The sequence below is a fragment of the Podarcis melisellensis genome (genome assembly GCF_964234715.1).
Source record: "Podarcis melisellensis genome assembly, chromosome: 3".
Taxonomy (NCBI): domain Eukaryota; kingdom Metazoa; phylum Chordata; class Lepidosauria; order Squamata; family Lacertidae; genus Podarcis; species Podarcis melisellensis.
In genome coordinates, this window is record NC_138530.1 from 42,040,787 (window position 1) to 43,194,219 (window position 1,153,433).

General features: G+C 41.7%; 17 protein-coding genes and 6 long non-coding RNA genes across 50 annotated transcripts in view; 11 read left to right on the plus strand and 12 right to left on the minus strand.

The window, feature by feature from the left end:
* The first annotated feature begins 372 nt into the window (after positions 1-372).
* DPY30 (dpy-30 histone methyltransferase complex regulatory subunit) lies at positions 373-4,119 on the plus strand. 2 transcript variants are annotated; one of them, XM_081905072.1, is made up of 5 exons: positions 373-569; positions 1,355-1,421; positions 1,505-1,552; positions 2,372-2,514; positions 3,940-4,119. In XM_081905072.1, the coding sequence occupies exons 2-5, from the start codon at positions 1,386-1,388 to the stop codon at positions 4,010-4,012; spliced, it is 300 nt and encodes a 99-aa protein (XP_081761198.1). In that variant the 5' UTR covers positions 373-569; positions 1,355-1,385; the 3' UTR covers positions 4,013-4,119. The 2 variants fall into 2 exon arrangements, with proteins under 2 accessions (XP_081761198.1, XP_081761197.1); XM_081905071.1 differs by having other exon boundaries at positions 380-538.
* Positions 4,120-6,172: 2,053 nt separating this feature from the next.
* LOC309366471 lies at positions 6,173-13,284 on the minus strand. Its single transcript, XR_014166715.1, has 2 exons — positions 13,089-13,284; positions 6,173-7,620 (listed from the first exon to the last, which is right to left on the minus strand). It is a non-coding gene; the product is annotated as an uncharacterized lncRNA (long non-coding RNA).
* A 257-nt stretch (positions 13,285-13,541) lies between these two features.
* MEMO1 (mediator of cell motility 1) lies at positions 13,542-28,588 on the plus strand. Of its 2 annotated transcripts, none has more exons than XM_081905065.1 (9): positions 13,542-13,980; positions 20,342-20,423; positions 21,183-21,251; positions 22,021-22,133; positions 23,365-23,476; positions 24,796-24,938; positions 26,129-26,205; positions 27,491-27,595; positions 27,941-28,588. In XM_081905065.1, exons 1-9 carry the CDS (start codon positions 13,920-13,922, stop codon positions 28,070-28,072), a joined length of 894 nt encoding a protein of 297 aa, XP_081761191.1. In that variant the 5' UTR covers positions 13,542-13,919; the 3' UTR covers positions 28,073-28,588. The 2 variants fall into 2 exon arrangements, with proteins under 2 accessions (XP_081761191.1, XP_081761192.1); XM_081905066.1 differs by lacking the exon at positions 13,542-13,980 and adding an exon at positions 19,713-19,834.
* Positions 28,589-66,694: 38,106 nt separating this feature from the next.
* LOC309366915 lies at positions 66,695-71,179 on the minus strand. The gene is made up of 2 exons (XR_014166916.1): positions 71,076-71,179; positions 66,695-67,888 (listed from the first exon to the last, which is right to left on the minus strand). It is a non-coding gene; the product is annotated as an uncharacterized lncRNA (long non-coding RNA).
* SRD5A2 (steroid 5 alpha-reductase 2) lies at positions 70,854-95,910 on the plus strand. Its single transcript, XM_081905846.1, has 5 exons — positions 70,854-71,221; positions 87,453-87,616; positions 90,280-90,381; positions 91,356-91,506; positions 95,122-95,910. The coding sequence occupies exons 1-5, from the start codon at positions 70,887-70,889 to the stop codon at positions 95,186-95,188; spliced, it is 819 nt and encodes a 272-aa protein (XP_081761972.1). The 5' UTR covers positions 70,854-70,886; the 3' UTR covers positions 95,189-95,910.
* An 8,467-nt stretch (positions 95,911-104,377) lies between these two features.
* On the plus strand, positions 104,378-155,801 carry AHCTF1 (AT-hook containing transcription factor 1). 3 transcript variants are annotated; one of them, XM_081905775.1, is made up of 36 exons: positions 104,378-105,197; positions 117,135-117,261; positions 118,750-119,003; positions 124,513-124,693; positions 125,854-126,061; positions 126,283-126,399; positions 128,084-128,168; positions 129,989-130,139; positions 130,383-130,515; positions 130,610-130,791; positions 131,664-131,725; positions 133,310-133,438; positions 134,239-134,329; positions 134,417-134,506; positions 134,656-134,796; positions 135,353-135,457; positions 136,159-136,252; positions 137,142-137,265; positions 137,345-137,401; positions 138,839-138,985; positions 139,606-139,790; positions 140,066-140,210; positions 140,366-140,497; positions 141,870-142,017; positions 142,100-142,250; positions 142,684-142,785; positions 143,168-143,360; positions 143,469-143,669; positions 145,057-145,480; positions 146,049-146,166; positions 147,155-147,261; positions 148,175-148,344; positions 148,750-150,805; positions 152,205-152,338; positions 153,322-153,428; positions 154,954-155,801. In XM_081905775.1, exons 2-36 carry the CDS (start codon positions 117,141-117,143, stop codon positions 155,153-155,155), a joined length of 7,047 nt encoding a protein of 2,348 aa, XP_081761901.1. In that variant the 5' UTR covers positions 104,378-105,197; positions 117,135-117,140; the 3' UTR covers positions 155,156-155,801. The 3 variants fall into 3 exon arrangements, with proteins under 3 accessions (XP_081761901.1, XP_081761899.1, XP_081761900.1); XM_081905773.1 differs by having other exon boundaries at positions 104,380-105,197; positions 148,175-148,350; XM_081905774.1 differs by lacking the exon at positions 104,378-105,197 and adding an exon at positions 105,663-105,827 and having other exon boundaries at positions 148,175-148,350.
* A 479-nt stretch (positions 155,802-156,280) lies between these two features.
* On the plus strand, positions 156,281-185,229 carry LOC309366882 (kinesin-like protein KIF28). Its single transcript, XM_081905810.1, is given in 24 exon segments — positions 156,281-156,472; positions 159,733-159,924; positions 161,207-161,410; positions 162,019-162,054; positions 163,402-163,626; positions 164,266-164,420; positions 164,982-165,093; positions 166,205-166,272; positions 167,450-167,592; positions 169,032-169,153; positions 171,765-171,855; positions 172,358-172,412; positions 173,436-173,559; positions 173,770-173,914; positions 175,370-175,488; positions 176,380-176,487; positions 176,821-177,095; positions 179,075-179,209; positions 180,033-180,199; positions 182,281-182,387; positions 182,739-182,889; positions 184,317-184,507; positions 185,029-185,163; positions 185,166-185,229. Coding segments are annotated over 24 exon segments (3,165 nt in total). The 5' UTR covers positions 156,281-156,418; the 3' UTR covers positions 185,217-185,229.
* Positions 185,230-186,683: 1,454 nt separating this feature from the next.
* SCCPDH (saccharopine dehydrogenase (putative)) lies at positions 186,684-199,882 on the minus strand. Its single transcript, XM_081905843.1, has 12 exons — positions 199,592-199,882; positions 195,907-196,019; positions 194,164-194,244; positions 193,657-193,786; positions 192,915-192,964; positions 192,006-192,136; positions 191,657-191,774; positions 190,630-190,749; positions 190,489-190,545; positions 189,110-189,221; positions 188,340-188,421; positions 186,684-187,656 (listed from the first exon to the last, which is right to left on the minus strand). Exons 1-12 carry the CDS (start codon positions 199,776-199,778, stop codon positions 187,551-187,553), a joined length of 1,287 nt encoding a protein of 428 aa, XP_081761969.1. The 5' UTR covers positions 199,779-199,882; the 3' UTR covers positions 186,684-187,550.
* Positions 199,883-210,396: 10,514 nt separating this feature from the next.
* Positions 210,397-251,206, minus strand: CNST (consortin, connexin sorting protein). Of its 2 annotated transcripts, none has more exons than XM_081905818.1 (13): positions 251,108-251,206; positions 248,534-248,628; positions 238,361-238,769; positions 234,934-235,115; positions 234,120-234,150; positions 232,997-233,083; positions 232,522-232,636; positions 226,605-226,626; positions 226,344-226,440; positions 222,148-223,025; positions 216,355-216,478; positions 213,417-215,529; positions 210,397-213,272 (listed from the first exon to the last, which is right to left on the minus strand). In XM_081905818.1, the coding sequence occupies exons 3-12, from the start codon at positions 238,713-238,715 to the stop codon at positions 215,324-215,326; spliced, it is 2,097 nt and encodes a 698-aa protein (XP_081761944.1). In that variant the 5' UTR covers positions 238,716-238,769; positions 248,534-248,628; positions 251,108-251,206; the 3' UTR covers positions 210,397-213,272; positions 213,417-215,323. The 2 variants fall into 2 exon arrangements, with proteins under 2 accessions (XP_081761944.1, XP_081761945.1); XM_081905819.1 differs by lacking the exon at positions 251,108-251,206 and adding an exon at positions 250,626-250,693.
* Positions 251,207-251,506: 300 nt separating this feature from the next.
* TFB2M (transcription factor B2, mitochondrial) lies at positions 251,507-263,554 on the plus strand. Its single transcript, XM_081905844.1, has 8 exons — positions 251,507-251,911; positions 254,133-254,221; positions 254,711-254,864; positions 255,393-255,541; positions 257,870-257,959; positions 259,324-259,386; positions 261,190-261,341; positions 262,658-263,554. The coding sequence occupies exons 1-8, from the start codon at positions 251,575-251,577 to the stop codon at positions 262,845-262,847; spliced, it is 1,224 nt and encodes a 407-aa protein (XP_081761970.1). The 5' UTR covers positions 251,507-251,574; the 3' UTR covers positions 262,848-263,554.
* A 4,389-nt stretch (positions 263,555-267,943) lies between these two features.
* On the plus strand, positions 267,944-644,403 carry SMYD3 (SET and MYND domain containing 3; the record flags this gene model as incomplete). Of its 4 annotated transcripts, XR_014166903.1 has the most annotated exons (15): positions 267,944-268,188; positions 303,047-303,110; positions 308,024-308,131; positions 309,476-309,533; positions 319,398-319,534; positions 449,417-449,455; positions 566,600-566,667; positions 567,735-567,837; positions 572,609-572,719; positions 597,171-597,258; positions 598,583-598,757; positions 629,733-629,841; positions 643,401-643,496; positions 643,873-643,936; positions 644,310-644,403. XR_014166903.1 is itself a non-coding variant. In XM_081905838.1 (13 exons), the coding sequence occupies 13 exons, from the start codon at positions 267,944-267,946 to the stop codon at positions 633,849-633,851; spliced, it is 1,407 nt and encodes a 468-aa protein (XP_081761964.1). In that variant the 3' UTR covers positions 633,852-634,264. The 4 variants fall into 4 exon arrangements, 2 of the variants coding, with proteins under 2 accessions (XP_081761964.1, XP_081761965.1); XR_014166902.1 differs by having other exon boundaries at positions 643,401-643,936; XM_081905838.1 differs by lacking the exons at positions 643,401-643,496; positions 643,873-643,936; positions 644,310-644,403 and adding an exon at positions 633,750-634,264.
* Positions 644,402-647,491, plus strand: LOC309366910. The gene is made up of 2 exons (XR_014166910.1): positions 644,402-645,348; positions 647,073-647,491. It is a non-coding gene; the product is annotated as an uncharacterized lncRNA (long non-coding RNA).
* A 400-nt stretch (positions 647,492-647,891) lies between these two features.
* Positions 647,892-918,245, minus strand: KIF26B (kinesin family member 26B). Of its 5 annotated transcripts, none has more exons than XM_081905777.1 (15): positions 917,850-918,245; positions 916,515-916,916; positions 831,017-831,421; positions 803,726-803,892; positions 747,609-747,792; positions 715,060-715,266; positions 713,856-713,949; positions 710,961-711,223; positions 708,985-709,168; positions 705,538-705,697; positions 673,470-673,632; positions 667,273-670,678; positions 652,817-653,016; positions 651,144-651,294; positions 647,892-649,505 (listed from the first exon to the last, which is right to left on the minus strand). In XM_081905777.1, the coding sequence occupies exons 1-15, from the start codon at positions 917,910-917,912 to the stop codon at positions 649,357-649,359; spliced, it is 6,198 nt and encodes a 2,065-aa protein (XP_081761903.1). In that variant the 5' UTR covers positions 917,913-918,245; the 3' UTR covers positions 647,892-649,356. The 5 variants fall into 5 exon arrangements, with proteins under 5 accessions (XP_081761903.1, XP_081761902.1, XP_081761904.1 ...); XM_081905776.1 differs by having other exon boundaries at positions 830,885-831,421; XM_081905778.1 differs by lacking the exons at positions 916,515-916,916; positions 917,850-918,245 and adding an exon at positions 858,413-858,525 and having other exon boundaries at positions 830,885-831,421.
* An 18,101-nt stretch (positions 918,246-936,346) lies between these two features.
* Positions 936,347-951,138, minus strand: DRC8 (dynein regulatory complex subunit 8). The gene is made up of 7 exons (XM_081905498.1): positions 951,096-951,138; positions 943,110-943,194; positions 941,050-941,122; positions 938,676-938,755; positions 937,990-938,032; positions 937,834-937,900; positions 936,347-937,366 (listed from the first exon to the last, which is right to left on the minus strand). The coding sequence occupies exons 1-7, from the start codon at positions 951,127-951,129 to the stop codon at positions 937,251-937,253; spliced, it is 498 nt and encodes a 165-aa protein (XP_081761624.1). The 5' UTR covers positions 951,130-951,138; the 3' UTR covers positions 936,347-937,250.
* Positions 951,139-959,576: 8,438 nt separating this feature from the next.
* Positions 959,577-972,932, plus strand: HNRNPU (heterogeneous nuclear ribonucleoprotein U). The gene is made up of 14 exons (XM_081905814.1): positions 959,577-960,425; positions 961,173-961,284; positions 961,378-961,451; positions 963,745-963,884; positions 965,170-965,269; positions 966,171-966,283; positions 966,514-966,777; positions 966,932-967,051; positions 967,695-967,823; positions 968,168-968,336; positions 968,789-969,034; positions 969,586-969,797; positions 971,525-971,596; positions 972,106-972,932. The coding sequence occupies exons 1-14, from the start codon at positions 959,726-959,728 to the stop codon at positions 972,157-972,159; spliced, it is 2,505 nt and encodes an 834-aa protein (XP_081761940.1). The 5' UTR covers positions 959,577-959,725; the 3' UTR covers positions 972,160-972,932.
* A 2,865-nt stretch (positions 972,933-975,797) lies between these two features.
* Positions 975,798-980,664, minus strand: COX20 (cytochrome c oxidase assembly factor COX20). The gene is made up of 4 exons (XM_081905851.1): positions 980,530-980,664; positions 978,474-978,588; positions 977,680-977,743; positions 975,798-976,613 (listed from the first exon to the last, which is right to left on the minus strand). Exons 1-4 carry the CDS (start codon positions 980,563-980,565, stop codon positions 976,478-976,480), a joined length of 351 nt encoding a protein of 116 aa, XP_081761977.1. The 5' UTR covers positions 980,566-980,664; the 3' UTR covers positions 975,798-976,477.
* A 68-nt stretch (positions 980,665-980,732) lies between these two features.
* On the plus strand, positions 980,733-990,326 carry LOC309366907. Of its 4 annotated transcripts, XR_014166905.1 has the most exons (4): positions 980,824-981,555; positions 983,460-983,546; positions 988,075-988,168; positions 990,227-990,326. It is a non-coding gene; the product is annotated as an uncharacterized lncRNA (long non-coding RNA). The 4 variants fall into 4 exon arrangements; XR_014166904.1 differs by lacking the exons at positions 980,824-981,555; positions 983,460-983,546 and adding an exon at positions 980,733-980,817; XR_014166906.1 differs by lacking the exons at positions 980,824-981,555; positions 983,460-983,546 and adding an exon at positions 987,445-987,517.
* DESI2 (desumoylating isopeptidase 2) lies at positions 988,406-1,005,488 on the minus strand. Its single transcript, XM_081905847.1, has 5 exons — positions 1,004,743-1,005,488; positions 996,846-996,918; positions 995,975-996,068; positions 992,688-992,829; positions 988,406-991,923 (listed from the first exon to the last, which is right to left on the minus strand). The coding sequence occupies exons 1-5, from the start codon at positions 1,004,779-1,004,781 to the stop codon at positions 991,690-991,692; spliced, it is 582 nt and encodes a 193-aa protein (XP_081761973.1). The 5' UTR covers positions 1,004,782-1,005,488; the 3' UTR covers positions 988,406-991,689.
* Positions 1,005,489-1,007,733: 2,245 nt separating this feature from the next.
* CATSPERE (catsper channel auxiliary subunit epsilon) lies at positions 1,007,734-1,053,130 on the minus strand. Of its 9 annotated transcripts, none has more exons than XM_081905800.1 (22): positions 1,052,469-1,052,686; positions 1,050,570-1,050,618; positions 1,050,082-1,050,155; positions 1,046,390-1,046,462; positions 1,042,782-1,042,864; positions 1,042,481-1,042,523; positions 1,040,951-1,041,028; positions 1,040,249-1,040,364; positions 1,036,779-1,037,268; positions 1,034,648-1,035,137; positions 1,030,741-1,031,180; positions 1,029,923-1,029,981; positions 1,025,369-1,025,444; positions 1,021,730-1,021,782; positions 1,019,169-1,019,213; positions 1,016,856-1,016,892; positions 1,016,149-1,016,228; positions 1,015,758-1,015,857; positions 1,013,935-1,014,033; positions 1,013,020-1,013,180; positions 1,011,548-1,011,601; positions 1,007,734-1,008,900 (listed from the first exon to the last, which is right to left on the minus strand). In XM_081905800.1, the coding sequence occupies exons 1-22, from the start codon at positions 1,052,552-1,052,554 to the stop codon at positions 1,008,714-1,008,716; spliced, it is 2,973 nt and encodes a 990-aa protein (XP_081761926.1). In that variant the 5' UTR covers positions 1,052,555-1,052,686; the 3' UTR covers positions 1,007,734-1,008,713. The 9 variants fall into 9 exon arrangements, with proteins under 9 accessions (XP_081761926.1, XP_081761930.1, XP_081761928.1 ...); XM_081905804.1 differs by having other exon boundaries at positions 1,052,487-1,052,679; XM_081905802.1 differs by lacking the exon at positions 1,052,469-1,052,686 and adding an exon at positions 1,051,561-1,051,811.
* ADSS2 (adenylosuccinate synthase 2) lies at positions 1,051,979-1,081,364 on the plus strand. Of its 2 annotated transcripts, XM_081905840.1 has the most exons (13): positions 1,051,979-1,052,299; positions 1,064,306-1,064,408; positions 1,065,744-1,065,812; positions 1,066,539-1,066,589; positions 1,068,339-1,068,405; positions 1,071,135-1,071,242; positions 1,071,454-1,071,535; positions 1,073,132-1,073,258; positions 1,073,581-1,073,735; positions 1,074,655-1,074,779; positions 1,075,280-1,075,377; positions 1,076,811-1,076,960; positions 1,080,768-1,081,364. In XM_081905840.1, exons 1-13 carry the CDS (start codon positions 1,052,120-1,052,122, stop codon positions 1,080,818-1,080,820), a joined length of 1,368 nt encoding a protein of 455 aa, XP_081761966.1. In that variant the 5' UTR covers positions 1,051,979-1,052,119; the 3' UTR covers positions 1,080,821-1,081,364. The 2 variants fall into 2 exon arrangements, with proteins under 2 accessions (XP_081761966.1, XP_081761967.1); XM_081905841.1 differs by lacking the exon at positions 1,071,135-1,071,242.
* Positions 1,074,625-1,080,785, minus strand: LOC309366916. The gene is made up of 2 exons (XR_014166917.1): positions 1,080,676-1,080,785; positions 1,074,625-1,074,808 (listed from the first exon to the last, which is right to left on the minus strand). It is a non-coding gene; the product is annotated as an uncharacterized lncRNA (long non-coding RNA).
* Positions 1,081,365-1,084,064: 2,700 nt separating the features above from the next.
* Positions 1,084,065-1,094,165, minus strand: SPMIP3 (sperm microtubule inner protein 3). Of its 2 annotated transcripts, none has more exons than XM_081905850.1 (6): positions 1,094,017-1,094,165; positions 1,088,330-1,088,400; positions 1,088,094-1,088,163; positions 1,087,610-1,087,702; positions 1,085,766-1,085,941; positions 1,084,065-1,084,297 (listed from the first exon to the last, which is right to left on the minus strand). In XM_081905850.1, the coding sequence occupies exons 3-6, from the start codon at positions 1,088,153-1,088,155 to the stop codon at positions 1,084,185-1,084,187; spliced, it is 444 nt and encodes a 147-aa protein (XP_081761976.1). In that variant the 5' UTR covers positions 1,088,156-1,088,163; positions 1,088,330-1,088,400; positions 1,094,017-1,094,165; the 3' UTR covers positions 1,084,065-1,084,184. The 2 variants fall into 2 exon arrangements, with proteins under 2 accessions (XP_081761976.1, XP_081761975.1); XM_081905849.1 differs by lacking the exon at positions 1,094,017-1,094,165 and adding an exon at positions 1,092,494-1,092,577.
* Positions 1,094,166-1,146,938: 52,773 nt separating this feature from the next.
* Positions 1,146,939-1,153,433, minus strand: part of LOC309366329 — an 8,922-nt gene continuing 2,427 nt past the window's right edge. Inside the window, exons 2-4 of one of the 3 annotated variants that reach the window (XR_014166642.1) lie at positions 1,149,596-1,149,775; positions 1,147,820-1,147,982; positions 1,146,939-1,147,128 (exon numbers count right to left, since the gene is read on the minus strand). This is a non-coding gene — a long non-coding RNA (uncharacterized lncRNA). Of the gene's footprint in view, positions 1,147,129-1,147,819; positions 1,147,986-1,149,595; positions 1,149,776-1,153,433 lie in introns of all 3 variants that reach the window. The other 2 variants (XR_014166643.1, XR_014166641.1) reach the window with 2 other exon arrangements.

Sequence of the window (1,153,433 nt, forward strand, 5' to 3'; positions counted from 1 at the left end):
CTTTCCTACATATTTTTACATTTTGCACAAAACTTGAGTACTAGTTGCTAGACAAGATGATTTATTATTACACAGAATGAAGAAATACTTCGGTAGAATTCAAACTCATTTGATCGGGGTGAAGAGACGCGAACAAGACCACTCGTCTTCTTTTTTTATTCTGATTTTCACATGCCGGAAACTGAGAACAGAGTTTGTGCGATGAGCCAACCTCCACGCTAAAGGCCATCCTGAACAGAAGGAGTGGCGACCGCGACCGAGATTCCTTATCTTCTCAAACAAGCGAATCCCCACCGCACAGCTTCTGCCTTGGAGCGCTCTCTCTATTACGCAGGCGCGCTAGAGACCCGAATCGCTTACCGCCTGTGAAGCGCGACATTTCCCGGCTCCCTCCTTTACGGCGCACCGCTATACGGCAGCCGAAGTTCCTTGTTTACGACTCGTCTCGCGGATTGTTTCGCTCGTTGCTCCGCGACGGGTGGTTTTTTTCTTGCTGGCTTTGCATCCTCGAACCCAAGAGCCGCTCGGCTAAGCGGAGGTGAGCGCGGGCTGCCGAGCCGCGGACCGAGGTTCGCGGCGCCTATCCTCTGCCTTGGGGCCGGGGAGCGGGGAAATGGAGGTCCCGGGCCGCCTGCTGCCCTCTTGGCGCTTCTACCGCTCGGGCTCCGGGGGTCCTTCGGAGCCACGAGGGTCGGTTTCCTTCAAGAAAGGAAAATCAGGCAGGCAGGCCGGCTGTTGATAGTCACGTTCGGGCTGCTCCTCGATCGGACGCAGCTTTTCCTTACGGACGCATAGGCTGCAACTGCAGGCACGCTTACTCTGGAGTAATGCAAGACCCATTAGAATAACGGGGACTTACTGCTGAGTAAACGTGCGCAAGTTCAAGACGCAGCCATTACAACAGGGATGGGGAATCTGTGGCCCTCCAAATGCTCTTGGTCTGCCATCCCTACCTGTTTTCTGTGCTTGTTGTGGAGGTTGAGGTCAGCAGCATATGGAGGGCCAAAGGTCCCCCCCCCCAATCGTTGCTTTTTACAGCAGTGCATGTAGTTGATCCTGCTTCCCCCACCCAACTCCCATTTTTCTGGCTCTTCCTCCCCTCCCCCCCCCAGAACATTTGGATAGAAATTAACCTTTCTGCTTAAAACAACTGACATTCAAACCCCTTGATCTTCCTGTTAAGGGATTTTTTAAAATTAAAAATAAAATATCTCTTAACAGGAAGATATGAAATGTGTCATACCAAAAGACACTTGGAAGTTGTTGGTAACATATGAACTATCAGCTGTACTTAAGAGAGAAGTTTCTAAAACTGGTCACAGTGTAATCGATAAACTTCTGTTTCCTCCCCAAGACTACTTCGTATTTGCTAACTTCCACACATCATGGAGACAGAACAGATTATGGAGAGCCAGCCACAGGTAATGCCAAAACCCCCAACAATACCTGCTTTAGTGAGATTGTGTGTGTAAGAGATATTTTATAATTGTGTGATGCTTTGCAGGTTCCAGAAAATCCTCATGCGGAATATGGTCTTACAGAGAACGTAGAGGTAACTAAGTTTATCATTAGAGTTAACTATTCCCTGTTGAAATTGGGATCTGCTCCATTTTTTGTGATTGTATTTCTTAATTGTAAGATTTTAAACAGTATTGTAAATGGTTGTTGCCCATCCTGGGAACTTTTGAGTGAAGGGTGGGTAATAAATTAATAATAGTCTCATCTCGACACACTTAAAGAGTACAATTTGCTAAAGTTGTTTATTCATAGAATTGAGTGAAGCTAGGGATAGGGGCTTCACTCAATTAGAATAGCTTGTGTGTTAGAATACCTTGTCTAATACAACTTTACAATCTCAGGTATTTATTATAGAAGTGCCTGAGTTTGTGCAGCTAAGAATGAGATAGATTTATTTTGCTGTTTTTAAAAGCTTTCATCCTGGCATTAGTATTACAAAGACTGTTGCATATATGAAGATCCTCAGATTGATGTTAACCTATTGAATGTATTTGCATATTTGTGTGCATTTTTTGTGCAAAACAATTTTTATTTCACTATCCAGGTGATTTCACCACCATTCACCTCATCTAGACATTTTTGCTGTAAATCTGTAAAAATCAGGCAATGAAACAGCAATGGCTGTCTCATGGAGCCACAGTAAGCAAACAGAATTTTCAAGGAAACAAACATTTTTAATGGGGGGTTCTGCGTGGGGTTTTTTTTTTTTTTGAGAAAACATACTTATTTCACCGAATAAGTAAAACATATGGATTTTTGATCAATTTTTAGATAGTCCCGAAATGCATGACTTTATATTTTCAACTTAAACACTGGATTACTGTCTTCATCTAGTGTTTGTTTACATTTTAAGCGAATAGTGGAAAATGAGAAAGCAAGTGCAGAGAAAACATCAAAGCAGAAAGTAGATCTTCAGTCACTACCTACACGTGCCTATCTGGACCAGACAGTTGTGCCTATCTTACTACAAGGTCTTGCAGTACTTGCAAAAGAAAGGTAACATATTTGTCTTTCATGATTTCATTCTTAACAACGTTCGCAAACTTCTGCTTGCAGTCATTATATAGGCCTAGTTCTTACAAACAGCAAGTGAGGTGGGAAATATATGGCTGGGCTTTACAACAGTGGATAGGAGCTCAGGTGAATGAATTTTGCATGCTAAATAATCATTTGCACATAATAAATGTAGCATTTTGCATCATTAGACCTTACCCCTTGATATGCTGTTTTTCAAGCATTTTTGTATGAAAAATAATTCATTCATGTGAGCCCACACTTGTATTTTGAACTGATATAGTCATGACACTTATTGCCACCACATTTGTTGTGTTTGGGAATGAGACTTTAATGCATTTGTGTGAAGTGTGAAAATTTCTACACAAACTGGAAGAAGTTATTCTGGCTCTGGTCATCAGCCTTAATTTGATAAGCACTATGAACAGCATGATGCAGATGAGTACAATATCCAGTTTCATTTTAGAGTTAGCAAAGCTAGGATTGGAAGAGGTCTAAAAAGAACGAGGGTGGAGATCAAGACTGGCCTGTAGTAAATAGAATACAACCTGACTTGACATGGCTATGATGAGAGACCACAGCATTCATTATCCTGGTTTTTTTTGGGGGGGGAGGGGATGAACTGCTACTGGATCACTACTTCTCTCCTGTTATTTCCGTAGGATGAGATGGTGGGAGCTCCTAGAGCCAAGCATTCCTAAATCTACATATTTTTAATCCCTGTTTCTATATGTCTAGAGGGGTACAGAGTAGTTTCCTCTCATTTCCCTTCCCAAGCAGAAGGGGATTAGGATAGATAGTAAGGCTAAAGTAAATAAATCTAAGCATTTCCCCCTCATTTTTCAAGCCCAATAACAACCATGTAATATTATAGTTCAACAGCTTTAAGCCATGCCAGTCCAGTATAGGAGTTAAGGAATTCATTTCCATTTCAAGGAATTTAACACTTGCCCCAAGTTAAAATAAAAAAGCAGATCAAATGAACAGCTGTAAAAATCTGACACTCTTTGAAACTTTGGAATTTAGCCTACCGCAGATGAAATTAAGAGAAATATGCTAATGATATAAGAAATTAAAATGTTTTCACTTGCAACTCTACATTTACCAAGTGCCTGCTACTTATGGCAGAATCCTAACCCATGTCTACTCAGTTAAGTTCTGTTTAATTCAATGGGGCTTACTCCCAGATAAGTAGGGTTAGGACTGCCGCCGTAATGTATTAAAGTAAAATGTTTTGTGATCCCAAACAATACTCAAGTACTTTTAGTCTTTTTAAATCTACTACATACTGTGGATTCCATTCCTGAAACTACTTTTATGGGGGTAATTTTGATAATTTAATTGAGGTTAAAAGAATTCTTTAATTGGTAGGTGTGTACAAAACCACTATTCTCTTTTTATTTTCAGACCACCAAATCCCATTGAATTCCTTGCAGCATACCTGTTAAAAAATAAGGCACAGTTTGAGGACCGAAATTAATTTCATCTTCAGAGGACCATTTGACTGATCAGTATATATGCTAAATAACCATGAATCACTGTCTGATGTATAAATCCTACAACAACAAAAATATCACTTTTGCTCAATTTCTTTAGCCTTTTCTTGAGTTATGTCAGCGGCATGGGGAGCTAACACCACTGCTGTGTCAGCAAAATCGACACTGTAGCCTATACATGCACAGCCTTAGAAGAAAGGGGAAAGTATACAACACAGCGAAAATAAAAGGTTTTTGCCAGTGGGAGGGGCCAGGAGGTACAACAAGGGCAGACACAAGCTGATGATCAGCCTTGGGCGGCTTGAGGTTGAAAGCAGGAGCCAGACTCAACTTTTGTTATGCAGTCACATCAGGGACAAAACAGAGAGCCATACCCGGTTCACCAGATTAGGAGTCCACCGCTCTTAACCACTACACCACATTGGCTCTCATTGCTTCCTTTCTCATTCCTTCCTTCCCACCCCCTGCAACCAACTGATTGTCATCAGCAGAACCTTCCTACTTGTGCAGTCTGAGAGGCTTCCCCTTCACAGTCCAAAGAATGAGCAGAGGGTCGACGGTCCCATAGCCCACCAAGCTCCCTACTATTTCCCCGAGTCCTATCCTGTGGCTAGCTAAGCTAGACTATACCAGTGCAGAGGAAAGGGAGTCCTAGCAATGAAGATACAACATGGCAAATGACAAAGCTATTGTTATAAAGGATCTAAAGTGGAGTTGGCATCAGATTTTTATGGTTTACCTTGTTCTCAAACCACACTAGTGGTGTACAGCCCATTAAATAGGTTTTTTTTATTAAAACAAACAAACCAGCGCATCAGTTACCAGGTCCAAAGAACAATTGTCTGGTGGATGGATCTAGCAAGCCTAACTTAAATGGGAACATTTCAAGCTGAAGAATAAAGGCTGCAGCACAAAAACAAATATAGTAATAACTACATATAAAAAGAGAGTGCAGGCTTCATTGCCTAAATGGCAGTGGACACAAGCCATATGCATTTACTTGGGTATTCATAGGCCACCTCTCAGGGTTAACCGGGGTGGGTCATGAGATAAAAGCTCATTATAACAAATCACAAAACCACAACCAAAATATTAAAATGTTATGACGACAGCTACACAGCTGCAGTTAAAACATGATCGTTGACAGTAAAAATACAACATTAGTGTAAATACAAGAAACCAAGCAGCAAAGAATAAATCATTAAAAGTAGCAGTTAAATGCAGAGTGTTAAAATGTCAGTCTTGAGGAAAGCGTTTTCAAAGCCTGCTTAAAAATCATTGACATAGGGAATAAATGCACCCATTTAGGGAGGAAGCTCCATAATCAGGAGACCAGCACTGCTCAGTAAAACATATTTGACTACGCTGATCTAACATGATATAATTAAGTAAACGTATTGATAAATATAAACTTAAATATAAATCTGATTGTTATATGTCCCATTTGATGATACTGGAGGAGATGACAGAGAACTCTCATTTAAAAAAATCTCTGCTCATTTTTAAAGGGCATTTTTTTATTTAAAATATAATTTATAACAATAACACACTGTAATCAAAATAGCCTCAGTACTCTTATCTTTAAACTCCACTGATACATAAACTATTAGTTGATAAGCTTGTATCCCTGAAAGATAACACAGCCTTTTGAATAGTGTTACCCATGTTCTCTGCAAATATTTGGTTTATTATTTTAGCCATAACGCTTCATACTTTTCGGTATTACGTGGCCTCCCATATGCTGAACTTTTCTAGCATCTGTTATCATTTTACTGTAAAACTCTGCTTGTTCCTTTTTCATGTTTCTCCAGCAGCTAAACTGTTTTCTAATACAGATATTTATTTTTATGCTTCAGTATGTTCAGCCCTTGTTTCTAATTAAGCTACTGGGTACTGCAAGCAAAGCAGCAGCCAGGAGAGGGACCCCTTGAGAAAAAGATTAAGGCCATTTGACACAAATGATGCTGAACTAGGGTTGAAAGATTACTGGTGTTTATTTCTGTCCAAACTGAAAAACCTGTATATATATTTTAAAAAGCCTCACTGTTGTGCCATGCTATTTATTTTATTTAAAAGTTCTCTCTCTCTCTCTCACACACACACATTCAGACATATATATTAATATTTCAAAAATCACCAAACAGTACACAGATACACCACTTTTAATGCAAAATAAAGCAGCTTACAGGGTTAAAAGCAGCAACACCTAACACTGTACGTTATGGGTCAGCTGTTTAAAGCAGCTGATTTGGGGTGTCACAAAGGGGCAGGAAACGGGGGGCCTGAAGCATGAATGGTTGTGTAGAAGAATCACAACAGATCTGGCTTGTCCTGCAAGCCACACCTGCTGAAATCCGGTCTTCTGAACAACTATTAAAAGTGCAGGAGCCCTGTCCTCTCTTTTACCTGGGCGCCTTACTCTGTACCTTTTCACTGAGTGCTTTCCTCTTATCACTCTGTCATCTGAACCGGTTTGTAAGGATCTGTGACTAAGGGGCAGGTTGGGTCTACAGCCAAGATTCTGCTTTCAGTGTCAGATGTCTTTCACAGCCAACTTAGATGAGCAGAGGCACTTTCCAGGCAAAGCCATCATTGGATACAACCTGCATAGGTTTAACATAGAACCATATAGTCAAAGAATTTTTTTTTTTACAGTCTGCTACCTTAAGGGGGCATCATCTAAAAATAGACACAAGAATCAGCAGAAAGGGAGGAAGATGGGGGCAGAGTTGAGCCTTCGGAGATTACGATTGCTCAGATTTTAGAGTCATAGAGTTGGAAGGGACCCTGAGGATAATCTAGTCCAACCCCCTGCAATGCAGGAATATGCAGCTGCCCCGTACAGGGATCAAACCTGCCACCATGGTGTTATCAGCACCACACTCTAACCAAATGAGCAATCCAGGTACTTCACCTCTGTGTACTTCAGTTTAGATAGAGGAAGATTTGAAGCAAGAATACATGGAAGTATCCTGGCCAAGTGCATAGTTCATTTTTCTCTCTCTCCAGTGTAAGTACAGGAAACCCCCTAATCTCAGAAGGAAGGATTTCCAAGTAGTGTAAATATAGACTAACTTGAGTAATATTTCTTTTTCCATAAATGAAGCAAGTAGTACAATGCAATGGCTTCCATCTTTCTTTAGCTCTGAAATTTACCATTGTATTCCATGCAGTGGCGCCGGCTCCTAGGGGCTGAAGCACTGGGGGACCCCCTGATTTTTTTTTAAGGAGCCGGGCCCCCTCAATGTTCAGAGCTCCCCCCCCCCACAACGTCAGTGCATCACAACATTGCACACAGACCCCCTCAATCCTCTGGTGAAGGTGGCGCCTCTGATCTCATGAAACACAGAGACTAGATGGTGGTACATCATCTGTGGCACATGAATAAATTGTTGAATTCGACCTGAAAAGCACTCTGCAGAGAAGTTTCCAAACAATTCAGAGGCCATGCGCTTTTGAGATCAAACTGGTATTTCAAAGACCAATCTTCTTAACATCCCTGCCAATCTTTAGTTCAGCTGCCAGGCACCATCAGCATTCCAATCATTCAGCTGTCATTCATGTCAACGTATCTTAGTATATGATGTGTCACCTGTTATCCAGGAAGGACAGATGGAAGAAAAAATAAATCAAAGTTGTACATTGCAAAAGGGTTTGTTAGGTAGGTCTTCTGCAAGAAACATGAAGCCGTAAAACTAACTACATTTCTGACTGTCATGGAAACAAGAAATTTGAGAGACTCTGAAAGGGGTTTGCTTTTCTAACACAACAAAGCACAGCTCTGTTTCTGCTGTGGTTAACAATGCTAGGATGTACGATAAAATTATTGCAACACCTGATAGAACCAATAAAGCAGAGTGTTTGAGGACCCTAGTATGTTCCTGGTCCTTGTAAATGGGTGCGTGTGCATGTGCTGGGGAACCATCCTTTGCATTTTGTCCTCAGTAGGCCTGCCAGCTTTCACTCTGATGTCTCAAGTCTTCAAGGCATAGTGCAGGGGTCTACAACCTTTAAGACAAAAAGAGCCACTTGGACCCGTTTCCAAAGGAAAAAAAACTGGGAGCCATGAAACTCATAGAATCATAGAGTTGGAAGAGACCACAAGGGCCATCGAGTCCAACCCCCTGCCAAGCAGGAAACACCATCAGAGCACTCCTGACATATGGTTGTCAAGCCTCTGCTTAAAGACCTCCAAAGAAGGAGACTCCACCACACTCCTTGGCAGCAAATTCCACTGTCGAACAGCTCTTACTGTCAGGAAGTTCTTCCTAATGTTTAGGTGGAATCTTCTTTCTTGTAGTTTGGATCCATTGCTCCGTGTCTGCTTCTCTGGAGCAGCAGAAAACAACCTTTCTCCCTCCTCTATGTGACATCCTTTTATATATTTGAACATGGCTATCATATCACCCCTTAACCTCCTCTTCTCCAGGCTAAACTCGTCATTATAAAAATAACTTTTTTGTCACTTTTTTATTATTTCTTTGTTTGACCCCTCAGAATTACTCCTCATAGAAATAAACGTTAAATTGACAAGTTACCTTTTTTGTGTGTGTGTTCTTAACTCCCCTTCAAAACAGTGACCAGCGTACATGCCCCCTTTCAATGCAGTGACTAATGCACGCACCGCCCCCATGCGACGTCACAGCCAGTACAGCGCCCGCCACAGTGGGGAGTGTCGGGGCACACAATGCGCCTCCTCCCCTCGCTAGTATCCGCCCCAGAGCCGCGGCAAAGGTGTAAAAGAGCCACATGTGACTCCGGAGCCGCGGGTTGCAGACCCCTGGCATAGTGCAATCTGTTTTGCATTTTTGAAAATGCAGCAAATCCTCTAAGCCCAGCAGTGCTGATCCAAGATGCTGTGCTACCTAAAGCAAAGCCTAATGGCACCCCAACCTCGCTAGGGCTCATGCTTGACAAAATCTTCCTGCATAATTCAGGCACCGATTCCTGCTGCCCCCTATCCTCCTCCTGCCCATGCCACCAGAGGCAAGTCAATTCAGCCTGCTACATAGCAGAACCAGCCAAAGGCCCTAGCAGGACAACACTACCGGCTGTAGTTTTCTATAGAACTCTGGAGATTTGTGGTGTGTAACAAAAAGGGAAATGCCACCAAGAGAAAAGTGACCCTTTAATAATCACAACCACCTGCATTATCTCTCTAGCTCTGAAGCAGAAGGCACTTCAGAGCTATGGGGTTTCTTGAGAGTAGGGAAGGAACATCCTTCACATCTGCCTGTCCTCTGGAGCCAGAATCAATCAAGTAATTCCCAATACCTTTCACAAATCTCTGGTCTGGACCCAAGCTAGTTAAAACACTCTGGTGAGATGATCCTAAGTCTGCAAAGCACTTAGTATTTATTAAGGAGTCAAAGTGAGAAAGAAATAGTAGGTTGCAGCAAAGCAAAATATCAGCAGTCTGATAGAAATAATTCTTACACTTGATATGGAGCCTAAAATCTTTTTCAGTAACTCTCATATGAACATGAAGCATCTTTTGGCATGCTAAGGCTGAGCTTTCCCAGGCCAAATGAAGATGGAGATAAAAGCATTTTCAAAACAAGCTATTTTATGTTGTTCCAGAGATAGCAGGGCTGGCATAAGGGAAAACAAGTGGTCGAATAAGGTACAGTACTGAAATTTTCATGTTCCCCACTTATATAGCAATATGTGATACTTAATACACTATTTAGTTTGGAGGATAACTTGCTTATCAACCACTTATCCTGATTTCCTTGCATAAAGTTGACACATATGTTATATTATGCCTGCTCTTTATCTTCATTCTAATCTGTTTCTGGGGAGAGTGCAACAATGTGCATTCACCCTAATTTCATCCCGATGAGTTTTCACAGAGGTTATAGGTCTACCTGTCAATCTGTCATTATTTTCAGTGCATTTCCCAATAACTCTCCTTTTTAAAAGTGGATTTGTTGTACAGAGTGCTTTAATCCAGAGTGATTTAGTTGCACAAACCTAAATTTCCAGTACACAATTAAATCCCTCTTGCAAAACAGTGACATTCTGCAGGCAACACCAATCGAATCCCATCAAAAAATTGGCCAAGCAATTCCAGTGACAAAGAATGTGATTCTCATAACAACTACTTGTGCCTTCAATTTCTCAGGGAGTTTTAGCAACCCTTAACTGGTATAAGTGAAAATTGCTGTTTGTAGCACTCTGCCTTTGTGACCTTCCCTACTTCCAATTCACAGGCCCCTAATGATATTTTTTAATTGAAAGCATGTTTTGCAGAGGGGGTGGGGTGGGAAAGAGAATGTTTATAGTAACAGGATTCTGAATTTTTGTGTGTGCGTGCGTGCATGTGCTTGCACACACCATGTATTTCCATGGTGAATAATGAATCTGCAAAATAAGTGTGTGGGAAATGGAGTCATAGCATTGAACTCAAAGCCGCATGTTCCAATAGAACCACAAAACTACAAGTCAGAAAAAGCTATTAATACAGATAAATAATAGGTTGAGCACAACACTTTAAAAACCAGTTCTTCTTCAGATTTTTGCTGAACTGCCCAAACCTGAATTTTTGCTGAATCGCAAACAATCAATCCATCTTCTATTATCATGTCTGATTATCCTGAACATTTCAACAGCAATCAACACAGGAGCAAATGTGTGGTGATAAAGGGTCTCTCCATTAAATAAAAGGGATTGCATTAATTATCGGTTTTTTTGAAAGGATAACCAGTTTGGTGACTAATGCTCCCAGCATGAGGTATTTATATATTGAATTGTTTGGGGATTTAGGTCCAATGCCATGACTACCAGCACCAGGGACAGATAATTATGTCACAAAGCAATTCAGAATCTAGTTTGAACAGTTACTGGCGAAATATTTGACCAATCTATATAGCACATCTCAAATGTTCAGATTGTTTCATGCGTAGTATTTTAGTAATCCCAAGAGCCCTGCAAGGTAGGCCAGTATTATTATTCCCCTATGCTGGTTGTGTGGAGGGCCCAATCAATATACAGTTCTGGGTTCAGAAAATTCTGTTGGTACTCCAGATGTTCCTCCATTTGCTAAAACATTCTTGCATGAAAACAGAGAATAAGCAATACCTAAAGGCATCACTACACAGGACACTTGATATGCTGATTTCACATATCCAGTCCTCACAGTGCCTCCCCCCCAATAACAAGTTGCCTAAAATTAATAGAGTTGTATGTAATCCAGCTGGATCCTATGCATGGCACACTTACAAATAAATTACACTAAGCCCAACATAACTTATTTATATTCTGCATTTAGTCAGCTGGTTCTTCAGAGTTGTTCAGGCATACATAACAATAAAATCAACACGAAACTCAGAATATTTCCAGTCAAAAAGGAGGGAACCAACAATTAAAAGCAGCAGGTAAAATTGCTTAACAGTGTGATCATGTGCATGTAAACTCAGACGCCTCACTGAATTCAATGGGCCTTTCAGGTATAGAATTGCAGCCTAGGGCTCAAAACTTTAAAAGTCTGGAGAACAAAAAGCTCTTGCTCCCAAACAAGTCTGCACAGCATTGCTATCTTAAACTGAACACTCCAGTCCATTCATATAAAATGTGCAATGCTTGTTGCTTACTCCACCTTAAGCCTTTGGGTAAGCCGCAAAGGTTTCTGGATCTGAACCAGTGTTTCCAGTATTTCCTGACTAACATTAACCTAAAGTTTAGTAACACAGTGTTTAGGCTTTTAAATTTTAAAGGATAGTCAACCCTGAATTGTGCTACTAGATTATTTCAGGGTTACCCAAATCCAGCCACATTTGCTACTTCCCATGAATTACAGCATCAGCCTATTTGCTGCCTGGTACTTAGTTGCTCATATTGGGTTCCTACATCCAACATTTTAAAAAAATTCAAGGGTATTGTGGAGCTGTGGGTGCATGTTTGTACTTGCACAGACCAAGCTTTGATAGATGGGATATTCCTGTGTAAAGCGCAGACTCCCTCCCCTTTGGCTTTGTTGCTCAGCTTTTCCTCTGCTGACTTCCAGGGCTCTGCCTCCTTTTCACTCCCTCTCTCCAATCTAATGACGTTAGTCATGTTCACTCCCCCTCCCCAGTTCAGTCTTATTAGCTATTTTGGAAGAAGAGGCCTTTGAGGGTTGCTGGTGTCTCCATGGCAGCGGTCCAATAATATAGCAGATGACAAATTGGGTGGGTGAAGAGCTGAAGTGGATTAAGTGGCTGCCTTTGTATAACCCACCATGATCCGGTTTCATCTCCCTCAAAGTGAACCTAAGCATGCAACTATAAAAACGGTGTGCATTTTACACTTCAGTCCTCCTGTCACTGGATTATTCAACTCTTAAGCATTTGTTTACATGCTTGCAGGACTGCAAATTCGGAACTTGTTAGTACTCTGTCACACAGCCGTTCCTGAGCTCAAAACTCACGTTGCTTTCTGAAATGATTGCACTGACTTGGCCACAATTCCTTCCTGCCTTTTTGTCCTGGATGCAAGATAAAGCTTGTGGTCCCGCCCTCCATTTTAGAAAGCTGTCCCTATGGCAAATTTGATTTAGGGCCAGCCCAGTCCATTTTGTCATTCTGAGCTGCTTCAAAGCATAATGCCTTGCAGTGTTGCAGAATACACTAGGTTGCTCTTGGATTTCAAAGAGCTGCTTCATTTGGGAGGAAAAGACCAGAGGGACCTTTGGTCTTAAAATACTGTAATAAAGTGAAGCCTTTTATGTTCTCAACAGTGGAGGCTGTGGCTGCCATCCTACTAATGATTCGTTAAGTATCTCAGGCGTGTAGTGTGCTCTATTCTAATCCACACCATACAATTAAAGCACATCTTAAGCACATGGCTTCTCCCCAAAGAATCCTGGGAACTGTTATTTACAGAATTGCAGAGCTACCATTCCCAGCACCCTTGACGAACTAGAGTTTCCAGGAATCTTTGGGGAGGGAGTCGTGTGCTTTAAATGTAGGTGGATGCGATCACGCACTACTTCTTCTACCCTGAACCCTGTCTCCATATTAAAGAATAGTGAAAGAGAACGGGTCGGAATAGAAGCGGAGGCTGAAAGAGCAACCACATTACTTCCGGCGCCCAACGGTACTTCTCGTTTCAACTCTTACGTAGGGCCCCTTCCGCGACGGGGGGGGGCACAGGGGCTCCCGCATAAGCCTCTCTCCCGGCTGTCAGGACGAGCAGTCGGGCGGCTCCACACGCCCCGCCGACGCCCCGCTCCCCGCCCGGAGGCCCTTTCAGCAGCCAACCTTCCCCCTCTAATCTTCCCTTCACCTCAGAGACACAGCCCCGCCAATCAGCGAAGGCCAGAAGCCATTGCCACGGCAACTCCACTCGGCCAATCTTAAACGGTCCCTCCCCCGCCTCCCGCTTCCTCCAATAGAGAGGGCGTTTTTCGGACCGCCGCCCAATGGGAAGCCGCGGCTGCGCCCGTCGAGGGAATAGGCAAAGAGCGACCCAATCGCCGAAGGGCTTTTGCTTCCCTTGGCCCAATGGGAAACCGCGCTGGTGTAGTCCTTCTGCCACAGGAGCCGAGTTAGGCCAAACCCGGCGGCTGCCGCCTGCTCTGTGGGTTTCGCCCGGGCGGCGGTCGCTGCCTTGGCCTTTGTCCCTCTCGGGCTCTCCTCTCCGCCGCCACCTCCCCCGCCCGGGCCAGGCCAGGAGGAGCCTCCGGCAGAGCCCGCAGCCCTCCGGCTCCTCGTGCTCGCCGCTTCCCCAGCCTCGTCGCCGGCCCTACTCGCCGTGCCTCCGGCAGCGCCGCCCCCCCTCGCGGGGGCTTGGGCTCTGCTGGGGGAGGAGGCGGAGGAGGGGGATTAGCACCGCGGCTGGACTCTTCCCCAGGCCCCCCTGCCTCCCTTCACCCCCGCCTCCCCCAACACCATAGGCGGCTCAGGCACCAAGATGTCCAACCGAGTGCTCTGCCGGGAGGCCAGCCACGCCGGCAGCTGGTACACGGCCTCAGGTACGCGCTGGGGCGGCGGGGGTTTCCGGGGCCTGTGGGGGCGAGGGGCTAGGCTGCTCCGTCGGGGGGCGGGATTGCTCTCCGTGAGCTCGCTTTGCCCATTTCTTATACGCGGGGGATCGGTTTCTAAACGACCCAGGCGAATAAAGCCCTTGGAGGTTTTTAATCCCGAGTAATTGACCGCCCGGCGCCGCTACGATGCGGTTTCTCGGTCGTTGCGAAGGTGGGCCGAACTCAACCTCTTACCGGGAATGCGAGGCTATTTTTTATTATTATCTGAAAGTGGGGGAATAATGGGTGCCCCACGGACGCATGTCCGTGATCAGTCCCGGAGTGTTCACTCCAGGGTGCGAGGAATCTCGTGGCCACTTAAAGGCAAATTGATTTACGGGCCCGCCACCTTTTTGTGGCCCAGAGTCTACCAGATCGGATGCAGCGATCTGGTGAAGCGGCCTGTAACCCTCGAAAGCTGTCACACAATGAGGTTGCAGCCCTGTTCATACTTACCTGGGAGTAAGCCCCGTTGAGGAGTTCGGTAGGACTGACCTGTGATGAGTAGGCATCCTTAGGATCGCCCTGTAATTCTGTGAATCTCTACGGTGCCGTGAGACTCATTTGTGTGTGCGTGTGTAATTGGCGTTAAAAAGACATGGGGCGAAGGAAGGGAGCGTTTTGCAACACACACACATGGCGCTGAATTGAAGGGAGGTTGGGATGGCAGCAGGCGACGATCGCGGCGCGGAATCCGGCGTTGATTGTGTCGGGAACAAGGCTTCCCCCTCTCCTTCGCCCCGGCAGGTGGGCCATTGACTGAATCAGCACTTTCCGCCGGGCATTTCGAGGCCCTTTTCTAGAACCTCCGGTTGCCTTTGCCCTCCATAAGCTGCCGTGGTTGAATTCCCGGCCAAGCTCCAGAAGGGTGGGGAGATCGGCGCCTGGAGAAAAGAGATTCCCAGAGATCGCCCCGGGGATTGTAAGGAAGCTGTACTGGTTCCTATTCCCTTTATTATACCCTGAGGAAACAGCGCATTTCGGGAGAGCTGATTGCGAAAAAGAAGCCAAGAGAAGAATCCCTTGGTAGTTCGGTGTCGAGTTAAAGGAACCGACAAAGATCTGAAGTGTGTGAATGAAAAGGGGTCATTTAGGGTAATACGGGGGAGGGGAAAGAAATGGATTATGGGAACGCAGCAGTTGTCTCTGAATCGAGCTAGTAGGCATTTTGTCAAGTCCGGCATCTTGTACTGCCTAGTGTACTGTTTTTCCCCCTAAAAAAAATAACCATTACAATTTATTAAACCCCCAGAGAATGAGGTATTACTCTTAAGAAGAACAAAGGACTTAACGACTGTATGTTTATAGGGAAGTCTTTGTGTTTAAAAACCTGCGTTTTTAAAGTGAATAGGCACAGAAGATATGAGGGAGATAATGCTTTTAATTAGTGTTTCTGGATTTCTGATACCATTTAAAAAGAGCAAATAGGACCAGTGGTGTTGTCAGTCTTTGCCCCCTTTTCTTTCTTCTGGCCCTCCTGAGGAAATGCTGCACACAGAACTGCCCTCTGCAGGATGAAAGGAGTACATGTTCCAGAATGAGTTTTCTTCCTATATGCATTGTATGCAGCAACCAGATATTTCATTTGGCCTTACAAAGAAACAAAAGAACCTTCAGGACTGAAACAAAACAAACACTTGCTTTCTCTGGCTTGATGGTTTATACTCTTACCTGAAAAATGTGATGTGGAGAGAGAAGGTAGCAGCAGTTTGACAAGCATATGTACATTGCAGCTGGCTACTTGCAACTTGCTAGCTGCATGTCTGCTTGTTAGCAACTGTAGTAGGTATCTTAACCTTTAGAAGTCACTCCTAATTGCTTGTCATAAAAAAGATTGTTTCCAACTGGAAGTGTAGGTTTAGGGATGCAATACATGCCATGAATGTGCACCTACTTTGGAGGAAGCTTGAATCCAGAACTGAAGCATGGTGCTTTTGAATGCTTTGGGATTTGTTATGAGGCAAAGCAGGTCTTCCTCAAAGCAGCTCAAAACAAGTCTGACTGCTCCTTGCAGTCAGGCAAAAACATTCTCTTCTCCCAGACCTTTGGCTAATTAAACAAGGCATAACCCTTTAAACTGGGGGTATTGTTTTTGTTTCTTACTATGTTACGTATTTTTGTCTTTTGATATTGTAAACAACCCTGTGATCCTCAGATGAGGGGAAGCATATAAATTTAATAAATCAATAAATACAGTGTGGATGGAGGAACAAGGGCAAGTCATGCAAGCGGGTGATGCAATGCTATTACTAACTTTGACGGGTTGAAATCAGGGTGCGGAGGATATTGCTGCAGGAGATAAAGTGTCAATTCACAACTTCTAGCAGGTGTAGCAATGGATTTAAAACTGGTTGGTAATACACATGCAGTGTCCAAGCTTGCTGGATGCATTGCTGAATAAACACATTTTCTGCTCTTGGGAGCTGGCAGCAAGACAAAGAAGACTGAACCGGCTGGCTAGACAGGTTTCCTGGGGTCTCTTGCTTACTCTACAGAAAAACCTAATGTGAGCTTAGAAGTTACAAGAGAAAGTTGTATATGCCAGGCCATTTTGCTGCAGCAAATACTTAACTGCCAAACCACAAAGTGATGTGCAAACACAAATTTCATTTAAAGACGAAAGAGTCCTGTGGCTCTTAAAGACTACCATATTTATTATGGCACAAGATTTCATGGAAAAGAGCCCATGTCATCAAATGCACAAAGTGTTATTCTTACTTGGTGTATGTGTGTGTGTGTGGAAAAATATGTAAAAGGATGTGTCAGAAGGCCATGAAATACAAGTCAGTCTTTGACAGCTCTCTAAAACTTATATGTATGCAAGATAAGCACCTTGACCATTCTCAACAAGTTGCCAACGGTTGTTGCATCACAAAGGGATATGTCAAGCAACAATGACAATTTTTACAGTGCTTTATTTTTCTATTGATATTTTTCCTGTTTGATAAGTTCATTAGTAACTGAATAGATGCCAGTTGCAGATACAGTTTAGGCAAGCTTGGCAGTTTCAAAGTTTTTAGCTTTGTATGCTAAATACAAGTAAAATAGAAATTCTAAATTCAATCACTCTGGGGCATCAGAAAAATTCCGGATGCAAATTACCCTGTGATGAGGAGGAAAGAAGGAAAGCCAACCCACTCCAAATTATATTTTATTTACAAGGCAAACAAATTCAGAAAAAAAACAGTATGTCAGGACAGTTTTGTATCCTTTTCTTGTCATGGATGCAAGTGAGAGCTACCACCGCAAACTTGCTGCACCTCGGGCCGGGCGTGGCGGGCCAGAGGGTGGGGGAGCGCGTGCCCATACGCGTGCGCACATGCTATTTCCGGTGCTCCTCCGACCCGGAAGTGGGCAGCCATGCAGCGCCAGTAAGAGTGGGCAGCGGGGGTCGCCACAGACCGGATAAACGAGTCCCTCGGGCCTTATCCGGTCTGCGGGCTTTAGTGTGGGGACTATGATCTAACCAAAGAAATAGTGGATAAAATGTATTCCAGAGGCTGTTAATGCTTCTGTTGTTCAACTGAAATGTATCTTAAATAAGCTGCAATCCTACATCCATTTCCTAGTGAGTAAATACCATTGAATACAGCTGGTCATGCATCTGAGTAAACATGCATTGAATTGTGTTCTTTGTATGTTTTTACCACCATAACATATACTGTGGAATGTGTTTTCATAGGCAGCTGTGTACTCTTATTAGATATCTGAACCTACAAATGGTTGTGTCATGGAAAAATTCGTTATTGGAAGATATGATGTTACACTCTTGCATTCAAGTGGTGTTCAAAAGTTTATCTATAAAAATGAAAGATAATTTACGAAAGCAACTTTGGTCCATTGTAGACCAATGGATCTTCATATACTGTTTTAGCAATGGAAGCATCAAGCTTTTCCATATAGGTGTTTTTGTTTTCTATTTGCGGATTTTTGAACTTTAGCAATTTATATAGTTCAGGTTACTGGGTGTTTGTAGTCCATTAAGGGGCATTCCATGCTAAATGAACAAACGAAATGATTTTTTTTAAAAAGGGGGGGAGAGAAAATGCACTGTGAACATTAAAGTACTTTCCACACATGCTGATTTTGGATGAGATGATGTGTTTTTCAGAAATTCAGCAGCCTCCCAAGTTTTACATGCTAGGTGAACTAATTACTAGTAGGTGAATGGAAGTAACCAAAGCAATTGCTGGATTTACTTGCATAGAGGAGATAATGTCGTCGTCCCCCCCCCAAAAAAAACACAACCCCATGAAAAGCCTGCAATGATTGGACATCATATATAGTTGTATTTTTGTTAATTTGGCAAGTGACGCTCTACCTTTGAAAAAGAGATCCTGAGCTTCAAAATGAACTCTTAACTACTGTTGAAGGTTTACCTTTTATGCTCTTTATAAGAAAGAGCACACATTTACAGGCAATGTGACCTTGAGCAAATTTTTGGAGAACTGTGGCCCTGCCTCCAATGATAGATTCTTCCCTCCCACCCCCAAAAAGAAAAACCCTGTAGATTATTTCAGCATGTATAATAATTTACTTGTTCACGTGGTTGAAATTTTGCTGTTTGTCACATTTTGTTGATTCAGTATGGACTGCTTCAGTGGATACCGTTAAAACATTTCCTTTTAAATTTAAAAACAGAGGCCTATTTGGGTTCTAATTCAAATCCAGTTATTCCAGGGAGACACAAAGATTAACATTTCCTCATTTTAATTAATTTTCCTCAGAAATTGTGAAGATGTGTCCATCATTTTTGCTACAAGCCCTGGTTGCTATGATGAGCCTGTTTATCAGGATGTGAGGGCTGCAGGTGGTGAAATGGTTTGATAGTAGGCACCGCCCAACTCCCTGCAGCCCCTCCATCTTGTGTTGTCTCACAGGCAGCCTTGATGCAGAGCATCTTCTTGCATCAAATGTTTTATGGGAGGTAGCTGCCTGTCACAGCTATACAGGGAGGGGGAAAATTCATTGTGTGGCAACTGTTCATCCACTAGCCAGGTCTAGGTTTTATGACAGCAGTAAAAAAAGCGGAGCTGCAGACTAGAAATGAGAACTACCAAATCAAATGGATGCTCACATACATGGTGTGGAGAGCTGCTACTTAAAAGACTTGCGGCACATGCCCAGAACACAATTTTGCATCTAATAATTTATATCTAGAGATGCAAATTTAGGCCAACTTTTAAAGGAGGAAGAACAAACTGTAGCTCCTGCTGCCAAGGCCCTGCTCTGAACTATGGGATGTCAATTGGGTTTTCTAAACTGGATGTGCCAAAGTAAAATCCCACCCAAACTATTGCATGGGTGGGAAACCTTGACTCTGCAGGCTAGATCTTTATCAGGATTTTGTCTTTCAGACCAAGTTTGACAGATGGTTGCCCATCTGCCATTTACCTGATGCAACCATAATGGCATCAGGTGATTAGGTGCTTTCAGTTCTAGAATCATCTCAGTTCTATGCCAATACCTATGTAAATGTTCAAACTACAGTGGATCATTAAACAAAACAGCTTCCATGAATTCACATATTTACCCTTCCTTGTTAATATTCAATGATGCCTTGGAGCCAGGCACTTCTTACCACACTCCTCTTTAGCTTTTTAAAATTATCCTTATTGTGTAGTTTGTTTAAGCATGTATTTATAGAACTTCCAAGTGGTGTGTTAATGAAGCAATCCTCTTCTGAATTCGTTTTTGGCAGCAGTAGCTCTTGGCACAACTAGATGCAGCGCTGAGAGGGGATATTGCAGAGATATTGGAAAGGGTCACACTTGAATGCAGTTTTTCCTTTGGGTTGAAATAGGTCAGTTGCTAATGTGAGTTTAATACAAAGCAACAATCAAGCTGGCAGCTGTTTGTCGATAGACCGGTTAATGTCTAAGTGTTTTTCAAATTCTTCAAAATGTTATTAGGTATATTTCCTGTCATGACTCCCTGTGAAATATCAAACATTATTGATTAAAAATGAATTTAGCAAGGTATCATCTTTGAAGCCACCCGGAAGCATTAAAATGACACTGTTCACATGCTGAATAGAACTAGTGGTGTATTGTTCTCTGGCTTCCTCCTGTGGTTTGTTTGGAAAGAGAGAAACCATGCACATTGGTTCACACCTAATGCTAAACCAGTGATATGCTTGTTTCCTCCCATCGTGGCAAAGGGAGGAGCAGGACAGGCATGATTTGAACAGCATGCACCAGAATGCTACTTGTGCACAGTTATAGCTATGGTTTGCCACTATGGGCCATTTTGCTTATTCTAAGGATGGCTCTTGTGGTTGTTGTTTTTAAAGCCTTATCTCTTTTTCTAGGACCTCAGCTGAGTGCACAACTAGAAGGTTGGCTTTCTCAAGTACAATCTACAAAGAGGCCTGCTAGAGCTATTATTGCACCGTAAGTTTTTTCTTTATTTTCACATGTAGACCATTTTAAAAGAACTGTTACAAATTGTCATACTCCAATATTTGCAGCAAAAAGTGGTGCTTTTGGAGTGAGAGAAATAGGCCAGTTCATGTCTGTCACTTTGGTTAGCTGCCCTGATACAGGTGATTCTTTTGTGTCATTTTCAGAGTCTGATTTCCTCGTCCTATTTTGTTTTGATTATTTCTATCAACTATCCTAATTCAGAGGAGAGTGCTTTATCTTGCATTCCCCTTACTCTGAATGTGTGGACTTTTTCCTTCGCTTGAGTCCCTAGCACCAGAGGAGAGAACACTTCTTGTGTTCATGAAAGGTAGTGTGCTATTTCATTTCAGCATTGTTTGTAATTGCTCAGAAGACTACTACTCATATATTTCAATCTTAAACATGGTTTTGCTTTAAGAAGTAGAATGCTCATAGCTTCAAATTACAGCCATCTCTTATCACAATTTTAGGTCATAGGCGTATTCATGCAAGACACTGCTGTGTCTTGCAAACATAACCTTGATAAGGGTATATACATATCTGCTGTCTGAGAGTCACGTAAGTAAGCCGAGTTGCTTGTTGATTGTCAGTGTACCAACTGGGCATGCTGCTTATATCTGCTGTTGCATTTTTCAAGAGCCAGTTGAATATATGCTGCTTGTCAACTCCATAACATCAGCAAGCTCCCCTATATGGACCAGCAATATGCTGACTGTTAATCTTGTACAACGTGTCTGTTTTTTGCAGGCATGCAGGCTATACTTACTGTGGGTCGTGTGCAGCTCATGCGTACAAACAAGTGGATCCTTCAGTCACGTAAGTCACTTTAGAAGATTCTTAGAGTGTGTACAAAAGAACTTGATTTGCATACATGCTGACTTTAAGACAGAAGTCATTTTAGGTAGTGGCAAAGAGGGATACCTGTACCGTAGTGGCTGACACATAATGGAGATAACTTGCTGTTTTGTCCCAATCCTTGGGGCAAATTGAACAATGCCTCTGAGAGACAGTATACTTCATAGAATGAATGGATAAATGTTGTGTGAAGTTCTAGTGTCAATGCCCCCTTTTCTTGACCCTACCCACCCAATACTTGTGTTAGCTTTGGCATCGTGGTTGTCATCAGGATGCCAAATTGCTTTGGCTCCAGATTGCACCAATGAGCACACGTATGTGAAGACATTTCTATATAGGGTGGAGACAGTTTGGACCACAGCACTATTTTTCGGGTTGTATTTAAAATTGCCTGGAACTGTATGCAATCAGGACCATACAGTCCTCATTTTCTGAAATTAGATGCTACATGATGTAGCATCTCACTTGCCACGCTACAGTGGTAACATAAAAAAGAGCTGTAATAAAGGCATCCAACTGGGAGCCTTGTCTTTTCCCTTCAAGTAGAAAACCCTTTGGTTGGACACAACTGTAATGGGATGTAACCAGGGAGCGGGAGGCATGTCCATGTGTGCTGGAGTGCAAACGTCGATAGTGGAACTGTTCACCTGTCTTTAGCTAGTCATGGAATCCATTGTTTTTCTGTTGAGTAGACAGTCACTAATATTACATCTTTTCTGTTCACCCTCAGACGGAGAATCTTCATCCTTGGGCCTTCCCACCACGTGCCCCTCTCCCGGTGTGCACTTTCCAGTGTGGATATATATAGAACCCCACTATATGATCTGCGAATTGATCAAAAGGGTAATTGCATATAAAATACACAACCACTGCAGTACACAAGCAAAACTAATTCTTAGAAAACTATTAATCCATTGTGACTTTTCCTTTTATTTGACCTACCTCTAAATATTCTCATAAAATAAAAATAGGGTATGGCACAGGAAGTAAATCTAACATGGGTTATTATTTAAGGAAGAGCACTGTTTAGAATTCATGTAATAAAGGAGTTCATTGAAATAATTCAGTCTGTTTTGTTGGACTGTCACCAGCTTTTCTGCAAACCCATCTGTTTTATTTGCACTCTGTGGCCTTAGCTTTGTATCTGGGAGAAGGCATTCATTTGTTTGTTTTCTTCATGTTTTGATTTTTTAAACGTTTGGTTGGTTTGTATCTTAAAACCTTGGGAACTAACAGGACTAACAGAATAGTGTCTTATGAATGAACCGAATGGACACTTGTCCAAGGATTCCTATGGCAGCCATAGTTCTGCCTTTGTGCAGTTATACTACTGAACACTTTCAGGAGCCTAGAATCTTATTTTCCTCCCTAGTAGAACAAAGTCTGTTTGGATTTTGCCTGCTTACAGTAACCACTTGTCCTTCATTGACAAAGTTGATGCAGTACACTAAACTATATAAAGCAACTGCTTGTAACTAAAATAAATATTGGGAGATAAGTGAGATGGGTTACAGAATAAAATTTAGCTCTAATTTCAGTTGTGATGGTCTTTATATCTTGCATCAGAGGGGAGGCACCATTGGCTCTACAGATGTTGGACCCCAACAGCACCGCCAAGGCTGATGAGAGCTGTAGTCCAACAACATCTGGAGGAACACAGGATCTTTGTCTTGCATAAAAGAGGCTGACATGCCAGTAACTTAGTAGGAGAGTTTCTGTGTTAAAATACTTTAGCTGAGTTAACAGAAGGATTGGGCGGGAGAGAGCTTTTCTGAGCACATGAAAACATTTGTAGGCACCTACAATCATTGTTTTCTATAAACAGATATTCCCCAATAGGTTATTTTTGATTCTGCCTCTATCCAGTGGTTACTGGCAATCTTAATACATAAACTGTCTGCTTTCCCATACAGCCTGAAGGCAAAGGTTTTAACTTGGCACTTTATATCACAGTACTTGGTTGAGAAGATACACTTCATCCTAGTTTGAGTATAACCAGAAAGTTGATAAAGCAGAAAGACAGCTTCTCATTCAGTATTTTTTTAGTCAGACTAATATATTCAAAACTTCTCAGTTTATGCAGAATTATGGAAGACTGGAATGTTTGAGCGCATGTCCCTGCAAACAGATGAAGATGAACACAGTATTGAAATGCATTTGCCTTATACTGCTAAAGCCATGGAAAGGTACATTTATTTTTTAAGAAGCTGCACCATATGTAGAATGTACATATTGAATCCCTGCTTTTAATAAATCTCTGTATGGGTTTCTCCCATACTCCACTAATGTAGAATACAGTATGCTGGAATCCTCAAGTGTCTTAAGCTCATTAAAACGAGTAAGAGAACTGTAGGCTGTAACTTTTAGACACACGGATAATTTCTTAGAGTAGAAATCAGTAGGGGTTGGGTAGAGTTCAGGCGGTCAGGGCTTTTATCTCATCTTACTACATCTGTTATTATATGTTCCTTCCATCCTTCCTTATGTGACTTGGAAGAATTGGCAAAAATCAAGGAAGTGTACTATCCCACTTTCAATTATAGGAGACCCAAATCCTACAAAACGGCAGCATCTTTCCATAAAGAAATTACCTGTAAACGTTTGTTAAGAAATGTATATACCACTCTTTATCAAATAGCTTCAGGTCAGTTTAAAACATGGTAACATAATTTAAAATCCAAACAAAACAGTTATATGAATACAATTTATAATAGTAGATAATACATATAAGCAATACAGTGTCAAATTAATTACAAAGGTTCACTCAGCAATAAACTCTACAACTCAGCCACTTCAAAATACAAGTCTAAGCATAAGCTATTGACTACACATTTCAGTTGTGACTATAAAACATACCTATTTAACAAAACAGTGTTTGAAAAATCACTGCCCCTTTGGGCATGAGACAATGAAAAAAACCACACAGCTTGTTTTCCTTATGAAGCTATCACTACCAGAGTACCTATTTCTGATTCTGAAATACAGAGAGAGTCTGGCTTGGTCATCTGAAACACACTGTGTTTCTTTACAGCAGGCTTCCTCAACCTTGACCCTCCACATGTTTTTGAGACTACAATTCCCATCATCCCTGACCGCTGGTCCTGTTAGATAGGGATCATGGGAGTTGCAGGCCAAAAACATCTGGAGGGCCGAGGTTGAGGAAGCCTGCTTTGCAGCAAGCTGTTTTTGACAGGCTTAAGTGCTATTCAGAGTGTGCTGATGAGGTGCAAACTTTTAGAAAGTGCTAGTTAGATAAATATGGCAACAGATCAAAACGATTTTTAAAAAGAATTGTTTCCTTTTTTTTTTAAGAAATAAAGCTGAATCATGGATTCAGAATATGTGCCATGGGGTTTGTTCAGTGCTTTTCACATGGGAGGCAGGCCTACAAGAAGTGGGGGAAAGTTGCATGTGGGAGAAGCACATTCAGGAGGGTGAGGGATGCATTCAGCACCGATCTTGTCTTGACCCTCTACAATGCAAACTTATTTTTCTCTTCTTTAAGCCATAAGGATGAGTTTACCATTGTTCCTGTGTTGGTTGGAGCACTGAGTGAGACAAAAGAACAGGAATTTGGAAAACTCTTCAGCAAATATTTAGCAGATCCTTGTAATCTTTTTGTGGTTTCCTCTGACTTCTGTCATTGGGGTAAGTTGAGGCATGCGAATAGTTGTGAACTCCAATTGCATACATTGGCAAATATACACAAAATACGTGTATGTTATATTGAAGTGCATTTTAGTTTGACAAACCTGTTATAGCGAATTGAAGCTGAAGTTTGTTGGTTGCACCTTCATGGTGTGGCAGGGGTGACAAAAGACACAGTCGTAGTTAAGGCATGAGCTTGACTTTACACACACAACCATATACACACAGATAAGCACACATACACACAGTCTTGAGAGTTACATTTATTATTAAAAGAGGAAATTCATATGACGCATTCTTTTGTGATGAAAAATGAGAACTCTTCCCATGGTTGAGTCAGGGTGGCAAGGATTCACCAGCAGGTTTAATAATTTGCATTCCAAACCAGTATCTGATCACTCTTTTTCATACTTGCTTCATTCTACTCAAATTAGAATTGCAGCTTTTACTGGAGGCATCTCTGTCACTTCTGCGATGGGGGCAAAGCAGGAAGAACATTTCTGACAAGTGGCAGTGTTCTTAAAGCACTGCAATTAAAAACAACAGCTCTTCTGGCATTTTGCAAATAAAGCAACATAAACCAAAATGATGTCTTTATATATTTTTAAACTATTGATACAAGTTTAAATTTACTTTAAAATAATAAATATTTAATGTATGACCATACTATATTTTCTTAGTGCCAAATGTTGATAGAAATCATGTTTGCGTTATAAGGACACTTTAATCTGATTGGTTGCTGTCTTGTTGGGATTAGGTTTATTGCAATATAATGGAAAAGTTCAAAAAGTCATTTTTTTACCTTAATAACCTCAGATACCTTAATAACCTGAGATACAAATGAGCCTTTAAGCACACTGTGATTTAACACCATGGCTTGTTTTAAAGCTGTTACCAGTGCTGGAAGAAAAGGGAAAGAATAGTTAAAGAGTTGCTGGTTTGTGAGCTTATTCACACAAAGGGATGGGCATAAAGACTCTGTGCATGGGCAGAAGACATTATCAATATATCATTAAACTGATGGCTGATCATCCAAATGCAGTCAATATACTGAATGAGAGTATTTTAAAGATGCAGTACACCATAGATTTGTGCTGCCTGTTCAGATACCACTTTGTTTCATTTAAAAAAATAATAACCACATAATATATGTCTAGTTACTCATTTCTTCTTTAATTTGATTAATTAAGGCCAGCGGTTCAGATACAGTTACTATGATGAGTCTCAAGGAGAGATCTATAGGTCCATTGAAAACCTAGATAAAATGGTAAGTGTTAAATTTCATAATTTCTGTTGTCTGCTCGTCCTGCGTTTTTTGAGGGCTCCTGGAGTTTTTCAGAGCTCCAAATAACACGTTCCCATTTCTGTTTCAACACAAGGGATGCAAACTGTATCAAGACCATTTCATCTATCCCTAGTCTAGGAGGGAATCCGTAGCCGCAGTACATGTGGCCACCAACAACATTGGGAAATAGAGTTTTGGTGGCCAGGATCCCTGTGGAAGCTTTTCAGAAATGCTCCTTGTTTCTTCCTTCATTGCTAGAATTCAGAATTTTCCAATGGTGTTGGATCATCAGTAGGTTCAGGTGGGGGTGGGGGTGGAGCAGGGAAAACTTAGTAATTTTTCACAAGGCACAATTATGCTATAGAATTCATAGCTATCTTGCAGTGCAATCATAACCACGTAAGTCCTAGTGAATTCAGGTAAGTGAGGAGGTGATTGCAGCCTTTTAAAAGGTCAACATCTGTTAGTGATGATAACTAAATGGTGTCACCATGTTCCGAGGCACTTTTGCATCTAAATACTAGCTGCCGAATGGGATGGCTATTGTCTTCATGCCTGTCTTGTAGATGTTTCCATGGAAACATCTAGAAACAAGATTAGAGTAGTAGATCAACCCTTGGTCTGATTCAGTGGGGCTCCTTGCATTAAGAGCATGCTACCAGTTGTTCTAAGAGATAGTTGTAGACTCTAATTCAGGCATTCCCAACCTGTGGCCCTCCAGATGTTTTGGCCTACAATTCCTATGATCCCTAGCTAACAGGACCAGTGTTCAGGGATGATGGGAATTGTAGTCCAAAACATCGAGGGCTGAAGGTTGGGGATGCCAGCTCTAATGGGAGGAGGTATTGGGCCTAGGCCTTCCCAGTTTATCACAGAACTCTTTGGATTTGGAGCTAAAATTCAAGGGGAAATCTCTTGATCATGCTGGTCAGGGAGGAAAAGACCTAATGTGTTATGTAGAACTTCCACTTTACTGATAGCTTCTCAATTTGGTGTCGGTCCCGCCCCCCGCCCCCCCGCAGGTGATGTGACAACCATATCACATTGAGTGGAAAGCTCTGTGTATTCATAATACACAGTAATACAATTATAACTGTCTTTTTTACAAAAAAAAGTTTGTAAAGCTTAGGTATTTCCCTACATGTTAAGACTTTCTGTGCTTGATATCTGTATTTCTTGGGTAACATGCTTGCCATGCTATAAATGTTGGTTATGAATAAATGCAGCTCTAAATTATAGCTGATCATAATATTGATATTCTCCTTAGGGTATGAGCATTATAGAGCAGCTTGACCCTGTGTCCTTTAGCAATTACTTGAAGAAATACCATAATACGATATGTGGAAGACATCCCATTGGGGTTTTACTAAATGTAAGTACTGTTTGTTAAGCAGAGTTCAAAAGCAGCAAATGCCATTATTAGAAAATATCATACACTCTCCTTGGTGACCAAACTTTCTGTGGTTTAGCTTTTGTCGTACTCAGCTGGGTGGTGTTCTTAGCAGAGTTTGGAGTGGAACTGAATTCTTGAGGGAAACCCTGAATTTCCAGTAGCATTCTCCCTTCAGTAATGTGGGGACTGAGCATTGATACCTACCGGTCCTCCCCTGCAAAGTTTGCAAGAGTCCATTATGAATAAGGTGCTGGAGTGCTGCCTCTCTTGGAATGTCAACTTTACTTCCAAAACAGCGAACCTTTTTGCTTTCCTTCCCCCTAGGCTATCACAGAGCTCCAGAAGAATGGAATGAACATGAGCTTCTCGTTTTTGAATTATGCCCAGTCGAGCCAGTGTCGAAACTGGCAAGACAGCTCAGTGAGTTACGCAGCAGGAGCGCTCATGGTCCACTGAACCTCTGACTACTCAGGGATGACACCTGCACACCCAGTGGGGTCCCAGCCTTGCCCTTACAAAGATGCAGTTCCTGGTCTTTGGGTATACTGAAACCTCAAACTAATAGAACTCTTCTTTTTCTAGTAGGTGTAGTCCTTCCTTAGTTACAACTCATTTTAAAATGCTTTCTTGTTTAGGACAAGGGAAGGAAGGCTGGTGTCAAAATGTTGTGACTTCTAAAAGCCAGTGGCTATAAAGGGATGGTGGCAGACGCTGGTCCCCTTGCAGGTACAACATGTAAAAGCATTTACCACATCCCAGATTTGCACTCTGCAGACCTGTGCACATGTACTCTGCTTTCAGAATAGTTTTGCAAGTTGTAAACAGACGAGGGTGGAAGCTTTTTAATAAAAAATGCATTTATAAAAGATCCTGTATCAGAATATAATAAAACTCCAGTATAGTCAATTACTACCCATGTTGTACAACAAATATCTTCTATTTTAGTTGCTAATAAAGGGCTGCACAAACCAACCTGGTGTGATGTGATTTGCTTTGAGTGGTTTCTTTTCTACAAGCAACTTTTCTTTCTCCTTGTTCCTCTCCAGAAATTCCCATGAGTGATTTCTTCAAAGCTGTCAGACCAAAGGCCCTATTCCTATTTGAGCTACCTTCCAGGAGCCTCAGGCCTGTGGTAGACAAGGTCAGAAGCAAAAGTGGGTAAAGGAAAATAAATACCATTTTGCACAGGGATTCTGTTCCTGGCCCTGGCACACATATAAGCGTGCCCTGTTATGCCCTCTTCTGGATCCATAAGGACCTGCATGTTGGCAATTGCACATCAATTGGAGGCACCTAAAATGGTCACGGCATGTACTGCAAATGTCCTTTTACAGGAGGCTAGTTCCTTCACACACCCCTATCTATTCTCCATTCATGCAACCAAGAGTTCAAGGACACATTTCAGCCAGGCAAAAACACTCGAGGATATGAAGTAGGGCTGGTGAGGGATGTGGCCTGAGAAATATCCCAAGAGCCAAATAGTGAGGTGTGGAAGGCTGCATTTGGCCACTCGGTCATAGGCTCTTCACCCTTGCTTTAAAGTACTGTACAATGAACCCTGTTCTGTTAGAATGTCAGTCTTGCATCCATCAGCAACAGGGCGCAGAACAGCTCCTGTAGGGCCCTATTGCTACCTCATTTGGCCTTCTCATGCGGCACTAATATTCTGAGCAGTGAGGTCATTCAGGTCTATCTGAGGTCCTCCTGTGCCTTCATTTCAAGAATCCCAGCACTGGTTTTCCCCCTAGGGTCCCAGCATGCCAAAATAGAGGCATGTAGCCAAGGAGAAGGGTATGCAGATTTGGAAGAACAGTGTTGCACGTGAAGGCAGCTGGTGGCAATGGTGCTTCCTGGAGTCTCTTGGCATCCCTTTCTCCCTGTGCACATGGTGCAGAATGACAGTTTTAAAAAGTGTAGGAGCTGATGCAAGGACTTTGTGTGCCAGCCATACAGCTGTTCAAGGTGCAAGGCATTGTTTGCTTTGCTCCTGTACTTCCTGCTGCAAGCTGCCCCATTTGCAAGACCGCAGATCTGTTCAGCAAGGAAGATACATGAAATGCCTCACCTTCCTTCTGATTTCTTAGTGATTAAGTGACTAAACAACCCTAGCGACATGAGTGCCTCCATATTTGCCTAATAAGCCTTAGAAGGTTGCGTTGACCGTTTGCTTCCCAACTTTCTTTACTTGCTTCCCCCATTTTTAAAAAAGAAGCAAAGAGTCTGCGCCCTCATGCTTTGTGGCCGGGTGGAGGAGAGGGAAGGGAATGAATGTGAAGATGAACTAGAAATCATTCTAAGTTTCTGAAAGAACTTAATCCACTTAGCTCACTGAGTAATTATGGGCACTACTAGGTGTAGTTCAGAGATTTTTGATGTCATGCACTGAATTGATTATTAGATTATGATTTAAGTACCGTTATGTACAAGTTCATTCAGAGGAGACACATTTAGAGTCAAGATGGAAGGCACTGCATCATTCCATCTTCTCAGATAGGAGTAACTACAAGGTACCACACTAGAAAAGATTAAAAAAATTTTACTGTGCAGGTCCTGGTGTTGATGACATCTAAGCTTTAATGTAGCTTTTTATGTTGCATCCATGAGTTGGATCACTTCTGTCTTGTGTTTCTTTGTTCACTTTTGTCATTCTTTGCAACCCACCTGGTGTTTTGCTACTTTTCCCCCTAAGGTCTGTAAACTGGTGCTTCACATAGGCTTGGAAGAATTCTAGTACTGGTAAAAATGGCGCAGGGAGGTGACTTTCCAGTAGTGTTACATAATCGGGGCAGTTGTAACTCCAATTTCTCTGACCTACTGCTAACCAGCTTTGATTATTAAGAGAAGCAACTTTAAAAACAACAAAAACAGCTACAAATAAATGCCCATGTGACCCATCCTACTTGGTCTCTCTTTTCAGTCAACAGTTAAAAATAATTCTGTTTTCCAGAGCATACATCACATAGGCTTTTCTTATCCTGTCAAAGAAATGTCCCTTCTGTTCATCTATAAATTTAGTGCTGCTGGTACAGATTGTTCTTCAGGCTTTTTGAGAATTTAAAAAATTTCTGTAGGAAAAACTCTTGGTCTGTCTGTTTCCTTAATCCAGCAAAAAGTAAATATATTTTGTGTGTGTTTTTCTTGCAATTCGTTTTATTGATTTTCCAAAAGATTTTTTAAGCAAACAAACACACAAACATAAATCTGAATCATATTAAACCAATCTTAGTAACATTATTAAGTGACTCCCACGTATCCCCCTAGTTCAGGGGTCTGCAACCTTTAAGACAAAAAGAGCCACTTGGACCCGTTTCCGAAGAAGAAAAAACTGGGAGCCACAAAACTCGTCATTATAAAAATAACTTTTTTGTCACTTTTTAAATTATTTCTTTGTTTGACCCCTCAGAATTACTCCTCGTCATAGAAATAAACGTTAAATTAACAAGTTACCTTTTTGTGTGTGTGTGTTCTTCACTCCCCTTCAAAACAGTGACCAGCGTACATGCCCCCTTTCAATGCAGTGACCAGCGTACATGCCCCTTACAATGTAGCGGGCGGTCGGGCGGGAAGGTGACGTCGGGACAGTGCGTGACTAACGCATGCACCGCCCCCATGCGACGTCACAGCCAGTACAGCGCCCGCCACAGTGGGAAGTGTCGGGGCGCACAATGCGCCTCTTCCCCTCACTAGCATCCGCCCCGGAGCCGCGGCAAAGGTGTAAAAGAGCCACATGCGGCTCCGGAGCCGCGGGTTGCAGACCCCTACCCTAGTTGAATTTCAGTGTATATCATTATAACAGTTTTCCAAAACCAATTTTCTCATAAAATTAACTTAATCACTTAACATCTTTCTATCTTTCTATTTTAGCATTAAACATTAATTCCTAGCATTACATATTTAAATCTTAAGCCTATCTAATATTTGCAAGCTTTTCCAATTACCGTATTTTTTGCACCATAACACTCACTTTTTTCCTCCTAGAAAGTAAGGGGAAATGTCTGCGTGTTATGGAGCGAATGCCTGCGGGTGGCGGGGGGGATCTGCTGCAGTCGTGAGCAGAGGATCCATGGTTCCCCTTCCTTCCCTCCTCCATGGTTACAAAGCATGGATCCACATGGATCCTCAGGATTTTTGCATTGGGCTACTCCAAACTCACTGTCAGATCACATGTCTGTGGCCACAGCATGAACCACAAAAATCATATATCTACTATTTCGTTTAGAATATTTTTTTTCTTGTTTTCCTCCTCTAAAAACTACGTGCGTGTTATGGTCTGGTGCGTGTTATAGAGCGAAAAATACGATAAATTAACTTGGCATATTTAACTAAATAGTCTTTGAATTTCATCCATTCCTCCTGATATTCCTCCTCCTTCTGGTCACGGACTCTTCCAGTCAGGTTGGCTAGCTCCGAAAAATCCATCATCTTCACCTGCCATTCCTCCACTGTTGGAACTAAAATATCGGTGTCCTCTAATTGTATCCATTCCTTAATCCAGCAAAGCGCTGCTGCTTCAAAGTAGATCTTCAAATCTGGCAGGGAAAATCCCCCTCTTTAGAATCTGTTAATAATTTATATTTAATTCTTGGTTTCTTCCCCTGCCAGATAAATCTAGATAAAGTTTCTGCCATTCTTTAAAACATTTCACATTGTCAATAGTTGGGAGGGCTTGAAACAAAAACAACATCTTTGGCAACACATTCATCTTGACCACCGAAATCCGGCCCATTAATGACAAATTTTAAATTCTACCAAATCTCCAGATCCCTCTTAATTTCATTCCATAATTTCTCATAGTTATCTTTATATAGGTTCAAATTTCCCCTCAACAAATTAACTCCCAGGTATTTAACTTTTTTCACAAAGGCTAGGCCCGTCAAAAAATATATATATTTTGAGTTGGAGGTGTGTTGTAGCTCATAGAATTGTAAACGGAGAATAGGATTAAATGATAACTGGAAGCATACCACGCCATGTGACTTGCAAGAATGTATCATGCAGGAAGGGCTTCCAGAATAATAATAAAAATATCCAACATCTCTACCCTGCCAAATCCACATACTTGTTTCTCCTGGAAGTTTGATGCCTATCCTCCTAAAGTCCTTACTGGTTCAACTCGGTTGAAATTAACTGCATTTGTGCATATTGTTAGTGTGTGTTCTTCATATGTACAGGAGGAGCACGTGTTGGTCTTGTGCCAAGAATCATGGTTCACCATGGGGACAACTGGAACTTTCAATTAGTGGTAGGATGAGAGCCAGTGTTGGGGCTAATCAAATGGACAGTTTATTACAGTGGTACATCAGGTTACATACGCTTCAGGTTACATACTCCGCTAACCCAGAAATAGTGCTTCAGGTTAAGAACTTTGCTTCAGGTTGAGAACAGAAATTGTGCTCCGGCGGCGCGGCAGCAGCAGGAGCCCCCATTAGCTAAAGTGGTGCTTCAGGTTAAGAACAGTTTCAGGTTAAGTACGGACCTCCGGAACGAATTAAGTACTTAACCCAATGTACCACTGTACAGGCACAAAGGAATGTTTACAGAGAGGAGTATTTAAGCTAGACCAGCAAATCTATAGAAGACAACAGAGATCAGGACAGATAAGTTGTGAAGGAGCTGCGTGCTTAAGCTGCAAGATAAAACTGGAGAGGCTCTCAAACGAAAAAGGGCAATATATAGCAGACAAAAGATGCTATGGGATAAATTACACATTGCTGGGGGGGGGGCAGCATGAGTGATCTGAAAATCTAAAGGAGGAAGGGGGCAAATCAGTATGTGCTTATAATGCCAATCCTGGCCTGACTGCATTGGCTGCTAATTAGTTCCCCGGGTCCTATTCAAAGTGTTGGTTTCAACCTATAAAGCCTTAAATGACTCAGGACCGCAATACCTCCAGGACCGCCTCTCCCCATATGAACCAACCTGGACCCTGTGATCATCATCAGAGGCCCTTCTTCATGTGCCGCCTCCATGAGAGATCCAGAGGACAGCAACAGGAGGACAGACCTTTTCTGCAATGGCTACCCGTTTGCAGAATGCTTTCCCCAAGGAGGCTCGCCTGGCGCCTTCATTTGTATTTAGGAGCCAGGCAAAAATTAAACTATGACCTTTTAAATTGGGGGGCGGGGATTGCGATATTTTGTTATGTATTTTTGTGTTTTTGTATTGTCAACAACCCTGTGATATTTGGATGAAGGGCAATTTAATAAATAATAATTATGTGCCTAGATACTTTTAGCCTTGTGTGATATAGGGTCTTTTGGCAGAAGCTTGAAGAGGGAACACAAGACTATGCATTCCTTTATTTTGTCAGCATGAGCTTATCTATCTTTCCAGACAAATAGAGTTTTACAGTCGAGGTACTTAAGGAGATATTTTAAAATAGCAACATGGCTGAGCTCCTAAGCAAAAGTATTAATCCTGATGAGTTTTTTGTCCTCTCTAGTATATATTCATTTATATGTTTAGTGGGCCTTTTTGTCCATATTCCATGTACCACAGGTAGTATTAGTGTTAATATATACGGTATATGCTAATATATCCTGCCTAGAGGGTTGTCTGCTACCTTGCTTCGTTTAAATCCTTAGTCTTAAATTTTGCAGCTAGTCTTTACCTTAATAGAGATAGATTTTGGCTGGAACTACATAGAACCTTTCCTCTGGTCCTGGAGAAAATTGGAGTCCTTGTCCTCCCGTTTGAAGACATGCAAATTGTACTTCCCTATCAAAGTCTAGAGTTTGGAGTGTATTTTATATATACAGCTTACCTTTAAATAATAAAGTTTTGATTCTGTTATACAATATGAGTATCACTACTGGAAAAATGTAGAATACCAGTTGAATACATTAGATAATAGGTCAAAGCATTGTGGAACCCATTTTTAAAAATCTTTTCTTTAGCTTTTATTATTATTTTAAAAATATGTTTCATTGCTTTTTCACACATAATTTAAAATACCATTGAAAGCAACAATAGCAGCTAGTCTTGTCGTTTCTTGGGAAAAGCTTAATAGCAGCTTAAATTTGGAACCACTGCTTAGAACAAGTTTATGATGCATATTAAAGACTCTAGTCCAGTAAGTCTCTCCAGATGTTTTTATGGGTCTGGAGAAGTTTTTCAATTGATTTCGCGTCTCATATTGGAGATGAATGGATGTGCTATAAACATAGCTGTTAACTTTTCCCTTTTTTAAAGGGAAATTCCCTTATTCTGAATAGGATTCCTCGCAAGAAAAGGGGAAAAGCTGACAGCTATGGCTATAAAAGGATGAAGGACTCATCTTACCTCAGGCTTTAGCCTTTATTTTTGAAGTAAAATATGGTGCCTTGTTTTTACTGAGCAACATTTATATGTCGTTTAACAGTCTAACCAGCATCTGAGCACTTTACATGAAACAACATACCATACACACATGGGTGTAGCCAGGAATTATGTTGTGGGGTGGGGGAGTACCTCAGTTACCGGTAAGTATTTTTATTGATTTACTTGGTTTACGGGAGGGGGGGCAGCTACCCCCTGCTCCCCCTGGCTATGCCCATGTATATAAATAAAAATACCTTTTAAAACTTTAAATCAAGCAAACAAAATTTATCTAGATAAAATCAGCAATCTTTAAAGGAAATATATACAAAAAGATTACATGTCTAAATAGGCTGGTGTAAGTATGGAAGTTTTTAGCAGGCACTGAAAGCCGCACAACAAAGGCACCAGCCTAATATTGATAGACAAGGAGCTTCAGAGCATGAGTGGGTCACTTCAGTGGAAGTGTGGAAGGAGCACTTGTAAAATTGCCAGTTCTGCAGATCAAAGCAGTCCAGTGGGCTTGATGGGTTGAGGCAATCCTTCAAGTAAATTGGCTTCATGGTATTGGGAGCTTTACATACTGACACCTTGAATTTGGCCTGGTAACCAATTGTCAGCAAGCGCAGCTCTTTGGACAGCGATGGAAGATGCTGACAGGGTTTCCTTCCTATCAACAAACATCCCACAGAAGAACAATAATCCCATTTTGAGGTAGTTCTCTCTCTGGTGTCAGGTTAAGACTTTTCTTCCTTTCCCAGGACATTTAAGGCCTGGTTTTGAGTCTCTGTGACATGGTTTCTGGTTTTAGTGCAGCTGTGGAGAAACTTTGTCCCTCCAGATCATGGGTAGGCAAACTAAGGCCCGGGGGCTGGATCCAGCTCAATCGCGTTCTAAATCCGGCCTGCAGTCCAGGAATCAGTGTGTTTTTACATGAGTAGAATGTGTGCTTTTATTTAAAATGCATCTCTGGGTTATTTGTGGGTCATCGGAATTTGTGCATTATTTTTTTCAAAATATAGTCCGGCACCCACAAGATCTGAGGGACAGTGGACCAGCCCCCTGCTGAAAAACTTTGCTGACCCCTGCTCTAGATCATAGGAGCCAACTCCTAGAGGCCATGGGGGCTTCTGCCCTCACAATCAGAAGGGGGACAGCACTTACCGCACCCAAGCCACACATCTCTCCTGGGAGTGATGCAGTGGCTCGGACACCTGCAGCCTCTGCGCTGCCCAAAAAAGCAACATGGGCCTGCAGGGCACCAGAGTAGAATGGGACTTAGGAACTGGGATTCTGGTGCACCCTGCCCTGTCCCGTCCCCCTAGCCGAAACAGCTAGCTATGCCGCTGCCCACAATAAAATGTGTGTGTGTGTGTGTGTGCTCACGTGCGCACTGCATCATGTGATCAATTAAATAGGGCGGGGCTTACCTGGACCCCCACAATATTTTATTCAAGTTGGCCCCCCTGCGTCAGATGCTTCCGAACTACAATTCCTATCATCCCCGGCTATTGGCTGTGCTTGCCAGAGCTGATGGGAGTTGCACTTCAGGGCCAAAGGTTTCCCACACCTCTTTTGTGTCTTCATATGATGGCTGTTTTAGTCAGTGGCATAGCGTGGGGGGGGCGGGGGCGGCCGCACCAGGCGCAACATCTGGGGGTTAGGGTTAGGGGCGCAAATCCACAGGTTAGGGGGCGCAAATCCACGGGTTAGGGGGCGCAAATTACTTGCCTTGCCCCGGGTACTGACAACCCACGCTACGCCACTGGTTTTAGTTCTGTGCTGTATGTACTGTTTTATTGTGCTGAGTTTGTGGTGGTTGTTTTTTTGCTGGTTGCCTCTTAAGTTTGTTACGTTGTTTTTAATCTTTGTACAACATCTAAGGAACTTATTTTATGGGACGTCTCATATTTGCAATAAATAAAACACAACACTTGCATATGCCAGCTGTAATGTTCCATATTTAGTGCAATAAGATCCGAGGAGGCCTAGAAAAGGTCTCTTAAATTTAGGTGCGGTCTTTGTATTAAAAAACAAACAAACTATTATGAATGCTTTCCTTGTGAATTTTCTCATATGGTGTTTGTTTCTTCTGGCTTGTTCCTGGGTGACATATGTAGTGCTATAAGTAAGTCTTGCCAAGGGGATACTCTAAAGCAACAGAAATTGTACATAGGATAAATGGATGTTGATGTTGTATGCTGCCTTTCCTTTGCCGTCACATCTGCTAATGTTTGAAGCACAATGGAGTAAACATCACATCCTTGTAGCTTTAAAACACTTGTTGCCTTCCAAAACAGTGAAGCCAGAAGCCTGTGCATATACTGTAGTTCTTTCCTCCTCTGAATATGCTTAGTAATTGTGATGCTTTATTACTGATTATTGATGAGGATGATGAAGATAATAAAGTATTAAATCCAGAAGCACAATCTAAAAGGCAGATGCAGAGCAGATCATTCAAACTTATAAAATCCTAGTTAGACTTGTGATAATGAAACTGCTGTAATGCAGTCCCATTCAAAATTTAAAAACTGCCTTACAAACGATGAATCTGTTATAGTACCATCAACTGATTGGTATATTCAGGAAGTATAAAATGCATAATGTGCAGCTTAAACAGCAGATGTCGCCATTGGGTTTTTAAAAAGCGTTTCTGTCAGTTGCTCCTTTCAAGGAAGCTACCTGGGTTAATATCAGGCTACAGATCAAGCCAGGGGATCAGAAATGATGTACAAACATGAAACTGCCTTTTTGTAGGTGTGCACTTTCTGAATTTTAACCATTTCTGGACTACTGCATAAATGTTAGGATGCAGAACAGCCACCATGCATTATGTCCTCACGTTTTTCAAGTGTTTTCTATTTTAGCCAACAGCCTGGGGGGGTCTTTCTACACTTACAATTTAGAGTGGCATACTTGTTGTTGGATCTGACATTTTAAAGAGTGAATTTGCAGGTGATTTTTGGCACCTTTGCTAATTGTTCCTGTTATTGGGGAGTGAGGGCAGGGTTTTCCTTTCCACATTACTGTCAGGTTGTACGGGAACTGAAAAAATTCAGAGGTTGTAGTCACAGCCCTTATATTCCCTGGTGTGCCTCTAGCCAGTAAACGTTAGAATTCTGAACATACACATGGAATAGCGCTTTTGCAGCTTATCTGTCAATCTAGATCTAGATCGATATACAGGGATAACTAGGCTCATATAACCAACATGATTAAGTCTAATTAATGCATGAAGGGATTCAAACCATAGAGCAAGCTGTCCTGCTAGATTTAGCTCACCTTGGGAGGGACTAGGTAATCAAGCCTTGTTCCCTCGGTCTACTTGAGAAGCTCAGTTTTTTAGGTCTGAGCTGGTTGCTCCATTCTCCAACTGCATGGTTCTTACAAGCCACCTATACCCATAATTTATGAACTTTCACTGCTTTGCAATTAAGCAAAGTTTTACTGCCTGTGCAACTTTTCTGAATGCTGCATGGAAAAGCCCAGGGATCTGACCTTTAGAGAATTTGTAAGTAAACCATTTTAAACTTACCACGTGATGATAGGAACCACATGTGTCTGTCTGAACTATGGCATATTGCTGAATGCGCTTTGCTATCTGCCATATCTGTTCTCTGTAGTGAATAGCTCGCAAACTGACAGCTCGTATTAGTCAGATTGAAGCAGCACAAAACACACATCTCCAAAACCATGCCCATCAAAGTGGGATGGTGCTTGTACATATGACACACAACAAAAATATTAAGGATTTATTCTGACTCTTTTCACACTTTGGTGCCCACAGTGCTTTCTCAAAATTCCATTTGGGTTCACTGGCTCAAAACATCTGGGGACTCCTCCTGAGTCATAGCTAGTGACCTCATGAATCAGATTGCCACATCTCTCTACTGATTAGTCTCTTCCTCAGCAAGAGGTGGATGTGGATTGGATAGCGAGGCGGGTGGTCTATGCAAATATCAACAGCACAGTAGATTGTCTAAAAAAAGAGAAACAGTAAGCAGACAGAAATTTACTCATCTTTCAGGCAGGCTAACGTTGTAAAAACAAAATGGTGTTCCCTCTTTCTGTAGTTAAACAATGTGCAATCTTTTGATTTGATCACAATTTAATTGTCTGTAATCTTACATAGGAAGCTGCCTTAAAGGTAAAGGTACCCCTGACCATTAGGTCCAGTGACGGACAACTCTGGGGTTGCGGTACTCATCTCACTCTATAGGCCGAGGGAGCCGGCATTTGTCTGCAGACAGCTTCCGGGTCATGTGGCCAGCATGACTAAGCTGCTTCTGGCGAACCAGAGCAGAACACGGAAACGCCGTTTACCTTCCCGCCGGAGCGGTACCTATTATTTACCATTGGCTTTTATAACTTTGTATTGTTGACACAGACTGGCAGCAGCTTTCCAGGGTTTCAGTCTTTCCCAAGAGATGCCAGGAATTGAACATGGGACTTTTTGCATCCTAAGAAAACCTGGTGAAAATGCAATGAATATTGTGGAAGCAGAATATCTTAGGGCTGATTCTGCATTGGATCTGGTTATAAAGTGTAACACTGAGATTGAAACAGAGGGGATTTTTATGTTGTCTAAGAAGAATATAAGGAGAACCTGATCGATCTGAATAGTGGTCCACCTAGCTCAGCATCTTGTTCTCCCAGTGGCCAACCAGATGCCTTTGGGAAGCCTAAAAGCTGGACCAGAGGACACCAGCACTTACCCCACTTATGATGGAGATTACCTTCCACAATGGAGATTACTAGCTAATCCTGACTAGTAGCTCCAGGTGACCCCATTACCATGCTTTCCTGAATTCCACACTGATAGTGCAAGAAAAAAATAGGACCATGGACACATCTTCTCCTAACTCCTGAAAATCTAGTGAGACTGAGTGGGAAACTTCCTTTCAGATTTAACATTGTACCCTTGTAGCTACAAATGCTTTAATTTTTTTTTTTTTACTGTTGTTGAGATGGTGAGGAAATGATTCTCTCTTTTTTGTACAGTGGTACCTTGGGTTACATACGCTTCAGGCTACATAAGCTTCAGGTTACAGACTCCACTAACCCAGAAATAGGACCTCGGGTTAAGAACTTCGCTTCAGGATGAGAACAGAAATCGTGCTCCGGCGGCGCAGCAGCAGCAGGAGGCCCCATTAGCTAAAGTGGTGCTTCAGGTTAAGAATGGACCTCCGGAACGAATTAAGTTCTTAACTCGAGGTACCACTGTATATAATTTTATTGAGTTTTCTGTTTTACAATTTAAAATACTCATTTTACATCCTTAAGATATCTATGACTTTCCTTCTCTTTCCATGGTTCATTTTACATACCGTATTTTTCGCCCTATAGGACGCACTTTTTCCCCTCAAAAAATGAAGGAGAAATGTGTGTGCGTCCTATGGGGCGAATGCAGGCTTTCGCTGAAGCCTGGAGAGCGAGAGGGGTCGGTGCGCACAGACCCCTCTAGCTCTCCAGGCTTCGCGGACCTCTCCGCAAGCGGGGGGAGCGCTCCCGCTGCTTGCAGAGAGGTGCCTGCATGCGGAAGCCTGGGCGCGCTGAGCTCAGCGCGTCCAGGCTTCGCGGACCTCTCCGCAAGCGGGGGGAGCGCTCCCGCTGCTTGCGGAGAGGTGCCTGCATGCGGAAGCCTGGGCGCGCTGAGCTCAGCGCGTCCAAGCTTCGCGCACCTCTCCGCAAGCGGCGGGAGCCAGCCCTGGGCTCCCCCGGCTTGCAGAGAGCTGCCTGTTTGGGGGCTGGGGTCAGGGGAAGCTCCGGCGGGCCTCCCCCGCCCCAGCCCCGCGCCTGGGGGGAAAATAATTTTTTTCCCTTTATTTCCCCCCCAAAAAACTAGGTGCGCCTTATGGGACGGTGCGTCCTATAGGGCGAAAAATACGGTATAATAAATCCCTGCATATTTTACAAAAAAAAATTCTTAATGCTGCCAGCATTTTCAGCTGCACACAATTATTTCCTATATATTCAATAAATGTTTTCCAATCTTCTTTAAATCTCTGTTCTTCTTGTTCTCTATTCTATATGTTAAGTCTGCGAGTTGTGCATGTTTTGTCAACTTAAGTTGCATTCTTCTTTAGTTGGGACCTCACTCATTTTCCATTTTGGGGCTAACAAAACATGGGCCGCAGTAGTAGCATACATAAATAATCTTTTTTGACACCTGGGAATTTCATTCTGAATTATCCCCAACAGAAAGGACTCTCGTTGGGGGGGGGGAGTACTTTTAAACGTTTTTTTCAATTCATTATGGATCATTTCCCAGTACTCTTTTAACCTTTCTCTAAGGTGAAACACACTTAGATTCCTGTGTCTCATTTTGTGTTTTCCTATTAATCTTTTCCAACTATGAAGTGGGAATCCAGGAAACATCCTCTGGAACATGCACTTCCTTCTGTTTACTAACCCTCTTTTCAGATGGGCATAAATTATTCTAATGATTTGTTCTTTTAGAATTTTAAGAGATAGAAAAAACACCAATGACTCATGATAGAAGAAAGGTCCTCCACCTCTGTTACAGATGATGGATGAGGGACATCAAGAAAGATGAGGCCTTCTACAGAAGAATTACAGAAAGTAAAAGGATTTGCTCAGACGTCCAGACATGTTGAGTAGAGTTCATTAATTTAATTTGAGGTTTTTGCACATGAGATGTTCTGGGTGGATCAGGCCCGCTTCTGTCACAGCCTGCACATATGGCTGCTTATTTGGAAGTGTCCTAGTCTGTTCAGCTGGATATAGAACTATTGCCTTTATTTGAACTTCAGCAGGGCTTGCCCTCAAGTGCAAGTGATGTAGCTGCCAAAACCGCTTTCATACGGAATACTTGAGTGAGTGTTTTTGCGTAGGAACTGAGCCAGCTAACTACATCGCATTATATACATAAACTATTTTGGCAAAAAACAAAACCACAGGCTGCTCCACAAATCTAGTAAATATTAAGTGGCTACCAGCTGCCATGAGCTTGACAGCCCACCCAGACGTTGAACTGGACTTTCCAAGAACTCTCTGGGAGGCTTTTGCTTGAAGATTTCTTCAGTTGCCTACATTTCTCTTGTTTGTTTTTATGGTACATTTGAAAGAGGAAACCAATGCAAAAATAGATAAATCCCATTAAGTAAGACTTGAGATCCAGAGCGCTTCTTAAGCAAAATACACATAATAGCACTGAAGACTAATAGGAGAGAGGTGAATCGGGGCAAGTTGTAAATCAAAGACTTATAGTGCTGACAGTGGAAGATGGTGGAGACAAGGAAAGCACAGCTGGAGACCAGACTCCATGCTGTGTAGCAAAAATCAGCAGTTCTGCCTTTTATGAGGTTGTTTGGTTCATACTGAGAATAAAAGCCAAAATATGCAAAGGTTGCTAGGTCCCATTTGGTTGACATGGCTAGGCTTTTCCAAGGATCATCAACTCTCTGAACTAGCAGAGAAATCCTACATCAGGCATCCCCAAACTCGGCCCTCCAGCTGTTTTGGGACTACAGCTCCCACCATCCCTAGCTAACACGACCAGTGGTCAGGGATGATGGGAATTGTAGTGCCAAAACAGCTAGAGGGCCAAGTTTGGGGGTGCCTGTCCTACATTATGTCTACCTTATACTAGCTTTTGCCAGCATGGCACCCTGCAAATGTTTTTGCCTACAAGCCCCATGATGGCTGGGGAGTTGTAGTCCCAAATACTTGAAGAGTGCCAGGTTGGCAAAGGCTGCTATACTGAATCCATAAATCATTTATGGTCAGAGGCAATAGATGAGAAACTGAAGGTTCAAGCTGGGGGGGGGGGAGAGAGAGAGAGAGAGAGAGAGAGAGAGAGAGAGAGAGAGAGAGAGAGAAAGAAAGAAGGGACCTCCTTTACATGCACATGTCTTTTAGCTAGGCAAAGCAAATAATAGTAGCACCCTGAAAATTGTGACTGTGTTGTATTTAAAATAAGAAAGGGAAACATAACATGATATATTTCTTGATGATAGACTGAATACATTTCCTTGCATGTAAAACTGAGCAAATCTTGAGTCAAATGTGGTAATGGCCAGCCATGTAAAATTGTTTTGGGATATGCTCTGCTCCTTTGGTCATTTTTGTTCTTGATCAATAGCAAGTAATCAGTTGCTCTGCCCTATATATAGGTCTCTCTTATGATCATAGATTGTAGACTGATATACACACACACGCGCGCACACACAGCCTGTTTAAGCAATGTATTGTGTGAAGGGGGGAAGCTCTTGGTGCTTCAAAATGTCAACCCCACCAAAAAGGTGGTCATTACATCTTTACATGATTAGCATGAAACTTTGAAGGGATGGCATTGCTGGTCAGGCAATTGTTTATTAGAGATGCACCTGTTCTAAATTGCATGTTAATGGGCCTTTGCTCTTTGGTGATCACAGCAGTTCGTGTTCTCCCTTGTTGTTTAACCCATCCCTTTGTTCACTAATGATATAGACCTGTATACCAGAAGAGAGTATTTATCACATCACATTTGTAATTCACCCTTCCCACAAGGAAGGGGGCAAATGTAGATTTCCTAGTTGATAATGTAGGTCTATTTATGGCAAGATGCTGTTTCTGTTGCTGGTCAAAACTTACATATTAGCTTGGATTCAGTTTGGCTCCTCCATAACTCCAGAAGAGAGTTATGTGAAATCTGGATGGCTTTATACCTGTTAAGAGCGGCATGCCAGCTCTTCATGGAGGCTTAAAGCTGTAGTATTAAACCTGGAAATGTAGGAAATAGGTATTTTTAAAAATTGCTGACACCATCAGTTCTACTCTATAGACTAGAGTATGGGGGCATCACTTTCAAAAATTATTCTCCCTCCTTGTTTCCAAGTAACCTGTTAGCAGGTAGACAACTGGCAAAGCCTAAGGAGTCACTAAATTAGGGTCATTGTTAGAAAGTAGCAAAATGGAATTGAGTGTCACTTTTTTGCAGCCGCAGGCTCATGATCTCCTGTCTCCTTCGCTTTCTACTTTTTAAGCTTAACAAACTTTTTTTAAAAAAACCACAACTTTACTTATGGCAGTGGAGTGCACTGCAATACATAGATCTGGTGAGACTCCAATCGCTTCCCAACTTAATGTCTTAGAAGCACTGATACCTATAAATTAGCATATGCAATTGCATGTAGATTTGCATCATGAGTCTATGCCCTGGTTCCTTTAAGTACCAAACCATGAATATTCATGTGGCTAAGGCAGGAATCAGCAAACTTTTTCAACAGGGTGCCGGTCCACTGTCCCTCACACCTTGTGGGGGCCCAGACTGTATTTGGGGGGTGGGCGGGAAATGAACGAATTCCTATGCCCCACAAGTAACCCAGAGATGCATTTTAAATAAAAGGACACGTTCTACTCATGTAAAAGCATGCTGATTCCTGAACAGTCCATGGGCCGGATTTAGAAGGTGAGTGGGCCGGCTCCAGCTCCCGGGCCTTAGTTTCCTACCCATGGGCTAAGGGGTAGTGGACAAACAGGGCCGCACCTGTTTGACCTTTCACCTTCAGGGCAGTCATTTGCGGAGTGAAATAGGAAACATCTCCTCAGACTTCCCTGTAAGAAAGGACTTGTAGTAAATGCATTTTTGTTTAACCTACACAAATGTGTGCTGGCTGGCATTCTCCCAGCCACACAAATCTGCTCATCTCCATAAAAGGGTAAGCATATTTCATAAGCAATGTTCCTTAAAACACACACACACCTCTGGATATGTGCTAACGTGACCTTACAGAGAAACCTAGATTTTGTGTTAAAATTACCCTGTGGTTCTTAAACTGGGTTATTTAAATCATTTGTTTTGTGAATCAGTTCCTCATTTCATCTAATGTACACTTCATTTGCTGCCATTCATACTTTTGTTTTGTTTTTATTCCCTGCAGAAATCCTTTTCACAATATATTTGGAGCGTCATCCGCAGCACCACCAAATGAGAATTTAAAAAACACATTAGTTAATTAATGGCATGGTTTATTTTCTTCCATTGAAACCAATAGAATCTTAAAAAGTGTTTTGGTTGGACCATGCTCATATTGTTGTATCTGATGCTGAAGAAATTTTGTTATGCTTGTTTTCCATTGCTTTAAAACATTTCTTACCATCCTTTCCCCGAAATGGTTTCATGCAGTTGGTTATATCTGGATATAAACTCGATTGGAAGGACAGGAAAGGGTGCACTGGAGGTGATGTCACTCTGTATGTCAAGGAGAGCACATAGAGTCCAATAAGCTAGAAATCCCCAAAGGGTCAGACTGTTCCAAAAAACATCTCACTACCTGTAAGCCTGAAGTTAGAATGAACTCTGGAGAAGGTTAGATCTCCACACCCTGAACTTGAACTCTTATCAGAAGAAGGTGTGACCAAAACATCTTTCACTTAAAGCCATGTTGTAGCTGTGTTAGCATTTTTTTGCTCTATTTTCTAGGCAAGGTTTGAGGAACCTGTGATCCTCCAGATGTGACTGGACTACAACCCTGTCTATTTGCCATGCTGGCTGGTGTTGATGAGAGCAAGAGTCTAACAACATCGGGGGGGGGGGGGCCAGAGGTTAACCAGCCTTGGGGTAGACAATACCTTCTGAAGAAAGTCTCCTAGAGTTGAGACGAGGAAGGGAAGTTCAGCCCTTGGTATTATACATGGTTTCTGTTAGGATTTTATTCATTGATTCAAAAGGTGAACAATACCTAGGAAACTACTTGGATCTTTTGCTCATTGAGAAGACAATTATCTCCAACGAAAGAGAGTTTAGTGCGAAGGCTGACATTTTAATAACAAAGTGCAGTCATCAAATACAATTTCTGTTGATGTATAGATAAAATGGGCTGATGAAAATGAGACTGAACTCAGCCCTATCTGACACATTCCCATCCCGATCAGCTGCTGATTATCTCATGGCTGTACAATCACAAATCAGCCTTTTGATTGTTGAGCTCTTGGGAAGTCATTTTCCTGGATTTTGTCATGCAGATGTAGGCTTAGAGTGGAATTTTTTGCTCATGTCTAAGGCAAATTCCTTAGGACTGATTCAGTGAGCTCTGCTCCTAAATATGTTCAATCCACTTACCTGATAACTAAGTCCTGTGTACGTTTTACTCCAAAGTAAGTCACATTGCACATAGGATTGCAGCCTTAATGTGCTGGCTGGCATTGTCCCCGCCACACAAATGCCTCTCTCGTAATGATTCTGCTCATCTCCATAAAAGGGTAAGCATATTTCATAAGCAATGTTCCTTAAAAAAACAAACCCACCTCCGGATATGTGCTAAAGTGACCTTACAGAGAAATCTAGAAAGGCTCAGATGTCCTTTTGTTACAGGTGTTTCTAGGCAGAAGGAAGTATAGGTCAACTGCGGGTGGGGGAGACATTGTTGCTTAGTGGTTGGGTGACACTGTTCACGGTGCTTGTATTTGGCAGGGCACAGAGAGCTTTTTGGATGGGGGCCTGTTATCATTTCATCAATCTAAATAGACATATCCAGAACGTCTGTTTTCCTTTAACGATCATAGTCTGTCAACACAAAGTCCCTTGAGAAACAAAACACAAACACATACAGATAGTGAGAGAGAGAGGTAGAAGTCTAAGGGTAATAATAATAATAATAGTAATTTTATTATTTGTACTCATCCTATCTGACTGGGTTTCCCCAGCCACTCTGGGAGCCTTCCAACATATATAAAAACATAACAAAACAGTACACATTAAAAGCCTTCCCTATACAGGGCTGCCTTCAGATATCTTCTGAATAGGTCCACCAAACTCTCTCCTGTATGCTTTTCTCATGCAGTATATAGCGCACCAACGATGTGCTTCAGCCTGCCAAGTTCTAGATAACCATGTGTTCTGCATATTTGTGGCCTGAGCGGGATCATTCACAATATACGGAGGGCATGTCATGTGTGGTTCGGGAATTGAGCTTGGCAGGCTATAGATTCAAGTTCTGTCTTGCGCTGTAGGCACAGCACGGCCAGTTTCTTTCTCCATTATGTTGGATGTTCCCGGTGGGAATAATGACACACAGACAAGACTGGATTTCCCCCACCCTGATGCAATTCTTTATGCGTGGACCTTCACTTATCTGAATGTCCCACTGTAACTGATATAGGACCAGTCGCAGGGGGCAAGGGATGATTCCTCTTGTGAACAGGCTCCTGCAGTATAATGTCGATTACTATCTGCAGGATTTGTAAGGTGCCATTTTTGTCTTGTAGTTACAAGGCCTGCTGCACTCACCAAAGCAAGAATTATCTCTTGGCTCCAGAAGCAGCTTGCTAGCTAAGACAGAGCCGCTCTGCTAGCTTCCTGGCAAGTGGGTCCCTGCAGGGACGTAGGAAGTGGGGTGCAGGGGGTGCGGTCCACCCCGGGTGTCATCCCTGAGGGGGTGACAAAATGGCATACTCCGGGGGGGGGCACTTACCGCAGGCCTTGGCCTGCAGTGCACCCGAGCCATACGTCTCTTCTGGGAGTGATGCGGTGGCTCAGACTGTATCATAACTACAGGATATAACCCTCCACCCCAGTTGAGGGCCTCTCCACCCAGACCACCCCCTAAGCCTAGGTAAAGAGATGGTTTAAGTGATGTCAGTAAAGCTACATTACTTAGGACTCAACTAGACTAGTAAAGAAAAAGTGATTTATATGTGACATTGTGCCACCAGATGGCGATGTGGAGTTCTGTTTTTCTCTACCTGCTTTCCCTTTAAACTGAGAAGCTTCTTGGATGTGTCTAGATCAGTGTTTCCCAACCTTTTTTGGGCAAAGGCACACTTGTTTCATGAAAAAAATCTCGAGGCACACCACCATGCCAGATGGGGAAAGGTCACTTTTTACTTATGTAAAAAAAAATAAAAAAAATAGTAACAGCATAGAAGGTAATGGTTAGGCTAGCATCCCTCTTCCAAATATGCTAGGTTTTTATTTGCAGGGACTGTTCTACATGGGAAAGCATTCAGTTGCTCCGAAGTTTGGGGGGCCGCGGGGGTGGGCGCGCGTCCCAGGAGGCGGAGGCCAGCCCGGGCTGGGAGCCGCGCCGCAGCCCGGGGAGGGTAGGCGGACCGCGGCTCCTAGGATGTGGAAAGGGGACGGCGGCGCAGGGGGAGGAGACCCGCACGGCTAGGGCAGCGCGCAGGGGGAGGGGAGCGGGCCGGAGGCGGGCGAGGGGGGCCGCGATCCCGCGCGCCGCGAACATGGCCCCCTTCCCCGCGGGCCCCGCCGAGCCCCCCGGCTGCCCCCAACAGACAACCAGGCCTGCAAGCTTCCTCTTCTGACATCGCCCAGGCCCCCACGCAGCCCCCCACCAGCAAAACGCCCAGGAGTTTGAAGGGACCCGAGGGCCACGCAGCCAAGGGGTCTAACTCTGCAGGGAAAAGCTTCCTGTCTTTCCTCTGCCCCCTCCCCACTGGAAAGGGATGGTGGCTGCAGGCTCTGCCCCCCCCTTAACATCTGCAAAATGATTAAGGCTGATACATTGTGTTACAGGATTTTATCTAGGTAACTTCCCTGAGCTGTCAAGTTGAAAGGGTACATTCAGGCATAATATTTGCAACATTTAACAACTTTAAATATGTGCCCCCCCTGTAATTTCCATAACAGTTGGAAGGTCAAAAATATAACCTCCTATGACAACTCCTGCAACCCATGAGCTTTCAGACAAAGATCATGCATGGACAAATGTAAAGATCTTTGGAAAGTATTGATCGAAACCACAGTAACAAACGAATCAATGTATCTTCAAGGGAAAGAATAAGTAGATCCATTTGCATATATAGCTCTGTAGGCTTAATTATATTCCATTGCTATTTTGTTATTGCTCGTTTACTCTGCTTCTATTTATTTTTAGTGCGTGTAACCTTTTTATTCCCCCTCCCCCCCCCGCCAATTTAACTCCTTGTAATACTCTCAATAAAATATAAGGAAACAAGAAAGGAGATTCCCACAAAACATTAGGAAGGCCTTTCTGGTGGTGAGAGCAGTCAGACAGGGGAAGGGGCTTTTAGGGAGAGGTCGGGGGGGGCATCTGCCAGGGATGCTTTAGCTGTGAGTCCTGAATTGCTGGGGGTTGGACTGGATGACCTTTGGGTTCCTTCCACCTCTATGATTCCATGACCTTTAAGTGAAGTCACCTCCATCTTCCTCTCAGAGCAGATGCCCACAAGCCCTGGGCGGGAAGAGCCAGAGAGAGAGAGAGAGAGAGAGAGAGAGAGAGAGAGAGAGAGAGAGGAGGACATTCCTAAGAACCGGCAGCTCAGCTCTCGCCTCCCTCCAGGAACCAGAAAAGCCAGTTTAGGGCTCAGATCTTTCCCACAGGCCTTTCTGAGTTCTTCTCCGGGGACACCCCAGGATGGCCAGAGCGTCACAAGAACCGCACCAGACATTCACCAGACCCCAAATCTTTCCCCCTTCCTGGCCTGAGAGGCTGCAAATTCTACCTGCCTTCCCCCCTCCAGTTGATCAACACACAGAGATGCAGGTGGCCAGGGACCCACCTGTGCACACCTGAGCCTGCAAGGGGCAGCCAAGCCCCCTTCACCGCCTGCCCCCCCCCGCCAGCCCCCTCTCCCCTCCTCCCTAGGCGGCAGCTCCGCCATGACCACAAACGGCGGCGGCAGCAGCAGCCGCGCGCGGCCCAGGCTCCCCTCGCCGCCCGCGGGAGCCAAGGCGCGCGACGAGGGAGCCAAGGCGCGCGATAATTTTCTTAAATTATGTCAGCGGCGCCCGGCAGAGCAGCCCTCTCGGCCACGGCAGCCCGGCTCTCCCAGCCCCCGGGGGCCGCCCTCCTCCCTCGCGCACCCGCAGCGTTCCCGCCCGGGGAGGCGGCGCCCCCAGGAGAGGCGGCGGCGGCGGCAGCTGCTGCGCGCGGCCCGGGCTCCCCTCGCCGGCCGCGGGAGCCAAGGCGCGCGACGAGGGAGCCAAGGCGCGCGATAATTTTTTTAATTATTGGGGGGCAGAGCCCCCCCAATAAAATTTTTGAGGGGGCTCAGGCCCCCTCAGGCCCCATGGTGTCGGCGCCTATGCGCCCGCCCCGTCGCCGCAGGCTCCTCCCGGCCGAGAGCCAGAGGACGGCGGCGGAGCAGGAGGAGGAGGATCGGGTTTGGCGACAGCTGCTGCGTCCTCTCCAAGCGCGGGGCTGGCCTCCGCCGCGCCCGATCCTCCGCAGTCGCCGCGCTTCTCGGCGGAGCAGGTCTCGTGCGTGTGCGAGGCGCTGCTGCAGGCGGGCGACCCCGGCCGGCTGGGCCGCTTCCTGGGCTCGCTGCCGCCTGATGCCGAGGCGCCGTGCCTGGAGGCGCAGGCAGGCGTTAGCCTGGCCAAGGCGCGCGCGCTGCTGGTCTTCCAGCGTGGCGACTTCGCCGAGCTCTACCGCCTGGTGCAGAGCCGGCGATGGGATGTGGGAGGGAGCTCGCTCGCCGCCCCGCGTGTGCCGCCCGACTCGCCCGCCTCCCTCCCACGGCACACCAGGCAACCTCTCGCGGCACACTAGTGTGCCGCGGAACACCGGTTGGGAAACACTGGTCTAGATCCAGCCTTAGAGTTTGGGCTTTCTTTAGGTCAAGGAAAGGAGAGGCAGGGGTGTAGCCTGGCATCCTCACTCTTCTGCCAAACAACGTTCATCTTCTTAACTTGCCTTGATGCTTTATCAACTGGAATTCCCTTTAACTCATGGAGTGGGATCCTCTCCTTCTGAATTGGCTACAGCCTGCAGGTGCCCTGTGTCTCAAGATGATCTCTGCATAATGGCCTGTCGCAGCAAACTCAAAGCAATTTTCACTGGGAGAAGGGATGGAAAGATCTGTCAGTTTTGATTGTCTTGGTTTCTCATGAAAGCTCATGAGCATTTGAGTGTGAATTTCTCCTAATAAAGAGATATTTTATATGCCGTTTTGACTGATGTCTGCGTTTTTTGCAAGAAACTATCTGCAACACATTTTTATATGCTGTATTCACAGATATGTCCATTTTTATGCACACTTTCCCCTGTGATATGCATTTTTGTAGACATTGCTTGTTTGGAGAACTGAATCACAAAATTCAGAGAGGTGCAAATTTCAAAGGCTGTGTTTTGCTTCACATATTGTTTCAGAAAGTGTGAATTTGATAGATTCAGTTTTAAATCTGTACTGAATTGAATTTCTGCTCTGTCCCTATTTGGAAGCAAAATAATCCAGATACGACATCTGGATTTTTTCATTTATTTTTAAAATGTGTTGTCCTTACATGTGTGCATTTTCTCACATGTTTCCAGAAACTGGAAATTGGGGAAACTTGCTAACCAGTTTAATACCACCCTGAATCTCATTATGTATGATTATATGTGAATGAGTCTATGTGCATTATCTATTGCTTTAGACTGCCCTGTTTCCTAACACTTTTCAAGCACTTTTGAACACTTCTTTCTCATTTATTCATTTGTTACTTCTTAGAAACACACCCTATGCCACTAGCTATTTGTGGTGAGCAAGACTTTGGTCAAAAGCCAAAATAGCAATCTCTTTTGTAAAGAGCAGAAACTAATTCTCCATTTAATTTTTACAGAAGTGTAATGCTATAGTAAGCAGCAGCCAGCCAGCATGAAACCTAAGGTTAGTCACATATAAAAACATGTTACGGTTCTGATGTTGCCAGCTCATGAATACCACATTTCTGGCATTTTTCTTAAGCGTTTCTGAAATGCCATCTTTAGACAAATAATTCAGCATTTGCTGTTAAAGCACACAAGCCATTTGGCTGCTCAAAAATTTCCAAATAAACCAATATATACAAATCCTTAAATTGCTAAAGGAGACTTACAGTGGTACCTCTGGTTACAAACTTAATTTGTTCCGGAGGTCCATTCTTAAGCCAAAACCGTTCTGAATATGAGGCGTGCTTTCGCTAATGGTGCCTCCCGCTTCCGGCGCACTGCCAGCACGCAACTTCCACTCACATCCCGGGGCAAAGTTCGCAACCAGGAGCATCTACTCCGGGTTAGCGGAGCTTGTAACCCGAAGCGTTCACAAGGAGGATGGTAAGTAACACAAGGTTCCACTGTATATTGTTTAAGTCTTTTTCTTAATTGACAAATTATTATTTCCTCCATATGGCTTCTAACCTCCTCATTGAGGGTTCATCCTTTTTTCCCTTTTGTTATCACTGTTTCCGTATTCCTTATCTCAGTTTCTTTTTTCTTTTATGTCTCATGTATTCTTAATCTAACTTGCAACCTGCAGAGTTTAGTCAAAATATGTCCAGGTTTTCACTTGTGGACAATGTTTAATTAAATATTCTTTATATATATATATATATTTATAATATTTATTAAAGTTTTTCAATATGAATACATAGTTGGCTCACAATACAATATCTGCCATGACATATTTTCACAACTTCTCTGGACTTCCTCTCATCTCCCGCTCCCATTTTCATCATAAAAAAGGAATTTTCCAGCAATTTATCATCTTATTTGCATTTTATGTCCCACAAGCTTAATTTATAATCTAATAGTTCTCCAAATGGTTCACATTTTCTCAGTCTCACTTGTCTTCCTAATTCTATCTAATTTAGTGGTGCCCAATTATTTATGATTTAGCAACCTGCTTAACATTCAACCAAATTACAATATTTTTGTAAATAAATCTTGAATTTCTTCCAGTCTTCTTCCGTCCTCTCTTCTCCCAGGTCTCGAATTCTGCCCGTCATCTCGGCCAGTTCCATATAGTCTATCAGTTGCATCTGCCAGTCTTCCAGTGTGGGGAAATCTTGAGTTTTCCAGTGCTTCGCTAGGAGTATCCTTGCTGCTGTTGTTGCATACATAAAAAAGGTTCAGTCCTTCTTTACCACCCCTTGGCCGACAATGCCCAGGAGGAAGGCCTCTGGTTTCTTAGTGAAGGTATACTTAAATACCTTTTTCAATTCATTATATATCATTTCCCAGAAGGCCTTCACTTTAGGGCAAGTCCACCAGAGGTGAAAGAATGTTCCTTCACTTTCTTTACACTTCCAACATTTATTATCAGACAGGTGGTATATTTTTGCCAATTTGACTGGGGTCATGTACCATCTATAAATCATTTTCATTATATTTTCTTTCAGAGCATTACATGCAGTAAAGTTCAACCCAGTAGTCCACAACCTTTCCCAGTCCTCAAACATGATGTTATGCCCAATGTCCTGCGCCCACCTTATCATAGCGGATTTAACCGTTTCATCTTGAGTGTTCCATTTTAGCAGCAAGTTATACATTCTAGAAAGTACCTTAGTCTTTGGTTCTAGCAGTTCTGTTTCCAGTTTCGATTTCTCCACCTGGAACCCTAACTTCTTGTCATTTTAAAAAATTTCTTTAATCTGAGCGTAATGTAACCAGTCTCGCACTTTATCCTTCAATTTCTCCAAACTCTGCAATTTCCAATTGTCTCCATCTTTTTCTAGTATCTCCCAATATTTTGGCCAATTGGCCTCCATATTGGGTGTTTTTCGGGCCTTAGCTTCCATAGGTGAGAGCCACCTTGGAGTTTTATTTTCCAATAAGTCTTTATATTTTGTCCAGACATTGAACACTGCTTTTCTGACAATATGGTTCTTAAAGGCCTTATTGATCTTAACCTTGTCATACCATAAGTATGCATGCCATCCAAACACATTATTGAAACCTTCCAAATCCAATACATCAGTGTCTTCCAGAAGTAGCCACTCTTTTAGCCAGCAAAAAGCTGCAGCCTCATAATACAACTTTAAGTCCGGCAGGGCAAAGCCCCCTCTATCTTTCGCATCAGTTAATATCTTATACTTAATTCTGGGCTTTTTGCCCTGCCAGACAAACTTAGAGATATCTCTCTGCCACTTCCGGAAGCACTCCGTCTTGTCCACGATCTGTAGTGTTTGAAATAAAAACAGCATTTTTGGCAATACATTCATCTTGATTGCAGCAATTCGGCCTAACAAAGAAAGTTTCAATTTGGTCCAACTGTCTAAGTCTTTCTTAATTTCTGACCAACATTTTTCATAATGATCCTTAAATAGACTCAGATTTTTTGCTGTTATATTTACCCCTAGGTACTTTACTTTTTTAACCACATTTAGTTCTGTCTCTCTCTGAAACCGTTCTGACTCTGTATCTGTCAAGTTCTTTTCCAATACCTTAGTTTTCTGTTTGTTTAGTTTAAATCCCGCCACCCGACCAAAGTCTTGAATCAATTGTAATACTCTTTTCGTACTAGATTCTGGCTCCTGCAGGGTCAAAACTAGGTCATCTGCAAAGGCTTTAAGTTTATATTGTTTCGCTCCGACCTGAATTCCTTTCACCAACCGGTCCCCTCTAATCATGTTCAGGAGCACCTCCAGAACAGAAATAAATAGCAAAGGGGAGATGGGGCAGCCTTGTCGTGTTCCTTTTTCAATATTAAACTCTTCGGTAACCACATTATTAACTATCAATTTAGCTTTTTGCTCTGAATATATCGCTTCAATCCCATTCTCAAAACCCAGTCCCACCTCCATTTCTTTTAGATTACCCTTCATAAATTTCCAGGAAATGTTGTCAAAGGCCTTCTCCGCATCTATAAAAATTAAAACTGCTTTTGTATTTATATCTGTTTGCAAAAGTTCCAAGATGTCAATAATGTTCCTTGTATTAGCAAACAAATGTCTACCTGGGAGAAAGCCTGCCTGGTCCTTGTGGATTACTTCATTTAGAACTTTTTTAAATCTACTTGCCAAAATGTCTGCAAATATTTTGTAATCCACATTCAAAAGAGAAATGGGACGATAGTTCCTGAGTTGTGTCTTTTCAGCTTCCGATTTTGGTATCAAAGTGATAAAAGCTTCCTTCCACGACTCCGGCGCCTTCTTCCCCTCCAAAATTTCATTGCTAACCTCCATGAATGGTTATATCAAGTAGTCTTTTAGTGTCTTATAGTACTTGGAGGTCAGCCCATCTGGCCCTGGAGATTTGCCCAGTTGCATGTTCTGAACGGCTTGTTCAATCTCTTGTCGTGTTATTTTACAGTTCAGGATTGTTCTATGTTCTTGTGAGAGTTTTGGTAATCCATTTTTTTTCCAAAAATTGCTTAATCTCTACCTCATCTTGCGGCCCTTGAGTATATAGTTTTTTAAAATATCTCTGGAAAGACTTTCTGATATCCACAGGGTCCTGGATGTTCCTTCCTTCAATTTCCAAATTTGTAACTGTATTTAATTTTTGTCTTCTCTTCAACTGCCAGGCTAGCAGTTTTCCGCATTTATTCGCCGACTCAAACGTTTTTTGTTTCATTAATTTGACCTTCCACTCTATCTCCTGATTTATCAGTTTAGAATATTGTGCTTGATAAAGTTTAATTTCTCTCAGAGTCGCCTGTGATTTCGGATTTAATCTTAACTTCTTCTCTAGTTCTTTTATTTTATCCAAAATCTTGTCTTTCCTCTCATTTTGTGTCCTTTTCTTTACCGCGTTCTGTTGTATCAGGAACAAATATTCTTTATAAATTCCCCATTCATTTTTGTACCTTTGGGTTGGCTACTTATCTCAGTTAATTTAGCTAATTCAAGATATTCAAACAGTTTCTTCTGCCACTCCTCTTTTGATGGTATCGTTTCACCTTTCATTTTTGGCAACAAGTATTCTAGCTGCTGTTGCAGCATATAAGAATATTCTTCTTTTTCCCTTTCCATACTTTCCATTACTTTACAAGTGTGGTTAAAATCCTGCCAGTGTTCTGACCTGCTTGAAGTGGTCTTGTAAATAAATTATAAACTTTTCCCACTGTTTTTTTTTAAAGTTCTTGTCTTCTTGATTTCTGAGCTTCCCAATTAGTTTTGCCATCATTTTTCAAAATGCCACCAACTCATTCTACAGCCTGTGTAGACCAGAGGTAGATCTACACACAGAGGGAAAAAATAAGTCAGAAAGTAAATTGTTATAACAAGGGGGGGGGGGAGCTATGTAAAATCAGAAAGATTTTTTTTTTTTTTTGCCCTCCAGCGCAATCTAGTGTTGCATGCTGCTTTTCAGAAATTTTCCTGGGCGTCAAGTCCTCCTTTGAAATCCCGGTAATATCCAGAAAAATACGGACACATGGCAGCCCTCTCCAACCTAAAGATCAACACATGCAAATTTACTTGTTAAGTACAGAATACTCAACTCATCAGTTGGGATCCATCCACGCAATGGTAAGGTGATTTGAAGGCAGATACCAGACATGAATTGATGCTTTTGAATTATGGTGCTGGAGGAGACTCTTGAGAGTCCCATGGACTGCAAGAAGATCAAACCTATCCATTCTTAAGGAAATCAGCCCTGAGTGCTCACTGGAAGTGCTCCTGAAGCTGGGGCTGCAATACTCTGGCCACCTCATGAGAAGACTCCCTGGAAAAGGCCCTGATGTTGGGAAAGATTGAGGGCACAAGGAGAAGGACACGACAGAGGATGAGATGGTTGGGTAGTGTTCGCGAAGCTACCAGCATGAGTTTGACCAAACTGCGGGAGGCAGTGGAAGACAGGAGTGCCTGGTGTGCTCAGGTCCATGGGGTCATGAAGAGTTGAACACAACTAAACAACAACAGCAGCAGACAGGTTCAGATAATGCTCACCCTTTTATTCAGCAAACAGGATGACCGGCTTTAGCCATTTTTCACTAAGATGGGTGAGGTGAGGATTAGGCAGGAAATTCCAGAAGGAACTATGGAAATTGTAGTAATCACTCAGTTCACAGTGCCCTCCCCTCTCTGCTAGTATGCCTTGGCAAAAAGGTATCAAAAACCATTAGATTAAAAGGTTAATTAGCTCTTCTAGCTCTAACAAGACAGCACTTACCCAGCACTCTCCAGAACTCCACACTTTATATTAAACTTCTCAACAGTGTGAATATGAACATACACAAGTGCTGGCTGCATGAGACCAGGTCCACATTCTTGTAACATAATACCTCTTGAAGACCCAGCCAGCTTCTGCTCACCTACCAGGTAAAAGAGTGCCTCCTTCGGACTTACGCCTTGAGAGTTGCATACCTGTGGGGCTTGGTGAGTTCTTGAAATATATTTGCTATGTTATGCCAGGGGCGGAGGAAGGGGGGTGTGGGGCAGCCCTGGGTGTCACCACTGAGGGGGGCGACAAAATGCTGGGCAGCACTCACCATGGGGCCTGCAGCATGCCCAAGCAATGTGTCTCTCCTGGGAGAAGGCAGACAGACTCCGGATGCCCCATGGTGTGTTCTGCCCCTATGGGTGTCTCGCCCCGCCCTGAGCGCATCGCCCCAGGCACCCGAGCGGCTTCCTCCACAGCTATGTTATGCAAGTTACTCTGAGTGATCACAGCTTCTAGGGCACTTCATGAGGTGAGCTTTTGTGGGGTTTTGCATCCATGCTCAGGTGGGCTAAGATCCACCTTTGGGTTGAATCACTGGTTTGACCAGACTCCATAGGTTCCCTATGGCCATGTATTTCTAGTTGGTGGCAATGGATTCTGCATCAAAGTGTGTACGCAATGTCTCCTGCTTTGCAGACACCATGTCTGGCTGACTGGGTGGGACCATGAAAAATTCTTTGTAAATTCATAAAATTCAACAGACTCCCATACTAATTATTGGGAAGGCTTTCTCTGTGTGACAAGTCCACAACGTGCTATTACTTTATTATACCATAATGAAAAGGATTAGTGGTTTTAGCCATTGGACTAATTTATTGTTCCAGTGAGTGCATTTCTCCCACACTGGAGAGGGCCAAAAAAGAAAGAATTTGACATTTGACATTTCCGAAACAAAGCATCGTACACATCATGGAGAAAGCATAACTTGGTTAGTTTTCCTTATGCTCCACTACACACACTCCCCCAAGTTTTCTGTTCTCTTTTTATTACATTTTCCCACCAAAATGGGGCTGGGCTGAGGTGTCCTACTAACATAGATCAAAATAATGCAAAGAAATCAGATCCTGTCAGGTGTTCCAATAAACCTATGTTTTGTTATAGATGTATTCTTCTGAGTTATACATATATAGGTATATGTATATATAAAATAGTGGGTGTTGTGTAATTTGCCTTTTAAAAGAAATCTTTATGTTGATTTACATGGGAGGGGGCACCATAATCTTTTCAGTGTTTAGGGACTCTAGGGGTCTTAATCTGGCCCTGATTTCAGTAAGTAATAAATTGTGTGCCTCGTTCTTTGGGAGTTCTGGATAGACAGAAGCAGTTTGACTATCTGGAAGGAACATTTAAAAAGAGCCACATGAACATTAGGCAGAGGGATATTATTGCAAGAAAATGGTATGTTATATTGATTTCATTAAACTTTAGGAGTGAGTAACTGGCAGATAAGGAGCTTGTTGTAGTAACTGGCAGATAAGGAGCTTGTTGCAGTAGTTTAGAAGAGGTTTCTGACTTCCAGTTTTCTAAGAATGGCAGCAGTTACGAACTCCACCACACCACAACAACTACCAAATTAGGTTGCTGAAAAGGAATCCTGAGTGGAGGACGAACTAGGAGTGAAATTTTCAGTGTGACAGGACCGATGAGCTTGGTTCTGGTACTAATCACAAATGCTTGGGCTAAGCTTGCACTTAGAGGCACTTTATTTTTTAATTATGAGTACACACCACCCCCCTTTGAGCCATTTTGCATCTGGCTCCAGGTTGTGGAGCTTGAGGGTTCTAGGCTGCATACATACTATATCTTTAAAGCACATTATTTCCCTCAAAATATTTATGGGCACTATAGTTTGCTAAGACTCGCTGGTGATTGTGACTCTGTGAGGGGGTGAACAACAGTGTCCAGAATTCTTTGAGGGGAAGAATGTGCTTCAAATCTGCTTTAAAGGTGGAATGAGTATGCCATCCTTCAAAATGTGCACTCTGAATTTTGCAGTACAGTTCTCCATCCAAATAATGTGTACAAAAATGGATATACTAGAGTAAAGTGTCCATAAAACCACACATATTAGTGGGGAAAAACACTGTTGGGGGGGGGAATTGCTTTGCAAAAAGGTTTGCATAGTAGGAGAAATTCACGTTTAAATGCTAATGAATTTTCATAAGGATTTTTTAAATTAAAATATATGTGGGGAATTCTTGGAATGCTACATAGAGATTTGGCTGAAGCACAGAGGAAGAAAGGTCAAATCTTCTAATCAAAGTCAAGGCTATATAGAATTTAAACAAAAATGCTGATATTTGATGATATATCTTTGCATGTGGCATGTTGATGTTCCTGAGCTCTCTAGAGAAAGAAACCAGAATATGGCAGGTCATTGCATGATGATTTGGGCTCATAATGGTATTGGGACAGTCAAACACATTCCTGCTTTCCATACTGTCTTTTCCTGAAGAGGTTGGGGGGCAGCCACACTGCTTCATTTCCAATCAGTACATATCCCGTAACTTCCTCATGAATTATTGTAACTTTTGATGCCACAAATAATTAATTTTTTAATTATTTATTTAATTATTTTTTTGTTGTACCACAGCCCCTCCAGACAGCAATAATGTAGTAGCATTGAGGAAGCGTCACTAAACCCACCCCTAATGCCCTATTTTTGCTTCCATGCATGTTGCAGAATATACCAGTCTAGTGAGGTAGAAATTCTGTAAAGCCCATTATCCGTAAGGCCTGATAAAAAAAAACTGGTAAGAACCTAACACTGACTGAGTGAAAAACCACTCCAAATAAGATACAAGGAGGGCTCTGCACAGAGAATGTTTTGGGCGAAGTTGCATTTCAAGGGCTGTGGTTGGATGAAGAGATATGGGTGGCAGAAGGTGGTTGGTCAGAGGATGAAACCACTAAGATGACATCTTTGTCCTATATAGAGTATGTTCTTATGGAAATATCTTACAGACTCTTTGGACTCTGTCCTGTAATCCATCACTGAATAAAGTCTGACCAATTGGGGCTTGTTGTGAGGCTCCATACTGACAAATTTCTCCTACATTTGAGAGGGCCCTGGTCTAGCCAAACACCAGGGACAGGCCAAAGCAGATCACGTGAAAATTTAATTAGTAGTAAGAGAACTTCTAGGTTACGTGAAGTTGTTTATTTGCTTGTTTGCCTGAGCTCGTAAGAGCCTTGCCTGGGTCATTGCCTGTAATGAGCAGCTGTGCATTTTTAAAATGTGGTGCTGGGAGGCAGGGGGTTTGGCATTTTAGAGCTAGACTAATTTATGCAGAAAATAATTTAATTTCCATATTGGCCACTCCAACAGTTGGAACTTTACGTAATGCCATAAAATGCAATTTATGGCCTGCATACTATAATAAAAATGTGCTTACATAAGGCAGTAAAAAGCAACCTCACATACAAACATTAAAACAAATGTTACAAAGAAGAAAGGAAAGAGATAATGTATGAAATGGAAAACCCACAGCTGATTCCCTGAGAGCATCTGGCAAATAAATAAGCCTTCAATAGCTTTTGGAAAAGGACTTGGGAGATGGCTGAGTCAAGTGGCTGTTGACCACAGTTGCACAGGCCTGCGGAGATTCTCCAGTCGGCAAAACACTTAAACGAAAGGAGGTTAATTTGTGGAAATCATCTAAACAAGTCTTTGTTTTTGCGCTGAGGGCCTTGAATCCAAAGAGAAAGGTTGCAAACAACTTTGGAAGAAGGCAGCAAACATCTTGTGTGGGTGTCAGGAGGCAGTTGGAGGATGTAGGACAGCCAACAGATTGAGAAATGTTGGAGGGTATGTTGTACGGTACAGGAAAATTTCTACCCACACTCTCTCCAGGCAAGCAAAAGTCACTATCAAAGACCAGGGACATATTTTAGCCAGGCAAAATCAGTCAAGGAGGATGTGAAGAAAGACCAGTGGGCAATGTGGTCTGGGAAGAGTTGCAAGAGACAGGAAGAGACATCTGCAAGACTCTGGTTGGTTGCCCAGAAGGGGATATGGTCTTTGGGCTAAGAAAGGTTTCCTCAGCTTTGCTATACTGAAAAGGATGTCTTATAAAGTTCCCCCCCCCACCAGTCCTACCATCCAATTTCATCTTCTGTATACATGACTTATTGCAACAAATTTTATCGCACAAGGTTTTTATAGGGTTTGCAAAACAAATCAGTTTGGCATTCCTGGGGAACGGTAAAGAAAAATCCTTTAAGTAGGCAAACGATGATTTCAGGTATGGATTGTGAAGAATTTACAAATGAGGGCCAGTGTGAGTGATGAGGTTTTTCAGCAAAAAAAAGGACAGATGATAAAATACAGACATACAATGTTTATGGCTTGGTATAAAATCTGTGTCTGTACTTGGAGATTGAAAAATGTCCGGGGGGGAAATAGTCAGAAAGCCAAACTCAAAACACTTCAACTATCTCAATGTGATGAGATGAACGGAACTGATTATTTTGAGCTTTTACCCAGAAAACAGAAAAGAGCCAGGATGTTCCGGCCAACAAAGTTTCTTTGGTCACGATAATCTAGGTCTGAATATCTGCCTAAAGAAAATGCTAACTTGCTAACTATCCTAGAATTCAGCTGTTCAGATGAGAAGCTGGGCCAGGCCATTTGTAAAACAAAACATTTCAAATCTTTCCCCAACTTATTTGTAGCTTGCAGAGATCCAGATGGTAGTGTACAGCGTGTGTGTGTGTGTGTGTGTGTGTGTGTGTGTGTGTTTTCCAAAGGCCATTATCTCAGATAGCAGAAGTTTTGCCTCCATTTAATGCTGCATCACTGAATGGCCAAAGAACACACCTATTACTCATGGCATGAGCCATGAACCAGAAGGGGAATGGGCTGCAGTTATGTAACTGGAATGCAATGCAAAGCCCATCATTGCTAATGAAGGCTCCAAGGAATGTTAATAGACTTAAAACAATCCTGCCCAAAGCAAGACATCTATGCTGCGTGCGAGAAGGATCCACCCAGACTGCCCCTGCAATGGCCATAATGGCTTCTCTCCCTGTTTTGCTGCGCTATTCAGCACCCATTCCAAGGCAAATCATTTGCGTTAATTTCCTTCTGCCCCAGTTCATATAAGCAAGCACCATTGCTTTCTCCTCCCCATCTTGTTGCATCATAGTATGGAAAGGACAGATTGCCTTAACTTTCATGTGATGTTCCACCATCTGCACACCTACACATATCATTGTGATATGTTGTCAAAGCAAATAATTTATATTTTAATGTGTACCTGAACTGATGATCGAGTTACAAGCTTCCCAAGAACATTAAAGCTTAGTCATGTATAGAATACTCCCAATTCTCCGAAAGCCTTCTTTATTTTGCCAAAATAGGCCCACACACACACAACAGGGAAGTTCCAGTATGCTTGTGAGGGAGGACTCAGAAGTCTGCAGAAGGGCATAATATATTTAGAATAAAAAATGAGGAGGAGGGGTGGAAACTTCCCAAAAGCTGACCTGGTGAAGACTGAACATGCTTAGTGGGCATGGAATGTTGGCTGTTGCAGAGGAAGGAAATGAAAAATTTGCTTGAAATCTGGACAAAATCACTTCACACTAGGGATAGAAGAGGGCTGATTTTGCCCGCCTCGAGGTACGCCTATGCACTGCATCAGCAAGCTCACTGCAATTAGTCACTAGGACTAGTTGTACTCCAGGAGAAATTTCATAAACATTTAGTGTTGGATGTCAGTCCAAAAGTGTAACATTTTCCCTTTGAAGATAGTATGCAGATGAAACTAATGTCCTAATACAGATTGGCTAGTATCCCGGGGACAGAAGCAGCCACAATTACAGATTTCAAGACTTGGGAAAATTCCCAAGAGAACCGAATTGCCAAAGCTGTGCTTTGAACGTGGGAAGAGCTTTTTCCTGATAGAATGTTTGCCAATCAGTGCACTTGTTTGTTTTGCATAGTGTGCAATGGGCCTCACAAAAGATGCCTACTGAAGAGGAGGTATTAATGGACCCAATGCTTTCGTCACCTGGATATTTGTGAGGAAGAAAGCACTTGGAATCCCACCAGATAGTTTGTGGTTGATGAGAGCCTATGTATGCTTTAAGCAGCACATTATTAATTTATTAATTTCCATACCGCTTTATATTTTTAAGGGGAAAAAACCCATCAAAGTGCAATTTTTCTAGAAAAATAGGTGCCAGAACTTATAATGACAATGGTGCCTACCTGAGAGGTGCTGGAACTGAGTTCCAGTGGATTCCAGCTGAAGAAAGCACTGTTTGTAACATAAGAAACCCGCAAATAAAACAATGACAGAAGAAAAGCAAATATAAAGTATACATTAAAAGCAATGCAATTAAAATGGGAAACTAAAATATTATCTTAACTTCACAAAGGAGGTCAATTGCAGAATGCACATTTAACACAGCAAAGTAAACAACAACAACAAAAATGTTAACATTTCAAAAGAAAGCATTTCTAAAGGAAGTCAGATATTAAAACAGCACAATTAGCAAGAGAATGAAATATTATAATAAGTATAGTACATACCTGTTGCTGCCAATCCTGCCAATGGTGGTTCGTGGCAGGCAGAAGCTGTGGAAGCTCAAGCTCGATGATTACAGTCTGCCCTAAGAAACAGCCAAGATGATTTCTGGCCTCTTCAGCAGCTTCAGCATTTGTAGCTGGAATCAATCAGGACCTGCCTTCCCAGGCCAGTTAGCAAAAGGCCTGCAAGGCAGGAGCAGGTCTACCAGGACTAACAGCCAAGATGTGTATTAGCTGTTGTTTCACACTTTCAGTCTTCAAGATGCAAATTGAGGTGGGAGTGGGGACTAGTAGCACTGGCCTCTAATACATGGTAAGTATTTCCAGTCCCAAACTCTCTGGCTCAGATTAAATATCTGATCCCTGTCTTGCTGTTGAAGTAAAAGTGAATGGCTACACTGGCAGACACTCCTATAGCATCCTGGTAACTCTTCTGACATCCACCAATCATGATGTTGGTCACCAAAGATGCCCATCCATCAGCCATGCAGAAAAGTCTACATACAGTGATGGCAATGGCCGTGTGTCATCACTCAACCCAATACTCTCAAGAGCTCCACAAACAATGTCAGAAAGAGACCAGTAGTCTCCACTCCAGCACAAGCTCCCAAGGCACTGTGGTTGGGTAGTCTACACAGAAATCCCAGAGGCATCTCTGAAGAAGAGTTTTGTCAGTATTCTTAACTGCAGTTGGAATTTGGGGGTTGTTCCTTGATGCGAATGGCTGCCAGACTCTGAGACCATGTAGGAAAGGTTATTTTGTTCTTTTGACGTTCAATTCTTTATTATGGGGAAAGCGTGAGGACATTTTTGACACACTGACAAGCAGATTTGGGGACAAGTCTTCCTGCTATTCAGGTTGAAATCCATGGTGGTTGTGCCAAAATGTTAAGTGAAGTGTCTATGTTGGTTATCAGTAAATATCTGGTCTCTGCAATACTGCTGAGATGGCAGTCACAGTATATATACCCAAAGTCTGAGCTTGGGTGTGAGGATAAGGGCTTGCTTTTCTACTGCTTCTGAATGCAAAAGCTTTTCTTGTAGGCATAAGCACAGGTAGTGGGGAGCATAACAGAGAGAGCTGGTTCCCTATCCCCTCCCCATCTTATTTAGATGGCAGCAAGAATTATTCCAGATCAAGTGCTATCTCTGAACCCACTTTTTAGCATGTGATCCAGTTGCAGTTCAGAACTATCATGCACCAACCCTGCGTTAATTGCCAGATGAACATGCTTGATCAACTAAGTGTAATTTTATATATGTCTATTCAAGAGTGCAGTGGGACCTTCCCCCCAGTGTAGGCAAAGATCTCTTTGTAGATTAAAATGTGGTTTCTTTCTAACATTGAGACTCTTGAAGGACCTGGTGCCTGCGGCTGCAAAGATTAACTGTCTTCTCTCTCACTGCAGGGGTCCCAGCTTGAATAAAATATTGTGGGACCCAGCTAAGCCCCACCCCACATAATCAATCACATGACATGGTGCACACACACCACCTGAATGGCAGTGTCCACCAACTTTTTTTGGGGGGGCCCAGCTGCCTCAGATACTTTATTGAGGGGCCGAAGCTCCCCCAGCCCCTAGGAGTTGGCTCCTATGCCTCACTGTATTGAAAACTTGATGAAAAAGAAACAAAAGTTAGCTTTTTCTTCCAGTTTGTATCCAGATCTAACACACTCTTTGCTTTTCAGTGCAACTAGTTGCTTTTTCCAGTGAAACTACTACACCTTCCAGCTGCATGTGAGCAAAACAGACAGTACTTAATTGCAATAAATATCAGCATATCTTTTAGATGAGGCACCTGTCACAACATAGATAGATGCTGATGCTGTTTATTCTTTAAAGCCATGTAATAGGGATTATTCCTTGGCCAGCATCCAGAAGACAGCTTGACTATTTCTGCACACCAGGAATGGGAACTTGAATAAGCCCTGCCCCACATAATCAATCACATGATGCTGTACATGGACACCATTTGAATGGCAATGCCCATCAACTTCGGAGGGGCCCAGCACCCTCAAATATTTTATTGGGAGGGCTGAAGGGACCTTGGCTACAAACCAGGGTTTTTTGTGCTTGATTTCCCCAACCCCAACAGTAGCTTGTGTCACTAGAAAACTCTTTTTGAACCTGGTTGGATTTCTAAAAGCATATGGGTGTCTGTTATTCAAAGTAGATGGGAAAGTCAAAAACCCTATGAGGCATATCCAAGCCCTTGGGCCCATCTTTGATGAGGAAAACAATATTGACAGTAAAGTAAAGGTAAAGGGACCCCTGACCCCTGACCATTAGGTCCAGTCGTGGCCGATTCTGGGGGTTGCAGTGCTCATCTCGCTTTACAGGCTGAGGGAGCCGGCGTACAGCTTCCAGGTCATGTGGCCAGCATGAATAAGCCGCTTCTGGAGAACCAGAGCAGAGCAGGGAAATGTCGTTTACCTTCCCGCCGGAGCGGTACCTATTTATACACTTGCACTTTGATGTGCTTTCAAACTGCTAGGTTGGCAGGAATGTTGACATTAATGTTCCTTTATAGTGGGGGTGGCAAAGTGACTAACCTTTTTCTGCCCAATGGCTGCATTTCCTTCTGGGCAACCTTTTCAGGTGGGCACATGCCAGTGGTAAGCAGGTTCAGAGGCAGAGGAGAATAGAGCAATGGGTGTGATTTTTACCTTTGTACAGTAAAGTAGGTTTTACACAAATGGCCAATGAGTGTGAAGTGGGGCCAGTGAGGAGGAGCGTGGCCTGGGAGTGGGGGTGTGGTTAGTGTGGGGGTACCCTTGGAGAGCGTTCCAAGGGCCAGATAGTTGTATCTGCCCCCCCCCCCAGACCTGAGGTTCCTCATCCCTGCCTTATAGCATTGAGCGGTAGTGTGGAATATGGAGTTACATCATATGTCTCATACAATATCCTTAAGACTTCTGCTACAACTTTGAATTTCATATGTACTATGTGCCAAAATACTTGAAAATATTTCCAGCTGAAGATAGGCCACGCCTGGTTAGAAATGAAGAGACTAGTAAATATTTTGGGTGAAGCAGCCAACAATTGCTTGGCAGGATCTCTGCAGTCCTTGTCACTCTCAGCTTCCTTTTCTGGCCCTTTTCTATTGGGAGATAGACCTTGCCCTATTGTACACGAAGGGACTGGAATGTTGTGGTGTGGAAAAGAAGTAAAAGTATGCCAAATTGATCATTTTTTAGATGTATACACATTTGCATAATTATTTTGCTCACCATATTTCCATAATATAATAATAATAATTTTAAAAGTATCAATGCATGTACAGTATTTTCCTTTATATATGGCCTTTCCTCTTTAGAAAACTGATCTTAGAGCCCCTCCAGTTGACCTGTACATTGAGCATTCATCCTGATTTACTTTCCAAAAAGCAAGAAGTCCGATTCTTTTAAAAAGTGGGTTTCTTGCACTAGGGTGACATAATGCTTTAATACCCTTTAACTGTGGAAATCTAAAGTTCCAGCATGTGCTTGAAACTTTCCCGCAAAATAGTGAGTCAGGAATCACCCTTAATTGTACTAAATAGTGTTATCTTGTCCTTGGTTGAAGTTAGTGTACAGTACATGCCCCTTTTTGCCCATAGGATGATTATATCTTTCCCCCCCAACTGCTAGACAGAACTCTCTCTGTACTCTAAGATTACATTATACATGTATAATTCCTGCATAGTTTGTTACATTGCCTGGAGCAAACAAACTGGAAGCTTGTAAAGGCAACTACTCCATCAAATTTTTTTAGAATGCAGGAAGACTAGAAAGTATGCTGTGTTCTATTATAAAATACATGCCAATCTGGTAATGGAGCGGCAGCAGACATAAGACTATTAGGCTAATTAAAAAAAAAAATTGTTCAATGGGACGTAAGATTCCAGTAGCAGAAGAAACGAACTTGTCTTTTCAATAGTGCTCAATTTCAGTCAGGAAATATGAACTCTGTCCCCACTTGACCCTTTTCTGTGTGACTCTTACAATATTCAGTAGTTCTGTTAATGTTTCCCAAATCACATTCTTCACTATTGCTACAATTCACAGCTTCTCTTTTGACAATCTGTGCAGTGAGCCTAGTTAGAGATTAATATAACTTTTGGATTAATGAAAAAGAATGTGGTGGACTGCATCTGCTGTCCATTGAAAGACCACATTATGTGGCTAGGTAATGGATTTGGCCACAGCTGTGGAGGCAGAGTCTGTTCTCTTATGGTAACACTGTCAAGATACACCAAAATATGTCTGTATTGTTATTGAAAAAACTTCCTTCTCTTGGCGAAGGGCTATGCAGACCTATGGGTTGTGCTCCACTAGGCAGAAATAAGAAATAGCAGGCTCTCAAATGGACACAAGGAAATTGGTAATGCTGAAATGAATTTGACCCACAACAGTTTCCAGGGAGGTGGAATACCCCTTTACAAGTTTTGCAAGCACATCTTTGGATTTGACACTTGGCATCCTTCTTCTTTAAAAGATGGTGGAAGGGAAACAAACCAGTCAAATTGTGTGTTAATTTTTGATGCTGAAGTTTCTATGTTGATGTCAAATTTCAAAATCCAAATTGCAGAGGATTTGTTTTCTTGATTGCCTCTAAACCTTAATTTCACCTGTAAAGATGGATTATAAAAGCAAACCTTTTCGTCATGTTAAATATACATTCCATGCATGTAATCTGTTGACTAACTGGGATTAACAGAGTATCATGACCATCAAGACCACAAAATTCTAGTACCTTTTGACACCATCTGTTTACAAGATCAGGCACTGCAGTTGTAGCTTTCAAATGTCTTCCATGAGGGAACTGCTTTTGGTTCAGGAATATCACAAATCAAGCTGTAATACATTGTTGCTTGGAAAGTGGATCCCCCCCCCCCGATTTTAGAGCCACCATCACTGATCATGAATGGCACAACTTCCTCCACATAAAGAGTCAATTATATTGTGGTTCTACTGCTGGTGCTCAGCGTGCAAAGAGAAATGGAAACTAATGGCTCTTAAGGTCATTGTCACACGCAGAGCAGCAAATCTGCAGACTCTGCTCTTCTGTGTATGTATCCTCTGCAATTCCTTACAAGTTTTCTCAAGGTCCTTTCACAGGAGCCTGCCCCCAAAACATTTCTTAACCACCACCAATAAAACTGCTTACACATGCATTTCTGGTATTTCCCCCCCCCCCATCATTTAACCTTCCCTTTTAGAACAGGAGTCTTTATTCGATTATGGAATTACAAATAGGTCAACATGACTGTACTCTAGTTTTGCTTTACATCAAGTTCCCATGGCAGCCATTTTGTGACTGGTGCCTACAGCACACTCTCAAAATTCAAAATGTACCCACATAACCCACTGGCCCCAAATGTTTTATGAGGCCTAAGCTAATGGATGGTGCATGGAGATGGATCCAAAGAATTCCTGGCTGACATTTATTTGTACAGTGGTACCTTTGTTTACAAACTTAATCCGTTCCGGAAGTCCATTCTAAAAACCAAAGCGTTCTTAAACCAAGGCGTGCTTTCCCATAGCAGCAGGGGACTCAATTTACAAATGGAACACACTTAACAGGAAGCAGAACATGTTTTGCTTCCAAGGCAAAGTTCACAAACCAGAACACCTACTTCCAGGTATGCAGCGTTCTTAATCCAAGTTGTTCATAAACTAAGCTGTTCTTAAACCAAGGTACCACTGTATAAGCTGTTGGAACTAACCATTATACGCAAATACACATAACAGACCCTGATAGTGTTTTTTCCCCTATTTGAGAAGATCAGGTATGGGAAGGAGCAGTTTTGAACAGGGAAGCAGCAGGGGGAGAGAGGGTGTTTAATTAGGAGACCAGACACTTGCTTATAAGAGGCAACTCAGCTCTGTACTGATGAAGGGGAAGGGAGCTGCAGTGTTCTACTCTACCCACTCCTTCTACCCTATCAGATCAGGTGGGAAAACAGAGCACATTACATCCTTAAGCTAGCCTGATGCCCTCAGGTGTGAAGGATGCTGTCTGGTTGACAGTGCTGAAATAAGATTCAAGGGCCACTCTGATTGGATTCTGTATGTGGAATATGCAAAGGAGCATGCGTGTATTGGACCAGCTTTGCTAGTGACATTTCTCTATGGGATATTTTTTTTCTGGTGGGAATGACGGAGCTGAACTCTCAGGGCCTTTCATTTCATTATTTGGCGTTGCAGTATCCTCTCATCTGATCCTGCTGCTAGGACCTGCCCAGTAAGAGGGTTCCAGAAGGCAAGGAGGGTGTACTGGATGAAGGTTTGTGCCTCAATAACCATAAGGCTGCAAAGTCCAGCATGTTATTACACTCCTAAATTACCTAGAAAGGCTGAAAACAACAGCCAGGGCTGAGGAAATTATGAGCATCCAGATGTTGTTGGACCACAGTCCCCAACACCTCTGACCACTGGACATGCAGACTAGGCTGATGAGAGCCAAAGTCAAGCAACACCTAGGGGGCCACTGGTTCCCCATCCCCAAGGCCGTCCCCAAGAGTAGGCAGAGTCTAATGCGAGGGTGGAGAGAATGTGATGTGTTGAGGTACAAAGGTGTATGTGTGAAATGGGCCCTGGGTACCCTAAGCTAGCCAGCTGCCTTCAGATTCAGGTATAGGACAGTGTCCCCTGGAGGCAGAGCTGTAAAGGGGGGGGCAGCTAGCTAGTTGTTTTTTTTTGTCCCAGGTGAAGCCTCCAGGGGTGCGCCATTGAGGCTCCCAGTGTGTGTGTGTGTGTGTGTGTGTGCCAAACTGGTTCTTTGACCCGGGTGAAAGAAAGCCTAGTTTCACCCCTGCTTGGAGGTTAGATTCAGCTGCCAGTTTGGTCATGGAATGGAAATGGGGAACCATTTTGCCTCAGGCCAGGGGTGCGAACTTAAATGAAATATTGGGGGGGGGGGATGAGCAACTAAGCCCTGCACTGCATCATCGATCACATGATGGGGCACATCTACACTATTTGAATAGCAATGCCCATCAACTTTGGGGGGTGTCCCCTCAAATATTTTATTGGGGGGGTGCAAGGGACCTCTGCCCCTAGGAGTTGGCTCTTATGCTGCAGGCCAGCCCTTGCCCGCCGCTCTTTAAACAACAGCAGCAGCAGCAGCAGCAGCAGCAGCAGCAGCAGCACAGGTTTAGCACCGGGCTGACAAGATCCCAGAAAGGCAGCACCGTCTGTCTGTTAGGGAGAGCACGGCAACAACAAGCAACCTCGTGGCCGCACGAAGACAAGCGCGAGGGGCCACACGAGGCACTTCTGGGATGGGACAGAGGAGCGTGGAGCAAACTCGTCCTGCGCGGCTTTGGTGGCTGGGACCCTTCGATCTTTTTCTCTCTGCTAGAGAGATGGCTCCTGGTGGTTCTCCGAGGGGGCTGAGCAGAGCGAGAAGTCTATTCTCGGGGACGGAGAAAGCACACCTCGAGGAAGCGCTCTGGCCATCCCTTGCTCGCTCGCCCCTCCTCTGGCTCCCGCCTCAGCCGCGAGCGAGCCAGCCCCCACCCCACGCCCTCCTCGCGAAGGGGGAGGCGGGCGCCCGGGCGGCCCTATTAATGGCGGGGCTGCCCTGCCGTGGCCGCCAGCGCCGAGCGCCCCCTCGCGAGCAGCATGCAATGCTCGCCGAGCCTGGTGAGGTCCCTCAGCTCCGTGCTGCTGTCCTTGGGGCTGCTGCACCTGTGGCTCTATAGCCACACGCCCTCCCGCTACGGCAAGCACGAGGAGGAGGAGGAAGAGGAGCCGCCGCCGGCGCCCCCGGACAAGGGCGAGAAGAAGCCTCCGCCGAGGCGCCGCGCCCACCTGTCCGCTCGCTGCGCCTGGTTCCTGCAGGAGCTGCCCGCCTTCCTGGTGCCCGCGCTCCTGCTGGCGCTGCGCAGCCCGCCCCGCTTCGCGCCCCTGGGCTGCCGGCTCCTGGGCGGCATGTTCTGCGGCCACTACTTCCACAGGTAACTCAGCGGGTGAGAGCCCAGGCTGTGCCCCCGTGGTCCGCGCTGCCGCCAGGCGCCTCTCTGGTCCAATGCGGCTCTCGGCTTCCCGGGGCTCTGATTGGCTCTCGCGACGCCGAGCGCGCCCCTTCGGCTTCCGTCTAGTTCAGCCGCGAGGGCGCCCGGCATCGAGCCGTCCCAAGTCCCCGTCGCTGGGCGCTTGCTTTGCCCGGTAAGTACGGCTGAGGTATGACAGCGCAGGTCTAGCCTTGCCTGCTCAGAAGCAAAAGAACTTTCTTATTCCCAGGTAAGTGGAGCCAGGATTGCAGCCGTGGTCCCATCCCACCCATGGTGCAAATGTAAACGTTAGGATTTCGACGGCTTGCAAGCAAGGTGGGTCGTAAATCGCTTATTGCGGGGGCAGAGCAGGGCAGGGCATTCCCCCTTGGTAGCTCAGCCGGTAGAGCACGAGACTCTTAATCTCAGAGTCGTGGGTTCAAGACCCATGTTGGGCAAAAGATTCTTGCGTGGCAGGGGGTTGGACTAGATGACCCCGTGGACTCACAGAACTCTACAGTTCTGTGATTCTATTCCGTCCAAAGTGCCATCGTATTCAGTGAAGCACTTGCTCCCTGATACACACTACCTTTGACCAAGTCCCCTAAAACTCAGTGGGACTTGAGTAGGCATGCATAGGCTTGCGCTGGAAGACACTGTCTGGCTTACATCTGTCTGAGCAAACATGCACAGGATGTCCCGGCTTTCTGATCAGGGAGGAGTTGGAATGAAAACCACTTGCTTCGCAGCTTCACTCTGACACCAGAGTGCGTGGGTTTTTTGTTGTCAATCTACTGTTGATGATAATTGACACACATAATTCCCCACAACCTTTCATTTTTCACCCTTCACAACTGCATATATCTGCTTGTCTTATTCTGCTTCACAAATATATATACTAATGAATGTAAAGATATTTGTTATAAGCATGGACAAATGGACAGAGTTTATTGGGAGGGCTGTGACAGGTTTGCTAGATAGGGCAGTGCAAAGTATTTAATGGACTGGGACACACTCTGTGACATAAATCTGTGTCAATGTGCAAGAGTGCTTCCGGGAAAATTTATGATGGCAAGTGCCTGCTTTCTCATTGACACTGCATTTTGTAGCATGCCAAACCACCCTGTAAGCAAAGTAAAATAAAACAGATGGGGTGTCATGAGCAATTCCGGGAATGAAACTGGTTAGTGAACTTTAAACAACAGCCTTGTTCCCCTCTCCCGTTGCCCCGAATCATCTTCGTAATTTAATTTTTCAGTTTCTGAAAATGCATATAACAAACAACCCTTGTATATCCCCACCCACAATAAACATTCTCTGCATATACAATGTCAATAATACAGTCAAATATTTAACAGGTTTGTAAATAGTTTAGAGTTGATTATATCAGTTAGGTGTCTTTACTGCCCATCTTAACAGATTGTCCCAGAGTGAGTTGTGGGTAACTGGTGGTGAGGGAACAACACTGTCCTTTCCAGTGTACTGAATAAACATGTACCAAACAATTTCAAAATTGTCTTTGGATTTGTATTTCTGAGTGCTCTAAGGTGCTTCATTAGTTTCTCCATAAGGGCTGTATTCCATAATCCATCCCACCATACTTCTGGAGTTAAGTTATAAGCTGTTTTACAGTGTTGTAGTAATATATTTCTAACTTGCGGACATGAGAAAGATTAGGTTCTTAAGCAGTAAATTCTTATGGTAATCTATAAACAGATTTAATAAAGCTAACCTCAGATCAGGCTGTATCACCTGTCCTGTAATAGAAGAACATTCTTCAAAGACAATTTTCTAAAATAATGGTATAGATTTTCATTCCCACCACATGGAATTATGAACCTAACTGTTGACATCCTCTCCAATTTAAAGAACTTGGATGAGAGCTTAATCTAGGGCATAAATAAATCAGAGAGGAAGCTGCCGCTCAAGATAAGAAAAGAGATTGTAAGGGAATACCTAGTTGCTTTCAATTAATTCATATCTCTAGGGCCTGATGAACAGCATCCAAGGATACTAAAGGAACTTGCAGGTGTAATCTCAGAGCCTCTGTCTATAATCTTTGAGAATTATTAGAGAACAGGTGAAGTCCCTGTGGAATGGAGGTGAGCAAATGTTTTCACATATTCAGAAAGTACGGCAGAGGAAGACCCAGGAAACTACAGACTGGTCGGCTTTACACCATCACTATGACAAACAGTCCTATAACAGACAATTAAGCCATCTGTCTGTGAGCACTTAGAAAAGGATACTGTAATTACTAAGAGCCAGCACAGGTTTCTCAATACCAAGTCATGCCAGACAAATCTAATTTCTTTATTTGATAGAATTACAAGCTTAGTGGATCAGGGGTATGCTGTGGATGTAGTGTATCTTGGTTTCAATCAGGCTTTTGACAAAGTCTCCCATTATATTCTTGGGAGAAGCTGGTAAAATGTGGGCTAGATGATGTTACTATTAGGTGAATTTGTAGCTGGTTGACTGACTGAACCCAAGACTGCTCACCAATGGTTCCTTATCATCCTGGAAAAAAGTGACAAGTGGGGTGCCACAGGGTTATGCCCTGTGCCTGGTGTTGTTCAACATCTTTATAAGTGACTTGGGTGAAGGAATTGAGGTGCTGCACGTCAAATTTGCAGCTGAAGGCAAACTGGGAAGGGTAGCTAATACCTCAGAAGATAGAATCAGGATGCAAGATTATTTTAACAGTTTGGAGAACTGGACCAAAACTAACAAAGTGAATTTTGAACCGGACAAATGTAAGGTTCTGAACTTAAGTAGGAATAATAAGACGCACAAATATAAGATAGGGACACCTGGCATGAAAGCAGTACATGTGAAAGGGTTTGAGGGATCTTAGTAAACCACAAGCTTAAAATGAGTCAACAATATGGTCAGATCATATCTGGAATACTGTTTCCAGTGCTGGGTGCCACAATTTAAGAAGGATATTTGACAAGCTGGAAGATGTGAGGAGAAATGCAAATAATGGGGTAAAAGGTTGGGAAACCAAGCCTTATGAAGAGGAGCTGGACATGTTTCGCCTAGATAAGACAAGACTGAGATAGCTATCTTCAAGGGCTGAAGGACGATCACATGGACCCTCCTTCCACGGACGTCCCTTCCAACGCTACAATTATATGATTCTTTGATTTCACAAGTATGTCATAATGCCAGCTGCAAATTGTTTTAAAACTGTTTTTCTGTGTGTGCCAAGTTGATCGGGCCTCATACAGTGTGGGAATTTTTATTTGCAAAAGGGAATGCAAAGATACCAGGATGGATACCCAGATCACAACCTGAGGTTATGGAGGCTGTGATATATTGCTAGTAGCAATGTTCTTAACTTTCAACATAATAATAATAATAATAATAATAATAATAATAATAATAATACAGATTGCTCCCTCACTTGCCACATGAAAGTACTTGGGCTCATGTTCACATCTTTGTGAACATAAGTGTGCACAGAACAATTTATTAAACTGTTTAACTTAACAGGTACATATGGACTTGCCTTAAAGGCAGGGGCACGTTAGTTATTGCCCTCCCAGAGCTCCCAGACTTCTCTGAGATATTAGCCAGCATCCTTAGAAGGAATTTATACAGTATGTAGCTAGTTTAAGATGCTGCTCTATTGTTATTCTATGCCGCAGACTAGCTTAGCCAGGTGCCTTAGATTTGAGTCTAATGCACTAGACAATTTTTCTTGGATTACTGTAAACCACAAAACCCTCCAGACATTTTGCCAAATTTAAGAAATCTGCCTGGGCAGAAATTTCAGTCCTGAAAAAGAGGATGTGTCCTGAAAAAGTGGGTGTCCTGAAAAAGACCTGAAAAAGTGGGTGTGTCCTGGAAAAAGAGGACATATGGCAACCCTAGCTATGCGGTCACCACAGCTCGAACTATTTCTTAATAAATTTCTTAATCAATAATTCCACTCTACAAAGCTCACAACTTATGTTTTCAATCCAACTGGGTTAAACACAAGTGTACTTAACTTTTAAAAGGATAGAGTAGAATAAATAAGTTTGAAACAAGTTTTTAAAAAGCTTGCACATGAATATACCATATGCATAAATGTCTCGAACAAACAGTAGTCTCCTAGGTTGCCAAACACACAAGTTAGCCCTAGTGCTTCTGCTTATTAGGGCTGCCAACTTACCGAAACCATGTTTATAGCTACAAGATGCATTTTAATCATGGCAGGGGCAGAAGATCTAGAGCCTGGCAGAAATGATGTTGGGGCTCAAGATGCTGGACAATCCCTATACAACATCCCTGTCGGCAGGCAATAGGTTTAAACCTGGGACCAAGCTACATGTTGCTTGGGAGAGCCATGATTGGATCTCTTGACATTTGTATTTTTGTATAAAAATAAATAGCCACACTGGACTCCAAATGCAATCAGTCCAGCAGTGTTTCAAGGGGACTTGCTTCCATGGAATTGTGCCCTGGATTGCAGCTTTCAGCTGTGATTAATAGAGATTGCTTTCAGGCAATTGTGTTTAAGACTTCGAATGCACCAATAAAGCTGACATTACAATTCATGTGAAGACTGGCTTTGAAAGAACAAGCAAAAGTAGAACCTTTAATGTGTGTGTTAAAGGCACTCTCTAAATGTCATGTTAAATGTGATTTCATTAAAAAGTATTTAAGGGTGGTTTTAATCTTGTTATCAACACTTTAATGTTGACAAGGATAAAATGAAAGTATACTCCTAATTAGACTTTTTATTACATTAAGCTATGTAATAATATGACATTTGAGTTTGGCTTCTTGAGATTAAAGCGATGGGTCTGGCAGATCCTTTAAGTGGGGTGAAATGAATAAAGTTGTGTAGAAGACAAACTTAAACTGGCTAGTGTAAGAAAGAGACAAAAAATTATTAGCACAGCACCAAGGAATGCTATAATAATTATAGTATATTTATTATTTGTACCCCGCCCATCTGGCTGGGTTTCCCCAGCCACCTTGGGTGGCTTCTAGCAGAATACTAAAATACAATGATTCATCAAATATTAAAAACTTCCCTAAACAGGGCTGCCTTCAGATGTCTTCTAAAAGTCTGATAGTTGTTTATTTCCTTGACATCTGATGGGAGGGCGTTCCACAGGGTGGGCACCACTACCGAGAAGGCCCTCTGCCTGGTTCCTTAAATGGGAAATGCTAAATGGACTGAGATGTTTCTTGGCAGTGTTGGTAACAAACCTGATGCAACGTGATCTGGTTTTAAACAGGCTGCTGCTTTGACAGGTGGCTGCTTTTGAGTGACTGCCAAAGGGTAGCTCCATTGTGCGCAAAACATGGCCTTTGGGTCACAGAAGATGAAGGGGTGGCATTGTGATGGCAGGATCCTCCCCTAGCCTATGTGCTTTGATTATAATGTGTGTTAGGTTAGGATCCCCCTTGTGTACACTTCAATCCCTTTTCACATGGGAGCATGGTCACGTAGTCAAGGAAGTGGGAGGCCACATCCCAAAACATGCATCAAACATCAAAGTCTTCAAAGCTGTTGCTCATGGTCAACTGAGTATTAAAAATAAAGCCAAAGGAAGGGATTTCAGAACAACTGTCCCTCTCTTCAGGCATTCAGAAAGCTGTCAAAATCAAATGCAGGGGGGCAAGAATAAGTACTCGAACTCTGCTGCTTCCACTAGAGGGTGCTTGCATTCCTTGCATGGTTTTCCAGGGTTCTGCAAGATGTGTGAAGCCCACAGAAGCATCCCCATGGCAAAACAGGTCTATTAAAAGCTGGTTTTTGGTGCCCCTCTGAGCAAAACATTTTGCCTCCTCCCTTCAGTCCTCAGTGGAAGAAGAACATATAAGCAGGCAGCATCAACAAGCAAGAGAACCCTGTGGTGTGGGCCAAAAAGAAGAATACATGGTTAGGTCATCACTGGTTCAAAAGAAGAATACATGGTTAGGAGGTCATTGGTTCAAATGCACATGGGTGGTTTTCTTGTCCTTTTAGAGCTGCTGTTACTAAATCGTTGTGCTAATACAAGCACAGCCAGATTTCTTCACAAACCATTCCTCTAACATCTCTGCATGTGATAAAACCACATCATCACAATTTTTTTGGCATGTCTGCTGTGGAAGCGGTTGGTACAATCCTTCCTAAGCAGTTCCAGTTGGGTGCAGTGAAATCTTACAATATGGCATTTGGAGATTTCCATTTCCTGTGCTTTCGAGTCAATTACTTTTTTTGGGGGGGGGGTTTCAGTGCTGTTGTAATTATAAGTCTGGGTTTGGTAAGAAAGCCATCAATTACGATGAGACAGCATTATAACAGAAGCAGGGTGAACCAAGTGCACTGTAGAGTAGAAGGTCAGCAAGCTGACACTCGTCTGCTTCTTTGGTATGACTCTACTGGGACAGGTACACATCCTGTAGCATTAAACTTCCTGTCCATGGAAGTTCATCACACTCCCAGTTTGGCGCCTCCATGCTAGGTTGGTACAAGCATTGCCCTGAAACAACCTGCATATTCAGAGCAGAAGAGTGAAAGCAGCACAAACATGGGCTAAACATGGCATGTTGAGGATCAAAAACAGATCCTACCCATGTTTACTCAGGAAGACTGAGATTCCCGTGCACTTACTGCTCCCCATTGAGTGTGCATAGGAGTCCTACTGTAGACTCTGAAAAGTGGTTTTGCAGCAGCAACTGTGGCGGAGAACCATGAGCAAGCTCACTTACACTGCTTGTGCATATATTTAAGATTTGCACTACAGTGTCTCCTATGGCACGCCGGTATAAAGTGTAATTTCAGGGCTATCAGATCTTCTTTACTGAGAGCAAACATCCACTGGTATTCTGAATACTTGTAAGAAGTGAAAAATATCACATAGGACAACTGTTTACAGCTTGCCTGTGATCAAAATTTCAGTCAGATACTAAATAAGATTTGGAAAGAAACTCTTGCTTGATAGAACTAGTATGGAAACAAGAGTTTATATCCAAAAAGAATTATTTAACATCTCATGATTTAAGATTTTATCAAGACGCAAAATGAAATCAAGAATCTGTCATTTCCCCTCCTATTTGCAGAGGAGAGGACGAGAATGTGACCGCAGTAATATACTGACTTATAGGAGCAGAAGCCAAGAGACAAATTAATCGAAAAAAGTTTTTAGATTGCTTCTTTAAAAATCCATTTCAGTCCCACATTCATTTTTATTTTTATTTTTTGCAGCTAGGGGTGGTAACCACAAACGTTCACCAAATTCCTTGTGTTTCCCTTATTCATCTAATGTATGCACAGGCCTGTTACAAAAAAGTAATTACGCGTTTTTGCTACATGGAGGATTAAACTTGACTTGCATATAATAATGACATTTATATTCCATTTTTAACACAGCAAACAGTCCCTTTTTGTTCTTCCCACAGTTAAGCTTGCATAATAAATCTTGGAACTTCCTGCTCCATTAAAGCACCTAACTTTTTGAAGTTTGTGGTCTGGTTAAGTCATTCTGGCACGTTTTCATTATTTTGGCAGATATATGACAAACAGTATAGCAAGAGGAACAAACTGATCTGTCTTCATAAAATGTCAGATGGCTATTTTCTAGAAGAATGGCAAGGGATGTTTTGTTGAAACATAGATCCATCGCATTTACTATGCACCATCCATTTGAAGCACTATTAAATCATAAACCAACAACATCTTGAAGAGGTTTGTTAGGCAAAGGGAAGTACCTGGAAAGACGGTCAAAGGATCATTTGTGTGGAAATTTCCTATGCCCATTAGAATAATTTGCATAGAGCAATTTGCATCTGAACTTTTCCCAGTTTGCATTGGAACATTTTCTGAGTCCCTAGAACAGGAGTGCGGAACTGACCCCTGGGTTTCCTCCCCCTCGGCAAACAATTGTAATAGGTGGATTGACCGACCTGTCAATCACTTGACAGAACAATGATATCAGGCGACCCGATCCGCCCACCCCTTTGAAGCAGGGCACACTGTGCCAGAAAGGAAAACCCAAGCCCAGTCAGGTGGGGTTTGAAGGTACCACTGGTCAGCTGCTGTGCTGACTTCAAGCTGTGCTTTTCTGGCAGTTCTCTGTAGCTGATCTGTGGTAACTTCCAGCCCTGCTTGACTCAGCTTGGATGTTCCAATGTGGCATACTGTGCAATAAAGGACAAATGGGTCAGCATGTTACGTTTGACAATTGCCAGAATGAGAGGGGCCATGGCAGTTAAAATCTAACTTTAAGATATATGCTTTAATAATTGTATTGTATTATCTGACTTAAAAGCGAAATTATAAATCTTTGTGTTCTGCTGACTGTAAAGTTCTGTATTAACAGAAGGGTCTGCATGCTTGTGACACTAAGTGAAAAAAGGCCAGTAAAAGCATCACCATTTTATGTTTGCATGCATGTATGTACGTACAGTATGTGTTTGTTTATGATCTTTCTTTCATGGGCTGGAAAATGAGCAGGAATAAGAAACACTAGGTGGCGCCATAAGCCTTTCTACTCCCTGAGGCGTTCCAGTAGGTTCCTATGGGGAGAGGCAGTCCTTGAGGAACTGCCATTTTTTATTCTTAGATAAAATCTCTTTATTTAATGGCTCTCCAGATCAACCCCAACAATGGCCAGGGATGATGGGAGTTGTAGTTTAACAGCACCTGGAAGACCAGAGATCCCCCCCCTCACCTAATTTAATGGGAATACCCTCACGTGACTTTCTAATGTAAATTTATCACATACACCTTTAATAATAACTTAAGTATAGTCACTAGATAATTTGCTAGTGAAAGTTGTGCTTATCGCTATCATCTCATAAATATTCTGTGTACTGTAGGACTGAATTGGCAGTCATATATTTTATTACGTATGCTGCCTCCTGAGTGTACTTCAGTGGTGGGGGGGGAATGGTGCAATGGTGTTTTTGCTGTTATCTTTGGAAGCATGTGGTGCTTCCTTTGCCCATGGAGTTCTCTCATAATTGCCTGAGACTTGGCTCTCAGCTCCAATTCATAAATGGAGGAAAACAGTGTGTACTTGGTTGATTCACTGCTTAATATGCACAATAAGATAAAAGCTACATTTGCGGCATCACAGCATGAACTCTTTGCAGGTTTTAATGAGATTGTTTATCTAATTGGCTTCCTTTAGGACAGGTTGGTGTTATGAGTTTGGCCTGTTATGACTTGTGGTTGAGTCTGTAAGAATGGGTTTGCCTGAAATATCGCCTGAGTTAGGTCAGGGAGTGAAACACATGTTGGTGAGTCCTGCTTTATTATTTTCAATTTGAATTGTGAGGGACATCAGAAAGGAAGTGCTGACAGATGGCTGTAGGAGGAGTACATTGGAGTTAGAGATGTGAAGGCCTTGGTGGGGGGACTGAAAAATTTGGGGGTAGGGAGAGATCCCCCCCCATTTTCTCTGAAGGCTTTCTTTCTTCGTTTATGAAAAATTGGGGGGAAATGATTTTTCATTATTAAATATTTTAGAATGATGAACAAAATGTTTAAGGTGTTCATATATCCCCCCTCTCTCTATATATACGTATATTTCTCTCAGGGATACTTTTACATGAGGTTATGTACAGTATCATATCTTCACAATTCCACTGTACTGAGAAAAAGCAAGTCCTGAGCTGTTGACTGAGAATACAGCTCTCAAATGCAAGAACAAGATGCATTTCCACCTCTCAGATGGCACTACCATCGATTGTCAAAAGAGATGGAAGAATTGTGGTGCTCAAAGTTGCAACTTTCCATGGTTGCAAAAAAATACAGCAAAAAATAAAAAGGAAATCCAATCATGGGTCCCCAGCATAATTTGATGCTCAGAAAAGGAGTGGAGCAGCAAACTTGGCTATAAAGCTGCCCAGCTGTTGCCTAGCACTTGCTGATGCAACATCTCCTGTTATTCAGCTCAGTGTGGCTCTGTAGCTGGACAGCTCCCTTGCTATTCTGAAAGCCTTGCTTCTTATTCTGGTGGACAGCTCCTTAGCCTTGCTGGGAAAGTGAGAATCTGATCCATATGGTGTTGGTGATGTGAATGGGACAAAAAACTGAAGAGCTCATAATCTTAGTGAAGAGATACACGCCATAGCAGATTTGTCCATCTGTTAAAGAATGTAAGCTTTCCAAGAAGCAACACGCTTCATTTGTGTAGGACTTAGTTTGGCAGGGTTGAGAAGGAGCTGGGCAGCTGGCCAGGTGCAGCAATGGTGGCAACCAATGGATGCTGCCTTCTGCCACAGCCTTGGCTAGATTACAGACTGGCCACACATAGGCTCCTAGAGAAGAGCAGACTTCAGACTCATTTGCACAAAGCCCAAACCGGAATGAAGCGTGTTCTGCTGCTGCTTTTTCCACACTGCTCCCAGTGTCAGAGCCAATCCACACATTAGGTGAGAGACCTATGGTGGGCCCTCCCAATGTTTTAAATGCTTACTTTGAAGCAGCAGTGGGGGCTGGTCCCATTGGAACTGGTAGGGCGGAAGGCAGGGAGACCAACAGTAAGGTTGAGCCAGAACCAATGACAAGTAGAGCTAATGAATCAGTGAGACTAAGGAGGAGTTGGCTGATGGGGGAATGCCACACCCTGGACTGGTTGCAAGTAAGAAGGCAGGCAAGTGGGGGCTGGCCAAGGGTAGACTGAGGATGGCGGAGCAGAGCTCCATTTGTCCTTGTGGACTAGCCCCACTGAGTGGGGAGCTCTAGCTTTTAAAGGAAGAGCACTGCTGGGAAAGTTTGGTTTTGTTGCTTCAGCACTAACAGCAACTAGGTGGGCAATATTTAGATCACAGAAAGCTGTGTGGAAGAAAGGGTTAGACATCCTCCACTCCAATACCACTCAGGTCAAAGTTGAAACTCCCCATGATTACCTTGAAAGCAAAAAATAAAAAGGGAGTCTAATCAGCATAGTGTGTAGTTTGGCTCTCAGTGTGATTTCTGTTCTCATCCTGAAGCAAAGTTCTTAACCCGAGGTACTATTTCTGGGTTAGTGGAGTCTGTAACCTGAAGCGTCTGTAAACCGAGGTACCACTGTACACCCCTTGGTTGTAAGAAGAACCTCAAAGCCAGTTACAAGAAGATAAAACAATAAAGTAAAAAAATAAAATACAACTGTACTTTAAAACATATACAAGTTAAAATGCTAAAACAGATTGAAATTACCTGCTCAACAGCAGTTTTAGCAGTAGGATCTCTGAGATCAAATGTTTTCTTCTTCAACATGGAACGTCTTGGAGATGGTAAAGATTCCGGTGCTAACCTTAAACATGTTCCTTGTGCTTAACTGCGACAGATGGAACAAAATTGCCAATACAAGTACATACTTTTTAACCTTCCTTGCCAATCTGCCTTTCTTTTGCCCATATGTCATTAGGCATTCAGGTTGCCAGTTGCCCCAACAGCTTGAGAGTGTTCATGGACCAGTGGCTGCTTACCTGTACGTCTGTGCAGCAAAACGTAGGAATAAAGTCACATGCCACCTTGTCTTCAAAGCTTTCCTGTGTTGAAATGTAAATAGAGGCAATAAAGTTCCAACGACATATAGAATTCTCCACCCCTCCCCATTCAGTTCTGACCTACCTTGGAGGTTGTCAGGAGAATTCAGATAGTTTTCTGATGTCTGTGGTCTTTTCATCTCCTGGCACTTTGTCAACACAAAATAGAGAAGCATGTTGAGGATTTTAACCTCCTGACATTTTAAAATGCATTCTATTATGCAGAGCAGTGGTAGAGAACATTTGGCCACCCAGGTGTTGCCGAACCACAACTCCCATCAGTCCCAGCAAACATAGCCAATGGCTAGGGGTGATGAGTGTTGTAGCTGAGCAACTTCTGAAAGGCTGGTGGGGCCATACACCTGATGTGGAGTCTCCAAATTTAAGTGCTCATTTATTGGATGCTGATAAGCACAAGCTTCCTTTAATTGGACTGTGCTTGATTAGATGTTCAGATTACAATGACATTAGCATTAGTTTACTGAACTTCTGAAAAAATATGAGTTGGCTTTATATATCATTTGCCCCAGAGTCATAGGATTATTTGATATGCATGTGTACAGATCAGCACATTTTTGAGTAGCAGTTTATTATTAGCCACTACAATAGCTGGAGTATTAAATTGCAACCACTTCCTCTTTCACGACAAGGGGTGTTTTTTTTGTAGAGAGTTGCAACCTAATTTAAAACACAAATCTTACTGTGCAATTTTATGCATGCTTCCTGAGACGTATGTCTCCCTGAGGTCATTGGGGCTTATTCCCAAGTAAGTAGATCTTGGTTTGCATTGGAACCTTGATAAATTAATCATGACTTCAAATAGCACCTCCACATGTCTACTTAGAAATAAATTCAATTGATTTCACAGGTAAATGGATGTATGATTACATCCTTTGGCACTTAATCTGATGGTTAAATTTTGCAGCATTTCATAAAGCAAGAATTATACTTTGATGTCTTTAGATTGTTTGCAGCTGGGTCCTAGAAGGTACCATCTTAAAAGAGGCATCCCCTCCAATGTGAGATGAAAGTCAGAATGGCTCTTAAGATGGTGCTTGCCATCTCAAGTGTTTTATTAGTTTAACATATATATCAGCTTTTGCCAATCTGATGCCCTCTATATGTTGCAGGACTACAACTTCCATCTGCCCCAGCCAGCAGAGAGAAGGCTGATATGTATTTATTCATTTATTTTATTTATAAATATATTTCTAGATCACTATTCATTACAAAATGTCAGAGTGGGTTACAGCAATCATACATAACACAATACAATAAAACCAAATGAATTTTTTAAAATCAGAGATCAACTATTACAGAAGAGTATTTAATTGCCAGCATAAATTGGCAGCATAGAAAGGTCTTCAAAAGGTGCTATATATATGCTATATTTTATGTGTGTGTTACCCAATAAATTGAGGTTACTTTTAAAATCAGTTATATTTAAACGTTGCAGCCTTAATTTCTCAGTATGTTTTGATAAGTGTTGCGGTTTCGTTTGTTCTCATTGGTCATATCCATATCATAAAAAAGACTTGTTTTGTTTATAAAGTCTGTAAAGCACCATATATGCTGCATTCATTATTATTATTAATAATAATAATAATAATAATAATAATAATAATAATAATATCACTATCAAAATGAAAGGCCTTCTTTTTTTCATTTCTGCTTACAGTACAGTAACACTCCAGAGAACACAATGATCCCTCTCCTGGAATAGGAAAGGAAGGTGGTGGCTAGATTGCCTCCATTTCCCCAATATTAAATGTTCCTAGTGGGACACTGCACAGCTTATAGGCTGGCCAAGGTCCCCTACAAACTGTGAAAGATGATAGGGAGAGGAGCTATTGGAGAGGCTACTGAGCAAATGAGGCTGTGGAATGTGGGCACAGAGCAGCCCTTTCTCCAGTTTCAGTAGACCATGTTCTGGCACAAATTAGCTACCAGGATATCATTAAAACCAACTCCAGAGATGCTCGCTCCACCCTGAAGTAGTGATGTGTCAGGAGAGGCCTGTGCTTAAATGTGGAGGGAAGGGCTGAGAGAGCTGATAATGCTCTGCAAGGTGAGTTACTAGTTGCAGCTTCTACCTATGCCATTTAGTACCCCCTCAGGCCTTGGACTGACTCTACACCTCCCACCCCAAACTGGTCTTTCCTGCCCAGGGGGATCCTATTACTATAAGCTGGCTTCCTGTGCCCATTAAGCCTTTCTCAAGCAACAGAGTCCTTGGTGTTTTGTTTGGTTGGTCTCTGGTCCTGGGTTTACTTCTGATTTATCTTTCAGTCTGCCTGCAAGCTTTGTCCTATTGGTCTTGGCTGAGCTCAGGCTGCCGCCCGCCGCCCAGCCTTGATATGATGTGACAGCCTCTGCTAAAGCTAGCAAATTCCACATTAATTAAACCTCAAAAGCTGACATCGAAGCCTGCGCAAGGGATTTCACTGACATTTGTCTAGCTTGGCTGAAAGTTATTCCTGAGATTGTGAGGTAGCCGAGGACAGTCTTCGCCTCTGTGCCATGCTAGATCTGAGGCAGTCAGAAGTAAACACGGCCGGAATGGAAGTGAGGAGTCTGAAGATGTGGACTCTGCCTCTGCTTGTGTATAAGGTGGTGAGATGGCTGTGGAGCAGAGAGGCAAGCAATGATAGGAACAAACGCAGCAGCAGCAACCAACAGAAGTTTGTGAGGGAACCTTGCCATAACCTGAGAGACAGCAAGGAAAGCAGAGAAAAGACAGACATCAAAGTGGGAACAGCTAAAATAGAGGACTGTAAGTGGAGGAACTACAAAGCTCCAAGCACTGGCGATACCTGGGTGTGTGTGGAAAAGCCTATAGAAACTTTATTTGGTGATTACAGCTGCAGAGTTAAGCCTCACAGGAACCTTATGATGAAAAGAGTCACAGACTTCCTTGGGAAAAGAATGAGTGCCTCACCAAGTTTCCTATACAAAACTGAATAGACAGGGCTCTGAAGGAATTCTGTTAAGCTTTTCCCTCTTTCTGGTGCTGTAACTAAGGATGCCCACTTTGCTTACCTTACAAGGCCATGCCTCCTGTCTCTCATGTAATATTCTGGTGAGGTCTGTATGGACTTGTGATCATGGAAGGCTGAAAATCCCTGCTAAAACAATATTCCAGGCATTTTCTCCTGCCAATCAATTTGTTCTCTTCTTGGCAGGCAACCCAACCACAGTTTTTCTGGCAGGGACCCTGTTCTCCCTTTGGTCTGGGAACTGGTTTCTTTTCTCTTTGAAAAGTTGCCAGGTTGTTTCCCTTGCTGAATCTGCTGTTTGCTCCTCTGCAATTGTTAATCCGGCAGCTTTTGAAATTCCAATACTGGTCTGGTGCTAAAAGAGTGCTATATTTGAATTGGTTAATGGAACCACACTTAATGGATCCCATTTCTACTGTGCCTTTGCGGGTTGCTGACCTACTTTTGGATTTCCCATCTTAAAAAGCAAAATGTTTATTTGGGATTACACTTAATGGCCGGAATGCACTTCTCACTTCACTTCTTTTACAGAAGTATTAAGAGCTAAATGAATCTTGCCATCACCATGACCTGGCAGTCTTGCAGATACAGCTCTAGCTCTCCAAGAAAGCAGGTCAGGCAAGATACACACAGCAAAATAGAAAGCAGAGTTATATGTACTGCACGTGACAGAACCAACAGTTTCCCCATATAGCAGTGAACTGGGCTTAAGCAGTTTCTCCTGTGTGAAGCATCTCTATTTATTGTGCATTTTTTCTAATTATATGCAATAATACAAAGAACGCTAGTGGAGTGAAGGGATCTGTGGCAAGAGCCCAAATATCAGTGGGTGGGTATGCATTCTCCACAGCTCCTTCTGGTTGCACCGAGGTTATCTGCAATATTAGGCATGGATCTCTCTCTAAGCCAAAGCTGGGGCATCTTTTTCATCCTGAGGACCACCTTGCCTTCAGGGCAACCTTCTGGGGCCACACGTGCCAGTGGTGGGTGGGGCCAGAGGCAAAAGTGGGTGGAGCAATGAATATAAAGGTTACCTTGGGACTGTGTAGCAAGCATCAGTGCAAGGGTTTCTGCATGTGCAATGGAACTTCTCCCCTCTCCTCCCCCTGTGCACCCCTTAAATCTGTTCTAGGGGTTCTCTGCCCCCAAAAAAGAAGCCTGTGAAGGTTTGGAGAGGGTGTGTACACAGGGGCAGGAGTTCCACTGCACAACATAAATGGGGCATGTTTAGGTCGTTTTCAGAGAGAAAGCCACCCTGTAAACAAGGGGTTTTGTTTCTTGAAGTTGAATTTTAAAAAGAGGGAGATCTGCGGTTCAGTGCAAAAGACCTAGGGATGCGTAATGTTCAACAAACACCCCCAAACAACGCCCCTGGATACATGATGTGTGCTGATGAGAGCTTCACAAACTCTACTTCTGCTTGCCATGTGGACAGAACTGAAACTGTAGTAGGTTAAAATCTGGAGCCTACTGAGTTCATGTTAATGGCACATGAAGCAAGGTGACCAACAGTGCAGTTGCAAGGGGATTATTCTGTGGGTCATAATGAAAACATGCAAAATTTGGGTTACCTCCTGGCATGCTGAGACTATTGATGACGACCTCAGACACGTTATATATGGTACATTGGTTTGTATTTCCAACTGTGTAATGCTGTATCTTCTCCCACACTTTTCTTTCCCCCCATTTCCGCTCCCTACCTTTTTTTATTTTTTATTTTACTACTTCAGGACATTCATTTACTCCTTCCTCCGAAGAGGCAGGCCTTTCCCATTGGAGAAGCTGTTTTTTGGTGTGCTGTTCTGCATCTTTAATGGCTTCCTTCAGGGTTACTACTTGATTTACTGTGCCGAATACCCAGATGACTGGTACAATGACATCAGATTTACATCAGGTAATTATAGTTGCAAGAAGTCAAGCATCTGGCCATCTAGTTAATATGAGCTCCGCCAAATTTACAGAGTGTCAAATCATAGACAATGTTGTCAAAATGTCAAGGCAGGAAAACAATAGTATGAATAACAGCAGTAGTTCAACACTTTGCAAAACCCAAGGTGCCAAAAGACTTACTGTTGCTGCAACAGGCCCACACAGCTGCCCTTGTGGAAGAGAAAACACATGGGGAACAAGCTGTGTAACCATAAAGGCAGGCCATTAGAGGGAGCAATTTGCATGTTTCAGACTTACGCAATTGGCATTTGCTAGTCATCCTCTACGGTGGTACCTCGGGTTAAGTACTTAATTCATTCCAGAGGTCCGTTCTTAACCTGAAACTGTTCTTAACCTGAAGCACCAATTTAGCTAATGGGGCCTCCTGCTGCTTCTGCGCTGCCAGAGCACGATTTCTGTTCTCATCCTGAAGCAAAGTTGTTAACCCCAGGTACATTTTTCTGGGTTAGTGGAGTCTGTAACCTGAAGCCTATGTAACCCGAGGTACCACTGTATTTGCTTTATCTGTTCTTTTCCTTCTACATGTCTTCTCTCCCACCCACCACCCACTTTAAAAAAACTTTTTCTGGTTCCCCTCCCCCATGCAAATTAAGTTCTAGGGCTGAACCGTAGCTCAAACGAAACCCTGGGTAAATAAATAAACCCTGTGCAGATAAATACATATATTAGTGGAAAATACCATACAGAAATGCATCACTATAGGGGAAATCACTTTGCAATTTGATCACTGCTGCAGGCCTCACTTGTAGTCTGCCTGGCACTTGGAGGAGGAATTTGCTTGTCTCTGCTGCTGTTGGAGGTCTGACCATGGAAAGCCAAGAGAGACATGGCCAGGGAAAGAGTAAAGTTCAGCCACTGCAGTGTGTGCTTTCTTCAACTAGATCAGCGATGTGGCTCTCAATACATTGATGGACTACATCTCCCATCAGCCCCAGCCAACTTGACCAATGGTCAGGGAAGATGGGAGCTGTGGTCCAGCAACCTCCGGAGGGCTGCAGGCACCCTGTTCCTGAGCTAGATACACAAGCAGTGCTGCTCAGATGCTCTTCCAGTCCCCTTGCCCAGCCTGCCTCCCCCTGTTGGGAGAGAGAGTGAGACAGGTAATACTTACCTCTACTTACCCTGTAAACACTCCCGTGTGCAGTGGCCATGTGTTCTGCTCCGTATGGCCAGGCTGTGGTCCTGAAAGGCCAAAGGAACTACAATAGGTTGGCCAGCAGTAAACATGGTTACACTGGAGGTGCTGGTATTCAGGAATTCTCCTTCTGCATGGTGCATTCTTACACAGTGCAGACACTGTTCCAAACTCTTAAGGGAGAGAGGACTGGTTAGCCAGTACCAAGTTTCCATGCCGCCACCTGGCTGTCCTTTTACTTACGGTAGATCTGGCCCAGGGAGTGACACTGCCAGCCAGCTTCCTTTTTCTCAGTCTTAGTGTTGCCCTTTTAGAATTCAGCAGGCAGATGAATGGAGAGAAATCTGGCTGTGACATTGGCTCTGGCTTCACCTACTACCTGAGTTCCCTGCATTCCTCTCCACCCATCTCAATGGGCACCAACCACCACTGCTCCTCACAGACAGCCTCTTATGTCTTCTTCCAGACTAGGGTTGCCACCTGCCCTTTATAATACAGTGGTACCTTGGGTTACATACGCTTCGGGTTACATACGCTTCAGGTTACAGACTCTGCTAACCCAGAAATAGTACCTCAGGTTAAGAACTTTGCTTCAGGTTGAGAACAGAAATCGCGTGGCAGCGTGAAGCCCCATTAGCTAAAGTAGTGCTTCAGGATAAGAACAGTTTCAGGTTAAGAACGGACCTCCGGAACGAATTAAGTACTTAACCAGAGGTACCACTGTACAGGATTGTCCAGTATTCCAATGTAAAACGCTACATCCTGTATCAATACAGTTTTGTCCTGTATTTCAGGTCTCTCTCTCTCTCTTTCTGCCAAGTTAGGGATCCTCTCCAAATGCATGTGTTTGAAAGGGTGTGTGAAAGATCATGTATTTAAGCTCTGAGTAGCCAAGCACAGACAGGTTTACAAATTCATGTGTATGTACATGTGATAAATTCCAAAGGGGCAAAAACCCCCCCAGAAATCACTGCCTTCCCTGCCCTGTATTTTTCCAGAACAAAGGTGGCAACTCTATTCCAGACCCAGTTCCAAGATTGCCAGTTACACACACACACACACACACACACACACACACCTATCTCTTAATGACATCACCTTAGTCAGGCAAAATGGGGAAGAAAGAAAGAATGTCATGACAGTCACCTTCCAGAAGTTTCTCCTGCTATCTAGTTTCTGTGGCAATGCTCTGTCCCAAGTTTACATTACGAAACAATATACCAAACACGCCAGGGCAAGGCTATTTCCTTAACAAAGAAACTCAGCAGTCTCCCTCTTCTGCAGACCCCCCCCCCCCCGTTTCCCAGGTCTCAAACTGCCCTGTTTCATTATAATATGGATTCTCCCTTCCTTTGCTTGCCTGTATGGGGCAATTAACAGTGCTTGTTAAACAGACTGGCTGTTTGAGCACAGGGCCTGAAATCAAATATTTTAGTCACCCAACCAATAAATACTTCATTTTCTGCTTTTAGGTCTCTTGTTGTTCTTGTTTGGCATGGGAGTCAATATTCACAGTGACCTCATTCTGCGCCAGCTAAGAAAACCTGGGGAGCTCACTTACAAAATCCCACAAGGTATGTCATTCTTTTCCCAATTTCCTTGTGGGGACCCTGTCCCTGTGGTTTGAGAAACATGAGGGTAGGTGAGGAAGACACCAGCAGGTCACACTATTAGTCACCTGTCATTCATCAGAAGTGGTCAATAATAAGCAGAGTAATGCAGGAATGAGAAACCTGTGGCCCTCCAGATGTTGCTAGACTTCACTTTCCACCATGCCAGCTGGGGATGATGGAGTCCAACAACATCTGGAGGGCCACATATTCACCACCCCTGAAGTAATAGGATCATGGTGGGAAGCTGAGAATGCTTTCTAGGATAATTTATCTGAGCAGAAAGTCTAAAACATTTCTGACCACAGGTAAAGGTCCTCGTGAGGCCAACCAATCATTTATTACCTTTGAGGTCATGGAGCCAATGAGAGTGCCAGAGCAGTAAGGGGACGGGCTAAGCACCCTCCTTACTGCCACATTGTCCCTGTTTTGTGTCTGATTGGCTGAGCCCGCTGCCACTCTTCCCCTGGAGCTAAAGCCTCAGCTGCCAATGCAACAAATGCAGTGGTTTACTGCTGAGACATGTTCCCAGTTGTTTGGGGGCTTCTTGGACTGTGCAAGACCCCCCAACCTACATCTGGTAGTTCAGGCCTAGTGCAACAATTGATGACAGGCCCATCAAGTCCAGTCTGGCCTTCTTTAAATCCTCTTGACCAGCAGTACTGAAGTCAAAACTCTGCCTTCTTTTTGCCATTGCCACACTAGGAATAGAACTTTGTACAACATTGTTCTGCAACTGCTTACAATTGGCTATGGGCCCTGGGAGCTGTAATGGCTAGGGGGTGTTGAGACCCTCTGGCCACAGCCATGGCTGCAGTAATGGCAGCAGGAACCCCTGTTGGGTTAATGCCAGCCCTGGTGGCAACATGCTTAGGATGTGTAAATGAGGCTCACTCTCCACTGTTCAAATGTGCTCATACTAGTTCCCTTTCATGCAGGAGGACTGTTTGCATATGTATCAGGAGCAAATTTCTTTGGTGAGATACTGGAATGGTTTGGCTATGCTATAGCAACCTGGTGCCTGCCAGCGTTTGCCTTTGCCTTTTTCACACTCTGCGTCATTGGGCCTCGTGCATATCACCATCACAGGTATCAAGCATGCTGTTTGCATATTCTTATTCTTATTATTTTTTTGCTCCTGTTTGTTTGTAGTGTGATGAGAGGGGCTTAATGTTCGTTCTAATTTAGCATTTTTTTAAGGGGATGCCCTCTCCTTTATGCAGGTTCCTCTGGTGTCAGCTTTCATTGTATCCCAGAGGAAGGGGTTTGTTATGTCACCCACATCATTGTCCTTAAAGTAGTTTTGGAGAGTTTTCAAGAGATCCTCTCTAGCAACTTGGTTTGTGGTTAGGATGGGACTGAAGGACCACGATGGGGTACGTAGTTTGTGCTTCCTCTCCTACTTTGAGGTAGCTTCTACAGGGGCGTGGTCTGTGGTTTTAATCTTGTTTCTACCATGGGGATCAGGCCTTGTGTGAGCAGAATGCTGTCCAGTATGGACATTGTGCCATGGCGTCCAGACTGGAATGTGTGGCTGGTGCCTCCTGGGTTCTTTTCTCCCCATATGTCATAAAGGCTTCCGTCTTTTTAGCACTTTTAGTAGTTTGTAAGAATTTCTAATTGTTTGGGGTTTCCCTCTGAGGAAGGTTGCTCAGGGGGTTGTAGAATGGAGATCTTTTAGGGAGGTGCCTCTCATATTTAGGTTGAGGTCACCTCCTAGGATTGCTTTCCCTTCAGAGAAGGAGATGAATTTGTTTAGTGTTTTCTAGATGAACTCTAGTAATTTTTGTGTGTTTGGGGCATACACTATATGGAGCCAATTGTCAGTTTACTTTTGCCATCTAGTACCTCTTTAGCAAAAACGAATCTGCCTTTTTTGTCTTTTACCACTGTTGTGGCTTTAAAATTTTGGTCTCTACTGAGTAGTATGTCTACTCCGTGGGCTATTCCTGACCAAGGTGCCACCCATTGTTGACTGAAGCAGGGTTTGCTCAGGAGTTTGCTTCCTTTGGGTGGGTTGTGTATTTTCTGTAGGAAGGCAATGTGTGGTTTCATGGTGTTTACATACGAGGTGATGTGTTTTCTTCTGATAGGGTTTCCCAAGCCCCTCACATTTAGTGTAATTGCTTTTAAGCTAGCCATTTTGTATGTCTATTTTATAGGATGATTCCCTGCCAACCTGTCTAGGTTGACCTGTGTTTCTCACCTTATATTATTGAACCTAGTGTGCTGTGTTGACATACAGTGTGGTGGGTTGGGGGAGAGGGGGGTTAGAGTTAGGGATGGGCTGAAGATTGGGGAGTAGGTTGTAGAGAGTAGCCTATATGCAGTTATATAGGTGTTTGCTTGGGGTAGCTTGGACCATTTGGCTCCCAGCCAGTTGGTCCTGTGTCTCAGCCGGCATGGATGGGCTTGTTTGAGAACAGGCCATCCCCCCTTTTGCTCGCAATAGGGGTGGGTCAGTGAGACAGTGACAAGTGCTTGTGTTGGGTGTGTAAAGTTTATAAGCAATGCTGTCAGTATTGTTACCAATACTGGTGGTCCTCAAGAGCTCCGCGCGGCCATGGCATTCGCTATCTTGCCTCACTGGAAGTCCCTTATTCTTATTTTATTTAATTTTTTAAAAAAATTAATTATACAAAAGAAACTGAAAAAAGAAGAAGTGTTTCCTTGCACTCTGGCTTCCATCATGGTGTCCCATTGTGTCAGAAGCAGTTTAGTCATGCTGGCCACATGATCTAGAAAGCTGTCTGCGGACAAATGCTGGCTCCCTCAGCCAGAAAGCAAGATGAATGCCATGCCCCTTAGTCACCTTTGACTATATATGTGTAATGTATGTTAATACAGATATGATTATTAATAACTTGTTAAATTTTGTATAAACTCATTCCAAATATTGATATATTTATCCAAATAAAGTCTGCATCTATAAGCCATCCGTCCTTACGTTTCGAGTGCTGTTATGTCTTCAGTCAATTGATTGAAGGGGAGCATATTTTTCTTTTTCTGGTTCATCAATAACAGTCTTTTGGCCATTGTTAGGGCACATAGATGCGGGACGCGGGTGGCACTGTGGGTTAAACCACTGAGCCTAGGGCTTGCCGATCAGAAGGTCGGCGGTTTGAATCCCCGCGACGGGGTGAACTCCCGTTGCTCGGTCCCTGCTCCTGCCAACCTAGCAGTTCAAAAACAAGTCAAAGTGCAAGTAGATAAATAGGCACCGCCCCGGCGGGAAGGTAAACGGCATTTCCATGCGCTGCTCTGGTTTGCCAGAAGCGGCTTAGTCATACTGGCCACATGACCTGGAAGCTGTACGCCAGCTCCCTCGGCCAACAAAGCGAGATGAGCGCCACAACCCCAGAGTCGGTCACGACTGGACCTAAAGGTCAGGGGTCCCTTTACCTTTACCTTAGGGCACGTAGAATCCATTTTTGTTGTCCAGTTGACCTATAATAGGCAGATAATTCAATGTATGTGCTTGATATAGATTATACATGAAAAGCTGCTTCATGAGAGGGAGACTTACAGTGCAATCATGCCTACTCAGATGCAAGTCCCACTGAGGTCAATGGACCTTATTCTCAAGTCAATGTATAGGTCTGTAGTGTTAAACAAGAGAAGCCAGGGTGAGACACAAAGCACACACACACACACATAAAAACACACTGGCTGCTTCTCTAGATTAAGACTAGTTTACACACTGTACACTGAAAGTACCCCCTCTCAAGTACCCTGGGAACTGTAGTTCATCCCTAACAAAGCTGCAGTTTCTAGCACTATCAACATACTGCAGCTCCCAGTATTATTTTGGAGCGTGTGTGTGTGTGTGCTTGAAATGCGCTTTAATTGTACTTAATTGACATGTCTCACCTGTTGTGGAAGCCTGGTTGGCTGTGACAAGAGTTGGAGCTCTCTCAGTAGCTGCATCCAAAGTGTGGAATGCCTTGCCCCATCAAGTTTACCCTCTTTCAATATCTTCTGCCAGCTAGTATTTTTTTTTAAATTCCAGCAAGCATTTGCTGGGATGATAATTGTTTTTATTCAGAGTTTGTTTCTAATCTGTTCTGAAATACAATGAAATAATATAACATCATCGATAACCTTCACACAGGGCAGTTGGTGTCAGATGGCTTAGAGGGCGTGATTTTTAAGCATGGAACTGCTCTTTGTTCTAAATGTACAACACACATATAGCTCAGAGTTGTCGGTCTGCTGTTGTTTTCTGTCTTCTTGGGTCTCATCTTGATAGATTCATAAATTCACTCCCATCTCCATGGTGCAGCAGCTTATGGAGGAGGATTGACTGTAAGTATACTTGGTAAATTCGTATGTCACACCAACCCACGGTTGTAACAAACCATAGTTTGCAAACCTAATTCAGTTGAAACTATGGTTTGATTTTGGTTTGCTAGCCTGTCAGAAACTATGGTTTTTCAATATAACATCACACTAAATCACAGCATCCTTAACCATAGTTTGGTTTGATGTCTAATTTCTGCCACTGCAATACTTATGTTCACCATTGCTCAAATCTGAAAGTTGAATGGAAACTCCAAGTCCCTCTAATCAAAACATTTTAAATATTTGCCACAAGCAGCATAAGATGTTGAAAAATGAGGTTCTACTTTCTTAAAGCAATCTATGCAGGTCTATATCATTTTGGCCATTTTTTGTTTTCATTGTGTGTCCCTTTTGTCTTTTCAGGTACTATCACAAGAGATTCACTGGCTATCCAAGATCTAGAAAAGCCTTGATTCCATTCATATTCTAGAGGCCAATTATCTGGACTTTTTGAGCAGCGGGGTGTGTTTTGTGTGTTATTTTACTGTATAACTTTAATTATGAAGTTTATTATTAATGTGTAAATTGCTGATGTGAGTTTCAAAGGGAAAGAAACTTGAATAGTGCTATGTTGCCAGTTATACAGAGTGTTGTTGCTGGATGGAAACAAGTAATCACAGTTCTGTGATTCATCGTCAGAGTTTTTGATTTTTTAAACAACAACAAAAAACAAGTTTTGTCAAGCAGAGTGTCAGTGATTTGCAGAGGCACCTAATGCTTTTATTGTGCACCATTATTCCACTCAAAATGTCTACACACTCACACTGCTTTTATCCCTAGCAATGGTGTTTTTTTTGTTAGTAGGAATTACTGAAGTTTCATCTGGGCCTGTCTGTAGTTGTCACTGCTGTAGCTATACTGAAGACTCTGAAAGAAAATATCTGCTTTTTTTTTACTGGTAATCTTTCTATTCTGCTCCTGTGGTCTTCCCTATAAAGAGCAACAGGTCGTCTATGAAAAAGTAATTCCTGGTTCCAAGGCCTCTTGCTGATAGAGAACAATATTTCATATTTTTCCCCCTCCAGGTGGACTGATTATGATCAAGAATGGGCTGCTATATTCCCAAAACCGTTATGTAATTTAAGTGAATGTGTCATTTCCTTGTAAAACATGGCTTGTTAACTGAATAAGAAATAAAAATTTTGTTCCAAATTTAGCATTTCATTTTACTAAAAGAATAGCCCAGGTAGCCTGTACTAGCAGAGCACTTTTATCATAGCATCTTGTATCATACAATATATGGATTTATTCATAACTTGTTCAATGTTATCTTCTGGTTGTTTCGGATCATGCAGATTGCTTTGCTTTAAATAGGTGGCCAACTTCCGAGAGACTGTGATGTACTTTCAAAATTAAAATCTGGCGGTGATCTACCCCCGTTTTTTAGGGGTTCAGGTCAAAGTTGTTGAGCTTTCTGGGGGGAGGGGAAATGCATCTACCGCGATCTATCAAAACCTCGCAAGGATCGACCAGTAGATTGCGATCAACGTGTTGGACATCCCTGCTAAAGCATCCACTTTTACTTACACTTAAGACAAGAAAAAATAATATGCTCAGCAAAAATAATGTACTTAAATAATAAATGAAACAAGTACAGTGGTACCTCGGGTTACAGACACTTCAGGTTACAGACGCAGCTAACCTGGAAGTAGTACCTCAGGTTAAGAACTTTGCCTCAGGGATGTGAACAGAAATTACACGGTGACAGCGGGAGGCCCCATTAGCTAAAGTGGTATCTCAGGTTAAGAACGGTTTCAGGTTAAGAACGAACCTCCGAAACGAATTAAGTTCGTAACCAGAGGTACCACTCTATTTCAGATCAGGTCCTGCCTGAAAGCTTACAGTATAAGACATATTTTGAAACACATTAGGAAGAAAGGAGGATCAACTGCATGTACTTTACCATTGAGCTATGACCCACTACATTGATGTTCAATTATTGGTGTTGGACCAAGCAATTACTGTACAATGTAAAACTCTTTCCTTGCGTTTTGTATTTCATTACATTCATATCTTATCTCCCCTCCATAGAATTCAAGGTAGAATTTTAGGGAGGCCTGTCACCTAGTGGCAGAGTACGCGTTTTATATGCAGAAGGTCCAGTTGCAGGTAAACGTTTCCGTGCGCTCTGCCTTCCATCATGGTGTTCCATTGCACCAGAAGCGGTTTAGTCATGCTGGCCACATGACCCGGAAAGCTGTCCGTGGACAAATACCGGCTCCCTCGGCCTGAAAGCGAGATGAGCGCTGCACCCCATAGTCTCCTTCGAGTGGACTTAACCGTCCAGGGAAACCCGTGCCTGAAACCTTAGATAGCTGCTGCCAGACATTACTGAGCTAGATGACCCAGTTGTCTTCCTCTGCTCCTATGACGCATACAGAGGTTTCCATCAAGGCACTGAAGATGCAGAGCTGCTTAACTTCAGCACAGCTTTCAGACCACTTTCTGGTGCTTTTTAAAGTACTGCTTTTGAAACAAAGCTTTGAGTTGACAATTCTGTCTTCTGACCATAACATTTTAGGTTGATTCAAACACTGCCTGCACAGAGCAGTCCTGTGAATGGAGCATCATGAAGGAAGCAATATCTGAACCAGCACGCCACAAATTAAAATCCTATTTCCCGGTAGTGATTAGTTCCATAAGATTCTCATACAAATGGCCAGCAGGCAGCAGCAATGCTTAGATCTGTAGATGCCCCAGGTCAAATGTGTCTGTTCCAATGGAATGCATTTCGTACTCCTCAACAGGCTCTTTGTACTTGTGTTTGAGCTTGTAACATAAATGGTGCTGTACCAAAAGACTTTTAATATAAGGGAGGCGTCTATCCGGTGAGTCCTCTCTTTCAGATCACTTGAAATTGTACCTTACAGGCAAGTAGTATAAGCAAACAAATTTGCTGATCTTTCAGGCTCAGCCAAGCTGTCTTCACTCAAATGTGTAGTAGAATGAGATGAGTTGGAATGAGCTTGATGCTGCTAGGAAACTATAGACTCAGAGTCCTGCTAGACTTGAATTCCTGCACAGACATGGATCTGTATTTGAATATATTGTTGCTGTTCCAATGGTCCTTTGAGCTGCAAAATCACTAAGGGACCTGATACAGTACATGTTACTACCCTGCTAGTCTGTATGATACTTGGAGTTATACAGTCAGAATAAACTGATTGCATACCTGCTCTGTTTTATGGATGACAAACAATCTCATGGTACCCATTTCCACTTCTATTTCTATGAATGTTGGAGAGGGAGATAGAACCTAAAAGGCCTCTTTAAGGGTTCCTAACTCAGGTTCATTTTATTTTTGTTACATTTATATGCAGTGTAACTCCCTTTCACCAAAGTCGTCAGGGTGGTATATGTAGTCCTCCTCCTCCTCCTAATATTAAATGGCAAGAACACAAGGAAAATGTACTTCACAGGGACAAAACAACAGCTAAAAGGATCAGACCAAAGGCCTAACTAGTCCAACATCCTATTACCCAACATGGTCATCCAAATGCCTATGGGGAAGCTTCCAATGGGAATATGAAGTCTGGTGAGAAGACCCTAAGTAAAGATCTTATTTTCATCACTAGCTAAAAATATGCGAACTTGAACCTCTTGGAGGAAAGGTGGGATGTGCAATTAATTTATCTGGTTAATTTTCATTGATAGGCTTCTCTTCCATAAATTTGCCTAAGCTTTACTTGAAACTGTGACACTAATGGCTATCACTGGATCTTGTGGTAGTAAATCCCATAAGTTAATTATGCAGAGTACGAGGGAGTAAAATGCCTCTTGGGAGCGATGCTCTAAGTTCCGCTTTCAGTGACTTCAGTCACTTTTCCTAGGCAGCTCATTCTGCCACCAATTAGGTCTGCTTTTTTCCTAGGTTTTGCAATGCCCTCTTCTATTAAATTATTCCTACTCTACTGGAGAACAGTAGAATTCCCATTATGCTGTTTCTGGCTCATTGAGCCTGTAATTACTTTGGTTTTGATGTCAGTAAGCATTTATCACCGATTAAACATTTAATCAGCAGATGAGCACAGCTTTCAAACAAAACATACATGCATTGATTACACATTGCAAAGCACATCTATTATTGATCATCAAGGTTGAATAGCTGCCAATAAGGAAAGTCAACACAAAAATATCATGTGAGCATGCAATTAACAATCCTGCCAGGAAGGCTGAGATGTGTCTGCATTTTTAGGCTAGTGTATTCTCGGTAAAATAGAATCTTACATAGCACTGTTAATTTTTTACAAAATCCCCTGCACTGTACATGTTTTACTCTAAACCATTGTTGACAAGCTTGTACAGGATCTTGCTGAATTAAGGATTTTAAAAAATGACACAAAAGTACCATGATAAGCAAGGCACCCTTCATGTAGGCAAACAAGAGGCATTATCCCAATTCAAGGGGACTTTCCAACCAGGCAAAAGCACTTGAGGAAGGTGTGGAGCAGGGCCAACGCGTGGTGTAGTCTGGGGACTGCATTTGGCCCCAGAGCTTGAGGATTCCCACCCCTGTTGTAAATGGGTTCCTGGTACTTAAAGGTGTATGTTTAATGTATGTATCTTTTAAGCCGCCCAGAATGGCTGGGACAACCCAGTCATATGGGTGGGGTGGTACTACTACTACTACTACTACCACTACTACTACTATTGTTAGATACAGGAGGCGTCATTCATGGACAGCCCTAGGCTATAACATACCTAGTACGACTGCATTTCATAGCAAGATGGGGTGGGTTCTCTCGTCAATAGGATGGCACTTATGCATTTGGTTAACAAAATTTATATACTGAATGATTATAAGAAAACCTAAGCGGTTCATAAAAATATAAAATAGAACATTCTCAGTATAAAAGTTAAAACAGGTATTTAAAAAGATTCAAGAGTAGCTAAAAAGAGATAAGGCATATATAACTTCTACATGTCTGAATTGGCTTGCCTAAACAAAAATGTTATAAGCAGGTGCCAAAAACAATACAGTGGTACCTCGGGTTAAGTACTTAATTCATTCCGGAGGTCTGTACTTAACCTGAAACTGTTCTTAACCTGAAGCACCATTTTAGCTAATGGGGCCTCCTGCTGCTGCCGTGCCACCGGAACACAATTTCTGTACTCATCCTGAAGCAAAGTTCTTAACCTAAAGCACTATTTCTGGGTTAGCAGAGTCTGTAACCTGAAGCGTATGTAACCTGAAGTGTATGTAACCCGAGGTACTATACAGCGGAGGTGCTCGCTTCCAGGGAGTTCCAAAGCAGTAGATGCTGCCACACTAAAAGAGTTAATTCTTTGTTTCTTTAGATTTTTTTTGTTTCTTTAGTTGTCAGTCTCTCCCTGACATGAATGGATTTGGATTCAAACAATGGGCCCAGAGGGGCAGCCTATTGTAATGATAATTTGATTGGATATGTCCTATGTAGAAGACTGATATCACCTCCCTTGAGTTGGCCAATATTCCTCCATCAACCTCCTTCCTTTTATTGCAAAGTAAACCAAACTGAAGCTGTTTTTATATCACACAGGCAATACTGCAGTAGTGTCTCTCAGGCTCTTGTGGCTAGCTAGCATCTTTCCAATAGTCTGGGGGGCTGCAATATTTAACAGGGATTGGCAAAAACTGTGCCTGACTTTGAATGGGTTGAAGGCAGCAATGGATACAACCCATTGCATCTAATACTCCCAAAGCAATCTGTAAATCTGAAACACATACCGGAGGCTAGTTTGTAGACATGGGTCTAATAATGCTCATTAATAATTTTGTTTCTTTGTTTTACATTTCTGCACCACCATTTTACTTGGTGGGCATTCAAGGTGGTTTACAACTCACAAATCAACAAAAGCACACTAAAGTCCCGTTGAAGGAGCTCAGAGTACTCAGTTGTGGTCTCATCCGTGTCAGAAGCTGATACAATATAGTGAGGTCTGTGGAGGAATACTATTATACTGTATAATAAAAAGTGCTCATTACTTATGAATGCATTTCAACAAGGGAACAGTATTTCTCCCCTTTTTCCTTTTGACTTCTGTTTTATGAGCACTAGAAATAGACTTCCCAAATGCCAAAGTACAACACAGGAGAGAAACTTGTTTAAATTAAACATGACATATCATTTTATGGCAAGACCTGTATTAAATTAAAATGGTCATTACCTTTGCCTGAGGAAGTAAATAATGGTATATATTTGAGTTCTAATTGGTTACATAACATGGTTATCCTGGAAGAGTGTAAGGCAAAACATGGGACAAAAGGCTTCCAGATAATGTATTCATGGCTGTCAAACTTACTTTATCCAGAGAGTGCAAAGGCAGCTTTTCTGTTCCACTGTGCACTGCCTAATAAGTGTTTTTTGTTTTACTGAAAAGCATAAAGGTTATGAATGCTGTCAGGAAGCGCATATTGTATCAAGAAAGTGGATTGTAACATTTGGGGGGCAGGCAAGGCCGCACGCACAATTAATACTAGCTCATATCGCCACAGAAGCATAGAGGTTTGTGGCATTCTTTCTTGACACAAAGAGAGGGAGAAGTTTTTCATACATGAAAAACATTGAGCTATCAACAAGGTATTCATTAGGTATCTATGGATGCATGTGTTAGGTTGTAAATGTCTGCCTGTGCTGTAATTCTTATGTTTGTAAAATATTCTGTTATATTAGCATATGAGGCGCTGTGGGTTAAAGCCTCAGCGCCTAGGACTTGCCGATCGAAAGGTCGGCGGTTCGAATCCCTGCGGCGGGGTGCGCTCCCGCTGCTCGGTCCCAGCGCCTGCCAACCTAGCAGTTCGAAAGCACCTCCGGGTGCAAGTAGATAAATAGGGACCGCTTACCAGCGGGAAGGTAAACGGCGTTTCCGTGTGCGGCTCTGGCTCGCCAGAGCAGCGATGTCACGCTGGCCACGTGACCCGGAAGTGTCTCCGGACAGCGCTGGCCCCTGGCCTCTTAAGTGAGATGGGCGCACAACCCCAGAGTCTGTCAAGACTGGCCCGTACGGGCAGGGGTACCTTTACCTTTACTTTATGTTGGCTGAATTAGAGTTTACACTTTAGGCAAGTCTGTTTATGCACTTACTCGAAAGTTGTTGGTTCAAGGAAAAAAATGGTATACCAAAGAAGAATTCCAGGCCAATATCCAAGTTTGGGGCAAATAATCTTTGGTGAGAGAACCCCAGCAAAGATTTAAAATCACAAAATATGCAGCAAAGTAAGACGTGAAAATATAGACTGTTAGACCTTTAAAATATGCCTTTGTAAGTTCTAAAATTTCCCTCTTCCCCTACCATCCGTTTAGTTAAGTTTAAAATGGTTTACATACAAACTCTTCAAAGGTCAGATTCATGTGCTTCAGAAAGTTGCACAGACAGTAAAACTTAGCTTAGTTTCAAAGCAGTGGAAGTTCCTAAATTATTGGTTATAGAAAAACAAGAATGGCTTGTGAGAGCCATGCAACTAAACTGGATGCTCCAGCTTAGCTTCTTCACAGGTTGAGCTTCTCAGGTAACAAAGTCTTGATTACCTAGTCCCTTCCCAAGGCAAGCTAAGCTTGGCAGGACAGCTTACACTATGGTTTTAACCCTTTTGTGCATTAATTAGACCAGGGGTCAGCAACATTTTCCAGCTGTGGGCCAGTCCACTGTCCCTCAGACCATGTGGTGGTGTATTTTGAAAAAAGAAAAAGAAGAAAATGAAAGAATGAATTCCTATACCCCACAAATAACCCAGAGATGCATTTTTTTAAAAAGGACACATTCTACTCATGTAAAAACAGTCTGATTCCCGGACCATCCGCGGGCTAGATTGAGAAGGCGATTGGGCTGCATCCGGCCCCCAGGCCTTAGGTTCTCTGCCCCTGAATTAGACTTAAGCATCTTGTTTATACAAAGCTGGATATCCCACAAAAGTAAATCTCACTTAATTCAGTTAAGCTTATTTCACACATGCAAGATTTGATAAACAAATTGACTGGCAACTCCAAATACAGTGGTACCTCGGGTTAAGTACTTAATTCGTTCCGGAGGTCCGTTCTTAACCTGAAGCTGTTCTTAACCTGAAGCACCACTTTAGCTAATGGGGCCTCCCGCACCGCTGAAGCACAATTTCTGTTCTCATCCTGAAGCAAAGTTCTTAACCCGAGGTACTATTTCTGGGTTAGCGGAGTCTGTAACCTGAACCGTTTGTAACCTGAAGCGTATGTAACCTGAGGTACCACTGTACTAGCTTGCAGTAACAGCTTCCCAACAATATCAAATACTAGCTGGGGTTGAGGGGCAATTTTCATAGGGGCTGCAGCACAAGAGGCAAGCATTCAATATTGCTCCTCCAACCCAGTTCTTGCACCTTCAGAGCTCTTTCGTAAAAGGAAAAAATCAGAAACAAAAAGGCAAATTATGCAATTAATGTAATATGTACCAGTAGCTTGGACCTCATCATTTCCTGGTTTTCATGTGACTGCAACTGCATACAACTCAATACAACCAGACAGTACGGGCTGGCAAAAACTCCAGGTCCTAAGAACAGCACTAATGCCAATTACAATCTTCACTTCTGGAGTGATCATGGACTAACTGAACAGGAAAACATTCACACACCTACCAGTGCTGCCCTTGTAATAGACTTCAGTAGGAAAGTTATTACCAATGGAGATTTCCACTTGCATAGCATGAGAGACATAGGCTTTGAATTGGAGAGTGGGGGAATGGCTAGACATTCTGTACAGGTTGCTATTTTCAAATGGCTTCTGGCAGTCCTTCAGCAGCACCAGAGCAATGCATTTTTATGATTCGAACCCACCCAGAGATAGCTGTGGGCAGGATTACTGCATTGCAGAGTGTTGGACTAGATGACTCCCGGGGTCCTTTGCAACCCTACAGTGCTGTGTAAAGTTGGAAAATGTTTTTGGAAATTGTTTATTAACAAACATAGCCACTGCTGCAACGTTATTAGTACCCCAACAAAAAATTAACAAAAATAGATGTGTAATTGTAAGCAGATGGAAATGCACAACTATGATGCATTCTGTTTGCAGTTGAACACTAAGAAAACATAGTACAATAGGCCAGTGTTTTTCAACCTTTTTTGGGCAAAGGCACACTTGTTTCATGGAAAAAATCATGAGGCACACCACCATTAGAAAATGTTAAAAAATTTAGCTCTGTGCCTATATTGACTATAAAGTAATTCTCTTGAATAAGAATCAAATAAACACAAAGAAAGTATTTTATAATTACTTTATTATGAAATAGTAAGTAAACAGAAATATGAAAAATTATAAAATACTTTATTTTTAAATCTTTTGAATCTTTCAATTTTTCCCACGGCACACCAGGCAAAATCTCGCGGCACACTAGCGTGCCGCGGAACAGTGGTTGAAAAACACTGCAATAGGCATCCATTCTATCACCGGTAATCTTTTTGTGCATTTGTTTTTCATCCCAAATCATGTTTTTCCCCCCATCCAAGTAAAAACTGCAATTGACAGTGGGCCTTTCCTATCTAACAGGGACAGCAATATACAACTCTAGCTACCTTGAATGTGTGAACAAATAAAACTTCACGGCGGCTGGGTTCACAAGAGTCTTGGGAGCTGCTCACCTGACAAAAGATAATGTGAATATAATAATGCCCTAGGAGGACTGACTTGGGAGAAAGCCCTGCGTATGTTAAGATTTTTATTAAAGTTTTATCATAATACGGTAAGACATAGAAAATTAATGGAAATAATAATTTTTAAAAACAGCTACAAAAAAGGGGGAAAAGAAACAGAAAGAAGCCGGAAGAAAGGAAATAGAAGAAAAAGAAAAGGAGAGTAATTCCTATGGTACACAGCTGCCCTTATTGCTAAGTAAACACGCGTCCGATCGTGGCCCACGTGAGCACATGGCCAACGGAAAGGCCACCGCCGCCTTTTAAACCTTCAAGGAAAACCCCCGCCTTCAAGACGCCCGAGACTGTCTCCTCCGCGGCTACGTTCGAAGCGGTGCATGCTGGGCCTTGTAGTTTGGCGAAGGCAGCGCCCGGGTGTTTTCCGCTCCTACTGCTTCGTCAGGCTTCGCAAGGCGAACAATTAAAAGAAACAACAGCAAGAGCTCAAGAATTTGAAAATTCCCGCGGCGGCTGTGATTTGTTCTCGCGAGAGGTCAGCCTTCCTCCTCCCACACCCCCCTCTCTCCTCCTGCTTGCCGGTGAGTGATTGCGGGTGGGGGGGAGGAAGAGGACGACGACGACGACGAGGCGGCTGCTGCTGCGCAGACAGATACCGAGCGAGAGCGCGCGCGGCGGCCGGCGACTGAGCAGGCCCGGCGCAGAGAGCCCGCCTGAGGAGAGGCGCACGTTCGCCGGCCTTCCCCAACCGCTGCGGCGAGTGCGAGAGAGGGAGAGAGATGACGCCTTTCTGACGGGAGGCCGAGCGGCAAGGCGGCGGAGGCGGCGACACCCGCCTGAGCAGCAGGTACCGCCCGCGAAGAGGGAGGCCGGCGGGCGGGTAGGCGGCGGACCAGGCTGGTAGGCCCTGTTTTGGGCCGGGCGGCCTGAGGCGGGCACCCCCAGGCTGCTTATGTAAGCGTCTGCGGGTGGTGCACATGGCTCTGCCGGGCGCTTCAGGCGCCTGCCTTCCCCGGGGAAGCCTCCCTCGCACACGCCCAGCCTCGGAGGCTGACGGGGGCGAGGCCTCTCCTTCGCCCTTTGCCCTCCCGAGCGCGGGGACGCCGAGGCGGCCCGTCGGGCTGGGGAAGGCAAGCAAGGCGGCAACTGCAGGCGGGCGGGGGGGGGGGCGGTGCGGCGTGCTGCTTTCGAGCGCCTTAAGCGAGCGTGGCTGGACGGGGGCGGCGGCCTGAAGGGGCTCTTCCGCCCGACCCCTGCCCGCTGAGGCGAGGCGGCTCCCCGGTTCGTGTTCCGCTCGCGATCCTGTCGCTTTGAACCTGCGCTCTTAAAACTACAACACGGCGAACATGTGACAGTTCGTGACAAACAACTGAAACGGTGGAGGAACAGCCATTTTTCCCCCCTCGAGGGCCATTGCGTAGAGTTATAATTTGCTTTCCGATTCCTGGTTCTGCAGGCTGGGTGGTTTTAATTTGAGGTGAGGGCACGTGGGCAGCCCGATTCTGGGTGCAAAGCGAGACTTGATTGCAAGGAAGCGTGCGTGCCATTGCAAGCCCTAATTACTTGGGAGTAAGTACTATTGGAATAACCTGGGCTTGGTTCTAACTCGGCATCATAGAATCATGATGTTATTGGGCTGGAATGGAGTGGTAGAATCCTGGGTCAGGGTGGATATCGTCTCTCAAGGCTGCAGGTTGGAGATGGCATTTCTGAATGGGGACTAGAGAAAACCATCGTATGTTTTTTTGTTTCTTGAGTCTTAGCTAGTGTGCAAAAGTTGATCATTTTAGAGTTGCATGATAGGATGAGATCTAGATTTGAGAAGTGGCAGATGCTGATGGATCCCATAGATAGACAACCAAATTGTATCAATGGATGGGTATAGGTGACTGGTATCTTGCTTTGAATTCAGTGTGTGATAAGAACTATACAGTACCAGAATGCATTACGCAGAGAACTTCAACCATCTTCATAAACAGTCTTCTCTTGTGAATGTTTGACTACAATGTAGATGTTGTTCAATATTGCCATGAGATCCATGTAATTTTTTAGTGCCTGTCTCTTGGTGTGTTTTAAAAACATGCATGCTGTATTTGGCAGGACTATAGAGAGGTTGAAACAAAAAAAATTCCTTCCAGTAGCACCTTAAAGACCAACTAAGTTAGTTCTTGGTATGAGCTTCAGATAAGTGTGCTGGAACTATAGAGAGGTTGATGTAAAATAATACCCCAAATAATCAGCATACTGGGTCCTTATTTTATTGTTTACTATCCTTGAGTTTACTGTAAAATTGGCTTTCATTGTTTCAGTTCAGACTTAACTCTGGTCTGGTGTAACTGTTGGGTCCTTGGTTGGGTTTATTGTGCATACTTCTAGATATGTTTGCTGCTATAGTGGGAATAATACTACCGGTAATTCTTGGTCCTAACAAAATAAACTGATACAACCTGTGTGTGACCTGGTAGATTCAGTGCCCACTTGGTCTTTTTCCATGCTGGGCAAATACCTCTTTATTTTACTAGGCTTCTTTTTAAAATTGTACTATTCTGCTCATATCTGCTGTACCTTTATTGTGTGTATACAACTAAAATATAACTTGTTAGGTGCCCTGGAAACATTTCTATTTTTTAGAGTAGCCTATTAATCAAGGCTGGCGAATCTGGCCTGCCAAATGTTCCTGAACTACAACTCCCAACATCCTGGACCATTAGACCATTGACTAGAACTGATGGGAGTTGGAGGATAATAATGTCTAGAGGGCCACAAGTTTCCCACTTAAAATTTTAATGTAAAATAAGTATTTCACTTCAACAAAGATATATCCATAACTTCAAATGTTTCATCTGCATCAATCTGAAACAGCTTACTGTGTGTTTCAGTCAAATGTTTCCTTTAAGTTACAAGGTGCGCAACATGTAGAATCCCGTTGTCCTGCAATACTTGGCCAGCTCATTAGCTGGATGAAATTGTGAATCAGTTCAATATGGAGTGAACACTATGACCACCCTACATGAACTTCCTGTATAAATGTGTTCCTCATCCTGCTTGTTTTTCTTCTGTACCAGCACTGCTTATGACTCATTTAGGGAAGTGTAATAACCCAGTGCAAAAGAACCTAAGGTATCTTTAATGACTAGGTCTCCTGTTCTTTTAAAGTTGCAAATAAAAATGATTTATATTGTCAGCCATTCCTGAGTTGAGCTTTCTTATCTCCTAGAAGATGTTGTAGTAAACGTCTTTGAAAGCATGGCAGCTGAAGAGTTTGAGTCTTGCGCAGTGAAAGCAGCAATCCCTCTTGCTGTTCTGGCTCCTGTGATAGCTGTGCAGCCTGCATTCACTCCATAAGATGCACACACATTTCCCCTTACTTTTTAGGAGGGAAAAAGTGAGTCTTATAGAGCAAAAAATACGGTAGTTAGTGTTCATTATATGTTGCGGGGGAAAAGCGAGGGAGATTATTATTATTATTATTATTATTATTATTAAATTTGTATACCACCCTATACTTGTGGGTGTTAGGATCGTTCACAAGATAAAAACACAAAATACATAATCAAAATAAAAGCCAAACCAACCCAATAACCCTTCCCCTCCCCCAAGGGCATTGAATGTCAATCAGGCAAAGGCCTGATTAAGGAGGAGCATTTTTTCCTGGTGCCTAAAGGTGTATAATGAAGGCACCTGGTGAACCTTCCTGGATTGGAGTTGAAGGGTGAAACTGGGGGTGTGATTTTGAAACCTGTAAGATAGTCATCTATTTCTACCCTTAGCTGGCATTGGAATTTATTCTATTTTATCATTTATTAAATACATATGGCTCCGTATCAGTAAATATTCCTTGGGTAGTTTACAATTATGGCAATATTTTTAAAAATACTAATTTTAATCAACAAAAAGCAATAAGATAGCAAATAATTTCCTTTACAGGAGACAGCGTAAGTGGTATGCCACTCAAATTAAAACCATGATAAGCCACAGCAGCTTGAAGTCAATTTTAAAATGCAATTAAGAAGCTTGGTTGAAAAAAAAGGTGTTGACCTTGCATTGAAAAGACCATAGAGAATGTCCCAGCCAGGCTACTTTGGAGAGACTATTCTGTAAAAGGGTACCACTGCCCTCTGCCTGGTAACCACCTACCTCACTTCACTTGGTGGGTACACTTGCATCGGAGCTTGAAGGGGATTTAGGCAGGCATATGCATATCTCAAGTGACCTTGCCTGACGCTGTTTAGGGCTTTATGGATTAAAATCAGCATTGGTAGAACTCTTCCATAATATAATCAAATGTCCAGTCCCAGTAATTTGAACTACCTTCAGTTTCTGTACCATTTTTAAAGGCAGCCCCACACAGAATACAGTGGTACCTTGGGTTAAGTACTTAATTCGTTCCAGAGGTCCGTTCTTAACCTGAAGCACCACTTTAGCTAATGGGGCCTCCCACTGCTGCCGCGCCACCGGAGCACGATTTCTGTTCTCATCCTGAAGCAAAGTTCTTAACCCGACGTACTATTTCTGGGTTAGCGGAGTCTGTAACCTGAAGCATCTGTAATCTGAAGCATATGTAACCCGAGGTACCACTGTACACTGCAGTAGTCTTTCACACAGTGTGATTAGAATCAAAATAGATGTAAAAATATCCTGGGGTGGGGAAGCAGAAAATAGATTTTAATAGAATGGACAGTTAATTTATAGATGCCTCATGGACCCCATTGCAATGTGAATAGAAAAGCAAGCAGCCCTAATGCCACAGATTTCATGATTTTTCTGGGCATTCATCAAATTTAACTCCCTACTGCAACTCTAAAATATTTTGAAACAACTAAGTAGCTGCCAAAGGAGAACAACTTATCCAGAACTGAAGAGTGCCTTAAGTAAAAATAGAAAAATAGTGAACATTTAACTGTTTCAGAAGGTGGTAGCCTGAAGTCAGAAATTTGTGCAAGCCACAAATGAGTGATCCATCAGTCTGCTGGATGGTGGTCTTCAGGATAAAAATCCTACTCTTTAACAATGAATAGCTGTTCAAATGCAAGTCAATCTAAAAATGGAAGGGGAAATCCTGATTTGCTTCCATAAGCAGAGTTAGAGAGGAATAGATCTACATTAGATGTACATTCCTTCCAAGTAGAGATCCTCTAAACATTGGTCATTTAGGGATCCTGTGTAACTGAGAAGGAAGTCCTGCAAAGTTAAGTAGTCTTTATGCTCAAGTAAATGTATATAAAATTAAGTGGTCAAAATTTGCCAGGCACATTTTGCAGATGGGTATAGGCCATTTCGACCAAGTGAAGATGCCCAGGAGCAAGGATGGTGCCTGAAGTCTCCACCTTTGGAGGTGCATGCCTGGGGATCCTTGGATCTTGACTGTTTTCACACACTGTAGAATTATGTTATATTTTGCACAATCAGAATGAATTTCAGGAACCAAAAAGTCATATTAAAAAATTCGACTTTTGAGCTGTCTGGCCCCAAAATGGCAACTAGGTATTCTGTTTTGGCAAGTAACCCTAGTTTAGGGAGCAATTTGGCGCCTAGCTTATATATCTGAGTGTCTAATACTGATAAAATTGTAGCCTTCAGCTGCATCCACACCATACATTGAAAACACATGGCTTTCCCCTAAAAGCCTGGAAACTCTAGTTTACCACTCACAGAGCTACAATTTGTAGTACTCTTGACAAACGACAGATCCCAGGATTCTTTGGGGGAAGCCATGTACTTTAAGGTGTGGGTGTGAATTTACTAACATTTCCCTTTCCCTACAGACTAAAAATATACCATTAATGTGCTGAGAAGGAGAACTACCTATCTAGATAACTCATTTGATTAGTAAACACAGATGTTAAAGAAAATTGAGAGATTAGCTTTTTGTGCTTTCCTGTTAAGGAAAACATGGTAAAGAAAAGTTATTTTTAAAAATCCAATTCTTGTTCCATTTGCCATGTTTAATGCTTGTACTGATGCACTTCACATGCTGTGGAAAAAAGATACAAAACAGTAAAAAAGTGACTGTGGTAATGTTTTCTTTCCTATTGTCCTTGCCATTGGCAACATACTTTCAGAATTTTGTTTTTGAATTAGTTTCTGAATATTTTGGTACATTTTTAATTATCATATCCTTTAGTTGTACAAAGGTATTCCAGGTGTTCCAAAAGCAGCAGGGTGCTTGGCAGGCCTTGGGCTTTAATATTCTCCACTGATTGGTAGCCTTTGTGTAAAGTTCAGATTAATAGTATTTTTCTTAAAATAAACAAGCCTTTGCTATCCATATTGAGTTGTTGTTTTAAAAACTACAAAACAGTATGTATAGACATGTTGATTTATGACACATTGAATGATATTGAATGTCTCCATTTGTACGGCACATTTTTAAAAAAAAACTAAATGGCATGTTGCTCCTATAGATAATATAATGTTAACTAGAAAACAGAGACTTAGAAGAAATGTATCTTGACTTTTGGAAGGAGGAGGAGTAATTGGGCTATGCAGATTTGGCAGTGACTGAAACTTACAACAATGTCCTCCTTAACTTTGGTGGTGGAGAATTGAGGGCATAGACCCCTGGGTCTAATCTGGTAAAGGCAAATGCCCGTTGAGGACATTCTGTAAAATTAGCGGTCACGGTGAGCTCAATGAAACTATTCAGTCTGTTTTCACTAGAGCACATCAGATCCTGCTATGCACCTGTGCCGGAACACTTGCAAAACTTGGCATGTGTAAATAATTCTCTTGTATATCTAATGAGTCTCTAGTCTTAAACTGAGTTTAAAAAGGATACTGAGATTGCAGGTTATATTCACACACAAAACACATATACCATTATAAGTGTGATAAGTCTTTTCACTCGCTGTAAAGGAAATGTTCCTATGTTGCTGGATGGTGCCAGTGCTCACATTCAGGATCTAATTGGCTATAATGTTTGAGGTGCCAGGAAACCTATCTGCTAACCAGGTCTGTTCCTGGCCTAGCAAATGTTGAGTGATGATGCACATTTTGTATGTTTGGACTATGTTTCCATGTTTTGCTCAACTTGCTTATTGCACAACTTGTGACCTTCCAGACCAAAAGCTTTTTAAGAGCTTGAGGAACTCTTTAAAAAAGTTTTATCAAGGTTTGCAAAATTGTGAAACATAATCCCATTTTGTTTTTGAAGAAGCAGCATGCAACAATATATTAAGCAGTTAAAGGTAAAGGTAAAGGTACCCCTGCCCGTACGGGCCAGTCTTGACAGACTCTGGGGTTGTGTGCCCATCTCACTTAAGAGGCCAGGGGCCAGCGCTGTCCGGAGACACTTCCGGGTCACGTGGCCAGCGTGACATCTCTGCTCTGGCGAGCCAGAGCTGCACACGGAAACGCCGTTTACCTTCCCGCTGGTAAGCGGTCCCTATTTATCTACTTGCACCCGGAGGTGCTTTCGAACTGCTAGGTTGGCAGGCGCTGGGACCGAGCAGCGGGAGCGCACCCCGCCGCAGGGATTCGAACCGCGACCTTTCGATCGGCAAGTCCTAGGCGCTGAGGCTTTAACCCACAGCGCCACCTGCGTCCCTATTAAGCAGTTAAAGTGGAACAAATACTAAACAATGAAGTTGCAGAGCTTTCATAGACTAAGAATATTTTAATTGCCAGAAAAAGCAGTTAATAGATTCTGGCAACCAAGTACTGCTGCTCTATAAATATGTGTGCATCCAGATTTAATACCTTTCAGGGGAACAAAAAGGGATATCTAGCCAGCTTTCAGGGCAGGACAAAGAGGGGCTATTAACTTCCACATCTTGAACCTATGTAATACAGATCAGACTCTTCATCAGCTTGAGAGTAGGTTGCCTGTAGAAGATATAATTATAGAGTTGGACTGCACTAAAGTTCTTTTTTGACTTAAGAAAGTTCCTTTGGTAAGACTTTGGCTGAAAAATTGCGAGTCACGAATCCATTGAGCTATCTACTACCTGTCCTTGGAATTGTGTTTGCAAGTGTGTGTAAATACTTCAGGAAGAGTACATCAATAGGATATCTACCCTTTCTAGAAAAATGCAAATAATGACTTACTTTTAAGTGAAGTTGCACTATATAAGTATTTAATATCAGTATGCAACAAATACAATAAAAACCATATAAAACAAAAATCACAGACTAACTGTAGCAGAAATATTTTTTTCTTTAATTGCATAAGCATGGCAGCATAGAGAATTTTTCAGCAAATGCTTAAAAATGAATACAGAAGAGGCCTGCTAAATCTCTATTGGCAGAGTATTCCACAATATTAGACCAATAGCACTGAAAGTCTGTTTCATGTTGTCGTCAGATGAGTCTCAGCAACTCAAGGGACAACCAACAACACTCCTATAGATGCTCTCAGTAATTGAACTAGGATATTATGGCTCAGCTGGTCCCTAATGTACTCTGTACCTAAGTTGCTTATTAATTAATACAAGAATATTAAACCTAGCTTGGCAGCAGATCAGCCAGTTCAGATGTTTTAACAATGGAGTTGCGTGTTGTTGGCTAACTGATCCTATGAATAGCCTAGCAGCCACATTCTGCACAGCCTGAAGGTTCCAGACCAGGCTCAAGCGCAAACACACATAGAGTGCATTACATTAATTTAGTTTTGAACTAAATTAATGGTCTGCAGTGGTCATACTATCCCTGTCCAGGAATGGTCATAACTAGTGAACAGACAAAGCTGGTAGAAGGCACTCCTAACCACAGTAATACACTTAATACTGTATCACAGACCACCAGCAGCCTGGTAACTAGTTCTGTGTCATACCTACCTAGAACTACTAGTAGGAATGCATGAATATTCATTCATCCATTCCAGTACTCATCCATGCATTCATCAGCTGTTCTTTGTTGTGTGGGACATGGGTGGTGCTGTGGTCTAAACCACTTATCCTCTTGGGCAGGGGTCCTCAAACTTTTTAAACGGGGCCAGTTCACTGTCCCTCAGACACTGTTGGGGGCCAGACTATACTGTAGTTGGAAAAAAATATGAACAAATTCCTATGCACACTGCACATATTTTATTTGTAGTGCACAAAACAGGAAAACAATACAATATTTAAAATGAAGAACAATTTTAATCAACATAAACTTATAAATATTTCAATAGGAAGTATGGGCCTGATTTTGGCTAATGAGATGGTCAATATCCAGTTCCATATTTGTCACTGCTAGTCATAGCAAGTGATGCAAGTGTTCACCAGTTAGTCTGGATCTTGTTGGAGATTTCAGCTATTTCATTCAAGAAAAAGTCTGTTCACAGACATAGGTGCTTCCAAAGATGGTTGCAATTTTGAGTGCATGGTTCCTGAGGTTAAGATATGTCTCAGAGGGGAGAGATGCATAGAAATTAGTGAGTCTGCTTGATTTAAATGTGTCTCATTGCGGGTTGTGGGGAATAAATGCGGATGGTGAAAACAACAGACCTTGAGCTTCTGGGAGAAAAAATGTGGGATGGAAATTAAGTAACTGTTCTGTCCCGCTTTGGGGTGTGTGTGTGGATTCGGATGAACCCATACCCATTTCCCCCCCAAAGCCTGTGTCCATGTGGGCTCCTCTTGGATGGCAGGCAGACGTTTACTTGCGAGCAACCTGATGCCGAGGGGGATTCTGGCAAGCAAGCACACCTTGGATCGCAGCCCAGCCCCCAAGCACTTTTCCCAGGACAAAAACTCCCTATGATGATGGCGGCCATCTTTTTCCTTGGATGTGATCCCCAGCGGCCCCAAGGGGGGCTTCCTTGAGAGTAAGCCCCAGAGCCCTGCGTTCCTTGTGAGTGACCTTCTTCCCCCTTCCCCTGTCCTCTGCTCGTAACTCACCATCTGTGTGGAAGCTGCCACAGGCGCAGGAGATGGAGGGCGAGCCTGGCCAGAGGAGGTGGCAGCTGGGGCTGCCGAGCTGGGCTGTAAGGACAACAGCGGCCGGGGCTGGATCAGGCAGTGTGCCACCGCGGAGAGGGCGGCGGACCACAAGGCACAAGCGAACAGCATGGTGGCTGGGGATCGAGGGAGGCGGACGCACGTGGGGAGGGACAGGCCGGATGGCAAGGCAGGGCAGGGCCAGGAGGGGGAAATCCTGACCCGCCTCTTTCCCTCCCGCCTGCTCTGCTTAAAGGCACCGCGGCACAAGCTCTCCAAAGCGTGTTGAGTCTCCTCCTCAGTGGCTTCGCAGCAGGTTCTGCAGTGGATGGGTGTGTCAGATTTAGGACCCTGGCAGGCTGCATGTGGCCCGCGAACCTTAGTTTGAGAACCCCTGCTCTTGGGCTTGCCTATGGAAGGGTTGGCAATCAAATCCATGTGATGGGGTGAGCTTCCGTTGCTCTGTCCCAGCTTCTGCCAACCTAGCAGTTCAAAAGTATATCAATGCAAGTAGATAAATACGTACCAATGTGATGGGACAGTAAACAGTGTTTCCGTGTGCTCTGGCTTCTGTCATGGTGTTCAGTTGCGCCAGAAGCAGTTTAGTCATGCTGGTCACATGATCCAGAAAGCTGTCTTTGAACAAACGCTGGCTCTTTCAGCCTGAAAAGCGAGATGAGCGCCACACCCCATAGTTGCCTTTGACTGGACTTAGCCATCCAGGGGTCCTTTAATTTTTACCTTGCCTTTGTTATGCTTCAATTGGTTCATTTTACACAAGTATATTTCATTTTGTTGTCTGTTGATGTAGAAGTATACATAATCTTTTATGTATATCACAGAGCTTGATGGATGTGCATTTGTAGATATTTACAACTCTTCCCTTCCCTATCTGTTTGACTTCAAAATTAATGACTTTTCAGAGGGGTATCCCTATTTATCAGTTGTAGCAAGAACAAACTCTTGTGACAGCTTAAAGACAGTGAATGAAGTAGCTAATGGGCCATCACAAAGCCACCTATTGCAGCAAGCCTATCCATGTCTGCTCGGCAGTAATTCCAATTGAATTCAATGGGGATTCTCCCCGGAAAGCGGGGGTCAGGCTTGCAGCCCTGCTAACTTGATTTTACAGTTCGGCATAAATTTAGTTCTGGCTCCCCCTCACCCAGACATCAGGGAGTGATAGTTTAGTACCCTGTTGATATTTTGCTCTTTCTTTTTTCGGTTATATGAATTCCTGTGGGTATATTAAACATTTAACAGGCGCTCCAGTACCAGTGTAATGCCCCTTTTATAAACCATTTTTGTAATGCAGCTCTTTATTTCATAAATGCACATTTTATACAGAAATTTGTTCTATGTGTATCTGCTGAAACAGTGCCTAAACTAATGTATGTTTCAGAATGTTCTCAGTAAGCATGATTTTGTTTTACAGCTTGGTATTCTCAGACTGCAACTGAGGAGCAGGCACAAAGTCAGCAATTAACAAAAGAGGTCACTTTTTCATGTGAAAATAACAATAATGAATTATTCCTTCTATCGGTCTTTGAAATTCACAGTAGGAAGCAGATTAAGGCTGCAGTCATAGCTCCACTTACCTGGGGAAAAGCTCCATTGAAGTCAATGGGATTTACTTCTGAGTAGACATGATTTAAAGAATGCAGCTTTCACACAGTCAGTGAACAATATTTTAGAAAAAAAGTGAAGCAACGAGGCCACTGTCAGGATAGCAGTAATTCTATGCCAATGAATATGTAAACAATGTGTATTAAGTGTCTCTTATTTACATACTAAAGTGATGAGAAATCATAGCAAATGTCCTTCCATCTTTTCTCTCTCCCCCCCCCCAGCTTACGTTGTTTCTTGGTGTAACTTTGAAAGTCAAGATGGTATTAAAAAAAAACCCTGTGGTTATAAAAAGAGGTGGGAAACCATCTTAATTGTTGTTCTTGCTCTAGTTTTCCCATCTTTTCCCTCCTCCCAAATCAGTATCAGTAAGGGACGTGAGTGGTGCTGTGGTCTAAACCACTGAGCCTTTTGGGCTTGCCAATCTGAAGGTCGGTGGTTTGAATCCCCACGACGGGGTGAGCTCCCGTTGCTCAATCCCAGCTCCTGTCAACCTAGCAGTTCGAAAGCACACCAAAAAGTGCAAATAGATAAATAGGTACTACTCTGGTGGGAAGGTAAATGGCGTTTCCGTGCCCTGCTCTGGTTTCGCCAGAAGCGGCTTGGTCATGTTGGCCACATGACCCGGAAAAACTGTCTGCGGACAAACAGCAGCTCCCTCGGCTTGTAAAGTGAGATGAGCGCTGCAACCCCAGAGTCGTCTGCAACTGGACTTAACTGTCAGGGGTCCTTTACCTTTTTAAGGTTGTGTGTGCTACCTGTGTGTCTTACACGTTCAGTGTTTGGCATAGGCAATGACATATTGAAGCTGTTGACATTTATTTTAATGAACCTTAGTAATACTAGTGATTAGTAAACTTGATTCTTAGCTACTGATGAATGTTTACAATTTGTGGAAAATGTGTTTGTTACATAAGATATACTTTGGAACCTGGTATAGATCCATTACTATTGACTCTCATCTGTAATCCCTGCAGATTACCATCTTCTAAAGTTAAGGGTGATATCTAATGCTAAGTCAGTTAAATCATTTTATTTCAGTGGGTCTCCTCTGAGTGTGAGTAACATTGGTTATCACCTATGATAACCTTTACTGGTATCCTTTACTTCCTCTAGGCTTTGCTAGAAAATTCTGGTATTTACAGATAAGGATAATTGAAAAGGAGTAAATTACGCAGAAAAAGCAATTATTTTGACTGCAGAATTTGAGTTCCCTTATATCATGAGTATTGTAGTAGCTGTAATAACTTACTGGAACAGTCTGCTTGCTGAATAAACTTCCTATTGTGTCTCTACAGTGAAGCATGCGAGACCTAACAGCTCACGTAACCAGCAGCCTGCTGCAATTTCCAGAAGTGACTATACAAGCTCTTGGGGAAGATGAAATAATGATAGATTCAGTACTTCATGGGAAATTCACTGGAGGTAAAACTTTGAGAATTCATTTCTTATCCATTTGGAACATTAAATGTATGTTATAATGTGTAAATGCATAGTCAGTAATATGATCACTAGAGCAAAGAAGAATGCCCTTAACTGGGGAAAACAAATTGGGTCCATGTAGGGAACAGTTTATCAGAACCCACAATGAAGACACTGAGCAGTTGGTCATCTGTGTGAGTCCAAATGCAGGAACTGAATTTAATGTTGCAGCAGTTCTATCTTCATAGACACTGAAGCTAAATTTTGGCAGGATGGAGTTGCTAATGGTTGTCAGATATTGCCCATTCACAGCAGGGTCATGATGCCCATGAAGAGAGAAATACACTGCTTGGAACAGCAATTTTGTCCTGCTCTGATGCTAGATTTCTAGGTGGTAGCAATGGGCTAAGGGACACTTTTTTACTAGCTTGGGTAGATGCACCGGCTGATTTCCTTTCATATATAACACATGCGACAGTAACTTCTCATTAGTTTCTATAAAATGTCCAATCTTGGCCTGCTCTTGAACATTGGAAGCTTCAGCTAATACAGAGTGCAGCAACCAAACAAACCAAACTCGTGAAGAGGAGAACAAATCACTCCTATACTGGATTATTTGCATTGGTTCATCTTATCTCAACTCAAGGTGACAAGTTTCCTGCAATGCAGGAATCTTTTGCCCAATGTGGGGCTCAAACCCACGAGTCTCGTGCTCTACCGACTGAGATGTTAAATGCAGTAATCTTCAGAAAAATCCATGTTGTACCTCAGAACAGATAAACTGTAGTTAAGGCTGTTCACTGAAGTTTTCAGTATGAAGGGTTTTCATTGACTGAAAGTGTATGCACTTGCCAGGAGTAGATCTAGAATCAGAACTCATTTTCTCCCCTTTAATATTCATTGGCATTGTGTTTCCCATATACCTGAGTCAATATAAGTATGGAACTGAGTTTTTGTGTCCAGGCAAAAGACATTTGTTTCTAAGTTTTTGCTTGTAATTTGGCCCCTTTCTTATTTTTAGTCCCATTGTCCTCTTTAACCTCAGGGCTAGTACAGTGGTCCCTTGGGAAGCAACTGTGCTTGTGTGCAGTGTTGCATATATTTTTGTAAATATGCATGGATGTTTCTCTGCAGAGTGTCCCAACTCTTTGGAAATGCTGTCATAGGTAGTTAGATGGAAACTGGCTAGGTATGCTTGTATTACAGTTTCTTGTGTTTATTCAGGAACATTTTTTTAATGTATCAAAAAACATTTGAAAAGCCATATATATATCGTATCTATATCTATATCTATATATCTATACAAAGATGCTTAATAATAATAATTGTATATACCTTTCATCCGCAGATGCAATGTATGCATTATTTTTCACTATGTTTATTAGGAAAGATACTTTTCTTCTTCAGCCCTTCTTTCCAGATCCTAGGTTTACAATAATGCCTCCACATTTTTCCTGTTACTTATGTATATTTCTTCTGTTTTTTTTCTAGGACGAAGTGGACTGGCCTGCTTGGCTTGTGGGCCTCAGCTTGAGGTAGTAAACTCAGTCACTGGAGAACGGCTGTCTGCATACCATTTTAGTGGAGTGACTGAACAGCCTCCCACTATCCTTGCAGTGAAAGAGTTTTCCTGGCAAAAAAGAACTGGACTACTAATTGGCTTGGAAGAAGCAGAAGGGAGTGTTCTGTGTTTGTATGACCTTGGAATATCAAGAGTTGTCAAAGCAGTTGTTCTTCCTGGAAGGGTACATTCATGGCTTTAAATATAAAAATCAAGACTTTTGCTTTGTTGTATACTTTAGATATTATTTATATTGTATTTCTTGCTGTTGGCATCAAACCAAATTCTCCCCTACATATTAGTGATACCCTTTAAAACTGAAATCCAGGTCTTATCTTCACAGTGATTAGACAAACTCCCCCTTTTCTCAGCAAGTGAAAGGCAGTTTAAGATCCTTTAATAGGATTTGTGAAATCAATTGCATGAGTGTAGTAGTACCAAGGATGAGGGCATTAAGCAGGCCAAGCGCTTAGTGAAACTGGAAATGCAGCTCTTGGTGGAACATAGTTTTGAGGCAGATGGAATAAGAGGAGGCAGGTGCTTTGCAGAAGTAGGGAGGCAAAAATGTTGTTAAAAAGTGTGTGGACACTCCTGGGATCTTTGTATTGATGGGCATTCTCTGCTGTATGTTCTCTTCACAGAAGACAAAAGTGCTTTTGTGTGTGAAGCTAACCATTTGCCACTTTGGCATCTTGAACTTATTTTTCAGTCAGTTGGAAAGAGTTCAGATTTGTTTTGGGTTTATTTTCTGCCGCTCTAACTTTCCGACTACCTATCAATCATATTGAAAACTGGGATGGCACAACTGATAAACACAAAAAAGAGGAAGAAGTTAGTAGAACTGTAGCTTATTTTAAGATCATTGTACTTTGGAAAATTACTTCCTTGTGGTCACATTTTTAACAACAATTCTCATTGAACAAGAGTTATATCACATATCTTAGATGTGAGAAATGTTAAAAACATGCCCCTAAAGGAGTTTTATGAAAAGCATTGGGCATATGATAACCTATTTCCGGTATCTGGAGTGTTCCTTGCTTCTTTCTTGCCTATCAACAGTAGTATTGTCAGAATAGAGAGTTGCATCCATTCTGATGTCAGCACAGCAATCTGTCACGCTTGGGAATTATTTCCGATTGCTGCTGCTACATTCCATTGTGGACCCTGAAAAGACTGTACTTATGGTCAGGGGGGCTATCTGCAAAAACATGGAATGGGTTGTGGGGACTGCTGGAGGAGGAAAGAATCACCCAGAATTGAACGCAGCCTTATACTTGAATTGGGGTGATTCTCCCATCTTCTAAAGGAAGAACTGTAGCTCAGTGGTATAGCATCTGCTTTGGATGCAGAAGGTCCCAGGTTCATTCTCTTGACCTCTCCAGATAGGATTGGAGATAACCCTGTCTGAAACCCTGGGGTGTTGCTTCCAGTCAGCATAGGCAATACTAAACTGTTTGGATGCTTTGTATTACTTTGTATTAAGGAACTTCCTAAGTTCATAGCAACTCTCATGCTTTCCCTAAGGAGAGGTTCTTTGGGACGCTGCTATGCGGTGTGGATAGGCATTGAAAAATTCCCGAGCATGAGACTTCCTCATAGTTGTACTAGGTTGGATGCAACCCAGTATATCCTTGGTACTGCATTGCTTTATTTGCATGGCCTGTTCAAAATGAGAATGCTATCTATTGCCCTGGGTTTGGGATTACCTGCATAAGCAATGTTCTCTTAACTTATGCCACAGGTAAAATATCTTATATGCACTGTTTTCTATATCGGAACCACCTGTACCACCGGGGCCTGGTAGGGACCCCAAGATCTCCTGCAATGCTTTTGCAAAGTTTTTTGCAGATAAAATCGCTCAGATTCAGAAGGAGGTAGACTCCACCGTGGGAGCAGGGCCAGGGCGGGAGAGTGCTAGAGTTCTGTCTGGTCCTGTTATATGGGATCAATTCCAATCTGTTACCTCTGAGGATGTGGACAGGCTGCTTGGACGAGTGAAACCGACCACCTGTCTCCTTGATCCTTGCCCATCCTGGCTGATAAAAGCGAGCCGGGAAGTGCTGGGCGATGGGCTCTGCGGGGTGGTGAATGCTTCCCTCTGTGAGGGAGCCTTCCCAGACCCGCTGAAAGAGGCGGTCATTAAACCGCTTCTTAAAAAAACATCTTTAGACCCGGCCAATTTGGCCAACTATCGCCCAGTCTCAAATCTGCCATTCTTGGGCAAGGTGATTGAGCGGGTGGTTGCTGAACAACTCCAAGCACGCCTGGAGGAAACGGACCATTTGGATCCCTTCCAATCGGGATTCAGGCCTCACCATGGGACTGAAACTGCCTTGGTCGCGCTGGTTGATGATCTCCGGCGGGCTAGGGACAAAGGTGAGAGCTGTTTCCTAGTTCTGCTGGATCTCTCAGCGGCCTTTGACACCATCGACCATAACATCCTTCTGGACCGTCTAGAGGGGCTGGGAGCTGGGGGCACTGTCATACAGTGGTTCCGCTCCTTCCTCCTGGGCCGTGTCCAGAAAGTGGTGGTGGGGGGTGAGTGTTCAGACCCCTGGGCTCTCACTTGTGGGGTGCCTCAGGGTTCTGTCCTCTCCCCCATGCTTTTTAATATCTATATGAAGCCGCTGGGAGAGATCATCAGGGGGTTTGGACTGGGTGTTCATCAGTATGCAGATGACACCCAGCTCTACCTCTCCTTTAAATCAGAACCAGTGAAGGCAGTGAAGGTCCTGTGTGAGTGCCTGGAGGCGGTTGGAGGTTGGATGGCGGCTAACAGATTGAGGTTGAATCCTGACAAGACAGAAGTACTGTTTTTGGGGGACAGGAGGCGGGCAGGTGTGGAGGATTCCCTGGTCCTGAATGGGGTAACTGTGCCCCTGAAGGACCAGGTGCGCAGCCTGGGAGTCATTTTGGACTCACAGCTGTCCATGGAGGCGCAGGTTAACTCTGTGTCCAGGGCAGCTGTCTACCAGCTCCACCTGGTACGCAGGCTAAGACCCTACCTCCCCGCGGACTGTCTCGCCAGAGTGGTGCATGCTCTAGTTATCTCACGCTTGGACTACTGCAACGCGCTCTACGTGGGGCTACCTTTGAAGGTGACCCGGAAACTGCAATTAATCCAGAATGCGGCAGCTAGACTGGTGACTGGGAGTGGCCGCCGGGACCACATAACACCGGTTCTGAGAGATCTGCACTGGCTCCCAGTACGTTTCCGAGCACGATTCAAAGTGTTGGTCTGACCTTTAAAGCCCTAAACGGCCTCGGTCCTGTATACCTGAAGGAGCGTCTCCACCCCCATCGTTCAGCCCGGACACTGAGATCCAGTGCCGAGGGCCTTCTGGCGGTTCCGTCATTGCGAGAAGTGAGGCTACAGGGAACCAGACAGAGGGCCTTCTCGGTAGTGGCGCCCGCCCTGTGGAACGCCCTCCCATCAGATGTCAAAGAGATAAAGAATTACCTGACATTCAGAAAACATCTTAAGGCAGCCCTGTTCAGGGAAGTTTTTAATATGTAATGCTGTACTGTTTTTAACACTGATTGGGAGCCGCCCAGAGTGGCTGGGGAAACTCAGCCAGATGGGCGGGGTATAAATAATAAATAATTATTATTATTATTATTATTATTATTATTATTATTATTATTATTATTATTATATACTTAGTTTAGATAATATTTGGGTTCAGAGACCAAACTAAAAATTTATGAGCAGAGAAGCATTAACGTATGTCAATGGAAAACAAAATTCAAATGGTGAGCTGTTCTCTGGTGTATATTTGGTCATCTGCAGTCCAAATTTGTATTAAACCTGATCATTAAAATATTTGGCATTCTTGGCTCTTGAGCTTCTAGAACAAATATATTTAGGTCAGTTGTGTCCATATTGTTGATGCTGAAGGCTTGGAGCCTGGAACTTCCCGTTGCAGATAGCAAGCAAACATCTGCAGGCACATGGTATTTTCCATTTCCACAGCCACTTACAAGAGAGTCATGGTTGTGTATCTCTAATCTGCAAAAATGTGCCGTTCTTCATTTTGATATTACATGAATTTTGTTTGTGATTTCTCCTGAATTCTCTGAACTGCAAGCCATACTTTGAGTGGCATATCAAAGTTCTTTCGAGATTTTTCTGGAGCAAATTTCTTTTAAGCTCATTATTGAAATGTATGTTGAAGGAAATCAGTATAAATTTAAGGACTGGGAAGGTGTTAATAAAGAGTATTCAGAGAGGTTTTAAAAATATGAAGCCAAATAGTCAAATGGGGTGAATTCTTATCTCCAGGCACATCCAACAATTTTTGATTTGAGGCTTGGGAAGAATTGATAAAGTCAGAGTGGAAACTTGTAAATTTATTGATTACAGTAACCTGTTTTAACCTTCTTGTGGAATGGAAGTAAATATATTTTGGCGGCAATCTCTAGGCCCGAGTGCTCAGAATTTTAGCCATATTCTTTGTCAATAATAATTTTCAGACTTTTTGCTTGATCCTAAGCATTTGTGTCATCATCATTCTGTGACTCTAATTATACTCTTAATGCACGGTTCAGTGGGCTGCAATATTTTATAATGACCTGATCTACTCAATATCCTAAAAGAATCCGTTTCTAGTGCTTGCTGCTGTCACTTGAAATCTGTCATATCTCCAGCATTTGTCAGGTCTTAAAATGCTGGAGAACACCACTGAGTATGAAATGTACTTTTCTGCCGAATAACCTTAAATAATAGGTCAGTATTACTTTGAGGATACATTTTCTTTGAGGCAGTATAATGTTCTCCCCTGAATCCAAGTAATTCTCAAATAGTGTCTTGTTGGGATGGGATCTTGCATGCAAGGACATGGAGATCTTACTTTCAAATATGAGATCTCTGCACTTTTTCTACAATGAGCCAGATACACGGTCTTAATCCCACTTTGAGGGCCTCTGAATAATCTTAATAAAATAGAATAAAGGCTACAGTTCTCACAAGTGTAAAAATGTTTATTCTGGTCATTGGTTTTATCTTTTAAAGCAGCAGTTGTGTGTAAAGGCTTTTAAACAGAAATGTTTCTGTGAAGAAATGTCTAAGCTTTTATGCAGAGTTTTGTGCTCCAACATCAGGAAGCTTTTATTTTTTAAGGGAGGGGGGGTTAATTCAGGTCTTCAAAGACAAGCAGAGTCCAGATAGTGTTGAATTTGTGAGGCATTTCAATGAGCAATTGTGTTCTGTCCAAAAAGAGTTCTCTGTAGCACAATGGCTTGTGTTTTAACAGTGCATCAAATCTCATTAGCTTCAAAAATTATTTGGAACTCAGGAAAACTTTCTTTCCTTTGAAGACAGCTTCAAGACTAGGACCTGGGAGGCCAGGTTTCAGATCCCTAATTGGTCATGAAGCTCACTTGGTGACCTTCGACCAGTCACTGTCTCTCAGCACAGGGTGGTTGTGGGAATAAAATTAGGAGAGCAAGAACCATGTTCGCTGCCTTGAACTCCTTGGAGGAAAGGTGGGATATAAATGTAATAAAATGGGGGGGGGGATAAAGTTAATAATTCTGGGAATGCCAAATATGGATGGAGCCATGACCAAATCCTTATACCTGGGATTGCAATGCTGGGTGATAGAGCTGGACTAAATACAAAAACTAAATGGAATTCATGTTGCTTACCTTGCAATTTGTCAAATATCTTAAGTAATACTCAGTTTTTTTCCTAGGTTACTGCCATTGAACCCATAATTAACCATGGAGGAGCCAGCTTGACAACGCAGCACTTGCACCAGAGTCTCAGGTGGCTGTTCGGTGTGGCTGCTGTGGTTACAGATGTTGGGCATGTCCTCCTGATTGATCTATGTCTGGATGACTTATCATGTAGCCAGAATGAAATAGAGGCATCTGGTAAATTCAATTAATTTTTCCTTGTAATATTGCTTGATTATTGAAAAACAAGAGTTAAGTTTCCTACATAGTGACCTGATTTTCACACAATCCATGGTACGTCCAGCCAAAGCAGTTACTTTGAATGTCCAAATTCAGCCAATCAATCTAAATATAGTTGGTTTTCTGGCACCAAATTGTGATGTTAAGTTATGTTTTGTTGTTGGCTTGCAAACCATGAATTATTTAAACCATAATTTTGTATAATATCCAGATCCAGCAATCTTGCTTAACTTTCATTTGTTTGGCAATCTTGCTCCAGATGTTTGCCAAGCTGCAGAGACACTGGGGGTGGGGGGAGCAAAGCTTTGGAGAAGCAATACATGACTAGTTTCTTAATATGTGAGATGACTTTTGGATTGCTTAAATAATTTCACTGTAGTTGCCATGGATGGTGGGGCAGAACAGTAGGTTCACTGTATCAGTTCTCTAGGCTAGATGTTTGGATGAATGGATTTAGGCTTTCAGTTTTGTCTGCAGTAGAATAGTCAAGTCAGACTACGACTGACTTGAAGTTCATCTAAAGCATGTATAACCTTTGTTGGCACTGAAAGCACCTGGGAATCTTCTTTTGCATTCATGGGGAGGTATTTCCACAAATTTTGGTAGGCTTACTAAGCAAACACTTTTTGCTGCTGCTGAAACCTATGCCAAAATTAGGGGGCACGATACAGTGACCTTGTTTTTTCAAGAACCTAGCTAAAAGACAAAGTTTATTCTGGGATTGTTATATTGTGAACCTTCAGTTTGTGATATATGCTTATTCAGATATTGGAGCAGATATTGATGTGAACAAATTATCAAAAACTGTCTGTGTATTATGAAAAACGAACTAGAGGTATGCATCTAGAGTTAGACTATATATAATAATGGCTGGATCTTCAATTTGACATATATGGAAAAACAAATGAACTAATGAATAAATACAGTTCTGACAAATGAAAAACAAAATAAATAATACAGTATGAATGAGAAGTAATGGGATAGGGAACATTTTACATGTACATTCCTCAACTGAACTAATTGTGTAGTGGCTGCTTGACACTCTGAACCAACATTTTAAAGGCTAGCTACTTTAAAGCATGGCATTGTGTGTTTGTGTTGCATACTTTCATATACAGATCTAGAAGTCATCACTGGAATCCCTCCTGAAATCCCCCAAATAAGGGAAGCTATAACAAGGAAAGGTCGCCATCTTTGTTTCCAGTTATTGAACCCATCAGGAACTCCTGTGACTACTCTTTCATACATACACAGGAGCAACCAGTTAGTTGTGGGGTTTTCTGATGGATATCTCTCACTGTGGAATATGAAAAGTTTGAAGAAAGAGTGAGTATATGTATCTGAAAAGTGCAGTATTTCATTAATGAAATAAACTGAATGGATGTGTTGATAGTTTGTGTACTGATCATAAAATATTGGATTATGGAATAAAAGTACATCAGTTAGATGCATATTCAATACAAAACAAAAAGCGGTTAAGTTACTTGCATAACAATCAATGGATTTACACAGTTTTATCCACCTACCTTTCTCCTCTACCCATTTAGATACCACTCCCAGTTAGAAGGAGGTAGAATTCCTGTCTACACTGTTACTTTTCAAGAACCTGAAAATGATCCTCGCAATTGTTGCTACTTGTGGGCTGTTCAGTCAACACAAGAAAGGTAGGTATAGGCATTCTGACAAATTTAGAAAATAGTAGCTGGCTATTGGCAAGATAATCAATCGTATGTAAGTTAAGTCTTAACTTATATTGCTTGCATCGCTTTGCTTATTCCTGCATGGTCAATCTTGTTCTACATTCTAGTACCTAATCTTCTGGTCAGAATGAAATCCTTTACCAAAGCCTTCTGTAGCAAGCGTAAGGAACTTTTAATGCTTGAGAGCTGCATTGTCTCTTGACCCAACCATCTGGGGGGGGGGGCTGCTTGCCAACAGTAACAGAGGCCAAAATAAGAGTGGTTGTGATAATCTCACTCTCCTGCTATCAAGAGCTCACGCAGTACAGATTCTCATTGCTCCCTTCCCCAAGATTTTAAAAGTGGGATGATCTTTATGGAGACTACAGCAGGAAAGGGAAGAGGTAACCCTTCCATTTGCACCAGTAAAAAGCTGTTTTCAAAGTTAGTTGCAGTATCGGGGGCTGTTTTTGCCAGGTGGTAACAGTACACAGAGGGGTTAAATCCACCCCTAGCTATTAAATAGACCCCCCTGTCACAATTAGGCTTGAAAAAAACATTTGTATGGCTTCAGAGGTTGTAACCAGCCCCACAGGTCTCTGTTCCCCACCCATGTTCTGTAATAACTATTTTCAAAGCAGAAGTAAATTGAAATACAAGTCCAGAATTAAGGTCTTGGTAACAAAAGCTAGGGACCTTCCATGGTAAGATTCATGTGTTTGACTTCTGCCTGTGAAATATGATAAAATAATTTGATGGTGATTGAAAAGAATAATTATTTTGGAAACTGGATTCAAAATGTTTAGCTAAATCTGTGAATCTTGCAGAAAATATTTAGAATCATTTAATAATGAATGATTCATCATAGTTACTGAGAACCTGTATACTAGGAAAGTTGGATTTGTTACAAATTGAATACTACAGTCTTTGCGGAATGTTTTAGACACTACTTTAGATTTTAAGTGTTCCAGTGATAATATGCCTGATTCTTGATTGCTATGGGGATGTAAAAGTGCCTGCAGATCTCTCTTGCATGCAAGGGTTTCCCATCAATTCATTGGAATGAATCTATGTGCTTAACGAAATGTTCGTACAGATTAGACTGGACTATTTCTATGCATATGTCACAGAGGCCATGCCAATATAGGCATGTCACGAGCAAACTAGGAGGCTATGGTTTGAAAGTTAACAAATTCTGTTAAAGCTTACTAAAGTTTACTGTGATAAAAAATAATAGGTTTATTTTCAGGTTGGCTATGGTTATATAACAGTACTTAGTTGGTTACATAACAATACTTAGTTTAATAACTGCTTACAAATGGTTCTGTTGCTTTAAAGAGGTGTCTGTAGACTTGCTGTTGTTTCTACCTTTGTACAAAACCACTATCCAATTACCTCTACTCCATTTACACTGCAGGTTGTTTTAGAGGGCTTTAAAAATTTGTCTAATCAGAGTTCTCTTTGCTACAGTTGCATAACAAAGTTTTTCAGCAGTTTTTCTGGTCAGAGACTTGGCATTTCTTCTGGTTTAAAGCATAACATTAAGAATATTTATTATATAGCAGCTGTGTTTTAAAATATTCTATAGTAACTATATTAAGTAGTATTACCTGACAAATAACAAAGGTGCCTAGGTTTTATACTAAACTCTTAACTTGTTTCTTTCTAGTGAAGGGGATATTGTTAGTTTACATCTACTGCAGTTGGCTTTCAGTGACAGAAGGCGTTTGGCATCAGGACAAATCATGTATGAGGTAAAGTATTTGTATATACTAAAATTCAATACTGCTTTACTTGAACTGGTGTTCTCTAAAACTACAACTGGGTTCTAAATATGTAGTCCACCCGTAATCTTGCTAATAGGGAATACTTTAGATTTTAAGATTTTACTCCATTCATCTCAGAGATTAGATAGTATTTATTACTGTGCTACAGATGTACAAATATGTAGAGATGTCCTAATGGCACTGATAAAATTGATGTAATCAGTTTGAGTCTAGTTTCAACACTCTCTCTCTCTCATTTTCAGAAGACATTTCCTCAGATTTTATTCTTAAATGTTCACTACATTTGCTCGTTAATAATGTAGTTAACAAATCTGGAGTGTGCTTGCACTACTGAGTTTGCATTCTTAAAAAATGAAATGATAAAATGAAACTTGTATGCACAGTAACATCATGCAGTTCACTTAAAAATAGGTGTAAATTAGCTTTCTTACCTGCCACCCACTGTCAGTGTTCCTGGCATTGAATATATAAGAAGCCAAATATGTGAAAAATAATCCTTAGGATACTACCCAAAGGTGTATGTAGTCAGTTAGACTGCATGAAATTGAACTCATTGCACGAGCCAAAGACTTTTCTTTTGGTGAACAGCTTCCAGACTTAAGGCACCTGTAAAGAACAAACACGTGGAAGCAGTTTCAGTGATCTCTTTATAGTGATTTGAATTGTCTGTAACAATGCTTCATATAAATGATCAACTTGTCCTGCATGCAAAAGTCATTACTTCTGTTCTAGTTTGTTTGAGGCTCAGGTACTGTCATAAAAAGCCAAAACAAATTCCTGGATTTATCTACTTGTGTTTTGAGCAGGTATTTTTATTGCCTGTCACTCACTGACTGTATGAGATCTGGGTTTTGTTTTTTAACAGTGCCCCAAGCGTTCTGGCTAGCTTAAAAAGAACTTTCATGCTTGTGTTTTATTTCTTCCCCCAGGCTTAATTCCTCAGATGCTTCCTAGTTTGTCATGTGCTTCGACATCCTGTCATTATAAAGTGATTTTTTTCTTGGGTTTGCCTCTTTTAATATTGCTTTAATTTAAACATAATACTGTTATATTCATATACTACAGCTCAAGCACAGTTTGCCTAACAAATTGACATGAATTCATATGGTCTGTTGAAACCTCACAGAAAGGTCTAACTTTGATTAAGTATTGCTTCAGACTTGACACCTCTAAGAATATATAGCAAATTTCACTGAGTGAAATTCCGGGGTTGGTCATACTAGGAATAGACCCTATTTATTTCAGTGGGTGGATTCTGAATGACTTATATTGGCTGTCTCAAACTGTTTCTATTTCATGGAATGCTGCAGTGTGTACCTTCATTATAACAGGTATGTTTTACAGGATATGAGAACTTATACAATCAGAGCTCCACTTTCTGAGACAGGATATTTTTGTCCCTAAAGCAACTCTGAACATCAACTTTTTATTTAAAATACCCACATAGGATAGCTTTCCTGGAGAACCTTTTCATTGTTGAAATGCTCCTGCAGGCTATTCTCATAATTAAATATGCTTCTAGTGCTTAGTGGAACCAGTTTTGTCTTTGACATCCTTTCAAAAAATGTGAAAATTGTCAACATGTATAACCGAATCAAAAAGACTGCTACTGGCATCAGTCTTTCCCTCCTTTTTGTGCACTTTACCTTATATTACCCTCACTCTTCTGTGTCATAATTGGGATATTAATTTTAAGCATTCCTTTTTTATTAAAACAGAATTTCTTAATATCTTACTAACCTGTAGACTGCACATTGTCTTAACGTGATTACTTTCTTCCCCCTCAGGGTTTAGAATACTGTGAAGAAAGGTACAGCCTAGACCTCACAGGTGGAGTTTTCTCTTTAAGAGGGCAGACTAGCAACACCAAATTGATCGGTTGTCAAACAGTAGAGAAATTTCGAAGCCATGTTGACAGAGAAGATGGTATTAATGAAGGTTGGTACATCAAACATTAAAAAAACTTACCATTAGAACTAAGAATGAGAACATGCTGTGTAAAAACCTCCTAATTCTGCATTGAGTATTCTGTGATAAATAACATTTTGGTTAATAATTTCAGTGCTGTATCAACAAATAATGATAAAGTAAAGGTTTCTGAACTGCTGCTCTTGAGCTGTATTTGTGTAATTGGTAGCTTCCAGCACTTTTATAGTAGTACCATCTCTTTCTTCCTCCTAGTCATATCACCTGATACAAGTGTATCAATCTTCAGCTGGCAAGTAAACACATATGGTCAAGGCAATCCATCTACCTATTTAGGTATATTTGACATAAATCGCTGGTATCATGCTCAAATGCCAGATTCATTAAGGTAAGAAATGGCAGCTTCTCTTCATAGATTTTCAGAAATAATATCTAATATGTTAACAGCTTGTCTAAGTATTTTTTTGGTCTGCTTTCTCAAGGCCTGGGGAATTTCTACACAATTGCCCCTATTTTGCATTATGGTCCCTGGATGCTGTAGTGAGCATGACTTCTCCACATCACATTCTGGATGTCTTGGTACATGAGCGAAGCTTAAGTCGTGGTGTACCTCCTTCGTATCCTCCACCTGAACAATTTTTTAACCCAAGCACCTACAACTTTGGTATGTGTACCATCAATTACTTCTACAGGAACATGTTCAGTAAGACATTCAAAGATTAAATTTGTATTCTGTGTATCATTTCTAGCAATTAGGACTGCCACTACTTGAAGGGAATGTCTAGATGATTTGTTAGGCAAAAAATGCACAGCCCTTGCTCTATTGCAGGCAGTCCAAATGTCAGTTTGAGGGGAAAGCATTTTTTCTTCATTTCGTTTTTGGTATTTTTAAGGTAGAAAAATCCAGGTTTTTCCCCAGCTAACAACACATTGCTGCACTTTCATATGGAATTGGTTGTCTTAGTGTCACAGGGTACTTATTGGTTGTTACCAATAATATCATTGGTGGAAAACGTGAACTCTTCTGTATAGTGGCTGTATAACTTATGTGTTTTTATATTGTGAACTGCACTAGTATTTTATAACTTTCCCTGCACTATTTTAGAAAAGGCATTCATGTAGTCTGTATGTAGGCAAATGGGAGAAGTGAGATAGTTGAAGATGCAATCAGACTTAAGGAGGGGCCTTACTGAACATGAGCTGTGCCTGCCTCTGTTCTGCATATAATAAGCAGAGGTCCTTACGTAGTTGAGAGCTTCTGCTCCAAAGTTCGACACCCTTTCAGTCTCTCACCCAGCATATAGGCTGCAAGCACACCTACACATTTCTAACCAATCTCTCTACAAAATAGTTAATCTGTATTGCTCTTGGATCTCTTCCACAATTTGTGTCATAAATCGTATCTAGAGAAAAGCTTGGAAGTTGTCAGAATAGGAAGCAAATAAGGAACTTGTCATACCTTTCAGCTAATTGAGCATTATACCTATTTAATGTTGCTGGTATCAATATAATCTAATGAAATTCTCTATACTTTAGATGCCACTTGTTTGCTGAACACTGGGGTTGTTCATGTCACTTGCACAGGATTTCAAAAGGATGTAAGTTTTAATTCTCTGTTGCTCTCATTATGATGTTTTCCTGTTCACATTTTTACTAATTTTGGCAGTCAGCAGCATATAACATTTGGTAGAAGTAAGTTCGACCATGGCAGTTTTATTCTAATGTGTCTGAGAATGTTCACCGAAAGCAAGCAAAGGCCTTCCCAATCAAAAGTCAGATTGTGATTACCTGATTGTACTATACACATTTATCAGAAGCATTCAATTCTGGTATTCAATTCTGCACTTAATAATGACTTGGAATGAAGGTCAGTGAACTGAAACTGAATCCTGAGAAGGCAGTGTATGTAGGTAGCTCTCATCTCTCACTAACTGGTATTCAGGCAGGTTTTTTTCTTCCCCTTAAAGACCAGATACGCAATTGATACTAGTTGATCCATAATTACCACATGAGGCTCAGGTGGCCTTGGTTGCCTAGAGCACCTTTTATCTCTTTTAGTGCTTTTGCCAACCTTGGCTATTTTTGCAGCAGGATAGCTTTGTCATGGTGATACACACTTTGGTTACCCTCTGAGTGGGATTACGGTTATGTGTTATATGCGTGGCTGTCCTTCAACATGATCCAGAAGCTTCAGTTGGTGGAAAAATCCAGCTGGTACAGCTAGGGTGGCCCATATTATACCTGTTGTGAAAGAATTTTAGTGGTTGCCTATTCAGCTCTGGGTCCAATTTAAAGGCTGGTCCTTACCTTCAAAACCCTAAATAGGGACCCAGACACCTGAGGGGACTGCTTCTTCCCATACCAGCCTGCTCATGACTTAAGACTGACCTGTTTGCCCAGGGATTTTAAATAGAATTTTAGTTGAAACTGCCTTTTGTTGTTGTTTAGCTTTATGCGTTTAGCCTGAATTTTTAAAAAGAAATGCTGTACTGTATTTATATGTTTTGTGAATTTTCATACTTCTGCACATTGCCCCTGGAAGATGATGGGTAGATGAGTAACAGAATGCATAAGAGTGCTTTATGCAGAAGAGGCAAGCAGTCCTGCTTCGTAATAGGGTTTTCCTGATGCATTCTTCCCTCTAACCTTGAAAGGCTATTCAAGGAGACCCTCCACTGTGAAAGTTTATGTAAGTTGTAGGTGGAATAGAAAACAAGTACCCTGTGTCTATGTGTACTCAGAGTGCTTTCCATGCATGCACAAGGTTCTTTGGATTCCAGTCCCCAGGTAGTTCTAGTTGTATCCAGTATATCTCTTAACAACAGTAGTACATAGGTTCAACAGTGAGCAACACCCTGAGTACAGACCAATTAAATGTCCATGAATCTCTATGGAGTGCTGCCAAAATGGTACTCAAGAGCAGTAACACACAGTCCTGCAAAAAAGTTCACAGAAGTTCCTGGCTCCAAGATTCTTACTAGCCTTCCTATCCACAGAAAGAAAACAATGAATTCTATAAATCTTCCCTTTATGGTTATAGGAAAAAGTGATAAGTATAACTACTACTCATCAGCCTTTGTTTTGGCAGCAAGTGCTTAATTTTTTTATGACTTGTGTTTTGCAGTTTACTGCTGACAGCTTAATTTTTGCTGTCTTAATAAATAGTGTTTTGTTATTTACAGACATTGCATTTCTTAAAAAAATTTGGTGGTTCCTTAAATGAAGCCATTCCTGATAGTTATAACAGATGTCTTGTCGCTGGCTTGCTTTCTCCAAGATTTATCGATGTACAGCCTTCAAGTCTGAGCCAGGTATGTCCATGACAAATACGGAAAAGAAACTGTAGTGTTTTCACAATGCCTCTCTTTTTAAACACCCAAATCTAGTTAAATTCAGATATTGTTCCTGATCTAGGCATGCATGAAAGTAGGCTTAAATGTGTGCACTCAGGACTCATTTTAATTAACTTTCTGGATCATTTGGTGATGCACATCCTTTTCTGACCAGTACAGTGGTACCTCGGGTTAAGTACTTAATTTGTTCTGCAGGTCCGTTCTTAACCTGAAACTGTTCTTAACCTGAAGCACCACTTTAGCTAAAGGGGCCTCCCGCTGCTGCTGCACTGCCAGAGCATGATTTCTGTTCTCATCCTGAAGCAAAGTTCTTAACCCGAGGTACTATTTCTGGGTTCGCGGAGTCTGTAACCTGAAGCATATGTAACCTGAAGCATATGTAACCCGAAGTACCACTGTATTGTATAGTATTCATGACTTTAACATCTGCATAAAAACTTTATAAATGGGGCCCTGCCACAAAATGTTATGAAGGGAAGCACTTAATTTTCGAGATTCCAGATTTCTCCATATCTATGGGCTAGAGACACATTTTCAAATAGCTTTTCAGTGTAAACCAAGAACTGACCTATCCAGACACTGTGAGGATCCTTTTGATATCTGTTTTTCTCCCTTTTTCATCTTTTCCCAGTCACATTCCTCCATTCCAGGGGTCCTTTACCTTTACCTTTACATGTACCTGTACCTGTTATAAGCATGAGAATACTTGAATCAGCATTAGGAGTGATCAATGCATTTTTATTACTATTTTGTTTCAGGAAGAGCAATTTGAAGCTGTCTTGTCAGCTGCTATCCAAACTAGTTCCTTAGGACTTCTCACTAGCTTCATCAAACAGTGGACCTCTGAAGGTAAATAAAGCCTTACAATTTGATTAAAATTTCCTCTAGCACGTAAAACTTATTATCATAACTTCTGCTCTTTTCTTTCTTTCTAAGAGCAACCAGATTCTGCTCCTAATTTGCGCTTTGTTCTTGAATGGACATGGAATAAAGTGGTTAGCACTAAGGAAGACTTTGTTCGACTATGTAAGTAGTATGATTTGGTGGTATGAAAGTTTCTGTTGAGCATATTTAGTAAATGGGCTGGGTTACTTGTTCATCTAGTGATAAGGGAAAGCATGTTTAAACTCACTTCAAACTAATATTGTCATAATTTTTTGTCTTTGTTTTAAAAGGTGTCCCACTATTTGATGGGTCATCTAACTTTATTGGTCCACAAACTCTACAGTCTTTGCAGCACTGCGAGTTACTTCTTAGCAACCTTAGCACTGTTTTGAGCTGTTTTGTAATGGAAGCACAAGAACTCACAGAAAAAGGTGTGTAAATGAGATCCAATCTAAGGTGCACATTTTATGTAACTTTCTAATGAATAGGAATGTTATCCCCCCCTTCCTGTAAGGCAGTTTATGTATGTGTATTTACAGCTATTTTAAATTTCATCTCCTTGGTGAAGAGAGAGGGCCTCTATTTTTAAATTTTATTTTAAAAATAATAACTGGTGTCTGCAAAATCATAGGATGTTTATACCAAAAAGATTAAAGGAAAGCTTTTTCAGAATTTCTAGACTTTTAATTCTGGGTCTTGAACTTCTAATACAGTTGGCTTGGTATCTTTTTATGGCTGTATTTCGGATGGGAGTAGTATGTTTTAAAATCAGTCTGGAGGAAAGTAGAACCAGAATTGACGACTCTGTTCACCAAGATGCGAGAAGGAATGCATACCCAAGTAGACTGTTAATCTACCAAGTAGATAGACGATGACAGTTTGTCATAGTAACAGTTTACCAGTGAATGATGTGCTGTGATCTATCAGTGCTCTCAAAAGGATGCATTGTGCTTAAAAGCTGACACAACTTTGTTGCTTTATTTTCAGGCATTACAGATCTGACAAATAAGCAGGTTGTAACCAGTCTCCTTTCACTGTATGTGCAAGTGGTCATCTGGTTCTGCCGATCCAACCTTCTTCCAGAAAGTTTAGGTAAGCCTTTAAAAATCGTATTTCAGTTCTCGGACACAACTCAGTTGCATCAAAATAACCTGAAACATGAACAAGCCTATCTTTAATTCTAATCCCATTGGCTAAAATTTGACTAATACAGCATTTATATTTTTCAGTGATTTGAGTAGTCAAGTGGCTTGCAAAGGCAATTTTCAAAAATGTGGTAACACTGGTAGTTTCTCTGCTTCAGTAGAGTTCAGCTGTTTTCAACAACAACAACAACAACAACAACAACAACATTTTATTATTTATACCCTGCCCATCTGGCTGGGTTTCCTCAGCCACTCTTGGCGGTTCCCAACAGAATATTAAAAATAGAATCAAACATTAAAAACTTTCCTAAACAGGGCTGCCTTCAGATGTCTTCTAAAAGTCAGATAATTGCTTATTTCCTTGACATCTGATGGGAGGGTGTCCCACAGGGCGGGTGCTGCTATCGAGAAGGCCCTCTGCCTGGTTCCTTGTAACCTCACTTTTTGCAGTGAGGGAACCGCCGGAAGGCCGTCAGCGCTGGACCTCAGTGTCCGGGCTGAACGATGGGGGTGGAGATGCTCCTTCAGGTATAATGGGCCGAGACTGTTTGTTCTCAAAATGCAGAGACGATCATTTCTATGTGTTCTGTTTTTAGTTGTTTTCATTTAACAATGTTTTTAAAATGAGCATTTCTCTCTTGTTGGTAGATGAAGATATGCAGTTGTCAAAACCATTCTATAATTACCAGCATATACAACATTTTTATGCTGGGTGTCGTCAGAAGCTGGAACGTTTATCAAGGTAATCTCTTAGTAAATGAAGTTTCAAATTACGTCATAGCCTATGGGTTTTCATTATCAGGGAGATAAGCACCAAGGTGTAGGCAGGATTGCTTAAGGGACTTGCTTGCACTTCAAAAATTGCAAAACGTTTGCCTATGGACACTCATTGTTTGCAAAATGTTTATATAAATATTACTTCTACGAGCACTACAACTGCAGTTTTTGTTCTTCCCTTCTCTTGTATTGTCGAACTGTAAGCTGTTCTGTCAGGATCTGTTGTAGCATGTAATAAAAATCTATGCCTAATAAAATCCAGCTGCTTCCTATATTCAGGAAAGCTTAAATTGGTTTTAATGGCTTTACAGAAGGAACGTCTACAGTCAGAGTGAGCAGCCTCAGGCCAGGGGACCAAATACATTCCTCCACTGTGTATGACACTTGGGACTCTTCCTAGCCAGATGCCCTCTCCCAAGCTATAGCCTTCCCTGACCCTGATTCAAATGCCACTTGAATGTTCTCTTTGACTGAAACGTGTCCTTGAACTCTGAGGATACCTATTGCTTGCCTAGATGGATGAATAGGGCATGTGTCTGTTTGTGCATAGAAACTAGGCTACTTTACTAAGGTAAAATTAGCATTCATTCTCCCACCCACTTTTTCCTCTGGTCCCACCCACCACTGACATTCAGCTCCCAGAAGGTTATACAGAAGGGAATGTCACTGTCAGGCTGAAAGGTTTCCTACAGAGATCCCTGTTCCAATGAATTCAAGTTTTCAAATTTTGTTTCAGATTTCTCGCTCTCTGTGAGAGAAATCTAAATTGCACAGTCATTTAATAGAAATGGTAAATATGCTTTCAACATCTGGGAAATAAGTTTTTTTAAAAAAACAACTTTTTTTATTTGTAGAGGCAAATGGAACCCTGATTGTTTGATGATTGATGGATTGATTTCCCAGTTAGGCCATTCCGTAGTGAAGTTGTGGCAGAGAGATGATGGAGGAACAGGAAAATACCCTCCTCCTACATTACATGTAAGTATGATTGGAGAAGATTTTCTAATATTTTAACAAATGGAATACTGTACCTGACTCAGTGTGTTCTGCATTATAGGCACTACTTGATCTCTACTTACTGGAAAATATTGAAGATCTCTACAAGCATGCAACTGTATCCTTTCAAAGACTTCAATATAATGTTGTCTTTAAAATACATCATACAGAGAATAGCCTTTTATTGGCAATTCATGAATGTGTAGAATTTAAGGCGTATGATGAAGAAAACTTAGGATGTCCAAAAGCAAGGAATTGCAAAAAAAGAGCAGTATCTGCCATCTCATGGACTTAGAGAATAGCAACCTGAGGACTGTGCTACAATGTGAAGAACAGAACCACCAGTCCTATCACTTGTGCATGTATTGCACACCATAACCAAGGATCTCAAATTACTAAACTAAATCATTATTTAAAATTTTTACAGTTTTAGCTTTTTCTACTCCCCTCATATAAATTAATTGTATATATTTTTTTTTGGGACCTCATAATTTTCACATAACCATAAACATAATCTGTTTCTTGAAAGATAACCTTTTTACATAAACTGATTCGATGAATCTTATTGGAATAACATTGAGTTGATTCTCTTTCCCCACCCCACCCCCAGCTTTTTATGTTGGACACTTTACTCTGCATTTCTCTTACTCTGGTGAGAAACCCTCAGATCTCCCAGACCTCAGTCTGAACCACAGAGGAATTTATAAAGCAAGCATGCCATCTTGCTGTGCTGCAAGTGTAGCTCCTTTTAAGTCTTTCTGAGGCTCAGTTCGTTGTTTAGGGGGGAGGTGCAAGTGTTTGTCTTTGTAGTTTCACTTGGCTGCTAATCCTCAGCACAGTGTCATAGGCAATAAATAAGCATAGTGACCTGGGTTGGTTGCATCAACAAATTTTGTTTGGTTATCAAGGTGATGCAAAATGCACAGACCTCCAGTTGGACACTGTATATAAAATTTAAATATTTGGTAAATCTCTTTGTTACAGGCAGCATCCTAATTCTTTAGATATCTCTTAATTTTTTTGCTTCATTTTTTGTCAGCTACCTATGTCAAGCATTGCTTACCTCTAGCATTTTTCTCCATTGTAATGCAAGTTCTTGTTGTTAAATAATTGCTGCATTCCAAAAAAATTGTGGGATATTTGTATATGTTAAATCATACTGTTATGCAGCACTGTATTCTCTCAGTCACGATGTCTGTTACAAATACATCTACTTTACTTAAGCATAAGGTTATAGTTAAAAGAAGTGTAAGCAAAATGAAAATAACAGCTACTGCTGTTCCACAAGGGCTTTCACTGGAACTCATGCAGTTTTCGAACAGGTTCCCTAGCAGTTTGCATGCTTCAACTCAAATAAGTGGTTGAGCAAACAAGAATATACTTGGGCTTTGGTTATTCTCATGCAAATTACCAACATAAGATATTAATTATTGGAGACAAAAAAACCAAAGGAAGAAGCTGCAGGAAAGATGGTTTTATGTTGTACAATGTGTCTGTTCTAGCACGTCATAGAAAACAAACTCAAATAATGATTGCCCTTAATATTTATAATTAGACAATTTATTTACTGTTGGACATCATGCATTCCTGTCCAAACAAGGCTGATACTTCAGTGGGCTCCTTCCCAACCGCATTTGCAATTCCTATAGGTCTGGTTAACTTAATCCAAGGTTTTTGGTGTTTGGATCACAATGACTTTGAGGTGGGTATATAAAGTGATAATTCATTGGTCTGTCTAGCTCAGTGGCAGTGGCTGTTCAGGATTTCAGACGGGGTCTCTCACGGCCTTAGCTGGAGATGTTGAGAATTGAACCTGGGAACTTTTGCATGCAAAGCAGATAGTCTGACACTGAGCTATGGCCCTTGTTCAATTTAATGGCATACTAATTGAATAAAATTATGATGCTTTCTGGTGCAATGGTTTCTGTATTAGCTCTCTATTCAGGATTATAGTGGGCTGATGCTGCCAGTATCTTATTGGTGTTGCAGCAGTGTGGGACATGACTATTACCCTGGCAACAGTCCCTTTCAGTGTAGATGGGGAAAGAATTAGAAATCACCTGGCTTTGAGCTGTCAGTTCTCAGCATCACTGCACTAGCTATACTAACACTAACATTAACTGACCTGCTTACAATGTCTTGTTTAACTTGCTTTAGTGGGAGCACAACTAACTGGTGGCTCTATAGGACAGATCTTGCTGTCCTATAGAATTGGTGTATATGTTGAATTCCATAATTTCATTTCAGTGTAGAAAACTGTTTAGCAGAAAATAGATTGAAACTGCACGGGAGGTTTCTGAATATTGTCTTGGACTCTTGCAGAATTCCCTGACCTATCTGTTTCATCCAGCTACAATCAAATTGCCTTGGCAGCACATAAGGATAATTCAGTTCTTGATGTGTCAAGGAGAGCACAGGCGAGCCCTCCGATACATACAAACAATGAAGCCATCATTGATGAGCAACAGTGAAGTAACACTTCACCTTACTGTCTTGCTGTTTAACAGGTGAAAAAAGTGCAGCATTTATTTTTACTCTTTGTGATATCACTGTATTCAAGAAGAAAAATGTTCCCCAGTTGATAAGATACTAATACTCATTTTTATGGTATTGGCGTGCTTTTTAATTAATAAAATAAAATAAATGCCATGATATGTATTGGATGAACACCTACACCCTTGGCACATCTGTAATACTAGTTTTTAATGTTTTTTAATGCAATTTTTCCTGTAGCAGAAATATCTGTCACAACATTAATCTACTTTTCAAAAAATGATTGCAGTTGTATGGTGGAAGCTTGGAGTGTCCTGCGGCAGCATTCTACTCGGTTAAATGTAGAAGATATGCTTAAACAAGTATACGAAACCTGTCAGGGGCTGGGACTGATGGAAGATTTGCTAAAGCTACCATTCACAGAAACTGAACAGGTAATCTTGGGGATGAATAACTTCTGAAAGTACAATTCTACACCAAAAAGTGATTGGAAATCTCGTTGACACTATGTGCATGTGTGTTTGCATAATTAGACCCTTATTGCTCCAGAAAAGGAAGCTTAATATTCTAAATCCTTTTTCCCCCTTAGGAGTGTCTGGAGAAGTTCTTGAGGACAAGCGCTGGTGTTAACAATCATGAGTTCCTCTTAGTTCATCATCTTCAGCGTGCCAACTACGTTCCTGCGCTACAGCTGAATCAATCACTGAAAGCTAATCTCATGGTAAGCCTTAATATTTTTTAATTGATTCCATTTATGAATTGCTTCCCTTAAAATCTCAGGTGGGTTGAGGAGTGGCATGGAATGGCTGGAAGTCTGAACCACAGCACTCCATGCACAGCATTTTGTTTCAGGGCCCATTTATTTAAAGTTAATAGTGATGGAAACACTGAACTAGGGAGGGCATTCCACAACCAGGGAACCACCACTGGAAAGGCCATGTCACAGGTCAGCATCAACTACCACCAAGGCCTCACCTGCCAATTTTGGGGGCTGAAATTTTTGATAGGTACTTGGGTCCCAAGCCATTTAGGGCTTTATATGCTAGTGCTAACACCTCAAAATTGTTCTGGTAGCTCACTAATCTCCAATGCCATGTTTTCGGGATTGGTGTTAAGTGGTCTCTTCAGAGTGCCCTGCTTGCAGCTATATTCTGCACTAGCTGTATCCTCCAGATTGTCTTCAAGGACAGGCCCACATAGGGTACATTACAGTACAGGAGGTTACTAGAGCATAGACAACTGAGACCAGGCTGTCTCAGTCCATGAATATCGGTTGCTGGTGGACCAGCCTAAGCTTGAGCATACTAGCCACAGAAGGCACTTGAGACTCCATTGAGAAGTTTGAATCCAAATTACAAACCTGGTCCTTCAGTGGAGCAACTTATCCAAGAACACAGGATGTACACATATCTCGCGGACATGGAAACCACCCACCCACAACACTTCCTCCTTATCAGGACTGGTCCCCATTCACTCCATCATTGTTTCCAGACACCTGACCAACACCTTCACAGCCTCTCCTGGTTCTGATGGAATGGAGAGAGAGAATTGTGTGTCATCAGCATGCTGATGACACCTTTCTCCAAATGCACAGAGGACAGCTCTGATCTAACTGGTCCCCCACCCCTGCAGAGGGAGTCATTCACAGTTAATACAAACCTCATCAGGGTTTGTATTGCCATATTTTTCAAGTTTAAAATTGGGGGTCGTCTTATGGCGTTTCCGTGCGCTGCTCTGGTTTCTCCAGAAGCGGCTTAGTCATTCTGGCCACAAGACCCGGAAAAACTGTCTGCGGACAACGCCAGCTCCCTCGGCCTGTAAAGTGAGATGAGCAGTGCAACCCCAGAGTTGTCTACAATTGGACTTAACTGTCAGGGGTCCTTTGCCTTTTTTATATATATAGTTTGCATAGTGTACTGTTGATCTATTAATATTGGTCAGAAAAATCTTCCTGTCCAGCTTTAAGAGCCCATGAATAAGCAGTTCTATACAGTTTGACTGTGAAACTGCCTCTCCTAACCCTGGGTTTACTATTTCATATATTTCTGTAAAATATTAACTTAAATTCCTCTTATCACTCCTTTCTTAAACAGAATGATCGCGATCCCCGCTGGCGAGAGAGATCAGTTGCCAGAAATTCCATATTAGACCAGTATGGGAAAGTTCTACCCAGAGTACAAAGGAAGCTTGCTGTAGAGCGAGCCAAGCCTTACCACTTGCCAACTTCACTACGGCGGGAAAGTAAGTGTTTTCAGTGTGTTGTGGTAAAACCTTTCAAAACTTGCTTTAAGTGTTTAATGCTGTTTTTCCTCTTTTTTTTAAGTTTTAAGACCAAAGCCACTGTCAACAGTTGCAAAGAAAGTTACTGCAGGAAATGTCGTCACAAAAGCAACATTAATCAATAATGTACTGTCCAAAATTGGAGAGGTGTGGGTGGGAACTGAACAGAGAAACAAGTCGTTGCAAAATGATATGTAAGTATTCGTTTTGTTGTTGTAGGAAATTACCTCATCTTAAGTTGCCCGGTACTAAAATAGGAGCTGTCCATATTCTTCACTTGCTTTCCATTGCCCATAATGAATAGCCTGGTGTTGATATTATTACAAAAGTGTTAATTTTAGGGTATAAACTTTGACAGATACCAGGGCCCCACCATTACGTAACATACTAAGCAGTGTGCTGCTCTTTTATAATAGTTTTGTAGGAAAAGCAGGGGGAATAAAGTTGAGCCAAAAGAGTTGAAAAGGCAGCAACTCATTGCTTAACCTTTGCTTTCTCACCCAAACTTGAACATTATTACCTGGCTTCTGACTGACTGTGTGCTTTATTTTTTCCTCTTCTGGAAGACAGTACTTGTACATCTAGTGGTTTTCATGAGCTTGTCACTCTTGTGTTTTCAAATCCTAGAACTGAAGAACAACCACCTACAGTGGATTCTTGCACTGACACAGAGATACCAGATCCATTTGTTGGGACACCAGCAACTAAGTCTTTAAGAAAATGCTCCAGGTAAAATTTTTCAATAGGTGTTTGTATCCTTTGGGTGCTTTTCAGTCCTGTTGAAAACATCAGTTGTAATGAGTGGAAATCTGTTTTGACAGTTGCCTTGAATTATATATTTTTTACGTGGGCCTTTTTTAAAATGGAAGTATATTCTCAAAAAAGCTGCTTCTTTCTTTTAATTACTAAACTAAAATGACAGGTAAGCTGTGATAATTTATTGATAAAAGCATAAAGCAACTTCAGATTTTAAAATCAGAAAAGCCTAGATGAGTCATAGTGGTAGGGCAGGGATGGCTAAAATATCCTCCTGTTTATGGCAACACCATTTTACATTTGCATTCTGTTTGTTAATACAACTTAATTCTTAAACATTTTGAAATGTTTGCAGATTGCTTGACTTGGTGGTCCAGCCTATTCCTCTTGATTCACCTTCCCTTCGAAGCAATCTGCACATGTCGCCAAGGGCTTCTGCATCCTGTATGCTTTCTAGTCCATTGCATTCCAGCCCTCGATGCTCCCTATACAAGAGCAGTAGAAGAGCACCTGAATTAAAGCTCCTAGAAACTCCTCTGGTTGTTAGGGTATGTAGAATTGTGAAGGTTTCATGAACTTGTTTGATGCAGAGGCTGAAGTGCCGTGTAATTAGTGGGTTCTGCCTCCCATTTTGACGTGTTTCCTCCTCTTCTTAGAGAGCTAAAGCTTTGACATCTACATCTTCCTCTGGCTTTCCTGGTTTTACTCCTCAATCTATTTTGAGATCCAGCCTTCGGACTACTCCTTTAGCTACTCCAACTGCATCTCCAGGAAGGTCTATCACACCCCCTCTGCGTGCAAAAGAAACAAAAATATCATTTATGGAAGAAAGCAAAGCTTCAGGATGGACTGCTGGGGTAGGTTGGAAGAAACAGATGCTGGAAAGTAGAGCGTTTTGAGCCATATTCAGACAAGTTGATAGTTGTGCAAAGGACCTTAATTTTCTGCTTACCTTTTGGCAAGGTGGGCTTTAGTTAAATCTGGTTTATATATATGCATACATTGTGCATTTTAGGTTCATCTTTGTAAGTCACTTTGAATTTAACTTTTCTGGAATGAAGTATAAATAATAAAACAGCAGCAACAATAATAATAATGATGATGTGGGTGATTGGGTTCGTTTCCAGGTCTGCTGACACCCATGCATTTACTGTCCTATTCCAATGATGACCAAATGTGTAGAGCCAACACATACAGGCATAAGAGTCCCTTAATATACCATTTGTTACTGAGTTTCTTCCTGGAGCTTTAAAACTGCATTTTGTGTACTTTGATGCATGCTAATTCCCAGGCCTATAGCCTCTTTTGCAGTCTTCTATGTTTTCTAAGTTAACATTTTTAATTCAGGACGCCCACATCATGTTCTCATGGCTGTATCTGCATTCCAGATAAGAGGTAAAGGACCCCTGAACGGTTAAGTCCAGTCAAAGGTGACTATGGGATTGCGGCACTCATCGCGCTTTCAGGCCAATGGAGCTGGCGTTTGTCCACAGACAGCTTCCTGGGCCATGTGGCCAGCATGACTAAACTGCTTCTGGCGCAACAGAACACCATGACTTGCAATGGCATGTTTTCAAACTGCTAGACTGGCAGGAGCTGGGATAGAGCAATGGGAGCTCACCCTGTTGCGGAGATTCGTGGGTGGCGCTGTGGTCTAAACCACTGAACCTCTTGGGCTTGCCCATCAGAAGGTTGGTGGGTCAAATCCCTGCGATGGGGTGAGCTCCTGTTGCTCTGTCCCAGCTGCTGCCAACCTAACAGTTCGAAAGTATGCCACTGCAAATAGATAAATAGGTACCACTACGGTGGGAAGGTAAACAGCATTTCCATGAGCTCTGGTTTCCGTCATGGTGTTCCGTTGTGCCAGAAGTGGTTTAGTCATGCTGGTCACATGACCCAAAAGGCTGTCTGTGGACAAACGCCAGCTCCCTTGGCCTGAAAGTGAGATGAGCGCCACAACCGCATAGTCACCATTGACTCTACTTAACCGTCCAGGAGTCCTTTACCTTTACCATTCCAGATGTGCAAAGCCCTTGTATGCATGTGTGGATTGGTCAATGAATTTTAGTAGCTGGAGCCTGCTTGTTCAAAAATGCACGTCTCCATCTTTAGAAGTAAAAACATCGACTATTTGGATCAGAGAGTTCAGGGTTTGCCTTCTGAATCAACGCATTGAATGGTCAGAATTTTCTGCTCACTGGGGAAATGGTATTGCTTGTTTTAACTTGGACTGTTTTTTTTAAGATGACAGATAGTAAAACAAAACACAACACAGTTTCATCTGAATGCATTATTGAAGCTCACATGGAAGATATGTGGTCTAAGACTAGAGAAACTCCTGCCTTTTCAATATGCAGTCTTCAGGAAGACTATGAAGAAGCGGGCTTGTCGTCAGAATGCGTACCAGGCAATGATTTGAATAAAGCTGAACCTTCCAAAGAAACTAGTTATGGTTCTGTAAAGTCAGATCAAACTACTTCAGATTATCAAGATGCAAAATCGCCAGGTGACAACAGTGATTCCTTCAGAATCTCTCAGCCAGCAGGTTTCTCTCCTGAAGATCTTGTAAACATACAAGGCTCAGCTGAGAGAGAAAGCAGTGAGGCAGTAGCAAGGGATCCTTCGCAAATGGAACAGCAAACACCAACAGATGGAGAACAGTCGGCTGGTATGTGATCTACAGATATGCAAATGAATTAATAAGAAAAAGGGCATGCTGTAACATAGGAGAGATCCAACTAATCCAGCATTGGTTCTCCAACACTGCTAAAATAGATCCTCAAACTCCCAAATAGAGCATGATGGAGATAGCCAAAACACAGCCACCATATTTGGAAACAGTACATCTGGCAGATACTGGAAAGGGGTGTGTGTGGAGAAATTGTCTATGATTCCCTCTAATAGCAAACTCAGGTGGCTGATGACACATCAATTTGGCAAAGAAACAGTGGCTTTATATATTTGGGGGCCATCCAAGGTATGCAGAAGTATAACAGTTTGTGAATCACAAGAAGAGGGTGGGGGTGTGGACTGCCAAACAAGAACCTATGAGATTAAAGATTACTGGTGGCAGTTAAGCTTACAAAAAGGAAATAGAGGCAGCAAAAATTGTGGTTGGTGATAGCCAAGCCAAAATTGTAAATTCTTGCTACTAAAATCAAGACTTAAATTAGTTTTTAGAAATCAGCATGAAGGATGCAACCTGTCTGTTTGTTTATGGGTTCTTCCATTCATAGGACTACCTGAAAGAGAAGGTGAAGACTATGGCTCACTTCCTGAGGATGAAGTATTTGTGATGCATCACTTAAATGCTATTCCTGACACTACGGTCTCTTCTATGCCATCTAATGAAAGGTGAACATGTCAAGTACATCTTTAAAAAACAACAACCCAGATTTAGCATGCTTCATACCTTTTACATTTTTTTGCATTCAGTTTCTTGAGTACTGTGATTATGATATATTTATGATATATTTATTAGTGAAAAAAGGGACACAGCTGGAGCGCCATTTCACAGCCTTGATTGTAGTGTTTGTTTTCTGTGACCAACTATCTCCCAAACAGCATGCTGATAGTTGCAAGCTTCTATTTTGATCCCCTGATAATTTCAGTAGATTGACAAATTGCAGTATCTATTGTTCAGCTTGCTTGCTTTCTCTCTCTCTCTCTACCATATGTTCAGCACATGAGAAGCACTAGACAGAGGGTTTACATAGAACTCTGCACAAAGCTTTGTCCCACCCACCTGTCAATCGTATGACATCATAATGGCAATTGGGTCTTTGACCGTAATAATATGAAATTATGATGATTGATATGTGAGTTATCCTATCCACGTGTCCAGGTTTGCCTGTACATGGTGGGAATAGATAAGGATCTGACCTACTGGGAAAAACGGTTTCCTACTCTAGTCAGTTCTTTTCATGTCCCACTCTAAGGCAGGAATTGACAATTTGCCACACAGAGGAAAACTTTTTTTTCCTTAGACAGTAGTGTGCATTTGGATTTTGCATAGCAACTGCCCTGAGTGAAGTGTACTCAGAGGAATATGCATAGGATAATATGCACATTAATACTGAGAATGGTTAATAAAACAAACAGGGAAAGTAAAAAATTGACTTTAGTTAGCCACATCATCAGAACTGTATAATTTGCATATAACAAAGGGGTAGATTCCAGACTTTTCCACAGAACTGGCTTTGCAGTTTCTCTTGCAGTACAGTTCAGTAATAATCGGAATGGTTTAAGGTATTTGTTGACAAAAATGTGTTAGTAGCTTTCATAAAACTCACTTTATTTAAAAACTGTAAGTGAAACTGTCCCTTACTTTCTTCTTATAAAGTCAAACAAATGTCCTAGAGCCCAGCATGCTGCCATTGTTGGAAAACAACCAGCTCCTTGATGAAGCAAGTCCCCAAGCTTTGGAGCCATTAGGAACAGATGCTGAATGTATGTATATTTGAATAATCGAGCAAATTTTCAAATGATCAGATAGACAAGGGAAATAATATTGAAAAGCTTGAAGTTGTGTGACTTGATTCTCACTGTGTACCTTTGATGCATGTGTGCTAAAATCTTCTTAGCCTGGTATATTTACTTTATGTTAAAATAGTAATTTCTGAACTGTTCAAGATACCATTTGTTATTAAATAAAATGTTTAATTATAAGTATATACCTCAAAAACATTTCCTATACTTATTAAGATCTGTGCTTCACATTCTGCAGTGCTGCTGTATAATTTGGTATACTCTACAGTGGGGGAAGTGATAAGCCTCCAAGTCCTGTACAAACTTAAAATTAGGCTGTAATTGGAAATCTGGGTATGCTTTTATTTTATTTAAAAAGGACTTGGGAGTCATTCTAAGCTATTAAATTAACTTTGAACTAAAGCACTACTGTCTTATAAGCCAATTAAAGTTGCAGATTGGGACGACCTTTTAGCATATGATACGTTTTCGCAAAAGACTAACATATTTTTTTTTAAATAAATGGGGATATGCTGGATGATCTCAGACATTGCAAAAGCTGTACCTGGTGACACATTTTTCCTTTGGATTAGGAGGCACAATTGTGCTAACAAGTATTCACTGACTTTAAATGCACTAATTGCTTATTTAATGGGAGAACAAATATCCAACTGCAAACTTCTGTTGTACATTGGTAGGTTCGTATTGCTGCCTGAGAGGCGCAGTAGCTCAGAAAAACCTCAGTTTTTCTGATTCCGCAAAGCAGAAGTGAGCAGAGATCTAGACAGTTCCTTAAATATTATTGGTCTCATCATAATATCTATCACTAAAAAGTTTTAATGTGGAAACGATAAAATAAAATAAGAAAAGTAATGAGATGACAATCCTTTTTCAGCTGTCATAAGTATTCCTGATAGTGAAGACATTGTCAGTGTTCATTCCAAAAATGAACTTGAAGAAAGAGAAGCATTAGATGAAGATGGGTCAAAAGAAGCTGAGAGCGAGGAAAATATAGCAGTCCTGCGTGAGAAAACACCACTTAATATTGAACCTGCAAGTCAAGAAGCAAATGTAAGGGCTTCATTTAGCACTTCGGAACTTTCTTTGAAATCTGTTTGGAATTATTGCTTTGCCAGTGTAAATACCTTGGATATTTGTAAACTTTCACATGTGGGGCAATGCTTAAGGAAGCAGCTGCAGGAGGAGACAGTTTTTGTCCCAGAGCACCCACAGATGCAGATACTGCTTCCCAGCGACCATTTATTTCCATGCATGCAACTGCTGAAAAACCAATTCCATGTGGCCGTGTACCTAGAGCTGTACTGTGTGGAGCAATGTACAAATAGCTGAGTACAATGGCTAACTTTAAACCATTTGAATATTCCTCTGAAATTGGAAGAACTCTTTTCATTCATTAAATTTATTGAAATATGTGTATTGGAATTAAATTTATATACTTTTTGTTTTTAGCTTGTTGGTGATGGAACACGTGAAGTACACATCTCAGAAGCTGTAGTTGAGGCACTTCCGTACAATGAGCTATGTCCTTCAAGCAGTCTGAAATATCAGTACAGCAGTGATGCTATGGCGCAGCAAGTCACATGTGAATTACTCAAGAAAGATGCTGGTGAATCTGACTTTACTGGAGGAGATGGAGATCTGCTGATGTCCCAAAACAATTTTACGTTACTATTAGAAGGGGATGAAGAAGCCGAGATAGGAGGTTCTAGTGCATTGCATACTTCCCCTCTTAAATCAGCCAGCGAGTTAGAGGGTGCCTGTGTAAATAGTGCTGGAAGTAACAACCCAGAATTCATCACAAATACAGTGTCCACTGTAACTAGTGATCAGATATCACAGAATACTGCTGAGGTGTTGCCTTATGTACCTGAACCTATTCAGATGGCTATTGCTGAGAACCTATTGGATGTAATCAAAGACACAAGAAGTAAAGAATTTTCAAGTGAGGTTGTGGACCAGTCTTTTCATGAAAGCATAAGTAAGAAGGTATTAAGTTCACCACAGGCACCTCTGCAAAATGTTACTGAAATAAGTAAAGATGTAAAATTGAGTCAAGTTGAAGATTCAGTGATGTCTAGCACCAGCACTGTGGAACAGATTGCACAAAATGTAAATGACTTATTACCTGATGGTCAGCCATTGGGACAGATGGATAAACCAGATCTGCTACTACCACCAACTCCAAGGAGAAGTGCTAGACGGGCAAAAGAAACATTGAACATTCCCGAAAGCCTTCCCCTTGGTTCTGAACAAGAACCTCGAGAAAAACAGACAACACAGGTTCCTGCTTTCCCAGTCTTAGATACTAAGGAGACAAAGGAGTGTGACTTAGAAATATCAACAAATGTGCATCCCATCACACAGGAGTTTCAGGCAACCATTGCTACAAGAAGAGGGGTTAGAAAACCAAAGGAGCTTGCATCAGAGCTTCATAAGCATCCAAGTGAACAGCTACCTTCTGCTCGCAGAAGGACTCCTAGAAGCACAAGAAGTTTAGTAGGGGATCAAGAAGGTAGTCAGTTTATCATTGACCATACAATTCAGATGATGGTAAATCCTAAAAGTGCAAGAAAACTAAAAAGCATTGCTTTCCACCTGGCAGAGAACGTGATTTCAGATCAGGAGGTAGAACCTCGTGAAGAGCAGCTGAGTACAAAACCAAGAAGAGGAAGGCCAAGAAAGCATGAGGAACTGAAAGTGATGGCGCAGTCAGAAACTGCAGCTGGGAAGCTGCCATTACCTTCACCAGTTAGAAGGGGCAGACATAGAAAGTCAAGTCTACCAGAAGCCATTTCTGAACATGACATACAGCCAAGTAAACCACAGCTACCTGTATCAACTGAGCAGGAGAGGGCGCGAAGCACAAGTATATCAGAAACTGTTTCTGATCAAGAGACTGGGCATATTAAACAGTTGCCTGTGCGACGAAGAGGCAGACCAAGAAAGAATCCTTTGAATGTGTCAGCAGATTTGGGACTGGAGTTGTCTCTGTTGTCTCCTCCCCCAACACCTAGTCAATCTTTTGTCACTCCTAGAAGAAATACTAGGAGAGGATCTGTTCAAGAAAAGACTCCAGTCGACACCACAAAGAGGAAATCTGCAAGAATTGCCTCCGTGAAAATAGAAAAAACAAGTATAGAGAAAATGGATGCAGAAGAACATTCTGTACAACCAAGTGAGGCAGAGACTTTAGTAAGGAGTTCTAAAAAGAGGCAGTCCAAGATGACGGCAATCAGAAAGAGAAGCCAGTTACCATCTCTTTCTGAAGAAGGTACGGAGGAGGAGGAACACTTGCCACAAGCAGCTGAGATTGCAGTAGGATTGCATTCCACAGATATGACCAAACAAAGGCTTAGTGAAACAGGGAAAACTTTGGCACATCGTGGTACTCTTGTGAAAAGGACCAGATACAGCAGAAAGAGTACGAAACAGAGTCCCACCCTGGATACAAATGAGACATTCTGTTTTTCTCCTCCTCTTACGAAACTGACAGAAAAATCTAAAGGTACTTGAAATGTTGCCTTCGGCTGTGTAAGGCTTTTTTGCTTATTTAAAATTGCCTACTATGCATGAATTCCATTGAGGGTAAAACATAACCAGAGCAGGATAAATACTGGGGATTTTTCTTAAAGCAAGACTGCCTATAACCCTGCCCCACATTACTGTATAGTATCAGTATGCCATCTACTGGGTATGGAGCCTCTACCCCATGGACCTAATTAGGCCTGCTGGGCCTTCCTATTTGGCTCACCAGGCTGTTTTAATCAACCCTCACAAACCTGACATAGGCACATATATAGGAATTGTGTACCCAAAGGTTTCACCCAGTTGTGACTTCTGAGTGCATTTTCAGCATTTTGCATATATGTATTGCCTCATCCATTACAAAAAGACCCAGTTCAAGTGCAGGGGAGACATTAGGATTCATCTGTTCTGTAAAATGTGAAGAGAGCCTTAGAATGAGCTGACTTTCTGCAACAAAACATTCCAAGGCCATAGACCACAACTAGTGCAATAGGGTGTGGAGCAGCCCTCCATAAGACATTAGTTTTTACTTTACCTTGTCCATTTGCAGTCAGCTGGTACACTATTGCTGTAATGACAGCACTGCAGCTTAACTGCCCATTCACTTTAAATCAGGGAGGGCCAGAACCTTATCTCCCCATTGGTCCCAGACCAAATTTGATAGGTGGGTGAGACTGTCAATCATCTGATGTCACTATTTTGCCAGGTGATCCTTTGAAGCAGGAGGGTCAAAGAGGAGCATGAGGCTGCTTGCCAAAGGACTTTCAAATATCACTGCTCCAGTTTTTAGAAGTTCAAGAAGCATTGCTGAGAGGGAGAAGCAGATTCAATGAAAACTGCTTCCCTCTCTAGGAGCAAGGTGCAACTGATGGATGGCGGAAGTATGCCTTGCTTAGCAAAGAAACAGTTGGAGCTCACTTTAAGTTCCTGATTGTTCCTTTACCTGTTGTGTGCCTGACATTATGTATGACAGCAGGTTAAGGGAGGTTGGGCGTGGCTTTCCCAAAATGGCCTGGTGGGCCAAGTATGGCCCATGGGCCAGAGGTTTCCCACACCTGCTTTAAATGCCGACCCCACCTCTTTAAATGGAGACCTGCTCCCACTTCCCCTAATGCCCCAGCTATTCTCAGAAAAAGGGTAGCTGCAAAGCTGTGCTTTATGACATTTTGGCTACCATGGCATACAAGGTTCAAAGGGTCTTTGTGTAACAAAGCCATGCCAGGTGTTCTAAGAAGCTTAAACAAAGAGTAGTTAAATTGTGGGTATATGGAAAGCTCCTCTGCACCCTGCTTTCCGCTTATTCAGGATTGCAGATATAGTTGCATGCCTGGAATGCTTAGTTTCAAGTTCAAAAATAAATGCATGCTTTCTGATTCTAGGTGAGAAGGCAGTGACGCCTGTGCAACTCAAAGATTTCAAGGCAGACTTGACTTCTCAGTTTGTCTTCTCGCCCCCTGCTTTGAGATCTAGGAAGAAAAAAGTGTCCAGTATTTCAAGGATTGTGGAAGAGTTGGTAAGTAAAACCTTTGACCCCTTCTCCAAAGATCTGAAGAGAACAAGCCAGCAAATTTCTAGTGAAAGAGCCAGATTCTCCCTTCTGACATGATGTGATGATTGGGAGATTAAGCTTTCCACATGTTTATAATTTCAGTGGACCTTTTCAACACCTTTTGCAGCTTGCTAGAACCAGATTGAGCTGTTGCTTCTTGGGTGTCCAGGGCACTTAATTGGTTTTATTGGTTTTTACTGTTCTTTAAAATCCTTAATTTTATTTAAGTTTTAAAATGTAATTGAAAAACGGTGGTTCTCCACGATCATGCTGGCTGGGATGATGGAACAGTGCAACAACAACTGGAGGGCAACTCAAATGACAAGCAAAAACAATATGCACATCACCCCTTTGCTATACAGCAAATGACAAATGGTTTAAAAGATTAAAAGATGCCAGCTTTTGCAATTTTTAACACAATCAAAGCAATCTTTCAGGTGCATTGTATAGCATTTGAAGAACTGCTGACAGCAAGCAACACAGGGCAGTTATGTTGCTTATTTTTTATCTTTATTAGTCAATATGAGAAATTACGTGGAAAAGCAAGGAGTTTATATTGATAAATTGGATTATCCAATTTAAGACTGGAAGCCATATATCATTATGGAACCAATGGTCTCTATCCAGCTTGTCCGTGTGGAGGGTCCATACATAAAGGAAAGGAAGCTGGGAGAGGCAAGAAAGGTGGGAATAGATTGGCCTAGCACTATGCACCCTCGTCCCAGCCCTGCCTCTGTTGTTGGCTTTCTTGTGTTTAAGGGGTTTTCTATTTTCTGTTTTGAGGGTGAATGTTTTAAATTACTACTGTATGGCACTGGCTTATCAGTGTCACTACTAGTGCCTACATGTTCGTATGTGGGCAATAAATTTAAAAAGTAAATAAAAAGGAGATGGCAGAGAAACAGTTTCACTTTGTGCAGGTTTACCACTCTACATTTATCCTTTAGGAATTACCAGTTAAAGAGGAGAAGGATGCAGTCTCAATAGAAACTTCAGAGAAGCCGAAAGTAAAGAGAAGCAGAGCTACAAGGTCAAAAGCAAAAAAAGCAAGCAAGTATGGGATGATTCTATATAGCTCCCCCCAAAAAAAACTTGTTATTTCAAAAGCAGTCATGTGCAGAAATTATCACAGTAATGCATTTGGCATTTGGTATCGTAATTAAAAAAAAGACATTAATTTGGTCTTCTGTGGCCTTTCAAATGTTGCCAGACTCCCAGCTTCCATTATCTTGGCCATGTTGGCTGGAGTTGATTGGAGTAGGGGCCGGCAACATCTAGAGGTGCCTCTGTTCCCCATCCATGCCCTAAAGCATAAGAAATACTTTATACCAAGTCAGGCCATCAGTTCATCTAGTTCAATATTGACTGGTAGCAGCAATCTAGGTTTCAAACAGGACATTTTTTCCAGCCTTATGGGAGATGCTCAGGATTGAACATGGGACCATTTGCATGTACAGTTGTACCTCGTTTTGAGTCCGCCCTGCTTAGGGTCCATTTCATCGAATGTCCTGGCAAACCTGGAAGTACCGTAACGGGTTACTTCCGGGTCTGTTGCTCATTCATGCGCAGAAGCGCTAAATCTCGCTTTGCGTACGCGCATAGCAGTGCTTTGTCAAGCATCCCTTTCGTCGAGCTTCCGGGGCTCCGGAACAGATCCCGGATGCAAAAGGAGGTACGACTATACTCTATTATTCTCAGTAGTGGCACCCGCCCTGTGGAATGCCCTCCCACCAGATGTCAAGGAAATAAACAACTATCTACTTTTAAAAGACATTTCAAGGCAGCCCTGGTTAGGGAAGTTTTTAATGTTTGATGTTTGGGTTTTTTAATATCCTGTTGGAAGCCGCCCAAAGTGGCTGGGGAGGCCCAGCCAGATGTGCAGGATATAAGTATTAATTAATTAATTACTACTGAGCCTACAGCTAATTACTGTATTTTTCGCCCTATAAGACGCACTTTTCCCCCTCCAAAAATGAAGGGGAAATGTGTGTGCATCTTATGGGGCGAATGCAGGCTTTCGCTGAAGCCTGGAGAGCGAGAGGCGTAGGTGCGCACCGACCCCTCTCACTCTCCAGGCTTCAGGAAGCTATCCGCAAGCTTTGCAAGCCCGGTGGAAGTTCCCGCGGGCTCGCAAGGCTTGCAGGCAGCAGCCTGCAGCCCAAAGCAGGGGGCGCGCTGCACAGTGTGCCCCGGGCTTCGGTTCCCCGACCTGGTTTGGAGGCTGGCGCCAGCCCCACAGGCTCGGGGAACAGCGGGGAGGCGGAGCGCCGCCATCCCGCTATTCCCCGACCTGGTTTGAGCTTCAGGCAGATATCCACAAGCGTGGGAGCCCGGCGGGAAGTCACGCCAGTCTCCCAAGGCTTGCGGAGAGCTGCCTGTTCTGGAGGCTGGGGTCGGGGGAAGCTCGGGCGTCCCCCACCCCAGCCCCGCGCCTGGGGGGGAATTTTTTTTTTCTTTACTCCCCCCCCCAAAAAAAACCTAGGTGCGTCCTATGGGGCGAAAAATACGGTATTCAGTCTTCATTCATCTAAACAGAAACATAACTTGTCAGTGTAACCTCTCATTCCTCTTCCTTGCAGAGTCCTAGAGAAAGATAGCAGTTGGTCAACACCACACATGGAAATTCAGTTCATTTCTCCTTTTGGCACGCCAGTAGATGGAGCAAAAAGCAAACAGAAGGAGTCTGTGGATAAAGCAGAAAAGACTGTTCGTAAGACTCTTCATAGGAACGAGAGAATAACTAGCTTTCCAAAGCCAATTGTTCAGAAGAAGAGGCTATAACTGTTTTTAAATATGTGTATTGTACACCAATGCTTGTAAAGTCATCATTGTGTGGAATATTAAGAAAAAATCATTAATTTGGAAGATAATTTATATAAATTATTGTAAAATTTCAGAAAACTAAAGGTCTTCAATAAGTAACTCCGTATGGAGTGTGATTTCTTCAGTCAATGCAGGTTTTCTATTTTATAAGACTTCATACATTTATATAATATGTAAATAATCTTATTTTAGGAATGTTAAATAAAAATGTATACATAACAGCGATTATTGTCCACTAGATTTTTGAGAGAGAAAGAAAGAATAAAAGAGGTGTGTGGTGCAAAGAAATTAAAGAGGATTTTAATGATGGCTTGTCACTGTTGGTGCTTCTCTAATGGGAGGCTACTCTTTTTTAACAGTTTGATCTTGCAATGTTTTTGAAAATTAAAATTTGACAGTTTTAGAATTTATAGAAAATGTTTTGACCTTTTGGGAATTGGTAAAGGGGGTTATCCATTGCATACAAGTTCCTTACTCCTGGTTGAACATGTACCTTATTGAAGTCAGAATGTAAACAATTGTATTGAAGCTGTGCAATATTTTTTTGTATTTGTCTTAACTTGGGAAAGCTGCTCTTCAGTTTATAAAACAAAATCTCACCTCAGATGTTTCATTGTTCTTTCAATTTGCTGCATCAGCAGGAGTCTCTAACATTAGAAATATTTATATGTTCGATTTACTCACCATGGGACTCAACACTTTCAGGGATTTCACCTCCTTAAATTTGCCCCCAAATTTGATATTTTGAAATGATGCATGTTTTATAGACTTTGTGGTTACTAGAGAAATGCTCCCACAATTTTGGTAAAATAAAATGGTCTGGAAATATACATTCTCCTGTAGTGTTTGACCTATATCACTGCAGCACAGAGAAAGTGGAGTCAGGTTGAATCAGATTTGTGGTTCAAATTGAGAGAGAAGCCGAAAGAGGCAAGTACTTTAAACGAAGTTTTACATAGGATGCCCAATATTCAGTTGCCTCTTTTAGAAACAGTACACACTGCTGGCAAATGTGACCTCCTAGAGTTCCTCTTAGAAATAATGTATCAGGTGACATTCAGGTAATGAGTGGACACATAAATAATTGAGGAACAAAGCAGCAGCTGTATTAGGATCCACTCTACCCTTTTCTTTTTCCAAAACAAGGTCCTGAAGAGAAAACTTGAGCGATGCACTCTGTTTTCTTTCTGAATTCCTTGGAAGAGTTCAAGTGGCAGAAGCATGCCCGGTTCGGACAGTGTGAAAGTGGCAGTACGTGTAAGACCTTTCAGTAAGGTTAGTAACTTATTTTGTCTTCACTGAAACTATCAGGCCTAAGATCACAATGGGGCAGCTGAGTGGTTGGTGATGGGAAAGGCTAAGGACTACATTTCAGAAAAGAGGTGGAAGTGTCACTTGGTAAAGTGAGGAAGGAGCCCTTCCGGTAACTGTGGCAGCTTTTAGAGGGCAAAACATCTGCTATGCAGGGGGTGAAGAGAGGGGAGAGTGATGCTTGGAACAGCTGCCCTGCTGCCAGTCCTTCATACACTACTGTAAGTCTTTCATGTAGCAAATCAGGCTTGGATCACGGTGTGCCTTTCTCTGGGTGTGGTAGGCCTGTCTGGCTAGTTCAGGCAGGTTTGTGAAAATGTCTCTTCGTATGCATGTTAGGCCTTGATAGGTCCTTAAGGTTTCCTATAAAAGTAAGAATCTAGCTGAGGTTGCTTTTCTTATCTTACTGTAACAGTAACAGGAGAAGGAACCTTTTTAGAGTTAGGCTGGATCTACACTGATATGTAAAAATGCTGTAAAAAAGAAAAGTAGTATAGCTCTCTTTGCAGTTTCCCATTGCCGGTGGATTGCTGCTCTACAGTGCCTTCTGGTGTCACATTTTTTATTACACATTTTTAACGTTTAAACTAACCAGTGTAGATTCGCCCTTGGTCTTGGAAACTCTTGTAGCGTAGTCCCTTGATTCCAGAGTTTTCCTGAGGACCCTGAACTCTCCTTCTCTGCCTTTGTGTGTTTGTTTTGTTTTAAAGCCAGTTTAATATTTGCAAGAGGCTGCTGTTACTGCATGGACTGGGTGGGATGGGGGAGTAACATGACTTTTTGGGCCACAGTTAATGGATCCATTTGGCCCTAGGCCTGATAGTCGTCCACTTCATTCTGCCAGGGCTTCTGTGCTTTCTTAAATATGTGTGACAAGCAAGTGTGTAAACAGCTGCAGCTTTCCCCAATTTGCACCTGTTGTGCACCTGTCAGTCATGCAGCTTTTCAACAGGACAAAGCCAGGCTTTCTAAAACATGGGTAGGCAAACTAAGGCTCTAATCGCTTTCTAAATCTGGCCCGCGGACGGTCCAGGAATCAGCGTGTTTTTACATGCCCTTTTATTTAAAATGCACCTCTGGGTTATTTGTGGGGCCTGCCTAGTGTTTTTACATGAGTAGAATGTGTGCTTTTATTTAAAATGCATCTCTGGGTTATTTGTGGGCCATAGGAATTTGATCATCCCCCCCCCATATAGTCCGGCCCCCCACAAGGTCTGAGGGACAGTGAACTGGCCCCCTGCTGAAAATGTTTGCTGACCCCTGCTCTAAAAGCTTGTCTCTGCTGTCTGGAGTGAGGTAAACAAACATGGATATTGCCTGGGGGTGGGGCGGGTGGAAGCTGGAAAGAGATGTCTCTGCTGCTGCCAAGCCAATAATCCCTAAACAAAACAATCCTCACAGTTGGTTTCCTCACTTCAGCTGATAGCATGCATAGTACTGAACGTCTTCAGTTTCCTAGAGCAATTCAGTCTCCTAAAGGTTTGAAAAGAGGAGACAAATGTGACTCACTAATGGAGATACTTCCAGACTGAATACAAATATGAATCTGTCTTGAGGCATTCTGATCAAGGCTTAAGTAAGGATATAAGGGGCAAGAGGATATGCATGAGTACACTGGCCCTTCCCTACAAACCCTGTTAGCCAGCGTAGACAATGCTGGGTTTAGATAGACCCAATGGTTAGACATCACTTCCTATATTCCTACCCGTTGCCCGCCATCTGTTCAGAGTGACTGCCAGCATGTGGCCTCCAGAGGCTTGTGCGAGAGTGACTTCAGACCTCTGATCCAATAAATGTTAGCCACTCTAGCAGTGCAACACTTCTACTTTCTCTGCTTTGCATCAGCTTGAATTAATCTTGATTCTCATCAGCAACCAAATCTGGAAGCAGCTTTTCACGTGAGGCAAAGATCCCAAGGTCTTCTCCAGCAGAAATGTCCTTACCGATACCACCAAAGCATTTCATATTTAACTCTGAATGTCCAAAATCCATTCTTTACTGTTTCTTCCAAGCCTGTGCTCATACATACTTCTACTCTCCTGGCATGATTGTGTTTAAGTTTTAAGCCTTATTCTGAACTCCTGAATAGGTCTCTCATGGATGTGATAGTGTGTTTCCCTCACCACCCCACAACATTTTAATGCAGGCTTTAAGCTTGAACTTCCTCTAAATTGCTCATTTTTTTAGCAGCACTTAAAAGATTGTGAGTATAAGAAGCAATCATAATTGCTGCTTAAGCTTGCATTTTCAAGCATTCATAAATCTTATTACAGTCAGTATATCTAACTTCTAAGTAAATTTGTTTGAAGATTGGAATATAAATGTGATGTGTTTCATTTTTGAATGCTTTAGCATGTGAAGATTTTTTTGCCCTCAAATCTTCTTTGGGAAACCATCTAAACCCCCTCTCTGAGAACTGCGCAGTTGGTAGCGCTTGAGACTCAGGCTTGCGGGTTCAAGTCCCACACTGGGCAAAAGATTCTGGCATTGCAGGGGATTGGACGAGATAACCCTCTTGGTCCCTTCCAACTCTGTAATTCTATGATTCTATTATCATGGGAGGATTGGACAGAGGCATCCCACTGCCTTGCCCTGCTGCCCTTTGATGTGAAAGTATTCTGACGGCATGGAGCTCTTCATTCTGTCCACAGGTAAAAATGATGCCAGCAGGGAGCTCTGAAACCGGGCATTCCAGAGGTGAGGGGCTGAGTCATCACTTGATGTCATCAGGCCCAACTGCTGTGCTAGCTCCAGGTTGGAGACTCCACTGCCTTCGTACCAGAGTGAGCAGCAGAGATACAATGGCAGCCCCATTGCTGCCCGACTGGGTTTTGGATTGCAGTGTTGCAGGGCCCTTTGGTGTATTTATGTGGATAGTGATGGGAGGTACTGCGTTATATGAATATCTAACACTTTCAAAGAACTCTGGTAGTGTATAATACATTATAAATGGCCATTTGAAATGTGCAGCATAGATGAAATGTTGAATAAGGCCCTGTCTGTACTATACATTAAAGCAGTATCATGCCACATCAAACAAGCACGGCTTCCCCCAGACAATCCTGGGAACAGTAGTTAAAAATGCTGAGAGTTGTTAGGAGACCCTTATTTCCCCCACAAAGCTGCAATTCTCAGCTCAATAAAAATAGGGATTAATTGTTGAACCACTCTTGAGAGTGAATTTTAATTTTTAAATATTAATGTGAATTTTTAAATTTCAATAGAGAGAGAAGAATGCAGGCAGCAGATGTGTGATTTCTATGAATTGCAGCACTACAAGCATACATGATCCCAGGAATCCAAGCCATGTAAAAACGTTTACCTTTGACCTGGCGTATTGGTCACACAATGGATTTTTAAAGGACCAAGATGGCATGCTCATTTCAGCTGGGCCAAACAGCAAATATGCGGGACAGGTAAAATGCATTTCATACAGTGATGTATTCTTTCGCAATGCAATGCTAATAGCATAACTACTCATTCTGCGCTAGGACCAGTTCACAGGGTGGTAAAGCAGAGGTTAGATTCAATAAGAAAACTAAAGTTCTGAATTTAAAAACCCAGTTCCTTTGCCTAGATTTTCACATCTGCACTTGGGTTGCTCTGAGCACAGTGTTAGAGAACCTTATTGTTGAACTTTTTGGAGTATCTGATATGGTCAGTGCACCAAGACCAACCTATCCATACCTGCAGTGCTTCATGATATCCAAGGGGCTGCCGCCAAAAGAAGTAAAATGTCCTTCCTAGTGTGTGCAATGTATTGGAGCCTCAGCTTCCCTGGAAAAGACCCTGATGTTGGGAAAGATGGAGGGCACAAAGAGAAGGGGACGACAGAGGACAAGATGGTTGGATAGTGTTCTCGAAGCTAGCGGCATGAGTTTGACCAAACTGCGGGAGGCAGTAGAAGACAGGAGTGCCTGGTGTGCTCTGGTCTATGGGGTCACGAAGAGTCGGACACGACTAAACAACAACAACAAAAGTGTGTGCAATAGCGCACACTGTACACACACATTGACATCTATTCTGGTGCTGAGGACTATTTTCCTCACATTTCTGTTTCAAATATTTTACTGATTTTCAAGGAAAACACAAACATAAGCATTATCAAAATAATTTGTTCCCCTGCCTTCCCCTCCCCTCCCCTCCCTCCAGAACAGAAGTCTAATGCACCAAATGTTCTCTTAAGTCTATGTGTGCATTTGGTGGGTGCCAGCGATCAGGGTGTTCATTTGAATATTTTATAAAGGAGTGCCTTTTTTTAAATAATCCATATCAGATATGTCATTCAGGGCTTGTACTCTTATTAGTTACGGTAGTTTCTCAGATAAAACAATTGTCTGTTTCCATTGTGTCCTTTCCAGTTTTTTGCAACTACCAGAAGAAAGGTGATAAGTTATTTGTGTAATAGGTTATGCTGAAGATTATTAATAAACCTAGGCATGGATTACACAGTATATTCTGGTTTGTGATTTTACTTATTTCTGTGAATACCTTTCCCAAAATAGTTGCACTAACTCACATGCACATGAAAAGTCGTACCGGTTACCTTGCACCCTTTTTCTTACATTTCTGAGCCTGCATATTAAGGCAGCACTGGAGCAGGCAAGTAAGATCCTATGTAGATGTGCACTAGATAGCTTATTTGTGTGTTCTTATAAATCTTACTTAGATTTATTTATTTTTTAAACCCCATTATAGAAGGAAGTTTTCCGTGACCTTGGGCAGGGAGTTCTAGACAGCGCTTGGCAAGGTTACAATGCTACCCTCTTGGCTTATGGTCAGACTGGCTCAGGGAAGAGCTATTCCATGATTGGATATGGCGCAAACAGAGGCATAATCCCAGTGGTCTGTGAAGAGCTCTTTAAAACAATTCAAAACCAAGAGCAGAACAAGCAATATCAGGTTGGTTCAAGTTGTGTAAAAGTTTGTAGATGCCAAAAACATATTCTATATTTGGGCAATATTAATTGCAGTTTTTGTGTTTCAGGGGTGTATATATGTAAACCTAAACATATTATGCCATGGTGCTGAAGGATGATACAGATTAGGCCCTAAAAGGAGCAATTCTGAGTAGCTAAACCCATAGAGATTAATCACATAAAGATTCTAGTGACAAAAAAATCATTATTTCTATTATAGGTGTGTGTATGAAATCCGCAACCCCAGAGCCGGCCATGACTGGACCTAATGGTCAGGGGTCCATTTGCCTTTGTATGAAATCACAAAGTTATAAGCTGTATTAGTTTGTTGTTGAGAGTTGATCTTTCTTGAAAAAAAATCAGTTTAAAAGGCAACTTTTCAAGCTGTTGGGAGTTTCAAGAGTGTGAATAAAATGCAATAAGGAAGAGAGAAACTGGGTGTGGAGGGAGTTGAAAAAACCACTATAGCTGAGTAGGTTCAGTGCACTCAATGCAGATTGACATATGAAACTGCTGAATTTTGCTAAATTGATTTTTCAACTGTTCATACTAGAAACGGTGACTTATTGTATTTTGCTGTTCAATCTGCAGGTTACATTTAGCATGCTGGAAATTTACAATGAACAGGTAATTGTAGTGAATGACACTATTTCCTTCTTTTATTTTTCAGTGTTTCTCCCCTAGAACCTATACAAGAAAGGATGTTTTCTAATAGCAGAGAACTTGAAATTTGTTCAGAAAGATGTTAACATTTCAAAAATAAACCCAGTCATTTACACCCAGGTCATGTGACACTGCACCAATCTTGCATATTCAAGATTGGATGGGGTAATAATAATAATAATAATAATTAATAATAAATTGCTTGCAGAAGCAGGTTTTGGCGAGGGGAGGGAAAACACCTGTATTAAGTAGCCTACCTTCAATGTTGTGTGGGCCAACACTATTGTAGTCTCATATTTAGGGAAGTAATGCCAGACTAATAGCACTTTGGGTGAGAGGTGAGAAACCATTTCTATACTAAACTGCTGGATTCTCATTCTTCAAGTATAGCTGCTTCCACAGGCTTGTATACGTAACCAAAATATTTCCCCCTTTAATCTACAAGCCCCATCCCCTGAGGCTTGTATCGGATACATTGTAGGCTGTCCATCTCCTTGTGTTAGCTGAGTAATGAATTGACCTTATAGCAACCTGGAAGTCTCAGTCATGTGCATTTAACTGAAAAGTGTTGAGTATATTCAAGTTTCTACAAGTGTGATGGCTATTATTGGGAATGTTATTATTAAATATATGTATATTGTAAATGTTCTGTATAGTTTTGGAAGCATGTGGGGAGAATCATACGTACGCAGTGTACATGCACAAACATTGTACAGTGGTACCTCTGGATGCGAACGGGATCCGTTCTGGAGCCCCGTTCGCATCCTGAAGCGAACGCAACCCGCGTCCGTGGGTCACAATTCGCCACTTCTGCTCATGTGCGTGACGTCATTTTGAGCGTCTGCGCATGCGCAAGTGGCAAAACCCGGAAGTTACGCGCTCCGTTACTTCCGGGTCGCCGCGGAGCGCAACCCGAAAATGCTTAACCTGAAGCTACTTCAACCCGAGATATGACTGTATTTATTTCTCATGTATATGCACATGTTTACTTCAGATCATGTGACTCCTCGGGAGTATCCATATTTCCTGCCAACTTGTCAGTTCTATTGTTTTATAAACCATGAAATGGGCCTGTGTTCTAGCTACATGTACCAAGGGTGCAATTATTTTTGTCCATGAATAAGATTATTTGATGTGTTTTTGTGGCATTACTGCAAGTATTTTTAAAAAATACTTCTGAAATATACTGTTCTTTTGCCGATTAATCCCAACTATATACACAATTGTGTATATATATAAAATCTTGCTAGGAACTCCCCTTATTTTCAATAAAAAATTGTTGTAATAAGACACTTTTGTTTGCAATCCAAGGTTATAGACTTGCTCTCTAAAATCAAGAAGCGGGGTGGACTCAAGTTACGGGAAGATCAACAACAAGGCTTCTATGTAGATGGCTTGAAACTGGTGCCCTGCGACAGTTATGCACAAATTGAGAGGCTAATGGAACAAGGTACCAAAATAAGAACCACTGCTTCAACCAGCATGAATGCCACCAGCAGTCGTTCTCACATGGTCATCACCATTCAGTTCAAACAGGTATGTACAAAACACTTTAGGTGTGGCCAAATGTATGTAGAGAGTTAGATCTTAAAGCATTGGATTCCTTGTGAGGTTTGTGCTATTTCCATGGATATATTGTAGACCATCAAAACAAAGGACTGCTTTAATAGGTCGTGCATAGCGATCCTGTGGCAAGAGTGGCACATGCAAGAGTTTCTAGCACATGCGGACAAGACCTGAGAGTTGAGCTGCTATCCGGTACTTTGTGGACTTGGCTTGTGGCATACCATTGTCAAAATCATTGGCTTGGATGTTAAGCAATAACATTAAGCAGGCCCCTGCCATGGTTGACAGGAGAGGGAAAAATGACTTGGGGGAAGAAGGATTCCAGAACCACTAAACTATTTGCAACATTTTTTGAGTTAGGTTTGCAATTTCAAGAATTGGTTTTGCATGTTTTGAAATCTGGGATACTACTTATTTTGTTTTGAGCCGACAGAGTTTTGCTTTGATTGGTTAGAGCCCTATCAACTTGTGAAGCATGCACTGTAGTTGGATGTGCTGAGTCCAGTAGTAATGTCTCCTCTGCAAATGCCGGTCGAGAGGAGGAGAACTTAAAAGACTTGCACTGATGAAGTTCCCCTTCTCTCCTTTCCCCAATTCTGCTTCTTATAGATTTTTCTTAGAGAAGACATCACTAAGCAATCCATTATAAATCTGGTAGACTTGGCTGGAAGTGAAAGACAAAAATCATCAGGATCCGAAGGAGACAGGCTGAGGGAAGGGTCACGTGTAAATCTAAGTTTGACCACCTTGGGAAATGTTATCAGGTACAAAATAGATTTTGTGAGGTGACCTAACCATCCCTTGGGTATTGCATGAATAGTAACTTTCAGTTAGATGATAAGCATCTTAGGGCAGGCTCCTGTCTTTTTGCTAATTAGTCTTTAAAGTACCAGGTACATATGATATATTTTTAAAAAATCCTTATAGTGAATATATATATACGAAGCTTCCAGTCTTAGAAATCCAAACTTAGAAACTTCCCTGAGTAGTAGGCCTTTATTTCAGAGATAAGAGAATCTCACTTGTCCGCTAACTTCCTTTAGGGGAAGTTTTTGCCAAATAAATATTTTAATGTATTATTTGGGATATTAAACTTTTTAAGTACTGCCACTTTTTTTAGCATTTCCTGAACATCAGCCCACATCCCATCTAGTGACCTTAAATGACTAATTCTCATATGTAACAGTAACAAATAGAAACTCTTGTGCTCTTTAGCTTTGCAACATATTCAGTGAATATGGTACTCAGATATATGATTGATTTATTTTAAAGAAATAAGTCTCCTGTTCACCCTCTTTCCCTTCTATCATTTATTGTTCTTCTAGTGCCCTGGCTGAGGCTGCTGTAGGGAAGAAAGTATTGCACGTCCCTTATAGAGATTCAGTTCTTACAAAACTCTTGCAATCTGCTTTGGGAGGAAACAGCAGAACTATTATGGTAAAGCTATTTTGGGGGTAAATTTGGTAAATTATAGCAATTTTCCCCACTAGAAGATGAAAATGTGTAGTTTCTTGTTCCGTAAATACATTTGAGACGGTGTACATAATTCTGTGTTCTTTGCTGTTTGGGTGCAGTAAAACAGACTGAAAAAAGACACTGGCTACTTGGGAGTTGGATGCTGATTACATCACCTAGGAATGAGAAATATTTCCCCAGCCCTGGCTACTGAATTGCATTTGCATATCTTATCCTCCCCTATCCCCAATTTCAATCCCTGAGAGGCATTTAGAATTTCACAGCCAGATTCTCTTAAGCCGTTATCTGGGCAGGTATATCATCTGAAGTAAAGAGGCTGTTGTGTCTTGTCATGTTAGTGCTGCCTTCAACAACCTGCAAAGCTCCAGATGTTTTGGACTACAGCACATACTGACTGGGAAGGATGGGAGTTGTAACACAAAACGACTAGAAGGCAACAGGTTACCGAAGGCTACATTAGTGATTTGTGAAACCGCTTTCTCCTGTATATGTGCAGTCAAAGCCATTGTTGGAACACAGGTGCTGTGTGGAAACATTAATGCAAACTCCAAAATACGCAGTAAGGCAATTACGACCAGCCCATATGTCACACAAAAATGTGTTTAGGATTCCTGTTTTTCAGAACTCTGTATTAGGTTGAATGTGAAGAAAAACAGGGCAGGGGGAGACAGGGAGCAAATCAAATATTGGCATGAAATAAAATCCACAAAGTCTTTATAATAATAATAATATATTTTTTTTTTATATCCCGCCCTCCCCAGCCGAGGCCGAGCTCAGGGCGGCTAACAAGAATAAAATAACACAACTTTCTGCTTTCTTTGTTTGCTAGTTTGGTTGTTCCTAAAAATGTCTCTCTACTTCTTATTTTGGAGGTTCTCCACCCATGCACCCCCACAATGGAGCAGCATGGCTTGCTATCTGTTTTTGTTTACAGTATTTTGTTATCAACATTTATCTGAGAGGGGTTTATTCGGCTAACAGGTCTGCCAGTTACCAATTCATATTCTGTTAGTATTAGTCGCAGTATAGAACAAATAACTGAAAAGAAACTTGTCCTTTAACATATTTGCAGATTGCAGCTATTAGTCCAGCAGACATGTGTTATGAGGAGACGCTGTCAACTTTGCGATATGCTGAGAGGTATATTGTTTTCACATCTTGTAAGAGAAGTGATAGGAATGGATTTCAAAGGAGAGCAAGAAATTAAATAATCATTAGCTGCTATTTATTTGTGTGGGCACTACTCTGTTCAAGATCTGATCCACTGTTGTCACCCAAGAAATGTTAGGTAAAGGTAAAGGTACCCCGGACCATTAGGTCCAGTCGCGGACAACTCTGAGGTTGTGGCGCTCATCTTTCTCTATAGGCTGAGGGAACCGGCATTTGTCCGCAGACAGTCATGTGGCCAGCATGACTAAGCCGCTTCTGGCTAACCAGAGCAGCACATGGAAACGCCGTTTACCTTCCCGCTGGAGTGGTACCTATTTATCTACTTGCACTTTGATGTGCTTTCGAACTGCTAGGTGGACAGGAGCTGGGACTGAACAATGGAAGCTCACCCCTTTGTGGGGATTCAAACCGCCGACCTTCTGATTGGCAAGCCCTAGCCTCTGTGGTTAGTTTTAAATGCATACTCCTGAATTAGAGGTCCTGTTCCTTTTTCCAAACCAAGTTAACTTCTAGAACACATTTAGGGGATTTATATGGGATTGACTACTTTTTTGTGAATGGCCACTGTTAAGAATTTAATTATTACCATCTGAAATTTTCTACATTTCGTTTATTTCTAAGGGCATTTGTTCAATCCTGTGTGTATATTTATCTGCAACTCATAATAATGTTTCATGCATTCGATGGGGTGAACTATACTCCAGTAAAGTCATAATAAATTTGTGAGTCTTCAAGCTGCCACAAGATTTTGTGTTAGTCTTGCAGCAAAAAGTAACATGGGAACCCCTCTGGAAATTAAGTCATTACTGTGTTTTAATTATATCTCATGTCAATCATTTGCTGCAGCCCAGGGAAAAGGGAGTGTTGAGGAGGGGAAGCAATTTAAGGGAGACTGGGATGTCTTTTTTCTCACTGTCTGGAGAAAGAGAACTGGGCTGGGCTGGGCTGCTTATTATCTTACAAGAGGAAACAAGGGCCTTACAGCACACAACATATCATGTTGCCATGACTATTGTTTTTGCATCCTCCAAATTGCCACTGAAGCTTCGTGAGGGGATGTTTCATTTGATTATGTTACTTGCTTTTGCTATACAGCACAATAATAGTCGTTGCCCCCCCCCCCCGTTTTTTTTTTTTAATCTGAAAGAACCAAAAAGATAAAGAACAAAGCTGTGATAAATGCAGGTCCAACTGCGAAACTGATAAATGAGCTGAAGGCAGAAAATTGTCATCTGTTGTCCAGATTGTCAGGCCTTGGAAACTCTGGTAAAACAGTAGCAGATGAAACAAGTAAGTATTCTTGAGGAAGAAACCACATTTATTGTATTAGAAGACCTCGTGTTACCATTCTGCTGTCTTTTCTACTGTTTTCCTTTTCTGAGAGACTTCTACAAAGTGGCGAGGCTTGGGTTCTGAGGCATCTAGCTCAAGCACACTCTCTTTAGCACACTCCTCCCGCCCTCCAAGCACAGCCCCACAGAGGACCTACCATCTGTTTGAGGAGGTCCCCTAGCCCCTCAGGAGCAGGTTTCAGGGAGGTGGTGGAGAGGCCTGGAGTGGTCCTTGGAATCCAACCCATTGTTTTTAAGGGAATGAGCCTATCAGGAGTGTATTAAGGCGAACAGAGCTAGGTATGTTATACCTGCCTTGGAAACAGGTCACTCACATGCAAGAGCTAAATGCTGAGGCATTTGGGGCCCACTGGGTTGGCATCTTGCCTGCCCCCTTGTGGCAGCACTCCTGCAGCTGCCAGCTCCCCCATTTCTCCCGCAGGTTCACTCACGGGCTTTACCCAGCAGCAGTGCTGTAATGCACCGTCACAACACTACCGACACCAAGTAAGCCTGCTTGCTTGTGAGCATGAGGTAGCTATTCCACCTCTCCCTGTAGTGCTTGGTCGTGAGTGGACCTCAGTGTAGCCCCCCTCATGTCCCCCTGCAGATCCAGGTCCCCTCCCCCTTTCTGCCCCTGCGATTGTGCCTGCGCTAGTGCCAGTTCTGTCACCATACATTGTACCCTCACCTGTTGCTGTGCCTGCACTGCTGCTACAATGCAACAGCGGCGGTGGAGGCGCAGCGCCAGCCATGAGGGCAACAGGGCTGGGTTGGCGGTGTGGACAAACCCCCAGTGAGGCTGGCAGCAGCCCAGTGGTGGGGGTGGGTGGGCGGTCAGATGCACTGCCTGAAGCAAATGGCCTCACGACCACCCCCAATAACTAAAAACACGCTGTACCTCACAGGATCGGTGCTGCTTGAGCTTCAGTCAGAAAAGGATTATTCCTTCTGCAAGTAGTGCAGACCTTGAAATACTATATAAAATACTCTATACCCGACCTTATAAGTAGACAACATTTGTAATGCAGTGCCTACCATGTGACATAGGTAATGTGAGCCAAAGTTTCTTCAAGGATCTCCAATATGCATAAATTAGGGGTAGTTAAAATAGATCCAGAAACCTTTCATCAGTTTTTCTGGTAGGATAGAAGCACTGGAACATATGGCTAAAGATCCTAGCTATAAATATTTCACTAGTGCTTAAGAACTGTTTGTTTCAGTTACGGAATATATAAGAATCATAAATATCTGAGTATTTCAAGCCTGCTATTTCAGGGTGGCTTAAAGAATTTATTTGGAGAGAGAAAGAGTGAATGCTGTTTATAAATTGGATTTTTATTGTTGTTGTTTTCATATTGCATCCTTAATTAGTTTAGTTTTGTTTATTCTTTCCAGAAGAGCTTCGCTGTTTGCTAGCTGAAAATGAGCTGCGGATTCAAGCCATTCAGGCTACCTGGGAATATCGTCTGGAAGAAGCGCGGAAAGAATGGGAGCAGCAATATGCTGCAGTAACTCAGGTCAAGACGTCTGGACACTGGATGTCCATCTCCATCATTCCTCAGCTTGAGAGCTTTCCAGTGTTTTTAAAGTAGCAATTGTTGGAGCAAAATGCTGGACCCATACAGTTAAATTCTGTTTTTCCTCCCAAAGAATCCTGAGAACTGTAATTTGTTAAGGGTGCTGGGAACTATAGCTCTGAGAGGCAAATTACAATTCCCAGGATTCTTTGACGGAAGCTATGTACTTTAAATGTGTGGTGTGCATACACCCCAAACCAGAGCTTTCCAAACTTTTCATGTTGGTGACACACTTTTCAGACATGCATCATTTCGCGACAGAGTAAGTCATTTTTACTAGCAAACCAGAGGTTAAAGTAACCCCTTTCCAGCTCTGGGAGGAGCGCGGGGAGTGTTTGCGCAACACACTGCAGCCGACACACTAATGTGTCGCAACGCATAGTTTGGAAAGCAGTGCCCAAAATGTTCGTTTGATCTGGTTCAGAAAGGCCATCCTAATTAGCATGACTATATACCATATTTTTTGCACCATAACACTCACTTTTTTCCTCCTAGAAAGTAAGGGGAAATGTCTGTGCATGTTATGGAGCGAATGCCTATGGGTGGCGGGGGGGATCTGCTGCAGTTGTGAGCAGAGGATCCATGGTTCCCCTTCCTTCCCTCCTCCGTGGCTCGCTTTGAAACAGCAAAGCGGGAGAAGAGCCACTGAGTGGGGAGGAGAGAGGGAGGGACAGAGAGCCTGCTTGCTTTAAAGGAGCAAAGCGGGAGAGGAGAGGAGCCATTTACACGAGTATAAGCGGCTCCTGTCCAGTTGGCTCCTTTAAAGTAAGCAGGCTCTCTGTCCCTCTCTCCTCCCCACTCAGCTCGCTAAATAGCATTATTAGCAGCATCCTTCTCCACACACCCCATGCATGCTCCTTGTCCCTTGAGTGCTTTTCCTTCCCTCCCCACTTAAAACGTGGTTACAAAGCATGGATCCTCAGGATTTTTGCGCTGGGTCACTCCAAATTCACATCAGATCACATAGCATGTCCATGGCTACATCTTGCACCAAAAAATCACGCACCCACTGTTGCCTGGGGTTGCAGTGGTGCAAAAACGTGGTTACAAAGCATGGATCCACATGGATCCTCAGGATTTTTGCATTGGGCTACTCCAAACTCACTGTCAGATCACATGTCTGTGGCCACAGCATGAACCACAAAAATCATACATCCACTGTTTCGTTTAGAATATTTTTTTCTTGTTTTCCTCCTCTAAAAACTATGTGCGTGTTATGGTCTGGTGCGTGTTATAGAGCGAAAAATACGGTACTATGTACTTGGGAGTCTTGTGCAAGTAGGCTTCCCCATTAATTTCAGGGGAGAGGGCAGCCCGTCATACAGAAAAGGATGCTTGCTCAAAACTTCCTTTCTTATTGAAATGAGTGAGAGAGCTCTTGCTGGTGGAGTAAGCTACTACAACAGAGGTTGGCGCCTTCCACTTGAAGAACTTATAGCAGCCTCCACAGCAGCAAATATACAACCCTTGGAATATGTCACATTTTATTGGGTATAAAATGTTGCAGTGTGTGTGCTCAGAAAATATCATTCTATAGAACTACAGTGTTGAAGGAAGATTATTATTATTATTAACTGAATTTGTTAGTTGCTGTATCTTGTCCTGGGCAATCCAAAGTGACTTACAAACAAACAGACAGACAAAAATAAGAAACTCCACATAGATACTTTAAAACTAAGAGGGGAAAGTAATACATTAAAAACATGGATAGTTAAAGGCCAAAGGACTAGATATAGAGGAAAGCTTTTGCCTGGCACCCAAAGACATAGAATGATGTCTCCAGGCAAGCCTCTCTAGGGAGAGCATTCCACCAACAAGTAGCCACCACCTGATTTTGTCCTTTCTCATGTTGCCACCCTCCGGACCTCTCGTGGAGAGGGCACATGAAAACGGGCCTCAGATGATGATTGCAGGGGCCAGGTCAGTTCATATGGCGACTGGGTGCAACAAATTAAAAATGCATGCAGGCGTATGGGAAAGAGCAATTGCGAAAAAGGCCTCTATGTTGCTAATAGCTGCAGAAACATGTTTTTGGTCATGGGGTGGTGTGATCAGTTATCAGGAACCAAAAATATAGGAACAAGGAGTCCATGCAATTACTATCTAATCTTGAGAAACATAATAGTGACAGAATGACTGGGGGTGGGGGTAGGTGTCCAGGAACTCTACAGATAGCCACACAGATGCTATGTCCTGTATGAATTCTTACCTATTCTTACATTTAACCTTGAGCATTTTTATTAAAGTTTTCGAGGTTACCAGCATGAGTCTGACCAAACTGCGGGAGGCAGTGGAGGACAGAGGTGCCTGGCGTTCTCTGGTCCATGGGGTCACAAAGAGTCGGACACGACTGAACGACTAAACAACAACAACATTTTTATTAAAGTAGCTAGATTTTTCATCAGAGGAAGAATTGCTAGGCTTGTTTATGATAGCAGGTGCAGTCTCTGGAAAGAAGAGACTAGTTATTTGGAAGCCACTTGTCACATATGTTGTTGGCTGTCATTTAGTGGGAAGAGTGTGCTGAATTAAGGTTTAATTAATTCCACAGGAAAGATGGATGATGGAGACATGTCCTTATCTTGTGAATATCAACGAAGACCCTCAGCTTTCGGGCGTTCTCAAATATTTCATTCAAGACGGTATTATTTTGTTTAAGTGCTAAATGTGTGTTGCTCAGGTGGGTAATCCATTTTATATTATTACACATCTGAGTAATGTAACCAAAACAAGTGAATCCTTTTCCAAGGAGGTTGCAAACAAAACTTTTACCACTGGGGAGACAAGATGGAAGGGCGGAAAGGGTAATTCAATAGGGCAGTGTATTTGCTTACCCACAGAATATTGAGTTATGGAACAGCATACAAATGCTTAAAATAAAATGAGATTAATATGCACAGTTTCAGTTGCACATGCTTTTAAATGTATACCTTATTCTAGTTTATTGTCTAGCATGTTGATAAAGCTTTTTCTTTTTGTAAATTAACCAACTGCAATTATATCCGCCAAATAAGCTCACTCCTAGCCACCCAGATTGTTTTTGTCTTTAGCATTTCACAGGGAATCATGTTTATATATACCGTAAAAAAGATGTTCACCACAGTTTTCCAAAGCAAAGTTTACACAGGAAATGTTTTATTTCAGGTTCTTCTGATGTTGGTCAATCATCCTCAAATGCAATAACTCTCCGAGGTTTAGGGTATGTAGATGAGCTTATTCCTTTTCTGCAGGAAATTTCATCAACAATGTGGTAACTTATTTTGGTTTTGATTATAATTAGTTGGGAGGGAGATAGAAAGAATAAATATGCTACTAGATCAGGGGTAGGCAACCTAAGGCCCGTGGGCCAGATGCGGCCCAATTGCCTTCTCAATCTGGCCCACAAACGGTCCGGGAATCAGCTTGTTTGTACATGAGTAGAATGTGTCCTTTTATTTAAAATGCATCTCTGGGTTATTTGTGGGGTATAGGAATTCATTCTTTTTTTCCTTCAATATATAGTCTGGCCCACCACATGGTCTGAGGGATGGTGGACCAGCCCATGGCTGAAAAAGGTTGCTGACCCCTGTACTAGATGATGCTTACTAAAGTTATTACCTATCTCTATAACTAAGGCTCTATCTAACATTGCAAGATATTTCATTCAAAACTTTGATGTGGGTTTAATTTATTGCTTTCTCTTAGTTTGTCTTGGATCATTTGGCCTTTTCTATAAGTGAGGAGGGTCATATAAGCACCGGGTGGCATCAGTCCTGTGTTTATGTGGTTGAGAAGTGGGAATGCCAAACAAACTTGAATGCAGCCTCAAACACACAAGGGACCTCATTTCCTCTTATTGTAACTGGGGTTTTACACCTATTTAATGCCTACTTTAGCATTAAAGTATATAATAATATTAATAACCATTTGTCTATCTAACCCATCTAACTGTTTGTTCCATATGGTAGAGGCTCTCCAAGGTTTTAGGCAGATTTTTTAATGAACCTTGAGATCTTTTAATTGGGGATAATGAAGGATCCAGCTTAGGACCCGTGTCATGGAAAGCATCTGGACTCTGAGCTTGAGACCCTTCCCACCCACTGCTCCTTGCGTCTTATTCCAAATGGTGCCTTATTTCTCCTTCTCCTTTACTAGAAATGAAGCAATGCTAATTTTACTCTGGTGGTGCGGTGAAAGATGTCTGTCACAATTTTGAATAGCTTGCTTTACAACTGTCTTTCAGCATTTTGGATAAGCATGCAACATTCACAAATGCTGATGGTAAAGTTACTATAACACCTCGGGATAAGTGTAAAGTCATTGTTAATGGTGTCCCCATTGCTGTGAAAACTAAACTGCAGCATCTGGTGAGTTCTTTGTTTGTTAACCATTTCCCCATGCTTTGGTGTACTGTGTATATAGCTCAGTTTCTTAGTTATTACACTAACGCTTGCTGTGTAAAGACCAGGTTTCTGAAGACAGCTTTCAGGCTTTGAAAATATAATTAAATATAATGCTTAACAACCAATTGTGCAGTAGAAAGGCTTTCAGCAAGCCCTGTATACTCAATCCCTCAGGACCGTATTATTTTGGGGTCAAATAGTGCATATCTCTACATTGGACCACCTTCAGATCGCACCAGCGAGGACCTGACCAGATATGATTATGATTTCATTCAGTCAGAGTTGGCAGCAGCAGAAGGTTTCAGTGTAGATAAACTTGGTAAGCACTATAATATATTAGTTTTCTTGTTGATTTTCTAGATTTGTTGCTCCTGGCTTATTTGTTATTTTATTACACCTTAATATTTTATGGTAAGCTACCCACCCTGATAACTTGATTAAAGGGTATGAATGGTCCACATATTAATCCTAACACAAATTAAACATGGTGCTAAATTAATATACTATGAACAAATCTGGATTAAGGTGGTTGGGGCCCCTAGTGCAGTTCTCAAAAGAAGGCACCCCCCTACTGCCCCCCAAAAAGGAATGGAAGAAATAAAGTAGCCAAAAATACATCTTGAAGTATATTAAAGACTAACACATTTATTAGTGTATACGATTTCGTGGATCACACCCACACCCACACCCCTTAATAAAATTAGCAAAGAAGAAAATACTTCAAGCACGTGCAGTTTCGTATTTTAAACTTCTCATTGTTTTTGCTCACTTCCTAACTTGGGTTGGTCACCAGCTCACATGACTGTTCTGCAGGAGGCATAAAATGGCTGCAAAAGGGGACCTAGTGCTTGTATCATAGTGTAGGAATGAAAATCACGGGAGACGAGTAGTAGGTGTCATGTGAGAGGCGTCTGCCGGGAAGTCCCGGGAACTCTCTTTTATTGAATATCACAAAACATTGCCACAGGTGTGCTTGTGGTTGATTGGTTGATACAAACACAAAGAAACTCATTGCCTATTGGTTAATGCAAATGCAAGGCGGGAATTACATGTGAGGGGTGGGAATTACATGTGAACATTAATCACTGGTAGATTAAAGGCTGGAAAACAAGGTTGGGACTAGACAAGCATGAAACCTCCTAATTAATTATAACTAAAGATTAATATAACACAAACAATTACTAATGATTGATCATAACATGAAAGAATATAATAATCAAGTTCTATAGATGTGGTCAGCTATGCATGGAGTACAAGTCACCATGAACTTAAGGTGAACTGAGCGATGAGGGAATGTCTTGGTGTTTGGAGCAGGTTTGTACAGTGTGTGCAGAAACAGAGAGAAGATTATAAGCGAGACTTCCCAGAATGCAAGAGGAAAGAAGCAAGACTTCCCATAGCAAGACTTCCCATAAGGCCACAGTTATGTATCCCTATAATGCAACAGTTATGTGCAGAGGGAATGATCTTATGTGCAGAAGGAAAACTTCCCTTTATCATAGGCATCAAATTTTGCTTCCTTTAATCAGAGTGGTGTATCTTTGTGTTATAAATATTTTTCTGGGTAGTCCAGCCCTGCCAATTAGTACAGTTCCAAGACTTCAACCAATCTTAATCTAGCATGATTATTGTATGTTTCAACAATGCACAAGTCCAACTTATGTTCAGTTGCACAGCAGCTGAAATTTCAATAACCTAGTCATTTATTTCTCTGCCATAACCATGAAAACTGCTCTTGCCTGGACTTGATGATAAGGTGCTTTTTTCCCCTGAGGTGCTGCAAACAGGAAGGATGGGAAGCCAGATCCCAGCGTCCTTGCTGTGTTCCATGATTATCTTAAGTTAATGCCTTTGGTTGCTGAAGCCAATCAAATGAGTGTGGAGCTGAGAAAGGTAAGTTTACGTGTGCCATTGTTTACTGCAGGCAAAAATCATCCTGTTAGTTCAACAGACCTGATAGTCCACTGATTACACCTGTTGGGTAATTCTGTGTGTCCAAACCAGAGATCATCACATGGAACTATGGGAAATAACAAATTTATTTTCTTCAGCAGAAAAGGCTCCTTCTGTAGGACTGAGAATAAAGCTTGCAAGCCTAATTCTCAACCCTGTACTGCATGGTGAAACAAAAGGAGTACATAAAGTGAATGCCTCTTACAATAGAGAGGGGCTGCATTTAACAAGATGTGTTCCTGAAAGTGTGTTCAGGGGTTGGACTAACTTGTCCAGTGCCTTTGATTATTTTTGTCTCTCTGCGTTTAGGTCTCTAGCTCATGCTGGTGCTGCAGCTATCTGCATAGCTACATTCCCTTGATGAGCTATATTGCCTGCATTGTTCAGTATGTACTACGTTGTACTGTGTTGCAGGATGAGGCCTATTTTTCTTTTTTTTGAGGGGATGATAGTGGAAGTCTGCTGGTGGAAGATGGTGGACTTTTTCTCCGTTTTCAGAAATATCACAATTTATGATTTTGTCTCTCCTAGAAAATAAAACTGCATTATTAGACAGGAGAAGGCAACCACAAGAACTACTTGGCATCTACCTTTTTTCTTTTTTGCAAGATTTACTGTGATTTAGTCCAATTCTTTAGATCTTACCCATTAACACCCTACTGTTTATGTCATCTACCTCTTATACCATTAAAAAGGAATTCGCACTATAGTGTTATCCAATTTCAATGATTCTTGAGACATTTGTCTATTTTAGCTTTCTAAATTGAAAGCTAGTCAGCTACAGAAAAAAACTTTTTTGATAAGGTGTGGCTTCTTTTTTTTTTTTAACAGGACCTAATTTTGGAACTGAAAGTGAAAAATTTGGCTTCCTCTGACTCTAGAGGCTATGATCTGCAAAAGGAGATTATAGTTAAAGTGGCGCACAAAGTTACAAACCAGGTAAAGTAGTCTCAACCATTAGTCATGGCAAGTTGTATTGAGAAAGACTACAGTGCGTGCTTCACAGGCTACTCTATTTTACACCAGCTGGGCCTTCCCTTCCAACCCAAAGTCCTCCCTGCTACTGTCTCAATGGCTGGTTCCAGTTTGACAAGGGAGGCTGCTGGTTCTGATGCCAAAGCCCCAGATCTGGTCTCCCAAGGTTGTCCCCTTCTCTTTGTATTCTTTGTTCAAGACACGTGCAGCCCATAAGTCAGCTTTTTGGAACTACAACTTAGTTTTTACACTCTGAACCTTATGATTAGAATAATTCAAGTTACCTCATTTCTCTAGATATGGGTTTGGTCAAAACCCAAGTTCATCAACAGAAAGTTTTTAATGGAAGAGCTCTATCGGCGTTTCTTAGATGGAGAAGATGTGCAGGTTGACAAAGAAAGCGATCCATTCTGGGATCCCGTGGAAGTAATCCATTTAGGATCTGCTCACATCTGGCTCCAGTCCCTTGCTTATTGCATGAAACTTGAGGAACAAACAGAACTCCTGAATTCTGAAGGAATGGAGGAAGCCATCATTCTTATCAATATCATTCCATGCTCTCCAAATGGCAGGTGAGCATCTGCTGTTGGTTTTCTTGAAAGGCTACTTGGGCTTGACTTGAAGATTTATGCCTGTACCTTTAAAACAGGGGTGGCTAACCTGTGGGTTTTTAGGCATTGTTGGACTACAACTCCCATCCTCCTCTACTATTGGCCATGGTCTGATGGAGTCCAATAACACTTGGAGGGGCATGGGTCAGCCACGCCTGCTTTAAAAGCTGTGATGCACCAGGAAATTATGCAGCTGCTGTGCCTTCCCCTTCCCTCACTGATTTGCCAGCTCCGTTGCTTACTTTCCTCTCCCATTTGTTGTACAACAGACACGACTTTAGGATGGGCAGAGGCTGATGGAGCAATGGGCAGAAGACAAGGGGGGTTGTATCTTTCCTACTACCTAGGAAACACGCCTATACAGTGGTACCTCAGGTTACATACGCTTCAGGTTACAGACTCTGCTAAGCCGGAAATAGTGCTTCAGGTAACAAACTTTGCTTCAGGATAAGAACAGAAATCGTGCTCTGGTGGCGCGGCAGCAGCAGGAGGCCCCATTGGCTAAAGTGGTGCTTCAGGTTAAGAACAGTTTCAGGTTAAGAACAGACCTCCGGAACGAATAAAGTACTTAACCCGAGGTACCACTGTACATTTAACAACTTGGAGGCAGAAACTTGACAACCCTGTTTCTTACTGCCTCTTCTGAAGCTTACAGATAAAAATTCTAACTGACAGAGAACATTTGAGGTCTGACTAGGTATAGATTTATTATACATTTGTTTATAAATATTTCTAAACCACTATTCTGGGCATAATAGCCCTCACAAAGTGGTGCACAGTTGTGAAATAAAACAAATAAAACCACCTGTTTAAAACATTCACCCATTAAACTGTAGAAATTGATCCAAAATGGCAATGAATAAGTTGCAGATTGAAATAAAAATCTATTTTAAACAAAGCTAATAATGGGACGCGGGTGGCGCTGTGGGTTAAACCACAGAGCCTAGGACTTGCCGATCAGAAGGTCAGCAGTTCAAATCCCCGTGACGGGATGAGCTCCCGTTGTTCGGTCCCTGCTCCTGCCAACCTAGCAGTTCGAAAGCATGTCAAAGTGCAAGTAGATAAATAGGTACCACTCTGGTGGGAAGTTAAACGGTGTTTCCGTGCGCTGTTCTGGTTCGCCAGAAGTGGCTTAGTCATGCTGGCCACATGACCCAGAAGCTGTATGCCGACTCCCTCAGCCAATAAAGCGAGATGAGTGCCGCAACCCCAGAGTCGGTCACAACTGGACCTAATGGTCAGGGGTCCCTTTACCTTTACCTTTAATAATATGGAGCCATATGGATTTCCACAAGGAATGAGACCCACAAGTACAATACCATCACCAACAACGTCCTGCCTCTGACATTTCTGCCTTTTTCAACTCCAAGCCATAGAGCAGGGACATACTTAGATCATTTTTAACCTTGTCCAGGGGTGGGGAAACTATGGCCCTCAAAATGCTGTTGGAGCAACTCCCATAATCCCTGACAATCAGCCATGCTGGCTAAGGCTGATGGGAGATAGGGTCCAATAACATCTGGAAGGCCACAGGTTTGCCATCTCTTACCTTTTGACTTTGTTGGTCTATAAACTAACCTTGGACTTGATCAACTGACAAGCTGAGATCAAACCCAATTGGCTGTGCAGCAACTCTGTAGCATCACTGATATCAGTGTGGCTTGGGCAGCACTAATCAGCTGATTAGTTCAAGGTATACTTTAAGTTCCAATATGATCTTTACATGCCCCACATCTGATGACATGTATGACATCAGATGTGGGAGAAATGGGTATGGTTTGGGGAGAAACTGTATTGCAATTTAGATTGAGACCCTCGCTATACCTAATTAGCTCTATAGTCCAGAGCGCAGTGCTGGTTTAGAGTTACATCCAAATAAGATCAAAGTCACTACCATCTTGCATATTAATTCCCATTTTCCCCATTTTATTTTTTAATAGAGCCTTTGGAGAGGACGATATGGTCATTGATCCTTTGGAATTGCTGGGCAAAAGAATTGATTTCCAAATTCACATTTTACAATGCCTTGGAGTCAAATGGATAAAAGAAGTGGCACAGAGAGGGATTCAGATTGGGTATTGTTAGTTAAAGCTTCCTGTGAAATATTCTCAGTTTGGCTCTTTGGAGTGAATAAGAATTTCACAACTGAGTTTTCTTTTGCATGAAAACTTTACCCAAGATAGTAATTTTTTCAGATAATGTTGGGTATCTTTATTTCTTCAGTTATGCACTTAAATCCATTCTTGACTTGCTGGTCTCTTTCCTGTTGTTGCTGATTTAGTAAATAATTTAGCTTTATAAATAATAGATTATAATGATCTCCACGGCAACTCCATGGGTTGTTACAGGGTCAGCCTGTGCTTTTTTCAACTCCTAGTATTGCACAGCACTGTAAACCAGGAGTAAGCAATATGATGTGCTCCAGATGTTAATGGACTCTAGTTCTCATCATCAGTAGCCAGGAATGATGGGAGCTGGAGTCCATCATTATCTGGAGGGGCCACAGGTTCCCCATCCCTGATTTCAATGAAGCTTGTTCAGAAGAACTTCCTAGTAAACTGTGTCCAGTGGACGCTAATGCCTGCTAGGTCAAGTAGTCAAGATTAGAACTGGAAGGGAAATGCAAGGGAACTGCAAGGGAAATGTATTTTTGGAAATTGTGACATTTTTGGCCCAAAAAGAGTATTAAAAATGACTACCATAAAGAAATTAAGAAACCATTTCATGAAATTTACTGGGCATGCAAGACAATTTTTTTTTAAATTAATAAGTAGGAAGGAAAATCTAACCTTGAAATTTTGCTTCAAGATTGTCATATTTCTGTTATTTCAAGCAGTTGATGTCTTTGGACACAGACCTTAGTTTTTAATTGGGTCTTCGTTTGTTTTACTATTTTAGATATAAATTTTATGATCTCCCATGCCCATTATACACAAAGCCTGTTTGGAAAAATGTGAACCCGAAGATAGAAGAGCTAGTAAAATTTTCAGCCCTTAATATGTCCCATGATTTTTTGAACTATTTGCAGAAAAATGCTCTGATAGTTGACTTGTGGGGGCTTCAAGGTATGCTTTTGACTTTTTATCTTGATAACGCTATGTATACACCTTTATATTCAGTACTTTGTATCTAAAAGCATGGCTTTTGTTTGGAAAGATAACATAAAACTGCCATGTACAAAGTCAAACTATTGGTCCTTCTTGCCTAGGCTTGCTTTACTCCAACTTGTAGCGGTATGGCATCTCATTAAACCACAGTTCAATAATAGTTTATTAAGCCATAAGCTGCCCCATGAACCATCAAGCAAACCTTTGTTTCATCATACCTTGAGTCATTTCCTCCCCCTGGCTATTTCCACCATCTCCTGTCTCTCTACCTACTATCCCAAAAATCTTTGTGGTGCCCAATTCATGGCACTTCCTTTTTCCCATTCCTGCTGGACAGTGTGTGGAAATGTTCCCGAAGTTTTTAATCAGCTGTAATCTGACGAGGGCCTGCTCGTCATAAAATAATCAGTCTCATGCCAGAATGGATTGAAAGGGCCTAACCAGCCTCAAAGCTTAACCGCTCAAAAGCTGCTGCAGCCCAACATTTATTATGAACAGTAAAAAACTTACAACATTGTATCAACTCTGCAGCTAAGTACAATACCATACATTGAAATCACCCCATTATCAGGCTACACTATGTGGACCAATCACTGGACTAGCATGAGGTGTTCATGCGCTGATCATGCCCAGCACAGCCTGCCCTGCCAAAAGGTCAGGCTGCAGTAAATTTCCACCCATGCGCCCATTTTACCACATAGGCATTAACAACCATTTTCCTACAGTAATCAACAGCCAACTCCCTTTCCTTGCCCCATGAAGTTCTTTATAGAATTTATTTCCATTCCATTCCTCTCCTCCACTGCGTTGCCACATCTATCAGCTTTATTCCCCTACTCACCAATCACCCTGTTGTGTATTGGCTCTCCTGTCTTGTCAGACCAAACCTGCCTGATTCAGCTCTCAGGCACTGTGCTCTTAGTTGCTGTTCTGCATTACAGGCAGCAGACTATGGCATGGTGAAAGCAAAAGGTCTTTCAAGCTGCCCTGCACCTCTCCTTGAACCTCCAGCTTTTGCATGTTTACACAGCAGTATGAGGCTGTTTGTAAAAGGGCTTTCAAACAGTCCCATGCTACATTCTGAAGGCCTGACAATCAAGGCTTCAAAGCACCACATCATCCGACATCAAGTGATTGGCAGTTCACCCCTGCTTTTAATGTTAATCTCTGGTATGTGTTGTAACTGAATGTAGGTTTGGACAGCTTTGTGGTACTGCAAGTAGGTCATGCTGACTTTTAGCTGACTTTTAGTACAGTGGTACCTCAGGTTACATACGCTTCAGGTTACAGACTCCGTTAACCCAGAAATAGTACCTCGGGTTAAGAACTTTACTTCAAGATGAGAACAGAAATCGTGCTCTGGCGGTGCAGCGGCAGCAGGAGGCCCCATTAGCTAAAGTGGTGCTTCCAGTTAAGAACAATTTCAGGTTAAGAACTGACCTCCGGAACGAATTAAGTTCTTAACCTGAGGTACCACTGTACCTTGATTATGTGTGGTTGGGCCCTTTATGATAGAATAAAGAGTGCTCAGTTATGTGAGATGCTAGCTAGACCTTGAGTTTAAATCCCCCTGGCTCTTCTTTACACTTTGAACTATTGACACAAAACATTTTGAACTCTTGCTGGCCGATTCTGCTTGTTCATTGTGAGACCGTGACAGCTACAAGTCTTTGACCTATCTTATATTTAAAGTTAATTACATTACTCAGCAGCCACACTCTAACCCCACCTAGGACCAATGACTAGTCTAGTGCACTTGTTCTCCCAGGAGATGCTGGCGCCTGTATCCAGCACCCTTGTTTCCCTAGGATACCTTGCATGTGCAGTATCATAATGGCACATGTTAGACAGGAGTGGAGTGGCAGCAGACACCTGAAGCAGCAGAATAAGGTAGCTTTAGGGGAAAGAGGGGTAATTAAGGGGGGCTGATGATGCTCTTTCTAGGAACATGTTGTTCTTTGTTACCAATGTTTAAAGTGATATAGAATGGGAATGTGGAGGATATAATCTATAATGGCAGTATCTTCCCAATAATACAGAAGGATGTGTGCAACTGGATTCCTCTCGGCAAGACATGGCATTAACAAGGGAGAGCTCTATTATCATTGATAATCCCAGAGCTGAGGTTCTGAGACACACCAGTCTGGTAAGTGTATTTTTGGTATTCTTGCATGTGGTCAAAGATCATAACCAAGCAGTATCCCAATTTCATGTAGCTTATATGGCAGGTGGTTTTTTTGCTGCTAACATGAATTGCTTTTCCGCTGCTGTTGAGAATGGAAAAAGATCTAAAAAACCCCAGAAACAAACTTAGGGACAAAAAACTGATAACTATTTACTAGGGACAAATTCAAGGCAATAGGGACTTTCCTTGTACATGGGGACAGCTGGAGGCTATACAGCCATATGATGGCCAAATATGCCATGAAACCAATACCATTTCCATATGAATTATTGCATATTGCATATTTGTGATAAGAATTTCTTCTATTTTTAGGACACAGAAAACCAGATTGCTGAACTTTACCAAAAGCTGTTAAAACTAGAGCAAGAGACTGAACTGCTTAGAGATATTAACAGAGCTCTAAGGGAAGAAAATGTACTTCTGAAGGATAAATTGAAAGCGTGCGAGATTGAAACCCATAAAAGTAAGCACCTGACCCCTTTTAAAAAGGTATAGGACCCACGACAGTTAAGTCCAGTAGCAAACAACTCTGGGGTTGCGGGGCTCCTCTCACTTTACTGGCCAAGGGAGCCGACGTTTGTCCGCAGACAGTTTTTCCGGGTCATGTGGCTAGCATGATTAAGCCACTTCTGGCAAAACCAGAGCAGTGCATGGAAACACTGTTTACCTTCCTGCTGGAGTGGTACTTATTTATCTACTTGCACTTTGACCTGCTTTCGAACTGCTAGGTGGGCAGGAGCTGGGACCAAGCAACAGGAGCTCACCCTGTCACAGGGATTTGAACCGCCGACCTTTCGATCGGCAAGCCCTAGGCTCAGTGGTTTAGACCACCGTGCCACACGACCCCTTTTACTTCTCCTTTAATTATGTTGAATTTGACCTTCTTCGGCTGCAATCCTGGGGGGGGGGCGGAGGGGGAACTGAAGGCTGTTTAATTCCGTACCCTGAGACCCATTGGGTCGAACTGAGGACGGAGGAGCATTCTAATATTCCCTCAACAATTTTATAGTTTGTTTTTAAACTATAAGCTATAAACCAAACTATAGTTTAGTTCTAATAGGAAGGAAATACAAGGGAGAGATATTTACATCAGCTACTAAGCTAGTTTAAGTATCTTTCTGGTTTGGAGATATGTCAGGTTGCTGAGGCAGCTTTGGATCCTTCAAATTCAAGCCTTTATCTGGTTCTTCCTCTCCCTGTGACATGCTTGCTACTGGGCCTACAGATGTCAGAGCTCCAATGCTGGTAGGCTCAGGGTGTTGGAGGTTTCCTTGGTGGCAGGAAGGGAGGTTCCCCTCCCTTATGTAGGAGAAGGGACTACCAGTGTACACTATGTCCTCTTGCATTCCCTCCCAGGGCCATAGAATTGCAGCCGTAGAGCATTAACTGCTCATATTTACTTTAATACATTTTGGGACAGGTGACAGCTGGCAGGTTTCAGGTGAGATTACCATGCTTGATTTATTGTAGTAGGGGTCCACCTCAAGGTCTCAAACAAATTTTGCATTAATATATGCATTGATGTATCTATGTAAAAATGTATTACATGTGTTGTGCAAGATGTGCTGGTTATTATAAATGATCAAAAACAGGATTATTCTTTTTTACATCTATTGAGTGAAACTCAGGACAGGAAGTTGGCCTTGCCCCCGTCTGCAAAAGTCTGCTAGTAACTTCAAATTTAAAAAAGTTTTAAGAGGAAGTGAAAATGAGAATAGAGCTGCAAGTAAAAGCCAGGAATCTCAGCACCATTGAGTGTGGAGCATTTAGCCTCTGCATACCTTTTTGTACAGATTGCTGGAGGGGGGCAGCAAGAACACCAAAATTCTGGCCGTAAGTGGCTCTTTCCTTCTGTCTGTTGATACTAATCTTCACATCTTTCTGTTTTAGGTAAGATCTCAAAATCTCCTACAAAACCCCAAGCTGCTAAGGTAACTCAATCAGCGTCAAAAGATTCTCGCCCAGTTTGCAATTCTCGGATGAGCTGCGATGCAGAATTTGCTAAAGCCCTCAAAGCCTTCTACCAGAATATGAATGTGATCAGAGGCCAGTTTTTGAAAATAAAGCACTGCAGAGCTCCGGTATATATATCTTAACTGATTCTTAAAAAGAAAGGCTGAATCTATACTTATTTTCCCCGCAAAATCAGTATAATCCTTTTGAAAACTTCTACAGTGAACCAGTAGAAAACCCTCCCAGGACTGTAACTTTCCTCTTTTGCTGCTCTCTCTAATTCTACAGCTCTTAAGAATGCCCAAGTGTTCCTCACACCAAGGAGCCAAATAATGAAGTACTTAATGTTTTCCAGACTGTATTATATTGCAGGGCACATGCACCTTGTGTCCAATGAGAGGGTTTATTTATTTACAAAGGCTGAAACTGGGACATAGGAATGCAGAGTGCACCTCTGCTTTCACTTCCATTGTCAACACTAGAAGAGCTTTTGAATAAAGCTGCAGAACTGCCTTCATAGTTCACCCCCCACTTAGGATTTACTGTTCCTCAGGTGTGTTCTTCCGTGCTGAGTTAAGTTGCCCATTTGCTGGTGTAAGCTATTCTTTCCTTTTCACACTGCAGCTTCTGTATTTCATTTCATTTCTAGGAAGAAGATAATGTGCAAGTACTTCGACATTTTGCTGAGAGACAGTCACACATGTTAAAGGACTTTGGAGAGCAACTTGAGTCAAGTATAAGTAAACTGAAAAATGATGTTGCTTTGATAGTTAAAAAGAAACGGGAGAGGCTAGGTTGCAGCAAGCCGTAAAGTCATTGTACGAAATAAAACAGTAGTGTTTCAGTATAATTGTAACTGTGCTAAAGCATATGTTGTTTTGTGTCACTACAAATTAAGAGCACAACTTCTATATTTACCAGACCCACCCTGGACACAGCTGTAAGAGGGGAATAATTTAGTTCCAGAGTATGATCTGAAGGCACTTGAGGCACTTGCTGAAGCTGAGCAGGTCAGGATCTGGTCAGTGCCCGGGTGGGTGGGTGACCCATGATGGAAGAAAGGTGGGGTAGAAATGTAAGAAAATAAGTAACGCTGCATGAGAGCATTAGTATGTGCTGGTCATTATGTATCATTGATACCTCTACAAAAGTGTTCCTAAGCTCCCTGTGTGTAAATTACTCCTGCTGTAACTCCTGAGAAGGAAGTGGATGGGAAACAGCTATGGGTCTGCCAGTTCTGAACAGTTTCGTGCATTGTACTGTGCCTGTGGTAGGAGAGTGACAGTTCCATTGACCATTGTACTGTTCTTCTCATACTGACATAGGAGGAATTGTTCCATCAGGAATGTTTATACACTTTTTTCAAATCTGTGCACTAATGCCTTATTCAGAATAATCAGTGTTGGAATACTGATCAATATTAAGGAACAAACAAGTGGATAAATGACTTTTCCAATGTTAGGACACTTCTCAATATAGGGGTGCCAAACGTGGCACAAGGGTTTTTGAGGGGGGAGGTAGTAGGTTATACCGCCATTTGGACACCAGGTACCATTTTGAATCAAGGTGGCGGACTGAAATGTGACTTTGGCGTTACATTTATTGGTCTAGGTTTTCTGCCTCTTGAGGTGTTGTCACAAAATTCAAGCACAAGGGTTCCTGAGGTGTGGATGGCGGTCTCTGCCACTGTTTGGGTGCTGTGCACAATTTTGTTCCAACCATTGGACCAAAATATGATCTCACCTGATTTTTGGTGTCACGAGTCCAAACTCACAAATTGCATGAGCCATTTAAAAATCACAGTATTTTTTGGTTTCTAAAAATACCTGGGCAGTCCTGTGCACTTCCTGCTAGTTAATTGAAAAACACTTGGGAATGTAATTGGGGTAGGGGTGATGCTCTGCTTCAGTTTTAGTAAAATTTTATTTTCAAGGAGCATGTCACATTATTTGGGATGGTGCAGTTTTATTTCCAACAAACCACCACTTGGATGTCCTCTTAAAACAGTCCCATGCTCCTGAAGGTAGCAATGTGTGGAGGGGAGGCTAGAGCAGCTAAAAGCTAAAAGCAGAAAATCATTTACAGAAAAGGGCCCTTGCTGTTATATGCAATACCCTTAGCACCCTACCTGTAATTTGGGCTTAAAAGAGGGACTTAACTTGTATTCTCGTTCCATTACAGGTCTACTAAATTGACAGTGGATTATTGCTTAAGGCAGTTTATTCTAAGCACATTAGATAATGCTAATTAAAATGGTTGACTTTTAAGTACAGTGATCTGTGTTGAGTTAAACAGAAACCAAGCAAATTTGTAACCCTCTTTTATTACACTGAAAAATGAGACAAAGGGAATTAATAAGTGCTAGAAATCTTTCTTCCTTTCACAATGACATATTTCCCCTGCCTTGAGGATGTCTCAGTACACAGGAAAGGAATGTTAACTGATCAGGTATGCAATGAAGTTACCAATTCAAGCAAGAATATTACTACGCTCCCCTCCACCAAGCTTATATTGAAAAAACATTGCAGGCAGAGTCTAGCTAAGTACAATGAGACCTAACTTAAGCATAATGACTTGGTTCCATTAGTGACAAGAGAACTATGTTTAATCAGAGAAATTGCAGTTGTCAAGGGGACTTGATCCCAGTCTATCTGAGTGTAGATTACAGTATTAATTGTGACAAGGTACCTAGGGAAACCTGTCTGAAGGAATGCCCACACAACTTACTAAAGACACCCTTTTGCTTTTTCAGTTTGCTTTCTCATTACTGATCTTCATAGGGAGTTAATTGGTTAAGGCACAGATTTTATAGTAAAGTCAACATTCACAATTCAAAATAAAAATACTGCAGTTGTAATTTGTTACTGTTTTTTTTTAGTTACCACAGCTAGTTCAGTCAAGCCCCTGATTCTAAAAAGCACTATTATTTAGCACTATTAATATAGGTTTTTTTTTCATTTAACTATTGCTGTGCTACAGTGTGCATTTCCAGTAGTAAAAGTTCAGTCTTACTTCCATTTTGAGCAACAATATGAAACATGTTTTCACATTACATAAGATTATGTCAGTATTTTATTAAATTTAGCAACCATTTGTAGCTGATCTTTTTGGTATACAAGTACCATACAAAGATTTGTTGGTCATGCAGCCTTCAGGATGTTTTTTCTTGTTTCAGACTTCAGGCTGGCTAATAACAGAAAACTCAATTCCATGCTGCTTGAGCCTGTCAATAAGTTTTGTATTGGAGAATGCAGCCCCAGGAGAATAGACACCACCCCTGTAAAACAGCCACACATTTGGGGTTAGTGACATGTAGCTGCAAGCAAGCTTAACACTTATTATGAACAAATACTTACTGAAAATGGGATAGTTAAGTTCCACTCCCCCCTGTGAACCTTCAACAAATGTTTAAGTTAATTCATGAACTATGCATAGAAAAGCTTAATAATATAACTGATTGAAATACTTGGTTATAGTTTTTAATACTGAACTTGACATGAAATTTTACTATTTCTTAATAAATATTGTGATTTACAAACCATTAAATGACCTAAAGCTTGCACATTACAACATGAATTAAGGTCATTTGGAGATATAATGGCATTATCACTCAAGCACTTTTTCACATGTTTGCAATAACTCAGCGTGAGAGAAAGTTTAATGCTTTTAATGCAAATGCTAGCTGACAAAATGAGAGAAAAGGAAGTTACTACACCATAGAACTGTGTAGTGCTTTCAATCACTTTGATGCTTACTTTCATGCTAATATATTATTTATTCAATTGTATCCCATCCTTCCTCCCAAAGAATCGGGAATGGTAAACAAATGAAATGGTAAGAATACAAAGATTTTTTTAAAAGAAAGAAATCAGATACAATACTATTACAGCCAAATAATTTAAAGGCTGCTAGGAACCCTGAAAGTGTAAGCTATTTCACATCAAGAAAATTAAGACTTACTTTTTAGGAAGAGAAGGCTTGTCCTTCAGAAGTGCCACAGCTGCCTGAACCATTGCAATGGGTGTAGCAACGTAGCCAGCCTCTACAAAAATATGCGGGAGGGGAAAACATTACACTCATCATTTTGACTCTTGGGCTGGGGAGTTTTTCTTTGGGGGGGTGTTGTTGCTGTTGGTTTTCTCTATCTTAATTTTAGAGCTTATGAGCTATGTGGAAATTGTTCAGCAAGGCTGTGTATTTTTTGACATTTTATTTATTGTTTATGACTACTTTTGTTATGTTGCAGTTACATACTTTTTCATGTTGTAAACTGCCTTGAGTGTGGTTTGAACTGTGGAAAGGCAGCATACAAATAAAATTACTTCTGTTTCTATCATTTCTAGAATTACCTTTGATTCAAGATTAAACATCTCCCTAAACACTGGGCCAGTACCATCTAGCTAGCATTCCCCTCCCAGGGCTGTACCTGTATGTACCATTTGCTTTATTTTCAGCAAGTATATAAACTAAATAAGCATGCGACAGTAACACACACAATCTAAATCTCCCAATAACCTTATGAGCAGTACATAAAGCAATCATCTGCCTTTTTCAATCACAAATCACAGTATAATCAGAATCAAACAGCACCACTATGTGCTCAGCTAAATTGAAAGCATTTCATAAAAAGCAGCCAAACCTTCCTCAAAAAGCTCCTAAACAGGAAGGGCATCTGAGCAAATCTGGTACAAAACCTATGATATGTGAAGGTTATACAAAATTTGCTATACCTGGTCCCTTTACTTGGGTGCAGATTTTAACATTTGGTTTGCCCAGCTGTAAATCATCTTGTGTTCTGTATCCCTCACCAAAAAAAGTCATTTCAAAGGATGACTCTTCCATCTGTAATTCAAAAGACAAGAAAGAAACAGCATCAAATCTCTAGGCTATGCCAGTTTATATCGAACACACATTACTGCTTATACCACTGAATTTCAGCCCAGTTTAACTACAGTGAACTACAACCAAAGTTGAGGGAGTAGTTTGTGTACAAAAAACCCCACTGTAAAATGTTATGCAAAATAAGCCAGTTATTTGAATACAGTGTGACTTGCTCTGCAAAAACTGTGGTATTTACCACCCAAAAAATAAATTTGAGGTTCCAGACTGTCTTTGCTATAATCCAATCCAGCACTCTTATATTGTCATTTAACCTTCATAAAGTTAAAATTATCTCAGTGGTCCTGCTACAAGTTTGGTCTCAAATACTGCTTTTAAGCTAGCTTCTGAATAAGAAACTGCAAAAGTAGGTAGAAAAGGTTCATAGTCTGAATAGAGTAGATATGGGTTTCAGATTTAAGCTGAGATTTTTTTCCAGTCAACTTTCATTGAAGACTGTAAGGACTGGATCCAACACAAGGAAAGATTCACCGCACACACACTCACCTAACATACACACCACAAAATTTCGAAAGCTGTTGAACAAGGGAAGGCCAGAATAGCACGAGCAAGATAGGTCCACTTCAAACAAGGCAGGAAAACAAACTGTCACCCCAAGAACAGGGTTGGTCAAAGATTCTGTTGGAGTGATGCCACTTTCCTGCCTTCAAGCAACAGGAGGACTACTGTTCACTTGTTCTCCTAGTGCTCACCTGAGAACCTATTGCTATACATGGGTTAAACATGTCTGCTGAACATTTACTTCAATATTCACAGTGTCCCAATATTAGAACAGTAAGCCCTCAACGTAAGCACATTAAACTTGTGCATATTCAGCTTTATGCGCTTGGCAAAATAATTATTAAAAAATGAAAAGGGTGCAGCATAGGAAAAAATGATTTTGACAATCCCGCCCACCATTGAACTCTATGGGTTTTGACTGTACACTATTTTGGCTTCATGCACAATCCTTGGAATGTAACCTCAGCGTAAATGGTGGGCTTATTATACTCCACATCAGACTACCCATTATCCATTTCCTTTACCCATTCCGCTTGAAAGACCCCAAAATGCCTCCTCCTCCACAATTTTCCCAGTATTTAATCTACAATCTCACATAGAATTAAGGAATTTTCCATTGCTGCAATTAGTAAGCTAGTCCTGTGACACTGTAATTATGTAGAAAACGGTCACATCAGAAATACAATCACCTAAGAACAAAAGTAGTTACCTGTTTTTCTGTTGGTCCTTCCTTTGTGAAATGTCCCCCAGAAAAAAATGCGGGATACTGAAACAAGACAACCCATAATAAATTCCAGAATAATAGGGGGGGGGGGAATCAAGCTTCCAAAGTATTTAAAACAAAACCTACTTTTAGCAGGAGCTTTCTTCCAAAGTTGAATTTCACAAGCATTAAAAATAAAAGGCCAGCAAACATTAGCTTAATAACAGTTCCAAGACCACCCACAGTCGCATAAGCAGCATACTGCACCTGAAAAGAAGAGAATTTTTTTATCAATGAAAACCTGCCAGTTTATGTATAAACTGTTCCAGAATACAGATCTTAAAGAACAACAATTCACAAACAACCAAGCCTTGCTTAGGTGACAAATAATAAATCCAGAAATAGGCTAGATATGATTGCTAGCTATAACTGTGGGCATTGTAAGAGCAGCTGGAGGCATTAAAAGAAATACAATTTTCTTTTAGTACTACAATTACAGTAACACAAATACGTTATCATGTGGCACCATTGCAGAAGGAGTGATGACAGCCTTGCTGTTTGACACTTTTTCCCATTTCAGAGAGCTACATGAATATTCCCCACATAAGTGGCAGTGGTGACAGACATTCAGCAGTAATAAGATTTCCCAGAAGCTCATAAAGTAGCACAGGCCTGCAATCTTTGCAGTGTTAGGCACATGAATTCAATATGGTTTTCCCTCAGGCACCTATGCATATAGAATCATATAGAGTTGGAAGAGACCACAAGGACCATCGAGTCCAACCCCCTGCCAAGCAGGAAACACCATCAGAGCACTCCTGACATATGGTTGTCAAGCCTCTGCTTAAAGACCTCCAAAGAAGGAGACTCCACCACACTCCTTGGCAGCAAATTCCACTGTCGAACAGCTCTTACTGTCAGGAAGTTCTTCCTAATGTTTAGGTGGAATCTTCTTTCTTGTAGTTTGGATCCATTGCTCCGTGTCCGCTTCTCTGGAGCAGCAGAAAACAACCTTTCTCCCTCCTCTATGTGACATCCTTTTATATATTTGAACATGGCTATCATATCACCCCTTAACCTCCTCTTCTCTATTATTGCAAGTTTCACATTATCAGATTCAAAGATTTTAATAATGATAGGACATTCTTTAAAATAGATGTTTTAGTAAACTTACAGGTGTTTCTTTCAGGTCTGTGTGCAAATAGTGCTGAGTTCGTTTTACTACAGAGACATCTGATCCCATGAACGGAATGGAATATTGTTTAAGTTCGTTACTGTAAAACAGTGCACCTCTGCAAAAACAGAAGCCAGGACAATTAAAACAAAGCTTGGCAAAGTGTGTTTCAGACAAGGCACTAGCTACCTGTCCTTTCAAGCACATAAATCTGTATAAAGACATTCTACCAGAATGCTTTCTTTCATGAAAATGTAAGGCACCTACAATTTTCCTTACCTTACATTCCTTCTGGAAACATCTTCTGAGCTATGTAAACAATAAATTCTAGTCCACAAAAGTAGTATACCTTCTCTTAAGCTTTCTTCCAGTCACTGGAAGGGGTTTGTGTCCTATTTGCCTTCGAATTTTTTTCAGACTGCCTTGATCTGCAAAGCCATGTATAGCTGATTTCCAGGTCCCATCATGAATGCAGGAACCCTGTTAAAATGTTATGTTAATTCAATATACTATGCTCACAACACATCTATACCATTAGCCACAATAATGAAAACATACCTTACTTATACACCTGATTCAGTGACTAAATCAAAGTATAGCTGAAAGCTATATACTTGATCCTAAGCATGACCATTTTCTCACTTCACCTCTCCTGTCCCCTCACAAAGATTAGTGTGTCTGCTCCTATGGCATTTATCGTCTGCTGTAGGAAGCAGGAGTGTGAGTGCATTCTAGTGATGTCTAGACTAATCTGGCTAGCTGTGTGAAGCACTAATGAGAACACAGCATGTATGTCTGCAGGATTTTCACCCCACAAAAACCGTCTGCATAGACAGAAAGTAACCTGTTTCTGCTCAAGGATGTGTCTTCCTAGACTGGCTGTGTGTCTTACTAGGCTGAGTTTAATATTGCATCTACTCCTCCTCCAACAGTGTTATAAAATATTGTTATTGTCTGCACCTTCCCAATCACTTATTTTTAACAAATGTTAAGTAGCTATCTACCCAACATCAGCAATAAAGCAATTTCTTACCACCTAACAGAAAGCATATGCTTAGGTAAGGCTATCAAACTGGTATTGCATTACTTGAGTACTAGAAATGCTTTAACAGAACAAGCATTAAAGAGTGATGTTCTTCTGTCTGACAATTTTGTAGGCTACCACTACCAATACAACAGCCAATGTAATAATTTATTTTTATATTGTCTATATGATAAGTACCTACAATAAACTTAGCTAATCAAGAAATCAACCAACCTCTGGTCCAGATTTTACAGTCAGGAAACTTTCAACTGCAGTTAATGTACCTTGGGACGGGGGAAGAGAATTAATCATTAAGTGTGGTTGTAACAAAGAATTAAACAGCAGTTTATACTCAGGCTGTCATGGCATCAGATAAATGAAGATACCAGGACACATAGGAAATCCTGTACTGAGAAGCAACAGCTTGCTCATCATTTCATTTGAGATTCTATAAGTACTGAACCTTCCACCTAGTTTTAAGTCATATGCAACCTATTTTAATGATAGTATTTCCAGAATTATGCAACTTCTAATTAAGTACACTTTAGATGTGGGAAAAATCTCCATAGGCCATAACAAGCCCTGTTTCTACTTGGGATGTATGCCAGCAACTCACTACAGAAATGGAGCGGTCTGTGTTATTTCTACATCCCTTTCTAGCTTCGTACTCCATTCCATTAAGGAGCATAAGCTCCAAGTTTTTGTTTTTTGCTAATGCAACAGAAAGACTGATTGATGTACATTATTTTAAGATGATGGTAACTGAAGATATTTATAACTGCATAGCTTAATACAGCAGGATTCTGGTAACTATAACAAATATTTTGTAGCAACATCAGTCCTTGTGAAGAATTACAGAAGAAGCAGAATACAGAGCATATTATTGTTCCTAACCACTCAAATATCATTTTAACTCTCCACAAGGAAAATAATTTCTGCACCACATATCAAAATTGTCATTAAGTTTAAGAGTCACCTTTCAAAGAGTTTCTGGTGTACAATACTCCCATATCTGCTGGGATAGAGTCAAAGCCACAGCTTCCAATAATATACACTCCCTTTTCTGCAGCTTTGTCATTGTAATTCAGATACATTCCTTCCAGGAACTGAAAGAAATGAAACAACATTGTACTGAAAAATAGATAATATTCTCTCTCAATGCTCAAGCAAATATGATAACTTTCATAGCTGTGTCACTGGCACCATATTCAGTGGCTGATGCTCCATTTTGCAACATTACATAAGGTTATTATATTATTATCAAAACATTTATTGAGATGGATGACAGGGAGGGGGACCCACCACAAGCAAACTCAGCATCCCTGACTGCTGATACTTAGGATGGTGCAGGAGCTGCTATTCAAGGGCAGTATCACAAAGTTGGACACACACAAAAAAATTCCTGCATGATGGTAAGATGTGCAAATATGAATAATGTCTTAATACAATTGCGAATCTAGCTTGTTTTCTCAGTTTCTCATACCTGAGGCTCTCCACTGATGTCGATACAGCTTGTACCGTTCTCAACACAAGCTTTCACCACAGGCTCACCAAAAAACCTGTACTATAAGAAGAAATAAAACTATTACTACTTTCATAAATCATACTATGCTACTTTAATAAAGACAGTAAGTTATCTCACTATGTTTACATATTTGAACAAGGTTATGTAAAGCAATTTTAATTTCTAATGAAATTTTAATCAATAAACACTGATTAAAACTATTTAATTCGCATTCAGATTTTAAGAAACATCTCCCTCTACATGCAATCCTTTCCTACCTCCTCTACCACAACTACAGCATGCACATTTCAGTTATTAACCTTTGCTCTAGATTTAATGAGCTGGCAGAACTTTGCAACTGAGAATGAAGCAACAATGCCTTCCTCTTCATCTGCCTTCCCACAGCCTCACCACACACAGCTGCAATAGGCACTGTTTTGGGGGAAAGCAGCAGCATATTTTCCACATACAGCAATTTATCAGCTATTTGCTTTATTTAATAACTGCAAGTATAATTGGTATAAACAGAGGGAAATTAATTATGGCAAGAATTATTTAGATGTTCACTATACACACTGGGTTAAGAGTCAAGAAACAAACTGAACTGGTTCAGCTGCTATTATTAATACAGTCTTGTACATTTTACACTGGCCTCGAAGGACTGCCAGGCCTTTCTTGCTGATTTCTAAGCTTGCAAATATGTAATGGTGGAATGGTGAAACTAGGAATCACTCTGCCCACATTCGAACTTATTTAATGAAGTTACTTCACCGTCTTAATATCTGCTAATGAGGGCTGGGCATAAGCCTATTTCACAAGGTCAAACTAGAATAATCCCTCATTTTATGCACATCTGACTTGCACAATTTCAACCATTGTAGCTGAAGGTGAGCTGAGTGAAATCACGCAAGTCAAGTTCCAAGCAAAGTAGAAAGCTTAAAAGCTTTTCTCACACCAGGCTTACTTGGGTTACCTAGCACAGAAAGAGATTTTAAGCTCTCTGCCTGGCTTGCTGGGCAAGGCCTGCTGGGCGTGCAGGCTGCCTCTAGGATGCAAAATCTTGCATGAACTACCCTTCCAGGGCCAGCACACAGAACGGGTCTTGTCCAGCAAGCATGGCAGAGAGTTTGAAAGCTCTTTTCACACTGAATAACCCAAGCACTCTGGCATGAAAAGAGCTTTTAAGCACTTGGCCTTGCTTGCTGGGCAAGACCTGCTCAGTGTGCAGGCTCTGGGAGTACTGGGGGTGTGCTCTCTCTCCCTCTCACCTGCTAGCTGTGGGGCAGCTCCATGAGTTTGACTATACACAATTTTTGCCTGCACATATAACCCTTGGAACTGACTCCTTGTGTAAACTGAGAGATTACTGTTCTTCAAATGCCAAACAACACTGTCAAATTACAACCCTTTCTGATAACAACTGCCTCAAAATTATTTTTAATATCTGATCACCACTATAGAAGAGTGATACAAACATTATAAATTAATAAGTAAAAATATAGGATTAATATATGCCTTTGTTTCACAATGGCACAGCAGAGTTGCCCCTTTAACTTTTATTCATCCAGAAAATATTTTGGTTTACATACTTAGCAAAGATTTCTTTTTCAGTGTTTGCTAAGGTAATAAAAATATTGCAATATATTAAATCTTCATTTTTAAAGTTTTTAGTATCATGGGAACTTTTTACTTACTCATTTTCCAAAAGAGGAAAATACTTACTGGGCCTACACAGTTCAGAACAATAGCAGCTTGTTTAGCCATATTAGCAAGAGAGGATGGATCACTGACATCACACAGTATTATGCCAACTTCTGACTTCAGCTCTTTCTTTCCTGAAAATGTAAAAGAAAAATGTTATAAAAGAAGCCTGGCACTGTATAATAATTCCTCTCTAATATACACATTGCTTTTTCTTAACATTCATTATTTAGTTATGAATTATTAGATGAATGGATCAAACCCAGGTCATTTTAAAATCCTTTATTTTTTCAACTACAGTACATTTGCAAGATAGGTTACTTTTTTCTGATACAAATTCAAACATCCACCCCCAAATATGCTTTTTCAGTATAAAACAACTGTGCAAATCGAAAGATGGAACTTCTTGCCACAATAGATGAACGGAAAAATCTCAAGAAATTATTGAAAACTATTTCAGAGAAATACAATGCAGCAAGTCAGCCATGCAAGTGCATGTCACAAGATTATCACTATGACATTTTATTTTAGCCATTGGCTTAGAACGAGCAACTACTCTGGTTTTAAAGATCAGTTTCAATAGGGTTTCCCCCCTTACGCGCGTTTTAACTTAGCAACCTCAGCAGCACACAACCTTTTTCCAAGACTGCATTTATTCATGCAACATCAGAACCAATACATTTTCCCAGCCCCAGAAAGCCTTGGGCTATAAAGCAAAAGAATGCAACAAGTGTCAACTGAAACACATTAATGAACCAACAAGCATTTTCACAATAAAAATTGTGTGGGCTAAGAAATCTGAAACAATGCTCAACTCAGTTATACCGACCAAGCGTGGGAACCTCTAACTAGAAAAGGCTAGCATATACAAGTCAGGACAAAGTAACAATTAATAGTTGGAGAAGCACAATGTCTGAAACAGCAAGAACTAAAGAACTCACACTGTCACAATATGACAAAGAACACAGAAAAAGGCTGACATTTTAAACAAGAAATGGGCCCATGTATGCAACTAACATGGTGATACAAGGCCCCAATACCCTGCGGAGGATGTGGAGAGGCAGAGGTGCCTCTCCACTTAGCGCTGCCTGACTCCATTGGTGGGGGACTTCCACAACTGTAGAGGTCCTTATCAAAACCATGGCTGGGCAGAAATCACTGCTAGCACCAACAAGCAGAAACCCCTGAAACAAACTTTTCTAGAGTGGGAAAGAGGACCGGTTGTGCTTGCCAATGATCCACTAGATTTTAAGCTGGTCCAGCTACAGCCAATAGACCTTACCTGTGCCCAACTGAAATGCCTGCCTAAAGACGACAAAGGAAAACATGTAATGAAGCTGCTTCTGCCCTTGCGAACATAAGTAGCAGAACTGCAGAAGTGGTAATGGCTTAGCAGCCAGTCCAGTCCTGCTGCTCCCAGATGGGTGCTAGAATTCCTCCCTGAAGCTACAATTTTAAGTCATGGAAACATTCCGGTTGTTAGTCAGGAAAAAAGGAAACAAAAAACCCTTTGCAGTGAAAAATATGTATCACAAACAGCACCATCCACCTGGGTTTGGCAAACTTGGGTTCAATATCCCCCTCTTCTACGGCCATATCACAAATTCTTGGTTTCACAGTGCAAGCCTAATCCCCAGGTAAAATGGGTGGGAGAGGTTAGCACATTGTGCATCTTCCCATCACCCCAGTTGCCAGCCATAAATGCGCATAAATTATTATTATCAAGCATATTTATCCTACTCTCTTGATGCCAGAGTGGCTTGCAAAGAAAAGTCAGTCCTTGCCCTCAGGCTCGCAATCAAAGAGACATGACACAACAGGAAAAGGGGCTGGGAAGGAGTAGGAAAAAAGCAAGCTCAGGCAATAATTCTTAGTTACAGAGACCCTGCAATGAGCAGCAAGAATTGAAAAATTTGGCGAGGAGTCAAACGTTGCTGTTCTTTCAGCAGAGCTGATGGAGAGGATCTGCAGTTACATTTCCCCCTCTCTCTCTCACAGCCTGACAGACAGTTGGGGGAGGGAAGTTGCTGTTTATTTAGGAGCTGATGAGAACACTGTGCAGTCCCATCTCTTCCTTTCCTATAGCCTGATGGGCTTACCCTGGAGTAACAATTTACATAGACTGAGAAAGCTATGCTGGAGTAAGGAAAGCTGGTGTGGAAGGCACAAAGGAGTGTGTTAAGGGTGGAAAATTGCAAAGCATCCTAACTCATTTGGTCTCGCTCATAGAGCTTGGAGCTTGAGCTCAGTGTAACTTACAGCACCAAAAATAAAGGTGCAACTAATTCACCCCACAAAAATCTAAGAGTAAGGCTTACCCTGCCCACACCCCTGCTAGAAGCAGTTAGGAAACAGCTTAATTTACACAGGAGATACACAGGCCTCTTTGTTGGGGGTTAGGGTCGCCCTGCCAATACCCTTCTGCAAACAATGGCAACTTCCCAGCTAAAGTTGCTGTGAGAATAAGCACAATAAAAACTGTAAAGCCCTTTGGACTTGGAAGGGTTATTATCTAGATCAGATTTGCAATAGTCTGCTATCATCACCCCTGCCCTTAAATGGGATGGAAATCCTCCTGCTTGCTTGAACTCGGGAGAGAACGGCTGCACAGTGATATGCTCCCTACACACTCACCTGCCCTGGATCAGTAAGATGGGAGGAACCACCACTCGTTCACATAGCTCCAAAAGAGAATTAGGCCTATCCTGCATGGGTCCATCCTGTCTATCAGCAACTACTGGTCATGACCAGGGCCATAGCAAGGGGGTGGTGAGGTGGGCCCCCGCCAGGGGCGCAGGGGATGGTGGGCACAAAATCAGCTAAAAATATGTCCATAAATGCAAATATTGATTGCCTCATATGAAATGGTTTTAAATAGAGAGTGAATTGAATGGGGGGGGGGGGTTGGAGGAGAGGCGAAAAGAAGAGCTAATTTGTCCATGGCTAGGGGGCGCAATCTGGATGGTTCTGCCAGGAGTGCAATATCACCCAGCTACAGTTCTGGTCCTGACAGCTGAATGTCATGGCTCTAAGCCTGTGGGCTTCTGCAGTCACCTGTCCGGCCATGCAAAGAAACAAGATGTAGCCAGACTAGGTGGTCCTTCCGTCTGGTCTAGCAGGGCTCTTCCTGGCACCTGACAGACTGCTGATATGGGCAACCTGTCCGTTTTGCAGTGAGCAGCTAGCCCCAGTGGTGTCCACACTTTTTTCAAAGAGGGCCAGATTTGATGAAGTGAAGGGCCAGAAGGGCCAACCAAAGTTTTTTTTTTTTAGGATTGAAGTTGCTGAGCTTTTGTATTATTTTACCCCAAAGTCCTTGAGCTTTTCTTAGGGTTGGAGTTGTTAAGGTTTTTCTGGATTTCACCCCAAGAAATAAACTGCCACAGGGGCCGGATTAAACCGACCTGCGGACCGGATTAGGCCCCCGAAACGGACTTTGGACACGCCTGCACTAGGAACACCCTTATCGCTCGCTCCCTTCCACCACCCTGGAGAGAAGCAATCGGGCTAAGCTCAGGGTCCGGGGCCACGTCGCTGAGTTAATGTCTCACGTCGCCATCCTGGGCGCGCTCTCTCTCTCTCTCTCGCTTGAACGCGGCGGGGCTTGACTCCGAGAAGGGCAACCTGGAGCGACGCCTCCCCTGACTCCACTTCACATTTTGAGGGAAAGAAGCAGCAGCAGCCCCCCACTCGCCCGCTCCCTTACCCAGCTTCTCGGCCGCCTTATCGACCGCCGCCTGCAGCTTCTCTCGGTTCCTGCCGGCCACGGCCCAGCGCAGCGAGCCTCGCAGCTCATCCTCGCCGGCCACCCGCGCCACCTCCTGGACCACGTACTGCCCCGTGAAGCCCGACGCCCCGAACACCACCACCTCGAAAGGCCGCCCGGTCGCCATGGGGACGCGAAGGAGGCGCCGCGCTCAGACAGCGCGAGGCGAAGAAGCGGAGAGGCGCTGCGCAACGGCTGGCAACCCGCGACTGCCGATGGGGAGGGGGCGGGGCCGCGGACAACGGTCCCCTCTCGCGCCAGCCTCACGTGACCAATACTCGCTCCCAGCGCCCCGCCCACCAGCGGCTCCGCCGTGAGAGGCCCCCGCCCCCAGCACGTTTCCAGCGCAGCGCCTTCGCCAGTCTCGGCTGGTCCTGGCTGTTTCTTTCCACACCCGTCGCTGCCACGCCCCGTGTTTTCAGGAGGCGGGAGTGGATTGGCAGAGTCTCGTTCTCCACGCGTTGGGAGGCGACGTGCGTGCTCGTGCCCGAGGCGCAAGGTTGCAAATCCTCGCCAGCCCAGCCTAGCAGAAGGCATAGCCGCGAAATGGAGGACGATAGGGAAAAGGGCTGCATGTTGGGCTCGAAGCAAGAGCTGCGCTTCCTGAGGGCAATAACAATAATAATAATACAGTGCATTCACAACAGCTGTTCTCTTCTCTTGGGGACCCTCTACAGGAAACACTTCGGGAAATATGAGCTTAAACTGTCAACGTTTTCCCTTTTTTTAAGGGGAAATTCCCTTATTCCAAATAGGATTCCTCGCAAGAAAAGGGGAAAGTTGACAGCTATGGCTAAAAGCTAATGCACAAATAGGCAGCTATGCTTGGGTGCATGGTACAGAAAGTGTGCCCAAGGGTCATGTCTAGAGCCATGTTACAAGTGTGTCTTGGAATTAGGCCCACGTGGGCAGTAATTGGGTTCGAAGCAGCAGGCCAGATAAAGACTTCTGTAAAATGAAGCATTGGACCACATATAAAATACCAGGATATATCATGGGATTCATCCTCCCAGTAGTGGGGGGTGTATTCTTGGGATAGCCCAAAACATCTTTGGTGGTGGGGTGCTACCTCTCTTTCACTTACTTAACTGACACGGGGACAGCAAACTTACTCAGTAACAAGCTGGGAGAGACAGCATTAGCCTAATTTACCTTACACACTGCTTCAGTACCTTGTGTTTGTGAAGTAGTTTATAAATCTGCAAATCATTTGTGTAGGAAATTTTTCCATTCAATTATTTCCAAAAATCCCGTCTAGAGGATTTCCCCCCCAAAATCACACATCTAGGGGGTTCTGTGTCTGCTACTCATGTTTATAATAATTTCCTCAATAACACAATACAGTAAAATACTGTACTGTACTATGTGAGAGTATCCACTTTGCAGGAGTAGTATCCTCTCTACAGCCATGGTCCAGTGATCATATTCTCGGTGAGAGGAGGATAGAGTATTAGTAACCTGCCCAATATGATATTCTCTGTACTGCTGCAGATTTCAAGGGCAGAGAAGCATGACAGAAACTGCACAGTTATAACCTTGCACTCATTTTTTCCAAAATAAAAAACGCAATTGCATTCTAAAGTGCTTTTAAAATCTTGAGCCAAAGAAGTCAAATTCTACTTCAGTGTAAACAAAACATTATTTCAGGGGTAAGTGCCCCCACCATGCGTCTGAAAGTCCAAGCAAGTTTCACAGTAGTGTTCTTGGGATGAGTTTCAAAATGTAAAAGACTAATTAACTACAATGTTAGGGGTAACGTCTCTATATTTATTAAGGTGGTGGTGCAACGAATTACAGCCCATGGGTATGTGGGAAGTGCGTGGGTTGCTGTAAAGATTTGCATTACAAAGCTGTCAGTAGGTTAACTATCAGTTGCCAAGTTTCACTTTGGAATGGCCTGTTCCTTCAGACAATTTAGAAAGATTTAAGGGTATTATTTGCTTTAATTATAGAACCTCCAGCAACAAGATTACACAAAATTCTGCCAGGAAAGAGTGTAACTTTCAATGGAAAGGTATACTTTCTGGGACTTTATGCTGACAGTATTGTTTTATATACATCAGACCCAGTTAATGCTAGAAGGTATAGAATGTCTCTCAACTTAAGGTAAATTTTCAAAAATTGGAAGTAATGTTCTTTCATATTCCCCTGCAAGTTTAGGAAATCTCCCAACATTTTACCAATAGCTAGAAAAAGTTTCAGGTATTCAGATTACTTATAATTTAAACAAATCATATCAGACAAATTATAGCAAAGTATGGAAAACAATAAATATGGGCATACGATGCTGGAGCAAAATGAAACTTTCTGTTATGGAACTAAACTAAAATGACACTTGTTCCAAAAGTATTAATTTCAAACATTACCAGTTTGGCTCCCACCAGACCATATGTCTAAATGGCAAACAAAACTTAATAAATTCATGTTTAATCAGACATCTGGGAGCTGGGACACTGTCATACAGTGGTTCCACTCCTTTCTCCTGGGCCGCGTTCAGAAAGTGGTGGTGGGGGGATGAGTGTTCAGACCCCTGGGCTCTCACTTGTGGGGTGCCTCAGGGTTCTGTCCTCTCCCCCATGCTTTTCAACATCTACATGCAGCCACTGGGAGAGATCATCAGGGGGTTTGGGCTGGGTGTTCATCAGTATGCGGATGATACCAAGCTCTACCTCTCTTTCTAATCAGAACCAGTGAAGGCAGTGAAGGTCCTGTGTGAGTGCCTGGAGGTGGTTGGAGGTTGGATGGCGGCTAACAGATTGAGGTTGAATCCTGACAAGACAGAAGTACTGTTCTTGGGGGACAGGAGGGGGGCAGGTGTGGAGGATTCCCTGGTCCTGAATGAGGTAACTGTGCCCATGAAGGACCAGGTGCGCAGCCTGGGAGTCATTCTGGACTCACAGCTGTCCATGGAGGCACAGGTCAATTCTGTGTCCAGGGCAGCTGTTTACCAGCTCCATCTGGTACGCAGGCTGAGACCCTATCTGCCTGCGGACTGTCTCGCCAGAGTGGTGCATGCTCTGGTTATCTCCCACTTGGACTACTGCAATGCGCTCTACATGGGGCTACCTTTGAAGGCAACCCGGAAACTACAGCTAATCTAGAACGCGGCAGCTAGACTGGTGTCTGGGAGCAGCCGCCGAGACCATATAACACCGGTCTTGAAAGACCTACATTGGCTCCCAGTACGTTTCCGAGCACAATTCAAAGTCTTGGTGCTGACCTTTAAAGCTCTAAACGGCCTCGGTCCAGTATATCTGAAGGAGCGTCTCCTCCCCCATCGTTCTGCCCGGACACTGAGGTCCAGCTCCGAGGGCCTTCTGGCGGTTCCCTCACTGCGAGAGGCCAAGTTACAGGGAACCAGGCAGAGGGCCTTCTCGGTAGTGGCGCCTGCCCTGTGGAACGCCCTCCCATCAGATGTCAAAGCGATAAACATCTACCTGACATTCAGAAGACATCTGAAGGCAGCCCTGTTCAGGGAAGTTTTTAATATGTGACATTTTAGTGTATCTTTCATCTTTGTTGGAAGCCGCCCAGAGTGGCTGGGGAAGCCCAGCCAGATGGGCGGGGTACAAATAATAATAAATAATAAATAATAATAATAATAATAATAATAATAATAATAATCTCACACATTAAAATAACTTTTGCTGTATCTTCACCCAACCACTGATTACAATGCATGTCAACCCAGCAACATGACAGACCTAATGTCTGGCAATAAGGGAACTCAACGGAGCACATCAGAGAACTTGAAAATAGATGGTGCCCGTATAAAAGTAATAACTTTTATTAAAAAAATAAATAAATTCTGCTCTTTACACTGGCTTACAAATCCATTTACACTCAACTTTCAAGATTTGGACAAAATGAGAATAGGTTATGGTCCAAGGCCTCCCACCCCATGTAATGTGTATGCAATGGAAGACACTGCTACCCGGTTTTCAAAAATAAATATAGAGCCTATAATTATAGATATGTGGAAATAAAACAGTTGTATTATTTGAAATATTTTTACAAAGATGGACAACCGCTTACCACTAATGAGATGCAAATTCAATTGGGAAATATTCAGATACCATGGTTATTAGGCTACCAGTTAAGGTCCTTTAAAACAAATTCCCAGGTTAAAGACAAAGCCACAAGACAATTGTCAACATATTAAAAGAATAATAGTGGAAGAAAATATAACAAAAGGACTAATATCATCTTTGTATAAATCTGTTAGAGAGGTTCGATTTTGTCTTCAGCAAAATTTGAGAAGGTGGTGGGAGCTGAATTGAGACTTAGAAATTAAGGAGGTGGCATGAGATAAACCGTGAACAAAAGTGCCATGCAAATCCATATCAGCAGCAAACAGAGAAAAAGTTCTTAAAATTTTGCACAGCTGGTACTTAACACCTAATGTTATTCTTTAAAACATTAGTACAATACCGTTTGCGAACTAAGTATCAAATTTGTTTGCCCCAAAGGGAAAACAGATCCTGGGTTAAATGCCTGCAATCCCTGGAATATCACACCGCTTGGATATTGGGGTAGTGTGTAACAATACTTTAAAAATACTTCACCTTTAATTCACCATATCTTCTTTGCTCACTCCTACATATCAAAGCGTGAGAAAAAGATACACCTGAAGCCAGAGGCATTTGACATATCTTTAGTATTTCAACCATAACACAGCATTTTGCATGTTTGGCAATATTACTATTACTAAATGTTTATCACCAACAGGGACAAATCAACACAGCTCATTAATACATACTGTTCTGGTCCAGAGGGCTGACTGAAAAGACTGGTATGGGAAGGGCAGAGATTTCATGGATTAGTGAAGAGGAACAGTGGAATATGAAGAAGTAATTTAGGAGAGATCAGAGAGGTGAGGCTAGAGTGGGAAGACTTTGATAAAGAACAGGAATGTGTGGAAGAGGTAGAAAGAAGAGAAACTCTGGTGGTTTAAGGTAAAAAAAAAATGCAGTTAATCCTGAAAATTGAAGCAGCATAAATCCTGAACACATAGTCAAAGCTAGTACATAAGCAGTGAAATCTATGGAGGTCTAGCCACACCCTCTGCTGGTTATTGCAGGTATTCCTGTATTAGAGACTGATTTACTACTGTTATTTGTACAGGGCTGGGTTCAGAATTCCTGTGAGCAAAACACATAGGATGCTTTTGTCAGAGGAAGGGTGCTCTGGAAGGTTTGTGCCCTCTCCCAAACATTGTGGGACGGGGGTTGCAGGCAGTGGCAGCTGGTAACATTTTGACTTGGTAGGGCTACAGTGTTTAACCTTGCTGTCTTCATCACAAAAGGGCTTGTGAAGCACTTAAAGCATGCCTTTACACATGTGCAGAATCACTGGCGGAGGAAGAGGGCAGGAGAGCGTACCGCCCCGGCAGTGTGATCCCGGTGGGGTGCCATTACGGCTGCCTCCCTGCTTGTGCTGGGCACCACACCCCCAGGATGTGCGCCACGCCCCCAGGACGTGCACCAGCCATGCCCCCGCTTGCTCTCCGGCCCCCGGTGCCGGAGCATGAAGCTCTGCCACTGTGCAGAATGCTATTGTCTCTCCCTTTCTTGAATGACTCACATTGCATCCTTCCTTCTACACACCCGAAAGAAATCTAAATGATTTTTTAATGAAAATAACTTCACAGCAAAACCAAATTATGGAAACGATGGGAGGATGCAATGTGAAATAGCTACTTGTCTTTCTAGTTGCTCATCTTATTTCAAGTTCCATGGCCTTTGTCCACTGACATCCTTTGAAAATTTATTTTGAATACGACTGAGCATTCTAAAAAAAATGGATGATGCTCAGCAACCAAACAATTATGAGAAACAGGCCTACGTGCCAGTACCGAAGAGGCGGACTGGAACAATTTATGGGCCAAAAACCCTTTAAGATCTGTGTTAATTCGCAAAAGGGAGAATTATTTTAAGTTAATTTATACATGACATTTACACCTTTAAGATACAGTTACATAGATGAAACACCTACCAATGTGCTGGAGAGAAAGTAAGGCAGTTGGTACGCCTTTCCATAGATGGCAGTCATGTGAACTTGTGCAGACATTATGGGAAAGACTATTTGTGGAAATAAGTAAAGGTAAAGGGACCCTGACCATTAGGTCCAGTTGTGACCGACTCTGGAGTTGTGGCGCTCATCTCACTTTCTTGGCCGAGGGAGCCGGCGTACAGCTTCCGGGTCATGTGGCTAGCATGATTAAGCTGCTTCTGGCGAACCAGAACAGCACACAGAAACACTGTTTACTTTCCCGCTGGAGCGGTACCTATTTATCTACTTGCACTTTGATGTGCTTTCAAACTGCTAGGTTGGCAGGAGCTGGGACCAAGCAATGGGAGCTTACCCTGTCGCGAGGATTCGAACTGCTGACCTTCTGATCAGCAAGTCCTAGGCTCTGTGGTTTAACCCACAGTGCCACCCATTATTTGTGGAAATAAGTGGTTACAAATCAGCATGTACAATGCAATCCAAGCATGGATTTATTAAAAATATTTAAAGAAGATCAGTTCAATTTACTTCATAAGCAACTCATCATTTTTCTCCCGGTGGCAGCACAGTTACTCATAGCATAAAACTGGAAAGGACTTGAACACCTACATATCACATGATGGCAACAGAATGTATAGATTATTGCCGTAGCTGTAAAATTGACAAAAAGGGTGCATGCCTTGAACAACACACCCGATGCAGATGATTTTATTGAAATATGGTGCCCCTTTATAACTATTTGAATGAACACTTGGAAGACTGGCACCCACCAGGTTTATGGTAAAATCTGACACATTCCTAATCTTCTGTTCCAGGGGGGTGGAACTGGAGAAAACGTAATGTTTGGTTCATATTTTGTTGCAAATCAATAAAAATATTTTATATATGTAAAGAATGACATTATACCTCTTATTTAGAAATTAAGCCATACACACGACAAATGTTTGAATTCATGTATTGTTTACACTTACACATCCATTGCCAAAAACACACAAAAAACTTAAAAATGTGAGGAACAGTTGCATGCAGATTTGCTCCCCCATAATCAGCTTAACTATTTATTATACAAACTACTTTCCCCCCTCTAAATTAACAGCCAATAGACAAACAAATGATTGTTGTGGGCTTCCTACAAACATCTGGTTGGCCCCTGAGAACAGAATGCTGAGCTACATGGCCCTTCAATCTGATCCAGCAGGGTTCTTAGACAGTTCTGAACAGGACAGGCAATGAGATATGGAAAACACAAACAGCATTCTTCTTTTTTCTGGGACATTGTGGCAAATTAATTCGGACATATCCATCTTTGAAATTCTATACTGCAAGAATACAGTACTGACTATAGATTGGACTGGAGATGGGACAGTGACTTTGTAAATTAAAGTCACTAGGTGGCACTATGGCATTGTTTTCACTTAGTGTGCAGAGTGTGTGAGTCTAAGGCTGATAGTACCATGTGACTGTATTCCTCTGACCCTCTCAGGAGTTCTGCTTTTTAAAATACAATGAGATATGTCCTCTAATGCAACTAGGAAAAGGTTGTACAAAGGTTCCCATCATATGGGGGAAAATTAGGTAAGGCAAAATTCTGTTGGGGGGGAAATAGATATGCTGATACCGGCAGTGAGAACATGACGGAATAAAGCACTCTGCTATTTGGCAATTACATTAATAAATTAAATAGTTTGAGAACAAATGTTATGCATTCATTTTTCACTGAAGATACTTGCATGCTGCTTTTGAAGCAAACCTCACATTGTTACTTAACATTGTTTTAAAAAGCCACTACCATTTGAGGTGTTTGGAGAAGAGGAAGTTCACCACTCAGAGGCCATGACTCCTCCAAAGTTTTGGGTGGTGGTTGTTTTTCTTTTACACAAGGTACTCCAGTTCCTCCATCTTGGATTGAAGACATTGATGTTATTTTTAAGCAGTTTCTCCTAATATCTTTTGTTTGCTTTTAAATAGATGTAAGTTGTTTGCCAAAGAGAACCTTCTTGATCATAATAATAATAGATAATAATAATAATAATAATAATAATAATAATAATAATAATGGTATCTGGGGTTAATTTATAGATTAGCCAGAAATAATCTGGTTTGAAAACTGACAGAATGAAATACAGTGGAGAAAAATGTAGAAGTTTTGCATTTAGGCAAAATATAATTATGAAAACTTGAATGTAGACTTCTAGAATGGCGTGCATGTGAAAAGGATCTTGCAATGGTAATCAATCACAAGCTGAACATAATAGCAATGTGATGTTGGCTGAAAAAATGGATAATGGAATCTTAGGCTGTATTAATGGAAACATTGTTTCCAAGTAAATGAGAGGTACCGTAATAATTATACTTTGTTCTGCATGAGTCAGAATACATCTATGTCCAGTACTGGGCATCATAGTTAAGAGGGATATATTTTATTTTATTATTTTATTGATTAAATGTATATATCACCCTTCACCCAAAGATCACAAGTTAAAAATACAGGATAAAAGCACAAATAAATAGAACAAGAGCAAAACAAAAACACACAAACCCCAAACACATTTAAAAGGCTGCAGAATATTAAACAGCCAAGGGCCTGGTTGATGAGGAATGGTTTTAGCTGGCGCCTAAAGATAGTGAAAGGCACCAGTCAATTTTCCCTGGGGAGAGCATTCCACAAACAGAGAGTCACTGCAGAAAAAGCCCGTTGTCATGTTGCCACCCTCTGGACCTCTCGTGGAATAGGCACACAAAGGGCCTCAGATGATCATAGCAGAGCCTGTGTTGGTTTACATGAAAGGTGGTCCCTGAGGTACTGTGGTCCTGAGATGTTTGAGACCATGGATGGGGAACCTGCGACCCTCCAGATCTTGCTGGACTACAGATTTTGCTGGACTACAACTTCCATCATCCCTGACCATTGGGCCATGGTGGCTGGGCCTTATGGGAGTTTGAGTGAAACAACATTTGGAGGGCTATAGGTTCTCCATTCCTGACAGAGACAAATCTGAACAGACTCAGAGGAAGGCAACACAGTTTGCCAGTGGTGTGGGGGAAAAAGGTCTATGAGGAAAGGTTGAAAGGAGCTGGTACGTTTAACCTGAAGAAGAGGAGGGAAAACATGGGAGCACTCCTTGGATACAGGAAGGATTGTCAGATAGATGAAAACAATGTAGTACTGGACTAGATTAACCAGGGCTAGTTTAGATCTTAAATTTCCAGGTGGGCTTAATTTATAGGAAGCTGCATTTCCAAATGTAATCCTATGCACATTTACTTGGTTTTAAAACATCTAGTTGAAATCAGTGGTTCTTAGTTCCAAGAAGGTATTCACAGAGTTGGCTGTATGTTGGCCTTACACAAAGATATTACACTAAATTACACTAAGACAATTCCCTAAGTAGACTGCTCATGACAAAGTGTTTAATTTATAGGTGCCTGCACAACTTACCCCATGTTCCTGTTTTCAGATGAAGTAGACATACATCTTACTGTACATAGAATGTAGTTTATGTTGCAAATCACAGGTCTATAATTATACATTACAATCCAGGTCTTATAAATGGTAAGGTTTGTTCTTGGCTACTGCTTGTGTTTCATTTCGAGAGAAACAAACCCTGATCCTGAGTTTAAACATAATGACAAGCCAGACTATAGCCAGTTTCCTTGCTGGTGTGGCCCCTGCAAGAACAGGAGAGGCGTGGAGTGCCTGCTATTGAGGAGTGGGCACTGGCACAATAAACTATAGTTTATTGTCACTATGGTTTAATGAGACAGGCCAATCAGTAAAGGCTTCCGTCAAAACACTGGGCAGACCGAGAAAACATTTGTTTGATTTTGTATTTCCCATTTCCAGGCAGTAATGCCCCTTATTTTTTTAGCTTATTGATTGTAAGCTTTGCAAAGTGCATGCCGGGGCGGGGGGGGGGGGAATACTGGAACAGAAAATTTAAAGCATATAGTGGAACAATTATTATTATTTCCATAGCACTAGTTTCCTCTTCTAACACTCCCTTTGCAATTTCAGCTGAACTCCACCCACATTGTCAGAGTTGCATCTTAAACAAAAGTTGAAGTAGTACTTTCTGCTGCAGTTCAACTTTTGTATTTACATGTTTTCATAGAATAAAATAATAATAATTCTCACAAACCGCTGCATATTGGAAAACATGACAAAATATGATCTTCCAGATTAGATAAATAGATTAATTAGAACAAAATCACAACTTTGTTCTTAAGTGATTGTATGGAAAATCTTTGTTGCGCTCCAATAGGAGTATAGGAGCAGGGAATGGGGCCACTATTTCTTGGCTGAAGCAGATGCAGCACTGGGCTAGGAATGGCAGAGAAATCACACAATTCCATAGAATAAAGTAGTTAAAAACAACTTAACTTTCATTTTTAAAGAGTAAGTGCTTGGGTCTGAGAGTTCCCCACTGCAGAGTGCTAGGGGGTGGGGGAAGGGAAGGAACATGAAGATGAACAAGAAATCATTCCCAAAATAAATTTAATTCACCTTTAATTCACCTAGCAATTATGGTAACAAATCTCATGGGTAGTTCAGTGAGCCTTGTTCAAATGAAAAAGTTCATTCCAAGGCCTGGTTGTAGGTCTGCTTGTAATTCCTTATAAGTCACTGTAAAATAACAGAGTTACTAAAATGCTTTTGAGAACAATGGCAAGTAGTTATCCAGAACATATTATTAAGGTCTACATCCTTTATTAATAACAGCACTCAAAAGACTCAATGCATTTTCTCAGGGACACTTTATTTTTGTTCGTTATATTTAGAAATCACAAGCTTGGTTGATGCTTTCAAATAGTAATTTCCTCCCATGTTATTAGTAGCTAAGGTTTGATTTATCACATCTATTATTGACTTTGATTTGCCTTGACTTTACACAGTAGCAGAAGTTAAATTGCTATGTTTTCTTATTCTTACGAGTGTAACAGCCCTTTTATTGGAAGTTCAATAGTATGTGAGCTAGCTAGACTAACAAAATTCAACTTGATACCCAATTTGGCTTTAGGATTTTCACTTGCGTTTTACTGAAAAAAGCTTAAGGCATTCCCATTGTTGGCAGTAACTGATTGCACACCCACTGAGGCACAATCACACACATGTACAATATACTGTATAAAGATTAGCAAGCTGGGAGGCAGTGATTGGACGAAATGTGCCTTATTAAAGTAGAAGCAACTAGAATTTTCTTTCAAACAAATGTAGCTTAATATTCAGCCAATTGTTTTTATATATAAATTTATAAAAATTCCACATCCCATGTATTATAGTATAATTTGGAACAATTGTATTTGTATTGTCCTAGCGTTCTGCTCTCTCTCACATTTAGCTTTATTTACAAGACCCAGCCATTCACAACTAGGAGGAAACAACCATGAGAAATGGGTTATAGCTCAAGGCCTTTTGCATACATGAATTACAACGAAAGTGAAAAACTGTTTCCTACCTTCTAGTTCCTCTCAATTCCACAGCAATTTGGAGATGCGCTTTTCATTTAGAGCGGTTTCAAGATGGAGGTTGAGACCCAACATAGCTTTATACAAGAGCCTTCTCTTTCAAATCGGTCACATTTGCATAAAATGTTTGCAGAATCAGAGCCTGAGATACTATGGAGAGCAACTTCAGCGTATTTTAAAGGCCAGGTAGAGCAAATTTTGTTACGCAGCCAACCATCTGAAAGGTCACCACACAGCATGTGAACTATCATACCAAACAAGAATTAGTACCAATGTTTTACTGATGTTTTAATTTCTTATATGAACCAACTGGAATATCTAGCTACAGGTCAGGATCACATGATCAGCAGAGAGATGAAGCAGCACATGCAACATGGTCAAAAATTTGAGACTGCTTCCGTATATAGTGCTAATAAATGAGATCAACCATAAGATTGCTCTAAACCCAGCTCAGGACACCTGCCTATTCTGTTGCCCTCCACCTCAAACAAGGGCAGTATGGGTGCTATGGCCTAGGCTCTGTGGCTGCAGAGTATGTCAGTTTAAGGTGGTATAATGATAGGATTGCCATAGTAAAAATTCAAAAATATACAGAGTCTGGTGGAGCAGGGTGTTACAAAATAAAGGAGATCAGTTCTGTTCTATGGTACTGCTGTGATCTAAAATCAAACAACTATGTTTTTTTTAAAGGGGCATCTGGCAACCCTAGTGCAAAGTGAGATATCTTAAAATCTGCGTTCTATTTCTCTTTTAAATGTGCAATAAAAATAATTTTAACATTACTTCTGCCAAAATGAACCTAAGTACAAGGCTTCTTGATGGCATACTTTAAAAAGAAAATTCAAGTTATCATTCTCAATGTTTTTGGTGATCAGGAGCACAAACATTTAAAACAGAGGTGAAACTCGTGGTTGCTTTAAACATTAATATTCAACAGAACATCAAACTGAAAATTACAAAACCCCAAAATATATAGTAACCACATAATTATAGATACAACATTATAGCTACAGAAGGCATGCTCATCAACAATCCATCATAAAATTACAAAATAAAATAATAAGGAAATTCCTTTACAGATCAAGCTAACTTAATAAGAGCAGACAAAAGTGATGTACTGAACCAGCCAGTAATCAGGTTTAAAACTCATGCCTCCCTTTTAGAAGGTTCAAGCACTGCTATAGTGGAACACAAAAGGCCTTTGGAGTGCACATGGAAAACTGTGTTTAGACATAACAAAGATCCCCCCCCCATTAGACACAAAACACGTTAAATGGTTAACTACCCCGTTGTAAGATTTGCTCTGTCAGCACATAAATCTTCAGGCCAAGAAATCCAAGAACAGTATAGTTAGGAGGGTGAGCAAGTGTGCTTCTGAATCCTTAGTTTCAAAAGCTGTTTCCTCTCCACCAAAAAGACTTCCTACATCCTGGAGAACAGCAAGAGCAATCCCTGGTGGTGCGGTGTGAGAAACTGTAGCCGGGGTGGGGGGTAGAAAGGACAACACTAATGTGGAAAGGTCTGTGCACAGGCAGCTAAGGAGCTCTTTGGATCCTAACCAAGGGCTGGAGTATACCAACAGCTATGCCAGCGTAACTCAACAACTAACTGCTTTGCCAAAATTGCAGGCCGGCCAGACAATGGAACTAAATGGGATTGGTGTACCAGAGGTCAAAATGCAAAAGAGTCTTCTCCAAGAAGGGTTGGGAAGAAAGAGGAGATCCAATCCAAAAGACATACCCAGCCTGCTAATTAAACAGGTGTGCCAGGTGTGCACCCCCCCTCTCTCTCATCACATAGATAGAGACAGGGGAGAAAAAATCTAGCTGCATAACACCAGCCACTTAGCAGAGAGGGGACATCCCTAGAAGAAGCACTACCAGTGTAGTTAACATGTCATACTTCTGAAGGAAAAGCGTGATATAAAAACGAATCTTTTTCTTACCAATTCACATTAAGATGGATATCCTTTCAAATGCCCCAAAGCCTTCCCTTGTGAAGTTTAACATTCAGAACACCGTTTTCACGATTTAACTTTCGCTGCCATTGCACTTTTGTTTTCTGCACAGCCAGGGCCTTAATATTGGTACACTCTGCATCATACACCACTAGCATATTCTGCACACACCTTTAGTGCACTAATGCACTAGGGAGTGTTCCCCAACCTTGGGTCTCTAGCTGTTTTTGGACTACAACTCCCACCATCCCTTGCTAACAAGACCAGTGGTCAGGGATGATGGGAATTGCAGTCCGAAAACAGCTGGAGACCCAAGGTAGGGGAACACTGCACTAGAGCCCTGGAGACTGGTTTCTGAAGATATAAGGTTGGATCCATACTTGCCCCTCTGTGAACAGAAAGGCTCCTTCCTTTTAGAGAGGCAACTGGGATCCAGCAGAGGATGCCCATGAAGGAAGGGGTGGTGGTGATTTCCGCCAATTCCCTCTTTTGTCTTCTGCCCCCAAAGCTACTTCCCACCCTGTTTCAGAGGATTCCACAACACTCTGGACAGGTTTTCAGGGGACAAAGAAGACTGCAAGGGGAAGAGAGATTAGCAAATATTGCCTTCCTACCCGCTGCCTCCAATACGAGCGTAACTGTTGACTGCGAGCCTCAATCAAGCCCTTAATTTCATTATCAACTAACAGATTATACCATTAATTTTAAAAATAGACATTATATTCCAGTTTTAGAGTACAAATGTATATTTATACCAGTAGCTAGAAATGGCAGGGGGTTTCCCACGGCCATCTGGTTAGCCACCAGGAGAACAGGATGCTAGACTAGATAGGCCACTGGCCTAATCCAGCAGGCTTTTATGCCTAATTATTATATAAGCAATTTCTTCTTGGTAGGGAGAGAATTGGGGATTTTATCCAACTTTTCTCTATCCTCACATATCATTATCAGAAAGCTTAAGAAATGCAGATAGAAGGAATCAGCATGCAGTGGATATTTAAAAAGAAAAAAATTACCGACATTGAATAAGAACCAAGTTCCAAACAGATTTCGGCAGGTGTCAGTCATGAGTCCGGTGTTTGTTGTCGTTTTCAGTTATGGAATTAACAAAATTTTCAGCTAAAAGGAAAACTAAGGATGTAATGTCACCACAAGATAGACTGAAGCTCATCTTTTTCATGGGTGAGAGAATATATATCAGATCCTCAACTTTTAAGCTGATATGCAAGCATTTTTCAGAGCTTTCTTAATTATTTTTCCCCTTTTCCTTCATAATTTGGTCAAGGAGAAATCAGTTGCTTTATTAAAGCTAAGGCAGTTTTGATACTGAGGCTTATTTTGCTCACTACAAAGAAAAAACCATATTTGCCACTGAGCATAGACTCAGTGGGGAAGTGTAGCTGATAATGGCTCCCTGGACATGATAGTGGTGTTTGCAAAAGTGTTGTTTTAATTCTTAGATGTACACTTAAAACATAATAGTTGTATATCTAAAAAAGAAATTTCTGACATAGCCCTTTACAAGGGATGCAGATGGTACCATTTATTGGCCGTAAAAAATATTTAAAATGCCATTTTTTATTGTTGTGGCAAACGTTTTCTAAAAATCCACTTTTAAGGAATCTACAACTAAAAAGCTGTATATGAAGCAATGGAGGCATCCACTCATTACAGCTGCTACAATTTGAAATGCAAGACAAATTAATTAACAACTAGGCTGAGGGCTCTGATTTCTGCTGCACCACTCCAATAAAATTACAAAACTCACTAGGACAATTAAAAATCAGGACAAACAGTAATTAAACCCAAATAAGGTACGTTTCCATAAAATATGGACTTATTGCATGATAGTTGAAGACAACATCTTTGCATGATCAGCCAGAAAGACAATATAGTCCTGCTCTAAGTTTACATGGATTGCATACAATTATGTGGGGACTGGAAACTGTAGGGTAGGTGATAAAACTTTTTCTTTTCTTCATTTCCTAAGGTTGGTGGATCGCTGTTGAAAGCATCACACAAAGAAAGGTAACAGTAGGGCAGTTTATCAGTCTGTCATGCTGCCTCATGATGTAGTAGCATGAATTCCACTTATGCACCCCTGATTACAGGAAAGTATCTCCTGAGCAGAGGTACTTCCTATGTCATCCACTGTACCTCTTCTGAAGGTGCCATGGTACAAGCAGCTTGAAATATTTTTCTCTCTTCAACAACTGTCAGTGAGCTGTCAGCAATTTCTTCTATGTGAAGGATAGCCAGTGCTTAAGTTCCTCTACACCCTGCACTATTCGGGTATAATAAAAGTCCATATTGGCGGCAAAGTCAGTACATACAGGAGATTCTGTGTCACCAAGCGTGCAGTACAGCGCAGTTCCTCCAACACTAAGGAATACAGTTGCTACGCACAGTAAGATCAGCAGAACACAGGAGCCACCTCCAACTTCCTCTGTAAAGATAAGATACATAACACACAGCTGATGAAATCGCAGGCAACTGAACTACTTTCAGACTCTTACAAGATAAAGATGCATGGCTTTATCACTTGTTTCTAGAAGACCCTCTACCCCCCTCCGTTTACCACCCAGCCTGATGATGAGTTCTGGAGGACTCAAAAGCACCTTGCTCACCGTTTTGTGACACGTGGGTTGGTGTAACAAAGGCATTGCCTTACTATGGGTCAACATGCCTTTGCGTGAAATGGAAACTCTGTGTGAAACTTTGCATGAAATGGAATTAATGTACTGTGTATGTCGCCGTCCCCCCTCGATAAAACTATAGAAACAAAATTGGAAGAGAACAATTTATAATAATCTATGCCACGAGTAGCTAAAATGTAGGGTAATGCCTAACATCACTGAATACAGTGTAAGTATTTTCGTTCTACAGAATTGTTCATCAGGCTAGATGGTAAACACAGCAACTATGGAGTGGGGAGAGAAGAGAGGGACAAAAATATTTTGGCTAAGGCTGAAGCCATGGAATCTGTATCTGGTACCAGTCTTACGATGGATTGGGGAAGGAGGTAGCAGACATTCAAAAGCTTGCTATATAGGACTATGCAGGTATCAGTTTACACCAGTGCCTTTTGTGAACGAGAAGCATAACATGGCTAATTTTCCATCTCTGAAAACATAAGAACCAGCCTGTGTCCATCCTTAAGCAGGAGACATGACGATCCCTTGATTTCAACAGATTTCAAGTATGACTTAGTTGAATGCAACTCATAATATGGGGGCAGGCCCGGGGGTTGTGATAAACAAAAGCAGGGTACCTTGGTCAAATGTGTCTTCCATTTCTAGGAATCTTACTCTTCTTTTAGACTCTCTCCGCTGGATCTGAGCATCACTGTCATCTCTCTTCTTTAATATTGACACAAGCCCCTCTGCAGGAACAGTCTAACAGGAAAGATAAGAGAGGTGCTTTTAATGACAGACTATTAAGTGACTGGACTGCCTTGCACATCACAATATAGTAAATGATGGTTTACTGCTGGCTCCCAGAGAAGAGCTCATACTTATTTGCTCCTCCTTGATCCTTTTAAGAACAGCATCTTGTCTGGTTAAGGGATCTCCTCCTTACCTATGACCAATAGGCAAGTTTTTGTCCTATGGTTACTAATCATAATTACAGTAATGAGAAGACCTCAACCTTGGTTTAGCTAAGGGGCGGACTTTGGTAATCTTTCATAATATGCTGCCCTGTAAAGTCCCGAATTTGGCGCCCCCAATGGATCTTCTCAATTATTTATCTTTTCAATTTTGCATCCCTTCAGTTCAGTTCCCTATGCAGGAGAACCGCCTGTACCACCCTAAATCTGGTGCTGCTTAGCTGTACACTGAGGTGTACTAAAGGAACTGGGGAGGAGCAAAGCACATGTGGTTCTGGTAAACTGTGGTTTGGCTTCCCCTTGATGTGCAAATTGGGCCACTATGTTTGGCTTTATATACAGTGGTACATAGAGTTACAAACACCTTGGATTACAAACACTTCAGGTTACAGACTCCACTAACCCAGAAGTAGTATTTCGGGTTAAGAACTTTACCTCAGGATGAGAACAGAAATCACGCGGCGGCAGCGGGAGGCCCCATTAACTAAAGTGGTGCTTCAGGTTAAGAACGGTTTCAAGTTAAGAACAGACCTCCAGAACGAATTAAATTCGTAACCAGAGGTAACACTGCATTTCATTGGCTACATAATTGCACCAATATATTCCAATAATTATGCAGCATTATATAATTTATATTGCTAAACTACGACATTTGCTTCTAAACTTTGCTATTGTTGTAGTTTATAATTAATATGGATTATTTTGCAAGGAATTTCCATAAAGTGTAAAGGTAGTGCTATACTGTGATTACAATGTTACATATAGTCTGAATAGACATATTTTTTCTTTATGATATTTATTTATTTAGAAAAGTATTTATGATTTTTCTTTGCTGAAAAGTTGCTTTTATTCAATTTGATTACAATTTCTTTATATATTTAAAAGGACTTTCCTTCTCTTACACCTACAGTTAGATACTAAGCTCAGTGTACATCTCTATGTAATTTTAGCATCAGGAGGGCATAGGTTCCTGATTTAAGGGCTCTTGTACTTATTACAGCTCTCAAATCACAATATAACTCTGCTGTCTGGAATATGACCACATGAGTATTACAATTCCTTACTGGAAAATGCTAACAACATCACTTCTCATGAATGATACAATCACATCTGCCCCTACCACACTGTGACTAACACCAAAGCTCATTATGCAAAGAAATGGCTGAAAGAGTTGAAAGTGACTAGTCTCATGATAAAGTGTGAAGACAACCCTTCTCAGTTTCCACCCGCAAAGCAAATCTTCAGATTTTGCAGTGAGACTTGAGATGGACTCACTGTCTTGGGCGTGCTCAAAAGCTTCCTGACACTTTATTTTGAGACTACATAGTTGGTGAGAGTCATTCCCTGCTATGATGGTATATCATCCAGCAATAAAAGGAGAATAGTGAGGCAGACTGAGGAAAGAGCGAGACCAGTGAAAAACATAAGGGCCCACTTTCAGCTGGCTGTGTGGATAAATTCAGTCACAGTTTGATTCTTCTGTGACGCATACAGGCTACTGCTGCACAGGTTGGAAGCTATTTCGCTACACAAGTGCCCCCTTGCTCAGATGCTGGGAAAGTAACAGAGCATTAGAATGGGTGCCATCTTGAAAGCAAAACGCACAATTACAAAGCACATTTTTATAATGTCTCTAATGCATACTTCTGGTATTAATAGTTTTAGTTCTATCTGAAAAGAGAAAATCAATAAGCTGAACTTCTAAAAGCACAAGTACGCAGAGCAGAGATGTTAGTAGCTTGTCTCTGAAGAGGGAGAAGTTATTTGTGCTATTTTGGCAAAACCATTAATAATACTTTATGAATTATTCAACATTCAAGGCCACTGCTGCGCACATGCTACTGCTATTATAATTTTATGTGGTCAGGCTAGAAACAAAACATTGATCATTGTTTTTTTGACTGTATTATATAATAATATAAACCCTAACAGGAAAATTGCGACCTTGAGTATTAGCTGTTGATATGGAGGCAACTGGCAATATTAAAGGCTTCATAATATGTTGCATATTCCAAGCAACTTGGAACATGTATCATTTATCTGAAAATAAACTTTCAGCTCCTAGCAATTTGCTGTTACCCTGCCTTGACTTTGGAATTGCATTGTACAATGCATGAGCATGGATACAATAGACAACCATAACTGATATAAATAATGAAGGCTTGCTAACTTGGAGTAAGCCTCCATGGACATCATGGGTCTTACTTTCAAGCAAAAAAGGGGTGTGCATATATATCTTGCAGACTGTTTTAATGTATGGGCATGCTTTTGGTTTCCCCCCACACCAATAGTTTCACACAAAGATTTGCTTTCTGAACATTACATGTGGACAATAATCTATTTCCCATAGATTAGCTGAATGGGGTGTCATTGTACATCACATTATTCTTATCCTGATACAGCATATTTCAATGCTTCATGCTGAACACACATGCAGATCAAGCATGAGGGTGGGTCAAAGTCAAATTATGTGTTAAAATGTCGACAGAATCTTTACTGACATTACTTTTAATGCTACAGTCAAGAAAATTCCCGTCTTTATGAACTAAACAACGCAAAGGTCAAATTCTAAAAACAATGAATACTGAACAGCTGATCACTCATAGGCTTCAACCTCATAGGCTTCAACCTACTTCTTCATATCTGAAGAAGTGTGCATGCACACGAAAGCTCATACCAAGAACTAACTTAGTTGGTCTTTAAGGTGCTACTGGAAGGATTTTGTTTTGTTTTGACTATGGCAGACCAACACGGCTACCTATCTGTAACAGGCTTCAACCACATACACCCGGACAACACCATTACTGGCCCCAACAACATCACACATACCATCTCGGGACTATTTAATTGCTCATCGTCTAACATTGTGTATGCCATCAAATGCCAACAGTGTCCTTCAGCTCTCTATATTGGACAAACAGGCCAGACCTTACGCCAAAGAATAAACGGACATAAATCAGACATCAGGAATCACAAGACAGAGAAACCAGTAGGAGAACACTTCAATCTCCCAGGACATTCTATACAAGATCTCAAAGTAGCTGTTTTACTACAAAGGAATTTCAGAAATAGACTGGAAAGAGAAGCTGCTGAATTGCAACTTATCACCAAACTTAAAACCATGGAGACACCTGGTCTGAACAAAGACCTTGGATTCTTATCTCATTATACATGACAAAGCCATTTTTCACCTTCTCACCCCTTGCTTTTTCCTGTAAGACCTATTGCAGTTGTTAAGAGTCGTCAACAGGCTCATCACAGCTATCTGCCAATCACCCATTCCCACCACCCTTCTGAGTAATACCCCTCCCCACCTTCTCACTATATAGAAGGGTCTGGAAACTTCTGTTTCAGTGTATCTGAAGAAGTGTGCATGCACACGAAAGCTTATACCAAAAACTAACTTAGTTGGTCTTTAGGGTGCTACTGGGAGGATTTTTTTTTGTTTAGGCTTCAACCAATTATTCTTATCAGCTTTTGAGGGTCCTTGGCTAAGACTCCCTCAGTGGGGTCCCATCTCTAAATGGGCCTACCCAGTCGCTGTCCCTCTCACTCCCCCTGTACCCAAATCACATCACTGCCTGTAAAAAGAGAGCAAGGCAAGTGGAGGTTTCTCCTGATCTTTGCTCTTGTCACTGCTGACATGCTTGGAGAGAGCAGGTGAACAGGCTGCAAAAACGAGATGAAGGCTTTGGGGGTCATGTGAAACTAGGCGGGTGCCCAACTACACCAGCTCCAGTCCTGATTCTTGTATATCTGATCAGAATAAAACAGGAAACCTAATAAAACTACTGGATTGCTCTTGCTCTCCCTGCGAATGCATAGCTAAGGCAGGTAAGCCAGAACATTACAGAGTCTTACATAGTACATGATATAGCCCTACTCCAACACCACCCCCTTGCTTTTCCTTGATTTATGTATCTCTGAAACACATGCCTCCAGTTGACACAGCCTAGGGAACAAACTCCCTCTAGAGAGTGCCAATATTGCTCCATATTTGGCCTGGAGAGATTGCTATTGAATGATGCAAGGTACTCTCTGTCCCCTCTTCAGAGACCAAAGTCTGCCTGCAAAGAAGAGCGCAGAGAACAGCAAACCTAAGTTAGGAATTACATAATGTTTCCCATAAGAACACTGTATCATCAGCTTTTGCCTTCTTACAGTAAACATAAGATGAGGGGAAGTAGGAACGAATGGCATTCAAATGGTGCAAAAATGCAAAAAATAAATAAACACGGGGTGCGGGGCTCACTATGTTTACAGATACTGAAGTTTAGCAAGTGTGACATAAAAGATGGATTTCCTCTTAAGTATTTAGAAATATAGAAGTTGATGTAATTTTGGAGCAGATTTTTGCTGTATACAATACTCCTTGAGACATGGTAAAAAATGAGAGAAGATAATAAATGTATCCAGTTGTAATCTTTACCCATAAACTAGGCATTAAGACTGAAGGTTTATAAGAAGGATGTTTAAAATATTGCTAATAAATTTCAAAAACAAACACTCTGTTCAAACACACCTCTTTGCTGTGCTGTTCCAGTTAACAAACTGGGCCACTGCTACTGGATGAAAATGGAAATGACTGACTACTGAAGACAAGTTATTTATTCTGCTTCTGAAAGTTAGCCTTAGGGATCAATCTTGCCTTCAAAAGAGTTTTGAGGGGGGAGGCAAAACTAAACAGAGGGCTCTCTTCCTTCAACCTTTTACAGAGCAGTGCATAATGGATAGCCTTTGGTGAACAATACTCTAGATGATTCATTTAGCATGCCCAGAAGTACACTGTGACCTCAAATATGTCAGTCAGCTATAAAAGTATGGTGTGTTCTGTCTCAATCTCTGACTTCTGATGCTGGCACTATGTGCTTTGGAACAGCAGTAAATAGGATAAGCCATTATATCCTCAGGCGTTTCATTTACCAACTGTACCTAAATCAATAAGAATAGCTTAAAACTCCTTTGCTAAGTCATTCTGCCCATTTTCTTGCTGCTCAACTTAAAAGAGCAATGGTAGAACCAAATATATTCTCATAAAGAGAATAAAATACACTCACGATTGTTCATCAGCCAGCCATAACTAGAAGAACTGAAATGTTATTGTTAAGCTCAGTTTGAGGTAAAGCAAAAAGGTCTGAAATATTCAAGTATTTTTTTACAAATACACGAGAGAGCTTTTTTCATTCTGCGCCCCCTCCTCATGATTACTTTTGCTACTGTTTGGCCTCTTAAGATACATAAGTTTATTTATTTTATCCTCTTATTTTTCATAAAGAAAACTTTACTTACCTAAAACTTAATCAATAAACTTGGAAAGGAAAAATAAACAACACATCCTCCTAAACATGGCTTCTTTACAGGAAAAAAACCCACAACCTTTTTCATGCTAAAGAACACAAATAATATAAACCACGAATAGTGCCAACAGTGTTGGAAGTTATTTTTGCCAGTGTTTACCTCTGCAATCTCTATTCGTTTTGCAAGTTCATCAAGTGAAGAAAAGCTTTCATCCAGTGAATAACCTTCCGATGAACTATAAAGTGCTTGTTCAGGAGGCATATGTGGAAGAATTTCAGAGTCCCCTTGGCTTGCTAGGCATTTAAGGGACTCCTCTCTGTCTGTTATGCAACCATTTAAAAACCGATCAAAGAGGTCTTCTGGTTCTTCATTTTCACCTTCCTCTTCCAGTACTGCTGTTTCCTCCTGCATCCCTTCATATGGAACACTGTCCAGTTCAGGCATGTTACCTTCAGCCTGCACATCCCCGGTAATGTCTGATGTTCTGCCCTGCACAGATTTCCTATCACCTCCATAAGCTGTCTGTTGCTGGTGCTTGTTTAATACGTTGCTCCCCAACTGAGTACTGGATATCACAATAGAGCCAGCTGACCTGAGTAAGTTTTGTTCAGACTGAACAGTTTCATCTGAGGGAATTAGATCAGGAGGCATATAATCGGCCTCTGTCAAAACCAATGTGTCTACCATTGGCTCACTAGAGCACTCTGCTGCAGGCTCCTCAGCAGCTGCTTCTATTTTTGCTACATCCTCAGAGAACTGCTCTTCTCTTGGCTGCAGACCGTCATCTTCACTAGCATCCTTTGTAGATAAACAGCCTGGCTGAGGCATGCCCAGTGTCTCTGTGGGCTGGGTGGCTGGCTCCAGTGTTGATTCATCATTGCAGCGCTCCTCCTCCATGTGGTGCTTCCCCACAGAGAGTCGAAGACTTGCCTTCTCTTCAAGCCTATGAGGCTTTTCGGGTTGGAAGCTCTCACACCTCTCACTCTCTTTGCGATTGTTCTCTTTCTTTGGTTCAGCGCCAGGCCAAGTCTGAGTATCTAATGCAACAGGGAAAGAGTTGAAGCATTTAGAAGTGATTCAATACTTCAGCATTGTAGGAAAAAGAAGAAGAAGAAAAATCAGCAACCTGATAGCACTACCCGTTAATGTTTTGACTGAATTCCTGTCTGGCAGCATTCGCTCTGCTCCACTAATTTTCATGTGTAAAATACAAATCATAGTTAAAGTGAAGCAGCTAACTTGTTTTCTATTGACTTTTAGAGCACTTAAAGACACCTCTACATGCCCTGCTGAACAAGGGTGTGATTAGTTACATATATGCAAGTTTTCCTTTGGCTTTGGCACTAAGTGGCTTGATTTCACTAAGTATTTTATACAGAAATTACAAATTGCTTTAAACATTTTAAAGGAAAGGGAAACTGTGATGAATAGTGGTTGCTAAAAATATAATGGTAGCTTCAGCAACTATAATTAAAAAGGTACAAACCATACTGTTTACTGAAATTTTAAAAAAACCTTAATATGAAAGATTTAAAAAATCTCCATGATGTTTACTGCTGCAGCCCTATGCACCACTAAGTATGCATAGGTACCATTAAAAAAATTATATTTAACTATGCAATGGGTTGTTATTGGGCAGAGTAAAGGTTGGGGGGGGGGGGGAGAGGAAGATTTCTTGGCAGAGAAGCCATTGATTCCCAAGCCCTGTCAGCTTGCAGGTGGGAGCTGCTTGTCCTTTCCCCACCTGCTGCTATTGACAGATGTTTCCTAATTTCCCTCCCATTGACTCTAAACAAATTAACTACACCAGCTCTGTGGTTAGTTATTTGGTTTAGGTATGTGTGACAAGGGAATGGGCGGCATCTTCTGGTCTACCCAACATGTTCCTTTTCACTTCTTACTGCCATCAGCAGTGAAGGAGAAATGGCAGAGGAACTTGCTGCTACAACTAGGCCATCAGCCATAGGATGGCTCCCTTAAAGTTTGCTTTGATAAGAGTGGATGGGGATGATCTTAAGTGATAACAGTATCTCATGTTTTGAACCAATGCTTGCAGTGCTCCTGATGTAGTACATCACACCAGGATACCTGTGTAGCATCGACAGATACAGAACAAGGAGGAGATGATGGAGATACATGCCATCCAAGGGGTCTATAAACAGCTCAGAATCCTAGTCATTGATGCAACCTGTCTCACATGGTTATTTTAAATACTTTTTAGAAACAAAAAACAACAACCTTCACAGAATGAAAAGTACCGCCACAGCAAAAAGGTCTCTCATGTAAAGAGAAAAAAATTCAGCAGCAAAGCATAACCAGAAACCTCAGGGAATAAAACGCTAGGCTCAGTTTCCATACCATATTTAGATAAAGCTTATAAGTTTTAGAGCAACAGATACATAGAAATGCAGGCACAAAAACTTGGCTACCTTCCTATAAGGTCACGTGAGGACAGAACCATTAAGATTTCTCAGAACAACATAATTATTAATAAGAACAAATAGATATTTTGACATTTTCTATGTAGAAAGATAAAAATGCACTTGAAGGGTCTCTTTAACAACTAGAAGCTTTGTTGTGGAAACTTGAAAATCTGCACAACAAAATCATTGGTCATGCCTCTATAGCGTGAAGTAGTCATTCCTTCAGCGCACCAAAAGGCACTGACAAAAGAAACTTCCTTAGTAGGACTGTAGGTCTCCCCAGGAGGCCTGGATGCTAAGGGGATGCACTGCCTAGCAAAAACCTTTTCTGCACACAGTGTGGCAATCAGCAGATCAGAGCTTGGTTGGGAACAAACATCTGCTAATGTGATGAGACAAATATATGTAACTTAACCGCTGATGACATTACCAGGGGGCCACATATATGAGGCGTGAAGAGAGGACCTGAAGAACACAGACCACAAGGAAACGAAACAAGATATTACTAAAGGGGTCAAAGAGGCTAAGAGGTTGCCTGAGATGAAATGTGATCGTAGTGAGAGGACATGTTCCTGATCTTTAGGTGAGATCGTTAGTGAACTGATTGATTAGAATTCATACATTGTCCTGCTGAAATATACTGCTTTGCTGGCACCACCATTTTGTTTAGATGACCTCAGTACTGGAGGACAGCATAGGGAGCAGCTTAGATTTCTGTATACTAGCTGAGCTGAAAATAGTCACAGAGAAAAAGCTAGCAGAGGGACACATCTAAACAAGAATTATCTAACACAACTTGCTTGTGTTGATGAAGACAAGTTGATACCAAGGCATTCAACAAAGTCTCCCTGGTTATAGTGGTACCTTGGTTCTCAAACTTAATCCATTCTGGGAGTCCATTTGACTCCCAAAAGGGTTTGAAAACCAAGGTGTGGCTTCTGATTGGCTGCAGGAGCTTCCAGCACTCATTTGGAAGTTGCGTCGGATGTTCGGCTTCCGAAAAACGTTTGCAAACCGGAACACTTACTTTCTGGGTATGTGGCGTTCGGGAGCCGATTTGTTCGGGAGCCAAGCCGTTTGAGAACCAAGGTACTACTGTATTTGATTTTAGGGCACTTTGGAATCAGCAGAGCCTTCCTTCGGCTAACTGGAAAAGCTCCAGTTTTACTTCCACCTCAAGATGACAGGCACACTGGCCATGTCCCTTTACCAAAGCCTTGTTAATTATACTCACAAGCAGAAAACCATTGTTTGCTAATGATCCCACGTTGTGGTTGGAATTCACAACTGATTTACCATGCAGTCCTGTATTCAGAAGTAAATCCCAATGACGGCAATGGGTCAGACTCTTATACTGGGTATAGGATTCCTTGATTATACAGTCTTTTCAACCCTCAAGCATGCCACACAACAGCAAGGAGAAGGCTAAAATCTGTAGGCAGCAGGCAGGTACACATCCAGGCAGACAACATCTCTGCAGCCGACTGCTCCACAGCCACCTTTAGCCTCTTTTTCTATTTCCATGCTAATTTTAGCAACAGTGGTGGATGTACAGAAGTTGGACAGTGTTTAATGTTAGGGAAATGAGGTCTATTATTTGAAGCCACTGCTCACACAGAAGCATAAAATTGTATAGTTGAAAGGGACCATGAGAATTATCTAGTCCAACTCCCTGCAATGCAGGAATCTTTTGCCAAATGTGGGGCTCGCATCCACGACCCTGACATCAAGAGTTTCATGCTGTAACAACTGAGCTACTCTCATTCCTATGTTCTGCTGTTTTCTAAGAGAAGTCTAAGGCATCAAAAACGTAATCACCTTCTTATATTACTCTTGTTAGAAAATTGCCTAGCTAGTGCTATTCTAAATTAAAGCTTTCTAAACACTGACATGTTTTAAAAATAAAAGTGAAAAGATTTACAAGAGGGATACCTGAATCACATGCAGCTGCACCTCTTTCCTTAAGATCTTCAGATATCCTTAACCCTACAAAACTCTCACGTTTCAGGGATTTTTCTTTACTTATTAGCTGAAAAACACAACAGAATTCCTATTACTGAATTTTGTTTTTGTTTCATTTCATGCAGTACAGGTTATTTTGCAGTGTAAGCTCCACACATTACATTTAGCACATTATAGAACACCCAGACATTTACTTGTAAAACTATGCCAAGAAAAAACTTCACAGTTTACCTTGCTTCGGAAGACCAGCGGCCTGCAACCAAAAAAGAAAATACAAAATAAACAGCTGCTTCCACCAAAATATTATTCACAAAAAACATCATCAAAACTAGACGACAAATCAGATTAGTTCTTTCCATGCTCTAATATTAGCACAGAAGTTTCCAACACTGAAACACTATCTGTGCCAGCATAGTTTTAAAGCACAGAGCCAGACCATATGCTAACGTCATTACAAACTGCCAATTATTACTTAATGGCCCATAAGGCAGTAAAAGTGGTGAAATCAATACAAGAAGTGCTCTTATATGTATCAGCTTTCAAAAAATTGTCCTGAATTGAAATCGACCACTCAGAGGAATTAACAGTGCTTTTTAGATCACTGAAAGTACCACCTGAATAGCACTACTTCCTGTTTCTAGCGACACAAGAGACTTAGGAGTGGATGGGAAGCTGTGAAAAACTAGCCTCTCCTAATATTTTTCAGCGCATAGGCAGCACACTCAGTTTTCCCATTTTGCTCAGTCTTCTAGTCTCCCACAGAAATAGCAACAAATTTCAAAAGTGGAAGAAAACCATAAAAATCACAACAACTGGCAGGACAGCTCAACCTTTTAAATGTTGTGCTTTATATTTCAAGAGCCTATTTCCAATAAAACAAATTATAAAGTAAAAAAAAAAAAAGCTTAAAGACAAACATAGGTGATTATTAAAATGTTAATTGCACACAATTCTTACCATTGACAAGAAGCAATTTGTCCACAATGCAGTCCAGAGCTGCACGGTGAGTTCTGCATGCAAAACAGTGCTTCTGACACCCAAGCATCTTCATTTTACTGTCACTTATATATCACATTTTTTACATTGCCTTTCCACCAAGCAGCTCGGAACAGCGTCCTCAAACAATCACGATCCCCAATAAGTTTCATGGCCAAGAGGTTATGTAAGATCAGGTCTCTCTGGATTGCATCCAGCTCTCTGGCCTCTACTCCACACTGGCACTCTAAGAATTCTCTCCCTCAATATGGCACTTGACAAGCAAATTCTGAAACAGTGGGAAGCGGCTTCAAATGCACTGAAGAGAGATTTCACTTTTGGGGGTGGAGGTTAAATGTTCCGGAAGCAATTCTTGGTGTATGTGACAAAGAAGCCTCTCATTACTGGAGCTCTGATCTGATAAATGCAACTATAGACCTGTAACACTTACTTTTAAAATATTGTGACTGTTAAGTAGAATAACATTAAACACAGCCATGCTCTTGGATCTTAGCGCAACTAGCTGAATAACAGTTTATTATCCATAATAACAATGCCCTGTCCACACTGACTCATTTATTGACTCTCTATCCCACCCTTGCTCCAAGGAGCTCAGAGAGGCACATGTAACTTCTTCCCCCCAGCAATTTTATCCTTACAGCATTGTGAGAGTGATTCACTTATGAGATGGTGAGCTTGGGGAAGATACTTAGGGAGCCATCCCAACTACCCCGTCTTCCCAGCAAAGCGAAATGGGGGTGCTGGGACCAGCACTGCATCCATAGCCCTGCTGTGCATAGTGATTGAAGTGGAAGGGCAGGCAGATTGCCCTTCAATCAGAACCAGATTGAACTCTATGCTGTCATGTGACGGCAGGAGGGCCAGTTTGGGATCAGGTGGTTCCCCAGCCAGCTCAGCCCTGCCTTCTCTTTACCCTCGGAATATCCTGTTTGGGGGCTTTCTGCTGCCTGCCACCAGCGGGGATGCTGGCAGTGGCACATCTACCAGCCCACACATTTGGCAGGTGAAAGGGAAGCCCCTCATCAGCAGAATGACACTGGCATCACTCTGCAGCCAGCATGAAGCCATATCTCTGACCAATCTACCCCATTCCTGCCTGGCACAAGGGGGGTTGGATTGCTCTGTGTGCGAGCTTCAAGGAAGAGCAGGGATTTAAACCCGCATCTCCCCATTCATAGCCCACCACATTACAGTGGATATCTACAACACACAGAAACCTAAAGATCAGTACACTGACTATTACAGAAGGCTCAAAACTGGATATTTTTATTTCCCAAAAACACATGCTATCTCATTAAACTTTACAACAATCCTGTAATGTAGGCCAGTATTATCCCCATACTTCAGACAGGGGTTGGGAGTGGTTTGTCTGAAAGCCGCCTAGTGAATTTTTGGCCAGGGTGATATTTATATTACGTCACTCTTAGGCTTTTATGCTACAGTACTGTAGTGCACAGAAAGAACAGTGGAAAAAGTCTACCTCATAGCAGCAGCACAAAAGAAGCCAAGTCATGCCAAGGACATAATTTTGGCCAGCGTGAGTTTTCCAGAACAGCTTTCAACGGGGAAGGCAGGACGTGAGTGGAAGAGGGAGAATCTCCAGGGCTCATGCAATTGGGAATGGAACTCAGAAAACCAGACAGGGTATTCCCCCCCCAACCCATTTTAACAATCCTCACATTGGAGAAGATGAGGCTTTCTGGGGCAGCCAGAAATCTAATAGCTAAAAATACAATTCTCATTAAACATGGGATGGAGTTTAAATAGTTACTTTGGGGCTTTGTGTGACAGTGTTAATAATGGTAGAAAAGAAGGGGTGGGGAAGCAGGGAAGGCAGCAGTGGACAGTTCAGCCAGTAAATGAATGGAACAGTGAAGGATACAGCAATAAGAGTAAAATATGGGGACCGGAGGACTAGGGTAGAGAAAGGTAATTTAACAGGAATGTTGGAAGGCTGGAACAGTGGCAGGGGACAGGGACATGATGGAGGTGAGAAAGGGTAATAGGAGGAAACAAAATCAAAGTGGCATATAGGAGACATGATAGGCAACCTGTCAAGCAGAAACGTGGAAGGTGGGGAAAAGGTTTTGTAACAACCCTTCCCCTTTGTGGAAGTAAGATTCCTGTATACTTACTTCCTCACATGTCATAAGCTCTCCTGGCCTATTTGACTGACCCTCCACTCCACCTAGTCCCCTTAGCAAATTTGGTGTGTGCTCCCAGCACTGCTATTGGGGTAATCAGTATTAGTGTTCAACCCTTTCTCCATTGTTAAATATGTGAAGCTGCCTTACACCTGAGTCCAGTGCCAAGGGCCTTCTGGCAGTTCCCTCACTGTGAGAAGTGAGGTTACAGGGAACCAGGCAGAGGGCCTTCTCGGTAGTGGCGCCCACCCTGTGGAACGCCCTTCCATCAGATGTCAAGGAAATAAACAAGTATCTGACTTTTAGAAGACATCTGAAGGCAGCCCTTTTTAGGGAAGTTTTTAATGTTTGATGTTTTATGGTGTTTTTAATATTCTGTTGTGAGCTGCCCACAGTGGCTGGGAAAACCAAGCCAGGTGGGCAGGGTATAAATAATAAATTATTATTATTGCATCTTAAGATGTGGGACCGCCATTGATGGCACTTGCTGGTAGGCCAGCGAGCAGAGCCTCCAATGATTATCTTAATGCTTGGGTAAGTTCATGCAGGTGTAGGTGATCCTTCAAATAATGTGGTCCCAAACTATTCTTTTAAGACAAAAACCAGTACCTTGAAATAGGCCTGGAAATTAATAGGCAGCCAATGTAACTGACTCAGAAAAGGTGTAACATGATCCAATATGTAATGAGTATGGAGTTGGATGGTACCTGTAAGAAGGGGACTGTGCAGACCATTAGTGACTGTGTCCTCTTCCGGCTTTCCATCCAATTCACTGTACTCAAAATGTTCTGTCACCCATGAAGTCTGCAGCTGTTTAATTCCTGATCAAGCAAATATAATCCACACTTTGATCTTGGATTTGAGTGTGACCTGGTGTGCATTACCAAGACCACCATGCAGGCACAGCCAGCAAGAATCACTACTGACATTGGCGGCTGTGAGCATTCCTACTGCCTCAAGCCAGCTGTCTGTAAAAAGAACTGTGTGCCGGTGACTAACCCATCCCCCAGAGCAAATATCATCTGCTCCACTCTAGGATTGGCCTGGAAACTTAGTGCTTCCAATGAGTTCTTACTCTCTGGGTGCAAGCATTTGGGCTAGAAGATAGTGAAGAAACAGGAACAATTATAGCTGAAATAGTGGGAAACCGACTCTGAACCATACTGAACAGAGATTAAAACTGGGTAGATGGTATACAGTGGTACCTCGGGTTACATACGCTTCAGGTTACAAACACTTCAGGTTACAGACTCTGCTAACCCAGAAATAGTACCTCGGGTAAAGAACTTTGCTTCAGGATGAGAACAGAAATTGTGCTCCGGCGGCACAGCAGTAGCAGGAGGCCCCATTAACTAAAGTAGTGCTTCAGGTTAAGAACAGTTTCAGCTTAAGAATGGACCTCCGGAACGAATTAAGTATGTAACCAGAGGTTATATACATAACCAGTGTATCTGAAGGAGCGTCTCCCCTACCCCCCATCGTTCTACCCGGACACTGAGGTCCAGTACCGAGGGCCTTCTGGCGGTTCCCTCACTCCAAGAAGCCAAGTTACAGGGGACCAGGCAGAGGGCCTTCTTGGTAGTGGCGCCCTCCCTGTGAAACGCCCTCCCACCAGTTGTCAAAGAGAACAACAACTACCAGACTTTTAGAAGACATCTGAAGGCAGCCCTGTTTAGGGAAGCTTTTAGCGTTTGATGTATTGCAGTATTTTAATATTTTTTTGGAAGCTGCCCAGAGTGGCTGGGGAAGCCCAGCCAGATGGGCAGGGTATAAATAATAAATTATTATTATTATACCACTGTACTGTATTTATGTGTACTGGTAGATTTGTGTGAGGTGTGTAAATAGAATGATATTGAATCAGCAACATATGTTACATGATTTCTGTAAATACAGGCAACTCTCAAATACGTGGGGGTTGCGTTCTGGGGATAGTGCGTAAAGCCAAAATCACATGTAGCGAAAACACATTGAGTTCAATGGTGGGTGGGATTGCCAAAGTCATTTTCCCCAGACACACACACCCTTTCCATTTTTTTCTGCCAAGCATATAAATCACAATGCTCACAAGCTAAATGTGTGCAAGTTGCAAGTTACCTGTATGAGTCAGAATTGGGTGTGATACGTTTGTGGGGGGAGTATTGCATGTTTTGAGCTAGAATGTGCCTTTGACAAGAGGAAAAGGATCCGCCTTAAGACCGTCTTAAGTAGTATAAGAACACATGAAATAAAAATAAATAAAATTAGTATGCTTGTATGGTGAAGGAAAGCACGCTTTTGTGAAAGTGGGGTCTCCTTCACGTTTGATTAACTTTGAAATACTTCAGGCACCAAACTTTGAATTTAAAACGTTTATCTTTAGCAGTTAATTTGGGTAAATGGTTAGTGATCTTCCAAACCATGTGATCCAACCTCCTCTGTCACATGACAATTTCATCTTCCCCTTTCTGGTTAGCACTAATCATAGCAATCAGTTAAGATGTGGAAACCATGGTTAATGTTAAACACAGTTTGCACTATTCAGCTGTCACAGCAAAACTAAGGTTAGGCAACCTTGGAAAAAAAGAGAGTCCACTGTATATTCCTTATTCTTCCAAACCATTGTTTTGGAGGATTCCTAACATGATATTTGAATTGAGACCATGAAGATTTTGGCAATTTCATCTTCTAATAATTTTATTTTAAAATTATCTTATTAAGAAATACAACAATGCACAGGTATTACAAGCAAACAAAGGAAAGTAATTAATCTAAAAATCCAGTCACAGTCCAGAATTCATGCTTAGTGTTTTGGGTTTTTTGTTTTTACATTTTCTCCCTTTGAGCATCAGCTCTTTGTGCTAAGTTGGCAAATGGCTTTTGAAAACCTGAACAGTTTCAACCACTTTATTCTGCTTTTCAAAGAAAACAGACAAGTGTTGATTGGGGCGACACAATCCCTGAGTGCACCTAAACACACACAAAAAGAGAATTGAACTAGTTAAACCAATATTATTTTTATTACTTACTCTTGATGTGATGTGCAAAGTTTAGCAAGTTTGTCTAACTCTTCATTATTCAGGACTTTAGCAGAACGTTTTAGAGCTGGAACCTCGTTAGATGCTGCTGCTTTCCATTTTTTTTCTGCAACAACACACAATCATTTTATATTTTTGTATATTAAAAATATTTCAGTGTCTTCAAAAGCAACATGTTTTGAATAGTCTCTAGACAAAGAGACTATGGATTCAACATAATGGAAAAACAAAAATTACAGCACAGAGTAACTGCAATGGTCCATTAAAAGCCAGAAACCTAACTGAAAATAATGATGTTCCTTTTCAAGGAAAATATATCATGATAAAATAAAAAACAACCACTGAGCACTGTGCCTACACACAATAGTCACCACTAGGGAAATGTGCACCTATTTTTATTTTGCAACCCAAAACTTATTCTATTATAATAAAAACAAGAGATTTCCCAACTATATGACACACTTACCCCACTGTTGTTGTATAGAAGAAAGATTTGCAAGTAGTTGCTCATGATATAACCGTTCAAGCTGAATAAATTTCATGGCCTTCTCGTCTGAATGAAAAACTAAAGGAAAATGCAGACACCGAATGACAGTCGAGAACAGACAGTGCTTTTTTCTAAAAGAAATGTTTAGGGGTACTCTCATTTTCCTATTCATATTGAAATACTGCCCCCCCATGAGGCCAAACTTAGATTCACAAAATGTTTAGGGGTATGTGTACCCCTGCATCAGTCTCCCAACGAAAAAAAGCACAGCATAGATATAATGCATAATTGTGCTCAAAACTTGGCATGCACGTGCTACATGGACCCCACAATATACTTACTCTCTTAATCTTTTCCCCCTGCAGTCAGAAAGTTTTCCTTTTTTGGGCAATGAATTCTCTAGGATGAGTGTTTCCAGCAGTAATTTGCCATTCACATTTAAAGTTGCTCAGTTTAATGGAAAAAATACAACCAAGTACTGTACCACCTGGAAGCTCTTATTTCTTCAAATGACCAAATTCAAAAATGAAATAAATTTCTCTTTCAAGGGTAAAAGCTTCTCAGTTTTTGATTGCACATCTAGAATTAAGGGGCGAAAGCTAGCAAATACCACCAACATAATCTCTTCGACTGCAAGTGCAAAAGAGGAAAATCAAAGCAGCTATAAACATCTTATGTGACATGGCTGAGTGGGGATTTGAACCCTGGTCTCCTTGGTCTTAGTCCAGCACTTAAACCACTATACCACAGTGAATCTATGCAAAGCCTGACTAAATGCAAGCACCTCCTATATTAGATTCAAGTTCTTATGCTAGATTGAACAAGCTCATGTACACTCATAGCTTATGAACAATACCTTAGTGGTTTGTTTTTTGTTTTTTACACTGTTCTTGCAGACACTGTTTTACACTGTTCTTTACACATTTGAGATAACAATTTAATATTTATAGATGTGTCCCCTGGAAATTAAGAAATCTGAATAACTGTACTTAAATAATCATAATTTTTCCACTTTGACTTTAAGCAGACCTGTTGCTGGAAACCTTCAGCCATATGCTGAGGGCAATGGCATAGAAATCAATCTTGATTTTAAAAAGGATACATTCTCCATCTTGAAAATACGTTTCAGCAATCTGTAACAGAAAGCAAAGAAGCAACTAACATTTTCAGATATTTATTATATCATTATCACCCTTTATATCATCCTCCAGAAACCACCTCAGAATCTATATCCTGCCAAAAACGTACATGAATGTTGTAGCCTGAACCATGGCTGAATACACTATTTGTGCGAAGCGAGATTATATATGTTTGGATGTTTCATATATGCAATAAATTAAGATTGTAGTCCTGGGCACACTGATCTGAGATTAAGTTCCAGTGAACACAGTGGACCACACTTTTGAGTAAGCGTGTATAGTTGATGGCACTAAATTTATTTTCTACTCATTTTATCAAAGCATCACTTATACAGACAGAGAAGTAAGAGTTATAGCCACAAAGTTTATATACTTTCCAGCCTCTACATCTTCAAAAACGTCTGCTACAGTCCTCAGGATTATAACCTTCTACACCCACACACCTGAAAAGCAAATACTTGGGGTATTTAACTACTGTGGCATCTTAAATACTAACAAATATATTGTGCCATAAACTTTTATGGACCAATCCACATTTCATCACAGTCTTTGACCTACAAAAGCTTATGGCATGATGGACTTCCCTCAATAATCTAATGGGTAGGATCCAGACTAAATTAGCTCCCACATAAATCAATGGGACTAGGAACATAGGGCGCTGCCTTACACTGAGACAGACTCTAACTTACTCTAACTCAGTGGCTTTCCATTATTTCAGCTGATAAAATCTCTCATACTATGGCCACAGAGAAACCAAGGTAGTTCTTTTTTTACTACCTCATGGAGGCACAGGGGGAGGACTCTTGAATCCATCTGCTCAAATTCTTCTCGAAGAAGAGAGAAGAGGGCCTGCAAAGTCTGGGTTGGATCCTTTTGGGGAAAGTTTGCATTGGTCTTGTTTCCATCTTCATCTGATGTAGAACCTGTTGCTGTAATGCCAGTCTTCTCTTGCTTGGCTGCTGCAGAAGTGTTAAACGAGAACAGTTGTGGAGTCTCAGAAACATTTCAACTTATAGGGTTCTGTTCAAAATTGCATGAGCAAACATCTGCTCACACAGGGAGATTCCCATCTCTCCTCCCTGAGCCCATGGAAAGTCACTCTGGGGGTCAAGGGCCTTTTAGGGAGGGAAACGGGCTGTAGCAAAAGAAGCCACATTGGCAACAAAATGGGTATAGCTTAATAGTACTTCTTAACTAATGCTCCTTTGGGGGCAAAAGCAACAAGAGCTGGAATTTATTCCAATAAACTATAAAATTTTGTATTAGAGATGGCATTCTTCAAAAGAATTGGTTATTTTCATGGCAACGTGTGACCTTCACTATGTTTGTGCCATGCCAAATTACCATTTGTTTAAAAGTGCTATCCTGCTTTGGAATATCTTTCAGATATTCCAAAGCCATTCATAAAGCTAATTGTGAGTGTTGTGTAGAACGATGGAAGTGGCATTCAAACAAACAAACAAACAAACAAACAAACAAACTTAAAATGGAAGAAAAAAATTAACTTTATGGGAAATTGATTTCACAGTGTTGTTGATGCAAATATTGACTAAATTCTACAACCATTTCCCCAAAGTCACTCCTGCTAATATAGTTCAGGCTGAAAAAATTCAGCAGTACCTCCTTTATGGCCCTTACTCAGGACCACTACCTGAAAGCTAGGCTCATCAACGTAATTATAAAACTACAATTATTCCATTATAAAAGCCACTACCAACACAGATAAAAAGAACAGAATACAAAGAGCACCTATACCTACCCTTGGAAGACACAAACCTACAACACAAGACAAAAGAACATGTGCCCTCATTGTTTGGGCATTTTCTGATACAGAGACCAAAAGCATTTCATCATTACAAACTCTTTCCTAGCACCTGTTAAGCTCCCTCCTTTCTTGTTTTTGTTTTCCAACATACACCACAGATCACCAGTTTTGAATTCTACATCTAATCCCTTTGCAATCACTAGCTTAATCTTTAACTTGATTGTTCCACCTGTTGGGAGACTAAAATATCTGTTTCTCTTTATCCACATCATAAACATTTACATAAATATACAGCATTTGTTGAACAGTGCGGAAAATTGTTTTTGATACAGGAAGAATTAAGAGTGAACGTGAATTCTCAGAATGGAACTGACCCAATTAGGTTCCTAAGATAGATCTGTAAGACCACACTATTATTCTTTCTTAGGAAAAGATACTACAGAAGATTGTTGCTCAGCTCAACCCTTGACTTATTTATTACACTGTGAAAATACTGCCCTCCCTTGAAATCTCTACATTCCTGAAAACAAACCTGCATTGCCTTTACCTGCATAAATGTGACATCTCATTTTTATCTGGTCACAGAAACCACAGCTGATATGTGAAAAACAAACTCAGAACAAGATTGACAGGTCAAATGAACAAGAATGTACTAATTAGAGCAAACCTAAACCCTTTGCATTGGCTAAGAAGCCAGCTTCAGAAATATCAGTTTGAAGTTGGCATGCTTTGAAACCAACCAGAATTTGTTATAATCTACGATTCCTAGTTCAGATGACTGACCAAGCTAACACGGGGAAACTGAATGCTGGTGGAGTCCTTCTACCAACCATGTGGTAGGAGGGAAAGTGTGAACCTAAGATGGCAAAGTGCAAACCTAAGCTTCCCATCCATTATAAGCAAAAAAGGTCTATGCTCGATTCTGTTTTACATGAAATAGCTTGCACAACAAATCCTTACGTTGTGATATCTTGTTTCTGCCATGTTTGTATCTCCTTAAAATAATCAAGAAAAAAACAAATTTAACATTTAAATTGTCACTGTAGTAGAGCTTAGACTGTATGAAAAGTATCTTTTCAGTCTTCATCTAACCAGATGATGAAGTTGAGTGATTGCCATTAAAAAAAATATGTTCAACAGAACGCATTTCATACAGTGTAGAAAATCATACAGAGGCAGAAAATAAAAAGGGTTAACTAACACCTTATGAAAGAGGGTGTGATGGATTTCATGGAAGAAATATTGTGAAAGGGAGTTGCAGATGGCAAAATCAAAGCTTTAGGTGTATTCAGCACATTACATTTATTATATTTGCTGTGTGGCCTGCTTTATAGATCACATTAAACCACATTTAAAGCAAACTATGGTTTAAGGTGAACAATGTGTTGGAGCATGCTGCTCAAGAGTTCCCATCTCACACTTTCCCTGTTGTTGCTGCCACTGCACCATAAACAAAGCAAGCCAGAGTTTGGCCTGTCGTTTTGTCTGAATCCAGGCTCATTGCCTACCCACCCCCCAAAATAAGCTACAAGTTGTAAACCAGTAACAAAACTCGAATATTGGTTGTGGCTTGTTGGGAGAGAAGCAAACCTGAGTGTGGTCTGTGAACTGGGCCATAAAATAAACTATTTTGGACCTTAAGCTGCCTCTGTGTGGCGACTAGAACTGGGGGCAACTTCTGCTACATGGGCATCTCAGCTCAGATTCCCGGCAGATAACTCTACCTGACAAGCAGAAATCCTTGCACTGACAGGGCGATTAAATCAGTATGACACTGAAATTCCTTCCTATTATTTTTATGAATTGAAAACAAAAATTAGTTTTTAATAGCATCTACTCTTCAGATACTCGGGTGGTGCTGTGGGTTAAACCACAGAGCCTAGGGCTTGCCGATCAGAAGGTTGGCGGTTCGAATCCCCGCGATGGGGTGAGCTCCCGTTGCTCGGTCCTTGCTCCTGCCAACCTAGCAGTTCGAAAGCACAAAGTGCAAGTAGATAAATAGGTACTGCTCCTGCGGGAAGGTAAATGGCGTTTCTGTGCGCTGCTCTGGTTCACCAGAAGCGGCTTAGTCATGCTGGCCACATGACCCGGAAGCTGTACGCCGGCTCCCTTGGCTAATAAAGTGAGATGAGCGCCGCAACCCCAGAGTCGTCTGCGACTGGACCTAATGGTCAGGGGTCCCTTTACCTTTTACTCTTCAAACAACATTACTTTCTCTTGTAAGAAAATGGCTTGTTAACATTTGCCTTCTAGGTGAATGCATTCTAGGTGCATGCTTCACCTGTCAGGATTGCAGAGTAGGCTGGCCTTGTAGAGAAGATATAGAAAGACCACACTTTTTGAGAACAGTAATCATAGAAAGAGATACCCCCAAGTCACGTTATAGGATAAAGGCCTGTACTATGAGTAACAAATTGTATATTGTGGAAGTTGTTGTACCTTTCCTGCTGGAACTTTTTGTTTTCCTTGAACTCCTTTTTTCAGAGTCACCTTTTTCTAAAATGAGCATTTCATCTGCAGCGAAGCTTCTAGATGGCTTATCGCTTTCATCTTCTTGGCAGGAGGACGTGTAGTCTCCACTGTCCTCATTATTATTAATGCTGTCCTGCTCAACCTTTCCCATTGTGTCGTCACTGCTTTTCAGAGTATCGTGCTTGCTTCCATTAAGCTGATTTTCATTTTCATCTGGTGAAGAAGCTAAGCAAGCTTTGATCTTTTCCACAAGTGTGTCGGTACGAAGTGAGCCTTGTAAACTTAACTGCAGGTCATTTGTAGGAGATTCCCTGTCATCCATTAGAGCGTTCCTAGAGTGAACTTTATATCCACTTAGCACAAATGATCTTCAGCTCTAGAAAGGGAAAAAAAGGCATTGAGATTTATAATAATCAAAATCCAAGTCATGTTTTGACTACTTAGCTATATTAGATTATATAGTCCAGCCTTGTATTTAAGCACTTGCCTGGTTACCATAGGATAGGTAATCAGGAACATCATGTAAGTGAGTGCATGGTATTCCACCCAGGCAACGAGAACAGGTTGGCAAAGGACTGACGAGAGCTCTGTCATTCCTCCAGTACTCCTCAGGCAAGCAGCACAGAGATCTCAGCAAGGGTGATATCTGGACTCCCTCCCCTGTCAGTGGGCCCTGAAGGGCTGACCTGGCCGCAGAGCCAGGCAGCTGAGGGGACTGACACCATTTTGATTCCCAACAATGCCCCAGAATGACAATGTATGGCACATTGTGGAAAATAAAAAGGGGTTGTCTTCTGCTGCTCAGAGTGCCAGGCTGTGGGGGAATTAAAGGGAGGACATGGCAGCCATCAGCACAGGACAGTTGCCCATGGAAACCAGGTCCTGGCTCTCCTCCAGAGGCAAGCGATGTTTTTTTCAGGTCTTTAACTTTTGTGGATTCTGTTTTTCCACAAGGCTAGTCAAAGAGGTTCAAGGGATTGGATTGGTGACCCCTTACAACTCTAGAATTCTGAGAGAGTAAACTAAACTGTGTACAGTGGCATACTTTATGGCTTCATATTTCAGGGGCGCTCTGTGCGACGAGAATATTCAGTGCCCCCACCTCTCGCCTGTCATTCTATATCATAGTTGTGATGTCTCTAAATCTCCACGCCCAGTACAACTGAACCGGTCGAGCTCCCCTAAATCCGCCTCTGCTGTACATATCATTCTGGCAATTTAACCCAAGAACGGTAGCATTCTGTGGTAAAATACCAGCACCGTACTTTGTGGAGTAGTAAATTCAAATAAAAGCTCAACACTCAGAAATATGCAGATGTATATTTGTTAAAACTACAAATTATTTAGATTAGCCATATCCACTCACTAATTGAAAATCTGCTATTTAACTACAAAATGACTAGCTAAAGAAAGGGGCCTCCATATAATTAAGAAAATTGTCCTACCAGCCCTAACATTTAGCAATTAAGTGAATTACACATTTGTGATGCACTTTGCAAACCTTAAACATCACAACTGCTACCATAAGCAGACATTGGCTTTCACACCCCTTTTTTTTTTACAATGGAAGAAAATGAAGCAGAAATACTTACGGTAAATGACTGCCTAACAAAGAGGAAATCAGGCAAGACTGTACTTAAACAAATGAACATCTGTGATCTTTGAACAGACACTTCACATACAAATGGGTGATATTTAACCAAGTCATATTCAGAGCAAACCTACCAAAAGCAATAGATATTGGTGGGTCTTTTCTGAATATGATCAATGTGGGATATAACCTATAAATGAGAAAACTTTATTTATTTATTTATTTGCTGACTCACCCATCCACACAAGGCTTGTTATTTCAGGAAACAAGACAACAGAATGGGACAAACTGCCTGTAACCAGTGCAGTGCTGTAAAACACATTACTCCAGCATTTATTGTACCTTTAGATTTACTGAATCTAACTCATCTCCCTCTTCCTATTTACTTCCTCTAGTATATTCGTAGTGTTCCAGCAAAGCTTTCCAGTTAGCTAAGGGAGACTAACATTTCCTGCTGAACCACTAGCAGCTTACTAAGCGACCTTGCTCAAGCTATTCTACCTGGGTGTTGTTTGGTAAATTTCTTGTGCTTATTAGCAAGGATGATTGAGCATGAGCAAATACCAGCAAACATGCTCACTAAAGCAGCTGGTGCAACACTAATATAGAATCATAAGAGTTGGAAAGGACCCAAGAGTCATCTGGTCCAGCCCCCTGCAATGCAGGAATCTCAGCTAAAGCATCCATGACAGATGGCCATCCAACCTCTGCTTAAAAACCTCCAAGGAAGGAGAGTCCACCACTTCTCGTGGGAGTCTGTTAAACTCCTGAACAGCTCTTACTATCAGAAAGTTTTTTCAAATGTTAAGTCGGAATCTCCTTTTTTGAAACTTGAAGCCATTGGTTTGATTCCTACCCTCCAAAGCAGGAGAAAACAAGCATGCTCCCTCTTCCATGTGACAGCTCTTAAGATATTTGAAGATGGCTATCCTATCTCCTCGCAGTCTCCTCTTTTCCATGCTAAACATACCCAGCTCCTTCAGGTGCTCCTCATAAGGCTTAGTTTCAAGACCCTTGATCATCTTGGCTGTCCTCCCCTGCAGACATTCTAGCTTGTTAACATCCTTCTTAAATTGTGGTGCCCAGAATTGGACATAGCATTCCAAGTGTGGTCTGACTAAGGCAGAATAGAGTGGTACTATTACAGTACTTCCCTTGATCTGGACACTATACTTCTATTGATGCAGCCTAGAATACCATTAGCTTTTTTTGCTGCTGCATCACACTGTTGACTCATGTTAAACTTGTGGTCCACCAAGACCCCTGGATCCTTTTCACATTGTAAGCCAGGTGTCCCCCACCCTATATTTGTGCATCTGGTTCTTCCTGCCTAAGTACAGAACCTTACGATTGTCCCTACTGAAATTCATTTTGTTAGCTTGCGCCCAGTTTTCCAATCTGTTAAGGTCATTTTGAATTCTGATTCTGTCTTCTGCGGCATTAGCTACCCCTTCCAGTTTGGTGTCACCTGCAAATCTGATGAGCATCCCCTCAATTCCTTCATCGACGTCATTTATAAAGACGTTGAACAATAACGGGCCCAGGACAGAACCCTGTAGCACCCCACTTGTCACTTTTTCCAGGATGACGAGGAATCACTAATGAGTACTATTTGGGTTCAGTCAGTCAACCAACTATAAATCCACCTAACAGTTACCTCATTCAACCCCCATTTTACCAGCTTCCTTGCGATAATATCATAGGGTACTTTGTCAAAAGCCTTACTGAAATCAAGATACACTATGCCCACAGCATTTCCCTGATCCACCAAGTTTGTGATTCCATGAAAAAAGGAAATCAGATTGGTCGGACATGTCTTATTTTCAGAACCAGGGAATGTGCCACCTAAGAACTTGTCACCTCTTCACTGTTGTGCCCAGCAGAGGGGTTGTGGTATGGGCATACTGTGTTTTGCTTTAGGTCACTTACATGTTTTCACTACCTTTAAATCTTATGGCAGATAGTGGTGGCACAGACATTATGTGAGAAATGGGAGGGAGGGGAGTGAAATAGTAATAGCAGCGGCCAGCCCACCTGACTGCTGGCCAGTGTGCCACAACCATTGTGGTAGATGGTCCTGCAGGCGATATATGAGAGGGCATGTTCATCACCTACGGATCACGGCTAAACGTGGCTTATGAAAGGGCTTACCCTGGTGCCAGGTGAAGGGCTTTTGATTCACACAGAGGTTTTAAACAAGTAGCATTTTAAGCAAACATCTCACTGTATCAGCTGCATCTTAATGTGTAACTTATACTGTACCAGAAAGATTTCCACCCTGCATTTAGTAGGTTTTAAAATATTATTTTAATTATTTGTTAAACCGCCCAGGTAACATGTGTTGTTGTGTGACCATATAAATCTAATAATAAAATAACCCAAGATTTTTTTTGCATCGGGAATGATCCAGCCTAATTCAGTCTGCAGAGCACTTCTATTCCATATTAAAATGGCTGCAGATTTGCAGACTGGGCTTTTTAAAAATCTCACCCACCAGTACCCTCTCAGTTCCTCCCCTTCACATGTAATCCGAAGACAATCTCATTACTTTGTGATATTTCAATTGGTTGCAATGTGGCATGAACCTTTTCCTGTTTTAGCCTAATTATACTGAGCAGTTCTTCATTGCACCCTGAAGAATTAAACTCCACAATATCAGTCATTATAATGCTCTGTAAGAGGCAGGGTTGGTTTTTCATTACTGGCTATTCATATGATGGAAGAAAAATAGTGATATTGTATTCTGAGGAGGCCTGCAATTAAGGGTATTTCACTAAAACAAATACTTTAACTCCTTCTCTCTTTTCAACACTTTTATACAAACAGAAATAGCTTGATTATGGATTAAAGTACACAAAGGAGTTAAGGAAATTTTGCATTCTGAACCCAGATTAGGCCAAGGAATTGCAATATGGGGAGAGAAATAAACATCTGGCTCTTGGTCTCTCAGCCACATGGCAAAACTGCTGAAGCTTGACTAACATTTGACACCTGTTGTAAAGACCACAAAAATCAAGTGCTGTCCCTATTTTACACATAACAAAACTAAGGTAAAAATATACACAAGTTAATCCATATATCATCAACAGGCAACAAATTGTTTGCTTAGCCCAATACTTCTGGTTAAGAGATTCAGGAGGAAATTCTCAGATTATTCTGGCTAATAATGTGAAATACAATTAACCCATAAGGTCTCATTTATACTAAATTGCACAACATGTGCACTACATAAATGAAGCATACAACATTTGCACTGGTATAATAATAATAATAATAATAATAATAATAATTTAAAAACACACAATGCCACCTTCGTAAATTAAGAATAATTCTCAACAATCAATAAACCAATAACATCATCATAAAGACAGGGACATTCAATGGGAATTACTCCAGATGTTTTTGCTTAGAGTTGCGGGGGAGAGACAGAGGAAGAAGTATTTTGGATGCAAAATCTCTTTCCAGCCCAACTTTCCAACAGAGATAATTGCCACTCAGTGCAACTGCCCCACAAGGCGGCCTCATTAGTAGTTTCTTTCATCATGAGATGATTGTGTTATGTACAATCTCATTAGTGAGTATACTCACTATCAGAAAATCTCCTTAATCTAACCTCTTGACTGTTTATGTCAGCTGGATGTTTTCTCTCCACAAAATAATGTGCTGAGAGTAAAAATACTGCTCTGTAAGCTCTTTGGGAAGTAAGCTCCTTATTTCTTCACTTCCCTTTCTCCTGAGCTTGAACCGAACATACAAATTCTGAGGTCCCTTCAAATTGTAGAAAATATGCAGCAATACATTTTATACTAACTGTGCAATGTGTAAGTTGTTTATCTATGAAAATCATATGATCTTCAAACATAATCCTTATCTATCTATCAAATTTACATCCTACCCTTCTCTCCCAAAGGCAGCAAATATATTTGCAATTTTGTTGTTGTTTAGTCGTTTAGTAATAAAAACATCTAAAAACAATCAAACACAGTGAAACATTTTATTCTCATGTTATACTCCATTGAAAACTTTTTTAAAAAATCAAAATACAGCTTATAAACACATAAATAAATGAATTCAACCAATCGCGTGTCTGAACACTGCAGCCAAAACACAAATATTTTCAGCAAGCATCTAAAAAATACAACAGCGGCACCTGCCTAATGTCTGTTAGGAGTTCCAAAGTAAGGTGTGGTGCCTAATGAACGAAGTACAGACAGTGCATGACACTTGTAGAAGTGTAACTTCTGCAGATCATTCATGTAAATATTATCACCGATGCAGACACAATGCTATACAACAAACAAGGGAAGAACATCAGAATTCATGAAGGAGCATTGTCATACTATGGTCTGCTCCCAATCATTTAACCAAGAGTGGCAGCATAATGTAACCCCTGTGTGGGACCATGGGGTAGAGATAGGGAAACATATGATAGAAGTCCTGGTTTTAAAGAGTGAAATGCAGCTTGAATTGCCCAAATTGAGTAATTACTGACAACAGAGGCACCAGCTTCTCCAGAAGGTGCGAGGTGTCTGCGCATGCGACATCCTTTGATATTGAGGGACCCCAGCCCATGGTTAACCTTTGTCTGCTAGCATTGCTTCTCACAAAGAGATACAGAAATAGGGTGGAGAAGTCTTACTGCTGCAGGAAACAGGAAGTGGCATTAGACACACCTGGGGAATGCCTGATTGCAAAAGGCACAGGCTTGGGCCATGTGAGAGCCGAAAGATAGTTAGATTTAAGAATTTGGCACAGAAATGGAAGGAGCGAAACACTAATAATTACATGTTAGGAGAGGGAGAGGGAGAAACAGAGCAGGTTTCCAGAATTTCAGCAGCATCCAAGGGTTTGGAATCATATGCATAAATGAAAGTTGTCAGAGCAGCTAGAGGCACAAGTCTACAGTTACTGAAAGGCAAACTTTGTGCCATCGAGAATACTGGTGATGATCTGGGGGGAGGGAACAAAGGTACTTTCATTTGTTGTTCTTGAGGCCTGCACTGTGTGATCTGACTAACCCGAAGACCATAACAAACATAGAAGAGAGGCAAGGAAAGAGCACACTTCAGCAAAATGTGGAACAGCTTAAGTGACGAGAGGACAAAGAAAGACTTCATAATGTAATCTTTAAATGAAATAAAGAATTTGGTTTCTGAGATGGAAGATTGGACTGAGATACAGACAGAATGCTTAGTTAAAAGGTGTTATGCCAACGACATGAGGTAGGACAACACATACGTCCCACAGCAGTATGATTTGGCAAAGGTGAATGTCATGTGTCAATCACAACAGATAGTCCCAAGCCCATACGACGTTTCAACTTGTGTGACAAGGCCGTCCCACATGCAAAATGAAGAGGCAGAGAAACATAATAATTTACAGCAATTAAAGTCACCAGTAGGGCTGTGCCAGTTGGAAGGAGACTTCTGTTTTATGTGGGCTAATTAATGTCCAAAATAGAGGCGGATACTTGCATCAGCAGGTAGCACACCGATCAGATGCATAGATAAGCTTTAGCATACATTTGCAGTTCTTGCTCATCCCAGTCCAAAGACTTATCAACTATAAATGAGGATAGCCAATGTACAACCAGATTTGCTTTCTCAGTCTTGCTCATTTCACAGTCACCTGTGAAGCTAAAGGTGTTTTAGGGCATATGTAAAGTGCCAGCTGAATCAAGCATCTTCGTAACAAAGAATGGCTGCAAAGCAGGTGAGGGATGAAGGAGTTAAGGCTGTGGAAGAGCAGCTGCTGCCTTATTTGCTCCTTCAACTTTAAATGTAAATGACAATGTACAGTTGTCTGATATAAGAAGTAGCAAGCCTATTATTAAATTATATGACCAATGATATTTGTATGGGGATATAAACTTGCTCTATATATAGCTGAAAATGATGCATTTTTTCATTTTGTTTGATGAAGTGCTCTGATAGTTCAGGAACCTGCATACCAAAATCAATCTTCAAATAAACTATTTTATTTTCTTTCAATATTAAAATTTTACACTTACAGGAACTAGAGCTTTGCCTTTATTGACTGGGGATCATATATTATCTCTTAAGTTTCAATTTTAAAAATAATTTAAAATTCTACTGATGCACAATTGAAACCATTAATGATTCCCTACTGTTTTGTTTAGATTTTAATTTAACCATTCTTAAAAGCCATGACATATGGTTTCAGTAAACAAAGTATTGCTTGCACCAGCAAATACTGACCTTCCTTCTGGGTAAGTACTTATTTTCATTTCTAAAGAGTGCCCATCTGTTTTTCTGATCACATATACAAATTCTTATTGAACACACTATTACAGAGCAATCTGATGTATGTCAACAGACCTGAATCTTAGAAGGGTGGGGTGTTTCTCATCCATCAAAGATTCTAAAATACCATGGCTTAGATCTTGGACTCCGTTCCACTGATGTGATCAAAGTTCTGCTCCCAAAACACTCTCACCAGCAGAATGGGGGACTTCCTGTGCTCATTTCTCCTTCCCTCTTGAAAGTATTTTCCAGTTTGAAGTAAAAACAGCCAAAAATTGCCTCCTCTTTTCTGCCAGGGAGATCCTCCACTACATGCTAAGTCTCCTTTAAGTGGGAGGAGACCTACCAGTCACAGAAAGAACAATTAGGATCCAAGCCTATATTTTCATCATACTTCAAGAGGCACAGATTTACTACTACTATACAGGGATGGGATGAACCATTTTGTAGACTAAACGTTTTATGACAGAACTTCTTTATACCGATTTTCAGAAAACTAAGGGTCTGCCTTTAGGATCAGACTTTAGGCCTTCCTATGCACACAAGTATTAAGTCCCATGTTCTACCTGTGACAACAAATGACAATTTTCACCACCAGCATGGTATGGTAGTTAAGAGTGCCAAGCTAGGGCTAGGGATACCCAGGTTCAAATTCCAATTTAGCCATGAAGCTTGATGTGCGTGACCTTGGGTTAGTCTCACAGGGGTGTTATAAACCCGGGGTCAGCAACCTTTTTGAGCTGTGGGCTGGTCCACTGTCCACTGTCCCTGATTATGTGGTGGGCCGGACTATTTTTTTTGGGGGGGGGGGAATGAACAAATTCCTATGTCCCACAAATAACCCAGAGATTCATTTTACATAAAAGCACACATTCTACTCATGTAAAAACACCAGGCAGGTTCCGCAAATAACCCAGAGATGAATTTTAAATAAAAGGACACATTCTACTCATGTAAAAACACACTGATTCCCGGACCATCTGTGGGCTGGACTGAGAAGGCGACTGGGCCACATCTGGCCCACGGGCCTTAGGTTGCCTACCCCCGTTATAAACTAAGGTGCAGGGTGGGACTAGCATGTAAATTAGGCTCCTTGGATAAAAGGATATGTAAACAAACAACAGCAGGTGGAAAGTTTGCAACTATAGTCACATGGCCTAGACATAATCAATGTCAGATATTTTGATTATCATTGTTACAAATTCTCTCCATGAGGTATCATAACACCACGAATACACAGTGTAACGCATGCCAATGTTTTGAATGAATAACTGTAGCACAGTTTTTCAGTCACAAAATTTTATATCTTTGGTCCTGTCATGTTGGTGGAACAGTGCCCTCCCTGCAAAATCAGGGCATATGCTACTTTCCTGGGTAGATCATCCCAAGTAAGAAAGACATACCAATATGCTTTACTTAGGGATTTTTACTTGAGAAGTCAAGTTGAGGTCAGTTCCAGGAATGCAGCCTCAATAGGCAGGGCAGGGCGTAGCAAGCACAGCTGCTAAAGCAGAGAAAGAAAGGGAGAGCAATCTAAGAGGCCCTTGGAGAAGCTGGAAACAAGACAAGGAAGGGAACTGATGAGTTCTACACCATGAGTGCTTCACTGCATGGCTAAAGTCTACTGGTAAGAACAGAGAATGTACAGAGAATTAGGGAAAGGAATGACCAACTGAGTGGCAAAACTACTGGTGGAAGTGCTTAAAACCCAGGAGGCCCATGTTTTAGAGCACTGGTATTCAACAGGTGGCCCATGACCTGACCTAAGGGGTCAACAGCAGCAGCACCATGCAAATATATGATAAAATAAAAATAAGAACATGGTCCCCTAATGCATGTTTAGGGCTAGTGCCAAGCCCCAGTCCTGAAGAGGTGAAATGGAGGAATGTTTAATCCTAAGTACCAGCAGCTCCCTAGTTAAAGGGTTTCCAGGGCTTACAGTTCTAACAGCTTCCATACTTTACAATTACTAATATTTTGCATACGTATAAACAGAAGAATAGATAAATCTTAAGTATCAAAATGATTTCCCCCCGAATTACTTCCTACAGTTTTAGCTGTTGGCAAAAGTTGGTATAAAGTGCTGTGCCTTTGCCAATCAACGAAGCAGAATAAATTTCATGGAAATTACTATTAATCTCTCTAATTTCATATGTGCAATTATGATATTTTCCAAAAAAAAAGAAAAAGAAAAAATGTTCAACTGATTTTATTATTTAAAATATACTAAACATGTTTACCATTGCCTTGAGTCTTGTTCTTTCTAAACCAGAGAACAGTACTTACCATTTTTCAAAATGGTTCTTAAAGATATTGCAAGGGAAAGGAGATACTTTTAGGCAACAAAGAGTTAATACAGAGCTGTCTGGTATCTGTTCATTCTGCCAAAAGAGAAAAAAGAGGGAGGAAATAATGTAAATTAAAATATATCTTATAAGAAATGCTAGTACATTTGGGTGCTACCTAGAAGGGACAGCCTTGAAAACCAACCAAATGAAAAGTAGAACTTCCAGAATACAATACTAATTAGTTTTTATTCCGTAATATGGAGGGAGATAATTCATCCTCTTAGTACATCTGGGTGAATTTTCTGACCTTTAGATATCGAAGAGATGGGCTCTGAACAACAGTCCATTTACAAAGAATTTGCATTCATTTCTCAAAACAGTACTGTATATATAACAAGTGCTGTACAGAAACAAACTCAATCATCACAATCACTGACAGAAAGCCTAAAAACTTCCACTGACTAACAGCAACAGCCCTGTTACATTTTATTTTAATATGTTTTTGTGAGTCATGATCAGAATGTGCAGAGTATAGGCCTTTACAGAAATGGTAAGGCTTGAAATTTATTCAAGTCAAGGGGATAGTCTTGCTAGATAGAACAGAGTTAATCTAAAACCAATTTCCTCAAGGCATGTTACAAATTAAACATTTATTAGTACAGTTAGACTGATCTTATTTGGAATATATGAATTACTTGTCTATCTCAGTTTAAGAAAGGAAAATAGATAATATAGCTTTTTTTCTTTTTTTTACTGGAGAACTTTGAATTTGAATCAGAATATACATGCCACATCATAAACAGCTTTAAAAGTTTCCCCAGTTTCGAAAGGGGGTTGCTGTGTGACAATGATGGCAGAGTATGCTTTTCTTTAAGAAACACAAGTCCGAAAACTCAATTGGGCATGGAAAATCAGCTGCCAGCATTCCTTGGATCCCAGCCTACTACTACAACAAGCAGGCAAAGGAAAAAAGGGATCGTTATTTTGGAAACTATGCCAAATGTATGAATACAGGAATAAATCAACTATTTGGAGGAAAGAGAGAGGCAGAAAAGCAAATATTTAGCCAGCATTCAGAAGGCTGCTAATATGAATCAGACAATTGATATTAAATACGAATCTGACTAGACCTTCTGCATAACGCAAAATCAAGTATGACTACTATACTCATGCAGTTGAGCAACTGGTTGGCACAACTTTCATTATCAATATTCTGTTGCAAAGAGATCTAATTTAAAATGATATATAATGAGTACATTTTGTGCAATAAAGATCAAAACAAAGCTTTCCATTCAAGAGAAAAAAGCAAATAAAAAGGAAACAAATGACCAGCCATCTTCCATTTATATGAAGTATCAGTCCAACTATCAAGCTTCATAGCTCTTAAGAAAATCCTCAGCTGAGAACACCCAAAATTGATTAGATAAGAGGGTATACTTAGTTCCAGATGCCATCTATTCATCTTCTCATATTTTTATCTGACAGATCATTCCCAGCCTTGGAACAAGTTTTTTCCCCTTTTTTGATCCGAATTTAAAGCCTCTTCTAAAAAAAAGCCCAAACCCTTTGGCCCATTAGCCTACAGCAACATTAGTCAGTCTGATGCTAGAGCAATAAAACATAGTGATCTGGGCAGCTCACAGGCAACCATGAAGGGACACAATGATCAGGAATGTAGACTATGTTTAGGAATGTACTACTTGAGTATTGTAAACACTTAGTCACCACGGCACCTCACTGACCTGTAGAGTTTTATTTAAACCCCTTACATTCATCTGATAAATAGGGGAATATCAACAGAACCAAAGCCCAACCGAAGGCATCTTTAAATACAGAACAGATCTTTAAAATAAGGGGAAAGTAATTATTACAACGCTCTGTTATTATTCGTCATGCGGTTCATCCCCCCCCCCCCAAACATTACTTGCACAGCAACATCCCAGTTTAGGGAAAGCATGCAAAATTGCATTCAGACACAAACACACGATTGTGCTTGTGTGTACATTTCACAAATACGTTCATTTCGACTAGATCTCTGCGCTTTCCAGAGACAGGTCACTGGGCCAAATGGACCAAAGCTGTATACCAACCAGTATTCTCGCTCCGCTCTGAAGTCGACCAGGTAACCTTGCAAGAACCAGATCACTAACGCAGTGATCTCTGTTGGCTTAAAAAACAAAACCAAAAACGGCAACAACTCCAAAGCTTGCCCACCCTGAGCTCCCTTAGAGGAAGGATGAGAGTGAAGCGTGGCGAAGCAAGGGAGAGCCCAGCGTGCACGGCGCTGTTCGGAAGAGACTCAAGCAGCTGGCACGCAAAACCCACACGTAATTCAAAACAAGGAGATTGAATCCACAAGAGAGTGACGTGGTAACGAAGAAACAAGGACAGCGACTGGCTAGCTGTGGCCGTTCATGGGGTGGGGAGCAAGACAAGCGCCCCACAGACCCAAGGATGAGCCTGATACTCTCTTCCCACGCAGGGCAGACCTGCGGTGGGCTTTTCCCGCCCCCCTCCTAATTAGCACCCCCCCCCAATCCCAGGTGTCCCACGCACACCGTCCCTCCATTACTTGCTCGCCCCTCTTCTCGCCCTTAAAACCGGGTTTCCATTTCAGGAGGCAGCAAAACACGCAACCCCGCGGAGGCTCCCCTAAGGGAGGCGGGAGGAACGAGGACCCCGCCAGCGGCCGCTATGGCAGCTTCGGCTTCCTTCTCCCCTCACCTGAGGTCGCGAGGCTTCCGGGCAGCCCCTCGCGCCGGCACAGCTGGGCTCAGAATGGACATCGAACGAAGCTACCTGTGACCCGGCTGCGGACTCCGGAGACTCAGCCCGGCGGCGACGGCGAGAAGGTGAGCACCACAGAGCCCCGCAACGCCTAGAAGGGAGCCTGACCACGGAGAAGAGGCAGACTAGAGCGTCGCCCCAGCAACAGCGGTGCCGGAAACGGAAGTGGGAGCCCGAGCCCGGCCGCTAAAGTCGTCCGGGTGCCGCGCATGCTGGTCGGCCTCGTACCCCGCAAGGTCACCCACGTGCGGGATGCTGCGTTCGGCGGTGGCGGCCTTGGCCCCGTCGGGCCTGCCGGGGCGCCCGTTGCTGCTGACGGCTCTGAGCCTGTCGCCTGGGAAGCGGCTCTCTTCGCAAGGCCCGGCGGGTCAGAGCGAGCAGCGCCGCGGCCCGGCAAAGCCCCGCTTCCCTCCTCTGCGGATCCCCGAGGAGGCCGAAACGACCCGCTTGGTGGCGGAGAAGGCGCGGGCCCCGCCGCCCCTGCGAAGGTTCATCGCCTGCCCCGACCTCGCGCGCGCCGTGGCCTCCAGTCTGCAAAGCGGGAGGGGCTCCGAGGGGCCGGAGACGGTGGTGCTGGAATGCGAGCCAGGTGAGGGTTAGAGACGCTTGGTCCTCTTTACCTGTTACAGTGGTACCTCGGGTTACATAAGCTTCAGGTTACATATGCTTCAGGTTACAGACTCCGCTAACCCAGAAATAGTGCTTCAGGTTAAGAACTTTGCTTCAGTATGAGAACAGAAATCGTGCTCCGGAAGCGCAGCAGCAGCAGGAGGCCCCATTAGCTAAAGTGGTGCTTCAGGTTAAGAACGGACCTCCGGAACGAATTAAGTACTTAACCCGAGGTACCACTGTACTTCGACTTCTGCATCACTCGCTGCACCAGCAGTGCCCCGGGATCTTATTGCTAAGAGTTGGAAGGGACCCCAAGGGCCACCTAGTCTAGTCTTGTAATGCAGGAATCCTGCCCGCCACCCTCCCTGTTTGGGCTTGAACCACCAACCTTCTGGTTAACAGCCAGATGCACTGACCGATTGCGCCACCTGCAAATAATTCTTTTAGAATAAAGAAACAGGGTGTTTTCAAAGTAGGAACCTAGGAGAAAAGTATTATACCGAGTCACACCTTTAGTTGATCTAGTTCTGTATTATCAACAACACTAGCTGGCAGTGATTGCCTGCAGTTTCAGACCAGGGCCTCTCCCAGTTCTACCTGGAGATGCCTGGAAATGGCATCTTCTGCATACATTCTGCCTGTGTGTGACGGGACTTGCCCAATATATAGGCAGTGTTCCAGAGTGTTTGCCAACAGTATCTCAATTACTTTCGGAGCCTAGATTTTAACCAAATGTTTTTCTGTCTTGTGATTCCGTACCTTGACTGTTAGGCTATTGGATTAGACAGTACTAAGGAAACTCCCATTAGCATCTAAGGCCCAATTGTTCCTTCCCCTTTTTCTCTTGTGAAACTCACCCCCGTTTGCTCTCCTGGCAAATGGAACAGTAAAACTAATGAACAAAATCTTCCACAGAACCTACATACAGCGTTAAGCTTACAAGGTGAACTTCAAAACTCTCTGTTGAATGCAGTGCAAGGCATTTCTTGAAGTTTCAGTTGCCAATTAATTAGGCATCTCTAATTGAAATAAGATCTGCGAAAGAGAGCTTTCAAAATCATGATCAAATGAATGCATATTGCAACATATGGGACTTCTTAGTTCTGAAAAAAAGGCAAGTATGGTGAGACATGGCAAAGGCAAATAAAATTATGCATGATATGGAGAAAGTGAGTACAGAGACATTTTCCCCATTCATAATACTAGAAGCTGGGGTCATCTAATGCAGCTGAATGTTGTAAGATTCCAAGCAGACATCTACTGCTTAACACTGTGCATAGTTTAACCATGGAATCTGCTAGCCCAAGATGTAGTAATGGCCACTAACTTTGACAACCTTCTAAGGGGGTTTCATGCAAAATGAATCTTATCGGTAGCTACTAGTGATGATGGCTGTTCACTACCTTCAGAATTTGAGGCAGTATGCCACTGAATGCCAGCATCTGGAGAGTACAAGGGAGAGTACTGTTGCGCTCACGTCCTCCTTTGTGGCTTTTGGTTGGCCACTGTGAGAACAGGATACTAGTCTAAATGGGCCTTGGTCTGATATCACCTGAGATATTTCATTTTGAATATAAATGTCCCACAGTTTTTTTTATAAAATTTGTTGTTGGTGACTGCTGGCTGTCGAGAGAAATATGCTGGCAGAAACCCCAAAGTATATCAAGTTGGCCATTGTTTTCCTCCAGTTGTCTTCAGCTGAAGGTTATACTATTGAAAAGTTGTCCCTTCAATAGTTTTTTTAAAATTCACATTTCCTGCAATTTTTATTTCTTCTTTATGGTTGTATATAATATGTTGCCAACCTAGCAGTTCGAAAGCACTCAAGGTGCAAGTAGATAAATAGGTACCGCTCTGGTGGGAAGGTAAATGGTGTTTCCGTGCGCTGCTCTGGTTCACCAGAAGCGGCTTAGTCATGTTGGCCACATGACCCGGAAGCTGTACGCCGGCTACCTCGGCCAATAAAGCGAGATGAGCACCGCAACCCCAGAGTTGGTCACGACTGGACCTAAAGGTCAGGGGTCCCTTTACTATAGTATGTTGCAAGGGATATAATCCAGTGTAGTCCCTTGAGAAGTTTTGCATGTTTACATTCATATTTATATTTTTCTCTTCTTAACTTACAGGGCCTTTGGGTTCTTCTTGGTCATTCTTTTAAACTAAAACTGTGTTTAACCCTGGATTTTTATTTTTTTTAGGTCCTGGAGTCTTAACCCGAACATTACTCAATGCTGGTGCCCATGTGATAGCTCTGGAGAGTAATAAGTCATTTGTTCCTGATTTAGAGGTAGGTTTGTACATGGGGGACTGAAATTTGTGGCTAAACGAAAAGATAAGGAGATGATTGATGGTTTAGATTTAGAACCTGGACCTCTCACAAAAATCTGTAAAAGGACAAAAATGAGAGATTTAATTTATCTCAAAGTATATTGTTTTCCTGACAGGTTAGTCATTGATTGTTCTTTTTCTTTTTCTATTTTTTGTTTTATTTTGGTTACAAGTATGTCTCTATCACTCAATTTATCGTAATTTTTTTTTTAAACCAAGATTTTATTTTATTTTATTTAAAACCAAGATAAAGGCACAGGATAAATCCCAGCATCTCCTGTTAAAAGGTCTTGAGCAGCAGCTCTGGAAAAATCACTGCATGAGACGTTGGAGAGAGGCTGCTCTCTGAGTAGACAATACAGTATTTGGCTAGATGAGTTAATAGACTGACTCAGTTAAAACAAATTCAGATGTTAATTTCACCTTCTAATGATTTGTTTCTGTTTAGTCTCTGAAGGAAAAAGCAGATGGGCAGCTAGAAGTGGTGCATTGTGACTTTTTCAGATTGGACCCTATGGGTATTGGATCCTTGAAGCCACCTTTTATGTATTCTGAAAGACTTTTTGAGAACTTGGGCATCTTAACAGTTCCTTGGACAGCAGGTACTTAAAATTGGTACATATCAACTGTAGATAATTAGCAGATCAATATTTAATTGTTTCTATTTGGCTTTTTCCATTTGGTGTGCTTGAGGCAGATATCTTCAGATGAAACAGCAGCAGTTAAATACATTGTAAAATGGCACCTGTTAAACACGTTTTTCCAAAGCTTTTTAAGAAGAGGAAAGTTTTCATGGCTTGCCTAAAGCCACTGCTTCCCAAGGGAGTGTTCCGTAACTGCTTTGGGAACTATTATGATCCAAAGGTTGTATATAAATATAAAAATCACTGTGGTGCCACTGTGGAGATAGCCCTGTATCTTGTGGATTGCCAATCTAATATTTGAATGTTAAAGCCTCACTAGAGGATTTAAGAGGTCTCATATGAAAGGTAGCAATATTCAAGGCATTAATTAAGTGGAAGTTATTTTTGTAATGATTCTGCTATTGTCTATTTATTTGGTGGTTATTTTATTTAGTAGCGGTGAACATATACATTTTTTTCATTCATTTTGGTTGATTTTCTGTACAGATGTTCCTCTAAAAGTGATTGGAATTGTGCCACAAAGAAAGGAAAGGAACCTGATTTGGAAGCTTCTCTATGCCTTATATGAACGCAGTTCTATATATAAATACGGAAGAACAGAACTGAACCTCTTTGTCAGTGAAAAAGAATACAAGGTATTTATAACAAAAAAAAAATTCCTCCCAGTAGCACCTTAAAGACCAACTAAGTTAGTTCTTGGTATGAGCTTTCGTGTGCATGCACACTTCTTCAGAAGTGTGCATGAAGAAGTGTGCATGGACACGAAAGCTCATACCAAGAACTAACTTAGTTGGTCTTTAAGGTGCTACTGGAAGGAATTTTTTTTGTTTTGACTATGGCAGACCAACACGGCTACCTATCTGTAACAAGGTATTTATGTATAAGATAGCTTGATAATACGCTAGCTGCTATGTGGTTGTGTTAAAATAATCAAACATACTTTGTAAAAGTTATTTTAATGCAGTGTATAGATGTAATAATTATTTTAATTTTTAAGCAAAGAACATTTCTGTACTTGTCAGTTCCATGAACAAAAAAAAAGTTTTAATCGTATTGACAGCAAGTAGGGTAGTAATTATGTGTTGCACAGTCAATGAATAGATAAGTGCAGATTTTTAAAATTTATAATGAAACATAACCTTGGTTTTGATGCAAGTAGGAAAAATATAGGCTGCAGTTCTAAAAGATTTGGCTTCCTCTTTCAGTAGGCCAAATATCTGTGGACAATTTTTCAACAGAGGTTCTGTGCCTGTTAGGAAAATTTTATCCCATTTGGGGGGAAATGTACTTGACAAATATTCAGAGGAACAAAGCCCTTGTATTAAGTTTAGGTTCTCTGGACTAATTTCACAGAATATAATTAAGCTCTGGCAAGTATTGGGAGATGACAGTAATGATCAACAAGCACTCAGTGTAGCGGTGTGGGGTAAGGAACTGGAAAACCCAACTGTTGATTACAAACAAGAATTACTGAAAAACTTAATCTAATCAAGTCCTGCTGCTTCAATAGAGTTAATCCAGAATGATCCATTTTATATGTAAATGATTTATCTGCATATAATGCTTTTTGGTCACTTACATCACTTTCCTGTTACTAAGAACTTTTTAAATTTATCATTTGCTTTTCACTACTGCCTATCAGTTGCAATAAGGTATGGGAAGTGTTGTTTGCCATAAAACTCTGGAATAATTTTACTAATCCATGGCATCTCTCGTCCGAAGGAATGGTTTACTCATCTGCTCAGCTAATATTACATTAAGGTGGAGCTCTGTAACAAAATGTTGGTATAGTCCTGGTGCGCATGTAAAACTGGTGACTGGGGTTTGTGTGTGAATTTTTTAAAGATAAAAAATGAGTGTTTGTGCTCTAACTTGGGTCTTACTTCATGTGCAAAACACACTGAGATAGGTTGTGGTTTTGTTTTTGTTTTTTTGAGCATTTGAAAGTTCAAAATCAGTAAGACATGGGGCTTCTGAATGCAGTGGCGTGATTTGGCTTGGGGAGAGGTCTGAGGGGGCAGTTTAAATAAATTGAACTTTGCTCCACTCCAAGAGGAATCCAAAAGAGCCCCAGCCCTACCTCTGACCTGCAGTATTAATGGTGGACTACATTATGGGGCTACTGTAAGCTCCTCTGGCTCCCCATAGCTCTCCAACCTGCAATAAGGGTATAGCAGTGAACTGTATCCCAGGTTTCTCTCCCAGCCCAGCTTGAGGTACAGATGTACATTTTTTGTACTCTGTTTTAGCCAAACCTGCAGTAGGCATCTGCTGTTTTTATACAGTACTGCAGAGTTGTTGTAGACTACCCAGAGCCGTATTCATTGTTGTCATATAAACCCCAGGATTGTCATAAACCACTCTTCCCGGTAATCCCTTCTAACGTGAATGAACTGGTTTTGCTTTGAATCATCAACATTTCAAATATGAACTGAATTAGAAAGAGCAGAAACTCTATTCTTTGCCGTTACCTTGTGGGTATCTTATGTAATGGAATTGGGGTTGACAGCTTGGTACACAATCTGAGGTACATTAAGATAATTGGATTCTCCATTGATTTCTGTTCCTGATAACAATTTAAAATACCAGAAAATGAGCTAGTGGATATTGCTGTTTTTGCTCTATAAAGACGGACACTCTCCCTAGATGGTCGGAAATAGAATATTAGATTATATAATAATAGTACTCAGAACTATAGAAACTGCTTTGGAAGAAAGGTAACAGTAGTACAGATACTGAGTTGGCACAGTTTCGTATTTTGACTCATGACTCAAAATAGTACTGTAGTTCTTTTGTGGCATAACAGTGCTTCTAATATAACCTTGGACACGTGAGACTTGTACCTTGATTCAACTTTCAGATGCTACTGGGAACTTCCTGCTTTAATCAAGTCTTTCTTCCATTGTTCATGATAAAGTCAGAAATTTTGCATAAATATAAATGCTGCTTTTTTTCCTTGCCAGACTCTTGTTGCAAAGCCTGGGGAAACAAGAATCTATCAAGCACTAAGTGTACTATGGCAAACAGCCTGTGACATTCAGCTTCTGCGTATGGTGAGTGTTTAATACATGCAATGGATAGTAATGCAATAATACAGCTCTTATGGCTCTTAATGGTAAGGTGATATTTCTATTGTGCCAGGATTCACTTGGCTGGAAACTACTCCCACCCACCTGCTTGTAAGCAGGAAGCGCTTCCACCTGTCCACAGGTGAGGATGTGCCTTCAAGGGATGCCACTCAGAAGGGTCCCTTGATCTTGTGGAGCAGCTTTTTGTTTTGCAGGCATGCAATAGGAAGCAAATATTTAAATACCGTATTTTTCGCTCCATAAGACGCACCAGACCATAAAGCGCACCTAGGTTTGGGAGGAGGAAAACAAGAAAAAAATATTCTGATCCCAGAAGCCACAACAGCAAGAGGGATCTGGCTTCTGGGATACCGTGTGGCTGTTCTGGCCTCTGGGATAACTGCGCCAAGCCTCTTCAGGGCAGCGGGATGAAGGCTCTCCCTGCCCAAAGACGCTGCGCACGGCTAAGGCAGAAGCCAGGACAGGCGCGTAGCTGAAGGGGTGCTGCACAGTTCTCCTTCTCTGCGCAGCACCTCTCCTTTGCAGGAGAGGCACTGCGCAGAGAGGGAGAACTGCCCAGCACCTCTTCAGCAAAGAAGCGTTTGGATTTGATATCCCGCCTTTCACGCCCCTTCAGGAGTCTCAAAGCAGCTAACATTCTCCTTTCCCTTCCTCCCCCACAACAAACACAGGTGAGTGGGGCTGAGAGACTTCAAAGAAGTGTGACTGGCCCAAGGTCACCCAGCAGCTGCATGTGGAGGAGTGGAGAAGCGAACCCGGTTCCCCAGATTACGAGACTACCGCTCTTAACCACTACACTACATTGGCTCTCTGGAGAAGGAACAGAAGGGTCTCCTTCTGTACCTCCTCCCGCTTCGCTGAACGGGCGTTGCACAGCTCTACCTCTCTGCCCAGCGCCATTCGCTGCATAAGACACACTCACATTTCCCCTTACCTTTTAGGAGGGAAAAAGTGCATCTTATGGAGCGAAAAATACGGTACCTTGTGTGTAAAAGGAAGATTACCCATGGCACTTTAGGTCGCATTCTTCCAGATCTTTGTCATAATTTCTCAAGCAGTTATTTTGTCATTTCCTTAGCACTTATTGCTGTACAAATGCTTACATTCTTAATCAGAAGCCAAAGAGCTACATGTGGTGCTCATGTATGATCTGAACACCACATGCTTCACTGATTGGGAACCTTGAACTGCCCTGAATAGGTACTGCTGAAAGTTGAGGGAACCTCTAGAGCAGGTGTTCCCAAACTGGCCTGTGGACCACCAGTGCTCTGTGGCATGTCTTTATTGAATATTCATACTAAGTTGCATTACTGTTCCCTTCTTTCTAGGAGCCTTGGCCTTCATTTTTGACTAATTCAAAAAATGGTGGACTCTCTATACCAAAGAGTGTGGTAAGCTAAACATACTTGAATTCTTAAGGAAATGCTGTGTGAATGCAGACATTCTCAGATTCATTGAACTATTGTCCAGATTGCTGTTTTAGTGAGGGATACACAGGCTCATTCAGCTATGCACTTATCAATCAGCTCTCAGTCTCCAAAATGCTTTTCACGTAAGCCAAATCTATATTGGTAGGGCTAGTGTCAGCAGCATCATTGAAAATCCAGGTTGCAAAACATCTTTGTTGCTAAATTTTGCAATAATTGCCACATCATTGTCATTGAATGGGGTTGGGGGTTGTTAATATGGTGATCCAAACAAAATTGGTGCACATTATGCAAAATCCTGACTAGTGAACAAACTAGCATTTATTGGACCTCAGTGAAGGTTTGATTTTGCTTGGTAGCAGCCCAGTGGAACAGGGAGTAAAGCTTACACACACACACACACACACACACACAGAGAGAGAGAGAGAGAGAGAGAGAGAGAGAGAGAGAGAGAGAGAGAAATGATGAACTTCCTACTAGAGATGAATGGTTAGTCAAACTTACAGAATATGTGGAATTAGCCTCTCTTTCTGAAAGAATCAGAGACAAACCTAGACAGGAGTTCATTCTAGAATGGGATAATTTCAAGAACTACTTGAAAAATAGTAGTAATATAAGCATGGTAGTTGCCTTTGAATGATTTCTGTAAATAATATAAAGGAAAATTACATCAAAATAGAAAAGAGAATTTTTACAAATAATAATGACAAATTAAAGTAATATGTTTATTACAAAGGGAAACATGGAGAGAATGGGAGGTCTTACGTTTGTGTAGAAAACACGTAGTTGAAATTATATGTAATTTTGTTAGTGAACATAGATATCCTTATTGGACTGACTGAAATGAAGATACATGTTGTATATATATATGGAAAATGATTAATAAAGCATTTAAAAATTGAAAGAGAGAGAGAGCAAGAGCAAAGAATACCAATTGTAACTGTAATAGTAGCTGGATGGCCATCTGTCAGGGATTCTTTAGTTGTGATCCCTCCATTACATGGGTTGGGCTGGATGAGCCTTGGAATCTCTTTCAGCTCTAGCATTCTATGATTCTATGTGTTATTCAGTTTATTGATCTGGAAAGAAATGAAAAATGGAAATGATATGAAATAGAATTATGAATCATACAGTAATATAGAAAATGGAAAAATTATATATGTGTGTGTGTGTGTGTGTGTGTGTGTGAATTAATACAGTATTCAGTAAAATATGATTAAATGTTTAGCAATTGGGTATGATTTGCATATGTGTTAACATTTGTCATTGAATTAAAAAGCAGCATTGACAAGGCAATCAATCTAGATAAGTAACAATTCCTGTCTCCCTCCAGCCCATCTAGTTGTACAATAATTCTAAGTTCCTAGCATACTAGAGCAATCAAAATTCATAGTTGTCAAACAGGGTGGTAGACCAAATCCAGTCCTTAGAGTGGGCAAACCAGATAGCAGCACAAAAAGCAGAAAGGATAATCTAGACAAACTGGGTATGTATTTTGTAACAGTCAGCAACAAGATCAGAGGGTTGGGCATTTCCATCGGATAAACATTCCATCAATTTCACTGTTTATATGGGCAGATCCACATAAAGCATGGACTAAGAATTACCATAATTCATCAGGGGAGGGAATGAGCAACTGGGACCCCTGTTGCATGAGGGGTTCCCCACACACTGACCTATGATACACTTGCAGTGTTGGTCAGGTAAAAGACACATGAATTAAATTCTTATATTAATATGTTTTTTTTGTGTGTGTGTTATATGCAGCTGCTACAGAATGACCACTTATGCTTAATACGCCTGACGCCACGGAAGAATTTGTTTACAGACAGCTTGACAACTAGTAATTCAAGAATATTTGTTGTGATGGTGAAGCAGTGCCTTGCTAAAAGCAAGACTAAACTAATAGATAAATTAAAGTAAGTAAAAGTCTATTTCTTTAGCTGACATCCAGCGTGGAAAAGAATTTAGTCGGATATGGCACTTGGCGTAAACCTGAACAATATTATGTAGAATTTGCTTAAGTTTCAAAACGCTGCACATCTTTAGATGTGTGATGTTTGGGAAGACTAGTCAGCTTTGTGGCTGGATACCTGAGCCCAGTGGCTGGCAGCCAAGTGGTTACTGAGCCAGTTTGACTTTTGAATTTTTTAAAACAGCAGAGGGCCTCCGTCCCATTGCCATATCAAATACTAAGTTTAAAAGCTGCTTTTATTTAAACATGGGGGGTTATTTGGCATGGAAAACACAAGGCCAAAGCCCTTTGGGAATGTAGAACTGGTTGCTTGGTTCTTTGGATCCTGAACAAAGATCTATTTTAGGTATGCCTAAGGTAGGAATGTTTACTCTGAACAGGACTCACAGTGCCATACCAAAAGCTGCTTCTGGAATTTCTTTCATTGCAGCAATAAGAAAAGGGAGGCTGGTGCTTGATAAACTTAAGTTCCAACCAACGCCAGAGTAATAATAATAATAATAATATAATATTTATACCCCACCCATCTCGCTGAGTTTCCCCAGCCACTCTGGGCGGCTTCCAATCAAGTGTTAAAAACAATATAGCATTACATATTAAAAACTTCCCTAAACAGGGCTGCCTTCAGATGTCTTTTTAAAAAAAGATAGCTGCTTATTTCCTTCACATCTGAAGGGAGGGTGTTTCACAGGGTGGGCACCACTACCACTACTGAGAAGGCCCTCTGCCTGGTTCCCTCTAACCTCACTTCTCGCAATGAGGGAACCACCAGAAGGCCCTCGGCGCTGGATCTCAGTGTCCGGGCTGAACGATGGGGGTGGAGACGCTCCTACAGGTATACAGGACCAAAGCCGTTTAGGGTTTTAAAGGTCAACACCAACACTTTGAATTGTGCTCGGAAACGTACTGGGGTTTCAATATTGGCCATTTTATGTTTTAGACAGTCTTCATTTGTATACATGTATCCTCAAAAGCATCCTGGAAACATGCTGTGATGCATTAACTTAAACACTGAAATCAGCGTTTGCGTTTTGGGGTTGCATGATGGTGACAAGAGACCCTGTGTTGCATAATTAGTTTAGCCATTGGAGTTATATTCACAATTTAACCATTAATGGAAAATAATGACGTTTCAAGGAATGAAATCTGATGAGATCCATGTTAAAGTTTGGCTTTGTTTTAATAAGGTACTAAGCGGCATTATCTTTAACTATCCCATTGTGACCGATTCCCTCTCCCCCCGCCTTTCTTCTATTTCAGTTTATGGAGTTCCCAAGGTGGGAAGGAATTGTTGAGACAGTTGGAGATACCAGAAAACATCACAACGGGTAGTCTGTATCCAGAGCAGTACAAAAGCCTTTTTGAGATTATGGAACAAGCTAATGAATTTGACCAAAGCTGGCTCTATGATGAAGATTTTTTGGAGGATAGCAGGGGCATCAATTTTTAATCTGAAACTGGTTTATTTTGAATAGGAGCTTGTTATGGTGCAAATGATAGTGGCTTGAAACCTCTTTATCAGTGAGGATAATTTAGTTGATAAATTATCAGGTGATAAATGATGAAGGTAATACCACATAAAAATTCAACATCTTACACATGCCCAATTTGTCCTCCATGGGAAATTTCATGTCATTGCATTTTCTAAGGTGCAAGGCAAAATCCTTTGTTGTTCAAAACATAGTGAACTGTTTTCAGTCCTGTTATTATTCCTTGTATTACAGCAGAGCTACTTTTGGAATATAAGGCAAACATGGCATACACTGCAGTTTGCCTCAAAAATAAACATAAAGCTTGAAATGCATAGACTTGCACACTTAAAAAAACCACCAGGTACTGTAAACCAAAAATTTGCCAAAAGAAGCAAGAAAAAGTGTATTTCTGGTTTAAAGACTTGTGCTCAAATACTTGAGTTACTCTAGAACTGGCCCCCACATGGAAAAATGTTTGCAAAACTTTCTCTGCCTTTATATATATATATTGTATAAACTTATGTAAATAGTATATAGTGAATGCACTTCAGTTATCCTGTTTTCTGACCAGGATGTTAACTACTATGTAAACTAAAAGAGGTTTGTCTCATCAGAAACCTTTTTCTAATTTATAAAAATGTAAATATTTTCATTAAAAATGCAATAAAACACTGTTTCTAGTCAAGAGACTGATTTCCTTTTGCAACTGTTTCGTCCTGTCTACCCAGGCCCTTGTACACTGCTGTTGAAGAGCTGTATGAAAATTTCTCAAATATAATTGCCCGAATCAAATTAAGTAATTCTGATAATGCAGAAATTTCCATCTGTACAGCAAAACTTTCCCCTTGCTCGCTCTTCCCTTTTTCCACTTCATTCTCCCCAAATCTGCTCTAGAGGGCTGGGGAAGAGGAAGGGAACTTGTACATCCGAAGTCCTTGTTCTAAGAACTATTTTGTTGTTTGACTACCATAGAGGGGCGGGGAAAAGATACTGCAAGCTTCTTTGTGGATACTGTTTGTGCTGTTGAGGATGTATATAAAGCCAAAGACAGTTGGGAAATGGGGGAGGAGAGATTACTAAAATGGAAGGACCTGTAATCACTCCTTGTACAAGAAAATCTGCAATCATGAGAAATGAATGTAGGATGGTGAAATTTATTATTATTAGATTAACTAGTACGTCCTAGGGTGAGTTACAGTAATTTAAAAGTAGTTGAACTCCTGTTTTGTTTCTTTAAAATGTGTTGGATTCAGAGAAAAGCTGCAATTCTGCAAAGTACTTACCTGAATTCAGTGATGACTTACTTCTGAGTAGACATGTACAGAACTGCATTGTAAGTTAGCTGCACTTAAGTTTCATTTGATTTCAGTGGGAATTAACAGCAGTCCAATTATACCTGCTCTGAAGTAAGTCTAATGTCAGTGGAGCTTACTCCCAAGTAAGTAGGGGTAGTATTGCAGCTTAAGTCATTACTAACTTTTCACATTTATTGAGATGCAATTAATGAAGACTGCAGTTCTGTGCTCTTACTTGGGAATAAGCAACACTGAAAACTATGAGCTTCCTTTTGAGTATTATGATGATTATTTACTTGTTGCATTGTACAAAATGTTTGTCTCAAAGCGACTTACATTTTTAGAAAAACCCCAATATTAAAATATATCAAAAAATTAAAACATCTAAAAGTGCTCATTCAGCAAGTACACATATATAGGATTGTGATATTAAACTGAACCCTACCAATAATTCCTTTCCAACTTTTCCCAAGTGCCCAAGCCAGTTTACAGCGTTATATAAGTAACATTATGTAAACCACTAACAGGCAAAGCAATCCTTAATGTGTGGGACAACTAATATGCTAGATCAATGCTTCAGAAATAAAATACACTGAAACATATTTGCGTGGGGTGGGGGCAGGAAGGAAGGAAGGAAGAGGCAGGCGGTGTGCTGATAAAAACAATTATAGCCGTAATACAGGGAACATGCTGAAAATATTTTGAAAACTACTGCTGAACATCAAGAAACGGGACATAGATAACTGGCCTTTTAAATTGTGAGTTGGACCCTGACTTTCAGTGGCCCACATTAGTAATACCACAACCATTTTCTTGTTTTTTAAGATCAGGAGAATGATTGGGGGTGGCAGAAGAATGGTAGAATTATCCATTACAATACACACCTAGTTCTTCCAGTCAACATGGTTGGAAAAATCTAATCTTAATTTAACAACCTGGTGAAAGTGCTCAGAAAACTTTTGATGTCTGACTGTTGCATTATTTAAGGAGGGACAATTTTTCCTTTGAGAATAAGGAGTCATATTGCATTGCAAAGTAGAATCGGTTACCTGTAGCAAACACTATTCTTAGCAACATGATCTCATTTGACAACGATACAATGTCATGCTAGTAAGTCACAAAGAACACTGTACAGGAGCAACATTATACAACTATCCTAGAAGGTCAGATAATAATCTAAAACACTATCTTCATTGGGCAGAGGGCTTTATTAATACAAATATGCAGAGCCTGAAATTATATAACAAAAAGGTCTTGAAATAGGCTGTTGAAACATTTGTATTGTTTTACCTGTAGATGTTTACAACTATATTAAAATCCAGAGATGAATTAAGGTGTTCATTAAAAAAAGCAAATAACATATCTTAGCACCTTACACTATTTTAAATAAATCCACTTTTGTAGAGTATCTCTTTAGTTTGACTCTGCATATTAATATTTGAATCAAAGTGAAAGCAGGAAATAGCTAAGGAATCTGAGAAATTGTGTTGTTGTGCCACCTGCCTGTCATTTGGAATGTGTGCTAGTTTACAGTCTTTCTAGGCAAAGGACACTCTCTAACAAAATTTATATATTGCTTGACTGTAAAGATAAAAATAAAATAGCTACTAATGTAAGCATTAGCCATGTTGTGCTGTTTCCAGGACAAATGCAAACTGTAGGTCACAACAATCCAAAACAAGATAACATTGCATTTTCCATTTGTAAGCAAAAGATGGTAAGATGATTTTTTTAAAAAAAAAAATATTTTATTTTTATCCTATTGTCCCACCCCAGGAGCTCAGAGCTCCTACATTTTATTCTCATAACAACCAATAAGGTAACCTAAGCTGTGATGTTACAATCCTAAAGTCACTCATTCTTTGATGCCTTTTCAGTGCAGTTTGCGGCTGAGTGAAGAGCTGAATGTATGCCCAAGTTCTAAATCTAACATTCTAGTTACCGCACCACACTGAGTTTCAGTTGAGGGCACACTTCACACCATTCTCATGTGTATCTTCAAACCTGTGTTCATGTGTCTCCAAAATACTTCTTTTCCAAATTATATTTGATATGCACAAGTTCCTCAAGCCCAGGATTGGGGGGACTCACTTCTGTGGCAGACCACGTGTTTTGCATGCATGGAGTTTTGGGTTCAGTCTCTGGTATCTTGGCCCAAGGAAACAGAAAACAGCATTCAAATTGCAAGTAAGCCAAACACATAATAGTAATTTCTTTGTATTTTAAAAATACTTTTAATCTTAATAATCTGGATTGCTGGTATTAAAGGGGTTGGCAAATTGCCCTTCTTGAAGAGATATCTCCTACGTATACGTATCTAAAGGGCAGAGCTCAAATTTGACCTATGGCAATTTTTTGACCTATGTCACTTGGTAACTCAATGCCATCACTATATACAAATATCCGGATCATTTAAGACTATAGAACTTTTATTCTCAGTATGATGGAACTCACTGGTGAAGAATACAGTACTTTAAAAAAATAAAATCTTATTTGTAAAGGGAATCTTTGTACGAGTTAATAATTTATTATCCTGTTAGAGCTCATCTGTATCTTTGTACTTCTGTCCTTCCAGGGCTGTGACACTTTACTGTTTTTTTTATTTCTGTCTTTCTTTCATGCTTTGTTATGTTGCAAGACTCTTTTCTGTCCTGCCCCCTCCCCTCCTGCAAGAGACCCACCAGGGAAGAAGGGGTGAATGAAGATCTACAGCAGGAAGAAGGGTGGGAGACCAGCAGCTCCTCTTATTCCTGAATAGGCCACTGTAGACGTGGCACTGGGCAGGGCTGCCAAGGAAGTGGCAGATCTGGCCTCCAAGAAGCACATGGCAGCAGCTGAGGTGGAAAAAGTGGGTGATGCATTTCTTGGAGGCTGGATGTGCTGCCTCCCGTCAACCGAGGCAGGAATTCACCTTGCCTCACGAGTGGGCCAACCCTGAGATTAAGGCTCCAGTCAGGTAAAGGTAAAGGTACCCCTGCCCGTACGGGCCAGTCTTGCCAGACTCTGGGGTTGTGCGCCCATCTCACTTAAGAGGCCAGGGGCCAGCGCTGTCCGGAGACACTTCCGGGTCACGTGGCCAGCGTGACATCGCTGCTCTGGCGAGCTAGAGCTGCACACGGAAACGCCGTTTACCTTCCCGCTGGTAAGCGGTCCCTATTTATCTACTTGCACCCGGAGGTGCTTTCGAACTGCTAGGTTGGCAGGCGCTGGGACCGAGCAGCGGGAGCGCACCCCGCAGCAGGGATTCGAACCGCCGACCTTTCGATCAGCAAGTCCTAGGCGCTGAGGCTTTAACCCACAGCGCCACCTGTGTCCCTAAGGCTCCAGTCCTAGCCCCACATTAATTCAGTATGTCTTACTTATGAGATGATGTTGGTTATGGTTGTGCTGTGACACAGATCTGTAAATGGGGATTGACATAGTAACTGTGGGCAATATCTTAAGGCAGTGGGCAGCTTAAATCTGATTTTGCAACCCGATGCCGAATATGTTTACTCAGAAGTAATCTCCATTGATTTGCTGAGGTTTATCTCCACGTTTCGGGTTGCAGCCCTAAATTGGGAAATTATTTCCCAGTGTGATTCTGGAAGAGCCTAGCCTCCTACAGACGGTGCAAGATATAATTCTAATTGCCCTTTTTCTTATTTAAAGCCCACATCCCCGAGTGTCTAAACCCTGTTTTTGGGGGGGAGGGGTGCACATGCGCTTCCCATCTTGCTGAGCTTGACGCCGCGGGGTGGGGGCGCCTTGAAGCCGAGCGCCTCTTGCCCGTACCAAAGATGGTTCCGGCGGCGACACGAGCGGCGTCACGTGGGGCCAGAGGCGGGAAGGGCCCTGTGGGCCCGGGCGCCTCTCTTCGCTCTGTGCAAGCGGCGATGGAGAAGTTTGCCAGCCCGGGCAAAGGCAACGGCCTGCGCTCCTCGAAGGCGGTGAAGCCGGGAGAGCTGCTGTACCGCGCGGAGCCCTTCGCTTACACCGTCAGCAAGAAGCGCCTGGGAGGCGTGTGCGAGCGCTGCCTGCGCAGGTATTGGCTGGGCTTCCCGAGCTCCGCGTCCCTCGCCGGGTCGGTCGCCCGCCCGCCCGCTCTCTCTGCCTTCTTTGGCTGGGCGGCGCTGCCGTGCTGCGAACATTTGCGTAGCGCAAGGCATGGTATTCATGCGCCGCAGCTCCCTTCCAGCACCGCCTTTCCTTGCTGCGGCTGTGGAGTCTCTTGCCCCTCAATACAGCAGGCAAAGGCGAATTGGCTGGAAGTGGGTGGGGCGGGAAAAGTGGTCCTGGCAAATGTAGCTGCTGTCTCTGGGTGGACTTAAACCCGGTGCTCTATTACTACTACTACTACTACTACTACTATTACAGTACTACTATTAGAATTAATATACCGCCCTATACCCAGAGGTCTCAGGGCAGTTCACAGAATAAAATCAAAATATAAAAGCCAATGTTTCAATGCTTCTTAAATGCATTTTAATGAAATGTACAAGACTGCTGATGTTTTAAGAACTGCACAGAAGTCTTCTTGCTTTGGATACACTTCTAAGTTACCAGTGAACTAATAAATTCACTGGTAATTTCTTTTGAGCAATATTTTTTAATGGTACAATCTGCTAGCAAGGCAATATTGCAATGTATACAGCTTTTGGCTGTTAAAACACCAACTTGGAATGTAAGGAAATAATTTAAAAATGGGAAATCTTTAAGTATTAATTCTCAAATATTTTACGATGATTTCAGAAATATGGGAGAGAATAGTTATTTACTATATACTGTTCCTTAGTATAGGTCATAAACAGAAGTGGTCCTGGTAACACTGTGAAGTAGCTGCTGTCTCTGGGTAGACTTAAACCTGGCGCAGTATTACTTCTTCTACTACTACTACTACTACTATTTGAATTTATATACCGTCCTAAACCCAGAGGTCTCAGGGCAGTTCATAGAATAAAATCAAAATATAAAACCGCAAAATACATAAATTAAAAAACAACAACCACCCAATAACCCCTCCCCCCAAAAAACCACCAACCACATTTTAAAAGGACACATAGGATGACAATCTAATCCACCAAAGGCCTGGTTAAAAAGGAACAGTATGTCTCATGCATAGACTGAGGCGGCCGCCTGGTATTGGAAACGTGCCACAGCCACTGAGACAGTGGTCATCCTCCTCATGGGGTGGGTTTGCATTTTGGCCAGATATGCACAAATTTAAGACCAATCTGTGCGCCCTGTAAGTTGGACTCCAGCTCTCATCAGCCCCAGAACAGCCAGTGGTCAGGGATTATGGGAACTGTATCCCAAGGATATGAAAGGCCAAAGGGTAACCACCCTTATTTTTAAGATGTGATGATGAAACAATGGGCCTCTCCTTACAAGATTATTCAGCACTTGATGGCTTGTGGCAGGATGCTGGAAGTGATGAAGAGTGTGAGGTGATATGAAAGTGCTCTTGTGTGGTGTTAGATTTGTGATGGCATATTTATACACGCAAGCTATGACTTGAAACATGCAAGTGTTTCATCCTATGATTTTTGAAGAAGTGATTTTGTAGCTTCTCCAAAGGTTGCCCTCCACTTCTCTCTCTATTCCTTTTGAGTCATACTGCATAGCGAGCCTGCAGGTAAGGGACTGTCTGTAATCCCTTAATAGCTGTACAGTGCTTAGAAGAAGTTAGGCATTTCATAGATGTTAAATAATAATGTCTTTCACACCTGTTGGGAATGGTGGAATGAAAGGGCAGTGCAGATTCTGAGGGGAAAAGCTCACCTGCACATATGCAAGTTGTGGAGGTAAATGCCACAAGATTGTTCATTAGCTAAAATTTCAATTGGAGTACCACCAAAAGGGCCATGCTAGTTTATTTCAGCATTGTCACTGACTAGCACTGACTGGTCTTTCCCAATGACATCTGGCAGGTGTCTCCTATTTGTTTTGTAGCCAAATGTGTAACCACAAGTTATTCATAATTTGAAAAGCATTTTTTTTGGTCACTCAAATCTCTGTTCATATTTCAGCCATTCAGATAGTTTCGCTGGTGATTTCCCCACTGTCCTCATTTCTCCACATTTGCATTATTCTCTTCTTTTCCTGTTGTTATTTTCCTGCTGTTTACTGTGTCTTTCTTGCTGTAATAAGCTAAATGGTCTCAAATTTTTAGGTCAGACTCAAATTTATTTACCTTTACCACAGTTGTTCCAGATGACGGACCAATAGAATTTAAGAAGGTGCCAGATATTGAGTTAGACTGATGTATCCATAAGTTTTATTATTTTGGCTATACTGTAAGATTATTCACTAGGATTTTGTAGACTTGGAATAGCATCATTAGACATAAACTTTTGTGGCTTTGTGTTTTTGTTTCTTATAACAAATCTCCAATAGGTGGCAGTACATGAACACAAAAGATCTATTTGTTAATACATAAAAAAGACAAGCCTCTAGTTTTTAATTGCATGAATAGTCACAATGAATGCTATGTTCTGACCATACTACAGTATGATCAGTTGGTCTGCAAGGTCAGGGGAAGATTAAGATTGGGCATAAAGCTCTCTGTCACCACATTGAAAGGGATGGGCACTCATACTTAACCATTTTCTCATAGCCACCTAGTGATTGTGGTGAAATGATTTCCTTTCAAATATTGTATGATTCAGTATCACAAAAGGGTAAACTGTTTGTTTCTAGAGCTACTCTTAACTATTGAGTGGTGATAGGCTTTCTTAAAAAAAAGTTTAAAATCTAACAACTGATATGTAAGACAATGTAACAATGTTGCTATTTGCATAGGAAATGTTTTCAGAATAAAGCTGAGTTTCACAGCCTAAAAGACATAAACTGAGCTTGCCATTTTCTCATGTAAAATAAAAAAGTGGAATCTCTATACTCGATAAATATTAATATGTGCCAAAGGAAAATCCTCAACACATAAGGGAGTGGGGGACAAGAGGAAATGGCAGTAACTTAGCAAATTAGCACACACTCAGTGCTTCATTTATTTTTCTTTAAGGGTAAATTTTTATTTTTTCAAATTCATAATGAAAATAAGTGCTGCAAGGGAAAAATAGATATTAAAATATGGATAATAGCTGATGTAATATGCAGTTGCAAATTAGTTTCCATTTATTGTTCTGAAGGTAAAAGGGGGAGTATTTTATGTAAGATCCCTGGAAGTTTTGTATTATATTACCGTACATTATTGTAACTGTACATATATAAAATGATATTAGTTTTTGTAGCCTAGAAAAATATATTCTACTTATTTTGAATATTTATCTCTAATGTTTAACATATTATGTTACACATCTTGCATGGAAAACCTGTCTCAGCTTTAAGGAAGTTTTCTCAAAGGACAAAATAATTATGGGAGTTCCACATTTGTTTCCATCTTCAGATCTTTTCAGGGGATTTTCAAAATCACTTGTGGTATGATTTGAATTTGTACTATTTAAATAAAAATGTTAACAATTCCAATGTAGGTTCACATGAAGTAGCATCCTGGCTAATGTTTGGAACGTTTCTGAGAATTGTTTCAGATTTTGGAGCAGACTGGAAGTCAAAATTCCATCCACTTTTGCATCTCCCCTCCACCTCATTCCCCAGAGCTGTATGAACTCTCAATGCAGTCAACTTTCCCAGTGAGTTAGATATGAATGTTCTTTTACAGACATGGCTGAAAAGCATAGGGAAATAAATAAATTGTCCAGTAGCACCTTAGAGACCAACTGCGTTTGTTCTGGGTATACCCAGAACAAATTTAGTTGACCTCTAAGGTGCTACTGGACTAATATTTATTTTATTTATTTATTTCGACTGTGTCAGGCCAACATGGCTACCACCTGTATCTAGAAGCATAGGGAAAGTAAGACATGAAGCTCTTTGTGTGCTAACTTAATCTAGTCTGATTATAGAAGAGACCAAGGATTGTGCTAGGAAGAAAGGGTAGTTTTCAGGTGCAGATGATATTAGGTATAGATTTCCTGGACACATGCAATGTAAGGTAAATCAAGGAATCAAATGCAATAAATTTATATAACAAACATTCTGAGTTGGGCTATAAGGAGTAATTGGTGGATCAATTAAAGCACTATTTGTTTAGATGGGAGCTTAAGCACATATCTTTTAGTTTTGTGGTACGTTGTAATGGTAAGGAGCAGAGTTTTTGTAATGTCCGGAGTCTAACATTACCTGATTTCATATTTGCTTCTGTTGTGAATTTTCATTTATCTTCACAGTTGGGGAGACTTTTCATTATAGTTTTGATGTTTTTATTTTTATCCTTAAATATATTTTCCATGGCTTAAACACCTCCTGTTTCAGTAACGGTCCTTTAGCAATTTCAATGCTAACAATGGCCTTTTCAAAACATGTGTTCCTATTTATAATCTCTCTTCCTCTTATCGTTCTGACCCATGCCTCTCCTGCTGTCAATTAATTTTGTTCTTGTTTGTATCACACACCCAGTTGTATCATGTCCTTGCTTTCAAAGTCCTACATTATTCAGAGTCTCTTTACATCTTGGGTAGGATATCTTTATGCTTTGTTTTGATTTATAATCTGCCTGGAGTATAAATATTCTTCGCAACAGTTTTCTGAAAATTGGTGTATATTACAATTTGTGATTCGGGATATGCCTGAATGAAGAGGATTTGCTTATAGACCCAAGTATGACAGCTTGTTGTAGTTTAGATTCCATAGCTAATAAGGATAGGTTTGAGTCACTTTTGTAGTTATAAATGCACATAAACAGCCAGAGCGTGTTATATCTCAGACTGATAGATAGCCGAAAGCTCGCTGTAATAGCTTCATTCTATATTACAGAACAAGGCTATCTCTAGCTTCCAAGATTGGTTCTTTTATATGTTGTGAGCCTTGGATCAATACAGCCAGTTATAGTAAAGTGTAATTTCCTCCCTACGCATAGCATGATGGAATATTTTTTTCCATTAAAGTCAACAAGTAGTGGTTTCTCTTTACTCCTTAATCTCTACTATATGTATAATCAGTTCTGGCAGAGCTATACTTCAGTTTATATAGAGTGTAAAATCTTCTACCATAAGTAGGCTAAGCTTTTAACAGTCCTTTAAGAGAAGTTATAAGGATATGGGAAATCGGTTCATGATTGAAAGTCAACAGGGGATATGATGGTATTGCATAAGATGTGGTTTGCTCCCATTTCCTGCTATAAGCAGAGGTGGCTGTTACTCTAATGCAGGTGAGGGGAATCACTGGATGCAACTCCTTTGCTAGGAAGTTCCAATAAATTTGGTGGGACTTTTGAATAATTGTTTTCAGAATCAGTCTTGTGTCTCCTTGCAGTACTCAGACCTTTCTGACCTAGGCTTGTTATGGAGCTGTCCACTTGATTGGAAGTGGGAGTGGCTGACAGTTGGCTTGCCTTGGGTAAGTGGATCCCTTTTGCAGTGGCTAAAGCCTCATCCTTTGCATGGTTCTGCAGTCTAGGTCATCTGTGTACAGTACACATTGGTCTGTAACTGGTATTCCCTCCACAAGACTTGCATCAAGTTCAAGCTGGGGCATACTTCATAAAACCCTGGTGGCCCATTCTCCCTTGCAATGTAAAAAGGTAAAGGGACCCCTGACCCTTAGGTCCAGTTGTGACCGACTCTGGGGTTGCGGCGCTCATCTCGCTTTATTGGCCGAGGAAGCTGGCGTACAGCTTCTGGGTCATGTGGCCAGCATGACTAAGCCGCTTCTGGCAAACCAGAGCAGCACACGGAAATGCCGTTTACCTTCCCGCTGGAGCGGTACCTATTTATCTACTTGCACTTTGACGTGCTTTCGAACTTCTAGGTTGGCAGGAGCAGGGACCGAGCAACGGGAGCTCACCCCATGTACTCCTGGATAAAAACCTTGCCAGTCTCTCTTTCACTGAAACATCTTCTCTCCAGCTTCTTTGACCCATGTTAGCATTCTGCACTCAAGCATACCTTACAAACACAGGCATGAAACTGTACAGAGGAAATGTGAGTGGATACCAGAGGAATGTTTTGAGGGAAATCCCTCCTATTCTTTCTCTGATACAAATCGCTCTCTCCTCAAGGCACTTTGCAAAGGAAGAAGGGGCAGTTGGGGATTCATTACATCCAGCTTGGTTTGCCCTTAAGAGTCTTTGTTAGCTTGATGGAAATAGGGAATTTATTTTACTACAATATTTGGATGATACCTTTCATGAGGGAAATCTTCTGTTCCCTGGCGATCTGCCTGGAGGTGTTTTCAGAAGTGGCTTTGAGTCTTATCTGTTAAGACAGGGCACTCCAACTTTTCATACCAACTGGCCACAAGAGGACATTGACATGGAACCCATGAGCTGCACAATACCTTGTCGTGGTCTGGGGGGGGGGGCAAAGCCAAAATCTGACACCTCTCCAGCCCTGTGCTGCCTTCGCAAAGCTGGTTAAGCGAGGCTCATAGCTTTGGAAAGGAAGCACAAAGCTCTGGCAGGGTCCTAGAGCCCTTTTACCTCCTCCCCAAAGCTGGGAAAGCACTAGTTAGACTTTGGGAAGGAGCTTCTGTACCTGAGCTACATCCACCACATCAGAGGTGGGAAACTTTTTTCAGCCTGAGAGCTTCATCTCCTCCTGGGTGATTCCAGGGGCAGAGACAGAGGCAATAATGGGTGGGGCAACAAATGTAATTTTTACTTTTGTTCAGTACTCTCTCAGTTCTCTATCCTCCATCCTGGAGAACAAGAGGAGTTGTCAAAGTTCAAGGACACGTTCTAGCAGGGCAAAAACACCCCAGGAATGTGAAAGTGTGTGGCTTGGGGAAGAGTGCCAGGGGCCAGATAGAGTGCTCTGAAGGGAGGCATTCAGCTCCTGAGCTTGAGGTTCCTGCCCGCCCTTGCACTGTATCCATGGATGTTGCATGTAGATCTGAAATACTGGAGGGTGATCATATGAATTAATGCATCTCTCTACAACAAAGAACTCATTTTTCAAAAGACAAACCCTGTGTTTATAGAAAGGCGGCATGCTGAGGTTAGTGCTCTTCTTCCTGACATCCAGTTTCTTGTCTCCTACCTACCTAAGGTGAAAGTAAGGTTGATTTGGAGAAGAAACAGCACCACCTCATTCACTGCAGCAGCTGTTCTGGAAAACCTTGCCCCATGAGGTTCATTCAGCCTTTCGCCAGCTTTAGAATTTTTATTTTTATCTTTTCCAGCCAGCTTTTCATTTGTCATGCTGATCTGGTTTTAATGGGAAACGATGTTTTATCTGATGTGCTTGACCTTGTCAAGTTTGTTTGCTGATCTGCTTTTAATATGTTATGGATATATGTTGTTTTTGTATTTGTATTGTTGATATTTTTATCTGTTGATTTTAATTGGAGTAATACACGTGTGTTAGAAAGGCAGGCTATCAGTTCTTCTGTACCTAAATAAACAAATGGTCAATTATTTTGATCTGAAATGTTTGATCTGTAGAGCGGCACAGTTTAATGGAAAATTAATCAGACACAGTATTATTGCAGGTCTAAGAAAAATGTTTGAAAAGACAGTATTTTATAAACCCTAAGTTGGGGTGGCCAATGAGGTGCCCTCCAGATGTTGTTGGACTACAACTCCCATCAGCTAGTGGTCAGGAACTGTAGTCCAAAACATCTGAAGGTCACCATGTTGGCTACCCCTGCTATATTTCAATGTGCATTTACACAATTCCACATGTTGGGCGAAACAGTGGTCCTGAAAGCAGACTGGCTGTTTCTTTAAATTAAATACCTATTTCCCAGCTGCAACAGGTATTGCTGCTAAAATGGGAGAATATCCAAAGAACCAGAACTAGCGTTTTGTCTGCGACAAAAAGACAGTCAGTTCAATTGTTTGTCGAAGATAATTTTTATGGTAGAAATCAAGGCCTCAGTCAAGCTTAGTGCTGGTGTTTTGCCTGATCCCCTTAGTATTCCACCTGGAATTGCCAGGTAAGCACTTGGGAGGGAGACAACACAGATAATACAGGAGAAGGTCAGAGCCAGACTGGCTCACTCCTGAAGGACAAATTAAGCTTACAGTAAAGGAATGGTGCCTGGCAGATTGTCAAATGTTTGATGATGTAGCTTTTTGGCTAATAGCTGTCCATTCAAACAGTTTGGATATTGCAAGTAGATGGCATGCGAGCTCCCATGAAAGGTTTTATTTCCTTGGCAGTCATTTTGATTGAATTACCCTAAGTATTTGCTGTGGATAATCCCTTGTTTTATGTCTTGATAAGCCAATGCTGCTTAAATTAAATTTTTAATGAAACATGTCGAAGATTGCTGATGTTTTAAGAACTGCACAGAAGTCTCCTTGCTTTGGATACACTAATAAGTTCACTGGTAATTTCTTTTGAGCAATATTTTTTAATGGTACAATGTGCTAGCAAGGCAATATTGTAACGTATACAGCTTTTGGCTGTTAAAATATCAACTTGGAATGTAAGGAAATAATTTTAAAATGGGAAATCTTTAAATATTAATTCTCAAATATTTTATGATGATTTCAGAAATATGGGAGAGAATAGTTATTCACTATATACTGTTCCATAGTATAGGTAATAAACAATGATGTTAAATTACAGGAAGGTAGATTTCATTTACAATATTATCCTTAATGGTAAGAGCTGTTCAGCAGTGGGCAGCTACTAGGGAATGCTACAAACCTCTGTTACTAGATGTGGGAAGATAAAAAGAAGTGGGAAGATAAAATGGTCTACCTGATATATTTTCATCTGGTAAATGCTGGTCAACTTGTACTCAGTTTTGAGGTTTTCTAATTGTATAAGCAATTATTTCTTCTATCTAAACGTGGGGTGAATCTGGAGCTAACTTAATGCTGAAATCATTATTAATTATAAAAAAAAATGCACGTGAACCTTTTGGGAGAGGTTGAAATGCTGTCACTTCAGATTAATTATAGCGTCACAGGAGTTAGTAAGTGTCCCTGTTAATGTAATGTTTTTGCAGATCTATATAAAATTTGCTTCCCAATGTTTTGTCATATTTTTGCCTGCAAGGGCCATATGTGTTAGCAGATGTGGGGGGGGGGGCACATAGTCAATGGATGTAGCTTGAGCTGGTGGGAAGCATGCTCCACACACACACACACACACACACACACTCAGAGAGAGAGAGAGTATACAGGCTTGTGGCCACCAAATATTGTTGCCCCTGTAAGCAGCCCAGCCAGGGTTGATAGCAGTTGCTGTTCCACAACATTTGGAGGGCCACAAGTTCCTCAAGCTTGATCTAGTGCATCTGAGAAACAGAACCCAGAAAACAGGACTGTGCAAGTACGTGCTGACTTAGTTCTTCAGTGCTCTGATAGTGTGTGGAGAAAGTTAAGGAGGCTGTCACCTGGAAGGGAGTTGAAAGAGGTTCAAACATGCTTCTTATTCCACCCACTAGGATCACCCAAGGACATTCTAATCAACACCATCGTGATGTTCCAGACCGCACGCTCTCATTATCTCCTACATCAGTGGATGGTTGCCATCCATTCCTCTGAGGACTAGTAAGGAGATGAACTTGGGGACACTATTATTTGCAGGGGCGGAGTGTACATAAAACTGTATTGGGTGCAACTATCATATGCAATTGATCTGTGCTTCTCAACAAAGTTTGCTAGCTCAACAATATTTCAACAGACATATCCAGGTTCTTCTCTAGTGTCCTTATTCCCTTAGTAAGTTATTTTTGTTAGATTAAGGGCTTCAAGGCTTGCCCATGTGGAACAACTCTCCTGCAGGCTAATTAATTATTTCACTTCTCATTTTTTATTTTTTGCCTTCCTTCACATATAAATTAATAATTATCATATCTGCCTGTACACACTCTTTATTGCTCATGTAAATATGGGTGCTGATAGTAGGTTTATTTAATATTCAGCCATGCATGTATGCATTTAGTTTTTAATTGTAAAAATAACTGGTAGTATGTTTTCATTAGAGAGCGGTAGACATTCATTCTTAATTGCAATAGTAAGCATTTTCCATAGTCATAAGTAAATTACAATTTAGTATCGTTTTTTTAAATTGGGATTTTTTCAGGCATTTTAAGCACTGGTCTATTTTCTGTTCCAAATGTGCAAAAACTTAAAAAATAATAATACAGAATCGCTTGTGCTGAGTATGTCCCTGTGTCCCTTTTGCTATAAATTCTTTGAGGCATGAAATAGCCTGCCAGTTGTCCGTTGCATTCGCACTTCGATAAATGGATATCAATTTATTGTAGCCACAAATTGTAATTAATGCATGATATCATTTCTCAGAATATTTGCTTCTAAGACAGTTTGATTTAATATGTTCAGTAATATGCTAGACTAAATTCCTCCCCCTCTCTTTTCAGTGGGGGTATGAATTATTTTCTTGCACCTTCTTTTATGGTAATTGATATGGAAACTTGCCTTGACTGGAGCCACATCAGACTAGGAGCCGAGGCTTATGATAGTCACTGTAGAGCCAGGGCGGACTCCTGGTATCAGTTTAGTTGGAGTCTGTCTTCAGTGATCTTATGATGGGTGGTCAGAAGACACATGTTTAGCATGTAACAAAAGAATAAAGGCAATAGCAAACTGCTATGCTATATAGGCCTCTGGAACTCTGGAAAGATTTCAGCAGGTGCAACTTCTCCTGGTTTGTTTTATCTGAACTTTTATGCTTGAGTCTTGGGGGTCAATGGTACAGCATTTCCCCTATATTGTACACTACATTTAACAAGCAAGGAGCTGCACATTTGAATACTCCTCTACGGAAATATAACCTTACCCCAACAAAGAGAAAATGAACCTAATGTATTTCAGAGGAAAAGATTCAGCTTGGTCTCTCACTAATAATGTTATTTTTGTGTCCATCTATGTAGCGAGTTGTTTTCATCAGGGAGCTTTTAAATATACAACCCTATACCCCCCCTGTTAATAATACAGAGTGTGCCTATGGGGATATTCAGAGTGCTTTCCCCCTAACCACTGAGCAACTGCAGCCTCCCCTTTCTCCAGCCACTTAGAATTAAGAAGCTGGACTTGCACAGTAATGGCATATTTTCTGCACAGATGAAAGTCCCACAACCTCTCACTTCAGAAATTATTAGGAGGAGAGATGAGAGAGCACGCTGTGAACCATCTAGCCTGGTGAGAAAAACCCATCTCTTCTGTACTGCATTTCAATCATGCCGTAGCTCATTGGGCTTCAGTAAGACCGGAACAAGTAGTGTGGGATACCTTTAATTTTTTTTACCCATTAACATTTATGTTTTGCTCTGTGTCTGTGATATATTAAGTAATATTCAACTTATCATTTGTTTCCTGAATTGCTATTGCTATTGATTATATATTAGATTCATATGCTTTGAAGCAAACTGTTTTTCAGATGTTTTGTACAGTATTTTGATAATTCATTGATGATGTCAGTGTCTTTTGGTCACAGTTCACTGTGGGAAAGTGGCACATGAATAAACTAGACTTAAATTTTAACAAACATTTCACCACTCCCCCATCCACTCCTCATTTTCCTCTGGCAACTCTTCACAAAAAGCGCCATTTTTCTTTCCATAACTCTCTTTCCATTCTTGTTATAGGCAAGCTGCTTTTGCTTATTCCCTCACCCCACCCCTGTCTCATCCTAAATAATTGTGTCAACCGGAGCTCAGCCTAATACCAGGGTTGAGACCTGGAACATGGGATGAAAAGTACCTCTGAGCATGCACTTAGTACCATTTCCTTACCACTGAATCTGCAATCTTGTGTCTCTTCACACACTTAGAAACATTCCTAGCTATGCACTTTCAGTATAAGCATATATTGAATCTCTTCTAGTCCACTTCTGGTTGTCCAACCCTTTTGTTTCAGCAACCAGAAAAGAGGTCTTAAAGCACCGCCACCATAACAATGCAATGAAAGAAGACATTTTTTAAAATGATATTTTAATTAGCACATAGATACAAGACTGAATAAAACAATTCCCTAACTCTTTATGCTTTCCATCCTCTTTCCACTTCAGCTTTTCATTGCAGCAACCAGCAATGGATTTGGGGAAAGCAGTGAATGTTAGTCAATGTCACCCCATTTACATGTGATGCTAAGTTTTTGGGAAGGAAGGTTGATAAGGAAAAATAATCAAATGGATTTAGAAGAAAATGTTTTGCCCATTACTTGGTTTGCCTCAAATCATATTGCAGCAATTTATGTGAAAATCATAACGTCTGGTGTCAGAGTAATGATGTAGGTATCAAAAATATGGAGCTTTGCAACTTGCTTAGCATGCATGTACTAGGCTTTAGCTACCATTGGCATTTATAGTTCAACTCTCAAAAAAGTAGTTGCTTCCTGAAAATCATCTTCAAAGAGTCAGGTTTCTCCGGTATGTTGTTATAAACACGGGATTTTATATTTCATTTGATAAAAGTATTTACAAATATTTATCTATGTGTATCTATGTCTATTACTGTGGGCCTGTTGAAAAGTAGTTGTTCTGTAGCTGAAAAATTGTCACTGAAAATACACCATTATTTTGTGTTACTAGGCCAATATAATGTAAGGTTGAAAACGGGTGTTGGAAATCAATTTGCAATTTGATGAGCTTTGACTACAAAACCCTGTACACTGATTACTTCTGATCTCAGTCTTTTGGGCAAGCATTCACATAAAATGTGACATAAACATTATGGGGAAAACATTAATTTGTATTCACTTTGTTGTAAAGAAAAGGCTGTTTTGCATAATTGTCTGACTGACAGTTCAGTCACATATAGAACTTTGAACTGTTATCTTACAAACATGCTAGATGTAAATAAATTGTGGTTTATTAGCTTTGTGCTGCCTACACTTGTGATGTTATTTAAGCTAGCATTTGGTAAGCATTGGAAATTGCTCAGGAAAATTCCATTACCTGAGTTAGCAGTGGATGCTTTCAATTTTGTTTGTTTGGTGCTTTAAATGATGGAAATTTATATAAAAAATTATATTAATTTATATTAAAAATACTCTCTAGAAATTCCTGTAAAGTGGCACTGGCTACCAAATTGTTTCTGGGCTTAATTATTAAGGTGTTGATTATTATCTTGAACCCTATATGGTCCTATACACATAGGAATATATTAACCTCTTTCTAGAATAAATCCAAGCATTCTCCTCCTACCTTCATTAATTGATAAACTCCTGGTACCTTTTCTCCTTCACTATAGCAGGTGGGGTGTGGTCTGATAGTGCTGCTTTTAGGAGCCACACTATGGGCAACTCCCCATTTAGGCAGTGGTTACTTTCTGGCTCCCTGCGCACAGAAGTGAAATGCGTGTAAATGGAGAGCACCCTGCTGCTCCTCCAGTTTGCAAGGAGACCTTCCCTGGAGTCCAAAGGAGATGTCTTCCTCGGGCTGGAGGTGCAGTAGGGCTTTGTTGAGGTTCTCCAGGTATCTCCCCCCCACTTCCAGGTTTCTGGCACGCAGTGCATATGTGCTGTTGTGCATGACTTGAACATGCATAAGTGGAGGGGATGCCTGTATAATAGTATATAAAGCGGAGCTGGACCACTGGTGAAGAGGCTAATTATTATTATTATTATTATTATTATTATTATTATTATTATTATTTATTATTTATACCCCGACCATCTGGCTGGGCTTCCCCAGTCACGCTGGGCGGCTTCCAACCAAATATTAAAATACAGTAATACATCAAACATTAAAAGCTTCCCTAAACAGGGCTGCCTTCAGATGTCTTCTAAAAGCTTGGTAGATGTTGTCTTTGTTTTTTGTTTTTTTTAAAATAAATATTTATTCAAGATTTTCTTAATACAATAAAGAAAAAACAAACAAAATAACATATACTTTAACAATAATCATACTTTCTTTACTTCTTTGGACTTCCTCACATCTCTCGTTCCTGCGTTCCAAATTTTCAAACTTCACCCAGCAATTTATCACCTTATTTCAATTCTTATCTTATAATTTTCCAATATTGTATCCCTAATTTTGGATAATTTAACCCAAACCTTAAAATCTTAATTTTAACATAAAATTTATCCAAAATTTATATTTTCTCATATTTACATTTATCTTCATCTTCCTTTTAACTAGCTTGTTGGTGCCCTATTGTTAATAATCTTACATCTCTCTTAACATTCATACAATTTACAATGTTTTTGTAAATAGTCCTTAAATTTCTTCCAGTCCTCCTCCACAGCCTCTTCTCCCAGGTCTCGGATTCTGCCAGTCATTTCTGCTAACTCCATGTAATCTATCAGTTGCATCTGCCATTCTTCCAGCGTGGGCAAATCTTGGGTTTTCCAGTGCTTGGCGACAAGTATCCTTGCTGCTGTTGTTGCAGGTAGATGTTGTCTTTGACATCTGGTGGGAGGGCGTTCCACAGGGCGAGTGCCACTACCGATAAGGCCCCGTGCCTGGTTCCCTGTAATTTGGCTTCTTGCAGTGAGGGAACTGCCAGAAGGCCGTCGGCGCTGGACCTCAGTGTCCGGGTAGAATGATGGGGGTGGAGATGCTCCTTCAGATATACTGGACCGAAGCCATTTAGGGCTTTAAAGGCCTAGCTGACATTTGCCTCTTTCCCCATTAAAAAGAAGTGATCAAGTGTAGATACTGATTCACATCATCATGGCCTTTGGATCTTACAGCTGAATGGCTTGACTTCTATAAACTGTTCGCCAAGAGTAATACAAAGATTCTTGGTTAACATTATAGTGGGTGATGTAACTCACTTCATTTGCTCTTCCGTTCTAATGTTGAGTGGAATTTGGAAGTGGCCATAGCCATAGATCATAATTTTTATTTGTCTTCAGCTGACATTTAAAATATATTTCTCCATTAAACATGTAGTTTACAATGTCTAGGGCTAACGTGCAACATAGCTTGCTGTCTACACAGCCATAACATTTCTTCTCAAAGTGAACATGTACAGAATTTATTAATCTTATCAAAAAGCCTGAGACGTGTATAACATGGAGTTATATTGTAATAATATGCTAGATAATAATATTCAATATACAGAATTTTCAGTTTTAAAAAATATGCAACTTCGTGTTCAGTGTAAGATAAATCTAAAATTTGGCCAGTAAAGGAATGAAATAAATAACGGGAGGTTTGAATAACCTGGGAGACATCGCGGTTGTAGAAGCTGAGTGTCTAGAAGGGAGACCATCAAACCATATGCAGACATACTTGCAAACAGGACCAGGAATGTTTTATTTTCATGCATGTTCGCCCCACATTTGCATTCAGATAACACATGAACTATCTACATATGAATTCTGATATCCCCTTCCTCTTTGCTTCTTCATCCCCTTCCAGGTGGGTTGCTCACTCTCTTCCCTGCCCGAAGCACTGTTAATGAGTTTACCCACTCCCATTTTTTGTGCTTTGTGTGCTCTCTCTCACATATACACACCATTGTCTCTTTTTTAATGGAAAAGCAGCTCAGGGGAAAAACAAGATGTGGTGACACAAGCCCCCAATCATTTAGCAATGTACATAGCCACTTCTGTCGGAAACTTCACAGAACTTGTTTGTTTCTAAGAAGCATATATGTCTGATAAAAAATGAGGATGTAGTTCTGCAGCAGCTTGAGCACTCTGTGTGCATCTGTGTTCAGTTGTTGCTCTGAGTTTTCTAAAGGAGGACCAGTTAGAAATATAATAACTAAAACATGTCCATCATTCTTAGCAGTAAAGGCAAATCAGAAATTATAATTGGCTCTTAAAAGGGCACCCATTGCTATATTTTAAAGGCAAATACACTTTAAGATAAAAGCTTCATGCACTGCAGATTGATGTCAAGCAAGCAAGCAAGCAAGCAAGCAAGCAAGCAAGCAAGCAAGCAAGCAAGCAAGCAAGCAAACGACTATTTGAATAACAGAATAAAGGGTCACTTTAAAAATTCAGAATGTATATTTGTGATTGGGGGTGTTGATTCAGGAATCTGTTGTAACAGAATTTGCAGAGACAAAGATAATTAAATTTCCACAGAGGTCATCCTGGAGCTGTATTATCTAACTGGCCAGTTGTCAAACATATGACTTAGGTTTCTGTTATGCTCTGTTGAACTAGCACCTTTCACTTATTGATTGCTGATGACATGATTCATTTGACAGCGGTTTCTATGCACTTTTCTAGTGCTTGTTGAATCTGTCCAAGTCTTTAATTTTCAAGGTGATATTAAGTTCATAATAAATTCTTCAAAATAACAACTGTGGAATTTGTTTTGCAAAGCAATGCATTGGTTTGTAAAATGTTGCTCATGCAGACTATTTTTAGTGATATTTGTTCCCTTTTAAATCAGAAAAAAATTGTTTTCTGAAGCGGTACAGTCATACCTTGGTTCTCAAATGGAATCCATTTTGGAAGTCCATTCAACTTCTGAAAATGTTCAAAACCAAGGTGCGGCTTCCAATTGGCTGCAGCAGCTTCCTGCACTAAATTGAAAGCCGCGTCAGCCGCCTCAGACATTCGGGTTCCAAAGAACATTTGCAAACCGGAACACTCACTTCCAGGTTTGCGGCATTCTGGACCCAAAATGTTTGTGTTGCAAGGCGTTTGTGAACCAAGGTACGACTGTATTTCAACACTATCCAATCTTGTTAGGTTGCTGCACATGTGCCAAACCCATCATCATAAAAGGGAACTAAATCTCTCATTAAAAGAGAGTGTTGCACAGTGATAGGTTCTTTCTTTGAGCAGCTACTTTGTATATGCCAGTTGCAGACAAAGACCTTGATCACATGCCACTTTAAACCAGGGATGGTGATCTTACGGCCCTCCAGATGTTGTGGACACAGGGAGCTGTCTGATACTGAGTCAAACCATTGGTCCATATAGCTCAGTATCGTCTGTGCTGATTTACAGCAGCTCTGCAGGGTTTCAGGCAGGAGTCTTTCTGAGCCCTACCTGGAGAAACCAGAAATCAAACCTAGGAGCTTCTGCATGCAAAACAGATGCACTACGATATACGTTATACGATATACGATACAATATACAATATCTTTATTGTCATTGTCCCATACAGAACAATGAAATTGAAAAACTACACAAAACATTCAAAAACACCTTAAAACCTACTACTGAGCTATGGCCTTTCCCTGTGTTATGGAACTTCCATTGGACCCAGCCAGCATGCCCCATGGTCAGGAGACTATGGGGAATGTCACCCAACAGCATCTGAATGGCTACGTGTTCCTCATTCCTGCTTTCGAGAGCCGGTGTGGTGTAGTGGTTAAGAGCGGTAGACTCGTAATCTGGTGAACCGGGTTCGTGTCTCCGTTCCTCCACATGCAGCTGCTGGGTGACCTTGGGCTAGTCACACTTCTCTGAAGTCTCTCAGCCCCACTCACCTCACAGAGTGTTTGTTGTGGGGGAGGAAGGGAAAGGAGAATGTTAGCTGCTTTGAGACTCCTTCGGGTAGTGATAAAGTGGGATATCAAATCCAAACTCCTCCTCCTCCTCTTCTTTAGTTAACAACAATTTAAAGGTGATAGTGCTGCATTCTGGTGCATTCCACTGGAACTGTGGGCACTTTGCTGCTCCTGCATTTCTGCTATATTGCCGGGAGCTAAGTCACTTTTTGGTGTAGCGTTACGTCCAAACCCAGGCTCCTGGTCTCCTGGTTTGCTTCTCATGACTAAGTTGCTGCGGAGTGGCGACCCCCTGCCTATTTCTCCAGGCTATTTGCATCTTCCTAAGAATGCTTGTTGCTGCTGTCCTGGGTTGACTGTCATTCCCACTTGCCTTCTCCCAATGCATCAGAAGCAGTGCTATTGTAAAAGGTCCTGATTAACCAAGCATGCAGGTGGCCAGTCTAGGCCATACTATGTAGTGGGCATTACCAATGTGCATGGACTGCTCTACTTACATGTTGCAAACTGGTGCTGCTGCTTCATTGCAGCATTTCTTTGAGCAGGCGTCTGGTAGGCCATTTTGAGGATGGGATGCTGGACTAGATGGGACCTTTGTCTGATCCTTCAGGGCTCTTGCATTCTTAAGGTGGTGGAGGATTTACCTGTATGTGCTACATGGCCTGTCCTGCACCACCTTAGCTAACTTGCTGCACTAGATGTTGCTTCATTGCCCGTGTTGAAAAGAGATTAAGCTGCTATTTTCTGTATATGGAAAGGGGAAGTGGTGCCATCTTGTCTTTGCCTCAGGCAACAAAATATCATGGTCCCTCCCTATTCCCTCAAATTCTGTTTCTTTAATATTATTAATTGTTACCAGGTAGGCGATGGCATCACCTCCTGGCAAATAGAAGGGGAAGAAATGGAGGTAGTGAGAGATTTTACTTTCTTGGGCTCAATGATCACTGCAGATGGTGACAGCAGCCACGAAATTAAAAGATGCCTGCTTCTTGGGAGAAGGGCAATGACAGGCCTAGACAGCATCTTGAGAAGTAGAGACATCACCTTGCCAACAAAGGTTCGTATAGTTAAAGCTATGGTTTTCCCAGTAGTGATGTATGGAAGTGAGAGCTGGACCATAAAGAAGGCTGATCGCCGAAGAATTGATGCTTTTGAATTATGGTGCTGGAGGAGACTCTTGAGAGTCCCATGGACTGCAAGAAGATCAAGCCTCTCCATACTGAAGGAAATCAACCCTGAGTGCTCACTGGAAGGACAGATTGTGAAGCTGAGGCTCCAGTACTTTGGCCACCTCATGAGAAGAGAAGACTCCCTGGAGAAGACCCTGATGTTGGGAAAGATGGAGGGCACAAGGAGAAGGGGACGGCAGAGGACAAGATGGTTGGATAGTGTTTTCGAGGTTACCAGCATGAGTTTGACCAAACTGCGGGAGGCAGTGGAGGACAGAGGTGCCTGGCGTTCTCTGGTCCATGGGGTCACGAAGAGTCGGACACGACTAAACGGCTAAACAACAACAACAGGCGATGGCATGCCTGTGTAGTAGTTAGGGTAGCGACTGATTCTGTAATCGACTGGGAAGCTTATCTAAATATAAATGAATTAAAAGCTTTTTGAAATATTTTTTCATGAATGATTCCTATTTATAGTTACATGAATACACAAGCTGAGGAAATCCTTGGTTTAAATCTAAGATTAATGTTTCTGACATTTAGTGGATCTCGCTGCTCCCAAGGAGTGTACGACTAATATTTGATTTGGGTACCATTTATTGCTCCATGATTTAGTGGTCTGAGGCAGTGGGGTTGACCGAGGTTGAAGGGGAAAATATATGTGCTGCTGCTGGAGGCCAGAATCTATATTAGAGTTCAGAAATACATTAATCTGCTTTGTATATAATCTTCATAAATGCTACTGTCAGTTCTCTGACTGGTCTAATTCTTAAGGCAAAGCAGTATCATCCATTTTATTTAGAGCAAGCTGATAGCAAAGCAATTATCAGCAAGTCATTTGGTTATGAAGATTATTTCATAAGCCAGGGAACCAGAAACAAGCGCACTGTAACAGATTGTGAAAGGGAACTATTCAGAATGACCACAAAGTCATTGCAGATGTACAGTGGAGCATCTGTGCAACCTTCAGACAGTCATTTATATACATTAGTGAAGCCATTGGTCTTAGTTTGATTTTTTTTGGTGGTATGCTAACACAAAGATTTTTTGTGCCAAATATTATTAAAATCTGTTTTGTACATCTGTCCATAAGATATTGAATTAAATAGCTAAATATATAAGGTGTGTGCATTTCTGCTCTTTGGAAGTAAGGTCACTATATGAATTTCTAAAACAAGTCTTTCACAGAAATGCTTTTTTTGTTCTTTGTTCTTCCACAGGCTTTCCTCTTATCAAAACAATTCTCCTTTCTGTACCTACAAAGAAATTTATACATATGCTTTTCTTGTTGCCGTTGCCTCTATCATTCTTCTCTCCATCTGTTGTTTCTACCTTTCTTGAAATTTAAATTATAGGTCCCTGTCTTTCTTGTTTGCTGCACATGGTCAGGCATAAAACTAAGCTATATATCCATTTTTTTTTAAAATAGCCCGCTTTGCCTCCTCCCTTCCTCCAGCAGGGAAACAAACTACTGTACTGAACAGCTCGGTTACCATTATGTCTGAAACAGCAAACTTGTGGCCAACCAGATGACCATGGGAAATCAGGAAGCAGAATATGAGCACAAGAGCACTCTCCCCTCCCTTGGTTTCCAGCAACTGGTATTCGGAAACATTGCAAGTATTCTATTCTGTTCTATTCTATTCTACTCCATTCCATTCCATTCACTTCAATTTATGTACTGCAGTGGTAGGAAACCTGATGCCATCTGGATGTTGTTGGACTACAACTCCCATCATCCATGACCAGTGGAGGCCAACAACATCTGGAGGGCCACAGATTTCCCAGCTCTTATGGTACGGTACATATGAGAGTACAGTGTCCTATAAATACATGTACACACACACTGTCATCCTTGACAGTGTCTATCCTTTTCCCTTAACAACAGCAGTAATAGCTCAGTGGCCGAGAATCTTTTCCATTTCCTTTTTTCTTACCCAGTTGTGCTCATCTGTTGTTTGTTCTCGAAATTAAATGCTTCCAAAAGTGATACTATGTTGGTATTTCATTAACTCCACAGACCACAGCATGGCTCTTGATTCAGACCATTTTCTTGCAAAATGGATTGTTGGTATGGGTTAGTGAAAACCTCTGGTTGGTTCTTCATCCTTGACCAGTGAGTGAAAGCTTGCCATAGCTAATAGAAAATAAAATATATTTTCTCTCTATTGTGCAGAGCGTAATTCCATGGCTGTCAAGCTAAACCAAATAATTTTATTTCACTGAAAACCCACTCTATAAACTGCTGGAGGATGATTAAAGGCCCATGTCTTTTTGGGCTCAAGGCAAAAGGCAATTTGGCTCAGTGATGAACATGTAGTTATTTTTCAAACCTAAAATACAATTTTAACTAAATGTATCTGGAAAAATCTGTCTCAAACATCCAGAAACACACCGTGTCAGGTTGGCATTTTCATACCAATTCATAGTGTGCTGCAGTGCCTGTGTCTCTTTTGAAGTAACTTCAACACCAACAGCAATTTTTGAAATGGAAATGTGCTCACTGATGTGATGTGATTGGACCAACTGAGCAGGAGAGTTATTGACAGTCTCTCCTCTTGTGACAGATAACAGTGACACTGTAACTCCGCTTCTTAGGATGTATATATAGAGAGACAGAGACATCAGCGCAGGAGAGGCTGAGAAGCAAAGCTTAGAAGCTGGAAGAAATGCTGCAAATTGGTTTTGCAGTCAATGATGATTATTAGCTATTCAGTAGAACTTTCCCAATGTCATTTGGCTTGAAATTGTCGCACCCTTTTGTTTACTGTATGTTGAATACAGTGCAATATATGGTGCCAGAGCAGGAGGTTTGCATTGTGGTACAGGATGGTTTGCATATTTAGTAGGAATAAGTTTGACCTCTCCGGGGTAGACATGCATGCACAACTCGTCCAACTGAGTTGCTCCATTTACTTCATTAGGCAGTCCAGCTGACAGAGTAATGACATTTGTTCTGAGAGACTTGCCTTTAGATCTTTACTGGGCCATAGACATGCTGAGTGGCTTACGGAAGTTGCTTCTTTTCCATCCTTGGTTTTCTGCTGTAAATTGAAATACTAGTAATGGTTTTCCATCCCAGGAATGAGAAATCTCAGGCACAGGGCAGAATGTGTCCCTCCAGCCTACGTAGGCTTTAGGTGTCTCTCTAGGCCTCAACCTCATCCCATGCTAGCTAGGCTTGCTCCACCACCTCCTTGAGTGCTTAACTGTGACTGCTTCATGCGGGCCAGGATGGAGTTGAGCATGTTATGTATAGATACCCCTGACTTTTGCAGGCCTGGAATGTCACATCCATTACTGGATATGCCCATTTTTTGCTTCTGGTGCTGCCCATTCCTAGCATGCAACCCATGAAGGTTGCTCATGGGGGAATGTGGCATTTGGACCGAAAAATGTCCACCATCCCATCTCTATTCCATTATGAAGGTATTCCATATTGTTCACATTCTGGGATAATCAATAAAACCAAGGAAATGTCATCCTTCTCAGTCATTAGAATCCAAATTGATCAATAAATATAGGCCTAAATTCAAAACAGTTAGGCATGGTTAAGCCTATTGACCTCCAGTGGACTTAAAGAGTTACCTGTGTTGGATTTAGGCCATATCTGAATTGCTTTGAGTCACTGTTATTTATTGATCAATTTCCTTCAAGTTTGTAAATATGGTCATATATGGAAATCTCATCTGTAAAATAGAAATTATAAATATCTATTTCTTTAACAGAAATGTTGATTAATGGTTGCAAAATATTCTTTTCAGCCTTAGTATATCAGGATGGCACAAGAAAGAAAAATATGAGAAGAGGAACCAGAGTAGATTCTGAAGAGAAAAGCTCTTACACATTAGAAATTTAGTAAAACTGAAACATCTTTATATTTCACATAAATGTCCAGATCCTGAAGTTGTTTACTCTTAGATAAGTTGCATTGATTTTAATAAGGGCTCTATATATCCAAACAAGTATATTTAAGTATTGCAGATTTAATTAAGATTCTAATTTAAGATTCTATTTGTTTTGTATAATCTTTAGATGTTGCAAAAATGAGCCTTTGTTCTGAATCGAGAGCAGTGGTGGGAAGCCTTCTCTGTGTGTGGTTATTCAGCAATCTTTATTTCTTCTACAAAATTCCAAGTGTCTTGACAACATCACAACCTTGCAATCAATAGAACAAATCAACAACAGGCAAAATTATAGCAAACTAAGCTGTCAATTGACAGGCATATCCCCAACTATAGAGAAAAGACGGAAGACAATGTGTTTTGATTCTGTTTTAATTGGAGCAGCATAGATAAACCAGCTTTCCAAAAATATGTATGACAAGCTGGCAGTAATATTTTGAGTCAGCTACTGTTTACATAGAAGCCTACCTTCCCAGCCTTGCAGATGAGTCTCTCTAGAAGTCGGGCTTTTTGCAGGTGGAAATTTTTACTTTTAACAGCTGTAAAACAGGCAAAAATGCAAAATGAGATAAAGTGGTACCTCTGGTTGCGAATGGGATCCATTCCGGAGGCCCGTTCGCCACTTCTGCGCATGCGTGTGACGTCATTTTGCGCTTATGCGCATGCGCGAGCGGCGAAATCTGGAAGTAACCCTTTCCGGTGCTTTCGGGTCGCTGTGGAACGTAACCTGAAAGAACGTAACATGAAGCAAACATAACCTGAGGTATGACTGTACTGGAGATTTCAGCTGCTGAATTTCTGTCTCTTAGAGCTGTTAAAAACAATGGGTTGGATTGAAAATTGCCGAACTAAAAGAGGAGGCAATACAAGTTGGTATGTTAGGTGCCCTGAGGAATGGTTCATAAGAAAGTAGAATGCTTGGGTAAGTGAGCCAATCACCTTCCCAGAGCAGCAAGTGAGGATGTTTGGACAGCACCTGGACAGCAGATATCCAGTGCAGAGAGTGAAAGGGAGGCTTTTCTTCAGTCAAAGAGGGAAAAAGCTGATATAGAGAGGGTTAAAAAGTATTAGAAATATGTGGAAAAAACACTTTTCAACACAAAGTATTTACGATTGTTAAAGACTATTATGTTTTAAGCCATTTATTATTATTATTTTTAAAAATACATGGTGAAGAAGCACATATGGGAGGAAGACAAAGGCTGTTTGTTGACAATGCTTACTTGGCTAAGTAAAAGCGGCATGTGAGGGCAAGTAATTCCCTGAGTTATTCATTCTAAAGGTGCGGTTGGTCTGTAGTTAAAACATCAACAGGGTTCTAACTGTGGTTCCATATGTTTACTTTTGTTCTGCTAGATGGGTTGATTTGGGTTTGTTTTTTTTTTTACATGTTTGATAGTGTGAAAAAACACCATTCTGCAAGTATATGATCAATTTATAATTTTTACCATGGGATGTCACTAGAGTGCAGATAGAGATGAACATGTTAAATTGCTATCTTAAGGATTTGTTTAGCTTGCTCATTAAAAATACAAGCAAACAACCCTTCATTAAAGCTTGAATGCATATTGTAGGGATGGAATTCAACACTATAGGAAGTTGAATAATTTTATATTACATTTTTTATTCATTTCTCCTTCATTTTTGTGATAATTGAGTTTTTGTTGATGTTAGTCTTATCTAAAGTATTTTTTTCCACGTTGTAAGCCACCTTGAGCAGGGTTTGAACTGTGGAAAGGTGGCATACAAATAAAATGAGGTATGTATGTGTCAGATGGCAATGGTGGTTGCTCGTGAGTAACCAGTCAGGACACCGACCTGTCTTTTACGGGTTTTAGTTTGGTGCAAAACTATTTACAGTGCAGAACCACAAGTTCATGTCTGCCTCAATCGCTAGCAGAATCTGGGAGTGGTCGTTTCCAGGTCCTCCCCCAACATAACAGCTTAGTCACCCCCAGCCTTTTCCTTCTTTCTTTGTGTTTTACACCTCTGCGCAGGGTGGGCAACGGAAGAGACGTGCTTCCCTCTGGCCGGCTTGGCCAGGAGCGGTGCTGAGGCTCCCAGCAGCATCCTCTGGTCCTTTCCCCTCTTCCCTACTGGAGGTGTGGCTTTCCCCGCCACAGGAAGAGGAACTGCTTCTCAAGATTTTCGGAGGTTCCCTGTAACCCAACTGCCCCTCTGCTTCCCTACCCTGTTCCGATGGCAGTACCCTGGCAGTATATATGTAAAGTAATGTGCATATGAATTTGGATAAGGTGTTTTGGCATGTTCAGTTACAAGTTAGTGTGCAGTGTACGTTGATGAAAGCTTTTAATTCAACTCTTGCTTTTGGATTGCATCCAGCGATGTGATTTCTGGATCCACCGAGCCATCAATGAAGACCCGCTTAGCTGGGTATGCCTGTATATTCATCAGTTAACTGCATTATCAAACCATTACTTCCATGTGGGAATGGCTCACCGCAAGGAAAGTGAACTTTAATTTCATCTTGCCTCATGTCAAAGGCAATATTTTTTTAATGGAGTCAGTTCATGCATTCAGCTACCCATTTTTAACGGAGCTTGCCAGAGGTCGAACAATGTGGTTCAGGCAAGACACAGTATTCACATGTAGTAAAGGAGGGTAGGAGGAGCCATGGAGGGGAGGTGTGTGTCTTGGGATCCTGGGTTGTCCTGCTGAACTCTGATGGGTGTTGTTTTGTGTTTGGAGTCCTGAGGCAGGGCTACCTGCTATAGGCACAGAAGCGCTAGAATTCTGTTGAGGTTCCTGTTTGTGTTCTGGAGGCTGTTTTGTATAATTGCCAGGAGGTCCTACACACAAGTAGGAGTCTGGCAGAGACAGATGCCCGACTGGCATGTTCTCTCCCTCCTGGTCGTTCGTTCGGGAGATTCAAAATCTTTCTCCAGCCTGAACATCACAGCGACTGATACCTTAGAGGCATCAGCACACTTCAGGATCAGCAGAGTATAGGCAGTCAGCGTACAGACTCAGTAGCGCAGCATTTGGCTAAACTACGTTTATTTACACATTCGGAGCATTGTAACTCAGCTCCTTCCTCTTCAGCATCAGACAGCAAAGAGAAAGTACAACGGATAAACATCCTACATCACAGAAACACAGTAATACAAACATCCTGTCTCTGTCACTTCCCACAGTGTGGAATGAAAACATACACCGTCATGTGATAAAAAGAACCCCATGACTGCAACACGGGAAAAGAATCCTAACATCTTTGGATGCAATGTGTCCTTTCTCCATAGTTCATGGCAATGTGGGTGAGCAGCTTGCTTAATATTCTATTCTTCCCTCCTACGGAAGTCCATGGGAGGGAAATAGCATGTGCCAGATCTACTGTGGGCCTGGTGTGAAGTTGCCCTTTTGACGGGTGTGGTCACAGATGGAAGGGGTATGCAATACAGTGCAACTATATTCCTTTCCTGTGCCACCCATGACTTTCTTTCAGCTTTTCTGCTTCTGTATTGCAGTCATGCTTCTGCCTAATCGTGTTGACTATCATCTGGCAGGTTTCTAGCACAGGAACCATATTTATTCAAGGAAAATAATAAAAACAAAGCAAAGATCAAAATCTGTGTGCAGTCATTTCACCCAGTTACTGGGTTAATTCCCATTAAAATTGGCATATCAAGAAGACAATTTATTCCAGGTTCTCACCAAATCCTGTCTGAACTGAAATAACCTTAAACATGTATGATTTTCAAATAAGGAAAAAGGAAAAAGCCTCCAGGTTCCTAATGAATACCCATGATGGCAAGGCATAGTAGACCAAGTGCGATAAGAAGCTTTATCCACAGCAATAATTCAGGAGCCTGAAAAATGCATAATTTATAGATCAAAATATCCTCTAGTTACTAGTTAAAACTGACAAACCAGTATCAGTTGTCAGATACTGATTTTTGCTACTCAACTGATCATTGGCTTCTTCCTTCTCATTAATGTAAACATGGATATATTTGTGGGATTCATTGGGAGCTACTGGATAAGTGTCATGAGATTTCTGTTGATTTCCATATATAAAATGTAAAAAAAAAGAGAGGCTTCAACATTACAGTTCCATTTGAAGTCAAATGCTAGCATTGCTGCACACAAAAAGGAATGTGTATTGAAAGCATGGGAAATTGAACTGTTTCAACCATCTACTCCAGGAATTATTGATGCTCTGCTTCAGTAGTGGTGTAAAACCTACTCCACATTATAAGGATAGGCGCACTGCAATACCATACTCTATTTAGTATAGATTTGTTTGTTTATTTGTTTGTTTACCCTATGATTATTCTTGCATCTATGCTTGATTTCCTCTCTGGTTGGTGCAACTGAAGTTTGACCTTGTCCACATAATCTAAAACTGGTTTACTGTCCTAACTCAGTTGTAACAGATGAATGCTTTGCAACCGCTGTAATTATAACCTGTACAAGGAAGGCAAGCAGAGCGGAAATGGACCAGGGTTCAAAGATGGCAAGACTTACATTGGCTTGCTCCCCAGGCAGCACTTGAATTGAGGATTTGAGGAATGGCAGTCAGGGATTAGGCAGAAATTTATGCTGGCTACAGGGGAAAACTAAGGAGATTAGCCAAGGAAAACTCCTTGCACCAATAGGCTACAGTGTGTCAGCTAATAAATCCTGAACTGCATTAAGGCTTTTGCCTTTAGCTTCCTTGCTGATCTGACTCAAAAGGATACCTTCATTTACTGCAGGCACGTCTTTGCCCTTTCTCCTTCCTTCAGTGGATAGGACCTGGGTCTGGCATCAGAGGATTCTAGGTTGGCCATTCTGGCAATACTGCAGCATGGAATTTTACTTGCAGGTCTTCAACTCGACACAAAGGCAAAATTTGGGATATAAAATAAGAAAGCAAATAGATAATTAAATGCCACAATGCTGAATTACCTAGAACTGGGTTGGGGGACCTGTTGCCATCTAAACGTTATTGGACTCCTAATTCTCATTAGCCCCAGCCAGCATGGGCAATGGCCTCGGATGATGGGAGTTGTAGTCCAACAATATCTGGAGGGCCACAGGTTCCCCATCCCTGATCAGGTAGAATGGGTACCATAAGAACATTTTGCCAGCGACAGTATAATCTTGAAAGGCACTTTGAAGCAACCCCCCCAAAAAAGTGAAGGCTAACCTAAAAAGTAAATTGACAGAAATGATACTTTTTTTCTTAAAGTAACTATGGTCTGCTCTGCATTTATCCAATTTGCCTAAGGCTTTGTTTTACTTACAGAAGTCACTTATCCGCAGATTTCTTTTAGTCTCAAAAGGTTTTGAAAGCAGCATACCATCATCCCAAGGTTACATGTGAAGAGGAGAGATAAGGAGATATTAATTATTTGAACTTACCCTGACTAGAAGGATATGGGGCAGGGGCAGCAAACAGAAAAGGTTTGTCATGTTTTCACTGAATGCCTGCTGTGAATCTAACCCTCTGCAAGTCAAAGAGCAGAATAATAATTGCATGTTGGTTCATGCACAGATTCAGCAACTCTGCCAACCATGTCTTGTGACGTCAGTCTTGATTTTAACACAATTGTTTCCAACAGAAAGTGTTGCAAAAGGGATTGTAAAGTAACATAAACATAAAAGTTCTGCATTAACAGAAGATTTTAGATACATCAGGGTGGTGCCTTGTATCAGAACACAGAGCTGTTTAAATATTTGCTTTAATGCCCCAGTCTTCCTTAGCCCTGCATCATGAATCAGCAGAGATAGCATGAACTAGAGGCTACAATGTGGATTTTTCTAAGTGAGAGCATTCCAGGTTTTGAATTCCCACTAAGCTACGAAACTCAATGAGTGGCCTTGTTCAAATAATCCCCTCTCTTTCAGGGCCACAGTCAACACATTGCTGCCAATATAAGTGACAGCCACAGATCTAGTTCCTCTCCCTCCCTCCATAACATCTACAGTAGTACCTCGGGTTATGTACTTAATTCGTTCCGGAGTTCCGTACTTAACCTGGAACTGTTCTTAACCTGAAGCACCACTTTAGCTAATGGGGCCTGCCGCCCCGCCGGAGCACGATTTCTGTTCTTATCCTGAAGCAAAGTTCTTAACCTGAAGCACTATTTCTGGGTTAGCGGAGTCTGTAATCTGAAGCGTATGTAACCTGAAGCGTATGTAACCCGAGGTACACTTGGGTGTCGTTACACTACAGAGTTCTTGGTTTCACCAGTGTAGCAGCCAGTGTAGGACAGTGGTTAAAGAACGGCAAAACCTTATGCTACCCTGTCCAGAGGTAAATTAATCCAGATGTTACAACTAGCTGCACAGCTGTTGTGTTTTGGAGTTTGGTCCCTGGGCTTCTTGGGGTGCGATGCAAAATTCTGCCCTGGCTTCTTTGGAGGAAAGGTGGGAAACTTAGGAAACAAATATAACCTGATGACAGTGGCACTATACTAATGGTGTGCATTGGCACAAAGTTTTGTGTCACTTCGTTGCTCTGTTTCTGTGCTGTATTTCCATGATATCACTATGTTCCTCTCTGACCTTGGGCTTTTCAAGAAGTAAGGATATCCAAAATGTTGCCTGCAGAGCACTGCAGAGCTCTATATTACTTTTTAGTTCTATAGCACAGCTGTGGAGACTTTATTTTTAAAGTTAAAACTTTCATTTAAGTTGTTTAGAAATCCAATTATTGCTCTGCTTTTTAGAAAAGAAAATCCAAAACCCACAGATCAACCCTGAGCACTTCAGAACTCTGCAAGCAGCAGACTAGGCAGTCTCATATTGTTAGGCCTATTGGTCACTTGGAGGACACAACCAACCACTAGACAGAAAGGCTGATCTGAAGCTGCAAAATCCAAAACCCACAACACACAAATACGTACCGCCTCTTAGTTAAGGTCAGAAAGAGACAGACCCCAGCTCCAAGGCATTGTGAAAGAAAGAAAGTCCCTATTACTCCCCCCCAAGCCCCTGAACCATTCAGGGTTAATCTATTCTGGGGGAGCTATGGAGTGAAAGTGCATTTCATCCATATTGGCTAAAAGGAGTTATAGCTGTTTTTAGATTCCTCTTTATAGTGAATGGGGGAACACAGAGCTTTGTTTTATATGGAGCAGCTCAGGAGATACAAGGCACCTCCTTACAATGCTGGGGGCAAATGGCTCACATGACCATCACCTTATAGCCTTGTTTGTGAGCTTGTAGAGACATCTGATTGGGGCATTTTTTGAAAATGGAAAGCTCTGCTAGTTGGGCCTTGATCCAAACCAGGTTGTTGTAAAGCTCCGACAGTATTGTTGAAAAACATCTTTGTATGGAAATGGAGAGCCCTGTGTTTTTATAAAGACTGCATTCACATAATTACTGCAGTTCACAGAGTGCATGGACCAAAACCTATTGAAATATGCTGCAGGCATGCCATTGATTCAACAGGACTTTGGATTAGACCCTCAGAATCGTAACTCATGCCGTGATTTATCTTCTTTTCAGTATTGATGCATTGTTGCTGAACTTTTACACACCTCAACTTATTTCAAAGTCCTGAATAGCTCCTCAAACTCCTGTTGTTCTTTTATCTTCGCTGTGTGCTTGAACTGTTAGTATGGTGAAAAGAAAGGTTAGGCATGCACAGAGGAGAAAAATGACTCTTAGGTAGGTAGTTTCCAAGGCCAGCCTGGCCTCTAGCAGTGAGCGTAATAGACACAGGGATGTGCTGATGTTTTTGTGATGACTGATAACGCAGAGCAGTGGGACATCTGAAGGAGCAACGTGACAACATGCAGACTGAAAAAACAACAACTGGGGAAAGGACCTTGAAAGATCACTTATATTACACTGAAAGAAAATTTGCTTGTTCACCATCTTAGCCAGACCACTTCACAAATGATCCTGGCTATTCTCTAATATCATCAAAACAGGATGCAGAATAAAACAGTGGATAAAATAAAAACCAGATAATTATTCTTTACCTAAAACATGTTGCTTATTTGACACATGGGACAATAGAGGACATGGCCCTCCACAAAAGACCCAAACATTTGCACCTAAGCTCTACTAAGCTGTTGATGTTTGTAGCTAGCTGCCTGGAGGCCTAGCTCCACAGTTATGGGTGAGCTGAGTCCTGAGCTGCCTGGGGACTGCAGGTCGTGGGCCACTGGGTGAGTTTCACATAGATATACAGTGGTACCTCGGGTTAAGTACTTAATTCGTTCCGAAGGTTTGTACTTAACCTGAAGCACCACTTAACCTGAAGCACCGCTTTAGCTATTGGGGCCTCTGGCTGCTGCCACGCTGCCAGAGCACGATTTCTGTTCTCAGCCTGAAGCAAAGTTCTTAACCCGAGATAATATTTCTGGGTTAGCGGAGTCTGTAACCTGAAGCGTATGTAACCCGAGGTACCACTGTAGCTTTATACAAACATAACAACCACCTTGATGGCTTGGACCAAAGGTCTTGCCTATTGCAGTAGTCTGTTTCCCACCATGACCAACAAAATTCTTCCAGGAAGCCCCCTTTCCGCAACAAGCCTTGAAAGCATCAACCCTCTTCTTTTTGGTTTCCCAGCATCTGGTGTTGAGTGGCATTCTCTCCCTGAACGTGGAGGTTAGATATAGCCACCATGACAGCCATTAATAGATCTTTGTTTCATGAGTTTCTCTTACTCCCTTTTAAAGCCTTCTTACGTTATTGGCCATCTCCACATACCGTGTCAGTGAATTTCCTAAGTTTTGCTTTCTGTTAAGAAGTTGCTTCTTGTGTCTGTTCTGAATCCATTGCCCTGGGTAGCCCTGAGTTTTAGTCTTGCAAGAGGAGAAAAAGGTTATTGCTATCTAGAGTCATAGAATCATAGACTCATAGAATCATAGAGTTGGAAGAGACCACAAGGACCATCGAGTCCAACCCCCTGCCAAGCAGGAGGTTTTGAACTTCGGTTACAAAAATCTCTACAATGTCCCTCCTTACCTATCTTCTTAAGTTTTACTGTTAAGCTATCAAATACATTTTTAACAATCCTGTAGTGATCTAGAAACCCCAATGTACAATCCAGTTAAACCAAAATACCTCTGTTTTAACCTGAATGGATTTCACTGAATTCTGTGTAGGCGCCCTTGGCATAAAGCCAAGAAAAACAGATTGAATTAATATGCTAATTGTCATTACTTCGGGGTTTACATTTTTGAAAATCAAGATCTATAAATCCTGCGCAGGGCATTAATATCAACTATTTCAGAAATATTATGTGACTGCTGGGATAGCTCAGTTGGTACAGCATGAGACTCTCAATAGCAGGGTCATGGGTTTGAGCTCCAGAGTGCATTGCAGGGGCTTGGATTAGATGACCCTTGTGGTCCCTTCCAATTCTACAATTCTGTGGTTTTATGAGTTTGGATCTATCAGTATGTTTTTACTTCAAAACAGCTGAATTTTGTGCTGATCCTGAATAATGGTCTGTGAAATGCAGCTGCTGCTTATTTTTACACCTGTTACTATAGTGAGAGTAATAACTGATATGAATCTCAAAGATGAAAGTAGTGAGAGGGAGAGGAGAGCGAGCCTGCAGTTCAGACTATTACTTGCACCCATCTTCTTTCCATCAAGTGTATCGGGTCTGCACATTAGCTAGAGAGATGTACTGTATTAGCAAAATGTCACACTGTTCAGATGCTGTAGGGAGCTGGCAGTATGGCAAAATAATAATAATGGTTGAGGCAAAACAGGAATGTGCTGCCACCACAGCTTCTCTTACCTGGGTTGTATGGCAGCGCCTGTGAATTGGCAGGTTCTGGCAAGATCTCGCTTCTCTGTTCATGGCGGCAGCGCAGGTGGAGTGCCTGCAGGGGCACTTCCTCTTGGGCTTCTGCTGCCTCAGGTGACTGCTTCACCCTGCTTCATGACTGAGCCAGCCCTGTAGTTACTAGTACAGTGGACATCTTGAATCTGAACCCAAAGAAAACTGATTGCCCCAGGGTGGGTTGTGCCTGTTCCAGCTCCTAGCAGATAAGTATTGTTATATACTGAAGTTTTCACCCTGGGCCAGCAGGGGGATACTGTAGATAGTTTTCACTCAGGTCCATATATGCAAATAAGGGATTGAAAGTGACATTCAGTGATTGGATAGTTACAGAAAATGGTTACTGTTGCGTTGTAGTGGAGCTCTATATAAGCAGGCTGGCTGAACCCTTCAGTTCAGTTCTGTTCTGGCCTGTGAATAAACAAGAGCTGTTTGAAGAATCGCTGTGTCGTCTGATATGTTCACCCACAACTTAACAAGTATTCTTCCCTTGTGTCTTAATTCTATTGTGTTTTGTGTTTGCTTAGTACGGAATGTGAATCTAGTCTGGAACTGTAATAAATTTCATTCATTCATTCATTCCCTTGTGTCTTCAGCAATACTTGCATCACAGCCCATATCTTACCAAGTGGAACCATGGGAGTCAGCTCCTAGGGGTCGGAGGGTCTTCGGATCCCCTATAAAATATTGGAAGGGGCCGGGTTCGTCAAAGTTGATGGGCATTGCCATTCAAATGCTTTGTGTGCACAGAGTCATGTGATCAGTAATGCAGGGCGGGGCTTACTGCCCCCCAATATTTTATTCAAGTTAGCACCCCAGCAAACTGAATTTTTCTGCCATCGCTTTGTGTGCCCTGTGATCTGAGTTATGAGCTCCCTGTCTGGGGTTCATATACGGGCGCTGCGCTATGTGTTGGTGCTTTGTTACGCCGTATATTATACTCTGTCATGGTGACATGGGTGTGGCTCAGTCTTTGATTCAGAGGCAGCTTTTAAAATTTCTCCCCTTATTTGCACTATGTGAGGGGCTGGTGTAAAGTTAGGTCATTTGGAGAGCATGACTGTGGGATGAAGGGGCACAGGATATATGACACAGGATATATGACATCTCCATCCTACCTGCCTTCTGCCCACAGCTGCAGTCTGTCTCCCGCTGTGTATCTTCAGAGGCAGAACAACTTTGTTCTGATGGCATATCTGGGATGTTCCTGCGGTATACCTGCTGTTGCATTCTCCTTGTATATGAGCCCTTTGACAGCTCCATGGACCTCAGCTGGCAGATTGTCAGTACGGAATGTGGCTTTTAATTAATTAATTAATTAATTAATTAATCAGGAAAATAATCTGCTGCCATATGAGTTTGGAGCTACTTTTGATTTAACTGATCAATCTACTAAAAGTTTTGTAACCCTACTAAAGTGTTACAGTTAAAACCACACACTGGAAAGTTTTTTTAAAAAAAATTGATAATATTTTAGTCATTTATTTCTTCACTTATCTTTTGGGGTGTTTTGTTGAGCATGCTAACTGAAGGACTAAATTACATCTTTTTATTACTTAGAAAACAATAGGAATTATATAAAAAAGCATTTCTACCAAGCGTTATAACGATATACAAATGCACCTCTAGTTTAAATTCCCCATCTCTTTTGATTGTATGCCCCCCTCCCAAGTGCCTTACAGACCCTGGAACAATTTAGACAGAACTTTAATGCTATTTTATATTGATGGGGAATTCAGAGTACAAATATATGCCGCAACTCAATGCGCCTACAGATTCACAGCAAGAATTTTGCTTAAGGCAGATAAAATATGGACTAAGATTTACTGAATTTTAGCTTGCAATGGAATATCACGTTTTTGACCTCAAAAGGCCAACCATATCCCACTGTGTTGTTTACTGCAAATCAGCTTGGGATTTCTCCTGTGTTAAACATAGTTTAACACAAACATAGTTGACTGTATGAGAAGAGAACAATAAAATAAAAAGGTTATTTCTTTTATTTACTGTTGCACCCAATAAAAGGTAAAATATATTCTACCCGGATTGTAGCATTTCATTTTACAGCAAACAGGTATTGCTTGAAGAGCCCCTATAAATATTATGAATTATTTACATACAGGATGCAAAAGCTGTAAATTGTTCAAGCGGAGCATGAATATTGGATTCTGAGACTTTCCATCTTTTTTGTTCTCCTGGAAAATATATTGTTTAATAATCAAACAGAGTTAAAATAATTAACTTTATGCCCATTGAACATACAAAAATAGAAGTTGTAAATATTCTAGGTCATTTTTTTGACCTAGAATTCTCAAGTTCCTTTTTATTGAGATTTTAGGAAACACAGCTGGGCACAATACAAAGGTGATGTGTACAACCACAAGGACACAAGTTGTTTCTCTGCAGTTTTTATTTCAGATGGAGAGTCAGACCACAAAACAGCTTGCCTAGTTGTCAGTAGCAAAGAATGCTGTTTCCTAGAACCACAACCTAGGAAGCCAAAAAGTGCAGGTTTGTTAGTTCACTCCATTAAGCAGCCTTATAAACCATTTCAAAAACCAAGTTTGAAACTTGGCTCTAAAAATGCTCCCTGGATTGTGGACTGCTACTCTAGCATTAGGCTTTTCATACTTTTTAAAAGTTTATCTGAAAGTTATTTGTCTTAAATATTCAAAGTATTTCACCCCCCTTTTTTCCCCTTTGCAACAGGAAGGATCGACTGCTTAGGTGTTCACAGTGCAAAGTTGCAAGATACTGTGATGTACGTTGCCAGGTAATCATTACTCTGATAATTAGCTGCAAATGAATAATGCAAATATGTTACCCTTTTAGCCTTGATATTTTCCCCATTAACTCTTCTTAAGATCTAGGAAATTGGTTGTCATGGCCAGCAAAAATTATACATGCATGCACATGCAAATTTTTTTTTTTTAATGGTACAGTGTCATTACGTTGCATTTTGATGTAACTGTATATATTTTTATGTTCTGTATTTGTTTTGTTTTTGTGGTTCTTGGTTAATTTACTTATGTACACTGATATATTGAATTATGTTACTTAAAAATGAATTATTATTATTATTAGTATTAGTAATAGTAGTATTCTTAGGTTTTGAATGTGGAATTTGCTTTGCATTTTTTCTGTACTGGTTCTTTTTTGGTAGGATTTGTTAGCTGCTTAGACAGTTCTATTGAAATATGAAGCGGTATACAAATTAACTGTAACTAAAAAACTAAATAAGGGACGCGGGTGGAGCTGTGGGTTAACCCACAGAGCCTAGGACTTGCCGATCAGAAGGTTGGCGGTTCGAATCCCCACAATGGGGTGAGTTCCCGTTGCTTGGTCCCAGCTCCTGCCAACCTAGCAGTTCGAAAGCACGTCAAAATAGGTACCGCTCTGGCGGGAAGGTAAACGGCGTTTCTGTGCACTGCTCTGGTTTGCCCAGAAGTGGTTTAGTCATGCTGGCCACATGACCCGGAAGCTGTACGGCGGCTCCCTCGGCCAATAAAGTAAGATGAGCGCCGCAACTCCAGAGTCAGCCACAACTGGACCTAATGGTCAGGGGTCCCTTTACCCCTTTACATTAAAAAAAACCTAAATAATACTTAAAGGTAAAGGTAAAGGTACCCCTGCCCGTACGGGCCAGTCTTGACAGACTCTGGGGTTGTGCGCCCATCTCACTTAAGAGGCCAGGGGCCAGCGCTGTCCGGAGACACTTCCGGGTCACATGGCCAGTGTGACATCGCTGCTCTGGTGAGCCAGAGCTGCACACGGAAACGCCGTTTACCTTCCCGCTGGTAAGCGGTCCCTATTTATCTACTTGCACCCGGAGGTGCTTTCGAACTGCTAGGTTGGCAGGCGCTGGGACCGAGCAGCGGGAGCGCACCCCGCAGCAGGGATTCGAACCGCCGACCTTTCGATCAGCAAGTCCTAGGCGCTGAGGCTTTAACCCACAGCGCCACCTGTGTCCCACAAATAATACTTAGGCATAACAAAAACCAAACCAAACACCTGCCTAAAAATGCAACCAGAAGTAAAGCACTATGTTACATTGGTCGAACTTCGCCAAGTTAAACTGTTCATGCAAAATACACACACAAGGTCACTGGGTTCTTTTGCAGCAGCAGGTGCAGCCATGACAGTGCCTAAACTAGGAAAGGCTATGCCTGTTTGTAAGCAGTCTGTATTCACGATGTGAATGGATTCAAATTGGCAGTGATCATAAAGATGTGATTCCAATGTCTTTCTGACTTTAAAAAGCACTGCTAAGATTAGAAGAATGAGACACACGATTTTGTGTGATGTTGCATATTTCATCTCCTTGCTTCTTTAAAGGCTGCATAAACAGTTGATCATCTCAGTGTCACTTCTAGCATATTTTAAACTCCTTCCCAGCATTTATTTTAGGAACAAAGCATGTCAGATAAAGGCTGGCTTCAAAGAACAATTTTAGTTGGCTCGGGAGGAACATGCCAGTACAGCTACGTTATGCAGAATGATGTCTTAATGATTAGAGACACGACTGTTTATTTAGGGTGAAAGAAACTGGATTCATATAACCTTTGTTTTCTGGATACTTTGAGTTACAGTTATATTCCGATAGCTCTCGCTTTGTAGTCCATGCGAAACAGCAGACAAGTTAGAAGGGTGAACTTTCAGTGAAGTCCAAAACAATTATTTGCAAGGGGGAGCAAAACCAAGTTGAGAGTGGGAACTTTTCACAAAAACTTGCACAATAAGCTAAATGCACCATCTGCCCTTTCAGCAGTTTTTGAGAGATGGCCTGGTTAAGCTTCTGTGCACACCTTCACTTTGAAATGGCTTTCTAGCATCATAAGTCAAATCTGTTTGGGTATGTGAATTATACGAATATACCTTATACTTTTTTAAAAATTAATTAAAGATTTTCTTGTTTTACAGAAGTATGTGTAATGTCTCTCGTATTTTTTCCATGTAACATTTTTACATATCAGTTTCATTTGTTGAGACATTAGGAGTGGGGAAGGGGTGGGGTTGGGTTGGGTGGTGATGTTTCTATTTTGCTTAATGTATGTAGGGTTTGGTGTCAGCGTTGTTCATGCCAGTTCTCTGCTGTTCATTTGTGTTTCTTTGGTGGTGGGAGAGGTTGGAGTTGGCCTAGGATGTGGTTGTTTGTTTGTGTTTGGCTATGGTGATCTTTGTTTTCGTGTGTGAGTGGGGTGGGTGGGTGTTTTGGATCAGGTTAGCCATATTGATTTGTATGCTGTTGGTGGATTATTGTCATTGTCTTGTTGGGCTGTGTATGTGATAAAGGGGAGCCATACCAGGGTAAAGGTGCCTTCTTCTGTTTGTCCCCGTGTCAGTTTCAGTTTATTGGTTAATTTTTCTAGTAGGGCTATTTCCCATACTATTTGGTACCATTGGTCCATGCTTACTCCTGACAGGTCTCTTCAGTGTCTGGTTATGGTGTTTCTGGCTGCTGAAAGTAGGTGGGTTATGAGTTCTTTGTGGTGTAAATGGGCATTGTTGTCTTGGAAGATGTTTAGTAGGGCCAATTCTGGGGTGATGTCTAATACTTGCTTAGTTATTTTACATATTTTTCGTATGAGAATATACCTTATACTGAGTCACACCTTTGGTCCATCTAGCCCAGTAAAGTCTATTCTAACTGACAGGGGTGATTCTAGCTTCTTATCAAGAGCCCTTTTAGCTGGAGATGTTGCGGATTGAACCTGAAACCCTGACTCTTTCCTCTGACTTAAGATGTTGCGACATCTTCACATTGATTGCATGATCTCAGAGTGGCCGGAATTGTTGTGGCGAATAAAGAAACCACCCCTTAAAAATAATGGTACACAAGGATTCACCCTTTGGGTAGTGAACAACGTACAAACAACTCTGGAAGGTGTGCACTGATTTATGGGCCATTTTGGCTTCTCCAAAAATACTTCTTTCACACTGAAAATATTGTGACCATTTGGTGCAGGCCTAGTTCAAAGACAGCAAGGGTGAAATTAAAATATGAGCTGTATAATTTTAAAGCACTATTTCATGTGCCAGAAACAGAAATGCTTTTTGTCCATTCAGCTGCTCTTGCAGATTTGTGTGTAGTGGCACTCCTTAATCCCATGTCATGCCTCTTGCTTCTGTTGTCTGCCTGCCTGCCAGTCTCTGTGCAAAACCTGGCATAGCAGCAGCAGCAGCAACGAAAACCCAGAAAAATCTTTTTGAGGTAGAAATCAAGGGACAGTCAAAATTGGAGGCTGAACATAAATATTCTGAGGAGAGGATTACTGATTCCGTTGGGCCAGGATCAGAGTTGCTGCAAAGCAGAAAGCTCCACTGGAAAGAACGGCATCTTACAAAAGGCAGAGATTTGTTCCTATTCATTTTTCCGCAGGAGATCAGATTTAGAGAAAAATAAGGGGGACCTGCAACAAAACATTGCAGTGTTGACTGGCTACTGCTGTTTGAGGGTTCTAGCTAGTCAGCCCTGCCTCCAGGACAATCCATTCCCTTCCTACCCTGTTTTATGTACCCCTACGAAGAGTCAGTCAGCTTTCTGTGACCACTGAATGTGATCAGTCTTCATCAGGCTAGTTCTGGGGTTCCCACTCTCCTTAGGAGGTATTTTAGATGCCTCCCAAATACCTCCTTATCTGCTTAAATGGTCTGTTTTGTCTACTTTAGGGATCCACACTCACCTATGAATGTAGGAAATTGGATGATACAGTGGTACTTCGGGTTAAGAACTTAATTCATTCTGGAGGTCCGTTCTTAACCTGAGGTACCACTTTAGCTAATGGGGCCTCCCGCTGCCGCTTACCGTATGTGAGATTTTTTTTTAATAACGCTGATTTACCAAGTCTTGACATAGTCTAATAGTTCAGATTATTGAAATCAAAGGTCTTCCCAAACTTGGCAGTTTTGGCCTAGGCTGCAGTTGAAAGATGTGAGATCAGTTCCTTGTTATTCAGATCTTGACCCAAATTTACAAATTCAAAAGAGTCAAACAAGGGGAGGGGATGAATTGTTTGCCTGGCTATGAGTGAGATCTCAGAAAATACTCCTTTATCTAGGTGCAGTATCAGCACATTTGTTGGTAGGTCCCAGTATCCTGGCAGAGTAGCTTAGTGTGGTCTGTAAAACAGCTGAAAGAAGAAATGTAACAATTATATAGGGAAGTTTGTTAGTACTGTATGTGGGTTGTGTTTTTTCCTGCACAGATAGTTTTAGTTAATTAATCAGTGGGGTGAAATTTTGGCAAAGAGCTTAAAATGGAAGGGCACTTTTTATATTACAGAAATAGGGAAAATATTTTCATTTAATACACAGTGGTAGAATTTTCTTTAAATTCTAATATGTCTCCAGAATCCTACAAAGGCACTTATACTGAGTTTTGGGTAATATGCAAAATTATTTAGATGTAAAAGACAGATGGTTGATCAGCTAAAACATTTAAATGGTTGGTAGTTCTAATAACAATTAATACCTTGCAGTAAAAATAGACCGAGTGTTTCAACAGCATTTCTTGCAAAAATCACATGTCCAACCATAATCAGTGGCTTGGATCCCAATATTCTTATGCTTGCGCAAAATCACTTTTATTTGTGCACTGGTCTCTTGCAGTAATAATTCATATTTATTATATTTCAATATCTGAAAAGTTTACCAGCAAAATAACTTCTGTTTTATCACAACTTGTAGAAAGAAGCCTGGCAGGACCACAAACGGGAATGCAAGTGTATTAAGAGCATTGAGCCTAACTTCCCCCCAGACTCAGTGAGGCTTGTTGGCAGGATCATTTTCAAACTAGTAAGTAAACTCTCTACCTGTGATTGATCCTTGAAAAGGTATCTGCCCTGACTGTGGCTGAGGAGGCTTATATTTCACAGAGTTGTTATTGCTTCTGTTATGTACTGAAGTTCTCACCCTGGGCCAGCAGGGGGATACTGTAGATAGTTTAGGTCCACATATGCAAATAAGGGATCGAAAATGACGTTCGGTGATTGGATAGTTACAGAAAATGGTTACTGTTGCGTCCTAGTGGAGCTCTATATAAGCAGGCTGGCTGAACCCTTCAGTTCAGTTCTGTTCTGGCCTGTGAATAAACAAGAGCTGTTTGAGGAATTGCTGTGTCGTCTGATATATTCACCCACAACTTAACAGCTTCATAGTAGCTTTTGTTGGGGAGAGGCTAGAATAAGAACTGGCCGCCCAAGTTTCCCTATGCTCCTTGCCGAAGCAAATTTCCTTCCCTGCCAGTGAGAGCCTGGCATATTAATGACCTCGAGTGGAACTTCTTGAATTGACTGCCTACATGGATGTAGGTAGCTTCTGTTCATGTTGCATTATCCTCTGCAATTGGCAGCAGGGATGAAACTATTGTGCCATCACTTACTCGACTTTTAAGATACATGCATGCAAAAAGGCAGGAAACGGTCACATTTGTGTGAACCGCTTTTGTATTTATTACAAATGTATCCTTAGGCACTGGGATGGAAATGCAGAAGCAGAAGGACAGACTATACTTCAGAAGAATAAATTCATAAGTAATACGTGTCATAAAATGCAAGCAAGTTGCACCAGAATAGTAATATGAGTAAGCAGCATTGAAGTCCTGACTGAATCAAATTTGCTGTAAAGGTTATAATTGCTGGAATTTGTGTACTTAGTGCTGGCTTCAGAGTTTAGTCCTTAGCTTGACCTTAGATGAATCCAGAAGTTGTATGTTTACTTGTCGTTTCAAAATTTTCACAGCTCAGGGAGCTTTTGCACATGTTCACAAATGTTCACAAATGTTGCATATGAGTAAAATAAATACCTTGTTTCAGTGAATGAATTCAAAAAGGTTTGTAACAGCCACCTCAGCTGTGCTTGACTCAGTGTGGAGCTCAGTTCCACTCAGTGTGGAACTCAGTGGAACATATGGGTGAGATGTGTTCTGCAAAGCAAGGTGTGAAAATCAAGAGAATAAGAATAAATGAGTTGTAACTTACAACTAAATGCTACTAATGTTTTCACAAACATGAACAAGAACGGATTAATGCTAATGATTGCTCTTTTAGTGCTATACATAAAGTATTAAAAGAATGATTAAAAATTGAGTTAATGATTTAGTCTGCCATCCTTTTAATTCATTATTATTATGCTCACCAGTTAAGACAATCAACATGTCCATCTGAAGAGCTCTACTCTCTTTCTGATCTTCAGTCAAGTAAGTAGATGTTAGCCCTACTTTTTTGTAAATGCTTCTTCCCATGTTTACTGTTTGGCATCCTGAGATTTAACTTCCTCTTGGAACTTAAATTTTGACTCGACTAAGTAACACCTGAGAGAAGAGCTAGAAGGATTGTTTTTTGAGTTTGTGTTTTTGGTTTTTTATGCTAACTAATATGTTTTCATTTTTTTGGGTTGTACAGTGCTTTTGGATTTAATTTCAGAAGTGATCTAGAAGAAAAATACAGACAATTGGAAATCAAAGAACAAATGTTTCCGGCATTGTGGATTAACAGCGCTTCTGTATTGGAATCCATTTATTCACTCTGCCATTGGCATCTGGTTGTCCTCTGAGAGAACAGGATGATGGACTAGTTGTGCCTTTGGCCTAATCCAGCAGGACTGCTCTTATGCTCATTACTCATTACTCTAATATTTTGCGAGCTTCTTGGTAATTTGTTCCATCACCTTCTTGAGGATGCCCTATACTACTTTCAGCCACTGTTGAATGATGGGCTGATGAAGGATTTTTAGGAATATATAATCAATACACATTATTACAGTGGTACCTTGGTTCTCAAACTTAATCCATTCCAGAAGTCCATTCCAAAACCAAAGCGTTCCAAACCAAATCGTGCTTTCCCATAGAAAGTAATGCACAAAGGATTAATCCGTTCCAGACTTTTAAAAACAACCCATAAAACAGCAATTTAACATGAATTTTACTATCTAACGAGACCATAAAATGAAAGCAATAAACAATGTACTGTACTTTGCAGCATTGATCCATTTGCGCAGTCACACAGTCAATCAATCAATAGCTGAACAGGGTTCCACACAGTCACAAAAATTAAAGAAAAAAAGCCCGAAACAAAACCGCAAAATAAATAGCGAAAACAGACAGATCTCAGTGTAGCTCTCAGAATGGAAGCGTGACACTCAAATCTGAAGCGTAACACTCAAAACGGAACATGTTCTGCTTCCAAAAATGGTTTGCAAACTGGAAGACTTACTTCCAGGTTTGCAGCGTTCAGGTTCCAAGTTGTTAAACTACTAAGCCATTCAAGAACCCAAGGTACCACTGTATTACTATTAGTATTAACAACAGTAGTAGGGGTTTTTTTAACCACCTTTTTGCCCACAAGAGCCCCCATGGCAACATCTTATTACAATCCAAAGATCATTGACCTGATTTTAACTTATTTCCAAATAAGCATGCTTAAAATTGCACCACAAAGGTAGTATTCACATGTGGCATTTAAATCATTTTATTTTTTCCTGCATCTGCCTAGAAATGTCCGTTTTATTTAAAAGCAAGTTTTCTTCTTCTTTCTATCCTGCTTCCGCAATATTCACCATCATATGCACAGATGGTGGGAATGGGGCTCAGTGGTCCTTTTAGTATAACATGTGAAAAAAGGGGCTGCATACACTATTCATAGCCATACTTCTTTCATCTTCCCGGAAATGGAACAATTTTCATTTTCTAAACCCCAGAAAATTAAAACAATTTGTTTACTCGATATCATTTCACTTTTTACTTCCTTTGTCTTCAGTGTGAGATGGGAAAGCTAGCTCCTGATCACTTGCTGTGAAAACTCTTATGGGACAATTTTTCTCAGACAATGTTTAATTCTGACATCTTGGCCAGATTCCAGTCTGGATAATTGCCCTCTGCTTTTTTGATTCTCTAAATTGTCCCTAAAGTTTTGGACGGATATATTATTCTTGTTTGCATCTGTCCTGCACTGAAATGTCCCCCACATTGCATTCTTAAACGGTTGCTACTCTCCATCCCAGAGGTGGTTTTGCTTCAGCGATGGGTGAAGTTAATACTGTCTGCCTGTCTCTGAAATAAATCAATAAATTCTGCAATGTGCATTGTGCTCCTTTGGGCTGAATAGGTTCTTAAAAAAATATAATATCCTGTTCTTAAAATGTAAAAACGGAAGGAAAGAGGGCCATGGGGCCACTTCCAGGGGAAAGCTGTAATACGAGCACGCAAGTGTAGTAGCACTACATTTCCCTGGGGGTGTATAGTTCAATGGACTTTCTTAAGGCTTCCCCCTTCTATAGACATTGAAGTAGGGGAACTGGAAACCTTCCTTCATAGCCTTTTTACAAAGCAGCCTACAACATCAGTGCCTCTGGATATTTTGAATCCCTTTTGCGTAATACTCCAGGGTGGCTGATCTTTGGAAATTGTGGACCCACTCCATTTAAATGCAGCACTCTTGAGATTCCTTATGCTCAATAGAGCTCTATCCCACTGGTTAGGAGGAACAGGAGTTCTGTGGCGTTCTCCCCAATCCACATCCAGCCTTCCCCTCTGATCAGTGCAAGTGCATGAGTAACTTGCACCAAACTTTGGGAGACAGCTGAATGGGGATATACAGTGGTACCTCGGGTTAAGTACTTAATTCGTTCCGGAGGTCCATTCTTAACCTGAAACACCACTTTAGGTAATGGGGCCTCCTGCTGCTGCCTTGCCACCGGAGCACGATTTCTGTTCTCATCCTGAAGCAAAGTTCTTAACCCGAGGTACTATTTCTGGGTGAGTGGAGTCTGTAACCTGAAGCATCTGTAACCTGAAGCGTATGTAACCCAAGGTACCACTGTACAAGGTGCAAACATAATATGTGCAGGATCATGCACATTGTTAATTTTTCTGTGTCATTAGATCTGGAAGCAATTCTGGAGCTCCGTTATTAGTTAGTATAACTGTACATAAGTAAATTAGTTGGTCCTTTCCCATGGCCGGTCACCCCTGCAGTGTTTTAAATGGTGGACATAATTTTGTACCTTTCTTCATAAGATTTGAGAGGAGCTACAGTTTACTTTTTGATTAGCTGTGAGTGGTAAAGAAGCTGAAGAAAAAAATATATTCTTATACCTTAAATGACAAAGATTTCTTTCAGTAGTAAGGTAAAGAATTCTTTTCACTAGACGTTTATGCTCGATTGCCAAGTGGTTTCCTACACACTTGAAACCCTGTGTGCCTTTTCTGACTTTAAAAGCATCCTTGAACTAATGTACAATTACTGTAATATCTAGTTTGGCTCAAAGACACTTGGTTTCTTGTTTCCAGATTCGGCACCACAGAAATCATAACATATAAACAATTGATCGGATCAGCTTTCATTTCCCCCCTGGCCTAATAACTCGGTTTCCAATAAAATGTGGACCACTATGAATAAACTATGCATGGATATTATATTTTTGATTTGGACCATGTCAGTTAAGATGTGGTTAGAAGGGTGCAGATTCTTTTAAATCGTTTCCTGCTATAGGGATTCATTTTGCAAAGTGGGGATTTTTACGGGGTTGGATCAAGAGGGAAACCTGCCAAAGGGGCTAGTAGAAGCTGGATTCCTACCCTGACTTCCCTGGCAGCCAGTCTAGGGTTGGGAGACATTCCTCAATACAGTGGGCTTGGGGATGTGGAGGGGGGGAAGGGGAGAATACCCCCAAATTGGGCAGATAATTTTTCCTAGTGGGGCTCCTGCTCATTGAAGGTGTCTCTGTCTGATTTTTTGAAACCCCCACTTTCACCTCAGCCCCCTACATCACAGTGACCTTCTAACCATCAGTGAAAGGGTTTTGGCTGATGGGTTTTGTCAGGGAACTGCCATCGGAAAGAGAGATGGTGCAGAGGCTCCAGCAGACTCGGAGAGATTCTGCAGCGGAGGAGGGAACCAGCAGGGGGAGAGCAGAAGCTCCGGCAGAAGGGGAGTCGGAGGAGGGAGGGCTCTGGGATACTTCTAGTGAGAATAGTGCAGAGGTAACAAGACCCCCGTTGGCAACTCCCACCCTTCGCCGGAAGCTGTCACGCAGAGAGTCACGAAGGCGCATGTCCGTGAAACAACTTTTATGTTGGCGTAAATTTCGTAGACGCCCACTGTCAGATTCTACCAGCGACTAACGGAGTCACGCCTTGGGAGGCTCCGTTAGTGCCTCGGTTTGGTTGACCAGCCAAACACCAGAGGGATCAAGCTTTTACGCACAAGCAGCTCATTATCCCATCACAGCAATCTGACAGTCTTTGTAAGCAGCTTGTGCAAGCAGAGGGCATCATGAGCGAACCAGCCGGAACCGCAGGAGCTGGAGCTGGAGCAGGTCCAAGCCTGGAGGAAAGGTACAGGGCGATGGAGGTCCAGCTCGCGCTGCAAACGGCGAGGCTTGAGGAGAGGAGGGCTCAAGATGCGGATAAGGGGAAAACCGCCCCACTTGCCAGAAAGGTGCCTGGATTGGTGCAGAGATTTGGGGGGGATCCCAGGAACTATCAAGCCTTTAGAACGGAGATGCAATATGCTCTCAATCTACTGTTTGATGACTTCACCGATGAGAACTCTAGAGTGGCGTACGTAATTAGCCATCTAGAGGGAGGGGCGAGGGACTGGGTTCGACCCCTGATGGCAGCCAATAATGATATCTTAAAGGACACGAGGAAGTTTTTTCGCGCCATGGACTTGATGTTTTCCAGCGAGATTGAGCAGGGGGCGGTGCGGAGGCAGTTGATGGGGTGCAAACAGGGGAGCCGATCTGTACGTGAGTACTGGACTGAGTTCACTATGCTTATTCATAGACTGGGGTGGGATCTAGCAAGTGAACCTATTCAAATGTTATTTGAAGAAGGGCTCTCTCCGACCGTGAAAGATGAACTTTCCCGGGCGCCCAGGGCGGAGTCTATGGATCAGCTGACTAAATCTGCACTGTCCATAGGAGCGCGCCAAGAAGCAAGAGCTTTGGAAAAGCGGGAAGGAAAGGGGGAACGTTGGAAGGACTTCCGCATTCCAGAGATTCCGGAGCAGTCTTTCCCGCCCGCAGAGCCGATGGAACTGGGAACAGCGCGCGCGCGCGCAGTTTCAAACACCAGTGAAGGGCGGAAGAAGGAGGGAAAGAGTGCCAAGAGATGTTATCTCTGCCAACAGCCAGGGCACTTTGCCAGAGTTTGTCCGCAAAGGAAGGAATGGCAGGGCATGGCGGGAACTGTTGGGGGAAAGGAGGAAGGAGAAATAGAGGAGCAAGTAAAAGCCAACGCCTGGTTGCCAACATCAGGGCACAGCAGCCAGGCCAGGGAGTAGTGAATGTGCCCACGCCGGAACCTCCAAGACCAGCGCTTGTGATAGAGGTGTTGCTGGAACTGTCAAACGGACACCCACTAAAGATAAAAGCGCTATTGGATTCAGGCAGCTCCTGTAATTTCATGAGTAAGGAGTTTGCTGCTGAACACCAGATACAAACTCTCCCATTAAGTAAGCCTTTGCAAGTAACCACGATTGATGGGAGGGAACTGTTGGGGGGAGAAGTGAGCCAACAGACTGTACCAATGATTATGAGGGTGGCAAGACACACAGAACTGATAGCGTTTAATGTAGCCACCTTGGGAGGAGCTCCCATCATTCTGGGAATGAGCTGGCTGGCACTACACGATCCGCTAGTAGGCTGGCATCAGAGGGTGGTTTCCTTTGGTTCAGCACATTGCCTAGAACACTGCAAGGAGGGAGAGGGTCAGGCAGGGGCCAGAGCCACTCTAGCAGGGATGGAAGTGACTGACAAGGGGAAGGTGCCACCACAATACGCTGATTTGATTGACGTCTTCAGTGAAAAGGAAGCAGATAAACTGCCCCCGCACAGACCCTTTGACTGTCAAATCACCTTACTCCCAGGAGCACAATTGCCAGTGGGCAAGCTGTATGCCATGTCAGACCGTGAGATGCAGGAGTTAAGGGAGTTCATTGACAAGAACCTCAAGCGAGGTTTCATCAGAGAGTCACGAGCGGTGGGGGGCAGCCCAGTGTTCTTTGTGGACAAAAAAAACACGGGCAAACCCAGGCTTGTGTGTGATTTCAGGGCCCTAAATGCTGTGTCAGAACCAGTGACTTTCCCTATGCCCAGAATTGATGACATTCTGACACGGGTGAGAAAAGGGAAGATTTTTACCAAGCTGGACCTTAGGGGGGCATATAACTTGATACGTGTGAGGAAGGGGGATGAGTGGAAAACCACTATGTTCACCCCCTTGGGGGCGTTTGAGTACCTAGTTATGCCTTTTGGATTACAAGGGGGCTCCGCCTGCTTTCAATCATTCATGAATCACGTCCTGGGGCCATTGCTTTACAAGAACTGCGTGGCGTTCTTAGATGACGTCCTGGTGTACTCAGAGAATGAGGAGCAGCATGTGCGAGATGTTAGAGAAGTACTGAGCAAACTGCGAGAAAATCGGCTGTGGGTGAAACTGGAGAAATGCCAGTTTCATAGCAGGGAGGTGGAATTCCTGGGGTACCGGTTGTCTGACAAGGGGTTGGCTATGGATCCCAGCAAGGTTCAAGCGGTACTGGAATGGAAAACACCAAAGACCAAGAAGGACGTGCAAAGGTTCCTGGGCTTCGGAAACTTCTATAGGAAGTTCATCAAGAACTTTGCCCATTTAACAGCGCCCATCACGGATTGTCTTAGCAGCAAGAAAAAATTTGCTTGGACGGAAGAAGCGCAAGGGGCATTCGAACGATTAAAGGCAGCGTTTGCGTCGGAGGAGCAACTTTTGCACGTGGATCTACGGCAACCAATGCGAGTGGAGACTGACGCGTCAGACTGAGCGGTAGGGGCCGTGCTTCTCCAGCCGGGGAAAGATGCGTCTGAATGGAGACCGTGTGCATTCTTCTCGCGGAAGTTGAACAAATCCGAGAGGAACTACACAGTATACGACCGAGAACTGCTCGCCATTCATGAAGCATTCCGGAGATGGCGGCACTTGCTGATTGGGGCGCAGCACAAGGTTCAAGTCCGGACTGACCACAAAAATCTGGAGTACTGGAGAACAGCCCGAGTGCTGAACCAGAGACAAGTGAGATGGGCCCAGGAGTTCTCCAAATTCAATTTTGAGATTCGTTACGTGCCAGGGTCCGAGAACGTAAGGGCGGACGCTCTTTCCAGAAAGCCTGAGTACTTAGAGGGGGAGGGCGCGCCGGAAGCAAGGCACGTAATCCCTGAAGACCGCTGGGTGTGTGGGGCGGCTTTGGTGGGGCAGAAAGAACTGTTAGAGGGTACGGAGAACGACGAATACGCCCAAGAGAAACTCAGAGAACTCAGGAGGACAGAGGAGAACACAGGGGGGTTTGAAGAAAAGAGTGGGGCGTTGTATTACAAAGGGGCACTGTACATACCCGATGGGGAACTGAGGGGCAGAGTACTCAAGCAGTTGCATGATAGCCCCACAGCGGGGCATTTTGGACAGCACAAAACCATGTGGTTGGTTACCAGGGAGTTTTGGTGGCCCAAGGTGAGGGAGGATGTACGGGAATATGTCAGGGGTTGCGACAGGTGCCAGCGAGCGAAAGGCGAGAGGGTGGCGCCAGCGGGGCTCTTACAACCCTTACCCACACCAGAAAGGCCATGGGAGGCAGTCTCCATAGATTTTATGACGGACCTGCCAAAATCCAAGGGCAAAACGGCGGTCATGGTAGTGGTAGATCTATTAACTAAGATGTGTCATTTTATAGCCTGTTCACATGCGGTCACAGCGGAGGAAACCGCCAAGTTGTTCGTAGAGCATATTTTCCGGTTGCATGGCGCCCCCTTGAGGGTGGTCAGCGACAGAGGGAAACAGTTTACTTCCAGGTTCTGGAGGAAACTTATGAGCTTACTGCACGTGGAAATCAATTTCTCCACTGCCCGGCACCCGGAAACAAATGGGCAAGCGGAAAGGGCAAACGGGATTTTACAACAATACCTGAGGTGTTATGTAAAGGACCGAGAAAATGATTGGGTAGATAAGTTACCTCTGGCAGAATTTGCCTACAACAACGCTGAGAACGTGTCCACAGGGCTGAGTCCCTTTCTGGCAAATTATGGGTGTCATCCCAGGGCATTTCCAGGAGAAGGAGGGGAGAGGTGGAGTGTGCCGGCGGCGGAACATTTTGTTGAAGAGATGGAAGCCATCCACCGTCAGCTACAACTTAACTTAGAGAGAGCCAAGGAAGAATATAAAAAGCAAGCAGACAAAAATAGGAGGGAAGGTGAAACTATAAGGGTGGGAGACCGGGTGTGGCTATCCACCCAGGGACTACCTTTCAAGGGGGGTTGTAAGAAACTGAAACCCAAAAGATTGGGACCCTTTGAGGTCATACAGCAGGTGAACCCAGTAGCATTCAAACTCAGACTGCCCAGTCACATGAAATTGCACCCAGTATTTCACAGGTCATTACTGTCGCCGTACCGAGAGGGACGTGAATGGGGGGGGGAGCGTGAGAGAGAGGTCTCCCGAACGCCCGTGATAGAAGAGAGAGAACGCGACATGAACGTGGCAGGAATCATTGATTCCAGGTGGAAGGGGGATCAGGTGGAATATCTGGTAGAATGGGAGGGGGAAGTAGAGTCGGAAAACACTTGGGTACCCGCTGAGGTAGTCAATGACGAGGTTTTAATAGAAACATTTCATCGGCGTTTCCCAAAAAAACCGCAACCCATGGCACGATTTAGAAGGGAACACTTTGGGACCACCGATGAGGAAGGAGAGTTTGGAGGGTTCCCAGAGTCAGGGGTGGGTGAGGAAGCCGACTCCGACGAAGAAGAGGAAGACGGGGAGAGAGACGGTACGCCATGGTTAGAAGTGTTTGAATCCTCGGACGACGAGGAGAGTTCCTTTAGGGGCTTTCCGCCCTCACCGCCAGTGGGAGAGGACGCGGGGGGTGAAGGGGGCCCTGAGGGGGAGGTGGATGTCAGGGAACTGCCATCGGAAAGAGAGATGGTGCAGAGGCTCCAGCAGACTCGGAGAGATTCTGCAGCGGAGGAGGGAACCAGCAGGGGGAGAGCAGAAGCTCCGGCAGAAGGGGAGTCGGAGGAGGGAGGGCTCTGGGATACTTCTAGTGAGAATAGTGCAGAGGTAACAAGACCCCCGTTGGCAACTCCCACCCTTCGCCGGAAGCTGTCACGCAGAGAGTCATGAAGGCGCATGTCCGTGAAACAACTTTTATGTTGGCGTAAATTTCGTAGACGCCCACTGTCAGATTCTACCAGCGACTAACGGAGTCACGCCTTGGGAGGCTCCGTTAGTGCCTCGGTTTGGTTGACCAGCCAAACACCAGAGGGATCAAGCTTTTACGCACAAGCAGCTCATTATCCCATCACAGGTTTAAAGGTTCCTAAAGGGAAGAGTGGGCTTCTACTAGTTCCATTCTTTGGACTTTTCTCTGGATCCAGCCCATGGTTTCTCTGTTAATACTCGCCATATTACCTGTCATATTTAGAGATAAACATCCAATATATTCTTATTACATTAACGTGCATTTTTATAGACTTTGAATTCCAGCCTTCCATAATTTTATTAAGCTCCCCATTGTGTATTATAAACAGGTAGTTTTAAATACCGGTAGTATTTTGTGAGAACTGATTTGAAGAATGAAATCAACCCAAGTCCTCTTCTTGTGCTTCTGGGTGACACAAAACAAACAATCCAGCCACCTGCTTTGCTATTTTACAAATCTTCGGACATCTTTTAGTTCCAAGCTTTTGAGCTATCATTCACACAACATTTGCAGAGTTTAGCAACAACTACCTGATGGTGAGAGGTAGCAATCAACAAATAAAATGGTACATGCCTCACATTTTGTATCTTTGGGGTTGGAAATATATAGACCACGGTTTCCCAAACTTGGGTCTTGAGCTGCTTTTGGACTATAATTCCCATCATTCCTGACCACTGGTCCTGCTAGCTAGGGATGATGGGAGTTGTAGTCCAAAAACAGCTTGAGACCTGATTTTGGGAAACCCTGATCTAGAGTGCAAATCTGCCATTGGGCAGACACAAAGATGTTGGTGGAAGTTTCTGTTCACCCCTTGCTTTATGTTGCCTCCTCTAAAGATTTTGACAAGTTAAGTGAAGAAATGAAAGATGGTCTTGGGCACCTTGCAAGGACTCTGCAGTTGTATCTGAAAGTGGAGATCCAAGAAGCTTCTCAGCTGCCACCTGCTCTAGATATTCTTCAGACCTTCGCAAAAGTAAGTGTTAAAACTGGATTCCTGGCAGTTCTATCATTTCCCACGTCCTTAATTTTTGTGTTTCATGCAAAACCATAATATATTGCCATATGTCAGTGTGAACAGTAAATGTTACGTTCCACTTTGGTAATTAAACAAATTCTGTGCCTGGGAGCAGTATCATTTACTTTATATATATAAAATTGAATTCTTTGTTTTTAATTTAAGCAGCAAAGAATGGGCATATTAAAAATGAGAACGATGATAGCATAAAATGCTGATATTGAAAAATGACTTGGAACGATTAGAGACAAATTCTATCCCCCATAAGGTGTTGCTTTCTGGAAAAATGATCTTATGGCTTACGCTTTGCATTTTTCTTTTGAAACCTGTATATTTCTACCGAATAAAATCTGTTTGGCAGATACATTTATATTTTGTGTTTTTTCTCATGTTGATATATGATGATGTGTTCCACAATATATCGGTGAATTCCAGAATTAGCTATGTCTGGCCATTTCCCCCCTTGATAAACCATCTGACACTTATATTTATTATAGGCAAACACTACTATCCTTGCTGTTGCCCACTTTTGGCCTTAGTTGAAGAGATGGCTTTCTAGAATAGTTTGGGGATCTTTTTTATAATAGCCATTCATTTTTCGTTCTTCGGGCCGACTGCGCTGCAGAAGTTTCCTGGTGTGGTTGGCCTCTTAAAGCATTACTGATTAGCCTTTTTGAATAGCCCTTCTTTGGCGGGAAATTTCCTGAGATCTGGCCTGTGGGGAATTTCCCACAGCTCTTGGGAAGTCCATGTGGCCAGGCAGCAGAAACTGAAGCAGGAGCACGAGGGTCCACAACCGTAGCCCCCCTGGGGAGTGATGAGCAGCTCTTTCAGAGTATCTTTTTATATCTGGTTACTGGATATACGGTAATCAAATCAAAATTGACAGTATGCTCTAAAATGGGCAACTGGTTAATCTTTTAATGAGTTTTTTAAAGAGTAACTTTTACTAACAAATTCTCAAACTACGGCTAATTTTATAATTCTCATTATTTTGCAACAACGGATAAGTTGAAATCATAGGCGCCGACTCCATGGGGCTTGAGGGGGCCCGAGCCCCCTCAAAAATTCGTTTGGGGGGGCTCCGCCCCCCCAATAATCTCCGGCGCCCCTCCAGCAGAGCGCCATCGCCGCCCCTCCCCCAGTCCAAAATGCACAGGGAGGGGCGGGCTGCATGCCTCCTGCCCTCCCTCCCGAGCAAAAGCTCCACCCAATTTCCTTTGGAGCTGATTAATAGGCGCAGCACGCTCTCCCCTATTCGCTCACGAGGAGGCGGCGCCACTTTATTTGCATATTCATGAGCTTATTTATTATTCATGAGCTTTCCCGGGCCCCCCCAATATTTTTTATAAGTCCGCGTCCCTGGTTGAAATAAGTAGGAACACTGCCATCTAATTTATTAGATTTTTTTTCAGTGTTTTAAGAAAATTCTAACTATTTCAGTGATGGCTCAGAGTTTAGTAACACTGCTATTACATATTCCTGGCTTCTTGTTTTTTCAGTCTATATATTGCAGTCTTTATTTGAGAGTGCAAAGTAGATACGTATTATTTAATCCTGAAATATTAATGTCCTGGGATTTAGTAGTTACATAATCATAATAAAACTGATGGAATGAGGTGTGAGTCATATTTCATCCACAAAAGTTGTGGGAGGAATTCAACATTCAGCTATGTTCCATGTACCGTCAGTGCAAGCATTTCAGCTTGTCAGATGAAACAGTCTCTCCCCACCCCCCGTCATTATAGCAGGAGATATATACGTGGAAGAAGGGCCTATGTATTTCAGGGGCATTGTTTTGTGGGGTGCAGTGTATGGGTGAAACATTATGCCCAAGTATATCACTTTATTATTCCCCATTGGAATGAATGAGAAAATGTAAAGAGGTGTGTTCCTTTAGAGTTTGGCTTAAACTGCTGCTAGTGACAAATGGTCAGTTTTCCCCTCCAACCCCACTCCAAATATTTCCTACCTTACAGATTACTCTATACTTTAGAACTCAGTGGGATCCACTGAGAACTGTGCTAACTATTTGCATAGCCCCTCAATTCAATTTCTGGGTGTAAAAGAAAGATGGAAACAGCTTTTTTATATATACAGTGGTACCTTGGTTCTTGAACTTAATCTGTTCTGGGAGTCTGTTCGACTCCTGAAACCATTCAAAAACCAAGGCACAGCTTCTGATTGGCTGCAGGAGCTTCCTGCACTCAAGCGGAAGCCACATCGGACGTTCGGCTTCCGTAAAGTGTTTGCAAACTGGAACACTTACCATACTTCCGGGTTTGCAGCGTTCGGGAGCCAATTTGTTTTGCAACTGAGCCGTTTGGGAATCAAGGTTTGGCTCTAATTTGATGTGTCTAGGTTGTCACTTATTGAGCTGCATCTGTTGTGTTTTAACTATTTCCAGGTTATTTTCTTGCTATTTAAACACTGAGTTGATATAATTTTATTAAGCATAATATGCTGATTTGTGTGTAGCTATGGAAGTCAACCGTAATGAATTTCATTTTTCCGCTTTGCCGAAAAACTAAATGCAATGAAGATAGTCTTTTCAAAAGAAGTGTGCAATGTGTAGGACATCAAGCAAGTATTACTATACTTCGCAAAATTACTTTTAATCGATCTTCTGCCATTTTGTTTTTCATTTATGTGTCCAGTGTCCACTATTTGAATTTTTAATTTTGCTGTTTCTATGTTGTAACTTATATGCTGTTCCTTTAAGGGGAATAGCTTGGGAGTGACCAGGGAGAGGCCTATGGAGACAACTTTTTCTGAGTATTATAAAAAGTGATGGCAGCTGGGTTTTCCTGCTCTTTTCTTCCTTTTATATTCAGCTTGTTAAAGCATAATTTAGTTGGTTGTAAGCAAAGGAAAAGAAATCTTTGTTACAGAAGTCAAGCTTACAGGAACCATCAGTCCTGTTAGGAAGACTTAGACTGTTGCCTTATCGTGTATTTACTATACTATGTTTAATATACTGACCTTCTGCTTTTTATATGAATGACATGGAGGTTTAAGGCTCATTATGTCATAGAGAGCAATTTATTAACTTTTGAATGAACAAAAACAAGGAAGACTATCTGTGAGAGAAGTGAAATCCCATGTAGCATTTAAAAGACGTGTTGTGAGTTTTACGTGGCGCTAGATGGACTCATGGTTTTTTATGAAAGTAGTACTACTAGTATGTGATATCCTGTTGTAAGATTGTTTTTCTGACTTTGCAACACATTCTTTTCAAGTTCACTGGATGCTTGCTGTAAGCCTAGCCTCCATTTTTTCCTTTCTGATCAATCAGAAATTGTAGAAAGCTACAGTTGAAGGTCAGTCATAATCTGTTTGATGCTGTAACTTCAAGAATAAGAACGAAGAGACAAGAAGTCAGAAAAACAAGCAAACCTTCACTGAGGTGACTAATTCCTGACATTTTCTAGAAAGAGATTCCAATGAAACTAGCTTTAAAAAAGTAAAAATTGGCTCCTTAATTTGCCCCTGTGCTCAAGAGAGTTTTTGATCAGATATGACCAGAGGCTAAAATCAGTTTTGGAAAATATATTTGAAACACATCTACAGAAGGTCAGTGAATGCATTTCAGTTTATGAATATCAAAGAGAAAGCAAAGGCACATTGTACACAAATGAACGTTGTGGAAGGGAAAATACAAGGAGCAGTGTATGCAGGTGAAATAAAACACAATGATTAAATGGAAAAGCAAAACAGAATACGAATATGCAATCTTTTTAAAATCATCTTTATTATTAATTAACATACACTACACACAATTGAACACAAAAAACCAAAACACAAGCACTAAGTTGCTTCTTGGGGCTTTCACCTTTACCATGCATGAGTTAATAGTACTTTCTTCTCTTTTCTTTGTGCCCTTGTTATCCACAGCCTAAATTATTACAAGTCTAGCTCAGTTTTATTGTTAAAACAACAAGGTCATCACAGAGCTCAGAAATAAACTGATTTCAGGCCACAGTAATAAAGCCTTATTAAGAATATGTGGTCAGCACACCAATTTTTGTTTGCACACGGGAATTCCCCTTCCTGACCTCTGTGCATAGCCCCCCTCCCCCCAAAAAATCTTCTCTGGTGGGTTGAGGGGAAGTTCTGATACATAGCCAGAAGTTAGTGATAGGGCTGTATCATCAGTGATTCAGTTCACATTTAAAGGCAAACTTCACTAAGAAAGAATACGTGAACTGAAATACAGCTGTCATAATTCACTCTTCTCAAAAAAATTGCAATGCAGTTCTCTAGCCGAGTAATGTGTACTAAAATGCACAAATTTGGGTAAAGTGTACATAAAAATGCATTTATTAGTGTAAATAACATAAAATAATGCGTTGCACTAAGGGAAATGTCTGTATTAGGCACATTTGCATACAAACATGTATAGTCACACAAATGCTGATGAATTTTCATGATGACTTTTTAAATTTGCAAATTGATTTGAAAATATTAAGATTTGGATGAATTAGAAACCGAAATTGACAGATTTGCCCATCCCTGAATATCAGTCTCCAGTAATTGTACTAAAAGATGGATGTAATTCAAGAACCAAATCATTCATGTGCAAATGAAATAAAAAGGGGTTAAGAAACTGACTAGTCTCACACCTTTAGTTGTAGGAATTATTTCAGATGGCCTTAAAGTAAATCAATGTCAATTGATACTTGTGCTCCACAACCAATTTATCATGATTGATCCTATTGAAGGCTGCTGTAAGGTAGACAAATGCCACAAAGTAGTCTTTTAGCATATTTGCTAAGCCAGTAATTAAGAACAAAGCATTGATCTATTTTCCCACAAGATGATACCCCTTCTTCTAATCATGTACCTAATTTTGACCCGATATCTTACAGGCTTTTTGGGTGATAATGACTAGGATCCAATTTGTTCTTATATATCATTAAGATAATGCTCACCCTCCAGTTTGTGGGCTTTGTACCGTATTATTTATATAGGCAACAATGCATGTTTGCTGTAGAGTTTCAACATGACAGTAAGTTGTGCTTAAACCATGTATGTACAGTCCAATTCTTTAAACATTATATTACATGAGCTCACCTACATGGAGCTATGTGAGTGTTAGTGGTATGGATGCAACCCCATAGAAATCACTGTGTTCCAACATGTGACGATTTTACCATCTGAAATGTTCTATGTGAGTGGAGTCTGCCAAGTGGAGTGGATCTATCCTAAGTCAGTGCTTCAACCGTTGTGTCTGAGAATGTGTGTATCTGGATTGTGATGCGGATATTAGTTTCCCAGTATTTCCCAAAGTTATAAGATGTCGCCGAAGGTTTGATTGGAATTGGCCAATTGATGGCAGACATTCTGTATGATTTCTAGACATTTTTTAAAATATAAGCCTATGAGCCTCTGCGTTCATAGTTTACAATTTTAGATACAGTATTGGACTATGGAATTAGTAGCTGAAGTAAGTCAGCTGGCATGTGGGAGCTCTTAGGGAGTAATCTTAGGCACATGAAGCTGGCGTAAATCAAGCTGGTGTAAGTTGGTGTAAGTAAGTCCTATTCATCAGAGGACTGCTGCTGCTCTGCTTAGTGTGGCAGAGGGAAAACAAACCTTTAAAGCCTTTAAAATTGTGCTCTATGCCATGGACTGCAAGAAGATCAAACCTATCCATTCTTAAGGAAATCAGCCCTGAGTGTTCACTAGAAGAACAGATCCTGAAGCTGAGATTCCAATACTTTGGCCACCTCATGAGAAGAAAAGACTCCCTGGAAAAGACCCTGATATTGGGAAAGATGGAGGGCACAAGGAGAAGGGGACGACAGAGGACGAGATGGTTGGACAGTGTTCTCGAAGATATGAACATGAGTTTGACCAAACTGCGGGAGGCAGTGGAAGACAGGAGTGCCTGGCGTGCTCTGGTCCATGGGGTCACAAAGAGTCGGACACGACTAAACGACTAAACAACAACAACAACAACATGCCTGGTTGCCAGGTCACATAACCAAGCTGCACAGGCTCAATTTGTTTATGGATCCAGAGGGAACCCCTTCCTCCCCAATCCAAATAGGTTGGTGGCTGTTATTAGTGATGGGTTTTGGAGAGAAGACCAGGTGGCCAAGATTCACTTGAGATATATTAAAACTTCACATCAGAATGTTTTAGGGAGTTACAAGCATGTGGGGTCATCCGTAGCAGTCTCTAGTTCATGACATACATCTATAGATAGTTAGAATGTCCTGGTAGGAGTCAACTGTCCATCAAGAAGTATTTGTCAAGCTCTCCTTGAAGCAAGAACTGACAGACATCTAGGCCATTGCTTTCAGTATTGTTACCGGTGATGCATAGAAACCTGTGGTAGCAACCATGCATTATGCAAATAGTAGCTTAGATATTCCTGTGTCAGTATAAGCCAGGCAAAAAGAGATCGCAATCAGTTCCCTTCTGTCTTATTTAGCTGCTGTAATGTCCACAATATTCTGAAAGGCTTTTACCTTTATTTAAAATGTCAACTTGTAATAATTAATAAAAGATTCAATCAAATTTCCATTTAGCAACAGTTTAAAATGACTTAATTATCTTAAGACCGCTCTCTTTTCATTACCATTCCGAGCACACAGAGTTCTGTCGTTGTTTTTTTAATTTGCAGACTTACAGAGATGAGCTATAAAGAGTTAGCTAAAACTTGTTTAACCAGGCTTAGGAAAACAGATGGAAGTTTGCATGGAATTAGTACTCAATTCTGGGCTCAAGGTCCCTTCCCATTTATCAATTTGCTGTGCCAACAAAAAAGAGCTTCATTTTTTTCATTTGTTGTGCATTGCATCTCTCACAGCTACCCACTCTTCTGTTTCATGCATATCAGTATGCAATATTTGAACATTGCAGTTATTCCCTTGATAATACAATTATATATTTTGCGGTTTTCACAAGAGTTACAACCCTGTATTGGTTGATGATTGTATGAGATATTGCCATTGCAGGATTTGCTTTCTTCAGTCTCTGGGTTGTATCTGATTAAATCATGCTCAGAGTATATGCCCATTGAAATCAACGGACTTAAGTTAGTGAAGTCCATTATTTTTGCGGGTCTACACTTGGTATGACTTACAGAGGAATCCCCCCATTATGCCAGGCTGTTGCAGGGAGTTGTACTGAGCAAAGGTATTCCTCTGCACAGCTCTACAAGTATCTACAGGAATAGCCAACTGCACAAATATAAGGTGGGCGGACACTTGGCTTGCCAGTACTGCATGTGAAAAGAATCTAGGGGTCTTAGTAGACCACAAGCTTAACATGAGTCAACAGTGTGATGCAGCAGAACTAAATTGTTGTTGTTGTTTGGTTTAATAATAAGGATAATAATAATAATAATAAAGCTAATGCTAGGCTGCATCAGCAGAGGTATACTGTCCCCATCAAAGAAAGTAATAATACCACACTATTCTGCCTTGGTTAGACCACACCTGGAGTACTATGTCCAGGTCTGAGTGCCACAATACAATTGGACATAATTTGGAATTACGATGGTGGATTGAACCTGCATTGATTTTAACCAAGATGTAAGATATCAGAACCAGAATTTGCATGTTGGTTCCTGAAACCAAGGTGCAGGATTTTGTCCATGTTTGGATACAACTGGATGCCATTTTGAATCAACACTGAACCTTTCAAAACCATTGATTTCAAAAGTTCACCTTTTTTGTTTATTAGAATGACTGAGCAAAGCCAGACTTTTACCACTAATGCTATGATTAAACAGAAGCAATAGTAGGCCCTGCTCATGGATGAACTCTCAGACTATTACATCACCTGTGTAGGAATAACATTGTCACCTCCAAATGACTACATACTTTGGGCAGTGATCCAAAGGCAGAGAACAACAACACAGGTGTGGGTTAGTCAGGAGCCTGCCTCAGAGATCCTACAGGCTCCAAGCTGAGCTGAGGCTCAGTCCGAAGGAGGCTGTTTTGCAGGCCACTTGGAGAAACACCTGAAGTCTAAAATTCTGCCATACACCCAAATTCTCTAGATCCTCCCCAAATACCCAAATCTCTCAGTTATCATGGACACTCCCAGCAAAAATCAATAGGTAGCATATATGAAACCTAGTTGGTACAGGGCACAAAGTACTTCTGAGCTACATTTATCACTAAACATATTGTTGGCATTTTTTTTTAATGTAACATATAAATGGAAGAAATGCCTTGTACAATTTTAGGCTCTCATTTCTGGGAGAAAAATGATGATGACCTATGTCCTCTTTTGTCATCAAGTTTGAGAAATATACAGAACTCCTACTTAAGTCCATACTTGCTCATTGTATGCTGGGCTATATTTTGCTTTGTTTCATCTTTTGAAAACCAGATTTATATTAAGCCTTGTGAAGTTTTGTTGGAAACAAACGGAGACAGCAATCCTGGAAAACATTCTCTCTAGTGAATTGTGACAGCTGTGTCTTTTCTCAGCTTAAATCCCTTGTTCTATCCGTCTCTCCTTTATCTCCTAGCTTTTTGTCATTTTTTAACTTAACCTAATATCCAGGGATTTAAATATCAGAATTCTGAATATAGCTGAATTTTGGCCCAAGTTCAGAATGAGCTTGAGCAGTTGTTGCCACTTTCTCAGTTTCATTTTCATGGTTAATGTGAGCAATGCTTTATTATTATTATTGTATTTTTAAGAAAACGAGTTTATATTCAGAAACTGGAATTGAGTTCGGGAGAGATATCTCTGCTGTAATACTGTCTAGCTTTTCTGTAGCAGATTTGTGTCCATGTCAGTGATAAATATGGATTGTGCTTAGTGAGGTAGAGCTATGTGGGTTTCCTGTGTATATAGCAGCTATGCTATCACAGTCCGGAGCAGCTTTTGCTAATTATTCCTGATATAATTTCAAACCTATCTGACTGTGAAATTGTAACTGCAAGAATAAACTTCCGAGTCTGTTGCAGAAGCTCAATAAACTAGTTCAGCTGTTTCCCAATCTATCTGGTTGGCATGTGTTGATGAGTGGAAATAAAGTTCTCTGGTATGAATTCTAGCGCCAGTCCTCATGTGCTGTGAGTGATTCATGTTTAGATCTCCTGAATTTTTTATTGCAAAGCAGTGGAGCCCCCGTACCGGGTACCCACATCCTGAAATGCTCAGAAAATGCAATTTTAGAGCTATTACTTCATTAAAAAAACCATCCTCTAATTGATTGATGAATTATTTTATTAAATCCACATATATTTGCATGTGAATAAAGCAATACCGTATTGGCTTGAATATAAGCCTCACTTTTTTTTTCCAAATTCCAATCGTGAAAAGTGTAGCTTAAATTTGTGACCTTAAAAAAATTGGCTTTTACGATATCGCTGCTGAAACAGACGTACGGTAAAATGGAATGGGTGTGAGTGTCTGAGGAATATTCAGGTATTGTCTTTTTTTCTTTCCCCCCTTGAATTTTAAAGGTGCGGCTTATATTCGGGTGCGGCTTATATTTGGGCCAATACGGTAGTTCTGATGAATGCAGCATTATTTATTCGAGTATTTAAAATGCTTCTTTACTGGCCTTCAGCTCTTCTAGGGAGGTTTCAGTTTGTGTTGCAGCAAGTACTACTTTAGGTAAAGGTAAAAGGTGCGGGTGGTTCAAAGCCGCGCGATGGGGTGAGCTCCTGTTGCTCTGTCCCAACTTCTGCCAACCTAGCAATTCGAAAGCACACCAGTGCAAGTAGGTAAATAGGTACTGCTGTGGTAGGAAGGTGAATGGCATTTTTGTGCACTCTAGCTTCCATCACGGTGCTCTGTTGCGCTAGAAGCGATTTAGTTCTGCTGGCCACATGACCTGGAAAGCTGTCTATGAACAAACGCCAACTCCCTCGTCTGAAAAGCGAGATGAGCACCATACCCCATAGTCAACTTTGACTGGACTTAACTGTCCAGGGGTCCTTTATTTTTACCTTACTTCAAAGGAAATTTCCCCTTTGGTATGAGAGAAGGTACTTGCCCTCTGCAGATTGTAAGCATTGACATCATTGCAATTTATATTAAGAGCACATATTGGTGAGTGCCTACAGTTTTTAAAATACTGGATATTCCCCACTCCTCCTTTAGATCTGGACCATGAATGCAGCATATTTTTCAATCTCCTTTTGTCAGAATTTATGTGGCCTAGGAAGCTTTCCCAGGCTATAATTACAGTACCTCTTAATTCCATCTTTTGATAAGCAAGAAGCAATCCATATATATCAGTGGCTATTCTCTTTTTCCCCATTCTTTTGAAGATCGAGCTTCACCAGGAAAGAGTTCAAGAGAGAGGGCAACTGGTGGCTTAACGCAAGTAAACAAATGGTTTTGATTAAATCCACACAATGATAAATGGTGGGATTTAGGATAATGGGGTACAGTTGGTCAATTTATTATTTCAAAGCAAGCTTAGTTTGGAAAAATTCATGAAAATATCTTGGGAAGGAATCCTCAAGGGTTGCACAGTTCATTTTGCCTTCATCTATCACAATTGCTATTGTCTTTTCCTTCATCAAACACATTTGTAGCAGTACATTTAAATTTACTGTTTCAGCTTGTCTGCTCTGAATCAATTTAATCCTAGTTTGGTGTCATGCAGTGCAGAAATTTTGTTTCAATGAGACTCCCTACGTCAAATGGTTCAAGATCATCCACATGTAAATTGGGCATGCCTCTGATACTACCTGTGATAGTCAACTGTTTATGAGGATAACAGCACATAGATTTCAAGCAAAGCATACCTTTCCCTCTCTTTACTGCCTAGCATTAATGCTGTGCCTTGGACTCCTTTTATAACAAAGAAACAAAGTAAATAAATAGATTAAACAGCCACATTAAAATACTCACAAATCACTTCCCTGCGGTGGAATTATGCTGTCTTCTTAAAGGCCAGTTAAAAACAAATGTTTTATTAACTCTTGAACAACTGGAGCAAACATATCTTGGGGCTGCCATTTGCATTATCTTAGAGGAGGCATCTGTACTGTGGTGTGATAGGGTTTGTTGGACTAAACACAGAACATCATTATATTATGGCTGCAGATACGATCCACTTACTGGCCAGGATGGTCAGTGGAAAATACAGCTAGCTACAATCATGGAGAAGCCCTCCTGTGTCTCATGCGTATAGCCCAGTTAATACCACTAGGCATGAAATTTTGGAGCAATTTTGAATATCTGATCTAGCATTTTCAGAGGTACATAACTTAATCTCTAGTGTCAATGAACATTATGTTGTCTCTTGGCAATTTCCCCTTGCCCGTGACTTTTACAATCCTGTCAGAATCTTTATTGCTAAAAATGAAATAGTTGGGTCATCAGAAACTCTGCTAAGCAATGTGTTTTGCTTTGGTCTGAGATTTTGGGAAGAGAGTATATGCACCTGTGGGTGAGAGAAGAAGGGATAAATAAGTTAGTAAATTGTGCCAATATATGAGTTGGGTTTAAACCTGATCACCCTCTACTTTATCAGTGTGGTCTAGTGGTTACAAACTATAAGTGTAGTGGGGGCATGTGTGCAGGTTCAACTTCCTACTCACATGATGAAATTCACTGGGTAATGTTGGGCCAGTCACTGTTTCTCAGCCTAACCTACCTCACAGGGTTGTTGTAAGGATAAAATTAGGGGTGTGTGAGGGGAAGACAACCATATATGCCACTTTGAGCTCCTTGCAGGAAAGGCAGGATATAAATGTAATAAACAAAGTATTAAAAAACATGGTAGGAAACAGTTTCCAGGTAGAGATCATTGTTCCATAGGAAGATTTCTTGAAAGCTTACTAAAGTCATGTCTGTCTAGAGATGTAAATATTACAATTACAAGTGGCTGATTTCTAATAGGTAGTTGATTTGGCTGGTTTGTGGGATTGGGAAAACATAACATTTTTAATTAGAACGAGGACATCTTTGATATGAGGCACAAGCATCAATGCCATTATTCATGCATTATTGCTATGGGCAAGGTTTTTAACGTTTTAATTAGCATTGCTATTACTGTAGTGTTACTAATTAATTTTTCACCATAATCTTACATTGTAATAACCCCTGAATTGTCAGCGTTTTGCATAACAATGGAACTGCTAATGTAAGATGGGAGTGAAGGCTGAGAAGAAAGGGGAGATGAGCAGTGGCAGTGCCGGGTTTGACAGGACTCGGGGTAATGTGCCTCTTGGCTGCTCCCAAGAGGCTGCTCCCAAGAGTTTTCTTTCTTCCCAGGTCCCTTCTGCCCTCTCCTCCTGTCACAACCTCCCTGGTTGCTCTCATCTGCTCTCCATATCAGTTTCCCAACAACTGCAGCCCTTTTTTCATTTAGGTGGGCATGTTGTGCAACGACTTGTCTGCTGCTAAGGCACCTGCTCTACTTGGCCCCATCATCTGCCACTGCTGTTTCCTCTGCCGGTTGTTTGGGGACTGGAGGACCCTGGACTTGGGTTATGAAGTCCAGTCCTAACAGAGACACTGGAAATAAATGCTGTTTGGCTCTTTAATTGTCATAGAATACAGTTTGATATATTGAACTACACTGTTGTTTTTGATTGATTGTGAATGTGAATGATTGGAACACAATCCAGTATCCATTTAATCTCCTTATATTAGGAATGCATATTACTCCCAGTTGTCAATGCGTGAATGCAATCAACCAATCATTCAATGCAGTAACGATGCAACATTTCAAACACACAAACAAAACATGTAGAATGACAAAGACATGATGGTCGATTATTCTCTGTCCTAACATATCATTGTTAACTGGAGCTCTATATGTTGGCCATAAAATCCTAGGCAAGAAACACAATTCCTCTGACTTTATAGCAAAGAAATGAAATGTAGCCTGTTGGCTGGAAAATTATGTCTGCAGCTGTGACCTCTGAGGCACAGCCTTGCTTTCTACCCCGAAGGCCAGGTATGGCTCACTGTCAGCTTGCAGCCTAAAACCAACTTGGCCAGCTATTTCAATCTGCTCCTACAGTCTTTCCTAAGCACAGCTGTGAGTGGCGTTTACAGGATCAGGAGTGGAGTGTCACACTCTTTTTCTTCTTTTTGCCTGGGTAACACTGCTTCTCAGACAAGTAGTTTGGGATGTGGCACTGCCAAGGACAAAAGGTAATTGATTACTGTTTTTGAGCAGGCAACATCCATCCCTGCATGAAATGGCAAGGTTGCCCAGAAGATGTTGCAGAAATGTGTGGGGCATTTTTCCATTTCATGCTGCGAGGGTGGCTGCTGAAGTGGTGCATCATGGTGCTTTTTTGCCTGGGCCTCTGCCTCTGGGACATTCTCTCGTGAAGTCAGGAGGGCTTTCTTAATGGTCAGACCCTTTCCAGCCATAGTGGAACCTGATGACATTGTTGCTGGGGGACTGACTTGAGCCATAACACAGAACCTTCTATAGGGAAGTGCCACCAATATTTCATACTGGAGCATCTTCCTGTGCAGTGAAATGTTCTCAGGCTTCAGATAGACTTGCCTATTTTGAACTGAGATTTTTGCCTGAGAAACAGTGGTCTTCTTGGTGTGTTTGTCAGCTTCTATTCTTCATTTGGTTCCTTCGCCCTGACTCCCTTCTCTCAGCTATCTACGACGTAGCCTTGCCAGGAACTCCTACTCCTAAAACACCTATACTAGACTATTTTTCATGCATCTTTAGAGAAAATATTATGGATTTAATTCTTAGGAATTGAATTTCAGAGAAAGGTGTGCTTTGCAACATTCTCATATTTCTTAGAACTTTAGTCAGGGCAGCCTTTTAAACCAAAACGTCCATATCATCATCATACTTTAGCGTGACTCTGTCCTGCTGTTCTTTAAAATGCTGAAAGACTTGACAATATGCACTGTATATCCCCCTTGCCTTTCATCTTTTCCCATGTCAGTGGATTCCCTCACCATTTCAACTTTTTTTATTGTGTACCTAGAGTAAGACGTGTTTGGAATTCAAGTGAGACGTAGCAGACACATCTAGTGCTCTCTAGAGAAAGCTATCCTTGATTAAATTGTTTAAAATGACTGCCATCGCGTGACCTGCTACCAAGGAGTCTCTGTACTGATAGATACTGTCAAGGAGATGAAGCTCCATGAGGTACTAATGAAGAATCTGAGTCCAATTTTGGAATGTTGCCCTGATGTGAGATTACCTCTGATTCTTTTTTAAATGGTTTGTACATTTTTTTTTTTAGCAATTCCTTAGGATGCCATTTTAAAAGCAAAAAAGCAGAGCCATATAACCTGGGCCAGACCCATAGGTTTTGTTAAGTCTGGACAGATGGGAGAACTAGCTCTGTGATGGCTGTGACTTTGGCAAAGCCCTCTATATGAGGAACATGCCACACCCGCCCGATAGTTCGTCTGGCTTAGTACTATCTACACTGACACGTTTTCGGCCAAGGCTCTTTCCACCTTCTTTCCCTGGTAGCTGCATTCCAAGAAGGCATGGTAGAGGAGCTGAACAGGCAAGTAGTCTGTGTGCTATTTTTTTACATTAGAAAAGCTGGATCTGGTTTTCAGAAAGGGGACTCCCCCCCCCCCTTGGTTAAGCAGAACTCCGTAATAAATCAAATCCCTGCTTCTGACCCTTTGAAAGCCCTAAGCAGTTTGAGTTTACCGTCTCCAAGTGATTGACAGGGCAGCCAGCATAGTAGGTTGCTACATCAATACTGTTTGAGGTTGCTGAATTGCAACTGAGGCATTCATAGAATCATAGAATCATAGAGTTGGAAGAGACCACAAGGGCCATCGAGTCCAACCCCCTGCCAAGCAGGAAACACCATCAGAGCACTCCTGACATATGGTTGTCAAGCCTCTGCTTAAAGACCTCCAAAGAAGGAGACTCCACCATGCTCCTTGGCAGCAAATTCCACTGTCGAACAGCTCTTACTGTCAGGAAGTTCTTCCTAATGTTTAGGTGGAATCTTCTTTCTTGTAGTTTGGAACCATTGCTCCATGTCCGCTTCTCTGGAGCAGCAGAAAACAACCTTTCTCCCTCCTCTATGTGACATCCTTTTATATATTTGAACATGGCTATCATATCACCCCTTAACCTCCTCTTCTCCAGGCTAAACATGCCCAGCTCCCTTAGCCGTTCCTCATAGGGCATCGTTTCCAGGCCTTTGACCATTTTGGTTGCCCTCCTCTGGACACGTTCCAGTTTGTCAGTGTCCTTCTTGAACTGTGGTGCCCAGAACTGGACATAGTACTCAAGGTGAGGTCTGACCAGAGCAGAATACAGTGGCACTATACTTCCCTTGATCTAGATGCTATACTCCTTATTCATACCCTTATAAATCCCATGACAGTTGCGGTGGGGTGAGGCAATGAAGGCTGCGCCCCTCTCACCTTGTGCCCTTGGTACCTATGGTTGCACCCCACCCCAATCTCTGAATGGTGCAAGATTCCAGGGATTCCAGGCACTTACACAGGTTTGTGTTTGGGACAGCAGTGTTGTCTTTGTGATATATGATTCATTTGCACATATATACAACCTGAGCCTACAATGGATGGGTTCACAGCATTAACACCCCAAGAGTATCTTGTTCCCTCATAGCCACAGCCTTGGATTCAAACAGACGTGAAGCATCTCTTCCCACCCCAACCCCCGTCTCTCTTTCTCTCTGCTTTTCCACTTCTAGTTTCTAGTTCACATCAGTCCACTCTCCTCTCCACACTGGTCTTTGTCTTTCTAACTACGAGTGGCTGGAGGGAATGGGCCCACTCCTTTGCAGTCTGGCACAGATCCGCTTCCTTTGTTCCCTTAATGGCTTATTACCTATAATCTTACTACACCTGGCATCTATTTGCTGCTGCATGCAGAGGTAGAAGGTAGGAGAAAAGTAATATAAAGGAATGTAGTGGAGTGGCTGCAGTTTTCTCTCAGTAATGTAGCAATGCAGTCAGTACTGAGTTTCGGTCTTTCATGCAGTGCTGAAATGCCACACTTAAGAAGCAGAGTCGTAGAATCACCCTTATTACGCTCAAGAATCTAGGCATGAAAGCAAATGTGGGGCAGTGGGTAAGATGCCATAATTACAAATGGAAAACGAGGGTTCACATCACACCTGGGCTATCAAGCTTGCTAGCACATTTGTGGGAAACGGTATTTTAACGGTATTCCTGTGACTTGGGTCAGTCCGCATCTCCTAGCCTAATCTCTCTCAGAGGGTTGTTGTGAGGATAAAGTGGATGAGAAGGGGGGAAACCATGTACCACGATCCTGAGCTTGTTTAACTAACCCTGTAGTGTCATAAAGCAATGAGATCCAAATGTGTTACTGGGGGTGTGTGGGTGTGGAAAAATTCCCTATATTAATTGTGCACTGCTTCAATGGGCTCTGACCGTTAAGCAGCTTATAAAACGATTACATGAATACAACAAATACTTCCCCATCATATGTTTATTTTTATTTTATTTATTAAATTTCTATCCTACCGTTCCTCCCAAAGGGTCCTGGGGTAGCAAATATCAAAATGTTAAAACTTGAAATGAAGTACAAACATTATTTAAAAGTTTTAAAATCCATTGTAAAACATTTGAAACATTTAAGAATGTTCAGAATGTCTGAAGAAATTCAAAAGCAATTCGGATCTCTGTTTGGGTGCTGTGTGTAATGATTAAAGCAGAGGACTGCAGTTCAATGCCCACAGGTAGGGCTTGGCTTGATTCAGCTTCTAACGCTTAGGCTGCAGAGCCACTACTCTCCATGTCTTCCTCCCTCTGCACTTTGAGACAGAAGTTCAACTTGGACAGAGCCTGTTGGTATTATGAATTTGATTATTACTGATATGGAAGAACGCAGGATGTGCATGGGTCTCGAGAGGACAGGAGCGATTCCTCTTGTAATATGTCACCTGTACGTATTAATCTGTCTGCAAAGAATGACAGCTTGCTGCTGTTTGTGCTCTGCAGCTTGTCATTAGCTTAGGTGCTCAGATTTGTTGTACCATCCATGACTCAACAATTTCCATGTTAAGATTATTCCCAGGACGGAGCTGGTGTTTCTGTAATAGTTGGCTCAACTCTGCCTTGTCAGATGCTGCAGTTTGTCTCCCTCAAACTGGACCAATGGCGTGCACAAAACATGGTGAACAAATATCTACATATATATTAATGTTGTTGTTTAGTCGTTTAGTCATGTCCGACTCTTCGTGACCCCATGGACCAGAGCACTCCTGTCTTCCACTGCCTCCCGCAGTTTGGTCAAACTCATGTTGGTAGCTTTGAGAACACTGTCCAACCATCTCGTCCTCTGTCGTCCCCTTCTCCTTGTGCCCTCCATCTTTCCCAACATCAGGGTCTTTTCCAGGGAGTCTTCTCTTCTCATGAGGTGGCCAAAGTTTGGGAGTCTCAGCTTCAGGATCTGTCCTTCCAGTGAGCACTCAGGGCTGATTTCCCTAAGAATGGATAGGTTTGATCTTCTTGCAGTCCATGGGACTCTCAAGAGTCTCCTCCAGCACCATAATTCAAAAGCATCAATTCTTTGGCGATCAGCCTTATTTATGGTCCAGCTTTCATATATTAATAGTTATTTGTAAATGACCCCACTTCCAAAAACTTCAGGGCACTGATGTGTGTCCCTGTATGTGTGTTTATGTGAGAGAGGCCATTTTATCCTTGGATATAGGTTAGGGTCAGAGAGAGAGAGAGAAATGAACTGCTCTAGGTTATGCAGTGAAGGTATGTATCTCAGCAGGTCTGATCTGAACGCAAGACTTCCAGCTTCCAGTGGAACACTCAGCCCACAAAGCCATCATGGCTTTCAAGTTTGAGCAAGGCTATGCCTTCTGCTGTTATTTTTGGAGAGCTGCAGAGACTGTGTTAATTTTCTTTTGCAGATATGGACGTTGTCGTCTGCTCTATGTGCATTTGTGTGTTAGGAGTTGGCAGGCATTTAGGCTTTCTTCAAAGAGATGACAGTGATGCAGACATGATTAAAAGGCAAACGACTCCTGTGTTCCAGAGAAATGAATTTAGGTTGGGTTTAGGTTTCTGTTTTTTTGCAGCCCAGTGTGAGTTCCTCTGAATAACATAAATAGTATTTGAACAGAATCTTCTTTGTCAAAGAGGGCTTTGTTTTATTAATGTTCTATTTCCAAACAACCTGACCGCTTCTGAAGGGGGGAGAGACTGTTTAATTTACATCAGAGCCTTGGCACCTGTAACAGTCTCTTAAAAAGGGTAACCTAAGCTGAGTTGGATCAGCATATTGTGATTTAATTGTGCTAATAGGTTGCTAGAAAGGCAGCTATCCCTCGTCTTTCTTCCTGTTATTATTGCTTGAAAGACTGTTTTGTTTATTTCAGATCTCGCAAGCTTAAACTTGAACGCTTCCTTGTTCCTTGAAATAAATGCATCTCCTCATGGTTTTAAAGAGGACAGAAAGCAAACAAATCAGGTCTGTTATCTCTGCATGAGAAAAACAACCCCGCGGAACATGCAGTTGTTCTGGGAATTCAGATACCCTGAATGTTATGTTAGTTAAGACAGATTTTAGAAGTACTCGGTTCCCATCAGGGAAGTAAAAGAAAAGGATAAACATTTTCAGTTCTTTCCAGGAAAAGCCATAATAGAAGTCTTGGTATTTAGAAGCCCCTGGCCATTAATTGTTTGCTACTTGTTCAGGAATGTACAGGAATGCGCCCTCAGGTACAATCCTTGCTTTGCAAGGATTTTGCTGCATGGGATTGTGCTGGGACCACCAAGAGGCAGGCTTTTCCACCTGCCTGCCCTCCCCAACCTGGGAACCTTATAAAGAGGAGCAGAGAAGGATGCTTTTAGTTTTAACCCCTCTAAATTGTCCAATTTTTTTTTCTACCACTGCCACCTGCCATACATATTATATTCTACCATCCCTTTAGAGTGAATTGGGAATGATATCTCCAGTGCTCGGCCAATTCCAGCCTGGCTGCTGTTATTAGGTGGGTGATTAGGTCTTTGTTTTAAATAGAAGGAAAATGTTTGATAAAAGAGTAGCTACATTGTCAAAATTTACTGAACCGTCAAATATATATTTGTATGAAAAGCTAATTTTTTTAATTCTATTAGACTGTTGGTGTGATGGGACGATGAGCTGCTTGTGCGTAAAATGCAAGTCCCTCAGAGTTTGATCAGGTTTTCAAACCTCTGCCTGTGACGGAGCCCCTCCAGCATGGCTGCGTCAATCACTAGTAGAATCCGAAAGTGGCTGCTTTCGGAAACGTTTCCAACATAAAAGCTCCTTAACGGAAACACGTCGTCTGGCCTCTCGGCGTGACAGTTTCCGTCGAGGTGTGGGTGTCCCTATAGGAGGTCCTGAGACCTCCCCACTGGTTTCGCTTGAAGCGTCTCTGAGCCATCCCTCCGACTCACTTTCCCTTGGAGTTCTTGCTCGCCCTCTACTGGTTCCCTCTTCCGCTGCTACTGCTCTCTCAACCTCAGGGAGCCTTTGCACCTGCGGCGCTTTAGATGTCAGTTCCCTGACATCCACCTCCCCTCCAGGGCCCCCTTCACCCCCTCCCGTCTCCTCTCCTACTGGCGGTGAGGAGGTAAAACCCCTGAAAGAACCTCCCTCATCTTCCGACGTCGCGAACACTTCCTTCCACTTGTTGCTGTTCCTACTCTCTAGGTACTCTTCGTCATCAGAGTCCACTCCATCTTCCAACTCCGACTCCGCGAACCCTTCCATTTCCTCTTCCTCATCGGTGGTGCCGAAATACTCCCTCCTAAACCTTGCTATGGGCTGAGGTTTCCTCGGGAACCTTTGGTGGAACGTTTCTGTTAAAACCTCGTCATTGACTTCCTCTGCACTTACCCAGGTGTTTTCTGACTCCGGTTCCCCTTCCCACGCCACCAAATACTCCACCTGATTACCCTTCCACCTGGAATCGAGGATTTCCGCTACATGGTTGCGGCGTTCCCTCTCTTCCAAGGCTGGTCCCCTGACGTGCTCCCCTTCACGTCCCCCCCTGTATGGTGACAGTAACGACCTGTGGAACACTGGGTGCAATTTCATGTGGTTGGGTAATCGGAGTTTGAAAGCTACCGGGTTGACCTGCTGAATCACCTCAAAGGGTCCCAATCTTCTGGGCCTCAGTTTCTTACAACCCCCTTTGAACGGCAACCCTTGGGTTGACAACCACACTTGATCCCCCACCCTTATGGTTTCACCTTCCCTTCTGTTCTTGTCTGCCTGCTTCTTATATTGTGCCTTGGCCCTTTCTAAGTTGAGCTGGAGCTGCTGATGGATGGCTTCCATCTCTTCTACAAAATGTTCAGCCGCTGGAACGCTCCATCTCTCCCCTCCTTCCCCTGGAAATGCCCTGGGGTGACACCCGTAATTAGCCAAAAAGGGACTCATCCCTGTGGACACATTCTCCGCATTATTGTAGGCAAATTCTGCCAACGCCAACTTTTCGACCCAATCGTTCTCTCTGTCATTGACATAACACCTAAGATATTGTTGAAGAATGCCATTTGCCCTTTCCGCCTGCCCGTTGGTTTCAGGGTGCCGGGCAGTTGAAAAATTAACTTCCACGTGTAGCAAGCTCATGAGCTTCCTCCAGAACCTGGAAGTAAATTGTTTGCCTCGATCTGAGATCACCCTCGAGGGAGCCCCGTGCAACCTAAAGATATGTTCCACAAACAACTTCGCCGTTTCTTCCGCTGTGACTGCATGTGAGCATGCTACAAAATGGCACATCTTAGTTAACAGGTCTACTACTACCATGATGGCTGTTTTCCCCTTGGACCTTGGCAGATCCGTCATAAAATCTATTGATATCGCTTCCCAAGGCCGTTCTGGTGTGGGTAAAGGTTCTAATAACCCTGCCGGCGCCCTTCTTTCCCCTTTGGCTCGCTGACATTGGTCACACCCTCTTACATACTCCCTTACATCTTCCCTCACCTTAGGCCACCAAAATTCCCTGGTAACCAACCACATGGTTTTGTGTTGCCCAAAATGTCCCGCCGTGGGGCTATCATGCAACTGCTTGAGTACTCTCCCCCTCAATTCACCTTCGGGTATATACAGTGCCCCTTTGTAATACAATGCCCCATTTCTTTCCTCAAAACCTCCGGGGCTCTCGCCCTCCCCCCTGAGACCTCTGAGCTTATCCTGGGCATATTCATCATTTTCCGTTTCCTCCACCAGTTCCCGTTGCCCCACCAGCGCCGCCCCACACACCCAGCGGTCCTCCGGGATGACATGTCTCTCTTCGATCACCTCCTCCCCTTCCCAATATTCTGGTTTGCGTGAGAGCGCATCCGCCCTGACGTTTTCTGGGCCTGGCACATAACAAATCTCAAAGTTAAATTTGGAGAATTCCTGTGCCCATCTCACTTGTCGTTGGTTGAGCACTCGAGCTGTTCTCCAATACTCTAAATTTTTGTGGTCGGTGCACACTTGCACCTTGTGTTGTGCCCCAATTAATAAATGTCTCCACCTCCGGAATGCTTCGTGAATGGCAAGTAGTTCCCTGTCATACACCGTGTAATTCCTCTCGGACTTATTCAGTTTCCGCGAGAAGAATGCACACGGTCTCCACTCCGACGCACTCCTCCCCGGTTGAAGAAGGACCCCCCCTATAGCCCGGTCGGATGCATCTGTTTCCACTCTCATGGGTTTTTGTAAATCCACATGCAGAAGTTGTTCTTCCGAGGCGAAAGCCCTTTTCAGTTCTTCAAAGGCTCGATCCGCCTCCACCGTCCAAACAAATTTCTTCTTGCTGCTGAGGCAGTCAGTGATGGGCGCCGTCAAGTGGGCAAAGTTCTTGATGAACTTCCGATAAAAGTTCCCAAACCCCAAGAATCTTTGCACGTCCTTCTTGGTCTTCGGTGTCTTCCATTCCAGTACCGCTTGAACCTTGCCTGGATCCATGGCCAATCCCTTGTCTGACAAGCGGTACCCCAGGAATTCCACCTCCTTGGTATGAAACTGGCACTTCTCCAGTTTCACCCACAGCTGGTTGGCTTGCAGCCTGCCCAACACTTCTCGAACGTCCCTCACATGCTGTTCCTCATCTTCCGAATACACCAACACGTCGTCTAAAAAGGCCACACAGTTCTTGTAGAGCAAAGGTCCCAGAACGTGGTTTATAAAAGCTTGAAAACAGGCGGAGCCCCCTTGTAGACCGAAGGGCATAACGAGGTATTCAAAGGCTCCCAAAGGGGTAAACATGGTGGTCTTCCATTCATCTCCCTTCCTTATGCGTATCAGATTGTACGCCCCCCGCAGGTCCAGTTTTGTAAAAATCTTTCCCTTCCTTACTCTGGTCAAAATGTCGTCAATTCGGGGCATAGGGAAAGCCAGGGGCTCCGACACTGCATTGAGGGCCCTGAAGTCACACACCAGTCTCGGTTTGTCTGTGTTCTTTTTGTCCACAAAGAACACTGGGCTGCCCCCCACCGCTCTGGACTCTCTGATGAAACCTCACTTCAAGTTTTTGTCAATGAACTCCCTCAGCTCCTGCATCTCCCTGTCTGACATGGCGTACAGCTTGCCTACTGGGAGTTGGGCCCCTGGGAGTAGGTTGATTTGACAGTCAAAGGGTCTATGCGGTGGCAGTTTGTCTGCTTCCCTTTCGCTGAATACGTTGCTCAGATCTGCGTATTGCGGGGGCACCTTCCCTTTGCCCATCACTTCCATCCCCGCTAGGGTGACTCTGTCTCCTCCCGAGACCTTCCCCTCCTTGCAGTGTTCTAGGCAATGCGCTGACCCAAAGGAGACCACCCTCTGATGCCAGCCCACTAGCGGATCGTGTAGCGCCAGCCAGCTCATCCCCAAAATGATGGGCGCTCCTCCCAGGATGGCCACATTAAACGCTATCTGTTCGGTGTGCCTTGCCACTCTCATTATCATCGGGACAGTCTGTTGGCTAACTTCTCCCCCCAACAGCTCTCTGCCGTCAATCGTAGTCACCTGCAAGGGGTTACTTAAAGGGATGGTCTGTATCTGGTGCTCAGCTGCAAACTCCTTACTCATGAAATTACAGGAGCTGCCTGAATCCAAAAGCGCCTTGACCTTTAGTGGGTGTCCGTTTGGCAGTTCTAGTAACACCTCTATCACTAAAGCAGGTCTGGGAGGTTCTGGCATGGGCACTTTCATTGCTCTTTGGCCTGGCTGCTGTGCCCCGACGGTGGCAGCCAGGCGTTGGCTTTTACTTGCTCCTTGCTTTCCTCTTCCTTTCCCCCAACAGCTCCTGCCATCCCTTGCCATTCCTTTCTTTGTGGGCAGACTCTGGCAAAGTGCCCTGGCTGTTGGCAGAGATAACATCTCTTGGCGCTCTTTCCCTCCTTCTTCCGCCCTTCACTGGGATTTGAAACTGCGCGCGCCCGCGCTGTTCCAACTTCCATCGGCTCTGCCGGCGGGAAAGATGGCTCTGGAATGTCTGGAATGCGGAACTCCCTCCAACGGTCTCCTTTCCCTTCCCGCCTTTCCAAAGCCCTCGCCTCCTGGCGCGCTCCTATGGCCAGCGCAGATTTGGTTAATTGGTCCATAGACTCCGCCCTGGGCCCCCGGGAAAGCTCATCTTTGACGGTTGAAGAAAGCCCCTCTTCGAAAAGCATTTGGATGGGCTCCGCCGATAGGTCCCACCCCAATTTATGAATCAGCATAGTAAATTCAGTCCAGTACTCACGGACAGATCTGCTTCCTTGCTGGCAAGCCATTAACTGCCTTCGCACCACCCCCTGCTCAATATCGCTGGAAAACATCAGGTCCATGGCACGAAAAAACTTCCTCGTGTCCTTTAAGATCTCATTATTCGCTGCCATCAGGGGTCTAACCCAATCTTTCGCCCCGGATTCGAGATGGCCAATCACATACGCCACTCGCGATTCCTCGTCGGGGAAGTCATCAAACTGCAAGTTTAGAGCGTATTGCATCTCTGTTCTAAAGGCATGATAGTTCCTGGGATCCCCCCCGAATTTCTGCACCAATCCTGGTACCTTTCTGGCGAGCGGGGTGGTTTTCTCCTTTCCCTTTTCTGCATCCTGAGCCCTCCTCTCCTCAAGCCTCGCCGTTTGCAGCGCCAACTGGATCTCCAACGCTCTGTACCTTTCTTCCAGGCTTGGACCCCCTCCAGCTGCTCCTGCACCCCCGGTTCCGGCTGGGTTGCTCATGATGCTTCTCTCTGCACAAGCTGGCTTTCGGTGACTTTCGGATTGCTGTGATGGGACGATGAGCTGCTTGTGCGTAAAATGCAAGTCCCTCAGAGTTTGATCAGGTTTTCAAACCTCTGCCTGTGACGGAGCCCCTCCAGCATGGCTGCGTCAATCACTAGTAGAATCCGAAAGTGGCTGCTTTCGGAAACGTTTCCAACATAAAAGCTCCTTAACGGAAACACGTCGTCTGGCCTCTCGGCGTGACAGTTTCCGTCGAGGTGTGGGTGTCCCTATAGGAGGTCCTGAGACCTCCCCACTGGTTTCGCTTGAAGCGTCTCTGAGCCATCCCTCCGACTCACTTTCCCTTGGAGTTCTTGCTCGCCCTCTACTGGTTCCCTCTTCCGCTGCTACTGCTCTCTCAACCTCAGGGAGCCTTTGCACCTGCGGCGCTTTAGATGTCAGTTCCCTGACAGTTGGGATTTAATTTTTTTTAAAAAAACCAGGGACTATTCCGTGATATGTACCAGTTGCTAGAGAAATGTGTGTTACACTGACAATAATATTGTCATTTAAAGAACTGCTTTATTTTTGTTGTTTAGTCATGTCCGACTCTTCGTGACCCCATGGGCCAGAGCACGCCAGGCACTACTGTCTTCCACTGCCTCTCACAGTTTGGTCAAACTCATGTTGGTAGCTTTGAGAACACTGTCCAACCATCTCGTCCTCTGTCGTCCCCTTCTCCTTGTGCCCTCCATCTTTCCCAACAACAGGGTCTTTTCCAGGGAGTCTTCTCTTCTCATGAGGTGGCCAAAGTATTGGAGTCTCAGCTTCACAATCTGTACTTCCAGTGAGCACTCAGGGCTGATTTCCTTAAGAATGGAGAGGTTTGATCTTCTTGCAGTCCATGGGACTCTCAAGAGTCTCCTCCAGCACCATAATTCAAAAGCATCAATTCTTCAGCGATCAGCCTTCTTTATGGTCCAGCTCTCACTTCCATACATCATTACTGGGAAAACCATAGCTTTAACTGTATGGACCTTGGTTGGCAAGGTGATGTCACTGCTTTATTTTAAGATTGTAATAAAATTTCATAGGCATAGAATTGTAGCGTTGGAATGTACCTCAAGGCTCATCTAGTCCAACGCCCTGCAATTCAGGGATGCTTTATTTATGTAGACCATTAAATCTTCTAGAATTTGCTTCCAAATTCATTGAAGTTAAAACAAAATTCCTCATCCATGTCAAGCCAGTTACAATACTAGACCAATAAATTTTTACCCTGACTATTTAGCATTCTTGCTTGTAAACTTTTGACATTTGTCCTTTGTTCACAGTAAACAAGCTTGATACCTTAACTCCCTTTGCAGCCGCACACTTTTTAATTGTGTAATGTTTCCAAATAAATGATATATTTGGACTATTTTTCAAGAGGAGTAGGTGAAGGAGTGCACATTAACTATAGCCATGTGCACTCTCCGTATTTTTATATACATAGTTTCATAGTAATTGAATGCAAGAAAATTCTCTTATCCTGATATGATTAGATTCAAGTTATGATGACAGTGCCATTGGAAAATCCCATCACTGTAGGCTGCCTGGCAAATCATGACAGTCAAGTTGAACAACACAATGGGCATAGGGGGGCTGTGGAGGAAATTGAGGAGGGAAATGATATGTCCTTCAGTGGAACTCACAGAGACCTGTTGACTCTGATAGGGGGTTGTAAGTCAGGATCAATTACAGCTGTCAAAAGTGTAGGGGCCACTGGAGTATATATGTTGGCCCAGCAGCAATTTTCCTGCATGTAAATGTAAAGGTAAAGGACTCCTGACATTTAAGTCCAGTTGCAGACGACTCTGGGATTGTGGCGCTCATCTCGCTTTACAGGCCAAGGGAGCCGGCGTTTGTCTGCAGACAATTTTTCCAGGTCATGTGGCCAGCATGACTAAGCCGCTCATCTCGCTTTACAGGCCAAGGGAGCCGGCGTTTGTCTGCAGACAATTTTTCCAGGTCATGTGGCCAGCATGACTAAGCCGCTTCTGGCGAACCAGAGCAACGCACGGAAATGCCGTTTACCTTCCCGCCGGAGCGGTACATTTTTATCTACTTGCAATTTTGGGCGTGCTTTCGAACTGCTAGGCTGGCAGGAGCTGGGACCGAGCAATTGGAGCTCACCCCGTCGCGGGGATTCAAACTGCTGACCTTCTGATCAGTAAGCCCAAGATGCTCAGTGGTTTAGACCACAGTGCCACCCACGTCCCATTCCTGCATATACTGCTGCCCCTTTTCTTCTACTTCCGAAGGAGATTCTGAACATGTTCAGCTAAGTTTGCTTCAAATAATCTGTGTCTTTGCGAACCCCATGCAATCTGGGTTCATGATTGCAGAGAGGATTCTGAGTGCGTTCAGCATGCTGCGGTTACTGCTGCTGCTGAATTGCAGTGACAAGATCTAGGATGAAGAACTTTCTGTCTCTTTTTTTACCTTCACTAAAGGATCATCTTTTCTTTTCTTTTTGCTGGTTGCCTGTGATTCGTACTTCTACGCATTTTTTACATAAGCCATAATTATAACAAGTATTAGGAATCTTTATTGGCATAAGCCCTGTCTATTCTACTGATTTTGATAATGAATGCTAATAAACAGAGTGCCAGCTTTTCCTGTGTGGCCTCCCTACAATTGCTTAGCAATGCATATCCAATTTTTGGCACGGTGTATTAAACCTCACTACTCATGAAGAGTAACAGGCACAAACACATTTGGGAAATGTGCTGAAGTGGCAGTTGTCCCCCCCCCCTCCCCAGGGATAGTGCTTCTTTAATCTGTCTCTAGGCTGAATACAACTACAGTGTGGTTTCTTTCAAGGAGAAATCTTTACTGACTGATCATTTACTTATATGGTTATTTTTCAGATCTGCAGAATGTCTCTTTCTCTTCCAGCCCACCCCGCTTTTAAAGTGGTGGGAATTTAGCAGTGAAATTTTATAAAACGTTGCAGAGTTTTTGGGGTGAAATGCACGTTTTTCACGTTTTCATGTTTACAGCTCATCAGCAAGCAATGTTTGTTTTCTCTAACTGAAAACATTGTTATAGCATTTCATAGATGCTGTGATCTTTGGTTTTTAATTGGTCTTTGCAGCTTCTCATATAATTGTCCCTTTAAAGGATCATTTTTGGTAACCCTAAGGCAGTGATGACCAAACTTGGCCCTCCAGCTGTTTTTGGATTACAACTCCCATCATCCCTAACTAACAGGACCAGTGGTCAGGGATGATGGGAACTGTAGTCCCCAAACAGCTGGGGGGCCAAGTTTGGCCATCACTGCCCTAAGGCAATGGAGCTCATTCATCTTCACTCTCTTATCTGCAACAACTGTGTCCACCTGTGGGAAGGCAGACATCATGTTTCTAAAATCGAGGAATCAGACAACTTACGGAGGGCAATGAATATGTCTGTGTGAAGCTAGCCTGCTTGTTTCTGTGCCCCCACATGTGTTTGCCGAACGTGAGCGGCAAAACCTCCTGTTCTCTAATTTTTCAAAACTTATATGCCATGGGGGGGACGCGGGTGGCACTGTGGGTTAAACCACAGAGACTAGGACTTGCCAATCAGAAAGTCGGCGGTTCAAATCCCCACGACGGGGGTGAGCTCCCGTTGTTCGGTCCCTGCTTCTGCCAACCTAGCAGTTCAAAAGCACGTCAAAGTGCAAGTAGATAAATAGGTACCGCTCAGGCGGGAAGGTAAGCGGTGTTTCTGTGCGCTGCTCTGGTTCGCCAGAAACGGCTTAGTCATGCTGTCCACATGACCCAGAAGCTGTACGCCAGCTCCCTCAGCCAATAAAGTGAGATGAGCGCCGCAACTCCAGAGTCGGCCACGACTGGACCTAATGGTCAGGGGTCCCTTTACCTTTATATGCCATGGGTACCAGTAAAAAATGTGTTGAATGGTTCAATTTTCGGAACAGGCAAGGCTCCCAGAGTGACTCTGATCCCTGTTCATGATCAGAGGTCTGCAGTATTTCCACCCCCACTTTATGACAGCATTGAAGGGTTTATGTAGCTGTGTCACCCACCTTCCTGTTCTTCTCTTAATTTATTTTAAATACAAATAGAAATTGGACAGATAACTAAAGATTGCTTTATATTGTTTAATATTTGAAATGAACAAAGGGCTTTAAATAACTCCTGGCAGTTTGATTTTGTGATAAATAAAAATGTAGATTCTGTAAGGAACCGGTCTGCCGAGAGACATCAAGGAAACTGCAAAGCTAGTGCTTGGAGTGACTGACTCATATATCAACTGTGACTTTGTGGGTGTAATGAGAATGTCAGCCATTTGACTTTGTTATGGCTGAACAGTGCTTCTGGGTGAAATTTTGCAAGCACACAAACAAGTGGAAATATGTTTCCCCAGTCTTTATATCTTGTGATACATAAAAGAGGGATTTTTTTAAAGGTAGCTTCTATCCTGTAAATGAGATTTGCTTTAGAAATATACATGCATTTATATAGGCAGACTACTTTACCTCTTTGATATCTAAGAATATTCCATTATATGGGACAAATTGCTTAATAACCCCTTCATTGTTTTTATCCTAAAGGTTAAATTTTAAACATTCATAGATGGAACATGGTATTCAAAAGGTGCAGCACACTTTGTACATGTGGCTTGCAATAAATGAATTGGGCATTGAGCCATCACCTGGTGGCAAAGCACATGATGTACCGTATTTTTCGTCCCATAGGACGCACCTAGTTTTTTTGGGGGGAAATAAAGGAAATTTCCCCCCCTTTATTTTCCCCCCAAAACCAGGTCAGGGAACAGTGGGATGGTGGCGCTGCGCCTCCCCACTGTCCCCCGAGCTTGTGGGGCTGGCCAATGTCTGCCCGAAGCGCGGGGCACTCTGCTTCACGGTGCCTTGCGCACCGGGCGACAAGCTGCTATCCGAAGCACGGGGAGCCCTGCGGGAACTCCCGCAGGGCTCCCCATGCTGCGGATGTCTGCCCGGCGCGAGGGGCGCTCTGCTTCAGGGCGCCCCACGCGCCGGACGGCAGGCTGCTATCCGCAGCCTAGGGAGCCCTGCGGGAACTCCCGTGGGCTCCCCAGGCTTGCTGATAGCTTCCTGAAGCGCGAGACGGGTCGGTGCGCACCGACCCCTCTCGCTCTCCAAGCTTCAGTGAAAGCCTGTATTTGCCCCATAGGACGCACACAGATTTCCCCTTCATTTTTGGAGGGGAAAAAGTGCGTCCTATAGGGCGAAAAATACGGTAGATACAAAATGGACCAGGTTTGATCCCTGGTCCCTGAACTGTGGATGGCTCCTGTCTGAAGCCAGAGAGAGTTGCTGAAAGACAGTGTAGATAAAACAGAGCTTGACGAACCAGTGATCTGACTTGTTATGTGGCACCTTTCTATGAACATAGATAATATTCCTTCCTATGAACAGAGCCTCTTTTTTTATATATATATATATATATGTGGAAAATGAAGTTGCAGCATTGTAACATTTACTCAAAGATGAGTACTGTACCTAACTCACAGCCCCCAGTTTAATATGCAAAACACAGCTTTGTAGCCCATATTATTCAGAGTACAAGAAAGAACGGGTTTTATTTTTCTTTCAGTTTTACAAGAATTTCTAATGTGTTAGGATACATGTTTTGGCTGCTGTCCTTTTGTGGTCCCCACTTATTCCTATAACATAGTACTTCCCAGTGAGAAAATTTCTGAGAAAGTGTGCAGAGGTTAAAAAAGAGCTCTAAAAAATATAAAAAGAGACAGGGTGAGATCTCGCCATAAAAGACTGAAACATATAAACATGATTATGACTTCGTTTTTCAAATTCACTAATGTTTCCTTTTCCATTGGCCATTACAAAGCGCTAATAATTTCTGGCTGTAATGCAGAGACAACAACAGTGTGCATATACAGCCAAAAGGAAAAGGAAAAAAAGGCAGCAGTGTTTGAAATTCATTGTACACAAGGAACTGTCCACTAGTAATATCTCATATATACACACTACAACGAAACCTTTGTACAAAATTAATTTTAGTGGAATATGTGGGAGAGGAGGACTGCTTGGACTGTATCTGTTTACCTTAGTTCTCTTTATTATGTAGCACTTGCTTTCTGTATTTCTCTCTCTCTCTTGCCATTTCAGTAAGAGGCAGATATGTAGTATTATGTTTTGATTTCTCGGTTGCTAGTGTAACATAACAATAAATAAATTGAAACAGCTGGGAAGCTTGCATGTAACGTAAGTGGTATGGGTACTTAACAATATTTAAGTGATGCATTTCCTAAAAATGAATGCCCAACTCATACCTAGCATGCAGGGTTAATGTAGATAGTCTATATTTTTTAAGAGCAAAATAATTATAAGATATTTTGAAGCTTATGTTTACATTCTGTATCAACATGACCCAATACGATGCTCACAATATGTGGTTGGACTAAGAGAGTCTGTGTACTGGTCCAGTAAACGCTTCCGCTGTGCAACCAGCAACAGTTCTCTTTGCAGAGCATTAATTAAGTCCAGTGCAGAGATTCTTGTTGCAGTACAAGCTTCAGAGTCTCAGCAGCAAAGAAATAACGACACAGGGAAGCCTGTCTTTCCAAAGACAGGTTTATTGCAGAAAGATAACAGAAATACCTCCGGAGCTTTCAGACATTTTTGCTTCACGCCCCACAGGCAGAGAAAACAAACACTCTTTATATACTGAGCAACTTAACAACTTAACGAGCTTGACTACTTAAAGTCACATGACATTGCTAACTTGCCAGCATCTTAGGTTTCACACCCTAACACCCCCTCTCGCTGGCAATACAAAAACAAAATTACTTCAGACCCATTTCTTCACAACAGTTTTCATGCCGCTGAAACCCAAGCGGTTTTGTAAAACCATCAGCTTGATTTTCATGACTGGGACAGTAATTTAATTTAACAATTCCTGCTTTTACCGTTTGACAAACATTTTGAAAGCGGATATCCAAATGTTTTGTACGACCTTTAAACTGCCCATTTTGTGCTAACTTAAGACACGGTTGATTATCACCCCATACAGTGATTGGAGTGATGGCCTTTTCATACATCTCTTGTGCCAAGCATTTGTAAAATTCTAGATCTCTACATAACTCGGATAAGGCACAGAACTCAGCTTCTGTTGACGACAAAGCAATCAGGTTCTGTTTCTTGGATCTCCACCCAATCAGAGAGTTACCAAATTGTATTACACAGCCAGACACTGATTTTCTATCCTTTAAATTTCCCCAATCACTATCTGCCCAACAAGTAATCTGTGCTTGTCCTTCCGAAGATAATTCAAGGCAAAAATCTTTGGTGTATTGTAAATATCTTAACACTCTTTGAATTCCTTTCCATGCATTTACACTAGGTTTTGAAGCTTCTCTGCTGAGTAAGTTAACAGCGTAAGCAATATCTGGTCTACTCCATTGAGAAAGATGAAGTAAGCTTCCCAGTGCTGACTGAAAGATTTCAGCACGCTTGAATTCAGCACTAACCTTGAACTCATTGTCTTTTACAAAACCCATTTCCATTGGTGTTCTAACACCTGCACACTCCGTCATGCCAAACTTTTTCAACATTTGCAATATCTTGCCTTTTTGATTCAGTAGAAAACTGCCATTTTTGGTCCTATCTATCTGAACACCAAGATAGACCTTCACATCACCAAGATTCTTAACTTTGAAGTGTTTATTTAACTCTTTGGCTACTTTTTTTACTTGTTCTTGTGTCTTTGAAGTATAAATCAGGTCATCTACATAAACAAGCAAAGATTCTTGAGCATCTCCTGAACCTCTGAAATATAAGCAATTGTCAGCCTTGCTCCTGCTAAAACCAATGCCTACCAAAACGTCATTCAAACACTCATTCCAATTATGAGCAGATTGCTTGAGTCCATAAATAGATTTATGTAGTTTCCATACCTGATTTGATTTACCAACTTTCAATCCTGGCGGTAGCTCCATATAGAGCTCTTCAGCCAAGTCTGAATGAAGATAAGCTGTAGAGACATCAAATTGATTCACTTTGAATCCTTTCTGAGCAGCAACTGCTAATAGTGCCCGTAGGGTTTCACTCCTTGAAGTGGGCGCATAGACTTCGGAATAATGTAACCCCTTTCTTTGCGTAAAACCTCAAGCTACAAGCCTTGCTTTGTACTCTGGTTTCCCCATCGCTGTTGTCTTTATTCTGTACACTCACCTACAACTTACTGCCTTGGTACCTTCTGGCAGTTTGGTGATGGAAAACACACCCAGTTCTTTCATAGAATTCAACTCTTTTTGCATGGCCTCATGCCACCTACTGGCCTCCTCCTGGGGTAATTGCTCAACCTCCTCAAAACTTTCAGGTTCGCAATTTGCCAAACCAGCCCAAACACTAATAGCTTGGTACCTTTCAGGAGGTTTACCTTTGTTGGTACGCTTGGAACGCCTTAACAGTTCCTGTGATGTTCCTTCAGTTTCCCCCTCTGACCCAGAATCACTAGTCGTCACCTGTTTGTCACTAGTAGTTGAAGAACTTTCTGATTCCGACTTTACACTCTCTTGCTGTACAGGTGAACTTTTAGAGCTAGAAGATTCTGACTTTACAGACTTGGGTGAACTAAACGATTTCTCACCCTCGTCCTTAGACTCAAATTCCTCAGCCTGTTCTGGAACTAATACTTGCCCTGGGGCCTGAGTTTCATTGTTACTGTTCACCACATCAAATAGTATGTCAGGATTTCCATGAATTTTATTCCAACCATCCTGTTCACAAAATTCCGCACTTCTGCTGATTGTGATTTTCGTTTGATTGCCTTCTACATTCACAAATCTCCAACCTTTTGTGTTTGCTTGATAACCACAGAAAACCATTTCTTTAGATCTAGGATCGCCTTTCCTACGTTGTGCCCTAGGCACCAGCACATAAGCACGACATCCAAAAACTCTTAGATGATCAATTTTTGGTTTTTCCCCAAATAGCATGAAGTAAGGAGTGTTGCCTACTGTGCTATTGTACACTCTGTTAAAAGTATAATTCGCATACAGTGCAGCCTCAGCCCAAAAACTCTGTGGAAGTCCAGAATCAAACAGCAAAGCAGCAATGGCTTCCTGTAATGTTCGAAATTTTCTTTCGGCAACTGCATTCTCCTGTGGTGAATAGGGATTGGTAAGTCTATGAACTATACCTTTCCTTTTTAACCACGTCTCCAGCGTGTGGTTCACATATTCCCCACCACGATCTGATTGTATTTTACGTACCCTGGTGTCAAATTTACATTCGACTTCTTCAATCCAATCCATCAGGATGGAAGCTGCTTGTGATTTTTCTTTCAGAAAGAAAACCCAACTAGCCCTTGAAAAATCATCCACCAAAATTTGCATAAATCTTGCACCTCCAAGCGATTTGACTGGCATAGGGCCACACACGTCTGTGTGTACAAGTTCAAAGGGTTTCTTGCTTACTCTATCAGATCTAGGATAGTTACATGTCTTAACCTTAGCATGTTTACAAGCACAACAATCCAGAAAATTTGGACGGGGTTTAATGTTACACTCCTCAGCTAAATCTGGCATCTTGCTTACATACTTAAAGCATATATGAGCTAACCTTCTGTGTAGTAGATGTGCACAACCTGTATGAGGAGCCTTATTTACACACTTAGCTTGCGCTTCACCTGTTGAACATCTACCTGCTGCTAACTGCTCTTCATCCAAAACAAAAAGCCCATCCTCACAGGGAATTTTAACTAGCTCCTTCCCCTGTTTTGAAATGGTGCACACATCATTTTCAAACTCAACCTTAAAACCACTTTTTACCAGGCATGACACACTCAAAAGTCCATTCTTCATTCCTGGAAGAACAAAAACAGGAAGGTTAGTTTGCAAACAGTTAACATAAATTGTGCCTTTAAGGCTCATTTCTCGTTTGCTATTGTCTGCTATAGTCACAGTTTTTGCAACTGGCAATGTCTTGCAGTTCATCAAGCTGCCACTAGATGTCACTGGAACTAAACTGTGACTTGCTCCACTGTCAATTATCCACTTCAAGGTTTGTTGGCTCCTTTTAGGACTCTGTTGTGCTGCCATTGCAGATAGTCCCTTATCAGCACCTGCTCCCCCTCTGGATCGTTGATTCTTGTAGTTCTCACGTCGTCTTGCCCTGTAGCTCCGGAAACTGGCCTTGGACTGTTGAAATTCCTGTTGCTTTTCTGGACACTTTGCTATCAAATGAAACCTGCTGCCACATCGAAAACATGACTTGCTGGCCATAGCAGACACTTGTGAGGCTTCCTTACAGCTCTGCCTGCTAGTTCCCCCACACTGGGAATTATCTGAACATCCAACCCTTGGGATATTTGAATTATCAATACGTTTTCGATGATGTTGATATTCTTGCTCACACAATCTACCAGTCACATAATTCATATTCAGCTGGTCCTCTGGCAAAACTTGTAAAGTTAGTACTAAGTTTTCAAACCCTGCATGCAGGCTGCTAAGCAGAGTATAAACTTTAATATTTTCAGGAAAATTCACACCTAGAGATGACAGTCGGTTGAAGTACTCAGTCATCTGTGACGTGTGTTCAACCACACTATCCCCTGGCTTCAGTTTCAACTCATACAAAGCACGTATAATGTTCACCTTCTCTCCGGGCGTGGCTCTATGGTGAATTCGCCTAAGAGCTTCCCAAATTTCAAATGCAGACCTTAAATTTTCCACATGAGGTAATTGGGAATCGTCTATCGATACCATCAACATGCATCTAGCTTTAGTGTCCATTTTATCATGTTCCCTGTTCTGAGCATGTGCAGCAGCCTGTTGCTCTGCTGTGGCATCTGCTGCAACAGCCACAAATGGCTTTTGCCTCTGGACATAGTCAGCCCACACTTCTTTGGCTTCCAACCAGACTTGAGCCCTCTTAGACCACTGCATGTAATTAGCAGAGTTCAACTTTGTAAAGGGAACCTGGAAATTTTCCACTGCCATTCTTGGGGTCTGCTGCTACTCCCTCTGTGTGCCCTTGCTTCTCTTTCCCCTTGGGATTTGTTTTACTCACTTTTCAGAAGCCTCCAGCCTCCTCTGAAGCCTTTTAAACTTTTTCCCTCAGTCTCTTCACTAGCAACCTACCACCGTCTTCTGTTTTTATTAACAAAACAAAAACACAACGGGAGGTCAAGCTAGCCTTTTGCAGCTGATGCAGCTGTAAATCTTCACTTACGCAGCTCTCTCAACTTTCTGCAGCCTCTCAGTTCCTTTAAGAGCTGGATTTACGACCAAGCCGGTCTTCTCTCATCTGAAAGCTGCTTTCACTTTTTCTGCACACAATACAGCTGTAGAAACGTAGAAGGAGCCATAACCTAAGAGAGTCTGTGTACTGGTCCAGTAAACGCTTCCGCTGCGCAACCAGCAACAGTTCTCTTTGCAGAGCATTAATTAAGTCCAGTGCAGAGATTCTTGTTGCAGTACAAGCTTCAGAGTCTCAGCAGCAAAGAAATAACGACACAGGGAAGCCTGTCTTTCCAAAGACAGGTTTATTGCAGAAAGATAACAGAAATACCTCCGGAGCTTTCAGACATTTTTGCTTCACGCCCCACAGGCAGAGAAAACAAACACTCTTTATATACTGAGCAACTTAACAACTTAACGAGCTTGACTACTTAAAGTCACATGACATTGCTAACTTGCCAGCATCTTAGGTTTCACACCCTAACATGGACAGCCCGCATCATCCCTGAAAATTGGCCATGCTAGCTGGGTGTTGGAATCAGAAATATCTGGAGGATTCCAGGTTGGAGAAGGCTGGTCCAAATGTTCAATAATGAATTACTGTGTGTAATATAGATAGATATCAGTATTTCCTGATCTACCTTCTTCCTACCACTAACTCTGATGCAAGACCAGGAGAGTGATAAATCTGTTCCCATGTAATATACCATCTCTTCTTGGAAGTTATGACTTATTATAACATTGTCTGCCTAGACTCTGAAATGAACTCTTGGTTACTGTGGAATGAATGCTTATATTCCATATGCTCTCTTTTCACGTGTGCATCTTTTATTCACTTGGCTCAGTCTGTGTGAACCTTGAGACAGACTGGGGCAGACCTCCACATGTTGTGGACAACACTTTCCATCAGCTCCAGTAGGCATGGCTGATGACTCATTGAATCATAGAATTGTAGAGTTAGAAGGAACTAGAGGGTCATGTAGTCCGATCCCCTGCAACACAGGAATCTCAACTAGATAATGGTGAGAGAGGATGGGCGATTCCTTCCCACATACAAGATGGCCTTCTAGTTAAAAGCCATCCACTGTCCTCTTTTCCCCTTTCCCAACACAGTGTACTGTTTTATGGGTGTTGATATAGCACATTGTGATAGTAGAGATTATGGAGGCTGGCATCAGCTATGGCATCCTGCTGTGCTTCTTTGGCTGAAGCAGCACAGGGGAGTGTTCTACCTGCTTTATGTTCACTTTTTCTGCAGAAGGAAGAGAACTTTAACACATAGGGGTGAAAGAGGAGACAGCAAAAGCAGTGAGAGTAGGAGTGTTGTTATAATTATTAGTAGTGAGCATTCAAGATTAAAATAAAGCAGAAACAAAAACAAATTTAGAAAACCTCCAGTATAATCTCTATTGTAACTTGGTTTGAAACAACATCCCACAGCCCCCCAAAGAATGACATGTTTTTATCAGCCTATCTTTTATCGTCTTTCCCCATAAAACTTCAGTAAAGACTTGATAGCACTGAATAGTCATTGCATGAAAAACCCACCCACATTTATTCATGTATTCATGAATAAATTAGGAAATTAAATTTCAAACTGGTTTTTGGCAAATACAAGGAATGGCAAAGTTGCTTGTTCTGAAATGTTGGAAGCTACTGTCCTGTGAGATGCAGTAAGTCTAAGGGGAGATAACATACATTTGGGCTTGATATGGAGGTCATGTAAAGAAGAATCTTATAATTTAATTAAAAACTGTAATTAATCCTTGGGAGATACGATAGCTCACTATGGTCTGACATAATGGGCCTACAGAGTTTAAAAGCAAAAATATAAATGAAAACTCTTTATTTAAAAGATGGCAAGGGAGAGAACCTTTTTTTGTCCTGGTATCTGATGGAAATAGTATTCAGAAATGTAACTGCCTTTGTTCTTTCGAGAACAAAAACTAAGCATTAAAAACTTCTTTAATGCTAGAAGATTAATTACAGAAAATGAATTGGGCCACTATTTTTGGCTTTGCTTTCAAAACTCTTTGCAAAAGAGCAAAACAAACAATTCTATGCTTAGCAAATTAGTTAATATCCTTGAAAAAGTCAATAATTTAATTGTGCTTTTATAAGGGCCTATTTTCTATTTAGCCTGGAAAAATAGGCTGAAATCCAAAGTGGTGGTCAGGCTTATTCTAAAGAGCTTTCACAAATCCAGCAGAGGTTGTGTTTTTATTTTTATTATTAAATTCATTGATCAGCTGTTCTGCAAGCCTCATCCAAACTACTTTTGAAGCTCCTTTCTGTTTCCCAAGTAGTTTGCCATGTAGCTCTCTGATGGATTTAGATAATTCCTTTCTGTATTCTGTATGATTGAGGTCATCATACAGTATTTCTCTGAATGATTGGCAGACTGGTCCAAGAGCTCTCTCCCTCCTCACGTTTTTCTGTCTGGGCCACCAGTTTGGTAAAAGTGAATATAAGTAAAGAAGTGAAGTGTTCAGTTGCTCAAATGTATTTCTGAGGTTTGCAGCTCTGCTGAATGTGCTTATCACCAACCCAATGCCAGTATCTGTGTGTTGTGTGTTGAGGCCATCTTCTATATTTCTTCTGGTAAGGGGGAATGTTCTCTGTTATTAGATGGCAGTAACATCATGTTTTTAGTGTGTGTTGAGAAATCAATATTGTGTGATCTCCTCGATCAGGAATAGCAGGACATAGGTGAATTTGAAAAGCAAATATGAGGATTTGGGGGGCAGGGTGGAAGAGCAGCAATGACTAAACTTTCTAATTTTTAGTGGTGCCATTCCCGCCATTTTGTGTTATGCCATGTACCCACAGCAGCCATTTTGTGTTATGCCATGCACCCACAGCAGCCATTTTGTGACTTGTACCCACAACACTTTATCAGAATTTGAAATGTGTCTGCTGATCCAAAAAAGTTTGGCGACCCCTGGCTTAGGGTGATCCTAAAGGGACAGAATGGAAGGTATGTAGATTATGATCTACATAGCCTAAGTGAATGACATATTAATTATGTTTGGCATGTGACTACCTGTTAATTGATCCCCAAACTGCAGGCGAATCATTTCATTCACATGTCTTTTTATGTTCCAAACAAGAGGCTTAGCATATATCCCTTTTTCCCAGCTGGCTATCCACAACATTACTCAGTGCAACTAGTTACCTCCAATACTTAACTTTTGTTTTTTAAAAAACAAAGCAATGTTGTGGTTTATTTATATACTGATTTTTGGCTCCCAAACAGCACATTAACACAGAAGAAATATACAATAAACACACAATAAATCAGTTAAAATAGTATAAAATAGTTACATCACAAAAGAACCATAAATTGCATGGGATATGTTTCTCCTATGTTTCTTTCTGTGTGTAAGGAAATGATTGGACTAAAGAATATGGAATTTCTCTCCAACCTTGCGATTTTATAGCTGATTGAATTCTAGAGAATAGGAGACTGCTGAAATTTCTTTGCTAAGTTGCCACAGAAACCTAAGCAGCTGAAAACACTTCTGTGAGATTTCTTTATTATTACATTTTTATCCCACCCTTCAGTCCAAAGAAGCCCAGGCAAGAAAAGCAGAAGAGGGCATGCATCTCTTTCCCTTCTCCACTAGCTGAAAGAGACAGAGAGGTCTTGAAGGGACAAGATACCCAAAATGTTACTTTTAAAGGCTAATTAATAGACTCTGTCAATGCCAAGAATACTCAGGTCTGAGAAATGAATCTTATCTCATTCCAGTTGCAACACATCTTAACATGCTGAACGCAAGGCTTCTCTACCCCCCCCTTCCTGGGAAGGGTGCCAAGAGTCCAAAAGAGTCCCAAGACAGGGGAGCTTTCTGTTCATGCTCAGAGGAACTCGAGGCAGGACTCCTGAGGGAGGAGAAAAGGGGAGGGAACTGGAAGGAGTATATAAACTCTGTGCACATGACTGTGAACCCGTGCATGCTTTTTGTGAGTTATCACACTTGCTCCTTCTACCAGTTCATGGATGGTAGAAATAAAGCTTTTTCTCTGAAACTATTCCTTCAGTGTCTGTTGACTCCCATTTCCCGGGTGCAATATTTTTCCCACCTGAGGGCAAAGCCTCATAAGGCTACAGTCTGACTTGCTCTCTGGAAGAAGCAGTGTTGGAATTGAGACAGAGAGAGGCCTGACTTGCTATCTGTAGGGATATAATGCTAAGATTCATAAGTATATTATAAATGCCACCCTCTGACCAGGAGTCTCTTCATCCTAATTTTTTAATCTGTGGATCTCCATGTATGTGCAGAGAAAAATGCTCTGCAGCTGCTCTGTGGCATATTTAATCTATTCTTACTGCATATGCAGTCTGTCTAGGAACCCTTTCTGCTAGAACTCAAATACCTCTATTCCTCAGAAAGGTCTTTCTGGGTTTTATTAAATTTACTTCGAAACTCGGAAAGACTTGTAACGGAGCAGCAAATCTGAGATGGCAGGAACATGCTTCATTCTGCTGCATTTTATGCAGAGGGTCCTGTACTGCAGAATCGCTGTGCTTGCCTTTCAGCACGCTCTTTGTTCTGGTTCTGCGAATTCACATCACCTTTGCTTTTGCTGTCATCTCAATTGTTTTACAATTAATCTTTGCTGCTCACTGAATCTTACTCTGTAGGCCTTGTGATTTCATCCACTATTGATGTCAAGGTCAAAATCTTTTAATTTTATAGGTAGAGCTGGCACCATAACCTTTGGGTCTGCTGCTGTATATTTAAATGCTGTCAGTTGTCTAAAAATGACAGTGTCTTGGGCTTATGTCTGTCAGCTTTTTTATTGAATTCTTGGGCTGTATTTTGTCTCAGAAGCCTATAAACATCATGATTTCAAAATTGATTTCCCCCCCTCACTGTGGCAACCTGACATGTTTGATATTGGGATTTTCTTGTTAAAATAAAAAGTTTATGGCATTAAAGATTTTCTACTGATTACTAAGAGTTAAGCTTGTATATTGCTTCAGGTTTAAAATTGAAGAAAGCAACAGCAAAATAAGAAGGAGAAAATAATAATATATACCTGAGTGACTTTTCTGCTAAGAGTAAATAGTAGCAGAGCTTGAGTTGGGTTGAAAGTTGGATGCCCCCTATAAAACCAAAGATTGCTGCCGTAGTTGGACACTACAAATATTACCAAAAGGTCCTCCTTCACATATACAGTGGTGCCTCGCAAGACGAAATTAATCCGTTCCGTGAGGCTCTTCGTATAGCGGTTTTTTCGTCTTGCGAAGCAAGCCCATTGACAGCTTAGCGGATTAGCGCTACAGCTGTCAAGCGGCTTCCAGCGATCAGCTGTTAAGCGGCTTATCAGCGGAACAGCTGATAAGCGGCTTAGCGGCTTAAGAAAAGGGCGAAAAAAGCGGGAAAAACCCGCGGGGGGATGCAAGATTTTTTTCGTCTTGCGAAGCAACCCCATAGGGGAATTCGTTTTACGAAGCGCCTCCAAAACGGAAAACCCTTTCGTCTAGCGGGTTTTTCGTCTTGCGATGCGTTCGTCTTGCGGGGCACCACTGTAACATGTATTTAAGCTATGGAATGACTGCTACAATTCGTAGTGATGGTCATCAGTTTAGTTGACTTTAAAAGGGGATTAGACAAATACATGGAGGGTAGACCTTTCACCTACAAGTGGAGTGGACTGCTCCCTGTTCACGATTCCAGCCGCTTCATTCCATTCCCTCTTGATTCTTGGCTTTTCTGACAGTCAGCATTCTGTATCCAATCAGCATGTTCAGTCCTCATTGCTTCTTCCCCTTAGGATCCCCCTCAATTATTTTTGTACCCCTGTAAGCCTTTGGATTCTTCCAATCCTGCTGGAACATCTCTTCCATATACTTAATAAGCCATAGCTCTTGAAGCCTGAATGTCACAACTATGGCAAACATGTGGGACCTGTTATGAAACATGATCTTGTAGAGTACCCTGTCCTTGCCCATGGCTTCTCCATTCCATTTTCTTCTCCCTTTCCTCCTGGTTTTCCACATCTCCTCTGCCAATCACCATTCAATAGCTGTTGAGTGCAGTCAGTCCTCCTTGGCCTTTTTTTTAATATAGCCTATTGTTTTTCATTTTAAAAAAATATGTGTTTATTGATTTTCCAATATGTAATCCCCTCTCAACCCAAACCTTTTAAATCCTTGTAGCTGGGTTCGTTTTTGCAGTTTCTTATCTCATCATCTCTAGCACACGCCTGTAGTTTACTCCAATTAAAAAAACCCAATTTCCCTATCATTTTCTGATCATTTCCATCTGTCTCTCTCCGTGGTGTTGGGAGAGGTGTCCATCCCCTGCACACAGGAAACAGGAAGCTTTTTTATATAGCCTATTGATAACCTTTCTCTCGGTAAGTGTCTTTCAGGATCAGAGGGGGCTTGAACTGGGAGCTTTCTGAAGGCTAATAAACAAAGCAGTTATCCTCTTTGGGCTTCTGGTTCTCATCTGCCTTTCTGTACGCCCTCTGCAAGGGCTATATAATGTGAAATAATGAGACCATGTGCTCCACTTTTGTTCAGTTCAAAATATAAAATGGATTCCCCATTCTGTTTGTGGCAATTACGGCCATTTCTCAAAGGTCTCTAGACATATGGACATTTGTGTTGACGATGCTAGTATTGCCCTTTTCAACTCTGTCAGCACAACAGCTGCATGTTTTAAATCCACATTTTCTAAGCATTTCAGCATCTGTAAATAAATTATTTCATATAAAAATGCTATTTATTTCCTTCAGTTATTCTCTGAGGGTACATTAGAGAAATTACATGAGAGGTATATTATTTAAAAGTGGTTCTGCCCCTCTTGTGGGACGATTTCCAGAGGGTGGCTTTGCAGGACTGCTCTTGAATGTTACCCGAAGAGTTCCATCCTGTCTTTCATGCTGTTTTAACTATATGAAGCCATTGAGGAAATTAGGGGATTTGTATGTAGCACAGTGTCACCAATATGCAGATGACACCCAGCTCTGTTTATCCTTATTACCTGAATCAGGTGTGGCAGTGCAGGGGCTGGTCTGACTAAATCTGAATCCTCACAAGATGGAGATGCTGTAAATTGGAGGTGCTTTGGGATTAGATGGCCAGTTCTAGTAGGGGTCACATTCCCCTTGATAGAGCAGATAGCACCCCAAATTACATTCCTGCTAGTTGAAAAGGGAGTGTGATCTCATGTGGAACAGCCCATCAGTGTTCTCCCTAGTTCCTGACTGCTCTTCATGATTAACTGAACAAAAATAAATAATGGAAGGTAAAGGAAAATATAAAAAAAGCAATAGGCAAGGAGTACCTATTATTAAGGGACACGGGTGGCGCTGTGGGTTAAACCACAGAGCCTAGGACTTGCCGATCAGAAGGTCAGCAGTTCAAATCCCCGTGACAGGGTGAGCTCCTGTTGCTCGTCCCCGCTCCTGCCAACGTAGCAGTTCAAAAGCACGTCAAAGTGCAAGTAGATAAATAGGTACCGCTCCAGCGGGAAGGTAAATGGTGTTTCCGTGCACTGCTCTGGTTCGCCAGAAGCGGCTTAGTCATGCTGTCCACATGACCCGGAAGCTGTACGCCGGCTCCCTCGGCCAATAAAGCGAGATAAGCGCTGCAACCCCAGAGTCGGCCATGACTGGACCTAATGGTCAGGGGTCCCTTTACCTTTACCTATTATTAAATCTAGCTGGTGGGCCAGGTACAGTTGTTCCTTGCCACAATGAACCATGCTTTGGTAACCTCCAGATCAGATTGGTTTGGAAACTTTGGCAAGCACAGAATGCAAATACTTTCTATAGCCATTTGGACTAATATAACACTGGTCTGGAGGGATCCGCAGTGGTTGCAGTATCTGCAGTAGTCAGTGACTATTGGAAACCTAGATGAGATACATCTGGAAGTTTTGCAGACATAGGTGCTTTGAACACATCTTTGACCCATTAAGTGTTAGAAGCTTGCCTTGGGAGAAAATAAATTGATGCTGATATATTAAGGGTAGCTTTCAATGCATATGCTCAATTCCAATATAAAAGGCCTGGTATGCTCTTGCTTCCCCATTTTGGGCTCTTTAAACTTTCCTGGAATTTTATTTACCCAAGTAGCCTCGGTGTCATTGCCAGATCATAATGTGCTAAGTATATATCCTTTTCTTACACAAGTGAATAAGAATTGGCATCGACGTGAGGAATGCCTCGCTTAACAGTTCATATCAGTATTTGTCTTTTTAAAGAAGGACAAGGCTCAACGGGTTGCTCACTTAAATGGACAGATGTGATTATGATGGAGTAGGATATCAGCACAGTTGTGTCTTCCTTGATGACTACTAAGCCAATATGCGAAGCACAGATTTGTTTTACAGACACCTCAGGAGAGTTGACACCCAGAGTCTTTTAAACTTCTCTTTCCTCCTGTCACTCCTTTTTCTCCTTTTTGTCCAGGATGCAGTTTCTTTTACACTTCTCTATAAGCATGGGACTGGTGCAATCTAGCAGGATTCCAACTTTCATCTTTAACTTTTCTTTCAAGGTTGTCCTTGTTATGCATAACTTGTTCCTGTTTTGTGTCTTCCTTTAAGCTTTGTGAAACAGATAGCTTTGAAGATTCTGCCGAATGATATTCTGGCAAAATGACATCATTTTGACCTGAATGAGAGAGGATTTCATATCAGATATATGGAGAGATTAAAAAAAATATATTTATGCAGGGAACTACCTTGGTCTGTTAGAAAATTAATTTAAGAAAATTACAACAAAGAAGCAGTCAGATTTTTGAGTTCTTCCAAACCCTTCATCATGCTGAGCAAAACAAAAAGGTGTGTGTGGAAGGAGAGAGAGGGATAGGGAGAGAGATAATATTGGTGGTTTAAAAAAGAAGCAGCCCAAATTCAGTGTGTAGTAATTTTCAGATAAATTGGGTAAGGTGTAATGCAGATTAAATTAAGTTAGGATTAGGATTCTTAGGTTGCACTGTGAGATGGAGAAGCATAACTGTGATTGCTCTCCTTTGAAAATTATAAAAATTGATCTTGTACTAATTATACATTTTTTTTTTAAAAAAGGAAACCCACATATCATTCTTGAAAGGCTAAACTAATGCATGCCTGCTCTAAACAGAGCAGATTTGGTACCCTAGAAAGTACACTTCTAATTGTGTGAATTTTGGAAATCTATAATGTTGGAAATGTCAATTCCAGGTTTACCCCAAGGTATACACAGGCCTCACCTAATGCAACCTAATACTTCACTGCAGATTCCTATTGATGTCAAATGCACAGGACATCTGTATTTTTCATGGGTTGGATCCAGATCAAATTAATCATGCTTTTCTTTCCATTGAAATTAGTGTGAAAGCTAATGATCAAATTGATCTTGCTTAGTCTCATTCATTTCACTGGGACCTAAGTACAACTTACTGGCTCCAACCCCATGGGCCAATTCATGAGGAAAGATATGCAGAACTCAAAAAGCAATTAACTGAGGAGATGAAATAGTGTGGGTCAAAAATACTGAATCAGAGCCAAGTGTTGAAAGGAAAATGGAAGTAGAATATGGCTTCGAATGTAACTGATTCGCACAATGCCAGAAAGCTTGAGCCAGTAGAACAGCCAGAGAAGAAAACATTGATCTCTTGACTCTCTGCCATCTGATGTTCTATTCACTGATTGCTCTACTGCATACACAAGAATATAATCTGGAAATTTATTTTTGAGAAATAGACTCACTCTTGCATGACTTTACTCAAACAGGTTGTGTTATTTTTCTTCCCTAAAAATACAGAGGCTTATTTTATGGTGGTCTTAATTCATTTCCTTGTAAAATAACTTTTCCACTTGGGTGCTTAGAATATTTGCCATCTGGAAATGAGGTTGTTGGTAATGCACAGCTAGAATTATACTCACCCCCACCTCCCCACTAGGTGGTTGACAGCAGACAACAATTTTTGCAAGTTTCATCACTTTGGGCAATAATGCCTATTCCTTGGGGGTGGGGGGGAACATATAGCTTAATAATGAAATAAAAATGCCTTGCATCTTTTTGTCATTAATGGGGAATGTGCCTAGCTGATTCGGTTTACCAAAGTGGAAAAGGAAAATAGCTTGTCATGGTCAGATTCAAAATGCTTTTGCTTTTTTATTATGCATCTTGCAAACACAAATACAGCTGCTTACTGATTTATTTCAGAATTTCCCAAAGGAAATTTCAAAACCTGCTGCATGCCCTGATTTCCTACTGGTATCTGATGTGCATCTTCCTGTCATGTCAGCTATTTGCACGAGGGCAGGAATGTTATTGCATTGCTGTGCATCTTACTGGAACTATCAGGATTCCGGAGAGTAATCATTAATCCAGGGACAGAGGATCTCTGCAGGGCCCATAATACCAATTCTAAAATGAGCAGTGAGTCATACCTAAGAAATCACATATGTACATGTGAAGCTTCCCAATGCTGAGCCCAGACCATTGGTCCCATAAGCCAAATTTTATTTAGTCTGACTTAGCACAGTTCTCTTAAGATTTCCAGTCCTGTTACTGGATATGATTTTTAAGCAGAGGTTCCAGGAACCTGGGACCATCCTAAAACAGAATATGGAGATCACAGTTTCTCTTAAGGTTTTAGGCAAGGTTCAGAAACAGCCAACTAAATGATCCTGAGGCTGCAACTTATTCTCCTATGAATAAATATTACAACATTTACATTTTAGCTTCAGAAATAGAAAGGGTGGAGTTATATAAAATTATGCATGGAATGGGGAAAGTGAATATGAATATGTTTTCTCACAATGCTAGGAACTAGGGTCATCCCATAAAGTTGAATATTGGAAGTTTCAGGATAGACAAAAAAACTATACTTGCAGGCAGGGAGAATGCTGTTGGGCTTTTGTCCTGATTTGGTCTTCCCTTGAGTGTCTGGTTGGCCACAATGAGAACAGGAGTATTAGGTGGGTCTTTGGTGTGAGTCAGTGCTTCTTCTGTTTTTAATGTGTTGGGAATGGAGGTACCCTTTACTGTCACTCTGCTTCACTTCTTCATTGGGAAAATGCCTTGTAAAAGAACTCTGGCTTACCTTTCCCATGGTGATGGGGTTTGGACAGACCAGAGAGACAGGTGGGCAGATTAGTAAAGGACAATGGGGGGTTGCAAGGGGGTAAAATAAGGAGAAATGGGGGAAGAGGCTGCCTCACTGTTTTGAGGATACATTCAAATCTACCCCAATTAGGGATGTTTGAGAAATAAGCTTGACTAATATGAATTGGAATGTAGTTATCCTTCAGAGCCTGCACATCTTTGAACTTTATGCTGCAGTTCTCAGCTCAAAAATGACTTTCAAAATGTGTGTGTGTTTAATAAAATACATTTAGAAATGCATTTTTTTAAAGAAAGAAATAGTGCATTTAAATACAGATTCCAATGGAATTTTTAAAAGCACAGATAAGTGCATAATTTGTTGGGAATGGACTACTGAATGAACTCATGCAAAAGGGATATGGGCTAGAAATAGAGTGATCTGTCCACTTCCAAACCAAATTTCTTTCTGAACTGACCCCAGTAGTCCAAATGAGTTATCAATAGTGTGAAGAAGAATGGTCCTGTAGTTTCCTGGGTCTAGAAACAGTGCTGCTGTTGAGGCGATATGAACTGTCATTGACTTTTTGAATCACAATATTACATTGTTGACTCAGGTTGGACTTGTTAACTGTTATAACTCTCAAATCTGTTGCAGAAGTGTTGCTGCTTAGATAGTGACTGCTCACCTTTTTATACTTGTTATTGGAATTTTCTTGTTACTCAAGTCATTTGTATATAACAGCGCAATTCTGCTGAATTTAAATGAATTCTTTTGCTTTTTGGTTGTCTTATGGCTATATGTGATGCCTATCACATCTCTGATGTGTGAACATACCACATTGTTCACAGTGCAGTTACTTCACGAAGCTTACACAATCTAATTCTTCTCTTTATTTTCCTGTTCTCTTTGCTCAGTCCTTCAATTTTTGAGACTACTGGCATGCTTTTGGATGCCACTGACATACATAGCTTTTACTCAAATGCAATCTGATACTTGCCAGTATCAGATTTAAGGATCAGAATTCATACTCAGTAGGGGGCGCTTTAATACCAGTAAAAATCCATATATATGGATATGAAGAAAAAGCACACTATATGAAGAAAATATATATATATATATATATTCATATATATATGAAGAAAAGGCACACTAGCCTGGGAACTTCCTCTCTGCCCAGAACATTGGAGGCTATACACCACACCCCCTCAACAGTATTTATAGGAACTCAAACACTGAGATCCTGCTCTGTTCCAGTAACAAGAAGCCGAAAGCACCAGCCTGAAGATGACGAGTGAGACCTCGTCGAAACGTCGCCTAGACACCCCAACTTTTACACGGGAAGACACCCGAGGACACCAAAACCTGCATTCCTGTACCCGTGAAAATCTACGAAAGCAAATATATATATATATATATATATATGCTTTCGTAGATTTTCACGGGTACAGGAATGCAGGTTTTGGTGTCCTCGGGTGTCTTCCCGTGTAAAAGTTGGGGTGTCTAGGCGACGTTTCGACGAGGTCTCACTCGTCATCTTCAGGCTGGTGCACCAGCCTGAAGATGACGAGTGAGACCTCGTCGAAACGTCGCCTAGACACCCCAACTTTTACACGGGAAGACACCCGAGGACACCAAAACCTGCATATATATATATATGCATATATATGTCTGTGTGTGTGTGTGTGTGTGTGTGTGTGTATAAACTATATATAACACGAGGAAAGCTTCTGAAATAATCACTGCAGCTTCCATCTGTACTTTGGGATCCAGAGAAATAAATGTACCAATTTTGCACATGATATACTGGCATGTCTTACAGTTAGGTAAACAATATTACTTTGTAGTACTGTTTGCAACTGAATAGCAAGACATGATTGTTTCTTTGAGAATTTTTACTAGCTGTGTTGTGTTGTGTTGTAGTAACACTGATCCAGTTTTCGGATGGATAACAGCAAAGTTCCTTCTGTTCTGTAACTGTACTTGGATCCAACTTCTGATGTAACAAGAGGTAGAGATGGACAATATCCCTGGTCCCTATATCACACCACTCATTCTCAGTTCAGGAGCCACTGCTGGTCAGCCTCATTTTTGTGTTGTCAGAAATAGACCAAAAGTTGACAGAGGCAACAATCTGAGCCTTCCCTCTGGTTCTTTTTTAACATACGCCTTATTCTGTATCGACTTGGCTGAAAGTAGATTGTCCAGCAAGTCAGTCTAGCTGCAAGAGTGTCATTTAAGGGCTGGGTTAACTTTGTATGGAACTTCTGACAATGAGAACTATAATAATCCTGGCCCAACTGCACTGGCTGCCAGTTACTTCTAGGGCCCAAATCAAAGTGCTGGTTTTGACCTATAAAACCTTAAATGTCGCACAACTGAAATGCCACAAGCATCACTTCTCCTCATACAAATCGACCCAGACCCTGCAATCATTTTCTGAGGCTATTCTTCATGTGTCCCCTTCACAAGAGGTCTGGAGGGTGGCAGCACAAGAACAGGCTTTTTCTGCAGAGACTTCTCGTCCATGGAAAGCTTGCCTTGTTCCTTCATTACATACCTTTAGGCGTCAGGCAAAAATACTCCTCTTCTCCCAGGCCTTTGGCTAATTAAACAATCTATGGCCTTTTAAATTGGGGGGGAGGTATTGTTTTTGTATGTTATTATGTTATGTAGCTTCGTGTTTTTATATTCTTGAACCACCCAGTGAACCTCAGATGGACGGTATAGAAGTTCTAACAACAACAACAACAAGAAAAGCAATAATTTATTAGACAAAGTTAGTGATGGGATGTCTGCATCATAATCATGTTTATTTTAATACTGCCTTCTGTGGTAGCCCATCATTAGAGTGACAAATTGGCATAATAAAATATAGCAACATTTCAAGAGAATTTACTAACAATTATACAACATAATAATATTTAAATAACCATACTAATATGAATAGGTTGAAACATTCATATTAGTACTTTAATATTAATATTAAACAATGCACAAATAATTCATACTAATACATGGGTGATTATTGCAATATACTTCTACTTGGAGACCTATCTTTTGTAGCTGGAGTCAGTCAGCCCCCCCCCCCCCAGGTGCACTCTTCCATTGTGTCCTGAAACATACAGATCCCAGAAATGGAGCTATATTCTATTTGCATATTATCTGAGACCACAAGAACCAGTGGCTGCTATATGGTTTCCACTTGGAAAAGACTGAAGACTATACTCACTCCCTGATTACAATAAAGCAGTCCCTTTCTTGAAGTAGAACATGTTCAATCTTCACATCCTTTGTCAGTTTGGTGCAAATTACTTTTTTCTGAACTATTACACTCATATTGATTTTTATTCTTTTTTAATTGGAGAAGGTTATGGAGAAAACATTCACCTATCAATTTTACCACACAGCTGAATGTGTGGACCCAAAAGTGTAATTTCCATATTTATTCAGAAGTGATATCTGCAAGGAACTCTGGCTAACCTCTGCAGAGAAGTGTGTAGGCGTCTCTTTGATATTAATTAGGAATGTTTGTGAAAATCTAAGTTTCAAATAAAATAAAATTGATTTGTCAGATGCATCCTTGAACTTTAATTGCTTTCTGGTTTTTGATAGTCATCATAGATCTAATTAAGATGTACAGATGGTGTGTCTGTTTTGGAAAGTCAAAAACTTCTTTACACTTCAGATTACACAACTAAGGTTATTATCTTTTTTCATAGTCTTAGCCATGAATTTCTGTGAAATTCATGCACTCCCAGATTCTTCCCTACTTTACTAAATACAACCGTAATATAATTGGTTTGGAAACAATTAAAACTCTGTTAAATTCACCACACGTGCACACACTTCCTTTAAAATACACTCTTTAAATGTAGGTAGAGTGATGTGACAGTCACCATTAACAGGATGATGTTAAGGCTCTCTATTTTGTCTCCATATATCTAAACCTGATGGAATTTCACACTTTGTTTCAAGGAAATAACTTGTTAACATTCCACCGTTCTTAATGAATCCGTTGTCTTCCACTTGAATTCTGTATGGTTTTGTATTACTTTTAAGTCAGTCTATAATCTTGGTATGATTTATATATTACTAATAGGGTTGTTAATTATACATTGGATAAATCAAAATCAGTGCTGCTGGTTGCTTTCACCAGCATTACAGTAATATTAATTTTTAAGGTCCGTGCAACTTCATACTCTTAATATTAATTTTGTAATACATTGTTCCTGCCATCTAAACCTTAGAGCATTCAGAAAATAGCTTGGGGGGGGTCTATCCTCTCTTCACCTATATTTTCTTGAAATACGGCTATAAACTGCAGGACAGCTTGAGTGAAAATTGGATGTTGGCAAAAAAGATGCCAAAGGGGACTGCTTCCTATTTAGAGCACACTGTCTTCTGCACACTTGGATGGAAACAAAAATGCAATTAAAACGTTGTATTCATTGCCAAATACTTCAACTTTTAATTAGAAAAGGGAATCTAAATTTCTGAATTAACGATACATATGGCAGAAAATGTAGTGCATTTTGTTAACTGACATTTGTTATAAGACTGAGCCTGTTGCCACATATGAATAGTTTCTCTGTAAAGGCGAATTCCCTTAGGATTGTCCCATTGCTCCAGCTACAAGTCATGATTCATGGATATTCTGTATAACTCATCCATGAACAAAACTTCAAAATATTTTCTCTCTCCTTCCAATATATAGTTGGGGCAGCTCTCCAATATTTCTCCTCAGGAAAAACGGAGACTAAAGGTCTCTTTTATTCCCTCACATTTTGAAGCTCATTGCAGTGGTAACCTCACAGGGCGTTTGATCGTGTGTTGCAAATACTCTACAATAAAAAATTTGCCACTATATATCTGTTAGCCTCTATTGTGCTGCAGGGTTTTGTTGCTGGTTCTCTTGGTTTTTACAACAGAGTAGATATGAGCCAAACATTTAGCCATGCCTGGTGATATTTAGGAGCGAGTTGTGGAATGGGGGGAGACACTTCCTGAAGGTTGAAAGGGATGGGCAATGTTTCTATGGTGGCAGGTGGACCTTAAAGGTAAAGGTAAAGGGACCCCTGACCATTGGGTCCAGTCATGACCGACTCTGGGGTTGCGGCGCTCATCTCACTTTATTGGCCGAGGGAGCCGGCGTACAGCTTCTGGGTCATGTGGCCAGCATGACTAAGCCACTTCTGGTGAACCAGAGCAGCGCACGGAAATGCCGTTTACCTTCCTGCCGGAGCGGTGCCTATTTATCTACTTGCACTTTGATGTGCTTTCAAACTGCTAGGTTGGCAGGAGCAGGGACCAAGCAACGAGAGCTCACTCCGTCGCGGGGATTCGAACCGCCAGCCTTCTGATCGGCAAGTCCTAGGCTCTGTGGTTTAACCCACAGCGCCACCCTTAGGTGTTAACAAACTGAGACAAGTTTTTTTAAATCTCCAAGAGGGTAGGAAGTTCAGCTTCTGCTATGCACTTTCAAAATTGGGGTTTTAACATCCCTGGAACTGAAGCACCATGATTAATTTATATTTCCAGGTGCTGTGTAGGGGGAAAACAAAAGATGGCATAGCATCATTTGCAACCCTTAAGGAAGTTAATGGAAATAATTAAGAAAATAATTCAAAAGCCACACCTCATCTTTCTTCTCTTCCTGAGAGTCAAACGACCTTCTCTCTCACCTCCATGGATGCAGCTGATTTCCCTGCCTGCCACCCATGTCAAAGGTGGGAAGGGGTGTTTCGCCCAGCCCTACACCAGACAAACACCTGCTACCTCTCTGCAATTAGACATACCACTCTGAGTGTAGGGTGATTAGTGTGTGCAAAACAGCAGCAATCTTTTGTGCTTAAATTGTTGCTTCCCAATGTGATGCAAAGTTTGGCACTGCCATCTCTAACAGCACTGATTGATTACCTGATGGTGAAGAGGGCAGGGTGGGGGAAGATGAAATGTCTCCCCCCTCGGACCTTCAAGCAAGTGATTGTTGTTATCAAGAGCTGCTATCACTGGCCATCTGTTTGTCACTCTTTCTGCCCAGTGTGGGGTTGTATCAGAAAGGGTAATTCATACATGGAAGCCTGATCGTTATTATGTGAATATGTGCCCTATTAAAGCAACCCCACCACCCCACTTACAGAAACAATATAATTGTGTAAGTTGCAAGCAAGCCATTTTCAGTAATGCTTTTTTGTTAGCAGGAAAAGCCTTCTTGCTGAACTAGCTGCTTATTGTAGCAGTCAGTATGATTCTTGCAAATTGATAATATTTTGGGCAGGGTAATAGAAATCCTGGTTTTGCAAGGATACAGCAGAATGATAACCTTTTAAAAAATTATCCTTGGACAAAAGAAGTTTTATAAATACCAGCAACAGAAACGATGGCCTAAGATTGTGTTGAACAAAAAGAGTAACATGTAAGTAGAACTCATTTCCTTCAAATATTCTTGTTTTCAGTATATACCAGTGCAATCTGTTTAGTTGTTTGGGGTTTTTTTAAGCATCTTGCTTTGGGTTCCCCAAAACCTGCAAACAGCTTACAGGTCATTAACATACATGCACGTAAGAAAGAAAGAAAAATGAAAGATAAAAGAAATTAGAAACAAACAGCAGAGCTAAAGAAACAAAAAGAAAATCACAATCCTTGGAAACAAAGAATAAAAACATTAAAAAACATTACCCACGAAGCAGAAAAACTCAAAGGTTTGTTGAAAAGAGGATAATCTTTGCCTGGTGCTGAAATAACAGCAATGGTGGAATCTCACCCCATAGTTTTAGAGTCTGGTGCCAATTTAAGATGAATCAATCCGTTATCATCATCATCATCATCATCATCATCATTCTCATACCATAAAGCTGCTGTAGCTGACAACTGGTGTTAAGATGGAGGCAGTTCTAACACAATGAGAAATTGTTATTTAAGCACACATGTACGGCCTTTTGCCTAGCCATATTTAAATCAGCTTTGACCTTAAGTAAAACAATTTACCACAATGAGGGACAGCCAAATAAAACTACTACTGACTTTATTCCAATAAACAAATGTCTGAACAAGAATAAGAAACTGAGGGTATGATCTTCAGTTCTGTTATGCCATGCGACGCTGTAGAGCAGTATGCTTTCTTGCCTTGCTTAGCCCTGGTAAACCTCAGGGAGGCTGGTTCTGCCATTCAGGAGGGTGAAGCGACACCATGAGGAGAGAAAAATGAAGGCAAGAATCGGTGTCTGAATGCTGCAGCAAGGCTGTCTGGACCTTAGTTGGAGAGAGGGGGAAAATTTGAGCTCTGCTTCAAGCAGCAAAATGTCTTAGGCTAGCCCTGAACCCCATACATGTGTCTGGTTGCAAGACAGCATGGCCTCTCTGTCATGAAACAATTGGCAATTGTTTTGGTTGGTGATTGATGACTGGTAGGAGCAGATGCTCTGCAGATACATGACATTCTGTCCCCCTGACCAGGAGCTATTGTGACTCCTGTAGACGGTTGTACAGGAGTCTGGTAGTTGTTTCACAGTGGGGTAGTGATGTCACATTCTCGATTATTCCTGGAACTTTCTGGGCACAGCTCTCCACGTTGAGTGCGGAAATGAGGCAGAGCATAGAATCACAGATTTGTAGAGTTGGAAGGGACTCCCAGGGTTATCTAGTCCAACCTCCTGCATCCGTGGCAGTGGGCCATCCAACATCTGCTTAAAAAATCCAAGGAAGAGGAGAGTCCACCACTTTCCAAAGCTATTGGTTTGAGTCTTACCCTTCAGAGCAGGAGAAAACAAGCTTGCACCATCTTCCATCTGACAGCTCTTTAGATATATGAAGATAGTTATCGAATCTCCTTTCAGTCTACTCCAGGCATAGGCAAACTCAGCCCTCCAGATGTGTTGGGATTACAACTCCAATCATCTCTGACCACTGGTCCTGTTAGCTAGGGATGATGGGAGTTGTAGTCCCAAAACATCTGGAGGGCTGAGTTTGCCTATGCCTGGTCTACTCTTTTCCAGGCTAAACATACCCAGTTCCCTCAGCTGTTGCTTATAAGGCTTTATTTCCAGACTTTTGATCATCTTGGTTTTCCTTCCATAGCACACGTTCCAGTTTGTCAATATCCTCCTTATTTTTGGCAGCCAGAACTGGACAAGTATCCCAGGTGTGGTCTGGCCAAGGCAGAATAGAGTGGTATTATTACTTCTCAGTCTTCTCTACTCAGAGGGCCTACCACTTGCTTCTTCTTGCTATTGGTAATATTTCCATCTGCAGTGGGTTTTCTATTGAGATTCTGATGATAGTTGAGGTTTTTAATAAGTTCCAACCTTCATTCTTTGTTTTCATTAGATTCTAGCACTCAATTTTGTTGAGAACTATTGGGAAAAAAGTAAAGATTTTAAAATTAGGGTAACTAAGCTTAAAAAAATTAATTTTAAAAAATGTGATTGTAAACATCAATTTAATTATAAGCACAGGGTAGGAGCAACTGAATCTTAAATAATATGTATTTAGTTTAGTCTAGCATTTCACACAGTGCATTTCTAACATAATTGATGGGATAAATGATATGAAATGACTCTCTAGTTGTAAATAGGACTATTGGGATAGTAAAACTGGGCTAGGTAATGTTGGCTAATTGCTTGATCATTTTGGCGCTATGTATAGTGAAAAATTATGTGTCCCATATGAACATTTGCACTTGGTATGGTCACATCAGGCCTTGCTAATGCATTTTTTGTAGTTTCTCATCTTCAAAATTATCCATGTTTTGTTGTGCATGTGCCTGCTAATTTCTTCTCAGATATTTTTTTCCTGCTCATACAGTGGTGTTCTTCTATAGTCTCCTTCTCACTTCAGTCCTTGCCTCCCACTCAATCTGTTTCATAGAGTCCAAGCAGCTGATGTTACCCCAATAGTTCTTGCCCTTCTTTTCTCACCTCTGAGAAATACCAAGTAAGGAACAGTAGACTGATAAAGAATATACTCGTAAGAGGTTTGGGTTTACCAATTCCATGGTTCAGTATAGCTGTGAAGGTGAACATTCTTCACTGAGGACTCCCGATTCATCTTCCTCTTATGGCAGAGAAGACCATGGTTTAGTGCAGGGTGTTTCCATCTGTTTTTGGACCACAATTCCCATTATCTCTGACTACTGGTCTTGTTAGCTAGGGATGATGGGAGTTGTAGTCCAAAAACAGCTGGAGACCCAAGTTTGGGAAACCCTGGCCTAGTGGTAGAGCATCTGCGTTGCATACAAAAGATCCCAGGCTCACTTCCAAGCATTCTCAGGTAGGGGTGGAAATGCCTTCTGTCTCAAACCTGGAGAGACTGCCAGTCAGTGTAGACAATACTGAGCTAGATAGACCGATATTCTTACTGTATAAGGCAGCTTCCTATGTTCTTGGCTGCTTATGGTCTTGGGAGTAATGGAAAGTGCTGTGGACTTCCAAGGAGTTCAATACATTCCCTAGCCCCTCAGTTGCCTAGCATGTGGCGGGACAGTACTGTTCAAGTACTATTATGCACTGAGGTCAGCTAGTGTGGCATATTTATAAGATCTCTATCCTGACACCTTTCCCTGGATCCTGTCCTATATTAGATTTCTGAATACTGTACATTTAACATTTGGAAAGGAATGCATCTGAACATTAGTTATTTTAAAGACACTTCACTTCAGTGATTTGTGTTTCATTCTTGCTGTTGCCCCCGCATCCAAGGCCAGGTAGTTTCTGGCCCAGTATCTGTTTTCTTGCATCAGAAATATCTTGCATAAAAGGTTGCAGGAGTGGAGAGAGCTTAATTCTGAAGCTGCTTAGAATGCAGCCATACTGGAGAACCATTGGTGCATCTGCAAGGACATATTTGAAAGACAGTTTTGAATATAGACATGGATGGTGCTAGGCAGGCTTTAATAAAGTTTGAATGAATTTTCTCTGTAGATGGCTGTTAATTAAATTTTGAAGGTTCCCTGAACGATTGCTTAAGCCCAGCCTACTTTAATTTACCTACCTCCGCTACTTCGGAAAATTCCCAAATCCTTTTCATGCCAGTTTTGATATTCTTACATTTAAGATAGAGAAGATCTGTGATGGACGTGTGTCTCAAGGGTTTTCCTCGTACAGAATGTAAATAGTAAATTCTGTGCAATCTAGGTAGGTTGAGATAATTTTGTAAAATATTTTTGTTCAATGCAGGGCAGATTATTAGAGGACATCAGCTTTCTGTACTGCATCACATCTTTGGAGATCTCAGATGTGTGCCAAGAAAACTTTGGTCAGTCAGCCAACCCTGAATCCTTCATAGATTGTTAGTTATTTATTTTATTATTATTATTCTGGACTTATTTTCATAGACGGCACTTGCAGCATTTTCTGTCTCTAGTGATGAACTGTGACTTGGCCTGTCTTGGGTACTATGCACCTTGACTTGAGCATGGATGTGCTATGCTATTGTTTTCTGCTTTGCTGTGGGCAGCAAAATGTCTTGGCATAGCCCTGAATATGACAATTTTGTGCAGCAACCAGGCCAGGAGAAGAATATGAGAGAGTTTTGTGATGTTTCTTACTTAGCTGAATACCCAAACCCATCAAAGTGGGAATGGTGGGCACTCCAACTTCATACAGCCTGACCCTTGCTTTTTCTTCATTTTCACACAACTACAGGAGAAGGTGAGTAGCTTTGAGTCCTTGATGCACTTGAAAGGGCCATATGATGTACCTCAGTATGCAAGTTTGGCACCGAGGCCACCAGTTGCTGAGCCATGGGTTGTGGCTTGGTGACATAAGACTTAGAAGGTGGCGTTGAGTTCAATGAAGATGTTGACCCAGTGTGCGGCAGTGGTGACAAGGGTGGATTCCATGTTATGACTAAAGGCCATTATACAAATCCATGGTGAGACTACACTTTGAATACTGTGTGTAATTCTGATCACTTCACCTCAAAAAGGATATCGTAGTTCAGGAAAAGCTTTGGAAAAGGGCAACCAAAATGAAACAATTTTGGAATGAAGAAAGGTTTCAACATTTGGGGATTTTTAGTTGAGAAGAAAGACAAGTAAGGAGTAACACAAGTGATGTGTGTAAGACAGGAGCAATTTGCCCAGAACCAAAGCAATAGCTTCCTAGCAACAGTGTTGTTGTTGCCATGGCAGGGCAAATCAGACAATTCCCCCCAGATTGCTGCACAGTCCTGGCTTAGTTACCCGCCCATATTGCCCCAGAGCTACAATTCCAGAGTGATGTAGCACTCAATCCCTCTTCCCAGGGAACTCTGGGAACTAAGGCTCTGTGAGGGCCACCTAACAACTCTCTTAACTCCCTTAACAACACACATTTCCCAGGATACTTTGGGGAAAGCCATGGCTGTTTAAAGTGGCATAATACTGATTTAAAATGTAAGGTGCAGAAGAGGCCTTTGTTTGTGATATGTGGGATTTCATTTCTTTCTGTGGCATAACTGTAGGCTGCCAAAAGACAGCCAAAAACACTTCATTCAGGAGAGAGGGCTTAAGGACAAAGTGACATAATCAAGGCATGCAGTTTTTACACCAACTTAAAACCTACCCTCTCAAGCTTTACTGCTTGCTTAATTTACTGCTTATTAGCAGTCTTTAAAATGTGCTAAGCATCACATTAGCATATAGTATGAGGAGCTGTGTTTTCAAGAACAGGGAGAAAGCAGTGTCAGGTATCAAACCTGCCAGCTGCCAGATCAACACAACATTTTTTGTTTCTTGGCCTAGTGTGTTAAAAGCTTTGTTCCTTAATTGGCCATGCAGAGAAAGAGAGGATCTATGTATGCCTTGAAAAGGTCCATATAACTGAATGGGCACCTTCAGGCCCTGAAAAACTTTCATGCAGGAATGCTTTTAATTAGTGTACTTAAAAAAATTGTTTTTACTCATGATAGCTTGAAAATTCCTGCCTGCTAAATCAGAGTTTTAATGAATTATAAATGTCATTGCTCTCCCCAAAATGAAATGTTAAAAAAACACAAACCCAGTAGTATAAGAGAGTCCAGGGTAGAACCTTTTAAATAGTCCTGAAATATTCCACACAAATGCATTGCTTACCATTATGCCAGAAGTCATGCTGTTTTGTTTTTTTGTTATCACACAGAATGACTTTTAATCTCAAGTCAAACTGCTTTTACACATGATGTTTTTGTATGTTGCCTATGTACCATAACAACTTTACTGTTGTTTTCATGCTGCTGTGGCTATTGTGCATTTGTGGGTTGATAGGGGTTTTAACAAAGGCTAGTCAAATAGTTTAAAAGACCTTTCTTAGCCACAAATGGGCTTTGCAAATTATAACTAAGCAGAGTTCAAACATTTTCAAAGGTGGGTTGAAAACATTTAGTCTCCCTTGTCCCACCCTCTTGGGACACTTTCAGGTCAATTGTGTGTTTAAACCTAAGCAATGTCGCCTCTGCTGGGAACCTTTGTTCTGCTGCACTATAATGCTGTATTGAACCTGGAATATAAAGATTAATGTGTTTTACAATAGTCAAACAAGATTAATGCTAATTGATAACTTCTGATGAATTCAGTACCAAATTACACACCTACTTTTTACTCTTAGCACTTATAGATGTTGGTCCAAGTCTAAGCAATGCAGCAAATTCGTCCCCTTCTGTCCTCCCCTAAAAACTTTCTTTTGTGCAATCCAAATGCAAAATGGGAGGAATTATAGAATTGTAGAGTTGGAAGGGACCCTGAGGGTCATCTATTCCAACCCTTTCCAATGCAGGAATCACAACTAAAGCATCCATGACAGGTGGCCATCCAACCTCTGCTTAAAAACCTCCAAGGAAGGAGAGTCCACTACCTTCCAAGGGAGTCCATTCCACTGTCAATCAGCTCTTACTGTCTAAATGTTGAATAAGGTAATGCCTTCAGTATTACTTTATAAATTCGCATGGCGTGTGTTGCAAAAATGTTTACCTCTTTGGTACAGTAGTGACACCGATCTTCTACAAACCCTTCCGCTTTTTTTATATTTGGGCTGCAAAAGTGGAAATAAACTCAGCAAAGGGAAAATGGTATAGGGGAAAGGAATTATAGAGTAGAAGCAATTAAACAATCTATGGCAGGCTTCCTCAACCTTGGCCCTCCAGATGTTTTTGGCCTACAACTCCCATGATCCCTAGCTAGCAGGACCAGTGGTCAGGGATGATGGGAACTGTAGTCTCAAATCATCTGGAGGGCCGAGGTTGAGGAAGCCTGATCTATGGCCTTTTAAACTGTGGGGGGTGGTAATTGTTTTTGTTTGTTACCATGTTATGTATTTTTGTATTTTTATATTGTAAACCATCCTGCGACCCTCAGATGAAGGACAGTATATAAATTTAATTAAGAAGCAGCAGCAATGGGTAGAGAAAGAATTTGTCACTTCTTGTCACCATAAGTCTCTAATTGAAATTGCCCTCCACCATGTTACAGCTATGTGGTATGACCCACATTCTACTATTTGGGTCTGCAGCTTTAACATGTTCAGGCCTGAGAATAGTTGAATCACACCCTGTTTTTATAAGCAGCTGTTTCTATGTTTAAACCCTGAAATCATGTTAGCCTTGGTCTTTTCTCTAGATAAAACATGACAAGCCATTTCACCGGTTTCTCATAAATCGTTCAATACATTAAACTTTTGAATCTTCACTCTTTTCCTCTGTGCGTTCTGAATTATTTGGATTTAATAGGATGGGAAGAGACATTGGATTTTTAAAATTTAACTTACGTTCAACTACTTTCTTTTGATCCATTTCAGTAGGCTTAATGTTCAGGTGGATAGTGTTCATGGGCCAGCAGTCTGCTTCACCTGCTGAGCAGCAACCTGAAGGAGCAGAAGGCGAAGTGATTCCACCTGCTGCTGATCAGCGTTCTTGCTCCTGATGAGAACCAGCTGGCTCCAGCTTTCTTAAGCAGGGTTTCCAGCCTCAGTCAGTTGGTGGAAGCAGCATTCATTGTTCCTGGCCAGACCTTGCTGCTGCTTCTTACATGAACTGAGATATTCTTGTTGTTAGGACCGGACTGAACCTAGTATTCAGACTCTGCCTCCAGGCAAGTACCCCTCTGAGACTCAGCTGGTTGGCTGGCTTCTCCCTGCCATGGCTGGTAGCACAGGGCTATGACAGGGCCTATTTTATCGGGTTATTTTTCTTTCTGAGCTGTCCAGATAGTTTTACATTTGCTTTTATACTTCCAAGAACTTGTGATGCATGTTAGTTTTGTGTTGTGTGTATTCTTTCTGTCCTTTTGGTGCATTTCGGTATGAAAATAAGAATTTATGGGAGACCTGCCGTGTAGAACTACATTGTACTCTGGTACAGATAGCATGTAACAGCAAGTGGGAATATAATATTGCCTACCTTGAACAATGAGTTACATGCCCTAAAGTGTTCTTTTTTTATTGCCACTTTGAGACAATTAAGTGGGACTATCTGCCAAGCAAATTTGCTTTAGATGATGTAGAAGGGAAGCTGATTAAAGCATCACTTCTCTCTAACTCACTGATATGTTTCACTTTCCCTTGATTGTGGTTGTTGCAATTTAACAGTATATACAAACACTTCTATGTAAAGCATTGTATTAGAAATTAAAGGAAAACAAGGGCGATAGTGTCTCAGACTTGGCACCCTTCCCCCTCCCATGTTACACATGCACCTTGAAATGCCATTACCTGCTGTAGCTGAGCGCAAGGCAATTTGTTATGTGGAACAGCTAATTTTTCATTGCATTTCCACTGGGGTGTAGTGCAAAACAATCCAATGCCGCTCCAACAATAGTGTGGCCACTTGCATTAAGATCAGATAAGCTATCAGTTTCCATCGCCCATCATCTTTAAGGCCAGTAAGGTCTGTGACTACAGATTAGGGCCTTTTAATTTATTCAGCCCCTACCACCTTCTTCTTTCTTAGTGATGGAAAACTGAGTATAGTCCACTTCTACATGTTATGGTATGTCTTTTATCCCTGATGTCTGCATAAAGCAATTATTGGCTCTGGCAGGGACTGTTCCATTGTGCAGTGATGAAGAAAAAAAAACTGGGTCTGGTTGCATTAACAGCACTTACAGCAAAAGCAAGCAGATCCATCTTTTTGGAATGCTTGCCCAGTGCTGGTCCTTTTTGGAGGTTGAAGGGGATTGGTGTAGTGTGGGCTTTCCAAGAAAGTCCTGCCCATCAGCTGACATAACCAGTGATGGAAAATGGCCAAATGTGACTCCCTGGTGGGCCCATATTTGCCTGTGGGCTGGAGGTTCCTCACCTCTGCTAAAGAGCAGTGTTGCAGAAAGTACCTGCTCCGTTTGCTGAGAACACAGTATTACTACTGAGCATCCTTGCAAATCCATCTTGGGATCACAAAATTAAACTGCATTTACCCCTGTTTACATATTTTGTTGTTGTTTAGTCATGTCCAACTCTTCGTGATCTCATGGACCAGAGCACGTCAGGCACTCCTGTCTTCCACTTCCTCCCGCAGTTTGGTCAAACTCATGTTAGTAGCTTCGAGAACACTGTCCAACCATCTCGTCCTCTGTCGTCCCCTTCTCCTTGTGCCCTCCATCTTTCCCAACATCAAGGTCTTTTCCAGGGAGTCTTCTCTTCTCATGAGGTGGCCAAAGTATTGGAGCCTCAGCTTCAGGATATGTCCTTCCAGTGAGCACTCAGGGCTGATTTCCTTAAGAATGGAGAGGTTTGATCTTGCAGTCCATGGGACTCTCAAGAGTCTCCTCCAGCACCATAATTACATATTTATTTAGGCTTATAATCCATCATAAGTTCATGGTTGGTCATCTCCAGGTCTGTCATCAACATGCACTCCAATTGGCCATCTTAAACCAGAAGAGTTAGGGCATACAAACATATATCTGTCATGTTGCTTCTTGAATTTCTGTGCAAAGTGGGAATGGAAGTGCTTTTGTAGGATTAGACCCTTTGCCACTCTTGGCATCCTGAGAAACCACAGCACACTATTGAGTTGGTCCTGGGGCTGAGGCCAAGTAACAAAACTTTCTCTCATCTTCTCAGAAAAGCCTGTCCTAGGCTATCTCAAGGTAAAGAAAGACAATAATTTGCCCCAGGCACGCCAGCAATTAGTTGCATGGTTGCTGTGTACATGCTGCATGAACCTACCTAGTGCTTGTAAGCCACGCGAAACCTGTACACAACCCTCTCTCCCCTCTCTGTCCATGGCTCTCCCCTGCTCCTCATTTAAGCCCCACAACACCCTATGAGGTTGGTTAGGCTGAGAGGCAGCAATTGGTCCCCATGTGAGCTTAGTGGCCAAGTGGGAATTTGAACTCTGGTCTCCTAGGTCCTGCTCCAACACTCTAACCACTGCACTACACTGGCTCCCTCTAAGAATGTCTGCATGTTCTCTTCTGTTTACCTCGTCCCTTTGGTTTGTGGGTGGAAGGAGTCTGACCCATGCACCAGAGTTGCAGCTTCTCCCTGCAGCCACTGCTGTATTGAAGGGGTGGAGAAGATCCTGCATTGAACTGGAGCTGCCATTCCCTTTTGCCAGGAGTGGTAGTTGCAGAGGATGCATGAGGCAGGTTGGGCGGCATTGGTCTGCTTGCCTTGGGTCAAAAGCCACTTTAGCTGTTAGCTAAAATGGAGGCTAGGATCAGACGTGCTTTTAAACTTGCTTTCCCTCCCGCTGCCTCCCCCTGCCCACCATTAGACATACTGTTTCTGCTAGGGCAAGGGAGAATAAGAAAGGGAAAAATAGCTGTACAATCTTATTTTATCCCTGAGGTAGGCAGATACAAATCTGTATACACACAGGAAAACAGATTGGTTGCTTTTATACTCCGACAGTATAGTGATGAATGCCATGCATATAAACAAAATAGGGAAAAAAACCCCAAGAGATTTATTAAGAAGATGCCAATTCTATGCAGTTACTTTTGTGGCCGTATTTTAAGGTTTTTGCTTTTGAGCTGAAGTTTCTATTATGGCAAAAACAGCAGTACACCTTTTGTTTAGCTTTTAGCACCCCCAAAATGTTTATCCATAAAGGGGGAGAAATAATTTAATTCATCTAATTGTGCTTTTGCCTCCATTCATATATACCTCCTAGTGTAGCTGTTGTGCTAATTGATAATTCCACCTTAATGAATCCTCAGGTAGTGAAACAGAATTGGAAGTGGGAATCTTCTGTACATGTTAAACTTGCAAGTAAAAAAAAGAGAGAGAGTGGCTTGCAGCGAATTGTTATTTATATAGTAAGCTGTGCAGATGGCATGTGTAAGAAAATCACTCTTCCTTCCTGAAGAAGCACTTGATAAATCATGAGGTTTCCTTTATACTTATTCTCTCTCCATGCCTAGGTAATCAGAAAGTTATGCAAATGGGAAGCACTCCAATCATGCCAAACACCTGGCAAAACATAATCAGTACTCATAACCGATTACCTTAATATCCCTTTTGTGCATCTTTTACGATATGTAAAAACATTTAAAAGTTTTTCCACAATGTATTTTATTGTTGTTTTTATACTATAAACAAAAGAAACAGGCCACAATCCAAATTAGATATGCATGTGCACATGTGAGGAACATGTGAAGAGCCAACACTTTTGCAGCAGTAATTCCCACGGCGGAAGAGTCAAGCCTGATTTTAGAGGCTTGCCTTTTTAATCAGCTTCTGCTAGTAATACTGCAGCAGAACCCTTAAAGAATACTCTAGGTGTGTACAGATATAGGTTCTCATGCCCACCTGATAAATTTGGCCTGTGAGACCGACCCTGATAAGGATCTGGGCCATGAAGCCAACAGCTTCTTCACCCCTGTGTTAGAACAAGGTCCTGTATGTTTGGGATATGCAACAAACCCCCCAAGTTTCATAGCATGTGACTTCTTTAGCCCAGGATGAGTATTCACTTGGCATAATTTGCAGTTACAGCTGTTGGCCATGATGGCTCTATGCCACCTGGATCAGAGGCTACATGCTTCTGCACCCCACTTGCCAGAGGAACCACAGAAGGAAAGGGCTGGTGCCCTCATTTCTTTCTTGTGGGCTTCTCACAGGCATCTGCTTGGCAACCATGGTAGGGAAATAAATAGGCTTTTAGTCTAATCTACCAAGGCTGCACTTATGCCCTTAGGAAGCAGGAGTTATTTTATTATTATTTGTTATAATATTTTTTATTTGTATCCTGCCCTCCCCAGCCGAGGCTGGGTTCAGAGCGTCTAACATCATAAAAATAATACAAAACATAACTTTAACATAAGCAACCAACATCACAAAAGTAACATTCAACAATCATAAGGATAGTATAAAAAAATAATATCAACATAAAAAGTTAAACAGAAATCCACTCAACAGTTACAAAAAATAAATTAGCAAATGTGTATCTCCTTTTTCAGTTCCAGAAGTGGAAATGCTCAAGGTGATTTACGTAACTAAAAACCAATTAAACAATTTAAAAATGACACTCGGTGAGCTGCAGAATAATACACAAACAGCAGGATTTTTAGAATCGGAAGAACACAGCAATAGGACAGCTAATAATCAAATGGAAAATTTCTAGTGAGCGATAAAATCCTGTTGGAAAAGAAAAATCTTATGATGTTGAGGGAGCGACATCAAAGAAAGAGCCAAATGAACACCTTGAGGCATGGAGCTCCACTTTCTGGGTGCCACAGTGGGAAAGTCCATATTGTGCAAAGATGCCCTTTCCCAGTATAGCTGATGTAGCTTCTGTCCTTGAGCAATAAGGAAATCGGGTCAGGAGTCTCAAGCTTTTGGGTGAAGGCTTCACTGTTCTTTTGCTTTTGACATTTCCTTTCTCACTGCTACACTAACCTTCTGACAAGAGCTCTTTTTCTTCCAAGGGACAACAATTCTACCCAGTGCCGGATTTACGTATATGCTAAACAAGCTATAGCTTAGGACCCCACTCTCTTGCCCCCCCCCAAATTAAAAGAAATGATGTACATTTCCAAATATAAGATAAAAAACAAATAAAACAAAACCTACATACAGCAACAGTGTTTTGCGTTGTGTAGGCTCCTACGATGTAAGTAATGGGCCCCGCCTGCTAGCCTGCTTCCTAAAATATCACTGGTTTGCTCATTTCTATATATAGGGTGCCTACATTCTTCATGTGCAAATGGCTTTAGATACCTATTAGGTCCATAAATTACCATATAGCATATATTCAACACAAAAAACAGCAACAATTTGTTGTTGACAAAGGACAGGTGGACATATAAAGGGCCCCATTTCCTTCAGTAGCTTAGGACCTCATCAAACCTAAATCTGGCCCTGATCCTACCTCAACTCGGAGCCAACGCTAGACAAACAACACTGAAACCATTTAAGCCCCATTTGGGTGTGTGAACCTCACACAAATGAGAATTGCATAAGAAGAAGAGCAGGTCTGTGTTCATTGGTCTCTCTCCCACTGCCATGTCCTCAACAGCCAGCTCTACACATTTGGGAAGGTCTGAAGCAGGGAGCCTGCTCTCCATAGGTGGAGAATTGACTATGCAAAGTTCCCATTTGTGTGGGGTGCCTGCATGCTGCATCCAGCCGGCTATGCGCTTCAGATTTTGCCCCCAGCACATGGTGGGGACGGACGGACACCAAATGACCAGGACATGGCAGAGGGGGCAAAGCTAGCAAGGGAGGCCTTGTTGTTGCCATCATTCAAGTCTACTCTTGTGAGGTTGCAGCGCCTGTATTGAGCTACAGACTTTGGGTTAATAAGAGTATTTCAAGATGTGATTTCCAGAAGTGAAGCATATAAACCCGAGTTCTCTTATTTATTTTTTTAGCTGCTTCAGAGAGATGCTGTTGTAGTTCACTTGGAAACATTGCTATTGTCTTTATGTTCCACATTTATATCTGGTCTGTTAAATTGAGAGCAAACAAGCACACTCAGTGAGGTTCAGGGTTGAGAGAGGATTTGAACTTAATCCTAGTCTGACCGCACTCTTAACCACAATACCTCACTTGCTGACTAGTTACATTGTGTGCCCCACCCCCCAGTCATTTTTATTTGTCTGTGCAAGGAGAAAAGTATATTACGATGAAGCAGGAGGTTAGGAGTTCATATTGACTTCTATTTTGCTTAGTAGTCTTCAGCCTTATGTTTAATACATAATAAATAGTGTCTACTGTCTCCAATACTTCTTGTGTACAGTATTGCTGCATTATTCTGTTTTAGGTTATTTCTGTTGCTCTGTATCTTGTAAATCAGACATTTGAAGTTCAGCGTGACTCATTTTGGGGGGGGCATTTATTGCCTTGGCAGGATGCATGTAACATTCAGTAATGAGGAAAATCTTAATAAAATAAAAAATAACCTGCACAGGTACATAGCAGTATACACAATCCGGTAACTGACACATTCTTAAAAGCGAAAGGGGTAGCTGAGGAGGGGAGACTTCTCTCTGTATACAGTGCATGCTCTTTAAAGGGAGCAACCACTGCTTTTCTAGGTCATTATAATTCACACTGCGTCTGGCACTACTGGAAAACTAATGAAAACTCTGGGAGTACAAGGCTTTATTTTACAGTTGAGAATTCTCAGTAGTTACAATATGATGTTGTGCCTAATACTCCTGGTGTAGCCTCCCAACCCCCCACCCCAAACACAGATTTTTATTTTTAGCCCAGTCATCCATTTTATTCATTAACCCTATAACCACTGAGAGGTAGGGGTGTCTTTGTGCGTGTTTGTGTGTGTGTTTAGCACTGTAACCGAGCTTGTAAAGGAGATAGTGTTGCTACATTAAAAATAACTAGGGGAAAATGCCCTAGCATTTGTAAGGAGGGCTCATATATGCATTGTTAGCACAGAAATAAAAATATGGAAAACTGGTGTTTTAAAGGGAAGCTGCAATAAAATGAAAGTGCAGGGGGGTGGCGAGCGGGTTGGGAAATGGTGGAGGAAGGGAGAATTGCTTTTAGCTTACCAGAGAGAGTGATCTGATGCAATGCAACTGTTGCCATAGTAAAATTATATTGTATTGAATAAATGCAAGCTGCACCACCGAGACAAATTAAGCCAAGGTAATAAACTGTTTTAGCATAATTCCTGTCATCTTCCCTTTCTCTTTATGTAGAAACATTCATCTTTGGAAAGAGTACAATTAAAAGCTAAGCTTTGGCATATAGAATGCCAATTACAGATCATTTGTGTTGCCAAATATATGATAAGAATATCTTTGGTTAAATGGGTCAGATTTTTAAAAAAGCAGTATTTTTGCACCCCTCGATGGAAATAACTGTCACAGCACTCCCCTGAATGTCTAAGGCAATGACTCCTATGTTGGCATGCAGTTAAACCATGCTGTGAGTATCCTAATTATTTAGACTATATATGATCAAGAATGATACCATTTCCAGCAAAGAGAAATGTAAGTCATAAACCCCAGCTACTCATGCTGGGTGCCAAACAGAGGAGGGGTGGGAGGAATGAAGGATTTCTTAAAGAGATGACAGGGAAGCTATAATGAGATCATGCCATTACTTGGTCTTGGGACTCAACCTTATGACGTGCCACTGTATTGCAATTTTCAGTAGCTTCTGCAGCTGACACTCGGAGCTGATTTACAGCTTCAGGAAAAAGGCACATGATGCAGCAGCCCTGGGACTGTACCCATTTAGAAAGCAGACTGGGATCCTGTATACAGACAGCTAGCTTGCCAGGGGAAGTCTAGATTAGTGCTCTTCTTCTGAGAGTCTATCTTTCCACAGACACAACATTTTTGATGACAGGTCCAGTCAATCCTACCATTCCTTGCTTGCATTTTGAAGTCATACACTCCCAAGAGGAAGGCTGTTTTATGTCTGCATGACATGGGCATGTAAATTAGTCCTTGGGGTATCTCCTTTATCTGACCTCAGTTATCATAGCGGCACCCAGGAGTTAATTGTTTGTTAGCATTTTAAAATTGGCGAGATTCTAATCTGGAAGTCTCTAGGTGAAGGCCTTACAGAGGCAAAAGCTAGAGAAGAGAGTGCATCAGCAGAGGTAAAATAACTTTGAAAATACTTGAGGAAGCATCAAACAGAATATATCATACTGAAGAAGACAGAAGGGAAGTGGGCATTATTGTTAATACTGAATGAGGCCGGTTCACTGTAGATAGGGACGATTCACACCCCGGCCAGCATCTCTTTAATCTTCTACCCTCGGACAGGAGATAAAGAAGTATAATGAGTCGTACCAACAGGCTAAAAACCAGTTTCTATCTGTGGGCTGTTAGGCTGCTGAACGAAAAATAATATAGTGCAGCTGACTTTCGGGGTTGGTGTGTTGTGCGACAAGCACACAGAGTGCAATGAGATTGAGTGTTGGAGGGGAGGGAGGCTTGCTTAATTTCATTGTACACAGGTTGTACATTTACAATAAAGGTATTATTACTATTATAGTTCAATGGGGAGCTGTTTTGATTCCTTAGAATTTAAGCTTCGTTGAGTGTTCCTCGTTTGAGCATCTTGGAGGCTTATTAGGCTTCATATTGTAAGGATAATGGGAATTTCAGAAGTCTGAGTTACATAAGAGATAATATAGCTTATCTTCCAACTTTTAAATATATTAGAATTCTACAGCCCTCACTGTGGCCAATCACATCCATTGCTTACCTTGGCCCCATTCAGGTTATCAGATGTTATCTCCTGGGCACCTGAGTGTAAGATGAGAGATTGGGGTAGAATCTAGGTAAACGTCAAGGGACCCCTGACCATTAGGTCCAGTCGTGACCGACTCTGGGGCTGCAGTGCTCATCTCGCTTTATTGGCCGAGGGAGCTGGCGTACAGCTTCCGGGTCATGTGGCCAGCATGACTAAGCCACTTCTGGCGAACTGGAGCAGCGCACGGAAATGCCGTTTACCTTCCCGCCGGAGCGGTTCCTATTTATCTACTTGCACTTTGATGTGCTTTCAAACTGCTAGGTTGGCAGGTGCCAGGGACCAAGCAACGGAAGCTCACCCCGTCGTGGGGATTCGAACCGCCGACCTTCTGATCGGCAGCCCTAGGCTCGGTGGTTTAGCCCACAGCACCACCCGTGTCTCGGGGTGGAAAAAAACGCTGTGAAAATGCTTTTTCAATTTTTTTTGAAAAATACATTGAATTTTACATGGCTCACTGTTGCCATCTAATGTCATACTTACATCTTCTAATTGTTCAGAACAGGAAGAAAGCCTGACCTGCAAGCTTTTATAGGGGTTGATTTCAGCACCTTATTTTCTCCGGCCTATTGTTACACAAAGGTTTCTGTGGCTGGTCTCTATATTTTCTTTGCAAAATACAATATAATACAATTCCAAGGGGGAATCCAGACTGACTTTTTTATGGCATGTCTTCTGTTCCAACATGGGAGATGTCCTCATTAAAACATGCTAATAATAAGTATCTTCTGAAATTGTGTAGTAGGATAAAAGTGCAACTTTATTAACTCATGTTACTGACTTGCACTTCAACTGAGCAGCTTCTGTATTTATAGCATTGTCCAAAATGCCAATTAACTTTTACACAACAGTTCATGAAGAACAGCTAAATAAAATTGACTGGATAGTATTGATCAACAAGCAGTTATCATGATGACTATTGACTGGGGGTGTTGGACTACGATTAAATAATCTCTTTATGATAACCCGTGACAGAACTTGGAAAATCAGACTTAAGTACAGCCATGGCCATTTGTTATTTACCTTATTATTTTGCTACTGCACGGTTCGATTTTGCCACTTCTAGTCTATTCAGATATATTATAGGTAGCTGTTGTGTTGCATGCGTCCTTCCAACTTCACTAGATCTCACAGGATCTGGCAAACAAAATTCATACTTGGTGGTGGTGGAGCTTTCTTTTCAGGGATGTTACTCCATGCTGAATCTCAGCCAAAGATCAGGGTCCTAAACATTTTAGAGCAAATCAAGGGCGAAATTCACTCAGGAGCCTATATGGGTGTTAGAGCTGAATCAGAGGGAGCAGTCATTCTCGTCCACCCTGTGGTTGCCATTCAGACTGAAAGGAATTGGAGTACAAAGCCATTCTAGTAGGCAGGATGACATTTAGGTGGGGGAAAGAAAAGGCCTGCCAGATGGGAGAGGTTTCCAGACTTTTATACCCTAAACCACCTGCCATAAATGAGCAAGGAAAATATTAAGAGTAATGGTGTATTGGGAGACATTTTCATGAGAGGTAAAGTTGAGAACTAGAGCAGAGAGCCTTTTTAGTGCCTGTGCCCAGCCTCATGAATTTCCTCCCTGAAGGAGTATTGTTTTGCTCCTTTGTTCAATGAACTTCTGTAGGAAGGTTAAAATCTTCCTCTTTGGGAAGGTGTTTGGGGCACAAGTGATTGCTGCTGCTTCTTCTTCTTCTTTGCTACAAGCATGTCTGATTTTGAGGAGTGCTGGGATGGCTGAATGCTTTACAGACCCTTAAATCTCAAGTACAAATCCTGAATTAGAACCAGTAGGAAATAAAGTAGTTGTTTCTCACTAGGCCTGGAGTTACTGGAACATTATTATTATTGTTGTTGTTGTTGTTGTTGTTAATTTAATACAGTAGGCACCTTAGATTTGCATTATGTGATGTCACAGCGAATAAGTAAGGTGTTTTTAGATTTTTGCCTAAAAAGAAAGCTGGATGTTCCCAAGTATATACTTTCAGCCAGTTTAGGTATCACCCTGCAATGTGGACTTGAGTTTAACTGGTGACACCTACAAAAATATGTGGAAAGGGGAAAAGGAGAAAGAAGGTGTTAAAGAGGTTTATCTTCTGTACAGACAATAATCTGGTGCGCCATTTCTAAATTATCTACACTGGGAGATGCTGAATAATGAGAAAAAGCAGATCTGCAACATGAAAACTCTGGACAATACAGATAAATCATGAGATACCTGCATCACAGCTCACATTCACTGATGCAAAAGGCAGCTGTTCTAAAGATAACTGGCTGGTGTGCTGGGGGAGGCGGGGGGGGGGAGAGATGCACCAGAAATGTAAGAATTCTCAGGAGTCCCACATGAAGGTGAGATGATGGATTTAGCTTCTCTTATAAAATAGCGTTGTGCCATCAGTATTAAATCTTAATGCTAACAGAAGTTTTCATCTGTGGTATGTGAGTGAGACCAAATTCTTAGGAGGAAATTGAAGTTGAATGCCAAGTTGTGGAAACGCTATTCTCATAACTCATTCTGACAAAACAGAGTGGAAATGAAGGCTGTTCATATCTTAAGCCTTTAAAAATATTGAATGGGTTTCTCATGAAACCTGTGAAAATCGAGCCATTGATGTAAAGAGACCTATGGTTTTTAGCTGGGAAAAAAGAAAACAAAATGTCCTTTGCAGCATAATATCTTTAGTTAAAATAAGTTCCTGCCTGCCCCTCTGCAATTGGTTGGTTTGGCAACTGTGTAGTTCATTTAGAGGAATTTACCTGAAGCTGAAGTAAAGCTTTAATATCCTTTCTGACAGTATATGGATAGGGCACATTCATGGTAAACCCCAGAAATATTATAATTAGGACCATTATCATATTCATCAGAGGGATTTAAGGCATCATAAACATAAAGCCTAGGGCCTGCCGATCAGAAGGTTGGCGGTTCGAATCCCCGCGACGGGGTGTGTTCCTGTTGCTCGGTCCCAGCTCCTGCCAACCTAGCAGTTCGAAAGCACGTCAAAGTGCAAGTAGATAAACAGGTACCGTTCTGGCAGGAAAGTAAATGGTGTTTCCATGCACTGCTCTGGTTTGCCAGAAGCGGCTTAGTCATGCTGGCCACATAACCCGGAAGCTGTACGCCTGCTCTCTCGGCCAGTAAAGCGAGATGAGCGCTGCAACCCCAGAGTCATCCGCAACTGGACCCAATGTTCAGGGGTCCCTTTGCCTTTACCTTTAAACATAACCCCCCCCCCCCAAATTGTGGCACGTTGGGCTGGAAGTGTGCTATCAGTCTTATTTATTTGAAAAATAGAACTATTCAGTTCTGCAAAAAGCTGGCCTGTTTTACTTGTCATTTGATGTGAAAATGTCTCCACACTGGCAATTTTCCAAAGTGTATTGTACTGGAGATCTATAGCAGGAGTCCTATTGCTCTTCCAGTTGCATTACATGTTTGCCAGTGACAAACATGAATCTAATTACCGTAACTTCTTTGCTGCTACGTTCTGCCCCCACCCCAAGTCAGTGAAAGTAGCTTTAATTTTGGTGATTTAACAGTTGCTTTAACTTGTTATGATGTTCATCTGCTTGAGTGCCTCATCCTTCAATCCTACTGACCAAAAATTCTCCCAACAGTCTGGGGATATTGTCCCTTGCATGCGTGTTACTCTAACTGGCAGGGGCTACCTTACTTCCTGCCTCACTGACAGAGAACTGGCACTGACATCGACACTGATTTTGGGCAAAATATAACTGGTTCTGGGTGAGATCTTCACAGAAATCATTGTCGGTGGTTGGGCACCCAAGGGCTGCACTATGGGCCTATGTCCAACCACGGTTTAATATGAACACTCAGATTCCTGCATCACTTCTCTCTTGCCACTAGCCATACTGGACTGAGCATTAAACTACAGTGGTACCTCGGGTTACAGATGCTTCAGGTTACAGACTCTGCTAACCCAGAAATAGTACCTCAGGCTAAGAACTTTGCTTCAGGTTGAGAACAGAAATCGCGGAGCAGCAGCAGTGGGAGGCCCCATTAGCTAAAGTGGTACCTCAGGTTAAGAACAGTTTCAGATTAAGAACGGACCTCCGGAACGAATTAAGTTCTTAACCTGAGGTACCACTGTACGAGCCTTGCTTTGTTTTGTCCTTTGTACCCAGATTTGTGGCTTGCAGGAGCAGCCCATCCCGTTTTACCACCTGAGGTGGAATGGGAATGTGCCACTACTGACCCCTCCCCCACTTCTGCCGCCACTGGAATGCCCCCCCCCCTGCGAGAGTTGAAGCATCTTAGAAGGCATTGCCGTTCCTCTTCCCTGCCCTAGGTGTGAGGAAGATGAGCAGAAATGCCCTGTGCTGGAATGTCTCCCTCTTGCTGGTGAGAGGGGGACATTAAGGTGGAAGTGATGGGGTGGGCGGGACACCACCTCTTGCGCCTCTGCTGCCTGAGGTGGGTGCTTCACCCCACCCCATCAGTGGGCCGGCTCTGGTGGCTTGTTCCCCTCCAAACAAACCATGAGCAGTAGGTAGCATTTGTTGTTGGTTTGCCTTATGTGATTTGTTTAGGAGAAATGAACCCCAAGGACAGATTCAGACAACATGGCAAACCAAGGCTTGTGGTTTGTTGTTCCTGGCATGGCCAGGAGAAGGAGAGAACTGGGGGACTTTCAAGCACCGTGGCCCATTGTTAAACAATAGTCAAAGCAGGTCTTTAGTCTTCTGCATGTCAGAATTTCCGGATGAGGATTTGGGTGTGTTTTCTGGTTTCCACACTTTTGTTTGATGCTACAAATAGATATATTCACTCTGAAGCGGTGCACATTTTTTTCCTACCTGAAAGCTGAGCTCCTTTGTTTTAATGACAGGTTGGCCTTGAGAGGAAAGCAAAATCCAATCGTGAGTCCTGCAGCTGCATCTGGAATTTGACAGCTCTAGGAGATCTTTTTAATTTGTTCTAGGAGCTGTTCCTTCCTTACCAAAAGCAAGCCGAACATAGAAATGATAAGCTTTCTGTAATAATAGAAATCTTTGCAACTGTAAGAATATCATTAAGCGCTTCTCAAAAATAGTAAGCAATTTTAGAGATGGAGCTATATGAGCTTGGTCTCCTTGGATGAGAGAGTGGTAGAAACTTCAGGTGTTTTGTAATACTGACCTTATTTTTAATACACAAGGAGAGTGCAAGTGGAACAAAGAGGCGCTCTTCTAAGGCACAAGATCCATTACCCTACCCCTACATCAGATACCAGGAGAAAGAGAGATGCCCTTCACTTACAAAGTGTCTTCAACAAGCTCTTTGCTCTGCTTCAGTCACTGTTTCATCCAACCTGCAAAATTCAGTTTTTCCTCATACCATTTTATATTTGCCCTTTTCAGATGTTGCACCTGCCTTTGAAACCATTTCAGGAAGGCTCACTTGGCATCATTTGATTTCAGTTTGGCAGTCAGTGGAGATATTTTTGTTTGTCCAGACTTTTTAGGTTCTCTATTTTTATCTGTTTTGATATTTTTAAAGCCTGTCTTCCTGTTCATCAAACAGATATACCTTTCTGATTTTCTGAAGCAAAGTTCTTAACCTGAGGTACTATTTCTGGGTTAGCGGAGTCTGTAACCTGAAGCGTATGTACCCTGAGGTACCACTGTATAATCTTGCTGAAGCTCATGGTTCTGGACTGATCTGTTTGAGCTGAGCTTTCCTCAACATCATATGGCTGTTGCCCAGTAGTTTTGCATAGTGAACTTAAAAATGAACAAACATAAATTAGGAATTTGAAACCTGATCAAATTCTGTAGAACAGCGCAAAGGCAAAGTTCTTCTGGATGTAGCACATTTCTAGATCATGCCATACGAGTTTGCATTTAAAAGAATGCTGGTTATATAAAATAGCCCGTCACCTTCTGGATATTTTAGCACGGCTATCAGGAGTGTGAGACCTTTTGTTTCAGTTTGCAGCTAGTTCAAAGGAGGACAAGGAGACAGTTCTATAGTTTGATCTCTCCCCCAACTAAATGGGTTTATTAACTCCATTCCTCTCCTTCGATAACAGATCTCTGCAGCTGTCACAAAGGATATTTTCATTTTGCCATGCTGAAAAATCAGAGCTACTTTTTTGAAGTAAGATCTCCTACAGAGGCGTATGATGATAATTAGCTCATTGAAATGATATTCTAAAAATAAAATAATCTAGCACTCAGATCATATTGGTACAACTAAGGTTTTCAATAATAATTGGGTGATTAAAACACAGAAGTATATTTATTAATGTTGTCTCCTTAAGATAAAGTCCTTAATTGGTTGCTCTCAGACTTCCTATGAACTGGAAGTATTCATAGTGACTCCAGGTTTTACTTGCCTTTCTGCAAAACTTTGATATTTATGCTTGTCAGAGTAGTTCTTTTTAAAGAGGAGAGGACTTTTGAGAGGATCTTGAGAGGACTGTAGCCAGAAATAGTCTCTTCAGCCCAATATATGGCGGTGGCGATGGTGAACCCAGTTTGTATATTTTCCTGGGAATAACAGTTGGGAAACAGAATTGTGAAGTTTGAGAAGCTCACTAATGTGCTGCTATTGTTAGAGTGCTAGAAATGGGCATGGAAAAACTGGCTTCAAGTTTTCACTTGGCCATGAAGCTCACTGGGTGACCTTTTTATGGTGATTGTTAACTAAATACATTTAATGAGCTCCAATAACCTTCTGGTGCTTCCCTCACTTCAAGAAGTGAAGTTACAGGGAATCGTGCAGAGGGCCTTCTCAGTAGTGGCACCCACCCTGTGGAATGTCCTCCCATCAGATGTCAAGGAGATAAATAACTCTACAACTTTTAGAAGACATCTGAAGGCAGCTCTGTATAGAAAAGTTTTTAAGGTTTGATGTTTTATTATGCTTATATATTTGTTGGAAGCCACCCAGGGTGGCTGGGGCAGCCCAGTCGGTTGGGCCGGGTACATATAATAATTTTATAATTATTATTCACTTAAAAAAACTGAGTCTCAAAATGTCTTATAAAAAGTCATACAAAGATGCCATAAAAATACATAATACTAAATATGTTCATCTACCAGCGGAGGATAAACTATCCACCCTACTAAAAGATGAGCAGTAAAACAGGTCAAATTATTAAGCTTGGGGATGATATATTTGAATGCTTCCCATGTATAAAACCTTCATATATACAACTATCATATCAGGAAGAAAACCCTTCTCTTGAAATGCTGGCTTTCCATGTTTTTACATGAAATAAAACTGCATTCATCTGTGTAGTTGTACACACACACAAGCACACACATCCCCCAAACATACCAGGCTGAAGTGGTAAATTCAGAAAGGACTGTGCCATAATTTCCCCTTGCATGTTTAATTCATATCACAAAGTTAATAGTGAGAGAAATTGGTATGAAGGTGGGTGGAAAGGCAGGCTTTTAGGACAGTGCATGCAGCATACATCGAATGGTTTTGTTAGATTGGAGAGTCAGACTTTCATAGCAATACGGGAATGGGATGGGTTTGTGTTGAGCATGATTCTTTTCATTAGATGTGCTCATTGTGCGTCTCAAAGTTTGAATGCTTTGCTCTTTTTTAGCATGAGCCTGTTGACGACCTTGATTTTACAGCGCTCTAAGCACGGCTTTTTGCAAGCTGTGAAAATTTCCCCCCTCCCTTTATCTCTCTCTTCTTCACTGAGATTACCACTGCCTTGAAACTGCAAAGGAGTATTGTATGTCCTGTCAATGTGAGTGTAAAGTGTTAATAGGGTGTAAATGGCCAGATGAATTTGTCATTTTCCTAGCACTAATGCCTAAAAGAAGGGACTTAATACAATATTGATTCCTGTTTTGTGATTTTCTGTGGTTGTGCGAGAGCTTAATTTGGAAACTAGTTTAGCCCCTTGAGATTATTGGCAAATACACAAGCTAATAAAAAATTACCCATCTGTTTAAATGTCAGCCAATTTTTAAAACCACATTTTAAAAAGCAGGCTGTGATGTAATAGGAAGTATGATACAACATTATGTGAGAATACTTGGAAAGAACAGGGGGGAAAGCAACACAATGGCAGTATGCTACATTAAAATGCTCAAAATCTCTGGACGACCCCTGCTCACCGGTTTCATGTAGGTGTTGAACAGAGTGGGTGGTAAAATAGAACCATGTGGAACCGCACACTGAAGGTTCCATGGGGCCAAACCATATTTCCTTAAACACCACCCTCCAAAAACAACTATTCAGGTGTGAATGTAACTCCCACAAGGAGGTTTCATGCACCCCCAACTCAAGCAGCTCAAGGAGACATTCATCACTTCCCTGGCTCATCCTGCCATGCCCTCTCTGCTCATTTTTATCAGCCATGTGTGGCAAGGGGCAAGAGCATATGTAGTCACCTGGAACAGATGAAGCATCTTCTTCATGTCTTTGAGCCTTACTCACCGAAACTCTCATGGCAAGAGGACTCAGCAGTGCTCTGGACACCTCTTGGGACTCATCTGCTGTAACAGTAGAGTCAAGATCCTGGTGCAAGTGATTTTATCCTCGAAATGCTTTGCAAACAGCAGGACAACACTGGTCCTACCACCTCCTTTGGGCCTGACAGTGAAAGACCCCATACGGCCTAGAAAAGCTCTGTGGGATGGTACAGTGGGGATGCACTGGAAGCAGCAAAGTTTGCCTTGCTTGCTGCCTTCACTGCCACCGAGGAGGCTCAATAGTGAGCACTCACCTGTATTTGATCACATTAGGCTGCTGTTTTTCTACACTTGTGTTCCAGTTGTCTCCCAGCTTGTTTCATTGCCCTGAGCTCTGGTGTATATCAAGGACCCAAGTGGGCTATACAATGTGGGAGAGGATGCTAAGGGATAATCATTTAAACTGTGCTGTCCATTCACATATTGCAAAAAATCAGCCAGGGCTTCAACAGGAGCACCAGTCATATCAGCTGGGAAATACTCCAGAGTTGCCTGGAAGCCAATTGGATTCATCAACCTCCAAGGGCAGACCAATTTAATAGGTCCCCCACCTCCGCAGGGAGGAAAAGGTGTTGAAAGCCTAAATCTCAAACATATTTATTAGCCTGCAAGGTGCCACAAGACTGTTTTTATTGCAGCAGATGAATGCAGCTACTCCTCTGGAATGTGATCATATAAGAAGCTTTCTGAACCCCAGTATCCAGAAACAGAGAAAAGCATATAAACTTTCTTTAAAAAGAGTTCCAGGAATTTATGGCTGCGCACAGGTATCTGTTGTGCACAGTGAACTTGCCTGCTCATAAAAGGATAGCCTGTTCCTCTAAATGGACAGGACAGTCCTGCATATTAATCTCTTAAAATGAGGAGGCATCCTGTATGCACAGTGCCAGACGATCCTTGAGGGCGAAAGCTGCAGTCCATTGATCCCCTTTATATGCGTGCAAAAGATTGGTTTATGCACAGCAAACATATGTTTTCTCCTGAGTGCACCTCCTCAGTTGCCAATTGCCAGGCTGCATCACAAGCTGAGTTTGAAATTCCCCAAGGGCTGCTGCCTGGTGGGAAAAAGAAGAAAAAATGTTGCTGCTGCTTACACTGATCTCCATTCATTTGCTTAGCTGGCCTGTGACCAAATTTTTTCATGGAGTTTTACCAGTAGAATGATAATGTTTGGCTAAAACACTGAAGCTGAGAAAACCACAAACCCTGACCATGTATGTTAAGGCCTGCTTTTTAAATTTTGAACATTTGAGAATGGCAGTAATCTTAACTAAGGAGTCTAAGCTATAGTTAGGTGACAGACTGGAGCAAAAGTAGATTCTGTCAAGGAAGAAGCACACTGGCTTGGGTCTCACTGTTAAGTCACAATCCATTTTATAGAAGTTTAAAACACCTTAATGTCATTCAAGGAGTTTATTTAACGGGGATCCACTGGGAAGTGATTCATAAAGGATTCACATGTTGCAAGGATGTTAGACCAGAAAATTGCACTATATGATACAGAAGTTTTTACATAACTCTGCTCATAACTGACCAAATGACTAATAAATTTTGTACATTAAGCTACATCATGGACAATGTCCCATTGCATCATGAGATCAAGTTATTATAGGTTTTTTTCTTTGAAGTTGCATGTTCTTGGAGAACCAATGAAGATTATGTAGTAATAAATAAAGGAAAAGTAAGAAAAACTACCCCTTTATGGATCACTGCCTTGCCGTGGCGAAGGGGCTTGAATAACTCAGAGAAGCTATGAGATATCCTGTGCAGGGCCACCCAAGATGGACAGGTCATAGTGGAGAGTTTTGACCAAACGTGATCCACCTGGAGCAGGAACCAGTATCCCTGCCAAGAAAACTCCATGGACAAAGGCAACAGGCATATAAAAGTTATGACGCTGGAAGATGAGCCCCTCAGGTCGGAAGGCGTCCAACATGCTACTGAGGAAGAGCGGAGGGCAAGTACAAGTAGATTCAGAGCTGATGAAGTGGCTGGGCCAAAGCCGAAAGGTCGCTCAGTTGTGGATATGCCTGGAAGCGAAAGGAAAGTCCAGTGCTGTAAAGAAAAATATTGCATAGGAACCTGGAATGTAAGAACCATGAACCTGGGTAAGTTGGATGTGGTCAAAAATGAGACGGCAAGAATAAATATTGACATCCTGGGCATCAGTGAACTAAAATGGATGGGAATGGGTGAATTCAGTTTGGATGACCATCATATCTACTACTGTGGGCAAGAATCCTGTAAAAGAAATGGAGTGGCCCTCATAATCAACAAAAGAGTGGCGAAAGCTGTACTGGGATGCAATCTCAAAAATGATAGAATGATCTCGATACGAATCCAAGGCCGACCTTTTATCTCGAAGCTATGAACATGAGTTTGACCAAACTGCGGGAGGCAGTGGAAGACAGGAGTGCCTGGCGTGCTCTGGTCCATGGGGTTATGTAGAGTTGGACATGACTAAATGACTAAACAACAAGGAAAACTTAGACTAGGCTCTCAAATAGAGCACGCCTTGTGGTAGGGCTGGCTTACCCATTGGCCTCAGTGAGGCAGTCACCTCAGGCAGCAGGCAAGGGAGGGGTGGTAGGCCTGGGCCCCCGAGGAGTGTGCCACTTGCCACCTGCTGAGCTTGTCTTTCATGGCTGCTGCCTGGGAAGAGCAGGACCAGCATTGGTCACTGCCTGCTCCTTTTCGGCCTCCATTTTTCTCCCCCACCACCTTCAGAACCCCAGGGCTTCTCCGGACCACCTCCAGTCCCCCAGGCCACAGTGGAGGGGCTACAGCTGATGAGGCAGTGGTGGGCCTTTTCAGCAGCACACCATGCCCTGTGGCTGGACTGTAGCAATGTGGGCAAGATTACCTCCAGGATGGTACAGTGCACACATGCAAACTGAGGTAACCAAGGTACCGGTATTTGGAAATGGGAGCATTAAGGAAAGCATTGCAAGCTTTAGGGTTCAATTCTTTACTGTCTATACTGGCTTTATGTGGGTTGTAAGTCACTGCAGAATTAGGGTTTCCAGGCGTATTTAATGATGGTTTGTTATGGCAATTTGATTTTTAGTGTCAGGTTGCTACTCTTTTCTTCTTGCTTGATATACAGCCCACTGCTAAACTTGTTGGCCATAATATAAAGAATTGCTCAGCTACATCTGTGTGCCCAGCAGGGCTTTGGGTAGTTTCTGATGTGGCATGGTGAGGCTATCGTGTCAAGCTGCAAAATAAAATGTAATAATAATAAATCTGAAGAAGCAACACCTGTACTCAAGCAATTGGTTGGCTTCTGGGGATGAAGGCAGGAGAAAATATATTTTGGCTTATGTTATATCTTTAGTGTGATTTAAGAGGCCAGCACCAGGGCTTTTTTCCAGCCAGAATTCACCTGAACTCAGTTCTGGCACCTCTTAGGTGGGCACCATTGTCATTCTAAGAGCACAAGGGTGAATTCATGGTGAGTTCCACCACATTTTCTTAGAAAAATAGCATTGGCCAGCACTATTTGTAACCTATAACTATCACAGCTATAAGTTTCAGAAATGTTGAGAACACGATTTATTAAATCAGTCAAATACAAAGCTGCACATTTTGCCATGTTCAAGTAATGCATTTTAATTTATTTCAATATTTTTGAATTTAGCTTGCTCTTCACATACATAAGGCATACCCTGTTCTCCTCAGCACTAAATCATGCTTTTGGGATACATAGGGTTGATGGCATACTTCAGGGGAGTTTTTCTTGCATATTTCTGTCTTGCCCCTCCACTCCATGATGCTTTGAACCCTTTAGGGAACATTCATTGCTCTTTTGGAATGCTATTTGCAGTTTCCAGATTCCTCATCAAAAGGTTTCCAAATTACCAGATTACAAACAAAAGCTTCCTCCTATGGAAAAGGGGGGGGGGAGGGGAATGTGCTGTAGAAAAGTCACAAATACTAAGATACCACACAAATTCCGGACCCATCCGAGCTTGTAAGATGCTACGCAACCAGAATGTTTTCTGCAAGCATAATGCTTTTGATAGGACAAAACACTCAAAAGCTCAACTACTGATAAAGAATTCAGGCTAAGAAGCTCCATATTCCGTTTGTGTGGACTTTTGCCCCTGAAGTCTTTTATGTTCATGGGGATGTGAAGGGAACAGTGTGACCTTTTGGGGTCTTTCTTTCTTTCTTTCTTTCTTTCTTTCTTTCTTTCTTTCTTTCTTTCTTTCTTTCTTTCTTTCTTTCTTTCTTTTTTAAAGAACTCTTTTCTGAGGATCTTCTGAAGGAATAGTGTGATGGTTAAATGACACCATCCCTAGATAGAAAGAAGCCTGACCTCCAGGTAAAAATCAAAGTATGTTTGGTGCTTTCAGAAGTAACATTTGAACAGTGGTTTGTTGATTTTATAAGTATTTATTTATCTACTTACAATTTACATTAAAGTAAAAAAAAAATGATGGGTGGGACTTAACCAATGAGTCCTGTCAGCAGAAGTTCTGTATTATATATTTTTGAATGCAAGAAAAATGAAACACTAGCAGGGTACCTATAATGTGCTGTCTTGGGGGACAGTACTTTTCTTACAATATATTGTTTGAAATTTACCCTAAGGCCTTTTTCCTATGATCTGCAAAATTCTCAGTGTTCTTGCTCACAAGTAAATGAACAGGGAAACTATGGAATGGAGAAAGTCCGACTTTCATTTAGCTTTCAGAAAATATTGCCAAATGGGGGAGATGGTTACATATGAGACTGCCTTAGAGTCAGACAATTGGTCCTTCTACCTCAGTATTGTCAACACAAAAAGGAAGCACTTTTCTCAGCCGTACCTGGAGACACCAGAAATGGAACCTTGTACTTTTTGCATGCAGAGCTTGTGCTCTACCACTGAGCTATGATTAACCATTAGAATGTAAGTTGGATTGCCAGGCAGTAACCCAGACTTTAGCTCTGGCCTTTTAAAACTGATTTAAATGGGGATACAGCAGCTGCATTTTCTCCTTTGCCAGCCCTTTCGTTTGCCCCTCTGCCACTGGCTGTCAACAAGTTGGGAGAGGCGCCAGGCACAAAGTCTCCTAGAGAGAAGTGGATGTATGGAACCAAGGCTGCTGTGTCTCCTGTTTAACTTGTATTTTTGAAGAAACACAGCGCACCTTCGGGCTGTAACCTGCTGACTGTAAAGGGAAATGCATGAAACTTTTTTAAAAAAGTTATTTTTTCCACTTGTTTGCTCGCCAGTATCATATTCAATTAACAGTTACGTAGCTTGTAATTCACATGGAGAAATATGCACACAAGCATATGGTGAGGCTAAAAGAGGTTGGCGCCTTATTTTGGTTCAGTTCATAGAATTATGCAGGATATCTTGTTTGTTTCACATTTCCATGGGAGCCCAAATTTGTATTTTGAAGGTATGAATGGTTTATGTAAAGTAGGTGTTTTGTTTTACAAATATGCACATTTCTGTGTTATTTCATCACATCTTTGTGTTGCAAAGTGCCCAGTAACTCTGCTAGATAGTTCTGAAAATCCAGCTATTGGAACACTAGAACTTTCCCATACCTTGACATTTCAAACAATGTCAAATTGCTAATTAAAGAAAGAACTTTGTACGCTAGATGGATGAACTATAAGAAGATGCCTTCTACCAGGTCAGAGTATTGGTCCGTCTGTCTTAGTATTGTCTGGTCTTACTGGAAGCATATTTCCAGAGTCTCAGGTAGGGGTCTTCACATCACCTGTTTTACCTTCCATTGAAGATGCCAAGATTTGATGCCAAGATTCTGCATGCTACACATGCACTGTGCCATTGATCAATGATGCCTTTCCGCTCTCTGTTGTAGCCATTAAATAGGAGTACTTCTCTAGAATCAAGGAGCTGTTGAGCCCCTGAGATGAATAGTGTGTGTAAGGTTTTGATATGCAAAGCCCTGTGGCCTGGAGGTTACAGACCTTAGCTTAGGGCAGATAGGTCTACCAGTTTCATGTGAGCCCTGCTGCCCATTGAGATCTGGCAAGGATGCAATGCTCCAGGAACTAAGAGTTGCTAGTAGTACACAGACTAGAGGGGAAAGTGGGGGAAACTACTTAATGATTTTTTGCCTGTTCGATCAGTAGTAATGCATTGTGCAGTGAAATACAGTGTATAAGAAATAAAGAAACTATCAAAATAGTTTTCAGGCGGAATTTCCATAATTCAGACTAAAAGAAGACTGGTAAGTACAGTGGTACCTCGGGTTAAGTACTTAATTCATTCCGGAGGTCCGTACTTAACCTGAAACTGTCCTTAACCTGAAGCACCACTTTAGCTAATGGGGCCTCCTGCTACCGCCGCGCTGCCAGAGCACGATTTCTGATCTCATCCTGAAGCAAAGTTCTTAACCTGAAGCACTATTTCGGGGTTAGCGGACTCTGTAACCTGAAGCGTATGTAACCTGAAGCGTATGTAACCCGAGGTACCACTGTACTCACAGCAGACATTCTGACCTCTTTGCTGCTGCTCTAGTCTTCCTCCTGAGCTACCAAGAGCTAAGCTATTTTTTGCCCCATAGCATTGAAAGCCAGTGTGGCATAGTGGTTAGAGTGTCAGGCTAGGACTGGGGAGACCAGGGTTCAAGTCCCCACTCAGTCATGAAGCCCAGTAGGTGACCATGGGCCAGTCACTCACTCTCAGTCTAACCTACCTCACGGGGTTGTTATGAGGATAACATGGAAAGGAGAACTATGTATGCTATCATGAGCTCCTTGGATGAAAGGTGAGATGCAGATGTAATAATAAATAATAAAATGGGTCCAGAATTAGCTATGTCATTTGTCTGCCCCATATAAGCCAGTAGTAGCCAAGGGCAAATCTTGGGTACAGCTCATGGTTTGTCAGGAGTGAGGCAAACGATGAGCCTATGCCTGGACATAATTCCAAGTCAAATCATGGTTTAGCTCTGGATAATACAGCAGCAGGGGGCTTAGGGAAGCTACTTTCCTCACTGTCTCTGGGATAGTTTTATAAGAAACAAGGCACCCTTTATTTTGAGTCACTGTCAGAATGTGTCCTTTCAGAGCTAGGGCAGTGCTGAGTAGATCAGCACTGTTTCAAACACTTTTCTATAATGTAATAATTATTTGCAATTATTTGTCCACCCTATTCAACGGGATGCGCTGTAATCGACAACCAGCTGAAGTTCAAATTTATTTATGAAACTTATTAGTCACTTGGTACCAAACAGGTCTCCAAACAACTTACATTGAATAACATATACATAAATGCATTATTAAACAGAATAGGAAAGGAAAAAAATCATATAAACATTAGCTTATTAAACAGCAATACCCAGCCCCCATATAATGTTAACATTGGCAGCACAACAGTAACAGCACAAGCTGTGGAAGACCCCACAATGTGCTAGATGATGATTTTCAGTGATAAAGCAGAACATTGGCTGATGCCTTATTTGTGTCTCACTTCTAAGCTTTCATAACCCTAACACATTTTGAATCAAAATTGTTTGTCATTCAATATGGCTGGTCTACCTATCAAGGCATACATTTTAGCCATGCGCCAATTACATGCGCGTTAGCAATGTAGCAAGTGAAATTAATGGAATTTGTGTTTGTAATTGAGGGCAGGATCACAGCTGTACGTAATGAGCATTCAAAGACCTGGATTGGCTAATGCAAGAGACCCACGGTAGCCCAATTGAAAATGTGACTTATTTGCTTTGAGCAGCTGATACCCAATTTGAAATTGCCTCAGTTTCAGAAAACACACACTGCTTTTGTGATTCTTTGGATCCTGTACAATACCAGTAAGGTCGCAGTATGGTTAACATTAATATTGCCCCACCCTTCCAATCCCTAGTGAATACTATCAGTGATAAAATATTTTCAATAAATTAGGATTTTGGGAATAACCAGACAGTTGAATGTACCCACCAGTTTGGCCATGTGATCTGATTCTTTTGGCTAATGAATACCATTTCACATAAATGTCATGTTTCCAATATATGTCCCATGTTCCCAATACATATGTTGGGAAAATTCTGCCACCAGAATCCAATCATATCTGACCATAGACAGGGGAAATGCACTAAGACTAACTAGAGCAGCCTTTCTCAACCTTGGTTCCCCAGATGTTGTTAGACCACAACTCTCATCATCCCTAGGTAGCAGGACTAGTGGTCAGGGATGATGGGAGTTGTAGTCCAACAACATCTGGGGAACCAAGGTTGAGAAAGGCTGAACTAGAGAGTTTGAAAACCTTAAATCTTTTATGTTACTTTGTGAATTTTGCGTTCCGAAAGATAATTCACTAATGGCTTCTAGTTCCCGTGGGCTTGCTGCAATAGATGCTGAAATGGCAGAAGAATAGGGTGTAGCAAATAAACTCAATGAGCTGTCAAAAGAATTTTTCTACATCAAAGAAGACTCTTTCCCCTCTATTTGTGGTTCATACACTGACCTCCTCTGGCACTTCTCTTCGCTAAATATGAAATAGTTTCAAGCCATATTTTATTTTATTTTACTTTATTTTAAATCCATTTGGCTATTGAAATTTAAGGTTTAAGAATATTGTAGTGAGATTTCTCCTAATCTGCCGTAGAATAGCGAGGGCAAAAAATTCTCTTTGCTGTTGCTTAGCAACCTTTTTTCGTAGCAGATGCACACAGGACTCCTGATTGTTTAATGCCAGCACTTCTGGCTTCTGTCAACATAAAATGCTGGCTGCAGAAGCAGCAGAAGGAAGTTATACTGAAACACAGGTAAGAAAGGAAATGCATTTCTCCTGAGCTTATTAATGTGGATGACAGCTGGATTCCATTGAGGACACACATAGGGAGGATTAGTCATCCCAACGTGTGGTATATTGTGCTCCCCTTTCTCTGACCACACCTGAAGGCTTTGGGCAAACAAGGAAAATCAATACCACATAGAAAAAGAAACAGAGGCTTAGAGTATTTAATTTTTTTGCTGATACTTCCCAAGGGATGGATAAATAAATGTGTTTGCATATCCTCATCCTCATCATCTTGACTAATATCAGACAGAATAATATATAACACAATAAATGAATACTTCCATCTACCTGACGGGTTTCTGGACTTGAACCTTGGCGCATGCCATGTGAAAGACAAAAGGGCCATACAATATGGTAAGAAGCAGCCAAAAACAGAAACCATCAGGTACCAAAAACAATTTGTTCCAAGCTGATTCCTTGGCAACCTGGATGTGACAAGTTATTCCTTTCAGGGTGTGTGTGTGTGAACGGAGTGGATGGGTTTCAGATGTGAAGGGAAGCTTCCAGTCTGAATTCTTCTCTTCAGATCACATCTAGCAGAGAGAGGCCCGTTTAGTGTTAGGACAATTGTAAGAGTGACATTCTGGGCTGGACTGCTGGCCACAGAAGTATGCTGCTGCCTCCAAATTTAGAGTCCCTGAATATTTATGTTTCCTGTTAGTAGACTGTGAATATGTCAGCCCTGATAAAAAAAGGTAAAGGTACCCCTGCCCGTACGGGCCAGTCTTGCCAGACTCTAGGGTTGTGTGCTCATCTCACTCTATAGGCCACAAGCCAGCACTGTCCGCAGACACTTCCGGGTCACGTGGGCAGCGTGACAAGCTGCATCTGGCGAGCCAGCGCAGCACACGGAACGCCGTTTACCTTCCCGCTGGTAAGCGGTCCCTATTTATCTAATTGCACCCGGGGGTGCTTTCGAACTGCTAGGTTGGCAGGCGCTGGGACCGAACGACGGGAGCGCGCCCCACCGTGGGGATTCAAACCGCCAACCATGCGATCGGAAAGTCCTAGGCGCTGAGGTTTTACCCACAGCGCCACCCGCATCCGTCAGCCCTGATACACCCCCCCAAAGGCCCCTGTTCCTCCAGAAAGGTAGGTAAAGGTAAAAGGTAAAGGGACCCCTGACCATTAGGTTCAGTCGTGGCCGACTCTGGGGTTGCAGCGCTCATCTTGCTTTATTGGCCAAGGGAGCCGGTGTACAGCTTCCGGGTCATGTGGCTAGCATGACTAAGCCGCTTCTGGCGAACCAGAGCAGCGCACGGAAATGCTGTTTACCTTCCCACCGGAGCGGTACCTATTTATCTACTTGCACTTTGATGTGCTTTCAAACGGCTAGGTTGGCAGGAGTCCAGAAAGGTACACATGAAATAATAAAAAAGCACCTTATTGAATTAACATTTATTTTATTGGATGCATTTGTATACTGTAACACCTAACTGAGTGGTGTACTATTCTGATTTAAGAATAACCACTAATAAAACAGCAATTATTTTAAACAATCTTTCAGCAGTGCAGCTGATGGCAGGCAAGTCGAAGTAAATTTGGAAGGCAATGTCTACATTTGGGGACGACGACACCTTGTATAATTTTTAAGCATTGTAGTGACTGTTTCTCAAATCATTTGAACCGAATAAATTCTTCAGGAAAAGGTTTATCAAGGTGTTTGGAGTAACAGCCTTGTAAATTTTCAGTAGAACTGAAGGTCTGTTCATTTGACATCTCAGTAAAAATGCCAAGGAATCAAAACTTGTCTGGTGCAGTTTGCAGGCAGCAAGATGGGAACCTACGCAGGTGGATAATTTATCCATAACTGGATAGCATGGTTCTCCTTTGGAGAACTTTCCAAGACAACTGCATTCTAGCGTGTTTCGTCGGGCATGAGTTTGCAGAAGTGGTTAGTTTTTTTGGCTTTTGAAAACTCTGTGTACCACATCACTAAGCTCAAGCACTTCTTGCTTGAAGCTTTCAAAATGATCGTGCAAACTAGCCACAGCGGCAGTGAGGAACTGCAGCACAATATTTAGCATTTCTTCTTGTTGTTTGATTCTTGTAACATATATGCTTTCAAGTATGGTGGCCTCCAATATGGTCGTGAAGGTGATACCTAGTTTCTCTATTTTTTGCTACTGCCCTTGTATCATTTTGTGTTGCCTATTTTTCTATCTTGTCATCCATAAATCTTTTATGATGCGAATAGATTTCTCTATCATTGTGGTAGAGAACTTTAGTGGATACAGCTCTGGCTGTGCATCATGTACAGTGTGACAGGCCTCTCATTCTCCCAAGCTGTAATGATGCACAGAAATTGTACAGTGGTGGCACAAAACTGAAAACAACCATACAGCTGCAGTCCAGCATCTTTCAATTGTATTTACATCAACCCAGCAAGGTTGGAACTAACCAAGTTCAAGGAGAGTGTCTATATTCACGCTTCAAATTGTGCCAGACTAATTGTTAGGATTGTCATAGGTTTGTCCAGAAGCGTTTTTAATGTCTAAGCCTAGATCTTTGATCTTTTTAAAAAACTCGCTCAGCTGTGGACAATCTATTCATGAAGCTTCTCAAAGCCTATACAGTAAAATGCTTTGTGATCTCTACTTCGGCAGTTACATAGTGCAATATGAAACTGAAGTGGTCACGTCTCAGGAGAACAGTCAGCAGCCATAGAGTAGTACTTGGCAGCAACTGATTCCAAGCATATAGCAACCAGAATTTCTTTCCTATGGGCAGTGCAAAAAAGACTTGAGAGTTAGAGTGTCAGGTCTCAAGCAGGTCACCTTGTCTCTGCATACAGGGTTAGTATGCCAGGGATTTTTGGCCCAGGGATTTTTTCGCCCACCATGCATTCATGCAAATGCTGCAGGTGAGATAAATCACTGGCATCATATTTAAATTGGTTGCAGACTAAGTTCTTTGTCTTATTTCAAAGAAGGCAGACACAGCTACAGGTTCCTTTTACTCAAGGTGATAAGCAGGTAAAAATATTCTCAGACATATTTTGTTGCCGCATGAAAAGAGAAAGCTACAGGAAACAGGTCCGTATAGTTAAACAGAAATGGTTTTCCCAGTAGTGATGTATGGAAGTGAGAGCTGGACCATAAAGAAGGCTGAACGCCGAAGAATTGATGCTTTTGAATTATGGTGCTGGAGGGGAGACTCTTGAGAGTCCCACGGACTGCAAGAAGATCAAATGCATCCATTCTGAAGGAAATCAGCCCTGAGTTCTCACTGGAAGGACAGATCCTGAAGCTGAGGCTCCAATACTTTGGCTACCTCATGAGAAGAGAAGACTCCCTGGAAAAGACCCTGATGTTGGGAAAGATTGAGGGCACAAGGAGAAGGGGATGACAGAGGATGAGATGGTTGGACAGTGTTCTCAAAGCTACAAACATGAGTCTGACCAAACTGTGGGAGGCAGTGGAAGACAGGAGTGCCTGGCGTGCTCTGGTCCATGGGGTCACGAAGAGTCGGACACGACTAAACAACTAAACAACAACAACAACAACAACAACAGGAAACAGACTTTACTTCCTCCCTCTCAGGAGAAGAGGGGTGTGAACTTACTGAGCCTACTCTAGAAATTAGAACTCTATGTTCATTAACCCCTCATATACCAACCAGCAAATATAGATTGTTAGATTGTTGACTTAAAACCTCCCACATTATGTATTCTAAAGAAAAGCAAAAAGGAAAGGGAAAAGCTATGTTCATAACTCAGGAAAGCCAACCAGCCCCCGTTCACAGATACATCGACCCCTTTGTGTTTTCTTTTTCTGAATACTGTACATTGGGTACTAATTAAAGACTATTGCCTATTCCAACAAATGTATGACAGTATTAGGGCCAGACGTATTTGAAATGTATTGCAACATGAACTTTTAATTATAAAAGTCTGTAACCCTGAAACTCATGGTTATAGGATGAAATAGGCATGGTCCTTTTAATTTTGTACAAATGTACTACTGAAATAAGTGGGGCTTTATAAAAACTGGCATGCAAATAATAGAACTTTATATGGCAGACATAGCATTAACAAGGTTGCTTCCTTATGTGCCCTCAGACTATGCCCTTGGGCTAACTGTGGTAGCCATAGATGAGGATGTAACAAAAGTCCTCCTTTCTAGAAGGATAATGAGGTTTTTAATGATCCAAATGAGTGCACATTGATCATTAACATCCTATACAGTATAATTATTCATTTATTCAACTTGTAGAATTGACTTTGCAGAGAGTTCATACAATTAAAAAAAGTTAAGTAAGCCCTTTAATTTATTGCTACAGCTAAAACTCTTGACCCTTTTTCTAATTCTTCCTTTGACATAGCCATATATTTTGCATTGTAATGGAGATTAGACTGCGCGTGAAGCCACTAGCACATTAAAGTTTTTAAATGCTTGTACTAATCAAACAATTAATCTGTGTACTCTGTAATGGAGATATTTGTACATTTTTCACATAATTATTTTAGTTAATTATCAGCATGATAGGGCTGAACTATGTTATATAATAAGATCCTACAACTTGGTAAGTCTGCTGGTTCCTGCGGCCTTTTCGGAACAGCTTTGCTGGTGTTGGTAGCAAGAGTTGAGAAAAGAAGGACAGAAATAGGCCGTGTTTGAGGGATGTGCTCTCCAAATGATTTTTCTCTCCACTGCCGCATTCCAAAGACATTGCATCCCAAAGACATTGATGAAAACAGGGGTGTCCTAAGAGAAAGCAGGACGTCCTGGGATTGAATCAGAAACCAGGACGGCTTTTGTAGAATCAGGACTGTCCTTGGAAAAAAGGGACACTTGGAATGTCTGAGTCATTGGGTAACATTCAGCTAAGTTTTACTCAGGGTAGACCCATTGAAATGAATGAACATGTCTAAATTAGGCCCATTAATTTCAGTGAGTCTATTTTGAGTAAAACTTAGTTGAATACCACCCATTGTATATGAACACAACATGGTTTTCCCCAGTTGTAAAGGGGAATCAGTATATTTTGATTCAACCCTTCTCTCAGACTGATTTTAATTCCTAGCATCCAACATAAAGGTAAAAGTTAAAGGTACCCCTGCCCGTACGGGCCAGTCTTGACAGACTCTAGGGTTGTGCGCTCATCTCACTCTAGAGGCCGGGAGCCAGCGCTGTCCGCAGACACTTCCGGGTCACGTGGCTAGCATGACGAAGCTGCTCCGGCGAACCGGCACCAGAGCAGCACACGGAACGCCATTTACCTTCCTGCTAGAAAGCGGTACCTATTTATCTACTTGCACTTAATTGTGCTTTTGAACTGCTAGGTGGGCAGGAGCTGGGACCGAACGACGGGAGCTCACCCCGCCGCGGGGATTCAAACCGCTGACCATGCGATCGGCAAGTCCTAGGCGCTGAGGTTTTACCCACAGCGCCACCCGCATCCAACCTATCTGACACTAAAGAAAGAAAAGGCTGCAGCATGTGCAACTTTTTAGTTTAGTGAAAAGACAAGCAGGAGCTGACACAATAGCTTATAAAAATTATGCGTGGCATGGAGACAGTGGTGGCCGATGGCCATTGAGACTGGTAGGGCGGCAGGCCGGTAGACCAACAGTAGACAGAGCCAGAGACAATGACAGGAGGAGCCAACTCATTCTAGTTTTGCCCTGCTGTGTTTTAAAAGGGCAATGTTGAGACGAAGGAGGAGGAGAGTGATGGGCAATGCCACAAACCCAGTGCTACAATCTGGATTGGTTGTAAGAAGGCAAGCAAGTGAAGGCTGGCTATGGGAAATAGGAGTTTGTTGGGGCAGTGCTTCCTTAGCCCCAGTGTCCCAGCATCCACCACACCGAGAAAGTGTACAGTGGTACCTCGGGTTACATACGCTTCAGGTTACAGACTCCGCTAACCCAGAAATAGTGCTTCAGGTTAAGAACTTTGCTTCAGGATGAGAACAGAAATCGTGCTCCAGCGGCGCGGCAGCAGCAGGAGGCCCCATTAGCTAAAGTGGTGCTTCAGGTTAAGAACAGTTTCAGGTTAAGTACGGACCTCCGGAACGAATTAAGTACTTAACCCGAGGTACCACTGTATAGTGAAAAGCTGGATTAGATGGGCCATTGGCCTGATCCAGGAGGCTCTTATGTTCTTTTGGTCTCCTCTTACCTATTTCTTTATCTTTTTCTCTGTTTGGTGGTAACTAACTAAATATAAAGTTTTCCTGATTTGCCAGCAGGTTCACCATTTGTCAGTGAGAATGACAAATCTACTTGTCTATGATAATGCTGAGGTAGAGAATTGGTGCAGGCTGTGTCCTAATTACCTTTGTGAAGTGCAAAAATCTAGAAATGGGACTGACTTTTTAGTAGTCATTTTTGCTATGTATTTTATAGCAGCTTTCCAGAAGAGTAATTTGTTCTAGTTTCATACAGATTGTGCCATATGCTATCGTATTAAGACTGAATGAAATATATGATTGGTTCAATTGTGATTTGAGCACCTCAAAATAACTGCTGCCACTCTTGTAAGAGTTGGAGAAGTCATATTCATCAGGTACCTGAAGGCTGAAGTTAATGCAAATAGCATCTCCATAAGAACATACTGTAACTACAAAAGAATCATTTTTTAAGAGTTTTGATTAAAGATCCTTCAGGTTCAGCATCCTGTTTCCATTTGTGGCAAACCAAATGCCTCTAGGAAGCATAAAACTGGGACACAAAGGCAGTAGTCCTTTCTGGGTATTCCTGTCCAGCAAATAGGATTCAGCTGCGTATTGCCTCTGAATACTGTTTAGCCATCAGTTTCTCTAATGCTGAATTGAAGTGGTTGAGTGTCTATCAGTTTAGAAGTGAAACAAAGCCCACCTCAAAATAAGGAAGTGGTTTCTACGTACTCAGGGGAAAGGAAGGAAGAGGACATTGGAGTCTAATTTGGATCAAATATTGATCAGTCTTTGTTATTGAGCCAGGTGATTGGTAGGGCTATTAGAACTGGGATCAACATTACATTTCATCAAGTAGGCAGACTGTTGTCAAAGATGGAAAGCACTAACTATAAGCTAAAGACAGTGCTAAAGGTGTGGGCATTTAGTATGATGTGGAAGCAGAGCAGAACAGCAGAGGAAATGGCAAATACAAGGCAAGAGGAAGCGGTGAGACTAGGAGAATCTGGGATGGGCAGGTGAGGGTAGGCAGGAGGTGAAGACACTCATCACTTCACTCCCTTTGTGTGGTGTAGTGGTTAAGAGCGGTAGTCTCATAATCTGGGGAACCGGGTTCGCGTCTCCGCTCCTCCACATGCAGCTGCTGGGTGACCTTGGGCCAGCCACACTTCTTTGAAGTCTCTCAGCCCCACTCACCTCACAGAGTGTTTGTTGTGGGGGAGGAAGGGAAAGGAGAATGTTAGCTGCTTTGAGACTCCTTAAAGGGAGTGAAAGGCGGGAGATCAAATCCAAACTCCTCCTCTTCTCCTTCTCCTTCTTAATTAAATATCAGATGCTGATTAGCATGAGACAACTTGCTGCACAAGCTGGTTGCACAGATAGTCTTTTCAAGGCAGCCATATTTATTATTCTCATTATCATCACCATCATCACTGATTTATTAGTCACCTTCTAACAACCATCTCAAGGCAATTTACACATCAGTGAAAACAGTTAAAAACAAAAAACAACACATTTAAAACAAGACTAAATCCCCACCAAGTAGACAGCCATGTTAAAACCCAAGTGCCCAGATGGTAGAGAAGCAATAGGAGAACTTCTTATGGGAGTCCCTGGACTAGAGAGAGAGCGAGAGAAACCAGAGGAAGGGAAGGAGGGAGAGGGTGGCAGCTGGTGTTATACTGATTTTGCTGGCCTAATTAAATGTTTCACATACAGTTCATATACCATCTGTTTAGTTCATCATGACAGTATCCTAAGTAGAAAGCAGAAATATGGCAGGATTCAGTACTCAATTCAAAATTAAGAACGAATGTCATCTGCTCTTTTATATATGTCCTTAGCTAGTTCTTCAGCATAGGCCCGCGGTGCTTTCAAGTGAACTAGTTAGTGGGCTCTCAGTGCTCTAACTCACAGTGCCAATCACCTGCACACTGCACATTGGAGGTATGGGATGCCTGCTGCTGATCAATGCTAGTGCACATGGCTCTCAGTACTGGCACAAGAGAAAGAGCTACTGTTCTGCCAGAACAGTAATGGTAGCTCTAAATTCCCTGTAATCTAGCAAATAGTAAGCTTTTATGGACACTCTCCAGCAGGTGCAAAGAGAGCAAAGGAGATGATCACACAGGATTTATGATTACGAGGTGTGCATTGCAGTCTGCATAGTGGTGAGTAATGACAGCTACCACAGGAAGAGGTAGCATAGCAACAAAATGGGGCTTTGCAACCTCTCTACTTTTCTGTCTCAGGACATGTTTAAAGCCCACTGAAAATATTTGTACTGCTCTCAGTGGACTTTGTTGTGTGCCTCTTCCATTTTTGCATGGTAAATAATATGAACACTGAGGAACTGAGTGCAAACAAAATGCACAACAGGAATTGTTTTATCATTTGAAAATACTGGGGTATATTAACAATATCAGTATATGCTCTTAGTTGCCGTTTCAAGAGCCAGAAAGTTTTCTTTAAATTCTTTTTTGCTTCTTTAGTTAGCTCTGGAAGATTTTATGAATGACTCAATAAAGGTAAGTATGCAGTAAGGGTGTAACTTGTAGAAAAACTTAATTTACTGATGGAAATTATTCCTGCAGATAATTGATACCAGTAATTTATTTTTCTGTTTTATGATGAGATTAGCACTTGCAGCCACAGTCTAAGTCCCAATAATTTACAAGAGCCAGAGGTTCTGGTGGTCTATGATGACAGGCCTTTTAATGACTTGGGTAGTTTAGATGTTCAGCGATAGCTGCTGAAGGGGCCATAATGAATTTTCAGTTTTATAGCACCCACTGATATTAAATCACAGGAAATGATTTTAAGTGTCCTGTAAAGCTTAAATTAACATATTGTAGGCTATGGGCAGTTTTTAAAAACTGCTCCCACGCTAAGTGTCATAAACTGCGATTGCAACTGCTGATTCCTTAAAAATAACAACACGAAGAGAGCACAGCAAGTTCCATCAGAAGGTTCGTCTGATCTGAGCATCCTGCCTATATGGCGAGAGCCGAGTCTCAGCCCTTGCCACCTGAAATTGCTGACAGCTGTTAGTGTCAGCACATGTACCATGTGCAAATGCATTAATCATATTACTGGCTACATCTGTTCTTGGGAAAGGGACACATCTTGCTTTGAGGACAGGTACCTGGCTGTAAAAGGCTTGTTTCCCCCCTATTGTGATGCAGAATGCCATGTCAGCCCATTACTAGAGACTGTTGGACTGTGATAAGAACTAATTGACTGGCAATGCCTAATTTGCATCGCATTTTTGATTCCCCGAAATCAATGGATAACCTGAAAGTCACAATGTTATTGAGGTCAGCACACAACACACAAATTGTATGGCTTGATTTAACTCTCAGATTACTGGGATTGTTGTGTGTTCTCTGCTGCTTCATCTTCTCTTTTTTTTAAAAAAATCCTCTAATTGTAATCCTCATGTATGTAAGAATGTATTAGAAGCAAAAGGATTCTGTGCTTTAGCTCCATTTGTGTTTATAGGGCTATAGTTTATAAATCCTTGTGCTATACTGTAATTTTTTTTAGGACAAGAGAAAGTATTTTTCTGCTTCTGTTGAGAAATGTATGAACTAGCTGATGACCTTTACAACAACTTACGTATGGTGGTAAAGAGCTCTGCCAACCATCAGTATTCTTTATTTTGTCCAGCATATTACATTTTCAAAGATATGTGCCTTTGAGGACCACAATCAAGAGGTCTTTTTAAAATATAGTTTCTGGAGCAAAGCTTGCCACAAGCAATGAGATGTTAATGTCTTAAATGATTCAAGCACATTTTAGGATTTTTTTAGGCGCTTCTGTTGGCAGTGGAGCCAAGTCCATGGGGGGCGGGGCGGCGGCTGGGTCAATACCCTCCCAATGAAAATGCCAAGCAAATTTTAAAATGTTCCCCTCTTAATCTCAAAGGCATACAAATTTAAACTTCTTTTTGAATTGCCTCCTGTTCCCTGGCCAATGATTTCTCTGCACCACTCAGCCAGTCCTAATCCAAAAGTATAGCTACAACAAGGAGGTCTCTTCCATGTGTTTCTAAGCGGAATAACCATGTGACTGTTTGGACTGGGTGAAATCCAGCCCTACATGGAATGCTCCTATTCCATCTCTTGTTATGAGGGATGTACAGTGGTACCTCTGGTTGTTCCGTTCTTAACCTGAAACCGTTCTTAACCTGAGGTACCACTTTAGCTAATGGAGCCTCCCACTGCCGCCACATGGCTTCTGTTCTCATCTTGAGGTAAAGTTCTTAACCCGAGGTACTATTTCCAGGTTAGCGGAACCCAAAATGTTTGTAACCTGAGGTGTTTATAACCCAAGATACCACTGTATAGGACAGACACAATAGCATAGAGAGGAGGAATAAAAAACAGCCCTTTGTGAAATGTGATATAGGATAGGCCTTAGGCTATATCAGAATCATTCCTCTGTTCTGGGCAAGAGACTTGTTTTTACACACACACACACACACACACACACACACACACACACACACACACCCTCTGCTAGAGACCTCATTTAAAACCCCTCCTCTCTGCCACAGACTCCCTGTATGGTATAGGTTACAGTACTCTGTTACTCTTATCAGTCAAAGCAGAACTAGGTGGGATTGCAAATACTCTGGAGGGCAGGTGAAAAATGTAGCTTGGTTTTAATAAACAGGAGAGCAAACCAGAGAGCAACATAATGCAATTCAGCAAGGAGAAATGTAACTGTTACACTGTGGAAGGAAGAGGCAAATGCACAAGTAGATGATGTTGGATAGCTGGCTGGGCAGCAGCACTTTTTGAGGCTGAGGGATATAGAATAACATTGGATAACAAAATATATAGACCGAAGGAGCACTTTAGAGAGGTACAATCAATCGACTGCTTATTGGCTTTAGGTGTAGCATTTTATCCTTGGCTTATCATATGGCACACAGAACATTTAAGAATTTACTAGCTGGTGCTGCAGCATTTATCTAAATGGCACAGTATTTTCAGGAGGAAATTTTCTCTTGGAATAAATTCTTTGGGGAACATATTCATTAGCAATGTACCATATGTTGCAAGCACACAGGTATTTCTCTTTCCTGAAATAGAATATTCCTATTCAAGGAGCTGATTTTACAATTAATCTAGATTTTTAACATCTGTTGCAAATAATTATTTAAGGACTGAACACATCTCTCTCCCCTGCCTCATTCAATAATTCTTGCTGCAGTAGCCAGCCGCTGAAATGCTTTTACATCAGTACACTCCAGCACAACAACAACAGAATGAAACCTACAGACAAATGGCCAGTGCATTCAAAGGAACCCATCATACCACCTTTTAAAATGACCAGATGGCAAGTCTATCACTGATATGCTTTCGTGCAACTGGCCAGCTCATTTGCGGGCCCTGTTTCAGCTATTGCCAGTCTACTGGAGTCCCTAAGATAGTTTGATGGTGTCTTGTATGCCTCCTTCCAGCAACTCCTGCAGCCAAGCTGGTGCCAAATGTATTGCTCTGCTTTCCTTTGGGACCCCATCAGTGAAGCCAAGAGGAGAGTCTAGTTGTTTGAGCAGCCCAGGACCTCCATACACCCTGCCCAGGCTCATGCCCCGGAGAGCTCACTTCAGTGCTGCTAATGCAGCAAAAACAATGTGTGAGGCAGCAGTTACAAGTTACCAGGCTCTGCAGCCACAGCTGATGCTGTAAATTCTCCAGTGGTTCACCCCTGGAGACACTTCTCTTGAGACAGATGGATGTCAACAATTGCCATTTCAGGACGGAGATAGCATAGTTACCCATGCTCTATTAACCTTTTGTTTGCAATTTGCTCTAAATGGGGGTGCTCTTGAAGACCGTTCAGAGACAACAACTCATGCAAAATTCAGAGTCTTTAATAGATCTGATCTAATTTATCCCGAGCCCCTCAAGGTTTTGGTTTTGACTTTAAAACTATATGCTGCTTAAAGATAAGAAAGCTGGCAGTGGCAGGAACTGGGTCTAGCCATGACAGAGCAGAATGAAGATAAAGTCTGGGAATTAGTATCCCAGGGCTTGACTGAAGTGAGACAATCTTTTAAAGCCTCAATTCCCTCTTCAGGTTGGGTTAAATATTTCTCTAACATAGTTGGAGTTCAATCAGGGCAATCTCACGCATCAGTATTGAGTAAAGATCTGTCAAATTTACCTGAATGGCAACCAGTCTCTAATAATCAAATAAAGCCCCTTACTGTTGGTCAGAAATCTAATAAAGCTCCTGGTGAAGATATGCACCCCCTAAGCCTTTTGAGGATCTCATGGAATGGTAGCTACCCATCTTGGCCATCTTATTCTCCTACATAAATGAAACGGGTCAAATTCTTCCTGGATGGAATGAGTATCATTTCCCCAATTTTTAAGAAGGGATAGAAATGACCCACAAAATTATCACCTAATTAGCCTACTAGACATCTCCTCCAATCTTTAGGCTTGACACCTTCTTCATAAACTATGAGATTGGTTGTACACTAGTAATAAACTCTGCTATGAACTTGGATAAGCAGCAACTAAAGGACTGGCTCTTCTGGATGCAATCCATAAGGCAATGTTCCCCAACCTTGGGCCTCCAGCGGTTTTTGGACTACAACTCCCATCATCCCTCGCTAGCAAGGGATCAAGGATGATGGGAGTTGTAGTCCAAAAACAGCTGGAGGCCCAAGGTTGGGGAACACTGCCATAAGGGATCCCCAACTAAAGAGAAAATCTATTTTTTCTCCTTGGTACCCAGAAAACAGAACTTTTTAGAGCAAGTTACTTGACTAAACTCTTTCCAATTTCATTTCCAACTGCTTTTACTAAGCTGTGTTTTCAACTGATGCCCTCTGCAGTTCTTGATGGTCATTATTATAAGATCGCACATGAAGACAGACTCTGTATATGTAGGCAACATCAGGTAGAAGATATTTCCCTTTATATGTTATCTTGTGTCTTATAATCAGAGCCAAGGGAGCATGTTCTGAAACCCTTGCTCCCACAAGAAAGCCAAATTCTCCTTGGCTGAATGGGTTTAGTTTCCTTTGAGTGATAACAGTGCCTTTGTGCCACATGAAGTGGCCCTTTTCACTCTGGCCGCAAGAAAGATTAGGTAGAAGGAACTGGATAAAATAGCTGTAAATTGTATGCGGGACCCGGAGGTCTAAACTGATATTTTGTCAGTCATGGCTATGGTGGTATCCCTGTTATCTTTTCTTTTGTACTTTACACCTTAGCTGTTTGCTTTGTATTTTAAACCATTTCTGATTTTGTGGATTTGACATGGCCTAGGGCTAGTGCAATAAACTTTTTGACTGATCGAAACTATACAGCCATTATGGGTTCCCCAATAAGACCGAAGTAAACATGCAACAAATAAACAACTTATGTCCTTTCTACCTGAAGAAACCCCTCACTTTGTACTGTTCTGCTAGGGCTCTAAGGCCAGCTAGATAAGACCTGTTTGTGGAACCATTTTTCAGTGAGGTACATACCTCTGTGATTTTCAGGAGAGCTTTCTCAGCTTTGGAATGGTTTCCCTTCGCCACCCCCATACCCAAGTTTGGCTGGTGCCAATACTGGCTATCATTCAGCAGCAGCTGAAGACCTTCCTCTTCAGTCAGGCATATGGGCAGTAAGATACAGTGGTACCTCAGGTTAAGTACTTAATTAGTTCTGGAGGTCCGTTCTTAACCTGAAACTGTTCTTAACCTGAAGCACCACTTTATCTAATGGGGCCTCCTGCTGCTGCCGCGCCGCCAGAGCACGATTTCTGTTCTCATCCTGAAGCAAAGTGCTTAACCTGAAGCACTATTTCTGGGTTAACAGAGTCTGTAACCTGAAGCGTATGTAACCTGAAGCGTATGTAACCTGAGGTACCTTTTGATGAGCATATTTATAGCGATTCAGATATTGTAGATTTTATGTCTTGATTTTTGTGTTTTAAAAACTTTTGACGAAGTCTTTTGACAAAGGGCAGAATATATAAAAAGCTGAAATAAATAAATGAAATTAACCTGTTTTAAAGATACATAATATCTAGCAATCTGGCCTCCAGATCTAAATATGTGATGCATTGGTAACAAGAATGCAACTGAATAAATGTCCAATTTCATTGCTTTTTAACATTTATGAAAATGCAGCAAGAGCTTTCAAGGGTTGATTTAATTTTTTTCCACATGTGGAGGTACCAGCTTTAGAATGCAAATATCGAATAAGGCAATGGTTTTCAACCAATGTGCCATGGCACCATGGGGTGCCTTGAATTATGGTCAGGGGTGCTGCGGGCAACACTAGCCTCTGTCTCTCTTTCCTTCCCTCTCACCTCTGGTGCCCCTTTGTGCCTCTTCCTCCCAAAGCTGTTTGTTGCAGCAGCCCTGGCTACAAGCTCTCCAAATGAATGGTGTCTCTGTGGCTGGCCAGGGGATGCTTCCCAGGCGCCCATGTGTGGAAGCCGTTATGTACTGAAGTTCTCACCCTGGGCCAGCAGGGGGATACTGTAGATAGTTCAGGTCCCCATATGCAAATAAGGGATCGAAAGTGATGTTCAGTGATTGGATAGTTACAGAAAATGGTTACTGTTGCGTTGTACTGGAGCTCTATATAAGCAGGCTGGCTGAACCCTTGAGTTCAGTTCTGTTCTGGCCTGTGAATAAACAAGAGCTGTTTGAAGAATCGCTGTGTCGTCTGTTATGTTCACCCACAACTTAACAGAGGCATCTCTCTTTGGGGTGGGGCAGCTCTGAGACCAGGCTTTACCTCAGTTAAGGTGATGCTGCAGTCTATCACCTCCAGCCTGGCAGGAGGCAGCTATTCCTATTTCGCCCCAGGTGGCAAAACAGGATGTGTCACCCCTGGTTGCATCCATCACAAACTCTGCATTGAAAGTGGTAACACATGATCTCTGGGCACTTTTTAGAAGCATTGGATTTAAATTTATTGCTTGAAGAAAATCCCTATGATTTCTGAAACTATGGAGCTAGTAGTATCAAGTCTCTTGGTCACCCAAATACTAAGAAAAGGCATGCTAGGAATTGTTTCCTGATTGTGAATCATCACACAAACTGTAGACTCAAAATGACCCATCCAGGGAAGTTTGTTTATTTCTGGGGGTTTGATGGGGGCTGGCTGAAATTGCAAAGCACGTGTACCCTATGCAGTTTAGCAACAATACCACCAAACAAGAAAATCAAGAAAAAAATTACAGCCATACTTTAAAACATACAAAAGCTGAAATACTAAAACAAATTAAAATTACCTCAATTTTCTGAGTAGTCACCATAGGCATGAAAAAAATTGTTAATTTATGTTGTTCATGAACATATTATTATCTGTGGCTCTCTAGCTAAAAGCAAGTTATGTATTATAGCATGCCACATATTGTTCCCATGGATATGCCCCCAAAATTCCTTACCCTCATCTCTGTTGATTTTTCATCTGGACATTATCCTTTCATTATCTTTTAAATCTGAATGCAAAACTAAGCATCGTTCCCGTACCGAAATGTTTTGTGACTTTACTAGGGATCATGCATTGTGGCTATTAATTGAGAGAGCCCACTTGCTTGGCAATGTCTTGCGTCCAAATAAAGTGTTGAATCCAACAGGGTTCTAAGCCATTTCATAGTGAACACTCTCCTGGAGGTGTGGGTGTATAATTTGGGGTGGTCCAAGGTACACCCTTTGCTCCTTATTTATAATTGTGATCCTTGGTTATCATTACATTACAAATTAATGTACATTTATATATAAAAAATGGTTTTGATTGGAAAGAATTATTGTGCATCTCAAAGAGGACAGCACCCCAGTCAAGGAGATATATGATATGGAATAGGCCAAATCTATTTTGGGGTGCACGGACATAGAGGCATCAGTTAGGCTGACTGACTGAGCTTTGTTTTGAACTTCCATGGAAATAAGACATTGGGATACTACACTTCCCAGAATTCTTTGGGGGAAGTCATGTGCTTTAAATAAGCGTTGAAATGTAATCCTGGTAATCAAAAATGACTCCTGGAAATCGAGGTATATATTTCTATAACATAAATGTAATCTCTGCCAAAAATTCCCTACAACAGCATAGAACTATGCTGGTACAAAGACTGTAGGTAAAATGTTGCAGTAATTGGAATTACTTTTTTTTTTTTAAGCATGCTGGAAGAGGAGGGGGAGCAGAAAATGCTAGCCCAGCAGTATGTGTCCTTTTATGATTTATTAGGTGCTGGCATTGTGATGCCCTTTGCTGTTTTAAAACCGAACATACATCATCACTCCCTGCTGTTTCAAAAGCACAATGATTGAAAGCAAAGCTCACAATTATGGTAAAATTGGAAAACCTGTCAGTCACTGTGTTTGCCTGGTAGCAGCAAACAGGGTAGATTTACACCTGGGAAAAGCAAGTATAGAATAAGAGTCGTGGCATTTCCCGTTGTTTTGCTCTTCTTTATAATGGAAGTAGGGGACTAACTACAGGAGGTGCTTAGCATATTTACAAGACGCTACAGGAGGTAGTTAGCATATTTACAAGCAACAATGCCACTATTTTGCATGCAGAAGTTTAAATATTGTAAAACATATTCCTAACACGGGTGCGTCTAGTTTAAAGCATCTGCATCTACACATGTCAAAATGACATTTTCAAATCAAAGCGCTTTTTTGGCCATGAAAATTTCATAGCGTATTATCATTCTTTCTTTTGTCACAGAATTTATTTTTATTACACGCACTAGCTTTTACACTGACTCAGATTTGAAATTGGTAATAGCCTTTGCTTAAAAGAAGAAAAGAGAAAAAAGAGCAAGTGGAAACTAGTAATAAGATGCTTAAAAATAATGGGGTTCTGACTTTCTTTCATCTTACAAAATAAAAAATTCCTTCCAGCACCTTAGAGACCAACTAAGTTTGTCATTGGTAAACTTAGCTGGTTTCTAAGGTGCTACTGGAATGATTTTTTTAATTTTGTTTTGACTATGGCAGACCAACACAGCTACCTACCTGTAATTTTCATCTTACAGTTTGCTTTGAGCTTATATGAGTTGCCTTCTTACAGAAGGTTGAAGTTGGTTCCTAGTCCTTATGGAGCTGCAATCCATAGCACCCTTGTTGTTTAGTCGTGTCCGACTCTTTGTGACCCCATGGACCAGAGCACGCCAGGCACTCCTGTCCTCTACTGCCTCCCACAAGGTTTATTTGGGGAAAGCCATCTGCTTTAAATGTGCACTGAATGTGCTTTAAATGTCTGTCATGGCTCTGCACTCAGAACAGATCCACTGGAATTAAGAGACTTGAGTTAGTCATTTCTGTTGATTGCCACCAATATACTCAGAGTATGGCTTCATCAGATAAAACCATTAGCTTTTCATTGTTATTTTATGTTTAAGATGGTGGATTTCCTTCCTACTGCTCTGGCATCACCAGCAGTGAAGGTTCTACTTTTATTCCTATCAGAGCCACCACCTTATTGAAGAATTCATCATCCTTTGCTTCCTTGACTGGAGAATTCATGCATCCCGGGTCAGGCTATGGAAGTAAGATAGACCAGATGATTTATTTTGAACTTGAAAAAACCACCATCTTACTTATTAAATAATATTCACAATATAAGTAAATATTGAGTGGGTTGGGTTGAGTCTGCATGTAGTCCTTATTTCAGTCCAGTGGTACCCCGGGTTACAGATGCTTCAGCTTACAGACTCTTCAGGTTACAGACTCTGCTAACTCAGAAATAGTACCTCGGGTTAAGAACTTTGTTTCAGGATGAGAACAGAAATCGCGGTGCGGCGGCAGCGGGAGGCCCCATTAGCTAAAGTGGTACCTCAGGTTAAGAACAGTTTCAGGTTAAGAACGGACCTCCGGAACGAATTAAGTTCTTAACCCGAGGTACCACTGTATTAGTGTTTAATATTTATCAAAGAATATGAGGCATGGATTGCTGTTGAAGAGGTTGGATCCTCTAGGCCTAGAAATGCTCTGGTGAATGACATACAAGGATACCTCAGAGTTATTGCGGTTTTGGTTACAGATCACTGCATATAAAAGTTACCTTTACACTATACTGGCTGCAGGAGGTGGGGGGAAAAAATCAGCTCCAGCTCTAGCCAGCTCCACTCCTGTGGCCGGAAGAGGGGCAGTGGTGATGGTGGGCTTTGTTCCCATGGAAGCAGCAAAATTGCCTGCAGCTGCACCTGTATCCATGTAAGGAGCAGCAGGAGCCGCTGTGCAGCAGGGACAGACTCCTGCAGCCTCTTCACCAATCCACCACCAGCTCCTTCAGCCCTTCAACTTGTTTCTGTGAAGCAGCCCTTCACAGTTTCTGTGAAGCAGGCTAAAATGAGGCATGCCTGTAATTACATTAGTAACCCTTGAGCAGCGCTAACTATTCCATGGGGGGGGGGGGGAGAAACTGACTGTTTTGCCTGTGTTGAATATCTTAAATACTTGTCATTTTTAAATTCTGTGTTTATTCCTATTGCATGGTTTGTTTCATGCATGCTCTTGCCAGTGAGCTGTCACCGCACTTTGCTCTGATGCAGCTGTAATTTTCTGGATTTTCTGACCAGGCTTGGTTCCTGATTCATACAGTACCTGTTTGCATAATATTGAAACTTGGCTCAAACTTGTTGGAAGTTGTAGCACTTGAATCGTTCCTTGGAATGTCATAAGCTATCATATAAAGCAAAACATCAACACCTATTCAAACAAAACTGAAATTTCCTGGTTTATAGCTCTCAGTCCCTATGTATGTATATGTTTCTTCTTTTTCTTTGGCGATCACTAGTAGCCGAGTAAGATTGTCTTCCATAAACACGGTTTTAACAGTGAGTCCGTAAGTGACCGTGGAGGCCAATTCTGGATCTACACATCCTTCCACAGTGGGGACATTGGTTTCTGAGCGGGAGTTGATCACAGTGTGGATTTGCCAAGTGTGCCTTCCTCTTAGCATGTTTCTCCCTTGCATCCTGAGTTCGAGTGTCTTCAAAGCCCATGACACCTTTGGTAAAGGCTGTTCTCCAATTGGAGCGCTCGCAGGCAAGTGTTTCCCAATTGTTGGTGTTTATACTACATTTTTAAAAATTTGCCTTGAGACAGTCTTTAAACCTCTTTTGTTTGTTTTAAATTCAGAATAGAATAGTTGCTTTGGAAGACGATAATCAGGCATCCAAACAACATGACCAGTCCAACGAAGTTGATGTTGAAGAATCATTGCTTCAACACTGGTGATCTTTGCTTCTTCTAGTACACTGTCTTCCCAAGTGCTGCATTGAGGCATTCTAATGAAGTTAAACAGAATGACTATATATTATTTTTTCTTTGGATCTCAGTTCTTTAAATTGCATTTAAACAACAACCACAACCAGACATGTCAGAATTGCAGCCCCAGACTGTACACAGCACACTCAGCCCATATTGCAGCCTGTCAGGTGATCTGCCATTGAACTAGAGGTGGTTTATCAGGCACCAGACAGGTCTCGATATGGGGCTGGTGTGTCATGTCTGGCTCAGGGCCACAGATTTGAAAGGGCTGATTTAAAATAAATTGCTATTCTTTCTTTGGATTGAAAATCTTAGTTTCTGGTTGTAAAAACCTGGGTGGCTTCCCCTTATACAGGCTTTGCTTTTTTAAAGGTTTGTTAATGCAACATAATATGTTACTGTTCCATCTATGTTATACATTTTCCATGCTTTTAAACTATCTAGTTTCGCTTCAACGTTATTGCGTTAGGGGCTTTTTTTTGGGGGGGGGTGTCATCTTTTAATAGTTGCTTTTTGTCATCTTTTAATAGAAACACATTAATGAGCTTTATGTACTTTCAGAAGGAAAATGGTTTTGATTTTTATAAGGCTTATATGCCCCAGAGAACATCACCATCTAGTGATATTTATGACCAGATGGAGTGAATTATGTGCATCTTTGTAGGTTTTCATGTGATGGAAATGTTTGCAGCAGTAAAATAGCAAATTGTCTAGCCTGCGTTTAAAATATAGTCATGTGGGGGTTCAAGGATCAAGAATGGTGGTCTTTTTAAAATGTCAGTGCCCTAAACATGCATAATTATTGCATCTCTAGACAGGCAAAACCAAATTTGGTAAGGCATGCATGCTTAGTGTAACGCATGCTTAAAATACTGATAGAGATAATCTTTTTTTGGGGGGGACTATTATATTACTGGCTTTATTTTGTCATTTATCATATAATACAAATATGCGGATACAAAGCATTTGGAAATAAGATAGAAAGTAGAAAACAGGGGAAGGTATTTTCTATTTCCAGACAGTTGGAGGGCAGGGGAACCAGAACCCCCCTCCCCATATATGTGACCCAGGTGCTCTCTAGGTGGGAGGGAGCAGACGAAGCAATGGCTACACATTTGGGGGGCATCAAGCATGATGTGTTGACCCCCTACCCTGTGCAAATGGCACTATCTGAACAAATATTTAGAAATGCACTTTTCTAAAATGTGCTTCCTAAAATAAGAGGATTTAAATTGGGGGGGCATGAACAAGACAGGTAGTTGTTACCTGCCTGAAAAGAGTTCTTTATGTATTGAAACTTTTTCCATACATGCTTCAATAAATGGATCTGCTGAGATGCTCCTCATCTTTTGCTGCCCTAGTGCAAAGTGGCACAGTTGTGCATGTTCATTTCTACACATGGAATACTAGATTCCATGCTACCTATCTGCAATCCTGATGAGCCACTGCCAGACAGTTTGCACAGTACTGAGCTAGACAGACACAGTAGTTTGACTCAGTAGAAGGCAGTGTTCAGAATAACAGGTGTCCAAAGCCAACTTCCTTGAAAAGACAAGTATGTTTAATCCCTTACTCTTCATGACTCTTCTGCTGATAGCTGTGAACTATGATTAAGTTCCTGCTTAAGCAGTCTTTCGCTGGGTGAATAACTTCCCATTTGAGTCAATTCTCTAAATTGTTCTATTCGATTTGTTGCCTCTTCTGTTTCTGAGTGTTTTCTTTTAGGGAGGGGGCGTGGGTATCAGGATTGTCACTTTGCATTTCTTAGTGCAGAAAGTATTGATCTGATGTGTAGAGATCTTTCCTATTCTACTTTATTCAAGAGGGTTCTGGAAGCTTCTCTGTGTGAAAGAATCAAGCAGAAGGTTCATGATGTTTGGAATTATTCCTTCAGAGGAGTACAGCTGGCTTAAACTGGCTCTCTTATCTCTTTCAGTCACAAGGTCATGCTGACTATAAAAGTAAGGTCAGAAGGAGCCTGGGTTTCACTTTCTATCTCTTCTTTCAGGTGTGGTGTTCTGTACATAGCATGCTATAGTGTTAAGGTTTAGTCTTATGGATTTCTTATGGACAGTGCCAGTCCTGATTGTATTGGATTTGTGACCAGCCTTCAGCTGGATGAAATATTAATTGCCTCTGGTCTGTTTTTTGGGAATCCTGCAGTGTGTTTAAAGTTTTTACTCTGCTAACTATACATTGGAGTTCTACTCTGGAACAGTATTGAGGAGAATTTCATGACAAGAATTTAGCCCTGTGCAGACCTGAAACCTGGGTTCTCCTCCTAGAGAAAGCAGGGCTGCCCAGAGGTCTCCATGTGGCCAGGGATCCCACAGAGCCATTAGTGCCAGACATCTCCCGCACCAACCTTTCAGATCACCCTCATCACCTCAAGGACCACATACTGCCCTTGGGCCATGTGTTGGACTGCTCTGCCCTAAAGAGTCATTGCCAGTCAGAGTAGACTGAGTTAGATAGACCAGTGGTCTGAATAAGTACAAGGCAGCTTCCTAACCTTAGAGTTCCCAGTCTAAGTTGTTTCATTGCTGGAGCAACCACTCTCTTAGGGCTCCACACTGCAGTTCAAAGAAGTCTTGAACCAGGGGAATAGACACTGGGACCAGCATGTGTGGACCTGCTGTCCTTCCAGACACATTGTTTAGAAATGATCAAATAGGGCTATGACAACTGACTTTCCAAATGATCTAGCTTCAGTGCATGTAGAAGGTGGTAAATGGAAAGGGAGATAGGCCTACAGTGTATACAAACAAGCTGATTCAATCAATTATGGAAACTTAATCAGGTGCAAAACACAATATAAAGGCAGCTGGGGGCAACCTTTGTAAAACAAAGCAATGAGCTTCAAGCACAAAAGTGAAAATACTAGTTCATTCTCCTTCAGATACTGAAATTTTGCTCGCTGCTGAAATGACTAGGATTCAGCCCTGGGAAAACCTAAGCTGTAAAAGTTTTTGTAAGCTCTGGTGATTGGGGCAATTTATTCTTGCCATAAGTAACTGATAATTTGCAAGCTCACCATACTGTAAAATCCCTGAGTGAGTACAGCGTTGATTGATTGATTGATTGTCAAGAGTCCAAGTTATTTTGTATTGTTTTTCAGAGTTGTTTACTAAGGTTATAGCAACAATGCCTTCTATACATATTATGTGAACTAATCAGTCAATAACAACTAATTATGGTAGCTACAACCATTTCCCAAATAATGCATTGTCAATTTTCTGAAAACAAGATGCTGATAAACAGTGCCTTTAAAAAAAATAATGTTTAGAGGTACTCTCATTCCATCTGAGACTCAGGAAACACCATGACAGGAAATGAGGCCGCCATTGGGTGTAGCAATGGAACTAACAATTCACCGTGCTAGAGAATAAACTTTTTTTTTTTAAAAAAAATAGTTTCTTCTCGCATTAGATTCACAAAATGTTTAGGGGTATACGTACCCCTGCATCCCCCCAGAAAAAAGCACTGCTGGTAAATATGGGAGACTTTCTTTTCTTTATATTTGTAACATCTGAAATTTACTACTTGGCTTTAAATGAATGTGTGTCCTGAACACGGGTCCCCAATGAGGACCCATGATTAGAAGTTTAGTTCTTTATTGGCAAAGCACTTGACTACATCAGCTCCTAAAGTGCAATAGTTGCATGCACCATTCTTGCTAAATAGCTGGCTAGGCATCTCCTTCTTCAGACCTGGGCAGTTGGAGTAACAGCCTCCATCAGCACATTTAAACCCCCTCTTCTGACTGTTAGGATTCCTGCTCCATGCTTGCAGTCATGGGATTGTTTTCTATCACATGACGGTGTATGTTTTCATCCCACATAGTGGGAGGTGACAGAGACAGGATGTTTTTCTTACTGTGTTCCATGATGTGGGACTATTGTCCTTTGTTTTTTCTCTTTGCCGTCTGATAAGAAAGAGGAAGGAGCTGAGTCAGAATGCTCTGAGTGTATTATATGTAAAAAGTAGTTTAGCCAAAATGCTGTGCTACTGAATTTGTTACACAAACTGCGAACACTCTGCTGTTCCTAAGCGTGCTAATGCCTTTTGGTATCAGTCACTGTGATGTTCGGGCTGGAGAAAGCTTTTGAAGCTCCCGAACGACCAACCAGGAGGGAGGGAACATACCAGTCGGGCATGTGTCTTTGCCAAGGTCCTACACGTGAGTAGGACGATCCTAACACTGACGCAGTATGCACAAGCAACCAGTGACTTTTCCTGAACGGCAACTCCAGCTACTCCCGTTGTTTTAAGCCAAGCTTCCTCAACCCTGGCTCTCCAGATGTTTTGAGACTACAATTCCCATCATCCCTGACCACTGGTACTGCTAGCTAGGGATCATGGGAGTTGTAGGCCAAAAACATCTGGAGGGTCGAGGTTGAGGAAGCCTGCTTTAAGCCCTTCCTTGTCCTTGGAGACGGAGCTCTCTATGGGACTGCCTCTTCAACCTCTGTGATTCTCTGCAATTCTTCCCTTGCCTCATCTTTTCCAGCCTCTGACTGCCTAGACTCTTTCTTTTCTCCCTAATTCATGGGTGGCCCACAACTCAACAAATCACTGGGCCCTTCCCCTGGATCACCATCCTGTTCCTCTGCCCACTCTTCAGATTCCTGCCAGATTTCAAATACACACAAACACACACACACACACACACACACACACACACATTTTGAGTTGTGTATGTTGATAATTATATTTATATACATACTTGTTTTGTATAATCTGTAATAATTTGTAAATAAATAATATATTTGTGTGCCTTAAATATAGTAGGCGGTTGAACCTATAGCCTGTATTTTAACTGGGTATCTGATTGTGGCCTTGGTTGTACAATTTAGTGTTTCCCTAATTTCTTTTAATTATCCTTCTTTTGTCTGATGTTAAAGTAACTTTTTGGACTATTTATTCTAACTCATATGCTGTGATCCATTGGGCCTTCATTTTTACTGACTCCCAACAGTAATTTAGTTGCTTTCCTGAGTATAAGATGTTGTGCAGTAAAATTGACAAAGAATAATAAACTGGGCATCCGTGAATGTAATTATTTATGAGGTAAAAAAAAAAACATGCTATGTAATTTCCTACAGATTCTCCCCCCTTATTCTGTTGCTTTCAAAACTAATGTTCACATAAAAAAATCTAAAATCTTCCATATAATTTGGTAATTTGCTGCTTTCCCAAATTCTCTTTTTAACCTGTATGGGGATGTTTAGTCCTTTAATGTTTCAAAATGTTAGCGTAAAGCTTCCTGCCGGCTATGTCATGTGACTTGTGGCAATTTCTATGCAATTTTTCTGTCCTGATTTTCCTCTGATGGTTTTCAGTAAAAAGTACTGAACAAGAAGGCACATTTCGACTTCTAGAATCTCCAGGGAGTATAATTTGCTTGACCTTGTAATACTGCTACCATGTTATTTTCAGATATTGCTTTATAAAATGTCCTCTACGACCTGCCTTCCCCCTACCTAAATAGCAACAAGTGCTTACAGTCTCTCATTGAATCTCAACACTGAAAAATGCCTTGGGGTCATACTAGATGTGACGAGGCAGCCATGTTTGTTGCTCACATGCCAGCCCAAATCACGTATAAAGGAAGGATGGGGAACTGCCTTCAAAAGGAAAGGCCAGAGCTGAAGAGGAATATGTAGAAGAGTGGAGCATGGGCTGCTTTGGCCCGGGTACTTTTCTTCCAGCCCCTCCAGTGAGGTAAGGTAGGGGAAAGGTTTGCTCCCCTCACCCAGTGCCACTTTTGAAATTAAAATCTGACTGCTATCACTACCACCTTAAACGTTAATGGGGAGACACGTGTGAACATCATCAAACAAGACTCTCTGGTTATGCCTAGTTTGGCCTTTATATACAGCGGGGATAGCCAGTGTAGGGCCCTCTAGATGCTACTGGACTCATTCAGCCCCAACCAGCAAGGCCAATGATCAGGAATGATGGGGGTTGTAGTCTAGTAATATGTGAATGGTAACTCATTGACTGCCCCTAAATATGAGGAAGAACTTTCTGATAGTAAGAACTGTTTGGCAGTGGAACAGACTCCCACAAGTGGTGGTGGACTCGCCTTCCTTGGAGGTTTTTAAGCAGATGTTGGATGACCATCTGCCATGTATGATCTAGTTGAGATTCCAGAATTGCAGGGGTTTGGACTAGATGACTCTTGGGGTCCCTTCCAACTCTACAGCTCTGTGATTCTATTATTCTGTGATCTTGGTTCTCCTTTGAAATTATCTGTTGAGATCCCTACTCTAAAGGAATCCTTTAAATTTGGTTGTGGATAGCAACCAGTGTATTATTGAATAACGGGCACAAGAACTGTATGCATACTGTATTATGAATTACAACTTGGCAGGCTACAAAAGCCTCATGCATATCCTTCAGTTATGTTTTCTTAATGGGGTTCAACTTACTAAATGGGTATACTGTATGTGCTTCCATCAGGGGAAAAAATGGCAGTTCCGTTTTTATTCTAGTCATAGCAATAGTTATGAGGTCTCAATGAGTGTTTCTAAATGCCCGCCTGTTTTTTCTTTTGAGTCTAGTATGTAGTCAACGTTTCCCTTCCAGTTGGCTGATAGTTTTTGTGTTTATTCCCCACTCCACCCCGGAAATCCTTGCAAATCAGTATTTGAGGGCCTGACTCTATGCTCCAGAGTCTCAATTTCTTTATATAACCAGAAAAAAATTCTTTTTTATAACGAATTTATAATTTCTACCCTTTAACACACCTTAATGGAAGTCAAGGCAACATCCTCTGTAGGATGATGCACTCCCGCTGCATTCTGAGCACTTGGAATCCTTCTGCAGAAAATCCCAAGCCCTTCATTTTATGTGTAAACATGCTATTAAGAGGAAATACTTCCTGCCCATGAAGCTCAGAAATTAAAATTTAAAAAAACCCGAGGTTTTAGATGAAGTGAGGGGGTTGTTGCAACTTCATTCACTTCCGAGAAACTGTGCCAGATCACAGCAGGGCTGAATTGGGTCCAACACATAAAAAGATGCCGTTTCTTTGAAGCACCATAACACAACGGCAGTTCCATTCGGCTGCGTGGGTGCCTGCAGTTCCTTTGCCTGCTGTCTGATAACTCTTGGCACAGCACATAAAAAGCATTTTCCTTTCAAGCTAGCAGAAGCTTTTTGTTTGCAAAACACGTACTATCGCATTCATTTCTTCTTCCCAAGCATGGGAATGCATGGGGTGAGATGGATGATAGTAATTTTCACAGCTTAAGTCACTACTTTATCACCAGGAAGCAAATAGAACCCTCATGATGTACAGACTATAGGAGGAAGTGTTCGCTTGCTGTAGTAGTATTCAGCTGCTGTTAGACCCTGTCAAATCCCCTTTATGGTTTCTTATGTTTCGGACGCAATTCATGCCAGTTCTACGAAAGTGTGCAATTCACTTTGGGCTGCATTTACATCCCCAGTAGTGAGCTGACTGTTGATTGCTACCATGTAAGATAATTGTTGGGTAAGAAATCAAGGTAAAAACATCTTCATACCCGGGCAGCGGGTATTGGGGTGATGCTGGATACAACAAAGGATTTTACAGACTGATGTCAGGAATTCAGTTTGCTTCAATTTCTTAACTTGAATAGGCTAGAACACTTCCCCTCTACGGCTGCTCTACAGTGTTTTATACTAGAAAAAAACTGTGAAAAATTCAGATGCAGTACAACAACAAACTCCCATGCAAAATTTCTAGGTGACTAAATAACCCAATTTTTACGCTTTCGCCATTTGAACAGTGATGGTACACCCCTTACTAGTGTTGCACATACTGTTTTAGAACAGGTGCTTTTGTGGTTTATTCTGTTTTTAACTTGTACACCACTTGAATTACTTTACGCTATGAAGTGGTCTATAAATTTGTTAAATAACAGCAGCAGCAACCTGTGGTAAACTTATGGCCATCAGAGTCCCACTGAGCTCTGCCTAAGGATGGGTCAAACCCCATAAGAAAAGTGGATTGCTAACTTGGTTTTCAAGTCCCATATACATTTTAAGCAGAAAATCCATGCCAAGTTTTACATGTTAACCTCTTTCCCCATTTCCCCCCTTCTTTGACATTTTTCACTTGTTTTCATTTATGCATTGTTGTGCAACAGGCATATCATTGTATTTAAAGTCTTCAAGCTGTGGAATACTGAGGCATCCCTATGCCTGAGTTTTAAACAATGTTGCACTGTAATATGAGAGAGAGGCAACTGATTCACTTTCTTCCCCATATATGCCTGGCAGCGGAGTGATATTAGCAATTGCATTATGACAGTGAACTGAAAGTAGCTGCACTTGCCTCTGGTTTTCTAACTCTGTTTGAACTCAGAATGGAATAAAAGTAATTTGTGTAATGCTCAAAATTGCAAAGCGTCATCATCATGGTGAAAATTATGAAATGCGGAAAAGAATGAATGTGATAGGCAAAGAGATACCTAGGTCTTCAGCAGGTCGGCTGCATTATGTGGTGTTTGGGAGCACTAATAGTCTGTTTCTCATTGTGCCTGTTGGTGGATAAGCCATATATAGATAAGAGAGATCATTATTGTTACCTTACACATTGGCCTGGTTGACACAACACAGGAAGTTGAACTATGGCTTCCTGGGACCATGTGAATGTGTAGGCTCCTGGAGAGTGGCCTGCAGAACCTTTTCTCCTCCCCAGTCCTTTTTACTGTCAAGCTGAGCTAAGTTTGGCTTAGTGTGTCATCCAGACGGGGACTTATGGTTAAGCTCTGTCTTCAGTAACCCTGAGCTGTAGCTAAGGTTTGCTCTTGCCTTTGTTTGGCGCAGAAGCAAAAAGGACTCGGAGTGAACAAAGTGGCTGTGAGCTACTTTTAGGGAGCCCACACAGTCCCAGTAAAGCATAGTTTAGCTCACTGTGTTGTTTGAGCCAGGCCATTGTTTAGATAGCTTTGTTTCTCTCCCCCCCCCCCCAGCAATTAGTGAACCAAACATTATTCCCCCCCCCCTTTGTGTGTGTTAAAGACTAATCTGTACACAGTAAATCTTTATTTTGGTCAGATTGTTTTACTGAATTGTGTACTAAAAGGCTTAATGTGATCCTAATTTGCAGCTAATCTTCTTTACCAAGGAAGTACTGTATTTGTTTTTTGAACGCCACATCATTAGCCTAACTTGTGGGGTGATGAAGAAGCACAGCAGTCCACAAAAGGTCTAGCATTAAACATCCACGCTTGTTATTCTCATAATCCATGTGGATTTTGAAACACGGAGGTACAAAAGTTGCCTCTTTAACTAGACCAGTATCTGTAGGTTTCCGGTTTGATGTTAACTCTATGGAATCCGAAAACCTTTCAAATTAAAATGTAACGTTTTTGTCTGGCAGAATTGTAATACAGCTGATTCTAAGTAATATATAGAACAAGAGCAAGATTGCTTGTTAATGCAAATATGTAGTCAGCTCAGGTGGACAGTAACCTCTAGAGAAAATATTCAGTGTATGCATGCATTGCGTTACGACAGCAGGAGTTGCAGGCTGTTACATTGACTCAAGAAACTCACCTTCGGCAGGCATCCTAAAACTCTCTTCTAGGGGGAGAACAACAGTGTTACCCTCCAACTTTCCCTGGAATCTTTTTTTCTCTTACAGCAATCAAGTGTTGAAGACATTATACTCCCAGTTGCTGTCTGACAGGACCTGTGTGTGTGTGTGTGTGTGTGTGTGTGTGTGTGTGTGTGTCCTCTGAGGTTTATTGCTGGAGTTTATTGCAGTGCAGCAAGTGGAATATTCTACAATGTTGTCTTGGCAAAAGTAAAAAAGCTGGAGCTGTAGTATTTATAAGAGGACTGGCCATTCCAGACAACTGCCAATCACAGAAATTTATGTTGTGTGTTCCAGTCTTCACCTGGGGGAGGGATATAAGGCCCTGTCACACCCACTCCCAAGGTCGGCACCAGTCTAGGTTTCAACTGCAGACTGTGAAGTTCCTGGCAGTGACTCCTCTATCTCTTGCAGATTTCATGTGTCAGATTTACTGTGTGAAAAGTCTCCTTTGTCAATGATTGTTTCACAGAATGGGAGATTTTGGGTAGTACATTTCTCCTAACATATTATTGCAATAAGGATTTGTTAGCTGCACTTGTAAAAACTTTTAAAGCTATGTCTTTTATTGCACTGACAACCTTAGTGGGGTGCTTTTATTTATTTATTCATTCCTTCATTCATTCATGCCTCTGTTCATCTGGCTGGGTTGCCCCAGCTATTCTGGGTGTACAGTGGACGCTCGGGTTGTGAACGTGAGCTGTGTGGGAGGCACGTTTGCAACTTGCAGTGTCCGCAACCCGCAGCGCAGTGTCTGCGCCTGTGTGGCTTGCGATTCGGTGCTTCTGCACATGCGCAAAGCTCTGAAACCCGGAAGTAACCTGTTCTGGTACTTCCGGGTTTTGGCGCGTCTGTATCCCAGAAACGCGCAACCTGAAGTGTCTGTAACCCGAGGTGTGACTGTATTGTCACTTACTATCATATGTGGGTGATTGGAATAGATGATATACCATCTTGACCTTGGATTTTATGTATCCATGAAGTAGTGTAGTATGTACAAAATGAAAGCAAATTTGAAAATCAGTAGGAGAATTTGTCACTCTAGGTCTACTGGATCCTTAAAGAAAATCTCAATTTCAAATTGTCAAAGAGAGATTGCAGTTTTGAAACCACTTCAGTATCAATCTAAGGTTCTGTTACTGAAAAAGAATTTATAGAACATATAGGCAACTTATCCTAAGGGTGGTTTGCTATAAAGCATACCGCCAAACCAAAAAGCTTTATGCTTCATATTTATGCTGGCTTTATAGTTGTAAAAGAAAGCCTGGAGGCGGCCTATTAACTTCCCCATCTTAGTGTGATTTATAGTATGATGGATACTATATTTGATACATTTTCTTTATGCTTGGACTGTTTTATTAAGTTGATTTATGAGTGGGTAATTACAAAAAATGAATCCGAAATACTGTAGTTTGCTAAATAGCAACACTTCAGCAAAGAAAGTTGTTATCCAAATGACATTTGTATTGTATTTTTGGAGCTGCTTCAAAAACACTTTTGTGATCAAGTTTGATACTGAAATACAAGCGGCACATATTGCACACAATGTGTATGCACGTACTTTTAGCATGTTGCAGGGAGCTGATCCTTTTCCCACTCGCATGTCGAGCAAGCTGAATCAACAATTAATAACTAGCATTAGAAGTTAAACTGAGTTTGGAAGTGATGATGAGTTTCAACCATCTATGACAGGTTTTATACATGAATCTGAGTCTGTCTGTGAGCTTTTAAAGAAGAAGTTGAACTGCATTTGCAATCGGAGGTAAAGTGTAGGTTAGGGCATCAATAAAGAATAACGTCCAGCTCATCCTCTTAACTCTTCAGTGGTGCTTTTGTAAAGTTATGAGCTTCTTTATGACTGGTCGTATGTTAGTGTCAAATGGAAGCTTCTGCCTACTTTCTTCAAACAGTGAAGGTTCTTCTGCCACAGAGATCCAGTTGTTCCTTCAGGCTGTGCAATTCATCACTACAGGCACTATTTAGTAGGTTTACCAGCTATCAAACTGCAAAATGAGATTGAGCTAATTCCACTCAGTATGGGGAAGTTTTGATCAATTCTGTCAGTATTCTCTTGATTTTTGGCAGCTTCAGAAGTTTGAGCTTTCATTTCTATATATTTTTAGTATGTGTTTCTTATCCTCAGAAACCAGGGGGGAAACATAGGGTACTTTCTTCCTACATGTCTTCTTGACATGATTTTTGCTAGGCAGGCTAGACAGGAATCCTGGCTCAACATTTCTTGGGAAATTCATAGAAGTTCAACTTTTCTGCACCAAACATTTTCAAGCGGAAACCACTGGTTTGGAAATGGGGCAGCTACAAAGTATAAAACCCAAATGTGGTTAAAATGTAAATTGACTGCAAGAAAGCATCATTACTCCACTCTGTTTCATGGCTGCTTAGCATTGTTATGAAGATGTGAATGTATTGTCATACTTGACTGAGCCCCAGCCTTACAATTCAGCTTAATTATCTTCAAGGTCATCCCCCCCCCCCAGTCAGGCCATACTTGAATATGTCAAATTATCTAGGACTACAGAACTTGCTCCTTTCCCCCATTGTGTGCCATTTTATTGCTGTCTATAACTATGATTATGTCTGTCTTTGCTGTGAAAAGCTAGAAAACTCAAAAGCCTTGTTTTGGTTTCTTCCTGCATGCGGCAAACAAAGCACTACAGACAGCCTATTCATCTGTTCACATTTACACAACCAAAATTGCCTGGAAAAATCTCTTTCTCTGACTGAATATAATATGGTGTATATTTCCCAAACTGTCACATCAGTACTGAGAGCCTTACATCTCCACAATAAATATTTTCCTAACACAAATGGGCAAGCAACAAAGGTTCACTGCTTTCTGCTGTTCTTTGTCATGCGCTTGCTACACACCATGTAACAGGACGGAGTCCTGCTCTGTTATATCTTCTGGAGAGCAGCCCTTGAACTGGACGCTACAGCACCATGCTTATTTATATATTGGTCCCACCCTAACTCAAAGGTTTTCAGGAGTCACACCCTGCCTTCAGGCTTATCTAAAAAAGACAAGACACATAAGAGAAGGAAGAATGGCGGGAAAAAGTAGAGGAGGAAGATTAGTTTGATGATGCCAGAGTGAAGAGGTAAGTTGTAAGTAGGGATCCGTATCCAGCAGGGTCCAGGGCTCCAGGCTGACCTTCCCTTGCTTCAAGAGAGATGCTGCAATCAACCCATCAGCCCTCATTCATCTCAACAGTGACAGAGTATTCACACTGTTACTTATGGCAAAGCATTCTTTCTGGAAAGGAGTGGGAACAAGCTCCAGGCTGCAACTGCTACTTCTCTGGTTGATGGCTGGTGCTACGCTCCTGCTGTGGTATTCATCTTGGAAGGCATGGTGTGTATCTTCCCAGAGACCCTTGGTCCCTGGGCATGGAGTGTGCTTCCCTCCACTTCTGCTTCCTGAGGCAACTGGAAGTTGGAGTTGCGTTTTGGGTAGAGAGGAGAGAAACAGAGCTAGCAATTTGCTCAATATCACTCAGTGGCCTTCGTGCCTCATTAGGAATTGGGTGCATTTATTTTGCTTGGTTGCAGCTTTCTGGCAGCCCTGCTGAATGTTTGTGGAACATGTTGCCAACTGGGAGATATTAGACCCCATCACTTCAGGCCTTTAGGAGAACCCACAGACGTGTTTGTTCTGGAGCTTAAATAGGTTTTACTGTGTTTCTGAATTGAATTGAATTGATCTGTATTTATTTATTGGAAGTTAGTATTCTATAGAGCTCAATTTTTAATGTTGGGTTTGTTTGTTTTTGAGTATTATAGCTGGTTCTGCTAGTGATTACTTCCCCAACCCCAGATGCCTTGGGCTACCATAAGCTCCAGGCAGAATGGTCTGTTAACACGTTATAGTGAGCCACCCTGGAAGGGTTTTAAGCACCAAATGTGACATATGAACATTTTAAATAAAGGAAAAGCTTGCCAAAAGACTGCTTTGGATGTGAACATTTGCCTAGCCCAGGGACTTTGGTTGTTGCCTACCTCATAGGCCCACAGCCCAGCTCCCGAACGGCCAGGTGGGGCTCGCTAGCTCTGGGAGGAGGGGTGTGATTCCTCAAGTGGATTAGGCTCAGGACAGGTGAGGGTCACCTGTCTCATCAAGCCCAGATGCTGCAATCAGCAGGCAAAGTACAAAAGGGAAGTAGAGCTGAGGTGCTGTGTCTGCTCAACTGCCCATGTTGGTGGACCTTGACTTGGTTGCTCTTGAACCTCCATGGGACTGTGCTTTGGGTTTGACTCTGCTGGACTTCAGACTTGGCTACTTGGATTGACCGTGGACTGTGTATCCTGGCTTTGGACTATGCTTGTGTGGATTGACCACTGGACTTTGGACTTGGCATACACTTTCTGACAGGTAGGCCAGCGGGCGGGAGAAAGTCCCATTGTGTGAGCATACCATGTTGTTCTTATTCCACTTAGTGTTACATTGACATCCACCCTTAGGCTGTCTGCTCCTGTAGTCAAGCATCCATTTTGCCTTTGCCTTACAAAGCATGCTTGTATTTTCCATTCCTGATAAGAACATATATGCATGCATGCAAAACGTGTATTAACAACATTTGGCCATAATGAGCTTCCCACTTTGTTATGGGAAGTGTAGCATGTTTTGTGCTCCTAAGATCTGAGACACATGTATAATCCTTGTCTATGGGTAGGAATTACTAAACTAATGTCAGTTTCACAAAGTCTTTTCAATATACTTTTTCGAGTAATCTTCCTTGACTTGCTATGTCGGCAAAAGCAGTGAGGTTTTTCTTCTTGGCACAAAAGACACCAAGGCTGACTTTCTTGCACTGTGAAAGTAATTCTCAGCCTTCTTCAGACCATTATCAAAGACTACCTGACCTCTACTGCCCTCCCTTAGGCACTGAGGAGAGAAATAAATCACACTGGACACTTATATTAGACACTGTTCAATACCACTGATGTTTTTATTTCATTCTATATATTAAGCTACAGTTCTTAAGGTGGTTTCGTTTTAGACAGGTGGCTAGTAAATGAAGATAAGACATGGGCAGTTAGTTTAACAGCAACTGAACCTAACTATCTAAAGTGCTACCTTGAAAGCCTTAGTTTTGATTTATTAACCGCCCCCCCTCCAAAAAAAAGCTCATTGCAATACGCAGGGACATTGTTTTAAGGATCCTGTGTGCGCCACGAGTTTTACACTAAAAATAACTTTCCCTAGACATACTAACTGAATTCAATTAGCTGCCAACTTTAGCATGAAAAGAATGTCAAGTGATCTCACTATGGCTGAATATGTAGAGGTTGGATTATCTGTGGACACCTATGCCTGCAGTTGTCTACCTGTCTTTTATGACATCGGTTATTTGTTAAAAAACCTATTTCACACTTGTCATCAGAAGACCTCTGGTAAGATTACACCGAACAAATACATAAAACACACCAATAATGCACCACATAATATCAATAGTCCATTGATTGGTCCACCACACTCACCAATATTGCAGCCTGGAAAGACCTGTCCAAACATGGCAGGTGCCTAAAAGCTGTACAATCAGTGTGCTTGTTAGGGCTGATGGGTATTGTAGTTCAGCGACATCTGGTGGACCAAGGGTTCCCCACCCCTGGTTTACAGTGTTAATGCCACTCTTAACTTCTAGAGGGATTATGAGGTGCTATTGCCAAGACGACCTTCTGCTGAATGTTTGATCCCTGGGATTTCACTTAAGGTTGAAACTACCAGCCAAGCATCGCCAGCAGAACTGAAATGTGACATATATGATGGGATCTTATAGTACTTTCCTAGGATGTGAATTCTTCCTAAGTGAATTTTAACATTTTTAGTATAGGCAACTCAACTCCCCATTTACGTGGGGGCTGCATTCTGAGGCACTGTGTGCATCGGTGGGACACACGTTAGCCTGCCCCATTCCACCTCTGCCCCATTGCAGTTCTGAAAACAGTGCACATGTTGGCAGCCGCACAGGTGCTGATCACACACAAATGGGGAGTTGCCTGTAGAATGTATAAAGTCTGATACAGTTTGGGACTTTTAAAGACCCATCCTTCCCTGAAAGGTATATAGCTTTCTTCGTATAGTTTAAGACATTGCTGCCACATCCTATGTGTACTAAGCTTGGGATTGTTAAAGGGATGTATCATGTTAATAATCAATGTGGTGGTAGGTGGCACATGTGAACTTAAGACTTGCTTCTGATTGTGCTGTGGCAATGCACAGTTACAAGGTGAGTGCTGTCTGAAAGCTCACTCGCTGGATCATCACCCTGTCGTGGTGAGTGGGCTTGCACATTCCTATGACCCTTGTGAGCGAAGCTGTCAGGAGTTTTGTAGTCCCAGCAGGGTCACCCAGGGGGGTAAAGTCAAAGGGGAGGAGCTAGACAAATAATGATCCACTAATTCCTCAACGGCAGGACAGGAGGAAGATAACAAGCGGTATGTTACAACGGCTGTGAAAGGATGCAAAATGTCAAGCACATATCCACACTTTCTATATGACAGGTTTGGGAGTGGTTCCAAGTATCTGGGAAGTGGAAATAACTGTAAAACACAGACAAGCAATACGGTTGCCAGCTGACTGTCTGACAAGATATCATCTTGGATTATAGCTCAGAAAGGGGAAATATGTTTTTAATTGCAAGACCTACAGTTTCAGAGCTTTGACAGCATAATTTACAAGGGAATATACGTTGGTGCAATTTCTTCTTTCTTTCGGAAACATGCTAAAATTCTTGTGTGGTGAACTCATATTTGCATAACTGGGAATAATCAAGCTGGGAAAATATCCTGTTACTTCCATAATATAAAAATTTACTGGTGACTGGGAGCGGCCGCCGAGACCATATAACACCGGTCTTGAAAGATCTACATTGGCTCCCAGTATGTTTCCGAGCACAATTCAAAGTGTTGGTGCTGACCTTTAAAGCCCTAAACGGCCTCGGTCCAGTATACCTGTAGGAGCGTCTCCACCCCCATCATTCTGCCCGGACGCTGAGGTCCAGCGCCGAGGGCCTTCTGGCGGTTCCCTCATTGCGAGAAGCAAAGCTACAGGGAACCAGGCAGAGGGCCTTCTCGGTAGTGGCGCCCACCCTGTGGAATGCCCTTCCAGCAGATGTCAAAGCGATAAACAACTACCTGACATTCAGAAGACATCTTAAGGCAGCCCTGTTCAGGGAAGTTTTTAACGTGTGATATTTTACTGTATTTTTGGTTTTTATGGAAGCCGCCCAGAGTGGCTGGGGAGGCCCAGCCAGATGGGTGGGGTATAAATAATAAATTATTATTATTATTATTATTATTATTATTATTATTATTATTACCAAAACTGAATGGAGATTGGTTGATACATTGTGTATGTTTATACTTAGGTAAGAATACAGCTCAGAATGCTAATAAAAAAGGAGTAAAAATAGGAGCAGACTGGATGTGAAAGGATAATAAATTGGTTTGGACTTGGGCTGCTTCCACACTGGGCACTTACTGTGGAACAGCCATGCTTTATTCATTTTTTAATAGGGCTTCTACACAGCATCAATAGCAAAACATCACCATCTCGTTTCCCTGAAATTCAGCTTATGTTTCCCCAGCCTAGAAAATCTGACACACACACACACCACTATTAAATGGCATAACTGCTCACTTTCATCAGTTGTACATGATCCACCCTGTTGCCATCCTGGCCAGATTATGATTTATATTGATTTGCTCAGCAATTTGCTGGATTGTTCTCTAGCAGTTTCTGTGGTCTCTCTCTTCTCTCTAGGAATCAGCTCTATCCCTTTACAAATAGAATTGCCTTTATATTAGCCCCCCTCTGCAGTGGGGGGCAATCATAACTGGGAGTGCAGTGCTGGAGAAGGCCACCCATGCTTGAGTGGGCTGGGTCCTGGTGGTCTTCCTTTGAAAGCACTGAATGCACATTTACTGATTTATCTATGTCTCCTTTCCTTAAAGCAGAATACAGTTTTATAATGTTGAAAAAGTGCTTGGAGTGGGACAAGTGGGTGTCAACCAATCAGTGTTATGCATAGCCAGTTCTGCTGCAAGAATACTGGTTTTGCCCTTGCTCAGTTTGAACAAAACATGTGTGCAGTTGTACAGTGGGTTCACTTATTGAGTTCTATATGTCTGTATACACCTCCGTCCCATTGCATCTATTTTTCAGTTTCTCTCCGGGGTGCTCTTACACTGTGCATCACAATTGATTTTGAGGGTCAGCTTCCTAGCAAACAGAATGGTAAGGTATGTCACACCTTCCCTGTTCCTGTGGTTCTCTCGAGAATGTATGTGAGCAAGAACTGTCATCTCTGGACTCTTGTCTTTTTGGAATTGCTGCTGCATAAACAGGAAGCTGAAATAATTCATTCTATTGAAAGTAACAAAAAGAGGAGGGATAACATGAAGCAAGGCCCTGGATTAGCAATGCAACTGCTGAGAAGAATAAATCATCTACCCTTACCCATGCAATCAATCGCTGCATCCATATCGCCAACCATTATTAGTTGCTCTAGCTGTGTGATAGCCAGCGCCAGCATGTTTATTCATCTTGCAAATGTATGCATGGAGTTCTTTTAGCTATAGGCGGGCATCGGAAATGATAATCTCTTCAAGATTGGATCTCTTTATTAGTTAAAATAACAGTTTCTGGATGAGTGGCAGATTAATCACAGAGGGCCGGGTTGTTGCATGAGTGGATCTGGGAAACAGCCCTCTGTTTCAAGACTCTTGTATCATAAGTATCCAGCATACTAAATAGGAAAATGTATTTGGAGATTAAATCTTTGAACTTGCATTGGGTTGTCTGGTTCTGTGGAACTCAAATTGGAGTCCGACAAATGAGATGCTGACTTTCTGAACTCGCCTGGGCCATTCCTGCTGATGAAGTCGCACAGTCCTCCTGGCGTGGGAGGTCATGTGGTACTAGGGCTTTCGGGATGCAGTTGGACTACAATTCCCATCAGCTTCAACTTTCACAGCCAATTGTCAAGGATGGTGGGAGTTATAGTCCAATAATTTCTGGAGGTGCACAGGTTCTCCCATTCCAAAACAACTAGGGGATAATACCAGTGCCATTGACTGATATAAGTCTTCCGCATCTACTGCCTTCCCCCCAGTCTGGGCAACTTTTCACTGATGGAGATCACAAGATCTTTCCACTGTGCCAGCAGAATATCAGCCTTCAGCAAAACTGCCTTCTGCCTCTCTCCTACAGCACTGCTTTAACCAGGGAGACAAGGGCCACTTGCTGAAATCCCATTATTTACTACCCCGACTTTCCTGATTGTATGGGCCCTGCCCAGCCTTCTAAAAACAGCACAAATGGAGAGGGTGGTAGAGCATCTGCTTTGCACTTGGAAGCTTCCAGGGTCAATCCCTGGTTTCTTCAGGTAGGGCTGGGAGATGGCCTGCCTCAAACCCTGGAGAGCCACTGCCAGTCACTGTGTGAACAATACTGAACTAGATAGACCAATGGTCTGACTGGGTAAAGGGAATCTTCCTGTGCTCCTAAGGGCTCATCTGACTCATCCTGCAGTTAAAGCACCATTTCCTACAGTGTCCAGCTGGACATATTAGAAGCTCACTAGCAGAGCTTAAACTTGAGCAGTAGCCCTCTCCTGTTGTTACTCGCCAGCAACTGATTATACAGAGACATAGTGGCTTTGTACCAGGAGGTTGCATATAGCAATCATAGTGAATACCTGTACTGTTAATCGTGGTGGAAGGGATATTGTTTCTATGCATGTTTAACATAATGCTGTTTTTAATTACACTGGCATTTCCAGTGTTTTACTAATTTATAAAAAAATCCCTTCCAGTAGCACCTTAGAGACCAACTAAGTTTGTTATTGGTATAAGCTTTCGTGTGCATGCACACTTCTTTACCAATAACAAACTTATTTGGTCTGGAAAGATTTTTATTATTTTTTATTTTGTTTCGACTACGGCAGACCAACACGGCTACCTACCTTTTACTGATTTATAGAAGACAATGTTAGATATTTTGAGCACATACCTCTGCAGTTAGCACTGCTTCTCCTGAGATTTATAAAATTATTCAGTGTACATATCTTTAGATTCATGGCTTTGGACCAGGCAAATTGCAAAATATAAGATTTGTAAATTTGTATGAAGTACCCCTCCCATGGACATATTAAGAAAAGAGAAATCCCGGGCTCTTGGTTTCTACTTCAGTGCTTGTTGGGTGAAACCCATTAAAAATGATTCCACTGGGATACCTCAAAATTGAACTCTGCCCCTGCTTCCATTGAAGTTCTTCCAATTTTTAAAAAAATCATACAGTGAAATGACTTTTATTATTAATTTAAGATTTGAGTGTATTTCCTTGTTTGCCAAGCTCAAGAGAGGCATCTTTTTATCAATAGTTTTCACCCAGTCCCTGGAAATGAATATACTTTGCCCTCTGCTCTTCTTCCTCGCTTTATTCAACTCTTTTCTGCAGTTCGAGAGGCAGGTTTGCTACTGCTAGTGGTGCTGGAAGACAAAGTGTGTTCTGGACCAGGGAAAGCAAGAGTCATTCCAGGCAAGCTCAACCAGGTGTCACCTCTATATGCAATATGCCAAGCCTGGTCTGTTGAAGTACGGTAACTTTGCTTTGAAGAGGTACCCTACTTTCCCCAGTGCAGCTTGACTTGGGCGAGGCAGGTTGAATTAACCTCATAAACACTACCTGTCAAACTGATGGGCACTTGTTAAAAAAAAAGCTGAGCTGAGTGAAAATGTTCTGTAATAATCAATTGTATACCACCAAGACTAAGTGGTTTTCCATTTTTAAAAGAAGGTGTTATTGATTTAATCTTCTCTATAGCAATGTTTTCATTCAGTGTTTTCTCTTGAGTGCTGGTAAAACATTGAAATTCAATATGATATTGTTGGATTTGCTCTGTATGTTGTTCTAATATTATTTTATCAAAACAAGAGATACAAACAATATTCCTTCACACCATTTCTTAAAAATACCCTACATACTCTGCAAATTGGCTGCTCCTTATCCATGATTGTTTTCAATTTTTGGAATATAGCAACTGGACTTTTTTTATAAAAATGTTTTGTTTGTTGTAATTGCCCAGTATGCTTTCTTAAATCTGTATTTAAACTATATTTGCAGTTTAGTTTTTAATTCAGTATAATATCATATAAAGATTTCAGTGCCATTGTTTCTCTATAGCTAGCCCCCACATTAAAGCAATTTATAATGTTCAAGACATTACTGGAACTTTGATTGTTTTAGATCTATCCATGTGAATGTGAACCACCAAGAAGGTATGGGTAGATGGGTGTAATGTTGGCCATGTCTACACAAGGGTTGCCCCTTGGTACAATTTGGGTCCCTTTGCTTGCTGAGCAACAGAGGCTTAATAGGTCTGCATGAAGCCTGGAAAATTTATGAATGCGATGAGGCCCATCAAAACCAAAGCAGGGTAAATGCAGCTTTCATTAATGTGCCATGTGCCTTGCAAGCATGGCTAAACTTTTTTCCGTAGTTAGTCTGTATTTTAAAAGCAGCTTTTTAAGAAACCAGTTGAAAACTATTCCTTAAAAGTGTTTACCTTTCAAACTTAGTAGCATATTTGAATTTATTTTTAAATGTTCTACAGATATTTGTGCATCTCTTTCACCCATAAAATGGTGCATTTTGTAAAAGGTGTGTGCGTGGCAAATCAATGAGACTTCAATTGCAGAGGGTACTTTTGTGAATGAGAAAGCAAACATCCTTTATGCCATTCATCACACCAGGAAGAATGAATTTGCCTGAGGCAGGGCTGGAGTCTAGAGAGCTGTAGAAAATTCAGCAAAAATTTCAAACTATGAAAAGGAAACCCTCTTGGGGGACTTAGGTTTGTTTGCAAAATTTTCTAAAGAGAGAAGGAGAAGAGTTGAGTCTCTGGTTAGACTTTCAGTTAGCTGGAGAGTGGATATAGCAAAACATAGTCTATAAAAACATTTTTCGTATCTCTAGGGCTTCTTTTTCCAGCCTTCTAAAAAGATCCCTATGTTAATCCTTCAGAAGAAATGAGCCTCTTCTTTTTAAAAGCTTGTCCTCCCATAAAAGAGCATATGAGATCCAGACAGGCAGGAAACCAAGGGTCTCTTTAAATTACTCCAGATAAGAGATTCTGATTTCCTGCTGGGCCTTTAACTCTGAAATACCCAGCCATTTTTGCCATGGCTCCCCATAGGTCATGTGTTCAGTTTACTTTATGTGCCTCTGTGGGAGAAAGGCGCTGACATAATGGGTGAGAATGTCCAAGTCAAGTACCTTGTCACTTACAGCAGTGATGAGCAGACTTCAGGGGACCTGCTTTGGTTTTTAGTATAGAACCCCAAGCTCCATTGCCTTATGAGGTGCAAAATAGTGCTTTGTGGGGCACAAGAAGGTGTCTGAGCACACACTAAGCATAGGAATCTTATGCTCAGGTAAGACCTGAGCTCAGAGTCCTGCCACACCAACATCCTTGTCCCCCACTTTTCCAAGCTTTCTTCATTTCAGCAGCCTAAATAAAGCTCTTTTGTTGCTACCATGGGTGCAGAAGACTTGCACAACCAGATGCCTTCATCTGCCCCAGCTGCAACAAAACATGTATCTCCTGTGTTGGGCTCTACAGCCACAGCAGGTGCTGTGACTCTCTAATGGTTTGACTTCACCCCCAAAGGCACACTCCTCCATTGTCTCCCAAGACAGATGGATGTCAGCAGCGTTGGGGAAGTGGTTGTGTGGAGAAGCAGCAGAATTCCATTTGAAAAACAAGCACTTTCTTTACTTCAACATATTTTTCCCAGATCATTGCAACTGGGAGTGCCCTGGGTATTCCCTGTGATTAAAACCTAAACCTGTCCATTAAAAAGGAAGGTTCCTCTGTGTTCACCACCCACTCTCTGCTCAAGTTTGCAGCGTTTCACATTATTATTATCATTATGCAATGGTTGCTTTACAACCTGAGACCACAGAGTGGCTAAGAGTCCTTGATCTCACTTGAGACACCTTGTTAACAGTGCAGTTCAACTTGGACATGTAAAAACCTAACCCACATTACCATTACTTTTATCATAATTGGGGAAGTAGGTAAAGCTGATGCACACCCCTAGTACCCATGCATAGGACTGTGCTATTGACATAATGGCCACAATCTAGCACCAGGTTTGGGGTGCTTAAAACCATTGATAGATATCTGTAGTTAACTCCATTGATTTCAATGGAAAAATCAACACTATGCTGAAATGTAGTCACTAATTTCAAGCTGCCCCCCCCCACTTTTTACTCTATTTGTGGGGAGTTATGTATCTAATTGGTTTTTTTTATTCTTTACAGGTGAGTAGCTGTTTCCTCCTTTGGGGCTCAGTTCTGGTAAGTTTACTATGTCAAAGTTTCCAGTCAGCTTTGCAAGTTAACTGAGAATATCCCCAATAGTTCTATGGTATAGTTTTTTGAATTACCTACATAATTAGGGAAACTCACCTGTACATTAAAGGCAGAAACTGACTATTCTCAAGGAGAACAAGATTTGCTTTCCTGTCTCAGTCTTTCTGCAGTGTACAGTAATTTCACGAGAACTTCTGGGCATTTTCCTATGGCTAACTGAAAGAAGGCAAGCCTTGTTCAAAGTTACATGTATTGAAGGAAAACTCTAGAAATGTTATTTTTAAAAAAGCTTTGGTTTTGCTGACAACAGTTCAAGATAAACAGTGCTATCCTATGCATAGTATATTTGTGGAGCACCAGTACACACTAAGCACATGTGTATTGGGGATGGCTGAGAAGGATCATTTGGAAACAAGTGAAATAGCCCCCACACTGTTTCTTTTATCTTATAACTTCTGATGTGCTAAACTGTTCAGTCCCTCCTGATTTCAGCTTAAGATGCTACACCTCTGAAGTATTAATAGGATGCTGGACCGAATAACTAATCCACTGCCCCCCCCCCACCTCTGGGAGTGGTTGTGTAGTTTTCAGCCTTTATCTCCCTCCCATTTTTGACACAGCCTGGGACTGAGTAAAGCCATGAATCACTGTTAATTACCTGCAGTTTTATTTCTCTCTCACCTTTTTCTCCCTCACGATGCCCTTGTTCTTCCTTTGCCATGGATTGAAAATATTAGATAATTTTTATAGAGATTCTATTTTAAACACGTTAAATTCACAGAGAATGCCATAAAGCAGTGATATGCATCATAGCAATAGCAATAACGAAGTGTTGGAGGGAGAAATCCACTGAGCGCTGCTCCTGAGTGACTCCCATTAATTTTAATGAGGCTTGCATGGTAGCAGCATCTGGTGGGTTACGCACAGAACGTTGACAGAATAGCAAGACCCTCAAATATATCTGATTTTCTCGACATACTGTATTGACTCAACAACACGGTTCTCCACATTCCGTTGGAGAGGCTATCCAAACTACTACTATTAGTATTATTTCTTCCATCATTGACTTCATTTCATTTTTGAGGCCCTTAGAGAAAATATAATGCCACTTGCTATTTTAATAAGTAGCCTTACTTGAAATAATTTTCTAATTATTATGGGCATACCCTTGCTTTTGGCAAGCGGTAATTGCAGAATGAAAGAAGTCTATTTTTTATGGTTAGGTGAAAGAAAGTCTCTGAGCATATATTTTACATGTGATTTCGTTTTCTTTTCATCTCTAGGTTCTTCATTTTTTCCTTAGGAGTTCGCAGTGGGAAAAAGTTAAGTGTGCTTACGTTTGATTGAAGTCAATAGAAATTAAGATGGATTGATTTCAGTGGTACTAGGAATGCTTTCCACCCCCAATTTGTTTGCTGTTCATGCTGAGACGTTCATATCACTCTGTTCTGGCGCTCTTCCTTCTCTTCTCATGTTCTCACAACTTAATTAAGCATCCCGTTTTATTTGCATCAGAGTACAATTTCTTTGGTACTTTTTCTATATTAGTATTTATTAGCATGGTATTTTCTTTCAGTTTCCAAATTATAACATCTTTCCTGACTTTTCAACTCATTTGTAATTATATTCCATGCCTGTCCCGTCCCGGAGTAACCAAAAATGTGTATATGCTGCTAGGATTATTTTTTTCATGTGTGCATTACTTTGTCCTTATGAGCATTAACTTACGTCTATTACTTTATTGCTCAGTTGCTAATTATGAAAGGCACATTAATGTCACAGGCTTAATTATGCTCACTACCTGTATAGCATCTGCATATTTTTATACATGCCAAGAATTAATGAAACAGTGTTGTCCTTGAGTTTGTTGAACAGTTCAGTAGTATGCGCATATTTGATAGCATGTTTAACCCATTACACAACCCCATGCACTCCATGTTGATTTGTCTCAAATGCTGCTATGTAGCTTAACTTTTATATGCATATGCATAGTAACATTATAATCATAGGAAAAGTATATGTATATTGTTTACAAGCAGTCACATGCCAGATGTTTTGCAGAATGTGCAGCAACCTGAAGTAGGCTATGTTGGAACCATATGGCATATCATGATTTGACTTGTGTAGATGAACCTCTGAGGATGCTACAATGTAAGATCCTGACTTGGAGGCAGCATATTAACCTGGATGGGTTTCCATTTCATCTTGTAGCCTTCATTTTCCATTGAGATAGCCTCTGTCGGCTTGTATGAAGATGCCACTGGGCAGCAGGGTGGGTGGTACACCTTCCAAAGTGATAGACACTCAACCACCTGAGTTCGCTATTAGATACAATGATGCTACACCGGAAAATCAGAAATAGGAAGCACCAGTCACTTGTGGTTCTTTCTGCTTCCCTGTTCTTTAGAGCTTAAAAGAGCTAGATGTTCAGAAAAATGTATATGAGCTCTAACACCTTAGACTGCTCACCTAGAACCTTCCTTATGTACTAGCTTCATGTATATTGGAAACATTTTGTACAGAGCAGCAGTCAAACATTGGTTTTCTCATCTGCTGTTTGAAATGGTACTGCCGAGGACCTCTACTCATCTGTTTTAGCTCTTAGAAGTGAGAGTCAAAAATCTTTCCTCCTGCCTTTCATATGGATTAGCTTTCATGGTCTGTCATATCCTCCTGTATTATTATAGTGCAGTCTTGCTTGTTTTTCAGTGGCCTTTCTGACTGGCTAAAATAGGCTAGTGCTCTTAGCAATTTAGCTCATGTAAACTTGAGAATTCTAACAGAGAATACAGATCAGTTCAAATGACACAAAATGGAGCTTAGTGTTGTTGTTTTTAAAAAACAGTGTGAAGAACAGTACATTGCATCTGTATTGTTTTTGTCAAGATAACATCTTGTAGTCACATTACGTATGAAGACTCATCCTGTTTTGTTTATAATACACCCCTAATGTTGTATTTTAGAAAATCCCAGTTTCCCCCCTAAAGTGTATGTTTGCTCCATGGGATTTTCCGTACCCGTTTTAAGAGCGACAAAGCGTGTTCTCATAAAAGAGAGAGCACGTGTTGCGGATGGGGCCGAACAAAACCCCAGTTAGTGACCAGGCCATTGATGGCAATGGGCCGGAGCAGATTGGATGAAGTTGTTACTGGGGTAAATTTGATGTTGCCAATTTAGGGGTGGGATTAATGCCCTATATAAGCAAGGTCCACAGCTTTCTCTTTCTCTTTCGCTGTGGACATCGGATCTCCCGCCCGCCCTCCCTTGATTTGGGCTTGCTTTTGACCTTGCTCTGCCTGTCATGGGGTCGTTCGCATTGGTGCGGGGGCCCAGTAGGAATTTGTCCAATTGGCTGATTAGTGCGTGCCTTTTGGGTTTTGCCTACTGCTTAGCAAATCGTCACAACTTGTAAGGTTGGCGGTTAGGCATTGGTTAAAATTGGTTGGTGGAGGGGTATGGATTGGCTGTGCCTGCCCCTCCAATGCTGCTGCTGACGGGTATTCCGTTAAAGGAATTCTGAAGCTTACCATCCCCTTCGTCCAAACCCTGACGGCAGGGTGCGGGCCGCGTAAGCTTCAAGGAACATGCGCGGAGCAGATGAGGGCCTGTGACGCAGCTCCATCTGACTCTGACCATGCTTCCTCCGGGACTGACTAGGGAGTCAGTGCTGTCCCCCAAGGCGGGTGGGGGACAGGTAGTCATAACCAATGCCTAAGCAACCACTCTCAATTTGTATAAAAATAAAGTTGTGGCCAAAATTATGCCAAAAACCTTAAACAAAAATTACGTGTGATGTCTGAGTTATTTGGGGTAGGGGTTTTGGGGGACCTCAGCACGCAAGTATGCCTTTGTTCTGGCTCTTCGTTTCCTACATGGGCATAGAGAGCTAAGTCCCTGATTTCATCATCTATTTGGTTGCAGCTGGGATGTGTGCAGTTATAACAGCAAAACCCCAAGCTGAATGATTCCATAAAACTTATTACATAGGATCATATCATGCTAAGTCATGCCTTGCCTAAGTAAATCAGGCGGATTATGAAAGTATTAAATTAATAATAATAAAACCAGCTTATCCTTGCTTCCTTCACTCTTTTAATAATTTTTGCTCACATCACAGAATTAGTAACCCCTTCCCTTCTGAATTCACTCTTCCTTGAAAAGCTAATATGACAATAGCATTCATAAAATCATTATACTAGAATATGCTGCACCATACATGCTTTGTGGCAGGTTTGATCACATAACTGGAAAAGTCTAAAAAGAATATGTCAAAAACAGTCTCTTGCCTGGATACTTGTTTTGCACTTTAGCAGGGCTCCGTTATTATCTGCCATCAAATTCCAGTTCTCCTCCATGTGATTTCAAGAAAGCTATAAAGGGATGCTCCCAGACTGGCAGTTCCTAGTGCTTCCTAGAAATGTAGAAAGATGTCTTAAAGCATTATGATATTCATCTGCACTTTCGTCTGGTATTTTCCATTCCACTGCAATTGGTTTATTTTGCACAAGTCTCTGTTCTATTTCAGCATCCATTGATGTGGAAGTACCCATAATTGAAAATTATTATTTTACGTAGCGCACAATAGATATGCATATCTTAGTCATCAATAATACAGATTTACAAATCAATTACCTTTCCTATGTGTTCCCATTCAAAGTTAATGAATTTTCAGAGGGGTAAGTAGTCAAAAATCTTGTGGCAAAGTTGTCTTGTTTTGAAATTTGTCAGTTTCTTGTGAGCCAGATTTGTAGTTTGTACAACTCACCCAGGTGACATTCTTTGAAAGTGAAACTAATCTCCCAAGAAGTCCTCTTCTCAACTACTTTGTAGGAAAGGAGATGTAAGCCTGATGCTTTGATTGGGCTCATGGCAGCATGTCCACATAGCAGTAAACCAAGGTTTGGTGTTACATATACAGTGGTACCTCAGATTAAGTACTTAATTTGTTCCGGAGGTCCGTTCTTAACCTGAAACTGTTCTTAACCTGAAGCACCACTTTAGCTAATGGGGCCTCCTGCTGCCGCTGCGCTGCTGGAGCTCGATTTCTGTTCTTATCCTGAAGCAAAGTTCTTAACCTGAAGCACTATTTCTGGGTTAGCGGACTCTGTAACCTGAAGCGTATGTAACCCGAGGTACCACCGTACTGTAAAATGCATCCTTTGTGCGTAAGTCTCTCTATGTTCCATCCACATTGTGAACATAGTTCTGAGAGTGGAGAAAAGAACATTTGCCTGAGAAAAAAATGTTTAAGGAACAAATTTTAAAATTACTTTTAAGTATTTTGCTACAGCACTTTTTATTTAGGTACATGATTGTTTTCATAATTTTATTTTAAAAGGTAGTGTGAAAGGTTTTTGTGTAACTGAAGCATAGCTGAAATATCTGAATGGAAAATTAATCCAGTACTGTATTAAAAGGCATTTTCCAGGAAGACCATAATATTGTTCTCCTCAATCTATTTATAAAATTTGCACTGAGACAGAGATCTTTTTTTTTATATCCTGCATGTAAATCATACTTTCCTGGCTTTTTTTCCACTCAGTGTCTTTCTGATAAACAGTAGTAGAGTAGTAGTATTCAGCATTCTTGGTAAGATTGCTTAGATTATAATTGTGCTTTGTAGAAGCAAATTGGAGAATTCACTGCATATTAAAATATGCTGTTAGGTTTGCAAAGGCTTTGCAGATACTTTACCTTGATGCTTTGCACATTTTGGAAGCATCTCATCAACGCAGTACAAAAATACTGAGTAGTTATTCTTGAAAAGATTCTCTCCATGGACTAGCAAGTACCTTGCATATAAATTAAAAAGACAAGATGGGGAATATAATTCTGCAAAACATGCACGACTGTCTGCTGAACTACTTGTCATTATTATGCTTCACCCATCAAAGCACAGCATAAGAGATCCTCAACAGCCACAGGGTAATTTTAAGCATGTCTGAAATAATCACTATTTCCCCGTAAACATTTAGCCACATGATACTTTTGTGTTCTTTATTTTCACCTTAAAAATAAATAAATTCTGCTTTGGCTTGTTCTCTCTTCTAAAAATGTATGATCCATCCAGTCCAATAGTGAGACCAAGGCTAAAGCCATTTGGAAGAGCAAACAAAATAGACTGACATATAGTGGGAATAGCCCTCATTTGTCCAACCAGCCCATCTGCAGAAGACTCTTGTACAATTAGATCCCACCACCCTTTATCCAAAGAGCTCATGTTGGCATCCATGAGACCATCCAATTACTCATAATAATCTCCTAAATTTTTTTATTACAGATGAGACAATGAGCTTCATGACTTGTAGCCCAGCTTCTTATTTCCTGTCCAATACTGTTCTGTTAGCTAAGTTTTCTCTCCAGCCTTCACTGGTCTGACCATAACCGGAATGCTGAATGTTTCACTGGAAATTATATTCTGTTCCTCCCCACTCAAGTTCCATTTCCCTGACCTGCCTTAACACCTTAATTTGGGTTTGGTAGCAAACTGGAAATCCAGCCTGTTAATATGTAGCTGTCCAAATATACCCATCAACAGCCTTGCTGCTGCATTCTGCACTAATTGCAGCTTCTGAGCTGTTTCAGAGGCAGACCCACATAAAGAATATTGCAATAGTCCAGTCTGGTTGTTACCAGAATGGGCATCACTGTGACCAAGCTATCCCTATTCTGGAAGACTTGTAGCTGTTGAACTAGTCATAGGCATTCACAGCTTACTAAGGTTACTGTGCTTCTAGCACCATAAATGGATCAAAAAGTACCTCCAAGCTGCACATCTCCCCCTCCCCCTCCCAGGGGAGTGCAATCCTGCCAAGAACTGGCCCTCTCCCTGCTTCTCAGACTTGAGAACCAGCAACACACAGTACATAGCACCTTGTCTGGATTCAGTTTCATTTCATTGGTTCATATATAGCCCATTACTGCCTTCATTCAATGGTCAAGCATCTGTACTGCCTCTCCTAATTCAGATGGAATGGAGAGATAGAATTAAGTGTTATCAGCATACTGATGACAGGTTACTCCAAATCCCTGCTCAAGGTCCATCTTCAGATTGTCTTTGTTTAATTTCCACTCAGTTTTATTTCTGTATTAGCCACAGGCCACAGCAGAATATAGATAATGCAAAGATTATCTTCTCGCAAGAAGTAATAAGATAATGCAACCACTTAGTGATGCATTTCACAACATGTGCCTCAGCAAATTCAGCAGGAGATGAAGATAATGCCAGAGCATAAGCTATTGATTTGAATAACACTGATTGATATTTACTGGCTAAGGAAGTCAACTTTTTGAACTTCTGTTTGTCTGCCTGTCAATGTCTAGCAAATAAATTTGCCTCAGGCTGACAGATAGTATTTCTGAAAAGTGTACAATATCCTCAATTTTTCGTGATCAAAATAAATGTAAATGAGCATCATGCAAGATTCCAGCAGAGCCATTCTTTATTATTAAAAAAATACACACAGTTGGAATCATGCTAAAATTCACGAAATGTAAGGTCTCTTCTCTTGTCAAAGAAAAATAACTAACTTTGATAAAATAGCCTTCGAAACAGTGCAAATGTTTCAACATTGTAAATCATGGCACACCATCTTATTGTGGTTCACAGAACTCCTATAATGATCCTGGATGCTGTAAACCCTGGAACTGAATTCTGGACTCCAGTAGCCTTTTAGAGAGCTGATACTAGTATGAAATGTATAGGAACTAAGCTACACTTTTTCCTTTTGGGTTATTGGATTTAAACTCTTCATTGAAGAAAGTAAACTTACATTACAGCTGTAATGTATACCTGGCCATTATACAGCTGCAATTATACAGCTGTAATGTATACCTGGCAATTATACTTTGGAGATTAAGGACAGAGAAAAGGAGTGGCCCCTTGAAAGCCAACTAAGCTAGTGGTTGTCACCACCTTTGGTGGCAATAAATTGAGGTTACAGACTAGAGCAAGACTGTCTTAAGAGATCAGGAGCAGAACTCCAGGCAAAAAAGCAGGCTGGCCCAATATATTTTGGCACCTGATGCGGAACAGTAAATGTTGCTCCCTACCAAAGTCAAAGGGCACAGTATTCAAGGCTGGACAAATGTTTTTTGCTGGCTGAGGCAGATTGTGCTGCAAATAAAAACGATGTTGTTTACTCCCTAGGAGTAAAAAAATATATCAATAATATAACACATTTATTAACAATTTGCTGCCTTTTCCTGATACCCAGAGTCAGTAGGCTGAGGCAGAAGGCTCACTCTGCTTAATGTTAGAGCCTTCTTCCCTGCAGATAACCATCGTTCAGGACTGAAGATCTAGGAGGAACAGGCAGGCAGGCAGGCAGAGCTTGGGTGGTGTTCAACATATTTCTAATGCGAGCTACCGGTACCTATTTGGATATTTGTGGGCTTGTTTATACACCTATTATTTTTACACACAGATAATGTCTAACAGTTAAATTGCAGTCATTTTTTTCAGGAAATGTTGGCATAGTGAGTAATGTCATGGCTGCAAACAATTACTAGTGCAAATGTCACGAGTGCTCAAATGTCATTAGCCTGGAGGTGGAGCAAGAACCTCATTTCCACCATTAGAATAGTAACAGAAATCAGGGTGCCTGGGGGGGACGGGACTCAATATGACTTTTCTAGCTTCTTATGAAATCATCACCCTCTCTAGAAAGGCCATGCTTTACCAGAGTTTACTCAGAAGTCAACTAGCATATCACTCCAGAATAAGCAGCTCCTAATGTGAATTCATTGGCTGTTTATTCTATGGTATACTGTGTCATGAGAACAAACTCTTTGTTAATCTGCCCTGCATAGCCATGTAGTTTTCATGCCCAGAAAATGATGCATTCTGTATGGATTTCAGAGGCCGTGTGGCTCTGAAGCAAGGGCCCAGCACGCACACTTTTCACAAAAAAACTATGGCTTCCCCTCCCCCAAGGCTTTCCTTTTTCAAAGGTTGCTAGTTATGCAAAACATACGATTAAGGCTGGTGCCGTGAAAAATGCCAATTAAGCGGAAGTGTGCAGATTACAAATCAGTGCTAACTAATTAAGTTATGATACACTCTTGCCATTAGTGGAGCCACATAATAGAAAGGAAGGGAGGGGGAAACAAGCAAATTCTTGAAGCAGACTCTGTGATAGAGGGTGCAGTACAGCATTCCTGCTTTGATAATTAGGGCAAATAAATTAATAGGTGCCATATGTAATTTAAATAGAAGAGTTGGTTGTTAGGTTCTTCCAGAGTATAATTAATCACTTGCAGCTGCATATTTTGAAATCATGATGATGTACAGTAGTAGCATTTCATTAGAAAACAACAACCCTCTCTTAGTAATAATGGGTCAATCAAATTGTGATTGTTTCTAAAGGTGAGTCAGGCGCTGAGCACACATTGTTTAATTTCGTTGGCTTGTTGCATCGATAGGTTGGATGAAATTGAATCCAAATCCTTCTTGCCAAATTGCTTCATGTGCTGCCATTTCTGTAATCTCCTGGGCTTGGTAGCAAGTGCTGTGCTGCAAGATTTTGAATTGGGGGAGGAGATCCAGTGTGTTGTTTCTGCTATTGGATAACAAGCAGTCTTCTGGGGCTGGAGGGAGAGTAGCTAAGGCAAGGAAAATCCCACCCACGTCCATTTACAAAAGGATTGGCAGCAGCATTTTGATAGAGGCTTGCCAAACAGCTAATCCGAACACTTCGGGGAAGCAGTATGCTGCTTTTTCAAGCGGCGGTTTTATGCTGGTGGCAAGATGGTGAGAAGAGTTAAAAGCAGAGAAATACTTAGCACCTGCGATGGCGTGGATGCATCTATAACTGCAAAAGTGTAGTGTAGCTTGTGATCAGTGCATTACACCACTGTAGAATGTATGGAGTAGTTTGGATACACGAGCAGCTAGGTGTCAGTGTTGTCACAGTGGATTATAGGTTTACTAAGATGCTGGTGTGTTTTCTTCAGCAAACACAGTCAGCTCATTTGTGCCCAGATTCTGTCTGGTGGTTAGAACTGTTTTGGGAGAAGAGATTTGGGAGAATAGATTTTTTTTCTCCGTTCCTGCCATGTAGCAGAGTTGAAGATGGGAAAGACTTCTCTTTTGACTCATACATGAGCAGACTCTGGGTTGCATCCTGTGTTAGTCCTGTTCAGAATAGAGCTAATGAAATCAATGAACCCAAGTTAGTTAGGCCACTATTTTCAATGGGCCTCCTCTGAGTGGGTCTAGGATAAGATACAACCTTTTCTCACTTAAAAAAATAGCCCTACTAACCTAACTCCTTTCCTGTAATGTATTTTATAGATTTTTAAAATGGGTATTATTATACCCATTTTTTTTGAAAGAAGGAAGGAGTGTAGTCCAATGTTGTTCACGTGTATGTGTGTGTGTGTTTAAGGGAAATCCAGTGAGGTAAAGGCTGTGAAGTTCTTTGTTGCAGCAGTGCAATTAATTAAGGGTTAGAGCAGGTCAGGGAGGCAGGTAATAATTGATAGTTTCAGACGTGAGCAGAAAGACATGGTCTGCATACCAAGTCCACCTGTAGATGGACATCTGGTCTATCCATTGAGAACTTACCAAGGGATAGACCTATAATTCAGTTTTCTTAGAGGCCAGATCTACTCAGCCCTTGCCACTGCTCAGTAATCAGGTGTACCAGAAATCTTAAACCTGTTCTCTGATTTTTATATCACTTTTTATACCAAAGTGTTTACTTTGCCAGCACTTCTGCCACCCTGGAAAAATCCCCGCAGATGCCCATGGGTTTGGCATGATTTGCAAACTGGACTTATGTCTTTGTAGCCTTCAGTATGTCTTCTACAAGAGATGCTTGGCACTCTAACAATGAGATTTAATATACCAACATGGCGGAACGTAAATGTTCAAACCGCCTGTCAAAACCATAAGCATATTTGGGGGGGAAAGGAGAGATCCTAACAAAATGGTTGATCTACATGGTCAGCCATGTTGTATGTCAACAGTGCATTCCTATATCAAGACTGGTAACTTTTTTCTCCAGTCTATGATGTTGCTTAAATCATTATCCTATTTAGATATAGGTGAGATGGCTGGCTGTGCATCCACATGCAGGCTTTAACCTAGCAAGGATTCTGAAGTCTGCTTTATTCATTCCACCAGACCCAGGAGAAAAGGATGAAGCATTAAGCTGATACTCAGTCCACAGACTTCAGGCTACAGACAGGGGTGGAGGACACAAGTGGACTGACTATGGATATAGGATAACCCTCCATGGAGAAAAGCCTGAATATAAATAGCATACCCAGACCCAGAAGATCCTGTCAGCAGCATCGTATGATGAATAACCATGTCTTTAAAAAAGGCTTTCGTGTGTGTGTGTATGTGTGTGTTTATGTGTTTATAAATAGCTATGTGCTTTAACCAGTGACTGCTAGCCAAGGGATATGCTGAGAGAAGCTTCCTTCACAAGATGAACAAGGAAGCTATTTGTGCAACGTGTTCCATGTGCACATCAGAGCACACAAGGCGCTCTGGACCAGGAGGAGCATAATGTTAAAAATCATTTTCAAGTATGATCCAGTGGATACTTACGATGGGTTTTATCAATATTGACTTCAGAAGCTGCTAGCACAGTTTGCATCGAATTACCCAAATTGCTACTTGCTGTAATTTGCATCAGACTATAAAAACACCATATTATTTTAGTTTTCTAGAAGGGGGGAGATTGTAGAACTAAATGGAACATGTACCTAATTAACCATGGGGGAACCAAGCTGAGCTCCTGTCCATGGATTGGCAGTTTACACTCCAATTAATGGGATCTAACCAAGCTAACTATGATCAGGGTTGCAACCCAAACACAAAACCACATTTATGTTGCTATTTTTTCAGATTAATAAATTAATAAAATTTCTGCTTGTGTCTGTGATCAGCTGCTAGGCAGAACAAAAATTCTGGATAAAGTCAGATGCAAGATCTTACTTAATGAATAGTAGTACAACAGTGCATTTAGGTCAGGTGCTCTGCATCCTTGCACTAGCGGAAAATTGTACCCAGGCCAATGCAACTGTTCTGACATGCATGCATTGTGAAAGGTCTTGTAGGGAAATGTGTGAGTGACAACATTTAACTGCAGTTCTGTCCTTGTCAACATGATAAAGTTTTCTCTCCCCCCTGGTTGGTGCTGGACCTCCAGGCTCATCTGCAGCATTTGCTAGATCTAAATAAATCTAAATTTGCTAGATCCTCAGCCAGTTTCCTTTGAAAATAAGTCTGTTTGGCTACCAGTATTTTATGTTCTGGCAGCTCTGGAACGATTACCTGTCCCCTTAGGGCCCCTCACAAAAACATTTCTGGCTGTAGGCCTGAATTAGAGGCTACAGGACAAACCTTCCTGAGGATCAATGTATGACACTTCAGTACTCATTGTGACTCGTTGGCTCTGCTCCAGAGTTGTGTGGGCTAGAACTCTGCAAATTGGATACTCCTTTGAATGAAAAGTGATGGTGGGGGCAATTTTCACCACTTTCCCAGCACCCTGCAGTTCCTTATACCCCTGAAAATGTGTTCTGGGCAGCTGGGGAACTATCCTGCCCTGTGTACTATAGAGGATTATGCTATCTCACAGTATAATTTAGGGTTGCCATACGTCCGGAATTTCCCGAATATATCCAGAATACTGCAGCTACAGGGAAAATTTGGACCATGTCGGCAGTGCCGTTTTTGCCGATTTCCTTCAGAAGTAGCTCCAAAATGTCCAATTTCTTTGCAATTTTGCAAAAAGAAACTCAACAACTCTTATGTCCGGATTGCCCTTTTTGAAATATGGCAACCTTACTACACTTGTAACTATAGGAACAATAATCAGGACCTAGGGAGAAAGAACATTTGGGACTGGGTTCTGGCTTTAGAAGAGTTCCTTCCAGTTGCAAAAAGGTGTTGGAATCCACAGTCTCCCTCTTTGCAAGCTGGATGCTCCCATGGGAGGATGAGATGAACTATTTGCTGATTTTACACTGCAGCTCTCCGCTTAGAATCATAGAATTGTAGGGTTGGAAGGGACCGTGAGAGTCATCTAGTCCAACCCCCTGCAATGAAGGGATATTTATGCTCAACATGGGACTCAAACCCAAGACCCTCAGATTAAAAGTCTTATGCTGTACCACCTGAGCTACTAATACAATTGTAAGGTAAACACAAGTCCTCCTTTGTTTTATAAATCCAGAGTGAGCTTGTTTTATAAATCCAGAATGAACCCAGCCTGAACTTCAATCATTTATATCAAAAATATGCATGTTGTTCACTTCAGATTTAAGGATTCAGAGAGCAGCGCAGAGAGCAAACTCCTTTGTCCTGCATGGGAACATGACCAACAGATAATGCAGCTGTTTCTACTGATACTAAAGTATTCATCAGACTGACTACCATAGATTATAGGAGAGCATTTCATTCAACTGTCAGCAGTTGGGTTTTTATACTCACTCTGCAAAATTCTTTAATTTTTCCTCAGGGACAGTATTACTCATTGACTTCATAAAGCCTTTTCTTTCCCTGTCAATATCTCAGGTAATATATTAAACAGAAGACTTAAAACAGCTTCAGAACAACTGATGATCAGTTCCACCTCTCTCTACTATATATAGGGAGAAAAGGTAGGGGGGAAATACATTCAGACAAAATTCAAAGAGAGTTTAATGGAAAAGATGTGACAGAAATCTTATTATGATTTCCATACCACATTACAGTATCTCTCATGGCATAGAGAGATAGTTAAGCCCCATAAGATCTAATTGATATTGAAGAACAGGTACCCAGAATTCTTCTGGGTTCTATATAAAGTTATACAGTGCTTCCACAATGCCACAATTTCCAAACTGACATATTAAAACAACTATGCCAAATTGTATTCTCGACTAATATTCATGGCTGGAAATGATGTTCCATTTTGCAGTTTCTTTGGTATGCGCTGTGTGGTAATGGCTGAAAAGCTCGCTCCAGTTAAATAATTTGAATACATTTCTTATCCCAGCCCTGTTTCAATGTATTCAATGCTTCCTTCTACCATTAGGTGAGATGAAGAGTAGGGACAGGCTTGATGGCCTCCTGTGGCATCCCCTCCACCATACGTATGTTGGGAGGAAGGTCTGAGGTGGGAGCCAGCTCTTCTTATCTAGGCTTCATTTAAGACTTTGTTTATTTGATTAAATTTCTATCCCAACCTTGCCCCCGATAGAGCCCCAGGAGGCAAACAACTCACTAGTAAAACAGTTACAAGTAAAAACAAAATATATATTATTTAAAGCATTTTAAAACAATATAGACATCTAAAAATACTTCAAAACCGCTAAACATTTCAAGGTTACTGGGAACAGTATCTTTCATCCATGAAATGCCTGGATAAAATGGTATTTTTGAAGATCAAACGACGTTTGTAGGTTTGCAAGAAGTTTTGTGAGGGGTATTATTGGAAGTATTGCAAAAATGGAGAAGGGGAAGGATGATTTGTTAAGAGATTTAAAGGCAATATAAAGTTAAGAAATGCATAAGAAATGGTTAAAACGGTGGATCATCAGAGGTGCTGATGGAAGTCTAAAAAGATTGTATAAGTGATAAGTTTGGTGGCACATCTTATAATTTATATGTTAAAATCAATAAAAATTATTATTATTTTTTTAAAAAGAAAGAAATGCCTGGATAAAATGGTCTGGGACTCAGCGTTTTTCAACTGTTTTTTGACTACAGCTCCCATCATCCCTTGCTAGCAGGACCTGTGCTTCCCTCAAGCATTCCTGCAGCTGCCTGTCCACTACCCTCTCAATCACCTTGCCCAGGAAGGCAATATTAGAGATGGGTGGGAGTTTTCTAAAACTTCTGGAACCCAGGGGGGCTTATTCAGGAAGGGCCAGACCACTGCATCCTTCAAGGTGCATAACTCCCTCCAGTAGTGAGACATTAACCTGGACCCATCCAGTTAATCCCCCTCCTCCTAAATTTTAACAGCCACAATGAGCAGGGGATTGAAATGAATGGTAATTACATGGATGGACCAATGCAAAGTTCACTGTATTGGTTGCCTAATCACTTTTGATAATGCCAAGTGTTAAGGCATAAAGTTAATGTATAAAGTCAAACAGAGATTAATATACTTTACTTGACAGGATACCAGTTTGTTACTTCAAGTCTTACAGTGCATGTCTACTCAGAAGGAAGACCTAGTGAATGTAATGGGGTTTACTCCACGTTAAATGAGGTTAAGATCGCAGCCTATTTTATCAATGCAAACTGAAATCCAAATAAGATAGAAGGGGGAGGAAAGGAATTTACATTTGTGTTCCCCACATTCCTCTTTGTGAGCTATTGTTTATCTTACACTGTTGCCCAAAGCTAGACATGCATTTATTAAGCCCTTTATATATGCAAATGCTAATTTAAAATAGGGCAAAAAAGCTGGTGAAACATGAAAAGCTCCTTTAATCTAGTGTATTTATTATAACGTGTTTTTGTTGTTGTTTAACTCTCATTAATTCGACCCATTAACTAAATGACCAAGTAGATCTAGCTCTCAGCTTGCACATAAGGTGATGGATGCTGTGGCAGTATAGCCATTATTCTACATTACACAGTCATTTTTAAAAGCCAGAAAATGAAAACTGGTGTTTGTCTGTGAAGTAATTGCTGTTCATCAGGTTTACGGAAATGGAAAATACATGCATAGACTTCTTGATTGCTATAATAACATTCCTAGTGAAGTCATTTGGTATGTTACTGTTTCTAGCTCTATTATTTGTGAAACCTCATTGCAGCAGGACACACACACACAGTTTCTAAGTTCTAGTTGACTAACTTGTACAAATACACTATTCCGCCCCTCTCCCCATGAATAGTCTTAGCTTCTCATTATTCAGTCTCCAGATTTCCACATAAATTGGATTTTTTTTATATATAAAAAGTTATCATTATAATTAATCAGTATTATTTATTTAATAAATTTGTATACCCTTCATTCAAAAATTACTGGCTATTTTAGTGCACATTTCTCTTACTATGCTAAATTTTTATATGCAATTTTGTTTGATATGCACAATTTTGCATAGCATTTTCACCTAATATAAAGTGTTTTTGTACGTTATCTTCACTGATGTTATCTTCACTGATGCATACTTTACCTAGTATATGTATTTTCGTATATATTTCTGGGAATGAGAACTCCCTTGCAAAATTGAGATAAGTGTGAATTTTGAAGAATGGCTGTATTTTGGTTCACGGCTTATTTCAGAAAGTGTGGGTTTCATAGGTTCCCCTTTAAATGCGAACTGAACCAAATTTTTCACCCATTTCTAGTCCTGGCCTTTCTTAGACTCACATTTGTCTGTCAAAACATAATTTGGAAATGTATAGCCATTCATATGACTAATAGTATTTCCTATGTTTATGGCAATCTTTTGTCCATCTACCAGGACAAGAGAAATGGCTTGTTGGCTATACCTCTGATCTCCATATCCATAAGTTTGTGACTAGGACTTCTGGTTCATAGCATAAAGCCTTTTGTGTGACTCAGCATTTTGACTATTTCTCATTTATTTTAATGGCTTGATTAATACTCACCTTACATATGACTAGATAATATGTGTTCATCTCATGCAAATGACAAAGAAATAATGCACTTTTTCAGCAGCATCCGCATACATGTAATATATTAAAATATATATTTAAAATGTTAATGTATTGAAGGTGTGCTCACGCTGGACAAGCAAGGGACTCACCATGTGAATTTTCTTGAGTAGCCTTAAGTTGAAACTACTTCAGAACCAGAACCAGGATGTCGATTCTCTGGAATATATATGAGAACAATAGATATTTAACAAATGTTAATTAGCATATAGAAGGTGTGGGGAACCTGTGTCATCCAGGTGTTGTTGGTCTTTGTCTCATCAGCCTCAGATGCCACAAGCAATGGGCAGGGATGATGACAGCTGCAGTCTAAGAACATCTGGAGGGCCACAGGTTCCCTGACTCCAGTTTGGAGAAACTGAATAGATCAAAGTAATCCAATGGATGTTATCTAATGCTTCATGGTCAGTCATAGGATCTGTAATATATGTCTGTTTTAAATTCTTACTATGTTTCTAGAGATAGGTCTATAGTACCCCTGGGTCTCTTCTAGCCTGTCCTTTTATATTGGCCATTTTTCTTGGGTTGGTAAATAAAGATTTATTTCTCCTTCTTTAGCTTCATAAGAGCAAAATGAAGAGATGGACTGCTAGTAGGCTGTGAAGAAATGATTAACTTTTAGTTCCCTGCTGATGGTTGAGTTATACATGGCATTGATCTGTGGCCAGTGGCATTAATGTATTAGGATATTTTTTTCCAGGGCTCTTGATATGCCTGTTTAATGAAGTTCAGATTTCAGTAGTATTCCTGTTGAGTCCAAGTTAACTATGCAAATTGCTCAGCAGGTTGCTTCTTTGCAACCATTCTCAATGCATGAAAATAGAAAGATATATATCCATCTGAAGAAGAATGCTCGCCAATCGCATTTCATTCCTGGTCTCCAAAAACTCATTTTGTCTTTCCAGATATAAACACCCTTTCCCATTGTTTCTGAATCAGAATTGTTTATGCCTTGGGTAGTTTTTATCTTGTGCTGTTACTGACAAAAGAGAAATATTCAATATGCAAAAGCAATATGCTAATTTACATTTTAGTCTGCTTCTCTCCTCTTCTTGTCCCATGAGAGTAAGATGGTTTTAATTCTGGGATATTTCAAGGGAGGTGTAGCCCTACCTAGTATTTTATTTGTGTGTGGTCATCTACCATGTTTATAACCTGAAAGAATATTCTTTGTAGGCAGGCAATGCAATCTCCCATTTATTCAGAATCAGCTGTGAAAGAATATGGATCAGAATGCTTTGAAGATCATGAGAATAGAAATGTCAGAAGAGAATTGCTGGATCAGGACAAAGGTCCATCTAGCCCAACATCCATTTCTCATAGTGGCCAGCCAATGGGAAACCGGCAAACAAGACATCACGCAACACCACTCTCCACAGTTGTTCTCTCCAGGAACTGGTATTTAGACACATACCACCTCCAATTCTGGAGCCACCAGCTGACATGACTAGTTACAGTGGTACCTCTGGTTACATACGCTTCAGGTTACATACACTTCAGGTTACATACGCTTCAGGTTACAGACCCCGCTAACCCAGAAATAGTACCTCGGGTTAAGAACTTTGCTTCAGGATGAGAACAGAAATCATGCTCCTGCGATGCAGCGGGAGGCCCTTCTCATTCAATCAATGAATTTTATACAGTGAAGGGAACAACTCATAATATATAGTTGGTTTGGGAAAAGAGCCAGTTCCATAATGTTTGAAAAGTGCTTTCAGTCAAATGCAGAATTATCTTCCTAATGATGTATATGGTTGACACCAGTTTAGTCTTAATACAGTGGTGCCTTGCAAGACGAAATTAATTCGTTCCGCGAGTCTTTTCGTCTTGCGATGTTTTTCGTCTTGCGAAGCAACGGTCTGTTGCCACTGCGCCTCTTCAAGCGGCTTTAGGAAAAAAGCAAACAAACTCGCAAGACGTTTTCGTCTTGCGAAGCAAGCCCATAGGGAAATTCGTCTTGCGAAGCGACGCAAAAACCGAAAGACCCTTTCGTCTTGCGCGTTTTTCATTTTGCGAGGCATTCGTCTTGCAGGGCACCACTGTATACAGGAAAAAGGTAGCCCAAATCTATTAAATTAACTACATAATGTGTTCTAATAAACAAAGGAGATATTAAAAAATAAAGGATTTCAAAAGCATTTTGTTGGCAATATGAAATTTTCTTGAATGAGATTTACAGATACAAATCTTTCAACAAACATGAACGTGCACACATGCACAATTTTTAACATAGTTTTTTATTGGATTTTCACAATTATAAAAAACAAAAGAAAGAAAAAAAACATTTTGCAAGCTGTACTTAGTTTATTCTCTTTTATTAATGGTGATCAGTGCACATATATATCCCTTTTGGGGTCACTATCTCTTCTGACAAGGTCTCAGACAGTATAAGGGAGCTAAATCAATACTTGCTTATTCATCCCTTATAATTAATTCTATCAGATACAAATTCCAGAAGAGGTGTCTCCTATTTCATGCATCTTTTCAATCTTCAGGCTGGTGCCTTGGAGGGGTGACTATTGATCCCCAAGTGAGAAGAGTCTCATATTAACTGTTATTGAAGGTGTCAAGATATGTCAGGGACTGTCAATAATGCAAATCACTGTTAACATACTAGATATAAAATGAAGAATAAATACTCTTTCTTGTGGAGAAATCCATTTTATATTCTATGACTGTTGTACGCTAATCTTTAAGGCATAAATTTTAGATTGCTAAATATATTTAGATGAATTGTCTTCTGGCTTCATTTTCTCAATACTGGTGAGTTGCAAAACACACATTTGGTATTTTGGAGTGAAGCAAGCTAAACTATACATGGGTTTTGTGTGATCTCCCTCTCTGTATCATGAATAAATTTAGATGGCCAGTGATTTGCTTCTCTTGCTAAAATCTCACTTTGCTAAATTTTAGAACTCTCTACATGACCCTAATGCCTCCCTTTAAATTATTTCTTTACATTATAATTCAGTCACAGTTTATAGCCTCATCCTTTTAGCAACTTTATCAACAAAGCAGCTCCTTGGACAGGTCTTTAAGGCAGATCACAACTGTTGTTCATGAGCTGGTTCTGGGGTTTGACAGCATCCTTGTTATCGGAACTGTAGCAGGCAATGGTGTGGCTTCCTTCATGCTTATTTATTGACAGTGCTTTTTTCAAAAAAGAAATGTTTAGGGGTACTCTCATTTTGACTCAAGAAAATCACCATTTTATAATTAAAATCAGGAAAACTAAATACAGTAAATAGACAAAAGTACAAAGATTCACAAAATGTTTAGGGGTATGCGTACCCCTGCGCACCCCCAGAAAAAGCACTGTTTATTGATACCCCAATCCAGGAAAGAACCCATGGAGAATACATTGACATTAACTAGCTAGACAACTGTGTGGGTGGAGCTATTAGAAGTCTGGCAGGATACCTTTATTTTAGAAGGAATTTTTAGATGTTATTTGAGCAGTAGGTTTTCTGCCATGTCGGGAACATGAGTAGCTTAGTGATGGTGCCGGGGACAAGCAGGGCTCTGACAAGTGTGTGGTGGAGGCAGGGGGCCAGGGGATTGACTCAGAAGAAGGGACTAGTGGTTTATGGGATTTGACTGGAGCCAGGGCAGGGGGAGGAGGAAGAGTCTGAAAAGTCAAGAGATGGAGGAAGGCCCACAGGATGTGCCAAAGGTGGAGGAAGAGACTGTTCAGGTGAGGACCGGGCCGGTTGAATCCCCCCCTGCTGTCTCCTAGAACCAGGAATGTCTTGAAGAGAGGAGAGCAGCAACAACTTCCATGTAGGCGAAGTCTCAGGTTGCGCATGCACGGCCCATCAGATGAGGGTACATAAGTGGGGAGGTGTGGTTCCACTGTTGCTGCAACTGCTCCATAAGGCCCATATCTGTGGCCAGCTGCTTAGAGGCGAGAAGCATGTGTGCATGTGTATCCAGAGGACTGTGAGAGCTTCTCTAAGTGTTTCTCTTGCCAATAAAGAGTTAACTATTAGACGTGTGCCTTCCTTATTTGGGGCGGGGCCAGACACCTATATGTTTTGGCTCTTATGTTCTTACGTTCTGTTTAAACAGATGGAATAGAAATAAGATTGGCTAGCTTCCAGATCAGATGTGTGTGTGTATGTGTATAAAGGAAGCAGAACAGATTAATTTCAGGTGTGTTTTCATGAAATAAAATCGGAATAAGTCTATTTACTTATTAAAAGTTAAATAGTATAAACACATAAATCTAATTCAATAGAAGGCTATTAGCTTGCCAAATGTTGATATGCTGGGTGGCAGCTGAGAAAGGTGATCTGAATATTTTGCAGCAGCTGTGCATTTTAAGTGCACAGTATCGTGTGTGGGATGGTATTTTAGAATCTCATTCCCAGCCCATAAACAAATGAATCAATAGATACAGAGATGCACGTAGAGCCAAATGAAGTCATTGCAAGCAAGTTCATAAAACTTCATGAACTCAGTTTGAAAATGTGCTCCCTTTTAAATTTATTTTTATCTTTTTTATGATGTAGTGAAGATCTAACTGCAGTTTTCGGAACTGGAAACAGACTAGCAATGGAAGCAAACCAATGCCCTACATAAGCTCAGAAGCGCAGTTTGTATCTAAGCAGGAAGTGTGCAGTTGGTATTATGGACCAACTTCCAGTTGAGGTCAGGCAGGCTGTTGAACCTCTGACACCTTCTGAATCCAGCAGGCCTTTTAACTGAAGTCTGATTTTATAGTTTTAACTGATTTTTACCTTTTCTGTATTTCATGTCTTGAATACTGCTTAGATATGGCTGTGGTTAAGCAGTATATATATTAAAAATAAGTAGTCCACCCCCTCACCCCCATGTGGGGATCAGGCTGCCTAGAAAAGCCTGTGCAGCTGATCTGGAAGGTGGCAACTCCTCAAATACTGATGAACTGAATCAGTATTCCAGAAAGAGGTTTCTATTCCCCACCCTTTCTCCAAGTCCAAAAAGCCAGATTTCTCTTTCCTCTTACTCATTTTCTATCTTCCACAGCCTAGCAGGATTTACATGTTGGCAATCCAGAGGTCTTTTTTTTGCTTTGAAAGATGTCGATACAACAAGTGACATGGGGGTTGGAGGCAGTTCTCAACCCGAGATTGGCCATCAAGCTACAGGGACCATCACAAAAACAGGAGCTGACTCAAGCTTAGAACCCTGCGTAGTCTACTGATTTCAGCAGCTCATGGCCTCACAGGGTACGGCTAGCCAGTTTGTTTGCATAGTACCGTCTGTGATGCTGTCATTCAATATCTACTGTTAAGGATGTTGCTGCTCAACGGTAGTGGCTAAGTAGCAAATCCGCACCACGTGCCACAGGCTACATTGCTTTCAAAACTAGAAGAGTCTCGGAGCTTTCCATCTGGCAACCCCACCCTCTAGTCATCAACTGCCTGTACCAAATCCTTGTTAGGCATGTTCAGTTGTATCAGGCACATTAACCAGTATAAGAGGCACTGATGAGTTCTCATTCTGAACACAAAAAGAACAGCGTTTGTTTTGATGAGTAGATGATGGGAGTAGAGAAACCTGTGAATTCTTAAAAAGTGGTTTCAAATACGAAAAACAGAGTGCTTCTAAAAAAAACCACGACAGTTCTTAAAAGCATATTAAAGTGTGAGATTTATTTTCAGTATGGTTTTTGAAGTTATGAAATATTAGCCATTACTAAATTAAATTGTGACTTCTTAAATAGATTTATATTTTTGCATTCCATATGTCTAGGGTAGTGCTAAGTATACATTACAATAGCATTTGGACCCCTATGGCATCATCTTAACTATAGATTTAGTGAACTGAAGCAAATGATATTAAGAAGAATGATGAAACTGCCAACGCATTAGCACTGCTTTGTATTCTTTCCATCTGCTTTTTGTCTGAAAAGTCCCAGCTTTTTATTTGCGTAATGGTTGTTTTATGCTATTTTCTTATGGAATGATGCTGTCTAGAACAGCTGGCCCTATCTCTATTAAACACCTGATTGTCTACACAAATCTTTTGTTCGTTTAAAAGAACGATAGCTTCTGTTGCTTTGAATCACCTCCATTGCGTGTAATATTGTCTAGATGATTCTTCATTGCACAGGTCTCCAAAATACCATACAAAGCAAGGAGGTAAAGAACTGCTCTAGCCCGGGTGATATTCTCACTGATTGTTCTTTCCTCGAAATGCTCTTTCCAAAAGCCAGTCAAGATTTTATTCATATTTGGGGAATTTACATATATTTCTCATGCTTGTGGAATAATGAAAAAAATCTCAGCATGGAAGCTTTGAACACCAGCAAAAAAATTATTTCAGTAGAGATCTTTTGACACTTTTGTGTGTGTGCTTATTTATTTAATACTTTTCTATGCTGTCTTTCTTCCATTGTGAAACTCGTTGTTGTTTAGTCATTTAGTCGTGTCCGACTCTTCGTGAAACTCAAGGTGGCATAAATTGGGTTTCCATGCGGTCTCCAATCTAGGCACTGGCTAGAGCCAAATCTCCCTAGCTTTAGCAAGATGGCTATATCATGTATTTTTATTCCATGGTGGTGATATTCCATTGGTTATCCTTGATACGAGGTTAATAATAAGTGAATTAGATAGTCAGCAGATTCAACTGAGTAGGTTCTGCTGTTCTTGAACTAGAAACTTGCAGCCAAAGTTCCAGCCATTTACCTTGAAGAAGAAGAAGAAATTTATCTTTATGGCTTCCCCTACCCCAGCTGGCTTCATTCCCAGGCCAACAAGCCTCATGCCTTCCCTTCCCTTTCCTTCCCAACTGCATTTTGTGGTGTTCCTCAGCTGCCTATATTAGTAAGCTAGGGTTGCCGTATTTCAAAAAGTAGAAACCAGAACACTCCGAAAGTTGCTGAGCTTCTTTTTCTTTTTTTAGGAAACCCCCAAAATTGTTTGTTGAGCTTCTTTTAGGACAAACCCCAAAGTTGTTGACCATAAAAAGCCAAGTAATCTGATAGTTACATGGCCCATTTGCTTCCAAGACTAACAACCCACATCACTCCTTGACTCTCTATGACACGGAACTCTACAATTCTATTATTCTAATATTTCCATCACAGCAGCAGCACTTGCAGTAAACATGACTGACTCTCTATACCTAGTCTATGGGAGCCATTTTGTGTGTTATGCGGAAGTAGCATTAAGGGATTCCTGAATGATTTACATGTTCTCTTCCCATGCTTCTGAGTATCGTGTGAAGAAAACAACAGCAGCAACACATAAGCATGGTGGGATACATGAGCTATATCCTCAACAGGAGAAGTGTGGAAAGAGATGCATTGATTTCTTATTCCGCCTCTGTTGCCACATTCTCTTAATGTGCAAAGCAGCTCAGAGAACTTATTGACATCACAGCCTCTGGATAATGATGGCCTCATGAATTATGTGTTGGCAGTCGGTCCTGCAACCCAAATGCTGCCCTCCGGGCCACACCCTCTCCTGAGCCCACCCATCTTACCAGCCCTGCTTTGCACTTTCCTTGAATTTTTGCCTGGCTGAAATGTATCCTTGAATTCGGATAAAATCCACATTTGTTGCTCCTCCCACTTTTGCCTTGGCCATTGTGGCCTCTCAGGTTGAAAAAGGTTCTTCGCTACCCCGGTCTATGTAAGCTTTTGAGGAATTTTAGCATGATATGTAAATGTATTTGACTGACAGATGGAATTATCTGAATTAGGCAAAATTCAGCTAAAAAGAAATGTAGCTGAAAGATTTAACATTAAGAAATATATAGCCGATATATTATTTTTAGCCTTTTCCTTCACAGTCAATAATGAAAAAAGCATTATCTGTTGACTCTATTGAGAGGAATCCAATTAAAATCTGACATTAAGGACGTTGGCAGTTAGCAGATAGAGTGACTGCAGTAAACATATTTTTCATTTGTGATTCAGCTCACAATAATCTTAAATGTGATATTTTATTGCCTGCTAATATCTTAAGGGACTCTGCCAGTTTCTATTTAGCCCTTTGGAGCACAGATTTCCTGGTGCAAAAAAAGATGCTTGCAATATAATGAATGTGGAAAAGAGTGTCAAGGGATATTTCCAAGTGCTTAAACCCATTTGAGGTTTATTAATTTTCTGGATTTAGGTTAACATGGTTTCATGAATAGGCACCGGGCCTGGAGAGTGGGATTAGGAAGGTTTCCAGGGGCTCTGAACTTGTGTCAAGCAAAACTGTCATGCCAACAAGCTAAGTCAACTGAACAGGGGAAAGCCTTTAAAGTGCTCTACCAGTGCATAATGTTTGTAAATTTTATTCAATTAATTTACAGCTGCAGGGCTCATGAGGCTGAAATGGAAGTTTTGTGAAGTTTTGATAAGAAAGCAGCCAAAGCAAAGAGAAAGGAAAAACAGAGTTTGATTAGCTGCACATAGTTTTTAAAGGAGTTGGCAGTAGAATGACAAATAAATGCTGGAAGGGCCATCTGCTATGGTTTTTTTTTTTTTTGTATGTGTGTGTATACATGTATACTTACCTCCCCCTTATTTTGTTGACAAAAAAAGGTGTAAGATGTTGCCCCCCCGTTTTTTATCTATTTCTTCTGCTTTTGCTGTTGATTTTTATTGAGCAATTTAATGATTTCTTAAATTCTGGGAAGTGTGTGTGTGTGTGTGTGTGTGTGTGTGTGGAGAGAGAGAGAGAGAGAGAGAGAGAGAGAGAGAGAGAGAGAGAGAAGGCTGGTTGAAGTATGGCTGCCACAGGTGTATTCATTACCTGTTGTTGTTGTTTAGTCGTTTAGTCGTGTCCGACTCTTCGTGACCCCATGGACCAGAGAACGCCAGGCACCTCTGTCCTCCACTGCCTCCCGCAGTTTGGTCAAACTCATGCTGGTAACCTCGAAAACACTATCCAACCATCTCGTCCTCTGCCGTCCCCTTCTCCTTGTGCCCTCCATCTTTCCCAACATCAGGGTCTTCTCCAGGGAGTCTTCTCTTCTCATGAGGTGGCCAAAGTACTGGAGCCTCAGCTTCACAATCTGTCCTTCCAGTGAGCACTCAGGGTTGATTTCCTTCAGTATGGAGAGGTTTGATCTTCTTGCAGTCCATGGGACTCTCAAGAGTCTCCTCCAGCACCATAATTCAAAAGCATCAATTCTTCGGCGATCAGCCTTCTTTATGGTCCAGCTCTCACTTCCATACATCACTACTGGGAAAACCATAGCTTTAACTATACGAACCTTTGTTGGCAAGGTGATGTCTCTACTTCTCAAGATGCTGTCTAGGCCTGTCATTGCCCTTCTCCCAAGAAGCAGGCGTCTTTTAATTTCGTGGCTGCTGTCACCATCTGCAGTGATCATTGAGCCCAAGAAAGTAAAATCTCTCACTACCTCCATTTCTTCCCCTTCTATTTGCCAGGAGGTGATGGGACCAGTGGCCATGATCTTCGTTTTTTTGATGTTGAGCTTCAGACCATATTTTGCGCTCTCCTCTTTCACCCTCATTAAAAGGTTCTTTAATTCCTCCTCACTTTCTGCCATCAAGGTTGTGTCATCTGCATATCTGAGGTTGTTGATATTTCTTCCGGCAATCTTAATTCCGGCTAGGGATTCATCCAGCCCAGCCTTTCGCATGATGAATTCTGCATATAAGTTAAATAAGCAGGGAGACAAAATACAGCCTTGTCGTACTCCTTTCCCAATTTTGAACCAATCAGTTGTTCCATATCCAGTTCTAACTGTAGCTTCTTGTCCCACATAGAGATTTCTCAGGAGACAGATGAGGTGATCTGGCACTCCCATTTCTTTAAGAACTTGCCATAGTTTGCCGTGGTCGACACAGTCAAAGGCTTTTGCATAGTCAATGAAGCAGAAGTAGATGTCTTTCTGGAACTCTCTAGCTTTCTCCATAATCCAGCGCATGTTTGCAATTTGGTCTCTGGTTCCTCTGCCTCTTCTAAATCCAGCTTGCACTTCTGGGAGTTCTCGGTCCACATACTGCTTGAGCCTTCCTTGTAGAATTTTAAGCATAACCTTGCTAGCATGTGAAATGAGTGCAATTGTGCGGTAGTTGGAGCATTCTTTGGCACTGCCCTTCTTTGGGATTGGGATGTAGACTGATCTTCTCCAATCTTCTGGCCACTGCTGAGTTTTCCAAACTTGCTGGCATATTGAGTGTAGCACCTTAACAGCATCATCTTTTAAAATTTTAAATAGTTCAGCTGGAATACCATCACTTCCACTGGCCTTGTTATTTGCAGTGCTTTCTAAGGCCCATTTGACTTCACTTTCCAGGATGTCTGGCTCAAGGTCAGCAACCACACTACCTGGGGTGTACGAGACATCCATTTCTTTCTGGTATAATTCCTCTGTGTATTCTTGCCACCTCTTCTTGATGTCTTCTGTTTCTGTTAGGTCCTTTCCACTTTTGTCCTTTATTATGGAAATCTTTGTACGAAATGTTCCTTTCATATCTCCAATTTTCTTGAACAGATCTCTGGTTCGTCCCATTCTATTGCTTTCCTCTATTTCTTTGCACTGCTCGTTTAAGAAGGTCTTCTTGTCTCTCCTTGCTATTCTTTGGAAATCTGCATTCAATTTCCTGTATCTTTCACCATCTCCCTCGCATTTTGCTTGCCTTCTCTCCCCCGCTATTTGTAAGGCCTCATTGGACAGCCACTTTGCTTTCTTGCATTTCCTTTGCATTGGGATGGTTTTCGTTGCTGCTTCCTGTATAATGTTACGAGCCTCCATCCATAGTTCTTCAGGCATTCTGTCCACCAAATCTAAATCCTTAAACCTGTTCCTCACTTCCACTGTGTATTCATAAGGGATTTGACTTAGATTGTATCTTACCGGCCCAGTGGTTTTTCCTACTTTCTTCAGTTTAAGCTTGAATTTTGCTATAAGAAGCTGAGCCACAGTCAGCTCCAGGTCTTGTTTTTGCTGACTGTATAGAGCTTCTCCATCTTTGGCTGCAGAGAATATAATCAATCTGATTTCGATGCTGCCCATCTGGTGATGTCCGTGTGTGGAGTCGTCTCTTGTGTTGTTGGAAAAGTGTGTTTGTGATGACCAGCTTGTTCTCTTGACAGAACTCTATTAGCCTTTGCCCTGCTTCGTTTTGATCTCCAAGGCCAAACTTGCCAGTTGTTCCTTTTATCTCTTGACTCCCTACTTTAGCATTCCAATCCCCTATAATGAGAAGAACATCCTTCTTTGGTGTCACTTCTATAAGGTCTTGTAAGTCTTCATAGAATTGGTCAATTTCAGTTTCTTTAGCACAAGTAGTTGGTGCATAAACTTGGATTACTGTGATGTTAAAAGGTTTGCCTTGGATTCGTATCGAGATCATTCTATCATTTTTGAGATTGCATCCCAGTACAGCTTTCGCCACTCTTTTGTTGACTATGAGGGCCACTCCATTTCTTTTACGGGTTTCTTGCCCACAGTAGTAGATATGATGGTCATCCGAACTGAATTCACCCATTCCCGTCCATTTTAGTTCACTGATGCCCAGGATGTCAATATTTATTCTTGCCATCTCATTTTTGACCACCTCCAACTTACCCAGGTTCATGGTTCTTACATTCCAGGTTCCTATGCAATATTTTTCTTTACAGCATTGGACTTTCCTTTCGCTTCCAGGCATATCCGCAACTGAGCGTCCTTTCGGCTTTGGCCCAGCCGCTTCATCAGCTCTGGATCTACTTGTACTTGCCCTCCGCTCTTCCCCAGTAGCATGTTGGACGCCTTCCAACCTGAGGGGCTCATCTTCCAGCGTCATATCTTTTATATGCCTGTTGTCTTTGTCCATGGAGTTTTCTTGGCAGGGATACTGGAGTGGCTTGCCGGTTCCTCCTCCAGGTGGATCACGTTTGGTCAAAACTCTCCACTATGACCTGTTCATCTTGGGTGCCCTGCTCGGCATAGTTCATAGCTTCTCTGAGTTCTTCAAGCCCCTTCGCCACGGCAAGGCAGTGATCCATGAAGGGGTGTGTGTGTGTGTGTCGAGAGAGAGAGAGAGAGAGAGAGAGAGAGAGAGAGAGAGAAGGCTGGTTGAAGTATGGCTGCCACAGGTGTATTCATTACCTGTTAGGTACTTCAAATGAATGCTAGGTCGAGCTAGCGGTCCTTAGACTTGAGTCATCCTCTTGACTCTGTATGTACCTGGGCTGCACTCCATTTGCACCTGTTAATGTACAATGAGTTGAGTAGTCAGAGAGTGTGTTTTGAAGTCACAGCAGACTGAACAATCCAGAACTATAACCTATTACACAAGGGGGTAAGGAGCAATCAATAACTTAAATTGTCTTAGAGGTACTGAAATCTATTACAGTATATGGAATAATTAATCTAAGCATAATAAATTTACAAGGGTCCATTTGGATTTTAGTCCATCATTCTAACCTATTTTACAAGGTGTACATGGATATCAAGCCCTAATCCATAGCAATGCTAAGGAAAGTTTGGACCTTTCTCTAAAGATGAAGTTCTTAACGTTTCCAGACTTCATTTTTTAAGATAGTTTTGCACAGTTTTGCTCTGGATACAAATATTGTCATGTTTAAGACAATATTTAACAAAGATGAGGATCAGCAAAGCATATTAGCCAACGACCTTCCTTTTTTTGCACCAGCATTTAATAATCTAAGGCTGTTAGAAAAACTTTGATTACATTGGGGAGCCTCCTAGATGGGTTGTGAGAGAATCATTCCTACAGTAAAAGAAATCAGTGAAAAGACTCTTATTTGCCTATGTTCAACTGCTGGAGTTCTTCTTTTCTAGAGATTTTGTGGGGGCTATTAGACCAACGCATCAAGGGCATTTGGTTATTGGTGTCATAATAATACCCAGACTTCACACTGATTTTGTGTCTCTGAGCTTCTGGAAAGAAAAGAGTGGGGATTTTTAATTGTATCTATAGATCTTCAGAGTGTGCTTAATCTACAGGTTAGAGCAGAACTAGCCATTAGATAACTATTAACTCAAAGTCCAGGCCAGTTTCAGATGGATTCAATATTGCAATTTCAACAATGTTTTAAGTATATAACCATAACAGCATCTTACAAAGGAAAAAAATAATTCCACTGGGCATGGTGAAACATTTTATTTATTTATCTAAACCATTTAGATCCCATTCTTTACCAAAAAGGCTTCCAGAGTAGGTTACAAAAGTCAGCAATATGACAGTAAGCCCCTCAGGCTTACAATCTAAAAGACCTGAGTTAAAACGGGTGGGGAGAGGGAAAAAGTTGTTTTTTTACAGTTCTTAGGACACATTTATAAAGTTCTGACTACACAGATTCTGGGAGATAGGGATGAAAGTCTGCTGCATCCCAGTTCACAGAGGGATGGACAAAGTTTGTCGCCTTCTGCCTCCAGGTGAAAAATTATTAAGAATCCATCTGGAAACTCACACTTTAAAATACTTACGAGAGGGGTGGAAACAGCATGTAACCCTTGAAATGCTTCGTAATGAAATCTACAGGACTGGATTCGGAAGGGAACCTTTGCTCCGATTTGAATTCACCTGGATCAGATCAGCTGAGCTAGCTTTGGAATCTGAGTAGGGTGAATTCTCCATCCGTACTTGGAGAGCAACCCATCATTGGAAGCATTTTCCTCTCACATCAGGTCTAGGAGCACAGCAGATGGCTATGTCCTGGCCAAGAGGGCAAGGCCCCTTCTGCCACACAGTTCTTCCCTCAGATGGCTCATGCAAAGCCAAGAGGGAGGTATAAAAATTCCTGTCAAGCATTGATAAAAAAAAGTTTCTTCAGATGCTCAGGGGAAAAAGCTAGAATCTTCTACCATCCCAAGCCCAGAGCTGATATTAGTATTTTTATTTTGTGTGTGTTTCTGTTTAATGAAATATTTGCACTGCTCTACTCTCTACTGTATGTGCTCAGGGTAGCTTCCAGTGTAAATTGTAGTATCAGATACAGACTACCAACTACTGATATAGAATGTCAGCTGTTGATAAACGTTCTTGCAAGTTTTTGTCCCTCAAATACAAAGCTGATGATTCAAGAGTGTGAAGAGATATTGGAACTCCCACAGCCCTACATTCCATCCTACCTGCAGCTTGGCTTGCTTAATGCTGGAATTCTGGCCTGTATTATAAGATTTTTGCCTTCATGTCCTATTTGTGGGATTTCTAAAAGCTTCTAGCCCATTATTGGAAAAAGAATGCAGATCTAAATGGACTTTTGGTCTGATCCAGCAGGACTTTTCTTATAACTGTAGCACATTGACATAAGACCATACTTGAGACTTGCATGGTCTGTTTTTCTCCCCATGCATATTTTAAAGATGCAGCTAGGGAATATACTCTTGGTGTGAGCTGTTAATCTTCAGTTAAGTATGGGTGAGTAATTCTATTTTCACACTTATGTCTAGTTTACATAAGACTTGTATGGACATTTAGCCATGGTTTCTTTAATTAACTCATTTACAAATTAATTGTTGCTGTCACAAACACTGCTTCCAATATTTCATAGAAAGAAGAATTATAGGATCCTCACTGTGATGGCCTGGCACAACCTTTGGTGTGTTCTCGGGCACTGTGCCTGGCTTGACCATCTGGGTGGGTTAGAGCATTGTTTAGATTGCCCTGCTATGGGTATTCTGGTGGTACATGTGGAGTACATAAAATCCTGATGAAAATAACATTTTTGGCTTACAGCGTAATGCAGTTTTGTAAAGTACCATTTGTCATAAGCAATGAAATTTTGGAATAGCGTAAAATGACATATTTATAAACCATGTGTAACAGCCTTTTGATTACATGCTATGTTTGCTGTTTAGTGGTATGCTGAGAGTTATCAAGGCTGCAATTTACTGAGCACAGTGGCATATACTACTGAGTAAACTTCCCCAATATTCACTATAACTATATTCAGAGTTCCATATTTTAGTTAGGCTCTTCTCTCCAAAGACTATAATGGATCTCCACCTTAATCTGTGTTTCCAATATCTTTTGAAGGGCTGCCTGTCTCCATACCAGTATATTAAAATCTTTGTTGAAGATGATGAGTGTCCTTGACATCTGGTGGCTTATCAGTGGGCCTTCAAGTTGTGATATGTGAGGATTACCTGGTGCCTACTTCTTTTGGCATGAGGCAAATATTGGCCCCCCCTCAAATTTTTGAGAGATAATTTTAATTCTCTTGACTGTTTGATTATGATTTGGGGCTTTTACATTTTTGTATTTTCAGTTCAACTGTGTTTTTTTTTGTAAAGTACCATGGGATTGTAAGTATGAAAGCTTTTAATATATTTATCTATCAAATTCCTATAAATTTTATATGGCTTGTATCCAGTGGTGGTTTTGTGCCAGTGGAAGCACTTCCACACACGCAAGGAAAGACCCATAACTGTCACCAAATCACCAACTGCAACCCCCTGTGCCATATCTCATACTCTTCCAAAAAGGTCCTTCAGTCTTTAGGAGAAGCTTTTGGGAACCACTTCTGCCAGTGCAAAGTTACTGTTGTATGTCTGCATGTACACATACATGAGATGTACAAAGGTATTATTTTCCATCCCACTCCATATTGGTTGCATGCATATTTTCATTCCATTGCCATTCGTATTCTACCAAAAATGGGGTTATTGGTCTCACAGTCTACTGTGGCGAAATCATATAGCTTACATTCCTTACGTAATTAATTATGTAAGCTATATTGTCATTATGCTATTTCATCCATTTCATTTCAGTGCAACACAGTGCAGATTAGAGAGAAAAAACAATAGTCAATTATGTAACATTTGCAGGCTGAAAACAACAACAATAGAAAATACCAATCATATTCACTAGACCAGTGTTTCCCAACCTTGTGCCTCCAGCTGTTTTTGAACTACAACTCCCATCATCCCTGACTAGCAAGACCAGTGGCAAGGGATGATGGGAATTGTAGTCCAAAAACAGCTGGAGGCACAAGGTTGGGAAACACTGCACTAGACTGATTTCCCTTCTGGACATGGGATAAATAAGCAAACATAGGCAGTTTCCCTCTTTGTTGTAATTCTACGACATTCCTAATACACACACACATCTCCCCCCTACAGATTCTTGTGTGTGTTTAGTATAGTTTATGGCTTATGATTCACTCCCAATATGATAAGCCTCTTATATAAGACAGCAGTAACATCTTGATACTTTAATCTCCAAACCAATTACACTTGATTTTACAAAATATTTCAGTCAGCCATTTTCTGCTGTCAGAGGAATAAATTATGTTTCTTTTTCACCTTCATAAATGATGACTGGCAACAGATAGCAACCTCAGCAAACATTTGTATGCTTGTAATGATGCTTGCAGTGTTATTACAGGCATGGAAGTAAGTTAGATAAACATCAGTATTAGATGCTGTGTTGTTTAGACCAAGTGCCTAGACATCAGTTGCCAGTTGTTCACTCACTGAACCACCATGGCAGAAGGTCAGAGGTGGGTAACTGCTAGCTAGCAAGCTGAAACTCTAGCCAGTGAGTTAGTTGCTGGGTCCCCGCCCCCCGGATATAAAACTCAAGGCCTTCTTCATTCTGAGCAATACTGTCCAACTCCCTTGCCTACTTATATTATCTGTCTCTCTGCTCATACCCTTCATTGCTCTACGCATGAATGAAGTGAACCCCCAAAGAACCTTGCTGTTTTTGGAATGCAGGTCTTTCACATTGCTATTCAAACATTCAATGCTCAGGGGCAGTCTTTGCCAAACTGATGCCCTCCAGATGTTTTGGACAACAGTTTTCGGATGACAAAATGCATGCTGGCTGGGACTGATGGGAGTTGTAGTCCAAAACATAAGTGGGAGGAGCCCATGTTGATGAAGGTTTGGGTGTCCAGCTGTTGTTGGACTACAACTCCCATCATCCCTAGCTAGCAGGACCAGTGGTCAGGGATGATGGGAGTTGTAGTCCAACAACAGCTGGAGACGCAAGTTTGAGAAACACGTCTGGGTTGTTGTGCTGGTTTGCACTAGCCAAGCTTTCATTGTTGCTTCCTGATTTCCTTCCCAAGTCAATAGGCTAGAAGGGCAAAAGGAAGCAGTCTTTGCATTGAGATGTTGCTGCTGGGTATCTGGGGGTGAATTTAACATCTAAAAATGCGAATCTATTTAAAGATAACTATGAGAAATGTTGGTTGGAAGTTAAGAAAGATTTTGACACATGGTCTAGGTTGAAACTTTCCTTGTTAGGCCGAATTGCTGTTATTAAGATGAACGTATTGCCGAGATTGTTGTTTTTATTCCAGACACTGCAAATTTTGGATAAGATGGACTGTTTCAAGAGGTGGCAGAAAGATGTATCTAATTTTGTCTGGCAGGGCAAAAAGCCCAGAATAAAATTCAAAATCTTAACAGATGCAAAGGATAGAGGGGGCTTCGCCCTGCCGGACTTAAGACTTTATTATGAAGCAGCAGCTTTTTGCTGGCTGAAACAATGGCTACTTCTTGAGAATACAGACATCTTAGATTTAGAAGGATATGATAATAATTTCGGCTGGCATGCATATTTATGGTATGACAAGGTAAAGGTGCACAGAGGTTTCAAAAACCACATTGTCAGAAAAGCATTGTTTAATGTATGGAACCGATATAAAGATTTGTTGGAGAACAAAACCCCCAGGTGGTTGTCACCCCTGGAAGCCAAGGCGGTAAAAAAACTCAATATGGATCCAGACTGGCCAAAATATGGTGAAATCATAGAATATGATGGTGAAAAGATTAAATTAAAGAGTGTGGAGAAATTGAAACCTAAAGTCCGAGACTGGTTACATTACCAGCAGATTAATGAGACGTTCAAGCAAGACAGGAAAGTAGGATTTCAGAAGGAGAGGTCAAAGTTAGAAACAGAATTATTGGAGCCCAATACTAAGATTTTGTCTAGAATGTATAATTTGTTGCTGAAATGGAACACACAGGATGAAACAGTAAAATCAGCGATGATTAAATGGGCACAAGACATTGGTCATGAGATTATGTTTGCAGACTGGGAAAGGTTATGGAACACAGACATTAAGTTTACGGCATGTAGTGCCTTAAAAGAGAACATAATGAAAATGATCTATAGGTGGTACATGACCCCAACCAGGCTAGCAAAGATATATCATTTGCCCAATAATAATTGCTGGAAATGTAATGAATGTGAAGAAACCTTTTACCACCTTTGGTGGACCTGCCCAAAGATTAAGGCCTACTGGGAGATGATCTATAATGAAATTAAGAAAATCCTTAAGTGGACATTTGTTAAGAAACCGGAGGCTTTTCTCTTGGGCATGGTCGGCCAAACGGTACCAAGGGAAGACAGAACATTCTTCATGTATGCAACCACGGCGGCAAGAATTCTACTGGCAAAGTATTGGAAAACTCAAGAACTACCTACTCTGGAAGAATGGCAAATCAAGGTGACAGAATTTATGGGACTGGCTGAGATGACCGGCAGGATCCGTGACCAGAGGAGAGAGACGGTGGAAGAGGACTGGAGGAAGTTTAAAATCTATCTTAAGAATTGTAAAATTTTGGAATGTTAAAATGTCAAAAGGTATGAGATACAGAATTATAGCGGTTAAATTTGAAATATGAGAAAAACTTAAGGAAAAAGAGTTTTGAAATTGATCAAAGGTTTGCTAAGAATTAACACTTTAAAATTAAGGATGCAGTGAAGGGGAGGTTTGGGGAAGTCACATTAGTGTTAGTTTGTGTTGTTTTGTTGTTGTTGGTTTTGTTTTGTATGTTCCTGTTATTGTCTATGTTGGTGAAAATGAATAAAAATATTTTTTTTAAAAAAAAGAGATGTTGCTGCTGGGAGAATGCATACACCTCGACGTGTTTCAACCCATTTGTCTTGTTTGTGTGATCCATTTTTCTGTAACCAGTCTTAATAGTTATCTTCTAGGTCAAATGTAGTCTCCTAAAAGAAAGTTTTACTAAACCTGAAAAGTGTTGTACGATACCAAAGGCCTACCAAGCCCAACATCCTGTTTCCCACAGTCTCAACGAAGCATGACTGAGTGGACTGTAGAGCACATAATGTTGCAAAGTAGACTTCCTTAGTAGGTACAATTTCAAAGCAATATTTGTTGTTCAAATTTCTAATTATTGTTCCCCTGCCAGAACACTATGACAGCAGCTTTCCATAAATTAGCCAGCCAAAAACCCAAGACATCTGCAGGCAATTTGGGATAGTAAGCGGCCGGGGGGGGGGGGGGGGAGGAGGATTCAGGGCACTCTATTCCCTTTTATTACCACTTACGTGCTTCTCAGGCAGAGACATCCCTTTCTACTTTCCATACTTTTAGCTAGCCAGTGGATAATTCCCCAATCCCAAAATTCTTCTGAAATACAAAAGCATATGATAAATTTCAAGGTTCTCAACAGGTTTGTTTGGGATGCAAAATATCCCATTGTGTTCACTCGCTTATCTGCTGGATTTGCCTGCCATGCTCCTATTACAATATGTTTTTTTTATCCTGTGGGGGGTCTAATGATGTGTATCATCACACTGTTGCGTTTGGCTAAGTGGGCTGACCTTGAAAGACATGCTAAAGGACATGCATAGTACATGGTGGTCACAGTCCTTGAGAGATAAATTAAAATGGCAAAAAGCAATTAAGTAGACTTCATAAAGCTATAATTTGCCATTCTGTAGTTCTTTGGTTTGTCAGTTCCAAACATTTTTATTGAGGACAAATAAAAATAAGTAGTTCTAAACTGCTGGGAGTATCTGAAAATTGTTAAAGCCTTTTGTTGTAATCTGGTTACTGTGATTGATGCAGATAAGAGATTGTTATTGGGGGGAGGAGAGTTCAAACTGTGGAAATAGGAATTTGTTTTATTGTGTATGAGTGTCACGATTTTATCTGCAGACCTAAGGGAGAAGCGAAGATTTTGCTATTTGTTTCAGTAATTGCATCCTTGTATTATGTTTTTGGTGTGATAATTGCTAATTCCATTTTTAAATAGAATGCTTTGCACTTTATGCTTCCAGAATACAAATCAACAGATCAACAGTAAGAAGCATATAGATGAATGTTGCAGAGGAATTTTGTTGTCCACTTATTAACTATAGCGAGTTATTTATTTCACCTGTGGCCTATCCAAGCAGCAACAACCTCAGTAAACATATTGACTGAATTCTGCTTATTAAGAGAGGTTCCTCTTACTTTCTAGAATAAAACTGTAGTGCTATGTTCTCTTACTCAGGTAAATCCCAATGTAATTCAGTTGTAATTCATATGTTAAAAATGGCCAACTTTCCAATATTATTTCCAATAATCTAACATGCCATCAGGTCTCCTGAATTCACAGTTACATAAAAATGCAGGATATTCTAGCTTTACTGGTAAGATGTCTTCCACTATAGTATGAAGTAGGTTTCCTTTCTCCCTCCCCCTTCCAAATCATTGTTTAACTCGCCTACATATTTAAAAAATAATTACACACACAAAAATGGAATGGTGTACAATCCACTTTCTATACTGCAGATTGCAGCCTCTGTGTTGTTCCAATTATATGTATACATATGAGTTCTGGTTTTTTTATCAATCCCATCTCTAGGATGTGAAGAATTGATTTCCAGGAGATTTGAAAACACAACCTGGGTAATTCATTTTTACTTTCGATTTTCTTCCAAAACAATTCTGACAGCCCATTCCGCTATGAAGTTAAGCCAAAGTTGATGGATTTAAGTTAATTTAGTGCCTTGAAGAAAAATGTGGCAGCAACAGTTCCTATGCCAGACACAGTGAAGTAAATGTCACCTGTGCTTGATCATGTTATTTGGCTTCATTAGCGGCATTCAAACATCACAATAAACCATTGTGATAGAATAAACCATGGTTTATTGTGATAGGATGAGCTGCAGTGAGCCTTAAGTTTGCACACTCCCCCCTTTCCTCTTTAGTGGACCACAAAGAAAGTTTAAAAGCTTTTTCTTCTATTGTTGAGGTACAATATTTTTTCTAAACCTGACAAACTGGTTAATACGAATGGTGGTTTGGTTGAAGCAAACTATAATTTCAAACCATAGTTTATGGACCTGGTTTGTTTCAACAAAACTTGGTTAATATTGGCCATAGTTTATGGTTTGTATGACCGGCCAAACTGCAGGTAATCTAAAACACAAGAGCACAAGATCTCAAGGATTGTGGCTATGATGTCTGAATATAGCCATTGAAACTGATTTGGATGCAGGTATTTACTTTTGGAACTGAGTTACTTAGGGGAGGTGGTCCCTTGATCTTCTGCTTATCCAGAAACAATGTAGTATATGTTACAGATAGGTAGCCGTGTTGGTCTGCCATAGTCAAAACAAAAAAAAATTCCTTCCAGTAGCACCTTAAAGACCAACTCTTGGTATGAGCTTTTGTGTGCATGCACACTTCTTCAGATACCTGGAATTTTTTTGTTTTGAATGTAGTATATGGCACTGGATATTTGCAGACAGTTAGAAATATGCTGTGGATTAATTTTAATTCATGGTTGAGATCTAGCCTCTGCAAAACCGAAAATCAGCCATAAGGTAACTTGGTTGTTCCGTCACAATTAAGAACAGCAAGGAGTAATCTAGGCAGCTTTACTCACAGTTCATCCTGGATAAGCTTTCAAACATAAAAAAACAAGAAAGTGTAAAACCAGGCCCCAAGGAGCAATTTTTCTTTTCTTCCTCTCTGCAGCCTTTCCTTACAGCCTATCAGCATGAATTTAGTAAGGGGGGGGGGTATTCTTTCCTTTAGATGCCTTCAAAGTATTCATCAGAGCAGTGTGCAGGAAATTCATCTACTACCACCTCCTCCTCCCAGTTCTGGATAATTTCATAAACACCCAGTGTTTATCAAATTTATTTCTATTAAAAAAGGACCATTTTAAGGCTCTTTCAAGGCTTTCTATGCAATGTGGTAATTGTCTTAAATATTACATTCAAGTGAAAAATCTTATAATTCTGTAATGAGTGCCATGGTTTTTATTACAGCCCTTTAAAAGATATTCATTTCTTATTAATGTAATTTGTGAGTCGCCTAACACACCAGCTTTTAGACAACTTACCATCAGGTTTAAAAGCACACAAAATGGTTAGGAATGGGCATCAAAATTTAATGTTTTTTAAAATGTAAAATAATACCAGCCTCTACACAAAACAAAACAAAGCAAAACAAAAACCAGTGTTGGGGCGACCCTAATACAAAAGCTTGACGCAGCTGCATTATGCTCCATCAAATACTTCGAAGAAGAGGAAAGTGGTCTAATCTAGGGGGGTGGGGGGAGGTTCTCCTGATATTAAGCCAGTGTTTCCTGCTACTTCCAAATTGGCAGATTTTGACTTAATATTAGAAGTAATGATGGAAATAAGCCACAATCACATTCCACTATCTTCCCCATTTATTTACTGACATTAACCCCCCAATTTGGAAGTAACAGGGAACACTGGTTTACTGCAATGTAACAGGCTGAGGAGAGTGCTCAGCCATGACACTTGTTTACAGTAGTCTGAACTGGACCATTTTATCATACATAAGGCCATATTATTTTGCAAAACTCTGCTTTCTGATTATTTTTCAAGATATGTTTGTTTGCATTCTGGTGGAGTCATGGTTATTTTGAATGATTTTATTTGAAAGACAGCGTTGGGTGTCTAACTTCCATACTTTATTTTTCATTCTTATTGCTTCTGTAAGTTTGGGTCCAAGTAGGGGAGTTTACGAAACATACATAGCCTGATAATTTCATGAACAGAGCATATGCCAGGGCTAAGGGAATATATTTCTGTGTGCTTAGCTTATGAGAGACCTTAGCAAATATGAATGAATGATTTCAGCCCTGTCATTTCACTGCCTGTCTGCCTCACAAATCATGTGGCTGTCTCTTTCCAAAGGAAATTGCATCCTGGCACAATAAATGGAACTAAAAGATTTCAACAGGTTGAATATGTTGATCTAAAGTGTATATGATTTTTCTGTGATTTGGGTGACTCAAGTACAAGAGATTGCAATATGTATAAGAATGTGTTTTTGAAAATGGCCAGAGTCTGTTGCCTTGAAAAGAAAATCCGCACCATTCCCAATTTTCTCATTTTATTTTATTTTATTTTATTATTTTATTTTGATGTTTCTGGCAGCAATTGTCTGAGCTACTGTGACGTCATAAAGTCTTAACTCCTCAGTCAGTGTCAACATAATGTTTGCAGCCCAGTTACCTTTCTGTGAGGGAAGGGAAAGTAGTCAGTTTGACTGGGATTAAAACTTCACACAGGAAGAAGTATATGGAGCAGATTAAACATTGAACGTGTGAGAGAGAAAAGGCCCTGGAAACAAGGGAGATAAAAGATAGCAGATGCAGCTACAGAAAAAGAAAATAGGCTGGTATTCATGTCCGGACGAGAGTCTAGGTAGCGCCCTTAGGTGCAGGGTATGTGCCCCCCCTAAATTCCCAGCACAGAGTCTGCACCAAATTGGGATGGAGGGGGAGCTTTAACCTTTAACCCTTGTTTGATTTAGAACACCCCCTATACCTGCAGTTTTTCATTGAAAGGAAAACTCCCATCCAATGGTAAAGCAGAGTTCCTGAATATGGGGTGGTTTGTAAGCACATATTCAGCTGAATGCACTTACAAGCCCACTTCAGACCATTTTGGCTAATGTGGAGTATTGTGCAGGTATGGGCATTGGGGAGCCTTGCATGGACACTGGGAAATTTTGAACACATGAATAGGATGTTCCATTCTGTGCAAGGACAACATTTGACCCCCTCCCTGCGGTCCTTTCAGCGCTGGCTTAAATCAAGCTTTGGGAAGGAGGCATGAGGCTCTGGCAGGGTCCTAGAGCCCTCCTACCTCCTTCCCAAACGTGGCTTTGCCTGGCTTTGGGAATGAGGTGGGAGGACTCAAGGGCCCTGTCGGAGCTTCACACCTCCTTCCTGAAGCTGGGCAAGCACTTACAGGGTTTTGAGAAGGCACCCTCCTCGGATGCACACCCAGTGTGGCCACACAACTCATGCTGCCCTAAATCTGCCTCTGGATAAGGTGCTGTGGCACATTTTTGTGCCAGTTGAATGTTAATTCCACTTACACACACACACACACACACACAAAATATGGTAAAGGACCCCTAGACGGTCAAAGGTGACTAAGGGGTGTGGCACTCATCTCGCTTTCAGGCCAAAGGAGCCTGCATTTGTCCGCAGACAGCTTTCCGGGTCATGTTGTAAGCATGACTAAACCGCTTCTAGTGCAATGGAACACCAGGACGGAAGCCACAGCGGTCCTTATTTATCAATTTGCATTGGTATGCTTTTGGACTGCTAGGTTGGCAGAAGCTGGGACAGAGCAACGAGAAGTCACACTTTCACACGGATTCGAACCGCCGACCTTCCGATCAGCAAGCCCAAGAGGCTCAGTGGTTTAGACCACAGTTCCACCCGGATCCTACACACACACACACACACACACACACACACACACACAGCACTCTTGACTTGTTCATCAAATACATGATCACTGTTATAATTGTTGATGTTGTAATTGGAATTCACTTAAACTGTAATTATATAAATTATATGATTTCTTATTAAAAACCACAGTGACTCTCTACATACAAAGCTATTTAAATATTTCATAGCAGTTTTTAAAAGTGTACATTGTCAACAAAGTAATTTTACCAGTTTTTTTCTTTGTGTTATTATTCTGCCATCCAGTTCCAATGGATTTCCACTTATGAAATAATAACTATCTAGTTTATTGTGGAACAGGTAAACAAGTTACAGAAATAATGGTGGGAAGAGGGACTAGTAACAGCTTTCATGTTTCTAATGACCATTTAAATGAATACTTCAGCAATAACTCTGATGCAGATCAATAATTGTCCCATTGTTAAATGGATTGTTATATTGATTTATCTTGTGGCTAACAGTAAAACACCAATTAACTTGCTATTATTGTGGAACAAAAATAAAAATAAATCAAGGGACCAACCACTTTTTGGTTAGTATTAAATCTCCTGATTTACATGCAGAATCAACTTCCAGCTTCTTATTCCTATGACTTGGGAGACTCAGAAGCAGCTGAGAATGGATTTTTGACCCAAAGCTATATGACTTGACTAAAAGGTAATTTTTATCAGGTTTCCATTTGTCTTACAAGTAAGCCTGGACAACCTTTGACCTACCAGCCAAAATGCAGTTCACTGGCCTAATGTGTTGCCATATGGCACATCAGGTGCTTGAGGGTGCCCCTGTTTTTGCAGTTCTGCGGAAGTGTCAAAACTAGAAGCCTTACTGAAATTCTGGTGTGTCTCCAGCCATAGCTGTTGGACTCGTTTTGCCCTGATGCAGAGCATGTTGTGTAAGTTAAAGTATTATTTCATGAGGTGACCTCACTGGTGGTGTGAGACCAGTGGTGGAGAGCACCTTAATGGTGCTGTTGAAGTGTTGCAAAGTATTGTGGTGATGTCTGTTGTTCTTTATAGTGGTTTCCTCCCTTTATTTTCTAGCATAGTCTCAAAGGGCACAAGATCATTTAAGAAGCAATCCCAATATCGAATCTTTTGGTAGGCTAGTATTCAATTGGTTAAAATCTTGCTTTAATAATATTATTAAATTGATAAACACGCATAATCTCTCTTCACAATAGAGGCATCTTGGTTAGAAGTAAAACTCCTTTTTAGAAGTAAAACTCTCTTTTATTTATTTCAGTCCTGGAGGTGCTTTTGAATATGATTAGGGAGGACCGATTGGTACAAGGAATACAGGTCGGAGTGAAACAATATAAACTGAAAGCATTTGCAGATGACTTGGTTTTAACATTAGAGGAGCCAGAATCTAGTACAAAAAGAGTTCTAGAATTAATTTATGAATTTGGTCGGGTGGCGGGATTTAAGTTGAATAAGCAAAAAACTAAAGTTTTGGCTAAAAACTTGACATCTACAGAAGCAGAGGGGTTTCAGAAAGAGACGGAATTAAGTGTGGCTAAAAAAGTGAAATACCTAGGGGTTCACTTGACCTCCAAAAACTTGAATCTGTTTAAAGATAATTATGAAAAATGTTGGTTGGAAATCAAAAAAAAATTTGGAAATTTGGTCAAGATTGAAACTCTCCTTGTTGGGTCGAATAGCAGCTATAAAAATGAATGTATTGCCGAAAATGTTATTTCTGTTCCAGGCCCTACAGATCGTGGACAGAGTGGAATGTTTTGGAAAGTGGCAGAAGGATATCTCTAAGTTTGTCTGGCAGGGCAAAAAGCCCCGAATAAAGTTTAAAATATTAACTGACTCGAAAGAAAGAGGGGGTTTTGCCCTGCCGGACTTGAGGCTATATTATGAATCTGCAGCCTTCTGCTGGTTGAAGGATTGGTTTCTGTTGGAAAACACTGATGTCCTGGATCTGGAAGGGTTCGATAATGCTTTTGGTTGGCATGCATATTTGTGGTACGACAAGGTTAAAATTCACAAATTGTTCAAAAATCATATTGTCAGAAGAGCAATATTTATGTTCTGGACAAAATATAAAGACTTATTAGAGAGTAAGACCCCGAGGTGGCTATCACCGGTGGAGGCCAAGGCTCGAAAAAGACTTAACATGGAGGCCTATTGGCCGAAATATTGGGAAATAATTGAAAAAATTGGAGACAATTGGAGGTTGCAGAGCTTGGAAAAATTAAGAAATAAGGTGCAATATTGGTTACACTATGCTCAAATCCAAGAGGTTTTTAAAATGGATAAAAAGGTGGGGTTCCAGGTGGAAAAATCGAAACTAGAGACGGAATTGTTAGAACCAAAAACTAAGACACTTTCGAGAATGTATAATCTGCTGCTTAAATGGAACACACAGGACGAGATAGTTAAATCGGCCATGATAAAATGGGCACAGGATATTGGGCATAACATTATGTTTGAAGACTGGGAAAGGTTATGGAACACCGGAATGAAATTCACAGCATGTAATTCCTTGAAGGAAAACATTATGAAAATGATATACCGGTGGTACATGACCCCAGTCAAACTTGCTAAGATATATCACCTGTCTGACAATAAATGTTGGAAATGTAAGGAGGCTGAAGGGACATTCTTTCACCTCTGGTGGACCTGCCCAAAAGTGAAGGCCTTCTGGGAAGTGATCTACAATGAGTTAAAAAAGGTATTTAGGTATACCTTTCCCAAGAAACCAGAGGCCATCCTTCTGGGCATGGTGGACCAGAAAGTGTTAAAAAAGGACAGAACTTTCTTTATGTATGCTACTACAGCAGCAAGAATCCTCATTGCAAAGTACTGGAAGTCACAAGATTTACCCACGCTGGAGGAATGGCAGACGCAGTTGATGGACTATATGGAACTGGCCGAAATGACTGGCAGAATCCGAGACTTGGGAGAGGAAACAATGGAAGAGGACTGGAAAAAATTTAAGGACTATTTGCAAAAGCATTATAAGCTGTATGAATGTTAAGAAAAATGCATGATTAGGAAAATTTAGCTTCAGTAACTTGATGATGTGAACGCAGAATTAAGGTATAAGAAAGAAGAGGCGGAATCATGAAATAATTTTATCATGTTTATTTTAAGTATATAAGAATTGGGATACAAAACATGAACTTAGAAACATGATAAATTGAAAGTTACAATAAGCTATGAAACAAGGTAACAAATTGCTGACGTTTTTATTACAAAGAACGCAGGGTTTGGAGGATGTGGGGAAGTCTAGTTGGATTGTTAAAAAAAAAAAATTATTATGGAAAGTTGGATTTTTTATATATTTCTTTCTCTCTTTGTTCTCTTTCTTTTTATCCCTAAGCTTTATATCTTTGTTTGTAAGAAAAGAAACTCAATAAAATATTATTTAAAAAAAAGAAGAAGTAAAACCCCTTTTCCAAGCATCGTTTAAAGAATGCATTATGTAGAATTGGTATTGGAGATTTCTTGTTCCTATTTAATAACGAGGGAGCATTTGCAACAATTGGGTGTTTCTGTTCACCTTTCAGTTGCTGTTGCGTATATGTACAAAATGATAGAATCCGTATTACAATACTGTTGTTGCCAGAGCTTGTGCATTAGTCAAATGGAATAGAGTTTTTCATATAACTTGTATGAAAATCAGTGGATAGCTTAGTGTCGTGCTGGTAGCATTGGCTGAATCTTTTCATTCAGGAGATTTTAACTTCTGGTAATCAGGGGTACACACACAATCGCACATTCATATGCAATATAGGAATGGTTTTCCACAGCACATGTGCATGAATATTGCAACTGTGTAGGTGTGACCAAACCTGTGGTCTGTCACACCTGAATGGCATCCCCATAAAATGATGCAGGTCAGATAGAACAGACACATAGAATTTCAGTATGCCTACACTTCACAGTAGTGTGGAATTGCAGCATGGAAAACTAGCTTTTTTGTCTTTGTGTGTGTGTATATACATACATATACACATTCCTGAACTATATACTTAATTGGAGCACAATGCCCCATAACTTTGCAGCTGTTAATGTGGTTTGGTTCTGCTGCCTACCATTTTGTAACGTTTGGGCAAGCACATTATGGATTGTGCGAAGTCTCTAAGATTACCTTCCACCTGGAAATGAAAATGGTCAAGGGAATTCTGGGAGATGGTGTACAGTGAGTTAAAGAAAATCTTTAAATTTCCTTTCCCCAAGAAACCGGAAGCATTTCTTCTAGGTGTACTTGGGCATGAGTTACCAAAGAAAGCCCACAGCTTATTTTTATATGCAACAACAGCAGCAAGGATATTATGTGCAAGATACTGGAAACAAAAAGAGACCCCAGGGAAAGAACACTGGCTATATAAACTAATTGAATATGCAGAGCTAGCCAGTATGACATCTAAAATAAGAAATCAAGATGATAAACAGACGAGGAGTGAGTGGGAGTACTTGGGGGAATATTTACAAAAATTTGACCTCAAATATAAATTCCAGGTAGGGGGAACAGTTGACAGTATTAAAGATACAAGAGTGTGGAAAACAAGGTGAAGGAATTAATGTATATGCAGCTAATCAATATGTAAAAAGAACTGTCATGGAATGCTGGGTGGGAAGTCAAACAGAACTACTGTATAAGAATGGGGAAAAGGTGTAATTGTAAAACTGGAAAACTTTTTTCTTTTTTCTAAAGACTACCTTCCCTTGTGGAGTAATGAGCATAATGGTACCTGGTTTGATAATGGAGAATAACATCTCAATGTCTTTATTCCAGCATAATTTAAGTTAGGATCTTGAAATGTGCACTGTATAGAATAGAATAGCTCTGTTCTATCATTAAAAGCTGTTAGGTAAAACAATCTAGATGTTAATAATTTTGGTCTCTGTCACCCTTGGTTCCTAGAAAAATACTTCCGCTAAGGAACAGAACACAAGAATATCATTTCTCTTTATCCCGCTTCAGTTTATCTACTCAGTTTTCCTGTGGAAATCAAACTTTAGAAGGAATCTTGAATAGAAGTTATTCTGGATAAATAGAAGCCCCTCCTCCACTATGAGCCTTCAGTTTTTTTTTATGGTTCCCTGAAAGTATCCTCTTAGGACCAGTTCACTCAGTAATTTCTTCCCACAGAGCAGCCCTGAACCATCCTCAACCATGTGTGCATCCAAGATTATTGCACACTGAATGTGAACTTCATGTGGAAACAGAGAGAAGCAATTTCCAGAGCCAAAGCAGCATCCCCTATGCTCTACTGTTGCAGGAATAGCTGTGCCTGTTAAATTTGGTTTTTTGCTTTGGTGAGCTAAGCTCAGGGTTGCTTGATGTTGGGGTAAGTATTTTGTGAATCAGCCTTGGGTGTCCCTATACGCCAGGCATGAATATTGGGAGGGGTGTGTGGTTGAAGGTGGAGCTATTCTTTTCATCTTTAGACGCCCCCCCCCCCCGCTGAAGATTCACTAAAATCTGTGTCTTGACACCAAAAGCAATGTGATATATTTCAATGTGGGGCAGGTTCATTTATTTATTTAATGCATACCTTTATATTTAGCACTTGGAAACTAGTTTAATGCAGTTTCATTCAGCTTCCTTTATGAGTGAGTGAAGTGTTAATTGTCTATAAATATATAAAGAAATAAAACAATCTTTCTGAAGAACTGAAGCTGTATGGCTTTCACAAAGAAGGATGCTGTGCAATTCTTTTAGTTTATAATTTGGGTCTACAAAAGCATGTATATATGGGAAAACAAGTTCCAGCTGTTTGGTGTTCTTTTCTTTCTTTTGTACGTGCTGTGTTTGTTTGTATCCCTTCTGTTATTTTGGTTTATTGGATAGATTATGGATAATATACAGCAAAATGTTAGTTTAAATGTGTGCTCATGAAAATGAACTTGTATCAGTTTCAGATTACAGTGTGTAACTGATGCTAAACCTTGATGAATGCTGATGATTCTTGGAGTAGTGACCAAACCATGCAAAGCTAAAGTTCTTTTGTATGTGTTTTTTGGAGGGAGAGAGTTTTGTAATTGTCCCTCTTGTCTATAAATGAAGATGAAAAATACATAAAGATTAAAGTTGTCTAGTTGTTTCCACTTCTCCTGTGCAGGCTAAAAACTGAGAGTACTTAATGCCCTTAAATGCAACGAAGCTAATATAAAATAAGCAAGCCTCATTTTTGTTTCTGGTTGAAGGGTTTTATTTAGCTTTTGATCTAAACCAGTTCCCCTCCTATATGTTTATCTTATTGGCAAGATAACAGCAATGCCTACGGAACAACAGTACAAAATTCCGAGGAAACCTTGGATGGAAATGGGACTTGGGATCAGATATGAACTTTATGACTGCTGCCTTTATAGAGACCCCAAGCCAAGAACCTAATCCTTGGTCACTCATGAATACCCAGATGTAATCTTAGGTTGCTGAACCCATTTCTAATAGCACCATCATAAAGCAATTTTCTCATAGGAAAGAGAGCAAACAAACATTTTGAAGCTATATATTATTCATTTTATTGGTTTCTTTCAGAGCAGTCCTTATGAGAGGCCAGGGTGGTACAGAATGCAATGGCTGATCCTCAGTCACATTTGAAGGCCTGCCAGCTCTTGTTGGCCAGGGTGGAAGGGGGAGGGTGACGTTCCTCCTACTTTTTGCCGCCCCAGCTTGAAACTTGCATAGCTGAGGGACTAGAACACTGGGCGTCTTGAAGAATTCACATGATCCATTTTGGGGCTTTCTCCAACACAGTGAAAGATGCCACTGGAGAGAGGTGATTGCATTATATCCTACCCCCCCCCCCCCCAGCCACCAGGCGATAAGGATTGTGCCGTATCCCTTGTATTTCTTTTGTTACATATGTGTTTCATTTCACAAGCAACAGCAACCACATCAGGCCTCTGAAAATTACTGTGGGAATAACAGCCACTGAGAGAAATGCAGAGCTTATGCACCACAATGCAACTTTCATAGAGGATGCTGGAGAGCATGCCTCGTACCTATCTAATTCCCATCTTCTGCAAGCTTCTCTGAGGTAGATGGCCAGTTGTCAAACATTCAACTTCTCAGAAAGCATATCAGTACAGGAAAAGGCATGAAACATGCATACATTTGGTCATCAATCAATGTCAGTATTTAGATGTGTACATGTATTATATGCAAACTGGGTAGTCAGGGTCAATTGCTGCTTCTGTGTGTGTGCATGGCAAATACACATGTGTGATATTAATCACACGCAGAAGTGTTCGTGTATGTTTCATACTTTTTCCAATGTTAAGTATTTTCCCTGTAAGATCATTTCAAATGTGAGGACACTTAGAATTACACCATTGTCGTGCATTCACCTAACACCTTGCTAGTCCTCTGTAGGTAGTCTTCTATTTTCACCCATAGGCAACTTTGATTGGAAGTCCCACCATCTCCATACACATAGCCTCTACATAGTATTCAAACATACTGTGCACATGTTCTCCAAAATTGAAATAACCTCTCTCTTTGTGGTATACCAACTCATGGTGGGAATATATATTTATTGGTCATGTGTGGAGGTAGAAGAGGTGGAATGTGCTAGCATGTCAGAAGACAATCTGCACAAGGCTAACGTAGTCTGACATTCATAACTAATATGTTTCTCTTTTACCCTACAACAATATAAATGCATCTAATTTTGTTTATTGTTTGCTCTGTTATATTCTTTCTTATTTGGCAATCACTTGTAACCGAGTATGATTGTTTTCCATGAATATGGTCTTAACAGTGTGTCTGTGACTGTGGAGGCCAGTTCTGGATCCGCACATTCTTCCACGGTGGGAACATAGGTTTCCAGGTGGGAGTTGGTCACAGTGAGGGTTTGCCAAGTGTGCCTTCCTCTTAGTGTGTTTCTCCCTTTTGTCCTGAGTTTATGTTTCTTCAAAGTCCATGACTTTGGTAGAGGCTGTTCTCCAATTGGAGCACTCTCAGGCCAGTGTGAGCCAATGTGCTATGGAAGTATGTCATATTTTACTGTCGAAGAGTGGTTTAAGACTTACATTTCCTGTATGATGAAATGTAACATTTCCATTGAAAAAGAACTGAAAACATACTGATATTAAAAGTTGTTGTTCTTTGAGTATGAGGCAATATGGAATGCTCAAGATAACAGTTACTATGTTCAGATGTCAAAAGGCAAGCAGGCAAATTGAGTTGAAGTTTCCAGGAGAAGAGCCACACTAATCTGCAGGAATGACAAATGAAAAATGTGGTGGCCCCTTAGAGATTTAGTGTGACATATGCTTTTATAAGCTGCATTCTATTTTATTAAGTGAGCAGATAGTGATGGATTGAGGTACACGAGGGGTGAAGGTGGGAACTAAAGATAGTAGGAAGGAACACAACACACCCAGATTATTGGGGCACTCAACATACCAGAAATGCAACAACCAAATGGGAAGGGAGGAACTCATCCATAATCATTGCTCAATCCCTGAAAAACATAAAATTCGTTAATGAAATCGGTTCAATACGTGTTTACTTCAGTTGCTCATGAGAACTCCTATCTAAATATTGTGACTGTAAGGTTTCAGAAACAGTGACAGGAGAGGTTTAAATGCTTCCCTTCTTGCTGTAGCCCAGTTTGTGTTTTAGTCTTTAAAAATGTGATACGGTAGATGTCTTCACTGTATCCCTGGGTTAACAATAATGCCTGATAATTCTCCAGGACTTCCTTACATAAGGTACATATTTTCCTTAAATATTTACATATAGGTTTTTTTACCCCAGTGTTTTCATTATAATAAGCAATTATTTTCATGCTCAGCTAAGGTGAAATAGCATGATCAGTCAACAAAGCTAGAAACAGAGTTTCTTATCTCAAGCTGATGCTATCTTTAACACCCCCAATTCAAGAGGTCTCTTACCTTCCCTAAGCCATACTTATCCTCATTTTTTTTAATCAAAGGATTTTAATTCTTCAGGGAGAAACAATCTAACACACCAAGAACAATTTCCTCATATCAGCTATATCATAGCACAACTAAACAAAAGACCATCCCTCAAAATTCCAGTGGCCCAGTCTTGCAAGCATGGAACCAAGGAGATCCAGAACCAGCAAGTTTTGAATATTTACTTAATACACTTGTAGCTCAACTTACAGTTCCATCATAGAAGTCAAAGTGGCATCCATAAGGAGGTGGAGGAGTTTGGATCTGATATCCCGCTTTATCACTACCCAAAGGAGTCTCAAAGCGGCCAAGATTGTCCTTTCCCTTCCTCCCCCACAACGAACACTCTGTGAGGTGAGTGGGGCTGAGAGACTTCAAAGAAGTATGGCTAGCCCAAGGTCACCCAGCAGCTGCATGTGGAGGAGCGGGGATGCGAACCCGGTTCCCCAGATTACAAATCTTTTGCTCTTAACCACAACACCACACTGGCTCTCGCAAGGAACCTCTATTCAGACACTGAATTAGATCCAGGCCTCCTTATCTTTAGCAAGGTGGCTATACCCTATGCCCTCAGAGTACCCCATGCTAGAGAAAAGTAACACATGCTAGACAATAGCCAACAGCCATGCAACAGGTGTCAGTGTGAAGGGTACTGTACACTTAATTTGATTTAATATTTGTATTCTGCTTTTCCAACAACAAATGTTGAGCTCAAAGCTGCTCACAATAATCACAATAGCATTAAAGAGCAACAAGCATTGCAATCTCTATAATATCAAACACAGTCATGTATAAAGCAAACAACAACAGTTGTATGTTCATAGGGCTCTGTTCATGGGGATGAGAATCCTGATAAGCCATACTTCATCTCCGAAGTATTCCCATACGTTTGCATTCATATAGGACACCCTTCCCGCTTCACTTGGGCAGACACAGATTGTGTGCCAGCTAGGGGCATGGCCAGCACATACAGTGGTATTTAGGGGGTAGGGCTAGCTGGGTGCATTCCCAGAAACTCTGCTATGTGTTCAGTACTCTTGGGTACCAAACACCTGAATAGGGCTAAAGGCGCCCTCTAATGTCCTCTTTCCCAAAGATAAGCTACTGTTTCTTCTTTCTTCCCACTTTCTACACAGTCACACAAGATGAAAAACACTGAATTTCTGCCACCACCTCCCCCGATTCTGTTGGTATTAAAGTATGGGTATGTGCCGTGGAAAGATGCTTTAACTAATCTCTAAACTTAATCCTTCAATGTAATGAAAAAGAGAATAGTTTCAGCACTATTTAGTTTTCTTAGTCCTGGCTGATGAGTAACTGCAAAAACTGGCACCCACATACGCTTTTAAATCTGTCTTTTGTCACGTAGAAAATGGACAACACATAGAAGCTTTGAAGTCTCTCTTCTTCCCACTCATCAGAACACTTACAATCAGAGCAGAGAAGTGGAAAAGCTTTAGCTCCTCTTATGTTGAATCTAATTCGATGTCTGCAAAGTTCTTGGCTTAAGCTAGGAAACACAACCAGCTATTTTTTGTTTATTGTCAGGCAACAAGAGCTTGAAGGGGGCTTTTGTTCTCTTACTTACTTGCTTCATAACAAATTAAAGTTGTGCCAGTGCAAAGTCTTTTTCACACTCCTACCTGGGCGTTTGGTACTAGCAGCAGGAGCAATGTAGGTTTTTGTTATGTTTGTTATTGAAAATGCTAATAAATATTCATCAATAATAATAATAATAAAGAAAAGGAAGGAACAGAAATGGGGACTATTTTCTGGAAGGGTAGGACACAAGTTTAACAAGTTAGTGAATAAAGAAGATTCATAGCCTTCTGTAGTCTTGGCTCTCTGCGCTGATCTTAAGACCATTAGCTAGGATTTATTCAATTATGTGTTTGTGTTCTTTATCTTGTATTTTTGAGTTGTGACCCACTCTAGGTTCAATGGATGAAGGGTGGTGTATGCGTGTGTACACACACACACCAGTGAGGGTATATGATCTTAGTGGGGTAACAGAAAATCGAATGAATTTAGAATGAGGAGCACTGATTTTATAATATTTGAGGAACACTGGCTTTCCATACAGATTTCATTTAACAGAAAGTGTTGGAAAGAAGCCCCAAAAATAGAAGCCATGCATGATTTTGGAAAGCTCCTCCAGCCATGGGATAAATAAATTATTGTTTCATTCACAGATAAAGCAAATCCCACGAAACAGTCTTAGACTAATCCATGGAATTATCAGTCACGTAATCCATCAAACAGCACCTCTTCCAAATTTGTGAAATTGCCTGAATTAAATGCAATGTTAGCCTAATTCATGAAATTGGCCATGCCGGTCATAGCTGTTAGACAAAGCACCACAGATTAGTAGAGTAGCTCTTGAGAGCCAGCCACAGCTCACTTGGTACCATTCATTCACATCTGACTTTATATCCCTGGTGAGCTACTGGGTATATGTTATCAAACATCAAAATTTCTAAAAGGTAGGGATCTATTCCCCCAAAAATAAAAGACATCTTTTCTGAAGGCCACACCAGAGGCATAGAAAATAATAATATGGACACCCTGGCAGGTGCTCTGAAGCACATTCTGGAGCATCTAGGCTAGTTATGGATGACAAATACACACCCAGTGTTTTAAACAGCCCAGCTGTGTTTGCATACAGTTAACCATGCTCACTTACTCTGTCCATGCATTTTTAAATTTGTAAGCAACTGTAAACTCACAGTCCAATGAGAAATATTTTTTTAAAAAATAGTTATGGCAGCTCTGCTAATGGAGATTGTGTGAGAGCACAAGGAAAAGAACTGCTTCCAATTTTCTAGGATATGTGCCAACCTAAGAGGGAGGGATTTAATATTTTTTTTACAAAAATAATCAATCACAGCCTCATTCTTTATTGCTGAGCATTTATCTTTTAACAGTATGCTTCATAAACAGCCCAAGAGGCAGACTTAATGAGGGGAGCATAGCCAACATGGATGGAAATGTGAATGTTAGGACAGAAAAGCTGGCAAGGGCAGTAGGCACCAGTGGCTGACCTTCAAAACAGCTGTGCTGTCATTACATACTAATAAATGGCAATTTTGATTTCTTCTGTGACTGAAGTCACCCGGGTGTGCCCCAGAGTATGGGAGAGAACTTCTGAATGCCACACCGGAATGAAAGTTCTGCAGTGTCCCTGACCTCTCCTGATCTGACCCACATTTACTTAGAGCTATGTCTCACTGATTTCAAGTGTGCTAAAATTTTCAGTCTAGCATCAGCATTGCTTAATTAAGTTTTCTGGTTTAGCCTTGTCATACTAGTGGGCCATAATAAAAGGACAATGTGGAATACTATATAAATCAGCAACCATTGCTACTACTTATACTTTACATAATGCCAGCAGGGAGCGCCCGGCACTGCCTGGGGATGTTTAGAAACAAAACAAGAATGTAATTTTTAAATGGATAACGTACCGTATTTTTCCATCAATAAGACGCCCCCATGTATAAGACACCCCCTATTTGGGGGGACTCAAATTTAAGAAAATGGCGGGAGATGGCCCCATGTATAAGATACCCCCTAATTTTTGACATTATTTTTAGGGGGGGAACCTAGTCTTATACATGGAAAAATACAGTAATTTGTGAGTTTTGACCCATCACACCAAAAATCAGGTGAAGTCATGCTAAAGTCCACCATTTTGATTCAAAATTCCAAGTGATGTCTGAATGCATAGAGGGAAAATGGACAACCCATTTCCCAAAATATATAGTAGATAAAACAGTGAGAAGAGTTTCTGTTATCCCATTTTATAAGTAAAGAACTGAGGCTATTGTTACACCTATTTAAAAATGTGGCCAAAATTGTCTTGTCAAATGCCATTCAGCGAGTCCCTAGCAGATATGTGGGTATGATTTGAATCCAGTTCTCTCATATCAAAATCCAACTTGCCTTCCACTGGATAGTCCAACTTCACTATCCATAGACAACTACCAAGATCTAACTTCCTTCCTTCTACTATATATTTTGGAAAGTTGTTTGTTCACTGTGTATTTGGACACCTCTTCAGGTATTGCAATCAAATTTTGTGTGATTGTTCCTGAGATAAAGGAGTAAGTTTTCCTCTTTGCTTGGTTACAACTGGACACCACTCTGAATCAAGTTGGCAGACTGAATTGTTCAAAACTGCACTGAGTTTAAAACTGCACCGATGGTTTGGTTTCTTAGAAATCTCAAGCTGTGTCAGGTATGAAGCTTCTACTGTGATGCATCTAGGGCAAGATTTTTCCAATGAATGTACAGATGATTTCAGTTACCTTTTAAAACACTTCATACATTTAAGGCCCAACTGGATACCCAAATTCTTCTGCTACCGGTATATCTTTGAGAATATGTAAGAATAGGTTTTCTTCCCATGGAAAAAAAATCTGAAAATGGTACAATTGTTTGGCTGGAATATTTGATCAAGACATAGGAAGTTGTCTTATACAGAATCAGAGCATTGTTCCATCTACCTCATTATGGCTGACATTGATTGACAGCAGCTCTCCAAGGTTTCAGGCAGGAGTCTTTCTAAGCACAGGAGCGGCACCTGGGATCCTTTGCATACAAAGTGTATGCTCTGCCATTGAACTACAGCCCTTCTGCTATTATCTTCATTAGTGCCACAGATATAGTAGACAACAGTAGTGAAATGTCCTATCCTGTAGTTAAGCATCCTTCTAACTTCATATTTTGTAACTAAAACTTCTGACAGATTAATAGTTGCTTTAAAATATGTTCAGAAGTTGTAATACAAAACTTAGCGTTTGTGTTTAGTAAAGGATATTTTAAAAGATATAAAAGACAGAACTATATCCATTGACTTCACGTATCAATTGGATGATCTGTGATTAAGTAACAGTAGGGAATCCTAATGATCCCCAATGAGACTTGTGGTAGTGCAGAGCTCTCATTTTCTACTTTGCGATGTGGAAATGACAAGTAAACATGAATGAAGATGAGGCAAATTACAATTCATTGCAGAGCAGATCCAACAATTTCTCTAATAAGAGGTTATACCACAAATTTCCAGGGAAAAGAGATCAGCCGAAAAACTGGAGAGATGGAATCTATACAGACATTTTCTATAACCATCTGAATAAGTCTTTTCTGTCCCTATAGTAGGTTATTTGCATAAGAAAGTGTGGCCTTTTCTGTATTGTATTACAGGAGAATAGTGGCTATGTTTAGGGATGTCAACTCCATAGTGTGTGTTCATATATTAAGACTGCTGGTGGTTTCCCCACTTAAAGCAGGGCTCAGGAACCTGTAGCCCTCCAGATGTTGGACTCCAAGTCCCGTTAGCCTTAGCAGGATGGCCAGAGGTCAGGGGTGATGGAAACAGTAGTCCAACAACACCTGGACCACTACATGTTCCCCAACCCTGACTTCTAGGATCTCTAGTTGTCTAGAGGTGGAACTTCTGCCTGGAACCTGAAGGGTAGTTTTTAGTCAGCACAGATTAGCTGTAGGGAGCACTATAACAGGTACTGGCTACTAGGTGATTCATTCATCCAGTTTGCCTACTGCTCAGCAGATATATAAAAAAGTTTAAACTTGCCATCACAATTGTTCAGCACCATTTGCTGTTCTTTTTGATTTATATATAAATCATTTTTATTAGTTCTCCAATAAGAACATCCAGTTAACAAATCCATCAAATTATAATCCAATTAAAAATGAAACAACAAAAAAACCAGCTAAATTACAATCCAAATTATTAATTATTAATTTTTCGGACATCCCATCTCCAATATTTTCATTTCTGCCTTCTTCTATCACTGTTTGCTGTTCTGGCTGTCTAGTCACCGGATGACCTTGGTCCAGTCACCATGTCTCAGCCTAACCTACATCACAGTGCTGTTGTGAGGATAAAATGGGAGGAGAGAACCATGTATACTGTCTTGAGCTCCTTGGAGGATAGGTGGGAAATATATATGATCAGTAATACTAATTAACACCAACCAGAATCATCCTCACCAACATGGTATGAGTATGTGCATCATGGAAGCTAAGAAAGACAGATGAGGAAAAGACAGATGAGGACACCTCACACATATTCTTTGCCAGAATCTAGGATCAGTAAAACATGGATTACCATATATGAGTTCATAGCAGTTATTTAAACTGAGGCATTGAGAATATAATGTGGGAATCCATTCATCCTATATACATCACATTGACATCTGTCCATAGATATGGGAACTGAATGGGACTCAGGAAGACCTACCAGGTCTGTTCCCTGTTAGAGCTTCAAAGAGAATTTCAGTTCTTTTCTTCATTGTTATGGGCAATAAAGGGGCACACTTTGCTTCTGCCTCTGCCTTGTCTTTCAACTTTGGCTTGTTCTTTGGGCATTGCCATGCTACATAACCCCAGTTTACTTGCCAGTAACTGGATCTGATAGTAGAAGCATTCTTCAAGATACAGCTCAGCTTTTGCAGCACTTTCCTTGGCTATAATGAAAATGCATAGAAAAGGTTTAACGTCACTTGGGTTTCATGTTCTGCATCTACTGTCACATTCACACCATACATGTTCTTGATATGAATTAGGGTTGGTAACAAAGAGACTAAAGACATTTAGGTAACTTCAACACCATACTCATCACAGAACTACAATTCCCATTACCCTTAACAAACTATATTTCCTGGCAACCTTTAGGGATAAACATATGTTGTGGAAGTGAACTAAATATCTCTAGTCTCTCTGTCAATAGCCCAAATTCATGACAACAACAGTACCCCGATGTAGCTGTACCCCTTCACAAGTCTGCCATTGTAGAAACCTAACTTCATGGGGAAGCCCCATGAGTACAGCCAGTTTCCCACTGCAGATGTCTAACCCTATGAAGGGCAGGCCATCAGGAATGTGATGGAAGGGGAAGTCTGGCCAGTTAGCCCTCGCTCTCTTCCTCCTTGTGATGGGAAACTTGTGAGAGGGGTAGATGCCTGAATAGGGCTACTGAGCTCTCGCCAAACCATCCTGATCCCAGGCCTCGATGTTTAAAGTTTCATTTTAGCTTCCAAACAAGACATCTAAGTTCCATTAAAAAAAGATTAAGAGATATTTATCTTCACTAGGTCCCCTCAGGCATCTGATCTGAGTGAGGAATTATATACAAAACATGCTAAATGGGGGTGACATTGCTGCTAGTCATGAATCTGGTAGAGGAGATCATTTTTCATTAACAAGATAATTACCTAAATTACTTGATTTAAATCAGCCCTTATTATTTTGTCTGAGTTGCAAGTTGTACATAAGGAGCAAATGTGTTCTGCAGAGTCAAGTGATCTTCTTAAAGTGTTGTGTTATGTGCCAAATGTTTTCCCAAGTAACCTGCTAAGTGTGGTGTGTGCTAGGAAGCCAGATAGACTATATCTTACTTTACTAAAGCACCAGGCATCCTGAGGTAGAGAATGCTCATTCATAAATTGGGGGGGGGGAGGGAATTAGTGCCATTGCTCCAGGTCTGTTGCTCTGGGTACATTCTTTTGGGGAGGGGGTTTAAATGATAAGAGCAAGTTACTGCTTGAGAGCAGTTGAACTCTCCAAGTTTCACATAATAAAGCTTATTGGTTTTATTATTTTAAATATTTTGCTGTTGCACTGCCAAAGAGATTAAGAAAATAAATATTAGTTCTTGCTGGAAACTGCAGTCCAACAATATCAGGAGGGCCACAGGTTCTTCATCCCTCTTGTAACCCAAGATTTACAAGAGTTCAAAACAAGAATTTTTTTTTAGTAGCCTTGAAATTCTGCTGCTGATAGTCCATAGCTATGATTCTACACAGTGTCCTCCGAGTAGTATTTACATGACCCCAAAGATTTCCTTGTTACATCTAGCTTACATCTAAGGAAAATTTTAAAAACTGGACCTTTAATAATGGTTTGTCTGCAGCATTTAAATAAAAAGGATCCTGGGTTTTTTTGTTTGGGTTTTTCTTTTTTTACTTTATAGAAGTGAATCTGACAACCTATCAGTTGTTATTGATTCAAGTCAGAATACTGACAGCGTCTCAATAATGACTTGCCAAGTCAAATTGTGCCGGGCCAGAAAAGCACATTCTGAAAGTTGCAAGCAGGCAATTAGGGTGTTTGACAGTTTTTGTTATTTAGCCATATGCGACTGCTTCAGAGAGGGCTGACAGCTCATGTGAGGTGATGTGCTCTCCGAGCTGTTGACAACCTTGCCTGGCATTCCTGTTGGCCTGAGGATATGGGGGTCTTGACACAGACCCCACAGCAGCAAACCTGTGAAGGTGCTCCTATTCATCTCACCAGAAAAGTGTTGCCTGGAGCAGATGCACAGCTGCTGAAACTTTTAAAAGTTGAATGCCTCTGGTCAATCGAATGCATCTGATCCAATGTTGTTGTGTTCTCAGCATCTAGTAATTCAGATCCTCTATATCTTATGCCAAACTATTTGGGCTGTTGGAAGCATTGCAGTGGTGTGGGGCTATTTTGAGTCCTTTGTTTCTTCTTTAGATAGGATGGCATACAAATGCAGGGCCAGCCACTGTCAGGCAGTTGCCAATGACCCAAGTCTTTAGAGGGCCTCCGCAGCTGAACTTGCTGCCAATTCAATCCTGTTTTCCTTTGTCAGAATCCCAGGGGCATGGTGGGGAATTAAAATGGCAGGTGCCAGCAGCGCTTGTCAGCTAGAATAATTTTTTACAATGCATAGAGAACTAATTTGATGAAGTCTCTTATAAATACAATAATTAAATAGATGTTTTGTAGCAGCAGCAGCCTACCACTGTCAATGTAAGGGGAGGGGAGGGAGGTAGGTAGGTGTGAGCACCACACCCAAGGACAGAGCCCAGTCAAAGGTGTGCCAATGGCACTGCCATACCCAGCCCTGGCCCTATGGTGTGTGTTTTTTTTTTGGGGGGGGAGGAAATCAAGAAACTGTTTGTGAAATAGATGACTGCCACTTGTTTGGATTATGAATGCAAAATACACACAAATATATGAAACACTTTTCACTGCAGTAATAAAGTTGAATTTTTGTTTTGGGTCAGCTGTTAGTCATTCTTTTATCAGAGAAGTGACGCATTTTGAACCCACTCTTATAGAAGCATACTGTGAGCATACTACCAGTTATAGCTTTTGGAGAAAGGAATAAATGAGTTGAAGCTGCAAGGTGAATAGATTTCTGAAAAGGGCTTTAGAAGTTGCAAAGTGGCTGCAGAGATCTCTGCAGGAATCTGTAGTAGCTGATCAGCTGTCAGTGGGATCCTGGGCACTCACAGGAACACGCCCTGGGGCTCATTGATTTCTGATACTATTGGTTATTTACTATAGCCACAAAAAAGGAAAAGGAAAACCTGGTTTTCATGGTTGTAGGCAGGCAGTATGAGAAAAGCAAAGAGGTAATGGGGAGGGTGGAAAAAGTAAAGGAGGTGATTTATCTGGTGCTCTTGTTATACCTGTCGTAGCATTTTTTCCAGTCTTGGAATCACTGACTGCTGGATTATAATAGCTGATATTCTACATATCCAGTTTCATGGATTCAAATTCCTGTCCATCTTCCCCACCTTTTGTGGGTGCAATATGGCTGTGTTTGGATATCAAACCAGCTCTGGGGCCCTCGGGTGAAGGGCAGGTAATAATAATGCAAAATCATAATTCAGGATGATATGATTGAGCCTGGGTAATGCTTGATGTCACACTTTCTTTCTTTCTTCCCTCCCCTCTCTGGGGCATCAAGAAGCGCTTTTAAGCTTTTGCTGAATTGCAACTTTTGGTTTCAAACACAGACTGGTAAAGTTGATCGCTTCAAGCTCACTCTAGTTAACATTAAGCACATTTAGTGGGTTTGCATGAAACGACAAGGTGAAGTTAAACAAATCTGGAAGTGAAAGCCATGGCAGAGGAAGAATAGGAAGGAGCATGAGCTTGAGGTTTGCTTAGGCTTGTTTGTGCTAAACTTCTATCCTGCTTTCTAAAACAAGCTGGTGCAGGTTTATTACTTGGTACCTCTGCCAGACATAAAAGTGCAGAATTTTTATTCCAAGCCAGCAGAATCCTGCTCCCAGAGTCTAACACCTGGTACAGTGGATTGGCATAAGGTACATTGCAGTGAGTCTTAAGCCTGGCAAGTGCTGGGAACCAGCTGTGACATTTAATGCCTTTCCAACCAAGTTTGCTGTGATAGCTAGTACCAGCTAGCACAGTATACCAGCATGTAAGATGGTAACTGATCTGTTCACCGTGTGGCACTTAACTGCTGCATGTGCATTTTCAGCCTTCGTTATCATGGGACAAAGGAACTAAATCTGTACAAACGTGTGCCCATTTGCAAGCTGTCGTTCTTTTCCTTTGCAAACATGGCAATGAAAGTTGGATTTGAGGTGCAGGTGAGATCAGGTTTTGGTGCCTGCTAGGCAGCTTGAGATGCAAAAATGGCCACCAAAGGAAATGAGAACTGAATAACAGCATCAAGAATCCCTCTCCCTGCAAAGCTGTCTCTTCTTTCTGCCAGCAGTTCACTTCCAGGGCTTAGGGAAAGCGTCTTCGTGATTGTCAGGGTTATGGTGGGGACTTGGTTTAAAAAGTTGTATAAATAATAAGGGTATTTTTTGAAGAATAGATTTGCAATAAATTGAACAGCATCATTTCAAAGGTTATATAAGAACAAATAAGCAGTTGTGTAGAAACCAAACACAAAAACAAACTCCTCTGTCCAAAAACGATGGAGTAGCAAATTGTTTATATACTGGGACTTGGGTTCCAGGGTTCTATGGATTGCAGGCCTCTATGGAACTCAGTTTGACATTCTGTTAAAGTGGTGGGAGTTCTAGGAAGCCAGGCCCAGTCAGTTTACTTCAAAACGGAGATAGTACATCCAGAACTACTCTCCATCATTACTTTTGGGGAGACATTCGAGAAGTCGCACATCAGTGGGCTGTCTGAAATTTTGCTCTTGAAGTTATTAGAAGGGGCCAGGAACAGAAATTGGAGTTCCCAAAGAAATCAGAACTCAGCAGTTCAGCAAAGCAATTTCCTGAATTGGGACTCACAAAATGAAAGTTCAAAAGGCTGTCCATCAAAAATGCATTTAAGAAAATAAAAGGAACTATGTGTTTTTAGTGCATGCAATAATGAATAAAGAAGATAAGGCAGCAGGGCCTTCAGCCATTGAACACATATGGTATCATTGCAAACTGCAGTATCGAAAATAATTCACACAGTAGACAAAACAAGTGAAACGTTGTCTGTTGAAGTCATGCATTTAAGGTAGTGGCTGTGAACGCGGATGAACATGCACAATTTCCCTTCTATCTAATGGTTTTCCTCATTTTTATAGGTAGGTAGGGGTGTGTGTGTGTGTGCATGTGTGTGTGTGCGTGTGTGTGTGTGTGTGTGCGTGCGCTGTGCACGCAAAATTCAGGATATAGACCTAGGAACTTGAGAAATGTGCCCAGCAAATTGCTATCTGTTGATCACTGGAGTGCAAAAACAACCTTACAGTATTAGTTCTGGCATCAGCGAAGCTCATGTAATTCAAGGCAATAAATCAGGGCCTCGTTAAATTTAAAGGAACTAAATGAGAGTCTGGTGAGGACTATCCATCATGATGCAGTCTTGTGCGCACAGGATGACCAAGTTGTTTACAAAAAGGAATTATTTAAAAAATACTCAGGTCCTAATTAAATTTCAGTGTCTACTCCCAAAAGAAACAAAATGACCAGTCTTTGGATTAGCAATGAGAGTAGCATTGTTACTGTTGGTTGTTTGTCATTTAGAATTTCATAGGATTATGAGGTTCTACAGAAGTTATGATGATCTCCCATTTATTCATCTTATGTTTCTAATTATGCTCTGCCAATAGATTTCAAGAGTGATCCAGCATAGGAGGAAGACTGAATCCTACAATCTGTTGAAAGGTTTTTATTTCACTGGTAACATTTCAGCCTCTCGTAAAAAAACCCAGGAGGCTCAGAATGTGGTTGACAGCTGCTCCTCACTCTCCCAGCTAGGCTTCTGACAGAGAATTTAGTTTTCTTACAGTGCAATCCTTTCCATATGTTTTTGGACGTAAGCTCCACTGCGTTCAATGGGGCTTACTCTCTAGTAAGAGCATAAGAATGTATAATGTCCTCTCAGGAGAGAGCAGTGTCTATTTTTCAAGGAGTGTAATATGCACATTTATCTCAAATGCTGTGGAAAATAACATTTATCCATGCCAAGGGGAAAGAAGAGAATGGCAATTCCATCTCTGCTATCAAAGCTCCCTCAGTTGTGGATGAGTGGGTGTGAAATTTGCACAATTGTATGGTAGTTGTATTAACTACAAAAATAGTATATTGTTTCAATCTTTTTCTGATTTCATCTGGTCTTCCTTGATTGAAAATGACGCTGCTGTGCACAGCAGGGGGATCTGCACCAGCAATAGTTGCTCATTTAGGAATATCATCAATTAATTCTCACCTCAGGCCTACCCCACTACTCTGGGAATTCACTTTATGTGCTCAAAGTAGCTGCATACTACTTTAGTTTATCTGATTATATCTCACAGCAAGTGCTTTTTCCTCAAACTCTTTTGTTGTTTGTTGTTTTCTAAGACTGCTTGGAATTGTAGCTCTGTGAGGGGAAACTACTTTTCCCAGGATTCTTTGGGGGAAGTAATGTACTTTCAGTGTCCACTGGATAGACTTTAAATGTATGGTGTTGATAAGAATGAAGGTGGTAGAGTGGCCCCCAAAAAGAGGGAACTACATCACCATAAAGATGACAAAAGAGGGCACAGATCCGTATAAAAATTGCATATGTAAATGTATATGTTTTGAGATGCAAATTTGCTGTAGTTACTGTAATTTAAATAGGAAAATTAATACATAATGTAGCGAGAGAGAGAGTGTGGCCAAGTGACCTGTGTGCTGTCCAGGTACTAACTATTGATGAGCAACTTCAGGGCCGCTGCCCATCTATGTTATGCTTCTTTATCTTTAAGCCAAATTCATATAGAAGATGCCTTCAAGCAGAGTAAGGAACACAACCACTCTAGAATGAGGTATTTTGTGGGAATTATTGGTGGGCATCAATTTCAGACCCTCTCAGTCTCATTATTTGGTTGGTGTTTCAATCTGTACTGCATGAGGAATGTGTGTATTCAGTTTATACCTGCAAGGTGGAGAGCAAAAAGGAACTTTAGTTAGATCTTTAAAATTTCACTTTGTAGGAACAAAAGATAATGCCCAGAATATCCAGCTACATTTGCCATCTAGTGAGCAGATAATTTGTTCCAATTCTCTTTCACCTCTCTCTAAAAGGTCTCTTGTCTGATTAAGTTGAACAATTAAGGCAATATGTATTGCCATAGATAGCTTAAATGAACAATGAACACGGACAACTATTTTGCCATTTTGGAAGTGATACATTGTCTGCTCATTAGTTTCTGAGGATGAGAAAAGTCTCAGTGTTAAAAAGATGTTGGTGCTGACTTAACAATTTTAAGTAGTGCTGCTTACAGTGTTGTTTTTTTAAAAAAATCTCCTTGTGATTCCACAGCATTTTGTACCCAAAGGGGGAAAAAGGTGTTTTGTTGAGCAAAGTCCAGCTGTAGAATGCAAGTAATGGGGATGATTCTGCAATCCTCACTCTCTTCATAGCTACTGATGTTGGCAGACACGTTCTCTTTTCAGTATAAGGTTTGCAGTGCAAAAGCATGAAGGGAAACTGTTCTTAAGAAATGTAGAACTTATTAAATTCTGATCATGGTGGTGGTGGTAATTTTTAAAGATGACACATACGAGTTGTGTGATTATAGTAATGTCTAGACACCAGTATAATCACTACATATAATCCAGCATTGTGGCCCTAGGGTAGGCTGTTAACTAAGAGTATGAGCTGAGAGTTGGGTCAATCCATGGGCCAAAATTATCTTTGGCCATGAACTCTCCAACCCTGCCATTTTACAATATTTATTTATTTCATAAAATCCATAAGCTGCTTGATTGGGGGGGAACTGCAAAGAGGTTTACAAAAAGATAAAACAATAAAATCAAGAAAGATTCACAACCATGTTTTAAAGCATGCAGAAATTAAAATACTGCTGCCACATTAAATGATTGAGTTTTTACGAACTCAGTTATCTGGGGATACAGGGGAATATGGAGAGAATAATCCTAGCCTATCTTTCGGGGCTTGGGTTACTCAGAGTAGATCCATTTACATTAATGGACCTAACTTTGCCATGCTTTTTCATTTCATAAGGTCTATTGTGTTTAAATCTTAGTTGACTACCACCCTATGTATCTGAAATTCTTTGAACACACAGTGGCTGCAGTTACAACTTCACTGACAAGAGAATGCTCCTATGTCCCATCGCACTCATTAGGGCCTACTTTTGAGTGAATATGCTTAGAATTACACTGAAAAATGTTACATAAATACCTTGTATTTTAATAGTCTGTTGGAAGCTGCCAAGAGTGGCTGGGGAAATAATAATAATAATAATAATAATAATAATAATAATAATAATAATTAAAGAGGTTACATGTACAAAGTCACGAGCTTTGCTGAACTTTCCACTCCCTCATGCCCCCCTTACTTGAACACACATCTTACACTTTTAATTTCTCCCACACAGCTTTCAGTTCAACAGGAGGCTTCCAGAGCACAGGTAAATGAAAATAACCAGTTTTGCAGATTTTTCATACAGATTGTGCCAGTAAACCTAAGTGTTTCTGCTTTGCAAAAGTGGAAAGAGGCTGAAAAACAAATCCTGTCAAGAAATGGAAAACTCTTCTGATTATTTGAGATTCTGCATCTTTATGCCAGCCTTCCCTAACCTGGACTGTAACTCCAATGAGCTCCGGCCAGCATGACCAATGGTTAGGGATGATCAGGAGTTGTAGTCCAAAACATCTGGAGGACACCAGGTTGGGGAAAGCTACATTACACATTTAAATAGTTTTTTTTAAAAAGTAATAATAATAATAATAATAATAATTTTATTATTTATACCCTGCCCATCTGGCTAGGTTTCCCCAGCCACTCTGGGCTGCTCCCAGCAGAGCACTAAAAACAGAATAAAACTTCAAACATTAAAAATTTCGCAATTCAGGGCTGCCTTCAGATGTCTTCTAAAAGTCAGATAGTTGTTTATTTCCTTGACATCTGATGGAAGGGCGTTCCACAGGGCAGATGCCACTACTGAGAAGGCCCTCTGCCTGGTTCCCTGTAACTTGGCTTCTCACAGCAAGGGAACCGCCAGAAGGCCCTCGGAGGTGGACCTCAGTGTCCGGGTTGAACAATGGGGGTGGAGACGCTCCTTCAGGTATACTGGGCCGAGTCTGTTTAGGGCTTGAAAGGTCAGCACCAATACTTTGAATTGTGCTCAGAAATGTACTGAGAGCCAATGTAGGTTTTTCAGGACAGTTGTTATGTGGTCTCAGCGGCCGCTCCCAGTCACCAGTCTAGCTGCCACATTCTGGATTAGTTGGAGTTTCCCAGTCACCTTCAGAGGTAGCCCCACACAGAGCACATTGCAGTAGTTTTAGAGTGTAGCCTATCACTTTCCAATGAAGTTGGGACAATTTCTCAAAGAATACAGTATGTGGTAAAACATAATTAATAATGATTCCATTTCAATTAGTCGTTCAAGTAAGTTGGCAGTTGGTTTGCTTGCCTTGAAAGGTTAATGCTACGGCTATCGTGAAGGCTGGCTAATTTCATGCGGATTTATTTCTATTAAAAACTCTAATCAATTTATAGTCGCAATACTTAATTTTTTAAAAGACTGTAGGTTGGCTGAGTGACTGCACTCTGATTACTTTATAATGAATATTTTTTCCTGGTAAATGAGCAATTTTTTACTTGTCAAAATTCAGTTTTGTGCCCTCGGATTTAGCATTTTGATTCTGTATTCATAGTTTGTTTTATTAATTGTTTGGATATATTTGGCTATGCTGAGCTGCACAGGCATGCATAATACATGGCACTTTATGCATGATATTTTCCTAAGTGACAAGCTCCAGTTACTCTCCAGTAAATACAGTATCTGTCACATAAGAAAGTGGAGTGTTGTTAAGAGTACTCTTAGATCTCTAACAATTATCTCAACTGTTGAAAAAAGAAACCACTGTTTAAATTACTATGCTATGCTGTGTATAGCAATTTAAGGGATTAAATTCCAATATGTAAGTACTCCTAAATACATTCCTGATGTAACGAATCAGAGCAGTGGGTACATTTATTATTTCTTATAAGGAAAATAGTGCACATTTCTCTCTCCTATAATTTCATAATTGGTGTTTTAACAAACAAGTCAAAAAGGCCTCCGATCCAATTTTAAATTACAAGCACAGAACAATATTTGGAAAACCACAAAATAATACCGGTAAAGCTCTGACATATTTTGGAAGCTTCTAAATTCCATTAATGTATCCCAGAATGAGGTTGTTGAATGAATGTTCTAGACTTAATAACCAGACTAAATTTATTCTGAAAGTGAACCCTTTCCAAGAAGATTCAATAGCAGGACATTTCCAAACCATTTGCAGCAAAGTAGCTTGTGGATCATCACATTTCCAACATTTATGATTTTTATAAAGTTCATCTCAAAATGTATTCTGGGAGACCAATGAGAATGAAATATTACTTTTATTGAATGAGCCAGCTGGGGATTTAAGGAGTGCCATTGTAGCATCAAATTTGGCCATGAATACAATACCAAATCCACTCCTAAGTAGGAATGCTGAGAAAACTGCTTAAAAACCTTTAGGATGCAATTTTATGGACCTTGGGAGGGCAGCATCCCAGGGGCCATATGATCCAACTTTCTCTCTAAGGGTGCAAGAGAGAGCCCCCACATTTGGAGAGGAAGATCTGACAATGGATGCCTCCTCTGTAAAAGGTCCACAGCTAGTTCCTCTCTGACTTCAAAGCTGTGACATCAGAGCAGGCAAAGAGCAAGCATTCTGGGGACATCCCGGGAGAGGTAGCTCCACAGTCCTCCTGCTCCCCAGGCATGCCCCCAGAGCAGGGCACAAACCACGCCTGCCTTGGAGCTGGTGTGATTTATTCCTCTCCCATTGGAACCAAAGGGAATGAAAGTGTTTCTGCAGCAGAAGGGAACTTGGAAAACGGGAAGGAAGTGCATTCCCCCACTTTTTAACCTGCCAGCATGAACCAAGCAGGGTATTAGGAAAAGAATGTTTGTCTGCCTTTGGTTCCTCTACTTCCTTCTGATTGCTCTGTTGGCATTCTATCAAAGGCAACAAAAATGTAAGGTGAGTGAGCATAGGGTTGTCACCTTAAATTTAATCATCACTATGTTGATGTCATTTTTTATAAACCCTGTTGAGGTTTCATTGCAATCAAGCGGTATATCCGAGTGTTGTGAATTTAAAATATCTCTCAGCTTTAAAATAAAACTTGCCTTGTTTTAATGGATTGTACATCAGGCACTCTTGGAGCCTTTTCAGGTGCAGGGTGGGGTGAAAATGCTCTAATTATTCTTTAAAAAGGAAAGGAAATGATATGTTTTGCTAATCTAGAATGGGCTCCAGTTGAGAGTGCACAGACCTCCCCAAAGTGGAGTGCAACAAGCGCTTAAAATTCCCCTGAATTTTAAATGGTGGTGGGGATGTAGACGGAAAGAGGCTGCTGTTCAGGAATAACTTTGGAAAGCTGTGCTGTGTGCATTCAGGCCTCTGCAGGCATATAAAAAAAGCTCTCTGGACTATTATATTAATCAGTGCACACATTGCAGCACACTGAGCCTGAAATGCAGCAGCATACACAGCTAATCTGTAGAAAAGTCTGTTGTAGATGCTGAATGCAAAATCGATAGCATGGCTGTTGTATTGTGGAAAGGCACAGCGTGTAGTTCTGCAGGAACAGGGATTGTTATTTATGTATTATATGAAAAATAGTCCCGATTCCTGCAGGATTCCAAGCACAAAGCAGTTCTTCTAGTGCTATTGTTCTCTTGTCTTGAGATCCATCTATTCAAAAGAAACCTGTATTTAGAAGGCATAGTGAAAACTCTAATTGTTATGGCCACATTTGCACCTAATCTGACTGCATCTCTGCCTGTGAGCTTATCTGTGGTATGTGGGTGCTTCATTGTATGCCGTGGTCTGTCACTGCTTAATAGAAAACCAACAGGAATGTTACCAAATTGGTTTTCCTGCATGCCTCTAAGCTATTAAGTTTCCAGAATGGAAATAAATCAATATTTGTGTAAGAACAGAAGCTGATCTGCATATTTGCTGATGAATGGAGCACAGAGGCTTTCCCCTCAGACTTCTAGCATGCATAATGATTCATACCCATGGCAAATAAAAGAAGATCCATGAAGCTGATTTTGTTCTAATGTGGCCTTTTCTGTCCCCTGATATACCCATAGTTCACTTCCACTGAAGGTATATGCTACAAAACGGAAGCCGTGATACTTTATACATGATGGTGTACGTGGCTACTCAACATATTTTTCCTATGTGGAAATGACTTCAAAATAGGGAAATGAAATAGCCTTTAGGAGGCTAAACTGAAAATCAAGAGTTCATGGAGCCCTGGGAATAAGAGAAAGAAATTCAGTGGCCATGTGGACAGTTTATCAGAGTCCTTTTTGTGTGTTACTGATGCACACATGCACTCCTGCACCCTGGAAAACATCGTACAAAAGGGGTCTGGATACAACCATAGGTAAATCAAATTTGCTCTTTTGCTGTGTTTTATCATTGCACTTAAAGTCACATGCCTGGTACTAAATCTCCACACAAAAACAATCATGGATGCACATTAACAATTGTTTGCTGGTTGTGGCTGTTTTTGGCATTTAAAAAATCAATTTAAACTTGCGCCATTGTTAATGCGGGTTGTGGGAAGAGCTCTCTGTTGGTGGTGGCCACACCTGAGTTTTTGGTCCTGATGCAGGTGCTTTGCACTTAGACACAATAGCCGGCCCGACTCCACAGTCCTACTAAGAAGCATAGCTGCAGTTTTTCATTCCCCACCATGGACCACATTATGACGGTGAGCTGCATTTGCCGTGTGTGCCTGAATGCTCTTTAAAGGCGACAGAAACTGATGTATTCTTATTTTAAAGACCCATGGCTCCTATTTCCCAAGGGGCACATGCTTGGCATTATGCAAATAACATGGAGGCATTCATGAATTCATATTGTCAGTTTCATACTCTGCACCTGAGGCAGCATTAGGCTTTGAACTGCAACTCTTCCATCAAAAAAAGCAACTCATTAACACTACCTTATCAGCTTAAGCGAACATTACCCATCTGGATGTGAAGTCTCCAAAGGAAGATTCATTTTGCAAGTGAATGTCTTCAGCACAGGGAAGAGTGAAAGCATATTTATTAAATAAATGAATTAGAATCTTCTTCCTTGCATATAATTTTTTTTTGGGGGGGGGGCGACCATCTGAGGCTATTAAATCTATATATTTGAACCTTACTTATTAGGGAACTTCTATCTCACCTTTTCAGTTCCATAGAAAACTTCAAGGTGTGGCTCCCATCCTATAAACAATCATCAGTAAAGAATCGTGCTGGAGCCTGCTACACAGTGACAACTCTGCCTTCAAGGCTCTCCCAAATTCAAGGTCCTAGTGCCCACATTTAAGACCCTTCATGACCTAGGCCACTATACTTTGAACTGCCTCTCTTTGTTCAAACCTTCAAGCTAACTGTGGTCATCACATCAAGCTTCACTTCACTTCCCTCTCATCTCGGGAAGCAAATTCATCAGCACGTGAATCCTGCTGTGATTGCCCAATGCTCTAGAATCACTTTCAGAATGAGGTTAAAAATTGCATATCCCCAGTGCATTCCAGAGGGCTTGTAAAACACACCTATCTTTTATCAGCATTCATGGCTTGGAGAAATATGGCGGCCCTGGGATATATTTGCAAGGATTGTTATTTTTGCAAATGGCATTGGGTTAAACTAAAAATTATTATTTAGTAATGCACATTCCTAGCTTGGCTATTCAAGATTGTTTCGCATTTTTAATTTTTTTTTTTTACTGGAAATAGCAGATGTGTTTGTCTTTTTTAGTTTTGGTATATTTTTCTTTCTTGCAAAGAACAAATTTCAGTGGACAGAAATTTCAACACAAATAGTTATAAGGGGCAGGTATAAGATTCACTGGCATTCCTAAAACATAGGATTAAACTCTTTGTGCATATTTAGAATCTGAATCAAATAGTATGTATCTATACCAAAGTCTATTCAAGCATCAGTGTATTATGAGAAAAAATGGGGAGGACAAGGAGATGACAACGTGGGAAGCTATGAAATCTGGCCTTGAGTTGCACTTTCTCATTATTATTATTTTTACAAATTGATACTGATTGGGATGTCAACTTTTCCCCAACACCCACCCGAAAGAGGTTTGCAGGTCAGCCTTCATAATGATATGAGTTGCTACAGCTATATGGTTTTGCTTGTTAACCATATTCTTTTATGAAATCCAAAGTGAAGGCAGTAGGTTCGAAATCTTTATAGTGGGAAACATAGTATCGATGATAAAATTGCATTATTAAAAAAAAAACAGAAAGAAGCTGTTTCATTATTCTTGAAGATGGGTAGCCAGGTTGTCAAGGCTGAGAAATCTGCTCAAGGGAGAAGATCAAAACATTCCTACATGAGAAAAATAAAAGGCTTGCCAGCAAAACAGAACCATCCAGCCATAGAAAGGTATGGCGTTTAAAAAACCAGACACCCTTAAGTAGGATTTGCTGCTTAAAGTCTCCCAGCTTAAGAAAGATACAATTATGGCTGTGTTGGCTCCCATATTGGGCCCATTAGATCTTTATGTGAAAGATTTACTTAGCGTTTACTACTTTACTTTCTGTGATACAAGAGAGTTGTGGGTGGGTAGAAATGAAATGTTTGAGCCTGTATTGGTGTTTTAATTGTAAGGTTTACATAGTCCAGTCTATAGAATTCGACAAGGATATCTGCCAGTACTGTCTAGCCAGAAGCCCCATGTACCCATAAGCAAGCATTCCAAAAGAAGTGATTTTAAAGCAACCAGGTTATAGTTCACTCCAGAGCAGATCTGAGGAGCACGCAGGGGGTGGGGGACTGGATGGGGGGAGGGGAAGAGAAGAGAAATAATTAGTTCCATTGTGCAAACCAATTTCCATTATGCAAGCAGATGGACGTAACTGGATGCCTCCCTAACATAAATTTACAGAGTTGGGCATTTTGTTACATCCAGTTGGGCCAGTGTATTCTGCAGTTCCAGTTCTGCATTTTGTAGTGCACATGGCATGGTGCAAAAATGGCAGCCCAGACCCTGTTAGAGAAAGGGATGTGAAGAGTATGAATTGTATGAAAGAAGTAAAAGAAGTGGAATGACTGAATATGAGATGGAAAGGTTAGGAACAATGATGGAGTCATTTGTAAAATGCAGTATCTGTGGAATGTCAAAAGTGTCACGATAGGAAAAGAAATTGAAATAGTGATTGTGTAATTCTAGTGGGGATAATATACCAAAACTAAAAAAGTACGCCATACAATGAAGCATCACAAAATGCCATTCTAAATGGCATTATACTGACTGGCTGAAATTGGCTACAGTGATTAGCGTATCAGTGTCTCTTTTTAAAAGTCCCCTGACATTCGTAGCTGGCGTTTTCACGTTCCTTTGTCTGAAGAAAGTATAAAGGAAAACAAAATGAAATTAGCTGTTCTCTTAGCCATATTCAGGTAGCAGGTTTTGGCCATTTGGGAACTATGCTCCTTTATTTTACAAGGAAGTAATGTGGATTCTGATGGGATCTGTACTTTTTTGTTCTTTATACTTAAAAGGTGTACTAGAAACATTTAAGATCTGATTCCCTCCCACTTCTAGTGTTCATCCTAATGCAGCTGGCATTTCAGTAGACAGTCTATTAGGGTAAAGTTCAAAGTGATGAATGGGCAAGTAATAGAATATATCTTTTACTTAACAGAAATAATTAGATTATTTGATAGTCCTGTACAAAATTGTGCTGAAATCATTTTTAGCCAAAAATATGTTGAACTCCCTTGTGATATATTTTTTAATGAAACTTTTGTTGCAGTGCTGGCATTGAGAATTCTGTTTAATAATGCATCAGACATATTTTTGAATTACCTTTTATGTAACTTACAAGAGCACCAGGTATTAAAATATCAGAATAAGCTGAAACAGAACTGGAAAATGAAGGTAAAAGATGGTTGTGGGGCTAAAATACTCTCTGAGTAGATAACGTAGCAGTATCAGGAAATGATATAAACATTATTTATTTTAGTTTGGTTCAGGATTTCCCAAATTTGGGTCTCCAGGATCACAACTCCCATCATCCCTAGCTACCATGACCAGTGGTCAGGGATTATGATCAGACGAGATCGGGTGTGTTCAGGGTAGTATGGCTGTAGACAGTGGTCAGGGATTATGGGAATTGTAGTTACAGGGAACCAGACAGAGGGCCTTCTCGGTAGTGGCGCCCGCCTGTGGAATGCCCTCCCACCAGATGTCAAAGAAATAAACAACTATCTGACTTTTAGAAGACATCTGAAGGCAGCCCTGAATTGGGAAGCTTTTAATATTTGATGAATTATTGTATTTTAAAATTTTGCTGGAAGCCACCCAGAGTGCCTGGGGAAACCCAGCCAGATGGGTAGGGTATAAATACATTGTTATTATTATTAATTCAGAAACAGCTGGAGACCCAAGTTTGGGAAACCTTGGTTTGGTTAGTCATCTTCAACCATTTCCCAGCAGAGCGGATAATGAGGACCAAACAAGAATTTGTTGACTTTATCTTCAAAAGTTTATGCATGTGTCTGTACAGGCAACTTTTGCCATATCATTGTGATTCAGATAATAAGCTGCTTATTTTTCCTTCTTACAAATGTAGGTATAATTAAGTTGAAACAATCTTTCTTTGATGAATACTTCATTTACAGTAGTAATAAGTAGAAGCCATCATAGAAATTAGTCTGTCACTCAGACAGACTGTTGTTAACCTGTCTGCAACTATGTACAGTAAACAAGGTTCTTCCATTTTCTAATTGGAAGCAACATCTGATTAGGAAGGGAGCTCAGTGTTAGAAATGCACTAACTCACAAAGGACTTTGGTGGTTGTGTTGTATCTAGTCAAAGGATGGTGACAGATATATATATATATGGAAATGTTTCTAAAATGCTTTGAAATATAGCATCATGTCAGAGATACTGCAAATATATAATCTGTGTGTCTGTTAATACAAATGGAGTAAATTACATTTATGAATATACAGATATGTGAAAAGCATGGTGTTAAACTTGCTTTAAGTCTGCTGAGGTATTTAGTTCCTGTCCTAAGAGAATAGACTTTAAGCCTATATTGGGGTATATTTACTGCCATGTGTGGAGTTTGCGGAGAAAGCCATTTTTTAACACTTGGGGAGAGATGGACATAGTGCAGTTGTTAGAGACTTCAGAATATAGACCAGAATGGAAAAATCCAGGCAGCAATATTTTTAAAACAACTTTGGTTTATTTGTCAGACAAGCAAAGCAAAGTGGGTGCATTCAGGAAAAATGAGAGAATGCCCCCGAGAGTTGGGGGCAGATAGTTTTTATAACTTGAAGCAAAGCCCAGTTCAGCCCCTCAACACCCCCCCTTTAGCCAATAATTAACACTTCTTATGCATATTCATTAAAAGCTCTGCCAATCAGATTGGCGGTAGCCTTGGTCTGTTTCAAGCTGCTGCGTCCACTAGATGTCACACTAGGCTTACTATCTGTCTGACCTGTTTTACGATTCCCAGTAAAACCTCAACCACCTGTTCTCTTAGAAGTGACCCTGTGGGTCTAACAGCTTTCTGCCTGAGTCTACTTTTATGCCTCTGCGGTGAGCTAGCTTTCCTGTTTGTGCCAACCGTCTGCTACGGGTGTCAACTGTCTGACCACACTGGATTTTGCATAGCTGCAGTCGTGCTTTTGCAAGAGAAATATCTTTTGGCTTTTAGCTTGCTCTCTAAGATGCTCTAAAATGGCTTCTGGCTTAAGAGATGGCGTCAGTCTGGTTCCATCACTCCTTCATTCCCCCCTTTCCATCATGAAAATGCTGACCGGTTCCGGTTCATCATTTTCAGTTGATGGATCTATAAGCACCACATCATAGAGAGCCAGGACATGCGTACATGTAGCTGCATTGACCAATGTTCGTTTGTGAATGGCGGAACGGTTAAGTGGCAGTGGGAGGAGTGGTAGTCCACTCGTGGCATCTGTTGGGGCCATGGTGCATACCAGACATTCTGACTTATTGGCAGAATGGGCTACCATCTCAGACGTTTGGAACCACCTAGTGTAGGGGTCTAGGACGCCCCATTCAGTCATTAGACGGGAAAAGTTAGCAGGGGAGACCAGGGAACTCTTTCCCGCTTTGGCCAATGCCAGCAAAAATACAGGAGCATCCAAAGAAGTAAGGCAGTACATACCACGCCTACCCACCAACCCCAATAATTCCATACTTCTTCGCACCAATACTCGGGGTTCATTCCTAATGTTCTTTTACTGCTGAAGGGCCCACTGATATTCGTATTCTATAAACGCTTGGGCCTCTGGGGTTATTTTCCACCTTATTTCGGAAGCTCCTACCACTTGGATCAACTTCCCAACTATTCCCGGTGGGTGGAGACCCCTGTGGTTTCCTGGGAGAGTACTATACCCAAAAGGGGCTTCTCCCTCTTCATATATCACCATGCACCCACAAGAATATATCCACCCCTGCAACGGCCTGACACAAGGGGTAACTATATCAAGGGGTTCTGGTCCCAATACCAAAAGTCCTAGTGGTGCCTCTAAATTTGCTGGAGAGCAAGTTTCTATGTTGGGGACGCTGCCTGCTGGCGCCCCTCCCATCCAATTCTTCTGGAACTAGGTGCCCTGTCTGTCTATCTGCCAGTCCCACTGGGTGGCGCACCCTCGTGGCCTCTGACCAGGGCGTATGGAGGCTGAAATCCTGGGGTTTTGGGAGGCTTGAGCCACCACGACAACCACAGGTGGGGCTGCAGAATTTACAGGCACCTGTTCAGTAATTTTAATGTGCACCTGATTCAGACACCCTCCCATGCAACACCCGGAGTAAGATTTGGGCCTGGTTTCTCAAATGGGGTTGGTACAGTGCTCTACCCTGCAACCAGCAGGCTATTCTCCCACAACGACAAGAGCGGTCTAGAACTCGATAGATTTCGACCGAACCTGCAGCTTCCCGGAGGAGCCACATCCAAGTGCGCTGGGCAATGCAGTGAATAAAGAGCCACAGTGGGAGAGTGGGATGCTGTACTGCGGCCGCCCTATTGAACCCTCGTTCCCAAGAGCCAACGAGTATGCCGTCTCTTACCACTGGCAAGACAAACCAGTCATAGCAGAGGTCAGCAGGCCAATAGGGTCGGTATGACTCGGTAGGGTCAGGGCAATAAGACATAGAACAAGTCAATTAAGAAAATAAGAGAGAAAAGAGAAAGTCTTTGTGACTGTCCTTGTGATGATTAGTCGCAGGATCTCGTTGCCCGTGGCTCAACGCTTTTCCCTGGTAGCGTCAAACACAAGGTGATGATCAGCTTCAGAGGGTCAGCAGGATTTCTCTTGCAAGTCCAGACACGTGTGATGTACCCAGGGGATCACCTCGGCTACTTTCACTGCAGTTGGAGATGAGAGAAGGACGGTGTATGGACCTCGCCACTTGGGGATGAGGGGGTCTTGCCTCCACTCCTTCACGTAGACGCTGTCACCCGGCTGGAACTGGTGAACCGACTCAGGGAGACTGCCGCGGGACTGCACGGTGTACGCTCGAGGGAATACCTGGAAAGGAAGCACACACACACAACAAACACAGGGATTGCACTTGTCCTTGGGTGATGTGATCTCCCATCTGCCCCAAACTGGCGGGGATGTCTCGGACGAAAGGGGTTGTCCTGCCATATAGAAGTTAGTCTCAGTCTCTTGGTTGGCACACAGGACACAGTTTTGGGATATAGCAGCAGTTAGTTATAGCAGCAGTTAGTTGTGATAGGTTGGGGATGTAGAGTATTCTCCCAAAGTGTGCTTTAGCAGCTGGGCTTTCCAAATGGGTGGACTCGTGGTAATTTTTCACAATCACGCTGGCCAGATGCTGGGGCACCAAAAACACGGCTGTCTGGTCCTTCCTGGAGCGTTGCTCCTTCTTGGCTGGTCCACTGCTGTTCATCAAGGGTGTAACGTGGTTCCACATCGTCCGGAGTGAGTTCTGGGATTATTCTTTTGGCATAGCAGGCATTTCCTGGAAATCTGGGCTGCCAGTTAATAAAGGTTGGCTATATAGACATACTTCTCCAGCTGCTTGGTTGTGGCATCTGGCCTCATGTGGGTGGACACATAGTATCTGGTTTGTCAGCAGTGCTTAAGATCCCTTCTGGGATCACTGCTCCAATAACTGAGGCGGGGGCCGGTTCCCGGGCTGCTTCCTTGGCCACTCTGTCTGCCAATCGATTTCCTCTGGCCACTTCTCCTGGTCCAGTCTTGTGTCCATAACCTCAATGCAATCGTGCGTCTACTCCTCACCTTCTCCTACCGGCAACAGGGTAGCTGGGTTGAGGGCGGTGGTGACCACTGGTGGAGGTTTCAGAGCTGCCTCACAAGCTGCATTATCTGCTTTCCGTCTAGTGACCATGTCCCAACCTCTACCATGGCCTTTGCAGTGCATTACAGCAATCTCTTTGGGGGCCCATACAGCTTCTAATAACGTCTCAACTTCTGGAACTTATTTCAGAGCTTTCCCATGGGCTCCAATCAAGCCTCACTCTTTCCATAGGGCGCCATGCGCATGCAGGGTTAAGAAGGCATATTTAGAATCAATATAGATGTTAGCCTTGCATCCAGCTGCCAATTGCATGGCAATGCCTTTCGCTGTTGGACTTCACCTCAAAGGACAAATAACTCTTGGAGACTTTGGCCTCCTCAGAACTCTTGGAATGGCTTGCCTGGCCTGCACCCCCACTTTTTGGGTGCTCCATTGCCTGAGGAACAGCTTGCAACTGCCTTTTCAGCCTTTCTCCAACACACAGTCCATCACACAGATGCATTGAACCGTAGAAACAACTTCCCAAAGCAGCCTCAGCTCCCTCTGAGCTTGGTACTCAGCCCCCTCTGGGCTTGGTACTCTTTCTGGGCATCCTCTAGGCCCCTCTGGGCTTCCTGGTCCCTCTGGTCTGGCTTCCACTGCAGCCTGACATGCCGTCTTCAGTCCCTGCCACGCAACCCAGGGCTTCTCTAGAGCATCAGCCACGTCTGCTTCACAAGCCTCCACTGCTTCTGCAGACTTTTCAATGGGCTGGGCAAAGCCTGTTTCAGCCTGTGTACTTTCCCATAGCTGCTTTTCTGCCAGCCAGTAATACATGCATTTTGACCAGGCTCCCCAATTGTCTCCATGCAGCCTTTTACAGGGGTAACTCTCCTGGCCTTACTGTTGCTGAGCAGGCATCTTCCTCCTTGGCTGCGGGTCTCTGAATGGCTACGGCGGACCCCTCAGGTCCCTGGGCTGTGAGCCATTGCCGTGCCTAACACTGCTGCCTTTTCTTTCCTCCACTGCTTTTTCTCCCTCTTCTCAGCCTCTCCTCTTTGTTCAAACACCTTCTGGGCGATGGCCATGATCTGAGATCTGGACATGCCCTGGAACCCAGACTGTTTTTGGATTTTGGTTCTAATGTCCTTTGCACATTGTCCTATGAAGGAGGCTTTTACCATTAACTCATGTGCAGGGAGTTCAGAGTCAAAGGGGGTCCAAATTCTGTATGCCTCCATCAGGCGTTCCAAGAAATTCTAAAGTCTGTGTATTAATTCTCCTCCTTTCCTCTGAGGTAAAGAGAGTGCTCAGCAATTGCTGACAATCTGCCCAGGTAGCCTCATGCGCTGCAAATATAGAGGACAGCAAGTCCACAATTGCCTGGGGCTTCTCAGCAAATGCAGGGGTGTGGGTCTTCCAATTCATCAAATCGGTGGTGGTGAAGGGGACATATTGAAGGGTGAACGGAGGCGCAGGGAGCGGATTGTCCCAAATTACACGAAGGGGGGGTCAGGACTTCTGCTTCTCCTGCCTCATGTACTTCCCCAATGCTTTGGCTCAAACATTGCGATAAGCTTTTTCAGGTTCTCAATACATCAAACTTCTGTATTTGTTCATCCTTTCCCTCAATTCTTTAAGGTTGGGGTATATTTTGTCCAGGATCTGGTCACTGGGCTCTGCCTCGTCTACTTCTGGGGTGTCTGGCAGCCCCCCCTTTCCTGCTTCGGCTCCCGGGGCCACATACTGAGGCAGTGGTGGAGCTTTGGGGATATGGGGCTGTCCCTGTCCTCCCAAGGGGCCAGCACGGCACTTGGATCATATGGGGGTGGGGCCAGGACTTTTGCCTCAGATCCCTGGTAAATGGGCTTCTTGAGGCGTTTTCCTGCCTGTGCTCCTTAATTTTGCATTGATCAGTCTTATATTTCTTCAGCCGGGGGGGGGGGTCTCTATTATTACGTGAACCTCTAGAACTTCATCCATGTTCACAAACTCATCCAAGTTAAATGGAGAAAGTTCTTCTTCCTCTTTTAGTTTTATGCAGTTCTTTTTTTGTGTGTGTTTTTTAAAACTTCTAGTAGTTCTCCCAGCAGACACCTGACCTTGGCTGGTCACTGTTGGTTTCTGCTTTCTTCTCTGTGCAGCAAAGTGCTTGTCACGAGACAGGTTGTTTACATTCCACAGAGTCTGTACTGTTGGGTTTCCCACGGGAATGGAGACTGGATGTGACGTACACTGGTTTCCTGTTTTTCACTGCTCTTCGCAGTTTCAGTTTGTGATTCTCTCCGTGCTTTAGAGGAGAGATGACGCTTTCTCTGCTCCGGCAGAGGGAAAATGTTTTTCTGTAACTTACCAGCTTTGAACTGTAAATAAAGTAGTATAGAGCATGTTGGCTCATACTTTTCATCATTCCGCTGTGCACTGGACACTGCTTATCTCCAACATTTGGTTCCGGGCCCAGAAAAACGCAGTGTTTTGAGAAAGGACTCCAGAAGTCGGGCTCCTGGCAAAGGAACAAAGGAGCAAGAAACGAAGTGCCGGCAAAGCATCGGAACAGCGGCAGAGAGACGGAACGCACGGTATCTGCTCTGCGCGTCAAAATGATTGATGAAGGTATGTGCTACTGCTCCGGGCAGCCTGCCAGCTTCTAATTAATGACTTTATGGCTGGACTTTGAACTTTTAAAGCCGTTTTCCACGGCACAAGCGTAGTGGCTTGGATGGCTGGGAGAGTGAAAGTGACTTTTGGAAGTGCTGTTGTTTCACAGCAGCTGCAGATGTGACGCAGCAAGAATTAAAGGGCAACATTGAGAAAGCACTTGGGGACTTTCGCTTTTGAACTTGCTTTTGGAATGCAGTTTGAAGCAGCTGCAGATAAGCAAAGCAAATAAACAGAAGAGCAGCACAGGCAAGGCAGAGGCTGTTTTGAGATTGCCTTTGGATTGAAGCAGCTGTACACAGAAGCAGCATGTATACAGCAGCTTGATTTAAAGCAGCATAGATGACGCAAGAGGCAAATGCCAGAGTCATGATAGCTAGCTGCAGAAGGCTGGATGAAGCAAGTGGGGGATTTGATACCACTGATCAGCCAAATGCTCAACTCACAGTAGCCTGTGATACTGCCATGATTCAGAATGAAGCAGATCGCCGAGGTGCTGGCTGCATGGGAAAGGGGGAGTCTTCACAGACGTCATCCCGCAGTGCAGTGGAACCACCAGATGGCGCCAAAGCTTTGAAGGCAGTGAAATGCTACACGTGTGGACGTCTAGGCCATATGAAGAGGGAATGCAAATATCCCAAGGCCAAGACAGAGCAGCGCAGCGAAAGCTCATCGCGTGGAAAAGGCCAGAGCAAAGGCAAAGGTCCGGTGCCCAGGACAACGCAGCACAAGGCAATGGTCTCACGCTTCGCTCCAAAGGTTACAAAGGTTGCAGAGGTTGCAGAGGTCCAGAAGAAGTCTAGATCTTTCTTCGTTGTTGATTCAGCTGCAACGCATCACATGTGCAACGATAAGCGACTGTTCGTGTCTTTTACACCGCAGGAAGGTGCGATTCACCAGGCGGATGACCACACCATTCCCAGTAAAGGCTACGGAACTGTTGTTCTTCACAGTTTGGACTTATCGATACAGGATGTTCTTTATGTGCCGGATGCGAAACATAATCTGCTTAGCGTTGGACAGCTGATTGAGAAGAAAATTGACGTTTCCTTTAAAAACAATAGATGCATCATCACTAAGAAAAATGATTATCAATTGTATGCTGAATTTGTTGGTCGTTTGTTTCTTTTGTATTATGATGATGTTGTGCAGGATGACACTTGTTGCATTGCAGGTTCTAACAAAAGTTTGCATGCAGAATGTATTCACGATTTTCATCGAAAATTTGGTCATTTGCATTTTGAGGCAGTATCTAAAATGCCTGCCTTGGTTGAAGGTATGACTATTAAACCCTGCAGGTACCACATGAAGTGCAAGGCATGCGCAGCAAACAAGGTGAAAATGGCTGCGAAAGGTAAGGTGTCTAGTAGGCAAGCTACAGAACCATACCAAATTATTCATGCAGATTTGGTTGGACCACTAGCGCCCTCTTTGGGTGGGAATAGGTACTTCATGGTTCTCCTTGATGCATTTTCCAGGTATATTTTTGTGTACAATCTCAAGCAGAAATCAGAGGCTTTTCCTAGGTTCAAGGAATTCTGTGCTTGGTTGGGAAATGTGCATGGTAAGAAGATAAAGATTCTTTTCACTGACCGGGGGGGAGAATTCACTTCTCAGCAGTTTGAAGCTTTTCTGGCTGAGAAAGGAATTCAACACGATTTGTCTAATCCTCGCTCGCCATGGCAGAATGGACTTGCGGAACGAGCAAATCAAACATTGCTTCAAGGGTTAAAAACCTTGCTGCATGGTGCAAATCTTCCAGAGAGTTATTGGGCCGAAGCTCTCTCATGTTTCACTTACAGTTATAATTGCAGGTTATCTTCAGCGATTGGTTGTACCCCCTATGAGAAGATGTTTGGCAAGAAGCCATACATCAAACACATGAAAATTTTTGGTTCGGACATGTGGGTTCACTCACCACAAAACTCCAAGTTAGACAAGCGTGGATTGCATGGTATCTTTCTAGGTTATCAGAAAGGGTCTTACAGAATAATGATGACTGACTCTAAGGAAATTAAGTTCACAAGAAGTGTTGAGTACAATGCCAAGTGGGGGGAGAATGTGGGAATTTTCCAATGTTATCCTGATGACAGTGATGAGACTGAGGATAGTCAAAAGCAACTGCAACAACCCACACCCACTGATGAAGGTTCTGATTCTGAGTCTGAAACTGAATCAGATGATTCAGAGGATTTCAAGAGTGCGAAAGCCTCTATGCGACCCTCTGAAAGTTCTGATCAAGAATTGGAGGAACCATTGTTCACAATAGGTCACTTTTCTCCTAAGAAGGAAGAGGAGAGTGTTGAAGACTTAAGGCTAATTCGCAGGTCACAGAGAGCCACAAAAGGCAGACCTCCAAAGAGATTTGCTGATGAGTTTGCTAACATAGCAGTGACAGCTGTTAAAAGCTCCAAGAAGGTTTTTGAACCTTCAAGTTTCAAAGAAATCCAGGATTTGGATTCAAAGGAAGCTGAGCCATGGTTAAATGCCATGAAGGCTGAGCTTGATTCCTTGGAAAGGAACAAAACATGGGACCTAGTTCCAGTAGTTCCAGGAATGAAACTGCTTGGAAGCAAATGGGTCTTCAAAGCGAAGACTGATCAAAATGGCAAGATAGTCAGACACAAAGCCAGATTGGTAGCCAGAGGATTTGCACAGGTACCAGGTGAAGACTATCATGAGACCTACTCACCTACAGTGAGGTATGAGAGCATTAGGCTTATGCTCAAGCTAGCTGCAGAAGAAAATCTACACATTAGTCACCATGATGTGAATACAGCTTTTCTGTACGGATCTCTAAATGAATCACTTTATATGCTTCCACCTGATGGCGTACAGGTAAAACAGGGATTTGTTTGTGCTCTGAAAAAGTCCCTTTATGGTCTCAAACAAAGTGCACGGTGTTGGCACACAAAACTCACTGAAGTATTGTTTTCTCTAGGTTTTCAGCAAGGGAAAGCTGATCCATGTGTATTTGTCAAAGAGGAGGGGCAAAAGAAACTGTATTGTTTGTTTTATGTTGATGATCTTTTATTCTTTTGGAAAGATGTCACAATGTACAATAACGCCCTAGCTCAACTGAAAGAGCACTTTGACATGAAAGATCTTGGTGAGGTAAACAACTACCTATCTCTGGAAATAGAGAGAGATCAAGATGGTAACATTCTAGTACACCAGTCACGGAAAATTGCTGATGTGTTAAGCAAGCTAAACCTGATGGATGCTAACCCTGTGGACACACCGATGATAACAGGTTATCAGGTAGATGACACTGAAGAAGCATTTTCTGACACTACACTGTACAGAAGTGTGCTAGGCAAGCTAAACTTCATTGCCAGATGTTCAAGACCAGACATTGCTGTTAGCTGTAATTTGCTAAGCAGACAAGTCAACAATCCTACTATTAAGGATTGGAAAGCTCTGAAACGCATAGCGCGGTATTTGAAAGGCACTATGCATTACAGACTGAGATTTAACAATCAGAAGTCTGGTGGTCTTGAGATATTTGCAGATGCAAGTTTTGGAAGTGACACTACAGACAGGAAAAGTACGTCTGGAGTTTGCTATAAGTACAATCAGGGTCTATTTGATTGGTCATGCAAGAAGCAAACAACAGTTAGCTTAAGTACTTGTGAAGCTGAACTGAATGCACTGTCTTATTCACTTAAGGATTGTGAATGGTTGTTACAATTGTGCAAAGACATGAAAATTCCTGTCAAATGTCCAATCCAGGTTTACCAGGACAACAAAGCATGTTTGGCTTTGCTGAATTCTGAAGGTTGTAAGCAAAGCACAAAGCACTTGCAATTGAAGGTGCAACATGCTAGGGAACGTATTCAGAAGGGACTCGTAACGGTGTCCTATATGCCAGGCAATGAAATTCCTGCTGATGTATTGTCCAAGATTGTATCAAGGGATCAACACTGTACCTATGTGCAGAAGTTGGGTTTGTACTGATATTGTACGAACACGCTGCCCAGAGATGTTCACAGAAAGGGGGAGGATGTTGGTTTCTGCTTTCTTCTCTGTGCAGCAAAGTGCTTGTCACGAGACAGGTTGTTTACATTCCACAGAGTCTGTACTGTTGGGTTTCCCACGGGAATGGAGACTGGATGTGACGTACACTGGTTTCCTGTTTTTCACTGCTCTTCGCAGTTTCAGTTTGTGATTCTCTCCGTGCTTTAGAGGAGAGATGACGCTTTCTCTGCTCCGGCAGAGGGAAAATGTTTTTCTGTAACTTACCAGCTTTGAACTGTAAATAAAGTAGTATAGAGCATGTTGGCTCATACTTTTCATCATTCCGCTGTGCACTGGACACTGCTTATCTCCAACAGTCACACCCTGTGGTCAGTTTCAGGTGTCCGGCTTGTTTTTTCATCTGTTCCCTCATCCTTTTTCTGTGGCAACTAACTTGTCAACTGTGGTGGCCACAAAGATGCAGGTCTTTTCTTGAGGTTTCTCTGCCTGAGTCTCAAACCAGGGGTCTGCTGCAGTGTTCTCTGAGACACACCTGAGCACTGACCCATCCAGCTGGTGCCTGGTTAAGGACACCAATTAAATTGCCCTCCCTGTCTCAGCTATAACTACTATAGGTCTAAAACCATTTCGTATTTCCTAGCCATAGACCACCTCTCACTGGTCATCAGAGAAACTAGGACACTGCTGGTGGTTTCCCTAATTTGTTCCAAACTGCCGCTGGTCACAGAGGTACCCACCTCTTCCCTAACTAAGTTCTGGGATTTAGCTTGCCCTCCCTGGTCAAGCTGTAGTTACTATAGGGATCAAAACTGTTGGAGGTCTGCAAGGCTCATGTGCTTCCCAGTTCACTACTGGGCTATGGAAAAACTAGGAGGCTTGCCTTGTTACCAAAGCCACAACTCAGCAGACAACCCTCCAACTTTGCCTGGCTGAACTCTTGCCTTTAGAGATCTGAAAAGGTTTGTATGCATCCTAGTGCAATATACCAACTTGAATAACCTAAGGGATCTCTGGAGCGATCCCCTCCATCGCTCCCAGAGTTGTACCTGAGTCTGAAACTCTTCCCTAAGTAGTTAATCAGACTCAAAGAGATACTCCTTGTTGCCCTGTCCCAGTTAGGGCCCCTATGCTTCTGAAAGATTTGATGCCTGATGACTGAGGAACAGGCATCAGAAAAATTTGGGGGTGGTTATTCCTTTGAGGCCTCCTCTTTCTGATTGTAAATAATTTGGGCCAAATCAAAAGCATTCAAAAGGACTACATTGGCTTGCTCCAGATCCCATTTTTCAGATACTTCGCTCCTAACCGGGTTTCAAAATTCCTTCCACTCTCCACATGCTTCAGGTTGTGACCTAGCTGAGGTCGCCCTACTAGGAACTGCACAACCCTGCACTCGCTTGGCCAAAGGGATGCTAAACCCTGGCCACTCATTCAACAAATTCATTCACTGGAGTATCTGAACATACAACATACAACACACAAACACCAATTACCTCTGCCCCATTTCCTTCTTCCTAATACCTTAACGTGGGTGGTTATCAGGGGACATTCCTTTTCCCCTTAATGCCACTGGCCACGTTGGAGATGTGATCAGGATCTCCCTTCTCCTTAAAAAAGGAGGTTCCTATGTCCTCAGGGCCCTTTGCCATGTACTCACCCCAGGCGGCTGGACTCTGTCCTGTCCTGTCAACCTCGGTCCTTCAATCCATTGCCTTCTCTCCCAGGATCCAGCAGAAGGGTCAAGTTGGCTTCGCCCTCCTCCGAAGAAAAGCCTCGGTGCGCGCAAGGAGTAGTTTGCCCTTGGCCCTCGGCTGTACCCTGCCCAGAAAAGGACAAGGGAGCTGCCTTCTGGTCTTTTGGGACTTAAGGTCCCTTATCCGAGTCACGGCACCAGAAATGTTAGAGACTTCAGAATATAGACCAGAATGGAAAAATCCAGGCAGCAATATTTTTAAAACAACTTTGGTTTATTTGTCAGACAAGCAAAGCAAAGTGGGTGCATTCAGGAAAAATGAGAGAATGCCCCCGAGAGTTGGGGGCAGATAGTTTTTATAACTTGAAGCAAAGCCCAGTTCAGCCCCTCAACACCCCCCCTTTAGCCAATAATTAACACTTCTTATGCATATTCATTAAAAGCTCTGCCAATCAGATTGGCGGTAGCCTTGGTCTGTTTCAAGCTGCTGCGTCCACTAGATGTCACGCTAGGCTTACTATCTGTCTGACCTGTTTTACGATTCCCAGTAAAACCTCAACCACCTGTTCTCTTAGAAGTGACCCTGTGGGTCTAACAGCTTTCTGCCTGAGTCTACTTTTATGCCTCTGCGGTGAGCTAGCTTTCCTGTTTGTGCCAACCGTCTGCTACGGGTGTCAACTGTCTGACCACACTGGATTTTGCATAGCTGCAGTCGTGCTTTTGCAAGAGAAATATCTTTTGGCTTTTAGCTTGCTCTCTAAGATGCTCTAAAATGGCTTCTGGCTTAAGAGATGGCGTCAGTCTGGTTCCATCACTCCTTCACAGTGATCTGTCGAATAGTCTTTGAATTGGAAAATTAGCACCATTTTCTGTTCTGTGGTGACAGAATTACTTTATTTATATAGCTTTGCCTTTTGAATGGAATGAATTAGGCTTCAGTGTTTAGTAATATATGTGGGCCAACAGACATGAAGAGTGAAGCAGTGTCCACTTAGACTTCTATAATCTCACTCAAGTCAATGGCCACTTAATGAAACCACACCATTTATTGAATTCTCCTTAAAAGCTCTGTGGCCATTCAACAGCTATTTTAACAGATTTGTCAGCGCGTACCTCAGCAGATGCAGATGTGCAATTAAGCTGTTTTTCTTGTATAGTATTTTAAAATTTGTAGCACACAGCACTTGGGAATTTTTTAAAAGTATAGTAGTTGAGAAATTATACCATAACTAATTATATATATGCCTTTCTGATTTAGTGAGAGGCCAACATTTATTTGAAATGATCTTGCCTTTTATAATTTCTAAGAATTTTCAAAGCCTCTCCCAAAACAATAAAATCAAAAACAATATTAAAACAATCTAACAAATGCAGCATGAAAGCAAAAAAAGCAACTATCAAGCAATAAATAACATTTTATATTAATGCTGTGTTGCTTTTCCTATTTTGTTGTTGTATTGTGACATTAAAATAAAAACAGTTAAATATAAAATATAAATAACAAAAGAAATAGTGTCAAATTACTAATTTCTAATAACACGTATGAATAATCTGTGTGAATCTGAAGCCTGGAGTAAGAGTTTAAAAATAGAGACATCATTTGGAAAGAGCTGAGCGATTTGCAGGTGTTTCATTTTATTAATACACCTGCAGAGAAAGTCTTACATGACGGGGGGGGGCATGTCAAGCAAGAAAGCAATACGGTTTTAAAGGCCTTTTGGGGTAACAAGTCAAGAGCTTCTGTGCTTTGTAGTCTGCAGTGCTTCTTTGATCAAGTCAAGTACATTTCTTGAAAGGTTACAGTATATTCTTCTAAACTTTTAATATTCTTTCACTGACTCAGACAAATGCCAGCCTTTTGGCAAAAGCCTTCACACTAATCAAGTGCCATCACGGACGGGCAATTAATTTTTATCCTTAGGTCTTATCAGAAAAAAAGAGAAACTGATTTGTACTAATCTTAACTGTTCCCTGTGGCGAGAGAGTCAGTTTGTCAAAGTAACAGATTCTAGTATAGGCTGAAACCTCAACTAGTATGAGCTGTTATGTTCCACCACATTCCACAGACTGGTAACTCCATACCTGTCAACTGTCCCAATTTAAACGGGACACCCCAAAGTTACAGAAGCCACCCCAGCATCTGATTGGATCTGGGGATGTCCTATTTTGGCTCCCTTGAGAGTGTGACGCCCAAAGGCACACGTTTTGGGGAGCTATGCTTATGCCTGAGTCACCTGACTCCCACAAGAGCATGGCTCCAAAAGACTTATGTCCCATTTTCCTCTGTGGGATGTTAGAGAGTATGTGCCAGCTGTACCATAATGATTTACACATATGATCATCCCCATTGTCTTATATGGTCCTTTTATGTGTTCTATATTGTCTTTTATGGTGCCTTCTTAAAAACAGTTTCTCACAAAAGCTTTTGTAAGGATCTCCATTTTGACAATACTTTTGTTTGGACTTGATCCATCCCTGAACTTTACTGTATGTTAACAAAGCAGCGTTAAATAGCTGCGCTCAGGTCAGTGTGGGAAGAACATCACCAGAATGAATCATAACATTTACCGAATGTTGCAAGAAGATAAGTAATTTCAATGGAAGATTCATCTGCCGATGAAATGGATTGCATATTGCTTATTCATAAAGAAACAAAGAGCAAATTCTTCCTGTGTGCATTAAGGATTTAATGTGATTATTTTCCAAGTTTGGGGGGGGGGGAACGACACTTTTTCTCAATTCAGTCACAAATAACACTTTTTGAAGAGCCAGAAATGACACATGGTTTCAATATTATCTGAAAAATATCATTTTGACATATATTCTTTGTGCTGATTGGCTCTTTTTTTAATGGCAGCTTTTTGTTTTGTTTCAAAACCAAAAGTATTTGATTCAGCTGCTTTGAGCATTTGTCTTGAAAATGCTTTCGTAGTGACAGATGTTTTGCATCTAGATGTTTGTGAATACATCTGAAAGCAAGGGTGCTGTCCAGGATGTTCCCCTCCCCTTGAAAATGTTCCGAATGTAAATGAATGACAGGCCCCAAAATGCTGAAATGTTCAATTTTAATCTATACTGTCAGGATAGCAGTCTTTAAGTTCTGCTTTGATTTATGCGTCACACATGTAATAATTGATGTTGCCATAACAGAGTTTTGTAATCAACCCGTTTAAGAATTGATTCAACTAAGGAAATGACGAGAAGCCTGACTTAAGCACACAAATAGGGACTGTGCATATTTTCTACTTGTGTTCACAGAATGCATGTAGAATTGTAGCAGGATTATGCCTCCGGTCTCTCACCCTTCCCCTTACACACTCAGCTTCCTAAAAAAGGCTATACGTGTGTAAGCTGTAAGCTCCAGGGACTCAGCTGCATATATATGTACAAACAAGTTGGGTTTACTCTTTCAGAAATTACTCTGGATGCATGAAAATGTGAAGTTAGAAAGTGCAATCTGGGTGCTGTGGATTTGTGGCTTGTTGGACTGGCGCAATGGTGTTCAAGATTGTACCTAAAAAAATCAGCTTCCTTATCTGTTAGATTATCTGACCATATATTTAAAGTTCTAAGTGATCTCTGTGGCTTGGCACACCTTTTAATGTCTTAGGCTGGTCTGAAAACTGCAACTCGTCCTTGGATGAAGATCACCTGGCCATAGTTATCCTCACATTTGTAACACCATATTAGGTTATTGCACTATGTCACAGTGGGGGATATCTTTTTAAACTTTATTTTTCAGTTTCTGAAAATATTTATAGTAAACAATCCCCATATAACCCACACCCAAGAAATATTCCATGTATTTTGTAAATTGTCTAGTCAAACAATAAGCAGGTTGGTGCAATGATTTATTTATTTATTTATTTATTGAAATATTTGTTATTAGTTTTTACAAGAACAAATTTAAAATAATAATGGGGGGGACTTTTGACATATCTATATATGAGATCCGCCCCCCCTGAAATATTTTGTTGGTGCAATAATTTAGACGTTGGATATGTTTGGAAATGAAAGTTAACTCAAAATGCCACAGGATGCTTATTAATTGGGGCTGGAAGTATGAAACATACATCATCAGTTCTCAAAAAGCAATGCAATCTCCTAACACTGTTTTTGTGCTTTTAAAGTAATGAACCACTTGGGACCTGGGTGCTTAAAGGGAGGCCCCCTCTTGCGTGAACCTGCCTTGGTTTATAGATGTTCCTCTGAGGCCCAGCTGTGGGTCTTCAGAGGTCCAAGTGAAATAAAACAGGTAGTTCCTAGAATAGGGCCTTTCAAGTCATAGCTGTCAACTTTTCCCTTTTCTTGCAAGGAATCCTATTCGGAATAAGGGAATTTCCCTTTTAAAAAGGGAAACGTTAACAGCTATGCTTTCAAGCTGTGGTCTGGAATTCTCTGTCCAGAGAATTTTCTCTGGTTTTGTTACTGCTTCCATGTCATTACTAGGTGGATTTTATTTTTATCTAACCAGACTGGTTTTTTTTTTATTTATTTATTAAAAACAATCTTGTTGTTTGATTCTGCTCTGTTGTGACATTTAGCACTAACTATAGTTTCTGTGAACCATTTTGTTGCTTCTTATTGTTGTAAGCTGTTCCGAGATCTTCAGTAGAAGAGCAACTACTATTTTAAATAAGTAAATAAAAGAAGTGCTCTGTGGGTGTTTATTCCCCATGTCATGAATTTAACTCCCTATGTATAGGTAAGAACAGGGAAAACTTGAGAGAGCCCAGAACTTTGTTAAGGCATAAGAGTTGATTTTTTAAAAAAAGTTTGTTTAATTAAAAGAATGAGGATGCTGTTTTATTTGACACAAGTCTATGCACAAGAATTTTAATCAGTTGAAAACTCAGATTGGGGGCTCCGGCTGCCATTTGTTAAACTGCACTTTCTCGTATCAAATAGGTTTGAATTGCTTGGAATTATTTTTAAAAAAACAACAACACAATGCTCTTCAATAAGCTTCAGGAATTCTTAAACCTGCTTGCATATGTCCCACAAACAGAAATGGAAAGTTGACTATGCCAGCTAAATTATTTAGAGCAAATCATTTGCTCAGTGTTAATTGGGATAAACATTTTTATTCATTCAAATCAAGGAAATAAGCAGGCTCGGATATGGATTAATTCAAATCTGTAGCTGTTCGTTTCATTTTGCGAATAATTTTAAAACTGATAAATCAAAGTTCAATTGCTATACAGGCTGTTACTATGGATACCTGAATTGCTAGATATATAGCTTCTTGGGTAACATTTATGCTAAAGGGCATATTGCTAAATAACAAGCCCTGTTTGCTATAATGCATAAATATCTGTTGCGGTAAAGTACACACTGTCAGACTGAATATATCTTGAATTTTAAAAACCTGCCATATTTTAAGCTTGAAGGCATCTTGTATTTATGTTGCAGTCAATACTACCAGTATCACATCCTTTTTTTTATTTATGATTTATAAGTTGAGAAATTTTATTTGAAGATTCAAGACTGATTCTACTTGAATGTATTCCAAAGCCAACCATAACCCGGAAATAACATTTCAAGTTGACACAGTAGTGTCACTGTGTTACTGTGGTAGCCACCAGCACAATAATTGTCATAGTTTAGTGCTAGGCATGGCTAATAAGTGGCAAAAAAAATCTGCAGCAACAGTTGGTAATAGAGCATGGCTGGGGGAAGGGAGAAAAATCAAGCCACTCTAATGAAGCCATCTATGCCAGTTCAGTAATTTCTTTTACCTGACATGTACTTGTTATAACAGCCAGTTACAGCCAGGTGGTATCTCATCGGTTTAGACAAGCACAATATGATGGAGAGGCTTGGAACTGGGATGTAAAGGAGATTGATTTACAAACAGGACCAGCCATATGTGCTCAAACCAATGGTCTGCCTGCTCTCAAATCCTGTCCCAAGTGGTAGCTGCATGTTGTTTGAAATTTGTAGCAGCAAAAGATACAAGAGTGCTCCATTCCTCGCTGTCACCTTATCAGTTAATAGAAATCTCAGTGTATAGACTCCAAGAGGTTCATCCAGCAGAATGATTAGTCATAGATGTAAACCCTGCCAAAGGAGATTAGGATTATGGTGTGTGGTATATCCCCCCCAAGCATTCTTTAGATATTGTGAAATGTGATGCTTAGCAACAGTCTTTCTTTACTGCTCTGTGGTGAGGAGCTGCCCTAGTACTGCTATTGATCAAAAGTGTTCAGTGGCTTGCAAATGATAACATTAGCAAACTTAGAAACTTTCTCAGCAATTTTGCCCTCTGGTTTCACCAGCTTTATATGCAACACTTGCCATTAGAAATATATTCAAGGAAATTCTCAGAATTTGAGTAACTGCTTATGTTCTCCTTTGTTATTTTGCTTATACAACTTTGAACCATGAATTACCTTTTAAGATGATACTTGTCACCAAGTAGCCTAAAGCTACTACTATCTATTGAATGAACAACTATTATCTATCTACCATCTATCTATCATCTATCTATCTATCATCTATCTATCTATCTATCTATCTATCTATCTATCTATCATCTATCTATCTATCATCTATCTATCTATCTATCTATCTATCTATCTATCTATCTATCATCTATCTATCTATCATCTATCTATCTATCTATCTATCTATCTATCTATCTATCTATCTATCTATCTATCTATCTATCATCTATCTATCTATCATCTATCTATATCTATCTATCTATCTATCTATCTATCTATCTATCTATCTATCTATCTATCTATCTATCTATGATTCTCAGCATCCTATAACGCTCTGGTGTGACCAAGAAACAAAACTCTTGAGTAGGACTATGCATATGTACAGGTGGATATGAATTGCTGGTTTCTCATTTATTTCAATGTAGTAAATCACAGAGATTGCCATTTGGTTCAGATGTATGGTAAGGGGGGGGGGAGGAAATGGAACTTTCTGTCTTTACTGCCTCTCTTTCTGCCCCACCTATAAAACATAATAGGGCAACAGGCAGTGCTTTTTTCGGGGGGGGGGTGCTGGAACTCACCGCCTCATTCTCCAACTCAGACGCCACTGCCACCAGCTTGAAACCAAAATCACATTACAAGATACTGGGCTACATCATCTTATAGGGAGCTGTGCCTCTTATTATGAGTGATTGGATCCCTCTGCCCCTGGAGGTTCCACTGAGCCGTTGTGGCTAGTAGCCTCGACCTATACTGGCAACTGGGGTTGGCTGTGTCAGGTCCCCCGGCCTGCCCGCCCATGCCTCCCATTCTCTCCATGTCCCCTGCCAGACCCTGAACCTTCCTTTGTGAGGGAATGAAGAAGGAAGATGGAAGAGTGCACCTACATGTGTGTTGCTGCCACTGCCTGAGCTCAAACCAGAGGCCTGTTCCTGGTCAAAGGCAACATGCACACAGCCAGGCTGTCACATGGCCTTCCTGAGGAGGAGGAGGAGGAGGAGGAGCTGCAGCCGGGCTCAAGGCAGAGCTAGCTGCTCCAGCCCCCATAGTAGCGCACATGCTGTGCACCCAGGGACCAGGGGAGCGTCCAAGGGGGGGCACCACCCACAGCAAGCATCCCGGGGGAGTGTTTCAGGGAGCGGGGAGGGAGCTGTGTCGCTTTGCCAGCAGCCTTCCTCTCTTCCCTCTTCCTTTTGACAGCTCAAGGGAGGCTCCCGCGCCCGGAAGCAGCCCAGGAGCAGGCAACGGCGCACCGCCCGCCCATAACTCCCAAGCCTCCCTTGAGTTTTCAAAATGAAGGATGCAAGGCGGCGCAGCTCTGCCCCTTCCCCCGACAGTTCAGGGTAGGCTTTGGAGTCGCGGGTGGGTGGTGTGCCAAATCTCATTCCCCCACCCCCAGTGTTGACACCTGGGGTGAACCGCCCCCCACCGCCTCCCTCCTCTGCCCCTGGCTCAAGGGTCGGTGTTCTGGAGGTTTGAACTTGCAATAACCTCTCCCCACCCTCAGCCTCCCATCACTTCTCTTTTCCCACCCTGGCAACTGGTGGTGTCATGAAATGGCCCCACAATAGCATTTGCCAGTTAAGAGATGAAAAAAACTTAAGATGAAAAAAATAAAGGCCCTGGCTATAGCTATTGAGTTTGATTAGATTTAGTGGCATGGCAGTTCTAATTCTGTAGCCTGAATTACCACGTTGAAAGTAAGCTTGCTGTAAGGAAAAATTACTTTTGTTTATTTGAAAGTTAGTTTAAATCAGGCTTCCTCAACCTTGGGCCTCCAGATGTTTTTGAGACGACAACTCCCATCATCTCTGACCATTGGTCCTGCTAGCTAGGGATCATGGGAGTTGTAGGCCAAAAACATCTGGAGGGCTGAGGTTGAAGAAGCCTGGTTTAAATGCTTGCAAATTGGATAATGCTCATTTCAAAATAATCTTGATCAGGCAACGAATGAGGTGCATTTGAAAGCGGTCAAGTGGAGTTGCCAGCTTCATTTGGTAACCATGAGCCTAGGTTTGGACAACATGCTAAAGCAAACCATCTGTTTACTGTCTGGGAACCCACACATTTGCTTTCTTGAGCTAAGGTGGGCGATGTGGGGAATTCATTAGTGCTAGATGTATGCGGGTTCAGTGGTGATCCCAGGGCTGGTTCTATCTTTAGGCAGAGTGAGGCGGCCACCTACCTGAATCATGGGGTGGGGGGTCAAAGAGTGGTTGGTTATCAGAGCTTCATATATGCATCAGTAGTCTGTGTGGGAGCATACCTTATTTCACTGGAGGAAAATAATGCTGTCTCGAACATCTGAATGCCTTGTATATTAATTCACTTTGGCTGGGCCCTATCTTTAGGATTTGTTGATAAACTAGCCTGTGTACATTCTTCTCCCTCATTCCTTTGAGTAAAAAAGGGAAGAGGAGAACCAGATTGCTTAAGACAGCTTTTATTTGTCCTGTTTGGGGCTGATGTTATTAATTGTGTCTGTGCAGAGTATATCACTAAAATCAGGCTTGTGCAGCATGAAGAAGTAGGACCATAAGTCAAAGGTACTGAGGAGGTAGATAACAGATTTGCTGATAGTTATATGAAATATTTGCACTTCTGTGGAAACTTGTGGGCAGAGGGGAAGGTGAATAGGAATCAGCTATTTTAATTTTACACAGCACTGGGGTCAAAGCAATTTTTATACAAAAGATTTTTCTGCTCTGCACTTAAAAAACAACACCACCTAATCATAAAATATTCCAGAAAATAGTTTTTAAGAACACATTTCTGTGAGTGTTGTACAGAGGACATTTGTATGCACTTCTCGTTGGATATCTGCTCTTTCCTTTCAGGAGCTCAAGGTGGGAGATATTCCTCTCTCCCCACCTTTTATCCTCCCAGTAAGTGTGAAAAGTAAGTTAGGCTTAGATTTGGTGACTGGCTCAAGGTTACGCAGCAAGCTTCATGGCTGGGTCAATGTATCCCCACTCCTAGTCCAACACCCTACCACTGAAAAATGATAGAATAATATCAAATGATAGTAAAAGGTATCTAAAAGGCCTGGGAGAATAAAAAGGAACTTGCCTGGCACTGAAAAGAAACTAAATAGATGCCAGGTGAACCTCTCTAGAGAGAGCATTCCACTGCCAAAATGGCCCCTTCCTTTATAACCAACCTTCACAAAAAAGACCTATGACACAGGAGGTTCAGCACACCTTTGGAGGCATCATAATAACATAGATTCCATGAAGGACATTTTGGAAGTAAGAGCCATACATCAATAAGGTAACAGAGGCATATGTCAAATGACACAGACACTCTTAAATACTTTGTCGTCAAAAGGTTTTATGCAATTCAAAGCTAGAGAGCTTTTGTGAAGGATGGGTTACTATGGGAGCTTCTGGGCAGTTTCATTACCTTCTGGACAGGTTTCACATCATGCATGCTGTTGTGAAATTTGAAATATCTAACTATTTTTATATTAGCTCTTTTTTGGGGGGAGGGGCGAAATCCCCACTTGTGCCAGCTTATAATGTCTTAGATGCTTGGTTGTTATGTGACTTGCTGGATCAAAGCATCAGATCACTGGGAGAGAAAATTTATGAAAATGAGCAGATAGGATTCTGAGTTTATCTATGCAGATGTGAATAACGCCCACACTACATCTAAATGTATGCTGCCTGTGTCTCGTTTTATAGTCTATCTGCAATGACATGCCACTGATAAGCTTATTTTATTAGCATGTTACTGGTGAGATGTTGTCTTATGCATGCTGGGCATAGAAGTAATCCTTAGGTGAACTTTTACTGGATCTCCAACTCAACACAGCCCATTAGGTTCCTTAATTCCAGTTTTTAGTGGTTTATCTAGTAGCATTCTGATTGCAGCTATATTTTAGGGGCCAATTTGCTGAGGATATTTGGAGAAAATATAGCTGATAGAAGAAGCTGGATAGCCCAATTGGTTAGAGTGTGGTGCTAATGCAAAGACTGCAGGTTCAATTCACATAAGTGACAGCTGCATATTCCTGCATTGCAGGGGGTGAGCTAGATGATCCTCAGGGTCCCTTCTAACTCTATGATCCTAAGGGGGAATTGTGTGGATTTAATGGGATTTTTTTTTGCTAAAATCATGCTTCTGAATAATCATCAGACAGTATTCCTCATAACGATGAAGTTATTCATAATATACAATGGGAAAAGGTATGTAAAGACATTTGTGTGTTTGGTGATATGCAAGTTTGGGGTGAGATCTGTAGTGATAACAAAGCAGAATTATTTACTTTAAAAAGGTCCTTTAGACAGTGATTAGATGCAGATCTCTGAACTTTGGTTGTCTACCCACAATTGTTTGAGCTGTGAGCTTAACATAGTGTTTGTCTAATTTATACGTCATCTTTTGTTATTCTTCCAAGACATCTGGTAGAAATACTTTACAATGAAATATGTTTTCTTTCCTTGCTGGAACTGATCAAACATTGCTGATAAGAGAGAGAGAAGAGTAATAGCTTACATTTTTTTAAAAATCATAGCATGACAATCCAACAGGGTCAAGGAGATGAATAAGACTTCTGTTGTTTTGGTAATTACTTTTAAAAGTTCTGATTCTAATTCTGGGTTCATCACCAACCTATCACTATGGAAGCAGGACTATGTGCTATATAACAATCTGCTATGTAACAGCTAGCAAATGACACTTCTACCTTTTCCTTAGGTCAGCATGGGGCAGCAGTGTCCTGGTAGAGGGAATCTAGCTATATATGAGTTGAGTGACAATGCCCGCTCAAGAAGATGTTGTTCTTACTTATCCTGATATTCACCTTATACTTGAAAGCAGCCTTACCTGGTAAAAAGCTGGTTAGAAATTCCATAGAAGTCAGTGGTGCAGGGGAAAAAGGGGGAATTTAACTATTCCTTTCTATACAGCTTTATTGGTATCATATTTTCACCTGCAAAGGTAGCTTATGGACATGGATTCAGAGTGAGACATCACACTTCAGTCCAGGTGGAGTAACTTTCCAGTGCTTGGCCATGAGGCTCACAGTCATATTAAAAAGAAATGTGTATCCAAAAGAGACAAAAATGAATTATTACTGAAACGGACAGTGCGCAATATATGAGAGCATCTGGTTCAGTCAACATTGATAAAATAACACAAAATGTGCATTGACAGGTGGTAAAAGAATGAAAAACCTGAGGGGAAAGAAATGCATTGCTCCACATTTGGAAATGCATAATGAACAGTGAAGCTGTTTCCTCTTAGATCTATCCGGACCTTGCCAGGCCAACACACAGGCTGGGTGAACACAGCAAATCTTCAGCTAGTGTGAAGCCGTGAAGCTCCAATCGTGTCAAAAGAAATAACGCTAGTTTTTTTAAAATCTTTATATCAATATCTATCTGTCTGTCCCACTTTTCTTTACAAAATAATTTTAATGTGACTTATGAAAACAAATCAGAATACCAAAAACCCCCACAATAAAAGCAGTTTTAACTGGTGTCTGACAGAATCCTTTGACTGAAAAGCCACTAGCCCAGTATCCTGTGCTGAGAGAGGATCTGTCAAAGTCAAACACTTCTAGCAGATTAGCTCATGTAGTGGAAGTCTACTTAGAGAGCCTCTAGGTTATGGGTGGGCAACCTGTGGCCTGAGAGCCACATGCAGTCCTTAAGCTAATTGCAGGTGAGGGAAGCCTACAGGGAGAGAGAAAATGGGGAAGGGGAAAACAAATCTTGCAGAGCAATGAAAAAAGGTGGAAAGCACTGTGCAAGAAAGCTCTGGCAAGAAGGGAGGAAATCTGGTGGGGGGGGAGCTGAAGTGGAAGTGGAAGGGCAGAAGCCATTAATTCAGACCTCTGTGAGTGTCAGAAAGAGAGGGAGGGAGGGAGGGAAAGAAAAGAGAATGGCGGAAAGAGAGCAATACAAGGGGTGGGCCACCAATTATATGACCCCATTCACTGCTGCTTTCAGCCGTGCCAACTGCCAGCATGTGGCCCCTGACAGATCCCCCCCCGAATGTGGCCCCCAACAGGAAAAAAGGTTCCCTTCCCCTGTTCTAGATGCAGTCAGCTCATATTGTGTTATGTAGCAATAATAATAATAATAATAATAATAATAATAATAATAATAATTTATTATTTATACCCCGCCCATCTGGCTGGGTTTCCCCAGCCACTCTGGGTGGTTCCCAACAGATTAAAAGCAGAATAAAACATCAAACATTGAAAACTTCTCTTCAGGTGTCTTCTAAAAGGCAGATAGCTGTTTATTTCCTTGACATCTGGTGGGAGTGCGTTCCACAGGGCGGGTGCCACTACCGAGAAGGCCCTCTGCTGGTTCCCTGTAACTTCACTTCTCACAGTGAGGGAACCGCCAGAAGGCCCTCGGCGCCGGGCCGGACAATGGTGGTGGAGACGCTCCTTCAGGTATATTGGGCCGAGGCTGTTTTGGGCTTTAAAGGTCAGCACCAACACCTTGAATTGTGCTTGGAAAGATACTAGGAGCAACTGTTAACATGTTTGTATTTTCCCCCCTTGTAGAAATGTGTGTATCACTTCAGTTTAGTTGGCAGAGGTACTGTGTCAGAAACAACATGCTTATGGAAAGCTAGACTGTCAGAAATTAGACTAGTCTTCTCCCTCACGTGCTATTTTCATTTTGCATGGAATTCTTTTCTCTGTGGGATAAGTTCCAAAAGGTAACCCTCCACCTGTAGCACAAAGGGGTACGCTGAGCTTGATTCTTCTGATTAAATAGGTGTTCCTCAAAGGACCAAAGTGTGCCGTGTTCACAAAGTATCTTAGAGCATGATATGAGTTTGACCCACCCACCTTTTATATCTTGTGGACCACATATGAAATAAATGAGCTTTCTAAATAGTGGGGGCTTGCATTATGTTTAATGGAGCGGAGTCGCATGACTGTCAAAACTCTCTATTTGTACAGAAACTTTCTCACATTACAATAGCCACATGACTCAAAATAAAAAATATGTGGACTGTATATCATCATATGAGAACCAGACCTGGATTGCTTTGAGACTAAACAGGTCCACTGTGATAGATTTTCAGCTGTGAACTTTGTTTAAACTATTGTCTGACAGGCTGAAGATCACTTACAATTCAGGGAACTGAACTGTTGAGTAAATTCACAATAGTTCCTGGGAAGCCTGGAGAACTGATCTAGGGTGGTAATTATATTCCCATTTCTTCTGAACTTTGAATTATTGACATCAGATATGTCTGAAACGTAAAAGTTGCATATTCCAAGAGCTTATGTATGTAATAGCCCTGAACTCAATTCAATCTCATATTTCTTTATATAGAAGATGAGTAAAGCAAAGATTAAAAGAGAAGCTGCAACTTCCAATAAGTTATTTTGATTCAATTCTCCATTTGCTGTCTATCTGCAAGTAGCCTGAAGTCAGCTGAACTTACTCACCAGCTTTGGAATATTGAATATTTGACCAAAGTTTCATAAAGGTGTCGTGAGTAATTGCAATAATAATCATACAGTGAGGGGGGGGGAGTATTTGATCCCCTGCTAAATTTGCCCATTTGCTCTCTGACAAAGAAATGACCAGTCCATAATTTTAATGGTAGGTTTATTGTAGCTGTGAGAGACAGAATAACAACAGGAAAACCCCCAGAAACCCATAGTACATTATTAAAAACTGCTGAAAATCTTACAGTCTGAATTAGCTTTCCCCATCCTTGGTATCCTCTAGAAGTTCTGAACCACAGTTTACATTGGCCCTGGCCAGCTAGGCCTAGTAATAATAATAATTTATTATTTATACCCTGCCCATCTGGCTGGGTTTCTAGTAGTCAGGAATGCTAGGAGTATCTGGAGAGCACCAGGTTAGGAAAGACCAATTGAAATAATCAAGTCAAACATGAAAGGAGAGAAAGAAAATAAAAATAAATAGATAAGTGGCAGAAGAGCCTAGCAATATTCAAGCAAAGACTAACTGGAACAAATTTCTGAACTGCTCCTTAAATTCTGGAAAGGGTAGGAATTCTTAGGAGGGAGGGGGATTCTAAAACCCAAGGGGCAACTGAAAAAGAGAGGGGGGGAATCACTATTTTAAAATTACAAAGGGACACGAAGATCCGGAAGAAGAATGAAATGTAAAGGTATGGGGGAAACGAATATCTCATTTCAGATCCGGCACTTTACTCTGTTCAACCTACCATTTCCAGGTATAAAATACTTTTGGAAAGATCTATGTGAAGCAGAACACTATTATTCCATTTTACAGATGCAACAGACAGTGAGTTCCCTGCGGCCACACCATTAGTTGATAGCAAGGCTTATTTTGAAGAAAACAAATGAAAGTCCAATAGTGCTAAAACCTTATGTGATTTAAGAGGAAATGCATTGGCAAGGGGGATATTGTTTTTCATTAATTGGGCACTGATTATATTGCTTTAATGTGATACATTGTGGTTTAGTTTTTCCTATTAATATATTCTGCATTTTCTGAGCAACCTTGAACCTTTTCATTGCTAGTGTAACTAAATCAGGGATTGGAGGGGGGGTTTTATATAAAAACAGAAACTGGAAAAATATCAGATTTTTTAATAGTTCTAATTAAACTTTGCAAGACACTATGTTCTTGAGTCTGTAAAATACATCTGGCAACATAAAGTGTGTTCATGGGAGGACTTTGATAATATGGTGTCCTGTGTGAGGCTAAATTTTGGTGACCCCCACCTGACTGAAGGAAGGAAGCAGTGAGAAAGGCATTTCCTTGCCTGCCCCAGGCCACTTTTGCACTGCCCTAAATCCGCCTCTGGTGTGCTGTATTCAAACATTGGGTCAGTAGGGGCACCATTTCAAATTTTTGCTCCATGGAATGGTGCTGGGAGGAGCACTAGTGATTAGCGGTTTAGCGGATGTGGGACATGGTGAAGTGTGTTAGGATATTGATGTTCCGTTCCACCTTAAAAGGAACAGGCATGACTGTTGTGTGTCACATGCCTGTTTACAGTCCAGCACAGCCTGCTGGGAACTTCCGTTGTGTATAGCTTTTGTTTTATGCTTCCTGCTCTTGGACACGAAAGAGAGCAGACATGTTTTCTTTGTCCTGAACTATATGAATAAAATGCCTGTAAATATGCCTGGGAGGTTTTTCCCAGGCAAGAACAATGACATGATATGATTTCGGGTAATGGACAGAACTTCCTTGTTCTGGCAAGTGAATGAGATGAGATGATAATGAGGCTGTCAGTTTTTTTCTTGATTAGCACCAAGGAGGTCAAGAAAATGAGGCAAATAATCAAGCAGTGTCTTGGATACCTTTCTCCACCTTTCTTTGATGGGATTCCACTCCACACAAGCAGTTTAAATGATGATATTACTCTGCATGACTGTTTGCATTTCTAATTAAAAGTTAATTATTTATTTTCAGATGACTAGAGTTGTTTTGTTAAAGGTCAATGTGTTTCACAAGTTGCGTTTACTTTTATAAACATCTTGTAACTGCCAACTGTTTCCAATAAATTGTATACCACGTGATGTACTGTTGCCCTTTGGGGGTGTATATGAGACTTAACACAGCTTTTTACATGCTTGGGCTTTCCTTGGAGGTGTGGCTCTGGGAGCCATCACAATAAGCACCTACACTTCAAAATCTGTAACCGCACCAATGCTGGTCAGTTTCATATCCCCCTCAGTGTTCACCTCAGCCACTGTGAAAATAGCCATAATTTCCCTCGCTGGTGCTGCCTGCAAATAGGGTAGCAAAATGGGTGAAGGATTATTTGCAACTGTATGCAAAATGTATGGTTGTTGCAAAGTTGTGTGAGTGGCAGAAGGCAGAAGAAGTTTATAGAGAATATCCCAGGCTCAAAAAGTAAAAGGCTACATCTGCACCATACATTTAAAACACTATCATACCACTTTAACTGCCATGGCTTTCCCCCCAAAGAATTCTGGGAACTGTAGTTCAGAGACTCCTATTTCCTCTCAACAATTCTCAAAGTTCTCTGAGCACTCTTAACAAACTACAGTTCCCAGGATTCTTTTTTTTTGGCGGGAGACATGACTGTTAGTGGTAGAATAGTGCTTTAAATATATGGTGCAGATGTGGTTTAAGAAGTGCTGCTTAAGCCCTGCATCAAATGAGCAACAGAGTATATTCAAAGGCATTTCTGAAAGTGTACAGTGAGCCCTATGAGTGAAGAGCAGGTTTTAAGACCAGAACAACTTGGTTTATGAAGTCCACATCCATTTTTCTGAACAGCTTTACACTTATATAATGTTTAGCTGTGTTTGTAAGTAAAACGACCTGCTTCAGGCAGGTGTTAGGTCTGCCAATTATCTAAGAAAGGATGGGGGCAGAATTCATTTCTGCCTCTTCAATGTGTTGCTTCCAATGAAAGAATTCAACTGGGAATTTCCGGGAGAAATACCAAAATAGTCCCAGTATTGACTTAATGTCATTAGTGTGCAGCGTCGAGCTAAAAATTAATGTGGTTTGATTTTGAATATTTAATAGCTTGTGCTCTGAGGGTGAAGAGAAAGGTATAATGGGGTTTTGTGAAACAAACACATGCATATAAATATGGAACATTCCTTTTTCTTTTGTTTTCTGTAAATGAGCATTATATATTAGTGGATTGTCAGAAATGAAATCTCCAACCAAAGAAAGAGAAATTATATCACATTTCCAAGCTATGTATCTTTGGAAATATGCCATCGCTTTGTACAAGCCACATCCAGCCTTCCAATTTCATAGGCACTGAAAGGGAAAAGATACCGTATTTTTCATCCCATAGGACGCTCCGTCCCATAGGACGCACCTAGTTTTTTGGGGGGAAAATAAAGGATTTCCCCCCCCTTTATTTTCCCCCCAAAACCAGGTCGGGGAAACCGAACCAGGTTGAGGAACAGCGGGATGGCGGCGCTGCGCCTCCCTGCTGTCCCCTGAGCTTGTGGGGCTGGCCGATGTCTGCCCGGCGCGAGGGGCGCTCTGCTTCAGGGTGCCCCGCTGCCAGGCGGCAGGCTGCTATCTGCAGCTTGGGGAGCCCTGCGGGGAACTCCTGCAGGGCTCCCCGCGCTGTGGATGTCTCCCTGAAGCCTGGAGAGCAAGAGGGGTCGGTGCGCTCTGACCCCTCTCGCTCTCCAAGCTTCAGCGAAAGCCTGCATTCACCCCATAGGATGCACCCAGATTTCCCCTTCCTTTATGGAGGGGAAAAAGTGCGTCCTATAGGGCGAAAAATATGGTAGTTGACATAGAGTAGATTGCAGCTAACATATTTTTTATGTATTTCACAGGCTTCCATGCATAAGCAGAATCATGTCCAGAAATTATATTGGTCTTGTGTAGATGACCAAAATGTGGGTATAATCAGGGCATGAATAGGTAGTAGCCTACAAACGGTATGTACATAACTTTCATTTCTAGGAAACCAATCAGCATGTGGAGGTTGAAAATGGGAACAGTGGGTGTTCTTCATCATCTCACTTTTGATCTTCCCAGTATTTTGGCTGTGCACCCTGGCACACAGCTCCTGAGATGGGTTTTGAATAAAGCTCAATGTAGGAACTTACGAAAATGGATTGTGCAAGGTCGCAGGGATTGCAAGGATGTGTTTAAGAGGCAGTGCATTCACTCTGGGTGCCAGAAAACAAATCCAAAACTGTAGAAAGTGAAGTCTTGCTTCCAATACTCTCTAGCGTAGCAAAGAAAAAAGGTATGCCGTGATTAAGTGCAAACCATTTGATATGGCTTGTTTTCATTCTATCTAACCAGTACATCTTTGAACACTCCACCATCATCAACAACAAAAAAAATATTTTTGTGAAATAATTTCTCTTATCTAAGGGGCTTTTGAGTTATGGCTTAAAAGATGTCATCTAGCCCCGTAGATTTTCCTCAGTGTGCTGCTTTTTCTCCACATTCTGCCTCCATATTCAATTTCTATTAATATTTAATGTTAGTGGCCAGTAATGGCAACAGTCTTCAGGGCAGCGTCAAACAGGGCAGCTGTTTTGCTGTATAATTTCCCCATCATGTTATTGTGAACAGGAAAACAATGATGATAACACTAAGATATTCAGATTGTTCCTTAAAGTTGATGCATTTCCAGATGGTAAAAGGACAAGACTTTATGGAGTGGTGGATTCTATTCCCATATCTAATGCATTAAATTAGTGGTTGTGGTTTAATTGTACAATATATATAGTATGGTACATTTTGCCTTGTTAGTACAGCCAAATCTCAGTCTTTCACAGTGCATGATAAATTCCTGTTTTCAAATGGCATAGGTGTGCTCTCTGTAATCAGAGCAATCTCTTTGGGCTGCTTCGAAAGAGGGTTTTGTTGTTGCCATTTATACTGAGGTACAATAGCCAAGTACAGAATACATAATATTTGCCCACATGGTAAATGTGTGCTGTTTATGATCTTGGGCAGCTTCTGCTGGTTTTAAACAGAGTTTTAATATTGTTCTGAAGATTTTAGTCTATTTTAATTGGCCTTTGTGCTTTTCGCAATGTTTTGGCTACTTGTTAAAGTGTAAAAATTAGAGGGTGGTATCCAACTAAATCATGACTTAACTGGATATCAATCGCCCTTACATTTCAAACACAAATAAATGTATTTTAAAGTGGCAAAGATGTGTGTGCTGTTTTCCTATGTGCATAAAAATATAAGGCTGTCATCCTGCAGCTCACATTGGAGGGTAGTAGTGCTGCATCACAGGTCTGGATTTGCATGAAGTGAGGGTGGGAGAGGGAAGCAAAACAGAACGATCACAAACATTCACCCTTATCCTTAAAATACGATTTAGGCCAAACTTAACATTCTGTAGCTCCTGTCTGCTTTACCTCAACAATTAGTTCAAAAGCTCTTCTGCCAGCTTTTTATCTCCATTCTAGTTTAGTTGGAGCACATTTCTTTTGTGCAAGCTGGACTTGTCCCCAAACATTCCCAGTGCCTACTAAAACTAAACTCACACTCCCAAGACCACTGTCTCATTCATACATTTAGACTCTTTGGCTCTGCCTATCTGTCTGGTGCTGTTCATGGAACGGATAGCATTTCAAAGAAAGGTATCTTGAAGACCTGATTTTCAACCTTCTACGTCACAGCCTAAGTTTACTTCCAGGACCACATGACTACATTTCACCACTTCATTGGTATCAATATGCACCACCATCCCTGACTTTTTCCTAACCCTATTTATCAGGCTATAGACAACACATGGCATCCACAACCTTCACACCAGGTGGACAAGTCACCATATGGTCTGCATCCCCATCACAAACCCAATGTCTCTCCCACTCACTGCCCAGTGTATCCTCAGTGGAAGTGTGAATCTGACCTTATTTCTATTATTTATCTCTGTAGATACTAAATAGAACATTTGTAAACAATAAACCTTGGATATGGTGAGAGCATATGATAGATGTGTGGCTGCATTTTCTTCACAAAACTGAAAACAAATGTGCCTGTTTATCTCTCTTCGTTTCACCTTGTTTGAAGACAACAACATTTCTAGAAACTGGTCAGAGGGACTATCCACTATAAGCAGTTTTTTATAATTATCTAAGGGCATGGAACTGGGGGGGGGGCCTTAATAAGAAGCTGTGTTTGTGGTCATCAGAGATGAAATGCCTTGAGTCATAGTGAACATTAGGCTTATGAGTTGTTGTCCCCAATCGCTCAGTACTGAGGTGCTGCTGTGGATGTGACTGTACTGTACTTGGCATTCCCACATTTATTACTCTTAAATGAACATGTTATTGCTCTTAGGTAATGCAGCATCATGCATCACCATGGCATCAGTGCAAATCATTCTGATTCATTTGAGAATATAACAAATGAGCACAGACTAGCAGTCTAACCACAGACACTTACAGATTAATGGATGGAAGAAGAACTAGAAAAAAGTTAGTGCCTTTAATGACTTGCAAGGTTTTGATGTTTAATGGAGAAAAAATGTGGAAAAACCTTTTTGAGATACCAGATCACAACAGCATAATATCCCTTTTCTCATTTGTTCAGCTTTCTCAACAACCAGATGAATCTTTTGGTAAGTCCAGTCCAAAGACTGGTTCTGGTAAACAGAAAAATCTGATTAATGCAGAAGGATTTGGTGGACTATGATAATCAAGTATATGGGCCACAAGCCAGTGAATTGGATGGTTAGAACTCCATGACCAACAGGGATTGCCCTTTTGAAATTTAAGAGACTGTCATGATGTTGAATGACAGCCTGATCAAGAAAGAAAGAAAGAAAGAAAGAAAGAAAGAAAGAAAGAAAGAAAGAAAGAAAGAAAGAAAGAAAGAAAGAAAGAAAATATAAGATAAAAACACTGTACAAAGTGTTGTCTTAGACACATGTAAAATACCTTCATTGTTTACTTCAAGGGCATGATAAATATTAGGCCCATGAGTTGGCTATTGTATGTAATCTACTTCTTCAGTTCTTGAATCTGTCAGAACTGCCAAATTAGTGTTTACATCAAGCAAAAACAGTAAGAATATCTGTGTGATCAAAAGATTGTAAGACAAATCTGAATTTCTACTCCATTCATTCATCTTCCAGCTTAAGTACTTGAGCTTCCTGTTATCTGAACTTGGCTCACCATCGAATCATAGAATTGTAGTGTTAGAAGGCAACCCTGAGGGTTATCTAATATAACAGGAATCTTAACTAAATCAAATATGACAGATGGCCATCCAACCTCTGTTTAAAAGCCTCCAATGAAGGAGAGTTCACCGCTTCTCATGGAGGACCGTCCCACTGTCTCTTCCTGTCATAAAGTTCTTCCTGATGTTTAGTCAAAATCTCCTTTCTTGTAACTGGTTTGGGTTCTAACCTCCGGAGCAGGAGAATATAAGCTTGCTCCATTTCCCATGTGACAGCACTTTAGATATTTTAAGATGGCTATCATATCTCCTCTCAGTCTCCTCTTTACCAGGCTAAACATACCCAATTCCCTCAGCTGTTCCTCATAAGGCTTGGTTTCCAGACACTTTATCATCCTGGTCGCTCTCCAACACAACCAACACTTGTCTCATTTCTTTGTGTTTTTCTTTCAAGGGAAGGACATTATCTAAGTAGCGGGGTACATGTTCTGTGTGCAAAAGGTCACAGGTCCAGTCCCTGGCATTTCCAGGTGGGGCAGAGGAAGACTGGAACCCTAGAGAACCACTGCCAGTCAATGTAGACTGAGCTCAATGATCTGATTCAGTATAAGGCGGTTTTCTTTGTCTTTCCCTCCTTGTGCTTGCATTTAATTCTAGCTTTTGCATACAGCACCCATGTGTATGAACTTACAACTATTAAAATGTTTTGAACGCTCCCAGAGGCACAAAGCAAACTTGTACATTGTGCCCGGTCCTCCTCCGTAGCAAATACTACAGCATCAGACCTCCTTCACATCTGTTCCATCTTATGCTGCCATGCCTCTCCCACTTTTCCTGGCTGCTGTTGCCATCATGCTGTAGTTGCTATAGATATTAATATTAATGTTTTGCTCCTGTGTATTCTTTCACAAAACATGTATAGTGTTAGAGGCGTAACTTAGCTTTCATTTCTGCAGTGAGACAATTTGCTTCTGAAACAGGTGATCTCTAGTGGTATGTATAATAGAAGCATACACAGTAATATTAGGACGAAAATGACTTTACAATTTTTACAAAAACCTTGTGGGATATAGGATGGTGATTATTCCCCTTTTGCAGATAGAAACTTAATCCAAAGGATAATGACTTATCCAACAGGCAGTGCTTAGTAGGCCCATAGAATCATAGAAGTGTAGAGTTGGAAGAAATCATCTAGTCTAACCCTTTGCAATGCAGGAATATGCAGCTGTCCCATATGGGGATCAAACCTGCAACCTGGGCCTTATCAGCACCATGCTCTAACCAACTGAGCTAAGACTTCTGTTGAGCTGTTTGTGGACTGATTTCTCTTCCAAGTACTTGCTATTTTAACATGGAGTTTTTATAATGGGGTAATTTCTGTCTTTAGAACATGAATCGTCCCATAATACAGAAATAGTGGTGATAGTATATTCGGATTTTTTTTAAAAAAAGTATTTCCCTTAGGCAGAAGAAATATCTTTAGAAATAGTGATGATAGTATATTCAGAATTTTTTTTAAAGTACTTCCCTTAGGCAGAAGAAATATCTTTAGAATGTATGTATAAGCTAACCCAAGGCTTCTACATCCTTTCTTCATTTTCTCCATTATATTTCTCTGTTTTGTAGTTCCTCCCCTTCTGCAGATTCCATGAAATAGTGAGGGGTGGGGGGGATCTTTTACATTTTATTTTATTTTTTTATTAAAATGAAATCAGCCAACTTCTGTTTGTTGGCACCCCTGGATTGCTCTCGCTTAGATAAATTGGAAGCGGGGAAAGCTCCTAGTGGGTACAAAGAAGACTCCTGCAGATGGAGGCTGCGTCTCATCCTGAGAAGGCTGGGGCTGACTACAAAAATAGCAAAGGCTTAAAAAGCAGTGCCATCATTAGTGTGTGTGTGTTGTATGGCGATATCAAGATCAAGAACGCTGCAAAGGGAAATGCCTTTCTTGCTAATTAGTAGAGTTCCCCTCCCCTTTATCCGCAGTGGGTGTTCATCACTAATAGCCTTTCTATAGCTGCATCTCTCATCAGGTGGCTCCCCCACACTCTACTCCAAAGCTTTGTGGATTCAGAGAGGAGAACAGTTGCATAGAAACTCTGAGAACTTAATATTTATGACAACAACATTTAAGAACATCTACATTTTCTCAGTTACCTGCATGTATCTGAGACATTACAATACCAGTTGGAGTTACAGAGTTCACATCTCAATTTGGTCAGTCAAAGGGTTATTCAACTTCAACGGTTTGCTTGCATCTATAGTTCATATGGCCCTGCTTACTGTTCATGTATTCCAGATCTGTAAATATGCTGTTGATGGACCCCTGCCTTGTTCTTTCTTGTTTGTGCACATAATGGAGTTATACCAGAAGGTGTCTTGAAACTAGTCGAAAAAGGCTTTATCTTCATAAGCTCTTTTTGTGTGTGTGTTATTTGTATATTATTCACTTCCTTGATGTAAAACTTGATAGAAAAGGGCCACTCTTTTTTTTCTGGGCGGACGCAGGGGTACGTGTACCCTTAAACATTTTGTGAATCTTTGTACTTTTGTCCATTTACTGTGTTTATTTTCCCCGATTTGAACTATTAAATGATGATTTTCTTGAGTCAAAATAAGAGTACCCCTAAACATTTTTTGAGGGGAAAAAGCACTGCATACCTTTATCTGTTTTTGCTCCCAGCAAACCTCCAAACTCCAAGGACCTCAGAGCTCATCCTGCCTGTGCCTTAAGACCTTCAGAGGAGGTTCTTTTCCACATAACCATTCCTCGGAAAGTGTGTTCATACATTGAGATGAGAAAGGGCCTCTCTGTGTAGTGATGCCCCATTGGTATAATACCCTCCCCTGAGAAAGCCATTTCCCTTCCCCAGGCAAATGGAGTTGCGGGCTGGACATGACCCCGCCCTGTGTGCTAGCCCCCGCGTCATAGGGAGTCCCTTCCGCGTCACGCCCTAGGTAGAACAATTCAGTTGGCCAGGGGGCGTGGCATGCTCTATGTGAGCAGTCCGCCAGCGGGAACTCGCCTCTTTTTCTGGTTCCCACTCACGCAGTTCTCCCACCATCCCTTCCTAAGATTAAGCTCTTAATCCTTTGTTTTTTTTTAATAAAAATTTTTATTAAGATTTTTTACAGATACATATTTAACAAACAAAATAGGTTTCATAACATCTTTTCATTCTATTGCGGACTCCCTCACGTCTCCCGCTTCCACTCTCATCATTAAAAACGAATTTTTCCAAGCAAATTATCATCTTGTTTATACTCTTAAGTGCAATGTTTAGGTTAAACTCAAATAAAAAATTATAATTTAATGGTAGACAGTTATTTCTGCTCTGGCTTCCTTGTTAGGATTCAACCAAATTACAATACTTTTGTAAATAAATCTTAAATTTCTTCCAGTCTTCTTCAACCCTCTCCTCTCCCAGGTCGCGGATTCTGCCAGTCATCTCAGCCAGTTGCATATAGTCCATCAGCTGCATCTGCCATTCTTCCAGTGTTGGTAGATCTTGGGTTTTCCAACTCTTAGCAATAAGTATCCTTGCCGCCGTTGTAGCGTACATAAAAAATGTTCTATCCTTCTTTAACACGTTCTGGCCGACCATGCCCAGAAGGAAGGCCTCTGGTTTCTTGGTGAAGGTATACTTAAATACCTTTTTTAACTCATTATATATCATTTCCCAAAAGGCCTTCACTTTAGGGCAGGTCCACCAGAGGTGAAAGAATGTTCCTTCATTTTCCTTACATTTCCAACATTTGTTATCAGACGAATGGTATATTTTAGCCAGTTTCACTGGGGTCATGTACCATCTATATATCATTTTCATTACATTTTCCTTCAGAGCATTAAGCTCTTAATCCTTTGACCTTGCTATGGACCTTGGTTGGTCGCCTGTTGAAGGGGCCTGGTAGGAATATTTTCTGCTTGGAAAATTGGCACCTCCTATTTCAAGGGTATTCCGTTAAAGGAATCCAGGGTGTGTGGCCCCATCTGACGCCCCGGTGGGGGCTAGGGCCATGGCACAACCTCTGTTGGTGACCCTGGGGGAGTTCCTAGTTGATGTGCATCAACAGGGCTCCTCCTACTGGTGGTTAACCCTTCTGAGACTTCCTGCAGGCGGGCAGAAGTTAGATATAGTCGGTTCGGTTCCAATGCCTAAGCCAATATCACTCACATCTTGTAACCAATAAAGATGTGGCCTTTTTTAGCCCATTAACCTAAAATAAAGTCAAGTGTCTTTATTCCAGCAAAGGGGAAGGGTTTGGGGCCTTGCCACGCAAGCACACTTGTTATCCTTTCAGCATTGAGGGAAAGACTTACAACTGTTTGCTCAGGCATTTTCACTTTTTGTTGTTGTTGTAAGAACTAATTTGTGATAGTTAGTCTGCTTTGCTGTTTTAACTGTTTCCTTTGTTTGGATTGGTTTTTATGTAATTCTGTACAGTTTTTAATTTGTATCCCACTCTGGGATCTATTGAGATGAAGGGCGGTCCATAAATGCTTGTAATAACTAAATGAAGGATTCCCTAGAATCACAACAGCCTGTGAGACAACAACCTGGCCCAGTCCTCAAGGCAGCATGTTTGTGTAATGAAAGCCCAACAGCTGCTTTGACAATGGAAATGCATCTCTGGAAGGGATGTGTGATGTGGAGCAGAGTAGACATCAAGGGAAGGGGATTTTGATTAACCCTTCCACTGCCTGTTGAATCATAGAATCATAGAGTTGGAAGAGACCACAAGGGCCATCGAGTCCAACCCCCTGCCAAGCAGGAAACACCATCAGAACACTCCTGACATATGGTTGTCAAGCCTCTGCTTAAAGACCTCCAAAGAAGGAGACTCCACCACACTCCTTGGCAGCAAATTCCACTGTCGAACAGCTCTTACTGTCAGGACGTTCTTCCTAATGTTTAGGTGGAATCTTCTTTCTTGTAGTTTGGAACCATTGCTCCGTGTCCGCTTCTCTGGAGCAGCAGAAAACAACCTTTCTCCCTCCTCTATGTGACATCCTTTTATATATGTGAACATGGCTATCATATCACCCCTTAACCTCCTCTTCTCCAGGCTAAACATGCCCAGCTCCCTTAGCCGTTCCTCATAAGGCATCGTTTCCAGGCCTTTGACCATTTTGGTTGCCCTCCTCTGGACACGTTCCAGTTTGTCAGTGTCCTTCTTGAACTGTGGTGCCCAGAACTGGACACAGTACTCCAGGTGAGGTCTGACCAGAGCAGAATATAGTGGCACTATTACTTCCCTTGATCTAGATGCTATACTCCTATTGATGCAGCCCAGAATTGCATTGGCTTTTTTAGCTGCCGCGCCACACTGTTGGCTCATGTCAAGTTTGTGGTCAACCAAGACTCCTAGATCCTTTTCACATGTACTGCTCTCAAGCCAGGTGTCACCCATCTTGTTTTTTTTTTTATAAATATTTTATTAGGTTTTTAATAAACAAATTTCCACTTTCAAATACATACTTCCATAGATCCAATGGACTCCCCCCATCTCCCGAGCACTGCATTCCCTGTGTAACCAAAACCTCAGCAATTTGTTAACTTATTTTATACATAACAATATATCTTCCATTTTATCGTGTTATCTGATGTAAACATTTCAGTACAATTGCATTAATTTTTAATTTCCACACAATAAAAATATTTCATTATCTCACTTCTGTCTTATAGTGTCTTATTTATCAATTCAGAAATTTGCCGATACTGAAGCTATACCTTCCTAGAAAGGAGCATTTTTTAACATTCATACAACTTATAATGCTTTTTCAAATAGTCCTTAAAATTTTCCCAAACTTCCTCCGTTTCTTCTTCTCCCGAGTCTCGAATTCTGCCAGTCATTTCAGCCAACTCCATATAGTCCATCAGCTGCGTCTGCCATTCTTCCAATGTGGGTAGATTTTGTGTCTTCCAGTGCTTTGCCAACAAAATCCTCGCTGCTGTAGTAGCGTACATAAAGAAAGTTCTATCTTTCTTGACCATCCTCTGGTCTACCATGCCCAGAAGGAAGGCCTCCGGTTTCTTAGGTAAGGTGAATCTCAGCACCTTTTTTAGTTCATTATGTATCATTTCCCAGAAGGCCTTCACTTTCGGGCAGGTCCACCAGAGGTGTAAAAATGTCCCTTCCTCTTCCTTACATTTCCAACATTTATTATCGGACAGGTGATATATCTTTGCAAGCTTGACTGGGGTCATGTACCACCGGTATATCATTTTCATAATGTTTTCCTTCAAGGCAGTACATGCCGTGAATTTCATTCCGGTGTTCCATAACCTTTCCCAGTCTTCAAACATAATGTTATGCCCCAAGTCCTGTGCCCACTTTATCATAGAGGATTTGACAATCTCATCCTGTGTGTTCCATTTAAGCAGCAAGTTATACATTCTCGAAATTAGCTTAGATTTTGGCTCAAGCAACTCTGTTTCTAGTTTCGATTTTTCCTCCTGAAAACCCACTTTTTTGTCTGCTTTAAAAACTTCCTGGATTTGAGCATAATGCAACCAATCTCGCACCTTGTTTTTTAACTTTTCCATACTCTGTAACCTCCATTTATCTCCAATTTTTTCAATTATTTCCCAATATTTAGGCCAGTGGGCCTCCATATTGAGTCTTTTACGTGCTTTGGCCTCCATCGGTGAGAGCCACCTCGGAGTTTTACTCTCCAATAAGTCTTTATATTTTGACCAGACCATGAAAATTGCCCTTCTGACAATATGGTTTTTGAACAATTTATGAACTTTAACCTTGTCATACCACAAATATGCATGCCACCCAAAAGCATTATCAAATCCCTCCAGGTCAAGGACATCGGTGTTCTCCAATAAAATCCAATCCTTCAACCAGCAGAGGGCTGCAGCTTCATAATATAACCTCAAGTCCGGCAGGGCAAACCCCCCTCTTTCTTTCGCATCTGTTAGTATTTTAAACTTTATTCGGGGCTTTTTGCCCTGCCAGACAAATTTAGATAAATCCCTCTGCCATTTTCCAAAACATTCCACCTTATCCACGATCTGGAGGGCCTGAAACAAAAATAGCATTTTCGGCAATACATTCATCTTTATAGCAGCTATTCTGCCCAGCAAGGAAAGTTTTAATCTTGACCATATTTCCAGATCTCTTTTGATCTCTGACCAACATTTCTCATAGTTGTCCTTAAATAAATTCAAATTTTTGGAGGTCAAATGGACCCCTAGGTACTTTACTTTTTTGACCACATTTAGTTCTGTTTCTTTTCTGAACTCCTCTATTTCAGTAGTTGTCAAGTTTTTTGCTAAAACTTTAGTTTTTTGTTTATTCAGCTTGAATCCCGCCACCCGACCAAAGTCAGAAATTAATTCTAACGCTCTTTTAGTACTAGAGGCTGGCTCCTGTAATGTTAATACCAAGTCATCTGCAAAAGCTTTCAGTTTATATTGTTTCTCTCCGACCACAATTCCCTGTGTCAACCGGTCATTTCTAATCATGTTCAATAGCACCTCCAGGACTGAAATAAACAACAGAGGAGAAAGAGGGCACCCCTGTCGTGTCCCTTTTTCAATTTTGAACTCCTCTGTCACCACGTTGTTTACTATCAATTTAGCTTTTTGTTCTGAATAAATTGCTTCTATTCCATTTTCAAACCCCCGCCCTACTCCCATCCTTTCCAAATTTTTCTTCATAAACAGCCAAGAAATGTTGTCAAAGGCCTTCTCCGCATCAATAAAAATCAACACCGCTCTTGTGTTTGAATTAATCTGTAAAAACTCCAAAATGTCAATGATGTTTCTTGTGTTGTCAAATAAATGCCTACCAGGGAGAAAGCCTGCTTGGTCCTTATGAATCACTTCATTTAAGACTTTCTTAAACCTACTTGCCAAAATGTCTGCAAAAATTTTGTAATCCACATTTAGGAGTGAGATAGGACGGTAGTTTTTAAGTTGAGTTTTTTCAGATTCTAGTTTTGGGATCAACGTGATGAAAGCTTCTTTCCACGTTTCCGGTGCCTTCCTCCCCTCCATAATCTGGTTGCAAACTTCCAGCAATGGTTGTATCAATGAATCCTTCAGTACCTTATAATATTTGGAAGTAAGCCCATCCGGTCCCGGAGATTTGCCCAGTTGAAGGTTCTGAATGGCGCATTCAATTTCTTGAGTTGTAATATTACAGTTCAGGATTGCTCTCATTTCCTGGGGTATTTTTTGTAATCCATTAGTTATAACAAATTGGTCCACCTCTGAGCTTTTTTGTGGCCTTTGAGAATAAAGTTCTTTGAAATATCTCTGGAAGGACTTTCTAATTTCGTCGGGTTTCTGAACCATTCTCCCTTCAATCTCTAGATTTGTAACTGTGTTAAGTTTTTGTCTCTTTTTCAACTGCCAAGCCAACAATTTTCCACATTTGTTAGCAGATTCAAAGGATCTTTGTTTCATTTGTTTAACTTTCCATTCCACCTCTTGATTTATCAGTTTCGAATATTGTGCCTGGAAAAACTTCACTTCTCTCAATACTTCCTTTGATTTAGGCCTGGATCTCAGTTTTCTCTCTCCTTCTCTTATTTTCTCCAAGATCTTCTCCTTCTTTTCATTCCAGAGTCTTTTTTTAATCGTGTTCTGTTGTATTAGAAACCCTCTTATAACTGCTTTGCTTGCGTCCCAGATTATTCTTTTTTCCACATTTGTCTTTAAGTTTATTTCAAAATAGTCCTTTAAAACTTTTTGGGCCTTCTTAACAATCTCCTGATCTCTTAACAAAGCGTCATTCATTCTCTTTTTTTTTAATATAATTTTTATTAAGATTTTCCAAATTAAAAACAAATTAGATCCAATTCATACACTTTCTTCCAAAACCAAAGCCAGGACTTCCCCTTCCCGCCCCCAATTGCGTTCCAAATCTTCCGAATAAGCAATTAAATTCAACAAGTTTTTATCCCATGACTCACTTAACATCAATAACCCAATTTCTCCAAATTCCCATCCCCTAAGATCGATTTTTTCCCTTCCACGAGTTCCCCCTTTCAAAATTTTATAAAAAAAGAAAAAAAGATATAAAGATAAAAAAAATAATTTTACAACCTTTGGATTCCAAATTTCCCTCCCCCCTTTCTCTGTTGTGTTCCTTCTATCCCTTCATCCTAATGTCTTCCTGAAGTTCCTACCCGCTTAATCCATATCCCTCTAGTAGTTTGCCAGTCATATTTAATTACAAATGTCCAATCTTGGAAGGAGTCTGTCTCAAAAAGGGGCCCATTTTTTCTATCCAGATTTTTATATCCAGGAGTAAGAAACTCCCATTTAATTTCCATAAGCTTGTCAAATCTGGATGTCCCAAATGTTCCCAATTCTGTCCAGTTCATGATGTTTCCATATTCTTGTCATTCTCTCTCCTCCTTCTGTTTCCCTGTTTTCCCGCAAAAATGTTCTTTTTCCATGACCTTCTTATTTTCTGCAGAGGCTTGTTATTCAGAAGCAAAACATTATGTCATGTCCCTTTCGTTTTCCAACTAAAGAATCCATTGTTTCCTGTAGTTTGTAGCCCTCTGTAGACAAAACAATGTTCCATTTCTGCAGTTCCCAAGAGATTAAAAGTTACAACTGTTCAGGTTTCCTGAGAAAAACACATGCAATGTCACTCAGCTCCTCTAGGTGGATCGCAGTAACTAAGTTCCCTTCCAGATCAAATCCATTAGTCCAAATAGTTTGTAAATCCTTATTTGAAACAATTTGTATACAATTTAAAACAAATGTAACCGGCAAAGTCCTCAAAGCAAAGTCCCTGCTTTATTCTTCCGTTTTGACAGCCTTTGACAGCTGTCAAAACTCCCGATGCTCTTCCCCAGGTAGTTTCGCGGATCACTCCAGGGATTCCGGGGGGGGGTTGTTTTTTTTAATACAAATTCCACTTTTCTCCTCCAGCACAGTCTTATAATTTTCCCTCGCAAAGTTGCTAATTCATGAAGATAGAGATACGCTCGATCTTAGTCGTTAAGTCCTTTGTTTTGGCTCTTCTACAATTAAGGGGTAGGCTGACTTCCTTTTTTCCACCTCCCCCGTTCGCTCCAGATTTTAAAAATTTATCCCTCTTTTTTAATCCATAATCCAATTACTCACGGGTTCTTCTTTTAGGTCCAGATTTTCAATAGAAGAAGTCAGCGCTCTCCGCCGGATGGCATGCGGCTGCGCTCGGCAGGGATAGCAGAGAACTCAAAGCACCACGCTTCTCCCCGGCGCCCGATCCGTAGCCTTTAAAAAGGCTCCTTCACGAGCCGGGAGGGCGCTAACGGTGCCAGCCGAGTCTCCATGTCCACGGCCTCACTCTGGCCGTGGTTTTTGAGGGTCCCCGCATCGCCGGTGCGGTAGGACCCAGCCCCTGCCGAGCAGGCTCCCTCCGGAGCTCGGAGGGAGCCCGCCATTCGGCGATGGCGCCGACCCGGAAGTCAAGCGTCATTCATTCTCCATCTGAACGATCCGGTTGTATTTAGTCTCAATTCCATTCTCAAGGCGTTGTGGTCGGAGCAGGTTTTTGGGCAGATTTCCACTTTTCTGGTCTTAGGTGCCAGCCCTCTAGTTATCCATATTTGGTCGATTCGCGTCCATGTCATATGGGCCTCAGAAAAAAAAGTTCCTTCTTTCCCTAGAGGGTTCTTGATCCTCCATATGTCAATCAAATCCAAATTGTCAGTCATTTCAAAAAAGGTTTTTGGTAGTCTGCCATCTTTCGTTATATTGGCACTTTGTGACTTATCCATATTCACTGAGGCGACACCGTTCATATCTCCCAACATGATAATGTTGTTATAGTCCAAATAGTCCAGCATAATCTCGTGCAGCTTCTTAAAAAATTCCGATTTTCCATCATTTGGGGCGTAGATTCCTAGAATTAAAAACTTTTCTCCTTGTGTCTGGATTTCAATTGCCAAAATTCTGCCCTGTTCATCTTTAAATACAAATTTTGGGGACAAGTTCTCCTTTGCATAAATCACCACTCCTCTTTTCTTAACTTTATCCGATGAAATAAATTCTTGGCCTAACCTTTTATTGATTAACACTTTTCTGTGGAGTCTTGTCACATGCGTTTCTTGCAGGCAAATAATGTCCAATTGTTCTTTTTTCAAAATATGAAATACTTTTCTGCGTTTTTCTGGAGAATTCCCGCCATTTATATTCCAACTAAGAAGCTGTAGAGACATCCCGGCCTACTTCTTGGGTATCACAGTTGGGTATCTAATTTGTCGTCCTTTTCCGGAAGCTGTGGTGCCGGGCCGCCTCCAGATGGTATGGATCCTGGTGGTAATCCCGGTGGTGGAGGCCAGGAATCTGCAGCTCTCTTTTGGAGGTCCTCCTCGTTGTCGTGTAGGAACTTCTGGTGGTCTTCTGGTGTTTTAATTCTTTCCTTCTTTCCATCTTGTATTTGTGCCTCTCATTTTTTATTTTTTTTTTGCCCAAGTGCAATACTTTACATTTCTCCCTGTTAAAATTCATCTTGTTTGTTTCGGTCCAGTTCTCTAATCTGTCAAGGTTGTTTTGAAGTGTGATCCTGTCCTCTGGGGTGTTAGCCACCCCTCCCAGTTTGGTGTCATCTGCAAATTTGATCAGGATGCCCTTGAATCCATCATCCAAGTCGTTGATAAAGATGTTGAATAAGACCGGGCCCAAGACAGAACCCTGTGGCACCCCACTAGTCAATCTTCTCCAGGATGATGCTTCTCCACTCTTTCGCCACATGTACAGAAAATCTCTTCTCCATATTTCTTCCTCCCAAAGCAGCAGTCTTAGGCATCAAACACATGGCGATGAGCAATAGGCCATGGCATATTTGCCTCGCTGCTTTAACCAGCCTTGTAACTCTTGGCATGAATCATTCTGTAATGCTGAAACCACATAGATCTATAGGACTCTATTGTAAGACACTTAGGAAAAGTATTCTGGAGAAATGGGGCGATTTTTCTCCCAGCTGGAAAGAGTTGTTAATTTTTTATGTACTGAAAAACAAGGTCAATATTTTTGTAACACTTTAATTGCTTTTATAAAAGAAATGGACTAAACATAGCTCACAAGTGTTGTCTCGAATTATGTTTCCAATAGCAGCAGGAGAAACATAATTAAGATGTATGACTTTTGTAAATGGTTGGGAAGTATGAATGGGTTAAATAACAGACTAATTAATGTGGGGTGTTTTGTGGGGGAGGGTTAAGGCATTTTATTACTGTTTGTATATTCATTTAAATCAGCTTTCCTGTCAAGACATGTGAAATTACTCTGTAGGCAGATTTGGTGATTCAGTTTTGATTAATGTAACACTGCAAACGTCCATAGGATGAAACTGTGTGTGTCTGTGTGTTTTCTTGCGGATTGGAAAAAGGGGTCTCAGCATATATCTAAACTTGTATTTTGGCAGCCTTTTAAAGGACACTGGCATTTCAGCACCTAATTGGCTTCATTATTTTTTTGTGTCCCAGATTTAAATGCTGTAATATGAAAGGGTACCTCTGTGCTGGACTTGAATATCCCTCTCTAATTACCCACCAGTTGCTGCCTTGTATTTTCAACATTTCTTTCACTCGGATACGAAGTTTCTCAATGGCTCTAGTAATACTAATCATGGATTATAACCTTGTTTTTACAGGTGACCTGCAACTGTTTCAGCATTAGCAATGGAGAGATGCAGAATGTTGGTGTTGGCCTTTATCCCAGGTACTGTGGGCATTCCTTAACTCATAAGCAAAACCTCCAGGATTCTAATTCTGTTGCACAGAGATGCACTCAGTCCCAGGCTTCGGGGGGGGGGGGGGAGAAACAGGTACTGTAATGAATCAAGAAATTTTAGAAATGAAAACAATTCACAGGAAAATTCCACAGCTGCAGTTCCTTCCCCCCTGCCTTGGATAATTCAGCCGCATGGCACTGGAGCCTGTTGAATTCCCAGCATTCAGAGTTGGGAAGGGAGCATCAGACAGAAGGTTATATCCAATGTTAATAATACTCAGAGTAGACCTATTGGAATTAGTAGACAGAACTAACCCAAGTCTATTAATTTCCGTGGGTCTACTCTATGTAAAACTTGGTTGAACACAACCCATAATATTGTATATTTGAAGACCCTTTCTACCACTAGAGGGAACTGAAATTAATGAGCACGCAACTTGCAGTACATTGAAGCAAACACCTCTTTGGCATTGGGTGATGGTAGGAAGGGGCATAAATGCCATCAGTGACCATTGGCCACAAATGATGATGATGATTTTAATTCACTGTCTGCCCTTTACCTTGTTGTCCCAGAACGGGTTATAGCCATTTAAAACAGTTCAAAACAACTTACAACCTCAAAAATAGGGTGAGTTCTACAATATACATCCCAAGTGTCAAAAGCCAGGGAAAGGTGGCGACAACACCAAACTTTGTAAGTATCTGTCTTGGAATTAAAACTTGCCTTGCTTTTAGTATTTGGCTGCGTAGATTCCATGTCTCCCAGCAGAGTGTGTAAATCCCACTTCCTTCTTGGTGTCTTCAGCACTGCAGCAGCAGCAGCCCAGGCACAAGAGAACCTGGGAAATGTAACTTTCCAATGTACCTGAGTTCTTGATGTGGATGTCAGGTGCCATGGAAACTACATTTGCCTCCCTTTGCACTAGGCCTAAAATACTACTGACAAGCATTCAAGACACCAGGGAGGGAATGAGGAGTGGAGTCTTCTCTAGTCAAACTTCATATTTGCTCCTGGACACCTTTTCCTTTAAACCGATGTTGTTTTCCTTCCTTAGCATGTCTTTGCTGAACAACAGTTGTGATCCCAACTGCGTGATCGTCTTTGAGGGTCCCCGGCTCCACCTCCGCTCCATCCGGGACATTGAGATGGGTGAAGAGGTAATTAGCTTGTTCTCTCTTCCGTCACAGACACCTGCAGCGGTTGCATCTCCTTAAATAACTTCCAGACTGCAGGGCCACCAGCTTTAACACTTTGATGATATATTGATGCTTCTTCCTATCTCGTAGCTATCAGGAAGAAGATGATAAAGGGAATCTTCTCTTCACACTGTCTGGGTCTCATAATCATTACCTCTCATAAATCACTGGCAGTCTTGATGAATTCTTCTCCCTCCATTCCTCCTCTAGGCACTTCATTTTGTTTGTATTTGAGTGCCTTTACCCTGATAAAAAACACTTACGATACTTCTGGGTGGAATGCTGCATTCACTAAATCATTGCAACAATAAGCATTTGTCAGATTGAAACCATGCTGAAGCAGTAAACCTTTCATTGGCAAGAAAAGTAACAAGGCAGGGGTCGTTTCCTTGTTGGTTTTATTAAAAATGACTTGGAGAAATGCCCTTCCCAAATGATTTGTGTTTCTTATCAGAGAACTGTTTCACACCATTTTCTTTTTCAAATATGGGCATATCCTATGCATGCCCTCAGAAGATTGCTACTTGCAAAATAAAATCTGGTTGAAATAAATAAATAAATTTTAAAAATTGTCCAGTAGCACCTTAGAGACCAACCAAGTTTGTTCTGGGCATAAGCTTTAGTGTGCATGCGTATCTGAACCAATCTACCTGAATATAATATGGTGTTGAGTTCACAGACTTCATCTCTTGGGCTTCCTGTCTAATGCTGGATCTCAGCAAAGTTTATGGGTAGCTCCTTTTATCTGAGTCACAGTTTTAGTTGTTTATTCCAACAAAAGTCCAACTCCACTGTTGGTTGTTGTTGTACATTAAACCATCTCACTCAGTAGTAGTGATACAAGAATAAATAGCATTGGTGTTAAGGTTGCAGTAAAAATACTCAAAACATATGAGCTTGGAGCCAGACTAAATTAGCTGCACATAGCTCCCACTAAAATCAGTGGGACACTAATTAGTCAGGATTAACCTTTCACATTAATTCCAGTGGGGCCCAAATTAGCACAGATTTTTAAGCATAGGATAGAACTATTACTCTTTAAAATTATGAAATGTCACAGCTAGGTTCAGTGGGGCCTTAAGTATGGATTGGGAAGGGAGAGTCCTTTCCAAAAGGGAGTCAGCTAAATTCCCTGTATTCTGAAGGACAATCACACATTACACAAATTACACATACAAATTAGACATATAGTCCCAAGGCACATGCAGATTGTCCATGAAACCAAACTTCTCAATGACACTCTGCCTTTCTGTCCTTATCTATAAACTTGCTAAGAGTCTCTAAATCCAGTCTTTGGAAGATGCCATTGACTTTAGTGACTAGGCAAAATTACCCAAATCTGGTCACAACCAGATTGACCTTTTTCTGAGTTATTTTCTCCTGTGGTACCATCCAATGCAGCCCTCTTAGTCTGCAATCCTTTATCTGCTTACCTGAGAATAAGTAACATTGAACTCTTGAGTAGACATGCCTACAATCACGCAGTTAGTTAAAGGGAATCTCCTGGAAGTCACAGCACTACAGTACTGCTAAAGGCAGAATCAGCAAGGATAAGAAGACAAGCTTAACATTCTTGTTCTGTGATGAAGCAATAGGACCCCTTTCTGGCCCATATATAACTGGGTTTAATATAAGGAAGACTGAAACCACTATAGAACAGCTGTAGTTATTTGACAGCCTGTCTGCTTCTAATTACAAGGCTACTTGAGTCTCAAATCTGATCCTAGTCACTCAGAAGCAATTATAACACCTCAACCTTGTTAGAGTGGGAGCTCCAGTTTTCATTTTTCTGCCATGTCTGGCTCCAAATGTTTTAACTCTTTCTGTGTTTGGAAAGAGAGAGAAAAAGGAAAAATACAAAGTTGAGAACAAAAAGCAGAAAGCCCTAATGGCCTGCCTGCAGACCATTGTGACTCATTCATGAATAAATTCAACTTCTTGCTACATTTAAAAGAAATCAAATATTTAGTTGGCTCCTGTTCTAAAGATTCCGTAACTCTGAGTTAAGCAATCTCAATGTTTCACTTACATTTGAATTGCCATTCAGCCTTGGCTCTGCTTGAACCAATTCTGCTGCTCCCTTGGGGTGGCTATCTAATTCTATGCACTCTATAAATCTTCATGTTCAGCATATAGTATTCATATAATAACCAGAGCACCAGGCGCAGGTATTTCAAACCTATCTGCACTGAATTAAAGCCTATTAGCCAATGCTTGTCACATTTCATATCTTTAAATGAATACTCTTCTTCAGTTATCAGAACAGACAGTCTTGCAGAGTAAGTTCACCATCCAACCACCTTTGATTAACCCTCCACTAACAAGAAAAAATGCTGGGTGTTTTTTTTTTAATAAAACCTGCAGCTGGGACTGGGAGAACAGTATTTTCTATGAATAGATATTCCCTTTCTGGTAACACAGTGAATAATATTTTACAAATTGATAATGTATTAAGGAATCCCAATATGTTTTATGGATGATACAGCTTCCTGAACACATTAATGTCCGCACCATCAAAAATATAATTGGATATCTCTTATGCTTTTGATCACTACCAAAAAATAACTTGTACAGGTTAGAATCCCACCAAAATAAGCTTTGAGTAAGAATAAAAATGAAGAGTGAAGCACAGTGTGCCCCCTTCAAAGCAGTTAAGGAGTTGTTAAGCATCCTTGAATCTATGGCTGCAGAATCTATGGCTACTATTCAGAAGACTTCTTTCTTTTCTTCTTCTTTGGCCATCACTTGTAGCTGAGTAAGAGTTACTTATGGACTCACTGTTAAGACCGTTTTCATGGAAGACAAATGGTCTTAATAGTGAGTCTATAAGTGATTGTGGAGTACAATTCTGGATCCACATGTCCTTCCATACTGGGAACATACAGTAGGTTTCTGGTCATGATGAGGGTTTGCCAAATGTGCCTTCCTCTTAGCTCATATCTCCTTTTTGCCCTGAGTTTCTGCTTCTTCAAAGTCCACCACACCTTTGGTGAAGGCTGTTTTCCAGTTGGAGCGCTCGCAAGCCAGTGTTTCCCAGTTATCAGTGCTTATACTACATTTTTTTAGATTTGTCTTGAGAGCATCTTTAAACCTCTTTTGTTGGTAACTGGTATTTCGCTTTCCATTCTGAAGTTGGGAATAGAGTAGTTGCTTTGGAAGATGATAACCAGGCACCCAAACAACATGACCTGTTCAACGAAGTTGATGTTGGAAGAATCATTGCTTTGACACTGGTGATCTTTGCTTCTTCTAGTACACTGGCATTAGTTCGCCTATTTTCCCAAGTTATGTGTTAAATTTTTGAGACACGGTTGATGGAATCTTTCTAGGAGTTGGAGATGGCGTTTATAAGTGGTCCATGTTTCACAAGCGTACAGTAAAGTTGGTAGTACAATAGCTTTATAAACGAGCATTTTGTGATAAACTAGGTTATCATTTGAATAAGCCCCAGGCTCATACGCTCCCCCCTCAGAAACTTTTGCTTCTCTTGTTAATTAACCCCAGTTTTGCATTACAGTGGACCCTCTGGATACGAATGTAATTCATTTCAGGGGTCCATACATACCCTGAAAAATTCGCAAGTAGAGGTGCCGCTTCTGCACACACATGTAGCGTGATAGAGCGCTTCTGCACATGCGTGTGTGGCGAAACCAGGTGAAATACACTTCCGGGTTTGCCTCGTTTGCAACCCGAAAGTTACGTTACCCAAAGGTCACGTAACCCGAGAGTCCACTGTATATCCAAACTCAGACAACCTGTGGTTTTTCTTTAAAAAAGGTAAAGGACCCCTGACAGTTAAGTCCAGTCACAGACGACTCTGGGGTTGCGGTACTCATCTGGCTTTACAGGCTGAGGGAGCTGGTGTTTGTCCGCAGACAGTTTTTCCTCTGGCGAAACCAGAGCAGTGCACGGAAATGCCGTTTACCTTCCCGCCGGAGCAGTACCTATTTATCTACAGTGGTACCTCGGGTTGCCATTGTGGAGATTTGAACAGCTGACCTTCTGATCAGCAAGCCCAAGAGGCACAGTGGTTCCAGTGTTTCCCAACCTTGTGCCTCCAGCTGTTTTTGGACTACAATTCCCATCATCACTTGCCACTGGTCTTGCTAGTCAGGGATGATGGGAGTTGTAGTTCAAAAACAGCTGGAGGCACAAGGTTGGGAAACACTGGTTTAGACCCATGCCACCCGCGTCCCCTGTGGTTAGTCTTAGCTATGACCTATTGAAACAAACCAACATCAGGACTTAGTCTACCAAATTGGCTTGTTTCAGTCAGAGTTTAAGGTTCAGACATAACACTTAACTGGGGTTTATTTGAAAGCAGAGTAAGAGCCAAATGGAGCTCATCCATGATATTTGCATCAAACATTTCTTCTATGGCAGTGTTTTTCAACCTTTTTTGGGCAAAGGCACACTTGTTTCATTAAAAAAAATCACGAGGCACACCACCATTAGAAAATGTTAAAAAATTTAACTCTGTGCCTATATTGACTATATATAAAGTAATTCTCTTGAATCTATGGGCAGGGTGAGGAACAGTGGGATTCCTCCCATTTTATTCTCACAACTGATCCTGTGTGGTTGGTTAGGTTGTCATTCATGGATGTATCTGTTTTCATTCATAGATGATTGCATGAGACTTTAAACTTAGGATCCCTCCTATTTTAGCAGCGGATAATATGCAATCTTTTGTCAAATTACCACAGAATTTCCCCTGCTTTGTTGTCTGCAGCTTACCATCAGCTATATTGAAACAATGATGCCTACTCCTGATCGTCAGCAGCACCTGAAGCGCCAATATTGTTTTGAATGTGACTGCCCTATGTGCCATTCACAAAGCAAGGTGAGTTGTTTGGGCCCACCTCTGGGCAGCACAATAGATACACAGTTTCATGCCTTTCTGATGGTGCCCTCGGGGTCTAACTGCAAATGGCCTTTGTCCTTGTATCTGCTTTTATTCTGAAAAAATACCCATATGAATGAAAGAATAGCAATAAATAAGTATCAGTTCAAAGGATGAGACTATGGGTGGACTCTTCTGCTGACTTTTAGGGGCTGGCGTTTCTTATCGCCTTTACGAAATAAAGAAATGAACAGATTTTTATTTTGTCCAACGTATCCAAAAACAAGAGGAATTGTAATTTATGCTAATCCAAAGTTAGATCCGAAATTATTATTTAAGGATGAAGAAGGCAGAATTATAGGAGTGCAAATAATATATGAAAGAGAGAAAATAATTGTAATAGGAATCTACACCCCAAATTGAAAGAAAGGTAGAATTTTACAAATTACTGGAGGAAAGATTATTGGATTGTAGTAATGAAAATATAGCACTACTAGGCGATTTCAATAGTGTAACCTCATTAGAACTAGATAGAACAGCGAGAGAGAAAGAATAAAAAAGAGAAGACTCCCACAGACCTCCTTTCAGGTGGTGGAGAATCTGAATTTAAACGATGTTTGGAAACTTAAACACCCGAACGAGAAGTAATCCATGCACTTCTAAGAGGCAAAACAATCAGCAGGGAGAATAGATGGAATATGGCTGTCAAATAATTTAATATTGAAAAAACAAAGGAAAAAAAAACCCACAGAAATACAACCAAGATTAATTTCAGACCATAACCCAGTTACTCTAGAATTAAGAAACAGCAGGAGAACAAGATGGAGATGGAGAATGAAGGAAAATATCTTGAATGATGGAAAAATATATATATTTTTTAATAAAATATTTATTCAAGATTTTCTTAATACAATATAAAAAACAAACAAAATGACATATAACTTTACAATAACCATACTTTCTTCACTTCATTGGACTTCCTCACGTCTCTCGTTCCTGCGTTCCAAGTTTATCAAACTTTGTCCAGCAATTTATCACCTTGTTTCAATTCTTATTTTATAACTTTCAGATATTATGTCCCAAATGTTAAATAATTTTACCCCAATCTTAAAAGCTTAATTTTAACATATTATTTAACCAAAGTTTAACTTTTCATATATTTTCACTTATCTTCATATTCCTTTCAACTAATTTAATGGTGCCATATTATTTATAATCTTGCATCTTTCTCAACACTCATACAGTTTACAATATTTTTGTAAATAGTCCTTGAATTTCTTCCAGTCCTCCTCCACGGCCTCTTCTCCCAGGTCTCGGATTCTGCCGGTCATTTCTGCTAACTCCATATAGTCTATCAGTTGCATCTGCCATTCTTCCAATGTGGGTAAATCTTGGGTTTTCCAGTACTTGGCGATGGAAAAATATTTTTAAAAGCACAAGACTTTAAAAGAATTTTTTGAAATAAAAATCAGGAAATGGACATCAGGGTGATTTGGGACACAAGCAAGGCTTTTATGCGAGGTTTCCGTACCCAACAAAATGCCATACAGAAGAAAATTAGAAAGAATAAAATGGAGCAAATTAGAAAAGAGATAAATATAAATGAGAAAGAACTAGCCAAAAACCCAAAGAATGAGACCGCAAAGCAAAGCAGTTATAAATACAAAGAAGGCAGATGAAGCCGCAGTGAAGTGGTGGGAAGTCACTCGTGAAGAAATATGGATACTGTCTGGTCTATATATGTACACAGTATATGTAAAAAAAGAAAAGAAAGGACTGAATATGTATATGAATAACCAATGAAAAATCTAAAGAAAAAGAAAAGAAATCCACATATTTGGAACTCCAGCCCTTGGAGTTACTCACATTACATTCATTAAGGCTTGTCACAAGGTATATTTTCCACTAATGAAAAGTAAACAGTGCTCTAATTCTTCCTATAGACTCTTTCTGCATAGGCTTACGGTTCCACTTTCGTTGCTTTTCTTCTCTCTCTTTTTACAGAAGAAAATTTAATTTGTCTAGTGATAAAGTCCCTTGCAAGCTATCTTGCAGGCTTTGGTAATGCTGCTTTATCAAGAAAAAATTAAGGGCCACATGCCCAGTGCTGTCATTAGTGGAGCCCCTCAGACGAGTTCTAATCTGAAGTTCTTCTGTTTTTCATTTGGTAACTGTTTTTTAAATTTTAAAATCATTCCTAGACTGCTTTTCATTTCAAGGCAGAATCTCAAGGCTGTATAAAACTGTAAAAAAAGAATCCACAACCCAACAGCCATATGCTTCTTGGTAGAATAGCACCGTAAAATAGCATATTGAAACATTGGCAGCATAATCCAGAGGCAATAGAAATACACCTCATTGGTCAAGAAATGTCTGTGCATCCACCATTGGCAAAACTATAGCAGAGGGGAAGACATTCCATAATGTTGGCATCACCACTGAGGAGGCCTGTGGCTTCATTGTTGCAAGAAAAAGCGACAGCTTGCGGCACAATTAACAGGGCATCTTCAAAAGGTCTTAGTGACCTAGCAGGTCTACATGGAAGAAGATGTTCCTTCTGATAACCTGACCCCAAGTTGTTTAGGGCTTTATATATTAATAACAAGACCTTAAATGCCACTTGGTAGCAAACTGGCAGCCAGTGTAGGCCTGTCGGTACACGTGTTATGTACATGTAGCCGGGCTCTCCACTCGACAGCCTGGCCACTGCGTTCTGCACCCACTGCAAGCTTTTAAAGTATCTTCAAGGGCAGCCCCACCCAGAGCACATTACAGTAATCCGTCCTTAAAGGCAACCCCTATTATCTCCGTGAATTTATTCCTATAACATGAATTTACTCAACCAAAGAATATTGACAGCATACAGGAATTCCTGGTAAAACGCCATAACCTATATTTTTTTTTCACCAGGCAGAATCCCTTTACAGTTTTTTTCTGGCTTTTAAAATCTATGGTCAGACCTAACTCCCTTGTGTTCATCTCTGTTTTTCCCTCTGTGTGCAACTACTGAGCTGTATTGATACAATTACAGTGATTTCTTTTTTACAAACTGTTACTCCATAGGCCACGGATTTCATAAAGCTGTCAGTTATTCTCTCAGTATGCAATATGTTGGGCCTGAACTCTCTTCTTTACAGTGATATCAGATTTATTTTCCTCCTTCACTGGCTCCTGGCCAGTCCTTGTGCTGAATAATTTTATGAGTGAGTGCACACTTGTGGCTATTGAAAAATCAGTTTGTAACCAATTTCCTATCACAGCTGTTTTCTGATAATTATCAAAAGATGATTAGTGCTTTTTTATTTGTTTCACATGTAATTACTATCCAAGGCATATTTTGGAGGAGTTTTGTGCAAGCAATCTATGTTAAAGTACAGTATTGTTTGATTAAGTATTTTAAGGTATAATTATTTGCGCAAAGTGATTAACCTGAGAGCACCATAGCTTATTTACCTATAGCTGTATTTGCAGCACAATCTGAGGCATGCTCACTTAGCATGTCCCACTAGGGTTGCATTCAGACAGCACTTTATTCAATTATCATGATGGTTCCTTCTCTGATAATATCCAAGTTTTATGTGATCTTTCACATGACATAAATGCTGTGTCTGAAAATCTAGTAGGATCTAATGAAAGTTTAGAGTTTCATGTGGATTTTCAAATCCCATTAGCAGATATAGGGAGAAGATGCAAGACCAGATATTTGCTCACAACAGTAGTAGTAGTAGTAGTAGTAGTAATAATAATAATAATAATAATAATAATAATAATAATAATAATAATAATAATTTATTATTTCTACCCCGCCCATCTGGCTGGATTTCCCCAGCCACTCTGGGCAGCTTCTAACAAAACACTAAAATACAATAACCTATTAAACATTAAAAGCTTCCCTAAACAGGGCTGCCTTCAGATTTCTTCTAAAAGTTGGATAGTTGTTTATTTCCTTGACATCTGGTGGGAGGGCGTTCCACAGGGCGGGTGCCACTACCAAGAAGGCCCTCTGCCTGGTTCCCTGTAACTTGGTTTCTCACAGCAAGGGAACCACCAGAAGGCCCTCGGCGCTGGACCTCAGTATCCGGGCAGAACAATGGAGGTGGAGACGCTCCTTCAGTGGAGACTAGCAAGGAGGTGATGAGACAGCAGTGCTTACCCAGTGTCCCATCACTGGTGACACTGGAGCTTACTAAGAGGGCGAGGGGCTCAGTCAGTGCAGTGCAAACGCCCCAGCAGGAACATCAAATTAGCTGTGGCAGTACATTTGTGTCATGGCAACCAAGAATCTTAGAGTTGGAAGGGACCCAAGGGTCATCTGGTCCAGCCCCCTGCAATGCAGGAATCTCAGCTAAAGCATCCATGACAGATAGCCATCCAACCTCTGTGTAAAAACCTCCAGAATCCAACATAACTGCTGTCTTGTCCCTTTGCCTCTCAATAAGTCACGGCATTGCCAGCGATGGGAGATCAGGTAAGCACCCCTGCCCCACTGACTGCTCCCACAACTAGTCCAACTAAGAAACAGCCCAGATGGGTAAGGATGGGCTGACGAGAAGCTGCAAGTTTCTAGTCTCTTCATCTCACAAGGAGTCATGGAAAGGGCAGGATGCAGAGCGAGGGAGGATAAGGAACCGGTGGGGAATTGTAAGCTGCATTGTCTGCTTTCCCCCATGATGAGCAGGGCTTCCTTGGACTGATGGGAAGACAGGAAAGGTGTGCAGCCTGTGCTTCTGAAGGAAGGAAGCAGCAGCAGCTGCCCTATACTCTGCAGAGTGTGGGACCCTGGAAACGGTGGCAGTTGATGTATGTGAAAATGGGAGGGAACAGAGTTATGAATGGAGATATATGTAGCTAGTATGGACAGGAGAAAGAATGATCTGTTCATCCTTATAATTACAGCCATACCTTGGATTACAGACAGCTCAGGTTGCGTTTTTTCGGGTTACGGACCCACCGAAACCCGGAAGTACCGGAATGGGTTACTTCTGGGTTTCGGCAGTCGTGCATGCGCAGAAGTGCTAAATCGCTCTTTGCGCATGCGCAGAAGTGCCGAATCGCAATCTGTGTGTGCACAGACGCACCGCTGCAGGTTGTGAACCTGCAGCGTCCACTGTACCAATGAAAGCAAGTGGTGTGATCCAATAAGCACCGCACAGTTCTCATTGTTATATGGTGCAGATTATAGGGAATGTACTTCAGTCTGTGCCACTTGCCCCAAATTGTTGCTTGGGGCCTGGTGTTCATAGAATTGTAGAATTGGAAGGGATCCTGAGAATCATCTCATCCAACTCCCTGCATGCAGCATAGTGGAATATCCACTCAGCTGGATAGGTTAGATGGTTAGAGTGCGGTGCTGATAATGCCAAGGTTGCAGGTTTGATCCCTGTATGGGATAGCTATGCTGCTGCTGCTATTTTATGTATTTATTTATACCCCACCCTTTCCCTGATGAAACAGAAGGTGGCTGTTGCCATCTATATCCAAAGGACCCCATGAGTCACTCACTTTCAGTGGCGGTAGTTGTCACATAGTTACACCAAACACAGTGGCCTCTTCTGGTCACAGGAACCTATACCAGTGGGGTGAGGTGCGAACAGACCTTCTTTTCTGAAATAGTCTCCCCTCCCCCTGAAATTTCCATATATTTGCGTAGCATTTTAAGAATGTCTCCTACCAAAAAGTATTGCTGCTGAATTTCTGTATCAGTTATCCCTTTATAGTAAAATTAAAGCAAAACCAACACCGTTGCAATGATACTCATAAAATTTAAATGCTAGATTTAACAGCACCTCCCACGTGTTTGGATAAGTTCTTTGTTTACTTGGTTTACATTTTACCAGCCCAGAAATTTCAGGTTAAATCTAATGTTTTAAAAATATTTTTGTAATTATTAGTTTGTCCATCCAGCAGCGCCCCTCCTAAAATCCCATACGTTAAATAGTAGGTTGTCATATTTTGCCTTCGTAGCACTGCAACTGAAGAGAAATTCTACAAGAGGTTTATTTTCCCCTAGAACTCTCACTACTAACATACCTTACAAATAGCATTAGGAAAAAATTACAGATGCTAAGCTGGCAAAGGAATACTTTGTTTTGTCTTCAGGTAAGTATTAAATGCCTACATTCTACAAGCATTACCTCCACAGAGAAAATTATGGTATCGTCTTTCATAGAATGTATAAGTCATCAGCATCAATTTAGAAATCTACCCCTTGAATATCTGCTATTCCTATTTGAGATAATGAGCCACTATATCAACAAACTCATATGTTTGGTTTTTTTTTAAAAAAAAAGACCTGTCACATTTTGTAATGTCTGGCAGTCTAGTTCACGAGTGCAAAATTAATAAAGCACGGTAGTCTCCTGTGAGTGCTGCAAAATTCTGCACGTGGTCTTCTTTGAGAGCCATTATTAGTGGAAAATGTATAGATTACAGCTTTAGTATCACCCATTTCAGCCATATCTTTAAGGTTATTACTTCTGTATTCAAAACTGAAAAACTAACAGAAGCTCTGTACTTGCTAGCAATCAGCTTTTGCTCCTGTAGTATCCTTGGTTTGTGGTATTGTTTGGTACATACATTGGTACAGGTAACATTTCATGATGTAGAAAAAATGCATGCTCATAAGCTGAAACCCTAGCATTGATCTACCTTGAATTAGTGCATTAATTTGCAATGTTAAGATTACATTATATGAGTGGCAAATATTTTAAAAAGGGACTGCTCAGAAGCTGGTCAAGGCACTGAAGATTTAGAACAGTGGTTCCCAACCATTTTTTGGCCATGCCCCACCTAAGCATCTCTAAAATCCTGATGTCCCCCACTTCCCATGCCTATTTATTTATTTATTTATTTATTTAGTGACCTCCTATTCACGTGAAGGAAGCCTAAAAGGCCATCCACTGTTAATAACTCATTCTTGAATTGCTCCCCTTAAAAATTGAATTGCCCCCCTGTGGGGGGTGCGCCCCACAAAAGCCAATCATGTTTACTCAGAAGTAAATATTGTTAAATTCCATTGTTTTAGAATTACAGTAATATATTTTTCTTTATTCTCATATATATATATATATATATATATATATATATATATATATATATATTTCTTGAAATTTGATAGTTTTTAACAATTTCTGGGGAAGTCTGATGGGACCATGTGTCACCCATCCTGAAAGTTCTGCATTGGCTGCCAGTGAGGTACCGATCCCAATTCAGGGTGCTAGTACTGGTGTCCAAAGCCCTAAACAGTTTGGGATCCAAGTAGCTAAGGGAGTAATTCCCCATCATCAACCATCTTAGGCCCTATGACTGAGAGATTGATTGAGAGCCACTGCTGTGATCGAGAGCCAGGTTAGCATGTCAGACCAGGACCTGGAAGACAAGATTTCAAATTCTCACTTGGCCATGAAGCTCACTAGACAACCCTGGGCCAGTAGAGGCCTCTCAGCCTAACCTATCTTTCTGTTGTTGTTGTTTAGTCGTTTAGTCGTGTCCGACTCTTCGTGACCCCACGCCAGGCACTTCTGTCTTCCACTGCCTCCCGCAGTTTAGTCAAAACCTACGGTACCTTTCTACCCAACTATAAAAACTTATCAAAACAGAAATGTCTTCAATCTTTTCCAGAAATTACAGATAGTGGGCAGTTGTTGTATCTCAACAGGGGTGTAATTCTGCGATGACATGGATTCATCTGGCCGTTGCAGACAGCCAAGCTGGTTTTGTTGTTAAATTTCAAGAGACCTCATTGCCTTGTATGTATTTCAGAGTAGCCAAGGGTAGATGCAATATTGTATTTTAGTCAGAAATGTCACTAAAAGCCCAGGAATCATGTCTAAGTTCTGGTTTTAATGGCCAGCTTGCCCCTTCAGCTTCCGGTTTCTAGGATTTACCCTGGTCAGCATCAAGTGCAGACCGAATGGCAGGCTTTGACAAATGAGACTGAGACCCCAGTGGTTATTTACCTCTCTTGGTTGCTGTAAGGCTCTTTTCTCTGAGGGAGCTGTTCATAATATTTATGAACATGTCGGAGTGGGTTGTGATGCCATGGGGTCGCAGAAAATAAAGCAGAGTTCACACAAATGAATGGGAACTCTGAGAAGTCTGCCAGAAATGTAGATTCAGAGACTACTGGAAGGGGAAACTGGCATTAATATGGCATGACAATTTGGCAGGCTTAGTATGTTGAATTGCTGAAACAGGATTGGAATACAACACTCTCCTGAGAGTCCAGCCTTGTAGTCATCTGAGAGGAACAGAATCTCATTACTCACAAAGCCAGGAGCCTAGAAAGAAATGTAAACCTTTTGGTAGATAATTTAAGCAGACTTTTTTCTCTGCCAGGAGAAGGACAAAATGTTAACTATTTGGGGCCAATTCCATCACACAATTACTTTCCAGCTTTGTTGTTCTGTTTTCTGTCTACAGGCTTGCAAGGGAATAAATGCATGCGAATCTACATCAGATAGCACCAGCTATTTCCACAAAATTAGTGTCTCAAAGAAGCACAAATTCTCCACTGTCCCATGTAGCAGCCAAAATACCTTCATCAGGCCTCAGGTACCTGTGAGGCTCAGACCAGTGGCTTGACTGGAATTTGGTGGCTGGGCAGTGGAAACAAGCCCTAACACTTTATCATATGCTAGCTTGGGGTGTCCATTATGCCAAAATGTAGCAACAGTTCATTATGCTGGAATTACAGCACTGGCTGTAGTTCAGTTGTAGAGTACATCTACTGCATGCAAAAGGCCTCAGGTTCAATCTCTTGAGATATCCAGGTAGGGCTGGAAAGGGTTGGGAAAGATGTCTAGCTGAAACCCAGAAGAGCCATTTGTCAGTGCTGAGACAGTACTGAGCTAGATGGACGAATCGTCTTCCTCTATACAAAGCAGCTTTTCTGTGTAAGTTGGCATAGAAGTAAGCCTCATTGATTTCAGAGAAACCAAACTCCCAGAAACACATGCACAGAATTGATGGCAGACCTAAATCCTGCATTGTGACACGTCCTGAACATGAACAAAATTTAATAATGCACTATAATAGAGAAGGGGACGACAGAGGATGAGATGGTTGGACAGTGTTCTTGAAGCTACTAGCATGAGTTTGACTAAACTGTGGGAGGCAGTGGAAGACAGGAGTGCCTGGCGTGCTCTGGTCCATGGGGTCACGAAGAGTCGGACACGACTAAACGACTAAACAACAACAACATAATGATTTCATAAAATGTATAATATACCATAGAAATTTATATCATAGAAAATATAATTTTAACCACAAAGCAGACTACACATCCTGTAGATCAGTATGGCTAATTGTACCATAAATAGCTGTCAAAAGCCTATCATATGCACACCTTTTATATATATGTTCCATTTGTTTCTTCTGATTAATTAGGTTTGTGCTGAAGCCAGCGGGTACACATCTCTCTCTTCACATGGTCACTAAACATTGATGTTTCATGGGAAAAGGAATTAGGAGCAGGTCCTCAGCAACTGGCTATCCCCCACCCCTTTTTGTTAGGTTCTTTAAAATTCCTTATGACCTTGTCCACAGTTTTCCATTTCTGGAAGGAACACAAAATTGAAGAGAGATACTATGATCTGGTCATGCCACATACAGCAGCAGATTAGTATTTATAGCTTGTAGCAACACTTCGTTTAGAAATGGAAAAGGTTATTCTCACCACTTAGCAATTATAGATGCTGACACAAAGAGATCAAGCAACTAGCTTCAGAACACACACACACACACACACACACACACACACACAGAAAACCTGGATCTTTCAGAATTCTTTCATTTAACATTTGAGGCACATTGTAGTCTCAGTTTTCACTAAAACCCTGGGCCATGGTGATTTTATAAATGAGAACTTGCAAGTATTCGGGAAATATAATAGACATAGCACAAGCATCACTTTAGGACAGCTAAGAGTTCATTCCAAGAACTGCTTCTCTCAGCATCTTTCGGCTGATGTCCCCTTGTGTTTGCATACACAGGAAGTCAAATTCCAGATGAAACAGCTTTGTCAAGTCAAATCCAAATGTTATCACTTTATGTGTTGTATGTTCCACTCCCGTATCCAAACATGAGTGCGACTCATGCCTTGACCAGATCATGACATGATGCTGACTTTTTACTTGTTTAAAATCCTGACTGAAGGATTCACCTGCTGATTCAGCTTCTATTGTAACAATGTGAATCAACAACCACTTATTTGGAGGAGAAAAATGAGTAAGCTGAGCTCTCGCCATGTACTTAGCTAATTAACATGGGAAGTCATGTATGGAAGGTAGTGTGAAAATGATGAGCTTTAATCTAAAGGGGAAACAAAGCATGGTCGAGCTGCAGCGCTGTTCAGAATGAAATACAACCCATTTGGCTATGTAAATATTTTGGTAGAAGTATCAGACTTGAGATATGACTCAATTACATAAAGGTTATTAGAACAGTGAGAAATACATAGTTAGCATTTTCCTGGTTTGGCTGATTAGCTGAACACAGCTTACACAATAGACCAGCTCAATAGTCTGCTCAGATTGCTGTGAATGTTGCTTAAAAATGAATATTAAAACAATGAACAATGAATTTATTTTTACAGTTTTGTAATCTGTTCCCATCTGTAGGGAAGCTAAGGAAGAAGGATAGGGTATATGCAAATGTACTAAAATTAGGGGTGCTGGTGTGTGCATGTGCAGTGGCAGAATAAGATACATTTTGAAGTCAGCAGACAAATTCTGTTTAAGTGTAGCCTTTTAAATAATACAGCGAAGAAAATTAAAATACTCTGGGTTTGCCATCTGATTCGTCATTATTAAATAGATCACGTGCTTTGCAATCTTGCATCAAGTATGTCACACAAATTGTGGGAGAGCTGGGGTAAGTTTACAGTCCAATGTGTCTAAAATGATCACAGGTCCTGTGGGTGAGGATTCAAAGAGGACTCTCTGTGAAACTTTGAAAAAAAGGCCACTTCTAAACTGTCCTTTATTTATACATCAAATTACACAAGGTGCTTGAAAAGGCCTACACCTTTGTAATATTTTCTTCATTTTGTGGTAGATGTTTTGTCTTGCAGCTTATGAGAGGTATACTCTTCTTTGTTCAGACGCGTCTTCTGCAGGTTAGCAGTGTGTGTGAGTGAAAGTAAGTTCTGAAAGTGTGCATACTCCCTAACTGTTCTGCCTTGGACACTTTTCATTGCTTGTTTTCGATTCCTCTCAAATTCTGTCCCCTGGTTATGAAATGTGGGTAACAGCTGATAATGCGGCTTGCAAAATTGAGTTCCTTAAATTTGAATTGAACTTGACACTTTAAATTTAGCCTGTTCATCTCTGTGTTGGGAAAGGGATTTGATGCTCCCAGCCTTTAACTATAAAATGTGTGTCAAAGGGGGTAGGGTGTAAAAACCAAATATAGATACCAGTGACCTACTGTAATATCTATAATAGAATCGGTGTCTTGGTAGTTATGATGAGCAAAGGGGGGGGGGAATGCAAAAACAGGCAGTACAAGGGGTAGTAAAGAGCTCTGAAGCCCCAAGTATACCTCAGGAGCAACAAGCTTGTCATTAGACAGCAGGTTCAGTCATAATGGCGGAAACAGATTAATAATTAATAAATGGAAAGGTTCAGGAAATTGAATGATTCAAGAACTCATTTGCATGCAAACTGTTTTAGGCACTGTCATTTAAAGACTGGAGGAACATCTACCAACAGTGGTCATTATTTACAGCAGAGAATAGTATGTAATGATTTTCTGAGCTCCGAGTGCTTCGTGGTAATTAAAGTGCTGTACTGGCTCTATTAAACGCATCAGCAGAACTTAGACCTCCAAATTGCTTGTGGTCCAGCAATCTCAGCATCTCTGCATACCCAGGCTCTTAGTGACAGTGAAATCCTTTGCATTGCCTGGGGTAGGCGTTCTCCCTGCCTGCTTTTTATGGCTAGGTATAGGCAGGTATCAGGAAGAAAGCAGTCATTGGGAACTTGAGAAACTGAGTTCATTAATATGGATTTAATAATAAATAAATAAAAATCTGGATGTGTCTTGAAAGCCTGCAAGCAGATCATGAAGGCAATGGTCTTCTCTTTTTGTGTAGATCCGAGTAACTGGTATTCAGAAGCATGTAGGCTCCATTTAGCTATGGTGGCTAATGAGCTACTGACAGACCCATGTTCCTTCCAGGAACCCCCTTATGTGAGATAGTGGGCATCACCACATATTGTGGGAATGCATTCCATACTGTTAATTATCTGCTGCGTGAAGATCTGCTTCATTTTGTCTGTGCTGAATCTACTACCCATTTCATTGGGGGACCCCCAACTTCTAATATTTTAAGTAAGGGCGAAAAGGTTGTCTATCTACATAAACATTATGCACTTCTGTTACGCCTCCACTTAGAACTTCCCCCCTAAATGAAAAAGCCTCGGGATGGGGGAAACCTTTTTCCCCAGCCTGATTACATTTTCTCAAGGGCAGGCTTCAAGGCCCAGCATGCTAGTTCTGGTTGGGGCAGGAAGAAAAAGTGGCTGAGGCAATAGATGCAACTCTTACCTTTGTAGAGTAGGTTACATTTTGGCAATAAAAAAACAGAGGTTTCTACATGCACAGTAAGGTCACTGTTGTTTCCTTCTCCTACAGTTTTTACCCATATACTATCCACCTGCCTTCCATGTTGCAGGTCATTGATCTCTTCACAAGTGTACACATCCTCCCCGCACTTCCTGCTTGGTCTGTTCCTTTTGAATAGATTATAGTCCTCAATTTCTACATTCCAGTCATGAGTCTTATTCCACCAGCTTTCAGTAAAGCCTATTACATAATATTTGCCATCCTGTATTAAGAACTCAAATTCATATTGATTATTTCCCAGACTCTGTACATTAGTCATTCCCTCCAGCTGTAGTTTCTTTTCCTCTAGCAGGTTTCTGGATCACCACCTCACTTTCCTGGGCATCAATGAAGCTATGATCCTCAGTTCCAAGTGTTCCCCTGTCATCTGTAATATTGTCTCCCTCCCCGTCAGGATTTAGTTTAAAGCTCTCCTAATTGGGTTCACAATACTCTTAGCAAACACATTCTTGTCAACCGCTGTAAGGTGCAACTCAGCAGTCCTTTCTCAAAGAAGTGGACAACATGGTCCTCGAAGCCAAACCTTTCCCGGCAACATCATCTACACAGCCATTGGTTTCCTTCCAGTATTCTGCTCTCTCTTCCTGGGCCACAACCTTCAGTAGGAAGGAGTGATGAAAAAACCCACCTGTGCTCCAAGAATAACCTGTTGTAATATCATAGCTTTGAAGATAAGATGAGATGTAATCTTAATTTAAGAGCAGCCCTTTTTACATGTAAGATAAATTGTATTCTCTACATGTAAGATAAATTGTATTGCTAAAAGGAAATTTGAAACATTTATGTATTGTTTACCAAAAAGGAAAGAAAAAGTGAGAAAAAAAAAATCCTGAGGTAGTGAAGAATCTCATTAACTAACACAAATTACATAATTTTATGGAAATATACTGCAAAATGTCTCCCTCTCCCTCTAAAGATTTCTAGGCCTGAACAAAAGATGCTTTTGTCTGGTGTATCATACACCGTATTATTTTAATCCTAAGACATTCATTAGATAACATCTCCCCTATTTAGCAACTTAATACTCTTAAAACTGCTGTGTAGAAGAGAGCTGCTCCATAAGATTATTATTTTAGTATTTCATTACAACGTATATGTATAAAAGAGATTACTTTCATATTAACAATGGCAGGGCATGTTTGCTCAGAAGTAAATCTCACAGTACTCAACGGGTATAGTAAGCACATTCATGACGCAGTCTTAATCTGTGAAGGTTCATTCAGTTAACAAAAAGTTACATTTGCCTTATGATTTGGTGTTATAGAAATATGGCTTTTGGAGATTTAATTAATACAAAAGATATAATCCTCCTTTGTTTGTCTCTTTACACGTCCCAAAGAATGCTTTGGCAACAGGTTTAAATATAAAGTCATGATTATCTTTGAGTGCATTGCTCATATAACAGGGTTAGATTCTGTCTGTGTTGACTAGCCCTGTCCTCTGTTATAGCCAGTTACCGAAACAGCATTTTCACACTTTTCACATTAAAATGGTATCTTATAACTTTATCTTGATTTACTGTAACAGTTGAGAGGCTACTGTGATATTTTGCATTTGGATTGTCAATAAAGAATCTGATTTACAGCCGGGCAATTAAACTATACATTTATAAATCTATACTATAGAACATCATAGCTCAGCTGGTTAGAGCGTGGTGCTGATAATGCCAATGTTGCAGCTTCAGTTCCCATTTGGGACAGCCGCATATTGCTGCATTGCAGGGGGTTGGACTAGATCAGGCATAGGCAAACTCGGCCCTCCAGATGTTTTGGGACTACAACTCCCATCACCCTTAGCTAACAGGACCATTGGTCTGAGATGATTCGAATTGTAGTCTCAAAACATTAGCGGGGCCGAGTTTGGCTATGTCTGGACTAGATATCCTCAGGGTCCCATCCAACTCTATAATTCAACAGGGGTTGCTGACTCGTAGTCTCCAGATGTTGGTGGACTACAACTCTTCAGTCAATGAAATCCTCGTGTTAGAAGAAGTACAAGGGTTAGTGCAAGTGCAACAGGCTCTCCCTCCCTTGTATTTGCCCCACACCATTGCAAAATACGTTTGGGGGATTGTGGAAACCCCCGGAACAGATGTAGTGGGCATGCGGGGGAAGGAGAGGGGGAGAAATCCTTGCACTGATGGAACATATTTTACTTAGCACTGCGTTGAATACAACCCCCTGGCTATTGGCCATGCTAAGATGGGATTTGGACTCCAGTAATATCTGGAGGGCCACAGGTTAGCCACAAGTGTGTATGTACCTGAGAGTAAGCATCATTGAATACAGTGGGACTTACTTCTGAGTGGACATGCATAGGATTACACCGCAAGAATCTAATCCTAAATGACACATGTCATTGAAAGGAAGTGTTCATTGAAAGTAAGTAATAAAGAACTCAGGGGGACTTGATGCTGGTCAAAACTGCTAAGGATTGGGCTAGGAGTATTTTATTTAGATTTTTTATTGAAGTTATGTACTGCCCCTTATTTGAGGTTCATGGGGCAGTTTACAACAGAAAAGTACAAAAGTACATTACATAATAATAGACCAAACAATATATTTAGAAAGGTAGGCAAAATTAAGCCTGCTTATCTAGAAGTGAACATATAACATATACAAATGATTGGGCAGTATTGGTCAAGATATCACTGCATAAGATCAAGGGAGCAAAAGAGGTGGGGGCAAGGGAATTAGCTTTCCCCTGCTTCCCTAATAACTGAGCTGGTGTTTTCTGTCCCTTAAAATGTACAGGATTGGGCTGCATAGCATTACCCTCCATTGGAGCAGTTTACATTGGCAGTTCCTGTACTGCATTTTCCCATATGTATAGCCTTATAATTCCAGAATGTAAATAGAACATTGCTCACTTTAGGGTTTTTTTTGTTTTTGTTTTTTTACAAAACCAAAATAATGGTCTCCTCATTAACTTGTGATCTATATACTTGTAGAGATTTTCATGTGTGCTGCATTTAAAAAACACCACTACTTTGTTCCTTAAGGCAGTGATAAAACATGCTCCTATTTGAAACACATTGCTCTTGCTTCTGTTAAAGAAAGCTTAAGATCAACACATATCTGGGCAAAATTCTTATAGAACATATGCAGTATAATTATAATGTTTCTAACAAGATTTTGGCCTCAGCTTTATGCTGAAATAAGCAAAATTATTTTATGATTTAATTTCAGCCATGTTATTATTACTTGAAAATTTTGAGGACTGTCTTAGTGCCTTTCTTCACAACTACTAACAAGTATTTTTTGTTGTTGCTAGCAACACATATAGTAATTGCTTATAGATAGGGGGGGAAATCCACTTGCACTTACATATGGTATTCTGTGGTATGGGATTTAACCTTAACCAACAAACTGACTAAGTTCAGGCATCTGATTGGATGAACACAATCAGTCATATTTACTGATAGGTGGTTCTTTCAAGTTGCAACATTAATTCTTCAGTAAAGCATTTCTCAACACCAACACAGATATTTTTTAGAAAGACTTGACCGTTGTATGAAATTTGTATGATGGTTGATTCTGTGAATGGTCTTAATTACACCATTCAGTTTTGGTTATAATGGTTTTTTGGGGGGTCCTGGGGCACATTTGGAAATCTAAGAAACCATCACAGACACCACCAAATACCCATTTCACAGGAGAAAATCTATTAATGTTCAGACTCCACCCCCCTCTAAAGCAAAAAGCGGACAAAAATATTAACAACAAAAAAGCCAAAAATTCCAAACACTAGGGGTGGCTGTGGTCAGAGGCACACAGAATAAATAGATGTGACTCTTAATTGCATCGTAGGCAGCACTCCAGCCATGAAAATGCCAAAGGGTTCTATATATGCATACACCTTTCCATCTAGGTAATTGAGAGACAGTTAAACACTCAACAAGGGTGTGGTGAGGGGTGTGGCTTGTGGAGAGTGCCATGGGCCAGACAGAGGTCAACATTTGGCCTCCAGGCCTGAGATCCCCACCTCTGCTAGATGTCTAGTTTTCCACTCAGTTTTAAAGACCCGGTTACAATCCATTTGCAACCTATCCTGCAGGTATGGAAAAATGTCACTTTAGCCATACTTAAAGTGAATCAGACCTTTTCGCTCCCAAAGGTCTGACTGACGTGATCATAATCTTTCATCACTCCCCATTGTTCAATCCCTTTTCATCACCACTCGCTGTTAATCACCTAATATCATCAGCTCTAATTGTGGTCTTCTGCAGTCCATAGTAGCTGATTCACATGCCCTTGTTGTAGCTTGCCTCCATACAAGAAAAAATGTGAAAAGCTTGCCAGTAACAATTAAGCCCTGAGTGAACCCAGCCCTGTAAGCAGGAGGGAGCCCTATTAGTGAGTGTTGCGGCTCCAGCAGCAAAAAAATAGAAAACAGCCAGGTGAGTTAAACACCTGTGTGAGCCAAACAACAGTGGAAGGAGGCCATGGCACTAAGGTCTGATCCCCACACACGATTACAGAGGTAGATATTATAGAGGTACATTGTCCCATATTTTTCTTGCTTTGTACCACACCAGTCTTTTCCAAAATGTTTCACAGTCTACAAAGCTCCAGACGGAGCAATTGGATTACATTGTTCAATTTAAATAAATTTTCCGAAATGAGCAAAATGCCAGTTATTTAAACAAGGAATTGGTTTGGGTGCAGAGAACAACTAATTCTAAATTTAAGAAGAACTGTTCTCCCCTAAAAGAGGGTTGCTGTCATGCTAGAGGCACGATTTTCTACTGTATGACAGTGCCTATAACATCACTGGCTTTTGATATCTCTGCAAAAGGCAGAGACATTTTTTCTTGGCAAGCTGGAATAGTGAGGATTGCATGAAACAAGGCTCCCTGCCTTGGTCGTCTCTTTTGATGTATCTTTTAAATTTTTAAATGCAGCTTCTGGAGGGCACAATTGAAAGTGAGGTGCTGCTGGGAGAGGGTGTTTAATCCTTTCCCACCTGCTGTGCCCCTGCTTCAGTAGCTACCCCACCCCACCCTCCTCTCCCACAATATTTCCAATGTGTAATTGGTTGGTTCCAAAAACACATAAAGGGAAAAGTTCCTGGAGGAACATGGACAGCGAAAGAGTTGGGTAAGCTCTTTTCCACACTCAATCACAATGTGCTGTTGGCTTGCACTTATATGTTTTGGGTATGGCATGTAGTTTGGGATTAAGGCAATGGGAAGTATTTAACTAAACAATTCTGCTAGTACCGCCAATCTGCTCAGGAGGATTGGGGGAACCCCTAGAATGGATTTAGGGGATGTGCAGAGGAGGGGGGGAGAGAGGGATAGTTTCCATTGTGCAAGGAGAAATACTTGTGCTGATGGAGAACCTGCCTCAGCACTACATTGAATGCAGCCCAGTGTAATGTGGAAAGTTGCACTTGGATACAATTAAAGATAATTCAGCCTCTTAGAGTTAATTCCATTCTTAATCGGTATTAGCAAAGTACATGGCACACTGAAAAAAGTGGCAAAACTCACATTGCTGATAAAGAAAGAGAATTGCTCTGCTAATGTGTTGTCGTCATGCGCTAGTTGGATGCAGCAGAGTGATGGGAGGCACCAGCTAGGGAACCCCCAAGAGAACCCCAGGAGAAGAAGGCCCAGAGCCAGGAATTGGTGGTAGGACACCGAGGAGAGGTCAGAGGGAGAAGAGGGAGCAGACTTGGAGGAGGAGGTGTGACAGAAGAGGAAACAGATTGGTTACATTACCGTCAGATAAATGAGACATTTAAGCAGGACAGGAAAATAGGATTTCAGAAGGAGAGGTCAAAGTTAGAAATAGAACTGTTAGAACCCAATACTAAGAACTTGTCTAGAATGTACAATTTGCTGTTAAAATGGAATACACAGGATGAAACGGTGAAATCAGCTATGATTAAGTGGGCACAGGACATCGGTCATGACATTATGTTTGCTGACTGGGAACAGTTATGGACCACCGGTGTTAAATTCACGGCATGTAATGCCTTAAAAGAGAACATAATGAAAATGATTTACAGGTGGTACATGACCCCAGTCAAGCTTGCAAAAATATACCATTTGCCCAATAATAAATGTTGGAAATGTAATGAGACTGAAGGTACCTTTTACCACCTTTGGTGGACCTGCCCAAAGATTAAAGCCTTCTGGGAAATGATCTATAATGAAATTAAGAAGGTCCTTAAATGGACTTTTCCTAAGAAACCTGAGGCTTTTCTCCTGGGCATGGTTGGCCAATTGGTATCAAAGAAGGACAGGACCTTTTTTATGTACGCTACCACAGCAGCAAGAATTCTTCTGGCAAAGTATTGGAAGATGCAAGAACTACCTACTCTGGAAGAATGGCAGACAAAGGTGACAGACTTCATGGGACTAGCAGAGATGACCGGCAGAATCCGAGATCAGGGGAAAGAGACAGTGGAAGAGGACTGGAAGAAGTTTAAATTATATCTTAAAAACTGTTGTAAAATTGAGGAGTGCTGAGATGTCAAGGGGTAAGAAGTAGAGAAATACAGCTGTAATTATTAAGTTTAAAGAAATTTAATGAAAGGGAATCAATAGATAAACTGATCAAAGGGTTGCTAAAGAACTTTGGAATAAGGATGCAGCGAAAGGGAGGCATGGGGAAGTCGGTATATGTTTAATGTCGTGTATGTTTTTGTTTTGTAATGTGTTTGTCTTTTATTATGTGTTTGAAAAATCAATAAAAAATTTTATTAAAAAAAACAGAAGAGGAAACGGAGTTTAGTGAGCAGGAAGAAGTCAGGGCAGAGAGCAATCCTGATTCAGAGGCTGGAGAGGAGGGGGGCAGGAGAAAGAGGTGAGGTAGGCTTCTGAAGAAGCCAGGATGTTTCCCCCTCCTGCTGCAACCTCCTCCCCTCTCCTCCCCTCCCCTCACTACCACCAGTCACACAGAGAGAACTAAAAAGAGCAGAAGAGAGGTTGGTTGCATGCAGACACAGTCTCCGATTGCTTGTCAAAAAACCCTGGAGGGGAGAGGACTTAGGCAGCTGTGGAAAGGTGGGAACCTTCAGCCTTCACAATACCCTAATTGTGGCAAGATCTACTGTGAAGACTTCTTGGGATCACTAGGCCTGCACTGATTTGATTTCTTTGAATCAGGAGTTAACTACACTGCCACTGGTGTTTTTTAATTGCTAACCTATACCTGACTCAAGGTCCTGGCAGTTGTATCCCAACTACATCGTACTCAACACACCCATTGAAAGAGATGTGATTAAAATAGCCGTTATGCATTCAGTAACGTCAATAGGTCTACTCTAAGTATGATACAACTCTTTGTTCTTGGCCCCAAATGAATCCGTTTTGCTGTTGATCAAAAATTTACCTTGCTGCACTCAGCCACCTTCCTTTAGCATACCACATTTAGAAACCACATTTGTGTACATTCAACTCCACATTTAGTTGTCTAAATCAGTTTTGAATTTGGACAGGCGGGTGAATTTCCTGGCTTTTTAAAATGCTTATTTCAGCCGTGTCTGCATTGGCTTGAAGAAGAAGAAGAGGAAGAGTTTGGATTTGATATCCCGCCTTTCACTCCCTTTAAGGAGTCTCAAAGCGGCTCACATTCTCCTTTCCTTTCCTCCCCCACAACAAACACTCTGTGAGGTGAGTGGGGCTGAGAGACTTCAGAGAAGTGTGACTGGCCCAAGGTCACCCAGCAGCTGCATGTGGAGGAGCGGAGACGCGAACCCGGTTCCCCAGATTACAAGACTACCGCTCTTAACCACTACACCACACTGGCTCTCTGGCTTGGGCTGATGGGAGTTGTAATCCAAAATACCTGGAGGCTGTTCTATCTGCATTGCTGTGCTGAGCTGCAGAGTGTTTTATAGACTGCTGGTTTTCAATTTTCTCGATTGTGCTGAGATTGTGTTAGTTATATTTTATCGTTTTAGATATTTATTGTGAGCCACTTTTGGAGGGCTGTGCCCTGAAAAGCGGCATATAAATACTGGAAATAAACAAATACCCATGATGTTGCACTGATGTAATTACTTTTTATGGGTCACTTTTCTGCTTTCAGTTATATTAACATACATCAAGTCAGCTGCTGTGTAATTGATGCTGTGCCCTTTGAATTAGACAGAGGCAAAACTTAGCTCATTCGCTTTATATGCAAAGCTTAACGTGTCTGGATCTTTACAATTAACATAACTGACATAGCTACTGCAACATGATCTTTTTTGTCCTACTGCTGACCTTTTATCCGTGGCAGCTTTCATTCTGTACCAAATTATTTCCAGGTGAGCTTATTGTGATCAGATAGCTGATTTTATGGTAAGTACATTTGCGAATTGCAAGGGAAACACTGCTTTCTTTGTAATTTCCTTATGTGGAATGTCATAGAATCCCAAGGCAGCCAAGGCCATTTTGATACAATCATCTCTTGGGGTAGTACAAGAGTTCACCTCCTATTTCTTCCCTTTGGACATGAATGGGAAGATGTTGCTGCAAAGCTACACATGAAATTAATATGGGCTCTGGGTACATATTTTCTATTGTTTGGAACACACAGTAATTAATTTTCCTCCTCTGTGTGAGAAATACAGATTAAAACCTCTTAACTTCTGTGCTCTTGGGATGATAATTGATATATAAATTGCATTAGTATCCCTAAGCTCCTTTTGTATAAATATTTTTGTGATATTAGTGGAAGGGGTCCGCCTCCCCCATTTTATCTACTATATCCCTCACGTGATTTGCATTCATTGAATATGATTTTTTTTCTATGACAAGTAGAGCAAGTTATAAGTCCCTCCTTATACAGGCATAGCTAGACTGATATAGCAGAGAATATGTGTGCTTTATCTTCACACCTTGGGTTTAATATGCAGTTTGCTTCTACCTCCACCTCCACTAACAGTAGCCTCTTACAGATGTTGTCCATGAATGAAGACACATAGGTGTGGGGGCAGATCCCGGTGACAAGAGGCTAAAATCCCACCTCTAGATAACCACAAAAATCCATCATGCATTGGGGGAAAAGTGGTTTGAGATGCAATGTTCAGTCTAGACACTACAATGAAATGCCTCAAAATTTTGCTTTTCAAATGTTGCAATGTCAACATTAAAGCAATCCCATGAAATTATTAAGATTATTATTTGATTTTTTTTTAACATCATTTGTGGTGTTCAACTAAGGCCACAGTCACATTTAAAGCACTATAATATCACGTTAAGCAGTCGTGGCTTCTCCACATGAATCTGGGAGCTGTAATCTGTTTAGGGTGTTTAGAATTGTTAGAAGATCTCTATTCTCCTCAGAGAGCTACAGTTTTCAGAGTGGTTTAACACTCAATACCTCTTCACAGGAAACTCTGAGAATTGTAGCTCTGGAGGGAAAACAGGAGTCTCCTTACAGCATCCTTAACTAACTCCAGCTCCCAGAATTCTTTAGGGGAAGCCATGACTACTTAACATGGTATCATAATGCTTTAACTGGGGTGTGTTCATGTGGCCTAGGTTTTAATCAGAGTAAAGGTATCCCTGCCCGTGCGGGCCAGTTGTGTCCGACTCTAGGGTTGTGCGCTCATCTCACTTAAGAGGCCAGGAGCCAGCGCTGTCCGCAGACACTTCCGGGTCACGTGGCCAGTGTGACATCGCTGCTCTGGCGAGCCAGCACCAGCGCAGCACACAGAAACGCCGTTTACCTTCCCGCTATAAAGTAGTACCTATTTATCTACTTGCACTTAGGGGTGCTTTCGAACTGCTAGGTGGGCAGGAGCTGGGACCAAAAGACGGGAGCTCACCCCGCCGCGGGGATTCGAACCGCCGACCATACGATCAGCAAGTCCTAGGCACTGAGGTTTTACCCACAGCGCCACCCGCATCCCTTTAACCAGAGTAGACCCATTCAAATGAATGAACATACCTAAGGGCCATTAATTTCAATGGATCTTCACCACCCTGTGTATTGTTTCTTATTATTTTGCTGTTTCTTGCCCTGGGCTTCTTTGAGAGGAGGGCTAGGATAAAAATCTATTAAATAATAATAATTAGGCAAACAGGAATATAATAAAAAGCCATGCAGGCTCTCAAGTTCCCCATAACTCTTCATCAGGCTAGATGTTAAGAAATGGCGGATGGAGAGAAATAACGGAGGGGGGGTCTATTCATGATTGTCAAGATATCTAAGCCTACCTCTGCTAAGTTTTAAGGTGGAGTGTAGGAGGAGATAACAGATTTCCAGCTGTGGCACTTCAAAGTATTTGGAAGTTCTTACGTGATTTTGATTAGTCTAATAAAAGTATTGGCTTAATATGATCCTTTTTCTTATAGGCCAACATGGATACCTTTGGCTTTTTTCAAAAGTGTGATATATATTGTAATGGCCTTAAGGGTTGCTTGTGTGTAAGTTACCACCTTTCCGGGCTAGTTTGCCTGGTTAAGCCGTTTCCCTCTGGACAGCCCTCCACTCCGTGGCTGTTCAGTCGCTGGCAGAATCCATCAGTGGGCGTTTCTTGAACCTCTTCCAACAAAGAAGCTCTTTGACGCCAAGTCGCCGCCTACTTTCCCTGCGCGAAAGTCTTCTGCGCAGGGTGGGCGTAGGCAGTGGAGGACTTGTGCTCTCCTCGCTGGTCTCCTGCAAAGAGTCCTGGAGCCTCCTCTCCACTTCCCCCATCAGCCCCCCTCTATCCCTGGTGTAGCGCTGATTATCTTCCCCAGCCGGGGACTCGTCTCTCTCCCGGCTTGGCCCCTCTCCAGCATCGCTGCTGAGTCTCGCCTCCTCTGCTAGCTGCGATGGCAGTTCCCTGACATATATATAATCAAACATATAACCAAGTAAATATTGTTATAGTATACTTTTGAGTTTTTGATTAATGCTTCATTCGTGTGATACTTTATTTTACTAAGATAATATTGATAAGATAACATTGACTAATGTTGGATACCTTCATGAGTGGCCAGGAACCCTCTGGTGTCAGTAAATGATAAAGGCTAGAGTGTGTGGTATTTAATCACAGCTACCTAAGTATTAGCACATATCAAGGAATAACACTATTCTGAACCGTAATGAGAGCACAATGCCATATTTACTTTGTTAAAGTTGGTTTCTTACCGATGACATTAAAAAAAAATAGTTCTTTCCTTGAGGATAAATAATTGTTGCTGTTTTTTAAGTACATTCGAAGACCAATCTTATTTAAGTGATGTTCCCCAATTTGTGATTTCTTATGTAAATCTTCTGTGCATTCAAAGTTGACTGACATTCTTCTTAAATATTATCTTCACAGAAATGAAATAGTTCAGTTTATGACCATTAAGACGAATTCATGGAAAATAAGGCTATCAATGCCAACTAGCCATTATGGCTATACTCCACCTACATGGTTGGAGGTGGTAATATTTGAATACCAGTTGCTGGAAAACACAGGGGGGAGAATGCTCTTGTGCTTAGGTCCTGCTTGAAGGTTTTCCACATCTTCCTCTTGGCCACTGAGAGACCAGAATGCTGGACTAGATGGGCCATTGTCATCATAAGCTCATTTGTTAGAAAATCTATAGAAATTATTCACAAAGAGTGGCATGAACACAGCTCCAGCAAGCCCCCAACTCTTTGTTTAATGTGTGCATTCCAGATGTGTGAAGTTGCATGACAGTTTTGCCATTGGCTTCAATTGAATACAGACTTCAAATTATCTTGGATAAGACAATTGAATCCTCTGCTTTCCAACTTCATGCTGAGTGGAACTATTCCCCCCCCCTTCTCGTTGTTCAGATTTGCATGGTGCAAGATGGCATTGTTTGCTTCTCTTCTTTTAATCAAATGTTTTTGTCTCATGCTTTTGTTTCTGTCCAATGCAGGATGCTGACATGTTGGCAGGTGATGAGCAGGCCTGGAAAGAAGCCAAAGAAGCTATAAATAAAATGGGAGCTCCAAAGTCACAAGAAGGTATCCTTTCAATGCCAAAGTACTGGCCAACAGCAGATGGGTTTCCTTTTGAGGCAAGAACATATAAAAGCTGTCTTCTTCCTTGCTGTTTCTAGAATATGGAAATGCTTCGTTCCTTAAAGATTGCCCCCAGTGCCTGTGTTAGAGTGGGGTGTCAGATTCAACTCTTAACAGGTGAGTGGAGCCACCCACTTGTCAATCACTTCAACTCTTATAACATCAGGCCATGGAAATTTCAAGCTGGGGCTGCAAAGAAAGATTGCTCCTCTGTACCTCCACAAATTCCTTTGTATTTGCAGCATGGATTTGGGCCAGGAAAAATAGGGAGTATTCTCAAGTGCACTTTGCAGGCAAAACTAGGCATTTTTAAAATTTGACACCTTTTAAGAATAATAAAAAACCCCCAAGTATTTCGCCTGCAGTTAAATAATTCTCATTCATTCAGCTGCAGCTTCTGCACATGATGCCATATTTGATGTCAGGCCTGGGAAAGTAGATGTAAACAGGCAGCCTGGTCCACTTCCTAGGTCTGACAGGCCTATTTCAGACCCTCCAAGTGTCCCTATTTTCCAGGGACTTCCCTGATTTAGAGAAGTCATCCCGGTTTCTGATTTGATCCCAGAATGTCCTGCTTTTCCTTAGGATGTCCCTATTTTCATTGTAGAAATATTGGAGGGTATAGAGTTATCCAACCCCCCAAGCCATTCGAAGGCAATCCTGTATAGGGAAGTTTTTTTAATGTGTAAAGTTTTATTATGGTTTCATATATGTTGGGAGCCGCCTAGAGTGCTGGGACAACCCAGTAAGATGTGTAGGGTATAAATAGTAAAATTACATTTACAGAATGGGGCGTCCCTATTTTCATTGGAGAAATGTTGGAAGCTACTCTGTTTAGGTCCATGGGCTGAAGCTTCCCCACCAAAGGCTCTATGTCTTTCTGTCTTTCAGTATCTAGTAAAAAACGTGTACACAGTTGTAGCAAAGACCATTTCCTTCTGTTTTGCTTCTGTTTGCACTACAAACTTTGACAGACACCAAACTTCCTTTTGTCTGTGTTGAATCTCTCAACATTCTGCTTCATGGGATGACTGCTGGTTCTAGAATTATGAGAGAAGGAGAAAATACTGCAACCAGGGATTATCCCCTGAAACTAAGTACAGGGAGATTTGTGACAGACAAGGGGAGACTTCTTCACACACAGCGGAATCGAAACAATTGAATTTGTTAGCAGAAAATGTAGTAGGGGACACCAACTTGGACAGTAATTTTTCATGAGCTTTGAATGGCACGATGTTGATTAATCCTTAATCCAAATAAACGTCAGAATGGGAGCAGGCTCTTGTGACATGCCAGACGATACTAAAGAACAATGCCACTCACCTCCCAGACACAAACATTTACCAGCTGAAAGTACTTGACTTTGCCATGGACGCCTGCATAAATCTTGGCCTTTTGGAAGAAGCCTTGCTTTATGGTCACAGGACTTTGGAGCCCTACAGGTAAAAGATAAAAATGCAGTCATTTATTGCAAGATTCGCTTTCAGCCCAGGAAAGAGGGTATGAACCAAGAATGTGGCAGCATCAATGTTACTATTTGTTAATTATTCTATGTGGTAGCATTAGGGGTAGGGCTGCCATACGTCCGGACATTACCAGGATTTCAAAAGTGGGGGGGAATTTCAGAAAGGTGCCACTTTGCTCTGGATCTTAGGCAAGTCAATTGAGAAACCATGGTTTTTTGGCAATTGGGGGGGGGGAGCTCAAAAGCATTGGGGTTTTCCAGGGTGTTCTGGTTTTTACTTTTTGAAATATGGCAACCCTAATTAGGGGTGAGGAGTAGTCAGCTCAACTCAAACTTGTGCACTGATCAAACATGTCAGCTGTTCTTCAGAAAAGGGGAACATTACAACCCATTGTTCCTCAGCTGAACCATTTTGAAGAAAAAAAAAAGGTTTACTTTTTCTGCCCTTGGTGATGCAGAATTGCAGATTGTTTGAGATGTACTGCTGCATTTGATCATTGTGTTTATGACACAAACGTTCCTGGAGGACTCTGGAGTGTTTTGCTTCAGATCCCCGTGTACTTTTCACAAACCTCTATATTCCCAGGTACATTTTTAGAGACAATATTTTTGGCAGTGCTTCAGCACCGTGTTCTTCCTTAACTCCTTATGGTACTTTCTGGTTTTAGCCTGGTGTCTAATTAGTTTCGATTGATATGGTTTGATCAAAAGAGAAGCTTTCTCCTTTGAAACAGGTAGTAACTGTATAGTATAGCAATGTGACCGGGATGATCAAAGGGGAAAATACAGCTTTGTACTCTTTTCCTCCGCGTTTCATTTCTTTTGTTCATCCAAATGCATTTTTTTAAAAAAGGAAATAATGATGGTGGGCAACCTTAGATTTGGTATCTTCAATTACCACCACTAGCATCATAGACGTTTTCCCTTATTTTCTCAAGGAAAGGCAGCCACTTCAATGGAGTTCTGCTATGTTGCTAGGAATAAGTTGTATTCAAATAGCAGGACTGCAGCAGAGGTTAACAATAATTTAAAGTGCTTGTAAGGTTGGAGCAGCTCCATTTTCATTTTGATTGCATTACAGGGTAGAAGGTTACTAAGGCACCTTTGCCTGAATACTGAATTTTGAGACAGTGAACTTTAAAACAAATGCTAGCATAGCTGTTTCCTTTGGTTGCTTTTAGGTTTGCCGCCTGTGGCAATTTTTGAGAAGGGACGGACGTAATGGTTCTCCCCTCTTTTCTCATGATGACCAGTCTTCTGTAAGTTTCTCCTCCTGGAAAGAAGGAGAAAACATAAAAAAGTGCAAACAAAATTAAAACAAGTGAATTAGTCATGAAATTAGTTATTGCCACAATGGCAAAATATCAGATTATATTGGCCTTTATAGTAATTAAGTGAAAGAGACCTGTCAGTGAGAGAAGAGGAACTTGCCTACTGCTCTTTCTTTCTTTCTTTCTTTCTTTCTTTCTTTCTTTCTTTCTTTCTTTTCAAAATGGCTTCCCTTTTTAATTTTCCTTTTTTCATTTACTACTTCTATTCAGCTATGCTTCTTTTACCCTTTAACCTGTCAATGTGGTGCTTCAGACCAACGAAGCTACTTGTCTTTTCCAGGGAAAAGATTGCAGTAGAAAACAATTATAATTTTATCAATCATTCGAATATCTCTTTCCCTGTTTGCTTAGTGGTGTGTGACATAGTTTCCGAGCTACTTATTACAGCCAAGTTGATTCTGCCGCTGCCGCCTCACCTTCCATCCACCACTACCCTTATACACATAGACAGAGAGACACACAAACACACACAAACGACATGTTCTGTTAAAATGTATTTGATGAAATGTTGCTGGCCTGGTAAGCTGCTGGCCTCTCATGTCCCTTGAAGACAGTTGCTCTTAGTCTCACCAGGTGCAAAAGCATTTCCCAAGAAGAGACATTTTCAGCCCGAGTTCTTTTTTTACCTTCAAGCCATCACTACAAGCTTTGACGCACCTGACAAAAAATCTTCAGTTTCTCATTACAAGGAGTTGTGCCTGAAGCAGCAGGATATCAAATCTGAGCAAATCTGTTGGGGTGCATTGAATTTCTCCAGTTGAATCAATCTACTGCTTGACTGCTCCTGCAGTTCCATTACAGCTATCTATTTTCCTTTCCTCAACTCTGCGGCAAAAAATATATTCATATTCTTATCTGCAGGGAATCACCTGAAAAACTAGCCATCCATACAAATAGGAGGTGGTATGTCCACCTTTAAAAGGAACTGTTCTAAAACCATTTTAACTTCAAGGACTGTATTTGCTGTGTATGTTTCCATTATGCGATCAGCAGGGTTGACATCCACTGCTGTGTGCTAAGTGCAGTATTTGATCACATGTTTTCATTTGACCATCATGTGAAACCAGTCTGAGTATTTATTTAAGTGACATGTTTAGATACCCGGCAAACATATTTAAAAACACATTCTTTTATGCTATAGATTCACACTGTAGTGAACTAATTAACTGATGCTAAATATTTTTTGACCTCCAAAACGAAGGTTCTTTTTAGTGATTAAAAACAACCAGGATTCAACTTTAAAAGGAGCTTGGAGCAGGTTTAAAGAAGACATTAGAGTCCAGAAGAACACAAGAAATGAAGTTTTTCAGGGGGTCCCTTCCAATTCTACAATTCCTTGATTTTAAGATTCTACCCTGGGGTCCCTTCCAATTCTACAATTCCTTGATTTTAACATTCTACACTGGTCCTCACTTGTCTGTCACTTGGCCACCTTAATTGGATTGGCCAGCATATGAGTTGTGGTTCGAGGACCCGACCCCCGTAATGTGGAAAGAATACACGCGGACACGTGATATAAGGTTAATGGGCAAGGAAAGGCCACAACTTTATTGATTACAGCAGTGAAAAGGTATTGGCTTAGGCATTGGATTTGAACAAGTGGGTTTATTCACCAGTAGGTGGAGCCAGTTGATGCCGATCCAACTATAGGCTCACCCCTAATGTCACCGAAGGTCGTGCCATGGCCTCCCGCCAAGCAGGCATCGGACAGAATACACGACCGCCAGATTCCTTTAACGGAATACCCCTAAAAATTGAAGGCATAGGCGATGGCCACACCTAGCTCTTCGACACAGCACAACACATTATTCCAATGCCTAACCTACCCACCAATACCACAAAAAGTTGTGACGATTGCTACGAGGTATTCGAAAAAACCAAAAAGGCCTAATGCCAAATGGAAAAACTCCTACCAGGCCCCCTAGACAACCAGGGCGACCAACCTAAGGTCCATAGCAAGGCCAGTGACCTAAGCCCTAACTAAAAGGGAGTGGAGGGTGGGTGACTCGTGGTGAGAGGACGAAGAATGAGGCCGGGCGAAGGCTGCCGCCGCAGCAAAAGGCTGCTGAACACGCCCCCCTCAGGCACCTGGTTGGATGCCTGCTGAGGGGTGTGGGCGCCAGCCAGGTGAGGTGAAGGCAGGGGGCTAACGCCCCCTGCTAGGGGCGGAGCTCGGGCTCCCGCCCACAACCACTCCCCTCTCTTGCAGGGAGGAGAGTCTTAGTTGAAACTGAATGAAGTGAGAAGAACCTTTGTGTCTCTTGGTTTCTCAAGAAGTCGTCTTATATGCTGACACATTTAAGAATGTTGACTCTGTAGGGCTGTGTGCCTGTGTGTGCTATATTTGTGGTAAGTGTTCATGTGCAATGAGTATATGTGTGCAGTCTGCAAGTGTGGTGAGTGAGTGTATGCATGGCCCATTAGTTCAACAAATAAATATGGAATAAATTTGAGGCACACCTTTATGGTTGTTCACTGAGGGACCGGCAATGCCAGTAGTTCTCCCTGAGATGGCCCATTATTCCCAGCTATCCAGCTTCCTTTTTTTTTTTAAAAAAAGCTTGCCTTTGTAGAACCTGAGATATGAGACAAAATGTGCAGACACCATTCTTCTTTTTTCATTTTGTGTGTGAGAGTAGTCGACTCCCCCTTCCATGGATTTATTTTTACCTTTCTCTGTCCCTGCCCCTGACCCAAATACAGTGGTACCTCTGGTTACGAACTTAATTTGTTCTGGAGGTCCATTCTTAATCTGAAACCGTTCTTTTTTCTTTTTAAAAAAATGATTTAATCATTTTTTTGATACAAACATCAACCACAAAAGACAACAAAAACCATAATAACAATAATAATACAATTTGACAATTCAGGTTTGAATACACTGATATATCTATGACTACACCTTTTTAAACAATATTTTCCCACCTCTCTCTCCGCCCCCTACTTCCTACCACTATCCGCCTTATCGCTTAAATATTCATTCCAGATTTCTTCATATTTATCCATTCTTATTTTGTGTTGACATGCAATTCGCTCGTATGTAGCTAATCTGTCCATATTATAAATCCATGTGCTCAATGGAATCTTTTTGCGGCTCTTCCAATTCATCAAAACAAGTTTTTTTTTGCTTCTAATATAGCACAGTACATCCTTTTTTTTACCCCTAGAAATCTCCCACATTTCCAGAATATAAATTATAATTAAATTCAGTTCCCCTAAATAACAATTTCTTTTTATTATTCCTACTATATCCTCACCTCGCACTCTTATCATCAGGCAGTTAATCAACATATGTGCTAAGTTCGCATTTTTACTCCCACATCTCCAGCAGTTGTCTGCACTTGTTATTTTCTTCTGGTATAGTTTTGCTGGAGTCCAGTGGACTCTGAATATTATTTTCTGTTGAATAAATCTGAAACCATTCTTAACCCGAGGTACCGCTTTAGCTAATGGGGCCTCCCGCTGCCCCTGGCACGCGATTTCTGTTCTCATCCTGGGGCAAAGTTCGCAACCCGGAGCAACTATTTCCGGGTTAGCGGAGTCTGTAACCCAATGTGTTTGTAACTCAAGGTGTTTGTAACCCGAGGTACCACTGTACTGTCAATGCTGTGCACACTTTATCTGATTTGTGAGGATTTCCCCCTCATTTCAAACAAAAAACAAACAAACAAACAAACATTACAACGAAGAAAATAGAAGCGGTGTATATCACCACTAGAGGCTGCTAGTGTTTTGATGTTATTGTGAGCCAATGGACAAGTGGATTTTTGCTAGAATGTTCAAATTGGGGTATTAACAGAAATTACTGATAAAGCTACAAATAGAGATAAGAACATCTCCTTGTGCAGGTTTGTAGAGTTCACTAAAAATGTGCCCTTCTTTCTTTAGAACTGACTTTAAACAATTTATGCGGTTGCAGTTGAACATCCAGATTAAGTGGGATTTTTATATTTTAGAAATGTTGGTATGCTTTTCTAATGAAATGATTCATTAGATAACCTTCCCAAGGGAATTCTTTTGGTGGGGGGGAGACAGCTGCACCCATTTGCCCAAGAATTACCTTGGGAATGACATTAGGGAAGGGATGGTGAACTGTTTTCAGCGGGGGGGGGGGGGGGAGCTTCAGTGATAAGGATGGAGTGATATGCCAAAGTAGGTGGAGCATTGCTGTGACTCTTAGGTTTGTATAGTAGACTTTATTGCTGCCTTGCGAAAGTCAGAAGCTTCTACAAACATACCTCTTTCCACCCTCCATCCAGGCAAGCAAACAGTATTACTACGGTTCAATGCAAAACAGTGTAAGAAGGGTGTGGAGCAGGGCTGGTGAGTGGTGTGGCCTGGGGAAGGGGGTGTGGCCTGGGGAAGGGGGTGTGGCCTGGAGAGAGTCTCAAGGATAAGGCAGAGCAGAATGGAGGGCCACATTGCCCCCTGGTTCCTCATCCTTGCACTATATCACGATGCAGTGTCATTCTTATTCCAGGAATGTGGTCAGGCTGTTTACAGCAGCTACGCTTTCTCCTGAAGCAGTAACAAGACTTTGTTGTTGTTGTTGTTGCTAAAAGAGAGAGAGAGAAATCCCCTGGCTGATCCTCCAAGTGTCTCTATTTTCCAGGGACAGCCCCAAATTTACAGAAGCCATTCTGGTTTCTTATTTGATCCCAGAATGTCCTACTTTTCCTTAGGACGTCTTTATTTCCATCAGAGAAATGTTGGCGGGTATGGTAGGGTGTCCCTATTTTCATCGGAGAAATGTTGAAGGAGTTATCTGCCCCCCCGAGCCATCTGAAGGCAGCCCTATATAGGAAGGTTTTGTAAATGTTTAATGTTTTATTATGTTTTTTATGTACGTTGGAAGCCACACAGAGTGGCTGGGGCAACACAATCAGATGAGCTGGGTAAAAATATTAAAATTATTGTTATGGAATAGGATGTATCTATTTTCAATGGAGAAATATCGGAAGGTATGCCTTTGTCATTTCTTGTGTTACTGAAAGGTAAGACAAAAATTCTTAATATTTACCCAGGAGTAATTGTGACTAGAACTGTGGACCTTTTTGAGGGCCATTTAGTAAACAAACTCAGCATATTGGCCTTGTGGAAAACATCCACATCAAACATCAATCTTTATCCTGTACGTTCGTGCAGTGACAAAGAAATAATAAGCAAAGGAAGTCGTTTCAAGCAAATCACGAAAGAGATAGAGAAGAGGTAGGAAAATATCTCCTATTTGAAGGTTTGCAGAACGGCTTTCTTATTTATAGTCTGCAGGGAGCACCCACCTATCATTAAACGTGAGACTGAGTGCTGGGCCGTCAGCGGTGAGAGAAAGAGGAAGAAAGCTGTAGGAGCTCACAATTTATTGCAGTGAAAAATAAAAGTAAAAAATGCTGCTTCTGAGAGAGCGCACTTTGATTCTGCCGAAACAGATTCAGAACCCAGGTGAATGCAAAATTTATGTCTTGCTGTCCCTGAAGGTGCTGATCTCTTTGAGGCTGGGGATAGATCCTGCCAGTTCCTCAGCTCAGTGGAAGGCCACATGCTTAGCATGCTTAAAATCCCAATTTCAATCCCTGGTATCTCTCTTTATAAGGATTTTGGTTCACAGGGCTGGGGAAAACCTCTGTCAGGCAGATTTGCTGCCAGTCAGAATGGATAATACCTGGCTAGATGGCAGCTTCATATGTTCATCTGCAAATGAAAATTGGCTTGCAATCTATGTTTTGATGGTCTTTTCCTCCCCTTTGTCCCGTCTACCATTTTGGAATGAAGCCACAACCTGAACCTCACATGCAATTTAGGAATAACTCCTGCAATGTCAGTCTAGTTTATCACCACCACCAACACCATTATGGGCACAAGTGTGTGTTTTAAGTGAATAGACATAATCTGATTCCTTCCTCCTGGCAAAAAGTTTCATAGAAATACCTCTCGTAAAATGTCAAACAAATAATGAAATAATTAAGAAGGACTTACTGTAGTTTGGACCTCTAAATTTTCGATTGGGGTTTAAATTGTCTTTTGCGCCAGTCTTTAAATTTATTTGCTATAGTTATTATAGATTTATGTTGTATTATAATGGGGTGGTGCTGCTGCCGCTGCCTTTGAAGATGATTCTGAAACTTCAACTGGTCCAAAATGCAGTGGCCAGATTACTGGCCAAGGTTCGATTTGGAGCTTACATAACTCTGTTTGAAAACAGCTGGAGTGGTTGCCAGTTTGTTTCAAAGCCAAAGTCATTAGTGTTCAAAGCTCTAAACCAGGGGTTGGCAAGGTTTACCTTGCCTGGGCCGGTTCACTCCAGCAGAGATCCCTTGTGGGCCAGATTGCACATGTGTGTGAGTGCGCATGGCTGTGATTTTCGGCGTCTGAGCCTGCGCAGACGCGATTTCTGGCACCACGGAAGCGAGTCTCCGTGTCATGCTGTGACAGTTTAGCACAGCGCGCAGGGACTCTCCAAGCAGGCAGCTTGGTTCAGGGGTGGTTCGTGGGCCAGTTAAACGACCCTCGTGGCTGCCCATGGGCCTTAGGTTGCCAACCCCTGCTCTAAACAACTTAGGCCTCATATATCTGAAGGAGCATCTCCATCCCTACATAGCTTCTCAGGCATTTAATTCTGCACAGGGGACTCTCTTGGTAGTTCTATCACCTTCCGAAGTGCAGGGAATAGTGGACCAGGAGGGGGCTTTCTCTGTGGCAAGTCCCTAAAGCTGGCAATTTCCTTCGCAGAGGTGCATACAGCATGTTCACTGAACAGCTTTCACCAAATGCTGAATACACACCTCTTTACCCTCACCTTTGACAGTTAAGGTACTTTGTTCTGTGGGACCCATCTCTTTTGCTGAATTTATACTGTTGTGCTCCATTGGGAACAGTTTTATTTGTTTTACAGCTGTAACTTCTTTCATCTGTAATTATAATTATATATCATACTCTTGTAAGCTGTCCTCGGACCTGTGAAGGGCCGGTGAGAAATCTAATAAAGAAATAGGTATATAGGAAGCTGGCAGCAGGTTTCAGGCCAGGGGCCATTCCCCAACTCCCAGTGTACTTTAAGAAGGTTGTGATTCATGACCATATAATTGGGATTGTTTCATATCAAATTCAGCATCCGTTGTTTGTCTAGTAAGCTATATCTCACTCTGTAAAAAATGGTTAATAGACTCTAAGCTACCTAAGCACACAACTGCATCCATTCATAGCTTTTGAAAGCCCACACATCTTTGTTTCTTTTGTGGTTGATTCCTGTTCAAGTGCAGTCTAGATTTAGACTTTCAATTTCTTAAAGAAAGGAGTGTGCTGTCTCATTACAAAATGCTAAATAATAATTTATATATAAAGGTTCTACCCTAAACACTGCCACGACTGAAAACACTTGCTAAAGAGCAGTATCAGCTTTCCCCAGCTGTGTTGTACACGTTTTGAAGGACTTGGCAGCTGCCTGCCTTAGATTGGGGGAAAATTAAAGAATAATAAATGAAAACTCAATATTGCCACCAGTCGTGTCATGAATACCTTTCAGTAGTAACTTAAAGGTGTCCCTGAAAGTGATACACAACATGTGCTTAGTGTACTTTAAAGTTGGCTGGCATTTCAGACGTCTGCTGTAAATGGATAGAAACGAGAGCCCATAGCAAAGCACTTGATTTTGTTCAACTTACACATTTCTAAAGAACATTTATATTTCGAAAAGGTGCCCCGCAAGGTTAGTGCTATGTTTGTTTTCCTTCCCGATGATGTATGAAAGTACACCCTGCAACAAGCGCAATCTGGTATTCTTGCTGGAAGAGAAGGTGCAAGGGTTTAAGGAACATCTACCAAGCTTTGGCCTATCAGGGAAGATGAATAGCTTCTGGAGCGAACAGGAAATCGCAATTCCTGGGGCAGGGTTAGGAGAAAACCAGACATATAGAAGAATGTCACATACAGAAGTGAGATAATCAAGAACCATTCCGTGTCTTTGGAGTTGTGCAATCAATTCTAGGGTTGTACAGAAACATTGCTAAGATGCGAGAAAAACCAGGAAAGAAGCATGGTTTCCAAACTTTCTATCTCAGTACACAAGAGTATAGAAAATTAGCAGGATGAACGTGAAATCTTAATTCAGTAAAGTAGATATGATTTGATAGGCATTACTGAAATCTGGATTGAAGGGAGGAGGAATAACACTATATCTAAAGGATGTGCACCCAACCGCGGAAATCCATTAATCTGAACATGGAAGGTTGCTTGAGAATTTATGAATAAAAATAAGAATAGGGATGTATATTAAACATGGGAAAGAATGGCATGATGTGCTTAGCAGTGCAGTAGGCTGCTTTTGGAAATTGTAGTGTATTTGGGGATTGTTTGTTACATGTATTTTTTTGAAACTGAAAAATAAAGAAGTTACAAAAAGGGATACCAAAGTTGTGAATTTTGGGCTTCACTGGGTGGTTGGGTTAGATTACCTTTGAGGCACCTTCCAGCTTTCTGATTCTAAGATTTTCAATAGGATTGTTCTGTATCAAAACTTTATGAATTCATGTGTATAATCAATGCTTTAGAAACCATCTAAATAATGCATTACACAGCATTTTAAATTATTCTGAAATATGCTTAATGTAATGGAAAAGGGGGGCTGCTCGTGCGTAAGCGTTTAAGTCCTTCAAGCTTTACCATCAGTTCCTAAACTTTCCCAGTCCGAGAAGCCATGGGTGCATGGCTACCTCAATCGCTGGCAGAATCCGTCAGTGGGCGTTTCCGGAATTTACTCCAACATAAGAGTTCCTTGACGGAATCTCTTCTTCTGGATTCTCTGCGTGACAGTTTCCTCCGCGGAGTGGGCGTCCCCAGCGGAGGTCCTGAGCCCTCTCCGCTATTCTCACTGGAAACATCTTGGAGCCCTTCCTCCGATTGAGTTTCTGCAGGAACTCTCCCTCTCCCCCTGCTGGTTCCTTCCTCCGCATCCGAAGGTCTCCTAGCCTCCTTGAGCCCTTCCACCACCTGACTCTCCGATGGCAGTTCCCTGACACTTAATTTCAATTCTATCAGTTCCAATGGCAAAAATACTTTGTTTGTTTGTTTGTTTTTAAAGACTTATTTTTCATGTTTGGTCACACTATGACTGTGAAATACTACTGTGCTGGGCTGCTGCCTGTTATCTAAACCCTGGACCCTTCCAACTTTCATGCCATTTCCCAGGAGATTTCATGAAAGGTCACAGAGTCAGGGACATGACTGACTAACATAGGTATATTCAATGTATGAATTGCTGGCTCATGTCAAGAAACAGAGATAGGTTATCACAGGGAACTCGTTTTATAGTTGCTCACTATATTTATCTAGAAGCCTCTGCTTTGTTCAAAATAGTTTTAAAAGCCTAAGCCAGTACTACCAATTTGGCATTTTAGAATGGAAAGCATGTGATACCCCTTAGGAAGATAATATGCTGCCTACATACCTACTTATCTCTTGCTTTCTGTCTGGACTCTGGACACAACTAGTCTGCAAATTGTCTCTCTGCCATGCCTGCCTTCTAGGTAGCACTCTCAGCTTGGACAAATATCAAGTGGGGAATAGCAGTTTTTAAAACTGTGAGCTTATTGTACAAGACAATAGGCGCTCTCTCTCTCTCTCTCTCTCTCTCTCTCTCTCTCTCTCTCTCTCTCTCTCTCTCTCTTTGTCCCCACCCTCACTTTCATATACCAGCAGACAGAGCTTAGGACAAACATCTGCCCCAGTGTGCTTTTAATATTGGCTTAAATTGGACGGTGTCTCTAAAAACTCCATAGCACATTACAGAAAAGGGTACAACCTATAGGAAATTCAGGGTTATTGTGCTGCTTGGCATGCTTGTTCATTTCCTTTTATTTACTGACCGATGTGTGACTACTCGTTGGAGTTAGAAATTCTTAAGTGATATGTGATAAACCAAGTAGGAGAGAGATCACCAATCCAGTGATAACCAGGGAACAAGTTGGTTTCTATCTGGTACATCTTAATACACCAGTCCAGTGGGAGAACATTTGCTTTGCAGGTAGAAGGTCCCAGGCACAATCCCTAGCATCTCCAGGTAGGGAGACACTTGGTGGACCAATGGCCTGACTTGGTATTAGGCAGCCTCCCATGTTCCTACCAGCTGCCCTCCTTTCTGCTGGACAGGGGTCTGCTGCCATCATTGGTAACCTCAGGGCATCTATAATACGCTCTGCATTTGTCTGCTCATGAAGACTGTTCAGAAGCTGCAGTTAGTGCAGAATATATGAGCCCACAGTACATGCATTATAAAAAAGAGGGGAAAGACTCTAAATCTCTCAGTATTTCTATCCACTGCACAGTTGAGTGTCATACTTTTAAAACAAATTCTTCGGATCAAAATTAATTAGGACGCAAACAATGTATTTGGTGACCTCCATGTTTCTCCTATCATTGTATTTTTAGACCCATTAGTCATCCTTTGGCAAAATATCAGTGGGCCGTGTTTAAGCAAGATTTACAAAAGCTACTTAGCTTCCTGGGATCATGGCAGCCCTGGTGACAGCTATGGCTTATACAGAGATACCTTAGTCTGATACTGAAGCAAAGCTGAGGCATTGTTTTCAGTACAATAACATTACCCGGACTTGTGATTAAGTGCTTACCGAGTTCCATTTCCTTATAAGAACATGTGTAAGAACCAAAGAATGTATACCTCAAGTGAACTAAGCATTAATCTGTCAGCGGCCTAAGTGTGTTTAGGATAGGGCAATGGAAATATGCAAAAGGGTGACACAGTGTATGTTTGCTGGGAAGCAATTAAGAGCAGATGGGAGCTGTAAGGCAGACTGATTCATGAAAGTGCTTAGCATACATCTCTTTCATTAGCTGCATCTTGACATAAACATGGGACTTATGATTGTGGATCTCCCCCCCCCCCATCCAAAAAAGCCAAAGTTGTTACAGTTTTAGGAAAGCATTAAATATACATTTAAACACATGTTTCCCCCTTTTAGGGTATGTTATTATTTCCTGGATATAGAAAACCTGTATGAAGCAGACTTTTCATGAAACGCTATTTCTGACCTGGGGTTCTTCCACATTTTTGCAGGGCAGTCTCATGATCTCACCATCAAACATTTGCCCTTGTGCCTTTTCTTATTGTTTCTTTCACCTTTTCTCAGACATCCAAAATTCCACCTTTTTTAGAAGCATTGACCATAGCACTTTCTTATAAGATGCAGATGGCCCTTGTGCTGCTCTTCTGTCTTTCTGAAGATGTGGGGTGCTGACACATTCAGTGAGATTTGGGGAGGTTGAGCCCTGTCACCACACCTTTTTACTTTCCTATCTCAGTGCTCCTTCATTTTCCTTACCTTTTTTTTTTAAAAAAAAAAGAATCTGGGCTCTCTTGTAAAAGCACACACACCCAATTTTTAATCGCTGCTAATGTGCCTGTATTAAACATAAGAATAATAATTTATACTATCTCAATTATGGAAGTAAAAGAAGCCAAAGAGTTGAGTTTTCCAGCAGAAGTAGACAATGCAGGCCTCAGTCTTTCATAAACATTATTATTGTCTTAGCATTCTTCTCCTGCCCCCGAACCCAGTTCACTTTTGACTGGTGACTGCCTTGAGCTCATTAGAGGACAAGGTGGTATATAAATGCAAACTTGGAACCGATTAGTCTTACCGTTCATTTTGAGATTCAGTGACAGTAGGAGTAGATTGGGCAAGGTGTGCATGAACATCTCATTAATATATCCCTCCAAAATGATTATTGTGAAACTAAGGCCTTGACTCCTCTTTATGGCTGTTAATGTGGTAAAGATGTCTCTGGAAATTTAGCTTGCTGAATTACGCACCCCTTTTTAACGTGTTTGCTTTTCATGGTGCTAATGCAGTGAAGTGAAATTACACAAATTAAAACTAGAATCTCCAATGAAATGAAATTCTGTAAAAGCAGGAGAGCCTCAGTAGACAGGTTTGTCATATCATCCTCCAGCATAAGCTCAGCAATGTACCCTATCACTGACTGATCTGTAGTATTTCTTTGACACTTAAATTGTTGAGTCAGTGTTAACAACGGGGCCTTTACCTCCAAGTCAACTATTATACATTTACTGCTCTGATCATGATTGTGAAGCATCCTTCTATCAGGAACATGTTCTAGGGATAAGGGAAAAAATAGAATTTGTAAATATCTTTCCTTATCTGCAAAGACTGGCAAAAGTGCAGAAAACATATGGTTGTGTGAAATGAGAATGCATGAATAATTAAGCCTCTTTTATGAGTGCCCAAACATAGTATTTTTCTCCTCTTCAAAGGCATTCTGTGCACTCTAGGAGGCTTTCAGAACTTAAAATCCTCTGACAAATGGCAGTCCTTGGAAGTCTGATAGATCATATTTTTGTCTGTTTCCGATACATAAACAAGGCAGTAAATTAGGCCAAGGCACACTATAATGAGCGCTTCAGTGATGGCACAAGTATGTTTGGCTAGCACCTTGCCTGTATCATTCCAGGAAACCTGCCTCCTCTTAAGCCATCACCTGTGAACAGGTCTGGTAGACAGTCTCTTTGGTTGATGAGTTTTCTCTTAATGTGCAGACATTGTGCCAAGCATGTGGCTGCACATAGTTCCATGGGCACTCCTGCATTTGTCTAGGTGACTTTTTGGCAGGTATTTCCCTCCTTCCCCTTGTCTTCTTTTGAGCAGATCCTTTCCCAAAATTGTTTTAAACGTGTTATTTAACATACTCTGCCAAACAAGGCTGAGTTTCCCCCTTGCTTGAATCGTAAGCAGCTAGCAATATGCTCCCAGGAGACCAGTTTCTCTTCTTTACATTTAATTTTGCCTTTTGTAAGCCATGGGGTTCCCAAATGTATCATCCATAACCATTCCAGCATATGCAAACATTGGCCACAAATTTGTACCATATGGGGACTTTTGCGAACAGTAGCACCATATATATATATATATATATAAGGCCATAGGGCTTAAAATGCAATGCTTGCTTCAGCTCTGCTCTGCTCTTTCCTTAATGGCCCATAATGCTTGGTAACAGAGAGCCATCCCTCATGAAACTGAAGGCAAGTAATACCATGGCTGGGCTTTATGCCCTGGGGCGTTATGATTTCCCATATTCAGCACACGGCATAACTCACTGAGAAGACCACCAGCCCTCCTCCATATATTGCCTTTAAATACCCTACTTTCTCACATTTTGTAGTCACCAATAGTATTATTCATTATTTCTACCAGCACAAGAACCATTTTGCATAGAGATACAGTGGTACCTTGGGTTAAGTACTTAATTCATTCTGGAGGTCTGTTCTTAACCTGAAACTGTTCTCAACCTGAAGCACCACTTTAGCTAATGGGGTCTCCTGCTGTTGCCGTGCTGCCGGAGCACGATTTCTGTTCTCATCCTGAAGCAAAGTTCTTAACCTGAGGTACTATTTCTAGGTTAGCGGAGTCTGTGACCTGAAGCGTATGTAACCTGAAGCGTATGTAACCCGAGGTACCACTGTACTTGTTTGCATTATCTGGTATGCCATGCATACCTTAACCCTTTAGATTCATTTTTGTGCATAGCAGAACAAAAAGGAATCGTCCCTTTTATTAGGAGTGTCTGCAAGAATCGGAAATGAAATTAAGGATTAATTCAAGCAGTATGCTCCTCCTTTTAGAGCCCATCACTATGAGATGCTTAGATGTCACCGAGAATGCTGGTCAGTAATCAGACTGTTCGGGGTTGGAGTTAACTCTTTATTAGCAAAAATATGATCACCACAGACTTGGCGGAGTGCCAGGCCTAATGAGCACAGCAGCTCTTTCCTAGTGGTTTTCCTCCATGAAATCAGGTGCCGAGACTGAAAGTCCCCACCTCCTCATAGCCATCCCCTCCTCTCCAGGCTTTTTTCAAGCAATTGGAGACTGCGCCTGTATGCAGCCTGTTACTGCTCCACCCGTTTCAGCCCTCATCTGGTTCTGGGAGGCAGAGGGCTAGGGGAGCTGGTCACAGCAGGAGGGGGAGACATCCCTGACTCTTCACTTGCATGACTCATCTCTGCCTCTTGATCTTCCTCCCACCTGCCACTTTCAACTTTTGATTCTTTATTTCTCTCTTCCACGGACTCTCCCAGCTCACTAAGCTCTGTTACCCCTTCAGCCTCTGACACCTCACCTTCCCAGTCTTATCCCTCTGACAACTCATCATCATCCCACCTGGGAGCCTTCTTCTCTTGGTGGGTCCTCAGTTGGTTCCTCCCATCATTTCTCTGCATCCAGCTAATCCATGACATTAGAATATCTTTTGTTTCTGACGCTGAAAAACACTGAAGAGCTTGTTTAAGTGCCAATGACTGAAGTAATTGTACCATGCGAAATACAGAGCATTGTAGGGTTGTTAGCATCCTGCTTCCTTAGTGAGATAGAGAAAACATATCTGCACAATTGTTCCAATCTAATATCTTGTTATTCTAATGGTGCATTTGTTTGCAAAAATTATTCCAACAAAGAGTAATGTTTAAAACTATCCATGTATGGATACATCTACTATTCATTTAGTTTTCCAAAAAGGAACAGCTGGGAAACTAGCACAGAATGACACCGCAATGATTATATCCCAGAGAAACAAACCAGAGAACAAGCCTGAGTCACTTAAGCAGGAAATCCACTAACCTTGCAGCATATTTCTTTATGCACTAACCTTGCAGGATGTGTTTGCTTCTTACCTGAGCACTGTGACTGAACTTGAGAATTCAGCATTGCAATTGTTAATGTGTCTCTGAACTTGCAACCTTTTTCATAAGATTTTGGATTTTCTAGACTTCTACCCCTCCACCCTTTTTAATTTGAGTGCAAGCAGAAGGTAAAACATACTCAAGGCATCCATTATTACTTTCCACAATTTGCTGGAAAAGGCAGAAGCTATTAAAAACTGAAGGCATGCATATCTCATGCTATTCAGCTAACTGGTAATTAAAGAACAATTAAATTTTTCATGGTGTAGATTATGACTGTTTTTCAAAGCCATTAGAAGCTGCAGCTCCCTGAGAGCTAGGCTGCTAAGACAGAGATGTTTATTGCTACAGCTTTCATTAAATGCACTGATTAATGGTATCTGAAAACAAAGTGGCTTTTTGTATGTCCGTACTGTTTAAGAACATACAACTGTGGGTGTAGCATTTAAAGCAGGGTGACTGGACAGGTTTTTTTGGGATGAACAAACATTGTACTATTCAGTTGAAGACCTGCACCAAATGCTGCAGCTATTCAATCTCTTGTGTTAGGGGTAAGGAATACTTTTGGCCCAATAGGCTAGATCTTTATTCCCCACCCCCATGAAGTCATAATGATATCAGGTGATTGGCAGTCTCATCCCCCTGTCAAGGTTGACCAATAGTTGTGGTGGGAAATAGAGACTAACCAGGACTGAACTCCCCACTTATCAACTGCGGGGGCAGGAGGTTCAGTCCTGATTTTTTGTAAGGATCAGCTGCACCCATTGAACCCACCTATCAGTGTGATGTCACCTGATTGACAGGTGGATGTAGTTTAACAAAAATGGCCCCACAGACCAAAGTAGAACTACCACTGGCTTGCGAGCTGGAGATTTCCTACCTCTGTTCTAGGGCTACAAAAGACACAGAGAGCTGGGTAATGCTCTATTATTTCAAAGAAGCAGTGACTGTTAGAAGGATCATCAAGGGAACTTTCTTTAGCAGATTTCAGGCACTAGTTGGCTTTTCTTGATTCCTAAACAACTCAAGGCTGGAATTAGACATGGGATATATTTGTGTACCATTGAAAACATGACACACACACACATATTTCTGTCATCATCATCCCCTAAAACTATGTAATGCAAAGGATGTGATGTCACTATTTGAATCATACTTATAACTGTTGACACAAAGAGACAACAGACAAAACAAAAGGATGGGAGAAGGAATAGGACAGCCCAAGCCCAATAGGACTGCTGAAGCAGAACCTGGAAAGGATTGGGTTCTGGGGCAGAGTACAGGAAGAAGGGTTTCAGGACCATGGGCAGCAGTTTTGTTGCTTGGAGCAGGAAGGAGCAAGTTGTCTCAGTACTGAATTGTTGCAATTACCAAAGCTTCGTAGTCTGGCTTGAAAAAATCTAGACTGAAGCTTGGATAACCTGCCTTCTTCTTTGAGAGAAACCTGCTACAATTAGCTACTGGTATTAATGATGCTAAATAAGTTGGTTCACTCAATATGTTAAAATTGACAGTGCAAGATATGCTAAAGAAGTAGACCAGTAACTAATTTTTACTACTTTTGTCATGTGATAGGAAAGCAGAATATAAGCTTTGCTGCCTGCCCACCATTCCAATTGCTATATTTGCTTCTTTTTAATTGTTCTAGGTATCCTTGTAATTTTACATACTTAGCAGATAAGAAGCTTAATCTGAGATTCCTTATATGATGCATGAAGTAGGAGTTGCATGTGCTAAATGCCATAAAACCTTTGCATTTTTGAACAATCCATCTATGTGTTGGAATGGCGACTGATTAAGCCTTTTTATAAAAAAAAACACCACTTTTTTTGCATCCACCAGCTGTTTCGATCATACCTGTATGCTTCATAGTCTCTTTTACTCTTCTTTAAAACTGCTTAAGGAGGAAGCAGTAAAATCTGTTTAGATGAATAAATCAGATAGTACAATTTTTTAAAAAAATAAAAAGCTTTCTCTCTCGTGCATTCTACAATGCAAGGATATGCATAAAAAGTGGCTGCTAATATCAGGGTTAGGATTGTGAGCCAAGGCATCGCGGTTAGATTGCTGATATCAATCAGAAGGCTGAACACTTTCCAGGAACCTTCCAGCACTGAGGCATGCATCATCTGCTGTCCTGGTTTTCATTCAAATCTTTTAACTCTTGCAGCCATTCTAGTTACAAGCATCCCTCCAGCAGTGGCTGAAGGGGATCGGTATGGTATGCATGAGCATACTGTTTTTCTGCCTTGCTGCCCTGTGCTGTTTGTGTGTGAGGTTCAAGATTAAATTGGAGAAAAATCTCCGATCAGAAACTGAACATTTTTCCAGCCTCACTCTGTCAAGCTGCACATGCTGAACAGCAGGGGGGATGCAGTAAAGGAGGCAAAGGATGAGCTGGAAGCAACAAGGAAAATAGGGAGGGCGAGGATATACTCTCAGTAGAGATAATAGGAGAGGCAGAGGGAGGGAGAGAGGGCCAGATATCAGCAGCTCACAAGTGGCAAAAGCTGGAATGCCAAGAAATTTGAGGGGCTGGCATGGTTAAAACTAACCAGCTACATGCGATCCCAGTTTGTATAGCAGCAGACAACAAAGAACACAGGAAGTTTCCCAGATAAAAGACAGTATCTTTCCTCCTATAGTACACCTCCATCCTCACCTATGGAAGCACACTGTGAGGTCTCAACAATCTGTGTTTTCCCTGCAATGATCCTTTTCAACCCCTTGGAGGATCAGAGCAAATGTACCTTGAGGGACTGGCACATCCTCAAAATTGGAGCCACCTAAATGAGTCTAAAACATCTCTGATATGAGAATATGGAAGTGCTAAAAGAGCCCTGTGCCATACAGTTCATTGAGGGTGCATAAATTAATATCAATGCTGTTTTTTTGTAAAGGTTATTTAAAGGTAGTGTTGAAAATAAAAGAGATCATTATATAGCACGGTAATACTAATATCAGCAGTCGATCTCATAAACAGTTGGGCCTTACAGTTACAGACATCTTGATTGGAAGTTGTTTGCGGACCAAAATATTTGTTAGCCGATATACACATGCTCAGCTGAGACATGGGTTTCCACGTAAATAACTGTAACTGTGCTATGTTTTCTCGCCTTTTGAATTATTGCAAAGTTTCCGCATGCCATGCAGAAACACAACAGAGCCTGTACAGTTCAGCAGGAAGAGTCTAGGGTTTCAGTGTTGAGGACCACACAGCAAATTCCCCCCCTCCTTGATTATGAAGCTTACAGGGTGGTCTTGGGCAAGTTCCTGCATCTCAGCTGAACTGAACCCACAAGGTTTCTGTGAGGTTTGAAGGAGAGAGCCCCGTATTGTCTGTGCTGAACTCCTTGGAGGAATGGCTAACGACAAATGTGAAAAGCAAACAGATAGCTCTGGTGTATACGCATGATGTCAATCTTCACACTGCAGGCAGAAAGTTGGAAGCTAAATGAATCCATTGAAAACCAAGACTGGCCCAAGTGTGCAAACGACTCAAAGAGTTTCTTGGGCCTGGAATGTTTTCAGACAGATTCCAGTGGGGTAGTCAATATAGTGAGTTACAGATTGGCTGTAACGTACATTTTTGACTGGAGCCCACTTGGCCAGATGTTTGTAGCCCACAGCTGCACATGCTACAATAAATCTGTGGATCATTAAAGTGCCACAGGATTCTTGTTAGTGTATCTTGAGGCTGCAGTGAAGCAACATGTGATCCACACATTGTGCCTCTGCCACCTTTTTGACAGTTGCTGCACGATCCCTCCTGTGAGTGCTTGAGCCAGCAAAACATCTTTTAGGACGGTGGTATTCTTGACAGATTTGTTTCTTTCGTATTAGCAGATTTTTCATTTATTGTAATATTAGCAATAAATACGGATAGAAATGAAGGTGAAAAATGTGCCATAACTATTAGAATAAAGATAAAAATGTAAGTTAGTATCTGGTCATGATACAGTGGTACCCTACTTAACCATACTTAACCTGAAACTGTTCTTAACCTGAAGCACCACTTTAGCTAATTGGGCCTCCTGCTGCTGCCGCAATGCTGGAGCCCGATTTCTGTTCTCATCCTGAAGCAAAGTTCTTAACCTGAAGCACTATTTCTGGGTTAGCAGAGTCTTTAACCTGAAGTGTATGTAACCTGAAGCGTATGTAACATGAGGTACCACTGTATTAGGTTGTTTTTAACTATCACCTTATTTTACAGTAGATCAGTAATTTCTTGTTTATACTGAAAGTATGTTTCAGTTTTCCATTGGAAACACACCATAGTAAAAAAACAACAACTGTGGTACCAAGTTGCTTTGACCATGGTTATAACCTAAGCAAGTACACTGATTTCTCTAGAAATGTAGACTATATTCAAACAACTGGCAGGGCCCAGAGACTATAAAAAGCAATTAGATTCTAGATAATTCCCAGAATAAAAGAGAGAAGGCGGAAGAAAAGTGAATTAGAGCACTAATAAGGAGGGTCTCCCCCCCCCCCAGCCAGTTCCATAGTGAAAAGTATGGCATTATGTGTATCTAGGTGAAAGCAAGGGGAGGAAGAAGTCTACTGTCAAATACTGAAGTAGACAATGGAGGTGTCCTATATTTCCGGTAATTACAGGAACACTCAAAGGAGCATGTGCTTCTGCAGCTAAAGCCAGATCCAGCACTGGCCATTTGAACAGTGACCTGGTTGCTCTTAACTTGCAAGGCAACACTTTATTCTTCTCCTTACTTCGAGTTATGGTGAGGGCAAAATTTAGTTTTGAAAACCAGTTTTATTCAATTAATCCAGAAATGGCTATATTATACTGTTTGTTGCATTTATAGACAATGGTTACCTCCGGTTACAGACGCTCCAGGTTACAGACTCCACTAGCCCAGAAATAGTACCTTGGGTTAAGAACTTTGCTTCAGGATGAGAACAGAAATCGCATGGCGATGGTGTGTCAGCGGCAGTGGGAGGCCCCATTAGCTAAAGTGGTACCTCAGGTTAAGAACAGTTTCAGGTTAAGAACAGACCTCCAGAACAAATTAAGTTCTTAACCCGAGGTACCACTGTAATACCTTTATACTGAAGCACCAATGGTGGTTTACAATTTAAAATATTGACACAAACGAATGGTGCAAAATATTCTCAGACTGATTTCAAGATCTGATAGCACTCACTCTCTGAAGTAATTCCAGCTTGGTGTAGTGGATAGAGTGTTGGACTAGGACCTGGGAGACCCAGGTTCAAGTCAGTGCTCAGCCTAGGTTGCCATCTTTCAAAAAGTAAAAACCAGGACACCCCAAAAGTTGAGCTTTTTTAAAAAAGAAACCCCCAAAATTGTTGAGCTTTCTTTTACAAAAACACCAAAAAAGTAAGTTTGAGACTTGCCTAAAATCCAGTACAAAGTACAACATTTCAGAGGCATGGTAGGCCTAGCTCAGCCGTGAAGCTCACTGGGTCAACTTGGACACTGGGTCGCTGTCTCTCACCCCAGCCCACCTCAAAGGGTTATTTGTGGGCGGTAAATGCGGAGCTCCTTGGAGGAATAGCTGGGGTATAAATGCAAATAATAATAATGATGATGATGTAATTTTGACCATTACATTCTTTATTCTTTTGCAACTCTGATACTGTTCTCCTCTTCAGTTGGCCAGATGTACTGTACAGGCTGCTGTGCAGGATTTGAAAGATTCTATTCAGTTCAGGAACACAAACTCTCTTTCTGTTTGATCATCAGAAAAGTAGCTACCTAAGTCTGTTGCAGCAAAAATGACAAAGAATTCTGCAACGACTTAAAGACTAGTTTATTTATGAGCTTTCATAGGCAAAATCTCCCTTCATCAGATTTAAGCCTGCTACACCTAATAAAGCAGATTCTAGTCTTCAAAAGCTGACACTACAATATATTTCCCGGTCTTTAAGAACTCTGTGTTGATGTATTTATGTTCACCTCTGTAGAAAATGTGTTTAAAAAAACCAACAACAGGGAGGCGAGGTGGACAGTTGACTGATTCTGGTTGGGTGATGGTGCCTAAAGAAGCTTCATCCTACAAGCAGTGTTAACTTATTCAGGAATCAAGATGTACAGTTTTCATCTTGTTCACAAATTTAACTGTAATAGCACTTTCTCTTCTGTGTTAAGCATTCAGAGTCAAAGGGATGAGCACAGAGATGCCCACAAATGACAAGTCAGCCAAGCTGCACAGCCTGGCAAGCATGTAAAGTAATGAATATAGAAGAGCAGATTGCAAAAACAGCACAACAGTAGACGAAAAGCAATTTTCCTGACTTTTCCTTTGAGCAAATTATATTATAGCTTCAGCTTGGCAGAACATCAAAACGTCTGCATAGACAACCTCTGCTCCCTTACTGCTATTCTGTGACTTGATTTGGAGAAGAGAGGTAATTTAATATTTTTCCATTTTGTTTGATTTTTGTGCAAAATGGAAAGGAGTAAATGTTTTTTCCTCTTCTTTCCTGATAGGGCATGCAATGAATTTTTGATAGAATCAGAGCTGTCAGCAGCTGTACCTTGCAAAATATTTTGCAACTTGATGGGCTTCTCATGCCAAAGAGATTACAGTCTACTTAAGGCTTTGTTATAATTAATATATCCCAATAGGTCCTCTTAGAGTCTGCATATGACCATCTACTTCAATGACATGACACACCTATAAATTATATTTGTTCCTGTAATGTAGGCAGAAGTATGTAGCTCACCAAATGTGAAATAAAAACAGAACACAGCTTTAGTGATAAACCAGTACTGGTATGATTCAAAATACTTTCCACTGAGACAGGGTAGATATCCTTCCCTCCCCCTCCCCAATTTGAATATTGGGACCTGACCTGTTGCAAACATGCAATGCACCATAGTGGAAATGGCCTAAAACTATGTTTAAAAATCTGATTTAAAGACAAATCACCCATAGATACTGCTAAGTGCTACTGAATTCAGTGGTTCTTATTCTCAGGTAAATGGCACTAGGATGGCTGCCTCAGTTCGGGACAAGAATAGATCAGGTATAGAAAGAATTGTGACCTGTAGTTTATGTGCTACGGGAATGAGCTAATAATGTAGCTGAGCTAAACCTATTATATATGGCTCAGAAAGACTAGCTCAAGAAGAGAAATGTACCATTTTTAGTATTTATGAGATTACAGAATTGTTTAATGAAACTCAAAATAAGATTAATGAATAAATTTGTGGTTATCAGACTGATCAAACAAGGAAGAATTCTATTGGAAAGGAAATTATTTGCTCTGCGCATGGGAATTGCCTTTTAAATAAAATTTCAGTGTCCATTCAAGATCTAGAGATAAGAAGTATTCCAGACTTAATTGGCAGAGAACAAACACAGGGTAATATTTTGGCTTCATTGTACCCATGATTCTGCAGGAATTCAGACTCAATAGCTTTATTTTGGAATGTACAAGAGAAATGCAACCGTATCTACAACTCATTCCTACCACTAAGAATTTAGGGATGCTAACTATTGTGCCCCAGTGTTCAGTGTGTAGTTTTAATCTAATCTGTACAAATTGATCCTAGTTCAAGTACCTTTGCAGCTGATTTTATCCACTTTTTGCTTTGCATTGTAGACTATGTTCAGGGGGATAAAGTCTCTTACTTTCCCATCTGTATTTAGGGTCTGACAGATCATGGCATCTTAGGCCTAGCTGTGTCAATCACTCATTTAAGAAACAAAGGGAAATGCTACATAGGAGCCTCCTTCCAAGGTTATGTGCATGGACCACGCTGAGAAGGGTCTGCCCTGTCTATGCCTAATGCTGGTCTTGTAATTGCACTTTGAAGGAATACAAACCACTTAAGAGTTCAACATGGTCGTCTTGTAGCAGCAGCCAGTCATTGATTTGCTGTCAGAAGATAATGAAGGCCAAGGTTATTGTCACAAAATTACACTGTAAGCTAGCATACATCTTTTCCACCTTTACCTCTTCCTTGTTTTGCTTTGTTTTGTTTTTAATTTGGCTTTCCCTCTGGATCAGATGCTATTTTAAACTGGCATTCTCCAATCTAGGGTCACAGTGTAAACCTATAGAAGTTTACTCATAAGTAATTGAGTTTGGTGGACTTATTTAAGTAGATCTAGCGTGGCAGTAATGTGACCTGGTCTGCCACCGTGTAAGATTCCACAGTTTCTGTTTGCATCTTGGTGTCCATCTGCTCTTGTAATATTAGTTGTTGTGTTGAACTCTGCCTAAGCCTATGAAACCAGAATGGCAATAATATTTATGGCAATATGTGCTATATCTGGTATTCTAATGAGAATGTGTTGAAGTGGTATATATGAGTTTAATACGGCTCTATCCCTTGACCTGCATGGCGATTATGATGCTTTATTAAATTTGTATACTGCACTTCAACTGAAGATCTCAGGGCAGTTCACAACATAAAATACAGAATAAAACAACAAAGTACTTAATAAAGACAAGAACAAAAACAAAATAAACCAAACACATGTTAAAGTACACAGACTGTTAATCAGCCAAAGACCCAGTTGAAGAAGAACATTTTCACCTGGTGCGTAAAGAAGTATAATGAAGGTGCCAGATGAACCTCTCTGGGGAGAACATTCACAAACAGGGAGTCACTGCAGAAAAGTCCATGTTGCCACCCTCCAGACCTCTTGTGGAGGAAGTACAGTGGTACCTCAGGTAACATACGCTTCAGGTTACATACACTTCAGGTTAAAGACTCCGCTAACCCAGAAATAGTGCTTCAGGTTAAGAACTTTGCTTCAGGATGAGAACAGAAATCGGGCTCCAGTGGCGCGGGAGCAGCAGGAGGCCCCATTAGCTAAAGTGGTGCTTCAGGTTAAGAACAGATTAAGTACGGACCTCCGGAATAAATTAAGTACTTAACCTGAGGTACCACTGTATACAAATAGTGATGATCACAGAGTCCGGGTCAGTTCATATGGGAAGAGGTGGTCCTTGAGGTATTGCGGTACTGAGCAGTTTAAGGCTTTATAGATTAAAACCAGCACTTGGAATTGGAAACCCTATAGCTACTGCAGCCTTCAAGAAGGGTAGTTACACAAATCATCAAAAAACCCCACCCACCATGACCTTCGTGTAATTCAGCAACTATGGGCATCTCGCCCTTACTTACTTTGTGTCTCACCTTAATGTAATTTACTTGTCATTTTTTCAAACAGCTTCTGATAAATTGACAGATAAAACATTATGTTTGTGAGGGGTGGTGTGTGTGCAATCAACCACATTTGAAACAGAGCAGGCAGGAAGATTCCATGAACTGACTCAAGGGCTCAGTCAGAGGAGAAAGAATGTTATTCTAGGGTGGAACACAAATTGATAATAGGAACAAAATTGCCACATCATTTCCCAAGAATAATCCCATTAACTGGAGCAGAATCTACTTCTTTCTAAATTGATTTTGGCATTATTATACTCCATCCACCCAACATTATTCCAGAAGTCTGGTACCCTTCACCATAATGGGGGGCATGGGGGGTGAGGAAATACCCTGCTGTGTACCGTACTTCTTCTTTTGTGTATTCTTAACTTTTAGTGAGGTGTAGTATTATGGACTGTATCAAAACCTTCGCAGCTTCGGTGACTCTGGAATCTTCTAACAAGCATTTTCTTCCATTATAAACTCACAAGGCTTACAAATCGTGTGTGTTTGAAATTCCATCAGGCTGAAGGTGGAGGCACAAATGTTGCTTTGCAAATGGGTTTACGGAGAACATCAATTAACCTATTTTAAATTGTGAGGAATTGGAAATGTTCGTCATTTTCTTTGCCCTGTACTAAGCTTTAATCTAAGCTCATGAGAGGATAAAAAAGCTCTAAACAACTGACTTGGAAAGCAAAGAAAAGAGAAGTTCTCTCAGATGTATGATTTTAAAAGATTGTGTTACATATCTAGAAAGCACCAGTCCTCTCCTTTTTATACCCTTTTATAATGTGAAAACACACAGGATGCTCAAGGAAATGAATGACAGGTGCATTTCAAACCAAGTAAATGAACCGTTTCTTCCCAGAGCAATAAACCAGCTAGTAATTTTGATTGTCACAAGAGATTATCACGGCAAATATGCAATCCTGTTTCTTCATTTAAAATGAAATGATAAGGTCCACAAACATTGGAAGTATAGATCCTTTCCCCCACCAATGCCTGTGAAATGTATTTTTCTGCGATATGTTGAGTTACTGGCCTCAATGTAGACAATGCTAAACTGGGCTTACTGGGTTTCCTAGCTCAAAAGGAAATTGCACTACGAATGATAGCAGAAGGCCGAATGTCGGGGAAGTCAAACATAGCAACTGCTTTCTCTTAAAACTCCTGCCAGAATACTGCAATTCTCAGCAGCACCCTGGAATACTGAGAACAATGGGAACTACATTCCCCATGATTCTCTGCATTCTCAGAAGGTGTTGTCATCATGTGCATCCGTTTCCAGGGCTGCGGGCTCATTTCACTAACCTGGTGCCATGGAAGAGCCTGATGCCTTGAACCCTTGGCAAATAGTTCAGGCCTGGAGACATCTGGGCTGTAAAGATTAATTTCAAAATTAAACCAGAATGGGTATGGAAGGACACATAAAATACAATGTCTGAATCTTCCCACCTTACCAGCTCAATAGTAAACTATAACAATAATATCTGAGCTCAAATGGACATAGGAAGAATGTAAAAGAAATTTAAATAACATTGAAATAAATGACCCCATCCTATCTGATCCTCCAAATGTTTGCTCGCATTGAATGGCTTTATTTTGCACAGGATATGGTTCTGGGTAGCATCAATGAGAAGGAAGTTACTTAACTGAAGAGCAGCATTTTAATGTACCTTTTTACATATCCACATGGTGTTCTTACCTTGCTTAAGGTTCAAGCTAGTGCATGCCGCCTCTGAACCGACGTGTCTACAAATGTAAAGAACCTTGTATTGTCACAAGCTGGTAAGGTTATAGGTACATTTTCCCTTGGCATGAGATCCAGAGAAATTAGAGATGGCAGCCTAGCTAGGCCCTGTGCCAAGTGAGAACCAGGATGATGGTTGAACTTTGGTTGGTGACAGGAACCCTTAATAGAATTGGTTCCATGTAACAGCCTTACTCAATTGTCCTCTGGGGCCAGTCATGCTTGTGCTCCTCTAAATGGTTTAAGCACCTCCTGGATTGAGGTTCTAGCCTTCCTGGAGCTCATATTGGTAACTCATTTAGTATGTTGACTTAATTGAGGTGCTAAAAGTATTTTCTGGTTTGTTTGCTGTTTCCAATAGGATACATGAAGTTAAACGGAACCAAACCTTAGCACATTTCCCCTCAAATATCTTCCAAAATATTTACATTGTGCACTTTTCCTCAGGAAGGTGGTCCGGCAAATGTGCTTACACAGAAGATGCTCCAATAATTTAACAGATTTATTACAGAAAATGATACTAAACAGCTATTTTATATGTCAGCTTTAAAGCTTGTGAAAAGCAACTAAACACATGCATAAGACCAGTACATAAATCAGCCCAATAAAACAGCTTTGTAAATATTTATGCACTCAGTGCTCTCAGTTTCACGCTCGCTTCCTTTACCTCCACCTCTTAAATTTCCTCTCTCTTTAGTTTATGGCTGTGAGTGGTTTTGGTTGTCTGCCTGGCATTGCTTAATTACTTACTGCTTCCTCTGGTATCATGTACCATAATCCTAAATCTTCACAAACTCTGATTACCTTAGGAATTGGATGCAGTTATTCCATTAAGTCTAAATGGAACCCTTGTGGGAGTAAAAGGGGACTCTACAGGGTGAATTTACTGCCTCGGTGGTAGTAACCCATTGGAGGTAGTGGCCAGGCAAAAGTGGGCAAAGGGCCAATCTCCACTGCTAGTGAAAGAGCCCACAGTTCTGTGCTGATTTCTTCCTCTTCCCCACATTAGCTCTGGTGCCTTCTTGCTCAGGAAGCTGGAGGGCAGTTCACTCAGTCAGCCTTTCCGTTTCTTTGAGGCATTGGAATGCTAATGGAATTGAGATATTGAATGGGGGTGTACAGAAATGGGGAACCTCCAGGCCTTGTTGCACCACATCTTATTATCTATGACGACTGGCCATGTTGGCTGTGGCTGATGGAAGCTGGAACGAAGGGCAGGCAGGGCACAGTCCTGTTCTCAGTCAGTGAACACGTGGCGCAATGATAGGACAGTCTGCTTTGCACCTCGGTATAAAAGGCTAGTTCATATACATTTAGGAACATAGGAAGCTGCCATTCACTGAGTCAGACCATTGGTCCATCTAGGTCAGTGTTGTCTCCAATGACCACCAGCAGCTACAAGATTCTAGACTGGGTTCTTTCCCAGTTCTACCTGGCAGTGCCAGTGATTGAGCCTGGAACCTTCTGTATGCAAAGCAGATATTTATCTCTTTAAATTTCTTGATGTGTTATTACTTGGTTCCTCAACACATTATGATTTGTGACTGAATATGTGAACTGAATCTACTGCAGAGTAATTTTGTTCATTTATTAATCACCCCCTTCTACCTTTCCATCCAGTGGGCCCACAAGATGGTATACAATTTGTGTATGCAGTGATTGCTCTATGGTGGGTCACTGGCACATGCAAGTCAGTACTTAATGTTGCAGTTGCCAGGTGATGGCCACACATGTGCAGACCAGCCCAAAGTGCCGAGAGGTCTCCCGTATGATAAAATTGCCAAGTATCACACCATGCGAAAGCTAGAAAGCAAGGATCTCTGAAAAAGGTGTTGACATGATCTTACCATGTTGCATGTGTTTCACTCATTGGAGCATTTTTACTAGTAAATATAGAGGGGAAACCACCTCATGGTGAGTACTTAACCGAAAAGGTAGATCAACCCCTGGGCCATTTGCAAATGGTTACTATTTAGTTTCATAGAAAAGGGTTGGTGCCGTTTCTTGTGGGGAAATGGGGTGCTCCCTCCAGTGACTTAATATGGCACATTCTGGTTGGACCATAGTTTATTATCACCCTGTGCTGGAAAAACACAGCTGGACTATTCATCTAACTATGGTATGAAAAGTTCTGGAGCTTTGCCATAATGTAAAAATTAACATGCTATCTAAGAACTCTGAGAGATAATAAAACTACAGACTCATTCTGCACAAACTGGCAAGATTTTATTTCGTTTATTGATAATAATGATGCATGCATACAGGTGCCAGACCAATACACCTGTTTCTTCTTTTAGGAGCCAGTGGAGTAAGCAGCTGCTTTCAAACCAACAACGTGCTGATCTCTTACAAAGCAAAATGATAGTTTCCCCTTTAACTATCTAACCCAGCTCACCTCCCTATATTTTCCAACATATCCTCTTGCTTATTCAACTTTTTGCTATCATGGGCTCCTTGGGGAGGAAGGCTGGTGCATAATTTCAATAAATAATATGCAGATGGCTGTGCTGATCCTATGTTATTTTTGTTTTGTATTACGTTATGTGTTTGTTTCTTTGAGATATATAATTTTCAAAATTAGCACACCCCCAAAGGAAAAAAGAAAAAAGAAAAGCCCTTGCACCATTTGGGGTTGTATCTAAGTTTCTTCCTGCTGCCGTAGCTACACTACAAGATTATTTTTGTAAATAGCATGAAGAACTGCCAGCAAGAATTGATAAATGTTTGATCAAATGGGTTGTTTTCCTTTGCTGAACGACCCTGATCCTGAATAGTTTACACCACTGTATAAATCTTGCAGCTGCAGAGTGATTGCCTTTAAAACACTGACATTTCCAGTACATAATATTGCAAGTAATTAGTGACACCAGGGCATTACATGTGTTCCTTGTGCTACAAACAAGCAGCCTAACTCTGTCTTCATCTCTGTGTATGAATGTAAATCAGGAATAATGGCAGTGCAGTTAATAGGGAGTACTGGTCCCATCAGATTAGTGGGAAAGAAAGCATAAACTGTTATCAGGATAGATCCATCCTGTATGCTAGTAAAGCAAAAGGTGCTCAGGTTTGTTTGGAACGTTGCCGTAGAATGAAATCCCATAGTCAAGAGATTCTGACAGGCATGTAGGTCTATATAAAATGGCTTTTTCAGTTGCTGCTTTCTAAACATGTGTTGAGAAGTATCCAGAAAATGAATAAAGGTGGCTATTTCACACCAACACTGTAGCTGCTACTACAATTGTTGACTAGATGTCTATTATCTTTACAGTGTTCATTATTTCAGGAATCCTCACAATGCTCCTGTAAGGTTGGCCAGTATTAATGCTCCCAAGAAATAGTATATTTTCTGGAGCCAATTACTGAGTTTGTGGCTGAGGAAGGATTTGACCTGGGGATTTAACTGGCTCACATTCTTAGCCACTATGTTTTTGAGGATCAATTTGCTTGTGCTGGGCATTTTAGGTATTGCAAGCCCCTTGGCCATTTTTGCAGACACATATTGTATTTTATTGTGTGGCTAGGGAAATGGAAGCCCTCAGAATTGAAGTTGTGAATACGTTTCACAGTTGTGTATTCTGCATCCTGCTGTCCCGCATGGACTCTTCCCCCAGTCTCTGTGAAGATTCGGAATACAGACCCTGTCTCCACATTGAAAAACCTCCCATGGAAATGAAACTGTCTCAGCACTGCTGTGATAGAAAGCCTCTTTGTTTAACACGAAGCATAGAGAGAGCTATTGTGCTGCCGAACTGAGGTGTGCAAACTGCTCCCACCCCTGTCACTTTCTAACAGGATAATGTAAAAGTCATTCTGCAGGGACAGGAAAAATAATAATTTGTTAATTCCCCTCAGTATTCCACACTTCTTCGCCGTGTAGCTAATTTTCTCTGAATACCTTATTAACATTCACAATGGCTTTGCAGGCCCACTCTAATAGCTCTCCGCTGAGGCAGGAACTGTGAAGGTGAGAGCTGACAAAGATGCTATGATGATTTTTCTCCCTTCCACGCTTCTAGGGTTTATTATTCTGGCTTCCATCCTTTGAGGGCCGTCCAGATGATGAGAGTGGCCAAACTCCAGTGCAGTCACGACTTGTTTCCTCAGGCCCTGGAAACCTTGAAGGAGGTTAGTTTTGCTCGCTCTGCTTCTACCCTTTCCCCTTTCCTTCGCTCTCTAACTGCTGCCATTTTCCTCACCCTCCCAGCTCACCCCCGCTGCTGAAATATTAACCACCAGTCGTTTTCCACCCACCCCACCTCCGCATTTCCTTTTATCCACACTGGTACCGTAGGCAATAGCTGCGCAGTGAGGTGATGGGTCATTGCTACTTACCTAGTTTCCAGGGGTGACTTCCTTTAATATCAGTTGTTGGTAATTACTGTTGAGTAGCTGGGGGGTATCATTAATCACCCCTAACCTTGAGTGGCAAGCAGCTATTAAGATGGACGAATGAAAGAGTATTTCAGTGCCTTAGTCTGCTTCTCATGCTCCCTTTAAAATATTGATTATGTTCTGCCTAGCTGCGTAGGGAATACAGACTAAGGAGTAGGTGAAAACACATCTATGTGTCGGTAATCCTAGACAAGGAAGGGGTACTATATCGATCTGAAACTTTTAGATTAGGATTTTAACATAAAAACGGCAGAGGGGGACCAAAATCTTAAATCGGCAGGCTGGTGTCAGTAGCAGTTCACGTCTAACATTTGATTTTTGACAAACGTCATGTTCAAATGCTGCCATTGACAATAACACCTGATTTTCAGCTGGCAGTCTGAGTTGGAAAGCAAATGCCCCGTGAATTCTGGCAAGTTTTTAATTAACAATGTCTTTTAAAAGTCACTGTGAGTGGAAGACAGTGGTGGCTGTACTGCATTTTATATTGTCAATTTGCCAGAGAGATTCTAATTGAATCAAGTGCAAAATGGATTTTAGGATAATTTTTGTTTTTAATGGGGGGTGTTATGATATTTGATTTTTTAAAAAGAAATAAGAAACCTTAACAGACTTCCTTTTAGAATTGTTAATAGTTTGCTGGCAGATTCAGGATTAAAATCTGTCTCAAATGCACAAATGTTCATTATATTTGGAGTGGAACATTTAGTACTTCTGCTTTGTGGACATGGTATGTGCATTCTTGCATTGTGATCACTTCATATTTGTTAAATCTGTGACCCACCTCATTCTAAGAAGTAGCAACACTCTGTTATCCCCATTGAACAAAATACCTTCCTATATATTAATACAATATAGTAAATTAAAATTATCACCTTAATCCTGAGCTTTAAAGGTAGCCCAAATAAGAATATTTACAGCACCTAGGGAAAAATATTACAGCTTTACACACACACACACCCTCTCTCCACACATTCTGTTACGGTAATAGTGTGCTATTCCACATGAGCTCAATTGCTTGCTATTCCTATGCTTAATTCAGCCAGCAGCTGCCTTATTTGGAGTTTCTCGTCATGAGTTTGTGATAGAGTCACAAAGTACAAGTCACAAAGTGTTACCAGATGTCCCCGGTTCCCGGGGACAGTCCCCAGATTTGCAAATCTGTCCCCGGAATGTCCCCAGATTTGCAAATCTGTCTGAGGGAAACGTGGCAGCGGCAGCCTCATCAGCCCGGAGCCAGCCTGGTAGCGCAGCTGGCTCCGGCTGGCTTCAGGAGCTGCTCGCTGCGGTGGCGCCCGCCATTTTTCCTGCGCCACGGCAGCGAGCAGCTCCTGAAGCCAGCCAGAGCCAACTGCGCTAACAGGCTGGCCCCTCCTGGGCAATTGCCGCCCACCCATGACTCCCGAGCCTCCCCTGATCTGTCAGAACGAAGGGGGAAGGAGATCAGGGAAGGCTCGGGAGACACAGTTGCCCAGTTTTTAAAAAAACTCTGCGCATTTATGTTTCACAGGGTGCAAAAGAAGGGCTTTGCACCTTTATACAATATGCATGCGTGCTTGGGCCCAGGGTCTTTTGCCTCACCATCCCCACCTTGTTGCTACTCAGCTTCAAAAAAAAGGGTCCCCGGATTCATTGAAAAAAATCTGGTAACCATAAGGTACATAGCACATATTTGTGAATACACAGTATAGCATTCTGACAGCTGCCTTGCTTACTGCACTTCACTAATTGTACCTTTTTAAGCTTGTAAATGTATCCTAAGTACTAGTGTGACTTTCTTCGCTAAGGACTTAGATCAAATGAGGATTCTGAAATTCAGTTGAACCAGTGCAATGCTTATGCATGATAATGGTTAGAACTTGAATTGTTGTTGGATTTTATGGTGTTCAGTTCTGTAATAAATCACGGATCCAGTTGAACTCAAGACCGTGTGCTTACAGAGTTGCAGGTCGCCTCTTATCTAGGCACTGAACAGGCCTCTCCTTCCTCCTTGCACTGTTTTGGAGATTCTCCTGACCCTCCGCCAAGCCATTTTCGGGGGAGGGAGTGGGGAACCCCCATTGCGCTAGCAGACGTCCTTGCATGGGCTTCGACTGCCGGGTCCAGTTAATTGAAACCGGCTCGTTATTTAAATAGTGCACAAGAGAAATGGCATAGTCCTTCCTGAGCTGCACTGTTTCAGACTGCAGCTGGGAGATGTCAGAGATTGCAGTCACATATAACCTCCCTGCACATGGAAAGGGATCTAGTCTGCTACCACTATACCCCGTGATACAGGAAGGTTGGTTCTGAGTGATTATAATAATATATCAACTTGTCAGCCGAAATATATATTCCATCTGTATCAATCCCCTGCTGGGAAAAGCTCAAAGGAACATGAGCAAAAAGCCCTTCTGCTCCAGAGTGATGCTGAACTCTTTCTGACTATATGTCATTTGAACTGGTTCTTTCCAGCTTGCCCTGTGCATTATTAACTGCATGTGTGATTAAAGTAAAATGAGTATGGCTTTCTAGGCATTTGTCCTTCCTTTGCTGCCTCTAACAGGCATTCATTTTAATCAAGGGACAAAGGAGAAACAGAAATGATTTCCTCAATACTCTGTCCTTTTGCTTTGTAGAGCATCAGCATGATGGAGTTTGCTTCCTCCTTTCATCATGACTGAGCGGTGCGGCAGCATATTTGCATACTGTTACATACGCTGATGTTAGGTACCCTGTCCAATCCCAATGCAAATTAGACACAAATGAATGTGCTGGGCTTTTATTTGCATTCAGAGACACATTCTTACCAATTATCTAATGAGGCTTTATATTCTTGGGTAAGACAACTGTGTGGCTTCTGATACCGTGGCCTGTCTCGTATTTGTTTGTACAGAACAGTAATAATAAATAATAATAATAAAACCAGTTCCTTAAATCATGAGAGAAGCCACTGGTCTTACGGTGCTCAACAGTTGCTATGATTGTTTTATCCTGTGGAGGAAACAGCTTTTGTGTAATGACTTCTGTATGCACACATTGTAATATTTAGCTTAGGCTGCAATCCAAACTCCTTTTTCCTGGGAGTAAGCCCCACTAAATTCAATATGACTTACTTCTGAGTAGACATGGTTAGGATTGCATGGTTAGTGTGCATGCATTTTCTGATCAACCCATACACATAGCCCAAACCAGGTGCATAGCTCTAGCTCCCACAGTCAGTTCCTTGGGCAGCATTGCATGCAGATCAGCGCATGATTTGGGCTACTCTTGCTATCGGTTTAGGTTTTTATTTTCCTTCAGTTCCTTTGCACTTTGTGGTGCCCCTGCTGTCTTCACAAATGAGCTTCTCTGGAAGCAGGACCTGCTTATGGAAGGTGCCACGGCCATGTTCTCCACAGCTCCTAAATCTTCATGACTCCGCTCTAAAGGCCTGTTGGTGTCATCCTGTCATCCTGCACTGAGTAGCTGCTGATAACGTGGCAAATCTCCTCTAGTGTGGCCACCTGTGTCTATATTCCTTTTTGGACATCTGCAGATGAAGAGTGTTGCAAATGCGCAAAAGAAAAGAAAAATTAAAAGAAAAAGCAGAACTTTCCAGCCAGAGCAGCAGTTGAGAGGCATGCAATAAAGAATGATGGATTACCTGTCTGTCTTTTCAGGCTTATGATATCATGAAAGTGACCCATGGGACAGAACACAGCCTAGTGCACGACTTGATGATGCTCAAGGAAGACTGTGAGGCTGGCCTGCCATTAGAATGAAGAAGACCTGCAACTCACTACTCTGCAGAAAGGGAATGAAGAGAAGACACGGGAGAAAGAAAATGTCTCCCTACACAACCTATGTGGCTGTCATGATCTCATTAATCAGAGAACAGTTAGGAAAAGGTTCCAGTTGTTTTGGTGTGTAACCTGTATATTGTTTCTTCTGCTAATTCTTCAAAGGACCTTTCACACCAGTTTCTTGATATTTCCACCAGAAGTATGCTGTCTGCAAAACAACGTGTTGACAAAGGAACTTGGACAGTTCTTGGTAAAAGTACAATATACTGTTTACGACGTAGAAAATGATAATTTCTGGAAATGATTTTCTTCATTTATCATGGTAGCTAAGGTACTCTTTATATGTCATGGTAACCAATATTAAACAAAAATAAAATCTTATATCCAAAGTATTTGAATTCCATTTTTATTGCTGCTTTCTCTCCTGCATTGCATCACTTCTTTTCCTTTCACATGCTGTCATTTTGAGACATGGAATGATCCTGTGGATGAATTTGTTTTACATCCTTTCCAGTTTTAGTTTGCCTAGAATATCCACCATTAAGTACCATTAATTTGTTAACTGTGGAATTTGCTTATGCATGTTGAATCTGTTCTTCTAAAGCTGTACATCGATTCAGCTCCTCCATACTGATTCCTTTGAGTTATACAGACTTAATATCATCTGAGCTTGATTGGTGCATGTCTTAGGGTAGTTCTCTACCTTTGTTGGGTTCAAGAGGGATGAGGTAGGTTTCATAGGAAGGAAGGAAATCATATACACACTGATTACTAATGAGTAAACTCAACTGAACATAATTAGATTTTCTTCTGTCTTAACATGCATAGGATTAAAATGCAGCCTTCTTTGTCATTCAAACACTGTGTTTAGCCTTGTACTGATACCCAGGAAAGTGATTTCATGTACGCAGCATTTGGAAAAGTGGTTACCAGTTCTTACCATATGTTTTTTTAAAAATCTGCATGCGTTCATATCTTCCTTTGCAACCAAGAAACAAGGAAATGCCTTATTCCAATTCAGACTGTTGGTCAAGCTAGCAATCTGACTGGCAGCAGATCTCCAGGGTGTTGGGCTAATAGACCCTGCTAGAGATTAAATCTTAAAATTCCCAAAATCTGCAGTGGCTACCAGTCAATTCACTAATAATATAAATACAGCATGTTGTTTCTGATAGCAGCTACCGTGGTACCTCGGGTTAAGTACTTAATTCGTTCCGGAGGTCCGTTCTTAACCTGAAACTGTTCTTAACCTGAAGCACCACTTTAGCTAATGGGGCCTCCTGCTGCCGCCGCACCGCCGGAGCACGATTTCTGTTCTCATCCTGAAGCAAAGTGCTTAACCTGAAGCACTATTTCTGGGTTAACAGAGTCTGTAACCTGAAGCGTCTGTAACCTGAAGCATATGTAACCCGAGGTACCACTGTATTTGTTACCCCAGTTTGCTGCGTTCTTGGGAAAGTCTTTTAGCTTCACCTCCTATTTAGTATGAGGAAGGGCCATAGCTCAGCAGGAGAGCATCTGCTTTGCATGCAGAAGGTGCCAAGTAGGTCTGGGAGAAATCCCTGTCTGAAGCCCTGGAGAGCTGCAGCCAGATGGTGTAAGCAATGCTGAGCGAGGTGGACCAATGGTCTGACTTAGCATAGGCCGCTTTCTATGTTACCAACAATAATGCATTGGAAGAGTGAGAAATTGCCACTGAGCAAGGGATGCGGTGGCGCTGTGGGTTAAACCACAGAGCCTAGGACTTGCCGATCAGAAGGTCAGCGGTTCGAATCCCTGCAACGGGGTGAGCTCTCGTTGCTCGGTCCCTGCTCCTGCCAACCTAGCAGTTCGAAAGCATGTCAGAGGGCAAGTAGATAAATAGGTACCGCTCTGGTGGGAAGGTAAACGGCGTTTCCGTGCGCTGCTCTGGTTCGCCAGAAGCAGCTTAGACATGCTGGCCACATGACCCGGAAGCTGTACGCCGGCTCCCTTGGCCAATAAAGCGAGATGAGCGCCACAACCCCAGAGTCGTCCATGACTGGACCTAATGGTCAGGAGTCCCTTTACCTTTACTTAAGACATTTTAGCCAGTGCACTTAATTTTTTAAGCCTTAAGTAGATGTTAACAAAGCCAAATATTTCTGTGAGAAATTTAAACAGAAACCATTTACATGTTTTGAAATCTTTACATAATAATAATAATAATAATAATAATAATAATAATAATAATAATAATAATAATAATTACCAGTATTTATCTGCCAACCATCTGACTGGGTTGCCCCAGCCACCCTGGGCTTCTCCGAACAGAATATTAAAAACACAGTAAACATCAAACTTCTAAAACTTCCTTATACAGGGCTGCCTTTAGCGTTTGTCTCTGTTCCCCTCCTCCACCAGGACAGTTTACTGCTTCCTTCCCATCCATGACTGTCATTTTATTAATCTCTAGTCAGCTTCTTCACAACAATAACTTGACACCATTCGGTGAGAATACATTTCTGAGAAAATGAACACTCCAGGCCTGCTTTGCAGCCTCATCTCATGAATGCAAACGCTGGAGACTCATCTCCCCTCAAGTGGTTTGAGAAAGTTATGGTGAGTGTAGCATTGTGCACTTGAAAAATTGAAATTTCGGGAAAGGTTGAGTCATGTCAGCCACCCAAGGAGTGCAATAATCCAAGGAGAACTGTTGTTGTTGTTGTTGTTGTTGTTGTTGTTGTTGTAATGGCTAGTTAAGAAAGGGAAAATGTTCAAGGGGAAGGCCAGATCCAGGCATTAAGGACCAAACTGGAAGTTTAGTAAATTGCATCAGTTCAATTAATTTGCATGTTAAAACAAGTGCTCATAGAATATGTGTGGTGGGACACTTAATAAGCTTAGGACCATGCGTGAGCCAGTAAAGGGAGTTTCTTTTCACCATAGCCTCAGTGAAAATTGTCCCAGCAGCTGCTATTTGCAGTGGTGGGAAGCCTCTGTTAAACCTGTCCCCGTGGTCCTGCTTCTGCCCTCACAGCTGCTATTTTCATTTTTTAATGGTGCCATGTTAATTGTATCCACACAGTGGCATTTCTAGTTTGGCTCTTAGCAGTGTTACTGCTGCTGCAAAGTTTTAAAGAGATGGACAGCTCATCCTACCATTTAGTGGTGCTGCTGTCTCCAGATAGGAGGTGTGACACCCTGCTGAAAGGATAAGCCTGAAAATCACTATACGAATATCCCAAAGGCATATTATATTTCCTACCTCTGCTGGGCACATATGTACCTGAAATTTTGGAGATCTAGTACGCTATATGTGTAAGCAGTGCCTTTATTGTGATAGTCCTTACTAGAGTGGAGAACTGGCACCTCTTTAACCTCTTTTTCCCCCCCTCTGCTGAAGGCAGCCATCTTTTGCTGGTAGTCACAGCACATTAATCAATATGGAACTACCATCACCTCATCTTTTTTACACCCACACCCACTGTGTGCGTAAGGTGCTCACATATAACAAAGGTAGACCCTTTGATAATTATTTTCTGGAGACCTTCTGAGTGGGAGCTTCACCAAAAGTACGGTTGTACCTTGGAAGTTGAATGGAATTCGTTATGGAAGTCCTTTCGATTTCCAAAATGTTTGGAAACCAAAGCACGGCTTCTGATTGGTTGCAGGAAGTGAAACAGACATTTATTTTAGTTTGAGAGTTATTTGTTGGACAATTTAATTTCTGCAGGGTAAATGTTGGAGAGAGACAGAGCAGCAAAGGCAGAGGGGACCTTGTTGCTCTCACTGTTCTTTACACACAGTGTGGGTGATGCTGGAAAAACAAAACCAGCCAGTTATAAAGCTCAATGAGATTTAAATAATAACTTTGTGCTGACTAGTTAAATAGCAATTTGTACTCTTATCTGTTTTACTGTATTTGCAATGTGTCACAAGCCACCTCAATAACTTCTGTTAGTAATTATTATTATTATTATTATTATTATTATTATTATTATTATTATTATTATTATTTACTATTAGTACTATTATTATTAGAGTTAGAATTAGAATTAGAAATACTACTAGATAAAAAATACGTATATTGTGCTTGGGATAACATGCAGCCCAGAGATATAAATGATAAAACCTGAAATTTCAGTTCAGTATAATTTCTACATTACAACAGAACCAAATTCAGTGCAATGTATGATAATGCTAATTCTACCTACAGGCCAATTTCTGTCTTCTCACATGATATACAATTTGCTGAAGGATCCGTCTCTGTTTAAAACAGTAACACTTTTTTTGCTCCTCACACCGAAGTTTCTCAGAAACTACATTTTCTGTTGCATTTGATCTGACAGCTTCCCTTAAATTCATCACAGACGATATCAGTGGCAGCCAAGGGAGTAAAAAAGTCAGCAGAATTGATTTGTTGGAAGATTGGAGAGTGGCAGCCTAGACTGTGGGCACGAGGCTCTGCTGTTGCTTGTCAGCAGTAAGACCATCTAACAAGAGGAGATTTTCTGACTTTGTCGTATAATATCATTTATGTTGCTTCCTTTACCACAGTAGAACACTTTCTCCTTGAGTCCACGGGTGGGTCATCTGTGCTCATAAACCAAGATCAGATTCACTCTCTTAGTGACTGCTGCATCTTTATCTTTAAAGGCAAAAAGTAGGGGAAGCCATGGAAAACCACAGAACCATGGAAATTCACATGCCCTTCAGTTCAAATCATTCAGGGTTGTAAATCTTTGAAGCTGCTGGCACATTCTGCTCTTTAGTGAATGTGCCACTGAGATCCTGTTCTCTGCTCTCTCAATGCAAGATATTATGTTGACTGCTACACCAAAGACATTACTTCTGGGTAGTGGGTCCACACTTCTAGAGTGCTGTCCCCCATGAAATAATCTTCAAATTTTCTGAAGATTTCAAGATGGGAAAATGAAAAGAAAGAAAGAAATTGCTTCCCCCATTTTCCCTTTTTGATGTGTTAATCCCTACTGTTCAAGGGGTTGTAATGTACTTTTGATTGTATAGTTATTGCGGTTTGTTGTCTTTTTGTTAAATTGTGCGTATTGCCTCGGAGGGAGGGGCAACTGTGTTCCATAAGGTGGCCAGGCAATAAATAAATAAACACACTAAAACCTAATTGATTTTAGTGGGGTTGGGTACACTTCTAAGGGTCTCCAGGTTTTGCCCTGTATATTAGGACCAAAACATGAGTGGTCCGCCCCCCGCCCCCCACTTTGTGGCAAAGGAAAAATAAGTTTTATTCTCAATAGGATGGGTGAATATGTCACTTTCCATTCCTGCAGTGTCTCATTCTTCCAATGTTCCATTCAGTTTTCCACATTTCTACATCAGTTTCTGGTTTGTTTTTTTTAAAAAAATCTCATAAAATGTGCAAATTTCTCCTACTACCCATTTTTGTGTGCAATTTTGCATATTGTACACATTGATGCAAAACAATCTCCCCTCATATAATGCATTTTAGTGTGTTATTTTCAGTAGTATTTTCATTTATATGCACGCTTATCACTAGTATGTGAATTTTTGTGCACGGTGATCGGCTGCAGAACCTCATTGCAAAGTTTGAATAAGTGAATTTCAAAGGATAGCTGTGTTCACAAATGGCTTTGGAAAATGAAAAAAAAGTTTGCTTTTAAATGTGAACTGAATTGAATTTCCTGATTTTCCTGATTATCAGAAGTTCAGATATGAGACGACTTCTGTGCCTTGGGAAAGTGCTGCAAGAATCACAGGAACCAAGCTAATGACTGCTGAACTGTCCACAGGGAGATGCTGGTTCACAAATTGTGTCTCTGAATGAGTGAGCCCAGCTGGGACCTATATAATATCATGTCACACAACCTTAATATTTGCCTACTGGTCTCTCTTCTTAGAACAAAATCAACATATTTATTTTGTTTTTGCAATGGCCCTGGATGCTATATAATTCTTTACCTATAATTATTTTGAGAGATTGTAGGTTTGAAATAGGGACCGTAGAGATTTGTTCTCCAAAGAAAATGAAGAATTCAGTCTTAGTAATTAGGCTCTGCACAATCCTATGTATCTAGACCATCTAATCAATTCCCAGTAGCTCTTAATGAGATTGAGACTTCTTAAATGTACATATACATTGAGTTGGGGTTGCCACTGTAGCTCTTGTATGTGCAATGGCACCCTTGAGAGTGTCCCCTGCTGCCCCCTGCTCACTGTTGCCATTGTTTTGAGGTGGCAAAGGTGATCGCCCCATTTAAAAGCTCTCTGGGTATCATTGGAGCAATCATTTTCCTAGACACACCTACCTCACAGGGTTGTTGTGAGGATAAAAGGAGGAGGAGGAGGAAAACATTCCAACTTGAGCTATTTGGAGAGAAAGTAAATGTAATAATAAATTAGTGAATTATCACAGAGCTAGATTTGCTGATATACCTCATGCCTCTGTGCCCTCCTTTATCTCCTTTTACAGATGTTAAAATGAAGTACTGCAAAAGCCCATTCTGTACGTTTTTCCTATAGTTATAAGAAAAAACAGCATGATAGAAAATTGGCATTCCTGGAGGGTTAATACTGTTCTGTTAACAACTGCCAGAGCAAGTAATTCATCATGCCTCGCCATTGGAAAGCCGGAAGATTCATTTCTGAATAATCAGTGGCAAAAAGAACCAATAAATAATAATATTTAAAAGGTCATTGTAAAGAAGAGATAGAATGTGATTGTCCCCTTCCCCCTTTTTTCTAAAGCCTTTTATGTGAGAATTAGTCAAGAATTTATGGCAAAATGTAGAGACAATCTGAAATTGCCTTTCATACCATTTTGCACTTATTATGAATATTTATTCGGTTTGCCCTTTATGGCAAGTCTGCAACTCAAGAACATGGAGGGGAGTGAATTGAGAAATGGTCCTTAACGTCGTCTCTTTTGAGGCATTCTAATATTTTAAGATAGTTTAAAAAATAAAAAAAGTACCACACCCAGGATTTCACATGTGAGCTTGAAATGAAGCCAAGTCAATCAGTGACGAGAACACCCGATGATATGATTCTCTGTAAGCCAAGACAGCTTCATAGAAGATCCCGATTTTAGCTACTAATTGTCCATGTTTCATCACACCTGCAAAGAGCCTCGTTAAATCAACAGCATCACAAATTTTTGAAGCATCCAGATTTTTGAGGCCTTAGTCTTTTCAACAATCACTACACATCTCACATCTGGACGGGTGGAACTCCTATAACTTCTTATTAGCTGTAGATAGAGTGAAATCTCTGTCCCCATTGATGAAACAGAATCCCAACCAAAACAACAGGATTCTTTTGTGGCAGCAAACACCATGTTGTGCAGTAGAGAGATTTACTTACAATGAGATTCATCATATTTTTACGGTCCTCCCAAGTGATGATGGCTACAAATGCTAGTTCTGCTTACTACCTTTTTGTACCTCCTCCAAAAATGTTAGGACAATGTGCATGTGCAGGGTTTTCTCCCATATTATCCTCTCAAAAATACTATGAGGTAGGCTAGGCTGAGAGATTGTCACTGGCCCAAAGGTCACCCAGCAGACTTAATGGCTGATCAGGAATGTGAATCTTCTCTTCCCCTCCCCCTTACTCTTTCTGCTTATCAGAGTTTGGGATTAGGAAGTGGATAGACAGCTGTGCTTGTGCAGGCATCTGAAATGTTATTTTAATAGTATGAAGTACAAAGTCTGCCACTTGAATAATAACAAGCATCAGATGAAGGGGGAATTGGAAAGAAAGAGATCTGAAGCTGAACATAGGATTATCGAGAGTCAGAAATACAGCTATAAAAACGGAACATAAAAATCCATCGATGTATTAATTAGGTGTTATGCTTTTAACAGGGCAGAGAAGTATTAAAAGCATTCTTAATAAGGATGATTCAAAGCACATATTTTTAATCATCTTTATTAACCACAGAAGTATGAGAGTTGTGAGGCATTCTTGCTTCTTTACCTGCCACACAAAGAAACTGTACTAACAAGATAGGCATCTACAACTTTTCAGAGTGTCACTTAGCCCATTCCCAGCACTGAGAAATGTCCTTGTGTTGGCTGTGTCTGGAAGTGCTGGTGATACAGGAGCATGAATGCTGTTGTGGCCCAACTGAACTTGGCTGGAAAAAAAATCTCATCAACTCTTTTCCATATGGCAATAACAATTCCGAGTTGCATCAGTCAAAATAAAGCTTCAGTCTCTATGCAAAATCAATATTTTGCCTATGTACATTACTCTAGGCCTAGAGGCAAAAGACTTGCTTGCTAGGCTGGGATTTTAATTTAATCTTTGACAGATTTTGTTACTGAACATGTTCTGTAAATCACATTGGTCCCACTCACATTGGTGCATATTTCATTGTCAATAAATCACACTGGAAAGTGTTTTGAATTGCAAACAGAATGGGATTAGCCACTGCCTTTTGGGGGTTGTTATTGTTTCTGCTCACAGCCCTAAATAGAGATCAAATGAGCACTGGAAATTCCAAGGATTAGGTGCCTTCCAACAAATTTCACTGCAAACGCCAGAATTTTAATTTTTATTTAGCTGGTGGCTTCACAGATAACCTTTGGAAGGCAAGCGGCTTAGGCTGCTGAGGCCCAAAGATGCAGCCTTGGCCTCAATCCAAGCTGCCCTCTCTTAGGGCAGCAAAAGTCACTCAACACAAGGCATGGCATACACTTGTTCTTTATTAGGAGTGGAGGGTTATTGGTTTTTGTTTTTTTAAATGTGTTTTGTGTTCTCGTTTTGTATTTTTACGTTGTAAACTGCCCTGTGACCTTTGAATGAAGGGCAGTATACAAATTTAATAAATAATAAATTATTACCTGTTAGGGATGTTTGCTGCTGATCTTGGAAAAAAACATTTGGTGACAGGGTGGTGGGATAGCCAGTACAGAAATACTGTTGCTATTCTGCTTTGCTATTTTCCTGGTTGTGCTATTTTCCAAAGTATATAATCTTAGCCAATGAAACAGGAAAAGTGGCTACAGCTGTTAATACTGGTCATTGACTGTAAGAAATTGATTGATTGACTACAGCTGTCACCAGGCTGTTGAGAATTGTTTTTGTCTCTTCTCTCTCTCTCCTCCCACCCATGACATTGTTCCTTATTTTTCATACTTTAGCATCAGTGCTAGTCAACATGCAGTTTTAAACGTATGTATTAAAACATTGTGTGCTTGGGATTAAATGTTTTCTTGCTCAGGTGTTAGCCTGTTGAGGTAGCAGTCTTAATCATGGGTCTTCCATTCTGCAACTGGAATTGCAGTGGAAGGGAAATTAAGTGTTCAACTCCATCACTACCATGTATTGAGCAGGCTGGAAGTCTGGACGTATTTGAGTATATAATGTCAGCAATGTTTAATACTGTACATGGCAAGGCTTGCAGGCAGTGATCCTTGTTGTGTTTCTAGGGGTGCTATAAACACCCGAGGGTGTGCCTGTTTTCATTAATGAAAAGTTGGGAGATGAAGTGCTAATTGAGGCACTACTGGAAATGAGTTTTCTAGAACTGATGTGATCACTTTTCTCCTTCCCTCATTTTTTTGGCAGGAGACTGATTGGTGGATGTGTGAAGCTGTGGTCCAGTAGCACAATGTTAAAGCAGAGAGAGTGTTTCTTGATGCGGCTTTCCTTGTGGAACACCAAGTGACTGGATTGCTTTTTATGAGGCCAAATCTGAGTGTTTTGGCCTTACCAATATACATAGCTGAGGATGGGAGGAAATGTAGATTTGGTCATCATCTTAGTCCTTCCCAGCAATCTTTTGTTTAGATCCCCACAGTGGTATCAACCAGTGATCTTGTAGTAAATAGTAACCTTACTGGTAAAATCTTTTAATCCCTTAAAATGTCTATTACTTGACTCTTACTTCCTTGGGGAATCATTTAATTAGCCAGCCTGTGGTGGAATCAGCAAGAATCCAAATCCTATTGGATGTTTAAGGCAGTGCTGGCTCTCATGTGCACATTTCCTAAAGTCACTTTGTAATACTGCATTATTCGCCGGCAAAAACCTGCTCCAGAAACCTGTGGGAAGGAACCAAGTGTTTTCACTGAAGGAAGACTTCCAGGGAAGCACAAGAATTGGTAAGATAAAAGTAAACATTTAATGCCACTATATTTTGATATCTTTTAAACATCATATCTTTGACAATATGTTTCACACCTCATATACCACAAAAGGTAAGAGATTCTTTTTTTAAACCAGCAAACAGTGAACTTTACATTTTAATGGCAAAAGGCTTGACATATTCATTCATTCAGTTTCCATTTTGTGTGTGTTTCTCGGTTACTTTTCCATTCTTGTCCTCCTGCTGTCTGGGTCCACCCCCTCCCTGTTGGTTCTTTTTCCAGCAAAGCGGAGGTGAGGAACCTCAGAGGCTCTGGGGTCAAGTTCCGGCCCCCAGCCCACTCTGTCTGGCTCCCAGGACTCTTCTCAGGCCACATCCCCTCTCTCTAGGCCAACCCTCGCCAGCCCTCCTTGAGTGATCCTACTTGACTGGAATGAGTCTTTGAACCCCGACAATGGCTCTTAGTTGCCTGGATCAAGGAAGCTAGCATGTACAAAGGTAACATTTACATTTGTCTCTTCAGCCACTTTTGTCTCTGGCCCCATCCATTGCTGGCATGTGGCTGACCCCCTGGAAGGTTGCACAGATGGGAATGTGGCCCTGGGTCTGGAAGAAGTCCCCCACCCCCGTAATGGAGCTTAGGTGATATAGCAGACGATTTGTGTGTAGATCTGTCTTCTTGTGGAACTTCTCGTGACTGACTCAGTAGAAGTGATTCCCCCTAGCAGGGGTCTCTCTCCAACCTTACGTGACTTTATTATACCACGGTTACTATGGAAAAGGACATAGCCACAGACAGAATGAAATGGATTCAGCAAATGTACACTTCAATGCATAGCACTTAGATAAGCATTTCCAATCATGATGGTTAAATAAATTATAAAGTACAAGCAATTCTATAAAGCAAGAACATCCTGAGTTTACAAATAAATTATGTCCTTCATACGTCAAATAGGTGATGGATGTCAGATAGCAGTTTCAGCTAGGGAAATTGGGGAAGGAGCTGAAATTTAGAAAAAGTAGTATCTATGTGTACATAAAATCTTTAGGCGAGTGAGTGTTTTATTCAGATACCCATTCACACGCATATTATACAATATATAAGGTGGCTAAATTCATATAGAGAGTATATGTCATATAGATATAGCTGAAACTGCTTTAAGCACCACTTTTATTACCATCATTTTATTATAAAGTATGCTCCAGAGTTGAGTAGGGCCACTCAAAGTTTTACAAAATGCATCCTCTCCTCCATCCTTGGGAGATGTTGAAAGGTCTGTTTGAATGGGTGTTGCTTGGGCTCAAATAACCTACCATGGATTTTTTCCTGCAACAGGAACATCTTGGACCACCTTGATCAAGCAGGCTGGAAGTTAATGCTTGAATCTGAGTACCAGGAATTCAGTAGCAAAAGGTATTCTCAAGATGGTACGTAAAAGAAGTTCATATCAACTCCACCGGCAAATTTGTGGCTAAGTTTGGATAGTCTGACAACAGAAGTTTGAGAAACATGCCACATCTGCTTAGTTGGCCAGAGGCAGATGCTCCAATAAAATAAAATAAAAACTTTCATCTGGAAATAGTTTAGAAAAAAATGGGTTGCTCTCATTTCTTGACTATTAGCTAGAGCAGAGGAAAAATTCTATGAAGCATCATAGGTGCTCAGCTATTATTTTGCAACCTTTGTGCAAGGTGGAAGTTATTAGCTAAAAATTAGTTAGGAAATTGCCGAATGAGCCAAAGAATCACAGCCAAGGCTTCTCTGGCTCTGAAGCATATGATCGCCAAGTGCAGTCACCAGAGCATATGGGCCACTGCTTTCCCCGCTGACATCTGTGGTAGCGAGTTACCATTTAATGAGAGTTTGCTTGATGTTTTACATGATGCTTATGATCAACAATAACCATTTTAGATGTTGCTTGCATGTGTCTTTCATCATATATGCCATTTGCCATAGGCACATCACTGTTCCATGCTTTGATGCCAAAATGTCTTTCCCTCAACACAGATCAGGGAAATATTTTGTGAGCTAATTTAGCTCACCTGCTTTCCTTCAGTCCTCTGCCAATTAGAGAAGGCCTGCATGGGGGCTCAAAAGGCACAGGGGTGTTGTTTCATTTTATAAGGAGTAAATAGTCACTCTCCATTTTGATCACACATCTGTTTATATTATACATATAGTGGCAGAGTTAATCCTAGAGGTCTAGAGTGCACCTGACCTTAAATTATTGACACCTAAATGCATTTTTCTATTTATTTTTATAAATGTTTAAACCATTTTTCAACGGTTTATACGAGGCAAATACAGCCACACAGCTTTATAGGCAGGAGAACATGCATAGATAATAACACAGCCCTCGTTCTAAAATATAGTTTCTATAAAATACAGTGGCATAAATGGCCAGCCTGCTGGTGAGTGGGGGCTGTAAAGGTTTTATGGACAGAGTTTTGCAATGAGCGTCATAAGTTATGCTTTGCTGCTTGTAAGTAGCTGCCCTAACTCAAACACATAAAACATAGCTGTACCACCACACAGATTTCCATTGGTTTATCTATGCACCCTCTTAACCTTATTGTTTTTAACTCAGGAAAGTGAGAAGATGTGTGTGCTATGGCTCTCACTTGTTTTCTGATGTCAGTGTTTAGGAATGCAAATAAGGAAAATTGGAGGCAGGGTTTGTTTGACATGGACAGCAAACAAAAAAATACCATACTAATCTACAACATTGAATATGATGTGGACATATGAATGGTATTTCCACCACCCTCCTCTACCCCTCTGGAGCTGCATTTTGCCCCATGGGGAAAATAGTTTCAGATGTTTTCTGTGTTTAGAAAATAGCTTGGGGGAAAGTGTTACATTCCCCAATTCCCAAAGAGGATGCATTGGGGCACCACCTTTAGCCTTTTAAGACACTGCCCAATCCTCCATCATCACATCTCATTTGACCCTAGGATTTTGTGCTTCCAGGTTATGCCTGTAATTCAGCAAGTGACACTTGCACATGATGCCTTCTTGGTTTGATCTAGCGAACGTATCTTAAGCAGCACATGTGTTCTTACCAGGCACCAAGAGGCCATGAAGTAGCTTTGCAAATGTTGCAAGCTTGGGCCTTGGGAAATTACCTTACTTGCAAATATTTATTTTGCAGGAAATTTCAAGGAATGTGAAGGCGGGTCAGAAGAAAGTGAGGTGAGAACATATTTCAGAGGAAGATCAGAATTTTACCATTGTTATAAAAGACTTTGTTCATGCACTTGGATCAGGTAGGGAAGACCACATGTTTTTAGGGCCAGGCTTTTGGTAGTCTTTGTCTGTCTTCACAGGACACAGAGCTGATGTGTGACATTTGTGCCATTGTTGTTGTACTGTAGATTCATTTAATGACTCATGAATAATCTGATGAACTTTTAATAATGCAGTTGTGACAGTAAATTGTGATACTAGTTGTTTAATATTTCTGAATGCCTTGTTTTGCGTCTCACAATAACTTACTGAGAAAGAGAAAGCTGGATCAAGTGGCGTCTCATCTTGGCATGACTACTAAAAATAAAATTGGCAAATTTTGGAGTTTGTTGATAGAAGTGTTTTGAAGAGATAGTGGAAGATGCTTATCAAGCGGAGATGCAATAAGGTGTTGCTCATTTAACTCTCCCCCTTTGAAGTATTATGTTCTGATCCATAATATATGTACATGTATACAGAAGCAGTCCTCCTTGTCCCCATCCCTAGCCTGATACGAGAATCAAATATGGCAAAAAAGTGTCTCCTACCCAATCCAGCAGATGGAGCAGTACATATGCTGTTCAATTCTTTAAAAATGTATCTCACAGATCAGAAAGGAGAAAGGGGGCTGGATTCATTTTTTGCAGATCTACTTTTTCTACTGAGCAGGTTTTGCAGCTTTTTAAAAGGGCTGTTTGTGTATTGGTGCTGTGATGTGTATTGATGTGCATCTAAACACAATGGTCCATCTAGTCCAGCATCCTGTTTCTCATGGTGCTCAACTGGAAGTCTCTGAGAAGCAGGGCATGAAGACTTGCCTTGTTGTGGCTTTAGCACCTGGTATTCAATGCCTATTGACCTCTCAACTGAAAGGTTCCCTATAGCAATCTTGACTACTCTCCATGAATTTGCCTAATCCCTTTTAAATCCATCCCAACTAGAGGCCACCACCACACCTGATTGCTGTAAATTCCACAAACTAGAAGGATGCTGGTCTGATCTACCATAACCATTCCAATGTTCATAGACCCAGAGCCATAACAGGTAGGGAATCATTTGCATTATCTCTGTAACCAAATGAAGGCAGCTCTAGGACAAACGTAGACACACCTCTGAAAAAAAGAGGCAGTGGTCAATCAACATCACTGGTCTTCAACTGGTGGACTGAGATGTGGGTTAACAGGAGCACCATCACCATGCAATATAAGGTAAAAGATTAAGAAATTGGTCCCCAAATTCATGCTTGGATTAAAAGTGGATCCTGGGTCTGAAAAGAATGAAGATACCTGGTCAACATAAACTAAGAGAAATAGTAATTATCTTCATTTGAGCATCCATGTAAATACCACAATCTGAGTACAAAAAGTAACAGCTAAAAAAAAAAAAAAGCCGTGAAGACTTCTGCTTTCCTAGTGATGTCAACTGAAGTCTTGTTATTTTGCCAGAAAATCCACATTTATGTTCTTTAATAACAAAGTGGACCTCTCCTCTTCCATTACTATCAAATATTTTGGGTTTCATGTACACGGTTTAATATCTTTTTTCTCTTTGAGTGGCCTTACTCTCGTGTGTAACAATAAATGACAGTTAACATTTATTTATATGCTGTATCGGTTAAGAAATATCTCTACAAACACAAGTTACGTAGAAACAGCAAGTCAGAAATAGGATAAAACACCGAGGGAGGGGAAAACAGGCTGTAAATACATTTCAGAAAATGTGTTTTGATTTTTTGTCTTTTTCTTTTTCTTGACTAGCACCATCTGTACACAAGAAAGTATGAACATAAATGTTTGGATAATAAAGATTTGCAAGGCACTTAAGACAGTCTTCCTGTGTATTTTTACTTCAATGGTGCTCTCAGCAGCAGTCGGTCCTACATCTGCTCTTCCTCCCTCTACAGCTATTGTTGAGGGGTAAAGTCACTTCTGCCAGCAGTTCCTATTTACAAACATGTCCTTAAAGATTTCTCAAAGTGCTCTTTCAGGCTAGGAGATTCCACGTCCTTATTTCTCAGCATCTTTGCTTTTCATCCTCATCATCTAGTCAATGTACGCACCACTCTTCAGCATAGTAAGAGGGGGGAAATCTCTTCCACACACAGTCAAAACATGACACCAACCTTCATCCTCATTCTAGGTCTTTGGGGTGCTGTTCAAAAGGGAGAAAGGGGAGTGGCAGTAGTCCAAAATGTTCTCGAGGTTAATTCTTCACCGACGCCCAGAAGTGATGTCAAAGCAGGTGATCATCATGAGGTGGGCCTTGCAATAGTTGACACGGTTCTCTAGCCGCTCAGTCACGCACTCAAGAGCCTCCAAGTACTCCAGGGAATCCAAGTCAAATACTTGCTCCAGATCAACTGCGGGAAAGGAAGCAAAAGGCCCAGCACATTACCCAAATTGGTAGCGCAAGCCCTACATCACTGTTATCTTTAAGGGCTCATTCACACAGGTGTGTATATTACTCAAGGGACTGGATTCAAAGAACTGTGAAAGGAAAGAGTTTGTGCAAGAAACGGGCAATGCTATGACAGGTAGGTTCTATAGCAGGCCTCAGTGGCCTCAGTGGAAGAACATGGTTAGATTTGTTTTAGCTGTCCTCATACAATGATCCTGAGTTCAGAAGTCACCATTTGCATGCAGAAAGGCAAGTGAACTTATGAACAGGCTCTGCTGAAAATGCTCATAACAAGTACAGTGGTACCTCGGGTTACATATGCTTCAGGTTACATACACTTCAGGTTACAGACTCCGCTAACCCAGAAATAGTACCTCGGGTTAAGAACTTTGCTTCAGGATGAGAACAGAAATCGTGCTCCAGTGGTGCGGCGGCAGCAGGAGGCTCCATTAGCTAAAGTGGTGCTTCAGGTTAAGAACAGTTTCATGTTAAGAACGGACCTCCAGAACGAATTAAGTACTTAACCCGAGGTACCACTGTAATATGAAGTTCCCTGCACCACATGATAAAAAGTAAATATTTTATGGACCTTTCATAGTACATAAAAGACTTAAGACCACAATCCTAAAGCCACATCATAAGAGATGTGGCAAAGAGGGCCTCCATCAGTGGGATGGTGGAGTGCCTGGTACATCTACAGGAAGCTCTGTCCTGTCAGTGGTGCATTGTTAGTGGTAGGGCATATTGACCCTGAAGAGCAGAAACTACACCAGCCCTGGAGCTGGCATAGAGATTTTCCTTCCTACTGATGTCAAATAGTATTTTCTCAACCATGGGAGCTCACCACCACCACTTTAGGATTGCGCAGTAATAGGCTGGCTGCAACACGTGCTTTTGTGGATCAGAGCCCTCTTTTTTCAGGTGCCCAAAGTCCTATCGTTAGTGTTATTCTCTGCTCTAAGTAGCTAGCAGCAAAATACTTTTCCTTTATAGTTGAGGTACCCTCACCTATTAATTTAGCCAGCTTTGGCTGTATCTGTTATACATTTTGTTTGCTTCTTTAGAAGAATCCTTCCTAATTTGAATATGGGATTCTTTAATCTCTTTATGAATGAGCTGTATGAACTCTATCCTTTTCTAGCTATATGTAAAAGGGGGAAAAAAACAAATTAATGTCTTCATAAGTCATTTCAACCAAATTTGCCTGAAAGTATTATTTCACAGCAGGAGAGCAGATTTAAAATATAATTCATATGTCTGAGTGATCTGAGGGCAAAGGGGGGTGGGGAGGGAAATCTAATTTTCAGAAGCTCTGGAGTGAGACGCCTAAGCGTTAATCTAGTGATGGCAATATTCCTCACTAGAATGCTGCATAATTCCTGGCTTTGACTCTTGAGCAAATAGGCCCACTTGGTTCCAATGTCACAGTTTAATAGGAATTATGCAGGAACAGTTTTAGAAATGCAGTCGATCCAAATCTGCTCCAGATCAAACATCAGCACAGGCTTTGCTTATAAACATAGTAGTTCATGACTTAGCTACAGCACCAGTAAAGTTTTGTGTCAATGAAATAAACCAACTATAGGCAGTAAAACCTTACATTCACTGAGCCATTTATTAGGATCCAGCATCAGGTACTGTTTGGTCACTTCCAGCTCCCTCATTAACCACTCGTACTTGGCCTTGACCTCTGCAATTCGCTGCTGCCGGTGCTCCAAGATTTTCAGTTTAGCGTTGAAGCAAATCACCTCCTGCTCAATAAGATATATGAAGGGGAGAGTCAAGGGAGGGGTGTGTGAAATAAAGGCCAGATTAGATCTTTCCCCAGCCAAATTAACTTTAATTTGGTAGCAACAATCACAGAAACTCAGGAAATGAAGCAAAAAATTAAAGAAATAGGCCTTTGACAATGAAGGGTTCATTGGTTATTGTGGTCTTTTCAACGGCAGATGACTTGTTAAAATATATTATTCAAATACATTGTACTCCACAATACATTTCATTAGATGCTCTGGTTGTTATGTCACTGCAAAAAGATTTAGGAAAAGTGGAAAAACTCAACTTTGAGGCTACAACTCAGAGGGGCTGAGCTAGAAGTTAGACGTTCCCAACCCCTTATTTTCTTCACAGAAGTAATATAGGTATTTGTAGGAATATTCAGTGGATATGACAAATGTACTCAGCCAATCAAATATCACCTCTTCTTCCTTGCAAACATACCACCTCATCAGTGTTTTGTCATGGCTGGTATTTAAAATCAGAAATGAACTAATCGGGGAGAAAACAGCCCAGGGAGGGGTGGAGGTGTTTATGCAAGGGAACAATAGAGATGCCTTATGTACCTTTTCCTCCTGCTGACCAATCCTCCTTGTAAGTACCGGTATCTGCTTTCATAATCCTATTATCTTAGATGTGGGGTTGGGACCATCCATTAGTCAACAAAATGCCTACTTCTGCTGTGAAACCTCTTCAGAGTGCACCTATTGAGTAAATACTGTACTGCAAGGTAAGAGCTCTTGCTGCAAGACCCACATTTTTTTTTATAAACTGCCTGTAGAACAGGAATAGCCAACGTGGTGCCCTCCAGATGTTCTTGTACTCAGTTCCATCATCCTTGGCCAATGACCATGCTATTTGGGGGCTGATGAACATTGGATTCAGAGGGTGTTATTGCTGGCCACCCTTGGAGTAGAGTTCAGGCCATGTGTGCGCTTTGACACTCTAAAGATTGGAAACCCAGCAGCTCAGCCTTTTGCCTACACAGCTGGCCATCTCTTCAATGGTTTGAATTGCCTGGGACATTCACAGTTCTCAGACCAGAGACTTCTCATGCATACCTTGTGCAGAGCTCTCCTCGCTGCAAAGGTATTCAATTCCCTTCAGTGGGAGTCACAACTCTGTGCATATATGAATCTGCACATGGGGCTATTTGCTCTGATGAAGAGAACTGGAGCATGAGGAAGCTCTCTGTGTACAGAAGTAGACATGGATATGTGGTTTGGGGACCTCAAATTTCATCTAGGATTGTAGTTGCTGTGCGAATGCCATAATTATTGGATTCTTGTATAGATTCTCTTTTGGAGGTGTGAATTTGGCCAGGTATTCCATCTCTGTGAGAATTACATTTCTGTCTATTCTATTGGGTTTATTCATTTGCTTCAACCACCCACCCCCCGCCCCAAGGGAAACCCACTTATATGATGAACAAGTTATAGTAAGATTGAATCAACATCTTCAGAGTTAAAGATCAGAAATAAATTAGGAATGCCTCACATTGTTGTCCCCCATGCGCCGTCGTTGGAGCCGCTCCACATCATCAATCTCATAGACTTTGATCTCAAAGGGCTCTCCCATTCCTCTCTGGGAACTTCTCAGAGGTCCATCTACCCAGCGTACTGCTGGGCTGGTAGGTTTCCTTATAGGAGATGTTGTGTCAAGCGATAAAGCTGGGATGAGTCTCCGTCTCTGAGAACCTAAGCAAGGTCACAGTTATAAGGTTTTGTTATCAAAGGACAAAACTCTCATTCTTCTCTTCAAACAAGAGTTTACAACATGCAAGGAAACAAGACTGAGGAAAGCTGCCTATTAGCTCTGAACATTACCATCAAATATACAATAATACTGCAGTCCACAAGTGCTAACATATCTGTAATGTATCACTAAATTTATTTCTTGCAAAATTCTAGTGTTGTTTAGCACAGCATAATCTCACTTAGCATCCAGTCAGGATCCTTCTCTGGTCTGAGCAATGAGCTGCTTGCCTTTGCCTTGCCCCACTCTCAACAGCTCAGGAACTGGGTCTGATAATTAAGAGTGAACAAATCTTCAGAGTATACATGATTCTCACAAAGAGACACAAAGGGACAGAAGGGAGGTGAGGAAGTGCCTCAGGTAGCAAAATGTCTTGAGCCAATCATGAGTGGGCAGAGCTGAAAGGGAAGCAAGCCTAGCAGGTGCAGACCCCATCTCTCCCCATAAACCCATACAGACCTAAACATGTTTAACCTAGCACCACTCATGGTGCACTAGAACCACTCTTGTGGCATCTCAGACTGACTTACATTCATAAACCACTAGCAGAAAGAGAACTATAATCTTTTGACAGATTGTTCCTTTTTAAAAAAAAGTAGCATTTTTCACTGCATTTACCAAACGAGGACAACACCCTTTCACAATATTGTCCACCATACGAATCTCCACATGATCCCACCTGCAGATAAGGCTAGAATTCACTTTGCTACTGCTTTTTAAATGTTTCTGCTCGTATCAGGGGACTTTTGTTTTTCCTATTGATCATTTTGTCCAATACACTCAGGAACTGCTAGCCTTAGAATGACATGAAGGTTTTTCTCAGGAAGGGAAGAATAGGAAGATGGCTAGCTAAGACTGGTGGAGGGGGACAGGTCCAACCCACTTCTCCTCACAAAAGATCCACCCATTTCTATTATCTCCTCTTCTGGAACCAGATTCATATTTCACCTCCTGCTAAAGATCCAGTATTTTGCCTCTGTGAGCTTGACTGACCAGAATCCTGTGTTTGTGTTATTTTGATCCTCACATTTTGAACTACATTTGCAACTGCTCATTTGTGTTGCTGTAAACAATGAACAACAGTGTGAGGGGAAATGAGAAAAAGCATTCCTCTCCTACCTGTAGAACAACAAGCAGAGAAACAATTCTCTCTTATTTGCAGAGAAGGTGATTTGAAACTTAATCTATTTTAAATAGGCATTGATTAATGAGCTGGTTATTAGTCTGGATACAGAAGGTATAGGGTGACTTAAGAGGAATTCCTGCTGTCCCAGAGTCCCTCTATTTAATCTCTGTGGTTTATCTGATTTCACTTGAGATGGGTTGTGTAAGAAAATATATCTATACAGTAGTGTTTTATGGTGAGTGCCACCAAGTTTTCATGATACCACAGAAAGGAAAGACTTAACTGGTTCAAACAGCAAATGCACATACTCTATAGTGCTGAGCATGAACCAAATATACTTCTATATCTATATAAAACACACAGTGGACATCTGCTCTACAGCAAGCAGAGAGCAATGGGAGTTTTGGCAAGGTTATTGTCCATCTGTCTGTCTATCTATACACATATGCGCTTCCCAGCAAAACTCACCCTTATATCTCTATTTCTTTTGCGAACTGAAAATGAGTGAATCCCTCTTTATACAGTCTAACTGAATCAACTGCCAATCTCAGAAGGACAATTTTATTTTATCATGCTGTTAAGAACAGCATGCATTGCACCTGTTTCCGAGAGGATCAAGTAATTTATTTTTTAAGGTTCAGATGCATTGGTTGTGAAAAGTCTAGCAAGACAAGAAACCTGGGCAACTTTAAAACAACAATGGACAATATGTGATAATATTCAGTTACCCCATAGGGGTAATGCCACAGCTATGGCTCAGCTATAGGGTGCAAACTACATGACCACAACAAAAAGTTACAACAAAAAGACAAGGAAGGGGTTGGATATGCAACCACGTTGTATAAGATTATGCATGGTAAGTTGAAAGTAGATACAGTGGTACCTCGGGTTACAAACACTTCAGGTTACAGACTCCACTAACCTGGAAGTAGTACCTTGGGTTAAGAACTTTACCTCAGGATGAGAACAGAATTTATGCAGTGGTGGCGCGGCGGCAGTGGGAGGCCCCATTAGCTAAAGTGGTACCTGAGGTTAAGAATGGTTTCAGGTTAAGAACAGACCTCCGGAACGAATTAAGTTTGTAACCAGAGCTACCACTGTAGAAGTTTTTTTCACCTTTCTTATAATACTTGGAGTCATCCAACACTGAACTACTAAGGACACACAAAAGGAAGTATTTCTTTTAAAAATGATTAAAAGGCATATTAATGGTGAACAGGACCATCAATGGCTCCAATCCACTGCTAGAGGCAGCGTGCCTTTGAATTCCAGTCGCTAGGAATGACAAGAGGGGAGAGCGCTGTTGCACCCAAGTTCTGCTTGTAGGATTCCCATAGGCATCTGAACAGGATGCTGAACTAGATGGGCCATTGGCCTGATCCAGCAGGCTCTTCTTATGTGTCTCATAAAAAACAAACATCCATCTTTGATTCTGTTTTCTAGTATTTCTACCTTATGACCCATCCTGATGCCTTTTTCTATGGGCAAAGGTAACTGTCAACAACCATAGTCATGAATTGGTTCCAAACCTTCCCTCATAAAAGGGGAGTGGAGTAATTTGATTCTACCCTGAAAGAGTCAGAATCATATTGCAACAGGTTATGGTACAGCATTTAAAGCCCTGGGTGCTGACCTTGATTTGAGCTTGGTAACATGGCTGATAGTTGAAGTCCTTGTAGGGGCAGACAGGATAGCAACAGCCAATGAATAAATGTGATAATCATAAGGAATTGGTGAAAAGTGTGAGATTAGAATAACATGGCCATATTCCCATACATATATTTATATGGATAGCGTATCATTTTCTAATTAATCAAGGGGGATCAAGATACGGAGTCATGGAATCGTGAGACAAACAGCACATGATAGCTAAAAGCAGATAAGAATTTACAACATGAGGTGCAAACCAGGGCATATAGGAACATCCTTGGGCAAGAGTTTTAAATAGAAAGGTGATGCACAGAAGGGTGTTTTGTTTTGTTTTTTTGTAAGAACAGTGTGGCAAATGTCTAAATGAGGAATCTAAGGGTGGGACACGGTGTACTGTGTTAGGGTTCCAGATTTGCTGATCAGAATGGAACAGCAAGACAAGTAACTGGGTGTGAGTTTATGACCAAAAAGCAAAGATCTGGAGAGCCAATTGGAAAGAGACACCCAAAATGGGATGGAGACAAAGGAGATAAAAGGCTATGATCAGATAGATACAAGAGTGTGGAAAGTATGTGTTGACCATTTTCTGTTATTTTTTACTTGCTCTCTATTCTGTTATCAGACTCCAATGAACTCCAGGTTTGCATCTGCAAGCAGGATAGCAGCATCCCTGTTAGGGACGGCTGGAGTATCTCATGAAATAAAACTTTTACAATATGACTATTTCCTCCTAGACTGACCAATAATGTGGACAATTCTTTTATTGTCACACTGAACATCATTTCACATGGGGGAAACTGAGTAAAATCTCCATAAAAATCCCCATTATTTTATCTGCCATTATTTTATCAGTTGTTTAATTGTACCAAGCAATGCTTTCCGCCATCACCCCCAACCTCTCCCACAACCGCCCTGTGTTCCCTGGCCTAGCATCATTAGTTTTGAGGCAGATCATTTAGAGTCTGTAAATGAGCACTACTGGTGCAATGTCAGGAGGCAGTCCCTCATTGAGCATGGCAGATTGACAAGTAATTTGGGAGAAGTCCCAGAGAAGATGTAGGTCACAGCAGACAGTGTCCAACAGCTACACATCTCTAGCCAGCCATTGAATAGCAACACGCCTCCTCACCCCCATGCTTATCTTCACTGGGGCTGGATTTCAACACACTATTGCTATGCCAGTTGTCTAATGCTATTGTGTATGGAGATGATTCTGAGCTGGTTATTGTCCAAGGCATGCCTTAAAAAAAATGAATTAGCTCAGTCCCTTTCCCAGCTTTCCTGAAAGAGATGGGGTAAGGTCCAGACAAGCTAGTGGCAATTGTGTTCCTGTAAGCGAATTCCTAGCCAGCCAAGTTAGCAGGTTTTATTTACAAGTAGTCTAATGGTGTCCAACTCAATCATGCATGTTCCACAGAGCCTTCAACATGCACAATAGCCCACTGCTACTTCCTCTATTAAATCATTCCTATATTCATGCGGTCGAAAGCTCAGTGCCAGCACGTGGTAGTCAAGCGTGTAAAAAATGATTACTCGGATCCCTTTCAACACAGATTTGCTGCTTGAAATGGCCTGGCTGTGACCTGGGAAAATCAATGCTGTTGTTTTTAATGAACAAAAAAAATTGTGATTGGGGCCCATTTCACCATCTCTGCTTTCCAGCCAGCAGTTAAGTGTTTAAAAGGGTCACCAAACACACACACAGCAGCTCCTTTTGCTACTGTGAACATCACCAATAAGATTAAGAAATAACTTTTATGTATGAATTGCCATCACTGTTGCCATCATCAAAGCAAGTACGTGAGATGCTGCTTTGAAATGCGACTAAGTTTCTCTTGAACCAAACACTGCAACTGCAATCCAACACAAGAATTTAGTGTGTGTAACTTCACTTCAATCTCTGGTGCCTTGCAGCTCATCTGAAACTGGGGGTGAATTCTGGCACTTTTGGATGCAAAGAGAAATGATCTGCTTGTTTGTTTCTTCATTTTTGACAGCATGTTTTCTTACGGCATATTTTTTGGCATTAGAACTAAAGGTCTTTAGTGTTTCACAGTTTCTGTTCAGATAATCTTGGAGGAGAAAGTTTTTTCCTGTGCAATGTGTGGAACTGCCTTGAGTTTTTCATTTTGATTTTATATTTACATCTGTGTAAGTATGTGTGCATTTGATATTCCATTATTAAAATGCACAAAGCAGGGAGGTGAAATTGGAAGGAATCCAAAGACCTCTTGGTCCAATCGCCTTTCCACATCTCATTGCAAGGCTGAATAGTCTGTGTTTCAGCTGCACCGGTCATGCAATCCAGATCACAGTCAGATCACAGTGTTGTGCAAGCATTGCAGTCAGGGGGATGGTGGAGACTCCAAATATGACACTTCTTAGTCTGCTTGTAGTAACTCATTATCAAGAAGCAACAGATGAAACTGAAGGCAGCCCTGTTTAGGGAAGTTTTTAATGACCAATGTTTTAATGTATTTTTAATCTTTTGTTGGAAGCCGCCCAGAGTGGGTGGGGTATAAATAATAATAATAATAATAATAATAATAATAATAATAATAATAATAATAATAATTACTACTACTACTACTATTAAAGTTTGGGTGGAATGGATATTTTCAATTTGGGGTGGATGGCAACACTTAAAGACAACAGCAACAAAACACATAGTATAACTATCTCCACGTTCTATGCATAACTATTTTAGAAATTATTTTGTTGCTTCCAGTGACCCTGATATTGATAGATTCCAGCTTTCTCAGAAGATGCAATATCTCCCCCTACATTCATTCTCAAATAAACCCGGTTGGTATTACAACTTATTTTCAAATATCCATTTTTGAATTTGTATTCCTCTGTTCTTACAAATGACACCATTAATTAGAAGAGCTTAAAACCAAGATGGAGGTGGAGACTAACAATCTAACTATTGGCACTTTTAGTCTTTTTCTCTTGTGACATTCAGCAATTGCTTTGCCAAGGAAACTCAGTATGAATTGCAATATTTAAAAAAGCTACACTGTTCATAAAACGTTTTAATGTGGAAGGAATCATAAAGGTTCCTATGTAAAGCAAAGTGAAAAAGAAAAGTCTCTGACACTGTCCTAAAACACTCAACACTGTCAGGCAACAGATATGAGCACCATGGGCCCTACACCTGCGTTATTAAATATTAGGAAATGTTGCTTAGCACTTATTCCAATAGTGAACATAAGTGATGAATACTACCAGAATTGTAGTCACAACAGAGGTACAACATAAGTATAAAAACGCTTTTAAAAGCCTAAACCTACAATCCCTGAAGTGTTGGAAGTGAGAGGGGGAGAGATTATAAAGGTGCTGCCTGCTGGGCTCTCACTGGCAGGCAAGGGTGGGGGAAAATCAATTCAGATTGCATTTAAAGGCTAGTTTACCAATTCTACACTTTCTGAAACCGTATGTGAACCCAAACACAGCTATGCTTTGAAATTAGCACTGATCTGAATTTTTCAAAGCAGTTACCCACTAATTTGTACAAAAATGCATACACTATAGTACACATATTAGTAAAAATGACATACAAGATCCATTGTGTATTTGGCAAAACTGCATATAAAAATGTGCATAGTAAGAGAAATAAGCAGCAAAAAGCTGATGAATTTTTAGATGACTTTAAAAAAAAAAATTAAAAAACTGATGTAGAAATGTGCAGAACTATGACTGGAAAAATTAGATACAGAGAGAAACAAAAATTAACATATTTGCCCATCCCTACTAGTAAAGCAGAACCAAGGGTGGTGTTCTTCTGTCCATTTCTGGTCTCAATTCACCTCCATCCTATTTCCACTGAAAACAACAGAAGGCAAAGGGGAGGGAGAGGTTTAGCACTCATGGAAGAGTAAAATTGGAAGGGACCCAATGAGTCAGCTGGTCCAACCTATTGCAAGGCAAAAATATCTCAATTTTTCTTCAGATTTTTTTTTTCTTTTAGGGATGTGCAAGAGGACCGGGAGGGTTTAGGATTCTTTAAGAACTTAAGAACAGCTTGCTGGATCAGGCCAGTCAAACATCCTGTTCTCACAGTGACCAACCAGATGCTTGTGGGAAGCCATTAACGGAACATGAGTGTAAGAGGCCTCTCTCCAGCTGTGATATCGAACATCTGGTATTTCAGCCACACCCAACACGCTCCCCTTTTGACACCACCTAGGCCAGCTCTTTGGGAGGAGCTGGCATTGTCAAGAGAGGTAAGTCTGGCCAATGAAGACTGTGCATGCACTAAGGAGCTGCAGAATGTGGAGCAATCGTTGGAAAAGAAAGAGGAAGAGGAAGGAGGAGCCTGAAATGCCCTGCTTGGAGGAAATGGCTGGCCAGAATCCTGTACAGAAGCCTCCCTTTTAGGAGGGCAGATAGACCTTTGTTGCAGGTTTCACTTGTCTGGTTTAATGTCATTTCCTGAGCCCTCTTCTGTTTTCTACGAGCCACACTGAATTGAACAGGTCTCTCTTTCTAAGAATGTGGTCTTTGCTGCTATGTGACATGTCAGATCAGCTGAGGCCACGTTAAGCCCTACTAACCAAATCTCAGGAACCAATAGCTAGATTTTCTCTCCCAAAGCAGCCAACCATATAAGCTATTATATGCTCCAATATCCCTGTGCTTGATCTCCCTTCCAAGTGCTCTAGCCCAGCCCTTGCCAGCAGGCAGGCAGCCAGGAGCAAATTACATTGGGGCCCTTTGTCCATCGGTAACAAGCTGCTCTCTAAAAGATTGACCATGAAGCCCCATTCTTTAAAAAGATAAAAAAGGAGAAATACCCAGCCATGCTGATTCTGCTGTACTGAGCTCTGTCTTGTGTACTTTGCACATTTTCAGTTCCGAGCTTGTTGCTTTACTGAAAAGCAAATATGAAAGTGCGCACAGGCAATTTTCAAACCTATGCAGCCACATGCTCCTAATGAAGGGAAATGGATTCTCCCTTGAACCAGTATTACAGTCAATAATTAGTCATAGTTTCAGGCAGACCCAAAAACCCTTTGATCTAGCTAACTATATATAAAAAGGGACATGAGCCTGTTTTATACAAACCAAATAAAAGTTGCAGGGAGGGGAGTCGCCTAAGGAAGATCTTCCTTAGAAAACCTCATCCTGTTGCAAATGATACGCAGTCTGTGCTCGAGGGCTTGCTATGGATTAGAAACGCCACAGGGGGACAAGAACTGGAAGCCGATAAATAGCATGTATGAAAAAGCCAATGCATCTGTGAAGATTGTTTGAGAGCTTAAGTGTATGTCTGAGAGCCTGTTGTATAATGTAAATCTAATCACAGGTTTGCCTTCTGTGGCCTTCTTATATTCTTTAGCTCCCAAAGACTCATGAGCTCATAGCATTGCACCTGGGGAAAAATGGATATTCAGACTAAGGCTACAATCCTATGTACACTCCCCAGGTCTTAGTCACACTGAACTTTTGAAGAGCGATGAACAGAATTGCATTGCAAGAGAGTCAAATTCACCTCTGAAAGAGCATTGTAATATATTGGACCCTCGAGTTATGTACCGCTCTGGATACGTAACTTTTGGGTTGCGAACGCGGCAAACTCAGAAGTTTGGCTGCACGTGCATGTGCAGAAGTGCTCTGTGCACTGCACGCATGCAAAGAAGCGGCACCTCCAGTTACGGACTTTTCAGGTTAAGTATGGACCCCTGGAATGAATTTTATTTGTATCTGGAGGGTCCACTGTAGCTCATTCTCATGCCCGTTTGGATTGGCTACGATTTAAAAATGAACATGATATTTAAAACTATTACCTAACCACCAATGACCTAACAAAACATGATATTAACATATTTAGCTATCATGTCATTTTTTTAAAAAAAGAGATGGTGTGTGTGAGAGGGCTGCCTTCACCTTAGCAGCAGCAGAAACAGTTCTGAAGTGAGGGAATCAGACCCTCAGATGCCTAAGTGCCCCCTAGCCCCACCCTGATGGAATAATCTGACTGTGGATGATCACTCTCAATGTGTTGTTATCAATTTTCAATTGGTTATGAATTGCATTTGTATGAATGTGGTTATTATTAGACGTTATTAGAAATTATTATTTTTAAAAAATGGTAGAAAGTGGCATATGCCTCAAATAAAATAAAAATAAGTCATGGTATCTAGACCACAGCCTGACCTCATTATCGGAAACAACATGATTCTGGCACAGACCTAGTTTCCAGAAAAGTGATAGCACTGGATTATCCTTCAGAATAGCATCCCTAATTTTAAAATGGCAAAGCATGATCTAGCCAAAGTAAAGACCTTTTGAGTTCTGTACTGTTTTCAAGGACAAAGGGTGAGGGAGAGAAGCATGTACAACCTATTTTGGGGGAGGGCTATTGGGTTGTTGTTTTTATTTTGATTATGTATTTTGTGGTTTTATATTTTGATTTTATTCTGTGAACCGCCCTGAGACCTCTAGGTATAAAGGTGAATATGGGACCCCTGACTATTAGGTCCAGTCGTGGCCGACTCTGGGGTTGCAGTGCTCATCTCACATTATTGGCCGAGGGAGCCGGCGTACAGCTTCCGGGTCATGTGGCCGACATGATTAAGCCGCTTCTGGCGAACCAGAGCAGCACAGGGAAACGCCGTTTACCTTCCTGCCAGAGCGGTACCTATTTATCTGCTGGCACTTTGATGTGCTTTCGAACTGCTAGGTTGGCAGGAGCAGAGCCATAGCAATGGGAGCTCACCCCGTTGCAGGGATTCAAACTGCCAACCTTCTGATTGCCAAGTCCTAGGCTCTGTGGTTTAACCCACAGCGCCACCTGCATCCCCCTCTAGGTACAGGGCAGTATATAAACTCAATTAACAACAAAAACAACAATGACTGAAATCAATGGGACATGAATGTATTCAACTGCCTGGGCCGTGTCCACATTTAGTACATTCATTGCCTTTCCCACCATCTGCTATGTTAAACCTGGTGTACACCAACCTTTTTCAACCTGGTGCCTTCCACATTTTTTTTTACTACAACTCCCATCAGCCTCAGTCAGCACTGACTGGGGCTGATGGGTTATAATCCAAAGTATCTGGAGGGCACCAGGTTGGTGAAGGCTGGTGAGACAAAAGCCTTATAGCTTGCAGAAGCCAGCATTGTTGCACAGGCCATACTGAGGCTTCTTTACAAGGGCTCAAACTTTTAAGTCAGGATAAATGTAATTGTTTCCAATGAATGGTTTGTGACCAGCCTAATATATGTGTTTGTCTTGCCTCCTTGGTTAAGCTATCTTGTTGCTATTTAATCACACCTTCTTATTTGGACAAAAAGTGGCCATGGTGCCCATTCACTCTTAGAGGGCAGAGGTTAACAGGAGGGAGGAGGAAACCAGAGAATAAATAGCTGCACAGATGCTAGGAGGTAGTGAGGGAGGAAAGATCTGTCACAAAAAGACAATTATAAAAAGGCACTAGGCTGCTCTAAAATGGCGATGGCATTAGGATATGTGTGGTCCAGTTAACAGAGTCCAAGGTCAAACAATCAGGAACAGCTGAAATCTAATTGTGAGCTTGACTCTTACTTTCCTTTCAGCCCAGTCCTAGTAATGTTTATGCAGATGGAAGTCCTGTGGAGCACAATGGAGATTAGAGTTCCCTCTATCTCTGCTCACTTTCTGTCTTCTGCAATGAAGCAGTAATATTGCACAGAAGGGGGGAGTAGATGCCAAACAAGTCTGAAGCCCATACAAAATGAAAAAGGATGAACAAGGGTTAAACGTTATTTACTGCATCTGAATCCTGGACCTGCCATGAATTGTCCTTTCATTCTTCCAGCATAGTGAGTGGATAATACCAGGGTTCAGCAGCAAATAATGGAAGGTTTAGACCCAATGTTAATAAAGCACTACGAAAAGTCAACACATAGTTATGGTAGGTGGAAGTTGGTGACTAACAGGAGGATGTGTTTGTATTTGCCTGTATGTATGATTAAACACTATGTGTTAGTTTAGGCTATGTAACAATCAGGTAGCTGCAAGCAGTTTCCTGTGCTTACGAAATTTAGAACCTGAAATTTAAGCAGGACTAAAACTGAAAGGTAAATTGCTCTTGTCTTTCAAAACCTGTTGCGTACCCTTTGATGCTCAGGTTCTAAAACCGTTACTTAAGTGTATAGAAGTACTGTAATGCACTTAAGGAAAACCAAAAGAAAACAAAATCTCCAGGAGGCAGGGAGAAGAGAGGAATCTGTCTCTTCTGTGTGTGAGAACTTCAAAAGCAATCGTGAAACCTCACAAGACTGCTGGCGATTTTCTTAAAAGTCTTTGTGGCCTCTCTAAAAGGGGTTTTCTGTTGATTCATGTTGATCACGCCTGACAGCTAGCATTTCCGTTAATAATAATCATAAATAAACCAGACAAGGTCACCTGACCTGAAATGAGCATATCTACAGCACCATATCCATTATAGCAGTGTGTATCCATGACAGCAAATCAGGAAGGGTCCAGTGCTCTTGACACCATAGTTTAAAATAATAGGAAATGCCTTGGGTTCTTTGAGATAGATATGTATATTTAAATCGCAATGGCAATCTTTTATACATGGACAAGGATTAAGGGAAGGAGATCTGCCTTTAAGAGGGGGAAAAACTGAAGCAAGACTATTCTTGACCATAAATTAATGCCAGCAGATTTCCCCATTCCACTCCAGTTTGAGCCTGGCCCACTGCTGCAGTCATAATCTTATGTTTATGTCCTCATAAATCTATTGACATGTAAAAGATTGTGCTTCCATCCAATACAGAATTATGACTTTATTGCTGGGGGGTGGGAATTCAATGAGAAAACATGCTATAAAAAGTGGAAGGCTTTATTTATTGACAATTGTTTAATGAGGAAAAAAAGATATTTGCATAGACTTTTTTCTTTTTTTTAAGGAATGACAAGGTGTTTAAATATGACCTGTTACTTCCAGGCTTAATTAGAAATGGGTACAATTCATTAAAAATGGTGGTCTGATAAAAATAGATGCATCGAAGCTCAAAATTAATATTTAACCCCTCCCTCTTCCATTTCACATCCCCTGCTTTGCACGGTTTAGTAAAGATGAGCTGCACACTTTGTGCTGAAGGCCAATGGATTCAAGATCTATCAGGGTAACAGGGCAAGTCATTTCCATCGAGTGTGTCTGAGTGCTGGAAGGGAGCTCAAGGGTCAAGCTGTCCCAACACCTGCATTATGCTAGGATTTTCTAGATCTAAACCATCCCTGACAGATGCTTATTCAACCTCTTCTGAAAAAGAGGCGGATCCTGTATCATAGCAGGAGAAATGTAACTAAAGTGTGCGCAGGATCAAATATATAACCAGAGTGTGCCAGCCTTGTAATAGAGCAAGTTCCCTTGTAATAGAGCAAGTTCCCTTTCTTGAGGAAGGATTTGAGAACATGCTCAGAAGAAACATGACTCTACCATCTTGGCGATAGTAAACAAATCCTTTTTGGATAGGCCACTTACCTTTTAGACCAGCCATGGCCAATAGAGTTCATTTGCAGTTATAGGAAAGTAGGGCCTCACATGAAGTGAGCTAGAAATGGAAAGTATATATTCCCCTCACTTATGAAGCCATTCCACAAGGTCAGGCAAAAATCAGCTCTATCTGATGTAGGTTAAAATTCTCCTTCCTACACAGCCTGCTATACTTTGGTCATTAGTATGGGTGCTAGCTTTGTATTCTAGGATTGTCAGCACACTGGGAGCAAGAGGTGAAGGGTGGGGTGGCTTCTGTCTTGTGTGATCCACTTTTGCTTCACTGATTAATGAATGGGTCTCAGCTGGCACATTTGAGGGATATTATTTTACACTCAAAGTGGCAGAAGAATGTCTATGGCAAATGATGTTAGATTCATAATGCGCCTGAGCATTAGAAATACATATTCTGAACCTGTAATTACAAATTAAGGAGTAATTGCTGGATCAGCCTGAGGCCCATCTAGTTCATTATAAGAATCTAGGTGGTCTACAAGAAATTGACCAAGAGTCCACTGCTGGAATGTGATCTCTCTTTTGCCTTGTTGGATCAGTGGTCCAGAGGAAAAGGATTGGATGGCCTTTCCACCTATGCAGCCCTTCTAGTGGAACATCTACTTCATTTCTTGTCAATCCATCCATGGGGAATGCTGAAAGGTGGGGCTGGATCACTAGCGAAACCCACAAATAGCTGAGAAGAGTGTGTAGCCAGTTGGGATCAGAGGAAGGGAAAGAGCAAAGTTGAGTTTCAGGCTGTCCATTGAACAGGGACATGTAGCATATCTTCCCATGGCTGGGCTCCCAGCAACATCTAAAATATCATATAACCCCCACTCCAAATCTTTGTAGTCAATACTATTCGAAGAGTCAGTATGGTATAATGGAGAGAGAGTTGGATATTTTCCATTACACTACAGAGGGGTTTCTATGACTTGGGACTAGAGCCATAGGTTGAATTCCTGCCAAGGAAGTTTTGGGTGAACATAAGGTTGTTATGAAGATAAAATGGCTCATCTCCCACATACTGTCCTAAGTTGTTTATCCCCTGAGGAAGAGGATAAACATGTGATAAATAAAACAAATAAGACAGTAGGTAAGAAAATGTCCTCTACAGAACCTGCTTTTCTCATTAAAACACATTCATTGGTAAGAACAAACAGGAAGAATGCCATTCTAAAAGGGACACTGGGCTGGGTTGTTGAATATAAGGCAGAAATGACAAAAATAAAACAAAACCCTAAGATAGCCTAGTGATGGAAATTGGAAATAGTTATGTCTTTTGAGAATTATTCTTGATGGTAGTCTTGAAAGAATAATATTCTCGTGCTCTTGTTCAAAATGCTTTGAGTCTTTGCTTTGGGCACAGAACAGTAATTTCCATCTGTACAGGTGAAGCAAAGTCTAGACAAATGAAGAATGGACCCTGAAAAATGCCCTTCCAGAGAAGAAGTCTGAAATCAGCAAAGTCAAGTTGGTGCCCACCAGTTGTTTTGGTTTACAGTTCCCATCATTCCTGACCATTGGCTATGCTGACTGGGGCTGATGGAAGCTGGAGACCAAGGCATCTAGAGGGCAGCACCAGGTTGGAGAAGGTTGGTTTAACAGAAGAACTGGCATAGTCACATATTTACTCACCTAACAAAAAGGACAGAAATTCTGTTAATTTCTCCCAGCTGAACTTCCATGCCATGCAAGCAGTAAAGATGTTCTACAGTGTCACATATTATTCTAGTTCACAATTTGGGCACGTCTTGGTCTCCAAGGACCGTTCATCCTCTTCTGCCCAATTCCTCCTGAGTTAATCACCTTAAAATGCCTTAATTTCCAATGGAAAAGTTTTTAGCATTCCCCCCAATAAGGTAAGTAACTCTGAAACCTACTTAGCAGGTCTCGGTGCTATTTCTCAATCTAGAAGTCTAAGGACATACCTGTATTTGAACGCTTCTTTGGATTTTTGAGACTTCGGCACCTCCCACTGAGGGAGCTGCTGTTCTCGCTCATAGAGTCTTGTGCTGAGGAAGCACTTCCCGTTGCTTCACTGTCTCTCATCATGCTTTCATACCCGCTGCTTCCTCCACTGTGGTAGAACAAGGCTGTTTTCCCCATGGCAGGTGGCAGCTCCCCACTCAGGACACTGCTGTTGTCACTTCCGTGGCCACTGCTACAGCGGTGAGGCTTCCGAGGTGGAGTGATCTTGCTGTAAGGTGAAGGCAGCAGGTGAACAGTTGGCTTCTCTTCTCCGTGGACGGCGCTGCGGTCATCTGTGTCCGAGTTCCTACGCAACTGCAGCCCTCTGGTGCCTGTGCTTCCTTGCAGAAGTTCTGAGATCCTCCCATTGACGGCTCTGAGGGGCAGTTTTGAGGAGAGCCCAGAGCCCCTGTTCCTGCTGAGAGACTGAGTAGACCAGGACATATTCTTTCCATTGGGAGGCAAGCCTGAACTCTGCCCCACAGACTGAGGGAGGGACTTGGTAGAGAAGCTAAGTGTTTTGGTGGTTGAGGCAGCCAGGCTTCGAGCCTTAGGACTTGCCAAGAGGAGCTTGCTCACTGCAGAGATCTTTGATTGACTGGCCTTTGGCGAGGCCCCTGCAGACTGAGAAAGGCCTGAGTTTGTGGGTGAGGACATTGCACTGCGGTTGAAACTTCTCCCAGCTCTGGGCATTGTGGTGTCTTTCCCAGGACCCATCTTGGAGCTGACAGAGGACAGACTCTCTGCCCTTTCCAAAGACAGGCACTCATAATGGCTCCCATTGGGCCTTCCCAAGGAATTGGTTCTGCTGGCTAGCTGCTCAAGTTTGGCACTAAACAATTTACTGCTACTATTGTTACCGCTCTCCATACAGGAACCCTTTTGTTTCCCATTCAGCTCATCGGGAAAACTAGCCAGGAAAGGTGCTGGTTGGTTCAAAGGGCTGCTGGTGCTGCTACTGCATGTGCTGTGCTGAGGGCTGGCCCTATTTTTCTGATCCAGGCTAGATTTCCTCACGGGAGGCAACGGCGGAGTTCCTTTTGGACGTGTGAGAACGCAGTGTTTGGGGGACGCAATCCTTCTTTCCAAGCTAGCTCTGGATGTCTGGGACCCAACAGAACAGCTAATGGCACTGTTCTCCTCAATGTAATGATAGGAAACAGCATCCAATTCCTCCAGCTTGCTGGCCTTCTGAACGCCTCTCGTGAGGCTGCCATTTTTAAAGCTCTCCGTAGTGTGTGCTGGGCTGTGGGCTGTGGAACTGGGAAGTCCCATTTCACATCCATCTACAACCCTCTTCAGGTTTTCCGTTCCCGGGGAGCTGGAAGTCTCTCCGCTACTGCTGCTAAACCTGTCTGCTGACTTCTGCTTCTTATTTTGTTGAGTGATGGCTTCAGCCTTGGGGCCACAGCTTTCTTTTTTCACACTGTCTTCCCTCTTTAGCCAAGGATCATCAAATTTTATCTCTTTTCTTACACTGGATTCCTTCACCTCTTGAGACTGGGCAACTTTTGCTGGTGACGACACTGCAGATATGGTCTCAGGCGGCTCTTGTGCCTTAAAGGGATTAACAGCAATACATGGATACACAGTAATGTTGGTCTTCATTGGAATGAAACCTTCACAACTGCTTAGGCTTGTGGTGTTTGATATGGTGACCATAGTCTTTCCCAGGGCTGATATTTTACAACCTTTGATAGGTGACATTTTATTAATACTTTCATCGGTAACCTCTGGCAGTACAAATATTTCCTCGGTGACTGGCTTTTGCTTGTCATTTATACAAACCACACTGCTGTTCTGTACGCCTCTTGCCAGTTCAGGAATGGGCACATCTGCCAGTGCTTCCCCATGCCCATAGCATGCTTGGGCTATGAAGCTGTGGCATGACTGTTCGCCATCACTTCCAGTGCTCATTTCACTCAACCATGAGCTGATAGAGGAACGTCTGCTTTCAGCCTCTTCAGCTTTGTGATCCAGTCCCATTTTTGGAAGAGGCATAAACTGGGTGATACTGACCTCAGACACAGGAGCTGTACTGGCATAGCATTCAAGATCTTCACTGATGCTGCTGATAATGCTAACCGGCCTAGACCCGGAGGCCAGAGCTTGCACAGAACAATCACTGTTAAAGCTGATGATACTTGTTGGACGTCCGTTCTCCAGAACCCCACTAATGGTCAGTTCTTCAACCAGGGTGAATACCAGCTCATCTTCTCCGTTCAGCTCTAAGGGCTGCTGCACCGTGACCATGGTGGTGCTCAAAATCTCCTTCTTTGACTCAGGAGAAAGAGGTGGCTCTTGCTGCTCCTCCTGCTGCTCTTCGTTGTCAATGGGCTCCCCATAATCAGCACTGCTAGAAGACACAGACTTTTTCATGAGCTGTGGGCTCATGCCAATGGGAGGAGTGCGGATCTCTGGCTGCATCAGAGACTCACTGGACACCATCCCGGAGTCCTTGCTTAAGGATGACGGCGGTGGTGCAGGGTTGGGCAGCACCCCTTTCTGGGTGTAAACCTTGCACCTCTGAGAAGGAGAAGTGGGCGGCTTGTACTCTGATGTCTTGGAAAGGCTTGCAATGCCAAGCCGCGGGGAACCCATGGGCTGAGGCTTGCTTTCTACAAAGCCGCAAGTGTTCAGGCTTTCTCGGCTGCTCTGCAGATCCGTGCTGTGGGATTGCTGGGAACAGTTTGTGTGGCTACTTGGACTGCCTGTAACACTCCTAGGTGATGGAGGGGTGGGTGCCTCATTAAGCACCCCGGTGTGAACAGGGGAATGGCTTCCCTGAATTTTGTTGGCTGTTGCATTCAGGTTTTCCTTGAAATCTTTATCAGGTTCTTGGCAGCCTGCCAGGCCTTCTTCTGATGTACTAGTGAGCTCTGCTGCTTGGCCTGACACAGGGCACTTAGTCACTTGGTCGGAGCTGAACTGAACAGGCAGTTCTTCAAAAGGAAACGTGTCAGTCTCCTCACTGCCGTCAATGCAGTCCAACCTCTCCTGGAGTTCCGCAAATGTATTGCACTTCAAGCAGTCTCTCTCAGAAGTGCTGGGGGCTGTCTCACTCATGTCCTCCAGCTTGCCTTCAGTTTTGGTCTTCTGAAGGGCAGGAACTATGGGGACAAAATCCGGGGGACCTTCGTTGTCAGTTAGTTCCTTGTCCGAAAGGGCTGTGCCATTGGGGCCAACATAAATGACGGTGTCGCATGACTGTTCGCTGCTAGAAGAATAATCTGGGTCACTTGACAAGTGAAGAATGGGGAAGTCTGGATCAACAACGTTCCGAGAATGGAAGGGCCTCAGCTGGGTTGGCCTCCGCATCCTCCCTTCTTCACAAGAACTTTCTCCTCCAGAAGAGCTTGACGTGTACTGTTGGGTAGGAAGATAGGGGAAAGGTTAGCATTTCGAAGAACCCCCTTCCATGGAGCTGAAATCCACACCCCATGCTCTCATATAAGCCTTCATGCATACAGAGGCTACTGCAAAGGCCACCGGGCATGGAGATTGCCTCATTCAACATGCAATAGATTGCTTCATGAAGCTGGTGGCTTCTGGCATCAGGGATAAAGCCACAAAGTCCACGTGGCAGGTTGCTGTACAGAAATGATTTAGCATTTCAAACAGCTCCGTGGGCTTGGGTTTAAGCAGCTGTCATATTGCTCTATTTGTTCATACAGGAGCAGTTGGTGGGAAGGAGACTTGCTTACTGGGAGGGAGAAGGGTGAGGCAGTGGGGAGCTGGGCACGGTGTGGATGCACCAACAGGAGGGGCAGATTGGCTCTGCAGGTGCAACTGCACAGCACTGACCTCCCCCGGGCCTTGCCCTTCTCCGTACTGGGAAGCTGCAGTGACTCTGGACCACAGGTGCAAGCAGACTTCCATCCTCACTCACGGCTCCTCTGTTCATGCACACTGGGCTTTAGCAGAATCACAGAGAGTAAAAACAAGTTCTAAAGTGACATGAAAACGAATTTATTTCAAACATGTTACATTTATAAGGTTCTCCTTCATTCCTTTGTTGTGAGTTTTGTCAATATTATTCCCATTTTTCATATGAAAAACTGAGGTTGGACAGTAGTGATTTGCCCAAGATAACAGGGACCAGCTCCTTATCATGGAGAGCTCCAACTCATGCACTGTCAATAGTATGGTCTTCATGCCTGTTTATAAATAAGCTATGCAGTCAGACAGCAATGTCACCTACTGGGGTATGTTGTTGTGCAATCATATTGAGGAAAAATGCCTGATGCTGCAATTCTTCTGCTGAACTCAGTGAGTTGCTCTACCAACTAAATATGTGTAAGACTGGGCCGCATGCCACTTTGATCCCAGTGTTCCTTTTGACAGTTGTTAAAAGAAATTCATTAAAAAGCCTGCCATGGCATTCTTGCAATTATTTACTCTGAAATTCATTCACTGATCACAGTGGAGTTACTTTAGATGGATGACTGAAGTCTACAGCTAAAACCAAAGGCTAATGATGTTGAGCTGAAACATATAGTTGAAAGTGGATGAGCATTTAGTAAGCAACACCCATCACTTAATTAGGTGGCTGGGATAAGCACACTTGGAAGTGTATTTCACTAGAATCAAGGGGGCTTACTTCTGTGATTACAGCGGTAGAGATGAAAGCAGAAAAGGAGGAATGAGAAAAAACAAACCATGCCTCCCACGTCTTTCTTCCATTAACTATATAAAAGAGGGTTCACCTTTGCATTTCAGGATGCAGGGGAACACATTGATCCTCTAGTCCAGTTTCCAGCAACAGAAGCTCAAGTAATACTAAAATTTCCTAGATTTTAATAATGCCAAATAGATGCGCTCAGTAACTTCCTGAAAAATCTCTAAGAAAGGAGTCCACTACTTCTCTGTCCAAGTTATCATTTTTTTATTATTATAGTTAATATGTGTTTCCTGATACACACTTTAACACAGTGGGACTTTCATTTTATTCCTTTATACATTTTATGAGCCTCCTTTCAAAGTGATTTCCACAAACTACTGAAGCCAATATCAAATGAAATAACAATTAAACCACTCCCAGAAATAAAATATAAGCAGCTAGCAGCATAATACATGTTGGCACAGAAGGAAGTCCTATTGAGGTAAGTATTGGATTGCAGCCTTAAGCTGCAATAAAAGCTGATTGCTTGCTTAAGAGAAGGAAGTTTCCAAAATTAAAAAGCCGTTATCTGCTGGCAGAAATTGTCCAGAGTAGGAACAAGGCAAGTCTCCTTAGAGAAGCACTTCTACCAAGTCCTGATCCCACATGTCTAACTTCAAAAAGAAGTAAAAAATCTCAGTGACTGTGAAGGAACATACTCTCCATACTAAAGTCCTAGGCAACTAACTTTCACAGTTTTATTTAGTTGCTGCAAATTTTAATTAATGTTCAGTTTTATTTAGATAGTGGCTAGAGAAGAAGAGATATAAAATAATGTGTGTTGGATCAACCTTTTCTTGCTGTAAATACATGTTAGCTTCTGATTTTTATCAGAACTAAGCATTGGTATATGCAATCTTCTCTGAAAGAACTATATAGAATTCAGATCGGAACACCAAGCTTCTCAATTTTCACTCTCAAGATAAAATATAATGTTGGCTTCAAATGAACTGGCTGAATTAGTACCATCCAGACCACATCAGCTAGTCTTGTGTTTTTTAAAAAAAGTTTGTGCTCATTCATTGTAAGGTTAATGAGGGAAATGCTATCAAAATTAACATTGGTGTCACACACTACAGCATGCTCTGTTGCAGAGATTTCTTTCTGGGAAGAGATTGTTGTGCAGTGATATTTTACAGAATCTATTAATTGATCTCAGCTCACATTTAACAATCCTTAGGCTGCTAATGTGAATAATGTTAATAAATTATTCCAGCTTGACTTTTAACCAGGATTCCATGCTACATAGACTTCAAGAAAGCAACATGAGAGTTTGAACTCTGCCATTTCTGTGCTTATTATAACCAATCATTCATCTAACAATGAACGTATGATTTCCCTCATGCACTCGGATGTACTGCCATACCATCAGAAATTAAGAATATTGATTTTTGTTAGAAGCTGCACTTTCAAGGCCTCTCCCATTTCTTTCGGATCCCTAGCTTGCCATGCTCTTTCCAGAGCACGGCAACAAAAGAGTTCCCCCCTTGTCCTTACCTTTGTTTTCTTTTTCTTCATTCTTAAAACCCTGGATGCAATCTGGATGGTGGAAAGTGTTTCAGCATAGTTCCCTGCAGCTGCCGAAATGTGAGCTATCATGGTAGTACGGCAGTTCATGTTCCCAAGGGACTCCCGGAGCAACATGGTCAGCTTGCTGTCTCTGCAAAATAAAAAGAATTAAGGCTACATTAGTGAGCCATGTTTCACTTCGACTGTCGGGATGTGACTCCAGGTCTCAGCAAGATTTCTTCCTTTTTAATGGAATACTAATTAGCATTGTTCTTCGGGATTCTAGTGCACTACATCTGCCTCTGAACAAGCTGGAAAATCCCTGCACTGAAATGGAGAGGCTCTTATCTTTCAAGGGTTTTCTGCCTGTCTTGTTTTCCTAGCACATTTTCAGCAGTATTTTAGCACTGGAAGCCGCCTCATCACCAGGAACCTATTCTGGGCTAACTAGTTTTAAAAGAAAACCCAGCTGTATTTAAAGGCACAGAAGGATCAGGCCTTAAAACACCCCACGAGTTTCACCTCTGCTCATTCTTTTTGATGTCTGAAGGTGGGATGAGTTTGTCCCATTTTCTCCCTGTCACACACTGAGTCACTGAACGGACTCATTTTTAGAAGACCTTGCCACCTCCGCCTTTCTATCACTTCCTATGAGACCTGCAAATGTTTTGCATGACAATTGCTTTGGCAATGAAGAAACTCTGCTAACATTATCCATTAATGCAACCCCAATTATTACTGCAGGTGATGGCGTGCCATCAAAAATTCAACAACAAAAACTTATTTAGAATGAATTTTTTTCAAAACAAAACCCTGCCTCTTGTCAGCAGTGCACAAGACAATTCAGGAGGAAAACAGTCACTGTGTTATGTGATGGTAGGAACCATCCATTCTATTAATGCAGTTAACAAGAGTACAATTCACCAGGCACTTGTCCTTTGAGAGCCCTATGGGAATTATGCTCCCTCCTCAATAATAATAATAATAATAATAATAATAATAATAATAATAATAATTTTATTATTTATACCCCGCCATCCATAGTTCCCTGCAGAACTCAGCAGGGAGGAGAATATGGACAAAACTAAAATTAGTTGGCTCCAAGGCCAGCCATGAGACAAAGTAAGGCAACTGGGTGTCAGGATCCACAGGGGCAGCAAATCCAGCCTCCAATGAATGCACTGCCTGAGGTTGCTGCAGTGGCACACTCCTTGGAAGTCAGATCTGCCTCCTCCTCCTCTGCAATGTCCACCCAATGCTGCCTCTACAACTGCCTCTTGGTGAATAGTAGGCTCTGCTGGTATCCTCACACCCCTAGGGAGGAAATAGCAAAGGCTGCCCTCTGGGGTCTCCTGGGGCCTGCACCCACCTGGTGTGATTGGTTCTGGTGCCACCTAACATTGGCTTCCCTGCCCTACCAGAACCAACTAGCACCAGCCTCTACTGGTACTTCCCCCTGCTGCCATAAGGGGAATTTGCTGAAACTGCTTGCTGTGAGGGAGTGGGATACTAACACACACACAATAGAGTTACTATGTGCAGATATAGTAGCTCTATTGTGAGTGTGTGTGTGTGTGTGTGTGTTTGCAGATAAAGTACAAGATAAGCAAATTGTTTCCTGATTATTTTTCTTAAGAGAGAGTCTAAAGACATATTGCTATCCTAAGTAGATCCATTCAGCAGCAAATAGCTCCATTTCATCATGTCTAAACAAAGCATCCACCAGAAAGTCTGAAAGTTTCCCCAGAAAGTTCAAGTGCAACCTTCTGTTTTGCACAGAATCTGTCGGTTCTCAGCTTCCTGTGGGCAGAGCTAGTCAATCCCTCTACAGTATTTGATGGCATGTGATGTAAACAAAAGTCCATTAAGATGACAGCAAGGGAAAATGCATTCATTTCTCTGATTCAGCTTTGAATCCACACAGACCAAAAGATAAAAGGCTGTTGTGCAAGCTTCGTGCATCATCTCTTCAATCAAGGAATACTGCACTATCAAATTCTGTGCAAGAGTAACCACTATTCCATGGATGATGTACACAGAAATTATTAACATCTGTATGGAAATCGATACCAAGCCTTTCATTTACTCATGCGTCCATCAAAGCACAACATGGAATGACAGTGCAAAAGGGCAACAGACTATATCTAGGTCTCATGAGAATAACTAAGTCATGCAGCCATCATCAGCAAACTGGTGTGGTCTTCCTCGAGACTTATAAATGATGGATGTCTGTAGGTCACCTGAACCCTGAATTACGCTGAAGTGCATTCTTGCTGTTGGAAGAGAGATGATATTACGCACATTCCTGTGCTACATCTATTGAGATCATGCTTATAAATAACAACAGATGATTTTAAAAACCAGCAATGTTTCATATTTGACTCAAAAAAAGTCTAGCATTATCTTGATAATCTTCCCTTTGCTGTGGGCTACAGTTAGCTGCCTCCTTTCTTACAGCTAGCTTAACAGCTTCCCAAAAGAAAACTACAAAGGAAAGGTTACTAATCATGCAATTTGCAAATATTTTGCATTTTATATTCAAGATCTGGACCTCCCAATTCAATGGTTCAATTATCTCTTTCAATAAGATATGCTAATGATTTTTTAAAAACCCACACAAACATAAAAAATGCCATCAGACACAAGCCACCTAGTAGCTGCTGCCTCTGTTCCTTTGATCTTGCAGCAGTTTAAATCTCTGGATTCTTTTTTCTTTTTTAATCACACCTATTATATTTCAAAATATACCGGTACCCTACAAATAGGTATACAAATGCACAGGGCATCTGTATTTTTTTGAAAGCTGATTCTATCCCTCTGTCAGAATAAAGGAAGATGGGTGCTTTATTTCAATAAGGAAAATAAGCCAATATTCTTCAGAAGCTAGGTTATTTCTAGTGGGGTAATCAAAGGTACTTTGATAAAGGATAATTGTTATGTAAAAATACCCCACAAAACATTTTATATCAAAAGATATTTCTGCTGACTTCAACTTTAATAAAAGTAGCATACAAAAATATGGATCAAAACATTCTGAAGATAGCCTTTCAAGATGGCACAAATCCCCTGTCCTAAATTACCCTTGTGTGACAGCAGTTCAGTAGCTCTGTTCCCAAAGATGCAGTTAGAATTCTGTGTTATGAGGAATATAGTTATTATTAATTAATTAATTTGTACACCACCTTCAGTCAAAAATCTCAGGGTGGTTCACAGCATAAAATTATAAAATAAAAACACATAATACATAATAAAAATAAGAACGAAAACAAAACAAACCAATAGCATGCCCCCCCCCAAAAATATTTAAAAGGACACAGAATGTTAATCAACCAAAGACCTGGCTGAAGAGAAACATTTTTGCCTAAAGATGTACAATGAAGGTGACAGGCAAGCCTCCCTGGGGAGAGCATTCCACAAATGGGGAGCCACTGCAGAAAAGGCCAGTTCTCATGTTGCTATTCTCCAGACATCTCGTGGACAGGGCACACAAAGAAGGGCATCAGATGATAATTGCTAGGTCCAGGTTGGCTCATATAGGGAGGGGTGGTCCTTGTCGTATTGCAGTTATGAGAATTATGTCTGCTGACTTTGATGGCTGTCACCAGGCATCCTTCCTTATCATTAGATGATTGAATATTTTGGGCATATGCATGGCAGATGGAAGAACCTGGATTTAGTTGGTAAATGCTGTCATTTAGGCACAGTACAGGCTCAACTATCTCAAGCCCTGTAATCACCTGGTCCCTGCCCACCATCTAATGTTGTTGATTATTCAGCCAGTTATTGACTATAGGTAAACTACCTTTTCTAAGGAAGACTCTTCAATATTGTTGATCACAGATATTGACTTTCTGGCAGTTGTGAGACTGCTCGAGTTATACAAGGGATACTGCCTCCTGAGCCAGACTCCTCAAAGGAATCAAGGGCTTCCATTGCTAACAACCTGACAAATGGTGCTGGGACCATGCCAGATGGGACAAGTGAACTAGTGCTCCTTTGCACACTAGGAATATTTGGCCCTTAATCTTCTTTAGCCCAAGTGGGGTGGACCTTGGGGAAGGTGGACCGGAGGAAGCAAGGCCTTAGTTCACCTTCTGTCTTTGTCCTGCCTTGCTGCTGTGGGAATCTGGTATGGACAGGTCAGAACAATTAGTTCTGATACATATACTTCTGCAATCAGAAGCCCAAACACCAAGCTGCTACCTCATTGAGAACTAGGATTCAGTATGCTTCCCTTGCATTCAGATGTACCTCCCCCCACCTTGAGCTGAATGTGAATGATCAGAAAGGAGTGTTCTGTCTTTGTGATTGTCAAGGTGATTATTAAAAAAAGAAGATGAACAGCACCAATTCCATTTCCAAATGAAAAGGAAATATACAAAAGAATGGGAACCAAGTTAAAAACATTGGCTCAAAATTCCCCTGTCCCTAGGAGATTATTTAGACAATTTTATGTATTTATTCCAGGTCTCAAACATATTAAGTCATAAATATTTTATCTTTCCTCCCCCCTCTCATTCCTCCTTTCCATTTCTCTTAGGACTCTAACCAATAAAAAAAAGGAATGCAAACATTGGTGACAGCAAAATTAAAGCTGAAAACAGAACCTTATTTTTTTTATTAAGCCATATAACATGCCATGGCATGTGTCCCTACTCATACAAATCACATATCATGGTTTCTTGCTAGGCAGCAGGCCAATGGCAAATGCTATTAACCACCTAGGTGTGTGATTATTACATGATAAGGCGTGGTACGCCCTTGAGCCTGCTGTCATACAGTAATTTATTGGCAGAAAGTGAGCAAATGTAAATATATTTCATGTAGTCAGTAAATATAAACATTATGCCTGCTCCTGCTTCTGTCTTTATTAGTCAATTAATAAGAAAAAGTATAATTAGGGAAAGCATAGGAGCATTGGGTTGGTATGGGGTGCTAAGTCTTCTCTAAATTGTGAAACATCATGGTTGGATCCCAGCCCTATTCCTTGTAGTGCAATTGTCAATACTCTTCAATAAAAGGGACAGGTTAAACATCATATTACTACACAAGATGTTTGTGGTGTTGTCTTCAAGTTTAGATGCCTTTGATAAAAAAATTAGGAAAATTCATGGAAGTTGTCTGTTAATGGTCATTAGCTATGATGGCATAATGGAACCTCTGTGTAAATGGGCAAAATTCCTCGGATTATTAGAAGCAAGATACAGTGGTGACCCGCAAGACGAATGCCTCGCAAAACGAAAAACGCGCAAGATGAAAGGGTTTTTCGGTTTTTGCGTCGCTTCGCTAGACGAATTTCCCTATGGGCTTGCTTCGCAAGACGAAACGTCTTGCGAGTTCTTGTGAGTTTTTTTCCTTTTTCTTAAAGCCGCTAAGCCATTAATAGCCGCTAAGCCGCTAATAGCCGCTAAGCCGCTAATAGCCGTGCTTCGCAAGACGGAAAAAAACGCAAGACGAAGAGACTCGCGGAACGGATTAATTTCGTCTTACGAGGCACCACTGTATAAATAAAACAGAAGATAAGCATCACTTTCACAGCATGCCCTGCTAGTGAGCTTCCAGAAGAAAATGCTGGACTAGTAGAACCTCCATTTTCTGCTGAGCCTGGCATATACATACATACTTTTAAAGATCAGTGTCAGCTTGATGATCAAGAGATGATCAAGAGATCTACACAGCTCCATTTTTTTGTATTGAGGTAGAACTTTTCGATTCATTAATTAATGTTGCAACCCTGCTATCATCCCGTTTTATAGACAGGAATTAAGAATAGTTGTTGTAAGAGCAGGAAGTCAATCTGGGGTTTTGGGGTCCTCTACAATGTACCCCAACAATGATCCCATACATCTGTCAGGCCCAGACCTACCACTGGGCCGAGTGAGATGCTTTCAGTACTATTTTCACCTCAGGAAGCAAAATGTCTTAGCCCAGAACAGTAGACATTCCTGCTTTAATAAATATTTACATTGTGGAACAGAATAAAACTATGCTTAGTTATGGGGTTTAATTGTTTTTGTATGCTGCAGAAACAGAGATAAGAGGTAATTCTAGTTCTTGAAGGATTACTGGTTAAAAGAGAAACAAAATAGAAAAAGGGAAGAGGGAGAGAAAGGAATTGTGACAACTAATTGCACTGAAAAATAGTCACAGTCTTGTTTGCTAAAATTGCCTGTATGGGGTTTGTCTTTCATTATGACATAGTCATTTCTGGTACACAAGCAGTTCTATAAAAAGGAAGATTAAACATGATTGTCAGAGTAAGCTAAGGTGTTACTAAGACATGAAAAACAGACCTGGTTTTGTAAATTTCATAGAAATGGCATGTTTAGTGGCTTTGTTCCTAAAAAGCATAAGGTGTACTGTCACTTTAGTACAGGTCAAAGCTGGGATACGCATGAATATCCATTTGAGATATGCAACTCAAACAGATACATTAAATGTAGTCACACATTCAATGTAACATACAGTTTGACCTTATGGTAAAATAATTCCCAAATGTTCTTCACTCATACATTTTTCATTTGGTTTGCTCTCATTTTCTAGTACTTAGACCTTTTAACAGCTATTGTTGCCATTATTAGAAGACTCTTTCCAGTAAATTTGGGCAGTAACACTTGCCTACCACCAACAGTCATACTTATACTAAGTTTCACATAATCTTACAACAGAAATTAATTTTAAATTATTCTCAGTCAGCATGTAACAAACCCCAATATCAGATAATTGTGAACCCATTACAGAGCTAATACAGTCCATAATTTACACAAGATCTATATTGTTCCCAGTATGCCACATTGCTGTACAGATTTCTGTACATTCAGTAAGGCATATTTGCATGTAAGCATCCAGAATATTTTAGCCTAAATATCTTTCAATGAGATAGCAAAATCATCACTGAAAATATTGGTAATATGAGAGCCTCCTGAAAAGAGATGATGAGAGATAAATATGCATTGTAACTAAAATCTCAATGCTTATACCGTATACATAAATATCATTACATCAACCTTCATTTGATATAAAACACACCACACAATTGTACAAGCAATGTGTTATTACAAAATATCTAAACAGCCAGTACACAACAGATGAACAATCATCAGAATGACTGATGTTTATGATGACTAGAACTTTGGAAGCAATTTTGCCTGTCATTATGTAAATATTGGCCTATGTTTAACATTATCAATGGAATCTTATTATTTATTATATACTCATTTTTACACCATATCTTTTAAAAAAAATCACAGAGGACAGACATTTTCTGAAAAAGACTCATGTTGAAAATATAACAACATGATTTTGTAAACGTTCGCTTACCAATTGTCCATCAAAATAATAATGAATTTTTCTCAGATCTTTTTAGACGGATTACAAATAAGGTAAAGGTAAAGGGACCCCTGACCATTAGGGCCAGTCGTGACCGACTCTGGGGTTGCGGCGCTCATCTTGCTTTATTGGCCGAGGGAGCCGGCGTACAGCTTCCAGGTCATGTGGCCAGCATGACTAAGCTGCTTCTGGCGAACCAGAGCAGCGCACGGAAATGCCGTTTACCTTCCCGCTGGAGCGGTACCTATTTATCTACTTGCACTTTGACATGCTTTCGAACTGCTAGGTTGGCAGGAGCAGGGACCGAGCAACAGGAGCTCACCCCATCGCGGGGATTCAAACCGCCGACCTTCTGATCGGCAAGTCCTAGGCTCTGTGGTTTACCCACAGAGCCACCCGTGTCCCTTGGATTACAAATAGATTGTGGCAATTTCTGAGTGGTACCAGTGATACTTCCCACTGAAATGGGAAGAACAGCCAGAAAGTGTCTCCTGAAATGGGAAGAACAGCCAGAAAGTGTAAATAATTCACTGGAATCCTGACATTTTGACTGACTATATTAAAGGCTCAATTGTGTAATTCGCACAACTCAGCTCCCATTTTCTTGCTGAGCTCCTACAAGCTTTACTGAGTCCTCAGAAGAATGGCCACCAATGAGCTCCTTGGTCTTTCTTCTTGTCTGTCCTTTGAAATTGACTTGTGCCCTGGGCAAACCACTGAAACAGGAGACAAGCTTAGTGGAGTTTCTTCATCTGTGAACTTTATTTCTGGCAGTCAAATACATGTGTCATAATGCCACATTTACATTATGTGCAATTTCTCTCCAGAAATACAGAAAGCAATTCATAGCAGGAGGAGAGAGGTTAAGCACAGAGGTTCTCAGTGCTTTTCCTTTTAACTTCAATATACAAGATCCTATTCAAAAGCAATAACTCACTCTATAATAACTCTCTTTTCTCCAAGCTGGGGTGGTGGTGGTAGAATCAAAGAGTTTTAGAAAGAATCCAAAGGGCTGGGTCATTAACCACTTGTGGCACAAAACATAACTCTCTTAGAATTCAGAAAAGAGTGTTGAACATTGCATATAAATGCCAGAGTCTTACAGTAAAATATTTTCTCCTGATCAAGCTAGGAGTCAGAGATGTATTGTGGATGTACCCTGAACTGGAAAAGTAACAGAACATTCAAATGGGTGTCATGTACAATGGCCATTTCTCTCCCTAACCCACCTGCAAGGGCTATGTGGGTGGAGCCCTTTTTAATAAGCAATAATCCTGTCTCTGAATCTATTCAGGGTTAAAAGTAGGCTAAAGTTAATACCCCTCCACATTTCCTCATCTTCATAACAACTGATTTCTTCTTTTTGAAGAGAGTGATGTATGTGTAGCTCCAGCAGCTAAATTCAAGAGAAAAACTGTGTGAGCAGAATTTGGGGCTAAACGACAGTGGACATCAGAGTTGAGAAGGGTGATTTTTAAAATAGAAACAAAATAATCTTACTAATGGTTTCTCTCTACAATTGAAAATATTACTCCCAGTTCTTAAATAACGGAAACACGTTTATGGGCCCAAATGACAAAAAAAGCATCAGAAGAAATACATTTTTTGCTTCTTAGCAAATACATTATTAATGGTTTGGTGTTGAACTAACTGGTGATCTCTCAGGGTCTCTTCCAACCCTGTGTGCTTGTGATTGTAAAAATAAAAACTGTAAGGTGGTAAAAAAACCACCCTGGCTGAACAGGTCTAGCTGGTGATCGGTTGCCAGCTGGGCAGGAGTGGAGATTTTTTGGCCCTCCAGATATTGATAACTATAATTTCCATCAGCCCTAGTAAGCATGGAAGTTATCATTCTCCAACACCTGGGGGCCAAAGGTTACTACACCAGCCATAGGGAATAACTGGTAGACCTTCATTTAAATGATGACTGGTAAGTATTCTGGGAGAGGAGAGCCATTTTGGGGAAGGGGGCGTGCATTTCTTCCTGCACCTTCATTGAGAAACTGATGTGGGAGTACTGAACCTAGGACAGCCATTGGAGTGTTTAATACTGTACTTCCACCTATGCTCAACCTTTATGCTTCTAAACAAACACAAATATTACAGAGCACCAGCAAGCCTCCAGTAAAGTTACGCCTTCCCTTGTTAATTTTAAAGAGCCTCAAAGACTCCTTTCTTCATCATGGCCTTTGGGGGCTGAGCTATTGGATGCTGTTCTCCAGAGATAGATGGACTATTTGTATTTTGATTCTTTTTTTAATGGTTCTGTTGTTGGATTATATATATCACTTTGGGGCAATTTTTGCCTAAAACGTAGTTGCACACCCTATTAAATAAATAGTTAAATTCCAAAGGAAACCAAGCCCTGGTAACCAATGAAACACTGAAAATCTTATTGTGCAGAGAATTTGGGAATACCTAACAGTATGTATGAAGTTAAAAAGAATGGAAACTGACAAGCACAGTTCATATGTTACCAGCGTGTCACAGGTATTTTATTTTGTTTGGTTATACCATTTATATGCTCATTTTACATTGAAAGGTTTTGAACACACTACTGGTAGATTCATGGATCTTCAGTTCTGTTTTAAATTATGTTTTTGAGTATGATTTTATCCCTATCCCACCAAAAAAGGGGTTCCCTGCTTTGCTTGTTCAACATTTCATTATGTAAGATTAGCCTATGGCTAGGTACTTTATAATTTGCATAATTTTACTTTTTATTATGCTATGGGCTCAACTGTTCTTTATAATTCTTACAACTCAGCTCTGATTTTATCACTGAAACTTATTGTCTAACAAAAATTATCCCCCCCACCAGCTCTGATTGTAGCATGAGTCCTCAGAGCAGATACCAATGAATCTCTTCATCTATCATTTTGTCTGTCCTTTGAAACTAACTTGTGCCTTTGGCACATCATTGGAAGGATTAGCGGAGTTTCTCTATCTGTGAACATCACTGCTAAAATAAATTTGTAAAAAGCTACTTATGTTCTATCACTTAATCATCCAGTCCACCAGTAGGTGGATCCTATATGTTCTACTTGTTTAACCATCTCACAGGCACCTACCAGAAAACAACAAAAAATCAGGATAAAATGCAAAGAAACAGATTATATTGTACATGTGCCAACATCTCTATATTGAGGGCAGCTTGTAATAAATTTTATCATAACAGAAGAAATCTCAGTTAAACTGAAAACTAATTTGGATCCATATGCTTATGTCAGAGAAGAGTCAGACTGCTAAAATACTGCTGACTGTGAGTGGATCTTTAAAATAGTGCTGATGTTATACACTACAGACAACAGATGACTAGAGTAATTGTGTTTGCACACCAGGCACTGCAATATTCACAAATAAATGGCATACATGACTCATTTTGTACTCATAAGTATCAGAATATACTCACAACCAACAATCTGTTAATAGAGGTAGTCTCCTGATATGGAATTAGAGGCAGAGTAACAACAGGCAGAAAGGACCAGGCCTGTACTATGGCCTGCCACTGTTTCAGTGGCTTGCAAACTGAATTGGTAGGACAAGCATTTAGAAAGCAAAAGCCACATTTCAGACACAGTGCAGGGTCAGTGCAGCTGCACAGTCTGCAAGGCAGAACGTGGCCTCCTACATAAGCTGGTATCTCCTTAGGAGCAACTTCCTGAACTTGCTGAGTTGGTAGATCCTATGTGGAGATTCTCCCTTCACTATAAATCCCATGTCACAGCTCTATACAGAAGCACATGGCAGGAGTTAGAGGAACCAAACAGTTTTTAGGGGTGGGGGAGTGGGGAGTTTGTCCAGGGCATGAGTGGCCAAAATAAAGGGAAGCACTCACATCTCCACAAACAGGAATAAGAGGCACCCGCAAACCTCTAGCAGGTAAACCATGGAGGCATTTTAACAGCTGTCCTTCCTTGCATGTTTCATTCATGGCACAAACATCAGCTACTGTGCAAACAGGGTAGCACAGGCACTGGGCAATTACAAAAAAGAAAACTCCAGGAGGAAAATGAAAGTTTCATTTTCTCCACCTGATGCCTGACCATGTTTGGAACAAGAACGTTAGAGATTGCTTCTAAGAGCAATGAAGCACAGTTGCCATGTCATATTAATGCAACTGGAAGGCAAATTTCCTCAGACTTATGGTAATCACATGATAGCTTTCATGTAGTCAGGCTATCATAGAGCAGCTGCTATGTTTGGAATTTCTAATGTATCTATAAAGAGTTAGACATCAGGTGATACTCCTGCTATACGATAGTTATTACTTCAGCTGGTCAAGTGAATTACTGCTGAGCATACGTTTGTGGGTGTACCTTTCTGACTGATTACATTTAAATAAATTTGCATAGTACCAAAATCAGGAATTCTCACAAAGTCAAATATTCACCACTTCTTAAATATACATATGTGAAAAGCAGTTCCTTTCATCATTAAATACAGCCGACATCTCATGGCACACACACAAAGACTAGGGTCTTAATTTTTTTAAGATTTCTTGCCTTTATATTGAAGGAAAGCTCTGATCCTGGCATTGTCTCCAGAATCGATGAATGCATGTATAAACATAACATTTTGTCATCACAAATAAATGTCCTGGAATCACAATAGCATTCTTTAGGAGGCAAGACAGGACAGTGACCTCTTCCAAACTCAATCAGTCTTGACATTACTTGGTAATGCTTGTTAAAATTCATTGGCAATAAATGGCTGGTTGTAAGCCACTGGAACATTTATTTGGTACCAGCTGTATTCACAGATGAAGCATAGAGCAACTTCACATGCTAACCATGAAACACAAAGAAAGTCCAAGTGACTTGTGTGTCTTTATTTGTATATTGATGCTTCCTGCACATTATCCAAAGAAGGTACCCATTCATCTCCTCGATGAGATATGTTAGCTCCCACACACAGAGCTACTGATCATATTTCTCCCCAAAGTGAAACTTCAAATGTTACACAGAAAGTGCACAAAGAATGTGTGACATGCACACACTTCCTCTGCCAACTCTCCTTCTTATTGTCCAAAACAATTCATAGTCTCTGCCCAATTTTCATTAGACAGAAATGGCAGGAGAAAAGGGAAAGGTTAATGCTAAACTTCATTCACACCAGTGGGTGTGTTGCTCAACAACAGGTGCCATTGGACACCATCAGTCCTCTCTTACCATTTCCGCACATGCATGCTTCTGCCTCCTCCCCACCCCCCAATGATTCCGCCATGAAAACAGGAAAGAAATGTATGCTGGTATGCCAAACCAAATTTCATCACTTTACTCTCACAATTTTCTGGGTTAAGGAGACTGCAAGTAGATTTTTTTCTGGAATCAGATAACATGGAAATGAGCACTAAAAATGGGTTTTATTCCATTAGTTTTCTGGAAGTGGCTTTTACACTATGTAAAAGATCAAATATAGCGCTGGGATTAAGTTAGGGAAATGTAGGGGAAATGGACAAAAGCACTGTGTGAATGTAGCCCATGAAAACTCCAGGTGGCCTCATATCTGACAGTGAAAATGCTGCCAATATCTTATGACCTTAATGACACAGCATATACTGGACAACGTGTCTCACAATACTGTCTAGTGTCTCTGTTCAGGAGAATACAACATTTTTTTTTTCTGGGACTCCCCTGCTGTGAATCATTACAACTCAGACGTGGAATATCAGGGTTGTTATTTCCTCAAGTGAAATTAACGTCAAATATTGGTGATTGTGTCATGCATATTCATGAACTTTTGAGAAGGTTTCATAATTAGATCAGTTGGGTGAGATTCCCTTGATCTGAAGTAGCAGGGGCCCCCCATCAAGACGCCAACCATCTTGTAGCGTGACCTTCCCAATTTCCTGCACTAGAGAACTGATCTTGTTATCCTAATTGCAATTCCAAATGGAGTGGTACCTGAAAATAAATTGACTGCTGTTCAATTTCACAAACCACTCGGATTGGAATTGCAACCAGTATAAATAGAGCAACTCTCCAGGAAGCTGGGGAGGTCACTCAGTAGGATTGTTGGCATCTGCTGGAGAAAACCTTTGTGTGCCAGCCTCCTGGTGCTTTCAGACCGTAGCACAGCAGTAAGGAAAAGCAGAACTATTTCCATGCTACAAATTAAACATTTTTCTTGCCTATACATGTGCCTCAGTTCATACAGCTTATTCCTTCAAATAGAAGCATGCTTTTACAATAGCCCCAAAACATTATATACAGTAAGAATATCGAAGTCACTAACAGAAAGCCCTTAAAAAAATTCTGTTATCCCTAATTATCTCATAAATACAATTAATCAATCCTCAACATCACAACTGGCAAGTGTGATCTTTTACAGAAAAATGGAAGAGGAGGGAAAACATATTCCAAAGCTTTTTGATCTGTGGTGACCCATAGCACTGTATGTCACATGGAGGACAACACCAAGGGGGTCAAGTCCAAACGGTCTCTCGCCTCCATTAACCACAAAACATCACTTTGTATACCAACTTAAAACTTTAGGGGAAATCTAGGGTTAGACAGATCAGTCTGTTTCTGGTCAGTGTCAGTTTTGCACATGTTCACTCATAAGGTAATTATTCGGTTTTGTGTCTGCATCAATGAGTGATTAAAAATACAAACATGAACATCTATTTACATTATTTTCAAATGTATTTTTGCACTTTTTAAAAGAAGAAAGTGCATACAAAAATGCAATTTATATTACAAGGAATTTCTGTATGCATTTTAATGTGCAAGGTACATTGTCATATGCAGTTCTGATCAAAGAACTGCACTGCAAAATTCACTACTAGGTGCAAAAATAATTACTGATCCTTGTCTGGGAAGTACAAATCAGGTCGGCTTCAGATCAAGCAACACCCTCAAGTATCTGTATCTAGAGATCATGACAAAAACTGAGATCATTCAACTTTCTCAGAAAATCAGATTATACATAAAAAATAACCTCGTCTGAATAGAAGTAAATAATGTAGGGATTCCTATCTGAAACATTCCCATTCTTGGGGGTGGAATCTGAAAAGCAAAAGAGTTTCATTTGATAATTAGGAAACTTACCAGCAATATATAAGTTATGTATATACTTGGAAACTTAATGGACTTCTATTATTTTCACCTGGAACAGGCTTTGTATATACCCTGAGCCACCACACACAAAATGGCTGCCACATGAAGACTGCTTGAAATCACTCTCCATGGCAACTGTCTGCATGTAGTGAGCCTTTCATGTGCTGTGGCTCAGCACACAAATCAGGAAGTTTCCTATGTCATTTTTAGTCTTAATTTTAATTTTTTAAAATTTGCCTTAGTGTCAAGAAAATTTTCTCTGTGTACCAATGGCAGGCAACATGTCAAGCAAATTAAGGCAGCTTCTAATGGACAGTTTTCATACCCACTGGCCATTAGAACTTGGCTAGACATATCAAAATCCTTCAATTATTTGTTTATTTAGTTATCACATTTGTATTCCATCTGTTCTCCAAAGAGTTTGGAGCAGCATATGTGGGGCTATCCAAACTTATTTTTTCCCCCCAGCAAACCAATGAGAGGCACAGGCTGGTTATGAAGTGTACAAGGCACAAGGTAACCACATACACTTTACGGCAGAATATTTTGTAAATAATAATAATAATCCTGGAACTGCGAATCCTTATTTCATTTTAGTTAGGTCTATTTCTGCCATTCACTTTAATGAAACTGGTGTGAATAAAGATCTATTTCTACCATCTGTATTCATCCCTCAATTCTAAAACTAATTTACAACACTTGCCATGAAGCTCTTAGTACCCTGCTTTTGAGTAGTTCCAACTACATTTACCTTCATCTTTGTGAAACAATTTAAGTATAGAAATACTGTGTGTCGATTTTACATGTTTTCAGAATTTCATTCTCCTTAAAAAGCAAGCAATGTTTCTTCACTTACTATGATACTTTCATAAGATGTGTGGCATTGAAGTTCCAAAGATTACTCTAACTTTTGAAAACTAGGAGAAGGAATTCCCAAAAAGCATTTGGCAAGATTGCCGCTCTCTTAAATTTTTACCTGAGCAAGCCATAAGAGTTCAAGAAGCTTATTGTGAATCTAATGTTCCAGGAGTGCAGAGTCAACAGATTTCAAAAGATTATATCAAGAGTGGATTAGAAAGTATTAAAACATGCCTTGCTGTTCAGATCAAAAGTTCATCTGTTTCAAACTGCGGCCTGGTAGATGCCCATGAAAGCTTACAGCTCAGCAAGTTGGTGAAAGCTACCATCAACTAGTACAGAGAGGTATTCTTGTTTTTTTTCAATGTTCATTTTTACATGAAATAAAATGTATATTTGTCACATTTATACACCATTCCTCCTCCAAGAAAAACATGGTAGCTTACATATGGTTCTTAGTTTGTCGCTTATCTGGACGTTTCTCAAAGTCTGATTCCCTTTAGCTTCAGCAGTTGAACTGTATTGTGTGCCTTAAGAATATATTATTTGGTCCTCTTAGGGGGGGAAACAGCAGGTGCCACTACTACCTGTCCTCTCTCTCTAGGATTGGGTCCCCTTTCTGCCTGCCTGTCTGCACAGAAGTCAGAATCAATTGCATTGGTTGCTTCTGCCACTGATTGATCACCTGCTCAAGTCGGCAAGCAAAGAACGAGCAACGAGTGTGGGTCAGAGCAACGGCCAACATTCACTCAACAGTACTGTCCTGGGAGGTTTGTGCTAGTGCCGTACTGAAGCCTGTCCTCTAGCTTCTCAGAAGTTTACTTCCCCTGCAAAATGGGCTTCTATTTTTCTGCCTTCTTCTCAGGGCACTTTTGAATTTCTTCAGAAGCGTCCCGAGAAAATGATGGGGAGGATGAAGAGGATCCCAAAGAAGGGTGTAGCCATGACTGGTACACCTCAGGGCAAGCTGGGAATGGAGGAGGAGAGGTTGGGGGCACAAAAAGTACTCACGGGGCAACAGAAGATGGTGAGGGGATGGGAGTCAGTGCACAGGAACCAGAGGAGCAGGGTCCATTACCAGAGCCAGAAGAGCCCCCGCCTCCATGAACATGGCAGGCTCTGAGGCATAGGGAGCAGAGGGAGGGACACGCTAGGAGGCTGAGGCATGCAAGGGTCCATAGCCCAGCTTCCTAGCTGGCCAGGTGGGGCTCACTAGCTCTGGGAGGAGGAGTGTGATTCCTCAGCTGGCTTAGGCTCAGGACAGGTGAGGGTCACCTGCCTCATCAAGCCCAGATGCTGCAATCAAGATTCAATGGATAAAAGGGAAGCAGAGCTGAGGTGCTGTGTCTGCTCAACTTCCCATGTTGAGGGACCATGGTTTGGGTATCCTGGGAGTACCACAATTTATTCATTTTATTTATTGAATTTGTATACTGCTCTGTGCCCACAGGTCTCAGGGCAGTTCACAGGATAAAATCAGGATATAAAACCATGAAGTACATAATCAAAATTAAAACAACAACCACCCAGTAACACCCCCACCACATTTTTAAATAGCATAGGATGTCAATTGTGCTTTTCAGGACTGAAATCCAGATTCCCTGACCCTGGATAGGCTGCAGAGGTGGGAACCTGGCTTGACTGTTGGACTATGGACTGGGCTTGCTGTATTGAACCTGGACTGTGTTTCCTGACCTGTCAGATTGCTGGACTACTTGCTAGCATTTGCCCTTGGAACTGTATACACCAGCTGGACGGGTCTCCAGGTACGGTGGGGTTCAGGACACAGAGTTACCTCACAGTGCCTTCTCCGAAGCTTTAATTGAGTCATGGGTAGGGAGGGAGGCTGGCTACCAAATGTCTGAGATTGACAAACTCTCTGGTTTTGTTTTTAAGAGGAGTCCTTCCTTGAGCCTTATGGGGGGAAACCTTTGAACACTGATGCCTGTTAAATTAAAATAAAAAAGACTTCACTTAAAAGCCAACAATGACCAGCTTGCAGGTGCACAGTTAGCATCTTCCCTGCTTTCTTGTGCTCACAGGAAAGCCCAATTGTGGATGTCATAGGGTTTTTTGGAAAGGAAAGCACCTGGGAAGACTGCAGAGTGCAGCCCACCAAAGGACTGATTGGCAGAATAATACAAAGAACACTTGAAAATGTCTGTTGTCTTAAGTAAGGTAAAGTAAGGTAAGCACCCAACCATGATAATTTCACTGAACTCTTTTCTTTTTGATAATTTTTGAAGGCAATTTCTTTTCTCATTAATTGATGGAGAATAGTTTTGGGGTTGTTGCTTTTTTAAGAAACACAGGACAAATTTCTGGCACTCTTCCCACTCTACCAGTTCAGCGAGCAAGAGGGCACGCAATCTGTAGCAGCAGAAAGCACAGCTGTCAGTGCCAGCCAGAAGAGGGCAGATGAGTGATTATCACTGCTCTTTCTGCTGATGCAATCACTAGGCCACCCAACACAATTGGGTGAGCAGGTGGGGAGGGGTAGCTTGGAGCAGCCACTGCCACTTGCCCTTTCTGCCTGTGGGGTAGTAGCAGGGCATGGATGGGGGAAAGAGGGGGTACTGTGTCCTGTTCTTTGTCTCCAGCAACTGAGAATCCAAAGTATACCAAGCATTAAGATTCTATTCTTGCACTAATTCTACTATTCAAGTCATGTAAGAGCTTCAGGGATATCTATATATATTTACAGAAAGGTAGGTGCACTAGGCAAGTCTATCCCTGATGATCAGAGAATAAGATCAAGTGAACTGCTTTATAGATGTTTGTTTAGCGATAAGTTACAGGGGAATCATTACCTCCACATAATTACATCTCACCACTGACAAGTCGTAACACGTGTGTTAAGTTGTACACTGATTTCCTGAGACTGTTGTGCAGTCCAATTGTGCTGGTAGGCTCAGCAGTCCTTTAGCTTTATATCCAATTAATTCTGAAAGATAGCAAGTTCTCCAATGAACACTAAATAAATAGAATCAATAACTAAATGACTGTTTGGAGAGTATAATACATGATGGCTTTGCTAACATCTTCCAATAGTTCAGGTTTACTTATTTTTCCCATGTGATGCATGCCTCTTGCAACAGTGTACAACAACAGCTCCTTTTGACAGCATCTACTTAATCACTTTAAGTGGGTTTATGATCACACACAAGAGAAACAATTTAATCCCCTGATTTTTATCCTTTGTAACCTCATAGAAACTACTGGAAGCACATGGCGGGTAAGGTCTCTTTATATCATGCCAAAGTCACATGGAAGGAACATCCCCAAAGGAGTGCCATTCTGGCTTCACTGCTGTTGGTGATGGTTTTACCCTTTTGAATGTTGATAGTGATGAGGTCATCACTCACCCCTTCTGTAAACTATCATCATCGCCATCAATGATTTATTAGCTGCATTCTAACCGACTGTTGCAAGGCAATGTACAACAAATATAATTAAAACCAGTTTAGGAATACAAAAACAGCAAGTAGATTTTAAACAAAGCTAAAAACACTTGTGGTAAAGACCCATTTTTCCAGCTGGGAAAGCCTGTCAGAACAATGCTGTCTTCAATTGTTTCCAGAAAGTGTAGATACCAGGCACTTATTGCATCTTGACAGGAATCCTATTCACATAACTGGGGCAGCCATGCTAAAAGCTGTGCTTCAAGTTACTGTAGAGAGGGCTTCTGTGATCTTTGGAACTTGCGGGAGAAACTCTCCCGCAGCAAGGCTAGGTTCTAAAAATGTAGAGTTCTGCTAGTTTTATTTATGTAATGGTGCTTAGGGCTTAAGACTGTCAAATGAAAAACATCCTCCCCTTTCCAGGCCAAGACCTGAATTTTTATCTACTTTATGCTCTAACAAAGGGGAAGTATTTGGGTACCATCTACGAATGCAGATGCTTGAAGAAATATGCCCAGATTAGAGGCCCAAATCTTCTACTCTGCCAGCAATCTATTTTCCAATTCAAGGCCAGAGGAGCAACAACAGCAGTTGTAGACCTCAGAACACTCTGAGGTGGCTTTAGAAGGTACAGTGTACAGAACTATTCCTGCCACTCGCCAAAGGAGGAAGAAGCATATGATAGCCATATTTCACCAAAAAGTGGAAGTATAGTGTCCAGATCAAGGGAAGTAATAGTACCACTCTATTCTGACTTGGTCAGACCACACTTGGAATACTGTGCCCAGTTCTGGGTGCCACAATTTAGGAAGGATATTGACAAGCTGGAATGTATGCAGAGGAGGGTGACCAAGATGATCAAGGGTCTGGAAACCAAGCCTTATGAGGAACGGTTGAGGGAGTTGGGTATGTTTAGCTTTGTAGAGAGGAAACTGAGAGGAGATGTGATAGCCATCTTCAAATATCTAAAGGGCTGTCTTATGGAAGATGGAGCAAGCTTCTTTTCTCCTGCCCTGGAAGATAGGACTCAATCCAATGAAAACTTACAAGAAAGGAGATTCCGACTAAACATCGAGAAGAAAATTCTGCCAGTAAGTGGGGTGGACTCCCTTGGGAGTCTCTATTCAACAGTGGGGTGGACTCCCTTGGGAGGTTGAAGACTCTCCATCCTCTGCTTAAAAACCTCCAAGGAAGGATAGTCATCTGTCATGGATGCTTTAGCTGAGATTCCTTCATTGCAGCTCTACAATTCTATCAGGGGTTGCCCATCACCTTCTGCTGCCTGGGGTAAAGGACAAATGGGCTTCCTTAATCTCACATACAGCTGAGAATCAGCTGATCACAGTGGTATTGCAATAGCATCCACAATCACACCTACACCTGAAGACAGCAAGCTAGTTTAGGGAGCATAGATCATTTTACTATTTTCCAACACCTAGTCATTGCCACCCAGCCCAAGCATCCACTGCTGAGGTGGCCATTTCACTCTGCCTAATTGTAGAACTCTAAGATTAATTGAGAAGTTGGAACAGTTGCTTCTCCTACCCACTGTGCTCTTTTCTTGAACCACCATAATAATAAAACTGGCACGTGAAGGCTCTCGTGACAGCAAGATATAGCTAAATACAACTTTTCCCTCTGGAACCATAGTATGATGACACACCTGGACATTTCTCACTTAAGTGGTTATGCAGTAGCCATCCTACTGCCTCACTAGTGTGAAATCCAGTAATGTCTCTAGCTACATTGAAAACAAAGGAAAAGAAAGATGAACCAAAAGCAGCCATGATCTTCATTTTCCCAAGTTTGTCAACGTGTCTAGACAAAGTAGTCTTTGAGGTGGGTGTTACTGTAGTCCTCAACTGATGTCAACAAGACCAATGGATGGGTTGCAGAGTTATGATGAGTGATTGATTCTCTTAGTCACATTTTTTGAATTTAGTTAGCTCTTTGACAGGAGTATTTTCTTTCTAACAAGTCCGCCAAATTACTGGATCCAAAGTGCCCTCTGACTCCCTGAAAAGAAAACCTAAAAGCACAAAGCAAAAAATGAAACTTGCTACAAGCAGAATTTCAAAGAACTACTACATCAAAGAATATTACATCCCAGACAAAGCCTTAATTAAGATCATTTCAAAATGTGGTTCCAATACAGGATTCACCCTTGTATTGTAGAACTATATAAGTCACAAAGAGCTTCATATACTGAAAACAATGTTCTCAAGAGACTGCTGCTTCAGCAGTATTCCCTCTCCATTTCTTTCCTATTAGATGTTAAATACTTTAAGAACAAGAGTAGGAAAACTAAATTAAAGAGCATTCTCGAGGTTTCATGAAATTGTCACTTATTAATTAGTAGATCTTCTGGACTGGGTTTATCCATGTTCTGAAAGGTAACGTATAAATTAATTCTGCAACTTCTTGGCCTCTGTCTTGGGAGACAATGGAACAGTGATCCTTCAGGGATATAGCCAAACCATTGGAGAGTTACAGTGCCTGCTGTGGTTGTAGAGACTGATAAGGGAGAGATGTTATTGCAGATTAGCTTTCCTTTTAAAAAGCCTTCAAAGCCATGTTTGAAAACAAACTTAATGGGAATACATGGACAGGGACTGAAAAAGTGTGGTTGGTGGCAGGAACTAGGTTTCATTCATTTATTTCTAGAATTTAGATCCGGCCAAACAGCCAGGAATGTCTCCTATGCTGGGCAATGATTAAAAGACTGAAATACAAATTTAATCCAATATAATTTAAAATGATAGTGACGTGCAGACCTTCCTCAAGGATAGGGGGGGAAATTGATTGTTCTGGAACCCAATTCCATATTTGGAAACCCTATTGCACTCCAGATGACATCACTGACCACTTCCCAGGCATGGCAGTGTCTACAGCATAAGAGATTTAAGGGTTGAGAAGCCCCCTACTTCTCCTCCTCTGGTGCCTGGAATGTTAGCATCCTAGGTGATGGGACCATGGGAAAACAATTTCATCTCCCAGAATTCCTGGGGAAAGCATATCCCAGAATGTTTCTAGGTATCTCTAGATCTCTCTATCCACTACGACTATTGAGGCAGCCACCAGGTAACTAGAAGGGGTACAAAAGAAGAGCCAGGGAGGAGGCTTTTTTAGGCCTAGATTATGCTAAATCCTGCAGGAAAATAATTTAGGGGGAAATGGCACTCAATTTGGGATAAGACTAAGAACTACAAAGTCACATGCCAAACAAATCTTGAACCACAGCAAATTTGGCAGCATCACTTAAAAAATAAAATAAGCAAATTATGCTTTAAACAAATACACAACAAGGAGGTCTAGTGTCTTTACAGTAACCACTGACAGTCAGATTAAGTCTAACTTTTGCTGGTTGTCCCCTGCCCTCTTGTGAAAAGGCTAACGGATCAGCAGAATACTTTGATTTATGTCATGTGGTAGAAGAGACTGAGCAATGTTAAAAACCATTGGGACTCTTGATATGGGAGATGCCAAGAAAATGGCCATGTTCCTTGTCTAACAGAGTTGTGAAGAGAGAAGTATGTTAAATTGAAGTAGTGCTCCTTATAACTTAACACAGCCATTGTAAGTAAATGGCACAAAGAACAGTAGCTCCTGTCAATTGGAATGAAAATTTATGACGAATTAGTACAAATCAAGGAGCATGGATAGGTGACACTAAATCACAACAATGCAACTCATGCAGCTGATAAAATGCAGAACACAGAATGTGCTGTGGTCTTTTTGTTAGTATTCTTTGATCATATTTTCAACTATCTGTCCTTCTAGCTGTTTTGAATTTCCTTGGAAAGAAAAATGCCACAGAAAATTTAAAAACCAATACAAGTAAATAATTTAGCATTTTCCACCATCCATGTTATGTCATTAAGCAACACAGAGAGAGCAGGTTCACACAAACGTGTCTCCGTAATTTGATTCCTCTACACTTGACTGGACACTTCATTAAAAACTGCCATGCAGATGATTTGTGTCGATATAAAACATCTGCCTGTTATGTAATGGCACATTCACCTATGCAAGCTATCACTTTCCTATGCCTGCTGCTCTAGAAGCGGCTGTGGTGGCAAGTGGCTTTTGCAGCCGCACAGGGGAATGAGGGAGGTCTGACAAAAGGCTTCAATGCGCAGTCACTTGCTGCACCAATGCTAGGGAGAGGGTAGGACCAAGGTGGGCTACTTAAGCCCTTTCTGCCCCTGACCTCTTCATTCATTGGGCTACCGCCACTTCTGACCCTACAAGCAGTGCAGGCAGTGGCTGATTAGCATTTAGAGGACAGAGTAGGAATGTTTTGTTTGTCAGCTGATTGGCTTTGCTATCAGAAGTTTTCACCTACTCTGTGCTGATGTGTGATGGTTGTATATAGTGGGTGGTAGTCATGAAATAGGTTAATTGGCCCCATTGGCAGGTAGGGGCAGGAAGTTATGAGGTAGATAAGGTTTGGTGGCACCCTTTGGCACCTGGAAAGGTGTCTTGAGAAGTGCCTTCAGGTTGGCCCCAAAGGTGTCTTGGGGTCAGAAGGTTTCTGTGCCCACATGCTTAATGCAGCTCCTGAATGGGGGGGGGGGAATGTAAAGCATGTTTTTGCTTATCACTATTGTGATAAAACATACAACTGAAAAACATGGAACACAAAAGGAATTGTAGTGCCAAACAAGATGACCAACCATACTTAGAAGGAGCCATCGTTGTTTGTCATGAAAAGTGATTCTTGACAGGAGGTGGCTTGTAGTTTGGCAGGAACGTCACTCCCTTTTACATACTGACATTTGTGCTGAAACTTCACAGAAAACAGGTAGTTGCCTGCCCATTGGGTTTCCTGCACATGACTAAAATGCCTAAGACATCATACCTGTTTTCAAAAGAACAGTTTTTGAGTTCTGTAATCGTTATGCCTGCCCAACTGAAGAATTATGTAGCATGTAGGGAAATTATTCCAGATGGGAAATATAAACGTAGGATTTGACTACATAGGAGACTCATATAAGGCATTATAAAAAGCAGCTTTGCCAAGTTTCAAATGAAGTTTCTTTCTTATAGCACTGTTAATCACCATATAAACATCCCCAGTGGTATAAATCTCTCACTGGGGGCAAATTAAGGGAGTGGGAATGTTTCCAGTTTAATGGGTTTGATTTGGCTACTATATCATGGAATGTTCTAAGAAATTGGCTATAAACCAATTCAGTAAGAAACAGCCACGAAAAATAATCCAAACAACCTATAGACAAGTGAAAAATAGGTCCGTTCCTTTAAACATACTTTTTGTGCCAGGAGAATGGACAGAAGTAATGGGAAGAGCAAGCAGAGGATGGACTGGCAGGGTTGGGAAGCTGGCAAACCCTGCAGATTGCTTCATTTAAAATAACAATCAAAGGATTAACTCTTGGTTTCTGTTTGCAACAACTCAGTAGGTTGTAGTAAAACCTGTCCCTATTCAAAATATTCTACCAATGAATTTTACAGATATTTCACAGACTCGTGTAATTGTGCCGTTGGAAGGCACCCCAAGGGTCATCTTCTTCAACCCCCTGCAATGAAGGAATCAAAGCTACAGAATACCTGACCAAGGGCCAGCCAACATCTGTTTTTAAAAACCCAATGAAGGAGAGTCTAGCACCTTCTGAGGTAAGATCTGAGGTATATTTAATCAACCTCAACTCACCTTTAGGTCAGCATACACTATTAAAAGAGACTAAATATAGAAATAGGGCATTGAATAATTTGTTGTGGCTATAACATGGAAAATCCTGCATCTCTAAAGCTGACCTTCAGGTGCAATCATTCTCGGTTGACAGTTTATTTCCCTTTGCTTTATTTGTTTCTGTTCCTTCATCCCAAATGGATTCCACTTGCAGACATACAAATAATGATTCCCTGTCCTCTGTGTTGCTACCCTTGAAAATCTTGTAAACTGTTCACATATCTTCTTTAGTCATTTTTTTTTCCAAAGCAAGGAAGCTTTAGTTCTTGTACTCATTGCTCATAAATCAATCAATCCCCTCAGACCTTTAATCATGCTTATTTCTCTCCTTTGAATCCTTTCCAATTTGTCAACATCATTCCTATTCAAACATACCCAGAAGGGAACACGATATTTTAGAAATGTTCTCCTGGCGCTGAAAAGAGAAAAATGGCTGCTTCACACAAATAAACTGAAGGTTTGATTCGAATATTTCAGCATTACTACGAATATCAAATGCAGAATTTGGAGAGTTGAAAAGTAACCTTGCAAGGCACAATGTATTCTCTAGCTTGTTTTCCACATGGCTGAGCTTTTGGAAGCAGTCAGAGAGGAGGGCGCCAGGTCTCAAGAGTTAGGTGCCATGTCAGGGGGTCAGAGTCAAGGGATCAAGCCAAGCAGCGGCGTAGCTAGCTGCTCAGGTGCTGGTGTGGTGCACGCATCCTGCAGCTGGGGGCAGGGCAAACCGCCCATGGGGGTGGGGCGACTGCATGGAGCCTCTCTGCAGCCTCCCCTCAGCTGTAGGGTGGCTGAGCGAGAAGCAGCAGGCAGACGCAAGCTCCATGCTGCCGTTTCAGGCAGCGCCGAGCCTGCAGGCGCTCAAGCCACCACATCACTCCCAGGAGAGATGCGTGGCTCAGGCATGCTGCAGGCCCCACGGTAAGTGCCGGCCCCCACGGTGTGGCACCCAGTGCCAGTCACATTTCATTGTGTTTGTTGACTGAACTAAAAAGTTTCATGAGCCCAATTTTTATTTTTTTATTTTTTAAAACTCATATTTTTCTCATTTTGTCACCCCCCCCAGTGATGACACCCAGACCAGCCCACACCCGCCGCACCCCACTTCCTCCTCCACTGAAGCCAAGTGTCAGAGCAGAGGAGCAACATTAGGAGTCACAGAAGAAGAACGAGAAAACCAAAGGATGCACCAAAAGGTCCTAGAGCCAGGGAGAATACTTGTTTAACAAAATCTCAGCCCAAGTTAGAGGCATTTTCTGTGTCTTCCTGGAAGGGCTCAATAGTCGGTGTGGATAGGTGGGGCCGTTCAAAAGCCTGAGAACCCTACACTGTCTAGGGCAGCCTTTCTCAACCTGTGGGTCGCCAGATGTTGTTGAACTACAACTCCCATCATCCCTAGCTAGCAAGGCCAGAGGTCAGGGATGATGGGAGTTGTAGCCCAACAACATCTGGGGACCCACAGGTTGAGACCTGCTGGTCTAGGGAGATGCTCAAAACTGCAGTTCTGTGGCTCATCATATGGGCAGCTGTGAGGAGAGCCAAGTGCTTCTAGTGCACTGACAGGTACAACATCACATATTCTGTGACCCAACAAAGCTCTTTCCAAGCACACAGGCGATAGCACAAGAGTAGTAAAGCAGTTTCCCCTCTTTTCATTTCTTTTCCTTAACTACATCTCCTGCCTGACATCATTTTTAACTCGGCAGAACTTCAAAGCATCATAGGATCAAATGTTACTCAAACAAAATGCCACTAGACATACAATTCTTCCTATGTATCCTGTTGGAATGGATTCTCTATGCACCTTCCTATGTGTAATAATGTTCCAACCAAGAGCCTGCAAGCAAATCCATCCACTTTCTAAGCCTGAACCACTTGGCTTGAACAGGAAGAGAAGGTACCTCACATAGAGGGAGAGCCTGAACCTGGCCCCTGGGCCTGAGGTCCACACCTCTTCTGTGCTGCAATCCATTTTTACAGAGTATTGCACCACAAGATGAAAAATAAATGCCGTTCCTCTATAGTTTGCTTATAGAAATGCACCCCAATGTAGTCCCAAACCATGTCGATGGGTACTACTGGGGGTAAAAAATGCAAAAGGATTCAAATGCATCTCCAGAATAAAGATTCATGCACTAGAATAAATTTAAACTGATGCTATTTAGTAAAGGATTCATAAATTCTTACACTTTTCTAAACGCATCTCTTGCATTCCAAAAGTCATTATGCTGTATAAAATGATTATTTCCAAAACAGCATTACCATGAATTATCACCATTGCTGCCTAGCAACGAGCATCTTTTCTTTTCTTTTTTTAACACTAAGCTGTATAAACTAGTATCTGGAATTTGTGCAAATGTGTATTCATTTGAGGGCCACAGAGACCCATTCATCTTAGAAATCAGACACAGATAATATAACACATTTAGAGAAACAAAGCAGCAGCAACCATTTCCACACACATCTTAGTAAAAATCTTCTCATTACTGCCTTAACTAAGTTCTGTAAAGCTTAGTTATGACAGACTGCCTTTTTTTTTAATCTTCTCTTGAAGTTAGTGGGGATTTTTTTTAGAGCTTGGTATAGAAACAATGGACCCTTTATTGATAAAGCTTCATGATGTAAATGTTTGTATTGGTTATACCTAGAGCAGGCTTCCTCGTTCATGTCAATAAATGAGGCAATGTACTGATTTGAAATGTGTGCAGGAAAAGTGAATCCTCTGAATTTGAACCTCTAGGTTCCAAATCACGCCCAGACTCACTCCTTGGGCGTCCAAGCTCAACTCCTAACCACCCATGAGCCCTTCCTGCCCCCTCTCCTCCTCCTTTTCCTCACAGTGGCCACTTACATATCACACACTGCCAAAAAACTGGCTGCAGATTTGCATAAAGTTTGCATATGATAATTCATAGGGACAGATACAATTTTTGAAATAATGGTTATAATGAAACATAAATATAGTGCATCTCACCATAGTGCAGAGGACTGTGATGAGGTGACCTGTGTACCTCATCAGTTTGACGTCCAGGTGCTAAACTATTGGTGGCCAACTTCCAGACCCTTGATTCTTGATCCATAAATTAGTCTTGGACTGGGCAGTTTTCAAAGAGAGGATTTCTTCAAATAGAAGGCTGTCCTATGTGAAGGAGGATGAATAATGCTCTACTTTTCTCTGCCCCAAACGTGACCACTAGCAGTGGGAAGAGTGTGCAATGCAATCTCCCACTATTCCCAATGACCCTCAGTGGTGACACAAATGAGCCTTTGTGCCACAATTAGGGGAGTAATGGCCTTATCCTTCTCATTAAGTCCAGGGAGTGTCTCCTCAGTTGTTTCTGTGCAGAGAGTTAGAGGGATTTTTTTAGAGGAGATATAGGCTCTTTGTGAGGCAAAAGTTAATCGTCCAAGTTATTCTGCTTGAGTGCTAAAGGCCCTGTATCATTGTCCATATCGGGACACCTGGGTCTTTTTGCTCTTCTCATTTCTGGGATTCTTTGTATATCAACAGGGCCTTACTTTTGGGTCAAATGGTAGAGTTCCAGTCCAGATAGGTCTATAGCTAACTTGTGGGTGGCAAGGAGATAGAAAGGAGGCTAAAGAGATTAAAAAACCCCAAACCAAGCAGAATTTTCCTTTGATGTAGTCTCTTCAGCAATGGCAATTCTTCCTCTCCCTCGGTTTGTTTAAAATATTTGAAAGGTTTAGGGGGATCAGAGGAGTTTAAAAGGGCTTTAAAAGATTAAAAGGTTGTGAAGGTTAAAAGTCCTTAAAATAAGTTCTAGCAGTGTGGAGATATAGCCGACAGGAAACCCAGGTTGTGGCTACAAGACAGTTGGGTTTCGTTAAAACTAATTTACAACGCTGGGGTTGCCGGAACAGATAGAACATATAAAATAACATTGCTTTCAACAAAAGAATAAAAAGGGAACAAGAAGGGGGGCAGCAAGGCAACCGCCCATCATCTTGTAATTAAAAGGAATTTTGCAAAGCTCTGATAAGCACGTCCTACCTTGGCGCCATCTTAGGAGCTGACATGAAAAAGCAACAAATCAATCTCTCTCTCTCTCTCTCTCTCTATATATATATATATATATATATATTTGTTGTTGTTGTTTAGTCATTTAATCGTCTCCGACTCTTCATGACCCCATGGACCAGAGCACACCAGGCACTCCTGTCTTCCACTCCCTCCCGCAGTTTGGTCAAACTCATGCTGGTAGCTTCGAAAACACTGTCTAACCATCTCGTCCTCTGTCATCCCCTTCTCCTTGTGCCCTCAATCTTTCCCAACATCAGGGTCTTTTCCAGGGAGTCTTCTCTTCTCATGAGGTGGCCAAAGTATTGGAGCCTCAGCTTCACGATCTGCCCTTCCAGTGAGCACTCAGGGGCTGATTTCGTTAAGAATGGAGAGGTTTGATCTTCTTGCAGTCCATGGGACTCTCAAGAGTCTCCTCCAGCACCATAATTCAAAGGCATCAATTCTTCGGCGATCAGCCTTCTTTATGGTCCAGCTCTCACTTCCATACATCACTACCATAGCTTTAACTATATGGACCTTTGTTGGCAAGGTGATGTCTCTGCTTTTTAAGATGCTGTCTAGGTTTGTCATTGTTTTTCTCCCAAGAAGCAGGTGTCTTTTAATTTTGTGACTGCTGTCACCATCTGCAGTGATCATGGAGCCCAAGAAAGTAAAATCTCTCACCGCCTCCATTTCTTCTCCTTCTATTTGCCAGGAGGTGATGGGAACAGTGGCCATATTCCCCATACTACATTCTACTCATGAAAAAATAAGCTGATTCCCAGACCATCTGCGGACCGGATTGAGAAAGCGATTGGGCCGCATCCGGCCCATGGGCCTTAGGTTGCCTACCCTTGGTTTAGAGGGAAGACACTCCAATGAAAATTTCTGATACTATATTTCTCTCTCTCTCTCTCTCTCTCTCTCTCTCTCTCTCTCTCTCTCTCTCTCTCTCTCTGGATGTTTTAAGATGGTCTGTATCTGTAATGCCCAATAAAGCTTTGGAGAAAGAAAAGGTGGCACAAATGTTTGCAACATTTTCATGGGGCTACAAGTGCAATCGGGGAACCAGTGCAAAGAGTGTATAGGCCATAGCTGTCAACTTACAGATTTGAAAATAAGGGACCAGCAGCCTTGAAAATAAGGGATCAACAGCCAAAATAAGGGACCTGCAGCCTCACCTGTTCCAGGCACTCCAGTCTTCCTGTCCTCCTGCAGTCTGGTCAAACTCATGCTGGTAGTTTCGAGAACACTGTCCAACCAACTTTGTAACCAGAGGTCCAACTGAATAGAATCTGAATCACATGCACCACAAGGCCTATGCAGCCTCAACTTAAGATGGCTCCCCGGCCTGGCTTTGCACTGCAAAGTTTGCAGCAGCACGTGCAACAAAATGGTGTCAGCATTCAAAAAACCCTTCAGCTTGCATTAACCAGCCACACACAGCCTCCCCCCCTCGCCACGAGATTGCCAGTCACACACCATTTAAGTCAACCAGCTCCTTTCTTTTCCTCCATAAGTCAATCGAAGGAGCCTCCAAAACAAATTCAAAAGCCCCACCACCACCACGAGATCTCCTTTCCTTTTCCCCCACCATGTGCCCCCGCTCCAGACAGACCTTTTTGCCGGCAAGGGTGAGTGGGCCGTCGATGACGTATCCATCTGATTCCGATCCGAGCACTCAGCATAGGTATGTTCAACTTGTGAGCCCCTCTGAGCCAAAGGCAGAAAGCCCAGCCAGCAGCCAAATGAAGCCTCAAGGAAAACCACCGTCACCTCTCCGCTGGGAAGCGCTGAGCAAAGGCGAGTCCCCAGGCAACGCGGCCGATTTGATCAGCACAAGGCATGCAAGCTCCACCCCCCAGTCGTTCTTAGACTTCTTATTGGGTGAGCAACGCAGCCAAGCAACACAGTTGGAGCCTCCCTCCTCCCTGGCCGGCAGGGAGGGAGGGAGAGGAGCTGCTTCCTTTGAAATTTAAGGGACATCATTTAAGAGACATTTAAGGGACATCCATCAATAAGGGACAGCAGCGGGACATGGCGCTGGAATAAGGGACTGTCCCTTCAAATAAGGGATGCTTGACAGCTATGGTATAGGCTCCAATTAATGTAAAGCGCTTTGCAGGTTTCCCACCACTTCAGTGAAGTTGACACTGGGCACTGTATCTCAAGCTCTGTGTGCTCTAAAGTATATCCTTGGGACTGCTTCTATACGATGGCTAACAAGCCATATGAGCAGGCCAAATGTTTCTTTTGGGAATAGATTCCGTAACAGCTCACTGAGAGAAAGCTTTGTGTCTCTTTTCATGAGATAGATGCAAACATGAACAAGTGTTCTGGCACCTGTATGTCTGCAGAAACCCAGAAGAAGTGTAGAATAACAGCTGTGAATCACAGCAACAAGAGATATGCCAGCATGAGGAGTGGAAGACATTTTGGGTGGTGCTTTTCTCCCTGTCCAGAAAAACAGCTGTTTACAACTTAATCAACATCAATGTTCTGATAAGTTTAGCCTAATTGTGTACGCCACCCCTCTCTCTCTCTCTCTCTCTCTCTCTCTCTCTCTCTCTCACACACACACACACACACACAAACACACACACACACATTTTCTTCAGCCTGCCTTTATTCAGGCTCAAAGGGGGAAAACATGCAGATATTACAGAGATGTTTCAACTGATATTATCAAAAGCCTAATCTAGAGGTATTGTTTTTAACTTCAAAGGGCTAGTGAAACCACAACATTTTGTTGTGTGGAATGATTTTATTTCTTATGCTACAAAAAGAATACAATGAGACCCCATTTATCCCGAAAAGTATGTTCAATTTGGAAAATTAATAGTGGGCAAGATCATGAATAGAAATTATGATAAATGTTAACATATAATTTGGTACTTGTGGGGTTCAGTTCTTGTTATTACTGTTTTGAGGGTTTCATTACAGTCAAATGGTGTATAAACTTTATGAAATAAATTAGCAATATGGGACTAGAAAAGGGTCTTCTGTTCAATATTCAATGTTATTATTCTGTATGTGCTGTTTGCTGTTTATAGCTTTGTCTCATAAAAGTTGCATCAGCATCATAAGCAAAAAGATCAAATTTCTGCAGCAGCTCTGGCTGACAAACAAGATGAAGCAAATCTAGGCCCTGCAAATAAGCCAACAACATTTATGAAAAATTTGTATCCCACTGCCTCGCACATACCTGTGTTTGTCATTTCACACTTGAAAGAAAAGAGACTCAGCTCTCTTCCGAATGATAAAAAGCTTCTATGGAATACCTAATCACCTGAAGGTGATCCTTACTACTTATGGGCAAGCATCCAAAAGATTGTTGAATGAGACTAAGTAGATCTCTCTTGGTACTGGAAAGGCAAGTCTCCAAAATGAATCTTCTCCTGTGCTTAATAGCTGACAGATAATATGCAACCACGTACTGCCCTACTGATTTTTATAATTATTTTCCCTGCCACTTCTTGAACAGAGCTGAGGATATTAATGAATATATTTTGGAACGATACACTGCTCTCCCCTCTAATGGCCTCTACAGCCTCAGCAGATGCTGTAACACTCCAACAGTTTGACTTTACCCCCAATGGCACACTCTTCCATTGTCTCTTGAGACCGACGGATGCCAACAATACAGAGAGAGCTGACACAGTGAGAGATCACTTACTTGTATGGAATGTGTTTGCTGCCATTGACTAGGGCTAGGATCACATTGCCCAGTGCAGACAATGAAAGACAAAGTCCAGAGCCTCCTTCACGATTTTTGCTGAGGGGTTTAACACAGCTGCCCAGGTCGATGAGGTGTAAGCGGCTACGGCCTCCTGACACTGTTAGAGAAGAAATGAGAGAGAGGGATATTAAGAGCCGGCTTTCTGATTCTCATAGGTTAATGTAAGTATGGTGTTGGAATATATAACTCTGGAATACGATATGTGGTTTCCTGGGAATAAGGCCCCTTGAAACCATGAAACCAATGGGTTTTAAGACTGGAGATACAGAGAAAGAAAGAAAGAAAGAGAGAGAGAGAGAGAGAGAGAGAGAGAGAGAGAGAGAGAGAGAGAGAAATTAATGATCTTTATAACCTACTGAGTAGAGACAGCAAAAACAAAGAAGCCAGCATTAAAGCAATAACAAACATGAGAGTTAAACTCATTCCTCTCAACCCTTTCTTGTTACTAACCCCAACTCCTCCATATGTAGGCAAGTGAAATTGCCTGTTGTTTTAATACAGTACTTCATTTTCCTCTGTTATTGCCTCTTTTAATATATGTGCTTGAATTCCACATATGCTTAAAAAAAAGTAACGCAAGAGACACTACCTGATAAGACAGGCAGTTTTTAATTTTCACTTCTTAAAAAGCTAAAGACCATTACCACTTGATATTCCTCAGTTCAAAAATGTCTGGCTTCTGAATATTTCATAAAAGTATTGTTGGAAATGCTGACACACTACTTAAAGAGGCCGGTGTTCAATGTGTTATATGCTCAGAAATAGAGTGCCATCTAATGTGAGCATGAAAGGGCATTATTCAACAAATTTTCATGATTATAAATGTCATTATTTGTGTTCCGTATACACACAAAAAGCATTTGAGAAATACTTAGAAATTTAATGTATCTGATAAACTATATTTTGCTACCCATAGTTACTCCAAAGTACAAAAGAAAAAAAGGTACCGTAGATGTTAGGTTCACGGAAGCATAATGTTTTATTTATTAATTTTAAGAATTTATACACTGCTTAACATCATGGCCTCTAAGTGGGATACAGTAAGTTTACAAAAGATAAAATAAAGATAAAATCAATTTAAATTAACCATAAAATCTGAAAACTTGCTTAAAATGCTTGCTGAAATGAAAAAGGTCTCCCCAAAGTTCATCCGGGAGGGGGTCTGTCTGATCTTAGTCAGGAAGGCGTACCACAAAATTGGGCCTACTATACTGAATACATATGAGCCACATGTCTGAGTCATGAGAGTGGCCACTACCAGTGACATGAGGGTGGCCACTACCAGTGACTCCTCCAAATACCTCAATAACTGGGCAGGGATATAAGGAATCAGGCGGTTCTTAGTGTATCCTGGACAGAAGTTGTAAAGTGCCTTGTAAATTTATACAAGAACCTTGACCTTGATTTGGTAGCATATGGACTGTGAGTTCAAGGTTTTATACACCAGCATTGGTATGCCATCTTGAATATAAAGAGTTGTTTCCTTGGATTGCGGATTACAAAACATTGGCTGGGAGATTAGGCTTTGCTTATAATGTTAGTGGTCAATTTTGTAATGTCTAGCCCTGCCCTCAGACTACTAGATTCTCAATGAACTATTTGTTTTTGAGAGCATGGCGTGTAGTACAAATGTTACAATTAAGTGAACATGTTACACTAAGAAATGGAAGTCAAAAAAATAACCCTGGGTGATATCCAAGGTTATTCTTAGTCTGAGTTCATTAATTAAGTCCATTATTTTCAGTAGGTCTGCTTTGAGTATGACTTAAATTGGATATCACCCACTAACAGTTTTGAAGAATTGGCACCTATTTATTTATTGTTAGATAGATAAGATTCTGCTTCCAACCGTTCTACAACATTCTATTTATTTATTTATTTCAATTTTATACTAAAAAATGTTACTGAGCAGCATTTTAAAAAGAAATTAAGGGGGGCTAATCACAACTAACTTTAGACTAGAACAGAGCTTATCTCAGGCTCTAGCCAGCTCAATAGGTCTCCCAGAGGGGGAATATGAATGCAACCCAGGGGGACTTTTCTTTGATATAATTTATCAAGCTTTGAGAAAATGATAGGATTTCTTCATTTAATTGCATTAGAAAGTAATTACAAAGTGTGTGTGCGCACACACACATAAAAAACATAGAAAAGTACATGACTTTAATGGCAATCTCCTTAAAGCGGGCCATTCTCATTCCTAAAAGATTACGCATCCATAGTCCTCCTTTTCCCTGAAGGGGGGAAGGTCAATAAGCCCATTGTGAGTTAAGTTCTGTCTGGCAATTCTATGTGAGTTATTACTGTAATGCATACAAAAAAAGATATCAGTTGCATGATATGTTTGGACACTTTGATTCATGTACATTGTATGTGTACTATGATACTGTGTTTATATTTATGTTGGGTGTTATTCAACCGATTTATAAAAATCAGCAGGTCTACCCTGTGTATGACTAATGCTGGCTATCACCCATGCATGTATGTATTTGTACTGGATAATTTTCTGAATCAAAAACAATCCAAAGGACTATTAACAACAAAAATATTCATTCAAATTCCTATTAGAGGGCATCAGATGTAGCAATTCAAACTGACATAATACAAAAATTGCTAACCTTTGGGATTAAGTGGTTCAGTCATTTAATGATACCCATAAAGGAAATAGTGGCTTTTCAAGTTCCCAAGGGAATAAGGAAGCCACCCTTGGTGGTAAGAGAGCGGATTTCATTTATTAGATCTACTGAATTAATGCCCCTATTTTAATGCTGCCAGAAGAGAGATGCCTTTGGTTGTGCTTTTAGTTTTGGCGCAGTCAAGTAGTAATCTGGAAGACAGGCAGCAGGTTGCAACCAAGTAAACAGAGGAAAGGGGAGGCAGTTGCAGGGCAGGGAGAAAAGTTTTTCAGTTGGAAAAGAGTTACTTAGCCTTATGAGCCAATGCAGAGTTTGGAGATTTATAGGGTAAAGTGACACGTCTGAACAGACATTTCATGACATAGTGTGGCCACAGTGGTTCATGTATTGGAAACATTGCAGCTAGACTGCTGATGGGGGCAGACTGTCACCAGCCCATAACTCTGGTACTCGAAAGCTTACACCACAAGACCAGGTTCAAGGATATTGTATTAATTGATCCCTTATAGCCCTGGATGATCACTGACATCTTTGCAGGAGTCAGTACCAGTGCCCTGCTGCATGGCTCAGGTGCATAGCTCGTATTCACCAGGAGCTGTGCATTCAGCATTGTGCACCCAGTTTTATGGAACTGCCTTGCATATGCATATGTGGACATTTACAAGGGTGCCACTGGAGATGCATAGTCATTAAAACAACAACAGTATATGCATATCTTAGAAAAAGATAGGGAAACAGTGGAACTTACTTCCCCCTTTTCCACTCTTCTCCATTCGGTACTGGTAGATGTGCAGAGTGAAGAGCATATGGGAATTCTTGTGATCTTCCTCCCGGCAATCTTGCTGGCTGCTACGACGCGAGGCAATGGCTGCATCGAGGAAGAAGGCAGCTTTCTCTGCAGTAGGAGCTCGGAGTTCGCTTTGATTCTGCAGCTGCAAGGCAACCGGCAGGATACAAACCACATAAAATGTGCTTATTGAGATCCAGTACCAGCAAGGTACTTTCTGTTAGCACCACCAAAATACAGCATGCTCAAGATTAGGGAACATCCTGCTTTGCAGAACATCTCTGGCAAAAGAGAATCCCCATAGTGGAATCCCTCCACATGAACAAAACCCAAAAAACGAAGAAGCAAGGTGTTTCACTCTAGATCTGTGATGCTGAACCTGGTGTCCTCCTTTGGATCTGGTTTTTGTTTCTCAGACCCAGTTAGGCTGGTTTTAGTCACTGACACTTTAGCTTCCATCTGCCTTCAAGGTGACCATCAAGCAAGCCTACCTCCACACTTCCCTGTTCTTTTCAGTAAATATGTTGAGAGGCTGGATGTCTTGTAACGGACAATGTAAGACTCCCCCAACCCTTAACAGTTGCTTTGCAGATCTGCTTTCTCAAAACCTTCTGCCAAGTCCAAACTAGGTGTGATAGTAAACACAGGGTTCCTGCTTAAAATGACAGCTGTGGATATAATTTCTATTTCCCCGGAGATCAATCAATCCTGCTTTCCTCTATCCCTGCTGCACATCATTTGCTGTTCCTTATGAAGAGTGGGGAAACATGGAGCATCATAATGTCAGGACATGTGTATGTTCTGTTAGAACAGAAGTGGAAAACCTGTGGCTGTTGAGATGTTGCTAGACGACAACTCCCAACACCCATGACCATTGGCCATGCTCAAGATCATCTCCATCCCTAATCAGAATTCTAACTTGTCCTCTAACTTTGGTGTGCTTAGTTATCATACATGCTTGCCAATAAACTGAAGTCTGATGTGTAGTAAAAGGGGCAACTTTATATTTTCTGCAGGCACTGAATAAAGCTTTGAACGATTTTTTGGCATGATTCTCTATGGACTGCACAAGTTAACTGAAACCCCGAATGAAGTCTGTGTGGCCCTTTGTGTTTTCAGGATTTCTGAGTATAATTAATGTTTACTTTCTCTCTTCCTCTTTTGCTGGAAATCTCTCCAACACATTCAGTGCAAGGTAAAATCCCACACCATAAGGGCAGTAGTCACTGTATGCAAGGAACAGTAGGTATTTTGTTTCAGATGTGAGGACTACAAGGAACTCCTGCCAGCAAGGGTGCCTAGAGGATTTAGCCATAATTTAAAGGAGGGGCAGGGAGTCAAACGGCTACTGCAGCTCATGTATCTTTCAACATGGCCAGGAAGTGTTGTGTTGTTTTTTTAAACCAGTTGGGTGTTCCTATCCGAAGAACACTGGGAGTTGTTCTTGGCTTGGCCAGGGCTCCCATTCACAGCTTGGCAGCAATTAATAAGTAGCTATTAATACTTCCTACAACATTACTAAGCCTAGTACTATAAATAATGTAGTTTGTGAAGATATAAACAGCCATATTATTGGCCTCCAGCTATTTGTGCAATATTGTAAATATTTTAGTGTGTTGTTATACATTGGAGAAATTATTATAGGAAGGAGACAAATTTTGTTTGATCTGAATCCTTTCACATTTTATAGCAAACAGAGGTCTCTGCTCAACATCAAGTTATGCCAAAGGCGCAAATATTTAGGCCAGGAGAGCAGATGGCCCCTGCAGCTGCAGGTCATAAAGTTTCTTGTGTGCCTGAGAGTAAACACTTCCAAGTCAGAAAAAGTTTGTGCTTAGAGTTGTTGGGTGTGTTTTTTTAAAAAAAATTGAACCCATTGTAGTAAAAACATGACACCACTTGGTATATGTCATAACTTAAAAGAGTTTTGTATTCACCTGCATGCCACAAATTGGGTCCTCACAAAGGTAGACCCCAGGAGACTGGCCGTCTTGTAAGCTGCCTGTTGCCACCTCTGACAGCAAGTCTCTCAGGTTTTCTTCTTTTCCCCACACTTCCACTGCTGAGATTCGGACAGAAAACCGGGCTCCTGTCTTCTCTTTCCGTTCATTAATCAACTTAAACAGCCAGGATATGGCGCAAGGGATTATGCCAAGGTTCTGCATGGAATCATCCTTTCCAATCATTGTGTAGGATTTTCCTGTTTGGAATGGAGTAGAGAAAAGGAAGATAATGACTGCAAACAGAAAATGTGAAGAAAGGAACCCTATGAGTGATCTTAAAATATTGCACATCCTGATCTGCAATTATGTGTTGTTCAGTGGTATTCACAACTGTGTCCAGTCAATGGTTGCCCAACATCACTTCTCCCCTCTCCTCCCCCCATGCATGGTTCATGCCCTCTCCAAATCTGCTCCTAAGGTTTGGGGGACCACCTAGAACAGATTTAGGGTACATGCAGGGGAAGGAAGGTGCAGAACTTTATGTTGAGCAAGGGGAAATCCTTGCACTGATTGAACAAGAGACTTAGCACTATGTTGGATTCCGCCCTTTGATTTGGAATACACTTGAAAAGTAGTTGCGTGTCGAGGTCCCCAGGTCCACCCCAATAACTCACACATCACACAGAATTTTTTGTTTAAGATTTTTGGCATAATTTTGGCCACAACTTTATTAAAATACAAATTTGTGAGTGGTTGCTTAGGCATTGGTTGCGACTATCTGCCCCCACCATGGGGGACAGACTGACATTCCGCACGATGCGAAAGTCAGAATGGGGGAATACACTTGGGGGTTACACGGAGCAGGGAACCTGCCCTCACCCCAAATGCAACCAGGAGCTCATTGCTATGGCCCGAGCCCCCTTGACAGAGTGGACAAGCAATAGTTAGCCCCCAATTCCTTTAACGGAATCCCTTGCAGCAGCAGCATTAGAGGGGCAGGCACAGCCAATCCATGCCCCTCAACCAACCAAACCATAAACCAATGCCTAACCGCAACCTTACAAGTTGTGACGACTTGCTACGCAGTAGGCAAAAACCAAATGGCCCCAGCCAATCAGCCAGATGGACAAAATTCCACCAGGCCCCCGCTCCAAAGCAGACGACCCCATGACAGGCATAGCAAGGTCAAAGCGAACAACCCTATTCTAGGGAGGGAGGGACGGGCAATCCGATGCACGGGCGAAAAGAGGAAGCCCTAACCTCGTGCAAGGAGTTTTAGCATTTCTGGCTGTCAATCAATAAATGGCAACATTAACTTCTTCCCAACAACAAGGGAAGCCCCAATCGCATCAGTGGCCAACGATCAGTTAGCCCGCCCCCAACTTTGGAGTGTCCTGGTGGCCCCCACCGCAACACGTACTCTCCATGAAGGAGAACACGCTTTGTAGCTATTGACTGGATATTCTATTAACTTTTCAATTTCATTTTTGTACCTCAGTCTTCTGTTGGTAAAACTGGGCATGATACAACCTACTTTTAATTGTAAAACTGCAAGTAAGGCTCACTGCTTTCATTTTCATGTATAGGAAATATGAATCAGCATACAAACAGAGTCCATCCACATAAAATTTACAATCCCAAGTTAAAGTTAATACTAGAGATAAAATTTCCGAATGGTATATCCATTCAAGTGGTAGACCTTCGGATACTGCCAACCATGACAATGAGAAGGTTTTGAAATAATATTCTTTTAAGCTGATTGATCTGTAAGTGCAGTTTTTATTATTATAAACATTCATTATCTTGAATGGATACCATTTTCTCAAACTAATACTGGCCACTAGTGTTCAACCATAAGCACCCCATGGAATTTAAAAGTGGCTACTACCTTCATCTAATCATCATGATTTTAAACCATTATTATAAAACAATGGTGAGGAGCAAGTGGGGTGGAGAATGACACATCCCCCCACCCTGGTCACTGTTAAGTATTCAGGGAATACATCAAAATCCAAGGAAGTACAAGAGTGACTGATATACAGTGGTGCCTCGCAAGACGAAATTAATTCGTTCCGCAAGTCTTTTCGTCTTGCGAGTTTTTCGTCTTGCGAAGCACGGTTTCCCATAGGAATGCATTAAAAATCAATTAATGCGTTCCTATGGAAACCGCCTTCAGACCAGGTCCGGGGACAGTCTGTCCCCCGACCTCTTCTGAAGGCTGGCGGGGGGCGAAAGTCTTTGCTTCCCCCCCCCGCCTGCCTTCCCGGGACAGCGGAGACTTTTCCGCTGTCCCGGGGTGATCTTAAAATGCTGGCGGGCGGCAGCGAAGGCTTCGCTGCCGCCCGCCAGCATTTTAAAAGCCCCCGGGACAGCGGAGACTTTTCCGCTGTCCCGGGGCGATCTTAAAATGCTGGCCCCCGGGACAGCGGAGACTTTTCAGGACCTCTTCTGAAGGCTGGCGGGGGGCAAAAGTCTTTGTTCCCTCCCCGCCTGCCTTCAAAAGCCGTCCGGGATAGCGGGAAGCGCTTCCCTGCTATCCCGGACCGCTTTTAAAATGCTGGCGGTGGGGAGCAAAGCCTTTCGCCCCCGCCGGCCTTCCTGGACCTCTTCTGAAGTCCGGAGGGGGGGGAAAGGCTTTGCTCCCCACCACCAGCATTTAAAAGAGGTCCCCGAGATTTTCCTATGGGCTTTCATCTTGCGATGCAAGCCCATAGGGAAAATCGTCTAGCGAAGCGTCGCAAAAACCGAAAAACCCTTTCGTCATGCGGGTTTTTCGTCTTGCGAGGCATTCGTCTTGCGGGGCACCACTGTATTGAAGGAAACAAGATACAGGAGGTTATAGCTGACAAATTCCTTCTATATTGTCCTTTGAATATGGAACTTACTAACCTAGTTTGGTGTGTCCAAAACAAAATACACATCCATCAGCACCGTTCACCACAGACTGGATCACTTCAGCTACCGTTCCTGCACATACTTCGGCCTGTTATAATGGGGAAGAATATTATATATTCATGAGGAAATGTGAATATAAATGGGATTATCAATATCTTGCTTAAAGAAAACTAGGTTAGATTTGTTGTTGTTAATAACAGTTTATACGTTTGAATAATATTTTTATCCATATACTTGAAACAATTTTTGTTATAATAGTTTAACAAAATCTCTAGGAAAAATATGATGAGGGTTAAAACAGCTTCAAACCAGGAGATGGCTGGTTTCTGCTAAACCTCCCCCCCCCCCGCTGCAAAAAATTATCAGCAACAGAATATTTTCCTATCTCCTACCTCATTTTTATGATGTAGATTTTTTAGATACTACATTACAGTTGGGGGCAGGTGTTTTACAGAAAAGATCATAGCCTTCTCATTATGACTATCACTACTAATGAGAACAGATAAATTAGGAAGCATTATAAGACTGCAAAACTGAGGGATGCTTGAGTTACATACTCAAACAGATGGCCAAGGAGAAAGAAGGTAGCAGGTAGGCTGAAACCTGAAGCGGTTGAATTTTACATACTGATATTGATTTGTTTTGCTCCATACATACACACACATTCCCACACACTTGTTTCAGACTAGACATTTTGAATTGGGTAAGGAATGCGGGTGGCACTGTGGGTAAAACCTCAGTGCCTAGGACTTGCCGATCGCATGGTCGGCGGTTCGAATCCCTGCGGCCGGGTGAGCTCCCGTTGTTCGGTCCCAGCTCCTGCCCACCTAGCAGTTCGAAAGCACAATTAAGTGCAAGTAGATAAATAGGTACCGCTTTATAGCGGGAAGGTAAACGGCGTTTCCGTGTGCTGCACTGGTGCCGGTTCACCAGAGCAGCTTCGTCACGCTGGCCACGTGACCCGGAAGTGTCTGCGGACAGCGCTGGCTCCCGGCCTCTAGAGTGAGATGAGCGCACAACCCTAGAGTCTGTCAAGACTGGCCTGTACGGGCAGGGGTACCTTTACCTTTAAGGTTTTAACATTTACTATATACGCTACAAAAGAAATTCATTCTTGACCTGATATTAATATATAATGAAGCTTCTGAATAACAGTAATGCAATTCTTTGAACATTATCCCCATCACAGTTTGCCTACCTGAGATGCGTCTTGAGGGAAAACGGCATCAAACGCAAACATCTTGGGTGGCACTTGACTGCTCCTTTTTTGGAAGGCATTCTGGCCTCCGCAGGACAATGGGTCATACAGAGTAATTTGCTTCTTACGAGGATCAACCTTTAAGAAGGAGCTGGATTCAGAGGAGTCCCTGGCCAAGGTAGAACAAATGCGGACCATGACCTTCACCTATAACCAAACAAAGGGTGGGGGCAGGGAAGGAGAAATCCCACACATTTCATTAGGCTATATATACATATATCAGCAGCAATTATAATTAGACTCTTGAGTACTTTGTATGAAAGTGATAAAATACAAAGTTTTGGAAGCAGGCTGGTTTGGAACAAAATTTTGGTAACTGAATGTTTCTTGTGATATCACGCATTGCACTCACTCCAGTGATATCACCAATGTATCTAATGAGTGAAGCACTGCCCTCATGCTCAGTTTCCTTCATGCGCCCTCAGTGATGCATCAAATAACCAATTTGATTAGCAATGTACCACTGTGATGTCATTCATAATGAGGTTCCAAATTGGCTGAGATTGCCAGGTGACTTATCCATGGAGAAAGAAGTAACAGACAGGAAGAAAAACTGTACAAGAATTTTTATTTTAAAATTAAATTAAACAGGAATTTTTATTTTAAAAAAGCTGAATTTTCATACACTCAATGCTTTTTCAAAGAATGCAATCCTATACTCACTCACTGGAGAGTAAGTTCCTTTGAACTCAGTGTACAGAGTTGAACTGTTAAGACAAATTTGTACCACTCTTAAATAGTCATTTTCAACCAAAAATGGAAACTGGAGAATATTCAATGCAAGCGTTATTTCCAGTAAGTGGCCCTATCAGCTTGTGTTGCATTTGTTTTGCATCAAGGGAGGGGAAAATCCCCCCAAACTCTTTTTTGATAGGTGTACCTTCTGCAACAAATGCTGTAGAAAATAAGATTGAATAGCTCCTCTTAATCTCTTTGGTTCACTACCATGTGAGATCAAAATATATCCCTCTTGCTGGGATTTATTAATACATTAGAAGACAGGTCACACCAAGAGGGTTGTTTAAAAGAAATCCATGCAGTATATTCTCTTGGGGTTTTTGTTTTTTGTTTCTTCTTCATATATGAAGCCAACAAAATCCCACATTGTCACATGGGAAGCTTTCTCTTGGCACCGGTTTGCGTAAGGCTCATTGAATTTTATGAGATGTCTTTAAATGTTTTATGTTTCTTGTTATTGATCCCAGCAGAGTTACACCTGGGTTATACCACAAAGCAGAACTCAATCTATAATTCTTATTATTTCTGATCTTTTCAGTCCTCAAGCTCCGTCAAGAATTTTGAAGTCCACTCGCAGTCCACTTAGGCTACTGTCTTGGTGTCGGAATATATTAAGCATATCAGAAATGGAGGCTTCAGTGATCTCGGTCAGCAGTATTTGCAGCTCTAACCCGCACTGCAAAATTTCATTTTGGGATTATATAGTTGCTTATGTGATACATAAGGCTGGAGCACTTTCATTTTGAGCAGTGTGTCTTTGTGAACTACTTGTCCCATCAGTCATTTTGGCACATTTTATTGGACATGCATTGCATGGGAAGGGGGCTGGCAGGAGTCCACTGTCCATGGAGACAGAGGCAGAGCAGAGCTATCAAGCTATATTAGCAGTCTATCAACGTAATGGCAATTGCTGACTATAGGCACAGACTTATTGGAGGTTAATGAAGAGTAGGCTTTGTAATTCCTCATTGCCACTGCTTTAAATAACAGAAAGGAGCATAAATTTGTGCTGAGAGCAGCCGCAAAATTGAATGGTGCAATAAAATCTATATCTTCTTATGACTTACATACATTTTCACACAAAAGAAGCTTGTTGCAAAGGAGTGGGAAATGAACATCATAAACAAATACCGCTAGATACTGGGATCTTATTTCTTTATCTTCACTTTGATGTCATTCAATCGGTAGAGTTCAAGGTATCCATAATTTTGCCAGCACAATTAGGATGAACATATGGGAAAATGTGAGTGTTCATTTTTAAGACTGCATTTTTTAACCCTCTGCATGCCAAGCAGACTACTGAGCTGTAGCCCTTGGTTGTAAAAGATGCACCTGATGCAACCCCCCCCTTTATTTCAACTCTTCTTCATCACAAAGCCTACACCTTCAAAGTGATCAGCCTGTTCCAGAGCAATAGCTTTCTTCGCATGCTCAAGGGCACTATGTTCAAGTTCTTCATTTAAAAGCAGCAGCAACAACAACAACAACAACCCAACAGTTGGTTAAGTTTTGAAAAGGGAAATCAGAGGGCAGGATCAAGGGTGTTAGGACCTATACTTGGGGCCAGATGAAGCAACAGAGGGCCACATGATAATTCCAATCTCCATGGTGTTGGAAGGTGTTGATTCCTGCATATCAAGCTGCTGTTAAAGAAGTAGCAACAGGCTACGACCTTTTTAAACGTCAGTTGGCAACCATATCCTCTCCTCAACCCACAAAATGCTTTCACACATTCATGATTACATGCAAAAGCAGCATCTGTCTAAAGCCTGTCTCCATGTTCTGAAGCGACAGTGATAAAATTGGTACAGTACTATGAAGTAGGTACACCCAGAGAGTGTGTTGATGGGTTGTTGTTTTTCTTTCACTTCTCTTTTCTATAAAAATGGAAATAAAAACTGGTCGCCCTTTTGAAAGGTCGGTGACCCTTGGGTCTTTGTAATACCTTCAAAACATTTCAGAAAAGGTAATTATGCTGTAATTCTTTTACAATTATTATTCACTTGGTGCTTTAATGCATCATTCTCTTTCTTGCTTTTCATAAAAAGTTCATGGCCTTAAAGCATTTCAAAATACACTGGAGGGAGAAAACAGATGTAAACACATTCAAACACTAAGATATTCACTCTTGCAACTTCATCTGCTTGAATTCCATTGCTACTTATCATGAACAAAATTTATTATGCTTCTTCAGATAATAGTCTTTTAGAACACTTGAAAACATGAAATCATAAGATAATCAAAAGTTGTGTAAAAAAAGAAACCCATGAACTGCAGTGTCACAAGTTCCAGTAACAGCCAGATTACAAGAGTAGGGGCTGCAACAAAAGTATGTATTAACACAATATTCCTTTTAACACATAAGGCACATGGTCCTCACACAAGTTTTTAAAAATCAGCTATGTCTTAACTCTGACCACCAGGAATGTGGAAAGGTATCAAAAATCTTTGAGTAAAAAAAAAAAGAAAGAAAGACTGAGATAATTAGTTCCTCTCTTACATCTGGCAAGTGTCAAATTAGTTCCATTAAATTCTGCCCTGAGCCCTAGGCAATTGACACAAAATATACAAGAGTATTAAAATTCACCTAGGGATTTCCCTACTATTATAATGTTTGCATAGCCTATCCCCTGGCATGAAACCAAATGATCACCACAATGTATATAGCTCTGCCTGGTCTCATAGAAAACACAATATTTTTTACACCAGTACTATTAAATTCTTCTTAGGGTGTTCAACTGGCAAACAACTACAGTAGTGTGACGTGGGTGGCAGTGTGTGAAGGAGTAAAGAGAGCATTTTCATCACCAGAAGTGCTTGCATTCGAATGATCATATGAGAATGGCACCACATACACAGCCAACAGAGCTTCATCCCCTCTGGTGTGGCAGAGCTCAAGTTACCAGCTTTATGCTGAGTCTGACCACTGACTGAGTCATCTGCTCCAGTGCTGTGCCATGTGACAGTGGGTTGGCTGCTATTTACTACAGCTGCCAGAGACCACAGCCTGCAAGTGTCCCAAGAAAGCCAGAACATCCTGTGTTTTTTTCTGCGAGAGCATGGCAGCCATTTTGAATGGAGTGATCTTGTGCATTTCCCCCCATGATCTCATGCAGGTCACGTGACTCGTGTGGAAGCATGGACGGGAAGACGTCCATCCCAGTTTTAGGACTCAACATGTTGGAGGGTATGAGAGACTGAACCTGGGACATGCTGAATAAAAATAATGAATGTGGAGAATGGTGGGGGGAAATCAATACATGGATACCTCTTCCTCTCAAGCATGCTAGGTTGGGCAGGGCCAAAGGCAAAAGTGGGCAGATTAACAGATTTGACTCTTACCTTTGTATGGTAAAATGTGTTCAAGACATAAGAAAGTCAGAGGTTTCTATACACACACAAATACCACTCCATCCTACATTGTGGCAAGGAAGAGGTATTGTCACAGTTAAACACTCAAGGAGGGGAAGGAGTATGGTCATTGATGGGTGTGGCCTGGAGACACGTTGTGGTCTAGTTTAAAGAGCCAGAAAAAAGAGGTATTGCAGGCCACATTTGCTCCCCAGGCCTGAGATTCTCCACCCGTTGTAGAGAAATGCCTGATGCTCTCAAAGGAAGGCCTTTGGCTTTTCGCTCTGCAGATGTGAGCCAATCAAGGCCTAAATTAAGACCCTGCTATCCAGTTACTGCAACTCTTAGGTTCTTCGTTGAGCGGTTAGCTGTAGAGTAGGGTCTTAAACGAGATGGTTGGATAGTGTTCTCAAAGCTACCAGAATGAATTTGACCAACCTGTGGGAGGTAGTGGAAGACAGAAGTGCCTGGCGTGCTCTGGTCCATGGGGTCACGAAGAGTCAGACATGACTAAACAACTAAACAACAACAACAGGGTCTTAAATTATGTCTTGATTGGCTCACATCCACCGAGTTAAAATAAATCCAAAAATTAACCTCTTCTGGTCGGAGGCAAAGAAATTCTGGACTCAAAATTTATCTGAAAAGAACTAGCTGCAATAGTTAGAATTAGCTACACATGTACCCGACTGAGCTGGGAATGAAGTACTAGAGTCCTTATAGCGCAAGTAGGGGAAAGCATATTTTTGAGTGCTCACCTCTCTCTAAAGCAGCAATGGGGAAAGTGTAGCCAGTTGTTGTTGGGACTCCAAATCCCATCAGTGCCAGACAGCATGGTCAACAGTAAGGGATGATGGAAATTACAGTCCAGCAATGTCTATTTGGCCAAGGGTTCCCCATCCCTTCTCTAAAAGTGGGGGAAAGGAAACACCCACCTCCAAGTGGAAAACTGCCAAAATCAGGAGTTGATTTTAATGGAGGTGAGCATTCAAATGCAGCATTTTCCACCTGTAGCCTGAAGTTGTACACAGTCCATTCTACTGCACATTTTCTTCAGTGTGTAGACTAAAACATATTAGGGATTGTATACTGGCAAGTTTTAGTGCGCTCCCTCTTTCTATATCCTGCACTTCTTCACCCATTTGAAATATTTTGAACTGAAAGGTCTGTGGAATTCATTTCACCCCACAGACTGTAGGCTCCAGTGCAAAGGGCCAGAAAAGCCCAAAAGGCCATTCTCAAGACAATCTTGCCTGCATACACAGAACTGATATGTCTGCAGAGTTGGCTGTTGTGAACTGGCAGCCAACAAAACAGGATTCACTCTTTTAATTTTTTCTTGATGCTTCCAAACCTCCGCATCCTATTCCAAAATGTTTTAAAAATAGCACTGTGAAGGAGCCGTTATATTAAAATCAGTCTGGTTGAATGAGAATTTTAATTTGGGTAGGTGGAAGAAACAACGATAAATCTCTACTCAGCTATTCCACTGCAGCATGAGGAAGGCAAAGGATATTGAGGCTCTGCATAAGGAACAGAGTATCCTACTCAGTGTTGTTACTTACACCCATATAGTTTCCATGATTACATGCAAAAGAAGGCTTCCAGGTCTGCATATGATAGTCTATGCAGCAAAGAAAATAATGAGTACCGATGCAATCAGATAAGGATTCTTTAAAACTAAAATGGAATGAGGTGGCAAATTACAATTTAAGACAGACAGATTTGTAAGAGTATGTTCCAAGCTGAAGAACGAAGGGTGGTAATCATATTCACTCAATAAAAGGAGGCTGATTCAGGGGATTGAGAGGTGGGGGGGAGGTGTAGGAGTTCGCTAGATGGAAAGCAAATCTGTTGTCTAGACCAATAAACATCTGTCAAGAAGAACACAGGCAGGAGGACAGAACTGCTGTTGGGTTTCAATATAAATCCAAAGGGGTGGCATTACCATAAAGGTAGCATACATGTATATATACAGGATTGTGGCTCTTGAAGTGGAACAGTCTTAAGATGATGTTCAGTAAAGAGCAATGAGATTTTTAAAAAACAATGCCTGGATTGGAATTTTTTCCCATAAGGAAAAGCAATTCTGTATTTATATCAGAACAAGGCTCAAATATAGATATTAAGCTTAACCACACTTGCCTTTTGCCCCACTCTTTCCAAGTGTAGGGTGTGTTTTATTACTCTGAGCTTTCCCTGTGAAAACCCACTCTTTAAAGCTGAATCGGAGCAAACGTCAATTCAGGTTTTCTACAGATTGACATTTGCTCCGAATTGAGGTTCAAAGTGTGCGGTTTTTGTAGGGAAAGCTCCAGAGCAAAAAGAAACCACCTTGGATGCAAAACTTTAAAACACCTGGAAAGAGCACAGGAAAAGTAAATCTGGATAAGTCCTAAGTTGCAAATAAAACAAGTCCATTAAAACAGTTGCAAAATAAAACAGTTCTGACGATCAGCTTGCTAGACCAAAACAGGGACCAAGTGAACTGTTAGGGACTTCCCCTGCGTGTGAAGACAGGCTCTGGTGGATTGAGCGGATGGGTCCAATGGTCAAGATGGCAGTAGTGAGAAGTGTGGGGCAGATGGGCAGATGGGCTTGTCAACCTGAGAAGGTAGCCCAGCTAGGAGAATGAAAACTCTGCTGCCTTATGAGAAAGGCCTCAGGGGACTAAACCCCCAGGGGAAAAAATCTACCTGCTGCTTTGTGGGACATCTCCAGGAAAAGAAAAGGGTAAGGAGTAAACCCTACACAAATCCCAAGTGGAGTCCTTAAGACAGTTGGATAGTACCTTGTATGTCTCCTTCCAACAACTCCTGCAGCCAAGCTGGTGCCAAATGTATTGCTCTGCTTTCCTTTCGGCCACATCAGCAAGGCTGAGAAGAGGGTCTTATCATCTGGGGACCTTCATACCCTAGGGTTACCATACGCCCAGAATTTCCTAGACATATCCAGAATACTACAGTCAGAAGCAGTGTCCAGGTGGACCTCCATACACACTGCCCAGGCTTGCATCCTGGAGAGGTCACCTCAGTGCTGCAAACACAGCAGCAGTTACAAGTTACTGGTTGCTGCAGCCACAGCAGGCGCTGTGATTCTCCAGTGGTTTGGCTTCATTCCTGGAGGCACACTCCATTGTCTCTCGAGGCAGACAGATACCAACAATGTCCTGGGAATTTACAGTGGGTAAGTAAGAGTCGATAAGTAATCTTAGAAAGAAATATCCCAGAGGAGAGACTGTCTTTGGAGAAATGTGTGCCAGCAGGTTAAAAGATTCCCCTCTCTATGTACTATAACATGATGCTGAAAAAAGAAATTAAGGGGGGAGACACCCTCCCAAGTTTTTTTTATTATATTGTACAACTGGAGTACTTATTCAAGTCTCCAGATTTTGCAACCAACAAAAGAAAACACATGTTTAGTTGTTTTAAAATCATCAGATGATCTGATACAATTCATTCATCTAACTAATGTATGGTTATGGAATCTGGTTCCTAAGAACATCTTTGAATATTGAAGAACTGAACAGAGTTTAAATCTAAGTTTGATATGGTTGTCACAAAAATTACTGAAACATTTCAGTTTAAATATTTATTTTTGTTTGAGCTGCATAAAATGAGTAATTCACTCCTTACAGGCCAGAGGATTTACCATAGTGTAGATTACAATTTGACCTTTCCACCGCCAGAAGCACGGGATTGTCAGATTAAGGAAGGTTAAATTTAAGTGCAAAAAGATAAGTTTGAAAACAAAATGAGCTTTACTTGGCTGTGTGCTGCCAACCTGTATTCTTGAATGAGATCACAGTGTAACTGGCTCTTAATCCTGATGACTGCAGCAGCCCAGTACGGTGGAAACCTAAACAATGGATCCAGTCTTTCTAGCCAGAACTGGAGTAAATAATCTCCAGCACTGCTTAGTGCCTTGTTAAGTGCTATAATAAGTTACAGGGTTGCTGTGAACGACATAGAAAACTAATTGCCACAGAATGGGATGTATGGCTTGTTAGCATTCACTGTATAAACATTGTCTGGCAATCTGTATCATTCTCTCTCCCCTCCCCATTTTAATAATTTGGTATGAGCAGATGACACAAGGTTCTCATCAGGCAACCTTAATATGATCTCAGGGAAGCTCTTCTACATGGAATAATTCATTACGTTATGTGTAGCTCAGGGGCTGTGTCAGGGGTTCCCTACCGCCCTTCCTAGTATGTAGCAACCTTTAATGAATGGCACCTGATCAATAATGCAGAATCTGACATCTGAGAATAAATAAAAAGGCCTTCCATGTGAGTTCTGCCTGTAGAAAATGTCAGAATCATTTATCACAGATCCAGATTGATGCCCTGCAGCTGCTGTCCACAAAGACTCTAAAATCTAACTTTGCTGAGTACCACAAATGTGTTTTTGTGTCGCACATAATTAGCTTTCCTCCATGACAAAAACGCAAGAGAAAGTCTGATTGAGAACGCGTGTGATGGTGATTATCAGGGCTTTATTAGAAGGACATTTTGCCATAATGGCACTTTGTTTTCAGGCTGCTTCTTACACAGAGTTACTTTATCTTGATTTCCAGGTGCGCTTTAAAGCAATCCTCTTTGTAACTCTATACAGTCTGAGCTGTTTAATCCAAATCAGTTTGCAAACTGCCTTTACATTGGGATTTTAAAGCCATAGATTAACAAGTCAATTGAGTGAACAGCACAAGCCAAACAAATGGCAAATAATACTTTGGGCTCTCCTGACGTCCAGGCATACAGCTGAAGAATGCAGGCCCAACCAGGTCTTAATTGCCTCAAAGAAAGCTACACTTTCACATCAAGCAGAATGGCAGAAACTAATTGTTTTTTTAAGTCATGCACTTTAATCCCAGCAGAAAGTACAAGAGGGGTTTGAGATAGCAAGGAATCATCTCTACCACTGATGTAAGTTAGCTGAAGAGTACAGGGGGGCTGGTCCACCAGGGCAAATGGGGCCCTGCAATATCAGCCAACTTCCACCCACCTGACTACTTACTGAAAACCAGTCCAGGAGGCGGCCCTGCCTGTCAGCTTCCTCCTCCTCAGTCTTAGTGTTATGCTATTTTTGTGATAGACAAATTACACAAGACTAGGTCTATTTAGGGACGCGGGTGGCACTGTGGTCTAAACCACAGAACCTAGGGCTTGCCAATCAGAAGGTCAGTGGTTTGAATCCCCGCGACAGGGTGAGCTCCCGTTGTTCGGTCCCAGCTCCTGCCAACCTAGCAGTTTGAAAGCACGTCAAAGTGCAAGTAGATAAATAGGTACCACTCTGGTGGGAAGGTAAATGGCGTTTCCATGCGCTGCTCTGGTTCGCCAGAAGTGGCTTAGTCATGCTGGCCACATGACTGTATGCCGGCTCCCTTGGCCTATAGAGCAAGATGAGCACCGCAACCCCAGAGTCGTCCACGACTGGACCTAATGGTCAGGGATACCTTTAACTTTAAAGTGGGAACAAAACTGGAATCAGTTGGCTCCGCTGGCCATTGGTTCTGGCTCCACCTACTGTTGACCTCTCTGCCTTCCACACCACCAGTCCTAATGGTCACCAGCCACCACTGGAAGCATAGCATGGGGGGATCCTGGGAAGTTTGTGATTCAGTGATAATCAAAGCAAAGAAATGTATTTTTTGAGGGGGAAGAGATTTATCAGCAATCCTGATGTCCTTTATCAGCAGTAATTATGCAATTATTGTGCAGCCAGTTGTCTTCACATGTGTCTTGTAGTTGAGGCAGAAGATCCTTAGTGTTAATTGCTTAAAGGTAAAGGTAAAGGTACCCCTGACCATTAGGTCCAGTCGTGGCCGACTCTGGGGCTGCGGCACTCATCTCGCTTTATTGGCCGAGGGAGCCGGCATACAGCTTCCGGGTCATGTGGCCAGCATGACTAAGCCCCTTCTGGTGAACCAGAGCAGCACACGGAAATGCTGTTTACCTTCCCACCGGAGCGGTACCTATTTATCTACTTGCACTTTGACATGGTTTCGAACTGCTAGGTTGGCAGGAGGTTAATTGCTTAGGTGCTGTATAAATAACACCCCTATGATAATTCCATTTTTTTAAATTAAGTTTTGTCAACTTTTTATTATTTGCCTGACCCTAGTTCCTTGTAACAGCTTGAGCTGCATGACTTTAGTGGGTAATAATGTTAAATCTCCATGTCATGAAAAGTTTCACAGAATGATTTCACCCGATCAAGCTGCTGTTGAAGGCACTAGGGCAGCTCAGGTTGACTTTATTTTGGTCAGTTGGCAACCCTGTTTCTTTTATTTAAATTATGCATCACAGTAAGAAAAAAGTGGGGGCTGTACAGATTAAGCTTACATAACATCATTGTACATAACATTTCCAGTAACATTGAGCTTTCAGTACTTCTCCTTTCCTTGGCATTGATCATTATTCTCTGTTTGAAGAGGCACAAACTCATTATATCAAGGAAGAGCGCAGACCTGAAAGCATTAACATTAGATACAATATGAGAGGCTCTCGTTTTAGACAATTCATAATGCAGTACTTAAATGCAAATCACTTTTTTCCCTACAGACTGTAATAATTCTTCAGAAATGTTCTGGTATATGATTCAGATTTTAGAAGGTTGTGGTTCTTTTGTTACCACTCCCTGGTATGTACAGTAAGGCAAATGTATTTAATAGTTCTCTTGAAGAATATACATCCACAGGCTAAAGCTTCTTCTGAAATTTATGTGTAATTGCAACCGACCAGGCGGACTTAGCCAAGGGGAAGAAAGTGTGATTTATGTAAAAGCAACTTCCCGTTATGAAAAACTTGGAATCTCTCCTAGCAGCTCATCTGGGATTTAGATTTCTGTTTAATTTACATCTGATACATGAAATCTCAAGGCTGTCTGTTCAGATTTCAGCTGCTAGGGTTATACAATGGTTACTGCTACAACCTCAACATCCTATATTTCAGGGAAATTTTGTCATTGCTACATTTGGCATTGAACTCCTTCCTCCCCCAACACTGTTGGTTCCATCCTGCACAGTGAGCGTAATTTGAGAAATATGTAATTTTCTAAACATTACACCTGACTTTCCGGTGTAATCAGAAACTTAAACTTTGAACAGGGACATGTCCACATTTGAGCATTATTTGTTAATCTACTTTTCCCCCTACACAAAGTAGACCAGAGTAGTCCACACCAGCACATGTTTAAATTTGTACAGGAAAAGCAACTGGTCTTTCCTGTTTATACCAGTAAGAGGTCCCTTTTGTGTTTGTCCCCACTTTATAATTTGTTGATTCCATTATGCTAATTAAGTATTGACAGGACATGAACAAAGATAGCTGTGCTTTGGGGGGGGGACCTTAAAAAAAAACCTGCCCAGGAAGTGTGCAAAAGTGCACATTCAGGTGATTGTAATACTTTTGCAGTTTTCTGGTTTTGTGCAAATCTGAGGGATCAAACATACACATATATACACCTCCATTGAACACCACTCCAGAAATAGTTACCGGCAGGGCTAGAAAATAACTGAAAGCAATTGCTAATTTTCAACACACACACATTTCAGATTGCTTGCGATATCTGGTCTAGAAAGTTAGATGTGCATTTAACTTGCTTTACATGCCTGGCAAATAAAAATAAATAGAAAGTGAGTGGGCATCTGGGGGGAAAAACTTTGGCAATCCCTCCCACCATTGAACCCAATGTGTTTTGGACATACATGATGTCTGGAATGTAACCCCCACATAAGTTGTGGTCTTGCTGTAGTTAAAAGCATGACTGGAAAGACATACAAGGACTGATGAAATAACATGCATGGAAAAGGGAACAGCAGAAAATTATTATTAATCCACCCACACAAAACTCCAGAACAAATAATTTGCAACCCATGTGGTGGAGTTTGAGGCCTAATTCACCCCAGTCCCTCTATTCCGTAATCCTAAATTTATGGACAAAAAGCATTGAGATCCATTTCTTGATTTAGATCAGGCATCCCCAACCTTTGGCCCTCCAGAAGTTTTGGACTACAATTCCCACCATCCCTGACCACTGGTCCTGATAGCTAGAGATCATGGGAGTTGTAGGCCAAAACATCTGAAGAGCCGCAGGTTGGGGATGCCTGATTTAGACCATCACCTTCCTGTATGTTACAAAGAGGTTAGAGCCACCATGATGGGTGGCAGCCTCTTGTTGAATTTCCTGTGACCCCTCTAACTTCCAGTTCAATTTATCCCATGTCATTACAGTTCACTGTAGCAGGGGTGGTGAAACCCAAATCATAATGGCATCAAGGAATGGAGAAAACTGAACTACATGTTACAAAGATTGGAGGGAGAAATTGTCACAGAGCAGCTGTTTCCTCCGTATCCATTGCAATGTATAGCTGCACGTCTGGAAATCTATATAAACTTGTTAAGCCACACAAGAAATAAACAGGATTTTCAGGTCAGATAGTGGGTCTCCCATGCCCTTCATTGTGCTTTGCTATTCCCTGTGAACAGAACAGCCAAATACATGCAAATGTGCATTTTATGATAACCAATGAATTTAGCATTTCTTGGTACAAAGTATATACAGTTGTACATATGGATGCAAATGAAGACTACTAGATGGAGAACCTACCAGAGAGCTATTGCATTTTCCCTTGTATCTAATTTTCATTGTCATACAGATGTAAAATACACAATATGTTATTTCCTAACTTTCTCTGTAACAGCTGGCAAAGGAAGCATTTGACTTAGGCTATAAAGTTGTTTGACTTTTTGCCATTGATAAATCCCCCACTTTACTTCACTGAAAGCAGAAATAAATGCAGGGCACTTTTAAAGCCTCGTGTACGTTGTGCTATACCTACACTTGTACTAGTCTAAAATTACTCCATGTCAAACATTACACTATACACACATATACATATCACATAGAGAGACACACATTCTCAACCTGTACATATAAGCCCCTTTGAGCAGCATTCTGGAATTTGTTAACTCTGAAATAGCGAAAACATTGTCAATGAGAATCAGGTCTTCCAGGGCAAGAGGGAAAGAATAATCATTCCCATCTGAGAGCACAGACTTTTTAATATGATCCCTTAAAGAAATATAAAGACAAACTGTTTACTGAATGTTTCTAGCATAACATGAGTTTTGCCGCCAACTGACAAGTAAATGTATCCAGTGAATTCCATTGCTGTGACCTTTTGAAAAAACAGAACTCCATTTTATTTTATTAGTGCTCTTTCTGTTTTATTAACCAAACTTTATGAAGTCTGTGCCATTCAAAATGCTAATCTAATTATGCAGACTTTTACGGTTTGGTTTGGTTTTGTGCATTTTAATGATTTGGGGGTGGGGTTGTATGGGTTTGAGAGCAAGGGAGGGCATTCATAAACTCATAAAATGCAGGAGCTGCACACAAATGCTCTCAAGAGGGCGCAAAGAATTTCAGCGCCACCATTTTGCTGTGGTTTACACACAGAGAAAGATCCATGCACAGGACACAACAAAGCCCACCCAAGTCATGTGTGAAGGGTATAGTGTCCATGTCAGCACAGGAAGTCTGGTAGCCAGGAGGAGTAACAACGTACACACTCTTCACTGACAAGTTGCATTGCCCAATCAGAGACTCAAAGGAAAGGGGCTTTCATCACAAATGAGATAGGGGTCGCCTTACCTTGGGACTGTGCACTGGCTGGAGGATATAGGAGGCCTCTAAGGCAATCAAATGACCCTTCCTACTGCCTCCCAGTTCCCAACATGCAGCTTAATATGCTGGTGATACCAAAGGTTGCATTCAGCTAAACTTCATCCAGAGTAGGCACAATTAAATTAATGGCCCTACCCTGCCATGCTCATTAATTTCAGTGGGTCTACTCTGAATAAAATTTAATTGAAAGCCACCCCAAGTGAGGGCCCTGGGACCCAAGACCCTCAACCCTCCCATACAATATTACCGTATTTTTCACTCCATAAGACACACTTTTTACCTCCTAAAAAGTATGGGGAAATGTGTGTGCGTCTTATGGAGCGAATGCAGGGGGGGGGAGGCAGGCAGGAAAAGCCCCCAAGAGCCGTACACAAACTCCATGTGGCTCTTGCAGGCTTTTCCCCAAGGAGGGAGAAGGGACTGACTGGCCGCGTCAGTCCCTTCTCCCTCCTCGTAGAAAAGCCTGCAGGAGCTGTGCACTCCTTAAAGGGTGCGTGGCTCCTGCGGGCTTTTCTACGAGGTGGGGGAATTCCCCCACCCCCGGCAAAAGCACACAGAAGCCATGCGCTCTTTAAAGGGTGCGTGGCTCCTGCGGGCTTTTAAACGAGGTGGGGGAATTCCCCTACCTCGTAGAAAAGCCCGCAGGAGCCGCACACCCTTTAAAGAGCGTGCCACTCTTGGGGGCTTTTCCCCGAGGAGGGAGAAGGGACTGACTGGCTGCGTCAGTCCCTTCTCCCTCCTTGCAGAAAAGCCCGCAGGAGCCGTGAACTCCTTAAACGGTGCTGCTTTAGCTGCGGGCAGCCTCTCCAGCCGGGAGAAGCTGCGCGCAGCTAAAGCAGCCAGCACAGTGAGCGGGATCCATCCCGCTGGCTGTCTCGGCTTCTGCCATAGCCGCGTGCAGCCTCTCCTGGAGAGGTTGCAAGCGGCTAAAGAGGATGCCAAGACAGCGAGCGGAATCCCGCTGGTTTTGCTCTTTGGGGCTGGGGGGTAAACCCAGGCTTCCCCCGGCAGCCCCGAGAAGCTTTGGGAGAAGCGGACAGTATGCAACTCAATTTGTGATATATGCACACTATTGCTTTTGCTATACCTGCACATCCCAGAACTACCTGATACTGTGTGTGTGTGTGTGTGTGTGTGTGTGTTTCCTACTGCTCATAGCAGTGGCTAAACATTTTGCATTTTTTCTATCACCTGCCTATCTACATCAGCCACCAACAAAGACACAGAGAACATTGAAGACTGATCATCTAGAACATGCAATTTTTCATATGTTTATTAAGCTTATACACTTCCTTTAGTTCCAATGAGCTTAAGCCAACATAAACAGCACTCTCACCCCATTTTATCTTCCAAACAACCCAATGAGGCAGGTTCAAGTAGAGAGACAGCGGCCAATGCCCCGATCATGCAGTGAGCTTCATGATTGACTGGTGATTTGAATAATGTTTCTCAAATGTCACCTTCTATATTTCTTTCAGCAGCAAGTTCAGTTGTCAACTGACCACTGCACAGTTCTGTGGAATTAAGTTTTTGCTGTTGCCCCGGAGCTTTCAACTCATATCACAAATCATTTCCAAAAATGGAAGTAGGCATTACCACCAATCAAGCAATGTACGGTCACTACTATTGCTCTGGCACACCTACAAAGCTCTCTCATCTGTAACAGCATACCCATTCATCTCAATGAAGCATATTTGCATGTTTATTTTGTTTGTTTGTTTGCGTACATAATTTCTTCCATTGAAATGAATAAGCAGATCTTTTTTTCCAAGTGATTCTCCCACACTCCTAGCTATTTTCCACTCTGTCAAACCAAAAAAATAGAGAATGGCCAGCTCTTTCTTTTGGCTTTAGGCTTGAGCGTGCTCAGTGCATGCCCTCCAATGAACTGTTTAGTGTCATGAAATGTGATTCTCCATCCTAAAATGCCCATATTTAACTCCTGGCCTTTTTCTACTTGGCACACTATTTGGACAAAGAAAACGTTGTATATTTTACCAACTAACCATCAATTTAATGAAGACAAATACTGGTCTTCAGGCTAGGTGAGTCCACGCCCTCCCCCCTTCTACTCTGAATGAGAGCCTTGTTGAACACTCTGTTGATACAAGGCTGAAAAGTGTATTATACCATAAGGGACCAGTTTACATACAGCAGCATACCCTGCCTTTTTATTATTAAGGCAATCCATCATTCAGCATATACACCATGTTTAAAAAATAGATGGATCATGCTGATATGTTTTGATTAGGCATGAAATTCATAAAGTTCATTTGTGAAAAGAGATACTGACAACTTCATAGGGGGAAAACGAATTAGTAACATTTCAGAAGAATTGTAAGGAAGAAAAAGAGTTCATAGGTGAGAAAAACACAGAGCAGACATGGCTGAATGAAAAGCAGGGAGGAGGCAAACATAATTCCAGGGTACAGATAACGCACACATATGCTTGCGTCAAAGTGCAAAACATAATAAAAGAATAACATCTCAAAAATATGCCTAGAAAGTCCTCATTATATCAATATGCACCTGGGCCAATGGAATCTGTCCCAGCTGCGCATCAACAGACTTGATCACTGAGGCTGCTTTAGTTCTAATCATAAGATGCTTTGCTTGAAAAGAAAGATGCAATGCATCTAACACCATTTTTTTTCTTTGTCAGGTAGAAGTGGGGCAACGGGGCATAGAGTTTGCTGTTAAAGGAAGGCGTGGGGAACCTGTGGCTAGACAAAAGCTCTCATCATCCCTGACAAATGGGAGTGCCACAGGTTCTGCACCTCTGTATTAAGGTTAAGATTTCTATTACGTGTGATGTAACAATACATTAGTTACATGTAATTCAAGAAGAAGAAGAAGAAGAAGAAGAAAAAGAAGAAGAAGAAGAAGAAGAAGAAGAAGAAGAAGAAGAAGAGGAGGAGTTTGGATTTGATATCCCGCCTTTCACTCCCCTTCAGGAGTCTCAAAGCGGCTAACATTCTCCTTTCCCTTCCTCCCCCACAACAAACACTCTGTGAGGTGAGTGGGGCTGAGAGACTTCAAAGAAGCGTGACTGGCCCAAGGTCACCCAGCAGCTGCATGTGGAGGAGTGGAGATGCGAACCCGGTTCCCCAGATTACGAGACTACCACTCAACCACTACACCACACTGGCTTCTTATTATGCTTTTATTGAAAATACCCCTAATTCATCAATACATAAAGCAGTGAAATAAATATGATGGGTGCTACAATGCTTAAACTATACAAAGTTTGTCATAAAATAGTAGCGTTCTTCCATGCTCCAAACTTTAGCACACAACTGGGAGAGACCCTTGGCCAAAAATCCACAAAGTACATAATCAAACTAAAATTGCCACACTAACCCCTTGGATAGAGACTGAGGGTTGTAGCAACTAAGATTTCTCCGAGTAGACCCATTGAAATTCATATACTTAAGTTAGTCATGTCTATTATTTGCAATGGGTATACTTTGAGCAGGACTAGCATTGGCTGCAACTGAGATAAAAATAACTAGCAGGGAACCTCCACACATCCTGCATGTCTGTAGCAACTGGAAATGTTGGAAGAATTATTGTGCTTCCATCAATTACATTAAATAGATATGCATTTCCAAGACACGCACCCAATATTCTCTAACACGAATAATAAGCAAATGTTGCTTAGGAAAAGATAAAGTTCTCTTTCTGTTATGAAGACATCATCCCCCTAATGCACACAAAATCCGATTGGAAACTCAGCACGGCTATACAAAAGAACGTTGCTTACCAGAAGCAACAGAAGCCTCTATATTCCAGCTTTGTGGTTCTCTTGTATTAAGGCTTGGCATCATGTAGAAAGAGAGGCCTGCAGGACTGGGCCTTGTAAGCAATTTGCTACACTTGTCATCCCTGGAGTATAAAAGCCTTTTCTGGAGGATATTGTTCTAGCAAAATTACCCACTGCAAAAGGCCAGCAGCAGGCTCATCTTGTCTCAATCAAGGCTGGACAAAGAGGAAAGCTCAGCACGTGTCTCTGTCATTTGTACGATTAGCCTTTTTGACTGCAGACACTAGTTTTCAGAAGTACCTAATTTCTCATCGGAAGATGCTTCCCCCCACCCAATCTGTCAAAGGCATACAAGTGTGTGCTGCTTAAAGGAGCATGCAACGAATGCCTTTCCAGAGCAGCAGCACCAACACGATGACAATCAAATTAACATTCACATCTATATCACATTTCTGAGATGTTATGTCGCCAAATGTGAAATTAGAAATAGAATGTAAGGGACAGGCAAGAGGGGGGGGGGAAATGTTTAAAAGACTGATGTTGTAGCCTTAGAAAGCAGTAAATAAAATATCAGTCTCCATTTGCTACTTAGTTTTTCCCTGTTCTGCTTAGCAAATGTACCAATTAATAAATATTATAAAAACAAAGGCTGTAATCATAAAAGATGCTTACAAGGAAGTATGCCCCATTAAACACAATCACATTTACATCTGAGTAAACACACCTAGATTTCCACTAAAGGAGAATCAGTCCTCCAAAGAAATCACCCATGGCTAAAGACTACAATGACTACAACTACAATCTGCAAGGTTCGCACTATGTTCCTTGAAACTTGAATTATATGGTGAGTTCTGGTGGTAATTGCACCAGGCAACCAAGTACATGTGGACATCATCTAAAAAAACCCCAAAAACCCAGAGAGACAGGGCTCAGGGCTCAGACAGTCCACACTTCAGCCCTATCCCCTTCCTGGCATCGGCGCAATGTGCAACCGCACGCTGATGCACCTTGCCAGGCCTCCTCATTCCCTGCTCAGATGCAGCAGCTGTTTGGTGCAATGCAAGGGCAGGATTACGAATCTTCTGCTGCCATCCTATTCAACTGCTATTAAGCAAAAGGGTATCTGCTGCATCTGGCTTTAAGGATGAAATAAAATGTGGCCAGCAAACACAGGCAAGTAACAGAATTATCAGAAGATTACCTTTTTACAATAACTCTAGATAGTAGATTTGGGTTTGTTTTTTCCCTAAGGTAACATAGCCAGGATGGAGCAGTAAATTCTCAGTTTTTCGGAGCCTTAATCTCTGTTTAAAAAACTGCACCAGTATGCATTATTATTATTATTATTATTATTATTATTATTATTAGCATCTCAGGGTGGTTCACAGGACAAAATCAGAATATAAAACCACAAAGTACATAATCAAAATAAAAACAACAACAACCCAATAAACAATGTCAATCAAATCAAGGCCTGGTTAAAGAGGAACGTTTCTGCCTGGTGCCTAAAGGTGTATAATGAAGGCGCAAGGCGGACCTCCCTGGGGAGAGCATTCCACAGATGGAGAGCCACTGCAGAGAAGGCCCATTCTTGTGTTGCCACCCTCCAGACCTCTCATGAAAGAAAAAGCTGTGCTTCTTTCCACCTATTCTGGTGACACAATCTAAATATTTATAATAAACCCAACGATTCATTGAAAAAAGGAAGTTACCTTGTTACATTTTGTACCTCTTTTTTAAAACTTCTTTAAAAAATCATAAAATTAAAAATTCAAATCAGAATTTGGATGCTCCTTGCCATTTTTAAATTGCTCCAATCAGAGAAAAATCAACACAATTTCCTATTATATTATTGACTTGAATGGGAACGCTCCTTTAACAGTTTGTGTCAGAAAACGAACCTCTTAGCTTAAACCAGGCCTGTATGGTGGAAAGGCTCCCCTTTGGTGCTGGGCACTAAGCTCCTAGGCACACAGCAAGCACAAGAAATGCCTCTGAGCATCATTTAAGGCACCCCAGGGTGCCAGGGCACACTGGTTGAAAAACCCTGCATTAGAGACATGAATAAAGTGGGCGCTTCATTGGCCTAGGAACTGCATAGACGGAAGACTAATTGTATGCAATGCTTACAACATGATGAACAATTAAATACTAGTAGTGGGTAATAGTCATCAGCAGCACAATGCACAGGGAGGGGAGGTTTAGGCCTTCCTTCCCCAACTGCAATCTCAGGACAAAACAAAACAAATCCAAAAATGCTGTCATGATGTGGCAATAAATAATATGGTTGCTAATCACATGGTTAGCTGTTTGTGTATGCTGTAAGGCCCACAGAAGCTGGTGGAGAATAAGGTTGCAATGCAGCCCTGGTGTCACACCCCCTTCCAGGAAAATCCTATCCTTTCCAACACAGAGAAAATCCCCACACATAGTTCAGCTGTTCATGCTTGGAGAAGGATTTAAGCTATTAAATTTATCTCCCTTTTTCTTTTTTGCAATGTCTTCTATTGCTCTGCAGACAAAATTAGTATTTGCTTCCTCCACCCATTTAACCTACTGAGTGTCTGATATAGACCTTGAGGCTTTAAAATGGTTCGTACAAAGAGTATTTCTGTAGCACTGGGATGATCACAATGTATTATTTTGCAAAGTAAATTATGCCTTTAAAGGAACAAGGGGAAAGCTCTTTCGGCTGCTGAGCATGCTAGAGGGAGACTATGGCTGACAGACTAATTCTGAACCCCTATACCTGCAGCCTCACAAACGGAGGAGCTGCTTGCTCAGCCTATATGCCAATTCTTTTCTTTTCATCTTTAGCTGCATTTTTGTATTAAACATTGAAACCAATCAACTTATCTCTAAGAAAGTCAGTGTAACTCAGAAAGGGCTGCATACAGATAGGGAGATGAGTAAAGTGCTTCAAATTTCCTGAGGAGTCGCTCTGTTCCAGCAGAGTATTCCGTCTACTTAAAAGATGAATAGGATGTCACTTCTTTTTAAATAAGCAGAGCTTCCGTTTGCATATGGGTCTATGCTCATAGGCTACCCCACTGCAGAAATCTATGATCAATGCTTTGATATTGATATGCAACAGAAGGGCAAAGGCCAACTGCATTGGCCTGAGCAGAACTCCCTTCATGTGGTTTGCCTTTATTGTACATGAACTTGTTTTTTAATGTTGTATTGTACTGAATCCTTTTATTATACATCCGTGCTTCTCAAACTCTCTGATGTGGTGGATGAGCAATTCCTGTCCCCTTAATATGCCAGAGACTGGTCCCATATTTGGTCCCTGAAGTGTCCCACCCAACCTGGGCTGTGGGGGAGTCACTGTAGACCAGCAGCCAATGGCACAAGGGCCGGAGCAGGTCTGTGGACCACCATTTTGAGTAGTACTGTTGTGCATCATGTTGATCTTATTTTAATCAGAGGCAGCATATATATATAAAGGTAAAGGGACCCCTGACCGTTAGGTCCAGTTGCAAAGGACTCTGGGGTAGCAGCGCTCATCTCACTTTATTGGTCAAGGGAGCCAGCGTACAGCTTCCGGGTAATGTGGCCAGCATGACTAAGCCACTTCTGGCGAACCAGAGCAGCACACGGAAACGTCGCTTACCTTCCCGCCGGAGAGGTACCTATTTATCTACTTGCACTTTGACGTGCTTTCGAACTGCTAGGTTGGCATCATGTTGGTCTTATTTTAATCAGAGGCAGCATATATATATAATCACACATAAAGGGAACTTGGGAGTGCTTGGGATGTTGTATCCTATTTATATTGTTATTTAAGGGTATTGTGGGATTCTCTGAAGTTGATCACATCAGAACACAATAAAGCAATGTGGTGAAAAGTTAGGGGATGAACCATGAATGCTCTCTTCCACCCTCCTGGTCCAATATACCTGCTTGCAACTACACAAAGGAGAGAGATACTGGGTAATGAGTGGCTCCTTAGTCTACAGACAAAATGAAGTGCACAATGAAGTGCAAGGCTGCTAGGATTGGGGTGGGCAAGCTATGATAATGCCTTGCCTATATAGAAAGGGTGTGTGTGTGTGTGTGTGTGTGTGTGTGTGTGTGTGTAGAAGCCTCTGACCTTGCTCTATTCACATTTGGCATCTTGTGCCAACCAGTATTGGCATGTAGTCCCCAGAAAGTTGTTCAGGGTGGAATGAAGCCCTCCACCTGAAAAAGATTATCCACCTCTGACCTAGAGGATGAGACTATGGAGAGCTGGTTAAACCAAACGTGTCTACCTAATACAGCAGATACCTAATCCTAAGCCTAAACAAATATATATTTTTATCCAAAAGGAAATACCAGTAAGTAATGCTTAGAGAGAAATTTTTTACCAAACATAAAGAACTGAGTAAGGGAAGTGGAACATATTTTTTTTCCTCCTACACTAATTGTCCTGTCCTGTTTCATTGAAAGCAATCTCAGTTCCCCTGAGTCTCAAACCTGCTGTTTATCTTCCCTATCTAGTTATTTTTAATTTGTACCTCTATTATTATCACTGCATTATTAATATGCCACGATAAGCTGGGAAATAGCTTGGTGGAGTTCAATTTCAGCAATGCCTCGCACCGCATAATAGTCGTCATGATAAATTGTTCCCTGCAATCTGAAAAGATTCACGATACCCACTGCACACTGAGTACGAGTCTCCTGGGGAGCTCAGCTTCCTCGTTTGGGTTGCTGTTCAACTTTCCCAAAAGGAGTGTGGGCCTCCTTATGTTTATCACATCTGCACATGCTGTTATCAATCAGTGTGCATGCCTCCACCTTCTGTGTGGCCAGACAAGCACACACATCCCTAGTGCCGCTGTCAGATCTAGTGCCAACACATACTTCAGCACGCTCCTAAGAGATGACAGTAATTTAAAGGCAAAACCCAATGTTTAAATTATTTGCATGCGCGGCAAAAGCTTTTGGAGAAGGGCAAATGCCAGAGAGTGGGATTAAGGTTTGCGGGCTGACTTACGGTAGCCAACGACAGAATTTTATTCTTAATCTTTTGTACCTGGGCTAAAGCCATCTAGGCACAGAGCCGGAAAACACAGCTTCACACTATTTAATAGGCATGTTGCATTTTCCTGTGGGAGAAACCAGGACAGAATTTACAAGTCTGTGCTGGGCCATCTCTACATATTTGGAATATTGCTGTCTGGTAATGGAAACAAGTATACATATATTGCCTACATCAGCCTGGAGATATCATGGAGAAGACATTAAACTTTTTAAAACAATGTACATGCATCATTCAGCTGATTACAATATTTGTTTTCATATTTAAAAACTAACTAAAAAAGATGTACTGACAATAATATTTCTGAGGTTCCTAACTTACACTTTGTTCTTGCTTACACATATCCTGATATTTAATCATCAGCATTCTATAAACTAATTGAATGTGTTAACTAACACTTGGCAATAGGTGTTAACATTTAGTGCGTCTAACTGCTGAAGAGATGTCAGCTGACAACAGAAAAAGTAAACACATGGGTGTCCTTTAGGAAGATCATTTTAACATGCTGTGGGTGGGCTGAGAAAGGATGAAGAGAGAGGCAAGGAGTTAATATTTTAGAAGAAGCCAGTTAGAACAAACTTTTCTGTGAACTTTAAAAGGTATTCTGCTTATTTAAATGTAACACCACACCTTCTGAAAAGCTATATCCAAGGGTCAATGTAGAAATAAATGGCAACATTTCCCCAGAATGGAAAGTCCCCAAGGGAAATCAATTCAGAATGCTACAATATAGTCAATTAAAGTCCCCAGAGGATTTGATGAACTACAATTTAATACAACAGTAAAGCAGCTTCACAAAATCCTCACACACCAAGTGGCATCTGCTGAATAATTACAATATACAGTACTACAAAAAAACCACACAACTTTAGCTATATATTTATTTATATCCTTTTTTAAAAAGGTCATCTAGCTCTTTCTTATAGTTATTGTACTTGCATGGCTACTTTGTAAATAATCATTATCACTAATGGAAACCACAGCGAAGAACAAATATCTAAATAACAGGTCTGGGAATTACCCAAAATGCTTTTCACCCAGGGAAGCAAAGGAGAAAGCCACACACTCTTCAAAAGTTGTCCAGCGTCACATATTATTTATACCCACCACTAGTGAGTTCTACATGAAAGCCATGATTTTGAAAAAAATAGTTGGACTCCACAACTATTGTGGTAATAGTGTTATGAGATCACCAATCAGCAGAATGGGGTCAAAAGATGAGGAAGAGCACATGAAGAGTACAGGAGTGTGGGCAAGTGAGTGGACAAATAGTTGGCGACTAATTTATTTGATAGGGACGCGGGTGGCGCTGTGGGTAAAACCTCAGCGCCTAGGACTTGCCGGTCGTATGGTCGGCGGTTCAAATCCCCACGGCGGGGTGAGCTCCCGTCTTCGGTCCCAGCTCCTGCCCACCTAGCAGTTCCAAAGCACCCTTAAGTGCAAGTAGATAAATAGGTACCGCTTTATAGCGGAAAGTAAACGGCATTTCTGTGTGCTGCTCTGGTGCCGGTTTGCCAGAGCAGCTTCGTCACGCTGGCCATGTGACCCGGATGTGTCTGCGGACAGCGCTAGCTCCCGGCCTCTAGAGTGAGATGAGTGCACAACCCTAGAGTCAAGACTGGCCCATACGGGCAGGGGTACCTTTACCTTTATCTGTAATTTATTTGATTTTTATACCACTGCTTCGCTCAGTTTTTAAAGCAGTAAATAGTAAACCTATCTCAACAACATTAGAATCATATTTTTTTAAAAAAACCTATCAAACAACAAATAAAAACAACAAACCTAGTAGGAAATAAAACAAGGAAGGGAATATTTAAAACCAAATTTCCAGATGTATCCACATGTCAGGATATGAAAAGGAAGGTAATTACAGGAAGGCAATTTTTACAGGTTCCATCTTCTTCTGGGAGTTACTGTAGCCCTTTTTTGCATACGCTTCCTCAGAATATAAATTCTCTCTTTGCATGCACTAAGGAACCACTTTCCCAGAGTATATCTTACCCAATGGCTACCTTACTGGGATGCAACCATCAAGAGGAAAGCCTTGCATCACTGGCATTACACATTGTAATAGCAGAAGTCATATACCGTATTTTCCGTCTCATAGGACGCTCCGTCCCATAGGACGCACCTAGTTTTTTTTGGGAGGGGGAAATAAAGGAAAAATTTTTTTCCTTTATTCCCCCCCCCCAAACCAGGTCGGGGAAACCGAACCAGGTCGAGGAACAGTGGGATGGCGGCGCTGCACCTCCTTGCTGTCCCCCGAGCTTGTGGGGCTGGCCGATGTCTGTCCGGCGGGCAGGGCGCTCTGCTTCAGGGCGCCCGACACTCCGGGAAGCAGGCTGCTATCCGCAGCCTAGACAGCCCTGCGGGACCTCCCACAGGGCTGCCTAGGCTGCGGATGTGTTCCTGAAGCACTGGGCGCTCTTCTTTCAGCACGCCCGGCGCTCCGGGAAGCAGGCTGCTATCTGCAGCCTAGACAGCCCTGCGGGAACTCCCACAGGGCTGCTTAGGCTGCGGATGTGTTCCTGAAGCCTGGAGAGCGAGAGGGGTCGGTACGCACCGACCGCTCTCGCTCTCCAAGCTTCAGCGAAAGCCTGCATTCGCCCCATAGGACGCACCCAGATTTCCCCTTCATTTTTGGAGGGGGAAAAGTGTGTCCTATAGGGTGAAAAATACGGTACATACCTGGGCCATCTGGAGTTGCACCATCAAAAGCTGGCCGTGTGCATTTGAAGGAGACCTATATCTAGCCATCCTCTCAAGCATGCAAGCATAAACCCCTCTCAGGCAAATTAAAAGTAAAGTGCCACACTTCCTCCCTAGTATTTAGGTATATCTCCAGATCTTCTTCAATGCACCACCAGCCATACATTTAGTCAGGATGTCTTTAAGGAAGTGCAAAGCTGAGTGACCTTGTGGCTGAATCAATAGACTCAGTTGGATCATTAGTCTCTGTTATTACAGCACTGCTATAGCGAAGCTTCCAACAGTTTTACCATCCTGCCACTTTCCATAGAGCAAAGCTCATGGGCACATGCAGAAAGGAATCATATAACAAAAGAAAAGTTCTGAGGTCTTGGGGAGGAGAAAGGCTGCAGATGCATATTCAAGCCTTTATTTAAACACTTACTATACATACTGCACATGCTTGTCTATTTTGCAAGATCCCAGGTGTGGAGGAAACCAAGTTTAAAATCTATACCCACCATCTTACTAGAATGACCTTTTCACTTTAAGTCTATTTGATCATGACTTTCCTAATTTGTAATAACCTTCTCCACAGGGATTTAGATCTCAGCAAATAATTAGAACTGTGTTCAAAATGCAGCTCCAAAAGCTGCACAGCAAATTAGAACTGATTAACTAGGCCTAGGATAGTGCAAAGAAAAAAGCAGATATATTATGAAACATAGAATGTAGAAATTGTGATCTAAGAAACAGAAAAATAATAGTGTTGTGTGGTTTATTAAAAAAAAGAAATAGCTATAGATAAGTGCTGGAATATGTAACAACATTCCAAAGGTTTTAATTTAACGTAGCAGTTTGCTATGTTCAACTCCACTGTAGTCTGTACTCTTCCACTATTTAAAGAGAAAATCTGGAACTGTAAAACAAGGGTGGGCTTGGGGCTTTGCAGGCAATCTTCTGGAGAATGTGTGCCAGCAATAGGCTAGGTGAGAGGCAAAAGTGGCCACAGCAATAGATGTGATTTTTTTTAACCTTTGACCAATAGGCCTCATTCCAGCCATGCAAAAGCCAGAGATTTTTTTTAATTATTATTTATTTATTTTACACACAAACATGCACTCCTCCATTCTCCATCACGGCAAGAATGTCCCTGTTTCAGGGCACATTCCAGCTAGGTAAAAGCGCTGAAGTAGCAGGGCCAGTGAGAAATGTATCCTAAAATGTGGGGAGTCGCCTGGAGAGAGTCCTGAAGGCTAGACAGAGTGGCCTGGACGGTCGCATTCAGCCCCAAAGACTGAGGTTCCCCACTCTGTCTAAAAGGAAATGCCATATGGCTACCACATTTGTAAGACAGAACACAAACATGCATGTCCAGCAGAGCCCAGGCATCATTTGGTGAGCCTCAATGCCAATTTGCAATACATGCCCTCTCCCCCACCCATGCCACAATCCCATCTTATAGATGTTATCTTGTAAGTCATGAAAAAACATGTTATATTTTTATTCTAAATCATTTTTTTCATTGTTTTTGAAATTATAACTTGGCCTCAAACTGGGGCTTTTCTGCCATGCCCTCTCACACACACACAACTCCTGGTGTAGCCAGGCAGAAACACAACCTAGCCCACACTATTTGGGGGGACATTGACAGAGGCTTTTATTTAGAAAGAAAAAGTTTACATTGAAAGTTTGGGGAAACTAATGAGGAAGGTGAAGTCAGAGATTAAATCGTGTTCATGGCTCTTTTCCTTTATTTAGAAGAACTAAAGTTGTGTGTGTGTGTTTTTTTTTAAAAAAGTGTGTAGGGGTAGGGAAAGGTATTAAACATTTTCCGGAAAGTGCACACTGAACTTAGCCAACAAAAGCCTCAGTCAGATCCATCAAACCTGTTTCCTGACGAATATCTCTGTTACGGGGCCACTCTGACTTGAGGGCTAAAGGCCACCTGGCTTTCATTCCAAGTGGAACTAACTGTTTAATTTATAGAACAATCGGTTTGACTACAATGATGAACGCACATGTCTTCTTAAAATGCCTCATGGGGTATTCCTTCTTTTTCCTACATCAGTAACCATGGTAACTCTGAGGAGAAACAGTTTTTGTTCTTCCTCTCAGAAATTGTTTCCAAGGGATAATGGTTGAAGCTCTCATTTGTCCTACAGCAATTAACTTTTGACTTACTATGTGTCCCAATGCTGAAGCTTCAGAAGGAAAGATAGCTCTCCCTCTTGCTTCCTTTTTAAGGTTCTCAAGATGAATATTAGCAGCACATGTTTCAGAAGCTGGACACAGGTTTCAGAAAAGCTTAATACACTGTGAAAGATATTTGTGGCCAAAAAGAATAAAAAAGCTCCCAGATCCACAAACCCTTCTGCTAGAGCCTAATCTCCCCCACAACAACCAAAAATCTGGAAAAGTGAACTAACATCTCCCTGAAAGTAATGCTTCTGAACCAAAAATTGAAATGAGAGAACATTCTGTGATTCCCTGCCAGTTCCTGGCCTTTCCTCTCTCCTGTTGTTTCTCTGTTGTAGATGGATGGTAAATTCTCTCTGCAAGCATGCACACCATTAAAATAATATAAACACAGCTTCTAGTGTTATCTAAAATGGTGTTGAAATGTTTTTTTTTCAATATAGACAAGAATTCAAAATCAGCTCTAATTTCTGCACTTTCTGATAGAATAGCTTTCTTCACATCCAAAATCCAAACTGTACATTCTGTCACCCAGTCACATACAGAACAGGCCAAAGAATAGCATAGTGACTGAAATGCAGAAAAGATGTGAATGAAAAAGCACAAGCTTTTTGTTATGGAAGAGGAGGCACTTGACGATAAAAGAAAATTAAATTCTGTGGGAATCCCTTACAAACATCTGGCTACAAGCCTGCAAGCGTGGCCTGCAGATACAAATTGAAACACCTCTGGACAAGATGAGTGTGCCGAGATGAGTGTCATTGTGCGAGATGGCAAACCAATTTGCACTATACAGCTCATTGCAGCATACACCTCTTACTTTAATTGGATTTGGTTGGGAATTGATCCAGAAGAGAGAGAAGGATCAGAGAAGACCCATGACATGCAATTTTCTTCTCTCGTTGCTCCTCATTAAGATTTTGAGTCCCAGCTGCAGCAATGACTTTGACACTGGTGGAACGTCATTAAAAAGCAACAGAAGGATGGCATTAGAAGGCAGAGAAAGTGAAATTAAGGTAAAATAACAGTAAACCAATACTGCTTTGGGATCCCAACCAAATTTCAATATACTTTGCAAAGAGATAGTCACAGCATGGAAGACGTTACCCAGTGGCAACGTGTGAGCCAGTACATACTTTTCTATTGTGTCTCCCTCTTTTGAAATAAAAAGAACCTTTAGTGTCTCTGAAAACTTGGATGATAGCCAAATCTTTATTTGTATTGCAAATATATATCAAGCAGGTAGGGCTAGCTGTGTCAACAATTCACCACCAATTAAAACAGAAAGTTGTTAGATTAATGTGGTTTAGTACTTACCATCTGCTAATTATTCTGAAACAGTCCACCCAATATCTTCATCCCCTAGATACACACTACATTCTCTTAAATCCAGATCATCCTGCAGTATATATTTTATATATGCCGTATATATTTTAGTTGTTTAGCTATATGTTTCATGGCCATTTCTTATGATACCTATATTTACTCATATATAACAATGCTTTTAGAGATATAGACATACAAAGTCAGCATGCTGTTCCTTCTGTAATGATGGAAAGGTTGGATAGAACTACATACATGCTAGAAAATGCAAGTACAAAGCCAAAGGGGTTTTTGTGGGGAGAAGGGCACTACAGCTGCTCTCACCATTGACAAGGGAAGCTTGCCTCTATCAGTATGAGCGGCTAATGACAGAAAGTTCCAAAGACAATTTCATTTGCTTTCAAAGTTCTTTAGATTGAAAACACATTTAACACACTTAAGGTTTTTAAAGTATCGCGGAGTTGTCCATAGTTCATGCATCTCATCATTGACATTACTAAATTGTGTGGAGCATTTTCTGGCCTCTCCATTTCAAGAAATGAAAATAGGGAAATATAAAGTTAGATTTCACCTTTACACTATTGTCAACCAAAGATTAGTCACTTGATACTTCTCCTTGACCAGGGGTAGGCAACCTAAGGCCCAGGAGCCAGATGCGGCATAATCGCCTTCTCAATTCAGCCCACGGATGGTCCAGGAATCAGCGTGGTTTTGCATGAGTAAAATGTGTGCTTTTATTTAAAATGCATCTCTGGATTATTTGTGGGGCATAGGAATTCATTCATTCCCCACCAAAAAAATATATAGTCCAGCCCACCGCATGGTCTGAGGGGCGGTGGACCGGCCCACGGCTGAAGAAGCTTGCTGACCCCTGTCCTTGACTATACAAAGGAGAAGAAAGACTGGGAAAAGGCATTCCCAGTCACTGCTCCCTACCTCTAGAAATTTTCCTCAGGGTTTCTACCTAAAGCATCTGAACATCTTTCAAATGTAACATATAAAGGCTTTTGAGTGGCGTGCTAGGGAAGAAGAGTTTGTTTATATTTTGGTAGACACACTTTGTATTTTTCAGAGATACATCAGGGAGGAAATCAACCTTCTGTCTCTTAATGGGGCAGTTTCTCTTTCTTCCTAGTTCCATTTACTGGTTATCCCTTTTCCCAGTGTCTGAGCTATGTATTGCTATCCTAAACAGCTACTAGTCCTGATATACTCACCCTATCAGCCTTGCACAAAGACCTATTTCTATTCTAACTTAGAACAAGTTGCAGAAACATCACTGATAGAAAACAAGGAGAGCAGGATGGCATCATACCCCTGTAGAAGTTTTCAAAGAGCTTGACTGCTCAGACATCAATAGACACAGGCTAGACCAGCTCAGATAAAGAGATTACATTTACCTTTTTCTGTTCTAAGAGGAAATTAAATTACCAACTTACACTCAGACTTTGAATTATGATTAGCTGAAAATACAGGTTAGTTTACAGACTATGTAGTACATTATTAATTCAAATTCATATACTAAGCAATTGAATTAAAGTATTTTGGAATGTATTAAATTAGATTTGTCTGTAAAAGTGCATGGTGTCCCAGTACACATGAAGAAATGTGCCAAAACACCCTCTCTAGAGCTGCTTCTCACTTTATGCAGCAGGCTTGTTTGCCTGAGGCTATATCACTGTTATCTGGCATTTTCTGTAGTAAGCATACCAAACATAAATAGCAGTGCTTATATATTATCAGCATACATGTTACAGGGAAACCATTGTTCAAGTTATAAGTTTAACGTACATAAAATGCTGTGTTTGAATGCACTGTATTTAAAATGCTGTAATGGCAAGTTTGCCTTAGGCAAAAAGGTTCCACTCTGGCAAAAGCGCCGTGGTATTTTTTCAATGGTATTTTTTCCATTAGAATGAGATAAGCTACCTGATGACTCATCTCTGGAAACATGGAAACACCAGCTGCAGAGCTGTCGCAGCAGGAAGATGAAACTTAAGAAGCCAGTGTGTGCTTGTTGGAGATGACTAGTAGCCACAGCCGCAGTAGTTGTAGAGAAATTCTGCAATGATGAACAAGCTTAGGATCTCCCTCTGGGACCAGAGAGAGGAAAGTTTTCTGAACTGCATAAATAACTGAGCGCCATTGCTTGTTTGCAATGTGTTGCTTTGTTATTTTGTAATACCTATCTTATTGTAACTAGTACCTAAGACTGTTCCGCAGTAAAGCTCTGAAGTGCATTCTTGCAGTAGAAATAATTCATTTCTACACAAGGGCCAGATTAAGTACTCCGCTGAACAACTCTAACAATCAGTATAACCTTTTAATATACCCTTAATGGCTCGGGACAGGTTTACTTAAGGAATCACCTTCATACATGCCTACTCAATTCCTGCAATTTTTGGAGTTTGCACTTTTACAAGTGCCACACAATTCCACATTTGTAAGGAGTTGTTCCTTTCCTGTCTCTTGACATTAGACAGGTGTGTAACTATATTCTTCTAAATGCTAACTGAACACTTACCTGTTTCAGCAAGCCTATTCAAACACACAATTTAATTTGTTTTAAAGTGTTATTGACTTATATATTTGTTTTTAATGATAATGCTTCTATGTATATTTCCTTTTAACTGGTTTATGGGCTTTAGCCATGTTTGTACATAAATTGATCTGTACGCTGCCTGGAAAATTGATCAATCAAATTATAAATTTTCTAAACAAATATATAAATCAAAGGCCCCAGGTTTTGTGTGTATGGGCACTGTACACAAACATGAACATTTTCTCTTCATAATTTTAGGCTACAACCCTAAGAACGCATACTTGGGAGTCAGTTCCACTGAGACTTATTTGCAGTGCTTTTTTCCCCTAAAAATATGTTTAGGGGTATTCTCATTTTGGGGACACAGGTGGTGCTGTGGGTTAAACCACAGAGCCTAGGACTTGCCGATCAGAAGGTCGGCAGTTCGAATCCCCGTGACGGGGTGAGCTCCCGTTGCTCAGTCCCTGCTCCTGCCAACCTAGCAGTTCGAAAGCACGTCAACGTGCAAATAGATAAATAGGTACCACTCCGGCAGGAAGGTAAATGGAGTTTCCGTGCGCTGCTCTGGTTCGCCAGAAGTGGCTTAGTCATGCTGGACACATGATTTGAAAGCTGTCTGCGGACAAATGCTGGCTCCCTCGGCCAATAAAGCAAGATGAGCGCCGCAACCCCAGAGTCGGGCACGACTGGACCTAATGGTCAGGGGTCCCTTTACCTTTTTTACTCTCATTTTGACTCAAGAAAATCACCATTTTATAGTTAATATCAGGAAAAATAAATACAATAAATGGACAAAAGTACAAAATTCACAAAATGTTTAGGGGTATGCATATACCTGCGTCCTCTCAGAAAAAAGCGCTGCTTATTTGTAAGCAGTTGCACATGGTATGTACTGTAAATGTTTGTTACAATCAATTTTCTTTTTGTTGTTGTTTTTTAAGTATATATTGATAAAAGTGTCCTGGGTGTGTGATCACAAAATGGCTGACATAGGCAGGAAAAGAAGAAGTAGCGCTGGCACTCCATACCAGCAATGACTGTCACAGAAAGAAGCTCTGGTTACAATAAACATTGGTGAAGCTGCAACAAATATGCTTACACATATGTTTCCTCCCATTACCAGAAAAATAAAAAAGATGTTTGCTGTGGGTTAATCCTTACCTTGCCCAGTCCTGGAGTGTCTTTGACTTTGTTGACTGCCCTCAGCAAACATGGTGGAGCAGGTGGAGGAGAAGTCTGTAGGATGGTGCTGAATTTGGTAGCAAATAGGTGAGATTCAGAAACAGAAGACGCAGAAGGCCGGTGTTTCTTTTTTTTGGATGACAAGTTCAACTTCTGAGCAGCTCTGGAGAGGAAAGAAATCCAAAGGGAAATCAATATTTTACCAAATAGTTACATAAAAGAAGAGGCTTTGAAGATTTCTGGGGGTTCAGACTTTTGGTAGGGCAATGTCTCACTTTGCCCATAAGAGGAGCTTCCCCTGTTGTCTTCAATGGAAGTGGGAATAATCCAAATAGATTTATTTGTATAAACCAGCAAATAGTTAAGCAAGGTCCATGTTACATACAATCCTCTTTTTCCATACAGTTCTTCTGTTTAGAACACAAGTCATGTTGTAGTCTATCAGCAAATTAACAAGGTTCACAAAGAGCTATTTGTGTTAAACAATTCAGTTTCATAAATTCACTTTTGGCTCACAAAGAACTGTTTGTCGTTCCTAAGTCTTTGGGTGCAGTGTGATTACCTGTGGAGCATTTTGGTGTAAGCAGCCAATCATAATTATGTTAATACTCATTATTAAATGCCCAAGTGAAATTAACAAACATATAAGAAGCCTAGCACTAGCTATTTTAAACTTCCAACACCTCATAAAAAATCCAGCCTACTTCCTGACATGTGGGACCCAAACACCTTGGTGCTATTTGCAAAGCTGTTGGAGAATCATACAAACTAGCAATTTGGTAGGTTAAATAAATTATACTTTGGTTTTGAGACTGAGAGCTAAGGTTTGCCACATTTTCTATTTAAAAAAGAGACATTTTCTGCAGTCCAACTGTAAAAATATTAAGCTGTAATTTTTATATACAATGTGCAGCATTTGATAATGAACTTATCATTGAAAAAATATTAAATATCCCCCAGAATTTCTTATCCCCATACTCACATTTTCTATGGTGACAATATTATCTGGATATCCCAAATGAAGTCAGCTTTATATTAAACATTTTCACATAGCACACTTCCTATTATAACACCGCACTAATAATAAATGGTTGTCTTACAATATCATTAACTACTAATTACAGAATATACATCAATTGAGACTCTTGCTAAACTATTCAAAAAGTGTTATGTTAGTCAAAATAAATTATAAAAACTCTATAGAAAATTAATCACAAAATAGTAAATGAGTACCCTAATAATTTCACCCTACAAGCTGTATACATTTTACCCTATGAGCTGCATACATTGTTGTCTATTAAAGCAATCTTAATCCCCAAGGTTGATGGATGAATGGGAAGATTAGGATGGCATACAGTCCCCTCCTCTTCACATTCCTTTGGAGAGAAGTTGTAATCAGTGGAAAGCCCTGAAACAAGGCCTTGTGGGCTATGGCAGTGCCCTTGGATTCTTCAAAGAGCCCAATCCTCGGACCTCTCACCAGCCTGAATTCTGTGTGTCAGAAATAGAAGAAACTACCACCACTTGGTTGGCTGGCTGGCATGAAGCCCTTCTCATGACATGGGCTGACATGAGTTGGCATACTACAATTCTAAGAAAAACATACATGTAGATGCTGTTCAAATTGTTTCAAGTGTAACTAAATGATGCAAAATAAGGTTAGCCGGTTGGCAAAACTCACAACACAGAAACCATACCTTCGAACATTTCTCCGATGAAAATAGGGGCATCCCATTCCATAATGATAATTTTACTATTTATACCCCACACGTTTTACGGGGTTGGCCAAGCCACTCTGGGCAGCTTACAACATATATAAAAACATAATAAAACATTAAAACCAACTTAGCTATACAGGATTGCCTTCAGACAGCTCGGGGGTCGGATAACTCCATACCCTCCAGCATTTCTCCAATGAAAACAGGGACATCCTACCATATGCTGCCAGTCAAGTGCAGGTCCTCCAAGTGTCTCTATTATCCAGGGATGTCCTGGATTTACAGAAGCCATCCTTGTTTCTGATTTGATCCCAGAATGTCCTGCTTTTCCTTAGGATGTCCCTATTTTCATTTTCCAGCATATTCAACATATTCACAGAAGTTGGACTAGAAGAAGGATAAGAGAAAAGCTTGCATTGCTCCTGGCAGCTGCCTGCACCTATTTTCCCATCTTTGGCCAACCTGCCTTCATATAGAGACTAGGTACAGTAGTTTAACAAAGGAGACAACAGAAGTTGGGCACTTTGCTTATCTGACTCTGTGTGCTCCAAGTGAATCCCTAATCCTTGACTACCACCTTCCATTGTTTATGTCTTTTGTCTAAACATTATTTCAGTTGCCCATTTTTCAATGCACTGCTCTCTGATTTCCTATTTTGACCTAAATTTAGTTACTTAAAGGGGGGGAAGGGTGGTTTTCAGTAAACTTAAACACAGGTCCCCATACGAATTTGAAACCATTTTCTTTATACTGTATCATGTTCGTTTGTCAATTACTTTCCAGGAATGACAGCAGTTCTGTTTACCTCAGTCAAATTCTACTATTAACACATATTCATACCTACATTAAAGGCCAATATACTACTATTGTAATATACCCAGTAAGCTATTTGATCCATCCCTTCTCTCCTGTTACTTCAGTCGAACACTCTAGCCCTATGTTGCTTAGCTTCCTTAACTAGTGATTTAATCTTCCTAAAGCATTTATTGAACCAAAAGGTCCATAGCTGACATTTTTCCTTAGTGAAAAAGAAACATTGTTGGAAGATAACTGGCCTTTTCAAAACTATAGAATGATATGCTTTTTTGACAGTGCTAACCTTTGGGATGGCATTAAAACAGAAGAACCTGGATTCATATTGGCCAATAATTGGAAAATTAATGTAGAATGTATGTCCTACATTTCTCTCTCTCTTTCTCTCTCTCTGAAGTAAGAAACCAAGAAAGGAAGGTAGCAAAATGACAGCTACACACTTCCCACTTTTGGCAAAGAGGTCCAGAAAGATGTCACTCTCCAATTTCAGATGTATCAAAGTAGAAGATTTCTACAAAGTGGTTGATATTTATATCTCTATAGTATTTATGAAAACCTGCCATTTGCTTTGTATACAGTCGACAACCATTTTGCTCATGGGTTCCTGGCCCCTGAGCATGTCAGCGGAGCATGTAAAAACACACCTCAGCCCATCAAGCCCTGCCCCACCCCAATTCCATCCCTGTTCTGGCCTTTTAGTAAGGCATTTAGTGAGGTTTTTGGGTCACTTCCATATTCAGTGTTGTATCTTGTGCAGCTCTACACAGAAATAAGCCTGTTGAGTTCAATGAAGTTTACACTCTAGTAAGTAAATTTAGGGTGGCCGTCTAAGCAAACAAGGAAAGGGAAGCTTCAGGATTCTATGTATTGTGTTAACCCTAGTTATGAATCATGAATAACTGGAAAAATCTTCAGATGAAAATCACCTCAGTCTCTAAATTTCTTCAAGCCCTGAATCGCTTGCATTTAATGATTCCAAAATATCTGGATATAATTTTAGTTTCTGCATACATCATGGTGCGTCTGTGAGGATCTATAAATATGTCTCCTAAAAGCCCAGTAAACACTTGACGCTTGTTGTTCTTCTTTTTTTAATGCATGTATTCAATTTCATAGCAACAATAAAGCTATCCAAGCTGTGCCTTTCAGAGCTATTTCTATTTTACGTCTTGGGTGGTTTAACTCATTCGCCTTTTGGCCTCCAACAGTACCTAAGTAGGCTGGAGGCACTGAAATTACTCAGCAAGTCATCGCCATGCTTGTTACATAATTAGTGCACCAAGCCAAGGCCAAATTCATAGTCCTGTTATAGAGCCTTATGACCCCCTCTCAAAAATGTTGAGGCTGCTTTGCAAAACAAGCACATACTGAAATCAGTGGGGTTGTTCCTCGAATTTGAGACACAAATTTCAGACCTGCTGTGAATCTGTTGATTTGGAGCATCATTCACATGCACCATTTTAATGGAAAATTGTGGGCTGTAGGATTTGTTTTTAGAGTCCTAAATAAAATCAAGAAACTACTTGCATCCTTGCTTTTAAACATAAGGCAAACGGGGACCTGAAAATACCATTCAAGTTATACAAGAAAGACTTGGATGTAAAAAGTTATATATATATATAATAATATAAACATATAAATGAAATTAAATATACCCAGAAGGCATATCAGGATTGATAAAGCACATGTTGGCCAGTTTCCTTGTTTAAGAGTGCCCATATTCAATGGTACACTTTCTACTTTGCATTTGACTTTCCATGCAAGTGTTTTTCATGTAGTGGGGAGTGGAATTATGGACATTAAATGGGATAGTAACCATATTGTTGTCTTTGTCCATGGAGTTTTCTTGGCAGGGATACTGGAGTGGCTTGCCAGTTCCTGCTCCAGGTGGATCACGTTTGGTCAAAACTCTCCACTATGACCTGTCCATCTTGGGTGGCCCTGCACAGGATATCTCATAGCTTCTCTGAGTTATTCAAGCCCCTTCACCATGGCAAGGCAGTGATCCATGAAGGGCTCCAATACTTTGGCCACCTCTTGAGAAGAGACGACTCCCTGATGTTGGGAAGGATGGAGGGCACAAGGAGAAGGGGATGACAGAGGACGAGATGGTTGGACAGTGTTCTCGAAGCTACCAGCATGAGTTTGACCAAACTGCGGGAGGCAGTGGAAGGTAGTGCCTGGCATTCTCTGGTCCATGGGGTCATGAAGAGTCGGGCACAACTAAATGACTAAACAACAACAACAACAACAACCATATTGTTTCCATATTGCATCTGCATGGTAACGTACATAACCTTCATAAGCTCTTCTATAAAGTTATTGCCCCCCAATTATTCATATTGCCAATATGAACAGCTATAATTATTAGGCAAAACTGATCCCAAATCAATCTGTTTGAGATGTTTAGCTTTTTATATGAAGTATAAGAAACTTTATTAATAACAAAGAACTGAGATTCTTTTTGTGCAGTTTCCACACACTCAAAACTAGAATTTAATAAGCTTTATGCATGGAGTTTTGCCCTTGGCCCTTGGCCATAACTTTCCTTTGGAGCTTGTTATGCTGATTGATTTTCTTTCTCACACCTTAAGCGGAACCCCTGTCATCAGTGGCTGCCCAGAATGATCAGTTGTCCCATCCATTTGCATTTACTTGAAAGCAGTGTAAAAATAAATAAATAAATAAATAAATAAATAAATAAATAAATAAATAAATAATAAAACAAAGAAAGAAATCTCACCATTCTTAGCATTTTAGGTCTTCAGATACTTTGAACAGTCAATAACCAGGGAAATGAGCAGATAGAGGGGTAGTAGGATGATGTCCACTACCCCAATCTCAACCTGCAAGTACATTATTTGGGGGGGGGTGGCAAACAGAGCCTATGTATGTACTGTCAGGATCCTGAATGCCTAGGCAGACCCTGCATGTACACAACTTGTGTTTTGTATTGTACATGGATTTCACTTAACGAAGATTTCTCTTATACCATCAGAGTTTTATGTGGATTGCTGAGAAATAAATAAAGGTCCCTTTACCTTTACCTTACCTTGAGCATGGTTTTAACTTTGAAAAGGCGGCATACAAATAAAATGATTTATTGACTGATTGCACTTTTCCACTACCTCCCATGAGAAAGCTTGGCCACACACATGGAAGATTTTACTTTATCCCTCTAACCTAACTCTTTCATGATCTCTGAAACAAAGAGCACAATCAGACCCAACGCTACATTTCTATCTCTTATATTTTAATGTTCTTGTTGAAAGAAAAACTACATGGAACTGGAATGAGGCACAGTAGATATATATCTCTGCGTTTTAGCCAATCAAATTTGTGAGAGCCACTTTATTTTGAAAGAGGCTTTCATTAATTTACACACATTAAAAATGCACTTAAGACCACCACTGCAAGCCAGACTTCTGCGTTGAATTACAATTTAAAACTCTGTCCAATTTTTTTAGCAGCTTAATATAGTTATATCTTACAGACCCCACACTATGCAGTTACTAGTATTTCTTAATAACAATGTGTTGCAATTACTGCATTATATAAAACATTTAAAACAAGGGATGGGGAATTTTGGCTTTCCAGGTGCTGTTGGACTCCAACTCCCATCAGTCCCAGGCAGAATGGTCAATGGGCAGGGATGATATGAGCTGCAGTCCAGCAAAGTCTGGGTGGCCTCAAGCTCTCTCTTCTGGTTTACACTGACCCTATTCAGATTGTTGTCACATTCTTTTCAAGCAGAATAAAATATTCCTGTGCCTTTCATTTGCCCTTAAAATAACTGGCGTTATCACCAGGTCCCGGTTTCACTCCCCAGTGTCTTTAGTTAGGGCTGGGAGAAAATTTAGTCCGAAATCTTAGAGAAGTGCTGCCAGTCAAGTGCAGCTCCTCCAAGTGACCCTATTTTCTAGGGACAGTCCCAGATTTACAGAAGCCTTCCTGGTTTCTGATTTGCTTCCAGAATGTCCTGCTTTTCCTTAGGATGTCCCTATTTTCAGTGGAGAAATGTTGGAGGGCATGGAGTTATGCAACCCCTGAACCAAGGAGATAAATAACTATACAACCTTTAGAAGACATCTGAAGGAATCCTTCTAGGGAAGTTTTTTTAAATGATTAATGTTTAATTCTGTTTTTATATGTGTTTTAAGCTGCTCAGAGTGGCTGGGGCAACCCAGTCAGATGGATGGGTAGAATTATTATTATTATTATTATTTATTATATTATTATTATTATTATTATTATTATTATTATTATTATTATTTATTATTAAATGGGACATCCCCATTTTCATCAGAGAAATGTTTGAAGGTATGCAAGTCTAGACAATACTGACCCAGATGCCCCAACTCAGTACAGTGGTACCTCGGTTTACATACGCTTCAGGTTACAGACTCTTCTAACCCAGAAATATTACCTCGGGTTAAGAAATTTGCTTCAGGATGAGTACAGAAATCGTGCTCCAGTGGTACAGTGGCAGCGAGAGGCCCCATTAGCTAAAGTGGTGCTTCAGGTTAAGAACAATTTCAGGTTAAGAACGGACCTCCGGAACGAATTACCTGTACCGGAACGAATTACCTGTACCGGAACGAATAACCTGTACCGGAACAAATTAAGTACTTAAGTACTTAAACTGTATAAGACAGCTTTTTATATTCCTATAAAGAAGAAACTGCAATCCTGTCTTTCAGGAATCATATCATATCAAGACATGCATAACTGAACCAAACAGCTCAAAGGTGACTATCAGTTACTACTAGTTACAATGGCTGTATACCACCACCAGCATGATTCTGAATATCAACTAAATACAACTTCTGTAGGCATCTGGCTGGTCACTGAGAGAAACAGGACGCAGGAGTAGATAGAGCTTTGGTCTAATATCAGCAGAGCTTTTCTTATATTCTTAAAAGGCGGAATATTTGATACTGAGGTCACCGAGCTATGGGCTCTTGAGCCTACATAAGAATTAGTTCAAGTAATGTCTGGACAATTCAAGGGACTGTTAAAGATGCAACATAAAGTGATCCATTTTTCTCGAGCTGATCCTGGTCTAATTTCTCTCCCCATAACTGCTACACCCAAAATCTTAATCTTTTTTTAATTATTTATTTTTAAATTCTTTTTATTAAGTTTCAGTTACAACATCAAAGAAAGAAAAAAATCTTAATCTTAAAGGACTGAAGTGGAAAAGGAAAGTCAGGAGGGTCAGGGAGACACAAAGATTACCGGTATAACTTCCCAGTAGCTCACTACCGTTTTCCCTTAAATTAATTCCTGGTCAAACGATTCATCCTTCCCTTTCTCCAACACAAGTGAAGATTGTCCAACACAGTCACATTTTACTTCAAATAAGGACATTTTCACCAGTCCCCTCATTATTTTGAAGTAAACTGTGATGTAAAGTGTCCTTATTTGAAGTAAAATGTGACTGTGTTGGACAACCTTCACCATTATTCACTTAAATGTATTTTGAATTTGATAGCAATATGATCACTGTTTCCAATCAGTTCAAGGACACCATTTTGAATTAAGTACAGATTTGCCTTCCCTCTACTTGGTTTCATGATCAACTGTTTAAACAATAAGGGCAGAGGTCCCTAATGTGGTACCTGTAGACCCCAAAGCTCCACAGAAACCTTCCTGGCACCCCTGTGCCACCTGCCACTCCCATCTTTTTAAATCTATGTTTTTGTTTGTTTGGATGGGTTTTGGTTCTGGGTTTTTATGTTGTGGTGTTGCGTTTTTCCTGTTTTGGAGTATATGAGCATTTCTCTGAGCATCATCAGTTTTCCTTGCTATAAAGTGGGTGTTGTGCTAGTGCCCATGTTTTCTAAGTTTATCAAACATAGCACTGGGTCTTCAAAACCTGGAGACCACTAGTTTAGTGTATTTAGGAACATTACCTCTTTTCCTTCTTAAACGTGCCACAAACTAAATTACCTGGGGGGGGGAGAGAGATTATGAGTCTGTAATGCATTGATGTTGTTAGCTTTTAGTGCTATCATTTAAATAAACTCTTTTCTCTCACTCTTCTATTTTCAATCAAGTGAAATGAAAAATGACATGAAATTAAATACGCTGTGCTCAAAAGAGTAATTCATTGCTCGAAAGCAGCAAATTGTATGGAGGTGTGAAAGATACCAACAGGCAGAATTTGCATAGCTTTTTATAATTTGCAACTCTTCCCTCATTACCTTTCGGTCTTTTAGTAAAAAGCTAATTAATTTCAATTATGGGGGATACTACCCATTGATTTGATGCCTGCTGGATAATTAAGGAAAATTTTGACATTTAGTTTTGTTTCCGAAGGAACAGCTGTTTGGTTTATAAATTGAAATAAAGCTATTTGTAATGGGAGAGAAGGTCTTACAAGTAAATGTCTAATTAAAAGAGAGGAGCACCATTATGTAGACACAAATGAAGCTCTGCCTTCATGCTAGCAATCACAGATGTAATCAGAGGCAACTTCAATACTGTGTGGACATCATCTTCCCAGCTTTCAAACATCTTGGGCCCCAAATATCTGGAAAACTGCCTCCTTCCCTGCACTCCCTCCTGGGGCCCTCTTGGTAGTTCCACTGCCGTCAAAGGTTTGGGGTTGGCAACCCAGGAAAACCCCTCATCTGTGGAATTGTTGAAGGTCACCTCTTTGACACAATAAATATACATGTTTAGGACCCATCCCAGTCCTGTGATTGTAAATTGTTTAATCAGCTTTTAATTTTGTATTTTAGTATTGTTCCAATCTACCCTGGGACCATTTGCTGAAGTGTGGGTGAGAAATCAAATAAACAATAATAAATACTCCACTGAGAACAAGAAAACAAGAAATCCCAGAACTGCACACCAGTACGTATAGGCCCTTGAAGGAAATATCCCAAAAGTGAATACCTGGAGAAATAGACTCGTGAGACTCCTCATGATCTATGGCCTTAGCTTGCCCCAAAAGTTTCTATGGAACTTCTGGAAATTTCTCCTGGGGTTTTGTTTTTGTTTCTCAGCTGGGACACGACAAGTCTGTGCCAACATGCCTTCTCTCCACACAGGCCAGTCTCAAACATTCTGGCATGTTGGGTGAAATAATATTGTTTCCACACAATATTCATGCTTGCCCAACAACCAAGACTGCAAGCACTGAAGGAAACTTGATGATCTAACAAGTCCTGCTAACCTTCCACTTCTGTACATTTATCCAGGGAAATTAATATTTGGAGGTTGTATTTTTGCTGGATATTCTCGTATGTTCCACTACATCTGGTGTAGAAATGATCGGGAATGTGTGGAGAAAAGGGGGACAATGAAAGCATAAGCAACCAAGCGTATCAGGAGGAGCCAAGCAAAATTAAAAAACTCTTCTTATTTATCTTTTTTTAAAAAACACCCTTAGATCAAAATGAAAGCTTCATCCTATCTGCAAGGTATTGATCAGCCTGAGACTTATCTTGCTGGCTGCTTTTATCAGTTCAGAGCTTCTGGAACCTGAACAGCACCACATGCGAAACTCTTTAGAGGAAACTGCAGCTTTTTTCCTTTCCCTATCCTCTCACCTTGACTCTACCATTTTACCGTTTGGCACTTTTGCTGATTTCAATCAGTGCTTTTCTGAAAGACACTTTGAAAATAGCAACGTATCTAAACTCCTGCTCGCTAAGAAAAATTGCTCCGCAGACTCTCTCAGAAACAGTGCCCTTGGCAGCTAATCATTTTACTTTTAATAGCAAATGTAATGGGCTTCCTGGAAGTTTAATAGGAAGCATTAGGGGCCATTTATAGATGGCACAGAACAGATCTGAAGAGATAGCAGCCTGCTATTTGGGATCTTAAGTTATTGTGGTCGGTCTCCCTATTTCTCACTTGTCTGTTCATATTTTCTGTAACAGAACGCAAACACTAAGCAGATTTATTCAAATGCTAACGGTAAAATGAATAATAATAAATTATCAGGCTGGGGGCTATAAGGAATTAAAGAATTGAAAACCAGTGCTAATGCAGCAGATGAACAAAATAATAATAATGACTGGATGTGCTCATACGTCCAGCAACCTTAGCTGATGAAGAAGGAAATTATACTGTTTTGGCATTATTTATTTGTGGGAAGTTAGAGGGGCAGGGTATAATTCTTGTTGTTGTTGTTTGTTGTTGTTGTTGTTGAATAGGACGTCAGACCATTTGCTCATCAAACTCAGTGGTGTCTATACCAACTGACAGTATGTTTTCAGCCTTTGAGACAGGAGGCTCTTCCAGGCCTACGTGGAGATGCCAGACTGAAATGTGTTGATCCAACATTCTGCTCCTTATTCAGAACCACTAAAGATGTATAAAAGTAAATGGCATTGGAACTTTCTGATAACATAATATGAGTTGAGCACAAGATCAGCCTTTTGCTAGGTTTCATGCCTTTGCCATGACAAGGAGATCTAGCTCTGATTATGCTTAATTTTACTCAATGATGAGAGGAGTCATGCCAGTAAATCTAGCCAAGATCACATGAAAACTGATACCATATCCGCTCCCTTGCACAAACAAACTTTTTACTGGAAAAGTAAACCCTACCAGGCACCGATCACCTGTTCCTCGGTCTTATGACCAGGGTAATGAACTACTGTGTTAAGTCTGGACTGAACTTCTGTAAAGCCAGATTCTGTGTTTTCTTTACTATTTTGTCCTTTGTGAGGGTTTGAACATGGACCCCCTCAATCACGTAGACAAATAGATGTTTAAGTGTCTTGCCTAATTTAATAAAGCCATGAAGGCTCAGTAGCAATGTGTGCTGCAAAGGGGATCTTTACAATAAATGGACTCAAGTGCCTTGTAATGAGATGTTCACTGGACACAGCATGCCCAGCTCTGTCCTGGCCCCAGACCTGATATTCTAAGGGAAAGCAGAATTAGATAAGCATGTACTAAACAGTGTTTTTCCCCAAGCCAAACTGAAACGCCAGCTGAAACTACAGTATAGGCAAACTGTATTGCATTTCACTGTGCCAATACCCAGATATTTTAAGTGTATGAAAGGGGGGGGTCAGCGAGAGCCCAAGCTATTTTAAGTCATGTTTTGAAGCTGGAACCCAGCCAAGTTATTTCAAAAGTGTAAGTGCAGACTCAAAGATTGCCCTATGAAACTAGTATGCCTGGCCATTTGGAGAACATTATTTTTAATTAGTCTCTAATTATATTGGGTGCAGTAATCTTTTGCATGATAAATTTAGCAGCAGTGGCAACAACATAAATACATCAGCGAGAAAGAGAGACAAGAGAATGAAAGAAAGTCCACATTGGTGTGTGGGGGGGAGTCTGAATAAGGGAGAAGGGCAGTGGCGGTATGGTTAGTTGGATGCACCAAAATGCGATGTAGGGAAAAGTTCTTATACACTGCCAAAACAGATCCCAAAGCATCATGGTGTGCCCCCTAAGGATGCTGTAAATTTTACATTGCAAAACAACTTCTCACATTAATGTTAGTTTTGGTGATGTCCAATATTTTCATCAATGATCTGAATGTTGCAGTTGACGAAATAGTGAGAGGAGTGGCAAACAATCTAGAGCAGTCTTCTTCAACCTTGGATTGCCTGATGTTGTTGAACCACAACCCCATCATTTCTGTCCTTTGGCTAGACTTGCTGGGGCTGACAGGAGTTGAAGCCCAACAACATCTGGGGAATCTAAAATTAAAGAACGCTTCTCTGGACGATAGGCTAAGTATTTAAATGACATCAATAAAGTCCTAGAAAACTGAGCAGAAAGAAAGAACATTAAACATGTGGAAATGTAAACAATTATACATTGGGAAGAACTATTTGTCTAGATTCACATTTTGAAATGTTTTAGTGGAAAAGCAGACTGAAAATCACCAACCTTGTCCAGTTCTGGGCACTGATTTATCAAGGACATACCCCTCATTAGAGATGGGGGAAGCTTATTTTAACGAAGAACTACCTAATTCACATTTCTCAAACCAATATGTGAATCAAAACAAAGGGTTTCTTCAAAATTCACACTTATTGAATTTTGTGGTGCAGTTCTCCAGACAGACCATGTTTATAAAAATGCATGTATTCGAGGAAAGTGTACATAAAATAAATATATTGGTGAAAATAACTTTTTTAAAAATACAGTATTGTCACCATATTGGGTTAAATAGCTCACAGAAATACGTACGTTAGTCAAAACTGCATACAAAAATGTGTTTACCGGGGGGGGGGATCAAACTAAAATGCTGATTAATTTTAATGAGATTTTTTTGGGGGGGTGTCACAAATTGCCACAGAAATGTGAGGAACTGGATTTACAATTGGAAAAATGAGAAACTGAGAGTACTGGAATTGACAGTGTGGTCCATCCCTACCCCTCACAAAAGCTACAATGATAAGACAGTTTAGCATGAGGATCATATGAGGACAGGATGAAGGAACTGGGAGTGTTTAACCTGGAGAAGAGCTGTACAACTTTGACCCACCAGGAAGAAAGTGCCACATAAATAATGGCCTACCATGGGCTTCAGAAACTTCTGCTTCCTAACTATGACTTGAAAAATATGTTTGGGATAAGGAGCTTTCGCTCACCATCACGGCCAACCCTGTGGAAAATGCATCACACTAGAAATTGCTGCATGCCATTTAAGCATAAACACAGTTGCACCTCTTCCCCCTCATGTCTGGCACAGGACATTCTAGATGGCAAAAAATGGAAGGGCCCCCCTCTTCCTTCTGTACAGGCAAAGAACATGTGTGCTGCTCTTGGTTGCAAGATTAAATTATGAGATTCTCTTCCCCTGCCAAGACACTAAGAGTCCTAGACATTGGCCATAGCTCAGTGGTAGAGTATCTCCTTTCTATGCCTGAAACCCTGCAGTACCACTGCCAGTCAGTGTTGACAGTGCTTAAGCAAGATGAAACAATGGTTTGGCTTCCTATGTTCCTAGACTATGGCCATTGAAAACTCTGGGGTCCTTGATTTTTTATTCACCTTGTGACTCAAAACATGAAAAGAGTCATATTTTCCCTACTTCAGATTTGCACAGAATAATCACCTCCACCCATCTAGCACTAAACTTCTGTCCCAATTCATGGCTGCAAACTGGTCCTGAGGGAATCCTGTAGTAGACGGCATAATGGCTGCTTCTGGGTGTATGAAGTTATTCCCAAGCAACGAAGAGCAAATGCAAGTTGACTGCAATCAGGGCCATGCTTGAAAGAAAGGTTTAGTATAAAAGTGTACAGAGACTCCCAAAACCTTCTTCCCTCTGAACAGGTTAGTGTCAATATGCGTTGTGTCAATAATCTCAGTTATATGACGCAATAACCTGGATCTAGCCATTTTCATGGAAAAATAAGAAACCCTTTTACTTTATGCTGGTTTGTAACACAGTCATACAGTAAAAATATAACAGAAACCTGTCTCAGTGTTTGAAGGTGCCTGCTTATCTAGCAGAACCGAGACATTCTCTGTCTGCAAAAGTGTCTTATGTCAGTTGAAGAGGAAACTATTAAAAATTAGCTACATCAGATAAACAACAATAATTTTAACAATCATTTACAATAAATCTGAGTGTTACATCTGGCTGCTTTTGATCCATCCAAGCATATTGCAGATTCTGTACTAAAAAGATAAGGAACAGTATAGATTCAAGCTTGTCACTTGCATGCATTATTCAGCCATCCATTCAATAACAAGGCTGCACAGTTTTAGCACTCCTAACATGCCAGTGTCAAGCGAAGAGCAAAGCCAAGAATATTTTAATCATATCTGTAAAAGATATATGCTGAGAGATGTTGGCGGAGCTAAAAGGAGGAACCAAACCCTTCGATTCACTGACTGAGTAAACAAAATCATATCCACTTACATGGGTCTCCAGTCCATCATCTGCACTTTTACATTATAACCTGAATAAAAAAATGTGCAATCCTTTTCTTCAGTCCAGTTAAAATGAAGGCTTGCTCAAATGTTGCTCGCAGATCCGCTGTCATGTTGCCAGGAAGTGCAACAGTATGACAAGTAAAGGAAGAAAAAAAATTAAAATCCACAGGGGGTGGAGTATTCTAAGGAGGAACCCAGGAATCCTGAGTGCTAGGGAATTCTAGTCCTCCTAGGCTGCCTCAAGCCTCAAGATACTGCCTCAGGCTTTTAACCAACTGTTACTTCTTATTTCATACAGCACCTTATCCATCACCAAATTTCCGCATCTATTGCAGATCCCGTTAACATGTTGCAACCTGATCTCTCTGCAGTTGAAGAGAAACAGCACCAGTCTCTCTCTTCCCTGTGATCGGAGAAGTGTGTGTGACTGAGAGAGAAAGAATGCATGTGCATGCCTGTGTATAAGTGTGTACGGGGGGGGGGTTAAGATTGGCTGTGTGTGTGTGTGTGTGTGTGTGTACGCTCCCAAGAGAGGCAAAAAGGAGGAAACACCTTGTTAGATCTCCCATTACTATACCAGAGCCTAGGAGTTCTCTTACAAAGCAATTGCTGGGGGGGGGGGGAGCGAACCATCCAACTGCATAGTCTGATGAGGCTGCCTTATACAGAGTCAGGTTATTTGTCCACCTAAATCAGCATCATCTGCACTGATGGGCAGCTGTGCTTTAGAGTTTCAGACAAGGTCTTCCCCAACCCCACCTGGAGACATCTGGGAATGAATCTTGAGTGCTGGATTAAAACATTTGGCCAGTGATTTTCACAGGATTTGGAAGGACTGCCCAAGGATTAGATTAATCTTTTGAAATTGGGTAAATTCTATGACTTTGGAGATGGAGCTGATCTGCAAATACAAGGTGGTCAAGGTTCCCCTACTTTCTTCCCTTGCTCTTGCACCTCTTGGAATGATGCCATATCAGGATGTATATGGCTATGTAAACTCAAGCAAGAGCAAGGGGAAAGGCTGTTCTTGTACTGTTGCAAGTCGGGTGCTCGTCTGTGATGGGGGACCACCAAGGGAAACCTGCCCAGACTTCAGCAAAATCTGGAGCTGGCCGGATTAGAGAGAGGCATAAACATTCCTGATCTTCCTGGCTTTGGGGGATTGAGCCTCTTTGTTTTGGTTGCTGCTTGTGTTTTCATTTATTATTTTAATGCCTTGTTTGTTTATTTATTTTAAATTGACATCTATTTTGTCAAGAAAACCATCCCGGAAACCGCTGCTGAAAGGTGGTCCTAAAATCTGACAAGTAAATAAATAAGCATGCTGTTGGAAGCCAGAAATGTAGAATCTAAGGGGCCTAGCAGTTCTAATAGGTAGACTTGATGTTGGCTAAAAGAGTCTGGGGTTTTCACTAACCCTCCAGAGTAGTTTTTTTTTTTTTGCAGGCCACAATGTGGGAAAGGGGGAAGTTGTGTTGAGCAAGTAGAAGCTAAGGAGTTCTGGGTCTGTCAGTGCTTGGATGGGAGGCCACCTGGTAACCATCTGTATGCCACCTTGAATTGCATGATGGAAGAAAGATGGGACGTCAATGAACTAAACAAAGCATTAACTATATGGTAGCTAAACATAAAGGGACGTGGGTGGCTCTGTGGTCTAAGCCACAGAGCCTAGAGCTTGCCGATTGAAAGGTCGGCGGTTTGAACCCCCGCGATGGGGTCAGCTCACGTTGCTCAGTCCCTGCTCCTGCCAACCCAGCAGTTCAAAAGCACATCTAAGTGCAAGTAGATAAATTGGTACTGCTCCGGCGGGAAGGTAAATGTCATTTCCGTGTGCTCTGGTTTCACCAGAAGCGGCTTAGTCATGCTGGCCACATGACCTGGAAAAACTTTCTGCAGACAAACGTCGGCACCCTCAGCCAGTACAGTGAGATGAGCACCGCAACCCCAGAATTGTTCGCGACTGGACTTAACTGTCAGGGGCCCTTTACCTTTACCTTTAGAGAAACATAACTGAAAGGTATGAAGAGAGAAACAAACGAGAGTGCCTGGCATCTCTTGGTCACCAACACGCTGTTGAATGGGAGCATGGTAAGATGGGGGAAAGGAAGATGTGGCAGCAGTGGGCAGACCTGCTTGACGATGTAAACTCATTTGAGATGCAATTTGGAGGCTTCATAAGACTTTCCTATGTGGCTGCTCTCCCACCCGCCACCCGCCATCACCATCCTCACATCCCAGTCGCACTTTAACCATTTATGACACAGCAACTCAGGATAATTGGGGGGGGGATAGAGCTCATTTGCAGTGCTTGAGTTATAGCAGAAAGGTAGTGGTTCCTTTCCCTCCCAGAACTCTGGGAGAAAAACAAGACAAGATACCCCTGTAAGACAGGATGGTTTCTGCAACTGTAGTATGCGAATCAGTCTGTGGTTGCGTGTTGAGTTCCACAGTACCACCCCCCAAAAATTCACACATCACACGTTAATTTTTGTTTAAGGTTTTTGGCATATTTTTTGGCCACAACTTTATTAAAATACAGAAAATGTGAGTGGTTGCTTAGGCATTGGTTATGACTATCTGTCCTTGCCCCCAAGGGCAGAGCTGGTCCCTTCCGGACACCACCGGAAGCCAGAGGACAGAGCTGGTCCCTTCCGGGCACCTCGGAAGCCAGCGTGGGAAACAAGTATTGGGTGAGAAAATGAGGCTGGGACACAGACCATCACCTCTCACCCTCATGTTCCGGTGGGGCTTGCACGGCCCAAGCCCGGCACCACGGACAAGGACGAAAGAATGGCAAGCCCCTGGATTCCTTTAACGGAATTCCCTTTCGCATCATTTGGAGGGATAGGCACCTTACCCCTCCAAGCACCAATTTAACCAATGCCTAACCGCCAACCTTACAAGTTGTGACGATTTGCTACGCAGTAGGCAAAAACCAAATGGCAACAGCCAATCAGCCAAATGGCAAAATTCCTACCAGGCCCCCGCTCAAAGGCGAACGACCCCATGACAGGCATAGCAAGGTCAATTGAACCCAAGAACCACCCTATAGAAGGGAGGGGGGGCGGGTGATCCGATGCAAAACGGCCAAGAGGATGTCCTTTCGTCTATCTCCTCTACTTATAGACTCTGACCCCTCCTCCGAATTGGCAACACTCAAAAATCCCCAGCAACCCATTTAACCCTTTACAGGCTTGGGTTCCCAACAAATTTGCCTAGTCATGATGGTGGTCTGTTCCCCAACCGCAACACGTGCTCTCTGCTAGTGAGAACACGCTTTAACACTCTATTCCTTGGACACACCCCGAGCTGCTTCTAAAGGAATCTACCAGATGAAATAGTGAAAATGTGCACATTCTTTACAGGGTGATTGTCTGTGGTCAGAGGGGATGACACTTAGGCAGACTTTTAAAATAGAACATCACAGGGTATAGCTTTACAGTTTTAACAGAGCTGGATACTCATTCAGCTGTTGCTCAAGAAATATGAGATATTACTGTACAATAGAAGCTTAGTGTGCTTTTTTGTTGTTCTGCTGTCAATCTAACGTGTTTTTCTGAAAAGGAAATTGAAAAAGCAACACTCGCAAAAGAATTGGAACATGTAGTCGCTCTCTGTGTGCGCATTATTTATTTCAAGTTTTTTTTTTAATTTAAAAAATAGTTTGCCTGAGAAAATGTTTGTTCCTCATCCTTTTCGGGGTCCACACTATCCCTTCACCAAGGAGATCAGCCGTGGCAGAGACTAGAGACGCTCCACCTAGTACACACTTATTTTGGGACTAGACAGAGTCTCACCCTAACAGAGAGGCATGTTGCATTTCACGTACCAATTTTAAAAGGACTTCCAAAAATATTTAGTCGCAATGTAGCTAACTCTTCAAGGAAAGCCTCAGGACAGTATCAGCTACAAGAATATTTAGTTCAGAGGAGTCTGCTGCCTCTCAAATAATAGCAAGTTGCAAGGCTCGAGACAATGATGCAATGCCTAAGGATAAACCCAGTACTTCACCAGGCCCAAATTTAACTGCCAGTTCAACAGATCTTTTCTGTATTGTAAGAAATACTCAAGGGACAGACTGCATCAGAAATTAGTCTAGGACGACAAGTCAGCAAGCGTGCAAACAAATTGATTTTATATTGCAAAGGCCATTAAGTCTATAAATATACAATTCTATGATTCTTTGTTGAGATTTCTGTATAGCAGGGGGTTGAACTCAATGACCCTCGGAGGGCCCTTCCAACCCTACAATTCTGTGATTCAATTTTATAAATATTTAAATAAATTATGTACACTTTTTGAGTGTCTTCTCAAAAATGCTTCAAATCTTTGGAATTAAACTACTGCATCTCCAATTGCTAGTACTTAAGTTTTGCATTGATGAAAACATTATTTATTTCAATAATATGCAGATTAGGAGGAAGGGATGATAGAAGGGAAACTGTTCTCTGGATGTCCCCAAAGAAGAAGCTATGGGAAAGTTGGATGGGAAGGAAAATGTCAGTTAGGGACTGCTAAATAGTGGTCCGTAGAAGAAAATACCTGCTTTGCTGACTTCCACATAAAGCAACTAATTTAATTGGGGGGCAGGGGGAGAACATGATACAACACAACATGCATAGTCAAAGTCCTGGCTTATCATGGCTCAAGACAGAGATAGCAAAGGAAAGCTGAATGAGGGAGAACTCAGGTAGGAACACAGAATCATGTCAAAACTTAATTCACTATTGAACACAAAGATGCACACTGGGACTGTTATGACTTTCTTGCACCAGATGATTTATATGCTGAGGCTGCTGATATATATTACATTCATCCCCATGACAGTCCACTGTCACAGAACATTGTCAGTTCAAAATCCTCTGTAAATGGAACACTGCTTGTGGAAAAAGCTGCTTTAGTTAGACATCCTTTATTGTAATCATTTTTTATTTTTTTTGCACTCTGGAAATCTTTCATGAAAAAATAAGAGTTGACATCTAAAAAGTGGTGAGATACGTTGATTCCTCTTAATAAGCCTTTCACTACATATTTTCTGAATCAGAATCCAAGGAGAATGGCAGAACATAGTCAATGAATGTGTGCTGTTAATCATCAGCGCTTCTCCAGTGGTACTGGCTAAATTGTAATCTAAACTGCTTCATGAAGTTACCACATAATACTATGGGACAGGAACAGAGGAGGTCCTCTACTAATTTTGACCAGCCACCTTTTTGGTTAGTTAACCCCCTGCAGTCCCCAATGCTAAGTCCCATGCTGTTCTGAAGGGTCCCTTTAAAAAGTTGAACTCGAATTTCAACATCACTGCTCACAAAATATATTTTCTGCACTGCTGCTACTGCTTTTATGGCTTTTCCAAAGCAAGCCTTTGTCTGTAAGCAAAGCCAGCCACCTTCCTCCTATGGCCAATAAAAATGCACTCTGCAACCTTCACTTGAGCACTGTGTCAAGTGAGAAAGCCTTCACATTCCATTAAAATACTTATATTTTTCCCCTCTTGGTTTTATAAAGCAGAGATTTTTAGAATCAGACTGAGCAGGGTATTGTGATATTAGAGAAAGCAAAGCAGAGCTCTAGCTGCAACAAACACTTTACATCTCGTTTTATTTTTACATCTGGTCCTTCTTTTTACCCTCCCAATGCCTGCCCCGCATTTACTTACTTACTTACTTACTTACTTACTTACTTACTTAATTCATTTTGTTGAATTTGTATACCATCCTTTATCCAAACACCACAGGGCAGTGTGCAACATAAAAATACAAAATGAGAACACAAAATACATAATAAAAACAACAAGAAGAAAAATAAACTAATAACCCCCAAACCAATAACCCTCCTCCCACAAACACATTCAAAGAGACATGGAGTTGTTGATCAGCCAAAGACCTGATTAAAGTTTTGCTTGGCACCTAAAGATATGCAATGAAGGCAGCAGGCAAGCCTTCCTGGGGAGAGCATTCCAGAAATAGGGAGCCACCACAGAAAATACCTTTTCTTGTGTTACCACCTTCCAGACCTCTCGTGGAGCAGGAAATGAAGAAGCACCTTAGATGATTATCACAAGGTTTGAGCTGCTTCATATGCAGAGAGGTGGTCCTTAAAGTATAGTGGTCCTAGGCCATTTAAGGCTTTATAGGTCAAAACCAGCACTTTGAATTGGACCTGGAAACTAACTGGCAGCCAGAGCAGTCAGGCCAAGACTGGTGTAATATGCTCAAACATGTAATATGCCCTGGTGAGCAACCTGGTTGCCAAATTGTGCAGTAGCTGAATCTTCTGAACTATGTTCAGAGACAGCCCTACATATACTGCATTGCAGAAATCTAACCTAGAGATTCAAACCTAGACAGCATCTTAAAAAGTAGAGACATCACCTTGCCAACAAAGGTCCGTATAGTTAAAGCTATGGTTTTCCCAGTAGTGATGTATAGAAGTGAAAGCTGGACCATAAAGAAGGCTGATCGCCGAAGAATTGATGCTTTTGAATTATGGTGCTGGAGGAGACTCTTGAGAGTCCCATGGACTGCAAGAAGATCAAACCTCACCATTGTTAAGGAAATCAGCCCTGAGTGCTCACTGGAAGGACAGATCGTGAAGCTGAGGCTCCAATACTTTGGCCACCTCATGAGAAGAGAAGACTCCCTGGGAAAGACCCTGTTGTTGGGAAAGATGGAGGGCACAAGGAGAAGGGGACGACAGAGGACAAGATGGTTGGTCAGTGTTGTCGAAGCTACCAGCATGAGTTTGACCAAGGGAGGCAGTAGAAGACAGGAGGGCCTGGCGTGCTCTGGTCCATGGGGTCACGAAGAGTCGGACATGACTAAACGACTAAACAACAACAAAACCTAGAGGTTACCAGAGCATAGCCAAAGCTGATAGAAGGTCAAAGGTTCTGGATCAGTTGCTTTCCCTTGAAGCTCAAGTGGCCAAAGCTGTGCCACTGAGGCCATTTGAGCCTCAAGTGACAGCAACTGCTCCAGAAGCACTCTCCAGCTATGCACCTGCTCCTTCAGAGGGAGTGTAACCTCTCAGCCACTAACAGGGCCTCAGTCTTATCTGGATTGAGCTTGAGTTTGTGGGCTCTCATCCAGTCCATTACTGAGGCAAGAAAACAGTCCAGCACATCCATTGCCACACCTGCAGATGTAAAGTAGAGGTAGAGCTGTGTGTCAACAGCATATTGCTGACCATGTACTCCAAAATTCCACTCAGCAGTTTTGTGTATCTCTTACAAAGCACAGGGGATAAAACTGAACCCCAAGGAACCCCACATGGAAGGCTCCATGGGTCAAAGAACAATCCCCAAGCATCACCCTCTGGAAATGACCATCTAAGTTGGACCGGAACCATCACAAAGCGGTGTCACCCACCCCTATCTTGGACAACAGAGTTATTACACATGATCATATTTAGTCACCCTTTTACTGTTTCTATAGAGAACAAGTAAAAGCTAACAAAGAAAATTTAGTATGCCCTCATATAAAACTTACCTTTTACTTCCCGCTTTCTGTAGTCTATCACTTGACATTTCAAAGAATGCCAAGGCAGATTTGAAAGGAAAGACAATAACATTCCACTTTTCTTTTAGGCTATAATCTAATGTCAATTGTTTTAGTATTTGCCTGGCATGACTCGTGAACTTCAGTAAACATGTGTAAACTCCAGTCTCATGACTTACAACAAATACCAGTCTCACTGAGTTCAATCGGTTTCACTGGCAAATAAGTGTGCATCAAACTGTGTTGCAAACCAGTATAAGTGGGGACAAAACTGCAGCCCATGTGCTGCACTATGTAAATAGTCACAAACAATGTATTTAACTGTTTAATATTTGGCAGCAAACATAAATACACACACATATATACCCTGGCATGCAGAATTTATTTTTAGAAAATATGTCATTCTTTCAAGTCACAGTCAGTCAGTCATTCATTCATTCTACACCCTTGCTTACAAAAAAGCAACACAATCTCACTAGACAATTTAAGTTTTCTAATCAACTCACGGATAAAAGTAGTACCCCCAACTGTGTATAGTAAACAATGCACTGTGTCACATAGCTTAAAATTACATAAACTGGCGAAGTATCTTACATCTACAGCAATTTGTTCAACTGCACACAAAGTAATTAACTGAACTCTGATGGAGAGTAGGAAGGGGATCAGGATGCCTGTACGAGTTCATCAATAACGGAATATATAATATGTTGGCTTTACTAATCCGTGTTTATCCCCACACTGGATAGCAGCCAAATTTCTTACAGCCCAGCCCAATCCTCAGACCAGTTAAAACCAAAATATTTGTACTGAAGCCAATTTAGCCCTGCTAAGGTTAATGAACGAGATCAGCTTAAATCCTAGTAACCAGGTAGTACGCTGCGCTGCCCACAATGGATGGTAGGGCTACATTAGATACAACACAGTCCTGAGAGAAACCAGAACATTTCTGACGAATTATTGGCAAAAATAATGAAAAATGCTGCCAACATGTTCTAAGTCAAGGCATCCAGTATGCCAACAGCTATTAAACCAGATGCCATTAATGCTGCTTACCTCAAAATTATTTCTCATCCCATTATGTGACCATTACGGGTTAGGAATTTAGTTCAGGGAGCAGTAGCATTTCCACAGAACATGGAGGCATGTGTCCAAAAGGGGGAAGTAAATCATCCGGGGGGAAATGATATCACTTAGACTTTCATGTTGATTTAAGACAAAAATTATTAACACTTCAAGATTTCCAGCTGAACAAAGGCAGGGGAGGAATCCTCTTCCTGCATCTCTAAAGGGGCAGAGAAAGGAACTCTCATCACTGACTAAGAGAAAGTGCAAAGACCTTGGGAAAGATTTTTGCTGTAGTCTTTCTAACAGTTAGGAGTCATTTAAATTAAGCTATATAGAAAACCATATGAAAATATAAAAGATACAGGATTGACAACAAAGGCCAAAAGCAGCTTTTAACGTCATCAAACTTTTGTTTTCAAAATAATATTTGATCTAATCTACAGTAACATTTTTAAAAGGGGGAAACAAGGTCATCAGCCAATCAACACAAATCAGTAACGTTAGGAATGGAACTGGTAACTATTTAGATATCACACCGAACAGCAAGGAAGTTTACTACAAGGAAGTTTTCCTATGTTTAAATCATGCCACTGAACTTCAGTAAAATATGAATTCCCTGCAGATGCTATAGCAGTGAACACAGATCTGCCATAGATAAAAGTTGTACTAAAATTTCAATAAAAATTCCTTGGGCAATTCCGTTCTAGCATCCTGCACATTAATGGCTTTAATTAGATATGCTTTTCGTAAGCCACCCAAGCCACAATTCTCTCCCATTCATATCATAAACATTTCAATTTGCTTCCCGCCTTCCCGCCACCGTCACCCCCGCCTGTCACTTAGCTCCATTTCAGTAAGTTATCTGATGCAAAGCTACTGGACTAAATCAACAGCTGGGGGGTGAAATTGCAAATGGGTTCATTATCAAAACTAACATAACCAGAAGCATCTGCAAGCTTGAGTTTATACAGCAGGATAAGATCCTTGCTGGAGCTTAGGGGACACTCCTTTAATCATGTACAAACTCCAGCTGATAATTTATATTTGCCTCAGCCACACTCATGCAGGCAGTTCATAATGAAGTTGGGAATGCTCTAATAGACCAGTCTAAATTGGAATAGCCATAGCAGAAGGATAGGAATGGTTTGTTTCCTTTCTTCCAACCCACCAGTATTACAATCCACCAGCCGTCCTAATAGAAACGGGTCATTTTTGGGGTTACTTCCTAGTGACATATGCAGTCCTGGCTACAGTTATGTGCACAACTTAGCAGCTACAAACTGTTCGTGTTCTTGCTAATCCTCTATGCCAGCCTTCCCCAACTTTGTAGTGCAGTAAGTACAGCTCGTATTATCCCTGGCCATTAGCCATTTTGACTGGGGCTTTTGGGAGTTAAGAGTCCAATAGAATCAAGAGAGTACAAGACTGAAAAAGAGTGCTTTACGTAGAACAGAATTTGCACTTCCAAAAGGAGATGCCTGCAAGGTCCAAATATTTATTTATTTTATAAAAGTTTGTTGTTACCACCGTCTCATAAAATATCAGGGTAGTGTTTCTTTATGCATATCTCTAGACTGGGCATGTGGCTTAGAACTGTTATAAACTAGCCATTCAGAACCAAACCCTCTCCTCATGCCATCCCAATAATAAAGATTAGGGAAGGAAATAAGCAAGATCAGTTAAAAATTAAAATGGGGCAAACCCCCCTTTGCTGGTTGGATACAGTTTGCAGGCTTTTATGCAAGGTAGTGGCTTATAACTAATTATTTCACCGCTTATTGCAAAGTTCTGCTTGAGAAGTGCCAGCCATGGCTTTTCCCTTCCTTTCCCTTTCCAGTGGTTGCTCCAGATAAACAGGTTTTAGTTCTGGTTCACAACCCCTGTTTTCTGCATGCTCTTTGTGATCAATTTCATTTCCAATGATGGTTTTTGACACTCTGGTGGAGTAAGAGATAATCTTCTCCTCAACTTCTAATTAAGCATGCAGAGCTGACAATGATAACCTACACATCCCTGACTGTCTTATCGCTTTGGAAGCTCTTGAGGTTTCCAATTCAATTTCCAGCTCCTCTGATCACACAAGAACAATTAGGGTGGAAATGCAAACACTGCAGCAAAGTGTGCTTCCTTAGGTTTGCTGCAGTACCCGAGTTCAGCCACAGGTGGCAGCAGTCAAATCTTTATGGGGCTGGAGGGACACATATAAAGCTACCCTCCCACAGTGGTGATACAAATACAGGTTGCATCTAAGTCACAACATTAAAAACTTCTTAGGAACAAAACATTAAAAGTTCTGAAGAACTTCAGCCTTTTACAGGGTTTCCACCAGGTTCAGCTGAGACAAAAATGCATTGATAAAGGAGGGGAAATAAAAAAATTCCTCGAGTTTGTGCTGAGTGGCATTACTAATTCCAGCATAAAGACTCTCCCCACCATCTTTCCTTTGGACAGTCTTTGTGTAGGAATTGCCTTCTTGTTGACTTGCAAGTGATCCATGCTAGAATACTTCGTTGGCATTTACACCCACAACTGCAGTTTATGTTATCGGAAAGAACAACAAAAATGCATTATCCATTTAGAGTGCTTGCTGGCTTTTCCAAAACCTACTGAAGCAGATATACAAAGAAAAATGGCAAAAACAGGGAAAAATAAAACTGCTTTATATGCACTGTGGGTTTTCAACTCAGCTTAGATTGTTTCACTTCTACAGTTCACAAAATATAGATGTGATTTTAACATCTCTGCATTCAAGAGCAAACACCTGAAAAAGGAATGGAGAAATGGAAGCAAATGAGAAACGTGGAGCTATTCTAACTTATTACTCCTAAAAGAGAAAGAAGGAGAGAGAATGAAGACAAAATACTGCTAATGTGTTTTAGTCTCAGGTATGTTAAAGGATATTGCAGACTATAGTGGTTCAAAATGACAAACACTGAACCTAAAAAGAAAAAAAGTGTATCTGAATACCAACATAGCAAAGGTTCCCCTGATTTATGAGTATACATTGAGAATACCTTTGAAAAGGGAAAACAAACAATGAATTGCCAAGGCTGAATATTAGTACTGTACATTAGTACTGGTACCTCGGGTTACATACGCTTCAGGTTACAGATGCTTCAGGTTACAGACTCCGCTAACCCAGAAATAGTACCTCGGGTTAAGAACTTTACCTCAGGATGAGAACAGAAATCGTGCTCTGGCGGCACGGCAGCAGCAGGAGGCCCCATTAGCTAAAGTGGTGCTTCAGGTTAAGAACAGTTTCAGGTTAAGAACGGACCTCCAGAACGAATGAAGTACTTAACCCGAGCTACCACTGTAGTTCGCTGCATTGCTTCCTCTCCTCATTTCTGCTACAGTTGTACCTCAGGTTACAAACACCTCGGGTTACAAACACCGCTAACCCAGAAGTAGTACCTCAGGTTTAGAATTTTGCCCTAAGATGAGAACAGAAATCGCAGGGCGTCAGTGGGAGGCCCCATTAGCGAAAGCGCGCCTTGGGTTATGTTATGTACTGAGTTGAATAGGATCCAAAAGGCAGCAGTCTGATTGGTCCTAGAACAATAGGGTCCAGAATGCAGCAGTCTGACTGGTCCTAGAACAATGCAGCAGTATGATTGGTCCGCAGGAGCCACCCAATCCAGCTCCAAATGGAAGTGAATCTGCAACCTGATTGGGCTACAGGAGAATCCCAGAATTAGCCAATCACATGCGGCCAATTGTTTAAATAAGGTATATAAAGCAGATATTTTAGGGAAACTTTCATTCCTCACTACTATGAGCTGAATAAAGAGCATGAAATCCACACTCGACTCTGAGTATATTTCAGGTTAAGAACAGTTTCAGGTTAAGAATGGACCTCCAGAATGAATTAAGTTCGTAACCCAAGGTACCATTGTACTTCCTGATTAAAGTCAGTAGAGGCTGGTGTATTACAGCAACCAGGGCTTAGCTCTACCAAGTGGAACTCCAAGCAATTTTTAGAAAAGGTTCTCTCAAAAATCTCGAAGCCACACTCTTTCCAGTCCCACCCATATTATTCCACAACCTATTTGAGCATTTCTGTCAGTCTCCCATTCTCTGACCCATCTGTTCTCTGCACCACTCAGCCAATCTCAGTCCAAAAGTATCACTATGGCCAGGAGGTCCCAACAGACCCTTGGTACCACTGGAGGAAGGCTACATATGCTGGCAAGAGGACCAGAAATGGGCTGGAGGCTGGGGATCAAAGAGCTACCTTAGAATGGGCAGGCACACCAGTAGAATAAGCACTGAGGGCAGAAATCAAGGAAAGTGACAGGTGGGATCATACTACTGCTTATTATTTATCCTATGCATGCTCATTTCACAATTCCTTGTGAAGTCAACGTAGCTTACTTTCAGCAGTTTTAATCTGCAAAGTTATATTAACTCACACGCATCGTTGGCCAAAGATAACATAGACATCAGTCTTTAGCACAGCACAGAAAAACAATCCTGGCTGTGGGCGGGAAGGAAAATAACAAGAGCATGCTCCCGGTGTGCATCGTACTGAAGCAGAACAGCATAGCTTTCTGCTATGTATGACCTGCTTGCTATTTGAAATGTGTCTGTGTCTGTTATTTATTTATTTGTCTCAAATATTTATACCCCACACTTTCTGCGTCCTTACAGGGCAGCTTGCAAAATGAATTAAGTGCAGGATTACAAGAAGCAGCTTCAAAAACTCTAGCAATAATACAGCAGCACAGCAAAGAAGGAGAAGGAGTCTAATCAAACTAAAAATAGGCAACAGCTGGGATTTTAAAACCTGGGAATCTTTAAAGATGCTTTGACTGGCACTACAATAAAAAGGCAGGTATCAGTCAAGCCTGCTTGGTCAGAGTGTTCCACAGAAGAGATGCCACCACCAAAAAAGACTCTCACTCCTTTTGGCATTTCCTGCAGTTGGCCACTGGATTACCACCACATTGGCCCCCAATGGGAAGGGAGAGGAGGATAAACCTGTAAATTTATATTGTCCCCAAATTAAATCAATCTCTGTCCTTATTTTTTGGGAGAGGGAAGCTCTGAGTTAATCTGACAGAAGCCAGGAGGCGCTCATGTATCATCTTTTTCCTGTTTCAAAGGATTTTTAAGTAGTTGGTTAAAAAAAAAGTGTTATCAACAGGTAATGACAAGCACATGTAGGATAGCCTGTTCAATTTTCCAGATCTTTAATGGCTACAAATGAGTTGTGTTGTACAGATGTTAAGAAATTGACTGCCACTCCTCCCCCCCCAAATCTACACCTCAATCAGGCGCCCAAATTAATACACTGAATACCCCCAATTAGCCCCACCGTGGGAACTGTGTATACATGAAGATTAGCAGCCCCCTCCCTGCAAACATTCAGGGTGGTATTCAACTAAGTTTTACTCAGAATAGACTCACTGAAATGAATAGACCTAACTTCCTCATGTACATTAATATCAGTGGATCTATTCTGAGCAAAGCATAGCTGAAAACCACCCTATGCTCTGTATAATATGTGGATACCAGGTGGTGGGTCTAGGTGGTACAGCCTGCTTTCTGGTGCTCATGTTTGGATTCAACTAACGAATCAAGTTGGATGAATAGGCTTATTGTGTTGTACCCTACAAAACTATTTGTGGCCTCCAAGAATGTGGAGATGGTATTAGGGGGGTCTTTCTTTCAGATCTATTGTGTCCTATTGAACAATTTGGAGTCTCAGATAACATGGAGACTTCACTAGATAGGGAAGCTGTTAGCATTTTTAAGCAAACTGATCTGATTTCCACTTCTTGGACTAATATGTAGATTTTTGCATGTATTTGATCCCTTAAAAACTGAGTCCCAAAGACAGTTGGGTGGTACCTTGTATATGCCTCCTTCCAGCAACTCCTGTAACATATTGCCCTTCTTTCCTTTGGACCACATCAGTAAGGCTGAGAGGGGGGTCTGGTGGTCTGGGCAGCTCATGACCTCCATACCCACTGCCCAGATTTGTACCCCAGGGAGGTCACTTGGGTGCTGCTAATGCAGCAGTTTGACTTCACCCCTGGAGGCACATTCCATTGTCTCTCAAGACAGATGGACAGCAACAACAACATTAGCATATCTTCCTTCCTATATTTCTTTTTGAACAATCCATGTATCACATACATACTTGTCAGGGTTTCTGGGAGAGAGGAGGAGATGACAGAGGAGACGGAGAGCGAGTGGGAGGAGGGGCAGAAGGATGAGGAAGAAGATGACGGAATTCTGAGGGAATCCACGAGTCTGAGCAGCGAGTCAGAGGATTCTCAAAAGGGGGTTACCTTAATCAAGCAAAAGGGAGGAGAAGGGAGAAGCGGAGAGGAGCCCAGTGGAAGACAGACGCAGCAAGAGGCGTCTCAGCCGGAACGGAGAAAAGGGGGTGGAGTCGTCAGCCTCTCGGAGGGAGCAGGATTAGGAGAGAACAGAGAAAGGGGGTTGGAGCAAGGTGTTCAGCCGGAAAGGGTGGAGAGCAGAACAAGGGGTGGTGTAGCGGTCGAAAGAAAGGTCAGCAGCAACGTACGCGCGCCAAGTTCAAACGTAGAGGCGCGCGGAAGTGGAGAGAGCTCAGGGGAGGAGCCCGGCCCTAAAGCCAGAAGGAGGGGGGAAGAGGCGGCAGAGGATTCAGCCTCAGGCGAGTCACGGAGAGAGGGAACCCAGGGGGGCAGGAAGACCCTGCGGAAAAGAAAGGAGAGGAAGAGGTGGTCTAGAGCCAGGCTATTAAGTTGGTGTGGAAGAGGGGAGGAGTCAGAGGGGACTTCAGCGGTCTAACGTGACAGACGTACGGCCACGATGCTGAACTGTACGAGAAGCAGAAATCTTCAATAAGCTTTTCCTGTAAATAAACTGCAACGGAGTGAGGTCTCTCGTGAGCTGGGACCCGTCCTGGGTGGCCGTGACAGTAAGTCCCCTCTCAGAAAGCAAAAAATTTTTTTTGCGAAGCTCACGAACGGGAGCAGCCATGAGCGCTGAGGAGCAGCTGGTTGCACTGCGGGATCAGGTTACCGCTCTCACATCGGCAGTCATTGCTTCGCAGAAGAAGAATGACGACTTGGAGAAGACGTGCCAGGATTTGCAGGCAAGGTGGGAACACGCGGACAGGGCGGGGGCCCCAGGTTCCAGAGCGGAGGGCATTGCGCTTGGACGGAGGGGGGGTGCCCTGGTTCCGCATTTTAATGGCAACTTGCAAGACTATCCCAATTTCAGAGCGGACGTCGTATATGCACTGCATTTACTCCGTCACGATTTTAAAGATGAGGAGGAGAAAGTGGGGTTCATTGTTTCGCACCTGCATGGGGAGGCCAGGGCTTGGCTACGCAATCTGTGGCGCGAAGATGGACCGGCCCGTCGCAATTCAACTGCGTTCATCAAAGCGATGGATTCTTGTTTTCAATCCTCTGTGGATGTGGACATTGCGCGCCGTCAAATGCACGGGCTGGGGCAGGGGAAAGCGACTGTGCGCCAATACCACTCTAAATTTTTTGCATTGCTCACCGCCTTAGATTGGCCAAAGGACAGTAAGCCGGTCAGAGATCTTTTTTGGGAGGGATTGAGCCCCCCCATCAAGGATGAGATCGCTAGGGGGGACAGACCCCAGACCCTAGAAGACGTGGTGCAACGGGCTTTAGCTATTGGAATTCGACATGAGGGACGTCCGTGGCACGAGGAGGACGGGTCCCAAGCGCGTGCGCAAGCGAGGACTCTCCCTTTTGTGCACAGGGATTTCAGCCGTGCGCACCCCTCGCCAATGGGGAAGGACAGCGAGGAGCCAATGGAGATTGGTGGTGCTAGGGCTCAGAAGCCATCCCAGAGCCCTGTCCCTGGTGCAGCCAAAGCGAAGCCTCCTAGAGGAACCAGGAAGTGTTACATCTGTGACAGTGCGCACCATATGGCGAAAGAGTGCCCCCAGAGGCTCCAGAAGCACACTGCAGCACTGGCAACTGTAACAGCAGAGGTGCAACCAGGGGAGCAGCTTCGGGGAAACGACAGTGCCTGGCTGGAAGCAGAGCTACTGGGGCTCAGCCAGGCGGATCTGTAGACAAGCCCCCAGCATCACTGCAGAGCGTGGACCCTTTACCTCCCAGACCGGCAGTTCTGCTCACAGCAACACTCCAGTTGCCTGATGGGAGACTCCTCGAGGTTCCAATAACGATCGATTCGGGAAGCAACGCCGACTTCGTGGGACTGCAGTTCGTTAAGCAGCACAACATGGCGCTCCTGCCTGCAACGACGCCTCTAACCGTGGTCACGGTAGACGGCAGGAAGTTGCTGGGGGGGCAAGTGGTGCAGCAAACCCCTCCCATGATGATGCAGATTGGCAACCATCGAGAACTTATTAGTTTCAATGTCACCCACTTATCGGACACACCCATCGTGTTAGGCATGAGTTGGCTGGAGAGGCACAGTCCCGCGGTTGCGTGGTACCAGCGGCAGATCACCTTTTGTTCATCGTATTGTGCTCAGCATTGCTTTCAGACCGATCAGGGAGGAGAAGCCGAGCAGCAGTTGCATCTGGGTATGGTGCAAACAGTGCCTCACAAGTACCAGGACTTCTTGGAGGTTTTCTGTGAGAAGGAAGCTGACAAGTTGCCGCCTCACAGACCTTACGACTGCGCGATTGATTTAGTGCCAGGGGCGCAACTGCCTGCTGCCAAGCTGTACTCCATGTCGGAAGACGAGATGCAAGAGCTTCGGGAGTTCATAGACCATAACCTCAAGCGAGGTTTCATCCAGGAATCTAAAGCAGCGGGTGGCAGCCCTGTGTTCTTTGTGAAGAAGAAAAACACGCCCCAAAAAAGGCTTATAGTGGATTACAGGTTCATAAACAGCTTGACTAAGCCCAAAGCTTTCCCCATGCCCAAGATTGACGACCTTTTAGCGACCGTCAGGAGGGGCAAGATTTTCACCAAGCTGGACCTACGTGGAGCTTACAATCTCATCCGCATCCGGAAAGGAGATGAGTGGAAGACCGCCATGTTCACCCCTCTGGGCACATACGAATACAGAGTCATGCCTTTCGGTCTCCAAAATGGCAGCCACGTTTTTCAAGCATTTATGCACCACGTGCTAGCAGGTCTCCTCTACAAGAAGTGTGTCTGCTTTCTCGACGATATCCTGATTTTCTCGGAATCGTCGGAGGATCACGATAAGGACGTGAGGGAGGTCCTGCAGAGGCTGAAGGACCACAGGCTGTACGCCAAGTTGGAAAAATGCCAGTTTGATGTCAGAGAGGTTGATTTCCTTGGCTACAAGTTGTCCGACGAGGGACTGGCCATGGACAGGGCTAAGGTTCAAGCGCTGTTGGACTGGAAAAGCCCTCGAAATCGGAAAGAGGTCCAGAGGTTCATCGGCTTTGCCAATTTTTACCGCAAGTTTATTAAAGGTTTTGCGAACGCGACGGCGGCTATCACTGACACCCTCAGTTCCAAGAAGAGGAAGTTCGTCTGGACCGAACAAGCGGAGCGGTCCTTCCGGACGCTTAAAGGTCTTTTCGCCTCCGAAGAGCAGCTGCTCCACGTGAATCCCGGCAGACCCATGCGGGTAGAGACCGATGCGTCAGACAGAGCGGTTGGGGCCGTTCTTTTGCAAGAGGATTCGCAAGGCAACTGGAGACCGGGTGCGTTCTACTCCCGGAAGCTCAGCAAGACGGAGCGCAATTATACCATATGGGACAGGGAGTTGTTGGCCATTCATGCAGCTTTCAAAGCGTGGCGACACTTCTTAATAGGAGCCAAGCACACGGTGCAAGTCCGCACGGATCACAAGAACTTAGAGTATTGGCGGACGGCTAAGTTACAGACCCAGCGACACATGCGCTGGGCGGAGTTCTTTGCGGATTTCGACTTCAAAATAGAATACATCCCAGGAGACTCCAATGTTATTGCAGACGCGCTGTCCCGAAAGCCGCAATACTTGGAGGAAGCAGCTCCAATCGCAGCAAAGCACATTTTCGCACCGCAGGCGTGGACGTGCGCTACCATCGCAGTCGACCTGGACGCGGTGCGACGCGCGTTGCAAAGGGATCAGTTTGCACAGTCCAAGATGGAGGAGCTACGCGGAGGGTCGCGAGACAACGATGAGTTCCAATTGCAAGATGGACTTTTGACTCGTAAGGGTGCCCTTTACGTGCCCACCGACGATCTTCGAGCCAAGGTTCTGCAACAATTGCATGACGCCCCTAGTGCAGGCCATTTCGGCAAAGAGAAGACGATGGAGTTGGTGGCTAGAGACTTTTGGTGGCCCCAGATGAGAGGAGAGGTGGCGGACTACGTCGCCAGGTGTGATATCTGCCAGAGGTCCAAACCAGTGCACCAGAAGCAGGCGGGATTGCTAGAACCGCTGGAGACACCGCAGCAACCGTGGGAGAGGGTAGCGTTGGACTTTGTTACGGACCTGCCCAGCTCCAGAGGTAAGACGGCGGTGTTAGTGGTGGTGGACTTGTTCACCAAGATGGCGCATTTCATCCCTTGTGCCAAGGTGGCGACGGCAGAACAGACCGCAAAGCTCTTCATCGATCACGTCTTCAGAGTGCATGGACTTCCGCAGTCCGTCTTGTCCGACAGGGGGCGCCAGTTTGTTTCCACTTTCTGGCGAAAGCTTCTGGGCATCTTGCACGTCAAAATCAACCTGACATCGGCGAGACATCCACAAACCAACGGTCAAGCGGAGAGGGTCAACGCGATCATGCAGCAGTACCTGCGGTGCTACGCCAACCAGCGACCTGCGGCGTGGGTGGACTATCTGCCGATGGCTGAATTCGCCTACAACAACACGAAACACGCATCCACCGGGGTGACGCCTTTCTTCGCGAACAATGGCCGTCATCCCAGAACCTTCCCGAGATTTGCGGCACCAGGAGGGGGGGGGGCCTCAAGATGCCGACCAGTTTGCAGCGGAGTTGCAAGAGGTGCACGAGGAGCTGCGGAGACATTTGGAGCTGGCAAAACAGGCGTATAAGGTGCAGGCCGATAAGCACAGGAGGGCGGGAGAGGACATCCAGATTGGGGACTGGGTGTGGTTAGCGGCCCACGCGATGCCGGCCAGGTCATTGGCCAAGAAGAAGTTAGGACACAGGCAGCTAGGGCCATATCAAGTTGAGGCTAAGATCAATCCGGTGGCTTTTCGTCTAGCCCTTCCGGAGGGTTCCAGGGTGCACCCGGTCTTTCATAGGTCGGTGCTCACTCCCTACAAAACCCCACACAGGTTTCAAGAGTCAGGAGCACTCCCAGAGCCACGTAGGAGGGCGCCTGAGGGGGGGGAATCGCCAAGACCGGAACCTCTTAACGAGGTCACAGAGATACTGGACTCGAGATGGGGGGAGGAGGGAGTTGAATATTTTCTAGCCAGGGAAGGCACTCCGGCCTCTGCCAATAGCTGGGTGCCGGGTTACGCGTTGGACGAACCCCTGTTGAAGGAGGAGTTCCATGCACTTTTTCCGCACAAGCCCATGCCCGAGGAGTATTTTGATGATTGGCTTTTCACGCCCACTTTGTCAGACAGCACGTTCGAGGGTTTCTCCTCACCCGAGGGCCATACGCCCGAAACAAGCCCGACCAGGGATCCGAGACTGGGGGGGGAGGAGACAGGCCCTTGTTGGTGGGTGGATCAGCCAAGGGAGGCATGGAGTCAGAGATGGATGGTAGGTCCTTGGCAGGCAGCGCCAGGAGAAGCAGTGATGGAGGAAGAGACTGTGAGGTCTGTGGGTGAGGAACCCGAGTTCGAACACACATATACGGAGATGACAGAGGAGAACGTTGAAGTGGACAACTTGTATCCTGAACCGACCCCGGAAGAACCACGTTTTCCTCAACCTGCACCCGGCGAGCGGGAGGGGGGAAGGGGGGGCTTCGAGGGGGGGATGGATGTCAGGGTTTCTGGGAGAGAGGAGGAGATGACAGAGGAGACGGAGAGCGAGTGGGAGGAGGGGCAGAAGGATGAGGAAGAAGATGACGGAATTCTGAGGGAATCCACGAGTCTGAGCAGCGAGTCAGAGGATTCTCAAAAGGGGGTTACCTTAATCAAGCAAAAGGGAGGAGAAGGGAGAAGCGGAGAGGAGCCCAGTGGAAGACAGACGCAGCAAGAGGCGTCTCAGCCGGAACGGAGAAAAGGGGGTGGAGTCGTCAGCCTCTCGGAGGGAGCAGGATTAGGAGAGAACAGAGAAAGGGGGTTGGAGCAAGGTGTTCAGCCGGAAAGGGTGGAGAGCAGAACAAGGGGTGGTGTAGCGGTCGAAAGAAAGGTCAGCAGCAACGTACGCGCGCCAAGTTCAAACGTAGAGGCGCGCGGAAGTGGAGAGAGCTCAGGGGAGGAGCCCGGCCCTAAAGCCAGAAGGAGGGGGGAAGAGGCGGCAGAGGATTCAGCCTCAGGCGAGTCACGGAGAGAGGGAACCCAGGGGGGCAGGAAGACCCTGCGGAAAAGAAAGGAGAGGAAGAGGTGGTCTAGAGCCAGGCTATTAAGTTGGTGTGGAAGAGGGGAGGAGTCAGAGGGGACTTCAGCGGTCTAACGTGACAGACGTACGGCCACGATGCTGAACTGTACGAGAAGCAGAAATCTTCAATAAGCTTTTCCTGTAAATAAACTGCAACGGAGTGAGGTCTCTCGTGAGCTGGGACCCGTCCTGGGTGGCCGTGACAATACTGCATTTCTGTAACATCACATGTGGCCACAATGTGGAGTCCATAATGTGACGATACTATGTGTCAATATTAATCGCAGCTTACGCTATTAATTCAAGGAGCTCATATTTTAGGTTTGATTCTGCTAACGTAGACAGGAAGTACCAGATTATGGAACGAAGCAATAGGGTCTCATTCTCTCTGTTCAGCTGCTTAGTAAGAAGTAGTAGTATTTGTCATACAAATACACATAAAAACTATTTCATTTAAGGCAACAACCATGAAGAGAATCACAGCAAATTTTGGGTGCACTGAAAAGTGAGACAAAGAAAACATGCATGTGATAAATCATGTGGTCCTGCCACATGACAAGACTGTAAGTAATGCCATAAGCATAATAATACCATAAGGGTGTGATTTAAGGGCATATGGTGGCAACCACCCTGGTGCAGCTAATCAGATCCAATCAGACCCAGTTCTGCCTGGATGGGAGATTTTCTTGAAAGCGGACTGTTGATTTTGTTAGATAAATAAAAAACAGAGATCCACAGTTCACTGTGACCCATTTAGCTATTGACGGGAAGATAAAAAACTAAGATCAACACTCTATAATATTCTGCTGTCACAGCAGGTACCATTTGTAAATCCATCCCATACATTGGGGTGGAATCCAATGGGAGAGCTAATCAAATTCATCTTTTCCTGGAAACACAATGAGAAAACAAGCTTTGAATCTGTCTAGCCTGAAAGTTCTAGGCTTATTTCAATTAACAAATGAACAAGATGGGGGCATGGGGGAGGAATAATTCTAGAACTACTGATGTAACACATATTGCAGCTACACCTAGCAGACCACTTATTCACCACCTTCAGCTATCTTGTTAAATCATTTTAAACAACCAGTTAAAGTTCCTATTTAGAATTTCTTGTCTTACAAGTATTTTCCTTTATTGCCACTTTTTAAAAATGCAATGTTACTTGCATATATCCAGCTGCTGTGGATTTCTGGCATACAGAAATCTGTGCATTGGACCGGCGTGAATGCGAACCTCCAGAAAGCCATTCTGCATTCAAGGCAAAAAGCTTGAGCTTTTGTAATTCTTTTTTAACATTCCAGAATAGTTTTCAAACACCGTTGTATCTCTTTTACAGGAAAACATGTGGCTTTATATATCAATCATGTTATTAAAAAAATAAATCATTTCTTGCATATGGAAATAAATAAATTCCTTCTAAGACATCAGTTCTCACAGGTCAAATTCCAAGATGAAGTAATCCATAAAAGTGCCAATGAAAATTCATATACCTTTATGGAACCACTGGTATGTCATTTTATTCAGGATGCAACTGTAACCTACTCTGGGCAGCTAGCCGAGAATATTTTTCATCCTAACCTAAGCTCGAAGGTCTTCTGCTATTTATCAAGACCTTGTGTCAGCAGTGGCGCCTGTGGAAGCTACACAAGAGTACAATCTTAAAATTAATATTTCAAAAGAGGCATCACATTGAGTTGAATAGGGTAAAGGGGCATGGGCTTGCTGTCCCAGTCACATGCCTGCTGGCTATTAAGCCTACTCAAAGTGTAGCAGTCCTATAGATCCCCTCCCCCGTTTTACATTTTTTAAATGGGCCTACACATCTCTGATCAGTTTGGTATCTGTGGGGCAGGGAACTCATAGTAGCATACTGGCACATAGCCTACTCCCCCCCTCCACCCCCAGAAAAAAGCTTGGCCTGAGCGTCAGTAAAATGTATTGGATATTTTTTTTCTGGTTTTACATGTCAAACGACGCAAGTCAAAGGTTACAGATTAATGAAAAAGAGATTCAAGTATTTTCACTGTGGAAAAAAGCCAAACAACAACAAAAGGAACAATGAAAGAGGTGTATAAAATTATGGTGGTGAAAGTGGAGAGAAATTTATCTTATAGTATTAGAACTCAGGATCACTCAATGAATTTAATGGGAAGGAGACTCAGGACGGACAAAAGAAGGTACTTTGATGGCAGATCATTAACATATGGCATTTATTGCCACAGGATGCGACTAGGTAGGAGGGTGGGGCAGGGAAAAATTCCGTTCAGTTTGCATTTAAAGGCAAACTTATGTAATTAGCACTTTCTGGAACACTCTTAGACAAATATATGGAGGATAAGGCAATCCATGGCTACTACTCATGATGTCTGCATGTGTCGCTTCTTGGATGTGAAACAGCATTCCAGAATACCAAATAACAAACAGTGAGAGAAGGCTATTGTACATTTCATACCCTGTTTTGGATTCCCTGAAAGTATCTGACTAACCACTGTTGGAAATAGGATCCTAGATCAGATTAGATTAGATTAACTTTTTGGTATGATCCAACAGGGATCTTCTTCTTCTTCTTCTTCTTCTTCTTCTTCTTCTTCTTCTTCTTCTTCTTCTTCTTGTCTTATATTCTGAACACCAGAAATAATGACTATACACATAGTGAAAATGGCAACATAAATATTTATAAATGTGATCTAAGCTATGGATCAGTCTTTACCTTCAGTCTAAGCAAGGTTACCAAATTTTAGACGATTAATTACACACTTCTCTTTGTTCATTATGGAGACAGAATTAAACCCCAAGGACTTCAGAAGTTATTTTTCTTTCTGCACTGGAAAGCACAGTTCCAGGTTTACCACACTTGGTGATATATAATCAAAGCAGCTAATCCATGTGCCGGCAGGCTTCTCCAAATATCTATGGGAAAGAAACACATTCAGCTTTCAACCAGACTGCCAGAAACATGTTCATCTGCGGACTTGGAATTCTACTTATTCCTAGCAGCTTAATGACATGGCAACAATAAATTTATTATATTGTTTTGCACTACCATGTTAATTTAATATTAAAAGTTAACCTGCTATTAATATTTTTCACATTATAGGAATGGCTTGTGGTGGCCTTTATTTCAGAGAATGCAGCCCAGGACTTGAAAAATAGGACTGTAAATCACCCTGTGATCTTGGGGTGAAGGATGGGATATAAATTTAATAGATAAAAATAATTTAGAGAATTATAACATGCTTTGAGGTAATGTGTATTCATTTGCACCCTGGTGCACTATGACTTTTTCCAGTCAACCACGATGTCTTCCCATTCATTTCACTGGGGTAAGTCAATTCCCAAGTTCATTCTTTTACTTTTTTTTTTAAACTCTTTTTATTGAGTTCTTGAAAACTACATCGAAAAGCAAAAAACGCACAAACATTTAAAAGATAGAAGATAGATTCTTTTACAAATTCAGATTGTCCCCCTCCATTTAAACCAATAGTGATCACCTGTCAGGGACGTGGCTGAATTGAATGCCTGTGAAGAGCCAGACTCTATAGATGAAGGAATGCCAGTACAGAGGAAGACAGAGTCCGACTCTGGAGATGAGCAGGAGTGGGTTAGCCTAGCCCCCTTCATCTAGAGTTCCCAGAGGAGGAAAGCTTGCAAACAGAGGGAGGGGAGGAGATAGATGGCATTGAGGAGAAAGGCAGCATTTACAGGCTTCTTCTTTTGATAGCCGGGGGGGGGGAGTTAACCCACCTTCTCCCCAAACTAGAAGAGCTGAAAGGGTTAAAATGCAATGGAAGTACAAGAGAGGAAGGACTGGACTCTGGCACCTTTCATGCTGTGAAAGGGGCAGAGATTCAGAGTGACCAACATGTAGCAATGGCAGCAGGCTCAGAGCCTCCGTCTGGATGTAAATTGTAAATAAACATACATAAAACTGCCAGAGACTCATTAATTCTTATCAGAGATTGCTTGCCTGCCTGAGATCATTACATCACCACAAACGCAAGAGAATTTGGCACAACTGACCACAGCCAAATCTTATTTGTAGTAGCTCTCCCTAAAGGAAGCCTGTTTGTTGCCAACTTTTCATTGCAAATATAGTTGCCCTGCCCTAGTCACTTGGGCAGCACCAATTACTGAGCAATATAATATATTACTGTATCTGTTTTGAATGTGTTGTGTAATATTATTATAATATTCTTTACTTGCTTGTAAATTGCTTCAGAATTATTATTTTTTAGTGATAAGCAATGTTAAAATTAAATAAACCTAACCTAAAGCACACATGTAAATGGGATTTACAGTCAATGAGATTTAATCCTGGGTAAGTGCATATAGGACTGCAGCCTTAATCACTTCATAAAGGCACATACTTCATAAAGAGAACATAAATTGTGCCCCAGTGACGACAATCCATGATAAAAAGCATTAAAAAAATATTTTCTTTTCTTTCCATTCAGCCTGATACACTCCAACCCTTTTAAGTACTCTTGTACTCTGAACACCTTCTAAAATGGCGGCACAAGGTCACTGTTTATTGCATTTCAATTACCACAGAACAAATAAAATGCCAACTTAATTAGAGCACTGCCTTTTATCTTTCAAAAAGAATCAGGCAGACAGAAAATTGTGTTCATTCTGGAATTCATTCATTGGCAATAAGCTTCTTTCAAGTGATACTTGTTACAGGCAATGGCTGACATACACCTGTAAACGTCAATATGAGAATTCTGAAAACTTGTACATAGATAATTACCTCGCAAATAATCACCACCAAAATCCCCTCTGCTTTATGGGCTATTTACTAATGCAAATATGTTTAGGCAGTTTGAGCTGATCGTTTGGGCCTAATCACAAAATCTCTTAGCGCATCAAACACATCTACAGAGACTAGAGTTCCTGGAAACTGAACAAAATGAGAAGGAAAATTTAAAAGAAGTAAATCAATGTTGTTCCCTTACTGGAAAGGCAATGTTGGAGGAGATCTTTTTACTGCAAGTTGACTAGTTACCATGGCCACTAGGTGAGGGATGTTTACTTGAAGCAAATAAAAGGACAATGAAAGAGTCTTTAATGTTCTTAGCCCCTTGCCTCTACACACACACACAAACACACACACTTACAGTACATTTGTTGGGAAAGGTGACAGTATGCCAACCACATAATCAGAAAAGGAATTGTGAATGAAGACAGGAAAAGAGCCCAATTACACATGGCATTTTAATGAGCAGGGATGGGGTAGAGATCCCCTGATACAAATCTGCCTCCCCCCACAAGCTGCTATTAGCAACAGAGTGGAAAACATACAGGCATAACAAGGTTGTGGCTAACAGCAACTCCTGCTGGTGTAGTTTGTTTGTTTATATTAGAGATTTCTTCATTTACAAAAATTCGTGCATTGTCTCTTTTTTCAAGTTGTGTTTTCTACAGATCAGTTTCATTTGTTGTGAGACATTAGTGTTGCATGCAGTGTTAGGTTAGGAAGGAAAGAGAGGGAAAGGGGGAGGGTGGGTGGTGAGTGGGGTGGGGTCAGGTGGCAATGCTTCTATTTTACTTAGTGTATGTGTGGGGGTTTGGGTCAGCATCACTTGTGTGGGTTCTCTTACTATTCACTTGTTGTATTTCCATGGTGGTGAGAGAGTTTGGGGGTTGCTTAGGATGTGGTTGGTTGCCTTTGGTTGGCTGTAGTGAGTCGTGTGTGTGTGTTTCTGTTTCTGTGTGTCTGGATCAGGTTAGCCAGATTGATTCGTAGGCTGTCATACCATTGGTCCATGCTTACTCTTGACAGGTCTCTCCAGTGTCTGGCTATTGTGGATTTTGGGGCATTCCCATCACATATGGAGGTATGTGCTTGTGGAAGTGCATCCTTTGTAGCATTTTGGTGAAGCTTCTGGGCATATTAGCACTAGTTTCCGTGGTGTTAGGTACCATCTGTAAGTGAGTCTCAGAGTGAATTCTTTTTTTTTTTTTCGCTGAGGGAGATTTAGATCACATTCTGGTCCATTGGTGGCAGGGTTATTTATGTCAGAGAATTATGGCTGATCTTCCTTGTTCTATTACATGGGTTCCTTTCTTTGGGTTCCAAACCAAATTAGTTGGGAGACTAGCTTAAATGAGATCACTCCTTAAGAGCCAGTGGTCAGTTTGAATGTCATTGTAAACCATTTAACCATACCCTCCAATACATTGAGGCAAAAAACCAAGATGCCCATGAGATCACAGTTCTATGACTGGAAATGTTTCACATGCATAGTGGAAAATGCCAGTGTTTGTGCAGTGCCATTCTCCAGCCTTGTAATGAGTACAAAGATACACACGCTAGGGTCAAGTGTGCATAAAATTTCATATAAATGAAGATAATATACAAAACTCCACTATATATAGTAGCTGATTTGCAAAAATCTGTATATTAGGTGAAATTGCAAATAGAGGTGCGTATTTTAGGAGAAATTCTCCCTGAAATGCTCCTGAACTTTCCTGAGGGCTTCTTTTAAAGAAGTTGCACGCTGATGTGGAAATGTGGAGAACAGACTTTATGATTGGAAAAATGAGAAATAGAGAACAACCAAAATTGACAAATTTAGCCATCCCTAGATAATACATAGAAACCAATACTACTTAAGCCCTTAAAAGCTATTTACTTCAATGAGACTTATAGACTACAATCCTATACATTTTTATCTGGGAGCTCACTGGGATTTACTTCTGAGTAAACATGCATAGGATTGCACTGTGAAAAAACTTGTTTTTGTGTTGCACCTCTGATATTGGAAGATATCAAGTTGCCAGTTCCTCACAGTCTTTCCAATTGTGTATAAAGTTCACTCAGGAAAAACCCTGTGCACAGTGTACCGGTATATAAAGAATACACCATGAAAAACAGTAGATTGATTTCCTCTCCACACCGCATCATAATCCCGTCACAGACTACCATCAGCACAAATACCTCTTGATAACTATAATTAGCTTCCTCCTCCTCCTCTGGTTGGGTCAATTGAAGTTTAATTAAAAGTATCTGCAGAAAGAAGCAGAGTTAATGCTGCTCACTATCGCTTATTCAGGGCAACCTACACTCAAATAGCTGCTCAATGGCTCATAGCACTTTTCAAAATTCATAAGCAGTGCCAGTGTATGTTATAATGAGAATGTGCAGATAATGAGTAAGTGTACTTCCAGTACAATTATCTTAGCTGCTCGGTCTTGCATTCAGCTAATGGTCAGGTATTTGAGGTCCAAAGTGATAGGTTTCAGGTCAAAGGTTTAAGTAAACATACGTCACCTGAACGGGCAGGGGGACAGAATCAAATCATATTATAGGCTAATCAGGATATTAATGTTGATTATGGTAGTCTGAATATTTGTTTCTTTCAGTAGATCAATACCCTGCCCCTCCCCCAAGTGATTAATCTGTTAAGGAATTTCCAGGTGTCTCCTATAAACACTCTGTGCATTGTAGATTATTTTGGATCTTGTTCTAAGCTAAGTTTCACACTAGGTTCACTTGAAAACTGACTGTGCCTTTGGGGACTCACTGGAAAATTGAGAGTATGCAGTAGGCACCAGAATCATAGCATTAGTAAGAACTTTATGTATTTGCTTTTATCCTGCCTTTTCCATAAACTATTTAAAGGAATTAAAGATCTTAAGCGAATTGTAATAACATAAAGCAATAAATTAAAATAAACAACAAAAGAAGAAGGCATGCAAAACTACAAATTTTCCTGTATTAAAATGCTTGGATGCATAAAGCGGCTTTTGCTTGGTGCTTCCAAAGGTTTAATACGCAAATGGGTCGTTGAGGTACCACAAATAAATTCTGGCAACAGGGTTTAGGGTGGTGTGTGTTTTTTAAACAATCATTTCCCCCCAGAAAGAGGGAAGTGGCATTTTGATGACAATAACACTCTGTAGGCACTCCAAAAGCTTGCATGAGAAGCACTGATCCCACTATAAATACCTGACCAGAAGCACCGTGGAGCTCATAAGAGCTTTTTTGTACCAGGCACATGTTCTGGGGGAGGTCTTTCAAGAACAGAGCAGGTCCAACCCTTGGTCAACACCCACCTAACTAGGGGTGCCCAAAGAGGGTCTCCCTGCAAAATCTCAAGGGACTCCCCAGATTTCCAGTTCCTTGCTCCATATCCAAATGGAGTACAAGAGACTGAAACATGCAGAATATGGTGGTGGAATGTATAAATTTGGTACCGATCAAACAGTTTGCCAACAAATCTTCAGAAAAAGTTTCATTGCTTTAATTTCTCTACCATGGAGAACAATGGAGGGGCTGGAGTAAATAGGCTAAAAGAACTAAAAAGCCCTAAATGGCCTTGGTCCTATATACCTGAAAGAGTGTCTCCACCCCCATCATTCAGCCCGGACACTGAGGTCCAGTGCCGAGGGCCTTCTGGCGGTTCCCTCCCTGCGGGAGGTTACAGGGAACCAGGCGGAGGGCCTTCTCGGTAGTGGCGCCTGCCCTGTGGAATGCCCTCCCATCAGATGCCAAGGAAATAAGCAACAATTCTACTTTTAAAAGGCATCTGAAGGCAGCCCTGTTTAGGGAAGCTTTTAATGTTTAATGCTGTGTTGTGTTTTTGGTATTCAATTGGGAGCCATCCAGAGTGGCTGGGGAAACCCAGCCAGATGGGTGGGAATATAAATATATTATTATTATTATTATTCATGTGTCAAAAGCTGATCAAGCGGCAGTGTTGCAGAAATTGCAGTTCATAACCACTGTCCCTCTTTTTCACAACTGAGGAAATAGCATCCGCTCACCATCATATGCTGAGTATTGCTAAAACACACAATATATTTTCTGTCCGTTGAGAACCGATACATACAACTGCACTTTATAAGATAGAGCTGCGAAAACAAGATGAGCATATTTGCTTTGCATAGCACAGCTATGTGCTATACATTTAGTCAATACATGTGCTCTAATCCCAGCATCCTACAGAGATCAATCCTAAATGGTTCTCAGGGGAACTTGAATATTAAGTTTCAGCCTGGGAAAGGATCTTCCTCTCTAGTTCTCTTATGTGCAAGAAAGAAAGAAATCAACATTTCTTGGAGATTGTATGTGGAAACACTTAACAGTTGCTAGCTTGGAAAATAAGCTGGAAGTTCTATTATTTATTTACAGAAAAAAAATTCTGATCCCTCCTTCTATTGTTTATGTCATCTATTGCAAAATACATGATACAAGAAAATTAATGACTGATGTAGTAAGCCTCAAAGAATCATGCAACTCATTTTTAAATGGTTGTTTCTCAAATAGCAGCTCCCACCTGCTGCACCATTGTTCAAAAAGCAGCTGCTGGTGCTGCCTGAGGGGAGGGGGCACAATTGTTCAAAGGATAAAAATGGGCACTAGATGTAAACAAACATTGAGAAGCCTGTAAGTATATTGCGCCAAAAGATTTAACCCAAGCACAAAGCATGCATAATGGGACAGGATGTCGTCCTGAAATATAAAATGTTACACCCCATGTTACAAGTGACCACAACCATCTTCATTATCAGGGAATGTGAAACTATTCCAAAACAAAGGAATATCTAGGTCAGAGACAAGCTTATGTGGAACCAACTTTGGTGGGGAAAGGGCGTGTCTGGATGAATGAACAGAGTGATATCCAATTGAACTTTGTGCTGGGTAGAGTCATTTACATTAATGGCCCTAACTTAGTAATGTTCATTCATTTCAATGGGTCTACTCTGAGTAAATTTAGCTAAATACCACCCATATTGATTGAAGAAGTCCATCTCTGAGACTGGGTTTAGGTCTTTTTCTTTGTTCCCAAACACATAATTTTCATCTTCTTGGCTTGCTAATCCATGCAGGAAATCAGACTTCTGGATATTCATTCTACTGCAACTTAAAATATAATCAATGTCATTTGCAATACTAATTTGATCCCCTTGCTGTTAAGAACAGGCTTTCAGATAGTACTGATATATCAAAGGTGGCAGAGCTTTATATCTGTTGGGGTTTAGCAAAGGGGGAAATGAATCCAATCTTCTGGCAATCAAAATAGAAAACCTGAAGTCCTACATAGGGCTAACCGCAATGCTTTGTGCCAGGGACCTATATTTGATATCTCCCTTTAATTCCAGTACAGGGATATAAAGGAATCTGGAGGACTGAAATCCTGGAAGTTTTTCAACATCTGTGTACTAACTGAACAGGCATTATCATGGTGCTGCAAGGAGCCTTCATCTCTTGAACCTCTCATTGATTTATTAAATTTAAATCTGATTTCTTTGGACTGGGATCTGACAATCCTTTTTGAGGAAAAGTAATCAAGGAGGAGGAAGAGAGCAATGCTGTTGGCCAAGTAACTTGTTGTAAATCCAAGTAACTTGTTGTAAACAGCTGGAGTGCAATTCCTGAAGACTATGTATCTGTTATAATGCCATTCCTCAGAGGCTGGTAAACACTGATTGGCCTGCTCTGCATTCACTTCCCCTGTACATGCCACCAGCAAAACATAGGCTAGATGTGGGTGAGGCTGGATGGATCCAGTTGGACAAACAACATATTGCAATTGTGCAGGCAAGTTTCTAGATCAGATCCGGCGCCAGCATAGAAAGAAGAATAGAAAAGAAACTCAAATGATTTGGCAGCATGCAGTGATTTTCAGACTTCGGTGTCATCTTTGTGTTTCTCCAGCCATGCAGTGTGCACATAATTGGCTGTAAACAAAGGCACAAAAAGGAAACGTTCAATGTAAGCCACAATTAGCATTTGCCGTTGAGGCTTGTGAGCTCACTGGCTTGTATTTGTGCTGAACAACATGACACATGACCCCTTGGTGGAGGGCAGGGGAGAACAAGGACAGAGTCAAGTGGACATTGAGGGGCATTCCACAAAAATCAAAGGCAAAATACAGGACTAGTACATGGGCTAAATAAATCTCAGTCATGAAATCAAGATGGAGATACTACTAGCTCCCCAACACTCACATGTCAAGCCAAATTAATTCTTCACTTCCGATTGAAATCTAATGAGCTGTCTAATAAATGGAATACTGAACAAAAAGGCTGAAACTGCTGTTATCAGAGAAGTGAACATTGGAAATCAGCACACCCAGACAAGTATTGTGCCAGTTTAAGATTGGCAACCAAGATAGGATAGTTTGATTTAGAGCCCAGCTCTTGAAGGTTGAAATGTCTGCTGACCATGACAATGGTTCTACATCATCACTAGTATCATCACTCTAAGTACACTTTGTAAAAAGAAAGTCCCACTGAACTGAGTAGAAATTACTTCTATGTAGACATACTGAACAACAGGTTGAAAGACAATTACAGATTGTGCATAAGGCTTTGTGCCATTCCACTGCCTTCCTCCACCTGAAAATTCATTAGTTTCCCCTATTCTAAAGGGTCCAGGAAGGAAAATTCAGTTTCAGATCTAATGCTTGCAAGCATCACTTGTCGTACAGGTTATTTGAATGTGGAGCTTGCTCTGATTCAATGCCACTGCTATCTATCTATCTATCTATCTATCATCTATCTATCTATTTATGAAAATTGTATTTTATGAAGTCTACAATATTCTGCATCCATGGACTATTTGTCAACCCGTCTTCCTCTTAAGCCATCATTACTAATACTGAGCATCTCTTATGTTCTGCTTTTAGCAGGTTTCTCTGTGTCTACATGGCCTTAGTACCCATTATCTCAGTGGGCAACTTACTGAAATAAGTTTGTTGCTTTTACTGATGTACTCACAGAGGTTGCTAGATGGCAAGATGCTGTGCTGTATGTGATCCAGTGGTGATGGAAACATAACACATCAATTGCTAAGGACAGCTGCTTTCTGGGATCATATCAGATTCTCAATTGCAGCCACAAAACAAACAGAATAACTGAGGTTATTTTCTCCAGCCTCCACCTTTCCCACCAAAACCAGGGCATCTGCATAGCTACAAAGCTTAGAAAAGTTCCCATTGGTGCCAACAGAAACTTCCCCCCTAAGTCTCATACTTATATGTGTGGAGAGGTGATGGGGGGGGGGTAGGCTGTGACTAAGGACAAGAGGGAGAGTTCTCCATTGCCTCTGTACTAGAGATCCTGAATGCTCTCACAGCTGTACTGTAATTTAATAGACAAAAAAGGCTGCACCTCACACATGAAATGTAATGTGTGGTTTGAACCTGACAGGCAAAGTTATCCAGGTTTGCAGCAGAAGTCTTTCCTAGTTCTCTTGCATTGGAGAGATTGAACTCAATGGTTTATGAATTCAATGCCTGTTTTCTCCCATTGTCCTTTAGGCTCTCCCCAAGAGCTTCTACAAGTGTATTAAAAGTGCTACTCCCAAACAGAAATCAGGCAATTGCTACTATTTCACCCATCCACTCAGTCTGCATTCTCAACATGAAGAATTAATTGTGTGTCAATGGTTCTAGTACTGCAAACTTTTCCATTCCATCTTATTACTGCTTGATCTTATGTAAAACACGTGAAGAAAGCCTGGTCCCTGAAAAATCACATATATAATTGAAGAAGGGCTTTATGAATTTACCACAATATTTAAATGTCTGCTTTTTGACAAAACATACTATAGCATCACAGCACTACAAGATCTTTACATGTTTATAAGTGTTATAACAAATACAAAGAGGCAAAGGGAAAAAGCTAGATTCTGCTGTAAATTAAGAGAGGAATTGTTTCCATGAACATCTGGGATGAATGTAAGCAACCTCCTCACTGCTTAAACAAAGAGCTGGCACAAGGAGAAAGGAAGAGATCTGTTTCCATTTAGAACATTGTTCCTTCCTTGGAGCTGAGGTATTATATTAAATAATACAATTTTCTGTGTGTAGATGGGGATTGTAGTATAGAAGTTTTTTTAAAAGAAATCTTTATACATTGGATTTTAGAGGTACATGAATCTAAAAGATGAATCCATTCCAGAATATCTTCTTTCTCCTAAACTATTAAGTCAGATGTTTGTGATATCTTCAAATCTTCCATCTTAGAAGCCCAAGGCACAAAACAGGGTAAATTGATCTCTAGAATCATGGCAGAATTGTGACTTCTCATTTCCAACTACTATAGAATTAAAATAATTTTGTGCTCTGATCCGTATAAGATACAAAACAGAGAGATATAGTATGGCTTCAGTGAAGAGGCTTCAGCTTGAAATTTGGATCTCTTCTATCATTCCTCTCCCATGATCAGGCTATAGATCTGGTCTGCATGTTATTGTTCCAGATCAGAAAGGCACTTCTCTTATCTTACTCATGAACAATATCACTAGGAAGCACACATGAAATTAACACTTCTATGTTCCCAAGTTCTGATGGTCCCATGGGCAGTCTTGGAACAAATAAATCACCATGCATTGTGATCAACACACAAGGTAGAGTTGCTTACAAGTTTGCAGCCCAACCAGCACTGCATGGAAGCTATTCCTATGAACTGGCACCTTCAGATAGGAGCTTTACCCAGAAACTGATACAACTTTTACAAGCATGATATACTTTTTTTAAGCCATTATGACTGCTGTGGAGATAGCTCTCATGTTCATACATGTTCAGTGTCTCCATTAAACCCAGGCCTGCATGCTCCAAGGAGCCATCAGTGTTATGTTTGATTTGGCCGCTTGAGTAACATGAAGGCTGCAAGAAGTACCGGTACATTTTTGGACACAATTCTCACTAATCTCATGTGTTAAAATGAATTAAATATAAATGATCAAATACAAATCCCATCAAAAAATTGAAAAAAGTTAAGGATTAAAAGTAAACACATTTAACAACATTTACTTACTTACTTATCACTGATAACAAACCAGGAAACTCACAAAAGAAAAACTGATTGCATTTATGAACCAAAAAGCAACAATGGCCATAGTGAAAGACAGAATTAAAACGCCTACAATGAGACAAGGGCAAAGCAAAACAAGGAAATAATTAGAATAATCCAACAGAGATGAAAATCAAAGCACAAACTGGCAACTACAAGCAAAGGAGGCATCTAAAGATTAAGAAGCTGAAAGAAACAGACCTCAGCAATGGAAGAAATTAGGAGATAAAACAGAAAGGGAAGAATCAAAAAGCAAACCAAATGTCTAGCACAAGAAGATGAGGAAAGAAGAAAGCCCAGCAACAAGCAATGAAATGAATGAGGGAGAGGCAGAGTGGAACAGGACGCAGGAGGGGAAAAATATAAAATACTATTTTTAACTAAGTTAAATTTAATTTGAGAAAATGAGTTAGATTAACTTGGAACATTATATGCCAAAAAACCAGGGTGGAATGGAATACCCTTTCCTCAAGCATTTTAGAAGCCTTTCAAAATGAGCTTTATATGTAAGCAGATCACTAATCCAACTGTTTAACTATTATGTGAAACAGCAACTGTTCTCAGCCTATCTGAAAATCTGATACTTTCTGCCCTAGACACCTCTCAAACAAACTAGACTTAGGCCACATGGAATGGCTTAATCCTATTGACTCAGGTGGGGTCATCTTATCAGTTAGCTCTTCTCACAGGTGAACAAAGCAAATTTTAGTGGAGGCCTTTGCCCCCAGATTCCCATCATTTATGTTGACTGAGCTTTGTCAATTCTGTTTTTGCCCATCCTCAAACAAACAAACACATGTGTGTGAAGTCTTGCATTGCAGCTATATAAACTAGCAATTTGGTGTTTCCCTTATAGCAGTAAGGCTACTCTGGAGCTGACAGCATGCTTTGCAGATGATAACCTAGACTGATAGATGCTCATACTTTATTGCCTGCTAGAAAAAAAGTTGTTGAAAAACATATGTACATAAGCATTTTGGGGCACTCACTGCAGTACACTCCACACCAAGTGGCTCTTAGCATGCTAGCCAAGATAAATATCTACTAGCCAAGACAAATATCTAACTGCTGTCCATGCCTCAACTCTTCCTCTCCACATCAAGTTGCTTATTTGCTTATTTATATCCTATATTTCCTCATAGGGCATCATAAATCGGGTTAGGTTTTTTTTCCCTACCCTTGGTGGGGAAGATTAAGCAACAGATAAGTTACTTGGCACCAGTAGTGGCTCAAATGGGGGACAGATTTTCAAAACTAATATTCTGACACCAGTATTGCTGCTGCTCACACGGGTCCAGGGTGGGTGTGGAAGGTGGCTGTGAGATTTGGGGCTGCACAGCAACAGCGGCAAGGGTGCCAGATTGGCTCTGCTAGCATGCCAGAGCACCCACTACCTCATTCCTGCTCCATCCCCAACTAGGTTATGTTAGGCAAACAACTCTGTGGTTGTGCCCAATTGCATTCAGGAGATAGTTTGATGCATCTGATGAAGTGGACTGCAGTAGACAGTTACTCTGTCCAGCCACTTCTGAGCTTTGTTTAAATGGGAAATTGATGCAGCTTCATAATTTCCATAGCCCTTGTTCTACATGGTATGACTGTATACGGATATCTTCTTGTCCTGTCCTGAGAGCCAGTGTGGTGTAGTGGTTAAGAGCGGTAGACTTGTAATCTTGGGAACCGGGTTCGCGTCTCCGCTCCTCCACATGCAGCTGCTGGGTGACCTTGGGCCAGTCACACTTCTTTGAAGTCTCTCAGCCTCACTCACCTCACAGAGTGTTTGTTGTGGGGGAGGAAGGGAAAGGAGAATGTTAGGCACTTCGAGACTCCTTCAGGTAATGATAAAGCGGAATATCAAATCCAAACTCTTCTCTTCTGCTGTTTCCTGTGGAAGGTAGTGTTGTAATCATGCCACTGGTCCCTGCTATCTTCCATATATTAGCCCACACCCATTCATATATTTCTCTGAATGTGTGCCCTGTCACTACTGCCCATTCAGAGTACCATTCAGTCGAGTTGTTTCTACGCATGTAGCCATGAAGTGCATCTTCTAATGTGGAAGGCTGATGAAGTAGAAGGTGTGGGGCCTGTAATCACCACTGTGATTCCTCAAACGTCCCCTCCCACTATCCAGTATAAGCAATTCTACCACTGTTCCCCCATCCTGTTCTCTTTCTCCTGCCCCCCTGCTTGCTATTAAAAAAAAATGCTGCTGCTAATTTGATGGTGATGGCGGCAGTCTTTCTGTCTCCGACTCCTCTCTGCCTTACATGGAGGAATGACATTCACTTTGAAGAGCCCCGCCAGGGTCACATGGGTGGCAGCAGTACCTGAATGGGTGAGCCAACTGGCAAGATCAGTGAGCTCAAGGTTGCTAATCTGCCACCCGCTACATCTGACACCTAAGGCAAATTTGCCCGATGGAAGCGCCAGCCGTCACTTAAATGTTTGTATAGGATTTTTGTCTTTCTCTTTTGTATTTCCAATCAGTCAGTTCATTTTCACTGATTATGAAGATGAACAGTCAATAACATCAGTCTCTTGTCTCACTGAAATTTTATTGTTCCAGGAAGCAATGCCTTCTGGAGAACTATTTGACTGGATTTAGAGTCCAGTGATTTCCTTTACAAAATGAGCATCACAAGTCAATAGATACAAAGACTTATTATCCCATAAACTGTGGTATGTTGCAGAGCCAGCTATGTATTCAAACAGCATGGCCATTTTACCATTCCCTCAGCATACTGTGGTCTTGTTATAAAGCAAAACCATACTGGATAGACATATACCCTTGAGCCAAACTGAAAGCAACTAGACATATGTTAAATTTCTCAAAGTTACACAGAGGTTCCTTTACAGTTTCAAGTGGCCATCAGTGTTTATGTTTACCCACTAATTGCTGGGGGAAGGTTGTCTGAATGAATTGCTGTCTTAAGAAAACACTAGTTCTTTTAGCAGTCTTGTAACAGTACTCAGCCGACATGGCAGATCTTGGCTGGAATTTAGAAAAAGAAAGAAAGACTCTACAGCTGTGCTTTAACTACTGTCTTATTCAGTAATTTTCAAAATGGGAAAGGCATTATCAGATGAAAGGATTACAATTCAGATTTTACAGGTGTAAACTGTAAGGTTTAGTACTTTTTACACTGGACCCACATGAGCTTTTGAATCTGTGACTGCCTAGTGGTGGACAAAACAGAGACAACTCCAGATGTCTTTATCAATGCAGATACACAAAAGCATCAATATATTTTATATGGTCAACATATCAGCATATAAAACCATCTATGTATCATTTGCTTAATTTTTAGTATGCAAATATCAATGTGGTCAGAGGTGATTTGTATAATTAACTGAGCCATGACTGCACAAAGAATCAGATTAATGCTCTTAATTTTCATTTTTACAATCCTGAGAGGTAACATTTAACACCTAAGCTCCATGATTAGCAGGTGACTCGGGAGTCTTCAATTTTGCAGACAAGCATCTTCTACAGATGTATTTGTAGAATTGGGGAAATAGACTAGAATAGTGTTTATTGCATTAGCCTATCAACCATACCAGCAGACTTGGGGGAATATTTTTTTAAAAAACCCTCTCTAGTCACTTTAAAATTTGTCCTGTACAATCCAGAACTTGATGTTATTAGGACTAGTATGCCTAGCTTGACAAAGCAAGGTTATTTATTCTACACTCATATAAGTAGATCCTACTGATAATTGTGAGAAATTGAAATATGACATGGATACAGTCATAACAGTTCCACCTATTATGGCTGCTGAAAACAGCACAGCCAGAAATGCAGAAATTGCTCCCAGCTGCTAGGCTGTGTTATCTCTTCCTGCATAGTCTAGTTTCTCCATGCGGATACTGGAACATGCATGGCTGAGGATAGGCTGTGGCCACTCGTGTACAAGAGAAAGTGACCATGTGGTAGAGTTTCAGTGCTTAATAAAAAACAGACTCCCTTTTTCACAGACTCATGTGAAATCGCCTGAAAACTTTTCAACATTCCTTTTAAATTTATTATCCTCCAGGAGCCTCGTGAACAAACACCCTCTTGTGTAGCATCCATTCATTTCAGCAGGTTGGCGACATTGGTAGGAAGGAATCACTTGGCTGGTATACTCAGCAGCATATGCAGAGCAGAAGTTCCCAGGGCATTGTAACTGAGAATCATCAGGCCAGGTGGGGCAACTGGAGGAAAATCATGAACCGCAGCCACTCCAGCATCTTTCAAAAGCAGGAGTGGTATATTTTAATGCCCACACCCAAATAACATGTGAATTGATCAGTTGAAAGAATTCTGCTCTTGGTGGCTGGAAAATTGTTCATGAGAAGCTAATTTTATTTCTGAGTATTATTCTAGATAAGTTGTTGTCACAATAATATCACGGTTCTGCTTAAGCCCAGAGATGCTTATCAGTTAAGGCAGGTGGGGCTGACCTGTTTTTCTATATTTCTTCAGAATACAGAAGGGCCACATGCCAGTTGTGGGCAAGGCCAAAGCCAGCAGTAGTGGGAGGGACAGAGCCAAAAGTGGGCAGGGCCACCTCATTTTCTTTCTCTTTCTACTAACTTCTCTTTGTTTTTGACACCCCTCACTTCTCTTCTTCTATACCTAGCAGGCTGCCATGGAAAAACAGATCATTATTGTAGAAGGCTTATGAAAGTTGGCCCAGGGTTGCATAATATTAGGCCAACAGTTGCCTGCCCCAAACTTAAAGGGAGGGAGCTGGACTAGGGCATGCATTGTGCCCTAAACATATTGAGGTATGCAGGGCTTTTTTCTGGGGGAATGCAGGGGTACGCATACCCCTAAACATTTTGTGAATCTAAGTTTGGCCTCATTGAGGAGCAGTAGTTCAATACGAGTAGGAAAATGAGAGTACCCCTAAACAATTTTTATAGGGAAAAAAGCACTGAAGGTATGTTTTCAAGAATTCAGTTCCAGGAAATCAATGGAACTACTCCAGTGTAAGCACTTAGCAGAATGAGTACAATGGCTTGGCAGTCATTTCAATAATTTTAGGCTGAATACAAAGGGATAAGATTCAGTATTCATTAAGTTCAGAAAATTCCCTGCATGTTGTCCAACATCTTGTCTAACATGCAAAATGCAAAATCTAAGCTTAAAGACCTGTAAACAATTTCAAGTTACTTGCTGCCAATGCACATTGTCTCTGTTTGCCCTGAAGGAGCAGAAGGCTTATTTACATGACTTGGCTCACGCCTAAGTAAATATCAAAGCTAAAGCTCTAACCAACACTTATGAAGCATTTTTCTTTTTTTAAGTTAACATTACTTGATGGTGGGTTAACTTGAAGTTATTGATTCAATCTAGTCAAGAAAATTAGGAGACAATAGCTGTTTATTTCTCTAGTCCTTTCTCCAATAAAATGATGAATTCCACAAAAGGCTTTAATGTACAACATAAGTCTCTAATTTGGTGTAATACAGTTTCCCTTTTTAAAAACTGCTGAATGCCCAATGCTATAATTAAAATTAAAGCCATATTCAACTGCTAGAGGGTCAGTTAAAAAAAATCAAACCTACCATTTTTACTCTGAAAAGCCTGAAAACAGACATCTTTCAGACTGACAAAAGACACTCTGTCTGCTAGCCCTGAAATGGGCTTTAGAAATAGCAGAGTGTTATACAGGAGTTGTTAATTTTCTCCCACACACATTCCAATGGATCCTCCCCCCCATCTTATTATGTCGTATATTGTGAATTTAAATGTAGTTCATTAAGAGAGAGAGAAAGTGAAGAGAGTCCAAAAATTACCCCTATTTCTTAATGAAAGTTTGACAAGTCATCCCACAATTTTGCCATTGGATGTAGTTTTTTCAATGAAATACTGTTAGGATATGCATTCTTTGGAGAGCAAGAAACCAAAAGATTTGCCTAAGCCTTATTTAGCCGAGCCATCTTGTCCCTCCTACTGTTCAATGTTCACATTCAGCCTCTTATCAAAACACCGATAGGTTAATTTATTTACGTATTTCTATGCCGCCATATCATAAAATATCATGGCGGTGTGCAGCTATAAAACATAAAACACAATTTAAAACAATAAAAATATATAATTAAAGTGCCCAGTTAATCAATGTTAACATCTGTGTATGCCTTGTTAGCATAAAAAGGCCTTCAAGAGACGTTTGAAAGTCAAAAGGATGCCTGCCAACTCTCTGCTGGAAGAGTGTTCCACAGTATGGGACTGGTGGTACTAAATGCCCAACTTCTAGTGGAGCCCAGTTCAGTCTCCGTAGCATGGGGAATAAATAGTATAGTATCTTCATTGTATAGACTCATCTCTTACCCCAGCCTCCCTCATTTTAACTAACCCAAGACCAGCCAGCTCTGTACTTGACTAGCATCCATATAACCCTCAGTTGTAAACAATTGTGTGTGTGCTTCAGTGTTTGTTTGTTTATTTGTTTGATGATTCACTGTCTTTCAGATTCTTTGAAAGAGAATCTCAAGTCTCTTCACCAGATGCCAGAACTATGTGTTCAACAATGAATGGCAGCCCCACATCTCCTCCAGTCTCCTCGGAAATGATTAGTAGATGTGACGTCATTTCCTGCCCTGCAAACATCTTCCAGTTGGGTGGTATTCAACTGAGTGGACCCATTGACATTGTTGGATCTAACTTAAGTCATGTTTGGTGCTTTTTTCAGGGGGTACTCAAGGATAAGCAGTACCGGCACCCCTTTTCACTACTCTGAGTGTAACGTCATTGACTACCACCCATGAAGTGTAGCAGAGCAGAGGAAATGGCAAATCTGGGCTGAGGATACTCATGCCCCGAGTCTTTGGCATAAAGTTCCTTGCCAGGTGCTTCATGCAGAGCTGCAGAGAACAAGCAAACTTCCATCTTACCTGGCAAAAAAGGAAGCTGCCACTGAGGTGCCTGTTGACGTGTCACTGGCAACACAGGTGCTTTGGGAAGCAGGTAAGCTGTACAAGGAGGGTTTATCGGCATTGTAGCGGTTCAGTGCAGCTTCAGTCAATCCCTCTCGGCCAGTCTCGGTCATCAACTGGGAAATCTAAAGGGGGGAAAAGGTACAGGCTCATTGGGTGCTATTTCACCTGACCACTACATGTTTTGGAAGGCAGGGAGAAGAGTATCGCATTCAGCACACTTCTGTGACCTTTTAAATGCATTTATTGGCTCTGCAATCCAGTTCTGTGGCACTTTGGCTAAGACTTTACCTCATTTCCATTAAAAGTAATGAGATAAAATAACCCCCTGACATTGAAAGTTTCCTTTATGGCTCTGGAGTTCCTTCTGTTTGGAGGAGAAAGTGTAAACCATTATCCTTGCTTCATTTGAGCACAGTGGGGAACTCTGAGGCATTAGTCAAAGCCTACTTATTAAAGGAAATCTGTACAAACATTCGCCAGTGTGGCAACGTAGCTGTGCATAATGCAAGTCAAAATAGGTTCTTGAGAATCAGATGTATCAGGCATCTCCATGTATTCCAAGCATTTAAGAGATGTGACTCTGACTCAAGCAAGATGTTAATGTGTATTTTTCATATTACTGCCTGCAATTTCTTATGGGATAAAAAAATAATCAAAAGTAATTGAATCTAAAAAAAACCCCATACAGTCCTGTAAAATGCTGGTTAACATAAACCTTTCTCATACATGTCAAATGGCATTGTCAGCATCTGTCCCATTTGCACCTCTTTCTCCCCAGCACCACCCCCAATTTCCCCCCTCAAAACCAAAATTGCCTGCAATTTATATTTATGCTACTTAAAAAGTGACTGGCTTTTCAGACCAGAATGCAAGGTTAAAAAAAATAATAAGCACTTCCCGTACTTGGCCAGGTCTATGGTAGCATTTATTTCCTGGTTGATTTGTTATGTAGTTGTGCACCAGATGCTTAATAGACAATATATTTTCTTACAAGGCCAGGTGTTACCCATTTGTTGAACCTCATGTGCCTGTTTAGTAAAAGGTTTGGCATCCTCTCACTGATTCAGGCAATCTGACATCCTGAATATCTTAAACCTGACAGGTGACCAGAGCCCTGGCAAAGCAGGCTAGTATATTCTCATCTATATGCCAAAATACTTTCTGTTTCTTATCAGGTCCACTTTTTTTGGGGGGGGGAGGCACTCTTATTATCAGCTCCCTCCTTTTACTACTACCATGACCTACTTGTACCTTCATCCTACACTTACTTAAGGTAAAAGTCAAGGGACCTCTGACCATTAGGTCCAGTCGTGGCCAACTCTGGGGTTACAGCGCTCATCTCGCTTTATTGGCCAAGGGAGCCGGCATACAGCTTCCGGGTCATGTGGCCAGCATGACTAAACCTCTTCTGGTGAATCAGAGCAGCGCACAGAAACGCCGTTTTACCTTCCCGCCAGAGCGGTACCTATTTATCTACTTGCACTTTGACATGGTTTGAACTGCTAGGTTGGCAGGAGCAGGGACCGAGCAGCAGGAGCTCACCTCATCACGGCGATTCAAACCGCCGACCTTCTGATTGGCAAGTCCTAGGCTCTGTGGTTTAACCCACAGCACCATCTGCGTCCTTACTTATTATTCGTTGAAGTGATATACCACCTGTCAGGGGTTCAGGAGCAGAGGCACAGGGGAAAGAGGAAGCGGAGAGCGAAGGAGAACAATCCGAGGGCAGCGTAGGTGAGGATGACAGTGGGGGAAGAGAGTCCATGAGTCTGTCCAGTGATTCGGAAGATTCCCAGAAGGGAGCACCGATAGCCAGAGCAAGTGGGGTCCCGGGAGGGATGCACCAGAAGCAAGGGACCAGCGGTGACTCCCAAAGCAGCAGCTGGAGATTGGGACCAGTTTCCCCACCAGAGCGTAGCGGGGGGGAAGAGTCCCATGTGTCAGGACCGGCTTCCCCTCCAGGGGAAAGAGAGGATGAGTCAGGGCTGACCACGCCCCTATCGCTGAGTGAGGGAACAGAGGGGAAGTCAGATCCAGCGAGCCCCCCCGAAGGGGGAAGCAGTGACAGAAGCAGCGTAACGGTCAGGAGGAAAGTTGCCGGCTGGGCGCGCGCGCCAAGTTCAAATGCACAGGCGCGCGGGACAGCTGGGAGCGAGGATTGGGAGCCAGGTCCTAAAGCACACCGGAGGCAGGGGGAAGAATCCGGGGACTCTTCAGCATCAGAAGAGTCCAGAAAGGGCAACACCCCGGCGGGCAGACGGACCCAGAGGAGAAAGGAGCAAAGGAAGAGGTGGAGCAAGGCTAGGGTCTTGAACTGGTGTCTGGGGGGAGGAGATTTAGACGGAGCTTCAGCGGTCTAGGGTTGAGACGTAGAGCTGCGCACCGCGGCTTTGGAATCGAAACTGAACCTTAATAAAGACTTTTGTATATAACAAGAACTGGCGTTGGTCCTCTGTGAGCTGGGATCTTGGGCAGCTCTGACACCACCCATCATCCAATGATCACAAGGTGGTTTACAGTACAAGTAGCCTCCCATTTATGTGCATTCAATATGCGCACAACCGTGTATACGTTTATTGCACTGTATACCTGGAAGTGACCTGGATATGTCATAAAGAGGTCACTGAAATGCCACTAAAAGGGCGAAACTGGAGTGGAGAAGGGGTGTTTCAGGCTTTTTCAATGGGTTTCAATTATAAGTAATTTCACCAATGCACACAGTGCCTTGGAATGTAACCCCCCATATACGGGGGGTGGGGAGGTGGGCTGCCTGTATATATTTACATAGAAAACAGTTGCCTTGCTTTCCGTGGATTGCATTTCCAAGTAAATCTCAAACCAACCGTACACTGAACACGCCTTTCTGTCCTGATACCCAGTACTTTTGTGTTGCTGTTGTTTTAGACCAGTGGTGTAGTGGTCCAGGCTCATGGGGTTCAAAGACCTATTACTATTGCTGCAGCAATCAGTCCACAGTGGGAATTACTAAACAGAATGAAAAAATATTTCCTCCTCTGAGGAAGGGAAAGAGGTTACTAGGACTGATTGGCCATGGTACATATCCTGCATTCTTCCTCTCATCTAATTCAACTGAGGTCACCGTTAAAAAATGAATCTGTTCACACAAAAGATCAAGAACTGACATATCTTCCCATTGAACAATGGAACAGATAAGTCAAGCTGCAAACAAGCTGACTTATCACTATTGCAAGCTGAAGTGCCACATGACATACTCTCAACAGCAATTCCCACAGATGAGCTAAGCAATATTACACAGCTTTTATTGGGATTCCACAAAGAAGGATTAAAATTAGGAACTATTTAGCCACAAGTGTGGACTTTGCTATTTGGCTTTGTGCAGCACACAGAAACAAGCTTTATCCACAGTGAGACAAATGCATGTTAGGTTGACTTAAGTGACATTTATAGATGCCACAGGAAATAAGGATTGTGTTTGTGTGAATGCTTAATATGAGTAAATAGAGAACCAGGCACTGGACTGCAAATTTTCCCCAGAAGGAATAGTCTATAATTTCTGCAAATTAGCTTGAAAACATTATACTGCATTATACTTCAGTGCCCAAGAGTCAGTCTAAACCAAGAGAAAAGTGTGCCCATATTCTCCTCTCACTCTGTGGAAAATAGAACAGCAAAATACACACGCACAGACTTTTCATAAAAGAGTTGCTCAGTCTTCTGATATTGTTCTGAAAGCATGCTGCAGTTCAAAAAGGAAATCAGACAAATAGTTTCTCTATTCCCTCACCCATGTGTTCCGCCAGCAAGCTCATTCTTTGTGTGCAAAGATTTAGAATAGGTTAATGGGATAAGTTTTGAGTGGGGCCTTTGTTAATGTATCGGCAGCACATCACTGCCTAGATCAGCAACCATAGACAAAACATAACAGAATGCAATTCTTTCATGCTCTATAACAATAATAATAACAAACACTTCTAAGTGCTTGTGGACAACACATATGTTCTTCCCAAATTCACATTCCTTGTTCTGTCTTGTGTGAAGTATAAAAACCACACGCCCTTTCTCCACCTATTCCCTTCCAGCTTGACAATAGCAGTCATTGAACATTGGTTTCTTTTAAGATCCTGTGGGATGACTGGGTACAGCGAATTTTTTTGAAGCAGGCAGACACTGCTAAACAGATCTGCAAAAAAATAAATAGTCGCTGGGGTTTTTATAATATAATTTGATGACAGGTATCATTAGTAAGCAGCAATGTATTAACAACAGGTCACAACCAAGGTGGCAAAATAAGTAATATGTGAAACAAGAAATCTCAATGCTTTTTTGAGAATAACTTTGCATTATTTGTTTCCAGCATTTGGCTCAACTTGACCCCAGTCATATCCTACCTCTCCTGACATAAAATAAGTGCCTCTGTCCCTCATCTAAAGCAGTTTGACCTTGCAGTAATAGAGGCCTAAAACCTGTCACCATCACAGCACCCCCAAGTGGCTACATTTAGGTACTTGGTACTTTGGAAAGCTTTATACGGCACCGTCATGTTTTTGAGATTTTTCTCTGCAGCAGTGAGGTCTAGAAACATTATTTAAAATAATTAAAGCTGTTATTTATGGAGTTATAGCTAACAACTTGAACATAATATTTTCCCCATTTAGGGCAATTGGTTGTTCCATTATTCTATTTATATTCCACCTTTCCTCCAAGGAGTTCAGGAAAGCAACATAGTTCTGTCCCTCCCCACTTTTTCTTCATAACAAGGTTAAAGTGAGAGGTGGTGACTAGTCTAAGGTCACCCAGTGAGCTTCATGGCTGAGTAGGGATTTGAATCCTGGAAGATCTTAATTGGCACCTGTGCCTGAGGGTCTCCACCCTTAAAGTACACATACAATCTTTTCACACACACACAATACACTAGTGGGCTCTCAGGTAGAAACCACAGCAATGCTACTGACAGAGGCATCCCACGGCCCAGCAGTCAAGAGATACGCATGGAGACGACAGTGGTTTCTCAAAAGAAGTGTTTTTGAGTCCTGCTGGGATGTCAATGACCACATGCACATAGCTAATGATAGTGAATGCAATGCACATATATTGGCGTCAAATGGAGGGGAACAAGCCAACCTTTTGCAAGGGAAAGGGAAGGTGTCCACATGGATAAGGAAGAATGATAGATGCAATGGGATACAGGAGATGCTGGTCTGAGTCCCACCAGAAGAGATGTGAATGTGGTCTCTACGAGCGAATGCATACCTTTGATGGTGGTGCGGAATCCTTACAGGAACAAGAATTTTGAATAGAAAGGGTGGGGATGGGAAGAACAAACACACAGCCATAAGACCAGAGAGAAAAAAGATCCACAAAGGGCATTTGTGTGTCTTAGAGCCATGCCCCCTTTTACACCTCTTTTTCCTCACAGACCCAGCCATATGGAAGAGGACTAAAGAGGATTCACACGGAGCCACAGGTCAGTACAGATTTAGGAAATGAGAGATTTTAGGTTTGATCCCTGGCATAGAAAATTGCTGGGGAAAGCGCACACCCACACACCTGACAATATCGTCAATCCGTGAGACAGCAACATGAAATCAGTAACCTCACTCAGAACTGAGTGCAATGAGCTGTATGCCTGAGTGACTCTGTTCATGTGATGGGAAGCAAAGGAGAGAAGAACTTTGTTGCAAAATTTAAAGCGAACCAACCTAATCCGTTGGTCTCAGATTTACATGCAAATTGGAATGCTGCTATCATTCTGATTACACCCTTCTTTGAATTTGGTGGTGTAGTTTCGGTTTTTAAAAATGCACACTTTAGGGAGAAATAGGCTGAAAAGTATCGTTCTCTCCTCGGCATAGCAGGTTGATTTCAAATGTTATGTTGCCCACCTAGTGACTGAAACTATCACCTCACACCTGCGTATTTGACATAAAGCCACCTCAGGAAAGCATTTCAGATTATTGCTTTTCATCAGCTCAAGCAGATGCCCTCAAATGGGAGCCAAGTTAAACGATCCTAGGAAATTACTTGTTTCTCCTCACTATGCATTTTTACATGAAGCTACTATTTTCAATATGAGAATCAAACCTCACTTTTCATAGAAGTTTTGGACTAAACCAATGTTTTTGGGAAACTGAGTTGTAAGATCAGTTATTAAACCCATATTTTTGTTAACGTTTTTGCTGTTTTGTAACTTTTTTAGCTTCTATATGTTGTACATCATCTTGTCCCATGTGGAAGGCAATTAAAAAACAACAGCAGCAACATGTGTAAGCTCCCCTTATTCTCTATTCAATCTAGAGATTGCATACCTCTGCATGGAGATATGCAAGTCCTAGCTTCATACAAGCACATGAAGTGCAAGTGGAGGTGGTCACCCTCCTACTTTTCCTTCCAGACGGCTGTGTAATGTCACAGGGGATGCGAAAGCCTGAAAACAATATCATTTTCTCTTGGAAATTATATCACGCCTAGGTCTGGCTAGTACATCTTGCAAAATCCATGTGCACCACTTGGAATAAAGATGAGCAAATAAATGATAATAGTTTCTTTTGAACCTCCCGTTCTTCAAAATAATTCAGTAAGAAAAAACTTTTCTCTCCACTTACTTTGCACCCCACTCCAGAAATAACTAAATCTTTAATGCACACAGGTTTCTTCTAATGGAAGCAGAATTTGATCAATGTAAGCGGGTGGATTAAACACTCATGATTTATTCGTTCCCACCATCTTCAGACTGTTATTCACATGGCCATAAAAGTATTTCAACTTCTCCTGTAGCTAGGGATGGAGGAGAAATTCAATTCAGTACACATTTAAAGGAGAACCTATCAATTTTGCTTTTTCAGAAACAATATGCAAACCAAAACACAGCTATCATTTGAAATACACCCGTATCTGAATTTTGCAATGCAGTTCTCCAACCAATGTTTACACAAATGAATATATTAGGGGGGGAGTGTACACAAAAATAAATATACATTGGCAAAAATAACATACAAAAATGCATTTTGTTAGGGAAAACAGAATTTGCCATTTGCGGAATTTAGCATTTGCAAAAAAGGCTACATTAGTCAAAACTGCATTTAAAATATTCACTGAAATTTTCATGCTGCAATTGGCTGCAAAGTGTGGAGAACGTAATTTAAGATTGGGAAAATGAGAAACTGAGGGAACCAGAATTGACATGATCATTCCATCCTTACCTGTCACACAGGTTTTTCCATTTGCAATTGGTTTTGTGAGTTGTACAACCCACAGAGGAACAACCCAGACTAATGGTCCAGGTTATTAATGTGAAGGTGCAAGCGGTCCTAGAGGGGAGCAGGAATGCAGGGGACACAAAGCTGTGGTACTTCTTCTCACATATGTGTACATTTTATTAAATTGGAGAACTGCATCCCAAAAATTCAGAGATGTGTGAATTTCCTAGAATAGCTGTGTTTCAGTTCGCATGTTTGCTTGAGAAGTGTAAATTAGGTAGGCTCACTTAAAAATCAACCAGATTCCCCCTTTCCCTATTCTATTTAGATAGACTGTGTGGAAAAGCCTCCAGTTGTTATCATTTTGAGGCTGCTTTCCTGGGCTCAGACTCCCCCCTGCCTTCCCTCCCAAGCAGAGGTTCAAATTGGACAGGAATTGGATGAATTATTTTCTAACACCTTTTGAAAGAAGAACACTGTGGGGCTTCAGCAGCAGGCCTTAATAATAAAATAGCTCTGACTCTGCAGAGTTTTAACCTAGACTCTATAAACAAATTGCTTTTCATCAGTTCTATAAATGCAATTTCTTCATTCTCACAATTACCTAAGCTGTATAGCTATAGAAATTACATTTTTGTAAAGAAACTATGATTTCCTAACACATATGCACTCTAAACACTCTGAATAGGGCTAGAATCTACACTTGAGGGAAGAATCAGGTTTGAACCTGATGGCTATGTTCTGGCCTCCTATGCATTGATCAGCTGTGTGAAGAGAGTTACACATTTACACACCGTGTACAGGTTGGCTCTGTATTCAGTGGTACCTCAGGTTAAGAACTTAATTCATTCCGGAGGTCCGTTCTTAACCTGAAACTGTTCTTAACCTGAAGCACCAGTTTAGCTAATGGGGCCTGCCGCTGCTGCCGTCACACGATTTCTGTTCTCACCCTGAAGCAAAGTTCTTAACCCAAGGTACTCTTTCTGGGTTAGCTGAGTCTGTAACCTGAAGCGTATGTAACCCTAGGTACCACTGTACAGGGCCCTTTATTTTGCACCAAGTTAATCAACATGTAGGGGTCAAATACAAGGCTTGCTACTGCATATCAAATCCCTCTCCACAGCTCATTCTGTCCCTGCTCAGAATATCTGATGTAGCTAACGGCTTTGTGTCTGCCAGATCAATAAGGATTCCATACTTTCAAAACCACTGATTAAATTTTTTGCCTTTGTTGTCTCGGTGACTTTCTTGTGCTTTTATTAAAAGTCTATTGGATTTTCGGAGGAATAGTAAGTAAGCAAAATGTCAGTACACAAATAGTACCAGTGACACCTTCTTTAAGTAAGCATATCCCATGAACCCTTAATCCCTTGCCCCTCTGTTCCAGAATTCAATAAAATAAATAACAAGAATTTAAAGCAGAAATAACTTTCCTTGGAAGTGATGAACAATACAGACGTGTGAGTTTTCTCTAATCAGGACACCATATGCTCTGTAATGGTGATGATGATCATGCTAAGAGCTGAAATGATGCAGAATGTGCATGAGTTACAATGCTCAAACCATGAACAAAATATCATTCTTTTAGAGTTGTACACAGTTGCTTTTAAACCGTCTTGATGAGGGGTTACCTAATGAGGGTAGCTAACCTGTGGCCCTCCGGATGTTGTCAGCTGCCATCAGCCCTAGCCAGTCAAAGGTGATGGGAGTTGTAGTCCGTCAATCTCTGGAGGGCCAAAGGTAAGCCACCACCGCTCTCTAACATTTCTCAGTTGTCCTCACTATGCAGTTAGCAACACTAGACCTGCTATCTAGCATGGGGGTGCTAAGAGGGCAAACATATGATCATTAGCGTTTGCCTAATAGAATGATAGATATTGGAAAGTGGAAAGTGGAATGTTTCATCAGACCCTGATAGGTGGGCATGGACAAACTTAGTCTAAATCAAGGGTGTGAATCAGTATGAGTCTCTCCACAATTGTGGAGCTGTTCCCCCCTAGAGATGTAAAGCTGTTTCACACATTACATGTCAGTAAACCCACTGACTACATTGGATTGATCTTTATTACGGCCATTGGCCCGTCACACGACAGTTTCCCATACCACCATAATGTACTTGAACCTCCAAATTTAAAACCGCCAAAACTTAGAAAAAAACAGACAAGAACCAAAGCAAAACAAAAACAAAAGACCAACATCATACATTACAATAAATTTGTAACATAAACATCGCCCTCTGCTCATAAATTAATAGAAGACATCAATGGTGATGTCATCTAATTACATCCTAAAACATAGATCATGGTTTAAAGCGATTATCCGAGCCACACAAGAGTCCGTTTCTCTTCTTTAGGGATAGGACGCTGATCAAGAATCTGGCAACCATGAGTGATCTTAGGGGGTCATCATCATTTAATAGATATCTCAGTTTGGCTTCAGTAGTATCATCGGCAATTCCCTTAAGATATTGAGCAAGAAACTTGCTCCTGGCCGATAAGTGAAAAGCACAATCAAGAATTATGTGATGCAACGATTCCGGTGCCCCACAATTACAATCACATAAGAGCGATATCTGTCCATTGGAGAATCTATTTCTCAGCACGTTCGATGGGAAGGTGTTGAATCTTGCCTTTACAAAGGCATATCTATGAGCCGAAGAAGTTAAGGAATTCAAATAGTTTGGGAGCCTTAAGAGGGGTAATAAACCAAGGTTTAGAGGTGAGCAGGTACCATTGCCCAAGACCATTTTCTGCTGCAAGTCCATCTCCTCTAGTTTACAGGTTACTGTTCTTTTAGCTGGAACTATGTCCTGCTCTAGTAATTTGGATGGGGAGATTCCCATTGTCGTAATTTTCAGCTATAAATTTTTAACCCATGGGCTCTGGAAATCATCTCTCCACATACATTGTATCAAGTACAAGTTTGGGAGATTGTGCCATAGAGATAACCAGTGACAAAGTATGTGCTTCCACAGAGCGTTTTCCAGGGATACAGTGTTAAGTTCCATGCGTAACGCTGTATTACTTACACAGTTGGGCAGTTTCAGTATCCCTCTTAAAAACTGATTTTGAATAACTTCTAGGTGAGATAGATTGACAAAAGTCCCCCAAATTGAGATGGCATAAGCAATTGTTGGAATCACCTTGGCCTTGAAGACTTTCAACGCCGATGGGATATGAAGGGCCCCATCGGTGAAGAAGAATCGCAAGATCGCCAAGGAGATAGCTTTGGCTCTATTTGTAACATAGGCTACATGGGCCTTCCCACTGACTACACTCAGCTGACAACTTCAGTTATCCCTTGTTCCTCAACAACTGTACCTGTATGATACACATATTTGCAAACATTAGCTTACTGCATTTATGCTTTCTATTTTTAGATGTATACTTCTACGGTTTAATTATACACCCCCAAAAGTTGATTGCCATTATCATATCCCTAGCATTACCACAGCTTGACAAACTTTCCAAAGCTTTTATTTTTTACTTAGTAATCAAGGCTGGATATGGAGAAAATATTTGTCACTGTTTTTATATTGCTCTGTTTTATTGTGTGTTTTTCTAGTTATTCAGTTGTTCGTTATTTTGAGCTTCCAGAAAAGCAAGTCAGTGCAATTTTTATATGCATTGTACATTTAAAAAATAAATTCATGATTAACTGTTTTAAATGCCCTCTAATGGACCTTCATTTGGGGATAGGGCAGATTTAAAAAGCAAACCATTAAATAAGATATACTTACAGCTTACAGCTTCTATATCACCTCCATCACCACCCTTCTCTTTAGAGGCAGCAATTCTGAACAACCACTGATGCTGTTCAATATGAAATGCCTTCAGAACAGTCACACTGACTTGCACAACTTTTGTCTAAAGTATTTTAATATATAATTAGGTATTTCACTTATCTGCACATAAGCTGTCAGCTAGTAGCGTCAGGGCATTGTAAGAAGTTGAGATCTTACTGTAACTGCTGCCACATCACAAGAAGCAATCTGTAAGCCATTGACCTATCGCTTCCCTGCTGACAGGAATGGCACCAAGAGCTACCCAAGTGTGTCAATGTGTAGCCTCTTCTTAAATGGCACGACTGAGTCAGGGAACAGCTTCCTTCTAATCTCCAGTAAGATAGTAAGCAATATAAAGAACTAGCGTCTCTTCATACAGGCAACATTTTAAACTGCATCATTAGTCTTTATTTAAAAGATATATGACAAACTTCTGCCACAGCGAGAGTGGCAGGAAGAAAATTGCTGTTCTCTGGGTTCAAAACAGCCTTGTGAAAAGACAGCAGCTTAATGCAGAAAACAGTGAAGGTTTATTCCCTAATTTTTTTCCTGTATTAACTCCAATGAGCAGAAAAGAGCTCCCTCTTCACCATTCCCAGAGCTGGATATTCATCATATCTTACACACAAAAATGAAGTCATTAGGCACATATTGCTTTCCTGAGGAAAACTGCCAAGTTTCAGGTACCTGCTCAGTTTTAATTAGTACTTTTGGCTGCAATCCTAAAGGCACTTACAAGGGAGTAAGCCCCATTAGAAATCATTGGATTTACTTCTGAGTAAACATGCACAGGATTGCATTTTTATTCCACACGTGTTCCCTCTCCCTCCACCAGATGTTGCTCTGCAGGTCAGCAAACTTAGTTTTCCCTTCTACTAACATTTCTAATGCCAAAGGCACTTAGTTAATATCTCAAATCCACTTAAACCTCAGGGTACTTTTGTTATGTTTCCCCTCATTAAGATCAACGGACAGGATAATTCCCCTCCCGGCCAAAAAATGATGTCTACAAGCAATATATTCCTGGAAGTGCAGACAAAAGAAACGTGAACAATTGGGGGCGTCAGAATCCCAGTTATACATATATTGTGTCTTTACGTACCATATGACTCAGAATGCAGGACTTCTTTTCTCTTTTTTTTATAGTGGAGGATATCACTATTACCATTGGGGCTTCTGTGGAGCAAACCTCCGGACAGTGAACCCCAAGAAAGCAGAAGGAGTGGGATACCCAATATGCCCCAAATGGAGGCACTCTGAATCTCAATGTCCTACAATCACCACTGAGTCATCTAGAATGGAGATGACACTGAGCCTGAAGAAAAGCTCAGTCTCAATGGCACAAAGCTCACTTGGCAGCACAAAGAATCCCATAGAATCATAGAGTCATTTAGTCCAACCCCATGTATGAGTCCTACTTATTACAAGGAATTATAACCCTAAATATAGTCAGGATTAGAACCCCACGATTATACCAGAGTGGGGAAGTCAGGGTGTGCATTTACATCCTTATTTGCTGCCTGGAAAACTGATGCAATAACCTCCATATACCCGCTCCTAGTCTAGCTACTTTCTGGATAGCTTGTATACTGTTCAACACTAGGCCTACTGACTGCTGACACTGTTGGACAGCTCCAATGTGATGCCTGAAAGGCCAGAATGAGACACAATATCTTCAATCTGGCCCACAGCTTTCACAAATTTCCCAGAAACCAAACCTTTATGTGTCTCATAGGGGGCAGGTAATTTCATGATCTAACTGGTAGCTGTCACTGCTTGCAGCAGTAGAAGGTTTTCAACATTGTGATACATCACCAGCTAAACATTGTGATATACTGATATATCATGATGTATGGATTAAGTATGTAGCTGTGTAGAGGCATTGTCTGGCTTCATGGTTTTTCCTGTGTTGTGGTTTTTGCACAGCACACACACACATCATGATTCGTGATATATTACCAGGTTAAACATTATGAGACCGATATCACAATATGGACTTCAAACCAGTTTTGGGCGATATATCAATATATTGCCCGGCTGTAGTTATGGCCTTGCTCCAGAGCGTTCCCTTTTACTTCAGATTCAAGAAAGTACTTACACATCTGGGTCAATCAATCTGAACTGACAACCAGCACCAGCATTAGAAGTAGCCACCAAACATTTTATCTGCATGTTCCTTCCATCCCAATTTGCAACACAGATTTAGACTTGAGACAGACTATGGCATTACAGTTCACAATGAGCCACAAGTAGAGGCAGTTTCTTAGATATGTTGTGTCAAGGCCATTTAGTACTCCTGTGTTATTATGGGCTGGGCTCAGAAAGCAGCAGCACTGACTGAGGCTCAGCAGGAACAAAAAACAGGCACCTCCAATTCCAGTAAATAATTTGTCTATACACACATCCAGGAAAATTGTAATAGCACTGTGGCAACCAAACACTAGATTAGTTGAAACTGATACTGCCTTTAATTTAAATGGAGAACATGGTCTTATTGCACTGTATGCAAGCTTTCCTGTTTATATCTGCACAGACCATCATAATCTATCTTCACTAAAACATCTGAATGCCAGACATGTTGCATTCCTGCTTTCTCCCTTAGGGCACTGGGCCTGCTGGGAACATTAAGGAGACTGACTCAATTCTCTCAACTGGAATTTATTGTTCACTGATTAAAAGACTCAAAGCAAAGGAGTCCTCGATAGCCAGCACAAGAAGAAGATGCAAAAAGGGAAAATGTTTAAGTGATTTACAGTTCAATACTCAAAGCACTCCAGCAGGAGCCAACATTGCACCGACTTTAGGTGAAATTGAGATGCTTTAGCAATCCAATTCTGAACATTTGTTGCTGGCACACATCCACCTGCAGTGCCAGCATAATGTCATGTTTTGTGATGTTGCCCTGGGGCACATCAGTCAGTATACCACTTCAGTAGCAGCAATCAGAAGCAGGCAGGGGGAACAATCCTAGAGCTGGCTAGTTTGGTTTCTCCTTTGAAAAAGCAAATTAAGTATTTTGGATAATTTCACCCCAGCCCAAGATTCTTCTAAGTGTCTACAGATGTAAAACTCCAAAGTTAAATGTGTATGAAAAACTAATTTAGGAGTACACTTGCAAGGAGGTATTTGTAGTAAGTCACATATATTTTCAAATCAAGAAAAAAGCAAGAAAGAAACCCAGACTGCAAGATTAACTCACCAGTCCTAGGAAGGTGCTTTTCCTTTCAGATTGCCATAGTGACAGTTCACGTGGGCTTGGGTTCTGTAGAAAAGTGACTCTGAGATATCCACTACTATTATTACAATATATTTATTTACTAATCACATTCTAAATCTCAATGCAATTTATACATAAAATAATTGAAAATACAAAAACAACCAATACATTTCAAACAAGGCTAAAACCCTAACAAGTTGACACTTGTGGTAAAGCTACTGCAGAGAAAGCTTCTGAGATCTTTGGAACTTGCAAGAGAGACTCTCCCTGCAGACTGCTGAGAAGATAAGGCTGTCTCTCAAATAACTTGGTCCCTAGCTGTATTGGGACTTAGTACCAACACCTTGAACTAGGCCCAATAGCAAACTGGCATCCACTGCAAATCCTGAAAACGAGGTGCTTTACACTGGTGGTAGTTTGCCCCCACAAGCGACCTAGCTGCCACGTTCTGCGCCAGCTGCAACCTCTGGAACAACCCCAAGGGTAGCCCCACATAGAGTAACTGCAGTAATCTAAGCATGAGAATATAACCCATTCAGTTCTGTGAGAATATCTAAAAGGCAATTTCCACAGGGTTATGTTTTGCTGCTATTCTTAAACTTAAGTCACTGCAATTCAGCAATGCAGAGCAGGGGCCACATTGAGCTCTTCCATCCACAATGGCCCACCTTCTACCACTGAAATGAACCAAGCTCGCTACATGTGCATCTGAGCATGCACACAGATCTTGGGATGTCCCTCACTCCCTGGGCATGATTCTGCTTCCCTGTAGCTATTTATATTTTTAAAAACATACATGTTAATCACTTACACACAAGTAACATCATCAACCATTACACTTCATGCATTTTGTTTCATAAATATTTTCCGTTCCTACTTATAATTTGATTATGGGGTATATGCAATTTCCAGTCACTGGAGTGCTGCAAGTCACTGTATAAACTAAATCTGTAGGGTAGTAATTTGCATTTATGTCTGTTCCTAAGAAAAGCAGTGTTTGAAAGCTGTTCTTAGAGTCTTTTCATACCCATGTATTTCTCCTGAATTGATACTCTTATATATTTCCATGAACAAACAAGAAGATTAAATTAATTGGCCAACTGGGAATATGGAACAGATTTACAATAGATGTAATTAAAAACATTCCAGCACAATCTAGATTTGATGGCAAAGAAACGTGTTATCAGAGGCAATGACTAAATTCTACTAATCGGATCTAATTCGTATTAATTGCAGAAGTGGCACTGACTTCAACTTTAGTTCATTCCTGCAACAATTTAATTTAAGTGTTTACTTGCACAGTAAATTTCTTGACGAGCATGAAAGCTAGTTCAGTGTAAATTGTATATTGTGGGCTATATTCTCATTGTAGGAATGCAGATTGCATTAGAAATACCTGTTTTGTGTTGAGGGTACAGTCGTACCTTGGATCCTGGACGCCCTGGAATGAGGACAGTTTGGCTCCTGAACGCCGCAAACCTGGAAGTGATTGTTCTGGTTTGTGAACATTCTTTTGGAACCCAAATATCTGATGTGGCTTCCGTAGCTTCTGATTGGCTGCAGGAGCCTCTTGCCGCCAATCAGAAACAGTGATTTGGTTTCTGAACATTTTGGAAGTCGAACGGACTTCCAGAACGGATTCCATTTGACTTCCAAGGTACGACTGTACTTCAACTAGCAGATTCAGAACAGCAAAATAACGTGTGGACAATCAGGGAACATCCTCCTTGGTCTGGATAAGAATAGGGACATCCAAAAACCTCAGGAACATATAGTGAAAGGAACACACATTGACAAAATGCAGATTAAATGGTGGTGAAACAAAATGGAAAAGGTCACCATCACTTAAATTTGTCAAGTGTGTTTATTCTAGCCAAGGGCAAACACATTCAGAATACATCCCATGTGAAGCACTGGACATGAGTATGAGATGAAAAAGTATATGGGAACATTATTCATTTTTATTTACTTATCTTTTATGGGGATTTATACCTTACTCTTCAAACAGATTCCAAGAGTGGCTTACCACCACCAACAACAACAGAAGTACCAAATAAATTAAAAGGCATACAAACAGCATATCAAATGCAGCAAATCTAAAGAAAGCACCAAATCTAAACTCTACAGACAGACCCAATTAAAAGGCCTGGTAAAATCAAAAGTTACCAGGTAGCCTAGATGACACCAGAGCAGGTGGCAGGCAAGCCTCCATAGGGAGGACATTCTATAGTCAAAAATCAGCCAGAACATAGAAGGGTAATGGCTGAGTTTGTGAAACCAGGGGTACATACCTGTTTGTATCATTGGGGGAATGAATGTACCTTCGTTTGAGTCAACACATGAATTGAGACAGAAATAACCACAGCACTATAGGAGCAAGCTCATCCTCTATAAATAAACAGAAACTCTTCTTTGGACAAGAAAAGCTATGGACACATTCCACATTAGCTGGTATTAGTAGTGGGTAGTATTAAGGTCACAGGTTTTTGTTTCTCTGCTGAGAGTTTTATTCATCGCTAAATCCACCACTTCACCAAGCCTTTTTTTACGCTCTTCTTTCTCTGGTACCCTAATTACTATCCACTAACTGGCCAGGTGTCTCCTACTGCTGACTTTTCTTTCCAGTACAAACTTGGTACAGATGAGCTGGTCTCTGCCAATGTTTAAAGCGGCCTCCGAAGTGCAATACAATTCTCGGGAGATAATCAAGAGCTTCAGTTAAGCTTCAGCCACTAACACTGCTTCAAGGCATTTAGGATTATTATTACCCAGGGTGTAGGCACCTGTGGTAACTGACAAGGTCACCAGGTAAGACAGCAGGTAACAAAGGCCCTTTCCCCACCTTGGAAAAAAATCCCAGAGACCTTCTTTATATGAGAACAACAACTTAATCTCCTGGTTTAACATCTAATCCCACCCCAAAATCATCATTGGATTAAGCAAATAAACTATAGACCTTTCAAATGTTCATCAGTGACATTCAGAGGAAGAAGTCTGGATATGGAAAGCTGCATTTTAAGCTGTAGGCTTTTAACTGGCCATGCTGCTCAGCCAAGGCAAATAGCTTTGTTGGTCTGAATGGCTTCCTAGGTATATATCTGAATGAAAATCTTCTTGATTTATCAGAAAACTGAAACAGATCTTAATCCAGCACTTCCAATCTATTAATTTCAGTTTAATATATTTTATCTCACTTTTCAAACTCACATCAGTTTAAAACACACACAGAGAGACTTGGGCTTATAGACAAACAAGCAAAAAAGCCAAGGTGGGCAAATGGAGGGGAGGATACAGAAAAGTGAGGAGGGAGAACAATTTGACAATGCCAGAATGACGTGGGGACGTGTCAATAGGAAGTGGCATCCTGCTGTGGCGAGGCTGATTTTCCCTTGGGGTTATTATTGTCTGGACAGCGGCAGCACAACTACAGAGTACAATTTCCTTGCTTTGCTGGTGGAGGTGCCAGGGTGTTCTTCCCCTTTGCTTCCATAACCCAATAGCAATGAGTGGTTAGGGCAGAATCCTTTCCAAGAGGGAGAGAAAGCAAACTCATGCAGTTGCTTCTTCTCTGGTTAATGACTAGGGTCAAACAGATATGAAAGAAGGAGCCACGTTACACATTCATCCCATTCACATATAAAGCCTACTACTATTCATGGGAAGGGGTTCATGGATAAGGACAGCTGCATCTTACCTTTATATAATAATGTAATAATTTATTATTTATACCCTGCCCATCTGGCTGGGTCTCCCCAGCTACTCTGGGCGGCTTTCAACATTAAAATACAATAATCTATTAAACATTAAAAGCTTCCCGAAACAGGGCTGCCTTACCTTACCTCCTTACCTCCCCAAAATGCACAAGCCTAGGGGGCGCATAGGTAATTTAAAAGGTGACTGGTATCACTTCTCAAATATCATAATTCTATTTTGTGCCTGCAGTTTTTTTCTGAAATTTGAATCTGGCAAATATGCTGCAGCACGGTCTTGGTTAAGATACACTACTGTAGGAACGTTACCAATAATATTTTCATGACATGCTCTGAATAGGACCAAACAGAATGAATTCATTCCATCGCCTACTACAGCAGATTCTGAAATATGTTTATGCAGTTTTCTATAGCGTTATCTGAATTCCATAATATAGGGAAAGTGCTTTCTTTGAACTCTATGACCTGCATTCAAGTTTTATTTTAAATAAGGTTTTTTTTGGGGGGGATGGGGGTTGCCATGACTGAAGACATTGGTTTGGCTTTAGATTAAGTCTGTCTAGCACATTAGGTAAAGGTAAAGGACCCCTGGACGGTTAAGTCCAGTCAAAGGCGACTATGGGGTTGTGGTCCTCATCTTGCTTTCAGGCCAAGGGAGCCAGCAATTGTGCACAGACAGCTTTCCAGGTCATGTGGCCAGCAGGACTAAACCACTACAGGTGCAACAGAACACCATGATGGAAGGCAGAGCGCACGGTAACACCACATTATTGTACCGGGAGTCACCTAGCCATAAATGGGACAGAAGTTTGTTTAAACCTCCATAGTTTCTCAGATGTCAGGGCACCTCAGGAAAGAAAATATCCCATCCCCTCAGCAAAAATAAATAAATCTATTTACAGATAATTCATACTGCAACACTAGAGACAAGGCAATGTCATCCTTGGTACACGAGGGCAGGAGGCTTGCTAGAGAGTCCACAAAACCGTGTCCTCCAACATCTCACTGGCATTCTCCAGCAGCAGCTACCTGAGCTGTCTGTCTCTCTCTCCCCAATGAAAGGGGTATCCCTACCAGAGGTTTACAGGTGTTGGAGTAAAGGACCTTACAATAGCACCAGCCTCTTATTATTCATGCTACCTGGTCAGTGGAAATCAGCTAAAGCACTGGTGCCATCTTTGGGGGGCCCTGGACACCCACAAGATTTCTACTGTGGGTATCTGGCCATCACATCATGCGCATACTGCTCAGTCTCGCCCGCCGTCAGCTGCCTTACCTTTGCTGGCTCTCTGGCACCACAGTGGTGACTGGGCCAGGGCCTCCACCTCCGCTCCAGGTCCTCTGTTTGGGCCTGTTACGGACGTGCTTCCAGGGTGCACCTGCAGCTGTGGCGGGCCTCAGTGGAGGCCTCGTAGCCGAGGTCTTGGCCTGGTAGCTGTGGCAGGGGTGGGGTGGCAGAGCACCATATCCATATCTGCCCCTGTTGTGTCCACAGCTGCAGAGACCCCATGGCAGAGGCCCTGGCCCAGCCGCAGTGGTGGCAAAGAGCAGTGGCAGTGGAAGCTGGAGACTGAGTTGAACACACATGCCGCTGGGCACCCACAGTCTGGGGCCCACATTGGCACCTCTGAGCTGAAACATTAGCAGATTTCTGTACTAGGATAAATGAGTAAGGATTTCAAATGATAAAGGTTTTGGTGTTTTCTTGCCCAGTCTTATCAAGTCTAGTCTAGTAATTCATTATTTATCTTGTGCTGTCTTGTGCTTGTACTAAAATATGAATTTAATCAATCAAAAGCAAGGTGGTTATTTTTCCCTTTAATTTGTCAACCGTCCTACACTTACCCTGTGTGTGTGTGTGTGTGTGTATGCATATATTCTAGAAGTCATAAATATTGGTTACCTCCGGCTATCTGGCAGACAAATTCTGTCTGCTACAGTTCAGTCTCTTCATATATTAATTTTGAATATTAAGCATTCAGAATGCAGTATGCACAAAAGAACAGGATAAGCTGTTCAATATAAAACATTTACATGAATACTAGAGCTTTAATTTGCTAGAGCATATTCAGAAATTCAGTATTTCCTGCATTAGAAAAGGTCACTCTTTTGATTATTATTTTCCTTTCAAATGTAGATCACCTAGTATTCTTTTAAAATATTTATTAAAAGTGCAGGCTTATCTACATGAGGAGACTTGAATGATTAAAACAGAGGTTTCTTCTTCTTTTCTCTCTTCCTGTCTCTCTCTCTCTCTCCCTTTCTCTTTATGAATCAAGGTTACAGATGTTCAGCCGAGAACTCCTAGTGACCTTAAGCATGACCGGCAGTCTAACACTTTCAAAGGTGACAGGTCATTAGCCTCTGTTCTTGAATCTTTGAACTCTTCTGGGGATAACCAGCTACGTGAGATGGCTGTGAAAGGTGATGCACCATCTCATTCTGTCTTATAGCAGATAGTTGCATTTAATGTCGTTCCATTATCCTGGAGTGATTCTTCATCACCTCTGGCCATGTGTAACCTCTATATGCTCTTTGGGAAAATACAATCAGTGCGGGTATAAAGTTTAGAAGCAGCTGGTCAAATGGCATTCTTCATTCATGTCATTCATACCTTCCATAAAGTCAGTTTGTGGCAGAAACCCTGAACTAGACCTACTCAGACTAAAGGATGTTTCACACATTACATTATTGTATATTGCCCAATACAAAATGATGGTCAGTGCTGAAGATAAGGGGTCTATAAGTGGTCTGATGATTGTTTATGAAGAGGTATAAACAAATTATGAAATTATATTTTTGAATCAAAAATAGCTTCTTAATGAGGCTGCCACTGAAGAGACTACAAACCTGCCTTCTAAAAGGATAGAAATAAATAATATAGCACTGAGGTTATAAAGAGTCGTTTGCCCAAGGCTACCGAATAAGTTTGTGGCAAAGGCAAAATGTGAGCCAGAGACTTCACTATGCTACATATTAGCTCGCTATAGGGATTCTGCATTTTAGTTATAGTTGGGAGCCACCTTTGAGGTCTTTATTGTTGAATGACAAGATAAAAAGTGTTAATAAATGAATAAGCACAGATGTCTATCAACTTTATATTTAAATCAAGAGAGATATTCAGGACACAACCTACTAAGGACATTCTTTTGGACAGCTCTCATTCAACAGAGCTTCTGTCCATGCTAAACACAGGTGTGATCCCAGGTAATTACTTTCCCCAAAAAGTGTCTGCTGCTGAAACACCATCACCCTCTCCAGCACTTCACTCAAGAAAGGGGTGTTTGAGACTGAGCAGTAGTAGTCAAACTATAACATCCCCTTAGTTAAACTAAAATAAATAAAACCACAGTGGTATTTTAATTTTTGCATTTATCCAGATATTCCTAAATGTTTAATAAAAAGCAAAATAATTTGGGTTGTTCTTGTTAACCACTTTCTTCTGTTAAAAGACTTACACATTAATTATGCCATAAGCTTTTGTGGACAGGGGTCTATTTCATCAGATAAGTGAAGCTGAAAGGAAGCTGAAACTGAGCACAACAAATGCAATGCGGGGAAATCAATGCTCAAATGTTATTTTAAGTGGAAGTTGGCAGGTCTTCACATTTGCCTGCATGGTCAGAGCACCTCAGGTATTCTTGCTCTCTTTCTTTACTCAGTAAGTTGGGTCATTCTGGAAACACTTTGCGTGTGTATCCCTAAACAATATGTCCTTGTCTCAAGAGGAAAACAAAGATGAGGGGGAAATACCTCGTCTCAAGAGGAAAACAAAGATGAGGGGGAAATACCTCAATTATTGAGGGCCCATTTATCTCCCTTTTCATTCTAAGAGACTTGAATTAAATAATTTAATTAAGAGGGAAAAGTTAACCAAAAGTTCTGTAACCACTTATGAAGTGAACTGTACTGCATATATCCAAAGTTGTAGCAATGGGACTGCTTCAAACATCTTGTGATAAATTCTTTAATAAATGAATTGCTCTTTACAGGATGATGTGGTGGCCACTTTCCATCAGGAGAGCTACATGGCTTCGCTAAATTTTAAGAGTTGCTTGCCCTTGGCAACCGCTTTCCCTGGCCCAAATTATTCTAGATAGTCTCACAGGAAGGAGACGGTTTCATATTATAGAACAAACTAGACTGGATAAAGTCAAGAATCCAAATCCTTACTAATTGTGATCTCATGTCATGCACTTATATTAAAGGATTATCTCACTTTTTTTTTTAAGAGCTCACAGATTGCTTCTTCCCATCACAGCAGAGTCATGGGGCTCTCATACTCACAGGATAAGCCTCCTTAGCTCTTTTCAGTTGCTGGGAGACTCTTTTCCCCTCACTTCCCTTGTTTGGTCTGGTAGAGTGAAGGGAAAACGAATGATTTCAGGGTCATGAAGCCATGCATAAAAATGTCATGTGAGATCAAATCACTCCAGAGTGATTGTAAAAAAATAAAATAATACAATTAGTATGGAATCCAACTTCCCTTCCTAGTATAAAGAAAGAAAAAAGGACACAACCAGACTATTAGTTTGAAAGTCAGATATAATTAGCCAATTACTGTAATACACAAGCTCAATTGATGACTTCATGGTAAGAAGGTCAGCTGATGACTTATGACCCCACTAAAGCTATTCATTACTTATTTTATGTTCAGGGAAGTTTTTAACGTGTGATATTTTATTGTATTTTTGGTTTTTATGGAAGCCGCCCAGAGTGGCTGGGGAGGCCCAGCCAGATGGGCGGGGTATAAATAATAAATTATTATTATTATTATTATTATTATTATTATTATTATTATTTTGAAAAAGAATGGCAGTCGCTAAAGAGCCAGGGGGAAAAGATGATGAAATGGTTTATGAAATTCTGGCAATCAACAGATGAATGTAGCTATATATTACTATTTTTAACTTCCAGTCATCTTAAGTTACAAAGCGATTTACAATCATATGCCGTTTACACTCCTAGCAGCCCTGGGAGGAAACCACTGTGAGGATTTCCGCTTCTACACAATCTTCACTATAGGCTGCAGGAGCGTGTGAGTGGACTGTCTGAAGGGCAGCAAAACCGCAAAACCAAGCGAGTCCCTTGTGGGGGTAAGACAAAAACCACTCATTGCCACACTCTTCTGAGCATTCCCTCAGTGCAAGCATTTCTGCTTGCCAGATAGAAAGACCTTCCCTCTCACCCCGCCCCACCCTTCCTGTCCTCCCTGTCTAGACTATTTGGGGTGAGGCACAGGGAGCACAGAGGAGAAGAGGAGGGAGCCCCATTGCACCAGTCAAAAACCTTGTGCTGGTTCTGCAAGCGCAGAGGGTTAATGGAATCCAGCCCAGGGGATTTGTTATTTCCCTGCCATGCTAATTGTTGAATTACCAATTGTGCATTGGTCCTCAAATAAATGTTGTAGCCAAGACCCAGTGTCCATCTCTTTCTCATGGACCTCAAATACCCACATGTGCCCTTCACAACTGATGCAACAGTACATGTGTATTTTGTGCTTGGGTGTCTGTACCTAAATATACATGCAAGAAGCTGCCATCAGTTTTTGTTTTATTCCTCTTTTATAATCCTACCTCTGCAATGTGCTTTAATGGCCCCAGTAGGCTGTTACGATAAATCTACTTTGCTTCACAAACACATAGGAAGTCCTGGAAGTTTCTGCATGCACTCAGTATATTAGGGTGGCAAAGAACTGTCATGATGATTCCTTTGCTGATGTTCCTCCTACTTGTTTGCAAAAAGAAACAGGGGAGGGGGGAACTGGGTGTGTGGGTTTAGCAACACATCCTTACACTCCAGGGATCTAGGGCTGTAAAAAGATTTTTTCCACTGACTTCAATAAGCCTTTGTTTTCCTGGAAACGGTGCATTAAAAACTGGGAGTTACCGTTTAAGTATGTTAGAAAGAGCAACAATATGTGTATTACATTAAAGGAATATTAAAGAGACAATATAAAGGACCTTTGTTTTTCTAGCACGAAAGGTTGTCAGTAAATTCAGTGACAAATACATAAAAGTGAATCAAGTTTTTAATTTATATGTACTGCATCCTGAAACTGCAAATTCTTTTAGCATCTTTGTCTTCTTGATCATATTTTATTACAATTATTTCCAAGTTACAGCTAAAGCTGAAAAAAGAGTCACCCCTGTCACAGGTGCGACTAGAAAGAGTATAGATGTGCCTGTCTTCTACATAACTGAGAACCCTGCATGAAGCAGCGGTCCCGACTGTGAGTACGCCGATAGACATGTAGCGCAGGGAAAATCAAAATGGTGCCCCAAGATTTTTTGACTATCATAGAATTATAGAGTTAGAAGGGACCCTAAGCTTCATCTCGCCCAACTCCCTAACTGCAGCTGTCCCATATGGGGATTGAACCTGCAACTGGATGCTATCATCAACACACTCTAAGAAAACATCAGACCCAGCTGGCATGGCCAATAGGTCAGAGGTGAATGAAACTGTAGTCTAACAACTTTCAGCTAATGATCAAGGTTTGGTGCTGGAGGAGACTCTTGAGAGTCCCATGGACTGCAAGAAGATCAAACCTCTCCATTCTGAAGGAAATCAGCCCTGAGTGCTCACTGGAAGGACAGATCCTGAAGCTGAGGCTCCAATACTTTGGCCACCTCATGAGAAGAGAAGACTCCCTGGAAAAGACCCTGATGTTGGGAAAGATGGAGGGCACAAGGAGAAGGGGACGACAGAGGACGAGATGGTTGGGTAGTGTTCGCGAAGCTACCAGCATGACTTTGGCCAAATTGTGGGAGGCAGTGGAAGACAGAAGTGCCTGGCGTGGTCTGGTCCATGGGGTCACGAAGAGTCGGACACGACTAAGCGACTAAACAACAACAACAGTCCAACAACTGCAGACCAGAGCGGGACAGCTGTGCAATATGTAATAATAATAATAATAATTTATTATTTCTACCCCACCCATCTGGCTGGGTTTACCCAGCTAATCCTTTCCTCTTCACACATACTGTCCTACATGGTGCCAAATGGCTGGACCAGAATTTTATCACCTGCTAACTGATACAGATGAAGCTGCTGCTAATGGCACATCCACAGGGGCCACTTCAGAAATAGGCAGCTGGGAACTATTTACCATGAACTTGAACTACACCCTTTGCATCTTGCTAACAAGAAGTGTCCTCAATATGCAAGCCTGCCTCCAAGTTCAGCATCCCATTATGATGCCAAGGTTTCCTCTTATCTGAGAGGCAGAGAATCAGAAGGAAAAATAAGATCAGGCTTCAAAGCAGTCAACCATTTCTGGCAGGCTGTCTAGACTATCTAACTGAAAGCTAATTTACAAAGGGGAGATGCCCACGTCGGGGAGCCATTAAGTCTAGCCAGGGCTACAGCTCTTGTTCCTGGGCATCAGCCTGACAAACGATGATGCAGAGGGCAATGAACCCACTCCTGGAACTGCAATGCTCTTTATCCAATGAGATTATTTTTTATTCCTGGTCCCGTTAGCTCAGCATTTCTCAGATGTAGCCTGTAGCATGATTTTGTATAGCAAATGTATTTTGTGGTTTTATACTGTAAATTGCCCTGTGATCTTTGGATTCAGGGTGGCATAATAGTAGTAACAATAACAACAACAACAAACAACAACAATGGTACAAAAGCCTCAGGTTAGGCTTAGTGATGTTTTGTTAAATGCACATCAGCATTCTTTTTTGTGGGGGAAGGTAATACTGAGAGGGGGGTTAATTAGGACGGTCAGCCATGATCTCCACAAAAATCCCTACCACCACAGCAATTATCATTAGGGGGAAAGCTCCTGTTGTTGACTGTGGCCAGGGAGGGGATAGTTAAGGTTCCCCAGTGTTACGCTATGGAACTTGAAGAAGAAGAAGAAGAGTTTGGATTTGATATCCCGCCTTTCACTCCCTTTAAGGAGTCTCAAAGCGGCCAACAATCTCTTTTCCCTTCCTCCCCCACAACAAGCACTCTGTGAGGTGAGTGGGGCTGAGAGACTTCACAGAAGTGTGACTGGCCCAAGGTCACCCAGCAGCTGCATGTGGAGGAGCGGAGACTCGAACCCGGTTCTCCAGATTACGAGACTACCGCTCCTAACCACTACACCACACTGGCTCTTGAAAGTTACCCAGACACACTGTTACCATTTGAAAGGGAGAAAAAGTGACCAAAAATTATTACATGTGCACAGGATCAACACCTTTGGGGGCAGCTTAGTTCCTAACATGCTTTTAACAGCTTCATGGCATGCTGAAATTTCGCAACTACAGCTTTCCATAGCAGGGATGTTACATTTCTTCCTGTCAAGTGTTCTGCCCAAGGGGAGGGGGTAAGCATACCACCATGCAAGCCTGCAAACCTATCCATATTTACCTGGCACTTTGTACCACTGAACACCTTTAGGGTGAGGCTGTTTAACTGTTACATCATATTAATACATCTACTTTATAGCTTCAGCAATTTCATTCGCTTCCCAACATAATAGATCCAATAATTCTACCATGCTCTCCCAAAGATACATAACAAACATATCTAGACACTAATTAATGGATTCTGCAGATATTTTGAACAGTGTGACCCATCTTTTTTTTTACTGCCAATAAGACATCAGCAGTTCACAAATCTTCTCACAATAAAAATTGCCCACGTATCTCGTGTGGGATTATACTTCATTATCAACCATGCAAATGCCAGGGTATTCATCTTGGAAACCCCTACTCTGATTATTATTTACATGAGCCTTTTTCTACTATCATGTTCCTCCAATTTGCATCAACATAATTATTATAACCAGGATTTCTCTTCATTATTACTACTGCTACAACCAGGATTTCTAATACGGAAGAGTGCCTCTGAACTTTCGACTTCTATACTATTATTAATGAGTCTCAACAGTCCATGTTTATTAACCTTCCAGCCATAAAGCAATACCCTGTTCTGGCTTTTTCAGGACAAGTAGGCCTGTTGAAGCACATGGTCCTTTGGCATGATTTGCAGTGTTAATTTTCTGAACCACAGGATGGTTATCAGAGATAAAAGCTGTAGAAATACGGCTGTATGTTATGAGTGACTGGGGAGGAGGGGGCTGACTTCCGGTTTTTACAAATGAGGTAAATTACGGCTTGTTCAATAATATGATTGTGTTGATACAACTTCTTAATATGTATTACTCAAATCCACAAAGTATTCTAGAGATATTATTGGGGGGGGTGCCTTTCTAACGCTACTTACTTGATAGGGATACAGAGTAACGCCATTTGTTCTCGACAAGGACCAGGTGCCGTCTAGGTACTGATGAGCCTGGATAGCCACAGAATTCAGGATGTTACCATTGCTGGGGCTGGTGGCCATCTGTACACTGACCTTTGCCTGATGTCCCAAGGAACCATTTTTCTTCTCTATCCCATTAACGATCCCTATGTTGTTCTGTTTCCCGCTGAGTTTGTTAGGCAGAAAGCCAGCATAATTGGATGTAGCATAAGGAGCAGACATGTACGCCCAGTCCCTGGGCTGCAGGCTGCCCATATGTCGCGAGCCCACCAAGGTGGGGATGTTGGGGAGAGGAGGAGGAGGGGAGCCAGGAGAAGCATCGCAATGTTCAGTGTTGGCAGCCTGTTCGAGGGTCAGCACCATCTGAATCGCTTCCTGCTTCAGCTGGTTCAAGTGAGTGGCACACACGTCGCACCGGTTGTCTCTTTCGTTCCATGCCTTCCGGGTGGTGTTGGGCACCTGCAGCTTGTCGTGAATTGCAGAAGAGAAAGCCGGGTCCTAACAATAAGAGAGAACGAGGAGAGAAGTAGACAATTAAAATTGGATGATAGGGAAAAAATTAAATCCAAATTCTACCACTGGTTGTTATTAATTCATTTTATTAACAAGTGAAAAAGAATCCCCATGCTTCTGCCGGATCTTAATTAGCAGTCGTATTTTTGAATACCACTGAGACGTTCATTTGGGAGTTGACTCATGAAGATCTTTCCCATTTGCATTTTCAAACTGTGCTAAAATTACCCATAAGATTACTTCAACTTCACACACAAAAAAGAAATTATTCTGAGCAGGGATTGGGAACTGGAGGTCCTCCAGATGTTATTGGGCTTCAGTTCATATCATCCCTAACCACTGATCAAGTTGGCTGGCTTCCAACAACAAGTGGAGAGGTACTTTGATCATTAGTTGTGTCCACTGATCAAACCAAGCATACAATGCTGCCCATTAAGAGTCTTTTAATATTGAATTTCATGATATAGTGCAAACTTAACGGGCTTCTTCAGAAAGAAGGGTAGTATATCAATCAATCAATCAAATTATCCATTATTTACCTTTTTAAGAAATCCATTTTCTACCACCAAAATAATCAAGTACAGTGGTACCTCAGGTTACAGACACTTCAGGTTACAGACTCCGCTAACCCAGAAACAGTACCTCGGGTTAAGAACTTTGCTTCAGCATGAGAACAGAAATTGAGAGGCGGCAGCACGGCAGCAGCAGGAGGCCCCAGTAGCTAAAGTGGTACCTCAGGTTAAGAAAAGTTTCAGGTTAAGAACGGACCACCCGTGGTACCACTGTCTTGGTGGTAATACGGGATAATCAAGACTGCCCTTGGATAGGGCAGTCTAGCCAGACTAGCCAAAAAACAAACAAAAAACTGGCTTTCATCTCATGGCCCATTTTTCTTTATGGAAGCTATGTGAGTGACCATCCTAAAGGAAACCCAAATCTTAGCTTTCAAAATATCTAGTCCACCACCTGCTCTACAGTAGGATTTTGCATACATGAAACCTTGTGTACTTCACACAATGAACCCCATCACACAGGGTCCTGCACACACAATTAACTCTACCAGATAAATATGTGACAAACAGAGCAGGAATGCAAGAACTACCAGCACAAGTACAAATCAAGACATGATATATAGTGAGACAAAGACTGCATTTTGACATCATGCTTACCCATAGTTTAGTGTGATAACAATGAGACTATGTGAACTTTGGGCTCACATGCTTCTTCCCACCCCGTCCCTCCTCCATCTTGTCAGTGAGGAGAGCAGAAGCTTAGGTTTCTGGAGTCAGTAAATCACAGTTTAGCATTACACCAAAACCCTAAACTGTGATGTGAAAGGATTCTGACAAATGCTTGCATTCTCTGATGACTCAGCAGCTAAGCTGACAAAACACTTGAGGGTTGAAAGCTAAAGTGTTTGCAGCATCTAAGAGCATTCTCTCTGGGTCTCAGTAGGCAGGAGACGGAGGGGGTGGGCAGGAGCAACTGAGGAGAAGTGCAGACAAGAGGTCAAAGATGGTTTAGAGACCAAGGAGAGAGAGATCTACAACACAAGGAGATGGAAGGAAAAGAGGAGAGCTACCAAAAGAATTTGGGCTGCCTCAGCAGAGAACTCTGTGCATATAAAACAAAACAGAGTGGAGTCCTATGATGAAAGTGGGCAATGGAACGTTTTGAGTATGTTCTCCACCATGAAGAGCTATGAGTACAAAAGACCTGCTGAGGTTCTGAAGACTCCTAGACCCAGAGGCAGTGATGGAGCTAGTATGTGGCTCAACTTAATGATGGTTTATTGAAAAAAGTCAGCTTCACTAAACATAGTTTGAAATTGGCTTGTTTCAAACAAACCATAGTCAAGTGCTGGCTGGGGCTGATGGGTGTTTTAGTCCAAAAAATGCAGAAGGCACCAGGTTGGGGAAGGTTGCTATAACATTTCCATGAAAGCTACGTATCTCTACACCATCTCAAGAAGAGCTTATGCCTTTTGGCTGTTGCTTTAAGACACTTAAGAAAATGTTTGTCTTTTAAGAATATCAGCTTGTTTGTTGAATGAGACCACAACCAATCCAGTGCAGTATTGTGTTTTCAACAACAACCAGACAGATGCTTCTGGAAACTTCTGAATAAGGCATGACAGTGGTGGTCACTTCCTGTAGTTCTCCCAGGAAACCTCTATATTTTTGATAAATATGATTTTCTTAGAGGAAAGAAGAGACAGGATCCTGAACTAACAGCCAAAGCAAACAGATTCCACAATGCTAATGCTTGTTTGCTGGGAGGAAAATGTGCAGCGGGTCTTAGGAAGGAGGGGGAGAGGAGGATTCACTGTTGGGAGGCTGTATTAATTACACTACATCTCTATTATATGCTAAACCATTTTTATTTTCACTGTTTAAATACCGTGAACAGCTACTCAGCATGCTGTGATTAATTGATTAATAAATCATGATACCTCTTTATGCAAAGTGGCTGAAGTGAAGTTCTGTCAACAGATGCCCAAGAGGGGCATCCCTAGGAAATGATGGGGGAAGCACTGGTAGGGACTGAAACGCATCAAGTCACAGGCTGGCTAATTCAGTTCAGAAAATGCCTCAGCAGCCTACTGTTCAACACCATCATGCATCGCTTCAAAGAAATATCACAGTCCAACCTACGGGTAGCCTCCAATAAAACTATATAGCACAGGTGAACAAGCTCATTCATGCACAGGCACAAGGATCTGAAACATCTGTATTGATGCAGAACTGATAATATACCCTGTAAAGGTAAAGGTAAAGGACCCCTAGACAGTTAAGTCCAGTAAAAGGCGACTATGGGGTGTGGCACTCATCTTGCTACAGGCCAAGGGAGCCGTCGTTTGTCCACAGGCAGCTTTCCAGGTCATGTGGCCAGCATGACTAAACCGCTTCTGGCACAATGGGACGGAAATGCCGGTTACCTTCCCACCTCAGCAGTACCTATTTATCTACTTGCACTGCCTGAAAAAGCATATCCACTCCCATCATTCAGCCTAGATGTGGAGGTCCAGCTCTGAGGGGCTTTTGGTGGTTCCCTCACTGTGAGAAGTGAGGTTACAGGGAACCAGGAAGAGGGCCTTTTCGGTAGTGGCACCCAACCTGTGAAATGCCTTCTCAGCAGATGTCAAACAGATAAACAACTACGCTTTCTTATTACTATTACTACTACTTCAGAGTTACATACCTAATCTGTCCAGTAACACTGATAAGGAAATCACCAGATTCAGCATCTCAGGAATCAGCTCTTTCCTCACTAATGGAACTACATTCCTTAACATCCTTGGTACACAATACAGATAAGGGTTCCGCCCTACCAGTTCCAGTGTGCACCAGCCACTGCTGATTCCCAATATAAATAAGAGGTACATTGTGTTTTCAGTCCATTCATACACATGCTCAGAAAGACGCAGAGGAGCTCTGAGCTTTTCTCCACAGCACCCCAAGGAGGTTGCCAGCATTGCAGTAAGACTAAGACCCTGCCTTCTGTATAATTTGTTTTCTACCTGCTTGATTGGTCAGGGCTGTCAAACCTCTGCCAGTTCTCCTGCTTCAGCTCCTGAATACAACAGGCCCGGTGTTGTTCTTTGAAACTTAACCACTCTCTGGCAAAGGGCTTCACTTGGGAGTAGGTACATCTTATATTCATCTCCAAACACGGTTCAGCATGAAAGATCCCAGACACTATTATAAATAAATCTTAGGAAAGGAAAGCTTTTTCTGAAGTATGCCCAGCATCTACAAACTGTAGCAGTTTCGGCAAGGGCTGTGCACTAGCAACCTTAGCTGTGTATCAATATTGAAACGAACTTCATTTCCTTCTCAGATGTCATCTAGCAGCACATATCTTGGTAGATGACCTCCAGAGGGTACAAGGAGCCTTACATTCTGCAACACCAAGCCAGGCAGGTGCATTACATCTAATGCACCCTGACAATGCAGTTATAGTTGGCACCACCAGCAGTGGATAGCAGCTGCCCCAGATACAGTCAAGGAGCCTGACAGACCTCCACACACATTTCCAACGCAATATGTGCATATAGATCTTCTCAGTCCCTCATTTCACTTAAGTTACGTAAGTCTCCTGTCACTCTTGAAAGATATAAAGATAAGCAGTGAAGTCATATGAAAAACCACCCTTCAGGAAGAGAACAGCAGGGAAAGTATAGGCCCAGCTTCATAAATGTATCTAAAGCGATCCCATGATCTGGATCACCAGTTGTCAAACTCCCCATTTACGTGGTGGTTACGTTCTGAGGCACTGTGCATTTAAGTGAAATGGCGGATATTGGGAACACCATTGAATAAACCTGCAAACACCACAATCACTCCCTCCAAACTTCCTTGCTCAAAGTCCAAATCTCCACAGGCCTTAAAGGTCTGTGCAAGAGCTCCTAGGATTGTACTTGCAAAGGCTCATGGGACTGCTAGACACTGTTTTTGCATCATTTTTGCTGTTTTCTGCTCTTTTAGGGCTGTTTTGTCCCCTTTTGGTGCCACTTCCAGGTTCATGGTGATTCGAGCATGTGCAGTTGTGCATGCCTTGAACGCACAGAAATGGGGAGTTTCCTGTACCCCCTATTTGAAGTTTTCAAAATGTAATGAGTGATCTGCGTCTTGTTGAGGAAACAAGAGTTCCCTTCATGAACATTACAAAACCAGCTTCAAGTTAGCCTGACCATTACTGATAAAAAACAGTTTTCAAAGAAACAAAACTCAGGCTACAAATGAGATACGGTGAACATTAATCAGAATGGGATAGCATACAAGGGTCTCCTGAAAACATGGCTTCTGGGAGTGGACAGAAGCGGAAAAATTAGTGGATAAGAAAGCTCAAACTTTATCCTTGGCAGAAATGTTAAGAGATCATGCCAGGAAAAGTTACTGAAACTGGAATGGGCATCATATATTGCAGACGGTATGGAGGAAGTTAGATCACTATTATGTGCATCAAAGCTCCAGAAACAGATTGCTGGAATAGCATAACTGCTATGTTTTGGCATCAGTACACTTTCTGTATGAGTTCCAGGGGGCATGTTGGTGGGCTTAATGAGCAGCAAGTTATTAGTCCCACAGGTGTGTATAAAACAGGCATAAGGACTTCAAGCTATGTACAGTTTGGGTTCCATAGCATACGCAACAGGAGGATGCTAAGTTATGCACACTATCTGAGCTTCTTAGGCTTTAAAACTCAGCGGGAAATGTAACAGAAATAGGTCTGCTTGTGAGACTTCATGTCGACTTGAAAAGTCCACGGCATTTTGGCATCCATTTCCAAAGTGCCAGCTGGGGAGAGGAGCTCAAAACCGAGATAATTATTCAAGGTTATAACCATATGCTTCTTTCAAACAAAAGGAGATTTGATTCAGTTTCAAACAAAAAGTTGAGAAGGAAGCGACTGAAAGTGAATTTAACCATTCAGTGCAACACAAGCTCAGAATCATGAGTATAAGCTAGAACCATAAGAAAAAGAAGGAATTCCAGAATGAATAGGAGTCGCAAAAACAATTGTACCGCAAATGTCTAAGTTAAAAAGGGTTAAGCAGGTGGTGAGCTATATATTGTCCATACAGCTAGGATATGTGAAACATGCCAGCCCCACTGCTGCCTTCTTCTTCTTTTCCTTACCCCATTTGCTTGTGTCATCCACCTGCTGCGTCTTATCACTGTAGCCCTTTTCCATTCATTTTGCCCAGCATATAGTAAAATGGAGAGCTGATCCTTGCCAGGGGTTTTAGGTAGGGTGTCCTCTTTTACAGTAACTAAAATTAAGAAATGCATCTATGAAAGGGGGGGGATAAAACACATGTATATCTGCATCTGATAATCTAGAGATGCAAATTTAGAATTAGTATAATTTAATAGAAATCAATGCATTTCACAGTGGGGAAGAATGTGATCAAATGAACATTGCCTGCACAGTTTGCCGTCCAGGTGTTAAACATTGATGGGCACTTGAAAGGCCCCTGAAATTTCTTCTTATGCTTCCTGACCTTTAAGCCAGACTCGAAACAGGCAATCCTTCAAATACAGGGCTATCCCCTGATAACCCTCCACAGAGAGGACCGACCTCTGTGACATAGTACAAATGGCCACTGTAATTTTAGGCATTCTTTCAGTATGTAGAGTCTACATTGTAGACCACCCTAACTCTCCTTGCCACTGTGACTGCAGTATACTAACGATATGCTGGGCTGAACCGTGCAGCAGTTCACCCAGCAGGTCTAAGCTGCAGCAATAGCCTCCCAGCAGCAGCACGGCTGTCACTCAACCAAAGTGGGAGGGGGAGAGGCAAAGGGGTGGTGAAGTCAGGGTTGCACGCTGGCACCAGCAGAGCCAATCTGCTGCTCCCACCGGTGCACCCAGACAGCCCTGACCTCACCACCTTGCCTCCACCTTGCTTCTCCCCTTCCTCCTAATGGCGTAGCATGGGGGGGGCAGAGAGGTGGTGGCCCCAGGCACATAAGTCTGAGCAGGGAGCAACCAAGCGAAGTGACGCCCACCCGTGCCCTGCCCCTGGGCCGGCCGATGAGTTTGAGCTGGCTCGCCCTTCCCTCCACGTGCAGTGCCACCCCAGCTGCCCCATCCACCAGGGGCACAACACTTGCCCCGCCCCAGGCACCAGCAACTCACGCTATGCAACTGCTTCCTCCGTCAGGTGAGTTGCAGCCGTGCTGCTGCCAGGAGGCTATTGCCCTTGGGAAGCCCGTTGGGCTTCCAACATACCACTAGGAAGCTGCACAGAATAAACAGTGGGAGTGGCAAGGAGAGTTAGGGTGCCCAAGCAGGGGCAACCAATGGGGTGTCCCCCAGAGGGAATGCAACTCTCATCAGCCCAAGACAGCGTGGCCAATAGTCAGGGTAGGCAAGAAGTTGTACTCCCAACATCTGGAGAATACTGCTTTGTCTCCTCCTGTGTCCTATAGATTCATATGCCCCTGGCAAATTGTCAAGCCATAATTTGCTGGACTATTGATCTTCAATGTAGTCACTGTCCTGGCTTTGCATTGTTGGCTTTTACTGATGGTTTATTCATTATGTTTCACTGCTTCCTGTATTTTATTTTATGTTTTAAGTGTGTTATAGTGATGTTTTTTTTTAAAAAAATCTGCTTTCTGCTTTGAAATCTTTGAATGGAAAAGTGGCCTAGAAAGACGTATGTATGTATGTAAATAAAGAAATAAGTAAGTAAATACAATATACTGGTGGGCAACTGAATAAGTGAAAAGTAAGACAATAGATGCTATATATTTTCAAGCATAGCTGAGCCATGGAAATTAACTCCCACTTGGAGTCGTGCTGGGTAGGGACTCATCTCCTTCAACAGAGAAGGTAGCAAGGACCTGTGTTAGGTGATCAATCAGTCATACCAAGCGTTGGGAAAGGTGGAAGAAGAAGAGAGATCAAGGGCTTCACATCTTTGCCCTGACAGAAATGTAACTTCCAGACCTTCACTTGCAGCAGGGGGTAAGAAAACTAATTAAGAAACACTGATGGGAACTGATGCAGTTTCTCTGATAGAAGCCACAAGGGCCGTTTTCTTTTTACCATTCTAAGGAATTTTGTTTTGTGCCTCTAGCTTGCTAGCACAGAAGCTACTTTGTTTAAGCAATGCCTTTGCCATCTTTTCAAAGGACAGGATAGAAAAATTAACAGCTTTATTTCTTGATTGTGGTGGTGGAAACCGTGTGTATTCTGAGTGCACGTACATTCCATACATCTGGGCCAACTTCCAGATGATGTTGTTTCTTAACCTAAGGACACACACTCTTCTCTAAAACTAGATTAACTGCCACGGAGACTTGCCACCTTTGAAAGTCTTTGGCTCTGACTGCTGAAAAAACTGGTGCTCCCAACTGTTAAACTGACACCGTTTCTGTTGAAATAACAGAATGCTCGAATAAACTGAAATCTGTGGGAGTCCTGAGCAAACAGAGCCTGTGGTTTTAACGCAGTGAATACAAATGAGCAAAACTGCTATCAGCAACAGTTACAAATTACCTTTCTTCCCAAGCAAAAAGCTGGAAAGGTGACTAAATACAGTATTCTCAAATTTTGCAGTTTGGGTTTGCTTCACCCAACACAAAAAGCTACACTGATGTCATGATACCTTTTGTCTTACAGGGCACCACCAAACTCACACAAACAGGATCATTGCAGCTTTCATATAATAAATATCTTGCTTGCTTAAAATTTGTGTTATGTGCCAGGTATTCTCTTACATACAATTTCAGATCTGTTTTTGCTAGCGAGTGAAACCTCAGAACGGGGCTGAAGCCAATCACAGCTCCTCACAAGTGCCTCTTCATGATACATGTGTATTGAAAATATGCATTTTGTCACATTCAAACATTACATTCTTAGATGTAAAAAAGTAATATGTGGAATGTCCAATAGACAGGGCCATTTTTCATCAAATTCAAGCAGTATCTATTAGGAAGAAAGTCTGCTAACCTTGAGCTTGTCACATAATCTGGTTATACAAATCTCTCTCCCCCCCCCCCATCTTGCAACAGGAAAGGGGAGAAAGTTCTGTTTTGTTTTTTAAATGGTCTGTTTTTTAAATGGTCTTCCCTTATCTGAGTTTCAAATAGCATAAACTACTATCACATTTGCCTTGGATTCATCTCCAATTGATTCACTTTCACCTATTTTGCTGATTTAGAACCCCACTCAGCCCCCAGATCAGAAGAGAAGGTTGAGTTTGGTGTCATTAATAAACTGATGATACTACCCAGAATTCCATCTAGATGTTAAATAGCAAGGGTGATATAATTAAACTTTGTGGTACACCACAGGGTAATTGACATATTCTCATTATAGTTAGAATATTAAATGCAGTGCATTGAGGAGAAAATAAATTAGGTTTCTTGCTTGCTTAAGGCTTGTTCTAAGGATGTGACAACTGCACACATCTGGCCCCCAGGTGTTTGCATTATTGTTTCAAAACTGTAGCTAGATTTCTAACTGAGCTGGGGGGAAATAAAAGGTTGTCAAGGAAGAAGCATGGAGTACAGTCATACAGTTATATCTCATGCCCATATTCTGATATAGAGAGTCTGTGAGATTCACTGGAAAGAGGACTCTGAAATATAGCCAACACCTCTTTAGGGAATTTTTTAATGACTGCTGTTTTAATGTATTTTGCTGGAAGCCACCCAGAGTGGCTGGGGAAACCCAGCCAGATGGGTATGTATGTATGTATGTATGTATGTATGTGTGTGTTTGTATGTATGTGTGTATGTATGCATGTATAAATAAATAAATTACTACTACTACTACTACTACTACTACTACTACTACTACTGGAGCAGACTGCCACGCACACAATGGGACTACCCCCTCCTCTCCTCTCCTCCTCCATTTATCATCAACATCTCTTCTCCACCCTCTGTAAAACATTCTGAGGGTGCACAAGGGGGTTACAAAAAGAAGGAGAGGAGGGAGAAGCCCCACTGTGCAAGTGAAGATCTGTTGCACAAGCAGAACAGCAGTGTTGGGTATGGTCCTTACATGGAAGCCAAAACTTCCCAAATTCCCCTTGCTCATGAAAATCAGTGAGTGACCTTGGGCAAATAACTCTCTCTCTCTCAGCCTAACCTCTCATGATCACCCAGAGAATAAAATTTTAGCTATCATGGATGTGGAGGCCCTTTAAACCTGTATATTCAACTAACATGGACTACAAGCTACCAGAAATATCATCCCTGGTGATACACACTGCCCATCTAGTTACCAACCTCTGCCACTCTGTATTTACTCTCAATTACTTCCAGTTTGGAAAGATCAATAGCACTGTAATTGGTGTTTGCATAGTTCCATGTGCCAATGTTTTCATGGCTGACTTAGAACAATGTTCTTAGCTCTTGCCTCCAAAATCTCCCCTCTGCCTGAGATACATTATCATCTGAACCCATGAGCAGGAAGCACTTGAGAAATTCTCCCAGGACCTCTAGACCAATCCACACAGCAGGTCCACTTCCTGGATACTATTGTGCAATAATGGACATATAAGCATTGTTTTATGTCAGAAACGTACTGATTGCTTCACATACTGATGTGCTTTGAGTTTCAGCTGAGAACACTCCAAAAAACAACAACACCACTTTCTACAACCAAGCACTGCAATGCAAACACATTTGTATGGACGGAGACTCAAGATGCGTAGATTTTCATCAGGCATTTCTTTGACTACAATATCCACCCAGTGAAATGACTAACAGGTCAAGAGAGACAGGCTAGTACTCAAGAATAATCTACTACGGAACAGATCTTGATGAGAAACTGACAAACACACTTTGTTGCCACCTACTAACTCCTCGCTATCATCAGTGATCTACAGCTCATCTTGAACAATGATACTTCCCTCTTACAGGCCTTGGGTGGTAGGCCAATCCTTGCTTACAGAGAGTCCCCTAAATCAAAACGGTTATGTACCACCAACAACAGGCCATACAAGGACCAGATGCTGCAATGAACACAGATGCCAACTCTGCCCCATCTCTACAGAACCAACACTGTTACAGGACGTGATAAACTCAGTCACAACATAAGAGATTCATTCACCTGTTCATCATCCGACGTGATAGATGTTACCATCTGTCAGCAATGCCCTTCTGTGTTCTACATAAGCCAAGACAGGCCATTCTCTAGGCAAAAGAATAAACGAATACAAATCTGACACCAGAAAGGGCAATATTCAGAAGCCACTGAGAGAACAGTTCAATCTTGCAGGACACTCTCTGCTGCTAACCTTAAAAATAGCCATTTTTGAACAAAGAAGTCTCCAAGGGAGACTCCAGCACAAAGCAGCTGAAATACATCAAGAGGCAAATGTTGTCATTTGAGGCCTGAATTCAGATAACAGGGTTTTTTTTAGCCTATTACAGGTGTTAATTAGCTCCCCAAACAGTAACTTTAATATAAGAAAAATATCTAACCTCACAAAAATCTGACACCACAAAATTTCAGACCAAGATCCTTTAATTAATTATCTGTCCTTTTTGTGGCTTGCCATCAACAAAAAGCTAAAGTTATAAAATAAACATCTTTTTGTCAGTTGTGTTTTAGATCACAATGTAAAGTTCTATGACTTATTCTATTCAAATAATACAACAGTGACACAGCAGGCAGCTGTAACTTCTGGAATCTCATACCCAATCTGGGCTGATGTTTATTTTCTAAGAAAATGGAATAGTGTCATTGTTAACGACCAGCAGGTGTCAAAATGTGGAGGTGATAAAAAAAATGTAGGCAATAATGATGTCTTTCTTTGACAATGGCCTGAATCCATTATAGTCATACAGACACGGCATTCCAGAAGGAAGAAATATTAGGAAATGATGGGCCCTTCGAAAAGTTACAACTGCATCTTCGGCATTAACCCAACTGTCCCACTCCTTATACTATGGAGAAGCAGTTTGCTCCACAGGAGGCAGTGATGCCCACCAACTTGGATGCCTGTAAAAGAGGATTCAACATGGAGGATCAGGCTATCCACAGCTACTAGCCATGCCTGGTCAGGTTTAACCTCCACTGTCAGAGATATTATGCCTCTGAACAGCAGTTGCTGGGAATCACAGGTGGGCAGAGTACTGTTGCACTTTGATCCTGTTTGCATGCTTCTCCCAGGCATCTGACTGGCCACCTTGGGAACAGGATGCTGGACCAGTTTTGGGCCACTGGCCTGATTTAGAAGGCTCTTCTTATGTTCTTAGCTATAGCTGTTGGCCTATTACTTTTTTCTTTCCTTTTTTAATAATCCCACAGACCTTGTACAGACTAAAACATCTCACTGCTTTCTGCAAAGTTATCTCATGCTTTCCTACTGAGCATTCTTTTATTATAAATTCAGCCAGAACCCAACTTCCAAAGTTAAACTCAAAAAATAAAACCTGGTGGGAATTTTTAGGCAAATGGAGCTTGAGAAGGCTACCACATAGAAATTCAGGAAAAGATTTCTACCCATGGAGAATCCTGAGAAGAATCCATAACTATAATCTAATGCCACTATCATAACTCCATCTAATACCAAACTAGTGTGGTCCAGCACCTATGTTTGGAAGAAACCTGGAACCACCCAAAAATAAGGCAATGGTTTCCGCCTACTAGGAGGACAAAGAAGTTTATTTGCAACTCAAAAGAAAGGGGCTTTTAACTATATATCCAAAACCATCCAAAGTACAACCCTAGCTCAATGTGGATATCCAGGATATGTTGACAGCTGGTTCACATATCATTTAGAGAGTCGGTTTTTAAAAAGAAAAAGAAATAAAGAATAGATGGTGGTGAAGAGAATTAGTCTGCTTGAACCAATTAAGTTAACACCTTATACTATTCTTGATGAAGGATTAGTGCCATAGCACTTTTCAGTAGAAACCATATTATTTTCATCTAATCACTTGGCTCCTTTTCATTTAGCATTCTAGTGCTACACTTGTATATATCTAATCAAGCATCTAACATTTTTCACGCTATCATTAACTCAATTTGTAATAGGAACTATAATTATAACTTTAATGATAGTGCTGGCCAAAGGAATTTAAATGTGAAATTATGTAATTCTCGTGTGTGTGTGTGTGTGTGTGTGTGCGCGCGCGTGATATATTGCACTGGATTGCAGTATGCTGTAAATATTTTAAGGGGAAGTAATAAGCAATAACAATTGTCTAGTCTAGGGCATTTCATACATTGGAATGGTTTGCACGTAACACCAAACTATGTTTTGGCCAGCAAAACAAGTCAGGTTCATCAACCATAGTTTAAGGTTTTTTCCCCTTAAACTAGCGATAGCAAACATCATGCCCTCCAGATACTTTGGAATTCTATATTCTATCATCCCAGACCATTAGTCATGCCGGCTCATGCTGATGGGAGATGGAATCAAACAACATCTGGAGGTTATCACATTGGCTAAAACATAGTTAACATGAACCACAGTTTGTCTGGGTTTGTACATAATGAGTAACAGCAGTTAGTTGAAAATGGAAACAAATGCTTCTGATCTCACCTCACAGCCATGCTAGAAGAGATGGGAAGGGAGAGCTCACAAGCCAAATTTCATGCCTGTACAGCCAAATATCTGATTGCAATAATTACATGGCAGCACACTTGAGCTTCAATGAGTCAGAGCCTGTCCCAACTCCTTGACAAATGTACTTGTATAAAACACATATTGCAAAGATTTGTTTCACAGCTTACATGTATAAGTATATGCACTGAACATCTTAGATGCATATATGGGTCCTGATGCATTGATTAAAAATATCAGTGCAACTCAAAGAGGTGTTGTGATTGAACAAGAGTGCAAGTGAGATTTTAACATCTCTTGAAATATTTTACATTTCCTCATATTGTTGGTGTTATTTCAACAATGGCTAATCCAAACACGGAAAAAACTGTGGCTGCCCCATTCTTCAAAAGCAGAACACAAGGGTGTGTCAATTGTTAGAACAATAACTTAACATATGCCTAGCCATGTATTGTAGAGCTTTGTTAATGCCTTAAAAACTTGTAACCTGTTGGGATGCTGTACTGATTTTCTTAGTAAAATGTTTAAACATAACAACTGTGGTGAGACTTCGAGTTCCAAGCCAGACAGTGGGAGCCAAGACATAGAGAGACAGACATTGAAGAATGGGGGGAGGGGATGATTCTGTAATCAGAGAAAAAGCAGACTTCAAGTTTGTAGGGTCTAGTTTATGTTCTATATAAACCCCAAGATCCACCAGTTAAGAGTCAGCTGCAATTAGCAATTAAGAACATGGTGCCTCTGAACAGCTGTTGAGTACTGAAATTTGTTTTGAGCTTCGTTCACAATCCTTGTAACCCAAAATGCACTTGTAACTACTTCAAACTTACTTTATTTCAACAGTGCTCTAATTAGGAGGAGAGTCCTGTTGTTAAACAAGCGGGAATCAGAAACCTTTGCTGGTCTATTGCAATTCCCCCAGAGATCTATGAATAGATCCTGATCATCTTCTGCCCACCCACTGCTGTAGATGCCAGAAATAGATGCCCAGATTCCAGGAGTAATACTACTCAAAACAATGCTATATAAACATATAAGTTATTACATTATTGACACCCTGGTCTGCTAGTAAAAGCATTATGTGACAAACCTCACCAAGGAAAATTCATCTGATGTGCCTTCCAGTGGCTTACCAGCGGACCAGATGCAATAGACCAGATGCACGCATCAGCATTGGTGACCACGTGATTAAGGTGGTAGATGATTTTGTCTACCTGGTCTCCACCATAATCAGCAAGCTTTCCTTTGATGCTGAGTTGGACAAGCATATTGGCAAGGCAGCTACAGCAGTAGTTCGCTTCTCCAAAAGGGTATGGGAGACTGTGATGCTAATGGCTAAAGCACACTGCTTTATGGTAGTCAGATGTGGGCAACTTATAATTGCCAGGAGAGACACCTTAATGCCCTCCATATGAGCTGCATCAGGAAGATTTGGGGCATAAAAAATGCCTTCTCCTAAGCTCACATTCCCAGCATGTTTGCACTCCTGTCTCAGTGACGTCTACGTTGGCTGGGTCATGTCCACAGAATGGAATATGGCAGGACCCTCAAGGATGTGCTCTGTGGGGAGCTGGCTTTCAGTACCATGCCTGTTCTGCATTATGAGATGTCTGCAAACATGACCCAAAGGCTGGCAACCCTGATATGTGGGAATCCCTTGCAGATGATCAGACTTGGAGATAGACAGTCAGGTCTTATGTCCACATTAGTGACCAAAGGAGAATTAACCTCTTGGAGGAGTGCAGAAAGAAGAAACACTATGGTACACCTGCATCAGGAGAACTGGACACCTTCATCTGCCCCATCTGCAACAAAACATGTCTATCCTGTATTGGTCTCTACAGTCACAGCAGTTGCTGTAACTCTCCAACATTTTCACCACCCCTGAAGGCACACTCTTCCATGGTCTCCTGAGACAGACAAATGGCAGCCTAACCTGTACATTCAATCATGGTGGCTTAGAGGAAATTTTCTGTGCCTTGACAAGCTAGTGACTGGTACAGAAGCCATCTCTTCTGTTCCACCTGGTCACCACACTTTCCCCAGTCTTTAATGATCCTTTGCTATAGCACAGCAAGACCACCCTTTTATTTCTTTGCTGTGAAGTTTGTGCCATGATTAGGCCCTCTTTGCAGAATATCAGAGTTGTTCTTTCTTTCAAGAGAAAGTCTGAATGAGATGCTTATGCACTCAAATGCCTCTCACAGCATTTGCCCCTGATAACTAGTGATGGCCAAAGTATCTGATCCATTTGCTGCCTCATAAAAATTATTCCTTAGCCTATTTGACTAATTCAGGGCATGAATGCTCATAAGTGGTAAGCCTGACAGGACTGAAAGAGCCCATTCAGAGCTGAGAGCCTTAACCACTTCCCTCCCACTCACACAAAACACATCACACACACCAGATCCTTAAGGCAGAGCACAGGGGAGAGACCCAGAATGAGCTCCTGTTACAAAACAACACACTCTCACTGGCCCTGTACTGCTTATCTTCAAGTGTGGGCTGAAAACATACCGTCACTCCAGCCCCAGCTCGACTCTGATTAAGTCAACTGCTGACAAGTCTGAATGGAGGAATGGCTTCTTGACTTGTGTGGTCCAAGGAAGACTAAGATTACAAATCTCTTCCAAAATATTCCCCAAGTGCCCCCACTCCCTGCTCCTGACAATTGGGGAGGGGGGGAAAGAACAAGAAGAAATGCTTTCAGTATAGCTGGTAATCTTACCCACCTAGGCCTCAAATCAAAATACACTCCTACTTGGGTTACAGAGTCAGCTGGAAAGTTCTCTAATCAAGTAAGGGCAGGGGGAGGAAGAGGAGTAGGAGCGGGGGCTCAGAGAATAGACTCCCAACTATTTGTAACGATCAAAATCTCCCATCACAATTCAACATAACAGTGCTGGCTATGTAACCAAGAGTCAAGGATTAAACGGAGGGTGGTGGGCTGGCACCTGAAAGAAAAGTGCTCTTCGTGCTCCGGGTAGCCTTGGGCACTGCTACATCCCCATTTATTTCTCATTGATTAGACCTGCAAACAGTTTCTTTTCCCCCTGAGCTTCTCTGCAATTAATCTAGCATTCTGAGGAAAGCAGTCCTCTTTAAATTCAAGTGGCAGCAGGTTATCCTCAGCTGACATCCCTTGACAGTACTCAAATCAAACTTGGCACCCAGCATCCTCACTTGCAAAATCCCCTGAAATGAAGGTGGATTTTGTGGCTAAAAATAATCACAAGAGCCAGGTGTCTTGTGAGACCATAGATAGATGATAGATGATAGATAGATAGATAGATTAGATGATAGATAGATAGATATAGATAGATAGATAGATAGATAGATGATAGATAGATAGATGATAGATAGATAGATAGATAGATAGATAGATAGATAGATAGATAGATAGATAGATAGATGATAGAACTGATCATGTGCAATCTTTGTGATCTTGGCCAAGAAAAATCACTTTTTATTATGTGTATATTGATGATAGATGGACTCGCATCTGTATTTGCACTCCCGCATGTAGGCTGGCATGGGCTATAAGCAATGGCAGAGGATATTCTCAGTTAATATATACACTACCAATTTAAACAGGCTTTATAGTCATTCTCAAGACACTTGAACATTTTAGTTCTATGATGTGGACCTTGGCACGCTCACTATGCTCCAGAGATGATTCCAGGTGGATGATGATTATTGGATGGGGGCTATGAATAACATAGTGTACAACTAAATGTTAAGTTTTAGTGATTTTGGTCATTACCACAAGTTTTCCAGACCCTTTAGCTCTCCAACTCACCACCCTCTCTAAGCATTTTGCAATGACTCACAGATATTACTGTTCCCAAACAACCAACTGGCCAAATCTCAGGACTGCCCCTGGAAATTGGGGAGTGGGGTTGACATGTTTGCTTTGGAAGCTAACACCACAGCAATATTTTTACCAGATCACAATCTCAAAATTCATGTTTAGGAAAAGTAAATGATTTTGTATTCATTATCCGAAATTAAGGGCAAATAAAATTCTGAAATAAAAACGCGTGTTTCTATGTAGCGTTGTAGAAGTGTGTGTATTTTAAACTACATATTAAAACCTCCAGGCTGTTGTTTTAAATTGTGATTAAATGTGCACAGATGGAACATTCACATTGCATCATTTCCTAGAGAGGATCTGAAATTTTTATTTTTTTCTGTTATATTTTCATTGTAAGTTTTAATACTCCATTGTGGACTAAACTCCATTCTGAATGGTAATTGTGTTAGCAGCATATTCTGAATATTGTTTGCCTGCCAAGCAAAAGCTACAGGCCCTCCTAGCCTCTCAGATTTTTGGATTGGGTTCCCAAGAACCCCTCCCCTACAGTATTACAGTCAACAACAGGAAATAGTCTGCAGGCAGCAGCAGGGGGAAGGGGGAAGCACGAGAGACAGGTGGTCAGATTTAACTAACCTGTTACATTAGTGGAACTCCTGCTACCACAAAGGGGTTTTCCCACCCTTCCCTTTGTGTGCCCCCATGCCCCCCCAATCTGCTCTTAAGAGTCAATAGAACCCCCAGAACAGTACATGGGGAAGACAGGAAGAGATGGTTCTGTCAGGCACACAGAAATACTTGCACATGGGGACTCTGCAATCTTCACGTGAGGCCCTCCTTTGTGTGCCTCCTCCATGAGAGGTCTAGAGGGTAACAACACAAGTACAGTACAGGCCTTTTCTGCAGTGGCTCCCCATTTATGGAATGCTCTCCCCAGGGAGACTCACCTGGCACCTTCACTACATATATTTAGGTGCCAGGCAAAAATGTTCAAAGAAAAAATTGTCTCTCTTCAACCAGGCATTCGGCTAACATTCTACAGCTTTCTCAATGTGTTTGTGGAGTGGGGTTATTAATTTGCTTTCGTTTTATGTACAGTGGTACCTCGGGTTAAGTACTTAATTCATTATGGAGGTCCGTTCTTAACCTGAAACTGTTCTTAACCTGAAGCACCACTTTAACTAATGGGGTCTCCTGCTGCCGCCACACCGCCAGAGCATGATTTCTGTTCTTATCCTGAAGCAAAGTTCTTAACCCAAGGTATTATTTCTGGGTTAGCGGAGTCTGTAACCTGAAGCGTATGTAACCTGAAGTGTTTGTAATCCGAGGTACTACTATATTTTGCATTCTCATTTTGTATTTTTCTGTTGTAAACCACCCTGGTATCTTTGGATGAAGGGCAGTGTACAGATTTAATAAATAATAAAAATAATAGCACATGAGAGTGAGTGCGATATTCATCAGCACATACTTCTGACCTAAATGCCTACTGGTTCCTTCAATCAAACAAATAATGATGCGGAAGTCCAGTTCAACTAGCCTTGCACATTCCTTTTCCAAAGTGCTTCTGGCTCATGGACTTACACTGGCAGAATTTGTGCAACTCCCAATGAAGAATAGATGAAGTCTGCTAAAAATAAGACAATGCTGTATCTCATATTTGTTGATGGAAAAAAATATGTCCCAGTATTAAATTAAGGATTTCTGCAACCGATTAGGTTTATAAGCATACCCCAAGCCAAAACCTCAAGTTATACTAATCTAAAGCACATTAACTATCTCCCCCCCCCCCATTTTTAAAATTAAATTTCACTATAAACATGCAACGGTCTTTCAAACACTATAAACATCCAACCACATTAGCCATCATCTGTAAAATGTGAGCCCCCAAATAACTAATCTTTCAGGAACTCTGAAAGGATCTGCTATTTTTGCCTCCAACCACAAACAGTTTACACTGAAGTCAGATGGCAGAAGTGAAAGTCTATATGCTATTAAAATGACCCCGTTGTTTGAAAGACTTAGAACCAAACCTTAGATTTCGTTTTAAAAGGCTGCATTTCCCTTTACTAAAATAGCATTAGGATTACATCCCTGCTTGTCTGCAATTTCCTTCAATAGCTTACTTAAGGTTTCCCCATTGTTCTCCCATGGGGACAATTAACTTTCTTGCTTTTAATCAATCAAGTGATTCAGAAATTAAAACCAATATGGCATTATCCCAGCACTGTTGACATTCTGGGTTTCAGATATATAGAAAATTATCTATGCTTCAAAAAGCAGACATAGCAGTTTTAGGGGGGCAATCCTATGGTAAGATCCACTGGGATGAGCAGTTTGGGTGTAGTGGCCCTCCAGTTTAGCTGCCTGATTCCCAGCTCAACTAGGCTCAACTAGCATTAAGTCCCTAACCCTGGCTCAGCCAAAGATATGCCCGACTTGCTCATCCTGACTCAGGCAGCTGAGCTGAAGCTGGCTGAACCAAGGATGGCGTAAGGCTCCAAAAGTAGGTGTTCTGAGAGCATGGCAGTTGCAGGACTAGAGAGCGGGGGACTTCTAAGCCCATTCAGCTGAAGTCACATGACTTGGCAACCCTGTATAGAATACTACTTTGAAGGCTTGTTTGCCAGGCTTAGGCAAAGCAGCAGCAGCACCCCCTCAGCTGAATGTGGGTTGGATCTGGTCTAACTTTTTGCTGGCTTTCCTAAATGCCAGCATCTTGTGCATAGGATTGCTCCCATCATCATGGCGGGTGTTAGTTCTAGATAAATTGGCTACAATTTGGAAGATTATTAAGATAGGTCTTTGTTGCTACCCATACTCTGAAATCACCTGACATCTAGCAGCATCAAACAAACAATGTCTCAGGTGAACCAGGGAAGGACCTACAATCATTTTTAGATTATTATTGTTTGTTTGTTTGTTTGTTTGTTTGTTTGTTTCAAGTTATTACACGACCTTCACTAGCAGGTTACAACAATTTAAAATTCAAAAAAATTAAATATACAGTGGTACCTCAGGTTAAGTACATAATTCGTTGCGGAGGTCCGTTCTTAACCTGAAACTGGGCCTCCTGCTGCCGCCGCGCGGCTGGAGCACAATTTCTGTTCTCACCCTGAAGCAAAGTTCTTAACCTGAAGCACTACTTCTGGGTTAGCGGAGTCTGTAACCTGAAGCGTATTTAACCTGAAGCGTATGTAACCTGAGGTACTACTGTATACTACTTATATGACAAAATGGATGGGAAACTATCACATTTATGTCACATACACAATTTGCCCAGGCCACACAAGGTGCAATTTGTCTGGAGTGAGACATCTGTGCTTCTGAGAGCCAATCTGTGAGACCCTATCAAAACACTGCTAAGAGAGGCAGAAATATCACCAATTTCAGAAGTCAGCCTACATTTATATTTTTGGTTTTTGGTTTTTTCCATTTTGGCTTGGTAGAACTTTTCGGTCATTATTCTTCCACAATCTGAACTGCATGGAAGGACAGAAGGGCCCTGCATTCAATGTAATAGCAGCAGCATGAGACGAAGGAAAAATAACAGTGAATGTGCCCTGGACTGATGAAGGAAGTTGGAGTATATGGCCAAAGCAGTCACATATTTGAAGTGTTTGTCTAAACATGGAAGCTTCATGCACTAGGCAGAAGATTAGAGTAACCAGGATTACCACTCTCAAACTAAAGCTTTGTACTTAAGAGAACATGTATTATTTTTACCGTATTTTTCACCCTATAGGACGCACTTTTTCCCTTCGAAAAATGAAGGGGAAATGTGTGTGCGTCCTATGGGGCGAATACAGGCTTTCGGTGAAGCCTGGAGAGGGAGAGGGGTCGGTGCACATCGACCCCTCTCGCTCTCCAGGCTTCGAGGACCTCTCCGCATGCAGCGCGAGTGCTCCCGCTGCTTGCGGAGAGTGGCCTGCATGCTGAAGCCTGCGTGCGCTGAGCTCAGCACGTCCAGGCTTTGCGGACCTCTCAGCAAGCAGCGGGAGCCAGCACTGGGCTCCCACGGCTTGCAGAGAGCTGCCTGTTTGGGGGCTGGGGTCGGGGGAAGCTCAGGCGGGCCTCCCTCGCCCCAGCCCTGCGCCTGGGGGGAAATAATGTTTTCCCTTTATTTCCCCCCCAAAAAACTAGGTGCACCTTATGGGACGGTGGGTCCTATAGGGCGAAAAATACGGTATATCTTGCTCTTTTCCCAAAGAGTTTAGTGCAGTGCTTTCAACTCACAACATGCCTATGTGGGGAAATAGGCAGAGAGACAGTGACTTCGGCAAGGCTTCTCCTTGGGCTTCATGGACCACAGCAACTACACAGATTGCAAAATATTTGCATATTGTGGTTCGGGATGCAAGGAGGCAGCAATTTCTAGAACCCCCTGCCTACAGACAGGTGCCTTCACTGTATTTTGGTGCCTGCCAAATACATTACCCAGATGTTTAGAAAGTTTGCACGAGTTTTAATCTTTTTTAATCTATTGTATTTTGTTTCTATCTTTCTGTACGTTTTAAATTATGGTTGTAATTATTTTTTTTAATGATAATTTTATTGGGGTTTTTTTGTAAACTGCTATGATATTTTTCCTACAATCAAGTTGCATATAATATTTATTAAATAAATAAATAAATGCCTTCTGCGAACTTCCTAAAGTAATTTTTTCTTAGAATCCAAGGCAATGAGATCCCATTTCTAGTTTTGCAAGACTGGACAATGCAATCCAATAACCAAATCAAGGCAAGTTATGTCAGATATATCATTTAAAAAGCGTATGTCACACACAAGTCTAACTAACATGTTATTCAGGAACTGAACTACTTGCAAAAAGACTTCAGGAGTGTATCTATCATATGACTATGCGAGAGATAATAACACATATACCTGAACCTAATTACTAGTGTGTGTTCTAGATATCACTGCAAATCTGATCACAGAATGGATCGGAAGAAGAGAGCATTTACAGAGCTAAGAGGTGTTAAAACTCTTTGCCATAAGATGTAACTGTAGTCTGCAATTAGAGTCTAATATTGATATCAGCAGGTGTTTTCCACTTAAAACTAAAAGCCTTTATTTCAATCCATATAGTAATGGACTTTCCCCAGCACTCTGAAATAGCTTGCAATTGTAATAAAGGACCCTAACACTACCAAAAATTATGCTACACCTTTGTCACAATGCACAATGGCCTCCAAATAGTATGATTAAAGGTTAATTTCATGACCATTTCTGCCCAGATAAGCACAGGATATATTTCATATGGGTGGGAGTGTACATGTTTCTGTGGAGAAAGATCTTTCACCTGATCATGCTGAATGTGTGTGCATGCGTTGTTGTTTTTTTAAAAAAATCTTTGTAGTGAGCTGGGAGAAACTGCAGACCACCAAGGGGGTTGTCTTGATTGGTTTGTCGTATGCTGCCCAAGTAATGGAGCTATTACATACAATCAAATTCACTCCAATTCAGAGTAGCTCACAGGAGAAAACACCCAATTTCCTTGAAACCTGAACATAAGGTAATGCAAAATCAAAACCTGAGAAATGAAAGGTGGAAGCCTTGTCCTGTGTTTTCCTCCCAGGCACTTTGTGTTTTATTTCAAAATAAAAGTACAATAAAACCAGAACAACATATAAGCCAACAGATATATAGCATAAGCATACAGAAGAGTATACTGAGAACCCTTTGGGGGCGGGGGGAGAGAGAGAAACTTCTCCTGTCTGGAATGAGAGCAGCAGCAGCAGAAACACATACACATCTAATAAATAAAATAAGGCTTAAATTTTCATCATTAAGACACACATATCAATAAACAGGGACGCGGGTAGCGCTGTAGGTTAAACCACAGAGCCTAGGACTTGCCGATTAGAAGGTCAGCAGTTCGAATCCCCACGATGGGGTGAGCTCCCGTTTCTCGGTCCCTGCTCCTGCCAACCCAGCAGTTTGAAAGCACACCAAAGTGCAAGTAGATAAATAGGTACCACTCCGGCGGGAAGGTAAATGTTGCTTCCGTGCGCTGCTCTGGTTCGCCAGAAGCAGCTTAGTCATGCTGGCCACATGACCCAGAGCTGTACGCCGGCTCCCTCGGCCAGTAAAGCGAGATGAGCGCCGCAATCCCAGAGTCGGCCACGACTGGACCTAATGGTCAGGGGTCCCTTTACCTATCAATAAACAGTAAAATGGGAGAGCAAACACACACTGTGGGAACTCACCAAAAGGATAGATGAGAGAGAGGTGGCCTCCCAGATTAGAAGTAATGTAAGAAAGAGAAAAGTCTCTGTCATCAGGGGCAGAGGAAGAGGGGTGTAGTGGGCCACCCCGAGTGTCACCACTGAGGGAGGGTGACAAAATGCACTCGCTATGGGGCCTGCAGCATGCCCGAGCCATGTGTCTCTCCTGGGAGAGATGTAATGCCTTGGGCGCGCACAGGATCCACGCTGCCCAAATGGTCCACCCGCTGCCTTCCCCCCAGCTGTAGGGTGGCTGAGTGGGAGGAGGCAGGTAGACTCCGGAGGCCCTATGGTGCACCCTGCCCCTATAATAATAATAATAATAATAATAATAATAATAATAATAATAATAAATTTTATTTATATCCCGCCCTCCCCAGCCGAAGCCGGGCTCAGGGTGGCTAACAACAATAAAACAGTACAAAAGTACAACACAAAGAACACTCTAAAATCATTCATTATAAAATTGGCCACATGACCCAGAGCTGTACGCCAGCTCCCTTGGCCAATAAAGCAAGATGAGCGCCGCAACCCCAGAGTCGGCCACGACTGGACCTAATGGTCAGGGGTCTCTTTACCTTTACCTTTACCTTACCTTGTTATTTTATATGAGCTAGCAGTATATAAATATTTTTATAGATAAATACAGCCCTGTCTCACATACAGGATGTAAAGAATGCTGCATTCATGTGAACCTTTGTTTCCATTTTGAATTACCATCAAGGAAACACAACTGCTGCATTTCCCCCACATCGCTAACACTTTTCTCATAAAGTACATGCAGGGATGCCAGCAAGACTTTCTGGCATGCTATATGTGCATCCGCCTTCTGCCTCACTTGCAAAAGAGAATACAATTTGTGCCATATGCAAACCGGTATCTTCATTTGCAGGCGCAGCTGAAGGGATCAGAAATTAACCTGAGGCCACACGAGTTATTTTTATGATACTTTATGCTTTCATTTTTATGATGTTGCATTTTTATTGTAACTTACTATCTTGCCTGTAAGTTAGTTTGGTAGGAGCCTGTTTGGCGGGAGTGCAATTATATCCATGTCTACTCTGAAGTAAATCCTATAGTGCTTAGGAAACTAGGTGTAGGATTACAGCCTAAATAAATAAAAAACAGAGATTTCCTAATGCTTTAGTAGAAAATTCCTCACATTCTGAGCTAGGTAGTATTTGAAACTGCGCTTCACTCTTGATCCCCTCATTTGCATAAAGACACAGAATACAACAGGCAGTGGCTACTATTCCCCTCAAATACTTAATTTTCTATTGCATTTTTTCTTTAAGAAAAATATAAGTATAAAATCTAGAGAAATACACCTCCTTTCTCCTCCAGCCATTTTTTCTTATTAATACCTTTTCAAGGTCTTTGAAGAACTAATTAATCTAAAGCTGCACTTGTGGAAGAGAGTTAATAGAAATTTTAATACAAACATAAAACCATAACAAGATTTTATCTCACTTCCTTTGATATGTGAAACAAACAGTTACTCCAGGAGGCTTTGAGAAACAGTTATGGAAAACCACAGGTGATAAATTAACCACAGAATGGTTCCCCTTTTGCAATTGAAACACACTGAGATTTTAAAATAATTGAACAAAAAGGCTGTGAAGGTCAAGTCAGTTTGTTCTTGCTGTCTAAGATACATGTGGAAACTTATGTGGAAAATCAGAATCACCTGCCCTGCAAATAATATTATTTCATGTTTTCTATGTATTTCCCCCTTTATGTTAGCAAACAAGTGAATTTTAAAGTAGGCATATCTATGCTCCAAAGGAACTGTTCACACAATCTGTATGCACATAACCTACGCAGGAAGTGTGTGAGATAGGGGAAGAAAATGGGATACAACCATCTATGCTCACTAGAAAAAATGCAACCTGATCCAACTGCAGAATTTGATGCACCTAAATCTGTACAGGACTGGACTGTTGAACCCATTTAAGGTAGGTATTGATTTTCTCTTTTTCTATTATATTGCAAAACCATATTCTTTGGTACAGTAAACAACAACAATGCACACACAGGGATACACTGGATTATAATTATTTGAAATACAGGTCACATCTGAACAAAAAACAAAAGACATTTGCCTTTTACCATCTACCGTTGCTCAACTATATCTAACTATCCATTGAATATATACACACATACTTCAGAATTCATGGGTCAGTGATGGGATTGGGCCACAGTGAATCTTTACAATGCCATAATTCCTAGAGTAGGATCTATATTTTCTCTTTGCTACGCTGATATTTTTCCGCACATGTAAATCAAACAAACCCAAACCCAAGCATGTAAGGGGAAAGACAAGGTGCTGCCAATGGGAGCTTCCTTTTGAAGCCTTACAGCTGCACAGGTTTTGCCTAAATTCAGCCCCCTGTGTCCTGCAGTCTCAATATGTCTGTAATTAAAGAAAAACTAGACACGTAGCAGCACACTACAATTAAGTGTAATGTGTAGTTTAGCCATGAGAGGGCTTTCTAAAAGTATAGGCCAAAAAAACAACTTAACTGCAATCCTAGTCAGGACTACCTGAACTCAACTGAGTTTACTTTCAGAAAAGTTGGGTTAGGATTGCAGCCAAAGTCTGGATAACAAAATGGAACTTCCACGCATACAGGCAATATTTGTCAGAAATCCATAAACTGCGTACAAAGAATTTTTTTCATGCATGGCTAAAAGGCATTTCATTGACCACTATGAAAAGCAGAATCCTGGTCCTTTGTGTGATCTTGCAGTTCTTATTCTATCTGTTCAGTCCACAGGTAATCACTGTAGTGTGGTCATCAAAAACTATCTACAGTGGTACCTCGGGTTACAAACACTTCGGGTTACAGACTCTGCTAACCCGGAAGTAGTACCTCAGGTTAAGAACTTTACCTCATGATAAAAACAGAAATCATGTACCAGCAGCGTGGCGGCAGCAAGAGGCCCCATTAGCTAAAGTGGTACCTCAGGTTAAGAACGGTTTCAGGTTAAGAACGGACCTCTGGAATGAATTAAGTTCGTAACCAGAGGTACCACTGTATTATCCTGAAGTGTGGAATTGCCTTAGACCAAGTTCCCCGACCCCTTGAACAGCTGTCATGTAGTTTTTAATTTGTCCAAGTGTGCATGCTCATGTTTATTTTTCTTCTTGTTGTTATCTTTGATGTTAAGCAATAGCTATTCATTCTAGGTGGACAAAAACGTCACCACAGATGGAAACTAAGGCCCAAAATTGCATCACGCATCAGTAGTTAAGTACTTTAGTGGCTACAGTAAACTTACTCCATATTTAAACTACTGTAGCTGATATAGCTGAGAGCAGAAGGATCCCATTGTTTGCAGTTAATGATTTCAGATCTTAAATGGTTACATCAATATTTCATTCCAGCTGATTAAAAACAGAGCTGGAGTAACTGTTAGTGCAACAAATTCCCCAGATAATAGTTACAGGCTATGAAAGAGCAACTGTGGAATAAAGTCCAGTTAAGATTCTGAAGCTACAATTCTGTAATTCAATTTTTTAAAATTACTACTGTACTACTGGAGTGATAAGCACTTATAGCTTCTATGAGCCAAGCTAGACGTTATGTTAAACGCATGATCAAATTTAATCTGCATGGATTAAAAAAAAAATGTGATAGATAAAAGCCTACCTTTAACAGCAACTTATTGTTGCTTTGGCTAAATTCCCACTTAAGCATACAGAGGGTGGATAAGAACACAAAATGTTTTCTGCGTCTGACAGCCATTGCAAAATGAGAAGCATGTGAAACTCAACAGTGCAGTTAGGATGATGACATGGAGAGAGTCACAGACATAATCCCAGATATAGAAGTACATCAGTGGGAGAGAGTCCCATTAAAAATATGGGCAAGGTAACATTATTGTTACCATGTGAGATCCTCTTCAGAGGCCCCACTCTATGTGCCCCCATTAAGTGAAGTGAAATGGCTGGCTACCAGGGAAAGGACCTTCTTAGTGGTAGCATCTTGGGTGTGATGTGCCCTAAGAACCTGTGCTGTTAGTGTTCTGAACCACTGTTATGTGACCCCTGTATCTGAGAGTTACCTGCTTTCATTGTTCTGTACACTGGATTTTTTTCTGCTACAAATTTCTATTTTGCGATGTTGTGCTTTTAATTGTATTTTTTAATCATTTCACACTCACAGGCACCCAGAGAACAAATGTTATTGGGTGGCTTTATATATATATATAGTAAATAAATTAAATTAAATCTATATTTAAGTACTATCTGCTTTAGCAGGCCTATATGGGGAGAGATTGAGACAGATGATGAGCCTGAGATGCAGTAAGACGCCCCCAACAAAGTTGAAAGAATACCGCAAACAAGATTTTCTGTGACTCTGGGGATAGGATTATAAAAGATTTTCTGAAGTCACAAGGCTGGAGCAGAAAGCCTTTCTAAATTGCATTTCTTGGATTTTATGTTATTATCTTCATGGCACAGTTATTACATATTAAAGCTAATGGCTCTCTTTTGCTAGTAACCTAATATGGAATGTGATTGATATCCCTATCAGTACTTTAGAGAACTCTTTGAATTTCATAAGCAGAACTGAAGGAAGCAGGAGCAGGTGAGCAGAATATCCTTATGTGTACAACACACTAAGCCTGGGGTTTTCACTGCAGCATATAAAAATATCCTGAAACCTTACAGTACTGAAGCTTTCCAGGTTCTCCTGTTTGCAGGAAATCTGCTCCAAACACAGTTCATTTTTGTATCTAAATAGGGGTCTATTTGTGAGTTATCTATAAAGTAATTTGCAAATACCCATCCCATTCTAAATGTACCATTTCCTTTCTCCTTTCCTTCCTCCTTTCCTTTCTCCTCTCCTTTCCTTTCCTTTCCTTTATTTGTTCACTTGCCATCAGAATTAGTTTGCAAATCACTTACGGTGGATCTCGCTTTTTTGTTGATGTTACCTTAAAGCAACACATAAATCGATGATGCTCTAGAACAGTGTTTTTCAACCTTTCTTGGGCAAAGGCACACTTGTTTCATGAAAAAAATCACGAGGCACACCACCATTAGAAAATGTTTAAAAAATTAACTCTGTGCCTATATTGACTATATATAAATTCTCTTGAATAGGAATCAAATAAACACAAAGAAAGTATTTTATAATTACTTTATTATGAAATAGTAAGTAAACAGAAATATGAAAAATTATAAAATACTTTATTTTTAAATCTTTCGAATTTTTCAATTTTTCCCACGGCACACCAGGCAACATCTCGCGGCACACTAGTGTGCCACGGAACAGTGGTTGAAAAACACTGCTCTAGAAAACAGTAGCAGCAACTGTACTAGCTATGTGGCCCCAAAGCTTTTAATTAATAATTGAGGCAGCCACGTGAAATAGTTCCATTAAATTCAGCAGGACCGCCCTAGTGTAAGTGCTCTATGGATTCTTAGCCTTTGTATTGTTTGGAAATTTGCTACCCTTCAGATCTTAATGCACATCTGATCCCACTTCACAACCACCTGTTAATGAATCATCTTGATTAAACGAAAGTCTGGTGTTTTGTTTTGTTTTGTTTTGGGAAAAATATTGACTGTTTTGGAAAAAATATTGACTGTGTTCATTTCATGACTATTGAAACAGGGCAAAGGAGTGGTTGTAAACATTGTTTTAAAGGGAATTTTTAAATGGCAAAGTGCTTCCTTAGGAAACAGCAAACCCAAGTTTTACTAGGAAAAAAGAAAGAAAGAAGATATATTCAGTATTGCACACATACATGCATGCAACACAACCCATGCTGGGCCTCATAAAATACAGCCTGTAACCTTCCGTTCACATAGCCAGAGCAATCCGGTGACAATAAACAGCATCCTACCAAACACAACCTCCATCAGTTAACGAACACAGAGAGCAAAACCCTGTCAGGCTATCTGGTTGTTGTCACACTGTTTTGCGGTGCAATGGTTTCGAGGGGAAACAGATAATTTGCAGACTGAATGTCTCCTGTACAATGGGTGTCTGACAGTGAAGGGAGATTTTCCACAGAGAAATTGCAGTGCATTGAAACAACCTGAGGGCTTGTCTAGACTTGGGAAATTTGCACTGATGGTGATGTCTGCATCAATTCAGAGGCACCATGTGCTCTTCAAGATGCTCCTGACAATGCGCTGTTCCTACAGGTACAAAATAGCTTACATACAGCGTAATGACATGATCATAATATCAAGAAATGGGGAGGATTTTGCTGTTCTAGAAAATGCTATTAACTCACGTCTGAGACAGGGCAGTCCAACGCAGGCAGGTAAGGGCCAACCTGTGGCAGTACACAAGCTCCAGAGTGGGCCAATGGTCAGAGGAGTCACAGAAAACAGGACAGCTTTGACTTCTCTCAATCTGCCCCCAACATGCCATGCACACACTTGCTTTTCCCCTCTGCCACCATTGGAGCACTGATGGCAGAGCAAGGAAAGCTGCAGAGGTTCCCTTGGTCACAAAAAAGGCCTCTAGGGGTGAACCCACAGAGAGCCAGGTCCACAAAATCCTGTGCCCTCAGATATGTCCTCATATAGGGTTGCCATATTTCAAAAAGTGTAAATTCAGACACCAAAGTTACTGAGTTTTGCCCAATGTTGTTGCGCTTTTTCTTGCAAAAACTCAAAAATAATTGAGGTTTTTGAGCTATTGTAAAAGAAAATTCACCAAAATCTAGAGCGCCGACATTGGTTGCCATACGTCTGGATTTTCCCGGACATTTAAGCTATTTCGGCCTAGACGCTGTTTATAACAGCCAAAACCCGGCTATATCCAGGAAATTCCAGACATATGGCAGCCCTACCCCACAAGCACCTCGGGATTGGAAAAAAAGACCTGACTGGGGAGCATGGCATGCTTATGGCACACAGCCCCGGGCTGCTCAATTGCAGGGGCAAGTTGGCATACTCAGCTCAGAGTTCTTTATTTTTCAAATGTATTTCTCTTGTACTTTGTTATGGTTGGTGGGTCTGAGGGGTCTAGGAAAAATAAATTCCACAATATTATGGAACAAAGAATAAGTGTGCTTCTCCATAAAGCTACACACACACACACACACACACTTTAGATGTCTTTCCACCCCCCTATACCAAAAGTAAATCAGTCCTTACTGTACTAAAGTTCCATTTATGCATGGAGGTTTTAATAGTATCTGTGAGTTTTCTAGTGTAAAGACGTATGCACCAAAATGAGTTGCTCCTAATCTTCTGCTGTGAGCTATAGCACAGTAAAATTACTTGGCAGAAAATAGGAAGAAATGAAGACTGAATGATACCATATGATGGAAATGAAAGGACATGTTGATTGATGTGTGATACAGAAAAGGGGACTGATGACATGAAATGAACAATACAGACAAATTGTTCCCCTCAGATCTGTGATTGGCAGGGACTAAAAAATGCAATCTCTGTGGCAGTAAATTGTGAAATTACAACACTTTAATTCAGACTTTTTTCTCCCTTTGTCACTTCTTTTTTTTTGACAGAAATGTAAAGGTGCTGCTTTTTTCTGTTTGGAGCTTGCCTCTCCATGTTACATTAAATTCAGCAGTTCTTTCTATGGAGTTGCTTCTGAGCTTCTGTTCTGAGGCTTCAAAGGAAGCTCTTACAGTTAATTCAGGCAGCCTGCCAAAACTATGCAGCTCTGAACAAAGTTTTAAATACTCCCACTTTGGAAGTACATGCACATTTTATTTTTTCAACTTAACTTTCCTAACGTCATTGATTCTTAAGTGTGTATAAAGGTAAAGGGACCCCTGACCATTAGGTCCAGTTGTGACCGACTCTGGGGTTGCGGCGCTCATCTCGTTTTACTGGCCGAGGGAGCTGGCGTACAGCTTCTGGGTCATGTGGCCAGCATGACTAAGCCGCTTCTGGCAAACCAGAGCAGCACACGGAAACGCCGTTTACCTTCCCGCTAGAGTGGTACCTATTTATCTACTTGCACTTTGACGTGCTTTCGAACTGCTAGGTTGGCAGGAGCAGGGACAGAGAAACGGGAGCTCACCCCCTTGTGGAGATTCAAACCGCCAACCTTCTGATCGGCAAGTCCTAGGCTCAGTGGTTTAACCCACAGCGCTACAGTACTATAAAAGTTGGTGCAATCAAGTCCATTCATTAAAGCACTGGCCACCAAAATACCCCCAACCATTTAAAGGTCTGTACAAAACTGAGTCGCCAAGACATATACAGTAAGAGGTTTAGAAAAACTTTTTCTAGTTGACTAAGAACAAAGCAACAGTCCATATGCAGTGTGAATTTTATGCCATTTGCTTTAAAGGGAGCCTAGTGGCAAAGCTCACCTGTGCATCAGATAATACTAGGAGAAATAACAATCCTCTAGAGCGGTCTACAAAAGATGCATGGGTGCATGAGATCTTTTGAACCTCAAGAAGGTAACATACCTAATAAACTGCCTCCTCCTCATGCCCTGGAATAATTCACTAGCAAGAATTCTTTATTCTGTATCTCAAATTCAAGCAAACAAAGACACCTGGAATATTTCCACAACTGCAGAAGATCTTTACTTCACACAGTCCCAAAACACATTCTACATTTCCAAAACCTTGGCCCTTCCTGATATTAGCTGGGGAGCTGTTGCAGAGCTGTCCTAACCACACAGCTAAGTAACATCCCCATATATAGGTCATGTGGTAGAGTTCACGTCATGACTCCTTCCCATTAGGTGTGAAGCTGTTGTAGGAAGGAATGACAGAATCCTACGACATCACCTCAGAGATTTTCTGAGCAATGTGGGAAGGAATGAGGCAGCAGCTTCCACAACAGCGCTAAAGATAACATGATGTTTGGCACACAGGACCAAAATCTGATGTTATGGGTTAGGTTGTAAGGAGGTTAAAGTATTTGATTACTTTATGGTGTCTAAAATAATGAGCTATGGCTTGTTCTGGGGCTTCCAAAACAGATTTGGGGAGAAAGGAATCATTTCCATATAACAACTGTTTTTTCTGGGTCTTGGCCATAGTGTCACTATGGGGTTCGTGCCTCTGCTCCTCCACATGCAGCTGCTGGGTGACCTTGGGCCAGTCACACTTCTCTGAAGTCTCTCAGCCCCACTTACCTCACAGAGTGTTTGTTGTGGGGGAGGAAGGGAAAGGAGAATGTTAGCCACTTTGAGACTCCTTCGGGTAGTGACAAAGCGGGATATCAAATCCAAACTCTTTGATTACAACTCAGAAATGTCGGGAACCGGGGAGAGAATTGTGCCCTTTTCATATTATGAAATTTCCAACCCCTCTTCTGCAAAGCAGGACTGTCTTGACCTTCATCTGGTCTTGTGCATGAATTAGTATTAAGTATAATTCACTAATCCCTGCTGTGACCACAAAGAGCCCACAAGTTGAAGATTATTTCATGTAGGAGCCATGTGTTCACCATCATAGACAGAGACAGTGCTGTATTTGAAGGTGACCTCTATCTGAAGGACAGTTTGGTCCAAGTCAAGATTTAGGATAAAAAGCCACAAGAATAGAAAGCACAGACTTTTAGCACCCTCTTCTGCAAATCAATCAAAGTTGCCTCAAAACTAAGGTAAAAGTTAACACCCATATTTAAACCAACTGTGGATGACCCTGAAAAAGTGGACTCAAGTCCACAATAGCTTATTCCAAAATTTCTTAGTCTTTATGACACTTTGCTGTTTTCATAGCAGACTAGCCCAACTGTCCCCTCTGAATATTCACCACAGGGGATGAACTTCACCAAGTTCTCTGTGGCTTTCCATATCCTAAGATTTCTTGCATTTCTCTCTCTCTCTTAAATGGTATTTTAAAGATAAATGAACATTGGCAACATTCAGTTATTTTTCTCCAGAAATATCCCCAATAGCAATTCAACAAATATACTCTTATCATACATAGTTCTGTTTGTAGGTAGCGTGAGCTGAGAATATCGAAGTGATAAATGATAAAAGAGATTTTGGAATGAGGAAAATTTATCTTTTTGACAGCTGAGTTAAGATAGAGGCTGCTAAAGTCTCCTCCAGTTGTATGTTAGTACTGCATTTTCTGAAATAGTGTTCAAGGTTAGATCTACTGAAAAATATACAACTGACTTACCTAAAGTTTCACACAAGAAATCTAGACAAAAGTAACAGCATTGCAAAGTTTGTGTGTGGGAGTGTGTAGGATAGAGAGAAAACTACAAACTGGTTTTAACACACATGTGTCATGCAGACACCACATTGTATATATCATATTCCTAACTGATTAAAAAATTTCCAGTACATTATTATCTCACACATGCAGTTTTTTCTGGGGGGGGGGGGATGCAGGGATACACATACCCCTAAATATTTTGTGAATCTAAGTGTGGCCTCATTGAGAGGCAGTATTTCAATATGAGTAAGAAAATGAGAGTACCCCTTTTTTTTTTTAGAAAAAAGCACTGCACACGTGATTATATTTGGATGAACTTCCAAAGATTTATTGTTTCTAGCCAGATGAAGTTATTCCAGATAAGGTTAGAAACAGATTCACAGTAATACTAGTTGATCATGGTCATGGCTCCATTGTGTTCTCCAGCCAAAGGAGAACTTAACAGGAGCTTAACAGGATTTCCTCTCGAGTTTTCATTATCTTGCCTGTTTGGACAATTGTCTACCTAGGGTACACTGAGCAATTTAACATATTTTTCCACTGCTTACAACATGGACTGAAGCCTGAATTTGTGGAGAGTTGATATTGAAACATACCTACTATGTAATGTATCCCAGGTCTAAATTGTGTACTTTATTTGAAATCACACAAAGCTAGATAGACAATTGTACTGGTTCAAATATATGTTTTCTATTTCAATTCTCCGCTGCATGGCTGTTGTTCCCTCGTGGCTTGCATTCAGAGGCAGTGATTCCTGGTCATATATTCACTGTGATGGTATCAGACAGACAGTGCTGGCTAGTGCCTCTTGGGACTGGTGGTCCAGAAGACACAGAGGCCAATCAGAGGTGGAGTCTGAACCAATGACCGGCAAAGCCAACTAATTCTAGTGTTGCCCCCATCTTCCTCCCTGCTCAGTTCTACAGGGAGGCTAAGGAGGAGGAATCTGACACACACATAGCTAACCCCTGGGTGGGTTGTAAGAAAACAGGCAGGTGGGGGCTGGTGGAGTGCCAAATGGGATTGGTGGGGCACGTGCCCTAATGGACCAGCCTTCCCTGAAGACACATTGACGTCTTTCCACCATTACAAAAAAGACAAGGCTAACCTGCAGTGGAAATGCAGGACCCCTTTTGTTTCTGTAATGTGTGGAAATGTCTTGCAGCATCTGTTGCGCTTTTGTGGATCTTTTTCCCAGTGGACATTGCTAAAATACAGGCTTAAGCATTTCCTAGAAACTTCTTGTTTAGGCTATGGAGAATATGCTGCAGTAAGAGCATTGAGGAAGAGGTTTCCTTTGCACATAATTTACTGTTTCTAACATACCGTAGATGTGGGATGAGTGATTCTAATCACTGAATTTCATTAGCTATCAGAATAATGGCTGCAAACAAGAAGAATGTTTATTAGCATCCACCAGAAAAGCCAAAAGGTTCACCACAGATGTACGGTAATCACAAAACTGCATTAACGAAAGATTAGTTAACAATGAGGCCTGCTGTGGTTTAGAAGATGGCGATTGTTGCCACAGAATCTGGAAGACTAGCTCAGATTTTCCATGGTTTGTAGAGTTAGAGCTACCATGTGGTGTGTTCTTTAAGGTGCCATCACACTGAATATGTTCATTAAAAAGCCAGCTTTTTGAAGCCGTGAGGTTTTTTGAAGTGTGCAGTAGAATACAACTTTTTTTTTTTTTTTTTTTGAGGAGGGGATATAGTGGGGTTGGTTTGGGTTTGGGGTTTTTTTGCAAAATTTTGCCAACAGAAAAAGTAAAGGAACACAATAATATGTCACATCAAAAAGTGCCCATCATAAAAGAGTTGCAGTAAAGATTGACAGTAACTTTTGTATCTGGGCTCTTAATTATTTTAAATCAGAATCTTCCCTCCTTGTGTAAATGTTAGTATTGTTGAGTTTCGAAAACACAGACTGCTACTTATTGGCGGTGGTCCCATTTCTTGCCTGACATTTCAGTCAGAAACGCAGCAGAGCAGGTGGGGCTTGGGAGAGGGCCAGCTGCTAATCACTCTCCAAAACAAAATTTTCATTTAGGCGTTTTACGTTTTCCAGGCATTGACCTGCTCATTTTTCAGGCATTTCAGAGTGCGAGCACTTTGATCACATTCCAACCCAAACACGATTGTTTACATACAGTATGGCAGCGTACAATTTGTTAAACCTTGATCTGGATTTTGATATTTTTTTTCAGACACTAGCTGCATACTTCACAAGCTGTGCAGTTTACACCTGAGGCTCTTCTGGCTCAGAAATGCTGGGGTTTCTTTTTCTTTCTTTCTTTCAGGTAAACATTCATTCCCATTCTCTTCAATAGAAGTCTTAGTAATAGCCTCTCCAGAGGTTAAGAAGTGCAGGAAGATGATTGGCACGAGTGACTTGTAAGAGGCATTTCCAATGCTGCAGATAAAGGGGGAAGCAGACTCACTGCCTGCTGTTTGTAAAGCTGTATTGAAACATCATTTCCCCCCCTTTAATTATATGAAATGTTCACTTAGCCCAGGTCTCAAGGGAAAGGCAATTGCTTCATATGAAAAGACCTTAGGGAAAGCCAACACTTCTCCTGTTCTGTTCTGTTCTGTTCTGTATGTTTGCATGCATCATAAGGCGACCCCAAACTTGTTATGTGTTGAAATTAACACTACAGTGCTTCAATGGTAGAAAACTCACCAGCATGGTCAAGATGAGTCCTTAGACCAGGATTACAGAAGAAAAGAAGCATTACTGGAAAAATCGGACTTCTGCTTTAAGAGGCAATCAGTCTGTATGCCAGGTTTGGTTACTCCCACAGCAGAGGAGTGTGTGGAGGAATAATACCCTGGGCTGCCTCCTTATTAGTGACTTATAGCACTAATATTAATTGGTTTCCCAAAATTCTTAACAAAATTTTAAAAAGAAAGTTGGGAAAAACACCCTTCTCAGTCGCTGACACTGCTATTAGTGGCGATGCTAAAAATGGTGGTGATCAGAAATGATCTTTTCCACTTTTCTTTTTAAAATAATGTTATACAGTGGTACCTTGGGTTAAGTACTTAATTCATTCCGGAGGTCTGGACTTAACCTGAAACTGTTCTTAACCTGAAGCACCACTTTAGCTAATGGAGCCTCCCGCTGCTGCCGCGCCGCCGGAGCACGATTTCTGTTCTTATCCTGAAGCAAAGTTCTTAACCTGAAGCACTATTTCTGGGTTAGCAGAGTCTGTAACCTGAAGCGTATGTAACCTGAAGCTTATGTAACCCGAGGTACCACAATACAGTGGCACCTCTGGTAAGGACCTTATTTCATTCTGGAGGTCCGTTCTGAACCTGAAACAATTCTTAACCTGCAGTGCCACTTTAGCTAATGGGGCCTCCCACTGCCGCAGCGCCACCGCCACACGATTTCTGTTCTCATCCTGAAGCAAAGTTCTTAACCCGAGGTACTATTTCTGGGTTAGCAGAGTCTGTAACCCGAGGTACCACTGTAGTGTAATACATGTGTGGAGTCAGAGCCAATTACAGGTGGAGCCACCTGATTCTAGGTTTGCCCCCATCCTCCTAACCTGCTGAATTCTTTAACAGCAACACTCAGATTAAGGAAGAGGAAGCTGGCAGCCAGTGCCATCCCCCCTGGAAGGCAGGTAGATGAGGGCTGGCTGACAGACTGAGGATGGTGGGGCATTCGCCCTAATGGACCACTCTCTGCTGGATAGCGCTATAACATCCTTCCACTTTATTGATATAGATATATCCCAAATAGGTTTTTAGCAGTCCTTAAAAGATAATTAAAATGAATAAAGTGATAAAAGATCACAATGGAAAAGGGTTATAATGAATGTGTGCTGAGCTGTGGTAGATTCACCTCTTTGATACTTCCTTGTACATGTTGAACCCCCATTCCTTTAAAAAGATAGATGAGCAGTGCTAAAAGCATCTGTAATTGTGGAGATTGTGCTGATCATATAAAGAAGAAGAAAAGTGGGCTTTTCTATGGTCTGTGAAAAGACAGAACTACAGGGAAAATGCAGGATGACGGTATTGTATGGATGCTCTGAAAAATGTAAGGGAACAAAGCATGGAAATTACACACTAAATGCCCAGTGTGGAAAAACTCTGCAGAAGAAGGCACTCAAAGTTCTCTGACCTGAGATTTAAGTCTGCACTCATTTCACGCCACCACACGAGAGAGTGGCAGGCATAGCCATGGTGATCATTATGGTTGTCATAGTAATAAACCTACTATACTCCACCACATTTGCCATTATTTGCTAACCTCATGGAAGTCACTGTGGACAGTGCCAAAAACTGTTCAGACTAAAGAATACTGAAAGTGTTTAAAAACAGAAACGCTTCTGGCATCCATCCAAAATGACTAAGCCGTGGCATTATTCAAATCAAAGCTTACCTGTGTCATATTTTAGACATCTGTCTACTTATTCCTATGAGTTCTAGCTGCTAGTTTGTTGCTCATGTGTGACTTATGGGTTTAAAGGAATATACAAATAAAGGGAAATCAAAGCAGTCTATTAAAGAGTTTAAAGGAAGCGTTACTGAATAGCATAATAATAGCACAGTATTTATATAGCTTAGGGAGGGGGAGACAGTGGATTGGGATCTACTAGTAGATCTCTGGGTTATTTACAGTGGATCAGCAAGGGTTTCTTATTTCCATTTGTTTAACAACAACAACACACCTTTTCCCAGCTAGTTTTTAAAGAGCATTGTTAAGATGGTGAGACATTTTGTCTGGCAGTATCTCCAGGTGCCCCTAAATTCATGCAAGTAGAGTCTGGTCAAGTGTGACAGACATGACATCGGCATTTATTTACCATTGCTGAATACTATGAAGAGTGTTGTGGAGAGAATGAAAAACCTCTGCAATTCTACAGTAAAAGAAGCAAACCTAAATGGAGAAATGAACATGGAAATAGAAACTGTTCTAGTGTGGGTTAAACTCACTTTAAAAAACTTGGGAATCCCACCAAGGCAGGCTCTCAAAAGTCTACTCAAGAAGGAGACCCTCAAACTATGGCTGAGGCATGCACAGACATTAAGCGGTTTCTCCAGTTACTCGCAGGGCAACAAGTGAATCCCACAAAAGCACCATGTAGTAAGTGACCCCTTTTGGCCTGTTCTTTGAGTGACTCATTTGCTACTCTAGAGAGCAGGGTATGAAGATGAAATAATATATTAGGATGGGATCACCATATCCTTTATGTAAAAGCAAACTTCAACATTTCCACATATCAGTGTTTTTGGACCAACATTCTTAGGGCCAAATTGGACACAACTCGGAGGTTGTTGCTGTTAATTAAATTTTTCTTTTGTGTATCTTTATTTTATATGCCATTGTAGATTTTGTTCATGTGAAAATTGTTGGTTGTTTGCTTTTGGATGGTGGTGCTGTGGTGTAAACCACTGAGCCTCTTGGGCTTGCTGATCAGAAGGTCGGCGGTTCGAATCCCTGCAATGGGATGAGCTCCCATTGCCCTGTCCCAGCTCCTGCCAACCTAGCAGTTCGAAAACATGCCAGTGCAAGTAGATAAATAAGTAGCGCTCCGGCAGGAAGGGAAACAGCACTCTGGTTTCTGTAATGGTGTTCCACTGCACCAGAAGCAGTTTAGTCATGCTGGCCACATGACCCAGAAAGCTGTCTGTGGACAAACGCCGGCTCCCTCAGCCTGAAAGCAAGATGAGCACCGCAGCCCCACAGTTGCCTTTGACTGGACTTAACCGTCCAGGAGTCCTTTACTTTACCTTTATTGTTTATGATGACGTTTATAATTATGTTTCTTTTATGTTGTAAGCTACCTTGAGCTTTGCTTTAACGACGAAAAGGCATCATACAAATAAAATTACGTTGTATAAGTATGAGAAAAGACTGTGAAAGCAGTTCAGCTCTGGAACGGAATTCCTACTTTCAGAATGACACACAGAGACACCCTGTTCTTTAATTTCAACTGTATACATTTTGCATGCAGCCCCTTGGTAGATCTTTGGGTTTCTAGAAAAAGAAAACAGGAGATCCAACTAGCCTGGAGTCTCTCCACACTAATACAGCTCATTTCAAACACTTAGAACACTTCAAGTGCATTTTTTCAGTAGTCCTTACAAGAGACCTGTATGGTAAGCTAGAATTTTTATTTTCTTGTTACAAATAGGGTGACCACTGATTCTACATTCAAAACGAAGAACTGCATCACATACACCAAAAAACAGGACATAAAAAGGTCCTAGATTTATATTATATTGGCATGTGCTAATTTATATGTATAGGTGCAAATTTAGAAATAGCTACTATAATTTGATTATAAATACATCTCACCATATCAGGGGAGCATATGACCAGATGTCCTGGGTACCTGCCTAGTCTGGTGCCCAGGTGCTCTTGCCAATGGGCAGCTGCTCTCCTTTCTCATGGTTCTTTGCCTTTAAACTGGACTTAGAACAGAGAGCTCTTCAAACAGAGAATTGTCCTCTGTAAAGTGTGGCTTCCCTAATTGCAAAAGAGGGTCAGAGGCTTGGTATGTTTGTGGCTCAGTTGTCATTTGGACCCGGGACTCCCCAGCTCACCCTTGTCATATACAAATGTATCCAAATGCTACTGATTTAGTGGCTGGCTAATTGGTTTAAAGGGAGAGGTGAGTAATCAACTAAAAATGTTTTAATTGGTGGACAGCATTGCACAAGAGATGCCCGTTTCCAGAAAGAAACAAGTTTGCTTGTGAACATATGAAACATTCACCTCTGCTTTCTACTGCTGGCTCAAATATAGAATTGCAACATGGCCTTGGGCAAATCACTTAACATAATCTTTGCTTCAGATCGTTGTCTGTAAAATGACATAACTGTGCTTCCATACCTCACAGGGATATGGGGAAGGTGCATGGGGGGGGGAGATAAGAGTAGACTAATGATTGCCAGATGCTCAGATGTTTCACTGATGAGGACCATGCAAGGACTCTGATCAAAGGAGGAGCCATTAAAAAAGGTCACTTTTGAGAGACTTTATTAACATCTTGGGTAGGCAATTAGTCCTCCTCTTAACTGGAACTTGTGCTTTGTTTTCTTGACCCCACCCGCTTCTCAACATAATCTTGCCTGCTTGCACAGTATACAAATATTAATTTGTTATTGAAGTGGCCCCAGGAGAGAGCCTTCACAATAGCCCACTTCATTTAAAATTGGAAGAAAGGGCTTCTGTATGAATTTAACTTTTCAAGTGTTTTCTGAAAACGTACACAAGTTTAATTTAGGACACACACAATCACACAAACATAGTCATTGGAAAGAAAGGCAACACAGACTTCATCTGTCTGGGCATAAGACACCAATTAAGACTGGCTAGGAGGCACACTGCTGGTTAGAAAACACACAGGGTTGTAACACAACATGCCTTTATTCTGCTATAAACACTTAAGCAGGCAGGTATCACAAGACACAGCAAAGAGGCTCCCCTGCTGAGCTGGCTAGTTACCATTCATCCCTACCAGCGAACCTGATGAATTAACCACTAAATAAATGTGTGCCTAACCCCACCCATCTCTTTTCTCTGGCAACCCCCTGTACCAAATGGCTGGAAGTGATCCAAGACAGATCTAATGAGGCAATGGCTCCAGAATCAAGGCTAAATCAGTTTGCACTCAGGATTAATTGTGTCCTTTTGTGAATTAATGGGGTGGGGTGGGGGATTCAACAGAGCAAGAGGTCCAGCTGACCTAGACCTCTCTCAGGTCAACCAGAAGGGAACAAGATCAGAATCACATTGTCTTCCGGTCAACCCAGAACTGACCTGGTCATCTGGGGCCATTTAAAACAGCATGCTGATGTGTTACAAGACCCCTGTCGGAATAGCTCCAGAATAAGCAACTAGTCAGGTTACAGCAAGGTCAACTGGACCTACGTGCGTCGCCTGCATGCTAAGATGAAAAGAAACACTCTGGGAACACCTGTTTTAATTATTTGGCATTTTGTACCAAAAGCCATGTATTTTAAAAAATCAGATTCATCTAAACCAGAAGTTAAAAAACCAAACTTATTTATGGATACAGTATTGTATACTATTTGGAACCAAAACAACAAGCTGAGGCTCAGCAGAACATAACCGAGTACATATACATTTTCTATTTTCTATCTTCATCATCAATGCTGCCCAGCCCTTTGGCCTACTGCAATTCTTAATAAGATGCACTGGTGAGAGTTTTGTTAACTGGAATGACAGTGAAACAGTTCTCATTTTATGTTAGCACTTCTGTTGCTTGAACCTTACTTTCAAATCCTGTAAATCAATGTTTCTCATCCTAGAACTGGAGGGTTGCTTGTCAGCCATCTGGTCCAAACTCTGCAAGAAACTGGAGCATTTGCAACAGACGGCTGTCCAGTCTGACTGTCAACCTCCAATGAGGTAGAGTCCTACACATACTTGAGAGGAAATACCACTGAACTCAGGGCAAGACATAGGGTTACACCACAAAGGTCTCCCCATACTGAGTAACTGGAATATAAAAAGACAGGTGAGAATCAGCCTGAGTGCACAGAGTTGTGCCATGCTACTTGAGGGGGAAAATCATAACCCATAGATTCAAAATGGGTATAACCACTTAGGGAACGAGATCTTTAAGTTATAATAGAAGGCTCACTGAAAACAACTGCTCAGCATGCCACTACAGTGAAAAAAATCCATTTTAATGTTAGGCATGATCAGGAATGGGAATGAGAAGGAAACAGCAAGTGCCATAACCTATTAGATATACCAATGGTGGTGTATGAACTTTTGTGGTACAATGCACAATTCTGACTGCAACATCTTTTTAAAAATAACATTTTTAAGTTGGAGAAGAGATGCGGGATTATCCCTAGGAATAAAGAATTAAGAAGCCTTTTATTTTTGTATTTTGTAAAGGCAACTAAGGGATGACATGATAAGAGGTTTGTAACATTTTTAAATGTATGTCAGTATATGCCACCCTTTCCTCAAGGAGCTCAGGGTAGTGTACATGGTCTTCCTACTCATTTTCATCCACACAACCCTGTGAACTTGGCTCAGCTAGGAGACTGACTAGTCTAAAAACTAGTGAGCATCATTGCTCAGTGCAGTTATCAACCTAGTCTCCTTTATCTCATTCCAATATTCTAACCACTACATTTTGAAATCTGAGAAGAGAATGAATAGTGGGGAAATTACTGATTGGTGGTCTAAACTACTTGGGCTTGCTGATCAGAAGGTTGGCAGTTCAAATCCCCACAATGGGGTGAACTCCCATTGCTCTGTCCCAGCTTCTGCCAACCTAGCAGTTTGAAAGCACACCAGTGCAAGTAGATAAATAGGTATTGCTAAAGTGGGAAGGTAAACGGCATTTCCATGTGCTCTAGCACTCGTCACGGTGTCCCGTAGCGCCAAAAGGTCTAGTCATGCTGGCCACATGACCCAGAAAGCTGTCTGTAGACAAACACCAGCTCCCTTGGCCTGAAAAGCAAGAGGAGCGCTGCACCCCATAGTCACCTTTGACTGGACTTAACCGTCCAGGGGTACTTTACCCTTTTACTTTTTTTACAGAACTTCTTTATATGAATAATGAATGAATGATTCGATATATTTGTAACCTAGCAATAACTTATTGCTCTAGGATATTATTATGGCTAATTTCACAGTGGGCTATAAACTCTGCTTAGAGAGAGTTCTCTCTAGCAGGCCATGTTTGAATTAGAGCGCTGAATGACAGGAAGGCAATTGTGATGTTCTTACTCTTCATACTGCCTTCCCTCTATACAGTACCCGCTTCATCATTCATTTCCCTTTTAGTAGTTATGTCTCCAGGTGCACGTCCAGGAATGTTTCGTTTAACTGCTCCTCACTAGCCCTTTATGCAATACATCATTAAAAATCAGGTAGCTTCCAACTAGGACTGTTGTGTCCAACTCCACATAATCACATGTGCTCAAATACAATGTTCATGAAACACAGTTATAAATCACTCACTCAGTTTACCATAGCTAAGGTTTTAAACATGGTCTTTATCTGGAAGCGTACCATTTCCCTCGACTGGCACAGAACCAATGCCTTTTCATTGGAACAAAATGGTTTTGTACATAAGTGAAGTGTGCGTGAGCGTGTCTGTGTGTGCTCACACACTCACACATGGCTCACATACACCAACTCTCCCAGGCAACTATCAAAGGACAATATATTATAGAAACCTCTTTGGAAAATAACATTGCAAGTTTTAAAATACTAAATTTTGAATTATATTTCCCAAGCATAGTCATGTTTTTAGAGTGGGGGAGGAACCCATCCAGTGCTATTTTTCTAGAAAGAAAGGTGCCAGAAATCACCATGAACTCCTCCCTTGTTCTCTTATAATGGCAATGGTGTCCACCTGAGAAGTGCTAGAACTGAGTTCCGGCGAGTTCTGGAGGGAAAAAAAGCCTTGATCCCATCTAAATAAATTAAAACCAACATACCGTAATTCCACAGAATACAAAATGGAAACACAAACAGGCTACACTAAATCAATTTTTCTTGGCTGCTGCAGTCTAGCTTTAGCCATTTAGTTAATCTTCATAAACAAGTAACTCATTCAAAAGAAAATAAATTAAATGTTCTGCCTTGAGGAATGGTTTTATTTCAAATCTTTTGTAGTTACGATGTCATAATGTAAACTCTGCTAATGTGGCTTCTCTTTTGTCTTCTGGAACATCTTGAAAACGATTTGGTGGAAGAACGGAAAAGACTAATTTTTTATTAAATGAAACAATTTGAAAGCAAAACAATTTCTGTAACACTGTTACAACACAAGGAGAAACAAAACAAAAAAACAAGCATATATTCTGGAAGGAAATGCTTCTTTTGCAAAAGAAAAACACTTCTTTTTACGAAGTTTCTGGACCATATGTCATAGTGCTACTGTAAAAACAAGAAATCATTCTGGGAGTGTTATGTAAATGCGCAGAACTAGCATTGTACTGATAAGACATTGCTGGGTGGGAAATGTTCTTTTAAAGTGAAAAGGCATGTGTAAAATGGAAGCAAGTTATACATTAACTGGTGCCAGCTTTAAACCTGTACAGTGGTACCTTGGGTTAAGTACTTAATTCGTTCCAGAGGTCCGTACTTAACCTGAAACTGTTCTTAACCTGAAGCACCACTTTAGCTAATGGGGCCTCCTGCTGCTGCCGCGCCGCCAGAGCACGATTTCTGTTCTCAACCTGAAGCAAAGTTCTTAAGCTGATGCACTATTTCTGGGTTAGCGGAGTCTGTAACCTGAAGCATATGTAACAGAGGTACCACTGTATTAATAAATAAAAATAATAAATAATAAATAATAAATAAGCACTGTACTGTATAGTAAAACAAATCTGTGTAAGATTCATTTAAGCCTGGAGCAGTCTGAGGCCCTGGACATTCCCAAACATGCACAAGGCAGTATTGCGGACAGTGTAGTTCCCAAAATGCCCAGCATCAACAAGGAAATGCCAATAACAACAATCTGAGCGCAAATAAGTTTTATATTGTGATAGTGGGGGAAACTGTGATCAAATGACCTGTGTGCTTGCTCCACTGACCGTCCAGGTTGATGCGTAATTTAGAGAGATATGCTCTCCCCTCTTAAGTTTCTTTATCTTTAAACCAGACTTGGGTTGGACAGACCTTCAAGTAAAGTTCTGGCTTATCTAAAGTAGGACACACTCTTACCCTGAGGCACTGGCAGCTCAGTGCCATGAGAACTACACCTCCTGTGATATTTAACTGTTCCGTTCACAAAGTTTATCTGCAGGATCTCCTGGTCCAGTTTAATTTTGTGGCTTTCAGGCTATGAATGGATTGCTTTTTGCCAATTCCAGTGCTTCATGTCAGCGGTTGTCACTGGTGTATTTGTGGTTGCTTCCACACAGCTCCAATTGTGGTTCGGGCAGATTGTGTGTTTACAAACCATGTCAGTCATGCCCGGTGCATGAATAAGATGGATGAATAGAGAGGAGGTGAAACTTTCCACATTACAGTGGTACCTCGGGTTAAGTACTTAATTCGTTTCAGAGGTCTGTTCTTAACCTGAAGCACCACTTTAGCTAATGGGGCCTCCTGCTGGAGCACAATTTCTGTTCTCATCCTGAAGCAAAGTTCTTAACCTGAAGCACTATTTCTGGGTTAGCGGAGTGTAACCTGAAGCGTATGTAACCTGAGGTCCCACTGTATAGTTTGTCTACAGGTGCAAAAATGGGCAAAGTCTAAAAACCTCGAGTTCTTTCACTATGATAAGGATAAATACGTCTGGCAGAAAGGTTGTTTTCCAAAAACCAGGATAATCGTTACTTTTTAAATTAGCTTCACAAAAATTTACACTGAAGAATTTCAGTACTGCTGAAAATGAAGTTACAAGAATATGTTTTGTTTTGCAGACAATGGGGATACTTCATAGTCTAAAACACTAAACACGGTGGAAATATTTTGGAGGTGCATACTCAAAATGAAGGGCTCAAGGTTATAAGAGGCCTTCTTTCAAATCAGCACCATTCATTAAAGCATTTATGTTTATCAGGACTACAAAATGAGGTCACTCCTTTAGGTTCCATAGAACCTGCAATGGCTGTTTTCTCTCATTCCATGATTGCTAATTACAAGTCTGATTGAATATAGCCTGTCTTTAATTATACAGCCTCTTTATTTTCTTTTTATATATATAAAAAATCTAATCAGACACTAAATAAATGCTATTGTTATAAGGAGTCAGGGTCAACATACCAGGAAACCTTATTATCATGTGCATTGGCTGTAGCAGAAATCAAGGGTTGTGTAATGATATTCAAAAAGTGTGAATACTTCAATAAAGTCCTACAAATAGTGGAAGCTACTTTTCCTGTTCTAAACCATTACTGTCCCATAGGCTTTTAAACCACAGATGCCCTCTAGGTGTTGTGGGACTATAGTTCTCATCTCTAGCCCTGACTATTGGCCATGCTGTTCATAGCTGATGGAAGCTGTATTCCAACAACATCTAAAGGGCCGCAAGTTCCCCATTCTTGTTTTCAGCCTACGGTGCGTTCGGTTCTGTTTTAACATTCCTCTTGCCCTTTCTGTAGTTAATCAAGGCTTGTCCTTTCAGTATCCTTTTACGCTGTTGTTGGAAGATAAAGTTAAGACATTCATTAGCAAATCATGTATTCTGGCACAGGCTAAAAATGCCAAAGCTTTTTATCTCATGCTTCAAAGATGCAACTGTCACACAGAAGCCTTTGGGAGAATGGTTCCCGAATTTGAAATTCGTATTAAGTCTTGTAGAAGGCAGCACAAAGGTAAGCCTTGCACCTTGAAAGCAAAGGAAACAAAGAGAAACTTTATCTCTCATATTTAATCACACTAGGCAGCATCTCGGTAGTATACTCTGTAGTTCAGGGCCAGAAATGCTCCACTCGCAAAGGGCAGGAAAATATTTAAGTTGGTCCATCTCTGGCTCACTAGAGAACTCCTGGCCAACAAGAAGCAACAAGAGCAAGCAGGTTACACATTTGCATAGTGGTCCCTTGTGTCCCTGCAACTCCATGGATTTTAGCAGTATGTTGATGAAGATCCGCATGTTAGCATGCCTATGCCCCGCCTCAACTGATCACTGTTGTTATGGTCCAAACTTAGTTGCTCTCTAAGGTGCTACTGGACAATTTTTTAATTTATTTTGACTGCGTCAGACCAACACAGCTACCTACCTGAATGGAGATGGGGATTGTTATAGATGAAAATTATTATTTAGGGTGGTTTCTAGCTGTAGTGGTCTAAAATAATATGAAAAAAATGGTTTTTTATAAGTATAAATTCAAGGTTGTAATAACTTAAGATTAAAGATTTGGGTAGAATAAAGAAGGAAAGAAACTGCTGAGCTAATATATTGAATTGGAATACAAAAAAGGGAGGTACAAGGAGGTCCGAGAAATAAGTAAATGAAAAATAATATGATGAGAAGACTGATTGTTTTTAACAACTTTTATTTTGTATTTTTTTCTTTTTTCTTTTTCTATTTTGTAATGCAAAAATCTTAATAAAAATCTTATAAAAAAAAGAAAATTATTATTTAGGGTCATTCCACAGAGCTTCCGCTGATTATGGAAGAATCAAATAATGCAACATACCCAGTTCTATGGTGTTCTTTCTAAATACTCCTAGATGCCATTGCATGCAGCTGAAGTGCAATGCAATTTCACAAAAATCCTGCTCCTCCCATAAACATTTGTAAGTATTAGTATTGTCTATGGCTGTTATTACCAATTTTTCACACACATACAAACAAACAAACAAACAAACACAAACATATGAAGTGAATCCTTCATTTGTACACTACATTCACCAGATATTATGATCAATGTATAAAAAGAAGGAGTGGAGTCACATTTCATATGTGCGCAGGCTTTCTGCAGACATTCAACTTAGCACTGAAGCAGAGGTGGGAAACTTCAGGCCTGGAAGCCAAATCATAGCTGTCAACCTTCCCTTTTTTTGAGGGAAATTCCCTTATTCCAGCGCCGTTTCCTGCTGTTTCCCATTGCTATCCCGGATTGTTAGATATCCCATAGACTGTCCCCGGGACAGGGATGCTGCTGAAAGTTGACAGCTAAGGGCCAAATGCAGCCCTCCGGGTCTCTCAGCCTGGCCCTTGGAACTCTCACCAGGCCACGCCCCTGACTGGCCCTGTTTTGCACCTTAAATATTTTTGCCTGGCTGGAATGTGCCTTGAATGCCTCTTGCTTGTTTGGATGAAGGTTACAAGGGGATGGGTGATTGTGTGTAGAAACCATCCTACTGGTACAAGGGCAAAATTTGCATTCGGTCCTCCACCCACTTTTTCCTTCTAGCCCCACCCACCACAGGCAAGCTGCCTGCTGAAAGATCCCTAGAAGAAACACAGTCCTTGGGCTGGAAAATGTTCCTTACCCTTGGTGTGGAACAGGGAAGCAGGGACATGTCCAATACCACCCACACACATTCATACCCACATCAATGGTAACATCTGCGCAGGGCATGCAGAGACTGAAAACAAGGGTGCCAGCTTTCAAAGCAGGGCAAAATCAAACCTTGAAAATATATTAAAATCTTAAATAGATCGTATGTTTTGGGTTGCAGCCATGCACCGCTATTTATTAAGGAAACAACAACCCAGCCATTCTGGTCCTACCTGGATTTTGAACTCCGTTTTATGGATAACTAATACGGCCTCTGGGGCGAAACACTCAACATTTAAAGACCAACTCTTAATGCAAAAGGTCCAGCAATCTCCTGTTCAGGCTGCTTTCAGGCCTGCTAAGCTTCAGCTGTAGTTTTAAAATATTTTATTCATCACAGCCTAGTCTTCCCCCAGTCTGGGGATCTTTGAACTCCAGCTCCCATCAGCCCTTACCAGTATGATCTGGGATGATGGGAATTGAAGCCTAAAACATTGCAGTGCTGTTTTTCTAGAAAAAGCGGTGCTGGAAGTCACCATAAACTCCCTTGTTCTCTTATAATGGCAATGGCAGCCACTTGAGAAGTGCCAGAACTGAGTCCTGGCGAGTTCCAGCTGAGAAAAATGCCCTGTCTGGGGGTATGTGAGGCTGGGCTATGCTGGCCAAAGGGGTATGATTTAACCATATATAACAGCTAGCTCCTTAAAGCAACCCTCTCATCTCCTGGACAACATTAATCAATAATGAGAGACTCACAGGTTTTATCTTTTTTTCTTTCTTGCTTAAAAAAACCAAACCAAACACTCATTAAAATGGCAATTTTGTATCTGAAACATTGGCAGTTGTGGACAGTAACTGCCTCTGTAGTATAAACGGGAAAGAATAAATGTAAATTACGGGACACTTAACTTTTCTGAATTAGCTGTTAAATGACACAATAATCGACAATACGATGTTTGCAGCATCTCATTAATAAAACTCACAAGTTGTTTTCAGCAATTACGTGCAATCATTGTCATGTTATCACTGGCCAAGAATCATCCCTCACTGTAGGCTTCAAACACATAATTATAATCTCAGATTGCCAAGAAAATCACCCTGTCTGAACGGAAGACATGGAGAAGTATCCCACTGACACAGAAAAACACATCAGCTAAAGAGAGAGAGACAGAAATAAATTTCATCATGCGAAGAACCTGCTGCAAGAATGAGTCTCTACATTATTTTTCCTAACCTTTGTTCAGAGATTGAGATACTACTTCCCAGCGCCAACTTCTGAATCAACAAGCACCGCCACACCCTCTGCTAAGCATATGGCCCACCCAGATAGCAGTGACCCACTTCTACTTCCCATAACTGCCTGTCCATCCCCACTGTGCGCTACGAAGGCCATTTCCGCCGTTCCAGCCTTCCATGAAATTCACTTTGGTTTGAAGACCAAGAGGATATTGACATTAGTAAAGTGCTGCTGAGAGGAAAGCGTGTTTTCTCAGAACTATTTCTAGGCAGGTCCTTTGCAAATTGCATTTTCCAGTCTTCCTGCCTCTCTCATCTCTCTTTTTTAAATATATAACCCCTCAGTTCATATACAAAGAATACAGTAAATAAACAACAGCTGTCTTTCTAATCTATATGCTAAATTTCAGTACTTGGGTTTTATGCAGCATAGAAAGAAAATTAAATCAACTTTAATGTTTATATTTAATTCATCATCAAATGACCTGAGCCCTCGTATTGGCTAACTGATTTGTTGGTACAAAAGCCCTGGGAGAGAGAGACTTGGCTTGCCTCTTATGAGAGAAATAAATTTGGGGCAAATTTTCCAGCAGCAACCAATTCTCAATGATTGAAGTACAAGTATAAGCATACTACAGTTTTCCCACCAGAGTTTTTGCTATCCCCTGTATTACCTCTTTACGAAGTTTGCCCATGGCTATAGAAGCTGAACTGCTTCTATTATGGGTTTTTCTTGTGCACATAAATAATACTGATGGAACCAACAGTGGAAGAAGGGGCAACATCCTTCACTTGGTGCTCATATCATGGCTTAGTAAAACAGTTTCTTGTAACCTCTAAATCGGGAAACCATGGTTTAATCGCTGATTGTATTCCAAGACATGGCACTAGGATCTAATCTGTGAGAGAAGAAGGAAGGAAAAGGAGAGAGAAGAAGGGAGCATGGTTCTCAGCCCAAAAAACTATGAGTTGTTGGTTACAGATCACAATGTCTGAACCAGGATGGCATTTAACAGCTAACACAGACTGATTTTAAAAACCCCCTCGAAAACTCACTCAGAAACAAGTGTTCAAGCCACTGCATTCTGATGACCACTTTTACCACAAATGCAGTGAGCACCAGGTCAGGAGTGAAACAATGCGCAAATCACTTCTAAGAGATAGGCGTATTTGACAGCAGGATATTAAATTACGGGTGCTTGATCAGCACTAGCACAAGTACCGCACTAAAATAAAAGTGGGCTTTTTAATTGTCTGTAAAAGCAGTGAAGGCTCAGTGCCACAAGCTGGCTTGATTCCACATACTTTAACTAAACTGGGTATTGGATTTGACTGCCAAACACTCCAGCTTAATTAGTTTATGCATCACAACCTGAGATAATTCACAATTGTTTTAAAGAACTGGACTGAGGTAGAGCCTTTTAGAGGAAATTTAGCATAAAACGCATGGTTTTATCATTATGGTTTTTTTCACATTTTTTACAGGGTCTATTCAGTGAAACTAATTCTTTAAAATATACAGTCAGATAAATATATAGATATATAGATATGTATATTTATTCGGTAAAACTAATTCTTTAAAATATACAGTCAGATTAAGATATAGATATAGATTCCAAATGTCAATATTTTTACTGCAATGTTTGCTCATTTTAAGCTAGAGAATTTGGAAGTTCTACAGCAGCTTCACTAAATCTTTGTTTGCTTACAGGAGTTTGTTGCTACTTGTCCTGTTAGGGTGTTGCCCCCTCGTTGTTGCCTCACAACTTTGGCTTTTTTAAACACTTTGCTCCATTACATGAATTCTGTGTTAAATGTTAATATAATCATTCGTTCACTTGTCAAACGTCATTATTATCTCTTTGCAAAGTAGTTATCCTATCAGGTAACTACTTTGCCATCTTGCTTCAGGCTTTTGACTATCCCCAGGGAAATTTAGTTGCTTCAAAAAGTTAACTACTTTATTAGCTTCCCAAAAAAACATTTCATACATTTTAATGCGTAAACCCAACATTACTGATCAAAAATGAAATGTGACTTAAGAGGATTTAAAGAATAATTAATGACAATCCACTGCACTGTAAGTATTCTATTTAATCTTACCACATTCATAATAAAAATACAACCTGTGGCACTTTATATCTGCAGTGTATTGTTCAGTCATGGAATAGCAAATCTGTGAAATATATATATATATTTTTACAGGTAGTCAAACAGTTACAGTAATAGCTGGTCCATAGCATTTGTTGAGCCAAACAAATTTCCTGAGGCTTTTCCTCCTCAGCACACTTTAGGCTTGTTTCCATCACCTGTGGGCCAAGGGACTGACAAAAGGGGTTCTTGGATGTTAACAGGAGCCAAAGAACCTCCTCTGCTTTGCCACATACCTTTCTACATATAAGAAACCAGGCTCATCTGATTCCTGTTCCTGCCCCCCTTTCTTCTGCATCTCATGGGTTTTGTGAGCACCCGTGACATAGGTATTATTTGAACCTTGGGTTTCCAAGACAAGCCCAGCCCTCAGCCACAGTGGCTTTCAGTTGTTGTACAGAGGAAGGCTGTTTCCTGCCTATGCAAGGCTTGCCATGTGTCTGGGAAATCCAGGACATGTCCTCTTTCGTGGGGCCAACATGCGCAACCAGGGGGATGTTTATATTTTAAATGAAATGTCTGGGGGGTTGGGGGGTATTTATTCATTTATTTATGGGAGGGTTGCTTGGGCTCAGGTGGTTTTGGCTGTTCTGCATGTTACAGTTGCTGCCAGCCCAAGCCAGGGAAAGAGACTGGCATCAGCTCGGGCTGTGCTCTTTTTTGTTCTTGCAGATATGGCGACCATAGCCTATGCCATTACCTGAGCAAATCAATACAGTGGTACCTTGGTACTCAAACGGCTTGGCTCCCAAACAAATCACCTCCTGAACGCCGAAAACCCAGAAATGAGTGTTCCAGTTTGCGAATGTTTTTCGGAAACCGAACGTCTGACACGGCTTACAAGGCTTCCAATTGAGTGCAGGAAGCTCCTGCAGAGCCAATCGGAAGCCGCGCCTTGATTTTCGCACTGTTTCGGGAGTCGAACGGACTCCCAGAACGGATTAAATGTGAGAACCAAGGTACCACTGTAGATGGAGACTGTATTCTTTATTTATTTTTAAATAGCTATACAGAGCTATGAATCAAAGAACTCCATAGTGGTTTACAAACTAACAAATAAAATCAACATTACTAATACAAACCAGACTTGGCATAAATATAGCAGGAGCAAAAACCTAAGGGTGATAACGTAATAGGAGGACAGTTCTGGCCAGTCTACCTGGGTGCCAGTCAACACTATATATTGTAACTGTTAAAATAGCCACAATATCCTCCCCTAATGAGAGACCAAAGTATCATGGATATATCTGAAGGCTTTTCCCAGTAAGAAAAGGAGGCACAACCAAAGAGCTAAGCGAAAGCTGAGAAACAGCAATCTCAAAATGAGATCAATGCACAAAGAATAAAGCAAAGATCTAAATCATGTTGAGAGAAGGCTGAAAATTCCCGTACGCAGGACAGTCCAAGCAAGCCTTTTGATTGCCAATCAATAAGGAGGCTTAGAAACGTGACGGGAACTGACTTTTCCTATTCCCAGAAAAACTAATAAAGCAATTAAAGGGGAGTTTCGCTAAGCCATTGCTATAAAATAATTGACTTTTAAATTGAGATGTGAGAAAATAGGTTAGACAAGGTTAGAAAAGGTTAAAGGAGAAGTTAGGACATAAGGGGAGAAATGATTGTTTTCTTCTGCAAATAAGGAAAAAAAAGGATTAAGGACAGCTTTACACAGCTTTGCCTTTGGAAAGGACCTCGTCCCTGTCCTCTAGGTAATTGCTAAACAAGGACCTTCAAACAAAACTTGCAATTATCTGCTTTCTGTTCCTCAGCAGTTTAGTAAGCTGAACCCAACCAAATGCTATTATGTGGGTTCCAGCCAGCCAGCCAAACTCTTTTCTAGAATACTTCTTTCCATTCAGTGCTGGATTACCAAATAGGCAGAGGAGGTACCGGCCTGTGGGCCCCACACCTTTTAGGGGCCCTGCGACAACAGAGTTGATCTTGATCTTGTTGGTAAAATAAAAAATGCATTAGGAGATCCTTTGTGAGGGCCCCTCCAAGATTTCGACTGCCTTAGGGGCCTTCATAAGATTTAATCTGACACTCCTTTCCCAGTTTTAGATTTGATATCCCGCTTTATCACTACCCGAAGGAGTCTCAAAGCGGCTCACAATCTCCTTTCCCTTCTTCCCCCACAACAAACACTCTGTGAGGTGAGTGGGGCTGAGAGACTTCAAAGAAGTGTGACTGGCCCAAGGTCACCCAGCAGCTGCATGTGGAGGAGCGGAGACGCGAACCCAGTTCACCAGATTACGAATCTACTGCTCTTAACCACTACACCACACTGGCTCTCATTTTCTGTCATTCTCTCATTTTCTGTCATTCCCCTTCCCCAACAGACAGAGAGCATTTTGAGGCCATGGAGCATGTGTAGTTTGGGCTGTTTGGTGGGTCTAACGTTTTGGTGTGCTTTTGGAAATATGGGGGTTTTGCCGCCTCTGGGCCTGCCAGTACCTTCCTCTTGTGTTTTGGCACAAGAGGGGGACTAGCACTCAGGAAATTAGTTCGCTGGATCTCTCAGCGGCCTTTGATACAATCGACCATAACATCCTTCTGGACCGTCTAGAGGGGTTGGGAGCTGGGGGCACTGTTATACAGTGGTTTCGCTCCTTCCTCCTGGGCCGTGTTCAGAAAGTGGTGGGGGGGATGAGTGTTCAGACCCTTGGGCCCTCACTTATGGGGTACCTCAGGGTTCCGTCCTCTCCCCCATGCTTTTTAACATCTATATGAAGCCGCTGGGAGAGATCATCAGGGGGTTTGGACTGGGTGTCCATCAATATGCAGATGATACCCAGCTCTACCTCTCTTTCAAATCAGAACCAGTGAAGGCGGTGAAGGTCCTGTGTGAGTGCCTGGAGGCGGTTGGAGGATGGATGGCGGCTAATGGATTGAGGCTGAATCCTGACAAGACAGAAGTACTGTTTTTGGGGGACAGGGGGCGGGCTGGTGTGGAGGACTCCCTGGTCCTGAATAGGGTAACTGTGCCCCTGAAGGACCAGGTGCGTAGCCTGGGAGTCATTTTGGACTCACAGCTGTCCATGGAGGCGCAGGTCAATTCTGTATCCAGGGCAGCTGTCTACCAACTCCACCTGGTACGCAGGCTGACACCCTACCTGCCCGCGGACTGTCTTGCCAGAGTGGTGCTTGCTCTAGTTATCTCCCGCTTGGACTACTGCAATGCGCTCTACGTGGGGCTACCTTTGAAGGTGACTCGGAAACTACAGCTAATCCAGAATGCGGCAGCTAGACTGGTGACTGGGGGCGGCCGCCGAGACCACATAACACCGGTCTTGAAAGACCTACATTGGCTCCCAGTACGTTTCCGAGCACAATTCAAAGTGTTGGTGTTGACCTTTAAAGCCCTAAACGGCCTCGGTCCAGTATACCTGAAGGAGCGTCTCCACCCCCATCGTTCTGCCCGGACGCTGAGGTCCAGTGCCGAGGGCCTTCTGGCGGTTCCCTCATTGCGAGAAGCAAAGCTACAGGGAACCGGGCAGAGGGCCTTCTCGGTAGTGGCGCCCGCCCTGTGGAACGCCCTCCCATCAGATGTCAAAACGATAAACAACTACTTGACATTCAGAAGACATCTTAAGGCAGCCCTGTTCAGGGAAGTTTTTAATGTATGATATTTTAGTGTTTCCTGGTTTCTATGGAAGCCGCCCAGAGTGGCTGGGGAAACCCAGCCAGATGGGCGGGGTATAAATAATAAATTATTATTATTATATTATTATTATTATATATGGGAAGCATCTGAAAAGCTCACCTCTTCGGCCCTGACAAATGCAAACTTCAATGGAAAGCTAAAGCAATATATTGCCCCAAAAAATAAATAAATTATATCGTTGAAGTATTCTGTGGGAAAGCAGATTGAAAAAGATTGCCAACAGGTGTGTGATAAATAGGGTCTGGGATTTCTGTCAGGTGAAAGCTTGCCAGAAAGGTTGGGGAGAAAGATAGGTGGACGACTTCACCTCACTCGCCAGGTGCAGAATGTTGCTGGTAGCAATGAAAGCTACTAGTTGAGCTGCCAAAAGCTAGATAGCTTTACTAACCCCTCTCTCCATCCTACGAATGAGGGGCAGGGAACCTGGAGCATGTACATAGCTTTAATATATTATACTATTAATTAGCATCGTGGCCAAGATAAAAAAAAACTAGCATCTGGGAAGCAAAATAAATAAAAACAAAGGTTGGACAAGTTTTAAACCAGCCAGGTGGCAAGTCTAATCCCAGTCAAGGGGAGCTAGCTGATAACCATCAGCTCATTTCACACAAGTCATTAAACATCCATTAGAATGTAATTAGTTTTTATCACTGCGGACCTGTGCTGACCTGAAGTAGAATTTGAGCTACAGGACTGAAGCACGTTTTCAGAGCTCTGAATCATTCAGTCAGCCACATTGCTTCAGAGCTGGAAGCCAACTTCTTGTATGTTGCTCATGGTGGGAGATCTTCAGAGGAGGACTCCACAGAGATCCTGATCTGGCATACCCAAACACTGCCTCTTCAGACATGGGAAGGCTTGGTTGAGAAACGGGTGGTGCCTGAATTACTCATGCTACACAAACCAGTTATTACAATAATAACTGAAATATCACACACACGCTTCAAGCACCCACTTAGCTGGCCTTAACTTTTGCAGGTTTGTGTCTTGCGGAGCAGCTGATGCAACAGTGGGACCACGCATCCCTGGGTTTATGTACCCTTGTCTGATGGAGTGCATGCATGCAACCTGAGACTTCTCCTGCATGGAAGTTGCCACTGCTCTTCCCTTTTCAAGCCCCTGCTGGTTCTAGGAGACAATGGGGCAGGAGGTGGCATGAATGTGACTGGCCCACCTGTCATCTGAACAGCTTCTTCCTCCTCTTCCAAAACATCCTGCACCTCCATCTTCATCTCTGACTGCTCTTCCCCCTCCCCTGCTTTGCAGGTGGCACCAAACCCTATAAATTGCTAGTCCCCTCTTCTGGGTCAGTCTCCAACCCCCTTGCCTCTGCCAAACACTTGTCAGGGTCCTGCCATTCCAGACACAAATCCACAATTTCAGATGCAGGATAATACAGTGGTTACATACGCTTCAGGTTACAGAAATAGTAACCCAGAAATAGTACCTCGGGTTGAATAGTGCTTCAGGTTAAGAACTTTGCTTCAGGATGAAAACAGAAATCGTGCTCCGGTGGTGCAGCGGCAGCAGGAGGCCCCATTAGCTAAAGTGGTACCTCAGGTTAAGAACAGTTTCAGGTTAAGAACGGACCTCCGGAACGAATTAAGTACTTAAACCGAGGCACCACTGTATCTCACTGCCATTATTAAAAAGCAGGTCAGAGATAGCCATTTCTGTATCCTTGGGGCCAGTAAGAAAATGGGTCCACCAGGGACCAGAAGGGAATTCTCCTGTACAAACAGACCCTTTCATGAGTGTCTAGACTCCTGAATGGGTAGAAAGATCACAATTATAGAGCAGATAGCTGAAAATACATATTATATACTTGTAGCATAAAATAAAAAGCGGAAAGATGCAACACACTGCAAGGTAAAATATCAGTGGGTTAGAGCCATGATTAGTCATACTGAGAGCAGACAAAGTAACATTAATGAAATTAAAGAATAAAAGCTGACAGCCCAAGATAGGATACATGTATTTATAGACAAATGTTCTTTAAAGTTTTTTAAATACCACTTTTTGTCAAACATAACCTCCAAGTGATTTCTCAAAAAAAGTAATCAATAACAGCAAAATCAATAAAACATCATAACACACTATTGAAATATTCCTAACAAATAATAGTGGTTTCATTCAATTTATCAGCAATACAAGAAGAGATCCAAGCAGGCACAATATGATTTAACCTCCAAAGGGCTTAGGGAAGCAAATTGGTTTTTACCATAGGATGAAAGTGCATTCAAGTTGTGGCCATTTGTGCTTCCAATCACGTAGAGGCATACAAATATATAACTATTTCCAGGGGAAAGGGTAAGCTACAGAAAACTGCCCATTACTACTGCTCAAAGGTAGCACTAGAATGTCACCATTCAAACAGTACTTGGAAAATTGCAAAACTACCTGTGGAAATAGCTGCTTTCATTTTTCAGAGCAATGCTCTCCCTCGCACTTTGGGTTTCTGGAGGAATATCCTGAACATGTGCCAAGGTGAAAGATCTAAGGCCGAAAATTATAGGTCATTTACCTAAGTTATCTCTCTTTGCCTTTGGGGAAAATGTCCTAAAACAGCTATAAAGTTATAATTATCCAGGTGGCAAATAGCCCTTTAAGGCTAAAGTTTACCAGTGTTCATAGCAGCAGCTGTTAAAAGGAAGACAAGGAGAGGGGGGGGGGAGTCAAAGAATTCACCCTCCACCCTCACCATTAAAGTAATTCAGCCTTGCTTTATTAAACAAAGAGGTGATTTTTAAAAGTCTGTATACGATGACTTTAATAGTAGATTGATTGAATTCAACTAAGTCCTATTCAGAGTAGACCCACTGAAATCAATGAAGCTACATTAATCGTAGTCATTAGATTCAATGGGTCTACTCTGTATAGGACTAGCAATGAATACTACCCATGTGTGTAAAGTCATCTTAGAAATACAGAAATTCTTGTGCTGTATCTGCCTAAGCCATTCTCAGTAGACCCATGGAAATCAATGGACAAGTTAGTCATGACTACTTTAAACCCATTCATTTCAATGGGTCTAGTCCATAGGTTCCCAAACCATGGTTTGCAAACCACTAACGATCCACAACATGTCTTTAAAAAATTAATTTAAAATTATACAACATCTAGCACAGCACATTGCAATTGCTGTAGCAGGCAGAAAAATCCTTAAGTGGCCTGCCAAGACACTCCACAGTTTTCAGGTGGTTATGGGGGAGAAGAGTTTGGGACACACTAGTCTAGGAAAAGTATGACATTAGTAAGATGCAGCCCATTGCCTACGAAAATAGCATTATTTTGTAATAAATCACAGACAAGGTTTAAATGTTATGCAAAGTTCAGTGGTTCTGAAAGAAAACTAAGTTTAAGATATGTTGCTGGGATTCGCCGCTGCGCATGACGTCATTTTGAGCATCTGCGCAAGCAGCGAAACCTGGAAGTAACGCGTTCTGTTACTTCTGGGTTGCCACAGAGCGTAACCTGAAAACTCTCAACCTGAAGCATATTTAACTCGAGGTATGACTGTAGTGTAAATGGACAGGAGTGAGTGGGGGGATTTTAGGCATATAGTACAGTGATACCTCGCGATGCAAACAGGATCCGTTCTGGAGCTCCGTTCACATCCAGAAGCAAACGTAACTAGCGACGGCACGTCTGCGCGTGCACGCGAGCCTCGCTTTTTGCTGCTTCTGCGCATGCGCGTGACGTCATTTTGAACATCTGTGCATGGCACGAGCGGTGAAACCCGGAAGTAACGCACTCCGTTACATGTGGGTTGCCGCAGAGCGCAACTCAAACGCGCTCAACATGAAGCATATTCAACCCGAGGTATGACTGTATTAGGAAAAGGGAGCAGGAAATGGAGGAATGGAGAAAGTCTGGATGTTACGTTGAGTAGAAACCATTAATCCTTACAATTAGATCCAACTCAGGCCCAGAGTCTCAACTGGAATTTTCTGCACAGCCCCCCCCCCCTCCAAGAACATAAGAAGAGCCTACTGGATAAGGCCAATGGCCCATCTAGTCCAGTATCCTCCTCTCAGTGGCCACCCAGATGCACTCTTCCCTCCTGCAGTTTCCAGCAAACTTGAATTCAGAAGCACTGCTGCCTCTGATCATGGAGGCAAATCATGACTGTCATAGCTGGTAACCTTGGAGAGCCTTATCCTCCATGAATTTGCCTAATCCTCTTTTAGCTGCATCCAAGTTGGTAGATAAGGGCTAAAAACTGGCACTTAAAAAATAAAAGTGGAAACCTGAAAAATCTGTGCATCTTATTAGATTCCATGAAAGAGTGTAAATGCAAAGTCCAATCAGAGTCATGCAAATTTTACAGCACCCTATATATAGTGCTATATGTCCCTACATAGGTCCTGAATAATAGGTACTATTAGGGTACAGTACATGTCCAAGTAGATTCCTTTTCTTTATACTCATCACAATCATTGTAAGTATTTGTTACAATAGCCAAGGAAAGGAGCATTGCTCTCTTACAGACAAATGCACAATCAGGACTTAATCACACACTACATCAAAGGCAAAGTTTCTAACCATTTTTTAAAAATGGCATATTGGATGAGTGGCAGCTGAATCTTCCAACATGCTGGTCGAACATTCTGTTGGAAATTTTGTGATGAGGAGGCCTAAGGGTATACTGGAACCCATATGTATGTCCTGCTGGGAAGAAAAGCAACAAAACCAAAGGAATTTATCTGCAAGCCAGAAATGCAGTCCAATACATCCCAGTGTCTTTTTAGTCACTGGCCAAAAAACTGTAGGACAGGAAGAGATTTGCTTTTTATTGAGCAGAGTTGCATTTAGAACGCTACCTCTACAGTTTTCTTTCTATCTTCACGGGTAAAAAGACTCGCAACCTAACATTTCTTTCTAAAAACAAAAGCAAAAAACAAAAGCCCTTCTTCTCTGCCCCCCAGCTACAACTTAGGGTATAACTGCAGTGATCCTTCAATCTGAGTCAGACTCTAACCACTACACCACACTGGCTCTCATGGCACATCAGAGTGTTTTTTCATTCAGAGATATCACACACACTTCTTCCGCGGGCTCTTCATCATTAAAATAATATGCATGGCCAGCCCTACAATGAGACAAGAGTGAGGTAACTGCCTTTGGCAGCAGATGCTGACAGCACAGCAATGGCAGCCCCTTGGTTGTTCCTTCTGAGCCCCAATCATTCTCCTCAGTTAGAGATGTCTGTGCAACACAACCTGTCCTGTGCCCCCCGAGCCAGCCTGCAAAGCTGTCCTATCATCAGTGCTGAAGTAAAATTCAGCTTCATGGAACTGTACATGGAATGGGGCACCCTCTTGTCCTTTGCCTCAGGCAGTAAAGTGTCTAAGGACAGCCCTGAGACTCTGCTCTTATTTCCCTTAAATTTGTTACTAGAGATACGCAGCCATAAACAAAGGCATTAAAGAGGCCTGTGTAAATCCCAAAGCTTCTGCCCATTTCTTCTGGGAACTGCATGTGTACTAGCAATGCAGCACCTCTCGTGATTATTCAGTTTTCAAAGAAACTATCATTATCCTGAGTTTATAAGAGTTTGCGCAATCCAATAAAGGCCCAAGACCCATTTTTGTTCTCTACAGAGATTGACTAAGAAAAAAACCTGCCTCATCCTTGCCAGTGCAATGTGTTCAGCATGAAACACAGAAGCCCTTATTTCACACCTTTGATCCTTCCTGCTGGCTCCGGCTGGGAGCGCTAAAGTGCTGAGAGATTTTGGTTTTGGAATGTGCTGCACAAGCCTATTCAATATAAGCAACACAAGTTGGATGGCCATCTGTCATGGATGCTTTAGCTGAGATTCTGGCATTGCAGGGGGCTGGACTAGATGACTCTCGGGTCCCTTCCAACTCTACAATTCTATGATTCTATAAGTTATGTTTTTTAAAGTACATATCTTCACATATATTGACTTCTAATCACAAATTATCGGGACAGAAAACATGCAAAACAAACACACATGAATAAATAGAAACCCTCCCCCCAATTTCTTAGTGCATGAGCTTTTAAATTGTGGTGGCTAAGCACATATCTCTCAACTGTCCTGGGAAAACCGCAACATCCCATTTTTTCACATGAGAGAATGGCATTCATTTTGGGCCCTGCAATCTCACCCTGAAAAAAGTGCTTTTTCTGAGCCACAATCTTGCATGGGTCATGTGAGTGGCCCATAATTACAAACATAACAAAAGTCCTCATAAACAAAAGGTAAAACATCAAGAAGTACACAACCAAATTGCAATTTCCACACAAATCATAGTAAGAGCTAAAAGATACCAAAAAAATATCAATAAAAGCAACCACAACAACACACACACACCAAAACCTCTAAGCAAGACCCCAACCCAAGAGTCTCTCCAGCAGCCTCAGCTTTTGTAGCTACAGTCAGTCAAGGCCCCACCATCCTAGGCCAGGTGGGAAAGGCCTGCAAGGCAGGGAGCAGGACTTCCAGGACTCACAGTCAAGATGGTAAGTGTAATAATCAAAAGATGTGAGTTACCTGTACATGGTCAGATATCCTTAATTAAGATGTTATTGAAATCAATGGAGCTAATTACACCTAAAGCAGGGTAAATTGTGGCAAGTACACCACTTATTTTCAGGTGCTGGGTGCAAACTGGGTGATACATCATAGTACAGAACTATTTCAGTTATCTGAGAACTCGGCTTTTCTGAATTCAGTGCATGCCCCATGTCAATTAAGTGTTTGATGATTAAATCAGTGGGGCTTATGTATGCATGCATGCTCTCAAATGTAGCCCCTGTAGAGATTCCTTTTGTTTGCTGGAACATCTGGTTATCTAAATGCTCTGGAAGTCCTTCACTGTGCAGATAAAATATGCACCGTTCAGGTTTTTTTAATAACAGACAACACAGAAAAGACCGTAACAAATTACCATTCATCCTTTTTTTAAAACAAAAAAGTGGAACTACAGGAACAGCCACACAAAGCACCCTGAACAGGCTGAACATCCATTCAAATTTTCACCACTCACAGCAAAACTAGAAATTTGATTCCTACATCTCAGAGTTGTTTCGTCACCTCAAGAGCAGATGAGCATCTGTCCTTCACATCTGTATGGCAAGCTCAAAAGCAAGACAATCCTGGGCTGTTCTGTTTTATCAGCTCCTATAAATGCAGGCTGCCAGGCAACACAGCAGGCTGCTGTCTTAGGGGTTAGACTTAATTGCTACATTCACAGAGCCAGGGGCAATCCTATCCAGGTGAGCTATTAGTTAGCAGACAAAAGAAAAGAGGTTTAAAGTTTTTAGTGCACATGTTTGGAGGAAAAGAAACTGCAGTATGTACAGAAAGGAGGAGGGTTGTAGCAAATTAGGGCCTCTCGTGTTTTGATTGCTCTAACATGCCTGAGCCACCCTGACAGGACCCATCACCATGCTGTGATAAAGGGATGTCTGGGCTTCCTCATGACTTCAGCCAATATACAGATGTCCTTCACATATGACTGCACTCTCAACATTCACTGCCGCTGCCCTTTTTCCCCTTTAGTTGGATAAATGAGGACTGGACTTGCATGGAGTTTGATTTCCGCCCCTTTCGCTTTGAAGTGCACATACTCTCTGTCCCCAATATTTTGCTAAAGGCCATATAAGCATAAGAAAACAAAATGGAAAGTTCTCACTGTCATTGCCACATCACCAACATCCTCCTCCCTGAATTTAAAAATTCATTTAAAAAATCAGGAGCCAAACTATGAAGCAAAGGGGATAAAAGAAGACTTGATCAGCTAAACAACATACATTAGACACCAGTTGCCATAGATAGCACTCAATAAAACTATGAAGAATTTTAATCCATCTTCTACAAAAGAGGCTACAGTGTGAACAACCATGATAGATAACTAGACAATACTTGAAGAAACTATTCATCAGAAGGGGACAAAGCTCCCCTTACTACTCTTTGCAATACAGATTATTAGCATTTATATGATGTCAAGCGTAGCCTTAGCCCTTTGATCTTAGAGGAGATACAGGCTGGCTGTAAAATAATAAGTAACGACGAGAGTAGGAGCCCAGAATACCCACTGCTGTATTATTTAGTACAACAGGAAATATTAAGGTGCATTTAACAAGGATTCATCCAGGCCACAAGTGACTCAGGATGCAGCACTATGATGCAAGTCAGAGGAGACCTATCAAGAGATCAATGCTAGACTGCATTGGTAAAATGGCTATTTCCTCCTATCAAATTAACTTCCATTCTCTTTCCTCATTCCATTCCTTCCCCAAGCAGTAATATTTGTCAGCTGATTGCTTTCTTCCCCTCAGGCTATTCATTTGCTGCTGGGCTTTGCTCTCCAACAGCATTTCTCAAAAAGTGGGCCAAGCACCACCCAGGTGTCCTGGCCAGGAGAAAGCTAGCAACAGCCACTTTCAGGCGGCACTCAGTGCCACAGACAGCCCACTGCCTCCCCACTGGGCTGCCTTGCCCCCTTAGCCATGCCAGTGTTGTTTGGGTGGATCAGCGCAGACAGCAGTAACTCCTTACATGTAAAGGTGTCCAGGAGACAGAGGAGTTCAAGGGGGAGGGAAGATCTTTCTCGTCTCAGGGGAAAGCGCCAAATGAGTTGCTGAGGGAAATTAGAAAGTGAGGCAAAATTAATATTTATGAACAAATAAATAAATACAGCGGAAATAGAAAGGAAAGGGTAAGAAAGCTGTTATATACGCAAAAAATGAGTGTGAACAGAACAAGCAGAAGGGAGAAAAGAAAACAGTAGTTTTTTGGGGGTATTATGGCACAAGAAGAATGTGAAAGGAGAAAAGAAGAAATTACAGGAGATGGGTAAAAGGAAAAAAAAATACTTTGATAGGCATGTAAAGGTGGGAAGGGAAACTATACAAGAAAAAATATTTTCCCTTTAGAGCTTCCAAATCAGCAAATTCTGCCTCAAATGGAGAGGCTGAATCAGAGCAAATGTTTGGATTTAGCTTCAGGAAGCAGAGCTGTGGAACTCCTTGCCACCATGAAAATGCTATGGCAAAGAATTTGCCAATTTCCGAAGATGGATTAGATATCAGTAGTAAATGATGTCAGCAATTGCTTATCCCTGGCTCTGCCACCATTTTGTGACTGGCTGTGCCCCTGCACCATCATTTTCTGACTGCTGAGCCTCAGTAAACTTTCAGCCATTTCAAGTGATCCCTTGGGGTAGAAAGTTTGACAACCTCCACTCCTGAGTCGCAGCATTATTCCTTATATAGGTTGCTTGTTGGATCAGCTGGAACTATTTGTGTAGAAAATATATCACAAAAATAACCTATCAGAGGATTTACATAAGTGTTGGAGAACTCTTCTCATGTGAATCCAACAAAGTCTGAGCCTAAGGATCTTCCAGACATTTTACAAGATCTAATTTTTGATACTGGTTAAGTCATCATCCATTAGTTATTTTTAGCAGATTTTTTTTTAAATGCTGCAGCAATTGCATGGAGTCTGGGTTTGATGTTTTGGTTCCTTTGTAGAAGAACTGGATTTAAATCTACAGTGGTACCTCGGGTTACATACCCTTCAGGTTACATACGCTTCAGGTTACACACTCCGCTAACCCAGAAATAGTGCTTCAAGTTAAGAACTCTGCTTCAGGATAAGAACAGAAATCGGGCTTCGGCAGCGCGGTGGCAGCAGGAGGCCCCTCCAGAACGAATTAAGTACTTAACCCGAGGTTCCACTGTATTTCAAAGTGGCTATGGCCAGTGGTGTAGCGTGGGTTGTCAGCACCCGGGGCAAGGCAAGTAATTTGCACCCCCTAACCTGTGGATTTGTGCCCCCTAACCCGTCGATTTGCGCCCCCTAACCCCAGATGTTGCGCCCGGTGCGGCCGGCCCCCCCTGCACCCCCCACGTTACTTCCGGGTTGCTGTGGAGCGCAACTCGAACATGCTCAACTCGAAGCGTATTTAACCCAAGGTATGACTGTACTTTTTTTAAACCGAGGGTGAGTGATCAGTCTTGTGGTTGTAGGGATTTTTCCTGTGCAAATGCTCACTGTTAATCAATGAGAAGACTAGGAAAGAAAATGCAGCTTTTCAGAAAAAATGGTATCTTTTTACACATTTCCAGTAAATGAAGGATACTGGGGGGCTTATCTATGCTTCCTCTTGTCCCGCTACTTTCCGCAACCCCGGGGAAAACCTTCTCTTTAGCACTGAATTGGCGCAACAACAAATTGGATTGACGTTTGCTCCGTTTAGTACTAAAGAGTAGGTTTTCCTTGGGAAAAGAGCAGGACAAGGGGGAAATTGCTTAGACTGTCCTAGGCATGGGACAAAGCAGAAGTCTGGATGAGCCCTTACAGTGAACTCCGTGTGTGTGTGTGTGTGTGTGTGTGTGTGAGAGAGAGAGAGAGAGAGAGAGAGAGAGAGAGAGAATCTGTCTGTGTATATCTATATATATATATATATATATATATATCTTTTTTCAGTTCTTGGTATGCTGGGGAGGTGGGGAAGGGGGAGCCTTGAAAGTATACTAAGTAGTTGCTTAACTGTGCATTCCTTCAGCTACAAAGAACAAAGTCAAGACTATTAAATTCATTTCATTTAGTGGAAACAGGATTCCAGACCTTGGAAAGTCAGTACTGTACTTTACTCAGAAAACCACTTAGCCTTTTTTCTTTTCCCAAAGAGCTATGTTGCTAATCAGAAACAGGCTAGTCACTATCCATCACTGGAGAAGGCAACATACACACACACAAACACACAAAGATATATAGATATAGATAGGAACAGATACACAACACACACACAGCGTATTAAAGCAAAATCAAATCAAACCTGCAATAGGGTAATGAATCCTATCCTCCCACATTTCACAGGTAGATGGGTAAATAATGGTTCAACTGAGATTTCATTCACACAGAGGAATAGGGTATGCCGGGAACTCGTCTCAGTCTGACAATTTGCTGCAGATGCTGGCTTAGGGGAGCAATTTATCAGTGTCATCCACTTGCATTACTATACACTAGTTCCTCAACAGCACTGCTTCTGCCCTCGCTTCCCACACAATCCTCTCCAGCCCTTGAAATTCAGCCACACAAAAAAGAGCCCTTATCTTGGCTTTCCTGCTACATGCCTATTGCAGTGCTCCAAACTACTGTGATTCAGTGCAGGGTAGAAGGAAGAGTAGACACTTTGTTGATGTGCTGATAAAAAGGGACCCCAAAAAATACAGACTATGGTTGTTGTTTTTAAATCTCTTTCCCCCACCCTCAGAATCCCACCCCAACCCTCTCCCCCTCTCGCTCATATGCACACATCCTTGTCCCTTCTTCTTTATATTCCCTTTGTATTGATGTACAATTCACTGTTTTAAAAAGAACCATCACAAGAATTCAGCTCATTGCAAATGACTCCTGAAAGATATAGGCATTTTAGATGCTTCATCTTTGGTTAAACTGAAATGGAATATTAAACAGGCAATACACGGAGACACAGAGCTACAGGGGAGCACTCAAGCACCAACATCCATTATTTAACTGCTGCATCAGCAGCAGACAAAGCTGTTAATATCAGACAATCCAGCCCAGTGGTTGGGTCATGTATCAGGGAGCTGGACGCATAAGGAACCAATCCCACCTGGTGTGACCTGATATCTGAACTTGGGCATGTCATTTTCTGCCCACTATTATTCTCTTGCTTCATCTTTCTTATCTCCTTGAACTACAAGGTTTTCAAGGCCCCCTCTCTATCCGTACATAAAACACATCAGGGCTGGCTCTCTCAGCCTCCATATTCCAAAAGCAAAAATCAGTAAGAAATTCAGTGCTATTTTTCTAGAAAAAGAGGTGCCGGAACACACCATGAATGCCTCCCTCATTCTCTTAGAATGATAATGGTGTCCATCTGAGAGGTGCCAGAGCTGAGTTCCGACGAGTCCCAGCTAAAAAAAGCTCTGAATAAATTCATCAACAAAAACAGCCAAGCCGTGCATAAGTTCTAATGTTTGGTATAATAACACAATCACCTACGTGATATTGCCATGTGCTGTAATGTCTCCCAGTGAAGTTGTTCTCTGCTTACACCAGTTTGTTCCTTTCTAAATGATACGTGCTGTCAATTACTATCCCCAAGAATTTTGCAAAGATTCAAGGAATATAAAGGGTAATGCGTTTGGAAAAGGTGCACCAGCACCAGTCTAAATCTATGACAATAGGGCTGAAATCCAAATATTGGTTTGTGCTCTTTCCTCCTTTTCTGTATGTACAATGGGACATTTGTTTCCAATGATAGCTCCTTGCACTACATCAGATGACATTCCCTAGACTTACCATACGTCAGGAAAATTCCTGACATGTCCTGGTTTTCAGGTGTAAAAAAAGCTTTGGGGGAATTTTGCTCAATTAGCAAAACGTCAGGGGAAACCCAGATGCAGCGGAAACAGCTCAAGAAGCTTAAAATCACTATTTTTGGGTTAGGTTTCCTCCAAAAAGCTCAGCAACTTTGCGGGTATCAGGAATTTTACTTTTTGAAATATGGCAACCCTAATACTCTCTAAGCACCATCCCTGACTTTCAGAAGCAGCTTGTCAGACAACTGAATAGGAGAATCTGCATTTCAACATGGGAAAGGGGCAGAACTATCAAAATAAGTAGATAAAACTTAGTTGTAATGACCACAAATGCTGATGCATTCACAGACATTATGAAAGACAATACACCCAAAGTTTTTTCCCAGTACATTCTATGTTAGGGCTGGATTAGACACCTACATGCAGGCTACAGGAAACCCTTTACTCATGGCAGTGGTACAAACAGGGCAAGTCAAATTTTAAGATCCACTTAAATCCTGGCCACTTACAAATTGCCAAAAAAGAAGAAAAAAGAGGGAGAGGAAATGCATCACCCCCAAAAAGTGCAAAAGAGGGGTAAGATTTGCATCTGCAGATGCAAATTCAGAAATAATTACTATGATCTACCAGGATGTGAGCCCCGTTTAGTATGGTGGGTGTTTCTTCTTCCTAAATCTACATACTGTAGTGTCGCACTGTGAAAGACCCTTTCCATAAAGCTTATTTTTGAACGTTACTCTGTACAAAATGTATTGTGCATACCTTCCATGGAATAGGCCACTGTTAAAATTCTAGAAATTTAGATGTAATTGAATACAGAAATTTTCACATAAATATTAAATATGTTGGAGGATGGGAATGAATTTTGTCATTACTCATAAATCATGTTGATGCTTTCTATTAGCAAAATTATAGCCATATTTTAATAAGCGTATTATGGTTAAGAACCTTAAATATATTACAATCACAAATATGCATTAGCTAGCTTAATGTGTTTACTCACCGACAGAAACTGCTTGCATATAGGCACACAGTCTTTAAAAAGAAAAACAATACTGCTACCTTGCAAGATGCTTCAGGGGCTGTCTTTCCCTCAGTCCAGCCACTCCCTCCAATTCATCACTCAGTTTTGTTTAAATACTCAGAAAACAAGAGGACTTGGGCAATTATAAGGGCAGGAAATGGAACATGAGTCAATAAGGTGAGGCATAACAGGTTACTGCCATTTTAGGTTGCATTTGAAGGTGGTGGTCTGCATTGCCCCAGGCAAAGAGCACATGGCTCCCCCACTGCCAGTATCCCAGGACTCCTCCCACCAAGACATAAGAGCATGAGAAGATTCTCCTGGATCTAGTCCAACATCCTATTCTCACAAGATGGCTAGCTAGATGCCTGTGGGAGGCCTGTAAGCTGGGCATGAACACAACAGCATTCTGCCCGCCTGCAGTTTCCAGCAATGGGCAAGCTGCCTCTGTCAGTGGAGGTGGAACACAGCCATCATGGCCGGTCACTGCAGATGGCCTTCATCCAGTCCTCTTTTACAGCCATTCAAGTTGGTGGCCATCACTGTTTCCTGTGGGAACGAGTTCCATTGTTTAGCTCGACTCCATGAAGATGTGCTTTCTTTTGTCTGTCCTGAATTTTCCAGCATTCAACTTCATTATATGTTCATGAGTTCTAATGTTATGAGAGAGGGGTAAGTTTAGAAACTTCTAACATGTCACGTCTTACTCACCATTTCTCTAAACTAACTAAATGCTGCAATTTTTCTGGCAGTTGTTCCTTACCCACATTTAACCCAGCTCCCATCTTGGTGCAACCCCAACAATTGACCAATCCTCACCTGGAAGCACTGGAACTCAGCTCCACAAGGTTGCCATGTCTGAAGGCAGGACTCAGCTTTTTAGTGTTTATTGAAAAGCCACTGCCATTCCACCCAGCACAGTCATCTTCCAATCACCCTATCCTGTGAAGTCTTCCTGAACTTTTTACTGAAGCAAGGCAGCAAAAACAACAAGTTTGACCCCAGCCATAGGCCCTCTTTTATGGCCCAGGAACAGAGCAGAGGAAAGAAGCCTTTCCTTTAGCAAACACTAGCCAGTCCTGAACCATCCCTTCCCACAGAACTTTTTGTATGGGTGATAGGCCTAGTCTGCTCTAACCAGTCCAACCCCTAGGCGTAGCCATCACCCAGCCAAAGTGTTGGGGGGGGTGAGATGGTTCAGTGAGGGAGGGATGGGCCCAGGGCTAGGTGACCCGTGGCAATAAGACTTCTGTGACCCATCTCCTACCACACAGGCACTAATAATAATAATAATAATAATAATAATAATAGTAATAATTTGTATACCACACTATATCTATAAGATCTCAGGACATTTCACAACCTAAAAATATGCTTCCAACAGCCAATCCCAGTTAGCCTTCTTCTTTTCTTCTTCTTTGGCAATCACTCATAGCCAAGTAAGATTGTCTTTCCATAAACACGGTCTTAACAGTGAGTCTGTAAGTGATTGTGGAGACCAGTTCTGGATCCACATGTCCTTCCATAGTGGAGACATAAGTTTCCGAGCGGGAGTTGATCATGGTGAGGGTTTGTCAAACGTGCCTTCCTCTTAGCACGTTTCTCCTTTTCACCCTGAGTTCGTGCTTCTTCAAAGTCCATGACACCTTTGGTAAAGACTGTTTTCCAGTTGCAGCACTCGCAGACCAGTGTTTCCCAGTTATCAGTACTTATACTACATTTTTTTTTAAGATTTGCCTTGAGAGCGTCTTTAAATCTCTTTTGTTGCCCACCAGTATTTCGCTTTCCATTCTTAAGTTGGGAATAGAGTAGTTGCTTTGGAAGACGATGATCAGGCATCCAAACAACACGACCAGTTCAACTAAGTTGATGTTGAAGAATCATTGCTTTGACACTGGTGATCTTTGCTTCTTCCAGTACACTGGCATTAGTTTGCCTGTCTTTCCAAGTGATGTGTAACATTTTTCGGAGGTACCGTTGATGGAATCTTTCTAGGAGTTGGAGATGGCGTTTATAAGTGGTCCATGTTTCACAAGCGTACAGTAAAATTGATAGTACAACAGCTTTGTAAATAAGTATTTTGGTTTCCCTGTAAATATCCCAGTCCTCAAACACTCTGTGCTTCAATCGGGAGAAAGCTGCTTTCTCCCAGTTAGTAACCTAACATCTATAAACTGAACTAGCAGCAGTTTCCAAGTAGTCTTCAGAAACAGCCTTTGACTGATGGGAGGGGTTCCTTTTTGAAAGCACAGCCTGAAAAAGCTTGAGAAAGGGGAAGCGGGGGCAGAGAAGTATACTAAAATTACCCCTAGTTTTATTGGTACATTTTGCCTTAAATAGTGCCAAAGTTTGGATAACCCCACCACCTCCCCTCTTAAGACTCTAATGTTCACTCCGCAATGTTGAAAGAGAGTGCTAATTCTTCCAGTGGGACAACTGTGAGTGATACCACCAATATTAACCTGATTTAGAGAACTTGTTAACTGTTAATAACATTCATTAGAGAATGAGAAACACATGAGTCATGACTTCCAATTTGCTGCAGAATGGGCTTTTATTGTTTCTTCTTGCCAGCCACTGTTAAGCAAGCAGAGAGATGAGCAGACAAATGAAGAGCAATAGCTTTTGTTCTGGCAATATAGCATCTAAGAGGTGGGGTGGCTCTACAGCACCAAGCACATATTGGGGCTGCAGGGGTGAGGCATCCTCTGTGATGGATGGGAGAGAAAGGGGCTTTTGAGTCAACCTCTGAAATCTGGTTGGAAAAAATGGTTTGGTTTAGCTAAAGCTGGCTGATGATATTAGCTGCTGTCACTTTAAGGTAATAAAGCACTGAAAAGGGGAAACTGAGTACAGTAGTACCTTGGGTTAAGAACCTCATTCGTTCTGGAGGTCCGTACTTAACCTGAAACTATTCTTAACCTGAGGTACCACTTTAGCTAATGGGGCCTCCCGGTGCCACTGCACCACCACCGCGCGATATCTGCTCTCATCCTGAAGCAAAGTTCTTAACCCGAGGTACTATTTCTGGGTTAGTGGAGTCTGTAACCTGAAGTGTATGTAACCCGAGGTACCACTGTATCTTTAATATTGTCAAACATGGTACAAGCAAATAGTATGGGACTGATTCAGGTGTTAAAAAACAGACATTTCTCCTACGACTGCTACTTCAGAATGGGGGGAATCTCATAATTAAATGCTCTAACATAAATAAGCAAACATATCCGTCCAACCAATCCTTCTCTGACATGTTTATTTCTCTGTGTACAAGGGGGAGTTGACATGGAAAAGCATTCAAACATGAACTCTTTGCTTACATTTAAAAGTGGCATGGTCCCAAGTACAGTATGCTATTTCTAAAAGTATAGATTGGTGTTGATGAGTCTATCAGAGCCAACATTAGATGACCAGCATATTGCAAACCTTCACCCAGAGAAATGTGCTTTCTAATAAGGAAGAAGGGGGAGATACATGTGGTGGAGTTCTCTACAAAGAATAAACAATCCATTTCTGTTTATCCTGTGGCATCTGATCACAGAATATGTCAGTGCATAGCTCTGTAATACAGAGGTGGGGAAGATTCCTAGTTCTAAAAGCTAACAGATTTCATACCAGCACATTATATATGACAGGTCATACACTTCTGACATTTGTGACAGCCACACATAACAAATTGCTGAAACCAGGCCTGAATAAAAATGCAGGACATACAGTAGTCTAGGGCTCTGCACAGAAAACCACGACAAGCTGTTCAGTTTTGTGTTTGGAACTATCCCAATTATCTGATGTTCCAAAAATAATCCAGGGTATTAGACTGCTGATGCGGCTGAGTCTGTGTGAACGGTTTTCTTTCCTCTGTACACAAAGCTACTCTGGCTCTAACAATCCGCTGATTTGGGCAGCCTGCCCAGTACAATGTGCTGACCCATATTTAGGATGGATGATCATTTCTTTTTTAATAGAGGAGAAATAGTTATGGAATAGTTCTTCAACACATATATAAAACTCTCTCCTTAACCCACAAGGCAAACACCACAAATTCTCTTTCTTGTGAAGCAAAATGTGGTTATTTAAGAAATACATTTACTTAAAACCAGTTTTATCTGACTTTTTCTCCCTAAGGAGATCTGAAAGTTGTACCCTAAAACAGTAACACAACATAAATAAGCAATATTAGGTTATTTGACATCTGGACTAAGCACCCAGAATTCTCAAACATTCCAAAGAGAACCTCATAACTGATCATAGGCTAGGCATTTTGAAAAACATGCACACAACACCTGCAGCCAACCAGATCCACAACATAATGTTTGTGGAGGGAAAGAATGTGATTAAAGAACTGTAATGAAGGAGTCTCCTTTCCCAAGTAGGATACATGAACCCTACAGCACACTCCAGAGTCTTACCCTGCACAAATCTCCTCCCTGAGGTAAATGGGTGTAATATACTTCCACCAATATATTTTCAAGAATGGTTCTTTAGAAGCAGTTAAAAATGCACCTTAGCTCTTAGCATAGTGAGAATATTGAATACGGATGAGTATCAGCCTCATCTCCCAATTATGTCTTCCTCCAGCCACCCCCAAACACACTGGCTACTAAGTTGTGGCATAATGGGACTGTGTGGACATGTGGCTCCAGGAGAGGAGCTCACAGCTGCATTACTCTTTCCCAGGCGTTTTCACTCTGGCATGAGGGAAAACGTTAGCTACAAGCTGATTATTTAGCAAGGAGAAAGTTTAACCACAAGTTCAGGTTCAGATGGCATGCCCAACCAAACCTTGGATTAGCACAAGACCAGGAAACAGAAAACTGATTTTGAGCTCTGGGGGGTGGGAAGGCATGTTTGCACAATCCCTGCAGGCCATAATTTGGCTTCCTGGGTTGTGCAAACCAGCCTGATGTACAAAAGCTGGTGAATAACATCCATAATGGACACCTATAAAGAGTCATCAGAAAAATATTGCAATAGAGGCCTTTGAAGCTGTTCGTTGCATAGTCTCCTACTGGCTATTAAAAATAACTGAGGTATTCTTCACTTTTGGAACTTCTTGACAGTGGATAAATACTTCATTATAATTGTTGGGCGTTACTGAAAGCAAAGGAAATGGAAAATACATACCTTGTCCAGGACCAATCTGCAAGACATTGTTAAAAGCTGCTTACAAGTAATTTGGCTTGTGTTTGATTTCTGTATCTGTTGTGTGATATGCAGGCTGTGTGTCTGCATTGTGGTCAGTCAGTCATTTGTATGCCACCTTTCCAAAGTTAAAACCATGCTCAGGGCAGCCTACAACATAATACACAACTTACATAACTACAAACAAAAAAAGTAGTCATATACAATAAATTATAGCTCAGTCAGTAGAGCATAGAATCATGTGAGACTCTTAATCTCAGAGTCCTGGGTTCAAGCCCCACGTTGGCGAAAAGATTCCTGCCTTGCAGGGGCTTGGACTAGATGACACTTGTGCTCCCTTCCAACTCTACAATTCTATGATACTATGATTACATACTTTCTAACTTCTATCAGAGTAAAATGATACTTTAAAAACTGAACAATCAAACCAAATGAACTACAAAGCTGAGCCATCTCAGTTTCAAAAGGTTCATTACCCTGCCATCTGGAAAGCAAGCATCCTATGTACACAAATCTGGTGCCCAAATGATACAATTTCTAATACTTCAGAATTCAATATATACTAGCAAAGTTATTGGAATATGTATCAAAAGCAGAAAGCAGATATTCTACCAGCAAAGAGGTACATTTAGGGGAAATGGTCCTATTACATTTGTAAAATACAGTGGTACCTTGGTTTAAGAACAGCTTAGTTTATGAACAATTTGGATTAAGAACGATGCAAACCCAGAAGGTGTTTTGGTTTGTGAACTTTGCTTTGGAAGCAGAACATGTTCTGCTTCCTATTGAGTGTGTTTCATTTGTAAATTGAGTCCCCCGCTGCTATGGGAAAGCATGCCTTGGTTTAAGAACGTTTTGGTTTAAGAATGGACTTCCAGAACGGATTAAGTTTGTAAACCAAGGTACCACTGTATTTGGTATACTTCAGCAACTGATACACAGCAAACCTAGGTAACAAATCTAGTGTATGACCCAGCCAAAGTTATAATGAGTGCTTTTTCACCCCAATCATTTTTATAATAGAGGAACAAGCACATAAATGAGTATAATTTGACAGAACGCACAAGTCCTGCTATCTGAATACTCGTTACACAAAAATTCAGTTATCCAAACATGATGAATTAGGATCCGATCCTTGTTATAAGCAGTGCAGGTTGAGATATCCAAACAACCAGACCTGCATGTAGTACTATAAACAAATAAGTAGCCTTAAACAAGATTTTGCTGGTCTATGATAGCCGTTTCTCCAGAAACCATAGTGGGAAGTGGGGGGGGTGGCTAATTAATAACATTTTTTCCTTCCTTGTTTGACTTTTGCAAGATTTCAGAGGGTTTTCCTGGGTTTTTCCATTCTGGGATCAAAATGTTGTTGCCGGGAATGCATTAGAAATTTCCCCATAGGAATCAATGGAAAGGATCCACTCGTTATGTGAATGCTCACCTAACAATTTCCTGAGAACGCATTGTGTTCGGATAGCAAGACCTGTGTGTATTATTTCTCACAGCAAATGTTAAAAATCACAGGTCACGTATCTCCCTGGACAAAAAGAAAAAAATCAAGATTCATGATTTGAATCACTCTGTTTTTAAAGTAAGGCCTAAACCTCTGATTTTCATAATAATAAAAATGAGAAGCATCAACAAATCTAAGAACTATTCTTTATTTCTCTGGTTTGCTTCCACAATTGGAGTAATTCTAGGTGCTGTAATGTAAGGGCACAGGCAAATGGTAGGTGCTCTCCCTGCCAGGAGACCTGCAATTGCAAAATGTGCTTTTGACAGGTTATGCTCAGTGTTTGGTATTGTGACCTATGATGCAATACAAAAGACTGGCTGTTGCTGCCTAAACTTTAATGGACTTATCCTCCCAAATGCTGACAAATTACTGCTCCAGGCCATTTAAAATCACATTTCTAATGCAATAATCCTATTTGCATTACACAGACTTGGGATGAAATGATTAGGTGACTGAGATTTTTCCACTACAAAATTAAGTCCCCCATACAGTCCGGCTCTGCTTTTTCATATATTAAAAGTCTGAACAGAAATGAAATTCCATTATTCTGCTACTTGCTAAGCTTTCAGGAAGGGTTCATTACTGTCCTGTCTCTGCTAGAAATGTCTCCCTAAAGTAGGCACGAGCTAACAGGAACCCATTTCCCATTATATCAGCTGCAGGGATTCTTTCATTATTAATATTATTAGTCTTCGGCCACCAAACATCTCTGAAGTGGAAAGGCTAAATCAAGAGCATGTGGGCAGAAATGATAGAAAGGGTACAGAAAGTGGATTAAGCACAGGTTCTAACAGAAAGGGAAATATAATAAAGCCATGCCCATATATCCTCCAATATCCACCCATGGGACTCTGTGGGGAGAGCTCATAGCTCGGTGGTAGCAGGTTCTATGTGTTCTGTGCCCCAGGACATGAAGAGATACATCAGGTAAATGGAGAAATTATGAATTATGCCTTAGCTTTTCATTGAGGACACATTTATTCGCTTAACAAATGACAATATATTTGACATTTAAAAAGATTTTTCCATATACCGTGGTACCTCAGGTTAAGTACTTAACCTGAAACTGTTCTTAACCTGAAGCACCATTTTAGCTAATGGTGCCTTCTGCTGCCGCCGTGCTGTTCTCATCCTGAAGCAATGTTCTTAACCTGAGGTACTATTTCTGGGTTAGCGGAGTCTGTAACCTGAAGCATCTGTAACCCGAGGTACCACTGTATGTTTAATAGTGTATGTTCCCTTCTTCTAAAGCAAGCACTGAAATGGTTAAATTAAGGTTTGTGCTTCTGTAATTTAAAAGCTAAGCTTTGTCAACATAACCAAAACCGAAGTCCCTCAGCTTTCCTCCTGTTGACATATTTTGAGTGAATGTTTCTTGTTAAAATTAACGTTCCACACTTCTGTGATAGCTATGAGGTAGTCAAAGGTACCCTTGTTCTAGGTTAAGCATTCATTTTGCTGCGGCAAATGCAATGTATGGCTGCAGATCTGTCAGGTCACGCAATGACAACAGCAAACTATTACGGGATGTATCTGACTAAATCATACTCCAAATAGAACCCGGACTAATTTAAATCCATTTTTTTTCAGTGAGTCTACTCTGACTATGACTTAAGTCAGCTACAACCCAATAGGGTTTTTTATATATACATCCAAACATTTCAAAGTACATGATTCGATTTTTAAAAGGTTCCCATTCAATCAGTATCAATAACCTACTATTTCTGTGAAACCTTATAATGAATTGTTATATTAAGAGTTGCCATGCCTTAACTAGCCAAGGTTTATGCATTTTAAAGAAGGAATAAGTGCAAAAATGTAAAATATATATTGCTGGCTGATTATAAAGCTCTTTTGCTGACAACGGTTATGAGAGCTAATGAAATTTCCAGGATGTTATCAGCAGGAGTCCCTCCCCCCCCCCCCAAAAAAAACCTTGCAAGTCAGCTGGATTCATAAATGATAAATGGGCAAGAATTAGAACACACGTTTGATTATTCTTCCTATAGGCTACACTTACAGTTGTGTACTACCAGCAACTTCTGCCATAGAGGTTTACAGTAAAAATATTAATTGAGAGAGCGGGGCTGAACAGGGAAGACTGTGTGCTGTGTATTTTAAATGTGAGCCTGAGTCAAGAGGGGTTGTGTGTGCACACATGCATAAGACTGTGTTTGTGTACTAGGTATGTGTGATTGTGTGAATGGTGTGTGTGAGAATAGGGTGTAAGTTGGCGCTACCTACTTTGGTATCTGGCACCGCTTGCTGCTGGTATGAGCACTTTTCCCTGAGGGAATATGGTCCCCTGAGGAGAAAATGGTTCCTCATCCTTGGTTTACACAAATCAGGCTGATCTTATCAATTTGGAATTCAGTAGTAAGGCATAATGGGTGGTGCTGTGGTCTAAATCACAGAGCCTAGGGCTTGCTGATCAGAAGGTCGGCGGTTCGAATCCCTGCAACAGGGTGACCTCCTGTTGTTTGGTCCCAGCTCCTGCCCACCTAGCACTTTGAAAGCACGTCAAGTGCAAGTAGATAAATAGGTAGCACTCCAGCGGGAAGGTAAACGGTATTTCCGTGCACTGCTCTGGTTTGCCAGAAGTGGCTTAGTCATGCTGACCACATGACCCGGAAGTTGTCTGCGGACAAACACCAGCTCCCACGGACTATAGAGTGAGATGAGTACCGCAACCCCAGAGTCATCTGTGACTGGAACTTATGATCAGGGGTACCTTTACCTTTTAGTAAGACATAAGATTCAGTTGCTGCATTTTAAAAAAAGGTATACAGCTATATTCTGTATACCTGTTGTGCACACACACACCCAAAACCAACCCTCCTCTCTGAATTTCTGCTACTGAAGCACCAGTCCAGCCATTTTCTTGGTCCGGAAAAAGGAGAGCTTATATGGGATCCTGTGGGCATCCCTAACAGAGAAGCATCCCCATTTTGCAGAAAATATGGAGTTGGGTGGGCACTGACAGCAACATTAGTCAATGCCTAAGTCAGGCATAGGCAAACTCGGCCCTCCAGATGTTTTGGGACTACAACTTTCATCATCCCTGACCACTGGTCCTGTTAGCTAGGGATGATGGGAGTTGTAGTCCCAGAACATCTGGAGGGCCGAGTTTGCCTATGCCTGGCCTAGGTTCAGCGCAAAAGGAGAGCAACAAAGAAAAAAGATGCAGTTCCTCCTGAACCAAAACTGGAGACCCATTGCTATAGGCTCTGGAATATGTTGATTAATTTTGGAGGAGGGATGGTGTACAATATTGGCTGGGGGGGGTTCCTTTGGTGAGAAACCGAGGTCTTCAATATTCAAGTCATTTCAAGACCTATGGCACTATGAGGCACTGCTGTTGGACTGTTGTTTTGACTGTACATGTAAAAAGCACCTTTCACGGTCATATTTTTGCTTCCCTCTTGCACTGCAGCAGCTAGTTCCAGCTCATATAATAAGTCCTGATGTTTTTATCAAGGACAGATTCCTCACAAACACCACTTCATGGAGTCGAGAAGAGGGCAGACCATATTGGCTAGGGGTCCTGGAAGACCTGCTCCCCTGCCTTGCAAGCTTTTTCCCACCTGGCCTGGGAGGGTGGGGGCTGCTGAATACAATCTTGGGCTGGGAGGTTTGTTGCTGTTTCTGCTAGAAGGTTCTGTGTCTCTATTTTGGATCTTATGATTTATCTGGAAATTGATCTATTTGTTTGTGTACTTTTTGATGCTTTTGGTTTGTGGTGACTTTTGTTGCGTTTGGAGATGTGTAGTTTTTACTAAGTTGTAAGCAGCCTTACGCTGTACAGTGGTACCTTGGGTTAAGTACTTAATTCGTTCTGGAGGTTCTTTCTTAACCTGAACCTGTTCTTAACCTGCTAATGGGGCCTCCTGCTGCCGCCGCTGCACAATTTCTGTTCTCATCCTGAAGCAAAGTTCTTAACCTGAGGTAATATTTCTGGGCTAGCAGAGTCTGTAACCTGAAGCGTATGTAACCCTAAGAACCACTGTAGCTTTGGAAAGGTGGCATACAAGTAAAATGATTGATTACCACCACAATGCAGTTCAGAAGCCTGCCTGTCACATAACTTAGCAGTTAGGAAAATCCAGCACCATTTGTGTGAGAACGCAGGCGGGTCTAGCCAAATTACCTGCAAGCAGCTTTAACAATGTATTGCATATTGCCTCGGACAACGTATTTTCCATTTCCTTTGTTTTCAGCAATGCCCAACAAATATAATGTCAAAAAGTTCCCAAACGAAGGAATACCTCAGGCATTTTTAATATTCAGCTGGAGACTGTACAATGAAGAACTTCAAAGGCCTCTATTGCAATATTTTTTCTGATTATTCCTTCTAGGTGTCCATGTTATTCACCAGCTTCTGTACATCAGGCCGGTTCCGCTATATCATATTATTTCCACATAATGTGTTCAATATCTTCAGACACTAGGGAGGATTCCCACCAGCAGCTGCTACCAATAGGGAAGCGACCTACTTCAACTCAGCCACTACTAATAACGTAACAAAAGCCTTCTAGATCAGGCCAATGGCCCATCTTGTCCATCATCCTGTTCTCACAGTGGCCAACCAGATACCTGTGGGGAAATTAGCAAACAGGACCTGAGCGCACAAGCACTCTCCTCCTCTGTGGTTTCCAGCAAGCAATACTGCCTTCTCTAATGGAGGCAGAGCATATATATCATGGCTAGTAGCCACTGTCCTCTCTCCTCCATGAATTTGTCCAATCCTTTTTTAAAGCCATCCCAGTCGTTAGCCATCACTGCTTCCTGTGGGAGCAAGTTCTATAGTTTAACTGCTGCATGAAGAAGTACATTTGTTTATCTGTCCCGAATCTTCCACCATTCAGCTTAACTCTTGCACTCCACTTGCAACACTCAATGGGAAATGTCACCAGTTCTGGGACAGAATTTTAAAAAGGTTACCAATGATTGTAAAACCACAAACTTACTACAGCTATCAAAAGAACGTGATTTGTGGAACCATTTATTTATGATTCAGCCTTTTAATTTAATTTTTGCACACTTGGAATAACTATTTTAGCAGCGAGCAATTCATACAATCGCATATGCTATGCAAACGGAGGATTCAACTCAGTCAGTCCTTTAGGACCATCCATATTTTAATTCAAAGAGCACCATAAATAAATAGTGATAAATGCAATTCAGCAAACTGGTGCTAGAGACCCTTCAACAGCAATCAGTGTTTTCACTTGATACCTCTTGATCCAAACCACAGAAGAAGAAAACCAACCTGTTTGAAGTAGAAGAGTAAATATTACCATTTGATAACACTTGGGCCTGACAGTGCAAATTGAATGGCATTGTGTCACATTCATGCAACCCACTGGCTCTCCAACATCCACAGGGTTACCATGGAAGAGAGAGACGCTTACAATTCTTTTAACACTTCGTCAGCTCAAAAGCCTCTGACAGAGCTTTCGGGACTGTTAACTTTTTTATGCAATATATGTGGTAATCTTTTCACACTGCTTTCAAAGAGTGGCTCAACTACGGTAGGATTTTGCCAGATTTCACCTCAAAACATCTTGATATCCAATATCCAAGATCTAAATAAAGAACTCAGCGTTAAAAAGGTGCAAAGTCATTCTGATGATATGGCCAAGCTGCAGAAACCATTTCCCACTGTGTTTAATTTCTAAGAAGAGAGGTGCCAGGGCTCATTCCCCACTTAAAATCATGACCTGGGATCTGGAATGTATGCCTCACAGCCACTGAAGAGGAGGCCTGGCAGTGGCTATTCAGTGGAGAGAGGAAGGTCCTCTTTATATACGGAATGGCACTTTCTGCCTTAGGCCACATTCGTACCACATATTTAAAGCACTTTTCCCCAAAGAATCCTGGAACTGTAGTTTGTTAAGAGTGCAGTAAAGCCAAGGTTTGGCTTTCAATGTAATCTACACCCAGGCTCATGATTAAGCTTTCTCCAGACCAACCACAAGTTGTAACCAAAGTTACAAAGTCTGGAGAGATTTTAACCAAGAGACCAGGTTTGGATGACACATGATGCATAAGCAAAAACAGGGACAAAACTAGGCTTTATTTCACCCGGGTTAAAAACCCAGTTTGACACAAACACACACCCATGTGCACAGGCTGGAAGCCTCAATGGAGCCCCTCTAGAGGCTTCACCCAGGGCAAAAAAACCCAGCTAGCCCCAACTCTCCTCCCCCATAGCTACAGTACTGGCAAAAAGCAGCACACGTGCTCATGCTAAGCCATGGTTTAGCTTAAGAGTGCAAGCCAGGTCAGTGAAGTATTCACTATAGCTCAGCAACCTTTAATGCCAAGGAATTTCCATGGTCATAACCATTCAGGGAGGAGAACCACAGATGTGGCAATGTGGAAGCACTGTAGGAAATAAATTAGAACAGAAACGTAACTTGTGAACAAACCCAAGTGTGTCATGGAAGCTGTCACTCCTAGATGACATCATCATTTGTGGCACTTCTTCAGATAAAGACTATGTAGTGTAGAGTTACACCCTTCAAGCAAGTTATAAATGCAGATTTGTTCACAACAGTGTTGCCCTCGGCATAAGATATTACAGGTTACACCATAAACCATGGATGTGCCTTGACCCTTTGGTTAGTTTCACACTTTTTGTACACTTCCATTCCTCTTCCACATCCCAGATCACCAATCATACTTTTTGCAGACGTTCCTGCCACTATATTGCAGAGCTGACAATGGAAGGCAAGGCTTTCTTCTGGCACATTTTCCTTCCTACAAACATGAAATGGCATGTGAGCAACTTTGATCATCCAGTGGCACTTTAATGTGCATGCTTCTCAGTAGAACTACAGAGACCTGCCAGCGGTCTGCTGTGTGATTGCAATGGAAATAGTGGGGAGAGATGATGTCATATACCCATGGACACAGGAGAAGCAAAATGATGGAGGAGGCGCACTAAAAGGAAGGAGCTATGGAGCCAATCTTTGATTTAGATGAGGGAGGGGATGGGAGTACCAAGTAAATGTAGGGTAATTTAAAAGGCAAAAACTCAAGAAAATGCCAGACTGAGCAAATTCTGCTATGAGTAGTGAGCACAGTAGCCTTTTCAACTGCCAGATGCAGGTAGTAAAATGAAACCAGAAAATACACAAAATGAGAGAATAAAGCATTTTAATTCAACTGCATGAACATGGAGTGTGTGCACAGAATACATTATATCCTTTCAGTGCATGATTTTATCCAGCAATTTCAAAACCTCAAAAAATGGTATCAAATTAAATGGCCTTTTGACACTTATTTCACATTTAATTTATGAAGTGTTCCACACTCTCTATTGTTCTTACGCAATTATACCATGAAGACAAGAAGATTGGAATTCCCATCTGTGATCTAATAGGTGGCAAACTAAGGCTCAGTTCTCATGCAGATGGTAAACCTGTGTTTAGACTGGAGGGGTGAGCTTACAGAAATGGCTATTCCTTCAAACAATAGAACGTTCATACAATAAAACACTGTACTACGTTTAGAAAACTAGCCTGTCAGGCAGAAGGCTATGTAAAAACCCTTCTTTCATTTGGAATGGAAGAATTCTTTTTTTTTAACGAGAAGAGCTTTCAATAATGGGAGGAGCTCCCACTGCCAATCTCAATGGAAATGTCTATGTTTATTCCCCTTAGCTCACCCATGATCCCTTAGCTCACCCATGGTGAATGTCCACACCACACACCAAAGAACCCAAAACATTTGTTTGAAATGGCAATTTTAGGTGCAACTCTTGGTGTTTCACTTGCATCTCAGAATCCATTGCAGAGTCTGGGACCAGTGTTCCTCATGACACAGGGCCATCCCAAAACATTTTACTGCCTGAGCAAAGGGAAGGTATAGTGCCCTCCACATTCCACAGACAAATGCCAAACTGACAGGTACCCGAATCTTGCCTGTACACAGGCAATAAGGGCATTATCCTCCACTGCCCTTGAGGGCAGCAGGCTAAGAGGATGCAGAGCACATCATGTGGCACACACAGCTCTCTGCCTACTACTCCTTGCCCCTCAGCAGCTGTCATCTAAGAGTACTGTCTCACATTGCCTAATGGTAGGGCCAGTGATGATGTGGTGGCTTTAGTGTGCAGCAGATGTGGCTGGAAGGCAGTAGCAGCCAGTATTGGTGGGACAGAACTGTGGGGATGCCCTCCAGTCTAGCCATGGCTACTAGCCATAATGGCTTTGTTCAGTCTCCACTGTCAGAAGCTGTGGGCCTCCAAATACCATTCGCTGAGAATCACAGGTGGACAGGGTGCTGTTGTATTCACATACTGCCTGCAGGCTTCCCACAGGCATCTAGTTGGCCATCGTGATGCTGGACTACACAGATCATCTGATTCCACAGAACATGATATTCTCATGTTCTTCCTCCAACGTCCCTACAAGGTACCTGAATGGTGCTGGGCAAGGTGGCAGCAAAGTCAGGGATGCAGAGATGCACTTGTGGCACCAATCCAGTGCTTCTGCTGGTGAGTCTGCAGAGCCTTGATCTGTCCAGGTAAGCTGCCATGACACTGGCACCACCACAGCAGCTACAGACTGGGAGTCAGCATAAACACAGCTGCCGTATACAGAGGAGATTATGAGAATCTGAGTTGACCACTGCAAGCTCAGACCAGTTCTTTATCCACTGGACATCACTGATGTTACTATTCATGTTTGTTCAGCCCCACTGAGTTCTATGGGACTTATCCCCCAAGTCAGGCTGCAATCCAAGGCAAGCTAACCTAATTCATGGAGGATAAGCCTATCAATGACTGGTAGCCATGATGGCTATGCGTTGCCTCCATGAACAGAGGCAGCAACGCTTCTGAACACCAGCTGCTGGAAACCTCAGGAGGAGAGCGTTGTGCTTGAGGGTTTCCCACAGGCATGTATCTGGTTGGCCCCTGGAGAACAGAATGCTGGACTAGATGGGCCATTGGCTATTCTTATGTAACCTGGGAGTAGGCACCAGGGTTCCCTCCAAGGAAACTGCACACACCTAGAAGATTGTAGCCTGAGGCTCTCCTCTCAACACTGAGGACAGAAAGAGCAACCTTGCATGCCTATGCTTCAGATCAATTTATTTTTCATTGCCAGATCTCCTTGGAGAAGGCCACCCATTTCCCTCCAGAGGATTGCCCATCACATCACAAGATGTGCACCCATGAGAGATGGCCAGGGTTTACCCTTACATGCGGCTTGACACATTGTTGTGCAATCATGTGAAATACTTTTTTTTGCAGCTGCGCATATGAGATTTAATAAAGCGCTGGGTATTTTCTTTAAAAGGAAATGGACAAGAAGAGAAAGAAAACAGAAGTTTGAACTAAACACTGGTTCCTTTCAAACCTTGGGAACCATATTAATGGCATATTGCAGGACTAATTATTTGACTAGTCAGAGGCATTTATTGACTCAGACCAAACTCTCCTTAAGCCGCGTATGCAGGCATGCCGTCATTACAAACCAGTACAACACAAACAGAAGATTACACCGTTGGTGCTTCCTCTCACTTTGTGCTGAGCGTGTCAAAAACGTCTTTTGTCTGGAGATGGGGGGGGGGGGCTCAGCCACAGAGCTGCGCTGGATGCGGGAAGGGAGTCTCACTACCCGGCCACAGGTTAAAGAAGATCACCTCTTTCTCCCAAATAATGGGGGGGTGGAGTTTGATCCCCTGATTTCAAGACCCCCCCCCCTGTTTTCCTTGCTCCCTCACTTTCCTTTCCCCGAATGTCCTGTCTCCTTGCTCTGAGATTCCTGCCTTCCTTTGTTAATTCACGCTTTCTCCACTCGTGTTCGCGCGCGCGTGTGTGGGAGACTCAAGCCCTGCTGGCCCTCGGGCCACCAACTCGCTCAATGGCTCACCTTGCTGCCGAAGGGCCCCGGCAGGAGCAGCTTGAGCGCCTGCCTCTTCAGCTCCACCAAGCGGGCGTTGCAGTTCTCGCACCAGACGCCGCGGTCGGAGCCCGGGGAGGAGCCCCCTCCGCTGCCGGAGCCCGGAGACCCCGTGCCGAAGCCCGGCGAGCCCCCCAGTGACCCGGGAGAGCTGTTGCCGATCCCCGGGGAAGCGGGGCCCGGCGACCCGGTGAAGGAGCCCGGCGACGACGTGCCCGATCCCGGGGAAGGGGTGCCGGACGAGCCCAGGATGGAGCCGGCTCCTTCCGGGGCTGGGCGGCTGCCGGCCCGGGATTCCTCGTAAGCTTTCCGGTACCAGCTTTCGGGCGAGAAGGGAGCCGCGGGTTTGGTCGGGGAGCAGGGGTCGTTCACCTGAGTGGAGAAGGGAAGCAGATCAGTGGGGGGCGTGGAAGGAGGGCAGCGAAGTTGCATTGATAGGAACCAAGCGGCTCGTGGAGATGTTAGATATTAACACCCCAAGTCGGCTAAAACACCCCTCCGGGCATAGGAGCCCACTCCTAGGGGCCGAGGTCCCTTCGCCCTCCCCCTCCGTAAAATATCTGAGCCCCCAAGTTGATGTGCATTTCCATTCAAACGGTGTGCATGCCCCACATCGTGTGATCAATTATGCAGGGCGGGGCTCACCTGCCCCCCCCCATATTTTATTCAAGTTGGCACCTTTGACCTCCAGGCACACCCGCCCCCTCTGATCTCCAAGAAGCTGGGTTTAAAAAAAAAAAGTCACCACCTGAGATCGATTTTCCCTGCAGAATTGGTGGGTGTGTGCGCGCACGTTTTTCCAATCCAAGCCCCCTCCAAGGAGCGCGCGCTCTCTCCCTCCCTGGCGATCCCCCCCCGCGCGCCCCTCTCGTACGTGAGCCAAAGCCCCTCGGAAGTCAGGTTACTGTATTCTATATACAGCGGAGGAGGGGAGAGATCCGCGAAGCACGTTTCTCCCCGCAGAGCCGCCGTCTAGGCGGAACCCCAGGCTGCAAAAGTTAAAGGAGTGCAGAGTCCATGGGCTGCTGCTGCTGCTGCCCAAGCGCTCGGTGTCTGCAGCCGCGGAGGAAGCGAGAGAGGCGCCCGGTCTCTCTTTCGCGTCCCAGGGGCGGAACTGGTTAAGGCACCCCCGGCTGCCCCTTTGGCTTGGGGCACCGTGCCGCTTCTTCAGAAGGCGACCGGCTTGATCGGGGGGCGGGGATCCGTGTCCGCTCGCAGCCCTTTTGTGTGGAAGCCCAGCGCTGTAGATTACTAGTATTATTTTTGCAAGCATCCCTCCTTCCCCTTTACTTAAGGGCAACTTACCCCATATTTCCTGTTTCGGGTGCTGACCGCGATCCTCTCCTTATTCCCAGCCACGGAATTCATGGTGAGGGTGATGATCTCGGCGCCCGCGGCAGGATTTCCTGCAAATTTGTATCCAAGGGGGGATTTTTTTTCCCCCAATCCGGCAAGGTTCACGCACCAGCTGGAAGCAGCTCCGCACTTCAAGTCGGTTCCCCCCTCCCTCTGCCTTTCCAAGGAAAATACCACCAATAAAAATAAATCCCCGATCCCAGAAAAGAAAACAAAAACGCTGCCGGAGCCCCAAGAGAGGGTGAGATTGTATCTTTCCGGCCCCCCGTCAGATCATGTTTGCCCTCATTGTCTTCTCTCTCTCGTTTATTCCCACTCTGTGCGCTTGTGTGTGTGTGCAGAAATCCAAGGGATCGGCGTTCCCCAGTCTAAGCAGACAGCGCCAGTTTCCCTGCACAACTCAAAAGGAACAATCGCATCCAAGGTAGATTTTTAGCCAAAGGAGAGAGAGGGAGAGGAGCGGAGGACTGGCTGGGTGTTGCTGGAGAGGCAGCGTTTTCTCCCCGTTGCTACTTGGTGGTGGTGTGTGGCAACTTGTTTCCTTCGCCAAGGTTCGCCACGGAGTTAAAAGAAATCCTCCAAAAACCTCAGGATCCTGGCTCGGGGAGGAGCCTCCGCGAGGCTTGCAGCCAATATCTTTCTCCCCATTTTGCCCAAGCAGTTTCTTGCAAAGAGGGAAAGCTCAGCGCTGCTGGAGCTGCTGCTGCAGAAGCGACGCTGCCAACAGCCACCTCTGAAAGCTGCAAAAACGCTGCCGGGGCTTAACTACAGGCGGCCGGCTGTTGACTGACTGTGGAGGGTCCATTTTCGTTGCAGTATTTCTTGACTGACATTTGTGATTTTTTTTCTCTCTCTCTCTCAAATCCCTCCCTCCTAAGAGAAAGGGGAGGAATGGGCTTGCCTGCACCATAGTAGCTGGTTGCTCATGGTTGGCATTCAAAGGCGCTAGTCAGTTTGGGTTTTGCAAGTCTTCGGATGGGTGCTGGAGAGAAGGAGTAGGAAGCCATGCCTGACACACACACCCCAGCCTACCTTCCTCCATACAGGTCCTCATGCCTCTATGCCTAGACAAAAGGATCTCTGGATACCAAGTGGTTAAGAATAGCAAACATAAGGTCTCAACACCAGGGTTTTGGTTTTCAAACACTTCTGCTTCAGGAAGGAATGTGCGCACAGGTTATCCCAAAGTGCAAAAGACAACCGTAATATTTCTACAAGGTTTATCCCCAAACAGCTGGCTGGACATAGATCAGCTGCTAAACTTGGGACAAGATCCATTCATTTGAAGATGTGCAGAGGGGCTTGTTTCAAGTGCTTCATCCATGACACCTGTCAGCTAGAATTTATTGGTGGGGGAGAACCTAGTTATCTGCAATGCAATTGGTCAGTTAGTTAAGTATTTTTATTGATTTTAGGGGGAGAGCTGCACACACCCACACCCCAGCTACGCTCATGACACCTGTATCCCAAATCTGCATTGCCTACCAGGAGATTTTAAAATGTCAGAAATCAATATATTTTGCATATTCATTGTGTTGGTGGGGAAGAATCGGTGGCTCTGCAGCACCCAGCCTTTCTGCCTTCTCAACCCTAGGTAGCCTTTTGTAGACCTGGACTGAAACCCACACCCCAGTGAGATGAATGGTAAATAATCTGCACAACGGGGAGAAAGTGAGATGTTGTGTGTGCATGCATTCATACAATTATGTTTATATACCTGTGTGTGGTTTCCTGCAGCAACACAGAGGCTGAGATTCTCAAGAAACTGAAGTCCTGTCCCACACCAAATCTGTATGCCATACTAATAGCCCTGGCTATAATGGGATCTTGGCTTCCAGCCCAGCCCCTCTCATGTCAGTGCTATGTAATGCATGGTGCATTTATTTCCTCTACATAATCAAAGCCTTCGGGCCTGTCTGCACATTGCAGTTACCACATGGAAACGATTTAAAATCACTCCATCTGGCACCTGTTATCATATTAATACTTAGCGTTTATACCACTTTAGTGTTCAAAACACTTCATACTCATTAGCTTAGCAATTGTTGCAGCAACCCTGTAGGACAGGCCAGGATTAGTATCCCGCCTTGAGAATGGGGGGTTGAAGCTGAGAGAGAGTGGCTGGCTACCCAGTAAGTTTCCCAGCACAGATTAACTCTGAACTGATAAGTTCCTGATTCACAGCTCGGTCTCTTAGCCACTGGGCCATTTTGGTGGTTAGTCATTTGTGTGGAATGCTCCATCACATGGGCCGGTTTTCTCCATGCTAGTTAAAAAAGAACTTTTCTTTTGTGTGCTTTTGAACCAGTGCCGAAATGATCCTTGCTGCTACACAATGAGCTAGTTCACACTCATATGGCTCCCCACAGGGTGGCAGATACCACACTGAGCTTTCTGCAGAAACTTCAACGTGATGCACAAAACGGTGCCTGGTGTTAATTCCAACATATGTAACGTTTTGGTTGCCTGATCCCAAAGAGAATATCCTATGCAGAAGAGACAGCTGTATGGTGAAGAGGTTGGAGCCGCTTCCTTGCAAAGAGAGGCTTTTACAAAGAGACAGTGTAGTGTAATGGTTAGAGTGTCAAGACTAAAACTTGGGAGACCAGGGTTCAAATCCCTACTCAGCCAGGAAGCTCCTTGAGTGACCTTGAGCCAGTCACTGCCTCTCAACCTAACCTACCTCACAAGGTTGTTGTGGGGATTTAATTACAGAAGGGGGGGAACTATGTATGCTACCTTGCAGGAAAAGGTGAGATATAAATGCAATAAAATAAAATAAAAAATGCAATAAAATAATAATAACGGTTGATGTGCTTACATAACACTGAATGAACTTACGACACTCATTACCAGAAGGTAATTTTGTTAAAAAGGTGAGATTAGAATATAGAGGACATGCCTTACCAATTGCCTCCTTGTTGAGTGGCAGCATACTGTCTTGTTTTCTGAAGACAAATAAATGATGAGATGGTCGTAATCCCCACACCTTCCTTGTGAGCTCCCCTGAGACCTCTGGCTTGCCTGCTTGGAACAGGAAGCTGGACCAAGTGTGCTCTCTGGTCTCACCCAGCGAGGCAATTCTTACAGCACATAGTATCACAACACAGGTGCAGATGATGGTGTTTCTTGAACAGGAGGAGAAAGCAGGAGTGTCTCACGGGCGCTTCTGGCAGTCGACACACTGGAGTAGTGACTGCACCAGTCGACGATGCAGATGGTTCTGGTCGATTGTGCCATGATCCGGAAGTGACCAGTGTAAAGCCAACTTGCAGCGCATCATATATTCGTTGCATACCAACAGGAGGAAGCTGGCTTGAGGAGTTGCATAGGTCCATGGCTGTTGCTTGCTCACTTAGAAAACCATGGGTGTTGCACAACAGCCATGTGGAATTATCCTCTGACCTTGTGTATATACCTGGTTGTGATAAAGGTGCAGTTGGCTGACGGTTCTTGGACCCTCTCTAGATCAGAGGGCCCGGTATTAAAAGCATTACCTATTTAAAATAGGCAAATATTTAGCATTTGCACAGGTATGCTGCACTGTTAGACGAAAAGTCATGGAGGCTACATAGAACTTCCATGGTCAGAGGCAGGGAACCAGTTGCTGAGGAGCAACAGCAGGAGAAGACCTATCTCCTTGGTTTCAAAGAGGCACCTGGTTGATCAGGGCATTCAGGAAGCTGCAATAGATGGACCTTTTGTCTGATCTATCTACCATACTTCTTTTCAGGTTCCTTTGTTTAGTTTCCAAGCGTATTTTGATCTGCAAACGCTGTATTTTCCCTCTTGCAAAGAGGACCGTTGGGATATTAAGGCATGAAAGATGAAGCACTATTAATGCTGTGTCGTCTGGCTTGTGTTCCAGCATGGCCACTGTGAGCGTTTGCTTCATAGGCCACGGAATATAACTTTCAATTTGCTAGAATCAGCACTTCTCATGATGTGCAGGCAGGTTTGCTTTGTTCTTCATCAGCCCTTTAATTAACACACTGTTAGATGTCCCTGCCGAACTGCATCTGCTGCGTTGGGGATCATCAGATTGTGTGCAACAGTATGCCTACCATGGGAGATTGAAGGCATATGAGGATCAAAGCAGGCTGGAGGCAGCAGATTGGCCAGCTTGCTTGTAAATTCCAATTTGCAGGCTACCGCCTTGTCACACACCAGGAGGCACAGGAATGGCAACATCTTGGTGGCTGTTACCCTCGAAAGTTTGCCGACAAGGAACAGTAAGTATGCATGACACCCATTCAAACATGGTCAATGAGGCAATGTTTTACAGCTGACTGGTGGACCAGGAAGCGCAAAAGACTATTTAAATATCAGGTGGTTTCCACCATGGGGGGGGGGAATGCTTCAGGGGAATGGCAGCATCTACGAAAAAGAAAAGAGAAAGACTGCCCTTCAAATATGTGTATTAATAGCCACCTACACCTATTAGATATCACCAGGAATCATGGAGGGAGGTTAGAGGACATGATGCGCAGGAGTTTGTCTGACGGGGGGGGGGGGGTGGCAGGATCATCTGCAGCTTACCAGGGGAGGCCCCAAGGCAGTGCAGTCAACTCCAGGGGTTCCATGTATTCTGCTAGTGCCTTCATTTAGGGCAAGCCAGTCCCATATCATAATACGGCAGCTGATAAATTATTATTATCATCATCATTATTTTATTTATACCCTGCCCAACTGGGCAGCTTACAACATATCTAAAAACATAATAAAAACATCAATCCTTAAAAACTTCCCTAAACAGGGCTGTCTTCAGATGTCTCCAGATCTAGATGTTTATTGACATCTGAAGGGAGTGTGTTCCACAGGGCGAGCGCCACCACCGAGAAGGCCCTCTGCCTGGTTCCCTGTAACTTTGCTTATCGCAGTGAGAGAACCAGTGAGGGGACCTCAGTGTCCGGGCTGAGCAATGGGGGTGGAAACACTCCTTCAGGTATACTGGGCCAAGGCCGTTTAGGGCTTTAAAGGTCATCATCAACACTGAATTGTACTCAGAAACATACCAAGAACCAGTGAAGATCCTTTAGGACTGGTGTTATACGGTCCCAGCAACCACTCCCAGTCACCAGTCTAGCTGCTGCATTCTGGATTAGTTGCAGTTTCCAAGTCACCTTCAAAGGTAGCCCCACGTAGAGCATATTGCAGTAGCCCAAGTGGGAGATAACTAGAGCAAGCACCACTCTGGCAAGACAGTCCGCGGGCAGGTAGGGTGTCAGCCTGCGTACCAGATGGAGCTGCCCTGAACACAGAATTGACTTGTGCCTCCATAGACAGCTGTGAGTCCAAAATGAATCCCAGGCTGCGCACCTGGTCCTTCAGGGGCACAGTCACCCCATTCAGGACTTGTGAGTCCCCTGCCCCCTAAGAACAGTACTTCTGTCTTGTCAGTATTCAACCTCAATCTGTTCGTCACCATCCATCCTCCAACCGCTTGCAGACACACACAGGACCTTCATTGCCTTCACTGGTTCTGATTTGAAAGAGAGGTAGAGCTGGGTATCATCCACATACTGATGAACACCCAGCCCAAACCCCCTGATGATCTCTCCCAGCGGCTTCATATAGATATTATAAAGCACAGGGGAGAGGACAGAACCCTGAGGGAGCACACAGGTGAGAGCCCAGGGGTCTGAACACTCATCCACCAACACCACTTTCTGGACGTGGCCCAGGAAGAAGGAGCGGAACCACTGCATGTCAGTGCCCCCAGCACTTCCTCTGGGTGGTGTCTTCTCCCCACTACAGTTGTAACCTGTCACACAGCTCATTGGGTAGAGTGCTGTTGTGGCAGCACCAGCCACAAAATGAAAATGGTCCGGTCCACCTGATGACAGATTATAACACATTTTGGCAGCAATGCACAGAAGGCGCCACCTGGAGCTGTTTCAGGAGGCCGTTTCATGGTAAATTCAAGGTGCAGAGTAGCCCTACTAGTAGTGGAAGCGGTAGCAGTGGCTCAGACATTCTAATCTGGGGATAATTCAGCTACGGCTTTCTGCCAGTAAGAATGTGCAAGCACAGTTATTTAATAAGCATTTATCTCACCGTTCCTATAAAAATCAGTTTCAAGGCAGTTTAATGTAAGGAACAATGAATAATTCATAAAATGAATGCGGGCGCAGAGAATCATTAAAGCAATGACCAAGACTCTGTCATTAAGGATCGGAATTCAACACCTTGATTCATTATTTAGGTTTGTTGAATACAGAGGACAGCAACTGGAGGGCAGGAAGCACCCCACGGCCGATTGTTTTCAGAGGGGCTATCTTGTTAATCCATACTCTCTAAAACAGAATTGTGTCAATAAAAGATCTGTGCAGAAATCCCCAAATTATTTGCACGAGTATACAGTTCTATGGTCCCCCCACTCAGAGCTAAGGGAGATAACTCACCGATTTACCCAGTTAAAGGTAAAGGTAAACGGACCCCTGACTGTTAGATCCAGTCGTGGCTGACTCTGGGGTTGCGGTGCTCATCTCGCTTTATTGGCCGAGGGAGCCGGTGTACAGCTTCCGGGTCATGTGGCCAGCATGACTAAGCTACTTTTGGCGAACCAGAGCAGTGCACGGAAACGCCGTTTACCTTCCCACCGGAGTGGTGCCTGTTTATCTACTTGCACTTTGATGTGCTTTCGAACTGCTAGGTTGGCAGGAGCAGGGACCGAGCAACGGGAGCTCACCCCGTTGCGGGGTTTCGAACCGGTGACCTTCTGATCGGCAAGTTCTAAGCTGTGTGGTTTAACCCACAGTGCCACCCGTGTCCCTGATTTACCCAGTTAGGTGGGTCTTATTTTCTCATGATCTCCTTGAGATACCTTCACGTGCACTCACAGTTCTGCTTCTCCGGTTTGCCCTTGAACACTGCCCTGTGGCGTGTGTGAATGTAGCAAGCAGGGTTAAGCAAATGGGATTTCTCCACTCAGTCACTGAGAAGTTGCTACATTCACATGCTGCCTGGGGCCCTAGCATCACACCATAGGAAAGCATCTGAGGAGGAGATTTGCACTGGATTGGAAAAGTGTGGCACTTGGTGCATATATGCCAATATCATGCAATAAGTGATTATTGTCTCCATCTGAAGGTGGTTAAAATGCCAGGCTCCCGTCTGTTCTCTAGGCTGGCTCAGAGCTAATCCCGGAGGAACGGCAGAAGCATATGGACACTGTTAGCACCTTTTCCAAAGTCTTTGGCTCCCCTTCCAAAGGTATTTCTGAATTAACCAGCGCTAGCTGGTGACATGGCGTTGTTATCGGCCACGTGGTGCTATTTGCCTGGTTGCAGCATGAGCGAACCTAAAAAGTGGCGTGGCAAATCTAAAAAAAAATGTTGCCCATTCGTCAAATTGGGATAGAAATGATTTTAAAAAAACTCCATGGAGAGATTTTGTGGGATATGAGCGCCCTCTACTGGTAATGGCATGCAGTACATCTAGAAATATGGCAATTCATTATCGATACATGATTTCCCAAATATAGAAAGGAGACAGCAGGAGACAGGCATGTAAAATGTTGCACTCTAAGCAACATTTAAAACAATCTTACCACTAAGTAATGATTGAATTGGTCTACTGGCTTTGGAAATTAGTCTTGTTATAAATAGTGTAGACACACTAAAGCAACTTACAATACTGGTCCAATTAATGCAGTTGTTAATGGTCTGCTAATGTGAGTGTCTAATAAATTTTTTTAATAAAATGAATTATTTAATTAAAATAACTGCATTAACATTTTAGCAATGTGTCAGTTCTCACACCAATTCTTAGTGAAAGACAGATGAAGTTCTTCATTCAAATGAACAACTTAAACGATTAACTTTGTTCATGTATATTCAGGTTGGTATAGCAAGGACAGGTTGCTTTGAGAAATGCAGACCGTCTTACCTTGTAGCTGTTTAGGCCCACTGTATAGAACTTGTGGCAGACGTTTCAAGTCTGCAAATTTCTGCAAAGGGGGGGGGCAGCCACTTGTAAGATCAATGCAAACCGTCTCTACTTTGATTTACTTTGTACAGAACCTTCATAGCGGCAAGCCAAAAACAACCCTTTCTTTGCAGCCTCTGAGTTTCTCTTTGCAGAATCGTAGCATTCATTTTTAGTGGAACGCAAAATGCAAAACGCATATTGCTATGCACCTCCCTTGACAGAGAGGGGCACTCTTATCTGCCTTGGTAGAATATCTAAGACACTATCACACCAGCCCAGTGAATTTATCAGCAGAAAAGAAATATGGAAATGATAATAGAATTTCAGCTACAATCCTATGCACATTTTCCTGGGACATGGTGGTCCTCACTTCAGAGCAACCATGCATAGCATCAGGTGGTAAGGTAAAGGGACCCCCGACCATTAGGCCCAGTCATGACTGACTCTGGGGTTGCAGCGCTCATCGCGCTTTATTGGCCAAGGGAGCTGGCGTACAGCCTCCGGGTCATGTGGCCAGCATGACCAAGCTGTTTCTGGTGAACCAGAGCAGAGCACGGAAATGCCGTTTACCTTCCCGCCGGAGCGGTACCTATTTATCTACTTGCACTCTGACGTGCTTTTGAACTGCTAGGTTGGCAGGAGCAGGGACCGAGCAATGGGAGCTCACCCCGCCATGGGGATTCGAACCGCCGACCTTCTGATCGGCAAGCCCTAGGCTCTGTGGTTTAACCCACAGCGCCAGGTGGAGTGACACCTAAAAGCTTTGCTTATTTGCATTGCATTGCCTAGGGAAATTTTGCACTAACATGTCAGAGAATTCATGCTCCGGTTTTTAAAAGCAAACTTGGCATTTGTATCAACACTTCAGAAGAAGGACAACATTGGGCATTCTCTTTTGATAGATCCTTAAGCTACGTACCAAAACAGTTCCACCATTTCTCTCTAAAACCTTACTGATAAGAGCCCTGTGGGATCAGGCCAAATCCCATCTAGTCTGGCATCCGGTTCTCAGAGTGGCCAACTAGATATGAGTTGGTCACGGTGAGAACAGGATGCTAGATTAGATGGGCGTTTGGCAAGATCCAGCAAGGCTGTTATTATATTCCCATTGCGTTCCTGTCTAACTTATTTGCAAATCCTGGAATTTTCCAGAAGAATCACGCACATCCTAGCATCTCACAAGATGCAGCATTTCTAAACAGTATTTTCTCTGAAGCCTTCCTCAGATAAGGCAAGCAGACTCTGGCTTTGGTGGTTACCGCTATCATCTCCATCTCCATCTCCATCTACTTCTCTTCCTCCTCCTCCTTCTCTTCTCATTCTCCTTCTTTGGCGATCACTCTTAGCCGAGTAGGATTGTCTTCCATAAACACGGTTTTAAAAGTGAGTCCGTAAGTGACTGTGGAGGCCAATTCTGGATCCACACATCCTTCCACAGTGGAGACATAGCTTTCCAGGCCGGAGTTGATCACGGTGAGGATTTGCCAAGCATGCCTTCCTCTTACCGCTATATCACATTCTTGGCTGTAACTTCGAGAACAAATGAGTTGGGTTTAGTTGACTTGCTTGTTTGCATTTCTTGATTCCTATCTCACAAAACATGTGTACTTTGGCTGGAAAAGTGGAAACGGAGAAGATGAAATTTTATATGCAACTGGGCTTAGAATGCAATTGCTAAACGAGCACAATGACTGCGTATATGAGAAGATTGCAATGTGATGCAAAATTGAATGGATAGCACCTCTCGCCACAGTAATGTTAATTTGTATTTTGCTCAGATGGTTATGTAGGTTCAAATCTAATTTCCATGATAATTTTAGCAACGGTATGCATGTGGAGCGAAGAGTGGGCCTGTGCCAGGGGGTGCTGTGCTCTTCCAGAAAGATAATTAAAGCAGCCTCCGCTGTCCATGTGGGGGTCTAAATAGCTATGCACGCAGTGCATATATAAGATCTACCGGAGTCCTGCTGAAGATATGACCTTCTGGAGACTTGCCAAGCAACTTTTAAAGTGCTTAGTTATTGAGCAAGGCGTAGCTGCAGGACTCTTTGGCTTTGGCCAAGAAGCTTACATTGTATTCTGCAGCGTGAAAAACTTTCTCAAGTATTTGATTTAGTCCAAATCTGAGTGTGGTGCATCCTCTGTCCTAAATCTCGCGTCATTCAACTTCCTTGGATGATCTCAGGTTCCAGCATTATGGAGGGGGGGGGGACATTTCTCTTCACTTTCATCACACTGTGCATCATTTTATACACCTCCAACCCATTACCCCATACTTGCATTTGAAATTTTAATTTTTTTATAAAAATTAACAATCATCCTCATCTCGCAGACATTGTTATGTGACCTGCAGGTGGGATAGGAAGGGAATTATTATAAGAGCTCACTTTACTGCCTGGAAATGCAATGCAAAGGAAAATACAAAAGAATTTACCAAGCAGATAGTTGCAAAAAGAGAGCCCTAGCAGGACTGAATGTTCTTGTGACCATTTCTTCTTTGGTTAGTCCAGAAGGGCAGTTTCTATTGTACTTGATTGCTGTACAATTTAAACCCAGGTTCAACATAATAGGGTTTATGACACAGCATGACTAGAGGTGAATGAATTGGCCTCTTCATAAAAAAAGATAAAGAAAGGTTGAAGGCCAAATCAATATCCTGGACCTAGATAAGCAGTGTATGTTTTAGGTAAGTGTTGATTTGACGCAAATAAAATCCATCTGACCTACTGTTGTCTTCCTGTTAATTTAGAAATTTCACGGGTTTGGGGGGAAATGGCAAGCAATGTTTCAACTCAACATGCTGCAAGAATGTGTATGGATAGACAACTGGCCAACAGGATAATGTGGATTACAACATAAGAAGAGCTTGCTCTTCAGTGGTCCCATCTAATCCAGCAGTCTGTTCTCACAGTGGCCAACCAGATGCCTATGGGAAGCCTGCAAACAGGATCTGACCACAATAGCTCCATCCCCACAACTAGTATAGAGACATACTTCCTCCAGCAATGGAGACAGAACATAGTCATAATGGCTGGTGGCTATGGGTAGCATTGTTCCCCTGTCTAATCCCCCTTTTAAGACACTCCGGCTATTACTATATCTTGTGGGAACAAATTCCATTGCTTCATCATGTGAGGAAGTACTTTCTTTGGTTGGTCCTGAATTTCTTATAGGGGTGGTGGCAATCATGTGTCCACACTTGACCCATTAGGAGTTATGGGCGGTGGCAGGGATTCCTAAATGTTTTGGGCCAGCTCTTTACTTTGTTCCGTCACTTAAGTCTTTCCATTCTGTACAGTAGTACCTCAGGTTAAGTACTTAATTCGTTCCGGAGGTCCATACTTAAACTGAAACTGTTCTTAACCTGAAGCACCACTTTAGCTAATGGGAAATCCTGCTGCTGCCGCGCCGCCGAAGCCCAATTTCTGTTCTCATCCTGAAGCGAAGTTCTTAACCTGAAGCACTATTTCTGGGTTAGCAGAGTCTGTAACCTGAAGCGTATGTTACCTGAAGCGTATGTAACCTGAGGTACCACTGTAATTCCTTATTTTGGCTCGAGTCTCTAAATAGTGTTTAGTACTAACAAAAAATGTTGGCCACATCAGGTACATGCTGAATGGGATGAACATTTAAAACAAATCTTTCAAGCTAAATAAGATGGCAGCAGCTTTATTTTGAAGAGGCAACAACACTTCACATCGAAGGATGCAGTCTGGGAACTGATACTAATAAACCTTAGCAGTTAGTCTCATAAAAATGCTAAAAGCCCTTTTTGGGAGACCCAAGAGAAAAGACAGCTCCGTTGTGTTGAGGAAGGCTGCATACAAACAAGAAGAAAGAGAACTAACAAGAAAAATCCAATGAATGTTTAATGAGAACTAATTGTAAAATATATGAGGAGCTAGTCAGCAGCCACCAGAAATACATTCTCATGGTCTCTGCTAATTAGGGGTGCTTGGTTCCGAAACCACATACGTGGCAGCTAGGAGAATATCCTTGCGACAACAAAAAAGAATCATATCTAATGGTATGTCAAGCAAACATAAATGGCATTAAATCTGCAGTACAATCAGTTTGGATGAACTATCTCCAACTAGGGATGTGATATCCTACCTCAGTTTCTCTTCCCACTACAGGTCTAAATGACATCAATATGCAAATGCATGTAAGGAGGCTCACCACTTTAGGGCAGCAATGGGGAATCTTGTTCAACTTGAGGGCTGTGTTTCCTTGTGGACATCCTTCCGATGGTTGCAGGCCAGCGCTTGGTGTGGCCAGAGGCATTAGATATTCAGAGAAACATACAGAAACATATAGTACGTTGCATTGTTAGAGTTCAAGGACACAAGCACTTGAGGAGAGCAGGTCTGGTGAGGGGTGTGGCCTAGGAGGGAGGGAAGAGGAAGAGGAAGGGCAAAGCATAGCTAAGCTGGAAAAGGCTGAAAGGCCATATTTGTCCCCCTCGCCTGACGTTTTCCACCCCTGCTTTAGGGGAAGGTCTACAATGTTGCAGGATCTTAGCCAGAACCTGTTGAATATAGCAGAGCATACGCAGACTGCCCAGAAGCAGTCAGTTGCAGGCAGGATGAAGCAGGAACAAGACGCTGCTACCAGTAAATTGGTTACTTATAGGTTTATTATTTACAGCAGACTCACAAGTTACTATATACAGGATACAGACACGGATCTTAACTCTCTCACAGAACAAACTCCAATGAACTCTCAAACCACATACTGACCAACCAACCAATCAGGAAGGTCATGAGTCATCATGCCTATGTGGAGACCTCGGACAATAGCAGAGTTGTTTCCAAGGTCCCGTATGTCTAGGAAGAATAACTCCCTCTGCTCAGTCTTCTTGGCCTTGGGCCAACTCCTTAATTGCTTCTGTAGGAAGCTGCATCAGATTGCATGTAGTCAAAATCCCAACATACAGCTCAATGGCAGAGCACATGCTCTGCACACAAAATGTCCCAGGTACAATCCCTGGTGTCTCCAGCTAGAGGTGAGAAAGTGTTCTGCCTGCAATTCTATGGACAACCTCCGCCAGCCAAGGTCCTAGAATAATAGCACTGGATACTGAATTAGATGGACCAAAGTTCTGTGCTGGTATAAGGCAGCTTCTAATACATCCTAAAACTCCAGTGGCTTTTTTGATCCAGAAAAGCTGTTTCAAGATGGTGCATGTTTCATTCAAGGAAATTGAATGTTGCAGGTAATATTCGACTCTTCCCGTTCCCATTTCTCCCCCTCCCCCATTCAAACCATGGGCTCATCCATGCAAGCCTAACCCTGGAAATTCAGAGAGGTGGCTGAAAAGGGGGAAAGAAGGTGGAGCAAGGAGTTCCAGTGGAAAAATGGCAGGTGGGGAAAGTCTTAAGTACCCAAGCTCTCGTGTTTGAGATTTTCTTCCTCCTCAAAGGATATCTGACATGGTCAATGATTCTAATTTCACCGCAAAGCAACTATTCCAATGCCCTAATAAATGCGTACAGTATTTCAATTCATACATAGGCCAATTTGTTTTTCCAGGTGGGAGTATTTCATTGGTTAGGGGAAGCTGTCTCTGGATCTCGAAGGAATAATATTTTATTGATTAGACGCAAAGCCCTCTTCTAATTTTTTGCCATGCAATAGTACTTGCTTTCATAAATCTTATGCTCTCCTCAGCAAAAATCAATGCATACTTATTAATATCATATTGATACATGTTTTCTGAGCAATAAAAAGTAATGTTTTACACATTCATTTAACTATGAAGGCATACAGCATAGATTTTACAGTCTACAATAATTTCATGCCTTTGGATGCACTATATTGACAAGTCTACCATTTCCTTCTGTTTATAAATTCAAATACCGAAATCATAATAATAATTGCTCTTTTTAACTTTCAATTAAAATGCATACAGAATTAAATTACAAACTAACAAAATGAATTTCTATAGGAACAAATATAAGGCGTTACATTTAGGCAGGGAGATGGCGTGCACCTGGGTTGTCAGTAGTATATGTGAAAAGGATCTAGGGGTCTTAGTAGACCACAAGCTTAACATGAGTCAACAGTGTGATGGAGCAGCAAAAAAAGCTTATGCCATATTCGGCTGCATCCACAGAAGGATAATGTCTAGGTCAAGAGAATAGTACCACCCTATTCTGCCTTGGTCAGACTGCACCTGGAGTACTGTGTCACACTTCTGGGCGCCACAATTTAAGGATATTGACAATCTGGAATGTGTGCAGAAGAGGGTGACTACGACGATAAAGGGTTTGGAAACCAAGCCTTATGGGGAATTGGGTCTGTTTAGCGTGTTAAAGAAGAGACTAAGAGGAGTTATCTGATTCTAAGGGGAAAGAAATTGTGGTCTTGCATAGGGCTTGCTGATCCGAAGGTTGGCAGTTCGAATCCCCGCGATGCGGTGAGCTCCCATTGTTCGGTCCCAGCTCCTGCTCACCTAGCAGTTTGAAAGCACACCAAGTGCAAGTAGATAAATAGGTACCGCTCCGGCGGGAAGGTAAACGGCATTCCGTGCACTGCTCTGGTTTCGCCAGAAGTGGCTGTCATGCTGGCCACAAGACCCGGAAGCTGTCTGCAGACAAACGCTGGCTCCCTTGGCCTATAGAGCGAGATGAGTGCACAACCCCAGAGTCATCCACGACTGGCCTAACGGTCAGGGGTACCTTTACCTTTACCTAGCGTGACCAGAAGAAGTAAAGAACCGAACCCTTCCTTTGCACATGCTTCCCATCCACCCAACTTCAAGCAGTTGTTATGTTGCCTCACAGGGAGAAAAATGGCTGGGAGGAAATGCTTCCGAATGTGAGAGTACAGTGGGAGGAGGTTTCAGCCTATATGGCCTTTTAAATCTTCTGTGTTTTACTTAATAGGGAATTAGTGCCAACCCAATTGTGTAAGAGACGAGGCTGCCACCATCAGATCATCTAGTTGGGCCCAGTGTCCTCCCTGTAAAATTGGTCTGTATTATCCCCTGATTAGAGAGTGAACATGGGGACAGGGCTTGGGATGGCAAACTTGCTGGCCTAAGGCCACCCAGTTTGCTCATGCTGAGCTGAGATTTTAACCATGTACTTCCTGGCTCCTACATGGTCCTTTAACTGCTAAGCTAAACCCACTCTCAGAAGCAGAGCGTTTGCAAATCAAAAGACAAGTCCAAATCAGTTTTTCTCATTACGTCTTAGGCTATTCAGACTTTATTTGCATTTACTCATTGCATTCAGGGGTGCTCCACTTCTGCTCTTTATTAGAAAAAAATAATAAACTGTGGCATTACTTGTTTATTGCGCTGAAACGAAACGAATCTGGGGCTAATTAGTCATTAGCATTGTAAGCAGGGAAGGAAGTTATTAAAAACATAAGTGAAAATTTAATTGTAGAAGAAATTACTGATACAGAAGGCAACAATCTTAATTATTTCACATGCCTTAATTAGAGGTTCTAGAAGAAACAAGTCTATAAAACTAGTCTCTGATAATGGTTCATTCATAGTCTTAGATGCAAATGGCAAGTTAATGTTCTCAAGATATGTGTAAAGGAACAGCATTTTGTAACTAAAATTGAGAGACCAGTGTTCAAAATTTGGGTACCATACACCTGTCTTGGCTATTACACAACCTTGATTCCATTCTATGAGAACAAACAGAGGTTATGAAGGCTCCACAATATATTGGATTGCCCTGTACTGCAACTGAATTATTTGCATAGTGTGAGAAATCTGATTTACTGTCTTGAGATAAGAGTCCCTAGAAGAGATTTCGGAGTAGTTTAAGCAGTAACAGATACCAGGATTAGGTAGTATTATTCACCCAGGCTCTAGAAAAAATGTAAATAATTAACTTTGGACTTTTTTCTATGGTCGGCCACTACAGCCTAAGAATGAAATGTAGTTATTATAATGCTTTTTTAAAAGGCTAATCATATTATCTCATGCTAGACACATGGGTAAAATATGTGTAATTAGAAACAAATTAGTTAAATATGTGAATACATGCGGAACTAGAACCCAGTTTGCAAAGAATTAGCTGGTTAGTTAAAGTCAATTCGTAAAATTCAGGACCCTCGCTGCTTCTTGGCAATTGTTGCAGTTCACAATGCTGCAGAGACATTATAAGTCATAGCTGGCAAAATTCTGGTGAACAGAACTGGCAATTCTGTTGAGGCCCCAGGCTCACTATGCAATGGTGAGATGCAGAGGGCAATCAACATGATTCTTCCTAAGAGTCCTCAGCAATGCTGCTCCTTGGTTTCCCTTTGGATGATGAAACAGGTTAGATGACAACTGCAGCAATATGGCGCAAAATTTGTTGGGAAGGTGACCAAGCTGACTTTACAGTGCATGACCGTGCCTACTGTGTGGTGTTGAGGGCAGCAAATAAATTCTTCTTTTTCACCTCCATTACATCCTCAATTAACTGCCCAGCAGTGCTTTTCCAAGTGGTATGGGGTTTATTAATATCTGCCCCTCCGAATGGGGAGTCCGGAGCCAGAATGGTGTAGTGGTTAAGAGCGGTGGACTCGTAATCTGGTGAACCGAGTTCGCTTCCCCACTTTTCCACATGCAGCTGCTCGGTGACCTTGGGATAGTCACACTTCTCTGAAGTCTCTCAGCCTCACTCACCTCACAGAGTGTTTGTTGTGGGGGAGGAAGGGAAAGGAGATTGTTAGCCACTTTGAGACTCCTTTGGGTAGTGATAAAGCGGGATATTTTTGAATTATGGTGCTGGAGGAGACTCTTGAGAGTCCCATGGACTGCAAGAAGATCAAAGCTTTCCATTCTGAAGGAAATCAGCCCTGAGTGCTCACTGGAAGGACAGATCCTGAAGCTGAGGCTCCAATACTTTGGCCACCTCATGAGAAGAGAAGACTCCCTGGAAAAGACCCTGATGCTGGGAAAGATGGAGGGCACAAGGAGAAGGGGACGACAGAGGACGAGATGGTTGGACAGTGTTCTCAAAACTACCAGCATGAGTTTGACCAAACTGCGGGAGGCAGTGGAAGACAGGAGTGCCTGGCATGCTCTGGTTCATGGGGTCACGAAGAGTCGGACACAACTGAACAACTAAACAACAACAACAAAAGCGGGATATCAAATCCAAACTCTTCTTCTTCTTCTTCTTGGGTGCCTGCTAAGAAAAATTTGTCAGGCATTTTGAGGATAAAGTTGCTTGCTTCTGTGTAAATTTAAACACCATAGTTGAGACAGATGCAGCTGAAATGTCCAGCATGCCTGGTGTTATGGGATCTGTTTCAGCTTTAGAGTCCTGAGGACTCAAGGTGCTTGTGGCTGCCTGGGCAAGTGCCTCCCTTCTTAGTGCTTGCTTGTCAGTTAATTCAAGTGAGCTGGAGGAGACTGACGTGATGAACGCATCTTTACATGAAGTGGTTCTACTTATTTCCCATATAGAAGCAGTAGTGCAACTGTGCGTTTAAAAGCCAGCTCTGGAGGCTTGCTGCAAAATATCCCCAGGGTGGGGGAATGTGCTCAGCAGGATGGTAGCTGATTCAACAGATTATCTGAACACATTTTAGTCTGGGTTCAGGCCTGGCTATGGGACCAAATTGCCCTTGGTCACCTTGATGGATGGCTTTTATTAGGAGAAGGCAGGGAGAGTGTGGCCCTGTTGCTTATTCTTGACCTGTGACTTTGGATACCATTGATTGGTAGTATCCTGAGGATAAGTTCTGTAGGAGTAGGAGTCACTAGGTTGCAGTGGTTTGGCTCCTACATAAGGGGATGGTTCCATAAAAGGTCATTGGGCTACTGTATCTTGGACAACTGGCAGCTGTGCCATTCCAAAAGGGTTCCATTTGGTAGTTGTTGGCATCTTTATAACTCGAGAGACAATGGAAGAGTGTGCCTTTGGGGGTAAAGTCAAGTCTTTGGAGGGTTACAGCACCTGCTGTGGCTGTAGAGACCAACGCAGGAGAGACATGTTTTGTTATAGGTGGGGCAGGTGAAGGCAGGAGTTCCATCTTGCCTCCAAGTTACTTTTACCATGATAATGCAAGTAAATGTGAATTAACAGACAATATTTCTTCTAAAAATATCCAAAACCTGCATTTGCTTTTGTGGTAGGAACTTTCTAAGTAACTCATAATTTCATGAGTCCAGCGTTTTTCACATGGGTTGGCCCAAGGTCTCACTTGCTCTTAAGTTTTTCACATCTACTTCCTGTAAATCCTTGTGATCATGCACATCTTATCCCCTGCTTTGTCTTTTATTTGCTCTTTCTGGGGCAGGGCTATATCTCCAAGTGTGTTTGTAAAAAGGTTTAAGCACACTGCCACCTTACTCTAAAACCAGGCCTCCCTGGCCTACTCCAAGATAGCTATTAAGGAGAATCAACAAGAAATTGTGATGCTGCAAACCTCTGAAGAGAGTTTCACCACCACAAACACAATTTAGTCAGCAGAATCTTCTTAAATGCAAACTAGACCCCTAGGATGGAGGGGGAAGTAATACCTTGAATAAACAGAGAAGCATTACAGCATACCTGGAAGTCAACAAACTTATTTTCTAGGAACAATGGGGAAAGAGTGTTCCCAAGTCAAGAGCTTCACCAGTGCTCTGCTTTTAGTTACAGAAAATCCTTTCAATAACAGCTCCTCCACAGATTTCAAGTCTCAACAAACAACTAGACTGTTTGACTAGTTTGCATAACTTCCTTAATGAAGTCAGATCAAAGTCATATAGTTTGAAAGAGTTTTGCTATAAATCAAAACATTTGGTAAGTTCGCATCTATGCAGACCAAAATATAAGGATCAATGTTAAATATGAACTGATCTCTAGTAGTTTTGCCTTCAAAATGTTAGTTACATCATAACTTATTTACTTGAAGCACAACTCTTCCTAGTTTTGTCTACATCTGATGTAATTCATGAAATTATTTCTATTTTCCATTTTTAAAAGACTAATAATGCAATTAATAATAATAATATGTTGCCCCTCATTATTTTGTTCTGTAACCTACGCATGTTTACTTGGGAGTGAGTTTTTCCTCCCTAGTACGTGTTTTCTGTGAACTGCCCTGACACCTCCAGGTATACGGTGGTATATAAATTCAATAAATAAGAATTATAATACTTCATACTGTAGTTTTTGGCTGGGATCCAATACTTAGTTACTTGGGAATAAATTCTGCTGGGCCCAGTGGTTCGTGCTTTCTCTGCATAACCTGAAGTTTTCTTATTTTCTTATCCAAACCGATCAACACTTGAAAACTATCTTTTTACAACTTCTGTATTTTACTAAGTATATAAAAGCATACTATTTCAAAGATGAATTATTTCAACATAAGCCTCTGCTGCAACCTCATGGCAAGTACAGAACAACTCCAATGATGTTAATCAACAAGCACCAAGCAAAAGCTTCAGACCTATATGAGTTACACAAGAAGTGCTTAGTTTTCATCCACAACCATCATTGAGATGTAGTCTTTGTAGCGAACATTATTTGTTTCTGGATCCACAGCAGCAGACAGCATTTCCTCCATTTCTTCTTGAGTGAAAGGCTCACCTGCAGCAAAAACAGGAATATTTGCAAATGGCTATCGTTTTTATTTATTTATTACTGCTCAGCCTTCTCAAGCATTCTTGCTATTTACCATAAGTTTTTTCAATCACACCAAGAATGAAGCACAGACCTGGGTACTTTTTCTTTCATTGCATACACACATAATCATATAACAGATGGACTTGGTAACTTCTTAGCACAATTCAAAGTGCTGGTTTTCACTTTTAATGGCTTGCGATTCAAGTGTCTTTAGGGCCACCTTCCCCCACATGAGCCTGCCTGATTATTAAGATCATTCTCAGAAAGGAAAATTAACTACGAACCCCCAAAATTGGGGCCCCCTCCAAACCTGGGCCCTTCTCAGAGGCCCTTTCCCGGGTTCCTGCACTATCAGAGTCAGAGGTGGGAGCTGACCACATATAGCTGTGGAGTCTGCACTTAAGAACAGCAAAAGCATCTTGTAAATATACCTTCTTCAGTCATGTACTTGACCAGCTCATCTTTAGTAAGATGACCACATTTATTCTGGTCTAAAACCTAAAAAGAATAGAATATAAAGTGTTACTCTTCCTTCTCTTGGTTTAAGTAGTATTTTCCTCCATAAGTGGAATTTAATTGATACAGACCTCAAATGCACGCAAAAGAATATCTTCTGGAATTGGGCGGTACCTGAAATGATTCATTAAAAAAAATACGTAGTGGTGTTATGTATCTCAGTTGTGCCCCAGTCTCTTTGCTGCTGCAGCACCATTGCCTTGCTCTTCTCTTTTAAGAAGAGTATCATTTGTTGTTGCAATCTGGGCTCTGAGAAAGACCTCTAAGCAGAGGTCTATGAATTACTTATGATGATGCTTACTTTGTACTGCTAATTAGGTAAAGTCATTATCCATGCCAATTTTTGTTCTCAGCATATCTTCCCGTGGAATTTGTTACCATTTTATTTAAGAGAAAGTCTCTAGAAGGACATACACAATGAAGTCAATACAGTGGAAGAATAGTAGAATCGACATGCCCAGTTTTAAAAACAAATCTATTATATTTTTTTCACAGTGAAGCTTATACTTTAAAACTGATTTTGTCTGTACAGCTTATAAAAGAACCTTGAATAAAATTAGATGTGTGAGAGTGATTATTATTATTATTTGAATTTATATACCGCCCTACACCCGGGGGCCTCAGGGTGGTTCACAGAGAAAATCAAGATATAAAACCACAAAATACATAATAAAAATATAAACAACAACCCAATAGCCCACCCTATATAAATATATGCATGACTCAAGTTATATAAACAGGTCCTTTTCTAAATCACCTTCTTTCCGTCAATACTCTAGTCATCATGGGAAGAAATTTTTCCAAACGAATAAACCCAGTTGGTTCTTCTTCTTCTACCTAAAAATAAGAATACATAAGCAAGATGAAATACAGACAAACTGAAAAGAAAATGAGTTTTCTCAAGTTTAAGCTAGCAGATATTTGCAAACATAATAATAAAAGAAAGGCAAATATCTTATCCCTCACATGGATGTATTGAATCCATGGACTGATGCTGAGAATAGGACATCTGTAGCAGAGGGCAGTCAGATGTGGAGAGCAGAGAGGATACATCAGACCAGACCCCATTCCTCTCCTTCCTCACTGATCAGTGACACTGGCCACGTACAGATTGCCTTCACACAAAGCAGAGTGCTCAGACACAGGGCCCAGAGTATGCATCTGCATGGGCATAATCAGGGTGGGAGTGCATGGTGAAAGTCTGAATCAGTGGATGCTTAAAACAAGAGGAGCAGAATGCCTGCAGAATGTACCACGAACACGTCCCCTTTAAACTACCTCGCACCAATATTAAAAAAAGGAGTTTGGGGTTTCTCTGATGTCAGCATAGGAACAAAGGAAGCCGATTTATACAGAGTCAGACCATTGGTTTATCTATGCTGATTGGAAGCAACTCCCCAGAGTTTCAGAATGAGGTCTTTCTTAGCTATACCTGGCAGGTCTGGAACTCTGAATCTTTTGTATGCAAAGCATGCACTCTGCAACTGAATTACAACCTGGTCCCCAAATAATTTAAGAATAGTGCTTGTAGTTCCTCGATACAGTATTTCAACTCCCGATAGATTTGCAACCATTAGCAGGCAGCCTACATGTTAGTACAAATTATACTACGAGAGGCCAGTTATAGATAGATTTCACTTACCTAATACCTGGGTCAGCTGACACCAGTGATATGTTACAGTGCAGAAAGCTATCTGACGCCACTTTGCTTTTCTATCTTAGGTAAGTCATGGGAGATTGGTCTCCACATTATACCAGAGCAGACTCTTAAATAGAAATTTTATATAGCAAAGTATAATGACTCAATAAAATACACTAAAATAAAATACGCTAAATACACTTTGTATTGGCAGACAATCCTATCTCAGTTTGAAAACATGCTGGGAGAATCGCTGAACATTAATAGGATGCGTTCTTATTACTGCCTTGCCTTCTTCCACCTGCCTTGCCCCACCCTCCAGTCTCTGCTTCTCAATTTGTATTGTATTACAGTATTTTATGCACCGTGACTTGCCATTGTTTTATTGATTATAGTTTAGAATCTTTTTATTATAATTGTTAAGAGCGGATTTATGTTTAATTTTTATATGCTGATATTTAATATCATTCTATACTATTCTAATGGATTGTTGAATATTACTTTATTTGATATAAGTTGCTTATTTTAAAGTTATGTTTTATTATCACATAGAAAATATTATCACATAGAAAATAGAAATACGGTATACAAATTAAAGTGATGATGATGAAAATTAAGATTCTAACAAGGATACTAAGATGATTCTAACAATTATATAGGTTAAAGCTTGTTGTTTTAAACATATTGTTTGTTGACATCCAATTTGTTGATTATCATAATACTCCCAAGACTACATGAGACAAGCAACAGTGGGTATTTTCAGTAACTCAACATTGTCCTCTAGTGGTAACAGCACATTTGTGCAAAACACTGCTCCTTCAAAACATAATTTTTGAAAGAATAAAATGTTATTATATGAAATTGTTTACACTGAAGCAGTTATTTCTCTTGGAAGAAGGAAACCATCCATGAAGAACAGGATACCATTCATAGTCAAGATCAGAAAAGAACAGAGGCAGTCTAGTGACAAAGTGTAGAATAGACCACTAGTTAAGGAATTGTTACAGAAGTGCTTTATCCACAAAAGTAAAGTTATACTTCTAAGACCTATTGACTACATTCATTTTTGATACAGTAGCCTGTAGCATTACCGAACCATTATTTTACTTCATCAATTTCAGTTGAGTATTTCCTGAAAACTGGTATTTTCTACACAGGGGCAATTTGATTAGACAGTCCTGAGGTTAAAGTCATTAGCCCTATCTGGGCATTTGGTCTTGTCAGGTATAAACAAAGGTGCAAGGAGAGTGAGGGTGCACAGCTAAGTCCTGTCCCTGCAGAATTTTAATTCTCGCAAGGGTTTCCACCACAGATAAGGTTCCCTGCTTCAGTCTTTTTGCTCTCACACTCATGGAACTGTGCACAAATGATGCACATTAGGTATGGGTATAAAGGCAGTTCCTCCATATGGTATTTCTGACTTTTGTTAATTTAGGAAGAGAGATCAGATTTCCTGTATAAAATGATAGAACTTAAAAAACACATAAAGTACCTCTGCAATCATATCATGTAGATCCCCTTCACTTGGGCAGCATCCTAATGACCTAATGATTGTACCAATCTCCCTGAAAGAAAGAATATATTTGTTAATAAATCTACAGTGCAATTCAAATCTCTAGCAGCTACAGTTGTGGGCAATTCCTCTTTTACACATCAGCTCCCCATACCCTACCCAAACATACCCTACTTAAACATTGCTTAGAAGCTGGCCAGTAAATCACACCATTTGACATTGGAGTTAACGCTTTATTAGCAAAAACATGATCTTTACAGACTTGGATTTGTGTCAGGCCTAATGAGTGCAGCAGTTCGGTAGGCTTTACCCCATGAAATCAGTTGTCTAGACTAAAAGTCCCTCCCTTCAGCCATCTATGTCCCCTTTTCTCCAGGCTTTTTCCAAGCAATCAGAGACTGCACCTCCTTGTCTGCATCTGCTCCTCCTGCTTCATGCCTTTTCTGGCTCTAGGAGTCAGTGGGGAGGGGAGCTTGTCTCAACAGAAGAGACACCAGTGACTCATCACCAGCCTGACTCATCTCTGTTTCTTGACTTCCCTCCTCCCACTCACCTGCTTTAGCTTCTGCCTCAGATTCTGGACTTCTCTCTGCCACAGTCTCTCCCAGCTCACTAAGCCCTGTTACCTCTTCAACTTCTGACACCTTCTCTTTTCCCTCTAATAACCATTGTTGTCCCACCACCACTCCCTGAGCTCTGAGCCTTCTTCCCCTGGTGGTTTCCCAGCTGGTTCCTCCCACCATTCTTCTGTGTCCAACCAGTTCATGACAGGTTCTGACTCCTGATCCTCCAGAGAGGATTTTTAGGGGGCACAGACAGCTGCAGGGGGAAGAAGAGAACAGGAAACTTCCCTCGCATGAACATATTTTGTCTGCATGTCTGTCTGTTTGTCTGTTTATTAAATTTCTATACCACCCTTCATCCAATGATCCCTGGGTGGTTTACAATATAAAAACACAAAAATACATAACATAGTAACAAACAAATACCTCCCATCCTACAGTGACTAGATACCTAAAATTACTTCAGATTTAGTCGGTGCTCTTGAGACCAGAGATACAAGCCTAGTGGCTAATTAACATGTACCAGCAGCTCTCTTTAGTAAAAAAATTAAAGATGAAATCAAGGAACTGTGCTTATTGAGAAAGTGTTGCAAGATTTTGGGCATGTGTATCCTTCAAAGAAAATTAAGGAAGATACAGTAATCCTTTTTTTCTTTGCATATCTGTATGGAAACAAAATTCTACGGGATGATGCTATAACCTAATTAAGTTGCTGTTGTAGGAGACAACTGCTAAAAAACAGTCTAAGAGTCTTTTGTCAATTTATGAACTATTTATTATAATGCCATAGTAAATATTATTTCCATCTTTAAGGTACCACAAGACTCTAATGCTGTAGCTTTTGCTGTGGCTAACCTTTCTAGAAACTGAAATAGCTAAAAGGGCATCCTATACAGTTCTGTCATCCTTGCCTGCAAAATACCTTACAAATGCCTTTAAGTTGGTGCTGATGCCAGAAGTATTGCAAGAGTACTTCAAATAAGGCAAAGGGAAACTATCATCTGCCTAGTCCCCACCTCCATCCTCTCATTGCCCCCTAAAAGCCACTGTATAGTTCAGGAGCTTCCCCGGAGTGCTGGCAAGGCAGTGTCAATGGCAGCTGCTGCTGCCTCAAAAGGAGTGAGGCTCATTCACAAGCCCTGGGGCAAATGTACAGTGGTACCTCAGGCGCTTCAGGTTACAGATGCTTCAGGTTACAGATTCTGCTAACCCAAAAATAGTACCTCGGATTGAGAACTTTGCTTCAGGATAAGAACAGAAATCATGCAGCGGCAGCACGGAGACAGCGGGAGGCCCCATTAGCTAAAGTGGTACCTCAGGTTAAGAACAGTTTCAGCTTAAGAACGGACCTCCAGAATGAATTACCGTAAGTTCTTAACCTGAGGTTCCACTGTATACCAATATACACCAACTCTGGTTTCTTGCACTCTAAAACACTGTTACATTGTAATAGTTCTGAAAGAAGATCTTCCAGACCTGACATCCACAGTTTTATTACACTCATGGTCAAACACCTCAAAGGCCTCGGTGATCTTCTTATGGATTTCAGTTATTGCAGACTCTGCAAAATGAAACAATAATTAATGTGTTATATATAATTTCTCTTGTCCACAGTATGACAAGATCTTTCTTATAACCAACCAAAGTGTCATAAAACAGTGAGGAATCTTCTGAGTTCTCTGTAATTCTTTATCATGGTTTTCTTCGGAGCTGAGGGCGATGAAACAATCGCTGAGATGGCTAGAGCGTCGGTGGCAGAAAACTCACTCCGAATCTGACCGGACACAGGTTAGAGCTCAACGTCGAGCCTACCAAGTGGCGATAGCGACGGCGAAGAAGACTTTCTTCACCGCCTCTATTGCATCTGCAGAAAATAGTAGCAGGAGACTCTTTCAGGTGGTCCGCAATTTAACGGAACCACCTTTACCACCGGGGCCTTGTAAAGACCCCAAGATCTCCTGTAACGTTTTTTGCAGATAAAATCACTCATATTCGGAAGGAGCTAGACACCACCGTGGGAGCAGGGCTGGGGCGGGAGAGTGCTAGAGCCCTGTCTGGTCAAGTTTCATGGAATCAGTTTCAATCCGTTACCCCCGAGGATATGGACAGGCTGCTTGGACGCGTGAAACCAACCACCTGTCTCCTTGATCCTTGCCCATCCTGGCTAATAAAAGCAAGCCGGGAAGGGCTGGTCGATGGGCTCTGCGGGGTGGTGAATGCTTCCCTCTGTGAGGGAACATTCCCAGATCCGCTGAAAGAGGCAGTCGTTAAACCGCTTCTTAAAAAACCATCTTTAGACCCGGCCAGTATGGCCAACTATCGCCCAGTCTCAAATCTTCCATTCTTGGGCAAGGTGATTGAGCGTGTGGTTGCTGAACAACTCCAGGCACTCCTGGAGGATGCGGACCATTTGGATCCCTTCCAATCGGGGTTCAGGCCTCATCATGGGACTGAAACTGCCTTGGTCGCACTGGTTGATGATCTCCGGTGAGCTAGGGACAAAGGTGAGAGTTGTTTCCTAGTTCTGCTGGATCTCTCAGCGGCCTTTGATACAATCGACCATAACATCCTTCTGGACCGTCTAGAGGGGTTGGGAGCTGGGGGCACTGTTATACAGTGGTTTCGCTCCTTCCTCCTGGGCCGTGTTCAGAAAGTGGTGGTGGGGGGATGAGTGTTCAGACCCTTGGGCCCTCACTTGTGGGGTACCTCAGTGTTCCGTCCTCTCCCCCATGCTTTTTAACATCTATATGAAGCCGCTGGGAGAGATCATCAGGGGGTTTGGACTGGGTGTCCATCAATATGCAGATGATACCCAGCTCTACCTCTCTTTCAAATCAGAACCAGTGAAGGCAGTGAAGGTCCTGTGTGAGTGCCTGGAGGCGGTTGGAGGATGGATGGCGGCTAATGGATTGAAGCTGAATCCTGACAAGACAGAAGTACTGTTTTTGGGGGACAGGGGGCGGGCTGGTGTGGAGGACTCCCTGGTCCTGAATAGGGTAACTGTGCCCCTGAAGGACCAGGTGCGTAGCCTGGGAGTCATTTTGGACTCACAGCTGTCCATGGAGGCACCGGTCAATTCTGTATCCAGGGCAGCTGTCTACCAACTCCACCTGGTACGCAGGCTGAGACCCTACCTGCCCGCGGACTGTCTCGCCAGAGTGGTGCAGGCTCTGGTTATCTCCCGCTTGGACTACTACAATGCGCTCTACGTGGGGCTACCTTTGAAGGTGACTCGGAAACTACAGCTAATCCAGAATGCGGCAGCTAGACTGGTGACTGGGGGCGGCCGCCGAGACCACATAACACCGGTCTTGAAAGACCTACATTGGCTCCCAGTACGTTTCCGAGCACAATTCAAAGTGTTGGTGTTGACCTTTAAATCCCTAAACGGCCTCGGCCCAGTATACCTGAAGGAGCGTCTCCACCCCCATCGTTCTGCCCGGACGCTGAGGTCCAGTGCCGAGGGCCTTCTGGCGGTTCCCTCATTGCGAGAAGCAAAGCTACATGGAACCAGGCAGAGGGCCTTTTCGGTAGTGGCGCCCACCCTGTGGGCGCCCATCAGATGTCAAAACGATAAACAACTACTTGACATTCAGAAGACATCTTAAGGCAGCCCTGTTCAGGGAAGTTTTTAATGTATGATATTTTAATGTTTTCTGGTTTCTATGGAAGCCGCCCAGAGTGGCTGGGGAAACCCAGCCAGATGGGCGGGGTACAAATAATAAATTATTATTATTATTATTATTATTATTATTATTATTATTATTATTATTATCATCATCATCATCATCATCATCATCAGATAAGGCATTTAGCAAAACATATTATTTTTAAGTTTTGTTTACTTTGTGTGTTGTGAGCTGCTCTGAAAACAATTTCCTTTGTGTGAAGGCAGTGTATCAAGTAAAACAGAAAGTCGGTGAAATGTAATTGAAATTCCTCAATCCACTTTCTTTGAATCTGTCCCTTTAGTCATTTCTGAAAAACTCCAATTGGTAATGACATTTCGGAAAGATGTTGCCTCCCTCATCCTAGTCATCTTAGAGCTAAACTAAATGCATTTTTCACATCTCTAACCCTGGCAAGCATGATTTTTTAAAAATCAAAAATCTGGGCGTTGATGTTCGGGGGTTTTAAACATTTGCCCTGCCACAGTCCCAAGCAGAACTAGAGTCCGTCCTCCGCTCCATCAGCTATTTGCAGTGGAAGGCAAGCTCCCGTTGGTAGTAATGGGAGCCTTCCTCACAGTGGAAAATAGCACATCCCCATAGCTGATTCAGATCAAACCATGGCAACTGGTGCCTGTCACACCACAGACCTCATCCAGTTACCTACACACCAGCTATTTATTCATTTATTAAAATGCATTTTAGGTCTAAAGGCATAAAAGATCTGCATGCATACTTACTGAAGATTTTGATATAAATAAATTTTCATGATGAGCATGCTGAATATACTAATTAACCAGGATAGGTTTACACTGGATTGTACCCAACTAAGTTCTACTCAGAAGAGACCCAGTGAAATTAACGAACCTAAGTTAGCCATGTCTATTAATGTTAATGGATCTGTTCTGAGTAGTACTAGCACTAGCTATTGCAAGTTACAGTGAAGGATAATTTACAGCACCATGCTAATGATGTCTACTCAGAAGCAGGTCCTGTTGAATACAGTGGAACTTGAATTCAGGTAAGTGGGGTTAGGATTGCACCCTTACTGCTGATTGAGGACATCTTTGTACAAGGAAGGTTTGGAGTCTTTTGTCCATTTTCTTTAAGTGGTTATATGCTAGAAGTCAAAGCCTGTTGAACAGTTGTGTTTTTGAGAATATACTAGAATACTGATTAAGATGCATTTGGCTAATACTGCATTTGGCTAATACTGTAACACAGCATATTAGAATTGGCCTAATAATTTAATAGTAGTGTTTATACATTTCTTATTTGTTCATTTCCTTGCAATAAAGAACATTATATTCTATATACATTTTTTCTTAATTTATTTATTTTTTGGCTACGATGTGTGTGTTTTTTTAGCTTCATAGTAAGAAGTGAAATTATTCATACTTACTTCCAGAACTATAGACCTTTTATTCACAGCATTTTAAACTTGATAATTAAATGGTAGCTTTATAATGAGTTTTAATTTAACGTGATTACTGTATTTGTCATGGTATAAACTATGCAAATTGCATTAATTCACATACGGTAGGTGGCAACCCCAATAAAATATTATCAGCAGTGGTCCCAGATATTTGGGAAATTTTAGGTGACTCTTAGTAAGTTATTTTGGTTCCATCTCTTTGAGGATAGGGAAGGCAGGAATTTTCAGATCAGCTTTTCTGACTGTTCTCAACAGTACCCAGTAGTTTTTATGCTATTCCCTTGCATAAGGTAAAAGACCCCTGGATGCTTCAGGTTGAGGGTGCCAGTGTTTGTCCACAGTTAGTTTTCCAGGTCTTCCAGGTCATGTGGCCAGCATGACTAAACTGCTTCTGGTGCAATGGGACACCATGACGAGTGCCAGAGTGCATGGAAACATTGTTTAGCTTGGATAATAATAATGACAGTACCCCAACTGGTAAAGAGAATAAACCAGACAGCTGATGGGGGGGGGGGGAATCTAACTTAACTCTGAAATGTGATAGACCATGTTGTATTCTTCTTCCAGAATAAGGACTTCCAGAATGGTAGCCATGTCCATCTGTTGCAGCAAAACCAACAAAGAATCTTGTGGCAGCTTTCAAATTTAGCAAATGCATTGTAGCATATGCTTTCAGGGATCACAGGGTGCTCATAGCATAGTAAATTCACTCTATGTGGGCCGACTCTTGGTGTTGGTCCAGAGGCTGCAGCAGTGGCTACAGTAGGTTCATTCAGGCACAAACTACACTCTGCTTGTAGGATTTGCAATGGCTGCCAATTTGCTACTGGTCCAAGTTCAAGGTGTTGGCACTAGCCTATAAGGCCCTATACAGCTCAGGATCAGGTTACTTGAGAGATGGCGTTATACCCTCAGCAGATCACTGCAATCCTTGGGAGAATTTCTCCTGCAAGTTTCATACATCTCAGAAACCGCTCTGCAGTAACTCAGAGTAGGGCTTTTAGTGTGGTTGCCTCTGTTCTGTGGAACAGCATTCCCAACAGCTCAGGACTCAGATTTCTTAGTTTACTCCTGTCTTCACAGCACAGCAACCTCTTGAGGTGGAGCAACTCCTGTTTCCATGGTGCACTGGGCTCTTGAGGCAAAGCAATGATCCTAAAGCATTCATAAGCACACTTACAGTGAAGGAACTGCTACTAAACTCAGGAGAACTAACATGAGAATAGTTAGGAATACATGATTCCAGTCCAAACTAACAAAAATGTATGAACTGCAAAAAACTTGCACTACTTTTACTTGCAAATGCAATTTTATTTGATCGAAATGGACCACCCATGGAAGCAAATATATGTACTTTTGGGTATTTCTGCCAGTAACCAACAAGGCAAATAAATGCAGTATTGGATGCAAGGATATAGCCATGCCTGGCAATGTTCATAAGACAACTTTGTGACCCAATTCAAGTTTCTACACCATGCTGCCTGTGCACTATCAACAGGGGCAAGTCACCATATGTCCTCTTTTTCCAGGACACGTCCTCTTTTTCATGGGTATGTAAAATGAGAGTCGTCATAGCGATCCATTGTTAAAAGTAAGGTAAAGGTAAAGGGACCCCTGACCCTTAGGTCCAGTTGTGACCGACTCTGAGGTTGCGGTGCTCATCTCGCTTTATTGGCCGAGGGAGCCGGCGTACAGCTTCCAGGTCATGTGGCCAGCATGACCAAGCCGCTTCTGGCAAACCAGAGCAGTGCACGGAAACGCCGTTTATCTTCCTGCCGGAACCTATTTATCTACTTGTACTTTGATGTGCTTTTGAACTGCTGGGTTGACAGGAGCAGGGACCAAGCAATGGGAGCTCACCCCATCGCAGGGATTCAAACAGCCAACCTTCTGATCAGCAAGTCCTAGGCTCTGTGGTTTAACCCACAGCGCCAGCCACGTCCCCATTGTTAAAAGTAGAAGTCCGCAAATGTGTCCTCTTTTTTGCTCTTCAGAATATGGCAACCCTAGTTAGAGAAACCTTACTTTACATGTCACAAAAGCCATTTTACCTTTCTGAAGTAAAAAAAAAAAAAAAGTATGTTATATGCCTAATAATAGTCATTGCCTTAAACATTGCAACTGAGAGCATAATAAACATGACAACTGATGAAATAGCTCATGGTTGAGCCCATTCATCATATGTCTATGAGAATATTTCCACAATTAAAAGAATACTAACTTATCAGCAGTCTCACTGAGTTCAAGAAGATTATTGTAGACAAAATGTTTTGTATATCAAAACCTTGATCAAAATGACATACAAAGAATATTTCAAGGTAATAAGACTCAAGAGATGCTTTAACCTTGAAAGCTCTTGGAAACTGTGCATGACAATACCCTGAAGATTAATTATTAGTCAATACTGTGACTGTTATTGCTCAGAGAGAGACAAAGAACATCTACTGAAATTTCTAATTTATACGGGAGCATCGGCTCACAGAATAAAAAGTAGGACCAAGACTTGTGTATCATATAATTCTGAAAGTGAGCTTTTAGGGAAATGCTGTTTAATACATTTCTGAGAACCAGTCATCAAATTAATTTATATAAACTCTTCCTCTTTGAGGAAAAAAAGCTTTTATCTTTCTTGTGTTCAGCTTTTTTATTGGCAATATCCAACAGAAGACTAGATCATTCCTGAAGTCTTCTGAAATATTAAATAATTGCTGGGGAGAAGTGTGGAAATTTCCCAACCTCCTAATATTTAAAGTTTTCAGCTAAGAAGTTATAACACCAAACAAGGTGAATCACTACCATGCACACACTCTGTTAATCAGCTATATAGGGCACCTATTTCAGATAGGGAATTTAGAGAAGATTACCGTATGTATGCATGTTTATACACTTTTAAATAAATGGCAATTAAGCACTTAAATTTGAATCTTATATAAATCAATGGGATTTACAACTTGAGCCTAACCCAAGTTAGGCTTGGACAAGGGGGGGGCAAGGGGAAGCTCCCCCCCCCATCAAGTAAATCAATAAAAATACTTAACTGAGGTCCTACGCTCCCCTCTGCAACTTTCAGCCTGGCTACGCCCATAGCCTAACCCAGTGTATTTTATTTTTGCTATACAAATATGCCCACTAAACCTACTAACCGACAAAAAAAGAATTTATAGCCCACCAAGTCACACATGCTAATGTAGATTTTGGTAGGTATCTGTCTCAGGAGAAAATGGAGGAGTGAACCTTTGAGAGCAAATTCAAACCACTGGAGAGTTACAGCACCTCCTGTGGCTGTAGAGACTGATATGGGAGAGACATGTTTTGTTGCAGCTGGGGCAGATAGGAATACACCGTTGTTATGCTGGGCAAAACATGTAGCTACTTTCAGCCCTGGAGAAATGTAATATGTGACACGACTGTCCAAAAAGGGCATCTATTTATTGCATACAGTGGTACCTCGGGATGCGAACGGGATCCGTTCCGGAGCCCCGTTCGCATCCTGAAGCGAATGTGGGCCGCGTTTCACCGCTTCCACGCATGTGTGTGATGTCATTTTAACCGTCTGCGCATGCGCGCACAGCGAAATGCTCTCCGTTACTTCCGAGTCGCCACAGAGTGCAACCCAAAAATACTTAACTTGAAGCACATTTATCCCCAAGTATGACTGTACAGATAAATGTGAATTAATGTGTAACGCCTCTGACATAAGTAATAATATTTATTATTTATGCCCCACCCCGTCTGACTGGGTTTCCCCAGCAAACTGAATTGTGCCCTGCTTATAAAAAGCACATTATATTTTTAATACTCATGATTTTGTTAAGCAAAAGAAAACTATATGGGATAGCTCAGTTGGGAGGGCATGAGACTCTTAATCTCACAGTTGTGCCCGTGTTGGGGAAAAGATTCCTGGGTTGCCGTGGATTGGATAAGATGACCTTGGGGGGAGGTCCCTTCAAACCCTTATGATTCTGTGAAATATGGGAAATATGTGCGTCAAGCAGTTAAAGAGCTGAAGAAATTGCGTGTGACAGTGTGAAGGCAGCGGGCCAATATTTCCAGCGCAGGATGTGGAGCAAGTTTCGCATTCAGGCAGTTCGGCCACCCCCACATTTTGGGGCCGCTCTCGAAAGGCATCCTGCTGAATTCTTCTGCCATGTTGGAGATGAACGTGCCATCTTGCAGGGTGGGAGGGAGGGAGGCAGGCGCGCACGTGGCCCCAGCGGGGCTCCGACCCGCCCGCCCAACCTGTGTTCTCTGGGCTTCACTACTACTCCACAAGACGCAGCCTAAGGATAGCACAGGGGATAAAGGCTGAGAGAATCAGCCAGCTGCTTTTCCTCAGCCTCCCGGAGGCTTTGCCCTTACCCGCTGCAGCGGCTTCCTTGTCCTCAGTCGCCATGCTGTTTCCTTAGCGGTTGCCATGGAGACACTGGAGCTTCACAGGCCTTCTCCCTCTCCAGCGCCTCCGTGGTGGCAACGCGCACAGGCGGATTTCTGGGTGTCGGTCCGTTCCTACGTGTTCTTGCATTGCGGTGCTCTCGTAGGAGAGGGTGCTTAAGAAAGCGGGCATGGGGAAATATCAGGAAACAAACGCACGGGGAGCAGTTTGAAATGCGCTGTGTTTCTTGTTCCTATATACAGTATATCGTACACATAGCGGCTGCATTGCATTGCACTACTTGCGTAAAGTGCTATCCAGTTCCAAAACAATATGCGCGCGCGCACTTTCTCACACGCACAGTTTATGCTCTCAGGCCCAAGGTACGGGTTTGCTAGAAGGGAGGGCAAGAAGGTCTAGCAGGAGGGGGAGAAGGGCATTTTTAGAGACTTTTTTCTAATCACCTTAGCATAAGTGTGCTGTAAGAAAAAACAAAACAAAACCCCACTTTAGGTAAGTTGTCATTTTGCAGGAGAAGGGAAAAAACCCCACCAACACTGAGCCCCATGCACGCTGACTTGACCAGCTGCAGAGGAGGGATGTTCTGGTTCTTTGCTGGCGGAAACCTCCTTAGCAGCATCGACAAGCTGTTTGAAGTATGATTTAATTCAGAAGCATGCGCCCAAATAACAATAATATAAATTTTCTCCCTAATTAGGCATACTATCTTTTTCTCAGTCAAAAGCTCTGGGCCTTTTATAGTTGATGAACACACAGAAATTCAATCTTTGTTGCACTCCTAGACATAGAAGTAAGTGTTGTTAAGGTCAATTGGACTTACCACCAGGTAAGTGTATATAGCAGGGATGGGCAGAAAGTAGATTTGTATTTACTGAAAGATTTCTGGGTGATTTCCAGTTGATCCGTGAGGATTTCTGACTCCCAGTAATTTAGCAACAGTAGCAAATGTAGCAAAAAAACAGTAGCAAAAAACTAAGATCATGGCCAGGCCCCATCACCTCCTGGAAGGGGAAGAAATGGAGGCAGTGAGAGATTTTACTTTCTTGGGTTCCATGATCACAGCAGTCACAAAATTAAAAGACACCTGCTTCTTGGGAGAAAAGCAATGACAAACCTAGAGAGCATCTTAAAAAGCAGAGACATCACCTTGCCGACAAAGGTCCATATTGTTAAAGCTATGGTTTTCCCGGGAGTGATGTATGGAAGTGAGAGCTGGACCATAAAGAAGGCTGATTGCCAAAGAATTGGTGCTTTTGAATTATGGTGCTGGAGGAGACTCTTGCGAGTCCCATGGACTGCAAGAAGATCAAACCTATCCATTCTGAAGGAAATCAGCCCTGAGTGTTCACTGGAAGAACAGATCCTGAAGCTGAGGCTCCAATACTTTGGCCACCTCATGCGAAGAGAAGACTCCCTGGAAATGACCCTGGTGCTGGGAAAGATTGAGGGCACAAGGAGAAGGGGATGACAGAGGACAAGATGGTTGGACAGTGTTCTCAAAGCTACCAACGTGAGTTTGACCAAACTGCGGGAGACAGTAGAAGACAGGAGTGTCTGGCGTGCTCTGGTCCATGGGGTCACGAAGAGTCGGACACGACTAAACAACAACAAGCAAATGAATGACTCCCCCTTCCATCTTTTTACTGCTGAAATGAAGCTTGGGGTAAGCAGGGGTGGATTTTTATGTGAAAGAGTTGTGAGCTCTATGCAGTTCTGGTACTAAAATTCCTGTGCTCAGTTTTTTAATTCTATTGCTACAGTCCTAGCCCCACTTAACCTGGGATTAAGCCACATTGAATTCAACAGGAGTTACTTGTGAGTAGACATGGCTAGAATGGCACTGGTAGTATATTGACTTTTGTACCAAATTCTGGATGGTGCCTCTCATGGTTTTAGTAAAAATAAAAATAAAATAGTAGATCCTGGAAGCCTGAACTCTGATGTCCATGGCAGAATCCTGAGTGTTGATGCTGCTCAAATCAGTCTGGAAGCTACATACTTTGGATGCCATACTGTCTAATCTCATATATATATATGGAGTCTGCTATGGTTCTTCAGACTGAGGAACATGCACACTGTAAATAGATAATTATTATTAAGATCTTACATTGTAAACAGGTGGTAAGATTGTGCCCAGACTCAAAACAGGGATGGGGAATGCTGCACCCCTTGTGTTACTAGAGAGCTTATTTTTCATCTAGATCTCAGCTCACTCTCTTTCTTTGCCCATTTCAAATGCAAAACTGCTGTTTCTCATACCCTTCTCTCCAGGGCACAGGTCTGTGCCTCATTCATTCAGATGAATTGCCCATTCAGGAAATATCCACAGTCATTAAGAAACATTAGGACTCTTTTGTCAAAGATGCTGGCTATTCAGTGATCAGGCCAGTCAAATTCACAGCAGTTTGCCCTCACAGAAAACATTTGCAACTATGCTGAAATAAGTTGCTATGATAGCCAAAATGACTGGCTCCAATTTTCCTAAGGAAAAGACTCCTAAAAAGATTTACAATTAAATTTAAAGATTTAAGAATGAAACACACAAGAGCATTCACTAGGTTAGTAATCCACATATTACAAAGGTATTTCCTCATCCCCAATAAATGGTTTCCCTTCAGTCAGACTTTCAATATTAGCAGGACAAAAGGTGATGCTTGCCTCTTTACCCAGGTACATGCTGTTTTGCATGAAGATAACATTCCTTTCAGGCTTGCAGCTTCATAGTCCTCACAAACAAGTTATAAAGTTGTTCTTTATACAACTTTATACAAGCTGCCACCGCCCCCACCCAGCTCCCTAGTCCACATTTTAGATGATTTGGCATGCTCGAGACAATTCTGCTTTGTAACATTCATCTCTTCCAGTAACCCACCTAAATAAATAGAAGACTATAGCAGATAGAACCTTTTAGAATAAATTTATTATCTTTCCTAAATAATCATAAAATTTAATCCCTCTTGAGCTGTGCTTCTCTTTGTCCTAAAGCTGAGTAAAATCCCAGGTCTGTAGAGATTCCTGCTGCTTAGCAAAGGGTCTGGAGAAACATTTCCCATGAATATCAAATGGACATTCTTATCAAATTCTCATTCTTTCTTTTTTCTCTTTCTTTCTTTCTTTTTCTTTTTCTTTTCTTTCTTTTTTTTTGCTGCTCACTTATTGGAACAGTATCTGCCTAGCACTATGGTCCAAACTGTGGTTGTAAGGCTGGTCACATCTGAGGGTATATCCTATTAGATTAGCAAAGCTTTTCGGTATAACCCTCATTTCTGTCCATCATCCTAGGTACTTATACTGGTAAAGACTTCAAATACTAAGAGTTGGATTCCTCTGTCTATTTTTCTCCTGTAAGCTGTGGGCTTCCTGTTTGCTGCCACTGGAAGACCTCTCCCTCTCTGTTGCTCTAATTACATTCACATCCTGTTTTTTCTTCAAGGTGATGCACATGTCCCCCCTCCTCCATTTTATGTAAATGGCCCATGACAACTCACTAGGATTCATGGCTGAGTGGTGAGTTGAACTTTTAGTCCTCTTTGTCGTGGTCCAACATTCTAACATTGGGCTGTGTTGGTTCAAATGAGACCAAGAAGCCTACAAAGGATCTCTCTGCAAACATTGCTCCTGCTTGTGGATGGTTCCCTTTCAAATCATTTCCTTCCAGCATGGGCTTCCACATTTGTATTTCACCTGTACTTTATCTTTCGTGGGTACACATAGGCGAGTATATAAAATGTGACTGGGGAACCTGTGACCCTCTACATATCACTTTACTGCATCATCCTTGTCTGTTTGCTATGCTGACTCCAACCTCTGGAGGGCTACTGTTTCTGTACTTCTGCTAAAAGGAGTGCTTCTTCACCTCGGGTTAAGTACTTAATTCGTCCCAGAGGTCCATACTTAACCTGAAACTGTTCTTAACCTGAAGCACCACTTTAGCTAATGGGGCCTCCTGCTGCCGCAGCACGATTTCTGTTCTCATCCTGAAGCAAAGTTCTTAACCTGAAGCACTATTTCTGGGTTAGCGGAGTTTGTAACCTGAAACATATGTAACCTGAAGCATATGTAACCTGAGGTACCACTGTACAACACTTCACAATCTAAACACAGCAGACTTTGACTGATTTTCTTGTCTGCCAATGAATCCTGTGACTTACAAAATCTCCCAATTTTTCATTGAAAGTGCACCCTAAAATAAGGTTAACAGGTGTCCCTGTTTCCCGGGGACAGTCCCCGGATTTACAAATCAGTCCCCATACAAAATCCATTGAAGTTGAAAAGTGTCCCCGGATTCATTGAAAAAAAATCTGGTAATCTCACCCTAAAACACACTCAACACTCCCTACAAATCCAGATTTTAGATCAGTAGTGGTGTGTAAACAAACTCTCCACTACAGATCTTCTCATAGAAGCATAGAAGTGTAGAGTTGAAAGTAATCCTGAGGGTCATCTAGTCCAACCCCCTGGAATGCAGGAATAAAGGAACACTTGACCAGTTTCCAAGGAACACCAGAATTTAACAGAATGCAGTTTATTTACCAAATGCTAGGAACAAGTAACTGGGAATGGCATCCTCTTCATGTTCTGCATGCAAACTACAGAGACATATGATTGGTTGATGCTGAAAATCAATTGTTGATCTAAATCAATAATTTTTAGACACATATTCCTATAAAGATGGAAATTCCATTTAGGCATCATGGCTAATGGTTTTGATGTGCACTCCAATCCCATGCATGTTTACTCAAAAGTCAATGTTATTTTTAAAAAAATAATCATGCATTGTTTGAAAATAAAAACTTATTTTGGTTCACATCAACCTGTCACTATTCAATTCAAGTGGACATCCCTGAATTCTAGTACCTTTTAAACTTTCAATCCTTCCCATAATTTACTACCCAGCACCGCGGTCCTATGCAGATTTACTAGGGAGCTGGTGGTGCTGTGGTCCAAACCACAGAGCCTAGGGCTTGCTGATCAGCAGGTCAGCGGTTTGAATCCCCGCAACGGGGTGAGCTCCCATTGCTTGGTCCCTGCTCCTGCCCACCTAGCAGTTTGAACGCACGTCAAAGTGCAACTAGATAAATAAGTACCACTCCGGCGGGAAATGGCATTTCCATGCGCTGTTCTGGTTAGCCAGAAGCGGCTTAGTCATGCTGGCCACATGACCTGGAAGCTGTACATTGGCTCCCTCGGCCAGTAAAGCTAGATGAGCGCCGCAATCCCAGAGTCATCCGTGACTGGACCTAACGGTCAGGGGTCCCTTTGCCTTTACCTTTAGGCCCTGTTGAGATCAATGAGATTTGATAGAATTGATAGAAGTGTGGATAGAATTGAGTGGCATGCAGTGTTTTTACTGTGACCCCAGGGTCTCTGTGGTAGTCATGGTGATGGCTTACTGTTAAGTAAGGATTGGAAACTAGAAAGAAAATAACTTGCTTTTCCTCTGTTTTCATCACCTACCACTCCTGCATAATACTGGACATAACTATGGTCTTAACAGCATACTGTTTTCATACTGCTGTGGAGAGTTTCCATCTACGTATCTGAAAAACCCAGGCAAGCCACATTCCTAAATCAGGCTGTGTACACATGGCAGTTTAAAGTGGAAGCATGCACTTCTTATTATTTGGGTTCATATCCATGACATGTATAGCATTGTCCCATAAGTGTACTTCTACAAACTAAATTAAAATATGTGCTGCTATTGGTCAAGCTGTCACACGGGACTAGTAGGTGGAGAAAAGTACATCATGGACATGTGAGCAGAATGAACCCGCCACGCCATGACAAGGGCCTGCTCTTATTGCATGTGGGTAGTGAGTCAGTCACATCCTTTATTCTTATTGGTAGGGCGAAGGGGTGAGCCACCTCAAAATGAATAGATACACTGCAGAATTTCAAACTCTAGCCCAGACTACATCTAAGGTTGGGGAAAACTCAAAATCTTCTCTGACAGATCAGGAGCAATGAGACAGCCATATAAAATGGTCAAATGTTACCCTAAAACAAACTCCCCAGTTATATACAATTTGTATTAATTTTATATCAATAGATAGGTAGATAGGAAGGAAGGTAGGTAGGTAGGACTTCCAGTAATAAGGGTGCAGGGTTACATGACATTTTCTGTTTAACAAAAAAGCAGGCACTATATTCTTTGTAGTTTTGCCTTTCCGAGAGCACATGTTGCTTTTTAAAGCTTGCAAAACTGGTTTGACCAAAGATGGTACCTGACACATACATAAGCATGTGTACAATGACAGAAGCGGTTTATCTACAATTGTTCTTTCATATAGCTGAGAAAGTTACCTGGTCCGCCTCTATAGCAGGCATAGATAGGCAAACTCGGCCCTCCAGATGTTTTGGGACTACAACTCCCATCATCCCTGACCACTGGTCCTGTTAGCTAGGGATGATGGGAGTTGTAGTCCCAAACATCTGGAGGGGCGAGTTTGCCAAGCGTGCTCTAATCCTAGTTATGCAATGAATAGTGTGTATGTGTCTGTCTTACAAAGTCTTATAAAGTTTTTATGCCATTTCTGAAAAGGTTCCTACCAGATTCTCAATTTATATGTGCTCCTTTTATTGGGTACAAAGACAAAAAAGTAAATAAACAGTCTTCAGAAGACAATGGATCATTGTGTCTGGCTGTTAACCAAAAGGTTGGTGGTTTGAGCCCATGTTCTCATGATGAAAGTGATTCTCTTAATGCATCTCTATTAGGAAACTTATTTATATTTCTACTTAATGTTTGCATTCATCAATGAATTGAACTGAGAATAGACTTTTCAAAATAATCTCATGAAACCTGTTTCTATCATTTGTATTAAGCATTCCATTAATTTTAAGAAAGCAGGTTCTAGAGCCCTAGGGCCTCCATAATAAGTTTATATCTGGAATATCTGGAATATCCAAAAACTAAAACTCTTTCTTACAGTATATTTTTATGAGTAAAAAGAAAGCTTAGTTAACCTGTATCACAGTAGTCAATGTGACTGCCTCCAGATGTTGCAGGATTACAATTCCCATCAGCCCCAGCCAACATACTCAATGTTCAGAGATCATGGGAGTTGTAGGCCAGCAACTTCTAGAGGGCACCAGGTAAACTGCCACTGATCTGCATAATGTGGGCATATCAAGTTTAGATTAAGTAATGAAAGGTTCTCACGGTTTACGTATTATGCTGTTATGCACATAACTCTTTGCACTTAAATGATACTTAGGTCTATCTCTTTTGATGATGAAAAACTTCCCATGGATTTCTAATTTTCAGGGGCCTATTTTTATTCCCAAATGAGTATCCAACACTGCCTGACCCAATACCATCTACAGGAGAACATGGATGGGAGACATTTGAGGGATTGGCTCTTTGCGTCTGAGGCAGAAAGAGGTCTGACTTTTATTACTTTCTCTAAGTGCTCACCATGGTTTCCACTTATTAAATCTGTGAACTTTCGAGCTAGTTATTTGAAAAATCTTTTGTCTGTCCTGTAAAGAATCACCTTTACAGAGCTGCACTTCCAGTCGATGCCTTCAGTGCTTCTGGACAGTATAGTAAAATATGCTGCGAGGAAAGACTCCTTGGGGGCAACCACACATGGAGGACATATAATTATGCCATTACTTATTGCGATGCCCACACAAATCCAAGCATGGGCATAGCCAGGATTTATGGGTGTGGGTGTGTGCAGAACCTCAGTTAGTTAAGTATTTTTGACTTACTTGCTTGGGAAATTGTGCAAACAGCAATTGTGCAGCAGCAATGCAGCGGCAGCAGGAGGCCCCATTAGATAAAGTGGTGCTTCAGGTTAAGAAGTTTCAGGTTAAGAAAAGACCTCCAAAACGAATTAAGTTATTAACCTGAGGTACCACTGTATTTTGTATGAGAATTACCGGTACCTCTTATCCTATGTAACAAAGAATTTAAGCAGATTTAACAGAGGAATTATTGTATATGTAGCGATTGTTCATGTTTTTGGATGATTCAATGGCCTTTGGCTAGTGCAAGGAAGTTTATGATGATGATTTTTATTTCCAATTTCAGTTAAAAAACATATTCAGAGCTGTATGCCTGTGGAAACTTACCTGGGAGGAAGCCGCCTGGGGCTTAGCTCTGCAGAGGGCAGAGGAGGCTATTGCCCAATACAAAATACTTTTAAATGCGCCTGGAGCAGAGCACAGAACGTTAACATTTTGATATCCAACCTGCAGCCCAATCCTAAAACTGCATTCTTGAAAAATAAATACAATCTAGCACTGCACTTGAATGTTTAAGTGTGGAGTTTCGCAGCCTTTGGGGCGCCACTGGTTCTGCCGCGCGAATATTACTGAACTATATTACCACTTTGTCCTCACGGTAAGAGCTGCGCGAAATTTGCTAGTTACGGTAGCGAGGGAGGGGCGAGGATATATTGGGCGCGCGGCGGGGGCGGGGTGAGTACAGCGCCTGCGTGCTCGAGCCCGCGAGGCGCGCTCACCGTCCCTGCCTCGCGAGCCTCGGTGAAAGGATTTGGCGCCAGGCGGGTCTCTCTTCTGCAGCTGCCGCAGCCACCCGAGCCAGCCACCTCCGCCCAGACCGCATCGAGTCCTTGCAGCCGCCGCCATGAGCTGCTCCCCGGTGAACGTGAAGAAGCTGAAGGTGTCGGAGCTGAAGGAGGAGCTGAAGAAGCGGCGCCTCTCCGACAGGGGCCTCAAGGCCGAGCTCATGGAGCGGCTCCAGACCGCGCTCGACCAGGAGGAGGCCGGCGGGGGAGGCCTGGCCGGCGGAGAGCCCGGCAACGGCAACGCGGAGGAGATGGGCGAGGCCGCTCCGGGCAGCGGCGGAGCCCAGGAGGAGGACCTGGCCCTGGGAGGCGGAGGAGGAGGCCCCGACCAGGCCGCGGCCTGCGACGACGATGAGGAGGCCGAGTTCGGCGTCTGCCCCGGGGAAGAGGAGGAGGAGGAGGGCATGGAGCTGGGCGAGGAGAACGGCGAAGGGGTGGCGCCCGGAGACGAGGAGGCGGCCGAAGACCTGGAGGACGACGAGAACGGCGACGACCAGGGCTTCCAGGAAGGGGAGGACGAGGAGGAAGAGGCCGCCGGCGCCGGCGCCGCCACCGCAGCCACCACTAGCGGCGGCAACGCCAACGGCCACGGCGCCCAGCAGCAGCAGCAGCACGGCGCCGCGGCCAAGGAGGCGGCCGGGAAAGGCGCTGCCGCCTCGGAGGCCTCGGCCTCGACTCCGGCCTCCTCGGCCCAGCCCGGCGGGAAGCAGCTGTCACCCGCCCAGCAGCAGAAGCCTGGCGGGCCTGCTCGTCCTGGGGGTGAGTAGTGCGTGGGACCCGGATGGGCGGCGGTTGGGAGCTCAGCAGCGAGGTCAGGGTCCGCCGCCATCTTTCTCTCCCCCCCCTTATCTGCACGGCCACCGCGCCTTCCCCCCCCCACCGCTGTCGGTGGAAGTGGGGAAGGCCCTCCCCGCGCGCCTGCCTTTGGGGATTTCCAGGCCAGGCCCGCCGCGTGTCTCTGCGGGGGGGAGGGGGAGCTTTGCGCCATTTCGCGAGCGTGGTGAGGAAGGGGCGCGCGAGGCGGGGGGAGGGGCGACTCGCAGGAGCCGCTGGGGCGCGCTGTGGAACGTGCGAGGGAACGTTTTGTGCTGTTCTGCGTCACATCCGTCCGTGGGGCGCTGTGGGCTCGAGTTCAAACGCTGAGTACAATGGAGGCGGAGGAATCCCTTTCGCAAAGCCTAGGCCGCGCGCGCCTGCCGAAATCAGGCCGTGGCGGGGGGAGGGGAAGGATGAGGAAGAGGTGGGCCTTTGGAGAGCCGCTGCTTAGGCGCGATCGTAGATCCGAGCGAAGACTTTCCCTGCTAACTCTGGAAGGTCAAATCGACAGCGGCAAACGTCAGAGGAGGCAGACCTTTAGTTTTCTGTGCAGTTGAAGTTGTAAGATTTACGGGAAGCATTGTTACAAATGCGCCGCGGGAGTAGATGCTTTCCTAATAAGAGTAAAAAAAGTATGCTGTATTTTATCGTTTCTAACGTATCTTATTTCCCTCTTCAAAAAAAACGAAGGAGAAGCTAAAAGTGAGCAAAAACCTGGGGAGAAAAAAAGGGGAGTTAAGCGGCCACGTGAAGACCATGGGCGAGGGTATTTTGAGTATATTGAAGAAAACAAATACAGCAGGTAAATCACTTTGGCATGTTAAAGTTTTTCATGAAAGATTTTAATAATTTCAATTTGTTGAACTCAAGTGACTGACCTTTTTTTGTTGGCCAGGGCAAAGTCTCCTCAGCCACCTGTTGAAGAGGAGGATGAACACTTTGATGACACAATGGTTTGTCTTGATACTTGTAAGTATAAAAACACGCCTGTCGTTTAAAACAAACTTCTAAGACAGTCTGTTGATTCTTTAAAAAAAAAATGAGGAGACATTTGTGTACCTGAGGTACAATTTCTGCTCTGCTCTGAAAATTTAGTTTTTCAATGCATTAGCTTTGAATTTAATCAGGACAACACAAAAGTGTAAAGTGTTCTGTGCAAAAAGTGAGGCTCAAAGGGAGAAACAGATGCTTTGAAAGGGGAAGCATTATTTGAAAAACGGAGATATGGGATATGCTAATTGATGTACAGTATGCTAATTGATGTAGGCAGTCAAAGGACCCCTTCCCACTTTATACCTGCATAAATACTTCAGTAGATAAAACTAACTGCGCTAAGATGCTTCATTAACAGGGAAAGTCCAATTAAGAGTACATCAAGAATTTTGTTCAATGTTAAGAATTATTTTCATTGGAAATAATTGCAAGTTTGAAACTGCTCAATTTGAACAGATACTGTATAATGGTAACAAGTACTTTACTAATATTGTGTAACACTACTTTTGGAACGTGGTGGAATTTTCCACCTTGTATTGCTTAGTATGTCTGCAGATGTTGGTTGGCAGCTGCAATCTTGCTGCCTCCCATCTGGACTGGGGGGTATATTTGGAGTCCCAAGTCAATCTTGAGTTTTATTGGTAAAATCGTGGAAACTGATAAGGAATATGTTTAAAAAGTGTTACCACTTTTCGTAAGCTTTCACTTTAGAGCTTCATGCACATTCAAAATGACTTCATTAAGAACAATGAAACTTTAAAAAGTTCTGAGAAGTTATTCTGGGACAGTCTCCAGTTACTTTGGCACATTTGCATTGCTCATGGAAAAGTAGTGAACTGTTGCACAGACAAGTTTATAGAGGGATTATGGAGGTATTTCCAGAAGACAAAGTGGCTATGCGATACTAATCCTTGGTTTGAAAAGTGATAGTACTGGTCAGTGAAGCTGCTGATTGTTGGTGTTTTAGAAAATTTCAAATTCATATGCTGCAGCACAAGATAAAGAATAGTAAACAACTTTATCATGTGCATGTTTACTTAAGTAAATTCTACCGAGTCCAGTTCAAGCTTAGTACTGTATTGGATATGTCTAGAATTGCATCTTAAACTGCAGTCCTCTGCACCCTTGGAAGTGAGGCCTACACTTTCTATTTCACTTACATAATATGAAAGTATTGTTTGATAGTATTTATAGCAATGTTTCTATCTCTGTTTGAATAGTGTCTGACTCAATGGCTCTATAAAAAGCAATAATCTCTTGAGGTGTTGAGACATTTGTATTATAGGACAACTTGTGTTTGGCTGAACACTGTCATCTTGAAATCCTTTCACAGTCTACAGCTTATTCATGGAAAGTGGTATCAAAATAAGTTTTACTCTGATTAGACCCATTGAAATTAATGAACATTACAAAGTCAGGTCAATTAATTTCAGTGGGTTTACTTTGGGTAAAACTTAGTTGCATACCGTCCAATGGTTCTTAGGTTTTATATACTAGAAAACACAATTAGATTTGGCAGAGCACCAGATAAGAGCCCATTTTAAGTGTCTGCACACAAAGCTAGCCAAAGACAAATGATGATTACCGTATTTTTCGCCCCATAGGGCGCACTGGCCCATAGGGCACACCTAGTTTTTTGGAGGGGAAATAAAGAAAAAAAATTATTTCCCCCCGCTGGGGCGGGGGAAGCCCGAGCTTCCCCCGACCCTAGCCCCCAGAACAGGCTGCTATCCGCAAGCCGTGGGAGAGCTGTACGATTTCACGCAGCTCTCCCACGGCTTGCGGAGAGCTGCGCAAACCCCGAATCATGGGGCGTGCTGAGTTCAGACCGCCCCCGGCTTCTGGGTGCAGGCAGCTCTCCCACAGCTTGCAGATAGCTTCCTGAAGCCTGCATTCGCCCCATAGGACGCACACACATTTCCCCTTCATTTTTGGAGGGGGAAAATTGCGTCCTATAGGGCGAAAAATACGGTACTTCATAGGGTATGTGTGAAAATACATCATAGCTAAGCTAAACATAGATAATCCTGATTCCAGAGTGAAATAAGATGATAAGCTTCGGTCTTGAGCAAACGTCATCACTTTGCTTGAGAACCCTTAAGTAAAAGGGGGACTGAGTTAAATTTTGACTAATTCAAGAGTTACCTGTTGTGACAAAGAATAGCACTAAATCAAACTGATGTAACTTGATTCTTACAGGTGTTTTCCACTTTTTTTGTTTGACTGTAGTTGAACAGATTTCAACCGTTTGATTTTCTTTTATTGACAGATAACTGTGATCTACACTTCAAAATTTCAAGAGATCGTTTTAGTGCTTCCTCATTGACAATGGAAAGTTTTGCCTTTCTTTGGGCTGGAGGGAGAGCATCCTATGGAGTTTCTAAAGGAAAAGTCTGTTTTGAGATGAAGGTAAGCCAGATCAGTATTGAAGACAGTTCAACATTGCTTCTGAATGCTTATAGTTTCAGCTGAAATCAAGCAAAACGAGGAGAGGAGAAACTACATTTTACTATGGAAAATTACGTATTCTTGATTTTAACTGGGCAGTCATGCCCATTTCCAAGATACTCCCAGTCTATTCCCACTTATATGCTCCCTAACAGTCAGCATTTTGTGGGTAAGTTTAACCTTTAAAAGAGCTGGGGGTATTTTTCTGGAGTGTGTGCCAATTCCCCACCCCCACCTGTCAATACAGCCCCTCATTAGCATGAAAGGTGTTGTCTTTGCGGCATAGGCATGGACACTCAGAATCATTTATGTATGAGTATTAGGCAACTCAGAATAAAAATAGCTAAGACCATAACAGGTATTTTATCAATACCTGGAAAATTTAGCAGTAAAGTGCTATTTAACACACTAAAGCAATTATCCAATTAACCTTTCATACAAAAACCAGAATGGTTTCTTCAATAATAATAGCATTTTGCAGCAGATCCTACACGTAGTATGCTTATTACCATCATTCAACATAATGTGCTTACCTGGTCACCACCGGCATCTAGGGAGTTCACCCAAGTAAGGGAGTGAGTTGCCACTAGAGGGATGGAATGATTGATCCCTCTTGAAACAGTCTGTGTGTCTGTGCTGGGTGTGGACCAGGGTATGTATTTCCTTTTTGTCCAACATGGTCACATGGGAAAGGACCATGCTGTTCCTTGATTAGTAGCCTGCTGTGTTGCAATGCTAGATTCCCAGCTGGTAGACTACATAGTGTTTAGCATAGAAACATGGCAAGCTGCACTTTTATGCTCTGCACACAAGGTGAAGCAAGCTGGTTGAGAAGGCAAAGAGCATTGTTACTGGCTTGCAATATACAGTGGTACCTCGGGTTACATACGCTTCAGGTTACATACTCCACTAACCCAGAAATATTACCTCGGGTTAAGAACTTTGCTTCAGGATGAGAAATTGTGCTCCGGTGGCGTGGCAGCAGCAGGAGACCCCATTGGCTAAAGTGGTGCTTCAGGTTAAGAACAGTTTCAGGTTAAGAATGGACCTCCGGAACAAATTAAGTACTTAACCTGAGGTACCACTGTATTTTACTAGCCTGCAATTTGCTCATAAGAGGAGCTGAAAAGGTTTTTTTAAAAAAGTGTATGAAAGACTGGTAATTTTGGAGCCTGGTTGACAAGGCTAGCTGAGCTATGCTTTTATTATAACTGTAATTAATAGCAGTTTTTTATTACAAAAATAGGTAACTGAAAAGATCCCTGTCAAGCACCTGTATACAAAAGACATTGACATACATGAAGTGAGAGTTGGCTGGTCACTGAACACAAGTGGGATGCTGCTTGGTAAGCTTTTCCCTTAAAACATGGATTGTCATGGTGATTCGTCTTTTTTGTAGGAATGAGTAGTACTTTTCTGGGTGCTTAAAAGAGGGAGATGAGGAATCACTGTAGACCGAAAATGTGTGGTAAAACTTAATTTTGAAAAAAAGAGTAACTACAACCACTATTTTTTTTTAGTAATGGTAGTTACAAGTTACTTGTGATCTATGGAATCTGTTCCAGAAAGCTCACTCTCAGTACTTCGTCAAAAGGAATATAGGGAAGTGTCAGCATACCTGACATCCTCTATATTTGGGTAAAGAATAGTGCTTTGAATCAAATCCCTTTAGCAACAGCACTCTTCACCTTTGTACCTAATTCATGTCTCTGTCCGCCTGAGGAGCCTGGTACAGAAGGAAATGGCTCCAGCACATGTAGGAATCGGGGGCTAATTCATTGTGTGCTTGCCAGAAGTGAGTAGCTGAAGTAACATCCTACGCAGCTAATTTCCTTGGATTGGAAAGAAAATAATGGGACTTTCCCACCAGACCTGTGCTTTAAACTAAAGTTACCGTATTTTTCGCTCTATAACACGCACCCGACCATAACACGCACATAGTTTTTAGAGGAGGAAAATCCGTAGGCATGCCACCCGTAGGCATTCCCTCCATAACACGCACAGACATTTCCCCTTACTTTTTAGGAGGAAAAAAGTGAGTGTTAGGGTGCAAAAAATATGGTACTTCCTGAGCTCTCACGTGAGGCATTCTCACTTTGCCGTGTACCACAGTGCTAGGATTCTGCAGTGGATGGGGGTTATCTGTATGGTGCAGCTTTTATAGAAAATCTTGAGGTTGAATGTTGGGTTACAAATACAGTAATTCAGAACTTGAAAACCTCAATTGCAACTGTTCAAATTTATCAGGCGAGGAAGAGTTTTCTTACGGATACTCCTTGAAAGGAATAAAGACATGTAATTGTGAGATTGAAGACTTTGGTGAGAAATTTGATGAAAATGATGTGATCGGATGTTTTGCTGTAAGTATTTCCTTACTTGGAACGTCAGTTACTATTTGCTGCTATGCACTTACCTGCTTTATAACAAAATGCACAACTTTATTTCCTTAATTAGGTATTGCACCTTTGCTTAATTTTCAAGTGTTTAGATTTTCCTTTAAATATCCACTCAAGCCTAAAGTTCTAGATTTATTTCTAATTAATGAACCTGCCTAAGTTCATTTATGCTAACACTTTTTTTTGTACAACAGAATTTTGATGGTGATGAAGTGGAACTTTCTTACTCAAAGAATGGACAGGAACTTGGCGTTGCTTTCAAAATCAGCAAGGAAGTTCTTTCTGAAAAGCCCATTTTCCCCCATGTTCTCTGCCATAACTGTGCTGTTGAATTTAACTTTGGCCAGAAGGAGGAGCCGTACTTCCCCATACCAGAGGGGTACACATTCATCCAGAATGTTCCCTTGGAAGATAGAGTTAGAGGACCCAAGGGACCAGAGCACAAGAAAGAATGTGAAGTAAGTAACGGTCCATTTTCAAATCATTGAAGCATGCCAGCTTGAGTATTTTTCTTGAGGCAGTTGATATGGGTACCACAAATGACAAGCCTTGTCTGTAGGGCAATTGGGGTATAAAATAAGAGCTTTCATTTTTTATGCCTAAACTCATTAGGTGGTAATGATGATTGGCTTGCCTGGTGCTGGGAAGACTACATGGGTTACCAAACATGCAGCAGAGAACCCTGGGAAGTACAATATCCTTGGAACAAATACTATTATGGACAAAATGATGGTAAGTTCCAACTACTGCATAAATTTAGCATAATGCTATGGGTAGTTCATCCCAATATGTTCAGTGGGACTTATTCCCTACCTTAAGTGTTTAGGATTGCAACTTTAAGGTAACTCATTTGGAAACTTGTAGCCATCATGCATTTATAGTAATAAAACTTAGATGTCTTTAATTCATTTCAGGGTGCTGCTTTAGCAGTTGATGGCCCACTGAAAAACTTTATTTATGTGGAGCGAGTATTTTCTAGATTGTTCATTTGGAAACTTAGAAGAAACTGTTATTCCTCTAAAAGTATACACATCCTGCTTGAATTATTGGAACTCCAGATAAAAATAAGTCCAACTGGTTTAGCTGTAGGCCGTTACTATCGTATATTAAGGCCGTTACTATCGTATATTAATAGTAAAGTGTCTGAATTAAATATTTCAAGGCACTGAATGATGGGATAAATTGGGCTGCCTTGTTTAATTTTTAGGATTGATCTCATGAGCATTTAGAACTCATTCAAAGCAAGTCATGTATTGCAAAACATTGCCTAAAACGTTTCTGGTAGTAGCAATTATAGACCATTTCTTGCTATTAAAAATACCCAATGAAAAGAACATTAATGGCAGTGAATGCTGGGCAACTTCTGTTTTCATAGGTTGCAGGTTTTAAGCGGCAAATGGCTGATACTGGAAAACTCAACACACTGTTGCAGAGAGCACCACAGTGTCTTGGCAAGTTTATTGAGATTGCTGCGCGTAAGAAACGGAACTTTATTCTGGATCAGGTATGGGGGCCAAAGTTCATTGTTTTACAAAATTCAGTTAAGCTGCCATTTGTTTAAGGGGGGGTGTAGATTCTAAACTTCAATGGGAGATACAATATATATATATATATATATATATTGAGGCAATAAAGTTAGAATATTAGCAATTGTACTGAGGTTTGTAATATACATGAAATCAGGGGGAGAATGGTTATCCTAGCCTCTACGGCCTAACATGTACATAACTTCCTTCTACTTGTAAACTTCTTTGCATTTATACATGTGGAGGTGAAATCTAAGCACACTAATTTAACTTAGCTCTAACAATGACAGCTACGTGTAGTAAGTTACTGCATTTTTTTCAGACAAATGTGTCTGCAGCTGCGCAGAGGAGAAAAATGTGCCTGTTTGCAGGCTTCCAGCGCAAAGCAGTTGTTGTTTGCCCAAAAGATGAAGACTACAAGCAAAGAACACAAAAGAAGGCAGAGGTGGAGGGAAAAGATCTTCCAGAGCATGCAGTGCTCAAAATGAAAGGCATGGAACATAATCTATACTGTGTTCTAGGATGTTGAGTATCTGTTTAAAGGAATAATGTAAAGACCTAAAGATTCAAAATTTCTTGCCTTAAAACAGTTATGCCTCTTTAAAAAAAAACTGGAAGACTTCTGTAACTTTGTAAGACAACACTATATTGTGTTCCCTCTGCTGCAGCCCTTAATACTACTTAAGTCATGATATGCTTCATGCAGATGCACAAAGCTGTCTTGGCATAAAGTGCCCTAGAAAACGAAGCTAAACCTGTTATAGCAGACGTGTGTTCCCAGTTCAACTTAATAGGGAGAATGTGTCAAGTTTTCAGGAATCTTGCTCCTAGCTTGAAGTGATGATTACTTGTCTTGTATTCCTTTTATATAGGAGGGGAACTTTGGCTTTTTCTAATGGCTTCAGAAATAAATACTGAATATTCAGGACTCTCTATCTTGTAGGAAATTTTACTCTGCCAGAGGTGTCAGAATGTTTTGATGAAATAATCTACGTAGAGTTGCAAAAAGAAGAAGCCCAGAAGCTTCTGGAACAGTACAAAGAAGAAAGCAAGAAGGCCCTTCCTCCAGAGAAAAAACAGAACACTGGTTCAAAGAAAAGTAACAAAAAGAGTGGTAAAAACCAGTTTAACAGAGGTGGACAGAGAGGACGTGGTGGATTTAACATGCGTGGCAACTTCAGAGGAGGAGGTATCCTGTGCTCCTAAAACTGCCTCTTAAATATTTTAATTTTATACCCGAGGTTTTAGTTGCTTGCCCCAAAGAGGAGCAGGGCTTTGAGAATATATCATTGTGGATGGAGACAATGTCTTCATTTCTGAAAAAAATATAGCTGGAGGGGCCCAGGCATGGCTTTGATTTAGCAGGAAAAAAACAATGTAATTAAGCATCCTGTAGCTTAATTTTTTTTAAAAAGCAGCTAAGTGTCTGTTTATGGACAGAACCTCATGAAATCACCAGTGCTTGGGCTGAATACGTTTTTGGTGGTTTGGTAGATGGCTGTCACTATCTTTCCCCATAACTGTTCTTAAAGCAACCTCAGTTTGGACTCTCTAACAGTTTTCAGATGCCTTGCCCCATGGAATTTGAATTTGGTCTTCCAAGTTCAAAGCTCCTTTACTAGAAAAAACTTCTGCACAGGCTGAAATGAATGTCTATTACTAAATAGTCTCGTACTTCTCTTCTGGGTCAAATTAAAGTATGTCATTGGGTCAGTATTAATATTCTAACATTTTTCACAGTCCCTGGAAATCGTGGAGGATACAACAGGAGAGGTGGTAACATGCCCCAACGTGGAGGTGGAGGAGGCGGTGGCAGTGGTGGGGCAATAGGCTACCCATACCCCCGTGGTCCTGTCTTTCCGACCAGAGGTGGCGGTGGCGGAGGAGGTGGTTACTCAAACAGAGGAAACTATAACAGAGGTGGAATGCCCAACAGAGGGAACTATAACCAGGTAATTTGCTGTAGTCAGGAAGATGGCATTTTTGGCTGAATCTTTTGGTGCTCTCTTTAGCAACCAGTACAGAAAGCATGTTTAAAAGTGTGATCCTAATACATAGCAAAACTCTTCCTGAAGTATATGATGTACAATGTTTTTTCAAAGTTTTATAACACGTGCAATCCTGTAGTGCTGAAACCTAAGTTTTTTAAATTGTACTTTTGTCTTATGCTGTTCCCAGTAGTTTCTTTCTCAAGGAACTGATGAGGTCTACGCTCAGTGTTTGAGTCCTGCATTAGGTGCTCTCAAGACCAATATATAGGAGCTGAAAGACGTACAGTGGTACCTTGGTTTATGAACTTAATCCATTCTGGAAGTCCCTTCTTAAACCAAAGTGTTCTTAAAACAAGGTGGCTTTGCCATAGAAAGTAATGCAAAATGGATTAATCCATTCCAGACTTCTGAAAACAAACCCCTAAATCGGCAATTTAACATGAATTTTACTATCTTAACAAGACCATTGATCCATAAAATGAAAGCAATAATCAATGTACTGTACTATTAAAATAGGTGCACTGATGATAGTCATTGTTTGGATGTGGGGCTTTTATTCATTTCCACAGTCACACAATCAATCAGCTGAACTGGGATCCACACAGGACCCCCCCCCAATGCTGCTGCTGCAGGAAATGCTCCCTAGAGCATGCACCTCCTGCAGCGGCATGGGGGAGAGTTGCAAGCCCACCAACCATATGGCTAGCGGGCGCAGCTTCCCTCCCTTGTGGCTGCGGGACAACGGAAGTGTGGCACTCAAAATGGAAGTGCACCCTGAATGGAGTACGTTCGCACTCCCAAAAAATACGCAAACAAGAACACCCATTTCCGGTTTTGAAGTGTTCGTAATCCAAAAAGTTCATTGGCTAGGCTGTTCGTAACTCGAGGTACCACTGTATTGGAAATCTAGGCTCTTAGCACAGATCCCATATATCATTTAAGCAACAGTGCAGCTGTGCTTTTTGTATGACGTCCTGTTTTCTAGTGAGGCATATTCCTCTGTGTATAGATAACGGAATGGGCAGAAGGTAGATTAGAATCTATTGGTTGATCCACTCTGAACCACCCAGAGATCTGTAAGAATCTCTGGCTCGTAGTAGTTGTAGCAGAATTACCCCACCCCATAAACACTAGTATTTAAAATAGCTTTGAGTGACATTACCATGATTTATTTGTTTGAAAGGAATGAGCCTGTACCTGTGCAAAATTCCTGGGCTTAAAATTACTCTAAACCTTACTTTCAAGTGAATCTCAAGATTTTAGTTAAACACACACACACAACCAATCTCACCAACCTCTGCACCACCCCTCTGCTAGGTAGCATATCATCCAGGCAATAATCATAAGATCACTGACCATGTAATTCGTACATATAGCAAAATCAGCACCACATTTGTTATTTGCTGGTTTAGCCTGATTCCCCAACTTGCATGTGTTCAGGAGCAGTACTTTACTGGTATGTGGGTAAATACTGACTAGCAAGAAGAATTTGGAATAAATGTCTCTTGTCGGAATGTTGCCTTGATAGTTAGGAATCAACAGCAACTGAAGGCTTTTTATCTGAAAGTTTATTAACTGAAACATTTTTGAAGTTTACTGCAGATAGCCGTCTGGATGTGTTTTTGGCCATTGAATGGTGAAATGTTTAATAAGTAACTACAAATCAATTTATTGCACTTTCGTTACAGAACTTCAGAGGAAGGGGAAACAATCGTGGCTACAAAAATCAATCTCAGGGCTACAACCAGTGGCAGCAGGGTGTAAGTAAACTTTCTCAATGTGCAGCAAAATATGAAGTAACGTTAAGTGTATGTTTTAACAAGTAAACCTTTATGAGGATATAAATAGCTTAAGAGTAAAGTTAGTGCAAAATGTAGTTTGTTCGCAATTTGTACTTCATACAGTGGAACCTCGGGTTGCGGACGTAATCTGTGACAGAGGCACACCCACAACCTGCAGCACAGCATCTGCGCACACGTGTGATGCGATTTGGCGCTTCTCTGCATGCTTGAGTGGTGAAACCCGGGAGTAACCCTTTCCGGTACTTCCGGGTTTCCCGCAGCCTGAAAACACGTAACCTGAAGCGTTTGTAACCCAAGGTACCACTGTGTGTAAACAATCATAGGAATGGGATTAAAGTATTAGGAAGTGTCCACACTTAACTCCCAATTGCATGCTTCAGATGTTTTTCATACACACCTACGGAATGTAGAAATAAAATTTGCTGATATTTGACAATGGTTAACAGTGTTTATCTTGGTTTTTGCAGCAATTCTGGGGTCAGAAGCCATGGAGTCAGCATTATCACCAAGGATACTATTGAATTCCCAAATAAAATGAACTGATCCATATTTCTTCAAAACCTTCACAAGAAGTCGACTGTTTTCTTTAGTAGGCTAACTTTTTAAACATTCCACAAGAGGAAGTGCCTGCAGGTTCCTTTTTTAGAAGCTTTGTGGGTTTGATTTTTTTTTGTACATTTTTAATTGCAGTTTTAAAGTGAATCTTAAGAGAACCTCAGCATTGTGCACGATAAGAGAATGTGTCAGTATTTCAGGGTTCTGCATTTTATCTGTAAAATGTGACTTTTTTTTTACCACAACAAAAGTAAAATGTTGCTTTGTATCTGGTGTCCTCTTATTAAAGATTTTCTTTTCTCTTCTCCCCCCCCCCCTTAAAAAAATTCTAAGAAACAGTCGAGAGTCATCAAAACAGAAAAGTTAGCAACCAGGCTTGTTGTGGCCCCATGAATACTAATACTATGTAAATAATGCTCATTACACTCCATCTTCCACTCCATCCTCTCTATGCAGTTTCTAGGTATGGAAGAGGGGGAAGAGTAATAAGAATGGTCTTTTGGCAATAAGCTAGGTTGTATTTTTGTTTTTTAATTTGGCAAAGGGTTGAGGGTGGGGTTGCAAAGCAAACCTAAAGATTAAATAGTGAAGGTGGAGTGCATGTAAAACCTGGTTGCTTTTGTCTGTGGAGGCTCAACTTGTGAAGGTACACACCATCAACTTTTTTCCATTTGTTATGCATTTTGATTCTGAAAAAAGCTGGCTCTGCCCATTTCTTATTAAACAAACTTGTTGTAAATCCAGTTGTCTAATGGGATCTATATGAAGTTAGCTGTGTGTCTGTAACCTTTTCCCCACAAATACTGTGTATTTAGTGTGCTTGTAGTAGTAACTCCACCATTTTGTAAATGAAATTGTGATTCACCCATTTTATATCTAATTTTTAATCATGTTAGTTCTCAGATGGGTGTGTCTCCTTAGCCTGCTGATTTACTTATCTAAAGAAAGTGGGTGGAGAAATTAACTTTAGCCGTTTGTTTGCAATAAAATAAAATCATTTTACTCTTGTTCTGGGATTCTCACCACATTGGTCTAAAATCCCTTTAATGACTTCGAGGGGCAGGATACGCAAATATAGTGAGATGTATATGCACCACATGCATGCTTTCACATAATAAAGAGAACCAGTTGCTTAAGCAACTTAAAAACACTTGACAAGACTTCTGGAATCAGGAATCCGGTAGTCTCTTGTTGGAAGGAGTGTCTGAATTTCATGAAATGGATGGTAATATACCAGCACACAAATGTTTTAGTTTTGCAAAGAATAGCCAGTAGTATTTGTATATTGCAGGGTTGGTGCTTAGGCTAACAGAACTCTCAGTGGTAGTGGCAACTGAAGCTCATAAAGGTAAAGGGACCCCTGACTACTACTTGCACTTTGACAACGTGTTTTTGAACTGCTAGGTTGGCAGGAGCAGGGACCGAGGAACGGGAGCCAACACCGTTGTGGGGATTCAAACCACCGACCTTACGATTGGCAAGCCCTAGGCTCTGTGGTTTAGACCACAGTGCCACCCACTCATAGCCAGAGCTAATGACTATTTGATGTAAAATGGCAAATTAGTTTGGGTGTCTTCTAGAGAGATTATAGGTGGTTATATATGTCATGGCTAGATAACTACTTTTACAGCTACACTTGGCAGGATTAGTTTGGTAAAGTATTTGGAGTTCCTAGTGAATACACCACTTCACCAAGTGAGCTAATGGGGCATCTGCAGGAGTGTGTAGTTGTTTCAATGTTTATCACTGGCTTCTACTTTTTAGAGTACTTGTACCAAGCTTATGAAGGATTAGGTTTAAAATGTTAAGTGTTTAGTAAACTGATGCTAAATGTAATTTGCTAGGAAGGATTATCCTAGATCATAGTCTTCAAGCTGCTGTGATGTCTGGTGTTTCTAGCTTTTTATTTCTTTTTAGTTTCTCCCCGCTTTCTCCCATCTTTTCTGCAGCCTGCCACCCCCCTCTTGGGAACACACTACCTGACATGGAAACAGGTTGTGATAGGAGGGCTAAGGGGTGGAGTTGGTGGTGCTTGCTCAATCACAACAGGAATGGATTAGGTCTCCCATTTAGAGACCAAGCCTTGAAATCTGTTTACTCACTAGACTAGTTTCAGTTCACTTGAATAGAAATGTTGTGTAGGAAAGGGTTTAGAATCCCAGTTGAATTTGATGAGTACACTGGTGGGGAGTGTGTGCCTTGAGTGTCTATGTTCCCCCTACTCCAGGATTGTATATAGGGTTTGAGTTTATGTGGGAAGATTTATTGGGGTTTTCAGCTAGATCTGTTTGGGAGTAAGAGTGGAACCCAAATCTCATTTACCTGGAAGTAAAATCACCAGTCTAGATTATGCATTTTAGAACAGTCACAGAATTGGTAGCTTATTGCCAGACTAATGTTTCTGAACCCTTGTTGGTTCCATCCATATAGTGCGCCACTAATGTGCTTTCAGAAAGTTTCAGAAGTTAGTTTTGTAGAAGTGTCACTAAGGCAAGGTATTACATGTCCTCTGCCTCATTAAAATACAGCTAAGCCAGTGTAATGACTTGGACTTGCATCTGTACTTGAGGACTGCTAGTCAAAATGGCTCATGCCATGTAATATTTTTACTTTCACCATTCCTAAGATGCTAAGATTTTAGTGTCTGGCTAGAAGAAACTAGTGCACTGCTCTATACAGATAATACTGTTAATCAATATGGAAAGATTGTAACTTGCACAGATGTGTCTAATTCTAGGAAAAATAGTGTAAAAGCAAACCACGTGCAGAATGAATGCCTCCATGCTTTCAAAGCCACACTCCAAGAGTCATGACTTGGTTGTAACTTTGGTTAGAAGTCTCTACAAAATGAAAACGGGCCATGAAAAAGAGCGTGTGCTTTTTGCTTGCATTAAAACATCCTATGTTAATGTAGAGATCGCTCTTCTGCATTGGGTCTATGCAGCGCCTCTCAATTGTTATGCATGCTGTTACCTGTATAATTGTTTTGTGCAAGCCTTATTAGCAATGGCACAGGGTTCTGTAAACCCCACTTTATGCAGTAAGTTAGCACTAGATACCCATTCATCCAGCTAGGAAAGCCCATCAGAACAAATCTCTTTCTGGTTCTGCATTTTCATTCAGGAGCAAAGTACCACAACATCTTGCTACATCACCATTACAGTAGCAAGGGATATAAAATGATCGCTTGGATTTATTTACAATCATTTCTACTGAACTTTATTCTTTTTTAAAGTTCACTTAATGAATATGAAACTCAACCTATACAAGTAATTACCCAGATTACTTGTTGAACTGCTAAAACAGGATACGTTTACAAACTCTTGAAGCATAATGGGCTATCTTTGGAAGCTAGGCCTATATGACAATCCGTACAAATAATTTTGCTGCAGGGATTCTCAAAAGCAACAGGCAAACTACTTTTTACAAACCTCACCCCTGAAGAGTAGACCTCTACAGCACAAAGAATGGTTAACAGTAAAAACATTGCACAATGCTCTTAAGTATATTTCTACTCGCCCACCTAGCTCTTAAATTTACTTTGATTAATTCTACACAATATTGCAAAGAGCACTTGCAATGCTAAACAGAAATACAGGTGCCAAATGTAATTAAGAATGCTTTTATTATTGTACAAGCAGCATACAAAACTGCTAAGCGGTCAAAGGTATGGAAAACAGTAGCCACCACTATTATCAAACAGACCGGACAGAATTGCTTGCTATTATAATTACCATATATACAATTTGGTAAAGGCTTTGTTTTAAAAAAAAGGTTTTTTTACATGATTTCAGTGCAGAAAGCTTGCATAACTTTTTCTCTGGAGTAGAAAGAGGGTAATGAGTACTTTCCTAGAACGATTCCCTTTAGCTTAATTTAACGCAAACAGTATTCTAATGAAAGAACTTGATTCAAGTGATATATTTTATTGAGGAAAAGGATGCTTGTATGCAACTTTAGATTAGTTGTAACATTATTGAGCAACCTTGCAAACTCAAATTGCTTCCAGCTCAACACTAGTGTAAGACATTCTGAAGAAGTTACAAGCATCACGGTTACCTTATACTGCTCTAGAATCCTGGGTTAAACATCAAGTGTCATCTACTGCCCCTTCCCCAAGGAAAGTAAATCAGATTACATATGCTTCACCCTTGATTTGAAAGCGAGAATAAATGAAAAATACAATTCGGAGCTTCAGGGCAGTCAACTGAATTGTTTCCTAATGCTTGGCAAATGAGCCATGTCTCGTATTGTGCTTAGAAATGTTCACAACCAAGTGCTGTTTCAAGAACGGCTTTCTTCACTTTTCTTTTTCTCTGGATCAAACTGGGTGCTCTCATACAAAATTTTCTTTCTCATCCCTTCTTGAACCATTCGTTGCTGGATCCTTAGTTTTGCATTATTGTATCTACAATAGACCCTCAATAAAGAAAAGGCAACAAAATAATGAATGATACCCATCCTATTTTAGAGAATAAGAGCTCCCAGTATTTATTCAAATGGTATAGTATTGAACCAGCCTGTACTCTGAAGAAGATAGAAATGCTTTACACAACTTTTTCTTAAGTAACTGTATTCTGCAAACAAAAGTATGGAATAAATGTGCACATAGGGAAAAGTTAAAGCTTTGTACAAAGGGAACAGACTTCTGCCTGCACAATAGGACTTCACCTTCCTCACGTCCTCTCAATCCACTATATGCACCTTCATTATGCACCTTTAGCAACAGGTGAACACATTCCTCTTCAACCAGGCCTTTGGCTGATGAACATCTTATACCCTTTTAAAAGTGCTTATGGGAGGGAGATTTATTGGTTGGTCTTTTTGCTCATTATTTTGGGTTTTTAAAAAACGTTTTATGTTGTGAACTACCCTGAGATCTGTGGATGAAGGGCAGTATACAAATTTAATAAAATAACAATGCCCACAAAATCTGCTTGGGAGAGAAGGCACTTGGGGGAGATACATAGAGTCTGCAGAAAGTAGATGAAGGCAATGTTCCATTGCAGAAACAAGTCTCATGCAACACTGGAGTCTGCCATCTCTCAGTTGCATCAGTGAAGATATTGGATGTGAATTTGGATTGTTATACTGTGCTACCATATTATTTAAACACCCCTCCCAAGCAATGGACAGCTGGAGTAGGGTGCAGAAGGTGCAAATAAGTCATATATTTCCAGGAATAGCCTGGTACACTAGTGTGATTACATGTGCTGAGTTGTAGGCAGGGGTGCCAACTTGAGTAAAATATTGGGTGGGCTCAGGTAAGCCCCATGCCGCATAATTATTCATAAGGCGTGGCACACACCATTTGAATGGCAATGCCCATCAACTTTGGGGGACCTGGTTCCCTCAAATATTTTAGGGGGTGCGCAAAGGGGCATAGGTTCCTAGGAGGTGGCTCCTAGGGTTGGAGGAAGAATCCACCCAAAGCCTATCCGCTCACATCTTCAACACAAGTCTGAGAATTTCAGAAACATACATACCAACATCCTAATGTTGTCAGGATAAAACCTCCCACTCCAAAGTCACAGGATCGTCTCACTCTGCCTAGGCAGAAAAGAAGTTTGTTCGTTTGTAAGTTATGTAGACAATATAACAATTGGACAAGAAGAAAAGGAACTAACAGAAAAACAACGTAGGAAACATATTTTAGAAGTATTTAGCCAACTATTTCTGAAGATACAGTTGGCTTTGCATAATCTTTATGATACCATGGTTGCACAAACCAATGAGACAACACATTAAACAGAATGAACTACAGAAAATTTGGGGTAATTTGACATATGTACTAACCTCATAAAATTTGACAAAAGGTGAATAAAGGAGGAAATGCAGCCTGTTGAACAAGGCAAAGACTAGATTCTAGAACTACTGGCTGCAAAAGAAAGGAACCCTCTTATAAATTGGTATTGTTATAATGAGGCTATTATTGTTTACCTTTACCTTTAATTGAAAATAATAAAAACTATTATTAAAAAAGAGAAAGGAACCCTCTTAATTATCCTCAGCACCTGAGGTATGCTTATGAATACCCCAACTGCTAAGAAGTTTAAAGAACAATTGGTATGCAATGTTTTGGAGACTGATTGTGCTGTATGTACACCTTTGCCAGGAAAGGTTTTAGAGAGGAAGCAAGCAACACTTTATGTCAGTTGTTGCGATGTATTAATTGCTGCATGGAGCAAAGTATTACCAGAAGAGAGAATGGAAACAAAGAATGGAAACAAAGAAAATATTACATATAAAAAGAAATATCTGCAGATTAACCTTTACTTACTAGTTGCCAAAAAGTGTCCAAGACCCAAAGTTAGACCACCCAATGAGCCATAGAGCACTGATTCTCGAGCACAAGGGACATTTCTGACGTCAAGTATTCCCAGTAGCTTAAAAGACTTGAAAGAAATGACATATATCACATTAAACAATGCATTGGTTATGTACAGAACCCTCTGAAGTGCTGCATTTAGTACAGTAGATCACTAATAGTGATGTAAAGGAAAAAGAAAAGAGCATGTAGTTTTCCCACTGGGCCAAAAGGACAAGAAAAGGACACAACCACTGAAACTAATTTATCTTACTATCCTTATTCTCCAGTAGCTTTTTAAAGGGGTGGGGTGAAGTTGTTGAAAAGTTATTCTGTTATTCTCATTGTCGTTCTCATACCAATGGACAAAGCATGCATCAAATCACCTTGATCTTTTGCAGCTACCATCCACCTGAAGGCAAAATCATTCCCAATGTGGTATATAAAAGGCTATGCTTGATTTTTGTATATTTTTTTACATTTGATATCCCACCTCTCTTTCTTCATGGTGGCCTCATATACCTTCAGACCATACCTTGGGATACTTGAGTTTAGATAGTGCTGCATGACCATATTGATCCTGTTGAATTTCTCAGGATTTGACGCGCTGATCAGTGACACTGAGCCATCCTTCTGGGTTGGAAGGCTCCACATTGCAGTGGTTCCTATCTTTCCTGGAGTTTTGACAGGAGTATGAGCATGCTGATTCTATTGAATTCTCAGCACCATATGATGCATTGGAAGAAAATCCTATACAAATTTCCACTTTGCATCACCAATCTTTTAAAAATACAAGCGTGCTCTAAATTTGGCATTTTTATTTTACTTGCATTTAGTGAGGGATACGTAACCGGAGGTGAACGTAAGTAGAGGTACCACTGTATTTGGGGGGAAAAGAAGTTCATGTTGCAATCCTACAACCAGTTGAAGGCCTGCTGGGGTGGGGGCAGCGGCAATAGGAAACTGTGAGCGCTGTTGTACAGCTGGAGAGAAGTTTCCAGGTGAAACAACATTAAGCTGTTGAGGCCTCTTGGTATGCCTATGGAAAATGGAAAGTGCAGATGTCTCACAAGCAGTGCAGGTCTAAACATGGCATTTTGGGGTTGTATTGGGAGTCATGGATCTGAAGCTTCCATAGACTGCTTTGCCCACCTCCATCCAACATGCTCACAAAATTGGTCTGAACCAGAACAATGGAAGGAAAAATTCTTTCCCCCACCTTCCAACTCTGGCTGCAGCAAGCTGGCAGGTCTATAGATGCATCTGCTCTAAAGGAAAACATTTTCTTCCAATAGCAAAGGTTACATTTATAGCACAATCCTATACACATCTACACAGAAGTAAACTCACTGAGTGCAATGAGGCTTCTTTCCATGTAAGTGTGCATTGGATTGCAGCTACAAAAGCCTCACTTGTCTGCTTAAACATTCAGGGTCAGGGCATAAAACAAAGGATCAACATTTCTTTGGAGTTACGGTTGTCATGTCTTCAGTATACCCCTCTGGTTTCCTCGAAGGCAGGATTAAAAACCATTTTAAATGATTAGTATTTTTTTAAAAAAAGAAATGCCAGCGATTGTGACAAAGGAACCTGAGTAAACAAAACGAGTATTATGGTCCACTTATGGCCGTGCGACGCGTTATGTGGACTCAGAAATATATCGGGCATTAAGTGGTTTGAAGCGAGGCTCGGTTTCCTAGGGAAGGAGCGGTCTACCAGGGCGCTAAGGCGCGACGGTTGAATAGAGCTTCCACGCTCAGAGGCAGTGTACCTGCTGGAAGGGGAGGGCCAACAGAAAAAAGGCTACGCGGCTACCGGGAGTCCGCTGCTGGGGAGGCAACACTTGGCTCCACGAGCCCTGCTAGCCTCGTCACGTCGAGGCGCTTTGCGCGCTGCTCTGACGGCACAGAAGCCGCTCCCGTTAGAGAAGCCGCAGCCCCTTCCTCCGTCCACACGAACACTAGGGAGCCCTAAGCAGCCACCGCGGAGCTCGCCGACGGCGCCCTGCCTCCGCTCCCAGCTCATTTACCTTCTCCGCGTCCCCGACCTCTTCCTCGCCCGCCATAACAGCCCCGCTTGCCAGGCTTCTCCCGGCCGACCAACCGCCGCAGCTAAACCACAGAGCCCTAAAGCCTGAGTTGCGCAGAGAGGCTTCTCGCGCAGACGAAGGCGGCCGCTCTACCCATCCGTCTCTGCCGTCCGCCCGGGGTTTTTCCTCCCTCCCACTCCTTTCCCCTGTATGGCCCCTCCTCTATCTCTATGGTGCTCGGAGAGAGAGAGGGCCGGCGCCATTTTAGGTCTGGAGAGGAGATTTCGAGTAAGGAATCCTTTGTTCAGTGAGATGGGTCACGGAGCAGCGCGCGCGCCTGCGCGGGAGCGCGCCGCTTCCCTCCGCTCTCCTTCTCCCCCACCTCCCAACCAGCAGCCTCGCGCGCGCGCTCCCGAGTCCGGCTCCCGCCACGAACGTCGTCGCGTCAGGGTGTTTGATGGCGCCTAATGGCGGGCGGGGGGAGGAGCGCCTCAGGATAAACCAGCAGCAATTAAAGACTAACGAGGGCGGCTGGCGGGCCAGCCACGTTCCTGGCGGCAAGGCGGCCGCAAGTGTTTCATAATAAGGCTGGCCAAAAAATTGAGGGACGTTCTCTCAAGTAAGCCGCGACGGCTGCTGCTGCTTCTTCTGGAAGGAATCTTCACGTTATACGGACTTTATTCTCGTCTGCGGAAAGGCGGGCATGTGAATTTGAAAAGATCCGAGACGAAAGCGCGAAACATGGGCGTGGTGTGGGGACTCGAGGGGTGGACTGGGACGACCCACCTGTAAAGGCCCCGTAGGGATTTCTCTCAGCCTCCCCTCCCTCGCAGTTGTAAATGACAACCCCCGAAGAGCCCAAGTTTGGATGACTCCCTAAAGCAAACCTTGGCTTAGCAGCAGCAGAACCACCAAGGGCAGAGCAAAGAGCCCCTGATCTCCTCCTATAGCACAGTAACACTTAGTATGACGTACGTCCAGGCCCAGGGCCGGATTTAGGTTTGATGAGGCCCTAAGCTACTGAAGGCAATGGGACCCTTTATATGTCCAGCTGTCAACAGCAAATTGTCACTGTTTTTTTTGTTGAATATTTGCTATATGGTACCGTAATTTCTGGACCTGCTGTTGTCGTTTAGTCATGTCCGACACTTTGTGACCCCATGGACCAGAGCACGCCAGGCACTCCTGTCTTCCACTGCCTCCCGCAGTTTGGTCAAACCTATGCTGGTAGCTTCGAGAACACTGTCCAACCATCTCGTCCTCTGTTGTCCCCTTCTCCTTGTGCCCTCCACCTTTCCCAACATCAGGGTCTTTTCCAGGGAGTCTTCTCTTCTCATGAGGTGGCCAAAGTATTGGAGCCTCAGCTTCACGATCTGTCCTTCCAGTGAGCACTCAGGGCTCATTGCCTTAAGAATGGATGCGTTTGATCTTCTTGCAGTTAATGGGACTCTCAAGAGTCTCCTCCAGCACCATAATTCTTTGGCGATCAGCCTTCTTTATGGTCCAGCTCTCACTTCCATACATCACTACTGGGAAAACCATAGCTTTAACTATTCGGACCTTTGTTGGCAAGGTGATGGACCTAATAGGTATTATGGACCTAACAGGTATCTAAAGCCATTTGCACATAACAAAATATGTATTTTATCAAAGTTTTTTCCCCCTTTAATTTTTTTGGGGGGGCCTCCAAGAGATGGGGCCCTAAGCTATAGCTTGTTTAGCTTATATAAATCCGTCACTGTCCTGGCCTCTATAAAACACATCAGTGACCCACATCTGCCTCCAGACATAAGTGAAAAACACACAGAATCCTTGTGAGACCACAACTACAGAGAAACACAGCAGGTGGTGGTTGTTTTTTTACTAGCAAGGCAACAAAATTTACTTCACTGCAGGAGATTGGACTGGATGACTCTTGAGGATCCCTTCCAACTCTACCATGTTGTAATTCTATGGAGTACGAGGTAAAAAAAGCCAAGAGGATATAAGTTGAGTACCATTATTTATTGGCTAGAGAGAAGCTACCCTTCAATTTAGGAAGGCTCCTAGGGCTGAAGGCAGATGGAAGAAGCCGTTGCGGGTTGGCCAGCACAAAGCCTCTTTCCCTACACTTTGTGGTCACTTGGGAGTGCAGCAAAGGGATATAATTGATTCTTGCTGTGTTTCGTATTTAAAAACTACATAGGTTAGTGACTGATGAAAAGGAATCTACAGTGTCAAAATCCAATATGCACAAAAATTATCCCAATAGTTAAAATAGTTTTACTTCTTTGTATTTGCGTATGGAAATAGTTCTACTTAAGAATCATGATGGGTTTTTTTTCTAGGCTTACATTTCCCCCCCCCCCCACCTTTCACCACAGGAAACAAATCCTAAGGCTCATTTCAGTAATCAAAATAAACAAATCCTAAAGCTCATTTCAGTAATCAAAATAAACAAATCCTAAAGCTTATTTCAGTAATCAAAATACAAGTTATGATAACTGAAATAGTGCTTATTCTTTTTCTCACATAAAAAGCTAGTAGGTTGCATGCCAGCGGCTGTAATAATTTCATTAGTTCTGTATTATTACTTTCACTGATGTGTTACTTGTGGTTTATGAGAAAAAGAACTGCAAGCCCTGAAAAGTGATACTGAAATTTTATTTTCTTTGTTTGGAGGTTCTAGCAGGGGAGCGCAGCTATCGTATACCCTTGACCGAAGAACGGTACACTCCTTCTATCTGGGATGGTCGTCCTCTTCCACCGAGAGCGCAGCTTCGGGAGGGACGCACATGGAGTGGTGAGGGAGGAAGGGACACCCGCCTAGCCAGCCAGATCAGCCGAATCAACCCTGGCGATCAATGGGGTGACAGATGTCGCAGCCAGATCGCCCTCACAAGCCCTGAAAAGTGATACTGAAATTTTATTTTCTTTGCTTTCGTCTGTAGTTATTCTGTTGCTATTCTGTGGCACAGTATGAAATAGAAGGAAACAGGGTGATGGTAAAGCAGTATTGGAGCTGTACAGAGGACTAGGTAGATAATCCTTTATTTTATATCATGCAGTTATATATTGCTCAACTGAAAAATACATAGGGCTTAAAATAATTTTAATATAAACATAATTATTTATGCCTGGATTATGGATTGGTATACTATGGGTTAGATCAGTGCTTTTTTTCTTTAAAAATGTTTAGGGGTACTCTCATTTTGACTCAAGAAATTCACCATTTTATAGTTTAAATTGGGAAAAATAAATACAGTAAATGGACCAAAGTTCAAAGATTCACAAAATGCTTAGGGGTATGCGTCCCCCTGCATACCCGCAGAAAAAAAGCACTGGGTTAGACACAGAAGTGTAACCAAAAAATAAATACATTTTTCCTTTCATTTAAAAATACATTGATGACTTTTTCTTAGCAGTTATATAAGATATATTAAACAGACTACTAGACTTTTTACAAGAAAATGTAAAGAGGTTATTTTATTGTATCATACTTCCTATTTTGAATAATTTGGAAAAGCAAGGTAAATTTGTTTACATGAGCGTGACTGACAGCTGACAGAAAATCAGTGGAATGAGGAGAGAAGAACTTTACAGTGACTTCCTCACTTGCTGGTGCAGCACTGCCCAGAGATTTAGGGGAAAAACGCATATTTACAGGGGACTGCCTAAGTTATTTGACTGAAAAGATTTCTGACGTTTGCAAGATACAGATTTCAAGTACATACTGTATCTGCAATGAATGAAAAGTTAGTTCCATATGCCATCTGGTGGTTGTCTGTGAAGATGCTGTAGCTTTAAAAAAAATGTAGATTGTCTCTTCATTTTACTCAGGGTGCATCCTGATGACATAATTTTAGAGGTGAGCCTGCTGTGGACCCACATTCATCTACTTTGGGTGGAAGTATGGTCTTTGTATTGTTGCAGGAAAATCCGAGGGCTCCCTTGGACAAAACAAAGACACCAACCAGGATAACTTGGAGCAAAACAGCAGCCTGTAGGCTTGGCCTTTATTGAACTGTTGCAACAGGGTGTTCCCCTCACGTGCAGGAGAGAGGAAAAGACCCAGAAGAATAGTGTGCAAGGTCTTATAAAAACTTTTGAAATTCCCCTCCTCTAGGCCTAGCCCACCCCCAGAAACATCATGCATACATTACAGAAAGGAGGGGTTGAGGGAGGCATACATTACAGAAAGGAGGGGTTGTGGGAGGAGTTGGTGGTAACTTGAGTGTCTTGTCACCTGGCTGGTTCCTCCTTTCCCCCCTCCCCTTCCAGGAATTTCTAGGAGACAAAGGGGATTTTGCAGTTTCCTGCCCCCTGAGGGAAGATCTGATCAGTGTCCTTTGTTTGAATCCACTCCCATATGCAGGTTCTTTGTGATCTTGATTGTCTTCTGTCTGGGATCATCAGGGTTGGCATGGGCAGGGCTCCTGTTTATGTGCTGAGACAGTGAAGGGATTTGGCTGACCAGGACTAAATCACCCCCCTTTGTTAGTTCTTGTCATATGGAGTAAAAATAAAAATGGAACAGTGCAAATCCAATGTATGGTTGATTTTCTATGAATTTATAACAGAAATGTGGCGTATGTAGTGTGTGTGTGTGAAGTTTATACAAACAGAATGATTGGGGTGGGGTGGGGGTTCCTGCTACAGTATCTGCACTGAACTGAGAGAAAGCTGCTTCTTCTGCTTGCAGTCATAATACTGCTTAGTTATGCTTTGACACCTGCAATGTTTCAAATCTCTGTTTGTTGTTTCAAAATAATTTCAAAGTTCCAAACAATTATGTAATCATGCTTTGCAACAATGGTTGTATAATATTTGGACACATAATAACTTAAAGTTTAAAAAGGGGAAAAGTGTGCATTTGTTGCTGTTATATTTGTACCCCGTCCATCTGACTGGGTTGCTCCAGCCATTCTGGGTGGCAAGCATACACGTTGTGAGTGGTAGCTGGTGCCCATTGGGACAGGTGGGGTAGATGTTAGAGAGGCCAACAGGAGGTGGAAAGAGCCAATGACAGGCAGTGTCAACTAATGCTCGTAAAGCTGCCCTTCCTCAGGGCAACACTGAGTCCAAATAGAAGGTTTACATGTGGTAGGAATGTATTAATTATAATGGAAGCTGGCGAATGACGAACTATGAAACTGTAAATGTAACAGGAGGCTGAGTGACTGCTCCTGCAGTCTCTGAACTAGCTCCCTCTTCTGACGTGATCAGTGCCATCCAAGCTGACAGCTTCTCAGGAAGGCAGAAATATGTGAATGGAGCCCCCCAAGTGATTGTGCTACTTAAACTAGCAGCACTGGTCACACTCCAGGCAGTGTGTGCAGCATAGAGGCTGGATGCAGAGCTTTTTCCCACAAACAGCCTTTTGTGTTGGTGGCAACGCTGACTTCTATGCAAATACCTGTTATGTTATCAGTCTTGATAGTATTTTCAAAGGGCATGCTTCCTGTTACTTTGCTGAACTATACAAGCTCCCAAGCTTTTGTGCACTAATCACGTGTTTCATAGCATTTCTCTCAAACTTATTTTAAAGCCAGCCCAGATCATCATCACTTCCCCAGTAAATAGGTCCTGTACATTAATAACATTGAAAAGCTGGACAGTTTGTTCTTTTCAATCTAAACAGAGATGGTGGGTTTTTTATTTTTATAGGCATAGAAGTGGGGTGGGGGAAGAGTAAGGAAAATTCATATAACCTATGTTGTGTCACAGGAAACATCAAATAAATCTAGTGGAATCAGTTCCTGATCTTCATCTATTTCTTCTTTATGTTGGCTTCCCCAGGTGCTTAGCCTCTTAAACAGTCTCCGCAAAGCAGCAAATTTCCCTTTGCTCCAATCTTTCTTGTCTTTTTTATTTTCAAGTCTGTCTTTCAGTTCCTTGTATTGCTTAAGCTGTTGGTTTTTTCTAAAAAATAGCTTAAAGTACCTGTAGTTATCACTGCTGGTGTACCCTTTAGTCCCCACTTTTGCTTTTTGCATTTTTGGGTTGATGTTTAGCAAAGCCATGAATCTGTCATTCAGTTTCTTGACATTTTCTCTTAGCTGAGGTAGTTTTTCTGACAGTTCTAGCACACTCATATTAATAAATTCCATTATTCTTCAGAAGGTCTTTCTGCTTGAAGTTGGTGTTTTCCTTTCAAAGTCTACGGACAGGAAAATCTTATTAATTGTAGATTAAGTCAAAACTTTAATCATTAGGCATCTGTTAAATTTTTTTTACTAACCTCATAACACTGTTTTGTCTTTTAAACTGATAGATTTCCATGGATAAGGACAATATATATCTGGCAGTGAAATGCAACTTTTTATCCAAGAATTATTAGTATTCTGTTTCTATGAAAGCTGATGACATCACTATTGCTTTAGTGACTTCACAGTAAATGAAAGGCCAGTTCAAAGATGCTAAAATGTGCTGTGCATGTACCTTCTACTGCAGGAGACAAGTAACTGTTCCATCTGGATCAAACGTTGCTAGTTCCATTCTGTGGTGGGATCAGAAGATAGGATGACAAAAGGCAACTGGAATGTGCAAAGCTTTGTGCACTTGGGAGGCAAGGACCCTCACCCATTTTAGATGATCTGGCTTCCTCTGCCACTTCCCCCCCTACCCTCATATCTTCCTGGCATCTGATGCATCATATAGCTGCCTCTCTGTTTAAAGGCAGGGGTTGATTTGTTTCTATTTCTATTCCCATCCTCCTTTTCTGTGTATGAACTGGAGGATCTTTTTATGCCCTCTATTTTACCATATGCTGCTCTTTTCTAATCATCTTGCTCCTTTCACTCTCTCCAACTGTCACTTATAACTCTCCCCCCCCCCCATTTCTCTTGCATTCTGCATCCTGTCCTCCAAATTTCTACTCTTGTTCTCATTTTCCTCTTGGTTCCTTCTGACTTGCTTTTTGCTTTTAACCTTTCGGGAAAGGTCCATCCTTTTTACCAGAGACCTGCCACTGTATCTTGGAGCTGTATGTTAGCCTAGATTCCTTTTGGTATGTTGCATATGGGTCTGTTGTGTTTCAGTTGGGAGTTGATAGTTGCCCAATACCATCATGAAAATGTTGTGTCTCTCCCTCCATCTCAAAGTACAGTGGTACCTTGGGTTACGTACACTTCAGGTTACATACGCTTCAGGTTACAGACTCCGCTAACCCAGAAATAGTACCTTGGATTAAGAACTTTGCTTCAGGATGAGAACAGAAATCGGGCGGTGGCAGCGCGGCAGCAGTGGAAGGCCCCATTAGCTAAAGTGGTGCTTCAGGTTAATAACAGTTTCAGGTTAAGAATGGACCTCCGGAACGAATTAAGTATGTAACCTGAGGTACCACTGTAGAATGCTGAAGAGGCCAGGTGCTTTTGATGAATGTCAGTACTGTACCAGGATGCAATACATTTTTGGCTTTTCTAGTATTTTCCCACAAAAACATCTTAAAGCAAGTTGTTTGTCCAAGAAATTCTTGTTCGTTCCTTTTTTTCTTTGATATCTAGATAAGAATAAATATTGTGAATCTTCTGATAAATGTTATGTTTCTCTTTTTTTGTACATTAGCAATCCCTGTACCCCGCCATCAGTTCCCATTGCTCTGTTGTCTCTTTTGAAATAGTTTAATTTGAAACTCTCCAGTGATCACCCCTTCATCATGGTATGGCACTGGATATGGATTGTTTTGAAAGACCTTATATAGTTTATATAGTTATGTATTGCTTCTGTTTAATAAAAACCCGTTAAAAAGAATATTGCCATGTGGAAAGCCTTTGTTCACTCTTGCATGTTAATACTTTTAACCCAAAATATAAAAATAGATTTAATAATGCAATAGTATATAAAGAAGTGGAATTGAAATCTAATATTTAAATTGACAAGAACAGAACACATGCAATTTGTTCTATAAAAAACTTCTCTTTAATAAATGGATGGATTCAAGTTTATAATAGTTTGACATGTCAAAGTAACAAAAGTCAAATTCTCTTACTATTTCATACAAATACTATGCATTACAGTAAACTTATCTTAAGTTACAAAAAGTGTCAGTGAAAATTCAGTATCTAACTGTCTAAAAGTGAAATTTTTCTTATCAATTGTGATTACAATTCTATTGCATGTTGGAAACCCACTGCATTGTTATAATCAAACCATTATACAGTTTACTGATGCAAACTGACAAAAATGTAGCATTTTATTTTTGGCTTCCTGAATAAAGGGTGACATTTTAATAAAAATGGCTTTAGTAAGACAGAACACCAAACAACCGTAATCTATCTTAAAGAAAAATAATCAAGTATTAGGAATTTGACAGATCAGAGAACCCTGAATGTATTTCTACTACCCGTTTGTTTTTGTTGGAAAAGCCCCACAGATATCCAGTATTCTCTTAGCTGAGAATAGTGTTATAGTTTTTAAATGCACACTTTGGCCACTGGCAGACAGTGTACTCCCTGCTGGGTAGTAATGCTGGTGAAAGGTAACTTGAACTATTGCTTTGAGAACAGCCTTTGGCAGGGTTGTTTGTTTTAAAGAATCAAGTGGAGACCGAGCATAGCACATGTGGTAAGATATGAGACTACCACCACTTCATAAGATGTACCAAATTCAAGGTTCAAATGGTAAGTTTGTTCATGGGGCTATGATCATTACTAAATGGCTTAACAGGGAACTCGTATTCAAAATGAACCACCAAATTATTTATTAAAAAATGACTGTACTTACTGTGTCATGTATATCTTTGCATTGCTTGCATGCTATCGATGTGTATGAAAGTATGTGCGTATCATATACAGTGCTGTGAATATGAGCAGAACAAGGCCAATTTTTTTTTGATAAAAAATTGATGGAGATTAATCTAGTTCCTAATGTTTGTCCAAACAACTATGACAAGCTACAGAATTACCAAAATCCAGCAATCCTATGTAGGCACAAGTACTTCATAACTCCTCACAAGGGCCTCAACATAGGTGATAATTCCTTAAGTGTCAATACATATGTTCACCAAATTGCCCCTTCCACTGAAATAAGTTGGGAGGTTTTCAAATGGAGGAATGCTGTGTGCATTTCAGCACACAGACGGCTCTGGATCAGAGCTCAACTTGTTAACATTTGAGCTTCATTAACAGCTTCAGATCCGAGATGGAAAATTCCATTTCCACTTCACCTGCAGTTCAAAGAAATCCTCTCTATCCCATTGTCATTCTACTAAGAAATGCTTTATATAATTTGGCAATCGTGAGTAGATTGTCAATCATAAGGGTATAATTCTCAGAATCCTAATCAAAAAGTATAAAGAACAAAGAGTGTAGGGTTAAACATGTGGCATCAAAAAAATCTAGCAGCTTAAGCAGATTGTGCTGGCTACTGACAAAACAAGAATGGTTAAAATGCAATCATAATGGCACTGTTAAAGATAATTTAGTTTCTTACTAAAAAGGTTGGTTAAAATATGGAACATGCTCATTATTTCACATTTTTGAGAATTATTATTGTTTGACTTTTAACAGGATAATGTTGCATACCTGAGTATTGTTTACAACAAAGTCTCCCTCAAATGAGTGTATGTAAAAACTTGAAGTGGTTAGAAAAATATCTAATGCCCTTTTAATTGGAAACAATACCATTTTTATACCTTCAGTGGGATTGTATTTGTAAAATAATATGCCAGAACATAATGTAAATTTATGAACAAATTAACCAGCCCTCTTTTCTTCAGGTTGTCCAATATGTGCAGCAACAAAATACCTCCCAATTTAGCTGACTGTGTCATCTACTCTGAAGAGTTTATTCAACAAACCCAGCAATGTAATACCACATGTAAGAGTTATTTACATATTCTTCACCAGACCTTTGTTTATACATAATTTCCAGTTGGCCTCTTCCCAGTTAAATGCAAGATCCTTAAGGCAGCATGTATAATAAAAATCTAAAACCTATTCCAATTTGTTATTAATTCTACTGTATTCTTCTTCCTGAAGAAGACATGCTAACATTGGGGAAAGATACCAAATAGAATGAATTCCTCCGTTATCTTGATGAATGCAATTTGTCTTTGATAGTTGCTATTAGACTAACAGTTAAGAAAACTGTGTCACTAAAAGAAACATCTGGGTAACTCACCTATATCTGTCATTGGTTCTGTTGTGAACACAGAAGCTGGAGAAAACCTTTGCATTCCCTCTAATTGTTGAATGTTGCTGATGGAAAACTAAACAAAACACTTTCCATTTCTCTTCATGTTTCTATTAAGAGACCCTTCTCTTAAGCAGCAACTTACATTTGGTTAAGTTAGCTGCAAAACTCACACTGCTAAAGTGAGTTCAGTCATGAACCAAATGTTACCATGTTATGTTATCTAATGTTAATGTCTAATTGCATGATTCATCTGTATTCCTCCTATAGTTCTAGGTAATGTGAAACAGCACTGTTATTTGATCTTAATGGGGGGAAACTGTTGATGTTCAGAATGACGTTTTGCATCTCTAAGTCAGACAAAAACATGAGGCAAAAGGGAGGTTGAAATCTGACACCACAGAACACACTCAGCTTTGTAGTAAAATATTAATTCACTCAGCATGAGTGGATAAAAACTGACAGAGAAGTCACAGTTTTAGGAACAGATATTCTCAGATACATACTATAAGGTAACCTCCTTGGTTACTAGGACAGATTTCTTTGTATTGACAATTATGTACCCTGTTTACACATAGTATTCATCCTTCCCTGCTTCATTATCAGCAACAGTTGGAAGTGAAATATTTTGTCCTGCCCAATTCCAAGGTAGCAACAAACAAAGCTGCTCATTCATCCACTGAGGCTGATGAAGTCATGCAGGCCTAATTGAGCTGATTAAAATTTATCTTTCAATGGCAGGTGTCCCTGTGGGACTTGTAAACAGCAGCACACAATACTGTAAACAGTTTAACCTCTGCTCAGTTAGTCCAGGCTTGCTGATTAGATGAAAATCAAGAAAGCAGCTCCACCATAAGTCCTTCCCATTTGCCCCATAAACATTTTCCCCACTACATATAAAATCCTGAGTGGAACACCATCATCTTGAGCTGGAGAATCAATTGCATACCAAAGACATTAAAATGGCCACTCTCTGAAGTTCTGTAATGAAGTCAGTTACTGACAAGGCTTCCAAAGGCTTCAGTGTAATGGAACTTTGGACTAAACCTATATTTTAGCATGATGTCCAGTTCTTGCCCCTGACGTTGACTTTGGCAAGGAAGCTGAGGCTGCTGCATCTTCTGCTTCTTCCAGTTCTTCCTGAAGCTCTTGGCTTACACTTGACTGAAGAGCTGCAGGTGTAAGCCATTCTTTTGGTAGGCAACTTTGGAGAAAGGGAATACAGGAACTGAAATAGGCAAGGCGATTCACCCAACGAGGAATTTCTTTTCCACAGAGAATCTATATGAAATGCCACAAGTTATCCAGTGCTTTTGTTAGTACGTGTCAGTTTCTATACTTGAAATACAGATCACTGAATTGAAATGCCTGTCAATTATAGTACAGTGAATATGAACCCTTCCTGATGTTACCTGTGAGACAGGCAAAACAAATACTATATCGAACTCAGTCCATTCTGAAAATAACAGTAAGCTGGGCATCAAAAACTGAACATATTTTTGAATGACCTTTTTTACCCCAACAGTGCAATCCTTGCCATGCCATTTCAGAAGTTCTATTTCAGTTCAATGGGGCTAACTCCCAGGTAAGTAAGATAAAGAGTAAGTGTATGACAAATCATTTAGTGACTCATTAATGCTGTTTCAAAAGTTCAAATGATCAAATGAAAATTACAATTATCAGTTTTCTGTATGAGTCATTTATATGTAAAGTATAGCTTTATAAAATGCAGTTTTGTACATTCCAATTATATGAATGGAAACAACTGGGGAAAAGTTAAGGTCTCCATTTGCTTTTGAGAAAGAATGGCTTATTACTCTTACAAGGTCACTCTTCTTCATAACTTGGCTAGCAGGGTTAAAAACCCACAGAGCTTCCTCTCTGGAGGTGGCAGTGAAAAGTGTTGCTGCTACCATTTTATTTCCAGCAAGTCCTTGATTGAAAACACATTAATATTACATATGTAACCTATGTAGCCTACAAGTACTAAAGTGTTTATAAAAGTAATGGCAAGCATTTGCCCATGCTGAACAAATAATACTTGCCTCTGAAAAAGCTGAAGAAAAGTGATTGCAGTTTTTGTGCATTAAGTGATAGGCATTTCCTTTAAAGTCTTTTCCAAGTTCTTCTATAATTTTTTCTATATCCTCCTCCATGAAGTCAGTACTTCCAAGAACAACAGCTTCTCTAAAATAAAAGAGGGTGGAGGCGGTTGCAGAGAGAGAAAGTTGTTGCAAATCAGACTGGATATGTTTTTATTCCCCGTTTGCTCTTGACAGCATGCACACACCTTCAAAACTTATTGTGTTAAAAATAGAACTTCACTGCTTTTGTTCTCTGGTTGTTTTTGAACTTCATGCCACGAGGCCTCACTACTTTTACACTACCACTTCATTGCTCTTATCCATGAGATCTCTCTGTAAATCCAGATTTGTGTACATACAAATGTATCATCAATCATTTATTATGCAGTCACAGGCCTGTTAAAATTATTTAGTGCTTTATACTGTATATCAATATATATCAATATCAATATATATATATATATATATATATATATATATTTGCTTTCGTAGATTTTCACGGGTACAGGAATGCAGGTTTTGGTGTCCTCGGGTGTCTTCCCGTGTAAAAGTTGGGGTGTCTAGGCGACGTTTCGACGAGGTCTCACTCGTCATCTTCAGGCTGGTGCTTTCGGCTTCTTGTTACTGGAACAGAGCAGGATCTCAGTGTTTGAGTTCCTATAAATACTGTTGAGGGGGTGTGGTGTATAGCCTCCAATGTTCTGGGCAGAGAGGAAGTTCCCAGGCTAGTGTGCCTTTTCTTCTTTTGTTCCTTAATTACTTGAGGGATATCTTGAGTGATTTCTTGAGTGATATCCTGAGTACCACTTAGGTGGGTCATTAGGTGTGGATTAGTTGCTAAAGTCTTTGTGTCTTGACCTCTTGAACTTTGTGAAGAGTTTTTCTGAGAAGATGGCTGTACTGCACTTAGTTGTGCTCTGGCTTGGCTTCGTGTATAGGGGCGAGCTGTGGTTTTGTGGCCTGTGTCAGCCAGATCTGTGTAGGGATTGCAGGGGGGTGCAGCATCCGGAGGTGCCACCATGGTTTGGCTACTGGATGGTGTCTGTAATTTATCTGTGGAGAGGGTCTGGGTTTGGGTCTGGTGTGGTTGATTGGTGATGGCGTTCTGTGTGCCTCTGGATCTGGTGTCAGTTTTTGTGGGGAGGGCTAATTTCCAGATGTCTGGCAAGCGGGATGTGTCGTCACGCTTGTTCATGTTGTGAGGGTGTTTCTCTATCTCGATGGCTTCCATGATTATTCTCTTGTGGTGATGTTCCATGTTAAAGAGCAATTTGGAATCTGCAAAATTAATTTCGTGTCCTGTTTCTTTCATGTGTTGGAAAAGAGAGGAAGTTTTTTCTTCTTTTTTGACGGCATTCTTGTGTTCTGCGATACGTGCATTTATTCGTCTGTTTGTTTGTCCAATGTACGTGGCTGGGCAGACTTTGCAGGGTATTTCATAGACCCCTTGGTTTTCCAACTGGATTTTATCCTTGGGGTTTCTGAGGATATTGGCTATTTTTTGGTTGGTGCAAAAGGCTGTTTTGATATTGTGTTTATGGAGGATTTTGCTAATTTTATCTGTAGTGCCCTTGATATACAATTCACTATGGAAATAGAAGCCAACAACCAACTTCCCTTCCTTGACGTCCTAATCTACAAAAAACCTGATGGCTCCCTAGGACACACTATCTACCGGAAAAAAACACACACCAACCGCTACTTACATGCACAATCACACCACCACCCTGCACAAATAAACTCCGTAGCCAAGACTCTCATCTCCAGAACCAAACGCCTGGCTGACAAAGACCACTTGACAACTGAGTTACAGAATCTCTCAAATGTGTTAATTGCCAATGGATACCAGCAAAACAGGGTTACGAAGCTAATCCAAAAAGAAACACCCCCCAAAAACCAAGACACAGAAGAAAACAATGGCATGGCCCTCCTTCCTTATATCAAGGGCACTACAGATAAAATTAGCAAAATCCTCCATAAACACAATATCAAAACAGCCTTTTGCACCAACCAAAAAATAGCCAATATCCTCAGAAACCCCAAGGATAAAATCCAGTTGGAAAACCAAGGGGTCTATGAAATACCCTGCAAAGTCTGCCCAGCCACGTACATTGGACAAACAAACAGACGAATAAATGCACGTATCGCAGAACACAAGAATGCCGTCAAAAAAGAAGAAAAAACTTCCTCTCTTTTCCAACACATGAAAGAAACAGGACACGAAATTAATTTTGCAGATTCCAAATTGCTCTTTAACATGGAACATCACCACAAGAGAATAATCATGGAAGCCATCGAGATAGAGAAACACCCTCACAACATGAACAAGCGTGACGACACATCCCGCTTGCCAGACATCTGGAAATTAGCCCTCCCCACAAAAACTGACACCAGATCCAGAGGCACACAGAACGCCATCACCAATCAACCACACCAGACCCAAACCCAGACCCTCTCCACAGATAAATTACAGACACCATCCAGTAGCCAAACCATGGTGGCACCTCCGGATGCTGCACCCCCCTGCAATCCCTACACAGATCTGGCTGACACAGGCCACAAAACCACAGCTCGCCCCTATACACGAAGCCAAGCCAGAGCACAACTAAGTGCAGTACAGCCATCTTCTCAGAAAAACTCTTCACAAAGTTCAAGAGGTCAAGACACAAAGACTTTAGCAACTAATCCACACCTAATGACCCACCTAAGTGGTACTCAGGATATCACTCAAGAAATCACTCAAGATATCCCTCAAGTAATTAAGGAACAAAAGAAGAAAAGGCACACTAGCCTGGGAACTTCCTCTCTGCCCAGAACATTGGAGGCTATACACCACACCCCCTCAACAGTATTTATAGGAACTCAAACACTGAGATCCTGCTCTGTTCCAGTAACAAGAAGCCGAAAGCACCAGCCTGAAGATGACGAGTGAGACCTCGTCGAAACGTCGCCTAGACACCCCAACTTTTACACGGGAAGACACCCGAGGACACCAAAACCTGCATATATATATATATATATATATATAAAAATAATTTTCTACAACCCTGTGAGGTAGGTTAGGCCATATTCCAACACTCTAATCATTACATTAAGTTCCATATCTCATATTAAGAGGCAGTGGGTAGATACTTTTTGGTTGCTCGAAACATACTATTCAAAATTAGCAGGTTGTAGTCAACAGACGTCTGAATCTAAATCACCCAAACATATTTTGGGCTACAGCAATAAATGAAAAAACTTCTTACTTGAATTTAAATGTTTCTCCCAAGTCAGATGCATTTCCTGGAGAAATTTCAAATATTCCAGAAAAAGGGTATGGATGTCCACCATAAGCAAATTCTGAAATACAAAATCAGGATTTTATGCACAACTCATTGTAAGTAGGACTTTCACTTCTAGTGATTTTATAGACATGCTTTGATCAGCTGTAGGTTAAAACTGAAGTACAGTGGTGCCTCAGGTTACATACGCTTCAGGTTACATACGCTTCAGGTTACATACGCTTCAGGTTACAGACTCTGCTAACCCAGAAATATGCTTCAGGTTAAGAACTTTGCTTTAGGATGAGAACAGAAATCGTGCTCCGGCAGTGCAGCGGCAGCAGGAGGCCCCATTAGCTAAAGTGGTGCTTCAGGTTAAGAACAGTTTCAGGTTAAGAACGGACCTCCAGAACGAATTAAGTACTTAACCTGAGGTACCACTGTACTGCTATAAAGTAGTTTATATGTACAAATGTCAGTGCTTTATATATTTATATAAAAGTTTACATTACATTTGGAGAACACTGATTTAAATTCCCATAACAATTACGCTGAGGCCAATATATGCAGAAACCATGGGAGAGGAATCCTCCAGATGCTGCCGGATTTGATCATTGGCCATGCTGCCTGAGGCTGATGGAAGTTTGAGTTCAACAACATCTGCAAAGCCACAGGTTTCCCAATACTGATCTACACCATGAATGAACAGTCAGATTATTTGTTGCAGAAATAAGATGGTGAAATGTAGGGAGGGAGACACTGCTCTTTTCCTCCCTCCCTCCCACCCACCCAGTACATGTCCTATGTACATTAGCTGCTTCTTTGCACCAATGTAAGATTAAAGTGTGATACATACCTCTGCCATATATCTCTATTCCTGAATGGAATACTCCAATTCCGAGAGAGGAAGTGTATTCATTCATCCAGTACTAAAAAGGAAAATGGGAAACTTAACTGATTGTGATTACGGTTTTCTAATCACGAAGTCAGCCCTGTACATGGAAAAAGGGGAGAGAATTTTTGCAGATTCCTCTTGCAGCCTCTTGTATTCTCTTAAAATGTGCTCTGGAGAGCTGGAGCAGAATTAAAGATGCTGCATGAGGCTACAGTGGTGAGGTTGAATGGGCAAAAAATACCTCCCCTGCCCCTTTAATGAGTGGGAGCCTCAACAGGACCACAGCTCTGAACTGAAAGAACCTTCAGGGTACAAAAGGGCAGGACTGGATTGCATTTGACAGAAAACTATTTATTTTTATTATATTTATATCCTATTTTCCTTCACAGAACCCAAGTTGCTAAATATGTTATTTCCAAGCAGCCTCCCATCCACTGATGAGACCTGGACCTACTTAGGTTCAACAAGGTGATGGCTTCATGTACCACTGGAAATATCAGTTATTAGCAGAGCTGGACCATTAAATATTAAGTTCATTTCTGGTTCAGCTCAGAGGCAATGCTTAGCTGTTTGATTAAACCTTTACGTCTACAAGTGTTTGTCTCTTTATTAACATTGCTACACAAAACACAGGCGGCTGGACACAAAAACAGGGAGGGGATCCTGTCTTGGCAGTACTGTATGGTGCGCAAGGTGTTAAAACTGTGTTAAGAAGCCTCTCCTTAAAAATACCTGTGACTGATAAATAACACTAACATAATGCATGTGTTTGTTTTCAAAGTTACAGAAACTGCACATACTGAACAATAAAACAATAATAAGTACAACTGTAATCCGTTCTGAAAAACCCATGGAATTTGTGTTCCACTGAATCTGCAGCCAATCTACTAGAAAAATTATAAGAACTTCACTGAGAGGGGATTAGTCCCCCCCTGCCCTGGCACGGTGATTACAAATAATTACCTTCTGTACCTGAATCGAAAGCTTAGCCATGTTGATGGTATGGACCAAAACAGTCCCTGAAAAGATGTCTTTAAATGTATGAAGATTGCAAAACTGAGTATCATGCAGCAAATATAAAGTACAATTGAGACTAGAAGAAACTCAGCTGCATGGGAAATGCAGGGGCAGCAGGGAATTGTGAATAGAAATGTACCCCACAGCTCTTGCTCAGAGTCCAGACCTTCTGCAAATGCCACCACCTTTGCATTAGTCCTGTTAGGTCTAGTAGTTCCCTCAGACTATCCTACAAACAAGGAAAATTACGTTCTCTGCCATGGACTTAATTTGTAAAAGGGAACTATTTGTGGTAATAAAGTGCTTACAGAAAAAATGGTCACCCAGGTGGGATCATGGCAGATGTCTGGCCCCATTGCTTCTTTTGGAAGACTTGTAATTAACAGCACATTAAGAGAAGTCATATAATGGGTGGAGAAAGGGGATACAGGAACTGAAATAGGCAAGGTGATTCACCCAACGAGGAATTTCTTTTCCACAGAGAATGGGACTGGATGCTTCTAAACTTCTCACAGCAATGCCAGAAGCGAGTGTACAAACCTGACACTCACATGAAACTGCCTATAATGCTAAACCACAATTTATGTTTGAAAAAAGTCTAAATAGGCAGTCAGATGAAATTTTCTTGATTGCATTGTTGGTGGGTTCTGTTTGCACTGCAACTGCCCCCCAACCGCTAGATCAGGAAGCTTCACTGCTTGTCTTGGAAATGGCACAGAGTGCCTGCTTAAATAACTTGGGTATATCCTTTTAAATAGATTTTTGGATGTGCCTTCTTGGTTAGCTACTCCACATTTCTGAAAAAATGTGTGATTTTTATCAGTGGTATTAGTTTAAATCCAGCTTGAGTTGGATAGAAAATAAATTTGAAAGGTTGAACAAGGGATAGGGGGAAAAAACTGGATATGTTTTGAGCATATTAGACACAAGAGATTGCATTAGGTGATCTTTGAAAACCCAAACCAGTCATACTACAAACTGAAAAATAAACTAGTAGACGTGTGCCTTTTTTTGTTTGCTACAAAGCAATACACCCTCACTCTAGCTTTGTAAGTCTCCCTGTAATCAGTCAATATGTCACAGCTGTACCCAAAGGTAATTTACTTGGGAGGTTCTGCTGATACAGGATACACTGTTCAAAGTTAGGGAATACAGTGGTACCCCGCAAGACGAACGCCTCGCGAGACGAAAAACTCGCAAAACGAAAGGTTTTTTCGTTTTCGAGTTGCCTCGCAAGACGAATTTCCCTATGGGCTTGCTTCGCAAAACGAAGCTTGCCCAGGGGACAGCGGGTCTTCTCTTTTGAAGCAAGGGGCAGCGGGGAGAAGCGATCTTCTCCCCGCAGCCCCAGGTCCGGGGACAGCGGGAAGCGCTTCCCGCTGCCCCCGGACCTCTTTTGAAGCAAGGGTTTGCGGGGAGATCGCTTCTCCCCGCAGCCCCTTGCTTCAAAAGAGGTCCGGGGGCAGCGGGAAGCGCAGCGCTTCTTCCCCGCTGCCCCCGGACCTCTTTTGAAGCACGGGGCTGCGGGGAGATCGCTTCTCCCGGTGCTCCGAAGCCGGGCGGGGGGGAGGGAACACCTGCCCCCACCGCCCGGCTTCGGAACGCTGCTCCGAAGCGGGGCGGGGGGGGCGGGAACACCTGCCCCAGCCACCCCGCTTCGGAACGCTGCTCCGAAGCGGGCGGGGGGGCGGGAACACCTGCCCCAGCCACCCCGCTTCGGAACGCTGCTCCGAAGCGGGGCGGGGGGGCGGGAACACCTGCCCCAGCCGCCCCGCTTCGGAACGCTGCTCCGAAGCGGGGCGGGGGGGGCGGGAACCTCGCACCCCGCCGCCGGGCATCGGAACGATGCCCCGATGCCGGGCGGTGGGGCGGGAACCTCTCACCCCGCCGCCGGGCATCGGAACGAGGTCCTGGACCTCTTCTGAAGGCAGGCGGGGGCAAAAGTCTTTGCTCCCCCCGCCTGCCTTCCCGGGACAGCGGAGACTTCTCCGCTGCCCCGGGCGATCTTAAAGTGCTGGCGGGCGGGAGCGAAGCGTTCGCTGCCGACCCCCAGCATTTTAAAATCTCCTCGGGGCAGCGGAGACTTCGCTCCCGCCCGCCAGCATTTTAAAATCGCCCCGGGACAGCAGGGGCTTTTAAAATGCTGGCGGTCGGCAGCAAAGCCCTCCTGTCCCCGGAGCTTGCGGGGCGGGAGGTGGGAAGAAGGGCTTTTCTTCCCACCGCCAGCCTTCAGAACAGCCTTCTGAAGGCTGGCAGTGGGAAGAAAAGCCCTTGTCCCCCCCCCAGCCTTCAGAAGAGGTCGGGGGACAGACTGTCCCCAGACCTGGTCTGAAGGCGGTTTCCCTAGGAACGCATTAATTGATTTTCAATGCATTCCTATGGGAAACCGTGCATCGCAAGACGAAAAAACCGCAAGACGAAGAGACTTGCGGAACGAATTAATTTCGTCTTGCGAGGCACCACTGTACATTAGGTGTTAGTTTACACTCTGGGGACTTTCACATATTGGGACTTTTACAGAGCATTCTCTTCATGCAGTCTTTATGTAATAGCTTTAGGATTCTCAGTTCGCATATACATTTAACTACTTACAGTTTAACAAAAAATAGTGGATAGTAATTTGCCAACAACAAGGGATCAGAGCACTTCTTGCTTTTGTCTCCCAAATGCCATGCACTGAAAGTTACGGTATACCTCACACAATGAATTTCACAAGAAGAAGAAGAAGAAGAAGAAGAAGAAGAAGAAGAAGAAGAAGAAGAGGAGGAGGAGGAGGAGGAGGAGTAGTAGTAGTAGTAGTTTGGATTTGATATCCCGCTTTATCACTACCCGAAGGAGACTCAAAGCGGCTAACATTCTCCTTTCTCTTCCTCCCCCGCAACAAACACTCTGTGAGGTGAGTGGGGCTGAGAGACTTCAAAGAAGTGTGACTGGCCCAAGGTCACCCTGCAGCTGCATGTGGAGGAACAGAGACGCGAACCCGGTTCCCCAGATTACAAATCTACCGCTCTTAACCACTACACCACACTGGCTCTCACAAAACACATCTCGGTCCACCATCTAGCTAGGCTAGTTCCTTTCTGGGGCTGACCCACAAGGCTGCACTATTACCTAATTGTAGATTATTGCCAAGATTACTAATTAGTCAGAATAGCCATTTTGGAAAGATTGGGACACGAAGAGAACTTAGATGTCCATTGCATCTAATTTCTTGTGAACTAGGCAAATGTTGCATTATAGAAGGCAATTAAATCACTTTATAATCATACAAACAGCCCTCCAGGAAAGGAGGAAGAAAAATGGATGGAATTAAGCAAAATACAACAGGAAAAAGATTACAAAAGCAGCAAGGTTTTCTTGCTTCTGAAAAATAATTCTCATTGTTTTTGAACATGCAAACAAAAAAATAATGTGCATTCTGTAACATGGAAGCAACCATGGCAGTGAATTTGTTCACTCTGATAGCATGCTCAGGGAAGTAGACAGCTTCTGGAAGAATGCACAAGAATCCAATATATACACCACTACTACATTTGGGTCACAATTACTCTGAAGAATGTAAAAATAATAGATTTCCAAGGCTCCCACAGGAAGATGGGTTTGTTTTTTTTATCCACCCTCTTGCATTCCAAGTCTGGTGCAACAAGTGTTTATCCGTGTGTCATACAGAAGACAACACAGTACCAGGTAGAGGGATGGAACAGGAGAGAGAAGCAGAACTCGGCAGCAGTTTAAGAAGATAAAGAGGAATATTCTGGTAGCAATACACAAAACTCCTAAAATAGTGTAAGGGGGGGGGGAATAAAAAGCAATGGGATCAGGGGTGCCAACTTGAATAAAATATTTGGGGGGTGGGCAGTTAAGCCATGCCCTGCACAATCAATCATATGTTGCAGTACATGCACACCATTTGAATGACAATGCCCATCAACTTGAGCGGCCCCAGCCCCCTCAAATATTTGGGGGGGGGCAAAGTCTTCTCAGCCTCTAGGAGTTGGCACCTACAAATGAGATTAAGCAAAGGGGAGAGAATTGTATTTGTTTATTAATTACAACATTTCACTTCTAAGAGGAATGCAGGGGTTCCTTCCTTTCATCCTCAAAAGAGAATAAGTTAGTTCTGTAGTCACCAATGTGATGCCCATGGGCACCATGGCACCCTGAGATACCTCTCCAGCTGCTGCCAAGACTCCCTTATCCCAATTTTTTGTTTTAAAAAAATAAAGGTTTGGGGCTTTCTGGTTGCAGGGGCTGCTTGTATGAGTGCAAATAATGTTCTTTTCATGTCTGTTTTATTTGTTTTGGCAGGGGTGTTTAGGTGTTCTAGCTATTTTTATTCTGTGAATTTGTGTGCATGTGTTTGTGTGTGTTGTGCCCATAACAGTTTCTTAGATTTGCATATGTTCCCTTAGGCCCAAAAACGTTGGTGATGCCTGGGATAGCTGGAGAGATAGCAAACTTTCATGACGTAAATCAGACCCCAAGGCCCATCTGATCCTGCATTTTGTTTTGTCCTTGGGAAGCCCACAAACAAGGACATGAGCACAAGGACACTCCTTGGACACTCCTTGCTTGTGATCCCCAGCAACTGATATTTAGAGTTGCACTCCCTCCAACCCTGGAGGTAAAAAAGCCATAAATGACTAGCAGTCTTAATCTCCATGAATTGCCTGGGTTATAGTCTGCACTGGGAGAAGGAAAAGCAGAAAGCAAACCAGACAAACCACCCCACCGCTTTTTATCTCTGCCACTACTACCAAGTGGCCATTTTATTTTTCTCTGGTTGCCTCCACTAAGTAGCCCTTTAACCTTATGAATTTTAACTAGCTCAACCTTTTTTTAATATTGGTAGGAGTGACATGGCACTTAAGAATGTGGTGAGATGCAAGACCTCAAACTGATTTTTCCCCTACAGCAACTATGCTTAAGGATTTAGTAATACAAGTTGAACAGTTTTCATTAAAACTAAGGGTGGAATTCAATGTTACGCTATTAAGATTGCTCCATCAGTACAAGCCCCATTGTGCCAGCGGGACTCGTTGTGCTGCCTTCTGCTAGCACAAGTTGAATCCAGCCCTAACTTTACAATTTAAGTAACTACATATCAGAGCTAACAAACAAACAGCAGCAGCGACAAATGCTCCCAGCCCTGTCTTCTGGATTGTTTCCCTATCCAAGCCACTACTTATCAACTTGCACTCTCGGTTCAGCTTCTGAGTCTCATTTGGTCTCCTCCTGGCTTCTGCTGCAGTGCCCTTCTGTGCACTTTAGCACTTTCTCAGTGTTCCAACTCATTTTAAATGTTCCAGCCCTTTAAGTTTCTGATGTCACAATTTTCTTCTACTTTCAACTAACTACCCTGTTTTCTAGGTATTTTACTTCAGCTCATGGGTGTAGCCAGGATTTTTGTTAGGGGGCACAGGACTTTGCTTGGGAGGAACAGGACTTTGGGGGGGGTGAACTGATGTGATTGGTCAGTTAGTTAAGTATTTCTATTGTTTTACTTCATGGGGCAACCCATGCTTCAGCTGCTTGTTAGTCAAGGTATAAAACATTAGGACCAGGTGAATAGTATGTCAATAGACTGTGCACCTATTATCCAATGCCATTCTGGCTAAACTAATTTATTTGAACTTAAACAATAGGGAAAATTTACTCTTTGAGCTGTAGAAATTTGCAGCTAATAAAAACATTCACTCATTCAAAAAACTGTGACAACAACATCAAAGTTGTCCTATCTGTATTTTTTCAAGTTATTTTTAAAAATACACTTATATCCCATCATTCTTTCAAGAAGCTAAAGGGGGTATACATATTTCTCTGCAATCCCTCTTTTATCTCCACAACACTCATGTGAGGTAGTTTAGGCAGAGAGATAGTGAACCCAGCCTTCATGGCTGGGTAAGCATTTGAACCTAGGTCTCCTCACCTCTGTTCTGACAGTCAATTCACTCAATTCACATTGGCCTTCTGCAATTCTTAAGAAGCTGTTGTGCAATGCTGAAGAAGTCAGATAACTAGATAGGAATGGTGTGTGTCATTTATGAGCTGGCAAAGTAAAAGATTGCAACACTTTAGCCAAAAGCAACAGGGAGTTAAATATCTCCAATGTTTTCCCCACATGATAAACCAGTACAGTACAGTACTATAATTTAGACTTTAAGGCCACCTGACTACACGAGTGCTAACCTGTTTGAAAAGATATTATGTTTCTACTTGTGTCCAGAAATTATCGTTTGATCTTTTAAGTAGTCACCCCCCCCCCCCCGCAACCAGCTTAGGGTCTTTGTACATGCAAAAATGGTGGTGTAAGGCTCTAGTCCTCAAGGCAATTCAGAGTGTAAGAAACTTGAGGATTGTGTTCTGGCCAACTCTGATAGATCCTTATTAAAACACTATCATTCTTTCTTTGTATGCATGGCATCACAAAGATCAACTCAAAGTACCAAAGCTGGAGATGGGCACGAATCCAACACACAAGGAGAGGCAACTGAAAATTCACACACCTGTTGCGGTAACTTTGGAGCCCTTAATAATTCCCTCGCTTCCAAATTGTACCTTTCCAGGGCAAGAAGGGGATAATGAAAGGAGCATTTAAACCAGAATCCTGCTGTTGCAGCAATGTATAGAGGGGGGGGGGGGAAACATGTGAGCGCCGAGGAGCCGCAGAAGGATACTCCTGTGGCGTTTGGGAAAGGAAGGAGCTATGGAGGCAGAGCAGCAGCAGCCCAGGGCGAAAGATGAGAGAGAGAGAGAGAGAGCCCGGGAAATGTGAGAGAGTTGAACGTGGCGGGGATAAAGGCAGGCAGGCCCCCGACGGCCGGCTCCGTCGCCCACTCACCATGTCGTAGACGTTGAGGATCACCAGCTGGTTCGCCATTCTCCCCTCGCGCGACTCCAGGCGGGGGTCCCTCTCAGGCCTCGGGCGGCGGCCTCGGGGCGCTCTCGGGAGGCCCCCCGGGCGGCCGCCGCCTCCTCGTCCGGCCTCTGGCTGAGGGGCGCGACGGAGCCGCCGGCAGCATGGAGCCGCCTCCGCTGAGGGAAGGAGGGGAGCCGGGGCCGCGTCCCCACGAAGCCGCCTCGCCCCGCGCTCGGCAGACGCGAGCCGAGAGCCGCCACCGGCACCCGGGTGGGGCCCAGCGCAGCTCCGCCTCTCTTGTTTGTCTCCGGGCTGCTGCTGCCGCCGCCCGCCCCTACGGGCCGCGGGGGACGCGCAAAAGTGACCTTCCCTGAGGAGCGGCTGTTGCGCCGCCCGCAAGCCCCCTCTTTCCCCCTCGGCCAACGGCTTTCGCGAAGGAGCCCTTCCAGCTTGCCCACATCTTCAGCGCCGGGGAGGTGAGGCGCCCAAACTACAACTCCCAGCATGCAGCGCGGGAGGAGGCATGTTTCCCGGCAGCCCAAAGGGAAGACGCGGGAGCCCTTTCCCCAGTTCTGTCTTCTTCTGGCTGCTGGAATGCGCGAGGGCTCCTCGACCAACGGCCTTCCGAATGTCCGCGCGAAAGTTCGCCTCGTGTGACCCGAGGCGGGGGCAGCTGGCTGAGCGCCCTCGCTGCCGCCAACGAGACGGGGCCCGGTGCGTATGTGAAGGAGCCGCCGCTGCTCTCAGCTAACTGAGGGGCTCAGAAGCCCTTCTGTAGCGGAGGAGCTGCCCAGGGCGCACGCAGGATTCGAGCCCTTTTGCTTCTTTGTGGCCTTATGCGCCCGCTGGAATAGGGAGGAGGAGGAGAGGGGGATCAGGAGCGGGCGTGTGCAGCGCCCGATCCCATCTGGAAGCCCCTTTGCAGTGCTTCTGCTTCCCCTCGCCTCGCAAGCGGCGCTGGCCTCTCCTTCATGTGCAAAAGGAGGTTCTTTTTATAACAGATCAAAGACTCCCATTATGTGCAACCTGGGGAAACTCGGTTTAAGCAAAGGAATTGGCAAACCAGGCTATCAAACGACAGTTGCAAGTTTGTACGTTGGAGAGAACTGTGATTTCTGCCAAAGTGAAAGCAGCAGCTCTTTCTTCTCATCTACAAAGAACAGAAGTAGGGAAAGCACATGACGCTGACAGTTGCTATGCCTAATTCATAGTCAATTTCACCATAATGAGATTATAATTTGAACAGGACTATAAATTCATTACAGTAGCAGTGTTTTAAACCTATAAAATAGATGGTGATCACCACATCCGTGTTATCTCCATAAGGATGCAGTTAACATTTCAGGTGTGAAATATGGCTATGGTCGTGTTCTGCTTCCTATCTGTTCCTTTTTCATTCTTTATGTGGGCACAAGCTGTAAACACCATGAGAAAGGTCTGCTGTCCCCTGGCCGGACATTCCCCTGACATCCCCTTCCCAATTGCTTAGTCCCCTAGTACCATCCTTTGCTCCTACACCGCCCAGCAGCCGTTTGTCAGTACTGCCCAATTAATGTCCCCAAATTACCATTGTAGCAACCTTGTGATCTTGTGATCACGCTGCCTCGTGATCTCTCTGTATCAACCAATGGTGGCACAGAAACAGAGCACCTGATTGCTGTACTGTACTTGAGTGAGCAGGCTGCTCACTCCCACAGGTTGAAGTGAGAATATATTTCCCAGGATGACCCACAGCCATTTCACTGCACCTTGCAAAACATAATTCCTTCTATATATGTGTGCTCATTATATGCAAATAAAGGGACGGGACCATAAGAATCTTAAGTAAACCTTGGAGCGGCCCTTTGGTGCCCCGTCTCCTTTCCTGTTTTGTACATAGCATTTGGGAGCCAAAGAAAAGACAGTCGTTTCAAAATCAAGGCCGAAAGACCAATGAGCTGTACAAGAATGCCGCATTTCTCACACTGTTTTTTTCATTTTCGGTAAATCACTTTCAGTGGATTGTTGCACTGATCATTACTAGGTTCCCTTTCAGCTCCCAATTCCATTCAGTCCCGGTGTTCTAATATGGAGTTTTGATATACTGTATACACATATGATGAAATAACCTTATTTTTTTCCACAGCAGAGTTTGAATGGTGTAGGAAATGAATTAGTTTTATATTGATTTGAAGTTTGCAATGTGCTATTTTCATATGTTTTTTTTTAAAAAACAGATATCAAATTTGATTCAGAAGAATGTCAAAAGTGGTGGGGGAGAGTTTGTTTAGTAGTGGTGAATTCTTGTTTAGGATACAGTATATCTTTCTGAGCATTTTAATGTAAGGAACAACAAACTGCTTTCTTAAAAAAATATTAAACTAGGGAGAAATGGTTGCCCTCCAGATGCTCTTGCATCACAGCTCCCATAATCCCTAACCATTGGCCATGTTAGTTGGGGACCACAGCTCAATGATAGAGCATATATTCTGTGTGGAGAAGGTCCCAGGTTCAATACGCAGCATTTCAAGGTATGGTTGGAGGAGACCCCTGCTTGAAATCCTGCAGAACAGCTGCCAGTCAGTGTAGACAGTACTAAGCTGGTTGGACCAATGATCTGACTTGGTATAAGGCATGTTCCTATGGAGCTGTCAGGAGTTCAGTAACACTTGGGGGGGCACAAACGCTAAATGGTCCATCCTCATGTTAAACCACATTTTGCCATATCCAGTGATTATTAAATGATGTATCAAGGATCAATGGGGAACTTCAGTGTCACAGCTTGCCCAGTGCCTCTTCGCTCCCCCTGCCCCAGATTGTGCCATTGACTTCTGGTTGGACTGAAACCCACACCAGCAGCTCCCCATATGCTAGGTAAAGGTGGCTGGGAGACAAAGAAGTTCAGAGGGGGAGGGAAATGTGGTGTCCATCATCTGAGGGCAGGGGAAAGATGCTGAAAGAAATGAGAAAGAGATACAGGGTTAATTTTTTAAAAAAGAATAACAACAATAAAGTGGTAATAGAAAAGTTTTAATAGAGGGAAGAAGTCAATGCTAAAGGAATAGGGAGGAGGGTTGAAGCAAACAGGCAGTTTGGAGAGGAATAAGGCACAAGTATGACAAGGGATAAAAATACTTGGGGAAATATGAAAGAGAGGAGGAAATATAAAGCAAAATCTATGCATGAATGAAACTGAGCTATGGAACTCACAAGAAAATATCTGAAGCAAAAAACTTGAGAAATTTCAAAGAGGGATTAGGTATCAGTAGAAAATGATGCCAGTAATTGTTAGCTGATTACGCCAAAGTCTGCCTCCCTCTGCTACAATTTTGTGACTGGTGAGTCTCAGTAATTTTAAGCTATATCAAATTGGAATGGAAGGGAGAGAGAGAATTTCAGAACATGTTTATTGCTTGCTATAAATATTTGTTCACAGACATTTGTCCTAACACCCAAGCTTGTCACTTATCTACCACCATTATGAATAGTACTATGAACAGTGCTAAGGATTAATGTCTCACACTGAATATTCACTTACTGTGGAAAACTCTATAAATTGAAAGTGGAGACACTATATGTTCTTTCCATTGTCTGTTTGTTTATTTTGTAGCACAATAGAATCTTCAATAAAAACGAAATTTAAAAAAACAACCAGTGCTAATGATTCAGTTCTTTAGTATCCAGAGGTCATTGTTAACATCACAGAACCATTCCTGAATAAATAGTTTATTTTATTGTTAAAAAATTATTGCACAGAAGGAATGGACCACTTTGGGATTTTGAAAAATATAAGATGATCAGATTTTGAGGGTTTTAGAGAATGTTAGAAAATTGTGTTTAAAAGTATACTTGTATTAATCTTAGTTTGAAACATTACAACTTTTGTTTAAAACATTGCAGCATTTGTTTAAAACATTACAGTATTGTATGTTCATATACAGTTTAATAAGTACAAGTAATAATTTGTAACTGGGTTACTCATATTTCTTTGCTTCATCTGAAGAAACCGCTGAAGTCATATCTGAATTAAATGACACCACTGGGTCCACAAAATGGAGTGCCCGAAATAATTTCACATACCGATAGTAGCTGAAGGCAAGGACTCCCCAAAAGAAAACAACTATCAGACAAGCCCAACCGGCAATCTTAAGCATGTTTAGGCTAAAATACAAACAAGATGGAACATAAGTGTTGGTGTGTTCGTTCAAGGAGCAGCTTAATAATAATAATAATAATAATAATAATAATAATAATAATAATAAATTTATACCCCACCCAGCTGGCTTGATTTCCCCAGCCACTGTGGGTGGCTTCCAACAAAATATTTTAAAAAAATAGAATGCTTTATTGTCACAAGCTCCACTGCATGGAATGTAATTATTTGTTTAGCTTCCAATACATGTAGAATGTTATTGGAACACCTACACAGAGCTGGGGTGTGTTATAGAAGCTTGTGCCCCACTCACCTAAACTTGACACTGCTGTGGCACTCACCACGCATGCCATATTCCAGGGGGAAATATGCAGCTGGCACAAAGCTGCTGTCTGTGTCCCCATCATGGCCACCATAGCTACAACCACCACTGCAGAAGTCAGAGCAGTGACTCCAATCAAAACTGCAGCAGCAACTGTTGGATTGACATACATGTAATCTCCCCAGAAGACTCCATAAAATGGAACTGAAGAGATTGAAATGCCAGTAATGGAAGCAGGGACTCTGCTACCTGAGTGTTCCTGTTTAGCTCCACCTCAAAAGAACTCATATCACTCTTATTGTGCTCCAAAGGCTGCATTCTGCTGGTGAACAAGACAACTGTCTCTGCCATCTGCCTGCATGTCCAATAGGATCTCAAAGCACCTATGTGCAACTGCTGGGATTGTATTATGGCCCCACCTTGTCCTCTGGGCAGAGCCCTAGGTGTCAAGAAACATTTGCCCTGCTTTCAAACAAAACTGGCTCAATGATTGCTATTGTTGTTCATTCATATGTATATCCTGCCTTTCAACCAGTTTGAGGTCCATAGAGATAAAAATGGCAAATACGCTTTGTATACTGTACAAAGTATTGCTGTGTTCTTTTAAAAGAAAAACCCTGCACTCAAAATGGTGAATTCTGGTAAGGATACAGGAATACCGTATTTTTCGCCCTATAGGACGCACCGCCGGCCCATAGGACATACCTACTTTTTTGGGGGGGGGAGAAAAAATATATTTTCCCCCCAGCCGCAGGGGGGAGTTCCCGCAGGGCTCCCTAGGCTGCGGATTACTTCCTGAAGCGCGGGGCGCTCTGCTTCAGGGCACCCCGCGCTCCGGGCAAGTAGGCTGCTATCCGCAGCCTAGGGAGCCCTGCGGGAACTCCCACAGGCTCCCCAGGCTTACGGATAGCTTCCTGAAGCCTGGAGAGAGGGGTCGGTGCGCACCGACCCCTCTCACTCTCCAAGCTTCAGCGAAAGCCTGCATTTGCCCCATAGGACGCGCACACATTTCCCCTTCATTTTTGGAGGGGAAAAAGTGCCCTATAGGGCAAAAAATACAGTAAATTCCCTTATTGCAGGTGTTAGAAAGAATTCCTCTCCCATCCAAATCAATGCTCTATTATTAAAGTTTGCCAAGGAAGATGGTAGAAGTTACAGAAATACATTTATTTTGGATTCTTTTGCAAGCTAAATAAGAAAAGTTAGCTGGGGGATAGAGATATCAGGTAGAAGTAGAAGCAAAATAAGTAAGAAATCACATTTTTTTCATGAGTCTGTAGTAAGCATATTTCTAGTTGCATGTGTGTGAGAAAAAAGAATGCTTTAGGGAAGAAAAAAATTAACTATTGATACCTTTTGAAAGACTTACTAGATTTACTGTGTTGAAGGCTTTTGTGAACAAGAACCCACATAATCAAACTAATGATGTGCATCTTTAGGTTGCAGATAGAGTAGAAAAATATATAAAGAGTAAAGCAAAAATGCAAGTATCTGATGATTCTATGCAAAGTGAAAGTACAAATTCAAAATAGCTGTAAGTGGTAATAAATTCAGGTATAAGTGCTAAGAAGATGGCATTGCTGCTAATTCCTGCTGTTTTAAATGATTGCCTACTTACATTAAGCTTTGCATAGAAATATAATTCACTTGCATTTTGTGGCCCTTCAACTCCACACCTCCATCCCACATTCCCTATGTAGAAACACACATCTGTCATTGGAGGATTCACTTTATGTATCTTTATGTAACTGACATAAGCCTTTACCACAATATGTATTAGTCTTCAAAGTGTCACTTTTTGTTGTTGTTTTTAGTAGGGTGGGTATTTTAACACATGGCTGGAATATTGAGGAACATAATTTGCTTGCTTGTTTGAATTTTCAGTGTATTTGTAGTAAAAGTGTGTCATGAATAGCTACTTCTTAGTATCAATACCCTGAATGTAGCATGGTCTGTTGGCTTTTATATGCATAAGGGATCACTTTTTGAAAGCATCTCCACATCAAACATCTAGGGTTGGACCTGAAGGTGAAATTGTACATTTTCATAAGACTCCCATAGCTCATGATCTAATTTTCCGAGTCATTTTTTTACACACAGAGAATATTAACATTTATATTATCAATCTTCCATTGAACTAAAAAAAAAAACCTGAAAGCCTCTAGGCTTTTTAAGAATGTAGAAAGTAAATACATCTTCCCAGATTTCAGAACATGGAGTTTGTTCAACGGATTTTTACTAAACTTTGTATCAGGATTTTTACCAAACTTTTGTGCAGGAATGGGAACTAATGCTTGATCTTATGCCAACAAATCAAGAGTACTAATGCCTACCTTTCAATGATGCCATGTGTCCGAACTGCAAAATAAGCTTCGTAAGGACAAAAACTGGAATAAAAAATGAGAGACTAAACATTATTTTTCATAACTGTAAACTACAACAGTCTTCTAATGAGAGGAGAACCATCTTATAATTAGAGGAGAACCCTAAAAGGGTCAAATTTTAGACTATTAATGCTCCAGAAAAATCAAGTGTAAGATTCATGACAGTGATGATACTGTGAGAGGAGTGGCGACAGATACATTTGGGCCCTTCAGAGATGGGGCTACTGATACTAGTAGTCCTTGGTAAACTTAACCAACATGAATAGGACTATTCTCCTTCCATATCAGCATGTGTTCTCTGCATGAGTATAAGAAAAAGGGGATGCCACCACAGAGCCCCACCCCCCAGCACCCTCATTTGTGAGATTGATTATGTAACTGTTTTTCCATATGTACATAAGAAGCTGTAATTGCTGATGTTTGTACAGAGATTAAATTAGGTGAACACACTCTCTGCATCGGTGTGTGTGAGGTTTTTTCTACTCTAAGAAAATATTGTGTGTAAAAGAAAGCAGAACTGGTAACAAACTATACTTGCAGATTGACTGATTTTGTCTTCCTCCTTGGATACCATCAGTTTAGGACATGTGCAGAGGCGATATGCCAGGACCCTCCCATAACACAAAATGGGTGAGATTCAGAGTTCTGTGTACCTTATTTTATTTAAATTGTTTTACTGTATTTGCCATCCAATAACTAAAATTTTCTGGGTGATATTCAGCACATTGAACTGAAAATCTGCTATGTTATTGTGTTCCTAAGTAACAGCTAGATGTCATCTCTGCTATTGACCTATTGTATAATGTACACCATATATGACACTCAGTATTAGGTCTATATACTCAAAGAAGATCCATTGAAACTATTTAACTATTTAATTGAAACTATTGAACTATTTAAGTAACTTAAGACTACTGATATCAATGGATCTACTTTGAATACGAGTTGAGTATCGTCCCAAACACTTAGGAATTAACTTAATTACAAATTTATAAACATGTTCCATTCAGGTATAATTATATTCAACAAAAGAGGTTTAAAGACTGTCTCAAGGCAAATCTAAAAAAATGTATTATAAACACCAACAAATGGGAAACACTGGCCTGCGAGCGCTCCAATTGGAGAACAGCCTTTACCACATGTGTCATGGGCTTTGAAGAAACTCGAACTCAGGATGCAAGGAGAAACGTGTTAAGAGGAAGGCACGCTTGGCAAATCCACACCATGATCAACTCCTGCCTGGAAACCAATGTCCCCACTGTGGAAGGACATGTGGATCCAGAATTGGCCTCCACAGTCACTTACAGACTCATTGTTAAAACCGTGTTTATGGAAGACAATCTTACTTGGCAACGAGTGATGACCAAAGAAGAAGAAAGAAGATACTTAACCATACAGCTGCTAATTATGTTAAAGCTAACCTGTAGTTTGGATCCATTATCTTCAATCTGAACAGGAAAATGCCAGCATAGTCCTGAGGCCAAATGATAGAGTTGATGCCAGAATGGTTCATGAGTTCATACTGATTATCTAGTGTCCCCAGAAGTCCAGCACCACCACTCATAAAACAGGATATGTAATTCTGGGTGGGGAAATGTAATTAATTTACCATAAGACACACATCCATAATACGTGAGGAATATGGTAAGTACAAATAATATACCTGTTTTATGTCCTAAAGTGTTTGCATAATAAATAAGTACTGTAGCTGATTTTGTAGTTGTTGGGTTGCAAAAAATAATTAGGTATAGCTTAAGACACTATAGTTTTCAAACTATTGGCAAATCATGCAATCCAGAACATCAGCAAAGCTGGTGTATAGGAGGAAGACCAAAGATGGAAGATCCAGAATATCTAAAGCTCTGCTTGGGACACACAAACAGGGTGGATAGAAGGGTGGAACTCTCTTTCTGGCCGTTTTTGAGAGGGTGGGGGTAACATTACAATTTCCCACCTATTGTTTCCATGGCGTATATTTTGTTCTGTTTGGCGTGTGTAAGAAGAAGGGGAAGGCTTTGGATTCATGTCCCCTTTTTACCTCTACTGGTATCTGTAAGATAAGGGCTACATATGTTTTTACAGGGCTGGTAGGTGCCTTACAAGGTCAGATTTCCTGTTTCAAGGTACGGCACCACCTGCTGCCTTTGGAGAAGGAGATCCAAAACATCATATAGCTCTAGAGATGCACTGCTAGTGACCACAGGATTGTGCCCTAAGTATTACTGCATTGCCTCTTGAATATTAATTTGTGCGTCCTGATCAATATTCATAGGCAAAATACCATGAGAGCTTCAGAATTCATATTATTAATTTCCTTATTATATACATTTTCTTACCTGTCTCCCCCAATAGCGATCTATAGTATATGCAGTAATGCTTTCTAGATCCTGAGGAACCATCGAAGACATATTTTGTGCTTTGCTCAAACAGCGTACCTGTTCAAAGAATATAAATGCACAAAGTAAAACAGAAATCACATGCACAGTCTCAGTCAAAGTCTCAGGTGTACAGCATATTTAAATTTTATCAATCTCTTAAGCTTGATACTGATGAAACTGGTAAATATAAAAGTTTAAACCATTGTAACACAAATACAACTGTTCATAGATTTCAGTCCATCTTGTTTTGCCTCCTGACACTTTGTCAACCTTACTGGGATCTCAGGTAAGGTCATGTGCAGCATTCGGAAGTCTTATATGGTCTCGTGGAGACTCTCACAAGAGCTTGCCAGAAGCCACCACCACATCTACTTGCTTCTCTGGTAGTGTGTGTGCGTGGACACACAGAGGTATTCCTTGCATTCCACTGCCTGTTTGGACCTATGTCTGCCAAATGCAATGGACATTGCCTCCAAAACCTTGGGGCAACAATTAAGGCACTGGCTCAAGCTAGGAATCTGTGGTGGACTTTGTGCCCCTTAAAAATTCTGAAGATTCTGATATTTCTTCCCATGGTAATTTTAAAAATGTAGTGTTGATAAGGTGTCTGGTCTAGCAGTTCGAAAGCACGTCAAAGTGCAAGTAGATAAATAGGTACTGCTCTGGCGGGAAGGTAAATGGCGTTTCTGTGCGCTGCTCTGGTTCGCCAGAAGCGGCTTAGTCATGCTGGCCACATGAACCGGAAGCTGTATGCCGGCTCCCTCGGCCAATAAAGTGAGATGAGTGCCGCAACCCCAAAGAGTCGGCCACGACTGGACCTAATAGTCAGCGGTCCCTTTACCTTTACTTTAGCACTGTCAAGAGCTGTGTAAAAGACTGATTCAAACAACATCCATTAAAAAACCCTATTGTAAACAAAAATTCGTATTTATTAAAAGCATTTATATACCACTTCTATTTCAAAGATGTTACCGTATTTTTCGCTCTATAGGACACACTTTTCCCCCTGCAAAAATGAAGGGGAAATGTGTGTGCATCCTATAGAGTGAATGCAGGCTTTCGATGAAGCCTGGAGAGCGAGAGGGGTCTCTCCAGGCTTCAGGAAGCTATCCGCAAGCCTTGGGAGCTCCCACTGGGCTCCGAAGGCTTGTGGATAGCAACCTGCAGCCTGAAGCCCAGGGAGCGCAACGCTGCCCGGGCTTCAGGCAGCTATCCGCAACCTTCGGAGCTCTCCCCCAGCCCGCAAGCTCTGGGAGCGGTGGCAAGGCTGCGCAACCTTGCCTCCGCTCCCGGACCTGAATTTTTTTTTCTTTATTCCCCCCCCTAAAAACTAGGTGTGCCCTATGGTCCGGTGCGCCCTATGGAGCGAAAAATACGGTATATCACTAAAATAAAAACACAACCTCAAACCAGTTAAACAGCAATATAAAAGCATTCAAAAGTGAATAAAGCAGAAATTTGTAAGATTCAAGCATGTAAAAAAGGTTCAATCTTAGATGTCGGGGAAAGCCTGAGCAAAAATATGTCTTCACAATACATCTATCTAGAGCAACTGGTGGTTGCTGTTTCATGAATGGCAGATGGAAGGGCATTTCACAGTTGAGGAGCAACAGCAGAAAATGCTGATTTTGAAGTCATTGCCCCAAGACATTTTATGGGGTGTGTGGTGCCATGAGAATTCCCCCCCCCAGTTGATCTAAATGATCTTAAGGTCTAAAATGGGGCAGGTGGTCTCTTATTCTTGATTAACCTGAAAGGTTAGTGTATAAATGTCTGGTCACCTGTTGTACTGTTGTGTTATAATGGTAGTCATTCCTGCCATTCATCTCCCACAAGATATAATTTGCTTCAACAGTCCCAATCATGTTTTCACGCTCATATCTAGAAAGAACAGAAATACAGTGTCATGTCTCTGTAAAGGACAAAAAAAGACCAAAAACAACAACAACAAAAACCATACTAAGGGTATACACTACTGTAGGCCAGAGTTCTTGCCAATAAGGCAATTTTTAAAAATATGGAACTGGTGGGGAATTGTGGTAATGAAGATAATAGCTGCATTATCATTCTTTTATTTTTCATCTGATTAGGATGGTCAAAGAAAGGGCTTAACGAATAAATATATATAAATACATATTTTCCATGGGTTTATAGTGTTTAAAAGCTGCTTACAAGAGAACAGTAGGACGAAATGGACGTGCGTAATGGACCTCTATTGGGCAACCAAATAGGGCAAAATTGTACTCCTGCTCCTAGGAGAAAGGTAGGTTAACATAAATCTCTCCTTGCCTTCTATTTGCATCAATAGTATACTTAACATATTTATTTATTTATTCACTTTATTAGTTGCTTGGCACTTAAGGAGTCTCCAAGTGACTTACAAAACTTAAAAGCATAAAGCATGGCAGAGAATCAGAAAGAAGTACATTGTATTACAATAAAAGCTTTGCAAATGCCACAAAACAGCAGAAAAACCTTCAACAGAAAAACGCCATTACAGTTGTACCTTGGTTTTCAAATGCCTTCGTACTCGGACGTTTTGGCTCCCAAATGCTGCAAACCTGGAAGTGACTGTTCCAGTCGCAAACTATTTTTGGAAGCCGAATGTCCGACGGGGCTTCTGCGGCTTCTGATTGGCTGCAGGACCTTCGTGCAGCCAATCAGAAGCTGAACTTTGGTTTCCAAATGTTTTGGAAGTCGAACGGACTTCTGGAACAGATTCCATTCAACTTCCAAGGTATTACTGTAATAGCAAAACCATCATAATCTCTCAATTGCTCTGTAGGTATGTTTTTACCTCATGCCAAAAGCAGGACCTGGTTAGGGAAAGTGTTCCACTAGTGGGTGCTATAAATGAAAATTAAATGTGTAGTTCTTACCCAGTATTCTCCCTGTGTTTTGACCCATCGATATTTCCTAATGTGAGGGAAAAAATAAAGTTTGTCAATGGTAAGGACAATGTTTTATTTATTTATCTATTTGTCTATCTATTTATTAATTAATTTATTATTATTATTATTATTATTATTATTATTATTATTATTATACCCCCACCCATCTGTCTGGGTTTACCCAGACACTCTGGGTGGCCCATAGCATATTTTAGAACATAATAAAACATCAAACATTAAAATCTCCCGGATACAGGGCTACCTTCAGATGTCTTCTAAAAGTCAGATAGTGTTTTATTTCCTTGACATCTGAAGGGAGGGTGTTCCACAGGGAGGGTGCCACTGCCGAGAAAGCCCTCTGCCTGGTTCTCTGCATCCTTGCTTCTTGCAGTGAAGGAACCAGCAGAAGACCCTTGGAGGAGGACCTCAGTGTCTGGGCTGAACAACGAGGGAAGGAAATGCTCCTTCAGGTATACTAGACCAAGGCCATTTAGGGCTTTAAAGATCAGCACGAACACTTTGAATTGTGCTCGGAAGCACGCTGGAAGTCAATGAAGATCCTTTAGGACTGGTGCTATATGGTCCTGGCGGCCACTCCCAATCACCAGTCTAGCTGCCACATTCTGGATTAATTGTAGTTTCTGGGTCACCTTCAAAGCATAGCAGCAGTCCAAGCGGGAGATAATCAGAGCATGTACCACTCTGGTGAGACAGTGTGCAGGCAGGTAGGGTCTCAGCCGGCGTATCAGGTGGAGCTAGTAAACAGCTGCCCTGGACACAGAATTGACCTGCGTCTCCATGGACAGCTATGAGTCCCAGCCTGCGCACCTGGTCCTTCAGGGGCACAGTTACCCCATTCAGGACCAGGGCCCCCCCCACCTGCCCGTCTCCTGTCCCCCAAAACAGTACGTCCATCTTGTCAGGATTCAACCTTAATATGATAGCCACCATACATCCTCCAACTGCTTCCAGACACTCACACAGGACCTTAATTGCCTTCATTGGTTCAGATTTGAAGGAGAGGTCAAACTGGGTACTATCCGCATACTGATGAACACCCAGCCCAAACCCCCTGATAATCTCTCCCAGCAGCTTAATATAGATGTTATTGCCTATAATGTGTGATTAGGTCTCACACTTTAAATTTTAAAGTCACAACTGCTCCTCCATTTGCCTCCTCATTTTTCACTACTAAATAGCTGTGCACTCCATTGCAATTCCCGAATGCTCAGTCCTCAAAAGGAAAAAGTGAAACGAGAAAATTAGGAGAAAATATTTAGCAGATTGAGGATGAGAAGGGAAACGGAGCCACTTTCGCTTAGCTGACAAACCAGCAACTTCCAGCTCCTCTTCTTGTCCCCCCCGCTCAATTTCAGCTGCTCATTATAAAGAGTTTTGGAACTAAGGACTACTAGTTTCTGATTTTGCTTCTCCACACTCCTTCATCCCAATTCCTTTCCCTTTTGTGTCATGGCCTTTAGATTATAAACCCAAGAGCAGGGTATTTCATGACTGATCTTTGTAAACCACCCTGGAAGCCTTTTTTCACTGGAGAATAATTTAAAAAATCCTACAAACAAACAGGCTATGGAACATGGCTGAGAACAGGCATCCTATAAAATAAAATAGAATTCATATTTTTAAGTGCTTTTTCTCTATTGTTTATCATTAAACTTGTAAAATGTTTTTCCTGATAATGACTACCACACCCTCCAACAAAGAACTGGAAAGATGGCTTTATTTGCCCTTGCAGTGGAACATGTTCAGTAAAAGTGGAGTGTTTTAATGAATTATATAAGTATATACCTTAAGTCTTGACAACATATATATTGATTCATGGTTCTTGTCATATCTGCCTATGATATACCTATGCAGCTACTGTCTTTAAAGTTTTGTTTTCTATTGATGTCTTAGTTTTGTTACAGCTTATGGACAATAAAATAACATATTTATCTTATTTACACTTTCCATATAGCAAAAGGATATGGTGGAGTATAAATTTAGCAAAAGACTTAGTAGCAAGCTCACTATTGTGTTTTGGGACAGACTAAATGGGTTTGCCAGCAAAGTTAAAATACTGCTGCTTGGATGATCTTTTGGAGGGAGGAATTTTGTATCTGGATTCACTATGTCAGTCTCAGAAATGATCAGCACTATCAGAGTTGGCAGCTCTGATGAATGACAGCATTAAAAAAACAAAAAAAGATGCCTGTACTCTACCACCTACAGAACACTTAAATAAATTGGAAAAGCAGTCGAAAACAATCTATTTCCATCCATATTTTATATGAAGTTACTTACGCGGGTATTTTGAATGTAAAAGTTTGATTGCTACAATTTGTGGGTCTGTGGACACAAAAAAAGAAAAATACAATTATATAAAGATATTTATGATTAAATGATAGTTTGAAAATATAGCACAATATTTATTATGGTCCTTCTACATTTTATATATTATTAATATTCTTATTATTTCATTTATATATAACTGAATGCCAAAATAGGGTTCTAAAAGGTTTACGAGGTATAAAACCAATTATATTAAAATCTAAACATCCATAATTAAAATACACAATAAAACAATCTAATGAAAACAACACAGCAATTTAAACAGAGGTCTCTGGTGAAGAGTTCAAGAGAATGCCTACATAGACAGAAGCATCTTCTAAAGCTGGAAGAATATCAGTACAAATGCAATTTCTTGCATTTCAGTAAGGAGTGTACAGTTGGCCTGCAACTTACACAGAGGCAACATTCCAAGGGTTTGCATGCAAAGGCAGGAAGACCCCTGAAACTGCCACCACATGACTATCCCTATCTTACAGGAAGTGGTGGAGGAAGAGGGGTGCGGGGTCCACCCTGGGTTTCATCACCGGGAGGGGGGGGGGTTTGACAAAATGAGTTGTTTAAAAAAACTGGGCTCACAAATTTTTTTAGGAGGGATGTGGTGGCTGTGGCTGGATGGTTAGGTGGGAGCCGGTTGAAGTTAAATCCTTCGAAGACAGAGGTCCTCTGGCTGGGACGGGACGATAAGGGATTGAGGGGGCAACTCCCATCTCTTGCGGGGGTGCAATTAGTGCCAGCACCGTCCGTTAAGAGTTTGGGTGTAATCTTCGACACCCCCCTTTCCATGGAGGTGCAGATTACAGCTATAACAAAGGCGGCATTTTTTCATCTCCGCCAAGCTAAGCAGTTGGCTCCTTACCTCTCTCACTCTGACCTAGCCACTGTGATCCACACGACGGTCACCTCCAGACTGGATTATTGTAACTCGCTCTACGTGGGGCTGCCCTGAGACTGACCCAGAAACTCCAGCGGGTGCAGAATGCCGCGGTGAGACTCCTTACGGGGTCTTCACTGCGAGATCACATTTACCCGGTGCTATACCAGCTGCACTGGCTCCTGGTGGAGTACAGGATCAGGTTTAAGGTGCTGCTTTTAACCTTTAAAGCCCTATACGGCATAGGACCCTCGTACCTACGGGACCGCCTCTCCTGGTATGTCCAACAGAGGAACTTACGATCTTCAAATAAAACATCCTGAAGGTCCCAGGCCACAGAGAGGTTAGGCTGGCCTCAACTAGAGCCAGGTCTTTTTCGGCTGCGGCTCCAATCTGGTGGAACGCTCTGTCACAAGAGACTAGGGCCCTGCGGGACTTGACATCTTTCCGCAGGGCCTGCAAGACAGAGCTGTTCCACCAGGCCTTTGGTCAGGGCGCAACCTGACTCCCTCCTTTGGCAATCTCTAAAGAACTTTAGCTTAATGGTTGCCATCAATTTGATTTTAATTAATTTTTATAATGAAATGTTTTTAGAATGTTGTACTATTTTATTGTTGTTAGCCGCCCTAGCCCGGCTTCGGCTGGGGAGGGCGGGATATAAATAAAATGTATTATTAGGTACCTGCAGGCTCCACGCTGCCTCAAACGGCAGCATGGGACTTGCGTCTGCCTACTACCCCTCTCTCAGCTGCCCTACAGCTTAGGGGGAGGTGGCGGAGAGGCTCCAAGTGTTGGAAAGGCTTGCCCCGCACCCATGGGTGCAGATCGCCCCGCCCCTGATTGCAGGACATGCCCCCACACCAGGCACTGCTTACTGGGCTCTGGGAAGCATGTGGGAGACCTCTGGAAGGCTGTGGGAGCCTCCAATGAAATCTTGCAGGGCTGTCCAAAATCTTGGGAGCCTCCCACTGCCTTCCAGAGGCCTTGCATGACTTTCCCAGACCCCAATAAGCAAGGTGAAGGGCTTAAAAACTGTCCCCACAGCAGGAAAATGCAGCTCAAAAGGCCTAGGAGTAATATGAAGGAACTTTAAGTTATCTGAATTTGCTAAAAGTTAGTATTACTTCACAGCAGGCATAATTAATAGATCTCACTGTCACAAGCTGTGGTGAGGTGACAGTCACTGGCTTAGATGACTCTTAAATGGACAAGACAAGTTTATGAAAGATAAGTCAATCAACAGCTATGAGCTGAGAGAGGTAACTTGAACCCCCAAGATTAGAAGCATGGTGCCACTGAACACCCTTCTCAGAGGGAATACTATTGCTTTCATGCCTCACTTTGGATTTCTGGGAGCAGTATGCTGCGGTTAGATAGACTTTGTTGGTCCTGGTACATAAGTGTTCCTTGCGTTCACAGACAGGTTAATTTATCTCACTCATCTGCCCTCAAAACAGGGTTTCTGAGGTGGCTAAAACTCATAGTAAACCGCAATTAATAAACAAGATAAGACCAGTTATACAATACAGTCAACGTCAAAGAAAACCCAACAGCACCCAATCTGACTATAGTATCTACATTTTAGTTATTTTTTGCAATGTAGAACATGGAGGAAGAAGGAAAAAATAGCATTGTTACTTGCTTTTCAATAGCCAGGTCTCGAAATACAGGACAACCAACGTTTATGTGCGCTACCTGAAAAGAAGCACATTCTAGTAAGCTGACAGTTTCTGCCATCACACATAATGGCCAAAATATCAGTGGGGAAAAATAGTTTCTGTTCAAACTCACACCACTGTAATGGCACTCTGTGGGGGGGGGGGGAGAGGGGAGAGAGACAGCACAGATCTAGGTTTAAAAGCTGACATTTGAAAGCCAACTTTTGTGATTTACATGCATGCAGTACAGTATTAAAATATATGTAACAAATAAAATAATGCATTTTTTAATGTGCATTCCAATGCACAACATGGCTAGAGAAGTCCCACTGATCACATACTTAACTATTGTCATTCATCTGATTTGTATTGATTTTATAATTAAATGATTTTGGAATGTTGTATCATTTTAATGTCGTTAGCCGCTCTGAGCCGGCTTCGGCTGGGGAGGGTGGGATATAAATAAAATTTTATTATTACTTATTATTATTATTATCTCCTAAAGAAATCAATGTACAACTTTGGCTAAATTGTGCCTCATTTGGAGGTGTCAAGCAGTTCACTCTCCCAGAAACTACTTACTCTTGGTAGAAAGCATATTCATAAAATACGGTACTCTGGCTGCAACCCTTAGTATAATTACTTTGGATTAAGTCTCACTGATCACTTCATTTCCAAGTATATGGGGTTAGGCTTGTCTTTAATTTTTCTAACTTTTATTGCAGTTAATGGACCTAAATTAGTTATAGCTATTCATTTCAATGGGTCTACACTGAGTTAAAGTTAAATATAAGACTGAGCCTGGAAAACTGAAACATCTTAAACCTACAATAACAGGCTATATCTCTTACAGATTTCTAATTCAAAAACTGAACTGAATGAGGGTGATCAAATCAAGTGATAAGAGATTGAATCAATTTTTGTAAGGGCTCATTAATGTATTGCTGACAAAATTATGCGGTGTCATCGCTGCTCAAGGAAGTGCTTGAAAGAGTAAATTCACCCTAATTTTAAATCTCTGTGCTTGAATAGCCATTCTAACTTTAGGCCAGGCTCCAACTTCTCTGTTGGGGGAAATTTTATTGAACAGGTGACTGTGGCGCCATTTCAGATATCCATGACTGAAATAATTTATGAATAACTTGACATTTATTATGAATAGTATTGACATAACTCTTCTTATCATACCTGTCAACTTACAGATTTGAAAATAAGGGACCAGCCGCCTCGGAAATAAGGGATCAGCAGCCAAAATAAGGGATTTTCAGAGCACATGGATGTTTGACTTCTGAGCCCCTCTGAGCCAAAGGCAGAAAGCCCAGCCAGTAGCCAAACAAAGCCTCAAGCGGTGGTTCCCACAGCGCAGCAACCCGGCAAAGGGGGTGCAGCAAGGAAAACCACCGTCACCTCTCTGCTGGGAAGCGCTGAGCAAAGGCAAGTCCCTAGGCAACATGGTCGATTTGATTGGCACAAGGCATGCAAGCTCCACCCTCCAGTCGTTCTTAGACTCCTTATTGGGTGAGCAACGCAGCCAAGCAACACAGTTGGAGCCTCCCTCCTCCCTGGCTGGCAGGGAGGGAGGGAGAGAAGCTGCTTCCTTTGAAATCCGGGAAATTTAAGGGACATCATCAATAAGGGACAGCAGCGGGACATGGCGCTGGGATAAGGGACTTTCCCGCCAAATAAGGGACGGTTGACAGCTATGCTTCTTATCTTTTATATTTTATGATTGTTACATTATGTTATGAATGTATGTATGTTATGCTGTATGTTATTCTGAAGCCTTTGGGCAAAAGGCTGTATAAAAATGTTTCAACAAACAAACAAACAAACAAGCAAGCAAGCAAGCAAACAAACACATTTGTTGATGAGAGTCCTCCTCAACCCTTTATCATATGACGGCAATATTTTTAGACTGACAGTAATTCCAGGTGGGCAGTTTATTGAGCATTCGTCTTGATTTTTTTTGCGCATAATTTGTGAAGAGGCTATATGACACTGCCATTTAGTAGTTGGTATCTTGTGTAATTTTTTATCACTTATCTTACCATCAAAAGTCAGAAAGGGGAAAGTTAACAAAAATTGCACTGGTGAGTGTATGCTAACAACCACTAGATGGCAATGTCATATAATGTCACAACCACAAAAAGTGTGAACAAATCAGGATAAACTCAATAAGCTCAATAAACAGCTACCTGAAAACAGTGAGTATTTTGATTGTTTTGGTGGACAATCTCTGAAAGTCACAGCAAGATCTTGATTTTATTGGACTTCTCAGTGGCTTTTGTCCCTGGTATCGTTGAAGTATCAGATATTATCAGATATTATACTGCTGGTGACTATCCAAGGCAAACACTTGAGATGGTTTTAATTTTACCTCTCAATATGTACCCAGATAGTGACGACAGAACTGTGTCTTGTGAGGCTCTTTTTATTTGGTAATGTTTGTCATTTAATATTTATGCAAAACTGCTGGGAGAGAGAATGTGGAATTTAAGAGTTTGATATGATTAATATCATGACATTGCCTAACTTTCTGCTTCATTCTTTCTCTCTATCATCCATTAACCAGAGCATCCTTGGTCCTGAACTTGTTGGTGTCTGAAGGCTACGGTCTGCTGAATAAGGAGAATAAAACTGAACCTGATGTTGATAGAGGATCCAAGGAGGCTGGAGCCCTTGCCACTGACTGAGGCATTTCCCTTGATAGAGTATGTATGCAGCCAAATGCTGCTTAGTGTACAGCTGCTCCTGACAATCCAGGTTGTGGCCAGGAAATTTTTCTATCTGATCTAACCTCTGTCCTTCCACCCAATATGAATGGCAGAACTGTATACAGTGGTACCTCAGGTTAAGTACTTAATTCATTCCAGAGGTCCATTCTTAACCTGAAACAGTTCTTAACCTGAAGCACCACTTTAGCTAATGGGGCCTCCTGCTGGAGCACAATTTCTGTTCTCATCCTGAAGCAAAGTTCTTAACCTGAAGCACTATTTCTGGGTTAGCGGAGTCTGTAACCTGATGCGTATGTAACCCGAGGTACCACTGTACTGAAAAATGGGGACCAGGCGGTCAGCAACATCTATCAGCTATTATTGTATGACTAGGTGGTAGTTTTCTAAAACCTCTGGTTTCAGGAAGGGCCACTTCAAAAGGGGCCACACCACCCTGGCTCCTGTCAAGTTCGGCAAGAGATGGGGCACCATGACGGCAGAAGTAGTGTGTGTGTGAGCAATTCCCATTTAAACTCCCATTTAAATATTGTGTACCTCACAATATTTTATTCCATCCCTCCTCTCACTGGGAATGTCTGTAATCCTCCTACACACTTCAAGCAGGAGTATGCGGCTCTGTCCTTATTGGGGTTTTTGGGGGGGCGGGGTTCCCCTTAGGATTTCCCCTCTAATGTTGTTTTTTCCCCTTCTGCACACCATGTGGTCCTCCAAGCCAACTTTATCTTCATTTGATATAAAGTCAGACATTAAAGATCTCTATCAGGTATTTTTTTAAAAAAATGAAAGTTTTTGCAACAGTGTATTTGTTAGTGCTTAAGGTACTATGGTATTCAGTTGTTTTCATCCTTTTTTAAAAAGAAAGATTAGCATCTCATGCTAAAAACTTACCTTGTTGGGAGTCATACATGTTCTTCCAGTGAGGGAAGGTTCCACTTCAATTGTCATAATACCCGTTGAACTAATTCTACAAGGAAGTACCAGCCATAAAACAGGTATATTTAAGACACTTAAAATCAATCCTTTATATAATACTTATGTGTTGCTTTCACAACTGATATTTATTTCATTATCTGTTCCCAAAATTCAAATCCACAAACTTAAGTTTTTAAGAGTTCAATCTTATACTTGAGATTCTGGCTGGGGGATTCAGGGTCTGGTGGAAGCACCGCAATACTGTCAGAATTTAACATATCTTGCTGGCATGACCGATATGCCAGTGGAACTCCCACAATCTGCCAACAGAGCACTCTGTCAGTAGAACCGTTCCGCAAGCAAAGATACACTGGCAAAGCAGCCAAAACAGGATAGAGATGGTGAAAATGAGAGTGGAAGCATGGCTACCCATTGCAACATGGTGCACCGACATGGCTGGGGGTATGCTAAGGGCCCAAACAAATCTGGCGATGGTGTTTGCTGTCAGTGTGGCCACTTGTATTTATCCTTCATTTGACCTTTGAACTAAAAAACCCTTTGCATGAGAATTGTTGCTTCTACATATTGATTTCCTATCTGAAATAATGACCTCAAGCTTTTATAGTAACATCCTAAAAGGGACCCAGTGCTAAGCAACAGGATGAGGGATATCAAGATTTTTAGATCCCATGCCAGGTTTGTGCCCAACTTGGGAATCTGTGTCAAATTTTGGTTCTTTGTGGGTAAAACTTGGTTCATTTAAGAACTTCAGACTTATGGGTGAGGCTTTCAAGCAAGAGATAGCAGTTTCTGACCCTTAGCTAGCAGGCCCAAGATATACTGCATCTGCTGTATATCAGTATCCCAAGGACAGAAATTGTTATTTACTAACTAAAGTTACATTTTTCCACTGTGCTGTCATAAGGCTCTATCATCCAAGCTAGGTTCTGGAAATTTGCAGCTAAGTAGCCTTGTGATTGGCTGAGAAGTGGGATAACAGGCAAAAATATATAAAAATACCTTGTAGTATTCCTTGCCCCAAACTAACCCCTCTGCTAGCCTCCTGTTTATCCCCATCTTATATTCTGAGTTTTCGTTGTTGAACTGACTTGTCAAGCCACATCTCTTTGGAAAGTCAGAGCGTGATGATGAAGTGTCTTAGCTTAGGTTGTCCGATTATTATTTTTTTAGTATATTTTCCATTATATTTCTAATTTCTTAATTCACCTCCTAAAATATTTTCTTCCTATTCAGTAACAGGGTTCTTAAAGGTAAAGGTAAAGGGACCCCTGACCATTAGGTCCAGTCATGGCCAACTCTGGGGTTGCGGCGCTCATCGCGCTTTATTGGCCAGCTTCCAGGTCATGTGGCCAGCATGACTAAGCCGCTTCTGGCAAACCAGAGCACGGAAACACCGTTTACCTTCCCGCCAGAGTGGTACCTATTTATCTACTTGCACTTTCGAACTGCTAGGTTGGCAGGAGCAGGGACCAAGCAATGGGAGCTCACCCCGTCGCGGGGATTTGAACCGTCGACCTTCTGATCAGCAAGTCCTAGGCTCTGTGGTTTAACCCACAGCACCACCCGCGTCCCTCAACAGGGTTCTTACCACGGTATTATTTTATTATTCTTAAACATTTATGTTCTACATTTTACTGTGGTTATTTGGAAAGCTGCCTTGATGTAAACCAGTGCCTTAGATCTCTTTGATCATACTTAGCTACCATCCAAATGGTTGCTTTTGCTGGAGGCTTCAGACAGCAAAGCATGGTGACTTAGCTATTGCTCCCTGGAACCTCACAGGGATCCCATAGAGCTAAAGGAAACCCAAATAGTTTTAGGCTTTGGATCTTATGCTAGAGCCCAGTTTGCCCAAATAGAAATGGTTTTAAATTGGTGTCCTGGAGAAAAACTTTTAAATTACGTATGGTGCCAAGGAAAAACAAAATTCTGCCTCAATAAGTTACATAATTCTGGTATGCAATTTCCCCAGAGTTTTCACATTGTAAACTATGGCTTGGATCCAAAGAATGTGAAACTAGTTCTTGGAGCCTAGGCAGACTTTATATCAGCTCCCCGTGCCATGTGGCAGATTGTGTTTCAAACTGAGACAAATTTAAAAAAACAGGCTGTGATGTGTCATGGAAGAAGCAAGCTGTTCAAAGGGTTTAGTTTTATTAAAAATAAATAAATCTTGCATTAGTGCAAGCCTCTTGCTTTAGGGTGCATGCATACAGGCAAATGTACTAATCTTCACAAAAAGGAAAGAGAATAGTTGAACTCAAATTTATGGGCAGATACTAGAAAAGATTATAAAGAAATCAATCTGTAAGTATCTTGATAACAATTGCAGTGATTAATAGAAGCTAACATGAATCTGTCAAGAATAAATCCTGCCAGACTAATAAACTCATTTTTAAAAATTAGGTTACTAGATTATGGATTTTGGAAATGCTGTGATTTTTATTTCTCTTACTTTCAGAAACACATTTGACAAAGTTCTACATATCATTTTGGTTACTAAACTGGTTAAGTGTGGGCAAGTGCTCATCAATTGTTCCTCATCAACCCGGAGAGAGACTTTGAATGTGCTGCTGCAGGGCTCTAGTCTGGGCCTGGTTTTCTTCAACATTTTTAGTAGTTTTATAGATGAAAGGGAGGAGTGAATCATGAAATTTGCCAAAGGCACAAAACTCAGAACTGCTACCTAACATCTCAGAATGACCTTGATAGAATGGAAAGCTGGGTCAAAAATAGCAAAATGAAACTCAAGAGACATATGCAAATATCTGTTTTGCAATACATTTTAAAATTTTCAGGTAAAGGATGGCAGGAAACATGGCTTGGCAGTAGTACAAAGTTCTTGGGATTGTAATAAACCATAAGCTGAATGTGAGTCAGCAAAGTGATCCAGCTGCAAGGCAGCTAATGTGATTTTAGGCTGCTTCAACCAAATCATAACATCCCAGTAATGAAAAGTGGTAGTTCCACTTCATTCTATACTAGTTAGACCTCACATGGGAGTATTGTGTCCAGTTCTGCACACCACACTTTAAGAGTGATATGGTTTGCTGGGGGAGATGGGAGGCTGTATGCCTGAGCCCTCTCCTAATTACTGGATCCAGCACATATTCAATTCCTGAAATAGTCAGGCTAGCTTCCTGGTGGGGTAGTGTCCCTCTAAGTATGAACCATTAAGGCAACAAAGGAAGTGGCTCTGTGCCAGAAGACAAATAGATGAGCCTCCTTACTTCTACTCGCTGGTAGTTAGAAAGACAAAAGCCAGAGTTGAAGGTCTGAGTTATGTGAGCTAGAAGCAAGGCTGCAGGCTGGGCAGCTGGGAGAAGGAGCCATGCCTGATTTCTGCTTGAATCCAAAGCTGTGGCTATTGGGGAAGCAACACCTTCTTGAGGTGTTAATGTGGTGTCCATCAAGCTCATGTTGTATATATGTGTAAATAAACCATATATCATAAAGATACCACAGTCTCCAGTGTCCCTCATTCCAAAGGAAACTGAATCCTGGGTAAGCCTGGAATCTTGCACTGCTTGGAGATTAGGGTGGCATGCAATAATATAGATAAATGAGAATGGGGTGATGAAGATGTTAGGTAGTATAGAAAATAAGTCCTATGAGAGAAGGTTAAAGGAATTGGGTATATTTAGTATGCAGAACAGAAAACTGCTTGAATCCTGCTTACTGGCTTCCCACAGGCACTTGTCTGGCCACTGTGACAACAGGATGGTGGATTAGATGGGCTGTTGGCCTGATCCAGCAGGTTCTTCTTATGGTCATGTTCCGAGCAGATGAAAGGGAGGCCTAAACTCCAGTGGCCCCTGACAGAATTGGACTATAATAGCAGCATTACAACTACATCATATTTAAAGTCCTTGTGGACAACAGAGGGGTTAGTTAGGAAATGAGCTGCAAAGGACACCTTAGGATACAGCTGCTGAATGTACTTTACTCTGAGAACAGCTTGTGAATATTACTGTGGCTAACCAAACACCTTTAAATGAATTTGTGGGAACTGCTACTTATATGGCTGACACAATAATAAATTTCACTGGGAGGCTGGGTCTGTAACCCATATTGATATTTTGATATGTGTAATTTTGAACCATCCATTGTTGAAATAGATACAATGAAAAAAGATATTGCACTTGATTTACCTCATTTGAGAGCATTGACTGATGATTTGAAAATGCAAGGTGCAGTTAAACAATGTCAAAGCTCTCATCATAGTAAAAAAGGGAGATCTTAAAGAAAAATGGTGGTCCATCTCAGAAGGGACTTGGACTAAACCCATGGCTCCACTTGTAAAACCAAGAATAGATAGGATCCCCAAATTAACAGCTCCCAGAAGGCTTCCCAAGATGGAACGTGGTCTTTGGAATTAAAAAGAAGTTCCCCAGCCCTGAGCTAGTTCCAATAAGCCTTTAGTGTGCTTATGCTATTGACACTTCTGAAATGTAAATGTAACCAATAAATTGTTAACCATTTTCATATTTTAACTATCATTATACTTACATTGCATCTTCATACTCTCCCTCGGTTGAATAATCATGGTCATGATAAAGTGTTACAGTCTTTAAGATATAATAAACAACAACAATGAATAGTTAGTCTTAAAATACCATATATTTAAGGGCTGGAGGCAGGTAACATTACTCATTATATCAGAATAAAACAGGATACTAAAAGTTAAAAGAACAAATTATATAAAATATAAACTCCACTTTATCCTAGACATTTGAATCCCTGTAATGTAGGTAAGGTTATATGGAATCTTTTAGAATATTCATGTGCAACTTTGTATGTATTTAGTGAATCATAGAACTTGATTATATTAGTTCTTATTTAATTAGTTATTTAAAATATTACAGTGGTACCTTGGTTTAAGAACAGTCCAGTTTAAGAACGATTTGGTTTACAAACTGAGCAAAACCAGAAATAGTATCTTGGTTTGAGAACTTTACCTCGGTCTAAGAATGGAATGCGAATGGTTGAAGGGCACCGGTGGTGGGAGGCCTCATTAGGGAAAGCACGCCTCGGTTTAAGAAGAGTTTTGGTTTAAGAACGGACTTCTGGAATGGATTAAGTTCGTAAACTGAGGTACCGCTGTATTATAATAGCCCCTTTCTGAGCTATCATGACCGAGGAAATCGTTGCACCCATATTTATAGGCTTCATGTAGAAGTGTAAGTTCATAAATCTGGTTCATCCATGGAATTCCCATTGAATTTGAAACATGCTAGTAGCCTTGCTAGTAGCCAGTAACATGTCTGAACCAGACAGCCTGACCCAAGAAAGAAACAAACAGGAAGAAAAATGCAAGATTCACCTACCTGATTCTTAGTACAAATTCCACGTGCTATTTCATATTGAATAGAGTTATTTTGCTTCAGCAAGTGTGACCTGTAGATTGTAACTTCTGTGGACAATCCCACATTTTCCAGAAAGACAATCTGGGCCCAAAAGGTCATATTTGTTCCCATATCTAGATAGTAAGTATCTGCTTCCATATTGTGCTGAAATGATATATACGGACAGACCTCTCCTAAAGGATTTGTGGCACTAAGTACTTCAGTTTTCAGTGGATAAGCCTTGTAATATATATTAGTACCATTGTTTATGAGCAAAAAGAAGTCACCATGCCCATTCACAAATATGGCAAAGTCTTTGGCGTCAGTTTCCCAAGCACTGAGCTTTAGAACATCTTTCATATTAAACTTTAAGAAAAACATGTCATTGTTTCTCATTTTGATCACAGTGTTTCCAGCACTGCCTATAAAAAGGAGAGAGAAAAATAGATAGAGCTTAATATAACATCTGGTTTATGTATATAATTATATTACTATTATCAATAAAAGTACAATTCTTTCTTATCTTTTCAGTAACAGTGGTTGATTGTTTTAACAAACATTTGTCCTTAGTACAAATTTGCCTTGAATAGTGGCAAAAATTATCTATAGAAAACGTATGTTTGTGATTCTGAACATTCATTATTTCTTAAAATTATTTGTATAGTGTCTTTCATTTCCAAGGTGATTTCTGGGGCACATTGTTTTAAATTAAAATTGGGAACACACATTATTCTTCCTTTCAGAAGGCCACATTTTCTTGTCTCATATCCAACAACAATGTGCAAACATCCTGTTCAACTGTAGGATGACCAATTAATGTTACCGTACTTCCTGGCAGCCACCCTCCCAGCATGCAGCCAAACTAGGGTTCAGGGATGAATGTGAGTCTCCTGTAACTGAGCTATATTGCAGCCTCTGCCAGAGAAACCTGGGGTATTGTTATTACCTTACTTAGGATAATGTCATTACATACATCTGGTAGCTAAATTTTGCAAGGCACACATCACCACACCTTATATTTATTTCAGGTATACAAACTCCTGAAAACATACTAGTGACCCTGGCAGAATTTTGGAAAGAATTGAGGTACACAGTCCAGAAGTTGGTATATGAAGTTAAGTTAGCTAGGATCACTCCTCCTGTATGAAGTGCTAGGTGGAGAGATATCTTGGAATGTATGTCAACACTAAGATGATATACCAAATGTTAATTATGTGCATGCAGATGTGCAATTGATTACAGTGGTTCCTCGGGTTACAGACACTTTAGGTTACAGACTTGGTAACCCGGAAGCAGTACCTCGGGTTGAGAACTCTACCTCAGGATGAGAACGGAAATCACATGGAGGCGGCGCAGCAGCGAGAAGCCCTATTAGCTAAAGTGGTACCTCAGGTTAAGAACAGTTTCAGGTTAAGAATGGACCCCTGGAACTAATTAAGTTCTTAACCCGAGGTACCGCTGTAGTATGTTCTTTCTCTCAAGTTTGAGCTGCTCTCCACTAATGTTTATGATACTTTCTTATAATTTAACAGTTACACTATCTTATAATTAATAATAATAGTAATAAATGTGTTACAATTCATAATTTCCAACAAATGCTACTCCAAAGAAAAAAAGATCTGCAAAGAATACATCTGTGTTTAGGAGTTAACATTCACTTTTTCTTTTTGTAATTGTTATTTGGCTTCCTGAAATCTAGAAACTTGCGTCCCCTCACCCACCAAATATGAAACAATGATACAGCATATAGCTTGATACAATACAATATTAGGCCTCTTCTCACTAGTGTAATGTGTAAACAGGATTCCTACTGAAGGTGGGAGTATGCATCAGTATGTGTACCCTGACAAAAGAGAGGGGGGGGGAGAGAGAGAGAGAGAGAGAGAGAGAGAGAGAGAGAGAGAGAGAGAGATTAACTGTGCCTTGTTTGACAGAAGGGGAAGATCAATCGTACTTTTTGGATGACTCTGAGGGTCATCTAGTCCAACCCCCTGCAATGCAAGAATATCAGCTAATGAATCTGCTGACAGATATTCATCCAACCTCTGCTTTAAAACTTCCAATAAAGGAGAGTCCACCACCTTCCAAGGGACAGCTCTTACTCCCACAAAGTTCTTTCTGATATTCAGTTGGAATCTCCCTTCTTGTAACTTGAATCCATTGGTTCAGGTCCTACCATCAAGAGCAGGAGTACACAAACATGCCCCAGACATGCAAAAGCTGCACAGCCTTTTTCACACAAATCCCACTTTCCATTCACCCAGGAAGCATTATCAGAGTTCAAAGATACATTACAGCCACGTGAAAGCACTTGAGGAGCTTGCATCCCTTCCAGTTCTACAATTCTATGATTCTATGACTCATCACCAGAAACATGCGCTGCAGAGCTCTCACAGCAAGAAGCTGAAACTTGAGAAGCCAGAATGTGCTTTTTGGAGATAGGTTGTAGCAACAGCAGCTACAGATAAGCTTTGCAATGATGAGCAAGCTAAGACCTTCCTCTTGGACCAGAGAGACAAAGAACTAAACCTCATTGCTTGTTTACAATGCGTTATTTTCTTGCCTTGTAACATTTATCTTATTGTAAATAGTATTTAAGACTGTTCTACTGTTCTATAGTAAAGCTTTGAAACTCCTTGTGGTGGAGAAAATCCAGTTCTACATGAGATAAAGATCAGGAATTCTGCTGAACTCCTCTAACTCCAAGTTGCGAGGGTGCTTTGAGCAGGGTTTGGATGCAGCAGTTGAGTATCTACCCCAACACAGCTTTTTACTACTACCGCTCCTACTCCTACTATTATTATTATGCCAGGTAGATTAGTGGCAGTTGTGGCTTCCACCTACCAGGTGAACCACTGGTGAACAGACGGAGGTATACTGCCTTAAGCTCCCCTCCTCTGAGGGCCCCCCAATTGCACTGTATTCAGAATCTTGTTTATAGCTTTAATAGCCATAATCTCTGATACACATTATGGGAAGAGCCCCAGTGGTCTGCCACTGATACCTATAGTAAATTTAATGGATTCAAGCCATTATTGGCTTAATTTATATAACTACTCACACATTAGAACTTTGTTTACAATGGACTCAAAAAGTAGTAATCTGAAAATTATAGCATCAGCCCCTAGGGAATGAACAGGATGTATCCAACTGCCATAGCTGTGCCATCCTCCTGGGAAGCTTTTTACTATAACAACACCTGCATATCTAGGGACATACAGATCCCCCCCCCACCATTTACACATGTTCAATTAACACATGACTGTGCATACGTGCTGCCCTGGAAACCCAGATACTGGGGAGGGAGACCTGATGAGCTTCAGCAAAGCCCCACTGAGCCTCTGACACCCTCTTTGGGCTTCGGGGAGGGTCTCCTCATGAGCTGGAGGTGCAGTGGGGCTTTGCTGAGGCTCCCAACTAACAGCTGTAACGCAGGAAGGTGCCTGGTGCTAGTGCGCTTTCCCATGCATCAGCTGTTAGCTGGAAAGCCTAGCTGTGCTTCAGGGCAGCAGGGCTTGATTGACCAGCTCAACTGATGTGCGGGAAAGAAGCTTCCTTGTGCATCAGCTGTGCAAGACCCTCTGTCTCTTTGGCTCCCGAGAGCTGGAGGGGCAGCAGTTCCTCATTGACAGGCTCAGCAGACGTGGGAACACTTCTTCCCTGCGAGTCAGGGGGGCTATGTTGAGTTGACAGGCAACTCTCAATTTTATGCAATTTCACAGACATGCACAGGGGTTCAGAACATAAACCCTGTGTAAATGGGGAGTCACCTGTTGTACTTTCAAACACTATGCATTTATGGCTTAGGTTACACACTATAATTGCTAAAATCAACTAAAATAACAACAATTTCCATTAGTAATTTATATCAAAATATACTATACTTAACCAATAACAACTTGATGAATAACTGTTCCTAATGCTGTTGCTGATAATTCCACGCCTGTCTCAGCGTCTTTAATATATCCGGTGAATTTGCTTCCTTTGTAAGAATAAATAATCTTGTCACTGTACCACAGCAGCATAGATGATGATGCTCCAAACACAACTTCCATGTGCAGAGGGTCACTTGTAGGTGCAGGCAGGGAAAGATCTCTCAAGAACCAGTGGGCCTCGTCTTCATTAAATCCTGCCACAAATAATTGTGCGGAGGTTCTGCATCCAGTACAAACCAGTAAGACTGAAATTTCAGAAGGGACTGAATCATAGCAAGCACTTATTACAGCTAAAGTAACGTGGTCTTTGAATCCTATCACACTCCTTAAGACATCTACTTCCATGACTAGAACAAACATATCAGTTATATTTCTTGATGGGTACATGAGGAATATTTCTGTTTTTGTCCACAGGACTGCTTCACTTAAATCTGATTCCAGCACCTTGGGCGTCGGATGAGATAGAGAGAGAAGCGATGGGAGAGATAAATAATAAAATTCAGACACTGTAGGTATTGCTTAAAGCTCCGTCTTGAATTTATCATAAACAATATCAAAACATTCACTGAAAAGTACCATATTTTCCCGTCTATAAGATGCCCCCATGTACAAGATCCTCCCCCCTATTTGGGCGGACTCAATTTTAAGCAAATGAGGGGAGATGGCCCAAAGTTGTTGAGCTTCTTCCCCCCCCCCAGCTGCGGTCAGGAAACACTCCCCAGTTCGTTTCCCGCGTGCAGTGGCATCAGGGGGAGTTGCGCTCCCGTTGGCCAACCGGTTGGTGGGAGCACAACTTCCCCCGATGTTGCTGCACGTGGGAAACGATCTAAGAAGTGTTTCCCGCACGCAGCCGCATTGGGGGAAGTTGCGCTCCCACCAACCAGCTGGCTGGCAGCACACAGCTTCTCCCCCTGCATGCAGCTGCGGGCAGGAAACACTCCCCAGATCATTTCCTGCTCGCTGCAGCATGAGGGGAAGTTGCAGTCCCTCCAACCGGCTGGCTGGCGGGCGCGCTGCTTCTCCCTCACCATGCCACTACCTGTGTATTGGATGACCCCGGTTTTTTGACACAATTTTTGAGTCAAAAAACCTCGTCTAACACACAAAAAATACGGTAAAAACAGTTTGAGATATAACAGATTTGCACTTAAACACTGAGTGCATGGAGTTGCATGCAGATAAGAGTCAGTCCCAATATAAATAGTATTTCCCCCACCCCCAACTGTTATTTGCCATATTAGGAAAAATGTATGCCTATACACGTACATTTTTCCTGTTTGCCAAAATGTAAGGAAATCTGATCTGATCACAGATCTCCGTTTGCTCCTTTGAGGTAGGGGTTTAGAATCTTCCTTTCACTTTATTCTACTAGCCTTAAACATTGCACCTGTTAAAAATTCTTCTGGATATTGTTTTTTTGGCAGAACCTGACTACAACTGGTTCTACGTTATAGAAAAGTTGCATTTTGGATGCTTCTTGCATCACCATGAGAATGGTGTGTGTGCTTGATGAGGATGGCCATTTGTAGGGAAGTAGCGTGATGCTGCACAAACTTGGCAAGTGGTAGGCATATAAAAAATCCCATAATGAGGAGTTTGCTCAAAAATCCTGAAGGAGAGGAAACCTTTTGAAACTGCAGGGAAAACTTTGCACATAAACTGTCCAAGTCATTTCCCTAAAGCTGTTTGGCCTGTCTAAGCTATGTGCCTCAGCTCTTGGTCAGGAGGAAGAAGGTCATACTTGAATGGCTTCAGCGGACTGCTGCCATTTGGCTCCTGGTCACATTATTCCCCTTTTCTTGACATTCATTAAGTTCAGTTGCTGTTGAATGCTATTTTGTGGCTGCTAACCTACTAACCAGACAGATCAAGTCTGGGAACTGAAGGAAAGCCCTTGCCCTTGCAGCCAGTGCTTTCTGAGTGTACTACCTGTCAACCAAGAGGATATGCTTTACAGTGCTAAACTACCGCATCCCGGAAGCTCTGGGCAGCAACAGGCTGCAATGTTTTTTAAGTTGTGGTGGTATGAATAAAAAATAAGTCCATATGAACCCTCTAAAATATAAAATATTTTGAATAACTCACTTGAACTGGATAGTTCCTTAGACACCAGATTCTTTCTTTTATCCCAAGAATTCCGCTTTCTGGAAGTTTATGTTGTTTTCCAACTCTGAACATCTTGTCATCGTTTATAAAATAAGCAGAATTGTCTATTAAAAATACAATGTGTACCTGTACTATGGCTACATCATTTACTTTCTGAGCTACAGCTGGATCTAATACAGTGGAGGGAAATGTGATTCTTTTTGTATGTCTGAACTCATCATGTGTTAGGAAAGCTCCATAATTTGTCACCACAACTGCTTTAGTTGTATGACATGCAGACCATGCTATCATGAGCTCACTACCAGCTGGAGTCGAGATAGAGACATCATGTACGTTGACTGGAGGAATTTCTGATTTTGCCATGATAAAAGGAGTCCGGGCAACAAAACAACCCTGAAAAGTAACTGGTTTTCCACTGACTACTCCAATGATGTAATCTGAAATGCTAGGCACGTGAATTTCCCAGTATCTAAAAATAGAAAAAAGCATCATATGATTACACTTTATTACCCTAAATCCAAGCATGTTAAATGGAAATTTCTATTAGGATCTATGTAACACAATTCCACATTATCTTATAGGATTGCAGTGCATGTCACCATTAGAAAAGCAGCAGTTCAAAAATTTGTATTATCAATGCATGTAGAATACAGCTATTGTGAAACTATTCATATGCACCAAGCTACAAACATTGACAGATGATATACTAGAGTTTGGAAGAAGACTCAATTTCTTGAGCTATCTCATTTGCTCAAAAATCTGTGTATTGAGCGAATGACATAACTCATGCAGATGGCAGGCAGAATCTGAAACTCCACTCATAAAATAATAAAAAATAGTCCTGTACGCAACAACGAGCTCTTTAGGAATGCTGAAAACAGTCTCAGCAAGCTCAAAACTAGGAATGAAAGAACTGTCAATTTCAGTTCTTTCAGATTCTCATTTTTCCAGTCTTAGGTTCTCCATATTCTGCAGCAATTTGTGAATTTTCTTTTTCAAAATAATCATGAAAATTCATGGCATTTTAGTTTTAATTTCTCCTACTAAACACATTTTTGTGTGCAGTTTTGACTAATACACACATTGTTGCAATTTATCCTAATACAATGCATTTTTGTATTTCATTTTCATAACTATATTCATTTTTATGTCCACTTTCTCCTAATATATGCATTTTGTAAACACTGTTTTGTTGGAGATCTGCATACCAAATTTCAAAAACTGTACAGTAAGTGTGAATTTTGAAGGGTGACTGTGTTTCAGTTCACATATTGTTTTGTCCCACACCATAAGAGGTGCCATATAATCGTGGGTGGCTCATGCAGAGTTTATATCTGGCCTGTGTTGTGCTTATTGATAATTGGGCTCATCTCAAGAGCAGTCCACCTGGCTGTGAAGGCATGGCTGCTGTCTGAATAGGGTTGGAAATGGTGCCTGGCAAACTGCTCCATAGCACACCCTCCTTTTTACTGTTACGCCAGGAGGATCAGCAGTACATGTGAGTTCTGCCAACCAAGCTGCTTGCTGGTGGAAGATGGACTTCTCTCACCTTGGCTTCCCCTTCTTTGGGGGACTAAGGTGTTGTGCTAAATTCTCACCTTCCTCCAGCCTGGTGGAGTCAGAGTTTGGATTGCAATTTATGTATTTTTTACATATACCTCTTTAAAAAAGATTTTTGAAAGTGCTTATAAGATTAAGACCATCATCAAGGCTCTAGGCATGTTTTGCTTCCTGGAACTAATAGCCCTTGATGGGAATGTGCATGAGGCCCAAATATTTGTTCCACAGAAATGCAGGTAATGCTTAGCTTGATAACTAAGATCAGGAGAAACTGCTTTTAGGAGTGCAATCAGGAGAAGAAGATTTAATCTTCTTCCACATCATCACTCAAGTGACTTTTCCTCATGTTAAGAATACATATGCATTACAATATACATTCTCATTAGGAGGTGCATCAGATATGTCTATATGGATTTCCCTTGCTATACTGGGCCACGTATACCTCTAGGTTAGATTATTGCAACAAGTTCTATGTGAGGCTGCCTTGAGTGTATAAATCCAATCCTGGCCTGACTGAACTGGCTTCCAATTAGTTTCCTAATGCAAAGAGCTACTTTTGACCTAAAAATCCTTACATGGCTGAGGACTGCCTCTCCCCATATAAACTGACCTGGACCCTGCAACCATCATATATTTTTGTTTTTATATTGTAAACTGCCCCGTGATCCTCAGATGAACATCAGTATAGAAATTTAAGAAATAAATACACATTATACCCACAATAAGGGACGCGGGTGGTGCTGTGGGTTAAACCACAGAGTCTAGGACTTGCCGATCAGAAGGTTGGCAGTTTGAATCCCCGCGACGGGGTGAGCTCCCGTTGCTCGGTCCCTGCTCCTGCCAACCTAGCAGTTTGAAAGCACACCAAAGTGCAAGTAGATAAATACGTACGGGAAGGTAAACGGCATTTCCGTGCTCTGCTCTGGTTCACCAGAAGCGGCTTAGTCATGCTGGCCACATGACCCAGAAGCTGTACGCCGGCTCCCTTGGCCAATAAAACAAATTGAGCACCGCAACCCCAGAGTCTGTCACGATTGGATCTAATGGTCAGGGTTCCCTTTACCTTTACCTATACCCACAATATATGAAAATCAGCAGTCTTCTTTGTATAGTAAGAATATATACAACATATTTTTTAAAATAAAAGACAATTAAAGGCTTCCACCAAGATGGCGAACTAAGGAGAGCACCCTCAGAATCTCTCCCAGATCGCCTGATGAACCCCAGGACCCAAGGGTACAAAACGGGAGAAGGCTGATCTAACCCTTGAAGGAGGGGAAAAGGAGGGAGGCAAGAGGAGGGACTGCAAAGCACAGAAGAGGCTCAGCCACACACTGGCCCAGAGCTAGCCCTGTGAAAAGGGTAGGAGATACCCCTCTCATTCTGTGTCTCACCCCCACCTATTTGAAAAATAAATAAATAAATAAATAAAGGGTGGTGCCTAGGAAAGAGACGTAAACTGACCCCGCCCCAAAGCGGATCTTCGGAAGGATGATCCTCTCACTGCAACCCACAGTGGGGATCTGAGGATGTGAACTTCCCCAAACTTATACTGCCTATAATATTAGTTATTGGTATGAGCTTTCGTGTGCATGCACACTTCTTCAGAAGAAGCATGCACACGAAAGCTCATATCAATAACAAACTTAGTTGATCTCTAAGGTGCTACTGGAATGAATTTTTTTATTTTGTTTAGACAACGGCAGACCAACATGGCTACCTACCTGTAACTATAATATTAGTGCCTCACATCGAATATAACTGATCTGTTGAAAAAATGCTATGAACGGAAAACTGAGACACTGTATGTACTTTTGTAATTCAAGAAAATATTTAATTAAAACAATTGTTTAAAAAGACAAATTCAGAAAAATGTAAATGAGCAATACCCGTCATCTGCATATTTTGATTCTTCTGATTCTCCGCTGTCTTCACTGAGGTGAAACATCTTAACTGAAGGTGTTTGTCCCAAATTCAAGAACTGTCTGGAAAGTGTCTTAGAATGCTGTTTAGAAAATGGAATGAGTTGTATATTTTCAAAATGTGCTTATATATATTTAAAGTCTTATCTGTTTTCATATCTAAAATGCTATCTTTGAAATAGGTACTTCCCAGGACCAGGCTCAAACCTGAAGTATTAATATTAAATAAATATGATATTGACATTCCTTTCAGATAATAATTCTACGTCAACAATCAATCGATTGGGTTGGAAGAGACTGGGATAGCTATCTTGGACCAGAGGAAATTTTAGCTTCAGTGATGTAAATCAATGGCCTGCTAGTGAAAGCAATTTGTGACCTTAATACTTTAATAAACTGGGCAAACAAATTATACTAAAAGTTGCTTTAAATAGAAGGTATGATTATTTATTTATCCTAAATATTTCTATACCATCCTTTGGCAGAGCTTCCAGGACAGTTTATGAAAAAATACAACCAATACATAAACAAGGTATTTTAAAGTTTAATTAATACAATTATATACTGGTGCAATTATTTAGTTGAATATATAGCCCTTTGTTTCCATAGGAATATGGATATTTCATTACTTCCCATTTCAAGTTAGTTTATGAAGGGAGGATAACATACTTCTGGTGGTCCTTTTGCAGTATGGCTCATTTCTTTACTATCAGCATTTTCTGGGTCATAAATCCATACAACCAGAGTCTGGCAAATAAAAAATGAAAAAAAATGCAAATTTTGATGAATTTGAACAATACTGTTTCTTCCTGTGAATTATAGGCCATTTTGTGTTATAGAACTATATTAACCATGTATGTAAGCTGACTATTTAAAAGCAAATTAATAGTCCCTGTTTTGAAGTTTAAAGTTTTATAAGCATTCAGGTAAATATGATTTTCCTATAACAAAGATATCCAAGTGCAAAAGTACTGAGAGTACATTTCATGGCTGAAACAGGTGAAAAGAGTAACTGAGATAACATTATGTTTTTAAGAAAAAGACATCAGGTAATTCTATGGTTTAGTAAAGTCACAGAAAACAGGATGTAGTGATGAAAATCTCTATTAAAACAATATATTGCCATTTTGAGTATGGAGCCATAATTTAACCAATAGATTTGCTAGGTTTAGCATAAAAAATTAATAAAGATAGGAAATTAATCTTCATAGGTGGAAAGGTGAGCGGGTATGTAAGAAGGGCTCATCCTTTTCTGGAAGGAGCAGCATGGGGCAGTTTGCAAAGGGCTGTCTGCAAACAGGAGGAAAAAGGCATGCACAGCCACACAAAGCAGACCCTTTTGGAAGGATCAGTTGAATGCAGGATTTCTGCAGCCAATCATTCAAAAAGACACATTTTTTTCTTCCCTCCTGATCAGGTGATGTGAGAAGAATAAACAGCTGTCTTTTCAATGGGCTTTCAGACAGACCATCCCTGCCACATTTGAGCCTCCAGAGAAGACTGTCTGAAAGCCCTTTGCAAATAGCAAAAGTTTTTCAAACAGTGCTGTAAGTCCCTAAAATTGGGACTTCAAAGTTAAAGATTCAAAATGTTACATGATTCAGTCATGGCAGAAGTGTGCTAAGAAATCTATTGAGCAAATGTGCACTGAATTGCCACCTAGCCAAAAGATAATAGAATAATTCATTAGCTCAACATTACTGGGATAAATGCATTATCTTTCTAATGCATTCAGATCATCAATTTATCTATAAATAAATCCATTAATTGTCACTATACATATATTCCGAACTCTAGTTCAATCCTAAATGCGTGTTTCTAAAAAACAAATTCCTTTAAAACAGAGGTGGCTAACATTTCACCCTCCAGATATTGCTAAACTATAACTCCCATCATTGCTGAACATTGACCATGTTGGATAGAGATGGTGAAAGCTGCAGTTCACCAATATCAGGAGAATCGCAGGGTAGCCATCCCTGCATTAAAACAAATGAGTCTTGTTTCCCAAGAGTTTGATTTTAAATTTCTGAGAAGTAGTAAAATCTCCTAGCTAGATGTGGAGATGTGCTGCTGATGGTTACAAAGAACCACTAACTGGTACTGGGCATGCAACAGAACTGATGGTTATGCAATTTTGCAAACATATTTGAGATTGGGGCATGTATTTAGAATCACAACATAAAGCAATAAGACACATACATATCTCAGAGTTCTTACCACATGATTGCTATGTTGTGATGATCTACAAAGTAAAAAAATTGAATATTTAGTGAGCATAAAAACACTTCAAAAAATGGTCAAAACAAAGATAATTTAGGAATGCTTATAGCAAATGAATGTTGTTAATTCAACTTAATACATCTGCTTAATACACCTCCATTATTGATACACATACACATATACATTATCATGTTTAGTGTGTATGACGAAATGTTCTCAAAGAAAAAATGCAACTGTATGCGATTGAATATATTATGTTGAAAAGTATGTTTAATCTTACCTTGCGAAGGAAGTATACACATACCATAAGAAACAATCTAAATCAGCATTTATAGTCAAGTAGCGTTCCCTATCCTGAAATGTCTAAAAGGGAAAGGAAGTTAGATATTTTATTCTGTTGCAAATAAAATAATTTTGCTTTACCGTATAAGGAGTTTGAAATCCACTGGTGTCAGTAATCTTGCATTTCACATACTGTAGCATGTTACAATTCTGTTTTGTCTACAATTTTTATCTAATTAAGTCACTCATAGTCAGAGTAGACCCACAGAAATCAATGGACTTAAGATAGAAACATACAAAGCTGCTTGTCAGACCACTAAGTAAGTAGCTAAGAACTGTCTACGTAAACGGTGTTTATGTAAATGGCGTTTCCGTGTGTTCTAGCTTCCATCACGGTGCTCCTTTGCACCAGAAGCTGTTTAGTCATGCTGGCCACATGACCCGGAAAGCTGTCTGCAGACAAATGCTGGCTCCCTTAGCCTGAAGCGAGATGAGCGCCGCACCCCATAGTCATCTTTGACTGGACTTAACCGTCCAGGGGTCCTTTACCTTCACCATCTACTATAACTGGTAGCAGCTCTCCAAGGTTTCAGGCAGGAATCTTTCCAGACCTGGCAATACAGAGGACTGAACCTGAAAGCAAAGTATATGCTTGACTTGCTGAGCTATGGCCCATTCCCAACTCATTTCACTGGGTCAACTTATAGTATGACTTGGTCAATTATTTATTAAATTTGTACGCAATCCCAAGAAGGATACAATTGCCTTTTTTGCCTGTCCTCCAATAATACTTTTGTCTTATGTCCTATTTTGTTGTCTACATTTCTTTTTCTCTTTACAGAGAATGACAATTTTCGGCCCTGGAAGGGGGTGGAACAGGCTTATGTGTGACTGCTGATGCACGTAGTGACCTGAAACACAGCCCCCTGTGCAAACGGGGAGTTGCTTGTACTACATCAGAAGATGCAAGGAGAAGGGTCAATGATCGTTGAGGACTATACCCTTAAGATAACAGAACATGTGGCCTGGTATCTGTTCTGCCATCAAATCTCATAATGTGTTCTAACGCTGGCTGTCAAGTCACTGTACGAGCTTAATCAAATTTTCCCCCTCTCTAAGATGAAAAACCACCAGTGATCTATCTTTCTATCTGAATAACAAAGCAATTAATGGACTGAGTCAGTTCCAAATGGAAGAGTGTAATACTTGAGTGCTATAAGTAAGTGGTATATGCCAAGAACATTTGATCAAGTCCTAGAGGTACATTTCTAAGACATCAACTAAGAACTTGTTATCCCTTTAGTTGATAGTTTCCTTTGATGGTCTTGAGTATTTCTTACGTTGTCCTATTATTTTATTTTTGCCTTTTTTACTGTAATTCAAATCTCAGATGTTTAAGATGAGCAGAAAACATTTAAATACATTTTAAAAAACCTTTTCAATATCCAGAATATACTCTCTTTACGTGCTTGCTCAAAAGTTAAGTTCCAACTTATGTTTGAATAAGATGGAAGTAAATTGTTGGTCGGGACGCAGGTGGCGCTGTGGGTTAAAGCCTCAGCGCCTAGGACTTGCCGATCGAAAGGTCGGCGGTTCGAATCCCTGCGGCGGGGTGCGCTCCCGCTGCTCGGTCCCAGCGCCTGCCAACCTAGCAGTTCGAAAGCACCTCCGGGTGCAAGTAGATAAATAGGGATCGCTTACCAGCGGGAAGGTAAACGGCGTTTCCGTGTGCGGCTCTGGCTTGCCAGAGCAGCGATGTCACGCTGGCCACGTGACCCGGAAGTGTCTCCGGACAGCGCTGGCCCCTGGCCTCTTAAGTGAGATGGGCGCACAACCCCAGAGTCTGTCAAGACTGGCCCGTACGGGCAGGGGTACCTTTACCTTTACCTTTAAATTGTTGGTTCTGGGTCACAATTACTTTTTGAAGATACATATTAAAAGTGGATTATACATAAAAAGTCTAAAAATGCCTAAGGGAATGTGTGTGCACGCATATGCATATATATAACATATATATATATATATATATATATATATATATATATATATATATGCAGGTTTTGGTGTCCTTGGGTGTCTTCCCGTGTAAAAGTTGGGGTGTCTAGGCGACGTTTCGACGAGGTCTCACTCGTCATCTTCAGGCTGGTGCTTTCAGCTTCTTGTTACTGGAACAGAGCAGGATCTCAGTGTTTGAGTTCCTATAAATACTGTTGAGAGGGTGTGGTGTATAGCCTCCAATGTTCTGGGCAGAGAGGAAGTTCCCAGGCTAGTGTGCCTTTTCTTCTTTTGTTCCTTAATTACTTGAGGGATATCTTGAGTGATTTCTTGAGTGATATCCTGAGTACCACTTAGGTGGGTCTTTTCCAACACATGAAAGAAACAGGACACGAAATTAATTTTGCAGATTCCAAATTGCTCTTTAACATGGAACATCACCACAAGAGAATAATCATGGAAGCCATCGAGATAGAGAAACACCCTCACAACATGAACAAGCGTGACGACACATCCCGCTTGCCAGACATCTGGAAATTAGCCCTCCCCACAAAAACTGACACCAGATCCAGAGGCACACAGAACGCTATCACCAATCAACCACACCAGACCCAAACCCAGACCCTCTCCACAGATAAATTACAGACACCATCCAGTAGCCAAACCATGGTGGCACCTCCGGATGCTGCACCCCCCTGCAATCCCTACACAGATCTGGCTGACACAGGCCACAAAACCACAGCTCGCCCCTATACACGAAGCCAAGCCAGAGCACAACTAAGTGCAGTACAGCCATCTTCTCAGAAAAACTCTTCACAAAGTTCAAGAGGTCAAGACACAAAGACTTTAGCAACTAATCCACACCTAATGACCCACCTAAGTGGTACTCAGGATATCACTCAAGAAATCACTCAAGATATCCCTCAAGTAATTAAGGAACAAAAGAAGAAAAGGCACACTAGCCTGGGAACTTCCTCTCTGCCCAGAACATTGGAGGCTATACACCACACCCCCTCAACAGTATTTATAGGAACTCAAACACTGAGATCCTGCTCTGTTCCAGTAACAAGAAGCTGAAAGCACCAGCCTGAAGATGACGAGTGAGACCTCGTCGAAACGTCGCCTAGACACCCCAACTTTTACACGGGAAGACACCCGAGGACACCAAAACCTGCATTCCTGTACCCGTGAAAATCTACGAAAGCATATATATATATATATATATATATATATATATATATATATATATATATATATATATACGCCACCACTCATTTCACCCTACTACTTGAGCAAGAAAAACTGTAGGTTAATTTTGAATAGGGAGCTACTACTACCTAACTCAATCACTGTTACAGACGCTTCAGGTTACAGACTCCACTAACCCAGAAATAGTACCTTGGGTTAAGAACTTTGCTTCTGGATGAGAACAGAAATCGTGCTCTGGCGGTGCAGCAGCAGTGGGAGGCCCCATTAGCTAAAGTGGTACCTCAGGTTAAGAACAGTTTCAGGTTAAGAACGGACCTCCGGAACAAATTAAGTTCTTAACCCGAGGTACCACTGTACCACAGTAGTAATTCAGGAACTAAACAGAAACTATTCACAACTTACCAGAGACCCCCGAATCTTTGGTTTAACCATATGAGTTCCAGCAACTGGACAATTCAATTCTGGGGTACGTGAACTAGCATAATAAAAAATAAGTAACATGTCTAGTGTGAAGTTGCTTAGCACTGACACTATATTATAGCCCTAAATATATGTATTAGTTATAGAAAAATATATTGATCCATTCAATTGTAATTTGATCCTCTTATATGCTTTATGTATTTTATAATCAACAGCTTTAGCATCATATTTCCATATTTGCATTGACAAACCTCTACTCAGATAATTCCTAGCATTTTAATATTACAAAGTAACAGAGTAATGCTGCAAATTGCAAATATCCCTCTAAACAGGGGTGCTGGGTATAGGGGGCAGAAGGGGCTTCAGACCCTCAATATTTTGGGGCAGGGGGATCAGCCCACCTCAATACTGAGGGGGCCGCCACCCCCACCACCGGGTGAGTGCTCATCACCTGTATATTGAGGGGGCTGACATGCTCTGTGTGCCCCCGCCCAGGAGCTGGACGGGGACAGGGACGAGCGAAGGCAAAGATCGTCCTCCTGCCCCCCAGCCTCTGCCCAGCAGCCCAGGAGGCTGGAACCAGTGAGGCATTAGTGCCTCTAAGCCAAGGAAGATGGGGAAATAAAAGCATGATTATTCATTCATTAAACTATCTACCATGCATTGATCCACATTCTGTAGACCTTGAACAGTATGACAAACTCTCTGGTACTAAGCAAACTTGGACAGTGCTGCTAACCTTCGAAAGTTCCATCATACCCAGTATGCAGCTCAGAATGAAGAGGCTTATTGCTTCCCTTTCTATATGCCCAATTAGAATGCTCTTAGATGACGGAAGAAAATCATTATCTACATGGATGACACAGAGTGCAGCTCGGGGGGGGGGGGAATAAACAGAAAAGATACTCAAGAAGCCCCCGGACTATAACCAATACAGGAAATCACAGCAAAGTCCAGCAGATGGGACCTCAGTTAAACTGCCAAAGGGAATTGATGGATATTGCAACACCCCTTAAAAGGTTTGGAACTGGCAATATTAATTTGACCAATAATAAATATAATAACTCTAATGAGACCCTGGACATATTTCCCTCTAAAAATAAAAATGACAACCCCACTCTTAGAAGGGGACCAAGATATTGATTATTCCACCAGTCAGTCAGGTCTTAGTACTGGAGCAGTAATGATCAACCTGGTCTGCCTACCACAGGAAACACCTGCACCTGCCAAATCCGATTCTATAAGAGATGTTCCCAGTACTTTTGACTCATTTTTTTCCACTCAGATTTCTAACTCTGACCTATTAGCAGGCCTGACATAAAATCCTGTCACCAAGCGAATCATTCAGATTAGATCCCAGCTTCACAAAGTGAAGCTGCCCTGCCATGTCCTCACCATCAGGGAGTTGAGCCCTTTCCAAACATTCTTTTTAGGATCAGGAAAAGAAACAGTGGGAACAACTAAGCCCTTGTATGTCATTTGAGAATGGAGGCAACTACCCGTTGTTGCACCCATAACCTAGGTTTAAGGTGCCATTTATTTATGAATATTTATTGAATTTTATAACAAATAAAGATACAGATCTCAATCATCATTTTATATACCACTGTTCTCCCTCCCCTCCTCTGGACTTCCCTCAACTCCCCCTCTGCTGAGTTATTTAGCTTTATTTATTGTATCCTGCTTTTCTTATATAAAAGTTCCCTTATCATTTCTCTAAGATATATGTTACTGAAATAAAGTTGTGAACGTTTTTTTCAAACCCTGCCAGTGAATCCAGTCCATTTTGTTGTTTCTGCAAATAGACTGTAAATGGTTCCCAGACTCTTTTGAAGACCTTTTTGCCCTCTCGTAGTTTCTGTTAGCTTAGCTAATTCTGCATAGTTCATCAATTTTTCTTGCCATTGTTCCTCTGATGGTATTTCTTCCATCTTCCAATATTATCCAATCAAGATTCTTGCCGCTGTTGTAGCATACATAAATAGTATCCATTATTCTTTTGGCAGCTCTTGGTTTGAGATACCCAACAAAAAGGCTTCGGGGTGTTTAATAAAGTTCATTTTGAACATTTTTTTCAATTCATTATATATCATTTTCCAGTATTTTTAATACATTTGCATTTCCACCACATACGATAAAATGTTCCTTCTTTTTCTTATATCTCCAGCATCTGTTATTTTCTTTCCTAAACATCTTTGCCATTTTCACTAGGAGAATGGAGGCAACTACCTATGTTCAGTTCCTTTCCAACCCTCAATGCCTTTCCAAGAGACTTTCACTGGCCACTGGCAGTCAGGAAATGGAGATTCCAGGGTGTTTGATCTCAACTGGGAGAAAGCCTAATTGGAGCCTCCTGAAAAAGCCTTCTTTTCATCTGCAAGTCACTGTGGAAGAACTGTAATACCAATAACCTCCTGCAAAAGGACTTTTCTTCATCACAGACCTAGTCTAATCTTTATCACACAGCTGTGAGGTAACAGGGTAGAAATAATAAAGCCGTGCTAGGAGACTCTATGATAAAAGTCTGTTATCCAAACCATGATTATTTAAAGGACAATTTGTGTGAACATATAAACATTTTAGCATTCCTCGTTTCCAGGTGGCAGTTTGTCTTCTGTGTGTAAAGGTAAAGAAACCCCTGACTATTAGGTCCAGTAGCGGACAGCTCTGGGGTTGTGGTGCTCATCTCGCTTTATTGGCCAAGGGAGCCGGCATACAGATTCCGGGTCATGTGGCCAGCATGACTAAGCCGCTTCTGGTGAACCAGAGCAGCGCAAGGAACCCGTTTACCTTCCCGCTGGAGCGGTACCTATTTATCTACTTGCACTTTGACGTGCTTTCGAACTGCTAGGTTGGCAGGAGCAGGGACCGAGCAACGGGAGCTCACCCCGTTGCGGGGATTCGAACTGCCAACCTTCTGATCGGCAAGCCCTAGGTGACAAATCTTTTTAAAATCAATAATCCACCTGCTCTATGGGTCCAGAAAAATTATCTGTTCTCCTTGTTAACAAAAAAACATGGATTTCAGTAGTAGCAAATTCCATTTTCTTCTTTCCTTCTCCATACTCCCATATTTTTCCCCCTGCATATCCCTCTCAGACTGCCTCTGACAGAATGTTTTCTAACTATGTGTAACCCTAGGCTGTTTGCAGAAGGGGCTAATAAGAAGATCATTGAATTTATCACTGCCCAAGTCTCATAAATTTTCAAAGGGGGATATTGTTGTCCTGTAGCCACCATAAAGTGGGGAAACCTTTTCACTGAGTAAGCAAGCTTAGTAGGACCAGTCTGATCACTAAAGGGACTGTATTGCCTGAAGAAGGGAGTGTGAGATTAGGGGCCTGAGTCTATACTGTGGGTGAAAGCCCAATAAAGCTGGAGTTAGAATCATAGAATGTAGAGTTGGAAGGGACCACAAGGCTCATCTAATCCAACCCCCTGGAATGCAGCAATATTTTGCCTAATGTGGGGCTTGAACCCACAACCCTGAGATCAACAGTCTCATGCTCTACCAACTGAGCTAATCCCAGCGTAGACAATATAGCATGTATTGTCTTCAACTGGGGCTCATGTTTGAGCATACTCCCCATGGAGCACATAGAACACAGGGCATTCACTATTCCACTCCCCCAGGACAGCCCCACATCTGTGTTACACATTTTTGCATTCCTTACCTTTTATCATCAATAGTACATAATATGGAAAATTCCCATTCATCAAATGAAGACCCTTCATACACTAAATGTATCTAGACAAAGAAAAGATAACTTGGAATCACTCAAGCCCAAAGCTGCCAAAATGACTTTAATCAAATATTGGGAATCCTGGCACAAATTATTGTGTTGGATTTCTGCATGAATTGGAATTCAGCAGTGAATTCTCCAACCTACTTTTGTAAATTTTTGAAAGCTATGACAGTGGAATGACCAATTTCTGGGATGTTCCTTGTTACTAGGGATGGGTAATGGTTTCCCACTGCCCCCACCAGACCGCCCTGCCCCTCGTAAGGGAGAAAATTGGGGCAGGCAAAAGTCGCTTGACTTTCGGGGTGGGAATGAGTAAAGTTACAGTAACAAGGTGGTTCAAAGTTTGACCCAGTTCTACTTGCCAAATTAGATCTTAGCCTATGTATGGGCAGTAGTCTTAAACATGAAGTACTTACACCAGTTCTTGCAGTAAATAGAATATAATGCCCTACTGAAGTTTCATATCTGAAAAGACAGTAAAAAACAAGGTGCTCATTAACAAAGGCAAAACTCTTCATAGTTTTTCGATGTTAATGAGCACACACACACCTCTATACTATACATGCAGTTTGTGATTTAAATATCTTGGCTTCCTTGAAGAACCGTGGTCTGATCAATTACCAGTAGATATTCATTGCTTCCTTAAAGAATTACTGTATCCAGCTGTCTGCTTTATCTGTTGGTATCTGTTGGATTTTTTGGCCTGTTTCCCCTGCTCAGGTATGAATTGAATAAACCAAGAGAAGCAGAAAATATTTGAAGGTCTCTCTGCTGATAAAGCAGTCCCAGGGATGTCCTGGGAGTGTGTTTGCCAGACGACCTTCCCTTCGCCTAATTTGTCAGCCGCCTTCCATGTCGGAGAGTGGGCGCACTGGCTGTGCTCACTTTCACTATGCCCACCACTGGCATGCAACCCTCGGAGGGGATTCCAAATGTGGCTCTCGGACTGAGAAGAGTGAGCAAACCGAAGTACAGTGGTACCTCGGGTTACATACGCTTCAGGTTACAGACTCCGCTAACCCATAAATATTATCTCAGGTTAAGAACTTTGCTTCAGGATGGGAACAGAAATCGTGCTCCGGCGGTGTGGGAGGCCCCATTAGCTAAAGTGGTGCTTCAGGTTAAGAACAGTTTCAGGTTAAGAACGGACCTCCGGAACGAATTAAGTACTTAACTCGAAGTACCACTGTAACGGCCCCTGGGTGGCCGGCTAGGGGAGTGCTCTGCCTCATATCTGTTACCTTTCTCTTCACAAGATGCAACCTGCACTAACCATGAAGGCCGCTCGCTACCCTGAGCCATGGACACCCCCACTTCCTCGTTTCCCCTCTCGCACCCTTAAACCTGCCTCTCTGACATCCCCTTCCCAACCCGTTCAGCCCCCCGGGCCATCCTTCTCTCCCGCACCTCCACACTGCCCAGCATCCCTTCAACCAGAGGCAGAGCAGCAGGGGCTTGGCCCACACAAGCGGGGTCAAAAAGCGCGCCATCAGCGCGGCCGAAAGAACGGCCCCCAAACCGCCGTTAGCAACCGACGCTGCCTCGCGCTCGCTCTGCGTCTACTAAGAACAGCGCGAATGGCCACAGTGGGGGGAGCGAGCAGCGCGCCGTCCCGCCTGCTGAGGCGAGATCCGGGGCGACTGCGTTTCCCAGCATGCCCCGCGGCCATTTCACGGCGAGACTGCGAAGTTAGCCGCGCGACACTATGGGCAGCGTAGTTCCTTCTATATATGGGCACGAAGCGCCGGCATTTAACATATTATGCAGATGAAGGGGCGGGCCTCCTGACACGCGCAGGAGCGGGATGCCAAAGGGAGGCCGGTAGGCGGCAGCAGGAGCCGGAGCGGGATGCGGCAACTGTGAGGGAAGGCGGGGATGAGGTAGCCGTCGCCGGCGGAGTCGGGCGCGCCGCTTCCTCCTCGCATGTGCCTTAAGAGCAATACGGAAACCTTCGCCTGCGGGAGCCATGTCTGAAAGCGGCTCCACGCCCGCCGCCGCCGCCGCCACCATCCCCAACGGCGGGGCCGCCTCACGGCACCCCGGCAATAAAGTGGCCGTGGTGCTGGGGGCACAATGGGGCGACGAGGGCAAAGGGAAAGTGGTGGACCTGCTGGCGCAGGACGCGGACATCGTCTGCAGGTGCCAGGTGAGGAGCCGGGCGGGCCGAGTCACCTTGAACTCTCCCGGAGGCGCGCGCGCGGGGAGGCGACGGGCCGCAGAAAGAACGAGAGCGGACCCCCCGCGGCTCTTCCCGCCGCCGCCGCCTCGGTTTCTATAGTAACTGCCGCGCTCAGGCCGGGCGCCGCGCTTTTTACTCATCGCCTAGGTCTAACCAGCTGGCCGTCAGGGCGAGCCTCTCCCCTTCGTTTCCCCCATAGCCGGCTCTTCCCGCTTCCTCCATTGTTGCGACTGAGCTGGGCTGCTGCTTCCTTGCGAGCGCCTGGAGCCGCCGAGCCGCCTCCCCACCCCGGCCGACTACGCTGCTTTGTGACGGACGGCGGTGGGGAAGGACGGCAGCGACCTGTTCCTTCCCTTCCGCTCCCCCCCCCCCCGTGTTTCTTTTATCTCTTTCTACTCTGACGGTTACGACCATTTCCCGCCGTCCGCTTTTTTTTCTCCTCGGGCAGCCCTGCAGTGCAGCAGCGGCAGCTCTTCGCCCAGGCGAACGAAATGCAGCGGCGGAAAAGAGGCGGCTAAAGGAGCTGTTGGCAAGGCCTTGGCCAGCCCCTTCGCCAGGAGGGGCTGTTGTCTTCCTTGAGGCTCCATCATGAGTTCATTGGCGGGAGGAGAGGTTCATCTCAGGTGTTCCGCTCCTGTTGTGTTGCCTGCCCAAAATAAGAAACAAGCGTCCTCCTGTTTTCTTCTGTGTGATACCTGATGTCTAAAGAAAGAGATCCTAGACCCAGGCTTCTCTCTTTTTCTCCCTCTTCTTATGGCCAATCTGGTATAGCTAATTTCTTCCAAGTACGTGGATAATGCTGTTTAAATAATACAGGTAATGTTAAGATCCTAAATTCAATTGAAAAATCCTTATCAAAACGTCTATTATCTTTCATTAAGTGTTTTTGATGGAAACGGATAATCTAAAGAACAGGTAATGGCCCTGCAGTCTCTGTCAGAATTGCAACCAGGACTACCTAGGATCCAAAGTGCTCCATGTGCATGCCTAAAACTCTGCTTTGCATACACAAAACATGGGTTGTTTTCCTATTACTAATGCTGCCTCTTACACAGCCTTAGGATTCTCCAGTCTTCACAAGGGCAGGGGAGGGGTGGAGAAAGAGCAGGAAGCTCAAGAGGTGGTGATGCAAAGTGCCCTGTTGAATCCATAGAAGTTCACACACAATTCTTTGGGTGCTTTGTTTCTAAATTGTACTCTGTGTATTTCAGAACATGCTCAGGTTGGAAGTGCTTTCTCAGCCTTAAACAATGAAGTAGGAATTCTGTGCTTAGGAGTTGAAAAAATCAAAAGACCCTCCATACCTAGACTACTGTACTTAGAAAAAACTAAGGCTGCCATGTTGTTGTTTTTAAGAATCTGATCCAACTTTTTTGCACGTGACACTTCTCTTATACAGATGTAAAAAAGAAAGTATGTGCATAATCCTGTGTAAATATATTTGCCACAAATACTGATGGGTTGTATTCAGTTAAGCCCTGCTCAAAAATAGATCAACTTGATGTTAATGAACCTAAATTAGTTATGGCTGTTTACTCTTAGCAGGACTCACTTTGAATACCACCCCATATTTAGAAGCTACAAAAGTTTATATACACTTTTCTTTTTTATCTGCTCCAAATGTTAATCACCTGTTCATATCATAGTTGGTTGTTTTGAAATTAGTAATACACTGTTATGCTCTGTCTCACTTTTCTGTGCTGTGAGAAGTTCCAGGGACATAGTGTTTATCTGGATTTCCTTCCATTTCAGCAGAGATTTATAGAATTTTGAATTATTTTACTTTTAATTACATATATACAGTGTCATATAAAATCTCCAGAGACAGGCAGTTCTCAAGAATGCTTTCTCTGCCTGAACTAGCAGATCTCCAAATCTCAGCTATGTGTCTTACTTGAAAATTATGGAGCTGTCTGCTTTGTTCCCTTTCCCAGATATGCATTCTCCTAGATTGCATTATCCCTAGCTGTAGGGTGGGTAGATGGGTGAGATAGAAAGCTACTTTGTACCAAGTCTGACCACTGATTTATCTAACTTAGTATTGTTGACACTGGCTAATACATGTACTGTAAGGTGTTTTCAAGGTTTCTGACAGAAGCCTTCCTCGGCCTAGCTTTGAAGATACCAAGGATATCTGGCATGCATATGCTATACCCAAGGGCGCTTCTCTGTTGTTGGTAGAGGTGGCAGGGCACCCAGCATGAGGCCAGCTCTGGCTCTACCACTGAACTATGGCCCTTCTTTTCAGGTGGAAATATATCACCTGACTGTCCTGGGTTATTAATGTAAGCAATGTACATTCACCCTAATTTACTATAGCCTGAAAATCTGAAGGAGTGACGGCTTAGGCTGCAATCCCTTTATTCTCTAAGTGAGGAAATGGGGCTACAGTAAATTGTAAAATTTACTACAGTAAATATACAGTAAATTGCCTGACTATATTTATTTCCCTGTGTTTATGTACTTGTGGACCAGATCTTACAAGATCTGTTGAAGCCAGTAAGAAGCTACATTAAGGCAGATGAAGCAACATTTTGAAAAGTGAGTTGCTGACCCGTGCTCTTCTCTAAAAGATAATATGTTTGTGTAGTTTAACTAGGACTTAAGAGTTGGGGAGACAGGGAAGCACCAATCTTTCTGTGTGATTCTTGAGAACTACCAGTCCTAGAGTTCCTTGTGTATTGACAAAGCACCATAATAATTGCTGACATTGATCCCAAGGACAGTGAAAGCCTGCTGGTAGGATTAATGGGTCCCAAATATATGTGAATAAATGTCCACTTAATATGCTGAAGTTCAGTTAAATGTCATTAGTATTATTAAATGTATTACTTACCCTTCACCAGCAGAGTTACAGCAATTTAAAATTCAGAATTATAAACATTTGGAACCAATTACAGAATAGGTCCAGTACTGAAAACACATATTTTGGGTGTTAATGGCCAGGATAAAGATGTACATCTTCAACATTTGCTGAAAGCTGTATAAGAAACCAGATGCATATCTGGGGGAGAGAATTCCATCACTTAAGGGCTGCCACAGAACATGCCTTTTCTCACCCGCGACTTCTGAGGGAAGAAGAACTACCAAGAAGCCCCTCTCTGCAGATTTTCACAAGGGGAAGGGGGCCTCTAAAGGAGACAGTCCTTCACATATTTGAAGTATAAGTCATTTGGAGTGTTAATCTAGCATGAAAACAAACAAACTGGTAGCCCAATACAGCTGTTCTAGAACATGGATTATATGAGTTCTGAAGGTAACACAGACATTAATCTGCCTGCTGCATTTTGAACCCGTTGAAGTTTCTGAGTTTTCTTCAATGGCAGCCCTCATAAAGATAGTCCTACATATCTTTTGCAAACTGTCAGCGACTGGCAGAAGCTGAAAATTTTCAGCAAGTCTTGACATTTATAAAAAGCTGCACCGTTAGCTACTATGGGGCAAAAACAGTTAAGATCCTGGCTTTTTATCTGTCTGGTGTGAACTTGCAAGATAAATAAGGTTTGAGAAATAACCCATGGTTTTGCAAAGAAAAATACTAGAAAAATAAAATTTTCAAGTAAATTGATCACTTGAGAAAGAAGGGGAAAGATTGAAAGGCTAATACACTTTTGTTAGGACAACCAAAAAGTGTCAAAATGGTTGGCAAACTTTGTAGAACACTTCTTCATGTTGGACGTTCAGAACACAAGAAAAGCCTGAATCAGAGCAAAGGCCCATCTAGTCCAAGTATTCTGTTCTCACAGCACTCTGTTTTGCAACAACATTGGAAGGCCACAAGTCCCCACCTCTGACTTAAATAATAGTCCTATTCACAGAAATCTGAAACCTTAACAATTCTTAGAAGTGAGATTTTTAACACACACAATCTCATCCCAGTTTGTTCTTTTAAAATGGTGCTTTCCAATGCCTGCTTTTGATGGAACAACTTTCAGATAAGGAGAAAGCAAATTAGATTATTTGCTGAAGTGATAACATATCACCAGTGTTACAATACAGTACAGCATATGCTGCATGTTGTTTTCTTGTTTGCATTTAAATGAAAATGTATAAATGTAGCTTGTAAAAATATTGCGTACATTTGATAATCTGGTCATAAAGTGTGTCTAAAAATCAGTGTGGTGAGTCTGATTTCTACTGAAGTGCAATTAATGGCTAAACCTTGAAGTCTGTTTAACTGTTGAAGTAGGGAACAAGAACCACACATCAGTTTCTCATTGAGCAGTTGTGACTGTAATTTCTGTTAAACTGTTTTTAATGTATTTTACATAGTTGCATCCTGCCCTGGGACTTTCTGGTGAAGGTTAGGTGGCTATGGTGTTGTTGTTGCTGCTGCTTCAAGAGTGGGCCCATATATTGTGTAGGATCCAAAGTTGTGAAAGTGGGAGCTTCCTTAGGCAACACACCTTTCCCCTTCCTTCCTTCCTTCCTTCCTTCCTTCCTTCCTTCCTTCCTTCCTTCCTTCCTTCCTTCCTTCCTTCCATGTATCCCCTGAAAAACATATCTGAAGGGCCAAGAAATTCTTCTAAACAGCGGGGGTTACGTTATGATAGGGAATTACCAAAGTCAGGTGGACATAATTTATGCAAACACTTGCGTATGTTGTTCATATAATGTAGAGGGGAAGGAAGTGGCCAAAAATTATCAGGTGCCAAAGACTTAGTGAATTGGGCAGACTGCTTCATAAGTAAGCATGCTTTATTTATTATAAATAAAATTTTATAATATTATAAATATTTATTATTTATTATAACTCTGCAGAGGTGCAATGCTTCTTATCACTTCATCTACATGTTTAAATACTCTTTTTAATGGTTGTGCGCTTTTAGTTAAGGATCTTGCATGTTTTTAATGCCTTTTATTGCTCACAAAAACAATAGCATAGATGGTTTGGTAGTTCAAAGTATGCTGAATGCTGGTCATAGTTTTCATTGGTAAAGCAGTTCATTTGCTTATAACTTCCTCATTTTTTTATTTAGAGAATTTTTAATCTACAGCATTTTACAAATCTCTTAAAAAGATTGACATCCTTGGTATAAAGCTGCTGTAAGAGTAATGATAGATTGGTTTTTTAAAGCAATTATTGCTGTATAACTGATAGCAATCCCTTTGCTGAGTTCACATTGTTAGATAATGGCTTGGTTTGGTAAGCAGCAGTGCTTACCATCCATGATGAGTGAGTTATTAAGTGATACCTTGAAACTCTTGTTAAACTGTGACATCATCAAAGGAACTGGCTTTGAAGTCCAGTTGTTTTCAAATTAGCAAATGAGCATGGGAAACTGAGGTTTCTTTTTAAAATAAATTCTTTTTTTTTAAAGGATGTTAATTTGATTTGAAGTATACCTCCAACAGTGTGCAGAACTGGTGCATGGTTTTCTGCTGCACTGAGCCAATGTGGTTATATGTTCTTAAGTGGAATCAGTTGCCATCTTCATGCACCATTTTAACTTTCTCAGATTGTTAAATTGTGAGCCTCAACTATAGTTTCCGTTGGTGTTGCTTTTTTGGGGAAATTACCTTAATTTGCATAGGAAAATTATCAAACTTGTGAAAAGTAATTTTCATTTTTCATTGGGAAATGGTCTGATGCCCTAGAGTGATCTAATTTATCATGCTTATTTTCCTTGTATCTAATAAACAAAAGTAACAATTTCACAACTGCCAGGCTTGCCTAATTTTTATGTGCAATTAACATCCATTCATTTTTGCTAATGAACTTAGGAAATGGGAAAAGCTCAATGGAATTATTTCTACCCGTCATCACTGGTAGCATTATGCAGTTCTTTGGGTGTGAAACAGAACCAAAAGCTTGCATTAATCCATTTGCTAATCACATTCTCCTAGTATGAGCTATGTGGCTCAGGGTTCCTTCAAAACTGATACAAATATCACAGATTTGGAGGGATCAGACTTTCCACTGCTCAGCTGGATAGGATATCACTATCTTTTGTTTAAAAATAGAACTGATTTTAGTTCTAAACACTTTTGTGTAAACAAACAAAAAACAAGCAAACTTGTTTTCTTAGGTAGCTTACTTCTAGGTATCCTAAGGGCTTCTAATGTGTAGATTTTTTATTTTAAGAGTCCCAGTGATTACATCTGCAGTTTTAAACTAAGCCTGTCTTTCTAGCTGTCAGATTATTTGATCATATACAACTGCAAACAACAGTGTGGTGGTAAATTAATCTTTGTAATGTACCATGCCAGAAATCAACCGGCTTTCTTGCAGTAAAGTGTTAATTTGTTAAAATATTATCTCATTTTTCCTTTGGCATATGTTTACTTAACTAGTCAACATGCATAGCAGTTAAGATACTTTAGGATTATCAGCTGGTGGTCAGGGATTGCATTCATGTCTGAAACATGATCTGAGCAATTGGCAATTCTTTTAAAAAAATATTATTCATTCCACAACTGCAGTCTATTTTGTGTATAAAACTTCACTGTTTTCTGCAAATGGTGTGATGGAATACTTGTGATAGGGGATATATTGAACCCCACGGTATCTAGACTTTTGCTTCTTCTGGTGCCTCCTTCATCTGCCAACAGAGGCTATGAGGGGCGTTAGCAGCAGCCCAGTGAAGAAGCGGCAGCTTTGAGGGATGTAACATCTAGTTGACTCAGCAGGTTTCAGAAGTGAGTGGAAGTTGGAACATGGAAGAGATGGGGAAACATATTTACATATTTGACCAATCTTAGTAACTTTTATCTATTTCATAGTGTTTTTATTATTTTTTAATGTTGTGTTGCCTTAAGAGGTTATGGCATAAGCATAAGTAAAATAAATAAATAAATAAATGGCTTACTAATCATTCTGTGATAGGATTTAGAATTTGGCTGCTTGGGAAAATCTGGATTTCAAGCTTGTTCTGAAGTCTGATCCTGTTCCATTTCATGGAAAATACTGTTAACTTTTTCAACAGAAATTTACTAAGAGAGTGTAGTTGCAGTCCACAGGCTTGGCAAAGATTTCACATGTGTGCTTTCAGCTGTAGCCCTCAGGACACTTGATACTCAGTATATCCATAGTAAATGTAGCTAATGTGATTTATAGATATGCATAGTTGAAGTTGGGGTGCAGCTCATACTATAATAGTTATAGTGCTGCTCTGGATTTGATACGTTATGCAGCCTGTCATTTCTACTCCTCTTCTAACTACAGTACTTATTATATTAGTCTGCTTATATGGGAATGTAGAGACCTGGGGACTGAAAGGATTTTAGGATGTTGCCTAAGAGTCTGCTAGTTTTGATGCTGTGTCATTGTTTTCCGTATGGCTATCATAATTATTTGTCTAGTAGCATAGTTTGAGCAGCAGTTGGTGGGTGACATTGGTGGTGGACTTGTCTTTCCCCTTCCTCTCCTCTACTGTGTGCACCCCCAAAATCTGCTTGGAGTGTTAGCAGATTTTGGGGGCACATGTGGAACTGCATGGAGGAGAAAAAGAAAGAGGTGTCATTGCACAGGTGGATGTCAATTGTGCAGTCTAAGTGGAGATTTCATTCTCTTTAATATCTTTAGGCCTGGCATGCATTGTTAAATTAAAACTGAAAGTAGTATTTTATCCAAGTGTAGCTCATTGGCCCAGTTTGCATGCCACATTAAATAGTTAAAATAAGCTATGATTTAATGTGAAGAATCAGTGTGCTTCTGCCCATTGCTGAAATTTCAGGCACCTGTGTCAGGGAGGAAAGTACCCACAGTCTTGTTTGCTTGGGGAAACCCACATTCACATGTGACAACAAGACAGACTCAGAGTTGTTTCCTCCCTGGCACGGCAGCAGTTGGAATGGAGGAGCAGGGGCGAACTTTGATCTTTCAAATTTTAGTGGCGCCCTCTGCAAGGCCAAAATTTGGCACCCCATGCATCTCACCTTCTGTTCTGCTCAATTCACTATGTCGTAGTTGCAGTGCTCTGCAGCGGCCACTATGCTCAGTGTCCAGTGTGGCGGAATCGGTCACACTGCCCTAAATCCGCCTCTGGGAGAAGGAATAAAAATTCCATGATTTCAGCAGCATGCACTAGCTTATTTTAATGCTGCTCTAAGCCCCAAGGAGGAGGAGCAGGATTAACCAAATAACTATTAATAGGAAGTACAAGCATGTTGGCTTGCAAAATTCTTAAGGGAAATCCATATCCCAAACAACCACTTAGAGGAGTAGAGAGGTTCTGCTTCCATTTGCCCGCACATGGTAATTGAGGCAGGGATTTTGGCCCCATGCAACTGCTCAGAGAAAGTAATTTCTGAATGAATTTGTTTCTGTAATTTATACCTCTTTTTCTAACAAGTACTTTCAAGGCAGCACAACACAGTATCTGCGAAACACTGCTGTGACAGAAGCAAGTGCACACATGCCAACTCTTATTTAAGCTAGTATTTGGAGTGGGGAAGGCAGGCAGATTCCCTTCCCCAAATGCAAGATTTTTAAAGAGATCCTTGTTTCCCAGGAACCCATTTTGGCTTTCTTCTTGCTGCATGTGCCCAGTGTGGTTCGATGCTGGAGACCCACTTTACTAAAGGGAGAGTAATACTGGAGACTGATTCTCCACCCCTCTACCCCAGAAGTTGAATGTATGAAATGCCTGCACAGTTTCAAGTAGCTCACAACTATTTATCAGCAAGAGAAACTGGCATATTAGGTTACTGCAAGGAAAGAAGTTCAAGTAAGGACATGAGCTTTGTAGCTCTTTTGGATGAGCAGCTCTAGAGAGACTTGAGAAACATTTCTTATTCTTGAATGTAGGAAATAGAACATTTCTTATTTGTATAAAATGTTTTCAATTTTAAAAGATACTATGGGATCAAATGATAGCATTACCTCTTCAGATCAATGTTATTTAAACTTGGAATCCAAAGTTAGTCTTTTTGAGATTCCTGAAAATAACATTGGTATTGATTTATAGGCACTGATATAAGGGTTTCCTGATGTCTAATTTCCTTAAGAAAGGGATGCTTGTGGAATTCCCTCCCCACAGAAGTGTAGCTGTTACTTTCATTTACGGTTGTCATTATTATTATTATTATTATTATTATTTAGATTTCTATGCTGCCCTTCAGCCAAGGGTCAGAGGGTTTACAATATGGTTTTCATTGTATGCTGCAGATGTACCTCTTTACTCTGCTGTTTATAATTTGAGATCATTTCTATGTCCAGCATTAGAAACTCAGATATATAAGCTAGGCACCAAATAGCTCCTTAAACGAAGGTTACAGTTGCCAAAACGGAGTGTCTAGCTGCCATTTTGGGGCAAGACGGCATCATGCCTTACAAGAACAGCATGGGCAGGAGAGCTGCATGATGAGCTTTGGACGCTGTTCTTATCATTTAGTCCTTATGGTTGCAGAGATAACATGGTTGCAGAGATAACATACCAATGCACACAGGCCAAATATAGTTTTCTAATTTTGAATCATATGTTTTGCCGAAGGCTTTGCTCTGTATACATACAGTATCTTAAATTTCAGAGTTCTTCCAGATCAAATAAAACCTAAATTGTTTTAAAGGTAACAGAACTTATTAGAAGTCAGATTTCACTGTACAGTGGTACCTCAGGTTTACATACACTTCAGGTTACAGACTCCGCTAAGCCAGAAATAGTACCTCCGGGTTAAGAACTTTGCTTCAGGATGAGAACAAAAAACATGCGGCGGCAGTGGAAGGCCCCATTAGCTAAAGTGGTGCTTCAGGTTAAGAACAGTTTCAGGTTAAGAACGGACCTCCGTGTGGTACGCATCCTGGGAGTGCGGTCGCGATAGCACCCTTTCCCCAAATGGTACCCGGTGCGGTGCGCTCCCCCCTCCCCCCGTCCATATGCCAGTGGAAGTATTACTGCACGAACAGAAACCATTGCAAGAGTGTGACAACTTCAATGGATACAACTCATTGGAATTTACGTACTATTTTTTTGACTTTATTTAAGAATATGAAGTAACATAGGATGGGATTATAAAAGTTTGTAGAGAACACCACCCTTCTTTTCTGAAGTCATGTAGAGAACCCCTTTCTAATTCTCATGAGGTGATTAAAAAGGTGATTCTAAATTTCTAGATGTATGAAAAAGATAAGATAGGCAAGGCAAATGAATTAATGGTTTAGTCTGCCAATGAAATGCTTTATGAATCTCTTGAACGTTTAAGACATGGCAGAAATGGCATGCTAGACCTCTATAAATATTGGCACTGTGGACTACTGCAAGGTAAATCTTGTCAGAAAAAATATGCCCAGTATGTTCACATAACTGGAATGCTGTGTTTGCATATTTTACTAGCTATTCAACCACGAAAGTCACTGAACATTCTGTGTGTTTCTTACACAGCACAGTTAAACTGGCTTAATTTTTTGAAAAAGGAATGTCCTCTTTTGTTAATTAGATAATAGAGTACAATCCTAAACTCTGAGTGAGTTTAGGATTGTACTGTATTATCTAATTAACAAAAGAGGGCTATGTGCTCTATCATTCCATTGAACTCAAGGAATTTCCTTCTAAACAAGAATGCTTAAAATTGCACTGTGTGACTATTGTTCTGTGCTCACTTACCTGTGAATAAACCCCATTGAAAGCACCAGGACTTAGGAAGCACACATAGGGTTGTCCAATTATTTGCTACAAATTATTAGTATTTCTGTGTTAGAATAATCATCCTTGTACTGGTTTACCTATGCATTAGAATAGGTTACAAAATGGTAAAGCTTGGTTGCTTTTTACTGGAATTACCAATTCAGTAATGACTCCTTTGAAGACTTCAGCTACCACCTGTAAAATCTCTGCAGCCCCCTCCTTCATGAGGTGGCGATAGTGCTTGTGCTTTTTCTTTGAAAAATACATAATGCTGAAAGAAGTGGTGAAGAGTGACACACTTTCCTACTTAAGCACTGAGTGTGCCTCAGATCAACACAACAGTGGAAGAGGAAGTAGGGAAAGTGTTGTTCTTCATTTCCTCTTTCATCTCTGTATGGTTTTTAAACCTCAGAACAACACTTGAGCAAATGAGCAGAAAACTGGGAGAAAGGATAACTATCCGGATGGGGGACTGCAAAAGGAAAGTAGAATTGCTGGCAGGAAGCAGGAGGGGGCTGGAAGTTGGGTGACACAGGAGTTGGGGAAGAGAGGCAGGAGTAAGAGAGAGGAAAGGAGAAAGTAGAATATGAAAACCAACACGCACTTTCTTTGGCACATGCATGCACACACAGGTTGGAGCCAGTAAAATGGATCCTCCTGAAAATGTGACATTTGTCTCTTGGTTAACTGAACAAAAAAATAAGAAACCTAGCATTTGCCAGTGCTGCCATGGCACAAAACATGGATCCAAGGCATGGGTTCTCATAATTTTTACAAGGAATATCTTCCAAAATCAAACATCACACTACAGAAGTAAGTTGTGAGTTTTCTTTGTGGCAGTTTTGTCAATTCAAGTGGATTCATTTTAATTTTCTGGCGCTTTGAGTTTTTGGGTTTTTTTTTTACAATCAAGCAGTATATAAATGTTATGAGATATAAATATATTAAATATATAGTTAGCATAACACACTGGTTCTGAACCAGTGTTTCAACTATGACAGTTTATTAAAATATGAATGCTTTAGGAGTAATGAGGTCTTTCATTGGTCAAAACAACTGACTGCACATGACACACAGTGAAGCTTAGTTTTTGCATTTATTTATTTAGAAATAGTTTTTGCATTGTGAATTTGATTGAAAAGTTGTGGGTGTATTTGTAAATGAAAATACATCTTGGAAGCAAGTTTAAATCAATGACCAACCAAGTGTCAATACATTCAAGACGGTTAGTAACAGGTTTGAGATTTGTTGTTTATGTTGCCAAGTTAAGCAAAAAGTAGCTTGATTTGTTTTTCTTCCAAGTAACAGACAGGAACAACATGTATGAAAGGGTTGATAGTTCTAATGTGAGCTTTTAATAAATATTTTAAGAAAAAATGAAGAATAATAAATCCTATCTTACCTGCAGGGAGGCAACAATGCTGGGCATACTGTTGTAGTAGATTCTGTGGAATATGATTTCCATCTCTTACCCAGTGGTATCATCAATCCAAAAGTTACAGCTTTTATTGGTAAGTAGTATTTTTCAGAATATACTGTACCTCTACAGTTTGAAGTCTTTTTTTTGTAATTGTTATTTTATTGAAAATTTTTCAAATATAAAGCAGTAAGTGATACATAAAGAGGAAAAAACAAAACACACAACTGTGTAAAAGGGAAAAAACACATATGAATATATATAAAAATACCCTAACCCAGACATTATTTTATAAATTTGATATTATTATCTTAATACTAATGTAAATATTAATAGCCTACTACATTTTGTATAAATTTGTTCCAAATATTCTTGTATTTATCCAAGCAGAGTCTGTAAGCAGTCCGTTCATAGGTTGCAAGTCTTATCATATTATCAATCCACTGATTAAAGGAGATCATGTCTTTATTCTTCCAGTTTATCAATATCAGCCTCTTGGCTACCATTAGAATGCGTAAAATCCATGTTTGTTGTCCAGTTGTTAACCTCTATATCAGGGGTTGTCAACTGGTCCCTACCGCCCATAGTGGGCATTTCAGGATTCTAGGTGGCTGGTCGGGGGTTCTACGGCACAAACTTAATTCTCCTTCCATTGAGCGCTGGTGAGCGGTAAGGAAATTTTACCATCAAGAAAGATGGTATAAAAAGGTTGACTATCCCTGGACTAGATTATCAGACTAAAATCATCTGGATGTGACCCTGCCCTTCCAAGTAAGCAGGGGTGTCAACTTGAATAAAATACTGGAAGGAGGGCACGGGTGTCAACTTCGGAGGGCAGCCCTCTCAAATATTTTATTTGGGGGGGGGGGCGCAAAGGAACCTTGTCCCCTAGTAGTTGGCTCCTGTGCAAGTAAGTACCACTTCAACCTTGCCTTCCTGGTTAGCGGAGTTTGTAACCCAAAGCATCTGTAACCCAAAGCGTCTGTAACCTGAGGTACCACTGTACAAAGTCACCATTGGATTGAAGCCTTAGACCAGGGGTCAGCAAACATTTTCAGCAGGGGGGCCGGTCCACTGTCCCTCAGACCTTGTGGGGGGCCAGACTATATTTTGTAAAAATAAAATAAATGAACGAATTCCTATGCCCCACAAATAACCCAGAGATGCATTTTAAATAAAAGGACAAATTCTACTCATGTAAAAACACGCTGATTCCCGGACCGTCTGCGGGCTGGATTTAGAAGGCGATTGGGCCAGATCCAGCCCCCAGGCCTACCAATGCCCTAGACCTTAACTGAAAAGTAAGTAATATAAGATATATTTTAGTATTTAAATGCTTTTCCTTTTTGCAAAGTCAAAACTGGGGTTTTTGAGACTTTTAACCTTCTTGTATTCCTCATTGATCACTCCCTTTTCGTGCTTTCCCCAGGAAATGGTGTGGTAATTCACTTGCCAGGATTGTTTGAAGAGGCAGAGAAAAATGTTAAAAAAGGAAAAGGTAAGAACAGCTTTCTAAGGTATCGTAGGGAGATGGTGAGGATTCTCTCGCATTGGTATATAGCAGAACTTGGTAATTACCAATGTGTTTTTGCTCCTGAGTTGCCTGATGGTATCCACTTGGTGCATTGAGGAAAAAAGTAACCAATTCTCAAAGATTTATTTCTTTTGTTCAAAATCCCCCCCCCCCCATTTAATTCTATTTAACACCTTAAAGTAAGTGGTATATGACATACAACACTTTAAAATACAAATACACACTGTATATAATTTTAAAATTTTCAGTGGCCAAGAATGTTGGATTAGTGTTCAGATTATCTAAATGCACCACTTTTTTTAAAGCCACATGATGAAATAGAATTTAAATGGAAGAAGTAATATTAAATAAATATCTAGGGTTTTTCTTGCGAGTTAGAGTGTTCATAAGCCAGTGTTTTATATAGATCCATTTTCAAGATATTGTATGTTTGAGACAAATAGCAATGACTGAAATTTGTTTCGTTTTTCCAAGCTACCTTGAGTTAGTTTTGTGATATTTTCTAAACTGTCTCTTCATTCAACTGATCAAATTAGGCTGTAATCCTTTGCACACTTACTTGGGAGTAAGTACCACCAAAGACAGTGGAATTTTTTTCTCTTTAAAAATGCATAGAATTTTGGCCATTAAAAGTAACCGATTTCTAAATGTGTCCCCCCCCCATAATATTTCTTTTGTTGCTTTTCAAAGGATTGGAAGGTTGGGAAAAAAGATTAATTATATCTGACAGAGCTCATATTGGTAAGTAAAAAATATTGAAATATATTAAATGATTCAAAGTATTTTTTAATCTGTAGCTCTGATTTGTTTTTCATTTGTAAATATCTAGCAATAATATAGGTTAGAATACAAAGGCCTGTGGGGGAATGTTCCATGCACATAGTGGGGCCTTTTGTTGTGCCCACTTCAAATGTAGACTCCCCCCTACATTATTCAACAACAGCTATTGAGAGAACAGCCTCCCAACACAGTAGACAGGGTTCTAAAGCTAGCTTTCTGGTATCAAATACAGTACTGCATTGGCTATCAAAGTGGAAATCAAACACTTAAACAAGAGGTGTTTTCTATCTAAACTGGTAATTGTTTTATAGTAAATGTGTTCTTCCACAAATGAATGTTTATGTCAAGAATTCGTCAAGATGAATGGTTGGAGGATCATCTTATTTATTGACTTATGTATAAATAAATGTGCAGTTCGAAAGCACGCCAAAGTGCAAGTAGATAAATAAGTACTGCTCCAGCGGGAAGGTAAATGGTGTTTCCGTGTGCTGCTCTGGTTCACCAGAAAGCGGCTTAGTCATGCTGGCCACATGACCTGGAAGCTGTACACTGACTCCCTCGGCCAATAAAGCGAGATGAGCGCTACAACCCCAGAGTCGTTCACGACTGGACCTAATGTTCAGGGGTCCCTTTACCTTTATGTCTTCTATACTGCATACTAATGCAATTTATACCAGGGGTGACCAAATGGCAACATGAGCAACAGCTAGCCTGAAGCGTGTCTTTATCCATCTACCTTTTTGGTGTCCCATCAAACAAGAAATGCAAGGGAGGAAGTATCTTGGCTTTCTCTTCCGCACATAAAATGATTTCTACTGCAAGCATCAAAGGTCTAGCAAACTCATAACAGGTGAAGATGGTGGACATTTCCCCAATCTATCCAGTTAAGCTGATCAGGAGACAAGAAAACATTGTGTTACCCTTGGATTGTCCCCTCCTTTGCTGCAAAACACCAATGAATAGCTTGGTTCTTAAGTAGTTTCTCAGGAACAATTCCCCCTCCCTGCCTTAAAACACTAGCAACTGCTGTTGTATCACAGAGATTAACCAATTTAAACAAAGATTGTTAAGCAGTGTAATAAAGTTACCTAATATTGATAAGAAGCAGGGTATGTTAAAACCAGCCTTTTCACTTTAATGTTCGAAATGTGTTTCCACTTCAGATTATTGTGTGTTTATGGCCCCTTTCAACACATGCGGCCATTGACAAAGCAAGTCCACCCTTTTGGTGTATTGCTTTGCTGTCTTTGTCAGTCTTAGAATATCATTGCTGATTAGTGTAAACCCCCCAGTTATTGGGATAACAAGATGCATTCTATGTATTCTATTCAGCCTCTATAACTTCTGCAATATAAGAGAATTTTAAGATGCTTGGAATGTCAGTAGCCCTGGAGAAATGCAAATGTTTTTGAACAGAAAAGGTTTGACTGACACCTCTTGAGTTGTAGCATACTGTAGTGCTTTGTTTGCATACTTTGTTTGCCTTAACTTTAGTCTTCACAAATTGAAGTGCTTTTTCTAAAATATTTTTTTACTAAACAGCTGTATTTTCTCCAGGTGCTTGTTACTTAAAGTTTATATATCTAGTGCAAATGATGATTTCCAAAATACTTTGGCATATATTAATGAGAAATAATAGCTTACTTTAGTTTGGTACTTAATGCAGGTATTAATACAACAGAGTTCATTTTGTACCCTTCAAATTCCTAGTATTTGACTTCCATCAAGCTGCTGATGGCATCCAGGAACAACAAAGACAAGAGCAAGCAGGAAAGAAGTATGTTATGTGTTGTCAAATGTTTTAATTGTAAATACTGGAAGAAATTTTGAGTGACAGGGAGGGCTTTTCAGCCAGTACACTTCCAGAATCTATTCAATAGAGTGTGCTGTTAAGGGTGCTTTGCAGTAAGATTCTTTCTTAATGTTTTTGCAAGGAAATCTGGGACACCTGTACATTCCCACTTATTTGTATGTACTTTAAGACACGTGATTCAAGGATTCAAAATTAGTTTGTTTTCAACCCGAAGGGCACAACAAAATTCTCTTCAGCTTTAGAATACACTTAAGATGTAAGTTTTTGCACAACAGTTTTGTTCTTAAATTGTAAGCCTCAATACCTTTGCAGTTCACTTGGATATATTTTTTGCATCGCATATGTTAAATTCCAAGTAGCAAACCTGTAAAACTGTTGCTCTTCATCACTGATGTGAATCTTGTTCTTCAGCAGGAATGGGAAATGTATCTGAATCTCTGGATCATGTTACAGCATAATGAGTACAGAACATTTTGGGTGTCTTCCAGAGATTCAAGGCTCTTAAGCTCTGTTACCTAATGTGCGTAATGGTGATGTCATATGATAAGGTTATGATGAATGAATTAAGGTCAGAACTAGGAAAATACTAGTGTGTGTTCTTTCTATTTTCCACCCCACACTGATCCATTGAAATGATAGTGGTATGATATTGAATGATTGGGAAACCTTCACACCCTTTGTGAAAATTGAAAAGTCATATCTAGGTTTTAGCACATTTAATTCCTTTGTACATTCAGAATTAGATTGGTCATGGGCAAAAGAGGAAATATTCTTGGCCAGGATCCTGTCAGCCTGTCCTGGGGTGGGACTTGTTTATTTGCATGTTATTTTGTTGGATTATGTATCCTTCCTCAATCATGGTGACGGTGCTAAATCAGTAGATCTAAGTGTATCCCCTCCCTTCTTGATATATTCCTAGGCACTAGTACAACATAAAGATGTTGATTTCATTTCCATCCATGCAGTTAGTATTTTTTAAATTGCACAGCTGATTGTTTTTAAAAAGGCAAGAATCAAACTTGACATATTTCCTTTTGCAAATATGGATGGAATAGGGAAGTATTGAACTATTGATCATGTCTTCTTAAAATAAATCAAAATAATACAAACCTGATTCAAGAGTTCTGTGGTTGTCGTTGATACTTAGGAACAGTATAGCGAATGGACTCTAGAAGTCTAGGTTGTTGCTGTACTTTGACAGGGAATGGACTTGCTGCATTAATGATAGTGGCTCTTTTAAGGAAATTTTTCTCCTTTTGAGAAAAAGTTGGTTGTGTTGTTAACATTTTCCATTTTCCAAAACTTGGCCTGTCTGTATTGTAAATTTGCATATCTGAAGTTTTGCTAGTATCACAAAATGTGATACAGACAAAACAAAATCTGAGTGGGTCATTGTATGAGACTCATAACAGGCTGTGTTTACATTCTTCTCCACTCCCCTCTTCAGCTGTGATTTGTTTACTCTTAACATTGCAAATCTCAACCTGTCCTTGATTGATGCCATTGGCCTGTTTTGCAAACAATACCTAACCATTGTTGATTAAACCTTAACTTAGTGTTGTGTGAACCTCCCCAACAGCTTAGCTATGGTTTGTTCACTGCCATCAAATCACGATCTATAATCATGGTTTATTGGTTGCTTATGAACCTTGATTTAAATTATGGCTTGCTGTTACATATGAACCCAGAACCCTTCTTAACAATGGTGTATTTGCTCATCCCACCCTAGATTTTCACCAGACTACTAAAGGCTTGAGGCAAAAGCAGCTGGAAAACAAAACAAAAATTTGGGAAACATTCCATGGTTGGTTTGAACATCTGTGGGACAACTTGTAGTTTGTTAAACCAATTGTTGGAGTTGTCTTAAGACCTCTTGCTATGACAGAAGGACCAATTAGCCTTGGTTCAGGCAACACAGTTCTAAGACAGACTTTACAGTTAGGCATCCAAGATCCTTGATTCATAATTTGACCAGGAATAGGTTTCCTCAATTCTATGGGCTTTCTATGGCATAGAGCAGTTTCATAGCCTTTGGGTGGAGATAGGCAAATGGCTTATCATGTGCAGTAGCCATGCTGAGAAGAAGAGTATAGTGCAGGTCATATAACAGGAAATAATGAGCTCCTTACTACATATAACCGTGGTCTAAAAGCATAAACTATTCTGACCACATTGAATAATAGTGTTGTTTTTGTTTAGTCTCAGTTCTCAGCTGTGTTCCACCACGTTTGAGATATACCCTGTATGTTGCTTTACTTTTAAGTAAGCTCTTCACTCTTAGCATGCTAAGATTCACACCACTACAGTCTCTGTTAAGAAAATTCATTGAGATTTGCACAGAAGAAATGCATATGAAATACATATAAACAATGTGATATGTTCGTTCATCCTTTAAGGTAAATACTAAATAATGTTTAGACTGTACCTTTTTAAGTATTTTGTATATCAGCATTACAAGTAACACTTCTGAGGATGTTTTGCACCACCTGCCAGTCTTCTGTTTCTTCTTAATCTTCCCTCTTCTCCTGGGTGCCCACTGGGGGAAATGTTTGACCTCAGTGAATGATAATTTTAAGTATGTACAACATACTTCCAGAGTAATTTTATTTTTAGAAACTTAACAACAACCTAGTTGAATTGATAGTCACAGATTGTGTAGTATGTGTATGTTTTTTTATTTTTGTGTTTTAAAGCTTGGGAACTACAAAAAAGGGAATTGGTCCAGTGTATTCTTCTAAAGCAGCTCGAAGTGGGCTCAGAATGTGTGATCTAGTTTCTGACTTCAATGAATTTTCAGAAAGGTAACCACTTCTCTAGAGTAATGTAAATATTTCAAATAAATTTATTACTAGGGCTTGTATATTCTGATTTTCATATTCTAAGAAATCCCTTACTGGATCTCTCATTTGTGAGTCTGTTTTTGTTTTCACATGTGTTAAGTTAAAATTTTTATCAAGGCTTTTTAAAAAAATGTTGCAAGCATAATTTATTTGTACTTATTTTACTTTTTAGATTCAAAGTGTTGGCCAACCAGTACAAGTCTGTTTACCCTACCTTAGAGATAGACATTGAAGGAGAATTGAAAAGACTGAAGGTAAACTATAGAGGAGTTGTGAATTATTTGACATAATTGATATATATATACAGATGGATTTATCTTTGTATGTTTCTTCTGATAAAATGATAAAGAAACACTGCTTCTGGCACACAAGCAGCAGTCAGTTAACTTATCGCTTTAACTAGCAAATTGCCTGCATTAGGGTTATCATAAGTCAGAAACAAATGGCCCAGTAGCTTTATCACAGTGGTCAGTTATTTACTGAATTAAACCTGTTTGCTGAATCTTAGATTTCATGTAGAAAAGGAATCCTGTGGTCTTTATCTTTTAGAAGCTCATATTCTACATTGATGTGACAATTCTCCTGAGAGCTAGTGTATAGCTTGGTAAAGGTTTGTGCCCTACATCAGAAAATCATTGGTTAAAGCCTTTTTTGCATACAGTCATTCTTGGTATTAGGAAAATATATGGATCAAAACACATTTTCTCTCTCTTATAGTATTGGAACTCAGGGTCACCCAGTGAACCTTGACATGACCCCAACCCTGAACATCACAGTAACCTATGCCTGTACAGCAATACAGACAATTCATAAGGCAGAAGCTGATTGAGATGTAATGGAGTGCTAAACTTCATGCCAGAGGACTAGACCTGTAAAGCTTTCTGCTCTTCAAAAAGTAGGCAGAACTTAGGAGGGATAGTCTGGCCCAAGGGAAATGGATAAAAGGCATACTTTAGTCATATTCAATTGTTAGTTTCCCTGACACAGGTAGAATCACATGAGAAAAAACGGGACAGGTGTGCTACCTGTTACCTTTGTTGACCCATGATGCCTGCCCTTGCTATTTTCCAGTCATTGCAGTAGGGAGGCTGCCATACTTATACCTGTGAGATTTAGAATTCTGCTTATGCAGGGCTCTCAATTTCACAAGGGGCCTACTAGGTCCCGCAGGTGCCCCACTGCAGATATCTGCACTCCAGGCAGAGGAGGGTAATAGTAGTGACCAACACAGTGAACTGACTAGCACATTCATTTCTACTCTTGCTCTTACTCAGGAGCATCCACCTTGCTCTACTGACTCTCATTCATGAAAAGGTAGTTCTTCACGCAGTGCATAGCTCAGTTGAGGATTCTGCTGTCGCAAGATGTGGCAGTGACAGTGGTAGACAAATTTTGTGGAGCATAGGTCTACCAATGCTATTAGCTGTGGTAGCTAAATGGACGCTCAAAATTCACAAATAGTGTATGCCTAAATAGTGCTTGCAGGGGGGACAAAGAGGGGAAGACTTTTTCTTCCTGCTCTCTTTGTGATCTTTCTGCAGATATTTGGCAAGTGTTAGAAGCAAGATAGTGGATTAGTTGTTAGACTCTTGGTCTGATCCAGCAGGACTCTTAATAATTTTAACTTGAGAAAGAACTAATGAATGACATCTATATGCTTTGTTCTTATGCACATTCTCCTTGACACAAAGAATAGCTTATAGTTGACATGGCTAATAAATAGCAAATGACACTTTTATTGTATTATAAGACAGAATAATTACTTGCCTGCCTATTTAGTAAAGTGTCTACAGTGTGTTTTGAAGATTGTAGTTTACTACATTCTAATCTCTAGGACATGTTTGTCTTAGGGTTACACTGAAAGGCTCAAACCAATGGTGCGAGATGGTGTATACTTTATGTATGAAGCTTTACACGGCCCACCAAAGAAAATTTTAGTAGAGGGTGCAAATGCAGCACTACTGGACATTGATTTTGGTATGTATAAAGTCTTTTTTTTATCATAGTCTCAATGTGTGAGGTACTTGTCACTTGTCACATGTATATTTGAAGGACTGTGCAGAATATAGCTGTTTAAGACTGGTTGCATTATAGTCGTTCTTGTACATTGAATGTTCATTGTACATCTTGGCATTGAAACTATACCACTATTTTTAAGGGTGTGTTGTCATTTTAAATAACAACCAGTGTTACTTGCTATTCAGTTACCTTTCAGTAGAAAGATGCAATGATAATATTTTATATAATTGTGCTACTCTTAGTTCATTCCTATCTTCTTTTCCTTGCCCTTCTAAAACAGGAACTTATCCTTTCGTGACCTCATCAAATTGTACCGTGGGAGGTGTTTGCACTGGCTTGGGCATGCCACCACAGAACGTTGGTGAAGTATATGGAGTTGTGAAAGCATACACAACTAGAGTTGGAATTGGTGCCTTTCCCACAGAACAAGACAATGTAAGTATAGCAATTAACATTAATGTGAGTTATTCGAACAAAGTAAACGAATGTACAGTTCTCAGAAATATTATTTAACACAGTGGTCTTCCAACCCTTTCACACCTGGGACCCACCTTTAATCCAATATGCATTTGGGGACCCATATCCTTTTTTAAAAAAAACCCATATATTTGTATGGTGGTAGTGCTTTTGTTACGACCCACCTCAGAACAGGTTGTGACCATGTAGTGACTCCTGACCCATCAGTTGAAGACCAGTGATTTAAGGTATGCATGGCTGTACTCTCCCAGGCATCAGATTCTGTATACCACATACTTTAAAGTGCTGCTGCTTTCTGTCTGAAATGTAAGTTTCTCAGTCCACAGATCTGCTGCCTGGGTGTTTATATGTGCTTTTAAAAAGTTTTTAACTACTGCTTATTCCTCAGTCCTGCAGAGCCTATATTTCTGTCGGAGAGCAAGCTGAATTCTGTTCTTGCTCATGAATCAGCAGCAGAATTGTTAACTAAGTTCCAGTTGCAGAATCTTTATTACTAGTGACGATGCACGTGAACCAGTTTGCCTTTTTGATTCCAAGCTGAATTAACAGGACTAGCAATTTAAGATTGCCAAGGATTTCAGAGCTTCACAAACAATAACTGAGCTACAACACTCCTGTGAGGTAGCAGGTAGGCATTATACAATGGAATCAACATGGAGTGTTGAGAAAATGGCCTGCTCAATGGTATTTTCACATTGATAACCTGGCATTAAAGGTGGCTCCTGTACTTGTATCTTCATCCTTGTTAAAAGTTTTGTGCACTATGTGGGGTTGGAAATGTAAAGTATATTTTGTTTTCTGTTGTCAGTAAATTGTGTTTACATAGAAATGAACAATATTACTCCAATGTATAACATGACAATATTCTGTTTCTTAGAAAATTGGAGAATTACTGCAGACACGTGGGAAAGAGGTTGGTGTGACCACAGGTCGGAAAAGAAGATGTGGCTGGCTGGATCTTGTGTTGCTTAGATACGCTCACATGATCAATGGATTTACTGCGTGAGTAGTTTGTAGTGGTAGCAAGTGCACTGTAATAGAGTATAATACTTTGTAGAAACAATACGAAGTAATGGGAATGAAACTAACACCCTTCAAGTAAAGAACAATGTTTTAAAGACTCACTGTGGAAGACAAAATGGTTTTTAAAGTCACAGTACTGATGTAAGACTTGCCAGCTGCCATGCTAATAACTATGATACCCCTTCTGGAAGAAAGTTACCGGTATCTGATGTTAAATGCTCATAGTCTCTCTCTCTTTGGCTTTTATTCTGGAATTCCAGGGTTTTCCCAGGTTACTTTTTTTTAGTCTATAATTTTAAAGCAAGATGTAAAGGTAGGCTGTCACATATACATGGGTAAGCGTGGCTTCGAAGACTAAGCAACCATGTCAGCCCTAGTGATTTATATCTTTCTTTAAAAATAAACAAATTTACTTCCTAAGATTATAGTTTATATTTGTCTATGCCTAACTAACACATCAATATTTTATTTTAAAACAGATTGGCTCTTACCAAATTGGATATTTTGGATGTATTTCCAGAAATTAAAGTTGGTGTTGCTTACAAAATAAATGATAAAATCATACCTCATTTTCCAGGTGAGTGCGTATGATCATGTGTGTGTCCATACTATAACTTTTCCAGTGGTATATTTAATGCTAGATGTATCCCCTCACTATAGTGTAGGTTCACTACTGTTGTTTTTTATTGTTGCTTCTGTTGTAATTTATTCATCAGCTGATATAAAAGCCACAAGGCAAACTGCAGTATGTAAAATTTGATTTGTACAAAATTACGTGAAATATTATTTACACAGTAAATAATACTTAAAATAACAGAATCATAAAATTGTAGAGTTGGAATGGACCTTGAGGGTTCTCTACTCCAAACCCCTGCAGTGCAGGGGTCCTTTGCCCAATGTGGGGCTGGAACCCATGAAACTGAGATTAAGTGTCTCATGCTGTACCAACTGATCATACATTACTGCTCAGAATAGTCAGAGTGGAATTCAACATTGCACTCTTTCAGTCGTTCTGTCTGTGCAAGTATGGCAGATTGCCAAATGGAACAATCCTCTTTCTCTCTCCCCACTCCCCTCTTCTGTGGGATCTTCTGACACCCCCCCCCCTCCGATTTTGGGGAGTGCGGAGGAGAAACCATGTTGGACAAGCTGAAATCATGGTACAAGGCTTCCACTGATGGAGCTTGTTAGATGAATCCCCAAAACTCCACTGACCCCAAACAAAATGAGCATGATAACTATAAAATTAACTAATGGGGGGGAAAATGCTCTAACAAGAACACCTGAGGTATTAGCAATTAAATGTCCAGGAGAATACTTTGCCTAGTTCCTAAAATATGTTAATATAAGTACTAAGGGAGGCTCTTTGGGAAGAGCACTCTATAGTTAGTTGCCCTTAATTCCTCCATAGCAGAGTGGGGAACATCTGACCTCCAAGCTTAGATTTTGACTGCCAAACCTCTTTATTTGGCTCCTGAGGCTATTAAAAAAAATAAAATCAAACCCACCGGACCTACACCTGACATCATATGTGGTATCGGGTGTTAAGACAGAGATACAGCTGCGTTGCCTACTTGTACAGCTGATACCTGGATAAAGCAGGATTAAAATTTTGCGTGAGGAGTTCAGCCCTGCTGAACTTCATAGGAGTTTCCCTCCCCATGGACCAACTTTGACAGGTTCGCCAACCTTTTATGCGTGGTGGTGGAGATTAAGATCTGGCCTCTGGACCCAAAAGGTTCGTCATCCCTGCTTTATAGGGAATCTGTCATTTCCATCACAGTAGTTAACTTCCTTTCCCTATATTTCACCTATGTAAAGGATTTTGGGATGGCTGTTAAGTTGGTTACTGAGCTGTTTTGCACAGCCATTCTTTTGTTTCTTCATCTTTTATTCCTTTGGGTGACTTGAGGTTGTAAAATTTGCTTATCTGAATGATTAAACAAGTCTGATATTATTGTCAACAGTAAAATTATCTGTTACAGTGCTTCTTCTTTTTTTTAAATAAAGCAAACCAAGAAGTCTTAAATAAAGTAGAGGTTCAGTATGAGACCCTCCCAGGATGGAACACAGACATATCAAATGCAAGGACTTTTGATGAACTGCCTGTAAATGCACAAAACTATGTTCGATTTATAGAAATGGAACTAGGAATTCCTGGTAAGCAAAGCAGTTTTTAAAAAATGTTTTCAGGGATCTATTAGAAGCAGAAGTACTTCTAAGGAAATGCTTTGTCATTGAGAGTACAGTGGTACCCCGCAAGACGAACGCCTCGCGAGACGAAAAACTCGCAAAACGAAAGGTTTTTTCGTTTTCGAGTTGTCTCGCAAGACGAATTTCCCTATGGGCTTGCTTCGCAAAACGAAGCTTGCCCCGGGGACAGCGGGTTTTCTCTTTTGAAGCAAGGGGCGGCGGGGAGATCGCTTCTCCCCACCGCTCCTTGCTTCAAAAGAGGTCCGGGGGCAGCTCTTCCCGCTGCCCCCGGACCTCTTTTGAAGCAAGCGGCTGCGGGGAGATCGCGTCTCTTCGCAGCCGCTTGCTTCAAAAGAGATCCCGGACCTCTTTTGAAGCAAGCGGCTGCGGGGAGATCGCGTCTCTCCGCAGCCGCTTGCTTCAAAAGAGATCCCGGACCTCTTTTGAAGCAAGCGGCTGCGGGGAGATCGCGTCTCTTCGCAGCCGCTTGCTTCAAAAGAGATCCCGGACCTCTTTTGAAGCAAGCGGCTGCGGGGAGATCGCGTCTCTCCGCAGCCGCTTGCTTCAAAAGAGATCCCGGACCTCTTTTGAAGCAAGCGGCTGCGGGGAGATCGCGTCTCTCCGCAGCCGCTTGCTTCAAAAGAGATCCCGGACCTCTTTTGAAGCAAGCGGCTGCGGGGAGATCGCTTCTCTCCGCAGCCGCTTGCTTCAAAAGAGATCCCGGACCTCTTTTGAAGCAAGCGGCTGCGGGGAGATCGCGTCTCTCCGCAGCCGCTTGCTTCAAAAGAGATCCCGGACTTCTTTTGAAGCAAGCGGCTGCGGGGAGATCGCGTCTCTCCGCAGCCGCTTGCTTCAAAAGAGATCCCGGACCTCTTTTGAAGCAAGCGGCTGCGGGGAGATCGCTTCTCTCCGCAGCCGCTTGCTTCAAAAGAGATCCCGGACCTCTTTTGAAGCAAGCGGCTGCGGGGAGATCGCGTCTCTTCGCAGCCGCTTGCTTCAAAAGAGATCCCGGACCTCTTTTGAAGCAAGCGGCTGCGGGGAGATCGCGTCTCTCCGCAGCCGCTTGCTTCAAAAGAGATCCCGGACCTCTTTTGAAGCAAGCGGCTGCGGGGAGATCGCGTCTCTCCGCAGCCGCTTGCTTCAAAAGAGATCCCGGACCTCTTTTGAAGCAAGCGGCTGCGGGGAGATCGCGTCTCTCCGCAGCCGCTTGCTTCAAAAGAGATCCCGGACCTCTTTTGAAGCAAGCGGCTGCGGGGAGATCGCGTCTCTCCGCAGCCGCTTGCTTCAAAAGAGATCCCGGACCTCTTTTGAAGCAAGCGGCTGCGGGGAGATCGCGTCTCTCCGCAGCCGCTTGCTTCAAAAGAGATCCCGGACCTCTTTTGAAGCAAGCGGCTGCGGGGAGATCGCGTCTCTCCGCAGCCGCTTGCTTCAAAAGAGATCCCGGACCTCTTTTGAAGCAAGCGGCTGCGGGGAGATCGCGTCTCTTCGCAGCCGCTTGCTTCAAAAGAGATCCCGGACCTCTTTTGAAGCAAGCGGCTGCGGGGAGATCGCGTCTCTCCGCAGCCGCTTGCTTCAAAAGAGATCCCGGACCTCTTTTGAAGCAAGCGGCTGCGGGGAGATCGCGTCTCTCCGCAGCCGCTTGCTTCAAAAGAGATCCCGGACCTCTTTTGAAGCAAGCGGCTGCGGGGAGATCGCGTCTCTCCGCAGCCGCTTGCTTCAAAAGAGATCCCGGACCTCTTTTGAAGCAAGCGGCTGCGGGGAGATCGCGTCTCTTCGCAGCCGCTTGCTTCAAAAGAGATCCCGGACCTCTTTTGAAGCAAGCGGCTGCGGGGAGATCGCGTCTCTCCGCAGCCGCTTGCTTCAAAAGAGATCCCGGACCTCTTTTGAAGCAAGCGGCTGCGGGGAGATCGCGTCTCTCCGCAGCCGCTTGCTTCAAAAGAGATCCCGGACCTCTTTTGAAGCAAGCGGCTGCGGGGAGATCGCGTCTCTTCGCAGCCGCTTGCTTCAAAAGAGATCCCGGACCTCTTTTGAAGCAAGCGGCTGCGGGGAGATCGCGTCTCTCCGCAGCCGCTTGCTTCAAAAGAGATCCCGGACCTCTTTTGAAGCAAGCGGCTGCGGGGAGATCGCGTCTCTCCGCAGCCGCTTGCTTCAAAAGAGATCCCGGACCTCTTTTGAAGCAAGCGGCTGCGGGGAGATCGCGTCTCTTCGCAGCCGCTTGCTTCAAAAGAGATCCCGGACCTCTTTTGAAGCAAGCGGCTGCGGGGAGATCGCGTCTCTCCGCAGCCGCTTGCTTCAAAAGAGATCCCGGACCTCTTTTGAAGCAAGCGGCTGCGGGGAGATCGCGTCTCTCCGCAGCCGCTTGCTTCAAAAGAGATCCCGGACACCTGCCCCAGCCGCCGGGCTTCGTAGCGCTGCTGCGAAGCCGGGCGGGGGGGCGGGAACACCTGCCCCAGCCACCCCGCTTCGGAACGCTGCTCCGAAGCGGGGTGGGGGGGCGGGAACACCTGCCCCAGCCGCCGGGCTTCGTAGCGCTGCTGCGAAGCCGGGCGGGGGGGCGGGAACACCTGCCCCAGCCACCCCGCTTCGGAACGCTGCTCCGAAGCAGGGGGGGGCGGGAACACCTGCCCCAGCCGCCGGGCTTCGTAGCGCTGCTGCGAAGCCCGCGCCCCCCAGCCTTCAGAAGAGGTCCGGGGACAGACTGTCCCCGGACCTGGTCTGAAGGCGGTTTCCCTAGGAACGCATTAATTGATTTTCAATGCATTCCTATGGGAAACCGTGCATCGCAAGACGAAAAAACCGCAAGACGAAGAGACTTGCGGAACGAATTAATTTCGTCTTGCGAGGCACCACTGTATTACTCATCACTATGTAACTGCCGGTTTGTAGACTTGAAACGTGAAACATCATGATTGGTAAAATTGCTCTGAGGGTCTGTATACTGCTTCACAGTAATTCATAATTCGTGTAGGTAACTATTTCTAGAACTAGTCATTCCTGAGAGTCACACTCAGTGAAAGAGATAAATCAAGGAATCTGAAGTCTTGGCTTTCAAGCTAGTGACTAACATAGTGGATAACATTTCTGTTTCATTGTAAACCTGTTCGCTTGTTTCCAGATCACTTCATGGTCTTGAGTCCTGAAAATGAAATTGTTTTAACTTGAGACGTTAATTTAAATAGATTTGGAAGAGCCTTTCGAATCACCTTGAGTAACTAGAGAATAAAATTCTGTAATTGCTGTTCTCTAAGTAGTATTTTCTAGTTGTATGTGTTAGATTACGCTCCTAGCTTTGCTAAGTTTTTACTTGTGATAGTTCTGATATTTTGTATCCTGATTCTGGTTAGATGTCATTGTTAAAACTGAAAAAATAGAAATAATATTAAAAAGGGAATGTTTTAGTGAAATATACCGAGATTTTGTGCATTATATCTTGGAGGGGAAATGCCAATTACTGATTTGAGTGAAATCAGTAACCAATTCTGTAATGCTTTTCAAAATTGCTTGAAAAGCTTTTGCCTTAGGGGAACAGAACTACTGACATCAGGTAAATAACATTAAAGAGCAGGATATCACACAGTTAGCTTTAAGTAGCTGCATGACAATTGAAAAACAATTATTTTGGTAAGTCTTTGAAAGTATCCATAGAATACAGTTCTGTATGCACTTACCTTGGGAGTAAGACTCTTTTGAGTAGACAGGTGTAGGATTTGCACTAGTATCCTAAGTCATCTGTTCCTGCAAAGTGTCATGCAAAATATATTTTTCTTTCTGCAGTTAAGTGGATTGGAGTAGGAAAATCCAGGGAGTCGATGATTCAGCTCTTCTAAAGATACTAGATAAATGGAAGAAAAGAAAGCACACTCCACAAAGAGACTGTCAATTCTTATATCTATTATTCTTAACCTAAGCAGCAATGATTTTTGGAAATTGGATATTGTATTTAAGAGCTAAAGATGGTCTGGACAAATAATTGTTACTGCTGTAAAAGACTTTGGCAACTATCAGTATCACTTCACAAATTCCAGGGCATTTGTCACTATTGCCACCATTTGTCAAGGTGCCACCAGATTTTTTTCTCCTTCAGATGTTTCTCCCAACACTACCTTTCTAAATCAAAGGTTGTACATTACTTTCATGACCATATGTCTTTATTGTCTCTGCTTTTGGTGGTGTTACTTCCTGAAATTTTAGATGCTTAAAATAATTAATGCAGTTTTGCACAGAGTTTTACATCCTCATTTGTACTCCTAAAGCTGTTGTTACCTGTATGGCTGCTGTAGTAGTGTGTGATTAAAGAGAGGGATGATTTTATAATGATGAAGAAAACCCTTTTTTGTTACAGGTTTTTATTAAAACTATTATGAAATGATAGCTTGGAAGGGATGTTTAATATGTAAACAGTGCAACAACTTAAATTATAAAGTAAGATACAGAAAACATATTGTAGGTCTATTATACTCACTACTGAAAGGAGTTCATTAATACATTTTTAGCTGTTATGATACTTCTGCGTTTAAGCTTTTAACAATCCAATTCAGAATTCAGCCATCTCTGGTGTATAACTCTACTAAATATGTGAGCTGCATTTACGTTTTTATTAACTGGCATTTTGTATGAGATAACAGTTGCTAGTTGGTGCTGACATACTAGCACTAATTACAATGCCCACCCCCCGCCTTTAAAGGAATTTTATTTTGAAATCATACAGACAACAAAAATACAATGCAACCAGATCACTAAAGAGAAAGGAAACAGATTACAGGCTTTAGTGTAGCTTCACTAAGCTTGTGGGACAGTAAAAGTCAAATAGCCTAAGGAGAATCTCATTAACTGTTGAATGAGTTTGAATGTGTACGCTGAATCATAATCAGGACAAATATGATTGGAAGCTTGGGCTTCCATATAGCAGGTAAACAAACCATGGTGCCATAATAGCTTTTAAAAAACTGAACATTTTTGATGCACTTGCTGAGTATGTTTGTACATAAGCATGGTCTTTCACATCCACTGTTGCTTGTGAGGTACATTGTGCTATACACCACTTTGCAGGTGTGTGCAATTGGTTAAGAAGACCTTTATTCAGAAATCCAGGGGTAGGTAATCCAAAATAAGCATTTTCTGTTAAGAAAAGAGAGTGGGATGGATCCAGAGCTGCGTAAGTAGCAGTCCATTCACACAACAGGTCTTCTTGTCTTCCCTCCTCACTTCAGCTCCTTGGACCCCCAACCCTCTTTTTCAAATTGCTTCTCCAGAGATAGTAAGTGTTCACTTTCCCTTTAATCTTTTTGACTGCAACCACATCTATCAGGATGCTTTTCCACCAGAATAAAACAACATTAGTCTTTCTCTCTTTTTGATGTGTGGATTGACTTCCTTTTATCAAAGCAGTATGCTGCTGTTTTCTGTTTTGTTTTGTTTTCTTGCAGTCAGCTATTTTTTGCTAATGCCAAGATTATTTTTGGAGGATGGAAACTTTTTAGAAGAACCCGTCATTGAAGCCAGGAATAGCATTATTGTGTTTAGATTCTGGAGAAGGCTTTGGTTATGGATACTTTTAAAATTCTCCCTATCCAAATATTTCTCTCAAATTTTGGGCTCTATCTTTAAAACTGGCATTCTTACTCGATTAGCAGTGATATGTTCTGAATTTTCAAAATTTACAGGGCATTGATTCTTTTGGCAAAAGTGAGGGATGAGAAGTGAATTTCACTGATTTTTGCCTTCCTCTGCAGCTCCTTTGAAAGTCTGCTCTGGAGTGTTTGGGAGGGGGCGCTCTAGAAGAGGGGAAGGAAGGAATCTGCGAAAACAGTCTCCTTCCACCAATGGGAGGCCTCCTATTACAGAAAACTAATTTAGGATCCAGCCCATAGAATACACATTTCCCCCCCTTGTCTGCTTTCTTTTGTCTCTGCCTTTTAACTTTTTATTCACAATTACTTGTTCTGGTAGCAGGGATAACACATAATAAATCTGCTCAATTTGCTATTTCCAGTTTGCTAGGGATGTTTTTCTAACTACCTATGCACTGGTGCATAGTTCTGTGTTAACTAAAAAATAAAGTGATTCTTTCCACACACCCCTTAGCAACACACATGCTTCTGCACACAGGAAAAATATGCAGCATGCTCTGATAGAACCCCTTTGAAATCACAAATAACTGTTATGTCTGCCAACTTTTAAAATTCCCAGGGGGTAGGTACTAGGTACTGTTTGGTGTTTTTGCAGCAGCAAAGTCTTATACACCTTAAATGACAAGACATATATTATAGCATGAGCTTTCGTAGACAACACTCCATCATTCATTAAAGGTTATCCCGAGTGACACATGGAGGAAGGAAGGCACCAGCTACATTGTATCAATCCCTCACCTTTTCCTTACAGCTTCTTCCAGTAACCTGTGGGTGTTCCTATATTGCAAAAATTGGGATAGGTCTATATATGATACCCTGCATCTCACGTCTTTCCAGTGTTAAACATTCTAGTATGGGTAAAGAGGAAGCAGTTTGCAGAGTTTTACAAAACAGTAATCTCATTCAAGCTGGTCTCTCTAGCTTGGCCATCCTGGTTGCTTCTACATTTCCAGAGCAAGGTGAAAGAAGAGCAGTATTGCTCTAATGGGATGGAACAAGGGATGGGATCCTATTCCTTTTCCCATTTAAGTCCTAGTATGTTTTATTTTGCCCTGCATTGTGCACTATTGCGGGGCAGGGGCGGGGGCACTCAGAAGTGAATATAGTCCTTGTAAGTTCCCTGGAAATATGCATAGGGGACAGAAGTGATCTAAGTACACCTCCCATTGTTGTTTACTCCTGCCTTTCTGGGACAAAGAAGTCATGGTCAATTTTTTTGCCAGGGGTGGGGGAGAGAGAAGAGAAGAAGCCTTTTGTAACATTGATTAACTTCTGCCTGTGCTTTGCAGTTGCAGCTCTGAAAGGCTGCTCCCCCCAAAAAAGATATGTATTCCCCCCCCCCTTTTGATACCTATTACCGTCAAGCTTTTCCATCTCTAAAATCAAGTTTCAGAAGTGTTCAAAGCAGTTCAGAACATATTTAAAATTGCAACACTATCCATATAGTATAAGAAGTCGTCTTTAGTACTTTTGTGAGCGGCAGTCTTGAAAGGTTATTCCATCTTGTTTTTCGATGTGTGTGTGTGTTTTAAAAAAACCCACACAGCTTGGCTGAAAGGATTTATCCAACTCCCATAAATGAAGGTTTAGTTTTGTCTTTCTTCTTTGCAGAAAAACTTTTCCAAACAGACTGCAATTCAGCATCAGTTTTTGGATGATAATCCTCAGCAATGTCTATAATTTAAACATAAAATCATTATTGGCCTTGCTGCTTGAATTCAGAAGGAATTAATGAATTCAAAACCTGGTGATAATTGACTGGCAGCTTCTAACACTTCCATCCCACACACCCCAGTCACATAAAAAAGCATATACCAGACGCTTCATGTAACTATTCCTCAGCAATGTGCCTTTTTCTGAAGGCTCTGTAGATCACTTTAAAACAAAAAACCAAGGTGCCCTGCTATGGCTGTTGCATTTTTATTTCTCATTCTAGCTTTTGACCCATCCGAACTGTGTGTTAGCTCTTCCTCCTCCACATCCACTTGATTGGTTATTCTGAACTGATAAATCATTATTTAATCTCAGCCCAATGGCAGAAGAAGAACTACAAAGCATGGACTAATAAACCATTGTTGATCTTAACCTAGAGACATTGAAACAGTAATAGTTGTATCAAGCAGTGTTGCAGAAAATGAATTTAGTTGCCCAACAGTTCAACTATAAAGCCACATGATTTCTTGGAACACCTCTGCAGAGCGCATGCGGACCTCTAAAAAAAAACTTTGGTTTGTCTTTTCCCCCTTTGTTTGGCACCCACCCCCAACCCTGGTGCCATATTATACTTGGTCCTTTGTTTGAAGAGCTTTACCCTGTAGTTTAAGGCCCAGCTTCTTGTGAGAAGCAAATCCAAAACTCCCATGGGTTCACAGAAGCATTACAGTTCTTTGAATTCAGACCTGTATATTCTCAGAGGATGACAAGCATTGCATACTTCAGAGAAGTTTATCCTTCTGGAAAGGGCGAAGAAGGATATTTTAATCTGTAGGCAATTGTTGGGCAGAAGGGCTTTCTGCCAAAATACCAGTGTTGGGATTATCTCATAGTAGACTGCTAATCCATGAGCTAATAGCTTTACCTGATACGCAGAGCTTGCAGGATTGAAGTTCGTCTTCTTTTTTGCACTACTTTCAATTGCATATGTATTTTTAAAATATCAAAACTTTTGTTTCCCCCCCTCATTTTAAGAAATCAAGCCCTGCAAATCGCTGGTTAAATGCTTGTTAATGTTTAATGCAATTGTTGATTTTCATGAAAACTGTTGGGCTAACCTCTCGCTATATTCTTGCATTTACTCTCTTCCGCTCTAGGTGGGGAACAGTACGATTAGCTCCTTTCCAAGTTGTGATGAAGGCATGTAATGCACATCAACATTTATATAAATATGTTTAACAGTGAAGGATTTTTTTTAAAGCCAGCCTAATGGCTACCTTCCACATTTGTTTCTTAAAAAGGAAGATACTACTGTGCTTTGCTTCTGTGTAAGGTCAAAAGCTTCTGTTGGCCTTTTTATTGCAAAAAAAAAAAAGTATATGAAAGTGAATGTGCAAATCAATACATAAAGTTATTTTTTTATAAGGTGGAAGAGCTTTCCTAACCTAAACATGGGTTGTGTATGTTATCTGGCTAAGAATTTACCCACCTGATTTGTAAAATGGTAATGTGAATGCTTCTCTGTATGTTGTTGTTGTACACCAGTCACTGACTTTCTTCTTGGTCCTCTGGTAGTGAATATATTGCTTCAGAACTATATAGTCATAGTCATGCTGAAGTACAGTTTCGCGTTTTACTGGGACCGTCTGCATTTTTCTATAAAGGCTTTATGAAAAAGATAAAACAATTCAGTAATCTTGTGTTGACACCCGGCTTGGCAAAACATGAGCTGCCTGTAAGAGTAGCCAAATATCTAAATGCTTATTCTAATATCCTATTGAAATGGACCATTCAGTTATAATCCAGCTATAGTCTAATAGGCATTAGCAGCATGACAGCTTACAGCCAGACTCATAATAAGCTCTTGTTTGTACCAACTGAATATCAGGTTCTTGAGGTAGTGCAAATGAGGCTGTGCACTTTGCACTTGCAGCAGAGTAAACTGCATTGATTTTATTCCGTTGTGGAAGCTTACTGTAACATATAATAAATAGCTTTTAATACTAGCTGGAGATTTTTTTTTTTAATTAACTATCCTCATGAGAAACCTTTACTTATGTATCAAGAATTACATGAGAGTACAAAAGGCCTGCATTTATACTATTAACAGTAACTAATGGAGAGTAATGTAGGGCTAATGCACATTCAAAACAGGATTGATCTGGTTGGGAGGGGGAAACCCTATGCTTTAACCACTAGTCCACATTTCCTCTCTTTGGGGATTCATTTTTCTTTTTAAGATAGGGTGACAAATGGGCTAGATGAGTCAAATAGACCAAGCTTTACAATCCATTTTAAACACCCCCAAACTTTCACCTCCCCTTCTTTAGCACTCTGGTAGTTTGTATGTGTGTGCATTAAATTTCTTTTGTGGGTCAGTGTCTGTTCCTCAACACCAGAAGCGTCAAATCTGCATTCAGGTGATGCTAACTAATTCCAGGTTTTCTGTGAGCACTTTTGAGGAAGTTACATTCAGATGTGTGAAGTGACGCTGTTTATGCCAAATTAACGGCTTAGGACTTCTGAGTACTTACTTCAAACACACTTTCTCTTTGTGTGAAAGGCAAAGGCATTATTATTATGTTATTGAATTTATAACCTAACCTCCCTCCCAAAGGAGCCCAGGGCCACAAACAGATACACAATTTAGAAATAAAACATTCTAGTACGGGTTAGAAAACATTCTAAAAGCAGCCATAGTTGGAAACATTATGCCATCCAGCAATTGCCAGGAACGGTATTCTTCAGCCACCTAATGCCTGGATAAAGAGAGACTGTTTTCGAATTCTTCCTGAAAGTTTATGATGACGGAAGCAGGTGCACTTCACTAGGGAGGGCTTTCAGCAAGGGGGAAAACCACTACTGAAAAGATTGTCAGGGGTCAATAAATAATAATAATAATCAGGCAGCCAACATGGTGTCCTCTAAATGTTGGACTGTTGCTTGCATCATGTTGATCTAGTGGTTGTGCTGGCAAGGTATTTCCATCCACATCACCATTCTATGGTGTGCACATGCATGATATCACCAGGTAATAATGGGGTTCTTGAGTATTTCAATAAGGCGTTCCAGTCACCTGAGAGCCGAATGGTGGGAGTAACAAAGGCTCTATCAGTGTTGACCTTTACAGCATTTGATAAATGGGAAGAGTGCAAGACAGGCCCGGGAAAAAGCTTTTGTGTGTCCTACCTGTCACAATAAATTTCTAATGTTAAGGCAGTAAAGGGCCATATGCAGAACTGTCTCGGTGTGCAATTGCTGCCAACTTCTCATACCTTAATTAATTAGAACACCTCCTAAGGGGTGAGCAGCTGTTCAAAATACATTTCATACCTTCTCTCACTTTCAGGAGGGTATTCATAATGAACCCTCGCCGTTTGCCCTGGATAGTAACCAACAACATCCTTTCCCTGATGTAGAATATACCTAGAAAAAGCAAGGGAAATTCATTATTCGGATTCAGTATTCAAATTCTGTGCTGAGATTTGCTGCCTGAAACTCTATACATCTCTACAAATAATTATTAGTGAACTGTTTAAATATGTCACTCAATTTGCATTTGTTGTCTTCTGGAGCTTTCATTTTTTTTACATTAATTAATTAGGCCTGGGTTTTTTTTATTAAAACTTTCTCCAGATTGACAGGTGATAGTAGAGATTATCAAAGTACATGAAATGCAAATTTTAAAGTGTAGATGTTCTCAAATACTGTTCTTGAGCCTTTATAATAAGGATTTGAACTTGCTTGGTTAGCCCAATGTTTTGTGAAATCCTGAACCTGTTTCTGAAGGAACTGGGCTTTGTTTTTGATACTTTACCCTGGAGGCATTTGTGGTGATGTATCTACAAATTGTCGCAGTCTTATTGCTGTACCTGCCATTACAACCCCTGGAAAAAAGAGTAGAGAACGTTAAGGTCTCTTGTTACTAATTCAGTATTTATTCAAAATGTAAAGTCACAGTTACAAGTATACTTGGAAATCTGTTGGAAGAACTATTTCGGTTAGGTAAATTAATATTCTGAGTGAAAATCAACATCTTTTCCAGAAACTCACCTTCTAAAATGGTACTTTTACAGAAAGCTCTTTTGTGGAGGTAGGTTAGATGGTGTTCTTATTTCATAAACCTAGAAATAAATGCATAAATAAGCATAAATGCAATATATGATCAATTGACATCACACTTCACCAGTTCACCACCAGTTTTTAAAAGTACAGTACAGAATAGCTTTCCCCATTTCAATTGCTTAGCACTGGGGGGGGGGGACACTGACCTCATGAAGGGGCTTTGAATAACACTCCTGCAACTAGCTCTGCCCCCTAGGCAGTAACACATATTTTGTCCATGCCCTCTGAGTGACACATGATTGACATGTGAGGGGAGCCTGTACCCATAAAATCCATAGGGTCCCTTCAGTCTGGTGCCAATGACATATCAGCTGTTGCATACCTGTGGGGCAAGGATAGCCAGCACGTGACTTCAATATGTTATCAGTCTACAACTCCCATCATCCCCAGCTCACATGACCAATGAACTGGAATGATGGGAGCTGTAGTCCAACAGCATCTGCTAGGCAACACATTGACTATTCCTTATTTAGAGGATGAAGCTAGTCTGGTATTTTCTCAGAAGCCCCTTCACATGTTTTGTACCCACGTGTGAAGAAAAACTGAAGATAATTTTTGATAAACATTCATCTCTAAGTTGTACCTATTCTTTATAAAAACAAGCAGAAAGAGACTACATTTTGCCCAAGTTTCAAATTGCTGTCTGTTTCATTGGTACGCACTTGGCTGGTTTTGACATTTCTGCCAGTATCCAAGCCCTGACCACTTTCTTCCTGTAGGAACATTTGAAACATGCCACTGTTATTCTGTGCTAGGTGCTGTATCTTAGTACAAGAGGGGGAAAATTCCTGATCTGTCTCAAGGCCAGATTTTTTGGATCCCAGCCATTATTTTAAGATATGACCAGCTGCCTTATATGTTTCTAAAAAGATCTGGAGTTTATAGACCTTGGAATTGGATGAATTACTAGAACCATTTACTTTATATCTTAACGTATCAGTAACAAGCTTTCACTTGGAAGAATGAGTCATGGCTGGCTTGTATAAATGTTGACTCACTAGCATTTGGAAAATATTATAGATTATGCTGTCTGTCAACTGCACCAGCAAATTATGTTTTGGCCACACCACGGCAGACTCCAGACAGGCAAATGTTTAAACCTCTGTGTCTTGGATGAATCAGAGGCCAAGCTGTAGAAAATTCTAGGTCTCTGTCCTAAGTAAATAAAAGTTCTTCCTATGTTGGCTCTAAATAACAGATGACACAATATTGCTGTTCCGTCTTTCACAAACACAGTCCCAGCTGACAACTAAATAATGTGACATTTTGGTTCTTAATATGCACCTTAACTGTTGTGTGGAGTGTAGTCATTGGTCAGAGTGGAACATCCCAAACTAGATGCATGGAAGAGGGAGGAAGTTATTTTGTTGGTTCTCCCTCCCCATGCCTCCCAAAAACCAGCATTTGAAGGTTGGTGGCCCTAAGACAGAATGGGAAGTGACAATGGGGCAGCGGTGTAGTGCGGTATTGGCAGAAATGGGCTTCTCCTCTTCCCACCCATGGAGCAGAAACCTCCACTGGATCCAACATACTTCCACGAACAGAAGGAGCCCTTCCATTTGTGGAACAGCAGGTCTGAATCCAACCCATAGTCTACAAAATATTTTCAAGTTTTGTTATTTCAGTCATCCTTGGAACATGTAGCAGGATGGTGTTTAAAAGTGACAACTCCAATCAAACACACACACAGTGTGAGCTGTTGAGATCTGCTGTTATATTTACTAACATTTTCATGTTCCTGACAGCCAGTTATGCTCAACAGTTGCCTTCATAATTGTCAGCGATGCCATGAGAGCTTTCATTTCCCCTTCATGACACACGTCAACATTTTCTGATTTAGCTTTTACCCTTTTCCTGTTAATTCTAGAAGAACTTGTTGATTTACATGCTCTCTAGTCAAGTGTCATTTTCAGTGTGACACTTATATGCACCAATAACAATTGTGTACAAGTAAATGTCATGCTATACAAATTAAGAGATCATAAAAGTCATATGTGGGTATTTATACACAAATGATGGGTTGGAACCTTTGCAGGTTTTACCCAAAAGCTCTTGGTGCACTTCATAAAATCTTGAAATGATGTCTACTTGCTTGGTCAACATACTCCTTTTTTAAAACTAGTGCATTCAATCATTTAGGAGTATATATAACTCTTAGGAGCATTGTCTGCAAACTTATGAGAAATAATTTGTGCCGCCACCACCACCTCTCTCTCTCTCTCTCTCTCTCTCTCTCTCTCTCTCTGTGTGTGTGTGTGTGTGTGTGTTTGTGAGCGTAATGAGTGGGATTTTTGCTGTCTTATTGTTGGTTTTGAATTATTACATTGTTTTCAATAGGTTCTTGTAAGCCACAAGGAAATGTTTGTTTATGTCTATATTAATGCAACCCAGTGTTCACCTCCCCTTTCAACCCTCTGCGAACCCCCCCCCCCCAAGAAAGTACCTTTCTCTGAAGGTCTCCCAATCCTCTGGGAGGTGGAAGCAGTAGTCTGTTCTGCTCATGTAAGGACAGCACTGCATTCAATTTTTAAAAAATTAGGGCAGGTTTCACAGAAATCACATTTCTCTCGCTAGATATTCAACCCATTATATATTGCTATAGAGGTGGAATGGATTATATGCGGTCACAGAACTGTGCCACGGGCTTGCCATCTTTTCTTATAAGCCCCCCAATTAACCTTTTGATCTAAATAAAGTTCTGTTCACTATCACAGCTAGAGTCTTCTGCTTCTTTGTTTTTTTGTTTTTTTTTGGATTAGTTCCATAATGAAGTTATTTTTACCACACTTATCTGCCAGACTCAATTATGACTCATGGTCATTGGAGTGAGCTATTTTGTAAGGGCACGGGCAAAATATTGCACATAGTAGTCAGCTTGCTTGAATTCAAAAGCAGCATTTGTTAGATCTCTGGGTTTTGCAGTGTGCATCAGCAGAACCTTGGATTAATGCTCTGCTCACCAAACAATCCATTTGTAATGGTCTGCATTTCCTTTTGCTTCCTTTTCCAGTGCTGATTTGGGATATCAGTAATGACCACCAGTGCCCATAGTCTTCAATGATACCTTGAGATCATATTATCTTGTTACTATAATTTTAAAGTTTTTAAGTTTTGGCTTGAAAAGAAGGTTCCAATTTCAAGCTATTGCAATAAAAAAAATGCATGGGACAAAATATCTCGGGCGATATTGAGGCTGCATTCCGGGGGTCCAAAATCATGTATAGCCAGAGCAGCCCCACAACCACCCTCATGTGACCATCCCTACCTTTCCACAGTAGAAACAGACCTTGGCTTACGTGCAAGCACAGGTGCCAACTTGAATAAAATACAGGGAGGGGGGAGTTGATCACATCAAGTTGTATCTAGCGCAGAGTTCTAGTGCAGCTGCACTTCTCCCCACACTGATTTTAAAGGTTCACGCGGGGGGGGGGGGGAGTACAGGGCAGAATTTTGTTCCACTTGGACAAGTCTCTTGTGACGGAAGAACAGGAACGTTGTGTCGTTTCACTTATGAAAGATGAAGGAAATTGCGCCACTGCTGCACTTCTTGGCAGAGTTTGCAGTGTGGAGAGAAGCAATTTAAGAGGATGTCACAAACCAACTAATTCAGGTTGGCTCTGCGATACAAAACCATTTGTCCCAGAATAACAGTCCTTGCTGATGCAGCATTCGCTTGTAATGTGCAACCGCTGGAAAGAACAAATACAGACGTAGCTTCTCCAACTTAGTTTGTGGGAGGGGATTAAGTTTTTCATGAAGGCAATCTGTATTAAATTTGTACTGGAGCTCAGCCCTGACACCTTGTTTTCAAAGCCAGGGCTTAATCATGAGATACATGAAAAGGAAAAAATGCCCTTGAATAAGCTGAGCACATTTATATGACCACTGAGGAAGTGCAGAATCCCGGCACATCAGCAACTAAAGGACCTCTAGATCAGAAAGCGCTGTTTCCAGACTGACTTGGGAGCCTGGCATCGCTTTATTTTTCTTAAGCACTAAAGTTCATACAATTTAATAATATGTCTAGTTGCAGGACACAAGTGATGTTTCCTCTTTCTACAAGGTTGTGTATGGATAGATAGACTCTCTTACCTCTCTGCCCTATAGTTTTGGAAATGAATTTTTAACTGTGGGTCACTTGAACACGCCTTAAGCGGAAAGATGTGAGTCCAAACGAAAACGCTGGTGTAAACCACCCACCTCTGCAGGATGATGAAAGAAAATTGCATCCTTGCCTGAGGCCATGAACTCAAGGTCTGTGTAGCATTGTGATGCAAGTGCTATTGTGATGCAGTAAATACAATCAGTTGGGAAGTGCTGGGAAGAATCCAGAGTCACGCACAGCTGCAATTTATTCAGAAACCTTCATGTTAGGAACAGCTAGAGCTGGGATCAGTATGACATAGTGAATAGTATATTGTAAGGGTAGGAAAATCCCCATCATCATTGGCTGTGCAGGCTTGGGCTGATGGGAGATGGAGCCCATCTGGAGGGCCATGAGCTCCTCACCACTGGCTTAAAGGGTTAGGACTAAATGAGAATAATTGTCAATGGTTTCATGCACACAAAAATAAAGAAAAAAACTACAGTGGTACCTCAGGTTACATACGCTTCAGGTTACAGACTCCGCTAACCCAGAAACAGTGCTTCAGGTTAAGAACTTTGCTTCAGGATGAGAACAGAAATCGTGCTTCAGCGGTGCGGCAGCAGCAGGAGGCCCCATTAGCTAAAGTGGTGCTTTAGCTAATGGTTAAGAACAGTTTCAGGTTAAGTACAGACCTCTGGAACAAATTAAGTACCGGTACTTAACCTGAGGTACCACTGTATCGATAATATACAGGCAAAATCAGCAAAATACAGGCAAAATCAGCAAAATTTAAAAACCAGTGTGTAGAGAAGCTTATTTTTTGTTTTCATGTGTAGCCTGGGGCTGAAAGTGCCAACTGCAGGCTACGTATGAAAACAATTTAATTGAGATTTCATAGCTTCGAAAAGACCACCTCCACCATTTACCAACTCTGGTTTAGTTCAGGCCTAAACTAAACCGTGGTTTGCTACTGCATGAATGAGCTCTGTACACGCACACTTTCCACCTTAGTTCACTCTAATTCAAATAGCACAAGTGCTGTTTTGCAATTCCATCAAAACTACTTGCTCTCCAAAGCAAGCTTGCGAGCCATAGCTCATTTCTGGCTTGGGCGAATACCAAAATGTAGAGTCAGGAAAAGGCTTCAGTCCCCTCCTTGCAGTGCTTTCTTCGGCCCTTTTTATCCCACCTACTGCTAGCAAGCCTTTCAGAAGAAGAAGAAGAAGAGTTTGGATTTGATATCCCGCTTTATCACTACCCGAAGGAGTCTCAAAGCGGCTAACATTCTCCTTTCCCTTCCTCCCCCACAACAAACACTCTGTGAGGTGAGTGGGGCTGAGAGACTTCAGAGAAGTGTGACTAACCCAAGGTCACCCAGCAGCTGCATGTGGAGGAGCGGGGAAGCCAACCCGGTTCACCAGATTACGAGACTACCGCTCTTAACCACTACACCACACTGGCTCTCAGGATTTTAACCAAGTGAGGACAGATGTAGTCTTCTTTTGCTTGCCTCACCCACATACTGTACCTGTCAAAGGATTCCCTCAGTGCCATGTTTCATTGAGAGGGCCCAAAATAGATGGAATTAAAAGTTTTCATTTGATGGATGGTGAAGCACCAGCTCACATTTAGATGCCAATGCTAACTATTTGTGTGTGTGTGTGTGTGTGTGTGTCTATCCACCAACAATTATACTTGAACATCTGCCAACAGCATCACAATATTATGGCCAGTGATGTGCTGACACAACAGTTGGTTTGCCTTGTTCTTCTAAGCACATTTTTGCTGGCACAACAAATTTTAGGGCAAAGCTGTAAAAGAGCGATTCACAGATGACTAGCAGTGATGGAGTCTCAAACGCATTGGTGGAATTTCACCAATTTCAGTGATGGGCAAATCCCATTCACCCGTTAAATTACATGCTGAAGCTTACACAGTACATTAGGGGCACTCAACAATGATAAAACCTAAAGGTTAGATTTCAAGGATAAAACATTGTAGGCCCATTTTTCACAGTTGCTTTCACCTATACATAACATAGCTTGCTGCCAAATTGATGCGACAGAACTTTAAACGGCTTACAGCATAAATCAGAATCTAGTAGCAGTGCATTAGTCGTGATTATGAACATGAATTAAGACAAAAACAAATCCTGTACTGGGAGTTCTGGACACATATCTACAGTATTTCATTCGACCTGAATATGTTGCATTTTTGTAGTGATGAAAATTGACCAGCTTTATGAAGACACAACTGTTACATTGTGCTGGTCAGGCTTGCTTTTGGAGTTTCCTGGCCTTTGTGAAGAGGACCGCCTTCCATTTGAACTAATCCTATACTGCTGTTTATTTGTATTTACAGTGGTAGGTAAAGGGACCCCTGACCATTAGGTCCAGTCATGACCGACTCTGGGGTTGCGGCACTCATCTTGCTTTATTGACCGAGGGAGCCAGCGTACAGCGTCCGGGTCATGTGGCCAGCATGACTAAACCGCTTCTGGCAAACCAGAGCAGCGCACGGAAATGCCGTTTACCTTCCCGCCTGAGCGGTGCCTATTTATCTACTTGCACTTTGACGTGCTTTCGAACTGCTAGGTTGGCAGGAGCTGGGACCAAGCAACGGGAGCTCACCCCGTTGCGGGGATTCGAACCGCCGACCTTCTGATCAGCAAGGCCTAGGCTCTGTGGTTTAACCCACAGCGCCAACCGCATCCCTATTTACAGTGGTACCTCGGGTTAAGTACTTAATTCGTTCTGGAGGTCTGTTCTTAACCTGAAACTGTTCTTAACCTGAAGACCACTTTAGCTAATGGGGCCTCCTGCTGTTGCCGCGCCGCCACTGTGCGATTTCTGTTCTCATTCTGAAGCGAAGTTCTTAACCCGAGGCACTATTTCTGGGTTAGCGGAGTCTGTAACCTCAAGCGTATGTAACCCGAGGTACCACTGTATTTATTATTACATTTATATCCTGCCTTTTCTCCAAGGAGCTCTAGGTAGCATACATGGTTTTCCTCCCTCCTCATTTTATCCTCACGGCAACCCTGTGAGGGAGGGCATGCTGAGAGATTGTGACTGGCTCAAGGTCTCCTAGCAAGCTTCATGGCTGAGTGGGAATTTGAACTCTGGTCTCTTAGGTCCCAACCCAACACCCTAACCACTACACCACACTGGCTCAGGAATATGTGGCAACATTTCAAATCACATGGTGGGGTGTTTTTTGTTCTTGATTTGGTTGAGCTGTCACCCCTTGTCCTGGTAAAATGCTCATCATGTGGACTCTCCTTCCTTGGAGATTTTTAGGCAGAGGTTGGATGGCTATCTGTCATGGATGCTTTAGCTGAGATTCCTGCATGGCAGGGGGTGGACTAGATGGCCCTTGGGGTCCCTCCCAACTCTACAATTTTATGATTCTATGATTTTATAAGTAACATAAAATTATAGCCTTGGGATATGGCTGCTGCACTCTGGGTAAGTGTGTGAATGGGACGGCTGTTCCCCCCCCCCAATAAGTATTGAATATTGATTTTCTTAATCCATCCACAAAGAGCAGTGCTCACAAACTATGAACTGAATATATCAACAGAGTGGGTCTTAGCAGAATTGTGTACATACTGAATTATTACATAATCAAATTACTAATAACAGGAGATTCTAGTACAGTGGTACCTCAGGTTACAGACGCTTCAGGTTACAGACTCCGCTAACCCAGAAATAGTACCTCAGGTTAAGAACTTTGCTTCAGGATGGGAACAGAAATCGTGCGGCTGCAGCGGGAGGCCCCATTAGCTAAAGTGGTACCTCAGGTTAAGAACTATTTCAGGTTAAGAATGGACCTCCAGAACGAATTAAGTTCTTAACCCGAGGTACCACTGTACTGTACGCATTATTATGTCACCTTCTTAATAGTAATTCCACCTACATCTATCTTCAGATCAGTTAAAACCACCCACTCAAGTTTAAAATACTCTGACTAGCATCTTTCTATACAAAGACTCCTTAAACATGAAATTAGGGTTAACACAGTTCTGGCAATAATGGTAGCGATAATTAGGTGTTCTGATGCTGAGTCGAATTAGCTTCATAGGCTAATCTGTACACATGGTGACCTACACATTTGTGACAAAGATGAATTAGCTATTTATTTAGCAATGACTTTTCTCTATCTGAAACTGGAATTTGTTACTGAATTGCAGTTGTGGAATGGGTTAGTGTGCTGGGGTGCAGGTAGGTGCTTTGGAAAGGGCAACTGTTACAATTTGTTGGAACGTGTGGGACTTTAATGAACTATTTATAACAAAACATCCAAATGCCTCACTTGAAAGGCTAGATATACCCAAATCTGGAGGAGGCAAAGGGTTAGTACACTCTGTAAAAAGCAGGTTTCAAAACTGCGAAAATTATTTTGGAACATCTGCTCACCTGGTTCCATAAGCCAGTACTTGGTTATCCTTGGTTACCCTCTTAAGTGAACCTGAAAATAAAAAGGATTGCATGCAAAGATATCTGGAAGCCTTCAGAGACTGGAAGATCCCGGTGAGACTTCAAGGATCAGGGGCAGGATATCTAGGGCATGTACAAAAGATCACACAAAGAAGTTACTTCATTAAGGTTTGTTGGCATTTAAACAGTTTTAAAGATACAGTGGTACTTCGGTTTTCGAATGTAATCCATTCCGGAAGACCATTTGAGTTCTGAAATGTTTGAAAACTAAAAACTCAATCGCCAACAGCTAGGCCTCAGGATCTTGCACTCAGCGGAAGCCGTGTGGCATGTTTGACTTCCGAGGCGTTTTTGAAAACCGAAGCATTTACTTCTGAGTTTACGGCGTTCGAAAATTGAAATGTTCGTCAACGGAGACGCTCGAAAACTGAGGTACCACTGTACAAAGAGAGAGCAAGAGATGTTTAATCAGAGCAGTAGTGCCTACAAACCAGAATGGTGGGAGAGAGAACAGTGGCCTCTTTTGGTCAAATTTAAGTAATGCAGCCAGACCTGCCTGCATAGAAAAAAAAATTGTGTAGCATAGTGGATAAAACATTGGACTGCTGGGTAAGGGTGGGCAAATCGGTTTTGGTTTCTCTCTCTCAGTTTCTCATTTCTCTTAAGTTCAGTTTGCCATCATTTCCACATCAGTTTGAGGATCTTTTTTTAAAAAAAGTCCTCATCAAAATTCATTAGTGTTTAGCACAAATTTCTCTTAATATGCACATTTTCATGCAATTTTGCCTGATATAAGTATTTTGGCAAGAAATTTCCTGTAATATAATGAATTTTGTATGCTGTTTTCAATAATATATGTATTTTTATACACACTTTGCCCCAGTGTAAGCATTTTGTACACATCTGTTGGTTGGAGAACTGCACTGCAAAACTTAGAGAAGTGCAGATGTCAAAGGATGGCTGTGTTTCAGTTTGTGCGTTGTTTCAGAAAGTCTGGATTAGGGCAGGTCACCTTTAAATGAACAATGAGTCAAATTGCCCATCCCTATCTACTAGGTTGCCTTGGGCCTGGGAGTCTCTCGCAGCCTCACCTTACTGCACAGGGCTTTTGTGAGCAGCCAAGGGAGAATAACCTGATATGCCATTTTGAGCTGTTTAGATGAAGGCTTGGATCAAAATGTAACAAAACTTGAAGTCAAAATAGGAGAGTACACAAAGAAGTGGCTCTAAATGCCTCAACGTCCAAGAGTTGCTGAATTACAACTCCGTAATCCCTGGCCATGATAGAGCCAGTGTGGTGTAGTGGTTAGGAGAGGTAGACTCATAATCTGCTGAACCGGGTTCGCATCTCCACTCCTCCACATGCAGCTGCTGGGTGATCTTGGGTTAGTCACACTTCTCTGAAATCTCTCAGCCCCACCCATCTCACAGGGTGTCTGTTGTGGGGGAGGAAGGGAAAGGAGATTGTTAGCCGCTTTGAGACTCTTTAAGGTAGTGATAAAGCGGGATATCAAATCCAAACTCCTCTCCTTCTTCTTCTAGAGTAATCCCTTCCTATTACCACAAACAAAATAAAATATGGAGAATCAGAAGGAAGCAAATATTCAATAATGCCAGAAGCTTTTCTTGATTTGGTAAGGAAACAAAGTGCTGAATGGTGCACTGTCCAGATGAAACCCACTGTCAGGAGTGCTCTGCTTACTTTTTGACACATTTGAAGGCAAATCTATCAAATCCATACAGCTGTCTACCAGCTCTATCTGGTACACAGGGTGAGACCTTACCTGCCCATTGACTGTCTCGCCAGAGTGGTGCATGCTCTGGCTATCTCCCACTTGGACTACTGAAATGCACTCTACATGGGGCTCCCTTTGAAGGTGACCCGGAAACTACAACTAATCAAGAATGCAGCAGCTACACTGGTGACTGGAGGTGGCTGCCGGGACCATATAACACCGGTCCTAAAAGACCTACATTGGCTCCCAGTACGTTTCCGAGTACAATTTAAAGTGTTGGTGCTGACCTTTAAAGTAAGGTTGCCAGAATTTTTTCAATGAATCCGGGGACACTTTTCAACTTCCTACTAAATAGATAGATTTTGTCAGGGAACTGATTTGTAAATCCGGGGACTGTCCCTGGGAAATGGGGATGTCCGATAACCTTACTTTAAAGCCCTAAACGGCCTCGGCCCAGTATACCAAAAGGAGCATCTCCACCCCCATCATTCTCCGAGGTCCTCCTGTGAGGGCCTTCTCACAGTTCCCTCACTGTGAGAAGTGAGGTTACAGGGAACTAGGCAGAGGGTCTTCTGGGTAGTGGTGCCCGCCCTGTGGAACGCCTTCCCATCAGAGGTCAAGGAAATAAACAGCTATCTGACTTTTAGAAGACATCTGAAGGCAACCCTGTTTAGGGAAGTTTAAAATGTTTAATGTTTTAGCGTGTTTTTAATATTCTTTTGGGAGCCCCCCAGAGTGGCTGGGGAAACCCAGCCAGATGGGTGGGGTATAAATACTAAATTATTCTTCTTCTTCTTCTTCTTCTTCTTCTTCTTCTTCTTCTTCTTCTTCTTCTTCTACAATATAAGAATCAAAACATAGTAATCCTTTGAAATGTACACTTACCTGAATTTTGCAATGCAACTCGCCAAGATGAAAAACTGAAGAGGTGTCCTGGGTAGGCCACAGTTTATCCCCCTCCCCCTGAGGTGGACCTGAGCATGCCCATTGGCTGGCCAGGACTGCCTCCTGGGAAATGCCCACATCCAGGCCTGGCTGCTATTAGCCAATCTGCAGGTAGGCCTGCAATGCTTCCCAGCTAGATCATGAATGTGGCTGTGGCCAGGCTGCAATGTCACCTGACCATTAAAGGTAAGTGGATCTCTCCAACCAAACAATGTTTACAAAACTGCACGTATTATGTAAAAGTGTGCATAAAAATGAAAATACTGGCGAAAATAAAATACAAAAATGCATCAAATCAGGGGAAATTGGTTGCAAAATGTTAAGGCAAAACTGCATACAAAAATGTGCTATATTAGGAGAAATTGGCATGAAAGCTGAGTTTCTAAAATTGAAGCTTTTCTGTTTTACTGTGCCTCAGAGTTTTATACCATAGTCTATGCCTATCCATACTTAGGTACTTGCTTGTGTATCTACTTCTGGAAGCCAGATAGCTTTTGGGATTTGCCTACAGGACAGCTAGGATGGTTGTTGTTGTTTTTTATAATGATTTATTAAGTATCCAGTTAGAGTGGTGGTAGTGCTTGCTATCCAGTTTGGTGATTGCTGAATGTTTTAGGTAACTGGGGTTGAACACAAGTGAAGGTTAGTAAGAAAAGGCGTTTTTCAACACCCACTCAGCCTGCAAGCTCCGTAGTGAGCTTCCCACAACCGCAACGGCATATATTATGTGAATTGCTCCTTCTTTAGTTAAACTCAGTGATTGTGATGGAATGTAAGGGAGGAAGTGAGCTTTGGAGCATGTCAGGCTCAAGTCATTTAGCATGTTCATCTCTATTTCTCTGTAACAGCTGAACCAGGGGAGGCCATGAATGCCCTAAACCTAGAGTGGTGTCAGGATGCAGTCAGGGGCTGGATGAGACCTGATAAATTGACTGTATTCTGACAAGAGGGTGACTCTATGGATGTGTGGCTCCAAGATTTCTGAACTAGCTTGGGCACCCGCCCAGGATGTGGTTGTGCTCCCTCTGAAGGAGTATCTTTTGGTGGTGTTCTTACATCCATCACTGTCACTAGTGGCTAGGAATGCCCATTACCAATTTTTGTTAGGGAGGGAACCATTCCTGGACAGGGATAGCCTTCCTACAGTAGCCTATGGACTGGTGACCTGAGAATTAGGCTACTGTAATGTGCTATATGTGGGCCTACCCTTCTGCCTGGTTCAGAAGCTGCAGTTAGTGCAGAAAGCAGTTGTTAGGGTGCTTAGTGGGACATCCAGGTTTATGCACATATTGCTGCAGTGTTGATAGATCTGCTAGTTGCCTATTAGCTACAAAGTTCAGTTTTGTTGATGACATTGAAAGTCCCAAACCACTTGGGAGCAGGCTACCTGTACCAGTACAGACCAAGCCAGCAGATGGTCACTTGGTGACACATGGAAGTGGACCTTCTCAGTGATAGCAACTCCTCATTGGAATGTCCACCTTTGGGTAATTCCTGAGGCACAGACAATAAAAGCATTTAAGCACCTCTTAAAAACTTGCATGCTCACCCAACCTTTCCCAGACTCTGACCAGTGCTTTCCCCCCCTGTGGGAACGCAGGGGGACGCATACCCTAAACATTTTGTGAATCTTTGTACTTTTGTCTATTTACTGTATTTATTTTTCCTGATTTGAACTATAAAATGGTGATTTTCTTGAGTCAAAATGAGAGTACCCCTAAACATTATTTTTAGGGGGAAAAGCATTGACTCTGATTCTTAATTTTTAATTCTCTGTTTCTGTGTACTGCCCAGTTTTATCTGTTTTGTTCTGTTTTGGACTAGCTTTTATGTAAGCCACTTATATTTTTTATTATATTGGGTGACATAATTTTTTACACATAAATAAATGTTATAGAAATGAGACTAGTAAGGTTCTATATCAGAAAACAGGGTTGTTGTGGAGGAAAGGTAATGTTTTTATACTTTAAAGAGGACCCTTTCTGTGCCAGCTTGCCATTCAAGGAATCTCTGTCTCTGTCCTGGAACTTATGTATATGGCAGAGGATTCTGGGAAGTATTCTAAATTGTCCAGTTGGTTCAAAGGAGTTTCTTTCCTGGCCTGTTGGGCCTTGTCCCACTGCAAGCCACACCCAGGTTTCCACCATGGGTGAGAACTGTATGGGAAAACTGCCTATTTCACATTATCTTTCAGGGAAGCGTGCCCATGTCCATTATGGATCTTCTCCGTGAAGACACCTGATAACATTGACTGAGGAACCTCAGTGTTTGCTGGAAATAACTTGGAAAGCAGTGCTGAAGGGGCACAGAAGAAATGTTTGGCGACTGTAACATGCCAACGAAAAGAAAATATGCATTTGTTTGACCACCAGATGGTGTCGTTGCTTCAAAGATGGAACGCAGTCTTGTTTTGGTAGCGCTAGAGGGCTGTAGTCAATTGTTTTTAAAGTACTTTTAAAAGTCGATGCTTTTATGCTTTTTTGTTGCTTTAAAAAAACAACAACCCACAAATCTTGACATTGCTAAGTTCAATGAATCAAACCCAACTCTGTCTAATTTGTCCAGCTCCACCCTGGCTGGAGCAAATGCAAATAAATGAAGTTGCTTCAGAAGACTGAAAACAGTGTAGTTATTGTTTGGTTTGGCTCTGTTTGCCAATAAACATCAAAACATAGTTTGGAGCATGGAGTACTACTGTCATAGAGAACTTTTGTTCCATGTTTTTTCTGGTAGGTTTCCAGATCTAAGCCATGTTGGCATTTGAACGTAGGCAGACAGAAGCATTTCATTCAGTTCTCATTGGCCCAAGAGGCAGCACAGTGTGTTCAGTTCTGATCTGACAGCCGATCACATCAACTGTCAAAGTGTTACTTCCCGTCATGGAGAGTCATGATCGAGGAGCTTAAGATAAATCTGTAAAGCTTGGCAAAGACAAAAGATGTAAATGAGTGGTTGTTTTTCTGTGTCATACAATAGAAGCAAAAGGGAGACAAGCTTGCCTCTGAATCTGAGCGACAAATTTTTGCATGGACATGAATCGGAGTGTGTTCACACATTGCAAATTGGCAAGAGGCAGATTTGTGAGTGAAGTTGGGCTTTTAATTAATAACATTTGCATCCCATGCTTCCTTCAGGGGTTGCTCACATGGGGCTTCTACCATGTTATCCTCCCAATAACCCTGTGTGGTAGGTCTCCTAATTAAAGATCTGGCACAACTACAGTATCACAATGACTTTTAACTTCATGTTGCCTTGTAGAAACTTGTTCATCTCCCTGTAGCCAGGAAATGTATGTCTGAAAGGGAAACTCAGGCATGCCATCTCCTCACGGAGGAGTTGTACAAATTCACTTTTTGTGCATGACCACATTTTGTAGAGATCTCTTGTTCATCTGCTTTCCACCACGTGTTAAAATTTACTAAGCCACCACTAGGGTCACTGCTTTTAACAACAGCAATAAAATAGAATTAAAATAACAAAAGCCCTCGAGGATGATTCATTGCCATTTTGTGCACTACGCAAATAAATTAAAATTCAAACAAAAATAAATAAAAAGGGAGAGTTAATATAGAAAAGGAGGAGATGGTTTAAGGCATCTTGGCCACATAAATGGGATAAATGAATGTATTGGACTGTCAGCTATGATGTAAAAGTGTCAAGGAAAACTGACCAAATGCTCTCATATTTCTGTTCTTTGTACTCAGGTTGACCCATTGCCAGCTCAAAGAAGGAAAGGGCATGCAAATCATTCATCTATTGTTGTATGGAAGGTGATGGCTTCTCCCTACAGTGGTGAAGCACACCATGCAGCCGGCTGACCCTCGTGACACATGACCCATAGTTGCCGGAGTCACTGCTTGAACAATTGGGCCCATCTGTCTCTCAGGGATTCTGAGTATTCATTGTATAATCCTGACAGTCTGATCCTATGACTCAGTGTTCTGCATCTGAAGTACACAGGATCTGATTTAAATATTCCTCTGCTGGTGCTGTACGCAACAGGTGCTGAAACACTAGGGACTGAATCAGACCGCTGCTTGAGCACTTGCATCGCAGCTGTTATGAGCATTCATGGATGCTTCTGGTCTGGCATTTTCACTCCAAGTGGCATCTAAGATCTGGTGTAAGATGCAAGCATTGTTGAGTTGTTTGGAGACATTGACCATGAACCTTCCAAATTCATGGAAGTGAGGAATTGTCCTGAAAATCCAACACAAATGAGTGAATTACAGAATGGAAACTAAAACAGAATGGACTGACTGTACCAGAAATTTGTAGAATACAGTACAAATATATCCAGATATACAATCTTTAGAAAAGTCAGAATATGTTACCCCAGCAGGAGGGAACCTATGGTCTTCAGGATGATGTTGGACTCCCATATCCATGAACCCCAGCCAGCATGAGTCATTAAGAGTTTGGGTTTATTTAGATTTCCTAGAAATAATTTATCCTTATTACTGCTTGGGTGGAATAGCCCATTGTAATGAACTGGAAAAGAGGAAGAGATTTCAATATCTAAAATGGGGTGGATTGGGGGTGTTCAGCAAATAAATTATGGATTCTCTGGCTTTTCCCATTAGCTTTTTCATTCCTGGACATGGGTGGCACCGTGGGTTAAACCACTGTGCTGCTTGGGCTTGCCAAACGAAAGGTTGGCGGTTCAAATCCCCGCGATGCGGTGAGCTCCCATTCCTTGGTCCCAGCTCCTGCCCACCTAGCAGTTCGAAAGCATGCCAGTGCAAGTAGATAAATAGGTACCGCTCTGGTGGGAAGGTAAACGGCATTTCAGTGCGCTGCTCTGGTTTCGCCAGAAGCGGCTTAGTCATGCTGGCCACATGACCCGGAAAAACTGTCTGCAGAAGCAGACAAACACTGGCTCTCTCGGTTTGTAAAGCGAGATGAGCACCACAACCCCAGAGTCATTCGCGACTGGACTTAATTGTCAGGGGTCCCTTTACCTTTAACAGAAGAACAATTTCTGTATTATATCGCCATTGAAATCAGATTGCCCATTAAGAGATGACACAAGTAAAACTTAGACGACACTATAAAAGGTGGTGCCAAATAAGGGTTTTATTTTGCTGCGCTCTCTTTTGGTGTATTTCTTGAGATTGTCTTGGTTTGACACACCAGGAAGTCTATTAATAGGCTAGATCTGCTTCTTGTTGGCTTGTAACTCTGGTTTCTAAAGACCTATGCATTTTGATTTGAACCATTGAACTTTGGATATAAGTTGGCTTGTGACATGTGATAAACCACTCAGATGTTATGAAAGAAGGAAAATATTCCGCCTGACTGCTTTATAAAAAACAAAAACAAAACAAAACCCACATGTTTTTAATGCTGCTGCTGATAGAACCTACAATATATAAACTGATTCAGTCACAGCTACAGGGCATAAACAGGATTAAATGTAAAGAGTATCAACAGTTTAAAAGGACAAACACAAAAATGATTTTTGGATACCATATAACCATCCCAGTCTCAAGACAAAGCTGATTGAACTCGGTGTCTTTGGAGCCTTGTCTAAAGATGAACCTGTGCATTTTTCAGAAGCAAATATTAACATTTTAACTTGGGCACGATGGAGCGGCATTGGGGTGGGAAGAGTTAAGACAGCTGTAGGTGAGGAATTAATGTGTTTTGGTTGGTTTTCTGTTGTATAGGACACTTTTACGGATTATTTTTAATCTGTTCCTCACTGATCTAAGAATTAAAACCAGTGTGCTATATGAGACCCAACATTTATTGAATTGCTATTCAACTGCAGGACAAGGGGGTGAGAAAGTGGCCAGCTAGTCCATAATCTTGGTGCAGTTCCTATTCTCAACTTTGTGCGAGACACACCAGAGGGAGTTTTATTTCTTTGGTTAAAAACATTTTTACCCCACTCTTCAACCAAAAAGGGCCCCAGACCTGCTTACATAAGATCAGTAACAAAGACGGCAGTCCCTGTCTTACTGCTTAAAATCTAAATGACATGGCAGAAAAGGACAAAAGGAGGAGGAGGGAAAAGGAAAACAAATAGACCCAGGCAGCAGCTCTTAAAGGTTCATGTTTCTTATAATGACCAGCTTGAATGGAAACAGCTCAAGGAGACTGGGAGCCTAACAGAGTTGGGCTGTCAGCAGAGCACATGGGGTAGTCCTACTTCCCAACCCTTTGTCTGCTGCAGCCTGAGAGAACGGGCTGCTGCCAGGCAACAGCTCAGGGACCGGGAGAGCCCAGTAGTCAATCAGCAAAAAGCGTGTTGACATCTGGGGCACTTGGACAATCCTAAGATCATGTGAGGACAGGCTGGTCTCTGGCAGGGAGTTGCCTCTGCTGCAATGTGTTGCTGTTTCCATAAGTCACAGCACTTAATGCTTGGATTCCTGTGTCTTCGTAGCCCAAAAGCTGAGAGTACTGATGTCACCAACAAGTTATCTCCAGAACGTGGCCTGACCGCACTTGCAAACATCAGCATTATCCTGTCCGACTGAATGCTCCAGAGCCATCAGGAGCCATTTGGTTGCATCTGACCCTCACCAAGTGGACAGCAGCAGGGCAGTTGGGAACCTAACTCCCAATTTAACTCTCTTGTCATGTCTGTATCCCTGATGGAGAAGCTGGACTCAACCTCCTCCTCCTCCTGAACTGTCATCCTCAGGCACCCCATTGACACATACACAGCTGCTCCTATTGGCTCAGCATGCCCAGGAGGGGTAGGTGAGCCCGGCAACACAGATGAGGAAGGCCCCCTCAAGGGAATTGCTGCCTATTTCACAGCTGTATCATCCGGGTGGCCCACAACCACACCAGCCGATGAACAGACACGGGTTCTTGGTTCCCTGGTGGCATGCACATTGTGGAGAGATCTGTGCTGTGAGAACAGGCGGAAGACATACCTGCAGGTTAGGTAGATTCAGCTGTTGGGAAGTTCAGCAGTTGAACAGAGACCCTGACTAGGCAGGGTGGGGAAGGAGAGAAGAAAAAAGCCCACTTTGGATAGCGAGCCCAGCTACACAGGGAGAGAGAAAAGAAAAGGCCCAACTGAAGAGCAGATCACTTGAGGAAGGAAGCAAGGAAGCTCACCAGGATATATAAAAGAAAGTACTTCTTCACACAGCACATGGTTAAACTTTGGAACTCACTCCCAAAGGAGGCAGTGATGGTTTCAAAAGAGGACTGGACATATTAATGGTGGGCAATTGATGGCTGCTAGTCATGGTGGCTATGATCTGCCTCCAGAGGTAGAGGCAGAAATGCTTCCAAATGCCAGTTGCTGGAGACCACAGGAAGAAAGAATACTTGTGTGCTCAGATCCTGACTGAAGCTTTCCCACAGGCACCTGATTGGCCGCAGTGAGAACAGAGTGCTACACTAGATGGGCCACTGGTCTAATCCAGCAGGATCTTCTTAGCAGGGACCTGATTTGGGTGTGGGGGACTAGATCATGCAAGCTGCATTACTGCCATTCTGTATTCTACTTGGATTCAGTCTTTTGTTTCAGATCAGAGTCATGTCTCCTGTTTGGCCATTCAGGCTTCATATTACATTCTCTGAGAAGAACAATTCCCCACCCACCCACCCCCAGGCAAGCCAGGTTCAGAGTACAGTGGTACCTCGGGTTAAGTACTTAATTCATTCCGGAGGTCTGTTCTTAACCTGAAACTGTTCTTAACCTGAGGTACCACTTTAACTAATGGGGCCTCCTGCTGCTGCTGCTGCGCCGCCGGAACTCGATTTCTGTTCTCATCCTGAAGCAAAGTTCTTAACCCAAGGTACTATTTCTGGGTTAGCAGAGTCTGTAACCTGAAGCGTATGTAACCTGAAGTGTATGTAACCTGAGGTACCACTGTACACACCAGCCTGTCTAGTGGGACACTTCTGCTGACAGCAGTTATGCAGTAGAAACCATGCCGACACCCTCCATGGGGGTATGGCTCCATTTCTGCCATTTTATGATGGTGTCTCTGGGCTGCTTTCACACTGTTGCTATTTTGTGGGTGGGATTCAATTGCATACCAGCAAATTCACGCTTTCTCCCCTTGAATGGGTTAAATTTTGCCCCAGGGATCTGCGGATGCACCCTATTAGGTTTATATGTACCAAGGAAGAAAAAAGACAGTCAGTGGTAGATGTGTTACATCCATCTTTTATGTGTGTGTAGGGCTGTAGCTCTGTGGTACAGCATCTGTTTCACATCTATAAGATCTCAGATTCAGACCTGGCAGGTAGAGCTGGGAAATACTCATCTGAAATTCTGAAGAGCCACAGCAAATCAATGGGCTGTAGACAACATTGAGCTAGGTGGACCAATGGTCTATCTCAGTATCCTCTGTGTGTGTGTTTGCTGAATCTGAAATATGATAGAAATATGCAAAGCATGGATTTTTTTCTCTAATGCTGTAATATTATTGTGTAATAATCATTTGAATAATATCTAATAATAATAATATGTCCCATATGTTGTTAACATAACAATTGGTGAAAAGTAGAGAAAAATAAGAAGAAATGACAGGGAGCTGCACTGCAAGAACTCATTTGCGGTTCTCATTTATTTCATTGATGCTCACGCAGGAGAATTTCCCAGCTGATGCTGCTCAGTATCAACAAATATAAACTCAGCGATACAGTTGGCTGTCATGATGTGAACTGTAATGGTTGATATGATAAGGAACCCCCCTTACACAAGCATTTGGACTAGATTGCTTTCTTTAACGCCGTAATGAGCCCACAAAATGTTAGTTAATTGCCACTCCATTCTCTTTAACTAGATAGCCCTTTTGACATGAGAGTGCATCATGTGTCGACGCTCTCCTTACTTCTTTCCCATGTCCTCTCTTCCTCCATGCGACCAGCTCTGTTGCAACATTTTTGGTGCAATCATGCCGAGATTCATTTTCACTTTTATATTAGAAAACCCAAATCTTTGGAATTAAAACCTCTTAATATTGATTTTCCAATACCAGGTGTAAATTACACTCCGCATGACAGCATCCAACAAAGCTTCAGGTGCTAAGATGGCTGCCGTAAGGATGATGTTCAAGACCCACTAGACAATGGAGAAAATACTTAAAAATAATGTAAAATATACTCTTGGTGGTCGACTAGAAACTTTAACAAGCTATTTAATACCACAAGAAAAAGAAATTGTTCCGGGGCCAGAGGCGGGAGTTGAAAAAACATCCTAAGAAAAAAGAATGATTATTACTTCTTTCAACTTATAGTGCATGAGTAATATTTGGAGATTTTGGGAGCAAATGTAATTATTCATGGTGATAACAAGGTCCTCTTAATTATAAGCTTCCCAAAATGTAACATAGTGTTTGCTACTTCAATCACAATCTATTCCCATTAAAATTGAATACCAGAAGATCATCTTGATTAAGAGAGGACCAAATTATATCCCTGTTTCCTTCAAAGCCCAATACCACATTATATTCCCATATGAATCATGCCATCATAAGACACGCACAGTGTTTTGTTTTACTGATCCAAGATATAAATTAGGAAAACCGATTTGTTTTGGGCCACACATTTTTGGGTGTAGTGATATGCAGCGTTCAAAACTCCCATTGTTCTAGGCGTGTTTTGCAACAGGGAATTTCATAAATGCGAGCAATTTCTGAGCTCTGGGTGCAGTACTGCGCCTAAGATTTCAGATCAAAATTGCCACTGTTACTTAGAAGTAAATCCCAACCAACTTCAATGGGACTTCCTCCCAAGAAAAACATGCATGGATTGGGGACCTGAAAACTTTATTTTATTTTATTTTATTTTATTTTATTATTTTCAACCCAGCATGCTTTGTTTAGATTTTAATTGCCTTGTTTAATGTACTTTTAATGTGTGATGTGCTTTTAATTTGAAATATGCTAGTTATGATGGTTTAAGTAGGCCATGTTAAAGTGTTATCTACCCTAGAAACTCACAGTAATGCTTAAAATCAAAACAAATTTTGGAGTGGGATCACTGAAAGACCCTTAAGTCTGCAAACTGGACACTCAATGTGGGTGTCTCTGTCATCAGTTGTATAGGCCTCTAATATGTGTTAATTGTGGTGCCAAAATGATTTATATTTATATGAGGGAAAGGGGGTGTAGGGAGAATTCAGGGCTTGTCTGCAGAGTGGAAGAAAAGGAGGACCTTTTTCTGCCTCCCCATTTCCAGCCACCCAGGGACCCTCTTAAGACTATTAGGGGGAGTGGGCAGGGGAAACGGCTTTCTGTTTTGAAGTCTTCAGATGGGGACTAGACCATGTGAAAAATGAACACAAGATTTTAACTGCAGTTCATTCATTTCCAGCTTTGTATTCTTGTTATTAAAAAGTGTGCCTAGACATTCCATGGTTTTGCCCATAACCTAGGTGCCATTTAGCTCCTAGCTTTCTTATCTCAGTTTCTAAAAATGGTGATATGCCTGTGTTGGAGAGAACGTTTAGTAAAAAAGAAGAAGACGACAGTAGTAGTAATAGTAGTAGAAGTAGTAAAAAATAAATGCATCCCACCTTTTATTCTAAGAGGATATAGACGTTGACTTGGAGGTATAATTGGCATCTGTCCCTTGGGAGGTATGAGGTATGGATTGTTGGTCTCCCTGATTACATATATAAATGGCATGTAAGCATAATTATATATGTTTTCCTATACAGTGGTACCTCGGGTTAAGAACTTAATTCGTTCCGGAGGTCTGTATTTAACCTGAAACTGTTCTTAACCTGAAGCACCACTTTAGCTAATGGGGCCTCCTGCTGCTGCCGCGCCGCCGGAGCACGATTTCTGTTCTCACCCTGAAGCAAAGTTCTTCACCTGAGGTAATATTTCTGGGTTAGCGGAGTCTGTAACCTGAAGCGTCTGTAATCTGAAGCCTATGTAACCTGAGGTACCACTGTATTAAAAAAGAAATAAAGGTGAGGGGGGATATTTGGTCAATTGCAGAAATTCTTTATTAAGATAACGAAAAGCAGGGGCACAAGTCTGAGAGTTGAAGCACATATGCATTCCAAACATGGGGGTGGGGAACCTGTTACAGGACAGCGGGAGTCAAACTGAAATGAATTGTGACTAAAACACAGATTTGGGCGTACTCTTTAGGCAGCTACCCCATTCCCCACTGCTTGACTGTAAAAATCCAGTTAGGTAGCCTAACTCAATGGACCAGCCATATAGCAATAGTTCTGCAAGATAGTCATTACTCATTCTAAGCAGACAAACCCTGGCTGGCATAATGTGGAGCAAGCTTTTATATAACTAGCACATTTATCACGGCCACAATTGCCACTTTATAAACAAAATGTGAACAAAGAAGCATGATGAGATGAAAAGAGAGGAAGAAATCAATTATAAGGGAAAATGTGATATTTTTTTCCCCAGAGCGAGGCCATGGTCTTCCACACACACACACCCCTCAACCCGCCCAGAATAAAGCAACTGGCAATGGCATTTGATATGGATTGCAGATGGATCATGTGTCACCCATACAGCTGTACATATCTGGCACACAGGTGTTTGATTGTGTGCCTGCCAGCTGCCAAGCAGCAGCCAGAGAATCTGTGGCCAAGAGAAGGGTTGGGAGCAAACTCTTCACACTTCTCTAGGAAAAAAAAGGTAAAACACTGAAAACTGCTTGATGTGTTCATGAACATGTGAAAGTTCGCTCTCAGGATTTTACTCAGGTCTGAAGTTGCTTTCATATGTAAGATGAAGACAACAACACAGACCTACCTTATTTTAGGTGGGGATGACACACAATTTATGCATCCATTTCGCTAACTTGAACAAAATATTGGGGAGGCCCAGGTAAGCCCGTCCCACATATAATCAAACACAAGACATGGCACACACACATCCTTTGAATGGCAATGTCCATCAACTTTGGGCCCCCCAGCCTCCTCAAATATTATATTTGGGGTGTGTGTGTGAAGGGACCTTGATTCCTAGGAGTTGGCCAGTACATAAAATTTAAATATACTGATGGTTAATACAATTTAATTGTAGATATCATCAATATACTTGTAAATGATGCAAAATTGTTTGAATTGGTTTGAGACTTTGCTCCAAAAAAATACATAATATTTGTGGGTCTGGGGAAACATAGAGCATTGGTGTTGATGTGGCAGAGGCAAATGGTATCCATACTCAAAGTGCCCTCCTCATCTTTGTTATAAAGAGTACATTCTCAAATCAGCAGTAGAATTTTGTGTAGCAGTTCTTGTTCTCTGTCAGACCTGGGTGAGTGATTAGGCCTCAGTAATAACTAGCAACCCACAGGCTCACTCACTACACTCTGTCTGGGCTGGTTTGGATACAGTGCATTTTGTCTGTTGACTAGTTTCATCCACAAATGCGCCTTTACAGCTCAGTGAACAACATAATGGAGGTTTTAAAAACTGATTATATGAGGAGCCTCATACAAAAATGCTCTAAAACTGAATAGCATGACAGACTATCATAGGGTATCAGGTTAAACAAAAAAAGGGATACATTTCACTTGTCTTTTGCATACAGCAAGATCTCCACCCTTCCAAAAAAAAAGGAAAACGATGTTTAAGTGTAAAGATCAAGCTATATATTGAAGTAGTGAAGATAACTGTGAAACAGAACATGCATTTCAGTGAAACTGGAACCACATAATTCAACTGATTATGATCAGCATACCTTCCCAAAATGTAGCTGTCACCGTCACCTACCACTATTAGATATGAATGTTAATATTTTGGTAATGAGATTAGTGTACAAGTCACAGGAAAGCAAGCCTGAACCTTCTGTCTTTTCATTTGTTATTAATTTCTGACCAGCTCAAGAGGGTCATTTGTTCACATTGACAAGTGCAGCTTCAACAGGTCTTCCCTGGGAGGCTCTTCTCATGCTCCAAGTGAGTTAGAAGAGCCAGAGACAGGGCCTTTTGAGCACAGATTTGTGGGCCGCAGTTTGATTCTTGGCATCTGTGTCTGGATGGCAATTTACAACAATGAACATCCACCGGCTGCCAAATCTCCACACAGCATTCAGGGCTAGATCCAGCTCTAACTAAATGGGAATGAGGTGGAGCTTCCATTTTGGAAAGAGTCGCAGGAGGGAGTTAGTGGAACTTGGCAGAGAGGAACTCATATTTATGGCACCCACTCTTTGGCACTTGAGCCATTCTTGTCCCCACAGTTTCAGCCATACCTCTCAACCTCCAGGATCTAAAATGCAGATAAATGGCCATCTGAAAGAGGAACAGCTCATGGATGGAAAATCCAACAGCCCAGAAACTCTCTGGGAGCAGGTGAAATGTTGCAAATATAAGGGGCAGCTTTTTTCAAAAAAGCAAGGTGAATTTCGCAACAAGGAGCACTTAAGATATCTTTTCAGTGGAGCAGGCATTCATCATAGGGCATGAATTAAATGTGCACAATGTATTGTTCATGCTAGGCTTTTGGAAAGTCTAGACATAAAACTAGGCAAATTAAGCATACCATGTTCTAATGGTATGCTCCCCCCTTCAAGGGTGTTAGTGTAGATTTATTATTGTTCTTGACTGACATTTGTATCGTAAACTGCCCTGAGATAGGTATATTGTATGTTGGATAGTATAAAAATGCCCACGCAAATGACTATATCTACATGTGGGCAATGCATATTGCAGGGGCAATTGGCTTATGCTATCTATACACAGGCCATAATTCCTTGGGTCTAGGATTGGCCTGGTTGGGGAATTGGAACAAGGCATATGAAGGTGTTACCGCCATGTAGATACGTCACAGGATAAAAGGCAGAGTACCCCTGATTTGGGAATATGCTACAGCACTCACTTGAATATGCTGCAGCACAGGGGTGATTAACCTGTAATCTTCCAGATGTTGGTGCGTGACTAGTCATTGCTCCCTGTTGGCCATGCTTGCCGGGGGTGATGGAAGTTGGAGACCAACAACATCTCAAGGGCCATGTGTTCTCCATTCCTAGATTAACCCCTTCCCAGAGTGGTTTAACACTTGGTCCCTCTTCCCCTGGAGCTCTGGGAATTGTAGCTGTGTGAGAGGAATAGGAGTCTCCTAACAACTCTCAACAGCCTTAACAAACTACAGTTTCAATGATTCTTTGGAGCGAAGCTAAGACTGTTTAAAGTGGTATGATGCTGCTTTAAATGTATCGTGCAGCTGGGGGCTAAATAAGTAACCTTCCTTTTTAAATGGATCATTAGAAAATTCATGGAATGATGGAACAGGAAGTAATCAAAAGGTCATCTTGTACAACTTCCCCCTCCGGTGAACCTTACAGTGTAGAATGAAGTATGCCACAAGTAAAGAATAATTACACTGCAGTAAATACATGTACGAGGGACGCGGGTGGCGCTGTGGGTTAAACCACAGAGCTAGGACTTGCTGATTAGAAGGCCAGCAGTTCAAATCCCCGCAACGGGGTGAGCTCCCGTTGCTCGGTCCCAGTTCCTGCCCACCTAGCAGTTCGAAAGCATGTCAAAGTGCAAGTAGATAAATAAGTACTGCTCTGGCGGGAAGGTAAACGGCGTTTCCGTGCGCTGCTCTGGTTCGCCAGAAGCGGCTTAGTCATGCTGGCCACATGACCCGGGAGCTGTATGCCGGCTCCCTTGGCCAGTAAAGCGAGATGAGCGCCGCAACCCCAGACTCGGCCACGACTGAATCTAATGGTCAGGGGTCCCTTTACCTAAATACATGTACAGTGCAAACCTTTACATTTCTAAGAAGCGGGACCTCTTGTTTTCAGTGGAGCTTACTCCCAGGTAAGTGTGTTTATGGTTGCAGCCTTAGACACACACTTTTCTGCCACTGCCCCATATTGCTAGCTAAGATGTTGGTTCCAAATATGGCGGTCAGTCAGACCCTCTATCTAGTCCTCTCATTTGCATGCCACCCAGCATCCCGTCGGTAGCTCCTTGTGCTTTTAAAGCTGCAATTGCATTAAAGCCTACCCCATGTCACTGTTACTTTGCTTCCTTCCATTCTTCACATCGCTGTGTGTCATCCTTGGCCTACAAAACTTGACACACATCACAGGAACCAAATATAGCAAGGCTCAAGAACACTCTTTGCATAATGTACATATGTGTTTAATTTATTTTTATCTAAATTCTCCCTAGGCATATGGAAAAGAATGAGTGATAACACTGCCTGGTGTGGTCAGGCATTATGTGTTCCTCGCACTTAGCTCCAATAACGAGGCTCTATTCTGACGTTTGCATATGAGTCAGTGACCAGGCTTGGTTTCCAAGCAGCATGAAACATATAGCTTGATGCTGCTTTAGTCTGTTGCCCATGCACATGATGCGTCAATGGGATTGTTCAGACACTCACTTTTATGTTATTTTCACATAAAAGTTCCGGAAAGGTTGCTGCTTGAGTGTTTGGGGCCATGGCTGCTATCTCATAATATGAAATATCAAACAATTATGTTATATACACAGTGAACCCTTTCAAAAGAACACCCACCCTGTTTTGACAATTATCCATTCTCAAGGACTGGTTCTGTGTGGTTTCCAGGAGAGAAAAGCAAAGGTGATGGAGAAAAAGACAAGCATCTTCACCTCTCTGGAGAAGTGGCACTATCCTATGATAAAATGCCGTAAACGTATGCACTGATTTTATATTTCCCAGTGACATTTCTGATTTGTTTTCTTGGATTTTAATTTAGTTTAGGTTGTCAGCTCACACAGAGCTATGGGCTGCCTTTGGTGAAATGATGTCAACCACTGGCTCACAGGGAAAGATTTGTTAGTTATAAATACTGTATATTCATAGAGATTAATAGAGGAACAGACAGCATGGAGCACAGCTAGATAATAAAAGCAGAGTCATGATGTCCTTTCTCCACAGGACAACAGACCCAGAGTAGCTAAGGTTTGCTACATGGGGAACTATTATTCTTACATATTTGCTTCCACAGGGATTTTAGCCCAAGCCACCCATCTACTAGTTGAAAGGAAAACCCTTTTCAGGTGGCTTCCATTCTCTGCTTATTCAGTCTTCTTGCTAAAGAACAATTAAATTACATTTTGGGGCATTCACGCTGTGGAGAAAGATTAAAATAAATCAACACATTCCAGGTCATTGTCTTGCTGAGTTCACAGCTTGTACACTAGAGTTCTGCTTGGACAGGTTATAATTTTTGGGTAGTTCTAGATAATTGAAATTCCATGTTAGATTTTGGAGCCCGCGCTTAACTGACAATGAAAGTGATTCAGAATTCTGTTGGAATAATAGCCAGCCTATTCTGCTTTACTTGAATAAATATTTATCATGCAAAGCTTGACCAATTCTCTAGATGGAAAAAAGAAGTCTGATTTTCATTAGCACTTGAGTTTTCTGAAACTGCAACTACCCCCATAAAAAAGGACCAGGTTTGGGTTAAAATGCAAAAATATTATTTAACCAACCACAGCTATATATATATATATCATGGGGCGGGGGCATGGACAAAAGCTTACACCATTGTTTATGAAGAGCACACCCATATTTCACCACATGGGCAGTAGATTGACTGGTCTCAACAACATTCACAGCTCTTGTCGCTAAATGAAATGAAAAAGAAATGTGAGAGTATTACAAGAAGAGTGGGGATGGGAAAAACCCCAGCTTCTTTTCCTGCTATCAGCTTCAGTGCAGTATTATTATTATTATTAGGCTTTAGCTCACACTATTCCAAGTTGAACCACTGGAAAAAAATTAACAAAGCTGCACTTTATACATTGGCCACTTTATACATTGGTAGAACCAATAGGATGTGCACAGGTCTGCTACTCCTGGCTTTCAGACATCCATAGACCCAATACTTCTTATCCAAGTGATTTCTCTTTCTAAAAGGAAAAGAGGAAAACAGACATCACACATTGCTTATGACCATATTTTTGGACTTATTTTTGGAACGCGATGAAGGGCACATGCTCAAAGTGAGATGATTCAAAATTCAGCTTTAATGTTAAGCCAATGTGGTCCTGTGCACACTTTGGAGCGAGTCTCATTGAGCTGAATAAGACTTGCTTCCAAGTAAGCATACATATAGGATTGGACTTCAAGGTTACAATCCAGTTAGACCTAAAGCAATTTCCTGCACTTGAGACAGACCCTGGGGCTTCCAGTTTAGAGGAATGCATTTCACTCTCTTATCACCAACTATCCTTACAGCAGGTGCAGGTAAGTATTCCTTTCCTTTCAGGCATCTAGAAGTTATGTGCAACACCAGTCTTCTGGACCCCAGTTACTTCACCTGGGTCTTCAGCTGGAGTTAGTGGTGCAGGGAGAAATTCAATTCACACTTCAAGGCAGACCTACCTAATTTGCACTTTCTGCAACAGCATGCAAATCAAAGCACAGCCAATGCTGTTCTCCAGCCAAGTAAGTCAAGGGATGCATACAAAAATATGCATATACAAGGGCAAAGTATCCATAAAGCTGCATATAAGTGAAGAAAAAATACGAAAATGCATTGGATTGGGAGAAACGGCTTTGCAAAAATTGCTTTGCAAAAAAAATGTACATTAGACAAAATTGCATAGAAAAAATTGTATATTAGGAGAAATACGCAAACAGATATTGTAATGTGGAGAACAAAACTTAAGATTGGCAAAATGAGAAACTATGGAGAAATGAAATTGATAGATTGGGAGGAATTCAGTGTTGTGCTATGTTTATCATTCTGTCAGGGCAAGCAGTTCAGCATGCCAGAAGCACTGATCTTCCCCTCTGCTCCACCTGTGCACCGTTCCAGGATTCTCCTGAACCCCCAAATCCAATTTTGAGGGGCGTTGGAGGAAAGGTCAGGAAAGCCCCACTTGTGCAAGCAGAAGTCCTTGGGTATGCTTCTGCTGATGGGACTCATTAGTTGAATCCCACCCAATGGATCTAACTTAATCATGTTCATTTATTTCAATGGGTCTCCTCTGAGTAAAACTTAGTTGATTACCATCCACAGTTTTTGTAACTGCCACTATTATTTTTTCCTGCCCTGGCCCAGTTCTCTTGAGGTGACCACATCTTCTCTACCCAAGACTTCTCTTGCCCAAGGGCATTCTAGAGCAATCTTCCCAAACCTCAGGCCCTCCAGATGTTTTAGACTACAACTCTCATCAAGCCAGCCAGCATCAGACTAATCTGCCAGGTTTGGCTGTGCTGGTGACTGCTGGGACTTACTATGAGTAAATGTGATTGTGACTGGATAATAACCAGTCAAGACACTGTAGGCCTCCAAATATAGCCTTCTAGCAATGGAGCAAAGATAATGTTTGGAAAACTAAATGCAAGCTCAGTTAGTCTATATAACTGGCAGGACTAATATACAGTACAAAGCTGCAGATTTAGGAAACTGGAGAATAGTGACCTGTCAAAGAAATATGTTTCCAGCCATTCCAGCCTTGTTTCTTCTGACAGAAAAGGGATAATTTTACAGGGTCAGTTATATTTTTGTGGTATAGCATTAAACAACACAAACCCCTGTGCGGTTCTCTTCTGACCGAAAGGCATGGTGGCCTATTAAGCCAATATAATGAAGGAGATTAACTAGCCATAAAAATACACAAGAAAAACCAACAAGGAATCTGCATGTTAAAAAGGCTAATGCTCTTTATTTCTGTCATGTTTTTGAGGATAACCCAGCCTCAAGAAACAATTTTATAATAAAACCAAAGCGGTTGGTTTATAGTAAAACTGATGGAATCTTGCACCAGCATTTTCAAACTACTAGAAGAGATAGGGAATCATGGCCCATTTGCCCTGATAAATGTCTGCATCATAGAGCTCACACTTGTTTCTTGATCATTCAGTGGAGTCTGTTTGGAAATATGCATTTTCCTACCTTTAGATGACTACCACAAAGGAGAATCATAGCTTAGGAGCAGAGTACATCTTTGCAGGCAGAAGATCCCAAGTTCCACCCATGGGCTTTCCACTTAAAAACATCAGGTAGGAGGTGATGTGAAAGACCTCTTCCTGAGGCTCTAGAAAGTTTATTTTAATTGTAATGGATAAAGCTGGGCTAGACAGACATATGGTCTGATGTGGGATAGAGTGGCTTCCTCTGAAATCAACAGTTCAAAGCATATATACAGCACATTTTCCTTCCAGCAATCTGGGAAAGCCAAGATCAGCACCTTGGAGAGGGATTAGAGCGTGAATTTTAGTTGATGATCCTGTAGCAAAGGCAGAATACACACAATCATTATAGCCTGCGATAAGTATTCATTGACTAGTTGCCCCATTCTTTGAATGCTGCAGCTGGACAGCTACTGGCTTCTCCTTTGCCCTGGAGTTTCAAGTTGTGGGGTTATAGGGATATCCTTAGGGTTTAGGGGAGGAGATGCAAGCTCCATGGTCTGCAGCTCCAATGGGACATTAAGGGAATGGGTCCATCTGTTCCACGGGGTTGCCATCATTGGAAGACTTTGCCTCTGAGGATTCCTGCTCCAGGGCCACAACAGTTGGGAGGTTTCATACTATCTTGTAAAATAGTGTGTAGTATTTTGTGTCCATTCCAACTTGGATGCCACATTAAGTTTAGCTGGTAGACCTTTTTGTCTTTGATATCATGGCCGCATAGATGAGTTGGAGGTAATTCACCCGAGGATACAGATAATGTGATTCATTTTGAACATCTTCATTTAAAGAATTAGTTTGGGGGCATTGCCTCCCTTTTTTGGCTGCCATTACTTATTATCCCCATTTTCAGATTGGGGCTTGAGGATGATAGAAGGGTAGCATGCCTAAGGCCTCCTAGAGATACTGTAATGTGGCTGAGATTAGATGTGAATTGAAGGCTTTTTGCTCACACTTGTACCATGCAAGCCTATACATGTTTACTCAGAAAAGTCCAAAGAAGGTCAATAGAATGAACTCTCTTGACTGCAGCCTTAGCCATTATTCCGTATCAGAAGTTTGTACTATATTGAAAAGTGGTGTGTGTGTTACACTTTTTAAATCTTTGCTCTCTCTTTTTTAGAGGCTGAGATTCTTGACCATCCCAGGTTCATTACAGCTACTAAAAGAAACAAGTAGATTAAAAAATAATCATGAAATTGCCAGTCAAGTCCCCAGTAATAAGGACAACTACTGTCTCATATGTAAGCGAATATATTACAGATTATATAATTTTTTTAACAAACAAACAAACAAACAAACTACAAATATCTACTAAGGGAGTGACTAGTAATCAAATGTTCATTAATGTACCTAAGTAAATTTGTAAACTGATGAGAATGAATCCAATCAAGTGACAGGGAAGATGTACAGTTTGGTGAAGAATTTGGATAGGTTGTTCAATCCTAGAATCTCACTTAGTTTGTATTTGTTTGGGATGCTAGATTTGCAAGGCTGCATTCCACCATTTACTTCAGACTAGTTTTGATTGCCTCAGAGTGGCTACTTGAGTGCTTCACAGAAACATTGACTGCTGGAAGGCCTAGGTGGAACCATCAGTTCTTTGGCAAATTGAACATTTGAAAGAGATGTCAGCAACTGTAGAACAGCCATCTCTGAATACAGGTTGGGTGTTTTGGTTCTTCAACTTAAATTTGGTCTAGGGACGTGACACCAGGTTTTCTGTACTCAGCTCTTTGTGAAATGAAACAAAAGTTGGATGTGCTCCACACTCCAGTGAGGAGAACAAAAATTAACCTTTGTGAGCTTGAACAAAAGACCGACCATTTAGAGGAAAACAAGTGAGGAACCATAGACAATTAGCACTGTCCAGGCTCAAGCAGCATCATTAATGAGGAATACTATCCAATTAGAAAGCAAGGATGGAAATTCTGGAGAATGCTTGTGTGTTTTCCCATCTGAAATCTCCGGATAAGCATCTAAACAGCAAAAACGTTTTTTGAAATGTAGGTGACTGGAGTATTTGAAATACTATTAGACCAAACAGTTTCTTTTTGCTCTTCATATTTTGACAGTGTTTGTTTCTTGCTCTGAAAAGAGATTTATATCAAAGGTCTGAAAACCCCCTGAACATTTGCACAATAAGGGTTCAATTCCTATATGATGACAGTATGGATTAAGGCTGTAATCCTACAAACAGGTACATCTGCCTAAATCCCAGACTACTTTGCCAGTGCGCGAATTTGACAGATTGTGGACTGAGATATACATAATAATCCATATTTTAATTATGAGATCTATGCAGAACACAGTGACAATGAACTAATTAAAAGGTAAGTATGTTTACAGTACAACCCTATATATGTGTTTACTTGTAAGTAAATCTAATTGAACATAGTGGGACTTACCCCCAAGTACAGTAATTGTGCATAGGGCTCCAGCTTTAACTTATTTATACCTTGGTGTCCAGCCCCGAAAGCATTCCTGTCAATGGAAAGATTAACATGTGCTTAGGTCTTTCCCAAACAAATAAACAGCATCAAAGTTATGAGAGGGTATTCTGAGGCCTACATGCTCATTCTCAACACTACTCTGGGGTAAATTTAAGTATTCAGCTGGAGGCAAACTCCAGTTGCTGCTGTTGCTACACCTGTTTTTATATCCAGGTGGATTATGGGACCCAGTAATTCACAGTTAGGAATGTAGTTAGTATTCTCTTCATTACCCGCCCCCCCCCAAATTACCTCAGTAGAGTCATGGCTTCACCCTTCTTTCTAATAGCAGTATTTGAGATGTGCCCGTCCCCTTTGAGGCTACACATTGGTGTGCACGTAAGAATGAATTCACACTAGACAATGCTATGCAGGACGGTCCCTTTTCTGCACTTCCCTCCTTGAAGAGTAGAAGGTGTGACATTGACATCCAGCCAACAAGCATAAATTCTGGTGCTAGAGGCAGAGTCATGTCATCTTGACTGGTCATTGACCGGTCAATGGGAGAGACTGGAGAGCCAGGGCTGCAGTGTACCTCAGTTTTCAAGAGAGGGCTTTTTAACCTATTGAGCAATTTGCATATCTGTAATGTGGTTTGATTGTGTATTAAACAGACTTTGCGCCAGACAAAATCTTTTAAGATCCCAGAGGAAAACTAAGTACGGTACTGTTAAACAAAACTAAAAGTTTCTTCAGGAAAACACGGCATAAATTCAGTTATATAAGAAGAGAAACATGACACAGAGACTCCAGCTACGATGAAACAGAAAAGTTAAATGTTAGGGGTCAGAGTGCCATGCTTAGAATGGGAACATATTTATAGATTCATCTAGATCCTTCTTAAAACTGGTAAAGGTTACCTGTAGGAAGAGTGACCATGAATGTGGTCAGTCAGACAAAGGTCAGACCTCCTTTATAGTGAATCAGTGTCTCTGGTGGGAGAACTGTTGTGAGGAGTTCATGAAGTATCTGTGTAACAATGAATTCATACATCCCTTGTACATCAAGGGAGCCATGAATGGAAAGTCAGTGTAGCCACAGATATTGACCCACATAAATTCCTGATAAGACAGTTTTGTTTAAGCTGAAAGGAAAAGAAGGGGGAAAGTGTAGTTGGCATACACCAGCCTTCCCCAATGTAGTGCCTTCCAGATGTTTGCCCCCAGATGATAGGAGTTGTAGGTCCACAGTGTCTGGAGGGCACCACGTTGGCACCCCTGATAAACATTATTATAGGTATGCTTCCCAAATCTGTCACACAGGGAAACATGACTCCATGACTTAAGAGTGCTACAGTAATGCCCTCTGTGGGGTTACATTTTGGTTAGCCTTTTCACTCCTTCACTTCCACAGTGATGCTTGAAAAAGAAAGATTTTCTCAGCGTATATATCTCAGATGAGACAGAGAATTATACCATGCCATACCAATAAAAGTTAAGAAGCTATAACTAGCAAGATTATTTTTAGCTTGCTCCACTTTCCCCACAGATATTAACATTAAATTCCATTCAGATGCCTTATTGCAGCCGAAAATCATGGCCCCTGCTCTTCTTAAGGCAGGGACCTGGCTGTACACATTGGCACAGTACAGGGAAGATTAATATCGGTTTCTACATTGACATTCCAACCCCCTGCTAACTGTAAATAATATTTCAGAGAAGATCCTGATACATCATGATCTATTATGTTGTGGTGATGAGGCTGGTTGTTATGTCCTTAGCAGTGATTTATCATCCTCTGCAATGACACAAATCATGGATAGCTCATGACATTCCATAATGTATGGTCCCTTAGTTGTGGCAGAGATGAATTTGGCGCTTAGATCATAACATTTTGGGATGTTTAGCTGATGTTTTGCTTCCATCTATTTTTTAAAATATGGTTGGCCTTACACAAGAATGCACCCACCCACTACCACTTTGTTTACCATGTCAGAAAGTCCTTCTCTGAATGTTCTTAGCAACACCACGCCTGGAGGAGTCAACTTGGAGGTCTGATTTACAGTACTTATTTAGTCAGTATCTGCTCAGTTTATCATTAGCTCAGTATCTCCTTGCTTTGCCACCATCTCTACAGGAATCAGGGACCTTTGGATTCTGAAATTCTGTGGTCACAGGGATTGAAACAGAACGTGTCAAGTGCCAATTAGTATGACAAGCGTGTCAAAATTCCGCAGAAAATAATGATGCTGGTAGTGTCAGGGCTCTATCAGACACCATCACATTCCTTCCCTAGCATTTATCAACTCCAGATTCACAGACCTCCCAAATGCCACTTTAATATCTGCCAGGAACACGCCATGTCCCGTAATAAGCAAATGCAATATCATCAGCCAGATGTGTGTGTGTGTGTTTATGGATAGCATATTCTGGTGAGTTTTAAAGCTTTCTCTGCATAGGGTTTGGGTTTCATAAATTTACAGGCCTCTGACTACAGCATGTCCTCTTTACCTTATATTCTGATCCCAGGGGACACATTTTGGCATTCTGTTGCATGCATAATGAGTATAAAATGTTCTCCTAAGCACTGGAGTATGCTCATCTGTTTGGGTTCAGTAGACCTATTCCGACACAACAAGCCCACGTTCAAGCTGTGAACAAAGAGAAGAGTAAGCTCTTTGGGTTGGAGCTGAGCTAATCCAATGAGTTGCAGCTATATCAATCCTGCTCTGGAAAATAGGAGGTTCATGTTGCTGCCTACTTTGATTTTAATTTGCCCCCTATTTGTCTTCAAAACATTTCAGAGATTCAGGGAAGGTGTCAGTACAAGATTATATTTTTAAGGGGCCTTAGTTCTTCCTTATATTTAAACAATAGGTAAACTAATAAAGTGCATATACATTCGTTGTCAGTGTAAATGCACACTTGGCAATCAGTTTATTGTGATAAAAAAAGAGAATACGTTTGCTTTCTTAAGTAGCTATTAAAGGAGTTCAACTAAGGACAGGTTTCATCCATTTTATCATGGTATAAGCCCAGGTTATTTATCTCCTACTGAGATAAATCCTGAAATCCTTATTAACCCTTTACTCAGACAAAACACCTACTGATGCCAATGGAAGCTGAAAGCATGTCAGCCCTCCCACTGATCAATCAGCTGTGGTGAATTCAGAAATCCATCTCACAAGGCTGGACCATGATATTTTATAATGACAGTTTGATTTAATAGTGTTTTTGTATTCCTATTACATATTAGTTCACACAACTGTGCAAGAAGAAGAGGTTAGATGTAAAACGGCAACTCTCATTATGGAGGGTAGTGGGCTCCCCCAAGGATATGTACCAAAGCCAGTGCTATTTAAGTTTTCATAAATGATACAGCAGTGAAGTGCCAAGTTTGCAGTTTATAACAAATTATTTAGAAATGGTAAAAACACAGAGGGCTGGCAAAGTGCTCCTAAGAGATCTCTCCAAACTTGGTGCATGGGCAACAAAATGGCAAAACAGATTCTACATTAAGTACATTGAGGCAGAAATCTTAACTTCAAATGCTGGATTCCAACGCTTGAATTGGTAATGACCTAGGGCCTAGGGCTTGCCAATCAGAAGGTCAGTGGTTTGAATCCCCGCAACAGGGTGAGCTCCCATTGTTCAATCCCTGCTCCTGCCAACCTAGCAGTTCGAAAGCACATCAAGCGCAAGTAGATAAATAGGTACCGCTCTGGCGGGAAGGTAAACGGCGTTTCCGTGCGTTGCTCTGGTTCGCCAGAAGCGGCTTAGTCATGCTGGCCACATGACCCGGAAGCTGTCTGCGGAGAAATGCCAGCTCCCTCAGCCAGTAAAGCGAGATGAGCACCACAACCCCAGAGTCGTCCGCGACTGGACCTAACGGTCAGGGGCCCCTTTACCTAACCAGCATAAAGATTTTGGGCTCATAGTGGATGAAAATGTCAACTAACAGTGGAATCCTAAGCATGTCTACTCGAAAGTAAGTCCTGTTGAATTCAGTAAGGCTTATTCCCAGGAAAGTGGGTTAGGACTGCAGCCTTGGTGGAAGGGGGGGGTCCCTGCAGGCAATTTGCCCTTTCCCCATCCTTAGATTCCACCCTTAGATCCTCTTGCTATTTTCCTGGGCTCCTCTTGGGACACCCACAATCGCCTCCTGGCCTTCAAGAGCAAGGAGACTGCCAGACATTCTGTGGTGGACCACTCACCTAGAGACATATTTGCCAAGCTCTGCTCCTGATGATGGACCAGCAAGGGTGGGGTTGAAGGGCCTAATATAAGTAACACCAGTTAGCTGCCTGGTTTGTGCTTATATAAACACCTATGGTGCCATATTAAGCACTCCAGCTATATAGACTTTCATTCCCATTTCAGCAGTTGTGACCTAGATGCCTGCACTAGTATTTGTTCCTAGCCGAACAGCTCCCATTTCACATACAAGCTTATGACAACATGCACACCAGCTCCTGTGCATGCAGGAAGGGTGCACCAACAAGCTAGGCAAGGTAAGTCTGAGTGTGCCCCTCATAACTCCTTCAAGGTTGCAGAGAATTCTTGGGCAAGCAGTTCACACAGGGAACCAGCTATGCTGGAAGCAGTACCAACATTTGGACTCTCAAAGTAATAATGGGCACCCACCTAGATGGTTCTGCTCCAGCAGGTTGCCTAATATGCCTCCTTCGTTGACATGCTCCTATGTACAATATTTGTTCCATGTCTCACACTATGCTATATAAATCTTCTGAGAATATATTAAGAAAAACAATAGGCGGATATATTAGTGGGAAATTGGTTGCTGTTTATAATTTTTCAAAGCAACAAACACAATAGCCTTGAGACTTTTTTGCTGTTACCTTCTTGTACAAACAATATATATATTTTTAAATGACCTAATAGGTTTGCAATTCAATGGTGTATTGGAAAGGCTAGCAAGGCAATAGCATTAATAAATGCTATTCCCTGCACTGAATCTCAGATGGCAATTGTTTTTCTTCTTTTTGAACATTTTAAAATCATCAGCTTGCTTCTGTTTGTTCCAAAGATAAATTGAACAAGGGCAGCTGTAGTAAGGTAGAGAATTTTGAAATGTTATCACAAGAAGGCAGCATTGTTTCTGTGATATATGCATGCGTTTGTTTTGACAATAACCACTGTGATAGTAAGGAAATGCACAAGGATGCACCTTACATATAGATATACCCAAATCTAATGCACACACCAATCTTTTATTTTTTTAAAAAAGTCACACATACATTTAAGCAAGTACTCCATTTCCAAACTGGCATGTGCTCTGTTGTGGCTAATGTATGTATTTCCAAAAACAATGATATGTTTCCAATACCATCTTCCACATTTTTTTTGATGAGCAATGAAATAGGTTGAGGTGGGATGTGTTGTATCCCACCACATTATATCATTCCTCTTTTTCCCTCTCTGTTGGATGGCAATCGGGGACCCTCATGCCAAGCTTTGGAAGCAACAGCATCTGGCTCCTTGGCAGATTTTGCAGGCAGTCTTGTTGCCAGCCTTTAAGCTGTGTCTGGGTCTGCTGCATGGTTTGGCTGCAGATGGGCTCTCTGGGTTGCCTTGTGCTTCTGGGTTCCAGTTTTGGCTTACCTTTGATTCAGAAGACTTTACTCATTTTTATTCATTTGTGAATATAGGCCTATCCAAATGTCTCATGAAACCGATCCTGCTATTCAGAACTGGGGCTGGGGGGGGATGAAGAGGCTGCTATTCCTCTGGTCAAAAGAATACAACAAAATAGTCAAGTAGCATAGATTTGTTAGAACCATTGATTTTTCACAGATTTAAAACTAAGTGGCATTGTTCTTGCACAGAAGTTAAATATTAGACAGCAATGCACTGGAAGACCAATTGTAGATATTTCAGAATGTGCCATCAGGGGGTCAGAAAGTTAACCTGCTTGGTTTCCTTAGTTCTATTATGGCAATAAAATTGGACTGAAAGGCAGCTTCTTTTGAGCTTAAGTTCAATATTATCCACACTCTAATATGCTTCTTGTCCTTTGTTTATTTCAGCATTTAGTTCAATGAGAGTTACTTTCTACTATGTGCTTAGAAGTTGTGCCATACCCGGAAGTTGGTGAGACTGAAATAAAAGTAAAATATATAAGGCCAGGTTTAAGAACAACAGAAGATAGGGGATAGCCAGAACAAAATATGAGGATCTTTGTATTACAAAGCTAGTTGTGAAGTCTATTGTTGGTGAAAATGAAATGTTTTGTGCTGATGTAGTATATATGCACTGGTACCTTAGAAGATAAATGGACACAATATTCATCACCATGAGAAATTTGTCCTATGAAGCCAATGGAGTCATTATCTATTTACTCATGGTGATGAATTTGGGCTAGTGTTGACCTAGAAAGCATAATCATACAAGTTTCCATTTAATAACATCATGCCATTATTGGTGGAAGGAAGTGAAGTTCAAGGTGGAGCCAAATGCTTCTCTCCATCCAGGAAGAGGAGATATAAGGCAGGCAGATAGTCCAATACAGCCTTCCCCAACTGGAGCTCACTTCTGACCATCAGCCATGGTGGCTGGGGCTGATGAGAGTTGAAATCACAACAACATCTGGAGGGCACTGTATCAATCTATTGTGTTCTTTTGAAATTTCGCATCTAAAACAAATGATTGAACATTTTGGCTAATATGTTAGAGTAGCCCAAACTTGGATCTCTAGCTGGTTTTGGACTACAACACCCATCAACCCTAGCTAGCAAAACCAGCGGTCAGGGACGATGGGAACTGTAGTCCAAAAAGCAGCTGAAGACCCAAGTTTGGGAAACACTGGAGCAGAGCATCAAAATGCTTTTTCTGGCTTAACACTGAACAGAGGTCCAACGCCTCTGACTACTTCACCCACTGCTGGAGCATTAAAAAAAAAAGTTTGGGAGGGAAAAATTGGCAGGGTTATCCATCTTGCTGCCTACCTATGATAGGTGCCTCCTTCATCCCATGCTAGGACTACCTGGAGTGGAGAGAAAGTAGCTAGGGAGGAGCAGCAGGAATGTCCCACCAGCCATTGGTAGGTGCCTCCTTTGCCCTGTGCTGGGGCTTGCTTAGAAAAAAAAAAGGTTGAAGAGGGAAGGAGGGAGCAAGGTGGGGGTATCCCTGCATAGCAGGTACTTCCTTTGCCCCAGGGAAGAGCTTTTCTGAATTGTGGGTGGAGTGCTCATGTAGCATGTGGACGATTGATGTATGTATGTGTGATTTGCACAAGATAGGTAGAGATGTATTTGTGGGGTGTGCATGTGGGATGGAGGAAGGGAGAGATCTGGGTGTTATCTGTGTGCATGTGAGAGATAAGGAAATACGTATGTGAGGTCTCTGATGGTGGAAGAGGTGCACTTGGACAGAGGGAGAGATCTAGGTGGCATGCGAGTAAGTGAGAGACAGGGAAATGCATGTTTGTGGCCTGTATGTGTATGGTGAATGCATGTATATGGTGTGTGTGTGTGTGCAAGAGATAGTGTGCACCTTGTATCTTTCCCCTGGTACCTGGGAATGCTTCTTTTGTTATTAGGCAACAACAGCATCCACACTTGTGCTTTTGCGTGTGTGTAGAAAAATCAATATTGTGTGATTGCTACAAACAAGGACCAGCAGGACGTAGCACTGGCTTCCCTTGGTAGGCATGAAGTGAGCATCAAGAACCCTCCTCTCTTTAATTTTGAATTATTCCACATACCCTTGGCAAACAGTGTGTGCTGTGCTACACACTGCAATGTGACCATCGGTGTTTAATTCTTTAGCATTGGAAGTAATCAACATTGTCCATAAATGATTCGATATTTTGGGAATCCTATTAGCAGAAGCCCTGCGGGTGGTCTTCCCCTCCTCCCCAGTCGGCTGGAGAGGGGTCAGGAGAACCCACGGAGCAGCACAGAGTGGGGAGGAGAAGGGAGGGATTGTTCCATCTGGCAAGAGAAAATGTTGGTGCTGATGGAACAATAAGAATGCAAGATTAAAATCAGCGTATTTTATAAATGTTATTATCAATTATAGGGAAGGGAGGAGGGGGCACAGGAAGAGGAGAGGGGATGGGAGAGGCATTTCCAATCAAGATAGGAGAACAAGCACCCCCTTTTTGACAACAACAAAAGCATTGTTGAAATCAATAAACTTAAGTATTTTATTTTTTTTGCAGGCCTTTGATTTCAGTGGGTCTCCTCTAAGGATGACTAACATTGGATATCACCCTCAATATTTTATTGATGAAGTAAAATGTTATGTTTACAGTATTAATATATGCAGTCCTCCCCTGCCGCCTTTTCAGATCAGGAGTTGCTGCCTGGTGTGCTTAAGCTTAGAGATGAGACAGTTTGGCAGCTCTAAGTGGAAATAGATATTCCTGCTGTGTTAAGAGATGTGGAAACCCAGTTAAGATCACGTGTGTGCCATTCCCTAGAAAATTAGAATTATCAATATGTTGGTGACAAAGAATAGGAAAAGCCATAGTTCTTCCCCTGCTGGACTTTGGCTTTCTCACCTCTATCCATATACCACTTAAGCATCCGTTACTGAGAAGAAAGCACAATATTTATTTCATTGTCAGAATCTCATCTGCCTTCCCTTACAGCAGAGGCGCCAACTTGTGAAGGAGGGAGGCTGACCTTCGGCGTGATGTCCTGACGTCACATCAGGACACTGGAGGAATCAAGAATGCACACTGCACATTAATGATATTTAGCCCAAAGTGCTGGCTATCTGGTACATTTTTGAGGTTTGGCTTTCTTTCATTACTGTATAAAGGATCTCTCATTTTTAAAACAAAGAGTAGTTGTTTTAAACCACGACCCACAACCTCTTAAAGGAAGTTCATTCAGCAACTATTGAGCATGGGAGAGGGTATGAAAACATCTGAACAGTGGGAGCAGAAAGTGTGGAAAGGCAGTGATTTGGAGCTTACAATCCACATGAAACAGCAATACGGACGAGCCCTCCATTAGTTAGTTTTAGAATATGGGAAAGTGCAACAAATGCACAGGCCGATCAATGGAACATGAAGCTTCTGGTGCAGCTGAGTGCTTGGCCGGGCCAGGCAACAATTTAAGCAGTCTAACGTGTGTATGAAGTTGGTGAGCAGCTTGTGACTTCTTGGTTCACTTTTCCTAACCCTTTTCTTTGTCAAGGATTCACCAACTGTTCTTGGAACTCTTTACTATGCGGTACTCCATCTGTAAGATAAGTTTCTCTGACCTGCCCTCTAAGACAGATTTTTAAAATGGATCAATTTTATGAATGTTCAATTTCCTGGTGATGCATTTCATAGATGCACATTAGTTGATGTGTAGTCTGTGGATGAGATTGTGTGCTTGAGTTTCTCGTTCTGCACATCATTCTCGCTCTTGAGCGCGTGCGGCACATTGTAGTGGTGTGGATTATGGTGGTTTTACAGTGCAACCCTGTATCATCTGTGAGGGCCAGGAACAACCTTTTTGGATTAGAATTCAACTACTGGTTCCATTTCACTCCAGCCTTATGCCAAAGATCTGGAAAATCATTTTCTGCACATTTGTATTACTGTACGAATACTCAGTTGGGTGAATTTACCTTTCGTAAGCTGAATCAGCTAGGGTCAGGTGTTATTTCCTGAACTCACATAGGGAGAAGCAGGACTACGCATGTTGTTGCTTCCCCACACCATGCCCCCACCTGTACCAGCTTGAAGCCAACCTTCTTGCATTGGTCCGAAAGGGGCTACTAAGTGTATTTGGATAAACGCACCTAGACTCCTTGACATAGGAACCTAAAGGCAGCCTCTCTCCCTGTGATGCCATCTATGCTCTTCTGGTCTTCAGTTCATTATTCCACATACTAAACATAAACACCAGTCATTAAAAACCTCCCTAAACAGGGCTGCCTTCAGATGTCTTCTAAACGTCAGATAGTTGTTTATTTCTTTGACACCTGGGAGCCAATGTAGGTCTTTCAAGACCGGTGTTATGTGGTCTTGGCAGCCGCTCCCAGTCACCAGCCTAGCTGCCGCATTCTGGATTAGTTGTAGTTTGCAGGTCACCTTCAAAGGTAAGCCCCACGTAGAACGTGTTGCAGTAGTCCAAGTGGGAAATAACTAGAGCATGCACCACTCTGGTGAGACAGTCCGCGGGCAGGTAGGGTCTCAGCCTGCGTACCAGATGGAGCTGGTAGACAGCTGCCCTGGACACAGAATTGACCTGCACCTCCGTGGACAGCTGTGAGTCCAAAATGACTCCCAGATTGCGCATCTGCTCCTTCAGGGGCACAGTTGCCCCATTCAGGACCCCACACCCGCCCTCACCCTGTCCCCCCAAAACTGTACTTCTGTCTTGTCAGGATTCAACCTCATCATCTTAGTTATTTGTTATTGCATTGTATTTATACAGAAATAAAGTACAGACAGTTATATGTATTGGTAATAGGAATAAAAAGCAAAATAATAATAATAAGATTATTTATGGCATTGCCAAGGAAAAACATAAAAACACCATAGCTTTAACCTGCTTGATTCCTTTCACAGGGTCTACTGATACCGATATTTGAGGAATGCACCCCTGTCAGCTAACAGTTCCAAACACATTATCCTGAAATCATGTATACTTTCTTTTCTGTATTCAAAAACAAACAGACCAACTGATATCGGAGTAACATAGGAGCCAACTCCTAGGGTCTGTGGGGACTTCGGCCCTCACAATGAAATATTTGAGGGGGCCAAGCCCCTGCAAAGTTGATGGGCATTGCCATTCAAATAGTGTGTGTGCACTGTGTCATGTGACCTATTATGCAGGGTGGGGCTTACTTGGGCCCCCGCAATATTTCATTCAAGTTGCCACTCCTGCTGGGTAATGCTCATCCTAAGCAAAACATTAACTACCTCTCTGTTGTTCCCAAATACTGAGGAAAGCTAATGTGGGGATTAACAAAAGGTCTCAATTAGTGATTTGGCTTATTACTATAAAAACCTCTTCCTACAACATTGCCCCAACATTACCCAACCTACCAAAGGTGGTAACTGTTCTATATTCATGACAAGAAATAACTTGAAATAAAAGTTCTGCAAAGAAAAAGAGAAAGGCACATTTGATAACTATAACTTTATAAATCTTTTTATTCTTGCTGATGGGTTGTTAATTTAGTACTAATATTAAGGTACAAACATGTTTATATTATGTTTACTTCTGGTTTAATTTGAAAACAATAGGTGGGGTTATAATAAGTACGCTGCAAACTAGCACGATTTTCAGTTACCTCATGACAATATAACCCAGTTCATGGGGCCAAGGTTTGAACATTCATCTTCCTCACACCATTTTACGAAATGCTTTGGACACCAAGAACAGAAGAGTGCATTGCAATGCCACAAGGATGTATAAATATGAATGTCAAATTGCCCCAGTCAATGAAATACATTAAAAAAACTGGGGACTTCCATGGTGCAGTAGGCCATATAAACACAATGAAATTATAATGAGGGGGGCCAGCGATGTCGGCCACCCACCAATAGTTTTATAGCTGTGCCTTGGAATGAAGGCTCTCAGCGGACCCATTTAATCTGGACGGCTTTGTCATTTTTAGCACATGCTGAAGTAGCAATTCTAAAAGGATGTTTCAACTGTTGTTTCTGACAAACAGCAGCCAGACTATTTATGGGCAGCTCCCCACCCACTCTTGTGCCATTGGCAGTAGGTAGGAGGGAAGGGAATACTGTTACTTTGTTCAAGCAGGATTTCTCATAATCACCGTCTGTTGATGCCTGCATACATTTAACTTGCTAAAAGAAAGACAATATTTGACTCCCGCCACTTTTCAGAGGGCCGTCCAACAGAATTTCTCTGATTTGCATAGGCTGGAGCTGAAACAAATGTTTGCAAATATTCAAAATTCACCAGCAATTCCCAATTTAGAATAAACTAATCGGAGGCAATGGTCAATGTTACATTTCAAAATTCACATTCAAAATACAGCTCAAAATTTGAAAATTGAATGCTGTAGATGTCAGCAACGCTTGATTGTTTTAACCTGCAGCAGGCTTCAGATATGGAGTCTTACAAACAGTCATCAAATACTAATGATCATTGCTTGCTATTTATTAAATGCTGTCAGGTACTAAATACTGAAGTATGTTATCTGTCAAATGCATATGATTTTAAAAAGCTGTTAAATGTCAGCTGTCAATATCATTGCACGCCAGTCTTAAAATAACAGTTAAATCTGATACTTTGGTGGTTTTCAAGCTATTTTCTGAGGTACCTGAAGCTCTCCGAAAGTTTCTCAGAAGGTTCTCAACATGTTGGCCACCACAAGTGATTTTCCTCTGTAATGTGCAAACATTCGTTTTTCACTAGAAACCTGAGGTCTTTCACCCAGAGCCAGGTGCAAAATAGTGGTTCAAAGTGGTGAACATACATTTAAAAGTAGGGAACTGGGTGCCTCTGAGCACATGCTCAGCCCAGTAATTTGTTTCCAGTACCAAAACTGTGCTCGCCAATCTTTCATGTAATAATTCCTTCCAGGGTTACCTCAACTCTTTATTAAATGTTTTTGTTGATGATATTATCAAACTATTAGAAATCCTTGATGATCTACTCTAAATCACCTGTTGATATACTATAGTAGAGCCCAGTCTTTCTTCTGCCTGCCCCTATTCTAGGACAGTCTCATTTCATAGCTTGGAATTGTGAGTTCTCACAAAATCTCTGTGTACTGTGAACTTAGAACATGCCCTAGAATCCAATTCTGCATATTCTATGGCAGACACAAAGAAATTTGAGAGAGGTCGATGCGGAAGGTGTTCGATGAAGGTCAAAAATTTGAACACCAATGGGATATATGCCTGGATGACAGCTATCAGTGCTACTGCATGTTTATCAAATAATGCAAAATATCAGCTGTTAACTTACCAATACTGAAATCCAATGCCTTTTGGAGTACCCGTTACAGATAGTCAACATCCAACAAACAGCTGGACAATATCTGAGTTCTCACAAAATATTCTCCTCCCTTCCCCTCCTCCCAGCTACCAGCCACACAGTCCGTGCTTGCCTCTAGGGTTTGCCCCAGCCACAAAGTAGAGGATGGCGGAGCTAGCAACAGAGGCCACTGCCTCCTTCCCCTTCTCTCTCTCTCTCCCTCCCCTCCCCTTCCCCTGCTGAGCAGACATGGAAAGAGTCAGCAGAGATGAAAGGGAAGCTGTGCTTATGCTCGCCTAGCCACTCATGGCGCATCGAGGCATGGCAGCGCATCCAGCAGGAGAGAGCGCATTGCGGGGCAGCCGAGGGGGAACAGTGCAACCTGTTGACCCCTTCTCTATTTACCTTATTGCAAGATTTGGGGTGGGGGAGTGCTGGTACTACGTGCCATTGAAAAAAAGCACACCCATGCTCCGTCCTTTATTGCTCTTCAGGATTTCATGCTCCGATTTTCTCCTGCAAAAGCCTCAAGTTGTTTGACTCTGGTTGGAAGCCTTAAACTTAGCCCCTGCCCCCATCAGTAGAGCCTTACTCTTTTTTAAAAAAACATAGATTATCAAAATATAGAGGACTGGAAGAAAGAGAGGAGATTTTAGGCAGCGTTAGCTCACTTTGTGCTTTTAAACGTGCTGTATCTCTGAAACTTGCTAATGAGATACATGATTACAATGAGGGAAGGAGGGTGACACATGTTTGCCATAACCCAAAGAGAGATGCTTTCCTCTGATGCCATGTGCTCTGCTGACTGCACAGGTGTCCTTTTGTGTTCCTAGCTATTCTTCTAGCATACTACTTTAGTATGGAATAGCCAAGCTGAAAAATGCAAGCGTTTTTTTTGGCATACTGAAAATTTGATAACTGAATAAAATTTTAGTGGAAAATCCTGACATAATTCTCAGTCTTCTGTTACATCTTCGTGGGGATGTGGGCATAGGTTGGAAAGAAGAAGGAGACAGACCATTTGCCCCACCAAAGTTGGCAGAGAACCATCACAGAATACAATTCCCAACCAGGCAAGATGTGGAACAAGCCCTTAACCTCTGTATTTGATATGGTACCGATCATACCATTGGTAATTAAGAAATACTTGCCATGTGGGGCTAAATAGCACCAATCTGCTCTCTCCCCACTCCCCAGTTCTGGAGAGACAGGCTGTCTCATGACTCCATATGGCGCTTTTAAGAAAGAGAGGCCTCGATGATAGGAGAGCCATACAATGTTCAAAACTGTTAGTGGATTTGGGTGGGTGGCTACAAAAGCATCTGAAAATGATGAAACAGATTTCTGAGGTCTTCTAAATTTGCAACGTAACCTAGATATAGAACAGCTCAAGATGGTCTCTTAGGCTTCATACTGGACAGAAGCACTCTGGTAAGCTCTTCCCATCCCTTGAACACTATTCCACCCCTCCCTTCATTCCCAAAAGGTCCATTCTACCTTGACATAGCAAGGACACGTAAAGACTGAAGGTAGGATAGGAACAAGTTAGATTGGAACTCTGTTCTTCCCTGTTTTCTTTCAGTATAATATCCCAATATGGAATAAGATCTGTCCCTGCTAAATGATGGCATGTATACAAACTGGTAAAACCCCCATTGACTCTGGTTGTTCTTTTCCAAAGTAAGGACACTTAGGATCACAGCATGAAGAATTTGTTTGGCTCTGCAGGGTTAGAAGAAGAAGAAGAAGAAGAAGAGTTTGGATTTGATATCCCGCCTTTCACTCCCTTTAAGGAGTCTCAAAGCAGCTAACATTCTCCTTTCCCTTCCTCCCCCACAACAAACACTCTGTGAGGTGAGTGGGGCTGAGAGAAGTGTGACTGGCCCAAGGTCACCCAGCAGCTGCATGTGGAGGAGCAGAGACGCGAACCCGGTTCCCCAGATTACGTGACTACCGCTCTTAACCACTACACCACACCGGCTAGCATAGATTCCCAGTTAATCGCTCAAAAATCTAACCACTGTCCCATGTATTTTATAGAAACAACTTTAGTCTAGGTTGAGTGAAGATTTGGACCAACTTTCTCTGCCTCTTGAATTGTAAGTATTGTCTACAATGGCACCATTAGCCCCAGATTTGGGGGCATAAGTCATCGTCCCCACCACCACTATGCACCCAGCAGTTCAGTAATTTAAAATGGTGGCAGGAATCTGCTGGCCCTGAGCAGCAGAAGGTGGCCTTGCAGCATAACTTGCCGACATCCATTAGCCGGCCATCATCCTAGGCCCAAAATCATGGTGATAGCAACAGGAGGCGACTGGCAGTAGGTGGGAGTAGATCAGCCCCAACTCCCAAGAAAGGTACAGAAAAAACCAGGCTGCTGATGGTGTCAAAGTCGGCGGGCGCAAGGTGTCTCCTCCCTGCAAGAAGGTACCTGACAAGGAGCCGCCACAAACCTGCCAGTGCCACCCGTTAACTGCAGAATCCTTATTAATTTACTGTCTGTCAGCCACACACACACAAACACGGCTTAAGAGTAATTTAGACATGATAAAATCCAGGAAAAAGACAGGCAATCGGGAGAAGGCAGAGTCCCTCCCCGCTCCAGACCTTTTCCTCATTTTTCATATGAAATTTGGGGAACACTGAAAAGAAGAGGAAACTTGTAAGAAAAACGTTCTCTTTCAAAGTGAGTGAAATGCTTAAGACAAGGTTTTACTCAAAATATGTAGTATGAATATTTTTTTGAACGTTAGGCAATCTACAGCATTAGAGATTTAAATTCCTGCATAGTGGAACCCTGCAATCCTATATGCAGTTATCTGTGATTAAATTCCAACAGAACTCTGTAAAAATTGTATAGAATTGCACAGTAGTGCATTTATACTTTTGAGGCTGCAATTCTATATGCATGCCTACCTAGGAGTAAGCACTGCTAAGCAGTGTGTGGCTTACATCCTTGTGAACATACATAGGATTGTTTCGTAAATGTGATAAATATGCCAGAAAGTATAATTTTATGTGCACTTTAAGTTTTAAAAGCAGTAAAGTAAGTTTTGGTTTGATATGAAAGCAGGTACTGTATTGCATATATTTCAATATCCTCAATAAAGTTCACTTCTCCCATGAACACCCCCTCTCCCCCCCAAAAAACACCCACACTTTCTCCAATGGCTTCGAAATGTCTAGAAATGAATGCTTCTAGTTTGAGTGAAACAGAAGTAAAATGGCTACTGATGAAAAATGTGCCAGGAGTAGAGCTGGATGCAAAAGTTTCAGGAAAGAAAATCTTGGTGCAAACATGCAAATGATCTGACCTGCTATCAAAATTTGTGGCAAGTAATGTTGATGCATCAGCTGCATAGATTGAAATGGAAATATTTTAGCTTGGCATCAAAGTGCTCTGTCTTAACAAGTATGCTGAAATATTTGTAGGTTATTTGCAAGAACATAAATCAACTTGTGCTTTGGCTGCGTTTAATTAGGATTGCACTGATGCAACCAAAGGTAAAATGTCTGCCTTCAGTTGCAATATAATTGGTGGTGAAACTTTAATAAATCCTGATTTCCCTCTAGAGATCCACAGCCATCTGATTGGATTCATTAGTAAAGATTTGCTAATTGTCTAGAAGAGATTACATGGGATTGTTTTGAAATGAGATCTGGAGTTACATACTGCCGGATTCTGCAGATACATGAAATCTAGCACATTTTGAGGAGGGCTCCTGGACAAATTTCCAGAATCTTCTCTAGTCATGGAAAGAGTATGGAAATTGACTCTTCTCCACCATACATGCACACTGGATCTGACTAGGCTTGCACTGAGTTCTGGCATGTCATCAATTTCCTCAGCCTCCATTGACGCATGATACCTGAGCCTAGGAAAATAGGGTCGGGGTATTCTAGTCCGCAACAACAAGGATCTCATATCCAAAGGTTCTTACAACCTCATCTCCATGGATGCCCTCAAACACCTGTTCTTAAATGGCACCTGTTTCCTCATTTTTCCTGCATTTTCCAACAAGGTCAGTCTTAATACTTGGCAGGGTGACGTGATCACCTCAAATGGCAGACAGTGGAAAGCAGGGAGTGGCAGCAGGGTGTTGGGGGAAAGATCTGTGCTTGTCATTACACAACCTGCCTTGCAACCCTTAAAGCTAACCTGCTGCCCTCTGGTGTGATGAAGGATACTGTCCTATTGTCAGTGTTGGGGGGGGGGAATAAACTAACAATCTGGTTGGCTTTTTCCATGGAATTGGAGGTGCTATCTTGTCCTTCACCAGTCTTGGGCAGGCCCTGCTTCACAGTCCTTCCACTTAGCTTTCTCTTGTATCTGGATGTGGTCCTTCTATTTGCACTTTACATCTGCTTATCTTTTGCTCAGCTCCATAGTTTATTTCTACCCTTGGCTGGGAGCACTGCTGCCCAGATTGTACAAAGCTGCACACTGTGCTTTATCTCACTTTTCCTATCTGAAATTCACTTCTCTGCACTTTCACATCAGTTTACAACTTTTTTTAAAAAAGAAGCAGCCCTGGCCAAACTTCATCAACATTTTAGTACGAATTTCTTCCACAATGCACATTTTGACCAATGTACACATTGCTGCAAAGCAGTTTCCCCTAAAATAATGTGTTTTTATCTGTTACTTATACTAATATATTATATGCATTTATAGACACACAGTGGAACCTCTACTTACAACCATAATCCGTTCCGGAGGTCCTGTCATAACTAGAAATGCAAATAAGTAGAGGCTCACTTTTCCATAGAAAGTAATGGAAAAGTGCACTGAGGGTGGGTGGGGTTACCTGGCTACGAGCTGGGGGTGGGGCAAGGGTCAGTAAAGAGCTGATTCACTTCGGCCAGGGTGATTTTATTTTCTTGCCAGGCCAGGTTCTTCTCTGGACTTCCCTCAGGTTAGTTCCTCAGCGGGGTTTGGGGCTGCAGTGCGCCCTGCTGTGCCTCTTGCAGGCGGCACCTCTTCCACAGCTTCGGGGGTGGGATGGGGACCCTCTCCCCAGTGGCGGAGGCTCCAGTGCTGTTCCACAGCCGGCCGGGCGAGCTCTGGACTGCTGGCAAGGCCTCTGTTTGCATCTAGAGGAAAGTTTATAAGTCGAAGCGCCTACTGAAGATCTTAACTGGAATCGTACGTAAGTAGAGGAGTACGTAAGTCGAGGTTCCACTGTACTTCATCCCAGTATATGCATTTTCTTCTACACATTACCTGACCAGAGAACAGCACTGAAAAATTTCAAGTGAGAATCTTGAATACTGGCTGTGTTTCAGTTCACAGATTTTGTTTTGGAAAATGCAAATTAGGTAGATCCACCTTTAAATGTGAGCTGAATCAAATTTCTCCCCCACCCCGGAGTCCCATGCCTGCCCATTCCACGCCTTCCTAAAACCCTAGATTTTTCAACCTCACTTTTATGTCTCTCTGCCCCTGCCCAGCAGAATCACATGCACTAAAATGATTTTGGGAAGGGAAAATCCCTTTCATAGCAAAACTGCTGTCCTTTACAAAGTGACTTCCTAGCCAGCTATTCAGATACTTAGGAGGAATCGTTGCCTGTAATTGTTTTATGCCTATAACAGTCCCACTGAGATACCAGTGACTATTATCTTTAAGGTATAGCACGATAAGTATAAGCCCACAAGAGCCAAAAAGTGCCATTAAGAGGAATGCCTAGCATATGTCCTCTAATACCTATTCACAATGGGGAGCCACCTTATCCGGTTTCATAATGCGCCTTTATGCTTAAGTAATGAGCATTAAAGGACAAACAGTATGTTGCATTTCTTTCCAAATCATGAATTCCTTTCCTCCCTAAATAAAGTATGAATCCCACCTAAATGTGTCAGTTGTGCTGCTTTTCTTTCCTGGCTTTTTAAAACAACTCCATCCACTTTCAAGATAATTTGAAACAGCAGAAATAACTAAGTAGATTTTGTGGCATCTTCATTGTATAAAGGAACAGAAAGGATTCAGTTTTCATTTTCGTGAGGGCATCTGCACACAATAGATTTCCTAACCTTTCCTGAATTTCTGGAATTATACCAACTTGCAACCCAGTGCCTGAAGTTACATTGCTGTACCGCCACCCAGCAATATCTGGATGAAGTATAGTAGAAGTTCTGGTCTTGTTTGTTATAAGAATAACTCTGGTTCTTAGCTGAGGTTTCTTTTCTGTTAGGATATCAGTCAAAAAACAAGCCAATGCATTTCTTCGTTTTTCATTTCACTTATTTTTTCCCTCAGGCTTTCAAAACCTTGTTCTGCTTTAGCCTTCACTTTTCTAAAATCTGAACTTTGCTGCTCTCTTTCCTCTCTTATTCTATCCTCCAAGGTTGCTGCCTCTCAACAAGCTTTCTACCTTCACATTCTCTGCCTTATTTCTATACTGGGGTGGGGAACCCTTAGTCTATGAGCCAGATGCCACTACAGCCATATTTCATTGGGTCCTCTGGATTCCCTCCCCCACACCCAGGGAGCAGCTGACAGAGAAAAAGCCTTCGGTATTATGCAAAGTGTGCAATTGTGGCACAGTTATCTGCAAGAAGTTCAAAGTGGGTGGGCTGGGCAGCTCACCAGAGAGATAGACTTGTGTTCCTTGCAAATACAAAGAAAAGCGTTCAAGAATTTTGAAATTGTATGTATGCAATATTTGGGATGCAGCTGCATTCCATAGTTTGAGCCTTTGAATAGCTGTAAGGTAGGACTCGCAGTTCAGCCTTGCATTTCATAGAATCATAGAAACATAGAGTTGGAAGAGACCACAAGGGCCATCGAGTCCAACCCCCTGCCAAGCAGGAAACACCATCAGAGCACTCCTGACATATGGTTGTCAAACCTCTGCTTAAAGACCTCCAAAGAAGGAGACTCCACCACACTCTTTGGCAGCAAATTCCACTGTTGAACAGCTCTTACTGTCAGGAAGTTCTTCCTAATGTTTAGGTGGAATCTTCTTTCTTGTAGTTTGGATCCATTGCTCTGGAGCAGCAGAAAACAACCTTTCTCCCTCCTCTATGTGACATCCTTTTATATATTTGAACATGGCTATCATATCACCCCTTAACCTCCTCTTCTCCAGGCTAAACATGCCCAGCTCCCTTAGCCGTTCCTCATAAGGCATCGTTTCCAGGCCTTTGACCATTTTGGTTGCTCTCATTTAATGTTCAGTTTTATATTAAACTGCTTAGAGGTTTTCTTACAATCAAGTGGTATATAGATTTTGTGTAAATAAATAAATATGCATGGTTCTGTGTGGGTCTAGCCCCACAACTACTGGAGTGCAGGCTCCCAACAGTTTTCTACAGCCCTTGAACCCACCAGTGTTCTAGACATTGAGTTCTGAGAGGATTCTTAGGGAAGCTGAATTACTGTTCCCATGATTCTGTAAAATCCACATACAGTGGTACCTCTGGTTCAGGCATAGCTGTCAACGTTTCACTTCTTTAAAGGGAAATTCCCTTATTCCAAATAGGATTCCTCGCAAGAAAAGGGAAAAATTGACAGCTATGTGCTTCAGGTTACAGACGCTTCAGGTTACATCGCTAACCCAGAAATAGTACCTTGGGTTAAGAACTTTGCTTCAGGATGAGAACAGAAATCGTGTGGCGGTGACAGTGGCGTGGCAGCAGTGGGAGGCTCCATTAGCTAAAGTGGTACCTCAGGTTAAGAACAGTTTCAGGTTAAGAACGGACCTCCAGAATGAATTAAGTTCTTAATCTGAGGTACCACTGTAATTCATTTCACCAGAGCACTTTCTAAAGGAACTCTTGTTTCCTTAATTTTTAAAACGATGGCCTGATGCATTAAGCTGCGTACTTATATTATTACCTGGTGGATTGAACAAAACTAGGAAAGGAAAGGAAAGGAAACCAGATTCAAGCAGAGGAAACTAGATTCACGCAAACTAGTTGTGTCTCATGTGGCAGGGAAAATTTCCTCACTGTTCCCAAAGGACTCTACTCCTTAAGACCTGAGAGGAAGAATAAGGTCTGCCCTCAGAAGCTCTGCAAGAGGCAATGCCATTGCCTTGGTTCCCGAGTCTGTCCACTCCATAGCTCCATCAGAGGAATGTCACTTGACACAGGAAATCTGACAAGAGGAATTTCCCCAATGTTCTAAGACTTGAAACTAAGCCTCCCAAATCCTGTCTCCTCAGATGTACTTAACAAGCAACTCTTCCTCCCAAGGAAGGGTCTTGTGGCTGACACAAAAATGTGACTCAGACCTACATTCAGCAAGCCAAGTATAAACCTGGATGTTTATGTGGTTTCTTTTCCTGTCCCTTCTTTGAAAATCCAAGTTAACTTAAAAAAAACAAAAACCATGAAAAATCTCACAGGTTTTTTTTTTGTCAGTGTACTTCAGAGTTTAGAAGGCTGTTAAGAGTGTGAATATAAATGTCACCACACATACATATTACATGGACTTAATTTATATTTGTCTAAAATGCAAAGGTTCCCCCCCTTTTTTTACAGTTGTACCATCTGTGATTGAAGTGTTATCTTCCTACAGTTTATTTCATCTCCAAGACAGAGGGAAAGTATATAAAAAGAGGGGAAGATGACAGATAAGATAGAAAAGGGGCAAAGGTTAAGGGTCCATGGGAAGTTTTCAGGACTTGGAGGAAAGCCGTCACACAACATAGTTCTCAGTGCTAGGTGATTTTATTGGTGTGGGTGTGTTTTAATTCATATTAATTATCTAAAACCAGAGGTGTTTTTGCTATGAACATGTCATGTTATTTGGTTTTCCAAATGGGAAAACAGGACTCAGGGGAAATAATATAGCAATAACCTCTTAGGAGGGGAAAGATAAATGATCAAGGTAGAAGACAAGAAGAAGAAGAAGAAGAAGAAGAAGAAGAAGAAGAAGAAGAAGAAGAAGAAGAAGAAGAAGAAGAAGAAGAAGAGTAGTAGTAGTAGTAGTAGTAGTAGTAGTTTGGTTTTGATATCCCACTTTATCACTACCCGAAGGAGTTTCAAAGTGGCTAACATTCTCCTTTTCCCTTCCTCCCCCACAACAAAGACTCTCCTCCCTGAAAGAGAGGGGAGTGGTTGTGGGCGGGAGCCCGAGCACCACCCAGCAGGGGGCGTTGCCCCCTGCCTCCAGCTCACCTGGCTGGCGCTCACGCCCCCCCGGTGGCTACCCAACCAGGTGCCGCGGTGGGGGCGTGTTCAGCAGCCTTTTGCTGCAGCGTCAGCCTTTCCCTGGCCTTATTCCTCATTCCTCGTCATCGTCCCATCACTTGGCTCGGGTGGCGGTTAGGCATTGGAATAATGTGTTGTGGTGTGTCGAAGTGCTAGGTGTGGCCATCGCCTATGCCTTCAATTTTTAGGGGTATTCCGTTAAAGGAATCTGGCGGTCGTGTATTCTGTCCGATGCCTGCTTGGCGGGAGGCCATGGCACGACCCGCGGTGACAGCAGGGGTGAGCCTATAGTTGAATTAGCATCAACAGGTGATGAACCCCTGGTGAATAAACCCACTTGTTTCGATCCAATGCCTAAGCCAATACCTTTTCATTGCTGTAATCAATAAAGTTGTGGCCTTTTCTAGCCCATTAACCTTATATCACGTGTCCTTGTGTCTTCATTTCACTTCGCGGGGGTCGGGCCCTCGAACCACAAACACTCTGTGAGGTGAGTGAGGCTGAGAGACTTCAGAGAAGTGTGACTGGTCCAAGGTCACCCAGCAGCTGCATGTGGAGGAGCGGAGACACGAACCCGGTTCCCCAGATTGCGAATCTACCGCTCTTAACCACTACACCACACTGGCTGGGTGTGATGGCTGGGGTGTGAGTCATCCCTGAGAACTTTTCTCACTCTCCTAAGATAAAATGTGCATTAAAAATGCATATATTACTGCAAATAGCATACAGAAATGCATTTTATTAGGGGAACCACCTCACAACAATCATATTAGGCAAAACTGCATACAAATATGTGAACATTAGGATAAATTTGCAATAAAATGTTGATAAATTTTCATGAGGACATTATTTTAGAAAATCACAAACTGATGTGAAAATGTAAAGAGCTGGAAAGATGAGAAGCTAAGAGGAAACCAAAGCTGGCAGATTCATCCATCCCTAGACAGAGCAGGATAAAAACGTAATGAAATAAATAAATACAGCATATAAATGTAGCTAATAGAAGGGATGAGTGTTTTCCATACATAGAAAGAATTATACACTTTGCATGAGCACACACTATATTTTGAGCATTTATGCGTCAGCCTCGTTCGGGCTGGTATCCAGCATGCAACTATACAAGCTGCAAGTGACAGGAAATGAACGAAGGTGATAATAGTACAGCTAAAAGTTTGACTAAAGTGGAGAAAATGTGAGAGAACGCAAAGCAATCAGCAATGTGAAAGGATAACTCAATGCATACACATCTTGAGAGAACATGGTGGGCTTGTGCCATTTTGCTTTTCCTTTCATTAACATTCTTCAACACAAAACTCCAGAAGTTCACTAATAAAAGAGGTCGCAAATATCAGCAAAAGTGACTCAGCAGCTTTCACTTGCCGAATCTTTTTCAGAACTTCTCTTCACCCAGCTGCAGTCTGGACTCCCACGTTTCAGCTGTTCTTTCTAGCCACAGGCAGGAAATAATGATCTTTTCCAAATTAATGAATATTAAATATATATAATAGAAATGGCAGTGTTAAGTGGAAACCATCGCTATGCTCTTAACAAAGACTCTGGGAAAATAAAAGCGAGGCAGGTTTCGTTTTGTTTTCTGACAGCCCAGTACAAATATCAAATCTGAATCAGAAATGCCATTTGTCTGCGGGGAGGGGGGAGGAGGAAGAGTAACAGGGAGACAGATGTTTCTCTCATTATTTTTGTTCTGGGACAGCCATTGCTATTAAGACATGTCACCATCCTCCAGGGCCACAGATACAAATGCACAGCAGGACAGCTGTGTTTAAATTATCATTGTAATTTCCACTGGGGCACAAAAATGTCATTCAGAGGCATTCATGCAACATAACCCTTTTTTTGCATGAGTGTATCTGGCAGATTTCCCCCCTTTCATATACATGTATGAACAGATCATCATAGCGGTATATTGAAGCCATAGCCAGGTGCTTTCGTTGAGGCTCGTCTAAAAGGAAGAAATGTAAGTGGCCCAGGAGTGCTTTAGGCATCTCCCATGACTTTCGCAGTCCTCTGTTCTGCTCACCAGTTATTTCCCAAGCGTCGGGAAATTCTAAACAATGATACTTCAGCTGAAGATAATGTTTGCCAAATGCTGCTTATGGTTTTCCCTTTTTCTTTTGCAGGGTTGCCCTCTGCTCTGGAACAGTTGTGGTTGCCCTTTTCAAATCAAGGAATCTGCATTTAACCCTCAGCCGAAAGACAGGACCCACTTATAATCTGTTTGAAGACGTTTTTTGTTCACCTGCATCCTTAAATATAAGAACATAAGAAATGCCTGCTTGATCAGCGGCCCATGTAAAGGCACCCTTCTGTTCATGGAGGGGGTTTGTATTCAATGGAGGCAACTACTCACAGAAGCGGAAGAGGCAGTTTTCTCAGCTTCCACCCCCTTCACCCACTCCCCATGCTACTCAGTCCTCTGCAACAGATTAAGAACATAAGAAGAGCTGGCTGAATCAGCCCAATGGCCTATCTAGTCCAGCATGCTGTTCTCACAGCGGCCAAGCAGATACCTGTGGGAAACCCACAAGCAGGGCCTGAGCACAACAGCACTCTCTCTTCCTGTGCTTTCCAGCAACTGGTGTTCCTTTGGGTCCTTCTCTCTCAAGGAGGACTATATGCAAAATATGACAGGGTTCCTGCGCTCTTAACAAGTGTGAAGAAAATACAACTTTGGCAAGGGCAAAGGTCTAGAAATGCCGCACCTGTTGAAATTCACTCTGCTGCTTTTAAGGAACTTTGTCCTTCACTGTATCTAGGCTATGAGTCCTGGGATAACTGGTCCCTTCCCTGCCTTGCAGGCCTTTCCCCACCTGGCCTGGGACGTTCGTAGCAGTGAAATTCTGACTGAAATTAGGCTGTAGGTCAGAGAAGGAAAATGTTACTTTCCCTTGCAAGACGCACAGGATTTCCCGAACTGGGTAAAGAAAAACACACCTTCCCATTGTCCTAGTTTATAGCACAGAGTGTCCTTGTACTTCTTTGTGGATACCATCAGTTTCAGTCTTGGTAACTAAGGAAAATATTCTGACGAATGCTTCATATTTTTTGAACTACAGTGGTACCTCGGGTTAAGTACTTAATTCGTTCCAGAGGTCCGTTCTTAACCTGAAACTGTTCTTAACCTGAAGCACCACTTTAGCTAATGGGGCCTCCTGCTGCTGCCGCGTCACCGGAGCACAATTTCTGTTCTCATCCTGAAGCAAAGTTCTTAACCTGAAGCACTATTTCTGGGTTAGCGGAGTCTGTAACCTGAAGCGTATGTAACCTGAAGCGTATGTAACCTGAGGTACCACTGTATTTAACTTTGCATTATATGTACTAAACTGCATTCTAGTAGTTTTCAACAGGTCTAATTTCTTGAGATCAGCTTCCTTAGTTAGAAAAATATATTATATGAAATAGCTGTATATAAGTATTTTTTTTATAACTAAATAAAAGACAGGATTAGAAGATGCAGAGAACAATTCATCCCATCCGATTGCAGTGTGCAGCCACCATTCACTTTAGCTGTCATTAAATTCCAGATATTCTCCCCCCTCCCCAATAATGCTGCAGAGCCCCTTATTTTCTGTAGCAGCTTCATAAGCAGACACTTCAGACATCTGCTGCTGAACATGCAAAATGGGCCTTTGAGAATGCTTGAGCCTAGGTCTGCCCCTCCCATGATACTACATGCGCCAGCAACCGCAAGCCAGCCTGTGATTGGCTGAGACTGAAGGGAACCACCTGAAGCATGCCAATCATTCCAATCACAAGTGCTGCCCCTGTGTTGGAAACTCTTTCTTTGTGGATGAAGGTGGCCCCCTTCAAACTCAGCAAATCTTACTCTAGGTTTGGAACAATGTTAGCGCAAGCAGTGGCACTGGGAGGGTAGAGTTAGCCCCACCCATTCCTACAGACTCATGTGTATTTTGGGCAGGAAACAAGCTATGATGTATATGATAAAATCCCTAACATAAAATGTGGTTTCTTACAAGTTTATTGGGGTTACTCAATAGTGGTGGACTGCTAACCTGAACGGTCATTTGTTCATACCGCCAGGCTTCTTCTGTAATATGCAGCTGCATAGCCAAAAGGAAACAGTCTAGAAGTTGTGCCGGAATAGTGAGAATCAGTGTACAGAAAGGGAGAATAGAGATGCACCTAGCAATCGGAGGAACCTCTCAACAAACCTTTGAAGACAAAATTGGAATAAAGTCACATTTATAGCTGACAAGAATAGAACAAACAGAATACATATATCATATATTTTAGGAGCAGCCTTAGCAGAAAGGCAAGGATATATCTGCAGGAAACAGAATCCTATGCATTCTTAGATTTATGACTGATTTTTTAAGAGTGTGGGAATGACTGCCAGGATTTCATCTCATTCATCTTTGTCTAAAGAGGCTCAAATGAATGCTGCCACCAGAGGTTAAGGAGATCCATTTGTCAACGCAAGAGGATGGGTCGGAGACAATAAAGGAAATGGTAAAACCAACCATCAATCCCTGTTATTTATTGTGATTTAATTAGCAGATTTAGACTGCATTCTTCAGAATGCTCCGCCAGGCCAAATCCCATTTACTATTATGGGGCTTTCCTGGACACTGAGCTTTGCAGAGTGGGTTGCAAGCGTGTTTCTTCCTCCCATGACTTATCATTTCTTGTTTATGCAAAACATGCAGAATAAGACACTTGGGAATATATAGTACAGAACTCTGACAGGACCAGATCCAAGTTTGAGGGGAACTTCGGGGAAGAGCCCTCTGGTGGGGCTTTCCTATGTTGTGGGCCCATCCAACTTACCCCAGTGGCAGTAATAAGTAGCCCCACCACTACCACCCCTGAGTGGCTAGATACAGGAAGTGCTATTGCAATTACCCAGAATGCCTCTGTCATAGTGTTGCTCCAGGGTATTGTTGGCAATTAAAATGGTGGCTCTTGGACACAGCTGAATTTTTAAATGAGACCCAGGGCAAGCATTAATGGTGGGTCCTGCCAGGGCGTTGGGACTTTTCAAGGATGTCATGTGCTGATGCCAGGCCTGCTGATAAATGCCAAAGGTGATCACATTATGCAATTTTCTTGATAGGATTTAATTTAAATAATAACTAAATCATTGCTCAAGACAACTGTTAAAACAGTTGATAGCATTTCTGGATGTGATTTTAATGATTTAATTTAGAAGAATTGATTTCAATTATCAAGGCAAAATGTGTTTAGTGGCCACACTTATGCAAATTTGCTTAATTTGCAGATTACGTATGACTGAGATAGCCTCTACTTACCCACAGAAAACTAACATGACAGAAAGAAGGCTTAACACCCTTCCCCCTGACATGCTAGTTTGCCATGTGAGGAGAGATTTTGTTTTTTATGGAGAAGCATTCAGTCATATGATGCCCCATCTATACTCTGAAATGGTACAACTTGGGCACAAATTTAGCATTGCTCAGTCAGGACAGGCAGAGGTCTTACACTGAATGTCAAAGCAGAACCTCAAACATTGGAACTTTGCACCCTTGACTGCATGGTGGGATGTGCAACTCATGTCCAGCCACATGGTTGGCTGAGAAATGGATTATTCTTATGTTGCATGCTCATTTCCTCATTGAAGATGTGGGACACTCAGGAACAGCCCTGCTATTTATGTAAATGAGGCCCATATATGATGCTAACTACCTATCCATCACGATCATCCTCAATGATGCTAAGTAAACCATGGCTTAGTCTCAATTAACAGGGCAGCAGAAAGATCAAGGGAGGAACAATGTACCCATGATCTGTGGTCTAGGATAGGCATCCCCAACCTGTGGCCCTCCAGATGTTTTGGCCTACAACTCCCATGATCCCTAGCTAACAGGACCAGTGGTCAGGGATGATGGGAATTGTAGTCCAAAACATCTGGAAGGCTGAAGGTTGGGGATGCCTGGTGTAGGAACTCACACTTCTTTTCATTCACACTAAGCCATAGTTTGGCTTATCAGTATGAGCAAACTGGGCCAAAGTAACTTCAGAAGAAGTCCACATATGGGATTTAAAAGGACCTTACAGGCAATACATAATAATTAAAACAAAAACCGGATGTGGCACTAAAAGCAGCAGTAGAGAAAAAAACTTCTGCATCTTAAAAAGTGCTAGAAAACTGTTTTTCAGGAGTAGCTGTCATTTAATCCTTTCATTTATTGGATTTGTCTAGGACCTCCCCAACTCCCATGGACCACTTGAAAATTGCTGGGGGATTAGATGGACCACTTGCCTGTTGTAGCAATCATAACGTGCTGTGATAGATGCTGCATTAATTTTAAATTGTATTTCTACAGAAGTAGCACAGACCACCTGAATGAAGGCCATGGACCATTCCACAGCTTGGGAAGCCCTGGCCTGGAAGACCATACCATGAAAGTATTCAAAAGAGCTGGCAATAAAGAAGGGCTTTTTATCCCTTTCAATAAAGTGTTCCCTCTTATCCACTGAGAGGAAGGACCATCGCTTAGTAGTAAAACACCTGCATTGCATAACAAAATGTCCAGTAGCACCTTGGAGACTAACTAAGTTTGTTCTGGGTGTAAGCTTTTGTATTTTTTGGTCTCTAAGGTGCTACTGGACATTTTTTAATTATTATTTCGACTGCATCAGACCAACATGGCTACCTACCTGAATCTACCTGCATTGCATGCAAAAGATTCAAGGTTTAACAGTAGCTCCCGCTCTGGCTTGGAACAGCCTCAGTCGGAAACCCCGGGTCGTTGCTGCAATGTAGCATAAACAATCCTGAGGGTTCTTCCACACTTCCTCTTGTCCCACCAATTTCTCCCAGAAACATGGGAACATGCCCTACAAACATGGACACAACATAGAACATCACATTCTGCTCATGCTTCCTAGAGAAAACGTATTCTGTAAGAAAAGTGTATGATCAAATGAATGCCTGCCAGTGTTATCCAATAATATTTAGCCAATGGCTAAAATACAGCGTGGTTTTTGAAGAAAGATTTCATCTCTCATCAGCAATAGGATCTATTTTTTAAATGTGCTCCCCCTATCCCCACCCCCCAAAAAACCAAATGTTGGAATGCTTGATAGAAATGCATTTATTTGTCAGATCACGAAGTTCTCATAACATTTCTCAGCCTTAATAACACATCTGCTCTTAAAATGTGGTCTCTTGGTAATAGCTGGCTGAAAGTGTCTGAATTTAGGGATTATTTGAGACAACAGATTTCCTTCTATTTGGAATTGAATGAGGCATCTGCTCCCTCACCGTTGGCTTTGTGGGATATTCTCAAGGCAATCATAAAAGGGCAGATCATTTTGTACATTATGGAAAGGAAAAAAAGACCTCTGTTGGTAATTATGAGAATTGGAAGGGTATATTGGGGACCAGGAAAAATAGTACTTGATGACTATAAAAGTAGTTGCTTCATACAGCCTCCACCCAATTTCAGGAAGATGTAGAGCACCCAGATTAACCAAAGAAGGGACCACAGTAATGCATGAAGGCCCAAAGTAGCAGGTGGAACAAAGAAGTGTGTGTGGGGGGGGAGGAATCTGGAAATTATTTGCATTGTACCTCAGGAAAAATAAACAAGAAACTGGCTGACTCATTACAGGATGAAGAGTTAGTCATGGATTCCCGGAGAATGAGCAGATTGTCTGCCAGTATTTATGACAACCATGTATTTGGGGAGGAGATTTTAAAAATTGGATTATGGTGCACAAAATCACATGCAGTCCTCCATATATTAAATTGCTTTTGTAATATTAAAAATGAAAGCAATCTCACAGCAATTTGGGAATATTACTACAGAATTCCAGAGCCTCTACTAAAAAAAATGTAGGCTTAACATTTACCTTGACAAAAGTTGGTATTAGAATCACAGAATTGTAGAGTTGGAAGGGACCATGAGGGTGGAGAAAACCTTCCATTTTGCCCAGTGTGAAACAAACACTTGCTTTGGAGGAAGTTTGTTGTGGAATTCCAGGGACAAGGGTGTTTGGTGTTTTGGCAAGTACAGTAAACAGATACCTGCATGCATATCTACAAAGGACCTCGTGAGCTGTCTTGTCCAAGAGGAACCTGCACAATAGGTGCAGTTCCACAGTTCCTGATGTTACCATGGAACAGCCATGTCTGTACCACAAGCCAAACATTCATTTCCTGGCATGTACCATCCCCCAGGGTCAGTTCTTTAAACCTTTTAATTTTTTTACTTTGACTTCCTTTCCAGGACCACTAAAGCCAGGCTTCCTACATGCCGTTAACCACCTTTGTCCTTTGGGCACAGGGATGGTTTACGATGCACTAATGGAATGTCTTTTCATGAAAGCCATTTCCCAATCACTCTAATGCAATCCATAAACTTATGTGTTAAGCCAGTCGTACTTCCCTGTATAAGCACCCAAGGAGTGAACCTACCTCTATGTAACAGTCAGATTTAAGATGACACCTGTACTGCTACTGGGACTGAACAGGTGACATCACAGGATGACATACTGACTTGTTTTGCCGTGAAACTAGTGTGATGTTACAAAACAAGTCATGTCCTCTGGAGCTCAGTAAATGACATAGTACTTTCCAAATGGAATAGAACCTTCTCGTTGATATAGTACTTTCAAAATGGAGCAATGAATCTCTAGGCAATGGGATTTTCCAAATACTAGATGTAGTATCAAGCTCTGAAGATAGTTTGACACCACATGATTGATCAACCACTGGAAAAATGAATCATTATTTTAAAGTACTTTCCTTCTGGTTTAAGTATAACCAGCATTCCAGATCTGTTCCTGATCCAATCAGCAGATGGATGTCTTACAACTGGCTTTCTCGATCCCTCCTAATTAATCTTTTACATTTTCTTACAGAAGCATTTATTACTATTCTTACACTTAACTCCCACCTTCAGGGATTTGTAGCTCAGTAGGAGAGCCCATGTTTTCCATACTGAAGGTTCCAGGTTCAGTATTTGGCATCACAAGCTTTTTAAAAAAATCAAAAAAAATCAGATATAAGTCCTAGGGAAGATCACTGCCCAACAGACAATATTTGATTAGATGGAATAATCATCTAACTGAATAAGGCAGCTTCATATAGTCACAGGATGGTGATTACTACAGTACGACAGTATTGCATCAGTTGCCATCCTAGCAAATCACATGCTACAATCCTCACCTCCCCCCATCTTCCTCCCAATAGATCTTTGCATCTTTGCATTGAAGGCCTAAAAGAATGACATGAGTTCCCATCCTGGGGGCTAATACATTCTGCAGAGGCTCTGCCACGAACTAGGTTTCTTCTCCTATTATTATTATTTTATTTTTAAAACTTATTAAGTTGTTGATGGGGGGGGGGGAGAGGCGGAACCACTCAGTGCCTTCTCAAGGTGGTAATCCTTTCCCCTGCTCTCTCTCTATATAATGACTTTTTTACCACAGTCTTTACGCATGTGTGATGAACCTCCCTCTCAACAATGTTCATGTCTGATGAACCTCCCTCTCAACAATGCTTTGGAATAATGCTATGTTAGGGACATTGTGGAAATAAAAATGGCAACTACCAGACCCAGATACCTGGCATTGACTGGAGCACTGCTGTCCACTCTCGCTGCTTCTGCTGTCAGGCAAGCTCACCGGGGAGCGTTGTGGTGCAACCATTGGAAGTACTCTGGGATGGGGAGTACTCTGTGGGAGAGCTGCTCCAGAGGAAGAACTGTGAGGGGAGAGATACTTTTGTTCTTCATCAGCCAATGGCTTTCCCACCCGCCTTGCCTCACCCTCCAGCCCTGGGAGCCTTTCCCAGACCATGACTCGGAGAACAGAAGAAGCAGCTTGGAAGAGAGAAGAGGAGCTCAGGGATATTTCTTAAAGTAATTTTATAAGTTGTGTGTCCTTTTTTTCTCAATTTGATCCTTTTACGTGGTTTTCTACATTTTGTGGTATTTTATGCCAAAACATTTCATGCTTTTTTATGATTATAGATTAGTAATTCTTTATTGTAATAAGTGTTTGCTGATGCTTCATTTTAATGTTTACTATTAGATTCTAATGGGCTATTGAATATTGCTTTATTTGATATAGGTTGTTTTTTTTAAGTTATTGTGACTTTTTATCTTGGATCACATTGTTATTATTAATGTTTGATGTTTTATTATGTTTTTGTATGTGTTGAAAGCTGCCTAGAGTGGCTGGGGCAACCCAGCCAGATGGGTGGGGTATTATTCTTATTATTATTGTTGTTGTTGTTGTTGTTATTATTATTATTATTATTATTATTATTATATTATTATTATTATTATTATTATTATTATTATTATTATTATTATTATCTTGACTCATTTCAACCTGGGTTCATGCTTGGTTATGGAACTGAATTGAACTTGGTCACCCTGATGAGTGACCTTCATCAGAAGAGCAGGGGGAGTGGGGCCATATCCCTCCTTGATCTCTCAGTGGCTTGTGGGGCCATATCCCTCCTTGATCTCTCAGTGGCTTGTGA

Excerpts from the sequence above, each read along its gene's own strand:
- CATSPERE (XM_081905801.1), bottom strand. The coding sequence starts at position 1,052,746 with ATGGTCGTAACCGTCAGAGTAGAAAGAGATAAAAGAAACACGGGGGGG. Across the intron at positions 1,050,619-1,052,468 it reads TGGTTAGACCTAGGCGATGA|ATATGAAACTTCAGTAGGGC; the intron begins GTAAAAAGCGCG and ends CTGTCTTTTCAG. Across the intron at positions 1,037,269-1,040,248 it reads TCAAAATATGCAGATGACGG|ATACTGGGAAATTCACGTGC; the intron begins GTATTGCTCATT and ends TTCTATTTTTAG.
- DESI2 (XM_081905847.1), bottom strand. The coding sequence starts at position 1,004,781 with ATGGCGAACCAGCTGGTGATCCTCAACGTCTACGACATG. Across the intron at positions 996,069-996,845 it reads AATAGAGATATATGGCAGAG|AATTTGCTTATGGTGGACAT; the intron begins GTATGTATCACA and ends TTTGTATTTCAG. Across the intron at positions 992,830-995,974 it reads GGAGAAACATTTAAATTCAA|AGAAGCTGTTGTTCTTGGAA; the intron begins GTAAGAAGTTTT and ends CTTTTATTTTAG.
- TFB2M (XM_081905844.1), top strand. The coding sequence starts at position 251,575 with ATGCTGCGTTCGGCGGTGGCGGCCTTGGCCCCGTCGGGCCTGCCGGGG. Across the intron at positions 254,865-255,392 it reads AACAGTTCCTTGGACAGCAG|ATGTTCCTCTAAAAGTGATT; the intron begins GTACTTAAAATT and ends TTTTCTGTACAG. Across the intron at positions 261,342-262,657 it reads AAACTAATAGATAAATTAAA|TTTATGGAGTTCCCAAGGTG; the intron begins GTAAGTAAAAGT and ends CTTCTATTTCAG.
- SRD5A2 (XM_081905846.1), top strand. The coding sequence starts at position 70,887 with ATGCAATGCTCGCCGAGCCTGGTGAGGTCCCTCAGCTCCGTGCTGCTG. Across the intron at positions 90,382-91,355 it reads CACTTACAAAATCCCACAAG|GAGGACTGTTTGCATATGTA; the intron begins GTATGTCATTCT and ends CCTTTCATGCAG. Across the intron at positions 91,507-95,121 it reads CGTGCATATCACCATCACAG|GTACTATCACAAGAGATTCA; the intron begins GTATCAAGCATG and ends TTGTCTTTTCAG.
- KIF26B (XM_081905776.1), bottom strand. The coding sequence starts at position 917,912 with ATGAATTCCGTGGCTGGGAATAAGGAGAGGATCGCGGTCAGCACCCGA. Across the intron at positions 831,422-916,514 it reads CGGGGCCCTTCGGCAGCAAG|GACCCGGCTTTCTCTTCTGC; the intron begins GTGAGCCATTGA and ends TCTTATTGTTAG. Across the intron at positions 803,893-830,884 it reads TTACTCTGTATCCCTATCAA|ATTTCCCAGTTGATGACCGA; the intron begins GTAAGTAGCGTT and ends TCCCCCCTTTAG.
- DPY30 (XM_081905072.1), top strand. The coding sequence starts at position 1,386 with ATGGAGACAGAACAGATTATGGAGAGCCAGCCACAG. Across the intron at positions 1,553-2,371 it reads GTCTTACAGAGAACGTAGAG|CGAATAGTGGAAAATGAGAA; the intron begins GTAACTAAGTTT and ends TTACATTTTAAG. Across the intron at positions 2,515-3,939 it reads GCAGTACTTGCAAAAGAAAG|ACCACCAAATCCCATTGAAT; the intron begins GTAACATATTTG and ends TTTTATTTTCAG.
- DRC8 (XM_081905498.1), bottom strand. The coding sequence starts at position 951,129 with ATGGCGACTGAGGACAAGGAAGCCGCTGCAGCGG. Across the intron at positions 943,195-951,095 it reads CAAGGAAGCCGCTGCAGCGG|AGTCTGCAATAACTGAAATC; the intron begins GTAAGGGCAAAG and ends TTCATTTTGCAG. Across the intron at positions 937,367-937,833 it reads CAAGTACATGACTGAAGAAG|GTGAGCCTTTCACTCAAGAA; the intron begins GTATATTTACAA and ends TTTTTGCTGCAG.
- AHCTF1 (XM_081905773.1), top strand. The coding sequence starts at position 117,141 with ATGCGAGACCTAACAGCTCACGTAACCAGCAGCCTGCTGCAATTTCCA. Across the intron at positions 130,140-130,382 it reads AGAAGATGGTATTAATGAAG|TCATATCACCTGATACAAGT; the intron begins GTTGGTACATCA and ends TCTTCCTCCTAG. Across the intron at positions 143,361-143,468 it reads AAACTCCTCTGGTTGTTAGG|AGAGCTAAAGCTTTGACATC; the intron begins GTATGTAGAATT and ends TCCTCTTCTTAG.
- SCCPDH (XM_081905843.1), bottom strand. The coding sequence starts at position 199,778 with ATGGCGACCGGGCGGCCTTTCGAGGTGGTGGTGTTCGGGGCGTCGGGC. Across the intron at positions 196,020-199,591 it reads TAAGGCGGCCGAGAAGCTGG|GAAAGAAAGAGCTGAAGTCA; the intron begins GTAAGGGAGCGG and ends TTACATTTTCAG. Across the intron at positions 193,787-194,163 it reads ACATCAGTGGAGAGCCTCAG|TTCCTGGAAGGAATGTATCT; the intron begins GTATGAGAAACT and ends CATTTCTTTCAG.
- COX20 (XM_081905851.1), bottom strand. The coding sequence starts at position 980,565 with ATGGCGGGCGAGGAAGAGGTCGGGGACGCGGAGAAG. Across the intron at positions 977,744-978,473 it reads TGGACACTTTTTGGCAACTA|GCAGAGTGAGACGATCCTGT; the intron begins GTAAGTAAAGGT and ends TTTTCTGCCTAG. Across the intron at positions 976,614-977,679 it reads CTGACAACATTAGGATGTTG|GGTCTATTGTAGATACAATA; the intron begins GTATGTATGTTT and ends TTCTTTATTGAG.
- CNST (XM_081905818.1), bottom strand. The coding sequence starts at position 238,715 with ATGGATGACAGGGAATCTCCTACAAATGACCTGCAGTTAAGTTTACAA. Across the intron at positions 226,627-232,521 it reads CTTTGCACATCACATCAAGA|GCCGCTGGTCTTCCGAAGCA; the intron begins GTAAGTAATAAA and ends TTTTGGTTGCAG. Across the intron at positions 216,479-222,147 it reads AACGAATAGAGATTGCAGAG|ACTGTTCCTGCAGAGGGGCT; the intron begins GTAAACACTGGC and ends CTTTCCTGTTAG.
- MEMO1 (XM_081905065.1), top strand. The coding sequence starts at position 13,920 with ATGTCCAACCGAGTGCTCTGCCGGGAGGCCAGCCACGCCGGCAGCTGG. Across the intron at positions 23,477-24,795 it reads ACTGCTAAAGCCATGGAAAG|CCATAAGGATGAGTTTACCA; the intron begins GTACATTTATTT and ends CTCTTCTTTAAG. Across the intron at positions 24,939-26,128 it reads CTCTGACTTCTGTCATTGGG|GCCAGCGGTTCAGATACAGT; the intron begins GTAAGTTGAGGC and ends TGATTAATTAAG.
- HNRNPU (XM_081905814.1), top strand. The coding sequence starts at position 959,726 with ATGAGCTGCTCCCCGGTGAACGTGAAGAAGCTGAAGGTGTCGGAGCTG. Across the intron at positions 966,284-966,513 it reads ATGTGATCGGATGTTTTGCT|AATTTTGATGGTGATGAAGT; the intron begins GTAAGTATTTCC and ends TTTGTACAACAG. Across the intron at positions 967,824-968,167 it reads GGAACTTTATTCTGGATCAG|ACAAATGTGTCTGCAGCTGC; the intron begins GTATGGGGGCCA and ends CATTTTTTTCAG.
- ADSS2 (XM_081905840.1), top strand. The coding sequence starts at position 1,052,120 with ATGTCTGAAAGCGGCTCCACGCCCGCCGCCGCCGCCGCCACCATCCCC. Across the intron at positions 1,065,813-1,066,538 it reads AAATGTTAAAAAAGGAAAAG|GATTGGAAGGTTGGGAAAAA; the intron begins GTAAGAACAGCT and ends TGCTTTTCAAAG. Across the intron at positions 1,076,961-1,080,767 it reads AATGGAACTAGGAATTCCTG|TTAAGTGGATTGGAGTAGGA; the intron begins GTAAGCAAAGCA and ends TTCTTTCTGCAG.
- SPMIP3 (XM_081905850.1), bottom strand. The coding sequence starts at position 1,088,155 with ATGGCAGGTACAGCAATAAGACTGCGACAATTTGTAGATACATCACCA. Across the intron at positions 1,087,703-1,088,093 it reads TCACCACAAATGCCTCCAGG|GTATATTCTACATCAGGGAA; the intron begins GTAAAGTATCAA and ends TGCTTTTTCTAG. Across the intron at positions 1,085,942-1,087,609 it reads CCTCCTGAAAGTGAGAGAAG|CCTTTATAGAAAAATGCAGA; the intron begins GTATGAAATGTA and ends TTTTTCATAAAG.